Source organism: Panthera leo, chromosome B2, assembly GCF_018350215.1.
Source record: "Panthera leo isolate Ple1 chromosome B2, P.leo_Ple1_pat1.1, whole genome shotgun sequence".
Lineage (NCBI taxonomy): Eukaryota > Metazoa > Chordata > Mammalia > Carnivora > Felidae > Panthera > Panthera leo.
In genome coordinates, this window is record NC_056683.1 from 22584138 (window position 1) to 23498231 (window position 914094).

A 914094-nucleotide genomic window follows, 5' to 3' on the forward strand; every position below is an offset into this window, starting at 1 on the left:
CTTCTCTAGGCAATGGGCTTTAAGGCTGTCGTTCTCTTCTTCCCTGTAATTTGATGGCTCTGAGTTGCCCTTCTTGGGCTTTGGTGCAGCTGAACTCTTGCATCAGCCTGCATATACATGTGCACTTAGAGACATGAATGCTGTAATTTCCTTGTTCACGCACAGTCTATCCCAGGGCTTGGGGGTGAGACAGCAAGAGAAGGGGTCTTGAGGGTCAAGACCCTGTGGGAAGGCTGGGCCACTGAACCCAAGTGTGGCTCAAGTCAGCCAGCCCGGCTCCTGAAGCCACACACACATAGGAAGGTGTTATCCCATTTCAGGAGCTTCCCTGATGCCACAGGAGGCCACGCAGCTGTTGGAGGCTGCTCTGGTCTGTCTGGGGTCACTCTAGCCAAGGTCTGGTCTTTCCTTCAGAGCAGAAAATCAAAGCACATTGAAGAAAACCCTGAGAAGGCTATCGTTTTCCAACCTTGAGTGCCTGGGGTGGAATTCTGGTCCGATGTTTGGAGGACTGACTTTTGTGAAGTAATGTGTCTGGGATAAGTGATGGTTCCCTCTCTTCCTACTGTCTGGTCTGCTCCTGCCAGACTCACCAACAGAGTGGAGAGAAAGAGTGATTGAGTTCTGTGATCTAAGGGATCCCAGGTGCCCCAAGGCAGCCAGAGAGCCACACCATTTGGAGAGCCCAGTTTTATGCTTTCCACAGCCTCTTGCTGCTGGTGCTTGAGGAGGATGACAAAGCAGCAGCAGCTCAGCCAGTCCAGGCCCAGGAAGTGTGGGGCAAGGTTCTTGGTGTAGGAGTGCGATCATAGGCTTGGGCAACAGAGAGACCTGGTTCCATTGATATACTCCATGTAAACTTGGGCAAGTCTCAGCCTCTCCAAGCCTCAATTTCTTCACCCGTGCATTGGGGACAAGAGTGTCAATTCTGCAGGGCTAGTGTGAAAATTAAATGAGAATCTTAATAGAAGCCTAGAAATGTCAGCATCATAATGATGGTAGTTTATTACTGCCTACAACTCACATTTTCTCAGCACTGACTGCAGACCAAGCTCTGTGCTAAGCATTCATATTAACTGTCCCAAATACCAATCAAAACCATGATGAGATGCCACCTCTTGCCTATCAGAATGGCTAAAATTAACAACATAAGAAACAACAGGTGTTGACCAGATGCAGAGAAAGGGAAGCCCTTTTGCACTGTTGGTGGAAATGCACACTGGTAGAGCCACTCTGAACAGTGTGGGGGTTCTTCAGAAAGTTAAGAATAGAACTACCCTATGACCCAGCAATTGCACTACTAGATATTTACCCAAAGGATACAAAAATACAAAGGATACAAAAAGTGGCAGATGCACCCCAATGTTTATAGCAGCATTATCAACAATAACCAAACTATGGAGAGAACCCAAATGTCCATCAACTGATGAATGGATAAAGAAGATGTGGAATACATATACAATGGTATATTACTCAGCCATCAAAAAGAGTGTAAATTTTGTCATTTGCAATGATGTGGATGGAGCTAGAATGTATTATGCTAAATGAAATCAATCAATCAGAGAAAGACAAACACCATATGATTTCACTCATATGTGGAATTTAAGAAACAAAACAGATGAACATATGGGAAGAGGGACAAAAAGAGGAGAGAAGGAAACAAACCATAAAAGTCCTTTAATGATAGAGAACAAACTGAGGGTTGGTGGAGGGAGGTGGGTGGGGGATGGGCTAGTTGGGTGTTAAGTACGAAGGAAGTCACTTGTTACGCTGAGCACCGGGTGTATGTAAGTGGTGAATTACATACACTGAATTCCACTCCTGAAACCAATATTTCACTGTATGTTAACTAACTAGAATTTACATTAAAAAATTGAAAAAAAATATTAACTGTCCCACATAGTCATCCTAAAAATCAAATGAGGTATGTATTATTACTATCCCCATTTTGTAGATGGGAAGACTAAGACTCCAAAAGGCTAAGTGGGCTTTCCAGAATCACTGCACATGTGTATGCAGACAGTAAGTCATAAGAAGCCAAAGTCATTGGATATCTACCTTTCTCTTCCGCCATTATCACACAATCACTTAAGTGGTGGTTGTTCCTTTAACAACCTTTAACTGAATGAGCGCACCTGCTGTTTCCAAGTCTGTGGACCTTCCCGCATCCATACCACACAGAGTTCTTCAGTTATGCCATGAAATAGGACATGCATTGTTTTTTATTTTCAAAATGAAGAAAGCGAGGCATTGCAGAGTTAAGTCACACACAGCTAGCAAGTGGCAGACAGTGGAAGAAAACCAGCATTTATGAGCACTTACTCTATGCCAAGCGCTGTGATTATTTCAAGCTTCTGTTGTCGCTGATCTGCAGGGAAGCTTTGGGGGATGTTGGAATTTTCTTGACTTCTCATAACTACCCTGTGAAGAAAGTCTGATTGTTTATTTTCTTATGTTACAGACAAGGAAACTGAGGTCCAGAGCATTTAATTAGACTCCAAAGCTTGTTAACAAGGAAGGAGAGGGTTCCTTTCTGCTTTTTAGGGAATGTGTGGACAACCCCGATTCCCACCTGAGGACGAGATGGAGATGAGTTCTGTTCGTCCCACGTACTCCTGCCCACCCCCCAAATCCCACAGATCAGTTAGGGAAGGCTTTCGAGGCCCTGGCTTCTCAACAGAGTGAAGGCATGGGTCAGAAAGGGCTGCTGCTTTTGTGGGTCGCCAGGGGGACCAAAATGCTGTGCTCCCCACTCCTGGATGCTTCCCCATCTCCTCCTCCCTATGTCCCCAGTAAACCCTGAGAGGACTGGAATGCTAGCAGGTATGGGAAACAGCTGGAAGCCATACATCCAGCCTCTGGTGATGCAAGGGTATCCTGCACTCTGGTTGTGGTGGAAGTCATCTTTCCTAGACAGCCAGGCACAGCGCCACTGAAAAGATTGGTGTTGAGCAGTGTCTAGAAGGATCCTGAGGAACAGACATAACTGCAGGTGAAAGCTGAGGCCTATGGCAAGCCATCCTCTCTAGCCCCTGAGAGACCCGGGGGGGGGGGGGCCCTTGTCATTATCTCCAACATTAGACCCCATCTTTTTGTTCGCTTCCAATATTGGTAACATAATTTGGGGCATACATCCAATATGGGAATGTTTATTGATTTGCAAATTCTATTAATGTGCCACTGAGCTAGTGAAGGCATCCCAAAGCAGACACCAATATTGATATTACAAGGGGATAATACGAAACCCTAATTAGAATTTCTGATGCTTTCTCCCTGCACGTATGACAGGTCCCCCATGGTGTGGCCCCTCTGGCCTGGGAGCCACTGCTTTTAGACCTTGGTAGAGAGCCGGCTGGGGCCCTGGCAGGGCTTAGGCTTCAGGAGGCTGTTTAGTGAGGCCTTTGGAAGCACAGGCTTTGGAGGGAGTGGGTTTGGAGCCCACCTCTGCCTCTGAGGAGATATGTGGCCTAGGAATTGACCTTCCTCCTTGGAGTCTCTGTTTCCTCACTGCTAAAATGAGGCAGACAACCCTGTTGTGCAGAGTTGATAAGGTGACAACCATGGGGCCTAGCACTGGGGAGGTACTGAAGTGGCCTGGGTACCTAGATATCAGTCCCAAGGATGAGGTCTAAGTTAGGAGGGACTGATGGAACAGGAGAGAAGTCCAAGGACCAAGGACCCCCTCTGCTCTTGAGCTCATCCCCTCCCCTAAGCTGGGTGGGCCTCCACGGGGAAACCACACCAGTGTCACTCCAGGTAGAACTCCACCAACAGAAACGCACACATTCATAAGTTCGGTTTAATCCTTCTTCTGGCATCTTCCCAGTTTTGTTCGCAAAAGCTTGCACGTCCCTTTGGCAACTTAGAAAGCAGAGTAAAACCAGAAAAAGAATTCTGGAGAAGTAGAAATTTATTTTTGACCTGGAACAGCTTCGTGATATGAGACCGACACTCTCTCCGAGTCAAAGCAGAGACTTGACCCCCACCCACTCCGCTGCCCCAGGCCATTTATTTAGCAGGACCCACATCATTCTCAGGAGGCTCCTGAATGAGCTGGGGGCCCTATCATTAGCAGGATGTGTGAAGCCACTGACCATGCCCCGGGGTAGCTCCTGTGGCCTGGGACAGGGTGTTTCAGGGGATAGCAGTCCAGGGCCAGTCCATCCCAATATGTCTCCCCCTGAAAGAACCACTTTCACACTGCTGCCAAATTAAACTTGCATTTGGGCAGGGAAGGGAAGTGGTGGGTAAAGGTGGAACATGGGGAGAACTGGCCACAGGCAGAGGGGGCAGCTGCTCTGGCTTCCCTGGGAACCACAGCCCTGTCTCTCATACATCCTACCCCGGAGCACTCACATCCGAGCTTTATGAGCGGGTATTAGATTCCACTGCGGCTGCAGTGGGCATGTTGATGGAGAGTTCAGCTGGGCTGCAAGGACACATCCCTGGTGCAGTCCTGGATCACAAACACAGTGGCTGAGGGGGGGGGGGTGGTGGCGGGGAGGACAGGGTGACCTGGATACATCCTCCCTAATAACCCCACACTCTTTACTAGTTACCTTCAGTGCCTTTTGCCCTTCCATCCCCTTCAAAGTGAAGATACTCACAATACCTATCACCATCCTTAGAGCAAAGTTGCATAATCTTTCACTTTCCCTGCGCCCTGGCCTGCCAGTCTCTGCTGCAGCCACTGTGAGGACAGGACGAATTCATTTGCAAAGGACAAGCACAAGCCTCTGGTGGGAAACAAATGCAATGTACCACAGTAAATGGGAGCAGCTTAAAAAAAAAAAAAAGGACAAAATCCATTGGGGACCCTGTTGCCATAGGAACTGGTGTTACAGCTTGCTTCCGATAATTAATGGAGGGTTTTGCTATTACAGTATTCTTGAAACTTCGCTCTCCCCTGTGCTGCACTGCAGAATGCAGCATCGCCTCCCCATTCATAAATATTTCATTACCACCGGCTGCTGCGTTTCATCATGGAGGATAACACTTGGCCTAATCCACCCCTCGCCAAACTCCCGTTGTCCTGTCAGAGAAACAGAGCTTTTCTCCCTCTTCCTTCTGCAGCCTCCATTTACCTGGCATGAAGCTTTCTTCATTCCCCAACCTCAAAGGGCAGCTTCACTGGCTTTGCTTTCAGATCCTGACATCTATCCCCCGTGCCTCATCTTCCTTTCCTAGAGGTCGGGCTGGCCTCCGCCTGAGGCATCTGTCCAGCTCAGGGCCCTGCTGCCTCTCTGTATCCCCTTGGATGGTGGCCTGGGAGGACGCTGGGCTTTCCATCCTGGTTTTGCAAGGTGCTGGCTCAGCTTCAGGTCCCTCATGGTTCAGTGGAGACATGGCCCGACCCTCAGGGTCAGAGAGGGAGGAAGTGAGCCTGTGCTGCCCTGGGATGTGCTCACATGGTGGTTGCTGGTGCTGGTTTGTTCTCAGATTTCCTGTGTTTATCTAGATGAAATCATATCCACGTTATTTTATTTTATTTTATTTTATTTTATTTTATTTTATTTTATTTTTTTAAATGTTTTATTCACTTATTTTGAGAGAGAAAGAATGCAAGCAGGGGAGGGGCAGAGAGAGAGGGAGAGAGAGAAAGAACCCCAAGCAGGCTTTACGCTTGAACTCACAAACCATGAGATAAATGACCTGAGCAGAAACCAAGAGTCAGACGCTTAACCGACTGAGCCACCCAGGTGCCCCTTTTCTTTTATTTTAAAAGAAGGGCTTGTTCCTCCTGGCTGCCAGGGCTGCCTGGCTCCTGGCTGCCAGCTGCTTCTGGAAGCACGTGTGGACTCTGTGGCGAGGGCTGGCTCTGGCGAGGGCCCTTCACTGGAACTTGAGGGAAAGGACATTGAGCTATAAAAGGAGCTGTCTAAGGGCAAGAGGGAGGAGTCCTGAGCAAGGGGGAGCAGCAAGGTGGATTCATGTGCATGAAGTGTAGAAAACTAGTCTCAGGCTCACCTTTCCCCCAGGACTCAGCCAAACACAACTTCCCTCTTGTATTTCCTAAAAGCGTTTTAAGGCTCAATTAGTGAACGTTTATTCAGGGCTCTTTGAGTCTTGCTCTAGGAAGAGGCAGAGCAGTGGGGGTGGATGGGGTCTGCTGCTCCTCCAGGTGAGGCAGCAACACTGGGAGAGGGGACCTGGGGGCTCAGAAGCCCAGCTGCTAGCAGATACTGAGCACTGGCCTGGGGGGAGACTTGGGGAAATTCCCCCGGGCTCTGGGCTTGTTTCCCTTCTGCCTCCCATAAGAATATAAGCACCAGTGTCACTCTCTACCAGCCCCAACTGTACAGTCTCCCGAGTTTTGATAAAAGGGTGTATGCCCTCTGTGATGCCTCTGCACCCAGCCTACTATGGGTCACCGTGGCATCCCCTTTCCAAGCCATCCCCAGACTGCAGGGAAATGGGGGCAGATGCCTGGGAAGCCGCTCACTGCAGACAGGCCTGAATGCCTGGCTCCCCATGGTCCACTTTTCTCCACGCTCCTCTCTCAAGGCACAGGGCCTAGGCAGATGTGCACTCCCAGGGGCCAGAGCCAGGTGAAAGAGGCACCAAGGACAGGAAGAACCAGACAGGATCAAAACTGGGGAGATCAAATTGTGCCAGGGAGTCCCAGGAAAGAGTTCAGGGAAGACAGAAGACAAGGCCAAGAAGGTTAGAAATGGTGGGACTTCTGCAGGAACCAGGAACCAGAAGCAGAGAGCCAAGCAGGACTAAGCACAGACGCGTCCAGCCAATAGTCAGGAACACTTAGATGCTCCTTTGCAGTGGTCTCTACTGTGGGGCCCAAGGGAGTCAGGCCAGCTAAAAGCATGAATGTGGGATAATGTCAGCCTCTGTGATTGCATTGCTTTTACTGCTTTTAGCCCCTTCTCCAAACCCTGCCTACATCATAGATACTGGCTTGATGGGTGCTACTGAGTTCCAGAACCATGTCTCCCACAACCATCAGTCATGCCAGTGTAGACAGTGGGCCAGAGGCTACCCATAGAGACACTCTTCCCTGCCCCTGAATTCCCCAAGCTGCCTCCATGAGTTCAGGACTCTCTGACAGAACTTCCAGCCTTCTTTTCAGTCTGAGGAGGAAGCTGGCCCAAGACTCAGTGCTCATTCCAGAAGCCCCTGATGCCCTGGAACTATCTAATATTCCTATCTAAGTACTTTGACTTATAAGACCAGAGACCTGGGCTCAGTTGAGCATCTGACTTCGGCTCAGGTCGTGATCTCACAGCCCTTGTTGGGCTCTCTGCTGTCAGCACAGAGCCTGCTTTGGATCCTCTGTCCCCCTCTCTCTCTGCACCTCCCCCACCCACACTCTGTCTCAAAAATAAATAAACATTAAAAACAAGACCATGGACCTAGGGTGTACCCTCAACCTCCTGCCCCTGGGGACATTTTCTGGAATCCTGGCCTGCTCTGATTCTGCAGGGCCAACCTTCGAGGTGGGCTCATACCAGCCTCGAAGAGCCTGGACCTCTCCACACCTAGTCTCAGTGGGACAAGCCTCTGCAAGGCCAGCTCGTGGGAGTCCTCTTTTGCAAGTTCTCTTTCTAGCCTCATCTGTTCCAGTTTCTGGGACACAAATTTAATCCCCTGCCCACAGTGCTCACCACCTTCTCTGCCTATTTTTTTTCTTAACTGTGGTAAAATGCACACATAACATAAAAAGTACCATCTTAATCATTTTAAAGTGTATGGTCCTGTGATATTAAGTATATTCACAATGTCCTGCAACCATCGCCATCTCCAGAACTTTCTCATTTTGCAAACCTGAAATTCTGTCCCTTTAAATACTAACTCCCCCTTCCCTCCCTCTGCCCCTGGCACCCACCCTTCCACTGTGTGTCTCTAAGAAGTAGGCTGATCTAGGAACCTCACGTATGTGGAATCATATAGTATTTGTCCGTATTTGTCCTGTTGTGACTGGTTTGGCTGTTATTTCACTGGGCTTGATGTGTTCAAGCTTCCTCCATGTTGTAGCATGTGCCAGAATTTCCTTCCTTTCTAAAGCTGAATAATATTCCACTGTATGTATAGACGTTTTGTTTCATCCATTCACCCATCAACGGACGCGTACCTTGCTTATACCTTTTGGCTAATGTGTGGAATGCTGCTAGGAATGAGAGGATACTAATATCTGTTTGAGTCTCTGCTTTGACCTTGGCATACATACCCAGAAGTGGAATTGCTGGACTGCATGGTAATTCTATGCTTAGTTTTTTTTGAGAAATGGCCATACTGTTTTCCACAGTGGCTGCACCATTTTACATTCCCACCAGCAGTGCACAAAGTTCCAATTTTCCCACATTCTTAACAATACTTGTTATTTCCTGTTGTTTTTGTTTTTGTTTTTGTTTTACTACTCACCATCATAATGGGTGTGAAATGGTCTCACTGTGGTTTAATTCACATTACCCTAATGATTAGGGATGTCAAGCCTCATTTCATGTCCTTTTTGGACACTGGAGAAATGTCTCTTCAAGTTCTTTGCCCATTTTTCAGCAGGTGTCTCAATAAGTGTATGTATTTTTGTTGTTGAGTTACAGGAGTTCAGCTTGTTCTGGAGCTTTTGAGGCAGGCACCTTTGCTATGAATGAACCCGAGTGATATTCAGACACACACACCTTTAATTGTTCTTTGGAGTCTGGTCTCCCCAATCACATCTCCTTCATCAGGATCCACCTACCTGCCCTCTTGGGAGCCATCTCCAGTCTCTTTTTTTGCAGGCAGTAGTAAGAAGCACAGGAGCATTTTCAGGTTTGGGGACACCATGGCTCCCCTTAGGCAGAATGTGTGATGCATTGTTTTGTGACCTTCCCCTTCCTACTGGTGCCCGGGCCTTGCTGACCTTGGGTCCCAGGAGCACTCTCCACTGATGACTTCTGGGAAGTTTCCACAGAGCTCCTGTATCACATTTTCCCAGGTCAAAGCCAAACATTTCATTACAGCTTCAAAGATTCAGCACCACATGCACTTCAGGGAAGCTCAAGGGCAAGGAGAAAGGAAACGTGGACCAGAAGTATTCTTTCAGTCCATTATTGCTACTATGAGAAGTGTGTAAGCACTCACCTTCCAGATCCCATTGTGTTCTGTGCCAGCGCATTTGCTGGGCTTCTACTCTGAGCCACACACCAAGCTGGGTGCTGATCCCACAGCTTTCCCTGACAGCTTCACCTTATTCCCCACAGGTTTCTGCTTTCCAGCTCCAGGGAAGCCCCGGGGGAGTCAGTGCCACAGAAGGGAGAGAAGTCAGGGGAGAAAACAACAAAGATGGAAAAGGGTAGGAAGACTTTCCCTCTGTCCTCTGCTCCCATTCAGGGGAGGAGCCCCAACCTCACACTTGTTTGCTTAGGAGAAGTGGACCAGCTTCTCACTCAGGTCTGGATTTCATGGAGCCAAGCTGTACTAAGGCAGAGGGAAGCCTGGGTCAGGGTCTGACTTTCAAGGAAAAAGTTTTCTCCTAACATTGAGGAAATCTGACATATTTGTAGGTTAGCTCTGCCATCATAGGGGAAGACATCTGTCCTTCAGAACAAGCCCAGGGAGCCAGGTAGGGAGTGGGGGACAGGGTGACGGAAGCAGGAGGGAAAGGAGGGAAACACTGGAAAGAGGAACAATGGTAGGCAGAGGTGGGTGGGCTGTGGAGGAGGGGGAGAAAGTGTTCATGAATACAGAGTGTTATTTGAAGAGCAATTAGCACAGCACCCAGTGTCTGTGACATGCTTAAAGAATGCCCATCACATCACCAACTAAGGCTGGCCCCAACAATCTATGAAAGGGGGGTTTCTACAGCAGCAACACCCCCTCTCCTCTTGACTTGCCACCCACCCATCCCCACCCTCACTTTTCTGTGGAAAATAAGGACTCAGGGTGTGGCCTCTGGAACATTATAAATCTCTCCAGGTTGTGGAGGACGGGGCGCTTCATGGGTGGGTGGAATTTCCAGCCCACTATCCAAAGGAGGGTGCCTCAGCTTCTGTCTGTTCTATATGTATGTATTGGAAGGAAGTTCTCCTGCTTAAACATGATGGTGTAAATTACTGGCCTGGAGACCCTCTAACAACCCTTCCACCTGGGACATCTCATGGTCCCACACTGCCCCAGGCAGACAGTGATCGGTGCCCCCATCCCTGTTAGCCACAAGAAGCTGGCCAGGCATAAGGTGGCTGCAAAGAGGAGGCAGTTGGCCCACATCCCCTGCCCAACTGAGCAAGTGTGTTTGTCACACTAGGAATGGTTGTTCCCAGAAGTTGGAAATGGTTAGCAGAGTCCAACGTCCCCAGGAATGCTGGAATTTGATAAAGTGAGAATTTCTGGACCTGGTGTCAATCTAAGGAAGTGAAAGGGGGCAGCTTTTAACGTCACATGAGAGATTTTATAAAAAATGAAACTTATTTGGGGTCAAATGGAGACCCAAAGTAGAAATATTTCACAAAACATAACAAACAGTTGGTTTTTTAAAAACCATTTCCCTTGTGTGCTCAAAGCCCACATGTGCATAGGTGGAGAGGCTGACTGAAAATCACACAAACCCAGGAGTCTGGTGTCAGCATCTGAATTAGTGACTCTCAACCCCGGCTACATACTGTGATGACCTGATGGTTTTATTTAATTCTGTTGTTCAAGCCCCACGCTCACCAAGTCTGATTTAAATGGCCTGGGTGAGGGTGGGTGTAGGGATTTTATTACCTTATATCGGTCAGGATGGCTAATATCAAAAACAAAAGACAACAGTGTTGGTGAGGATGTGGAGAAAAGGGAACCCTCGTGCAATGCTGGTGGGAACGCAAAATGGTATAGCCACTGTGGGAAACAGTATAGGGGTTTCTCCAAACATTAAAAATAAAACTATTGGGGTACCTGGGTGGCTTAGTCATTTGAGCGTCCAACTCTTGATTTTAGCTCAGGTCATGAATGCAGGGTGGTGGGACCAAGCCCCACGTCAGGCTCTGTGCTGAGCATGGAACCTATTTGAGATTCTCTCTCTCTCCTTTTGCCCTTTTCCCCCACTTGTGCTCTCTCTCTCTCTCTCCCTAAAAAATATAAACTAACAAACAAACACATAAATATAAAGCTATCATATGATTTAGAAGTCTCATTTCTGGGTATTTTTCCAAAAGAATTCAAGATAAATCAGGATCTCAGCATTATTAGTACTCCTAAGTTCACAGCAGTATTATGCACAATAGCCTAGATGTGGAAACAACTTAAATGTTCATTGATAGGTGAATGGATAAAGAAAATGTGGTCTGTACTCACAATGGTCTACTATTCAGCCTTAAGAAAGAAGGAAATCCTATAATATGTTGCCCCTTGGTGAACCTTGAGAACATTATGCTCAGTGAATGGGCTGGTCACAGAAAGACAAAGACTGCATGATTCTACATACATGAGGTATCTGAAATAGTTAAGTTCACAGAAACAAAGAGTGGAAGGGTGGCTGCCAGGGGCTGGGGAGGGGGAAATGAGGAGTTATTAATCAACAGGCATAAAGTCTTCAGTTAAGCAAGATTAATAAGCTCTAGAGATTGTCTGTACATCTTATCTACAGTCAACAGTGCTGTACTATACACTTAGAGATTTGTTAATGGTAGGTCTCATGTTTAGTGTTCATACTACAATTTAGAAAATGTTTTTTAAATGCTAACCAGATAATCATGATGGGCAACCAAGGTTGAGGGCCATTTACCCAAAACAACAATAGCACAACTTCCACCAATCTCACACCTTGGTACTTACCCAAAGGAGTTGAAAGCTTATGTCTAAGCAAAAACCTGCATGTGGATATTTGCAACAACTTTATTCATAAGTGCCAAAATTTGGAAACAACCAAGATGACCCTCAGTACCTTCAGGAGGTGAATGCGTAAATAAGTCTGGTACGTCCAGACAATGGAATATTACCCAGCATTAAAAGGAAATAAGCTATCATGTCATGAAAAGACACAGAGGAATCTTAAATGCATATTTCTAAGTGAAAGAAGCGATCTTAACAGGCTACAGCTGTACGACTCCAACTCTCTGACACTCTAGAGAAAGCAAAACCACTGTCCATAATCTATGGAGACAATAAAAAAGAACAATGGTTATTAGGGCTTGGAGGACCGAGGACTGAAAAGGCAGAGCACAGAGGAGTTTTAGGGCAGTGAAACTACACTGTGTGATACCATAATGATGGAAACATGTCATACATTTGTCCAACCCCACAGAATGTACAACACCAGGAGTGAACCCTAGTGTAAACTATACACTTTGGGTGATTATGATGTGTCAGTGTGGGTTCATCCATTGTAACAAATGTCTCACTCTGGAGGAGATGTTGATGATGGGGGAGGCTATGCATGTGTGGACCAGGGGGTTTACAGGAAATCTCTGTACTCTTCATCACTCAACTTTGCTATACACCTAAAATGTCTCTTAAAAAATTAAATCTTTCTTAAAAATTGCCTAATTTAACATGGGCAAGTCTTCTCACACACATGATTCACCATATTGAAATTTTCATTAGTAAAACAGAAGAGTGATACATTTTTTTAAATTTTTTTATTTTTAGAGAGAGAATGAGGGGAGGGGCAGAGAAAGAGGGAGAGAGAGAGAAACTCAAGCAGGCTCTATGCTCAGTGCGGAGCTGGACACAGGGCTCGATCCCACGACCCTGGGATCAGGACCTGAGATGAAACCAAGAGTTAGGTGTTAAGCTGACTGAGCCACTCAGGTGTCCCAAGAGTGATAAAGTTTTAAAGATTTGAGTCAGGTATGTATTGACAGAAACGAAATGTCCATCCTTGGCTGACATGTCTTTTGAGGGAAGTGCTGAGGTATAATTTCCCCCAGCTAATCCTTAAGATCAGGCTCACGACCAGCCCTCAGCATAGACTTCTGAGAAGTTTCAAAGACATTGAGAATACCTCAGTTAAATTAGCCACCCCCACATCAGTATTATCTAGAATTCTGCACCCAGAAATTCACCCTCTCCTCCCAGGAGTTTCTGGGAATGTCTATGTACAAAATATGAATAGCTAGGCACCCATCACAGCTTTTTATACCTCTTCCTGGGAACAGGATTTGATAAGAGAGAGTAGGTAAAGGGAAGAGTGAGGAGCCCAGGGTTGAGCAGGGGGCCCTTCCCCTCCATCCCCTCCTCCATGACTGTTTCAGGGGGCAGCTCTGCAAAAGGGGCTTGAGGTAGGGATGGCCAGTGGTCTCCAGCTGACCCAGCTTCTGCCAGTGTGCAGGAGGCTTGGTAGGTCCTGCTTATTACGGCCAGACCGGCACCAGCGCCCACCTCTGGAAGAGAGGTTGGGCATGTGGGCACTGAGGCGCTGTGGCCACTCTCTTATCAGCCCAGTGGCTGTGTCCCAAGAGGGAGTGACCCACCTCACAGGCCCAGGATGATGTGCCTTGCGGGTATGAATTCTATACACAGCATGCTTCAGTCTAGGGCCCCTACATAGGGCACAGGGCAAAGAGTTCTGGGATGTTTCCCAGTCCAGCTGTCACCAATGTCCTTTGAGACGCCAGCAGGGCACTGGGATATAGGCCACAGCATGTGTGGAAGTGACATTCACTCTTGAAGGAAACCTGGGCTGTTTCCCACCGCGGGGATAACATTGGGATATAGTGGGAAAGAGCTTCAGGCCTGGAGTCAAGAGACCTTCCATTTACCACCCTGTGCTTTTATTTCCTTAGATTTTAATTTCTCCATCTCTAAGCCAGTGCAAATGTCTGTGGTGCCTACCATCCTGGAAGGTTGTAAGGATCAAGTGGGGTGAAAACCTTTGAAATCTTATTGCTCTTTATGAGTATAGGTGATGGTTATCTGCCTGATGGGCCACTGGCCCTTTGGGGGAAAATGGGGTTAGTGTTCAACAAAATGCAGCTTACAGAGAAGTCAAGACACAGAGCAATTGGTTATACAGGCCATTTGTGTCCATCACTCACGTCACAGATGCAATCATTCTTTTGGGTTGCATGATGCCTGTTTTAGTAGCTTCCAAAACAACTAATCCTTTGATGTTAAATTAAAGAAAATTAATTTCTCATTGGAGTTCCCTGAGAAAGGGAACTTTGTTTCTTTTTGCAAAGGAATATTAATAATAATTTTAAAACTATTATTCTGGAGTAGACCATTGTGGTAGAATCCCATGGTGTTGCAAGCCCTAAAGAATTGTCTGAGGCTGCCACCCTCAGAAGGGAGTTGTGCTGGCCTTGACTGTCCCTGGTCTGCCCAGGAGACTGAGTGCATGAGCAGGAGGAGAGAGTGACCCACAGGGGAGGGGCGCTCACAGTGCCAGAGGACCAGCCATCCCCACAGACAGCTCCCTTTGCCTCTGCTCTACAAACACCTCTTGGCTCCCCAGAAGGCACACAACACTAATGCCCTTATAAATAGGCTCCCCCGACTTGGGGAGTTAGCAGTTTCAAGAAATCCAATGGAAGAAACAGCCAGTGTTGCAATCCTGGCAAACGCTCTTGGGCTTTCTCTCTCTCTCTCCCTCTCTCTCTCTTTTTTTTTTTTCCTTTCCCCGTTTTAACTGTTAAAATTCATCTCCGACATCGCACACACGAATGAAATCAACAGTCTCTTATCAGATCCCAAATCTGTCAGCGATGTCTACCAGCCGCCTGGAGCCAAAAGACTCTTAGCACATGTGTGACTTGAGCTGAAAAGGGGCTGGGACAACAGTGCAGGCAGTTTTGTTCTGGCACCCTCGTTCCCAAACATTTGCTCATTTAGAGCACGGCAAGCAGCGATGCCTGCATTCTCATCTATCTCAGTTCCATGGGCTTCCAGACATGGTTCAAGCATCTCCCTGGCATGCATTAGGGTCTGCTTTCTGCAGGCACCAGTCACCAGCCCATGGCTGTTTGACCAGTGGCCAAACTCAGTGCTCTCTCCCAGCCCTAGGATGCTAGCCCAGGTCTCCCCAGGGTGGGAAGAGCTGGGGGTACTGCCTGGGAGGAACAGGTGTCTGAGTGGATTGGGCTGAACCCTGGGTCTGGGTTCACCCCCCACTCACCCTGGCCCAGTGCTTTCAGGACTTGGGTGCTTTGTATGGTAAGTTCACGGGCAGCTCCGGGAGTGCTGGACTCCAGGAAGATCCCATTACTCCTCTCTCTAAGGCCCACCTTTTCCCACGATTTCTGCTGGAGAGAGACATGAGACTTAACAGAACATAAGTTTCCTGAGAATAAAGTGTGGGGTTAATCCATCTACGTATTCCTGGGTCTGGCACCTAAACACCAATATTAATAACAACCATTCATGGGGCATCTACCAAGTGTCAGTTACTTTATATAGATCTTCTTACAGATATTAATATAGTTTTTAAGCAGATGAGTAGAATAAGCTAGAAAGTTAAGGAAATTTCCTGAGGTAGTGAAAGTGGCAAAGCCTCTATACATTTCCCCTTGACTTTTTATTATAATGATTGATGAATAAATACATCGAATGGATGTGTGGATGAATGAATGAATGACAGAGTGAGTGAATGAATAAATCTGTTATATTCAGTGAGTGAATGAATAAATCTGTTCTATTAAACAATCTATGTGTCTGTCTGCCTGTCTGAAGACAGGGAGAGAACATGACCTAAAAGATGAACTTGGGTCTGTGTAGCAAAGGTAGGGTACCCCACCAGCTCTGCCCCAGTGAAGACCCTGCCCCTAGGTTTCTAGGTGGGGAGGTGGGTGAGCTCAGACTCATGGGCAGTAGACTCACGCTCTGTGCTCAGCGTGGAGCCTGCTTAAGATTATCTCTCTGCCCCTCCCCTCATACACATGCAACTCTTTCCTCTGCGCCCCAGGCAGGGCCACATGGGAAGCACCAGCATTGGTCAGGAAGCAGAACAAATGGGAGAAAAGTATGGGCCAGAGTCTTTATTGTGGTTTCCTTGGGCTGGAACTGGCAAATCAAGGTGGGCAGGCTTCAGATTGGCTATTTTAAATAATTCAGCTCTGGGACATATGGGCTCTCCCTAGTAGTCTGGTACCTGGCTCTGGGGTGTTTAGGGCAGGTGGACAGTGGCCGGCAGTGAAAAAGTCCATGGAGGGTGTCGTTGGGGTGTTCCTGGATTGGTTTGTTTGTATTTGAAAGGTGAACCCTGAAGGGGGAGTGCTATCTCCAGGAGTTAACTAACCCTGGGAGGGGCAGTTCCTCCAGGGTCAGCACGTCCCGAAGATGTCAAAACGTCAGAATATAGAAAATGAAAGACAGTTGGGGTGCCTGGGTGGCTCCAACTCTTGATTTTGGCTCAGGTAATGATCTCATAGTGGTGAGATTGAGCCCTGCATTGGGCTCTGTGCTCAGCGTGGAGCCTGCTTAAGATTATCTCTCTGCCCCTCCCCTCTTACACATGCGCATGTGTGCTCTCTCTCTGTCTCAATCTGTCTCTCGCAAAAAAGAAAAGAAAATGAAAGAGAGTGAATGCACTGAAGCTCCTGAGGACCCATCAGGGCAGAGGTCTGCTTTGAATGCTGGATATCCAAAAAGATATAATAATGTTAACATGTTAAAAAATATAAACTATATCCAGGCTAACTCCCTTTCTAGATAGAAATCCAGAAAGATTATGCTTCTGTGGTCATCCATGGAGACATCCCATCATCACCTTCACCTTTTATCAATTCTGTTACCATTTAAGGGGGGACATTAAGTGCCAGTACTATGGCAGATACTGCATGGTTGGTCCCACCCCTACCACCTCCCCAGCCACACCTTGGCCATCTTCCTGGGCTCCAATTCTTCCAGCATACCAGGCTCCTCCTTGGCCTCTTGTCTTTTGCAAATGCCCATCCTTCTGCCTGAAGTGCCCTTTGGCCTGCCCACTACTCCACCTAGCCTATATATACATATATATAAAATATCTCTCTATTGTATCTCTCTCTCTCTCTGTGTGTGTGTGTGTGTGTGTGTGTGTGTGTGTGTGTGTGTATAGGGAGGGAGAGACAGAGAGGGATTATAATGAGTTGGCTTACACAATAATTGCCGTGGAGAAGTCCCAAGATCTGTAGCTGGCAGGGTGGAGACAGGAGAGAGCCAGTGGTAGGATTTTTGCTTGGAAGACAGGAGAAGACTGATGCTCCAGCTCAGTCAGTCAGGCAGGAGCTTGACCTCTTATTCAGCCTTTTTGCTCTATTCAGGTCTTCAGTGGATTGGATGAAGCCCACCCACGTTAAGAAGAGTAATCTAGGGGCGCCTGGGTGGCTCAGTCGGTTAAGCGTCTGACTTCAGCTCAGGTCACGATCTCACGGTCCGTGAGTTCGAGCCCCACGGGGCTCTGGGCTGATGGCCCAGAGCCTGGAGCCTGCTTCCGATTCTGTGTCTCCCACTCTCTCTGCTCCTCCCCCGTTCATGCTCTGTCTCTCTCTGTCTCAAAAATAAATAAACGTTTAAAAAAAATTAAAAAAAAAAAAGAAGAGTAATCTATTTACTCGGTCTACTATATCATTCATAGGTTAATTCTATCCAGAAACACCCTCAGACACACCCAGAATGATGTTAGACCCAAGATCTGGATATCCCATGGCCCAGTCAAGCAGACCCCCCCACACAAAATTAACTACACTCTGTTAATGTCCTACAGACCCATAGAGCTTAAAATGTCCAGAACTGACCTCGATACCGCCCCCCGACCCAGCACGCTGCCCAAACCAGCGCCTAAAATGTCCAGAACTGATCTCGATACCGCCCCCTGACCCCCACCCCGGCACGCTGCCCAAACCAGAGCCTAAAATGTCCAGAACTGACCTCAGTACCGCCCCCCGACCCCCACCCCGGCACGCTGCCCAAACCAGAGCCTAAAATGTCCAGAACTGACCTCGATACCGCCCCCCGACCCCCACCCCCACCCCGGCACGCTGCCCAAACCAGAGCCTAAAATGTCCAGAACTGACCTCAGTACCGCCCCCCGACCCCCACCCCGGCACGCTGCCCAAACCAGCGCCATGTCCCACCTGTCACTCTGACTCCACGTCGCTCAGCACCACGCCCCACAGCCCCGCCCCTAAAGCACCTCTCGAGTGCATCTCCACCTCTCATGTTCACGGTGCCAGCCTTCTTTGGCAAGCCATCACTTGCCTGAGTTTTGGCCACTGCCTGTGTGGCCTCAGGTCTTCAGTGTTTCCTCCAATCTTGTCCCCACACTGCCACCTTTGCTGTCTTTCTGAAGTGGTATGCATTTGGCTGAGATCTGTTTGTGGCGTCCTCTTGGGATGAAATTGCACTCCTGGGCCATGTACTCTGACGGCTTGGGAGGCCTTCTTCCACTGGATCTGACCTACAATGTGGCTTGCACTCCTTGGTGGAGAACACTTAATATAAGTCACAGCCTCCAGCTCCCCACACCCAGGCACCTCCACAGGGCTCAGAACACAAAGGAAGGCTGGTCTCAGTCCTGATCATGCGGTTCATCATGATGAACCTCAGGGAGCATGGGCAGCATTTTCCCCTGAAGAATTGTTTATTCATTCATTTATTCGTTCATTCATTTAACAAGTATTCTGAAACAGTATTTCATGACTAGTACTATTCTAGACACTGGGATATGAGGAGAAGTAACACCTGATCTGCAGTGAGGGAGTCAAGATGTGTTGTATGGAATCCAACTAACAATGCAAGGCAATGAGAGGAAAGCACAGAGGGGCACAGTCAGTCCCCATGGTTTTCCAGATCCAGGAAGCACTAATAAAAGGGGGGGAGGGGAGGAAGGAGGGAAAAGAGAGCACAGGAATCCTTAATATACCCAGGAGAGTGTAAAACTGATGTCCATACCAAAATCTGCACATAGATGTTTATAGCAGCTTTATTTGTAAGTGACAAAACTTGGAAGCAGTCAAGACGTCCTTCAGTAACTGAATGGATAAATGAATTCTGGTATATGCAGACAATGGGATATTATTCAGTGCTAAAAAGAAATGAGCTATCAAGCCACAAAAAGACACAAAGGAAACCAAATGCATATCACTAAGTGAAAGAAGCCAATCTGGAAAGACTACACACTGGATGATTCCAACTCTGTGAGATCCTGGAAGAGGCAAAACAATGGAGAGAGTAAAAAGGTGGGTGGTTGCCATGGGTTTCGAGGAGAGGAGGATGAACAGGTGGAACACAAGGGAGTTTTAGGGCAGTGGAAATACTCTGTAGGACACTGCAATGATGGCAATTTGTGGAAACCCACAGAAGGTACAATTCCAAGAATAAACCTTTATCTAAGGGAAACTATGGACTTCGGGTGGTTTTCACGTGTCAGTGTAGATTCATCGATTGTAACAAATGTCCCACTCTGGTGGGGGTGTTGATGGTGGGGAAGGCTGCATGTATGTGGGGGGAGGGGGTATACAGGAAATCTCTGTACTTTCCTTTCGACTTTGCTGTGAACCTAAAACTGTTCTTAAAAAATAAACCCTATTTTTAAAAAAGAAGAAGAAAAAGAAAAGGTGGGAGGGAGGATGGGTTCTGCAGGAAATTTCTCTAAGGTTCTGAAATCCTTTTCCCTCCCTTTTCTGAAATGCAATGACACTTACCAGCCAAGAGCTTGCCTGCCTCTTGGTCCCCAGTTATGGAGATGACAGTGGTCTGTGATATGTGCCTCTGACTCAGTCACCTGGCCTGATGTCTGAATCCCCTGAAAGCTGTTCCCTGGTCCTATATTCTCTCTGGCAGGCACCCAAAAGTCTCTGCTCCCTGTCGTACTAGAGTTTCTCCCCAGGCCCCACCAGAAGTAAGCGGACCCCTCAGCATCTCTAAGCAGGCATCTGGGGCTTCACTGTGTCTCTCTACTCTGCAGGGACTTCTGGGGCTCCAGCTTTTCCCAATTGTCAGCTTCCTCTGGGCTTCTTTCCCTATATCCCTATAGGTTCTGCTTTTTTTTTTTTTCAACCTCTTTTGACAATGACCCTGCCTCCATCTTCTGGAAAGAGCCTTGTAAAATCTGAGCTCAGCCCAGATCCCCTTAGGGTCAACAGGGATGTCTTCTGTGGCCTTGGGAGGGACTGTGTGTGGGCTGGCTGGATGGGTTTTACTCCCCTTGGATTTGACTATTCAGAGTTTAAATTTGATCTTCTCAATGTAATTCTTCATGTATTCCTTCTTTTTAACATATTTTTATATATCCTTATATATAATTCTTACATATTTTTATATGCTTTTCTTTCCCCCTGAAGTCTAATGTATATGTTCAGCCCTATGAATTCTCTGATGGCATTCTCCTTTCTACCAAGACTCCTACTGATTCTTCTAAGATCAAAAGTTAATTCAGATAGTAGCTCCCCTTAATGCTTCCTTTTTGCTTTTCATTGCATGGCTAATTCAAAATTTATGTGAAAATATTGTGAAAATTTTTAATGTTTATTTATTTATTTTGAGAGAGAGAGAGAGAGAAAGAAAGAACTCAAGCAGGGGAGGGGCAGAGAGAAAGGGAGAGAGTGAGAATCTCAAGCAGGCTCTGCACTGCCAACACAGAGCCCAGTGCAGAGCTCCATCCCATGAACCATGAGATCAAGCCCTCGGCCGAAATCTATTCAGCCACCGAGGCACTCTGAAAATATTGTGAAATATTTAACAGGAAAATACTACCATGAAGTCAGACCTTATAATCACCACACTTTCTTTTTTTTTTTTTTTTCATTTTTTTTAATCTTTATTTTTGAGAGAGAGAGACAGCATGTGAGCAGGGGAGGAGCAGAGAGAGAGGGAGACACAGAATCTGAAGCAGGTTCCAGGCTCCGAGCTGTCAGCACAGAGCCTGATGCAGGGCTTGAACTCACAAACCGTGAGATCATGACCTGAGCCGAAGTCAGACACTCAACCAACTGAGCCACCCAGACGCCCCATCACCACACTTTTCTTTACACTGTTACTACATATGCATGCATCTCTACATGCCACATGGTATTGTTTTTTTCATGTCATCTTTATTGTAAATGAATCTCCATACCTGTATTCTTATGCACTTGCTTTTCTGAACTCAACATTACATTTTTTTATATTCAGGCATGTTAATATATAGAACACCAGCTCATGCATTTTCACTAATGCCTAGTACTTCCTTATATAATTATATCACAACTGATATACCCATTGTTCTGCTGATGAGCATTGTAAATGACTCGTTTTGGGTTTTGTTTTGTTTTTTTTTTTTTTTTTTTTGGTTTGGTTTGGTTGTTTTGGAATTCAAAGAATGCTGCTATGAACATTCTAGAATAAACCTTCTCTTCTATTTCAGTGTGGTGCATTATCCAAGAAAATTTTTTAATGTGAAACCATCTTTGGATTCTTAGGTGAAACGCAACTTGGTTACAATGTATTTTTATTTTTATAGATCACTGGATTTGGTTTGAAACTTTAACACAGATGCCTGCGGTTGCAGGTGCCAGGTGGCCGTTCCCAGGGTCAGGATAATCCTCCAAGAGCCTTGTATAATTTGGGGAGGGGAGCACAGTATAACCAACTCCTTCGGGACTGTTCCAACCACACCTCCCACGGTGCACGCCTCCTCCTCAGAGACATGCTCCACTCTGCTCCAGGCCCCTGGCTGATGTTCATTCTCTAGTTTGGGAACAGAGTAAAATGACAGCTGCCACATCGAGGTCCCTCTCCTCCCAGCTGGGTCCATTGCCAGGGTACCTGCCTCTCCTCCTGTCCCTTCACTGAGTCTCTAGGCCATTTGCTGCAAAATCCCACCTGGTGTCTACTACGCTCACCTCGCCACCTCCAGGGCAGCTGGAGAAAGTGTCACCTACATGGCCAGGTGCTGCTTGGCAGGTAGAGGTTGTTAATGCTGGGGGACTCAACCTGTAAAAGAGACACATCCCATCTCACTGAGAGATGACAGAACACTTCAATAAGTACGTTTTCTTTCTGAGGACATAGGGACTTGCAAGGGAGCTAATGTAGTGGAGTCTATTTTGAGAAACTGGGGGAGGGGGAGGGGAGTGGGCTTCCAAGGTCTGCCTCTTTTACTCTCCCCTCTTTAAACAAATTGGCAACGATTGTGCTTCATGCTGTAGGGGGAGCGTGCAGTAGTGTCCACCACCAGAGGAACTCCCTTCTGATTTTTATTATTTTGTAGGAAACCCTAATTACTTGGGGAAAGGGAATTCAGAGCACCCTGAAGAAATGCCAAGGTAGAAAGAACCACGCAGGATTAAAAGAAATGCCCTTGGCACATCTGCTATTGACAAAGCCAGGCGTGCATCTCAGAGAGGAGAATAAACCCCAGAAAGGGAAGAGCCACAGTGGGTGTCCAGCCCGATAGGCCCATAGGGAGACGCACGGGGTTTCTTTGCCCCTGGCATGGCACAGGACCAGCAGCAGCCAGATGCTGTCCATGGTCCTGTCCACAGCAGCCTGGGCGTGCAGGCCCCCGGGTGCCAGACAGACACCCCTGGGCCAGTCAGCATTTTGCTCAACCCTGAAGCCGGGGAGGGGAGAGGCCCTGGGAACAAGCCCAGTTACACTTTTCAGCTGCCTGAGTGGAGATTCAGAATTAGGAATGCATCATAGAAAATGTGACGTGATATATATTTTTGCACACTCAGGCTGTGGGCCACGAGTCACACTTGCCACACCTTGTTAAGTGGTGAATCCTGTCATTCTGTGTGTCATTAGTCCAGAGCCATAACTAAGGCTGTGGCTGGTTTGTGGCTGCAAGATGCAGACAAGTCACCTGGGGGAAAGCAGCAGAGCCCCGAATTCCCATCCTGCAAACTCACACCCAAGGACCAGTAGTGACCCACCTAGAGATCCAGCTCTCAGGCTCTGCGAGGCTTTTCAGGCTGTGAAAAGCCAGTGGGGACGTGGAAAATCCAGTGAGGAGCAGGGTGGTAGAGGCTCTAGAGCTTTCCATGAACAGCCAGGAGCAACATATTCTCAGGCCCTGAGAATCCCCACAAGTAATGAGTCAGGCAGCAGTGGGGTCTTGCGGGGGATCGGGCATGTGTGTTTGAGACCCTTCAGTTTCTCCATGACCATGATAATCATACTATTATGCCTCCAGGGTGTTTCCTGTTGGGACTCCTGTGAGTTCGTGTGGCAGGGACATTTGAAACTCCACAGGCTGAATGTAATTAGATGCAATGGAACACGCTGGTGGTTCTATTTTATTAAAGAAAAATGGAAATAAATTCACCTCAGAGGAAAGATCAAACCATGAAGTCATACAGAAAAAGGAACGGACCAGAAGGTTCTCTGCGTTGTGCTTGGCGCTGGTTCTTCGGGTTAACAGACTGTCTTTTAAAGCCACTTTCTTTTTTCTCTCTTTTTTTGAACTAATTCTATCCAACCATCCAGCACAGATTCAGAACTGTTAACCTGGAAAAGAGGGGACATGTGGAGGTCGCCTTGGTAACTAGTGCCTGTGCAGTCTGTAGCTCCTGCCCCTGGCAGATCGGAACAGAGTCTGAATTGATCTTGCTGCTCAGCTCTTGCCCTCTTTGCCTGGAGGCATCAAGCAAGGTTTAGAAAGATGAGCACCAAACACCCCCATGTTCAGAGGACCATCTCTGCCTGGCGACACAGCCCCTGCTTCTCCCTCAGGATTTCAACTTCGCTCATTAGTGTCGGTGGCAAATCTGCCTTTTTTTCCCCTATGTTATTCTCAAGTCTCTGTTTAGATCATCAGAAATATTTTTTTGATGTAAAATAGTACCCTTTGACCCAGAATCTAGTGAAATGAACTAATCCACAAGATGGAAAAGGCTGTATGCCTGAAGATGTTCACTGCAGCATTTTTTATAAGAGTGACAGATAGCAACTTACATATACAGAATAGGAGGGGAATTATATACCTTGTAGTATATATATGAGAAATATGCAATTATGCAGTCAACAAATTATAACTATGTGGCAACAGGATAAAATACATCTCACAATCCTAAACTTGAAAAGACTACAACATTATACATTAGTTGGTTATATCTATAGATATAGATATAGATATAGATATAGATATAGATAGATATAGATATAGATATAGATATATGCACAGGACAAAGGACTAGAAAAGAATGCACAAGAGTATTTGTTGTTGTTTTAGATGGGTGACTTCAGGCATGATTTTCCCTCGCTTTCGTAATTAATAAAATGAATAGCATTCTTAACTTCTCCAAATATAAACCAGTATCATAGTTATTTTAAAAGGCCTCTCACCAGTTTTTTTTTTTTTAAACTAAACCTGTTAGGTATGGGGCCAAGTAAGTCAAGAAAGATTAAAAGCTGAACTTTTTCAAATTTGCAAGAAGATCTCTTTTCACCTGAGCAATAAATCTGTTATTCTCCTTATTCCTGTTTTGTTTCTGTTTTTTTTTTAGGCAAAATGCTTATTTTTCTTATCTATTCATTTTATTTAACACTGTCTCTCATGCTACCTTTGGACCTCTATTGTCACATCAGTGATGGCCCCTGTTTCCTCAACTGCAGGCTCCAAAAACCATTGCATGTTAAGACAGAAGGGATGTTAGAATTCATTTCCCTAGTGTTCCTCAAACTGGGGTCAATTGTGGGAGGAGAGAGAGAGGACCCTGTTTTCACTTCTTCAGTTTACTCTGCGTTGATCACTATATAATATGCTATAAGCATATTTATGCTATAAGCATAAAGCATTTCTATTTAGTTTTATGTTATACATATTTAAGTGTTATTACAATAGAAATATTTTCAGTCAACACTGGGGAGCATGAATGTTTTCTTTCTTTTTTTCTTTATGAGGGGCAAGTCCTCATTAAGCCTTCCCCTGTCTTCAAGTGATAAGGACCCTGAGTGCAAGGGAGGAGAATAACTGGGTCCTGTTCCCTCTGGAGTGGGGACACTAAGACCTGTTCAGTGCTTAACTATCCCATGCAGGGTTTAGAAGTGCCAGCTGGGATTGGCCTATCAGACTCTACATCACAGATCTGAGAGCTCAGTGAGGGTTGTGGCTTTATGGTGATGGAATTTCCATAACCAGCCTAGATCTCTGCTGTGACCTCTAGATTTACCTACTGGGCTACACACCTGACATCTCTTCTTGGACATCTTAAACTTGACACAGGTCAAACAGAACACTTAGTCCTTCCCACTGACAAGGATCCCCTCCTTTACCAAATTGTAGTTAGGCTTCTCTGAACTTTCTTCTCAACTTCCTTGGCCTTGGCTGGTTGCCCTTGGTTTGTGAGCCCAGAATAGCAAGAAGTTTTCCAACTCATTCAGCAAGAATCCTCCTACCCTTGACACCTAATCAAGTTCCTCTTAATAATTTTCTACAAACTGACCCCCTTGCCCTGCTTATCAGATGTAAATCACCAGTTACCCTATTGTATTGGAGTTGAATTTAACCCCTCTCCACCATTGCAATAGTCTTGAATAAAGTTCCCCTGCTTGTTTAAGTCTGTCCGGTACAGTTTCTCTTGGACACCTCCAATACTCCCCAAACATGTATACTTCCGGTTTTCTCTACCAGCCACCCAGCTGCTTGAGCCATGAAACCCAGGGGCCATCCCTGATGCCACCCCTCCCCCTGTTCTTTGCATCCAAGCAATCCATCTTGAATCCCTTCTCTCTCCCTCTCTCTCTCTCCCTCTCTCCCTACCCTAGTCCCAGGTACTATGATCTCCAGCCTATACACCTGAAACCTCTAGCTGGTCTCCCAATTCTAGTTTGGCTCCCTGAAATCCATTCTATACAAGGCAGCAAAAGCAAACTTCTTATAGGATAAATGAGATCATGGCTCTCTCCTGCTCAGACCTTCGAAGAGCTTTTCATTTCTGTGAGATTGTAAACCAGGCTCCTCACCTGACTGCAAAGCCTTATGAGATTAGCCCAAGCCCCCCTTCTTGGCCTCATCTGATTGTTATATATTTATGTGTCTGCCGATCTGTCTTTGTGTTTCCTTCCCACTAGAATGTAAGTGCCGTGAGGGTAGAGCCATGTCATTCTTGTTTGCTGTCATCTTTACATACCTATGACCATGCCTGGCTTGTGTTCACTCTCAACCACAATTTGTTAAATGACCTAATTTAACCTTGGGTTGAAATTGACTTTCAGAGAACCCCTTTAGTCACCTATTCCACATGACACTCATGTACAAACCAAGAGCCTAGTCTTCCTGATGGGTCCCAGGGTCTCGTCTGCTCCAAACAGCTCCTGTGTGTCCACCTTGCCACAGCCAAATGCAGGTTGGTTTGTAGCAGAGAAACACATATCTTTTATGTTAGCCTGAAAGTAGGACTGAATGTCCTTATATTCTGTGTCACAAAGTGGGAAGGGGGGGGGGTCACATGACATTGACATTGTGTGGGCTGTGGGCAGGTGACCTTGTTCCATAGTCCACTGTAAACCATGAGTTCTGAGAACTTGAAATGCATCCAAAGTGGAGCACCTGGATGGCTCAGTCAGTTGAGCATCTGACTCTTGGTTTCAGCTCAGATCAGGATCTCATAGTTAGTGAGTTCGAGGCCCACATCGGGCTCGGTGCTGACAGTGTGGATCCTGCTTAGGATTCTCTCCTCCCTCTCTCTCTGCCCCTACCCCTACTTCTCTCTCTTAAATAAATAAACTTAAAAAATGATTCTTAAAAAAAAGAAATGCATCCAAAGTGATATTTGAGGAATTTTATATATCTTCAGTCCAACTGCAAAGAATTTCTATATTTTATTTCCATTGAGAAAGGTCAGTAGGAATAAAATTAAGCATAAAAAATTCTTTTTTTTTCTCCAGCTTGTAACTAAAAGGCTTTGCAGGTAGGCAATAGATTTTGCTGAAAGTGGTTGTTTTATGGATGTCTGGTCTCTGGGTTCCCCTGCTCATCTCTGGGATTCCCTAGCATACCCCACCAGAAGTGGGGAGAGATATCCTCAAGAAATTCTCATGGCTTCAAAGCATGGCCTTGCTCTTTTCAGGTTAAACAGTTTCAAATGTGGTTACATCAGGCTTATTCAACAGATAACAGGACAGAGGGGACAAGGGCTGGGTGAGGTCTTTGAATAGGCAAAGTCCTTGGGTAGTCGTGTGCACAACTGGTCTACACAACTAACAGGGGTATGGGTGCTGACATGCATGGGGGGCAGACAAGGCACTGGGAGCTTGAAGATACTCTCTTCTTGTTGTTTCCACGTTCCAAGTTAATTGGGAATTGAGGTTAGGTCCCGAGTGCATGTAGGGGGAAGGGGGTGTTGGAGGCTTCAGGAGAGACAATGACTATGACTATGTGAAATGACTATGTAGGATAGGGAAGAATGCTGACTGACAATGTGTAGTAGAATCTGGCAGTGCTGAGGGGTGCATGAGGTCTATGGTCATGAATTTCGAGTGATGCTTGTCTGTACTGGTTGGCCTTTTCTTCCAGGAACAGAAAGTTGTTTGGGCGTGTGTACAGAATAGGTGGAGAGATGCCGACGAGCAGGCGAGGGGTTTTGCCAAGCAAGTGTGATGAAGACAGGGAGGGCAACCAAGTTATAAATATTTGTCAGTGAGTGATTAAAATAATGGAATATGGGGTGTTTCCACTGTAAGTTTTTTTTGTGCCATTCGATTAGTTACCGTGTCCATAATTGCTAATATTTTTTAATTAGAAAAGAAAAGAGTAAAGTAGATGTCAGTCAGATTAAGAACGAGTCAGTCCAGGGAGGTACGTACTGAGGCGATCTCCAGTCCAACCTCCACTTCTGTCAGGTGCTGGTCCCATCTCTCTCCTCCTTGGGGTACAAATATCACCGACACAAGGATTGAGGGGCCCACTCTAGGGTCTCCTCGGCCTCTGAATGGGTTTATTGCCAGAGTGTATCTGGCTCTCTAGGGCCTGGATCCCACTCTTCTTAAGATCAAGTCCACTCCTCACTCTTTCTGAAGTAAAATATGAGTCAATACACCAAAGGTAGGAGGCTCAGGAGACTTTCTATCTGTCAGGGACTGAATTGTATTCCCCCCCGCCCCAAATTAATATGAATCCTAACTTTTAGTACCTCAGCTGACCATATGTGGAGATAGGGTCTCTAAAGAGGTAATGAAGGTAAAATGAGGTCATTGGGATGGGCCCTAATCCAATCTGACTGGTGTCTTCATAAGAAGAGGGGATCAGAATGCTGACACATACCCACACTGAGGGAAGATTGTTTGAAGACACAGGGAGAAGACGACCATGTACAAGCCAGGGAGAGAGGCCTCAGAAGGAACCAACCAGCCTCCAGAACTCTTATTTTAGCCACCCAGTCTATGGTACTCTGTCCTAGCCACCTGTGAAAACTAATATACCATCCAAACTAGGTGGACTGTCTTCTAGAAGATTACCTGACTATGTCAAATATTTCAAAACTGTTTTTATGAAATACAAGCTGAAATGTTTCAGCAGTGTCTCCTCCTTTGCACACTTAGATGTAAGTGAATTACTGGCCCATGTCTTTGTAGGTTTAAGCATACGGCATCCAGTTTATTTCATATGTGTTTACTTTTGCCTCACTGAATTCTTTCGTTATTTACATTAAGTCCCAAAATGAGCTCTTCATCTAATGTTAAGGAAAGATTAAAATCATTTCATCAGGTAAGTAAATAAGTAAATCAGATGAAGCCCCACTGACATTGGAAGTCATCATGTTGGGGTCAAGTTTGTCCCATTCAGAGTGATAGTATACATATGGAATGGCATAAACGAGATGTATTACTAACAGTGCGTGCGTGTGTGTGTGTGTGTGTGTGTGTACTTATGTATAAACTCTGGAAAGATTTAAAAAAAAAACCCAACTATGTGAACATGCTGGAGAGTGGATAGAAACAGGCAGAAACTGGAAGGGCACTGCCTCTGGGTAGAATGGGCATTTGTCTGGCTCTCAGCAGGACACTCCCTGGTTGGCAGGAAGAATAGCTGGAGCCGAGGCAGAAAACCCAGTCTTATTGCCTACTCCCTCAGAGCAGGGAGAAGGGCTGCCTGAGCTGCTAGAAAACAAAGGGAGAAATGCCAGATATGAGGAAGCCAGTGAGGGGAACCCTGACATCTGCATATAAACTGCCCCCAGGTCCATGGCTGTCCTCTGAACTGAGCTTGCATGGAAAAGAATCCAGAGAACCTGGGAGGAGGAGGCGTGGAGTATAGGGTGGGGTGAGGAAGGGCGGGCATAAAGGAGAAGACAGGATGGTGCAGCCAATGTGGAAAACAGTATGGAGGTTCCTCAAAAAATTAAAAATAGAACTACCGTATCATCCGGTAATTCCACTACTGGGTACCTCCCCAAAGACTGTGAAAATACTAATCTGAAAAGTTATATGCACCCCCATGTTTATTGCAGCATTATTTTTACCACAGCCAAATTATGGAAACAGCCCAAGTGTCTATCAATAGATGAATGGATGAAGAAGTGTGGTATATGATACACACACACACACACACACACACACAGAAATATATACACAATGGAATATTAGCCATAAAAAGAATGAAATCTTGCCATTTGCAATGACATGGATAGAGGGTATAATGCTAAGTCAATTAGAGAAAGACAAATACTGTATGATTTCACATAAAGGTGGAATTTAAGAAATAAAACAAACTAACAAAGAAAAAAAGAGACAAACCAAAAAAATAGACTCTTAACTGTAGAAAACAAACTGGATGAAATAGGTTAAGGGGATTAAGAGTACATTTCCCAGGGTGGGGGAGAAGGAAAAAAAAAAAAAAGAATACATTTCCCATGATGAGCACTGAGTGATGTACAGAATTGTTGAATCAATATATTATACACCTAAACTCAGTATACATTGTATGTTAACTATACTGTAATTAAAGTTTTTAAAAAAGAAGACTTAGGAGATGTCAAAAGTTGAGCTCTTGGGGAGCATGTTCTTCCAACTACAGTGGAATTAATCTAGAAACCAACATTTTGAAAATCCCCAAATAGCTTCAATGGACCTTATTGGCACAATTGATGAATTTTGAATATGGACAGATTAGGCAATAATATTTATCCATGTGGAATTTCCAGATTTGTACAATTAGGCTGTGGTTATACAAAAGATGGTCCCTGTTCTTGAGAAATATCTGCTGGATATTTATAGCAAGACGGAACCGTATGGGGGAGAGAGGAGGATAAAGCCAATGGGATCCATGGGAACAAGTAGTAAATCTGAGGAAAGGTATACAGGAGTTCCTTGTACTATTTTTGCAACTTTTATGGAAGTTTAAAATTATATCAATAGAAAAACATTTAAAAACCTAATTCTGATCCTATCCATCTCTTTTGCTTCCATTTCCCTCTTGAAAAGTCTGTATTAGACATCTGAGGCAAGCCTTTCCATCACATGTGTTGTTTCTTCCCTACTTGAGCGGGGAATCGGCAAGGTTGGGACTGTGCCCAAACAGCAGGCAAGGGTTTTGTCTCCCAGCATCTGGTTGCCCTCAGCCGGCCCCACTTCCAGGCACCAGCTCACTGTTTGGCTTTTAAGTAGCCAGGCCCCTGTGTTCAACTGCAAAGCTAATCACAGAAAGCCAGCAGCAGGGATTAGTGTCCACTAGATAAATGACCAGCAGCTATTGTCATATTGTTCAAAGGGTAGAAACCTCTAGATAGGAAAGGTGAAGAACAATTGTGTCTGAATAATGAATTTGTGGGTGGTGGGGTGTGAGAGAGTATTCAGAGAAGGATGAAGAGGGAAGGGAAAGGTTGCTTTAGCCCGTATCTCACAGGAGGGAAGAAAGGAGGGCCAGCATTTCTGGCGCATTCCCCACACGCCAGGCTCTATAAGCTCTGTTGCCTCTGAAGTAGACAAGAGCTCTGTGCACTTGTCCTTCTGAACCACCTTTCACTGCTTTCCCATGTCTGGGAGAAGTTCCCCCTGTTGTGTCTATGTGGGCTGACTCGTCCCACAAGAGAATGTGAGGATGCCAGAACCTGTCTACCTCAGTCTTCCTTGCAGTGTCATGGGGACTGTGACCCAGTCCCCCAGTCAGATGCACCAGCCTGGAGTCTCAGGGACCCGAGGCCAGAGTGGCTGCAGGAGACAGAGACCCTGGGCAAAAGGGCAATGTCTGTGTGGTGGTGGCGTCCTCACAGTGAGGTTAGAGGTGTGGCTCCCACACTCTTTGCCTTTCACCCAGCACCTCCCCCCACCCCTGCCACACCTCTGTATGTACTCTTTTTTTATTGTGGTAAAATATACACAATACAAATTTTACTATCAAAACCATTTTTTTTTTTGAGAAAAAGAAAGAGAGTTCATAAGCAGAGTAAGAGCAGAGGGAGAGAGAATCTTAAGCAGACCCCATGCCCAGCGAGGATCTCACAAACGTGAGGTCATTACCTGAACCAAAATCAAGAGTCAGACGCTTAACCAGCTGAGCCACCCAATCACCCAAAACCATTTTCTTTTTTTTTTTTTTTTTTAGTTTTTTTTTTTTTTAACGTTTATTTATTTTTGGGACAGAGAGAGACAGAGCATGAACGGGGGAGGGGCAGAGAGAGAGGGAGACACAGAATCGGAAGCAGGCTCCAGGCTCTGAGCCATCAGCCCAGAGCCCGACGAGGGGCTCAAACTCACGAACCGTGAGATCGTGACCTGAACCGAAGTCGGACGCTCAACCGACTAAGCCACCCAGGCGCCCCAAAACCATTTTCAATTGTAGTGGCATCAAGCTCTTTCTCGGTGTTATACAACCATCACCACCATCTAGTTCTAGAATTTCTTTATCGCCTCTGATGGAAACCCTATACCCATTAAGCAATTTCTTTCCACTCCTCACCTGTCCACACCCCAGCCCCTGGCAACCGCTAATCTGAATTCTGTCCCTATGGATCTGCCCATTGGATACTTCACATGAATGGAATTGTTATGTGATCTTTCATGTCTGGCTTCTGTCAATAAACACAATGCTTTCAGGGTTCACCCATGTTGTAGCGTGTTATCAGAACTTCATTCCTTTTTATGGCTGAATAATATTCTGTTGTATGTTTGTTTATTCATTCATCCACGGATAGGCATTTAGATTGTTTCTAATTTTTGGCTGTTGTGAGTAGAGCTGTTGTGAATAGTCATGTAGAAGTGTTTGAACACCTGTGTTCAGTTCTTTGGAGTTTATACCTGGGAATGGAATTGCTGGGTCATATGGTTTTAACTTACAGGGGAGCAGTCCCACTTTTTCCCTCAGCATCTTTTTAATACCCTTTTTTTCCCCTCCTTGATATGAACATGGGTTTTTTTTCTGCTGCTTGTGACTAAGAACTCTGACTAATGCCTCATTCCCATCTCACTGATGGGAAAACTGAGGCTCAGGGAGATTGAGTCATCTGTCCAGGCTCCTGGCTGGTAGGTGCTTGATCCAGGCCACAAACCCTGTAACAGTGTAGTGGCAAGACTCTGGGACAATGAGATTCCCTTTGTGTCTTACTTCCTGCATGATATGGTGCAGTGGTTCCCACTAGGGGGGGGGTCCCTGGAGGTCAGGGTCTCCATGATTTAGTGGCAGGAGTCTAGGAGCTGTTCTGAATATTTCACAAAGCTTAATGGAAAACTCCACATTCCCACAATGAGGCTATTCAGGCTAAAATGTCAAGTTTCTTTGCTTTTGGAAGGAATTAAATCAACGTAGGGTGGTAATAAGGGTTATCTCCTGCTGATCAGCAGACTCTGGCTGGCAGTTATGCATATTTTTGATTACTTTAAAAATGGGAAAATGAATAAATTATTACTTGATAAATGCAGTTGTTTGGTAGATAAAAATTTCTTAAAACATGGGGTCCTGGGGGGAAAAAAGTCACAAATGAGTTTCTTGGTAGTAAAAACAAAAAAAATGGTGAAAGCATTGGCCTGGTAGGAAGACATCTGAGGCTAGGCCTGTAGCTCTGGATTTGGCCTCCGTTGTACCACCAATAGTCAGGCCTCATGGAAGTGACGGAATCTATGAAGACTTCAGTTTCCGACTCTCTACCGTAAGGAGAGGCTTGCTGTGCTACCGTGGTTCTGACCTTGACAAGGAATGAGGCAATGAAGAGTGAGAGAGTTCATTTCTTCTAGGTGCCACAGCATGGTCTGGCCTCCCAAAGAAGCCAGACATGGAGCTCAGCTTCCCCCAGGATCTCAGTGTGGTCATAGACAATAGATCCAGCAGAGAAAACCTGCAGGCAAAGGACACCACCGTCTCTCTCCAGACCCCTCTCCTGTAGTATCCTCCCCACTGTTCTCAGCCCAGGGACTTTATCTCTCTTTCCCATCTCCCTTCTATGTCAACCCTCTCCACCCCTCTGCTGTGTCCCACAGGAATCACTGCCTGGCTCCTTGTGGCCATGCCCCACCTGCTTCCCTGGTCATCTTCCCAGGTCATGGATGTGTTCTCTTGCTCTTAGCCTGCAGTCATGTCACCAGAGCTCTCCAGTGCATCTCTCACCATCCTTCTTAAAACCGCGGCCCTCCAAAGGCAAGGAAATTAAAACCAGAAATAAACTATTGGGACCTCATCAAGATAAAAAGCTTCTGCACTGCAAAGGAAACAATCAACAAAACTAAAAGGCAACCTATGGAATGGGAGAAGATATTTGCAAATGACATAACAAAGGGCTAGTACCCAAAAGCTATAAAAAACTCCTCAAACTCCACACCTGAAAAACAAATAATCCAGTGATGAAATGGGCAGAAAACATGAATAGACACTTCTCTAAAGAAGACATCCGGATGGTCAACAGACACATGAGAAGATGCTCAACATCACTCCTCATCAGGGAAATACAAATCAAAACCACACTCAGATACCACCTCATGCCAGTCAGAGTGGCTAAAATGAACAAATCAGGAGACTATAGATGCTGGCGAGGATGTGGAGAAACGGGAACCCTCTTGCACTGTTGGTGGGAATGCAAACTGGTGCAGCCACTCTGGAAAACAGTGTGGAGGTTCCTCAAAAAATTAAAAATATATCTACCCTATGACCCAGCAATCGCACTGCTAGGAATCTACCCAAGGGATACAGGAGTGCTGATGCATAGGGGCACATGTACCCCAATGTTTATAGCAGCACTTTCAATAATAGCCAAATTATGGAGAGAGCCTAAATGTCCATCAACAGATTAATGGATAAAGAAGATGTAGTTTATATATACAATGAAATACTACTTGGCAATGAGAAAGAATGAACTCTGGCCATTTGCAAGCAACGTGGATGGAACTGGAGGATATTATGCTAAGTGAAATAAGTCGGTCAGAGAAAGACAGATACCATATGTTTTCACTCATATGTGGATCTTGAGAAACTTAACAGAAGTCCATGGGGGCAGGGAAGGGGGAAAAAAGTTACAAACAGAGAGGGAGGGAGGCAAACCATAAGAGACTCTTAAAAACTGAGAACAAACTGAGGGTTGATTGGGGGTGGGGACGAGGGGAAAGTGGGTGATGGGCATTGAGGAGGGCACTTGTTGGGATGAGCATTGGGTGTTTATGGAAGCCAATTTGACAATAAAATATATTTAAAAAAAAAACCCGGGGCCCTGCCACCAAAAGCCACATGAAGCCCCCCACCTGGGCCCAGCTGCTTCCCACCTCCAAGCCTTTGGATCAACCACAATTGCAATCTGGACATTAAACCTCAGAAAGTGACCAAGGGTTTAGCATTTTGATTTCTGGTGATATGCAGTCCCTGACAACAAATACGGTAAGCCCCTGTGAATCAGAACACTGGTTTCTCTGTGGTTTTGAACAAGTTCTTCCACTTTGTCTCCATACTGAATGCTCTCATCACTGGAAAGAATATTTGCCATCTACCTCACCATGAGTTATGGACATAAATAAATGAACATTTGTAAAGAGCTTAAAAGCGCTAGAAGAAAAGGCATGGGCTGTGAGTAAACATACTTCATAAAGCGTCAGCTCTGGAGGGCCATCTTTCATGTCATGAATACTGACGTCCTTGACTGATTAATCCACAAAGGGATGTTGGCCACCCTCACTGACAAACACCCCGGCAGAGGGGCGCCTGGGTGGCTCAGTTGGTTAAGCGTCTGACTGCATCTCAGGTCGAAGTCTCGCGACCTGCGAGTTCGAGCCCCACGTCAGGCTCCGTGCCCATTGATCGGAGCCTGTTTCGGATTCCGTGCCTGCCGCTCTGTCTGACTCTCTCCCATCCGTTGTCTGTGCCAAGAAAGTAAATAAAGGTTAAAAAAAAATTAAAAAAAAAAAAAAAAAAACAAACACACCGGCAGAAAGGTCATGAGGGGTGAGCCCTGTGGGAAGTGGAGTTGTCGAGTGGCTTCAGTATCTAGCACACCCAGGCTGCTCTCCACAGCCTCATCCTGCCTGGACTAGCCTCTACACACTCTGTTCAGTTTGGACTCCCAAGTTTCAGCTTAACTAGTCCCTGTAGTTTCTGACTGCCAGGTAGCTGCATGACATTGGGCCAGTCTGTGAGACACTGTTGGCTTCCTATAAAATAACATTCCCCACTCCACTTATTTTTTCTGGCAGAGACTTTTTCCTACAACAGAGGCTGGAAATGCTAGATACTTCCTTTCCACTTGCCTTGAGATGCTGGAGTGTGGGCATGTGAACTAATCCTGGCTGATGAGGTTTGAAGGAAGGCTAAGAAATACTTTCTCTATGATAAAAATAAATTTGTGAAGAGAAACTAAGATGCTTTGCCATCTTCATTCTTGCTTTTGAAGGTTGTATGGAGACATGTTTGTTGATGCGCTTGCAGCCATATTGCAACCATGAGGGGAAGACATGGTCCACATGCTGCAGTTGGTAGAGCACAAAGATGAGAAGAGCTTGAGGTCTCAGTGACAGCATCAGAGCACTGAATCAGCTGTCTCCTGCAGGCTTCTCGTTCTCTGAGATAATTGTGTAAGCCAGTCTAGATTGGGTATTCTGATATCTGATAGTTGAAATCATCCATATAATACAGCAAGTCATTTTACTTCTCTGGGTCTCAGCAATTCATCTCTAAAATGGGGCTACTGGACAAATGATCACTAAGGGTTCTTTGGATCTAGATTTTCCTGGATACCTCCAAGTGCCATATTTTTTCCCCCAGAAACTTCCCAGACCTCACAATCCCTTCAGTTGGGATTGTGGTCCTCTCTGAAACTACACCCAGATTTCCTTTCTTTTTCCTTCTTTCTTTCTTTCTTCTTCTTTCTTTCTTTTTTCTTTCTTTTTCTCTTTCTTTCTTTCTTTTCTTCTTTTTCTTTCTGTGCCTGCTTACCAGCTCCAATGCTAGCTGCTTTTCCATGCAATGTGTCACTTAATCCTTATGACAATTTCACATCTCATCCTACAGCTGTGGGTCTGTGAGGCTAAGTAAGAGGCATTGTGCTCAAGGATCCCACATTTCAACTTGCATCTGCCTGATTCCAAAGCCCAAGCTCCTAACCACCTTGGTGAACTGTCTGTGTTATCTTCATTATCTTGAGAATGAGCTTTAAGTGACCCTATTAAACAGTATTTTTCAAGCCCTGAGGCCCCCACACAGCATTAAACTCCAGGAATTAGACTAGCCCGTCCCAAGTGGAGTCACTGGCAAACACCATTCAGAGCCTTCTGGGGGTGGGGGGGCTGGCCCAGCAAACACAGGTAACCTGGGGCCTGGGCCCTGACTGGAATAGCACAGCGTAACTGCATCTGAGCCAGCCAGCCCCGAGGCGTGATGCAGGGAGGCCAACACTGCTTAGCATCCCCTCCTCTGGGTTCTGGGGGGTGGCTCGTCCACACAGGGATGGAGAAGCTCAATGAGCTGTTTCTCCCCGTGCTATTAAGAGGCTCTGCTGCCTGTGCCCAGCCTGGACATGAGGTGATTAATGGGCAGTGACAGGAGAATTAGTGGCTGCCCTCACCAGGGAGTGGCAATTTGCCAGGTGCTGTTTCCCTCATCAAAGGGGGTGAGCAGGTGAGCAGGCCAGTGTCCTTCCATCTGGCCAGGGCTGCGGCTGCATTCCCATCATCTAGAGCTGAGTTAATCCAGGCCAGAGCTGCGTTCTCTAGGAGGGCTGAGCTGGGGGGGCGGGGAGGCAAGGGGATTGGGGAGGAAGGAAGAGGAGAGGAGGGAGGGAGGAGACAAAGAAAAAGAAGGAAGAGAAGCAGGGGTGGAGGAAAGTGGGGACGGAGTTCTGTCCAGCTGCCTGAAGGGAATGGTTTGCAGGGAGGAGCAAATAGAACTAGGATTAAAGATATTACTTGTGATGCCTTGAATGCCTCTGAAACAGAACACCCTGTGCCTAGGCAGACCTGGGGGAGTAAGTGGTCACTGGCACTGGCTGGGGCCACAGTGAAAGCGCCCTCCCAGAGCCACACCCAACTACCTGCCACCAGGGGCTGGAGCAGGAGGCAGATTCTCAGATTCTTGTCACTCCCTTCCCAGTGCAGGGCGGACTCCTGGAGGATCCAGAAGACTCACCTAGTGTGTGAAAAGCATTGGAGACTCGTTCTTCCTCTTGTCACAGGCAGTCCACGGCCCCTCTGTCTCTCACACCCTGACAGCCTCGGGCACCAAGGTCACTGCCTGGTAGCACCCGCGGCCTTGGCACTCTCTGTGTGAACAGGCCCTCCTTCTCTGGCTCATTTCAGGGCTATCTGGCTGGAGCACCCCCATGGGTTCTGGTCCCTGAGGCCCACCTACTGGCCCTCAAGTCAGCTATCCTCTCAGTGTTTCCCTGAAGGGGCCCATGAGATGCTCCTTCAAGGCCAGAGAAACCCAGTGTCTCTTGGGAAAGTGAGACTTGAAGGCCTCTCTCCACCTAAACACACCACAGCTCCAGCTTCCCAGCTCACTCCCAGGCAGATTCTGCGAGGAGGGGCAACTGTGAGGTGACCCTCTTTTCAGAGTCCTAATGAGAAGGAGGGCCGGTCCCTCTGGCTTGGGGCTTATATTAGTTTCTTAGGGTTGCCCTAAGTACGTGCCACTTAGGGGAGCTTAAACACCAGAAGTTCACTCTCTCACAGTTCCAGAGACCAGAAGTCCAAATTCAAGGTGTCGGCAGGACTCTGTTGCCTCTGGAATCCTCTCTTGCCTCTTCCTGGTGACTGGTGGTTTATTGGCGATCTTTGGTGATTCTTGGCTTGGAGCTACATAACTCCAATCTCTGCCTGTATCATCACATGTCACATGGCGTTCCCTCTGTGTGCATCTCTGTCCTCATGTGGCCGTCTTCCTTCAGGGACACTGGGCCTTCTGAACCAGGGCTCACTCCAGGATGATCTCATCTTAACGAATTACATTGTCAAAGACCCTGTCTCCAAATAAGATCACACTGCAGTAAGTGGGGGTTAGGACTTCCACAGCTCTTTTTTGGGTAGATGCAGTTCAGCTCCTAACAGGGGACAAGGATCTGAGGGGTGGAATTTTCTTCCTCATTCTCTCTGCAGCCCGGTTAAGCCTTAATGATGAGCAGTTCAATCCTCTATGCTCTGGAAGGTGCTCATTGCTCTAGCCCAAAGCTTCTTTAGATCTAGTGCACGCCAATCATCAGGGATCTTATTAAATGCAGATTCTGATTGCATTCTGGGGAGGGGCCTGGGACTCTGCATTCCTAATAAGCTCTTGGGTGACGCTCACACTTCAGGAACCCCATATCACACAGTAAGTAGCTGTCCCACTGAGCCATTCTGAGGTCAAGTGCCCTCCCCTCCAGCCCTGGGGAGGGGTAGAAGGCTGCCAGGTCCATGTGCTAGAAGGCAGAAAGTAGAACACTCCATTTTAATCACCAGAAAACAGCATCCCTGGTAAGTGTGTGGTCGAATATGCTCCAAGTCTTGTGTGGGAGCTGCTGGCTGAATCCTCGGTGCGGCCAGATCCCAGTGAAGGAGTGGAAGACAGACTTGGCTGCCAGTTTCAGAGAAGGCACATCACATCCACATCAGTCCTAATTCAGGAAGATCCTTTTTTAAAATCTCTCTTGGGAAATACTTTAGGAATGGAATTGCTGGGTCATATGGTAAATATATAACATTTTATTACTATTAAATGTCAATATTCTTAATGCTTTAAAAATAAGTTTTATTTATTATTATTATTTTTTTAATGCTTATTTATTTTTGAGGGGGGGGGAGCAGGTGAGGGTCAGAGAGAGAGGGAGACAGAGGATCCAAAGGGGGCTCTGAGCTGATAGCAGAGAACCTGATGTAGGGCTCGAACTCACAAACTGTGAGATCATGACCTGAGCTGAAATCAAGAGTGGGACGCTTAACTGACTGAGCCACCCAGGCACCCCCAAAATATCAGTTTTATTGGGATTATAATTCACATACCTTGAAATTCACTCTTTCAAATCATACAATTCCGTGGACTTTAATACATTCACATGGTTGAGCATCCATCCCCCACAACCAGTTCCCGAACATTTTCTCAGCATGGGCTTCAGAAAAATACTGCTACACTTGTAACAGCTCATTGTGCTAAAAGCTTCCCATGGTTTAGCTCACCTAACCTCCATCACAATGAGTATGATTAGTGTCCCCGTTTGTAAAATGGGGAAACTGAGTCAGGAGGCTCAGGAACTCCTCAAGTTCACCCAGCCAGTCAGTGGCAGGGCCCCCGCTCACATCTATCTAAAGCATGCATCTTGACCCCTTGGTCAAGCCTTCAGGTCCTCCCAGCTTCTGACCCAGGGAAGGAGTACCGCTGACTATAGTCAGGCCTGGTGGCTTGAGAGCAAGAGGGAGAATGTCACGGGAGTCTGATTTCTCAATCCGGCCACAGTATGAACCTCCCCTAGGTGGGAGGGAGCTGCTCTGTGGATCCCGGAAGCCACCAGCAGCTGCTGGGCTTCACTGTGATGCCTGGGTGCTTCCCACCGGGTGGAAGATGGACACAGGACGTGCTTTGTTGTAAGCTTGATGCCCCAGCTGGAGCAGGGGAGTATGGCTACTGTCACCGTGCTGCTCTAGCTCAGAAGGACTTTGGGGAGAAGCTATATGGCTAAACCAGAGGCTCTATCAGCAACCCTTGGGGCCCCTCCTTCTCTTCTCTGTGCCATTGAGTCAGCCAGCCAGTCGCCCAACGTACCCCAGCTCCAAGGACAGCATTGAGGGCTCCATCACTTCTCGCCTGTGTCCTGTGTGGGGTGGTCTTGCACCCTCACTCCTCCACCTTCACCCAGTTTCCCCAGCATGTGTTGCCCCTCTCCTGGAGATGGTTGCACCTCAAGGTGCACCCCCAGCATCCTTCTGGACACTTCTCTACCCATGTCTTCCAGAATCCTTGCTTCCACACAGCTGAGAAGCTTTCTCTGCTTTGGAGTTGTAGCATTCATTTGGCTGTGAGAGCAGCTTGGCAATTTTTCTGTTACTGTACATACATAATTTACATGCAGTGAAAGGCACAGATCTTCAAGTGTATGGTTTGATGAGTTTTGACAAATGCATTTGTCCACGTAACTGCCCTCCTCTCAAAATATGGAACGTTTCCATCACCTAAAAATGCCCCATGTGCCCCTTTCAGTCAATCACTTCCCAGGCCCAAGCAACCTCTGATCTATCTGCGTTTGCCACTGTAGATTAGTTCCATCTGCTCGATCACTTCATAAATGTGTTTCCTGATGGCTAATAGGGCTGAGCATCTTTTCATCTTATTGGCCATTTATAAATCTTTTTGTGAAGTGTTTGTTCAAATATTCACTCATTCTGTTCAAAGGGTGTTTTGTTTTGTTTTGTTTTGTTTTTAAATTACCATTGAATCGTAGGAACTGTTTGTGCATTCTGGATATAAATCCTTGTGAAATACAGGTTGCAAATATTTTCTCCCAATCTATGGTTTGCCTATTCATTTTCTTAATGATGTGTTTCAAAGAATAGAAGTTCTAAATCTTGAAAAAGTCCAATTTATCACTTTTTTCTTTACTAGTTTTTTTTGTGTCCTCGCTAAGAAATCTTTGTTTATTCAAGGTCACAAAGATAGTCCCTTATGTTTTTTTCCTGAAGCCTTACAAGTTATGGCTTTTGTATTTAGCTCTATGCTCCATCTCAAATTATTCTTTGTGTGAAGTGTGGAGTAGGGTCAAGATTCTTTTCTTTCTTTCTTTCTTACGCGGATAACCAGTAGTTATAGAACCGTTTGTTGAAAAGACTTTCTTTTTTCCATGGAGTTGCTTCAGCACCCTAGTTATTTCTTATTAATAATAAAGTATAGATGACTTCAAATAATTCATTCTTTTTTAAAGTTTATTTGTTTTGAGAGAGACAGAGAGAGCGAGGGAGAGAGGGGCAGAGAGAAAGGGACAGAGAGAATCCCAAGCAAGCTCTGCACGGTTAGCACAGAGCCCAATGTGGGGCTCAAACTCACAAACCCTGAGATCATGACCTGAGCCGAAACCAAGAGTTGGAAGATTGACTGAGCCACCCACCCAGACACCCCAAATAATTCACTCTTGATAGGTGAAAAGATGTTAAAAATAGACTTTAAAGTTTTCCCTGTAAAATGGCAAGTCCACACATTGTCTTCCAAAATCCTTTCTTGACTGGGAAAGACGAGGTGCTGCTGTCTGGCTGGCCAGCCATGACCTGTACACAGCCCCGGGTGCACCTTCACCCTGCCCAGGAATGGCCAGTAGCTGAGGGTGTGGCAGGGAACATGGGCTGGGAAGTGCTGCTTTAGGGTGTAGCACACTGATTCTCTTTCTGGATGGATCCTTATTGTGTAACCAGTCTCAAGTGGCCTCCTTGATTTCTGCTGTTAACTCAGTGTGGTCTGGCGTCCCCTCCATTGTTTGATTCTTGGTGAGAACACCAAGCCCTCTATGAGGCTTGTGTCCACATTAGGCGTGCACACACACACACACACACACACACACCCTAGCCTTCATTTTGAGAGAGAAGGCTACAGGGGGGAGTTCCTTGTTTTATTGCTGCGGCTGCAGAGGGCAATGTGCTGTGATGGTGTTTTCATCCCTCTTCCGTGCGTGGCAGACATGTGGCAGATGTGGCATGGTGGAAGGCCATAGGCTTTTTAGTCTTACGGACACATGGCCTTAAATTCTAGCTCTATTACCCACTGACTAGAGAAGCCTGGTCCTGGCCTTGGGCTTGATGTGTTCAACCCCTAAGCAGACATACTGTGATTACTTTCAGAGTTGTTGTGAGGTTAACATGAAATACTTGAGAGTTTTACGCACAGCTTTCTTAGTGCTTGCTGAGCCATTCATTTCGTACTCTGCAGTAAGAAGGGCAGGGATTACCACCTTTGTTTTAGTGTGGAGGAAATTAAGCCTTAGGGATGCTAGATGACCCACCTGGAGCAGAGCTGGGTTTAGACCTGGGTCTCAGCCTCAGGCTTGGCCCTGTGCCCAGTGGAACATCCCTGCACCGCTCCCCTCCTGAGAATGGCCACAGGGCTCAGGGATGGGAGGAAAAAAGTACCAGTAATTTGTTTTCTCTTGACTGCTTTCAAAGCAGTAAGGCATTTCTGGGTACAGAAGCCACCCAAAAATCTCAGAGTCAACACGACCTTGAGGTCAGGAATAACCACATTTCCTCCCTATCCCGGTGCTGGGACACTTTCCTGGGAGCACCGATTGCCCTTACAGGGTCCTAGATTGCTCAGTTTTGGTTCTCCCCTGTCACTCAGGAGCTGACCTTTTTGACTCTGAAAGTGACCTTGAATCTGACTTTCTGTCCAGAAGCAGCAATGGCTACATGTATAAATCTATTGAAGGTTTTGAGCATCAGAAGATAAAAAGCGGCTTCTAGTGGTTTTGACATAGAACCCAAAGCTGGCCCCCAGAGCCTACATCAGATGACCTAGCATCTCACTGAGAGGTCCTGTGGCTTGTCTGTAGCTTCTGTCACTATCCTGAAACTTGAAGCTCCTGCAGGTGAGGTCTCCACCACTATGTGGTCCATCACCTCTTCCGTGGTCCAGAATGAACTCCAGCCCTGACTACTGTTGTCTCAGTGCCTGGGCAGGTGCACAGGGAGGAGTGGGAGGCAATGTTAAGAGCACAGGCCTGGGGGTCAGAAGGACCTTCTCCAGTGCTGCTGGTTTTGTAACATTTCCCTGTGCACCTTAATCTTGCACCTGGAAATGGGAGATAATGGGACCAGCTCTAGGGGCTTGTGAGGTTTGAATAAGAGGAGGCATATAAACTCCATGAGGGCTGGACTTGGTCTTTCTATGACTCCATGGCTCCATCAGTTGTGTAGAACAGCGGTCCCCACTCTAAACAGCTGAATGAAGGTGGAGTACTGTGCCCAAAACACCACGATATCAGCCACATCAATGTCACTGTCATGTGACGCTTCCACTACCAGGCAAATACTTACGTGGCCTACAGATGGGTGGAGGCAGATGGCCCTGGCTCGTAGCCTGTAAGTGCTGAGTGACAGTAGTCACTGTGAAGACTGGAAGACTCCTAGCATGAGAATGGAGGACACAATGTGCCCACTGGGGTGTCTCAGTAAGTAGAGTCCACGTGTGGGCATTTGGAGGCTGCCGTAAATTCTTTGAGTTCACTCGTTTCCTCTGATGCATGAAAATGAATTTAAAAAATAAAAGAACATCCAGTGTCGAAGGGTTTCCTTTTTCTTTTCTTGACTACCGGGCCACCAGCCAATGGCTGGGAGCACTGGGCCAGTGTTGTGGTGACTGGCTGGTTCCAGGAATGATAAGTCACAGGGTACAGCACAGGGGAATCAGTTCAGCACGGTGTCACTCATCCGGAAGAGGGAAAAAGCAAGGAGGGGACAAAGGGGTAAATGGCTCCACCCTTGAGCTGCAGTTGGTCACAGAGTTTATCACCATGACCTTCAGAGTAGCCAGTGTCTGCTGACCTCTGGCTGCCTGGCGTCTTGAGAGGCCTGTTGACATGGATAAGTGATGCATGGGCCTGAAGCATACTTGGCCTTCAACTCCAGGACATGGCTGCAACCCTAGCCTGAGCCTTCCTGCCTCTCACGTAAAGTCATGCTCAGGATGCCTGACTCAGTGTGGTGTTGTGGAAAACGGCTCCAGAAAGCCCAGTTCTGGGCACAGCTCTACAGTAACTAGTTATGCCCTCAGGGAAGCCATCTTGCCCCTCCGGACTCCAGGGTCCTCATGTGTAGACACTCAGTTAGGGGCAGATGTGGCTGCTCCTAGGAGCTGTTCCAGTTGCAATATTCCACGGTTCTACTGTTTCCCACCTGAATCATGATCAGAGCAGGTATCATTTACTGCTGGCTTGTTAGGTTCCAGGTTCTATGCCAAGTATAGCACATGAGAGGTCTCATTGGGTCCTCACAATCAACCTCTGTAGTAGGTGTTATTATTACTCCCATTTTATGAAGGAGGGAACCGAGCATTCTGGAGGGTCACAGTGACGGTGCTGGTGTTAGTCACCATGCTCTACGTTATACAGAATTGTCTGTTTTTGAATTGCAAGGTGCTGTTCGTCTTATGGATTAAATTACCTTTCCCATTGTTTCCTTTCTCATTACTTATTTTCCTATGGGAACCATGAAAAAAGTCAAGAGCTGGATGGGGCGGGTCTGCTTTGGTGTGAGTGTCAGCCTACTAGATTAGAAAGAGGGGGTCAGCACAAGCTCATGCAACTGGAGTTCTTAGAACAGAACAGAGGCCCAAGGAGCAGGAGGGAGGCACAGACCCGACCACCAACCAATGTCTATGTAGGCAGAAGGTGCTAATTTGGAGGCGGCAGGCCTGAGTGTGAGGGTATTGTTCCTGGTCTAGTCCTGTGACATCTTTAGGCCTTAGTACCTCATTAGTAAAATGTTAGATAATGGATATACATTATAGAGTATTGAGAGGAAACATTCAGAAAACTCCTCTGTGAACCTTCCTGAATGTCACTCCTACCCCAGGCCCGAGTATAAGGTTTGGCACAAGCACAGTATTGGACAAATATTTGTGGGCCATGGGGTGGCACCATGATTTTCTGGGTGTTATCCACCTAACTTGGGTTGTTACAGAATATTAATAAATGCCTAACTGGTCTTGGGGAGAAGATGGCTCTCTGAAACACAGCCTAAGGCTAGTCGGAAACGGTCTGCTGGCAAACGCTCCTGAAGAAGATATTACTAATCATGGTGTGCATTCCACACAAGATCTATCCGCTTTAGTAACTGCATCGAGGGGGCCTCAGGACCCTGGACAGCAGTTTGATGCCATGCATGGGTGCAGGAGTTGGGGCACTGCTCCCTTAATTCCCTTGAAAATCCAAAGGAAAAGTACAAATGAATAACACTGTAAAATGACATTAAGGCCCCTTTGGAGAGCAGCTGCCCACCCCCCATGCTGCTAGCCGATAATGGCCACCCCTCATCAAATATTTATTCCAGCCCTTGTGGTCGTCCATCAGCCTCCAGCATCATGCCAGGGATGGAATCTGATTATTAAAAATGGTCAGGAGCGAGGCAGGCAGACTACAAAGTGCTTGGGATGGAAAGGGGGGAACATCAAAGCCCCATATTCTTCCTTAAAGGTCGTCTCCGGAAGCAGAGGCCTCCTGTTAGGCAATCAAACTCGCAGGGATTCAAGGACCTGGCCCCTGCGTGCTTCCCAGCCTCTTGCTCCTTTCTTTTCTCGCCAGTGGGCCAGAAGGGAGTGAAGCCAGAGCCTGACTCTGAGCCACGGGTTTATGAAAAGCAAGAAATACGCTGCCCCATGCAGACATGTGACTGCCTTCACTTTTGAGGGGGGTCCTGGCATTTCATTAGTGCCCTGTTTGAAGCCTGCCCTTTGCAAAGGAGAAAATGAAGAGAAGAAAGTAAGTACGGAGGCTGATTCAAACAATCTTCTGGTATCTTGAGTTTGTGATATCCCTTTGTGTGGCTTCACTTATTACATGGGTGGAAGAGCCTGTCAGGCAAGAAATCATGCCTGGTGTTTACACTTTAATGGAACCCAGGGACCAATTAACCACACTAAGTGCCAACGGGCAAAGCATTTCTTAAAGGAATAGGAGGGAACTCTTATATTATCGTTCCATTTCCCTCCTCTTTTCCCAAATAAAAGACAGATACTATGTCAACAGTCTCTCAAGAGTGATCTTTTATTTTCTGAAAGTCCTAAAACTGACCCATTTATCAAAACATGACTGATGCCTCAGCCTACAAACAATATCCTTTTCTCCCTCACAAATCCTGAAGTCCCGAGAGGCTGCAGCCTGGTCCAAGCAGTGCCATCAAAATCTGCCCTCCACACCCAGCAGCTGCACGGCAGCCTCCTGCACAGCCTGGTGGACACGCCTGACCTCTCTCTGGGACAAGGTCCTCTCCATGTGGCGGTAGGTGATTCGGTAGCAGTGGCTTGTCTTGTGTGTCCTGGAGAATGGAAGAGAAAGGCAGGTAAGTGAGGGACAGACGTGCCTGTCGCCTGTAGGAACAGTGTTGCCAGCTCTGACCAGATCAACCCCAGAGGAGAATAGGATGGGATCCGGGGCCTACTGGCATGGTATGACAGAGACATCACCATCACTAACAGCCTGCACCTCTTACAGGCTTCCTGAGAGGTGGTGGTTGGGAGACCACTGACTTGAATAATCAAGAATGCTGGTTCCCACTGAACTAGCTGCATTCAAGTTCCCTGGGCAGGACGTTTCTTACAAGTCTGCTTTCCTGGGCCAAGCCCTGGATAGGTGGGATGTGGGCTCTGGGTTTCTGGGCTTTTTATCGGTTCCTCAGGGGACTCTGCCAAGCAGAGATGGTCAGAAGCCAAGGCCAGCAAGCCTCCACCTTTCTCATGTCACAGAAAACATATTTGGAAGGCACACTGCAGTCACAAGGCCGGGATTGGCTCTGGGGGCTCTAGCCACCTAAAAGGCTGAGGGGTATCACTCTCTTTGCACCTCTAACAGGCCATGGAAAGCATAGAGACAATTGTGCCATACAGACATGCTTCCGAGTTCCAGGTAGTGGGGGGCCTTTTGCAGAACTTAGTCTTCACAGAGACACGTGAAGCCACAGCTCCTGGTGCGGCTGCTCTGTGAACGTGCTTCTCCACAGGTGTGCCTGTGTGTTTCAGGTATACTGGACAGGCCTTCCGTTGCTGCTGGAAAGGCAAGGCCTGCCCTGCTGGGGTCCTTAAGAAGCGTTCCACTGTGAAAGTACAGCCCAACTGTGCCCAGTGGCACTGGGCCTCTTGTGGCCACTGGAAAGACTCCACACTGCCTCCCCCAGGTGCAGAAGACAGGCCTTTTTTTCAATTTGACATCATCAAGGAAGGAGGCTGCAACATCCTGAGTTTCTGAGAGATGGAAGATTCTAGAGGAGGAAAAATTAGTTAAGGAGTGAGAAGGAGGGCATAGGAATCATAGATGCTTGAAGATGATGCCAACATTTACTAGAACAAGTGTGGTGATAGGATCTGGGGGCCCAGGTTGTCAGTGACCTGGTGATGGTGCAAGGGTGTGATGGTTTCCTGCAGGTGGGGGGCACAGCCATGTCAAGTTACGCCCACTGCAGGGGACACCTCCACTAGCCTCCTAATTCCCTGTGCCAGTGAGGGAGACAGAGGCCCCCTGCAAGTCAGTGGCAGCTGGGCCACGACACACCTTTCCTGGGTCTCAGTTTCTCCTCTGTTGAAAGAGATTAACAGCATAGCACTTACACCATCAACCTTTCCAATCTGTTGCAAAGACCTAGTCAGAAAGGGACAGGGCTCTGCAAATTATGAAGAACTATATGAGTGTGAGGCAAAAGTATCCTTGTGGCAACTGTTGGTATGTGCTTTCGTTGGTTCACTCAGGCATCTTTTACTTAGCTGAAGAGTTTGTAATATGGCCACTCTGCATGCTGGGATGCCCAACCAAAGATGAATGGGAAAAATTTATCAACTTGTCTCTATATGCTTCCCAGAAGGCCCCTAGAAGGATTCCCGGGATTCAAACAGCTTTTATAAAACATTTTGATGAGTGAGGTGTAAATGAATCATAAACATATGGATTAATTTTATAATTTGAGAGAAATAAAATTTGGCAGAATATTTGGTGATAATTCAGTAGCTTCAACTGAAAATCAACCAGCTTTGCCTTTTCCTAACATCACTGGGGAGAGAAAGAAGATTTAGTTTTGTTTTCTAGAAACTTCTTTTTGAAGATTTTAGTTGGTAGGACATACTCCTGTCCTCATTTGCTTGTTGGGAGGACTGAAAGCAGTGGAGCTGGCAATTGGTCATGAGTCTCCTCATCCTTGAGGAGTGGGTTGTCCCCGAGAACTACAGGGTCACAGACCTGAAGGGTCTCATGGCTCGTCACTGACCAGGTTAAGACAATGGATTTCTCAAGAGGAGGGGTGCCCTCAGTGCCCAACTCCAAGTATCTGAATTAGAGCTCTTTTGATTCTTTTATACCACCCAATGTGGCCTTTTTGTGGTCAAAAAGCTTCTCAACCTTTTATCTGCCATGACCCTCACTGTCACTCAATGAGAGCAGCGTTGATATAGTGCTTCTTATGTACCAGGAACCACCGTAAGCCCTTTGCAGGCATTAACTCATGTAAGCATCAAAACCCCACTGAATTCCTAGCACTCTTGTCCTGGTTATAAAAATAAGGAAACTGAGGCAGAGAGAGCAAAATAACTTGCCCAAGTTCACACAGCTACTAAGTGGCAGGGCTGGATTTGAAACCAGGCAATCTGGAGGGAATGCAATCGTGCAGCCACTGTGGAAAACAGCTTGGTGGGTCCTCAAAGAGTTAAACATGGAATTACCATATGAGCCAGCCATTCTACTCCTAGGTATATACACCCAAAAGAACTGAAAGCATGTATTCAAACAAAGACCTGTACGAAAATTTTCATAGCCAAACAGTGGATATGGCCGTCAATGGATTAATAGATAAACAAAATATGGTATAGCCATATGGTGGACCTGTACAACGGAATATTATTTCGTCATTGAAGGAATGAATTAATGATACATGCTGCAATGTGGATAACCCCCCAAAACATGCTAAGTGAAAGAAGCCAGACACAGCAGATCACATACTGCATGATTTCATTCACATGATATATCCAGAATAGGGAAATCCACATGATAGAAAGCAGACTGGCGGTTGCCAGAGGGTGGGGGAAGGAGGTACAGGTGGAAACCGCTTAATGGTGTGAAAATTAATAAAGGGGACTGGGATGCTAGAAGGGGAGCCTACAAGGGAGAGCCCTTCCACTCAATGTCAATTACAAGAAGAATTGTCAACTACAGACTCCAACGGAAGTGTCAGTTACAGACCTCAACAGAATAGTCTCAACAGGAAGCAATTGTCAATTACAGGTCCCAACAGGGAAGGATGTACACTGCATCTCCTACAGGAGATCAACCACTCCTGCAACACAGCCAGTGAGAAACCACCATCACCCTGAACTCCTGCTTCTCTCCAATGAACTTTTGTCCAAAACAACCCCTCTCAACTTCCTCCTTCTCTATAAAATAATATTCTTCACTTGTGTTTGTTGGATTTGCTTATGATTGTGCTGTAGCTGGCTTGTTCCATATTGTAATTCTTGTCATTTCCAAATAAGCGCATCTTTTGCTGGTAAGATAACTGGCAGTGTGAAGGTTAACATTAGGCACAAGGTTTTCTTTTGGGGTGAAGAAAATGCTTTGGAACTAGGTAGGTAGTGTGGCTGCCTAACATCGAGAATGTCCCAACTGCCAATGACCCGCCCACTTCAAAAATGGTTAATTTTCAATGTTTACTTATTTTTGAGAGACAGAGGCAGAGCATGAGTGGGGGAGGGGCAGAGAGAGAGGGAGACACAGAATCCGAAGCAGGCCCCAGGCTCTGAGCTGTCAGCACAGAGCCCGACATGGGGCTCGAACCCACGAACCATGAGATCATGACCTGAGCCGAAGTCGGACGCTTAACCAACTGAGCCACTCAGGCGCCCCAAAAATGGTTAATTTTCACCTCATTACAAATACACACAAGGAAACTAGGCAGTTTGGTTTCAGAGCCCAATATTAGCTACCATGCCTGAGCACTCCACCACACTCCTCCTTGTCTTCTTTTCCCTTCTCCAGCCTCTTCCTTCTACCCTAACTTTTCCTAAGAAGTGACAAGGCTTGCAAGCTACTGAGAAGGGAATTGCCTTTAATCCTTCTATTCAAGAGATGGAGTAAGCCCATGTTCCTTTCTAGCTCTGCTCTTTGACTAACAAGCCAGACATGAGGCATAACTGTGACATAGAGTGGGAATCCCTGGAACATGGATGCTTTTTAAGAGGTCTTTCCCATATATACAATGGAGTATTACTTGACAGTCAAAAAGACTGAAATCTTGTCATTTGCAACTCTGTGGATGGAACTAGAGGGTATTATGCTAAGCAAAATTAGAGAAAGACAAATATCATATGACTTCACTCATATGAGGACTTTAAGAGACAAAACAGATGAATGTAAGGGAAGGAAGGCAAAAATAATATAAAAACAGGAAGGGGAACAAAACATAAGAGACTTAAATATGGATAACAAACAGAGGGTTACTGGAGGGGTTGTGGGAGGGGGGCGTGGGCTAAATGGTTAAGGGGCATTAAGGAATCTACTCCTGAAATCATTGTTTCACTATATGCTAATTTGGATGTAAATTTTAAAAAATAAAAAATAAAATTAAAAACAATAAAAATAAAAAAAAATTAAAAAAAAGGTCTTTCCTGTTTATGGGGCCATTAAAAGGCGTGTTGCAAAGCCAAACAGCTGGTGGGAAATCAAGAGGGCTTGCAGGGAGAGCATAAAAGGGGGGTTGGGGAGGGGTGCAGTCGCAGCTCCTGTCCACCCACAGTTGGCTGGGCAGAGTGAAGCTGCCAAAGCCTTCCCCCCAGACTCACGTGGGCACAGCCTTCAGACAAGAAACCTTCCCGGAAAGAGAGAAGAGACTACATTGACAATTCTCTCTTCTGTACCTGACAGCTTCTAGTCATAGGCAGAAGAAATGAGAATCCCTTATGGAGTTTGTGAGGGCAAATTTCCTTACAGTAAGTCTGAAGAAGAGTCTAAACATTTCTTTTGGTGCTGGAATTTCACTGCATTAGGATATTGGCGGAAACGAGTTGGTCACTGGTTGGAGCTTGGATTTTTAACAGAGACTTTGGATTGAGAACCTGAGAATGTTTGAGCTTCAAGGGCTTATCACTTGTCTAACTCAAGGACTGATTCAGTTCTTGAACAGACAGTGCGTTCCAGGCACCGAGCTGGACAGAGGTAAGCGAGTGAGGGGAGTCCCGACCCAACAGGTTCACATCTGGGGACCAGAGGTCTGCAGAGGTCCTGCAGCAACCCGGGAGGAGCCCGAGTGGAGGACTGTTCCCCTTATCTCCGTGATGGGGCTGGTGCTGCATTGAAATCAGCCATGCGGCACTCCCACCTCACATCCTCCTTCAGCAAATGACTCTTTCCTCTGGTGCTTCCCCGTGAGCATCTATGTGGGACTACTCATGTAACACGAGGCTGGGCTCTCCAGGGCCTGTGAAAGGGATCCAGATCATCCTGCCTACTCAGGGGCTTACCTCTGGTGAGAAAAAGGACACAGGACGGCCCATGCTTGCCCGCGCACAGAGGAGCTGAACGATGCTGTGGTTCGCTGCTCTAACCAGCCTCCCACCTTTTGTGTTTTCCTACCTGGCCTCCCTTCAGTTCTCATTCTCAGAGATCCAACCTGGCTCATGAAGCTGGAAACATGGCTCAGAACTTTTTCTGAAACTTACTTCTCCTTGGGTCCTGTTCCCTGCTCCGGTGTGATTGCCAAGGTGCACCGAACTCTGCTGTCCTATGTGTCCGGCTGCCCGCCCCCCTCCCAGGAACTGAGGGGCAGCCCCCTGTGGGCAGGTGGCAGCGCTGGGCTGCATGGTGGGCGTACCTGTGGGCAGGGAGGCTGTATTTTCAGGCCTCCTTCTCCCGAAGCACTAACTAACCTTAAACCTATGGAAGGGGATGTTTGGGTGCTGCGCATGATCGAGTCTGGATTAGTAGAGGAGTGTTGAAATCAGACATGTTTAAGAGGAATCCTGCCTTAGCTCTTTCTTTTCTTCCTGACCAAATAAGTGATAAAATTAACAAGTATCAAAAGTACTGCTAGGTGACTGGCTGTGCTCCAGTTCCCAGGGTGCCAGCAATAGACTCTGAAAGAACGTGGGGCTAACCAAGCATCGCTGGAAAGAAGGGACAAGGGGTCTGAGTGCTAGCGAGGGTTGGATTACTTCTATTACACAACCACTTGGTTTACTCTGGCAACTAGACAGGTTCCAAATGTGAAATAAAACCCTTCCATGGGATGCAGCCAAAGCTCAGCTCCTGCAACACCCACAGTGGTTGGCTTTTCCATCTGTGACAAGAGCAGCTACTTCATGTTCTTGGCCACTGGACACATCCTGGAGTAGATCGTTTACCACCAGCAGTTACTGCAGATGCCACCTATGCGTGCTGGGACTACTCAACACAATAATGTCCATTTGGTCTGTCACACGGGTCAGCCTCACACTGGATCCTTTCATTCACTTCTGAGGATACACAACTACCTGATGTTTCCCTGTTTCCAGTATCATGGGTTATGTGCGATGTCACATGTATAATGCGTATCTCTCTTGTCCTATACACAGCACAGAGGATATGGGTGTAGGTTATGTATACTCTCTTCTACTCAGGTCACTGTCTTTTTCTAAATTCCTGCCCCAGGTGCTGCCATGGGGTGGGTTCCATTTTCTGAGTAAAGAAAACAGGGACTCCCCTGTTCACTTTTAACGTGTCTCCTGCATGTATCATGCAGAAGGTCAGTGGGAAGCCCCACAAGGCAATGTCCCGCGCACCATCAGGAGGGTGCAGAGTGCTTTCACGGGGTGGGGGTGGGGGTTGGCTCAGGCAAGGGAACAGGATGATGGGAAAAGGAGAATGGAAGGAAGTATCTGTTCAAGGCTGCTCCTGAAAATACAGAATGAAAAGGGGCCTGGTGGAATGCAGAGGAGCCCAGAATTTGCACCTAGAGACCTGAGTTGTAGTCCCTACTCTGCCCGTTGCTTTCTGTGTGACTTGGGGCAGTTTACTTAACCCCTTGTGAAGTGAGGGTCACCACCCTACTCCTGGGGTTGTGCCGGCTGAGTAGGGCATGTCTGGAGCCTGCTAGGATGGAGGCTGCTGCCCTGAGAGCTCAACCCCTAGTCTGTCCCATCTCCTTCTCCTATTCCCAGGATGCATCAGGAGAGTAACGGCACTACGGGGAGGACGACCTGTATTTCTTACATCCTTCTTTGAAATCTCCTTTTGTGGGCCTGGAATCTGACCTGTGGCCAAGGGTAGCATGAGCACATTGGTTAGCTGTGGCTGGGAAAGTTCGGTGAGGAGGACAGGTCAGGGAGAGTGATGAATTATCACTCAGAATCAGGCACCATTTAAATAAGTCATCTGGAAATTAAGTAAATTATTTTTTCTTCTTTACCTTTCATATATATATGTATATATGAAATATATATATGAAATATATTTCATATATACATATATACAATATTTCATATATACATACATATTTCATAAAAATATATAATATACTATATATAGTATATATGTAGTATATGTATATACACTAAAAAAGAGGAGAAAATAAAATCTGATTATAAGACAGCATACAGTGATTCTATATCACTTTCCTAATGAACTGCTCTGGGGTTTTCTCTGAAAGAGATATCACTGGTTTAATGTAAAGAAAGAATATAGGCGTGGGAGGCAGGAGACCCGGGTCCTAGTCCAAGCCCCAGCAACATCTGTGTGGCCTCCCCAGTGAGATGGCTGGACTGAATGGGCTCGAGGCCCCCTTCCAGCTCTAACAGTCCACCAGTTACTTCAGAGGACAGAAAAGTTTCTAAAGCAAATGCACATGCAGAGGAAAGGAGCCAGCCAGCCAGCAAGCAGCATTTGCAAGCTGCATGGAATGAAAGAGAAAGGGGCCCTGATCTGGCGGGCAATTTCTTGACAGGCTAATGCATGAACACAAGATGCATTAGTAATATTCATGATCAAAGCAAGAAGGAAGGGAATTGGCTTCATGAGGTTGGATTACGGCTTGGTAGAGCCCACTGAGAAAGTCTTCTTGTAGAAGGTGGACCTCGACTTATAACAGACACTCTGGACAACTTATAGCCCCTCTCCATCAACTACGCTTTTCTAGCCCTGCATCCCTTACCCCCACACTTTCCAGAACTAAGAGGTCTGCTTTTCTTATTCTCAGAATGGTAGGTTGTAGGCTCAACGCTCCCTGGTGGGCCGTTCTAAGTGAGGTACCTCCCCACCCCAGTTCCTAGCTAGCCAGCATCAGCAGTGCCTGTCACTGCCACTGCTGTGGTTACGATTTCTTCCCAGAGGGATTTCTGTTCCTGGGAGTCAGTCACAAGAAACCAAACCAGATGGTGCCTCTGACAGTTACTGCCTTGGGAAAGACAACTCCAATCCAGGCCTTGATGGAGGGAGAGTCAGAGCCAGGGAAAAAGGAACTTGCTGGGTGCAGCTTGAGTAGAGCTGCTTTCAAACCTGCCTCCCCCGCCCCCCTCCCCAGTTCCCAGTCATCTTGCGTGGTGGCAACTTAAGAGCTCCTCAGAGACGCACGTTTTGCAGGCAAGAAATGCTTTTTCACATCAAACACTTGTCAAGTCCTCAGGGAAGTTTCCAAACACCCCCAGGGTTTTATTTCCATCAATCCCTGTAACTTCTCCTGGTACTTCCCAATGAGTGTCTCATGCTAAGCTCCTCAGGAGGGACAGTGTTCATGCTCTCGCCTCCTGGGGAGCATGGCCCATGTTCCTGCCCCCCACATGCATGTATATACATATGAAAATTGTTTTGGGGAAATCATCTAATAGAATCTCTTATGGAGGGGCACAAGATCTAGACTAGCCAGTGCCACGAGGGCCTAGCTAGAGGACCTTAACCTTGGGCCAGTTCTTCATTTCTGATCTAGGTTCTCATTCTAAGACACAGATAATGAACTCATAGGGTTTTTTGAAGAAACTGCATGAAAATAATATATGTTAGGTGTTTAGCATAGTTCAGACTTATAGTTAACAATTAGTATTATTAATTATGTACCTAAGTATTAAATAGCCTCTACTTTGGGCCACACAGAAAGTGACCTTAGATGAATTATCAGAGTTTCTACTTCTCATTTGTAAAAACGGATCCCTAATATGATACATACTACAACACAGAAGAAACTTGGGGGCATTATATCAGGTGAAATAAGCCAGACACATAAGGTCAAACATGTAAGTCCACTTATACGAAGTTCCTAGAGTAGTGAAGTCAGAGGCAGAAAGTAGAAGGGTGGTTGCGAAGGGCTGGGGAAAGGGAGGAGGGGGAGTTAGTGTTTAATGGGGACAGAGTCTCGGTCTGGGAAGATGAAAAAGACCTGGCGGCAGATGGCGTGATGGCTGCAAAACAGTATGAAGGTACTTAATGCCACAGAACCATACATTTAAAAGTGGTGAACATGGTAAATTTTACGTTATGTATATTTTATTAAAATAAAAAAAAAATTGACGAGGAGAGTTGGCCCAGATAACCTAGTTGACTATAACTAGGAATGGAGGTTGGCAACTCACATTTATATTTAGAACAAACAAACAAAAGACAACAACGAAAACCCGACCAGATCACTGACACCCATGTGGCAGACTGTTGGAGGGTATGACGTGACTGCTTCCCGTCCTCCCCAGATGGCTCACTTTGACTTCATTAACCTGTCTCCTAAGCTGCCCTGCATTTCATACAAATGAATTTTTACGATGCCCTGCTCGTAATGCTATAACAGAGAATTTAACCATACTTGAACAATTCTTTTCCATGATTCCATGATCTTCCAAGCTATCCTCATACATTTCTAACAAACTTGGAGTAATGGTTCATTTTGCACAGATTTCCAAAGCTCTGTGCTTTTTGGTTGCATGGAAAATTTGGAAGAGGTTTTATTTTTCTCCCTGGCTTCGTCTGCCAAGCCAGAGTCAACAGAGCTAACTTTAACTCTTCTACTGTTACATGGCAGCTTCCCAAACGTGTTGACACTTTGGTGGATGACTCACGTTACAAAACAGAAGATTTGTGGTGGGTGAAGTGCTACATTTCCAACTCAATCAATTGATTAGCAATTATTTATCCTGTGATGAGGCAGACATTGTGGAAGATACAAGATACGAGTTGCTTGATCAACACACAAATATTCACAGAGTGGCTGTTCTGTGCACAGCTCAGTGGTGGTGTGAGGGGGAACAAGTATCCCAAAATAATATAAAGAAGGACTGGCTAGATAACCATCTACTTGGGGCTTAAGACATTTATATATGAAAGGATACCAACAGGACAAAGCAGTTCACACTAAATGTTAAATGAACGACATAGATTGTAAATAACTTAGTACTGAGAAACATTAGCAGGGGAGAAGAGATTAGATTTAGATCTTAAAGTATGATTAGGATTTTTGCAGGTGAAGGTCAAGGGGTGCATCTAGCTGGCAAAATGACACAAGGACTGGCTGAGGGGCATTCCTTATATCTTTTTGCCTCTTCCATTTCAACGCTGAGTTGGTGAGTGTATGTTACAGGTATAAATGGTCCAGTGAAGAGGTATCCAGAGGATGCACGATCTGCTTGCTGGGAGAGGGCTGTATACAACCACAGCAGGACGCCAGCTTTGGTCACAGCATGTACAGGAAATGATTGACCCTGTAAGAGGGAAGGGTCATTTCTGCAAAGGCACAGACAGAATCATGAACATGCATTGGACAGGTTGAGGAGACGTGAGTAGTTCAGAGTGGCTGGTCTGGGTGTAGACAGTACAGAACTGGTAGGGTAGGAGGCTGCAGGGTGGGTAGAGATTATAGAGGAGGGTCTTATGTTCCTAAGAAGCCTCAAACAAAAATCCATCATTAAGCAATCAACCAAACAACAGAGTCCAGGATCTTGTCTCTACAGTATCTCATAACTGCTCTGGACAGTTTTATTGCATCTAGAGTCTGGTCCTCAGTGAACTTCAGGTCTCACTCCCCACAAACAACAGAGGATTACTCAGATATTATGGTATATTATGTCACCAATCTGGTAAAAAAAATTTTTTTAAGGGAGAGATAGTGTGAGCAGGGGAGAGGGGTGGGGGGCAGGAGGGTGGGGAGCGGGAGAAAGAGAAAGAGAGTATCTTAAGTAGGCTCCATGCTCAGTACAGAGTCCAATGCAGGGCTCAATCCCATGACTCTGGGATCACAGCCTGAGCCGAAATCAAGAGTTGGACACACAACTGACTGAGTTACCCAGGTGCCCCCTGAGCTGATATTAATAACCACCCAACCAAGGAATATCCTATAGATCTATCCTCAATCCCATTATTATGAGTAGAATTACCCATAATTGTGTTATGTTGTATAACTTATATTTCTTTAGCAAGTAATGGATCAAATGTGCTGATTGCTTTAAGAAAGACTCAGTGTCTAGATAATTATGAAGGAAGTATTAGGAAAGAGAAATTTATATACATTTCAAATGACTTATGGTTATTTTGCAAATGTTTTTGAGGAGGGACTCTCTCAGTCTAATTAATAGCACCATCTCTTGACAAATAGTGAGTGGAAGATTGAGGGAGAGAATGACAAAATAGAGACTTGGTTGGCAGGATGAGCTCCCACTATTCATCGCATTCTAGGCTGGAATATAGCAGTGATATCTTGATTAAGGATTCATTGTACAAGCAACATATTTTATGGAATCATAGAATCCAAGACATATAGGCCTTAAAGATTTTCTGGCCCATGATTGAGCTCTTTCTATAAAGCCTTATGTTGGTGTACTTCTGGGGCAGACCATTCCAGGCTTCCCCAGCACAGGCTGAGAGCAAGATCCCCTTTACAATGAGCTGACAAGTGCTTCCTATGTTTGTCCTCATTGGTCCTCAGTTCTGCTCCATGACAGCCCTAGTGAGGGACTCCTAGGATCACTGATAGTCAGAGTTGGAGGCAGCACATGTAATGTTTAACATCACTGTCTCTAAGGTTAAATGTCTGTCTGTCTATGCATCTGCCTATCCATCCATCCATCCATCCATCCATCCATCCATCCATCCATCCATTTCATTTATCCATCCAACAGATGAAGGGAATATCCAATATATGTCATGTATTCTGCCAAGTATTGAGGACAAAATGATGGAACAAAAAACAAAACACAACAAACCTGACCTCATGAAGCTCACAGTCTAGCATAAGACACAGGCATTAATCAAAGAATTATGAAGAAATGTAAATTGCAACTACACTACTGGGTTTGAAGAAGAGGTATGTGAGGCTACAAAAAAGGGCAATTGACTCAGATGGGTGGGTCAGAGAAGGTTCCTTGTGCAAGTGTTAGTGAGCTGAGATCCTACGGAGGGTAGGAACTAACCAGGAGAATGAAGGTGAGGGGTGGTGATCGGAGGAGTTTCTGGTAGAGGGGCTGACAAGTATACAGGCCCTATGGTCTGAGTTCAGATCCTAACTGCTCCTCCTCTGAGCTATGTGATCTCGGTCAGATTTCTGACCTTCTCCAAGTCTCAGTTTTCATGATAACATGGAGAAAACAATCCTGCATGTCATGCAGATGAAGCCTTCATGGGCTCAGTCCAGGTTCATTACTATGAGCACCATCATCTGAGAGTCCCATAGTTCAGGCCTTTTTTCTTAAGCAACAGAACCCCAATCTCTCTCCCATGTGATGCCCTTCAATTTTGTTCCCTATAATTACATGGTATATAGAGTACAGCTTAAAGCAAAGCTACTTTAGTTAAAGTGGGCTTGAGGATCTCATGCACTCGGCCTCTGCTTCCTGCCCACAGCAGCCTCCTTCCTCAGAGGCTCATCAGAATCCCCAAAGCTCCAAGGAGGGCAATTTAAAAACCACCCCAGGGGCACATGAGTGGCTCAGTTGGTTAAGTGTCTGACTTCAGCTCAGGTCATAATCTCATGGGTTTTGAGTTTGAGCCCTGCATTGGGCTCTGCACTGATAGTTCAGAGCCTGCCTGGGATTCTCTCCCCCCATCTCTCTCTGCCCCTCCTCCACTCCCTCTCACTCAAAAATAAATAAATAAACTTAAAAAACAAAACATCCCAGATTCTACAATAAGAAGCAAAACTCAGAGAGGCAATGAATGGTTTGCCTGAACTCATCTCAAAATTTACAAATCACAGTGAAATTTGCTTACAATACAATTGAAGCTCATTTGGGGGAACATATTCTTCTATATAAAGAGAAATCTTTGCTTCCATTCAGTATAAATTCAGGAAGACACAGCAGAGAGCAGATAGGCTGCAGAAGTTAGAAACCTGGATTCTTATCTGAAAGCTTATCACTAAGACAAGTGACTTAACAGGTCCTTTAACAGCTCTGAGCCTCAGTTTCCCTATTTTATAGAAGGGATTACAGCTGTCTTACAGTGTTACAAATAGTAGGTTTTTAAAGTGCTTTGCAAACAAGTGACTATTTAAATATACCATAATAAAAGGGAAATTTCATCCCTGCAAATGGCCAAACAATAGTTAGTGCTAAACTTGGGGAGAAACGGTAATCTAATTGAATATTTCGTGTTAAAAGAAAGCACAGTGATATAGTAAACAAGATACATTTTCTGATATGGCCTATGGCTTGTCCTATAAAAATTCCTAAAAAAAAAAAAAAAAAAAAAAGAGTTCCAAACAACTTTGGAGAACAAAACAGCATCATATAGCCTTTAACACAGACCACTTGGCAGGTTAGTGTTACTTGAAGTCAAGCTGCTGGACTGGCTGGGTGTACTACGTTATAGTCATACCACAGTCATGGATGTTCCTAATGGATCTATTTTTACTATCTAGAGAAAGACACAACTATCCCAGACCATCTATTCCCCCGGAAAGCTAACATGAGGAAACCACACTGACAGAAACCTGTAACATCTATATGAAAACAGTACTTAAATTCCACATATTGATAAAATTAAAGAAAGCTCTGGGCTTTGCCATCACATAGTCTTTGTAAAATTGAAGATACTTTGTTACTAATCATAGTAGCAACAGTAAGAAAAGTTAATTATAAAGTGATGCAGCTTCCAAAGCCTTGGACCCACACAATCTTATTGGTTGAGATCTACGTGGCAATCCTGACAGGCAGACACTGTCACTTCCTTCTGCAGAGCCAGGAACGGGCTCAGGGAGATGAAGGGGCTTAGTGAGGGTCACAGCTAGAATATGTGGGGACTTGCTTTCTTCTTGAGCAGGTCTGCTCATCTTTTTGTCCTAGGCACACTGTTCAGCCTGTTAATGTCACCATTAGCGACTTTTAAACAGGGATATCACAGTAACCAATAAAATTACAGGATGCTTTCAGAAACAGGACTAGGACTTTGTCACAAAAGAGGAAAAAAGATATTCCTTAGTAAATATTACTTAGCAGAGAAAGTGGAGGAAGTATAAAGAACGGGTGAAACAAGAAAGAAAAAATATTTTAAAGGGAAGAATGATCTATTTATTATGTACTCAGTGCCACGCACCATAATGTTTCACTTTATTCTCATCATTAATAGAAAATGTGGAGGAAAAAAAATAAAACAACAACAAAAAAATAAAAACAAACATGCTAGAATAAGGGAGAGTATGAGACTGATGAAGACACAGTCAAACCTAGAGAACACAGAACCCAGATCTGCAGGTTGTGAGTTAAACTAGTGGAGACAGTACACTTGTTTTTAGAATGTGCAAACAAAATGAAAAGAAAGCCTTATCAATTCCATGGTTTGTACTGTCTGAGAGGAGAAAAGACCACACTTCTTTAAGGAAGCAAAATTTACCCCAACATAATACTCTAAAAGAAATTTCTCAGGTGGGGCTCCACACAGGGAACTTCAAATTAATAACGACTATGATTTATGGATCACTAAGTATGTCTACATGCATTACCTCATTTAATTCTTAGCCAGTCCTATCATAATGGGAATTATTTCTCCTATTTTGCAGACAAGAAAACTATAGCTCAGAGAGGTTAAAAGTGACTTGCCCAGGTTGCTCAAATAGTAGGTAACAGACGCAGGATTATAATTTGGGTGTCCAAAGGCCTCCAAAGCTATGTTTTTAATCCTGGGCTGGGAATATTGTCTGATATTAGTGGCCAATGTGTCAACCATATCACTATTTCAAGGCAGTAGCTGAGTTTCATCAGGCTATTTCCTTGATGAAACTTGAGGGAATAGTCCTAAAATGTACTTCCATGAAAAAACAATTTTGCTTCAGGCAAGGGAGGGGGGGGGTCAGTACAACACAGCTTTTTGGGGGGTCCAGATATCTTTCCTACTTGGATAAATCCATTGACCTCTCCAGGTCTCAATAAGACAGAAGCAATGCTATTTGCTCCTGACTAGTCCCTCAGTTAGGAAAAAACTGAAGTCATGTGAGTAAAGCATTGTCAGCAACTTGGAAAAAAGCTACTAATAAAATAAGAGTCAAAGTCAATAAGCCATTTCAAAACATTATTGAATTACAGTTGTTTGTTTTCAAATTCAGTGAAAATAAATATTTTCTTACTTCAAAATAATGTTATCAAGCTTATATTTCTGGTATACTGGAGAGAAACATAATCAGTCTTCCTAAGTTGAATTCTATCCATTATAAATAATTCGGCAAGATTTGATGAGTGCCCATGGGTTAATTTCAAGGGCAAAGTATCAAGACACCTCAATTGTGGGCTCATGGGGCAATGTGACACACTGTCATGCCTTGAAGAAACAACTAGTGTGGTCCAACATCTTTAGGTTCCCTTACTTCATGCTGATTTCTTTTTTTTTTCTGGGCAAAGGACTGAGTATGTAGAGTTGGGCAGTGTGTGCTTTGGACAGATTGCTGGGACAGGTGACCAAAGAGTATGTCTGTCTCTTCCATGCATGACAATTAGCTCAGAATAAGAAAGCAGTGAAGGAGGAAGGTTCCAGAATGATGACAGAATAAAATAAAAATCCTACTGCTATATACTCCCAGATGTGTTGAATAACATATAAGAACATTGGCTTTAAAAAAATAGCTAAATAGATAACATGAAAGCAAGGGAAAATCTCCCTAATGCTTCAGCTGTCTAGAGTAGAGAGAAATATCAGTTACTGTAACCTAGAGTTTATATTTTGATGTCCACCTGGGAATAGGGGTGAAGTCTTTGGTCCACATGAAGCAAGGAGTTGGAACTAGGTAAGCAGCTGGATTCCTGCACAAAGCTGGTACCCTAAAGGACTGCATCCTTAATAAAACAGTAGACTAAGAAAAAATATACGCTTGGCACAAAGAGGGGCAAAACAATTTTGTCTCTGCCTAGATTCTGAGAACAATGCAAAGGAGTCTACCCTGAGAATCAAAATCCCAGGCCTGTGTCACAAGAGGCTTTTGGATCCAAAATATACAGTGCCTTAGATCCTCAAGCTGAGAAGTCAACATAAAATTGGTCCTGAAATGGTGCTAACCCCAGGATGCCTGGCAGAAGAACATGAAGAGCAGCTCTGGAGAGAAGGTTAGCTACATGGGATCACTCCAGGAAAAGCTCCAAGGAACATAACCTCATAGTCAAAAATTACAGAACACATGAGGAAATAACCCATTATATGCCCGAGTCATTAGATAAAAAACGCAGAAGGATCAGTACCCCCAAGAATTTCAGATATAAGAACAACCTAAAAAGTGTTTAAAATGCTTAAAAATGGATTCAAACATTTAAAAATGCCCCAAATACTTAAAGACTTAAAATAACCATATGAAAGAACATTATGAAAAGAGAATAGCAGGTCTGAAATAGACCTACATAAAAATGTAGAGAAATAAAAACACAGTTATAATTTGAAAATGGGTGGAAAGGTTAAAACAACAGATTAGACACAGCTGAATGAAGAATTAGTAACCTGGAAGACAGGTCTGAGGAGCTGCTTAGAATGCAGTAGAGAGAAAGAAGTACAGAAATGGAAGACAGGAGAGAGGGTAAGAAACATAGGATAGAATACGAGTGCCAGAAGAATATAGAGAGAAGAAGGAGAGGCAATATCTGAAAAGATAACAGCAAGAGACTTCCAGAATTGATGAAATCCTCACACTCTGGAAGCACAGTAAATTCTGAATGGAATAAAAGGAAAGTCTACATCAGACACATTGTAATGAAACTGCAGAACACCTAAGACAATGAGATGACCTTGGAAACAACTAGAGAGGAAAAATACAGAATTTACAAAAGAACAGTGAAAGAAATAGGTGACTTCTCAATAGCTACGAAGGGGTCAGGAGGTAATGGAATAATACCAACAAAATGTCAACTCCTATTAATTGTACTCAGCTAAGCTATTATTCTAGAATAATGGCAAAATAAAAACACTCTCACACAAAGTGGAACATGATGAGAAAGTTTACCACTCAATACCTTCATGAAAGACCTACAGAAAGTATACTTTAGGAAGGAAACTGAATTCAAAAAGAAAGTGGATGTGAGAAGCCAGCAACAATAATATGATGGCTTAGATCACAACCAGGTGAAAGCTAGGTCTGCGATGTCCCAGTTTTCAGGGACAGTCCCCCTCTTAGATGGTATTCCCAGAATTGCTTCAAGTTGGAGTAAGCTCTCAGGAAAGCCAATCTCCTGCTCTGGGCATTACCCTCAGTCCTAGGCCTCCCACAGAAGCCAACTACTTGCAGAAATGCACTGTGAAGCCACACGGCAGAACTGAGGGCTCCCGCTCTGGTCACATACACCGGCTTTCAGCACATGCTAGGTGTGATTTCTTTCTGGAAAGTTGTTGAATCTCTGTAAAAGTGGGGCTAATAACATACTTTATAGATATGTGCATGGAGATCCGAACACAGTGCCTGGCACAAAATAAATAGTAAGAGATAGCAGTCAGTATATAATTAGTATTAGCATCATGACCATTGCTAATTAGTTTAATGAACAGTACATACATTTATTTAGGTTCACAAAAAAGTGATGTGTCCCCATATTTTTCAGAAAAAAGAAAAATGAACAAGAGTATTAATATCAACAGAAATTTATCAGGCACCAGGTGCTAAGTACTATACACTCTCCACCACACTACTTCTGGCCTTTGAGCACCTCTGACTGCATGACATCTAAGCAGGTCCTCTGATAGCATCACCCTGGTGCTGGCTGAATTAAAACTGTAGGGAAGCGGCTGGCAAGTCTTTCTCAGAAACACTGTGTTGTTGACTGTACTTGATTTGGAAGATACATCCTGGTTGGTTTTGTTTATAAAAAAAATTTCTTTTTAATGTTTATTTATTTTTGAGAGAAAGAGACAGAGCGTGAGAGGGGGAGGGGCAGAGAGAGAGGGAGACACAGAATCCAAAGCGGGCTCCAGGGTCTGAGCTGTCAGCACAGAGCCCGATGCAGGGCTCAACCTCACGAATGGTGAGATCATGAACTGAGCTGAAATCAGATGCTTAACTGACTAAGCTGCCCAGGTGCCCTGGTTTTGTTTTTTAAAACCACTTTCTGCAGTTACCTCTGGCCACAGGAAAAATCAAAATAGAGCAGAGAGAAAAGACAGATCTGCTGCTCTCTTTTCAACATACAGGACAAAGCCATGAAATCTGCATGCATGTTAACATGGGGGGTGTGGCAAAAGAAGGGCCTGGATTATTGACAGCTCTGTGCCACAGCCAATTATTTTTACAGTTCATTAAAAGACCTCATTCACCTTCGTCTCTATTCCAATAAGCAAAACAGCAACTCACAAAACAGACACGTGTCCAAGGAGAAGTGCTGCAGAGGGATCTAATGTCTTGTTGGTGGACCCTGAGTGGAAAGCTCTACAGCTGGAATAGAGCTACAGGGATAAATCCTGGGCCTTCAAGCAAACATGCCAGAGGGGGCACCCTTTCTCCTTGTTACTGACCAAATAAACTGATGTCCAAAGCAGAAACCCCTCTGGCCACCTGCTTGTTTCAGTGTTTGCAGAAGTGACTTTGATTCATAATGTTTCCATGCAACACATGTACTCTCTCTGCCCTTCTCTCTTTCCCTCCATCTCAGTGCCCCCAGATCAAGATCCAAGGGACTTCTGGGTGCTGAGTTGCTACTTTGTTTTGGGCACGTTAATTTAAAAAGTGCTAAGTACTTTTGTAATATACTATAATATACTTTTCTAATATACTATGAGTATACTATCTTGCATACTTCTCAAAACTCTCTTATATAGCATTACTCCCATGGGAACAATAAGGACACTGAGAGCCAGAGGGGTTGTGTGACTTGCCCACCTCACCTGCTCTGCTAGTTGGGGCAGAGTTTGCGGGGCCCTCTCCAGGACACCCTGCTACCCCTTTCCTAAGACACGGCTCTGGGTGAGAGAAGTGGGGGGCACTGGGAAACAGCAACATGTGGGGTGTGAGGAAGTTTGGGTTGCCATGCTGTTAGTCTTTCCTCTAACCACCCAGGTAATCCTGAGCAAGCAGCTAACATCTCTGGGTCTCACTTCCTTCATGTGGACTAGATGGTCACTGAGATCTCTGGCCTCTTCACTCGGGGTCTCTAAGTGCTTATGTATCCACAGCAGGTCAGGACGGACGAAAAACTGGGACCCAGGAGGAAGCATGTCTCTAAGTCACCTTGGCACCCAGCATCTGTCCTACTTCACCCTGGCCATGAAAACTGTTGCTTACAAACAAGCATTTGGCTGGGAGTTCCAGCGGCTGGCGGTGTATGAAGCTTTACTACGGTCCTTTTGAGTAAGTAGCTACAAAACTGCTAATTGGATTCGGCGAGTTGCTGAGTCACCATTGGGTAAGATCAAGTTGCTCTGCACATTTGATGAGGCCCATCCTGTCAGCAGCTGAGAACATTTTCTTTGTGATTAAAAAGAACAGGAGTGCGAGAAGACGTGCAGGGGATTGGCTTTCACAATTTACGACGAGTAATTAAAATCTAACAGGCCACAATTAGAAAGCCTCCACCACAACCTTATTTTGCCATTTGTCTTTTAATTAAATATGTCCCATGATTTAGCTCTAATTCAACACAGATTTCTGGTGCAGACAGGGGAGAGGAACACACAGAGGTCAGGGCCCTGATGGACTGGTGATGACATCTTCTTGGAGAAAGAGGGTAGTGAGAAGAAGCTCAAGTATTTCATATAAACCACTGATCTCTCCTTTCTGGGGAATCTTTGCACATCACAAAAAAGAGATGAAATGTGCCTGGCCCTTCACAAAACCACCACTGGGCAGAGCTGGTGGAAGGACTTTTTAATCTTCCAGAATTGATAGGGTGATAAGTGGGAGAAATTTACCATTATGCCATGGAAAATAAACATTTGTTAGGGCACTGTGGCACAACCCGGGGTGGGAGAAATCATTTTTAAATGGAAGAGATTCAGAGAGATTTCTCTTTTGTGCTACTAATGGCTTACTGCAAACAAGCAGTAACTTTGTGCACGGCGTGTTTAAGGTGCCTGAGTGGGGCCATCGAACAAGGGTGCGAGGAGTGGGGGGTCCTTGGATGTGACTGTCTTCCTGAGTGCAGCCCGGGGTGGGAGACACTGCATGCCATCACAGGCTTCCACCAGGCTCACCCCTCAAGCCAGAAACAGGCAAGGGAGAAGCATTTACACATCTGCTTTGTAATTTGGAGCTGGCATGAGAGAAGATGTTCCCCTTTAGAAGCTTCGGAAGGATCCATGATTGGAATTAGATTTACTGACTCCCTTTTAAAGGATTTCTCACTGGAATGAATGCTGGTGAAGACAGAACTGAAGGCAGTTCACATAATGGATCATTCTTTAGCTTGCTTTGCTCAAAAGGAAAAAGTTGTCAGTTGCATGCTGGGAACTGCTGCATTTTTATTATTCATCAACCATCAAGTGTCCAGGACAGCAGCACCTGATCCCTGGGCTGCAAGATGCCATTTGTCTGATAAACTAGAGGCTGAAAGTCTATTGGCCTAAGTCACTTCACTGGCTACTCCTGACTTTCTTCCCTCCACCGACACACCCAGGAGGCTCAACTTCTATAATTTCCCCCAAATAGTTAAAATCACTAAAGGGGGGTGGGTGGGATCTGTTATGGAGAGTTATGTTCCAAATACCATTTAGAAGACAGTGAGTTTGTACCCAGAATACATGTTCGACACCCAGAAGCAACACTGGAGAGGTATTAGGATTCCAGCCTAGCCTCTCAGAATCCACCTAACTTACTATGCTTATGAGCCTTCCTCAGCATGAAAAAGGAAGGAAACACTTTTAGGTTGAATTAATAGGGTGCCTAGCAAAGCAATATCCAACATGGTGAAGACTTTGAAATCCTATAAAAATGGGTTCATCAAGAGAGATGCTTAGGGATCGATCAGTTGGAAAGTTGAAAGAGCCCTTGAATAGTCATCTTTTATTTTTTTTAATTTAAAAATTTTTAAATGTTTATTTATTATTTTGAGAGAGGGAGGGAGAGAGAGAGATAGAGAGAGAGAGAAAGAGAGACAGAGAGAGAGAGAGAGAGGGTGGGGCAGAGAGGGAGATACAGAATCCGAATCTGAGCTTTCAGCCTGGAGCCTGACACGGGGCTCAAACTCATGGACCACGAGATCATGACCTGAGCCGAATTCAGACGCTTAACTGCCTGAGCCACCCAGGTGCCCTTGAATAGTGATCTTTTTTTAAATGATCGTGCCTTCTTTCCCAGGCAGAAATAAGAAGTCACAAGAAACCCCTTCAACTTTCGTCTACTGTCTTGCCTCCTCCCGAAGCCTGGACCCCAGCATGGTGATGTGCATTCTACAGTCTCCATAGAGGGGGCCTTGTCTACCAACGATACTTTCTCCCTCCGGTATCTGCAGCCCTCTTCTCTCTGGGCCTTCCCCTGCCCTCCCACCAGTATTTAGAGAAGCCTAAGTCCATCTTAGAGAAACTCTTTCCAAGATGTCTCCTCTGATTCTCTTTTATTTCTTGCCTCTCTGCCAGAGCCAAGCTTACTGCAAATGTCTATCTAAATGCCTCCACACAACACCCAGTGCTCTGGGTGTTGTATGGAAACCAATTTGACAATAAATTTCATATATTAAAAAAATAAATAAATAAAATAAATAAATAAATGCCTCCACATTCTCTTGCTACTCATTTCCCAGTGCACTATGGTCTTGTCTGATCAAGAGGGTTGAGGGGCTGAGGTCCAGCTTGTGTTGTGCTCACCACGTGCGGGGATGGGTCCGCAGGTGAAGTCACACAATCTTCTCACTGGTTCTTCTAGGAGTACCTCACGTGCAACCCCCTGGCCTGGGGCCCTTCCCTCAGGAGAGGGATTAGCCTGAAGGGGAGGAAAGGAAGAGAGCGGGGCCTGAAGGTCTCAGTCCATGCAGGGCTCCCCCTTTTGCACCAGCCCAACCTCCACATATCTGCCCATTCACGGAAGTAGGGAGTGGATTTCAGGGATGGTAATTTCGGGATCCCAACCATATACCAATATTAAAACTGTATTTTGATCTTCACTTGATTCCTGTATCTACTTCTTATTTATATCTCAATTCAATGAAGAAGAGGGATGTCATTTATTGGTCCTCCTCAAAATGTCAACAAACTCAATCTGTTACTGTTTCAGGCTAATAGCATGCAAGTCAAAAAGCAAAGTAGCAAGGATCCAGTGTTCACCTATAGGCAGCGCCGAATTTGTATTTGATGAATGGGTGAATGAAAAGTATTCAGTAATGGTGGGCAGTAGTTGAACCAACTTATTTTTCATTACTGTTCCAGACTTTGTCAATGACGAGTGGTGTGTCCTGTAACAAGTTGTTCAACCTCTCTGAGCCTCAGTCATATTATTAAGACAAAATGATATATTGTATGTAGTACACTTAGCTGGCATACATTAATAATGAAGGCTGGTTCTTTTTATTTTCAGTTTTACTCTTAACCCCTGATTCTTGCCTGCGGCTATGATGCCTGGTGCTGGCCTTCTCCTGCCCCTCACCATTCTTGGTAAGGAAAAGGGTCAAGTTCTTACAGCACATTAGCCACGAGGGCTGTGATTCCCGAAGCTCTCAAGATTATTTTCTCTTTGTTTCCTGCATTTATCTGGCAGTGCCCTTTGTACCAAACATACTGTTCTTTTCACTAGAAACGAGTCCCTGAGACATACTTATTTTTCCCTTTTGCTCAAAATGGGAGGTGTCATTTTCTCCCTTGGTCAGCTATGAGAAAAGAGGCTCCAGAATGTCAATGGGAAAGGTTTGAGGGGAGAAAGCAAAGTTCCGGGAGGCATTAATTCTGGCACCCATGCTGGGAAGACAGAGGCAGGGGTGGGTAGAAGGGAGGTGGGGTAAGGGAGAGAGGAGCTACATTGGGAGAGTTTTCTTGAGGTGGGAACGGAACTGGGTTGGGGGGCAGATTTTGAATGACAATGTTAAAGTCATTTCTCGGGGCGCCTGGGTGGCTCAGTCAGTTAAGCGGCCGACTTAGGCTCAGGTCACGATCTCGCAGTCCGTGAGTTCGAGCCCCGCGTCGGGCTCTGTGCTGACCGTTCAGAGCCTGGAGCCTGTTTCAGAGTCTGTGTCTCCCTCTCTCTCTGGCCCTCCCCCATTCATGCTCTGTCTCTCTCTGTCTCAAAAATAAATAAACGTTAAAAAAAAATTTAAAAAAAAAGTCATTTCAGATAAACTCTTGATCTTAAGAAACAGTCCAGGATAAAGCACAGAATAGTAAAGGGAATGAGCTTGGAACTGGAGAAAATGGAAGGTTTAGCTAAAGATTTTAAGAACAATCTCTAAATTCAATAATTGAAAAAGAGAGGCAAATGGGCTGGTAACTCAATATACTTCAGTGATAAGAAAAAGGTTGCTTAACAACAAGGTGAAGGCTGATAGATGACTGCCAGTCACTTCTGTCATCTGACTCTCAAGATCATGTGTGTGGTTTTGGCAAGTGACTTAACTCCTCTGAGCCTCATTGCAGCCGACACTAGCATCCACTCCCCTTCCCACATTGTGCTGTCTAGTCTGTGGTATCATAGTCTCCAATGATCCCTGCCACCTATATTCATGCTTCCACGTAATTCCCTCTCACGTCATACCATATTCCACACATACCTGTGTGACCAAGAGAATGTGGCAGACACTACAGTATGTTACTTTTATACCCCATAACAATCCATAAGCAAACCCTGCAGGCTGTGGCTTCAAAGCACACCAAGAACTGGGTGCTTCTCACCACCTTCCCAACTACCATCCAAATCAGCACCCTCTCTGTCTGAATTACTCTAATAGTCTAACTGGTCTCCCTGTCTCTCCCCTTGCCTCCTTAGAGCAGCCAAAATAATGCTGTTAAAACATTAAGTCACATCATGTCACCTCTGCTCAAAACCTTTTTTTTTTTCAAATTTCTTAAAATTCTTATCTTTTTGGTGGGGGGGTTAATGTTTATCTTTGGGGGGGAAGGGCAGAGAGAGAGGGAGACAGAGGATATGAAGCAGAGCCCAATGTGGGGCTCGAACTCACGAATTATAAAATCATGACCTGAGCCGAAGTCAGACGCTTAACTGACTGAGCCACCTAGGTGCCCCCAAAACCTTCTAGAACCTTCTCACTGCATTCAGAGTTAAAGCCCATGTCCTGTCAATGGCCTACAAGATCCCGTGTGACCAGACCCCCAGTGTTACTTCCAATTTTCTCCTACGACGCCCATCACGCTTGCTGTTCTATTCCTCAAACTTGAGGTTTGTACCTGCCTCAGAACCTATCTCACTTCCCTGCTTTTTATCCACAGCACTTGTCATAATCCATAAAACACTATGTATGTTACTCACTTATTTTATTATCTGTCCCCACAGAACATAAGCTGTGCGTGGACACTGCTTTCTCTTCAATTTTGTTCATTGCTGAAGTCTCTGAGCCTGGCAAACAGCAGGGGCTTAATACATATCAACTGATATTGACACTGGTTACTATCAGGAGATATGCATGGGCTCAGGCACTGAGGGGACAAGGATGAATAAGATCTGACCCTGTCCTAAGAAAGTATATCCCTTCTCCCTCCACACTCCAGCTTCCTCCTGACCAAGACCCCGTCTCACCAGCCAGATTTGGCTGCTGCCCAGAGGCTGGGCCACTAATCATGGAAGCCCCAGGCCTGAGTAGGTGCTGTTTGCAAAGAACTAGGGTCTGAAAGAACTAAGAGCCCTCTGCCATCTTACTTGGCTGGGGGGTTCTGAGTGGCAGAAGCTCACTGACAAGGGGCCCAGAATGCCACCATCTGGATTATGCTCAGAGTGCAAATAAATGAATATATGGCAAGCAGACAAGAATCTGCCACTGTCAACACAAAAACAGACTAATGGTATGGAAGACTAACTGTGTGTGAGTGTGTATGTGAGTGTGCATCCTCTTCCATGCACCATCTAAGGACCACTGTCTTTGTTCACTAGGGTAGGCTCTGACTTCTAGAAGAAAGCTTGCCCAGCTTTGAGCTCGTCTCCACGGTATAAAAAGATAATTATCTGCTGGCTGCCTGGGAATATATGGTATCAAATAGATTACTTTAGTAATTAAAATAATGAAAGGAGTTATCAGGGCTGGAAGATATTTTTTTTTTGTCTTTTTAATTGAAGACTCTAAATAAGGGTGAAAATATGAATGGGAGAGGAAGTCCTGATTAATCCATCTGATAATTACAGGGCATGTCAGTTGGGGGCTTGTCTCCACATCAGAGGCCTTTGGGGTTCATTTCACTGGTCAGCTTTTCTTGGTGCCCTCCTCTGACTCTGAACCATACAGGGTCACAGAGGGCTTACTTTGGGATAAAAAGTGGCTGTTGCAGCCCATTTATTTATTTATTCTTTCGTTTGCAGCCATGGACATTTTGTACTTTCCTCAAACAGACCTTTTTATTCTACTGTCTTTGAAAAGAGCTAATAAAGAATCAATTACAAGGGATACACACAAACAGAAATTGGTATTTATCTATGCGGGATATCTGCTGAGAAATAAAAGGATCATTAAACCACAGGCACACACGATGAAGTGTGTCTACTGAAGACTGTCCACCATGAAATGTGTGAGTGTGCCCCGCTCTCAAACGAGAGGCTCATTCCTCACCCATAGGACAAAAAGAGCCAAGGCTGAGGCCGTGGGGGGCAGTTGTCCCCTCTTCTCAAGAGCCCTGGGAACCACTCCATACTCCAGATTTCCAGGAAATCTCTTGAGAGGCCACTTTTCCCTGAGAATTTGGCGCTACAAAGAGCCAGAAAGTAGAACAGGGCTAATAATAACTTCATTGCTGCTCTCATCCGTATTCAGAAACTCACTTTCATTTTTTTTTAATGGCTCTTTTCTAGGAGCCATTAAACCATTTTGTGGGTATATTTGTAGATGTTAATTTTGGCATAAACGTTAGAGGCTATGGCATAAACACCATTTCTTTTCCTAAAGAGCATCAAATGCTACAGATAAAGTTAATGATGTGACTAGGTTGGGGAGAATGACTGAGATGATCATAACTATTTCCTTTGCCACCAAAACCTAATTGCCAAATCCAAACAGACCTTGACGGGGGTATTTTCTTTATGATTGTTCATTACATCGTATATTTACGTTTTAAACGCACTTTTCTGCTTATGTGTTGTATTTGGCAATAAAAAGGTAAAGCAGTTTAATGTGTTGCCTGCCAAGAGGAGGCTTATGGTATTTTCCGTGCTTAAAGTACGGGACTGCCTCTGAGCTCTGAGGTGCATTGCAGGGGTCACTAGGCATTTGCCCTGTGCTCTGGACTTCATTTATTCACTTGGGTTCTAAAGCTTCCTTCTGCCCAACCCCCCCCTTCCTTATGAAAAGCTGGTCAGGATACGGGAATGGGTGGAAACTGGTGGGCAGGTGAGCGCAGGCTGAGGAATCAGATGGAAGTAGGTTTGCACTGCAGTTCTGTTACTTACTAGCTGTGTGACCTGGGGAAGCTGCCCCCCACAGCCTCTGCTTCCTAATCCGTGAACAGAGACCATCATAGTATCTATCTCAGAGAATTGTTGTAATGGGTAATTTGTTAACATACCGTTTCAGTCAGGATGCTGATGGCTGGGGGTAACAGAGTTCCCAATTCAAACAGGTGCAAGGAATGCAGAAGTGTGTTGGACCGAATTTGTCTTGTTAAGAGTAGGGCAGGTGAGAGGGCTGTCCTATGGCAGTGGCTTTGGTTTGGCTTCTCTGCCATTTCCCCAACTAGCTCCATCCCCAGACTTTTGCTAAAAGGTCCAGGCTTGTTACCCACACAGGAAAACATCCTCCCTGAGGTTCTCTCTCAAGTGTGAGGCTCCTTGAAGCCCTTGGATGTCTCAGATCTTCCCCTCACAAATCAATGGTCCCCGTTGGGTTAGGGCCCATTCCTAGGCCAATCCTTGTCATGGAGGAAATACCATGTACTGATTGGCTTAGAACTGGGTGGAAGAAATGAAATGAGCACCATTACCAGAGATTAGTTAGGGGTCTGCCCTGGAGCTGGGGGCGGGCAGTGGTCAAGGGTAGAAATGTTGAGGAGAAATGCACATTGAGTGTTATACATACATAAGATGCTCCTAGCATGTAATTAGCCCTCAGTGAATGGAAACTATTATTGTGGTAGTTGTGTAGGTAGGACATTTATTAAATGCCTGTTGATATATAATACATTTGTTTTTTACTTTCTCAAAGGAGAGTGAAACAGCTAACTTTAAACTCAGCATTGCTTCTGGAGTGCCTGGGTCACTCAGTTGGTAGAGTGTTCGATGATTTCGGCTCAGATCATGATCCCAGGGTTGTGGGATCAAGCCCCATGTCAAGCTCTGCACTAAGCATGGAGCCTGCTTAGGATTCTCTCCGTCTCTCTGCCCCTTTCCCCACATCCCACAGTCTCTCTCTCTATGCCCCCACCCCCCCCCCCCAAATCTAAAGTCAGCATGCTTCTGTGAATATGCTTTCCTAGCCCTTATCTCCTCTCTTCCAACTCCTCTAGAGCATGGTATATACCCACAAAGATCTCCCTTACAAAGCCTCTCTCACATGAAAACAATTTCAGTGCATGTGAGAGCCTTCAACAACAGCATTAGAAACATGGTTTTGTTCTAAGCCAGGCTTGTTACTGATCAAATGCTTACCATGAAACTTTCATTAGGTTATTAGGGATCATGGCTTTCACCTTCTAATATTCAAGCTGTTTTGTACAGTTGCAAAGAGACTACAAAACTAGGAGCATTGATTAAGTGCTTCTGTAAATCAATACGAACACTGTAGCCTCTCAGACACTATAAGAAAGGTAATGTATGATCTTGGCCTCATCTGTTGCCCAGATGCTTGTGGTCAAAGTCCCCACAACAGGGACTGTTGCTGTGGATTTCAGTCTTGCCGGGTGGACAAAAGGAAGGCTTTGTGGTTTCCAATGTTACAGATCAGTTTGAAGGGTGAATGTTACCCCCATCAAGGGAATTTTAGAGATGGGAGAAGTGAAAGTTTCTAAAGGGGATGCAAGGTGCCACTTAGTAAGATATTGGAATCCTAAAGGACTTTTCTCAAAGTTCTCAAGAGGGCTGGGTTATAGCCAGGGGAATTCTTAAAACTCAAATAACTAGACAGAACTTACAAGGCAGGATACTGATAATGTTATTGACCTGCTGGATATATATCCTACTCCTGCTCCATCATCCTTACATATACCCTCAGTCCCATCCCCACACAAACACTTAAGCACCTGTGAGCAACTCACTGGCCATCAGGCAAAAGCATCATTTCTCTCAGCAGGGCTGTGCACTTCTGTTTTTGTCCATGTATATCTAATTCTTTCAAAGATTATGGATGACTTCTTTTGTTCTTCTTAAAGAAACCCTTATGGGATAAAAAGTTTACCTGTTGAGAATACTATTACCAGATTCCTCTGCCTTATTTTTAATACCCACGAATGTATCCTTTTCTTTGCAGACACTCAAGAAGCACAAGGCAAGTAAAGAAGGGGAGGTGGGGGCGAGGGTCATGTGAGGGTAAGAAAAATCAACCATCCAACCAAACAAGCCACAAAACAAAACAACAAAAGAAAAATAAAAGTAAGAGGAAATTTTGCACAGACCAAAAAATAAGAGGAAATTTTGCACAGACCAAAGGAAAAGTCTCCAACTCTTCTAAAGGCTTTCCACAGCAAAGTTCTCCTTGAAGTTAATACTTAGAAGATTATACAAATAACAGGAAAAAATAAAATATGCTTAATAAAAAAACAACCTGCTAGAATTGAGAATTATCACCCTTCTCGCCACCCTTATCCATCGGACTGACTGACTTGTTTCTTTTGAGGAAACTATGTTTGGAATCAAAGGGATAAGAAATCTGGGAAGAGCAGTGATGCAGAAAGAAGGGTCAAACTAAGAGATGGGATGACAATGACAGGAAATGTTGTGGGAGGGTGAAAAATTGTCCCCAAATTGGATCCGGGAAGAATGAGGCACCAGGAAATGCCCCATGTGCCCTCCTGCACTGTGAGCATCTTGCCAACAAATAACAAGTGAAGATTTGGGAGCAAGCAAACCTGGAATTGCGAGTCAACTCCAGAAACAAAGCTGGCTTCGAGATACTTGTTAATCTTAGAACTGAAGAGTCAAGCCTGTCTTTCCCCAGGCCAAACCCACACTGAAACTTTCCTCACAGGCAGAATAAAAACCTGGAGGCTGAGACTGAGTTCAGAACCAGATGCTTGGGAAATATCCCAGGAACCTGTGGAACATGGAGGCACCTGTCACTAAGGGGAAGTCACTCAGTGGGGCCAGGCCAGAAGCCGTTGGGTGGGGCTGGCTGGCTGGCTGGCAGCGTTCAGCTGGGGTGGTTGGAAACCGATGGTCAGGAGGTGAAGTGTAGCTGCCGGAGTGTGGGCACTGGTGACATCAGCTGGAGGGTGTCAACTAAGCCATGGTTCAGGAGTGCTGGCATGCCCCTGTAGCCCTGGAGAAATGTCCCACACCTGCTTGGCAAGCTAATGCTACGCACAGTTTTGGAAGAATCAACAGGAAACCGGGGAATAGCAGCAGACCTGTATCAGGGTGGGGAAACAGTGTCAGAGCCAAGGCTGCCATGCCACAAATCCGCTGCACTCCACGGTGTCCACACGTGCGGTCAGCTCATGGCACCTGCAGTGGGGGGCCTTGTGTACAGAGACAGCTGGGAAGGGGAAAGTTGAAAATGGGAATGTGGTCCTGTCAGGGTTTGGTGAAATTCTTCCTCCTCTAACCTCTAAAGCGAACTTGTGTCCTCCTTCGCCTCTAAGGTGAACTTGTGTCCTGAGAATGAGGAATGAACACGCGGATGCTCTTGGGAGACACTGAGAGGCCAGTGTCAGGGGAGGGCAGCCATTTCTTGAGTAGCCGGCAGGGTGCTGCTGTAGGACTGACCGATCAAAGGATGTGGTGGCCGGAAGCTAGTCTGTTTCTTTACTTAAAAAAATTTTTTTCATGTTTATTTACTTTTGAGAGAGACAGAGAGAGACAGAGCATGAGCGGGGGAGATGCAGAGAGAAGGACACACAGAATCCAAAGCAGGCTCTAGCCTCCGAGCTGTCAGCACAGAGCCTGACGCAGAGCTCGAACTCACAAACTGCGAGATCATGACCTGAGCCAAAGTCGGACGCCTAATGGACTAAGCCAGCCAAGCACCTCTAGTCAATTAGTTCAGCAGGTTGTTGTGCATATTCTGCCTCAGCAAGGCTCCTGAGGAGAACAGGGAAGGCAGAGACATTTATTTTCTCAGAGGTGCTGCCTACAAAAGATGGAACTGGTGAGTGACACACAACACACCTTAATGCAGGTCTTCTGGAGAGCTACTCCCCAAGGTCAGAGACCAGCGTGACATTCCCCTCTTTTCATTTCCCAGATGGAGGGTCTATTTGCTCAGTAGGGATAACAGGCAAGCCTCTGCCTAGGTGAGGCATGGTGATGTGCCCTTTCTTACAGCAGGTGGGCGCTGAGATATGGGGGAACAGCATCCAGAAGTGCGGGTCCTTTGAGGCTCTGTGGGGGTCTGTGAATATCCTTAATACGGGTGTTTAAACCAAGCCCAAGGATTTGGCTTTCTCAAAAAAGCAAGTGACAGAGAAAAAAGAAGAAACTGAGATTTAAAAAATTTTTTTTCTTAATGCTTTGCTTTGTACCAAAGTCACTGATTTCTAAAGGTACCAACAAACTCATCTGGTACTTACTTTTGATTAGAATGGTGCAGGCTTCTGCTTCTACAGACTTAAGAAATCTCTATCCCTGACTTAGTTCATTGGGACAAACTAAAATGGCCCCAAAGGTCCCTGGTGTTTGAAAATCCCCGAGGCTGCCACACCATAAGCCCCCCTTAGTTCTCAGTTTCTATTTAAAGAGCTATTTACACTTGCACGTGCGTATTTTGTCACACCTCAGATGGAGAGGGTTTGAAGGGCAGACATCAAGGCTTCTGGCGCCACGAGGTATATGGTCTCTCCCAGGACAAGGTGGAACATGCCAGTGTACACAGGCCCTTCGGCCTGCTTTCTGCTCTGGACTAAAACAACTTGGTGGTTAAAAGCAAGGAGTCTGGGGTCCTTTAAACCCTGGTCCCAGTCCCGCGTTTTGCTCTATGGTCTTGGGCGGAAGGGTGTTAAATTTCCTAAGCCTCAACTGCTTTACCTGTGAAATGGGGTCAGTAACAGTATCTATCCTGTAGAGCTGTTGAAAGGACTGACGAAACACTGCAAGTGGTGCTTCCAGTGGAGTGGCTAGGACTCGCTCTAGAGGCCCCAAGGACTGGGAGATCTGGATTGAGATCAAGCTCCCCTCCTTTCCTTTGCTCCAAAATGCCACGTATACATGTGGCAGCATGGGGAGCCCTCCTGGACAAGGATTACAGATGGAGGCCTAGAAGGGTAGTTGTTTTTCACTAATAGTCCAGAATTTTGCCATGAGAAGTGAAGTGGTCAATACTAGCCTGGGAAACACGTGTCCATGTTGTAGATGTTTCTCAGGGAGTCAGCCCACCTCCTCCGCACAGGCTCCCAGGGACCCTGAGGGCCTAAGGTCACAGTTCCTCCTCCTAAGCAATTTTTATTTTGCTCTAAGTGTAAAAAATAACCAACTGCTTTGGTTTGAATCACTCCTCTCAGGGAGTATGGGTCAAACAACAAGCCATGGTACCAACTTGGCCAAAGTTGGAAATGGCTGAGTTAGGAGTTAGTTAGGATTCTTGTTTTCTTGACACATGCAACAACTTGTATGGATCTCAAGGGCATTAGACTGAAAAAAAAAAATCTCAAAAAGTCACATACTCTATGATTCCATTTATATAATATTCTTTTTTTAATTTTATTTTTTTATATTTACATCTAAATTAGTTAGCATATAGTGCAACAATGATTTCAGAAGTAGATTCCTTAATGCCTCTTACCCATTTAGCCATCCCCCCTCCCACAATCCGTCCAGTAACCTTCTGTTTGTTCTCCATACTTAAGATTCTCATATGTTTTGTTCCCCTCCCTGTTTTTATATTATTTTTGTTTCCCTTCCCTTAGGTTCATCTGTTTTGTCTCTTAAAGGCCTCATATGAGTAAAGTCATATGATATTTGTCTTTCTCTGACTAATTTCGCTTAGCATAATATCCTCCAGTTCCATCCACGTAGTTGCAAATGGCAAGATTTCATTCTTTTTGATTGCCAAGTAATACTCCATTATATATATCTATATATAGATATAGATATAGAGATATAGATATAGATATATAGATATAGATATAGATATAGATATAGATATAGATATAGATATAGATATATAGATATAGATACAGATATAGATATAGATATAGATACACACACACACACACACACACACACACACCACATCTTCTTTATCCATTCATCCATTGATGGACATTGGGGCTCTTTCCATACTTTGGCTATTGTTGATAGTGCTGCTATAAACATTGGGGTGCATATGTCCCTTCAAAACAGCACACTTGTATCCCTTGGGTAAATACCTAGTAGTACAATTGCTGGGTTGTAGGATAGTTGTATTTTTAATTTTTTGAGGAATCTACATACTGTTTTCCAGAGTGCCTGCACCAGCTTGCATTCCCACCAACAGTGCAAAAAGAGATCCTCTTTCTCCGCATCCTCGCCAACATCTATTGTTGCCTGAGTTGCTAATGTTAGCCATTCTGACAGATGTCAGGTGGTATCTCATCGTGGTTTTGATTTGTATTTCCCTGATGATGAGTGATGTTGAGCATTTTTTCATGTGACTGTTGGCCATCTGGATGTCTTCTTTGGAGAAGTGTCTATTCATGTCTTTTGCCCATTTCTTCACTGGATTATTTGTTTTTTTGGATGTTGAGTTTGATAAGTTCTTTATAGATTTTGGATACTAGCCCTTTATCTGATATGTCATTTGCAAATACCTTCTCTCATTCCGTCTGTTGCCTTTTAGTTTTGCTTATCGTTTCCTTCACTGTGCAGAAGGTTTTTATGTTGATGAGGTCCCAGCAGTTCATTTTTGCTTTTGTTTCCCTTGCCTCTGGCAATGTGTTGAGTAAGAAGTTGCTGTGGCCAAGATCAGAGAGGTTTTTGCCTGATTTCTCCTCAAGGATTTTGATGGCTTCCTGTCTTACGTTTAGGTCTTTCATCCATTTTGAGTTTATTTTTGTCTATGGTGTAAGAAAGTGGTCCAGGTTCATTCTTCTGCATGTCACTGTCCAGTTTTCCCAGCACCACTTGCTGAGAGATTGTCTTTATTACATTGGATATTCTTTACTGCTTTGTCAAATATTACTTGGGTACACATTTGTGGGTCCATTTCTGGGTTCTCTATTCTGTTCCATTGATCTGAGTGTCTGTTCTTGTGCCAGTACCATACTGTCTTGATGATTACAGTTTTGTAGTATAGCTTAAAGTCCAGGATTGTGATGCCTCCTGCTTTCGTTTTCTTTTTCAAGATTGCTTTGGCTATTTGGGGTCTTTTCTGGTTCCATACAAATTTTAGGATTATTTGTTCTAGCTCTGTGAAGAATGCTGGTGTTACTTTGATAGGGATTGCGTTATGTAGATTGCTTTGGGTAGTATCGACATTTTAACAATATTTGTTCTTCCTATCCAGGAGCATGGAATCTTTTTCTAATTTTTTGTGTCTTCTTCAATTTCTTTCATAATCTTTCTATAGTTTCCAGTGTATAGATTTTTCACCTCTTTGGTTAGATCTATTCCTACGTATTTTATGGTTTTTTGTGCAATTGTAAATGGGATTGATTCCTTGATTTCTCTTTCTGTTGCTTCATTGTTGGTGAATAGGAATGCAACTGATTTCTGTTCATTGATTTTATATCCTGCAACTTTGCTGAATTCATGAATCAGTTTTAGCAGTTTTTTGGTGGAATCTTTTGGGTTTTCTATATAGAGTATCATGTCATCTGCGAAGAGTGAAAGTTTCACCTCCTCCTGGCCGATTTGGATGCCTTTTATTTCTTTGTGTTGTCTGATTGCAGAGGCTAAGACTTCCAATACTATGTTGAATAACAGTGGTGAGAGTGGACATCCCTGTCTTGTTCCTGACCTTAAAGGGAAAGCTCTCAGTTTTTCCCTGTTGAGGATATTAGCGGTAGGTCTTTCATATACGGCTTTTATGATCTCGAGGTATGATCCTTCTATCCCTACTTTCTTGAGGGTTTTTATCAAGAAAGGATGCTGTATTTTGTCAAATGCTTTCTCTGCATCTATTGAGAGGATCATATGTTTCTTGTCATTTCTTTTATTGATATGATGAATCACATTGTTTTGCAGATATTGAAGCAGCCCTGCATCCCCATTTATATAATATTCTTAAAATGACAAAATTATAAAGATGGAAAACAGAGTAGAGGCTAAGGGTTGGGGGGGAAGACACTCGAGGGGAGACACTCGAAGGAAGCATGAGGGAGATCTTTTTACAATAGGATCATTCTGTATCAGATGCCAGTGGCAGTCACGCAAATCCACACATACGGTATAACAAGACAGAGCTGTGCACCTGTGCGCATGCACATGTGAGCAACCCACTGCTTTGCTTTGCAGGAGTTATGACACAGTTAGCATTCAAGCAACAGGCCAGTGTCCTAACTTTTTCAAAGTTGGAAATTACTAAGTTAGAGGTCAGGATTCTTGTTTTGTCATTGTAATTTTTTTGGGGGGTGCGATGGGGGGACGCCATCTTTCACTGTATCTAAAATCGAGGCATCACGGTGTTTTAAAAACCAAACCAAACCAAACCACTGCAGAGAAGGAAACCACATGTTACAACTCACTGCCTGGTGTGTTAGCATTCTGCCAATTCAGTGGTGACTAGATGGTAAATGATCACCAAAGAGGATCTGTATGATGCAATATGTTTCAGTATCCCCCCCACCCTCTCTCTCTCTCACACACACACACACGCATGCACTCACACACGCACACACCTGATGTCCCCCGCCCTGAGGTTTCCCAAGGGCTGACACTCTGTGACTTTGAACCTCTCGCCATGGTGAATGTCTGTTCTGCCGATGCTCAGGCTATGTGCACTGGTGGTTAAATATTTTGAATGCAACTCATGACTCCTAGGTCTTGTATCCCACAGAATAAAAACAACAAGAACAACAACACAATGAAATAAATGCACAACCCTTCGATGAAAGTTTTATACTTTTAGGAGTCTTGCAACTTGCAATTTTTTTTTCTAAATGTAGGGTTTGTGATAAGTATTTCGAATTTAACTGCTGGAAAGAAATCTGTGACTAGCTTCGTGACTTGTAACTAACTCTTCTTGCTGTTACCATATGGTGTTTCCTTTAATAAAAACATTTTGCAGAAATAATGATAAAAAATTACTTTAAGCTTTTATAAAAGTTAGATGTTCCTGGCAATAAAAACACTCCTTATAATGAGGTAGATAACTTTGCATGTGGTAAACAGGAAAAACTCTGCTGACCTTGCCACTTTATCTCTAAGTGAAAATGATGCAATCCATTTGTGTCATTCATTCTTAGACATTTCCTGAATCTCTCATTCACTGACCTCTTATTAGACTGCAGGGACATACATTTAAGGCTCCTGTTCTATTCATGTATCCTCTAGGATCCTGTTTCCTTTGACTGTTTGCAACAGAACAACATATTCTCTATCTTCAGAGCTCTGAGCCATACTGTGTGTTGGTTCTGATGAGTTTAGCTGAATGGAGCCAAAAGAGCTGACCTGGCTTAAACACATTAAAAAACTTCTTGGAGGCGTGCAGACCAAAGCAGCTGTGAGTGATGGCAGGGGGAATCTGGCCTCTTTCTTCTTTCTGTCCCACCATCCTTAGCAAGCAGGCCGCTGTCTTTATGTGCATTCCCTAATGGCTACGAGATGGCTGCCCCTTCTCCAGGCCTCCCATCAGCTCTGCAGATAGACAGGAGAAGAGTTGCCTGGAAAAAGGCCAAAGGGATGTCCTAGGCAAAAAGCCTTTTAGGAAACCTCATCCAGAAACTTCTCCTTATTCTTTGGCCAGAGTTGGGTTGCACAGCCACCTCTAAGCCTGGGATAAGAGAGTCATGGATGAGGTTAGGTCAGCCAACCAATACCGTCTTCTGCTCACACTACTGCAGAGAGGAAGGAGGGATGAGCCTGTTTTCTTATAGGATCTTATTTCTGAAGGGCCTTCGCTTCCCCCACTGCCTTTTAAGATGCCTGTGAGTGGTTTTGAGTGTACATATGTGAGGTCTTGGTTGCTCAGCTTTACCTTTATAAGAACTAACTGCGCGATATTCCTTCTTGTGAGCCTGACTGTGTGGCTCATGTATAGAACCTATGAACTGTGATTTCATGCCCTTATGTTAGTTCACAGGGCAAAGTGAAAGTAGAGTAAGTTTAAATAAATGTCTTTACCCCCAAATCATCTGGCTTAGAGTGGAAGGAGGGAGGGTCCAGTCTCAGGCACGAATGGGTATTGTAGGGATAGAAAAGAGATGAGACAGAGGGTATGCAAATTATTCTACACTACAGATGTGGAAACAGTAAATTGGTTTCCTATGTATTTAACCACCACTCTTAGGTAACTCTCCCCTCTGGGCTGAAAAAGAAGTGTTCTAGCAATTATGATGGTTTCAAATTTATAAGAGTTGAATTCATGCCGGTCTGCATTGAAAAGTTCTGTCGCCACTTCTATAATAAATAGCCAGGGGTACATATAGTTTAAAAAGTCCCTTGGGGTTAAACTGAAAATACGTTTCTCGCTTTTGTTTCAAAACTATCATGATCACTGGGCTTTTCGCATTTTAATATAATCCACAAAATAATTAGCAGGCGTGTCCTGGAATAAATGTGGACTAAAAATTTCCTCTCACCCCATTGTGTTGGTCTTTCTAGATCTTAAGAGTTGTAAAGAGCGCGATTATGTCAGTTCTTCAGAGATGTGAATGTACTACCTGTGGTAGCCAGTCTCTGAGGGGCCCCCAGTGATCCCCACCTCCTGCCATTCACACTCTGTGTGGTCTCCCTGCCACCTGGACCAGGGGTGGTCTGTGTGGCACACACTACGACAGAAGTGATGATATGTTACGTCCAAGGGCAGGCTATGAAACACATCATGGCTCCTGTTCCCTCTAGTCACTCACTTATGGACGCCAGCTGCCATGCTGCCCTGTGGAGAAGGCCACATGCCAAGGAACATATGACTTCTGACCAACGGCTTGGGAGGAACCAAGGTCTCCTGGCACAGCCAAGAGAGTGAGCTTGGAAGGGGATCCTCTAGCCGCCGTCAAGCCTTTAGATGATACAGTACGAACCCCCACCCCCACCTCAACATCTTCACTACAATCTCATGACAGAACCGGAGCCAATATCACCCAGTCAAGACACTCACTCTCTAATTCCTGGCCATAGAAACTGTAAGAGAATAAAACATTTGTTGTGTTCAGCCACACTGTTTTGGGAGTAATTCATTATGCAGCAATAGATAACTGATCTACTAACCTTCTGAATGGTTCTGAATGGTTCAAACCAGCTTTGCAATCATCTTGAGAATAGCTTCCTAAAAGGGGGAACATCAATGGTCATTGTGACACCCAACCTTCCTCACTATTTTGGAAAGTTAACATGACACACTATAGAGCACGGTGTCACAGACAGGGCCAGACCTGCAGGGTGTGTTCAACAGGCAGGGGGTGAACACAACTTGCCAAAGAGTGAATCTAGAGGTTTAGGACATAGATAATATCCTATTTACTACAATCCTTAAAGTAACAATATTCAGAGGCTTACAATGGCCTTTTAGACTTTGCACGGCTCTACGAGTAGGCAAAGAATTCCTGAGAGAAAAGAGCCAAGGATATATGATGTCCTATCAATTATAACCACAATTATCACTTATGCACTGATACTTTACACCATTATTTCACCTAATCCTCCCAACAATCCAAGGAGAAATGGATGTCCAGTGAGGACAAGTAATTTGAGGGCACGAAGTGATGGAACCACAATTTGGGCCAGGAGCTTTCTTACTATGAAGCCCTATTCCTTTAATCACTAAACTCCCCACATTTTCCCTGGTTCAGCCCACCAATGTGATCTTGTGAGCCACCCACAGAAAGTACAGGGTAATGGAAGGAAGACATGGGAATGGCAGTAGACAGAATCAGAGAAGTAGGAAGATTACAGTTCTGCCACTTATTAGCTCAGTGACCTCGAGTAAGTCACTTAACCTTTCTGAGTCTTTCATGAAGAATGAACAATTCTATAATGAATAGCCAGGGGTACAGATAGTAAAACAAAAATAAAAACAAAACCCCTGAGGCTAAACTGAATATATATTTCTAGCTTTTGTTTCAAAACTAATAACTAATAATCCTTTTTGCATTTTAATATAACCTGCAAAATAGCCAGGAGATGTGTCTGGACTTAATCTTCTGAAAGGCTGCACACTTTATTGTGATGGTCATTTTAGAGGCCAACAGTCATGAAGTAGAGGAAGAGAGGAATTATCTATCTATAGAAAGACACAGTATCCTATCCATTCAACTGTCCATCTGTCTGTCCGTCCATCCATCCATCCATCCATCCATCCATCCATCCATCCATCCTTTTGTGGAGGAACTCTCTAGGCTCTAATTACTTATCCTCATTTTTTTGGTGAATCTCCCTATGTATAAGGTGAGTATAACACCAATATATATATCAAAGGATTATCATGAAGATTGAAATAATTTATATAAAGCATTTGAAGTATTGTCTGGCCATATTAAGTGCTGTGGAAATGCTCCCTATTGTCATAGTCATCATCAGCACCATCGTCTAAGGAGAGAGACTCCAATCTGATGGGTCAGATTACAGGACACAGCCTGAGTGACAAAACTGCAGAGTGAAAATGGCACCTCAGGGACATGGCTCTCCCTGATGCCCTCCTCGTGCTATCTCACAGTGCAAAGAAGATCAAAGGCCCAAGGCCTACTCCCTAATTCCATGTACTTAGAGTCCTAAAGAAGACCAACTCTTTTTTCCTGCTTGGGAGGAGAGCTGGCCACATCTTCTTTTCTCAGGAGAACATGCATTCAGGACCCCACTCTCTTGTCCTCCAGTAGTACAACAAATCTTAAATCTAGTTTGGGGGGGTGAAATAGGTCTCTTAGGCCTCTAGGATAGGCCTCCTGCTCCAGCCCAGCTTTCCAGAATTCCCAGAAAAATCTGTCAGACTACATTCTCCATTGCTCATCATGTTCAAATCTGCTGATGGAACTTGCAGCTACCGTCTACATTCAGTGTTGGTAATCCCAAACCCCTTAGCTATAACACCAATGTAGCACTTTTGAATCCCATGGTTATACAACAGCAACAATGATTATAATAGCTGGTATTTCTTGTGGATTTACTATGTGCTAGACATTCATATATCTATCAATTCATTTAATTCTTACAACTCTGATGAAGAGGCTACTACAATCCCTATTTCATACATGTAGGAAACAGAGCTCAAGAAGGTTACTGATTTCACAGGTTACATATCAAGTAACTAGGCTGGGAACAGAACCCGGGTCTCTCTGACTTCAGAACCAGTGGTCCCCACTGCTGTGGGGGTCTATAGCAGCTACAGGCTCTCAGGCTTGATTACACAACACTGAGAAAAAAATCACATCGAAAAGTAAAGTATAGACTCCAAGGTTTTGACAAAAGTTCTGCTTTGGGCTACTAATCTTTTCATTCATTCATTCATTCATTCATTCATTCATTCATTCATTCATTTATAGAGTAAGTGAGTGAGCTGGGGATGGGCAGAGAGAGAGGAGAGAGAATCCTAAACAGGTTCCTCACCACCAGTACAGAGCCCGTGGTGGGGCTGGAACTCACGAACCATGAGATCATGACCTGAGTCGAAACCAAGAGTTGGACTGCTTAACTGACTGAGCCACCCAGGATCCCCATCTGGGATACTATTCTTTTCTTTTTCTTTTTCTTTCTTTCTTTCTTTCTTTCTTTCTTTCTTTCTTTCTTTCTTTCTTTCTTCTTTTTGAGAGAGAGGGTACAAGTGACAGAGGGGCAGAGAAAGGGAGGGAGAGAGAGAGAGAAGCAGGGCTCAAACTCACTGGATGCAGGACTCCAGCTCACAAACCATGAGATCATGACTTGAGCCAAGGTCAGATGTTTAACTGAGCCACCCAGGCACTCTGGGTTACTATTCTTATATATTCTTGGGCAAAGGTGGTTAGATTAAAAAATGGGACAATCAGTGTGACTATGAAAATCAGGGTGTGGCAGTGGCAAGGAGGAGAAATAAAACAGATTATAAACCCAATTGGCTCTACGAAATGTTTTTGATATTTTAGAAAGAGAGTCAATGGTTAGGATGGAAAAAACAACAACAACCATCTTTTTAGAGTAAAAATCTCCTTTTTTTTTAGACTATGGTATTACAAAAGTTTAAAGAAAATGTGCCATGAGATTTCCTGCTCTAATTTGCAATGATTCAGGACACACTTCACTTAGATCGGGAAATGATAAGCATGTGACCCACATAGCTTCAATTTCCTCTGTTGAAAACCAAATCCCATTTTCACTTGTGGGCATTTCATTCATCTTTGCTTTTTTGGTTTTTTAATTACATAGCAGAAAGCGCTACTGTAATTTCCTCCCTGCGTAACGACAGCATTATTCATCAAGAAGCTTTTAATTCTATACAGCAATTGCTTCTCTTCAAAAATCTGCTTTCAATCTCCACAGAGGCAGGAGGGTGTGATTTTTTGACCCTAAGGTTAATTGTCTGCAAATAAGTTAAAATCACACAAAACCTCATCCTGGGAAAAGGGAATGCGAGCCTGACCCTTCACTTTACCTGCCTTATTGTTAGAGGTGGTATGGGATTGAGCTGGGGCAGGGTAGCCAGACCCTGTGGCATTCCTTGTCTGTCCCTCTGGACCTTGATCTGTGAGGGAGGGGCAGGACCATCTCTTCCACGGCTGTAATTTATTTTATTTCTCTAAATATAATTTATTGTCAAGTTAGCTAACATACAGTGTATACAGTGTGCTCTCAGTTTGATTCATCGCTTACATACGACACCCAGTGCTCACCCAACAAGTGGCCTTCTTGCTGCCCTATCACCCATTCCCCCCACCCCCATCAACCCTCAGGTTGTTCTCTGTATTTAAGAGTCTCTTATGGTTTGCCTTCCTCTCTGTTTGAGGGCTCACATGGTATCTGGCTCATGGGAAGAAGTCGATAAATGATTGCAAAAGTGATCTGAGTTGAAAGAAGAGTGAATGGAGGACTGAGCTCTGAAGCATTCCTGACTTTTGTTTTTAAAGTTCTGTGTATGAAAAGATCCTATTTCTGGAGGAAAAAAAGGAGAGAAGCAATGAGGAGATTCACTAGGGGCCCTCAGGGGACTAGTGACCAGGACTGAGGAGTGAGGCTGATCTGGGAGGAAAGTCTGATGTGCCCATGGGATCCGGTGTCTTCTTCCCAGACTCTTCCCTCCCAATTGCACCACCAATAACATCCATCTTCTCTCCAGTGATGGGCCCAACTCTCACTTCTTCATTTGTTTCATTGTAATTAAAAACCACTTCTGAGTACCCTATGTGTGGCCTGATATTGAACTTTGGCTGGAAGGGAATGGATAAGAATAATGGTTGCTAACATGTGTGGAGTACCCACTAGGCACCAGGGACACCTGCACGCGGTTTCAAGCATTAACCTCTCAGCCTCACGGCACCCCAGGGGGCTAAATGCCAGGTGATCCCTGCTCCCCAAGGGGGGCTTGCATGCTTCATCACTACAGCATCCCACATGCACCCCTCGTTATACTTGTGTCTGGTGTCACCAGAACCATTTGTTGACATGTCTGTCACTTCTAAAGACTGCTCATTCACTTTTGTGTCCCCAACACCTAGCACACTGGCTGGTACATGACAGGTGCTATATAATGTTTGCTGTGTTATTTAAGTGGCTTCTTAAATCCAACGGGGAAAGAAGCACATTAGGAAGCAATGCAAAATTGTACACACAGTTCCAGAGGGGCAGAGTGCAGGCAGGGGCCTGGGCCAGTGACACACACTTGGAACCTTGTGGGTTGAGGGGCAGCTCTGCAAGCCTGTCACAGCCATGGGGTCAGCAGGACCCCTGAAGAGGACAGCAGCAGAGGAGGCAGCGATTGTGGGAAGGCAGGTTCTCCTCATGTGGGTGACACGAGGCAGGGTCTCGGTGCGGTCCAGACGACACATGATGTGATAAATCACTGTGGGCCATCGAGCAGATAAAGGTTCCCAGCTGTGGCTAACAAATGTTGAGGACCTGAGAGGGACCAAGGGGCCCTATTTTTATGATCTTCAATTTTTAATGGGAAAGAATGTCTGAGAAGACGGAGATCAAACAGTGTGCCCCAACATGATGGCCGCATAGGCTTCTAATGGAATTTCGGTGCAGAGGGACTTTGAGCTCCAGTAGACAACACAGCCCAACTTCTGCCCCTTGGACAGGACACTACCCACAGAAGAATGTGCAGAACATCAAAGTGCAGGACTAAGTAAAACTTCTCACTAGAAACCACATCCCTGCCTGTGAAAAATGCTCCATCACATAGGATCTATGGCTCCTACTCCAGGGGGCAGGGGCTGATGGCCTGAGTGTGCTGGGGAGAGCACTGGGCAGGGTCTGGGGCATGGGGTATTGAGGATCTGGGGTCCTACTCCCAGCAGAGAAAGGGGAAAGTTTTGTGGGCTGTATGGAGAGAGGGAGGACCCACAAAGAAAAAGAGAAAGAAGGGAAAGGAGGAGGGCAGGAGAAGGAGGAAGGGAAAGTGGGAGGAGAGGTGTTTTCCTCTGAGTGGTGGTCCCTGGGGTCTGTCTCATTTCCCAGCTTCTTCATACCTTTTTAAAAACCCCTATGCCCCAATTCTTTTAAATGCCCAAAGTCTGTCACCTTCTCAGGTCAGCTGAATTTCCAAGGGTTATTGGTCTACCTGGGGCGGGGGGCGGGGGGGGGGTAGGGTAGTCACACTTGCGTCCAGGTCTCAGTGTTTTCCCCACACAATGAGCATGTAGCCTCAGAGTCCGTGCTTGCAGAGACTGCTTGGGTTGGTATACCAGCTCTACCTCTTAGTTGCTGTGAGACATGAAGCAAGTTACTTAACCTTGCTGTGCTTCAGTTTCCTCATCTTTAATGTACCTTCTAGGGCTGAGTGACTAATTGAGTTAACCCATGTGAAGCTCTTAGACTATAAGAAGCACATAATAAAGTTATTAATAGCAATGATTTGGGGAGGCAAATTTACTATTAACAGAAGAACCATTTAATAAGAGTGACTAAGTGAAGACTTAGCTCATGACCTCTGAAAGATCACCAGCTCATAGTATAATCCATCCTTTGTGAAGAACAGTTTTGTCAGTTGTACAGGAGTTCTTAGAAGGAGTCTTAATTTCTCTCTCCCGGCCTTGTGCTCGGACATACAAACCGATGATAATGAATTACTGCCCTATGACATATCTTGGGTAAATAAATCCAAGGAAAACAGTTCTAGTTGGACAAAGATCCCTTTGACCCTGTAAATCCTCATTCTTTATAGACTGATCTAGGCCTGGGGTTGGTTGAAATCATCTTCCTAAGGACTGACCCATATGTGTCTCTCTTTTCCAGTCTCCCTTCCCCCTGGTTCTCAAAAACAGAAGCATCTATATCCTCCTCCCAAGCATCTTCTCCCAAACATTTAGTGCCTTCGATCTCCTGCTGTTTCCTCATTAATCGTCTCATCTATCTTCAATCTCTCCTTCTCCCTGAAAAAGGCTCATATTTCTCTCAAAAAATTTTTTTTAAAGGAAACTCTTTTACAGTGCTTGTTTTCACTGAAAAAGTTATTGAAATGTAATATACTTCTTGCCTCTACCCTCAGTTCCTAAGTATGGGGACTCCATTAACACCATTCTCCTATAACTATGTATTTAAGTCTCTGGTGACCTTCAGTGTCCACCAGAGAGTCCTGTAACTCCATCTTCACTCATCTAGACCTTTTTGAGCATGTCAAAGTCAACCCTATCTTTCCCTCTGAAACTTCTCTCAGCCTCCCATGACCCTGTGTTCCTGGAAACCTTAGTAAGCTTCTGACTGTTCCTTCTTGGGCTCTGGATTTGCACTCTCTTACAACCTCCTCACCTGCTCCCATATATGGCCTGCCTTACCTTGATGCGGGTGCTCCCAAAGGACCTATCCTTGGCACTTTTCTCTTCTCTGCCCTTCACTTTGTCCAAGCACATGGTTCAAGTGACCACCTCTATGTAGAGAACCTGGGTGCTGACCTCTCATGCAAGCCCACATTCCCCAACACCTGCTCAGCACCTCCAGCTAACTGTATGTCTATGGGGCTCAGTCTCAAGCTAGTCCAAACTGAGTCACCCCCTCCTTCCATGCCTGTGCATCTCCCTGGGTGCCATCACTCTGGTCATGGCCCATCATTCTCCCAGGCACCCAGATACTCTCAAAGACTTGGGATCACCTTAGACTCTTCACTTTCTCTGGCCTCCACTTCTAAATCTTATCAATCCTGCAATCTCAGATGCACACCTCCTCTTCTCAGTGCTCATTAAACACATCCCAATTCAGTCTCTCCTCAACAGCTTTTGGCCTTTGCCTTCCACTCAGAATCTCCACCATCTGTTTTTCCCCAACTCCAAGCCATCATCATCTCCACAAAGCCCAGTCTAATCCAGGTCCTGCTCTGTGTCTCACGAGTTGGGCACTGCTTTCTCCTTTCCTACATACAGATGGAGAGAGTGAGGTTCACGGAAGTTCAGTCTAAGGTCAGTAAGTAGGAGAGCCAAAATTTAAATTCAAGAATGTCTAGCTCCAAAGGCACTATTGTTCCATGGATGGATTGTTGGCTGGTGAGCTGGATAGACAGATGGATGGGTCAATGGGTAAAGAGGTGAATAAATGAAGAAATAATAAGCAGAGTTTGGTAACTAAGAACAACCCATCCCACCAAGTGGACTGGCATATGTTTAAAATGGGAGGGCAGCCTTGGCATAATTCCTGTAGAGCAGTGGTTCTTAACAGGGTAAGTTTTGCTCCTCAGGGGACATTTGGCAAGATTTGGGGACATTTTCAGTTGTCACAACTGGCGTGTGTGGGGGGCATGTTGCTCACGGCATATGGTAGGTAGAGGCCAGGGAGGCCGTAAACATCCTGCAAAGCTCAGGACAGCGCCCACAGCAAAGACTTATCCGATCTGAAATGTCAACAGTGCCAAGCTTGACAAACCCTGCTTAAGAGTGATTCAGTGCCAAGTAGTATTCCATTTGTAGCAATGTGGATGGGATTGGCGGGTATTATGCTAAGTGAAATAAGTCAGTCAGAGAAAGACAGATACTATACGTTTTCACTCATATGTGGATCTTGAGAAACTTAACAGAAGACCATGGGGGAAAGGAAGGGGGAAAAAACAGCTATAGAGAGGGAGGGAGGCAAATCATAAGAGACTCAAATACTGAGAACAAACTAAGGGTTGATGGGGAGGTGGGGAGAGGGGAAAGTGGGTGATGGGCATTGAGGAGGGTACCTGTTGGGATGAGCACTGGGTGTTGTATGGAAACCAACTTGACAATAAATTATATCTAACTAAAAAAAAAAGTGATTTAGGTCAATCCCTTGGGAAATAGGCAAGTTTTCTGAGGGTAAGTGAAGGAATATGATGAGTAATTTTATACTTGGAAATCTGTGCTTCAAAAATAAGCAAACAGAAAACAAAACCAAAGCGTGGATGGCTTGTGCTAAAAAGAACAAGGGCCCACCCCTTGAGGGGAAAGAGAGAGAGGAGCCGAGGATGGAAACAGAACTCAGTACAGAGGAGTGCAGAGCATTGCCATATATCCTAAACGTTTCCAAGAGAAAAATAAAATGAGCACATACTCACCTTTCAAAAACACATGCAGGTGGATGCGTGTTGCCTTTTCTGAACAACCCTCTCTGTTCTAAGACTGTGTGCCTACCCCTGCTTTCTTGTCCCCATCTCTTTGATATTCCTGCCCCAGTTTCCCCAGTGTTGTGCTCCCTGTGCAGTCCATGTCAGGCCGAGGGGTAGGCTCTGAGAGTCCCGTGGCTGGGCTGGAGCTTTGGCTCAACCCAAAGCTGGTGTTGGCCAGCCGGGGTGCCTGGCCCTTGGCTCTACCTTTGGGACGGCCAAGGACACTCAACAGGCCCTCATGAGCCCTGCCAGGGGTTGATGGGACTCTGCGTCCACCTCACTCATTAGCACAAGCTACTCATTTTAGTTACCTTGAGAGGAAGTTGAGTCAACATACACTCAAAATCAACTCCATGTAGTGGCTGCATGGGCCTTGGCTCCTTCCTGCAGCAGCAAGATTGATTCTCCCTGGGACTGAATGCTTGCTTTGCTTAAGTGCCCCTTTCAGTTAAGTTGTGAGAAATGGAAATAATAGCCATCTGCAGGATGAGTGAGCACTGCAGTGCTGAGAGTCCTCAGAACCTACCATCCGCTTCCTGGGTACAGACTGCAGCCTGGGCCATGGTCAAAAGCATGCTGCCCAGTGCTGGAGACAAGGGGGACCTTCAAAAGTCCACGAGAGAAGGACTGGAGAGCTCAGGCAAGGTTTCAGGTGGCTTCAGGGCGGACAGCTTCAACACAGCAGGGTCCCTTGATGGAAGGCAGGGCAGCAGAGAGCAGAGAATTTTACCAAAAAATATAGTTCACACTGGGCAACTACCTGGTTGTTTCCTGGAAAAGCCCAAGTACAGGAGGCTCACAACTGGGCCTGATAGCTCTCGTATTCTAAAACAAGCCTCCATTTCCTTCCTCCAGCCAGGTTCTCCTGAAGTACAGTGAGCTGTGCAAACGGAGGCTTTCTTTATGATTTAGACCAATTCACTGCCAGTTATAGCTCTCCACAGCGCACGATGTGTTTTTCCTGTCACTTACTGCAGGGAGAGAATCATGTGAGTATGTTCTCAGTTTTGCCAACAGCAAAAATCATTTTGAAGAAGGCATTCTTTCTAGATGAATAGAATTATTATTCCCTATACTTCCTTGTCCCCTCCCCATCATGAATAAACAGTCATTTCAGCTTTAGGAAACCTCGCTTCAAAAATAGGCAAAGCACACACACACACACAAAAAAGAAAGAAAAAACACCTGATAAAGCTGTAATGCTCTAAAATCCATAATTTGCCTCCAAATGTCACAATGTGAAAGCACCCGAGTCCCTTCTAAGCACATTAGTAAGGGACAGTAGGCCATTGCCAGCTATTAGACTACTTTGAAATAAACCCAAATGATTGCAAGCCAGGCATAATTCCTCTATTTAAGTTTCTCATGGAACTGCAACCCTGTGATTGCAAACTCCGGCTACCATTCAAAATTAACAAAGGATGCAGACACTGTCGATGAAACATTAATGACCAATTTGCAAATGTTCTAAGACCACCTTCGTTCATCATGGGTTCATCAATGCAACACTCACCCATCTCTCTTTATTCTTTCAATTATTTAGCATCCATTAAGCGCCCACAGTAGGCCAAGCTCCCATGACCTTTCATCCACATTACCTCCCCACTAACAGCTTCATTCACCTGGTGGCCCTTCTAACTGCACAGCGAATCGACCTTTGCCTTAAGGCAGGAAGCTCATTTAGAAATCATTCTCTATGGGCACCCCTTGCATTACATCTCCAAGTGCTGAGGACACAGGGCAGTGTGCAGATATGACAGAAGCTCGAGGAACTTTTCCAGGCTGTCCCAGTGCACTGGAGGAAAACATACCTGAAAATGAGATCCTTGTGGTACCTCAATCTGTGAATCCTTCAGACCCACTTTGTCTGACTTGATTAATTAACTCAGACATCTTTAAATATTTACCACGTGCCTACAATAATGTTCCAAGAAGCACTGTCTCAGAGGGTGGAGGATACATAAGATGAGACAGGTAAAAGCAGCAATGTCACAGCTGCTGTGGAGGGCTGAGCAGTGTTGTGGGTTCACAGCCAAGTTCTGATCACCCAGATATGGGGTCACCTCCACGTAAGTGGAGTTGGGGACCATGAAGGATTGAGGGACATGGAAAGGTCCTCCCCATTTCAAATGACTCCCCTTCGCTGCGTGTCCTAGACTCAAGTGCATCCTGAATCACAAAGACGGACACCAGACGGTGCCCTGAATGCACTTGCTTCACAGTTACCTGAGGCCCACCAGGGTAGCATTTCTGATCTTAAACAGGAAGTCCCTGACCTGGCCTTTCCTCCATTCTGGCCACTCAGCACCATGCCGTGACCTCTGAAAAGTGATAATGAATACAAATGACACTGCTACCATAGAGAAAGTAGCAGATGCTATGAAACAGGTATAAACAGAATGTTCCAGGAGACCAGTAGAGAGACAGAAAGCTCTTGGCAGAGGAACAGGGTCTGACCTCATGAAGGCAGTGGCATTTGAGCTAGCCATTGAATGATGGTTCTCTCCAATCAACTAATAATGATTAATAACAACCCCAACCCCCCACCCCACAGAGCAGCCACTACTATTTACTGAGTAATTCTCTGGGTGTCAAGCACTGTATTCATGCTCTTCCTATTAGCAACAGCCCACGGGAAAACCCCATTTTACAGATGGTAAAAGCAAGGCTCAAAGAGGCTAAGGTCACACCATTTGCACACAATAATGATAAAGCTGGAATCTGAATCATGTTTGTTTAGCTGAGATCACCACTGTGATGGCCCGAGGATGTTACATGTTCATTCCATGTCACTCTGGAAGGGCCTTGGTTCCTGGGGAGTGATGTGGGTGCAGAACAGGGGCCCACTGCTGCTGAGAGCCAGTGCGGGAGCCACTGATTAGGAACTTCCAAAAGTAGAGAAGACGGGTGAATTCTGGGGCGAGAGCGGGGAGAGGGAGCCCCGGCTCTGGGTACTGTAGTCTCGTTAACTACTGATGCCCTCTACCCTTCCACAGCCTCCATGCTCTTCCAGAACAATGCCTGCTGGGCAGTGGGGGTCTCTTAGGCACCGGGGGGGCCTCATGCTCCCTCCTTTCTTTTTACTGCTTTTCGCATATTCTTAAAACAATCACAGAAACGCTAAAAGAAAAGCAATTAATGTGCTCATGTCCCTTCTCATCTTAACACAAATGTTGTCACATGTCTGCATTTCTTTACAGTCCTTGCCAATATGTATCCCTATTTTCACACAGTTACGGGATGCACACACAATTTTAGGTTTTGTTTTATGTAACATTATTGTCTAAATATTTTCCTATTTGCTACAGTCTTCATAATTATCATCTTGATGGTGGGTTCCAGACATCAAATTTGCATCCCCCGCACAGGGGCCTGCTGGCTCCAGAGTGAGGCACTTGAAATTCACTCCCCAAATCTACATGTGGGAAGTACATCCCTGAACGTGCACACGTGCATTAAACACTCTGGCGAAGGGGTTCCAGATTGACCCAAGTGAGGATGAAAAAAAAAAAAAAAAAAAGATTTGAAAGAGAAAAAAAGGGCAAGCTTTCTATTTGTGTTTCAGCCGCAGGGGTGGAAGAAGAGGAGAGAATCTGGAGCTGGTGCCTTGGTGGGGGTGGGGGGAAGGGTAGCACAGCCAGACTTTTAAAGTCAAGCCTCCCAAGGCTGGTGTGCTCCACTGTGCAGTCACTTAACCGCTCAGATTCACCCACCTTCCTTCCAATTAAAGTTCCTAAAATAGCAACAATGACAATGCTGATAAGCATAATACAAGATGACACTTTCACAGCACTTTGTCACATGCCACGTGCTGTTCCAAGAGCTTCACATGTATCAGCTCATTCAATCTTTATAAGTATCTACTATTTTTTCCTGTTTTACAGGTGTGGAAACTGAGGCACCAAGAGGAATAGGTAGGTCTTCCCACAGCTGGTGGCAAGGATTTGAACCCAGGCAGCCAGGCTGGAGAGTCCATGCTTGGAATCATTTCATAATAGCTGCCTCAAAACTCAGATTTCAATTCCTTCCCTGCTCAAAATTCTTTTCTCATCTCCCACTGATTATCAAATTCAGTTCCAACCCATTCGGCTGGCATTCAAGGCCCCACACAGCCTGCCTCCAAAGTCCCTTTCTAGCTTTCTTCCCATAATTCCCCTTCACACTTCTCCATTCCACACGTGAGGTACAAAGCATGAGCATGGGGTCCAAAGTATGACTGTTCTCAGCTAGTAATCCTTAGTCTCTCTTCCCTGTGTTGGCCTAGAATGTCCCCTGTTTCCACATATCCAAATCTTACCCATTTTTCTGCTCCAGGAGCTTTCTCTTCCCATACTGCTCAGCAATTCCTTGTCTGAGCTCTAGGAACCATGTACTGTGATACCTCCTTTCAACCTGGACACTGAACTCCATGCAGGGAAGGAGAAGAGGGCTTATGAGGCATAACAAACAGCTGTACATGATACTCTCTCTCCTCATTAGTCCCTGCATCCCACCCCACTGCCCCCACTTCACATTTTCCCTTCCCTTTGAGTTCAAGTCCATCCCATATTTCCGACTGACCTTCAAGGTCTGGAAGAAGTGGGTTTTGGAGGGCATTCTTCCTGCTGCTTCCTTCTAGGGTTTCTGAGTTTTTGAAGGAAGAAAAGTATGTTGACTGAGTACTTTTTCTCTTAGGTACAGTTCGTTAGAAATTGTCCTTCCAGCCAGAATCATAACACACAGGTGCATATTTCTACCTCCCTTAGGGCTGGTCAGGCCTTATTTATTATTAAACCTACCCCATCTGCTGGGCTAGCATGTAAGCTAACCTGTAACATTGGGAACAATCAGGGGCGATCTCTGCTCTAAGAAGGGAGCTGAGCACACCTCTGAGCAGGGATAGGAAAACTGCTGACTTCTCTCTCAACCCCACCAGGGCTCCACCCACTTAGAACCTGACCCCAAGGGAGTATGGCATGACCCACACTTCTTACCTAGTGTTATTCTTATTTGGGAAAATATCTTACATTGCCTACATGGACCTAAGCTTTTTAGAGGTAAGCTATTTTTATATCCCACATAGTACCTTGTAGAAAACCTGCCACTTGATATTCAACAAATGTTTGATGAATGAATGAATAGCTTTTTCCAAGAGGACCAATATGATAAACTCATGAAGAATTAGTAATAAACAATAATAAATTTATTAGAGATCCTAGTGAGTGAAATAAGGCAAGAAAACGAAATAAAAGGCATGGATTGAAAAGGAAGAGATAAAATTCTCTTACTTACAGATGTCATGATTTGGCTACAATGATAACCCAAAATAATCTATTAAAAAAACTACTAGAACTTAGTAAGGTCACAAAACACAAAATCAATCTTAAAAAAATCTATATTTCTATAAACTAGCAATCAACAACTGAAAACCAAAATAATAAAAATGATGCCATTTGCAGTAGCATGAAAACACATTGAAATACGTAAGCACAAATATGAGAAAATAAGTACTAGATATGTGTGATTAAAAATATAAACACTGGCAAAATAAATCAAAGATCTAAATAAATGATGAGGTACATATACCATGATCATGGATTGAAACACAAAATATTTTGATGTTAATTTTTCCCAGACTACTATATATATATTCAACACAATTCTAATCTGATTCTGAGCACAAGTGTTTGTAGAAATCAACAAGCTGATTTTAAATTTTATATGGAAAGCAAAGGAATACCCCAAACAGTTTTGTAAAAAAACAAAATTAGAGGACTGCACTACTTGATTTCAAGATGTCCTATAAAGCAATAGTAATCAAGCCAGGGTTGTATTAAATAAAGGACAAAGAAAAATAACCAGAATAGAAAACCCAAATAGACCTATATATGTGGTCAATTGATTTCTCAAAACAGGAGAAAAACAAGGAGAAAGGAGAGTGCTGAAACTATTGGATATCCATAAGCAAAAAAAAGTAAAAAAGGAACCTCAATTCACATCTTGCACATTCTGCAAAAATTAACTCAAATTAACTTAAGTGTAAATCTAAAACCACAAAGCATCTAGAAGATAATCTTTGTTGTTCTGGATTAGGTAAAGATTTCTTAGATACAATGCCAAACATATGATTCGTAAAAGAAAATATTGATAAACTGAATCTTAATAAGAAGAAAACAACTTAAGTAACAAAATGAACAAAAGATACGAAGAGACAATTCATCAAAGATATACAAATAGCAAATGAGCACATGACACTCAACGTCATTTGATATTAACAAAATGCAAATTAAAAACAATAATTTATCACTACATCTATTAGGTTAAAAAACAAACGATCTGACAATACCGAGTGCTGGTGAGGATTCTAAGGAACTAGAAGTGTCATACGTTGCTGGTGGGAATGAGAAATGGTACAGCCACTTTAGGAAACAGGGCAGTTTCTTACAAAGTTAGACATACATTTGCCATATGACACAGAAATCCCACCCACTCTTGGGTATTTACCAAAGTGAAATGATAACTTATGTTCACACAAACACCTGCATGTGAATATTTACAGCAGTTTTATTTACATTTGCCCCAAACTGGAAACAATCTAAATGTCTCTCACCTGGAAAATGAAGAAACAAACTGTGGTTCATTAATACAATGGAATACTACTCAGCAATAAAAAGGAAAAAAAAAACTACTCACATACAACAACATGGAAAGACCTCAAGGGCATTATGCTAAATGAAAGGAACCAGATTCAAGAAGTTACATACTGCATGATTCCATTGCTATGACATTCTGGCAAAGGCAAATGCGTAGGGTTAGAAAATAGATCAGTGGGTGCTACTGGCTGAGAGTGGGAGGTAGGGTCGGCTAAAGGGTCTCAGGTCTGGCAGATTCCAAAACGCTGTAAAACAGAACTTAAATCAGGCAGTTCAGGGAAAAGTGTGCTGAAATTTACAACACTTGCCTGGCTTGGGCTCCCGTGGAACCCAGGGGGAGCCCTTCCCTTCTGACCTAGCGCACTCTCTTCCTGCCGCAGGTGAGTAACCCAGTGGGCAGCCCAGTGAGGGCTCTGCTGGGGGTTTCCACTGTCCTGGGGGAGTGTGCCTGTCACCAGCAGGCCCCCTCACAACTGAGACCTCCTGCTGTGGCTGCTTCTAAAATTCACTCTGAGCCACATTTTGGCCTAAAGCCCTGAAGCCTCTTTTCAGGAAGAAAGCATTGAACCTTCCAGTTTCATTTTGTTTTTTACTGCTTGTTCAAAGAACAATCATATAAAATAAAAATATCATCCTCAGGCAAGAGAATTTAATTCAAACATTCTTAAGAGTAGATTCAACAACAAACAAACCTGCCTCATTCTTGGTTTCCCCGATTACAGAAAGAAAAAATGGAAAGAAGCAGAGAGTATTTATGGGAACAAGAATTTTCACCTGCCCCTCACACATGACCAAGAAACTTTGTAACAAGCACTTTATGGACATGATCCTAGTACATCTTCCCAACAACCCGAGGTCAGGGATTCTGCTATTACCCCACCTTACAGATGAAAACACCGAGGCTGGAAGGATCAGTACTGTGTCCAGGTTGCACAGTTCGTAGGGCATAAGGCAAAGATTTGAATCCAAGCACTTTTACCCCAAGGTCCGAGCTCTTAACCAGATGCTACAGTTGATATTTACACAGCTATGGTCAGAATGGGCTAGGAAGTTGCCTTTTGGTTTGTGAAGAAATGAAAAAGGTGTTAGATTTGTTTCTTCTCAACTCTTACTCTCTTTTTATATTAAACCCGTATGCGCACACTTGAGTTAGTCATTATCTGTGCCTCCTGATGGACTCTTATGACTGGCCCATTCGTGGCCTGCCTGCTTTCACTCACTCATCTGTTCTTAATAAGGTAAAATAATCAACACCCACAAAACCACCACTCAACATCAGAACTGGAACTTTGACAAGGAGCTATATCTCTCTGTGTGGTCTTCCCTGAACTGGTCCCCCTGACTCCCCTATCTGAGGTCATCGCAACTTTGAATTTCTGTTTACTGTCCTCTTGGTTTCCTTTTTATATAGCCTTATCACAACTATAATATTTTTAGAATTTATTTTTATTGTATAAAAAGTATCATGCTATATGTAATCGCTTGGATTTTTCCACTTACAGTCACAACTTTATTTTTTTAAGTTTATTTTGAGAGAGAGAGAGAGAGAGAGGGAGAGAGAGAACACATGCAAGTGGGGGCAGGGCTGAGCCTGAAGTGGGGCTTGATCTCACAAACTGTGAGATCACGACCTGAGCTGAAATCAAGGGTTGGTTGCTTAACCGACTGAGCCACCCAGGTGCCCCACATTCATACCTTTATAGCCAGCAGTTGGAATTTCAAGGCCAGCTATAGTCATCTGCAGAAGAAAGGAGGTATGAAGATGGGTGAAAACACACTTCCTGGGGGTAGTACGAGGTGGCTGTCACCTTTCACTCTGGCTCAATCCCCTCCAAGTCTTCATCAAACTTAGAATAAAAGCCAGCTCCTTACCTTGGTTTCTAAGGCCCAATCCAGTGTGGACCTGGACTTTCTCGCTGACCTTCCCTCACACTATGTCCTCCTCAGTCACTACGTTTAGTGACATGGTCCTCTTTCTGTTCTTCAGCCATTCTTGCTTCAGAGCCTGACTAGCTGTCCTGTTCTACCTGCTCTTAAGTTTCACCTGAAATGCTACCTTCTCTGAGGAGCCTTTCATGACCACCCAACCTAAAATAGCCCCTCTGATGCATAGCCCTGCTTTAGTTTGGTTATAGGATCCTATGCATTTTGAACAAAATTCTCTCTCTTGCCCCTCTATAAGAAGAAAGTCTTGTATAGGTCATCCTGAATATCTACTGTAGACCCTTTGCGGGCCCCCAAGACCCTTTTAGGGGTTTATAAGGTCAAAACAATTTCATAAGAATAAAGCCTTGTTTGCACTTTTCACCGTGTTGATATTTGTAATGTTGGTGAAAAAGCAAAGGTGGATAAAATCCATGAGCCCCTAATGCTGATCATGGTGGCAGTGGCACCGACATGTGACTAGTGGCCATTGAATGTTTTTACCATTTCATACTTACAGGGAAAAACAACAATCCATTTCACTTAAGAATGCCTTGAAAGAGCAGTAAAAATGATTGCCTTTGTTACATCTTGACCTTGGAGTACATATCTTTTTGATAATCTGTGTGACTAAATGGGATGCCTGTCTGTTCCATACTGTGGTATGGGGGTGAAAAGCACGTCTGTGATCATTTGAGTTGTGAGACGAACTAGCAACTTTCTTCATGGAACACCATCAACTACTGACAGATTATGGCAGAAATTTTCTCAAAAGTGAATGACGTGGCCTGATAGTAATTTTTGGCAAGGATAAAAATCAAGCTTTCAAGTGAAAATCTGCATTTTGGAAAACTTGTATCGGCCAATGCTTCCTGATATTTAAGGCGTTTCTGATAAGAATGGCGGTGATATTAATAAATGTGATTTTTTAACCTTAGATAATGAAATGTGTCAACATTTGAAAGAGCTGCATAACTCAGTCAACCAATATCTTCCAACCGACTAATGCGAAATGTCACAAAAACATGCCTTTGTAAAAAATCCATTCAAATTGTATGATAGACTAATAGATTTTAACTTAACTAACAACAAGTTCAAGTGCAGCTAACTTTTAAGAAACTACTACTTGCTGAGTTTTGGTGTAATACCAAAAAAGAATATCTACAATTTTCTCACAAGGCTATTAAGACACTCTCGCTTTTTCAGCAACATATGGCAAGGTCGGATTTTCTTCAGATACTTCAATTAAAACAACTTAGAATACCAAATTGAATGTAGAAGCAGATATAAGACACCAGCTGTTTTCTATTAAGCCAGACATTAATGAGATCTGAAAAATATAAATCACTGCCACTCTTTCATTACAATTTTGTTTTTTTATAAAAGTATATTTATGTTAACATGCAATAGCTTCCTTATTACCTTTATATGAGTTAATAAAATATTTTTAAATATCACATTTTAAAATTTCAATATGGTCAACATCAATAGATATATACCCCCCGCCCCCGCTTCAATATTTTTAAGAGTGTGAAGGGGATCTTCAGACTCAAAAGTTTGTGAATCTCCACTCTAGTGGCTAGAATATGCTGGGTACTTGATAAATGTTGTTAAATGAACATGCTAAAGACATATTCTCTTTACTTTGTATCTGTCCTCCCTGCTCTTTCAAAATGTTCCACAAAGCTTTCTCAGTGGCTCAAAGTATTAGAGTAAGGCCAGCGATATGAGGACCCAGTGACAGGAGCATATAAGTCCCTGCAGAACTCAGAAGTTTCCCTCAGAATCACCATATGTATCTCCAACCATTTTTTTATCCTTTCCCTTTTCTTAAGTGCTTACATCAGATACAAAATTTAAAACTGGTTCTAAGTATGTTTACTATGATTGCTTTAATTTTAACTACTGGTATTGCTGTAATATTGTTTTTTTTCTTTCTTTTTTTTGCTGTTGCACATTGAACATGCAGGTGATCTCACCACACTGCATGCTCAAGAGGAGCCTAACTGCCATTTAAAAATCACTTTTTTTTTTTAATTTTAGAGAGAAGGAGAGAGAGAGAGTGGGAGAGAGGGGCAGAAGGAGAGAGAGAGAGAGTGGGAGAGAGGGGCAGAAGGAGAGAGAGAGAGTGGGAGAGAGGGGCAGAAGGAGAGAGAGAGAGAGTGGGAGAGAGGGGCAGAAGGAGAGAGAGAGAGTGGGAGAGAGGGGCAGAAGGAGAGAGAGAGAGAGTGGGAGAGAGGGGCAGAAGGAGAGAGAGAGAGTGGGAGAGAGGGGCAGAAGGAGAGAGAGAGAGAGAGAGAGAGAGTGGGAGAGATGGGCAGAAGGAGAGAGAGAGAATCCCAAGCAGGCTCCATGCTCAGCACAGAGCCTGATGCGAGGCTCAATCCCACGGCCCTAGGATCATGACCAGAGCCAGAACCAAGAGTCAGATGCTCAACCAACTGGGGCCACCCAGGTGCCCCTAAACATCACTTTTTAATAGGAAAGCACATGAGTTATTTTGAAAGTGACTCTCAGTCTTCTGGGAGACAGATGACATTGTGGCTGTGGCAATTTCTGTGGCATGACAGAGAAAGTTCACAGATGGCTTGCATCACACTAAAAGAAGTCACATTTGGAAGCTGTCTCATGTAAAAGTAAATACACTGTGCTACAGCTTTATAGATAAGCCAAATGATGTTGCAGAACCTGCCCTTGGAATTTTATTATAAAGGTGTATGCTCTCTCCTCTTAGTGTCACATCAATGACAAACTAGTGACAGCCACAGCATTTGGCTGGCCACAAAAGAATCCACATAAAGTTCTTTGTGTTGAGGCCTAAGAGAATGTCCACACACAAGGGCACTGATTGTACCCTCACAACTGCCATGCCCAGATTTTCCAAATAATGGTCTTCTGCTTTCAAAATCTCATGTTAGCATCTAAGTGTTCTTCTTCAGACAAGTATAACTGAATCAGCAGGTAAAACGGGTGCAGGGAGGCAGGAGACAAATCTCAGATCCTGACTATGTTGTGTAAACAATGTGCTCTGCACAAGTTGCAAGTGGTAAGGTTCCAAGTGGGGTTGGAAACACTCCTGAAAGCTTCCATAGGAAGACCGGGGACATACACTGGTTTAGGAGAACCAAAGATTCAATATGAACAAGAAGATTCTAAATAAAATTTCCCAGGGCACCTGGATGGCTCAGTTGGTTAAACATCCAACTTTGGCTCAGGTCATGATCCCATGGTTCATGAGTTTGAGCCCCATCGGGCTCTGTGCTGACAGCTCAGAGCCTGGAGCCTGCTGTGGATTCTGTGTCTCCCTCTCTCTCTGCCCCTCCCCAGCTCGTGCTCTGTCTTTCTCTCAAAAATAAATAAACATTAAAAAATTTTAAATAAAATGTCCCTGTTTTTACAACACACCTAACAAAATTAATAAACCAGAATTTAATACAAACATTTTACTTTCCAATCCAAAAAGGAGCCACACTGCTTTGGGCTGACAGATTTCACAGGCTCAGGAGGAACAGGCTCAAGCTTTCATTAACTATTCAGTTATGAGACACCTGGGGCCACAAAATGAGGGTGGAAAAGACCACATATTTTTTGGTTCAGTTAAATAAAAGAGGTTTGGTTAAAAGAAAAAATTCAGCTTGAATTGTGAATGGTCATCCTTGAATTTGATATTCTAAATGTCCACCATTATACACTCAGAGTTACAGCCTGTTTCATCTGATTCACTGTTCAACAGTAGCATTATCTGAAAACCAGGAAGACACTAAACACATATCCGCAAAAATGTGACCAACCTTGGCCATCACAGGAAATCTTCTGAAGAGGGTACATAGCAAGGAGCACGGGATATTCACTCACTCACTCAACATCTACTTAGTAAGCTCTTACCATGCGCCTGGCTTAGGGGAGGTGGACATTAAGAACCCAGCACTAGCTCTTGCCCTCAGGAAGTCTAGCACAGAAGAGGTGAATAAATTTTTACACAGCTAATATTGAAAGTAAAATGCCATCTTAATTACTGATACCTCCCTGCCTTCAACACTTCTGCAATATAAGGAAAATAGGGTATAGTAGAAAGCGTACTGTTGCCTTCCTGGGAGGCGCTTGACATGTGTGATTAGGAACGTAAGCTCCCCTGATGAATAATGGATCTAAGCCATGCTCACCAATGGTTGCCAAAAACATTAGTTAAAAAAGCCAATGGGGGGACTTTATCATAGATATGCTAAGCTGACAGTGCTCAGTACAGTGAGCTCAGTACAGTCCAGTGCTCAGTACAAAGAGAGAGACATACAGAAGTACAGATCACCACCCGTGAAGTAGTCTTGCCTCCCCACAAAACAGTCAAATTTAAATCTGATGAAGTCTCTATATCCAACTACTACAGGAAATACAGAGGCTAGAAGAACCTGTTAAATGACACCACAGGGATGCAACTGGGAAAGTTTTAGAATGTAGGAAACTGTATAGGGCAAACCACCTAACTTCTTCAGCAACAAAAATTACCAAGAAAAGAGGAAGAAAGGAACCATAGACAAAAAGGGGCCTAAGAGATGTATCAACCAAATGCAAGCATGGGTCTCGTTTAGATATGAATTCAACAAACCACTGAAAGAAGAAAGTATGAAACAAACAGGGAAAATAGGAAAATTTGAACACTGACTATATATTTGATAATTAAATATTTTTTAAGGGAGTGATAAAAATACTGTGGTTACGGTTTTTGAAGAACGCTTTTTTGCTTTTTTGTTATAGGTACATACATGGGTGTTTATGGATGAAACGGGATTAGCTCCAAAAGAATAAGTGGAGAAATAAGTGTGTGAAAAGATGCTCCACATTTATTCGCCCTATTATTATCATCATTCAGCAATAAGAAGAAACAAAGTACTGACACATGCTACAACATGGATCAATCTTGAAAGCTTTATGCTAAGTGAAAGAAAACAGTCACTAGGGACCACACATTACATGATTCCATGTACATGAAATGCCCAGAATAGGGAAATCTACAGAAATAAGAAGCAGATCAGTGGTTGCTTAGGGCTGGGGTGGGGAGGGTTACAATACTGGGGGATGGGGGTTGATGGCTTTCTTTTTGGGGTTATAAAAATATTCTAAAATTGACAGATGCACAACTCTGTAGAATACACTAAAAGCCACGTAATTTTACACTTAAAAAAGAAAGAACTCATGTTGGGGAGGGAGTAGGTAAGGATACAGGTGATAACAGATCATGTGTTGTAAATTTTTTACATGTGTAGGCCTCCATCATAGATCCTTTGGGTCAAATCCTGGCTCTGTCAGTTACTGGCTGTGTAACCTTGGGCAAGGCATTTAATGTCTTCGAATCTCAGCTTCCTGGTGGAAAATGGGGACAATATAGGGGATAACAAAGACTCTACATGAACCTAGGTATATATGGGCTAAATGAGGTTGATACATTTGTTTTTATTTATTTTTTAAGTTTTTTTTAAAATATATTTTTGAGAGGGCAAGCAAGGGCGGGGTGGGGGCAGAGAGACTGGGAGGGAATCCCAAGCAGGTGCCATGCCATCAGCACAGAGCCGGACACGAGGCTCAATCCCAGGAACTGCGAGATAATGACCTGAGCCGAAATCCAGAGCCTGACCGCTTAACTGACTAGGCCACCCAGGCACCCTGAGGTTGATACATTTAAAGCATGTGGAATAGTGTTTGGCATGTATGAAATGCTCAGTAAACAGTTACGTATTATTATTCTCAACTGTTTTTGTTTTCTTATATCAGCTTCTTCAGGAGCATCCATTTCTTCAGTATCTCCCTCAGAAATCACAGTAATTATGAACAAGTAGTAGATGCTCAATAAAAGCTTCCTGACACTTCCTGACGTTTTGTTGGCTTTGTGTTTCTCAATTGTTAGGATTCTCCTTAATATGAGGTATTATCCTTCAAAGTTTCTGTATTCTGTGAGTGAGTGAGTGAGTGAGTGAGTTTTCTTTTTGGTTTCAGGCTACAGATGGGGATTTGGGAGGAGCAGTGAGATATAAGGAGACCAACTATAGCCGCAGTAATCAGCTTCATGCCAGAAGAACGTCTGGCTGAGCCCCCAAAGGCCACAAGTGCTGAGACAAAAAAGAATAAAGCCCACAGATGATCCTTCTAGACCCCTTTCCTTCGGTGATGCCTTTGAATAAGACTGGCTCAACCCAGAGATGGCCACATTTTGTTGCTAATGTTAATGGGACTGCCAGCTTTCCCTCTGGATTCAAACGCAGTCATCTGTGGTTCTCACTCTTATACCCCCACTTAGCATCTTAAATTAGCAAAGTGCTGTGGCTCCTTTTCAATAACAAAGGCTCTACATGAACCTAAATCAGTAAAACCATGATAAATATTTTATAAATGGCACTCCGAAAGCACAGCTTGAGTGTGTGTGCGTGCGTACACACACGCACACACACACGCACACACACACACACACACACACAATGGGATTTATATGCTCACACATGCTTTCCACACAGAACTCCGGCATTCTTTCTCATTCAAGTTTGCTCCAAAACAGATTTTTTATTTTTATTTTGTTGTACTGTACATATCAACTGCACAAGGCAATCAGCCAAGGAGAGATTTAAACATATGGACTGAATTTCATGGCTTTGAAAAACATGGTAGAGCAAGACCGTGTTATGTATGCCCTTCTGCTCTGCGCTATGGACTGCCATTTGGCTGGGCAGGTGCTCCATGCTCGTGCCAGATTCCCCCTGGGTCCAGGGGGTCAAAGTGCCCCTCCCACATCTGCAGTGGCCGGTCCAAACATGCAAAGGCTCCTGTGAAAGCTGACGTAGAGCTGTGATACTCAGCACTCTCGCCACTTGAAAACTGCTCGTCCCCCTGGGCCCACCAACGTGCAGCAAGACAATCAGAAATGTTGAATGGTACGGGCATTTGATATGCTATGGATGTGTAAGATCGTCACGTACTTTAGAAAATCAATGTGGTAATTCACTTTATCTTCCAAAGTGTTCATCTTTCCAGACCTCCATTCCATTTGTAAGGTGAGCAAGTATGTCCTACCAAAGAATGAACCTAAAATAAACTCGATGTTATTGTTATAATATCCAGAATTTACAAATTTTTAACGTTTGCTAAAATGAGTAGTGTTCTTCTAGTTTACTTGCATAACCTCTTTGGCTTCTTCTGGCTGGGTAACTGAAACAGAAATGTGTTGATGTGTTATGACCAAAACACTGCTACCTCTGGGAACACAGTGCATCCTCGCCTACAGGTACACAACTCGCCACCTTCTTGTCAATGTTGTCCATTCCCAGGCAAAGGTAAAGAGAATAAGTGGAAACAAACAAACAAATAAGTCCCAACCCAGCAGTGCCACCATAGTGTCACACTGCCATGACCCCAAAGGTCCTGTGGTCACGCACTGGAGGTCAGCCTAAGCTAGGAAGCAGGTCATACATTGTCCCTTGACTTTCTCTTCCTTTCAGAAAGCTTATTGGAATGGACACTTCATATTGGTGACAGTGACAGTTCTAGAGCTATACCTCCTGCATGCTCCATTTTAGGGAGAGGTATTGGAATGGTACAGGCATGTGTTGTCTGCAGCGTGAGCTTTGGGACCAAGCACGACTAGTCACAGCTTCCTTAGTGCACGCCGGACACGTGCGTGTGGAGCAGCCATTTGGCAGAAGGAGCAGCCATTTGGCAACATTGGTGAAGGAGCTCTCCCCAGCCTCGCCAACTGGCTCAGGAGTACAGAGCAGGGAGGGGACAGGTGGCAGGGGGCTGGAGGGAGAGGCAGGCACTGCAGTGGGAAGACTATGGCCTTCATAGGCAGGTATCCCTTAGTTTGAACCATGGCTCTGCTACTTTCTAGAGGTGTGACTGGAACAGTGAATTCCATGGCTTTTTTTGAGCACTTCCTTCTTTTTCTGGCACTACAGGATACTTCGGGCTCATCTTATGTATCTCCTGCTGCAGTCCTAGAATCTGTCATCTCTCCAAGGAGCCTGTAAGCTTGCTTTCAAGCTTTGTTGGTCAGGACCAGGGCAGCCTTTAGTCTAGGGATCCTTTTCCCCCAACACTGAGGGATTACCCTTCTGACTACCATCGCCATGGTTTTCCTACTCTGGCTGGTGGGAACACAAACCATTCCCTGCCCTGTAGGACCTCAGAGATTGTTCTGTCTGTTCTTTTCCTGTGGTTCTTTCCTCAGTTGCTGGTAGCTTCCTCACACCAAGTGCTGAGCAGTACCTGCTGAGGACCAAAGGGAAAGCCTCTGCAGACCCCCAAAGCTCACTCTCTGGGAAGCTCAGCTCCCTCTTGGACTCTACCTAGAGAATTCCAGCTGCCTTGGCCTCTGATTCCCTAACTCTGTCTCTTGAGAGTAGAGACTCCTGGGCTCTGTCTGGGTCCTCTTACCTGTGTTGTGGCCTCGGACCCCCCTCCAGCAGCAAGCTGGGAGGACTGTAGGGCCTACCCTGGTGTTTCTACTCAGGGACCCCGTACTACCTTGGGTCCAATGTCTGCAAACCACTGTTTTGTATATTATGTCTAGATTTTTAGTCTTCTGAGTTGGGAAGGTAAATTCACTCTCTGTTACCCTATCTTGGCCTGAGCCGAAGTTCTGAAGTTCATTATACATAAAGGGTCCCATTTAGAACCATTTGTGATTGACTTTCCTGGGATACTCAATAGTGTTATCACAGTGATGTGCAGTGAGTCACCTCCTTGACAAGTGAGGAACACAGCTTGGGCCACATGGCATCATATGAGCAGGGCGAACCTGTCTACATCACATATGAGGGTGCTGGAGGTGTCAAACCTAACTAGTATGAAGCTGGGAGGCTGAGAAAGCCAAAATGCCTTCCTGCACAGCTACAGGATGATCAGACAGCTGCTGGGGAGAGGGCTGCCTCACCAGGCACACCTCAGGAGCCAACGGCCTGTGTCAGCCAGCGATGACCAAGGATTTTAAATGAAAACAGCCCAACTGAGTGATGTGCACATGTCAAAGCAGCTTTAATAGCCCACAGGAGAACAGTTGATTTCATACGATTTTCCCTTCATCCTAGGCAAGCTGAGAAGTGCTGGTTAATATGAGCACTCACCAATAGCTGAGAAACTCACTCAGCTAACAAGGGAAGATGGTGGAAAATCATGGCTGAAAATGCCCCCCTGGGGCTCTACTCGGAGTCTTCCCTACATCTCAACTATATCAGAGGGAGTGACACATTGCACGTGTGTACACACACACACACACACACACACACACACACACACACACGCAGTATACATCCTTATGGAACATAAATAGGAAATCATCATTTTCTTCTGGGTCTCAATTCCATTGCCTTCAGGCCTTAGCAGCCTTATTCCCAAAACTGTGACACAGGTGTTAACAACTTGCAAACAAATTTTTAAAATTTAGGAGACTTCCACCAAAGGAAAGAATATGTTTCAGATGTAAGTGTGTCATTCACTGTCAATCAGAAATACTGCAAAGGGAATTTTCTTTTCATGGTGCACATCGGCCTCCCCCAAATGGTAGATCTACCTGTAACTTGCAACCCAGAACCACCGACTCCTCTCTACGCCAGTTAATGCGACCACATTTTCTGTCCTCCTTCAACCAGGGGCGGGGAAGTAGCACCTAGAGTAGAAAAGGTGCCAAGGAGCAGCACCCAGAGTTCACTTTTGGCAACTGTTTGTTGCAGAACTTTTGCATTCAGTGGGCACACCATGATCTCTGCTAAGTTACACTGAAGTACTTCAAATGGTGACCCCTTGTTTCACTCTATTCCCTTCAGGATAACTGCCTGGGGTCCTGCCTGTGAATTCCTGTGTCCTGGCAGACCAAGGGACAAGCTGAAGCTAACTGACTATGTAGGAATCTACTGAGAAATGACCGAGGCTGGCTAGCAGAGCTCCTCTGATCTCAAATACAGATAGAGTGAAATTAGGCCAAAAAAAAAAAAAAAAAGCCAAAGAAGGACAGAATCAATCTGAATATAGATATATAGATTTAGGCTTGAACCATAAGGAAATTCCATATTCCTGGGCCAATCTAAGGAATGGAAGTTTCTAACAAAAACACGGGTGGTATTTTCCACAATGACTGCTTGTTAGTTAGAAGACCATGTACAAAACCTTTCTGCCTGGGCATTTTGCCACCACACCAGACTGTTCATTGCTCTGCAAACACACCGTAAACTTCCAGGCTTGTGAGTTTTCATTCTACCCACAACATCATCCCCATGTGCTCCACGTGGTGAATTCTTGCACATTCTTTAAGGTTTAACTCAAATGTCACCTTCCTTGTTAGGCACATATCCTGACAATATCCTGACAATAAGGAATTAATAACCAATGCATTCCTTCTCTGTGCTGCACAGTGCTTAATGCATCCCTTAATTAGAGCAGGTATCCTCTGCACCGCGATTACCCAAAAAATGTTTGCCTTCTGCTTTGGAATGTGGGGCACTTGAGGGCAGGGACGGAGCCTTGTTCATCTCTGGGGCCCCCTGAGCCTAAAAAAGTGCCTGGGACATGGAGGGGCCTGTGTGAGATGTGCACTGGGAGGCTGGGTGCACGAAAGCAGGGAAATGAGCTCCTGTACAGGAAAAGTACAGTGCTTCAGGATCTTCATGGTGGATTTACACATGCGCTCTCATTTGCCCTTTTCTACCTCGGGAAGTGGGGGAGGTGCTCCTCACCATCTACTCCTAAGGAAGACATTTGAGTTTTGAAAGGTTTCATGAGCAGGAAATGCCTGGATTAGACCTAAAAAGACCGAGGTTCTAGTCTTGACTATCCTGCAGAATGTTCTGTGTGACTTTGAGCATGTCTGTGCGCCTGGGCTGGAGGAGATGATCTCAATGGTCTGTAATCTGACCATAAGCAGCTAAGCTTCCTGTAAGGTCATACATGTGGAGGAGGTGAAACCAGTACTGGCATCAAGGTTTTCTGATTCTTAATGTGTTGTCAGAGGTCCTGGCGCTGTTTTAGAGCGAACTTCTGACTTCGCTTCACTCTCAGATGCTGAATTTGTTTTTCAAATCCATGTACTATTGGAATAATGGCTGTTCCCCAACTGTTAATGAGAAGCTGCTTTTAGGAGTGAAACCCATGTTGCCAGCACTGCGTGGGGTCGGCCCACGCTGCTAGCCGCAGACGGGTCCACGGGAGACCACGCGGACACATTAGTTTCTTTCAGCAAATATGGCAACAGGGCGATGATATCAAGCACGTCCCTAATAAAAGAAAGTGGGAAAGGACACACAAAGGAATAAAAGTGAGTAAGAACAAGCACTTACAAGGTCCTGGGCTAATTGTGCCTTTGTTAAAGCAGAACATTTTGGTTCGTCAAGGCACTTTGGAGAAAGCAAGGCTGTATCTGCTGAGTCCTTATTACAGGCTTCCTGACTGCAGTGATGGAAACAATGGGAGCTTCATAAATGGATGGAAAGACTGCCTTTTCCCCCACTGCCTCAAAGTCTCACAAAAGCTCTAACTGCTTTTCCGATCATCTCGTCCAGCAACATCTGGCAAATCTCAAGGCTGAAGAAGTAGTAAGAGAATGAATAGTGGAAGAGTGATGGCGAGAGTATGCTGAATGCAGTTCTCAGTCGTAAACAATAAGGAACCACACAGGGAAGGTAAAAGGTGGCCAGTATTAGCAAATGGCTTCCTTACTACAAAAGCATAGTAGCCAAAGCTCTCATTCAAAGGCAAGTTAAATATGGTCTTCCTTGTTGGAAACCCAACAGTTGACAGAGCTCTGGGTTTAAAAGAGCTGCCTCACTGGCTACTCTCAGGGCTCATTCATGGCAGGTAAGCAGCACAGGCTGTCAGCCACGCCCAGTGACCTGCAAGACTCTTGGAAGTGAGCATCACTATGGTGGAATGGGGGGAGGGTATCTGAACTAATGGGGGCAGCACTGGCCACATTTAATTCAAGAGCTATTGCCCTTGAATTAAGGGATATGTAAGGGATGTGACAGTGACCCAGACACAGCCTCTGCCCTTGGAAAGCTTGCCATCTAATGGAGGGAGGAAGATAATCCTGTCACTGTTGCATAGGGAAGGCTAAGATAATGATCATCAACAAGGAATCAATTGCAAAGTGTGATTGAGGTTCAGAGGAGGGAGAGAGCACAAGAGACTGGGAAATAAGCATTCAAGACGGTTAGTGAAAGGCAAGAAAGAGCTCAACAGGCAGAGAGGGGTTGATGCAGAATGACAGTCATGAGCAACAGGTGAGGTGCTTGCCCGTGTTTAAGCAGGAACAATCCCAGGGATGGAGCAGAGGCTACATAAGTGGGAAAACAAAAGGAAATAACACTGAGAATATGACGGTGCTATGCTTTGAATGTCTGTATCATATGTTGTAATATCAACCCCAATGTGACGGTATCTGGAGATGGGGCCTTTGGGAGGTTAGATTAGGGTTACATGAGGTCATGAGGGTGGAGCTGCCATGATGAGATTAGTGCCCCTATAAGGAAATAAGGGGATGAGACTCTCTCTCTCTCTCTGCCATGTGAGGAAGCCAGGAACAGAGCCCTCACCAGAACACAACCATACTGGCATTCTGATTTGGACTTTGAGTTTCCAGAACCGTGAGAAATAAAAATCTGTTGTTTCAGCCTTGAGTCTATGGTATTCTTCTTATAGCAACACAAGCTGACTAAGCTAGGTGGGCTCGAAAGGGCCCTAGGCATTAGAATAAGCCACTTGGGTTTTGGTAGAGACACTGGAGAACCACCATGCATTTCTTAGCAGGGAGGTTTCCAGGTCTGTCTTCTAGGAAGATTAGTTGGACAGCGATGTTTAGGATGAATTAGGAAGGTCAGGATACAGGCAAAGGGAAGCAAGTTGGAGGCTGCCGAAGTAGTAGCTGTAACAGAAGGTAACAAGAACGTGAGTGCCCTGAGCTGACAATCCAGGTGGAAGGAGGAAAAGGCAGGGATGAAAGTGAGCAGAGAAAGGAAGGCAGATGGGAGGAGGCGGGGGCGGGGGGGGGGTAGGTGAGGATGAGGTCCCAGGCCCAGGTGACGCAGAGAAGGCTGAAGCCATTTAGAAGGGTAAGAGGTCAGAAGGCCAAAATGAGCCCCATTTATGTATGTTCAACCCACGGTGCAGACAGCTGGAGATGTGGGGCTGAGGCTCTGCAGACAAGCCTGCTGTGGAAGCAGAGTGAGGAGCTGTCGGAAGAGGGTCGCTACTGATGCTGGAGGAGTGGGTAAGCAGGAGGGAGAGAAGCCTCACATCAGGGGATGGCAGAAGAGGAATCAGAAACTGGAGAGCCAGCCAAAGCAGCAGGGGTGCTGTGTGAGTCTGGCCAGCACACCCAGAAGGCAGCAGAGGAACTTATGAAAGAGGGGTTCCCGGGGTGCCCGGGTGGCTCAGTTGGTTAAGCGTCTGACTCTTGGTTTAGGCTCAGGTCATGATCTTGCGGTTTCATGAGTTCAAGCCCTGTGTCGGGCTCTGTGCCAACAGTGCAGAACCTGCTTGGGATTCTCTCTCCCTGTCTCTCTGTCCTTCCCTCACTTGCGCAGTCTCTCTCAAAACAAACAAACAAACAAACAAAAAAGAGGGGTTCCCTAAACATACTTCCCTGTTCTTATCCCAAGTGATGCCTTTGGCCTAGATGGGGAGAGATTACATAAAAACCAAGGGAAGCCACAAGGAGAGTAGCAGAGGGAGGGAGATTCCCCAGTTTTTAAAGACTAAGACCCTTGGCACTTCCATTTTCACAGGACTGAAACAACTCCTGCTCTTCCTACCTGCCAGGCCCAGCTACATCAACCCTTAACTTCTCTGGTGGACCAAGGTTTCCTGGCATCCAAGGGCCACTTTAAGGGCATTTATCACATAGATGGGCAGGATTATTTGGTTATTTTTTTCAAAGGTTGAAGAAACGCTGGCTGACAAAACTGAAACTATTTTTAAAGTAAATATTATTTTTGGCTGCTGTCAGCACGAACCCTCTCAGCAAGGTACCTGCTTAGTGCAGGGATGGTGAGACCGTGCCACAGCCCCCTCTCTGGTGTCTGTGTTCACGAGTGGGAATTCACAGCCACAAACCCTGGGGTCCCTGCCACAGTGCATGCCATGGCTCTGCCATGCTGCTCACTAAGCCCCTCCGTTCCCTCGATGTATGCTGGGGACAGCAAGCTGACACATGGGGAGCATTATAGGAAGTGATGCTCTGAGAAATTATCTGCCACAGAGTCTCAGAAATGTTAACTATAACCATTACCCTGATTGTGTAATAGTACTCTTTATTTCTACCAGAATAAAAATCCTGGAGACCAATTACTGTGGCTTGGCCCAAGGGCAAGTGTTTGGAAGCTTTGTTAGCGGCAGGCATGGGGATCAATCCACAGGTCACTGTGAATTTCCTCATTGGAAACTATCTCTGGATCAGTCAGATCTTAAATCCATGAGCAGAAAACAGTCAGGAACTAGAAGGTTAAATGTGTCTGATTCAGGAGGAAGAAGACAGTGGGCCAATTCCTAATCTATCCTTTGATTGCCTTTCTTTCTACAAAGTACTTCCTATAGTAGCATTTGGATGTAGTTAGCAACTCTGGCCTTCAGTGCTTCCAGATTTCCTTTTCCCATGACTACAGAGAAGGAAACACAGGGAAAGATGTAAACTTTTAGATAAGAAGCCATTTGCACTGCAGTTCCTTTCTGATTTTGTTTTTGTTTTTAATGAATTCTATTATCCTACCTTCAGAGTTAAAAAGTGTAATATTTCAGTGACAGGTTCAGGCTATTCAAAATGCTGAATATGTCTCCATGATTTTGTTAAGTGTTTGAAATCACAGAAAGGCTTTCTGCCAGCATGCTCCCTGTCACCAGGAAATCCTTCTACCTGAACTCTTACTTCAAAACTCATGAAGCTAATGAATCAAATTCCATTTCTACGAAGTGCAAAAGCAGAAGAAACTCCCCTACAGTGACTGAAGTTAGAGTGGCTGTCTCGGAGGAGAGGGGTGAGTAGTGGGAAGGGACAGGAGGGAACTTTCTAGGGTGATGGAAATGTCCTATGTTTTATTTTCGATGGTGGATACATGGTATATACAACTGCCAAAACTCAAAGATGTGAACAATTAAGATTAGTTCATTTTGTAGGATATAAATTATATCTCAATAAAAATTTTGACATAAGTGAAAAATTCTTTGCAAGCACCCTTTTCTTTAAAAACTGGCCTCAGGATAGAGCAGGGAAGTACAGTACCCACGGTCTCTCTCCCACTGTCATACTTTCTTGGGGCGGGGGGGCTTGTGTGCACACAGGACACAAGAAGCATGTGGTCAATGCTCTGCCAGGGCTTGCCAGCGTGTCACCCCGGCATTTGGGTGCAGTTTCTTTCTTGGATAGAAGCCCCTTCCTTCTGGTCAGGTCGTGGTGGATCAGTAATGAAAGTAAGTACTCTTTCCAATCTATAGCATGCCTGGAATAATCATTAAATAATGGACATCACTTCATGGCTTGAGTTTGAGGGGACAGATACAAGAGAAAGCTACCCAGTATTTCATCCACCTGCCCCATCCCCACCATCCTCCTCCTCACCCTGGACCCCGCCCCTGTGTGGGGAGGAACATCAGTGGCCCCAGCAGGAAGCTGACACACTCATGGAGCAGAACTGCCCTTCACAGTATACACAACCAAGAGCGTGTGGTGCCTGCACTGTCACTCAGCAGAGGACTTTGTGTCAGCAGCTCACTCTGCTTTTCCTCTGAGCATGTTAAACTGAAATATATGGATCTTCAAATACTTAACGTTGCAGACTTAAAAAAAGTGATAATTTCACGTTTTGAAAATTTCAGAGTTTTGACACATTTGCTATGTTTACTATATGGTTTATTTGACCAGATTGTAACTTGCACAAACTTTTACAACTCTTGAGTGAAACTGCTACAATTCTGGTCACTTCTTCATCATTTAAAAAAAAAAATGTTTGAATGTTTATTTATTTTTGAGAGGGAAAGAGAGAGAGGGAGAGGGAGAGGGAGAGGGAGAGAGAGGGAGAGGGAGAGAGAGGGAGGGAGAGGGAGAGAGAGGGAGGGAGAGGGAGAGAGAGGGAGGGAGAGGGAGGGAGAGGGAGGGAGAGGGAGAGAGAGGGAGGGAGAGGGAGAGAGAGGGAGGGAGAGGGAGAGAGAGGGAGAGAGAGGGAGAGAGAGGGAGAGAGAGGGAGAGAGAGGGAGAGAGAGGGAGAGAGAGGGAGAGAGAGGGAGAGAGAAAGAGAGGGAGAGAGAGAGAGAGAGAGAGAGAGAATAAGCAGGGGAGGGGCAGAGAGAGAGGGAGACACAGAATCCAAAGCAGGCTCCAGGCTCTGAGCTGAGCTGTCAGCACAGAGCTCGACACGGGGCTTGAACTCAGACTGCGAGATCATGACCTCAGCTGAAGTCAGAGCTCAACTGACTGAGCCCCCTAGGCGCCCCCACGTCTTCATCTCTAATGACATTTACCACTTGTGTGCCAATAGCATCAATATTTTCATTTGTTCGGAAAAACGCAAGATGCTTATAGAGATCACTATGCCTGCCTCATGTTAATAACATTGATAAAAATCGCAATAACAATAACAGACAGCACATAAGTGTGTACATAAGCATTCCATATATATTAACTCGTTTATTCGTTACAACAACTCTGAGGTAAGTTCCATTATCATCTGCATTTACAGAGAAGGAAACTATTTACCAGGATTCCATGATAATTACCAAAGCTGGGGCTGAATGGCTCCCAGTGCAAATAAGTTCAAAATTTTAGATATTCATTATCATACTTCCTATTTGTATGTTTCTTTTTTTGGCAGCTTTTGGGAAATCATCCGACTTGCAGACTGACCATCCATGCTCACATTATAAACCTGTGGACTATTACCATTTGCATGTTGATTTGATTTCTAGGATTCATATTATCCTCCCCTCCCTTTTTTTGTACTTCAATGAGTCATTCTGAACCCAAGATCCAACCACTAAAGAAAAGGGCAAATTTAGTATATGTAAATATTAACTTGTAAATGAGACAAAAATACATTTGTAGATAGTTGAGAAGTAAATAAGACAGTCCTTGGAGTGTATGTTAAATATTTAATACCCTTTATCACCATGATGTATTAAAAAAAAAAATCTGACCAGTGTTAAAATTAAGAAAAACTAAACCCTCTAATCATCCCTATCAGTCATAGAAAGGAGAGCCCAGCACCATGTTTCTAACTGAAGGGAGGTGACACAGGATTTCCCAGGGAAGGCTGCGGGTGGAGGGGAGGGAGGCGGCTGGGTCTGAGGCAGAATAAGGGGCACAGACAATGAAAGTGCAGCAGGTTTGGAGGGTCCTGAGAGAAAGGGAAGCCAGTGGTCCATGTCAGGATAGCACCTCCCAGGGGGTGGCAGGACCCCTGGGAGAGCTCAGGGATGCAGTGTGGACGACTCAACAGCAAAAGCTGAAGTTTCTGGAGTCCTGGGAAAGATCCTCATGCCCAGCTCTGCACAGAAGCAGAGAAGGACCTGTCTGCCTTCAAGAGATCCAGGCTTGGACACAGAACACATCACAGCTATGACCCGTGTGCTGTGGCTGCAGAGTGCTCCTTCCCAAATTTGCAAGGCCTTCAGGTGATATGGTGTATGTGTGTGGAAGAGGCAGGCGTGGTGGTGGGGTGGGGTAGAGGTAGGAGTAGGAGACTGATAAAATCATATTTTGACAAATAAAGGAAGGTGTCATGTCTCATATCCAGAGCTGTGGGATAAAACATATACCTGCTATAGACCCATTAGTAAGAATACAATGGGAACCTGCAAAAATCTCAATTATCTTATATTTTACATTTCCTCTAAAATTGTCAACTGCCAACAGACCCACTAGTATGCCTGCCAGAGACCCCCAGGGATCCACGAAACTTATTTTACAAAGCAGTGTACTCGATCTTGAGCACCAGAGAGTGGGGACCTTTTAGCACCTAGCAGACAGGAAGCACACAACAAAAATGTGTTGAGCTGAACTGCTGTTGTTTGATTAGAGTTAAATCTATGCCTTTAGAATCATAACCCACGATGAAAACCTGCCACTGCAGGGGCCTACCGGAGGTTCACCATTCTTTGGAACCACGACATACAAGCCACAAGACCTGACAACTACGTTTGTTTTTAACCATTGTCTGAATCTTATTAAATGGGAATTTAAAGGAAAATAATATGTCCCTATGTAATTCCCTTCCCTTCTTCCCTTCCCTCCTTTAAATTTTGCCTGTGGAAGTTTTCAAGCCTGAGAAGACCTCATTTTGTTTTGAAGCAGAAGGATGTCAAAAATCTTGAAAAACCAATATCCGTTAAACCAGACCAACAGGTATGAAAGTTCTGCCAAAGTCCCGCTCTGTAAAATTCTCTGGTGTTCCCAAGAAGCAACTGTGGGGACAGTGACAGCCAGAGGGTACACAAGAAAGGAGCCCAACCGGGCCTTCCTGAACCACCAGTCCCTTGCAGGACTCACAATGGGAGCCATCCAGCTTAGGCCTCCTACCTCTCATTATCTCAGTCCCCAGTCTCTGGGGACATTGCAGTATACTGAAGGAAAGGGAAAACCAAAACATTTGTCATCAAAAGTCTTAATTAAGTAAAATCCAAGGAACCAGAATCCTCAGACAAGCTTTATTTTGCTGTCTTATTTCACTTTTAGAAGATGGTAGACTGAGCATTTGTTTTTAAACAAATAAAAAGTCCTTAAATATGGCTTAGGGACAGTCCAACCTTAGCCCCAAATTCCTAGCCTTCTAAAATTTTACAATAAAAGCTGGCTTAAATTAATTCATGAAATTAGTGAATTGCCTTTCCACAAGTTCTAGAAATATCTGTGATCGTAGCCCATCAGAAAAACATTTCAATTATCAAAGAAAGGTTAAAGCTAAATTTTATCTACTTACTAAGGCAGAAGGTACACACGTCACCATAGAAAGATAAATACAAAGAGAAACTAAAAGGGTTTTCTGTGTTAATTCTCATTACAAAAAATATTGAACTAATCAGAACATACACTTCATAGAACATTCCAATTAATTAAGGTTGATCAAAATAGATGTCATTATCTCTGCAGGTACTGTCTCCTCAAAAAGTTTGCCACTTTTTTCAATATTAAAGAAAATATTACTGGAAATCTGGTTGAGCATGTATTTTGCTAAAAGAACACTTTAAAATATTTCTGAGATCACAATTAAAAAGCTTTATGCTTTTTAAACATAATTTCCAACAGGGAGAAAAATGTTAAAAGTTTTTTGTTGTTGATTTGCTTACTCTTTTATATTATTTATTTATTTTTGAGAGACAGAGAGACACAGAGCACAAGCGGGGGAGGGGCAGAGAGAGAAGAGAAAGAGGGGAGACACAGAATCTGAAGCAGATCCAGGCTCTGAGCTGTCAGCACAGAGCCCGACGTAGGGCTTGAACTCACAAACCGTGAGATCATGACCTGAGCTGAAGTCGAACGCTTAACCGACAGAGCACTCCCAGGCACCACTGCTTACTCTTAATGAAACACTTACGAGGGATATGTACCATGAGCTTTCAAAAGTCCCAGATTTCGGGGTACATTTTATAAGTTAGCACAAAATTCTAATTTGGCAAGATGTCAAGAACAACAATATAATAAAACAGAAGTCAGAGAAAGGCTACACTAGGTTAAGAAGTAGCCAGTACGAATCTGGAAATGGGATAAGAGCACACATATTACGAACTGCTTTATTTTATATTTGACAAGTCACATCTATTTCTCACCTCATTATTGCTCCCAAGATCTGTTTTAATATTTACTGTGCGTTAATAAAAATGAGTAACGAAGAGCGCTGCACTCAACCACATGCCACGAGTAACCGCTAAAGCGCAAAATAACTTAATAAAAAAGTTCTTATTAGAATATACCAAGAATTTCAATTAGCCCTTTTGTTTACCGATGTTATCTTAAAGTTGACATAAAGTTAACGGCTCCCTGCTTTTAATTTACTCCATTTAATGACTAATTCTTCTCCATTTCTATTATTCTTTTAGGGATGAAGCCAGAGAAAAAAGCAAAGCAAAGGTACTGCCAGCGCTGTGACTGTCAGTTCCTGACATCGGCAATGTTGCTCTGGATTCTGAAGTTTCTGAAATGTTACTGGAGTCCTCTATTCTGCCCCTGTCCAGAGTTGTTGTGTGTGTCCCTCGTCTGGTAAAAGCCAATATGAAGGCCCAACTGCAGCCATTCGTATTCACCAATAACGTCAGTTTCACCTGCAGTCTTCTGTAACGGACAAGCGCCCGCCTCCAGGCTGTGCAGGGCCCCATGCTGAGGGCAATGTGCCCGGCAGCCAGAGGCAGACGCTGCTAATATCAGGATTCCCCATGTGTCACCAACGGCCTTTCCAGAGACAGGCACACGCGAGGCTCTAACTCTCCAAAGGCTGCCAGGAGCAGAGCCCAGGTAATCCCGATGAATTAGAGGATCCCGTCCCTCCCGACACCAGGGCCCACCGCGATTGCAAGCTTGTCACAGATGGGCAGTCCATTTGTCTGCCACGGCCCAGCAAATCCCATAGATCCTCTGAGCCTCTGAGGTAGGCTTTTCAAACCCTGAATCTTATTTAATGTTCACACGGAAAGGCAACTACTGCTTGCTGTGCCCGTAAAAGTCTTGGTGAAAATTAACACCTTGCTCATATAAAAGCAGAAAGAAAGGTATTTCTCTCTTTGGAGGCCATTCGGGAAGGAACACGATCTACCTATGAGCAGGGTTCTATGTCAGCACTGGGGTGACAGGAGTGTGTTCCCCACAAAAGTGGGGGCTCTGTTATGTGAACTGCGGGCCTGGCAGGAAAAAACCCCTTGTAGATGTCTGTATGTCTGACATCCTCAGTTCAATAGGAAAGGTAACAAAGAGGGTCTTTATTTGATTCTGTCCCCAAGCCAGGTGTCTCTCACACATGTGTCACCAATCACAAGTTCAGTAAGTTGAAGGAGTGAGAATAATTAAAAGCAGATTATCACAGCTATTGCTACATGTTTTGAAAAAAGATCCCTCTGTATATAACCCTCAAAGTTACTTAAAAGTAAACACATCCATCTCATTATCTACCATATTTTTGATGTTCAACAGAGAATAAAACCCGTTATGTTACATGGTAACATAATAAGATAACCTCTTGCTGTCATCAGGGGAAATTGAGTTTTAAATTCTATCCATCAGGAAAATACTTAAAATGGACAATTTAGTAAATTAACGTATTTGGATTTCCATGACTTGTAGTTATGGCATTTTAAATTTAGATGTGGTGGCCCTAAGCCCTCTGCAGTCATTAGGGAAGACACAGATAATGCCTGGTGAATTCTGATAACAGACCGGAATTGCACATTCTATAAAAGTGTAGAATGCATTGGAGGATCAGAGTCCAGTCCAAAATACAGTGAAATGGCACTGGGAAGGTTCTGTGGAACACACTAATGGTGGCTGTGAATGTCACTTGGGTCCCTGTATAGCAGTGGTTCTCAAATTCTGCTACATGATAGAATCACCTGGGAGCTTTTTAAAATCTTGGTGCAAGGCCTCACTCCAGACCTGCAAACTGGGTGTTAGCAATTTTTAAAAGCCTCCAAGTAGTTCGAATGTGCTAATGTCTGAGAACCAGTGTTATGGATAAGTGCTTTTTATTTTTTATTTATTGTTTAAAATGTTTATTCATTTACTTAGAGAGCATGCGCACGCACACACACACACGAGCGGGAGAGGGGCAGCAAGAAATGAAGAGAGAGAATCCCAAGCAGCGTCTGCACTGTCAGCATGGACCCCAATGCAGGGCTCAAACCCATGAATTGTGAGATGATAACCTGAGCTGAAATCAAGTGTCAGATGCTTAACTGACCCAGGTGCCCCAGATAAGTGCTTTTCAAAGTTGAATGTGCACATGAATCCCTGGATCTTGTTAAGACACGGATTCTGATTCAGTAGGTCTAGAGTGGGGCCTGAGACTCTGTGTTTTAACAAGACCCCAGGGAATGCCGCTGGCCCATGGACTAGTTTCAGTAGCAAAACCATAGACAATGGTAAACCACCAAATACCTCTGTGAGGGGGTGATATAATCAAAGCTGAGCTTTCTAAAGATGAATCAAGCATGCTTTAGTTCAGTAGATTTCAAGGCGAGGGAATGGGATAGGAGACCAGTGAGGAAGCTACTGACAGAGACCAAGAGAGGGGCACAGGGGAGTCTCAAGGAATCCTGGTAGCAGACTCACTTAGGGGAAGTAACCCTACCTTCTTCAATGCCACCCATTAATGCTGTTGCTAACGGGTGCACTTGTACAAGGCCCTAGAAGCATCTCAAAGACCGTATAAAACTGCAGTCTACTTTGGTACATGGTCCTTCTGGGCAGTTAGAGTAATTGAAAAGCACAACAGGGGTGTGAATGCCAGTGCCTTTGAATTCTCCTTGTGGAAAAGACTCCTTGTTCACCTATCAATCACTTCTCCTTTCTTTGGAGGCACATGGGGGACTTCCTCCTGTCTGCTCCTTGCAGTTGAGAGGGCCCTGGGGCGCCTGGGTGGCGCAGTCGGTTAAGCGTCCGACTTCAGCCAGGTCACGATCTCGCGGTCCGTGAGTTCGAGCCCCGCGTCAGGCTCTGGGCTGTTGGCTCGGAGCCTGGAGCCTGTTTCCGATTCTGTGTCTCCCTCTCTCTCTGCCCCTCCCCCGTTCATGCTCTGTCTCTCTCTGTCCCAAAAATAAAATAAAAAAAAAAAAAAAAAAAAAAAAAAAAAAAAAAAAAAAACGTTGAGAGGGCCCTGTAACAATCTGAGCAGGTGGGGTGAGCCAAGCTGGCAATCATGCCCACTCTTCCCTCCCTGGCTGTCCCAGTAGCGGCCCAGAGGGGAAATCCCAGCTCTCAGTGTAAGAAATATGCTTTTGTCGGGTTATGTGGCAGAGACCTTCAGGTTATTTGTTACCAAAACATTAGACTGGCCAATCTCTACTGATGGATACTCTGATCAAGTGGCTTCACTCTGTGTGGGTCAGCCCCAGCAACCAGGCAGGGGTGATCTGAGGCTCCTGGTGGCCTGGTGAGCCTGCTGATGAACTGTCCAAATTCTATTTAGAATGGGGGATATTCCTTTTGTTTGCTTGTTTGTTTAACAGTTTTTGATATTGAATTCTATAAAAGTTATTCAATCTATTACATCAAGTGCTGAAAAGAAAAAAAAATGTTGACAATATCCAAATGAATATCTAGCAGTTATTTAAAAGTTATTTTCTCATATCAAGCAAAAATTAAAAGTTGAGCTCACTAAAAATAATTTTTAAGCAATTTAATTTTTGAATTACAGCTAACTCTTGAACAACATAGGTTTGAACTACATGAGTCCATTTACATACAAATGTTTTAACAAGTACAATACAGTACTATAAATGTATTTTCTCTTCCTTATGAACTTTTTAAAATGATTTAAAGTAAATATGATTTTTATTCATTGTTTTTATTTTTTTCCCATTATTCATTTTGTTGGAAGAGGTTATAGATGTATATTTTTTTAATTTCTTTAAATTCAAGTTAGTTAACATATCATGTAGTATTGGTTCAGGAATAGAACTTGGTGATTCATCACTTACTTATAACACCCAGTGCTCATCCCAACAAATGCCCTCCTTAATGACCAAGGATGGGGGGGTGTTTCTGAAAGATCCTAGTACTAATGACTCATGTAACCCACAGGCCCAGTGGGGAAACTTCACAAGGCCTCATGTCAGAGGGGTTTCCTAAGCTCCTGAAGCTTTCCTTCTTGTAAGTAAGATAGTTCTAAAGTATTCTTGGCCACAGTGTTTATTTCTTTTTTCCCTTGTTCCTCCATATCATGGGTAGCAAGAACCAGGCATCATTATTTGGCTTTAACCTCTGGTCTCTACTTTAATTCAACTCTCTCAAAGCCAGCTTTCTACATCCAGAGTTTTAACTAAAGAGCATGACACAAACCTATTGTTAAGATTCAAATTATATTGGGTGATTTTTTTTTAATTAAAAATAAATAACTGCTGCTTTTAAGTTGAAGATGTAGCTTGATATTCGTTTCAGACTTCTCACTTTTCACACCAAACCAGAGAAGGTTCAGGGGGCTCTAATGTCACTCAGCTAAACCTCACCCTGAAATTAGATATTTGAAGTCTGCAAATGAATGTAAAACAGGTTGGGTGTGAGCACAGTATTAAAAGGATGACCTGAAACCACTTCGAAGGCGAGTCATCAACTTTAGTGGTATCTCATCATTTTGTCTTTGTTTATTCAAAGTCATACTTATTTCTCAAATGGATAATGAGCAGAGTCCTCAGAAAATATTCTTGCCTCACTTATCACGAAGTGGAAAGAGCACTGCATTGTGTACTTGATAAATATTTTTAAATTTACTGAATAAACTGGACCCAAATTTCTCATTTGTGCAACGGAGTTAGATGTCTTTTCATCTCTATAGTTTTCTGCCATGCTGGGTTAGGATTCCCTTCAGTGGCAGATGTGAACTTATCTTGGCTGGAAATCAAAGAAGGCTTTTAGTTCTCTGAGACTCTCAGACAGCCTCCTATTCTCTACCCCTCAGTCTTTCCTTTACCTCTCATACAATGCAGTTCAAAAGAAATTTCAAAACTCATTGTAATTGGTCATTTCACCCAAACATCTCTTTCTGCTTAGACATAATCACATAGTCATCTGTGTCTACCTTTACAGCCCATTAAAAATAAAGCCCTAGTGAGGTTTTAATTTGTTTTCTTTGAGTTTCTTGGTATTTTCCAAATTCTGACAATGAACGTGTTACTTTGGTAAACAGGAGAAAAGGCATTAAAATACATGAAATTGGATGACATCTCAGAAGCTGTGCTTTCCCCAAAATTATTTTTTCCTATTTCTGCTAAACTGAAAAAGCATCTAGCCGGAGAGACTTGTTCCCAAGAGAGTCTAGTTGGTTTTGCTGAAATTTTTATTACCTTTTGTTTATTAAATCATTGATATCTGTTCTCTATGGTTGGGTAAGTTTTATCTGTCAATCCAGGATGATCCACTTATATGGGCTGCATCTTGCAAATGGGGCCTAATAAATGAATGTCTTCCATACTGGATTTTTAAAAATTATTGTTTTATCATAAAAATAATATATGCTAATAGTAAAAATTCTGAATTATACAGAAGGTGGTATGAACTGAAGAGATAAAGATATCCCCAATTCTAGTCCCCTGCTGTGGAGGTAACGATTGTTAACAATCTCCTTTGTGTCTTTTTAGATATTATCTATGCACAAAAAACAGAAAATGAAATCTCCTATACAATGCTCTTTCAACATGTCTTATTCATCTTTTCTTATTGTTGGATATAATTGTTTATAATAACAACTAGTGTTCTGTAGTATGAACATTCTAAAATTTATTTACTCAGTCTTCAATTGAGGAACAGTTTTGGTCATTATATCAAGCAGTGCAATGAACATACTGGCCCACACATCTTTAAATACCACTATTAAGATATTTATGGGATGAGTAAATTCTGGGTTAAAGACTGAGTGTATTTTCAATACTGGTACTTATCATGAAAACTGCCTTCCAGAAGAATTATACGTATCTGTACTTCCACAAATAATGTAGATGGATAGAACCTGTTATTCAATACATTTGACAGCACTGAGTATTATCAACTTTTAGGATCTTTACCAATCTAACTACTGAAAAAGTGTTAGTCATAATTATTAATTTGTATATTTCTCCAACCATGAGTGAGGCTGAGCACACTTTCCTATGTTTACTAGCAGTCTGTATTTCTTACTCTCACTGACTGACAAGGGCTCTTTCTTACATTAAGAAAAGTGGTCTTTTATCACGGTGTGTCAATTCTCCCTCCCCACCCATCCTCTTGTTATATGTTCTTGATCCACTTGTTGAGAAGTTTTACATTTTTATGTGGATAAATTCATCGCTCTTTTCCTTTATGGCTTCTGAGTTTTCTAGTAGGTTTATTTTTCTAAGAAAGGAAGGAATGATTCTAATTTAACCTGTATAAACCACTGAAAGTAGCTGAAGAGGCTGGCTCTATTACTAACATACAGTGCAACCTTCTGCAAATTACTCATTCTCCAAGAATTTCAATTTCCTCATCGGTAAAATTAGAAAAGCCACTACCTTCATGGATGATTGTGAAGACCAAATAAAACAATGTAAGTTGTGACTCAGTGCACTGCACACAGGGAGTATAGTAGCCTTGCTTCCCCCAGATTTCAGACACTGCCATCACTTAGCTCCAGGGCGTGAGTGCTAGCTAGTTCAGTGGTGAATTCACATTTCCCTGGGAATCCCAGCACACCAACCAGGAGCTCAGCTCCTGGTTTGCTGTGGTAATGCACGATACATTCTTAGCACGGTTCTTAGAGCACCCTGGGATCTAAAAGCTTTTGATTATTTTTGGGATCTATGCTCACCAAAATGGCTCAGGGCACACAAATGCCAGTGACGACTGCGGGGGCACACAAACCCCAGTGATGACTACACAGTTACACAGCTTTTGAGTAAGAGTGACATCTTTACCTTACTTTTCATGAGAATGAAGGGAGGAAATTGCTCCAGAGCAAAGAACAGAATTGAAACAAGAAATTAAAAAGTATAAAAACTTACATGGCATTTCCCATTCTCTTCTTTCATTAAAGGAGAATTCATAAGCACCACACAGGTTGACAGTCCTCTTTACAATAGGAAGAGAGACACGTATGTACATCTAATTGACAGTCTATTCTGCACCTTCACACTCGGCCTCTTATCTGATTTTATTTATTATGGCTACATAGATCAAGAAGACCAAATATTTCTTCAGAGAACTCAATTATTTAATAAACTTCTCACTTAAATGAATATCAAATCCCAAGCAATTTTTATTAGAAGGAATTTATTTTTCCTACACACTCCAAGCACTGTAACATCAGGGTTATTCAAGCAAGAAGCGAACCTAGTTGTCATGACCTAATTGTTCAGAGTGGCAGTTGCTCTTTTGGCTCAATTTTAAGTTTTAAGTATCTAGAAAATACATGTGTTGGGTATCTATTGTTAACTGAGCACTCAGAGCTACTGTTCTAGAACCAGGCCCACCAACACTGATCTTAGCATCTGCAATAAGAACTCCAGGATTAGCCACATTCTATAAACACATTTTAGCCAGAGAACTCCATTATTCATTTTTTACAGAAATATGTGCACGGAATATAGCACCATCATTTTCTCAAAGGTGGCAGCAATGATATCGTCCATGCTACATGTGCTTCCTCCAATGTGACCTTGATAGTTCTTTCTTTGAGAGGTGCAAGCTGTGTTCTCTCCTCTTGGAAACAAATGGATTCTATGACCGTTTCCACTAACAGAGGCCAGCAGAAGTGAGCCTATGTGACTTCTGAGGCTAGGTCACAAAAACAGCTACCATATATAAGGAGTTTAAAGGTCCAGAGATGACAATGATGAGGAAGCTCAGGCCATGTGGAGAGGGCCAGGTGTTCTCCAGCCCAAATCCCATCAAGTCCTAGCCAAGGCCTGCTGCCAGTCTTGAGGATTCCACCCTGCCATCAAGCCACTCCTAGTCTTTGAACCTTCAAAGGATTGCAGCACAGAGACAAGGATTTGTGCACTTAATACAGTCAGTGCCACAAAGTTTTGGGGCAGTTTGTTACACAGCAATAAATAACTAGATCTTTATCCTAGGTTTACTTGAAAACAGGCTATCTTGCAACTGCTGAGGATAAATGATTCCCCAAAGCACTGCAAAACTTCTGCAGGAACAATGTGAACAGATTAGCCACCCTGCCCATTAATATCCTGCTAAACAGCCCTGTGTCGGGAAGCAGTCATTCATCTGTTACTCTCCACGTAAAAGCCAAACGATGGATTCCCCATAAGTCATCAGGCTGCTCTAAGATTAGTGGTGAAGGGGTAAATCTGGAGAGGGTCTTCCAAAATGAAAATAAAATATTTAGACCATCTTGCAAGTTGCTCTTCAGATGCTGCATTTTTCTCTTTCATCGGTTCCAGCTGACAACAGTTGACAGCTGCTTCTGTGGCTGTTTAAGCCGAAAACCATTTATCCTGAGAACATAAAGACGAATGCCAGACTGGATCTGATATATGTAAAAGTAAACTCATAGGATGGTATCGTGTCCAAAGAACACATTAATAACATTGTTATTATTAATATTTATTTTGCAAAGTAGATGAAATATGAATTCTCTGATCCAGGGTATAAAATAAACTCTGGATGGGAAACAGGAAATACAGTATTGATTAACCTGAATTTATAAGGATCCTCTGCAGGTGGCAAAAAATCGGGGAAGGTAGAATAAAGAGCTTCATCCCCGTGAAACCTGGCATGGTTGGTAGCAATTGGTAGACCTGGTGACAGTACCACTGACTTGGTGTTTATGACATGTTTAAACAACTGGACCATCATACAAGGCAAGAATGCAAAATAGCCACAGACACATCCCACCCCACATGTTCATATGGCATAAACTCAACATATTGGTATACATACATTTTCACATTAGCATCCATTACAGTAGATTTTGGGGATTACGTTATATATAATTTAGCATTCCCCTGCCTACTGATGGTTAGCAGTAAACAGATTAAACTTTCTAACCATTAAGCATTATATTTTTTTAAGCCTGCTAGCTTCTGCATATCTATTTTACTTCCATCTAAGGTTTAAAAAAATCTAATTATCAAGGTAGATTCTGAACAAGACTTCAGTGCCCAGCTCGGGGTGTGGTGAAGAGTGTTTAGCTAAGCTTTCAATGGAAAGAAGAAAAAAACTTGAGGCCAAAAGAGTTTACATGGCTTGCCAAAGGGCATACCAATGGCTGGTTATTATTTTAAAAGATGAAGCTGAGATCAATTTTCAACAGCATAAAAGGTTCATGGAAACAAAGCCTGTTATCATCAACAATATGAAACTTGCCTAATTTCTGTGGACATCTTTTGAGCATCCACGACAGCCCAGGAGCTATGCTCGGTGACATAAGACAAACAGAATAACCTCCCTGTTCCTCCCAGTCTTCCTTAGGCAGGCTTCCAGATGCTATAAATTCAGCTCAGGTGTCATTTTCACCATTTTCCAGGGGAGTCCTGAGCTCGTAGAAAGTGATCTTAATATGTACTGAGTGGTGCCATAGGAAGTGTATTCTAAAGTTCTTAAATCTAGTTAATAGCATTTAAAAATATAGTCTCTATGCTTCTCTATTCTTAAGAAAACTGAAGAAGGTTTTCACACCTGAAAATATGGGAAAATACTGTCAAGGCAATGAGACTTCTACAGGATATAAGAGACCCACGATAAGCCTCACCTGGGAAGCCTTTGAACATGACCTCATGGTGATCCCAAGCATGACCTAGAGAGGCCAGTCCGTGAGCTCCTCTCATCCTCATGTGTGCCATAACCGAAATCTCTGATGCTTTATTCACGACAGGCAGAATCTAAAATGCCCTTTCCAGTCCAGAGAGTCTCTCCAGCTTAAATCGCTCCCCCAAACTAAATTCTCCCTGCTTTCTGTACGGGAGAGTCAGGCTACTGGAAATGTCATTCTTTACGCAGTACTCACACATCAAGGTCAGCTACCTCCAGATTAAAGCTACCCCGTTACAATAGTGGCTTTCAGGATGTCTCAAACAGGCCTGCCTGTTTACCTCTAGTTTTACAATCTGGGCTGCTTGGAAAGGTTGGACAGAAAGTTCTGAAGCCAGCTGTTGGGTGTATAAATCCATATCAGTTCAATACTACGGTCTGGGGCACAGAACCGGAGAGGCTCACAGGAAACCGAGGGGGAACTCAGCTTCTGTACCTGGCTCACAAATAATGAATCTTTTATGCAAAAGCAATTACATATACGAGGAAAAAAAACTTTCCTTGAAATGGCAGAAGTGAAAAAAAAACTATTGATTGGTTTTGTCCCCAAACAATAGGATCATTTCCCCTTTGCTTTCAGCCCACATTCTGGATGGCTCTGCCTTTGTCCTCAGCTGGCTGTGAGGTGCCTCCTGAGCTAGCCAGCTCCTGACCTCCAAGGACTGTCCCCCATGCTTCTGTGCACACTTAATGTCATTTGAATTGAGCTCCTCACCGTCATCAGTCTCCGTGAACCCCACAGTGTTTCAGGTGAAGGATTCTGAGTTTCAACACTTCAAGAAGAGAAATTATAAAAGGAAATTGTTCTCTGGCTCTGCTTACTTTTTTTTTATTTGCTTAACATTTCCCCCCTAGCTGGTGAGCGTGCAATTCGAGTGACTTTAGAGCTAAGTTTAAACAGAATACTAGGAGTCAAAGAAACCTGTCTTTTTTGTTTTAAAGTTTTTATTTACTTGAGAGGGGAGGGGGAGGGGCAGAGAGAGAGAGATGGGAGAGAGAGACTCCCAAGCAGGCTCTGCACAGTGTGGAGCCCAGTGAAGGGCTCAATCCCATGAATGATGAGACCATGACCTGAACCAAAATCAAGAGTCAGACGCCTGACTGAGCCACCCAGGTGCCCCAAGAAACCTGTCTTATTATTAGAGCCTTTAACAGACGTAATAGAATCAGGCTCCTGTTAGCAAGAAAACACCTAATGGTTTAGATTAGCTCCCTCAATTGTCCTTTCAAATCCTATTCCACCTCTCCATCCACTATAGAAGATGCCATCTTGAAGTGACAGGTACTGGGACTTCTCAAGATGCTACTTAAGAGGGAGAAAGTAGTTTGCTGATTAGGACCATTAAGCAGTGCTTGGAGGGGAGAAGTCAGCTTCTTGTTGTGGCTTCTCATTTATATGGCTGGCTTAATCTAGGGTAAGGCTCCTGGAAATGGCCCTTGGGAACAAACACAGGTGGGTCGTGAGAATGAAAAGCAACCAACTACCTCAGTTAGCAAAAGTCCTCAGAGAACAGAATGCAAATTTAATTTTTTACTCAGGGATACATTAGAATATGCTTTTGTTTCACTCTTGAAGCGGATCTTGCTAAGTCATTTGTTTTGAGGACGAGTGCACAGTGTTTGCATGTGATGGGGGTGCAGCAGGTGCTGGGCGACAGGCCAGAGGTGAATCAGTGGGCTTTTTTAAAAGTCAGCAAATCAGGGGCAATCCTCTGTTGACCTGTGCTTTCATGCATGCTCTCGGTCATGATTCTAAACAGGAATGCTAATATATACAAGTGTGTAGGTAACAAGAATGACACCATTATGTATCTGTATCGGACTTTAGTTTACAAAACTCTGAAAGGCAGATATACAGAAAACTGTAATTCTGAGAAGTGAAATGATGTGTCCTAGATGAAACTTCTGTTTTATAGCAGAGGCAGACCAAACTCAGGTTTCTGGGCTCCTAAGCTGGAAGTCTCTCCATTGGCCCATGAAACCCTTTTCCTACCCTTGAAGATACAGCCATAGAACTCTGGGAATTAGCAGCATATTCCAGACTGACCTAGATCAGATCTGAGTAATCTTTTCACTAGGAAATAACAGAAATTGGGGTGCCTGGGTGGCTCAGTTGGTTAAGTGTCCGACTTCAGCTCAGGTCATGATCTCATGGTTTGTGGGTTCGAGCCCCACGTCAGGCTCTCTGCTGACAGCTCAGAGCCTGGAGACTGCTTTGGATTCTATGTCTTCCTCTCTCTCTGCCCCTCCCCTGCTTGTGCGCGCGCTCTCTCTCTCTCTCTCTCTGTCAAAAATATATAAACATAAAAAAAAAAAAATAACAGACCCTACTGTTCCTCCCTCCTAGCACATCATCACCATTCACCTGGTGACTCAATCCTAAACCTAGGAGACATCCTTGTGTCCTGACTCTTCCTCGTGTCCCATGTGCTCTGCCTTCATAACAGGCCTTCCCTCCATGCCTATGCCAGCCTCCCATGCCAAACTTCCTTCACCTTTCATCTGGACTGCTAACCCACCAGCAGCTCGTCCTCTGTTTCTCCTCCACCTGACAGTCCATTCTCTACCCAAGTAGAAACCATGCTAACACTCCTTAAAACTTGCCATCATACTTAGAAAAGTTTCCATGTTGTGGCTCACAGAGTTCCCAGGCTCACCAGCTTCTCTGACTCACTGCATCTCACAAACATACCAACCTAGTTCCTGTCTCAGGGCCTTTCCCTAACCTTTTCCCTCCACCTCCTCCAGACTTTGCCTGGCTGCTCTTTCACTTCCCTGTTTTCTCAGGGGGATCTTCCCTGACTCTCCTGAAAATAAGCTACTGCTTTCTGCTTCACTGTCTCTGTACTCTACTGTCATTCACTGTACATATCACTACTTGAAATCACACTGCCAATGAACTTATTTCCTGTCCTTCCCAATAGCCCAGAAGCCCCTTGAGGACAGAGCCCTGTTGTCTTGGTCCCTGTGTATTGCCCACACCTGAACAGAACCTGGCACCCATCCGCTGAGTGTGTGTGTGAAAGAATAACATGCAGCAGATGGGAGAAAGGCCATATCTGGCTCCCTGAGGACTCAACAGATATATTATAGTCCAGCAGCATAAGCTTTTCCTGGATCCAGTGTGGAAAAGAATAGTATATTAAGGGTACCCTTTATGCAATAATAGTGCCCACAGTAACATCTACAAAGATGAATTCCACCACACTACTTTACATTTCTTTAGAAACTGCATTACATTAATATATTATATTGTATTATATTATATTATATTATATTATATTATACCATATTATATTATTAAATATTATAGAACTAAATTTTAACAATAGACAGGACAGGACACCTGGGTGGCTCAGTCAGTTGAGTGTCTGACTCGTGATTTCAGTTCAGGTCAAGAACTCACGGTTCATGGGTTCGAACCTCGCATCGGGCTCTGCGCTGACAGTGCTTAGTCTGCTTGGGATTCTCTCTCTCTCTCTGCCCCTCCCCTGCTCTCTCTGTCTCAAAATATGTAAATATTAAAATAAAAATAGACATGGCTAGCACGGTGTCAGGCATATGGTGGGTGCCCAGTAAACACACATTGCTGAATTTTAAAAATTTCTATCATCTGCCATCAAATTAATTATTTTCATTTCCTCATGTTTCCTCTATCCCTTTCAAAATACAAGTATATACTTTTACATTGTCGTAACCACATATAGGTATTGATTTGTTTCCTATTTTACATTTTTTAACACTTTTTTGATGTTGCAACCCAGTCTTTGTAATTTTTAACAACTATGTAATATTCCATCAAGGTGCCGTGCTATATAACTCACCTCGCCTCTTTGGGGCATTTGGCCACTGAGTTCACTGAAAGTAAAAACACCACATAAATTGAGGTAGGATCAGAAGTTCAGCAGAACCAAACCCACATTCTGACCAGGGCAGAGAATCAACCCAACTGCATGATGTCTGTCACAGAGCAGCCCAAATTCTCTCTATTGCATCAGTTTATTGGAACAAACTGTAGATTGTCGTCAGAAAGCTCCAAATCACTGCACAAATTATTTATGAAAGAATGACTTCAACCATTGGCCAAGTGTAGCCAGACTCAGGAAAAGGCACCAGAGGAGGAAGAGGACGGAAGAGGCAGCAGCTGTAAGGGAGCTGGAAAGACTTTAATACAGGCGCCAGTCAGAGCCTATTTTATTCCTCTGCTCTCTTGAGAAAACAGTCAGCAGTTTGTTAGGGGATGAATCAGTCAGAGTCAGAGGGGGAAGAAAGGGCTTGTATATCTTGAGGATTATTGTTAAAATGCTCGGTAAGTGGCTGTAAAGTTATGCGGTTTTCTTCTTTTTCTTCTTTAAACATTTCCCCCTCTTGGTGTATAGGCGAAATAGTCATTGGCAAGAACTTGGGGAACATGGGAAAGTATGAAGAAGAAAGTAAAAATCCCCTGTAGTCCTGTGAGCTGGACTGGCCACTGTGACACGTGTGCTTGTCGTGCTCTCCCTTACGGATACATCAATCTACATAAAAGTAGAATTACAACACCTAGCCTACTCTTTACCTTTAAACCTACTATATTGTGAACCTTTTGTTCAATGTCTCTAACAATTATCTAAAGTAACACAGTGTTGAAATATGTGCAAAATAGTTCTTTGTGTTCAGATGAGGAAAGCAGAATTGATTTGTTTCTCCGTGGGTAACATACAGGTTGTTCCCAAATTTTCTTATAAATAATAATGCAGAACTCTTTGAATTCTTCTCAAATAAATTCCTTAGGGCAGTTTTTTTTTTTTTTTTATTTTGTTTGGTTTTGGTTCTTTTTAAACTGAAGTATAGTTAATACAATGTTACATTAGTTTCAGGTGGATCTATGAGTACCTGCTGAATTTTCTAGAAGAAGTATAATAAAAAGACAACAATCAATCATCTTCCACACCAGCTGTCTGTGGTGGTGATGGCAGAAAGACGGGACAGGGAAATGAACCAGAGAGTAGCTATGTGAGAAATACAGGAAGTACTGCTTTGGTTTTTAACTCTGGTTTACCATAATTCTCATTTACCACTTTCATTAGGTCTTACCTCTATTGTTGATAGAGATATCTACCCTAAATCCTTCTCTCTGTGACACTGTGGATAAACAATGGTGGGGGATAACTGGACCTGCTAGTGGTTTGGATGACTACATAACCCATGGCTACTTTTACCATTAGAATTACAGTCTTGTTTGCCTGGTTATGAGTCTTCCTGTTGGAAGGGCACCTTTTCTCAAGGTTGTGGACTGAAATACAACTTTGCCTACATTTACGCCATGTCCAAGAGCACGCAAGTGTGCTGACCATGCAGCTGTTTCTCATGACCTCATTCAGTCTCAGCATCTGAGCTACACTGTAATGGTAGCCACTGGACTTGGTTGAAATCAAAATTTCATTAAGTAGCAGAAAGATACAATTGCTGTTAACTTACACCCAGATGCAGCTATTTCCACATTGGGTTTAAAGATAAAATTCTGCTACAGAGGGAGAAGAAGCCTGTAGTTTGGGAAAACACTTTAATCAACTTATTATTATTCATATTATTATTATTATTATTATTATCATCATCATCAAGAACAGGGAAGATGAAACAGAGGAAGCTAAACCACTCTAGTAGTTAAGTAAAAGGATATCCACATAAGGGGTTGTAATGAAAGAAACCTATTTGTGGAAGCTTCCTTGGGTCAGGCCAAAGAGATGGGAATTTAGGAAAGAGCAGGCACTAGGGAGAAGCCAGGAAATAATAAATTTCCTCTAAAGAGACAGCTGCTTCCTGGTGTTACTCCAGAAACAAGACAAGAGATGGCCAGTAAGTGATTCACTGTGGTGACAAATCACTGATTGACTGTCACAACTGTGATGCAGAAATTCAGTTTTAGTTTCCTCTCCATTATTTCCAATCTCTTATAAGTCACTGCACCACTTAGGGTATCCTGAGGACTTAAAAGGAGGTGCAGTGATCAATGTCATGAAGCCAACAACCTGTGGAGTGTTGCCAAGACCGTAGGGGTGCTGGAGAAAAGAGCCAGAAACAAGAGCTAGAGGAGGGCATGATTATCCCCATGAGATCTGCAGAAACTCCACAGGGCATGATGGTTGCATACAGCTGAATATTTTTGTTTGGATTTTAAAGGAAAGGGTAAGAGAAGGCTTGCGACCTGAGGACATATTTGGTTATAACCAGAGGCTGGTGATCACTCATTTTGAGGACCTAGTTTTAATGTCTTGCAGATATGGTCTCTAAAGATATAGAGGGTATCAACCCTAAGAAAGTATAGCCTGAAGGAAATGTTAGAAAGTAAAAGGCTTGCTTTCTCCTCTTTGTTTTCTGGCTTTCAACAGAAGGTCAGGTGCAGCATATCATCCTTCACCAGCAAGAAAATCTGAGACAATTTCCTAAGGACAGGCCTCTGGCAGGATGTTCCTGGAGCTTAGTTTACTATTCCAACCACAGATCAATGTGTTTTAGACATTCCTTCTGATCCAAGGGGCACCACTTTTGGGTCAAGACAAGATTGCAGGCTAATTCATTAGGATATCAGAGAGACAATGGACAAAATTCAAGAAAACACACAGCAGATAACTTTGCATCCTGTCCTCTGCTAGAACTTTCAGGGGAGTCCTTGGGAAATTTAGAGGGCTCACTCTAAAACTTTGAGGAATGAGGGGCTGAAAACTGAAAATGAATTATTTAAAATATCCTCTTTGTAACTCACAGACTTTAATGTGCACATATCAGGATACATTCCTCCTAGCTTACATATCACCTAGCTAAGGTAGACCCTTCTTTGGCATTTCTAGAGGATGTAGGAATGAGACATGTTTGGGGCTCCAAAGGCTATCAGACAGCAGAAACAGTGCCCAAGAAGCCCTCGAGCTACTAAAGGATGGCTGGGTATGAAATGAGGTGAATCTCCTCCCTCGAACATTATTTATTTAGATATTAAGAGGCTATCTCCAGTGGTGGCTCAGGGCACACAATCTATAGCATAGATTGTAAGTATAAGTGTCTTCTCTGATGTGGATTTAGTACCTTTAAAGGACATAAGTCCTAGGTGGCTGACCCCTGCCAGCAGTTACCTTACTATAGGATGGGCTTCTATCGGGTTGTGAGAACCTTCTCAAGGCATCAGTCTCAGCTTTTCTAGATCCCTTACCTGCCCCCAAGTCTACAAAGGATGGTGACCTTCAAGAATTGATGGAAGTGTTCTTGGGGCACCTGGGTGGCTCAGTTGATTGTCTGACTTTGGCTCAGGTCATGATCTTGTGGTATGTGGGCTTGAGCCCTGCCTTGGGCTCTGTGCTGACAACTCAGAGCCTGGAGCCTACTTTGGATTCTGTGTCTCCCTCTCTCTTTCTGCACCTTCCCAGCTCATGCTCTGTATCTCTCTCTCTCAAAAATAAACATTAAAATTTTTTTTAAAGAATTGATGGAAGTATTCTTTAAACCATATACATCTACCATATCTACAAAATAGTTTCTTTCTGTTGGTAAGTAATCTATCTTAGATCTCCAAGAAATTGGGTTGGGTATGTAAGACAGGTGTCAGAGGCACACTTAGGGACTGTTTCTTTGAGGAAAAGATTTTTGATACCCAGTTTGTCAATTTTTATTCAACTTGTCTGAAAGGATATTGTCAACTTCCCTCATGAAATTTCTCTTGTAGAGTTCCCCATTTAACCCATTGCCACTCTTGTTCTCCCTTTTGTTCAGCCCAAGCCCTAGAGGCATCGACCACTTATTTTTCTTATTTCTACCTCTATGTATTTCACATCCATCCATTGTTTGCAATTTTCATTATTATCAGTTGAACCCATATTCTCATTGGTGTCCCTTGAATGAACTGTTTGCTTGACAGACTGATTCATTCACTCATTCATTCTACACCCATTTTCTAAGTGCCTCTTTTGTGTTGGGCACAAGATAGAATTCCTGCCTTCAGGAATTTCACCACCAAGTGGATGAAACAGACACGTAGACATTTCAAACAAGTGCAAAGCAAAACCAGAAGTGTTAGAAATGTATATACACACTCAGGGCACCTGATGGCTCAGTCGGTTAAGCGTCCAACTCTTGCTTTTGGCTCTGGTCATGATCTTGCAGTTTGTGAGTTCAAGCCCGACACTGGGCTCTGTGCTGACAGTGCAGAGCCTGCTTGGGATTCTCTGTCTCCTGCTCTCTGTCCCTCCCCAACTTGCTCTCTATCTCTCTCTCAAAACAAATAAATAAATAAACATTAAAAAAAAAGAATACACAATCATACACAAGCACACGGGAGAAGGAACAATGACCCTGGGCTTTGGCGACAGTCCCTTGCTTGTCCCTCTTCCAGGGGTGGGTGCCTACTCTTCTCTGTCCTACTCACTGAAGCCAGGTTAATTTCCCAAAGCAGTGTTGCCAGGCCAATATTCCTAACAGGGATTCATCTAGCACCTGCAGGACTTCCTCACACACACATGGACTGATTATCAAAGGCACCTGCCTGTGTCTTTTTGCTGTGGCTCTAATTGTTAGAAAGTCTTTGGAATATATCACCTAACTACTTTGTTGTTAGAGAAGTCTGGCTAATGGAATTTTATTATGTTGGCCCATTGCCAAGTTCTTAACAGATACTATGGTGTAAAGGGGCAAAGGTGGGAAGAAAGAACTTGTTGAAAGAGAGTTAGAAGAAGGAAATGTAAGAAAGCTGAACACAAATGTTAGCTACTTTACGACTGTCTTACGGACCAGTCCTTTTTAGTTATGGTGACTTTGATTATCAGCGTTTGCACCATGTTCATAAAAAAAAAAAAAAAAAGATACATGGTTTGATAAGAGTATCTTTTGATTCACAAATATAAATTATATGAAATTAATCATCTTCAGTTATGCATTTCAAATGTTTTTTTAACTAAAAGAATATCCGCTCATGAAACTAATGAGCAACAATCTCGACGTGTGGGCACTTTAAATATACATATGCCTCTGAATTTGAGATAGATTTTTAAAGATCTATTTTGGTCACTGTTAAAGTAAAGCAGGGCAAAGTAATTCTTTCCAACAGTAATAACCACCTCTTAGTTGTTCCAGGAATGACTATGCTCTGTGGATTTCTCAAATGGAATTTTCTTTGTACTAGGCAAATATTGAGACAACATTTAAGTTGGCTCGAGTCTGTCTATATTGACTTCAGGAAGCAGCAAATATCATGGGACAATACAAGGGTGAGAGAGGGAATCTTGCAGTCATTACCACCAAGGCAAGATGAAGCATACATTCACAGAAAGTTGACCATAAGGACTTTTTCTCACTAATATAGTATAAAAGCACAGACTAAGTCCTATTAAGTTTGGGAGAGTTTAATAGATATAAACAAAATGAGACTTTTGCATGCAGAAATATGGCTCCATCTACAATTTTCTAAACTGCTTTGATCTTTGTATAAAATCCTATTTGAATCATTTAATGTATTATCACAAGGCACATGGCATACATCCTACCTTAATGTGACACCATATATGTCCTTATGGCTAGCTGTGCTCCCTGAATCCTTTTATGAGGATGTTATTGAGAATTTAAGCAGATCCTAAACTAGGACACCAGATTCATGTGCAATAAAATATACTGTTAGTCTCATGATTTAAAAATGGAAGATTATATAAATGCGTATTTCTGGATATATAGCTGGCCTAATGTGTATGATATTACATTTGTATTTAACAAATACAAAGTCCAGTTGAATTAATGAGGGCCTAATGGGAGAATGAAGGAGAGAAAAAGCCGAATCAAATAAAGAACTCATCAATAATAGACGAGTATAGACACCCCTCATTCAACTAATGTTCCATTCAAGTGACTTTCCTTGATTAGTGAGGCTAGCATCTTTACGTATCATTTAGAAAATCTTCCTACATACTTAAATGGAGTGTGTTAATTAAACTTTTCTGTAGCAAACTTCAGTCAGGTTGTTTGGACTGCTTTTATTAGTTTTATATGAGCCTAACCAAATTGAATAGACTTTATTTTAATTTATACTTTAAATGCCTTCTTCATTCAATAAAAAAAGTGAAATTTCCCTTAGGTGGGAGAAAAAGGATGATTTTTGCCATAGTTTCAATGTAGCATATGCCACAATTATCATCAAGATGTTGTTCAATATGTGGAGAAGGTGATTAAGAAAACATGTTCTGTGACACAGAAAAGAAAATGAAATTTAACTTCCTGCCGGATATGTTAACCAATGGAAAACATGAGGAAAACAATGTTCTTCTGTAGGGTATTTATGTATTTGTCCTGGTTTGTGTTCTTTATCTGTAAACTTATAAGAACAGATACTACACTTGATCTTAGTCAAAAGGCCGAGAAGTGATTGTGTTCTTTATCTCTAAACTGTTCACTCTGTTTTGGTGAAGATTAGCTCTTCTTGTAATGTTTTCTAATTTTCTAAGTTACTCTTTCTAACGTTTCTAAGTTACTCTTGTAAAATAAACGAAACTTGGAAGCACAACTCCAAAATCAAGATATACTGTTTAATTACAGGGTGATGTTCTTACTACACTTCCCCTATGACTTACCCTAATTTAATAGGTCTCTTCAACATTATACGTGGTACAAGTGGAATGGCAGGTGACATATTTTGTGACTAAACAGTTACTGTAGACAATATTATACAGATAACAAGACACATGCACACAGGTTGCATATGGCTTTATGACTTCAGCAATTCTACTAGGTTTTCAATGAAAAGGAGTATATTTTCTCTGTTTCCTAGAATCTCATGTCATTCCTCTCCAGAACCTCTTCCTTTGAAGAGAGCCATGTAGACTGGGGACACATGGTGACTAAATCCTTGTGCTGAGAACACACGTGCCATTACCAGTTACTTATTACCCACTACATGTCATCTATTCATCCACCCATCTACCTACCTACCCACCTACCAATCTATGTGTTTGTGTCTGCAAACGTGCTATAGTTTTTACTGACTCAATAGGTGAATATATGCAAGCTTATCCATACCTTCTTCACCAAATATTTATTGACCATGTTGTGCCAGATACTGTGCTTTTTATTTCGTTTCTCCCTAAAAAAATGCAGATTAGAAAATATTTTAGTTACCCATAATAATTGGGAAATATTAGGTAAAAAGTACAGAATAGAAGTAGTAAAAAGAAAACTAAGCTCTGGCCTTAGCCCTGCCACTACCCACTTCTTGGGACTTTGGACATTTCCCTCTGACTGTGTTGGTCTTAACTTTTTCATTTGTATAATGAAGGAACAGGACCAGACAATCTTTAAAAAATCTCCCTGAGTACAAAATGTCAGAGTTCCAAATATGGAAGTATTTTATACTTTATAACGTTGAAAACGGGCTAAAATAGTGCTTCTCCCAGAAGAACAACGACATTGATCTTATTTAGGTTACAAGCATTCCAATGTGAGAAAAAGGCAAATATCGTGCTTCTAACCCCTGCTTAAGAATCTGAGCCCAGGCAAAAAGAAATTGGGCATTCACAGAACTGTTGAACAAAACAAGTATGAATGACTGTAAACATTTCATAAATTTCACGTGCCATAAAATATAACAGTCAAATCAGTACCCCTTGTCTATAGTTGCTCGATAAGTGGAGGATGAGGATAGAAACAAGATTTCCCAGCCTATTGCTTCAGGGTATTTGAACATCCTCCAGGGGCCAAGCATCAGTGTCCCCTGTAGTTGGGCCAATTGGAACTAACATCTGACCATCAGGGTCTTCTCTTAATCCAGATATCAAACACAAAAGGAAGTGGCCTTTAGGAGAATATTTACAAATGGAGAAAGTTTGGGCTGTTACCAGTTTGGGCCAGTAGATACAAAGAAAATAAGTGGTGTGAATCTGTCAACATGCAACATTTCTCTGATTTGTGACACCGGCTTTCCCATTTCTTTCTTTTATTATTTTTTTTGAAGAGTATGCACCAACTGAAAATAGTCATTTTTAAAATGACAAAAAAAAAAAAAAAAAAAAAGAGGACAAACAGTTTCTAAGTCAGTGCTGGAATATAATATATACATGAATCTTTGGCTGGGCCAAAAAACTTGGCAAGTCTTCAACATTTTGGTTAGCATTTGGTTGACTTAAAAAGTTATATGGTTAATTCATATAAATTATATAAAAATGAAGATAAATAAATATGTAAGCAAAATTAAAGGATACTATAATCCTACCATCCAGACATAAGCAGTTGACATCTTGTATAGTCTTCTAGTCTTCTGCAATGTATACACACATTATACACATTATGTCTGTATTTATATTCATCTATAAATCCATGCCATCCTGCAGGCATATCTAGGTGTCCAAAGAGCTCTGGAGATGACGATGTTGGCACACCTGTGTGTGTGTACATCTGTGTCCTAAGGCACCCCATTTCGGAAGCTTTGCTCTACACTCTCCATAAATTTGACATTGTCTGAAACCAGCATTGTCAGCACTGCAGCGAAGCAGTAGCTTGATTTCTTGGAAAGCACCCACGATTATTATATCTGCCCCTCACTTCAAAAGAGCTGGCACAAGTCCAGTTAGCATAAATTTGGCTAAATTCTACACCAGTGTTGGAGAGCACAGAATTCTTTACTGTCCAAGTCCCACTTTTAGAATAAAGCCATTGTTGAGGCACCTGGGTGGCTCAGTCAGTTAAGCGTCCGACTTCAGCTCAGGTCATGATCTCGCGCTCCGTGAGTTCGAGCCCCACGTTGGGTTCTGTGCTGACAGCTTGGAGCCTGGAGCCTGCTTCTAATTCTGTGTCTTCCTCTCTCTCTGCCCCTTCCCTGCTGATGCTCTGTCTCTCCCACTCTCAAAAAATGAATAAATGTTAAAAAAATTTTTTTTAAATAAAGCCATTGTGACTGTGTCCTTACTGACATGTCTCTCCTCTCCCTCCTCTGGACATTACACCAGGGTGGACGGGCCCAAATCTGTGTCCTGAGATGGGCATGGAGGAATGGTGTGCTGAGTCCTGAGCACAGAGGGAGGCAAGCAGGTACTATAGGTAGTACCCGTGCACTTCAGTTCCTGAAGCATGACTGACCTCATGCCAGGCACCATGCATGAGCACAAGATGAGGCTTTCGCCCTCAATGTACAAAGCTGGTTTGAAGCAGACACATATATTGTTAGAATCAACATGGGAAGTACAAGCTGCTGCTGTCACTGGTTTATGTTTCCTCAAGTTCCTTTAGGGTAGGGACACATCTATTCAGTCTATGTTGTCTCTTCTCAATGGGAAGCACAGTTTGGGGCACAAAGAAGGTGCTGGAACACTTGGCTGGTAGACTTAGTATTGAGCTGCAGTGGTAGATGTGATAAACTTCCTGCCCAGTTATAGTCTCCATAGGTCTTTAGTTATGCTAATTACCCATGTTTTGCCCTAACTGGCTAGGGATTCTGTATGTCACAGCGGGAGGGCACAGAGGGTGCATTCATGGCAGTGGCTTGTGTCATCCCATTACTATCACCATGCAAAGGTGTTTCTACTCCAAAGGCAAAACACGGTGTTGCCAAATTCCAAAAACAGAAAGGAACACATGTCGTCAGTGGCAACCAAACTTCGTTTCTGTCATGAATCACTGTGGCCTCATTCTGACAGGTCCAGTTGCAACCTAGCCCTGGATCACACCAAGTAGTGACTCAGCTACATTGAGACTTCAGATGCTATTTTTAAGGAGGGGGGGGTAGGGGAGGTACAGAGAAGCTATGTTATGTTTTCCTGAATTTTAATAGCCTAAACTAAATCTTCAGGAAAAGTTAACTGCCCCCCAAATTATGTAACTTACACAGTTTACTTTTTATATCATAGTTTGCCCATTGAAGTCACAAATCATTCTCATGACCAAAATTGATCTGATCAAAATGGAAGAGGGAAGTTTTCAGAAGAGTCTGGGTCCAAGGAAAGCAACTGTGGTGCACAGTGGAAAGAACGCCAGCCTGAGAATCAGAAAGCCTGGCCTTGGTACGCTTAATAGTGACATTTGGAGTGACCGGTTAGTGAGGCTGGGCCAGGTGTGCTGGGGGGAGTCTTGGGGACTGCGGGTGTGGGTGAGTGTGGTCTGCCCTGCTGGCTTTGTACTTTGGATCTGGTGAAGGAGACTGTCCTGACCCCAGTGAACCTGCCTGAGACTCCACATACTTCGATGCTGTCTTTGTGCTCTTATCTTCCCACTGAAGGGGCTCTGCTGTTTCCTAACTCTCACATAGCCACCTACTGACTCCTGTGTTCATCCACTCATCCTTCTCTGGAGTTTCTCCAAATGCCACCTTCTCTTGAGTGATCAGAACAGCACACATGTTTCCAAAGTAGATACATGATATTTTTGTTGAAAACTAGGACAGTGTTTTCCTCAAATCCTCATTCCTCACGATGATTGGAATTTTGTTTCCTCTCCTGGCACCGTCCCTATCTTCAGGGGAACAGCCCACCTACAGCGAGTCTTAACTTTAATTCTTGGACAAAAGTGGAAGGCTCATAGGTGTTCACCTCTCCACACTCGTGTGGTTTCTCCTGTGCATGTCCCCTCACCACCGTTGGTAGAGTAAGCCATCTAGCTTTGGAGATCTCTCGTGACACAAATTCTACTCTAAAAAGTGTTCCTTTGATGGAAACATTTTTAAAAGGTAAATGACCCTCTGTAGACATGTTTTTGGTTCTTTGAGGAAGTCCTTCTTTTCTATTTTTTTCCAGAGTAAACACTTTTTTAGGTTGGAAGGCCTAGGGAGAAATAATAACCAAACTGGCCCTATGACTCTGAGAGGAAGTGGTTAATGAAAGGAGGGGGCTAATAATCTACAGAGAAATCTGTTATCACAATGATGCTGGATATAAGGGTTCTTTCTGGAACTTCAGGAAGTTCTGAATAGAAACAGAGAACTGCACAGAACCCCAGTTTAATGCTGAGATTTCCTGTTGCCACACCACACAATTCAATGCCTGAACAGCTCATTAACCAACCACTTTGAGCAACAAAGCCGTCCAACTCTGGGGACAGGAAGAGCGGAGACAGAGTGGGAGTAGCTCCTACGTCATGTTCTGAAAGCTCAGTCGTGGAGCCTCATTTTTTCTTTCTGAGGAACTCATGGACGCTGAAACTTCCTCCTCCTCAGCTGTTGGCCAGCAGCAGGCCCTAAATTAGTTAAATTTAACTATAATAAACATGCTGCAAATGAATTATATTTAACTCTAACAGCCACCTCAGGGTTTGTCTCGAGATGGAATAATTTTAGCTTATGCCACCATACGTCCCCTAACTAAGGCAGAAAGTAATTACCTAAGCATTTACCATAACAAGTTCACTGACACTCACTATTTATTATAGTGTGTGAACATTCGAGTCTTTTGTATAGTCAGGCATAGACTGTAGGCTGCTGAATGTGTAGTCTCGGATGGACGCAATAGGGACACCAAAAATAAAAATGTTTCAGGCAAATATAAATCCGGTAGAACCACCTAACTTCATCTTCATTAACAATTAGTAATAATTTTGGAGAGTCCCAGTTGAAACTTTTATATTGTCAGTAGAACAGGGCCGGCTAAGAAATTGAACACTGTAGGTCAGATGATAAGCTTTTTGAGAGAAAAGATACATGGAAACACTTATAAAGTGTATTTATTTAAAAACAACAACAACAACATAAAATTGGGCTTCAGTGCTATGCATGCTAATGAGAAATCATGTTTATCTATCCATTAAAGCAGGATCTTACTCAGTAGCATTTGGTTAGGGGAACAGTCTGTGTTTCTCAAAGTACCTACAAGTAATAACAACTTAAACTGCCATTCCTCATAAAATATTCTGATATTCTATACTTCATTTGTTCTGAATAATCTCCCCATTTGAAAAATTCTCACTTATTCACTCAACCCTTGTGCATTTATTATGCATCAGTTGTGGGCTGAGTACTATAAATGTAAAGAACAATAAGACTTGGTCTCTGCTTTCTAGAAGCTAAGAGCTGAGTAGGAGACACAGCCCTGTAAACAGATGACTTCCTGCAGTGTGATATCTGCAATGATTAGTGAGGTATACTGCCTGTTCAATGAAAGTTAATTTGTTTGGTATTGATTTATGGGATTCAAGAAGGAGAACCTAACTATGACTTGACGAATAGCCAAACTGCCTCGGGCTGGCCCTGGCCACTGCATACCCTTTGTATACATGTGCCTTTAGGGCAGAATCACCCATATTTAAGTGCATATGTCATTAACATGCTACATTTAATTGGTATATGTGATCTGTGAAGCTTCATGTTTTCACTTCTTGCCTTAAAGAGGCTTACAAGAGAAAATATATGATAAAAAACGTTTAGATATGAATGAAAATGAAGAATAAATATGAGGGGTGGTATGTTACTGACGCCTTTTCTTTTCTTTTTTTTTTTTTAATATATGAAATTTATTGTCAAATTGGTTTCCATACAACACCCAGTGCTCATCCCAAAAGGTGCCCTCCTCAATACCCATCACCCACCCTCCCCTCCCTCCCACCCCCCATCAACCCTCAGTTTGTTCTCAGTTTTTAACAGTCTCTTATGCTTTGGCTCTCTCCCACTCTAACCTCTTTTTTTTTTTTTTTTCCTTCCCCTCCCCCATGGGTTTCTGTTAAGTTTCTCAGGATCCACATAAGAGTGAAACCATATGGTATCTGTCTTTCTCTGTATGGCTTATTTCACTTAGCATCACACTCTCCAGTTCCATCCACGTTGCTACAAAAGGCCATATTTCATTCTTTCTCATTGCCACGTAGTATTCCACTGACGCCTTTTCAAGCCAGACTCATTTCAGCCCACTCCCTCCCTGTTCCCCTCCAGAGGCCATGAGCCATATGAGCAAATACAAAGAGAGACCTGCAGGTGTGGGTTGAGAATGAGGTACAAGGGTGCTTTGGCCAACTCAGACCCTCTTGTCCTTCACCAGCTCTGGACTGGGGTGCTGGGTGTTGTTGAAGCTGACAAGGTGCTAGCCCAGCATCCCCTCTGTTAGGCTGCCTTCTCAGCTGATTCTCTCAAGAGCCCACAGGGGGCAGGAGAGGCTCATAGGGCAGGTTTCAGCAAGTCCAGACTTGTGGCTGAAATCCATCTAGTGGCACCTCTCTCCTGACAGAACAGTGTGGGGAGGGGAAATTTCAGGAAGAGTAGGCCTGCAGAGATCAGGAAAGAGGGCAATGCAAACAGCAAGCTCTGAAGGCTTCTGCGTGGAGCCGGATGACCTTCACCCCCAGCCCTGAGCCTCTTCCCCACCAGAGTGAAAGGGAAAGTGGTGAGTAACATAATTCTTAAGATTAAATTTACCTGCACCTTAAGGCAAGCCAGGTTTTTCTTGGCAGTTAACTCTTAAGACATTTCTCACAGAAGGTTTTATAGAGGGGGTGCTGAAGGATAATAATGGATAAGATCCTCAGCAATCTTCCTGTTGGACATTCGGTAACACATTGCATATGGCTGTTTCTTACAGGACCTGATGATGAACGCCGAGTACAAGCTGCTCAAGCTTCTCTCCGTGAAGGCCCGAATAACAATGTGGACATGGTGTTATAAAATGATTCCCACAGCAGGATGGGAATTAACATTTGTTTGTTTCAGGTATGCGCTAGGTACTCCAGATTTATTATTTAAACACAACTCTCTTGAAAACACTACCCAGTAAGTATTACTATCCTCATTTTTACAAGTGAGCATACGGAGACCCAAAGAAGTAACTTGATCAAGGCATACAGCAACCAAAAGGTAAAACCAGGATTCCAGCTTGGATATGTCTTCAAAGCCACACCTTTTTGCTTCAGCTGTTTCTAAATAATATTCTTTATTATAATATTCTTTATATTTATATAAATATATATATTTATAATATTCTTTTTGAAATATTTGCCTGAATCAAGCTGTAAAAACCACCTAAAAATCAATTCATTTAGTTAGGTTTTAGGGGTTCTTTTCCCACTGATTTCTCTGATGATCTGACCAAAATGATCAATTGGCTGGCTATTTCACTGTCATACAGACATTTGGGCAAGTCAGTCCCACACTTAAACTGGTGCAATATCATTTATATTTGCTGTCGCTGTCCAGCAGTACAAGAGCAAACATAAATATTTGCTAATGTGGCTGTGTATAAAAGACAAATAAAACTCACATTATATACAAGTCACCCCCATTTATAAGTAAAATTCAACATAACTGAAGCTACTGAACCCTAAATCATCCCTTGGGGGAAAAAGCCATATTTTAAAACCTCTCATCTGTTTTCAGACCAACTATTTATTGTCAGCGTACAGAGACTTCTGAAGGAGTCGAGCTGAGGAACAGCTGAGAGAAACTCTCTGATGACGGGCATGAAAGCAGTGTGTGCCAGGAAACAATAAAGCAGGGGGTTGGAGACAAAACTCAGCAGCTCAGGAAGCACACACACCACAGGCATAATTTCTCATCAATGTCAGAAAGTGCTTCTTTTGCTCTAAGAGGTGGTCACCAGCAGCCAACACAGTTTAAGAAGAGAGAGCATCTGTCTTCATCAACCCACTCAAGGTGTGTTTACCTACTGGAAACTCAGAGAAAAAGAAATGTAAACTAACTAAATGTGCTTGATGTTTTCACCTCTCTTTGCTCTGTCTCCATTTCTCCATTTGCAAACTAAGAGCTTTGAACAGAGCTAAGGGCTCATCTGGGTCTGACATTCTATAATTCTATGAATTCAGCCACTGGCTCTATGACTGGTATTGATTTTTTTTTTAAGGGGCTATCTTTAATATCAAATGATACTTCTTTTTTCTCCCCAGATTTTGGTTTTGTTGGTCATGATCTTAATCACATTTTGATCATTTTGTCTATTTTTGTATCTCTAGTGTCTAGCACTGCATATGCACGGTACATGGCAAATCTTCATCATGCACTAAATATTGATTAAATTTTTGTCTCTCCTTTCAACTGGCAAGCCTCTTGGAGCTCCCGGTACTGAACAGGAGAAGACTCAATACGGTTCTTGCACAATGAGGCTGGCTGCCCTCTTGTTATCAAGAGTCACTCATGGAGCATCTAGATTGGCACCTCTTCCAACTCAAAGCACATTCTGGGACCTGCAGTGGCTGTTAATCAGCAAGTGTTTACTGAGCTTGCTTTAATGTGCTTTGCTCCCTCTCTCTCTAAAAAAAAAAAAAAAAAAAAAAAAAAATGGTGCCCCTTACTTCTGTTTCTTTTAGGTAAGAAATAAATATTCTAAGTTAGTTGAGGGAGTTGGATTTTTCTTTGTATAGTTCACCACTCCTATTTCAGGGCATTACACATAGGAGGAACTCAATATTTTGGGGTTAACAGAGTTCAGTGATTTAATAAACACCATAGTCTTTTCAAGCACAGTACCCTAGATCTTCTATGGCTAGGAACCCTCCTTTCCTACTTCGGGATCCTACCGTGGGGCTAGATGCACCTCCCCTCTTTAGGTCTCTTCAATGTCAATGCCTCTACAATTATAGCCACCTCTTTTCCCTCATGATACTCTTGCCAGATCACCAACTCGTTCTATTCAGAAGAGTGCAACTGCCGTAGAGAGAAAGCAGGAGGCTCTCACCTTCTGCTGCGATGTCACCTTGTAGCTGGCTTGTGGCTAGCTTTTGGTTTACCCACTTGAATTCTGCCAGGGTCTGTTTTGTGAAAGAATTAAAAAGGCAATACTACGTAGTTAAACTTCAAAGGAAATAGTTAAAAGAAAGAAGCACAATTTCCATTATCTTTCCAAATGGCTAAATGCATTTCAGCCCCTTATGTTTCCAAAAACTGTTTATAATGTACTTTTCTCTATTCTAGGTCACTGAAATGCCTGCCCTGGGCTATGTGTTTCTGGCTCAGACATCCTCATATGAGGGGAAAATGAATACAATAGAAACATAAAGCATACAGTCTTATTATCAAGCAGATAGAAACCACCTCATATACACACACTCATGCCTCTGTGTCTCCTTGACATTCTCATCTCAAATCCCTCAGGAGTGTGTGAGTACTAAATCTCCAAGAAATTCTTTCTGTTTTGAAGACAAGCTGCATTATGGCCTGCATTATGCCTGTCTAGTCAGCATTCTCTGCGCATTCTCAAAGCTGTGCCCCATGGGCTCAAGAAACACAGTAGACCGCCAGCCCTAGCATTGTCCCTAGAGTGGGCCTAAGGAACATGGCCTCCTACCCACCTGCTGCATCTCCTCCATTGCCATCAGCCAGCTGAGGTTTCAGGCTTTAGGGATATTAGAGGGTCCCCAAAGAAAGCCACCAGTCAGCACCTTGGCCAGCTGAGCCTCAGTTTAGGCTCTGTCAGGACAATAGTCTTATGTGACCACCCAGATTCTGCTTAACAAATACTCCATTGTTAGAAAGCTCTTTGTATGAGCTGAGGTCAACCTCTTATAATTTTCTCCTACTGGTCTTAGTCCTGCGCCTGAAAGAGTATATTCCATTTTCATCATGAAATTGTCTCTTTAAAACAACATAAAGTAAACAAAAAGCCAGCATTATTGGGTATGGAGGAATAGAGAAAACTAGGTGAAGAGGACTGGATCAAACTGATAAAGAGAAGCTTCTGTGTGATGAAGAAGCAGTGAAAACAGGACCCTTCCAATCTCTTCTTTGTCCAACTGCCTTTGAACTATGAGGGGACAGACCCAGAGAAATCGCTGGAGAGCAATAGTTATAAAATTTGACAAGTACGTAATAAGTGCCTACTCTGAGGAAGGTCTCATGTGAGTGCTAGGTGAAGAGATGAGGTTCCTGTCCTCAATATCTCATGTTCTACCATGAGAAATAGACAAATCCAGATCTAAACACAATACAATGTCCATTATTCAAAACATTTACAGTCATGGAGTTATGGGTTACTTTGTGCTTTTGAGATGACACTTTATGAATTAATTATTCATCTAAAATAGAAGTCGAGGAAATCAAAGGAAGTCAATTTTGGGATATGGATATACCAGGGAAATCACTGATGCAAGACCAAGGAGAGATATGTAGACTCTCTTGGTCATGAATCCATGCCCAGGACTTGGGGGTTGATTTCCTGGGTGGGAGGTGATGCCCTTCCCTAACATGGCCCTAATGGCAATGCCAGCTGTCTTGAGGGCCAGGCCAGCTCAGAGGACATTTTCTAAGTGGGATTGAGTTGAAGGGGTCTACTTGGCTCTTAGCCACTCAGATATCTTTGATTTCTGGCCCTTTCTCTCCTCTTCTAGTGCAGGAGAGTTTCTATCTTCAGCATAAAATTAGCATAGAGATGAAGCCATTTCAGGGGATATATAGTGAATTGACACAGCAGACATTACGTTTTTCATTTCTAAAATGAAAAAGTTACCTTTTTTCTTTAAAATCCCAAGACTGCCACTTAATTTGTGTTAGCCTGCACTTCCACTGTTGCTCTGTCAACAGTGGAGCAGTGCTGAGGAAGGCTGAAGAAGGTGGAGGAAGATAGCAGCTGTGGGCTGTGAACAGAGTCATCTATCCATGGGGACACCTAAGCACCTGCAGGGCATGGCACTGGGCAGCTGTGGACAGTCCATCCTTGGAGCCTCTAGTAGACACACTGATAACGGCCCAGGAGCGAACAATAGTGCTGACCAAATCTTGTCTCAAGATATATAGGGCAGAACCTGGTCCAAATTCACTCCTGTCTGTCTCTGACTTCCCTCACATCATTTCAAAGGCTTCTTCACTCTCCTTCCTCTTCCTACTGGAAAAAAAGATTCTGAGTAGCTAGGCTGGGACAAATGACAAATTTGCCATGGAACTGGCCCCACCTCTTCTTCCTCACCAACTTTTGTCTTTTTTTAGGTTTTCTCACGACCCTCCTCTCCTCTCTTTTAAGCTCTTAAGTTCTTTCCACTTTTTCATTAGTGGATTGCTTCTGATCTCATCGGAAAACATTCTCTGAATCATTAACAATATAAGATGCTATGGAAAGCTGTCTGCTGGTGGCCCCAAAGGCAATCTCTCTTCAATGTCACTGTCAGAGCCTTTCAATTAAGGGAGCACAGAGTGGCTCTGAATAACACTGGATCTTTACAGCAAATGATTCCATCCAAACAGATTTAGGAAGACTGTTTTCTGGGAAGTTCAATCATCTGATTCCACGGCTAAATAGTCTAAAAGAGCTAAAAAATAATGTTATTTATGTGCACCAAGCTGGAGGAAGGTATTCTGTGTCTCTGAGAGTCATGCTGTTCCTCCTGGGTGGGTGGGGTGGGGGTAGTGTTTTTAATGCAAAGGGAATAAATACTGCTTATTGCATATATGGAAAATGATAAATCAACATTCATATAATATAAAATCTTATTACTATAGATCATATGAATTTAGACACTGTGAAAAACTGGACATACAATAACCTACTTTTAAAGTTGCATGTGATGAAGACGAGGTGTCTCCTAAATGAAACCTCCAACAAAAGGAGGCAGGAAGACAGACTTCTGAAGCCCATTCTAGTATCTAAAATAGCTAGACTCTGTTAAGTGCTTAGTATGTGCCAGCTATTGTTCTAAGAGTTTTATATTAACTCTTTTTTTCTTTTTTAAAAAAATGTTTATTTATTTTTGAGAAAGAGAGAGAGACAGAACATGAGTGGGGGAGGGGCAGAGAGAGAGGGAGACACAGAATCCGAAGCAGGCTCCAGGCTCTGAGCTGTCAGCACAGAGCCCGACACAGGCCTCAAACTCATGAACTGCGAGATCACAACCTGAGCCAAAGTCGGATGCTTAACTGACTGGGCCACCCAGGTGCCCTGTGAGTTAACTCTTTCAATGGTTAGAATAATCATATGAGATTAGGTAGTATTAGGTCTAGTTTATACAGAAGGAAAAAGGGGCACAAAGAAGTTCTAACCTGTCCAAGGTCACACATGGCCGGCAAATGGCAGGTCCGGCATTCAAACCCAGGCAGCCTTCCCCGAGCACCTTCCCTTTTGACCAGTGCTATTATACATTGCTAGCTTCTCATGAAAGAACCTGAAAAATAGCTAGTTAGCATCATTTTCTTAGATACTTATAATTTTGGTTAATTACTGATAGTATTATGCGGTCTTTACACACATTTCAACTAATCTAGGTAACACTTGTTCCTGAATTAGTTGAAATGGCAAATGCCAGAAATGGGAATGGCCTCAGTAGACAATACTTCTCTCTCTGACTACATCCTGAGAGGAATCCTGGGAGGCTCCTTCTGCACACAAGGGGTTACATGAAGCTTTGGAAGCTGGCAGTATGGGTAACGACTTCCACATTGCTGTTGGAGCAAGTGTAACATATAGCACAGAGGTGTTACGACAATGATTGTCATATTTCATAAATTACATTCTGCTATTCACAGGGAAGTCCCTGCAAAACTAAAGCAATAATATGCATACAGAACAGCAGTAATAATATTGTAAGCAATGCATTGTAAGGATGGGGACATATAACAAATGAAAAATACAGTCTGTAATAAAAGAGCTGAGAGAAGAAACGAATACTGTGAAAAAAACATGTTGTGAATTTAAAAACATGTTGAGACAGAATAACTCATGGTAAGAAGTTAATAAAAAATTACAGTGGCCTGGATCCATGTCAAAGATAAGCCCAAGTAGAAAATCTAAGCAAAACAATAAAAACATTTTTCCTTTTTTTTTTTTTTTTTCAATGTAAAATATCTTTTTGTCCAGTTGAACACAGTAACTTCTGGAGAGATTAGTTCAATAAAAGGTTTCCCAATGAAGGAAGGAGGCTGGTGTGCTTTGGCAGTATGAGACCCCCAGAAAGGATCTGTGCCTAAGTCGAACCACAGGGGGACAGCCTCATCCTCATTCACAGCACCCACCACACAAAGGCCTGGCTTCTCTGCTCAGCCTGCTTCCCCACTCCATCATACTATTTCAAATGTTCTCCATTATCCTCAAACCACCCTGACCTGACCTCTCCCTCATTCATCCTCAAGAAAGCCCTCCCATGTACTTCACAGAGCAGAGAGAAGCCACTCAGGTGGGGGCTCCATCAATTTCCAGTCGCTGAACTGAGAAACCTATAGTTATCTGTCTCTCCATTCTGAGGTCAATGCTATTCACCTCCTTCAGCTTTGGGTACCATGATGTCCCGTCTTCTTTCAAGAACAATGCACCACTGGGTATGCCCTCTCTCCCTCACTCATGTAGTCAATCTCTCCTTCTCTACTGGATCCTTTTATTGACTTTTTAATAGACTTTATTTCTTAGAGGAATTTTGGGTTCACAGCAAAAATGGGAAGTAGGCACAGACATTTCCCATATACCTCCCTCCTACACACATGCATAGCCTCCCTCATTATCAACATCTCCTGCCAAAGGGGATTTGTTACAACTTGGTGAACGTACACAGACACATAATCATCACCTACATCCATACTTTACATTGGGGTTCATCCTTGGTGTTTTTTGTTGACTTGGAAATACACAGAAGTCTACTACTTTTTTTATAAAACTTTCCTTGACTCGCACATCCCCTCCAACTACCACTTGGTCTCTCTCCTTCCCTTGAGTTGTCTCTCCTCACTGTCTCTATTTCCTCCCACTTTTTTCTCAATCCACTTTAAACCTCACCTCTGCCTCCCCAAAATGCTCATTTCTCAATAAGGTCGCCAATGACTCTTATGTAGCCTAAATAACAATGGCTCTTTGTTAGTCATTAACAAAGTCATTACTTTTGTGATGTGCTGTGTGATATGTTGGCTACACTTAGTGTCTTGAAGTATGCATATTCCTTGGATTCTATAACTCCCACACCCTGGCTCTCTCTCACTTATCCAGCTCTGCCTATTCCATGCTGGTTTATTATCCTTTCCCTGGTCACTAAATGCCTGAGTTCCTCAAGACTCACCCCAAATCCCTTGGTTCTCATTCCATTCTTCTAGTTGATCTTCTCCATACCCTCAGTTTCAAATATATCCTAAATGAAGATTACCCACAAATGTATATTCTAGTCCCCATATCTCCCGTAAGCCCCAGACTATTTTGAATTGCCTGTGCAACATGTTTACCTCAGCATCTCAGGTAAGCCTCAAGGTCAATGTGTTCAAACCTAAATCTCAACTACCTATGTCCTTTTTATCAATAAATGGCAACACCATCCATCCAGTTCCACAAGTCAGACACTTGGGGTCATCCATCATCACCTCATAGTCAAATAAGTAGCAAGTTCTGGAAATTTTAGTATTTATTAATGTTAGTATCTGTTCACTTCCCTCATCACCTTGGCCATAACCTCAGCCCTGGCTACCATTATCTCCAGTGTAGCTATTGCAATAGCCATCTCTTGGCCCTGTAGCCCCACTTTCCCCTTCCAATCTATTCTCCACAAAACAGCCAAAATACGTCTTTTTGGAAACCAAATCTAGTCATGCAACATGCTTTGCTTAAGCATTTTGGGGGCTTCCTATTGCTATTGATAAAATAAGATGTCCTTACCCAGCCTATAAGGCCCAGCATGGTCAGGCCTTGCCCACCTCTTCAGCCTGGTCGCCACATTCTCCCTTTTGTTCACCTACATTGGCCTTCTTACTGGGTCCACCATGCATCAAGTTTTTCCTGCCAGATCCTTGTTTGTGCTTCCTCAGCTTTGAATGTTCATCTCTCTCCCACCTTGCACTCAACCTTGATTCCAGTGTTCAGCTATTCTTAAAACACCACGTTAATAACTTAACCCAGTTGTCATTTCACATTTATATTGATTAAATTTAGTTTTTCCATCTAGTCTAGACTATAAGCTCTTTTCAAATAGAGCCGTGTCTGTCTTTGCTTTCCACTGTAACTACACACAGCGTAACTACACACAGCGGACATTCAGTTGAACAAACAAATGAATGAATGGACTAATGAATGAAGGTGGTAACCAGACTGTGATAGAGAGAGTGCAGGATTGGTAAATGGCTTCTCTTTGTAGAGTGGGGTAAAGGAAGGTGGCTGCTCCAGTCTGGAGCGAGAGTGAGGTCTACCAGCAAGGCCTCTTTCAGAAACAACACATTCTGGCCATGTTTACCATGCCTCCCTTAAGAGAAAGGAAAGGGAAAGAGGGAGAGGAGGGAAGATAGTAAAGCAAGATTTCCAACCTCCTTTAAAATGTAAATGCCCCTGAGAAGGTACATTTTAAAGTTCATTCCATTAACTAACACATGAAATATCTGTGAAAGCCTTAGGAGGATTTAGCAACACTGAAACCGTATTCAATGCACCTTGTCATTTATATTACAGTTCTTTTTAACACATCTTTGTACTATGTTCTCTATATGCCTATCTCCTTCAACTGGACTATAAATTACTTGAAGCCAAGGACTGTGATTTTCTTTCCCTGCTATGTAGCATTGAAGCGACACTGGTGTCTGGCATAGCTTGGGCACTCATGAGTGTTTTTTGGTGAAGGTCAGATAGAAAAACAAGGAATTGGATAAATGTAAAGGTAGGCATAAAAAACAAAGCTGCCTAGTTTACCATTGTGCAGATGGACTAAAACGGTATATACCAAATAATTATATCACCCTGATACAGGGCACTCTAGTGTAGGGGAATGAGCAACGGGCTGGAAATCAGAAGACAATTCTGTAATTATCTATTCACCTCATTGTCACCTCTTTAAACTGTGACTTCCTTAAGAGATGGCAGGCTTTTTTTTTTTTTTTTTTTTTTTTTGTCTTTGCGCGGGGTAAATGTGATTCTCTTCTCAATCCCTTTAATATAGTTACCAAATGAATCAAAATCTAGTTGTAGCTCTTGAACTGACTAGCAGGTTAGTGTTGTCTAGAAGTCTTGTTTCTCTGGGTAAGAATCCTGATGGTAAAGTGATACAGTAGGACAATATGCTCTCCAAGATCTTTCTCTCAGGTCTAACATTTGATGAATATATAATTAAACATCTGAACAAGGAGAGAAAAGCTGGGGACAGCCAAGGAGGAAGTAATTGTGTGAATTCCAATAAGTCAAATGGGACTTTAAGAAATCTTCCATAATGTTCATCCTAACAGGTATTGCTAACAAGGATCACGATAAAGGAGCAACTAGTATAATATTGGCAATTTGCATAAAAGTCTCTTAATATATTGCAAAACGCTATGGGGAACAATTATAAAACAGGGGTGAACGTCGGTGCCAGGGAACCTGGTAGTTCAGGAAGACAGTAATTCAAATAAAAAAATGACCCAGTCTGAAATATGATATGAGCTTATATAAACTATTTTTACCAGCAGCATCTATGGAAAGGATGATTAAGTAATTTGACATGAATTTGAAATTATCTAATAACTTGGTTTTACCTTGGAGGAGAAAATGCTTAGTTTCTCCTAAAATTCATCTCCCTGAAGATTTCTGACAAACATGCCAGTCATATATTTTGCTAACAATGTATCTACCTCCTTCTGGAAAAATCAGTTCATTAATGGAAAATTCTTGGCAACTTCCCTCCAGTTTATACAATGTAAATGCCACCATGGCTACGACAATAATGTGCTGTGCAACATGGATTTCTCAAGGAAGCAAGTGTACAAGTAGATAATTACTTATAGTTAAATGTGGTTAAACAACAGTCTCAGACCCCAGAAGGATACATCTGCATAGCTCAACATTCACTTCCTTGAAGCATCTATGTGTTTTTTCTTGGTCTCAGTAACGTGCTGTACAAAGTGTATTTCTTAAGGAAGCAAGTGTACAAGTAGATAATTACTTATAGTTAAATGTGGTTAAACAACAGCCTGAGACCCCAGAAGGATACATCTGCACAGCTCAACATTCACTTCCTTGAAGCATCTACAGTTTTTTCTTGGTCTTAACAATTGGGGATGAAAATCTTTCAAAAATGTGTTGTTTCCAAACTCTGCAGAGTAATAACCATAATAACTTAGTAGTAACCACCAATGTTTATTGAGTACTTACTTTGTGCCAGACAGTCCTCAGTGCCTTTATATGCTCATTTATATAATCCTCAAAGCAACTCTGAGGAAGGCACTATTTCTTATAATTCCCCATCTCACGGATGTGGACATTGAGGCACAGAGAAGTTAAATAACTTGCCTAAGGCAACATGGTAAGTAAGTGGTGAAGCCAGTATTTGAACCCAAGTAAGCAGCCTGCCTCAAAGCCCACACTCTTAACGACAATGTGATACCAGGCCTTTATAAACTACTGGCCATAATATAATGTAAACTTCTAGTGAAAACAGAGTTACAATTTTGAACATCAATTTTTGAAAATGACTCTGTGTTCCCTTTCCGTATTCTCTGCTTTTAAAAACCATTAATGCAATTCAGGCTTCATGCAGCTAAATGCATAGAAATCCCAGTGCAGCACTAATAACCAAAACCCCTTTGAAGCCAGAACCTCATGCACAAGGGCAAAGGACTCCAGAACCAGTTTTACTGTTGCCACCTTCCCGCATCTTAACGGTAAAAACCTGAGTGTCCCAAATTAAGCGGACTTCAGTGATCTGACAGGAGGGCACATATTTAAGTGATTTCCCACATCTGGTGTTCCATGTCATTTCCTCTGCTAAGCTTGATTGGACAATCTGATCAGTGCAGCAAAGTGGAAGAGACGCCTTCACTGCACCAAGTGATCCTGAATCTGAGCTTGGCCAGAAAGATTTAAGCTCTGAGGCCCCCATTTAGATAAGTCTTCTCCCTAAAAAGGTATAGGAGTCAGGCTTCTAAGCTGAGGCAGAGCTGGTAGCTGAACAATAATAAAGGGCACTTCCTCTTATGGGGGGAAATATACACCCATAAAAAGAGGGCTAGGGGATAAAAGCTGAAAGGAAATTTCAAGGCTTTTACGTATTATTATACATTTTTCTACATTATTATATACATAATAAATGTATACACACCTATACATATAATGCATGTAATATACATATACCCACAATGTATAATGTGCATGCATTATATGTTATACGTATTACATAGTAAGATGTGAAATGTGTAACATTTTGGTGCCTGTAGTGTATTGATAGAATATTACAGTATCTGTCAAAGCCAGTCAGGTGACACTTGCTGGTTGATCAAGATGCACAGAATATGGGTAACCATTCACAGGTTTTCCATTCTCACTAGGAAACACCACATGGATGCTTAAAACGGCTGTACCAGAGAACAAATTTAAGGACAAACATGCTATTGGCCTAGGCTTTGTTTCAAAGTGTCACTCACTTCTCTGGCAGGTGGGCAAGGATTAGAATGACAGAGGAGACTGCTCAAGCATCTCATTCACTCAGCTTATCTCCTCCTATTCAATGATGGGCAAAAGAATGGTCCCCCACAGATGTCTGCATCCTCATCCCTAGAACGTGGGAGAGGAGACTTTGCAATTGGGATTCAGTTAAGGATTGTGAGATGGGGGATGTCAATTATTTGGGTGGGCTCAAGGTGATCACAAGAATCCTAACGGAGGGAGGGAGGAGGGTCAGAGTGTGAGGAGATGAGATGCAAGAGGTAGAAGTCAGGGTTACGTGAGGAAGGGGCCACAGACCAAGGAAAGCAGGCTACCTTTAAAAGCCAGGAAAGGTAGGGGACTTTTCTATATTAGAGCCTCCAGCAGAAGGAAATAGCCCCTGGCAATGCCTTGACTTCAGCCCAGTTCTGATTTCAGACCTTGCTTGACCTGCATAGCTGTAAGGTAGTAATAAATCTGTATTGTCTTAAGCCACTGAGTTTGTGGTAATTGGTTAGTGCAGTAATAAGAAAGTAATACAGCTACTACAGAGTGAAAGGAGGGATTCCGGGCACAAAAATAAATGAGAAGAATCATTTGAAAGGAATATTACAGAAACGGTAAGGAAACAGGGCTTTCTCAGATCACACAGCAGAAACTCAAACTTTACTAGGCTTAAGGAAGAAAAATTTGGCTAGAAAGACATAGTGAGAGAAAAGCATGGAATTTGAAGGATAGGTGCCTGAGTAGACCCACTGCCTGGACTCAAGCACTGTGGAGAAGGAGGCTTCCAACATACTGAGTAGTGTAGGGAACATGTAAATCTGTTCTCCACAATCTTTCTAATGGCTGGGTTCCACCCTCAGGAGCTTCAGATATTTAGGTCTTAAAAGACTTCTGGTCTTATGATTTTCCTCACCAAACCTTCAGTTACTCCTAAGGGGAAAGGCACTATCCCAACCCCAGGGGCAACTAATGCAGTCCAAGCCATTATTCACAAAGATGTATCGGTCTGACAACATCTTTCTTTGAAGGATAAATATTTTAAATAGCAACTCCAGGAAAACATTTTAAAATTCTGATTTAATCTTCCTGAAATTATCAGCTAACACTGCAGAGAAGGATTGAGAAAGGGCTGGCTGACCTATGATCTACCAAGAGGAAACACTTGGACGTGGCAGAGGTTCAGGAAAGGTTGTGATGACCCATCAGAGATCCTTCCCCTCCCATGTCCCAGCTGGGCTGGGGCAGCTCTGCTTTTTCAGTGAGCCTGCTCCTGCCTCTCCCAGAAAGCCTGAGGACCCTAAGTGGACTCTGATTCCATGGCCAAAGGGCCATCGATGGGCATTGCTCATTCTGTTAGTGATGTCATCGATGCTACCCAAGAGCCTAGGGCACCATTGACACTGTACTTACATATGGCACCCAGGTCAGGCACACCTGAGACCACCAAGAACTGCCCAGCCCTGCTGAAGGCTAATGTCACATGTAACAGGAAACTTCTGAATGGTCACCGAACACAAGTTTGAGTCAGAGCAGAGGAGATGCAAGCTATCCTTTGCAAATTTTTGCCCAAGTAGCTGCTGTGATGGAAGGCGTTCCAGCTGGGCTATGTGCTCAATGAAGGGGGCTTTGTTTTGTTCACTGATACATCCTCAGTGCCCAGAGAGCCACCTGACACAGGGCAGGCACTCACCTTTGTGGAATGAGCAAATGAATGAATGAAAAGAGGCTGGGATGTGTTTTTTTAGAATTACAATATGACAAATCCTTCAGACTTAACTCACTGGAGCTCTTCCTGGTACCTGAAATGAGATCTGTGCCCCTTTGAGCCCCCACAAGAGGGCTCTCATACGTTCTTCTCCTCAGACTTGTGCTGTTGTCACTAAGTTCTTCCGAGTTTCCTCTCCAAAAGAAACTGAAAACGGCTAAGGGTTGAGCCTGCCTTATCCATCATTGTATCTGCTGCAGCCAGTCCAATGCCTTCCATGAAGTAGGTGCCCAGTAAATGCCAAGAGATGTGAATCAGTACAGCATCTTTTCTTCACTTTTCCTGGAGAGAGGGTCACTTGGATCACAGTAGATTGTAGTAAATCAATACACTCTTTTTTTTCCCAAGCTCATAATTACCATATAAAAGAAAGAACTAATGTAAAATAAGAAGGGATCCTCCAATAAGAAGATCCAGATTTATCAATATCTGAGGTTTTGCCAGAAGTGATAAGCATTTTTAAGTCAATTTCTCAATACAAAAACCTTGATATTAATATAGATATATATACATATACATAGGACTAGATTTACTAATAGGCTTTCCCTATCTTTGAAGTAAGAGGAGATAAAAATAAAATGCAGATTGCATTGAACAAATAGCATATGGCATGCTTTATAAATATATACGTTTTTGTCTCTGTCTCCCTCACACACACAAACCCCAAACTCTGTCTTTCAAGATACTGGCCCCTTGCCCTACTTTGAGGTACCTAAACAGAAAGATTTGGGATCTCTGATGCTATCATTTCCTTACAGGCCGTCTGGGGGGAGGCTTGTCTGTTACCACTGGTCAGGAAATGCACCGGATGCTTGTTCCTCAGAACACCGTGAGATACTTTTGAAGCTCCTTCCCATCAAAGCTGGAGGGTTCTCTAACCACATTAGCTACACCTTAGGTCTCACCATTTGCTGTGCCTGGAGCCAGGTACCCAACAGGGGCTGCAGATGCTAATAAGCGCTGATCAAAAGACTCTGTCAATAGAATTCCCTACTTTTCTCTTCTTCGGTGAACATTAGTGACTGAAAAATGAAAGGGCCGAAGGGTAGCTGTGCCATGGAAAGTGGTCAGGCAGCACAAACACATGCCAGTCTTTTGATTTCTACATGTGATGGGAAATTGGTGCTTTGAAAGAAAGAGGGAGGACAATTAATATTTATCGGCTTTGTAGGAAGATAAAGCAGATTTATTCTTGAACAGTCCTGCCAATTATTCCTCGATAAAAATGAAAACTAAATTTTAGAAAAGTTATATTTGCACATATTTGGAGAGCCGAATCATTCTAAGGGCTTATTCCCAAAGACTGCAGCCCCCAGCCCAATCCTGCCATAGTCAGCTTCCCAGTGGCAACCTGCGTTCACCTCTTCCAGGGGATGCGCTTGGTATTTCTCTCTGGATCTTTAAATAACAGACTGTTATTGCTATGTCTTGTTGGGAGTTTTGTTTGTTTTTCGTTTTCAGCATTATATATTAGCTCTGCATACCAGAAGAAAGGCACTGAGCTCCTCCACACCCCATTCCTCCCACACCACCATTCTGCACGTGCGTATGTCCCACTGTCATCCCAATAAAAGCACGTTGAGACTTTAGTTAGCTCACCATTCAGTGAATGCAGAGACTATGATTACTTTTCTTTTTTCTGTGCAACTTTTTGTTCTCCCTGGCTTTAATAACCATGTTGATTTTCATCTGTGTTGTTTCTACAAATGTGTGCATTTCCATGCTCTTCTCCTGTTGTGCAGGGGGTGGAAGACATGGTGCAGTGGTTATGAGTGTGCACTGCCTTGGGCTCAAATCTCACTTTGCCACTAACTAGCTGTGTAACTTTAGACTAATTATTAAGGCACTGAGTGCCTCATTTGTACAAGGAAGATAATAATGATCATCTAATAACTGCTACTCTTCAGATTCAACTAAATTGTATCCGATATACAGTGACTTTGCAGTAAGTATAAGTGATGATGGCTGCTGTTAAGTATTCAATCATTTTATCCTGCTAAAGCCTCCCCTGGAGCCTTGTGATCTGCTCCAATTGGATGGATCACCCTCTGGAAGACTGCACCATAGCTAGGGCTTTGGGATGGTCGTTCTCCAGCATCCTGGGGACGCCCTTTGCCTTTCTCTGATGTTGGGTCTTCTTCCTCATGAGTCTTGTCTTGGCTTCTCACTTTGGTGGAACGTCCTCTGGTAGTCTGAAAGTACCCTTCTACCTTGAGGTTTGATGGATGGTATGGCCAAGCATCAGATGCTGGGTTGAAAATTATTTTTGTTAAGCTTTTGAAGGCATTGTTCTTCTGGTTTCTAGAGCTACTGCCAAGACATATGATGTCATTCTAACTCCTGATTCATATTCTGTCTCTCTCTCAGGTTTGAGCATCTTCTCTTTTGTCTCCATCACTCTGTCAGGCCCTGAGAGTCTTGATGTGACTCCCATTTTGTTCATTGCCCCGGGTACTTAGTCTGTCCTTTCAATGTGGAAATGCACGTTTTCTTATGGATCCTTCAAGCTGCACTTGTTTTCATTTTTGCTTTGGTCCTACTTTGCAAATGCCTGGTACTTCTTGGATATGTGTTCATATTTCAGGGTGAGCTGCTGGGAGCCCTGTGTGTTTTTGCATGTGTCTCGTGCAAGACACATGTAAATCTGTGCTGTTAGTGTAATAGCATCTTGACAGGTAACTGAAGTTAATGCTTGTTTTAATCCGCCATCTTTAATCAGAAGCCTATTAACCATACTTCTTAGGTAAGGTAACTGAGGTATCAGGAGAGGGACTTCACTGAAGAATAATTCGTATGCTCTGTTTCTTGGAGAACCCCTGTCAGTATATTAAGCTCTTTTCTCACAGGCTGGTAAGATTCCCAGAATGGCTATTCCAATCCCCTAGTGGGGTAAGGGTGGGGATGGTAACACAAGTGGCTAAGACTCAGGGAGACGAGTGGGTGAAGAAGCTGGAGGTCTCAGTATCCAGCTAGTAAACTTTTACTTCATCCACCAAACCACAGATCCTCTGCTTCATCCTCTCCAGAGATAAATATTTAGCCTTCTATCAAGATAAAAGCTTGTCAGTTACTGGGTTGTAGCAGTACATATTACACAGAACTGGGGAGAAAATCTGGAGCTCTGCTTCCTGTTTTAGCCCTGTCTTTACCGCCCACCCCTGACCCCTCACTCCAGAGGGACCAGTACTACTAATGGATACTGGAGTTTAGGTTGGGTTGCTTCTTGGATTTCCCCACTGCTAACTTGGATTTCACCTTTCAGGGTCTCCTTAAATAGCTACCACTTCTCCAACTGCTTCTCAGCTTCCACAATTATGTAGCTGATGTCTCCTATTCACTTAATCTTTAATTAAGTTATGCCACAATAAATAAATAAGCAAAACTTTACTGTTACAGTAATGGTATCTTGAGAGGTAACTGAGGTTAATGCTTCTTTATTCAGAAGTCTGTTAACCACACTTCTTAGGTAAGGCAATTGGAGGTACCAGGAGAAGGTGTGTAATTTGTCGAAGCTCATAAAAATCAGTAAGAAATGAAATCAGAACCTGAACTCAGGTCTACCTGATCCTAAAACCTCACCCCTTCCACGAGAGCACACTCCTCTTCCAACAGGAGTCACCTACCAGAGTGTGTTCTACTTTAAAATCAGTACCAAGATAAATACCATTAGACCTTGAAGATTCAGGTGATGTCTCTCAGCCTAATGTCGCCAGAAGGCCCCACTCCACACCTTGTTGTAAATATTACACTTTTGCTCCATGAATTCTACCCAAAGCCCTGGCTTAGCCCTCTGACCTCAGTTTGAAAGGGTTTCTAGAAGGGAAGGGAATGCCTCCAACAGAAAGTTCCTTGCCCAGTATTGTGAATGCCAACTGTTACCTTTTTCAGTGATCAAAAGACTCCCAGGAAATTAAAAAACAAAACAAAACAAAGCCTTCTCAGAAAATGTCTGAGGTCTTTCTATCAAAAAGTCAAAGAGAGAGTTACTTCTAGGTCTCACTCATCAATGGTCATGGTTATCTCCTCATGATGAACCCTGGACTCCATATGAGAAACTTGTCCTGTGGGTCCCCATCAGCATTAGTCTTTTCTGCACAGCTAGAGTATCAGAGTACAGCTCTAGAATCACACAGGCTTGGGTTCGGATCCCAGCTTTGTCACGTACTACTCATGTGGACTATGAGAAAGCTACATAAGTTCTCTAAGCCTTGATCTTCTCTGCTATAAAATGACAAGGGTCATAGCAGTCACTTCATCGAGCTGCGATCAGTTTAAGTGAGATATTGTATATTAAGCATAATATCTAGTGGTCCATGGTAAATAAATTCTAAGTGATATTTTATTTTTCTTGTTATCACCACATTCAAGAAATGTTTATGCAGGGGCATGTGGGTGGCTCAGCTGGTTAAGCGTCCAACTCCTGGTTTTGGCTCAGGTCATGATCTCCCAGTTTGTGGGTTAAAGCCCCATGTCAGGCTCTGCACTGACAGTGTAGAGCCTGCTGAGTATTTCTCCCTCTCTCTCTCTGCCCCTCCCTAGCTTGCTCTCTGTCTCTCTCTCTCTCTCAAAATAAATAAATAAACAAATGTAAAAAAAGAAATGTTTATGTATATACACAAAAAAAAACTTTGTAACTGTATACTGACAAATGCTAGCTCGACTTAATTGTGGTGATAATTTCACAACATATACAAATGTCAAATCATTATGTTGTACACTTGAAACTGACATAATGTTACATGTCAGTTACATCTCAATTGAAAAGACAAAATGTTTATGTTACAAATTCACTGGAGACCAAAATATCTACTATGTTCAAAGAGTTGGATTATACTTTGTGGAGGATACAAAAATGAACAAAAATCAGCTCTACCTTTAAATGGCTTGTGGTCTGGTGCCAGGCAGGGCGAACACAGCAGGTGTCCCGCATGATGTTATTGGGAACGGATTACCCAGCAGCCAGTGCCCACAGTTCCTGGCCCTGCAATAAGCCTTGGGGGTCACTAGAAGCTGGCCCCAGTGTCTCCAGGGTTGCTCCCAGCCACTCAGATCTTCCAAACAATGTATTCTGGGGATAGAACTTCGGTTATGTAAAAGTTTAAAAAAGTGAAATGATGCAAGCTACGTGAAGGATACCGGAGATAAACGATCTATTTATATTTTTATGGTGAAGACATAAATAGAAAAAAACGCAGCATCAAAGAAATGTTCCTTAAAATATACATACAGCATGGATGAGAGATATATGCGCAGCACAAACACATGCTAACTATATACCTTTTCACATCACCCATAATTCTATAAGACTCATCAAGGAAGATTTACCGACCACTGTAATTATAGAAATTAACCCTCTGACAAACTGGGGCATGGTGTGCTTCAGTTATTTTTTAAGACATTTTGTAACAAGACTGTCAAAACAGTAATGAGGAGCTCCTAAGTCCAATCCTTGGCTATTAGCCCACAGACAATATACACATAGATGACCATGTTGTTTTATGTAACATTAATGTACTCAATAACTAACTGAGTACCTATTAAGTGCCAGGGATTGTCTGGAACCTGAGGATATAGCATAAGCAATACAGAAAAGGTTCTTGTCCCTACTGGGGGGGGGGGGTGTGTTTGTTGGCAGACATTAAACATATTAATAAATAATATTTTTACAGCATTAAAAAAAGCTATAAAGAAAATAAAGAAGGCTAGTGGACTCGAATGATATTCCTCAAATAAAGAGAGTTGGTTTAAAAAAAAAACAACAACTAGTTTTAGGATTTGAATTCTTTGAAGGGTAAAGGCAGACAAACAGTAAAAAAAAAAAAAAAAAAAAAAAAAAAAAGGAGAAGGTAAAGATGACAAAAGAAATCACAAAGGAAGCAAAGGAGTTCCAGAGCTCATTATATAGGATCCGAGGAAGGAAATTCACCAGAGATCGTGGTTCCAAAAAACCCTTGTTTCTTCCCTCCCTCCCCCCCTCCAACTTAGTGTGAGTGGGTCCCCAGGCACAGGGAGAGGGAGGCAAGCAATGGCTCCCACTGCAGGCACACAGAGCCCTGTCGTGTAGCACCCAGGCAGGGAGAGGGACAGGCCCAGGATAGCTGGATGGGACATTGGACTAGAAACTAAGGCTGGGGTACAGATAGCCCGGAGATTTGGGGATGTCTCGTATTCTTGCCAGCAAATGACAGCAGGGACTGGGGGCGCCACTCAGGAAGCCGGTCCCTTTTCTGAAGTCTGAATGAGGCACACACATTTAGTGAGTTGGCAAAAGAGGCTGGCTGGGTGCTAAGAAATGTCAGGTTTGGCATTTAATTTAATGAATCCACCCTGGTTCAGCATACATGAGATTTTCAATGAGAATTTCTCTGAAATTATCCCATGTCTCTCAGACTACTTATAAACCAAACAATGGTATACAGTAATTGTTTTCAGTGAGAAACAGTTGTCACTGAGACCAGGAGGCAGCGTGCCTGGCACTTTACATGTATTGATTCATTCATTTCTCACAACGCTCCGGATGTAGTTGGAATTATTATTACCCCCATTTTACAGATCAGGAAACTGAGGTAGAGAGATTAAAATAACAGCAAGTGAGTGCAGAGCTATCATTAGAACCCAGGCAGTCTGGTCCCAGATTTCCTGCTGTTAATCCTAAGGTTACAAGCTAATGGCAGGAGTTGCAAAATGGGGGAGAATCTAGAAACTGGAGGTGTGGTGGTATCACTCATTGATTATTCTGTGGATGTTAAAGCACATGTTGGTATTTTACCTTTTAATTCTAGTCATTTCACCATGTGACTCTTCTACAGTAGATGCCATGCTTTATTATTTTCTAATTTATTTATTTAAATTCAAGTTACTTAACATACAGTGTAGCAGTTTCAGGAGTAGAATTTACTGATTCATCACTTACATATAACACTCAGTGCTCATCCCAACAAGTGCCCTCCTTAATGCCCATCACCCATTTAGTGCCTCCCCCCAGAAACCCTTAGTTTGTTCCCTGTATTTAAGAGTATCTTATGGTTTGTCTCCCTCTCTGTTTTTATCTTATTTTTGGTTCCCTTCCCTTATGTGCATCTGTTTTATTTCTTAAATTCCACACGAAGCATGATACTCTATGTGGAAAACCCGAAAGACTACCAAAAAACCGCTAGAAACGATATGTGAATTTAGCAAAGTCGCAGGATATAAAATCAACGTACAGAAATTGGTTGCATTTCTATACACCAAAAATGAAGCAGCGGAAAGAGAGATCAAGGAATCAATCCCATTTACATTTGCACCAAAAGCTGTAAGATATCTTAGGAATAAGCCTAACCCAAGAGGTCATGCTTTATTTTGAACCTGGTTTTTGCTCTGTTGTTCTCAAGGTGTAAGGGATGAGCTTCTCTAACTTTCTGAATGAAGAAAGCAGTGATTGCAGAGTGTTTGATAGAGCAAGCTACAAATTTTCCAAGATGCTACAGAAATAAGAAGTGATCGATCCATCCCCAAACTTTTTTCGATAACTCTTGCCAACATTTATTCAAGTCCAGGCTGGCAAATGTGTGCATGCTCTGTCTTTCCTAGCTTATAATGTTAATTTCATTTTATTTTTAGGACATGGTTGATCACATTAATTTCCAGTGTTAATTCCAAGTATTCCTTCTCATATTCTTGGTCTACTTTTTGAACCAAGGCAGTTGACAAATACATTTGGATCATCTGTTATGTGCCAAATACTATGCTTAGGGTACAAAGATAAATAAGACATTGGTGCCTGCCAGGAAGGAAGGGAAAGAGGAGGCAGGAAAAGGGAGGCCAGCCCAAAGTCAAACTCCCTGCTCGGGATGGAATAAAGTGGTAAAAGAACAGTCATGCCCTTACTAACTGTGGGGGAGGAACACAGCAAACAAAACTAAACCAAAGACACATCTGGGCCACTGTTTTCATTCTCCTCCTAAATCTCAAACTCATCAGTGCTAATAACAAGTAAAGGAGTGATGGGTTTCATCTCCCCTCCCTAGGTATTCTCTGATAAAAATACTTACAAGGAGCTAGGAGAACCATAACAGTTTTAATAAATGCATTGCTCATCCAAACCCCATTAGGCAATTTTTCTTCTGCTTTGGAGAAGAGGAGCCACAGATGGGAATCCAAGGCCATGAGATGCAGACCACGGATGGGGAGCTCTGGAATAGACAGAGAAAATGGCATGACCCCAGCCCCTCCCTCATCTTACAGATGGGAAGTGGGTTCTCAGAGATAAGTCCAAGGTCAATAGCTGGTTAGTGGCAGAGCCCCTGCAGCCTAGATATATTCTTTCCTAATCTAATACTGTAGACTTTATTTGTTAAGCAGCATTGGACATACCCTGAAAACAGTGAGGACCCAAGGGAATAAGAAAGACATTGAAAAGTCATGATTAAGAGTGAAAAGTAATCCCCAAGAAGGCCTCTCCATTGTCCTCGGTGTTTCCCCCTACCGCTCCCTCTCTGTCCTCAGTCCAGCTTCCTACTCTACTCGAAGACTCACTGCCATCTCAATCTGCCAAAGCATGAAAGATTTGATTTAAAAACACCGCTTGCATCCTGAAAACAGGATGGCCTCCCTGGCATCATCCTATTCCCGTACCTCTGTTAAATCATGAGTAAAACGCATGTAAAAATGCCTCAGTCTTTGAATGAAGTGGGAGACAACCAATCGCCACATGGCACTGAAGACGGTAGAACGGAGGAAGCTCTCTGTTGAAACGCATAGTTAACTTACCCTACAGCCTAAGAAAATGTGAGTCCTGTGCAGTTAATTTTAATATTTCTCATGTGCCAATTTTTTTGTGGCACCAGGTCAATTTAATGCAGCCGACTGTGCCAGACAACACAAATGCCAAGACAAAGGCACAATTCAACAGGACCAAATGTCCCCTGTTCTCAGGATGGGCCTCCTTCCTCAACTTGAAAGCTTCCACACATGCCAGCTTTGATTTTGCTGTAGTTCACACACATACCCTCTGTCTCTCAGACACACACACACACACACACACACACACACACACACACACACACAGACACACACGGAGGAAATTTCTGACGACGATGAAGCAGAGAAAGGACTGTGAGGCACTGAACAAAAGGCACGTCTGCTCTCCTGCTTTGATTCTGGTCCTTTGTAAACAAATCTGTAAAAGGCGGCCCAAGTGTGGGGACAGAAGGAGGAGCCTGGCACTCTCCTTCCTAGTCCCTTAGGGTTTGTTAATCTCTTTATACTCTCTTCCAAGGTAATATTCAAATCAGCCACACAGCTCAATTTACTTTGCTTGGGACTCTAATTGAATAAATCTAAAATAACAACAGACGCAGTGGCCCTGCGCTTTGGTCAAGTTTTTCTTAGATACTTAAGGCACATTCTGGCTGTCTTAATTCTGACTGCATCAGGGAAAGGTGCTCTGTTCCGGTCCCTGATTTCACACCAGTGGCAGGCTGACTGTCATTCACTGTTTCAGAGGTTGATAATATTTACTGCTGGGTAAAAGGTTTCCAGAATAACATAGGAAGTGTTTAAGTATCCCTGAAGGTGTAAAGAATGTCTTACCCAAGTCAACTGGTACGTTTTTAAAGCAAAGAAATTCGGTAAGGTCCTATACTGTGCTAAATGTCACTTCTTCAGAATCACAAGACCTGGGTCAACTACGGGGTAGGAGTTTATTTGGTCCATTTTCTAAGTTACATTAAGGTGAGCCCTCGATGATCCTGCATTTGTAGCTATTCCCATTTGTAAACATATTCAGGGAATGACACTACAGTAAACCTGTCACTCATTCTAGCTTCTTTCCATCCTTTGGCAAAGGATAAGAATTTTAAAAACTATATTATCACCTACTGGGAGTAGGGATGCAGGTTGAAACCTTAGGAACATCATAAGATAAGTGAGCCACTGATAATGAGTTTAAAACTGGTAGATCAAACTTTGGACCTCCAAGCTTTTCTCTGGGAAGAGTATCACCTAGTAAGAATGCTTTTAAGGAAATCATACGCTAAACATGCTGAGAGGCTATTCAAGATCACGTGTGTAAAAATGCTGATATTCTTTCAGTTCTTTGGAGACAAGGGTTAAAAGGAATCAGTGCACACAACTGGCACCTCTCAAGGAAAGGAAGGAGCAGGTCTGTGCTGTGGCTGAATAGTGATCACGTTGTGGAGGGATCCTCTGTCTTACTGACAAATGAAAGTAACATTCTGTGCCTGAGCATTGCCCTACTGCAGGATGGTCATCAGAGTGAACACTTCTGCTTCTTGGTGTGCAGGTGTTTTCATTATATGTTCACCATATAGTCTTAGGAGTTCAGAAACTCTTCCTCAGGGAACCATCAAAATCCTCAAGAAAAAAACAGGCAACAACCTCTTTGACTTTGGCTACAGCAACTTCTTACTTGACATGTCTCTGGAGGCAAGGGAAACAAAAGCAAAAATAAACTATTGGAACCTCATCAGGATAAAAAGCTTCTGCACAGTGAAGGAAACAATCAGCAAAACTAAAAAGCAAACAGCATAATGGGAGGAGATATTTGCAAATGACATATCAGATACAGAGTCATCCAAAATCTATAAGGAACTTATCAAACTCAACACTCAAAAAAAAAAAAAAAATCCAGTGAAGAATGGGCAAAATACATGAATAGACACTTTTCCAAAGAAGACATCCAGATGGCTGGATTTCATCACTTCATCCATGAAAAGATGCTCAACACCACTAATCATCAGGGAAATATAAATCAAAACCACAATGAGATGCCTCACACCTGTCAAAATGCCCAAAATTAACAACTCAGGCAACAACAGATGTTGGCAAGGATACAGAGAAAGAAGAACCCTTTTGCATTGCTGGTGGGAATGCAAACTGGTGCAGCCACTCTGGACAATAATTAAAAAACAGAACTACCCTATGACTCAGCAATAGCACTACTAGGTATTTATCCAAAGGATACAGGAGTGCTGATTTGAAGGGGCACATGCACCCCAATGTGTATAGCAGCACTATCAACAATAGCCAAAGTATGGAAAGAGCCCAATGTCCATCAACTGACAAATGGATAAAGAAGATGTGGTATGTATACACACATACACACTGGAATATTACTCAGCCATCAAAAACAATGAAATCTTACCATTTGTAACAATGTGGATCGAACTAGAGTTCATTATGCTAAGCGAAATAAGTTAGAGAAAGACAAATATGAGTTCACTCTTATGTGGAATTTAAGAAACAAACCAGATGAACATATGGGAAGGGCAGCAAAATAATATAAAAAGAGAGAGGGAGACAAACCATAAGAGACTCCTTAATACAGAGAACAAACTGATGGTTGCTGGCAGGGTATTGGGGGAGGGAGGATGGGCTAAATAGGCAATGGGCATTAAGGAGGGCACTTGTTGGGACGAGCACTGGGTGTTAAATGTAAGTGATGAATCGCTAAATTCTACTCCTGAAATCATTATTACACTATATGGTAACTAACTTGGTTTTGAATAAAAGAAAAAAAAAAAGAAAAACACTAATTCAAAAAGAAAAAATAAAAAGAAAGTCTTTCTCATGGGTTCAGTAAATGCCCAGCAAACACTTTGGGCCAAAGACCTCCTCTCTCCTCAACAGACCAAGGGGTCTTCACCTTCTCAATAATCCCACCACACACTTGCCCTTAGCGTCTCAAGTTTTTCTTTCACTGGTAGAACTGTTCCAAGTGTATGAGTCCCTTTCCCAGGCCCCTGCCTCTCATCTTGGGCTCATAAGGCCCGGGTTCCACTACTGCTCAGGCTGGAGCATGAACCAAGCAGTCCATGCTGAAAACTGGCTCCTAACCACTGGGAAATGTGCAGGTGCAGGGTTAGGAGCCCAAATCCCTCTCTGCTACCTGAACACCTGTGAACTAATGCTCATACTTCAATGGGAGCCAGCTGCTTGCCCTGTCGTTGCATATAAGGGCAGAATGTGAGAAGTCACCTGAACACCCTGCTGCTATCGTCAGTGCAGCAGGGAAATGTTAACCAAGTAAATGAATGAATGTCGACATCACTACCTGGAACAAGCCTCCAACTTATTAAATATCCCACAGCCTGCGCATTTCAGCTCTTATCTGAGATTTTTTTCCTTCTTACATTCGTTTTATGCCCCTCTGATCTCACATCTTGTTTCTAATCACAGCTCAGAGTGAAACACATGTAAGGTAATTACTCCTTGGTGCTCTGTGGTAGCGCTCATTGATTAGAAGTCATTTTCAGAGGGAACACTATAACAAGGAGTTTTGATCAAAGCTGGATTATTATTTCAGTTCCTTGTTTCACCCACATACATTTGCTTCCTCCTCCAGGAAGAAAATTTGTGTGTGTGTGTGTGTAGATAGAGTTTTTCTTAGAGTGGAACTTTTTATTTCCTTAATCTAAAAAACCATTTCTTTAAAAAGCGGCTAATCAAGTTTCTTCCTGAGACTCATGTTTCAAGCTCTTAGTGTCACTCCTTCAGTCCCATCTCTCTGGGATGGGGCCATGTTTATGTCAAGATGGTGGGCACTGCAGGGTCAGGCCCAGCCAGGGCCAGAGGAAACATGCTCATGGAGGATGTGGCCCTGGAATGTCATGAGGACGCAGAGGGAGCTCTGAAGGCAAAGACTGGGCTGTGGAGGGTCTGATGCGCCTAGTGAGTTCACTTGGAGGCCCCATCCTTCTGTGCCTGCCCTACTGGCACATTGGATTCAAATCATGAACACAGTGCATTTCAAATTTGCCCTTCTTTTAAGTTGTTTACAGCTGTGCAAATGACTTTCTTATCTAATCCTAGAAAGCAGGCATCCGAGGTCTGCCACAGAAGCTAGAGTGAGATGCACAGGAGGAAGTTCTATTTTTATTTTTTGACATTTAAAAAAATCCTCTTCCATTCTTCTTCCTGAGGTGCTGGGTTAGATTCTACAAGCAGGGCAAAGACAGGATACACTAGAATGTCAACTCTCAATTACAGTTTTAAAAGGGGAAAGAAGAAGTTGAGATATTCCAAAAGGTTTTAAAATTAAGAGTTTATATTTTCAAAGTAACGGTTTTAGCTTGGAGTAAACCATCATTAGCCCTTAATCCAAATAATCAGAAAGCTTAAACAATGGTCAAGTGACTTAAAAGAAAAGAGACACATCTTGGATTCAGAATATTTAGAAGAGCACTATACATGGATTGTCCTGGATCAGCATAGCTCATGGTTAAGCCTTTAATGTTCTACATTTATAGTTCTCCATAGCAATGAACTTGTCCCCTGAAAATGAGAAGCTACCGGTATCTGAAATAGGTCTTATATAATATATATGTGTACACATATATATGTATAAGTGTGTTACAGTCCATATACATATACACATTACACATACACATATGTACATATGTGTATAGTATGAGCAGACTTCCCCCGCTTGTCTACAGCTTTCCTTTCCAGGGTTCCAGCTACCCATGGTCTACTGCAGTTGGAAGCAACCAGTCCTCCTTCTAACCTATTATCAGCAGGTCGGTAGTTAGCCTAATGTCTATATCACTCACCTCACTTCATCTCATCATGTATGCATTTTGTCATCTCACATCATAAGAAGGATGATATAGTACATCAAAACACAGTAAAGGTGTTTTGAGAGAGACAGAGAGAGAGAGAGAAAGAGAGAGAGAGAGAGAGAGAGAGAGAGAGAGAGACCACATTCACATAACTTTTATTACAGTACATTGTTATATAGTTCTATTATATTATTGTTATTAATCTCTTTCTGTACCTCATTTATAAATTAAGCTTTATCACAGGTGTGATATGTTATGTAGAGGAAAAACATAGCATACACAGGGTTTGGCACTCTGCAGTTTCAGGCATCCTCTGGGGGCCCTGGAACGTACCTCCTGTGGATAAGGGGGGACTGCTGTAAGTCTATGGCTAATAAGATTTTATTCATTTAGTAAATATTTACTAATTGCCCATCATTATGGCAAGCCCTGAGAAAAATAGATCAATAAGATAAAATTCCTACCCTTGAGTTCACAGTCTAGTGGGAGACATGAAAATGTGAAGTACAATGAAATGTTAGTGGCTTTCTGATGGATGTACATATGGGCATAGTGAAAACCAACATGAACAACTTTCCCTGGAGGACAGGGGTATCATGAGAGGTTTCCCAAGGAAAGGAGTCCTTGAGTTGTACTATTAAGGTTGCCCGGTGGCCTCAGTGTTTGAACTTTGATATCCAGTAACCCACACTTGGTATGTGCAGTAACTCACAGATAAGCATTCTGGATAAGCAAGCATCTTCTGTACAGTTTCCTGGGCTAAAATTAACCCTGAGTTTCATTACCTGCACTTGGCACCAAGGGAATGCAGTCTGGGAGCATGCTGTCCCTAGGACCATTGACACACAAAATATAATGGACAGTGTACGAGACACCCGTGGAACAGAATGGGCCGGGATGCCTCTCGGCTCTGCGATCCTGCAATGACACACCACTTTGAGTAGGAAAAGTCCAAGGGAAATGAATAGTGTTTTGAAAATAAGGACCATCTTCCAAAATAGCTGTCCACTGCCCTCATGGCACTGCCCCAACAGGAAGAGGGGTTGGCCTGTCTCCAGCCTGCACTGGGAACAGAGCAGTGGGGGCTCTGTCCTAAAGCCTGGTCTGCCAGAGACCTCTGCATGAAACTGCTTAAGTCAGGACTTGAGTCTGGGACACTGACCTGGAAAAGTAAAATCCTGGTGCTCCAGTAGGAGGAACGGCCAGCTCCCAGATTTAATTTGGTTGTTCTGCGTAAAAAGCAAAAAGTCAGAGCCACTGTGTCGCTTTTAAGACCTGCATGATTACTGAATAGCTGTGTAACATCAGAAGGGTGAATTAGACTTCTGAGCCTCAGTCTTCCCACTGTATCACTACATAATACAGTACCTTATACAGACCTGGTGCACAATAGCATACGCATACACACAGACACATACACCCTAAGAAAAGTACCCACATGGGATTCCAGGAAAAAGAGACCTCAAAGACACACCCTGACAAAAAAGTTAAATGTTCTTTAAGGACACAACCTTTAAAACCTCTGTCCAATAGTGAAGCATATTATTAGTAAAATGGAGTGTAATTAAAACAAGTTATTCAGAAACCCACCAGATGAGTAGAGAGTTGATTAAAGAGACAACTCACCATAGGGAAAGTATGTGACCCTCGGGCACTGAAGCCCTGAAGCAAGGAAAGTAGGTGACCCTTCCAAGAACTGCATGTTCTAGTCAGATGCCCAGGACCTACCCCCGTGATGGGTACTGGCCACATCTCTCTTGGTGAGTGACAGATTGGTTCTGCAGGGGACCTCACTTGCCACTGGAATACTACAAGGATGTCACGGATCCTTACAAGGCCCTACACCTCCAGAGCCATCACTGGCACCTGCTCTCATCTCACTGACCTGTTTGCAGAGCAAGAGCCAAACTCTGATTAAAGAAGAGAGGAAGATAGGTCTGATTCCCCAGTTCACAAAATGTGGCCCTTCCAAGACACCATGGCTCCCCATGGGCTATTTATGCAAACGGCCTGCTCAACTGTGAACCATACTTAAGCAAGAAGCAGCTACTTCTCATTTCTGAAAATTCCCCCAAATATTCCGAATATGTCCGACAAGATTCCCTGATGAACACAAGTCTTCAGAAGTTCTTTAAGTGCAGGGTACAAACATTAGAACATTTCACATGCAAATTTCACATAATCACTGAGACCAATATGGCTTCTGGTTAAAAAACTCCCCTGACAGGACATGAGATACAAAGGTTCAGTAACAGGCACTGGGAATACATCAGCAGTCAAACAGAAGGCTGAAGAAACACATGTTAAAATTAAAAATTCAATCACTTTGCTTTAAAACATTTGGATGTATTTTTAAGAACTTCATCTCATTTTAGACTTATAATACTGATTTTAAGGTAGGGTTATTATATCAGTTTTTTCAGAATGATGAACCAGTGGCTCAGAGAAGCTAAGTGACCTGTCCCAAAACAGGACAGAGGCTGGTAGAATGCAGAGCTCTTTCTCCTATATCAATCCATGCTCAGGTTACATGACCGCATCTGCAGGCCTCTGATGACTGGACTGGGGATGGGGGTTGGGCAGGCAGCGATGAGTGTCTTGAGCTCTATCCAGCAGAGGCCCCCCTCATGGCAGTGACTCTACGGACCAATCAGATCTTCCCTTGTGGGGAAGCTGGACGTGTCACTAGAGAAAAAGAGTCATTAGGAGCTGTGAAATGGGCACCATTGGGTGCCCAGGCACCACCATGGTCAAGCCCTGTTGTGGGAAGCACATAACAGGGGCATGAGACAAGCTTCCTGGGTGCTAGCTAGCAAGGCACCCAATCCTGAGAAAGGTCAGTTCTCAGGGAGGCCTGCTCTGAGACTGGGTGGATTTTGTGTCTTCCCTACCGGTTGCACATCCCCAGAGCAAGCTTCAGTGCCTAAAGTAGCTCATTTCATTGTGAAAAGCAATGATACAAAGCAAAAGCAAAAGCAAAGCATGTTATCTTTTTACAGTCCTGTGCTAGAATATGGGATCGGAGAGTGATCAGACAGTAGCATCTCCCTGTATATGGTACAGCAACCCCAGCAGGAGAGACTGCTCTAAAAGGGTGCTCCTTGTTTTCACTGCCCACCTTAGATATCAGACTGGGGACAGAAACCCAGAACTATCCATAAAATTCCTTTAGGAGCTGTTGTGGGCTGAATTTGTCCCCCCAAATTCATATGTTGAAGTCTTTACTCTCAGTACCTCAGAATATGACCTAACTTGGAGACAGGGTCTTTACGGAGGTAATTAACATAAAATGAGGTCATGTAGTGGGCCCCAATCCTACAGGAAGATATCAGAACACAGACATACACAGAAGAAAGACCATGTGAGGACGTGGGGAGAATGCGGCATCTGAGTCAAGGAGAGATGCCTCAGAAGGAGTCAATCCTGCTGACACCTTGATCTTGAACTTCTAGCCTCCAGGCCAGGGAGACAATAAAATTCCTTTGTTTCAGCAACCCAGTCTGTGGTGTTTATCATGGTGGCCCCAGCAAAGGAATGTAGAAGCCTTAATGTTGGGTCTCTAGCACAACACCAAAGGGGCCGGCGAGCAATTTCAAGCCACATGCTGGAAGCAGTAGAGTGATTTGGTAGGAACGTGTCCGGGGCTCACACCACTGGGGTTGAATCCTGGCTCCGCCACTAGAGGCCATGTCTCTTTGGGTGAGATGCTTCACCTAAGGTGCCTGGTATCTAAAAGGAAGCGCAAAACCCTGCATGTCTCAAGGGGGGTGGTAAAGGTGTAATGAGGTCCGGCGAATAAAGACTTAGTGCTGAGCCGCAGCCAGTGGACACAGTCCTCAACAAAGGTTTGCTTTTATTCTCACAGTTAATTCAGACACAGCTGATTGTATGGGATGTGTCGAGGATGCAGACTCTGAGGCCCTAGTCTTCACCAGGAACAGCTCAGTCTGACCTGGCAATCAGTTGTTCCTTGTTCTGCTCTGGATTATTCTCCTTCCTCTTGAGTTTGCCACACTCCTGGGAATGTCTTGTGGACCTCATGCCGGGATGGATGGCTGTGTGCATTTATTTGTCTCCCTGTACGCCTGCCTGAAGCTCCCTTCAACTGACAGTGTTTAGGGAAAGTATTAGCAAAGAGGCTTTACTTCTTATCAATATGTTCTATGAAATTCTCCTTGCCATCTGGTGCCTGGAGTGGCTTTTCTCGATTTGGGAGGCACTCTCTGCCCACTCCCTGACATGGGAGCTGCTGTGCCTATGCAGTGGGTCAGAAAGTGTAACTGACGGATTGAAGTAGACACTTAGGCAGCAAAGCTCCTAATTGCCAGCGAACGTACTTAGGCACTTAGGCTAACAAAGAGGCTCTCAGGGGACAGAAACAGGATACCACTGTACTTCCAGGGTACCTCAGCTGGATGCCTGGGGCAAGTTAAGGAAATCTACTTTTCGTCCTGCTGGCTCCACAAGAAAGGGGAATTTGTTTCAGGAGCCAAAGAGCCTGGGAGAGGAAGGCCTTCCAGCCCCAGGAAAGCATAGGAATAAGGGACCTGACTGCCCTGTGGATTTCATCTTGGCCTTCTGTCTCTACTTCTGTCTGTATATCTGCTTGGTTTTCTTCTCTGTAAACTGCCATTCTTTGCCTCTCTGCTCCTTAAGGCAAAAAGACAACATGGAAGGTACCTCTGTCGAAGAATGACTTAATCCCTGTCATCCCCAGCTGTAAATTCTCATGGGTCAAGCATCTGTCTGGGTCCAATCATCTGAGACTGGGACTAGGGGTAGGGTGGTGTAGAGAGGAAGCCTCACTGCACAACATGGCTGCCAGGGCCCGCTGCTCTGGAGAGGGAGAGAGGAGGTGTTCACAGAGGAGGGGAAATCACTAGTAGCTATGCAGATACCCCAAAAGGTAACCACTATGCTCTCAAGCCTTAGCTGCAAAAGCTCGGGGTTCTATAGTCAAGCTCAAACCCACATCCATATACAAGAACTACACTTCCTCATAGAGATTTATACTTCTAGTCTTCCACTTAAGTGTGGCCATTTTCTTAGGTACATCCAGTGTTATAAATGCATATATGATTTTGAAGTTTGGAATGCTCATTACACATCTTCAAACAGAAATGCTGATTAACACAAAACAGCCAAACAAACCTATCACATGTCTTTAAAACTCAAAAAGAAATGCAATTGCTTTTTGTAAGTCAATATAACTATGCTATTTAAAACTAGATGTCTAATAGTTGATGTGCTTTGAAAATTATTTTACCATGAAATAGACATAAAAATAACAATAGAGGGGTGCCTGGGAGGCCTAGTCGGTTAAGAGTCCAACTTTGGCTCAGGTCATGATCTCGTGGTTGGTGAGTTCAATCCCCATGTTGGGCTCTGTGCTGACAGAGGGCTGGAGCCCGCTTCGAGTTCTGTGTTCTCCTCTTTCTGCCCCTCCCCCACTCACTCTGTCTTTCCCTCTCAAAAATAAACATTAAAAAAAATACCACTAGATGATGGCAAAATAGTGATAGCTCCTAAAAATGATTGCTATCCCTTGTTTCATGAACACTGACAGTAACTAGTTGGTATTCACTTACATCACTGAATGAACCTCTTGCTGAATTCCAAATCAGAATACAAAGTGCTGTCTGCCTTGTGCAGGATCCCTCTGGTATTCAGACTCTGTGGTGTAGACATCAGGCCTGAATCAAAACCCTGAGATACAAAGACATAGGACCTGTCCAGAGTGGAAGTCTCATCAGATACCACCCTGTGAACAGATGTGCTGGCATCATTTCCTGGCATGGGGCGTCCTTCTCCTCTCCTTTGTCCCACTTTTCTACCAGCAGCATATACAGCACTTACCCCGCCCCCCCCCCAGTATAATTAATTATAATTAATGTTTTCTTAAGATGCTAAAAAAATCCCTTTCTCATATCTTAACCCTACCATACTTTTCTTCTCTTGTCATATACTCAACCTTCTTTTTCTGTCTTTTAATCCAATATAATTAAGACCTTGAGAAAGCAACTTTATTGCTTGCAACAAACAATCGTTGAGCAACTGGATGCTTAATTTGAGTATGAGCTTAACTATAGTAAATACAACATATAAAGCTTTCCAACGTAGATGCTTTGCTGTTCTTGGTGTGTGTTTAGTGCTTGCATTTAATTAAAGTTAGTTTCTCCCAGGAGAAATTCACCGCTAGGATATTAACATCACTATCAACAACAGTATTAACATTTATTGTATACTTATGTGCCAGGCACTGCAAAATAGCCTTATAAAGTAGGTCCTAATGTTAAGTCCATTTTAAAGATAAAGAAACTGAGGCTTAGAAAGATAAAGCCAGCTGCTTAAAGTCCCACAGGCCAACAAGTGACAAAGATAGGAGCTGAACTGAAGGCAACTCCAGAGCCCATGCTGCAGCCACTACCCCACAAAGGCTTCCCCGCTCTGGGCAATGACATGCTCTATTCCTTCCAGGACATAACATGAAATAAGACAGAATATGGCAACAACTACATTGTGTAGCTACTGAAGGTTAACTGAACCCCAGAAACCACAATCTAGCCCAATCTCAGGAACCTGATCAATCTGACACATAAGCATTTGCCTGGGACAAAGGACATGCAAAGGCTTTGCTTCCCAGTGTCCTCAGACGACAATGCAGCCTCCAGAAGAGAGACTTGGGGTGGCCACATGGCTATTCTGGTCTGACATGACAGTGTGGCTACTCATTTAGTGAGAATAGGAATACATGTAAACCAAGACATAGATGACCCAGTTCATATATATGCCAGTGTTTAAGTGTCCTTTAAAAAAAAAAAAAAATGAGTAAAGTAATTGGTTTCATGTCTTTGGTAACAGATTCTATTATTGCAAATTATTGATCTTGTATATGGTATCAGGAAAGACAGTTAGCTATTTAGGAAAATAAAAGTGTGACCCTCTCATCTCGCAATACCATCGTAAGTTCCAGATGGATCCAGAAATACAATTTAAATAAACAACTTAAGAGAAAATGTGAGTAGGGGTGCCCGGGTGGCTCAGTCAGTTGTGCATCCCACTTCAGCTCAGGTCATGATCTAAGGGTTCGTGAGTTCAAGCCCCAAATCAGGCTCGCTGTTGTCAGCACAGAGTCCACTTCAGATTCTCTGTCCCCCTCTCTGTCTGCCCCCCCCGCTTGTGCTCTCTCAAAAATAAAAAAAAAATAAAAGAAAAAGAGAAAATGTAAGCAAATATTTATATAATCCTTTACGTGTTAGATAAGGACTTTTTAAGACAATTGAAGGAATCAGTGAAAAAAACATTAGATATGACAATACGAAAGAAGATAAAATATTGCTATGTCCCAAACACCACACAGAATAAAAGGCAGATAGATAACAATCTGAAAAAAAATCATAACAACCATGAGAGAAAGTGGACTAGGATTCTGGGTATATAAATAGCTTATACAAGTTGATCTGACAGGTTTTATTGTTTATAAAACCCCAACTCTTATGAGAAGTATTCAAATGATTAACAAGCACACGGAAAGATTTTAGTCCATCAGTCACTGAAACAACGAAGTGCTCTGATAATTATATGTAAATAAGTGTAACTTTTCCACATCAAAAAAGCATTAAAAAATTTAAATAGTACACGATGAAAGCAGAATTTTCTGAATATATATGTATGCATGTTCATTCTATATATTAAAAAAAAAAGACTAGAAGAAGGACATAAAAATGAAAACAGTGCTCATCTGTGAGTGGTTGAATTATAGGGAATTTAAATTATCTTTCTTTTCTTAAAATAAAGATCCATTATATCTAATACCCAAATCTAATATTTTTAATATATAAGAAAGAAAAGAATGGATGGTGCTAGAATGTATCATGCTAAGTGAAATAAGTCAGTTGGAGAAAGACAAATACCATATGATTTCACTCAAATGTGTAATTTAAGAAATAAAACAGATGAACATATGGGAAGAGGGGGGAAGAGAAGAGAGGGAAACAAGAGACTCTTAACAATAGAAAACAAATGGTTGATGGAAGGAGGTGGGTAGGAGATGAGCTAGATGGGTAGTAAAGAGGGTACTTGTGATGAGCTGCATGTAAGTGATGAATCACTGAATTCTACTTCTGAAACCAATATTGCACTGTATGTTAACTAAAATTTAAATAATAACAAATGGTATAAAAAAAAGGAGGGAGAGAGGAAGAAAGGAAAGAAGGAAGGGGAAAGAAGGAAATAATTTGTAACTTTCAAAAGGTTAAGAGGCAATAAAAAGTTTGGTGTAATAAGTGCCCAGAACATATAAAGAACTCTTACAGCTCAACAAAGGACTTTATGAAAAGATCAGTTAGTTGCTAAGGAAATATAAATCGAAACCAAATGATGGATGGATGGATGGATGGATGGATGGATGGATGGATGGATGGAAGGGAGGGGGAGATGGAGGAAGGAACAAGTGTCAGAGAGTATGCAGAGAAACTGAAACCCATGTACATTGCTGGTGGGAATGTAAAATGATTTAGCTACCATAGAAAACAGTTCGACAGTTCCCCAAAAAGTTAAACAGAATTACCAAATGACTCAGCAACTCTATTCCTATGTATATCCCCAAAAGAATTGAGAATGGGAACTCAAATGCTTTTGCATACATGTTCATACCTGCATTATTTGCAGTTGCCAAAATGTGGAAACAACCTAAATATCCACCAGGAAAGGAATGGATAAATAAAATATATGTTTCTACATACAATGGAAAATTACTCAGCCATAAAAATGAATGAAGTATTGCTACACGGTATAAGGTAGATGGACTTCAAAAACATGCTAAGTGAAAGAAGCCAGACACAAAAGGTCACATACTATATAACTCCATTTTTTATTTTTTATTTTTTTTTCAGTATATGAAATTTATTGTAAAATTGGTTTCCATACAACACCCAGTGCTCATCCCAAAAGGTGCCCTCCTCAATACCCATCACCCACCCTCCCCTCCCTCCCACCCCCCCATCAACCCTCAGTTTGTTCTCAGTTTTTAACAGTCTCCTATGCTTTGGCTCTCTCCCACTCTAACCTCTTTTTTTTTTTTTTTTTTTTTTTCCTTCCCCTCCCCCATGGGTTTCTGTTAAGTTTCTCAGGATCCACATAAGAGTGAAACCATATGGTATCTGTCTTTCTCTGTATGGCTTATTTCACTTAGCATCACACTCTCCAGTTCCATCCACGTTGCTACAAAAGGCCATATTTCATTCTTTCTCATTGCCAAGTAGTATTCCATTGTGTATATAAACCACAATTTCTTTATCCATTCATCAGTTGATGGACATTTAGGCTCTTTCCATAATTTGGCTATTGTTGAGAGTGCTGCTATAAACATTGGGGTACAAGTGCCCCTATGCATCAGTACTCCTGTATCCCTTGGGTAAATTCCTAGCAGTGCTATTGCTGGGTCATAACTCCATTTTTTAAAATGTAATGTAATGTCAAGTTGGCTAACATACAGTGTATATGACATATTCAGAATAGGGAGACCCACCGAGACAGAATGCAGACTGGTGGCAGTTAGGAGCTGAGGGATGGAAGGAGTGGGGAAAGGGAAGCAGGGTGTGGGGTTTCTTTGGGGTGATGAAAACGTCTTGGATCTAGATAAGCAGAGAGATGTGGTGGTTACACAATACTGTGAATGTATTAAATGTCACTGAATTGCTCACTCATGTAAATTTCACCTCACTAAAAACGACAATAGAAAAATAAGTTGAGAGTAGCCTTTCCATGGGGACACCATCTACATGGCCACCAATTTAAAACAGATTTGTCAGACATCCATGAATCGGAGACTTAGATTCAGGGATAAAATGCAGTAGAGATCTCCTCCTCCTCACATCTGCTATGGATTGTTTGGATCTATTTTTCCACAGAATACATCCAGCAGATATTTTAACACATATGATTTCTTGATTTTTATTGGAGGCCTCAGGTGGGAAACTGTTTTTTTTTATTTTTTTAATGTTCATTTATTGTTGAGAGAGAGACAGAATATGAGCAGGAGAGGGGCAGAGAGAGAGGCAGATACAGAATCGGAAGCAGGCTCCAGTCTCTGAGCTGTCAGCACAGAGCCCAATGCGGGGCTTGAACCCACGAACTGTGAGATCATGACTTGAGCCAAAGTCGGACGCTTAACCCACTGAACCACCCAGGCACCCCAAGGAACTGGTTTTAAAAACATAATGCAAAGGCCCAATTGATAAACAAACATAAATTTTGAAATTACTGCTACTGTTTTATTCTAGCTTTATTTTTCATATTTACTGATGATAAGGACCTAAAACTACCACCTAACTAAAATTATTAGCCACTCAAGGCAGCATACCAAAAGATGATAATAGCTCTATTTCACAGTTGCTTGAAAGTATGTATGTCAGAATGACTGAATGTAATTTTAATTAAACAAATTTGTAATTAGGAATACAATAACTGTCGTGCCATTTTTATATTACGGCCTGAGCTAGAAGAATAAAAATCCTCCTTGTAGTACCATAAGTAGGAAACCTAAGTAAAAGCATTATTTAAAATAATTAAATGGTGTCATTACGATGTGTAAATCCAGTCATATGTTATGGGATCCAATTTCGATCTCCACCTGGTCCAGCCATTGGCCGAACAAAGCTGTCTAAGGGGCAGGGCAGGCACTACTGGAGACATCAGATGATTTAAAGGCAGGGAGGAAGGGCACCCCAGAAAAAGACATGAAAATGTGTTGCTCCCCACCCCGGCTAAAATCTCTAAAACACATGTTTTCTGAGACGCACTTGAAACCACTCTGCTCTGAAGGTTGGCAGGACCTTGAATTTTGGTTTTCTATTAACTATTAGGATTTTTCATCTTGAATACCTATACTGATCTCCTTTACTTTAACTATGCTAAGAATAGCTTCTATTCAGACTAGTCTTCTCAAGAATTTGATCTGTTTAATATTGCCAGGTATATTCCTGTATCAGACGTGATATAACATTATTTGGAATTCATATTGAAACAGATTTCCTGGCAGTAGGAATCCTGAAAAGAAGTTCAATGTGCAGGTATTCATTGATTCAATCCAGGTTAAAAAAAATATAACATTCTAAATATAATCAAAACCAGCTCTTCTTGGTTCTCCTTGCGATATGCTCCTCACACCTTCTTTTCCTAGCTTTCTTTCTCTCATTTTGGGGAGGCTGTTTTTGGCTCCAGAGGCGAGTGGAGGTCAAGTCTAATTTCAGGAGCTGTGTGTACTTTGTATTATACTGCACTTCTGTTCCCAAGGGGTGGCTTTATCTTCTGGAGGAGGCAGAGCTGCACAGCAGGTGCCTAGGTTCCCCTGTCAGAAGTAAAGGGAAGCATATGCAACCTTAAGGAGTTTTTTCTTCCCCATGTGCCATTTTAGGAAATGCTGATCAAAGTATTGTTCAAATTCCAAATTCCATTCATATTTTCAGGTCTTCATTTGCATCCCATATCCTTTCTTAAGTTAAATACAGTGGCTATATACAGGCCCAAGTGAATTTAATTAATTTATTTTATTTATTTATTTATTTTTTTTTTTTTTAAATTTTTTTTTCAACGTTTTTTATTTATTTTTGGGACAGAGAGAGACAGAGCATGAACGGGGGAGGGGCAGAGAGAGATGGAGACACAGAATCGGAAACAGGCTCCAGGCTCCGAGCCATCAGCCCAGAGCCTGACGCGGGGCTCGAACTCACGGGCCGCGAGATCGTGACCTGGCTGAAGTCGGACGCTTAACCGACTGCGCCACCCAGGCGCACCGAATTTAATTAATTTAATTGGTGCTGGGGAGTAATCTCTGTCACTCCAGTATAATCCCTGCTTCTCAGAAAGGGCTAATGGATATCCTTCATCTGCTCTATCTACCCCTTAAATGAGCTATGCAGGAAGGGAAAATAAAACAGCTAAGTGTCTGAAAAGTGAAACTTCCCTACAACATTATTGTAAATGAAAATTACCAAGCACATAACCCTGAAGAGGCAGGTTTAAGTGCTAGAGTAAGGACATTTTGTTTGCTCCGTAACACATCAACCCTCTGTATCTACCCATTAAATCAAGTATTCTCTAATTACTAGCATTTGTGGAATAAATATTCATGAAGGCACAACAGGGGGGAAATGAGAAGAAATATGATTAACCAAAGTATTTTCTATCATTGAATTTCCTACTGAAGGCCTCCTATTGGCCAAATCCATGTGGTCTTGGCAGATCTATCTGACGGCATTCTATAATCTCGCTCCTGCAAGACAGAACCTTCCATGGCTTCTGTCCCCCAGCCTCTGCTCCTCTACGTGGACCTCCTGGATTGCACTTCCTAATTCCTTCACTCAGTCTTTCTCTTTTCCGTCCCTTAAGACTTCCTTGGGGTTTGTTCTTTCCTTATCTTACCCTTTTCCTGTTCCAGACATGTCCTGGGCACCTCCTATCTAGAGCTGCCAACTGTATATCCTAATCTTGGCTTCTCGCTCATGTGCTCTTAGGTCAGCATTCCCACGTGGCCTACCTAAAACTGAAGAAGTGGGGCGCTTGGGTGGCTCAGTCGGTTAAGTGTCCTACTCTTGATTTCAGCTCAGGTCATGATCTCACAGTTCTTGAGTCTGAGCCCTGCATCGGGCTCCATGCTGACAGTGCAGAGCCTGTTTAGGATTCTCTCCCATCTCTTTTTGCCCCTCCCCACCTTGTGTGCATGCAATCTCTCTCTCTCTCTCTCTCAAATAGACTTGAAAAAAAAAAAAAAACAAAACAGAAGAAGACCAGAAGTAATTAAAATCACCTCCTCCAAACGACTGCTCCCTCTACTTAACCCCTGCCTCAAGGTCAGCCCCCATCCTCGTAGTCATAACACTCAGGACTGGGGAGTGGTATTTGGTCCCTTCATCTAGGTTGTCTCTCCCAAATGGGTCCACATTTCCTGTGGATTTTTACTGAATTTCCTTTCCATCAGTCAGGTTTTCCCACAAGGCTTCAGCCATGGTCTCAGCTCAGACAATTATCTCCTCTCATTCAGATGTGCTTCCATACCTTACCTACCTCCAACCTTACCCCATGGCCAGCACAGTCTCAAGACAGATAATCACTTACAAACTTGAAAACAGCTGAATTAGCTCAATGAGTACCCACATATTCTACCAAAGAGGACCATATGTTTATAAGGAAATACCAGGCCTTTAAGGTCTGGCCCCTCCCAAACTCTCCAGCTTTATTCCCTTCCCTTCCTCCCTGCCCTCCCAGCTCTGTCAAGCTTCCTGTATGCTAGGTACACTCAATTATGTTCATATCTCTGTGTTCCTGTCTCTGTGCCTGCTGTCTACTCTGCCTGGAATTTCTTGGCCCATTCCATACCTAATTCTTATTTGTCAGCTGAAACATAATCTGTAAACATTTCTTGGGCATTTAAGGCAAAGTGACATGATGCTCTTCCTTGAAGCCGTGGTGGCGCCGTCTCTCACCTGACACTTCTCATATTAAGTTGCAAATATCTATGTGCACTGACCTCCTATCAGATTGTGAGCTCCTTGAGGACAAGGACTCATTTAAAAAATCATTTAAAAATTTTTTTAAGTGTTTAGCTTTGAGAGAAACAGTGGGGGAGGGGCAGAGAGAGAGAGGGAGACACAGAATCGAAAGCAGGCTCCGGGTTCTGAGCTGTCAGCCCAGAGCCCAATGTAGGGCTTGAACCCACAAACCATGAGATCATCACCTGAGCTGAAGTCTGACACTTAACTGACTGAGCCACCCAGGTGCCCCTAAAAAGTCATTTGTATATCTCCTGACCATAAATATCATAGATATCACGGTGCCTCACCCATGGTAATGTTCAAATACATATTCACTAGAATGAATGAGTCACAACTTGAGACACATGAATTTTTAGCTATTCTAGCTAAGAGGAAAGGACCATTCAAAATTATACTGAATAGAAATATTTGGAGCTCAAGGGCCCTCTGCAGCCTCGTCTCTGCAGTTCTCCAGAGTTCTCCGGAAAGGAAGCTGATGACTTCTGCCTGTCACCCTCTTACTTCCTGCCCTCTTCCAGTGCCAAAAGTCTGCAATTATGAGTCTTAGAAATCACTTGATCTCAAATAATGAAAACTCAAATGAAACAACAAGGGAGTCACACTTGCTTAGGGAATCTGACCAAGGATTGGACAACCAAGCTGTGGAAAGGGCAGGGTGCGGCTGGGCCCCAGAATACAATGGAACCTGGGACTCAACCATACCAGCATCTTCTCTCCATCTTGCATCTCTGTTCTGCTGCTTCCTTCTCCCTCTCTGCTTACCATATTCTCCCCGCATGGGACACATGGCCAGAGATGGTTCCTAGGTATGTCACTCACAGCTTAAGCTCTCTTTGGTCTTCTATCCAAACATTATGGAGAATAGGCCTTACTGGCCCAGCTTTATCAGGTGCTCACCCCTGGATCAATCACTTAGTCCAAGGGGAAGAGTCCCACTGGACCAGTGTAGATGCTCTCCTATTAACCATGCATATTGGGGAAGAAGATGCTTCTAGAAAAGGATGTTGGCAGCCATGTCAGGGGTCCACTATTCCTATTATGCCAAATGGCATGCCTTAGGTACACAGGTGGCTTGGAAAGTCCACATTCAAGACAGCTAAGGTTTTTCTGCCTTCCCTGTACAGACAGCTTTTTTCTTCCTTTCATGTTATGTTCCTTCAAAAATTTCCCTTGTTCCTCATCTTGTGGCAAACAAACATACACACAAGCATGTCATGATTTGACTCTCTGAATTTCTATCCCACCTTGCAATTGCCCCTCTTCCAGTCAGAAAAGGGTTTCCTAGGTAATCATGAATAATTTGCATACTTCCAACACCCCACACTTTTCTGATCCTGGATGCTCAGAGCTTTAAAATATATTTTACAGAGGATACAACCAATCTTCTTAAAAGGCATTTTTTTTTTCCTTTTACTTTTTTTCCTTTTCTCTATTTGAACACTGGTCTCAAAAACATTATTTTTAACCCAGCAGTTTACTCAGAATCTAACTTGCTATGACCTAATTTCTGTTCCTAAGGAGCAATTCTCCTCTCCACTCTGTTTTTCCTCAGTAAGAAACCATCATAATGGATATGGGTTGTAAAGGCTTCTGGTCACCCAGGTGCAAAATGTTACCAAATGGGGTCTCCTCTACATAGAAAGGGATGCCAGTTTTATCTGCAGAAAACATGACAGAAGTATGTTGTTGCTGGCTTTTCTTCCTTTTTATCATTCATTCATAAAAAAAAATGTTTATTGAGTAGTTGCTATGTTTTATATCTCAAGTAGAGTAGAAAGTTACAGACCCAGTGTCTGGCAGTAACTGGCAGTGCAGTAGTGGGAACTATATAAATACAATGCAATGTGGCAACTGCCAAAAAGAATGTGTTAGAAATGCTTATTCCACCATCACTACAGAATTCCAAAAAGTGCACACCGTGTGTGTTGCTGGACAGACGATCATCTAGGAGAGATTACCATATTTAATAAATGCTGGGATAAGATAAGTGATTATTCCAGTAAAATTCTGTATAAATGTTGAGACCACAGCAGTCCTCTCTCGAACAAATACTTCACCTGCTTAATTTTCACTGCTGGTTTCCTCTCTTCTCATCTTACTATTGTACTTTCTTTCAGGAGAAGTTAGACAGATACGCCAAATAGAGAATCTAAAAACTTTCATGGGGTATTCTTTCTCCTCTAAGAAATATTAAATAAGACATCATACAAAAAAAATTATGTTGACAAAAGATGAGGTGACTGCCATTTTGTTGAATTTGTCCTCATTTCTGAGCTGTGCTTCCATGGAAAAGATTTTAGTCTAAGCTGAGATGGAGTCAGGTCTCCACTGGAATCCCCAAGCCTTCATTTGCATGGGTTTGGCGGGGGGGGGGGGGGGGGGGGGGGGGGGGGGGGGGGGGGGGGGGGGGGGGGGGGGGGGGGGGGGGAGAGCTCTGCAAGGTAGGAAAGAAGATGGGCTCAAAGCAGAGTTGCTGAAGTCGCAGGGGACAGGTGTGACACCAGAGGGGGAAAGCACAGGGACACCCAAACCTGAAATAGCACAAGACACCATAAAGACCCCAGAGTCCTACAGGTGTGCCAGCCAGCCAGGGGAAGCAGCAGCAGGGCCGGTGATATGCAGGAGGAAACCCGAGGGCCCCAGGAGAGTCACCAGCATGTTCACAGGAAGCTTGTAAGCAAATGGGGGACAACTTTTGGGATCTCCAGACATACTTGAGAGTAACTCTGCAGGAGGCTGAGGTCCCTGTGGGCACGTGGTGGTGACATGCTGGGGATATCTGAATATAAGGTCCTGAATTCATTTCTTAAGTGTCTGACTAGTGCTCTGACTGCCAAGTGGCTCTATGGAGACGGGACTCCCTAACTTACACCACATTGCCTTGAGGTGTCCTCTTCTTCATGTAAATCTCATGGAACATTCTATCTTACTCTGTCCTCACTAGACACATGATTAAATTCCCATCATAGTAATACTTTCTCTGGCTCCAAACTACACATGAATAAACAGACCCTCCTTTCCCCACCAGTGAAGGTATAGGTATTCAAAACAAAACAAACAACAAAAAACAAAACAAACAAAAAACCAAACCAAAACAACAACAAAAAAACCCAAAACTGAAGCTCCTGTTGGTCTCCTGGATTTTCTAACTTAACCACACACCCCCCCCCCCCCCACTCCCACATCTGGACTCCAAAGCCAATCCCAAGTCTAAGTAGGGGACAATCAGGAGCCTTGGGTCTTCAGCCAACCAGTGGAGTGTCCAGGCAGATGGCTGCCCCTAAGCCTGGCTGCCCTGTGACTGCTCGTCTGCTCTGTCACCTGCTTCCACTGTGCTTGCTGACTGCATGGCCCCCTACCAAAGGTCCCCAATAAGAAAGATGCCCTAGCTCATGGGTACCATTTGGACCATCTGTGGGCACTACAGGTCCCTTCCCCTGGAGCTGACCTCTCATCCCGAGAGGTACCTGCCTGCTGCCACCTTTTGTACATCAACTGCTTGCGTCTCGGTTATGACCAAGTTAAGGAAGATAACTAGCCCAAGAGACATTCAGGTGACCAAATGGCACCACCCCAGCTCACACACTGTGTGCCTTGTAGCCCCGGCCTGTGTGATGCTGGAGCCAGAGGGATTGACAAGTCTGCTAAGTCCATCTCTGCTATTGAGAAATACGAATTTTCTAGAATGATTCAAAGAGGTCTCAGAGACTTTCTTACAAATCATAGGCCCATCTTTCGAGCCTCAACTCTGAAATCTGTACTCAGGATAACTGTTTGGTTATCTTATATATGATTCTGAGGCTGTACGTGGATTCATAAATGTCTTGGTTACTAAGATATCATCGTTAACTGTGAGGGCTGTAGCACATTCAAGGTCAAGCCTCTGTGGGGTGTGAAGGACAAGGTAACTAACTGACACAGTGCAGACAGTGCCGTGGGGGAGGGGAGTGAGGGGGGGGGGCTGGGAGGGAGGGGCAGCCTCCCAGGGCTGGCTCTGGGTATCAATTTGGGTGGTAGCTTAGTTGAAGTGACCTTGTGACCTGGGATAACAGATTTAAAGATCCAAAATGATTTAGAGCATTGCTCATAATTGCCCCAAATGATGGGGTGGGGCTGCCCTTTCCTGTCACATTTCTGCCAGCAATTCTGTGACAGGTTGTCCTTGGTGTGCATTTTAACTTGCTTTAATCTGATCAATACTGTTGGGGGTGAGACAGGGAAACATCAAGTGATGTTACTTTTGAGCCTCACATCATGGAAAGAGAGCATTCAATCTCCACGCTACAAAAAGGTGCACAAGTTGCCAAGTGAGGATAACATCCAAAGAATTCCTTGAAAACTGCTAATTGAAAGTTAAAGAGGGAAGAGCGGCTCCATGGCTAATTCTCACAAAGGTGTGCTATAACACAGCACATCACTGAAGATACAGCTCATTAAGTGCCTGGCCTCTCTCCTTGCCTGGCTGTCATCAAGCAATCTCTCTGCTCCTTCTCTGCCCTGTGCGGAGATGCTGTTCCTGGGGCCCTGCCAGGTCAGTGCTGAAGGTAATCCCAAAGAATCCTTCAGCAAATGGTGAAGTGCTGGGGCACAAGGCAGAACAAGGTGTTCGGGGACTGAACTAATTGTGTTTTAATTTGTCTAGCACTGGTGGCAAACAGGGCTGCTGTGTGATGGTGAGGAAAGGCACCCCTCGTGGGCTGCTTTAAAAAGAAGCCTTTGGGAGAAGGAGGGAAAGGATGGGAGGCAGGGAAAAAAAACAAATATCCAAGCTAAAAATAGTATTCTTAGAATTGCTTTCTGGGCTGTCTGAACCACAACAATAAAAGTTCTTACACTCACGCCACCGGCATTGCAATAAAAGCGAAGAAAGGGAAAGAAGCCAGGAGGGTTCTAAAGCAGGCCTGGCCACCTCGAGCCACCTCCCTGGGACTGCATGCTGTCAGCTTCAAGGGGACACAACTTCTGACAAGCTCTCTCAAGATTAGCTGTAGCTGGCGTTTCATTGCTGGCCAAGCTTTAAGTCCAGATAACTGCACTTACTTGGCTCTGTCACAAGAAACCAGACCAGGGAGTGATTTGTAAACCAGGGATGTCATCCCACCGGTCACTGTCCATAGCCTTTTCTCAACACACAACCCAGAGAGCCGCCATATTAACTACACAGCTTGGCCGGTCAGCATCTTTGTGATTAAAAATTTGCTCCTTAAGTTGCAGGAAGAACATGTATCATTTCAGAATGATACTTTTATATGAAGTCTGTTCTGCTTCCCTTTAGTACCAGAACTTCCTATTCGTATGTATTTGGCTGCCAAGTCCAAGGCTCCTAGCTGTGCTGAGGTTATTCTTTATTTTAATAAACAAGATGCGTTGATTGTGAAAGTTACTAGTATTTACTGTAATAGCTAGCCATTAAAAAAAACCCAAACAAACCTCTGTGTCATTTTGAAAGAATTTTACATATACGGGCTCATCTAATTTTTGCAGTTATACCCATTAAAGATGATGTTAGCGCCCTTGGTTGGCAGATGAGGGAACTGGGCTCAGACAGTCCCAATTTCAGACATCTAGGACGTGCAGGGCCAAGACTCAGCTGATGGCTTCTGACTCTGGATTCTGAGCTCTTTCTTGCCTCTACTTTTTATGTCATAAAATACTTCCAGTCATTTAACAAAAGCTCCTCTAAGGAGTGAAGAAGGATCAATGAGCTATCCATCAAGTGTCACACAGTGAGGCAGCCTCCTTCCACTAATATAAACATTATGGGAAGATACAAGTGAGCAACTATGCCATCGTGCCTTACAGAGTTTCCATCAAGTGCAATAGCCTAGAAAAGTTTAAATGCAAATAAGGAACACAAGATAGGAATGAGCCAGTGATTAGGAGCGGTTACCTAGAGCCCTATATGTGGGGTAGACTAGTGGGTGACGGGGAAAAGAGGGCAGTATTCGGGTGCTTATTCTATTCTGAAAAAACATCCTGTGAACCTTTTGGTTGAAAATGTTCAGACAGTTGGCTCTTTGTTCTGGAAAGCAGGGCTGAGATGTCTTATTAGTGGTCCCTGGCCAGATCAGCAATAAGGTCTTGATCCAAGAGTGGTCCATCCACAGATTGCCTGGAACCTCAGAAGGCAGCTTGGTACAAAGAGCTCTCCCTAAAAGGGGTACTGGCAGTTTGACCAGTCAGTTGGATTAATTCCTTCCAGTTTGCACTTTGATAATGGAGTGGACTGGCCAGAAAAGACTTTGGCCAATGCAGAAACAGGTGGAGATGTCCGTGTTTGTGTAAGTAGCAGGGAGGGGGGCTGGGGGAAGACACAGACACTGGCTATGAGGAGTGAGCAGAGGGATAGAGCCAGAGGCACCAAGCTGAAGAAGGTCTCTGGCCTCTAGACCCATCTTGGTTCCAAACAGGTTTCCTGTTCTGAATCAGGTGTACCCTTAAATGCATCCCCTATGTCTTAAAGTGGCTACCATGAATGAATTTGTCCCAGCAACAAAATAACATAACAACCCAGAATTCTTTTTATAGGAACTGAAGGTTTCTACTGAAAAGCACTTACTGACAGTAATTAGAGTCAGAATTGTGTATATCTCATTCACAAGGTATCAGAAGGGAGACAGATGTGCAGAACTTGCTATCCTGTCTCCTGGGAAATCTTCCCATCCCAATGGCTTCTTTCCTTTGAATCCATAACCCTAGACATGTGCCCCTTGTTTTAAGTCCATGAAAGTTTACTGAGCATCAGTTACGTGCAAGTAACCGTGCATGCCATTTACTAGGCTTAACCCACCTTATATCTATCACCTTCTACTTTTTATTGCTGTTCACTTTTCCTGTGTTATTTGGCTCCATAAAAATTAGGATCTTGCCTTAATATCCTTGTGGTCCTAATGTCTCCTAGGACACAGGAACTCAAGAATCAATTAATTAATGTTTTTACAACATGCCTCTCTGCCTGAAGTTCAAGGAAGTCTGAAAATGGTAGCGCTGGAGTCAGAAGCTACTGAGTTCAGGTTAAAAAGAAAACAAAGAAAGATATGTATAAACAGTGAACCTACTAACTTGTAAAACAACGTCAGAGGCCATTTGACTCATGTGACTAATTAGAGCAAGGGGAGGCATGTGACTCAAGTGAAGCCTGTCCACCAGCTGCTCAGTGACCTCTGACTTGGCCAGAAAAGTTGAGTGGGGCCAGGGAGATTCCTTTGTCGAAAGTGTCAGAATTGGGCAAGGTGCTAGCAACTGGTGCTGACAGCTGACACCTGACAGTCATTTAGACTCAGGGGCTGGGCAGGGTATTCAGAACTCTGCAAGATACAGACAGAGCCTGAGCTACATGGCGGAAAGTAGAAGGGCAGGGGGTGGAGAGCCAGAGTGAGTGTGCGGAAATAAAATGCAGTAGAGAAGTAGAAACTGGTACACACACCCCAGAAAGAGCTCCTGCTCTTTCTGAAGCCTAGTTGGTGTGCCCAGCTTTTCCTATGTTCCACCAAGTATGTTTCTTGGAAACACAAGAAACCCCCCACCTGATACACCTCCCTCTTGTGAGGTCCTTCTCTTCCTTCTCCCTGCTGGCCAGAACATAAAACTAAAGCATGATTTTAAGAAATATTTTTCAGAAGACATAAGAAATTCTCTACTAAATGATATCCCAGTGGTTCTCAACTGGGGGTGATTTTGCCCAACAGGGGGCATTTGGCAATGTCTGGGGGCATTTTTTATTATAAATGGGGATGGTAGCGGAGGCCACAGGTATTGCTGACAAATTACAATGCACTGAATAGCCCCCAAAACAAAGAATTATTTGGCCCCAAATATCAGTAGTGCAGAGGCTGAAGAACCCCACTCTAGACCAAGGGGCTGATAATACAGAAATCATTCAAAGATCAAACATCACCTGATACACATGTATAGAGAAAGTCAAGACAGGGAAAATGTAACAATATTAAGAATTGGTGTTAGGGTGTTGAGATGGTGAGTGAATCTCTACCTTTTTATTTTTAAACTTTCATGTTTTTATTGGATACAGTTTGACAAAGCAAAAACAAACATACCAGGAAAAGAAAGAAGGGAGGGAAAGATTGGAGGAAGGAGAAGTCACTCCAACTGCCTCATCTTTAGGTGCTCCCACTGCCACATCATAGCCAGTTATGGGCAAGTGATGCCCATGACTCATACCCACTGAGAGGTGGGGCTAGCCACGTTGAGAAGGTGCCTCTCCTGGTGAATTACCTCTTGAGCATTCTGTTAAAAGTGCTGACAAATGCTCCAGTATCCCTACCTATGCCAAATTAGTTCAAACTACAAGTGGTCAGCCATAAAGGACAGAACCATTATTGTATCAAGTCGGGCTGAAGAGAGCTGGGACTCACCTTTGGTGCCCAAAGCTCAAGGTATGCTCCCTTTTAGCATCTCAGCCCCAACTAGACCCTGACTATGGGTTCATGGATTCAGGAAAGCATGACCATGACTGTGTGAGCAGGCTGTGCAGAGTAAGCAGCAGCCTCAGGAACAGGGTGGAAGTCTATGGGAGGCTCTGGTTTGGGGACATTGCTGGGCAGTGCCTGCTGCAGACACCTGGGCACTTTCCCCACCACGCCCCACTCCTTGCAGTAAAATCAAGTAACTCTTTTTAAATTCTCAAGTTCTAACTCCCAAAAACCTCTGCCTTGAGCTTAAGCCAAATCTGTCCTATTTGAGCCCACTTTACAGTCCATTTCTACAGTTCACAAATAATTGGTGGCATTCCCAAATGAGGTGTTAGTAGCTGAAGACACTGGATAAGTTTCCTTCTGCCTTTCTTTGCTCTCTCTCCTACCCTGGGCTAAGAAATATTTTAAGCAACTGTGTTACAGGAGAAAATAAACACTGTTCACCATAATTCCTTCAGTTGCATGGGCCATGACCAGTGTACTCAGAAATGTGTCGGGCAACAGATATCCAAGTTTGTATGTTGACGTACATATTTTCCTAAGTTTTCTCATTATTCAGTGCATGCATATAGCACAATATTGCAAAGGCATCAGAGTGCATGTGGTGACCGTAGTTCTCCTCTCCAAAGTAATCACTACTCTACTTTTTGTTACATGAAATTTGGAACTATAAGAACTCTACTGCATGTTAAGGGGCCTACAGATTAAGTGGCAAAGATGCTCTGGGAGAAGGTTCCGAATGGCAGACTAGAACAAAATGTCATCTTCTAATATGAACAGCTACGTCCTTCAGGGCGCAAACTGTTATTTGTAACCCAGAAAATATCTGCCCATTTGTCTAACATTATGAAATTAGGTTCATAGTCAGCAGTTTATGTCTCCCTGAAATATCTTAGGATCTGCTTTTGTTCACAAAATGAAACCTAATTTGTTGAAAAAATAACACATGATTTGTTCAACTACTTGTTTATTTCAAAGAGTCATTCACTCATTACTAGCATTTCTCAGTTTTTGATGTTAGGAGAAGAAAGGGTCACAGCTCTTTGGACTGTCTAGCAATATTTAATTTATGTGTTTAGAAAATAAAGTTAAGTCTTGAGTTCAAGATATGCATTGATGAGTGCAAGGTCAGGGGACCCTCCACATGCCACCACCCAAGTCGGGAACTCTTAATGGGAGGACAACGGGAGGGGTGTAGGGTGCCTCAGGTAAAAAGACCTATGAGAGGAGGATTTTAGAATATGTGAGTGGCTCCCTCCCCTATATCAGGTCAAATCTAGCCCACCACCTGTTTTTCTAGTTAAAGCTTTGTTGGAACACAGCCATGTCTGTTTGATTTCATTTTGTCTATAGCTGCTTTTGTAACAGCAGAGGTGAGCAGATGTCACCTCAAAAGTCAAAAATATTTACTATCTGGCCCTTAATGGAAAAAGGTTGCTACCCTCCTGCCTTAGATACTTGCTGAGAATTTACTCAGTGAGCTGCTATTACTAAATAACGTGTCCTTTTCTGTAAGTATGTCCTTTTACTCAGGGCTATAATAGCAAAGTTTACCTTTGGTGGCCAGTAACAAAGATCCAAAAACTAGTGGCTTCAACAAGATACTTGTCTCACATAAAAGTCCAGGGCTGAATGGACTCTAGCGTCGGAGACCCAGGCTGTATGCAACACAACTTCCATTGCAAAGGTCATAACATGGGCCATAATGGCTGCCAAAGTACCAGCCATCACATTCACATTGAAGTAGCAGGAAGAAAAAAGGACAGCCTCAACCCAACTTTTCAGGAAAACTTGTAGAAATACCATTAAACACTTCTACTTATAAATTATTGGCTAAACTCGGCCACATAGATACACTTAACTTATAGTGGAGGCTCAGACGTGTAGACTTTTAGTTGGCTGGCAAGCTGCTTAGATAAAAAATCAAGGTTACATTATTTTTTTATATATATATTTAAAGTTTATTCATTTATTATTTCTGAGAGAGGGAGAAGCACATGCACAAACAGGAGAGGGACAGAGAGAGAAAGGGAGACACAGAATCTGAAGCAGACTCCAGGCTCTGAGCTGTCAGTACAGAGCCCAACGTGGGGTTTGAACTCACAAAGGATCAGATCATCACCCAAGCCAAAGTCGGACGCTTAACGGACTGAGTCACCCAGGTGCCCAAGGTGACATTATTTTTTAAATGGGAGATTGGATATTGAGAGATAATTAGCAATCTCTGCCACACCAAGTCCCTTTTTAAGATCGGTGCACACTCTGGGCAGGCTAGTCATTTGGCAGAGCTCCGGAATAACAGGCCTTAAATATTTGTTTAACATTTATTTAAAAGATGGTAAGATCAATGCCAATAAGACATATTTTTGGGTTAGATGGTTTCTTCCAAATTTCCAGTCAAAAGTACTGTCTCCTTCAGAAGAAACTGGACAAATTCTTCTTCCAGGTAGTATGTGGTTGTGTGTATAGACTGGCATCAACAGAGTACTCCTAGACAGTCCAGTGATTTTTTAAAATTTAATTTTATTTATAAAAATGTTTTTTAACTTATTTTTGAGAGAGCACGACAATGTGAGTGGGGGAGGGACAGAGAGAGAGGGAGACACAGAATCTGAAACAGACTTCAGGCTCTGAGATATCAGCACAGAGCCCGATGTGGGGCTCGAACTCACAAACCATGAGATCATGACCTGAGCCGAAGTCAAACACTTAACCAACTGAGTCACCCAGGCACCCCAGTGATGTGTTTTTCTGTTGTTGTTGTTTTGTTTTGTTTTTAATGGAGTATCTGTCTGCCTGGTCTGTCTGTGGTCCACAGGACCCTGATGCTACCTCAATCTCACTGTAATGTCTCCAATTAACATGCCCATTCTACATTTACCCTAACTACTGCAAATCATCTACAAGTCAGGAAAACCCAATATTTGCTCCCTACCCCAAACCACACTTACTCCCACATCCAGACCATAACATTGCTTTATAACCTTTAAGATCTGATGATATTAACCACAAAGGGCAACTCATCTAACTTTGACACTGGTGATATGAGAGGCAGAGCTACAGAGCTAAGGCAATAGCAAGAAGCAAAAGCTTAAGAAGTAAAAATTTAAGAACAAATTCTGAATCCTTGATTCCAAAGGACTTCTACATATCAAACAACACTGGGGAAAAAATTAACAAGTCATGTGCTTCTGGCATATCAGGTATTACTTAGCAATCAGTCTTATTCCCGTACTTTTCCTCCTTCTCAAAAGTGAGTAATCAGAATTTCAGTATTAACACGTAAATTCCTGGAAATTTCTCTCTCACATAAAAGTCCCAGGCTGAATGCGTATTCCATTGTGTCAAAACCCCAGGCTGCTCCATACATTCTATTTTCTGTAAAGCTAAAGGGCAGATATCATCTACTAACTCCAAAGTAGATTTCAAGGCTGCCAAAAGCAGGTGAAATCAAGTAGAAGCCAATGAGAGGATGTGAAGAAAAGAAACACACACACAGTGGCATTTCTCAGAAAACACAAGCAAAGATACATTTCTCAGAGCTGAGGGCTACGACGTGAAGTTCAAAATTTATCACTGAGGTAAACAAAAGGTGAATCTTTTGTTTGTAATAAGAGAGGATTTGGGACGGGAGGCAGAACTACGTAAAGAATCAATGAGATGAATGAGCCATATTTAAAGAAAGAGTTGATTTCTTGGTACTGGAGAGGAAGAAAACTATGTGTTGTGAAAACAACTAGCCTGGATGATCACCCTAGCCCCTCTCTGCCAAGTCAGCCCCCAACCTCACACCTCAACTTTATGCAAATAGCTGGCTCAGAAAATCCAGTGCTGTTCAAATACAAGTAACAAAAAAGCAATCATGTGCACACCACAGATACATCAATTTAAAAATCGGGGAAAAAATAATGAAGATGGCAGAAAAACTCACTAACGAAGTCACAGAAAAAAAATGTTGCCACTGGATCATAAGAACTTACTGGCGAAATATCCTGCAATAAATTTTAAAAACCAAATGAAGCAATTTCTCTGTGAAGCAAAATTACAAAGCAGAAATAGAAAGTAGACGGCAAGAAAACAGAAGGAACAGAAATGTGAGCTCACAGAACTCAGAAAAGGTGGGGAAAACAAAGTAATCAAAGACGGAAATGGAATGTGAGCAGGGAAGAAGAGATTGCAGAAAACAGTAAGGGACAGAGAAGGTAGCAATGAGAAAAGCATTCAAAATGAAGTGGAAATAAAGAATTTTAAAACATTACACAGAAAGCTGACAAGTAGAGAAGTCAGACAAAGAAGAGCCTACTCATGTATAACTGGAATCCCTACAGAATGAAACAGAATAGAATGATGGATCCGAGCAAATCCTTAACGATATAACTCAAGAAAGCTTTTCTAAAGCCAAAGCAGAGTCAAATCTGATCAGCATAAGACTATCTCTCTCTCTCTCTCTCTCTCTCTCACACACACACACACACACACACACACACACACACACACACACCCCAGGGTGAACAGGCCTCAGACAGTTAGTAAACTTTATCCTAGGACCCAACACAGCTTTTGGCATGTGGCAAACACTTCATAAATATTCACTGAGAGACTAACCAAACAGCTTTTTTTCCCACAAATTCCTCTGTTCCTGGGATGTGATATGGTAAGAAATTATTTCTAAAAGCAATACGGAAAAACTCCAAGATCCTTAAAACATTGTTTCACATATTTTTCTTTACGAAGGCAGAAAAGATTAAATACACATTTTAGAAACATTTTCAGAAAGGACTGGTATAAAAGTCTTTTCTGATAAACGATACATTCACTATAAATTCTAGAGACGTTTTGTATCATATGCATTGAGTTCCAGCAAAATTTCATTATGTGTTTCCATAGCCATTTTTCACAGAGAAACAACAAAGGATAAAATCAGAAAGTTGGTTTTTTTGTTTTTTTTTTACTTACTTTGGATGTTCAAACTTGTCTATCAGTTCAACTTTTTCCACCAGGTCTCCTCCAATTGTTCGTACTAAGTCATAGAAATCGTTTTCTGTATAATTCTCAGAGGGTAACCAGAATGAGATGTCATTTATCACAGCAGGATATTTGCTAAGAGGCTAACAAAACAAGAGAAGAAAAGAGATTGATTTGTTAGTTGGATGAGAATGTTTAAATTTTTCATGGAAAGTTACACTTGGCTAATTAGAAAATGCTGGTAAAGCATTATTTCAGCACTTGGATTTTCAGGGACAGAGTGAAGAGAAAGATAAAGCCAATGTTCAAAATTAGCAAATTCCATTATGAATGTTATGGATTCTTATCACATTCATTTGTAACATTATCATATATTATATTTATATAACCATTAATGTTCAATTTAGTATAAAGCAATTTGAATATATCATATTTCAGGGCTTTTTTTTCCCATTTGAATACTAGAGTAGAAAAGTTCACATTTAATTAACAAGTGATTCATTAATTTCCTGTGATATTTCAGGAAATCATTTTAATAGAGAAATAAGTAAAGGCTTGTCAAAATTGATATTTCAATTAGTAATGTCATTATTTGTTAGTATTTCTAGTTATTAAAATAAAAGACTGGGATGATAAGTAGTCATTTGGGGAGTTATTTTTCAAATTATGATTCCAAGAATAAACACAAATGTAGTCATTTCCCCCATTTTATCCCATTTTTTTCCAGTTTATTTGAGCTCATTATTATACTGGACAGGTGTTTAAAATTAGATGCTTTTATGAGTCACTGCATTTGTTTATGTGGCATATATATATATATATATATATATACATATATATATATATATATATATATATAATTATATATATACATATGTATAATTATATGTATATAATCAGTGTGGGTCCCACATATATATGTGGGTCTATAAGTTACTGCCACGATAAAAAATGTTTTGTTATAAAACTATGAAGTCCTAAGGGAATATGTGCTAAAGTATAAATCTGTTAGAAGAGCAAGTTTATACACTGGTTTACAGCAAGCCTGATATCACTATAAACCCTTTAGTGAATCACTGATCAGGAAAAGTATAACTTTTTAAATGGCAAGACCTCTGAAGAATCAAATACTCAAACGAAAAATGATTATACAACTTGAAATATCAATAAAGTTGTCAGACAAATGCATCAGTTCAGAACACACACATTTCAAATGAACGTTATACAGCTACCATCAAGGTGCTTTTGACAAAATAGCAAGGCTCCTGAAAAACATCCTTGGTTTTCTCTCCTATAATAAAGTCAGGATCCTGTGATAAATCATCCCTGGGTTAATGTAACAACACAACAGGAGTTTGGTGGTTACACAAGTTGCTCTTCCTTTGGACAACATCCTCCTGCCACTTTAGGAACACGAAAGTTTAGGGAGATTAGATAAAAGGCTGGGATTGACAGGAATTAGCACAAAATGTCCTCTTCAGCTGATCTGAGCTGAGATACCATTGAGCCCTGATGACAGAAATGGGAGGTGTCCAACTGAGCATTAGTGTCAGCAACCCAGTGACAACAAGAAACATGATAGTAACATAATAATGCTGTCAGCCAGGATATAGGCCCCCAAAACATTAAAAAAATATATCTTACAGTAAATTACACTTTTAAAAATTAGGGAGAAAAGCCCAGACTGTTATACTGCAAACTAGTTTAAGCTAACAAATTATATATGACAAGTTTAAAGTAATGGTTTATCTAAAGGAAGCATTCACTATATTAATTGGTATATGTCAGATGTGGGATACCTACTAATGACTTATGCTTTTTTGAGGGGGAAAATAAAATTCTGTTTTGAAAATAAGATTATGGATCTATGGTCACTGGAATGTAGGCTTTCTGATCCTGAGTCAGAGGTGGTGTTAAAAACTAACCAGGGGCTTCCCACTGCTCTTAGGGTAAAGTCCCCAATTCTTGAAAAGTTCTAGTTCTTTCTGTTGTTCTCCAGGCTCTCACACCAGCCTGGTTATTCAGTTTCTTGAACACACTAAGTTACTTCCTCCATATACTGTTTCCTGCCCTCCCTACCCTATTTCTGATCCTGCATTACCACATTCAATTCTAACCCTCGCAGACTCCATTAGTCCTTTGTCATGGCAGCCTATATTACAATTTTTGAGGGTGGGGTGTGTATCTTTTTATACCTCCAAATCTCTATTACCTTGCATAGTCCCCATGACATTGTAGGTATTCATTAACAGCAGATTACAACACTACCTAGTGTGAGCAATGGCTACATTACAGTGAATCGATTAGATGTTCTTTCTTCTGTAGCCAGACCAGCTAATGGGTGCATAAGGTCAATAAAGCATAGAGACTTGCCTCTATCCCTGGCTATGCTGCCATGAAGAGATAGTGATCATGTGGGATGACACAGAAGAGGTGGACAGGCAAAGTGATTTGGTAAGGACTTGATAATCCACAATCACAGAACCAGATAATTTTAGAATTGGAAAAAACCTGTTAACCTAAATAAAGAGGTAGATTGAGGCAAGCTTGAATGACCAGAAACTGAGTTTATTCGGGAATAGCAGAGTAATTGCAATTCAGAAAATGCATGTTGCAGGTGAGTCCACTGAGAGCTTGGGGCAGGCTATATCAACAGGGAGGAGTATGCAGAGAAGGCAGTCCAGCCAGAGTCTAAGCAGTAAGTACCCTGGCAGGAGGATGACAAAAGATCTAAATATATATAAAGAACTCATATAACTCAATATTGCAAAACCAAATAATCCAATTAAAAAATGAGCAGAAGACGTGAACAGACATTTCTCCAAAGAAGACATACAAATTGCTAACAGACACGTGAAGATACTCAACATCACTCATCATCAGAGAAAATGAAAATCAAAACCACAATGAGATATCACCTCATACCTGTGAGAATGGCTAAAATAAAAAATACAAGAAACAAGTGGTGGCGAAGATGTGGAGAAAAAGGAACCCTCGTGCACTGTTGGTGGGAATGCAAACTGGTGAAGCCACTGTGGAAAAGAGTATGGAGGTTTCTCAAAAAATTAAAAATAGAATTACCATATGATCCAATAATTCCACTACCAGCTATTTACCCAAAGATTATGAAAACACTAATTCAAAAATATATGTGCACCCCTGTGTTTATTGCAGCATTATTCACAATAGCCAAAACAGGGTCCATCAATTGATGAATGGACAAAGATGATGCTGTATATATACACAATGGAGTATTATTCAGCCATGTAAAATGATGAGATCTTGCCATTTGTAAATGCATGAATGGATCTAGAGAATATAATGCTAAGTGAAATAAGTCAAAGAAAGGTAAATACCATATGATTTCACTCATATGTGTAATTTAAGAGACAATAAGAAAAAAACCAGACTATTAACTATGGAGAACAAACTCACGGTTACCAGAGGGGAGGTGGGTTGGAGGATGGATGAAAAAGGTGATGGGGATTAAGAGGACACCTTGATGGATTCAGATGGGGCACCTAGGTGGCTCAGTCCATTGAGCATCGGACTCTTGATTTTGGCTCAGGTCATGATCTCATGGTTCCTAAGATGGAGCCTGCTTGGGATTCTTTCTCTCCCTCTCTCTCTGCCCCTCCCCTGCTCACTCTCTCTCTAAAAATAAATAAACTAAAAAAAAAAAAAAAGAGGACACTTATGAGCACTGAGTAATGTATACAATTGTTGAATCCCTATGTTGTACATCTGAAACTAATGTAACATTAAAAAAAAATTAACGTTTATTTATTTTTGAGAGAGCGAGAGCAGGAACCAAAAAGGGGCAAAGAAAGGGGCAGAGAGAGAGGGAGACACAGAATCCCAAGCAGGCTCCAGGCTCTGAGCTGTCAGCACAGAGCCTGATGCGGGGCTCGAATCCATGAATGGTGAGATCATGACCTGAGCCAAAGTCGGATGCTTAACTGACTGAGCCACCCAGGCACCCCTAAAACTAATGTAACATTGTATTTAACTGTACCGGAATTAAAATAAAATTTTAAAAAAGAGGCCATGTCTCTGTCCTGCTCTGTCCCTAGGATCAAAGCTTCACTTAAGCCAGAGGTCATGGTGGCAGCAATTTGTAGCAGTAATTATTGCCTCCTTTCTAGAGTTTACAGAGCACAACCACCACCTGGCCCTATTTCTAAGAGTTTCGTGGTTCCTGTACTTGTACTTGAGTGAACACTTTGGCACAGTGCATGATTCAGAGCTCTTTTAGTTCCAACATTCTGCCAGAGCCAAACCTCTGGTTTCCCTTCCCTGCTTATGAACCCAGAATGCACAGTGTCTTCATTCCCGCTCTCAACTTCGTGTTGGTCTTGTCCACAGATATAGATCTTTTGTAGGGGGAAAAGCGAAGGCATGGTTCTGTCTTTTTCATGTTCTCTTTTTAGACTGTTATCTCTCACTGCTGTGTGTGTGAAGCAGGTAGAGAGAGGCCTACAGAGCAACATTGACTTGACTCTGTATCTCCTTACACAACGGTTCTTAACTTTGTCTGGGAGAGGACAGAGACCTCCCTGACAACATGAAGCTTCAAATCCTTGTTCTAGAACATATTTTCACAAACACAGATTTCTACATGGGACTTCTGGGTTCACAAACCCAGTAAAAGTCATTCAAAGGGTCAGATAAGGACCCGTACTCAAAACCGTGTCATGAGTTCAAATACAGACAACTGAAACTACTGTGTGAAGGGAATTAAAAAATACCAAAATTGTTCTTACTACCATATGATATATACACATAAGTATGCAGTTTGCATTCATATACATTTAAGGAATGTGTATTTTATGATAATAAAACCATACATGAAGTCATCATTGTCTTATGGTAGCTACTAGAAATGCAGTCACATTTATATAAATAAAAAAGTCTGCTTTTTATGGACTGGACTAAGAAGCTCCTTATTGCAACTCAGGACAGCTCTGAAGGGCCCCCCTCATTCCAGAGCTGCCTATGGGTAGGCAGAGGTCTTTGTGGCAAATGCATCATAGCCTACCTTCTCCCTCTGTCCAGTCCAGCTTCCGTCCCTTCCCGTCCACAGGGGTTGATCCTGACAGAACCTGATAATAAGCTTCCAGCTTGCTAACCTTCATCTTAGAGTCTGCTTTGTGGGGGAACCTGACCTGTGACTCTGAGACATCAGCAAAACCAGCTGACAAAAAATTTAGTGCATTTAGGGGGACGCTAAGCATCAAGGAACATACACTTAGAGTGAGGCACATCTGGATTGGAGTGTGGGCCCCACTGCCAGCTATATGCTAGAGGGAAATGGCTCCACTGTGGTGCCCTGGCAGACTGGCATATATTACACAGGCCCCACAGGGGAAGACCTGAACCACAGCCCCACCTGCATTTGGCAGGCTGCCTTGTGATCCTCATGGACAAGACCGCTAGGAGGCTATCTCCTGCTCACCCTGCTTTCCCCTACGAGGTTGTCATGAGGCAGCTTCTCATCACCTCCTGGGTTCTGAAGAGCTATGAGGCTTCCTACCTTGCTGTCCTCTCAAAAGAATCCCAGGATATAAAACCTCTTGGCTGCCATCTAGAACTGTGTACTTCACAGTCAGGGTATAACTTGTGTTATAATCATCCACTCTGTTAACAGACTGAATTATGTTTGAGTCCTAAAGTCCAATACGTCAGAATGTAACCTTCTTGGGAGAAAGAGCCTTTACAGAGATAATCAAGTTTAAAATGAGGTCATTAGGGTGGGTCCTAATCCAATAAGACTGGTGTCCTAATCTAAAGGGGAATTTTGGGCACAGAGACAGACGCAGGAAAGTCGCCATGTGAGGATGAATCCAGAGATAGGGAGGATGCTTCCACAAGATAAGGAATGCCAAGGACTGCCAGCAAACCACAGAAGCTAGGGGGAGGCTGGAACAGATTCTTCTTCACAGCCCTCAGGAGGAACCAACCCTGTGGGCACCTGAATCTCAGATGTCTAGGCTCTAGGATTGTGACGAAGGAGAAGCTGCCTGGTTTGCAGCACCCTGTTATGGCAGCACTGCGAAACCAATAGAGACCCTTATGTTTCAGTGTCACCCTTTTATGGTGTGTGGGAGGAGGACCACAGGGAGCTGGCAGTCTGCGGCAGAAACAAACTGTCCCAATCCCCAGGTGGCTCCCTGTAGCTTCACCAGCCAAATCAGCAGGCCTTGGCATTTCCTGGTGTGTTCACAGGCCTGAGAAAACTTACATCACAGTTTCTCTGCCTATAACATGGAGACAGCACCTATTTAGCCATCTGTAGTGAAGAGGACACGAAGGAATGTTCATAAAGCATATGCTTAGTCATTTTCAAGCCAAAACATTGACTTGGACAGTTCAACAAATACACAATTTTGACAGTTGCCCATGACACCCGGTTATAAGTTGCCAAAGTGACTGAGGTGTGAACAGTGGTCTGAACAGTGAGATCTGGGTTTACCAATACTAGTCTATCCTAACTGGCCCCTTGCTCCAGACTCACCTCCATATTTAAACTACAAATGTCCCCATGCACCTTCCCTCAAAGGCTCCCTTCTTATCACTCCATGATAAAATCAAAGCACTTTAGACCCTCTGTACCTGTTCATAAATATTCTCAAGGAAGATAATCTTAACCTCCAGTTGGTAACACAAACGAGTACTTTTATTCCAGTTCCCTGTGTTTTGACATCAAAATCTTCCTCTTAAATGTTCTCTTCTTGTGTAAGGATACTAAGGCAGGAGAACAGATCATCGTTCTCCACTATGCATATTTTCTGTACTCGTTGCTCAATTATTACCTCCACCTCTGTCTTCTTTCCTTTAGGCAAAGCTGTTATGTTTTTGTTTTTGTTTTCCTTTTCTGGTCTACTAATTATTTTGATAGTCCCTTTAACAGGGTACTTCTTTGACGAGTTCTCCACAGAGTTCTAAAACTGTCAAGGTGACTTTTAGTCAGCTTTTAACCAAGGCCAAGTTTTGGCAAAGGACTACTTTGCAGCTCTCTTAGGCACTGCTTCTCTTTCTAGTTCAAAACACATGGCCCTTGGTTTATTACTAAAATTATATTATTAATGATTACCATTCGTGGGATGCTGTGTGCCAAAGAATGTGCTCACACGTTCCTTTTTTTTTTTTTTTTAATGTGTATTTATTTATTTATTTATTTATTTTGAGAGAAAGAGACCACAAGTGGGGAGAGGCAGAGAGAGAAAAGGAGAAAGAGGATCTCAAGCAGGCTCAGCACTGTCAGCACAGGCCCGGTGCGGGGCTCAAACTAATGAACTCTGAGATCATGACCTAAGCTGAAATCAAGAGTCGACACTCAACCAACTGACCCACCCAGGTGCCCCTGTGCCAGCACTTTCTGTGCATCAGCTCATTACTGTGCAGCACAATCCCATGAGATGAACATGATTCCTCTTCCCACCGTGCCCATGAAGAAACTGTGGCTTGCAGACCTTAGCTCATTTGCCCAAGGTCAAACAGCCGGGAAGTGGCAGAGCCAAGATCAAATGCAGGGCCAGGTGGTGCTCTTAATACTCATGCTTTAAGGCCTCCCATTTGAAACCAAGGGCTCCCAGAAAATGGCTCAGTTTCTAGTACTGTTTCCAGAAGTAGTCTCTCCAGCCTAATTAATAATTATGTAAATAAGAACAAATCTAACATTTATCCCTATGGTGCCTTCCATGACATTTCCTTTTCGAATGATTCATTGAACTTTTAGATTAATTATCTTGATTTATAAGTATCTCTAGACTGTTTACAGTCTGTGTGATTGTGTTCTTATCTAAATTAACTTAAAAATCAGTCTTACCTATGAAAACAGTGTGCACTATCGATTACCTCGCTTTATATCCCAATGTTTCAGAGCTCCCTTACTTTTAATTCCATCTCTTCATTTTGTAATAAAAAAGCTGTTTATCAAATTGGGCTGGCAGGTTCGGTACTTCACAAATTCAGGTTGTTCTAACTCATGATTCCATGCTGCCTTGGTGTTTACAGATTTCTCACTTTGTTCCAATGTTCTGTTTTTATCCTTACTTAATTTCGCTCAGTGCTGGGAGCATGGCGTGTTGGTCAGAGGTAAGCACGGCTCCTGCTCAGGCAGCTTCTGTTCTGTTACTTCGCCCAGAAACCACAGGAGAACCAGCACATTTGAAGCATTCTTTCAAACTTCCAGTTTCTCATATTTGTGCTTAATTTTTTGACAGAATTCCAGTTCTGGTTGAAGATTCACAGGAAATCAAGAATTTCCATAACGAAATAGTGTGGGACAATCATTTTGGCAGCCTGCTTAATGAATGAACTTTCCAAGTTTCTATGGCATGGTCCCCCCTCAACTATTTACTGAACTCCTTAAGAGCAGAAACAAAATTTCAAATCTTTTTGAATCCTCTCAAATTTACTTCAAAGCTCTAGACCTCTTAGTTATTTAAAACAAATCATATGCATGTGAGAAACAAAGATGTGTTTGCTACTCCAGTTAATGAAGAGGGCGGAAGTGGAGAGTGGTGGCCCTACATTCTCTGTGGGACCCTAGGGATCCACAGCAGGGTGTCAGGGCCCTGCCTGCAATAGTTTCTAACTTAAGAAACAAAAGAAAAAAGTAATCCTCAGAAATCTCTGTTCAAATAAAGTATCATGTGTGCTTCTAGTTAAAGAAGGAATCGCAGAGAGAGTGGGGGCCTGCGGTCCAGACCACCCCTCAGAGCACTGGCAGAGTGCCACGCACAGAATACTAACGTGAAAAATACAAGAGTCTCTTTTGGAGGGTGATGAAAACGTTCTCAAATCGATTGTGCAGAGGGTCGCGCATCTCTGTGAATATACTAAAGACCACAGGATCACGCAATTTCAGTGGGTGAACTGTGCACTTATGTGGCTCAAATCTCAGTTTTAAAAGCAATACATGAATAAGCCTCTTGGTCAAAAAAATAAGGGTTCTGGAAATGGAGAGCTGCAATTTTGTATTTAGTCTCTTTACTTCATCTTCCGAACTTAGCAAAGACTTCATCTCTTATACTCATCGTTTCAGGTTAGATCATTAAACCTTTCTGAAGCCGGCATTACTTCTGCATTCTGTGTTTTCCTCTCCGAGGTAAAATATTTGTAAAAGTTTTGCCCAATTGTTTACATCTCCCATTAACTGTCTGGTCTGGATCTTTACAGCCTTGTACAATCACAATAGTTGAAGTGAGGTCACATTTGCCTTCATGATCATAATTTTTCCCAGTTAATCATGTTCACTGGGAGACAAGTATTTATTTCCCTTATGCCTCAAGGAAGTGAATGGAGGCCCCAATTCATCCCATCTCATTCTCTTGCCTCTCCTGAAAAAATACAAAATAGGAAACTAGGTTTCTTAATCTCCAATCCCAAATTTAACCTCAAAATGGTACATGCTAAGAGCAGGAACTCTGTGAGGGGATCACAGTTTCTTGTTCATTTTTTGCCTCAGTCTATGCAATGTTGCTCCCATTCTGTTAGGGACTACACATGCCAGGAGGTAAAACCCAGGGCCAGCTAGAAAACATAACTTGAACTTGCCTGAGTTTATACAGGGCTGGCCTTCTGACTATTCCAGGGTTCAGAGGAAAATAGGCAAAACAAAATTTAACCTCAAGAACTTAAGACATCGAATTTCAATGGCTTGTTCAAAACTGGAGTAAAGATCAAACTTCAGACTCTCACAGACAAAAAAGGTATTTTATAGAGCAGACTCTCTTGGATTTGACCTTCTGCCTTTGTTTCTCACTCCACATTCTTCCCCCCACACTACTGTCTGCTGGTCCTTTTAGGCCAGATCCTTTTAGGTGTCTTAGGCCATCAAGCTCCCTTGATACTACATATTTTAATACTTCTTCCTGACTCCCATAAAGCCAAAGAATTAACACCAGTAAGCAGATACTCATCCTGTGTCTAACATTCTGTTCTTCATCCCTTTCGGTAAAAGAAAAGTCTGGGGGAGGCGGGTTAGGCTAATTACTTCCAAGAAACAGTTACTGATTTGTTTTTCCTAGAATATAATCTAATACCAACTCTCAGCCATAGCATAGCAATGGATAGGGGAATAAAAAGTTGTGGCCATCTAAATTTTTAGAAGAAAACATCATAGCTGCTCCAGGCAAGGAGAGGGGACACAGGAGATGGAACGCGAGGAAAACATGAGGTACAAGGTACTGGTGATATTCACCACGGTGGGGTGGTGGCTTCACAGGTATCCACTGTATTAGTATACTTCACAACTTAAACATATCATTTTTCAAGTATCAAATATTAGATTAAAGAAATTAAAGGGCTAAAAGGGTATAAATGCTTAGTCATACCTGGAGAGATTGCATAATGGAGGGGAACACTGGCCACAGATTATGCATTCCCATGTTAAAAAGAAATCGTTTTTTCCCATATTTAAAAATAAAATTCCAGCTGTTACTATTGGATTCTATTTCAACAAAGAAAACAATGAGTTCGGCTTCTGCACATTAGGGACAGACGTGAAGCATTATTTTCTTCTGCACCAAATCCAAACCAGTCTAACAAAACCTACAACAAAAAGTTCACAGAGGGCAGATGTGACACCTTAGCTGAAAGTAAAGGGAATGTGAATGTGGGGTTCCAATCGAGAGACCTCCACTCAGGTGATAGCAGAAGAATTTACGCATCACTGGAGACAGAGAACGAGAGAAATTCACCAGGCACCTACTATGTGACTGCTCAGACACTGTCCCTGCCACCGAGGAGCTCACAGACTAGAGAAGAAAACCATAAGAAGCGGTGTGCACAAAATGTGGTTTGTGCACTGGAGCGGAGGGAAGACTCCCTTGTGGTGCAGAAGGAGACTCAGGCATCTTTGTAAATCCGGCTAAAAGCCTGAATGGGGACCCTTACATTACCTCCCCCACTCCTCAGAGAAAAATGCCTCTTCCATTCATTAAAGAAAAGTTAAGTTCATTAAAGTAACTAAACCATGGGGGCACCTGGGTGGCTCAGTCCTTTAAGCCTCTGACTTCAGCTCAGGTCACGATCTTACAGTTCATGAGTTTGAGCCCCACGTTGGGCTCTGTGCTGGCAGCTCAGAGCTTGGAGCCTGCTTCAAATTCTGTCTCTCTCTGTGTCCCTCCCTTCCTGGTACTCTGTTTCTCTCTGTCTCACAAATAAACATACATTGTAATTAAAAATAGAAAGTAAAAAATAAAAAAAGGGGTGCCTGGGTGGCTCAGTTGGTTGAGCGTGTGACTTTGGCTCAGGTCATGATCTCGCGGTCCATGAGCTCGAGCCCCACGTCAGGCTCTGTGCTGACAGCTCAGAGCCTGGAGCCTGCTTCAGAATCTGTGTCTCCCTCTCTCTGCCCTTCCCCCACTCACACTCTGCCCCCCCCTCTCTCTCTCTCAAAGACAAATAAACATTAAAAAAATTTTTTTAAATAAAATAAAATAAAATAAAATAAAATAAAATAAAATAAAATACTAAAACATGGAGTGTATATGAAGAAGTTTGGGGCCATTTGTCACATCAAAATCCAAACTTGACAGGGAGACAAAGGTGACAAATGACTACTTTCTGGAGCAGATGCAGCCATAATAGGACATCCTCTGCACAGAGGTGGTAGTTTCAGACTGTGCTCCTCTCTGACTGTGAATAAGCTGCCAAGCTCTCTGGGCCCAGATTTCCTCATCTGAAAAAGAAAGAACTTAGCACCTCATACACTGTTGTCTATTAAAACTGTCGCATGTGATGCCACAGGAGGCACCCTGAAGAACCTGGGCCATTGTCAAGTGCGTCCGAGAAATGCTGGGTTTCACCACGTTCTGCAGGGAAACCTGCCCTTCCTCCTCGTCAGAGGGCTAGATCTTCCTAAATTGTAAACTAAATGGACCAAGTGCAACCCAAATTTTTGATGCCACTGATCATGCGAGCCACACCCCTGGCCAGAAAAGTGGCAGCGGCATTTGCCAAAAACATCTGTGTCCTGACTTCTAGGATGGCTCTGTGTCATCTCCACTCGAATCACAACTCCTCGAAGTGACCCTGGGTTTCTTGCCACTTTAAACAAACTTTTAGAGCTGGAAAAATAAGCTTTTCAGACTTCTATCAAATAAACCTTATGCCATGTTGCTGAGGCTACAAGCAAGCAAAACTGTCACTGCTTTTTCTCCAAAAAAATCATATCTGCTGATTACCTGTATGGGACATGAGGTTTTTCATTCTCCTGTACCCACCCTCACAGCGGGTTAAGGCACAGAGTGCGGTCCGGGTTGTGCAGATGGGGAAATGGAAGAGCAGAGGCTGTAGCACTCAAGGGTGCACACGGGTAATGAGGGAGTGGAGACTGGGTCCTGAGGGAGTGGAGGGGGGGTCCTGAGGGAGTGGAGGGGGGGTCCTGAGGGAGTGGAGGGGGGAGTCCTGAGGTAGTGGAGGGGGGGGTCCTGAGGGAGTGGAGAGGGGGGGTCCTGAGGGAGTGGAGGGGGGGGTCCTGAGGGAGTGGAGACTGGGTCCTGAGGGAGTGGAGGGGGGGGTCCTGAGGGAGTGGAGAGGGGGGAGTCCTGAGGGAGTGGAGAGGGGGGGTCCTGAGGGAATGGAGGGGGGGGTCCTGAGGGAGTGGAGAGGGGGTCCTGAGGGAGTGGAGAGGGGGTCCTGAGGGAGTAGAGAGAGGGTCCTGAGGGAGTCGAGGGGGGATGTCTCAACATAGCTGCAGGTAGCTCCCAAGTCTCCTATTCATCCAGGAAATCACAGCACAGCCAGGGAAGGGCCCTCCTCCTGAAGGCCACCGGGCATATGGAGGACAAAGGTCATGCTGCCCCTTGCCTTCATCTCTTAGGACTCACCTTGTCCTTTTTGAGCTAGGGCACACCCCTCAGCCTCAGCAGACTCCTTGGTAAAATAGGAATGATATTCTTACCTTGCCGAATTATTATGAAGATTAAATGGGCTAATATATATTAAAAACCCTTATAAATAACAAAACACCATATAAGGTAAGGTATGATTAATTATCCCTTCCTTTGTGTTTTGTAAGCTTTTTTTAAAAAAAATCATCAGACTAATGACACAATAATGGCTGCCATTTAGTACATATACCAGGCACCGTTACCTCACTTCCCCTGCAAATTAAGTGTCTGTGGGACTTTATACCACTGCTGGTACAACCCAGCTACGCCACTTACTAGTTTTTGTAAGGCTGGGCAGTTCCTTTATCTCTCAATTCCCCATGTGCAAGACGAGGACCCGGCCAGGGGCCCCTCAGGGTGCTGTGAGGATTGAAGGCATCAGTATACGTAAAGCGCATAGTAACTACCTAAGTGTTTAGTGCCTCATCTCTCCTTCATTTGTACATGGCCCAACCAGGTTTCAGATCCTGCTGTTTCTACCTCTTTGTGCTGTGGCACTTACCAACGTCTGTAATCTGGGAAGAGTTGACATATCTCTATGGGTTATGTGATTAAAAGTGTCTCAAAGGGCAGGGACCATGTTTTCTCCCTCTTTATGTTAACGTGGTGCCTGGCACACAATGTTAATAACTAACGCATGTGGGATTGAATTAAAAAGCCACAAGGCTCGCTGCCATGATTACTGGTTTGCCAGCCTTGATCTGCCTGTGGTCCCAGGGTAGGTGGTTCCTGGGGTAGGGAAACAGGAAAAGGGGGAGAAGGGCGGTGCAAGAAACGCTGACAGAGGAAAAGGACAAATGCTCGGGAGGTGGAGCTGAGACATCATTTCCCCTCAGGGAAGTGCATCAAAGATCAAGGGACAGATCCCTTTTAGTGGAGGGAAGAGAGGGTTAATAGACTGAAAACAGAAACACGGAGGGCCTTTTCAGACTTTTGTTCTGGAGAGCTAAAGGGTCAAACGTGGAGTGGAGTGGAGAGGAGAAAAGAATGGGATGCTCAAGACTTTTGCATTTTATTAAGGCTTGGAGTGATGAGGGAGGAAGACCCTCTTAGGCTAACGGAGCAGCATACGTTCCTGGGTACCCAGCTCCTGCCTTCCAGCTCTGGACCCACCTCCCTGCTCTGCCCCAAGAGGATGGGCTGGGCTCTGCAAACCGCTTCTCTGGAGGGAGGCTGCAGGAGGGAGGAGGGAGGCAGGAGGAGGGCGTGGTTCCCCCTGCTGGCTTCGTGCTGTCAGCGCCCCAGCAGCACTGCTTGGGCACCACCGTGGCGCCACTTTGACCCTGGCAGCAGCCGCTTTTCTAATGCCTGCAGAGCCAGCTTCATGGGACCCTCCCCAGCTGTGGGTCCCAGTCCCTCCTCTGGACTCAGAGACAGTTGCTCTTCCTCCTCTTCGGAGGCCCGGGTCTCAGCTTTGAAGGATCAAGCTTGTACATCTTATTATTTCCAACTTCTTTTGTTCTCTCAGCCTTAGAGGGGGGAGCTGCTTCCTGCAATTGCTACATCTGTGAAACCTCAGTGTTGTCCGTCTGACTTTTTAGTTACCTCCCTCACAGGTCCATTTCTTTAGATTAAATTCTTTATAATAATAAAAAAAAGTAAATGAACTGGTGTGGTTTCTGTCAACTGCTTACACCCTGACTGATAATACCAAGGAAGAAAGGGAGAAAGAGATTTACCAAGAAACCTGTGGTCCCCAATATCACGTCAGATTCAAATAAACTTAGAAATAAGAGCCGGAATAACCAATTTGCAATGTAAGTCTAAACAAAGAAATGAAAACCAAAGAAGGTACTGAAAGTTGCTCACAGAACAACAAAGCTGCTTCCTCGAGCACCAATCCTCTGTTCATTTAGGGACACGTCAAAGGTACCAACCGTATCTCCTTCTTTTCTAAGAATCGACAAAGACACCCTCTCCAGGTACCACACCCCAGATTGAAGCACTCCATCCCTGCAAAGACAAAAGACACCAGACCTATGATCCTTCACGTTTCTTCTCCTTCCTTTGTCAAATACAACTCAGTGGTGTGAGAAGTGAACCTGGCAAGGTGGGGGTGGGGTGGGGGGCTGGGGAGAAGACATGGAACAAACACCCGGAGGGGTTTAATGACTCCGGGCAGATGGAACAAGGCTGGAGGGACATGCCACTGTGTGTCTGGCTTGTAGCAGTGACTCCTTTCCAGGGTCATCAGCCAGGAGTTTAGCCACAGCTTGTCCAGCCACCTAGTACCCTGAGGGGCCATCAGTAATGGTGTTTCATTCAAAGCCTTTACCGTGCTTTAGTGTTACCCTCACTTGACAATAGGTAATAGGGAGACCGTCTTTGTTCCTATGGAAAGTGTGAAGAACCTGAATTTGACACACCAGATAGGAGGTAATTTCCTCAAGGCAGAGTTTTTCAAGGTTCTGAATTTCTTTATCTGCTTATTTTTTTGAGAGAAAAGCTGAAAAAGGTGAGGGTAAGGGAAGAATACTGGCTCCTCATTTCAGTTGGAGGGTCGTGTTGCCCCTGAAAGATGGTGATAACTATGTAGCTGGGCACAAGGCCCTGTGTTTGGGAGGATGTTAGCAGAAGCCGGGGAGGGCAGGAGGCGTGTCTCCTGCCTAGAGGTGCTATAAGTGGTGAGCCTTCCAAGAGAAACGGCAGAAGAATGAGCTGTAAAACCTTGAACTTCCCTTGAGCTGATACACTTGTTACTTGCTCTCTGTCAGGGGGGATTCTGTCCATGCTGTCTGCCCCCTCCTTACTTGTTCTGTGTGCTGCTAATGAACCAGAACCCTGTCAGTGCTTGGGAAGGCTTTGATTGGCTCACCCTTTCTCTGATTGTGACAAGGAGATAAGGCAGAAAGCAGAGAAGGGAGGAGGGAAAAGGCTGGACAGAGGATCTGGGGGCTGAGGCAGAACAGGGAAGAGCCTGTGATCACTGAAGAGGCTGGGACATGAGCAGTGCTGTGAGCTGGGGCGCAGCACTGGGCCAGTGTCACACAGGGTCCCTCAAGCTGTCTGTCCAGAACCTGCCTTGTCTCCTTTCTGGGCTCCTCCCACTGCAAAGCAGGGAGTGCTGACTGGGAGTGGACAGAAGTGAGGCAAGACACAAAGCAGGATATGTCAACATCAGGGACATTCTTTTTGGCTATTGATTGTGGGTGGTTGAAATATGGGATCCCTTCAGGTGACTGACAAACGCCCTCTCGGTCCTAAAGCAGAGACACTAGATAAATCCAATAAAGAGAGTCTGTGTGGAGGCCGAGTCTATTTTAGGGCTGGCAGGTTGGTGAATTTTCCACTGCTAGATCTCACCACTGTTTTCAACCATTTTAAAAATATTATAAGTAAGAGTAGAGGTTGGATCTCTTAAAGATTTAAGACAATCAAAACAAAATGGCACATTTCAGAAAGGCTAGAAAAGGGACACAAGAACACAAATGTCTACAGAATACACTGTCTGCAAACACTTGGGCACTGATCAACCCACCTTTTGTCAGTCTTTCTTTTTTTTTCTTCATTCATTCATTCAACAAATATTTCATGAATATTATGTGTAAGAAACATGAAAGGCACACAACAGACATTAAGATGGGGAACATATTCTTTTTCCCAGGAAATTTGCAAGCTGATAGGCGTGGTCAGTATGGGTTACTATAAATATTTAACTTAAATCTCAGGGAAGTGAGTTTCAGGAATGAGGTACCAACACATAGGAATCCAATGAGCCATCACTGTCAGCTGGGATGTTCTTGAAGGGAGGGGCTATCTGAGCCTGAGGACTGGAAAGTGGTATGTGTGGGAGAGAGCAAGGGATCTTCAGGGTACAAGAAAAATGTCTTCAGCAAAGATATTTTACCAGCAACATCCAGGAGATAATATCTGAGGTTCTTTTGAGTTCCAAAGGCTGAAAAATAGATGAACTACATTTGGTACGTTGAACCTGAAACTCAATCAGGATAGCCATGTGGACAGGGCTAGTGGGCAAGTGGCCTGCCTGTCAAGAGGAAGAGTAGAAGCTTCACGAGAGCAGAAGGCAAGTCTCATGTTTTTGTGATCCTCCCCCCTAGTTTCTAACAGAGTAGTTGCTCAGAGAAGTTGATGTGACTTGTAGACATAACGTACGATTTCTTGTCATATTCAACCACTCTCTAATGCCAAGAAATTGACTGCTTAGTCTAGGGTCACTCAGTCCCTGGGCTTAACTCCTTCCTATTATGATAGGAAAAGACAGGATTCAGTAGGCAGAGAGGGAAAGATTAGGACCTGAGGTCCCTGGGTGGGGAAAAACACACATTTTGGAACAATGTTGACAGTGCCTGACCATAGCAAACCTCCTCTGGCCCAGGAATTTGACAAAAGACCTGACTAAATATAATTAGACCATAAAACCTATGACCCACAGGAACGGTATGGCCACAGACTACCCTTCATACAATGGAAACGAGCCAATCAGGAATGGACAACCCAGCACACAGAGCTATCAAGCCAATAAAGGTAGAACCTGAGAAGGAGCAAATGGGAAGGGGGGGGGGTGGACAACCAGAACCTTATAAAACAAGGGCCTTTGCCTATAGTCCTTGGGCATTCACTTTCAAATGTCCCCTCTCTGTAAAGACAGCTCTCCTATATTCTTACTTTCTGATCTTATATACTAATAAACTCTCCCTGCTGCTCATTTTGTGCCCACTTCTTCATTCTTTGAAGTGGTGAGACAACAAACCCTGAGTATTGAGGTAAAAAAAAAAAAGAAGTCCTGCAACACTATTGCTGTTTGACCTTAGGTCTCTCTGTGACTTTTAGATATCTAAATTTCATTTAAGTATGGTATTTCCCTGAAATCTCAGGAAATTAATGTACAGTTTGGTTTGAAAAGATAAGACAGTCAAGTTTTCTTTATCCAAGTTTCAATGGCATTAACACCAGTTATGCCTCATCCATTCCCAAAGTTTCCATAAGCAGAAGTCTGGCTTTACTGTGAAATTATAATGTTCTATTTGTACCTGTTCTCTTAGATCTCTTTATTTTTTTAACATGTGGCTGATTTGGATAATTTAATGAGCCCAGAATACATTTTCGAAGCTGATCTTGATGACTGGTTACTAATTTCTCATGGCTAATCCAATTCCCCAGGAATTTCATTCTATGCCTACAACATGCAAGGCAGTTGTTAAGAAATTTAAAATGAATAAGACATAGATACTCTTCAAAGGAGCTTAAAATTCAGTGCAAGAGAAAGCCCAGAAATGTTCAAAACAGACATTCTAGGCTATGTGAAAAAGTGAAGCAAAATCTACCCACCCCCACCTCAAAAAACGGAAGTGCTGACCAGGTTGGTACAATTTACAAAGCTATACTTCCACAGACTACTATAATCTGATGGAACAGATGCTACATATGTGGGGTTTAGCAGGAAAAGAGGAATGTGAGTGGTGTGTTAGTTCCCTCTCCAGCCTAAATTCCTACCAGCATATTATATGCTGGGAATATCATCTCAGAGGTGGGGATGGAGATGAATGAATACTGGTACTCCAGCCTGTTCCTTATCAACCAATGCACATCCCTGTGCCAGGTGACACCGAGGTACAATTCGTGGCAAGGAATGCCCGGGTGGACACTGGCCATGATCTCTTTACCCGTGGAGCACATGCTCTGGCCCATGTGCCTGAGCCTCTAACTAACAGAATCCACACTTCTGGGGGGCTGGCCTGGCATGGGTCTTTTCCAAGAGCTCCCCAGAGGGCTCCAATGCAGACAGAGTACTGGGAGCCACTGCCATAGTCTCGTTCACTGCTTCTCTCACTCTGCAAAAGGATACTGGTCATACATGAGCCACTCTTCACTATTCCATCTGCCCACACTGAGACCCAAATCAATAGCTCTGTCAACCGTAAACATATGTATTATCCAACATTTGCTGAGCACTTACTATGTGCCAGCACTTGCTAGGTACTGAGCTGAGGACCTTGCATACATTTTGATATTTAATCTTCAAAAACAACCTTGGGAGGTAAGCACTACTGGCTTCCCAGTTTACAGATGGAGAAACTGTAACTTAACAGAAGTTAAGTGACCTGCTCAAAGTCACATATAGCTATTCAGAGTGGAGTCAGACTTGAATCTTATCTGCTTGGCATCAAAGTGTGCGCTTCTAATCACTAAGATATACCCGCTCATTTATATGTATGAGACATTCAGTTTTTAAAATGTGTTCTGCATCTACATACAAAAGACTATTTGATACATATTTCTCCATAAAATAGAGAAAAATAAAATATCTACTTGGAAGTGATTTACTGAAAGGATATATATTCAGCATCTATTTTCATAGAACATTTTGCTGATGATGTGCATCTAACCTTGGTGTCTGGAATCTTAACAGGATACTACTCGTGTTCCCAGAGATGGCAAGTTCCAGTGTGCTTCATCTGACACCTCAGGAGTCACTGCAGTGCGCTGCTGCAGTCCAGCCCATCTGCAGAGGTGACTGAGCAGGCTTGGAAAAATGTTGACGCTGCTGAGCAAAGCTACAGGATTTTCACTGTTTTCAAAATAAAAGATGATCCTTACACTGTTCTAGAGAAGACTCCTGCTAAAGCCAAACTAGTCTTCTGAGTTCATTCCTCTGATCAGCACGTATCGCACTCCTGCCAGATGAACAGTAATCCCACTATTAATAAGAGTCAGTATTTATGGAGCTCTGTGTGCCAGATACTGCCCTAGTGCTTTCCATGAATCGTCACACCAACTCCTCATTATAGATGAGAGGACTGAGGCACAGAGAGGGTAAGAAGTCTGCCCAAGATTATATCTGCTTGGGCATAACTAGTATCTAACTCTGCTCTCTACAGAACTCTCGAACTATAGTTAGCGAGCAGAAGAGCTGGGAACCAGGCATGCTAGCTCCCATTCTTTGGTTCGTTACCACCCGCTTCCTATGTATCAGGCACCGTGACAGGCACAGAAGTTATGATACAGCACTTCTGCAGGTAGAGAAGCACACCAGTGGGAGATAGGATGGTGAGAGCCAGTTTCCCAGGTAAGTGTAAAGGAGTAGCACTTTGAAGACTAACCTCAAACTGTCAAGAGAAATTATCAAGTAAGTTTCAGTCTGATGAGAGTAAGAACTCCTAGAGAATGGTCAGGAGCTGATAAGCCATGCCAAAGGTGTGAATATGGAGGAAGGCAGAGAGTAAGAAGAGGGAATGACCTTAGGACATGGCTCTGACCTGAGGGCCTTTCCAAGCTGCTGAAGGGCTCACCGTGTAGGCAGCTGGGTCTCCCGAGCCTGGCATCCAGTGGGTAATCATGAATGAATGGTGATTACCGGGCAGGGAGAATTCAGAGGAAAGTAGGTCCTATGATGAGGAGAGAATCAGTAGGCAGAACCAAGGAGACCCATTAGTTTAACTGAAAAAAAAAAAAAAAAAAAAAAAAAAAAAAAAAAAGGGTTCTTTTTTCTTAGTAACGAGAAGGACAGATGTCAGGGCAAATCTTAAGGTGGGAAAGATGTCAGGGGAGAAAGAAGGCAGCACCAGCAAGTTTGCTTTTGATGCAGAGGTTGCAAAACTGGGAACTCAAGGACCAAATATATGCTGTTTGTATTTTTTTTTAACATCTATTTATTTTTGAGAGACGGGGTATGAGTGGGGGAAGGCAGAGAAAGAGGGAGACAGAATCCGAAGCAGGCTCCAGGCTCTGAGCTGTCAGCACAGAGCCTGACGTGGGGCTTGAACCCACAAACAGTGAGATCATGATCTGGGCCGAAGTTGGACGCTTAACTGACTGAGCCACCCAGGCACCTCTGTTTGTATTTTTAATCTGAATACTTTGTCTATTTTACAAAATCAGGAAATCCTACATCATCTGGATTTCTCACTTATCTCTTAAAAATGAGAAGATGTGGCAATGCCAGGCTTGAACCTCCCTCCATATGACCACAGCAGCGACCCCCTTTAGAAGAGGTTGTCATTGCCCTGTTGTCCGCAACCACTTCTTTACACGGGGTCCCCTACCTTGCCTATGTCCCCACCGAGCCCCTGTGCACATGTGACTTGCTGACCTGCAGTTTGGATATCAAGAACAGGAGGTGAGAAGACTGCTCTGGGAAGAATTCAGGGCCACACTTCACGGGAAGGGGAGACTTAATCATGCAGAGACCTGGCAGTTGTCTTAATGGGAGAATAAAAGAACAGAGAGGATGACAACTGGCCAGAAAGTCATTTCAGCCGGCACCCCACCACACCATCTCCAAAAGCAGAGTTTTACATGTCTATAGATGTGTTAGTTCATGATTCACATGCAATACCTCATTTAATAGTGTGTATTAAAAACATGTTCTCATTTAACAACCTATGAGATAAATAATATTGCTCCTTTTTAAAAAAATGAGAATATTGAGGCTTTGAGAGTTAAGTAATTAGCTCAAGGTCACATAACTGAGGTTTGAACATGGGCAGTCTGACTCCAAAGCTCAGGAATGTAAAGGAGTCTGGGCATTAGAAGAATGCTAATAGATGTGTTTCTTAAAACGGTTCCATGGTCAAATAAATTTGGGAAATGGTAGCTTCGGGTTTCTTCCTATAAGACTTCTCAGAACCTTTAAAACACTAACAGGCTTTGTGAACCTCCAAGTAAGGGAAGCCATGTCCCCAAGTGTACTTGTGAAACCTTCTTTTGTGAGAAACACAATACAGAGTATGCTGTCGTGGACAGGATATGTTCTGGAGTCACATGAATGAAACCTGATAAAACTGGGTTGAACAGTACAGATTTTCTGAACCAGTCAAATGTTTTGCACAGCTTATATTTTTGAAAACAATATTTCATTTATAGAAGTCTTTAGCTTATAAACTCACCTTTTCCTTGCTAACCTGAGATCTCCTCCACTGAAATATATCTTGTTGTTTTGGTTCTATTAATCTGCATGTCTATTAAAACCCATTCTAACACATCTGTAACAGGAAGGTAATAAAAAATAATCTTACACATACAGGATATTTTGACACTTCATTGCATTCCCATTTTAAAGATGAAGAAAATGAAGCCCAAAGAGGTTAAATGAATTGACAATAGTCAAAAAGCTATCAAGTAAGTGCTTGTTAACCTATTCTTCCACTTTGTGATGGACATCACAAAGTACTGCCCGATGTCAGTGTACTCAAACATTAATTAGGTTTTTATGCCAAATGTATTTTGTTTTCTTATTTAACATTTTGACATTACTCATCTAGTTAAGTCATACAGTTCCCAGTTAGCCACACATTTTGATTAACTCCATTCCTCAACCATGGTGGTTTACAGAGAATATATTATAATGAGGCTTCTAAATAATGCGGTTTAGTCATATTGTGACTACTAGGACTTTAATATACGAAGAAGTCAAAACTAAAGACCAATAGCCTGTAAGAAAGCAATGTGGACGGTTATTTTTATTTTACAAAAAAGTAAATATTTATTTTCCCCACAAATCTAAAGATCTCTAGCACCGATGTTTTGCCATGAGAAAGAATATGGGAAGAAGGGTATTACAATAATAAAAAAATAATGCATTTTTCTTCTCTCTGCTGCCTCTTGTCATTTAGTTTCCATGTAACCTAATTCTTATTCTGATCAGAGGAGAAGGAACTGGAAACCAGGATTTTATTAACACCATCGATATCTACCCACGCTCAGGCACATGCACAAACACACTCCTCTGGTTTCTAATTATGCATTTTACAGATGAGCTTCCCTGGCTGCTCTCCTTGCAGATGATGAATAAAGTAGCTTTTGTTTTTAGAGATTTATTTCAAAGACCTCCTCATTAAATGCTATTTGGGGGCAGATACATATCTATGGAAGGTTTGAAAAAAACATGCTGATAAAATAACCATCAAGGAAATGTTGCTGACAGAACCTAAGACAGTCTCTCTCCAAAGGACACACTTAAAATACTACACACACACACACACCCCAGGGAGGAAGAAGTTTACTATGAAAAGGCCTTTAAAGACTCTTTTAAAATATCCAAAATTCCTATGCAGAGAGTAATAAGCACTTAAAGATATGGCTGGAAAATGGGTGGCTGCTTGTTGGCTGGTGTGTTTGGCTAGTGGAAGAGAGGGGAGGAGACAATGGTGTTGCAAAAACTGCCCCATTTTCTTTGAGAGTCTGTTGAATTCTGCTATTTCTGTCCCACAGCTTGGATGAATGGGTTGAGGAAAGTGTGAGGAAGGGGGGAAGTAGAACTCTGATAAGGGGGTGGCATAAACAGTCAGAGAGGAGGTCCTGACTCCGCGCGTCTAACTTCCCACCTAGGCAGGCAGAATTTCAGGCGAGTCCCAGCACCCTCACCTGAGCACTCAAGCCAGGTGGGGGGAAGGGAGGCCATGAAGGAGGGGAGGTCTATACCTGACAGCTGTTCCAAAACACAAATGGAGATGTTTCCTGCAAAAATCCAACTTTTCTGCTTTTGAATTTCACCACAAATTGGAAGAAAAAAGCATTTAACCTTGAGGCAGCAGTAATTTCCTCAAAATGCCCCACATTTAGGGACATAATAGAGAATCCATTCAACACAGGCTTCCCTGGTGAAATGGCTACTTGCCTGTGCTAGATCAGACCGAACTGCAGGGTTATCACATGTACTCATTAAGTGCATGAACCAGACTGCCCGCATTCAAACCCGGCTCCGCTACTTACTGTCAGAGTATGTGGCTATTGCCCTATTTTATGACCTTTCGGGGTCTCAGTTTCCTCATCTGTAAAATGGGGATATTAACAGTATCTGTTTAAAATATGTAAACATGAGGGGCCTAGACTGGCACCTGGAAGTATGATATAAGGATCTGTTAAACAAATAACTAACTCTAATTGTAAATATAGGAGATAGTGAGCCAGCTGGTTTCTGTTACTGAACGATTTATTAACAATTTAAATGACATCCACATTTCACTGGAAGTGTTTAAGTTGTCATTCAAATGAAATCCTTGGAAGTAGAACTATCTTCATTCATTTTACAAGCGGGGAAACTGAGGCACCAAGGGGACATACTTAAACATATATGATTCTTCTGCATGTCCTGCCAAGTCCTTCTCGTGTGGCTATATCCATGGCAGGTGTTTAACACACACTGGTGGCCTGAACTGAATTTCCTGAGGTCTGAGACCTAACTGGAAATGTAACAGAGCTAGAAATATTCTTTAATTTCATGCCTTTTACAGATTTTAATTGTTGAGGAAGAACAGTGATAAATTTGGCATACTGAACCGTTTCATTTTTACAGTGACTTTTTTTTAAGCACGGGAAATTTTGTGCTGGGTATGAGGAACATTCATTCATTGGTAAGATGTTTGTGTAAAGAGTGTCACTGGGCTAATGATGAATGAGTGAGGGCTGTAAAACACCAGACACTGCAGCAATTTATTTCCTAAACCCCATCAGGCCTTGGCTAGGCTGTCTTTTAATCTGTATGTGAGCTTCACTGGATACTCTGCTTTGAAAAAATTCAAGCCACTCAAAAGAAACTGATATACTATATCACAGAATCTGCAAGTCTGAATGAACACTATTATGTCAGCAATGACATCATAAACTTCATTATTCTATAACTCACACTTTTCACACAAAGGACCATCCAACTTTGCTGAAAGACAATGCAAAAATGTTTTTTATTGTGACTTTGGTAAAGGTCATTTTTTCCCAAGTGACCGAAATCTGATTAAAAGTTAGCCCAGCTCTGGAGTTCTCCATCATTATACACACACATACTTAGAGCTACCTGGCAGCAGAGGCTCTGACACAAATGATCATACTGAGCCGTGTGAAATTGCTAATGATTGAGGGTCTTGACTCTTCTAAAAGCAATTTCATAGGGTTCAATCTGATAGTTGTGTTACTTAGGACAGATTTCAACATTCTGTAAATGTCAGTTTCCTCATCTATAAAGTGGGGATACTCTTAGTACTTTGAGGTGCTTTCATAAAGATTATATAAAATATACGAAAAGTACTTAGCATAGTCACGGTGGGCACATTAATGCTTACTAAAGGTTATTCATTATTCGTAGTAATAATATCAGCCTCTGGTTCTGGTTCTGATGTGGCCTTCCTGGGGTCAATCTGAACTGGAAGTACCTACTGGAATCATGTAAAGTGCCTCAGGAAGTAAGCACCCAGCAACTTCAGCAGAAACCACCCCATGCCCCCACGAGCACAAGCGGGACTTCTAACCACGTCCTTCTTTCTTCTCTGTCCCTATTACGCATTAACGGCAGCGGCAATTTTCACAAAGCAGCTGTCAGCTGCGGGAAGGTGCCAGAGCCTAGAGCAAATAAGCACGCCCAACCTCTCGCACACACCTGACTGGGCAACTGCCTGTGCGCCATGCTGAGAGATGGCGCCCTGTGGGACACTGTTCAGCAACAAAACGCTGCCGCTTCAACAGCAGCGCTAGCAGACCAGGCAGATGACTGACTTCTGTTTTTCTAATAAAAAGCAAAACAGAACCCATATAAAAGCTTTCTGAGATCCACTTTTCTGCTGACTACAGTCCACCCTCATTACTCCTTGTTTTTTGTTTGTTTTAACTTCCTTTTGCATTCTTAGTCACGAGAGCATTCGCATGTTCATGAAATTGCTTCCTGTGCATTGGTTTTCTCTCCCCAGCTACACTGGGTGCTTTCTAAGGCAGAAGCCATCTCCATTGCTGGGCATATACCAGCCTCTCAATAAATCCCTGGTGAATAATTGATGTTGCAAATCCAGTGTGAAAATGGATCCTCCCCTCTGTCATCCTTCACACTTTTAGGCTGCGAAGCTTCAATACAAAACCCGTGTTCGTTTGTGGCGTCCTATAAACTCTGTCATGCTGCTGTGATTCCAAAGACTTGACTTAATAATTTTATGCACAGTGAGAGAGAACTTTCCAGAACCAGTGAACAGACAACTTTCCCAATGGTTCTGTTTATCCTTTATACTAAACAAACGTGGTTTTTGGCAACCTGTGTCCTCCATTAAGTGCACATATTGGCAGATACTGAATATACCTATGAATCTTAACAGAGATAGAAACCAGTCCTCTTTCTGGAAGTGAAGAGGACTACCTAGAACCCTGAGGGTGAAGTCCTCTCCCGGAAAATAGTTTTCTCAATTTGCACATCATGCAAAATGGTCTACAGTCTACAGAAGCATACAGATAATTTACATCTTTATAGCACTATCCAATACCACTCCAGCACACAAAGGGATTTCGCATGCAAGGTCTCAACTACTCCTTTCATGTAAGGTGTGTGTGTGTGGCGGGGGGGGGGTGCTGATATCATGCCCATTTCACAGAAGCAACTGAGGTTTAGAAAGCTTATGTATGTGGTGCAGGGCTCCACTGTGGACAATGCTACCGGACATTTGGGTATCTAAGCTTTTGATAGGTGAAGCTACTAGGACAGGGCTACTTAGTTTCTGTGTGGTTGTCTTCCTGGACCACAACAGAATAGAAACACCTTGCAGCCTCAGTTTTGTCAGAAGAAAAATGGGGGTAACACAATCCAGAAAATGAAAGTGTCTTAAACTGAAATTCCACCCTTTCTTCCCAAGGGCCCTATGTTCTGGCAAAGAAAAAGAAGATGAAACCAAGGGCTCAAGGAAAAAAAAACAAAAAACAAAAACAAAAACCAAAGATATATAGAGGAAGGATGAGTACTTGATCTCAAATGGGGGAGCAATATTTTTAAAAACCGCTATTTTATTTCTAAGTAGATTTGCAGGTATATGTAAGTCTTACTTTCATCAGTGAGTGACAATGCTGTCATGGTGATTACTTATCTGTTTGCAGAAAAGAAATAACCACAGAGACGTCATCAGTGACTCAACAAGACACACGGTGCTGTTCTCAGCCTATCGGGTGCACACACCCCCTCCACACAGGATGTAAAGAATGTCCGAATGGGCAAAATAAAAGCAATGGCTTCGGGGGGAAAAACAACTTGGGCCTTCTGCTGAATCCAGAGAAAAGCCATTAAAATCTCATTATTTTTCCTTTTTTTTGGGTAAAGTAATTCTGGTAAAAAGTAAGAGCTCTCAAAAAAAAATGTTTTTTTCAGGGCACCTGGGTGGCTCAGTTGGTTAAGCATCTGACTTTGGCTCAGGTCATGATCTCACAGTTCGTGGGTTTGAGCCCCGGGTCAGGCTCTGTGCTGACAGCATGGAGCCTGAAAACTGCTTCAGATTCTGTGTCTCCCTCTCTCTCTGCCCCTCCCCTGCTTGCACTCTGTCTCTGTCTCTCTCTCAAAAATAAATAAACATTAAAAAAACTTTTATTTCCTCTTACCTTACATACCCTCATGAGTTCTGAGCCCTGCACTGGGCTTGCTGCTGCTAGCACAGAGCTCACTTCAGATCCTCTCTCTCTGCCCCTCCCCTGTTTCCTCTCTCTCTCTCTGTCTCAAAAATAAATAAACATTAAAAAAAATACATTATTTAATATGCTAACATGGACCTTTACAGTTCTAATAGTTAAGATTTACATAACACTACGTCAGGCATTGTGCTAAGGATTTTACATATATTTAAACTGATTGATCCTCAACAACAACATTACCCTATAGGTGGAAATTGATATTATTCCCATTTTATAGGTGAGAAACGAGCCCAGAACAATCTTTGTATGTACATCTTTGTGTATACATGTATCTATATATGTATGTATGTATACACACCTACTAGTATGTAGGAGAATTGGGACTTATCTGGGAGTCTGGCTCCAGAGGTCATGTCTTGCTACATTTTATCTTTGTATCTCACTTCCAAATACCTTTTTTACATTGAAAAGGTAACGAAGTCACTTCTCCCCACACTGTGCACGCAGGTTTCTTTACAGCCATGTGCACATGGAGTGAAAGGCAGGTTTTTGTTTGAGCGCAGTCTCCCCACCGTCCAGAGTAGCCTCCCCAGGGTGGTGGACACCCTGCCCAGTGAGAACCGGCCACTGCCCGGGGTGCTGTTGATACGCTGGAGAGGAGGCATACTGGGGTCCTGGCTGAATACTTGCTCTTGGACACCAGACCAAACGTGCTGAGGAAGAAGATGCCGGGCAGTCACCAGAGGAGTTAACACTATTGATGCCTACAAATGGAATGGATGTTATCAGATTTCAGGAAACAGCAACTAAGATTAATTGCTGCAAGAGGATTCCATGAAAGATACAGTGCACATTATCTTTTCCTGCAAAGCTACTGCAAGATATTAATTAGTGGATTCTGCTTTCTGGATTTACGCTTAACAAAGGCTCCATAGTTTTGCTTTCCTATAGACTGAGGAAGCAGTTTAATGGAAAAAGTGAATGTAATTCAGTCTTTCACAAATGACTGCGAAGAAAAAAATATATAATAAAAACTCATCAAGTTCAAAGACATATTCCAGGGTCATTTCATATTCTCCCTGCTCTGACCATGGATTCAGTTTTTTTCTACAAAGAACGCTGCTTCCTTTTAGGGTAGAATGGTATTTAGAAAGTAAAATCTGAGTACCAGGCCTGCTCACTGCTACTGCTATATCACTGCTTCTAGGCCCTCACAGTAGGCAGAGCTAGAGAAGGGAAATGTGTGCATGTACACACACACACACACACACATGCACACACGCACACACACACAACTTATGTTAACTAGCTAAAAAACCATGAGTTGATACCAATACCTCTAATTTGAATTTAGCAACCAGGGTTCACTGTTGTCTTTCCTTTCCTCATATCTATTCTTCCTTTCTTCAACAATGAGAAACCTGACTCTCATTATCCTGAGTATTATTGACCTCTTTGCTCAAGCTAGAAAAGAAGTGAGTTTCAGAATTACTCACCCATAGTGTTATAGATTAAAAAAAGACCCCACTGAGTAGAGTTGAATATTTTTTCAGCCTTTTTCTTTGGTAAAATATACATACAGTGAAATGTATAAGTTGTAAATGTACATCCTTAGAGCCAGCTATCAAGATATAGGACACTTCTAATCACTCCAGGTAATACAAAAGTTGTCTAAGAATCACAGGGACACACCAAAAGGACATAGAAAGCAGACTGAGGTGCCAAATCTGAGAAATGAGAGGTTCAAAAAAAATTAAGTAAAGGATTGCAACTCACTGGATAAAATAAACAAGTCCTTTTTATATGCATAACTGAAGGAAGGAAGGAAGGAGTGAAATTCTGATGAGACACAAGAGATTCAGAGTATCACCCCATAAATAACTTTCTTACTACTTACAAAGGGAAAAACAGTACCTTTCTGGTTAGAGAAACATGGCAGGTATTACCTTAACCTAGCAATCAGAGATCACCACTAATATGAGGTCAAATGGAGATCCTGCTTCTCCTGATACCACACACTGAGAAGGACCAAACATGTTGGTTGCGGTCTTCCTGTGAAAAACACACAACCTGAATCCAATCGTGAGGAAACTTTGGACAATTCAAACTGAAGCCTGTTCTACTACGCAACTTATTTTACTTTTCAAAGAATGTCAAGGTCAAGAAACATAAACAAAGGCTGAGAAATTATTCCTGATTTAAGGTGACCAAAGAGATTTGACAACTAAATGCAACTATTAATTGTATTGGATCCTGGACCAGGAAGAAAACAGCCATAAAAAACATTATTGGGAAGGCTGACAAAATCTGAATATGGGTTGTGGGTTACAGGTTGAATCAATGTAAAATTTCCTGACTTATATTAACTATACTGTGATCATGTATGAAAAAGTTCTTGTTCTTAGAAAATTCAGGTTAATACATTTAGGAGGAAAGGGCATGTGTGGGCTACTTGATCTCAAACCAGAGGGAGTAGATATGTGTGTGTACATATACACACTTGTATACACATAAACACTATCTATTCAATCCTCATTATGTATCTCATAAAAGATACATATATACATTTGCTCATTATTCAGGTTCTGCTTCTGCCAATGTGCTACTCTCTACCATGTATTTGCAATACCTGCAGCATTTTCATGGCCATTTGCAGATATGAGCAGAGTGGTGCCCATGCGCCCGTTCCCAGCTGAGGCTGAACAAAAACTACACTGCTGTCCTGGTCCAGCTCTCATAGTGTAAACAAGTGTCCCTTTGAAAGTTTATTTAGTGCCACATTTTTGCTATTTTTGTGTTTTTTGTGGGTGTTTTTGCTGTTTAAAATAGCCCCCAAGTGCAAGGCTAAAATGCACTAAGTACCTAAGTGCAAGAAGGCTGTGATGTGTCTTATGGTAAAAATACATGCGCTAGCTAAGCTTCGTTGAGGCATGAGGACAGCGCTCATGAGTGAGTTCAATGTTTATAAAACAGCTATATATTAAATAAGGTATCTAAAGCAGAAATGCAGATAAAGCAAGGTCACCCACTGATAAATTGATGACAGTGTTGTGACCAGAGGCTGGTAGGAATCTAATCCTCTATTCTCCCAAGAACTGCAGTTTGCTATTTGGTGTTCAAGGTGAGTTTACAGAACATGCCTACCACAAATAATGAGAATCAACTGTACATACACATACAGTTGGTCTCTGTACAGGGTCTTAGAGTGTTTTTTATACTATTCTTGTAACTCTTCTTTAAATTTGAATTCATATGAAAATTAAAAGTCACCAAAAAATCACATCAGGTATAAAACTGCCAAAAATGTAATACATGCACATAGCAAGTAAGTCAAATGTTATAAAAGGACATTTAATAAAAATGAAGTCTCCCTCCCAACCTAGACCTCGAGTCCCTTCCTCTCCCCAAATTCAATCACTCTTAGGAGTTTATGTATTCAGGCTGCCTGGGTGGCACAGTTGGTTTCAGCTCAGGTCAATTCTTGACTTCAGCTCATGATCCCACAGTCCTGGGATAGAGCCATTCTCTGCCCCTCTCCCACTCTTGTGCTCCCTCTCTAAAAAACAAAACAAAACAAAACAAAACAAAAATAGACAGGACAAAATGAACAAACAAACAAAAACTGAAAAAAAGTTTCTGTATTCCTCTAGGGCTTTTTTGGGAATATTCACATGGCATATATTTTTATTTTCAAAATCCACATGGGAACATGCTATAGCTACTGCTTTTCCTTTTTTTTAAAAAAAAATTGTTTATTAATTATTTTGAGAGAGAGAGAGAAAGAGAGAGACAGAGTGCGAATTGGGGAGGGGCAGAGAGAGAGGGAGACACAGAATCGGAAGCAGGCTCCAGGCTCTGAGCTGTCAGCACAGAGCCTGACGCAGGGCTTGAACTCATGGACTGTGATATCATGACCTGAGCTGAAGTCCGACCCTCAACCGACTGAGCCACCGAGGTGCCGGTGTTTCTCATTTTTATACAGAGCTACCCTATTCTTTTTCGTTGCAGCATAGTATTTCTTTCACAAACAGTCCATAAGTCATGTAACCAGTCTCTTCTAGATGGAGGTGTAGGTTGTCCTCAGCCTTCTATTACAAATATCATTGCTCCACACATTACACCTATTTTTTGGAAGATATTGTCCTTATGATTTTAATAAGGTAGCTGATAAGCACGTGCAATCAGTAGATGCACTACTGACATACAAATGCTGCCGTTGAGGCGCCGCAGGGAAAAGCTTGTCCACCTTTACTATGTAACATTTCTTCTACTGTCTATTATTTTAGCTGGCAGCTACTTTTAGTCACAGATTACAGAAAGCACACTTTAACTGGAAATGCTCCTCTTCCCTTGCATCACTCATGGAACATTACTGGATGCTGCTGTTGGCCTGCAAATTGTGCTAGTGTCCAAGAGAAAACCTGCACTGGGTACTGAAGATAAAAGGAGTATGACTTGACCCACTGCACTTAGGGGTCTTCTAAGCCCAGAGGCAAGGAGAAGGCAGGACAACTATTGCAAAAGTGGAAAATGCTATAATTAAGCCCAGTATGGGGAAGACACTCACATTTTGTTGAATGGTTACTGAATAAACAAAGTGCTTAGTGGAAAACTAAAATAAAGGAGAGGAGGGAAGGTGTAGGGAAGGGAGAACAGAGTGGGTGTAATGTCAATCACGGCCTAAAGGGGGAGCAGTAGAGCATAAAGGGAAAGTTCAAGCTCTAGAGTCAGAAGGCCAGGGTGCCAAATGTAGAGTCTAGTTTTATCAGCTCTAAGACTCTCTAAACTTCAAACACCTTCACTACAATATGGGGATATCAAGATAACAGCATCTATGCCAGATGGCTGGGATTTCATAAAATTACACAAACTGAAAGACAGCCCAAGGTCAGCACTCAATAAAAGCTACCTATTGTTTCCAGCAAGAGAAATGGGGGAGGGCAGGGGCCTTTCAAAGAGAAGCAGTAGAATAAAGTATGACTGTAATCTCAGTGAGGGCAGGGACTGTCTTGGTCATAAACCCAGTGGCTAAATGCAGAGTGTGGTCAAAACAGACTCAACAAGGAGTTGTGGAATCAATGAACTAAAGAATGACTGACTTCAGAAAACAGAAGTCCTATGTGACATCAGAAAGAGGGCAGGAGGGAGGCAGGGGCAGGAGACAGGATAGGAAGGGACAATTCATGAACAGATTGGACATCATGTAAAGAGTTCAGATCCAATCTCTAAGCAATGGGGAACCAGTGAAAGTGTTAAAACAAGACAGTAACATCACGATACATGGATGATGGTTGGGAAGGGGAAGAACCCAGAGCCATGGGAAACAACCCAGGAATGTTGGCTAGAGGTTCTCATAGGGTTAGGCACATGAGAATCACTGGGAGCATGTTAAAAAGCAGATTTCTAGATTCTGTTCTGAAAGATTCTGACTAGGTAGATCTAGGAGCGATAGAGGGCTATTAAAAAACAAAAACAAAAACAAAACAGAAATAGTGAAGAAGGAAGATGTGGGATTCCGTGTAAGATGGCCTTACTTTTTCCAGTGATAAAATAAGGTTATTTGTTAAAGGCAAGGGGTGAAAGAGGCTGTGACACAGATCCAGGACTCCCAGTAAAAGACTGGACTGGACATTTGCAGAGGGGTTAATCAGTTCTGCTCTGCTAATGTTTTGTAAGGCACATTCCACATGGGAACAATGTTCAAGCAGGAAACAGGTGAATCTGGGGCTTAACATAGAATAAGGGTCTGCCTATATGGGTTGGCAGAAATGAGGGGGTATCGGTGAGAGAACAGTGGAGGCAGCTGACTGACCTCAGGCTCCATCTGGGCATGGAGGGGCAAGAAGTGAGGCCTGGGGGATGCAGGCAGAATGGCAGACTGGGCAAGAGTTGCAGGGTAGAGAGAAGGCCAAAGAGGGGGGTTGCTGGTAGAAATTCAGGGGGCAGAAGGGCAGAAGGACAGAGGATCGAGGCAAGAGAGGAGGTGCACAGAAAAGCCCAGCAGCTGGATGACCCGGGTGTGGCTGTGAAGTAAATCTGAGGCGGAAGTGCTTTTTACGTGATTCATAGAAGGCCAAGTGACTGTGGCATGCAAGCATTGCTCCTATGATGACGGAGAGAAAAACTCGGGTGGGGGTTGGAACCACCAGTTGATTGGGAGGGCAGTCAGATGATGGCAAGGGGAGTGGGAAGGGTGTTATTACCCGAGGGCTCCAGATTCAGCCACCTCTGAAAGTGCTGAGCAGGGAATTCGAATCAGGGTCTCAAGGTGCCCTCTTGTTAACTTCTGAGGCTTTGAGAGCAGGATTCCCTACATGCTTTCCTATATGATTCAACAGTCTTTCCCATATATTACCTATTATTATTTAATAGTTATGTAAGCACCTAAACCATTTTGAAATAAAGGTATTGTACCCACATGTCACAAAGCAGGCATGAATTAAATCAGACCAAAATGAAATCGACATGTTTATATTAATGCAGGCCTACCACAGGTAGTTTTACGCACTCTTATAGGCTCCCCTCTGATTACAATAAAACTAATTAGTCAATAAATAATGTTGGAGGCTCTACCTCATTTGTTCAGTGTCCAAGTTCAATTTACATACTAATGGCTGCATACTTGCCTTTAATAGATACAGTATGTGAAAGTAAGTATAATAAATGAATAACTGTTTAAGTGTAAAGTTAGCACATCTTCATGAGAAATCTGAAAAATCAAACAGACAGTGAATCTATTTATTTCTTCTATATTATGAACTAAAGCTAATCACTGGATGAGATGATAAATGAGAATTATTTCAGAGTGGCATAGCAATGAAGGTGACTCTTCCATAAAGAAATGTGCAGAGGGGCGCCTGGGTGGCTTGGTCGGTTAAGCGTCCGACTTCGGCTCAGGTCATGATCTCACGGTCTGTGAGTTCGAGCCCCGTGTTGGGCTCTGTGCTGACTGCTCAGAGCCTGGAGCCTGTTTCAGATTCTGTGTCTCCCTCTCTCTCTACCCCTCCCCTGTTCATGCTCTGTCTCTGTCTCAAAAATAAATAAACGTTAAAAAAAAAAAAAAAAAGAAATGTGCAGAAACTGGTGCAAAGAACAGTTTATCTATGAGGCTTGATCTCTGTGGATTGGAATTGGAAAGGCCCAGCTGCCAGGGACGGTGCAAATGTGCTCCCCGATTCCAGGAGCCTGTCAACAGCCTTTCTTATCCTAGTTCTAGAATCTATTAAACAAGCAGGTTCTCCCCTTCAGCAACCACGTTGAGGCTCCATACCGAGACCACTTTCTCTGACGCCGAATTACCCAAAATTAACTAAGTGTATTCTCCATTCTATCTTTTCTCTTTTAAAAGGTTAAGTGGCACAGGACAATTTTCTGTGTGGCACGTGTGCAGCTAACAAGGTAATAATTGGGCAATTGGGTGAGAAGGACAAAAAAACCCTAACACTAGAAATCCTCAGTATCTGGGAAGAGGGCAACTGAATTACCTTTAAAAGATGCAAAAGTTATGGTAACACATTGCTAAAGAAGCAAACTAAAGTCCACAAAAGGAAAAAGGAGATGCTAGGGTTTTAATCATTCCACCGAAATTCAGAGGGTATACCATAATATTCCAGATTGCTGAAGCTTTAAACGAACAATGCAAGCCAACTTTAGATCTCCTCTCTTCTCATGTCCTCACATTTCCAACAAAATAAACACATTACAGAGATCTCCCAAGTAATTCAAATGTAGATGGAATTTATTAGAATATTTGATTCTAATTTCCTTTTCCTTTTCAATCTTTGGTCAAGAAAAAAATATTTTCTGCTTACCATAGAGAAATATTACAGAAGTCTCCAAAAGCTGAAAACCACCGTAATTTTTTTTCTTTGTGTGTATGTAATAATTTTATGCTGACCTTCCATGATATGAACATTTCTGTCACTGCCCTAAGCAAAGGTTCATGAGCCTGAAGCAGGAGAACTGTCCATATGCCCCAGCAGGCCCTCTTCTGTCCCTGTCCTGCCTCTGTTAATGTAGTCCTCTGGCCTGAAGGAAGAAGCTTCTTCACCTGTGGATTTGCTGGCCTTCGCATTCTGTCCTGAGCCAATTCCCCAGTGCCAACCCCGGTGCTTGCTTACCAAATTCATCTCACTTGGTAATGATGTGCACACCCATTGTGACCTGAGTATTATTAAAAATAGTTTTGTTTTTTTTTTTTTTTTTTTAAGTCAAGATAATAAGAAAATGTAGAGGCCACTTTTGGGAACCAACTTGAACAATGGAAACCTGAGTAAGGTAGAAAGGCCACAGTGACTGACTTCAGCCCCCTGGCTGAATATAAACAGTCCCATTAGGTGACCCACCTCAAAATATCCATAAGCCCTAGGTGACTAGTGGGTTACTTACACTGGCCACAGGTACCAAAAAAGGAAAATTCCATTTCCCACACCTGCTCACTTTCCCCCTTTAACTATAGCTCCCAGCCACTACCCAGTGGCAGACAGTCTCTTTTTGTCCTGCCCACCACTTCCTTGTGGTGTATTCAATAAACTTCCATCTGTTTTGTGGTGCTTAGGGTGAATTCTTTCACCAACCACACTGCTGGCTTCCGCTGGATCGGGGCACCCTACATTTGGTGGCCCCCATCCGATCAGGAGAGATCCCGCAGAAAATATTACAAAGGACTTTATGCCAATACATTTGAAGTTAGATGAAACAAATTTCTAGAAAAAAATACAATTTATCAAAACTGACACAAAATAAAACAAAATCTGAATAGCGTAAGAATTGTTAAGAAATTTAATCTGCGGTTAAAAACTTCCCACAAAGAAAACTCCAGGCCCGGATAACTTCACTGATAAACTGGATCAGACACGTAAGAAAGAAATAATGTCAATCTTCAAAATATTCTCTCAGAGAATAGAAAAAAAACAAACAAACAAACACAAAACAAAACACTTCCAAATTAGTTTCATGAGGATAGCATAATTTTAACACCAAAACCTGGTAAGAACGAAAACTGAAATCTATTTCATCCCTCAACACAAATTTAGAATCCTTAACAAATATTTGAAAATCAAATCCAGAAATCTATTAAAAAGACCACATATTCCAACCATATTCATTTCAGGACTAGAAGGCTTTAACATGGAAAAACACAATCACTATATGTCACTATATTAACAGAATAAAGCCAAAATATTATGAGATTGCTTTTCAATATATGGGTAAAATATAAATTTACATAATTCTAAACATTTGAAATATATATATATATATATATATATCCCATTTATTGATAAATTTGTAGTCATTTATGATAAAAGCTCTTAGCAAACTCGAAATGGGAGGAAACCTCTTTTATTTCATAAAAGGGTTTACAAAAAAACTAAGCAGACCACTTTAAATAAATATACATTTCAAAACTTTTGAGATCATACATTGGATTTGGTTTTAGTTTTACATTACCATAGTTCATTTAGCTCAATCTTCCCAGTTCAGTCTACTCCAGTAAGAAACAAAGAATCACTCCTGCTAAAATGACTGTTTCAAAGTCCGTCAGCTAGCAAACTGCTTTTTGCATTTAGATTTACAAATCCCCTGGAATTCACTTTTTGATAATTAGGAACCTGGGGTCAAGTTCCATTTTTTCCATATGGACACTCAATTTTCTCTGTTCCACTTTGCACAAAAGGCTTCTCTGGTCTGTCTTTCCCACAGGGCACGTGTGTTTCTGGGCTCATCACTGCATTCTGGGGGCCTCTGTGTCCACCCTGCCTGAGTGCTACCCTCTCAATTACTGCAGCTTTTAAAAGAACTTGACATCAATGTCCATCAACTGATGAATGGATAAAGAAATTGTGGTTTATATACACAATGGAATACTAAGTGGCAATGAGAAAGAATGAAATATGGCCTTCTGTAGCAACGTGGATGGAACTGGAGAGCGTTATGCTAAGTGAAATAAGTCATACAGAGAAAGACAGATACCATATGTTTTCACTTTTATGTGGATCCTGAGAAACTTAACAGAAGACCAAGGGGGAGGGGAAGGAAAAAACAAAAAAGGTTAGAGAGGAAGGGAGCCAAAACATAACAGACTGTTAGAAACTTACAACAAAGTGAGGGTTGATGGGGGTGGGAGGGAAGGGAGGGTGGGTGATGGGTACTGAGGAGGTCACCTGTTGGGATGAGCACTGGGTGTTGTATGGAAACCAATTTGACAATAAATTTCATATTAAAAAAAATAAAAATAAAAAAATAAAAGAACTTGACATCAGATTAAGCAAAGGCTTCCACTTTGGTTATCTGGCCATTCCTGGTCCTCTGTATTTCTATATACCTTTTAGAATCTACTCATCAAATTTCTCATAAAATCTCTCTGAATTTCTACTTTTTAACTATTTTGGTCACTTAGTATGCATTTTGAAACAACCCTACAAACTGTTTTTGAATATACACATGTAACGTGAGAATGGTAAATCTCAAACTGAAGTCAGGGGTCACCTCTGGGGAGGAGAGCAGGAAGGAGAATGTCATTGGGGAGGGCTAGGTGTTATCAACTGCATTTCTGATGCTTTCATTCTCTAAAAGAATCTGTGGTAAAACCTTAGCGTTTTTGAGGGAGGAAGGCTGCAGCTTAGCTGGGAAGAGGGTACACAGTCACGTTACTAGCAAATCAAATCAAGAAATAGATGTATGTTTAGAATATTTTGTCTTTTTAAAAATAAATAAAAATACACTTACTTGGTTCTCAAAAAGCAGTTAACCTGGAGTTCAAAATCTGCCAAATGGGCTCTACAGGGGTCATGTATTTATCATTCAGTATCTTTCATAGTGAATCACGGCCTATAATTGTAATTTATAACTCTCACAGGGAGGCCCTTTAGAAAATAAATTCTTCCCTCATACTGAAAGAAAACATTTGATTCATTCCTCATCCAAGTGAGAGAAAGAATAATTAAGCTATCTACTATATAAATTACTGCTTACTTTAACCATTCTTCATTTCCAAGATCACAAGATTACACATAACAAAATGCCAACATAAAGGCACAAAGTTTGAAAAGCTGTGCAGTAATGTGATCACAAAGTAATTCTCAATTCTCTATTTAAACACAGGCTGACTGTAAGTCCTAACATTTCAGATGAACCCAAATGTTCCTCTAACCCTTTGAGTAAAGGAGCAGAGCCCACCTCTAATTGCATCAGTGAAGTGACCTGTTTTTCCTATTGCGCAGGATGAAATAAATTAAAGACACAGAACAACCTCACTTACCTTCCTCGACTAAGAATTCGATAAGGTAAACTGCTTGGATTTAATTTGGTTCCCAGAACATTAATATATATCTTGGGTTTTCCATTTGAATTGGCTCTAATCAACACTTGTTATGTTTCTGATAACTCTCAGAATCTCATTCCTAGGTTGAGTGGCTTTGAGGTTAGTATTTCAGCCCTTTTCCCCTTAGGCCAAGATAGTTAACATAGTTGGATATGCCATGGTGACCCTGATTTTCTATGCTCAATCTGAAATACAGCCACACATGCCCATGAGCCCCATCCAGTTGTTCTATGAAAAGTAGGCACAGCACGTTCTAGGCAAAAGGAACATTTCACATTTGACTTGGGATCAAACTCTAAGGGATGATTTCAAGCATTAGCCAGCTTAAGGTAGGCTATAGGCTGGAATAGCTTTTCTAGCTGCCTTATCATCCCATTTTATAAGTGACTGTTTATTCATAGAAATGCCTGTGGTAATAAGAGACAGCATCGCCTACGGGGCCTAATTGTACACATCTGGTATCACAGTTAGTGAAGTAATGCAGAAAAATAAGCCTTATTGACATGAGCTCAGTATAAATATCAGAAAACAACAAGTTGCCATCACAGACCACTCCAACTGCCTTGAAAATGAGGTGACAAGACTCTGCTAAGGACTTCTGGAAGACTTTTCCTCACACTTAAAAGGAAACAAAAGTGTTCTGTTTTCTGCTTCTGGACCTTGTTGTATGAGGGGAGGCTCCATGCTCCTGCCACCATCCTTCAAGTCTAAGGGGGAAAAAGCATTCAAGGTTCTAGAGCCCTGGCATCACTGAGGGATGCCTGCTGTTGTTCTTATTTTAACTACCCTGAGTTGGGTTTTTCTTGGTTGAAGCCAGAAGCATCGCTAATTCAATCTTGTAACAATCACTCCCTATATTCAGACCTGAGACAAAAAACCCATTGACCGACTCATCCTTGTTTAATTGACATGTTCTTTCTTTCTATGACAATTCCTTCAAAACTGTATTTGTTTCTGGTCTCTATTCTGATGATTTCCTCTTAAAACTATACATTTTTCGCCCCAGCTTTATGAAGGTATAATTGACAAACCAAAATTATATATAATTAAGGTACACAATGTGATGGTTTGAAATATATATATGATTTATATATATATAATGAAATTTTTAATTTATATATTTATGTTTATATATATATAATGAAATATTTAGTAAAACTGTAACTTTTAACTTTATGATCCATCAACGATTAGTATTCAGTTTAGATGATTCTGTTTAGTACTAATGTACCCTTCAGTTTCCAGAGACAGAAATACCAAAACCTCCTCTAGTCAGTTAATTCCCAAAATATATTGCACATAATTTGTCAGATTTTATGGATGTTGGCAAGATTTAAAGTCTAATGTGCTGTCTATAAATAGGAAGTTCTTGTACATTTCCAAGGTTAATAGCCAAGAAAATGTAATATGGATATTGAATGTGTGTACATATAAAGGTCACATAACACACATCCTTCTAATCTACGCTATGAGAAAGCTGTGGAAGAAGACACTGATGGGCTCATTCTTTTTTTTTTTTAAGTGCCTCAAACAAACAAACAAACAAAAAAAACTGTGGTAGCAATTTTTGAAATATGTAAGTGCATCACAAGACCCCTGCCTTAACGATAGCAAAAAAACAGTCAAAAATCCATAGGCCTCTGATGATAGAGGCTCCAATACAAACATGGGGCCACAGTCCAGAGGATTCCATAGACTGCAGGTCAATGAAACATCCTCACATCCCACGAGTAGGGTTATCTAACACTAATGTTGCCAAAGCAAGCTAAAGATGGGAACTACGGGCAGGAAGGGTCAGGAATCACAAGGACTACAGCCGCTGCGCTGAGAATAGTGTTTCGTAGTAGTTACGGTAGTGGTGGTGATAATGTTGTTGGTGGTAAAAATATGAATAATAGTTAACCTGGATGAAACACTTACTATGTGATAGACTCTGATATAAATGCTTTACGTATAAGCACTATATTCCCAAAACAAACTTGTCCATTCTCTTGCTCACTGCATCTCTCCTCATTTTGCAGTCAATGATGATTACAGAGCACATATAAAAGGTTCTATAGATGGTCAGGTCCCCCACTTCTTCATCTACCTCTATTATAGGCATAGCTCCCAGATATTACAGGTTCAGTTCAGGGTGCCCATAATAAAGCAAGTATCACAATAAAGCAAGTCAAATGAACTTTTTGGTTTCCCAGTACCTACAAAAGTTATGTTTATGCTATACTGTAGCCTATTAAATGTGCAATAGCATTAGGTCTTAAAAAACAATGTATATGCCTAATTAAAAAATATTTTATTGCTAACCATCATCTGAGCTTTCCATGAATTGTAATCTTTTTGCTGGTGGAGGGTCTTGCCTTCATGTTGATGGCTGCTGATTGAACAGAATGGTGGTTGCTGAAGGTGGGTGGCTGTGGCAATTTCTTAAAATAAGACATCAGTGAAGTTGGCCACATTGATTGACTCTTCCTTTCACAAACAGTTTCTCTGTAGCTTGTGATGCTATATAATAGCATTTTACACACAGAACTTCTTTCTGTGGAGTCCATCTTATTAAACCCTGTTTTATCAACTGTTTTATCAACTAAGTTTATATAATATTCTGAATCCTTTGTTGTCATTTCAACAGTCCCCACAGCAGCTTGACCAGGAGTAGATGCCATCTCAAGAAACTATTTTCTTTGTTCATCCATAAGAAGGAACTCCTCACCTGTTCAAGTTTGAAAACAAGATTGCAACAATTCAGGCACATCTTCAGGCTCCCCTTCTAATTCCAGTTCTCTGGCTCTTTCCACCCCATCTACAGTTATGTCTTCCACTGAAGTACTAAACCCCTCCAAAGTTATCTATAGGGGTGGGAATCAGCTTCTCCCAATGTTTTGTTCATGTTGATGCTTTGATCTTTTCCCATGAATCATGCATGCTCTTAATGGCATCTGGGAAGGTGAATCCTTTCCAGAACACTTTTAATACAGTTTGCTCAGATCCATCAGAGGAATCACTGTTGCAGCTACAGCCTTACTAAATTGTATTTTTTTTTAATTTATTTTTGAGAGAGAGAGAGAGAGAGAGAGAGAGCAAGTTGGAAAGGAGCAGAGAGAGAGGGGGACAGAGGATCTGAAGCAGGTTCTGTGCTGACAGCCAAGAGCCTGATGGCAGGGCTTGAACTCACGAACTGTGAGATCATGACCTGAGCTGAAGTTGGACGCTTAACCAACTGAGGCACCCAAGTGCCCCACAAAATGTATTTCTTAAATAACAAGACTTGAAAGTCAAAATTAACCCTTGACCCATGAGTTGCAGAATGGATGCTGTGTTAGGAGGCATGAAGATAACATTAATCTCATCATATATCTCCATCACAGCTGTTGGGTGACCAGGTACATTGTCAATGAACAGGAATATTTTGAAAAAGATTTTTCTGAACAGTAGGTCTCAAGAGAGGTCTTAAAATATTCAGTAAACCATGTCGTAAACAGATGTGCTATCATCCAGGCTCTGGGTTTTTGGAACAGTAAATGAGCATCGGCTTCAACTTCAAGTCACCAGCTGAATTAGCCTGTAACAAGAAAGTCAGCTTGTATTTTGAAGCTTTGAAGGCAGGCACTGACTTCTCCTCTCTAGCTATTCAAGTCCTAGATGGCATCTTTCTCCAACAGAAGGCTGTTTGGTCTACACTGAAAATCTGTTGTGTAGTGCATCCACCTTCATTAATGATCTTAGCTAGATTCTCTGGATAGCTTGCTACAGCCTCTATGTTAGCACTTGCTGCTTTACAGTTTGCACTTTGATGTTATGGAGATGGTTTCTTTCCTTAAATCTCTGCTAGCTTCAAATCTTTCTTCTGCAGCTTCCTCACCTGGCTCAGCCTTCACAGAACTGAAGAGAGTCTGGATGCTCTGGATTCAGCTTTGGCTTCAGGGACTGTTGTGGCTGGTTACCTTTCATCTGGATTACTAAAACTTTCTTCATATCAGCAATCGGGTGGCTTTTGTTTCTTATTCATGTGTTCACTGGAGTAGCACTTTTAATTTCTTTCAAGAACTTTTCTTTGCACTCACAACTTGGCTAACTGTTTGGGGCTAGAGGGCTAGCATTTGGCCTGTCTCAGCATTCGACATGCCTTCCTCACTAAGCTTCATCATTTGTAGCTTGATTTAAAGTGAGAGACATGTAACTCTTCTTTTTACTTGAACACACAGAGACCACTATAGGGTGATTAATTGGTCTGATTTCAATATTGTTGTATCTCAGGAAATAAGGAGGCCCAAGGAAAGGGAGATGGGAACCAGCTGGTTGGTGGAGCAGTCAGAACACACACTTTTTTTTATTAAGTTCACTGTCTTATACGGGCGTGGTTGGTGGTGCCCCAAAACATTTACATCAGTAACATCAAAGATCATTGATCACAGATCACCTAAGGAATATAATGATAATGAAAAAGTTTGAAATACTGCAAGAATTACCCATATGTGACACAGAGACACAAAGTGAGCAAATGTTACTGGAAAAATGGAGTCAATAGACTTGTTTGACACAGGGTTGCCACAAAACTTTATTTTGTAAAATACTCCATACCTGTGATTTGCAATAAAATGCAGCACAAGAAGTGAGATATGCCTGCAGTTTCTTCTGGGATAAATATCCCTTTTTTAGAAAAAGAACAATAGTTATGTGTTTTCTGTATACATGTGAGATAGGAAAAAATGCACATGGAAATAGTGAAAAACTGTGAGATCCATTAATATCACCACAGCACAACAAAGCTGATGGGATTCTTACAGCTGGATTTATTTGGGGACAGAATGAAGAAAGTCTGCATCTTCCTGCATTAAGTCTCTATAGACAACATTTATGATAATGACAGCAGAACTAGATCTAGGAGCTAGTCCAAGCCATGGAGATTAGCATGTAATCACAGGCTCAAGTCCTAATACAATTCTGGAGAGACATGGAGGGATTTCAAGAATTAAACTAGGAAAAAAGGATTAAAAAAAAAAAAAAAAAGGAAGAAGAAAATTTTAGCCTCCACATGCATTGGTCAGTGTCAGCAAAATTCTACATGTTCCATTATAGTACTTCTATATTATTTTATTATTATCTTTGATAATTCTGTCTCTTCTTCCAGACTATAAACAACTTGATGTCAGAAACTGTCAATTTCATCTTACTGATTCCAGAATAGTGTTTTGGTCTAGGGACAACAGAGTTCACTAGTTCAGTATCAGGAGCTCGCTGGAGTCCACTGCAGACAAAATCCTAGCTCAGTCACTTACTACTAGAGTCCTTATGGTTGAGTTACTTGGTGGTTCCAAGCCTCAGTTTCATCACCTATAAAATCAGTTTATAGTACTCACCCCATTAGATTGTGTTAATGAAAGTTATAATATCAGCAAAATATTTAGTCCAGTGGCTTGTACACAGCACTCAACAAATGGCAAGTATTATAAGCTATTTAACGAATTAATGTACAACATGTGGGCCACTGAACTATGATTGCTGGAAGACATCAATAAGGGAAAATGGCCAACCCTAGCCTTTAGAAACTACCAGTCTTCATATAACCCAGCATCCCCTGCTGATGCTTGGCACTACAGGGAGAGCAAGGACAAACTGTGACACACTTTCCTTCAGGTGTCTATCCATGGTTGACCTCACAGATGACCTTCACAGTCAAGGTCCTGCTGATGCCTGCACCACATTTTGTGTACATCCAGCCTCATCCTTCACATCTTGGATTGTATGTTTTCTAATTTAAGTACTGACAGCTTCTCTTCATAAATTACTTAAAGTACACAAACACATCTCTGACTAGAGCATGGTTTAAATACACATTTAAACCATGTGAGATTATTTATACAGTCTCCTCTCATTGACAAATACAATGAATGAATGAATGAATGAATGAGAGGAGATAGAAAGGAAGAAAGGAGGGAGGAAAGACAGAAGGGAAGAGAAAAAAGAAAGGAAGGGAAGGGGAGGGAAGGGAAGGTAGGAAGGAAGGAAGAGAAGAAAAAAGAAGGCAAAGAAGAAGGCAGGAAGACCTCTGGCAGGTCATAAAAACAAAAGTGTTACAGTACTGCACCTGAAATTTATGGTAACAAAATCAAAGGCAAGAAGAAGAGTTTCAAGTTTTGTGCAAAGGAATCATAATTTGTTGTAATAGTTATACTAAACAGAAATTTAGAATGCATCAGAGGAGGAAGTGAGTTTAATCACCTGGTCAGACTATCTTACTTTATTATCTCATTTTACTGATGAGGCAGCTGAGGCTCTGACAAGTAAGATGACTTTGCCCATCATTACACAGCTGCAGAATGTGGTCCATGGATCAACAGCATCGGCATCGTCTGGTAATTTGCTAGAAATGCAGACTCTCAGGCTCCATGTTAGCCATACTAAATCAGAATCTGCGCTTTAATAAGTTCCTTGGGTGATTCATCTGAACATTGAAGTTTGAGAAGCATTAACACAAGCAGCTTGTGTTACTAGTAACTTACTAGTAAGTTAATAACCTGGATGATTTACTCAATGCTTTATTTTTCTATAAACTATACACCAATCTTTGGATCTGTTAGAAAAATTTAAATCTTTTAGCTGTGAAGAATCAACCTATGGATTTTACACTCAGGATAGAACTTTGGGAAATGGCTCTTCGAAGCCCTGAATAAACATGTGCTAACACATAACACACAGTGACCACTTGGCTACTGTTTCCTCATCTGTCAAGTGGAAAGAACAACAGTACCTAAACTCAGAAGGTTATTAAGAGGACTAAAGGAAGGCATGTTAAGTCTTTAGAATAACGGACACAGAGTAAGGCCTCAATGACTGTTAAGCATGGAGTGTGACTGTTGTTAGCTCTTACATAGGGTACATAGGGTGTAGTGCAGTAGGCTTGCACACCGCAGCCCATGATTCTCACCTGTTCCGGCTGCAATGACACGTGTATGAAGTACTATTCAGGATTACGAATAAGTATAGCCTGTGCCCACAAAAGAGAGCCAATAAAACTCCTTAGTGGGGTGAAAACATGACAACCAACATTGCTGAAACTTGGCTTGCTGACTTTTCCACTCAGTGCACTGAAGTGGCAAATTTCACCTAGAGGCATTGGCAGGTGTACACACAACCAGTGCCCAGATGCCAGAGTCAGCCCAGCAAGGGGAGCTGGAGTGTGGGACAGAGATCTCTTGTGCAGAATGAGACGACACTTGTATGATAAAACCACCAGCTTGTTCATCCACGTTATTTCAAGCACCGATCCAGGTTGGGGAAAGAGAGCCGCAACAGACAAAGCAGGTAACTCAAACCACGTAAAATGGAAACCAAAAATCAAAATCACATTATAACCCGCGTTTCTTACTTACTAGACACACACAATGGTGTGAAGGTATTCAGGAAAGAGTGGCATAGAGGGGGTCTTGGGGTGATACAAATCAGACCGTTGTTAGTCCCTAGAAGAGAGCCATCATGGTGAGATGGATAGATGGATTTATAAGACTATGCAGAGGAAGATGCCAGAGAAGCTGAGAGCCTAAAACATAATCTTGGATGGCTTCAAGGGAGATGAAAGAAAAGGAATTTCTGTCGCCTTCCAGCCCTCCACAATACAATTCCCAAATGGCTCCCAGGTTTCCCAGCCAGAGAAGCCACGTACTCAATAGCTGCCAGCAGACCTTCCCCCGCCACATTCCTCCCCTCCCCTCGGAGAAGAGTCTTGCACAGTATTATGATCATGTTAAATATTCTTCTGAAGACAGACCAAAAATATTAAGTGACAAAATGAGTCTCATTCCTTGCATATATATGAACATGACTGTTCCACACCAATAGGTAAAAACTGCTAACACTCAGGTACTGTCTGCATCACACTTATCTAAACACAAAATCTGCTCTATTATACCTTCCATGATGAAAATGGGATACATAAAGGTATACATGGTAAGTTGAATAATGGCTCCTCAAAGATGCCCACGTCCCAATCCCTGGAACCCGGGAACATGTTACCTTACATTCAAAAAGAACTTTACAGGGGCTCCTGGGTGGCTCAGTCAATTAAACATCTGACTCTCAAGCATAAGAGACTCTTAAAAACTGAGAACAAACTGAGGGTTGATGGGGGGTGGGAGGGAGGGGAGGGTGGGTGATGGGTATTGAGGAGGGTACCTTTTGGGATGAGCACTGGGTGTTGTATGGAAACCAATTTGACAATAAATTTTATATATTGGAAAAATAAATAAATAAATAAACATCTGACTCTTGATGTCGGTTCAGGTCATGATCTCACAGTTTGGGGGTTCGAGCCCCACATCGGGCTCTGCGCTGACAGGGCAGAACGTGTTTGGGATTCTCTTTCTCCCCCTGTCTGTCCTTCCCCTGTGCATGCTCTGTTTCTCTCTCTCTCAAAATAAATAAACAAACATGAAAAAAAAAAAAAAAAAGAACTTTACAGATGTGATTAAGAAAGGATCTTGGGGTGTGGAAATTATCTTAAATGATCTTGGTAGACTCCATGTAATCACAAGGGTCCTTTTCTTTTCTTGTAAGAGGAAGACAAAATTTCAGAGGTGATGTGACCAGAGAGGGAAGGAGAGGGGAAAAGGCAATGTGGGAGGAAACCATGATCCAAGAATAAGAACAGCCCTATAAACTTTCACAGGCAAGGAAACAGATTCCCTCCCACCTTGAGCCACCAGAAGGAACCAGCCCCACTGACACCTTTGTTTCAGCCCAATCTCAGACTGGTTCTGCATTTCTGACCTCTGGAACTAAGAAAGGACACTGTTTTAAGCTGCTAGATTTGTGGTAATTCATTGTGACAGCAATAGGGAGCTAACACAGAATATAATCAATAAATACTAATTATAAGTGAATAATTAGGAAACAGCTCTCTGTGATCTATAATTTACAAAGTATTTTATATTTTTCAGTGATCAAATCCTAGCTGCTCATCAGAAATTCTTAAGTTTATTACACAAAGACAGCCATTTAGGTTATATAATAGTGCAAGTATGCATACATTGATTTTAAAATCTGAAAGCAAAAGAAATTACAAAAAATGACATGTAATACAAGAAACCCATAGTCTATTCCTGGATATCTTGGTGTCTCCTAACAGATGACAGTTCAAGTGCACTTAAGATTGGACCTAAACCACTCACTTATGGTAGCATCTGTGTTAGTCACCTGTGTGCGTCACTCCAGTGTTGGGCACACTGCTCTGTACAGTGTTGGCTGGTGTTCCATCAATATTTGCCAATTAAATAAATGACTGAAAAAATGAAAATATGAATGAGAAAAACTTACACCCTTAGCCAGGTTTTACTTTTGATCATTCAGATGGAGCTTTATTCCAAATTAACCTAGAAGGACTTGGTGCTAGAATAAAAAATAAAAAAAACAAAAAACAAAAAACAAAAAAACAAAAAAACAGCTTCCTTAAAAAAAAAAATAGGATTTTTTTTAGGGGCGCCTGGGTGGCGCAGTCGGTTAAGCGTCCGACTTCAGCCAGGTCACGATCTCACGGTCCGTGAGTTCGAGCCCCGCGTCAGGCTCTGGGCTGATGGCTCAGAGCCTGGAGCCTGTTTCCGATTCTGTGTCTCCCTCTCTCTCTGTCCCTCCCCCGTTCATGCTCTGTCTCTCTCTGTCCCAAAAAATAAAATAAACGTTGAAAAAAAAAATTTTTAATTAAAAAAAAAAATAGGATTTTTTAAAAAAGCCATTAAAGATGGAGTCAAAATGTAAATAAATTATAGGAGATTTTCCAGTTCTGATTAGGAGGCAAAAGGTCACAGAAAACCATCGGCCCCACTATAGCGATGAGAAAACAATAACTTTAGAGATCTTATTTGTCATACAAGATATTGAGGAGATCTGGACACAAATCTAATCGAACAGACTGCCTTCTACTGTCCTACTGTCTGGGGGACAGACATTGATGGATACTTTCCCTACTGGTGCATGAGTGGGCAGAACTAGCCTGCTTTTGGTAAAAAAACCTTGCTGGAATAAGGAATAATGAGCCAAACTCCTCTCAGCCAAGCATTGGTGGGTGTGGCAGACTGGAAAGTGGGGGAATGGCTAGCTAGCTCTCACTGCCAGCCAATCCTCATTCATAATACTTTTGCTTGGCAGCTACTGGTGGGTAGAAGCTGGCAACTGGTGGAAAGTAGAGAGATCACATCTCATGTGCATAGATCCCAAAGTCTGCTGCAGGGCCAGATCTCACCACCAAGGGGATGGCAGATGTGAAATCCGGTTCAACTCCTGATTAGAACGAAGAGATCTGGCCTACACACCTTAGCTGCCTGACAGGGGAAAGGACAAGGCTTGCTGAGGACATATACTACCTATTTCGGTTTCTTTGTTCTTTTATATACAATATAAAAGTGAGACACATGAAAAAGCAGGAAAAATGTGACCCATAACTAAGAAGAAAAAAAAAAATAAAAGGAGAACAACAGGTAACAAAATGGTTGGAATTAAAAAGACAAAAATAACTACTACATGACGATGCTAAAGAATTTAAGGTAAAATGTACAAAATGGGTGAGAAGACGAAGAATCCTCCAGAGTAATAAAAACTCTAAAAAAGAAGCAAATAGAAATTGTAGAACTGGTAAGTACAATATGAATTCATTGGAGGGGCTTAATGGTTAAGTGGACAAGATAGAAAAGGCTGGTAAATCCAAAGATAAGGGAATAAAAACTATCCAAAATAAAGCACAGAGTGAAAAAAAACCAATAATAAAAAACACACCCTGAGAATCAAAGTACTAAGGCATAACTTCAAACGGTCTGACACACATGTAGTTGCAGCCTGAAAGGAAAAGAAAGAACAGAGTATAATTGTTGGAAAAGATATTAGATGAGGGTTTCAAAGATGGTTGAAAAGACATTAAATCCAACACAGTGAAACTCTAAGCTGTAAAACAGAAAATCATATACAGGGCAAACCACTGAAAACCAGAGTAAAAGGATAAGACAATGAAATGACCTGTTTCAAGAGCTGAAAGGAAAACACATGCAAACACCCACACGCGTGCGCATGCACGTGTGCATACAAACTGGCAACCTAGACACCTATAATCAAAGAAAATATTCCTAAAAAGTAAAAATGAAATAAAGGCATTTCCAAACAACCAAACTGAACACATTCATGCTGCATTACAGGAAAATATTTAAGGAAGTTCTCCAGGCCGAAGGGAAATGATCACAGAGAAAAACCAAGATCGGCAGAAAGGAATGATCAGTGGGGTAAGTATCAAGGGAGATATAAAACAATATCATTTTAAATCTCTTTAAAAAGACAACTGGCTATTTGAAGCAAATAGAGCAACTACTGTGGGATTATAATACATGGAGAAATAAAATAACAATAATAATATAAAAATCAGGGGAGTAAAAAAATGACACTGTTGAAGGATATTTAATGTCTCATGAAGTTGTGTAATAGCTACTGATGGTAAAGGGTGATGCATTAATTATGTATATCGTAATCTAGAACAGCCACTTAAAAATAATACAAAATGGTGAAACTAAATAGTAACAGGAGTAATAAAATGGAATGTAAAAACAAACAAACCAAAAAACACAAACTCTCAGTTTCCAAATAAAGAAATGAAGAAAAGAAGGGGGAAATGAGGGAAGAAATAAAAAATGACAGAATTAAGCCCAAGAATATCCCATGTAATTATAGTAAATGTAAGATGTATTCAACACTCCAATGAAATAAAAAGGCCCAGTTCTACACAACGTTCAAGAGACACTTTTAAGAACATAGAGTGAAAATACAAGGATGAAAAAGACACACATGACAAACACTAATCACAAGAAAGCCAGTGTGTCTATACTAGTATCAGAAAAACTAAACTTTAAGATGGCTATTTCATAATGATTAAAATGGTCATTAACAAAGCCCAAAGTTGGTTCTGTGCTCAGACTAAAAGCTTCGTAAATCTTTTTTTTCTTCCGTATACAGCTTCCGATGGTTTATGAATTCCTGTGTTTATGGACCTCTATTTAAAACTTCTTTTCAAATGCACATTATTTTTTTTTTATTTTTTTTAATGTTTATTCATTTTTGAGAGACAGAGAGAGACAGAGCATGAGCGGGGAAGGGGCAGAGAGAAGGAGACACAAAATCCGAAGCAGGCTCCAGGCTCTGAGCTGTCAGCACAGAGCCCGATGTGGGGCTTGAACTCACGAACTGTGAGATCATGACCTGAGCCAAAGTCGGACGCTCAACCGACTGGGCTACCCAGGCGCCCCACAAATTCACATTATTTTTAAATTCAACAAGTTTCTTTTCAAGTGCATGACCCCTTCAATTCTTGAAAATCATTATTATAATTAATAATTGATTCTTACAAGTCATGTTACCTGAAATTTCACCTTCTGGTTGATATCTGACACGCGGAACTGCTTCAGGAAACGCTCATCCTCACTCCAGAAGAGGCGGATATCAGGGATGTCATAGAGGATCATGGCCAGTCTTTCCAATCCCAGGCCAAAAGCCCAACCAATCTGATCTTGAGCACCAGCTACAATTAGGAAAGCAAAACACAACTGATTTAAAAAATATGAAGACTACAGGGTGCCTGGGTGGTTCAGTCGGTTGAGTGTCCAACTCTTGGTTTCAGCTCAGGTCACTGTCTTGTGGTTGTGGGGTCAAGTCCCGCATCAAGCTTCATGCTGAGCATGGAGCCTATGTAAGATCTCTCCCTCTGCCCCGTTCCCCTGCTCACGAACTATCTATCTCTAAAACAAACAAACAAACAAACAAAACATTTTTTTTAAATATATAAAGACTTCACAGGTGCATCCTACTTTCCTACTTGTGGGTAAATAACCAGTAACACTGGTTGTGAGCCTACTAGCAGGTAAGGCACTGGGGAGAGACATCCATAAGCCCATCCATAAGTTTTACATTTCTTGCGCTCCCCACATTCCTCACTTCCCTCCCTGAGGCACTCTGGAGTCACACTGCCTCTAATGTTGCCTTTCATTTTTTATTATATTCCAAGCACTTTAAGCCCGCCTTCCTGCCTCTGAAAAACAATTTTCCTGTAATCTTTATTTGCCCTGATTCAAATTTAGCCTACCATGTGTAGAGAGAGAGAAAAAAGATGGTCTCTGTCCCTATGTGGCTTACTAAATGGGTGGGTATGTTGGAAGTGTGCCATAACGGACTGTTAATATTCAGAAAAATCCCTCAATTTTGTTAAAACAACTTTTACCCTTAGTAAGAGCTACCTCAATAATGGATGGAGATCAAGCAAGCCAAGGTGGAACATTTATTTAGTACCACTCACTCCAAAGGTAAAGTGTATTGTTCACAGTACAGCAATGCTATGAACTCAAAGGGTTTATTTCACTTACCTGAAGCAGACTAAGACCAAAGACATAGACCTGCTGTGTGAAGAAGGCAAGAGAGCAAGTCATACTACTTGAAAAGCTTACAGAAAGGGCTCATGAAAGGAACATAATTTCAACTGGACACTAAGGGTGTCTGGATCCTGGGCAGGCTGCAATGGCCTCAAGATTTTACTCATACATGCCCTGTGTAAATCTCTCCCTTTGAGTGCGGTGGCCCTGGGAACAGAATGGGATTTCAGCCCTGTGATTAGTTACTTTATATTGAAGTTCATCTGAGCAAACCAGAGAGACTCTCCTGCTGGCCCAGGAAAAGTGAGCTGACACACAGCGAGAGGGCCACGTGGCTAGGACCTGAGGGAGGCCTCTAAAAGTTGGGGGAAGCCCTGGCTGTCAGCAATAAGTGGGGCCCTAATTCCCACAATCATAAGGAAATGAATTCTCCCAACAGGGTGAATGGGCTGAGAGGAGGACCAGAACTCCAGAAGAGCATATAGCCGTGCTGACCCCTTGATTTCTACCTGTGAAGACACTGAGCAGAGGCCCCAGCCAACCTGTGCCTGGACTTCTGATGCAAGGAAACTGACATAATAAATTTGTGTGGTTTTAATCTAATAAGTATGACATTAATTTGTTACCAGGCAAAAAATAAAAAAAACAAGCAAACAATAACAACAAAAAACCCCACAAAACTAATACACATCCAAAATGTGGAGAAAGGTAAAAGAAAATTCCAGACTGAAGGAACGTCTTCAAATAGCAGAGGGGTAGCAGTGTAGCACAGAAGCGTTAGGAGTTCATTATGGAAACACAGAAGGTTTGAGGCAGATAGGACATTGCAGAAAGGATCCATTTCTGGCTAGGTGCTCCCACCACCATCATTTATAAATAAAACAACAAGGATAAATGTGTAAAAGAAGCCAGGCAGAAGTATGAGCCTTTTCAAATGGTTTGTTTAAAAGCTGAATGAATTAAAATAATCAAAATGAGATCACAAAAGAAAAAGATACTAAGAGAGAAAATGGATCAGTAGCGAAAGGGAAGATGTATGAGAAAGAAAAGCCAGTGGTTCGCTGAGTACACCTGTTCCTGAACAAAAATGAACACTCAGGTGAGGTAGAGGGAAGTGGGGTATTCAATCTCACAGACAGTGGGATCATGAACATTATGCACAACCCCTGACCCAGTGGTCACATGCCTAAGAGAGCAATTGAAGAGTGAGGCAAAATAGTTTAGAATAATTCATACTGATTCATGAGACTTGAAAAATAGGTTGGTGACTAATTAAAGACATGAAATTTAATATAACCATGATAGACTTTTAAAATCTACTTAAAGAAGAATTTTTATTTCCTTAAGTTTTTATTTATTTATTTTGAGAGACAGAGAGAGAGAGAGAGCGAGCATGAGCAGAGGAAGGAGAGAGAGAGAGTCCCAAGGAGGCATCACACTGTCAGTGCAGAGTCTGATACAGGGCTTGAACTCATGAACTGTGAGATCATGACCTGAGCCTAAATCAGGAGTCAGATGTTCAATCAACCGAGCCACTCAGGCGCCCCAAGAATTTTTATTTTTTTAAAATGAAAGAAAAAATGGCAGTCCTGCTGATGTGGTTCCAGCACATTCTGCATCGTGTGGTTCCACTGTCCTCATTCACTGGGGGGTTACACTAGGTATTCTTACAATTTGGAAACAACATATACATGTAAAGATCCTTAAGAATGTTCATACTCGTTATTATTATGATTCTACTCAGGAATTGATCCTAAAGAAATAATTCAACAAAAGAAAAATATAAATGAAAGAAGATATTCAGCAGTATTACTTTATAAGAGCAAAAACATGGAAACAACCTAAGTGGCCCAAATTAGGGAATGGCTTACAAAATATACTGCATTTTAATGAAATCATTAAAAATTGTAATTATAAAATACAGATTTATTAAGTGACAGACTATAAGAAAGTATGAAAAATATTTATGATAACATGAATATGTACTGTGATACCACTATTTAATATAGGTCCAAGTGAGGGTTGTAATGTGAAAAAACAAAAAACAAAACATGATGTTCAAGAATTATAATGGGTAATAGTTTTAAAACTTCAAAACATTTTCCTATAATTGTTAGTTGTTTCAAGTAAAAAAAAATAATAAATATAGGTAGCAAAGTTAATGCTGCTTTGTGACTGAGGCTTTTTCTTTAATCTTTTCAATTTTATTATCATTCTTTTAGATATAACCAACCACCTAGAGCCTAATATCTGTAACTGAATAAGGAGTAACAGATATTTCTTACTATACAGTAACTACTGCTTATTTAGGGTATTTGACTTTATTTAATATCTAGTAATTTTTTTAGTGTGTTATGCTCCTTTCATCTGTTACTCTCAGTTCCCCATCCCCTGAAACTTTTTCTAAAGCAAAAACACGAATAGAGCCCCTAAAAGTAGGTAAGAAAATGAGCAACAATCTAATTTTTAAAGTTGAAAAAAATTAATTTATATTTGAGAGAGAGACAGAGTATGAGGAGGGGAAGGGCAGAGAGAGAGAAGGGAGACACAGAATCCAAAGCAGGCTCCAACCTGTCAGCACAGAGCCTGATGCAGGGCTTGAACTCATGAACCGCAAGATCATGACCTGAGCCAAAGTCAGATGTTCAAGTGACTGAGCCACCCAGGCGCCCCCTCTAATTTTTTAAATGGACCAAGAATATGAAGACATTCACAGAAAGGAAAGAAAAATTACCCTTAAGCAAATGAAAGCTTAAGAAAAATAAAAGATGAAAATGCACAAAGTTATCATATTTTATATACCAGATTGGCAAAAATAAATACATCTGATTCCATACTTGAGAGCAAAGCCAAGGGAAAACAAGCACTCTCTATATTGCTGGTAGGTTCACAATTGAGTCTTTAAGCTATTGACCTAAGGAGCATAGTATACCAGTAGCTATCAGAATTACAGATGCACGTACCACCTTGTTACTTTAACTACTAGAAAGTATCCTCCTTACAGGAAATTAGGACTGTATAAGACCACTTCCTGGAGTATTGTTTATAAAAGCAAAAGACTGTAAATAACCCAAATATTCATCACTAGAGAAATGATTAAATAAACTATGCTATGTCTGTACAATGAAATATTATTATAAAAAGGCTCCAACCAATTTCAAAAACTCAAAGCAGCAGCTGTTTTTATTTTTTTTATTATTTTATTATTATTATTATTTTTAATATTAAACTTATTGTCAAACTGTTTTCCAAACAACACCCAGTGCTCATCCCAACAGGTGCCCTCCTCAATGCCCATCACCCACCCTCCTCTCCCTCCCACCCCCCTCAACCCTCAGTTTATTCTCAGTTTTTAAGAGTCTCATATGGTTTGCCTCTCTCCCTCTCTAAATTTTTTTTCCTTCTCCTCCCCCATGGTCTTCTGTTAAGTTTCTCAGGATCCACGTAAGAGTAAAAACATATGGTATCTGTCTTTCTCTGTCTGACCTCAGCCGCAGCAATTTCTTACTTGACACATCTCCAAAGGCAAGGGAATTAAAAGCAAAAATGAACTATTGGGACCTCATCAAGATAAAAACCTTCTGCACTGCAAAGGAAACAATCAACAAAACTAAAAGGCAACCAACGGAATGGGAAAAGATATTTGCAAATGACATATCGGACAAAGGGCTAGTATCCAAAATCTATAAAGAACTCACCAAACTCCACACCCGAAAAACAAATAATCCAGTGAAGAAATGGGCAGAAAACATGAAGAGACACTCCTCTAAAGAAGACATCCAGATGGCCAACAGGCACACAAAAAGATGCTCAATGTCACTCCTCATCAGGGAAATACAAATCAAAACCACACTCAGATACCACCTCACGTCAGTCAGAGTGTCTAAAACGAACAAATCAGGAGACTATAGATGCTGGCGAGGATGTGGAGAAACGGGAACCCTCTTGCACTGTTGGTGGGAATCCAAACTGGTGCAGCCATTCTGGAAAACAGTGTGGAGGTTCCTCAAAAAATTAAAAATAGATCTACCCTATGACCCAGAAATACCACTGGTAGGAATTTACCTGAGGGATACAGGAGTGCTGTTGCATAGGGGCACTTGTACCCCAATGTTTATAGCAGCACTTTCAACATAGCCAAATTATGGAAAGAGCCTAAATGTCCATCAACTGATGAATGGATAAAGAAGTTGTGGTTTATATACACAATGGAATACTACTTGGCAATGAGAAAGAATGAAATCTGGCCATTTGTGGCAACGTGGATGGAACTGGAGAGTGTTATGCTAAGTGTTTTTATTTATTTATTTTTAATTCAGGGGTAGGTAGGAAAGAACTGTGCAAATGGAGGACAAAGGTAGGAAGTCTTTATAGTACATGCCTTTTTATATAAAGACTGATAGAGATTTTTGTTACTAGATAAAATATAGGAATTTGTTTTCTGTTTATTTTTAAGAGGTTATAAGAAGCACAAAGTATTCCTCTTTGGTTGCACTGGGACCAAACTTTCAGGAAAATCATGAGTAGTAAAAATGGATCTCTATGTCCTCTTTTTAGAGCCAGAATTGGTCTCTTTCATTCTGTAAGAGGCAATACATTTCCAAGGTTGGAAAATAAGTGTTATCATCTGTAGGGATTTCAAAAACAACCACAAATTTCTTCTACCCTTCCTCTTCAATCTCAGTGGGTTGTAATGGCTTCAATCAATTGAGTATGGGGGAAGTGATACTATGTGACTTCCAAGGTCACATCAAAATAGCCACACAACTAACACTTGGTTTTCTTGGAATGCTCACTCTCCACACACCCTCTCTCACAATTCTTTCTCTAGAACATTCTCTCTTGGAACCTAGCTGCCATGCTCTGAGAAGGAAGTAACACAGAAAGATCATGTGTAGGTGCTCTAGTGGACAGTCCCAGGTGAATCTAGCTTTCAAGCCATCCTGGTACTGACAGCAGGTATGTCAGTAAAGAAGACTCAAGAGGGTGCCAGCCCTAGCCCTCTAAATCACCTCAGCTGTTTAATCTTCCCAAGGCTCCAGCCATTGCGGATGAGAGACAAACTATCTCCACTGTGTGCTGTCCAAATTTGTGACCACAGAATAATAAAATGGCGGCTTTCTTAGGCTATTAAGTTTGGAGTGGTTTATTATTCAACAAGAGATAACCAGACATTGCCCTTGTTAAATCATCTGGGTTGTGCTTTCTATTGCAAACATTTCCCATATGGGTAATCTAAGGTTAACTGAACTGCTGATGTAAGTTCATTTGTCTGAGATATAAGAATGATGTGAATAGCAACTAGATAGGGTTTCACATAGATCAGGAATTAAGCTTAAAATAAGATGAATCCACTATACTATAGCACATCATATACACCAGAATATTAATTATGTCCTAATATCACATCTTATCCAAAGCCCATGCCACCCCACATCATTCATCACATTGCCCATCCAACATATAAACAAAACAGTCCTAAGCCAAAGCGATCCAATACCCTCTCCAAACCAACTACTGCTTTTCATCTTATTTTTCCACCTCATGATGAATGGGGTCATCATCCATCTAGTTACTCAAGGAAGAAACCTGGGAGTAAACTAACTTAAAACACTACCTCATTTCAGATATAGACCTTTAAATTATATCTCAAAATTTCTCTCAAAACCATCCCTTCATTCTAGTCCAATTGTAGCTATAGATTTGTCCCTTCAACAAACATCTCCCACCTGGACTATTCCAAGAAACTCCCAAGTAGTCACCGTCTGTCTCCCTATTTGGTCCATCTGTGATAGTGCTGCCAAGTCTCTTTCTAAAACATAAATCTGGACATTGTCACAGTAGATATGTGTAAGGATAGGACAATGAATGACTCATCTCCAAGACAGCCATATGTGTTCTTATTTTTATTTTTCAGTGTCTTTCTAAACCATAAAAAAAAACTCTTAAAATTGTTCCACAGATTCCCATTCACTCTAGCTGAACTTGAATATTCATGGAACTTCAAGATTAGATATGCAAGGTCCAGCTGGAAAAATGCTTCATAATAAGTTAAATACTAACATCTCTGTTTATCACTTGGTATCAAGGCAATCATAATGACAAATGGGAAAACAAATATTTAGCTATAAGATACATAGAGATTAAGAAGCACTGGTCTAGGGGTGCTGGGTGGCTCAGTCAGTTAAGCATCGGACTTCAGCTCAGGCTATGATCTCATGGTTCGTGAGGTTGAGCCCTGCTTTGGGTGAGCTCAAGCCCCACTTCTCTCTCTCTCCCTTTCTGCCCCTCCTGGGATTCTCTCCTCTTCCTCTCTCTCTGCCCCTTGATCACTTGCATCCCCTCTCTCTCAAAACAAACAAACAAACAAACAAAGCCCTGATCTTTAGTGAAGAACTTTCTAAAAAATTTCCAACATATCACAGGTTGTTAATTTTGTCAAATATAAAATTATGCACACCATACAACAGAATTCATATTCTTTTCAAGAAGATGGGTCATTCATCAACATAAATGATTTTCTGAGACACAAAACAAATTTCAAAATACTTAAAAGGAGTTAAATTTAAGGAATGTCCTATGTCCAAAGAGAAAATAAATCAGAAGTCAAGAGTATACAAATATCTAAAGACATTCCCAAATACTGGGAAATTATACAACATACTTTTAAATAACCCAAGTCAAAGAAAAAAAAAATCACAAGAAAAATTAGAAAATGCATTCAAATGAATACAAATTAAGATGCAACACAAAATAATGTATGGAATGAATCTAAAGCTGTAATTCAAAAGAAGCCTATAGCATTAAATGCTTATGTGAGAGGGGAAAGGTGTCAAATCAATGAACTACTACCTTACAAATGTAGAAAAATAAAATTAAGAACAAACTAAGCCAAACAAAGGAAAAACTAAATATAGGAGTGCAAGTGATAAAATAAAAAAAAAAAGGAAAGAAAAACAATAGAGAAAATTGATGAACACCAAAAACTGGTTTAAAATAAATTTTTTTAAATTGAAGGACAGTTGACACACAATGTTAGGTTAGTTTCAGATGTACAACATAGCGATTCGACAACTCCATACTTTGTGGTATGCTCACCACTCTGTATGTTGTGGTAGCTACCATATGTCACCATACAATGCTATTATAATACCATTGACTATATTCCCTATGCTGTACCTTTAACCCTGTGACTTATTCCAGAACTGGAAGGCTGTATCTCCCACTTCCTCTTGCCTGTTTTGCCCATCCTTCCACCACCCTCCTCTCTGGCAACTGTTGGCTTGTTCTCTGTATTTATGGGTATGTTTCAACCTTTTGTTTGTTTGTTTGATTTTTTAGTTTTCATATGTAAGTGAAATCATATGGTATTCTCTAGAATCAAAAAAGAAACAGTAAGTTTTGATGAGGATGTGAAAAAAAGGAAGCTTTGTGCACTGTTGGTGGGAATGTAAACTGGTGAAGCCACTGTGGGAAACAGTATAGTAAGGAGGGTCCTCAAAAAATTAAAGATATATAGCATCTGTATGTTTATTGCAGCATTATTTACAGTAGCCAAGATAAGGAAACAACCGAAGTATCCATCAATAGATGAATGGACAAAGAACAGGTGGTATACATACACAATGGAACATTACTCAGTCATTGTATAAAAGAAAAAGCTTTCTCTGTTTGACTGATTTCACTTAGCATAATACCTTCTGGGCCCATCCATGTTGTCACAAATGGCAAGGTCTTATTCTTTTTTATGACTGAATAATGTTCCTTTGTATATGTATGTGTACCAAAAGCTGAGCGGTTTTTTTTTTTTTTTTTGAAATATCAATAAAATGGATAAATTGCTAGCCAGACAAATTAGGAAAAAACATGAAAAAGAGAAAGTACAAATTACCAATGTCAGGAATTAAAGATAGGACCTCACTAAAGACAGATCCTAGTGGTAATAAAAGGATAATGAAAGAATATTATAAAATAACTTTATGCAGGTGAATTCAACAACTATTCAACAATCCATACAAAATGGACAAATTATTCCCCCCCCCCAAAAAAAACCCCAAACTACCAAAGCCCATTAAGAAGAACAAATAACCTATATCAATTAAAATACTGAATATATAATTGAGAACCTTCCCACGGGCACCTGGGTGGCTCAGTCGGTTAAGTGTCTGACTTTGGCTCAAGCCATGATCTTGCAGTTCGCGAGTTCAAGCCCCGCATCGGGCTTGCTGTTGTCAGTGCAGAGCCCAGTTTGGATCTGCTGTACCCCTCTCTCTGTGTCCCTCCTCAGCTCGTGCTCTCTCTCTCAAAAATAAATAAAACATTAAAAAAAGAAAAGAAAAGAAAAACCTTCTTGCAAAGAAAATTCTGGGGCCAGATGGCTTCACTAAGTGAATTCTATCACAATGTTAAGAAAGAAATAATACTAAATCTATAAAACACTACCAGGAAATAGAGAATAAGGAAATTTTATGAGACCAGGATTGCCCTTATACCAAACCAGACAAAGACATTACAAAAAAAAGACAACTTTAAACCAATATGCATCATGAGAAAACAAACAAACCACCTTTTACAAAATATTAACAAATTAAATCCAGCAATGCATACAAGGGACACTATGTCAGGACTGGATTTATCCCAGGAATGTAAGGTTAGCTCAACATATGAACATCAATCAATGTAATTCATCATATAAGCAGATTAAAAAATAAAACCCAACACACAATTAGAAAAAGCAATCGTAGATGCAAAAGTAGATGCAGAAAAAGCAGTTGAAAAAAATTCAACATCCATTCATTATAAAAATTCTCAGGAAATGAAGAACACAGGGCATTTCTTTAATCTGATGAATGACACAATACAAGAACCACAGCTAATATAACTCACAGTGATGAAAGACCAGTTGCTTTGCCCTCAGGGTCAGCTTGAAGATAGACAGGTATGTCCACTCTTTCTATTTGTTTCTACTAACCTGAGTTCTAAGCTAGTGGGGAAATGGTGGGGGGTGGGGGAAGGGTAGGGGGAGCAAAAACAGATGAACAGATTGTCTTTATTTGGAGATGGCATGACTGTCTACATAAAAACACCTAAGGAAAATATTTCAAAGGTTATTGCTGCGTGAATTCAGGAAGATGATGATATACAAAAATCTGCAGTGTGATGGTCTTAGGGGCATCTGTTCCACCTGGCTGTCAGTGGGGACAAGTGCAGAACCTCTCCTGAACACAGGAGACTGGCTCTACTGAGAAGACCCAATGCACAGGCCAGTGAGGAAGCCATGACATCAAGCACCCGCAATCCCAAGCACCTTGGTCGAGGGCTAGAGTGTCATTAGTAACAGGGAGCAGCTGGCCTCCAGCTTCCTTCTGCTGCACTTTGAGTCTCGTAATCATTCTTATCGAAAAGACTACTTGTGACCATCACTGTGGAGTGCTGCAAGAAAGGATGTGGCATCTCTTTGCAGAGCTGTACCAAATTGTACCTTTGAAACACTTAGTTTTCGTCCCACCTAGAACAGCTTCTTTTGAATTGTCCCCTGAATTGGGCTAGCTGGCAATGCCATTAGTAAGGCACCAGGCATACCTGTCCAGGATGCTGATCTCTGTACCACATAGTCTGCCCTAGGAGACATCATTAAATGAACTGACCTCAGATCTAAGAAGATGGAAATGGCAAACACTTCTTTCCCCTGAACAACTGGGTTGTTTTTCATTTTAAGGATACCATGAGTTACATAATTGACCATAATTCTCTCCTTACTTTGGCCCCACAGATGCTTAGAACCAACCTTGCAGGTCACCTCCACAACTGTACAAGTGTTCAGGGTACATTTCTCTGTGTGACTCTTGGCCCAGTTTTATCTCCTTAGTCTTATTTCCTCTTTGTCCTGATTATCTCAACTATTTATTTTCTCCTCTTGTACATACTTTTATATGGTACTTCAAATTCTTTATGGAAGGAAGTGAGCCATAAATAACTAGATACTTAAAGATACTGTCAGCCAAGGCAGGTCTAATTTTCAGGTCTTTGGCACTCCCCAGCTATAATTTGTTGCCAGGTGCTCAAGGGCTGACAGGGTTTTAAGACAGTATATTTTTTTCCCTATTCTAATACTAGAGAGTTCCAGTAAACTAGAGCCCCCAAAGCAGAAAGCTGACTGTAGGGAAACATCCTCACTTAAACAGAATATTCAGAATGGGAAGGAATTAGGTGTTCTGATTAACAGGACTTTGTGCTGAATGGAGCAACCCACACAGGAAAAGATTTTGTTTTTGTTGTCGGTGCTGAAAATCATTCTAAGAAGGTCAGCCTATATATAGAAGCAAAATAACATGAGACAGGAGCCCAAAGATGGGGAAGTTAAAAGGAGGGAAAGGAAAAGATGAGGAGGAGTAGAACGGCAACTGAGAAGAGGGCAGTAAGAAGTCATCAGTGTGAACATGGAGAAACCAAGTGGACCTTAGAACCTAAAAGCACCTAATCCCATACACTGTCCCTTCTACAGCAGATGGCCCTCCAGGCTCTGCCTCAACAGCCGCAGAAAGAGAAGCACTAGTAAGAGAGGAACCAGAGCAGTGCACAAGCCTCCACACACAGCCTCTGGTCTGGCCCCTCCAAAGCATAGCCCCTGTGAGCATGAAGCATGTCAGGGAAGACAGCGGCTACGCTAGCCATGCATCAGGATGGGAAACAAAGAGCACTGAGGGAAGATTAAAACTGGCTGCTATTGCTCAACACCATGCCTCTGAAGGCGTAGGACATCTGTGCTATCTGTGGAAGGCATTGGGGGTGGGGTGGGTGGAGATACCACTCAAACCTCCATCCCCAAAGTCCTTAGAAAAATCACTGTGCCACACAGAAAAGGTTGTATCACCAACCTGAGAAAAGGCTGAGAATGGGCAGTTGTTGACTGTGACACAGATCTGTACACACACAGTATTTAAGCTGCACTAAGACAAGTGAAGCCCATGTACCTTCATCGCTAGTATGGAGCCACATAAAGAAGGTTACATAATATAATTAGACTTTTGTCAGACAATGCCAGAAGATAAGGAATTTGGGAGAATTTGGTGGGGGGGGGGCAAGAAGTAGAACTTTTAGGGCAATGAAAATACTTTATATGACACTATAATGATGGATACACGTCATTATACATTTTTCCAAACCCACGAATGTACAACCCCAAGAGTGAACCCTAAAGTAAACAATGAATTTGGGGTGATAATAATGTGTAATTGTAGGTTCATCAGTTGTAAAAAATGTAGCACTCTGGTGGCACATGTTGATAATTGGGGAGGCTGTGCATGTGAGGGGGCAGAGGGTATATGGTAAATCTCTGTACCTTACTCTCAAGTTTGCTGTGAACCTAAAACATCTCAAAAAATTAATTTTTAAAAAAAATTAAAATTAAAAAGAGGGGAGAGTGGAAAGACAACTCACTGAATTAGAGAAAGGACTTGCAAATTATATATGTTAAGGGTCTATTATCCAGGATATCTAAGGAACTCCTACAACTCAACAACAGATACAAAACCCAGTTGAAAAATGTGTAAAAGAGGGGCACCTGGATGGCTCAGTCGGTTAAGTGTCTGACTCTTGATTTCAGCTCATTAAGTCCCACAGTTTGTGGGAAAGAATCCCACGTTGTGCTCTGAACTAACAGCACAGAGCCTACTTAGGACTCTCTCCCTCTCTTTCTGCCCCTCCCCTGCTTGTGCACTCTCTCTCTCAAAAATAAATAAACGTTAAAAAGAAAAAAAGAAAAAAATGGGCAAAAGATTTACAGAGATATTTCCCCAGAGAAGTTATACAAATAGCCCACAGGCACATGAAAATATGTTCCACATCATTAGTCATTCAGGAAATATAAACCAAAACCACAGTGAGATACCACTTCATATCTACTAGGCTGGCTATAATACAAACAAACAAAAAACTCATAAAACAAGCATCAACAGGGATGTAAATGAACTGGATCCCTTGTACATTGCTGCTGGAATGTACCATGACACAGCTGCTGTGGACAACAGTTTGGTCATTCTTCAAAATGTTGAACATAGAATTACTGTATGACCTAGCCATTCTTCTCTCTCTCTCTCTCTCTCCCTCCCTTTCTCTTTCAGTCTACCTGCCTACCTACCTACCTACCTACCTACCTATCGCTAGCTATATGCAGGTATGCATGCACATGCATACACACAATATAGTTATAGACATATATGGATATATAGATGAATATATGTATATCCGAAAATTGAAAAAAGGGACTCAAGATAACTGTACACTAATGTTCACACCAGCATTATTCACAAATGACAAAAGGAAAAAACAAAAAACAACAACAACAACAAAACTCAGTATCTGAGAATGAATAAACAAAATGCGGTACATATATAAAATGGGATATTATTCAGCCCTAAAAGGAAATGAAGTTCTTATACATGCTATAGGATAAGTGAACATTGAAAAGATACGCTAAGTGAAACAAGCCAGACAAAAGGACACATACTATCTGATTTCACCTATGCGAAATATCTAGAATAAGTAAATTCATGGAGACAGCAAGATTAGAGGTTACTAAGGGGCTAGAAAGAGGGGGGAATGGGGAGTTACTGTTTAATGAATACAAAGCTTCTGCTTGAGGTGATGAAAATGTTTTGGAAATCGATAGTGCTAATGGTTGAACAACACTGTGAATCTAATTAATGTCAGTGAATTGTATACCTAAAAATGGCTAAAAATAGTTAAAAAGGCAAATTTTATATTGTACATTTTACCAAATAAATGTAAGATTTCAAAGGGGCTAAACATTTACAAACTTTGAAAAAAATTTCTGTGTGTTCTTCACTTTCTTTTTTTTTTTCTCATTACCACATCCATCTCCAAAAACACTGAGATTTACCAACTGAGCCATTATGCGGCCAATTATTTCAGTAGATCTGGGCTGCTTCTCCCATAAAATGAAAGAACAGCAGTAATACAGCATCTCAAGTTCCTTTCAGCTCTTAAAAGTCTAGGATGCGGCTCAGTTTAGAGGTAGTTAACTAAGTTCTAAAGAAGCTTTCTTTTTGTTGTTGTTGTTCATTTATTTATTTTGAGGAGAGAGAAGGAGAGGGAGAGGAAGGGGCAGCAAGAGAGAGGGAGAGAGAGAGAGAGAGAGAGAGAGAGAGAGAGAGAGAGAGAATCCCAAGAGGACTCTGCACTCATAGCAACATGGGGCTCGATTTCACGAACCATGAGGTCATGACCTGAGCCTAAATCAAGAATCAGACGCTTAAGTGACTGAGACACCCAGGTGCCCCTAAAGAAGCTTTCATCAAAATAAATACAAAGTACTGCAAAAATAATTTGATTAATATTTAACAGCATAACAAAGGTAACTGCCAACTGCTCTCTCCTCTGGCCATCTGGTCACCTTCTACCCCTCAGACATGCAGGTACACTTGACTTTGCACCCTTTGCTTGGACAACTGTGTCCACTGGGAATGGTCTTTTCCTTCACCTGATCCAGGTCTCTGTTCAAATGTCACCTTCTCAAGGCGGCCTTCCTGACCATCCACTTTAAAACTATATACTTCTCCACCAATCCACACTTCCAAACCCCTTATTCTGCCCTGTTTTCATCAGAGAATATCATCTTCTAAGATACTACAACCTTTCCTATTTTTTCTATTTATTGTTTACTGTCAGACTGCTGCTAGCCTGTAATCTGCGAGGGCAGGATCTTTGCTGGCTTTCATCACTAATACATCTCAAGTGGCTAGAACAGTGTGGGGCATGTAGCAAGTGCTTGGGTATTTGCAATGTGAGTGAATGGCATGGAAGGAGAAGTGCTGAGAATTTTCTACTTTTTAAGTTACTTGTTTCATATAAATGGGTAGTATTATGAAGAATTTCAGACTTAAAATGAAGTCTTCAGTATGAGCAGTGACTTTCTCTAATGTGTCTGTGAGAGATTTTATCCATCATATTATGAGGTGATATTTTAACAGGGGTGATATCAGAAATGTCATTTCTGAAAAAGCTCAGAAAGCAGAGAGTTGGAACACAAAAACATAAGAGGAAAAAAATGAATATTCTAATCACTCATCCCACCCTTCATGGCCATTCACTGAGCTTACTCTATAGAAGGTAGCTGGCACTGGGCACTAGCTCCTTGAAGTCTGGGACTTCAGCACTGCTTCTGTGCCAGTATTTTGTCTATTTTATTTTGTTCCTCAGTGACTGAACTGCTAAAATGTAAAGAGCCCCTGTACCCTGAGGTTCCCTCTCAAAATGTTTTGTTGCAAAGCCAAGGATCAAATTAAAACTTTAAACTATTTTGCTGGAAAACATTTTTTAAATTATATTAAGTATATTTTTCCTTCCTTGTCAATAGGGGCTAATTTCTAGGCGTCCTTTGACTTAATGAATTGACGCTTTCCCACAATAATTGCCACAAGTAATACTGAAACAACCCAGCAATTAACATTCATATTTTATAGAAGTTAACCAATTACAAAACATTTCATCAATATTATCTTGATTTTGACTCTCACAATTATCCTAAGGGGAATGCCAGGACTGGTATTATCATCTATATTTAAAAAATAAACACCATTTAAGCAAAATCACAGACAATGGGACTCAAATATGTTTTTTCACTTCAAGTATGTATCCAACGAATGCTTCCCTAGATTCACTTTCAAACATTATTGTAAAGGAGCTATGTTCAAAGTATTTGAAGCCATCAAAAATTCCACTTCTACTGTATGCCTTCTACCTTCTAACTAACTGCCAGCTTCCTGATTGACTTCATCGTTACTCCATGAAAGCTAGTAAAATGATTTGTATAAGTAAGTGCTCAAATATATCAGATTTTTCTGAATAAGTAAAATGTGGGTTTTTTCCACCACACCAAATAATGCTTTTAATCCTGAATTTGACTAACATATACAGAAACCCTGAGTGAGATGACAGGGCTAGTATTTAGCAGTGGTATTGGACAAAAGCTTCCCCCTCCCTTGATCATTAGGTACCCTGGCAGTCACACAAGAATGAAAGCCCCGTATACTGCACACCCAAAAGCAGGTCTAGAAAAGCCAGTACGGGTACATAAATTCTGATTTCTTCTCTTTTCACCACTGAGTTAGTCCTTGATCCCCTGCTTTCTAGCTACAACTCTTGAATTCTTCAGAGACTTACTACTAGATGATTGACTTTTCAAGCTGTGCCCAAAGATCGATCTCCTGCCTGAAAAATTTCTCTAGTTGTATATATCCTTGGCCCCACACAATTCTGTCAATAAGTCCTTCACACAATCCAAAGGCAGACCTCTTTTAAAAGAACCTTTCGATGGTGTGGAGCAGACTGGGGATCAGATTCTATGAGCTGTAAAGACAGTGGTCCTTAATACAATCTGAGCTAGGCTGCATGTGAATAAACTTAAAACAACAAATCCTTCAACACCCATGGTGTTGAAGGATTGGACCATGGCCTTTCCTTCTTGTGTTCTAGATTTCAGTTTTCTGTAGTTTAATGAAGGAGAAAACAGTTTCTGGTTCAGGTACCAATCAATAGTACATGAAGCAATTCCCAATGGTCTTGTCCCCTGAGAATCTTCCTCACGGATGTTTCCAGCTTCCTTTGAGGGCTTGTGTCCCAGGAATCGGCATCCTTCTGCTCCTTGTGCCTTTAATCTGGGTGTGGTAGATTGTATTAGTTGCCCCCCCTCTCCCATCAGCGATCGTGTCTTCTTTGGAGTATGGGGGGCAATGTACCTACCCCCAGGGGAGAGAAGGATCCCTGTTTTCCAATGACTCATCTAGGGGAAGACATGGCTAATGAGATAGATCGGGAAATCTGCTAGGATGCTCAAGGGCAAGATAAAGGTCCTTCAAACTCTTCCCGTCTCCCTTCCTGCACTGAATACTGCCACATGAGAATATGATGCCTGAAGCTGCAGCAGCCAACATGTGACCAGAGGGCAACAAGCTGGCAGATGAAAGCCAGTGTGCTGAGGAGGGAAATGAGGGTGAGTGTAAAAAGCCTGTACCTTTCAAAACCAGCCCTGCAACCTATACATTAGGACTTATTAATCTTTGAAATGAATTATAAAAGTCTGTATTACTTAAACTACTGTTATCTATGGTTTCTGCTTCTTGCCGACAGATACTTAAAACCTGACATACCAAAGAACAGGGAGAGGACCATACAGAGCTATTTGTAAGACAGGTCCTGTTGGGAAGACAATGGTAATTTTAATGCATGAAATCTGGTCTTTTTGAAGCCTTGTCTCAGGACTCAAGACAAACAACAAATTTCAGTTTTTATCTGGGTCTCAGGTTGCCTTCTCTAAAGCCTAGCCATCATGCATTAGTGGGAGACATGCAGACCAGGGTACCAGTCACAATGGCATGAACATGGAAATTGGGATCTTAGTAAGGTTATGAACATACTAAATGACCACTGATGGTGGAACAAGAACCATATGAAAATTCAAGACAAATGAAACAAAAGGATGCCCTAAGAGATCCATCCCCCAAATACAGAAAGACTAAGATATATTGTCATACAACTACTGATAGAGAAGTAGGACTTCAACTTTTATCAAAGCAGGGAAAATGGCGCTGACAAGACAGCCAGATAACTCTCTTCAGCTATTTCTTCAATAGGTCCAACAGGTAGGAAGTGCAGTAGTCAAGCCTATATGCAATAACATACACATCTCTTTATGCAGAGTTAGTATTATACCTGAGTCACAAAGGATGTTAACACAGCAGTGCCTAGTAATAAACTTCTTATGGAAGGGAACTGACCAGTATGTCTCAGTCCAAGTGCTCCAGTGAGAGGGCACAAGAAACTAATGGTTTTGACAAGTAAGAGGTACAAACTGGTCACTGCAGATCTTCAGTCAAAAGTCAGAGTACAGGAACTCTGAACTCCCATTGGTAACTACGCTAAAGGAGAAAAGAGCACACACACCACCTTGATATCACCCCTTAGCGACCATGATTTCGGTTTGCTCTCACAAGCTGCATGGCGCTCACATGTTATACTCACTTGATCCGAGCATAGCAAAAGGTACAATCTATGGAAAAGTGAGCACACTCCCTAAAAACTTAAAGACACTTGCTAAAACTTTCCTCAGTCAAAAAAGTATGGCAGTAGCTATATAAGTTATTATTTTTATATTTATTTACATATTGATAATTATATAAACATATGTATTATATATAATTTATTTAGCAATTTGAGAGTAGGCTCCTTATATCGTGTTCCTTCATCCCTACTACTTCCATGCATATTTCCTAAGACCAAAGATATTATCTTATATATCCATAGCAGAGTTAACAAATTTAGGAAATTTCACATCAATGTAACACTCTTATCTAGTCTGTAGCTCATATTTAAATTTTGTCAGTTTCTCCAGGAATGTCCTTGTAGCCTTTTCTCCCTTAGTACAAGATCCAGTCTAGGATTACATAATGCATTAGGTACCATGTCTCTTTAGTCTCCTTTAATCTGGAGCAGCTACTTGAACTTCCTTGGTCCTGAAAGACACTGACATTGTAGAGAATCCTGACCAATTATTTTATAGAATGTCCCACAAGTTGATGTTTTGATGTTTCTTCATGATTAGATTAAGGCCCTGGAACCCAGATGGAGTACTACGACAGTGATATGGTGCCCTTCTCTCTTTTCCAAGGCATTCATCTTCGGACATATGGCATCCAGCTACCCCGTATCAGGGGTTCCTAAGACCATCCACATGTCACTTATTTTTTGCTACAAAAACTTAGTGGTTTAAGAAAACTATTCATTTAGCTTAATATCGGTTGGCACTTTGAGCTCAGGAAGAAACCTTTCTGTTTTCCAGGGTTTAGCACTCACATGTCTGGTGTTGGCTGCCTGTCAGCTAGGACTCCTTGGTTCTCTCTTACCATGCAACAAGCCAGCTCAGGCTCATGTACATGCTGGCTTGCAGGGACCTACTTGCAGTAGGAAGGCAAGTCTCAATGTGCAAACACTTAGCAACCTTCTGTTTGAATCATGTTTGCTACTATCACTATAGGCCAAAGCAAATCACATGGCCAAGTTACACAGGAGTAGAGAAAGAACTAATAGGAAGGTTAGAATTTGTGGCCATTTTTTACCCTATTGTAGTGAGAGATTGGTTGCGTTTTTCAGAACTATTTTCCAAAACCTTCCCTCTCCTACCTATACCCCAATTATTAGGTGAATTCCTTCTCCACTGTCTACTCAGCTATTAACAAGTCTGTGGGAAGCCACTATAGTAGCCTGTCTTGCAAAGTCTGCTCAGCTGCTTTAATAGTCATTTAATTCACTCATCAGATATTTATTGTGGCTTATATTTGTACAAAAACATGTTTTCTGATGAACAGTGTTGTATGAAGGAAGGAGCCAAAAGAAAATTATCTGCTTATCATGTTTCAGAAAACATTATCTCTTTTAATCCTCACATCAACTCTGTTATGTTGCTATTATTAGCTCTATTTTATAGATAAGAAAACCAAAGTGTAGAGAGTTAACTAATTTGTGCCAGATTACACAGCTATCCAGAAAAGCTTCTGGCTGCAAGTCACAGAATTATTTGGGCCATTTATTTTTAGTGACTTAAATAATTAAACTTTTCATTTCTCTAACTAGGATTCTCGAGGTAGGCATTTCTAGGTTCAGTACAGAGCTCAAGGATGTCCTGAAGGAGGCTTGCTCTGTCTTTTTGCTCCACCATCCTTGGTTTGGTTTTCATACTTATTATACTGCTGTCATGACTGCAAAATGGCTTGCCCATTTGTAGTCATCATATTTCATACAAGAAGAAAACAGGGGGCACATGGCTGGCTCCGTTGGTGGAGCATGCTACCCTTGACCTTGGGAGTTGTGAGTTTGAGCCCCACGTTGGGTGTAGAGATACTTAAAAATAAAATCTTAAAAAAAAAAAAAAAGAAGAAGAAGAAGAAGAAAAAGGCAGGGGCAGTTCTAATGGGCACTGCTCTCAGGTTTGCTGCTTTATGGGGAAGCAAAAGCTAACCCCAAAAGCCCTTAAACTTCTCCTTACATTGCATTGCCTACAACTGTGTCACTTAGCCACCACTACATGTAAGGGGTACAAGGAAAATGAGTGTTTGGTTTCTTAAACTCTAAACTGGGGTGTGTCCAAGGAAGCATGGGGCTGGGAATGGCATTGGGTCAGCCAACCAAGTAAGTGCTAGATCAAGAGTGTGAACACAGGCATGTATCATTCCACAGTTTATGCTCTCGAAGGATGAGTACTCTCAAATTAGAGACAGAAAAACCTATGAACACATATATGATAGGTCCAATGAGTAGGAGAAGCTAGGTTCTCCTCCTCTATAGAATCACAGAGGAAGGAGAGGGGGTCTACTTTAAGGTGAGCTGAACAAGAATGTTTTGGAAGGGTTAGATGAGTATGGTCTTAAATGACAAGTAGAGTTTAAGAAGATAAAGATCTTCCAATTAGGGGGAAAGCTAAAATCAAACATATGGAGGCAGAAACATGAAATGAAATTGAGTTGGCCAAATTGACAACACTACAGGGTAATTCAGAACCATCTGAAAATGTAAAGGGAATAGTCATGCCTTACTTAGCATTTATTAAGAGTTAAAAGTGAAATATATTGACTCAAATATAATGAACCAAGGATTCACATCCCACCTCTTATACCTCCCTTTGACTAGCTGCTAAAATACAGTATTCATACCTTTTACCCCTTTCCCTCCCGTTTCAATCTAAGATTCTAGAACTCAAGAGAATTAAGTACTGCTTGCTCCACAGTAAATCACAAACAAAAGTTTCATTCAGCAAACATTAGCCTTCCTAACAGTTTACTAGTCTTCAACATTTTCTATTTTTGATATAGAAGTTGCTTTTGTTCAATTTTTTTTTGTTGTGTTTTATTTATAATTGCTTAAGTTACATACAGAGCTGTAGGTAACAATGTATTCCCAAAATCAGCAGATGAGACTTTTTAAAAACAGAATCACATTTTAGGTGCATCAAGATGGTCATTAATTAAAAAATCACTTTCAACTAAATGTGGATTCATTATACATCAATTTTTATAAGGTTAGTCAGTCACGTCCATAATAGGTGTTTGAGGGAACACCATCGAACACTATACAGAGTTGTTAGGTGGGATATGCTGTTACTTACTTCAAATGTACCATTAAGTTTCCTTATTAACAAGAGTTATCAAAACTGGGCCACAAGTGAAAAAGCCAACTAGAATTGCGAAGTCTTCGAGGAAGAAAGGAGCAGAAATGGAAAGTGAGTCTGTAAATCCCCCACACTGTGGTCCTAGGGAACAGACCTTTGGATGGCAGGGTCAACAAAGTCCTTCCAACAGACACCACTGGCCCTTTCTCACTCTGATTCCAATTTCCATGAAACACAGACTTATAAGGGTCAGCTCCAACTTGAGAATAACTTGGCCCAGCTCCTTGATACCCAAAGGGAACACAGCTTAGCTACAATATTTACATAAGCACCAGAGAAGAATGCTTTCTTCTTAGTGTGGAGAACATGAAAACCTGCTGATGCACCTTTTAAGCATTTTAACCCATTGCTAAAATTCCTGAAGTCTTAAGTTACATGTGCTTACCTATTCTTTCTGTTATAGAACCAAGGAGTAATACTTGTCTGCCTTGTAGTCTGAAAAAGTGTGCTTTCATATCTATATTAGAAAAATTGCTTTCCAAAATAAAAGTTAGTAGTGCTCTATTTCTTGCCACACTGTTATAATTTTTTAACCATGAAAGGAATTTAATTTAGAGTAAGTAATGCCACTGTCACTTAAATATATGAATGATAAAAGAAATGTCAGCTGTTCTAATTCCGTAATTCCCAAGTAACGACGATTAATGAAACACTCTTTACTAGTGGGAGTTGTTTTAAGCAGTAGATAAAGGAGCCACTGAGCCTTTTAAGATTTACTCTCATAACCAAATTACATCTCTCTTCATCATTATCCAAAATATAATTAAAAGATGACATTTAAAACAAACAAAAAAATCAAACTACATCCCACCCCCAAAGGAAAGGCAACTGAGAAGCACCTCTTTACCTCCACTGAGAGTTGACATGTATTCCCAGAGAAACCCTTACTTCTAACTTCTACCTTTTGCACTGCATCTGTCAGCCTGGAGTGTCAATCTCCCATCAATACATGAAAAACAGGATGATTTTATCATTGACTGTTATTGGATAGATATTAATTGGGTTGTTTCACTGCTGTGGAAATATTCTTTGACCTTTCCAAAAAGAAAACAAATCGATATGAGTAATCTTATAAAGACTTCTGTTTTCTTTCTCAGTTTGCTCCAATAGTCTAAAATTTATTAAGTTACATTATCTGTGGTCTTTACGGTTTTAGACCATGTACTCTTCCAACTATCTACACTCACAGAAAAGACATCCTTTCACGTTAGCCCAAATACACAAGGTTATATATAACCTCTTGGCTGAAGCCAAGTTAATTATCATACACAAGAGCCTTTCTGAGCAAAAGTCAAACAGCTTGATTCAATCTCTCCCCAAATATCTTAAGGACAAATGAACAAAAACTTTCTTGGCAAGCTCTTTGAACCATTTTTTCCTTTGTATTTTTAAACCTTAATTCCCCATTTTCTGTTCCCCTCTTGCACCTCCCACAGTTTTCTTTATATGACGTAACTCTCCCAACTAACAGAGTATTTGCGACCAGAGGGTGGGCACACCCCTTCTGAAGCCAAAGTTATCAGGGATTGATTGGAGGCATGGAACTAATGTCCACACTGGAATTCTTTACGGCCTGACCCTCCCAGTTGTGTGAAACCAATTATTACAAACTCTGAAAAAACATAGATCAAGTCTTAATACAGTCCTAAAGAGGCACTGTTCATTCACACCATAAGGAAATGCATACACAGCTGATGGTGTTACTGGTTTGTCAGGGACAATGGTAATTCAACTGTCATAATAATAAGTCTGTAACAGTATGAAAAATACACTAGATGAATTTTTTTTTCACATTAATCCAGATGTATTCGGTCTGTGCATGGTAAGAAATATGAGATAAAGTAAAAACAACCACTGGAAGGCCAATCCATCAAGACCCAACAGGTCAAAAAGTGAGTATACCAGATGTCCTTCAGCAGGTGGATGGTTAAATGAATGGTGAGACATCCACATGCCATGTAATGCTAATTCATGTGATACAAAGGAATGGACTACTGATAGAGGCGACAATCTGGATGAATCTACAGGGAATTATACTCTGGGAGAGTCAATTCCAAAAGGTTATATGTTGTATGATTCCATTTCTACAGCATTTTAAATACACAATTTTAGAAATGGAGAACAGATTAGTGAACGCTAAGGACAGCAGATAGAGGTGGGGGTGGGTACGGTTGTAAAAGGACAACATGAAGGATCCCTGTGGTAATGGAACTACTTTGTACCTTCATTTTTGTGGTGAATACACAAATCTATACACGATAAAACTGTATGGAACTGAAAATGCATACAAACAAATAACTTAAGGGAAAACTGGAAAAATCTGTATAAGATCAATGGAGTGTCAGTATCAATAACCTGGTGTAATACTGTGCTATATTTTGGCAAAATGCTACCACTGATGGAAATGGGATAAAATGTTTTTACAACTGCATACGAATCTACAATTATTCCCCAAAAATCATTAAAAAGAAAGGCAAGTGCAGCTCTACACGTTTGTGAAAAGCCAAATCCTGACCTCCCCTTCCATGGTAGTCTTGTAAAAGCCTTCCAAACAAGGTCGTCTACAGTTCCTACAAGTCAACATGCTTGGGAAATCCTCCCCAGCACCCTGGAAACACACCCGGCAGAGGGATGTCAGAGCACCATTCTGCAACTTCTTTCTGCTCTCATTCTTTATCCTGTCTTCCCTTCTCCAATAACCTACTCAGTCACATGCAAATATTCCTTCAATACCAAGATGCATTATTAACAAACGACTACTTCTAAATGTGATAAATAGTATTGATTGGATCCCTGGATAAAGATATTTTCTATGCCCTTTTTATCAATGTAAATCTGAGTTCCCTTGGGGAATCTGCTCTTGCCCATCCCCTTTCTTTTTCTGGACATTTCTAGAACCTGAGAACTTGACAGAGAAGAAGGGACAGACATGAAACAGACCTATTTCCTGGGTCAGGGCAGCATCTGTGTACAAATAGGCAAGAGGTTGCCTTGTGGGGGGTTCTACTTGCGGGGAATTACATGGAAGCTGAGCAGAGATAAATCTCTCAGTAAGGAAGGCCGGGTATTCCTTTTCTACAAATTCCCAGTGAGAGTGTGTGCCCACAGGAAGGACTGCTGGCCCTTCGGTATGCCACAAAGGTTGATTGCCCATTCCCTGCTCAGAGGCTCTCCCCAACCCCCTCAGAAGCAGACCCCGCTCTTTGGTAGTGCATGGAGATGTCAGGCCAGGGGAAGAAAGTTGCTGCCAACTAACATGGGCTTGTTTTCTTCCTCAGAGGAAAACTGGGCCCTAAGTAAGTCGCAATCTTCTCCTTCAGTTAGCATAATCACATACTGCTATCCAAACAGATAGGCTAAGAGCACTGACTGTGGATCCAGACTAGTCCTGGCTGCATCATTTACTAGGCAGGCAGTAACCTCAGGCAGGCTCTTTAACCTCTCTCTGAGTCAACTTTCCCATCTGTAAAATGAAGACAATTAAGAGTATCTACACTATGGAGCCACTTTGAGGCTTAAACAGGTTATTGAGGTGAAGGGCTCAGATAAGCACCTGAACAAAGAAAGGGCTCTCTGAGAGTCTGTAATGATCATCACATAGTTCTGTGGAGACATCAACACAGAGGGGAGCATTGCACTTGTTCCACTTTGAACTTGTGACTTGCACCAACCCTGTGAACAAGCAGTTCATACCAGATAGTAATACATCCTCTCATGCGAACATGAGAATCACGGCTGTCTCACTAGATATGCATATGAAATAGAAGGTTAAATGGAATATTTCCTGTTGTCAGTGGGGGTTCCAAAGGCTAAGAAAGATAGATACTCCATATACTCTGAGACAGTGAGATAAGCTTGCTCATCATCCACCTCCGCGATACATTAGTAAAAGCTAAGAATTCACTGTGTTACTGGAGAAATGCCCTCTTTTGGAGAGTTACCATTGGATAGCTGCCTTTCTCTTCGTCAGGGAAGTCAGGGAGTGATTCCCCGTCAAGGAAGTAGGGGGATTTAATGAACCATGTAGAGAACCTGGCAAATATCTCCCTGGATTTGGGGGACCCAGAGACTGCCCCTCACCCACACTTGAAAAGCTCTGAAGGCAGAAGACTGAATGGAAAAGCTTGTAGTCATGGAGCAGAAAAACAAGTCTGTGCTAGACAACAGGGGGAGAACTCTGAGTTTTCTGTAGCCTGGAGAGGCACTCAAGCCGAAAGGAGCTGGCTATAAGCAAACTTGAAAAGCACCCCATCCACGGGTAGCCTACAGTGGATGAGTTGACCTCAGCAGAAGAAGTCTATAAGTACACAGAGACCCTGGGGTGGGATCCAGCCATCAGTCAGATATGACATGACCCATATGGGGTTCTTCAGTCAAAAGTCACTAGTGGGAATCGCTAAGGAATCCACAAATGCACCCCCATGAGAAGAAGTTATTAGCATCCCCATAGAGGTCACACCCAGAAGTCACTGATGCCAGATTCCAAATCTAACTGTAAAAAAAGCCTCACTTCTGTCTTCCCTGCCCCATCCTCTTCTCCCCTTGCTCCCTGCTCCTCCATTACCACTCTTCGTGCTTCTACACCTGTGCCCCTGTTCTGACCTGAGGGAGGAGAAAAATCTTTAAGTAGATGAAAGATGGAAACTTTGCTATTAGCCTGGACTGTACTTGAAAATGACAAAAAAAAAAAAAAAAAAAAGCTATGGGATCTATGGGATCTGCTTGAAATTTCACTCTGGATGAGGAAGAACGGTTAGAATTTGTTGAATGAAGGTCATGGTGTGAAACATAAAACTATTTTAGAAGTTTATCTGTAGTGAGTCCGGCTCACTGAATGCAATGTTATAAAAAGATTTTGCTTTAACGTTCCCTCTCCACTCCCCTCATCCTAAGTGCCTCAAAAAAATTCTCTCTTTTTTGTGCTTCTCACTGTCTCATACCTGCTCTTGCCTTCTTATGCCTCGAGGTTAACAAATACATAGTTGAAATATCTAAATATTTTACTCTTGACCCAAATTAGAATAGCATAAAATGTTAAACTGAGTAAAAATGATGAGGAATTGAAAAAGAAAATATAAGAACATGGATTAAATGTAACCAATTTTTTTTCATTCTTAGTCCTAAATCTTGCCGCCAAATCATCCACTTAGTCAAAATTGCTCACTCTTTCCAAGCAAGCCCAATGCATTTTTTAGCCATGACTATGGAATATAAGAGATAAAACAGATGGAGGGTAACTTAAAAGGACATGAGAACAGAGCTGGATAAAAATAAGATATTGGTTGGCAAAGCTAAAAACACAATTCCACGGGTCTAAGCGCATGAAATTTGTGTAACATGATGTGTTAATCAGACAGACCAAATTGGCAGAGTTTATCTTGGAACAATGGTACAGATTGTCCCTTTCATCAGCAAACTCTGTCAATTCACATCTAGGCCAGTAAGAATAATCTGTGTGGGAGAAAATGCTACGTGAAAACCAAAACCCTGCTTTATTCTCATCTTTCTGGAAATGAAGGCAAGTATGTGTCCCTATCCTCCTTGCTGACAAACAGAGGGTTATGCAGACTTGTGCTCTTCCTAACAGAATCTAGGCAGACAGGACATGAGCTTCTTCTCAGTCTGGCCCTGGGAGACCCTCCCAGGTCTCTCTTCCCCTGCTGCGGGGACCTTGGCAGTCACATGTTCCCATGCTGTCCCTGTGGATGGATGACTCCACGTTGGTCAATCTCAGATTCATTGTCAGTGGACTGTGGATTTTCAATGGATTAAGATACTGAGATTTCAGAGGATTTCTCTGTTAGTACAGCCTGACCTAGCCTATTCTGACTATAAATCAGCCCTAACATTCTCATATGTTGGAGGAATCTGGACTTACTGAAGAGTTGCATAACCTAATTGGTACCAATCCTAGAATCAACACCACTTTTCCTTGTCCTATAAAAATAATTTTGCTAACTCAGTATAAACATTTCATATAAGGAGATTTGGAGAGTTAACCATTTACATACTGTTATAAAGAAAATAATGTTCCTCTACCGTGCAAAGGTTCAGCAAGCAAGAATTTGGCTAAAATATAAGAAAAAGAGTTTTTGAATGTCTATACAACGAAGCACTAAAACAGGTTACCCAGAGTGGTTGTGCAATCATGAGTTCTGAAAGTCTTTATAATTAAGACTGACCATCGCCCAGTGGCCTGTGTCAGACTTTCATTCAGTTTCTTGCCTTGCTAGAGCCTCAGGTCTTGGTTAGAATATCCAGAAGGGCTTTTCTGGCTTTATAAATTTTGTTCAGGAGGGGGCTTTCTATTACAGAAAGAAAACAAAGCAAACTCTGGTGTGCATTCATCTAACAACTATTTAGTGAGTACTGCCTAGGTGCTTGCCCATGCCACACAGTACAAGGGATGGAATGGGGAGTGGAAGAGACCCTGCCTCTCCCTTCATAAGTTCGTAATCCAACAGCTTTATAAACTACCCCACACATTTTTGGTAGGAGAAGATCAACACCATATGTTGAACATTGCTTCTCAACTTCAGTGTCAAATGTTAACTGTTACTCTGAATACTGAATGTTACTAAATGTCAATGCACAAAAAATTTCCCACTGCCCATTATCACCCAAACCCAAACCTTAGATAAAAGCTGAAAAGAAATCATTAGGATCTTCTTCAAGCCTCCAGGATCTAGTCATTTTAGAAGTTTTTATGTTCAAAGTAAAAAAAGAGAGAGAAAGGAGAGAAAGGCAAACAAATATATGTTGACATATACATATCAACATATCTATGTTGATATATTTTTGTCGACATTTTCTCATTTTCAATTTTAATAAATTTATTAAATTTATAGAAACCCCAAGGATAATTTGAAAAATACGGCTTCGTCGTTTTTCACTCATCAAATTGGCAAACATTTCAGTCTGACAATGAATGGTGCTGGCAAAAGAGTACACAAACAGGACGGTCCTACATTGCTGCCAGAGGCAAGGCAGGATACAGGGGCTTCAGCTGTATCTATAATGTCTCATTTCATGAGCTGTTAATTTGAACAGAGTGTCTATTATATTATTCTCTGTACTTTGTGGAATGCTTGAATTTTCCCTTAGTAATAATTTTTAGAATGTGTCCTCCAAGGGCAGGGAAGAAGAGGTCACTTCTTTCACACACTGTCGAGAACAAAGAAATAACTATGCAAGTTTAGTCTAAGAAAGCAAGAGACACAAGTACTTTTCTAACTGGGCAGCTTGGAACTGGATGTGGCTACTCCCAGCAAGAGCCAGAACCCAGACAGGAAGTATGGACACCAGCTGCAATCACAACTTCTGCTTAAAGACCTGCATTCAGGCCTCACAAATCCAGGAATACAACCATTCTTTAAAACAATAACAACCAATCCAACATGATGCTTCATCTTTGAACAAAACGTGTGATCTTCAGTTTTCCTCAGCCTCAGGTACAACAGGATCCTCTGGCACGTTTCTATTTTTAGTCAAGAAGAAGTACCGCTGTCCACCTCCCCTGAAGTCTGCTAATAGCTTGGCATTGTGGGGAATTAATTGGTCAGGACTGTGTGGCAGGGAGAACCCAATCTTAGTCACTCTCTTTGGCAAGAAGCAAACTGAATTTTAAGGAAGTCACCTAACCTTATAGCTAAGCTTCTCTGCTTGAATTATCACTTCTAGTCTCATCTGCCTATTCAAAGCAACACAATACAACTATGAATAGATAAATCACCCCCTTTCTCAACACAGCTCAACAACATTAAGACCATATCTGTGAGTGTGAGGAAAAAACACTGTGATGGTATCGACAACCAGACAACTAAATTCAAAAAAAAAAATTTTTTTTTAATGTTTTTATTTATTTTTGAGACAGAGAGAGACAGAGCATGAGCAGGGAAGGGGCAGAGAGAGAGGGAGACACAGAATCCAAAGCAGGCCCCAGGCTCTCAGCTGTCAGCACCGAGCCCCACGCAGGGCTCAAACTCATGGACTGTGAGATCACGACCTGAGCTGAAGTCAGGAGCTTAACTGACTGAGCCACCCAGGCGCCCCACCAGACAACTAAGTTTGATAACACAATGGGGCCCTTATTTTATTCTTGCAAAAAAATTACATAGGGGACTGGGCTCACAGAGTCATATTGTTGTTAAGAGTATACTGGGGAAGAAATGGACACTCGGAATACAGTGGCTCTTCTATTAGATATATCTCCTTCCTTGGCCTTATGGAGGTGCAAGATTGATGGAGAAATTAACAGCATTGTTTTTGTTCTACACCCAAGCCTCACCCAGCAAATAGTGTTCAAAATCATGACCCCTTTCTCCAGCCAATCAACATGGTTAAAATTCTCCCATCAAAACCCTCCTTGACCTGCTTCTACCTTGTTTTACTTCTTCTTTTATTTGACTCCTTCCCTTCTGGACAAGCTTCTTGAAAGGATAGTCTACACCCACTGTTTCCACATCCTCAACTCCCACTTACTTTTTGGGGCAATCAAGATTAACTGAGTTCTGGTTTCTACTGCACCATTCCATTAAGATTACTTTCACAAACATTGACAAGATCCTCTATCTGCCAAATTCAAAGCCACTTCCTACAGCCAACTGCCTTAGTTCAGGCTTTTATAGCAAAACTACCATTCTCTACATGGTTCATAAACAACAAAAATTAATCTCTCACAGTTCTGGAAGCTGAGAAGTCCAAGATCAAGTATCGGCAAATTCAGTATCTCGTGAGGGCCTGCTTCCTGCTTCATGGACTATCTTTTCCTTCAATGCCCCTCGCATAGAAGGGGCAAAGGGAAGTACTCTGGGGTCTCTTTTTTTAGGGCCTAATGCCATTGATTAGGGTAAAGCCTAATCACTTCTCAAGGGCTACACCTCCTAATACCATCACATGGGGTATTAGGATTTCAGCATAAGAATTTTGGGAAATACAAACATTCAGTCCATAACACCAATCTCATAGCAAATCTGCCACATGACATCCTTCTTTTTGAAATGCTGCACATCCGCCCCTTGCAATGGATGCTTTCTGAGGTTCTGCACAGACAAGTCAGCTCATACACCCAACGTGAATGTGCCAGCCAACATCTTGCTTCTTCATGGCTATGGCCTGGTCACCACCTATTCGTAGCTTCTGGACAAATTTCCCCATGATGCTTTTCATCTGCTACAGAATTCTGTATGTTATGTGCTATGCCAAGTGTTATTATATCAACATTTTGTGGGCAAAATTTAACCTTAATCACTCTTATTTTGTGCAAAAAGGTTTCTAATATACTGCAAGCATTACATCAGTTCACATGAATCTGAACATCTTCTAACCATGCAGAAAAACTGCAAGTGCTCATACTGGAACCACTACAAAGCTCTTACTTGTTTCAGAATTCTTAGATTTTATTAAGAACTTGCTTTGTTACTAATATTAATAAAATTACAACTGATTTGATTAGGGGTTATTAGTTTTAGATATTAGATGACTGTAAAAATTATCAAATAGTCATCAAAATATATATTTCTTGCCTGATGCCAACCTTGATTCTACTATTAATAGAAATGCCACACTTTAACATTTATTATAATAAAAATTGGTGATCCTTTAAGAAATCAATTATGAGCATATATCTTCACGTATTATAGAATCAGTTAGAGTCTTCTCTGTTCCCATATTTTCCTCTGGCCCATGCTTACATGTCAGTGTTCCTCAGGCAAATATTTCTGCCTCCCGTACTTCTCAGTCTACATTTTCTCTAGGTAGTTATATAGAAAACCATTGTTTTATCCACCACCTGATCACTCTCAAATCTATTTCTCTAGCCCAGCCCTTCTTCCAGAGTTTAGATTCATCTATCCAAGCACCTTGTGAATGAGCCATAATCAAGTCACATCAACATTTTCAAAACTGAACTCACTGATGCATAGCCTACTTCTCCCAGATTCAAAATCTTAGTTTGTGACACAACTGCCCATCAGTCACCCACACCGGAATCCCAAGAGTCACCCTCAACTCCTTGTTCTGAAACTCCAATTCCCAATTTCTATAGTCATTGCTACTGCTCTTATGCAACCCTCATATTTGTCCCCCTGGATAGTGCAACAACCTTTTGGCCAGTATCCCAGTCTCCATTCTAGAGCCGGGCACACCATCATCAGTATTGCCCAGAGCTAACTAAAATGCAAACATGACGTTGTGACTCTACTATTTAAAAATTTCTAGTTTAAATAGTTAAAAACTAAGCTGCTTAGATAACAGCATCCAAGACTCTTCCCTCCCTGATTCCCGCCACCCTCTATATCACCAACTCCTGCCACATCTTCCTTTACAAGTTATGCCCAGAACAGCCCCACCAATAGAAATATAAAGCAAGCTACATATGCAGTATAAATTTTCCAGTAGCCACATGAAAAAAAAAGGAAAAAGAAACAGGTAAAATTAATTATATTAATATATTTTATTTAATCTAGTACATCTAAAGTGTTCATTTCACCATGTAATCATATTTTAAAAAGGAGTAATGACATAGTTTATATTCCTTTTATGAACTAAGTATTTGAAACCTGGTATATATTTTACTGTTAAAGCAAATCTGAATTTGAGCTAGCCACATCTTGCATGTGCAATAGCCACATGTGGTCAGTGGCTACCATATTGGACAGTACGGTTCTAGCACTGACAAGATGCGTGATTCATTTCCCTATTTACCATGATTTTTCATGCCTTTGTTGTTCTTTTTCCAAACTTTCTCATTTCATTTTTTGAGATTTAGCTCAGCCAGCCCTTCCTACCTCCCACACTGAACTAAGTACAGACTCATATTTCATGAGTTCTTGTGCACACCACCATCACAGCACTTCCAAAAGCACACTGAATTCATCTATCTACATGTGTGTCTCCAATGCTAGATTTTGTCTGGGAGACAAAATCCTACCAGATCTACTCATTTATATCCCAAGTACCTTACAAAATGATTGTACACAGTAGCAATTAAATTTTTCTTGAATTAAAAAGATTCAGAGTAGTGTGTATACCACTAAAATCAGAGTTATACGTTTACGTTCTGGTTCCTGAGTGAACATTTTACAGTTAATCTTTGAACAATGCAGAGGTTAGGGCCACGTGGACAACTTTGACTCTCCCAAAATTTAACTACTAATAGCCTACAGTTCACCAGCCTTATTTACACATATTTTGTACACTATGTGTATTGCATATTGTACTCTTACAGTAAAGTAAGCTAGAGAAAAGAAAATATTATTAACAAAACCATAAGGAAGAGAAACTACTGTTACAGTACTGTATTGTACTTATTGAAGAAAATCCTCATGGAAGTGTACCTGTGCCATACATATTCGTCTTGTCCAAGGGTCAACTACATATCCTTAATTAATAAAAAATTGTAAAGATATATTGCAAATACACACAATCCTTGTATAGGTTCTCTTCCCATGCAGAGCCTACTTATAAAAAATTGTAACTATGGTGTAACTTGGGTATAATACAGAAATTTAAAATATGAAGTTATAAAAGATCTTGGATATGATCCGGGTACTTCAGGAAGAAAGAGAAAATAGCTGCAAGAGTTTAAATGACAAATACAAACTACAAAAGTAGCTAATGTGGAACTAGTGCCATAACCATGTGCCCAGGTCCCTAGAATTTTCCATTACACCAAACTGCACATGAGGCTGTGTCAACGACGCACATTAAGCAAATACATGTTGCACTTAAAATCCACTTAAAATTGGAGAAAATTGTATAATTGAAAGTCTTCTGGTTATGACTGGTGTCGATTCTTTTCTAGACGGCATGGCAGATAATGCACTAATATTCCTTATGCTCCTCCTTCTGGTCCTTCTACAGTTCCTTGGGGCCACAGACACATTCTAGCCAACAAAACAACTGTAAGTGGCACATGTCACCTCTGCGATGAGGCATTGCAGAGCTGGTGTGTCTCCTCCACATTCCTCTTCCCTGTCCCTAGGTCCAGTGCTGCATTGGCACCTGCCGGCTCTAAGAGGCCTGCTGTGCCGAATTACCAAGTGCAGGGGTCAGTTCCCACAGGAGCAAGAAACAAACTTGAGTCATGCTAAGTTAGTGAGAGTTTGAGGTTATATTTTGGTGGCAGCAGCTCATGTTTAATTACCCTGAGTAATAACTGACAGAAAACTAAATTACATTTCTAAGGACGTGTATCTTGAAATTGAGTACTGTAGCAATGTAATTAATATTACACTAAATTACCCAGGGTGCCTGGGTGGCTCAGTCAGTTAACCGCCCGACTTTGGCTCAGGTCATGATCTCGTGGTTCACGAGTTCAAGCCCCGCATAGGGCTCTGTGCTGATAGCTCAGAGCCTGGAGCCTGCTTTGGATTCTGTGTCTCCCTCTCTGTCTCCCTCCCCTGCTCAAGGTCTGTCTCTCTTTCAAAAACAAATAAACATTAAAAAAAAAAAAAAAAACTACCCTAAATTACTAAATACAGATCCACTTTAAGATATTTTCTGCTACTTTTCCCATTTTAAAAATGGCATAATAAACTATACATTAAACTTCAGATGTATCAGGTGTAACATCTGGTTAAAGACTTATAAAATCATCAATATTGAAAACACACAGACAAAAATCAAATCCTGAACAAGATTTTAGCACTGGTAAGTTTTCCAAAACTGGCAGTATCCTCACAAAGTGGCTGTATCAGTGAAGGTCATTGTGAGTCTAGGACCTGTAGTTTTCTTTTCACGTAAGATATCATTCCGTGAGGAATTCCTACTGACAAAATTATCATGGAACTTCAAGTAGGCTCCATTCATCATCCTTGAGTAGCATTACTAACATCACCTTACTTCTGCAAGTACAAAAAAACACTTTTTATTATTATAGTCAGCTATACCTCTTTAAATTTTACTAGTTGCAATTACTTCCCTCCCTACACATATATTCAATTTATCTGTAATTAAAAGCCACAGATGCCATTTGAGGGAGGATTAATGATGTACAATATGCATCTCCTGACTGTACATATAGGGCTGTCACTATAAGATTGTATTGAAACATTTGGAAAGAGTTTGAGTTGGCGCTGGCATCAATTTTAGCGTAGATCCTCTTCGCCAGGCAGAGTGGCTCACAGCAATAGTTATTTTGCAAACTGAAAGCATGATTACCTTGTGTTTCAGCCAATTGTGGGGTGAATTCTCTGAATGTCTGAATTTTAAATTCATACTGAAAAACTTTTAGACATTTAGAACAGATTTCATAGATGCTTACACTTTTAAATGCTGCCAAGCCTTTCTAAATAATGAATTAAACTAGGTAATTCCCAATTACTATTATAGAATAACTATGCAAGGCGAGGCTACCCATATCTCTGAGATGATCGATATTTTTGTCTTTTTCCAAATAAATATCACTGAGACTGATGCCAAGGAGCTTACTGCCTATGTTTTCTTCTAGGAGTTTTATGGTTTCAGGTCTCATATTCAAAGTCTTTAATCCATTTTGAGTTAGTTTTTGTGAATGGTGGTCTAGTTTCACTCTTTTGCATGTGGCTGACCAGTTTTCCCTGCACCATTTATTGAAGAGACTATCCTTCCCCATTGTATGTGCTCTCCTCCGTTGTCAAATTAATAAATTAACAATTACTTAATTGATCTTTTTGTACACGTTTATTTCTGAGCTCTCTATTCTGTCCCATTGATCTATGTGGCTGTTTATGGGCCAATACCAACTGTTTGATTACTACAGCTTTGTGGGGTAGTATGAAATCAGGGAGCCTGACACCTCTGGCTTTGTTCTTTCTCAAGATTACTTAGACTATTCAGGGCTTTTTGTGGTTCCATACAAATAGGATTATTTGTCATAATGGCTATTATCAAAAAGATAAGATCTATCAAGTGTTGCTTGGAATGTGGAGAAAAGGGAACTCTAGGACACTGCTGGTGGGAATGCAAATTTGTGCAACCACCATGGAAAACAGTATGGAGCTTTCTCAAAAGAATTAAAACTAGAACTACTGCATGACCCAGCAATTCCACTTCTAGGTATCTACCCCAAGAAAATGAAAACACTAATTCAAAAAGATATACGTGGGGGTGCCTGGGTGGCTAGCTCATTCAGTTAAGCATCTGACTTCAGCTCAGGTCATGAACTTGTGTTCGTGAGTTTGAGTTCCACATTGCTCTCTCTGCTGTCAGTGCAGGATCCGCTTCAGATTCTGTGTCCCCCTCTCTCTCTGCCTCTCCCCTGCTCTCACATGCTCTCTATCTCTCAAAAATAAACATTTTTTAAAAATTAAAAATAAAATAAAAAACATATATGTGCTCCTATGGCCATTACAGCATTATTTACAACAGCCAAGATACAGAAACAACATAAGTGTCCATCAATGGATGAATGGATAAAGAAGATGTGGTGTGTGTGTATGTATGTGTGTAGATATAGATATAGATATAGATATAGATATAGATATAGATATAGACATAGATATATATCTACACATACATACAATGTAATACTATTCAGCCATAAATAAGAAATCCTTAAAAAAAAAAAAAAAAAAAAAAGAATGAAATCCTGCCATTGCCAATAATGAAGACAGACCTAGATGGTGATAATGTTAAGTGAAATAAGTCAGACAGTGAAACAATAGTGCATGATTTCACTTATAACAAATGTAAAAAACAAAACAAAACTAAACTAAAATGCTGAGATACAGAGAACAGAGTGGTGGTTGCTAGAGGTGGAAGAGGTTGGAGGATGGGGGTGGAAATGTATGAAGGGAATCAGAAGTACAAACTTCCAGTTATAAAAAAGTCATAGGGATGAAAAGTGCAGCATGGGGAATATAGTCCATAATACTGCATTAATTTTGTAGAGTGACAGACAGTGACCAGACTTACCATGGTGGTTAGTTTGCAATGTATACAAATGTCAAATTTCTGTATTGTACATGTAAAACTAATATAATATTGTATTTCAATTATACTTCAATAAAAAGTGCCACTATATACTTCAAAACAGTTAAAAAAAAGATTTTTGTCTTTTTAATGTTAGTCTGAAGTACATTTCCTTACATTAAAAATGTGTACTTGGTTGGAAAGGATTTCATTATAATTCACACAACTTGTTTTAACTAGATGGTTGGCAGATTACTTGTGCTTCATTTAAGAATTTGGCTGAATACTCGTGAATTTGCAATACACAGACTTTTCTTAAAATCAAAACACATCTGGGACATTCCTAGATTCACTTTTTCTTATATTTTTCCCTATTCCTCACTTTTATTTTTTCCTATTTGATAACTACATTGTGTGTTTTCCTGTAAGCATCCTCATACCTCTGTGTAACATGGAGGTACACAGATAACCAAATAAAGAGATAAAATATCCATCTGACCTATCAATGTATTTGTTTCAGAATATAAAAAGAGTTCTTGACTCTCGAATTTGTAATGGTTTATAAAGCCTTCCCCACCCTAGGCATCTGAAGGGACCCTGACCAGGGCCTAAGTGATAAGTTAGACAGTGATAAGCCCTAAACACTGTGTTCAGATTCTAGGCTGTTCTGGACTGGGACAACAAAACTGCTCCACAGTAGTTACTGTCACAATCATTACTATTCTTCTCACCCTGGCCAACCTCCCAGCAGCCTAGACAGACAGAAGAGGCTAACAGGTAAAGCCAGGAATGGAGAGGGGACTAAAGAAGCACCCAGAACAGAAAGACAGGTGAACCCCAGATGGAATTTCAGGGTCACGTACACCATGTATTATAAAGTTCTCCTCCCTCTTCCCTGGCTAACTGCCATCCATCCTTCAACCTTAGGCTAAATATCACTTTTTCCAGGGGGCCTTCTAAATGACCTTCTGGATTAGGACAAATTCCCGTTCCAATGCTTCCACAAAACTTTGTATTATACTTTTGTTATATTCAAGTATTCATTTAAGAAATATTTACTGAACCCTTACTTACTATGTTCCAGGCACTTGTTCCAGGTAATACGAACGCAACGTGAACAAAATTCTGCTCCTTTTCCCAGAGTTCCAATCTCCTAATGATCTCACCATTCACCCAGATGCCCAAAATCTGTATTGACCCTGTTCACTGCCTCCTCCTCACATTTAAATGAGTCACTAAGGCTTACTGGGTTTGACGTCTGGATTCTCTCTTGAATCTAGCTTATTCCTATCCCAACCACGACTACCAAGCACAACTATCTGTCCTCTCCCCTGGGATCTATTCCCACAGCCCCCAACCCCCATCCTCTCCAACCCAAGGTACACACATATAACTGGGGCTCCCACAACTCCAGCTCCTACAACTGGAGCAAACCTGTCTAGGGTTTCTCTAGAAACCAAGAGATTTGACACTGGTAATTTCCCTTGGTTCCCATATCTTCTCTCAGGTACCCTGTGCTGCTGCCATCTATTTGTACTTTCCCACCTATGTTCTACTATTTTGTGCCCACCAGTGACATCTAACATGGTTCCCTGACACCTACTACATGTTTAATACTTACATGTTGATTGAAAGAATCTGCATGAATTGTCCTTGGTCTCCAGTTGCCAATGCCTTCATCACATCTGCATCCCAAATGCCTAGCACAACACCTGTAACCTAGGAAATGCTAAATAATGCTTGCAGAATAAATGTAAGGACAAATGATTGCTGGACAAATGATCTACCTTCGCCTAGGACACAGAGTGTAATACAAGCAAGTAGAGAGCAATGATTTTCTCCTTCATAAAGAAGCCCAAGAGCCTTTGCTAGTGTCCTTCAGGAACATGAACTATGCAGGTCTTGAGAGGTAAAATCAGAATAACCTATTAGAGTGACTCCAGGGAGGACATATTCCCTTCTTGTTTCATTTTTCTTTTAATTCAGCTGATATTGATTGAGGTACTATGAAGGTAGCACCATGTAATGGAAACACAATTGCCCTGGGAGTCAGAGGACCTGAGGTAAATTCTAACACTGGCTCTACCTCTAATTAGCTGCGTGACCTGGATCCAGCTGTATCAGAAGCCAGCCCACCCTGTGGACCTCCTATTTATGTAAGCAACTGAAATCCCTTTTTCTGCTGTAGTTGGACTCCTGACTCTTAAAACTAACAGTGCTAATAGCCCATCCTCATTGTCTATTGTGGTTGCATCACTGTGTGGATAAGCCAAAAAATGCCACAGATGAGGCACGTTTGGATTATAGCAAAGCACTTGATTAAAGTCTCTTAAAATATCCTTGCGAAAGAGAAAAGAGGGCTCAACTGTATACTTAGATGATCTGAAACCTGTTGAACCAATATATGCAAAATGTTCTGATTAACCAACGTACATGGAGAGAGTCTGCTGGTATCATTTTACAGGCTCCCTGAACCCACCAGTATCCTACTTAGGGTGCTCAGCAGGCACCTGGAGGAATGAAAGACACGCTTATCAGACTTCTAGGTCTCTCGAGGCGGAGAGAAACAGTTAATACAGTAGATATATGAGTCAAGATTCAATAGCCTAAAGAGGCCCAAGAGAATGGGTTTAATAAGGAAAACAGAGAAAAGGCCCATGTAGGGCCATACGTCTCCAAAATAACCCTTATCTTCAGTTTTTCCCCAAATTCATTTGGAGAATTTACCTAGCCTAGGAAATGAGACTCTCTGCTTTTCTTTTTGGTTTTTATGGCTTGTAATTACGTTTCTTGTCTGTGCATTTTTATTCTCCTTTATAGATAGGGTATGATTTTTTTTTTTTCTTAATTGTAACTGTTCTTAGAGTTATTTGGGAAAGTTGCCCATTTATGATTAATTAGCTTTTTGATTATTTTGTATTTAAGAGCCTTGAGGCCTTCAGGCATATGCACCTGAAAATTAAAATGTATTAACGTTAACATAATGAAATCAAAATGATTTTATGTTACCTCGTGATTTATATTGATTTGAAAAGTTATTTAAGCATAATTTATAGGTTACTTCTCACCAGCACAATAGCTTTTAGCCCTCTCATTTTCATCTGCAAGAAAGTCTCAAGATTTCTTAAATCCCTTCTATAAAAACTATTCATTCCACCTTCCATTATTCTTTCTTGTTACAACTTCCATCCCTCTAGCTTTCCTCTTGTTTACTGGTTTTGGGGGGCTCCTGGGTGGCTCAGGTCACAATCTCACAGTTTGTAAGTTCCATCAGTACAGAGCCTGCTTGAGATTCTCTCTTCTTCTTCTTCACTCTGCCCCTCTCAAAGTAGATAAATAAACTTAAAAAAATTAAATACTAGTTTTGGCCATCAAATCCAGCTAGTTTGGGGTGGCCATGTAAAAAACACTTTCATCCCAGGTCTCGTGCTCATTGTGTCTTTAGAGTGAAGGGAACTTCTGTCCTCTCTGAGCTCAGGGGAGGGTGCAGGGAACTACACTGGACCTGATGAGGGGCGGGCATGGAACTCATTTCAGATTCTAACCACAAACATGAGTATTAAAAAAGCCCTCCACATATGCTGGGTGGGTTTGGGGGGTGCTTCCTGGAAATTTGCCTAGACATTAATAAACAGTAGCTCATTTTTCATCTGGACATTATTTTTGTGAGCTCAGCTCCTCTGGCGGTGAATCCCTAAGAGGACACGAGGATGGTGGCAGGACATGGGAACAAGGCTCAGAACCCGTTCTACTACCTATGTGGTCAAGCTCATAACTTTATTTCATCATCCATGTATTTATCTACTCATTCAGCAAACAGTGATTAATGCAGGAGGCTCCCTACTAAGCATAGGGATTGCAAAGGTTAGTAAGACACAGGTTCTGTGCTCCAACCCCTCCAGGTCCTCTCATTCTTGCAACAAATGCTGCATACCTACAAAGTGCAAGGCCCTGTACACATTGCTCTGGGGGCCTTGGGAAGCTTAAAGACTAGGAAGAAAGATAGACTCTGCTCAGGTCAAAGAAAGCTTTAGAGAAAGTGCTCTCTGAAGCCTGAACAAGGAGAAACTGCTTTAGCAGAGAGGGTTTACAGAGGGCTTAATGGAAGGAAGCAAGACGGGATGGTAACCCACAGGGACCAACTGGAATCTCCCTTAAGTGATCACGTGCACCTCTGCCATCCCTGAGAACAGAACAGTAATGTTTCACTTTTTAGATAATCAAAGACTTGCTGAATTGGAAGAAAAGCAAAAGAAAAAGAAAAAAGAAATGAGGCAAAATCTTTGCTAAAAAAAAGGGAGAAAAAAAACCCCAAACAACCTATCCTCTCCTCCCTAGCAAAACTTGTGGTTGCTGCTCTTCCCTGCCATCTATCTATAAAACAATCTCTGTAATCCCCAACCCCACACTGGCAGGCCTCACAAAATGTAAAGCTAAAATTATAGTTAACACCACCAAACAGAGCGCCGCATTAAATTAGAAAACAAAATTGGGAGACATAATGTATTTTGAGTAAAAAGAAAATAAAGTCGAAATGATGTGTATATATAAACACATAAAGGAGTATACATATGTTATGTGTTGGTATATATAGATGTTGTATTGTGGATAATGCTCTTCCCACTAACCTGTTTTTTAAAAAACAGTGCACTACAGCAGGTGTCCACATAAAGAAACCACCCACATTCCAAGAACAGTCCTAATGCTCTGCCCACCCACCTTCTGCCCCGCTGCATTCCAGCTCCAGATCAAGCTTGACTTATTACACTCTTGACATCTTTTTCTCACTCATCATCTACTGCCTGGAAAAGCCAGTCACTTAGACATTACAAGGACGCCTTGCCTTATCCTTAAGAACCCACCTTTCTGGGACCTGCGTCCTGAGAGACTGACCCTCATTCTCTGAGCTCAAGTGTAAAAACCTGGGCCAGTTCTATTCTACTACGATCAGCTCACTTAGGCAATATGCTCACTGGAATTCCTTTATGACATTTCATCCGCTACATAATGTATGCGAGGAACCATTTACCAGACAAAGTGTAGCTGAAGCAGTGGGTCATCTTGGAGTTCCAGGCTACGGAAGGCTGAAGTGCATAGATGTGGGTAATGTTGGATGTTTAGTATCTGGGAAGAAAGTGTTCATAACAGTTTTGGTTCAGAAAAACAAAATCTTGGTCACAAGATTACCAGTGTATATACCTAATGTTCATTTCTGTTTCCTAAGGCTATTTTTCCCCCATCCTTTATATGAAAGGGTTGGCAAACTATATGTGGCCCTTGGGCCAAATTCAGCCATGTCCATTCATGTCTGTATTTTCTGGAGACTGGCCCACACAGCTGAAAATATTTACTCTCTTGCCCTCTACAGAAAAAGTCTGCCACTTTAGATTTTTCACTATACATAATCACCTCCTAATATCACTGAATATCACTGACATTTCTTCCCTCCAAAAAGCTTCTCAATTTCATAATACCCCCATTTCCAATGACCACTATGGTTCATACTCTCACCACTTCAAGGTTTGAGGTATTTTCCCTCTCCTATACCCATCCTCAACATTGCTGCCAGGCTGATCTTCACTATGAATCCTCTTAGCCCACACTCAAAGACTTACATGCTCTTAACTGCCACCAAAGCCAATTTCCTAAGGGCCCCCAAATCTTACCTCTGCCCTGTTTGGCTGGTGCCCTCCCTGCTGCTTGCACACTGCAAGCCTTCCTCTCCTACTGTTGTACTCCTGTTTCCTCCCCTACTGTTCCTCCCCTACAAGCTTCTGTTGCTTCCTCTGCCCAGGCTCCCAGACCCAGCACTGCTCCTATTTCCTTCTGTGGGTCTCCTCCCGATGGTCCGCTGATGCCCTGCTGGCCACTCCACATTCTGCTCTTTTGTTTAACTCATGCTGCCAAGTATTCACTCACTCCCAGTTCACTTCCTGCTGAATTATCTGCTCACCTTGCAGATTCTGATGGTGAAAAAAAAAAACATTAATTTATCAAGACAAAGACTACAATAGAGATTCTGCTGAGAGGAATTCATCTGGTGGATGGTCCTCTCCTGTATGTGGTTTCCAAAACTGGACCAGATCTCAATGTGCAGACCACCTACTCTTTGACACATTACACTTATAGTTTATGTCACATACTTAACTCTTTTCAAGGTTATTTCACATTTTTGCCTTTTATCTCCTCTCAGAGTGCATAAATACCAGTTGAGATATGGGATATAGCTTGCAGGGCTTGGTAATAAGTAGAGGAACTTAAAAACTGTGAGACAGCACTATAGCTGGCTTTAAAACCTCAAGACTTGTTTGCTCTCCATACCTGCATATGAAAAGCCAGAACTCTTTATTACATGCTTACCAGATATCATGAATTTGGGAAGAAAAGGAAACCCCTCCAACAGGGCGTATGCTCTGGTCTCAGATACTCATTTGAATGGCTAGGTCTTTAACAGGCTGAATATTTCTAAATATACTGTTCTGGGAACTCTTGTACTTTCAACAAAATAATATAACCTTGCTATAAAATCCTTAAAAAAGAGAGACTGGAGTTTTCCTCCCTTGCTTCCTGCTTTTTCTTTGTTCCTCTGCTCTCTCTTTAGTCTTCTCTCCATTGCCCCATGAGGCTCCAGCATCACCCTCATTATCTGACCCACTAGCCCAGAGGTCACTGACTGTCAAACTGGGCCACTAGAAACTGATCTTAATGTACAACATAATCTCAAATGACAATTCCTGCCTCTCTTGAAAGCTATTTTCATTATTCTCTTAAAATTATTGCAGACCCCCAGTCTTCTACCCCAGCACACCAATCACTCACTGTTGCCTGGGAACTTGCACTTCTAACTGCTTTATCAAACAGCAATGAAAGTACTAAAAATTAACAGCTGAAAGAAGAGATGAAAAAGAATATGCTTCAAATTCACTTTTAGTCATTATAGGTCAAAAGGTGCTAAATGTCAGCCTTAAAAAAAAAAAAAGAGCTTCCTTTTTATGAATTGGTACAACAAATGTAGGAGATGATACCTCAAACCCCAAATGGGTTTTAAACACAAACATTTAAGTTGTGTGCCAGTTTCTAAGACAATGTTAGCCAGCGTGACCACACTAAACAATGGGAAAGCTGGTCAGGCAGGGCAGGGGTAAGTAACCACTATTGTCAACCACACCGCTAATTTGCTAGGTGCCATCAATTTTTGCTGCCAAATTCTGAAACCTTTCTCTTTGAAAGGCTGTGAGCCCTGTATTCACAGAGAAGGTAGGTGGTAGAAAGGGGATGGAGAGGTTAGGTGTCTGTGTGAATCAGTTTTTAGAAAGATCTGAAACCTGAAACAGCAGTGTGCATGCACTCGAATGTGCAAAACTGAAAGAAAGCAATCCTGGGTTGAAATATCAAAGCCATTTGCAGTAGACACACATCCAGGAAAGGGGGGGGCAGTCTTTAAATATATAGTTAGCCTTTTAGCCTCTCTCTGTGGAAAACTCTGGATTGCCAGAGAAACCGTCAGATTTCCCCTATCTTATTGTTCATGAACTTTCACAGTGATTTTACATCTAGCTGTTTTCACAAATGCCTAAATGATCAACCACTGCAGCAGATGGCTTTTCTCACCCATAGTCACATCTATTAGCTAAATCTGCTCTGTTCCCCCAAAGCAGATCCTTCCCCGGTCCAAAGCATCATCAGTCATATTATCAACAAGTATTAATGATTCTAGCCTGTCATTTGTAAATGCTGGTCTTCAGCAGACTGATACACATTGGGAATCTTCAGGCAATGGTGGGAGGTGCTAGAGACAAGCTAGAAAAGCTTATTCACTGATACCAACAGAAAACACAGGGAGGGTGCTCGCAGAGTAGTAAATAGAAAATAACAGGCTGTGAAGACAGCAGGCACACTAAGGGCTGGCTGGATAGTCTGGCCCCCAGCCATGCCCCAGGCCCACGCTCTCTAGCTGACCTCCTGAACACTGGTGTTCATTCATCTTGAGAGTTTAAATTCAGGTGTTAGTTCAGACTTGTGGTGGGTTGTCCTCCTTTCTGTCGGCCTTGAATTTCCATCTGTGGAGAAATTTCTAGTAGAGCAACTGTTCTGATCTCTCACTCTGTTACTGAGTCCCTGTTGAAGAAGTAAGTTCCCTGATTGATCCACCTTTCTGAATGGGGTGGAGTTGATCTATTAAAAGACCTCAAACAGTAGAAATTTGCTTTTTTCCTATGCTTCCACCCCAGCCAGGTGAGAGACTTGGTGCCAGTTAATGTCAGGTTCACCATCCTGTCAGGTGAGCTGGAGAGGAGGGGTGGGACTGGTGGGAAGGAAGTGGGCCCCTTGGAAAGCCATGGAAAGCCAGGTTATCCAATCAGCTTAGGAAAAATCGAGTTGACATTCTGTTTCCTCCATCTGCTTAGATGTCTTACTCTTAATTTGCTTTAAACTCAGGAGAGGAAGAAATGACTCTTATGGTTGCAATTGACAGCAATTAAACTTCAATTTACAATAGCAAAAAGTTAATTTATTATAAAAATGTTCAGGTGACTGGTGAAACCTAAGGGGGAATATCAGGAAAAACTCCACCTGGGAAATTAAATATCCTGCCTCTCATTCTACATCTCCTTTCTTCTTTTAATTTCTGCTGACTCTCAAGTCCAAAGTATGGGATATATGGCCGCCCAATGCTCCCCAGCTTCACATCTTATAACTTTAGGCACTTAAAAGAGACTGTATTACTTGTTGTCTTCAATCCACAGTTCCTGGGCCAAAATTGTGAATGTTCCAGCCTGGGCCAGGGGCCCACTCCCGCCAACCATCTAAATGGAGTGGAGCTAATCAATTAAGGAAGAGGGTGTGGTAAGGCAGAACAGCTAAAGTACAACTAGACTGTGTATACCAAACTGGATGGGTGAAGGAAACCCCAAGGGAATGAGTTTCTGGGATAGCAAACCTTTTACAACCTGGTCTGAATATTCTTAATTCTGCCATGTTTCAATCCTAAAGATTCACCAAGCCATTAGTGAATGAAAGACCCACATAATTTATTATAAGACGTTTTTGGGAGTAAAAATGGATGTAGCAAATAATTAAAATTATATTGTTTTTTGAAGGATTTAGTTACTGACAAACTAGTTTTCTTATATTAATGGATCTACAGAATCACTTTATTCAGAAACTATTTCCAAAAACAAATTTTTTCTAGAAAAAAATATGTTCATGAATATTAAAGCAAAATAAAAAACTTCTTTATATTAATTTTATGAATTTCTAAAAGCAGTATAAATGATAATTGGTCTTGGCATATATTCATAAACCTTGATCAGTTTCGCAACAATCACTTTTAAATTCTATCTCTGATATTCTTCTAAAAGCACATGTTTTCAACATGACCTTGGTATTTTAATTTTGTGTCATGAAATTGCCTGAAATCTTCTTTGAAGTTGCATCCTGTGCAAGTTGAGATTGTTGACACCTTCAATGGACTCTTCTGTGAGGACTACCCAAGTTTGATTTTTGAAAACATCCTGAGGGTGTGTGATATGCTCAGAGCAAGTCCTACCAAATGGAGAATATTTCTCGATTCTATTTTTTTATTGGAGTGCATAAATATTTCAGCCACAATACTTTCAAAGGAAATGCCTTTCTGCTTCTACATTAACAAGAGCAAGCTCTTCATATAAATCGTCTCTATTTATGATTCTGTTGAATGTTTTGCCAAATTTAAATGATACAATATTACGTCATCTCAATTTCATTCCGTTGTGCTACAGCATAAAAATTTATCCAATTAAATACAGAAGTTACATTTAAAAAATACTTTCCATAGTACAGTTATGCTAAATCAGAATTACTGAATTTCAAATTAGAGTTTATATACCACTGGGTCCTCATCATGTAATTTTTCAGTACCTGCTTTCCTTTTGTGAGGATATAGTCCAGTATCTTCTAGATTTCAGGCCTTGTTTTTAATAACTGCAATTCTCTAAAAGCTTCAAATGCTGATGTTTCTGGTGTTCCATTAACTGAATGCTTTAAGATTTCCAATGGATTTTGGGGAAAGAAATATAGCCAAAATGTAAAGGACTCATACATTCAATAACACTGTACAATAGTGAGGGGAGATACAAACTAGTTTTTCAAAGGCTGAGCCACTGCTAAAATTCAACTGACAACAGGTAGCAGAGACAGCAAGTAGGACGGTTCTTGGAAAACTGAGGTGTTTTTCATATTTAACTTCAACTTTGTTGAAAAAAAATTACAGTGATATATATCTCACAATCAATTCCAAGTATATTTTGGATCCACTTTTCTAAATTTAGAAAATTGTTTTTATTAAAACTCCATACTCTACAAAATTTTAATATGTTATAATTGCAAAACTAAATAATTTGTTCATAAATGTTGAACTTTTGGACTGGATTTGCAATCACAAGTACAATAATGTCAGATGTGTTTCTTTGAACAGTATGAACTACCAAAAACTTTCCTTTGATCTCATGAATTGGATTTAAAAAAATGGAAAATTTATTGGAATCAATTTAACTAATTTTCTACTTAAAGTATCTGATGAGATGATACTGATATAAAATTGGCACGATCAACATCACTAGTCATCAGGAAAATCCAAATCAAAACCACAATCAGATATCATCTCACACCTGGCAGAATGGTTGTTATCAAAAAGATAAGAAATAAGCATTGGCGAGCATGTGGAGTAAAATAACTCTCATGCACTGTTGGTAGGAATGTAAATTGGTGTAGCTGTTGTGGGAAACAGTATAAAAGTTCCTCAAAAAATTAAAAATAGAATTACCATGCAATCCAGTAGTTCTACTACTGAGTACTTATCCAAAGGAAATGAAAACACTAAGTTGAAAAGATATATGCACCTCTACCTTCACTGCGGCATCATTTACAACACCCAAATTATGGAAGCAACCTAAGCATCCGTTAATAGATTTATGGATAATGAAAATGTCACACATACACACACACAATGGAATGTTACTCTCAGTTATTAAAAAAAGAAAATGGATGAAATGTCACCATTTGCAACATGGATGCACCTAGAGGGTATTGTGCTAACTGAAATCTAAATAAGAAAACAAACGAAGAAAATCATAAATACAAGGAACAAACTGGTAGTTGCCAGAGGAGAGAGGGGTGGGGGGAAGGGCAAAATAGACGAAGTGAATTAAGAGGTATAAACTTCCAGCTACAAAATGAATAAGTCATGAGGATGAAAAGTACAGCATAGGGAATACAGTCAATAATATTGTAATAACGTTGTATGGTGACAGATGGTAACCACATCTACCGCGGTAAGCTATGCATAATGTACAGAATTGTTGAATCACTATGTGGTACACCTGAAACTAATATAACAAAAAAACTATGGCATGATCTCTTAATTGTTTACAAAGTTCTTTTGCTAGGGGAGCCAAGATATTAACAGCTACAACTATACTTTCTAAAAAATGTTTATTTTTTGAGAGTGCAAGCAGGGGAGGGGCAGAGAGAGGAGGACAGAGGATACAAAGTGGGCTCCTTGCTCACAGCAGCGAACCAGATGTGGGGCTTGAACACAGGAACTGTGAGATCATGACCTGAGCCGAAGTTGGATGCTCAACCAACTGAGCCAGCCAGGTGCCCCTACAACTATACTTGTAATGTGTGTACAAGGAAACTTGAACTCAAAAATGAGTGAAATTAACTTAGAGAAATGGTTATTTGATCTAAATGAAATAATAATGTAAAAGCGCTGCATCTGTTAAATTCTCACCTTTGGAATTTTTAGGTTAGTTGTTAATGCTTTTTCAACAGATTGATTTCCTTGTGTTTTCTTATGATCACTGATATTTTTATGGCCTTCATGTGAATGGTAAATATTAACAGGTTACATATTCAGTATCAACTTTCTTGAAAAATGGAAATCTGGCAATTCATTTTCCCTTTTAAAAGGGCACTTATTTGGTGTGTTGGCACTTATACAGGGGTGCTGTACTTTTTGTCCTCACGACTTATTCATTTTATAGCTGGAAGTTTATACCTCTTAATTCCCTTCATCTATTTTGCTCTTCCCCCCCACCCCTCTCTCTTCTGGCAACTACCAGTTTGTTCTTTGTATTTATGAGGAATAATTGCTACTAAAAGCGTTTACAGAAAGATAAAAAACATTACCAAAAAGTGAAACAAAGGAATAGTTGCGGATTTATACCCTACACAATGTGACAAACCCCTGCAGCAAGAGCATGCAGACTCTCCTTATCTCTAGGCTCTGCCGCCCAACTGCTCACAAGCCCTTCCCCCATATATTTCGACCTGTAATTTGTTACAATTCTCACCGAGAAAGCTCACCGACAAATTCTCACCAGGAGCACCAGTGGCTCGTGCCTCCTAGAAGCTGTGGAATGGACCCTGGTACACCTGGCTGATATACCACATGGCTGGCAGGGGTAGCAGTAAGTACCCAGCACTTCTCCCACCACCACGCTGGAGTAGGAGGCATTAACTGCCCCAACCCAGACCCTCATGTCTCAGTGCACTGTTTGCTTGAGAGCATAGTGCACAATATCCTTAAAGGGCGGTGTTGTTTAAGCTGCATCTGAAAGGCTTGGGAAAAGAGAGGTTATGGCTGGTCAGATTCAGATTTCACTGAGAACCCTGTTCACTGCACATGCTTCTCACATACTACTGAGGTACAGCAGAGCAGAGCTGGAAGTACAAAGCAAAGATTTATCAAGCCCATCCTGGTTTATTTTAATGCAACCAGTAATAATGACAGTTTATTTTATTTTTTAAATATTTATTTTTGAGGGGGGTGGGGCAGAGGATCTGAACCAGGCTCTGTGCCCACAGCCACAAGCCCAATGTGGGGCTCGAACTCAGGAACTGCGAGATCACAACCTGAGCCGAAGTCAGCCGCTCAACCGACTTAAAATAAAACTCACAGTGCCCCATGACAGTTTATTTTAAACATTAGAAATCTGAGACAATGCTAATTTGGGGGGTATGAAGGCACAAACTGGGCCTGCCCTGAGCAAACTGAGATGTGCTTGGATCACCCCATCAATTAACGACTCTGCAAAGAAAACACGATTAACATAGCTAAAACTAATTACCTACTACTTACTAACCACAAGGTATATGCTAAGTGCTTAATAGGTATTACCTTTTTTAATGTTCCAATAAGTATATCTATAAAGTAGGTATCATTTCTTCAGCATTACCCAAGTCTGAGATTTTACCCAAGATTCAGACAGTGAAACACTGAGCGGCAGGAGTCACTTACATCATACCCACGTGTTGGTTTAGTCTGCATAACAACCCTAGCTGCTTCTTTTGAAAAGGGTGGCCCAATCGTCTTTGGGTGAACCAACTTTGTTTATGTTAATCACTATGTCTCCCTAGCCACCCACCCACCCACCCTCCCAAAAAAGCAAGGCAGGACCAATCATCTGTCTCTGTCTCTTAAGGATCTGGTTCCTGAATGACAGAAAATGTTTTATTTCAAGTCATTCCACTGGCACTGCCTTGGAGAGGCTGTCCTAGATACTACAGCTACCTTGTTCCTCCCCTTTTTGAGGGTTCCCTGTGTGAGACCTCACCAGTTCTGTGAATGACTCCGTGGCCTTTCCCCTCCCTTTTAAATCAAAGTTAGCAAGAACTGGTTTCTATAGTTTATAACCAAAGCACGTCGACCCCTCAAAAATGAAATCCAGGTCTGTCTGACTCTGGAGTCCGTGCTGTGCTCTTCACCACAGTAGCCCGGGATCTTCCTTGGCCACCACCTCATGCCAGATGAACCCACACTCGGCTGTGCTACAGGGGGAACACACTGGAAGGAAACAGCACAGACCTCTCCTTGGAAAGCCTCTACCTGCAGCACCTGTGTCTGCTCTACTCCTGGCTGGAACTTCATTTCCCAGGGGTTGTCCGGGAAAGATACTTTTTAATGTGCTATCTTCCTCCTCAAATCTTATTTAGTCTGCATTCTGCTTCAACAAAATCACAGGCAGCTGTTAGCAGTCTTGTGAAAAACAGCGTTTCTATGAATACTTTCCAGCCTCCACATCAGCCTCTTTCGCAAGACACTGAAGAAAATGCAGTACCCGAGTGGCCAGAATTTCTCACTGTACCACACACATTTTTCCAAGCTGGAGGAGAGGAGGGAGGAAAAGGGCAGCAGAGTTGAATAACAGAGAACTGGATCAGATACTCAATAGGCTTTTCAACGACATTAAGTGGCAAAACGGCTGACACGAAGAATCGTGTGAAAGGTCTATCTTCATAAAACAACACATTTGCAAAGGACGCTGCCCCTAGAATTGCTGCCTCAGCTTGGACCAACTGGCATTTGCTTCTGCCCAAATCCCAGATGCCCCTTACAATCATTTCTGTGGAGGAAAGAGAGAAGACACTGAGAAGGAAGCAGAAAACCAACACGAAATGAACAGGAAATATAGGCCATTACTGCACCCAGTGTTTAAGTAGTTAGTGACTACTATTTGAGTCAGAATTGGTTTTTCAAAGTAAAAGAGCAACATATGATCTCATCAAAGATATTCTGGCGCACAGTACTGGATAAATGGCTTTGTACCAGTTTTCTATTTCTGCACACAATGACATCATCGAGCCAAAGGGAACCAAAGTGGGAGAAAGTGACCCCAAAGTTTAAGCTCCAGCAAATACTGAGCACACTGGAGGAGCTTCAGAGAACAGCATCATTAGCCATCAATGCATTTAATTGTGGATGAGCATGTTGAGGCCCAGAGACAGTAAATGACTTGGTCTAAGGTCACAGACCCAATTAGTAATAGATCTGAGATTAGAAATCAAGCCTTCTAAATCCATTCTTCACCAGTCATTCCTCTTCACCACATTGCTCCGGTTCACAAGAGTTAAGTCTGAAGGACTCCAGTGCAGTTTTCATCTCCTGAAGGGAAGACCCAGCCAGCGCTCCCTAAGAAAACCACCAGGGAACTTCCCCACACTGCCTGTTGCACCTCCACTTACTCCCAAAACACTTCACTCTGAAAAACCATATTTACTCCAACCTCTCAGATTCCTTGGCTTTCACTTGGGCCAGAACCAGGTTACAGAACTGCCAGTGCCAAGCGGGGTGCAGCCATGATCAACACATGCCTCACGCAAGCCTCCTCCAACAAGAGAAAGGCACCACTTGCCTCCGTGGAAATGCAACTGCTACTTGTGGGTTTCCAGCATCCTGGTTCTTCTGCGTTCCAGGTTCTCCCAGTGTAACTGAGATGTTCCTCTGCTTAACTCAACAATCTTTTTTTTTTTTTTTTTTTTTGAGAAAGCGAGCGAGAGCACTCAAGTGAGCAAGGGGCTGAGAGAGAGAGAATCCCATGAGGGAGAGAGAGAGACAGAGAGAGAGAGGATCCTACAAAGGGCAGAGAGAGAGAGAGAGAAGCAGGGCTTGTGTTCACCCAAAGCAGGGCTCATGTTGGCCTGAAGCAGCTTGAGTTCACCCAACGTTGGGGCCCAAATGGTGAGATCATGACCTGAGCTGAAGGCAGATGCTTAACCAACTAAGCCACCCAGGCACTCTTAACTCAGCAATCTCAACCTCATCTTCATGCTACTATCCCCAGGTGAACTTTAACTGACAGGGACTCACCCTGAAAAACGGCTGATGGGCTGGGGATAGCTACAGCAAGTGCTGCTTTGTGGAGGGCTAGACAACTTGTAGGCAAGACAAATCCAACTTTGTTCTTTGCAGGAAGTGAAAACAACAAAGAGTATGCAGATAGAACATCTAATTCAACAATCAACTCAGACAACATCTACTGAGTGCCTGGTGTGGGTATGTCACTCTGTTGTTAGAGACACAGGAAGAACAGGATCTTCCTTCAAGGAACACTAAATTCTAGAGAAGAAATGCACAAGTCCAAAGATCACAACACCTTTGGCTTTATGCGAAAACCAGACTTCTTGGTGTCAAATAGTTAAATTTGGCTGATCTGACTTCCATCCTGGCATTTCTTTTCTCCTGTTGGTGCTCTTGAGCACTGACTCTGAAAAATGAAATAGTCAAAAGCCTGGTGACAAGGACAAGAAGAAAATAGACCCTTCAATCTCTATGACTCCAGAAAACATATCTTCTAAACATATGACCTAGAACTGACTTATTATCAGAGGAAGTCAGATTTCCAATTTAGAACTATGAAGTATGGAAAAAATTTTTTTTTAATCATTTCTTAACCTTTCGGATTTGTCCTAGATCGTTCAGTGAAATGACCAGTAGCATCAAGATGCCTAAGCAACAAATAAATATTTGTGTCTTACACACTTCCAGGGCAGCTCCCTACCCCTAGAAGTCCCCAGTAGAGACGGCTAAAGCAGATGTGATTGGAAGAGGTTTTTATCCCTCTCAAAATTGGCCCCAGAGTTATAGAATTAGCTATCTGATCCTTAAATTATGGCAATTTGAGGGAAGAGGACTGAAAATTATTTGTTTATTCACAATGAACAATAATGTGAAACACTTCATTGGCTTCCAATGCCCCAGATCTTATTATGATGAGAGATTAAGGGAGATTAACCTCTGGGGGTAAAGGAGAATAAATTAAGGGATTACATTTTTAAAGCAGACAGTTTTTAAAATCCCACTTAAAATGAAGCTAAGAGTAATAAAATCAGCCACATCTATAGCTCTTGATCAGAACAACACTGAGGAAATATTTTTAAAAATATAGTTAGAAAACTGTAAGAAGTTTGAAGGACACTACTGGTATTCACTGTCAATGTTAATACCTTACTTACTACAGTAATAGTTAACACAGGCTTTTAACGGAAGGTGTGAATAACGTTTGGTGGAACATTTTGATTTCCATTATTAAGAAAGGAACACAATGTTCCTTTTTACTCATTTTTTTTCTGACATTTAATCCATGACAGTCAATCATTTCAGGTACTGTTTAGTTTGTCCTTCATCTGAAATTATGAATTTCATTCTCAAGAAGCCTGGCAAAGAGATCCACGCTATAACTGCTCAAAACTCAGCAGAGTGGCAATGATGCAGACTGACTGCTCCTATCCCCAAATTCGTATTTCCTCTTCTACTTGCACTAGTTTCTCTGGAACTCTGGGAGGTGTAACATCAATCCAAATTCTTTAATTTCTCACATGGATTCAAATAACGTTTCAAATAACAATCATTTTATATTATAATAATCACATTATATTTACTGTCATACATTATATACAATGATAATGACACTGCCACCCATACTAGTAAGGATTTGGAGTTTTCCAAATCTTTGTCACAAGATTTCATTTACTCTCAGTGTCATCCTGTAAGGGAGTTATCCTTAGTTTTGGATTTCCATTCATACCATTCAGACAAGGGATTAGAGCTTACCTACCGCTGCTTAGGGCCAAACTGTACAACCTCCCCATTCGTATGTGGAAGTCCTAACCCCTGATACCTCAGAATGTGAGTGTATTTGGAGAAAGGATCTTTAAAGAGATAATTAGGTAAAATGAGGTTATTGAGGTGAGCCCCAATCCAACAGGGCTGGTGTCCTTATAAGAAGATGTCAGGACACAGGTAGGCACAGACAGAAGGCCACAGGAAGATACAGAGAGAAGGGGGCATCTATAAGCCAACATAGAGGCTAATACACTAATTCACAAAACTCTTCCTCTGCTGACAAAACAGTCTGAATACCAAACATCTCATAAGGTTTTACTTTTAATAATCTTTGACTCCTATAATACCAACACCAAAGTCAACATCTAAAAACACCTAAGTGATGAATGACCCACTTGTCACTTGAACAACATACTCTGCTACAGAGCAGTCAGGAAATCATGCAACAGATTCAAAACCTGAATAGTAAATAGAGTGAAATGAAAAACTCCTGCTCCAAAAAGAAAAAAAAAAAGATAAGAAAGAAAAGAAATATATAGTTTTATGTGGTGTGGCCAGAGTAATTGGGAAGAAAGTCAGCAGAGGAATTAGTTGGTAGGGGAGGGGGGTCAGCATGGGGATGGTAATTTGGGAAGTGAGGGGTACTGCTGATTTTAAGAAATGAGTTTTCTCCCACGTGCAGACACGAATGAAAAGAACTGAAAATCAGGCCAAAAAAATGCCACCATTTCAAAACATCTTTGTTCTTAAAGCAAAGACGTGATTGAGAGAAACACAGAAGACTCCATGCTCTGTATCACTGTGCTAAGTGAAACAAACAAAGGACATGCTGTCAGTGAAAGAGCTAACTATTCTGGAAGCTTCTCAACATGTCCCAGAAAGTCCAGTGGACAAACTCCTTCTTTACATGTATTTTCACCTGATTCCAGTTGACATTTCACTAAACAAAAAGCATTCTTTTCTCCTTTGCTGTAATTTTGAGGCTATTTTGCTGTTCTATAGCATCCACTTAAAAGGAGGCAGGAGAAGGGCAACTGAGTGGCACAGTCAGTTAAGCCTCCGACTTCAGCTCCGGTCATGATCTCGCAGACTGTGGGTTCGAGCCCCACATCGGGCTCTGTGCTGACAGCTCAGAGCCTGGAGTCTGCTTCCAATTCTGTGTCTCCCTCTCTCTACCCCTTCCCTGCTCGTTCTTGTTCTCTCTCTCTCTCTCTCTCAAAATAAATAAATATGTTTTAAAAAAAGAGAGGAGGCAGGAGATGGGGCTCCTGGGTGGCTCAGTCAGTTAAGCATCCAACTCCTGATCTGGGCTCAGGTCATGATCTCAGGGTTCATAGGTTCCAACCCCACATCAGGCTCCATGCTGATAGTGCAGAGCCTGCTTGCATTCTTTCTCTCTCTCACTCTCTCTGCCTCTCCCATGCACTAACTCTCTTGAAATAAATAAGTATACTTTTAAAACAAAAAAGAGTAGGCAGGAGATGAACAAGGCAAAACTAGGGACACCTGGGTGGCTCAGTCAGTTGGGCATCCAACTCTTGGTTTCGGCTCAGGTCATGATCGCACAGTTCATGAGTTTGAGACCTGCATTAGGCTCTGAGTTGACAGCACAGGCAAAGCCTGCTTGGGATCCTCTCTCTGGCTCACTCTCTTTCTCTTCTCTCTCAAAATAAATAAAAACTTTAAAAATATTTAAAAAATAAAATAATTAAATTGAATTTTAAAAAGGTGAAATTATAGATAAATGTGAAATTTAGAAGAGACTTGAGAATTGTTTATCTAAAAAAATCTACTAACCGTTAATCTGATTTGAACAAAGCTACTGGAGAATGAGCATCAGGCTGATACTTACAGACCTATTTATGTCATCTCTTGGTGGTATCCCTGGCTCCTCCTCCTGTAGGCTAAGTGTCTCATGGTTTTAGTATTAAATCAATTTTATGTCCAGCCCATTTCCATATAGAGGCATGCCAAGTATCTAACTCTAGAACTTGCTGAATAAAGTCAAAAGAATAAAATTGGAATGTTTCACATGTTCTCATTTCATTCATTCATTCATCAAACACCTATTGAGTCTTTACAATGGGTCAGGCACAAATCTAAGTGATAAAGATGTAATGGTGAAAAGATAGTCCTGCCCCTTGGCCTTGCAGTGCTTAAAGTCTCCTTTGTGTGCAATGCAGTCGTGTCAGAGTTTAGGGAAAAGTGATATCAAAGTGAAGGGCTGGTGAGTTGCTCAGACAGGACCTAGCAATGCTGCAATCTTGCCATGGACTCTCCAGTCTAGTCCTCACAGCCCTCCTCAGGCCTGCACTCTGGGAAACCAGTCCATTAGGGCTGAGACAAGAAATAGGTTCTACTTACTATTCTTGCTTAGAGCATGAACATTTGAATACAAATCTTTCCTAGTTCCAAACAGCTCTCTGTAAGTTTCTGCTCTTGATGACTTCACCTGGGAAGGTAATTCGTGTGGATCAAGCCAATCCTGAGCAGCACAAACCACCACTTCACTATTACTGGTTTAATTTTGGATAAAACTTAACTGATGATCTTCTGACCCAAATAACAGAGCAAATTTAGAATAGATAACCCAAAAGCTTAAGGATTCATGTTCCATTAGGAACCCTTTAACCTGAATAGCATGCTTCCATTTTCTCTTTCTACCCCCAGATTCTTTTTTTTTTTTTTTTTTTTTTTTTTTGCACCTTCTTGTGTTTCTATTAGACTAGACCCCAGAAGCAATGGCAGAACAGAGGCAGTGTTCACATTTCCAATTCACTTTTAATTATAGAAAACAGTTGGCAAAATATCAAAACCCCATGTACAATTTCTTCTGGTTCCACAGGGAGCACCAAGGTTTACCAAGGGGAGAGAACAACTGAGAAAAATAACGAAGTTAGAGAATTATGACAATGCAGAAAAGAAAAGAGAAGATAAAACACAGGCAGAAAATGATGACAAATCTACATCTTCCAGCTGGCACACTACCTTGGATCAAAAGCTAAAAATGTACGTTCTAATTTAAGGTGGGTACAATTTTCACTGGGTTTAACCTGAGTCACATTTTTGACCTCTACAGTTTCTATAGTTGGAAAAAAAAGTTTTTATTATTTGAGAGGGTAGAACAAAGGCCATGGGAGGGAAAACTACAAAGTTCACTCCTGCCAACCTTTGTCACCCAGGAAGCATAACCTCACAGAGCCAGTCATTTTAGGAAGTGTGTTTCCAAGAGAAGAGCAATTACTTCTTAAATGGGCCAACATGTTCGTTTGTTTAAAAGGGTCAAAAAGAAGAAAAAGATTAATCTGAACTATAAGGAAGCATCTAATAGAGTTATTTTCCATTGCTCTTTCTTTGCCTGGTTTTCTTTTGACATTGTAGACAATTTGGATACCTTGAACTTGCCAGCTCTAGGGGAAAAGGAGGGAGGGGGAGAGAAAAAGGAAAAGAATATAACCTCTTTGTATACAGTATGTTTGAAATTTCAGTCATCAAACATGTGAAGTCAGGCAGGCAATATGGCAAAGGAGGCAACTTGAAAAGTAAAGAGATGTAAAATGCAAAAGATACAACAGAGGAAACACCCCAAATCAAAAGGACAGGTAGAGGGAAGAGAGAGAAGAGGAGTAGCAGGCATGAACCCACTCAATGGTGCGCCCATCTGCTAGAGGACCGCCTTCCCCAAACATATGAAGTAAATCTCTACAGTGCAAGCTATACTAGTTTGGTCACACTATTAATGGGAAGACACAAAGGGAATGAGAGCATGCCAAAGACATCGAAATAGAGCAGGGGTAGCAATGTGTGATGCTTGCTTAGAAGCAAAGAAGGTGAGTGTAGAGTGCCAGAAAACAGACAGGATTTCAGTCCTATAACTGTGCAAGCTCAGGCATGCTTCTAGAAATTTCTGAGCCTCATCTGTGGGATTCAGAATGGCTGAACTGTATGATCAGTAAGCTTTCTTCTTTTAAAAATGTTATAGTTCTAAAATCTAGAATTTTACTTTTTATTATCTTTTTAAAAAAAATTTTAATGTTTATTATTTTGAGAGAGAGGGAGACAAGAGTGTGAGTGAGCGTGGGGCAGAGAGAGAGGGAGACACAGAATCTGAAGCAGGCTCCAGGCTCCGAGCTGTCAGCACAGGGCCCGACGCGGGGCTCAAACTCATAGACTGAGAGATCATGACCTGAGCCCAAGTTGGACGCTTAACCGACTGACCCATCCAGGCGCCCTGAGAATTTTACTTTTTAAAACCAACTTTGACTCAAATACTAATCACTAACTACTGAGACCTTGAGTATATACCCCAAACTTTAAACTATCCCCACAAAGCTACTTATACCACAGAAAAAAGGGGATACAGGGGAGTGTGGGAGTGGGACTGAAAACAAGACCTATAGAAAACAAGCAATACAAGGGAGGACTGAGATGCTCCCAACCGTGGACCAAGATCAGCTTTTGACAGGAGTTCCAACAACTGCCCCCCATGCCTAAAGGCCTTCCAGACACTGTCCTGGTCACAGATGGCACTGCTCACTGTATCTTCAAATGGAAATAGTACTTCCATAATATAGAGGGTATGTCACTGATGCCACAGACAAAATGAAAGCAAGTAAAATACTGGCATAACTTTGTACCTTATAAAGTAATTTAATTACACAAGAGTTACATCTCTAGTGCTTTACAACAAAAATGTTGTAAATAATGTTCTAAGTGTTATGGGAGAGACACTCATGCCAATTTCTGTGCATTATTTCTTTTAATCCTCAGAACACCACTAGGAATAAGTAATACCCTTGTCTGCATTTAATGGCTGAGAAAGCTAAACTGAGAAATATGAGGGGACGTGTCCAATGCTGCAGAACCTGCCAGCAGTGCAGCCGGAAGTCAGACCCCCAAGTCCTGGCGTAGCAATCTGCTGGAGACACAACACGATCCCTGGAGAACATGATCTTGCCTACTCATCACCTCAAAGGTCAATGTAATTCAGTCATGATGGAGTCACATGACAAAAGACATTTATTCTATCACTATCTTGTCAGCCCCTTGTTTCATTTTAAAAAGTTCTTAGATGCTATTCTGTCCTAGGCACTATGCTAAAAGATACGATGATTCCCTCCTTTCAAGAATATGAAAATCTTACTAGAGAAATGAGAAACAAATGAAGCAAATGAGAATTAAAAGCAACCATCCAATAATTTAATAATCAGACAGCAAGATAGTGCAATATGTGGTTCTAAATGAGGAATATATAGAATACAAGTCCACAACAGAAAAAGGCCAAAAAAAAAAAAAAAAAAAAAAAAAAAAAAAGGAATTGGTAGGTAGCTTTGTAAACCATGGAAACCACACTGAGAGAGAAGAGAGGCAGACAGTAGACTTAGTCCACAAAGGCACACTTATAAAGCTGAAACACTTAAACTGGTGGGGACAGGACAGGAGTGTGGTTTGCTGAGTCTAGTGCAGTGCTTCCTGGTGACAGTCACTAAGCAAATTACATAAGCAAAAGGTTGCAAGGAGAAACAACAAATTGGCTTAGCATTACAGGATTTATCACGTTAGAAGAATCTTTTGAGGCGACGTTAATTTGGGCTCCAATTATACAATAAACACACTGAAATAATCAAATTACCTAGCCTCAAATGCATTTAATAATCACCAAAAAAGGAGAGGAAGATGCAAATGCACTAAAAAAGTTAATATAAATAACTTAGGTCAATGCTGAAATAAAGAAAAATGAGTCACAAAAATAAAATAAAATGATAGCAGATACAATCCTGTCCCTAAAACCTTGTCAGTTTTTGATGCAGACAGCACCCTGTCTTCCACAATAAGGACATAAGAACATACGGAAATGTTTTGTGATACTGTTCTCAAAGACACTTCTGTGTATTGTCTTATCCTGCATAGTCTAGAACAACCTTTCCTGACTCTTGCCATTTGGTGAACTCCTGCTGGCCTTCAAAATTAAGACCCAAGGTTACTCCTCAGGAAGCCTTTCTGGCAAACTCGGGCACAACTGACCTCGTTGACCTCGTACTCCTAGACAGCTGCCTCTGAGCTCTGTAAAGGCATTTCCTGCTGCATTCAACATTGCCTCATGGGGACTGCCAGCCTCCATGTCTGCTTATCTGAGGGCTCCTGGACTATAAGATTGTTGACTTATTCATTTTCATATGTCTACTACCTAGCACTGTTTTAACACTGTGCCCAGAACATGGGCTTAATAATTACTGGTTGAATAGCAAATAAATTAAAATTCATAGACAATATGCCAAGTGCTATTTGGCATTTACAGATGTAGTACAATGCTTAACACACTGCAGATATTTGAAAAATATTTGCTGGTATGATTCTATTGCTGGTAGAATTTAAAATCTCTGCTTGACACAAAGCTATGAGGAAATGTCCATTTAAACAAGGCCAGCAGTAAATAGTAGTAGTATATTAATGCTTACAGAATGCATTTTACGTTCTTGGGAGTCTATGCTTTAACTCATCTCTTAAGTTAGGAAAGTCAAGATATACACTATCTTATTATCTTTCCAGTAGCTTCATGGGGTAGATGTTAATAAAAAGCTGCTAATCTGACTGAAGACCATTCTGCTAGCATTCCCTGTTACTTGTACTTAATTTTAAGGTATCAGAAGAATAAGATTAGTCTCATGACATCTGAAAAGTACAAACAGCAGCAAGTGTTTCGGGGAGTAGTGAAAAAGGTGAGCTCATGGTGGAAATAAAAATTAGGGATGACTGTAACATGCGAATCAGGTGTGAAAATGATGAATGCTGCGCATATGTATGGAATGAAGCAGATGCTAGGAGAGAAAATTTTAAGGGCAGAGAAGGCATCAGGCAACCTGGGAAATGCTCCGTATTTATGCAACTCTCAATAATTGGCAAGAGACAAGAAGTGATCAAGGATATGGAAAAGCTTCTGAGTGGTAGCTAGAGAATTTGCTTCAATGGTGCATGATTATTAACCTGATGTGACTCCAGGAAAAGGCAAGGAGATTGAGAGCTTTAGGCTAAGTATGGTCAAAATGCTGCTGAGAAATGCTATTGCAAGGCCCACTTGATTCTGCTCAGCAACAATTCCAGAGGCCATGACTAGAAAGGATTCTTATCTCCCATGGAGATGGTACAACAGATTTTCAGTGTAGATTAAAAAAAAAAAAAAAAAAAAAAGGCAAGCCAATTTAAAAATGGGCAAGAATAAGAACAGACACTGCACAAAAGATATATGAATGGCAATTTAAAACATGAATAGATATTTAACATCACTAGTCACCAGAGAAATGCAAATTAAAAACACAATGATACCACTACAAATATACTAGAATCATTAATGTTAAAAAGACTGTCAATGTCAAAGGTTGTTGAGGAATTAGAGAAACTAGAATTCTCATTGTATTTGTTACCCATTGCTGTGTAACAAATTATTAAAAACTTATAAGTCTAAAACAACAAACAGTAGTTCTATCACAATTTCTGATGGTCAGGAATCCAAGAGCAGCTTAGCTGAGTGGTTCTGACTCTGAGTTTCCCATGAGGTTGGGATCATGATGTCCTCAAGGCTGAAGGCATCTAGAGATAGAACTGGCTGGAATATCTGCTTCCAAGCTCACTCATATAGCTAGCTATTAGTAGGAGGTATCAGTCTCTTTTCTTTTTAATGTTTTGAAAATGTTTACTTTGAGAGAGAGCATGTGTGAGCGGGGGAGGGGCAGAGAGAGAGGGAGAGAGAGGATCCCAAGCAGGCTCCATGGTGTTAGCACAGAGCCCAATGTGGGCCTTGATCTTACAAACAGAGAGATCATGGCCTGAGCCCAAAAATCAAGAGTTAGACGCTTAACTGACTGAGCCACCCAGGTGCCCCCAGGAGGTATCAGTTTCTAACAGGCTGTTGGCCTCGTCATGTGGGTCTCTGCATAGGGCTGCTTACAACATACCAACTGGCTTCTCACAAAGTGAGTGATTCAAAAGACAGCAAGCAATCAGTCAAGATGACAGTTGCAGTGCATTTTAGAACCTAAGCTCAGAAGTAATACACCATCATTTCTGCTATATTCTACTGATCACCCAAACTAATCCTGATACAGTGTGGGAGGACACACTGTACAGGTAGGAATCTCAGAAAGCAGGGATCACTGTGGATCATCTTACAAGGTGGCTACCACAGTTATACATTGTTGGTAGGAATACAAAATGGTAAATCACCTTGGAAAATAATATAACAGTATCTTACAAATAGTTACCAAATGACCCTTCTTTCATTTCCAATCTCATTCACTCAAGAGAAATGAACACATGTATCCACACAAAGATGTGTACTTGGGTGTTCACATAATATCATTACATATGATACTCCCAAACTGAAAGCAATTCCTATGTTCATCAGCTGATGAATGGATAAACAAATTGTGATATATCCACTTTATGAAATACTACTCAACAATTATAAAGAATAAAATATTAATATATTCAACATGGATGAATCTCAAACACTTTGTAAGTGACAAAAGCAAACACAAAAGTCTATGCACTTTGAATCATTTCCATATGAAATTCTAGACAAGGCAGACTATAATGACAGAAAACAATATATCAGTGATGGCTTACAGCTGGTGTGGGGGAGAGAGAACAACTGCAAAGGACCACAAGGAAGCCTTTTAAGGTGAGCCTTTTCTATATTTTGACTGAGGTGGCTACACAATTGTATATATTTACCAAAATTCATCAAACTGCAGCTTGAAATGGAGGTTTTATTTTACATAAATACCTTAATAAGAATATTATTATGTGCATGATATTACTGTATGCTTCTCACTCTGAAGATACGTTACTATACATAAAATGTAAAAACACTTAATATGCCAACACGGCTAATCAGAAAATCACACTTAAAGGAGACCAGTGACTGGTAGGCTTATCTGGAAAGTAATACAACTGTGCAAGAGAGGAAGGAAAAGCCCAGAACTAAAAGTAATGGTGTCATGAATAGAGGAAAGGAAAGAGATGGAAGCCACATTGCATAGGCTGAACTGACTGAATCTGTCAAGTGATTGGAGGTAAAGGAGAATCAAAGGAGACATTCAAATATTGGGCAACTGGGAGGATCATGATACCATTAAAATGTCAAATGCCACCTTCCCGGTGAGGCATCTGCTGATTGTCCTATTTTAAAATGAAATAACCTCACCCACCCCTCTAATCTGAACCTCCTATCCTCCTTCCCAGCTTCATTTTTCACTAACATCATTCATGATCTTATGACACTAAGATAATGTATTTCACTCACTCACCTTGTTGTTGATCTACTCCAACCAGACTCTACGCTTCAGAAAGATATAGTTTTGTCCTGTTCTATTCACCACCGTATACCCAATGCCTAGAAAGGTACTTGCTACATAAGAGCTCAAGAAATATTTACTGAATGAATTGAATGAAAAGATTAAAAGAGATTTTAAAAATCAGGAAAATTAATGGGTGTGCATGTATTGTGTTTGAGGAGATAAGGAAGAATTGATAGATTTGGATTCAGACATGCAGAATGTGAGGTATTTAACAGCTAAAGAAGGACCAGAGCTGCTGTGGGAGAAGTCACAGTTGGTGATTTTCCCAAAGATAATGACTGAAGCTCTGCAAAAATATGAGATCTCTAACAGTCACCTCAAATTCGAGTCCACAACTAAACTCTTATGCTCCACTAAACTTGCTATCTTTCAACAAAGGATTCTAAGGCACACAAACAAATATCTGAAATACTATCTTCTGCATTGTACTTCACTGTGCTGTAAAAGTGTTTGTCTAACTATGGACATAATGCACACTTTGTAATGGTGACTTTGTGTATCATCAGATATCATTAACAGAATAAACAATTCTGTCCACAGAACCAAACATAAGCTCATAAGGTCAGTAGAAATATTTAGGCAGTGCAACAGTAGACATCAACCATACTAACTCTTTAAGCCCTGAAAGACCAATAGAAGTCTGAGTACTTAATAACTCCAGAACCACTGAAAATGTTTTTCAGAAGAAACAGAATGACAGCCTGAGTAAAGTGAATATCATCACAAATGTATGGCTGCACTTTTGTTCTTGAAGCTTGAGTGATTCAACCACCATTGTTTTGGGCAAGGTTGAGTGAAGATGGAGACAGGATTCAGAGACAGTTAAAGAAATAGTCAGGGCCTAACACAAAAGCTAACAATTGACTCCAGGGATAGGAAAAAACATATTTGTCCCAGGACACAGCTGACTCTAACACCTAGTTCCTAATGCAGAAGAAAGTGCTGAAGAAATTATCCCCAGGCATGATGGATACTGCCTCAAGGAAAGCATATTCTACAGAATCTAGCACTGCCCCTGGTGGCCAGCTCCCATGTCCCCACCAACGTGGAATAATAAGAGTTTTTACAGAGCCTTACCATGTGCCAGACAGACAAGGCACGTAATGTCACGGAGCTCAACTCACGTAAATGAGTAAAGGAAAGGTGCTGAGGGAAGACTGGTCATTCCAAGACTTAAAACAATCACATGCCCCAGGAGCCTAATGGAGAAAACACTAGCCTCCTAAAATCACCCAGGACTGTCAATGCCCACAGGGACTTTAGAACAGTTTTGTCAAACCGCTCACGCTCCAGGGAAGGAAATGAGGCCCGGAGAGGTAGAGCCGCGTGCATGCACTGGCCTCCGTCAGTATAGGGCAGAGCAAGGAGACAGAGCACAGGATCTGCTGCAGGACTAGCCAGGGTTGAATGCTGCTCTCCACCGATTAACACGTGTGACTTTGGCCAAGTTACCTTCTGTAAATCACCACTTGGTCAGCAGTGAAAGGGAATGGCAACAACAGCGTCAAGCGTACAGCACTGTTGTGAATATTAAAGGAGATAACTGGGGCATGTTACTACCTGGGTACCTGGCGTCGAGCTGCTGAATGTCCAGTCTATGTTCGCAATTATGCTGGCTGGTATTGTCACTACTCTCACTACTCTGATTCTGTTTTATCCGCTGAGTATTTGAGATCGGTTGTCGAACTCTGTTCTGGGATTTAGACTCACTCAGTGACTGTGTTTAACTTGCTTCATGAGCTGTTGGTCTAGATAGCTTGTTTCCAAAATTTCAGCAGCCTACCTAAGTGCCAGTCCCTGACTTCTCAAGCGGCTTGCACCAGAGGCTCTCACCTGTCAACCATCAGCACCCCTCCACACTATGCTCACAAGGCAGGATGCAAAACCTGTCCCTTGAGGCGAGGATTGGCCCAAGGTGGGGACTGGGGCTCTCAGTCATGCCAGCAGCTTGCTCATGATGAAGAGGAATCCATCCAGGCAGCGGACCCAGAGGCCCAGGCACACAAATAGGACTGCACATCTCAGGGGGGAACCACAAATGCCTTGATGTGCAAATTGAAAAACAAATAACCAAAAATTCCTTCCCTGTATAAGCATGGCCATTTCAGCTGAGTATTATCTTTTTATATATATCTCACTTTGTAACTTCTTCGTAATAATCAGCAATACCCCTGAACATGAGCAACCAATATCCATTCACCTTCATTTCTGTCAGTGATGGGTCCCTCTGGGATTCTAATGGTATGAAGTATACAGAGCACGAAAACAAATGACTGAGTATATAAATCATATAATTCAATTGATCAAAGTTTCATTTCGAATTACTAATAATATTACCACTGTCAGCTGATAATATTAGCATGTAAAGATCACGATCTCTCTTCAGCAAGGATAGAGGTAGATCATTTTGCATGGAAAGGCAAACAGGTCAGCTCTTAGTGGCTTGTTCATACATTCACTTGATGTAAATATGGCTGACAGCTGCCCACGGGGGAATGAAAGAAAGCAATGCCAACTTTAAGAAGCACATGACCCCACAAGCTGCCCTCCTGACATCACATTTGGCTCATTACAACATATAAAAGAAGTCTTGTTGCTCAGCAACAAGTAATATGCTGGCATTGAGAAACGAATCAATACAGTGTTGGCTAGAACTCCTTCATAAGCAAAAGTAAAACAATAATTTACTCTGAAATTCTGATTGCAGAGCATTCTCCCCTGTGAGCTAACCTTTGTGTCTACCACACCACTAAGCTGAACAAATATTTATCATGGATTTTTTTCACGAAATTACTATAGGGTGAGTACTAACCTGAATCGAAGGTTAAATTGAAAACAAATCACAGAAATAACAGACAAGAAGACACCTGTTAGGAAATATGGTCAATAATACTGTAATACACTTACAACAGTGAGCGTTTCATATATAATTGTTAAATCATTATGTTGTACACTTGAAACTAACTTAATATTACATGTCAACTATACTTGAGTTAAAAAGAAATAAATAAAATAAAATAAAATAAAATAAAATAAAATAAAATAAAATAAAAAGACAAATAGGTAGATGGACAGCACGTGTCCTGTGTGGAAACGTGGTTCAAGACTTAGGTAAGCATTCTTTTGCACTGGGCAACTACTAAAACCAAAACCAAGGTAATCTTGTACTTTACAAATGTCCTATAAAAAAGGATGATAATTCCTTTTCCAAATATAACATTTTAAAAAGTTAAGCTTTATTAAAATTACCAGTTTAACAGAAACGCATCTGCTTCTATAATATTAATAGTTTACATTTACTGAGTGTGGCCAGGCCCCGTGCTAAGTACTTTATATTCATTAAATCTCTACCATATCCTTGAGAGAGGGAATGCTATAGTTTCCACTTTACAGTTGTGCAAACAGAATCTTAGAAAGAATAAATAACTAGTTTAAATACACGAGGCTAAAATTATGGAAAGAGCCTAAATGTCCATCAACTGATGAATGGATAAAGAAATTGTGGTTTATATACACAATGGAATACTACGTGGCAATGAGAAAAAATGAAATATGGCCTTTTGTAGCAACATGGATGGAACTGGAGAGTGTGATGCTAAGTGAAATAAGCCATACAGAGAAAGACAGATACCATATGGTTTCACTCTTATGTGGATCCTGAGAAACATAACAGAAACCCATGGGGGAGGGGAAGGAAAAAAAAAAAAAAAAAGAGGTTAGAGTGGGAGAGAGCCAAAGCATTAGAGACTGTTAAAAACTGAGAACAAACTGAGGGTTGATGGGGGGTGGGAGGGAGGGCAGGGTGGGTGATGGGTATTGAGGAGGGCACCTTTTGGGATGAGCACTGGGTGTTGTATGGAAACCAATTTGACAGTAAATTTCATATATTAAAAAATAAAAAAAATAAAAAAAGAAAAAGAAAAAAAATAAATAAATAAATACACGAGGCTAGTTAGTGGCAGAGTTAGGATTCTACCTAACTCTAGGGTAGGGCTGCCCAGTAGAACTATGTGTGAGACATGCTCTGGATGTATGCTGTCCAATTCAGAGCCACTGGCTACATGTGGCTCCTAGGCACTTGAAATATGGCTACTGTGACTAGGGAACAAGAGTGGCTAGTGGCTAAAACACTGGACTAGACAGAAAGGCTCTAGAGCTGTGATCATCAACCTGTAGGCTGTAGACCAAACCTGGCCAGCAGCCTGTTCAAGCATGACCATGAGCTAAGAATGTGTTTTATGTCTTTAAAAGGCATTACAGAAGCAGCAGCAGCAGCAGCAGTGGAGATAGCATATGGCCCACAAAGCCTAACATATTTACTATCTTGTATTTCATAGAAAAAAAGTCCATGGCCCCTTGCCCTACAGCTGTCCTCTTCACCACCAAAATCACTGCCCGTGGGAAAAGAGATTTCAAACCCAATCTCCCAGTTTAAATCTTAACAGTATGAGGATGATATTAAACATCTTGCCATGTGAGCGTTTTTGTGTTTTCCATTATAGTATTGAAGAGACTCAAGCCTGAGCAAAGGCCAAAAAAAAAAAAAAAAAAAAAAAAGGAAAAGAAATGCTGACTAAGATATGCCCTAATTAAGTTCTTCTGTACAGTCAGCCACTAAAATAACACTTCACATTTACAAACTGCTTTTGCATTCATTATCTCATGTTTTATTTAAAACAACCTCATGAGCGGGGATGTCCATTTCACAAAGGAGAAAACTGAGACACACTAGGGCTCAATGCTGCATGGAAGAAGTGGTCTCTCCAAGCCCACTGGCTTACCTATGAAATAAGATTTCTGTAGACACTGAAGAAAACAGTACAAGAACGAGCATCCCACATCTTCAACTGATTCAGAACAGCTAAGGCCACAGGTTTCCTCCCTCTGTGGGAGAAAGAGCCTCTGTTCTCCCACCAGGTAAGTGAATGCAGAGGGAGAGGTGGGGACAGGGCTCCTCCAGGGCTGTGTCTCATTCTTAGAACGGAAACAGTCTCTGACGGACAGAGTGGCTGTTTTGCAGGGAGCGGGGAGGCTAAAAATCAACAGGAGCACAACTCTTAAGAGTCAGGCCCTCTCAAAAGTCTGAGCAGCTTTGCCCTCTTCGACCTGGCTGTCAGGTGAGCACATGCATTAAGAAGGACACCACTCTTTTGGCAATAACTGAGACACTTTGGAAATTCACTGTACCCTTCTACAGAGCTGGCAGGTCTCTCTGACATCCCGCATGGCAGTCCTGTGATTTCTGGGACCTGAGGTACCTCTAGGATTTACAGCATGTGGCAAACTATGCTTTTTCTGTCCTGGGCCCACTGACAGTCTCCAGATTTTCCTGTAGGTACATATGAGCCTTTGGTTATTGTGATTCTTTTCTTAGACTTGACACAGCGCTGTCCAGTAAGAGCCAATAGCTCCATGGGGCTATTTTAACTTAAGTGAATTAAAACTAAACATTAAAAATCTAGTTCCTTGGTTGCATTTATGCACAACTCGAGCTCAACAGCTACGTGTGGTTAGAGGCTACCATATTAGAGATGATACAGAACATTTCCATCATCACAAAAAGCTATACTAGACTGTGCTGCAATCCAAACCCCAATATTCACACAAGTATCATTAGATGCACATACATGAGTGATTAACGTTTTTGTTCTAACTTCTGATTTGTAATACACCAATGCCACACAACCACTACCAAAATACTTCCAGTAATTACTAACAGAAGTCCTTCACAGCACCACAAATTCAAATCACTCACTATTTTTGAATGCTTCCCTCCACACACTCCCCTTTGCCCATGGGACAATTACATTATTTATTAATGTGTTTGCCTGAACGTTTTGCTTGGCAATTTAAACTTCCAAATCTCCTTTCTCATCTGGGGTATTTTAGCCTTGATGGGGCACGTGGAACTACTGACATTGTATATTACTGTGTAAATCAGTAAAGGCTTAGAAATGTGTGTGTGTACTTACCTCCCATCTGATTAGTTTTCTGTTACCTTTGTCTACTAGCCTTCCTTGACTCCTCAATGCAAGCTTTAAGTAATTACTATGGAAATAATTTCAGTGGGGAATCAATTTGGGTTGCTCCAAAAGCAGAGCCTGAGGCAAGGACTTCTTGCAGGTGGGTGTGGTGGCCGGGGGTTGATCCCGGGAGGCTGGAGTGAGGCTAGAGTGACTGATGAATGGAGAAAAGCTAAACACACGTGTGCTATGTAGGTGCTAGGGTACGCGTAGGATCTCAAAGCCACCATGTGGAAGACTTGTAGAAATCATCAGCATAGGGTAGTTACCTATCCACCAGCTCCCAAACCCTTAGCTGAGAACTGTACTTTGAGGAAGCTCTCAGGCAGGGGTCTAGTGAGTGCCTGCAGCACTGGATGCAGAAAGTAAAAAAAGAAGGTGGGCCCTGGAAGTATAGGTGGGTCCCAGCTTGCATGATTTTTTCCCCTGCAGTTGTGGCTGAACCCAGGGCTGGGCTGAGAGGTGGTGAGGCAGCCGCCCAGGGCAGGCTTCTCTGAAAATGAGAACAAGCATTATTTCCCTTACTGTAATATCAACCAGTAACTTCCCTTGCAAAACTCTTCTTCATCCTTTGGGACTCAGCCAGAGTAGTTTCCTCCTTGAAGCTCTTGCAGCTCTGCCAACCCCCAACTGAGCTGGATGCTTTTTCTCAGGGCTCCCCCAGCACCCTGCTGCACTCACCACCATCACTTGCAAAAGTGTGCACTCGCTCGCTCTCTCTCCACTAGACTCTTAACTCCCCCATGGCAAAAAACGGTCTGTCCATCACCTTTAGGAATGGCGCTCCTCGCATACTGCCAGGCACACCAGAACTCAGTACCTGTGTACTCAGTGAGTGGAAGGCAGGAAAGGAGGAAATGGGCACCCCCAGACATCAAATAGGAAGAGAGGATTCCAAATCTCTATCCATCTTCATGCTCACCGTCCATGATAAAGGGCCCGGGCCCAACAAAATCAAATAGGAATTTGTAGAACTTTGTACTTCATGTTACTTCGTTTACTCCAGCAACAGCCCTGGTCAGTTAAACTGTATTTCATCAGACCTGAGACATCACTGATTAGAAGATGCTGCATTATCTGATGTGCCATCAGGAAAGAGAAAATACTGCCAAATAAATGAAAGATGAACTGATTGGTAAGACAAGTACTGACTTCAGAAATACAAAAACATGGGAGAAAGAAGCTTTTTCTTCCTGGAATTTTTCAAATGTGATATTTATTTATTTCCCATCCAATTCCAAAAAAGGTCTAACTTGGCAAGCCTAAGAGACAGATATTATTATTTGCATTTTACCAATAAAAAATAAATATTGAAGATTCTAAGGAAGACCGCTGGCGTTTCCTTGGTTTTCGTCCTGGTCCATTTCATGATGCCCACCCCTCACTCTGCTCAAGACACCCTTAGATGAACTCATTCATGCTGACAAGGAACTTACAAGGACAGCCTTCCAGAGATAACTGTGTATACCTGGACTCCTTACACTTGAAACAGAGGAGCAAGAAACGGTAACTGAGGGCTACACCCCTACATGAAAACCTAAGCATCCCTGTCAGAATATGTATCAATGCAGAAGTTCCACATTCCCAGGGAAAAAAGATTACATATGCTGAAGTAAGTGAGGAATGTAAAAGGAAGTTCTTATGCATGGTTAAAGCAAGCAGCCAAGAATTTGATTTTTGACACCACTGATTTTGACAGACAGCGGAACTGGTGGTAGGAAACGACGTCACAGTTTTGTTTTCTTTTGAAGAGTCAAGTGAATGGGTACAGATACTGGGCTACTGATGCCAAATGGGTAGTCACCTTCCTCATTCCCCAAACTTAAGAATAATGAACGTGGGGGGACCTAAGAAGAGGAAGAAGGAAAAGAAGCTGTGGAAGTAATTACAGCTCGCACTCCATGTCCAACTGACAGCTTGCAATATGCCCCATGCCTTTTCTCCTCCCTTCCGAAGGGCCTGAACCAGCTAATGAACAGGTGACTGAGGCTCAATGCTTTGTGATGCACCAGCACTTCCCCTCCCCCATGCGGGCTCTCCCCCTCTCCCTAGCCTATTAGCAAGTAGGCCTGGCACAGTGTCCACGTTACCATGTGGTGCGCCTGGGCAGGAACACACGGAGGGCTCCCCTGGGCTCTGGAGGCAGGTGGTACCCGTTCTAAACAGAGATGACAAAAAGATGCTTGTGCCAGAATATTTCTCTTTCCAGGGTGAAGAGCCGTGAATTGAAAGGGAGGTGTAAGACATGTAGAAAGGACTGACTGCCTTTTCCTGCTGCCAGTAAACACTGTGCTGCAGGCTAACTGCAAAGGGGCATTTTTTAAAGGGTGTTTTCATTTTTAATTTTGCAAAATGGATTCAACCAACAGACTAGCATGTGCATGCACGCGATGTTGTTTTTCATTTTTCAAGTCCTCTATACAGCCTGCAGAAGCTGATTTTACAGAGAGAACCACTAAAACACTTCAAATCCACAATACAGTTAAACACGGGCAGGGTAGGGTTGGGGACATATACATTTCAGTGAATAAAGAAGATGCCTAGATGGTACCTCTGCTTTAAGTAACAGTGGTGGTGGACATTTTAATTTTATGGTGGGAGTGGGATGGCAGAGAGCCAGGAAGGAGATAGCAAAGGGCAGGGCCTTCTCTAGATTTTTAACATTTCCCAAGCTGGGTTTTGAAACATTCATTTGTCTGTTTCAAATAGTTTACCAAAAGTTATATATCTCACTTGGCAATTAAGTATTTTTGCTTAACATATGAAAATGGACATATCAGTTGGTAATATTTGAATCCTAGTGTATCTCAGGTAGGGGGGCATTATTCAGTACAATAACCAGATGTGGTCTGCTCAACGGTAATACTTCCCTTGGACTGCACTCTGCTTCTATAATATCATCTACGTTTTTCAGCTGCCTTAGCATACATAAACTCATATTAAATTTGTGACAAATTACCTCCTCCACTTCTCCCCACCCTGGAGTTGTGTAATTAATTTTTTAAACCTAATTTAAAGATTTTATATTTATCTTTACTATTTTTTTACCCTCTTATTTCTGGCTCATCATTTTAGATTATCAAGATTTGCTTGACTCAAGATTAAGTCACTAATCATATTAGCTGTCCCTCCCAGCCTTGTGTCAACTGCCAATTTGATAAACGTGTCTTCATCACCGTCATTGATAAAAATTATGAGCAAGACAAGTCAGAGGGCAGAGCTCTGCACGGCTCCACTATAAATATTCCTGCAGCTTAATATTAAACTGATAATCCACACTCTGGAAAGGTCTGTCTAAAGAAATACAAAGGCACTATTCTTCTGCCCAGCCCACATTTCTCCATGTTACTCACAGGGCCTCTGGGGATATTTTCTCAAATGCCTCATGAATATCCAGATCCACAATATACTATATGGTTTCTATCTGATCTCAATTAAATTTAGGTACTGAGCCTAGTGGAAAGGGAGACGGGAAAGGGAGTGGAAAGGGAGAGGGAGGGGACAGAGGAGTTTCAGACAAGTATTGTCGGCACTCTGTCAACCTAGTCACAACTGCCAAGGCACCTCCCCAGCCCCAAGGAGGTAGTTAATCAGCATAACTTTCTTTTTACTCAGAACTTCATCTTCCACATTAGGGAATGTTAATCTGATGGCTTACGTGTTCCATTTACCAGAGGTTTGCATACTGGTGGGTTAAAAACCTGAGATTTCATCATCATGACAAAGACAAATTAAAGGCAAAACCTGAAATTAACTAAAAAAAAAAAAACAAAAAAAAAACACCTCCCTCAAACAGTGAAAGCATCAAATAAATACAAGCCCCTAGCAATGTCTTTTTTCCCATGTGCCTGAGCTGCTATACTGGAAGGGGCACTGAACTGGGTCTCAGAAGACTTAGACCTAGAGCCGCCAGAAGACGCTCTGTCCCCTGGTTATATCATTTGTCCTCCAGTATTTCAATCACTTTATCTGTAAAGAGAAGGAGCTGTGCTAGAAGTCTCCCAGCTACCGGCCCTCTTCAACCCTGCACAAACCTTCACTTGCCCTTGTGCACCCTGGTCCCTTTTTCACTTTGGGGAACTGGGTCTAACCTGCCAGGGATAAGAAAAGGCAACATCGTATGTGTGTGTGCACGTGTGTGTGCACGTGTGTGTGTGTGTGTGTGTGTGTGTGTGTGTGGCATGTGTACATGGGATGTGTACAAGTGCACGCATGTGCATACGTACCTTGTGTGTCTGATGCTTACTACAGTGGGGAAGTATAGGAGCCACAGACACAGATTTGAGAGGACAGACTGCCAGTTCCCAGTTCTGCCAATCGTCCTTCCTTCCTCCTGTTCCTTGGGAATGGAAAGCTGCACTAGGACGTTGTGCATCAAGATGCCCAGCTGATGTCTGTCTGAGACTGGTAAACTCAGGTGCTCAGGTGTGGCTGTGTAGGTTTTGGCTTAACTGCTTTCAAGTTGCCAGTTAACCTTTGAAATTAATTGCTAGTTAACCTTTGAAATTAAGTTGTAAGGTGATCAATACTATTCAAATCAGAATGTGTTTTTAAAACTATTCTGGAATTTTATTATATATACAATACCACCTAAACTGGGTCATTGCACAGAGCTTTGGAAATTGTTTCATTATGCAGAGGTCTGAGCTGTAACAGCATTTGTTCCAAGATGCTATAACTTTTATAGATATATTATGCAAAAGTAGAGATTAGGAACCAGAAAATGAATAAAATTTAAAAGATAAACAACTGCATATTAGAAGTGGTTTTATGCTGCTAGGAGACAAATCTAGATGAATATGTGGAGACCTTCCCGTTCCTGAGTTTTTGAGAAAAGACTGCCCAGTGGCACCAGAGGAAAGAATAACTCAATCCCCGGTTCAGACTCCTAAAACATATTCCACATCATGTTGCCTCTCTGATGGTGGTACCTACTTGAACAGAAGATGATCTATTTCCAACAGAATGAATAGAATACAGGTATACCAACAAGAAAGAACAGACAAACCTAACACATTTTGTAGGCAACATGCTAACTACTGACCCCATGTTGGACTACAATAGGGACCTCTGAACAAAGGAATCACAAGTGAAAATATCTGCATACAGGAGCCAACATAAGCCCAGAGTTAACATGGGTAAGAGGCATCTCCAAGTGTGTCCAGGAAATGTAGGATCACAGGTTAAGCACACTGGAATTTTTAAAAGCCACCATTTCACTATATGACACATAATGTTAAGTGATTTTATATATTAAAATAAGAATATATGATGGTGCCAACAATCTGTATATTTTATTGTCAAGAAAAGATGGGAGGCTTTGAAAAATATTTATACTTGGAACAAGCATTGGGACTTTATCTTACCCAGCCATGGGACTGAGCACCCTCTCCTCCACTGAGAATGGGGACAATTCTGGGAAGAAATGCCACATGGCCACCAAGAGTAAATGGCCAAATTGCAATCAGCTGGCCATTCACAGTTGCTGAGAGCAGGTCATGAGACAGCCCAAAGCAGCACCAACTTTGGGGGAAGGTGGGAAAGCTACCCAAATGAACGAATATACCGGCCACCAAAAACCAACCATTTTTGTGGTGACGCGGTTGTTTTCCATCTGCAGGTGGGGGACTCTCAGTCAACTTGAGAGAAATATGGAGGCCTGAACACTTTTATCCAGCCTCAGCCTCTGTTTATTCTTTCTATTTGGCATTGGTAGCACAGACGGATTAACAGATGAGCAGCCCCAGCCAGGGGCTAGGAAACAGAAGGCTCAAGCTGTACTCATGCTTCGGCTACTCATTACTAGGACATTTAACCACACTATCCCTAGGTTTCTTCCCTCAGAAAATGGGAATGATATCCACCGCCTCTTCCCAATAAAGACTGAGATCAGAAAGTAAGAAAATAATCTGTAAACGCAGCATACAAGAGAAAGATGTTGTCATCAGCTAGAAAATTACTTCTATCTCTCACATTCTAGAATTTTAAATACAATAGGAAAAAGCTACCAATGGACAGACAGGTTAAATACTATCTGGTCACAGAATAGGATAATGAAATTATCTGAAGCCTCTGTTGCTACCACAATAATCTGTGTTCTTGCAATTAGATTTCCACACATTTTTTTCATGTTTTCTTTTTTATTTTTCTCTCCCATGTTTAATGTGGTAAAATTGACAAACAAAAATTATATATATTCAAGGTGTATAATAGGATTTTGATACATGCATACATTGTGAAATGATCACCACAATGCAGCTAATTAACATACCCATCATCTCACAGTTACCATTTGCGTGTGTGTGTGTGTGTGTGTGTGTGTGTGTGTGTGTGTGTAGTGAGAACACTTAATAAGATTTATTCTCCCAGAAAATTTCAAGTATACAATATGTACTGTTAACTATATTACCATGCTAAATATTAGATCCCCTGAAATTATTCATCTTGTATAATTAAAACTTTGTACTCCTTGACCAACATCTCCCCATTTTCCTCTCCCTTCATTCTCTGGCAACCATTGTTCTATTCTCTGCTTCTATGAATCTATTTTAAATTCTAAATATAAGTGAAAAGAGGCAGTATTTGTCTTTCTGTGTCTGGCTTATTGCACTTAGCATGTTGCCCCAAATGTCAGGATTTCTTTCTTTTTAAAGCCTGTATACTATTCCATTGTACTTACACATATCACATTTTACCAATTCATTGACCAATTCATGGACACCTAGGTTGTTTCCAAATTTTGGCTACTGAGAATAATGCTGCAATGAACATGGGAATACTGATTTAATTTCCTTCAGATATACACCCTGAATTGGAAAGGCTGGATCCCATGGTAGTTTGGTTTTTAATTTTTTTAGGGAACCTCTAGACTGTTTTCCATAGTGACTACACCAATTTACATTCCCACCAACAATGCACAAGGGTTCCCTTTTCTTACATTGTCACCAATACTTACCTTCTCTTTTTTTCTTTAATAATACCCATTCTAATAAGAATGAGGTGAGATCTCATTGTGGTTTTCATTTGTATTCCCCTGATGATTAGTAATGTTGAGTACCCTTCTGCACATTTGTTGACCATTGTGTCTTCTTTTGAGAAATGTCTGTTCAAGTCCTTTGGTCACTTTTTAATCCATTTTTTTTGTTTGTTTGTTTTTTCTTTTGTTTTGTCTTGTTTTGTTTTGTTGTTTGCTATTGTGTTGTATGTGTTCCTTACATACTTTGGATACTAATCCTTTATCAGAAATGTGGTTCGCAAGTATTTCCTCCCTTTCCATAGGTGGCCTTTTCATTCTTTCATTTCCTTTGCTGTACAGAAACTTTTTACTTTGATGTAGCTCCAATTGTCTATTTTTGCTTTCGTTGCATGTGCTTTTGTTTTCATATTCAAAAAAATCATTCCCCAGAACAATGTCAAAGAGCTTTTCCCCTATGTTTTCTTCTAATAGTTTTACAGTTTCAGGTCTTATGTTTAACTCTTTAATCCATTTTGGGTTGATTGGATATGGTGTGAGATAAAGGTCCAATTTCATTCTTCTGCATATAGATATCCACTTTTCCCAACACCATTTATTAAAGAGACTATCCCTTCCACACTGTGTGTCCTTGACACCCTTGATAAAGATTAGTCAACTGCAGATACATGGTGTTATCTGGACTCTCTATTCTGTTCCATTGGTCTTGCTTGTTTGTTTTTAGGCCAATACCATATTGTTTTAATTACTATAGCTTTGTTTGTTTTTATGCCAATATCATATTATTTTAATTATTGTAGCTTTATAATAAAGTTTGAAATCAGGAAGTGTAATGCCTCCAGCTTTTTTCTTCTCACTCAAAACTGCTGTAACCATTTAGGGTCTTTGTGGTTCATTTGAATTTCAGGACTTTTTTTTTCCTATTTCTGTAAAGAATGCCATTGGATTTTGACAGGGATTGCATTGAATCTGTGGTTCACTTTGGATAGTATGGGCATTTTAACAATATTAATTATTTCAATCCATAAACAACGGATGTATCTCCATTTACCTGTGTCTTCCTTACTTTTATTCATCTTTTTTTCTTCCTTATAACTTTCAGTATATAAGTCTTCCACATCTTTGGTTAAGATTATTCCTAAGTGCTATGTCAGTGTTAACCTGGCAGGTAAAGGCACCTTTTAGGATTTTCTAAATATATGATCACATCACCTGCAAAACATAGATAATTTTATATCTTCCCTTACAGATTGGATGCCTTTTATTTATTTTCCTTGTCGGACTGCTCTAACAATCAGTCCTAGGTTGAATAAAAGTGACAAGAGTGGGCATCCTTGCCTTATACTGTTATCTTAGAAGAAAAACTTTCAGTTTTCCCCATTGATTACGTTAGCTGTGGCCTCTAAGACAGCACATGAGTGCCTTCATGTGCCAGGCTAATACTCACATAGCACTTTATGTAGGCCAAGCACTGTCTAATCATATGAATTAAGTCATTTAAACCCCAAGGTATTAAATTTTGCATGTAGGTATAAATATATATGTAAATTGCATAAATATGTAAATTATATGTGTAATTTATACAAAATATATACAATATACATGGAATATATAATACACACACATAAATTAATCTATAGTATAGTTATTAAGGCTTAGAGAGGTTAACGAATTTGCCCACGGTCACCCAGCTAGTGAAGACAGGATTCAACCTCGAGCAATCTGAATCCAGAACCCATATTCCCAATAACTGTTGCTATATGTCCTGCAATGAGACTTGTTCTCCTGAGTCAAACAAACAAAAGGGTTTTCACGAAAGGGGGAGTATTAAGAAGAAAATAAGAGCAATGGGATAGACGGTATCTGAAGGAGGTCTGCTTATGGGCTGATACCCTGCTCAGAAAACAGTTCCTATACATCTCAGACCACCAAGCTAATCTTAAGACTAGTTCTGCTTGGCCCTCTTAGAACCAAGCACAATCAAGGCTTCCATTTGTTTTTATTTTTGTTTTTGTCTCAATTAAAGGATTATGTGCAGAGTATTGTGATAGGTACACACACAAAGGAGTTTGGACATATAAAGTTGAGTTGGATATGGACCCTGCTTTCCAGTCATACATTTCAACTAGGAAAGAGAATCAATTGCCAAACCTAATTATCTTTAGAAAGAAAGATGAGGATATTTTCTTCTGATTGTAAAAAAGTCTATCTCCATTCCTGATTTTGAACTACCAGCTAGAGAGAGCCTCATGCTGATGCCTAACTGGCACTAAGTATTCTATATTTCTAAATTTCACCTGTTCTCCTGCACTGCAACTGCTCTGTCTCCTACATCCCCTATTCTTCCCAATAACCCTGAGTATCAGTCTTGGGATAAAATCCCAGCCCTCAGTCAGTTGTCCAGTCCTCTTAGGTCTGTCATATCCTTCTGCTCTGGCCCGGCCTCCACTACACCACCACAATCAAGGGTAGGCTTTCATTGCCTTTTGTATAGAACTTCTCTACAAAAGCAACAGCGAAAGGTTTCCACCAGTCATGTATAACACTTCTCCATGATATTTTATACAAGGCCACATTAATTCATTCCCTCCCTCATTCCATTCATTCAGCCAATAAATATTTACTGATCACCCATCAACACACCTCACTCTGTTCTAGGAGTTATGGAGTCAATAGTCACAAGACAGATAAGTACATGCCCAAATGGAGTTTAAATTCTGGTAAAGACGACAGATAACAGGGGCGCTTGGGTGGCTCAGTCAGTTGAGCATCCAGCTTCGGCTCAGGTCATGATCTCAGGGTTTGTGAGTTCGAGCCCCACATCAGTCTCTGTGCTGACAGCTCAGAGCCTGGAGCCTGCTTCAGATTCTGTGTCTCCCTCTCTCTCTGCCCCATCCCCACTCACACTCTGTCTCTCTCTCCTTCAAAAATAAATAAACATTAAAAAAAAAAGAAGGCAGATAACAAACATGTAAATAAATAAAAATTCTGAGTGATAAATGCCATGAAGAAAATAAAGCTGGATGATATAAAAGAAAGCATATCAATTAGAATGTCTCTGACTCAGATAACAGAAAACCCAACTCAGAGGACCTTAAAAAAGGAATAACACCTCAGGAAACAAGGCTAGAGTGGAGAGGGTTCTGGGCATGTTCCATCAGGATTTTGGCTCTTTATAATTCTGGCACTGTCTTCCGCTGGCTATTGGTTTTATTCTGAGGCAGCAGACCTCTATATCACTATTGTTTATTCAACTTCAAGGGGATGAAGAGGAAACCATCTCTTCCTGTGAGCTTTCTTGGCAGAGAGAACAGTTTTCCCAGAAGCCCCCTGTAGCTCATTCATCCAGCCCTGAGTCATGTGCCCAAGACTAAACCAATCACTGATAAGAAGATTACAATGAAGAAGATTAGACCAGTCAGGATCTACCCTTGGAGAAGGGATAGGAGCACCTTCCCCCAAGGGTCAAAATGGCTATGTGAGCAAAATCAGAGGAGAAAATAAAAAGGAAGCAATTTTTCAGTGTCCACTGTGGCAAGCCATTTGGTGTTAGGCTGTACAGATGGGAACTGCAGGTTGGGAAATAGGCAAACAGTGAAAGAGGGACTCTCCAGGCTGCAACCTGAATGATGAGAAAGAAGTAGTGATAAAAAGCCCGCGGGAAAGAGCGTTTCTGATGACAATTCAGTAAGAGCAGAGACTCAGACAAAAGGAAGGTCAGCCTGTTCAGAAAACAGAAAACAGTGTGACCACAGTAGAGTATGGGAATGAGACAGTGGCTGGTGAAGCCAGAGTGATGGGCAGGGGCTAGACACGCAAGGTCTCAAGGCCTTAGATGGGAGGTGCCATTCTACCTGCAGGAAGCTTTTAGAAGGTAGTTGGGAGAATGATCTGATCTGAAACGCACATGCTTCCTGAAATGTCCTGTCACCCACCCTCTTTGACTATGACTCAATTCACAGACTAGAAAATATGAACCACAAACTCCTTGGCTGAGCATTTACAGTCCTCTATGATCTGGCTGCAACAGCTTCTACATCATACACTCAAAAATACTCTGTTCCCTTATTATATCCTAAGTAGTGCTACACACACATTCTTGCACATACCTAGATTATACTTCTCTTCAAGCCTACACATCCACCTCCACACTTTTAAGAAACTACCCCAAAAATCTAGTCTTTGACCACTGGCTATGAGTGCATTGGGAACCTCTTCAAAGACCAAGTCAAATGCTGCAAAACCTTCCAACACTCTAGGAAAAGTCATCTTTCCCATCTTAAAACAATCACGTCTCTTCCTCTAGCCTTCCTCTTGTGGGAGATTGCCAATTACCTTGCATGTGGTTCTTTCAGAATATATCTTATCTTTATAACACTATCAGCATAAATGTGTTTGTGAATGCCCCCCTCTTCTACCTTCATCTCCACTTCCAGTACTGGAATGCCTGGAGTTGACTGGAATGTCACTTGTTTGGTAAATAACGAATATACGAATTGCTAAATAAATAAACAAATGAACAAACAGTGCTGGCTGGTCCTGATCATTGAAGCTCCAGAGGAGATAAACACAGGTAGAAAGTGGCATGTGCCATTAGAGAATACAGAAATGAGCTGCTGGCTCAAGAAGTATGCAGTGACCTTAGTTTGGAAGGTATGAAGGCTATTTCATGAATGAAGTGTTTTCCTACCTTCATGTCAATTCCTGGCAGAACTCAAGGACCGGGTTCTGGGAGGCTGACCTACAGAGCACAAATCTGGCAACAGGGGGTGGCCTGAAATTCCCAAAATATCCACAATTGGACTGGATTTCCTGGTTGGTGCTCTAATAATGTGGTGGTATTAGTGATTAGGGATGTGAGTTTCTAGGGCTATCTAGCAGGGCAGGATCTGTACTGTGTCACCAATGCAGTAAGATGTTTGCTTTACTGCTTATCTGCTTTTACTACTATGTTGAAAGACACTGCTGCCCCATTAAAGATCTTCTATCTTTATATGCCTATGTAGATCAGGTGAAAATGCAGGTAACAAAGATAATTCACTTTAATGTACATATTTAAAAAACTGAGCCTTTTACCAAATTCACTTTAAACAAGAACAACAGAAACAAAGAATAAACAAGAACAATGGAATAAACCTAAGGAAAACTGAAAAAAGAAAAACCATGTATTTATATCTAACTCAGTGTTTTCTAAAGCTTTACACACCCTTTCATGAATTAGGAGTGGCATATTCTTAACTCACACATGCATAAAAGGTTCATGAGTTATAGAGTGTGAGGCTCTGCTAAAGCTGGTTTGTGTCACACCTCCTTGGCATTATTTAAATGCAAGGTTTGGTATAAAAATATGAATAACTTCAAAAATAACATGCAACATGTATTCAAAATAAGAATATTGTATTATTACTTTATTACATACTGGTTTAAAATAGCCTCACAGATGAATATATCCATGGACCACAAATACCCTTTTATGCTATGAATATATATTTGGAGACAATTCATCCAAATACTAACATTGTTTTTTCTTGCACACAAAATTTTATGTGACATATACTGCATTTGTGCTCCTCTTATTTAACAAAGTTGTGTGTGTGTGTGTGTGTATGTGTGTGCATCTTCTTATTTCTTCCACCCAAATAAACAAGCAGATTGACATCACAAGGCTTCTTTTTTGCTTAGGCAGAATATTGAGCAAACAAATATTTATTCTGGGTTACTCAGCTGTGATACATAAGGGGATTCATGACATGCTATGTCTGGTGCCTGCTTAGCTTTTACGAGATAATTGCACCTTGGATCACCTAGAACATTACATTAAATGGAGAGACCTGATTTTAAAATTTAAAAAACATGGAATGGTCAGAATTTAATCAGTCATGCCTCCATAAATTAAGGGAGATATAAATAAATGGGCAATAGAAAGGTGCAATAAAACCAGGATTAATCAAACTGTGATTAATTCAGGATCAGATTAAAACCAATAGTGCCAGCTGTATCAGATCCATTCTGCAGCGTTATTCTCTCCTGCTCCTTTTTGTTACCTCTTTTTTCCTCCTTCTCATTCCCCTTTGCTCTCACCCCTGGGGCACCCTCCTCGGTGGATAAACCTGCAGGAGAGTTAATTGTCACATACATGGATTTAATCACATTGTCCATCACATTTGGGGGCCCTGCCTTTAGCGATCCGTGACTAATTGTTGTGGTAATTTTTCAATCATTAACAGCAGCGCATATGCTGCAGACAAATCCCAAGGTGTCCACTAAACCCCAGTGACAAGCGGCACACAGGCTCCAGAAGGGCCGGCACACGCCTGGCCCCAGCCCCCATCCCCAATCCTATTAGTCATGCACCATCATTAATATACATCTTTTCCAAGGCTATGCCAGGCTGTGATGAGGTCAGAGGGGCCTGAGCATGCTTTATAACAGGGCCTTGCTTTCAATCTATTCTTTGAAAAAGGAAAAGGTAGAGGAGAGAAAAGGAAATTAAAACTCCATGTGGGACAAGTAGCTGAGGGCCTGTTCTAAATTCTGCTTGCTTCTCATTCATTTTCAGGCAGGCTCCTGAGCTGCGGCAAGTGCCCTTTCTTTGAGTTTCAGCAGTATTAGTGATCTCCATGGCAACCACTGGTGCTCATCTGCTGCACCACACTGCAGCTTCCCTGGGCTCAATTCTCAAGTCGCCCTGGTGTCAGACAGGGCACGCCATGCGCGCTGGTGGGACGAGACCTTGCCTTGGGGAATCCTCCAGCTGATTGAAGTCCTGCTCTAATCACCACACAATATGAGCGAACAAGATCACACGGAATATGATCTGCCTGCACAGATTCCAGGAATGCTATTTATTTTTCATTCTCCATTTTTTGAGGGTCTTTGTTGGGTAAAAGCAAAGAGCCACTAGAATAACTATCTTACAAAAAGGATTAATATTGAAATCCCTGGTGGTACAGTGTTGTGGGTAACTGATTTATTTAATGCATGTATCTCATATATCTTGCATTAAAGGAAATACTCAAGAGAAAATTCAAACTCCTGGATTTTCCCTTTGGCTCTTCCTAAATGAAGGAACATTTGGGATACTGTCACAGTAGGGAAAAGCAAGAGAAAGATTCCTGGATTATTACTGAAATTCTGACTCTTCCTACGGAATCTTAGGAAATTCCCTCTTATACCCAGTTTTCCCAAGATTAAAATAAGATCTACTTATTTTAGGCACTTAGCACTGGATCACTGAACAAGGTCTCGGCAAGACTTAATTAATATGTGCAATTCATTTTTAGTTCCTCAGATGAAAGATGTTTGGTGCAAGCTCCATTATTATGAAACGAGGGGCCTAGCGCCCTCTACTGCTGCTTCGAGGTCAATCTCTTAGCATCTGAAGTCCTGTCTTTGGGGTTCATTTATTGTTAACAAGTATTCTTACACTTTGACTTAGAAGGCATTTACTGATAAGAAAGAGCAGGAAGAAAAGTGCAAGGGAGGAAGAAGAGAAAACAGAGAAAACAATAGGCTGGCTGCTATAAATGGAACTGAGTTACACCAAGATGACTCAAAGGGATCTAAGCTTATTTACAGCAGAGTGACAAAGGTCTGGGAAAATTCACCATGCCCAACTTTGCTTCATTAGCAAACATTAAAAGGATAAACAAAGGAATACCTTATTTTCTGCTCACATTCTTCCAGGACAAGAAGGTGGGGGGTGGGGTGCGGAGAGCAGGCTATCAATAGGATCTTAATTAATTGTTCTGTTTTTAGATAAGTCATGTAAAAAAGAAAGCCTCATGTTTCTTGGAATTTTTAACATTCATGGCACTAGTTCCCAACTTCATTTCTGAGGTTAATTTGAACAAACTCAGACCCATACTCCATAACACTGCACAGAACAAGTCCATTCTTGAGCCTAGATTTACTTATTAGTTATCATAATAGCCTAAAATTTATACAGATGAGAAAGGAAAACAATTTTATCCTTTTCTCCATTATGTAAATAACCCTTAAACAACATTTAAACAACTACAAATATAAGTTCAGCTGACAGCTGAAATTGGACAACATTCGGAAGAAATTCTGCTTCTTTATTCAAAGTTAACTCCTTCTGGAAAGGTGTTGGTAATAAAAATTAATAATATGTTAAAGTCTAATATTCACCGAATTGTTTTTCTGCATCAGAAACAGTTCTAAGTGCTCTCCCTGCAACATTCTTTAATTTTTAGAACTTCTCAAAGTCAGCACCAATATTATTCCCATTTTTGAGTTGAGGAGAACGAGATACAGTGAATAAGTACCTTGTGTAAGGTCACACAAACAAGTCACAACACCAGAATTCAAATCCAAGCCATAGGAATGCTAACCACCCCCCAAATTAACCCTTAGGCCATAGTGAAGAACACTGGGTAGAATCAAATTCTGAGAAGACTGAACTCAAAAAAGCTGTTGATTATGGAATCTAGGTCCTTAAAGAAAAATTAAAATTATGAAAGCTCTTTTTATCTTAAATATTTCCACCTCCAAACCCAATCCTCATCTTTGTAGAAGCAAAGACCACATGTTTTTGTATCACCTTTAATTTTTTAATGGTACATCATCAGTTTACTCTGGAACTGAATCGGTGTCACTGACAGAAACCCAGCTCTGATAAGGCACATCAGGGCCAGTGTCCAGAACACGCTACATGCCCAAATTTCAGAGCCAGCAGATGGTCTGGGAGCTGCCACGGCGGCAATTAACAGTGAGTTGCTGAGCGAGGACAAGGGGTTTTCTCAGCCCTGAGCAGCTGTCTAGGGAGAAAGACAAAGTATCCAGTGGCAGGATTAGCTACTCATCACCCCCACCCGAGTCTCTTCAGCTGATGCCAGGAGGGACACGGAGCAGAGGAAGAGTCTGAAGTGTGCATGAGGCTCAGAGAGATAGGGAGGAGTGGTAGGGCGGGGAAGTCGGTACCAACAGAGTGGACTCTGACAGAGCACAGATCTGCACAGGAAGGAGCCTCAATGGGACAGTATGTGGTGATGACCCAGGTGGGAAAGCAAAACAGCTGCTGGGTGGGCAGCTGACCCCAGGGCCGCCACTGAGTGTCCCCCCCCCCCCCCCCCCCCCCGGGAATAGAGTGGAAGGAGCAAGAAAGAGCTAAAGACAGGGTTCTGTCAAGTCATTTGTGTAAGGGGCTCACACGGCTCTCTGGCTCTTTTCAAGGACATGAATCCCATCAGACTTGAAATGACCAGAGTCCAGCAAAGTGAGACTGTCAGGAAGACATAATTTCAAAATTTTCCTGTCCTACAGTAGCTGGAAGAGGGAAGAGGGATGCCAAGCCAAAGGCACATCTATATTTGTATCTACAGAGACAAATTCCAGATACAGAAATCCTGAACTTTCATCATTCTGAACCAGGGATGGACCCCGCAAGCTCCCACAGGGTACCCTAGAAAGACAAATATAGCGTTATCTTTTCTTTCTTATCTCACTATTACTTTCCAAGCCATTTGTGTAAGAACAGGAACAGCCTGCAGCGTCCCAGGCATACAGTGCTTCTCTGAAGTGCAAATAATTTGCTAATTGTTAGGAAGTGAAATGATTTACAGATTATGATCTATTCTGCAGACATGGGAAAAAGAGCAAAGATCATACTCTAGCCCTCAAAGTAACGTCATTCCACTTCATGAACGAAATGGTCCCCTTTGACACAAATTTAAAGCTTTCTGGTCAAACTAGATTTTAGAAAGTTAGTTTCTTTCTATAACATTATGTATTATCCTTAAATAGTTCTTTCTTTAAATACAAAATGCTTGATGGGGCGCCTGGGTGGTTCAGCCAGTTGGTTGAGCGTCCCGGTTTGGCTCAGGTCATGGTTTGTGAGTTTGAGCCCCACATCAGGCTCTCTGCTGTCAGCACTGAGCCTGCCTCAGGTCATCTGTCCCCTCCCCACTCTCTGCCTGCCCCCGCCCCCCCCCCCCCCCCCGCACATGTGCATGCTCGCTCTCTCTCTCTCTCTCTCTCTCTCAAAAATAACTAAAATTTAAAAATAACAAATAAATAAATAAGCAAGCTTGGTCAGAATACAAAAGGAAGTCACTTATTACAACAAGATATAAGATTCCTTCGGCATCACACAAATTCTTTCATTATATAGCTAAAAAATTCTTTTTTCTATTACCAGCCAGGGGGAGGGGGAGATATCTAATTGGCATGCTTTGAAATATTAACCTAACTTTGAAAACAGATGTACAATCTTTCAGTGCTTAAGAATACTATTATTCAATGCATTGCAAGATGAGAAATACCACTTAGGAAATCACTGGCTTTGATGTTACTGACACTAAGGGTTACAGCTCTTTTTTTTTTTTTTTTTTATGCCTATTATAGTGGATCTTTATTTTTTTTTCTTTAGTTTTTTTTCAATATATGAAGTTTATTGTCAAATTGGCTTCCATACAACACCCAGTGCTCATCCCAAAAGGTGCCCTCCTCAATACCCATCACCCACCCTCCCCTCCCTCCCACCCCATCAACCCTCAGTTTGTTCTCAGTTTTTAAGAGTCTCTTATGCTTTGGCTCTCTTCCACTCTAACCTCTTTTTTTTCTTCCCCTCCCCCATGGGTTTCTGTTAAGTTTCTCAGGATCCACATAAGAGTGAAACCATATGGTATCTGTCTTTCTCTGTATGGCTTATTACACTTAGCATAACACTCTCCAGTTCCATCCATGTTGCTACAAAGGGCCATATGTCATTCTTTCTCATTGCCACGTAGTACTCCATTGTGTATATAAACCACAATTTCTTTATCCATTCATCAGTTGATGGACATTTAGGCTCTTTCCATAATTTGGCTATTGTTGAGAGTGCTGCTATAAACATTGGGGTACAAGTGCCCCTATGCATCAGTACTTCTGAGGGTTACAGCTCTAAAAGACTTTAATTTGATGCATATAACACGTGACCAGAAATATTGAGATGAGGACATCACAGACTTCCTGCAGAGGATGGATGTGACGCTCTCTCAGGGCCCTTTCAGCCTTGATATTTGGTGATTGTAGGTTTTTACTACTGGCCTCATTCTCTCAATAAAGAAAATGGGCAAAAAACATTGTACCAGTATATATTCTATTTAATGGAAGCCTGAAGTAAATCATAATATTAAGAAAACAAATGTTTTGAAACATGGCTTATTATTCCCTTCTGATAACTTTCTTAAGGTAACGAACACTTACAACCATCAAAATGCAGATCTAAAATCACAGAACTATAAAAGATAAAGGCATAAGGAATCTTAGAAATAATCTTGTAGTGCAACCCCATTTATTTCACTGATCAGGAAACTGAGAAGTCTGGAGAAGTATACTAATAATAACAATACTACTACCACTACTATTATCATTTTCAAACTAACATGTACCAAAAGGGAATTATGTGCCCAAACTACTCTAAGTGTTTTCTACATATAATCTGCTTTTAATCTTGAATCCTAAAAGATTACATTAGTAATCTATTGGTAATACATGGTAATACATGGTAATACATTAGTATTACCATGCTGAGCTTTCCAAATACGGAAATTAGGGCACAAAGAGGCTATCTCAGGGGTCTAGGTTTATCCAGATGGCCAGGACAGAGCAAGAGGAGGACAGAGCAGTTTGCCTCTACAGCCTTACTCTTTACCCATGAAACCATGAAAAACCACAGCTTCTCAAATAAACTGTACCTACAAGTACATTCATAGTATTAACCAAGGTAAAACAAAGTGTATACTTCAGGATTACCATGCCCATATTTTTAGGACCTTCCCTGTGCTAGGTGCTAGAGGTACCTAGAGAATGAAGACATGGCCTTCTGAATGAGGAGCTGAGATGAAACCCACCCAAGGACGGGAGTCCGGAGAAAAATGCTACAAGTACAGATGCTAACTCTGCACTGAGAAGTAGACTCTAAAAACCAGACACAATCTTGAAAACAGAACTGCCCATGACCATTTGGGCCTCAAAAGCTACCGTGCTTATCAAACAATTCACTGATGGCAATCTGGTGGCATGCGCCTACTGGCAGGCAGGAAGGCAGAAAGATTAAACTAAACATTTACTTAATGATAGCTACTATCTTAGATACAATGAAGTTACTTTTTTCCTTCTGGTATTCTATCACATTGGAAGAGACCCGAACACCATGTGAAGATTCACAACCCGCAAACTAAAAGTAGATGGCAAACCTCACTCTCATCATCCTAAAAAAATGAGAAAACTTGGCCATGAGGTGGTTATGAGGTAGTTAAGTGATTTGCTAGGAATCTGCAGGGGGGAGAGGAGAAACTACCAGAAAAAAATTAGGTTGTTCAACTACAGCATGTAGCATGTGGGGCAAAAAAATAAGACTATCAATACTAGAAACTTATGTTTTGATGAACTGGTGAAGGAAGTGGATCTAGCAAAGAAGATTGAGAAAATAGATCACTGAGGAACATTTTATTACCATCTCATATCTACTGTATCTTCAGCATCTAAAAAGCCCTCATGGATAAATGTGATTAGCTCACAAGCAGGTAGGGGTGATTTCAAGGACTCTCAGGTATTATAATGAGAAACTTCTTCAGCAGTGATCACAAAGAACTTCTCAGAAATGGAATGGCCCCTAAATTAGGGCTTCTGAAGCTTCAAAAGTAATTCTTCAACAGCAATAAAATTTACGTAAATCTCAAAGTATCCATTTAAGGACCAGTTAATAATAGGTAACCACTTGGGAAAAGAATCATTATTAAATTTATACAGTCAAAAAACTTGAGCCACATACAGAAACATCCCATTTAATTTAAATAAACTAATTATTAGAAACATATGCCTTAACAACTAATGAATTAGGGAGTGACTAACATAAAAGAATTCAGTACTAGTATCCTGTTTTCCTTTTACAAAATGTTAATTTGTATTCAACTTTTCAGAGACATATCTTTTGCAGGAACTGAGAAACATGTGCCTCTGACCATTCCTACCAAGAAGGTTTCAGGCCACGTCCATGAGGAGAGAAGCCACTGCAGCACACGGCTGAAGTGTCATGTCCTCATGGGCAGCGGGGAATCCAGACAAGAGCTGGGAGGAGCCATTTCTGACCCCAGTGCTTCTCAGAAGGTGGCTAACAATTCCCAGCACCAGAATTACCACGGACAGTACTTCAGAATGCAACCCTGGACACCCTACACATGGCCTGCGTCAAAATCTCAGGGGACCTGCATCTGTATCCGACTCCCAGATTTGAGAAGTGTTGTACTAACAGCTGAGCTGTTTTGCCAGCAGCCTGGGAAAGAGCTCTCACTGGATGCGTACGGGCCATTATGAAGGCTAACATCGTCTGGGTTGATCTGAAACTTGATTATGTTTTCAGAGTTAAGTCTGCAGGCACAAAGTTGACTAATAAGACAGTTTTTGCCTTTAAGGAGCTCAAAATCTAGGGGGATACAGAAAGAAACTCAGAAAGCACGGAAGTATGGCGATGGCATTAGAGAGGTATATACAAGGCATTTGAGAAATACAAAGAAAGGCCCCATCTTGGCCAGGGTGGAGACAGAAATGGAAATGAAGGGACAGACACAGACTCTGTGAAGACTTTGCAAATGAGTTAAATGAGGGACTGATATTAGATCTTTAAAGATGAGCCAAAATTAAAGGGAGAAAGTGGGAAAGGGAAAGGGGACTAATGGCAGAAGGAATGGCATGTGTGAAGTTATAGAGGAAAACAGAGAAGAAGCATTTAGGGAGCAACATATTACCCATTATCTTTGAAAGGAATGAGCTACATAGGAGTTGAGCATAAGAAATGAGCCTTCTCTGGTGCACCTGGGTGGATCAGTAAGTTAAGCACCTGACTCTTGATTTTGGCTCAGGACATGATCTCAAAGTTCTGAGTTCAAGCCCCATGTCAGGTTCCATGCTGTCATAGAGCCTGCTTGGGATTCTCTCTCTCCCTCTCTCTCTGCCCCTCCCCTGCTTGCTCTCTCTTGTTCTCTCTCACAAATAAATAAATAACCTTTAAAAAATACTATTTTTTAAAAAAAGAATATGGCTGTGAAGTTATAACTGAAAAACTTTATTTAAGTTAAAACTGAAAAACTAAAAATATCAATGATGCTTACACTATAAAACTTCCAATATAAGAGGAAAAAAGGGGGGAATGTTTCCTAGGACTTGTCAAGTACTTTCCAACAAATATGAAAGATTGAAGGACTGGTTTTCTTAGGAGTACTTACACTGAAATGTCTACAAAAGGGACCAGCAGATTGAGAATCCGAGGTGTGTCCATCTGGGCAGAGTTAATGGGGATGAAATACATAAATGGAAAGACTTAGCAGGGGTCTTTAAAAAGTCACAAGTAAGAACAGAAAATCAATTGAGGATGTAGTCTGAAGCCAGTACAATAGCTCTGATACAGAGTCAAGGTGCTGAGCTGGTCTGGTTTGGGTTTGAAGTCAAGGAGCAAAACTGTAAAATAAACTATAGCCCACAGATAAGACTGGAAGGTTGCCCAAACTAAGTTAACTTTAAATGAATGACAGTTAACATAAAATGACAAAATAAACAAATCACACACACACACACACACACACACACACACACACACACCCCACATACCAACCACCTTTCTAATTCCATTCTCTCAGAAATGCTTCTCATTGTTTCTACTTTTTCAAAAGACAGAGGCCTGAGATAGTCACTGAAGATGTAGAACGTATGTTCAATTTCCATCCTAACACAACTACAAAAAAAAACTAAGCAGTTAAATCCTGATCCCCAACCCCCACCTCTTTTTGCTTTTACATAAATAGATTTGGGGTTAGAATTGTCTCTTCAGAGGATGTTATAAAAATCTATTCCTTTCAGGAGGGCTATATTTAAAATGTCCCTGGGAAGAGGAGATCTACTGAAGTTAAAAAGCTATATATCCCCCTAGTAACTGAGTTCAGTCTTTACTGAACTGAGTTCAATCTCCATGGGCTAGAGCTCTGCTTAGACAATAGTCTCCCCTTATTTGCAAGAGATACACTCCAAGACCCCCAGTGGATCACTGAAAATGTGGATAGCATCCTACCCTATATATACTACTTCTTTATATGTCCTATACATACAGGCCTATGACAAACTTTAATTTATAAATTTATAAATGAGGTATAGTAAGAGAGTGACAACAATAACTAATAATAAAATAGAATAGTTATAACAATTTCCTGTGATAAAAGTTATGTGAATTTATGGTCTCTCTCAAAATATCTTCTTATACTGTACTCACCCTTCTTTTTGTAATGATATGAGATGATAAAATGCTTACGTGTACAAGATGAAGTGAGGTGAGTGACACAGGCACAAGGATGTAGTGTTAGGCTACTAGTGACAATGTGTCAGAAGGAGGACCATCTGCCTCCAGACCCCGGGTGACCACAGGTAGCTGAAACCGCAGAAAGCAAAACTGTGATAAGGGGGACCTCTGTGTGTAACCTAAAGCCTTCACACTCAAGTCTGTGGGGATTCCACTAGCTGTACCTTCAAGGACTCTAGAAAAGATCTGTCACCTTCCTTAAAGAAAAATGGCCATTTTACTATTTTTAGTTTTTCAGGCTAAATTATGTAAACACATGATTAGGTCACTAATCTCTCTGAAACAAAGTTGTATTTTTTTGTTGTTGTTTGTTTCCTTTTTATTTGTTTTGAATCTACAGGAGAGGTACTTTTCTGTGGCTTCGGGTTGCTGTGCATTTTGAAAAATTTCAAGCATTGTGAAAAGCTAGGAGATGCCATTTCATAGTTACTTGAAAGTACCACATATGATCCCAGTATTACTAGAGCTTGCGAATCAAAGGAGAAAAACAGATACTTAATAGGTTGAGAAAAAGCTGAGCACTATGAAGGAATGTTCTCATCAATGACAATTAAATAAAGTAGAGCAGGGAGGTTTGAAATGGACAAGGGACAAAGTGACAAATCAAAACGGTTACGTTCAGCAATGCTGGACAAAGGAGGCTCTTTCCACCACAATATACCCCTAATGAGTGAGATTTAGGGATAAGCCGGAAGACAGTCCAGGATTCCCAATGACTCCACCCAGACTGCCCTGATGGACTTGAAGACCTCCGCCTGAGCCACGGTCAAGGTCATGACTACGCATCTGCAGAGTAAGGGGCTGGCACATATGGTGGAACCAGCTGCTGCTGACCCAGCCGCTCTGCTGAGTCACAGCCCATTTCTCAAGCCTGGTAGGGTGGCAGTGTAAGAAACTATTTCTACCTTGTCCCAAATGGAACCCTGACCTCGTGACACAGCTAGCTTTTCCTTGCATTAGGAAATAGCACGTAGCAGATGCTCAACAAGTGTTGCTAAATAAGTTAGTAAACTGGTTAATAAATTAATGAATGAACAAATGAACAATAGCTCACATCAGCCCCCAAGAGACACACACAGCTGCATTTACTATCACACTCTTTCACATTAGATGGGGGACAGCAACCAGATGCGTATACTTCAGGTCAGAGAAGTCATCTTCAGCCCCTCCACAGTGCCCAGCATGAATTCTCCACAGCAGAACACCTTATAAAACCTCCTTCTCCTTTACCTTAATATAGTAATGTGGCTGTGTGAATTTAAACCTTATTAAAGCCTTCTCTATCCCTTTCCTTCAAAAAGGCCTTTTCCAATTTGATATTATTACAGGGAGTAGAAGAAGGAAATTGGTAATGTAAACCAAAAGAAAAATGAAAGCAATCTAAGGTTGAGGCACGTTGTCAGGGGACTCTACCACACAGAATCCGGAAAGCAGTTTTCATGTACAGAAGCAACAGAAAAATGGCATGTGTGATATGCTTTAATCCAGATTTTTTTTTTTTTTTTAGAAAACAAATCTGCTCATAAATAGCACATACCTAAGCAACCATACTTTGCAAATGCTATTTGTGTATTTATGCCACAGGCACAAGAAATGAATCTACAGATAATCTGTATTATTGAAGTTTTATCACGTCTATTATTGTTGTAAATTTTCCTATGATATTTTCAGCAGAGACATAATAATGTAACTGTGTTTTTATTTTTCCTTAAAAAGACAAGAAACAAAATAAACACTCTAAACTCAAGCAAGGAATTCCTGTTACTTTTTTTTACAGATGACAGGAAAGGCAGTTCAACACAATGGCTAGAAGTGGACCCAGCCCAACATATATAATATGAAATTTCAGAACATGGGGACAAAAAGAGGTTCCTAAAAATCCCAGGAATCCACAAAACCTTTTAGAACAAATAAACAAGTTTAGCAACGTTAAAGAATACAAGATAAATATGCAAAAATCAATCATATTTCTATTTACCAGCAATAAATAATCTGAGAAAGAAATTAAGAAAGCAAGACCATTCATAATACCTTTAGGAAAAAATATTTAGAAATAAATTTCATAAAATAAGTATAAGATTATCCACTGAAAACTATAAAACACTGCTGAGAGAAATTGAACATGATCAAGTCATAGGTCCACAACCTATTGGGCACAGTCCAGTCTCCTGTTTTTGTAAATAAAGTGTTATTGGAACATAGCTACAGCTCACTGTCCATGCTAATTTCCCACATTATAATGGCAAAGTTGAGTAGATGTGACAGAGTCTGAATGGCCCACAGGAAGAATCTACTTCCTATCTGCTCCTTTAAGAAAAAGTTTGGCAATCTCTGACCTAAATAAATGGAGAGATATTCCATGCTAACACAATACTGTTAACATAGCAATTTTCTTCAAAATGATCTACAGATTCAGTGCAATTCCTATCAAAATCCCACCAGGCTTTTTTTGTGTACAATTGACAAGCTGATTCTAAAATTTAGGAGTTAGAATGGCAAAAATAATGTTAAAAAAAAAAAAGGAACGAAGTTTGAGAACTTATACTATCCAATTTCAAACATGCTATATAGCCACAATAGTCAAGACTGCACGTTTCTGTATACAGATTTTCAACACAATTATGAAGGCAATTCAGTAAAGCAGGAATAGTCTTCTCCACAAACAGTTCTGGAACAAATGGATAATCACAATCAAATAGATAATGGATTCAAAGAGATGAATTTAGAATCTTTCCTTACATCATATATAAACTTTATATGAAATTAGATCATACACCTAGATGAAAAAATAAACAATGAACTTCTAGAAGAAAATACAAGAGAAAATCTTCATAGTTGGAGTAGTCAAAGAACTTTTAGGTTACACAACAAAAGCACAATCCACAAGAGAAAACAAATGATAAACTGGATTTTACTAAAATTAAAAACTATCCTGCTTCAAAAGATACTAAGAAAATAAAAAAAGTCACAGACTAGGAAAAAATATACTAAATCATATATATGATAAAGATCCTTTTTTTAATGGGAGTTGTAATATTTTTTTAATTTTTTAATGTTTATTTATTTTTGAGATAGAGAGAGACAGAGCATGAGCACGGAAGGAGCAGAGAGAGAGGGAGACACAGAATCTGAAGCAGACTCCAGGCTCTGAGCTGTCAGCACAGAGCCCAATGCAGGGCTCGAACTCGTCAACTGCGAGATCATGACCCGAGCCGAAGTCAGACGCTCAACTGACTGAGCCACCCAGCGCCCCATGATAAAGATCTTATATCCAGACTATATAAAGAACTTTAACAACTAAATAATAAGGCAAACAACCCAATTAAAAATGGGCAAAATATTGCAATAAACATTTCACCACAGAAGATATATAAATGGCTCATACACACGGTTAAAGGATGCTAAATATCATTATTCATGAGAAAAATATAAATTAAAACTATAATGAGGTCCCTTTACATACTCATTGAAACAGCTATTATCAAGAAGACAGACAATACAAAATGTTGGTGAGGATGCAGGAAAACCACAATCTTCACACACTCCTGGTAAAGACATAAAATGGCACTGTCACTCTGGAAGCCAGTTCGGCAGTTTCTTCAAAAGTAAATTGTAAGCTCACATACAACCCAGCAATTCTACTCCAGAGTATCTACTGAAAAGAAATGAAGTAATATATCCCCATAAAGACTTGTACATGAAAGGTCACAGAAGCTTTATTCATAACAACCCCAAATCAAAAATAATCTAAATGTCCACCAACTGGTGAGCAGAGAAACCAAACGCACACAATACTAAGCAAAAACACTAAGGAACAAACCACTGAAACGCCCCAACAAGATGAACTGTAAAACATGCTGAGCGAAAGAAGCCACATGCAAAGGGCTACATGATTCCATTTATATGAGATGTCTAGAAAAAACAAATCTATAGAAACAGAAAGTAGAACAGTGGTTGCCTGGGGCTAGGGGGGTAGGAGGCGTGAGGAAACTTTTTGGGATGATGGAAATGTGCTAAAAGCAAATTGTAGTGAGGGATGCAAAACTCTATAAACTTACTAAACAAATCCTTGAATTGTATACTTGCAGTGGGAAATTTTACATCATGTAAATTATTCCTCAATAAAACTTAAAAAAAGGACACCTGGGTGGCTCAGTTAGTTAAGTGTCCGACTTCGGCTCAGGTCATAATCTCACGGTTTGTGAGTTCGAGCCCTGCGTTGGGCTCTGTGCTGACAACTCAGAGCCTGGAGCCAGGTTCGGATTCTGTATCCCCCTCTCTCCCTGTCCTTCCCCCGCTCGTGTTCTCTCTCAAAAATCAATGCTAAAATAAATAAACAAATAAATAAATAAAACTTAAAAAAAAAATTTAACTCCAGGGAGAAAAAAAATGGTCACAAATAAATGATCAGGAATTAAAATGTCTTCAGAATTGTAAACAGAACAAGGGAATCTGTAAGACATTCTTTATCATTCTAACAAAAATGTTATACCCTGACAAATGACTACAAATGAGCAAAAACAGAGTAAATGACTTTCAGACATGCAAGGACTCAGGGAAATTGCTTCCCATGTATCCTTTCTCAGAAAGGTACTGGAAGATAAGGTCCGTTAAAACAAGACAGCAAACATACACATGCGTGTGTGCACATATGTGTATACACACACACACACACACACACACACACACACACACGGCCCCGGTGTGGTGTTTAGTATAGAATGGCATTCAGCAGTCTATCTACTTCCATGTACTTTTTTTTGTATGGCAGAGGCTGAAAGCTAAACACTACACTTCTTGGCCTTCCTTGCTGTTGGGTTGAGTCATTAGGTTCCTCCAATTAAATGCGGTCAATTAGATGGGCTGTGGAAATGGAGGTGATCCTTCTGCAGCTTTGGCTCTTTGTACTGGCCAGCATGGCAGTGGGACTGGTGGATTTTTCCACAAGTGTTCCAATATGTAGCTATCTTCAGCTTCACAGATATCAAGAGACAGTAGCTGTGACAGGTTCTGATCTTTAGACTGCAGCTACAGCAGAAGATTCCTGAAGTGCACAGTCCCAGGGGTAGCCTCCTGACTCCCCCCTTCATCCTAAAATGGCAGAAGATGCAGTACCTTTGGCAGTGAGGGCACCTGTGTGGTTCTGGGGCATTCCTGGAAGCCCAGCCTGAAGCCCACTCCTCTAATACTTCCAATGATTTGGAAGGCATTTATTTCCTTTTTTTGTTTAATTAGCTAGTGTGGTTCTGTCTCCTCCAGCTGAACCCCTGAGTAATATAATACTCAGGTAGACACAGGAGGCAGTATATCCCATACAAAAGAGAGGTAAAGGGCATTTCCAAGAATATGGCAAAGAGAGACAGCAAGGTGACTGCAGAATACCAACGTTAGAAATCAACCCGTCCAGGGGCACCTGGGTGGCTAGTTGGTTAAGCAGCCGACTTCAGCTCAGGTCATGATCACACAGTTTGTGGGTTCCAGCCCCACATCGGGCTCTATGCTGACAGCTCAGAGCCTGCCTGGAGCCTGCTTTGGATTCTTTCCCTCTTTCTCTGCCCATCCCCTGCTTGCACTCTGTCTCTCCTCTCAAAAATAAATAAACATTAAAATAATTAAAAAAAAAAAAAGAAAAAGAAATCGACCTGTCCAGATATTGGAAACAACCTAAGTGCCCATCGATGGATAAGGAAATTATAGTATGTGTGTATACACACATATACACACACACACACAGGAATATTATTCATCTGTAAAAAAGAATGAAATCTTGTCATTTGTGACAAAATGAAGGGAACTTGAGGGCATTATGCTAAATGAATCAGACAGAGAAGGGCAAACACCATATAATCTCTTATTATATGTGAAATCAAAAACACAAAACCCCAAAAAATAAGCTCATAGATACAGAGAACAGAGGACAATTGGTAGTTGCCTGAGGCAAGGGACTGGGGTGAGGGGTGGGGGGAAGAAATGGGTGGCAAAGGTTTTTTTTTGTTTTTTTTTGTTTTTTTAAGATAATCACATTTCACTATTTCACCTGTGGACAGAATTTAGGTAATCAAAATAACCTAACACAGAGTACTGACCTATTCCAAATTATATTCTAACCACAGACGAGTTTAGGAGATGCAAAGAGCACCTATTTTAGTGTTAGGGTGGATAAGAAATGACTACATCCCCATATTTCATATTGAGTAGTTAAAAGAGAAGGTTTAAACTGAAAAGAATCAAGCAGCAGCAGTGTGAGCATGTTACGTACAGACAGAAACATCAATAAGAAGAGGCTCTGAGAGCTGAAACACTGCCTCTAGGGCAGAGGCAATTGGCATGCAGGGGTAGGTAGAGGAAATGCACGTGGGGGTGGGGGGCTGTGTACTAAAATGTGTACAACTATTATTTAAACATCTTTAAACTATGGGGTCAATACACTTTAAGGAAGTGTAAAAAGTAAAAAGTAAAGGAAGTGTCAAGGGCCCTACCCCCATCATCCCAAGGCCGAAGCCCTCTGGGGACAGATGGGATGTCCCTCCAGCTCTGGGCCCTGTGAGCAGTGGCTCTGAGCATGCCAGCATAGGTGGCACTCAACTTGTGTGCTTCCCACTCTCATCTGGAAAGGTGCTGGGTCATGGTGAGCCAAGAGCACAAAAGAGGAAAGAAGCTCAAGTGAAACTGTGGCTAAAGCGATAGAAGATCAGATGCAAAAGCAATGTCTCGGGATACTGGGGGATAAAATAAAAGATCATAGATTGCTTTTCAGAGATAAAGTCTCTGAAATGAGTTTGAGCCAACCACTAGCAACTGTCTCTATCTTAAAGAGTTATTGAAATACCAACATTTTGAGTTAAAGGTTAATTAGAGTGCCTAAATTCAAATTTTCTTCTCAAGTATCCAAGAGTCATGATTTCCAGGAATATATAAAACTAATTCATTTTTTTTTTTCTTGGAAGTAGTGTGGGTCTATGAAAACAGATCCACTGACTACTATTCTCAAAGGACTCCTGTTTCCTTCAGTGCTGTCCACCCGGACCAGGTTTCACCAGTTCTGCTAAACCGTATGGGTGGGTGGTGAGTCAATGCAAAAGTTTTACAAAACACATGCAGCTGAAAGACTGCATGTGGCCAAATTAATACATTTCATTCTTTAATTTTTAATCTAATGCGTCTGAGAGAACAAAAGCATAAAAACCACTACCACCATCTCTGTTAAAATTTATCTTCAGAGTAGAATTGTACCATTTATATAGGCATGGCCCTTCTCCCCACAACAGATAAATTTGCACTTGCCTAAGCGAAATTTCATTCTTCCTGCAATCAAATTGCTACCAGCATGCTTGTGAACACTATAAATCTGCCCATGTTGATTCTTGAAATGAAAAATATCAAGGGAAATAAATAATCCTTTACTCCCTGCCATTCTTAGGAATAAGAAACAACAGACATTTTGACTAGGTAGAAGAAACAATAAAAATGTCCTCACTTAGCAGGCTTCTGGTTTGAATTGCCAGCCTCAGCATTATCCATGAATACTGGGCAGGTTATGCAACTGTCCAGGGGTAATGGGTCTAATCTGTACATGGAAAGCAAGATCATGATTTTATGCTATTAATTCACTGTTATTAGCCATTATTTGCAGGTGGGGAGGGTAGGAGGATGAAGGGACACCCAGGTCACCTCCAGGCCTTTCCAATGGTAGATTCATGTGACATTTTAGACTACGGAGGGCCTTGGTCTGGCTGGCCAAAGAGCTAGAGGTACTCCTCTTTACAGAGAATAGTGCTTCATGGCTCTGGGCAAGAAGGCCAACTTTGCCAGTCCAGACTTCTTACATCCCTAGCCACAACAGGGCCTTGGGTACTTTAAATGCCATTCAGCTAGTTCCTGCTCAAACCCCTTTCTTGCCAAGCTAGTACTGCATTTCCAGCCATGGGCAGCTCTCACTCTAAATGACAGCAAGGGACTAAATGTAGACAGACCTAAGGAGCAGAAGGCAGAGTGGGGCCAGTCAGAGCCAAGGGGAAGGCAGCCAGGGGCATTGGCAGCAGGAGCAGACGCACAAGCTGCATCCTGGAGCTGATCACAACCCACACGGCAGAGTGATGGGCAGAGGACCCATGACAGTCACAAGGAAGTCATGCCAGAGGAATCCATGTCTCATCTCCACCTTCGATCAGGGACTTTGCTGATGCCAGAGCCAATCCACTTGGTATCTGGAGGCTTTTCCAGCAAACAAAGCATATTTTGTATAACACATCTGAGTGTGAAAAGTAGGAAACACTTCTAAAGAGAGAGATTTGGAAGCTTTTAAAATTATAATGCTCTTTTACTGCTTAATTTCTGATCTCTCAGCTATACCCTCCCAATTTTTAGCCTTGGCTGAGACATCAACTCATGAGTTATTTATTTTTCCTTGACTCAGTTTCCCCCCAGAGAAACAGGAAATAGAACCATATGCTTATTTCTACCTCTCAAATTCAACTATCTAAGATATTCATTTCTGTTTATTTCAGGCCATTAAATATTCAGTGAGTCCAGGAACCAGGTACTTCAGGGGATTAAAAATAAATAAATAAAAGAATCACATGCCCTGCAGTCAAGAAGCTCAGATCTACCAGGTTTAAAAAATCCTTAAATAACCATACCAAAAGGTAAACTATGGTAAATATCGTAGGAGAAGCTGCCAACAGATGGCTCAACAAACAACTTCTGTGGCTCTGGTATGTGCTGGCCTTGCATCAGGCACAGAAGGAAAGAAGATCAATACAAGTCAGCCGGCCCTTCCCTTCGGGGTGCAGCAGAGGGTCTGGGAGGGAGAAGTAGCCTCTGGTCCTAGTGATCCAGCATCCAGTGACAGGAGTCAAGCAAGCTCTGACAGTGCAGCTACCAATGGCACGCTTTCTGACAGCAGAGGTGACGCTGGCCAGCAGAGACAGAGAGATGGTGCTGTGAGCCCGAGAGAACGGCATGGCAGCCTCGAGACTGGAGGGCACCCACCTCTGTGCTGCCAAGAGCACGTGTAGGGGAAGGTGAGGAGGGTGGCTGGAAGCCTCCTTGGAAAAGCAGGTATTTATGGTTTGTCTTGCAGACAGTAGAGGATCACTGAGCTTTGGAGTGTCACAACTGGAATTTAAGTCAAAATAGCACGTAAGCCTCTGCCCAAGGCCAGTGGGCTACTGTCAGCCTCCCTTTCCTGGCTGTTGTGGAGTAGTACTCTTGCCAGGAAATGGGGATAAGCAGGGACAGGGACTAGGAACATTCTGTCCTTCCTGTTGTTGCTTCCATCAAGCACTCTGAGAAATGCCTGGGGAGCGGAGGGGTGGGTTTCCACCAGCCAAAGTAGGACGAAAAGGACCTTGCAAGTTCCGCCTTTGCCATCTCTTCCCTGACCAGATCCTCCAAACACACCTTCCGTCAGACAGAACCATAATAAACTGTTACTAGCTAAACACTGTTAAACCCTGCAAATGCTCCTAGAACACGAGCTCCAGCAGGGCAAGGTTTGTGCTCTGCTGTGTCTAAAGCATCTAGAAGAGTAGTGGGCAGTGTAGGCGTGCAATGAGTATTTGTTAAATGAACAAAGTTCAAGGCATGCAGGTAAGTATAAACAGAGACCATAAACAATCTTCAATGTCATCTTTAATCTTTTCTTTTTACAGATGAGGAAACAGAGGCTTGATGGTGTCAAAGGATCCCCTCCATTCACAGTCAGCCAGGGAGTTAATCATTTAGGTGCAAAACAACAACTATCATCCAGGTCTCCTGGTGCTGAGTCTAAGGCTCCTTCCAATGTCCCACATTACCCCCTGGTTTTTGCATTTTCAATGCCCTATAATTAAGAGTGATGAAATTAGAAAGCAGAAGTTTCTACATCTCCAAAGAGTTTTATTCTAAAACTGTTCAGAACCTCCATGACACAGAGTATTAAGGTAGTAAAAACCAATCGTGAGCAGGATGGGAGAAACATTCTGATTTCAGGTCAGTGAAATAAAAGCAACACTCTCTCCGTGCTTTTACAACTCTGCTGCTTAGCATTTCTGAGGTTACCTCCATTACTCTGCTTTGAAACTGCTTGGTAAACTACATCAGACATTACTCGACTAACACTCTCACAATCGGCCCTTCCCCGCTGGTTCCCCAGAGACCAACACATACCCAAGCTTCAAACATCATCCCCTGGCACTAAAAGTGTATCTATTTTGAAAGAAAACAAATAGCAGCTTGTGTCATCTTTGGAGTAGCTTTTTGGAACCTTCTGCAAAGATTTAAAATAAAAAAGCTGCTTGGTAACCAACCGCAGGGTCAGAAACAAATATAGGTGAGGGATAACCAAGCCAGTTTTGAATGAAGACCAGAGAAGGGAACCTCACAATGACATCATTGTTCAAAAATCAGGATTTGTGATCACTAGCTCTGCGCCGGGCACTGCAAGATGCTGGGAGTCAGCTGTGAACGTTCAACAGGGGTCCTTGTCCTCAAAGTGGGACAAGGTGGGAGTGGTGAGAAGAGGGTGGGGGGGGCGTTGGCAGCTAGAATCAGAGACATTTAACAAAGACACAATCACAAGCAGTTCATTGCAATGGCAATACTTACCATGAGGGGTGTGCAGGTGCTGGAGAGTGTCCCATGGGGTCCTCTGCCGGGCCAGGGCAGTCCCAGCATAAGGAAAGGCCTGTGCACAGCCTAAGCAGGAAGGAAGATCTGAAAAGGCCTGGGTGGCTGGAGTGCCTGGTGCCAGGTGGAGGGGACTTGGCGCGGCTAGAGAGGCAGTCAGGACCAGACCCACAGCAGGCACTGGGCCCAAGAGCACTGCAACTAAGGGTTTTGAACTTCACCCTTTGAGAATCCAAAGATTATATAAGGAGATTATAATGACAGAGACTTGATGGTTAAAAGATCATCCTTTGAAAAACAAGTGTTTATGTTTTCAGCACAGTACAAACCACGTTAACAAAATAATGTAAATTAGTACATAAGGACTGTGAGTTCCGCATTTAAGAGAGACAGCAGAAAAACATGTTCGTGGATCCACGAAATGCAGGGCATGGTTAGCAACCCCCAGTGGCACTGATAAAAAATAATAGGCACATTTCTGTGGAAAATAAAAAAGAAAACAAAAATTAGGGAACATGATGTTTCTAAAGACTGTACTAAAATTCAAAATTTGTTAAAAGAATAAACTAATGACTCCATTTTCAATTTAGTGTATAAACTAAATAATAAAAATACTGAGGCTTTCATTACAAAAGAAAAAAAAAGATCATTCCTCCTTCTCAAAGCTCCCTCGGCCCCTCCAGCCTACATCTACATTCACAGACATCATCTAACGTCTTAGCAAACAGATAGCAGTGGGTCAGGCACTGCTTTGCTGGCTGTCTTGGATGGTTACCTTACTAGCCAACTCTTACATTTAACACACTTTGCCTGTGTTGATGGCCAGAGTACCCATAGGGACTGTGAACTCCTTAAGAAATTCCCACACACTTTTGTACCAACCAGGACACCTGGCAACATGGCAGGCACATGGGAGCGGCAAGCACTGACTCATCAAGTGAGCAATTAGCAAAAGACAGAAAATGGGATTTGGAAATAATCTGCGGATTTGGGTTATAGAGATCTTCCACAATTAACTTCATTATACATTAAACAGAGCAAATCAAATCCTATCACACTAGTAAGAAAAGACTAAGGAACGTAAAAAAAAAAAAAAAGAACATTATAAAATTCAATTGTTTTAAAGACACAGTGCCTCCCAGATGAGGGGGGGTTTTCCTCTCAGCTCTCTGTGTCAAGAACATTGTGCTTTCCCTGCAAAAACGAGCATGTTTTTATCTTGTAGACACTGTGGATAATATTAATTATGCTTCCCTCTTTCCTTTTTACCATTTGGCAGCTACAGCCAAATCTACATCTCCTTATGGCAACCGATATAAATGTGCACTTTGCTGTTACCACCTTAAGTCAGCTTTGTATTTTCCTATGCTTATTTTACCTTTACCTTTTGCCCCTCAATTTTTGTCTTCTCCAGCTGTATCTGTTATCTATAGATGTCACTATCTCATAGCCTTTGTAGAAATGTGTTTTGAATAAATCTGAATAAATTACTAAGCAAAGGATGCGTTAGTGCTCCACGATTCACTCTATTGTGCATCCTTTAGGAAAATAATTTTTAAACAAGGCAATTAATCCTCTGTTAAGCTGATTTCCCAATCAGACCTACCCAGAATGACTCCCTTGTCCCCCAACAAAATATCCAGGGAGTGACATGATCAGGTGTATTATTTCAGGTGCCTAGCTTTACTTTTCTGTTCCCTGGCTCTTCACAGTTCCTATTGTCTCTGTTGATCACTGGGGCCTGTCAGGTCTACTTCCTCGGGTCTCCAGAATCTATTTCCTCGCTTGAATTTCTACTGCCACAGATATAATTCAAGCTCTCAACATTTCTTTCTCAGGCTGTATGATGCTCCAAGCCACTCTCACGGCCTCCCGTCTCTGCTCCATCCAATCTATCTTTCAGTCCAGAAGTGGAGGGTTTGTGCCAAAATCCATTCACCCATTCACGCATTTGATAAATATCTACTGAGTACCTACTAAAGGTTAGGCGTGTGTGAGGCATTGGTGGCAAAGAAATAAAGAAACCTGATCTCTCTTCAATAGCTCATGAAAAGAGCAGAGGCAGAGCCATAAACAAACGACACTACAGTATGATAAGTGTACAGCCTGCCTAGTGTCCTGTCGGGAAATAACCATGACGAGTACACACGGCACATCCAAGAGCTGTGCAGAGCATGGAGTATCTACAGGTGAAAGAGGAAGAGAAAGCTGCAGGGGCAGGCCAAGGCCAGGTCAAAAAGGACTGACTTGCTATGCTGATCTTAATACACAATTTCTATTTAGAAACTTCCAGTGGTCCCCCATTCCCAGCTCCAAGTAAGTCCCCAATCTCCCTTTGTGATCTATTCTCAACTCCTAGTCCTGTGCCACACCCAACTATACCTCACTTCTCCAAGACTCAGAGCAATGAGGCCCTTGGCCTGCTTCCAGTCGTTGTTCTGGGGCCACAGAATGTTCCAGCCCACCTCACCCATCTCTGCCTGCTGAGAACCTTATTTACCATCTCCTCAATATTTTATAATCTGGCAACCACTAACAAGTATGAATTAAGTATGATTCCTACCTTCAGGGAGGTTACAGTCTTGTGGAAGAAGATGGTAAACTGAGTAACTACCATAGAGATTACAAAGAGATTCTATCCAAAAGAGACTCCAAGATAAAATATTAGCCATGCACAGCATTATTGTTAGCTTTACTTCTCTTAATTCTAAGAAAAATCTAGCAGGAATAGTAGCTTATATTAGCCCCATACCACTGGGACAGATGCTGCCCATAGCCCCAGATATAGGGTCAGGGCTACAGGAATAAAGTCTCCACTAGCCATTTCCCCATGAATTATCAAAGTGAGCAGTGAGCACAAAATCCCAAATTCTTATGACAGTTCAAGAGCCAAAATACGGACTTACTTGAGAATTAAATACTAAGCAGAACATGTTTCCTGGAGACAGGAATAATTGGATTTTCATGAAACGTAATGCAATGTTTGTTCATTCTATGTAAACATATACAGATTGCAAGTAAGGCTAGATTAATTCCCTCAAAGCACACTAGATTTCCACCAACATAATGAAGCTGTCTGTAGTAATAAAGTCTTAGAAGTCAACATTTGAAGACTTTTTCATTTATTTCCCTATACCTGAAGTGGCAGGATAAAAATGAGATGAAAATATAGGACTTTAATATGTAAATTAATCCAAAAGTAACTTTTCCAGAAAATATGCAAAAAGCTCAGAATGAAAGTAAGCTCTATATGCATCTACAGGAATGAGCAGTGACCTAGAAAGCCCTGGGGTGTTTATAGCACTTCCAATCATACCTAAAATACTACATTATACAGTCAGTGGAGCAAAACCTTCCCCAAATTCTTCCTGAAGGGACATTCATGCAAACAAAGCAGACAATGAGGGGGAGGACCTTAATTACCTTCGTGGGAAATCACTGCAAGTTTTTCAGAAAAGCAGAGAAATTATGAAAGAGGTGTCTACGATATATCTAGCAATAGCACGTGGCGCAGATTAGAGGAAAAAGACCCAAGAGGCCAGCAGAAAAAAAGGCTGCTACAAAAGCCCTAGTGTTCATGCTTGCTTGCTTGCTTGCTTCCTTTCTAGGCTCCACACCCAACATGGGACTTGAACTCAGGACCCTGATATCAAGAGTTATTGGATGCTCTACCAACTGAGCCGGCCGGATGCCTGCCACCCCCCACCTTTTTTTTTTTTTTTTTTTTTAATAAAACCCAGTGTGCATTCTCTTGCCTCTCAACCTCTGGATATGCAGCTGCTCTAGCCTAGAACAGAAGTCAGCATACTACAACCTGCAGGCCAAAGCTGGGCCCCACTCCCTTTGTTTTTGTGTGGCCTGCAAGATAAGATTGACTTTTATGTTTTTAAATGGTTGAGAAGTATCAAAGGAAGAATTCTGTTTCATGACATATGGAAACTACATGAGATTTTCAGTGCCCATAAGTAAAATTCTACTGGAACACAGCCACACTTGTTTACCAATGTCTGTGGCTGTTCTCATGCTATAATGGCACAGTCGAATCACTGCAACAGAGATGGGACAGCCAGCCAAGCCTAAAATGTTTGGCATCTGGTGCATCACAAAACAAGTTTGCTGACTTCTGACCTCACATGCTTCCCCTTCTCTACCGCCTTTCACCCCTAACTCCCTGGTTCTTCACGGCCCACACTGGAAGGCCTTTTCGAAGCCGTCCCCTAAGTCACACTGGACGCTGCCTCCTTTTGTTCTCGTAGCACAATGCACAGGCATCATGCCCCACTGCAACTGTATGTTTACCTGTCCATGTCCCCCACCTGACTGCAAGTTCCATAAGAGCAAGGACCATCTCTAGCTGTATATCTATCCCTAGTTGATATGCAGTAAATATTGAATGAATGAATGAATGAATGCATGATGAACAAATTAATGGAGACCTGAACCAAATGAGAACTTGCTACTGAATTCAAAAGATAAAGAAACCCCAGATAATGTTTATTTTTTTGCAGTGTTATCACCCTTGGCTTTTTTCGCCTTTCTCTATGATAATTTTCTTACATTATCTTAATTTCATGACTTTTAACAACACTGATGACTCCAAAATCTCTTATGAAGCTCACTTACACTTTCATATCTTTTATGTCCAAGTATCTCTGAGATATTTCTACCTAGATGTCTTACAGGCACTTTAGACTTAGAAGGTCCAAAGCTTGGGTGCAATCTCCATATCCTTCTTTGTCTTCAGCTTGTGAAGTGGCATTATGAGTCACTAAGACTTAACTTGGCATCACCTTCAACATCTCCCTCTTGCTCACCCCCTTCCAATCCATATACCAGATATGGCTGCTTTACCCCAGAAATACCTTGAAATCCACCTTCTCTTCTTCTCTCAATTGTCACTGCTGAAATGCAGGCCATCATTTTCTCACATGGATTAACAGGTTCTATTTACTCTTCCTATCACCAATTTTCACTGTTCTGAAATTCTCCCACCAAAAAAAAAAAAAAAACAAAAACCAAAAAACCCCAACCTAAACCTGGTCACATTATTTCACCACTTAAAAAAATCTCTAATGGGAAAAAAAATGAGCAAGAGATTTAAGGGCTGTTCATAGAAAATAAAATAAAAATGTCTCTTTTTATATATGAAAAGATGCTTAGCCCTCACTGAAATACAAATTAAAATGACCTTGATCCACAGTTTTCATTTGTCAGATTAGCAAAATCCCAATGCTTGATCACACACATGTTGTTAGGGGTGTGAGGAAGTAAGAACTCTCACACAACACAGGTGGGAATAGAAACAGGCAGCTTGATGTGGTTATCTATCAAGTGTACTTGACAGGCATGAGGGCTATAAAAATTATAAATGCTGGGCGGGGGGAGAGGGACAGGTGGTAAAATAGGTGAAGGGGATTAAGAGTACACTTGTCACAATGAGCACCAACTGACATATGGAATTGTTGAAATCACTATATTGTACACCTGAAACTAACAGAACACTGTATGTTAATTATACTGGAATTAAAATTAAATATACATATATACACAAAATTATAAATTTTTTTATACTGAATATAATGTTTGACCTAGCAATTCCATTTCAGGGAACAAATCTCATAGAGATACTTGCTATGAAATGTGACATGTGTACAGAGTAATTCACTGAAAGACTGTTTTTAATAGAAAAAGATTGGAAACCATACAAAACGCCTACCAACTCAGCACTAGTTAAATACATTATGGCTCATACACGCAATGGAAAACCAGGCAGCTGTGAATATAAATGAGTATGCTTTCTAACATACAAAGATCTCTAAAGCACACTGTAAGTGAAAAAAGATGTAAAATAATACAGTACACTATTTGTTTTCAAGAAGGAAAAAAAAGAATACATATGTGAGTTGCATTTAAAAGCTACATGACTACAAAATGAAGAAAAATCAGAAGCAAAAGCAGTGGAAGGAAGAGTGTGTACACACACACACACACACACACACACACACACACACACCTCCCCCCCAACACACACACCACATAAACCCCAAATGAATATAGAAAATAAAACCTAGAAAATAAAACCTACATAGTAAATGGACAGGTCTTCTTCTACTCTGCTATCCCTTTCCCCTTCCTCCAAATAAATCCCTACTGGCTGTAATACTATAGTATTAAGCCCAAACTACGTAATTTTGCCAAAAAACCCATCACACTACAGGCCCCCTAGATCCATCTCCCAACACATACTGCTTCAATCATATACAAATTCTCTGCCCTCAAACATCCCAAATCTTTTAGTAGTCTGTATCTTTGAACATGCTGCCCCCTCTACCTAGAAGGCCCTACATTTTCTCTTGCTCTTGGGGCAAGGTCCTATCCATTCTTTAAGACCAAAGTGAAAGAACACCTCTTCAACAGTAACTCTTCTGGGACAACTTCCCTGAATCCTCTCTGAACCCACTTGCTACCTGGCATGACAACTTTGTTTCTGAGGCTCTGTGTGGGACTGTTTCCTTTATTAGACCATTAGCTCTTTGAGGTCAGGAACTCTGCCTTATTCATCTCTCACCAGGCATCTACCTTTCCGTCAAATGCTACCTGCCTTCCTTACCCTTTCCTCATCTGATGAATGTTTTGCCCTTCTGGGTAACAAACACCTTCAAGTAACAAATTGTACTTGTCTGAATAAGGTCCTTAAGGCAGAAAACATTATTAGTCACAAACTGTTCAGTGACCCTCAAATCATACCTGCATTTGATTCTCTACCATACCTAAAATCTTCTCATACCTAAATCTCATACCTAAATCTCATACCTAAAATCTTCCCATTAAACAATTCTAACTCCTCATATGTAAAAGAAGGGTAATCAGTGTTTCTTAACTCTTTAAAGCCACAGAACCCTTTGAGAATCTAATGAAAACTACAATTACTCTCCCCACCATACACCTTGCCCTAAAACATCCCTTCATAAACAGATGCAAAAGTTGGCCTGTACTTTCAGGGGATTCAGAGTTAATGAAAGCTGAAGGTTCCAACTTTTACTCCCCAAAGGATGGAAGGGTTAAAGTAAGAAGAGAAAGGATCTAACACTTTTTGATGCACCAAATACTCCACAAAGCACATTATATGCATTATTTCATTTATTTTTCAAGCCAAACCAAAAAAAAGTGCCTATTATCAGTCTCATTTTATAGATGAGGTACTTGAATTCAGGGATGTTAAGTAATAAATGTGTTTGTGAATGAAAGTATACCTTTCTGGCCTAAATCCCCCAATATTTTCTACAGACACAAGTATACCTATCCTATGATGGTTGAGGAAACCAGTCAGCAGTAACTAGTAAGTACTAGAATAAGCAAGTCCTATAAGATACTGTCCTTTCTTGTCCACATCTTCTCCCCATGTCTACTATTCCATGCACCACCAAGATACTGACAAAGAATGCCCCAACAGGCAGCCCCATAAATGGCTAACAGAGAAATAACCAGCCATGGACAAGGGAAAGAAAACTGATTTATTAATCAAGTCAATTTCAAAGTCCCATACCAAAGAAACGGAGCTATTCAAAGACTCTTTCAGGCCTCCTCAGGTAGAGACATATTCCCTGTACCAATCAACCAGTGTAGACTACTGGTTGATACAGTTACTCTCCAGGAAGCAAATACACTTGGACTTAGACTAGATACAGAGACAGCCTGTCAAGGAGAGTCATAATAATCTTCTAGATGAGATAATAAAAGCCAACTCACTACATGCATTTCATCCAGGAGTGAATCCACGTTTGGTAGGGCTCAAAGCCTATCCAATTCAGAAGAGCTCTCTATAACTTACTTCTTTCATTTCAGAGGAGATGTGGCCCTGATTGCCTCCTCTCTCTTAAAAACCGCCTCAGTGATAAGAAAGAAGTAATGCTAGTTACTTATGGCTCAGGAAACTGATAGTATACAGGGTAGAGGGTAGGGGCCATGGAATTCACTTATAATTCTCTGGAGGGCATATAGTGGCAAAGCATGCCCAACGTTCTGAGTATCACTTATGCCTAGAAGCGCTGCAACCAGGACTACCTGATCCCTTCAGCATGCCCAGAATGCGGCCCCCAGGCACAAAAAGCCTGGCAAAAACTCTTCAGATTCACTCCAGTCTGGTGTGCTTCTCTCTCTCCTGCCACCGCTTCAGCTAGTGCTCTCATCATTTAGAGTCTAGACTGTTCACCTGGTCTCCTTTCCTTTGGACCTGCATTTCTTCAACTCACTCTCCTCAGTAATGCCACTTTCTAAAACACAAACCTGATCAAATCTTTCTCCTACTTCAAAATCTCCCAATCTCTTGCTACTACCAGAAGGATGAGATGTAAGCTCTTTTATATCCCCTCTAAGCCCTTCCAAACTGACTACGACCAAGGAGGTCTTCTGCCTCCTCTACTTGATTCCTATGCCTTTGGTCTGACCAGTACCCCATACTAACCAGTCTTTCCAGAACACATGGTGCTGCCTCCTACCCTACACATCTCTGCAAAAGCTACTCTCTTTGCCTAGAAAGATCTCTTCATTCTACTACTATCATGCAACCTGGTCAATTTTATTGCTCACTTCAAGCAACACAACCTTGGTGAAGCCTTGCCTAGTCTCTTGAGGAAGGGTGTCTTCCTTCAACTATTACCACAGCATCATGGAAACGGTAGATGCCTCCGTCCCTACCACTGGATTTTAAGTCCCTCAAAGGCAGAAATGACATCTGTATGCAGCACCCATCATGGTGGCTGCCACACAGATACTTAATAAATGCTTGTTAAAGGAATGGACAGAGGGAAGGAAGGCTGATTCTAATAAATGGAAGCATGAAATAATGGATTTCAAGAGCTTTTCCTTCCTAATGCCTTCAAAGCCCCAAACCCCTCAATTTCCAGGGCTCCACAGAGAGTCTAAAATGCCAAATGAATGTTCGAAATCATGTATGTTAACATCAGCTGCTTTCCTTCATATTCAAGGCATTACTTAAGATAAAATTTTAAAAGACTATCTTACTATACTTTGTCATTACTTCCCTAAAACACGTTTTTACTAGTCTCCTAGTTCGCAGTCAAGCCCAGGCAAACAAGGGAAAAGCATTTTCCTATGTGTTCTTCCTGGAATAGGCTCCACAAAAGAGATCTTTTCTTATGTTTGAAAATACTGCCCTCTCGATCCCTTGCACAGTGATAGGTCTTCCTAACTCAGAGATGCTCTCTGCTAAAGAGAGTTTTAGGACTTTGTCAACTCATTAATTTCCACACTTAGTTGAATATCAAATCTTCTCTTGTGTGAAACATCCAATAGTACCCAGGTGCTCCAAGCCATACACTTTGAGAAATGTTATACTTGACCAAATCCTGAATTATGTCAACGAAAAAAAATTTTGAGAATCTGGTATAAATTTTACCTAGTGACATTACTTCATTTTATCTATGGACATAAGAGGACCATTTCATGAAGACACTGTTTCCAACCTAAAATACAGAAACAAACCTTAAAAAAAAAAAAAAGAAGATAAAAGAAAAATAACTTACCAGATTGTGTTTATCCCCACAGTACCATAAATAATTCCTAAACTTCTAAATTGCCTTTTTGCGAGGGAGAAAATAAAATTGAGCCATTGAGGAGCACATTGCTACCTGCCTGCAAAGCTGCAGTAATCCCATGAAGCAAGAGTTTCATAAATAGTTTAAATAAAATTCAATTATATGAGCACTCTTTTTTTTTTTTTTTTTTTTAATTCTGAGAGTTTCTTTAAGGAGGTGTGGGGAAGAAACCTGATTAACCAACCATATACACCAAAGTCCTGCTGTTATGCAATTTTCCATGTGGTGCTATAAAACAAAACACAATCCCCTGTGGGTTTTATTAATATTAAAAATCTCTAGCTTGTTTAAGAGGCCAAATCATAAGATCTGAGAGCTAAAAAGAAATCTGGAGTTTATATCATCTATGCCCTGTATTTTACAGATAAAGAAAATGAGACACTCATGACCTACCCAAAATGTCTGCAGCAAGGAGTGGCCAGGACTGACTATAGGCAGATCTTCCCTCTGAGGCCCTGCACTTCCCACCACATCTTTCTGTGTTAGCAGCTGAGAATAAATAGACCAGGGGTCAGGCTGGGAAACTAGGTGGTTTCCCTCCACACTTTATTGTTCCAATAAGCCTGGATGGAGAAAGAACAGTTAACATCAGGATGAGGAAGAAGGGGTCCACCCACTCAATACCCATTGTTAATGTTATAATATGTATACTGAATGCCTACTATGTGCAAGCCATTGCTCTAGGAACTGGGAATACAATGGTGGTCAAAACCAAAATATTCCCTACTATCACAAAGCTTACATTCTTTTTTTTTTTTTTAACTTGTATTAGCTTTATTAGCATTTCCCTTTTGCCCAAAAATGAAATTACAAATGAACTTCACTTCTTCCTGAGACTGACTGAAGTCAGAAACCTAGAACTAAAGCATTGAAAAGGTTATACTGAGGGGCACCTGGGTGGCTCAGTCGGTTAAATGTCTGACTCTTGATTTCAGCTCAGGTCATGATCTCATGATTCGTGAGATCGAGCCCCACGTTAGGGGATTCTCTCTCTGCCCCCCCCCAGCCCTCCCCCACCCATGCTCTCTCTCAAAAATAAATAAACATTAAAAAAGGTTATAATGAGAATGCGTACATGTACATGGGTGCACACACACACACACACACACACACACGATCCTCCATGTCAGTAGCATTTCATAAAACTCCCATGGGGAGAACTTTCCAGATAAATCCCACCCTGAATCACTGCCTGGTTTAGGGAACAACCACAACACACACTAAAATACTAGGAAGTGTATGGCTTCTCAGGGGCAGTGGGGTGGGTAGAAAAAGTCAAGCTTTTCAACCATCCTTCTTACTAAGATAGTAAGGGAAGTGATAAGGAAAACTTGAAAGAAGTAAGTCAATCTTATGAAATGATATTGGAAGAGAGAATCTTAAGTACCTATGAGCCCTGCATAAACTGAGAAAAAATACACAGGGCAAACTGAGAAAAAATACACAGGGCAACCAGCCGGTTTATAACCAGCTACTGCAGATGGACAAAGCAGTACATGATCTCAGTGGTGTAAAACCACAAGCACATGCCTATGGGGCTGGGGCTTGAATGGGGCTCAGGGAGTCCAGACTGGGCTGGGCTTCAGCTCCAGGTTGGTTTTGGATCCATTCCGCGTGCTTCCTACTGTTCTAGAACATGCAGGCTATACCTATCCATCTCATTAAAAGGAAGGAAGAAGCAAAAAAGGGCAAAACTAACTGTCAAGTACATTTCAAGCTTCTCCTCATATCACATCTGCTAATATCCTGTTAGCCAAAACAGTCACATGGCCAAGCCAAAAAATCAGCAGGGCAGAAAAATCCACTCCTCACACTGTGGCAAGTGCTTCAAGGTCATGGGACAAAGTGCATGGATACGGGGAGGGCATACAAACTGGGAACAACAGTGGGGTCTAATGAAAGAAACAGCATTTTGCAACAATCCAAACTTGCCAAATTTCATTTCTTTCTAATCCAAACCCCTTATCTGGAAACTCATAAGCTACTCCATCAACTTTAAAAGATAATGGTTGGATTGTGTTACTGAGGTTACTGTTTCAGGAATGGGGGAGACAACAGAAAAAAATACAAATAGTTGAAAAGGGAAAATTAAGTCCATATTGGTGGAAGAAGGACTGGGGAAATTAGATGACAATTGCTTTATATTTGCCAAATATAGAAGTCCTAACACACTGAAAATACAATACTGGGCAGATTCTCTGCTATCCAGAAGTTTCCTACATAGAGAAAGTATGCCACAGACAGTATGAAATACATACTACCACAGCTGCAAAAACATCAGAAAATAGGGCACTTGGGTGCCTCAGTTGGTTAAGTATCTGATTCTTGATCCTGGTTCAGGTCATGATGTCATGGTTTGTGAGATCAAGACCTGCTTCAGGTGCTGTGCTAACAATGCGGAACCTGCTTGGAATTCTCTTTCTCCCTCTCTCTCTACCCCTCCCCTACTTACTCTCTCCATCTCAAAGTGAATAAATAAACATTAAAAAAAAAAATCAGAAAGGTACTCATACCACAACTTGAAATCAACCTACGAAAATGTTATTTTCATTGGAATAATGGAAATATGAAGGAGTGACATGGAGCCTAAGTAGAGCTAGACAGAACTAAAAAATATACCAGGAAACAAATCAAATTCTGTACAAATACTGTAACTGGAATCCCCAAGCAAGCTCCAAGCTACATTTCCTAGTCAAACAAGTGCATCCTACAGCATACCTTCCCAGCTAGAGAAACTGTCATAGGGGGTGGGACCAAATCTGACAGAAGATTAGGAAAGAGAAGGTAGATGTTTGAAAATCATTAAATATTTAGAATCCCCATGCTGAAAATATGAATGATATGGCAATAACATCAGAGACTTAAACCACCAGAATCAAGCATGACAAGCAGAAGGGTTATCTTTATGGAACCTGTCAACTTACACCCACTCACATTCCCTGATAAAGTGACTTTTTTTGGAGAATGGCATTATATAAAGAAATCTAAAGTTACTCAAGTAAGAAATACATATATCCCATTTATGAAAAAGCAACTGGGGGAAAAAAGCCACCTAGACAATACTATTATAATACATAAAAATGACAAATGACTAGCATTCAAAATAAAGAATTCCTACCAATCACTAAAAACAAACAAACAAACAAACAAACAAAGACAGATAAATGAGCCCCATCTGGAAAGGAACAAAAGAAAAACTATAGATTTCAAATAAACATATAAAAAATGTGTTTGACCTTAATATAATCAGGTGAGTAGAAATGAAATGATAGTAAGATACTATTTTAAACCCACCAGATCAGCAAAATAATTTGAACAAGGTCAAGTGTAGAAGAGGATACAGAGCAACAAGAACTTTCATACAAATGCACAAGGCAGTGTAAATTGGACCAACCACTCTGGGAAACAAACTTGTGATGGCCAATAAAGCTAAAGAAGTCCACAAAAACTAACTTTGTGAAATCCACTGCTAAATAAAATATACCTTAGAGAAACGCTTACACCTATACACATAGGATGTACAAGAATGTTCAGCAATAGCATTTGTAATAGGAAAAGAGAAAAGAAAAAACTAGAAATAGTCAAATATCCAATAGATGAATAAACTATGGCATATTCTTCCAATAGAATTTAAGTAGTGAAAAATGACTGAACTAAAACTCTACATATGACAGCACAGATGAACTTCACAATGCTACATGGAAAAGTAAAGTCATAAAAGGATGGCATAATTCCATTTGCAAAAATATAAAAGCCCATGAATGTTAACTGTTTTATAATATACATAGTAACTCTACAATGAAAATCAAGATAACAACACAAAATTCAAAACAGTGATTCTCATAGGATGGAGGCAAAGTGGGAAGATACCAACAAAAAGGATATATACAGTGGGGGCAGGGAGGTTCGGCTGTATAATGTCCTTTGTCTCTTAAGCTAGGTGGTGGATAGTGGACTGATAGATAAAATAAAGCATTGGAATACAGAGAGATACAGACAGATGAGCAGACAAAGTATAAGAATAAAGTATCTCAAGGAAAACAATTTTAAGAAAAAATAACCCTTAAAAAGTTACAGAGACTTCAGTAGGTTTACAGTAAAACGTAAAGAATGAATGGAAGAATAACTAAATTGGAAGACTCACACTTACCAATTCTAAAACTTACTGCAAAGCTACACTACTCAAAACATGCGGTACTTGTGTGAGGACAGAAACATAGAACACTGGAATAGAACTAAGAGTTCAGAAATAAACCCATACATCTATGGTCAACTGATTTTTGACAGAGGTGCCAAGAGCTTTCAATGGGGAAGGAATAGTTTCTTCAACAAATGGTACTGGAACAACTGGATGCCTGCATGCAAAAGAATAAATTTGGACCTCTACCTCATATCATGTACAAAAATTAACACAAAATGGATCAATGACCTAAATAGAAGAGCCCAAACCACAAAACTCTTAGATAAAAACACAGGGGTAAATCTAGTTGACCTTAAGTTTGACCATAGATTCTTAGATATGACAGCAAAAGCAGGTGCAAGAGAAGAAGAAGAACAGACAAATTAGACTTCATTAAAATCTAAAAATTTTGTGCTTCAAAGGACATACATTATCAAGATATAAAAAGAAAACCTACAGATTTGGAGAAAATATTTACAAATCATACATCTGATAAAGGTCTAATATCCAGAATATATAAAGACCTCTTACAACTCAGCAACAAAAAGACAATCCAATTTTTAAAATGAGCAAAGGAACACGTGGGTGGCTCAGTCAGTTAAGCGTCCAACTTCAGCTCAGGTCATGATCTCACGGTTCTTGAGTTAGAGCTCCACATAGGGCTTCTGTGTTGACAGCTCAGAGCCTGGAGCCTGTTTGGGATTCTGTGTCTCCCTCTCTGTCTGCCCCTCCCCTGCTCGTTCTGTCTCTCCCTGTCTCTCAAAAATAAATAAGCATTAAAAAAAACTCTTTAAAATGAGCAAAGAAATTGAATAGACATGTTTTTAAAGAAGATATACAAACAGTATATGAAAATATGTTTAACATTATAAGCCATTAGAGAAATAAAAATCAAAACCACAGAGAGGGACTACTTCATACCTACTATGATGGCTGTAAAGCAAAACAAAACAATACCAGGCAAACAGAAAATAATAAGCAATGGCAAGGAAGTGGAGAAATAGAAGTCTCATATATTGCTGGTGGGAAGGTAAAATGGTTTAGCCATTGTGGGAGATAATTTGGTACTTCCTCAAAAGTAAACACAGAGTTATTATATGATGCAGCAATTCCACTCCTAAGTTATGCACCCAAATAAACTGAAAACAATGACTCAAATACATGTACATGCATGCTCACAGCAGCATTATACACAATAGCCAAAATATGGAAATAGCCCAAATGTCTGTATAAAGACTGTTTACTGTCAACAATACATAAATGGCCAAAAAGACTCCCCCACGATGTCTATACAACCATTAACAATGATGATGTAGGTAAATATTTGGTAACATGAAAAGACACTCATGTCAAATTTGTTGTGAAAAAGCATAATACAAAAAAATAATCAAAGGATGATTATATTTTTCTAAAGTATATACAAGTTTTTCATACGGATATGGCTAATTATATATATGCATGTTTTAAAAGTTTTACCTAGGTAACAACGGAATTGCTTTTATTTTCTTTTTTATACTTTATTTTTAAAATTTTTCCAATGATTACAGATTTTTTTATGTCAGAAAAAAAAATCTCACCATCTTACCCATTTTGAAAAGAGAAAAAGGACAAAGGCTAAGTAAATATTTGAAAAGACATCTCTACTCTGACAGCTTGAAAATGTGTCACTAGGAGGAACTACAAAGCCACACGTACACATGGGGCTGACACATATTTGTTTGCTTTTCTGAAAGGGCACTAACAGGGCCAAGACTGACTTAAGGGAAGGGAGGAAAGTTAGACGGCTAAAGGAAAGTAAGGAAGAAGAGAAAGATTGGGGAGTGACACGGGAAGGAAAGGAAGAAATCAGAGTATGCAGATCTTAGTCTCAACTCAGTGTTTTACCTAAAAATGCACTATATTTAATTTTAATTAATAAAGTCAATAGATTAGGGGTGTCTGGGTAGCTCAGTCAGTTGAGCGTCTGACTTCAGCTCAGATCATGATTTCATGGCTCGTGGGTTCGAGCCCCATATCGGGCTCTGTGCTGACAGCTCGAGCCTGGAACCTGCTTCGGATTTTGTGTCTCCCTCTCTCTCTGCCCCTCCCCTGTTCACTCTCTCTCTCTCTCAAAAATAAATAAACATTAAAAATTAAAAAAAAATAATGAAATCGATAGATTAAATACACAGGTAGACCCAGTATATCCACAGTTTTCTGGCACCACATAGATATGTCCATGCAATTATCCTTTTACCTGGGGTGTCCTCACAACCCAACCTAGAGTTTGGTCTCACTATGGGGGTATGAGCCCTCTATCACTCACTCTGATTGCAATTTAAATCCCTGGACAAGGATACATACACAAAATCACTAAAAGAGCACTATGAAAAGTAAATAGACAAATTTTGATTGAAAGTCAAAACCTGGAGAAACAACCTCCATAGGAGGAATTTCATGTTTGTTTGCTTCTACCATGTTTTTGCCCTGAAGGTGGGCCCCAGCTGCAGAGCTGCACAGCATCAATGGCAGCTAAGACTCCAAGAGAAATCTCTCCTTCTATATTCAGGGAAATGGCTCTGTGAGTTGGAGTGGAGAAGAGCCCAGAGGAGATGCCCTAATTCTACCTGCATAAGCATCAGCCTAACCCATGACTACACATGCACACCACAGACTCAAGCTAGCATAGCAAAAGCTGAGAAAACTGAACTGAGATGTGAACCATTCACACGAGTTTCTGACTAACCCCTCAAGTACATATGTGCGGGAAGGACAGAGATCAGTATCACTAAGACTTATACTGAGATCTGAATGACTGCCCATGGGAAACAAGTCAGAACCAAGGTCTAAACTTCACCAAGTGACCATCTACTAAAATATCAACAGTTAACACAAATTTAAAATAGGACAGCGTGCACACAACTTACCATTCACAACTTCCAACACACAAAGTCATTTGACAAAGAACCAAGAAAATATGATGAATTCTAAACAGAATTCATTCTTGATGCGACCCAGATGTTGGAACTATCAGACAGATATTTTAAAGCAATTACTGTAACTATGTTCCATGAGGTAAAGAAAAACACAATTGATAGGAATGAAAATATAGGAATTCTCAGAAGAGAAATAGGAACCAGTAAATAAATTCAAAAAACACATACAAAATTTAAAACTAAAAAAAAATCTGAAATAAAAAAATATATTTGATGATCAAGGCAGTTCTGTGAAGGTGATACAGGAACATGAACATGGAACAGAAATTAGTATGAAAAACAGCAAAAGATAGACAAAAGTGAGCAGAGTATTGGGATCTTCTGAGATAAAATCGAAAGATCTAACATGGGTACAATTTGAGCTCTAGAAGGGGAGGAGGAAGAGACTGAGATAGAAAAAATTATCTGAAGAAATAATGACCAGAAAATTCTCAAAATATGTGAAAAACATAAATTCATGGACTCAAGCTCAGTGAATCTCAAAACAGAGTCCAAGAAAACCACACCTCAATGCATCAAAATCACACTGATGAAAACCATAGGTAAAGAAAACAATCTTGAAAGTAGCTAAAGAAAGACAACATATTACTTTTGGGTGAATAATGACTGAAATGATTCTGTGGTTCTCTACAGAAACTATAGAGGCAGAAGACAATGGAACAACATCTTTAAATTGTTAAGAAAAAAGATGAATTCAGAATTCTATTCTCAGTAAAAATATTCTTCATGATAAGGGGTAAATAAAAACATTCTCAGATAAAGGAGTACTAAGAAATTCATCACCAACAGACATGGTAAGGGAAGTTTTCCATACCAAAGGGAAAAAATACCAGAGGGAAACAAGCATCTTCGGGAATAAAGGAAGAGCAAGAGAATTGTAAGAGCTAGGTAAATAGAAAACTATGGTCTCTTAAGTTTTTAAAATGCATATGACTTCTTAAAGCAAAAAAGTTTAACACTGAGTGGTGAGGTTTTCAATGTATGTAGACACAACACATGTAACTATAACAACATAAAACTAACTGAGAACAGGGGTAAGGCTAGAATGCTTATTTTAATATAAATAAAACAGACTTCAAGAAAAAGAGAAGTACCAGAGATAAAGATGATATTTCATAATGATAAAAGGGGCAACTCATGAAGAAGACATAAGAGTTATAAAAGCATATATATCTAATAATATAGCTTTAAAAAAACATGAAGAAAAATTAATAGGATAAAAGAGCAGATAGACAAGCCCATAATCATAGTAGAAAATTTTAATAATCTTTGCTGGGAAACTGATAGGATACTAAGACCAAAAAAAAAAAAAAAAATCAGTAAACATAAAAGAGCTGAACACTATTCAATTACATTGATCTATTTAACATTTATAGAACATTCCGCGCCTAGGTTTTTTCTCAAGGGAAATGGAAACATGCAGGCACACAAAGGATTTTATACAAATATCTACAGCAGCTTTATTTCTAATAGCCAAAACTGGGAACAAACTAAATGTCCATCAAAAAGTGCATGGATAATCTAATTGGGTATGTCTATACAATGAAACAATACTTAAAACAATAAGGAATGAATGACATATACAACACTGATCAATATACACAACACGGATTAATTTCAAAATCATTATGCTGAGGGAGAGAAGCAAAACATAAAGAATATACTGTATGATTCCACTTATATAAACCTCTAGAAAATCCAAACTCATCCATAATGACAGAGGTAGATCGGTGGTTGCCTAGTGACAGGGTGGCAGGAGGGATAGATTACCAAAAGGGCACAAGGCAACTTTGGCTGGTGATGAAAATGTTTATTATCTTGACAGTGGTGATAGTTTCATGGGTATACACATATGTCAAAAATAGATCAAACTATACAGTTTCAATATTCATAGTTCATCATCTTTCAATTATACACCAATAAAACTGGGGAAAATATTCAACCTAAAAGTAGGATTTTCAAAGCATGGTCTGAATGTGGGTCATTCATAAGAATTATCTACGCTATTTATTTAAAATGCACATCTCAGGGGTGACTGGGTGGCTCAGTCGGTTGAGAGTCCGACTTCAGCTCAGGTCATGATCTCACGGTTAATGAGTTTGAGCCCTGCGTCAGGCTCTGTGCTGATAGCTCAGAGCCTGGATCCTGCTTCAGATTCTGTGTCTCCTCTCTCCCTGCCCTCCCTTGCTTGTGTTGTCTCTCTCTCTCTCAAAAATAAACATTAAAAAAAATTTTTAAATGCACATCTCAGTCCTCATCCCAGACCTACATACCCTGATATGAACATTTTACATAGGCTCTCCAGGTGATTACCAGGCTCTCCAGGCAGTTACCAGGCACACACTTAACCACTGGTTAAACCCAGGACCAATTCAAATACCACCTCCTCTCTGATGCTTCCACAAATCTAACTGATGAACATAGTCCCCTCTTCACACCTCCCAAAGCTCCATGTCATGAGTGGCACTTATGTTACCATGCTCTAATTATATAATCTCATCTTCCCTACTACATGGTAAACTTTAGAGGGAGAGGTCACATCTTATGGTGTCTGTGTCCTCCTCTTTGGCTAGCACAGCCCCTTACACACAAAAGATGCTAAGTAGATTAATGGTAGGTCTGCCTGTATATAATACTACGCCCAGTACAGGCACATATCTTGGTTGTTGCCTCTAGAAGTTCCCCAGCTGAGATTAATAACACTGAATGTCACAAGTGTGTGTAGAGGCTGCAGAGACTGGCTACTAAAGACAGTAATAGACTGGAAATAGATATTTATTCACATAGGAAAAGAAGCACTGGGTATCCTACCTGGCCATCCAAGCAAAGTTCATAAAGTACACAACTCCTTGCAAACAGAAACCTGACTTATTCTGGGACATACATTTCAAATACCCATACTTCTAGCATTCTATCCTGAATGTAATCAGGACAAGGTCTTGGCACAATCTTCTTCAATCTCTTCTTTCTCCCCATTCTGCCCACAATACCTCTGTTACAAATACTTATCACATGGTATTGTAATCATTTGTATGTCTGTGTATGCTATGCTATTCCCAAAGGCAAGAACAATGCTTATTTCACTTTTCTACAGCCTTAAAAGGAATTCAAGAGAAATTTGACAAATGAACAAGAACAAAGAATGATTGTTAACAATGGAAACTGGGTGCCTGGGTGGCTCAGTTGGTTAAGCATCCAACTCTTGTTATCAGTTCAGATGATCTCACTGTTCATGAGTTCCAGCCCTACATTGGGCTCTGAGATGACAGTGCAGAGCCTGCTTGGGATTCTCTCTCTCCCTCTCTCTCACCCTCTCCTGTTCATGCGCACCCTCTCTCTCTCACTGTCAAAAATAAACTTAAAAAAAAAACCAAAAAACTGGAAACTGTTCATGTATATATTTACAAGGTTTTCCCAAAAGATCACACTTTTAAATTTTAACAAAGAGGTAAAGAAAGAGATTTCATCTTTTAAATGTTATATTCCACCATAGAGCTTTTTCCATTACAATCTTCTAAATTTCAAGGGGCTCAAATAAATGGTAAATTCCTTTCTGGTACAATCACAGCCTACAGTCACCCTGGTGATGATTTTAGATGTTTGTGCTCCATATATTACTTGAAAAGACATTAGCAACCTGAGTCAGCCCAATGGGAAGTGAGGGTGTGGTATTCGGGGACATGACTCAGTACTGTCCTCAAAACATCTCCTGAAGGAAAAACCAATAAAATCATCATAATAACTGTCATCACCCACATCATGATTAGTAAATCTAAGAAATCTGAAAGCAATGGCAAAAACATTATAAATTAAAGAAGAAATAAAGTAAAATTCTATAAGCTATGTGGAAGACCCTTATCTTACTCCAGGGGAAAAAAATCCACATATATGCCATAGTCAACTTAAATGTGTAATAGCGTTTTCACAGACTGTTCATATTAGCAATCTAATTCCCCGCTTTTAATTAAATGCACTCTATCATAGGAGACAACATACATGATGGCCTAGCCCTTCTTTAGGGGTAACAAATAACTACCAGCCAAAGAGAGCTCTGTTTGCTGTTGTTTGTTTCATTTGGTTTCTGTTTTTCATTCTAGGTGAGACAGAATAATTTATTTGCAATGGATTTCTAGCCACTTCATAATCATGCAATTTACTATCTGGATAGTGCAGCATGGTACCTTCCTCAGGCTCTGTCAATGGGGATCATATCAGCATCTACATGAGAGCCTTGTTATCAAGGCTAAATGAAAGAAAGGCTCAGAAGCATTGGTGAGATGAGGTGAGATCCTGGCCCACAGGAAGGGCTTAAGTGTGGCTGCTAATTTCACCATCTAGTTCCGGCTTCTTTGGTGTCCAGTTACTTTAGCACTTACCTGTGCCGCTATGAGACCCTTAAAGAAGAAGATCTACAGCCACATGTTAGTGTTTCTTGGAAGCTCTATTTAAAAGGCAGGGGAGTGGAAGGGAGGGAAGGAAATGTAGGAGAGAAGATGGAAGGAACGGCAAAATGGAACTAGAGGGCTGGAGCATGCACAGTCAGCCTTTCTCTAGACCACGGAGCTCAGCAGACAGAAAATTAGCTGTTCTTACAAATAAAGCCTGCGGTTGATGATTGCCAGGCACACAGTTTAAAGATTTTAACTACAGATGTCAAAACACATCCCAGTCTGAGAACACAGAGCAGAACTTTGTCACAATAACTTAAAGTTCAAATAGCACAGCCTACACAGAATTTCTTTTACAAAATCATCTCTTCTTTCTTTTCAGTAGTCTCCCTCGCAAGATATTTCATTTAAAATTTATCTGCACAATTTCCCACCAACTAAAACCACATCTTACCACAACTGTGAACCTCTCAAATATATTTGCATCTCATACGTTCTGTTTTGTTGTTTTTTTTTTTTTTCTTTTCTTTCACTTTGCCACTTCCCTCAAGAACACTTGACATGGCTGATCTAATTGTGGAACAGCAGTCCCATTAATGTGCAATAATGACTTGGAAACCTGTTTCAGATAACTGTATTTGGCCAATTACTGTGTGAATAAACCTCATAAAAACCCATCAAGGACACTGGAAAAGATACAAGGAAGCACTATTCCCAGCAACAACTGACATGTTAAGCTGACCATCCCCTGACCGGCTTTCTCAGTCCTGGCCCTTGATAACACATGTTTCTGGGATGAAGCCTGGGATTCCTTCAAATCTTCTAAGAAAAAAAATAAAAACATCCCAGAAGTATTTGAAGTTAGTTCCTACTCAAGAAGAGATTAAATCTTACATATTTGCTTCCAATTTTTTGTGTTTTCTACTAAGATGGATATATACGTATCAGGCTGATTTTCCGGTGTCTCTTACTATTGGTTAATTGTCTTTTTCCCTCTAAAATCCCTCAGACTAGAATCATGGATACTGAAGTGACTAAGATCAAAGAGGTAATCTAATTCCAATTAATGAGAAATCATTTCTGTGATGTACAGGACAGCCTCTGTTCAAATATTTCCTTTTTAAGGGGGCTCTGTTGATAAATGGCTCTAACCATTTGAAAAACAATTTAAAAACAAAATCAGCAATTAATTTTAGTCAGCGTGCCAGACCCAGTGCTAATAAGCACGTTACATACATCACCTTGATGAATGCTCATAATGAAACTTTGAGCAAGGTATCATTGTGCCCATTTTAATTATGAGAAAACTAAGACTCACAGGGGTTTAAGCAACTTGCCTGAAGACACACAGCTGTCAACTGACAGAAAACCTAAGACAGACAGACACCCAGGCCCAAGCCTCACAACTTTTATACACAGCCCTTAACATCCGACCTCTCTGTCCTTCTCTAGGTCAGCTCTTCAAATTATTGAAAACTATCCAAGAAGCATTTGGCAATGTTCTGGGCTTTCCCCCAAGCCTTCCTTGGCAGAAAGGAGAGGAATCTGTGAGCTGAGTCCAGGCCCCTGCAGACAAAGGTTACCTGGGAGTAAGAAGGGAAGGCTAGGCCTCCAGTCTCCCAAGCTGGATTACCACAAATCTTGCACTTGACTGCCACCTCATCTCTTCTGTCTCACACCATCCTTATTCTCTAACCCCATGACCTTACCTGTGGTCTCTCTACATTTCTTAGCCACCAAGAGGGCCTGCTCTTCTCCATTCTGCTGCCCGAGGCCCTGTGACCAAACCTGAACCAGAGCCACTGCCCTCCAAGGCCACAGAGTAAATGCCCTACTACGGGAAGGGGAGAGGGGCAGAATGCAATCTTCATCAGTTCCCCTCCACTTAACTGCTTACACAGAGTTCCTGCTCAAATGCCCAATCCCACCGACTTCTCATGGAGGATTTATACTCTGAAAAAATATTTTTTAATTACGTTCATATAGTGATTTAAAAAAAAAAAACAGCTCTGAAATTAAGTTTAAAAATAATCATTTTTATTAAGCAATGGTCCTGCAGAGAAGAGCTGTATCCACAGATATAACTTACTTATAAATGAAATAAGAACAAAAAAGTATTATATATTGGCCTTGTTCTTAAAGAGTTTGGAAGACAAACTGGACTCATGTGGTATGCATCAAATGCTTAGAGGCAACTGCAAAGCAACATATCAACAAATACGAAATTATGAAGTACAAATCCAATACTTAAGTGCTAACAAGGAAGATCTCCAGAAACAAAAAGTCTGTGCAAAATATGAGAAATGAAGTTCTTCCAGAGTTAAGTATGGAGAGTTAAGGGACAAGTACGTGGGCAACAGGAGGAGACAGAGATTGTGAGGCTACCCCTACAGGGGCATATAAATGCATATGAAAATAAGTATGCAAATGAAGTGAAAGGAGAGAGAGTCTTTTTCAAGAGAGCCTACAAATAAAATGTTGGATTCTTTTCTACCTGAATTTACTAGTTGCTGTTCCATCACCCCACAGCCAAGAACTTCTAGCCATTCTCCGTGGAAGTTGATCTCCATCTCGAAGGAAGGATGAGTAAAAGGGAAGTAGCAGTCTACCCACCTAATGTCCAGTCCTGCAAAGATGCCAAATAAAAACAGATAGTGTTAAAAGGCAGTCTATCCTTCCTTATGATCAAGACTGCCCTTCAGCTAATGACAACAATTACTACATTCTGAGTAAAATAAATAGGAAACAAACTCATTTGCAGCATGTTAGGGGGAGACAATAAATCTTAAAACTTGTGAAAAACTGGGCATGTCTTTTCCAATATTAAAAACACTTTGTGCAGTTCCAGGACCCTCTAAAACCAAATCAATCACTTGTCAAATCCCTGCAAACACCTGGCAGAGGGAAAAAAATTAGGTCAAGATCAGGGGAAAGCAGGTAATTCGTCTAGTTCTATAAGTGAAAATGATATCTTTTCAGAGGTAAAGAAAAAAAAAAACGTTTTACTATATATCCTGAAAACTTACTTATCAACAGTATGACCAATTTTGGATAAACTAATCAACTTTCACTTCCATAAGTATATATATTAATTTTTTAAATTAAGTTTATAAGAACTAATAAAAAGTTAAATAAGATCTCTCAGCTAAATTTAAGCAAAACATCTAGAAAGTCAAAACATTTATTTCTACAGAGGAGTACAAATATTCATACATCTAAACAAACAAGTACAGGCTAAATGCCAGAATAAATTTTTCAATAAGCAATCATGAACATGGCACTCATAAACAATGACATTATTAATTAACAAAAGAAAAGACTAATGAATTAAAAACAAACCCTGCAAAGAGCAGAAGCCACTACACCAGAAAAACCAGATGAGAAGGTCATCTGGTAGCTAAATGGCCGCCATGAGGAAAACAGAAAAGTGGGCATCAGGCAAATCATCTATGGTCTCCTGCCTAGGCTCCCTTCCCTTCGTGTAATGATCTTTCTCTTCTCTAAGCAACGTTTCTGATTCCATTTCTCCACAGTAACATGACCTCCTGTGAACTGAAAACACTGTCTTTTCTCACTCAAGACTATCTGTATTTTAAACCTTGTGGAAATCAGAATGTGAAATGAATAAAAGTAATAACAAAAACTGCTTCCATTTATTGAGGACTTACTATGCCTCTGTCATCCCACCTCACATGTAGAAAACATGTGAGGAAAACACATGTGAGGAAAACACATGTGAGGAAAACAAACTATCAGAAAGGTCAAGTGTCTGCCCAAAGGCACACAGCTAGCAGATGACTAGGCCAAATCTAGGCCTTCCCAACTCCAAAACTCCCGCTCTTGACAATTAAAATATAATTCCCTGCCCATCAATAAAAGATATTTCAAGAATCAAAAAGCAGATGGGAACAGAATTATGAAACATGGGGACCTTCCCTATACCCCAGACAACAAAGGGCAAAGTAGGCTTTTCTTTTATGTTTTGTTTTAGTTGCCTTTATTTTCCTATCTACCTGATGTCTACGGCAAGTGACAAATGATTTCTGTTACACCAGTAACACAATAATCCTCGCTCTTGCTATACACATAGTATAATAGATAAATGTTACACTGCCCATATATATAGTGCACAATTTGACATATGTTGACAATGTCTACATCTATGAAACTGTCACCACGATCAATATAATGAACATGTGCATCACCCCCAAAAGTTTCCTAGTGCCCTTTTGTAATCCTACCCCTCTGCCTGTTGCCCCTTACCTCTTGTCTTCACCCCACATGTCCCCAGGCAACTGAAGATCTCCTTTCTGTCCCTACAAAATAGTTTGCCTTTCCTAGAATTTTATAACAATGGAATCATATGTCGTGTACTTTTTTTTTTCATATGGCTTCTTGCACTCAGAAGAATGATTTTAAGATTCACCCATGTTGTACCTATCAACAGTTCCTTCCTTCTTATCACTGAGTAGATTTCACCAACAGTTTTTCTAACCAGGAAAAAAAGCTGGTCCTGTTGCAGGCCACTGGAGAAGTGTCCTCAGGTCCCCTGAGTAGTTCAGACTTCTCTGGATGGAAGCTCCTACATGCAGAGCAGGTGTTTATTCGCCACTATGTTCTCAGAAGAAGGTATCGGTATACCTGTGTGTTTGTCCAGCTTTGGGACCAACAATCCCCTACCACACTTTTACTGAAAAGCTGCAGACTCAGTCCCACTGGCAAACAGAGACGTGTGAAGCACTGGGATATATAACCGAGAGCAGACAGACGAGCAGAGAAACAATTTTTATCATTCTTTTTTTGTAACTCCTGACAGATAAGCACAAATCACCTAGTGAAAACAACTTAGAAAAACAAATTTTGTTTACATGGCTTGAATCAAATTTTACCAAAAGCAAGATGAGTACTCAGGGTTAACATGATTCTACCATTACACAGTTAAACATCACCTGGAGCAAAGTTAGGTGAGGTCTACACAAATTAATTTTTCTTGTGTGTCCTTACTTTATTCCTTTGGACAAGCTAAATGCATAGAATTTAGTTTATACATCTTTATAGCTCACACCTATAAAACCTTACATTCCCCACCCCCAGTCAGAGAGAAAGAATATATAAGACATTACTGAGCCCTGAAAACAATCACAAATGTTGATTCAAGTAATTCTACTATCAATTTTTACGAAGCCCAGACTAAATCCCTACTGCATAATGTCTATGGGAAGCTCAGCCTGCATAGACAGGACTCTACACACACCCTCTGAGCTGTTGGTATGAGTGGTGTCAACAGAGCACAAAGACTGAACTGAAAAGTGATGTAAGGATCTCACCCCTTGTCTAGGAACCTGCTGTTACTGAAGGGCTTTGGCCACTTCTAGAAGTAAAAAAAATTACAACTGTGGATTGAAATTTTTTTAGTGTTGAATAAATTCTTAAGATAAAATGTCCACATGTTGGTTGTATCAACCCTTGCTCTTTTTTTGTTGATGACTTCAGTCACCCTGGCTCTGGGTTTCTTCTTGCTCAGTCATCCTACAGGTGTCCGTCAGGAGCAACCACGGTAATCGCTCCACTCTGAAAACCACACTTGGCAAAGCAGAAAAGGCAGGGAAGCTGGCCAAAGTTCTTCAGAATACATGAAGATGATTAATATTAATAATTTGTGGAGCAGAATCCATTGATAACAGTATCACAGAAACTAAGAAAACATAGATTGGCAAAAGTTATGTCCAATGGACCTAGAGCATTTTTAATCCTTTTCAACTCCTCAGATCCTGTTAAAAGTTTCCTTTCTGAATCTATATGATCATGCAAAGAATGCCAAATCCATAAACCATTCACCCCCTTTGTTCCATTACTTTAAAGACTTCAGTTTAAATTCTACTTCTTTCACATCAACAGGCAAAAGCCAAAATCTATGAAACCCCAGTTTTGAGAAACCTGCATCTCTGCTTCAAACAAAAATGGTCCTTATTTGAAAGTAAATTCTATTATTTAATGTGTAATTTTTGCCAAAACACCATATTCTTTTATCTATATATATATATATCTATATCTATATCTATATATAGATATAGATATATATATACATATATTTTTTTTAAACGTTTATTTCTAAAGGGGGAGCAGAGAGAGAGGGAGACAGAAGATCCAAAGCAGGCTCTGCGCTGGCAGCACAAAGCCCAATGTGGGGCTCAAATTTCACAAACTGTGAGATCATAACCCGAGCCAAAGTCGGAAGCTTAACTGACTGAGTCACCCAGGCGCTCCCTTTTATATATTCTAACAATTTAAATCCCAATTATATTGACACATTAACAGTACTTTTTTGTTTTTCAACCACTCATAGTGGAATCATTTAAAAATACACCTTCTTCTGGTTTTCTCCCCATAACCTCAAAATTATAGCAAGGTTGGGGTGCCTACATGGCTCAGTCAAGCATCCAACTTGTAGTTTTGGTTCAGGTCATGATCTCGCAATTCATGAGTTTGAGCCCCACATCAGACTCTGCACTAGGGATTCTCTCCCTTTCCCTCTCTTTCTCTCTGCCTGTCCCACACACTATCCTTCTCAAAATAAATAAACATTTTAAAAAAAAGAAAAAATTATAGTCAGGATTATAATATCGGGTTGAAAAAGCATCTCGAAATACAGCTTATATTAAAAGATGTGGCAGTGAATAACAGGCTAAAAACTTACAGAGTATGGCTTATTTCACATGCCCAAGTATCAGGAGTCAGAAAAAAAATCCACGAAAACCTATATATTTTGTGTTACATATTAATGGAGAAAAACGTTTTGTAAACATGTCCAAATCATATGGATTAATTATGCATTAGACCAATCTCTTCTTGGGATGACAGAAGAAATTATGCACACATGTATTATATATCTAATGGAAAATAATTGCAAACATTTTTCTTACCTTTTTTTTTTTTTTTTTTTTTTTTGTTAGTTTGTTTTTTGTTTTGCTTAGTTGGTTGGTTGCTTGGTTTGGACCACAATTCACTAAACCATATTTAGAAATGAAGCTCAGAGCTTTTTAAAAATTGCCTTAGAACTCTGTGAGACTAGAGCAACTGTCAAAAATTACATACCATACTTTTGAGCTGAGAGTCAAATAAAAGAAAGAATACCTTAGAATAAACAAAATATGATTTGAGTCTCAGATTTCTACCTATTTCTGTGAAACAGTGGGCAGGTTAATTAATCTCTCTGAGCCCCAGATGCCTCTTCTCCCCACTGTGTGTAACGACATCTATTTCAAGAGTGGTCATGAGTAAAGAACTTATATGTAGGAGCCCAGGTTTTCTCAAAGACAGAGAGATCCCTTTTGGAGTTCTGGGCACTCACTCTGCCTTTTCTCCTAAATGAGGATGCCGGCTTTGTTCAAGAATGAAGACAGCCCAAAGTCTAAAAGCATCCCCTCAAATGGGACCGCAGAAATGATTAGTGAAAATTCCTTCGGCATAGTGACGTGAGCCCAAATGCATGTAGCTAGAAATCTAATTCTCCCAACTCTGGTGAGATATGACCTGCCCCTACCTGCCACGGGGAACCAGGGACATGGAAAGGCAGCACTGCATGTCATCTGCTCTGTGTACCAGCTTCACGACTGCTGGACCCTTGGAAAACCGATCGGGGATACAATGAAGGGGGCCAGTGTGAGGGTCTCCTCCCACCAAGCCCTGTCTCCTATGCAGTGTTGCAATGCCTAACCACGGTGACCTGTTGTAAATATTAAATAGGTGTCATTCCACCTCACCCCCCAACCCACCTTCACCACAGATCTCCTACAAAATGTTTAATTGCCCTGACTTATTGGCTCACTGAGGGATTCTTCCTCTGTTTCTCATCCATACCCTGTATATTTAAAGATGAGACTTTGCTATCAGAACCACCTCCCAGAGGTGTGAGAATCTAGATTTTAAAACGTTGATGGCCCAAACTAGAGCATGTACCAGTGATTTTATATATCCTACCATGGCTACCCTCCACTGAAGCAGATAATTGTTTAAATTGACTATACAAATATGCAATTAATAACTGCTACTGGGCATTAATTTTTCAACAGGTTTTCCCTCGGCTGGTAGCAGGGAAACAGAATGCAGTGCTCTGATACCAGGGTGGCTATTCACACTTTCTGCACAGCATATAGCAGGCATCAGGAAGGAAAGTGAGGTAGGCAGAAAAAGGGTGAAAGGCTAAAAATAAATTCTTAGAAAAACTATGATCATCTTAGATGATTACCATCTAACTAGGGAAATTATCTGGATGCCATGTCAAAGGTACCTGACAATTCCATCTTTTTCTGTTTCCATTTAATTGAATTAAAGACCCACAGCTCTTTAAACTGAATATACAGCAAGTGGCATACAGGCATTTTTCCAGGTTTCTCAATATTGCTCTACTCTAATAGCTTTCTTTAAAAAGTCATTTTAATAGGTAATATGTTCACAGGGTTCAAAATCAATATACTGTAAGAGGATATATTTTACTATGTAACAAAGCATCAGTGACATCACAAGGAACAAAAGTTTTGTAATTATCTGAGGTGACTGATGTTGGCTAATTTATTGTGGTAATCACTTCACAATATGTACACACATCAAGTCATTATGTTGTATACCTTATACTAATACAACACTGTATATCAATTATATGTCAATAAACCTGGGGAAAAATATGTCATCAGTTAAAGTCTCACTGCATCCTTGTCCCTGTCCTATCCCCTCCTCCTGAATCCTTATGGGTGAACTACTAGGGTTTCCTTTTCATCACCAGATGTAAGCAAATATGGACATGTACCTCTATTTTCCTTCCTTTTTTATATAAAAGACAGCATTCTTGCACATTATTCTACACCATGCTTTTATCACTTAATGATATGTTCTGGAGGCACCAACCTCCTCATTCCTTTCCCTGCTCCTTCACAGTGTTCCAGCAAGTAGCTACGCTACATTTATGTAAGAAGACCCCTATACTTGAACTATATCCATTATTCTGCTATGAACAATAGTGCTACACCAACCTACTCTGTTGGACAAAGAGTAAATGGTTTTATAGTTTTAATATTTCCCTCTACAAGAGTTGTAACAATTTTGCACTCCCATCAGCTCAATACTTTTCAAGGGCACCAAGGCCACACAACTAATTAGTACAAGAGTCAAACTGGAACTCCTATCCAGGCTGAACATTCAGGGTATCTGCTGGGTGTACTGAGACAAGACCACCCAGGTTGACCCCCCTGAGCACCTCTAATGTAGCCAGTGCAGAAGCTGGACACCATGGACAAGATTCCCAGGTTCCTACTGAGTTCCTTGCCCTTGTTGTCTATTTGCATATCCTGTCTCACCCTAGCAAAGGAAAAGAGTATGCTCTGGACCAAATAACCACATGGCTGGCAGTAATGAGGAAGAGGAAGCACAGGTAAGGCTTGAAGCATCCATGTGGGAATATGAAATTGATTCCATTTCCAAAACCCATCCCACAAGCAGAACAAAGTCATTCACAACTTACCATTAATTCCCCACCTAGGACCTTACAAACCTGGCAATGCCATCAATGTGACTCTTTAGCACGTCATATATATCCTATTATGTCCACACAGCCACATACTCTTGAATCCAGCACTGCAGACAGCTAAGAGGAATAAAATCATTCCAACTACAAAGTTAACATTAAAGACTACCTTTTCCCTCTTGGAGAGGGAAAGAGGATAATAAAATACTCTCGTGTGGAACCTCCATAGCACATAGCAGAAGCTATCAGCACTATTTCAGCCACAATGATGCCCTCTACTAAGACGTATACAAAGTAATAGGGGGAAAAGAAAAGGTTAGCATTTTCTACCACCAACGGTGATAGTGTAACTGATCACATATCTATTATCACAGTCTTCTGTTTATCACACAGTCTTCTACCTGGTGGAAAGACTGGGGTGGTAAGTGTTGTTTCAGGCTCTTGCCATAAACTGCTATACACAGGAATCCTTTGATTAGGGCTTGGATCTTAAAATGATACTATCATCTCTCTACCTCACAATGGGGTGAGAAATGGAGTACAGCACAAATTAATGGCACCTCATTCCAAACCTGGCCATGAGGTCAGAGTCACTAGGATAACTGACTGCTCTTGGGCTATGTAGGGAGCAAAGGAGACAGTGTAACAACAACCTCGCCTGGGGTGGGCCACAGCAACAGGCTGGTCCTCAATCTTCCTTGCCCACCATTCCCACAGGATGGCACACAAACCTTATAGACAGAAGCCTAACACTCCACCCCAACAAATCTGATCAAAGAAGACGTAGGTAGGCCAGTCATAATGTATGGAAAGAGCAATCATAGATCTAGGATCAAATCCCAGCTCCACCATTTAGCAAGTTCCTTACCCTCTCACTGCCTCAATTTTGTTTAAAATAAGAATACTTACCTCACAGAGTTGTGGTAACAATTCAGTAAGAAAAAGTATGTAAAGAACCTAAATACCAAATGAGTGATTTTTGAATTGAATGTCATTGAAATTCAGACCATAATATAAAATATCTTTCATCTTCTTATAAAAACATGAAAAAAAATTTTCCAAGTTGCATTCTTAAGGTAATCAACATTTGCTACTCATTTAATGTGGCACTGTGCTGAACACTTTGCATGCCCTCTTTAATCTTTGCACTGATATAAACACTGCTCAATGACTCCTACTGTCCACATCTTATAGATGAAGGAACTGTGGTTACGACAGCTTACATATCTTATCTCAGTTTACACAGTAAATGTCAAGATCAGAATTCAAAACCAGGTATCAGACAATAAAGCCCTATGCTGCCCTCCACTGGAACAGATCATGAAAAACTACACTAACTTGGCTTTCCACGCAAAGTGGCTTTATAAGACCAAGATGACATCAGACACATGTGACACATGTTTTTCTAACACATTATGACAGGTATGACAACAAAGAGAAAACCAAAACGGTATAGTCTACATTCAAAGATAAGAGAAATACCTCCACAGGCTAAAAACAGAACAGAAATGGAACACACTGAGAGAGGAGAAAGCACAGTGCTTCTGGGCTCAGGGTCCATACTCAGGAAGAGGTACTAAGAGCTTGCCGTCAGCAGGATGATGTACTACTGGTTCAGGATCTGAGGGAAGCTAAAAGCTTAAAGTCAGTTGCAAGAATGGAATACGCTCCAAGCTCATAAAAGAAGGGTGACAAAAACTCACCAAATCCAGCCTGGGGCAAGAGCTCTAAAGAGCTGTTGCCTGAGAGATCCTAGCCATAGGCCTTGGAGCTTCCATATCCCTTAAATCAGAGCTGGACAGTAAATCGAACAGATCCCTATGAGTCTGTTCTGGATTTCAAGCCTAGACAGCTAGGTGGAACCAACTGCAAAGACACATAGGGGAGAAACAAGCAAAGCAGGAAAGAACAGGAGGGAGGAAAAGAGAGAAAAGGAAAAAAATGAACACAAAAATGCTCCACTGAATATGAACATGTAAACCAAAATTCCAAAGTACATGAATAAATCTAATGCTAAGTAAGCCAGCTAACAAAACCAACCATCAAACAAGAATTCACTCCAGATGAAATTAATTTTCTAAAGCAACCTAAAATCTTATTTTTATTTTTATTTTATTTTTTAATTTTTAAAATTTACATCCAAATTAGTTAGCATATAGTGCAACAATGATTTCAGGAGTAGATTCCTTAGTGCCCCTTACCCATTAGCCCATCCCCCCTCCCACAACCCCTCCAGTAACCCTCAGTTTGTTCTCCATATTTATGAGTCTCTTCTGTTTTGTCCCCCTCCCTGTTTTTCTATTATTTTTGTTTCCCTTCCCTTATGTTCATCTGTTTTGTCTCTTAAAGGCCTCATAGGAGTGAAGTCATATGATTTTTGTCTTTCTCTGACTAATTTCACTTAGCATAATACCCTCCAGGTCTATCCACATAGTTGCAAATGGCAAGGTTTCATTCTTTGTGATTGCTGAGTAATACTCCATGGTATATATATACCACATTTTCTTTATCCATTCATCCATTGATGGACATTTGGGCTCTCTCCATACTTTGGCTATTGTTGATAGTGCTGCTATAAACATGGGGATGCATGTGTCCCTTCGAAACAGCACACCTGTATCCCGTGGATAAATGCCTAGTAGTGCAATTGCTGGGTCGTAGGGTAATTCTATTTTTAGTTCAATTCCTGTGTTGGCCTCTGTGCTGACAGCTCAGAACCTGGAGACTGCTTCGGGTTCTGTGTCTCCTTCTCTCTCTGCCCCTCTCCTGCTCAAGCTCTGTCTCTCTGTCTCTCTCTCAAAAATAAATAAACACTAAAAAAAATTAAAACAAGTGTGTTTCAGATATCCCAAGGAATACAATAAAGCACAATTTACAGATTTGTTCTAAAAAAAATCATAAGGCAATCTTTTTGTAAACCAGATCTAAACAATGCAACTGTAAGATTTTATCTATCTCCCTATCAAATTTTGCTTTGAGAAGCAAAACACCAGTCCTGATTTCAAAGAATTCCTGTCACAAACAGTAAGCAGCAACAGAAAAAAGCCTTAGAAAAACAGATTAAGTGATGAGTGAGGAATAAGAAAAATTTAAAAAAAGAAAGATGAAGACAGTGAGGTGTGAAGGAAAAAATGGAGAAGAAAGTACAGACAGTCCTTGACTAATGATTTTTTGACTTTACGACAGACTGAAAATGACATGCGTTCACTAGACACTGTACTTTGAATTTTGAAGTTCAATCTTTTCCCAGGCTCTGGTGCTACTGGGCAGTGGCAGCAACAAGCCGCAGCTCCCAGTCAGCCATGTGATCACAAGGGTAACAGCCCATACACTTCCAACCACTCTGTACATGTATACCGTTCAGTGTTTCGCCTTCAGTACAGTATTCAACAAATTACATGAGATACTCAAGACTTTTTTTAATCAGATAGGCTTTGTGCTAGCTGATTTTGCCCAACTGTAGGCTAATGTAAGTGTTCTGAACACATTTAAAGTAGGTGAGGCTACGCTATGATGTTTGGCAGGGTAGGTGAATTAAATGCATATTCTACTTAGGATATTTTCAACTAACAATGAGCTTATCAGGATGTAAACCCATCAGTCGTCAAAGAATATATATATCTAAAAGGAGAAGTCAAAGTGTCAAATGAAAAAGAATGATCTCCATGTCTGGACAAGGTGGAATAATGATAAATCAGTTTTACCTTTCCACATGAAAAACTAAAAACAAATAAAAAACAATGCCACATAAGACATTGGACATCAGGTAACCAAGGACACTGATCAGTGAGAGGGGAGCCCTAATACTGTCCTTGGAGAGAAGAACACAGAAAGAGCCCAGAAGACTTCCCAAGCTAAGGAGACAGAGTGGGAATCTGTACAAGTCAGGGTTAAGTAGAATTCATTGAACAGAGTGGACAGAAGAGGGCTGCATAGAGAACTCTAAAGATCTGAAAAAAACCCCACAATTTTAGTATTAAATTGAATACTATCAGTACTTAAATCTACACAAGGCCAGGGAACAAATAACACAAAAACATTAGAGGGAATAATGCTGGGAACTCACAAGTACCAAGAATATTGCCAATTCCCAACAGCCAAGTGGAAAACAATAATCAATGGGTTATCAGTTACAGTACTAAGAAGGGTCTTATGTTGGTTGTGGGAAAAAAACTAACCCAGACCCTGTGTAACAAGATTTAACAGGAAGAACAAAAAGGATTAAGGTATTTGTAAGTAATCTCAGAACAAACTTCAGGAATACTATGAGGAATACAAAAATACTGAAAGCATTACAAGGTAAAATTAACAATGCCTGGCATTTTCTAGAAAATTATTATGCAAAAAAGAAGAAAACAGGAGGAAAAAATAAATAGCAATTCATCAACAAATGACACAGACGATAGAAGTAGCAGAAAAAAAATACTAAAGTATGTATGATAGTATTCAATATATTCAATAAGTTCCAGGAAAGCCTGAAAATGTTAAGTAGAGACAAAGAAAATACAAAAGAAGGCACTCACTGAAACAAATGAATGGGGTGAATAAGAAAGGAACACTGGCTGGAATTCACAGCAGATTAGATATTGCAGAAAAAAATAATTGGTGAACTTGAAGATAAAGCAATGGAAAGTATCCAAAAGGAAACACAGAAGGAGAAAAAAAGGAACAAAATAGAAAGAAAAGTGAAAAGAACACCAATGAATTCTGAAAAAGTTTAAAGTGGCCAAATATAGATGTTATTGGAGTCCACAAAGGAAGAAAGTGATAGAGAAAATATGTGAAGAATAAAATTTACCAACATTTCTCAGAGTGGACGAAAAATATAAACCCATCAATCCCAGCTCAACCAACTCAGGCACAAAAAAATTTAAAGAAAACTACAGCTATGCAAATCATAACCACGTTGCTTAAATCTAATGACAAAGAAAAAATTTCAAAAACAAAGAGAAGACACATTATATATAGAAGAACAAAGGCAAAAGCAAAAATCACAGCAGATCTCTTACAAGAAACACACATGAGAAGAGAGAGAAACAATATTTTTAAAAAACCAAAACAACAAAACTGTCAATCTAGAATCCTTTACTCAATGACAATATCTCAAAAACAAAGACAAGGTAGACACTTTTCAGGCAGACAAAAGCTGAAGGAATTCACTGCTAGCAGATCCAGACTATGAAATATATTAATGACAGTCCTTCAAGCTGAAGGAAAATGATACCAGGTAGAAACTAGAGAAGGAGCAATGCACACTGTAAGTAGTTGGGTTAATATAAGACTTTTTTTTTCTTTTTTTCTTTAAATATCCTTAAAAGCTAATCAACTGTTTAAACAAAAATAACCACAATGTATTTAGCAGTTGATAACACAGATATAAGTAAAATACATTAACAACAATAGCACAAAGTCCAGAAAGGGAGAAATGAAAGTCTACTGTTGCAAGGGTTTTATACTATACATGAGTAGTATAATATCACTTGAAGATAGACTATGCAAACTTAAAGGTATATATTATCAACCATAAAGTAATTGCTAGAATAACACAAAAAGTTATAGCTACTAAGTCAAACAAAACAGATAAAATGAAATAGTAAAAACTCCACAATTAATCCAAAGAAAGCAAAGCTGAAAAAATAAAGAACCAAGAACAAATGTGACAAATAGAAAACAAATAGCAAAATGATCATTTAAACTCAACCACACAGATAATCACATTGATGCAAATAATCTCATTAAAACAACTTGGAGGGGTGCCTGAGTGATTCATTCAGTTAAGTGTCCAACTTCAGCTCAGGGCATGATCTTGCAGTTCATGAGTTCGAACCCCACAACAGGCTCTGTGCTGACAGGTCAAAGCCTGGGGACTGCTTCAGATTCTCCATCTCCCTCTCTCTCTGCCCCTCCTCTGTTTGCACTCTGTCTCTCAAAAATAAATAAATAACATTAAAAATTAAAGAAAAAACAACTTTGAACAAGAAGAACAAAGTTGGAAGGTTAAATTCAAGGCTTGTGATGTAGCTACTATAATGAAAAAAGTGTAACATTGAATCAAGATAGACAATAATAGATGAATGGAACAGAATATAGAATCCAGAAATAGATCCAAACATATACATTCAATTCATTTTAGACAAAGGTAGGAAGGCATGGTTACTTCAACAAATAGTGCTGGATATCCATATGCAAAAAATATATAATCCATAGATCATACCATATGTAAAATTTTTCAAAATAATGACAAGCCTAAAAATAAAACTAGAAAGTATAAAACTTCTAGAAGAAAACAGAGTAGAAAAATCTTTATGACCTTGGGTTAGTTAAGATTTCTCAGAAACTACATGAAAAACATATTCCATAAAAGAAAAAAAATAATTAAATTTCATCAAAATTAAGAACCTCTGCTCTTTGAGGGTCACTGTTAAAAGAATGAAAAGACAAGCACAGAATGGGAGGTGGGGGCGGGTATCTTCAAATCACATATCTGATAAAAGACTTGTCTGCAGAATACATAAAGAAGCTTTGAAAATCAATTTAAAAATTTTTATTGGGAAAAAGGTTTGGAAACTTCACCCAAGAATACATAAATGGATAGCAAATAAACACATGATGCTCAGCACCAGTAGTCATTAAGAAAATGCAAATTAAAATCCCAATCAGGTATGACTATATACCTATTAGAATGGCTAAAATTAAAATGACTGACCATACCTAGTATTGCCAAAGATGGGAAGCAACTTCTATCATATACTACTAACAGAAATAAAAAATGGTTCAACCACTTTGAAAAACAGTTTGGCAGTTTCTTCTAAACTTAAATGTATACCTCCTATTCATCCATTCCATTCCTACATATTTACACAGGAGAAATAAAAATATATGCCCATACAAAGACCTAAACCTGGGTGGCTCAGTCAGTTAAACAGCCAACTATTAATTTCAGTGTGGGTCATGATCTCACATCATGAGATCGAGCCCCGCACTGGGCTCTTTGCTAACAGCGAGGAGTCTGCTTGGGATTCTCTCTCTCCCTCTCTTTCTCTGCCCCTCTCCCACTCAAAATAAATAAACAAACATTTTAAAAAAGAAGAAGAACAAAGAGCTAAACACAAATATTTATAGCAGTTTTATTTGTAACAGTCAAAACCTAGAAACAACCCAAATGTCCATCCACCTAGATGGATAAACATATTGTGAGCTGTCTGTACAATATAACACAATTCAGCAGTAAAAAAGGATGAAGCATTAATACATGCTGCAACATGGAAGTATCTCAAAATAATTATGCTCAGTGAAAAAGGTCATGATCTCACAGCCTGTGATTTCGAGCAAATAGGGCTCTACCCTGAGCTAGCAATAAGAGCCAGCCCCACATTGGGCTCTGTGCTGACAGCTCAGAGCCTAGGGCCTGCTTTGGATTCTGTGTCTCCCTCTCTCTCTGCCCCTCCCCTACTCGTGCTCTGTCTCTGTCTCTGTCTCTCTCTCTCTCAAGAATAAACATTAATTTTTTTTTAATTTTTTAATTTGATTCAGTTTTAGGAACAAAGTAGAACTAACCACTATAAACCTAATTACTATTCTCAATCGCTTTCACTTCAGTTATATTAACAGAGATTCATGGATAGAGAAAAATGTGAAAAGATATGGAAGATATGGGATCCTCATTACCATTACAAGTGACTTCACTCTTGACTAAGTCAACATACACAATACAGAGCCCTAGGATGTTTTGGTTGGATGGGACAACATGTACGTTGGGTTGACAAGCAGGTTATTTTGGGGGTATCAATACCTATGGAAGAAGAAGGTGGCAACAGGTTGGAACAGAAGAAGTCAATGAGCTGCAGTCAGGCCCAACAAAGCCTTACATAGCTCTGGTGCTTAGCCCATCAAGACTGCCCTATAGTGGGATAGTGGGGTCGTGGGTCAAAATGCTGGGCCTTTTTATTTCTGCCACAACCAGTCTTTGGATGTGGGCAGCCCTGGGAAAGGCATCTCCTGGGGCAACGAGTCTGCCTATAAGCTGAGGCAGTCCCCAAAGGAGCTGACAGCTGGAGGCCATCTGCACTCTCATCAGGAGCATCCTTGGAGGGGATCCTAAGACACGTATCTCAATGACCATCACAGGTCTTTTTTATCTTAAACAAAAGATAAGAGAAATTACTTGCCCACGGCAACATATCTAGTCAACAGCAAAGGACACATCTGTTTCTTCTTCAGACTAGTTAATCTAACTTGTGCTACAGTCCAATGGTTTCTAAAGGGAAAATCCAATGTTTAGCAAGACTGTACCAAAGAAGGCCTGTAAATCCTATGAAACAGAGGGTGAAACCAAAACGTTAGTTATCCTAAACCCCCACCTCAGCTGCTCTGAAAGAAATGATTGGCCAAATAGGCTACAAAATATTGGAGAAACAATTTAGAAATGTTTAAAATGACAGCAAACGCCACAAGCATGAAAATAATCTAAAGGGTTATTTTATTCCTTTCTAATTCTAAACTGGAAACCTCTCTTAGCCTTAGGATGCTGGCACAATTGAAATGTTAACAGAAAATAATAAACTGCTCTGGAGAGGCGGGGGGAAAAAACCTGAACTAAAGCAGCTGTAATAACAACAAATTGCCACAAGGAAATAGTATGTTCTAATTTTTAATTTTGCTTTTCAAGAACAAAGGAATATGATATTAATAACAACATCAAAAAAGGGGGAACACAAGCTTAGACCATAAGCACAAACATAAAAAGTCACTAAATAATTCTGAGGGGCGCCAAGGTAGTAACTACTCATTAACTAATTAAAGAAAGATGGAATTTGAAGTTTTTAAATGATCTTTGGTGTCTATAATGGAACTGAGTCTGATGTGGCAAATAGGGCTCTACCCTGAGCTAGCAATAAGAGCCAGAGTAAGGCTCAGAAATATTCAGTCTCAGAAATATTATCTTTTCAAAAGAGCCTACCTCTAACATGGGCTTGGAAGTCAGGCTGATTAGGCTAAAACCCAGGCTCAAAACATTTCCAACTATGTGAACTTCATGGTAATGCATTTCTCTGTGTCTAGGTTCCCTTGTCTAAAAAGAACAGAGATTATAATCATAGATGTGGGTCAAAACAAAAAGATCCTTGTGCAGCATTTGACACTGTTAATTATTATCTCGATCACTGTCACTTATCATAATTAAAACTATTAGTAATCTAAATGACACCCAGGTTGTTTGTACCTGTATGGTTTACCAAGGTATTTTTCAGAAACTAGCAGACCTCCCCCCCAAAAATTAAATGACCCTCTGAAATGCCCAGTGTAATAACATGGCACTTCTGTTCAGAGTGCAGAAGAAACAGCCAAGAGTCTTGAGGGAGTAGTTAAGATTCAGTGTGAACACCAGGAGAGCACACAGCACCTGTTTTCTCTTATACATACCCCTCGCCCTTGTAGTTCATAAAATGGGTCTGGATTTGGCTCACCTTCCCACCCTGCTTAACATCTACCCTGAGAAGAATCTTAGCAGATGTTATAATCATACAAACACACCTGGGGACAAACTCACTCCCGGAGACGGCTCCCTTGGCAATACGCATGGCAAAGATACACCGGGGCTAGGTAAGATGCATCTTTAAGGATTTTCAGGGTATTTGGCTACTGGGTGAATGGGGTTAAAAATGATCTCATAGCTGGAAGGAAAGAAAAAATAAAAGGCTTTTATCAGATAGACTTTAGTGCACTGAACAACATATATTCTCCAAGCAGGTGGATTTTTTACTTCAATGCCATTCCACAATTCTGTCAACTCAGTCTTATAAACAAAAAGTAAATTTGAAGATTTATAAAACAGTACCTCTGATCTGTAATGAAATCTAAAACCTAAAAGTCAAGGCCAATAGGTTTTTAAAAATAAAGAAAATGTTTGCCTGAAATAGAGAAGTAACAACTTAACTGCTGTTTCAAAAGTTAATATTCTTATTCTAATATTCAGAAAAGTCATACACTTCAGAAGTGGTTTTTTATGAGGAAAATTGCTACCTGGAAACTTTTGCCTCAAAGCACAATTTTGAGTGGCATTCAAATACAAATATTAAAAATAAAAACATAAAGGAAATCCGGCACTGGATGCAAAGTTCCAAGGTCCCTGGGAAGGTTTTATAATCTACAGAGGGTCTAGAACATTTTTTTCTTTTTAAAATATTTGCTGGTGTTCAGAGAGGACATTAAGGCTTCCATCAACCCCAATACGACTGTTATGTCAGTCTGGTATAAAATCACATCTCATTTCATTAGACAAAATAAAGACAAATCAACCATAACTACTGTTCTTTGATTGTATAATATTTCCTCATAAAAATCCCTGTTTTTACTGCCTTGTTTTAATTTTTCTCCCTTTCCTTAGTCCTTCATTATTTTTCATATTTACACATTTATTTAACATTTTCTTCTTACAAGGCACCTTTCACATATGTTATTTTATTTTATTCTCATGGGAAACAAGTATTATTATGTTGGCTTTTAAGAATTAGAACACTGGGGCCTAAAGCACTAAATGACCTGTTTAAGATTTTAAAGTGGATGAAAGAGAACTTAAGTTTAATTTTTCTGCACACTACCATTTCTCAGTGGACATGAGATTTTTCGGTTAACCATTTTTCTTCCTTTCTTGTGCATTTTTCATGCCTTAGTGCCATAACCGCTATCTGCTTACTCTCAATGACTAGAGTCAGCCCTGATGTCCTCCAACCAGGAAGCTCTCCTGGAGCACATGCTCAATCTCAGGGGAGGTCTCTCTCCTATGTGCTCTCATGACACTTTGCATTTCCCTGTGAGAGGGGTCAAGATTCATGGCTCCATGAAAGCAGAGATTATATCTAACTCATTTAGAACTGTGATGCCTGAAATGTGCTGGAAATCCAAGAGTCCTCCCTGCTCAGAAAAATAAAAACCCAGCCCCAAAGAGAGTTTAGATGAACACACAGAAGAGCGTCTGCTTCGGGACTCAGCCTGTGCACCAGAAAGCTTCCTGATCGGAGGCCACATGAGTAAACACTAGAGGATAAATAAGAATTATCCAGTTGAAGGGTGAAGGGGCTGGGAGGCCTAAACAAGGTGAGGGGGGAAGACAAGAATAAAAAATAACAAAGTAGGAGAAACACAAATACTGGCATTTAAGAAAGGAGGCTACCTGCCTGTTTAGAACCACTCAGTTATCTAACCAGGAGGCAGTTTCTGAACCTCACCAACAGCAAATCCTTTGATGAGATAAATGTGTCACAAGGCACAAATAAAGAGGGTTCTAAAAATGATTCTTTCCATAGTTTGACAATGGGAAAAGTCAGATAACCATGAACCTTTCTGTAAAGCGACTAGAGAAGGATTATGATCTCCCTCAAATACTACAATCCCTTCTACCCTAACTTGCCTTGAAAATGGCCTAAACAACACAGCCCATCTCTCCTGCGTTCCAGTGTTAAATAGATAATATTACTGCTAAAAATGTCACAAGTCCTTTATTTTATCATGGAAGTAAAGAGAAGCTGGTTATAATAGGATTTTCCTATCAACAATCTCACTCTGAAACTTGTTTCACTACTACATTATTTCATTTAAATACAAAATATTGCATAGCAAGCAACAGAAATAGAAAATAGCAAATATCCATGTACCCACCATTCAGTTTTATGAAATCAAAACATTTTGTAATATTTAACTTCGTATCTTTTTAATTTTAATGAAACATTATGAACACACTTGGAAGCCTGGTTTGTACCTCCTCCCTATATGATTTTTCACCTCCTAGAAAAAGACATTAGCATGAAGTTGATGTTCTCTTTTTAAAAATACATATATATATGAAGAATATATAGGATTATTTAGTGGTTTCTTAAATATTACATGAACTATGCATCCAGCAATTGAGATATTCTAACAAACCTTGCTAAAATAGGGCAGCAGAGGCTTAATGAACTATAAGAAGAATCTCTATAAATATAATTTGAACTCGCACATAGGTAGGGAAATCTGGAGGTGCAAAAACATAGAGGTCAATTAAAAGTCGTAAGGGAGCAGTCAAGTTCCAGCTGGGGGAATGGTAACTAAGACTCCCACATAAGGCGTGCACTTTGTATTACAATCTGTTTTTCTATGTCATCGCAAACACTTAAAAATGTTAGACTTTTAGGTTTTACACATGAAAAATGACAATGAACAACTGGTGGCTTTCATTTGCTTTTCTTTGGTACTAATAAGGGTGAACGTCTTTTCATATGTTCATTTGTCATTCTAGCTACACCGTTTGTCACCTTCACGAAATGTTCACCCATTTCTCCCTTAGGTTGACTTTGGCTTATTTATTTGGAGGACCTCCTTATATATGCTGAATGCTTACTTGACATGCCACTGTACTCTTATTATAATGTCTAAAATAAAAATGATTGACCACATCAACTATCATTGAAGACACAGAGCAACTGGAAGTTTCATACACTATTGAAAGGAATATAAAATGGTACAACCACATCAGAGAATAGTTTAGTGGCTTCCTAGAAAGTTAGAAGACAACTACCACATGGTGTAGCCATTCCACTGCTTTTACCAAAGCAAAATAAAAGCATACATCCTTACAAAGACTTGTACATGAATATACAAAGCTTTTGCATAGAGCTTTACCTATAATAGCAAAACACTGGAAATGATCCAAATCTCAATCAACGGGTAGATGAATAAATAAACTATTGAATGGAATATTGCTACATAAAAAAAAATGAACTATTAATATACACTCCACCATGGATGCTCTTAAAATAATTATGGTAACTGAAACAAGCCAGGCCAAAAAGAGGGGAAAAAAAAAACAGGGTACACATCATAGCATTCCATTTATAAAAATCTAGAAGGTATAAATTAATCAATAGTGACAGAAAGTAGAAAAATGATTACCTAGGGTGAGGAAATGTGAGGAAGGGCAAGAAGGAGAGATTACCAAGGTACAGAAGGAAAATTTGGGAGTGATGAACATGTTCATTACCTCAACTGTGATGGTGGTTTCATGAGTATATACATACATCAAAATTGATGAGAGTGTGTAAATATGTTTACTTTACTGTATGTCAACTTAGCCTGTATACTTTAAACATGTATAGTTTATTTTATATCAATTATAACTCAATAAAGCTGTTCCTTAAAATTTTGTAGTAATAGTAGGAGAATAATGCTAATATCATCCTCAGTGGGAAAAAACTGAGCCCCCTAAGGTCAGGAACAAGACAGGGATGTCCACTCTCACCACTGTTATTCAACATAGTATTGGAAGTCTTAGCCTCTGGAATCAGACAACACAAAGAAATAAAAGGCATCCAAACTGGCCAGGAGGAGGTCAAACTTTCACTCTTCACAGATGACATGATACTCTATATGGAAAAACCAAAAGATTCCACCAAAAAATTCCTAGAACTGATTCATGAATTCAGCAAAGTTGCAGGATATAAAATCAATGCACAGAAATCCGTTGCATTCTTATTCACCAAGAATGAAGCAACAGAAAGAGAAATCAAGGAATCAATCCCATTTACAGTTGCACAAAAAACCATAAAACACCTAGGAATAAACCTAACCAAAGAGGTGAAAAATCTATACACTGAAAACTATAGAAAGCTTATGAAAGAAATTGAAGAAGACACAAAAAAATGGAAAAAGATTCCATGCTCCTGGATAGAAAGAACAAATATTGTTAAAATGTCAATAACTACCCAAAGCAATCTACATATTCAGTGCAATCCCTATCAAAGTAATACCAGCATTCTTCACAGAACTAGAACAAATAATCCTAAAATTTGTATGGAACCAGAAAAGACCCCAAATAGCCAAAGCAATCTTGAAAAAGAAAACGAAAGCAGGAGGCATCACAATCCCAGACTTCAAGCTATACTACAAAGCTATAATCATCAAGACAGTATGGAACTGGCACAAGAACAGACACTCAGATCAACGGAACAGAATAGAGAACCCAGAAATGGACCCACAAACATATGGCCAACTAATCTTTGACAAAGCAGGAAAGAATATCCAATGAAATAAAGACAGTCTCTTCAGCAAGTGGTGGTGGGAAAACTGGACAGCGACATGCAGAAGAATGAACCTGGACCACTTTCTTACACCATACACAAAAATAAACTCAAAATGGATGAAAGACCTCAATGTAAGACAGGAAGCCATCAAAATCCTCGAGGAGAAATCAGGCAAAAACCTCTTTGATCTTGCCCGCAGCAACTTCTTACTCAACACATCTCCGGAGGCAAGAGAAACAAAAGCAAAAATGAACTACTGGGACCTCATCAAAATAAAAAGCTTCCGCACAGCAAAGGAAACAATCAGCAAAACTAAAAGGCAACTGACAGAATGGGAGAAGATATTTGCAAATGACATATCAGATAAATGGTGAGTAGCCAAAATCTGTAAAGAACTTATCAAACTAAACACCCAAAAATCAAATAATCCAGTGAAGAAATGGGCAAAAGACATGAATAGACACTTCTCCAAGGAAGACATCCGGATAGCCAACCGACACATGAAAAAATACTCAACATCACTCATCATGAGGGAAATACAAATCAAAACCATAATGAGATACCACCTCACACCTGTCAGAATGGCTAACATTAACAACTCAGGCAACAATAGATGTTAGCAAGGATGTGGAGAAAGAGGATCACTTTTGCATTGTTGGTGGCAATACAAGCTGGTGCAGCCACTCTGGAAAAAAGTATGGAGGTTCCTCAAAAAACTAAAAATAGAACAACCCTACGACCCAGCAATTGCACTACTAGGCATTTATTCACAGGATACAGGTGTGCTGTTTCAAAGGGACACATGCACCCCCATGGTTATAGCAGCACTATCAACAATAGCCAAAGTATGGAAAGAGTCCAAATGTCCATCAATGGATGAATGGATGGATAAAGAAAATGTGGTATATATACAATGGAGTATTACTCGGCAATCAAAAAGAATGAAATCTTGCCATTTGCAACTACGTGGATAAACCTGGAGGGTATTATGCTAAGTGAAATTAGTCAGCCAGAGAAAGACAAAAATCATATGACTTCACCCCTATGAGGCCTTTAAGAGACAAAACAGATGAACATAAGGGAAGGGAAACAAAAATAATATAAAAACAGGGAGCGGGACAAAACAGAAGAGACTCAAATATGGAGAACAAACTGAGGGTTGCTGGAAGGGTTATGGGAGGGGGGATGGGCTAATGGGTAAGGGGCATTAAGGAATGTACTCCTGAAATCATTGTTTCAGTATATGCTAACTAATTTGGATGTAAATTTTAAAAAATAAAAAATAAAAATAAATTTAAAAAAAGAATAGTAGGAGAATAAAACAGAATCCTAACCATGCTAGGCTTCTGTCTTCTAAACATCTTTTCCAATACAGGTCAAAAATTTTTAAATTCCCCTAACCTTCTTTTTACATCTTTCTAAAAATAAGCAAAATAATATCTCAAGTAAATTAGAAATAGTGAGAGGGATTGGGGGCATCATAGACAAAAGGTTATCCTGGAGATATAATGGAGAGCAAGGACTGAAGTGAGAATCCAGGTCTTAAAAAGACTGTTCTTCCTCCAGGAAATCCAGGAAATTCACTGTTAACCTGTTTGCTATTGATAGTAGTAATCTGTATGTCAACATACAAAATTTTCCACTGGGCCCACTCACATGGTTGAGAATCTTGCCCCATCAATCCAAGTCTGACCTAATGATAGTATGGTAAAAGAATAACACTAATCAACCTATACACTTTCTCTGCACTGATCTTAATCCATTCTCATTCTTATCAAAGGTTGTAATCATTTTTCCTTCTCAAGCTAATTCCATTTTCATGTCCTCTGGCTCCACAAGTGAAATGAACCAGCAAATCTGTAAGTTCTACTTCACTGAGGAACAGAACCACTAAACCACAACTTAGACCAAAAAAATCTAAACACAACTAGCTTTTTTTTTTTTTAAAGTGGACTCCATGTCCAACGTGGGTCTTAAACTTATGACCCTGAAATTAAGACTCACATGCTCTACAGACGAAGCTGGCCAGGCACGCCAACACAACTAGCCTTAATGATTTCAGAAAGATGGTAACTGTTAAATATTTAAGCTCCCAGAAGACAAAGGCAGATGAGTACCTACCATCTCCAAAAAGATGTGTCACAAGCCTGGTAAGCGTTTGCTTAAGGTCAAATTCAACGAGCTTTGTGGCCTCCATGGTATGTGTCTCCTGTTTATAGGCAGAACGAGAACTCTGTTCAAAGAGCTGCAGGCCTTCTCCATCCTTTATGCCAGTAAATAACTGCAAATCAAGAGGAATAAGATAAATAAAGTAAAATAAATAAATAAATAAAAAACAGTATCCTGGTCAGTCTACATGAAAAAAACATAATATGAGAATAAAATCCATTAAGTCTTCTAGCCAGTCAACATACTGGAATTAACATTCATTTGGTACCAACTCTGAACAAAGCACTATGCCACATGTTATGGAGAGTCTTCAGGGAATTAAAAAACACTGTTATGATCTTTTCTCATCTCTTCATTTCAGTTTGGCTTAATTTATAGTCATTTCCTCAAAACAGACATTATCCTCAGTGCTAATACAAATACCACTGAATCAGGTTTTCAGACTCTAAAATTATATCCCTACATCCTACAGTGTCCTTACAGTGTGACCTGAGACTAGGTAAGAAAGTATAATCCAAAAATTAAATTCTGTAATGTTCATGAAGTCAGGAAGTATGCCGGGCTTTGCTTAACCTTGTTATCACCAAAACCCAGGACATAATTTTGCCATTTACTATCCAGGTAAACACAGGCAAGTGTTATGGTAAAGAAATCTTGGGTAATGATTTGTGAAGTAGAAATAATACTAAATTAAGATACTTTGTGATAATTAAAATCATACACGAAAAGCATAGAGTACCTGGCACATTGCAATGCCTAAAAAAAATGTGATTATCATCACAATCATCATTTTTTTATTATAATTTATTGACAAATTGGTTTGCATACAACACCCAGTGCTCATCCCAACAAAAGCCCTCCTCAATGCCCATCACCCACTTTCCCCTCTCCCCCACTCCCTATCAACCCTCAGTTTGTTCTCAGTACCCAAGGAAAAAAATAAAGTTACAGAGAAGAAGGGAGGCAAACCATACGAGACAATCATCATTATTAATCACAGCTATTATTAGTCATAAGCTGCTTTACCACAAAATAAAGTGTCCCCATCTTTAACAAAATAGATCTTCACCTGTTAGGAGAGGACTAAAGATGGAGAACTGAGCAAATGAATCTATTATTCTTTCCACCTAATGTCCCATGAAATAATTTTTTTTAATGTTTTAATTTAAAAAACTGAGTCAACTGCTGTTTCTAGTAACATTGGGGTGAATAATTAGAACCAAACCTCCTCATATTTCTACTAAAACATACAAAAATTCTTAAAAGTATAGAAGTAACACAATAGAGAGGAATTACTTAAAATTCTACAAGAAAGCACAAAACCAGAAAACAAAACCCAGCATAAGCCAGAGAGAAACACTGAGAATATCTGCATCTCCAAGTATCAACTGAAAAGGTGAACATTGGTCATGACAGCTTACCATGACAAGTAAGGTTAAAGTGAAAAGCCACAGTATCTGACCAAGTTGGGTTATCAAATAAACAGCCCTAAAGCACTTCCCTCATGATAAGGATGAATACAATAGTAAACCAGTTCTTGTCAAACTTATAGTCAAGGCTCACATTTACCTGGGCAAGACAGAGAACCTCAGGCTGTGAAAATGGACTAAGGCAATTACAGACTGGTAGCTCCTCTAAGTGCCAGCAAAATCAAATGAAAATCTCAGAAAAAGATTCTACTATCCTATAACTCAAATTAGTCCTATGAGAGCTGAAGACAGTGCAGCTGCCAAAGTCTGTCTTTCAACACTTACTTTAACAGTAACTTAGAACAACAAAAAGAACAAATAAAACTATTAAACACCATGCTTTCATCACAAAACAGACAATTCCCAACTTTCAAAATGATTGTAAGTTAAAAAGGTAAGGGGGAGAAAAATTGAGGGAAAGAGAGAACAGGGGAAGTAGTGAGGTACTAAGTTTGATCTAAAATAGCCACCAGAAAGAGGAAGTGACCTTAAGTGTGAAACTGCTATGACTATTCTAGGGGATGTGACTAGGGACCACAAGAAAAGGACTGAAAAGCAAGCCCAGGTCAAAGTGACACTCTTCCAAAGGCATGGTTACAATGGAAGAGAAAAAGGTGAAAACAATGAAAGACATCCTTTGACAACTGAGGGGGGAAGAGTAAAAGAGGCAAAAGAGAAAACTTAGGACTCTATAAAATAAAGCAAATCTAAAAACTTAAGAGGATTTATAAAACTATTCCCAACCCACTTTACCAAAAAACAAACAAAAAACCCAAAACAAAAAATTCCACTAAAGACTACACTTCGCCACACTAACAGAAGAGGGCACCAGACAACTATAAATTCTTCTAAACAACCCAAACCCACAAAAAGTAACAGAAGAAAATGAAATAAAGCTACAGAGAATTATTACTACCCCCTACCCCAGAAAATCAGAAAACCATTCAAAACAGATCAATAGATGAAAATCTAATCCTTTCCCCCCTCCCAAAAAAAAAGTCAAGAAGCAGAAGCAGAAGAAAAAGAAGAAGGTAACATACTACTTGAAAAGCAAATTTAATACACTAAACCAAGCATTTGGAGTACAAATAATTGCTTGAGTCAGAAACTCAAAAATTAAGAACAAAACTGTATGAAAAGCAGGAAGAAATGAAAAGAGAGTTGACTGAATTCAGGAAGGAAATAGAAGAAAACGATCTCAGAATGGAAGTCTAAATTGCAAAGTATGCAGGAGGTAACAGCCTCAATGAGGATTTAATAAGGGGCATTAAATAAAAGCAGGAAGACAACCAAGATAAGAACAATGAGGTGAAGAAAGAAAAGTCTGAGAGAAAGTGGTGGAAATAGAAGCCATGCAAAGAAGGAATAACATATATATAATTGGAAGTCCCTAAAAGAGGAGAAACAAAACACTGGAACAGGACTAATGGGCACCAGATAAAATAAGCATCTGAGAAAATGCACCTAGGAGGACAAAACACAAGACATATCATGGGAAAAACTCTACCAGACTTCAAAGATAAAGAGGAAAAATCTCTTAGGCCTCCAGGCAAAATGACCAAATAAGTTAGAAGGGCAAAGCAATTAGATTCAAATCAGACTCTTGAAAACAACATACAAAACAGGGCAACAATGCAACCACATTTTCAGACAACTCAATAATAAAAAAATTTTTTTTTAAGTATGGACCAAGAATTTTATATCCAGCAACACTGGCCTTTGAGCATCAGGTCTACATAAAAAGTTGTAAACATACAAGAACACAGGGGATTTCACATTAATGAGTATTTTGAAGAATTCAGCAAAGAATAAACTTTATTCAAGCACAGCATAATTGGGAAATATTCAACTAAAAAATAAAAACTACCACATTAATGATGAATAACACATTAATATATAAAATTGTAGATTTGACACTAAACAAAAGTAGAAATAACAGAACAAGAAATGGAAGGAGAGGGAGTAGAAGTGGCAAGTGGAACATATACACATTGGTTACTGTATACATGATAAGTAATGGTTAAAGAACGCTTTAAAACAAACTAGCAAGTTAAATAAGAAAACAGTGAAATAAGAACATTTAAAAAGATGTAAAAATAAAAGTTACTATTAAAACAAAAATATGAATCTTTCTAAAAGGCAAAAAATTAATTCAAAAGGAAAAACAATAAAACAAAATATATCTGGTGGACAAAGAAATAAGCTGAATATAAAATAACCATAACTACAAAATACAATTGTGGAGTTGAGACCAAACATATCAGGCATTATCAATACACGTGAATGGATTTGATTCACCTCTTAAAAGAAAAAAAGAACAAAAACATTAAATATGATCACAAAGTAGGACCCAACTAACTACGTGCTGTTTACAAGAAACACACCTTAAATAATGTTAAAAATAAAGGAACAAAGTAGAGTATAACAGGCAGAAACAAAAAATTAAGCACAGTAATTACGAAATTAGAAAAGGTAAAATTCAACCAAAAAAAAAAAAACCCACTAAACATGGAAAAGACATATTAATTATCAAGTTTGCAAGTCATTATGAATATCACAGTACTAACCAATGTTTACAAATCAAATAAGACAGAAATCACACTTATTCAGAAAAAATCCATAGAAGTCCATTTTCCAGTTCATGGCTACTGTGTTGGGAGTCCCTAGAATCTTTGGAATCTCCCCGGGCCTCCAGCAGCATGATCATCTTTGACATGGCTCTGGAAGCTATTATGAGCAAGCAGCCTAGTGGTCAGCCTGGCAAAGGCACACCAGACCCCGATCCTGAGTGGTCACCACCAGTCTTCAGGAGGTGCTAGGCTCATCAGAGTCCCACCATTACCCTCCCTGTAGACCAGGCAGGATGCAGCAAGCAGAAGCAATTGGGTTCTTTCATATCAAAACAGCAAAACATTTAAAAGGAAGTTGAGAGAACCCCACTCTTCGCTATCCAAGACACACACAAGCCTTCCTGACACACTATAATCATGTGCGCTGCACCACATGGAAAATAAACTCTAAATATCCGGCGGGGGCGGGGGGGGGGGGGGAAGGAGAGGAAGAAAGGGAAAAAAACTAAAATCCATAGGAGATGAAAAGGACACTTAGAAACACAAATAATATAAGAATTTAATATACCATTCTTACAATAAAATCAAGTAAACAAAATCAACTTAAGAAGATAGAAGAGCTAAACAACATAACTAATAAAGGAAAGTTGATAGCCATATACACATATCTCCCCTGACAATATAAAATACATTTTCTTCTTAAAAACTCGGCAAAACATAAGTACTCTCCATAAAGAAGAAATACGAAGTATGTCCCATTATAAGAAATAATAAGCTCCATTCTGACTACAATACTATAAGCTAAAAGTCATTACCAAAAAACGAAGAGAACACACAGGCCCTTCTACATGGAAACTGAAAGAAAAGAAAAGGAAAAAAAATCTTTCAGGCAACAATGGGACAAAGGGACAATATCCAAATACATAAGAAACTTTTTAGAAGTTGACAAAGGGGTAAAACATCACTAGAAAAATGGGAAAAAATACAGGAATATACAATTCACTAAAAAAAAAGAAAAGAAAAGAAAAGAAAAGAAAAGAAAAGAAAGAAATGAAAATGACCCTTAACATATGAAACCTATTCAAAAGAGAAATGCCAATTAAAACACTGACATATTATTTCTAATCTATGACACCGGTGGAAATGAAAAAGCAAAACATATTCTTTTCGTGAGGCTTGGGAAAACTTGTATTCACACAGACTGTTGATAGAAACAGAAACTGGAAGAACCCATTTGAAGGCAAATTTGGCAATGTCTAACAAAAATTACATTCGTGTTCACCTCCTGACCCAATCATTCTACTTCTATTTACCCTGAAGATAAACCTCCGGAACCAATACTTATGTTCATTGTTTTTGTTGTAACATTATTTGTAACTACAGAGCACTGGAAACAAAGAAATGTCCATACATAAGAAAAAAGTTAAATAAACTATGGTCTATCCATACAATGGAGTACTTTGCAGATACAACAAAGAATGAAAATCTCTGAACTAATACACAATGATTACCAAGATACACTGTTAAGTGAAAAAGCAAAGGACCAAAAAAGCATTTATCATATGCTACTTTAAAAAAAATCGATTTTGTGGCTTTTCATGTAAAAAAAAAAGGAAAATAATAAAAAATATACACAAATCTGTTCATTTGTATAAAATAAAACTGAGCAAACAGCATCAAAAGGATGAATTGAAAACTAAAGAGATGAATTTCATAAAGGAAAGGAGGTGGTAACACTGCAGACTGGGAAGAATCAGTGAATGGAAATGGAGTCAAGAGAAGGAGGTAGTAGGAGTCGGGGGATGAGACAGAAGTAAGACTTTCTTAAGTAAACTTTTTTGTATAGTTCTGACATTTAGAATCACGGTAATATTTTGTCTACTCAAAAAATTTAAAGTAATAATTAAAACCCACCAGATGTGGTGAGAACTCAAACTGAAATAATAACAGCACTAATTCTATTCTTACTAAATGACACTGCCACACTGAAGAGGGTAGAAAAGAACCAACCAAAGTAAATGTGAAAAATTAAATTTTAACTATTTTGTTAGACACAAAATTATTACAGCAAATATTGTATGTGCCAACGTTTCTGAAACTATCTGATGTTCATTCTAGAACTGATCAAGTAAGCAAATACATTGTGGGTAAGGAGAACCAGGCAATTAACTAACTATCAAAAAAAAAAAAAAATGAGCAGGAAGACTAGAAAGACTTATGTGATAATGACTGGAATTGGAGGTATCAATATGAATTCATATTTTTTACACATATACAGATAAAAAAAGAAAAATAAAAGTGCATGTAGGGGCAGCTGGGTGGCTCAGTTAAGTGTCCAACTCTTGATTTCAGTTCAGGTCATAATCCCATAGCCATGAGATCAAGCCCCGTGCCCCTCACCAAGCACCTCACTAGGCACGGAGCCTGCTGGGGATTCTCCCTCTCTCTCCCTTTCCCTCTACCCCTCCCCTGCTCAAGGTCTCTCTCAGGGAAAAAACAAAACAAAAAGTACATGTACATACACTTACATGTATGTATTGTCCATTGAGGGGACCTAGAAACAATGACCTTCCACTAGCAATAATGGCACTCAAGCCTGGGTTTCTAACACCATTTTTTAATGAAAAAGCAGGGCTCCTTAAAGAAATGAATGATTCCAGGGCTGAGGCAGAGAGAACACACCATGAACCTGAGATATAATGTGGAGCCAAGGAAGGATGAAAATGTGTCAAAAGAAATAGGAGACTGTTTGAAGGTGCTCCCAGTGGTCAAATTGGGGTCAACTGAAAAGCCAAATAAATCATTCTAGTAAGGAACTATAACCCACAAAATAAATAAATATCCACAAAATCATACTGATATAAATAGGTGAATAAATACATATAAAAGAAGGTAAAGGCTGGCCTTTCTAATAACAAAATTGTAAACAATAACTTTAGAAGAAATGATGGATTAAAAAAAAATGACCATTTGGCAAACACCAAAGTAGTAATCATTTCAGGCAATAATTCTCGATGAATTCTAAAGTTAGTGGGGATAAATATATTGAAAAAGAGGATATTTATATATAGCTTCAAAGTATTCTCCCACAAGAAACTTATTAATTGCAAAGGGAAGGATAATTACTTTATTGTGCAGAAATCTAACAGATGCCATATTTACCAAGTGATCAAAATTAAAAATTATACATAATGACACCATGTGCCTTTTAATTTAATACACAAATAAGAGCACAAATAACTTATAATATATATAATATTACATATATAGTATTATAAGAGCACAAATAACTTATAATATATATAATGCATATAATATTACATAATATGTATATAACAGTACATATATATAATATTATGTAAATACAGTTACTGTCCCCAAAATAATTACACAAAAAATCAGCAAGGAGTGTCAAGTATTCCTACGGATAAAAATAAAGCATTTTTCCCTAGGAATAAGAACTACTCCAAGGATACATTAATCAGAAAAAAGGAGGAGAGCTGAACTAGTAAGATGAAATGGAAGAAAATATTTCATTAGTAATGGTACAGAGAAAAAAAGAATGAGGTGCTCTTAGTCAAAATGCATATCCAGGTATAAGGTGTTATTACCCCCCCAAATGGGGTAAAAGCCCCAGGTTCCAAAAGATACCTTTTATAATCCATTAAAAGTAAAAATCCTATTACAGGATCTAGCTGGATAATTAAAAAGAAACATTTACTCATAATCATACATTAAAAAAATACACTGTGCTAACAATGCCAAGTTATTCAACTGGAGAAGGAAACTGGAGTTGGGTCTTGCAGAGTAACCCCGGCGTAACTAACAAAATACATGAAAAAAGGCCCACAGGGTGACAGCCCTGCTCTGTGTCCACTCCAAAAGATGAAGATTAGCCTTTTTATTTTTATTTACTTAATGAGATAAAAATGACACAGAACATTATATGATTTGTAGACAACATTATGACTTCAGGTATGTATACACTGTGAAATGATAACCAAAATAACTTTTAACACTTATCATCACACACAGTTACAAATTCTTGTTTTAATGATGAGAAATTTTAAGATCTACTCTCTTAGCAAGTTTCAAATATACAATACAGTATTGTAGTCTACTGCCACCAGGCTGTATATTACATCACCAGGACTTACTTATCTCATAACTGGAAGTTGTAACTTTTGACCACCTTCACCCATTTTGCCTACCTCCTAACCTGCTGCCTCTGGCAACCAAGAACTTTTTCTCTATGAGTTCAGGGGATTTTAGATTTCACATATAAGTGAGATCATACATATCTGCCTTCTTCTGACATTCCACTAAACATCGAAAACCCTCAAGGTCCATACATGTTGTAAGAAATAGCACAATTTCCTTCATTTTTGTGGCTGAAAAATATTTGTGTGTGTGTGTGTGTGTATGTGTGAGTACCACATTTTCTTTATGCATTCATCATCAATAGACACTTAGGTTGATTCCATATCTTGGCTATTATAAATAATGCTGCAATGAACATGGGGGTGCAGATATATTTCAAGATAGTGATTTCCTTTCCTTTGGTACAATACCCGGAAGTGGGATTGCTGGATCACGTGGAAGTTCTATTTCTAATTTTTTTGAGGAACCTCCATGCTGTTTTCCATACTGGCTGCACAAATTTGTATTCCCACCAAGAGTGCACAAGGAATCACTTTTTTCCACATCCTCACCAACACTTGTTACTTCTTGTCTTTTTGATAAAAACCATTCTAACAGGTATGAGGGGATATCTCATTGTGGCTTTGGTTTGTAATTCCCTGATGAGAAGTGATGTTGATTAACATATCATGATTAATCATGTTGATTAATGTGTCTGTTGGCCATTTGTATATCTTCTTTGGGAAATTTTCTATTCAGTTCCTCTTCCCATTTTTAATTGAAATTGTTTATTGACTCTTATTGGTTCTTCATATATTTTGGTTACAAAACCCAAATTAATATTTCTCTTTCTGATAGTGCGTTATTAGTGTTTAGAAACAAAACAGACTTTTGTATATTGATCTTTCAACTGGCAACTTCACTGAATTAGTTCTAGCAGTTTTTTGGTTGGTTCTTTATGGTTTACTACATATAATATTATGTCATCTGCAAATAAAGATAGTTTTACTGCTTGCTTTCCAATGTGGATTCTTTTTTTTGGGCCTTATTGCTTTGGATAGTACTTCCAGTACTATGTTGAATAAAAGTGACAAGAAGTGGCATACTTGTCTAGTTCCTGATCTTGGGGGAAAAAAAAACCTTTCAGTGTTTCTCACTGAGTATGATGTTAGGTGTGGGCTTGTCATATATGGCCTTTATTATGTTGAGGTGGATTCCCTCTGTACACATTTTGTTGAGTTTTTACCATAAATGGATACTGATCTCTGTCAAATGCTTTTTCTGCATCCATTGGGATATGATTTTTATCCTTCATTACAGTGATATGGTATCTCACATTGATTTGCAGACACTGAAGCATCCCTGAATTCCTGCAATAAATTTCACTTGGACATGGTATGAACTTTTGAATGTACTGTTGAATTCAGTTTGCTAATACCTGTGTTAATACTAGTTGGGAATTTTTGCGTCTATGATCATCGGGGTATTGGCCTCTACTATAGTCATACCTCATGTTATTGTGTTCACTTTCTTGCACATCACAGAAATTGCATTGTTTACAAATTAAGGATTCAAAACTTCATTGGAGGAAGTAACGTGTGGTGAAAATAGCAAGAGAACTAGAATTAGAATTGGTGGGGCACCTGGGTGGCTCAGTCAGTTGAACATCCAACTTGGCTCAGGTCATGATCTTCCAATTGTAGGTTCAAGCCCAACATCAGGCTCACTGCTGTCAGCACAGAGCCCACTTTGAATCCTCGGTCCCCCTCTCCTCTTTCTCTGCCCCTCCCCCACTTGCACGTGCATGCACGCACTCTCTCTCTCTCTCTCTCTCAAAAATAAACATTAATAAAAAAAGAAGTGGAGCCTGAGGATGTGACTGAACTGCTGCCATCTTATGATAAAACTTTAACAGATGTGGAGTTGCTTCTTATGGATGAGCAAAGAAAGCAGTTTCTGGAGATGGCATCTACTCTGGTGACCATTCTGTGATGACTACTGAAGTGATAACAGGATTTATATTACATAAATTTAGTTGGTAAAGCAAGCAGGTTTGAGAAGATGTACTCCAATTCTGAAAGTTGTTCTACTGTGGATAAAATGCTATCAAACAGCATAGCATGTCACAGAGAAATCAACTGTGAAAGGAAGAGTCAACTGATGCTGCAAACTTCATCGCTGTCTTAAGAAAATGCCACAGCCACTCCAACCTTCAGCAACCACCAGCCTGATCAATCAGCAGCCATCAACGTTAAGACAAGACCCTCCATCAGCAAAAAGATTACAACTCATTGAAAGCTCAGAAAATGGTTAGCATTTTTTAGCAATAAAGAATTTTTAATTAGGGTATGTACATTTTTTTTTAGACATAATGTTATTGCATACTTAATAGACTACAGTATAGTGTAAACATAAATTTTATATGCACTGGGAATCCAAAAAATTCATTAGATTCATTTTACCAAGATATTCACTTTATTGTGGTGGCCTGGAACTGAACTTGAAATATCTCCAAAGAATGCCTGTAATTTCCTTCATTATATTGTCTTTGTCTGCAAACAGGGCAACAGGGTAAAATAAGTTTAAAAGTGCTCCCTCCTCTTCTGTTTTTTGGAAAAGTTTGAGAAGGATTGGTATCAATTCTTCTTTAAACGTTTGGAGGAATTCAGTAGTGAAGCAATCTGTTCCTGTGCTTTTGTTTATAAGGAAGTTCTTGATTACTGTTTCTATCTCCTTATTCATTATTGGTCTGTTCAGATTTTCTATTTCTTCATAATTCAATGTTGGTAGATTATGTTTCCAGGAATTTATCCACTTCCAAGCTGTCCAATTCACATGCAATTGTTTATAGTAGTCTTATCATTTATATTGCTGTAGTATCAGTTGTAATGTCTCATCTTTTATTTCTGATTTTATTTATATTGAGGCTTCTTGCTTTTTTTTCTTGCTAACTCTAGCTAAGGTTTTATCTATTTTGTTAACCTTTCCAAAAATACAACTCTTAATTTCATTGTTTTTTTTTTTTCTATTTGTCTTTTCAGCCTCTATCTTGGTTATTTCCACTCTATCTTTGTTACTTCCTTTCTTCTACTAACTTTGGGCTTCATTTATTTTTCTTTTTCTGGTTCCTTGAGTTGTAAACTTAGGCTGTTAATAGGAAATATTTTTTCATCCTTAATTTTAGATGTTTATCACTATGAACTTCCCTGTTAGAACTGCTTTTGCTGCATCCCATAAGTTTTACTACATTGTATTTCCATTTTAATTTGTCTCGTGACATTTTTTTATTTCTCTTTTGATTTCTTCTTTGACTTACTGGCTGTTAAGTAGCATGTTGTTTAATCTCCAATATTTATGAATTTTCTAGCTTTCATCTTTTATTTATTTCTAGTTTTATACCATTGTGACCAGAAAAGATGTTTGATATTACTTTATTAAGATTTCTTCTGGGGCCTAACATAGACATGGCCTATCCTGGGGAAAGTTCATCAGTGTTCAAGAAGAATGGGTATTGTGCTTCTATTTGGATGGAATGTTCTATAAATGTCTGGTAAGTACATCTGGTCTAATATAGAGTTTTAAGTCCTATGTTTCCTTATTTTTTTTCTGTCTGCATGATCTATCTATTAATGAGAGTAGGATACTGAAGTCCCCTACTATTACTGTATAGTTGTCTATTTCTCCCTTTAGGTGGGTTAATCTTTGTCTGATATATTTAGGTGCTTTTATGTAGGGTGTATAAACATTTATGAATTTTAAATATCCTCTTGTTGGATCGACCCCCTTTACCATTACATAATGATCTTCTTTGTCTCTTATTAGTCTTTTCTTAAAGTCTATTTTGTCTTATATAAGTATGATATCCCAGCTTTTACTGGATTTCTATGTGCATGCAATATCTTTTTCCATTCCTTCACTTTTGGTCTATTTGTGTCCTTAACTCTGCAATGAGTTTATTTATGAGTCTCTTACAAGTAACATATAGTTGAGTGTTGTTTTTTAAATCCATTTAGCCACTTTATGTCTTTTGATTGGAAGACTTCCATTTACATTTAAAATAATTATTGATAGGTATGTACTAATTAACATTTTGTTAGCTGTTTTCTAGTGGTTTTGTAATTTCTTCATTCCTTTTTTGTCTTGCTCTCTTCCTTTGTGATTTGATGATTTTCTGAAGTGGTATACTTAGGTTCCTTTCTCTTTCTCTTTTGTGTATCTACTATAGGTTTTTGTTGTGTGGTTACCATGAGGTTTATATAAAATACAGTAAGGTTGTAACAATTTATTTTAAGTTGATAACATCTTAAGTTTGAACACACCCTAAAGTTCTACATTTTATACCCCCCATTTACATTTCTAATGTCACGATTTATATCTTTTTATCTCATGCATCCATTAACAAATTATTATAGTTATTTTCTAATACTTTTGTCTTTTAACCTGCATAATAGAGTTATAAGTGATTAACCCACCAGCACTAAAACATTAGGTTATTCTGATTTTAACTACATAACTAACTCTATCCTTGAGATTTATACTTTATGTTTTCCTGTTACTAATTAGCACCCTTTTATTTCGGCTTAAGGAAATCCCTTTAACAATTAAGACCACTCTAGATTAACTCCTTCAGATGTTTCTTGCCTGTTAAACTCTACCTTTTCTTAAATTCTGAAGGACAGCTTTGCTAAGTACAGTATTCTTGGTTGAGCAGCTTTTTCTTTTGGCACTATGGATATAGCATGCCACTCTTGCAAATTTTGCTAATAGTCTTAAGGGGTGGGAGGGTGTGTGGGAGTTCTCTTGCACATAACAAGGTTTTTTTTGTTGCTGTTGTTGCTTTTAAGATACACTCGTGTCTGGAACTTAAGAAACAAAACAGGGGTGGCTGGGTGGCTCAGTCGGTTAAGCGGCTGACTTCGGCTCAGGTCATGATCTCACGGTCCGTGAGTTCAAGCCCCACGTCGGCTCTGTGCTGACAGCTCAGAGCCTGGAGACTGTTTCAGATTCTGTGTCTCCCTCTCTCTGACCCTCCCCCGTTCATGCTCTGTCTCTCTCTGTCTCAAAAATAAATAAACATTAAAAAAAAAAAAAAAGAAACAAAACAAACAGGGGTGCCTCAGTGGCTCAGTCAGGTAAGTGTCAGACTTCAGCTTAAGTCATAACCTCACAGTTCATGAGTTTGAGCTCCATGTCGGTTTCTGTGCTGACAGCCAGAGCCTGGAGCCTGCTTCAGATCTGTCTCCCTCTCTCTCTCTGCCCCGCCCCCACTCACACTCTGTCTCTCTCTCCTTCAAAAATAAAAATAAACATTAAAAAAAAGAGAAACAAAACAAAGACAAACAAAAACATAGACTCCTAAATACAGAGAACAACTGATGGATGCCAGAAGGCAGGTGGGTAGGGGGGACAGGTGAAATAGGTGAATAGGAGTATACTTATCATTTATGAGCACTGAGTAATGTATAGAATTGTTAAAGCATTATATTGTATACTTAAAACTAATATAACACAATATAATTATACTTAAATTAAAATTTAAAAAAATTTTTTTACAAATGTGTAATAACTATGACCAGTGATGCTCCCAGTCAATTGTATAGCAAACAATTCCATTAAAGTTTGAAACCTGTCAGCTTAGTGATTCACAGTTATGGAATAGACCTGCTTTAGCAGGACAGCCGGCCTGGAGGTTGGAGGATAAGGGCTCTCCATGACCACTATATGATCTTTTGGAAGCCCCTTCCCCTCTGAGCCTGGTCTCTCAGTTAAAGACATTTCATTTTTAAACAGTCTTAGAACAGCATGTACACTAGATCCCCATTATTGGAAACAAACCCAATACTTAAATTACTCCTTGTAACAAACAGATCTATAATATGCATTCTGATAACTGAATATTAATATTAAAATAGAATACAGCAAATGGCAATAAGCAGGAACGTCAGCATTTTTGTTCATTCCTCTTCTACCTCTGGAAATTGAGTTATCTGAAAGATGGATTATTTGATAATGCCCACGTTTGCATACAGACTTTGATTTTTTTTCCTGTATTTGCTCTAGTGTGGTGGTCCTCAAACTGTAGTTTGTACAAGGTTTGCTATAGATTGTTAATGATTTAAAATAAACAGTTTCTACTTCCTGGGTGAAAAAAAAAATATTTTTATAAAGATTCTCTCCTTGGATGTGGAGAAACAGGAACCCTCTTGCACTGTTGGTGGGAATGCAAATTGGTGCAGCTGCTCTGGAAAACAGTGTGGAGGTTCCTCAAAAAATTATAAATAGACCTACCCTATGACCAGCAATAGCACTGCTAGGAATTTACCCAAGGGATACAGGAGTACTGATGCATAGGGGCACTAGTACCCCAATGTTTATAGCAGCACTCTCAACAATAGCCAAATTATGGAAAGAGCCTAAATGTCCATCAACTGATAAATGGATAAAGAAATTGTGGTTTATATACACAATGGAGTACTACATGGCAATGAGAAAGAATGAAATATGGCCCTTTGTAGCAACGTGGATGGAACTGGAGAGTGTGATGCTAAGTGAAATAAGCCATACAGAGAAAGACAGATACCATATGGTTTCACTCTTATGTGGATCCTGAGAAACTTAACAGAAACCCATGGGGGAGGGGAAGGAAAAAAAAAAAAAAAAAAAAGAGGTTAGAGTGGAAAAGAGCCAAAGCATAAGAGACTGTTAAAAACTGAGAACAAACTGAGGGTTGATGGGGGGGTGGGAGGGAGGGGAGGGTGGGTGATGGGTATTGAGGAGGGCACCTTTTGGGATGAGCACTGGGTGTTGTATGGAAACCAATTTGACAATAAACTTCATATATTGAAAAAATAAAAAAAATTTAAAAAATAAAGATTCTCTCCTTACTTTTAACTTTTGGCAATTTAATTATAAAGTGTCTTAGTATTCATCTTATTTTGAACTCCTTGCGCTTCTGAGATCTAGATGGCTATTTCTTTTCCCAGATTAGGGAAGTCTTCAGTCATTATTTCTTCAAATAAACCCTTTTCTCTCTGTCTTCTTCTGGGACCCCTATAATACAAATATTCGTCTTGATGGTGTCTCATAAGTATCTCAAGTTATCTTTACTCTCACTCTTTTTTCCTCTTTGCTCCTCCTACTGGATGAATTCCATTGCCCTGTGTTCATGTTCCCTAATCCTTTCTTCTGCTTCATCTAGTCTGCTGTTGAGCCCTTTACTGAACTTTTGTGTGCAGTTATATTCTTCAACTCTGGTATTTCTTTTTGGTACTTTCTTATATTTTCTACCTCTTTGTTAAAATTTTCACTTTATTTATGCATTGTTCTCCTAACTTTGTGAGCATCTTTATGGTCATTATTTTAAACTCTTTATCAAGTAAATCATTTATCTCTGTTTCATTAAGGTCTTTTTCTAAGGTTTCATCTTGTTTTTTCATTTAGAACATATTCCTCTGTTTTTTCATTTTCCTTAACTCTCCATGTTGGCTTCTGTGCATTTGATAAAATATGCCCCTTTCCCACTGCTCATGGAATAGCTTGTGAAGGAAGTGAATCTTACCATTCAACCCTGCCCCAGCTCTTGCTTGTTTCTAAAATCTCTGTGATTGTCCTTTGTTCTTAGTGACTCCCAGTAGTTGAGGGTGTTGCAAGACCTGTCACTGTCTCAAAGGAGAGGATCCCAGTCAGCACCTAGATATATGCTGATTAGAAGCCAGACTGTAAGGCAGCAGCTTTCAAAGTGTGCAAATATACTTTCAAGGGACAACTGGGAGACAGGAAGACAGCCAATTAAGAATTATTTCTTTCATGAACACAAGTCCTCCTGGCCACAAGAGCCAGGTACCAAATGATGTGTTCTCTGGATGGCAGCCATAAAAACCAGGGCACCAGATGAAGACGACCCTTTTCAGAAGATATAATCTTGTTCCTGTACCACTCCAAATGTCCAACTGAGTGTCATGTAAAAAGTTACTGAACACTAAAAGAAAGAATATGTTTATACTGCTGTTACTTAAGGACCCTGAGTGCATAATTTTTTTTTTAAACTGATTTTTGTATGATCAATATGGGTATTTCAAAGTAACACTTGGAGGTAAAAACAAATGGCCCTTGTTCCATATCACTTACAAAAGGTACAGAAAAACAGCATATTTCTCATCAAATGCCATCCAATTAGATATTTCCTAATTGGATACTAAGGTTCTAAAACCGTGTGTGAACAATAATATCCATATGATTTTGTTGTAACATTATGTAAATAGGTATACATGGATTAAATTGGCTTTATGTTCCACTCATTCTGGGGCTTAAATAGTCTTTTTGACACCAATGTCATTGTTACCAGGAAAAAAATGGAATCCTCTCTCAAATTTCCACTCAAACAAATGAGAGATACTTGAACATTTAGGAATTCAGAGCCTAAAATCAGACATTTAGTCCAATGTGGTGATTCTCCTGATTTTCATGGGTCAAAACTGAGAGAAATGAAAACTAAACAAATACCAGAGCACAAATGTTAAGGATATCTCATCAATCATGCTCCTTCCATAACCCACACTAAACACACAACAGGTGAAAGACAAGCACCATGATGGTTCTCTAGTCTTACACAAGATGATAGCCCTAGCATGTGTGCTCACAAAGGAAGAGAATGCCCTTCTCCAACTGTTATGTTCTTGCTGAAAATACTAATCATATCTCATATTTGTAAGGTGTATTATTATTTTTCAAAGAGTACTTTCTTGATACATTATTTCTTTCCGTCTGTCATAGAACCTCCCCACCATTACCCTCAAACCCTCCCACTCCTACTATGAGTACTTTACACAGGTGGAATATAAGTCTCTCAGAGTGTGTGTCTTGCCCAACCTTTCTCAGCATAACTCAGGGAGTCCATTTGTGCACTACATGCTTCAATTATTCATTGTGGCCAATCTAGTTTTAATAGATCAATCAGAAGCACTGCCAAGTCTGTGCAGATGCAGAAAACATAACAAAACTTCTGGAGGAGTATGATAGGGATGGATGATGTAATAAACCCAAAACCACCAATGTTTCCCCAAAAGCAGCACACATTCTATTAAGATTTAGGAAGGTACACAAGTAAATACATTATTTTAATAGTTATGTATTAATTTAATTGTATACTAAATAAATATGTCACACCCATATGAAACCCATAATTTCAGAGATTGTAGAGCTTAGGACAGAGGTAAGTAAGAGAATTCATTCAGTTTAAGACTATTTTTCAAAAATTATAAGCATCTAATAGTATATGCAATATAGAGGAATAACCAAAAATTACTTGTAATATACACTAAAGACTCAAGATTGAAAAACTCTCATAGGAAGAAAAGCAGTAATTTGTAAGGCCATGTGCACACTACAACACAAAGAATAAGACCATGTGAACAAATCAGCTATTATTCCAAGAGCAAATATAATACTGGAACTGGAAGGGACTTTACAGATCAACAATGTCAACTCCAAATAAGGAAATGAAATCCAGAGAGGGGAAGATCCACAAAGGCTAAGACTACTGAGCCAATTAGCCATCACACTGGGACTAAAATACTCAGCTCACTCCTGATTCCAGGGACCTTTAAAGTGGCTGCCTCTGAGCTTTATGTCTGAGAGACATCCACCATTGATGAAATTAAACTTGATTTCCATTAACTGCACACAATAGGCTATGCCATTTGTTTTTCTAACCAAGATTTCTTCTATTTCTCTGACATTTTCTTAAGTGTCCTTGCACAAACCCCAATGACCAATAACACAAATTCCACCCCTACTGAAATTGCTTACAAAAGCCAGGGCAAGTGGTTCACAAATGAGAAAAGAATGAATGTGAGAAATTAATTCTAATCGGGTGTAAAACTAAAAGTGGATTGCAAAAGCCAATTAAATTTAAAATTTAGAAAGTCAAAGGGATTTTTCAAAATGCCCCAGATTTTTAAACACACATTTAAAAAGCAAATAAAAAAGCAAATGATCAGAAGAATAATACATATCTATGCAAAATCATGAGTGGCCAAGTGTAAAAGTGGCTTAGATGATACCAGGACAGAGTTATTTAGGACTGGTCTGTGGTTGCTAAAACAGTTTTTCTCTTCAGCCATTTAAAGATGCCCATTGGTCACTGGTTTAATCTATACAGTTTGCCTTTAATAGTCATGCTAAAGACACACCATGCCTCTGGGTTCCTGTGAAAGACACATGACCCTGTAACAAATTTTGCCACTGCTGTTGCTTGCACTACCACTGGCTAACAGTTCTGGATCATTTACTGTATTTGCTCCTTATTGAGTGCTTATCTCACTTACTCTATGCCTCCACTTAATCCTCACAATCCTTAGTATTTTCCTATATCTCAGATAAGAAACCTGAGGCTTAGAAAAGTTAAACAACTTGCCACTTACACAGTAAGTGGTGGAGTCTGAATTCAAACCAAAATATGACTCACGGACTCATCCTCCAGTTTCCTATGGCCATTTTCACGACAACATGTATATTATCATCTCTTTGTCTTCAGTGTAGCAAGGATTTACAGAGCCGGATGGACAGGACTAGGAACTGAATACAAAACATGAACAGAGATGAGCTGCCACAATTTTTCACACAACGATACTGCTTTAGGCACCTTATATGAAATAGTGGCAGTTTACCTTAATTAAATCACTGTTATTGTACGAGGTCCACTAAATCTCTCAAAATATAATTAAGGTTTGGCTTTCAAATGTATTAATACTGTGTAAGTGCATCAATGTGGACAGTTATTGGAGGAAGACTGCTCTGAAATAAAATGGGAGCTGCATAATGTTCTGTCTCATCGACAGGAGGGCAGCATGTGGCAGAGGCCACGTGTACTTCAAGAGGCAATATTGAGCTCCCAGAGGCTGACATTCCTGTGGCACCTATTACGACACCAGTGCTTGATGCAGGTTACCTCAACTCTTTCCTTCTGCACTAAAGGAAGGAGCAGAACCAAAGGAAAAGAGCGGTAGAAATGTGGAACTGAAGTAAATAAATGATCCTCATGCAGAGTTGAGCAAATAAATAATCTTCATAAAGGTGAGAAAGCAGAAGAAATGTGCTCAAATCCAAAAGTGGTTCAGAAGAAACCCTCCAGAAAAGACACAGATTTATGATACTGCTGCTCAGTGTATAAATCCCTGGAGGTTGAAATAGCATAGGAAATAATCAAAATAAAACCTTAGTTCAAACAGACCCTGAGGTGATGGGGTCTCGCAAAGGCAAGGTCCCTCAGAGGCATCCAGCAAGGATACGTTATGCATGTGCGATGAACAGCACGTGTTCACTGTATTTTAACTTCATGTTAATGCTGCTAATTCCACCTTTCCTGCCTGAAGTATGAAGCCTAGCCTGATCTCATGGTGAAAGACAAAATTAGGCTTGCTTTCTGAAAAACCTAAACAAACTAAGGAAGTACTGGAACAAGAAACAGTATTAGCAGTGTCCAGATGGCATTTAGAAAAATACATTTGAAACAGATAGAATGTTTGCAAGTTGCAAAGCATGTCTGCATTATAAAATTAAAACAAGTATGGTAAGGTCACTTCAACAGCATATGAAATTTTAACCAGCTGGCACACCACTCAGGCCACGACTATGTCACCAACTCCGTTAAGTCTAGGTTCCTAAAGCCAATCGTGGTCTGAGGTAACAGAAGTCTAACGCCTTGTGGGACAGCATGCTTGCTCTGCACAATATCAAATGCAGGCACAAGAAACATGAGTGGTAAAGCTATAATCCGAGATCGTATTAATAGGAAAATATTGCCGAGTGATACAGCCAAATAAAATAGTTTAAGCAGAAATGTTGAGTACAAGAAAGAAATGAGGTGATAACTATGAATTCAGGTTAAGCAAACTAGCATTTTAATAAAGGAAAAGGGAGGAAGTGAAAGGAGAAGGCGAAAGAAAAAGAGGAGAAAGAGATGAAAGACAAGGAAGAGAAGAGGGGGAGGAGCTTTCAAATCTCAACAATAGTGTCCAAGTGACATTTTAGTCTACTGATGTGCTCTGTTTTAGAATGATGCTTTGCCTACAGTCAAAAAAGATTTCTGCAAGCTGACACTATTTTTTAATGTTTCATTTAGCTGTATAACTCTATTAGAAATGATGTGATTCAAAAGATTACCAGCTTTATTAGATGGGAAAAAAATTAAAAACAATAAGTCTTTGAGTAACAAGAGAATTCTTTGGCAGTTGGGAGCACTGGCGGGGGACGGGGGTAAGTTGTGGGGGACAATAAGAAAGGTGGGAAGTGAAAACTCAAAGGTGCTCACGGAATACAATATAGTTGTTACGTAGCTCTGCATGATCAAGAGGATTTCTTTTTGATACATTTTGAAATGTCCCAGAGCTGGGAAATGGGTGCCAGAGAACTAAGTTCTACAAAGAGGAACAATTCAGAACAACAACTCCCCACTGACAACAGAAAAAGGGACTTGGGGAGAAGAGTTAGGCTCATTCAGAAATTTTTCAGAATGACTGCACTGCAGATTACATGACACAAATTCTTTTTACTCACGAAATTATCGGCAAATCCCTCATCGCTCATAATGACTTTGTTATCACTGGCCTTTTATAGGAACTAAGAGAGGTTCCTAGTTCTGTGTTCTGCTGAGCAGGAGGTGAAAACAGAATGAACACAGACATAACATTAACCAGAGAGACTTTTTTATTTCAAATTGTATAGCTTAAAAACAAAGGCCAGTATAAAACCAGTGCCATCTAGAGGCAAAGAAGATATGGAACTGTTATCAATGGCGATAGTGCACAATCTCTTCAACAAAAAAACCCACTCTTTTCGTTATCCCCCATGAACCCATTTTTTAAAAGATTTTTGTCTAGCAAATTGCATTTACTAGATAATAATACTTTTTAAATTAGAGACACTTATGGGCACCTGGGTGGCTCAATTAGTTATGTGTCCAACTCTTGATGTCAGCTCAGGTCATGATCTCACAATTCGTGAGATCAAGCCCCACAATGGGCTCACACTGACAGTGCGGAGCCTGCGGGATTTTGTCTCCGCTCTCTCTCTGCCCCTCCCTCTGCTTGTGCTCATATTCATTCCCTCTCTCTCTCTCTCAAAATAAATAAACTTAAAAAATAAATAAGAGACACATAATTGACACCAGTTGCTATTTATTTTTCTTTCTAAACATTTTCCCCTCAATTGTATGACTTTTTAAAGAGATAAGAAGTAGGGTTTAAGATAAGGCAGTCCCAAAGACACAAAACTACTTATTCAACTCAAAGATTCTGAATTATCACTAGACAAGTATTCCTCCCACTGCCAAAGGTAATTAAAAAGGCCACAGCAAGAAGGTTTGGAAATAAATAAAAATAAATTTAGGTCATAATATATAAAAATTAGTTCAATTATGGTGACAAATACACCATACCAATATAAGATGTAAGAGGAAACTAGGTGTGGGGTACACAGAACTGTGTACTGCCTCTGCAATTTTTCTGTAAAATCTAGAACATTCTAAAATAAAGCTGACTACAAAATTGAATATAGGGACTACATGCTCCTCTGAGTGAGGTCAGCATGATAAAGAGAAACTAAAGCCCAAAGAGCAACATACCAAACTCTTAATGTGAGAGAAGACAGGCGACCACGATTTGTAACCAGCTGAGAAGCAACAGGAAAACCAACTGTGGTCCATGTGACAGACCTGGCCTCAAGGATGAATGAATGAATGAATGAATGAATGAAGGCACCATCACAATGCCTTGAACAGAATAGATGCTCATGCATGCCTTCTTAACTACCTGATTAATTTAGAATTGCCTCTATAAGGCATGTGCTGAGTCAACAACCAAATCTGGAGAAAGTATTAGCTGATCTCTCCAGTCAACTTCAGAGACTAATCAGGTATATTACTCCTTAAAGATGTCTGTCTCAGCTACACTATTTGCCAAGAAACTAAAAAATTGGCTTTTCCTTCATAGTGAAAAATAAAAGTCATCAGGAAACTCCCCAAATTCTAGCTTCCCGCTTCCACTTATCAATGTGTATGCCTTTGCAGTCATCCTTCAGTCCTTTGCGCCCACCTTTGTTTAAAAAAGGAAGGAAGAAAGGAAGGGAGGGAGGGAGGGAGACTCCCTCTGATGGGGCTCTAGACCCTACCAACACTTCTCCCAGTGACTTGAATATACTTTAAACCCACCACTTTCTGTCTCCCCAAAGTTCTGACTTAGAAATCATCCCATGTCTCCTCCTCCTTTATTCCCTTTTCTGGCTCTTTGTCCTCAGTAAAAATATTCAACTCTTCCCTTTAACCAATAGCCTACAAAAGACACAAAGCTCCCTCTCATTCATGCTACTACAACCCACTCTCCTCTTCCCAAGTAAGTTGGTCACTCTTTCTTGGTCTTCTTCAGTTGCCTTTTCCTTCATTCCTGACACTAAATATTTGTATTTAGCCCTCGTTTTCAGCTTTGTACACTCGTGACTCCACTTCTGCTCCCGTAGATGACTGCAGCTAAACTCCTAGCCGCAGCTGTGCTCAGAGATCATAAATATCCACCTCTGTCCTCGACAACTGTGCCAGGGCCCAGACACATACCTGCACCTGCATGAACATGAACACTGCCATCTGCAAATCCTCTACCCAGACACATCCCAAACTCAACTAGCTCCCCTGATCGCAACCCCAAAACCTACTTCTCCTCCTGTCATCTCCAACTCTGGGAATGGGACCAAGAAAGCTGACCAACAGTTATTTTCAAATACTTTCCCCTTTCCCTCACTCCCCCATGTATAGCCACCAGATCCAGTAAATTCTACCTCCTTAACATCTTTCAAGTCCATTCTTCCATATCTGTAATCCTTATTGTTTCTTTGGCTTGGCCTTAACTGGTTTTCAGATTATAAATAATCTTCTAACAGTCTCCTCATGTCCAACCTTGCCTACACTGCCCCATCCCATGGGCGACTCTTGCAGAATTCTTTTTCTAAAATGCCAATCTGATTGCCTCACTCTTCTACTTAAGAATTATTAAAGACTTCCATGGGGCGCCTGGGTGGCGCAGTCGGTTAAGCGTCCGACTTCAGCCAGGTCACGATCTCGCGGTCTGTGAGTTCGAGCCCCGCGTCAGGCTCTGGGCTGATGGCTCGGAGCCTGGAGCCTGTTTCCGATTCTGTGTCTCCCTCTCTCTCTGCCCCTCCCCCGTTCATGCTCTGTCTCTCTCTGTCCCAAAAATAAATAAAAAACATTGAAAAAAAAAAAAGAATTATTAAAGACTTCCTGATATTTTTTTTTATTAGTATTTTTAAAGGTCAAATTCCAAAAAGTTACATAGAAGGCCCTTCACAAAGCAGTTTATACCTCTCTCACTAACTTCGTCTCCTATGACTTCCCCATGCTCCAGCCACCCCACAATACATTTTCTAGGGATTCATCACTCTCTTGTTTTCTCTTGCCTTCAAATATACTATTACCACAACCTGAACAGAACACCCCTTCCCTGCCAGGATAACTTCAAATGTCTCTTTAAGATTCTCTACTAAGCCTTCTATTATTACCCCAGGTATAAACATTTCCTTCTTCTGTGCCTTCATCATGTCTCTTTCACTGAGCTAACTGTGTTGGGTTGAGCTTCCAGTTTATTTATCTATCTCCTTCCTTGGCTATAAACAAAAGGAAGTGCACTTAGTCAGGATCTTATTTTACAACAATCCTGTTTTGAGGTGGTTGCTAAGAACACACAGCATCCAAACACAAAGGCAATCTATATCTAACTCAGCTCAACCAATACCTGTCACCAGGCAGATCGCCTCTGATCCCCAGGGACAAGTCAGTCACCTAGAGACTGACAGATAAAGCCTATAATTCCGATGAATACAGCCTCATACATTTGGCAGGCCCACTGCTTATTAATTCTTGGTGCACAGACAGAGAAAGAAGTAAGAATCACTTCTAAAAAGAAGCACGTCCACATATCTTACCACAGGAACTCCCAAGCCTTCATTCCCCCAGAATGCAGCAAGCAAATTCAATTACGTTATTCAAATCCAACTAAAGCATTTCAGCAAATATTAAGTATTCAAATCACTTTGGAGGAAGGATTGGGATGTCTTAGTGAGATGAATAGACAGACGTATTAAAGGGATAGCAGACTCATCCAAGAGGATTTCAGCCGCTAATTTCCACAGTTTTTAATTTCTTTAAACAACTGGGCCCTAAGTGAGATCTTCTACTGCTCATCATTTGGGAAGACTTGTGGTTGAAAGGGCCCAGTTAAACACAACTCCGTCCTGGGGTCTCTGTGGGAAGTCCATTCCTGTTTTAGCTAATTGATATTGAATCAGTTTTGTCATTCCCTGGATTTTTTGTAACGCATCACATGCCAATTAATCAAGTTACAGAGATTAGCACAGGGGAGGGAATGCATTAAAGGTCTGCACTGCAAAAGCAGACTTTATTTTCTCTCCCTCCTGCTTGTCTCATTTCCTCTTCTTGCTATATAGAACTTTGTGCCAGTGGAGTAATGGGAAGATATTTGAAGCAGTCAGTGTTCGTGGCGAAAGATGCTACAAAAATCACTAGTAGTTGAAAAGAAACTTCTGCCAGGCAGCTGAACAAAATACTGGCTGTCAAGGGTGCTCTGTGAAACAAGAAGCTCCAGCTTTCAAATGGACAGGTTCCTGTGCTTTCTCAGGGACCCCCCCCCCCAACACTGGACCTTCATTTGCAAACTCTAATAGGCCCCCATTGGACAACACAATCTTTCCAAATCTCCACAAAGTGAAGCCTCCATGAGAGAAAACTCAAGTTAAGTGCATCATAGAGGCTATTCATTTCCTTGCTTAGTGACAAAATGCATCTTCTCAAGAAGCCAGGAACAGGGAATCCTCAAAAGAGCAAGTTGGCGCCCACATGATGCCACACAGTTGTTTTCCTGGCTTACACAGAGGCTGTGCTCTGCAGCAATGTCAGTGGGGCATCAACAGTGACTCCTGCCTCCTTCTTCTCCCTGGAGATATTGTCAAAGGCTTCTGGCTATTCTGGAAATCTGGTCAGTTTTTGTTTTGTTTTGTTTGCCTGCTTTTATTAACTCTAGCATATCATGACAAGTTTATTTCTTAGCACTTTTCCTCTCTCAGGGGTTCTCCTAAGGGTACCAAGGGGTAAAGGAAGTAGATTAATATTCTGCCAAGCTCTAGCCTACAGAATAAAAAAAAAAAAAAAAAAAAAAAAAAAAAAACAAAAAAAAACCCAACATCAGGAACTTCAATCCATCAAAGTAAGGAAGTTACGTGAATCTATACACAAACTACATGAGAGATTAAATATCTGGATATGTGGAGGGAAAAAGTAACGATGGCAATAATAATAAAAAAAAAAAACACCCCACCCTGGTGAGAACTGGTTCTCATGACAACCCCCATTTAAAGGAGAAGAAAACTTCATCCATTCTGCTGTCACCTTTAAAATGGTGATCTCTCATCACCCTATTCCTAGGTTATAATGACAGATAAAACAGAAAGAGATTCCATTTTCTTCTTCAGGTGGTTGACCAGCTCATTCACAATGTCAGTGGGTGAAATATAACAGGACCAAGGCCCCATCTAAATTCTATCACCTACTCTAAAGAAAAATGACAGGAGACATATTACTAATCAGTCAACAGAAAAGACAGCAGTGGCTTGGAAGGAAGGAAGGAAGGAAGGAAGGAAGGAAGGAACAAAGGAAGGAAGGAAGGAAGATAAAGAAGAAGATCAGATCTAAAAAGCAGAACACAAAAGGTATCCAATTCATGTGGATAATATACTGATAATACACAGCTGTATCTACACTTAACTAACACAAGAAGGGCAGACATCTATTTTTAAGATAATATAAGGGGATGGGGAGGGAGCAAACATTTGCTGGGCAGCTCCCACTTGTCAGGAATCATGCTAAATTCTTTAACCACAACTCAACAGTTGTACTTCTTTTAATTAAGGAACCTGAGGCTTGAAGTGGTTAAGTAATTTATCTAAGGTCACCAGAGAGTAAGATGCAGAGCCAGGATTTGACTCCCCTCACACCAGCTCAAAAGCAGGTGTTATTTGCAGAATAACAAGCACCGCTACCAGAAACATTTTCCATCTATGATGCCAAGACCCACAGATGGGCTCAAACAACCCAAAAGTTCCTTATTCAATCCTAAAGGGTGAAAAATACAAAATTTCATACTTTCACACTTTTATGCACAAATAAAAGCTACTTACTAGTAATTAACTACGTTGTTTACTAGGAGTTACTAAAATGTGCCATCCACAGAACAAAATTAAGGACTTACTACAATTGACCAGGGACTTTCGGCATTCCACTACAAACTCTGGCTGCTCAAGAAGAGTGTGATGGTTCATTTTATGTGTCCACTTGACTGGGTCACAGAATGGCCAGATATTTGGTTAAACATTATTTCTGGACATGTCTAGGAGAGTGTTTATAGATGAGTTTAATATCAGAATATGTAGGCTGAGTAAAGCAGATTATAGTCTCAGATGTGATTGGGCCTTATCTAATCTGTTGAAGGCCTGAATAAAATAAAAGGCTGAGTAACAATAAATATTTTCTCTGTGCCTGGCTGTCTTTGAGGTAGAATGTCAGTCTTCTCTTGCCATTGGACTTGTGGATTTGGACTGGAACTTATACCATTGGCTTTCCTGCTTCTCAAGCCTTTGGACTCAGACTGGAACTATACTACTGGCTATCCGTGGTCTGACTTCTCAGCCTCCATAATCATGTAAGCCACTTCCTTATAATAAATCGCTTTATATAAATCACACACACACACAACTAGTGTTCTGTTTCCAGAGAATTCTAACACAAAAAGACAACACCAAAAAACTTCTATAGCCCTGGACCACATTGGAAAAGTTGGAATCTCCACAATTCATTAGAAGGAGACTATCAGTTAATCTTCAATAGTATCCAAGGTTGGCTGCAGATGTAGATTTCGAATGCTGGAGGAGCTTTTTAACAATAAACCATGGTTAGTCCTACCACTATGGACATGTTTGTTGTGGGTTACTTGATAAATGGTATCATATATATCGATGCATGATGGAATCAACATCTAAAAAGATTTTCAAATTAAACTTGACAATTTCGTTCAAAGAAGAATCATTTACACCACGATTGCCAAAGTAGAAACATACATATTCTACATAGTCCCACCACCAAATTCCCCAAGAAATGACACATCATTGCTATCACAAGTTTCTGCACTGAAAAGGTGAAAGAGTTGGGACAAATGAACTGAGGGTCTTTAACCTTCTAAGAGTCCATCTCCTTAAAATATGGAGAAACATTACCTGGAATGATAAGGTGACCCAAAAATCCCTTAAAAACAGCCTTTCACTGATAATTCTGTACAGTAAGAAAGTTATTCTTTCCACTTATCTAATGTAAACCCTACTGCTTTGATTTGAGCCTAGGTCATAAACCTAAATGATACCTACAATGAATTATCTAAACCCCAATACATACCAGGCCTCCAAGAGTCACCTTTAGTGGATTTGTACTAAGATCTGCTCCCCACAAGACCCATGCCACCCAACTCTGTACCTGAGTCTGATCTCAAGGTAGCTCTCTACCTTACAAGCTTCTAAACCTAGAACAACTATTTCCATTTCTTGGATCTAGAATGGCCACGACATAAGAACTTAGGCAAAAATTGTCCCCTTGGCTTCCCCAAGAACATTTAAGTCACCCTCCTATTCTTAGCATTTGACTCTTAACTTGACTTCAGTCTTGATCCTCCAATCACCCCAACAGCTGACATCTGGTCATTCCCAAATTAGGCAGTGGTTCTATGTCTTCCTATAGCTAATTTAACCCTAACTTCTGCTGTTATTCATGTAATCCACCACCAAACATAGTCCCAGTTTGGATCTCAATGTGATCCAAGAGAGGTATTATAAAGAAACAGCAGAAGTGGGAAGAGAGAATTACTAAGGGAATAAAGAACAACAGCTTTTCCAATTTACTATAGACTTGGGCTGGGAATTACTGACCTGGAGACTGAACAATCTCCTCGACAGTGACTTCTAATTTCACAACCTAATCCAGGAACATATCATACTGCTTAAGCTATATACAAAATCCTGTGTGTGTGTGTGTGTGTGTGTATGTATGTTTAGTATCCAAATCTCTCAGCAGATTCCCAAATGGTAAAAGAAAAAGAGTAGAAATCATTACTATGATGAAATGCTATCAATCATATATATAACATTAAAGTCTCCATACTGGTGAAAAATAACACTGTCTTTAAATGATGCATCTGGTTTAAGAAAACTGTTTTAATCTTTCAAATTCATTCATATTAACCAGTTTACAATTTCAGAGACCTACGCCCAGATGAGTCTGGGGGATGACATTAGACAGAAGATTCAAGGACAAAGCTTCAGAAAGCAGACACAAGTCAAACAGCAGGAGCATCATCTTTTAAATCTAAGAGAAGACTCGGGTATCTGACCCAACAATTCAACAAGATATGTTTATCACAGGTTAGTTGCTGGATCTGAGACTGGCTGGTAAAGAAAACTCCCTCTCCTTACCTTTCCCACCTGTACCTACCAAGTCGAAATGTGAAATTACACCATCCCTTCCATACAAGTAGGTTTCCGTAATGTGCACCACACAAAGAAATGTGGTCTCCAGCAAGGTGTAAAGTCTACTGCAAAAGAGCATATATCACTGTGAAAATATTTTTGCTACTTTCACACATCACTTCAGCTAGTACAAAAAATACTCCTATTGTAAGTATGTGGATTAAGTAAAAACCTAATGAGGCCCTCTTGGCCTCCAATAACAAAGGCAGAATGTAAATGATAATGATTTTCCTGAGATCTTCAAGGGATGAGATGTAGAGGATATTCATCTGTTTTTCTCTGGAAGCTATCTTGGTTCAAGAGTACAAGTTTACCCTTCAGAACATCCTCTGTCCTTTATACATTCCATGTACTAAGAAGCAATAACTAGAGAGCTTGTCCACAACCTAAATTACATTCAGAAATTTTAAATTAGAATCACGGACAAATGTTTGTGCCTCCCTAAATATGACTTTCTCTAGCAACCCATTTACTGGGTGAATAACAGCCTATCTCCCTAAAGACTTCTAGATACTCAGGAAAATGAGCAAGCTGGCTGTGCCAGTTACCAATGTATTGCCTCTCACCCACAAATCAATCCTCCATTGACCGCTCTGTGAAAACTGAGTTGGGCCCTTCAAATGTTTTTCCTTTGCCAGCTGGCACAATGTTAAACTCTGTCAGTAGAGGTCTCTGAAAAGACATTCATTGCAAAGGGATTCCTGCTGGATCCCACGTGCCCTGCAGTGTAAACCCAGCACTCAGCTCACCACAGTGGTCAGCTGCTTCCTCCACTACCCTTTTTAGGCAATTTTATAGCAGAGTGCTTCCCACAAGACACCACCTCCAACATAGCTTTCCCTGGCACCTCAAAAAGCAGATTTTCAGCAAATTCCAGAATGTGGACATCCAGCAATTTCACCAGCATGAAACCACTACCACCTCTGTGCCATTAGTGAACCACAGCTGGGGGTATGGGGGAGGTTAAGAACTCAGTGTCAATCCTAGGGGTATCACCTGCTCATTTATCTGCTAGTTCTCTTTACAGCTTACTAGCCAGTCCCTCATTACCCCAGTTTTCTATGTTATAGTGAATAATTCTTTATATTAACCTTTCCTTGGCCCATTACTATGTGGTTTCTGTCCTGCAATCCAGGCCTGAGTGACAGACCTGCTCCTCTGGAAGGCTGGAGCATGAGAGTCAGCTCTGAGAATGCCTGGCCAGAAGGGTGGACTGGTGAGCTGCCATGCACTGAATTATATTAGTTGCCATCCTTTGCAGAGTAGAAGCTGGCAGACAAGAATAAGGGAGACATGCAAGTGCCACACTTACCAACTGCTACTCTGTGCAGGAGCCTGAGTTAGAGACACTGTTAAGGAAGTGACCAACCAGTTGGAGATACCAGACATACACAAACTAAAAGTTCAAGGCAGGAAGTACTGAAAGCTCAGTGAGGGTCATGGGCAATAACACTAAGGGTCAGTGACAGGTTCTCAGGAGGCTAAGACACTAGTAGTTTCTATTTTGTCATAGCAAGAACAAATTATCTGCAAAAGCCTGTGCCACAGAAAACAGAGACTGGTCTCTCTTTAAATGCTTCTCCAACCCCCACTTTGTCCTCCAATAATGGGTTATTACTCAAATCCAATATATTGTGGACTCCTGGCTGTGACCAGTTGTCTTTTGCTTCACTGTCAAGCGATATACCTAAGTAAACACTCGGCTCGAAAAACAGAATTTAAAATCAGAAAAGCCATTTCAATTTAACTGTGTCTTTGGCAGAGGGAGTCCTTCCTAAAAGATTTTAAAGAAGAGATTAGGGAAACATGGTGACTATAATCTATCAAAGCCAAACAAAAATGCCTTCAATAAAGCCCCTCCACATGAGGCTATTAAGGAAACCCAATAACCACATGGTAGAGAATAAAACCCTGTCATTCACTAAATGATAGAAAAGTGATTCAGGGTAGAAAGCAGGAATAAAGAGACTACCTTTGGCTCACCACAAGAGTAACAGTGGGGAAGCTCAGAAAAAGAAGCCCAAGAACAGGAGGGTTCTAATGAACCATCTGGAAGGTGGGAGAGATTATCAAAGGGAGCAAAAATGAAATTTGCTGATGATAAATGAGAGTGGTTTTCTAACATGGATGAGCCACAAAGGATGTCAAAAGGGTTGTTCTAAATGAAGGATATCCACTCCAGTAGGATTGAGTATTACAGGAAGGAGCACAAGCCATGGAAGAAACCCCTTAACCACACTCCGACAAGAAGAAATGGGGAATGACAGTGATTATTTTTAAAGAGTAAGCAGTTGAGATGGGATGGGATATGAACTTCGACCTCTTGATGAAGTAATGTGTTGTGGTCCAAATTAAGTCAAAATTTACTTCCCTACATACCTTTAGTACTCATCTCTTCTATAAAAACATTCCCCTTTGTTTCCATGTAGATATTCATAAATTAGATATTAATTATAAAATATTTACAACTTCTCCATAATATAACTATGTCTCCATTTATCACACCATACTTGTGTTTACTTAGAAATATAAGACTTTACTTTGTATTCTGTAGGCCGGTAAAAATTTCAAAAAATTCTAGGAACGAAGATAAGGTTGGCAATGCTTTATTTTGCCAAGTACAGGCATATTTTTAAAATTCTATCACCATCACTTCATAAAGGAATATTTGGATAGTTATGAAAGTAGCAAGGAAATAATCTCAGGACAAGGAAGAGTCCTTTAAAGTGAACAAATATATATTTATAAAACCTGCTACATTGCTCTTATATTTATAATTTTCCTGGAAGATCAACAAAAACTAGGTGAATGAATGAGGACTTGTTACTACACTCAAGTTTGAGAATTACTAGCCAAGAAGACAAAAACAAGATAGATACACACATTCTTAAAATTAAAAAGAAGCAGCATTTAGATTTTTTTTAATAATAACAAAGACAGAAATAGGAAGAAAGGAAGGCTCATCATGAACAATCTTAAAGTCAGACAGAAGTACAGCTTGCATAGGTGTGTATGTAAGAGAAAGACTCTGGATAAAACTGACCCAGAGGAAGTCATTTAAGGGGAATGAAGACAATGAAGACACTCTGAGGAAACAAAGACTCTGCAGTGAAGAATAAATTGCAGAGCATCCTACCTCCTCCACAGCCTCCTCGATGCGTTCCTGTACTGAGTGCATTCATAGGAATCGTACACAGGACACAGCTGGTGGAACAGGACAAGACATCTCCAGGGACAAAAGGAAAATATAGCTTCTTTGAACAGGTCCAGGTATGTACTTATTATTTTTTTTTTTATATCAGATTAAATAGATACAGGATTTGTATGGGCTCCCTCTGGTGGGTCTGTCAAACACATGAGATTTTCTACTCTTTGCAAAATAAATGCCTCACATGTTTAGTAAAAAATCAGTTTTGAAGGAATTGAACAGTGATGCTCAAACTTTTTAATCTCAAAAATCCTTCTATGCTCAAAAAAAAATCATAATTTGTGGCATTATTAGCAAAGAATAATGATGCTTGCCACCACTCACACTCCCTTCACCTGCCAGGTAATCAGTGTCTTGATTTTGATGTTTATCACTCCCATATATTTTTCTCACACCTACCTACGTATTTATCTAACCAAAAAAACACGGTATGCGTGATGGGGGGAGAGAGAAGGAAAGAGAGCTACAACAAGTGAAAACAAAGAAAGCATAAGCAAGTATACAATGAGAACACTTGTTATTGGGCATATTCTAAAATATCTATTAAAAAAGACATCGCAGTTTGGTATCACTCATAACTTATTTGTTTCTCTCAACCCTGTATTAAAACCTCATCCTTGTAGACATACTCTATTTATGTTAACTAAAATAAAGTATTCAGTGTACAAATAGCCAATACTTTCTTTATACTTAAAGAAAAAAATGCCACATTAGAGCATATAATTAAAAAAGAAAAAAAAAAAAACTAGCAAATAACTCTACAAAGTGGAGACAACTATATACACTCCCAAAAGAAAGGTCCAAGATTTGTGGTTCCTCTAGATTCTTGCTACTGGCCAGGGTTATTAATTTTTGCCAGTCTAATGGATTTGGAACAATATTTGGTTCTAGTACTTTGCATTTTGTTATTTGCGGATAAAACCAGTACTTGTTTACCAGCTGATAGACTATTAATGCTGATGAGATGAATAATTTTAAAAAATTTACACAATAAATCATTCATATAGTGTATAGTGTATCATGTTTAAAGAATAAAAGCACATACATGTGTGCTCGCCACCTATATCCATTTTCAGAAAACAATACCAAAAACTTTGCAGCCCCTTTCAAGCCCCTACCTGACCACAATCCCCTTGCCACTCCTAACAGAGGTAACAACTAAATTTTTTCATTATTCCCTTGCTTTCTTTAATTTTTCCACATATGCACGAACCCCTATGTAACATATTAATTTTTCCCATTTTTTAAACTCTACATAAATAACAATCATACAATGTAAGTTTCTGTAACTTTCTTTCCTTGCCTAATACTACTTTCTATATTCAGTTATATTGATGTATATCCTTGTGACTTACTCATTTTCACAGATATTTCACAGATTTCACTTATTTTCACTCACATACCACTGTATAAATATACCATAATTTACTTATCTGTTCTACTCTTGGTAGAAACATGGGTTGTTCCAAGTTTGGGTTAATACTAATAGCACTATGAACATTCTCATCTATCTGCTAATATAAGCACTCAATCTTAGAACATATCTAAGTATATACGTGGGCATGAAATTTCAGGTGTTCTGATTTCATACTCCCCCAGAGCATTGCCATGGCTCCACATATTGGCCAACACTTGGTATTGTCAGACCTTCCCTACTGGATTTTTTCAAACTAAGACCTTTTTATTTGATAACATTAATCTCTTAGCTATACACACAGCAAATACCTCCATCCTGCCTGTTACTTGTCTTTCAACTTCATTTATGAAGGCTTTTATTAGACAGAAATTTTACCTTAATGTAGTGACTCTTTAACAATGTTTTCTATTTAGGATTTTTCTTGTTTAGAGAGTCTCAGTTTACAATATTATAATCTACCTTCAAAGTGATAATAATAATAATCTCTCATATCATCTTAAGTTTTAAAGACCTCTTCACAAATGAATTGTCAATCCATCCAGAATTGCATTTTGAATTAGGTGTGAGATAAAGATCAATTCTTTTTCCCTACACAGATAATTGTCTTCGAGCAATTCATGTAGAATCCATCATCTCCCCACTTATTTAACATCATCTCCATTTTATAGTAAGATAATAAAATCACAAATATGAGTAGAGCTATTTCAAAATTCTCTATTTGACTAAACTTGTGCCAATAATAAACCATCTTAATAACTAGAGCATTAGAAGTCTTGACAGCTGGTAAGGCATGCACCTTATACCTGTGTTGTAAAAATTATTCTGGCTATTGATAAACTTGCTCTTCCTATGAATCTGAAGATCAGTCCTTCAACTTCTCTAAAATACCCAGTGGATATTTTGATTAGATTTGTGCCAAATTTATAGATTGATTTTGGAAGAACTGCTATTGTCATGATATTGTTTCCTAACTACGAATCTGGGATCATGACATATCTCCTTTTTCTCTTCTTCTTTTACATCTTTTAATAATATCTGATAATTTTATCCATAAATATCTTGACCATCTTCTGGAACAACTATAACTGGGCACTTCAAAGTGTTAGTTGATACGATGAATGAAATCTTTACTCCTTTATATTTTCTAATTGGCTATTACTTATGAATAAGAAATGTATTTTCTCTATATTATAGTCTTTATACCCATCAACTCTACTGAACTCTCTCATTAGTTCTAATAATTGACCTGAATATTCTATTCAATTTTTGAGGCAAACAATCATATCATTTACAAATGAAGCAGCTTTATCTCATGTCTTCCAATGCTTATTCCTTCCATTTCTCTTTCTGGCTTACTACATAAAGTAGAACTTCTACACAATGATGAATAGCACCAGTAATGGCAATAATCCCAAATTATTGCTAATTTTGATAGAAATGTTTATAATGAGTCACCACTAATTATGATGTTTGCTGTGACTGCTTGACAAATATGTCAGTTAAGAAAGTTCCCTTCTATTCCTAACTAAAAGTTTGTATAAGTCATTAATGTCATCCAATGCTTCTTTAATGTCATAAAACATTAAATGCCATCAAATTATTTTTCTACCTCTTTTGAGGCAATCACATGCTTTTTCTCCTTATAGAAGTTAATATAATGGAATAAATTTATAATAATAATGTGGTAGAACACAATACATCAGTGAATTAAATCTGCAAATATTTCACTTAAAAATTCTGTATCTATTCATTAAAATAGAGAATCATCTAGGGCACCCGGGTAGCTCAGTTGGTTGAGCGTCTGACTTCGGCTTAGGTCATGATCTCACGGTTCATGAGTTTGAGCCCCACGTCAGGCTCTGTGCTGCCGGCTCAGAGCCTGGAGCCTTCTTCGGATTCTGTGTCTCCCTCTCTCCGCCCCTCCCCCACTCATGCTCACTCGCTCTCTCTCCCTCTCAAAAAAATTAAAAATATTAAAAAAATTTTTTTAAATAGAGAATCGTCATTAGAGAGGGACGGAGCCAAAACATAAGAGACTCTTAAAAACTGAGAAGAAACTGAGGGTTGATGGGGGGTGGGTAATGGGTATTGAGGAGGGCACCTGTTGGGATGAGCACTGGGTGTTTGTATGGAAACCAATTTGACAATAAATTTGATATTTTAAATAAATAAATAAATAAAATTCAACATATAAAAAAATAAATAAAAATTAGAGAATCATCTATGTTCATAAAGATGAAAATTCTAAAATTTTCTTTTTCATCTAGTTTGTATATGAACACGTCTAACCACATGAAATGAGTTTGATAGGTCTCTCTTTCTATTCTCTGAAACAATGTACAAGCCTTTCAGACTTGGTAAAAACATGTACAGTCATCTCAGGATGATGGAAGAGAGGCTAATGATCCTAGATTTAATTGGCTTCAGTCTTCTATGGAAAGCAATGTATTCTCTTATAATAATATCTCCTGCTTCCTCTTTGTTTTTTAATCTTAATAAATGTCTCCCAGGGCACCTGGGTGGCTCAGTCAGTTAAGTGTTCAACTTTGGCTCAGGTCATGATCTCACTGTCACTCTGCTGTCAGCACTGAGCCTGCTTCAGATCCTATGTGTGTCTATCCGTCTGTCTGTCTCTCCTGCCCCCCATCCTCTCAAAAATAAACAAACATTAAAGAAATAATAATAATTGTTTCCCACATGAAATCACGGAGCATCTCATGATTGTCTGAAACCTTCTTAAAGATCTGGACCCCAGTTTGTGTTCACCAAATGTTTTTCTAATTAAATGACTCCAGTGTTTTTCCTTCAGTCTTTTTCTTTAAACTTTTATCAGAAAAATTTCAAATATGTGCAAAAGTAGAAAGGATAATGAATCCTCACATATCCAACATCCAGCTTAGATAATTAACAATTCATGACCAATCCTCTTCCATTCATCCCCAAATGCCTATCCCCATATTATTCTGAAGAAAACCACAGACATCTGATCATTTCACCCACAGTATTTCAATATGTATATCTAAAAGAAAATGACTTTATAAAAATATAATACAATGATCATACCTTTAAAAATAAAAATAAAAGAACTCATTAAATTTAAATATTCAGTTAGTACTCAAATTCCCAGTGGTCTCAAATGATTTCTTCCCTTAAAGATGTTTTCTCTTGATAGGATCTATCAAGAGATAGATTGTGATTACTTGATCTTTCTTCTCATCTTTAATGTTCTTGCCATTTATTTGACAAAACTGAATCATTTATCCTGTAGAGCAGGGCTTCTCAAACTATCTGTGTTGAAAGGATGGTTTTAGATTTCCAGTCGGTCTTATACTAAGACCCGGTCCCACTGTGCACAACTACTAAACACTCTGAGCACGTGCAACTCGCCAAGATCATCTAAGAACACCAGAAGCAATTTATTATATGCTATTCAACAAATTGAATATGATGGCTAAAACATTTCTAAACACTGCTCCTTAAACATTTCTAAGGTCTTCCTTTTGATTCTTCTATTTATTCATTATGCAGGTAACATCTTGAGTAGCATTGCTGTCACATTTCCCACAGGCTGGATTTTGCTTATTAATTCTCCATGGTGTTGTTTAACATGTTTCTCTGTACTCTGTACTTTCTATAAATTTGGAGCTGGATCTAGAGATTTGATCAGATTCAGGTCCAAATTTTTTGGCAAGACTTTAGAGTTGGCATTGTATTCTTCCATCAGGAGACCCAAAAGGCTGGCCCTGACCCTTCTTTTTGGGATGTTGGTGGTCATTGGTGAACAATGTTATTAACCAGTACTAAATGTCAAAGGCCTGCTAGTAAATTTGGTTCTCCAAAGTTTATTCTCTGAGAGACTCAGATCTCCTGAGCCACCACTGGTTCCCTCCATGGCCTCAGTTGCTGACACAATGCAGATCGTCCAGCTGTCAGTTGTGAGTTCCCAGCATTTGTGAAGATCTGAGGGAGAACTTGTCACCCAGCTGTGTTGGAGATGGGCTTTGCTATTCCAGTTGCTCTGTTTTGTAAGATTTGTGACTATTAAAAACTATTCAACCCGCCTATCTTCCATTTTTTAAAAACAATGCTGTTTGCTTTAGCATCTTAAACTGAACTTAGTTGATAGATATTTTTCAGGGTTTAAAATTTTTCCTGGGGCACCTGGGTGGCTCAGTCGGTTAAGCATCCAACTTCGGCTTGGGTCACGATCACACGGTTTATGAGTTCAACCCCGCATCGGGCTCTGTGCTGACAGCTCAGAGCCTGGAGCCTGCTTCAGATTCTGCCCCTCCCCTGCTCATGCTCTGTCTCTCTCTCCCTCAAGAATAAACATTAAAAAAATGTTTTTTATTTTTTTTTAATGTTTATTTATTTTTGAGACAGAGAAAGACAGAGCATGAGCAGGGGAGGCTCACAGAGAGGGAGACACAGAATCCGAAGCAGGCTCCAGGCTCCGAGCTGTCAGCACAGAGCCTGACGCAGGGCTCGAACTCACAGACTCAGATCATGACCCGAGCCAAAGGTGGACACCCAACCGCCTGAGCCACCCAGACACCCCACATTAAAAAACAATTTTTTTTCAAAGAAACTTAAAAAATAATTTTTTCCTAAATATATTTTAAATTAAATGTACTACAAGTACCTTTTTAGCTATATCCAACCCATTTTGTTTTATGTTTCTACAAAATAAAGTGACTATTTTCCCCCACATCTGAGCAGTCTAAAGAGTGTTTTCATTGCTGGTTAGTGGTAAGTGATTTGTAATTTACTGTAATATGTCTCTTTAACCCATGAATACTATAGCTGTGAATTTTTAAACGTCTGAGGATGTGAAAAGTTTTTATTTTCTTTTCTTCCTGCTTTCTACCTAAACTACATTGCAGTCAAGCATAGTTCTATGTTATTGATTCTTTGACAATTGTTTAGACTTCAGCTGTCCGCTAGTCTATGGACAAGTTATTGTAAGTAGCCCACACTGTATGCCTTTGACTCTGGGGACAGAATCGGTGTGTGTGTATAGTTACAGGATTTTAGTTTAGCTACAAAATTTTAAACATAAACATAAATCAAGCCTGTTAATCATGTTTTCAGGTTGTCTGCATATTTACTCATTTTGTCTTCTTAATCCATTGATTTTTGATTCAGGTCATTTAAATTCTACTATGGTTATAAATTTATCAAATTTAACTTTTATTTCTTCAGTTTTGGTTTATGTATTACGGCTATGATGTTGGACACATTAAAATTTCTGATTCATAAAGCATCATGGTTGATGTATTCTTTATTCATACTTATCATTGTTCCCATAAATTCTATTTTGTCTAATATTAATATTGCTGTACCAGCTTTCTTTTGGTAAGTATTTTTTGATATATCTTTTTCCTGCCCTTTATTTTCAGCCTCTAATATCGTTTTGTTTTGGACCTCTCTAATTGAAAAACATCCATTATGATAATGTATGTCTTTTTTTTCTGTTTATTTTTGAGAGAGAGAGACAGACAGACAGACAGAGAGCAAGTGGGGAAGGGGTAAAGAGAGAGAGAGACAGAGAATCCAAAGCAGGCTCCAAGGCTCCAAGCTGTAAGCAAAGAGCTCGGTGTGGGGCTCGAACTCCTGAACTGCAAGATCATGACCTGAGCCAAAGTCAGACACTTAACTAACTGAGCCACCCAGGCACCCCTGATAATATATGTCTTCAATTGGTAAATTTAACCCATTTAGATTTGTGAGTACTGATATGTTTAACTTTTTTCTAAATAAAAAGGTTTTCTTAACAATTGATAGTTAAAATATATATGTGTGTGTCACACATATATAGACAGAGAGAGAGAGAGAGAGAGAGAGAGTCATAATTCAGCCATTTCTAGGCTTATCATTATTTCTTTTACCCATACCTCTGTATTTACTTTTCTTCTTGTTGACATATACCTTATAGCGATTAAAACAATAATTACAAAGATTGTTAAAAACCAGACTTCTGTATTATTAAAAGATAATAATATAATTGTTAATTACATATTACATAAGTAACATGATTAAAGTTACTTAAAAGTCCTATTCCTAGGGGAATAAACTAAAAGAAGGAAAAAACTTTTTTTTGAGGGTTAAGATTAGGTCAGACTTAGTACCAACACTTTAGTTGAGGCCAAGAATTAAAAAACAAAAACAAAAACAAAAAAAAACCCTCTCTCACCCCAACACCATTCTTGAAACTAACATTTTACTTGGGTCATAAACAGGTTCCACTTACAAAGCAGCCCCCTGAAAAGCAACAGAATATAGAAGAATGGACAATGAACTACAAATACCTGAGTTCAAGTTTTAACCCTACCACCAACTGGATGGGTAACCTGGGGCAACGTTTGGGGACTTCAGATTCCTCATGGTTCAAATGTAAACAATCGATCTCATGAAGTTTTCAAGAGGAGTGAACGAAACAATAAACAGGAACTCTTATCAAACTATATCATTAGTTTTATATGTGTAGGTATTGTGTATAATTTTTTTAACTATACAGCAGAAAATACAGTAACATTATCAGTCCAGATTAGTCATGTTTGCTACCCACTAAATTGGACTGGACCCCAAATAAGAAAACAAGATGAAGATCAGTTTCCTACCCCTCTTCCTATTTTCCACCTTCCAAGGATTTTTCCTCCATTAAAATGCTAGCGTAAGTCTCGAAGCTTTCCCTGCCACTTTCAAGGCATTCAGGCTTACAAATTAGTGAGCGCTTTCCTTTCTCGGTGTTTTAATGAGGTAAGCTGGGCTGAGCACCTGCCCGCTGCTGTGACCTGGACATCATATTACTAGCATACGTCTCCTCCAGGACATTAACTGTAGGTGACATTCTACCACTTGGTCTTATTTCCTCGACTTTCACCTGTCTTTGTTCACTTCCTTTTCATTGCCCAATAAACCCATATCCTTATTAATAGTACTAAGTCTGACTTAGAAAATAGACAGCTATTCCAACCAGTAAGAGTGCTCATTTAAGCAGCTCTGCAATCAAGTTTGGGTGGCCTTTTTGTGTAAAGCTAACCTACTGCTGTATTATCACAGACTCACAGGAAAACAGCACATCCTGAGGCAAACAGTTGTCTTGTATGACACGACTCATTTAATACAAGAAAACAATGGTCACTTATTAGCCTAGGGATCATATACTATTCCTTTCCATGTCCAACAACCCATTTAGCTTATGTTCACAGGAGGGAGTTTTGTGATGATAATCATCCCTCCTATTTCAATGAACACATTTGGAAGAAGTGCTAAAGGAGTAAAAGTAAAATACTTGCTGTGCTTCATTTAAGTCCATTTGTTTCTTACATAAAAAACAGAGAGGGGCACCTGGGTGGCTCAACTGGTTAAGTGTCCGACTCTTGGTTTCAGATCAGGTCAGGATCTCCTGGCTCGTGAATTCAAGCCCTGCATTGGGCTCCGCACTGACAGCACAGAGCCTGCTTGGGATTCTCTCCCTGCCCCTCCCCTGCTCATACTCTCTCTCTCTCTCAAAATAAATAAACTTAAAAAAAATAGAGACTTAAAAATAAATGAATGAAAGACTAGTGCTAATGCAGGTTTTTAGGAAACCGACTCAAGCTTTTAGGGATTTTCATAATTTGCCAAAAAAAATTTAGGAAATCAATATATTATGATATCAACTAACAAATGCAAGGTGCTGGGTGCTTTTAAGAATAACTAGAATATCAGATTTCTCAATCAAAAAGCGCTAAGCATCCACACATACACTTGAGGAACAGCAACAACTAAGACACCTCACAAAGAAAAAAATGTAAAGCACCTACAAATGTAAAGCAGGGAAGGGTAAGGGAAGAGCTTGGGGTAATAACAGTTTCCAATCTCAGCCAATAAATTGCCAGTCCCCTATACTGTATAAGAAATTCATTAACCTCTAATAGCATGAACACATAATTAACTCTTACGAACCGAGAACTGGAATAATCTGACCACAGATTTCAGCACTGTATGTTCCTCATTTTGGATTGAGGACAGATCTGAACCACTGACTATTCATTCATACGAAGAAATTCTGAAAAAAGCAGGTCAATATTGAAAGAATAAGGTCAGACAGGCAAAAACAAAAGCCCACTAATTTCTGTAGGTACCAACACAACAAATCAATCAAAAATATTGAGGCTTGGCCTGTACAAAGGAAATCATCAAGGATGTATAATACACAAATGCAAAATGAGATCAAGGACAAGTGGTTTCATTGAGATAAACTTTAGGGACTTCAACAAGAACATCCAGGCCTTCTGTCAAGGATAAGAATTGTCTCAAGACTCACCTCATGCTTCGAGAAGAGTCGGACCCCCTCCAGCTGGTGGAACACTGGGTAGTGCTGGGAGTCGATCTGGTCGCGCCGGTAGACATCACCCACCACCAGGAAGGCATCCAGCCCAGCACGCAGCAGGTCCCACTGGTGTGCGGACGTGTGAGCTCGCAGCATGTGAGTCCCATTCACGTAATAGTTGTCTCCCTTCTTCCGGCTGGGGTGGTCGGCTGGGATGAGTAGGCTGTCAAAGTTCTGCCAGGTGGTGACCACTGGAGAAAGGTCGTCATAAACTGAGAACAGCGGAGTCCCAAAGCGGCCCACATACTGCTGGTAGAAGTGTTCCTTCACCCTCTCCTTGATCAGCCAAAGAGGGTGATGCTGCTGATTGTGCAGATTCCTACCAACCCTGGAGAGAACTTTCCGGGAGAGGTTGCTGTAGTTGTCCTGAGGGTAGGATTTGCCCAGCAGCTCCAGCACGTTGCCCGAAGCTCCTCGGGCAGCAAACTCTGAAGCAGCAGGTCTTGAGCCCACAGTTTGTTGATGATGGCCTTTGGAGACACCGCTGGCCTTCCTCACCAGGTAGATATGCACGTGGCCAACTCTCCTGAGTGTCGAACAAATCATTGTAGAAACTTATTTCACAGAGTCTGGAAAGAGCACACGTGCAAAGCACAGGTCAGGCTTCACACTGTAAAAAGTAAACATGTCCTTTGTGTCTCCTCCCAACCCCTCACTGTCCTGACATCTGTCTCCCCACAACCTCCTCCACACAGATCAAATTAAGGAAATCTGCTGCCAGAGGCTTAATAGTCACCGCTCTAAGTCAAAAGAACCTTGGACGTCACTTTTAGACACCTACTCTCAAGTTGTCCTTCCCTTGTCCTTGAGTTTGAAGAAATCTTCCTTTATCACATCATGTCATGTCCTGAATCCCTTATGTTGAATAAAACTTTAAATGTGACAATTTCCTTGTATTTGGACTATTCAAGAACCAAAAAGTTTAGAGGGATCATCTAAAAGACAGGGAGGGCTTGGCTTACCCTAGCAAAGTCTCATTAATTAAAGGAAACACATGATTACATACAGCAGAACAAACAGATGATATTTGAAACAGCCATCCTGCACATTTCTGTTGATCCTCCTAACTACAAAGTTCTGCTTACCTGTGACAGACATGACTTCTGGATTATCCCATATATTACAAAATGTTGTTACGTAATGTTACAAAATTGTTATCACATTAAAATTTTTTTGATGTTTCAAATAAAATACACCACTTCAGGTGGTGGTTATTTTAGTTTTCACTTTTATAAAAACAAAAACAAACAACTTCAGGAAATATTATACAAAGTGATAGACTATACCAATGGACAGCTGAAGTTATTTTTATAAATGCAAATCTTTTCTGTACTCACATTTGGTCGTGTCATTTAAATGTGTGTCATACCACTGCAGCATCCTACCATTGTATTTTTGTTTTGCGAAAGAGCAAGTTTCTACTATACACCCACAATAAACCAGGAGAAGGGCTACACTTACATGGCTAGGGATACAGAGCAGTCAGAAAACAAAGCACTGACTAAATCTTTAAAAAACAAAAAATGCCTAGAATTTAATCTAAGAAGAGACCAAATTAATTAATTTAAGACAAGCATCATCAAATTTCACAGTAGAAAGTCACTTCAGAAGTCACCTGGCACAGGCCATTCAATGTCAAAGATGAGGTGGCTAAGATGGCTAAGTGGCTGACTCTTGATGTCGGCTCAAGTCATGATCTCACAGTTCATGAGTTGTGCACTGAGAGCATGGAGCCTGAGATTCTCTCTCTCCCTGTCTCTCTCTGCCCCTCCCCCGCTTGCACACGTGCATGTGCACACGTGCTCTCTCTCTCTCAAAATAAACAAACAAACAAACAAACAAATAAACAAAAAGGTGACAAAGACCCAGGTATAGCTGACTGAACTTTAGGGCACTGAAGAGTTAAGACAACAGAGGAAGAGTCTGGGCCACTAATGTATGGTCATAGAAGCAAATTTTAAACTGACTCAGGCATCTCAGTAATAAAAATCCTTAGATGTCATTTCCCTATGTTCATAAAAAAATTTACTATGAATTAAATCACCGAAATCACCTTCAAACTTTTAGAATTGTTTTTATCTATTGAGCTACTTTAAAGCATACAACCAAGTGGTTATTTTACTTTAATGGCCCTATAATCATACTAAGAAAGTACATACCTTCGTCATAGTAAGCTGCATTAGAAGGGAATTCTATTGTTCCAAGTGACCATCAAAAGCATACTGAGCATGTACCCAGGAGCAGAGTGTAACTGGTTCAAAAGTGCAACTGAAAATATCTAGCTACAAGTTAAGTTATTGTGGGTGTGTGTGATTGCTTATTAGAAGCCTGTGCATTATACCTTTGCCAGAGACTACTGTCATGACACAAGATACCCGGGAACTCCCTGGATTTATTCGAATACGGCATTATTTTGTCAGTTGTTTCTAAAAGTGTTTTTGGGTGAGCTTCAGGGGGAATCTGTCTTCCTATGTACAGTATTCAGGGGCTTGTCAATGCAAGAGATAGGAATTTTAAATATGCATGTGCCACCTTATACATCTTGGCACAAACTCAGGCTGTTAGGTTATTAGCTACCTAGCTCAGCACCCTTGGCAAGACATGAGAAAGCATTTCTTCCCTCCAAAGGCATATGCTGTTACACAAAGTTCAGAATTCTTCTGGGGAAGGTGCTATTGGTGCAGTTAATCAAGGGTTGCTGACTGTCTTTTCCTTCTCAATTCCTAGCCCTTTACACATGCACTTCTAGGTTCTGTTCCCACATCTGTGCCCTATCCTCATGCCCCTTCTTTGTTCTCCTCACCCCACCTCTACCTTACTTAGGAAAGTTTAATTATCTTGTCTTCTTTTCCAGGCTTTTTATCTAACCTGCTCAGCCCTGGCATTATGTTCCCCACTGTGTATTCTCCCCACTTAAAACAATTACTTGGGTTTCTTTCTTCTATTATCATCTCTTACAGGGAGAGAATAATGATTATGATAACATTCCCAGTTCCATCCAGCAAGATTCCTTTCCTTTTGTCTCTGTCAAATTTCCTATAAGAGTTCAAGGGGCACCTGGTGACTCAGTTGGTTAAGCACTGGACTCCGGATTTTGCCTCAGGTCATGATCTCATGGTTCTTGAGACAGAGCCCAGCCTGGAGCTCTGTGCTAAGAACACGGAGCCTGCTTGGGATTCTCTCCCTTCCTCTCTCTCTATCCTCCCTCACTCGTGTGTGGCTGTGGCTGTGGGTGTGTATGTGTGTGTCAAAACAAATAAACATTAAAAAAAAAAAAGTTCATGTGGAAAACACAGGAGCCATGGGAAAATACCACCAATGGCAGTCAGACTTCTATTGATATGGCAGGTCTTTTTTTTTTTTTATTTTTTTTTTCAACGTTTTTTATTTATTTTTGGGACAGAGAGAGACAGAGCATGAATGGGGGAGGGGCAGAGAGAGAGGGAGACACAGAATCGGAAACAGGCTCCAGGCTCCGAGCCATCAGCCCAGAGCCTGACGCGGGGCTCGAACTCACGGACCGCGAGATCGTGACCTGGCTGAAGTCGGACGCTTAACCGACTGCGCCACCCAGGCGCCCCGGCAGGTCTTTTATCTCATGCTTTCAACAACACTGTGAGGTAAGTACTATTCCTACCACTTTACAAAGAAACTAAGGCTTAAGCAGATCATGCAACTTGCAGAAACTCTTACATCTTCCCAAGAACAAAGTTCAGAACTCTGAGCAACTCAAGTACTTCTCAATCAATAGAGCCAGACTGTTAAATTCAAATCATACATCTTTAATTACCTCTCTTAACTTCTTTCTTATGTGAACATGATTACACATAATTGCATTTTAAGTGCACAAATGAATACAGGAATGAATAAATTAATACATCAAATAAAACCCATTAGTTTAGATAGTGGAAGTGAAATACTATTTAACCTAGAACCATAGGACCAAACCTGCCCATGTTCTGTTTTTTGTAAATAGCTTTCTTGGACTGCAGCAATGCCCCTTCATTTATAGTTTGTCTGTGGTGGCTTCTCTACTCTTAAGGCAGAGCTGAATAGCTGCCAGAGACTAGGTCTTTAGCAGCAAAGACCTAAAATACTTACTATCTTGTTCTTTACAGAAAAGTCTGCTGAGCCCTGTTTTAGCTTAATTCACTGAAAAGTTCTTCCACACTATTAAGAATCTCTTCCTAGTCACAAATATATGCAGATTATAGAGCCACAAAAAGTAACAAAAGTACAAATGTGGATGTTAAATGTGCTAACATTGGTAGAGAAGAGACCGTGAGACCAACCGTGAGAAGAGTCAATACAATACAATGGGCAAAAGACCACACTTTGCAGACACCCACGTGGGTGTGACCCTAAGTTGGCCAGTCAGGCACTGCGTATTATCCTCAGACATACCACCGCCTGATCTTTCAGACTCTCAAGTTTCTCATGTATAAAAATTTAGAAAACAATACCAACCTCATAGTAAAAGAATTAAACTAGATCTTGTTCATAATATACTTAACCCAATGCCCAATATGTAAGAGATGAGTTGAATCAAGAGTTGGAAATGACCCAGAGACTTCTAGAGACCAGATAACAGAGAAAACAATAAAGTTATTCACTGAAGAAACACAGGATGAATTTTGTTTGTCTGTTCAAGTGATTTTCATATGTGTATTTGTGGTTGGAGAAGGAAATAGCTTTGGATAGGTTGAAGTTAAGAATGGGTTAAGACAGTCATGTTAGTAATTTCTAGGAATCAGTCTGTAGTATGGGTTTGAAAATGAAGTGAGAGATTAGTGCTAGAAATGTAGACCTTGAAAGTTATGTGTATAGAGGTAAGAGGTAACATCATAAGGGTATATGAGAATCCATGGGCAAGTGAGAACAAAAATAAAAATCGGCAAAAGACTGAACTCTTAGAAATTATCATATTTCCAAGGGAAGGGTATATAAAGAATAAGCCAGAAGAGAACCAAAGAGTACAGTATCACAGAAGCTAAGCACAATGAAGTTTTAGATGGAAACCAAGGTGTTTTCTGAACCTTAATGCTACTGAATGTGCAATCCTTAGCGTGCTATATTATTACTATTTGTCTTCTTGTTAGACTATGTGGTTCTTGAGAGTAGAACTAACTAACTCTCTCTCTCTCTCATGTAAATCTTTGTATACCCAGACTCTAGCACTACCCCTGATACTGGATAAAAGAGGAGGGAAGAAGTAAAAGAAGAAAAACCGAAAAGGATGGAAAGAAAATTGGTCAAAGGATAAAGCATAACAAAGAGGTTAGGCAAGGAGCAAAGTAAAGAATTATTTGACAAGATGATCATCAACAGGGCAATTTCAATATTTCAATGGCTGAGTGAGGACAGAAATCAGATTATAATGGGTGGGGGATAAACTTAAGAATCCCCCAGGCTTACACCAATGGGTTAGCAAGGCATAAAGAAATACAAAGCCATAGGATGCTCACACCCGCATTTGGGCAAACAAGACAAGGCAACCAAGAATAGGGAGGTGCAAAGGCATCCCAGAATAGAGAGGAGGTACAGAGTCCCCAGAATAGAAAGGGAGGGGCAAAGGCCCAGAAATGGGTACAAAGGTGCCCAATACATAGGTATATGAAATAAACAAGATTAGATATTCAGGGTGGAAGCACCCCCAATTTAGTACTATAGCAAAAAGCTGCTTTCACAGGAGGAAAGGACCAAGTTGGGTAAATAGGTAAATTGGGCTACAGACCACTGCACTGCAGGTGTAACAGCCCAGAGTGGAGATGATCAACAAAAAGAAAGGTGCTTTGTTAACTCTGAGATTATTTCCCCTGACTCATCCCCTAGGCTAGCTAAGATAAACAGAAGTGTTGCCTCATGTCTGCTGTAAACAACCTTCCGCCCAACTGCCTAGCATTAGGATTTTGCTTTGTATTAACCCAAACCCCTAACCCCAGATATCTTCAAGACCCCCTTTCCCTCACATCCACAAGGTAATATTCACAGATTCATTGTCTCTTTGTGCACATCCCTCTCCATGTTTGCAAGCCTTCTGATCCTAATAAAAACAGGGCGAGGACCCTTATTCAGGGCTCTTGTCTTTTCCCGGACATTAGCCATATCTCACTTTTCATCCTGCATCCCACTGTCTTGCTAGACAAGACAGAAATTTAGACCGAGAGTCACAATGTGACAATAATGGGTTAAGAAATGAACAGAAGATGTAAAAATGAAGGAGGATACCAATGAGAGAATAAATGAAAATATTTAAAACTTCTGAGACTCAAGGAAGGGAAGCTGAAGGAACTTTTAATAGATGGTCCTAATCTCTCAAGGAAAGCTGTAGATTTATAAATAAAAATACTGTGTATGATCTCAAATTCACCAAATAAATGTGATTTTTTTTTTCAAAGACAAATGCTGTAATTTAGAGTGAAAAGTTATAAATATTAGAAAACAGGGTCAGAGGAGGGCACTGTGCATGAAATTAAGGGGAATCCATTTAAGAGTTATTTGTAGAAAATAAAAATTAGGAGAAACATGAAAAATTTGAAAAAGTAAAAGGAAACTGATTTAGAGAAAGTATAAGCCCAGAATGTGTAGGAAAATACTAGAGAAACAAGGATGATTGATGTGGTTACTAGGAAGTCAGGAGTCAGCCAAAAAGAAGTACCTGTTAATTCGTGACCTGTCATCCAGGAACAACCTAACAGCAGAGAGCAATCACTAGAATATTTTTCTAGACAGACCCAAAGATTACTGATTTTTCATAAATAAATAAATATTTAATATACATTCTGTACAAATCCAAGAAAGTCACCAACCAAGGATTCTGGAGGCTGGTGGATATTGATCTGAATATTACTTAGTACCAGATAACCTGTCTTCCTGGCACAGCCTTAATTTTAACCCATTTCACTCCAATCTCTTGGGTCCCCAGAGCTTTCTTAACTGAATGTTAGGCCTACTTTTCGATCAACCAATCATTGTAAGTCAGAATATCCTACAGGAATATCCTATAGGAATACAGCACAGCTCCTTATCAAGAAGGCAGTATCGCTTTTGAAAAAATATGCATTAATAACAAGAATGTTTACATTTTATAAAATAGTTTCACATGCATTTTATTATTATTGATTCCAATAAGACCTCCTGCAGTACACATAATTATTCATCACAATTCACAGAAAAAGAAATACCAGTTCATAAGTGACATAACTCAATTCCCATGGATAAAAGTAGAAAATAGGGGCCTCGAATCCTTGTCTTCTAACTTTAAAATCCCATGACCTTTCCAATATACTCTAAGCCACTGAAGAAAAATAAGATGGAGACAAAAGAGGAACAAAAACAAAGGTATAAATAATAGTTTCTTTAGTCAGTGGTAAAAGTTTTAGTGCAATAAAATAAATATAAAAATGTCATACATTGACTACATAAGGAACTCTGTGTACTTCTCACTCTACCATGACTTGAAAAAAATATGCTATAGGTAGTCACTACTACTAAAAAATGCAATGACATTTTACTTACAAGGACATTTATTACTTTATTACTTACAAGGACATTTTGAGATGTCTGCAATGGGCCAAAACTCTTTTTAAAAGGCTATTCAGGTAAGTTCATACTGACTTTCTTTTGATACATTTTCCGATAAACATCAGAAGGCAAAATCACTCTGCTGGCTTTAGAGTGAGAGCCTCAGAGCCCTATAAAAAGTGCTCACTGGTGTTGTTTGTTGATGATGGGAACAATGAAGATAAGGGGTCATCTCTTCCAGTGTACAGGATGGGCTAATTCATTCCATCATATTTTCCTTCCTTCTTTGGTCATTCCAAGTTCTGCAAACATACAGTATTTTAAGCTACTTTGACTAATTACAGATCACAGGACATAAAAAAAAATATTATGGTACTCTAAATGACATTTACTTATAGCTACTACATAACTTTGTGTTTATAAGAAAAAAATAAATAATTACAAATAATAAATTCAAAACAGAAAATAAATGAAAAATCTGACTGGAACCTGCCTTTTCTTTATTCTTGGGTATTGATAGTTGTAGAAATTACCTAACACCACAAGAGTCCTTCTTCTCTTACTTTCTGGTCCTCTATTTACATAGTCCAAAACTGTGGATTATTAGAAAACAAACTTCTGACTTGATGTCATTACTACCATGAGTAACTGTGCTGCACTACCCAAATCCGCCCTCAAGAGAGAAGGACTCATCCACCCAGATGCCCCTCAGGTTTCAGCCTTTTTTAAAGATAGCCTCACCTCAAGAAAACTGCCTTGCCCAGGGTCATACAACCTTCCAGGAGCAGTCTGCATCCATTATGGTGGGTGGTTTGTTTCAGGAAAGGCTGGCTGACAGGCCCCCATGCAGGTGGCTGAGATTTTCGTTGGGACTGTGCGGAAGCTCAACTTCTCCCTCCGCCCAATCCAGCTTCTTCTCAGTCCCCCATAGGTGTTGCTGCCAAGAGCAATACCACATAATTAATAAGTGTCCTGCATGCTAAACTTCACCTCAGAGTTTGCTTCCTGGGAAACCCAGTCTGGGACACATTTAACAGAATTAAACCCTCTACTCTTCCTCCTAAAGCAGAAAGACAATATATTGAGCTTTATTTTGATGCTACCCTGACACTCATTTTCCTTGTAATCAGAGCAAATTGTTTTCTCTGCACTTAAAATACACATAAAATTTAAGTGTAGAGTTCCGTGGCATTTAGTACATTGACAATGTTGTGCAACATCACCACCATCTCTTCCTGGACTGTTTTTATCATCCCAAACTGAAACTCCGGTAAAAACAATTTTTTTAAATGTTTATTTATTTACTTTGAGAGAGAGAGAGAGAGAAGGGGAGGGGCAGAGAGAGGGGGAGACAGAGAATCCCAAGTAGGCTCTGTGCTATCAGTGCAGTGCAGGGCTGGAACTCACAAACTGTGAGATCATGACCCAAGCTGAAATCAAGACTCAGGTGCTCAACCAACTGAGCCACCCAGGTGCCCCCAAACAATTATTTTTAAAGAAAAATTATATAGTGACATTTAAGACTTTTAACACCGTAAAATCCTTAAGGGAAGTGAGGCTAAAGTTCATCTTCTGCAAGTATCAAAAGCAATGTAGTTAGTTCTATGTTCCAACTTGGACAGAAAATGCTTCTTAAAAAATTGACACTGGAACCAAATGAGAGAAAAAAAGAAGTCCTAGCATACCATAAGCAGTACACCTTAGACACTGGATCACTTTTTTCCAGCCCTTCTTGACAAATGGTGTTGTTATTTACAAGACAGAGCTTATTCTGACCAAAAACCAATGGTCCATGCCATCCAACAGAACTTTCTGCAATGACAGGACTGTCCTATATCCACACTGTCAAATATGGTAGACACCAGCCACATCTGGTTATTGAGTATTTGAGATGCGGCCAGTGCAACTGAGGGATTTCATTTTCAATTTTATTTTACTTAATTTTAATTGAAATTGGCCACATGTGACTAGTAGGTATATTAGGGCAGATCTAGACCCCCATATAAGAAAAATGAGGATTCTATAACCAAAACGATCAAAAATGATTCCCAAGATTGTGTTTTTAGTATATAAACTAGCTTCCAAAATAGTATATGGATTTCAGCTTATAAATAGGGAGAGCTATTCAATCTTCAGAAGAATTTAAAAAATTAGAAAACTAGAAAGGATCACAGAGATCATGAAGTCCAACAGTCATATTTTGTAGATACCAAGTCAAAGATTAGCTATATCCCCAAGGATGTGCAGCCAATGAGTCAGTCAGAGGTGAGAACATAGTGGCCTAATTCCCAGGTAAATGTTCCTTCTACTTCAACTTAAGTCTAGTTAAGATCTCACCTATAATGTAGAATCTAAAAAAGCAAGTACACAGAAGCATAAAGAGTAGAAAGGTAGGGGTGGAGTGGAGGGGGAAATGAAAAGATGTTGGTCAAAAGGTACAAAGATGCAGCATGACATCAACTATAGTTTATAATACTGTATTGAATACTGGAAATTCACAGAGAGCAGATTTAAGATACTCTCATTGAACATAGAAAAATGGTAACTATGTGAGGAAATGATTGTGAATTAGTTGGATTGTAGAAACCATTTCATATATGTGTATCAAAAAATTATATTATATACCTTAAATATACACAATTTTTATTTAAAAAAGTAAATTAAGTGAATTTAATAAATATATAAAAATAAAAAGGTATCTGAGGCATCTTGTTACATGGTCACAAATTATACTTGGATGCTTTTGGTTGTTCAATAGGCCACATGAGAACACTGTAAACTGTCTTTACCACTATATATCTAGCACAAGTGACTAGAACTAGCAAAACATCAAGCAAATGTTTGTTGTTAGAATGAATGAATTTTGTAACGATTTAAACAGTCGGTCCTTTCAATTTCTCTCTAAGTCTTGTATGTAAATGAAACCAGGCAGCGCATTAAGTCTGCCTGACTGGTAATTTCTTCAAAGCACAGTTAGCAAACATGACCCACATATGGTCATAACCATACCAAAAAAAAAGAAAAAAAAGAGATTAGGCACATTCCATTAACCTCCAGTTTCTACCAAGAAATATGAAGCGTGGCTCAGTCAACACAGTTTATACATTTTACCCCACTAAAATAATGGTGGGGAAATGCCCAACTTCCGTTAACTTTTACTCATAAAAGGGCAAAGCAAGAGTACGTTTATGCTCCTGCTGAGTAGTATGAATACCAAAAAAAAAAAAAAAAAAAGTCTCTAAAAAGGCAGCTATATTATTAGTGAGAGTGTTATTGGTGCAACCTTTCTAGAAGGGAATTCAGTAATACCAAGAGATTTAAAACTGTTCATACCCTTTGACAGGGTAATTACCTTTCTAGGAATTTATCACAAGGAAATAATGTAAATGAAGACAGAAGTTAAACACAAAGAAGTTTCATTATAGCATGATTTATAATACAAAAATATTAGAAACAACATAAACATCCCCCAACAAGGGAGTGATTAAGTAAATTATAGAACCATACAATAAAATATTATGCACTCATAAAGTATAATGGTTTCAAAGAGTTTTAATGATACAACCATATACTTATAAAGTGATAAATAGGATATAAAATTGTATGTATGATATGATCTTAACTATGTAAATATATATCTATACCTATAAATATACACATATTATATTTAGGAACTAAGCAAGATTTAATAGTTATAATCCCCAGTCCTTATTTTCTGTTTTGTACTTTTATATTTCTAAACTTTCTAAACAGATACTAAATTTTTAATTAAACTTTATTATGAAATATTGAATTATGATTATAAGAAGTTGTTTTAAAATATCTGTTGAGTTGAGCTCTAGCCATCTTAATTGCCTATACTAAACCCACTTATAACTACATCAAAAATAAATGCCACCAGTATAAATGTAACATGGCCATAGCAATGACCCGCTAAGCAATTATTTTTTTAGAACAATGCAGGTAGAATGCTTGGCATGTATAAACTTCTGTGCCTTTCCAATTTCCTCTCCCTAGCTATAAATCAACTGTCACAATCACCATGCCAATCACTCAATGTTATTTCCCTAAGATATTCAGATTTTCTAGGAAATTAATGCCAGATCCTATACCAAATAAATGATTCTCAATTATACCCATTAATGAAGTCTTTAATGCATGTTAAAGCTAAAGTGTTACATTGTATTTTGGTTAAACAAACATTTCTTTCTAAAGGAAAATTCTCACTAAAACTTAGTTCAAACTAAGCTACTACCTATGCTTTATATGCAACTCATTGTATGGGACTGCCAGAGGATCTCAGAAAAGTATGGCAGTATTACTACCATCATGGTAATCATTAGCCTCAATCTGGCCATCTAATGACGGGCCAGCCCTGATACATGGAAGTTAAGAAGGCTTGTTCCAGTCTATCTCTTTATCATGGGTTTCTGGCCTAGCAGGCTCTCCTCAATTCAGTTCCCCCTTGTTTACTGTTATTACTGCACACTCACTGTTCAAGGGCCAAGAATTAACTCATGACACATTTTTCACTACAGCAGTTATGGGGTTTTACATCTGCTGTGATGTGTGTTTTTCAACACCACCAAGCACGTCTCCAGTTCTCTGCAGATACCAGTTGGATGCCCTACAATTTACTGAATTCTGACATTATCTACCTGGAGATAGCATTAGATAGCGCAGGTTAAGAACTCAGTCCCACAAAACTGCCCCCTTGCCCCACTTTAGATGCCAATCACTAGTCTAGATGATGACCAGCTATAAGTCAGAGGTTCCCCCTCCTCAGGTTTTATCAATTTACTAGAGTGGAACTCAGGAGAATAGTTTACATACTATATTACTGGCTTATTATAAAAAGATATAACTCAGGAACATCCAGATAGAAGAGACACATAGGGCAAAGTTTGTGGGAAGGAGGATGGAGCTTCCATACTCTCTGGGCACACCACCATCCACATGACTAGCAACCCTGAAGCTCTCTCACCGCATCCTTCTGGGGTTTTATGGAGGATTCATTACATAGATCTGACTGATTAAATCAGTTGTCATGGTGTCTGGGCTCAATTTCCAGCCCCTCTGCCCCTCCTCAAAGGTCTTGTTGGTTCTCTTGGCAATCAGCCCCCATCCTCAGGTAACCTAGGGGCTTGCCAAAAGTCACTTCATTAATATAAACTCAGCTGTGCTAGGAAGGGTTTGTTATATGAGTAACAAAAGACACCCATTTTACCTTTATGTCCCTGGAGCTTTTTCTGGTAGTGGGGACAAAACTAAATATTATAACAAAAAATGCGACTATGCGTTACAATTACAATTAGAAATTACAAGGGCTGGGGCACCTGGGTAGGCTCAGTTGGTTGAGCTTCCGACTTCAGCTCAGGTCACAATCTTGTATTTTGTGGGTTCAAGCCCCACATCGGGCTCTCTGCTATCAGCACAGAGCCTGCTTCAGGCTTCAGGTCTTCTGTACCCCTTTCTCTCTGCCTCTCCCCAACTTGCGTGCACTTGCACACTCTCAAAAATAAAATTTTTTTTTAAAAAGAAAGAAATTACAAGGGTTTTAGGAGCTATATGCTAGGAACATAGACTAAACCAAGTATGTATTTCTTAATTTAAATCTCATTAGCACATCTGCATTCATAATGTCACCGTCATCAGCACTACTGTCCTCATGCTGGCCTGAATTCCAGCAATTTCCTCATCATTCAAGGAATGTACAAGAGGCACAACATTATCAAATTTAGCATCTATTCAATTTATTTAATAGTCTGGGTGATCAACTTCTGGCATAAGAAGAGAGTGTGACAAAATCTTTTCATTAGTGCCATGGTTTCCTTCAATGTCTCCTTTGCAGGTTCAACTTCAAACCTCATTGTAGTCCCAAGTCAGGACCAAGCATTTGTTGTGTTGATTGATCAACCTCATTTCAAGCACTAGCAACTGCATCAATAGCATTTTTAAGGTTGAGTTCTTGTACTGAAAGTTGTAAAACCCAAGGAATCTATTAACTACAGCAAGCATGCAGATTACCTTTATTTTTTTAACGTGTTTACTAACAGGAAACCTCACTTAAAACAAAATCAGGAAGTCTCAGGATGGGAAGCTCTATGCCCTTCCACTCTTTATCAATATCAATTGCAGACCCAACAAGAAAAGCCTGACTTGACCTTACTGGGACTTGACCTTACACATGGAAGGAAGCTGAAGGAAGAGATGCTTTCCTCATCCCCAGGTAACAGCTCAGCCAATGAGAAGCCACCATACTTGGAACTCTGAGTTTACTACAAGGAACTTTTAGTTCATAACTGCCTTCCCAACTTACTCATTTTCTCCTTGAAAAAGCTTGCCTCTCATTTGTTCCCCAGACTTGCCTGAGGTTTTGCCTCAGTTCAGTTGTCCTGGGATTGCAATTCTCTTTTATCCTCGAATAAATCCATCTTTTGCTGCTAAAATAACTGGCAGTTTTTACTTTTAGAGTTATCAGGGGCATAAAATTCTTTGGTCACCAGGCTCTATTAAATGTGTCCGTTAAAGATGTCACATTGTTGGGTTAGGTAGACGTCAAAAACATTACTTTTCACAATAAATTGAAAAGTAAGGCTGTGTAAACCAGTTATCTAGGAACAACAAAATTCCTTTTTTCTTCCAGTCCAGCTTATCATTAGTCAGTTTGTACTGCTGATTCAAAGGAGTAATAAACTGTTCAGAAAATACTTCTCTGGTTAGCTCTGCTGTCTTCTGTAAATAATAATTTCTAACTAAAATGCATGTATACTCATCCCCCCTTATTCATGGGGAATATGCTCCCAAGACCCCCCCCCCACAGTGGATGCCTAAAACTAAAGACAGTAATGAACCCTATAAATCCTTTTTTGCTATGCATACCTGTGATAAAATTTAACTTGTAAGTGAGACCCAGTAGAAGATTAATAACAATAAAATAGAACAATTATAATAGTATGCTCTAATAAACGTTATGTGAATGCCCCCCCCCTTCAAAATTGTTAGAGAAGCCAAGAACACACAGTTGAAACTTGGTCAAATAGGACAAAGGTCTTACAAATTAAACTACATACACCCAGGTCCTGGTCACCATAGCCAGAGTTTTTCCTCCTGAGACTGAGACTATCATGAAAAGGACCATATGCAAATGAAGTCAGTCATCAGAGACAAGACCACACATTATCTAGATAGCTGTAGCTTGGAGAATAAGTAGGAAAGTTATTCTGGGAGTGGTTCTGTTCAATACACAAAGAATAAAATCACCAAGAGTCCAGCTTGGCTGTGCAGAAGATCAGAAGATATGGTTTTGCAAATTCTGGAAATAACAGGGCACCACAAAAATTTATCTCCTGCTGGTTGAGTTGAAGTCAATATAAATAACCTGGATGTTTAAAATATAAATATTCACACTTTGAATGCCAAATGCATCTAGTAGTAACTATCTGTGGACATGTATATCTCTCCCACTAGAAAACAACCAATACAGGCTCAAACGGACACTGTGTTTTTGAAATCATTGATTTGCAATAACATGAAATGCCTAGGAGAAACCTTTTAACACACAGTTGTACCGAGAGCATCCCATATTCTTTCCTTGACTTTTGTCCATTTAGACACAATTATCCTTTTGCAGAGCATCGCTGTGCTTAATTCCTGGAAATTACTGTAGGCACCAATAGCAACAACCTGGCTTTTCTACCTGGGGCACTTTAACAGCACTGAAGAGAATAAAGTGAATAAACTCTTTTCTCTAAGGATTCACCGAGATATGTTTTTCTGATTGATTCTGGAGCATGTAAGTGACAAAAGGGAAGCCTGCAAGGCAGGAAGCTGTAGTGCCAGCACACAAGAGGGTCTACAGCTCGGAAACACCAGCAGTCCCTTCCCTTTCAAAAATGCTCTCTTCTTGCATGGATAAATGAAAGTACTTCTTACCTTAAGTGACTATTTATTTATTCATCATTGGTTTCAACAACATATTTAAGGCATGGCTTAAAGCCACCAGCAAGAAATTGGCACCAGACTTGACGCCTGGGGCACATGGCTTCCACAGATTGGCAAAGGTCCAGTTGCAATATTAACGAGTATACCATTTGTCAAGACAATTATGCAAGAAAACTTGGCAGCTGCTCACAGAGGGCAAGCCTGATGAGAAATGGTGCCAGAGCACACGGATCAGAGAGCCTGAGAAACCCCCTGGCAGTTCAGTCTTCTTTGGTAAGAGTTACCTTTTGTGTAGACAATGCCTTTTATTAAAATGAAGTCTTAAGGGGGAAGAAAGGAGCTGGAAAAGCAATTTTAAAATAGTCATTATCTGAATATACAATGCTCCCATTCAGAAGAAGTGTCTTTTCATCACTATAAATTCAGTTGAGAAATGACTACCAATATCATTCTTTGCTAATAAATGCCATATTTTCAAGAATGAAAGTTTTGAAAATGTTCTGTCACACGGGAAGTTTCTTAATTGTTCAAGAATAGAAGGGTACTCCAGAGAAAAGTTATCTAGTGGTGGACATAAAAACAAATGGAAAAATACTGCACTTGGTTCCAAGAGAAATCAGTTCTGTTGCCCTAAGTCAAAAGGTTAAAATCTGTAATTAAACAAATGCACAAGGGAATGACTGCAGACCAAAGACGCTGCAAAATGAATTTGAAGATTGGTTAATAAGTATCTTAAAGATATCGCCATATTTGGAACTGCAGAGAGATTCCCAATCACTCTTGCACTATTTTTCAGTTAAGAAAAGTATCATCAGTTAAAATTAAGATCATGTCACCAGTATCCATTAGTATGAATGAAATACCAAAACTGCTAGTTACTCTTAACGTGAATCAACTACTAGTTATCACTTATTTTGTTTCTAATGAAAGGCCTATACTGTGGTTCTCCATCCACATTTGCAGAATGACAGAATAATTATCCACTAAATTCCACATGTAAGATAAATGTATAATAATCTTACTAAAGTACATGTACATAACAGGCTTAAAATTTTAAAAAAGTACTCAGCTAATGAAAAAGAATAAAGTTTTCACCCAGAAATAATTTAGCAAGCAGAGTGGCTATGGCAAATAAAATTAAAACTTGTTTTAAATCAATTCAATAAACTGCCTATTAAAAACTATTTTAGGCAATTAGAAATATTACTGTTACATAGAAAAATAGCCTCCAGGTTAAAAATTATTTTCTCCTAAATATTCTAAATAAATTGATTTTAGCTAAGATTCTCCAAATAAAGTTGCTGCATATAAAATCCTGGAGTCTGGGCTATAGTGGTGGAAGGAATAAATCACAGCACACAAAGGCTTGGCCAGTCCTCAGTTCCACAATTATTAAGTAGATGCTATCAGCCTGAAATATGTGTCTACCAACAAATGGTAAAATAAAATCACCTCCTCTCAAAAGTGTTTCCTTTCTTCTTTATATTATTTTTTTCATTCAGTTCTCACAACAACACAACAAAAAACATAAACGGATTTGTCCAAAGTCAACTGAGAACTGAAAGCCCTGAATGGAGCATCAGGAATCAAGCCCAGGCCTTCTGACTCTTGCCAGATCCTGGTCTGTCCTGCCACTGCCATTATCAGCCCTCTCCTGATAAATACCTGCTGCCCTCACTTTTTCCAATGGACAGTCCTGATAAGCTCCTTGTCAGTTTTCTTTTCAAATGAAAACACACCTTCCCTTTGAAATGTTTTGTAATTGCAGAGGTGTTTTATCTCTGTTAAACTATGTCTTATCCTTCCTACTTTCCTCAAACACAGCTGTGCCCTCTCTTCTCTCTTCCCCACGTGCACATAAGACACTCACTGAGCTCACCCGGCAGCTGCAAATCCATCTGTTAGAGCTTAAGCTACTGGAGGACAGGGACAATGTTTTTGTCCGTAAAAGGAATGTTTTCCCAAGCCAAAAGGAGTGAACTCCACTAAGAATATCCATGTTATATCTTTCTGTATTACTGTTCTGCTGAGAAAAGACACTATTCATGAACTCACAGTGACATTTCCACGGGACCACCCTCTCCCCACAGCACATGTAATTATAAAGTGATGACAAGCAAAGTACAGCAGTGAAGGTCATTTAGAAAGCCATTTGAAAACGTGGAAATCAAACAACATTCTTTAATTCTTGCTTCAGAGAAGGTTGTTATGTGCACACTAAACCATATTCTGAATATAGTGACAGGAGGGCAGAACAGTGAAATTTAGGCCCACTTATGAAGGTTCCATCAGCCTCAATCAGTCCAGATCATATTATGCTCTCTGTTAAAATTCCCCTGTAAAGGGACACTGGGTGGCTCAGTCAGTTAAGCATCAGACTCTTATTTTGGTTCAGGTCATGATTTCACAGTTCAGGAGATCGAGCCTTGCCAGGCTTTCCACTGACAGCACAGAGCCTGCTTGGGATTCTCTCTCTCTCCCTCTCTCTCTGCCTCTCCCCTGCTTGTGCATGCACATGTGTGCACTCTCTCTCTCAAAATAAATAAAAACTAGCAGTGCCTAGGTGGCTCAGTCAGTTAAGCAGCCAACTTTGGCTCAGGTCATGATCTCAAGGTTCATGGGTTCGAGCCTCGGATTGGGCTCTGTGCTGACAGCTCAGAGCCTGAAATGTGCTTCAGATTCTGCCTGTCTCTCTGCCCCTCCCCCACTCGCATTCTGTCTCTCTCTCTCTCTCTCTCTCTCTCTCTCTCTCAAAAATAAATAAATAAATAAATAAAATCCCCTGTAAAAAAGTTCTGCATTTCTCTGTACACTATGTAACTTAAAGGATTAGCTAGTGCATGAAATCAGTTCATTGAAATTGCAAAGCATATATGAAACAAAAATGATGAAAATAATATACACACAGTCCATTCTCATTATTCACGGTAGTTATGATCTATAACATCTCTAAGAACACTAGATTAGTGAATACTGAACCACTGCTCCTAGGGGAAATACAGAGTTAGTTTCCTGTGAGCCTCTGTTCACATTTTTGTCAACTAATCAATACATAACCTTGTTTTATGTGTGTTTCTGTTAAAAGATACTCTACTTAATATATACTGTAGATTCACTAAAGTTGAATTCACAACCAACGGCGCTATAACTCAGGGCCTGAATGAAGCTATCTAACACAGGTATTTTCTCAATAAGGCATATCACAGCCTTCTTGAGCTTGGGAGCACAAGACAGCACTTGAGCACTACTCTTGGGGGCCATTATAAACAGCAAAATCATCAACAACACAAAAATGTGAAAAACATGGCACTAAATAGCTGGCAAAAAGTACACACATTTATAGAAAGAGCTGAAACAAGAAGGTAGAGCATTGTGTTATTGGACCTCAGGTGGAAACATGGGTGAATCAAAGTTTTGATGCTCTTTACGTATCCTCAAATGACCATGAAAACTCTACAAGTATTGATTTTGAGGTTACAAACAAATGTTAGCAACTAAGCAAATTCACAAATACAGAATCCATGAATAATCCAGGAATAATAAGGGCTGCGTGAATGTCAAGCTTTGACAATAACAGATGCCTCCACGGAAGTGAACCTAGCTGGCTGGGAGATGGGGGCAGGGAGGCTTACTTTTGTACCAAAGTGTTAGAACATCTTGCATTTTCTGTGTGTGTGTGTGTGTGTGTGTGTGTGTGTGTGTGTGTGTGCGCGCGTGTGTGTGTGAGAGACAGAGACAGAGACAGAGAGAGAGACAGAGAGAAACAGAGAAAGAGAATTTTATGACCTGTGCTCAGAGAAAATAGCATGAAACATACTAATGATATAAAAAATATAAAAGTAAGTTTGGGGTTCTAATAGTAAAAAGACAACCAAATAAAATTAGGAATAAGGAAGAATGAAAGTAGAAACAAATAAATTCAAAAACAGAAAATCACAAATATTTGGAGTTTCTCTGCTTGGAAATGACAACACACTCTCATTAAGAGAACAGCACAGAGGGAAGAAAAAAAAAAATCCCATGATTTTTTAAGCTCTCAATTCCCACACAAGGAGGGGGCTACAGGAGGTATGATACAAAATGAAGATATTTTAGAAATAATTATATAGTAAAGTATGAGCTTTACACATAATTTAATTTTTTCCAAGTATTATTATTTTAAACAATATTTAAAATGCTTTTGCATAAGACAGTGGTTCTCAAAGTATGGTCCCAGGAACAGCAACATCAACATCAAAAAAGAAACTGTGAGGGGCACCCAGGTGGCTCAGTGGGTTAAGCGGCCGACTTTGGCTCAGGTCATGATCTTGCAGTCCGTGAGCTCAAGCCCCACGTCAGGCTCTGTGCTGATAGCTCAGAGCCTGTACCCTGCTTCAGATTCTGTGTCTCCCTCTCTCTCTTCCCATCCCCCTCTCCCACACGCTCTCTCCCTCCCTCCCTCTCTCTCAAAAATAAACATTAAAAAAAGAAAAAGAAAAAAGAAAAAAGAAACTGTGAGTAATAGATTCTCAGGCCCTACCCCAGACCCAAGAAATAGAGACTCTGGAGCAGGGCCAGCAGTCTGTAACTTAACAAGGCTTCTGGATGATTCTATGTCAGCAAAACTTGGAGAACCACTGGTAGAGAAACATTTTGAAATGTTACTATACTATTTAACAAAGGCTATAAACAAAATTTAAACTTTTCTCAATGACAACAGTCACCCTTTAGGAAAAGCTATTGCTATTTCTGCAGTTTTTTTAGTGTTTAATTCTTTTTTGCCTCTTTCAATTTTAGTTGGCCAGCAGAACCTCTACCACAATTATAATAGTACTAATAGCTCTGCGATGCTCTCAGAGTTTGAGGCTTTCACTCTGTTGTAAACTATCAGGGAAGCAAAACAATTAAGCTAATTAGAATTAAATGCTATGTATCCATAAGACTGGGTGCAGTCCTAAAGCATAAAGTGCCTGGTGTTAGTGCAAGAAGATTGAAGTGGCAAGTTTTTTATTCCTATAAGGCTTTTAATTCCCAGATGTGGCCGTGCACCAAAAGAATGACATGGGTAGAATATTAATCTCTAGAGATGATGGAGATGTTACCATATTAAGATTTGGAAATATTTTTCACTTAGACTAAAATATATGTCTATGACTACTGTTATAAGAATTCACTTCAAAAAGTACACAGTTGCAAAGAGTTCTAGAAACCTGGTTTCCAGTTCTACCTTGGGCTTCATTCTTCCACAGCCTTTCCAACATTAGAAAAGATGGTTCTCTCATTTGGCTAGTTAAGCAACTATTTATATTGAAGAGAAACTTAAAATTTTAAAGTCAGGGGGAACTTAAAGATGAGATAGACCCAGTATGGCATTTAACAGATGTGAAAACTGAGGCCCAAAGACACCTTCCCTGCAGAGACCAGGCCTTCTATTCCCCTTTACTTGTCACCTAGTATTCTTTCCATCGTCCCACCAGTATTTTCATCCACACAAATAAAGCACAAGCACCCACAGAGTGGTAAGCAAACACTTGAGCAGCGTAGGCATTACATACTTAAATTATTTTAGATTTTAGAATAGCCAAAATAATCTTGAAGAAGAAAAACAGAGATGGAAGTATCACAATTCCAGATTTCAACTTATACTACAAAGCTGTAGTAATCAAAACAGTATGGCACTGGCACAAAAATATACACAAAAATCAATAGAACAGGATAGAAAACCCAGAAACAAATCCATGATTGTGTGGTCAATTCATTCAACAAAGCTGGCAAGAATATGCAATGAGAAAAAGACAGTCTCTTCAACAAATGGTGCTGGGAAAACTGGAGAGCTACGTGCAGAAGAATGAAAATGGACCACTTCCTTATATTAGACACAAAAATAATCTCAAAATGGATGAAAGACCTAAATGTGAGACCTGAAAATATAAAAAACCTAGAAGACAGCACACGCAGTAATTTCTCTGACAGGAGCCATAGCAATATCTTTCTAGATATCTCCTGAGGCAAGGAAAATAGAAGCAAAAATAAACTATTGGGACTACAGCAAAATAAAAAGCTTCTGCACAGTAAAGGAAACAATCAACAAAAGTAAAAGACAGCCTACTGAATGGGAGAAGATAATTGCAAATGAAAAATGATAAAGGGTTAGTACCCAAAATATACAAAGAACTGATACAACTCAACATCCAAAAAACAAACAATCCAATTCAAAAATGGGAAGACATGAACAGACATTTCTCCAAAAATGACATACAGATGGCCAACAGACACGTTAAAAGATGCTCAACATCACTCATCATCAGGGAAATGCAAATCAAAACTACAATGAGGCATCACCTTACACTTGTCGGAATGGCTAAAATCAAAAACACAAGAAACAAGTATTGCCAAGGATGTAGAGAAAAAAGAACCGTCATGCACTTTTGGTAGGAATGCAAAACACAGTGGTGTACCACTGTAGAAAACAGTATGGAAGTTTCTCAAAAAGTTAAAAATAAAAGTACCCTACAGTCTAGTAATTGCATTACAGGGTATTTACCCAAAGAATACAAGAACACTAATTCAAAAGGATACATGCACCCCTATGTTTATTGCAGCATTATTTATAATAGACAATCTGTGGAAGCAGCTCAAGTGTCCATCGATAGATGAATGGATAAAGAAGATGTGGAGTGTGTGTGTGTGTGTGTGTGTGTAATGGAATATTAGTCAGCCATAAAAAAAGAATGAAAACTTGCCATCTGCAAGAATATGGATGGAACTACAGTATAATGGTAAGTGAAATAAGTCAGTCAGAGAAAGACCATATGATTTCACTCACATGTGGAATTTAAGAAACAATACAAAGGAACAAAGGAAAAAGAGAGGAGAGAGACAGAGAGGCAAACTAAGAAACAGACTGTTAACTATACAGAACAAACTGATAGTTACCAGAAGGGAAGTGGGCAGGGGAGATGGGTGAAATAGGTCAAGGAGATTAAGAAGACACTTCTGAGCACTGAGTAATGTATACAATTGTTGAATCACTATATCGTACACTTAAAACTATTATAACAGTGTATGTTAACTATATTGGAATTAAAACTAAAAATTAAAGAAACATCAATGCTAATCTTCTTGAAAGAGGGGCATTTTTTTTTTAAGGCTTCCTCCCAGAAATCAAAGTTTCTGTCAAAAAAAATCATGCTAATAGAAGACCTACCTTATAAATGGGAAAAAACAAAAGTGGTTTTCAAATTTTTACTGCCAGAGATTTAGTCTGTTAGACAGTGTCCCTGTCTTTTTATGGTGATTGCAAAAGTGTACCGCCTCTAAGTGACTGAATAGGACAAAACCAGAAACTGAGTATTCACATTTGGAAAAAGCTTAAGTGTCCAACTCTAAGGGGCTGGTGAAATAAAGTACTGGCACTGTTAAACTAATTTTAAAAAGAGGTCATTAGACAGAGGTTGCTCTAAGGCTATGGCAGCCTACCTAAGCAATTCAAAATCTACACCCGCAAAAGTCTCAAGGTTACAAAATCAAAACTTAAGGACAACTGATCACAAACAGCCAACTAGACTTTAAGCTATTGCCAATCAATAATTTCCTTACTTCATTTCCACCTTTTCTCTATAAAAGCCTCTCCCCACACTCCTGTCCATGGAGTGCTCCTATCCATTTTTGGTTTGGCACTGCCCAATTCAAATCAATATTTGCTCAAACTCTTAAAATGTTTAATATGCATCAGATTATCTTTTAACAGTTCAAATGATGTGGGAGAAAACATTAATTGAAAATATTTTTTGACATTGGTCAAGGATCACAAAACAGATAAAGCAGCTAAAAAATTATACATATAACATGATAACGTATTTTTTACGTATGTGTGTAGGTCTTAACCTAGAAAAACTACCATATGAACATAGAAAGAAATTAACTGCCTCTGATTTCCCCCACCCTGCTTTTATGCACTGAGCTTTTGTAATGTAGTTTCTTGTGGAGGATCAGTTCATCTCTCAATATTCTGTCAAAGTACTCCTGAAAATCCTCCATGAGCTATTATGAGGAATATATCAGGAATGTGTTTTCTGGAGATATAGATTTTTATGGGTTTGCTAAACTTCAAGTCCACCAACCAGTTGTTCATCGTACTGTGAAAAGGTATGTTCCCACAATCTAAAAAAAATTAATTTCACATCTCCCTATCCAGTTCTTTTGTTTGGTCATAAAGCTTATTTCCTTTCCTTCATAAAAACTACAGCACTTGTAAGGAAAGGAAAAGTTTTCCTCAACCCTCTTAGAGTTTATGACAGAGTTGAAAATTAAACTGACAAAGACAGCTAATCCTATTAATCTAACAGGAGAAAAACACACGCAAATTTTATTAAATGTCTACATGTACGTGGGAGCCTTCACAAGAGAATGAGGGCCCAAAGACAGGAAGCGTTTATAGCTTACAGACAGAGAAACAATCAATTTGTGAAGGGTGAGGGCAGTAAATAATAAAGTAACTAGGAAAGTAGGGGTTAGTCTAACAAGGTTTGTTTGGACAGATTTCTTGGCCCCAAATTCCCATCTCTGGTGATAACAATGCATTCTTTCCTCCTTGTACAGAGAGGGTGCCTTTCATATGGGAGATTTATTTCCGTCTACAAAGAAGACAGTGGGGAGAAGCAGTGACCTTCTGTCATTTTTTTCAAATTCGTCAGTTTAAGATCTTCAATATGCCAAGGTGCCTTATTTTGGGGTGAGCATATCTTGAACCCCATTGCATTCATGTAGTCAAATAAAGCTTCCAGCATATTTGCATTAGTGTCTCAAATATCCCAGCTACAAAGGCAAGTACTTGGAATATAAAGATGAATAAATGATAGCCTTCTCCTCAACCTCACAGTCTGAAATCCAGTATAACAGAGTGAAATAAATATGGTCCTGATGCTCCCTGAAGCTACAATCCCCTCCCTGGATAGTATCCCCTCACTTAGATGCTTCTAGATTGCAAATATTTACAACCACACTTGTCTTCACTCTGTATTTTCAGAACCTAACCAGTGAATTGGCAAAAAGAAGGAACTTACCAAATGAATAAAGGACTGTCAAAGATACAAAAGGCTGGAAGACAACCCAGCCCTCCAAAGGAATTTATTTTTATGATGATTTTTTAAATTAAACTTTTAATCTTGAGATAATTCTTGATTTGCATACCTACAGTTAGAATAAATAACACAGAGAGAAACCAAGGTCCAGTTTCCCCCAGTGATAATATATGCAAAACTATGGTACCAAAATCAAACCCAGGATGCTGACACCGATAACATTCAACACAGAACATTTCCAACACCAAAAGGAGCCCCTGAGCTGCCCTTTCACAGCCAGGCTCACCTCTCTCCCCTACCATGTCCATCACCCACAGTAACCAGTAAGTCTGTGCTCCACTTCCATGCTTTTAGAATTTCAAGAATGTTATATAAATGGCACATATAATACAGGCCCACTTAGGGTTGCGTATTTTCATTTGGCTTAATTCCTTGGAGCCATCCAGGCTGTTGTATCAAGACTTTCTTCCATTTTATTGACTAGTACCCATGTGTGAGATCACAGAAAATATATAGAAATAAATATACTGGGTCTCTGTCCCTGCCTTCTGGCAAAGAGCTGATAAAGCTGTTACAAATTCCTAAGCAATAAGAACAGTAGGAGCATCTCTTGTTCTAGTATTTAGTCTTTGACTCCATCCCTGACACAAGGCTTTTCAAACCCTTGTAAATTCCTACACGGTAAGAGCACTGGAGGCAACTTTTGTTCTAATGAGGCAACTCTAGGTGGGCTCCTGGATGGAGGCTGGTCACCAGAAAGACCAAGCCCTGAGTAGAAGCTTGGAATATCCAGTCTTACCTCCCATCCCCCAAGGAGGGGAGAGGGGCTAGAAATGGAATTAATAATTAGTCATGCTTATATGAGGCAGCCTCCAAAAATCCTAATAGCACAAGGTTTGGAGAACTTCCAGGTTGAACACATCCACATTAGGAGGGGTGGTGCACTCCAACTCCACAGAGATGGAAGCTCTTGCACTCAGGAGCCCCCACCAGAGCTCACCCTATGTAATCTCCTATCTAGCTGTTCATCTGTACCCTTTACCATATCCTGTAAGAGACTGGTAAACATAAATTAAGTGTTTTCCTGAATTCTGTGAGCCACTCCAGCAAATTAATGGGGAAACTGAGGAGGGGGCTGAGTGAACCTCTAATTTCTGAGCAGTTGCTCGGAAGCTCGGGTGATACTCGCGATGGGCATCTGAGGTGTGTAGGTGTGTGTTTTGGGACTGAGCCCTTAAGCTATGGCACCTGACATTATCTCTGGGTAGACACTGTTAGAACTGAATTAAATAGTGGGACACCTAGCTTATGTCTGAGAACTGCTTACTGATGTGGGGAAAAATCTCTGAATGTTCAGTGACCAGAAGTGTCAGAAGAGAAGCATTCTCTGTAAAGGCAAACAAGACAGGCAAAGAGGATGAGGAAACATGAAGGAAAGAAAAAAAAAAAACAAAACCAGAGACTTTTTGCTTTACACCAGTTTGCTTTACTACAGTCTAATGAGTCACCCTTTGAAGGATATCTGGATTGTTTCTGTTTTGGCTATTACCCAAAAAAAAAAAAAAAAAAAAAGCTACTATGAACATGCATGTACAGATTTTGATATGAACATATGTTTTCATATCTCTGGGATAAATTCCCAAGAGTGCAACTGCTGGGTCACATGGGAGTTGTGTGTTCAGTTTTATAAGAAACTGCCAACCCGTTTTCCAGAGTTGCTATATCTTTTACTTCCTGCCCAACAATGTATGAGTGATACAGTTTCTTCACATCCTCGCCAACCATTTGGGGTGGTCACTACTTTTTATTTTAGCCATTCTGCTAGGTATGTAGTGATAGCTCATTGTGGTTTAAATTTATATTTCCCTAATGGGTAACGACGGTGAACATCTTTTTGTGTGCTTATTTGTCATCTGTAGATCTTCTTGGGTAAAATGTCAATTCATGGCTTTTGTCCATTTTCTAATTGCATATTTTGCTTCTTTTACTGTTAAATTTTAAAAGTTTTATATATGTTGTATGCTGGTCCTTTATCAAATATGTAGTTTCCAAATATTTTCTTCTAGTCTTGTAACTTATTTTTTCATCCTCTTAACAGGATCTTTACCAGAGTGAGAGCTCAATTTTGATGAGATCCAGTTCATCAATCTTTTTCTTATGAATCATGGTTTGGCTTGTCAAGTCTAGGGCTTTTAAGCCCTAGACCCCAAGATTCTCCTGATTTTTTTCTAAAATATTTATTTATTGTCTTGCATTTTAAATTAAATTCATGACCCATTCTGAGTTAATAAGGTGTGAGGGTTAAGCCATGGTGTATTGTTTTGCCAATAATTGTCCAATTGTTCCAGCACCATTTTTTTTTTTTTTTTTAACGTTATCCTTCTTCCATTAAATTGCTTTTTTCTAGATTTTCTATTCTGGGTCTATTCCTCTATCAACACCATAAGCTTTACTTTACCTTAGCTATATTATGTTTTAATAATAAGTAGTGTGATTCCACTGACTTCATTCTTTTTCAGGAAGATTTTTTAAGTATTATAGGACTTGTGCTTTTGCCCATAAATTTTAAAAGAAGCTAGTGTGTAAAAATCTTGCTGGTTCTGAAGAGTACAGTAGAGAGGGGATAAGTGTTTCACCTTACAGAGGAGAAGCCTGACAAACACCACCTCAGCCAGGTGATCAAGGTCAACGTTGACAGTGATGTTCTTTAACCTCCATGCTTTTGGAGGTTTTCCAGACTTTTTCCTGTGGTTGATTTCAAGCTTCATAGCATTGTGGTCTGAAAGTATGCATGGTATAATTTCAATTCTTGTAAACTTATGAAGGGCTGTTTTGTGACCCAGTATATGATCTATCTTGGAGAATGTTCCATGTGCACTCGAGAAGAAAGTATATTCTGTTGCTTTGGGATGCAGAGTTCTAAATATATCTGTCAAGTCCATCTGATCCAATGTATCATTCAGGGCCCTTGTTTCTTTATTGACTGTGTGTCTAGATGATCTATCCATTTCTGTAAGTGGGGTGTTAAAGTCCCCTGCAATGACCACATTCTTATCAATAAGGTTGCTTATGTTTATGAGTAATTGTTTTATATATCTGGGGGCTCGGGTATTTGGCGCATAGACATTTATAATAGTTAGCTCTTCCTGGTGGGTAGACCCTGTGATTATTATATAATGCCCTTCTTCATCTCTTGTTACAGCCTTTAATTTAAAGTCTAGTTTGTCTGATATAAGTATGGCTACTCCAGCTTTCTTTTGGCTTCCAGGAGCATGATAGATAGTTCTCCATCCCCTCACTCTCAATCTAAAGGTGTCCTCAGATCTAAAATGAGTCTCTTGTAGACAGCAAATAGATGGGTCTTGTTTTTTTATCCATTCTGATACCCTATGTCTTTTAGTTGGCGCATTTAATCCATTTACATTCAGTGTTATTATAGAAAGATACGGGTTTAGAGTCATTGTGATGTCTGTATGTTTTATGCTTGTAGTGATGTCTCTGGTACTTTGTCTCACAGGATCCCCCTTAGGATCTCTTGTAGGGCTGGTTTCGTGGTGACAAATTCCTTCAGTTTTTGTTTGTTTGGGAAGACCTTTATCTCTCCTTCTATTCTAAATGACAGACTTGCTGGATAAAGGATTCTCGGCTGCATATTTTTTCTGTTTAGCACACTGTAGATATCGTGCCAAGCCTTTCTGGCCTGCCAAGTTTCAAAGGAGAGATCAGTCACGAGTCTTATAGGTCTCCCTTTATATGTGAGGGCACGTTTATCCCTTGCTGCTTTCAGAATTTTCTCTTTATCCTTGTACTTTGCCAGTTTCACTATGATATGTCGTGCAGAAGATCGATTCAAGTTACGTCTGAAGGGAGTTCTCTGTGCCTCTTGGATTTCAATGCCTTTTTCCTTCCCCAGTTCAGGGAAGTTCTCAGCTATAATTTGTTCAAGTACCCCTTCAGCACCTTTCCCTCTCTCTTCCTCCTCTGGGATACCAATTATGCGTATATTATTTTTTTTTAGTGTATCACTTAGTTCTCTAATTTTCCCCTCATACTCCTGGATTTTTTTATCTCTCTTTCTTTCAGCTTCCTCTTTCTCCATAACTTTATCTTCTAGTTCACCTATTCTCTCCTCTGCCTCTTCAAGCCGAGCCATCGTGGATTCCATTTTGTTTTGCATTTCGTTTAAAGCGTTTTTCAACTCCTCGTGACTGTTCCTTAGTCCCTCGATCTTTGTGGCAAGAGATTCTCTGCTGTCCTGTATACTGTTTTCAAGCCCAGCAATTAATTTTATGACTATTATTCTAAATTCACTTTCTGTTATATTATTTAAATCCTTTTTGATCAGTTCATTAGCTGTTGTTATTTCCTGGAGATTCTTCTGAGGGGAATTCTTCCGTTTGGTCATTTTGGAGAGTCCCTGGCGTGGTGAGGACCTGCAGTGCACTTCCCCTGTGCTGTGGTGTATAACTGGAGTTAGTGGGCGGGGCCGCAGTCCGACCCGATGTCTGCCCCCAGCCCACTGCTGGGGCCACAGTCAGACTGGTGTGTGCCTTCTCTTCCCCTCTCCTAGGGGCGGGATTCACTGTGCGGTGGCGTGTCCCGTCTGGGCTACTTGCACACTGCCAGGCTTGTGTTGCTGGGGATCTGGCGTATTAGCTGGGGTGGGTAGGCAAGGTGCACGGGGGGTGGAGGGGCAGGCTTAGCTCGCTTCTCCTTAGGTGATCCACTTCAGGAGGAGCCCTGTGGCAGCGGGAGGGAGTCAGATCCGCTGCCGGAGGTTTGGCTCCGCAGAAGCACAGAGTTGGGTGTTTGCGCGGAGCGAGCAAGTTCCCTGGCAGGAACTGGTTCCCTTTGGGATTTTGGCTGGGGGATGGGCGGGGGAGATGGCGCTGGCGCCTTTGTTCCCCGCCAAGCTGAGCTCTGCCGTCGGGGGCTCAGCAGCTCTCCCTCCCTTTGTCCTCCAGCCTTCCCGCTTTCCGAGCAGAGCTGTTAACTTATGACCTCCCAGACGCTAAGTCGCGCTTGCTGTCGGAACACAGTCCGTCCGGCCCCTCCGCTTTTGCCAGCCAGACTCGGGGGCTCTGCTTGGCCGGCGAGCCGCCCCTCCGCCCCGGCTCCCTCCCGCCAGTCCGTGGAGCGCGCACCGCCTCGCCGCCCTTCCTACCCTCTTCCGTGGGCCTCTAGTCTGCGCTTGACTCCGGAGACTCCCTTCTGCTAATCCTCTGGCGGTTTTCTGGGTTCTTTAGGCAGGTGTAGGTGGAATCTAAGTGATCGGCAGGACGCGCTGTGAGCCCCGCGTCCTCCTACGCCGCCATCTTCCCTACAAACTCCCAACGTTGACAGTGATTAGTTACACTGATCATAGGAACCCATGATATGATGTGATGAAAATGGCCATTACCATTGTGGTTGTTTTCCCCCAAAACACATAACCCTAGTCTTATCATGAGAAAAACAGCACATAAATCCCAACTGAAAGACAATCTAAAAATATCCCACAGATACTCCTTGAAACTGTCAAGATCATCAAAATCAAGGAAAGTCTAACAAACTGTCCAGCTCAAGACAAAGATGACTACATATAATGTGGCAACCTGGATGAGATTCTGGAAAACAAATGGAACATTATGTAAAAAAAAAATAAGAAAGTCTGTATAAAGTACGGACTTTAGTTAATAATAATGCATCAATATTGGTTCATTAATTGGAACAAATGTAGCAGACCAATGCAAGATGTTAACAACTGGGGAAACTGGGTATTGGATACATGAAAACTTTTTGCTTTATCTTACCAATTTTTCTGTAAATCTAAAACTGTTCTAAAATAAAAACTTTTATATATGTTTCTAAAAAGACAAGTGTTCAAAGATTAAAATTTAGTATAATTAATAATAATTACCACTTCATCAAGGCCATCTTTAAGTGAAAACAAAACAACAACAACAAAAAAGCATTGTTGGGGTTTTCATAATAATTGCATTGAACAATTTAGGGAGAACTGACATCCTCACTAGGTTGAGTCTCCTGATCTGTGAACACAGTTATCTCTCTGCATTTATCTAGGTCTTTGACTTCTTTCATCAGTATTTTATAAACTTCAGCATATAGATCCAAGATGGAATTCATTAAATATATTCCTAAGTATTTCATTTTCTGAAGAGTGACTATAATTAATTATGTGTCTGTAATTTTGGTTCCTGAATGTTCATTGTATAGAATAAAATGGATTCTATTTGTTCATATTACATCCTGTGACCTTGCAAAATTCACTTATTAGTTTTAGTTAGGAGGGCATTCTGTTTCCTTTGGGTTGGGTTTGGTTTGGGTTGGTTTTGGTAGATTCTTTGGGATATTCTGTACAGATAATCAGATCATCTGTAAATAGGAATAGTTTTATTTCTTCTTTTCCAATCTGAATGCCTTTGACTTCTTGTTCTTACCTTACTGCAGTGGCTAACACTTCCAATACAATGTTGAATAGAGGTTAAGAGAAGACATCCTTGCTTTGTCCCCAAACTTAGAGAAAAAGCATTGAGTGAATTAGCATTAAATATGATATGAACTGGAGGATTTTTATAGATTTTTATCAAGTTGAGGAAGTTCCCCTCTATTCCTAGTCTGCTGAGAGTTTTTATCTTGAATGAGTATTGGGTTTTCTCAAATGTTTTTTCTATATCAACTGATACGATCACATGATTTTCTTTAGTCTGCTGATACGGTAGATTATAATGACTAGTTTTCAAATACTCGATTAAGATGAATTTTAAAGGATAAAGAAGACTTTACCAGACATAAATATAAATGCATTTGTGTTTATTTGCTTAATGTGTATTTATCATTACTAGACTACCAGCTCAACAGTGGATTATTTACGTTTTATTCAACAGTGCATACCCAATCCTAAACCTAGTACCTAGCATGCTATAAACACTCAATAAACACTTGTGGTAGAGAGAGAAGAAAGAATAGAATGCTCAAGTACACAGCCACGAGTGTATATACATTAGAAAAATGACCAGACAGAGTACAGAAGCCAGAGATTAGGTTGAGGAGTGGCTGAAAGGCAGAGCATATACATAAATTAACTCAAGATACATCAAAAACCTAAACATACAACATAATGACATAAATGTGAAGCTTTTAGAAGTCAATATATGAAAATATTTGCATAACCTGGAGTAGACAAAAGCTTCTTAGAAAGTAGAAAGCAATAATCATAAAAGAAAGTAAAAGTATTGATAGAATTGAAAATTAAAATTCTCTGTTCTTCAAATGACATCTTCAAGAAACTGAATAGGGAAGCCAAGGACTGGGAGAAAATATTTGCAAAGGATGAATATGGCAGCTATGATGTATAAAGAATCCCTATAATTCAATAGTAAAAAGACAAACAACCCAGTTAAAAACAAATGAACAAAATGTTTCAACACATTTCAAAAAGATATACAAAGGTCTGATAAGCACATATAAAAGTGTCTGACATCAATAGTCAGCAAGAAAATGCAAATAAAACCAGTGATATACTACTATTATTTATTGCCACTATTATCAATTATTGTTATAGCAGTAGAATAACTAAAATTATAAGACTGACGACTTACATCTAATCCTAGATATTTAACCAAGAGAAAATGTCTACAAAAAGACCTGCACAAGAACATTCATGGTAACTTTATTCATAACAGCCCCAAAACAGAAAGATCACAGATGTTCCTCAATAGAAGAAGGGATAAACAAATAACGGTATCATACAATGGAATGCCATTACATACATACACACAGATTACTAAAGGCACAATAACACAGATGAATCTCAAAAACATTATGATGAATAAAAAAGAAACCAGTCACAAAAGAGTACATACTATATGATTCCCTTTATGTTAGGTAATATAACAAATCAAACTAAATTATAGTGGAAAGAGAATTAAAACAATGCCTTCCTTTGGAGGGTGGGGGAGGAGATTAATGTTCAAAAGGGGCATGAGGAGACTTGTTGGGATATATAACTTAAGTAATGTTTTGTATCTTGATGGGGGTTTGAATTACACACTTATACATTTGTCAGAACTCAATCTGTGCATTTCACTATATGTAAATTTTGCCTTCAAAAACAAAATTATATTTTCATATGTATTTGGAGAAAGTCTTCAAATTACTTTGAAATTTATTTTAAAAAAAAAGATGGATTGTACTGGTGGATGGACAGAAGGATAGACAGATGGATGTGTGATAAAATGAGCATACTAATGTATGAACTAAAAGAATCCAGGGATGGCTTTACAGAGGTTCAGTGTAAAACTTCTTTGAAAATGTACTGTATGCTTGAAACTTTAATAATAAAACGAAAAAATGGGAAAAAGTAAATTCGGGATTAGATCAAGCACACAATGGTACACTCAAGAGTATGGATCTCCCCCTGTAATGTCTACTTTTCAAACCCTAGGGCTCTATGGAAATGGCTCAGGGGGTGAAAATTAGACAGGAAGGACTCTGGCCCTAATGACACTACAGCAGCTCTACTTGTATACACTTTATAAAGCAGCATTTCATGCAAATAGTTTGAAGGGTTCCAGTGATGCAAAGAAACACACACACACACACACACACACACACACACACACACACACACAGGAAATCACTGCTGAAGTTGATGACAACTTTCACCACACAAGTATCATGTGCCTCCATGAGTGACAAAACACCTGTCTTCTCCAGGAATGGCTGTGTAAAATATGCAAAGTGGTGCCTTATACATATCCTCATAGAAATGGAATACTTAAAAAACACTGAAGATCACTGGTTTACTATCTTGACTTTCCAGATGAGAAACCTGGGTCCGATAAGGAAAGAAACTTCCAGGTGACAGGTCACCTCATAGTATGGGGTGAACCAGGTCCAGGCTCATAAGGTGTCACCAGTCCCCTTCCTGCTCACTCTTCTGTAACACCACATCCTGCCATGATCCCCAGCACCCCTGAGGAGTCTTTAATGAGATTTTCTAGTTATTTTGGAGACAAGGTATTTGAAAAATAAGGTCTGTGCTTCATAAGACAAAATGCTTCAAAAGCAGAAAGTCCATTTTCTTCAGAACAGCCTGTGAAAGATTATAGGCTTATTTTCTGATTTTGACATTTATTTGAAATTCAGATTCTATTGTATAACCTAATATAAGCTATGGAGATAATTAATATAAATATGAATATCTCCAAGTGAAGTGGGAGAATGGAGGAAAAAGAACGTTCTTAAAGTTCAAGCCACTTTTCTGTGCCACTTTACAGCATTTAATTGTCTGCTATTCTCAAACACAAAATTCAAACATTAAGCTAAAATTACTCTCCTCTCTAAATCTCTATTACCTGTTCTGCACAAAGAGCGTGTGGACCTCTTTTATACATGCATCTGAGAAGCTTGTGGGTAAACTGCTATTTAACGGAGGCCTGGAGTTCACCTTTCAGTATAGTCAAGAGGCCCCTCAATTTAATTTAACTGAGGGTGAGCTGATAACACATGTCAAACATACCCTGGTAAGCTACCAATTTTATAATCCATGCAGCCCTGGGTCTTCCTGATATTTTTCAAACATCAAAATAACAGCTTGCCTTTAAGATTTTTCACCTTTGTAGCAGAATCAAAGAAGGCTATCTCTCAAAGCTACTTACCTTTTTACTAGCCCTCTTGTCAAAGTTCTGGTAGGAGAGCAGAAGGATAATAACAATGGCATTATGATTCTCTCTTGAGTCACTAACTGGGCACTTCACATGTATTATCTTACATAGTCACCGTCACAATCCAAGATTTATATTATTTTGTAGAAAAGGAAAATGAGGCTCCAGTTACACACACAAAAAGGGTACTGGGAAGAATCAGAAACCCAGGTATAACCGCAAAGCCCAGTTTTTCTATCAAGTTGGGTGATGGAAAAACTTTAGTTATCCTCATCAAGACCCCTCACTCCCATCACACTGCACCCAGGGCATTGAGCAGAATTTAGCATCTGGTGCAACACATCCTCTAACCCAGATAGGGGTTTCCAGAAGATGCACTGCCTCCGTGACCACTCGCTCCTCTAATGTGCTGCCTCCTCCCTAAACCACCAGCTCAACTGTCCATATGTGGCCTTTCGGTGGAGCAGAAGAGGGAGGCAGAGTATATCAGGAGGACACCACAGGTTGCACAAGACATAAAGAGAAGGGCCACGGCTGCCCTGCATGTAATAAGGAGATTTGCTATGTACCCCAGGGCCCCCCTTCAAGGTAGCTGGATCTGTTACAAATCTCTGGGAGTCTCCTGTGAGGCTTACTGCATCATCTCCACATCCCCTCTCCTGTGCAGGGATGGGACTGGAAGCAAATGCTCCCCACAGGGAACAAGGCCACAGCCACAGCCAGTCTCTCCAAAGGAAGCAGCCACAGTGGCCTTTCTGAATAATGATTCTGGACACAGATAAACTGGACCTGGAGGCCACCCACCTCCAAGTTCGCACATGAAAACAACAACGCAGTGGCTTTTGTGAAGTTTGATGAGCCGAAATCTAGGCTGAGATCCATTTTGGTGACCACGTACCCAGAAACAACCAGCAAGAGCTCTAAAAGGAGGCACGAAGGGCAGAGCTGGCCCTTGCTGGCAGCAAAGAAGGCTGAGGGGCTTCAGAACAGGGCAACGCTCGTTCTTAGCCATCATCATACACATGGACCACTGTGACATTTTAGTTTGAGAGCTAATAAACAATTTCTCTCCTTTAAAGGGACAGGAGAGGTCACTTTAAATTTGGAAACTCTGAAAGGGTAAAACTGATACCACAGTGTTAAGAGGACAGGAAGGAGAGTCTGTAGGTTGGATGACTGAAGAGACAAAGGTCCTTTCCCAGCCCTCAGATATCCCCCAGCAGGGTCGATAATACTGGGTAGCCCATTTCACCCCTTCCCTGTCAGGAGCCTGCCAACAGCCCTGTGCATCGCAGGTCCTAACACCCAGCTTCTCTGTGGTTCTTCTTTTCCACTTTTGTCTCCATTTCCTTACGTGGTCCTCTTTATTTTTATACCATATCGTAAGTTTATATCCTGCTTGTAAGCGGCCTTCAATTATTTAAGAGAAAGGTAAGAAATAAATCACAGTAATTCTTACTTTCTTCTCCATACAGGGCTGAAAAAAAGAAGATAAAGTTGTTCAAATTATATCTAAATAAGAATGCTCGGTTTCTGTGTAAGGATCTGAATTAGTTTAAGTAGAATCACATTAACCACATTGGAAACAATCTTAAAGATCATAAAGACTAACTTGGTCATCTTGCAGAAGAGAAAATGCCCCAGGAGACACTCAACTTAACGAAGGTTGCAATGTTATTTGTAGGCATGCCACAACTTTACAGCATGATGTGCATGCAACCGATGCTTTGAAATGTTGAAAGAGGACATATTCAAACCATGTCTCTCGAGCCATGTATTAGCTGACAGACACACACATGCCACTACAGCAGTTACACTTTGCCAAGCAACGTTTACTTGTGCAATTATTTAAAGATCGTGTAACATTTACTTATTTTCTGAAAATGAGTGGAAATGGAAAAATATAAGTGCTGATACTAACAATACAAGTGAAACAAAGATGGACATAATTAATGGTATGAAATTGACGGCTCGCCATCCACTGACCAGTTAAAGGACATAAGTTGTTCCACTCAGCATGCAAAGGTAACAGGGAGCAAAGTATAGACATCCCCAATACCAAGACCACAATGTCTAAATAGAGTCCTAGCGATGAGAGCAAGTGATAGAAAATTTTTAAAAGATGACAAAAATCTTAAATGAAAACTAGCATCAAAAGAACATTCCAGTAACTCAAATACAGAGCAGGGGAGTTCAAATGTCTGTTCACCAGGTATACACCTTACTACACAATCAGGGTATCCAGTTCCTTATTAAAAAGAAAAAAGGACACTGGGGTGCCTGGGTGGCTCAGTCAGTTCAGCGTCTGACTTCAGCTCAGATCATGATCTCACAGTTCATGAGTTCAAGGCCCACATCAGCCTCTGTGCTGACAGCTCAGAACTTGGAGCCTGTATCAGATTCTGTCTCCCTCTCTCCCTGCGCCTGCCCCACTCATGCTCTGTCTCTCTCTTTCTCTCTCAAAAACAGACATTAAAAAAAAAAAAATGAAGAGAAAGTTTATTAATAAGCCACAACAACTGTGTACCAGAAGTATTTAGGTATAATAATTTTGTCTCTTTCTAGGAGAAAGAAATAGTAATAAAAAATTGGCTTACAATATACCTCATTAGATTTAAAGAGAAGTCAATCCTGAGGCCAAACTATGTATAGGAACAGGTCTATAACTCTGGGATACATAAAAGAAAATTTTTGCATCTATTATATCTAAGTCAGTGATTCTTAACTGAGCGGCTGGCAGGGGGAGGATTTTGACCCACCTGTCCCTCAAATTTTTGGTTATCACAGCACAGGAGGAAGGGCTACTGGCATCTAGTGAGTAAGAGCAAAGGATGCCACTAAACATCCCACACAGCACAGGACAGCTTGCACAACAAAGAACTATCTGTTCCAAAATGTCATGCTGCAGAGGTTGGGAAATCCTGGTCTTTCTGTGTCTGTGTCTGTTCTGATTCCGAATCTCCCGTTCTCTCTGCCCCTCCCCCACGTGCACTGTCTCTCCCTCTCAAAAATAAACATTAAAAAAAAATTGTTTTTAAAAAGATAAAAGGACAAGATAGCATTAAAGTCAACATCACGGGTTTCTGTTCTACCCAGTGATATAGTCCTTACCTCTATTGGTAGTAACAGTGTATTTCACTGATATGGACAGTACTATTACTGACAGAAGCAAAATCTGACCTACAAAATTACAGTTTGTAAAACTGTCAATATTTCAGCTTACTATACGTTTAATGCTCTAGAAATACATGTACATTGTAATAAGAGTTGGCATAAAAACACACATTTATCTTTTACTTCTCTGAGAACATAAAACTACATGTACGACTTCTACACATGAAAGTTTTAAAAACTTTTTGAGGAGTACATTGTGAAGTAAAGTGGATGGCAGCCCGTAGTGGCAGAGAAAACACTAGAACCCAGTCTCTTGAAGAAGTATGTCTTTTACATTTCTTTTGCTAGGCTTCTCTCCCATGACTAGATTGCACTGGCTTTGTGACATCTTCTCTGGCTACGCACAAACTCTTGTTTATTGTTCATGGTTATTGGCAGAGAATTCCAAGATCTGCAGGATAGAGATAAATGAAGAACCTACCAAGTGGATGTTCTTCCACTCTATTCTTAACCCATGAAAAAATGTGGTCAAAGGCAATTCACATTTACTTTCAGTTCTTTTTTTAAATAAAGTACATCCAAGGAAATTAGTACAAGATCATAAGCAAAAATTCAGGGGTTAGAGAAGGAAATAAATAAAACCACAAAAACCACTCCAACTCTCTGCCTTGCATACAAGCTCCTAGCTGTGGGGCACCTTGGTGGCTCAGTTGGTTAAGTGTCTAACTTTGGCTCAGGTCATGATCTCATGGTTTGTGAGTTCGAGCCTCTCATTGGGCTCTCTGCACTGACAGCGTGGAGCCTGCCTGGGATGGATTCATTCATTCTCTCTCTCTCTCTGTCTCTCTCTCTGCCCCTCTCCCACTTGCACTCTCTCTCTGTCAAAATAAATAAACTTTAAAAAAAAAAAAGTAAATAAATAAATAAGCAAGCTCCTAGCTACAAGACAGAAGGCAAAGAAGTAGGAAGATGCAATTGTTCCTCCAGGAAAAGGCACTCAGGATTACCAGGATCACAAGATAGCCATAGAATGACTATCTAGATTTCCACTCATGTGTAATGATTTGGTTAAATAAATAAAATAAAAACAGTAATATCATAGAGAGTGATAACAAGGCTAACAGTAGAAAGTAAAAGTAAAAAGTTTCAGTGCCTAGAAGGTAGACTTTTCTACTATTTTCTTCTAATGAGCTATTTAGGCCTTTATTCACATAGTTCTTCAAATTTCTATATTTTCTATCATTTAAAAAGTCCCTCTCGGGGCACCTGGGGGGCTCAGTCAGTTGAATGTCTGACTCTGTTTCAGCTCAGGTCATGATCCCAGGGTCATGGGATCAAGTCCCCCATCAGGCTCCACACTCCACTGGGCTCCATGCTGAATGTGGAACCTGCTTAATTTTCTCTCTCTCCCTCTCTCTGTCCCTCTCCCACTCATGCACATGCACTCTGGCTCGCTCTCTGAAATTAAAAAAAAAAAAAAAAAAAAAAAAAAAAGAAGTCCCTCTCTTGACCCTATCTTCCTCTCCAGCTACTATCTCATTAACCTCCACTCTTTTACCACAAAACACCTCCAAAGTGTTATATACCAATGTCCTCTAATTCCTCTGCTCCATGCTCTAGACTCAGCCCAAGGAGGCAGTTATTCCACCACCATAATTGCTGCTGTCCAGGCCATCAGTGACCCCCGCATTAGTAACCCCAACAGCTGGTGCTTGATGTGCATCCTTCTTGAACAATCAGCAGCATTTGACAAACTTGCTCCCTTGTTTTTCTTAAAACATTCTCATCTTAGGGTTCAGCTCACCACCTGGCCTTCTCTTCTCTCACCAGCTCTTCCTTACTGGTCATGTGCTTATTCCTGCTCCTCACCCAGCTGGGAACACTGATGAGCCCCAAGGCTCAGTCCTCAAGTCACGCCTCTTGCACTACACTCACTTCCTAGGTGATGTGGTCCATCTCACAATTTTAAATGTCACCTGTAAACTGAAACTTCTCTAGCTAAATCCTCCTCCCCTAAACTCCAAACCTACTAACCTACTGCCTACTCAGCATCTCTACATGGATGTCCAATAGCCATTTCCAACCTATTACAACCAACGCTAAGCTTCTGATTTTGCACTCCCCCCTCTAATTTGCTCTTCTTCACATCATCCTCCCAGTGGATCAAGTCAGAAACTCTGGAGTCACCCGTGATTTCTGTTTGTCATGCTTCATATTGAATCCATAAACAAATTTTGTTAGCTCTACCTTTAAAACATATGTTGATTCCAACTTTCTTACTTATCTCCACTGTTACCACCCCAAATAAGCCACCAAGAGCTCTCACTTGAAATTTTACACTTGTTTCCTGTTTCCATCCTTACTCCTCTACAGCCTACTTTTCACACAGTTGAAAGAGTAATCCTTTAAAATTTTTCCGTATCCTCAGCTCCAAAATCTCTGCCCAACATAAGATGACCCGAATCACCCATATCCTTATATAATCCTCTCCCTTTGACTATGAGAAGAACTTGCATATATGAAGGCTATCAGTTCCATGACACTGTTGTGTTTACATGGCAAATGTGAAAGGGTTTTGCAGACACAGTTATGACTCCTAATGAGTTGACTTTGAGTTTATCACAGGGGTGACTATTCTAAGTGGGTCCAGCCCAATCAAGGGAGCCCTTTCCAAAAGGGCTTAGGTCTCACAGAGGCACAGAGACTGGAAGCATTAAAGATTTTCCTACTGGCCTTAAAAAATAAAGAGCTACAGGGGCGCCTGGGTGGCTCAATCAGTTAAGCGTCCAACTTAGGCTCAGGTCATGATCTCACAGTCCTTGAGTTCGAGCCCTGCATCAGGCTCTGTGCTGACAGCTCGGAGCCTGGAGCCTGCTTTGGATTCTGTGTCTCCCTCTCTCTCTGCCCCTCCCCTGCTCGTGCTCCGTCTCTGTCTCAAAAATAAATAAAAACATTAAAAAAAATTTTTTTAATAAAAAAATAAAAAAGAGCTATAATGTGAATTATCTATGGAGGGAGCTAGGTGGCAGGGTACTTACTGTGGGAGACCTCTAGAAGCTAAGGGTCACCATAATGTGAATTCTGCCAGAAACCATATCAGTGTGGATGAAGACCCCAAGTTCCAGATGAGAATGCAACTCAACTAACACATTGATTTCAGCCTGGAAAGACCATGAAGAAAAAACCCACCTGAGCTGTGGCTAGACTTTCTTACCTACAGAAACTGAGACAATAAATGGGTGCTGATTTAAGCCACTAAGTTTGTGTTAAATACTGTGTACCAAGAAGGTATATATTCAATAAATACTGTTGAACAAATCATTTCTCATTCATTTATATGCTTTGAATTAATAAAAGCCACACATATCAAGCTTCCTAATACAAGTGAAATTCCTAATAATCTGACTAAAGACTACTTTATCACCAATTCACAGGATTTGATATCCTAAAAAATAAGGCGGCAAAAAAGGGGCACAATCATTTCAATCAAATAGTATATGATGGTAAAAATCAAATTCCAAAAGAAAATTAAAAAAAGAATTAGGGCTCTTTCATTTTACTTTCCTATTGTATTCTTAGTGTTCTAAATAAACAACTGCTTCACAAATGCTATGAGAATTGATTAAAAAAAGAAAAAAGTATCAGCACAGATAATTTTGCCAGATGTGATGTGATGGCTAGATAACAGGGGAAAACTTCCCTAATGTATTTTTAGAATTTTCTAAATATTTAGTTTGCCTTTGTTCAAATAATTCTTTTACTTTGGGGTACCTAAAATACAATTCTGGACACAGGTCAAATGTTTGAAGACAGAAATAAAGTCCACCAAAAAATAAAAATGAATTTCTGGATGTCAGTATAGAAGACACTCAAGGCAGGAATCGGAAAATAAAAAGGGATACCATCGCAATCCCAGGGGTTGTTCCCATGGGAACACCACGCTGGAAGACAGCCAAACTCCACCCACCAGCTCCCTGGAAAATTCTCACAGCTTCCCTCAAAACTTCTCTCCCAGGACATACAATCACAGGACATGCAATCTGTATGTACAGCCAGATAGCAGGCAAACAAAATTGGAATGACATGGCCATAGGAAGTTCACTCCAAAAAAGCATTTCTGTCTCCATTTTGTCTCCTCTTTTTCTCCTCAGCCGCCATGCAGGTAATTCCTCCTCTGCCGACATACAATTAATCCACACCATTGACAGCCTCCAGACAGGAAAGACAGAAGATGGCACAGCCTTGACCTGAAATGACACGCAGCTTCCAGGGAAAGACCCCAATACCCCCGACAAGGGAAGTTTCACGTAGCCATTCCCAAGACCCACTATCATCTTTCTGTTAAGGATATGGTACTATTGCTTCCCTAGTAATTTCTAGTATTAGGAAATGTACGTGAAACATGATTTTGTGAAACACCAAATTCCTGACTTTGACTTTCAGGGAAAATAGCTTAAAATTAAATGGATTCGTTTATTAACATAAGAATCATGAGGATTAGGGGTGTCTGGTTGGCTCAGTCGGTGAAGCATGTGACTCTTGAATTGGGGATTGTAAATTCAAGCCCCATGTTGGGTATAGAGATTACTTAAAAATAAAATTATGGGGATCAGAGGAGAAAAGGGAGAATTCCTGTGAAGCATTCTGAAGACTTAGGAATAAAATAAAATAAAATAAAAAATAAAATAAAATAAAATAAAATAAAATAAAATAATAAAATAAAATAATAAAATAAATAAAAATAAAATAAAATAAAATAAAATAAAATAAAATAAAATAAATAAATAAAAATAAAATAAAATAAAATAAAAACACCCACATTGCTGGTAGGATTAACTTTTTACTCAAAGCAGACCTTAGTATTTGCTCTTTGATCTAATAAAATATAATCAATGAGTTTGGAATATTTCTAGGATATGCAGTCATTCTCCTGGGACATATGCCACTGTTCCACATCAAACAAAACCTTTTTCCTGGGCATCTGATAGAAGCGAGGTCATATGAAAAGACATCTCATAGGTGATTGACTAGTTTTACAAGGGCAAGGTAGTTTATCACAGAGTGAGGTCTCATCAATAAATAGCAAAACTGATTCAACATCGGCGTTTAGTTACTGTAATGATTAAATGTGGGGAAAAAAAAAAAAAGGTGCCTGGGTGGCTCAGTTGGTTGAGCATCTGACTCTTGATTTTGGGTCACAGTTCCTGAGTTTGAGCTCCACATCAGGCTCTTCACTGACATTGCGGGCCTGCTTGGGATTCTCTCCCCGCGCCCCCCCCCCCGCCCCGACTCTCCCCTGCTCATGCTCTCTCTCGCAAAATAAATAAACATAAAAAAAATCTTTAGTTTCCATTCATTTTTATAATAGCAACATATGAAGCCCAAGAAAGAATTTATGTATTATAACTTATATGCCATGAACATTGTTAAAATAGTATGTTTGAGAAAATATATATATTCAGGAAAGAACAGTAAACAAGCAGGTATCATGATCATTATTAATATAGTACTTTTGAGAAAAACAGAATATATAGAAAAGGCTAGCAAATCTGGGAAGTATGTAGGAAATTTACAAGAAGCATGTTCCAGAGCACTGAGCATGAAAATATGGACAGCTCCCACTCATTCTTCAACAAACAGGGGTAGTGCCAAGCACTGGGGATTTCTGGGAAATGTGACCTAGCCATGAAACACTGTGGCAAACTATAGACAAATGCACAGAAAGTGGGCTAGAGTGCTAAATACCATAAACATTACCATACAGTGCCCTGGGACTCCAGGAACTATTGGCAGAGATGATCAGAAAAAGCCCACTCAAAGATGTAAACTTCTGAGAATTCCTGCCATCTGGACAGGATTAGGACCTGTGTAATGGAATGCAGCATCTTGAACACTGGGAAAGGCAAGTCACTGCTGCAGAAACATCCAGGGAACAGCACCCACCAGTTCTGTGTGGATTCTATGCAGAACCTTGGGACAAGTGACAAGCTATGCAAAAGACAGCTGACGAGAAAAGAAAGACACATTTTAAAGGTACACCAGGTAGATTGTAAACACACCAAAGCAAATCTAGCAAGTAGCTTTAGCTTCCTGGGAATGGAGACAATTCATGAGACAGAAAACAGCACAACATGAAAATAAGTTAATTAGTAAAAAAGTTGTTTGCATACTAAAAAAAAAAAAAAAAAAAAAAAAAAAAAAAAAAAGGAAAGATAATTCTGCTGAGTCTCTAATGAAAACACTGAAACTTTTATTTTTTCTATACAATCAATATAGAAAGCAATTATCCATAAAAGTTATGAAAACAATTATCCATAAAAGTTGGATTTTCCTTTGGAACCAATGAGGTCACATTACTTTCAGACTCTGAATTTTTCCTTCCCAATATCATCAAGTTCCCACCTAGACACATAAAAAGTATAAAAATATACAATAATTTATTTAAATATCTGCTTTAAATAAATTTTCAAAGCAATTTTTAAATAAATTTTGTCTAAAATAATAATTATTGGAGTGCTTGGTTGGCCCAGTTGGTTATGCATCCGGCTCTTAGTTTCAGCTCAGGTCATGACCTCATGGTTTGTAAGTTCGAGCCCAGCATAGGGCTTCACACTGACAAGGCAGAGCATGCTTGGGATTCTCTCTCTCTTTCTGCCTCTCTCCACTCCTCCCCAGACCTCTCTCTTTCTCTCCCTCAAAATAAATAAATAAACTTTAAAAAAATAAAAATAAAAAAATAAAATAAAATTATAATTGTTCCTCTGAAAATATGAACAGATTTCATTGATTAATATCCAAGGAAGTGTGACAACTTCCCAAAAACCTTTCTTCTTGGTGGAAAGCAACGTACAGTCTCTAGGTAAGTTATAAAATCATTTATAACAGGGTAAATACTTTACAACCAATCATTTTTTTTTTTCATTTTAGGACTTTAGCCAATGTAAGAACATAAACCAGAAGGTAATGGAACATAACTTCCAGAAGGAAGAAACCAAAGTATTATTGGCCACACATAACTGTCTCTCTAGAAATCTCAAATGAATTGACAAACTATTAGAACAAATAACAGGATGCTCAAGGGAATAAATGTAAAATTCCTAAAAAGCAATAGTATTTTTCAATCCCAGCAATAACCAACAAGAAATAAAGTTATAATGAAAACAAAATCTTTTATAATAACTAAGTAGCCCCCCCTGCCCCCCCCCCCCGCCTTATAAACAGTTTCATTTTCCACGGTTCCGGTTACCCTCAGTCAACCATGGCCCAGGATATGATCCTCCTTCTGACATATTTTCAGAAGGTCAGTAGTAGCCTAACACAACATCACAAGCATACATCATTCACCTTGCTTCATCTCTTCACACAAGCATTTTATCACCTCACATCATCACAAGAAGAGTAACTACAGGACAGTAAGAAATTCCGAGAGAGACATACCACATTCACATAACTTTCATTACAGCATACTGTTATAATTGTTCTATTTTATTATCATTGTTAATCTCTCCCTGTGTCTAATTTATAAACTTTATCATAGGTATGTATATATAGGAAAAACATAGGATACATAGAGTTCAATACATTCTGTGGTTTCAGGTGCCTGCCAGGGGTCTTAGACCAAATTCCCCAGAACTAGGGGAGGAACTACTGCATATAAAAAGGCCTATATGAAGCAAATTACAAAAATTTACCAAAAGCCATGAAAGAAGATCAAATAAATAGAAAGAGATATATGTTGAATGGGAAGATTGAATAATATAAAAATGCCAGCTCTATCCAAATTATTTTGATGTAATTTCTAACAGCAATTTCTCCGGGGTGTGAGGGGAAAGTTAAGAGGACTTGAGGGGCACCTGGGTAGCTTAGTCGGTTGGGTGTCCGACTTTGGCTCAGGTCATGATCTCACACAGTTCGTGGGTTTGAGCCCCGCATCCGGCTCTGTGCTGACAGCTCAGAGCCTGAAGCCTGCTTCGGATTCTGTGTCTCCCTCTCTCTGCCCCTTCCCAGCTCATGCTCAGTCTCTCTCTGTCTCTCAAAAATGAATAAACGTTAAAAAAAAAAAATTTTAAAAGAGGTCTTGAAATACCACCTAAGTTCATTTGAAAAATTAAACAAGTGACAGAAGCTAGCAATTTTTTGAAAAATAAATAAGAAAAAAGGAACAATGAAAACTCGCAAGAGGGGCACCTGAGTGGCTCAGTTAGCTGAGCATCTGACTCTTGATTTCAGCTCAGGTCATGATCTTGTGGTTCATGGGATTGAGCCCCACACTGGGCTCTGTGCTGCCAGCACAGAGCCTGCTTGGGATTCTCTCTCTCTGCCCTCCCCTGCTCATGCTCTCTCTCAAAATAAATAAACATTTTTTTAAAAATGGCAAAAGACCTGACATAGCAAACAGATTCTGAGGAATTTTAAAATTTAATATACATCCTCACAAATCAATGTAGAAACAAATTCCATAAGACATAGTGTTAAGAAACTGACTATTTGGGAGAAAAATGAACTCATCTTCACATCATATGCCAAAACAGACTGTAGAGAGTTCTGTAGAGTTCTATGTTTAAAAACAAAAGAAAACAAACAAAAACAGAAGAAATATTAGTAATTTTTTAACTGATCTGGGGTTAAGAATGACTGTTATGAGAAGAAGTAAATGAAATAAATGAATGGAAGACACATAAGTTTGACCATATGAAAATTTAAGACTGCTGATGTTTGTAACCATCAGAAAATTTAAGTTTAAAAAAGAAAATGGGGAAAATCTCTGCAGTGAATGACACAGCCAGCCACTATTTACTAGGGCTCTGGGACAGAATGTAAGCTCTTTGAAATGCTGATGGTCTTTTCAACATTCTATGCCATATAAATAGTTGTTTACATCATTTTAAATTTAGATCTGGAAAACAAAAGCATACATTTTATTTCAAAAACAAATCTGGGCTTTTGAAAATAGTTTATTTGCCCATAGAGTTATGAGTTCCCACATATGTGAAGAAATATCTTTGATCCTAGGAAGAGCTTGAAAAGACTCAGCTTTCAGTTACACCGGTATGAAGTAAAGTCTCTGAGACTTAAAAAACCATCAGCCTTCCATGTCTTTGTTCTTCCAGAGAAAAAACTGTCTTATTTTAAAACTCTAGAGTGATATATTTAGAACTAAGATTTTTTTCCTCCACTCTGAGCTTTCTTACAAAAAGCAACCTTACCTTTTAGTCTGTTTTAATCCCAAAGGAGACAGTATGTGAAAAATAAAAATAAAACACAATCGGAAAAAACAGTTGAAAATTAATGGTTCAAATACATTTAAGCCTCTGTAATTTTTCATATTGTCATACCAGAGCTCTATGCAGAAGAAATAGGTGCAGTGTTTCTCCAAATTTGCACTAGTGGGGGTAGCACCTCTGAGGTACAGCACAGTGTGAACAATAAAATCTCGTCCCTCTTGTCTCTGTAAAACGTAAAATGCCTGCCCCAAGGCTATAAAAAGAATGGAGTTGAATGCACAAATATCCACTATCTACTAGGCTTGTTGTACACATAAGCACTAATGCTTACTATTTGACAGTACAACTAAATAAAAACAAGGTTATTGTTTGCATATCAAATGTTAATTTGTTTTACTTTCTACTTTGATAAATATTACGTTCTCTAATTACATACAATTTCTTCCAAACTTAACCTGTAGAAGTAATAGTGAAAAACTCATTCATGATATTTCTACACAATGAATCACTTGATGTAATTTTATTTCACCTAATAGCATTGCTAAAGTAATTTTTTTCTCCATTGCTAAAGTATTTTTAAAAAGGATTTACATTATAATCACTAATTGTTCATAACATGTTTAGTTTTACCTAAGAATATTTGCTCAGAAGAAACAGTTTGAAATCTTTTATCTGAATGATATCTGTTCATTTAATTAAATCAATTCTAAATTTCAATACTGGTCAAAAAAAAAAACATCAGTATGTAAGTCAAGACACAAAGGAAAAAAAAAACACATTTATAAATAGATAGAGTTTAGCAAATCAGAAAGCTTCAACACTCTTAAGAAGAAATGTCAACACAAAACACCTGCACATGATTATCCTGCTGGTTAACTAGGGGTCTTTCTCTGGCATCTGTTGATTTGTCATTCCTACTTGCCCTCTATACAGTTTCTAGGAGAGTACTTGTTTCCCTTTCTGGCCTAGGTTATAATAAAGGATAAGATGGGGGCAGAATTGAAATGGAAATGGAACTTATAAACGTATGAGTCACTTAAAACAGCAAAAACTCATGAAGTGAGGACACTGATTTGGAAGTAGCAATTTTGGACAAATACATCTTACTAGAGTACAGTCACATATGCCAGGGAACCACTGTTCTCACAGGTCAAATGGCAACAAATGGTCACATGACTTAGAAACCAAATTTAGGTCCACTGACTTCAGAGAAATCATTACATCATCATAAAAATCATAAAAGAGCAATATCAGACCCTAATCTTAATATAGAGATAGATGGCAAAGGACGAGGGTTCCACATTACCACAGGATAAGCATGGCTTAACAGAAGACCATGGAAGGGGGGAAAAGAAAAAAGTTACAGAGAAGAAAGGAGGCAAACCATAAGAGACTCTTAAATACAGAGAACAAACTGAGGGTTGATGGGGGTGGAGAAGGGAAAGTGGGTGATGAGCATTGAGGAGGGCACCTGTAGGGATGAGCACTGAGTGTTGTATGGAAACCAATTTGATAATAAATTATATAAAAAATAAATAAATATAAATAAATAATAAAATAAAAAATCACCATCCATGAAATCAAAGAGTTTAAAATATATGAAGCTGGAACATCACAGTATTCACAGTGAAACACAGAAATACGCTTATAAAAGAACACATGATTAACAGAAGAAGAGCCATCAGGTCCTGCAGATGTACATGAGGAGGAACAGCAAATGCAGACAATGCCTGGTAATGCATTCGTGGAAGAGGTGAGACTCCGACTGGTTATTCCATAATAAGTCAAGTTCAGACAGCCAAAAAAGTATAGAGAAAAGGCAGCAGATGGTATACATACAAGAAAAGTCAAATCAGAGTTCAAAGTTACAACAAATACTTAATGTTGTATGCTACTGGTCTAATATCTGGCTAGGGATTGCTCGAAATACCAACAGGCCAGTCAGACACAGGAAGCCAAACAAAAGCCAAACAGCAGTTTTACAAGTAACATTGGCCGAAAACAACTTCTAAAATTCAACAATAAATGGAGACCAGCAATTAAGAAAGGTTCCAGGTGATTATATCCTTTAAACAAGGTTCAAAACCTAGTGAGGCAGGACTTTCCTTACACATTTTACAGATTTCACTAAAGGACTCTCTTCAAAATATCTTAACATGATCATGTTGATCAAAATAAAAGTAAATCAAACCTGATGCTATAACTTCATCACTCTGTGTTTTATAATCTTGCTGATAATGGCAATTCAGTCATTTCAAATCAGCAGCAAACTCCAGCAAAAACAGGGGTTTTGAAAGTAAAAGTCCTGGGTTCAAATCTACACCCACCTTAACTAGCAAGTCATTTAATATCACAAAACCTCATCTGAAAAATGGTAATAAATGCTATGAAATGAGATCTATATATCTGTATGGGTATAGATGATATTTAAACATACACACACACAAACACACACACACAGAATCTACACATAGAATCTAGCTGGGTGTCTCACACACAATGAGTGAGCTTTACACCCATTTCTTTTTCTTATCTTCTTGCCTATTTCAAGTAAAACCAAAATGTATAGAACCACTTAAATACTGACTGCTCCTAAGCACATCTTTTAGTTTCCTCTAATTTCACTGACATAATTCCATGAAAGCAGTAAAAAAAAGTAATGGTGATAAAGAATATCCAGACAATTCAAAAAGAAGAATGGTACATTTTAGAAATTACCAATACAAAAAGAAAGCATTCTGAATAAATCCAAGGTCATATAAAAAAGTCAGTATTAGCAAAACATTCTTGATTTGATCTATAAACCTAAGAATTATTCATTTTGCTAAATAAAAGCAAATTCCTAGTATCTGTTCTTTTATAGTCCTTAATACTGAACCAATATGTTTTTAATGTAATTCATCCATTGTCTAAGTCTAATCATCTTCCCACATGAGCATTCACCCCACTTGCCCTTCCCATATTCTCATAACTGCACTGGCACAATATCATGGGTAATATACTGATGAACAGTGTTGAAACCATGTGATATTGACCTTGTTTTCTCCATTTCCTCTGATTCGAAAATAGCTTATACCCTACATAACACAGGTATATACCTCTGGGTGCATTAAAAGTAAGGATCTCCGAGAAAGCAGGGTTTTAAATAAAGCCACTTAAGTTAATCTGAGTAGCTCAGCTACTTTAGGGATATCATCAATCATCAAAACTAGCCAGAAACTGCTAGAATAGCATCTTCCAAACTTCACATAAATAAATCTGTGAGTTTCTTAACATTCCATGCTTTCAATTAGCCTTTCTATAGCTCTGCTCGTTTTTTTATAACCATATACTTCTTCCTATTGATTCTCAGCACTCATATATTGGCAGGAAACCATTGCCAAGCTAATAGAATGGCATGCATTTATTGCAGTGCTTTTAATTAAGTCATTTTGGAATCTCCTTAGCATTCTGATGTAGATGATATGTTGTCTTCCTTGAAGTGAGCACAGTTGAATTTATCTTTGTATTTCCAGTACCTGGCCCAGTGCCTGCTACATACTAGGTGATCAGTATCCATCACAAATCGCCAGAGTGACACAGTCCTGGGTTTCAATCCTGGCTCCAGGACTCTCCAAATCTAACCTGGAATGTGAGCAAATCATGTGACCTCCCAGGGTTCTAGTGTCTTTTATAAAAAATGGGAATGAAGAAATCCATTTCATAGAGTTTCTGTGAAAACTAAATGAAGTAATGTATTTAAAGTCATTTCGGAGTAGCTGGTACATAAGGGCTGGAAAAATTGTAGATTAGTTTCACTAAATCATAGATACTCCTCACACAAATCCTCTCTGAGGTCATAAATTACATAGGTAATGTCAGACTATGGATTCAGAGTAATACCTCCCTTAAGACCAATGATTATAGACAGATGGGTACTAGGCCCTAAGAAGCAGCATTCTCTGAAATTTGCCTTGATCATTTCAGAATATTTCCCACATCTGGTTTCATGGTCCAATTCTGTAAATTTTGATCTCACGGTTCCTTTAGACTCAACCCTACTATGACCCATTAACAACCATACTGTGCATCCTAGGCCAGCTAATCCCTAGTCCTCTTTATATCTATCTCCTTCCTTGTATCTAACCCTTAATATTCCATTACTGGTCCTAACATTCCAAAGAGAAATAGAGATGAATAAGCTTTGGGGTCAGATAAGAGGAAATCCCAGCCACCAGAACACTATTTTTTGAGCCCTTCCGTGTGGCCATAGAGTCCCAAGAGGTATAACAAGTATAACACAGCAGGCTGGACATGGGGGAAGCAGTGACATTTCAATGCTCCTAGAAGATGTGAAACAGGGATCTGGTGAATCTCTCATTATGAATATCTAAATACAAAGCATTTTAAAACTAAAATTCATTAGTCTATAAACATAAGTGAGAAAGACCATTTGAATTCAGCCAAGCAAAATAAGAGAGATAATGAAATCTTTTATCTGAAGACTAAGTATAAAGCCTAGAAACTTCAGAGTTCGTAAGATGGAAGTCTAAAAAATATTTGGGATAAGATTATAAATCAACAAATATTGACCAAACGTCTACTACAATAATGCAAACATTTGCAAGGTCTTCTAGAAGTTACAAGGTATGTTCAAATAAATACTTGCATAAATACTGGTAGCAAACAGCCAAATCTACCCAAGAGAATAGAAGGAATGACTATATCTCTAGGGGAGACTGGAGGCATAATCCAAAAGGGTCTGTTAATGAACATGAAATTTCTTTGATGCCACATTTCTGATTTTTTTCCTAATACATAATATCCCTATATTTGTTGTAATTATACTTACATAATAAAACACCCACTAAAAAAATCCCTCACTCTCAAAAATAAACAAACATTAAAATTAAAAAAGGGGTGCCTAGATGGCTCAACTGGTTAAGCTTCTGACTTCGGCTCAGGTCATGATTTCATGGATCATAGGTTCAAGCCCTGCATCAGGGTCTGTGCTGACAGCTCAGAGCCTGGAGCCTGCTTCAGATTCTGTGCCTCCCTGTCTCCCTGCCCTTCCCCCACTTGTGCTGTCTCTGTCTCTGTCTCTCTCTCTCTACACACACACACACACACACACACACACACACACATATATATATATGAAAAATAAACAAACATTAAAAAATATTTTTTAATCCCCAACAGTGGGGTTCAGAAAACATTCAAAGTTAGTGAATACACTTAGGTGTTAGAAGATGGCACGCTCTGAAATGTGCTGCCCAACACTCTACTGTCGCCATCCACTCTACTATGCTTCTCTTCCATTTAGCTGTTCCTCAGTTGTATCCTTTATAATAAGGCAGTAATAGTAAGTAAGGCGATTTCCTGGGTTCTGTGAGCCAATCTAGCAAATTATTGAATCTGAGGAGGAGGTTAATGGGAACCTAAGATTCAAGCTGGTTGGTGAGAAGCATGGGTAGCAACCTGGAAAGGTGACCAGCATCTACAGGGGTTGGGGGGAGGTGGGGGTCTGGTGGGATTGAGTCCTCTCCCTGTGGGGACTGAGCTAAATCTGGGTAGCTAGTACAGAACCAAATTTAATTGTAGGATACACAGTCAGTATCTGAAGAGCTGGAAAAGTGTTTAATATGGGGGGTGGTGGAGGAACAAGCAAAGGACACATTTGGTATCAAAATTTTATGAGTGAAGTCAGCTCACAGGCACATCAAACATGGAAGGACAAAAATTACAGTCAAGAAACAACGGTGAGTTCACTCTAGATTTCACTCACATTCTTTTTGCTTTTTGTTGTTGTTCACTCACATTCTTGATTTTGAACCATCATTCTAATGTGTGGAGAAACTGAATAACGTAATGCACATGAATGATTGTGGAAATCAATAGGCTATCAAATTTTAAAAATACTGCACCAGGTGGTTGACTTCAATTTACAAAAGAAATACATTCTATCAACTTCATTACAAGTTGGATGGCAGCCCCACATGTTTTAAAGCAACAAGGTTTACGAGAGTGGGTGAAAATCCATGAGGCTATGGTGTAGCTGAAACATGGCACTCTATCACCCCACAATCTTCGCACACATAAAGCAGGACCATTTTGCAAAGGTGTGCTCTGATCTTGCAGCCCTGAAGGAAGTAGCACCAGAGGTGTTCCCTCCCTCTAACTTCTCTGACAAGACACTCCCTCAGTTCAAGGCCAGGAATGGTGAATTTGACCATGGCTGCCCTCCACCACAAGAGGTAAGGTTTATAAAAGAAACAGTAGTGGGGAAAGAAGAGCTGTTTAAAACACAGAACTGGGCTCATCATTCTAGGCCTCGGAGCTGCAGTGTAAGGTGTTCACAACTGAAATGGCTCAGAAGCTGTTCTTACAACAACTAAGAACTTACTGAGTTGTTCTTATTACAAGATAATTCCTAACAAAATGCATGTCGTAACTTAAAAGCCAAAAGGAATAAAATAGAAGGCACCAAGACACCTAAAATATTCTACCATCATTTACACTTCAAAATGACAAAGTAAGAGTAATCAACACCTGTAGACAGAGATGTGACAGACCAGAGTGCCTGGCTTAGGAAATCGAGGCAGACATTCCCCCACAGTCCTATGGGAGTTCTTCAGAACACAGCTCAGTCAGAACCTGGGGCTCCTGAATCCTAAGATGTTAATGTTTCATAACATGATATTGCCAATGAAGAGGCTAACACGGGATCCTAATGATAAAGAGGGGGGCATCCTACCTTCACATCATTCATGCTCAAAACTAACAGAGCAAAAGGACCACTCTGCAAAACCACACTATTATTCTCTAGACCAATTTCTCAAATATCTAAGCTCACAGTGGACGGACGGTAAAGGATGTAAGTGAGAAAGACTAAGCAGCCTCCTGCTATAATTAAAGTAATTTCCTACATAATGATAGGTAGACTCTTCCCAATTTATTTTCTTATAACTTGAGGAGAAGGGGATATTTAATTCTGGCCTATCCTGAAATGTAGTAAAAATGGAAGTCTCATTTACCAGCAACAAAAATAAAAGTTACACGTTTAGTTATTTTAAGATCTAACAATACTAAGATCACTATTTTTAGGTGATTTGCAAAGACCAGCATGAATCTGAAAGACTCTTTTTACCATTTAAGAACAAATCCGTTCTATACCCTGCCTGATCTCTGAAGGGGATAAAATTTCCCAGTCTGCTACTAAAAATCAGATGTACAAACCAGGAGTCAGTATGTTTCAGTAAAGCCCAGAATAGTATCAACGCCCATAAAGTGAGAATCAACACAAGGCAAGGGGTGGTGCAGGTGTAGCTGTCCCCTGCCCGTCCTCCCAGTTTTCTATTCTCAAGTGAGGCAGACTGCAGGCTGACGCCAGAATGAAAAGTAAGAAAGGAGAAAAGGAGGAAAAGGTCAACTCAGAGCTAAACGACATGCAGGGACGCAGGCTGCACACTGCAAACCCTACGGGTGATCTTCACCGTCCACAACGTGATCTTTTCTGTGTTCTTCTCTTCACCAACCAGCTTCACAAACTATGGAGATTTCATATCAAATAATGCAAAAACTGTGAAATAATAACTGGCACCATTAGCACAGTGCTGATTAAAAGAAAGAAAGTAAAAAAAATTTTTTTTTCCTTCCTTGTTTTTCCAGGGTGGGGGTTAACTCAGCTGAACACTAGAAAGCCACAATCTCCCTTGACAGTGTTACAAATTTTTAAATGTTTATTATTTACTTTTGAGAGAGACAGAGTGAGAGCAGGGGAGGGGCAGAGAGAGACAGAGACCCAGAATCTGAAGTAGGCTCCAGGCTCTGAGCTGTCAGCACAGAGCCTGATGCGGGGCTCAAACTCAAGAACCGTGAGATCATGACCTGAGCCAAAGTCAGACACTTGACCAACTGAGCCGTCCAGGTGCCCCTCCCTCAGGAATGTTAAATGCACTATCACCCCAGCATAAGGAACCAGGCTAAGGAGCAGGTGCATCTGTGAGGGGCCTGGGCTGATTTACCATTTTCATGACTCTGTTTTCAGTCTTGTCAGTATTTCCTGTGTGTAATGCCCTTAATACCAGGTCTGGCTACCATAGTGGCCAGCTGCACTAACTAGTTAAATTCATAGAAGAGTATCTACAGATAGTTATGAGGCTGACATGTAAATTAACATAAAAGGTCTATCAATAAGTCGCTGATAACAAAATACTGCCTCTTGGGAAAGAACAGTCCACACCCCAACTGCATGCTCCCCAACTCTGAGCATCCGATGGCACTTGCAGGTGGAGACGCAGTGATGCTCAGAGCAAACACTGTGCCGTGTGGCTCACTTGGGGTCTCCCATGCGGCTATGTTCTGTACCCAAGTTTCTAGAGAGAGAAGAGTGACAAGGCCATTGACCCCAGAACACAAAGCCTTAACAAAGGTGGCAGAAAAGGAGTGAAAAGGGAGGAACCTGGCAATTTGCTCAGCAGCCCCAAGCCTGGCCAATCTCTAGTCCCTGTTGGTGCCAGTTAGGAGAGGGGGAAACCTGGCCTGTCCTTGATAAGGACCTCCAGGAGGACCTCAAAGCAGCCATTGGAGCCCTGGGGTCAGCAGTCATGCGGGCAAGGCTTCCTCTGAAGACTCACCAGGATGGTCCTGTGCCAAATGCTAACAATTGAGGGAAATGAAAAGTGTTCCTCCTGAGAACATGTCAGGGCCCTGCCCTAGAATCTGTGATCACTCTGTCTAGAATAAATTTCCCTACAGTGACTTGGGCTTGCCCTGAGGCTCAGCTTAAGTCCTGATTACAGGGAGTTACATGGCAGAGTAAACGCTCCACTGATGGTCACTTGAAATAATGCCAAACTAAAGGAGCCTGACCAACCACCTTTGGAGTTGCTCCAGTCATATAAGGGTAAGATAGGTAATTTTCAGAGTAAATAATGTGTATGCATATTCTACGTTGTAAAACCATATAGACACACAGCCTAATAAAAACACTGTACCTGTGAATGCACCTCAACACTTCCTCCCTAACATTAGGTATTAGGAATGTTATTTTCAAATTTCCCAATTAATGCTTCAAAATGTATCCTTTTACACTCATTTATTTTTAGTGGCGTTTAAAAGGTTCCCATATTCTTATTAAACTACTGTGTTTTTAAACTGACAATGCTTGCCATTTTTAATACTACAGTAATGATTCTTTTATAACTAATTTGTCCATCACATACATTGCATGCATTAGACATAGTCATTTACAAATCATTCTTTTTCATGGTGATTAAAAAAAACATTTGAAAAATTTGATCACTGAGTAAAAATCATACTGCCTTCCTAAACAAGTGGGAAATTTTTTCATGGCTAGACTGCAAGTACATGCAAACTATTTCTGATACTTGGTTTTAAGAACCTGTTGTTTGAGCTGGAAAATTATGCTACATCTGATAAACCACCAGAAATGCTTGTGGCTCCTATTCTTCAGCAACTTAGGGATCCCTTGCTCCTGAAGTTTGGAGGCTGGACACCGCTGAAACAGGTGCCCGCCCAGGGAGGCAGAAAGAAGCAGGTGCAATCATGCCAATCCCTGACCGCTGCTGAATGACAAAGAGGACCGCACTCGGCATACCCATTATGAGACTTAGCATCAGGGAAGAAAAATAAATAATGCACCAATCTGGAAATTTCTTTAGCTGCTATATTCAAGCTGGAAATAGATTTGCTTCAGCGCTCTGGCACGCAGTATGCCAGCAATTCCTCTCCCCTTTGTCAAAAGGAAAAAAAAAACCCTACAGACTTTAAAATACCCACCAGAGCTGCCAGCTTACAGGGGGATGAAATAGCCAGAGGAACTGATATGCCATATATCTAGAGAATAGAAAAGCAACAGAGAAACACTCTTTTCAATATAAAAAGACTAGACAAAATTAAAAGAAACATTTTAAAAGTAAAAGCCATTTTTGAACAATGCTCAGATTTCTCACAATCTGCACCTGCGGGATGCATGGGAGGTACAAGGAACCAGATGTTTGCAGGGGCTTCTAACAAAAATACCTTCCTGCAGCAGAATGGCATGTCTCTCCACATGACAGTCTGAGGAGGCAGGGAAGTGACACAGGAAATCTGTCTGTGGTCCATTCTCGGTGGAAAGTCAGTCTGACTCCCTGTCAACGGCACGTGGCAACCTTAGCACCCGTCCTCCCAGAAGCAGGACTGACTGCACCTCGGGGGCCACGAGCCAAGCCCAGAGAGACAGAGGAAAGGTAGATTCCATCATTCGTCACGCTGACTTGTTAGAGAAACAGCTAGGTTTCCTCTAGCACTGTTTGCACGCAGTGTATCATATACCTATGTTTGGGGTCCCTGAGCGTGCCCTCCTCATACGCTGGTCAATGGAAATTTGCTCCACCAAAATGGCTCAACTGCTCCTTCACCAGTATGTTCACAAAACGTGCGAGTAGCAGCCCGAGAACTAAGAACGGGAAGGGATGATGTCTGAGAGGTGAGAGGGCCCGCGTGTTCACACAACAGTGGAAAGGAGCTGTAACACACACCTTGGTAGAAAATCCTAGTTTCTTCCCTGTGGTTACCACTAAAAAGAGCAGTGATTGGCAGGTAAGGGAAGAGAAAGTAGAACAGATTATAAATTAATTGGCATAGAGAGCAAATCCCAGAAGGAAGTCGCCTATTAGTTTCAAGCAAGTAAAATGTATATGCATTATCCCTACTCTTTTCTGAATAATTTCACAGCCCGGTACAATAGGAGCTGCTGTCACTGCAGAACCAGAGTCAGCCGTGCGAAGTCCTCGGTGAGGAGCTTCTTGCCTGCTCCTCCCTAAGGCCCAGCAGTAACGCGACCTTCCCCAGCCTGGTCATTCCGCTCTGTCCTCCGGGTGACTGACAGGAAATCCCGGCAAGACTCTGGATGACCGCTGCTCTCCATCCCAGATGTTCATATTTCAACAGAGACTCATGATGAAAAGTCTGTAAGACTTAAAAGTATAACTTGCTACTTATGTAATTTTGCCTATAAGGAAAGCAGCAGGAGGTCTTTTGACCATCTCTTAAACCATTATAGAAAAAGAACTCTACCCTCATAAAGCCAAGCCTTGGTACCTCTATTGTGCAGAGCAGGGCAAATCCAAGATGGCACGGAAGGTTGCAGAAATGCTATTCTATCCATCAGAACTACATCACTTTAATGACTCAGGAGGTGTTTGAAATAAGTAATAGAACATAAAGAAAAAATTTCGTTACAAGGAAAACATTACAAATCAGAGGAAAACTTTCTAGAATTTTCACATCTTATGATAATTAAATTATATGCCATAATCTAATCCTGTGAGTATATCATCAGTACCTCTATCATACTTTTAATTTTCAACTAAAAAACACACAGATGCTTTAAAAAACAAAACAAAGCAAAACAAAAGACCCATTTAGAAACACAGAATTATTGTTGTCTTAAGCTAATAAAAGTAGTAACACCCCAACTTTCCAACAAAATAATAATTTCTGATAGGGATTAGAGAAGATGGAAGCTTTCGCATATAAAATAATGGAATTAACCCAAAACAACCCAAATACTGACTAATAACAAAGGAAATCAAACTCCCACCATCATCTCTGGAAGCATTTCTGGGACTTGCCCTCTGGATACAAATTTTTTTTATCTTCCAATAGAGACAAAACCCAAAGCAAAGCAAGACCCACAGCAGACCAAGGAAGGTGAGTCCTGCAGGGGTAGCACTGAGAGAGACTCCGTTCCTGGACCTCACATCTCCAGGGAAAGCACTAGAAGACAGTTTCCACCAAAACCCACTCAGCAGGAGTCCTCAGTGACATTTTAGCTTACTTCCCCCCTCACCGTCAAAACCAAACCAAAACAACCAAGAAAGAATACCAGTTAAAGCTTTAGTTCCTCATTTAAAGCATGCAAATCATCTAATTGTGAATTCAAACAATGGAAAAACCAATCTGCTCACTTTCTGGCAACAACAGTCCTTTTTAATGAGAACATGCTCTATGCTCCACAATGATATCACTAGGAATACCCACTGTTCAATGTGTTGTATAATCAGCTTTCCTATGCATAGGCAAACGTGTATTGTTTTTACAAAGTAGGGACTATACTGGGGCGACTGGGTGGCTCAGTCGGTGGAGCCTCTGACTTAGGCTCAGGTCATGATCTCACGGTCTGTGAGTTCGAGCCCTGCATCGGGCTCTGTGCTGACAGCTCAGAGCCTAGAGCCTGCTTCAGATTCTGTGTCTCCCTCTCTCTCTGCCCCTCCCCCGCTCATGCGCGCGCGCGCTCTCTCTCTCTCTCTCTCTCTCTCTCTGTCAAAAATAAACATTAAAAAAAAAGTAGAGACTATCTTATATCTCCCTTTTTAAATACCCAACGTAAGTTACTGCAATCATTTTACAAGTTGTTGAAACAATATCAATGGCTACATTATATTAAGTCAAAAAAACAAATTACAATTTATTTCATCATTTTCTCATGGGATATTTAGGTTGCTTCCCATGTAAATTTATGTTTATTTACATGATTATTTAATGAACATTTGTCTGACTCACCAGATTGCAAACACCTGTGTTTGTAATTTGTGACTGTTATATTCTCATTTCACAGCAACACTTGAAATATGCTAGGTAGACTATAGCATCAGGTGAATAAATGAACGACCCTATGCTTTAATTCTTGTCTCATATCAGCCTCATCCGGAAAACATTCCTGATACATCTCAGCTATACACAGTGCTCTAGCTCTCTTCTGAAATACCCTGGACTTCTTTTTTTTGTATCTACATTGCAGAGAAAAGAGAAAAACGTTATTTGGTGAATGCTGTTATGTGCCAGGCACCATGCCAGTCATATTCAAGAAGGTCCATGCCAAAAAAGATTGCACCTTAGGAAAAGGACACACCAAAAACCTACCACTAAATTTTCAATCCAGGGACTTTCCTTAATTCTTCAGTGGCCTCACTAAGCAGTCTGACCAGAAGCAGCTCAGGTCCCACCCTAAATGCCTGGGGATGGTTTGAGAGGACAGAAGCACACTGCAGCTCAGACGGTCTGCCACTGTGGCTGAACCCTGGGCATGGAGATGTGAGCTCACCTCTCTACCTCCTGTACTATTGGGGCACATGGTAGCTGCCCAATATATACATTTGTTTGACAAATATTATTGATAATATTATTATGGCTTCTAACATCCCCTCAGGAGTCAAAACATTAAGTACTTGCATACATTACTTAGTACATTAATAGAAAAGGATTGGGCTAGGGAGAGAGGCTCTTCCAACTCAACAAGTGAACTTAAAATATACAACAGATATTCAGCCTGAAGTCATCAGTCCACGTTTGCCCTCTAGCTCGTAAGGATTTAATGTGAGGCAGGAGAAGAGAAGAAGATCTGGATGAGGCCCCTCCAAAAGCTGTCACACCAAGGTGGCCAACTTCATGCCAAAGGGCCTACAAGACACCATTCCTCCTATAAATTGGGTTCTATACACCCCTTAGTGCTTCTAGCACTCTGGACAGTTTCATTTTTCTTTCACATTTTCAAGGAAGAATTTGTACTCAGGACCATGTCCTGCTTCAAGGACTGCAGACAAATTAATTCACAAGAAGCTCTGAAAAGTGCTACGCAAAATGGCTGGTTGTCTCATCCCTCATATGACTGAATTATTCATTTAAGAGATAAGTATAGCAAAACTCAAAAGGATGTCAAAACCTGGGAGTTTCCTGGCCCCACATCTGGCCCATGGGAGCCACAGAGCACCTAGTAGAGAACACTAGCTCAGGACATGATCTCTGCCCTCACCTGCTCCACGTTATCATCAAGCTGCTTACCCTCCCTCAGCATTCACTTGCCAATTAGCTAAATGGGGATCTGTAGCTAAAATGAATTAGAAAGGCAGAGAAAGTCTTTGAAAACAGTAAATGCTACTGTCACTTTAGTGTTAATACCATTATACAATCTGCTCAAGGCAGTGACAATGCTACACTAAGACAAACACACATGAGATCCGTTCAAATCAGTGACAATGCTACACTAAGACAAACACACACGAGATCCGTTCAAATCAGTAATCACCTCCCATAGTCCATCATCAAAAGCAAACCAAGAAGATATTAAATGCTTACCCGTTAATATTTAATAGTGTTTATTTTACAAAACCACCTCCCCTCCCCACAAACACAGAAGAATGGAGGGAGAGGAGAAGGAGAAAGGAGGAAGGTTCCAGGTACAGTCTAGTCTCTGAAGTTTCACCAGGTGTGAGTAGAGAGACTGGCCTCTTCACTCCACAGGGGGCCCCTGGAAATCCCATAAATTGCAGCATCACAGTTATTTTTGCCACAATGGTTTTGAATGCCTTAAAAATGCCAGATAGCTTGAACCCAACAGACAGACCCCACAGCACTTGGCACACTTCCATCCTCCACTGGACAAAGTCCCCTGAGGTGGCCAGGCCACATGCATACAGCTGGAGAAAGTTGGATCCACCTAGGGCTCCACCACCATTGCTGGCATTGTAGGGGGAATGAGAAGACGAGAGGGACAATGTGGGAGAGTTTTGTTCAAATGGTAGTCTTCATCTCCTGACCAGGTTGGGACTTACAGTCACCTTGGCTGTTCTGCTGGCCTTCCACACAGGCTCCTGGTCCTCATGCCACTGATTTTCTGTCTTAGAGAACAAAGTAAAGGTGGGAATGACAGCACTCTGCTGCTTAGGTTGACAGAGACACTTGTCTCCACCACACGGGATGGGAAAAGACAACACTGTTCTTGGGATCAGCCGTAGGCAGGGACTTCACAGTGACAGAGTGCCCTCCAGCTGGGGTGTCTTAGTAGTCCAAAGCCAGCAGATGGTCTTTAATTCTTCATGCCTCAAGCCCATCATTGAGTCGTGGATCTCTTCCCACTTGTAGCCCATGGACAGCATCGACTCAGGCTGCCAGGGATCCTTGTAGTCAGGGAGTGGCTCAATGGAAGACCTCAGTTCCTCTTCAGGGCCCATGTCTATCCATGAATCCCTCATAATTTCCTCTAAAATGTCTCTGTCACTGTGGTTGTAGATCAGGAATTTCTTAAGCAGGCTTTCACTCTCTATGGACATTTTAAAAAGTCATATATTCCATCCAATACCTAAGCCCACAGGTCTTTGAATTCCAATCCCTCAAAATGTAGGAAACTGGTGACCATAATAAAAAAAGGATGATTCCAATGCTCCAAATATCCACCTAGGGGGCATCATAATTATGACTCCAAAAAAATTCCAGAGAATAAGGAGGTCTGCCACAAGAGGTATTCAGCTTATACATTCACGATGGTGAACACATTACCAAAGCCAAAGTCCACAACCTCGACATTAAGGTCAACAACAAAAAGCAAGTTCTCTGGCTCTAAGTCCCTGTGGACAACACTCTTCTGGTGGTAGCACTGTACATGGACACTGTCTAGAAAATGTGCTACAAGCCTCTTTCTCATGTAGCCATGGTCCACCAAGTAATCAAATATCTCTCCTCCACTAGTAGACACCCTGACCAGGTAGAATGGTCCTGGATCAAGATCATGTCAAACAGTTTCACATTATTAGGATAATTCGAGACCTTCATGTTTCAGACTTCAAGGAATAGTCTCTGGAGGCTAGAAAATCTCTGCCGGAATCTATTAATGATATTCACAGCCACCTTTGTCCCATAATATGCTGAGTCAACATGACCTTGGTGAAGCTGCCTGGCCAATAGTCATAAGAAGCTGCTGTCAATACGAATGTCTTCATTAGTACAGATGGTCAATAAAAAAGAAAAACATAGAAAAACATAAAAAAGAAAAAAATAAGAGACTTGAAAAATAAAAGAAAAATAAAGAAAAAAGAATGAGGACAAATGAAAGTAAAATAATTTTTTTTTAAAAAAGGAAATAATTTTAAAGAAAAAAAATAAAAAGAACAAACAAAAAAAGACAAAAAGCCAAACAGGAAAAAAGCTAACTGTGGTCAACATCCCTTAGGTCACCAAAACTCAGCTTCCTGGGTAAAAGAACCAAAAACCTTAGGGCCAACCATGGACTCCTACAGGTGCATGAAGTTCCCTAACAATGGTTCCTTATGAGGTCATAGCAAGAAATGCACCATTCACTACCGGGAATAATCCACAGTGCTTTCTCACACTTGTCTCAAGACAAATTTTTTTTAAGAAAGAGAGGGGGATTACCCCAAGAGATTCTTTTTATGTGGTTGATAGCCATCAATAGTAACTTACGAAAATTTAAAACATATAAGATGCTTCAGTGGCCTTTTCATTTCTAGTTTGGAAAGCTACAATAACATTTGTCTTTTAAAGAGCTCGTATGTCTACACTTAGTATATTCAATTCCTTTTTCTTTAAGGTCTGAGAGATTCACCTCAAAATGATACCACTGGCAGAGTGATACTATATAACAAAAATTTCTGTTACATAAGAGACAATAAGGTGCATGGTTAACATACACAGAGCTGAAGGGAACAAGACTTTTGGTATTTATTTGTTTTGGTATTTATTTGGTATTTATTTGTTCTTTGCACTTTTGCCCAGAGTCTTTGGAGGTTCTACTCTTCCATGAGCCAGAGATCCTGCTATGTCCATTTCAGTAATTTTTAAGTGTAGAGACTGAAGCTGCAAGTTGAGAAATTCACCCTTTTTAAAACTAAAAAGTCATAAAATTCCATGTCTGTATTATTCAGCATGGGTGTGGGCATGGATACTGGGTGCCAGGCATGGCACCAGTGCCTCAGGAGAGGGAAGCAAGAAGCCCCTAGACTTATTCCTTCTCTGACACTCCTCCTTTCTTTATGTAGATCCAAGTTTCTGACCTGTATCATTTCCCTTCTCTCTGAAGAACTTTTTTTAACACTTCCTGCCAGACAGATTTACTAGTGAAAAGTTCCTTCAATTTTTGAGAAACTCTTTTTCTCCGTCACTTCTGCAGGATAATTTTACTAGATTATAGCATTATTTCAAAGATATTGTGAGTTCAGTTCCAGACCATCACAATGAAGTGAATATCATAATAAAATGAGTCAAATTAATTTTTCCTAGTGCATATAAAAGCTATATTTACTGGCGTCTATTAGGTATGCAATAGCATCATGCCTGAAAAACAATGTGCATAACTATTTAAAAAACACGTTATTACTAAAAAGCGTTGACCATCATCTGACCTTTCATCAAGTTGTATTCTCTTTACTGGTGGAGGATCTTTTCTCCATGTTGCTGGCTGCTGACTGATCAGGGTGGTGGTTGCTGAAGGATGGGGTGGCTACGACAATTCTTTTTTTTATTTTTAATTTTTATTTTTGAGAGAGAGGCAGAGACAGAGCGAGAGCGTGAGCGGGGGAGGGGCAGAGAGAGAGAGAGAAGGAGATACAGAATCTGAAGCAGGCTCCAGGCTCTGAACTGTCAGCACAATTCCCGACGTGGGGCTTGAACCCATGAACCACGAGATCATGACCTAGGACGAAGTCTGACACTCAACCTACTGAGCCACCGAAGCGCCCCTACGGCAATTTCTTAAATAATACAACAATGAAGTCAGCCACACCTACTGAGTCCTCCCCTCAGGAACAATTTCTCTGTGGCTTGTAACGCTGTTTGGTAGCATTTTACCCACAATAGAATTTCTTTCAAATTGGAGACCATCCTTTCAAACCCTGGCACTGCATTTATCAACTAAGTTATGTAATATTCTAAATCTTCTGTTTCATTCCAACAGCCTTCACGGCATCGTCACCGGGAGCCCACTTTCTTTGCTCGTCTGTAACAAGCAGCTCCTCATCCGTTCAACTTTGATCACAAGATGGCAGCAGTGCAGTCACATCCTCAGGCTCCACTTCTAATTCTAGTTCTCTGGCTGTTTCCACCCCAACTGTAGTCACTTGCCCCAATAAAGTCCTGAACCCCTCAAAGTCATCCACAAGGATGAGAATCAACTTCTTCCAAACTCCTATTCATGTTGGTATCTTGACCTCTTCCCATCAGTCACCAATTTTCTTAATGGCATGGAAAATGGTGAATCTGTTCCTGAAGGTTTTCAATTGACTCTGCTTAGAACTATCAGAGGAATCACTCTTTATGGCAGTTCTAGCCTTACAATATGTATTTGTTAAATAATAAAACTTGAAAGTTGAAGTTACTCCTTGATCCACGGGCTGGAGAATGGATGCTGTGTCAGCAGGCATGAAAACAACATCATGTTGTACGTCTCCAACTGATGTCTTGGCTGACCAGGTGCACTGTCAACAAGCAGGAATATTTTAAGGGGAATCTTTGTTTGTTTTTCTTTTTTCTGAGCAGTAGGTCTCAACAGTGTGCTTAAAATATTCAGTTAAATCATGTTGTAAACAGATGTGCTACCATCCAGGCTTTGTTGTTCCATTTACAGGACACAGCCAGAATAGTTAAATTCTTAAGGGCCCCAGGATTTTGGAATGGCGAATGAGCACTGACTTCAACTTGAAGTCACCAGCTGCTTTATACCCTGACAGGAGAGTCAGTCTGTCCTTTAAAGCTTTGAGGTCAGGCACTGACTTCTCCTCTCCTACTATGAAAGTCCTAGATGACATCTTCCAATAGAAGGCTGTTTGGTCTACGTTTAACACCTGCTGTTTAATGCAGCCACCTTCATAAATTATCTTAGCTAGCTATGTCTTCTAGATAACCAGCTACAGTTTCTACATTAGCCCTGCTGCTTTACCTTGTACTTTGACATTACAAATATGGATTCTTCCCTTATACTTCGTGAACCCCTTCTAGCTTCAAACTTTTCTTTAGCAGCTTCCACGTCTCTCTCCCCTTCACAGAATTGAAGAGAGTTAGGGAGTTGGTCTGGATTAGCATTTGGTCTAAGGGAATGTTTTAGCTGGTTTGATCTTCTATCCAAGCCGCTAAAACTTTCGACATATCAGTAAACAAGCTACTTTGCTTTCTCATCATTCATGTGATCCCTGGAGCAGCAGTTTTAATTTTCTTCAAGAACTTTTCCTTTGCATTCACAACTTGGCTAGCTTTTTGGTGCAAGTGGCCTACCTTCTGGCCTGTCTCGGCATTTGACATGCCTTCCTCACTAAGCTTCATCATTTCTAGCTTTCAATTTAAAGTGAGAGACGTACAACTCTTTCTTTCACTCGAACAGTTAGAAGCCATGATAGGGTAACTGGCTTAATTTCAATATTCCTATGTCTCAGGAAATAGGGAGGCCCAAGAAATGGGGGAACAGCTGGTCAGTGGAGCAGTCAGAATACAGACAATATTTATTAATTCAGTTCACCATCTTATCCTAGCACATTTGTGGCACCTCAAAACAATTACAAGAGGAACATTAAAGATCACTGGTCTGGGGCGCCTGGGTGGCGCAGTCGGTTAAGCGTCCGACTTCAGCCAGGTCACGATCTCGCGGTCCGTGAGTTCGAGCCCCGCGTCAGGCTCTGGGCTGATGGCTCGGAGCCTGGAGCCTGTTTCCGATTCTGTGTCTCCCTCTCTCTCTGCCCCTCCCCCGTTCATGCTCTGTCTCTCTCTGTCCCAAAAATAAATAAAAAAAAAAAAAACGTTGAAAAAAAAAAAAAAATTTAAAAAAAAAAAAAAAAAAAAAGATCACTGGTCACAGAGCACCATACCAAATATAATAATCATGGAAAAGTTTGAAATATTGTGAGGGTTATCAAAATATGACACAGAAACATGAAGTGAGAAATTGTTGTTGGAAAAATGGCACCAACATACTTGTTTGATGCAGGACTGCCACAAACCTTCAATTTGCAAAAAACACAGAATGTGCAAAATTCAGTAAAGCAAAGGACAGTAAAACAAGATACGCCTGTACAGACTTCAAGGTTAACTGTTTTTTCTGATTTGCTTATGTGGTTTCTGAATAGAAATCTAGTGTAATTCTTACCCTTGAGCCTTATACAGGTAAGCTATTTATCTCTTCTGGATTTACTCAAGATTTTCTCTTTTGTCTTTTTCTGCAGTTTTAATATGCTATGTCTAAGCACACATTTTTTGAAATTTGCCTGCATAGCGTTCTCTGTGCTTCCTAGATTTGTGGTTTGATGACTGTCATCAATTTGGGGAAATGTCTCAGCCATTATTACTTCAAATATTTCTTCTTTTCCTCTTTATTCTTTTGGTATTCCCAATATACATATTTTATAGTTTTTAATTGTCCTATAGTTCTTAAACATTCTGTTCTGGTAATTTTTTTTTTTCTTTTTTTCCCTTTGCTTTTCAGTTGGGCAAGTTTCTCTTGAAGAATCTGCAAACTCATTGACTGTTTCCTTGGCCCCAGTCTAGTCTACTGGGGACCCAAAAGGCATTCTTCATTTCTCTTACAGTGTTTCATTTCTAGCATTAATTCTGATTCTTTCCAGAGTTTCCACCTCTCTGCTTATATCTATCTGTTCTTGAATTTTGCCCACTTTTTCCATTAGAACCCTTAGCATATTAATTATACATATTTTAAATGCTCAGTCTGATCATTCAATAATCTCTTCTGTATCTGACTATGGTTCTTCTAATGCTTCATTTGGCTCTTCAAACTGTGTTTTGCCTTTTAGTGTGCTTTGTAATCTTTTGTTGAAAGCCAGATATGATGCATTGTGTAAAAGGAACTAAGGCCTTTAGTGTGAGGTTGTATGTGTATCTGGCTAGGAGGTAAGCTGCGTTTACTGTTGGTTTTAGGTGGCAAGAGGCTAAAAATTCCTCTAGTGTCGCTGTTTTTGTCTTTCCTGATGCCTTAGGCTTTCTCTTACAAGGGTTGGAGCCTTGCTGTTGATAATCCCATGTTATTATCCAGGACCATGACTGATATGGTAGTAAGGTACATAGTGCTATAATTAGGTCTCAGTCTTTTAGGGAGCCTGTGCCCCTGGACTGTGACTTTCACAAGTGTTACTCAGCTTTCTTCTTCCCCCTAAGGTGAAACCAAAAGTCTAGAATGGGCTGGAATTGGGTATTTCCCATTCCCCAAGTCAGTTAGGTTCTGTTAGGTAAAACCCAGGTCTGTTAGGCTTTAGTAAAATAGTATCTTTTATGGCAGGCTTTTGTTAAGGAGAACAGAATGCTCTGGATATATTTCAAAATGGTTTATCTTCCCCTCCTACTGCCAGAAACAGGAGAGGGCTTTTCTGAGACTCTGGTGGGGCTTCTGGAAGTAAAATTCATGAAAGCACAGAGTCCTTCTCCCCAATACAGGGCCCTGGTAGTTTTTAACTCTCACCCACAAGCCTCTAGAAATTCACCTGTTACAGTTTAACTGTTCCTAACAGTCCTGGTGGGGGAAGGGGGGGGGGGAGGGGAGCAAGGGCTGGGCATGGGAGGGCTCTACTCTTGGACTTCTATTTCTGGTAAACCGTGATTCGTGCTATGCACTCCTCTTTCCATTTCTTGGGCCAGCAATTTACTCTGTGACCTCGATTCTCTCATGGATCTGAGAAGAATTGTTGATTTTCAGTTTGTTGATCTTATTTTCTCACTATGAGGACAGGACAGTGGACTTGTAAGGTCTTCACATGTCCCATGAAACTGTTTGGTTTAGTAATGTGTCATTTTGGTGATATTATAGTCCTATTTACAATGCTCAAAACTACAAAGATCTGTTTATTTCAAGTATTTTGTTTATAACATGCTATATGGAAATACTACTTGCATACAGAAAAAACACTCAGCACATATGAGTGTTTAGAAAAGCAGCTAATCCTTCCTACAGTGCCACTCAACCTAGATGTATCTTGCACAGTACATCTGACATTTAAAAATCTCTCTGTTTGGATTACAACGATCTTTTCTTTATAAATAACTTCTAAAACCAGATGTTAGCCAACACAAATATGGCTCCATTAGTCAGTGAAGGCTGCCAGTTAAGCATCTGGATAGCCACCAGCATGCCTCTCCATAATGAAGCCCTTGCAGATGACAGAGTGAGCACCAGCAGTATATGCTGCTTTATTTCTAAGGCACAACTCATTTGTTGATGCCATGCAAGGCGGCAGGAGGCAAATGATTTCATTTCATATGAAGCAGGTTCCTATATGGTTGTTTATCATGGTCATTTACCTCTGAACATGCATGTATAACCAGCCCATCATAAGTGTGTTAGGTGTTTGGGTGCCCTCTATTCCCCCTTTCTCCAAAAATCATCTTACTCTTTAGAAACAAAACATTCTTTTCAAAATAATATGCTGCCAATGGTGTATCTTGATGCTTTGGGAAATACATGTTTTGTTGCTAGTATATCATTCTTTCTTTGGAAGATGGGGAGAGCTATTACTTCACCGCAAATACTTAAGAACTTACTATTTCTCAAACTGTGGAATGTTTTTTTTTCCAGATTATATTTTCATAACTTATCTTAGCTCCTTCGTCTTACCATTAAATGAATTTCCCTTCTAACTGTAATTTCTGGCTTCAAAACTTATTTACCTCATTAAATCTACAGTGAAATTCATTACATGTAATTTATGACTTTAGAATCACATTCACATCAACAGACCAAAATGTCACACAGTGTTTGATTTTACTACGGGGTTCTGCAGGTGTCGCAAACATGTAAAGAGATGAGACAACTATCCACGAAGCTATGATAATGGGGAAAGGTCAGATAACACATACATATAAAGGAATACTCACCTTGTCTGACATTGTCCATCATTACATGGAGGTCTTAACCCTTATTAACGTTTGTCCAAGATTCTCATAACAATATTAGTTGATTATCTAATATTCAGGCAGACTATTCCTTATCCCAAAAGATTATTCCTAAAATCCAAATAATTTAAATGAACGTAGAAACCTTATGTTATGAAAGATTCCTAAACCTCTTCAAAACCAAGAATCCATCAGCAAGATCATCAACCACCAATTATCTCCACCCACAATTTGCCAGCTTTATCATTTGAGATTTTTGTATATTAGATTTTCCTGAAATAGAGCACAACTGAACTTTTGTTACACAGATTGTATTTCTTTCTCAAAGAAATCCAGATTGCTATATAAAAGTTGCCTCAAAAATTCTCAAGAATCTTTTCAGATAAAAGTAACATAAATTCTCAATTCAATTATATGAAAGAGTAATGAAACTTATATTTCCCAAACTGAAATATAAGCTTTTTAGATGCCACTGACCCACAGGGCCAACAGGCCTTCCATGGATCACAAATATGGGGACAATCCCCTTACTCCATGGCTTAATGCATAGAAGATATTCAAGATCATTAATCATTAGAGAAAAAACATCCATTCAAACAGCAGACAAGATATAAGCTCTAACTGAGGAGAAATCAGACTAGAGGAAGTTCACCACATAAGGTCAGTGCTTAGTAGAAACCCAAGAGACTTCCTCAGCTATTCCTTGGAAGGAGAATCCAGCAGTGCTGGTGATCCCTGCCGAAACACAGAAACGACCTACCCCTTCCCCCACATCATCCCTGCTTTCCCTGCTCCCACTGGCCTCAATCAAGTGATAACTCTGCTCTGCCCCACACACCCCATCCCGCCCACCACAAGTTCTACTGAATCCATCTCTTCAATATCTCAGGGATCCATCTTCCTCTTTCCATCCCTACTGTCATTGCCTCCATCAGGCCACCTTTATCTAAGGGACCCTTGACTACATTCCCTTAGTCCAGTCTCAGCTTTCTCAATCTATTTTCCCCCAAACAACCAGCAATATCTTCCAAACTACAGGTCTGATCAAGTCACTCTACTGGTGATGCACCTGGATAGCTCAGTTGGTTAAGCGACCAACTTCAGCTCAGGTCATGATCTCATGGCTCATGAGTTCGAGCCCCACGTAGGGCTCTGTGCTGACAGCTCAGAGCCTGGAGCCTGCTTCAGATTCTGTGTCTCCCTCTCTCTCTGCTCCTCCCCCACTCACACTCTCTCTCTCAAAAATAAATAAACATTAAAAAAAAATTTTTTTAAGTCATTCTACTAGAAAAATCATTTAGTGGCTCTTCCATACCAAAAAATGTCTCTGTGGATAAAATCTTTATGCCTCAGCATAATTATACAGACCTCCATAAATTGGCTTGGATGTTCCCAAATTTTGCTACACATAGAAATCTGGGAAGCTTTGCAACTTCCAATGTCTTGGCATACCCCATCCCAACTAAGTCACAATGCCTGCAGGCAGGAGCCAAGTATCAGTATTTTTTCATTTCCAAGTGACTCCAAAGTCAACAAAGCTTTGGGAAACAATGCTTCCCTCTAGAGATTCACCTCCTACAACTCTCTGACTCCAAGCCACAAACTAGCCTACCTGACCCATTTTCTGTTTTTCAATAATCCAAGGCTTTGCTGAGGCTATTCCCTGTGAACACTCTTCCCTCAGTTAAGACTTGTACAAATCAATGTCCTAAAAGAGCTCCCAGTACATTTTAGCAGAGTCCTTAAAGAATTCTCTATCAGAAATTACTTTCTGGGGAAACAATCAACAAAACTAAAAGGCAACCTACTGAATAGGAGAAGATATTTGCAAATGACATATCCAATAAAGGGTCGGTATCGGAAAAATACAAAGAACTAATAAAACTCAATACCCAAAAATTAATCCAATTAAAAAAGGATAGAAAACACGAACAGACATTTCTCCAAAGACGACATACAGATGGCCAACAGACCCATGAAAAGACGCTCCATGTCACTCACCATCAGGAAAATGCAAGCAAAACTACCATGAGATATCACCTCACACCCATCAGAATGGCTAAAATAAATAAAAAACACAAGAAACAGCAAGTATTGGCAAGGATGTGGAGAAAAAGGAACCCTCATGCACTGTTGGTGAAAATGCAAACTGGTGCAGCCGTTGCGGTAAATAGTACGGAGGTTCCTCAAATAATTAAAAATAGAAATGCCATATGATCTGGGAATCGCACTACTGGATATTTACCCAAAACATACAAAAACACAATTCAAAGGGATACATGCACCCCTATGTTTACTACAGCATTATTTACAATAGCCAAATTATAGGTGCATCCCAAGTATCCATCAACAGATGAATGGATAAAGATGTGGTGTATGGTACACACACACATAGGAATATTATTCAGCCATAAAAAAGAATGAAATCTTACCATCTCCAACAACCACTGAATCCAATGGATGGAGCTAGAGTACACTGCCAAGTGAAATAAGTCAGTCAGAAAAAAACAAATACTATATGATTTCACTCATATGTAAAATAAAGAAACAAAATAAATGAACAAGGGAAAAAAGAAAACAACAAGAAACAGACTCTTACCTGCAGAGAACAAACTGATGGCTACCAGGTGTGGAGGTACAGGAGAGAGGGAATTGGTGAAGGGGATTAAGAGTACACTATCCTGATGAGCACTGAGTAATGTATAGAATTGTTGAATCACTATATACACCTAAAACTAATATAACATTTGGCATCTTAACTACACTGGAATTAAAATTTACAAAAGGAAAGAATGAATTACCTTCTGGAAATACCCAATCAAGTCACTGACAAGGAAAGCACATATTAAACAGCTATACATACAGATCTGTGCTGTGAGAGTTGTGATGTGTAAGTGGTAAATGCAGTTGGGAATCAGCTAAGACAATAAAGTATGGCCCTAAACCACTCGGCTTTTATCCAATAAATTTTTATATTTTGCTAAAAAAAAAAAAAAAAAAAAAAAAAAAAAAGGAAAGTATAAAACTAGCAGTAAAGTATAAGTGACTGCATAACCAGAACTAGCTGACAACAGTCTCTCTGGGTGTCTGGGTGTGCACAACCTGGGACCTAGGTAAGGATTTTGTGGCATGTTCTAGCCTGGGATTTGTCTGGCATATCCCTCACAGACAAGAATCCCCAAACGTGGGATTCAGATGATTCTCTAGTTAACCATTATCTGTTTAAATAACACTGAGATTTGTTTTTAGGGTATTGGTTGTTTGTATTTTGCTGGTAAGCTTGCTCTGCACTCCTACCACCTTCCAAATACACACACACACACACACACACACACACACACATGCAAAATCTCTCTCTGTGTCTCTGTCTCTCTCCCTCTCTTCTCAAATCTCAGTTAAAGGCCATGCCTATAGGTTCTCTGGCAACTTGTGCTTCCCCTATTATACCACTGAATACACAATGTTGGGTCTTCCTATTGATCAGACAGCAACCCCATTGAACACCCAAGTTCTCTGGAAGCCAGGGGCAAATCCTCCTTGGTGACCACACATCCCCAAAAGGAAGCATCAGATGGAAGCTCCTAAGGAAAGGGACTGCGCCCTCACCGTTGAACAGCTGTCTCCAGCACATCCAGCACTGGCACATACTAGGCACTCCATTGTTTATTCAAGTCCAGGTTGGATCCCTTAAAAATGATAAATCAATACTTGCCACTGGGGTCTTGAAATTTTGAGAGATGGCTCTTTAAGAAAGAACAGCCAGAATAGGAGGCAGGAATAAAGTGCCTCATAATTTCTAGCACATCCTGGAAATTATCCTACTTTTCAAAACCCTCTTCAATGAGGACATTCCCAGCAGCTACAGAAATGAACCAAATCTTTAAGTTTTGATATTCCCAGTTCTTTCTCCTGTCTTACTATAATATTCTGTACCATTGTTAACGTCTTTTCCAGGTTGGTGATATTGCCCTCCAATGTCAAACAATAAGTCCTCAAATAATAAAGACTATTCCCAGGGCTGTTAGGAAGAATAAGTGAGAATGTAAAAAAAAATAAAATAAAAAGTCTTCTGGAACACAAGAAAATACTATACAAATGTAAGTTATGAGACTTATAGATTAACAGCAAGCTAAACCCAAAAGAAATTCTTACTGAAATTTTTATACTTTAATTTCTGGGGATAAATGAATGCCATGAATGAAACTGATCACTTTTGAATTAAAGGCACATTCACAAGGATTGCAGCTTCATTCATAATCTGAATTGCTTCCAGAAGATGGTCCCAAATCATGTGCTTTTTTCTAAATTATCTACCAGTTTCAGACATTGCACACATCTAAAAAGCTCATTAGAAGTCAAAGAGCTTTATGTACCTAAATTTGGTTTGTGGATGAATATGTTTATTGCATAAAACCCATTAACATTCAGAAGATCCTATGATGCATGGAAAATTATTTAAACTAACTTTTACCCCCAAAGAAATCTACAGTGAGTAAATTCACACGGGGCCACAATGGAGATGTTATACCACTATGGATCAGAAATGCATTACAGTTATGCAAGAAGGCAGTCTGTGAGTGGCTTTTTGTCTCTCATTCTGACAGCGAGATCCAATCATGAGCCTCTAGTTCCATCACTTACAAACCTTCAGGTTCTCGGGGCACCTGGGTGGCTCAGTCAGTTAAGCATCCAACTTCGGCTCAGGTCATGATCTCACAGTTCGTGGTTCAAGCCCCACGTTGGGCTCTGTGCTGACAGCTCAGAGCCTGGAGCCTGCTTCAGATTCTGTGTCTCCCTCTCTCTCTGCCCCTCCCCTGCTCATGCTCTCTCTCTGTCTCAAAAATAAAACATCAAAAAAAAAATTTTTTTAATTAAAAAATAAAAACCTTCACGTTCTCACCAACCCCCCCCCCCCACCATGTTTAAGCTTAAAAAGAGGCTGATGGCCCTCTTCTTAGTTAGATAAACCACCAAGATCAAAAACTGAAAAGGTCTCAATCTTAACAGGGCTTCATATATCTAAAGAGGACAGGATGAACAAATTAAGTTGATCTGAGTCTCATACCACAATCTACAAGAAAGTTTTACAGAATTTTTTCTACGTAACATTTGTTAAGGAGTATAGATATAGAAGTGTTCTAATACAGAGAAAGAAAACTCTATAAACTCATACTCAGATAACCCCTGTTGAGTTAAAAATAATTGAACAGACTATAAGCACACACACACACACACACACACACACACACACACACACACACACAAAATTCCAACAGTACCCCCCCCTCAATCTCTACCTCAGTTACTTTGTCACCTTTCTTACAACAGTTAATGTTTCCTATTTTGGAAAGATTTATTTAATCTATTAAATTTAATAGATTTATTTAATCTATTTAAATAGATTTAAATCTATTTAATAGATTTATTTAATCTATCTATAAAACATTCTCTTCGAGTATTTCTATAAGCAGGGTCATAGGCCACATCTTGCTTTTCATTTAAGAAAAACATGCACTGGCATTTTTTCCTCTGTCAGCACATTATACATACTCCTCACTCTTTGGACAGCTACAGATCATACTACCATTTGGGGGTGCCAGGATTTATTTAACCAGTGCCACACTGAGATGCTCTGGTCTCCCAGGTTTTTGCTACAGCAAATGATGCTGGAATAAGCATCCTTGCCCACATAACTTAGCACATCACTGTGTAAGTACAGAAGGAAGGTGATTTTTTAAAGGTGGGATTCCTAGGGAAAAAAGCATATGCAATCTACTTTGATGCTGTCTGTAGATCTTATGTTTTTGTGGTGAGAGTTTCTGTTTGCCGAAATTCTCATGAGCGCTTAGAATTTTATTATTTTTTTTATTTTTTTTATTTTTTTTTGCCTAACTGGTCAAAAATAATACCTCATTGACATACCTGTATATTTTGTATATTGTATATTTTTTCTTAAACTACCAATTCTCTCTCTCTCTCTCTCTCACACACACACACACACTATTGGATTAATAGTTTTTCATTATTTCATTTTTCATTATGAATTCTTTTAAAATTAAGAATTGTTTTAAAATTAAGATAGTTATTGGCAACTCTTTCTTAGCCACATGTGTTACAAATATACGGCTTAGAGAAAGGTCTTCACCATTCCAAAATTATAAATAAGTCCATCCATGTTTTCTTACAGTTTTACTTCTTTGTATTTTCATGCTTTAATCTTTGATCTATATGGAATTCACCTCGGTGTAAAGAATGAAAGAGAAAAAAATGCATTTTGTTTAATCTTGTTTCCCCGAACATTTAAATTATTGGAAAATCTATTTTCTACAGTGGTTTGAAAACCATCATTATCATAATCCAATTTCAGGTCCATTTCAGGTTTACTTCTGGATACTATTTTGTTCTGTTGATCTGTCTGCCTATTTCTTCTTTTGTAGCAAGAAGTTGAAGTTACCCAGTTCCAGCGTTTAAGTAATGATAGCTTCATAATGTATTTTAACATACAGTAAGTCCAGGTGCTGCTCCTTCTTCATTTTCCAGAATTTCCCAGGTTTTTCTCCCATTTTTATTTTTGCAGATGAATTCTGTATCATTTGCCAACTCCCTCCATAAACAACAAAACTCTTTTGAATTGGGAAAGCACCAATTTTACAAATTTCTAGAGAACTGACCCCTTTCAATATTGAGCCTTCCTTTCTAAACTCTTCCTTTTTCCATTTCTTCAACCCTCCTATCATAGCCCTTTGATTTTAAAGTTTTCATCATATAACTCTTCCACATTTCTTATTCCAAGTTTATCCACAGCTGTTGTAAAAAACCTAGTTTTAAACATATTTTGTTGGATAGGTAATATACAGAAACACTACAAAATTAAAAAGATACAAAGGGATATAAATTAAAAGGTAAAGCTCCCTCCCACCCCTATCCCCCAGCCATCTAGATTTCTTCCCTGGAAATCATTTCAAATCTGCATCAGATGTAAATCATTTTGCTGTTAAGAAATTAGTATGTCCTCTCTTTAAACAGAAAAGCTCAAGGCTAAAATGAATCTCACGCACTCCAGGTCTTAAAGACAACCCTTGCTCCTGCCAGTCAGCCTGGATTCCTACTTCTCCTTAAATCTTCCATGTCTAATCCACCAGTAAGTCCTAATGCATCTACCCCAGGTTCATCTACTTCTTCCCTAATTCAGCTAGACTACAGAATCAGAAAAGGCAGAGACCCCGCTGACTTCATGTCTGTTTATCCTGTACACAGCACAGTGACAGGCACAGAATGTTAACAGTGCACCACTGCCCCATGCATACAAAGTGCCTGATGTAGTACTGCATGTTAGAACAGTAGTCACAATGGGGGCTACACAAAGGGGGGTCTGCAGGTGCCTAGTGCCAACCTATGGTAGGTAAGGACAAAACAGTAGGTACAAAAATCCTTTTGGAACAATTAGGCTGCCACATTCTTCCAATAATTCACGTTTCTCAAAATTTACAAAAATCAACAACAGAATAGAAATAAAAAATTATGATCTTTTGCCACAGATGGTTTAAGAAGCAGGGGCATGTAAGCCACCAGTATCTCATGCCTAGACTACACTGGTAGGCATCCAATGAGACTCACCGCTTCCTCTCTTGCCTACCTCCAATCCATTTCTACAGTGATCCTTCTAGAGAGTAACACAGAACCACAGCCGTGCAGCTCAAATCCTTCAGTGCTCACCCTCAGCATTCTCCAGGACCTACAAATCTCCACATCACTGGGCTCCTTCCCGCTTCTGTGACCTCACTCATTATCTGTTTTGTTACCATCTGGGTGCCGGGCTCTGTCTGCCTTCCCAGGATTTACCACTGTCTTTCTGCCTTGAGGCCATTATATGGCACGCTCCCTCAGCTAGGAATACCTGGCCCAGTAGATACTCAATAAACTGAGAAAAGAATTAATGGAAGAAGAATAATTTTATAGCAGGCTACATTTAAAAAGTAAAAAAATTCTCACATCCATGTCCCATTTTTTTGATAAAAATAAAAACTTCACACTCTCCCTTTTAGACTTTTTTTTTAAAGATTTATTTTTAAGTAATCTCTATACCCTGTGTGGGGCTTGAACCCAAAACCCTAAGACCAAGAGTCGCGCACTCTACTGAATGAGCCAGCCAGGCACCCCTTCCTTTACTTCAGTCTTAAAAGATTCTCATATCTTGAAGCAATGTGAGTAGGGTGTAGGTAAGGCAGAAGATAAAGCACAATGTGGGATCCTGTCCTCCCAAAACCAAGTGTGCAGGGCAGCTCTGTGTTCTAACCACCCGCCCTTTAAGATTCCCACAGGCACCACCCTTTCCTAACCACCACCCACAACTGTAAGCTGAACTGAGGTAATTCATAAAACAGGAAATCAAATAATTAACAAATATATGCCAGAATGTTCAAACTCACTGGCAACCAAGCAAAAAATTAAAAACTCAATGCTATTATTTTGCTTATCAAGTTAACAAAGCTTAAACAGCAATAATAACCAACATTAATGTGCAGTGTGTGGTTAGTTTCCAATGTTTGGCATTCGTAGTATCAACTTATGGAAAACAATATATACAATATTATACAACATAAAACCCTGTGTATATGTTTTGTGTGTGTGTGTGTCTGTAACATCAAAATGTTTTATCTTTTTTGACCAGCAATTCAACTCTGAGAAAACACCCTAAAGAACTAATCCTAAATACATACCAAGCTTCATGCATAAAAAGCTCACTAGAGGATAATTTGTAATTGGGAAAATACTGGAGCTGTGCCAATCAATTTCTCTCAGAAGAAAGAGGGAGCCCATCACTACTGACTGAACAGACATTGCACCCAGGTCTGTCTCCATGACTGAGGGGCAGTGCAAAACCCCACTGAGGAAAAAGGGCTGAGCCTGTGGTCCAGACACTGCCAGAATAAGCAAATATTTTAATAACTGCCTCCTGATGAAAAATTCAGGTATCTGTAAAGGAAATTATATAACAAGGAAAAACATGCATTAAGTAGAAAGAAAAAACACTTGCATAAATAGACTGATTACAAGCACATAAAAATTACATATAGGAAAGGAATGGCAGACAATTTTGAAACATTATAAGTGGCTTGCATTCAACTAGAAGGAACTTGGGTTAATTTTCTCTTTTCTTTCAGTTTTTCCTCATTTTCTAAATTTTTGAGAACAAGCTTATAGTTCCTATCACAAACAAACAAAAAAAAATTAGTCCCTTTGAGACCAAACAAAGTAAAAAAGTGCCTACCTCAGCAAGTTGTAACAAAATGTTTATCCACAGTGTTAAGAATCTTCTAGCTTCTTTTACTGTATAACCATATTACTGGTTATTGCACAGAAGGCAGTATGGAGCTAGAAACCATCCTGTCCACTAGTCGACAAATAGGATTAACAAGATTATCTTTGTGCTCTCCCAGGAAAAAAGTGGTTTACACTCTGAGACAGTTTTAAACAGTAGCACCATGCATAAAATAAGCTATTCAGTCATACCAAGGACAAACATTTCTACCCCAAAGTTATAAAAACACAGTAAAAGCCCTCTGAAATGTAAATACTCATAAATTTCAAACCCGATTACCCAGTAGCTATAACTACTGACAGCTTATGTGGTTAACATCAATTTCGAGAGGCCTCAAGCCATTGCAGACTGAGCAGGCTGTAGTCATCCACAAATCATTCAAATCCCAGGGCAGACATCACATGGCTGTTAGAAGGACCCGGAGACTGTTCATTCTCCCTCCTGCTTTGTCTCCTCAGTGGTGCCATTTGGCATTCACCACGGGCACTTCCCTCACTATTAAAGCCTTTAGCTTTAGAACTTCAACTGTGCAAACAAATGTGCTTGTCACATTCAGGATGAGAGGTTACAAACAGGAAGGAAGAAAAAACACCACACAGACGATGCAACACTGAGGTTTAGATTTCAGTCACACAAGAGAAATCAAGAAACTCAAAGTTAATGCTCCCTTGACAACCTTAAATCTCTACTCCGCACGTATGAATCATAATCAGAGTTTTATTAGGGTCACAATTGCAGCAAATACACACTCAAATCATGTACCACAACTAACACTGAGCATTCTTCCTCTGAAATAAAAAGTTTATATTCAAATCCAGAGATAACGCAAAGCTGTAATTTTGTATGAAACTGAATTTGGATCCCGCGCTATCCCTTGACCTCTATGGCTCTGGACCCTATCTGACTATTGCATCAAGGTCACAATCTCTTTAACACATCTGTGCAGCTACAAGAGAGGGGAAATGTGGGCATATGGCAAAGTAAACTCCAAACATAGATCTGGTGAGGGTATGGGGGGATAGGAGTAGCAAAACAAGTGCCCTAAGTTCTGTCAACACCATGTAGTGGAAGGGACACCAGAGCAGGAACCAAAGGACCAGGTCTGAGTTCCCAGTCGTCATCCACTATCTGTATGATCTTGAGGAAGACACTTGGCCTTACCAGGCTGGGTTTCTTCATCTGTTGAACAAGGAGATCCTGTGAGATGATGTGGGAAGTAAAACACACAAGTGAGAGGTCTTTTCCAGCATTACCTTTGTCAGGTAATTTCTCCACCAAAGCGTCCTCCTTCTTTACCCCTGGGAGATCTGCTGCAGGTTTTACATGAGAACCCAGGACCAGTGCAATCCTGTCAGGTCACTGCAAGGCTTTGGTAGAACTCCTGGGACCATGAGGATGCAGCCTTCATCTCCCCCATTCATTCATTCAGATGACACAAAGCCACCACTACATACATAACATACAAAATAATATGCTAGACAATCCAGGGGACAGGTATAAAAAGTAACGATTTTAAAAGGTACAGTCCCTCTTTAAGGCATTTAATGTTTACAGTCCAATGGGAAACAAAGAATTAGAGGAAACTGTAATGGCACAGATCTAGAACAAATTACTAATGAAGCAAAGTACCTTTCCAGCTGAGGCCTAGGTATGACCTCAAAATCCTCAACACAAGCATTCCATTAGCAACTGAAAGACTGTAGTTATCAGGTGAGGGAAGTTTTGCTGCCCAGGTAGGCCTGCTCCTGAGCATATGCCCAGATACCTCCCCTACCTGTCCTAGAACTCCTTCAAATTCCACCTTCACTTCCAAATCATTAGGTATTCTCAGAAAGGAGAGGGCCACTAAGAACCTCATCACAGTGGCTAAAGGTTGTTAACTAACCTTTGCCAATTTTTAAAAATTTTCAAAATTCCAGAGAAACAGGGAATACACATAAGTTGCTTTATTCCTTGTCTAACACACTGCAATACTAAACACTGAACTGGACAATTACTACACTGGCATTAGACACCTAATATATTCCTATTAACAAGAATAATGCATAATGTCATTGAGGCTTAAATCAACACACACAGGAATCCATGAGTTCTGCGTGCACACGCGCACACACACACACACACACACACACCCTTCTCTCCTACTCTGAGAGGCCACATCCCTAACCCTGGCTAGCCATCTGGGAAACAAATGACTTTGTGATGGCATTGTAAATTGGTTCCACTCCTCTGGAAAGCAATCTGGCAATATGTTTTAGAAGCCATAAAATTCTTCATACTCTTTGACCTAGTAATGCCACACCTGGGACTCTCTCATAAGAATCTAATTCAAAATATGGAAATACTTACACGCACAAAGATATACCTTATGGTGTTATTAATAATTGTGAAAAGGTAGGAGCAATGTACTTGTCAACAACAGAGCTAAATAATTAATGGTACAGTACCACAACAGAATATTATGCAACCATTAAAATGGTAATGATGTAGATTATGTAGCAATAAAGGGGGATGCAGACAGAAAACAACAGGCACAAATATGTAAAAATCATTGCAGAAAAGTTTAAAAACTGATAATCACTGTTTTAGGATGGTAAATGGAGGTGCTTTTTTCCCTTTTTATTTCTTATCTTTTTGTCATATAGTATTCTTTTAGGGGTGCTTGGGTGGCTCAGTCAGTTAAGCAACAGACTCTTTTTTTAATGTTATTTATGTTGAGAGATAGACAGGCAGGCAGAGGAGGGACAGAGAGGGAGAGAGAGATCATTTTGACCTGAGCCAAAATCAAGAGTCGGACACTTAACCAACTGAGTCACCCACGTGCCCCTCAGGTGCCCTTAAGTGACCGACTCGATTTCAGCTCAGTCATCATCTCATGATTCGTGAGATCGAGCCTCACATTGGGCTCTACACTGATAGCATGGAGTCTGCTTGGGATTTTCTCTATCCCTGTCATCTCTCAAAATAAACATTTACAAAAGAGAGAGAGAGAATCCTTTTGAAAAAAATGGAAGGCAGGCTTTTAATCTTAAGAATAAAGAGGAAAGGGGCCACATCAGAGAGTAAAGCCTGCTCTCTTACCCAGAGAGGAAGGGGACCAGAGGCATTTCACACTGCATGAGGGGCTGGAATTCATATGCACAGAGCAGCTTCATGGAGAACCTTCTGGAGGTGTCCCATATTATCAACAATTACCAAAAAAATGAGCAGTGCCCACCAGCTAACCCCATTCCACTCCCTCCATTATGAGCATCCTGAGGCAGAGAATTCCCCAAGCACACCACACATGCTGTCAGCTTAGTTCTCTGTTAAAGAGATTTATATGGGGTCATATGAGGCTGTACAATAATTCATTTAAAGGAAATAAGCTCGGATTTTCACATTTGGAGCAATGAGGAATGTCTGTGGCAAGAAATGTAATAATCAGAAAGATGGGGGGAAGAAAGCAGAAACATCTGTCACTTGTAGGGAAGCAGAGTGTGGCAGCAGAGGGTGTGTGTCCCAGGGACAGGAGTCAAAGTAAGAGCAGGACTGGCCTCTCCTGGGCTGACTCAGGGATGAAGGAAGCAGGAAGTCAGGAAGAGTATTTAATCCTAACCAGATGGAAATGGATTTAAACTTGGAGCCATCCAACCCTACATGCAGCTTCAGCCTTGTGTCCAGCCTGGGGACCAGCCCTACACTGGGAGATCTTGGGGGACTCCAGGCCAGTTTTAAAGGGCCAACACTGAGTGAGTCTTACAGATTCTCTGCTTTGCAGCTCTTGTGTTCTTGCACTTATCTGTTGGCCAAGCACCTCATTTACAATGCAGTGTCAACAACCAAGTTCTAACCTCCCCTCTATATTTTAATTTCTACTCTAAGGCCCTGCCCTGGAAGGCCACAGAGCAACTGACTTCAAATTTAAAATTATATTACCTTCCTCTCTGTAGACCTTGGGAAAATTACTTAATCTGTCCAAACCTCAGTTCCTTTATCTTTAAAATCTGTACCTGTACCATAAGATCATTATAAGTTTCAAAAGAAATAACAAATGTAAACCATAGTATCAGATGCATCGTAAGGCTAAAATAAAAGTTTGCTACACATGCCCTCTTGTTCCTCAACTACTAGCATCTGGCCTGTCTCCCTTCCTCCACTACTCCTGCCCATTAAACATGAATAGCATGGCCCACTCTCTATTGGTTATACCTTATATCAACCACACACCTGGAAACAGGTTGCCCTCTGGAACCCTACTATCCAAACCGAGACACTCATTTCTGAGCCATGATCTGACTCCACTTTCCCACAGATATAACACCTTAGACAAAGAGGAAGCACACAGCAATCCTTTCAAAGCTGGGATGGTGAGGTCATACTGCCTGCATTCAAAGCCCTGTTCCTTCACCTGTTAGTTAATGTGACTTTGGTCAAGCTACTTAATCCCTCTGCGCCTCAATTTTCCCATCTATAAAATAGATACAAAACTGTTGTATCAAGTATATTAATAAAATTCTGAGACCTCTATCTAGCACCTAGTAAACAGGTACACTTTTTAACTTTGACTCCCCATGAGAGTATTTAGGTAGAGGTATTTGGTTAGCTATGTATGCTATCCCATATTAGCAGACAAGTCAAACATCTTTGCTTCTCTCTGGCACTGGTGGAGATTAAGTAGGCTTTCTAGGGTAAAGGCTTGCTATCCCCAGTGTGGTGCACAGACAAGCATTGGCATCACGTGGGCATTCCTTAGAAACGCAGATTCTCAGGACCCATTTAGCCCAACTGAAGCAGAACCATTTTGTATGCCCAAGTCACCTTGGGTTCTTGTGATAACACAGATCTAGGTGGGGAGAGGTACCTGAAACCACTATGTTAGGACCACACATGGGAGTAGCAGGTGCCACAATGAAAAGAGCGCCCTGCATTCCAAAAAGAAAGGGCACCAAGATGTGACAAAACTGTCATCTTGGCATTTATAAGTGGACAAGGAGGGAGATGGGCATGATTGGTAACGATGGAAGAGTGTACAGCTAAGAAGATAAATGGCACAAGGAGCTTCTCACTAAGTTCTTAGAGGGGAGGGACCATGTCTTACTCATCTTGGTTTTTTAACAGAGACTGACTGACATAGAGGAAGTGATGGCTCACTGTAAGCATCCGACACTAGCTTTACTTTTGTTTAATAATCCCCATTTTCAATAAGATTGAAGATTGTTAGTTTTACAAAAAAACACCATGGTTTTACTGTTATATTTGTGGCCCCTCCCATCCTACCGTAATATAAAATCTGATTCTACACTTCCTATATGAAGATGCCACAAACTATCATTGAGGGAAGGGAACCATTTCTGAACTGTTCCCCTTAGAAATGGTCCTGGCTTTGAAAGCCCCTGAGGGGACACTGGGACTAGGAGAAGGGGGCAGAAGAACATCCTTCTCCACATGTTGTTAAAGAGAATTTGCTGCCTTTTCATTTCAAACATCTGGCATGTTAAAAACTAAGTTAAGGTGACAGAAAATTAAGTGCCCCATTGTTACAACCCTTGACCTTTTCTTAGTGACATGTGTAACTAATTAGCCCCTGGAGGTCAACAACCAGGGAATAATTAGAGGGAAGGTGATGGAGAATCAAATGAGAGTACAGAGCAGAAAAAAATCATTCCAACTGATCCAAGATCCCCTTCAGGTCCTTGCAGGGGAGCACAGCCTTCATTTTCTAAGACATCAGAAATGAACAGACGCCCTTGCCTTTGATCTGAGCAATGAGTCCCCCTCACCCATCAGGCCTTCACTCCACCCCTCCACACAAACCTGTCACCAAGGTAATGAACTTAAGAGGAGAAATCCACACAAATGGGAGAAGACAGCCACCTCCCCAGTCCAGCCCCCACAACCATTATGAAATTACCTAAATGTGAATGCTAGATCAAACCCAAATGTGCCTCTCTTTGAAAAAACCAAGGAGGATGAATGACAGATGTCCCTACGAGAATTTCCTGCATCACTCTGAATTAGCAGCTATGTATGAATACAAATAAACATAACATCGTGTATGCTTATACTACATATATTCCTAAGTGCATACACATATACATGTACAGATTTCTCTGCTCTGCCCGTATCTGCAAGGTTTCGGAGTGGGTCAGGAAGTCCTTGTCCTCCACTACTGGAGTAACACAAACATTTTCTACCCTTAAGTGAGGTCTCTGATACACAGCAGGAAAAGCACCACAGGTCATATATCCTTTCTGCTTCAACCGCTGACAGAGCTCTCATAAACACACAGAATACAAACAATGACGAAGTTAGAAAATTTTACATCTAAATACTCATTTTTAAAACAAAATCAAAGCAAGGAGAATACTTGTTTCCCCAAACCCCAAATCTCATCTCTGGACTTTGATGAAGTTTCAACCAAATAATCTTAAAGCCACAGTACAACACAGGGAGGAGGGTGCCAGATCCTTCACTGCCTTTTTAAATAAACTCAAAACAGCCCAGGAGAGGCTCAGACAAAGCATTCCTCTAAACCAGACGCCCTCAGACTGTGCAGTTTACTCAGATACAGCCAGATTTCCTAAAGTAATGATACGGCTGAGTGTCTAAATGCACAGGCCGACAGGCACTACAGGTACTAAGGGTCTAAATGAGAAGACTTCCAGAACTGCAGAAACGTCAGCTCCGATGTCACAACAGTCTTCAGTTTACAAAATGAAACTGCCATTAGAACTCAGTGACCTGGAACTTGCGTTGAAATCTTGGAAAACAAATTGTTGTCTTTCCTCTCTATTCCTAAACTCAAGCCTCTGCAGAATAAGATCTGTCCTCCACAGCGACCAGCACAACATTGTGTGAATATGAAAACATACATACTCCATAAGGATATGAAAATAAATTTCAACCACAGATAAACAAAACAGAAGAGAATCCCTTTGTCTATAAGAAATATATTCCAGCAAACCTTGCTAATAAGGACAACCAGAGAAAAGACCTTCTGTATCTTCTGTGGTGGTAGAAATCTTAATTAGAGCCCAAAGAAACAGGTACTCAAGAGAAATCAGAACAACAATCCTATACTTTAACCATACATTAGAATTATCCGTAAAGCGTTTTTACAAATCCCACTGGCCAGGGCACCCACCAGACGAGTTAGATCAGAATCTCTGAAGGTGGGCCTCAGGCCTCATTTTTTCTTCTTTTTTTTCCTTTTTTTTTTTTTTAAGGCATCATCATTTTTTCAAGCTCCCCAGGTGGAGTGCAGTGTACAACCAAGGTTAGGAACCACTGAATTAGTGACTATTCTAAAGATACCTTCCAGATCAGAATGTTCATCTTCGCCGATGGTGGACCCTTGATACAAGGGGACCAGGAGTCTCTATCTAAAGCCAACACCCGGTATAATGCTATACTATACAATCCATTACCCCCAAACCTGGGAGGGCACTTAAGGCCATACACACCCAGCCACCCAGTCTTAAAATGAAGCACAGAAGTCACCCACCCAGATGGCCTGCCTAGATGAACAGGGTCAAAGAGGCCCCTAGATCTGTTATTTTCACAGGAGGCCTCCCTGGCAGTGGCAGGAGAGGTTCTGGAGATCGGCCACCCTGAGCCAGCATTACCAAGGAAGGACACTATTTTCAGAATGCCACAACACCCCCTTAGATGACTACCCTCTGAGGGAGAATGCACACCTCTTAGCAAAACACACACAGGGATTAAAAAAATAAGTACACTTCCTAGCTCCTCTGGTGAGAAAGCTGGAAATTTCACTGTCATACCCTCGACGTTTCCCCCAATTTAAATCTGGCTTGAGATAATTTTGCTTGGTTTTATTTGAAGGCAAACTTTCTGGCAGGAGGAGGCAGAGTGAAGATGTATAAAAAATTCCACCAAAATCATTTCATATTTATTCAAAACATTTAAAGGCAAAGTATTGCCCAAGAAATCAATATAAAAAGAAAACAGAACATACCACATACATCTCTTAAGATGGTATTTTAAATAACAGTTTAAAGTATAAATTTAGAATGGCAGAAAAAAACTATTTAGAGATATTCAAAAATTAGTATCGTTCTACAAAATGTGGAATTTTTTTAAAGACCATTTTTAACAAAACAAGGAAAAAGAAAAGAAAAACCAACCACTAAATCTAAGAGTGCTTAACTGCCTGGGTCTGAATCCAGGCTTGGATACTCTATTAGGCATAGTGCCCTTAATCATGTCTCTGAGCCTCTCTGGGCCCCATCTTACCTGGATAACAAAGGTTCTGAGTTGGACTACAGGGTTCAATTCAGATCTGCACATGTTAGCTGTGTGAGCCCATTCAACCTTTGCACTTCTCTTCCTCCTCTGTAATACTAAAATAAGAATAATACCTACCTGCGATCTGGAGAAATAGGAAGCCTGGCACACCACTGACGGAAATGCAAACTGGTGAGGCCACTGTAGAAAGTAATATGGCGGTCCCTAAAAATATTAAACATAGAATTACCATATGAGCCAGCAATTCTACCTCTGGCTATATGCCCAAAAGAACTGAAAGCAAGATTTCAAACATACTTCTACACCCATGTTCATAGCAGCATATTCACATGGGCCAAAAGGTAGAAGCAACCCAAGAGGACATGGACATATAATTGCACAAAATGTGGCACATGCGTACAATGGAATACAGCTCAGCCTTAACAAAGAAGGAAACTGACACAGACTATAACATGGATGAACCCTGAGGATGTTATGCTGAAATATGCCAGTCACAAATTGACACATATTGTATGATTCCGCTTATGTGAGGTCCCTAGAATAGTCAAATTGATAGAGACAGAAAGTAGAATGGTGGTAGCCAGGGGCTTGGCAGAGGAGGGAAGGGGAGGCAGGGTGGGGAGGGTCCAGAGGTAGGAATTAGGAGTTAGTATTTAATGGGTACAGAGTTTCAGTCTGAGGAAGACAAAAAAGTTCTGAGAGGGATGGGGTGATGGTTTACACAACAATGTGAATGTACTTAATGCCACTTAGCTGTACACTTAAGAATAGTTAAGACAGTCATTTTTATGGCTTGTACATTTTGCCACAATAAAAAAATAAACGTAAATAAGAAAGAATAAATAGTCCCTACTTTCTAGAGACATTGTAAAGATTAAATATAAGTAAAGTGTATAGAGAGTGCCCAGCACAGAGTAAACCCTCCATAAATATTAGCTACTATCTTATTTTCCTGCTTTTGTTGCTCCTTCCAGTCCCCACTACTGTGTACTACAGAAATAGATGCTCACTGATTACATGCTGATCCCCTCCCCCCTTGGAGCTGTATACCTTCTGCAATGAGATAGTTCCAGTCCAGGCCTTCCTTGTAATAGAAATGCTGCTTCCCTGGGACAAAACTTTCACACAATCAGATAAAGATGAAGAAACCACCTAACTTCACAGTCTTCACACATAAAGCTGAGATGACCACATTTAAATAAAACAAAACAAACAAAAAAAACCCTGATTTTAGTGTCTTCATTTCCTAAATGGATTGTCAGTAATTCTGCCTCAAAAAATGGGTTCAAAGGCTAATGCTGTCACTTATGTCTGATAGAAAAAAGAAGGAAAGTCTCCCTGCTATTCATAAATGTTCTCCCACTTTCTGTCAAAACCAAGACTATTTTACTTCTTTGCTCGATCATTTAAAAAAACTATCAGTATGAAAACTTCCAAGTATACAAAAGTAGAGAGTTCAACTAGCCCTCATATAACCAGCTTAATAACCAACATTAACCTTTTTCACTCTGCCAAAGACTCTACATTCTCTCTCTAAAATATCAGAATAAAAGCACCACAATTGGCTACACTGAAGCAATATTCATCTGTAACAATCACTGTCATCATCATCATCATCATCATCATCATCATCATCACTACTTCTTGTTACTTTTAAAAGTTCTTTTCTGGCATCTTCTCACCTCCTTTTATTTTTTCCTTTGAAACTACAAATAATTTCAATATCTACCTTGCCAAGATAATTGTAAGAATGTAGCACATGTGAAAGTGCATAGCTTGGTGTCTAACACATATTGGATTCGTTCTCCAAAACCACCATCTCATCTTGCTCCATGATGAGAGACACCCCCACACATCCTTCTCCATGCTTTGTCCCTTCTTTGGGGAAGGAAGTGTTTCCTAACGCTAGTCCTTATTCCTTCTTGTACCCCTGCCTCCTTCTAAACCAGGAATCCCAAACACAAATGACTAATAACCACAAATCCAATCACTGAGAAGACCCCAAATATAAAGACAAAGAAGGTAAATAAATTGAACTGATAAATGCATTCAACATTTAGGGTACCAGTCCCTAAATTAAAAATAAAAAACATACCCAACTTGTGCCTATATATTATTTAACAGAAAAATCAGGCTAGACTTACTAATGCAAGTCATTCCCGTGTGTGTGTGTGTGTGTGTGTGTGTGTATCTATATTTTAAACGTTAAACTCTTTTTTGATGATCTAAGAAGTTTTAAATGCTGATGAGATTCATTTCCTTGCAGTACTTTTCGCCCATGGCAAACCTGCCACCTCTAATTTGTTTTAAAAGGAACTGTAATCACCCAATCAATCATACTCTTGACCTTCAGCCTTTAAAGTCACTTCACTGTGGTCAAAATTGGCTCTAAAAATTCATGTTGTAACAGTGCTATTGTCCTCAAGCTCCAAAATGCCAATGACAGGAATATAATTTGAGTAAACCCTCTGGTAGAAGAAAAAAATAGCACATGGAGTTTCCAGTTTGTCTTCTACCAGGATTCTTTAAATAAAAGTGAATGTCTATGATATTATTAAGTAATAACTTTTCCTCCACTGGGGTTTAAAGACTTATAAATCACCCAAGTTTCTATGCAGTGAAACTAGTTTCTTCATCATAAAAACCACATGGCTTTCCTTTGGTTTTAAATAACTTATCTTTCTTTATGGGGAGGTACAGAATGACCAAGTAATAATCTTTCCAGTTCTCACCTTCTCTTCTAGCACACACTCAATCTTCACCTCATTGGCATCCATCTTTCTTGCTTGTATCCTATTTCAATGGAAAAAGGATCTTTCTGCTTGCGTAGGCCAAAGCATTATGGCTTATTAATTTCAACATACAAAAATGCTCAAGTTTCTTCCATGACAACAACAAGCACCCACAAACCCATCCAGCTACAAGTCCCCTCTGGCATTGTCTATCTCCCTATTTCTTAAGAAGGCACTGAGCCTTAAACATTGAGTCCATACTATCTTCATTTCCTCAACCCAATGAACTACAGGTTCTATGTCCCACTGCAACAGAAATATTTTCAGTAGTGTCTCCAATGGCCTTCCAGTTATTCAATCCAGTTACTTTTCAGTGCTTATCTCACTTGAGGTCTCTGTAGCATTTGACATTACTGGTCACATCCTCTTCCAAAGCATGCCTTCCCTCAGTTTTTTTGGCCTTTCTCCTGACCTTCCTCCTACCTCTTTGAACACTCCTACTCAATCTCCTTCAAGGACTCATATCCTCCAATCATCCCTATTAGTCAGTGACCCCATCTTCAGCCCTGTTCTCTTCTATATCTACTACATACCATTCTTGGTCCCTTTTGAATACCACTGACTTCAGTTACCAATTATGTGTCAAGTTCTGTCAGATCTCTGTATTTCCATTTCTGGTCTCCCTCATGAGCTCCAGTTTACACATGCAGGACTTCTCCGCCTGGGTGTTGCCAAGGCACCTTAAACTCAACACATCCAAAATCTAATATAAGCTCATGCTCTTCCTACATGGGTGAATGCTACCAACCACCACCTGATTATTCAATCCAGAAAAATGGAAGGCATCCTTTAGTCCTTGTCCTTTATTCCTGATATGCAAGCAGTCACTGGGCTTCTAAACTCCAATCTCTAGGATTTGGGTCTCCCCTTCAATCTCTTCCACTACTGCTAGTCCAGGTCTTCCCATAATTTCTCACATAAATCATCTCTCATTACCAAAATACACAAGTGCAGTTCTCTGTCTCCAATCAACACATGTGGCTCTGACCAGCTCTCCAGGCTACTGTCAAAATGATCTAAAATACAAGTCTCATAAGGTCACTCTTCTAAAACTTTTCCAAACAATCTGACGTCTTTTATCTTCATAATTTATTTCCTGAATATATGACCTACCCCATGTGTTGCCATCAACTACCTCTCCCAGAGCATCAGCCAGACAGAAGTACGCATCCATGCAAACACAGCTCCCTCACCCAAGGGAAGCCCTTCCATTCTCTGCCTGATTAACTCTTGCACATTCTGAGAACTTCCTTGTGAAAAGATTCTCTGACTCGACTTTTCCAGGTTAAGTAACCCTCCATTCTGCAGCCACAGCACCATGTGCCTATAGATCACTGGTTTTTGTTGGAGATGTTGACTTTATCTCTCCCAATAAACTAAGCACTCTTTGAAAGAAGGAAATGCATCTTACTAAATTTGTATGTTCAGCTACTACATATTTGCAAAATTAATGAATGAATATTCATTCATAAGGCTTATTTTTCACCAAATAAATTTTTCAAAATTTGATTCTAACGATAAAAGGCAAATCGCACACTAAGAACAACAGAAGAAATGACATTTTTTATGAGAGACCTTGTACTTCATTTTCTTACAAACTATAAAAGTCCAAGGGTTTCTTCCCCCCAAATGGAATGGTTTGGGGAGCTGGAAGCACCACTAACCACTATCACTGACCTCCCGCCCAGCCCTGTGGCACACTGCCTTCAGAGAAGCACTTTATGCAGCACTGGCTTTTGAAACAAAGATTAGAAGATGGTCAATTTGTTCAAAAGCAACATGCTACTAAAATTCCAAAGATAAAAGAAAGAATCAAGGTTAAGCAGCAGTTTCTTATACTAGATAAAACTAAGTTCCTTATATCAGATCACATCAACAAGAACGAACTTATGAAAATAACTGGGCACCTGGCAGGGAAATACTTATCAAGCTCTTTTCCCAATGGTGAACACACACCACACCACGAAGATCTCTACACCTGTTTCTGGAATGTAAAAAAGCAAGAAAGATACAGATTCTTCCATATTGCATATGCTCTTGAGGAGCCATGTGGAAAGAAATGTTCCATGTAAGACTAGCACAGTGCTTCCATTCCAGAATTTCTTTAATCGACCCCCAGGGGATGAAAGGGGATATCACCAACTAAGTTGGATCTCATTAACCAATCACAGGTCACCAAAACATGTCAGCCTAAAGTTTTTGTCATCCAAGTAGAAAGGACTGAACTACATTCAACATGAGCAACATTCTGCTTGAAAAACTCCTATTTCAGAGCACCTAGGTGGCTCACTCAATTAAGTATCTGACTCTAGATTTCGGGTCAGATCATGAACTTCTGGTTTGTGACTTTGAGCTCCACATTGGACTCTGCACTAAGAGCATGGAGCCTGCTTGGGATTCTCTCTCTCCCTCTCCCTCTGCCCCTCCCCCACTTATGTCCTCTCTCTGTCTCCCTCAAAATAAAATAAACTTAAGGGAAAAGAAAAAAAAGAAAAACTGTTTTATTTCATCTAGGCTACCTTGATTTCAAACTTTAAATGTTTGCAAATAAATACACTGCATGTGCGTTTTCAGTTGTCAGTAAAAGACATCCAAATGACTTTGATGCTCTTTTCTCCAATGGAACTTGCAATCCCAGTGATAACTTAATAGCAATCAGTGACATACCACATCTTATGTCCACAGAACATGCCAACTTTGTATAGAAAGTCCACTTGACTACAGAAACCTATATACAAGAAAGCATAACTTATGGACTATTACTGCCCCTGTCTGTCCTGCACAAAGTCATTTGCCATAATTTGCTGAAAAGTAGATAAAACAGTGTTAAAAGATTTGAACAGTTCCAGATTTCTAAGTATGACATAGATATATCCAAATTCAATTTTCCTGTATCTTTAAGAAATGTAACATTTAGCAAGCTATTTCTAATTTTTTTTTCAAAAAGTATCATACATTATAAACACCATTATAGGGGAGGGTCCAACATGGTGGAGCAGCATGGTAGTTTTCTGCTTCTCTCCTACCTGAAATACAGCTAGATCAACAACAAACCAACTTGCACACCTAGAAAATCGATCTGAAGATTAACACAACACTCTGCATAACTTGAGCCACAGAACTCAGCAGGTACGTGGTGTGGAGAGGAGAAATGGGGAAGAGAGAAGCCATAGAGAGTAGGGAGCTGTTTTTTCTTCTGGAGAGAGGACGGAGACAGGACGAAGAGTACAGGAAAAACACTCCCCCCAAAAGCAGCTGGAGAGAAAGAGTGGAAACACCCATAAAGGACCAAAAAAGAAAAGGAGAAAGGAGAGGGTTTAAATACCATCAGGGCACTATAAACGGTGGGGGGGGGGGGGGGGGGGGGGGGGGGGGCACAGAGTCTGAAACTCCACAGCTCGATATCTGATGGATCTGCTGGAAAGGGTGAAACCCCAGGAGCAGAGAGCAAGGTCCAAGAGGTCCTTGGGCCCAGGGAAAGAGGCGATTCCCCTGCTGAGAGAACAATTGGTAGAAGCTGTGCGGCCTCCCCACAGGGAGAGGTCCCAGTGGACCCCAGAGAGCAGCCACGTTTGCTGTCGTTGTAACAAGGACAATGGGGGGGGGGGGGGGGGGGGCGCGGTGAAGCTGCGTGCCAGATATGTATTGTGATTTACCATAATCCCTGAAACGCTACTGCTACACCACAGCGCAAACTTTTTCTGGGGCGGGCAACTAGCCGCAGTCACTTGGCATCTGAAACACTGCAGTCATATGAATGTTCCTAGGGATGAGCCAGCACCCAACCACTGATCGGCAAGAGGGTCAAGTGGGTTTGCGTGGGTCAAAGCCACAGGGCCTTCAAAAGTGAGGGGTTTGGTGGGGCGCCTGGGTGGCTCAGTCAGTTGAGCGTCCGACTTCGGCTCTGGTCACGATCTCGCAGTATGTGGGTTCGAGCCCCGCATCGGGCTCTGTGCTGACTGCTCGGAGCCTGGAGCCTGTTTCGGATTCTGTGTCTCCCTCTCTCTCTGACCCTCCCCCATTCATGCTCTGTCTCTCTCTGTCTCAAAAATAAATAAACGTTAAAAGTGAGGGGTTTGGAAACACAGCCCCATCTGAGATAAAACTCAGGAGGGAGGTGCCACTTGGAAGGCTGACAACTTAGTTGCAGACAGTGCAGAAGCAGGGAGTGGACACAAGCCAGAGACAAAGAGTGATGCTTGATTGCCAATCGGGGAGAACATATAGTTCTGATGCTAGAGACTAGGTAGATGGGTGGCGCCATTTTCACCTCTCCCGCGCATGTGCGTACACCATAAAGAAACCACAACAATCCACACCAGTAAACTAAACAATGCCATCTAGGGGAGAAAGGTGCCATTACACCAAGCCACGTCCAAATGCACCATGATATAGAGAAACACCACAAGTCTCTAGGCCTGTTTAGTTTGCACACTATAAAGTGGTTCATAGTTTGACTTCTAGGGGAAACTGGATGTAATTTCAATCATATTTCATTCTGTTTACTGGTCCTTCTATTCAATTTTTTTCCTTTTTCTTCTCATTTCTTATTTTGAATACAGAAAGAGAAAAATCTATTTTTATTTTCCGTTTTATGAAAAATATTTTTCTTTAAATTTTTTTCTACTATATTTTTATTTTTGAATAATTTTTTCTTACTTTAATCATTTAAATTTTATTATATTTTATAGTATTCATTTTTGTAAATTTTCAAATGTTTTCCTACTTTTTTTACTTTTAAGTTTTCTTTCCCTTTTTCTCTCTTCTACGAACCTTCTTGCAACAACCAAACCAAAACACACCTAAGATATCACATCCTTTATTTTATTTTTTGTGTTGTTCTTAATTTTTAATTTTTTTTATTATTAATTCCTTTTCTTCCTTCAAAATGACAAAAGTGAAGGAATTCACACCCCAAAAGAAAGAACAGGAAGAAATGACAGCCAGGGACTTAATCAACACAGATACAAGCAAGATGTTTGAACCAGAATTTAGAATCACGATAATAAGAATACAAGCTATGAGGGGTTCCGGAAGATGGCGGCATAGGAGGACGCGGGGCTCACAGCGCGTCCTGCCGATCACTTAGATTCCACCTACACCTGCCTAAAGAACCCAGAAAACCGCCAGAGGATTAGCAGAAGGGAGTCTCAGGAGTCAAGCACAGACTAGAGGCCCACGGAAGAGGGTAGGAAGGGCGGCGAGGCGGTGCGTGCTCCACGGACTGGCGGGAGGGAGCCGGGGCGGAGGGGCGGCTCGCCGGCCAAGCAGAGCCCCCGAGTCTGGCTGGCAAAAGCGGAGGGGCCGGACAGACTGTGTTCCGACAGCAAGCGCGACTTAGCGTCTGGGAGGTCATAAGTTAACAGCTCTGCTCGGGAAGCAGGAAGGCTGGAGGACAAAGGGAGGGAGAGCTGCTGAGCCCCCGGACGGCAGAGCTCAGCTTGGCGGGGAACAAAGGCGCCAGCGCCATCTCCCCCGCCCATCCCCCAGCCAAAATCCCAAAGGGAACCAGTTCCTGCCAGGGAACTTGCTCGCTCCGCGCAAACACCCAACTCTGTGCTTCTGCGGAGCCAAACCTCCGGCAGCGGATCTGACTCCCTCCCGCTGCCACAGGGCTCCTCCTGAAGTGGATCACCTAAGGAGAAGCGAGCTAAGCCTGCCCCTCCACCCCCCGTGCACCTTGCCTACCCACCCCAGCTAATACGCCAGATCCCCAGCAACACAAGCCTGGCAGTGTGCAAGTAGCCCAGACGGAACACGCCACCCCACAGTGAATCCCGCCCCTAAGAGAGGGGAAGAGAAGGCACACACCAGTCTGACTGTGGCCCCAGCAGTGGGCTGGGGGCAGACATCGGGTCGGACTGCGGCCCCGCCCACTAACTCCAGTTATACACCACAGCACAGGGGAAGTGCACTGCAGGTCCTCACCACGCCAGGGACTCTCCAAAATGACCAAACGGAAGAATTCCCCTCAGAAGAATCTCCAGGAAATAACAACAGCTAATGAACTGATCAAAAAGGATTTAAATAATATAACAGAAAGTGAATTTAGAATAATAGTCATAAAATTAATCGCTGGGCTTGAAAACAGTATACAGGACAGCAGAGAATCTCTTGCCATAAAGATCGAGGGACTAAGGAACAGTCACGAGGAGTTGAAAAACGCTTTAAACGAAATGCAAAACAAAATGGAAACCACGATGGCTCGGCTTGAAGAGGCAGAGGAGAGAATAGGTGAACTAGAAGATAAAGTTATGGAAAAAGAGGAAGCTGAAAGAAAGAGAGATAAAAAAATCCAGGAGTATGAGGGGAAAATTAGAGAACTAAGTGATACACTAAAAAAAAATAATATACGCATAATTGGTATCCCAGAGGAGGAAGAGAGAGGGAAAGGTGCTGAAGGGGTACTTGAACAAATTATAGCTGAGAACTTCCCTGAACTGGGGAAGGAAAAAGGCATTGAAATCCAAGAGGCACAGAGAACTCCCTTCAGACGTAACTTGAATCGATCTTCTGCACGACATATCATAGTGAAACTGGCAAAATACAAGGATAAAGAGAAAATTCTGGAAGCAGCAAGGGATAAACGTGCCCTCACATATAAAGGGAGACCTATAAGACTCGTGACTGATCTCTCCTTTGAAACTTGGCAGGCCAGAAAGGCTTGGCACGATATCTACAGTGTGCTAAACAGAAAAAATATGCAGCCGAGAATCCTTTATCCAGCAAGTCTGTCATTTAGAATAGAAGGAGAGATAAAGGTCTTCCCAAACAAACAAAAACTGAAGGAATTTGTCACCACGAAACCAGCCCTACAAGAGATCCTAAGGGGGATCCTGTGAGACAAAGTACCAGAGACATCACTACAAGCATAAAACATACAGACATCACAATGACTCTAAACCCATATCTTTCTATAATAACACTGAATGTAAATGGATTAAATGCGCCAACTAAAAGACATAGGGTATCAGAATGGATAAAAAAACAAGACCCATCTATTTGCTGTCTACAAGAGACTCATTTTAGATCTGAGGACACCTTTAGATTGAGAGTGAGGGGATGGAGAACTATCTATCATGCTCCTGGAAGCCAAAAGAAAGCTGGAGTAGCCATACTTATATCAGACAAACTAGACTTTAAATTAAAGGCTGTAACAAGAGATGAAGAAGGGCATTATATAATAATCACAGGGTCTACCCACCAGGAAGAGCTAACTATTATAAATGTCTATGCGCCAAATACCCGAGCCCCCAGATATATAAAACAATTACTCATAAACATAAGCAACCTTATTGATAAGAATGTGGTCATTGCAGGGGACTTTAACACCCCACTTACAGAAATGGATAGATCATCTAGACACACAGTCAATAAAGAAACAAGGGCCCTGAATGATACATTGGATCAGATGGACTTGACAGATATATTTAGAACTCTGCATCCCAAAGCAACAGAATATACTTTCTTCTCGAGTGCACATGGAACATTCTCCAAGATAGATCATATACTGGGTCACAAAACAGCCCTTCATAAGTTTACAAGAATTGAAATTATACCATGCATACTTTCAGACCACAATGCTATGAAGCTTGAAATCAACCACAGGAAAAAGTCTGGAAAACCTCCAAAAGCATGGAGGTTAAAGAACACCCTACTAACGAATGAGTGGGTCAACCAGGCAATTAGAGAAGAAATTAAAACATATATGGAAACAAACAAAAATGAAAATACAACAATCCAAACGCTTTGGGATGCAGCGAAAGCAGTCCTGAGAGGAAAATACATTGCAATCCAGGCCTATCTCAAGAAACAAGAAAAATCCCAAATACAAAACCTAACAGCACACCTAAAGGAAATAGAAGCAGAACAGCAAAGGCAGCCTAAACCCAGCAGAAGAAGAGAAATAATAAAGATCAGAGCAGAAATAAACAATATAGAATCTAAAAAAACTGTAGAGCAGATCAACGAAACCAAGAGTTGGTTTTTTGAAAAAATAAACAAAATTGACAAACCTCTAGCCAGGCTTCTCAAAAAGAAAAGGGAGATGACCCAAATAGATAAAATCATGAATGAAAATGGAATGATTACAACCAATCCCTCAGAGATACAAACAATTATCAGGGAATACTATGAAAAATTATATGCCAGCAAATTGGACAACCTGGAAGAAATGGACAAATTTCTAAACACCCACACTCTTCCAAAACTCAATCAGGAGGAAATAGAAAGCTTGAACAGACCCATAACCAGCGAAGAAATTGAATCAGTTATCAAAAATCTCCCAACAAATAAGAGTCCAGGACCAGATGGCTTCCCAGGGGAGTTCTACCAGACATTTAAAGCAGAGATAATACCTATCCTTCTCAAGCTATTCCAAGAAATAGAAAGGGAAGGAAAACTTCCAGACTCATTCTATGAAGCCAGTATTACTTTGATTCCTAAACCAGACAGAGACCCAGTAAAAAAAGAGAACTACAGGCCAATATCCCTGATGAATATGGATGCAAAAATTCTTAATAAGATACTAGCAAATCGAATTCAACAGCATATAAAAAGAATTATTCACCATGATCAAGTGGGATTCATTCCTGGGATGCAGGGCTGGTTCAACATTCGCAAATCGATCAACGTGATACATCACATTAACAAAAAAAAAGAGAAGAACCATATGATCCTGTCAATCGATGCAGAAAAGGCCTTTGACAAAATCCAGCACCTTTTCTTAATAAAAACCCTTGAGAAAGTCGGGATAGAAGGAACATACTTAAAGATCATAAAGGCCATTTATGAAAAGCCCACAGCTAACATCATCCTCAATGGGGAAAAACTGAGAGCTTTTTCCCTGAGATCAGGAACACGACAGGGATGCCCACTCTCACCGCTGTTGTTTAACATAGTGCTGGAAGTTCTAGCATCAGCAATCAGACAACAAAAGGAAATCAAAGGCATCAAAATTGGCAAAGATGAAGTCAAGCTTTCGCTTTTTGCAGATGACATGATATTATACATGGAAAATCCGATAGACTCCACCAAAAGTCTGCTAGAACTGATACATGAATTCAGCAAAGTTGCAGGATACAAAATCAATGTGCAGAAATCAGTTGCATTCTTATACACTAACAATGAAGCAACAGAAAGACAAATGAAGAAACTGATCCCATTCACAATTGCACCAAGAAGCATAAAATACCTAGGAATAAATCTAACCAAAGATGTAAAAGATCTGTATGCTGAAAACTATAGAAAGCTTATGCAGGTAATTGAAGAAGATATAAAGAAATGGAAAGACATTCCCTGCTCATGGATTGGAAGCATAAATATTGTCAAAATGTCAATACTACCCAAAGCTATCTACACATTCAATGCAATCCCAATCAAAATTGCACCAGCATTCTTCTCGAAACTAGAACAAGCAATCCTAAAATTCATATGGAACCACAAAAGGCCCCGAATAGCCAAAGTAATTTTGAAGAAGAAGACCAAAGCAGGAGGCATCACAATCCCAGACTTTAGCCTCTACTACAAAGCTGTCATCATCAAGACAGCATGGGATTGGCATAAAAACAGACACATAGACCAATGGAATAGAATAGAAACCCCAGAACTAGACCCACAAACGTATGGCCAACTCATCTTTGACAAAGCAGGAAAGAACATCCAATGGAAAAAAGACAGTCTCTTTAACAAATGGTGCTGGGAGAACTGGACAGCAACATGCAGAAGGTTGAAACTAGACCACTTTCTCACACCATTCACAAAAATAAACTCAAAATGGATAAAGGACCTGAATGTGAGACAGGAAACCATCAAAACCTTAGAGGAGAAAGCAGGAAAAGACCTCTCTGACCTCAGCCGTAGCAATCTCTTACTCGGCACATCCCCAAAGGCAAGGGAATTAAAAGCAAAAGTGAATTACTGGGACCTTATGAAGATAAAAAGCTTCTGCACAGCAAAGGAAACAACCAACAAAACTAAAAGGCAACCATCGGAATGGGAAAAGATATTTGCAAATGACACATCGGACAAAGGGCTAGTATCCAAAATCTATAAAGAGCTCATCAAACTCCACACCCGAAAAACAAATAACCCAGTGAAGAAATGGGCAGAAAACATGAATAGACACTTCTCTAAAGAAGACATCCGGATGGCCAACAGGCACATGAAAAGATGTTCAACGTCGCTCCTTATCAGGGAAATACAAATCAAAACCACACTCAGATACCACCTCACGCCAGTCAGAGTGGCCAAAATGAAGAAATCAGGAGACTATAGATGCTGGAGAGGATGTGGAGAAACAGGAACCCTCTTGCACTGTTGGTGGGAATGCAAATTGGTGCAGCCGCTCTGGAAAGCAGTGTGGAGGTTCCTCAGAAAATTAAAAATAGACCTACCCTATGACCCAGCAATAGCACTGCTAGGAATTTATCCAAGGGATACAGGAGTACTGATGCATAGGGGCACCTGTACCCCAATGTTTATAGCGGCACTCTCAACAATAGCCAAATTATGGAAAGAGCCTAAATGTCCATCAACTGATGAATGGATAAAGAAATTGTGGTTTATATACACAATGGAATACTACGTGGCAATGAGAAAAAATGAAATATGGCCTTTTGTAGCAACATGGATGGAACTGGAGAGTGTGATGCTAAGTGAAATAAGCCATACAGAGAAAGACAGATACCATATGGTTTCACTCTTATGTGGATCCTGAGAAACATAACAGAAACCCATGGGGGAGGGGAAAGAAAAAAAAAAAAAAGAGGTTAGAGTGGGAGAGAGTCAAAGCATAAGAGACTGTTAAAAACTGAGAACAGGGGCGCCTGGGTGGCGCAGTCGGTTAAGCGTCCGACTTCAGCCAGGTCACGATCTCGCGGTCCGTGAGTTCGAGCCCCGCGTCAGGCTCTGGGCTAATGGCTCGGAGCCTGGAGCCTGTTTCCGATTCTGTGTCTCCCTCTCTCTCTGCCCCTCCCCCGTTCATGCTCTGTCTCTCTCTGTCCCAAAAATAAATAAAAAAAAAATGTTGAAAAAAAAAAAAAAATTAAAAAAAAAAAAAAAAAAACTGAGAACAAACTGAGGGTTGATGGGGGGTGGGAGGGAGGGCAGGGTGGGTGATGGGTATTGAGGAGGGCACCTTTTGGGATGAGCACTGGGTGTTGTATGGAAACCAATTTGACAGTAAATTTCATATATTAAAAAAAAAAAAAAAAAAAAAAAGAAAAAATACTAAAGCTAAAGCATGTTCCATGATTAATAAATGTTTTAGTCATTTATAAAAAAAAAAAAAAAAAAAAAAAAAAAGAATACAAGCTATGGTTGAAAAAAGCATAGAATCCCTATCTGCAGAGATAAACGAAGTAAAATCTAGTCAGGACAAAATTAATAATGCTATAACTGAGATGCAATCTCAATAGATGCCACAGTGGCAAGAATGGATGAAGCAGAGCAGCAAATCAGTGATATAGAGGACAAACTTACGGAGAATAATGAAGCAGAAAAAAAGAGGGAAACTAAGACAAAAGAGCACAATATAAGAATTAGAGAACTCAGTGACTCATTAAAAAGGAATAACATCCAAAATATAGGGGTCCCAGAAGATGGAGAGAGATAAAGGCATAGAAGGTTTATGTGAGCAAATCATAGTGGAAAACTTTCCTAACCTGAGGAGACACAGACATCAAAATCCAGGAAGCACAGAGAACTCCCATTAGATTCAACAAAAACCGACCATCAACAAGGCATATCATAGTCAAATTCACAAAATACACAGGCAAGAAAAGAATCATGAAAGCAGCAAGGGAAAAAAAGTCCCTAACCTACAAGGGAAGACAGATCAGGTTCACGGCAGACTTATCCATAGAAACTTGGCAAGCCAGAAAGGAGTGGCAGGATATATTCAATGTGCTGAATCAGTAAAATATGCAGCCAAGAATTCTTCATCCAGCAAGGCTGCCACTCATAATAGAAGGAGAGATAAAGAGTTTCCCAAACAAAAATTAAAGGAGTTTGTGACCACTAAACCAGCCCTGCAAGAAATTTTACAGGGGACTCTCTGAGGGGAGACAAAAAGAAAGAAAAGACCAAAGGCAACAAAGACTAGAAAGGACCAGAGAACACCACCAGAAACTCCAACTGTACAGGCAACACAATGACAATAAATTCATATCTTTCAGATCTCACTCTAAATGTCAACAGAATAAACACTGCAATCAAAAGACACGATAGAAGGGATTAAAAAACAAGATCCATCTATATGCTGTTTACAAGAGACCAAGTTTAGACCTAAAGACACCTTCAGATTGAAAGTAAGGAGATGGAGAAGCATCTATCGTGTTAACGGCCACAAAAAGCTGGGGTAGCCATACTTAAACAATCTAGATTTTAAAATAAAGACAGTAACAAGAGATAACGAAAGGCATTATATCATAATGAAGGGGACTATACACCAAGAAGATCTAGCAATTGTAAACATTTATTCCCCCAATGTGAGAGCACACACCTATATAAATCAATTAATCAAAAACACGAAGAAACTCATTGACAATAATACCATAATAGTAGGGGACCTCACACCCCACTTACAACAATGGACAGATCATCTAAGCAGAAGATCAACAAGGAAACAATGGCTTTGAATGACTCACTGGACCGGATGGACTTAACACATATATTCAGAACATTTCATCCTAAAGCAGCAGAATACACATTCTTCTTGAGCGCACATGGAACATTCTCCAGAAAAGATCATACACTGGGACACAAATAAGCCCTCAACAAGTACAAAAAGATCAAGATCATATCATGCATATTTTCAGACCTCAACACAATGTAACTCAAAATAAACCACAAGAAATAATTTGGAAAGACAACACATACTTGGAGACTAAAGAACATCCTACTAAAGAATGAATGGGTTAATTAAGAAGTTAAAGAAAAAATTTAAAAACACATGGAAACCAATGAAAATCATTAACACCACAACCCAAAACCTCTAGGACACAGCAAAAGCGGTCATAAGAGGGAAGTATATAGCAATCCACCTTTCCTAAGGAAGGAAGAAAGGTCTCAGATACAGAACCTAACCTTACACCTTAAAAGAGCTGTAAAAATAATAGCAAATAAAACCCCAAATAAGCAGAAGACAGGAAATAATAAAGATCAGAGCAGAAATCAAAGCTATCAAAACAAAAACAACAACAAACCATGAGTAGAACAGATCAATGAAACCAGGAGCTGCTTCTTTGAAAGAATTAACAAAACTGATAAACCCCTACCAGTTTGATAAAAATGAAAAACGAAAGGACCCAAATAAATAAAATCAAGAATGAAAGAGGAAAGCTCACAACTAACGCTGCAGAAATACAAACAATGATAAGAAAATATTATGAGCAATTATTTGCCAATAACTTGGGCAATCTGGAAAACATGGACAAATTCCTAGAAACATATACACTACCAAAACTGAAACAGGAAGAAATAGAAAATTTGAACAGACCCATAAACAGTAAAGAAATAAAATCAGTAATCAAAAATCTCCCAAAAAACAAGAGTCCAGGACCAGATGGTTTTCCAGAGAAATTCTACCAAACATATAAAGAATTAACACCTATTCTCTTGAAGCTGTTCCAAAAAACATAAATGGGAGGCAAACTTCTAAACTCATTCTATGAAGTCAGCATTACCTTGATTCCAAAACCAGACAAAGACCCCACTAAAAAGGAGAACTACAGACCAGTTTCCCTGATGAACATGGATGCAAAAATTCTTAAGATACTAGCCAATCAGATCCAACAAAACATTAAAAGAATTATTTACCACAACCAAGTGGGATCTATACCTGGTTCAATATCCACAAAATAATCAATGTGATACATCACATCAAGAAAAGAAAGGACAAGAACCACATGATCCTCTCAACAGGGGCACAGAAAGCATTTGACAAAATACAGCATCCTTTCTTGATTAAAACCCTCAAGAAAGTAAGAATAGAAGGATGATATCTTGAGATCATAAAAGCCATACATGAAAGACCCTCTGCTAATATCATCCTCAATGGGGAAAAACTGAAAGCTTTCCCCCTAAGATCAGTAACACAACAGGGATATCCACTCTCACCACTGTTATTCAGAATAGTCCTGGAAGTCCTAGCCTCAGCAATCAGACAACACAAAGATATAAAAGGCATCCAAATCGGCAAGGACAAAGTCAACTTTCACTCTTCGCAGATGACATGATACTCTATGGAAAACCCAAAAGATTCCACCAAAAACTGCTAGAACTGACCCATGAATTCAGCGAAGTAGCAGAATATAAAATCAATTCATTTCTATACACCAATAATGAAGCAACAGAAAGAGAAGTCAAGGAATTGATCCCATTTACAACTGCACCAAAACCCATAAAATATCTCTAGGAATAAACCTAACCAAACAGGCGAAAAATCTATACACTGAAAACTATAGAAAACTTATGAAAGAAATTGAAGAAGACACAAAATCATGGAAAAATATTCCATGCTCCTGGATTCAAAGAACAAATATTGTTAAAATGTCGATACTACCCAAGATCATCTACATATTCAACGCAATCCCTATTAAAATAACACCAGCATTCTTCACACAACTAGAACAATCCTAAAATTTGTAACCATACAAATTTGGAACCATACAAATTTCCATATATATTTGGAACCAGATAAGACCCTGAATACTCAAAGCAATCCTGGGGGGAAAAAAAAAAGCTGGAGGCATCACAATCCCAGACATCAAGCTGTATTACAAAGCTGTCATGATCAAGACAGTATGGTACTGGCACAAAACTAGATACTCAGATCAATGGAACAGAATAGAGAACCGAGAAATGGGCCCACAAATGTATGGCCAACTAATCTTTGACAAAGCAGACAAGAATATCCAATGGAAAAAGACAGTCTCTTCAGCAAACGGTGTTGGTCAAACTGGACAGTGATTTGCAGAAAAATGAACCTGGACCACTTTCTTACACCATACACAAAAATAAACTCAAAATGGATGAAAGACCTGAATATAAGAGAGGAAGCCATCAAAATCCTAGAGGAGGACCTCAAAACCTCTTTTGACCTCAGCCACAGCAACTTCTTACTCAACACGGCTCCAGAGACAAGGGAAACAAAAGCAAAAATGAATTAATGGGACCTCATCAAGATAAAAAGCTTCTGCACAGCAAAGCAAACAATGAGCAAAACAGAAAGGCAACCGACAGAATGGGAGAAGGTATCTGCAAACGACATATCACATAAAGGGTTAGTATCCAAAATCTATAAAGAAGTTATCAAACTCAACACCCAAAAAATAAATAATCCAGTGAAGAAATGGGCAAAAGACATGAATAGACACTTCTCCAAAGAACACATCCAGATGGCTAACAGACACATGAAAAAATGCTCAACGGAACTCATCATCAGGGAAATACAAATCAAAATCACAATGAGATACCACCTCACACCTGTCATAACAGCTAAAATTAACAACTCAGGCAACAGCAGATGAAGAGAAAGAGGATGGATCTCTTTTGCACTGCTGGTGTGAATGCAAACTGGTATAGCCACTCTGGAAAACAGTATGGATGTTCCTCAAAAAGTTAAAAATAGAACTACCCTACGACACAGCAATAGCACTATTAGGTATTTATCCAAGGATACAGGTGTGCTGTTTCAAAGGGGCATATGCACCCCAATGTTTATAGCAGCACTACTGACAGTAGCCAAAGTATGGAAAGAGCCCAAATGTCCATTGATGGATGAACGAATAAAGAAGATGTGGTATATATATACAAGGCAGTATTACTTGGCATTAAAAAAGAATGAAATCTTGCCATTTGCAACAACATGGAGGGAAATAGAGGGTATTATGCTAAGAGAAATTAGTCAGAGAAAGACAAATACCATATGACTTCACTCATATCTGGAATTTAAGATACAAAATAGATGAACATAGGGAAGAGAAACAAAAATAATATAAAAACAGAGAGGGGGACAAAACATAATATAGTGAACAAATATAGAGAATAAACTGAGGGTTGCTGGAGGGGTTGTGTGTGTGGGGATGGGCTGAATGGGCAATGGGCATTAAAGAAGACACCTGTTAGGATGAGCACTGGGTTTTATACATAGGGGATGAATCACTAGAATCTATTCCTGAAATCATTATTCCACTATATGCAAACTAACTTGGATGTAAATTTAAAAAAAAAAATGTTACCTATAAATAAATACATACATACGTAAGTACATTAATTAATTAAAAACACCATTAGTTAACCCCTTGAACAACACGAGATGTAGTGGCACCAACCAACCCCCCCACCTCCACAAAGTAGAAAATCCATGTAAGAGTTTTGATATCCCCAAAACTTTACTAATAGTCTGTCGTTGACCAGAAACCTTACCAATAACATAGTAGATTAACACATTTTGTGTGTTCTATGTTATCATATACTGTATTCTTACAATAAAGCAAGTTAGAGACACAAATGTTAAGACAATCGTAAGAAAGAGAAAATACATTACACTACTGTACGAAATCCATGAAGAAGTGGACTTGTAGAGTTCAAATCCATGTTATTCAAGGGTCAACTGTATTTAATAATGATCTTGAAAACTTTACACTTTCTCACTAGCTTCTAAAAAGGACCCAAGCACAAAAGAATAGCATTCTGGCTCCTCTGGATTTTCCCCAGTGTAAGAATTCAAACTAGTGCCTAATTTGGTAACTACACAAGCAGTCTATCATTCCCAGTCTGTACGGCAATGGTAAAAACTAGGGAATACTTAAACTTTTAAGGATTAAAATCAAACATAATCCCTTCTCCTTTGACTTAAATCTGGAATTTGGTTTGTGTAATATGTTAAATGTGTCATCAAAATATTTTATTCAAATTTTATTACATTTTTAATAACTCAGTTATTGCTGTTAAAATGAACCATCAATATTCTTCACATCTAAGCGCATGTCAATTGTGAAGGACACATCACAAATGGGGTAAATATACTCCACAATATCGAGAGTTAAACATCTTAGAACTTTCAACTTAGAATAAATGGCTTGGATGCTTTTGCTACCTCCATGGGACTTAAACATGATGATATTCCTGTGACTGTCAGTTATTTATTTTAGGCTATATATTACATACACTGTCAAAATCTCTCTTGTATATATAAATGTAAGTGCAATGCCTAGATCCATTAGTAAAAGTTATTTATTATAATGGAGAGGGAAACAAGAACTATTATTCCACATAGATGCCATATATAGAGAGAGATAAGTAAATTGTACAACTTTACTCAATAGTTTTATCTACTGTGGAATAGAATATACATATCATATGGAGGTTTATTTACAGCTACAATAACAGTAACCTTTAATTCATTTGAACGCTTTCTACAAGTAGCTCAAAGAATTGCTAAGTATATATTGGTCTCACAATTGCCTAAAATCAGAACCATTTTGATGAAAGAGTAAACAGACTCAATAACTGTGTTGCTTAAAATCAGTAGCACAGACTGACCAGTAGCTATTTTCTCTCATCTGTGTATTAAAATCCAACAGACTGCCATTTTTCTCTCTCTGTCTTTTAAGAGTATGTTCTAAAAACTTCATAGAGGAGAATGTAAGTTGTAGGAGAGCAGGGACTTTTGTCCACCCCACCCCCACACCCACATATGGCCAGCACCGTCAACAGTGCCCCCCAACAGCACAAATGGGAGAATCAGGCTGCTTATATTCAAAACCACAGATCATGGCTGTGTCTTAGGATGGCTGTCATCAAATTCTATAGTATCAGCAAATGTAATTGGTGAGAAGAGTTCAGAGCACAATAGACAAAGTCAGGCTGGCTCTCAATAGGCCAATAATAAGGCACCATAATAAGTTCCTCCAAACTGTTGACTAGAAACATCAAAAGAAGATAGCAAAAACTCAGGACAGATGGTTGGACAAGATATGACAATCACTGGCTCAGCACAGATGGAAAAGCAAAACTCAGAGGAGAAAATCTTTGTCACCCAGTCAAAACTATGACATTGCCAACAAGCAAGGAGAAAGAACATGTTGGATGTGGTGACACTCCCTGATAAATACAAGGAGAGCTCTGAGAATAAGGCTGTGCAGGAGGAAGAAAGAAAACAAGAAAAGAATAGAAAGAAAATATTATAGGAGAACCAAACAGATACCCACAATTGGGTCACATATTCCAATAAATGGAGGGCTCTGTGAACACATTGCTATTCATCCTGTCCCCTGCCCTCAGAAGAGTGAATACCTGCACAATTTCCAAAAGTGTGATTATAAAACACCTACCGAGAAAGGGGACTGGAACCACATGAGGCTGGGGTAAGCTCCTTGTCTTGAAGAATTAGCCATCTGTACTAACAGTGTTTCTTCTGGAAGAGGTTTCCAGCTGAAGGTTCATATAAACAGAGCTATTTCTGATAATAGAATTTGTGGCATACTATAAAGGTCCGCCAAAGAAGAAAACGGCATTGCCAGAATATAGGTCAACTCTAGAAAATTCTTTTGGAAGAAGTATATATAGGAGATGAAAATGCCCAGAGAAACAGAAAACTGAATGTCCCCATCCGTTAGCTTACACCAGGGCCAGGCCAGGCTAATTTCAGGGACGGAATTTGTTAGTTTCTTTACATAAAGACACCTCCTTGTCAGAGTTTACCAGGTGGACCCAGAGAGTCAGACTCAGACCCACAAGCACAGCTTTCCCTACTCAGGGCTCACAGGTGTAACAGTACCCAGAAGGGGTCTATTACTCTCTGGAAGATTCTCAAGCAGTACCAGAATTAAATTGGCAATTATTTAACATGTAGAAACTATTCCCTCTCTCGTGCACTCTCTCTCTCTCTCTCTCACACACGCACACACACACACACACAGAGCATATATGCTTTATACATAATTTCATAGTACTTGAAATGCTATCATGCAAGAGGAGGAATGGATGTGGTCTAAGCAGATGAATGAGAGCAGGAACAGAAAAGAGAGAAAAATGTAAGAACCATATTCCCCATATGTGAACTTTCTTAATCAGGGCAAACAACTGGAGGGAAAAGGGGCAGCACTCTGAGCCCATTAGGAATTCTGGGGGAGGACAGCCTCCATCAGGAGGCTGGGGGACTGCTCACGGGAGTGCATGGTGGCTTACTGCCCCCCACACACAGATACCATTGCTAAGAAAGATATTCAAACATGGCCTAAATGCTATGAGTGGCATTGGGAGAGACATTAATTCTTCCCTACCTGCCCCAGAGCTCCAGATAACCGAACTGCTAAAAGAACAAAAAAAGCAGGCTTCCCCGAACAACAACAAAAATGTACTTACAGATGGAGCCTTAAATTCAAGGAATAACTGTGAGCATCTACGACATGCTAAAATTAGCCCTGGATGGTCCTTCATGCCCTCTACAGACTTCAAGAGTCTATCAAAAGTAGCTGAAAGCAGGATTTTGCTAATACAGATAGACACACTAAGAAAAATTTTCAGAGAACTTAAAAATATTCTCTTCAAGAACAAAATGCCATCTTTTCCATTAACCCAGACCTCGTTTTTTTTTTTTTTTAATTTTTTTTTAACATTTATTTATTTTTGAGACAGAGACAGAGCATGAACGGGGGAGGGGCAGAGAGAGAGGGAGACACAGAATCGGAAGCAGGCTCCAGGCTCTGAGCCATCGGCCCAGAGCCCGACGTGGGGCTCGAACTCACAGACGGTGAGATCGTGACCTGAGCTGAAGTCGGACGCTTAACCGACTGAGCCACCCAGGCGCCCCAGACCTCATGTTCTTGTACCCAACGTATCTCTTCTCAGAGTCTCTATGGCTCTTCCTTTCCTTCTCTTCTCCTTCTGGCTACTGATTCCATCGGCTATCTCCCAAGCAATGCTCCCATTAACCTCTTTGATACTTGCATCTGATGCTTCCCACCTTGACTGCTTCCTCACTTCAAACAAACCAGGTTTCCCTCAACTTCTTTACCCCTTCACCTTTACAAACAATGTCTTTTTCTCAATTATATCAAGTTTCTAGAAAAAGAAATCTACATGAGAGCCTGCCCTCCCTGTTCCCACTTTCCCTGTCTCAGGGCCTGGCATACAGCAGTGCTCAATATATGCCAGAGCCAGGATCATTATGAAAATGTTAGTTGTGGGATGCCTGTGTGGCTCAGTCGTTTAAGTGTCCAACTCTTGGGTTCGGCTCAGGTCATGATCTTGTGGTTCATGAGTTTGAGCCCGTGTCAGGCCCCGTGCTGACAGTGCAGAGCCTGCCTGGGATTCTTCTCTCCCCTCCCTTTCTTTCTGCCCCTCCCCTGCTTGTGCGCTCGCTCTCTCTCTCTCTCTCTCTCTCAAAATAAATAAACTTTAAAAAATGAAAATGTTAGATGTTACAATAAACAGAAGAAAGTGTATCAAGTGGAGAAGCTGATTTGGGGTGAGGGTGAAGAATGAGTTTCTGTTAGACACACTGTGCGTGTAGTGATGGCAAAATGTGCAGATGGGCATGTTAAGTGATATATGAGAGGTCAGCCCACATTAGTGCTGATGTCACGCTTGAAAGAAAGTCAAAGAGGAAGGCTCTGGGCAGACAGATTCTCCTATGAGGAGAATTCATCAGGGAGTGGAGACCTTAGTTCCTACTATCACAGAAGCCAGGAAAGGAAAGCATTTTAAGAAGGTAAGGTGAAAACACTGGTAAGGGTATGAAATGCCACCACTAAAGTGAAGATGATTCAAGACTGTACATGAGGTGAGGGGTAACTTAACCACTAGGAGGTTATCAGTGATCTCAGCAAAGCTGTTTCTTGATGAATAAGATACGTACGGAATATATGCAAAAATCCCAAATGAAACATGAGCAAACAGAACCCAGAAACCACTAAAATACTGTTCCAAAAGGGGTGGTGGGTGCCTGTTATGCACAGGACTCAAGGATAAATCAAAATAGAAAATCTAGTCCTCTAATTTACCCTATGATCACAGGAGAAAAATCATATAATCAGCCCCACAGATACTCAAATGGCATGTGACAATCTTCATTAAAACAAACTCTTAAAAAAGGGGATAAATATTGCCTTAATATCATGCCAATAAATACACCAAAACTCCAGAATTATGATTTTTGAGAAACCATTATAAGCATTCCATGAAAGCCCAACTTCTGAATAGAGAAATGGGAATCAGGAAGTGACAGAAAGTTCCCCAAAAAGGAATTACAAATGCATCTGAAAGTTATGAAAAGATGCTCAATCTCACTTCAGAAAGAAATGTAAATTAAAATGACAATTAGATATTTTTTAATCTACAGATTGGGAAATTTTATATTGTTTGATAGCATACTATTATGAAGGTCTAAGAAACAAGCATGCTGATAAAAACTCTGTGGAAGACAATTGGCAATATAATCAACATTTAAGACACACATATCCTTTCATTCAGCAATCCCACTTGTGGTAATTTAAATCTACAGATATATTTGTTGGCATGTGTGCAAAATAATGCATGAAAAAGATATTCCCTAAACAATTTGTAAGAGCCAAAGACAGGAAATACATTCTATTAACTGGGGACAAAGTAAATTAGGAATAAGGCAGCTCTACCTGTATTGCCATAAGATATCTCTAAGATATGTTGTTGAATGACAAAAGCAAGACATTGATTACTGTGCAGGGTAGCTAACATTTTTAACAGGAATATAAACATAGCTTATGTAAATACACACATATATAAGAAAGTATATAGGAGTAAGAGCTTAGGGACAAACACAGGAGAGAGGCTTACTTTTCATAATATATGCATTTACACTTTTGAATTTTATATGAAATACATTACAATCCAGGGCCTCTATGATCACTCTCGACCTTCCTACTCAGCTTAATTCCCCACAGTCAGTCCATTGGTAAGGACTGTGAATTCTATCTTCACATTTCTGCCAGTTTGGCCCTCCTATCCACCGCCGCCAGAACTAACATAATTTAGAGACCCTTGTTATCTTCCTCCAAAATAATTAAACAGCCTTTAACCACCTCCCTCCTGAAATGATTACCTTCTCTGATATACTTTATGCACTGTGCCTGGACTTACCCTTCTAAAGCACAACTTTATTAAGCTTCAAAAGACCTGGATTCCATGCACATCTCTCCTCCTTACATGCGCAAGCTAAGATGGTTTGTGGCCTTCAGCACCCACTGCAAAGGCCACCAGTCTCAGGAAATGTTTCCTAAAGTACATTCAGGATGTGACAACAGAACTGTGTGTTTCTTTTAGGGTGGTCCTTTATGTCCATTCTGCTGATTTTTTCTAAGCACCTGTGCCAGTGGTAAACCTCTCCCTTGGAGCTGCATCTTCTGCTTTGTTCCTTAGTCTTCTGAATATGGTGATGTGCCCACAGCAATAAAGAGCAAGTCACTTGGTGAAGGCAACACTTCCCTTCAAATTCTCCAAACTCCTATTGCTCATTAAAAGACTAAAAAGCCATCTTGAATCCCTATGTTTGGATGTGCTTATTCTACACAGTTGCCCAGTGTTCGCAGTGGTATCATACTCAGTAGCTATTACAAACATTAAATAACTGTCCCCTGCTTCTTTTTGCTTTTCTCAAAGGAGACTGATAAAAAGTCTGGAGTACCAAGCACATGACAACACAAATGCAAAGAAGTTAATTTTACCGCTTGTCACTTAAAAGTAATTTTCTAGAGCTATTGTTTTTTAAATGAGAAAAAAATTATCTTTCCAGGACAAGCAAGTAAGGTTAGTGATGGCTAGGGGCAGTAGCTAAATCGGATGGATTCAGATCCTTAGCAAGAAGTGCCTACCACATCCCAATATATGGCAATTAATGAATTTAGTTAGGTCATGATGATTTTATTTTTTTAACTTTTTAATGTTTATTTTTGAGAGAGAGAGAGAGAGAGAGAATGTGGGTGGGGGAGAAGCAGAGAGAGAGGGGGACACAAATCTGAAGCAGGCTCCAGGCTCCGAGCTGTCAGCACAGAGCCTGATGCAGCACTCAAACCCACAAATCCGAGATCATGACCTGAGCTGAAGTTAGACACTTAACTGTCTATACCACCCAAGCACCCCGGTCAAGGTCATTTTAAAAGGGATGATCCCAGAGTACCTGGGCGGCTCAGTCTGTTAAGCATCTGACTCTTGGTTTCACCTCAGGTCATGATCTCACGGTTTGTGATTTTGAGCCCCACATCAGGCTCCATGCTGACAGTATAGAGCCTCCTTGGGATCCCCTCTCTCTCTTCTTCTCCTCCTGCGCTCTCTCTAAATAAATAAATACTTAAAAAAATAAAATAAAATGTGTCCCTATAGGCACATAGGTATCAGTATTATATATTGGTTTGGACAATGACTTTGAGCAAGAATTTAAAAATTCATCATCAAATTTATATAGACAGAAAGTAGAATAATAGTTACCAGAGGCTAGAGAGAGGGAGAATGGGGAGTTATTGTTAAATGGGGATAGTGTTTGGGAGATGAAAAAGTTCTAAAGAATGCACAGTCGTGATGGTTACACAACAATATAAATGTACTAATGCCCCTGAACTGTATACATAAAATCATTAAAATGATAAATTTTATTGTATGTATGTATATACATACACGTAACTACAATTTTTAGAAATCTTTCATGAAACATGACCTTTAAACATATGTCATGCTCATGAATTAGAAGAATTAATTTTGTTAAAATATCTATACTACCCAAAGCAATCTACAGATTCAATACAATCTCTATCAAAATACCAACAGCATCTTTCACAGAACTAGGACAAAGAATCCTAAAATTTCCATGAAACCACAAAAGACCGCCAAAACCAAAGCAATCCTGAGAAAGAGCAAAGCTAAAGGTTTCACACTCCTTGATTTTAAACTATACCACAAAACTCTAATAATCAAAACAGTATGGTATGGCACCAAAAAAGGAAATATAAGGACCAATAGAACAAAACAGAATCCAGAAATAAACCCATGCTTTTATGGTCTAATTAATCTATGACAAAGGAGGTGAAAACATACAATAGGGAAAAGAGGATCTCATCAATAAATAGTGATTGAAAAACAGGACAACTGCATGCAAAAAAAATGATATTGGACCACTTTCTTATACCATACTCAAAAATAAACTCAAAATTAGTTAAAGACATAAATGTAAGACCATAAACCATAAAATGCCTAGAAGAAAAGATAGGCAGTAAGCTCCTGAACTTACTGAACAAAAAATATTGTATGAGCAATATTTTTTAGATCTGACCCCTCAGTCAAGGGCAACACAAACAATAATTACTGAACTACATCACACTAAAAAGCTTCACATAGTGAAAGAAACTATCAACAAAATGAAAAAGCAACCTACTGAATAGAAGGTAACTACAAATGATATTCTGATGAGGGATTAATATCCAAAATGTTTAAACAACACACACAACACAGTAACAACAATAACAACAACAACAAATCCAATTAAAAAATGGACAGAGGGCCTGAACAGACATTTCTCCAAAGAAGACATACAAGATGGCCAACACACATAAAAAGATGTTCAATATCACTAATCATCAGGGAAATGCCATCAAAACTACAAGGAGATTATCACCTCATGCCTGTCAGAATGGCAATTATCAAAAAGATACGAAATACCAAGTGTTGATGAGGGTATAGAGAAAAATACCTCTCATGCACTGCTGGTAGGAAAGCAAAATGATACAGTCACTATGGAAAACAGTATGGAGTTTCTCCAAAAAAGTAAAAGTAGAACTACAATACAATCCAGGAATTCCATTTCTGGGTATTTACCAAAAAAAGAGAAAAGAAAAAGAAAAACAATACACTAATTCAAAAAGATATACGCACCCTATGTTCACTGCAGCACTATTTACAATAGCCAAGTTACAGAAACAAGGGTACATCAATAGATGAATGGATAAGGTCCATTGATAGATGAATGGATAAAGAAGATTTAGAATACATAGTGGAATATTAGCCATAAAAAAGAATGAAATCTTGCCATTTGCAACAACACTGATGAACCTAGAGGGTATTATGCTAAGTGAAATAAGTAGGACAAAGAAAGACAAATACCACACAATTCCACTTATACATGGAATCTAGAAAACAAAAGAACAAAACTAAACAGAAACAGACTCAGAAAAGAGAACAATGTGGTGGTTGCCACAGGGGAGGTGGATGGGGGAATGGGCAAAGTAAGGGAAGGGGATTAAAAGGTACAAACTTCTAGTTACGAAATAAATAAGGCACGAGGATATAATGTACAGCATGGGGAATATTGTTAATAATGGGTAAAAGCTTTGTATGGTGACAGACGGTAGATAGATTTGTTGTGGTGATCAATTCATAATGCACATACTGCTGAATCACTATGCTACACACCTGAAACTAATATAGTATTGTATGTCAATTGTACTTCAATAAAAAAGACAATATAAACAAAACATAAGCAGCTTACTGCTTAATCAGATTAAATTTGATGCTTCAAATATATTAATCATAAAGTTTATCCTGATAATTCTTTTTTAAATCCTACCTTCATTTGGAAAGTACTAATGTATTACTTAAGTTTACTCCGCTAATTCTTATTCGTCCTCTTTTTAATCCTACTCCTCACTTTAACCTCCAAGACAGACCCATGCTATGTAGTCATAAGACAACTGTTACATATAGCTGCTGACAGTGGACAGCCAGGCAAAGGAGCCTGCAGAAGGCTTGAATGCAAAGAAACCCAACCCTTATTCCTTGATGAGTCCTCTCCCAAACTAAAGCCCAGGAGGCTCCAGTCAATTGATACAGTGCAATTAAAATAATAAAAAATAAGAAATAAAGAACAGAAGAAAATGTAATATTAATACCAAATCACAGAATGTCACTGACGACATAAGATCTTCTACATCTCAAGTAAACCATAAAATACACTTACTAAATTTTGTAAAATGAACTGTGCACATGGTACTGCTTTTAGGAGGCCTTTTCAGCTTCAGCAATTACCTATGGTTACGGGGATAGTATTCAATATTAATATTTTTAAATGTAGGAGCACCTGGGTGCTCAGTCGGTTGAGCATGTGACTTCGGCTCAGGTCATGCTCTCATGGTTTGTGAGTTCAAGCCCTGCGTCAGGCTCTGTGCTGACAACTCAGAGCCTGGAGCCTAATTCAGATTCTGTGTCTCCCTCTCTCTCTGCCCCTCCCCTGCTCGTGCTTTGTCTCTCTCTCTCTCTCTCTCAAAAATAAATAAACATGAAAAAAAATTTTTTAATATATATATATTTTCTTAATGTCAAAGGCAGATAAAAGCACGTCTAGAACTGTGCTAATACACCCTCCAATAATCACATGTGGCTACCTAAATTTAAATTAAGTAAATAAAGTTAAAAATGTAGTTCTTCAAGGGGTGCCTGGTGGCTCAGTTGGTTAAGCATCTGACTCTGGATTTCGGCTCAGGTCATGATCTCAACATTCAGGAAATCAAGCTCCACGTCAGGCTCTGTGGTGACAGCGTGAAGCCTGCTTGGTGTTCTCTCTCTCCCCTTCTCTCTCTCTGACCCTCCCTCTCTCTCTCTCTCTCTCTATACATACATATATACATATAAAGTTAAATAAACTTTAAAAAAAATGTAGTTGCTTGGTTGCACTAGCCACATCTCAAGTGCTCAAGAGCCACATACAGGTGGTGACTGCCATACTCCACAGCACAGATGGAAAACACTTTCATCACCACAGAAAGTCTACTGAACAGATCTCCTCTGGATACTAAGTGCCTTTTTCTGAAGCAACCACAGCATTTTCTTTCATTCGTTCACTCAACATGTGTTTGCTGCTGAGCTCCTGCTACAGGACTGGCACTGTGCTGATTATCAGGCATGGCCATGAGTAAAACTAATAATTTAGGTAGGCCATACATAGAAACCTAAAAAATATGAGTAGAGACCATACGTTTAGACAAAGAGCAGTCAAGGAAGTTCTGCCTGAGGAAGTAATATTCAGGCCGAGATTAGAAAGATTAGCCATTCAAAAAGAAACAGTTTCCAGAGGGAACTGAAGAACCAAAGTGTTCAGGAAGGAAGGGCTTAGCATGCTCTAGAAACTGATTTCAGTGCATTTTGCAGCTGCCTCATTAAACTCAAACACCAAGCAAAGCATTTCACTGACACCAAATCTATTCCAGTGGGGAAGTTAGACAACAGTCCATACATTATCCGAGGCAGCTCTCCTTCTCCCTCTAAATCACCTGCTTTTTTGTCATTTCATTTCTTGAAGTACCAACTTCTGAGGGGGCAGGAACAGAAAGAGCAATTAATTTTGTTACTTCTTAGCAGAGGAAAAATGGGCTTAAGTGGGGTTTCTGAATTATGGTGAATTTTAACTAGCTGTGTTCTCCCAAGCCACTGCTTACGCGGTAAGCAAGACACTGCCATCACAAGTGCAGCAGCTTCCACTTGAGGGTAGCTGTCGTGATCTCTGCCAAGGGCAAACAACCCACACAGACCTGGAGCAGCAGCATCTGGCCGCTGGTCTGACAGCTAACTGGGGGCATGGTCCTCTTCCCGGGAGACGCAGTTGGCTGCCATGCAGTGAGCCCCACAGCACTGTCACTGTCCACTGACAGCTCCCATGTGGGGCAGCTTTCCAAAGCCAGGACTGAGGGGCACTCCAAACAGCAAACCCCCAGGGCCTCTGTAAGTGTGGGTGCTTGGAACACCTCTGCCTAGCAACTCATTCACCCATTTATACACACCTTCTCATCCTACTGTCTTTTCAAACTTTTTCATCACCTTTCCACCCCAAATGGCTCTTTACTACCAGGTCTTGGGCTGCGTTTGATAATGCCCAAGGTCCCCTTCAAGGAGCACAAAGCAGCTGTAGGGAGCACCCCCAAGACCTCTGAGCAGAATGGAGGCAGGAAGGTCGTGAACAAGCGCTGAAGCCACTGTCCTGTGTGTGTTGTCCACTGTGCACACAAGACCTCCTAAGGGTGGCTGAAAGACACCATCTATCTTCCTCTCTACTTAATGGGAGCCAAACCATCGAGGCAAATTTTTTTTCCTATCCCATTTCTTTCAGAGAGGGGAAAAATACAACCTATGTTGCTGGTAAGAACTGAAGTGCTTGGTATTGGGGGTGGGGGAAGAAGAAGCCTGCATTTTCATACCAAATTAATTAAGAGTCAAATATGGAAATTCTGCTTCTGACATCAGCTTTTGATTTCTTAGCCTTAATGAAGAAAAACCCAATGCTAACTAAACTGAAAAACCCAGGGAAATTGCATAATTCTAGAAGATCGGGCTACAGAACATCCTTTAAATCCACACGTTATAATATTCATTGCACAGCGACATTTCTGCCGAAACACATTTCAGTAAAGTTCTTTCAAAAAAAGTATGCCATTATCATTTTTAGTAAAAGACCTTGTAAAAACACTTCATTTTACTATATTTTGAAGACAGCATAAGCTTCAGATGTTACAATACCATGTGAGTATATCCAAAAAAAAAAGAACAAGAAAAAAAAAAACTAAAGCCTGTGCTACTGCCAGATCTAGTTCACTCATGGCAGTAAGACGAAGGCCCTCCCCCCACACCCTCTTTTTTTTTTTTACAGAAAACCAAAGCAGAATGTCTTAGTTTGAGCTGCTATAACAAAATACTACAGACCTGGTGGCTTACAAACAACAAATAGTTTTGGAGGCTAGGAAGTCCAAGGTCAAGGTGCTGGCAGGTTTGGTACCACATGAGAACCCACTTCCTGGTTCAAACAGCCACCTTTTCACTGTGTTGTCCACACATGATAGAAGGGCCAGAACTCTCTGGGAAACCTTTTATGAGACACTAATGCCAATCAAGAGGGCTCTACCCTCATGACCCAATCATCTCCCAAAGGCTCCACCTCACGTGATTTCAACACGTGAATTGGGGAGAGGGGGCGCAAACTTTCAGTTTATGGCACAGAGTAATGAGAATACGTTCTTAATCTTCACAATGCCCCTAGGGGTAGGGAGAGAACAGATTATTTCAGTTCCATTTTGGACTGAAGAGAGATAAACAGAAAAAGGTAACCTGAAGCCAGATCACACAAGCTGGGGCAAAGCGCGGCTGAACTCTGATCTGTCAGTGCTCTGTTCAGTACCTCATCCCCGTCACGATCAGACTGTAAGAGCTGAAAACTGTCAGCAATTGATGTCTGCTTTATTTTAAACTATAATTTAGATTAATTACAAATGAAGTGTAACTTTAAGAAGAAAATACTTTAAAAGATTAGGGTTCTAGTCCAAACAAGCAGGATACAGATACCAACGCACAAGAACCTACTCTCTTCAAAACTTCCCTCATTTATTATATGGACATAATCAAAATAGGGTGAACACAAGGATATTCCTTAAAACGAGGGTCTAGGGGTAAAAACTAAAATGTGAGGCTGGGATTTTATTGAAAGAAATACTGAAATAATGCTGAGCAAGGAAAAAACACCAGTGTTCTTCCATATTATGAATAAATTACGATACATAGATTCTATAAAAAAAGTCCATCCATATCTTTCATATTTTAAATACATTCTCTTCTAATCATGGCATTTCTGATAATATACTACCACCTAAAAACAAATTTTAGCTTCAATATAGGGCCAGCAACTTTTATACTCTATAGAGATTACTTGGGAAGTAATCTAACTTTAAGTACAAATGTATAGGACATTTGGAAATCAGTATTCCTTAACTTTAACAGTTAAAGTTATATCACATTTTCTTTACTTTCCAGTTTGCAGCTTTCTGGTAAATAAAGGAATTTTGTTATTAAAAAAAAAAGTACTTTAAAACATTGGATTGTGAGTAACTTGTTCTATGAGTGTTCCACAAGACAAGCAAACATTTCTAATAAATTTTAACTCGATAAATGAGCTCTTGTGATACGAGTAGTTCGTGACGCCAAATATCACATGATCACAACTGAGCCAGTGGCTCGCTCTCTCTCTCTCTCTCTCGTTGCGGTATTGTGGGTGATCATCTCCCGTGCTCAGATGCTCAGTCTCAGACCACGGTGTTTGGCAGAAATGAGTGATTTTTCAGAACATTGGAAGATGCCCACAACTGGCACTAATGTGTTAGTGAATTTTGTCACTTCAAAGCACCTATGGACAGACCTTTGCTTTTCCATACAAGTTTGTAGAAGCTTAGGAATGCTTTGCTTCATTCTAGGTCAGGCTGCCTGCAGATATAGACCCTTTGCTCTGCTGCATTATTGCTGGTTACACTAAATACAGTATATGACAAGAATGTATTAATACTGTACTATAGTCAACATCTGTGTGAGCATATACAATGGCCCCCACATAGAGATTCCATTGAGCTGATAGCAGTGATTCCGTTAGTGACAGTGAAAGTTGTCCTACACAAAAACCCTCCTCTCTCGTCTCCCTCACACCAGCCACGAAGGTTTTCAAAGGTAAGCGCAAGTTAATTTGTTTATTTCTTTATATTTTGTATTTTCTTTATTTTGTATTATATTACAGTATTGTAATCAGTTTTATATGAATATTTTTGAGTTGTGGAATAAATCATCTGAATTTCCATTATCTCTTATGGGGAAATTCACTTTGATAAATGAGTGTTTTGGATTACAGGCATGCTTCTGGAAAGAATTATGCTCACAAACCAAGATTTTACTATATCCATAACCACCCATTTGGAATGGGTATATATTTCCTTCTCCTCAAAAATGTAACTGATGAGCAACTGAGTAATGTATTGAATTGTTATATTATGTTGTATATCTGAAACTAGCATAACACTGCATGCCAATTATACTTCAAAAATAAATAAGTAAAAAAATTTTAAAACACCAGAAAGATGTACCTGAGGGGCACCTGGGTGGCTCTGCCTTCAGCTCAGGTCGTGATCTCATGGTTCATAGGATCGAGCGGCACATCAGGCTCTGCGTGATAGCATGGCGCCTGCTTGGGATTCTCTCTCTTCCCCTCCCCCACTTGTGCATGTTTTCTCTCTCTCTCGCAAAATAAATAAACATTAAAAAAAAGAAAGAAAGAAAAATGTACTTGGAAAGTACAGTCATTCTAAAACCTCATGGGTCAATTCCACTTGTTTTAAAAGCAAACCACTGTGCAATTCTAAGTGCAACTTTATTTAATGTTTTAAGTCTTTCAAAAAAAATCAAACACCTGCATGTGACAGATACCAATTAATCTAAAGAAAACACTGTGAACCAGCTCCTGTACACATGCAAAAAGCTCTGAGTAACATTAAACCAAATCCACCACCTGTGCATTTATCCTGCTTTGCAGCCACCATCTGATCAATGAATAACAAAAAGGGAAAGTTAATTACAGAGTAGCTTCCGTATGTATTAGGCTTACACATCACAAGAGGATAAATGATTTCTCATTCCTCCACAGTATTCTAAAGGTGACTCAGGAGTATACTGAGCCTGCATTTGAGAAGTACAGATTTTATCTGAAAATACTACTACAACAACATGTATTTGTTCCTGTGCTGCCTGTTACAGAGACAGGAATAGATAGATCCAAGAGATCCTTCAAGGTTCTTCCCAATGCCATGAAGAGTTTCTGGACAGATGGACACAGTCATCTCCTGATGAGGAAGGAATAATTCCTGTTCCACCAGCCAGTCAATCCCACTACATTAGGCCTTCATGACCTCCCTGCTTTAAATCTCCTAAAATCTCCTGGGGTTTTTTTTGGATTTTGTTGTTTCTGTGTGTGTGTGCATGGTTTTTTGTTGTTTTTTTTTTTTTTTTTTGGAGGGGGAGTGGGTGTCTTCATTTTTAATATTTGTGCATATAGGGCTGTGTTTCTCTAGAGGAAACAAAAATCAGTTTGACCTAGAGAATAGCTTGAAATATGGAACACTTTAAAAGAAATAAAACTAATTTGCAAATATTTACTGTGCCCTTGGAAGAAGAGCTAGGAAACAGAATAAGAAAGTGTCTACCCTCAAACATTTCAGAAGGCCAGTCTTGCAAAATTCCAAAATCATTGATGGGCAATGACTGTGCCTTCATCAGTCACACATATTAGTGGCAGCACTAGGGGCCAGTGGTTTTCAATCTTGACTGAACATTAGAATTACCTGGAAAGCTACTAAGAAAGATGTGTCAAGGCACCCTCATGAGATTTGTATTTGACTGCTATGGGAGAAGCCATGACATTAGTCGTTTCATAAGCTCCTGTGACTATAATGCACAGCCAGGACCAAGAGCCACTGCTCCAGATAGACGGTTCACAAACCCTACAGCTGCTAAATCCAACAGATATAAGACTGGTTCTCAAATTGTCAAGGGTTGTTTAACTCAGCCTGAGGTTTCACAAAATACCTAGCATTCTACCCATGGAGTTCCTTTTTTTGTTTTAGGTTATAAAAGATGATTTGTGTCATCTGAACTTCAACTTGCAAGTAGTCCTGAGAAGAGTATATGTGCCTTTAGATAACCATTTTAAAATTATCTTGATTTCCCCATGAAATCATTTTTGTTACAAATATTTCTTCACATAAAAATTTTTTTTTAATGTTTATTTATTTTGAGAGAGAGAGAATGTGTGCAAGCAGGGGAGGGGCAGAGAGAGAGGGAGAAAGAATCCCAAGTTGACAGTGTGGAGCCAGAGGTGGGGCTCGATCTCATGAACTGTTAAATCATGACCTGAACTGAAATCAAGAGTTGGAGGCTTAACTGACTAAGCCACCCAGGCACCCCTGAAAATTTCATTTTTAAGTAATTACTGAGAACAGTCAAAATGATATTTAATAAAAATGCTATTTTTCCAAAAAGTAAGAAGCAATGCTGGCCATTTTCAGAAGACTTCTGAAATTATCTTCACATCTTTCACATCTTCTACAGGAAGTTCTGTTAAGACCAGTTCAACGACAGACTGGTATGATATAACTTCAGGCCTTTGTATATGCAAAACTAGATTTTGCTTTATTGATTTGCTGTTAGGTTTTGAAAGAATGAGGCACATATGTCACAAGAAGACTGGTTAAATGGGGGTAGCAAGAAGTCTTGGTGTAATGTTAACTGTCACGTATTTCAAGATTATGGACAGGATCAATTCTAAAAACTGCTTAAGGGAGGAAAAATTCAAGCACAGAATTTATTTCCTCTTAAAACTAGGTTCTTCCTCTTGCAAAAGGGGCTTCCATAAGGAAACTTTGAATACACCTTTGAATACAGTCATGTGACCTGGTCCTGGAGCACGGGGATAGGAGGGTATATATGCATCATCCTACTAAACTCAGGGCTTCCCCACAGCAATGCCAGTAAGAAATGGCAATAGCACACCTGCGTGGATGCAATGAACATGGATGGGTACCATCTGCTCTTTCAGACAGCTGTCTGACTTGGGCCTGATGACCATGGTCCTCCACCCTGGTGGCACATTAGAAGCCCCTGACACTTTTTAAATACATTATTACTGGGCCCCATGCCCAGCATTTATAATTGACTTGATGTGAGTGGAACTAGAATACTGGTAGTTTTTAAAGGTTCTCAGATGTGAAACAGAAGGCCAGGGAACCAGTGGGTTAATGAAACCAAAAGGTTATCCATCTGTCAGCTAATGTGATCTGGAACAACTAAGGGGAACAAGTTCAGATAAAGACAGATCTGACCTCTGAGCTTGTTTAGACTACTCAATCCCGGCCTCTCTCCTAGACAGAAGGATGAGGGGGAGGTGGCTCGTGTGAGAGGAAAGAGCTTGAGCTTACAGATAGGCAGGCAAGGGCTCAAATTCCCATTCCACCATTCACTAGCTGTATAGCCCCTGTCCACTGAGAAGATTCTTTCAGCCTGTTTTCCCAGATGTAAACTGGCACCCATTGCATCTCATCAGGGTTCTACCTAGACTAACATGAATTTGATGTAAAATAAGTGGTACAGCAGGTATTCAAAAATGAGAGCTGTGTCAACCTCTGAGCAATCCAAATGAGCCTTTGGCAATAAAGAGAGGCATCCCGTAGCTCATCTCTTCACACATAAGACACATTCAATACCTCATTTCTCAAAGTTTCACAGCCATAGTACAATATTTTGTACTCCATATTTTCTTGAAGCCAGTAACAAAGATCTCTCATGGCGAACTTGTGGAGAAGATCATAGCTTACTTGTCAAACAAAACTGCCAGTGATGCTGAATCATAACATAGACATAACTGATGGATCTGAAACAGGAAAGAGCAGTTCAACTACCTCAGCATGGCTCCCAGGGAAGAACGGGATACTTAGCTGAGGGGCAAAGAAGGAACCCAAACCCTAGAACAAACATACCCCTATGGCTCCAGAGTCCTATGGCCTTGAGTTCAAATTTCAGCTTCAACATTGCAGTAAATCACACACTCTGTTAGCTTTAATTTATTCATCAATTAGATGGGAAGAGTGCCATCGGAGCCAGAATTCTCATAAAAACTAAAGTGCAAATGAGGTAAAGGGCAGAGCACAAAGTGGATGTTCAGTAAATCAGGTTTTATTTCCCTTGCCCTATCTATATTTTGATCTCTGGTCATGAAATTTCTGATAAATTATGCCTCTGAAATATTGCCTCCTCATGAATCAAACAACTCTCAAACCTAAAGTGCAAAAATTCACAAACCATTCAAAAATCACTAGAAAGGTATCTTTTGGACAGTGGGTTCCCTTTGGGGAATGGGGAAACTAGACAGAGACGAAGAGACACAGAATATTTCTGAATACTCACTTCATATCCTATGCAACATTCCCAATGTCTAAACCTCAAAACTAATGGAAATATATTGAGGAAAAAGAGTAACTAAGCATGATAACAGCATAGGCTTATTTCTTATTCTTTAAAATCTTGGGGTCATCATCATCTGACCAGGTCTCAAAGGGGACTCAATGATTGATTACTAAGCACAAACAAATTGTGTTAAATTAGAATATTAATACAGGAAATCTGTATCAAACATTTTACATCTAAATGATAGGAAAGCTGAGATGTATAATCAATTTACAAATAACTGTAACTGACTGACAGGAAAAAAAAAAAACTCAGCCAACTTTCCACTTGATTTATATACCTATTAAATCCAGGAACTTCTAGACAGTTTTGTATAATTACTATCATGACTAAAACAAGAAGTATGAGAAAAGGAAGTGTGTAAGAAAATAACATATAAACATCAATTTAGAGGGGCGCCTAGGTGACTCAGTTGGTTGAGCTTCCAGCTCTTCATTTCAGCTCAGGTCATGATCCCAGGGTCATGGGATCGAGCTCCACATCAGGCTCTGTGCTGAGCATGGAGCCTGATTAAGATTCTCTCTTTCTCTTCCTCTGCCCCTCTCCACCACTCTCGCTCTCACTCTTTACAATAACAAAAAACAAAAAAATGTTTTTAATAAATTTAAAGATAATTACAATTAACAGCAAAATAATCTCAGTTTTCCATTTGGTTTATATACATGTTAAATCTAGCAACTAATAGACCAATTTGTGCAATTATTATCATGTCCAAAATAAAAAGCATATGAAATAGAGGTATGTAAGAAAATGACATACAATCATCAATGACTTTTTTTCATTAGAGACAACAGATCTACAAAGATCCTTCTAAGGCTCCCATCTGAAACATAACAACCAAGATCACTGATACACTGATTTGACTACAAGTCTTGCTGTATATTTAGCATTATAACTAAGAAATTGGTCACACCCCTCAAGGAACTCACAGACTGCCAGAAAACCAGAGTGAGAGATATACAGGTTCCCAACTAAAATTCCAGACTATGTGCTTATGGAGGGCAATGGAAGAAGTGACTAACTCTACATGGAAGAAGAGCAGAAAAGATTTCACAAAGAGTTAATTTCCAGGGGTTGACGGCTAACACCATCAGAGACTGCACATCTCTTCTCAATTCTGCATTTGGCGGCTTTTTGACAATGGCCTGAAATTGGGTGTAAATACACTGACTACAGCCAAACACAATCAGGCACTGCTCCCATAAACATTTTGTTTTTAGTTTATTTATGTGTTTTGAGAGAGAGAGCATGTGTGTGCATGCATGAGCAGGGGAAGGGCAGAGAGAGAGGGAAAGAGAGAATCTCCAGCAGGCTCTGCACTGCCTATGCAGAGCCGACGCAGGGTTCATTCTCACAAACTATGAGATCGCGACCTGAGTCAAAATCAAGAGTCAGATACTTAACCAACTGAGTCACCCAGGCGCCTCCATAAATACTGTTTATTAAACATCGACCAGCACACCAGTGATCTTGATGGCAAATTTTATTTAATGTTTTTACTTATTTTCATACGTGGAATTTAAGAAACAAAAGAGATGAACATAGGGGAAGGGAAGGAAAAATAAGATAAAAACAGAGAGGGACACAAACCATAAAAGACTCTTAAATACAGAGAACAAATTGAGGGTTGCTTGAGGGGAAGTGAGGGAGGGGGTATAGGCTAAATGGGTGATGGGCATTAAGAAGGTGGCTTGTTGGGATGAGCACTGGGTGTTATATGTAAGTGATGAAGCATTGAGTTCTACCCCTGAAACAGTTATCACACTGTAGGTTAACTAACTTGAATTTAAATAAACTTTTAGAAAATAAAAATAAAAAGCCATATATACACAGCACCGTCTTTTCCCATCACAGTGTCCTTTGCAGAAGGAATGGATAAGGGAAGAAGTAAGTTTTCATCCAGAGGCAGGGGAAGATTAGCTCACTGAACACAATGTTAAAGAAGTATTAGTTGGAAAAAATGTGTTTGACTTACATCCCATAGGTCATGCTAGTACAAGATATTGTTACATATGAAGTATCCCTAAACCACAGGCAGTAAGTCAAATCCACTAACGAAAGCACATCAACAAAGCAGAGTAGGGAAATTCATACTAGTCTGAAGCAGACCAATTAGATGATATTAAAAAGCAGTCAACAAAAATCTAGACTAGGTAAGGAGAAAAGTAGGTATATGAGATAGATCTGGAACAGTAAAAAAGTGCAAAGCCCAGTAGATTCGAAGACCAATTAGGGAGAAAGAACTGTGCTTCCATGGTAGCAAAGGGCAGCTGAAAGGTGGGAACAGCAGAGTTAGAGAAATGCTTAAAATGGAGAATATGGAGGCAGTTCAGTCAATAAAATGTGTTTAACTACGAATCCCAGCTGGCCACTTACTATTTATGTTTCCTTGTTCTACGCGATTGTGATGAGTATTAGATAAGGTAACCCATAAAACAGCCAGCCCAACAATAAGCACTCAAAGAGTAATTAGTCCCTTCCGTCCCCATGGGAGCTGATGAGCTGTGAACCAGGAACCAGCAGTGTGAGGGTGGAAACTCGAGCTATCAGAATAGAGCCATCCACAGTTTAAAATTCATATTATTTAACTTCAAATACAAGAATCCTACAACAAGGAAAAAAAAAAAAAACTTTGAGGGGAAAGAAGAAAACCAAGGACATTAATTAGTACACCATGAAACTACAGCACTAGTAGAAAACTCCACTGAATTACTGACCTCAATTGGCAAATATTTATTGAATCCTAAGCGAAGTACAATCTAACTTAGAAGCCAATTAGAGGTAAAATAGGTAGAACTGAGTGATTGCTTGTATTTACAAAGAGGGGTGGAAGCCAAGGATGACCTGAGTTAGGACAGCGAATGTCCACTGAGCGATAAGAGGACATGTTTCTGTCACGTGCAGGGCTTCAGAATGTGCTCTGCAGCCATGGAAGAGATGGAAACATAATGGTTAGCACAGTAGAAACATCCTGGCATTATTACAGCCTAACCAGGGGCTCCCAACCTATTTCAGCCTTAAAATAAATTTTAACTTGGAAAAATCATCCATTCTCCACAAGATCAAACATATATATATGTATATATACATACATATATATACATATGTATATATACATACATATATATACATACATATATACACATACATAACATATATGTGTATATATGTTATGTATGTGTATATATATATATATGTTTCATCTCGTGGAGATTGGATGATTTTGTAAATATGATTTTATATATTGGCTTTATATATTGGATGATTTTATAAATATGATTTTATATATTGGCTGAAATATATATATATAAAGATTGATGTTTAATGAATGAATGGCTATCCAATGATAAAGGATGGTTATAGTTCCTAAGGAAAATCTATACTTCAGAGTACATAATCAAACCAGGCTCTCAACCCAAAAATCAGTAATAATAATAGCTAACCTTCCTACAGTACTTTCTACAAATCCAGCACTATTTTAAGTGCTTTGTATGTATTAATTTCTTTCATTATAACAACAGCCTGGGACAGAAGTACTTTTATTTTTTCATTGAGATATAAGTGACATATATCGTTATATTAATTTCAGGTATACAACATAATGATTCGATATTGCAAACCGATGACCACAGTAAGTATAGTTAGTTAAAATCCACCACCATAATCTCAAATTTTTTTTTCTTTTGATGAGAACTTTCAAGATCTACTCTCTTAGCAACATTTTAATGCCCATTGTATAATTCAAAATTATTTAAAACCATTGATAATCACAGTAGCTTTTTATCACTGCATATTTTTCCAGTCACTATACTATGTGCATATGTTTGAAAAATGAGTGGACAAGCATGTTAGAAATAAAGGGATTCATGGGGCACCTCTAGGTGACTCAGTCAGTTGAATGTCCAACTCTTAATTTCACCATCAAGGTGTAGCTTCAGGGAACAGACATGGGCCCAGACAGTGGAGGCGAACCGCCTACACCAAACCATGCCCTTCTGGCACCTGGTAACTGCGTATCTACTGGAGTGGAATTGACACTGAGAAACCAGACAGCCCTTCCTTCAGACCAGTACTGCCACCAGTTCAAAAGCACCCATAGTTTTGTATTTACAGACGTAATTCTGGGACAATTCTTATTACATGTTTTTTTTTTTCTTCCTTTTTTCCTTATTTCTTCCCTTCTCTAGTCTAGTTATTCTGGTTCTTGGTTTGTTTAAGCAGACATATTTAATCTATTCTCTTTATACCTGTTCTACATCTCCTTCTTTATTTTCCCCTCTCTCTCTATCTGGATTAAGCAGTATAGGTTCCCTGCCTGGTCAATTTTCTTTTCTTTTTCCCCGCCCCTGTCATTTCTCTGTATGGCATAAGGCCTCTTCCACCAACACCTCCCCGCCCCATTGGGTTTTGTTGTTGCTGTTTTTTGTTATTTGTTGTTTTGTGTGTGTGTGTGCGTGTGTGTGTGTGTGTTCTTTTGTTTTTTGTGTTCTTTGTTCGGGGGGGTTTTTGGGGGTACAGGGGTTGTTTTTTTTTTTTTAGGGCTACTTCAGTGAACAACTCAAAGCACACCTGGTGAAGGGTCCAAAACATCACTACAAGTAGGGAGATAAAGCAACCAAAGTCACAATAACAGAGAGCAAGTAACACTCCAAAAAACACCTCCTGAAAGGTCAGGCCCTGATCAGTGTATGACCCCTCTTTAATATAGTAGTGCTCGCAAGTGCAGGGCACATGACAAGCTTTTAAAACACATATGGGACAGAAAACTAGCCAAAATGAAGAAATTGAAGAATTCTTCTCAAAAGAAATTCTAGGAAGAAATGACAGCTAAAGAATTGATCAAAATAGATATAAACAATATAACTGAACAAGAATTTAGAATAATAGTCATAAGATTAATAGCTGGGTTTGAAAAAAAGCATACAAGACAGAAGAATCTATTGCTGAAAAGATCAAGAACCTAAAAAATAGTCCTGAAGAATTAAAAAATGTTGTAAATGAGGTGTACAATAAACTAGAGGCTGTGACAGAGAAGATTAAAGAGGCAGAGGGGAGAATAAGTGAAATAGAAGATAAAATTGTGGAAAAAGATAAAACTGAGAAAAAGAGAGATAAATTCTAGACCACGAGGAGAGAATCAGAGAACTAAGTGATTCAATGAAACATAATAATATCTGTATCATAGGAGTTCCAGAAGAAGAAAAGAGAGAGAAAGGGGCTGAAAGTGTACTTGAACAAATCATAGCTGAGAACTTCCCTAACGTGGGGAAGGAAGCAGACATTGAAATCCAGGAGGCACAGAGAACTCCCTTCAGACGTAACAGGAATCGAACTTCTGCACAACAAATCATACTGAAACTAGCAAAATACAAAGATAAAGAGAGAATTCGGAAAGCAGCTAGGGATAAACGGGCCTTAACCTACAAGGGTAGATACATAAGGGTAGTAAGAGACCTATTTACTGAAACTTGGCAGGCTAGAAATGAGTGGCAGGAAAATTTCGATGTGCTGAATAGGAAAAACATGCAGCCAAAAATTCTTTATCTAGCAAGCTTGTCATTCAGAATAGAAGGAAAGATAAAGGTTTTCCCAAACAAAAACTGAAGGAGTTCATCACCACTAAACCAGCCCTACAAGAAATCCTATCGGGGACTCTGCGAGTGGGATGTTGCAAAGACCACAAAGGACCAGAGACATCACTACAAGCATGAAAACTACAGATAACACAATGACACTAAATCCATATCTTTCAATAATAACACTGAATGTAAATGGACTAAATGATCCAGTCAAAAGACACAGGGTATCAGAATGGATGATCCATCTATTTGCTGTCTACAAGAGACCCATTTTAGACCAGAGGACACCTTCAGATTGAAAGTGAGGGGATGAAGAACCATCTATCATGCTACTGTAAGTCAAAAGAAAGCTGGAGTAGCCATACTTATATCAGACAAACTACATTTTAAACTAAAGCCTGTAACAAGAGAAGGGAATTATATCATAATTACAGCGTCTATCCATCAAGAAGAGCTAATAATTATAAATGTTTATGTGCCGAATATGGGAGCCCCAAGTACATAAAACAGTGAATCACAAACATAAGCAATCTTATTGATAAAAATATGCTAATTGCAGGAGACTTGATTATTCCACCTACAACAATGGACAGATCATCTAGGCAGAAAATCAATAAACAATGGCCCTGAATGATACACTGGACCAGATGGCCTTGACAGATAAATTCAGATCTTTCCATCCAAAAGTAGCAGAGTACACATTCTTCTCGAGTGCACATGGAACATTCTCCAAGATAGATCACACACTGGGTCACAAAACAGCCCTCAATAAATGTAAAAGAATTAAGATCATACCATGCACATTTTCAGATCACAACGCTATGAAACTTGAAATCAACCACAGGAAAAGTTTGGAAAAACCTCAAAATGCATGGAGTTAAAGAACATCCAACTAAATAATGAATGGGTAAACCAGGCAATTAAAGAAGAAATTAAAAAATATTTAAAGAAACAACAACAACAAAAAATGAAAACACGACAGTCCAAACAAACACTTTCGGATGCAGAAAGGGCAGTCCTAAGAAGAAATCCAGGCCTATCTCAAGAAACAAGAAAAATACAAAATACAAAACCTAACAGAACATCTAAAGGAACTAGAAGCAGAAGAGCAAAGAAACTTCAAGGCCAGCACAAGAAGAAAAATAATAAAGATTAGAGCAGAAACAAACATATAGAATCCAAAAAAAACCAGTAGAACAGATCAATGAAACTAAGAGTTGTTTTTTGAAAAAATAAACAAAACTGATAAATCCCTACCCAAGACTTCTCAAAAAGAAAAAAAGAGGACCCAAACAGATAAAATCATGAATTAAATTGGACTTATCACGACCAACCCCTCAGAAATAAATTATTGGAGAATACTATGAAAAATTATATTACAACAAACTGGACAACCTGGAAGAAACAAATTCCTAGACACCCACACACTACCAAAATGCAAAGAGAAAGAAATAGAAAATTTGAACAGACCCATAATTAGTGAAGAAACTGAATCAGTTATCAAAAATCTCTCAACAAATAAGAGTCCTGGGCCAGACTGATTCCCAGGGGAATTCTACCAAACATTTAGAGCAGAGTTAATACCTATCCTTCTCAAGCTGTTCCAAAATATAGAAATGGAAGGAAAGTTTCTGGACTCATTCTATGAAGCCAGCATAACCTTAATTCCCAAACCAGATAGAGACCCCACAGAAAAGAATTACAGGCCAATATCCCTGATGAACACGAATGCAAAAAATTCTCAACAAGATACTAGCAAATCAAATTCAACAGCATATAAAAAGAATTATTCACCAAGATCAAGTGGGATTCATTCCTGGGCTGCAGGGCTGGTTCGATACTCACAAATCAAGCAATGTGATACGCCACATTAATAAAAGAAAGGATAAGAACCATTTGATCCTGTCAATAAATGCAGAAAAAACATTTGACAAAATACAGAATCCTTTCTTAATAAAAACGCTCAAGAACATCGGGATAGAAGGAACATACCTAAACATCATAAAAGCCATATATGAAAAGCCCACAGCTATTATCATCCTCAATGGGGAAAAACTGAGAACTTTCCCCCTGAGACCAAGAATACAACAGGGATGTCCACTCTCACCACTGTTGCTCAACATAGTGTTGGAAGTCCTAGCATCAGCAATCAGACAACAAAATGAAATAAAAGGCATCAAAATTGTCAAAGAAGTCAAACTTACACTTTTCACAGACAATATGATACTCTACATAGAAAACCTGACAGACTCCACCAAAAGACTGCTAGAACTGATACAAGAATCTAGCAAAGTCACAGGATACATAATCAATGTACAGAAATCAGTTGCATTTCTATACACCAATAATGAAGCAACAGAAAGTGAAATCAAGAAATCTATCCCATTTACAACTGCACCAAGAACCATAAAATACCTAAGAATAAACCTAACCAAAGATGTAAAATGTCTGTATGCTGAAAACTATAGGAAACTTATGAAGGAAATTGAGGAAGACACAAAGAAATGGAAAAACATTCCATGCTTATGGATGTGAATAACAAATATTGTTAAAATGTTAATACTACCCAAAGCAATCTACACATTCAATGCAATCCCAATCAAAAGTGCACGGGCATTCTTCTCAAAGCTAAAACAAACAATCCTAAAATTTGTATGGAATCACAAAAGACCCTGAATAGCCAGTTATATTGAAAAAGAAAACCAAAGCAGGAGGCATCACAATCCCAGACTTTAGCCTCTACTACAAAGCTGTAATCATCAAGACAGTATAGTATTGGCACTAAAAAGACACACAGACCAATGGAATAGAAAACCCAGAATTGGACCCACAAATGTATAGGCAACTAATCTTTGACAAAGCAGGAAAGAATATCCATTGGAAAAAAGACAGTCTCTTTAGCAAATGGTGCTGGGAGAACTAGACAGCAACATGCAGAAGAATGAAACGAGACCACTTTCTTACACCATACACAAAAATAAACTCAAAATGGATAAAAGACCTAAATGTGAGACAGGAAACTATCAAAACCCTAGAGGAGAAAACAGGCAACAACCTCTTTGACCTCAGCCACAGCAATTTCTTGCTCAACACATCTCCAAAGGTAAGGGAAACAAAAGCAAAAACGAACTACTAGGACCTCATCAAGATAAATTCTGCACTGCAAAGGAAACAATCAACAAAACTAAAAGGCACCTGAAGGAATGAGAAAAGATATTTGCAAATGACATATCAGATAAAGGGTTAGTATCCAAAATCTACAAAGAACTTACCAAACCCAATACCCGAAAAACAAATAATCCAGTGAAGAAATGGGCAGAAGACATGAATACACACTTTTCCAAAGAAGTCATCCAGATGGCCAACAGACACATGAAAAGATGCTCAATGTCACTCATCATCAGGGAAATACAAATCAAAACCACACTGAGACACAATCTCACACCAGTCAGAGTGGCTAAAATGAACAACTCAGTAAACACCAATGTGGAGAAATAGGAACCCTCTTGCATTGTTGGTGGGAATGCAAACTGGTACAGCCACTCCGGGAAACAGTGTGGAGGTTCCTCAAAAAAATTAAAAATAGAACTACCCTACGACCCAGCAATAGCACTACTAGAAATTTATCCAAAGGATACAGGAGTTCTGATTCATAGAGGCACATATATCCCAATGTTTATAGCAGCACTTTCAACAATAGCCAAATTATGCAAAGAGCTAAATGTCCATCAAGCGATGAATGGATAAAGAAGATGTGGTTTATATATACAATGGAATACTACTTGGCAATGAGAAAGAATGAAATCATGCTATTTGCAGCAATGTGGATGGAACTGGAAGGTATTATGCTAAGTGAAATAAGTCAGTCAGAGATAGACAGATATCGTATGTTTTCACTCATCTGTGGATCTTGAGAAACTTAACAAAAGACCATGGGGGGAGGGAAGGGGAAAAAATAGTTACAAATAGAGAGGGAGGGAGGCAAACCGTAAGAGACTCTTAAATACAAGGGCGCCTGGGTGGCTCAGTCTGTTAGGCATCCGACTTCGGCTCAGGTCATGATCTCACAGTTTGTGGGTTCAAGCCCCGTGTTGGGCTCTCCAGCTGAGAGCCTGGAGCCTGCTTCAGATTCTGTGTCTCCCTCTCTCTCTGTTCCTCTCCCACTCATGCTGTCTCTGTCTCTCAAAAATAAAATAAAACATTAAAAAAAATTTTTTTAAAGAGACTCTTAAATACAGAGAACTGAGGGTTGATGGGAGGTGGGGGAGAGGGGAAAGTGGGTATGAGCACTGAGGAGGGTAACTGGGTGTTATATGTAAGCCATGAGTCACAGGAATCTATTCTCAAAACCAAGAACACACTATATACACTGTATGTTAGCCAATTTGACAATAAATTACATTAAAAAAAAAAAGATTGTGAAATAGAAAATCTGTATATTGGTCTCTGCCCCCAGTTCCTGGCTCCTAGAACCCTTATAATTTTCTAACCAATAAGAATCCTAGAAGCATCTCTTGTTCTAATATTTGGTCTTTGACCCCATCAACACAGGGATCACAAAACCCTTGAAAATTCCTAAGTGATAAGAGCACTAAGAGCATTGTTATTTCTAAAGAAGTGACCTTGGGTGGGCTCCTGTAAGGCTCCTGAAGGGACTGGTCACCAGAAAGACCAAGCCAGGATTAGATGCTCGGGATTATCAGCCCCATCCCCCCCATCCCACTTCTCTAGTGAACAGAGGGGTTGAAAATGCTAATTGATCATGGCTACATGAGGAAGCTTCCATAAAATCCCAATAGTATGGGGTTTGCAAAGATTCCAGGTGGGTGAACACATCCACACAGGCGGGGCAGTTCACCCCAACTCCACAGGGACAGAAGCTCCTGCACTCAGGGCCCTCCCAGACCTCACCCAATGTATCTCTTCATCTGGCTGTTCATCTGTGCTCTTCATCACAGCCTTTAATAAACTGGTGAGTGTAAATGTTTCCTTGAGGTTTGTGAGCCTCTCTAGTAAATTACTCAAACCTGAGCAGAGAGTCACAGGAACCTCCAATTTGCAGCCAAATCCGACAGATGGCATGGGCAACCTGGGGATCCACTACTTGCAATTGGCATCTGAAATAGGAGGGTAGGGAGGGCAGTCTTAGGGGAATGAGCTTTGCCCTGTGGAATCTGATGCTATCTTCAGGCAGTGTCAGGATTGAGTTGAACTGTCGGATACCCAGCTGGTGTCGCAGAGAACTGCTTTGGTGTCGGTAAAAAAAAATTCCCACACATCAGGTGACCAGAAATGAAGTGTTCTGTTTGAACAGCTAAGGAGACACACAGGAAAGAAACACACAGTAGGGAAGAACTGCAGGATTTTTCTTTACAAAGATATACCGTCCTTCCAAGATATCAGTAATATATCACAGAACTCCGTTTCTGTATGAGACATTGACCTAGTATTTCGTCAGTGACTAGCCAAACACAGGCTGCTGTGTGTTCTTTTTTCCTAAACAGAGTCAATCCTAAGTGCTGCAAATCCTAAGTGTTTTCTGTACACAACCACTGATCTGAACAAACAGATGGTGGTTACTACTCCCCACTCAAAAAAGTCAATCAGGGCTTCAAATCTGTCTTTATAAGAATTTTTTAAAAATTTTTTATGATTATTTTTGAGAGAGAGGAACAAAGCACAAGTCAGGGAGGGGCAGAGAGAGAGAGGACACAGAATCCAAAGTAGGTTCCAGGTTCCGAGCTGTCAGCACAGAGCCTGACACAGGGTTCAAACCCACAGACTGCAAGATCATGACCTAAACCAAAGTCAGACACTTAACTTGCTGGGCCACCCAGGTGCTCCTGTCTTTATAAGAATTACTGAAACGAGATGTTTGCAAACTGCCTGGCAAAGCTTTTGGAAAAGAATATAAACTTTAAATAAATAAGAGCTAGCATTATCATCACATAGAGCTAGTTGATGAACAATTCATTCTGAAATATACAAACAATAAGAAAATATAATTGCTCTAATTCACCCCTCATAACTAGTATGAAAAAGAATGCAGGTGATCTATAGCAGAGTATTACTATTAAAAAAAAAAAAAAAAAGGCAAGGGAGCCTGGGTAGCTCAGTCGATTCAACGTCCAAGTCTTGATTTCAGCTCAGGTCATAATCCCAGGTCATGGGATTGAGCTCCACTTTGGGCTTGGTGCTGAGCATGGACCCTGCTTGGGATTCTCTCTCTCTCTCTCTCTCTCTCTCCCTCTCTCTCCCTCTCCCTCTCCCTCTCCCTCTCCCTCCCTCCTCCACCTCTGTCCCTCTCCTCAACTCCATGTGCTCTCTCTCTTAAACAAACAAACATTACCATAAACCACATTGTAAAAGAATTCCCATGTTGGTAAGAGTTTGTAGTAGGAAAAGATGGTTTCTTTCCTTCAGAAGGCAAAGAATTTGTTTAAAAAAAAAATGCTCTGGAAGTAACATTTGATCTACTTTATACAAAATCAATTGTCAGTTTTATTGTTGTTGTCCAAAAGTAAGGGAACCTTTAGCCTCCAATCAATGAAGCTAGACTATCTAGCTGCTTTCTAACTTTCTTAGAGAACAGATTTTCTTAGGTAACACTCTCCAGAAAGGAGAGTCTCAGAAATCCCCCAAGAAGTAATGTCTGTTGCACACATGAACAGACAACCTAAAAAGGGCATTCGATTGAGGTCTTTTCTAAGACACATTAATAGGAAAAAAAATTTTTTTTCTCTTACAAGGTTAAATAAAAAGCTAGTATAAAAAAATCAATATTTGAGATTTTCTGAATATTTGTTAGGAGCTAACCAGTTAGCTTTATAAATAAGTGGAATCCAACTAAATTAAAGTTCAGATATGGTTGAAATTTACCCATGTTATCCAAGAAAAATTAATACACTTCAAACTCCTGAAGCTTCCACTGAAGACTGTGAAGCACTGTAGCATCATGGCTAGACAGATCAGGTCCTCGGCCTGTAAGGGTTAAATTGTAGTGTAGGGCTAATGCTTAGCTTGAAAAATAACAGCTTTGTGTTGACACTGAAGGTTAAGAGATAACAGCCTTGCTTTGCTCTGGTAAACTACGCCTCATACCCTTGTAAATTAGGCTTCACCAATTAAGGAAACAAAAGTTCAAAGAAAAGAGCATCAGAGGCAGGGTCAAGGAGATCCACTGGTTGCAACTTAGAGGCAGAAAGTCTAAAGTAAACACCTCATTAGGCAACTGTTAACTCATCTGGAACCTGTTTCTTTGTTCTGTTCCCAGGTGATGATAAAACGATGTGATCGGTTATAAAAACTCTGTCCCCCGGCTGTTCGGGCCGCACTCTTATCAAGAGTGTTGGTCCCGATCGGTCGGCCTTGCCTCTCATTGTAATAAACTTTGTTGTGACTGTCACTGGTGCCCGTAGCATTCTGTTTCAGGAGTCGTGTGGATGCAACAGGCCAATGCCTACCCTCACTGCTTCCTAGCTGTGGAACATTCCGACTCAATAACCCAACCTCTCAGCTTCCCTGTTCTTAAATGAAGTTAACAGCTTTCTTTCCCATCAGGTCTCCAATCAACTGAGATCATACAAGTACGGAGCAGGTGTCCACCATCCAGGAAAGCTGCTGTGCCAGGCTTCCCAGCTGCATCTCCTGCACTCCCCCTCAAGTACCCTCCAACTCCCCCGTCACAAGTCTGTAGGCCTTGATCATCTTTCCCCAGACGTCACTCACTCTCTCTCTTCTACCCTTTCCAAGAGTTAAGCTTTATCCTGCAGTAACCATCGCACCCACACACCAAACCCTGGGATTCCTTTCAAGACCCAGCTCAAACATAAATTCTCTCAAGCCCAACATGAACACTACCTCCTACAAAAGCCCCCTAATTCCCACAGATTAACGCTTCTCTACCAGGCTGCATCCAATCACCTGGGGAATAAAAAACAAAAAAAATTAAATTAAAAACAAAATCCTCCTGGAGCCTGGGCCATGCTGACTTTGTCAGTCTGAGGTGTGGCCCAGGCACTACCCATGGAAGTGACCTCTCATGCTGAGATTCCATGCTTCTCCTGAAGCACTTTATACTTTGTTTTAATTACATACAAATTGTACTTAAACTATAAACTCTTGGAAACCTAGATCACTATTTGATTGATAGCCCTCAAATATCCACAGGAACTGTGGCTTGAACTAACAGGCTGGTCAACTATATGTTAAACACAGAGGTAAACAGAATTTCAGTACTCCTAAAATATAGGATTCAAAAGTATGGTTTAAAACAAAAACCTAACAACACCTAAAAAACTAACCTATATTTCAACAGATGTTAAAGTCTACTTATGTGAACTAGCCAATGTATAAGAAATAACTTATCCCCAAAACAGAAGAAACATCATTAAAACAAAGCAGGCACAGGACTAATCACGTCTGGTTTCACAGATGGTCCTTCCCATCCATCTCCCAGAGTTCCCTGAATGGGTCATGCTCCCTCATGCTCCAATTCTTTGAATATGCACTACAACGTCTTACCACATTCTTCATCTGGGTTACTAATTGGGGAAACACCTTCTATGATGGAAAGCCTCCCCTTAGGTCAAAATCCTAGTTGAATGGCCCTCTTCTGTACTCTCCAGACACTTGGTAACATAGCACCTGACAAAACAAATTAATACTTTGCTTCTCTAGTTCCCTGTCCAGTTCTGGGAGGACAAAAAGGCTCTGTTCACGGTAACTCCATCATCTTAGATAATGTATGGCACTTAAGAAGCATTCAATCAATATTGAATAAATGAAATCAAAAAGGCCTTCAGTTTGTTCATCTGTAAAAAGGAGTTGATATCCAAGGTCTCTTCCAGCTTCACATTCTATTACAATGAAGGATCAATAAAAAAAAAAAGTGAAAATTACATATAATAAAGACTTAGATCCATGTTTGGAGTGGAATAATTTCTAAATCATAGTATCACAAGTCACTCATTTATATAAGATTTTCTTTGCACATCATTTTAAGCCTGGGGAACCTGGGTGGCTCAGTCTGTTAAGCACCTGCCTTCGGCTCAGGTCATGATCTCACAGTTTGTGAGTTCAAGCCCTGCATCGCGCTCTCTGTTGTCACTGCAGAGCCCACTTTAGATCCTTTGTCCCCCTCTCTCTCTCCCCCTCACCCCCTCATAAATAAATTAATAACTTAGTATTTAAGCTTAAGACAATAAATTGCTGTTACGTTACTATGTTTAGAGAAATTTCTCTTCAAAAAGGATTAAGCGTTCATTAGCAATCCAGCAATCCTAATTTTAATATGAAGTAATACATCCTTAAAACTTTTTTTTTCATGTTTATTTATTTTTGAGAGAGAAAGAGAGACATATCATAAGCAGGAGAGGGCAGAGAGAAACAGAATCCAAACTAGGCTCCAGGCTCAGAGCTGTCCACACAGAGTCCGAAGCAGGGCTCAAACTCACAAACCCTGAGACTGTGACCTGAGCTGAAGTCGGATGCTTAACAGATTGAGCCACCCAGATGTCCCATACATCATTTTACATCGGTAGTTAAAGAACTGTAAATTTTTACATTTTGAGGCTTAAGTGGTAGTAGATGGGTACCACTAGCTAATAGTCATTACCTAAGAGAATACTCAGCCCAGAATAGAATGCATATTAAAGAACATATGAGTAAGTAATCCTCACGTACTGGCCTAATTCCTTTCAACCTCAAACAGAACTACTATTCAAAATAGTCATTTCTGCAATAAAGATGTACAAAAATAGAGATTTAGCTTTGGAATGCAATTTTTTTTATTAGTTGTTCAAGACAACAATATCCAAGATGCTGGTAAATTATTTCAAATACAATAAAAATATTTTTGTGAGGACTTGGCTTGGAATCTACTGGGAAGCTATCACCGACCTAACCTCAACTATTCTTTGTACTAACAGATGACTAGCTACCCAAACTAAACTTTAAATATTTATTTGGAAAGCTTTCTTTGATTACGACAAAGTTAAAGTCCTTGACCTACATTAATTGTATAAATGATTAAATCATCTGATAATTAGACATAAACAACTGTATACAGTAATAATTATTCCAACCTTATTTTATAGATGGAAGCAAAATATAATGCAATCCCAACTATTTTTTAAAGTTCATTCATTTAAGTAATCTCTACACTTTACACTGGCCTTCCTCCAACTCACAACCCCGAGATCAAGAGCCACATGATCCACTGATTGAACCAGCCAGGCAACACTACAATTCCCAATATTTTTAAACAAGCCAAAATAACTTTTCTGGTTTTTTTTTTTTTCTTTTACCTTGATAGCTTTCTCTATTTTTAACTTGCAGGAACGTTGTAGTTTTCCCAGGTGCCCCATTTTATGTCATTAGCACTCATGTACCATATTATGAGAAAATGGCTCTAGATCTTACTCTGTAATAATCAATTACCTTGGTCTTGAATCCTTTCAGTAATGCCAAGGATAAACTCAAAATATTAAAATCCCTTTCAGTAATTCTGAGGCAAGACTTGCCCAATGACCTGATCAACCTGCAAGAGTGACAGAAGCTTGACTACTCTGTAAAAAACCTTATTTTGATAGTCACAGATGTGGGACACCTTTAAAAAAAAATCAAACAGGAAACTGAAAACGATTTTAATAGAAGTATGTTCTCTTCCATGCCTTTTTTTAAAATGCCATTGCATTATAACAAGTAATATTAACAAGAATATCTGGGTGCAAGGACACCAGGCTGCAAGTACACTAAAGTGCATCGAGATCAGAAAAGTGTTTCCATCTCTTACAGTTTCTGAAAATACGAGGTTTTGATATAAAGCAAGTGTCATTTTAAAACCAGATAAACTTAAAGAGATGAAATACAACCACAACTCAGTGGGTGAATTAAGATGGATGTTGAGGGAAACTTGTTTTTTACGTCTAAAGTTACTCCTACCCGTGATGTGAGCAAGAAAACTGTGACTCTTCTAACGTTGTCTATATAGACAGAAACACTCCCAAAATAAGACAGGTGCTTTACAAACACACCTAGTTTTAACTAGAACTAGCTCAGGCTTCTCTACGCCCGGTCCTACGTTCAAGAACCAGAACAACTAAATTTATCCACCAGGGTAACAAAGTGATTCTGAAGTGCTGATGTCTTCAGGGAAAGACCAAGAGAGAAAACTTAGCCATGAAGAACTTCGTGAGAAAACTTGCTCAGCTTCTAGTTTTGGGTCTGAAATTATCCCAAGAGAGTTCTTAAATCCTTTAAGTTTTCCCAATTAACCACTCACGCCACCCCATCTTTCGTACACATTAGATGACAAAAGTCCGCGGGACTCTTAAAAGCAAAACCTCGAAAGCTCAAAGAACACCCGGAAAGGGGGGGAAATTCCACGGCCAATAACTCTCCCCGCCACCACCGACCGCCCCTGTCGCACATCACGCTGCAGCGAGGCAAACACTCACCCACCGCTCGCCCAGGAGACACAAACCTGGGTGTTTCAAAATCTGAAGTGCTGTACGCTGCTTACTCTCCTGGGAGGTCTCTTACCCGCCGCACCCCCTCCCCACCTTAGAGACACCTCCCCAGCATGCTGGGCGCTGCCATTTTGACAAGAAAGGGGGCCTTGCTATCAAGGCCCTTAGCCGGTCGTCCTGAGCAGAGCCTAAGAACCAGGGAGTCCCTCACCTGTGGCCTCAGCGCCCCCCTACAACCCATCCCTATGCTCAGAAAGTTCCCTGTACAGGAGGTCCACAGACAGAGAGCCGTAAAGTAAAGGCAACCTGGAAAGCCCGCTCGGCCTCTCAGGCAGCGCGGAGGGCGGCCCCAGCGCAAGGGGCGGGTCATCTGCGGCCGAAGGCGGGGCGTCGACCCACCGCGCTCCTGGTAACCGTGGCAACGAGGCCTTGGGCCTTGCAGAGATAGCACTGGGAGCTGCAATATGAGACTAAATGTACCCGCCACGACCTAGGCAGTTCTCGAAGGCGCTCCTTGACGGGCAACGCGCACTCAATGCTAGAGCCTCCGCCCTGCGTCCCTCCCCAGGCTCAGACCTTCCCCTGTGGCCGTCCCCCTCCTTCCCCCTCAGCTGCTGCACGCCTCCTCCCAGGCGCGGGCAGAGAACGGCAACGCCTCCCTGTCGGCACCTCCCCCTTAAGCTGCCCGAAGCCCGCCTGCGCCCGCCTCCCCAGCGGCGCGCGACGCCCAGCGCCCCGAGGTGCGGGTCGGTGTTCTCCTAGGTTGAGGTGCGGCCCGCTAGCGAGACCGAGCCCCACTGCATTTTCTTTTATTTCATTTCACTCGAGGTTTTGCACAGACTGAAGTTTTGTGGGTTAGGTTAAACTCGGGACCTCCTCAAAAAGGACCCTTTTTTTTTTTTTTTTTTTTTCTTTCAAAATGGCAGCCTCCAGCCGCGCACAAGTGTTAGATCTGTACCGGGCGATGCTGAGAGAAAGCAAGCATTTCAGCGCCTACAATTACAGGTGACACAGTGGGCGGCGAGGGCCGGGAGGTCCGGGGTGCGGGGAGCTCCTGTCCCGCGCCGGAGGCTTTGGAATGGGGATGCAAAGGCTCCGCCGCCGAAAACCTTGCCCCTGTCGACCAGCGTAGCTCTCTGAAACCTTCAGGGAAGAGCAGGGGGCTTGCCCTTTATTGTATTAAAGAATAGGTTCAAATCTTGTGAAGTTTTCCCCCAAATCGAATACTGTGGTTCTCTGGGAGTGTGGTTACTAGTGTGTTTCTGTGGACGTGGAAACTGCAAGGGTTCAAGCTAGGACCCGTTTGTCGCATGTGTAGAGCTTCGGGATTGGAAGAGTTGATAGTGGAAGTAAGCAGTCAGTAGCACATGTCCGCAAGCTGAAGACTCGCTCTAGCCACTTCTTTAATAATAGCCTGCGTGTCTTAACTAGCTTTCTTGGTTGCAAGAATCAGAATCAAATCACTTCTACTTAGGGCACTGGCTTTGCGTAGGGGGTAGGGCGAGGGCAGGGTTTGTAAAGGAAATTCAAGTAGCGGTAAAGGAACGAAAGTCTCACAATCTTCCAGGAGCTGAAACGTTTCCCTTGGTCTCATAAGATGGGGATACAGCCTTAAAAATCTTAGTAGCAGAAGGATGAGAGTCTAAACTTACATCCCTCAGTGTGTTGCACGACTTTCTCCGTGCCTGCCCCTTCCTCATATATGCTCTTGAGTTCCTTATACTCTTCATATATTTTTTTGGTCTACCTCCCAGCCTCTGCTTCCTTTTTTGCTTCCTTATAACTTCTGACCCATCGGTACTGTTATGGATTCTGTCTCTGCGTCCTTTCAGATTTGGTGTTTCCTACCAACTACCTGATCCTGTCTGAGTATGAGCCATATTTAGGCGAGATCTGACTTTGGGTGATTGGCCAGGCCAAGTGTCCTAGGAGAGAGCCTACCCTTGGAAAGATCTGGTTAGATAGGCGCCACCCTCCCAGTGAGTATATGAGCTGTGAGGCCCTATAAGTAGACCCAGTACAATGTAGGTTATGGAACACTAAACCTCTCAAGCAGTGGCTAATTTTTAGATACCTGCATGGTAAAGGTATTCATCCTATAAATTTGAGAACATCTGGACCATATCAGTGAGACCAAATTTACCCAGTCAAATGGCTGAAAGAAACATTTCGTGAGAGACCGTGGTTTTACTTAATGACTTTGCCTTTGGAAGGTAAGGTTTATAAATATCAGGAATACTGGTAGAATTTTTAACAATTAACCTAGTACTTAGCACCAAGACTTCACCAAGTCTATTGAAGAAACCCACAAAATATGCAAGTGAATAAATGGTAACCAGTTATTTACATTACATTCTGGAAGAAGATATTTTGTCATTTAAGTTTACTGAGCATAAGCAAGAATTAGGAATAGGCACACAGGTCACACACTGAAGAGACAGCAGCAGGGATAGGGTAGATGAGAAAGCACATTGTGGAAAAGTCAAGTACGAGCCCTCAGAGAATATATAACCTTCAACAAGTCGCTCAACCTTAGTATTTCAATTTTCTTGTTTGTAAAATTAGCCTGTTGGACTAGGTAATCTCTAAGGACTCTTACATTTCTAAAAATCCATTCGGAAATGATTTATAAGCCAGGTGGTGAAATGTACACTTGAGGCAAAGTTTTATCCAGTGAATAAATGCCAAGTCAACAGGAGTAAACTGCAGGAAAATCATTCAAAGCTCATAGGCAGAAAATTGGAAATGAGTTTCTGTATGAGCCACTGTAAAGTAATAGACATTTAGAAAGTAGTTGCTCAAATTATACTTTGAGTAATGCTTTTGAACCAAATTTATTAAATACATGTAAATGTATTAACTGTAGGGATCTGGTAATCATTTTACACTTTCTTGAAATCATGGACCTAGAACCTGAGATTCCTACCAGTATGTCTAAGATAATAAATGTACTTTTTACAAAATAATGTTCTTCTTGTATATTAAGGCTATGTCTTGTGAATTTCAAAGACATCCCCTTCCCCCTTGTAAAGTTCTTTCTATTGTCTTTAAACATTCTTTAAACAGTCTTGTCTTGAGTTCATCCTCTTTTGAGATTCAGCTCAATCATGACCTTCTCAGGACAGAGGTTTTCCTAATTTCCCTCATCCACAACCCCACCTCCATCTAAACAGGTCCTTTTCCTAAGTGTCATTTTACTTCAGTGCTTCCAAAAACTTTGCCTCTGCCATACCAAAACCTAGATATAGAAAGATGAGAGCTTTGGGCTCAGCAAGGCCCATCAGTGGCTTTTTTAACAGACCTTTGTGGGACACAGTTATAGAAACCATTTTTGCAAACTGTGTTAAGTGCTGTGATGGGCATGCACAGGGGATAGAATCAAGAATATATTGGATCAAAGGCATAAAGCAGCATAGTATGTTCAGATAACAACAAACAGCAGAAGACTGTTTAATTTCTGAAGAGTTAAGTGTGATTCATGAGGTCACAGAGGATGAGACTAAGGGTAGAAAGGGCCACATACATATTGAAGGACCTAGGCACCATGCCTTGGACATGGACTTTATTCTTAGCTAACGGGCAACCAATAAAGCATTTTAAACCAGAGAGAGACATGGCCAGATTTACGTTTTAGGGAGATCACTGGCAGTTAGTGTAGAAGATAATTTTGAGAGCTAGATACAAGGACACCAAATGGAAGTTCATTACAGCAGTGCTGAGGAGAGATTAGGGTCTTAATGAAGGCAGGAATAGTGGATGATAGAGAAAAAAAAGGCATTTTAATATAGGATAAAATTGTTAAAACGCTATGAATGATTGGATTCAGGAAGAAGGAAGAGAATCCAAGCAGAGTCTAGAATCACAACCAGGCTACTAGTTAAAAGGAGGCACAGAAATATTAAGTGTAAAGTTCTGCCATTAACTGACTTACAGAAATAGCTGGTCTTATGACAAGAAGACTCCTAAATACATCTTAGGACATCTTGAGTAAATGTCATCTGATGTGCAGCAAAGGCAGTTATGCACAAGCATCTACAGCTCAGGGGAGCAAACAGGGCCAGAGTTACTATCATCACTTATTTGCTGTGTGACCCTGGGGAAGTCATTTCACGTCTCTGTTTTGCAGTTTCTTAATCTATAACACAGAGATAATGATTTATCTCTCATACAGTGATAGAGGTTTAAATGAGTTAATACATGTGAAGTGCTTACAATTATGCCTGGCACAGAGTAAGTACCCACTAAGTGGAATTATTATCTTAAGAGGAATTAAAATCTTGGTATTAGGTGAAATTTCCAGGAAGAGTATTTAGGGCAGTAGCTCTCAACCAGGGGCAATTTTATTTGACAATGTCTGGATATATTTTTGTTGTCACAGCTTGGGTGGGAGGATGCTGCTAGCATCTAATAGCTAGAGGCCAGGGATGCTGCTAAACACAAGAAAGCCCCCCATAATAAAGAATTACCTGGGGCCACCTGGGTGACTCAGTCAGTTGAGTGTCCAGTTGGTCTTAGCTAGGTCACGATCTCAGGGTTTGTGAGATCAAGCCCCACATCAGGCTCTGGGCTGATAGCATGGAGCCTGCTTGGGATTCTCTCTCTCTCAAAAATAAATAAATAAACTTTAAAAACAAATTATCTGTTCCAAAATGTCAAACATGCTAAGACTGAGAAATCTTGGTATATGGTGAGAAAATTAGTGGGCTAAGGATGCTGCTCTAGAGAACATCAAAATTTAAGGAATTAGACAATGAAGAGCCACTTAAGGACCAAGAAGAGCCACTTAAGGAGACCAAGAAGACATAGTCTAAGGATATGATCCTCAAATTTAATGGTCTCAGGATCCTTTTACATTCTTATGTATAACTGAGGACCCCAAGAGCTTTTTTGTGTGCAGCATAGTTATCAAAATCGTATTAAAAATTAAAACTAAAACATTTTAAAACACCTATCTTTAAATGAAATAATAAGCCCCTTACACACAAACATAAATAACATTTTTTTGAAAAATAACTTTTTCTTCGAAATTAAAAATTAATGGCAAGAGTGACATTATTCAACAGTTTTGCAAATCTCTTTAACGTTCGTCTTAATAAAAGAAGAGTACATTCTTCTATTTGTTTCTGCCTTCGGCCTCTTGCTCTATCTATCGCATGTCATTTAGCCTCTGGGAAATTTCACCATACACTCATAAGAGAGTGAGGAAGAAACAAGCAAATATCTCCTTGATATTGTGAAAATACTTTTCCTGATGAAGCTGCTGAAAGGTCTCAGAGACCCCCAGTGGCCCCTGAGCCACACTTGGATAAGTACTCTAATGTCTAAAAGGGAGAAGAGAACAAGCAGAGAGAGTAGTGTCACAGAAGTCAAGATAGTCCCATGTTTGGGGAAAGTGGTTGTGGTCAGGGTCACTTGCTTTAGCAAGGTCTAATAAATAAAGATGGAAATGTGGTCCCTGTTTTGGGCAGTATGGAGATCTCTAGGGACCTTTACCAGAGCAGTGCCAGTGGCTAAGGCAGAACCCAGATTATGGGGCTTGAGAAGTGAATAAGAAGGAAGTAAACAGCCACAGTGAGTGTAAACCAACCCGCCACCACAGGAAGTCTGGTTAACCTGATATGGGAGTTTGGCTAACTTCGAGAGCGGGGCCGCACAAAAGGTGAGAGGCAGAGTATCTGACAGCATGGTTGGTCCTGGGACTGGAGGGGGAACACTTTCTCATCAGTTAGGGTGACAGAAGTGACCATGTGGGAAGGTTGGGAAGTTCACATGATTCATGCCATGCCTGATTGCCAGTGTCTGGATAAACTGGAAAGTAAGTGGATGTTGAGGAAGCACTGTGTTGTCAGATTTATTGTGATACATATCAAATACTGTTGTAGTTGTAGGTGTACTTGTCTCAACCATTTGTTCTTTGAATGCCTGTATTCCGTTCCTATCTTATGTCTGTATTTCTAGTGCTTAACACAATAACTGCCTAGTATATACTTACGAATATTTGTTGAAAAGCAAGAGGAAATTGTATTCAGAGGTAATTTTTATCAGCCATTCTCCTATTACACATTAAAAATATTGTAAAATGTGGGGCACCTGGGTGGCTCAGTTGGTCACACGTCCGACCCTAGATTTCAGCTCAGGTCATGATCTCACAGTTTGTGAGTTCAAGCCCCACATCCGGGCTCTGTGCTCACAGAGTGGAGCCTGCTTTGGATCCTCTATCTCCCTCTCTTTGCCCCTCCCCCACTCACGCTTTTTTCTCTCTCTCTCTCTCTCTCTCTCAAAAATTTTTTAAATATTAAAAAAATATTTTAAAATGTGAGACAAAGCAAAAATAATGCCCATGTGCTTACCAAACTGAGTGTCAGAACTTCTTTTTTGGTAAATTTTTGAGTATTATATAGTTCCTGTAACACTAAGCACTGTGGTAGGAGCTGCAAATCAAAATTAGCCTCCCATTAATGGTACGAAAATGGTAAGTACTGTTGACCTTAAAAAACAAAAGAGCCCTTTATTTTACCAGCATAATGAGTTCCTTTGGGAATAGCGGAGGAATTGTGATTCAGGACTTGCAAGCTGTGGCAAACTATAGGCCAGCCAGTCTGGAGAACTCAGGAGAGGAACATTACAGAGAAAAAGGAAGAGGTTGGTAGGGGCTGCTTGGAACAAAAGACTGTTGGAGGGTGGCGATGGCTTCTTATTGGCTGAGTCGTGGCAGTTTCTCCTTGGCAGGGCTGTTGCTGGGCAAGGAGAAAACCTTCCTTCCTTCTGCTGGAGTAGCAAAGTGAACTAGACCAAAAGTTCTTGGGTGAGCAGTCCCCCTACGGGACTTCTCACCTGCATTTTAAATAAGATTTCCCTCCACTAATTTTCATAGTATCATCAGGAGTTTATCAGTAAAGTACAAAGGAGGAAAGCCTGACCTCATAAACACCACCTTAAAAATAGATATCATTAAGAATGCTATTGACTATAAGTAATAGAAAACCTTTACACAGTACTCAAGTAAAGGGTTTATTCTCACATAGAGAAGATCTGGAGGTATGTACCTCTTTGAACTGATTTAGCCGCTAGATGATAAGATGTCTAAGTGTTCATTTTCCTCTCATGCATATGCCTGATGGTTGTAAATGGCTGTCAAGGTTCCAAATATCATATCTTTATGCAAGGCAAGAAAAAGAAAGAAGGATATCCCAAACAGGAAAGAGTAAGTTTTCTTTTCACAAGGAAAGGGTAAACTTGCCTGCAACCTTTCTAGTGAACTTCTGGTTACAGCACTGACCAGGACTCTGTTACAGTTTTATCGCTTGCTGAGCATGAGGCTGGAAAATGGGGATGTAGCTATTTCAGGCTCTGCAGTGGAAGGCAGCAAGAGAAAAGAGTTGGGAATGACTGCTGGGCCAGCCAACACTTGGTGTCTTCCATAGCTGGGGGCATGTAGACATGGGTGGAGGAGCACACCAGGCACAGACGATGAGGTACTGGGGAAGTAAAACACAAGGGCACATCAGAACCAGAGGTAGGTAACTGGCTGAAGCATTGGACTGGAGTTCCATCATAGATGACTTTAAGTGCTCAGTAAAATAGCCAGCAAGTGATAAAATGGGTCTAAAAGAAAAGTAAAGACAGAAAGGATAAACGGCTTGACTAAGGTCTCACAGCTGGTAACTGACAGAATAGGAGCTAAAAAGCTTCCCAGCCCCCAGTGCACTGCTATTTCTATTGACTCCACGCTTTTCTGTGGAAAATTCCTACAACCCCATGCATCCTTGACTTGACCTTCAGAGGTTTTAGAAACATCAATCCAAAGGTATTTATTTTCATGGTTTCTTTTACAGCTGAAGTAGCTAAATAGACTCTTTAGTTTCGTGACTGATAAACTGCTAACTGTTGATAAATGTCAGGTCTCCAGTACTACCTGCTACACAATTGAAGGCAACATTATTGAAGTCCCTGATTGCAGTCTTAACAAATGGACTAAATAATGATTCCTATTTAGTAATCTGTTCTCTTTGAACTAGAAACTGAGGACATGGAACCTGGAGCTTCTGGACACAGCAGGAACCAAGTAGAGGGTTTACTTCACAGGTTTCTATACTCATTGTTGCAGATCTTTTCACATTAACAACCTTTTCTGCCCCATGTGCTACTGATTGATCAAGAATGTAAGGTGAATAATACTAACTGACGTGAATAGTGTTAACACTAAGCACCTTTCTAAAACACCTTTCTTTCTAACACACCTTTCTAAGATAGGACAGCTCTACTAAAGACCTTACTGCCAAATAGTCTTTGGACAAATCAGTTTGTTTCTAACAGTTCCTGGCCTTTCATAGTATATATGTTATTGCACTAGAGCCTCGGGCTAGATAGAATAGAAACACAGGGTGGCCCTGCAGTTATAAGATCATAGTATGGTTGGGCCTAAGAAATGTACACATAGGACAGCTCAAGAAACTCAACAGAAGAAACAAATGCAAATTGAAACAGTGACCAAACACAGGAGATTTGCTAAACGTAGTGGCTTTGAATGAGACACTTGTCACACAGATGGATGTTTTGCCAGACTCCTATATCATACAGATACTGTGAAAATAACGCTATAGTGATTGTGTCAGTTCTCTGGCCCTACCGTTGACTTCAGCTGTAGCTTCGTACATCTGTTCTCATGTAGAAACTTTAAATCCTTAAATATGTTTTTCATTTTTATAAAGATAATTTTAGCCTCCCCACTGAAACATTCTTTACTTTGCTCTCAAAGTAAAACCTGCCTTTAACCAGAAGTTTCTGATGTGTGGGAAATTACCCAGGAACTCTTGTTCTTTTGCACCTCTTCTTCCCTCACTCAGTTTAGAGCCATGCATTCATGCCACCTGGGACAGCCCTCAGGTTGGCGAGCATTAAGTGTTGCATTTTGCTTTTTGCTATTTTTAGCAAGATTGTTAGGATTCCCCCCATCCCTCCGTAAAAAGTTTTGCCTCTTGTGTCTTGAAATGCATGTATAACCACAGAATTCTGTAATAAACAGCCAGATGAGAGTTTTGCTCAGAAATGTTGAACAAATCATACCTCTCTGTGAATTATATTACAGGCTATGAAAGTTACAGAGGAGGAGAGCAATAAAAAAGAAAAAGACAACTATTAAATTTTCTAAGTTCTTCCCAAATTTAGTCTTAAATTTGAACTCCTAAGTCAGCTCATAGCACTTTATTAGAAGTGTTCTTACCTGATCCCTTCTCTCTCTATAAAGTTCCACAACAACTCAACAACTAGAGACAGTTCATTTGTGCTAAAGAATAACAGCTTCTTAGACTCTTCAAAGAAGGATTATTCATTATTGTTGAATACGCTTGAAATCCCCCACAAAAATTTTTTTTTCGGGGAGCGTGGGTGGCTCAGTCAGTTAAGCGTCCGACTTCAGCTCAGGTCATGATCTGAAGCCCCGCGTTGGGCTCTGTGCTGCCAGCTCAGAGCCTGGAACCTGCTTTGGATTCTGTGTTTCCCTCTCTCTTGTGTCTCCCCAAGTTCGAGCCCTGCGTTGGGCTCTGTGCTGCCAGCTCAGAGCCTGGAACCTGCTTTGGATTCTGTGCCTCCCTCTCTCTCTCTGCCCCTCCCCGATTCATGCTCTGTCTCTCTCTGTCTCAAAAGTAAATCAACGTTAAAAAACATTTTTTTTTAATTTTTTTTTTCTTTCATGGTTGCTAAGTTCTGCCATGTTGAGTCATCATGATTTTGAAAAATAAGTAAAAATTGTATAGATAACTCAGAGAAGAAAATATTTAAGATATTCACCTGCCTGAATGGGGGAGGGAGATAATGTATTATTGTTTACCCTTAACAGTAGAGAGAAGTGTTAAAAAATTATTAGATCTATGTGTCATTGTTGACTTACTGAGTGCAGTTTATAAGAATTTCCAAATTGCACTTATTCTATTTATACTTCCTCTTAGCCCCTAAAGCATTTTTAAAACTTGGAAGAATACATATAATAAAACACAATAAAATGAAATAATTGTTATAATTAAAAAATAATAAATGAGAAAAGCAGGGCAAAGAGAAAATAAAGGTAGAGAATATATAAGAAAGTAAAGTTAGAACACAAATACAATTATAAGTCAATAGGACTTCCATAAAGTATCTTTAAATTATTGTGTTGTACTAGGGTATACTTTTTTTTAATGCAAGTGTACTTAAAAACATTTTGTTTGAAAACTGCTGTAATGAGCACCATAGAAAATTGCCTGCCTCTTAATGACTTGCATCAGTAACCTTATGACTACTTTGCCTTGGGTGAAAGGTACTTCATCTCCTGTTTCTTGTCTTCTATGACCCCTTTGCTGACACTGAATCCCATTTCATCAGATCATAGATTTTTATATATGTCTTAGCATTTATGTTTTCAATTAACTGGGTCCTAGCCAATTTAGGAAAATCCTTCAGAAACCAAATTAAGTAATACAACTAGATCAGTTACATGGATCAAACTGAATTTCTGGATTTAGCAAGAATCAGCTAAAGTAAGATGGGTCCTCCTGGCTTTTGTTTATATTAGCAATAAGCATGCCTTCAGTAGGGTTCTGTCAGTTGATCTCTCCCCTCCAATTTTGAGAATCAGATTTAGAATTTCCAAAGTTACAATTAATGTATATCACTGTGAAATCTTGATTATCTATGTGGCTTCATCACCACTTATTATTGGAATTGTCTTTGAAAGTATAGTAGTTTTTTTTCACTCAGAATACTTTGAGATTTAAACAAAAAAAAAAATAGCTCATAGAAATGTCTTTCATGACAAAAGAGAAACAAAAGTTGCAGTGACTTGATGCTAGGTCTTCTCCTTTGTTTTCTTTTACCCCTTATTTCTTTCCCTAATGTTATCATTCCTGAGCTAATTTGCTTTAAATGTTGTTTTCACTATTATGAATGAGAATCATGAGCAAGGCAGTCTTGACTTAGAAAGATTCCTGGGCAGGGCGCCTGGGTAGCTCAATCGGTTAAGCGTCTGACTCTTGGCTGCAGCTCAAGTCATGATCTCAAAGTTTCATGAGTTCAAGCCCCATATTGGACTCTGCGCAGGCAGTGTAGAGCCTGCTTAGGATTCTCTCTCTCCCTCTCTTTCTGACCCTCCCCCACTCACTCTGTCTGCTGTCTCTATCTCTCTCAAAATAAAGAAATAAAACTTAAAAATATATATATATAAGAAAGAAAGATTCCTGGCCTTTGAATCAAGAAACTTATTTCAGGGATACCTCGGCTGGCTTAGTTGGTAGAGCATACCACACTTGCTCTTGGGGTCATGAATGAGTTTGAGCCCCATGTTGCATATGGAGATTACTTTAAAAAAAAAAAAAGAAGCAAACTTGTATTCACATTTGAAGTCAACTAGCTACTAGCTCTGTGATTGTTATTTACTCCCCAGTACAGTGTCTGTAAATTGAGAATGCTGACATTGCAAAACTTTCTAGCAGAATGTTTGGCATACAGCAGGTACTCCAAAAATCACTTCTGTGTTTCAGCAGATACAAGTTAATTAGCTACTACATAGTGATCTTTTATACCGACTATCCAACTGCCAAATCTTTGGGATTTGTAGTAGCCAACAGTCATGTAACCATTTCAGTTAAACTGTGGAGTCCCATTCGGTAATACATAGTTTTGGTATGATGGTTTGAGCCTTCATTCAGCTAACATTCTTTGGATACCTGCCATGTGCCAGACCTTTTGCCCCTGCTGGCGGTACAGAGATAAACAGAACATGATCTTTGCCTGAGAGGAGCTTCACGGTTCAGTGCATACAGTAATGCACTCACTGAGGATTTTACAACACTGTGGTGGCAGTGTGCTGATAGAGAACTGAGCAGCACATCGTGGGAGCAGACAGACGGTGCAACGAAGCCTGTCCAGAAAGGGGAGTGAGGTTTAGAAAGCAATGGTAGTTGGTCTGAGCTGTGAGGATTCAGTAGGGATTTGCTGGTGAAGGGGAAGCAGAAGCAGAGGGGACATGTGTGGGAAAGACAAAAAACAAAAAGAATGTAAATGGTGCCAGGTGTGAGAAACTGCCAGCAGTCTGGTGCCACTGATGACAGTAGGCGAGGGTAAGAATAGACAGATCATAGAGGTGGGACCACAGATGACAGAACCCTGCATGCCAGCCTGCTGGGGTATGTTACTAGACAGCAGAAAGCCCTTAGGTATTTCAACCAGACTCCAGGTACACCTTTAGCTGGATCACCCTAAACATAAAGGAGACAATACACAGATGCCAGTGAGGAGGTAATGGCATTAGTTTACTTTAGTCAGATGATGTTGAAGGCCAAACTGAGCAATGGTGCTTAATGGAAGGACTTAGACATCCCCCTTTCACCTAGTTTGAAGTGATTTATGTAATCAATTCATTACAATTATAAATATTCTATACCAAGGCTCCTGGGTGGCTCAGTCAGTTAAGCAACCAACTCTTGATTTTAGCTCAGGTCATGATCTCATGGTTTGTGAGTTCTAGCCCTGCATCAGGCTCTGCACTGATAGCTTAGAGCCTGCTTGGGATTCTCTCTCCCTCTCTCTGTTCCTCCTACATCTGTCTGTCTGTCTCTCTCTCTCTCTCTCTCTCTCTCTCAAAATAAATAAATAAATAAATCTTTAAAAATGTATATTGTTTTAAACCATAATTATTCATTTAATGCCCTCATGCCATTTCTTTTTGCATATCCACAGTTTGAGAATAAATACAAATTATCTTCCCTATATGATTATCGCTCCCCAGCATCTGATCCCTAACAGTGATGTTGTTTTAACCACAAATTGTTTCTGTAGGCAGAGGTATCTCTTATCTAGAATCACCATTGCCCTTTACTAAGCAAAATGCTAAATTAATTGAGAAAGTAGTTCCTTGTAGCCAGACTGGAGCCAGAACAAACCTTTGATCCTCTAACCTGATCCCATTGTCTCTTACTCATTTAACACGTGTATTGAGCACTCGCAATGTATTCAAGTTCAGTGCTCTGTTTCTTTCCTTCTCGAACCCAGGATGAACAGATTTTAGTTATGGTGGCCCTCTAAACTTGTGGAGACATGAAATAATAAGCACAGCGTTTAGTGGCAACTTAATGCTTTATCCCTGAATTTGAAACTCTAAAGGAAGGAAATCCCGGGGGATATCTAAATCCACCCAAAAATTACCCTAGAAACAAAAGAATATAGGGTAATAGATGCATTAATGACATCTAATGAGGCATCTATTAAAAAGAATAATTACTCTGAGAACAGATACAATGAACTAATGGAACATCGATGAACAATAACTGGCAAATTAAGTAAATTAATATATTAAAGACACATTAATCGGAGAAAGAAAAGTTAGCATGTAGGGCCAAAGAGGTGCTTTCAAAGCGTGCCTGAAATGTCCAGAAACTCTCCTGAAGCTATACCACTGCACACAAAGGCACCTATAGAAAATGTCCTTGTACCAAGGAGGCAGTGCCCCTGAAATGTGAGGCTTCATCTGGAATGGTCTTTCTCCTTACGATTACATTCTGCTAACTGAAACTCAAGTCATTCTCTCTAATCCAACATATTCAACCAACCACGAGGAACAGCTAATTCTATTTCTCAATACATCTCAAAACCAGTTTCTTCTTTCCATTAAGCACCATTGCTCAAGGACTGTGTGCATCTCACCACTATTACTGCAGCATCCAAGCCAGGCACCAGTGCATGGTGCATCAGTATGTGGCACCAGTGCATGGACCAGTGCATCAGTATGTGGCAAATGTTGGGTCATATTTATGATGGCTCCTCCCTTGTCTTCCAGACAGCTTGTGCAAAATCCTTCCATGTTAATTCCCTTATCACTCTTGTCCCTTTTTTTACTAAACTGTCATTCCAGGACATAGAGACTCTGAATCAACTTTGCTTCCTCAGTGGTAACATACTATAAAAGCAAGAGAAATGTGGGAGTGAGTGCTGTGTGTATGGGTAACTGCTTACTAACAAGTGTAAGTGAAAAGATTTTGATTAACTATCAGGGTGGCCATGTTTAGGGCCCAGACAGCCACATAATTTTCTTTTCCTTCCTAACTTCATGACATATCTAAATACAGAGAAATCTCAGAGAATTTTAAGAGAAGACTTGGTTTTCTCCAACCAGATTTATGTATATATCCTTTTTCTTTTCCCAGAGATTCACCTATTATATTTAAAAAGGTCTTCCTGCAAATGAAGGAAGCTTGATTTCTTTTTCTTTGGGATCACCGTAAGGTATGTGTAGGCAAGCCAGCTATTAATAAGTAATCACACAGTACTAGGACAGTTGTTTTCCAAGCCGCCTCACCAAGCCTGGGGAAGACCACCAGGCGGTGTGACAACTGCAGAGGACGGCCTTGTCAGCCTCCCCACCCCAGCCCGCTGGCAGCACAGCCTCGCTGTCTACGTTTGGGTTTTGAATGCTCGCGTGTGTGTGCTACCACTGCCGGCCTGCCTATCCACATCCACGTGGCCACCACTGCTGAGGCCTCTCAAAACCTCAAGCTGGGTGAACATACAGAGAGCAGGTCCCAACTTCTATCCCAAGCTAGGACAGAAGTGCTTCTCACCACAGGGTGAGGATCTTGGGTTTGGTACCATTTCTTTCTACCTTCTGCCTGAACTCATGAGCTGAGTCAGACAGGATTCTTTCTTCTCCTTTCCCGACCCTCCTGCTCTTGCATCTCTCCGTGCCCTGGGACCTTCAGACTTGGTCTGTCCCCTAAAGGACGAACAGAGAGGGGGGAAGGGGCTCTATTATAGTGATTTCATGTCAGTAGCAAAGTTAAGAAGTAGACTCAATTCAGGAAGCAAGATGTGTTGGACGTATATTTTCTTAAAAGCCACTTCCTTTTCTTTCTAAAAACATAAAAACACAAGGAAAAAGTATCCAAAATATTGAGACATCTCAGGTGATGAACAAAAATTGGTATGAGAGGAAGAAAAGACCATGTCAGAAATAATCTGTCACTGGTAGTGATTGTGGACGTGTTTTCTTAAGATGCCTTCATCTGTTTCCCTGGGAAGAATTTTTAAAGGTCAGAAGAGCCAGTATAAGATAATAAGAGAAAAATAAGCCTCTTTGTTTTAATTAATTAAAAATAACCAAAATGCAAAAAACTACTTCTAGTTTCATAACCTCTACTTCTAACCTAGATAGTCTTCTACTGGAGATAATATTATTTCCACCATAATTAATTTTAATCCACAGTCAGTTGGAAAACTTCATATATTTCAGGCATATAATTATTATCACAGAAGATTATTTCCCTGGCATCATTCTAACCCTAGGGAGTAAGAGGAAATCCAGTGTTTATTTTTAGTGTATCTTCCATTTTTTTCTTCTTTAAGGATGGAGCAAAAAGTTATTACCTTTCAACACAGCCTGTTTTCATTTTACAATTCCTTTATATTTGTTATTTGCCAACCTGAAAACAAATGTGTTCAGAATACTGGAACCTGAGAAAAGAGAATCTCGTTCATTTCTATTCTCTAAGTCTTTCACTGTGCAAGAGAATGGGAGCTAGGGACAGCAGGGTTAAACACCAGCATTCTGTGCACCCAGGGTCATAATATCTCTGGAGTCCTGAGTCTCTGACTCGTGATAGAGCAGTGTGAATAAAAGAAAGCTTGGGGTGGAGGCAGAAAACCTGATTCAAGTGTGGGTGGAGCAGACAGATGAAGTTAACAGAATTTGCCCTTGAAGGATTTGCTGGTTCCTACTATATTTTGAGTCCTTGAAGAATGGAAATCTTGCTATATTCATGTTTGTTTGTTTTTTAACCTCCCCTTCCACAGCTTTGCCTATAATGAAGATTCTTATAAAAAACACAAGCAGGCCAGCAAATTATTAAATGAGAATTTACATGTGGAGCCTTCTAATCTGTGAAACACTTTCAAATTAAGGTGGTGGTGGGGCGCCTGGGTGGCTCAGTCGATTAAGCATCCGACTTCGGCTCAGGTCATGATCTCACGGTCTGTGAGTTTGAGCCCCGCGTCGGGCTCTGTGCTGACAGCTCAGAGCCTGGAGCCCGCTTCAGATTCTGTGTCTCCCTCTCTCTCTGCCCCTCCCCGGTTCATGCTCTGTCTCTCTCTGTCTCAAAAATAAATAAACATTAAAAAAAAAAATTCAAATTAAGGTGGTGGTAATATGGTTAAGAGTGTTTGAGTTTGTCTTACTTACATTGAATAATCTTCTTTTATGACCTTGCTATGGATGAAGGGCTCTGTTAGGATGCTCAGTATTCCTGAGTCAGGCCAGTGCTATGTATCGTTATTTTAGAGTATGTCACGTGTCCACCACCAAGACCATAGCTGCCTCCAGGCCTCCCATGCCTCCTTGATCCTTGTGGACAGTAACTTTTTGGCAAAGACATTGGCATATGACATATCCTCATGAGCCATGTTCATTCAGTGAGCAAGTATTTATTGAATTTCCAGTATACACCAGCAGTTCTGCTGGGAGCCGGAGATACAGCAGAGAATAAAACTCAGAATCCTGCATTCACAGAGTTTTCATTCTGGTTAGATGGTATTGTAACAGAAGCCTTCCAGCCCTTTGATAACTACATCCAAGAGAGAGAATAGTCTCACACATGTCTGTTGTACCAAAGTCTGCACTCTGCTGAGGCTTAGTTGCATTCCAGGGGTCAGTAGCATTGGGAGAATTGATTTTATTCAAATTCTGATTAAAATACTATTAATAAAATCAGTCCTTGCCACTGAGGCTGTTTACTGCCTCAGGGATATCTGTTCCATATTCACACAGATCCCCCAGTGTTTAGGGGGAAAGAGAAAAAAAGGGGGGCTCCAAAGTGAATTAACATTGATTGATCACATGCCTGAGATTACATATTTTAATATGCATATTCTTGTTCAACATAGAATCACTGTGAAATAGGCATTGTTATTCTATTTTACAACTACAATCATAAAAATAGCTTTTTTTTACTTTAACATTTCTTGTGGGCCAGATGCATGTTAGTCTCTTCCTTGGATTATCTCATTTAACCATCATGGAAACTCCATGAAGCGGATTTTTAATTTCCCCCAGTTTGCAGGTGAGGAAGCTGCAGCTTAAAGCAGAAAGTAGTATACCTAAAATGATACAGCTGATAGGGAGTGACGGTAACACCTGAGTCCTTTAACACCAACACTTCCCCATGTTCCATGTGGACTCAGGTTAGGAAGCCTTCTCTACCTCCACCTGTCTCCACAGGAAGATGCAGACCTTTATCTTTGAGTGGGCTTCTTTTTTTTTTTTTAATGTTATATTTATTTTTGAATGAGAGAGAGAGACAAAGCGTGAACAAGGTAGGGTCAGAGAGAGAGGGAAACACAGAATCCAGAGCAGGATCTAGGCTCTGAGCTGTCAGCACAGAGCCCAACGTGGGGCTCAAACCCACTAGCCATGAGATCATGACCTGAGCCTAAGTCAGACACTTAACCAACTAAGCCAGCCAACAGTGGATTCTGGTGTCCTGCCAAATAGATGCATGTAAGGTGTTCATGAAAACCCCTCCTGGGGACCATTGCCAACATCACAGAAGATATCTTTCTGTAGTACTGCCCCTTGACTTCAAAGCACAGATCAGTAATTTTAATTCCCTATATAATTATTTTCATTTTCTTAGCAATCCTTTTTTTCTGTTGGCCTTGCTCACAAGCTAAAACCCACACTGAATACTGCTCCTGAGGGTTTCCAGTCCTGTCTGTGAGAATCCCCCAAGAATATCTTGACTTTGGAACTTCCCTCCAGCCCCAGGTTGGTGACCTTTGTGTGCTCCTTTTAAGACAGAAGATAAAACAGATGCTTAAAATTGTCATTTCACAGTTGACGTTTTAATAGATGTTGCTCCCCAACTGATATTTGTTTTAGGTTCTTAAGTAAATAATTTATAATGTGTGTGTATACCCTAAGGCAATATTACCACAAAAGGTACGGTGTTATAAACTGAAAATAAATTCACTTGGTTCCGTGCCATATTCTAAAAATATCAGTGGAGGGGCAGGAACAGTAGTAATGAGAAATAATATTTCTGCCAAGTAGTTGGGAGAGAAAAAAAAAAGAGAAGGAAGATAGGAGGCAAGATTTTATTGGAAAGAAACAATACTCAAGATGAGCAGAAAGAGTGGGCAAGGTCACTGTGCCCTAAGCAGTAGAATACAAGACAGGCTAGCTTTGGCAGAGCTGGATGTACTACCTAAAGGGATCTTTCCAAGAAAGATCTGTGGTGGGGCTGCCTGGGTGGCTCAGTCGGTTAAGCATCCAACTCTTGGTTTTGGCTCAGGTCATGATCTCACTGTTTGTGGTTTAAGCCCCATTCAGGCTCTGTGTTGGCAGTGCAGAGCCTACATAAGATTCTCTCTCTCTCTCTCTCTCTCTCTCTCTCTCTCTCTGCCCCTCCTCTGCTCTCTCTCTCAAAATAAATAAACTTTAAAAAAAAATTTTTTTTTTTTTAAAGAAAGAAAGATCTATGGTGCTGTAAGTCTCATTTGGCACAAGGCCACATGGCCCCACTTACCATAATGGAAGGAAACAGTTCTGGACCACAGGCCCTGCTTCCCTCCTGATTGGTGCAGAACTCAAGCTGTAGAGTGTGAGCATCCCCCTGCCATCATCGCCTTCCCTTCCATGTTTCTGCCTGCTCGTGCTCTTGTCTTATGCCGCGTCTGCATCCGTTGCTTTTTGGGGACAACCAAAATGGTGGCTGTGGGCCTATGTCAAAGGACCTTCTAGAACAGACAGGAAAACGTTATTACTTTAAAAGAACCAGAAGCCAACCCTGTAGAACAAACACCAGTGTGGTTTGTGCTGTTAGGGGTACAGATAATCCTCTGGTAGCCTGCTCATGGTAGAAATGGTCTACACATGCTTTCCACTGTTCCCTTCAACTTACTCCTCATTCCACTGCAGTCTGGCTTGGCAAATTCTTCCTGTTACTTTTTTGTCTTTGGCCCATTCACCATGATCATCGACTTTCCTCCCTCCCCAGCATGCAGGACACCATCACCACTGTCTCCTGATCTCCTCCCCAGTTATGACACTTGTCCTCCTCTACCTCTCTTCCTTCAGTATGAGAGGTCCCTTATATCACATCTTGACCTTCTCACACCCTCCCTAGATGTGCTCATCAGTTGTGGCTTCAATCCTGATGATTCACATTTGGTTTATCCTTTCCCCTAGCCTGCAAATCCTTTCCAAGGCCTTCCTTCAACTTCTGGGTATGATACCAAATTGAGTGTGTCTACACAAAATTCTGCATTCCCTTCCAGCAAACGTGTCCCTCCTGCATTCCCTCTCATTGTCTAGATGTTCAGCTTTCAAGCTAGAAGCCACTCACTTTTTCTCCTTATTTTACCCATAGTCAGTCTTCTTGCCAAGTGGATTGCACATTTCTCTTACTAGCAGAAATTTTGTGCCTCCACAGTGATTTCCTTTGTTAGTCCTCAACATTTTTTGTGTGAATTTTATGAAAGGCTTCTACTGATCTCTGCACCTCCAGGTCTTAGTGCTACCAGGCATCCTTCATATTGTCACCAGAATGTGTGTGTGTGTGTGTGTGTGTGTGTGTGTGTGTGTGTGTGTGCGTGGTTTTTTCTAATGTTTATTTATTTATTTTGAGAGAGAGAGAGAGACAGAGCATGAGCATAGGAGGGGCAGAGAGAGAGGGAGAAAGAGAATCCCAAGCTGTGATTCTGTGCTGTCATCACAGAACCCAACATGGGGCTCAATCCCACAAACCATGAGATCATGACTTGCCAAAATCAAAAGTCAGACACTCAACTGACTGAGCCACTGAGGTGCCCCTCACCAGAATAGTTTTATAAATCCAAATCTGATTGTGCCACTCTTTGAAGTCATGCATTTAAAAGTAGTACCGAGTTAGTAGAAGCAGAATTCTTCCCTTAGAAGCCAAGATTTGTCAAGAAAATTTGACTAGGTAGACTTCCAATGAATAAATTCTGAATGAGAGCCCAGTAAATATAAGCCATAGTCTAGGACTATGAATAACTATGTCCAAGACATTATTATGTTTATCTATATGAAATATGTCTAATTTGCTTGTAAAATTAAGGTATTCAAATAGATTCGTTTTCTGCTGCTGGAAAATTAAGAACTGACCCTCAGTCAAAATTTGCATTTGTGTCCTATCATGAAGAAGCTTTAGCAAAATAAATAGGATCATAAAATTAACATTTTATTGTTCTTCAAAGATCTGTATTCACTTTACTACTCTCACTGAATTAAATTACCTTTTGTTATTTGTTTATATAAGGAGAAAAGAACAAGTCAACCTGACTGAATAAAATATGGATTATTTATAAGCTCTTGGACTTTCTCTTATTTAAATGCTTATGAATTTCTTAGCTGACTTAACTTATGTACCTTGTGCCAATATGAGTTTGGTTAATCAATGAATGATGTGTCTTTACACTCAAATTTTCTAATAACAAAAATTTCTTTTTTCACATGGGTATATAGTTACCCTGCAGCACTCGTCTTAAATGACAGTAGCTTCTCTTGATACTACTACATATTGCTGTATTGTGATTAAATGAAATTTCCTTGGGCTGGCCCAGCAACTTTACCATCTTTTAGCATTGTTATTCCAAATTCTTGATAAATAAAAAATTTTGCAACCTCATCTTTTCTCAAATAAACTGAAAACAAGCTGCACTTAATTTTAGTCTTAATTCATTCCAGTATGTTTTTTTACCAGTGAATCAGGATTGTATGTGTGTCTTAAGTGAGAAAATTGGGGAAAATAACAGGAAAACCAAAATGAGACCTGCAATGAGGTTATTAACAAGCAAAATGCGTGCTGAGAAGACAGAACATTTGGCAGCCAGGAGCACAGCCTCAGGTCTGGCTCTGAGCTTCCCAGCAGCCTATGCAAAGAGAAGACCATGAATGGTTACTTGAATCAATCAGTGTTCTGAGATATATAAGCAGCCAGCTGCTTAGAAATACACTCTCCTGGGGCGCCTGGGTGGCGCAGTCGGTTAAGCGTCCGACTTCAGCCAGGTCACGATCTCGCGGTCCGTGAGTTCGAGCCCCGCGTCAGGCTCTGGGCTGATGGCTCGGAGCCTGGAGCCTGTTTCCGATTCTGTGTCTCCCTCTCTCTCTGCCCCTCCCCCGTTCATGCTCTGTCTCTCTCTGTCCCAAAAATAAATAAAAAACGTTGAAAAAAAAAATTTAAAAAAAAAAAAAAAAAAAAAAAAAAAAGAAATACACTCTCCTGACACGAAATCTCAAGAGATTGCTCTCTTGAAGGGCAACATCCTTAGCAGAAATACAACCAGTTTCAAAGGGCAGTCTCTTCTGGCATCTCATAATGTGGACTAACAGCACCAGACCAGCAGATCTGCAAGAGACCCAAGATTGCAGGTCCCTGGCACAACCCACAGATAGAACTGAGTATCCAGAGGAAGAGAGGGCTTGCCTTTTAGTCAATCCTACATAAATAGTACCTATTTCAGTCGGAGGCTTGATGTGTTTTGAACAGCAGTGAGTAAAATTATACTCCCACCCAAAATCTAAACTGAGTAGAAAGTGAAAGCTTTACCTTTATCTTGAGGGAATGGCCATGGACAAAACCAAAGACTTTTTCTAAGAACTTTGGATCCATTCCAGTTCTGTACCTTATGATGGACCATCTTTTTTAAACAAAATAACTTTCAGATGAGACATGCAAATAAATTCATGATACAGTGAACCCCTATATAACTAAATTGGTTTATTCTGTACGGTTATTTTGAGCTTTATAAGCCACTTAACATGTACCAAAAATTAAGACATTGTTTTCAGAAAATTTTATCTAAGTCTGTTTTTTTTAAATAATATTTGAGCTCAAAGCCGTTGTCTCTTAAGACCACTCTCCATGTGTGTTAAAACCTCTCTATCTAGGGGCACCTGGATGGTTCAGTCGGTTAAACGTTTTGACTCTTGATTTCCTCTCAGCTCAGGTCATGATTTCACAGTTGGTGGGATCGAGCCTCTCATCCAGCCCTGCACTGACAGCACAGAACCTGCTTGGGATTCTCTCTCTCCCCATCTCTCTCTGCTGCTTCCTCACTTGCTTGCTCTCTCTCTCCAAATAAATAAATGTAAAAAAAAAAAAAAAAAAAAAAAAAACCTCTCTATTTGCATTCAGGTATGACTTCATGCTCAGGGAGATATTTTAGTTCCCCCCTTATCTGTGGTGGGGCGACATATGTCAGTACCCCCCAGTGGATGCCTGAAGCCACAGACAGTGCAGAACCCTATAGTCAATATATATTAAGTTTTTTCCTATACATACATACCTTTGATAAAGCTTTACCTATACATTAGGCACAGCAAGAGATTAACAACAACAACTAATAATAAAATAGAACAATTATGACCATATGCCATAACAAAAGGTATGTGAATGTGGTTATCTCTCTCAAAATACTGTACTCCCCCTTTCTCTTGTGATGATGTGAGATGATAAACTGTTACATGAGGAGATAAAGTGAAGTGAATGGCGTAGGCTTATAAGGTAGTGTTAAGCTACTATTGACCTTCTGAAGATACATCAGGAGGATCACCTTCAGGACTGTGGTTGACCAAATGTGACTGAAAACGCAGAAAGCAAAACCACAGATAAGGGGCAGATAAAAGAACACCATACGTTATTTTCGAGTGATTGTGGTTTTGTTGACCTAGAGTTTCCCTCAGAAGAGCAGAGTTTAGCATTGACCATGGTGATAATATTTTTTTCTTACTGTAAGCCAAATATACTAATCTGCCTATTCTTAATCTCTAAACAAGTGAGAACATTTTAAATTTTCAAATTTTTTCAGTGGCAGTCAATCAGCAAACACATTTTTTTTTTCTGATGAAACTACTTGGTAACCAAGTAAAGCTTGGACACACAAATAAAAGAACAGGCCTTAAGCCATGCACTGAAGATTAACACAACCAGATTATTTCTCTGTCTAAAGTATTCTAAAGTAACTTAACTACACATATTTGATGTTGTTGCAGGAAGAGAATTGTGATGATGTGTTCAAATTACACTTTATTTAGGAAATGTTAAAAGTGTAGTGTGCAGTAATTGGAGATATATGCGAGTTATTTCCAGAACTCTCTAGCACTGATAATGTGCAATAATAATTATTAAATAATAGTGAGGAAAAGATATAAACATGTAGTTAATAGGTGAAATAAAAAATAATATCTAAAATTGTTTGTTAGGTTAAAAAAATATGGGGTGCCTGGGTGGCTTAGTTGGTTAAGCGTCTAACTTTGGCTTAGGTCATGATCTCACAGTTCGTGGGTTCAAGCCCCGCGTCAGGCTCTGTGCTGACACCTCAGAGCCTGGAGCCTGCTTCAGATTCTATGTCATGTCTCCCTCTCTGCTACTCCCCCACTTGCACTCTCTCTCTCAAAAGTAAATAAAATAATAATAATATTAGTTTAGTCTATTCTGTATATAATTATGGCTAAATACAATTGAATTTTTATTCCTATTGGTTTAGAAATCTTACATTTACCATTGGGTCACAGGTTTTTGGGCAAGTTTTTGTTTTTTGTTTTCTAATTAAATAAAAATGTCCAATTCAACAATAGTTCTAGAGCGGCTACCATAAGCAAAGCATAGTGTGGCCTGCGGGGAAGTAAAGATGAATAGGGTCAGGGCCCCTGTGTTGAAAAGATGAAGAACCTGGTGGGGTGGACATACTCTCCACAAACCTGAGGGAATAAGGCAGTGTAATGGGGGGACCCAGATGGACTAGAAACAAAGTGTTAGAGGCCGAGAGGGAAACTGGGAGTGGAACGGCCATGAAGCAGCCCCCATGAAGCAGCGGGGCACGGGGGTTGGATGTACTTACTAGTGGAAACTAAATTTCATTTGCGAGCTATGTAATAACTAAAACTACAACTTCACTGCTAAAGTACTTTCCTTCTCCCTTAATCTAGCAGCTAAATCTTACCAGAGAATTCCATCTCCTGTTCAGAGACTCGTGCTTTAAAAAAGTAGTCTTTTTCCCTCTCTTCTCCCTCCAAAACTTCTCTATTCCTTCTTCCATATTTTCCTCTTTCCTTTTCCATACTTTTTCCCAGTCATATAGAAGTACAGAATTTTGAATTCTAAATTTATCATTGCCCTCCCTTTGTGGCATGGCTGGTCCACTTTGGTGAAATTCTCTTCATCCTTCAGCCTCCTCAGACAGACTTCCCAAACCCCTAGACCAAGTTACTCCCTCCTTCCTCTCTCTTCTCAGAGCATACATATATTCTTATTATAGTAATTTGCAGTGTGTCCCTGATACCATGAGCCTTGTAAAGCCTTGGCCTATTTCCATTTGAACCTTTAGTACCTGACACTACCAGCTGCCTAAATGGATGAGTGTATGAGTGAACAAAACAAATTCCTTTTGACTAGTAAATACATCTTACAAGGTACTGTTCTCTATATCTCAGGGATATTGGTTACAAACAAAATAAATATTTTTAAATAATGGTGAAGATTCCCTAAAAACTGATACTTCATATATAAAGGCAGTGCTAAATTTAGTCATCTTAAATAACCATGAGAGCTTTTACTTTGTTCTTTTTTTTTTAACATCATGATAGAAAGATAATATAGTATAGGCAGTTTTAAGAAGTAAGGCTTGAAATTGGAGTCCCATTTTTTTTACCACCTCTTTTTTTTTAAGTTTTTATTTTTTTTATTTATTATTTTTTTTAAATATTAGATTTATTGTCAAATTGGTTTCCATACAACACCCAGTGCTCATTCCCACAGGTGCCCTCCTCAATACCCATCACCCACCCTCCCCTCCTTCTCACCCCCCATCAACCCTCAGTTCTCAGTTTTTAAGAGTCTCTTATGTTTTGGCTCCCTCCCTCTCTAACCTTTTTTTTTTTTCCTTCCCTTCCCCCATGGTCTTCTGTTAAGTTTCTCAGGATCCACATAAGAGTGAAAACATATGGTATCTGTCTTTCTCTGTATGACTTATTTCACTTAGCATAACACTCTCTAGTTCCATCCACGTTGCTACAAAAGGCCAGATTTCATTCTCATTGCCACATAGTATTCCATTGTGTATGTAAACCACAACTTCTTTATCCATTTGTCAGTTGATGGATATTTAGGCTTTTTCCATAATTTGGCTATTGTTGAAAGTGCTGCTATAAACATTGGGGTACAAGTGCCCCTATGCATCAGCACTCCTATATCCCTTGGGTAAATTCCTAGCAGTGCTATTGCTGGGTCATAGGGTAGATTTATTTTTAATTTTTTGAGGAACCTCCACACTGTTTTCCAGAGCGGCTGCACCAGTTTGCATTCCCACCAACAGTGCAAGAGGGTTCCTGTTTCTCCACATCCTCGCCAGCATCTATAGACTCCTGATTTGTTCATTTTAGCCACTCTGACTGGCGTGAGGTGGTATCTGAGTGTGGTTTTGATTTGTATTTCCCTGATGAGGAGCGACGTTGAGCATCTTTTCATGTGCCTGTTGGCCATCTGGATGTCTTCTTTAGAGAAGTGTCTCTTCATGTTTTCTGCCCATTTCTTCACTGGATTATTTTTGTTTTTCGGGTGTGGAGTTTGGTGAGCTTTTTATAGATTTTGGATACTAGCCCTTTGTCCAATATGTCATTTGCAAATATCTTTTCCCATTCTATTGGTTGCCTTTTAGTTTTGTTGATTGTTTCCTTGGCAGTGCAGAAGCTTTTTATCTTGATGAGGTCCCAATAGTTCATTTTTGCTTTTAATTCCCTTGCCTTTGGGGATGTGTCACATAAGTAATTGCTGTGGCTGAGGTCAGAGAGGTTTTTTCCTGCTTTCTCTGAGATTTTGATGGTTTCCTGTCTCACATTCAGGTCCTTTATCCATTTTGAGTTTATTTTTGTGAATGGTGTGAGAAAGTGGTCTAGTTTCATCCTTCTACATGTTGCTGTCCAGTTCTCCCAGCAGCATTTGTTAAAGAGACTGTCTTTTTTCCATTGGATGTTCTTTCCTGCTTTGTCAAAGATGAGTTGGCCATACGTTTGTGGGTCTAGTTCTGGGGTTTCTATTCTATTCCATTGGTCTATGTGTCTGTTTTTGTGCCAATACCATGCTGTCTTGATGATTACAACTTTGTAGTAGAGGCTAAAATCTGGGATTGTGATGCCTCCTGCTTTGGTCTTCTTTTTCAAAATTACTTTGGCTATTCGGGATATTTTGTGGTTCCATACAAATTTTAGGATTGCTTGTTCTAGCTTCGAGAAGAATGCTGGTGCAATTTTGATTGGGATTGCATTGAATGTGTAGATAGCTTTGGGTAGTATTGACATTTTGACAATATTTATTCTTCCAATCCATGAGCAGGGAATGTCTTTCCATTTCTTTAAATCTTCTTCAATTACCTTCATAAGCTTTCTATAGTTTTCAGCATACAGATCTTTTACATCTTTGGTTAGGTTTATTCCTAGGTATTTAATGCTTCTTGGTGCAATTGTGAATGGAATCAGTTTCTTTATTTGTCTTTCGCTTGCTTCATTATTAGTGTATAAGAATGCAACTGATTTCTGTATGTTGATTTTGTATCCTGCGACTTTGCTGAATTCATGTATCAGTTCTAGCAGACTTTTGGTGGAGTCTATCAGGTTTTCCATGTATAATATCATGTCACCTGCAAAAAGTGAAAGCTTGACATCATCATTGCCAATTTTGATGCCTTTGATTTCCTTTTGTTGTCTGATTGCTGATGCTAGCTAGCACTTCCAACACTATGTTAAACAACAGTGGTGAGAGTTTTTACCACCTCTTTTTAAGCAAAGCAGCGTTGTTAGTTATAGCAGAGAAGTAAAGGGACAAGCTGGGGAAAGAGCTGTAGAATCGCAACCTGATCAGAGATGCTCAGGCAAGACCAGGCTCCACATCCACAGATGAATCAGCATCATCTCCAGCCAGAACTGCTCACGGTGCTGAGCCATCCCCCAGACCGCTGTAGCAGAGGAAGAACACAAGTACTCTTACATCCAGTGCTTGGAACATGCAAGTTAAACTGTGAGAAGATTAACAGGAGGCAAAGCACACAAATTTTATTTCCAATTGATATTTTTATAGGGCATGTGGAGGGCTACATAGAAAAATGAAGCCCCCCCCAAAAAGCAATTAGACCTGGGGCTCCTCTGCCTTTTTTACAAAGGGTGATAAAACTGTGGAGAAGTGACCAGGCAAAGAAAAGGATTGGGGTTTTTTAAGGGTAGTATATTGGAGGAAAGTGACTAGGAAATACATGGGGGAAACTGATGGAATATAAAGGTGGTTTTAGTATGGTTTGTGCAGACTCATCGTGGTGTAGACTCTTGTCTCCAGTGTTAAGAATGTTCTTTTTCTCCTGGTACTGGGAGGACATCTTTCTCATGGGAAATGTATGCCCTGCTTTTTAGGCAGAAAGAAGGACAGAACCCTTCCTGCATCTGCTATTCTTTCTCAATTGCCTGCCACTCAAAATAACCAAATGCCAAAGTGGCATATTTGGGGGCAGAATGTTCTGACCCCTTTTATTACTGTGATCTAACTGTGGACTGGCATGAGGTGTGTGTGGCAGGGGACTTCTAGGGAGAAGGGGTTGGGGGTCTCTGTTGAAGATCCCTGCTGCGACTAATGGACTTGACATACCCAAAGTCAGCTGATGCCCTTCTTAGGCTGTGTGGCTAGGTGGTTAAAGGAGATACAAGTAACAGGGCTGTGCCTGGAGTGTAGTCAGTGTGCTGGCCCAGTTAGCTGTTGTGAGAGAAGGGTTTGAGGTTGGTCATGATGCTCTGTAAGTAGCCTTTAATGACTGAGCAGGACTTGCACAGAGTAACTGTTGTCACAGGGTCTGGGACCGGCCCATTCAGTCTCCAGCTCTTGAACCTTAAAGGAGCAGCCTCAGTAGAAGTTTTGTCCAGATCAGCATTTCCCAAAATGTCCTGGATATTATTGGGAGTGGGAAGAGGTACTGTGAATGAATCCAGGTGCCTAACTCTGTCTTCCTATGTTTCCAGGTTTCTGTACTGCTTTAATATGCAGATATTCATTGTAACTCTTTTCAAGGGGGTACTGGTATTTTTCACATAACACATGCTGGGAAATGCTGTCAGATCTGATTTTCACCTGCTGTAGGCTCTTGAAAGCACACCTAGGCAATTGGAAGGTCCTCCTCAAATCTGTCAGATCACCCATTTTCTGGGCCTGCTATGGTTGATCATGTACATGAGAGCTCCTTATTTCTAGGGAACATGTTTTGCAAAAAAAAAAAAAAAAAAAAAAAAAGTTGCAGTGAGGCAAGCTGGCTGACTGAACCTCAGTGTATTAAACAGAGGCTCAGAGGATGAGACCTCTCTTGTTCTATTCATCCACTGATGCTGGTTCTCTGTAAATATAGTTTATCACACTTGTGTGGCTTTTAATGCAAGGTGGACAGTTTAAAAATTTTAGTAGATAGTTAAAGAGCACGGAACTCATTTAAGTTTGTATGCCCTACATTAAAGTGATTGCTTGATACCCACTGTGAACGTGCCGTTTGTTGATTCTCAGCTAGGCTTATTAGATTGTGGAATTGCAAACAATACTGAGGCCAAATGCCTTCATGCTCTGAGCATTTATGTATATTGAAAAGTCGGCCTTCGATTTAGGCCAAGTAATAAAAGTTTCATGCAACTCAAAATCAAAGTGTGTTGCAGATTTCTGGTCCCTGAGTTCTCAGGGCTAAAATATATAAGTGGTGGGGAGAAAAGCCCTTCATATTTTACCAGTTAGGCCTGGTATCTACACAGTTGTGGTCATCCTTCGACAGCAGCAGTTGCTAGGACCTTGGACCTAAGCAGATAGAAGAAGATCAAATTTCAAAAGAAAATGCCCGGTGACATATAGTGAAGGGCTTTATTAGCAAGGTAGTACATTCCTCTCCTGCACTTCTTTATGCTTCTGTAAAGTGTCCTGGCTCCTGTCAATGTGTTGGCATTTAGTTGCCTGTCCTTAGAATATCATGCCTTCTTAACCACGTACTTAACCGTGGACTAACTGTCCAGAAAGTGTCACTACCTTTGCGAATCCTCTATATCCCAAGAGAATTGCCAAGACTTGACCTTGGACAGGAGCTATAGGTAGTGACCAAGACATGGAAGCTTCCGGGGACAGCCTGCGGCCAGGTTCCTTTAGCCACAGCACGCCCTGAAGGAAGAAATGAAGTCTGCCCACAACTAAAGATGCCTGTCGCCAGTCCTACGGCAGAATGAGGAGAATTAGGTTTATATAAATCATCAGAATTTATTCTGAGACTACATTTGTGGTTTGACCTACCATGTATTTTAGTTTTCATTGTTGTTTTGGCCGATAAATGCCGTGTCATTCTAATATTACTTAGTATTAATACGAACAAGTAGTATAATAAAAACAGCTACCAAATTTGGAAATGCAAATGTTTACTCGATTTTCTTCAGTCTTCAGGTTCTTTAAAATAAAATTAAATCCTAACACAAACACCTACTAGATGATTCACAGAGATGTTATGGAAATAAATTATGTAATGCATGGAGATATTTTGACCTACTTGGAAGAAAGCTACAATAACAAGTTATTTGTATTATAGATGGCCAAGCAAACAACTTTATTTCAAAGCGATACAGTACCTAGACCAAAATAGCCATCGCTTTATTACAGTGCTCGTATTCCATGCCTCCTGCTGCTTATGACATCCCAGGAGACATAGAGGTTAATTGCATTTTTAAATTCATAGAATTTTAGACTAGACAAGACTTTAGAGAAGCCTCTTCTCTATGAAAAGCAAAATTAAAGCTCTCCAAAGGGAGAAAGGGCTACTAGATTTTGTCAGTAATTCTAGGGCTATGATTAATGTTTTCATTTGCATAAATTTACATATAACATTCAGAGCTCTTTAACTCTAAGTAAGCAAAGTAAAGTTAAGCTAATGGGCTCCCTTGCCCTGGATTCAATCCAGTATTCAGGGATTGAGGGAACTGAGACCCAGCTTGTCCCTTCCTATCCTTTCCAAAGCCAAGATACTCAGGGGAAGCTCACGAGGATTTTGACTGTACTTTGCAGCCATGATTCCAGGCCCTGACACCTTTTTAGTTCATCTCCTGGTTTCTAGTTTTCTTGTGGATGGGTATGGGTACTATATACCTGATATATGTTTATGTCGATTTTTCTTCCGAATAACTCAGCAAATATTCTGCTATTTCCTACATTGTAGGAAGGGGGAGAGAGAATCATTCTGTTTTTTGCCTGTGAATTATCCTTAATAATACACTGAGCACAAGCTATGTGACTTATCTGTGTTCCCTCTTGTCTTTCCTTCTTTGCTCATTTATTGTTGCTGGTGACTGATGGCAGGAGGAAAGAATAAAACAGAAGCCATTTTATTTGGCGCTTTTTTTTTTAGCAGCACTGATAGGAAATTTTAATGAAGACATTTGAGTTTTATGACCAAGACTTGTCCATTTTTCCTGCTTACTCTCCTCCCCACCAAAAATGGAAAATTCAGAATTAATTAATTGAATATTCTATTGTGGATAATTATTCTCCATAAATTTTAAGTCATCTAAAGGTCATGTCCTTCTTAAAAACTGAGAACAAACTGAGGGTTGATGGGTATTGAAGAGGGCATCTTTTGGGATGAGTACTGGGTGTTGTATGGAAACCAATTTGACAATAAAGTTCATATATTAAAAAAAATAATAAAATAAAAAATAAAAAACATTCTCTGCCAAAAAAAAAAAGAAGTCATGTCTCACACTGGCTGGTTCACACTATAACTTAAAATAATTTTTTTAATTGTATTCTGAGCCTGACTTTTATTATCCCTTATTACATAAAGAAAACTTGAACTTGCTTTTTTGATATTAGGTCAAGCTCATTTCTGGTAGTTGCAGGGAGAAACAGAGCCAGAAAATCCTATCCCTGCACACGGAGCCTTTATGTCACAGTGATACTTTTAAAAGAAATATGGCCAGTTCCATAAGAAGAAGATTTGTAGATATGAGGACAATGAATACTTGAGTATTATCTTGTTTTTCTCCTAATAAGAGTAGTTGCAGGACCTGTTCATCTTTCAGTCCACGAGTATGTGAGGAATGGACCATGGATCTGAGCCTCAGCTGCCAGCTCTTGGATTTAGCTTGCAGGGGACTGCACTTTCTAAACAGCCATGTCTAAAATGAAATAAAAGAGAAGCCAGGACCTCCCCCTTACTTGATCTGCATGCCTTACTGCAGAAAGCTGGACCACAGTTGTATAGGTGGCCTTTATTTTGATAAATTGGTTTACGTTTTGAAAAATCTTGTTTGCAACAAAATGTCAGTGGCTGTGAGGAAGGATCCAAGTGATAATTACAAGTTCAATTTTGATGAATTATAGGTTAAAGATACTAAATGTTTTTAAGCACCAAAAAGGAAACCTAGACAGAACGATTCTAAAGTTTTTCTCTAGGGCCTGAGGAGAACATCTGCTACAGGATGGTGCTGCCTTTCTTTCCTTCTGTTATTTTATTAGGTGTTTTTTTTTAAAGAGACTATTTAAAAATTTCTCCATAGAGGCACCTGGCTAGCTCAGTCAGTAGAGCATGCGCTCGTGGGGCACCTGGGTGGCTCAGTGGGTTAAACATCAGACTTTTCGGCTCAGGTCATGATCTCATGGTTCATGAGTTCAAGCCCCACATGGGGCTCTCTGCTGTCAGCACAGAGCCAGCTGGATGCTCTGTCTCCCTCTCGCGCACTCTCTCTCAAAAATAAATAGACATTTAAAAAAACAAAGGAGCATGGGGCTCTTGATCTTGGGGTTGTGAGTGTAAGTCCCACGTGGGGAGTGGAGATTACATAAATAAGTAAAATTTCAAAAAAAAATTCTCTATGGAGAGTTACCTAAAATCTACAGTTAAGTGAATATGTTTTTAAGTGATTTTTTAAATATATTTTTACTCATTTGTACATAATTTTCATGTTTATTATTTTAATAGATATTGTCCATTAATTTACCATAATTTCTTGGTTTATTATTGGACATTTAGATTAGGATGAATCCCACAAAGGGGGCTGAGTGGGGTGATAGCCTAAGTTCTAAGAACTGGGGATTTTCAGAAGTTCATCCCATGGGGGAAGAAATTCCGGGCACCACCTCCTTTAATCTGTGGAAAGTTTTTCTCTTGTGTGCTCTCTGTCTCGCCCTTCTGTTAGTCTCATCTGTCAAACCTGCAAGTATGGATTTCCTCAAACGTCTGTCTTTTCCATAACTAGACCTGGACTAACTACACTAGAGAAGAATCACCATGTTTGGCAAATTGGTACCAGCATTCTTGATATTTCCAGCCTCAGCTGGCCCCTTCACATTGTTTGGCAACTTCTGGAGTCTGTGCATGCTCTCAGTTTCTGAAAGGATTCTTTTAAACCCCTCTCCTCAAACTTCCAATCCTCCTCACTCTTTTTTTTCTTGTAATTTTGTTTTCTGATGTATACCCCAGAAGCTATCACATAAAAGAATAAAATCAGTTGTCTTAACTAATCCCACTGATTTTTTTTTCATTTTTAATTTGTTTGACATGTTTTAAAAATACCTTGTTTCCTCCTCTATTTTCTCACGTGATACTGTTTTTCCTTTCTAAAATGTTAACAAACATTGTTAATTTATTAAACTCTGCTTTTATTTTATTGCTAATAGGGCTATGTAAGCCATTAATTTTCATCTAAGAATGGTTTTAACTACATTCCAAAAATTCTATGCATAATCTTTGTCATTATTTTTAAAATATTCTTTTTATATCATGAATTTTTTCTAGGCTCAATTATTATTTATGAGTGTGTTTCCAAGAATTTAGTGTTTTTTCCTCTATACATTTACTAATTTTTGTCCAGTAAGTATATGCTGATGTTGTTCTTGCTAAAGTTGCTAATAACATCCTAACTGCTAATTTCATTGGGGCTCTTTTCAGCCTTTGTCTTACCCTTTGTAGGACCTGTGACAGTCTTCTTTACTCTCCACTTGTTAAGTATGTCTTCTTGCTGTCTGTCTTTCCTGCCTCTACTCTGATACCCTGTGCCTGCCCTTAAATATTTACTGTGTCTCCAGGGCTCTATCCAGGGCCGGCCTCTCTTCCTATCCTACTGCTTTCCTCTCAGCAATCACATCTACCCCCAATGGTTGTGCCTCACTCTTCTTTATCAAGGATTTTCAAGTTCATTGCCAGCCTGGACCTTCTCACCAGAGATCCAAAACCCAATCTCTTCTCCCACAAATTGAGCCTTCTCTAATGCAGATTCTTCTTTATTACAGTGTATTACTGATTTTATGTTGTCACTAGGAACTTATGAGGAAATAATTCTGATTGTAATAATTTAGAAAGCATAAACTCCAATACCCAAAAGCAATTATTGTTAATATGCCATTATATTTTCTTCTAATTTTCTATGGCTACATATTCCAGAATTTAGGTCATTCTGAGTATACAGTTACATCCTTCTTTTAAAAAACGTACTCGGGGCACCTGAGTGGCTCCATCACTTAAGCATCTGACCCTCGGTTTTGGCTTAGGTCATGATCTCATGGTGTTATGGGTTTGAGCCCCTCATTGTGCTGTGTGCTGACAGTGCAGAGCCTGTTTGAGATTCTCTCTCTCTCTCTCTCTCTCTCTCTCCCTCTCCCTCTCTCCCTCTCTCCCTCTCTCCCTCTCTCCCTCTCTCCCTCTCTCCCTCTCTATGTGCTCCTCCCCTACTCATGCTGTCTCTATCTTTCGCAAGATAAATAAACTTATAAAAAAAATTTTAAAACGTACTCTTAGTGAATGGTGTAAAGTTAAGATTCGTATTCAACACCTTCCACCAAAATAAATTCCAGAAAGAGTGAAACAAAAAATTAATCCATAAAAGTTCTCAAGAATACATGGATCAGGGGCACCTGGGTGGCTCAGTCGGTTGAGCGTCCGACTTCATCTCAGGTCATGATCTCATAGTCTGTGGGTTCAAGCCCCATGTCGGGCTCTGTGCTGACACCTCAGAGCCTGGAGCCTGTTTCAGATTCTGTGTCTCCCTCTCTCTGTTCCTTCCCCGCTCATGCTTTCTCTCTCTCAAAAATGAGTAAACGTTAAAAAAAAAAAAAAATAGAAAAAAAAAGAATACATGGATCAGTGTTTTCTTGTGATTTTGCAATAGAGAAGGCTTTTTGAATATATGATAATTAACCCTGAAGCTATAACATAAAAATTGATACACTTGACTACATGAGAATTAAACATCTCTATGACAAAAACACACAAACATCTTAAAGCCAAATGACAAACCAAGAAGAACATTGCAACTCCTTACAATAGATGTCACCAATGAATCAAAAAGAAAAACCATTCAGTTAAGAAAAGGTAAAGGATATAAACAGAAATATAAATGCCTTAAACTTATGACAGTTTCATTCCTCAAAAATAGGTAGAGAATCTTAATAGACATTTTCCAAAGAAGACATATAGATGGCCAACAGACACATGAAAAGATGCTCAACATTACTAATTATCAGGGAAATGGCAAATCGAAACCACAATAAAGGACCTCCTCACACCTGTTAGAATGGCTAGTATCAAAAATAAAACAATAACAAGTGTTGGTGAGGATGTGGAGAAAGAGGGACCATCATGCACTGTTGGTGGAAATGTGAATTGGTGCAGCCACTGTGGAAAACAGTATGGAGGTCCCTCAAAAAATTAAAAATAAAACTGCTATATGATCCAGAGAATTTACTTCTGAGAATATATCTGAAAAAAATGAAGACGCTAATTCAAAAAGATATGTACCCACCTATGTTCACTGTAGAATTATAATGACCAGGGTATGGAAACAACCATCAGTGGATGAGTGGATAAAGAAGATGTACACACACACACACACACACACACACACACACACACACACAGGAATATTAGCTGTAAAAAAGAATAAAATCTTACCATTTGTGGGGCACCTGGGTGGCTCATTCGGCTGAGCATCTCACTTTGGCTCAGGTCATGATCTCACAGTTTGTGAGTTCGATCCCCACATCAGGCTCTGTGTTAACAGCTCAGAGCCTGGAGCCTGCTTCAGATTCTGTGTCTCCCTCACTCTCTGCCCCTCCCCTGCTCATGCTCTGTCTCTCTCAAAAATAAATAAACATTAAAAAAAATTTAATTTTAAAAAATCTTACCATTTGTGATAACATGGACAAATCTTGAGGAAATTATGCTAAAGGAAATATTATACAAATATCGTGTGATTTCACTTACATATGGAACCTAAAATGACATATGAACAAACAAAACCAAAATCATAGATACAGAGAACAGAATGGTGATTGCCAAATGGGAAGTAGGCAAAACGGATGAAGAGGGTGAAGAGACACAAACTTCCAGTCATAAAGAAGTCATGGGGATGTAATGTGTGCAGCATGCTGACTACAGTCCATAATATTCTAGACCACACTTGAAAGTTGCCAAGAGAGTAGGTCCTTAAGTTCACTTTGTATGGTGACAGATGTTCATTAGACTTACTGTGGTGATCGTTTCACTGTGTATACAGATAACAAATTATGTTTTTCACCTGAAACCAATACAATGTTATGTGTTAATTATATCTCAACAAAAAAATGTAATAAAATGAGATACTGTTTTCACCAGTTAGATTAGCAAAGATCAGAAACTTCAATGACACATTGTTTTGGCAAAGGTGTTGGGAAATAGTCATACTTCTACATTGCTGCTGGAACCTGTACGCAGAATTTGGACAATATTTTATCAAAGCTGTAAATCCACATGCTTCACCCTACAAATTCCATCTCTTGGAATTGATCCCACAGACACACACATACATGATGCTACTGTAAACAAGGATATTGATTAATTACAGCATTGTTTGTAATAGCAAAATTTCAAACAACCTGGCTAAGTGAATCCTAATTCATCCATACAGTGGAATAGGACACAACTGTTTATGACTTGAGTCAACTCCATTTATATTGATATGAAATGCTCCCTGATACATTTTAACTAAAGTTTTTAAGTTACACAGTATGTTGAGTACAGAGGTTTTAACGTGAATCTACTATCTCTCCAAGGCTAGTAAGAAACAGCTGTGAATTGCATCCAGAGAGAACCGGGAGGGAAACTGATCCTTTTTCTGACGTTTTTTAATACCTATGACTTTTGCACCTGTGACTTCAGGGTTGTTGTTTTTTTTTTTAATGTTTATTTTGAGAGAGATAGAGAGTGAGCAGGGGAGGGGCTGAGAGAGAGAGAGACAGAGACAGAGAATCCCAAGCAGGCTCCGCTACTGTCAGCGAGGAGCCCAACATGGGGTTTGAATACACGAACCATGAGTTGTGACCTGAGTTATGACCTGAGCTGTTTTATAAGCTGCATAATTTTGAGGTGTCTGGGTGGCCCAGTTGGTTGAGCATCCAGCTCTTGATTTCCACTCAGGTCATGATCCCAGGGTTGTGGGATCGAGTCCCATGTCAGGCTCTGTGCTGAGCATGGAACCTGCTTAAGATTCTTTCTCTCTCTCTCTCTCTCTCTCTCTCTCTCTCTCTCTCCTGCTCTCAAATAAAAATTTTTAAAAAGTTTTAAAAGCTGCATAATTTCATAGTGTATGTACCCCTTTCTCCATTATTGAATGTTTAGGGTTGTTTTTATTTTTAATGCTTATAAATAGTTCTATGATGAACATCGTTCAATATGCATCTTTGTGCATGTTTCAGGTTATTTCTGCAGAATTGCCAAAAGAATTCCTGGATAAACAATTATGAACATTCTTACACATTATTATGCTATTTTCCCCAGAGGAAGTGCAGTTCCTACACCTACCAGCAGGATGCAAAGGCCCTTTGTTTTTTATTTATAAAAAATAAAACTGCTGATGTGATAGAAAATCCCACCTTGTTTGAATTTGCATTTCTCTGATTATGACTGAGGTGGAACATTCATGTATCTCTGTCCATTTATCTCTCTAAATTTAGTCACTCTTTGTGCTCTCTTGTGAATTATTGTTTCTGGCCTCTTATATTTTTACTGTGGTCCTAATGTCTTTCCACTCGATTTATATGTGCTATTTATGTGCTAAGGATATTAATCTTTTGTCATATTTGTTTCTAACTGGGTTAGCTCTTTAAGGACGAGTAGGAGTTAGCCAAGAAATCAGGCTGGAGGAGGACACTCCTTGTATAGAGAAATGCCAGGCTAGGGTTGGTGGTCCATGCTGGAAATGGTACTCGATGGAATGTGAGAGATGAGCAGGGCTCTACTGTCCCTGCGTTTGACCCTTATCCTGAAGATTATGAAATGCCATTAGGGGATTTTTAACAGGGAAGTATATAGTAGGTTTTGTTTACAGCTGCCCCAAAGCTAAGAAGCTTTGGTCTCCAAAGTAGGTTTTCTAATAGTAACTTCACCTCCTCTCTCCATAACCCTTCTTATTGGTCACTGTCCTCCTTTTGAAAACAACTAATCTCAGTTATTTCACATATTCTTTCTGCTTGTATCAATAGCTCTTTTCCTCATAATGTTCTCAGCTCCTTGTCTTTTCATAAGACATGCTTGGCACTTGAACTATTTGTAGGACCACCTGAAGCAGCAGTGAGAGATCAGATGATCTTTTTAAGCTTTGTGATGCCAGAGACAATTTTTTTAATGCCTTTTCCAATGAATAACACCTTGGCTTATACCAAGTGCTTATCACAATTTGGGTGGACCTCTGGAGGAGGCATGGCCTGGAGTTGAAAATCACAGACTGTAGTCAGCTGGGTTCAGAACCCAAGTCTGCCACTTACTGGACATGTCATCGTGGCCTAAATGTTCTGAATCTCTCTAAGCCGTGCTTTGTAAAGATTACATGAGATCATGTATATCTAGTACTTAGCATAGTGCCCTGTGCATGGTACTTGGTGCCATTAATCACAGATAATAGTTTGTTCTCCCTTTGGGCCCTCAAAACAACAAATGACTGTGGAAACAGCCTTTTTGTTTGTGGTTTTGAAAACAGAAATCCGAGGATATACTTACCTATGTTCCATTCTCCTACTATAAAACTACTATAAAAACTATAAAGTTTTTTCTTTATCCTTCTTTTGTTTTTGAGAGAGAGGGACCATGTGCATGCACCAGCAAGCTAGCAGAGGGGCAGAGAGAGAGAGAGCAAGAGAGAGCCCAAGTAGGCTCCACACCCAGTGCAGACCCCAACACAGGGCTCAATCCCATGACCATGAGATCATGACCTGAGCTGAAATCAAGAGTCTGACATTCAACCAACTGAGCCCTGCCACACCCCTCTTTATCCTTTCTTAAACTATTTTTTCTCTGACCTTGGAGTTCACGGTTTTCTAAGTAAACATCTTAGCATTGTACTCTGGTTGTTAAATCTCAATGAGTCTCCTCAATTTTTCATAATCACTCCTTGCACATTTTCTTCCATTATAACTTTAATTATCTACCCAGTTCAGTTTGTTCACGCTTATTATTCATAGGTTAATACCTTTGCCCTGTTCCAAAGCTTAATTTTTTCATACGTATTTCTCATTTTTCATAATTTTTCTACTTTAGATTTGATTTTCCAGTTTGTCCTCCACCCTGGTTTCTATAATACAGCATTAATTTCTACTTCACCCATGTATATAATCATCTTCTAATATTGCAGTCTTTTGTTAGTGGTATCTTTTTGCTTTTGTTTCTCTTAAAATTGGGCACATGTGATATAACTCCTATACTATTTATCTTTTCAATTTTCTTTAAAGTCAACCTAGTGAGAAATAATTTACCTACAATAAAATGCATCTATTTTAAGTGTACAATTTCAATGTTTTGACAAATGGATGGTCTTATGAAAACAGCACCCCAATCAAGATAAGAACTATTCCATTGCCCCCCAAAACTCTCCTTAGCCCTCTGTGTTCACTTTCCAAGAATTCCAGTTTCTCTTTCATCTCATTCTAATAGATTTCCTATATAGTCTCTGACTCCAAAACCATGTTGATCTCCCCTGTAGCCCCAGCACCTCATAGAGCACTTACATAATAGGTGTTCAGTACATAATTTCTTCAGTGAACTCTCAGTGCAGATTTTGTAACCACTGCCTCTCATCTTTATGCTGCAAACCCTCTCATTCTGTTTCCTTTTCAGTTTCCTATTCTTTGTTATGTTTTCCTTATTGATTATTGGTCTTTTTCCCAAAGACCTTTAGAAGGGCAGAGAGAGAGAGAGAGAGAGAGAGAATCCCAAGCAGGCTATGCCCTGTCATCAAAGAACCTGAGATGAGGCTCGAACTCATGAACTGTGTGATCATGACCTGAGCCAAAATCAAAAGCCAGATGCATTACCAACTGAGCCACCTAGCACCCCATAAGATCTTTGTAATGTTGCCTATGATGTTTTGAGAAGTTTATTTATTCTCTAAATATTTATTGAGTACAATTTCTGAGCCAAGCACTTTAGATCCAGTGGTAAACAAAAAAAGACAAAACACCCTATTGTGCGGGGCTTATATTCTAGTAGGAACTTGGACTCCTAAGAAGGAAGCTTTTTGATCTGTCCCTCACCCTGTTATCCACCCTGAGTACTTATGACCTTCAAATGACCCTTGAGCTTTCTCTCTGTTGGTGGTAGTATCCATTTTATTGATCAACACATGTGCTATAATTATCCCAAGTCTACTGCATTAGTGTGAGAGATAAGAGCCTGAACTAAGATGAGGTCTGAGGGTTTGGAGAAGTGGAAGGTGATTCAGAAGAGATGTAAAAGGTGTGTTTGCTTGAATATAAGGAATTAAGGAAAAGGAGGGAATTTAGGATGAATCTCCAAATATCTGGCTGAGGTAGTTAGCTATATAAAGATGCACCTACCTACAAAGGAAATACTGGCCACTGGGGTCAGGAAAGAAAGAGGGAGGTGACTTCAGTATTGAAAGTGCTCAGTGGAAAAAGCTGTAGTGGGTATAGTGGGTATCTTTTGATGGCAAATCCAAAGGCAATTGGTTTATATGGATTTGGGACTCAGAAAGGAGGCATGGGTGAGCAAAAGACCTGGTAGCCAATGGTATGAATGTGATCATGAGACCTTAGGCAACACATTCAATTATTGGAGGAGATTTTATCATAATAAAAGAGGTCCAGGGCCACCTGTGTGGCTCATTTGATTAAGCATCTCTTGATTTTGGCTCAGGTCATGATCTCAGGGTCATGAGATTGAGACCCACATTGGGCTCCGCGCTGAGCATGGAGCCTGCTTGGGATTCTGTCTCTCTCCCTTTTCTCCCTCTTCTCCCTCTTCCCCTCTCCCCCCACCCTCACTGCCCCTCTGTCTCTCAAATAAACATTTAAAAATAAATAAATAGCATTTTAAAAAAGAAAAAGAAAAGAGGTCCAATACATGCCCTAGAGAATGTAACATAGAAGAGGCAGCCAAATAAGATGAGCTCACAAAGGAGCCTCAGAAGAAATAACTAGTAGATCTAGAGAGCAAGACAAGAAACCAGCCAGCTGTGGAACTTTCCATCAGTAAAGCAAATGTAGATAACTCAGTAAAAGATTGCAAACGCTGTCATCTATCTCATTATAAAAATCATCGACTTTAAACGATTTTATTTTTGTTAAAAATTATGATCATTTTGTAAGTCACCTAAAACTGGAGGCCTATGTGTACACTGAGTGCCATTTAGATATTAAGTCTTGATGAATCTTGAGACTTGATATCAAGAAGTCAGCAGATAACAGTGTCATGGAGGCATACAACATGCCTCTGTTAGGTAGCTTAACACCAGGTACCTTAACATAGGTACCTAATGTTAACATTAGGTAACTTGGCCTCAAAACTGTGTCGGGGTGAACCAATGACCCGTAAGCAGCAGTAGGATCCAAGAACACACTGGCACTTTCCTCTCAGTCCCATGGAATCTGGAGGCATGGCAAAATTTAAGCAGCTTTCTCCTAATGGCTGTAAAGGAAGATCTTCAGGGGCAAGGCACATTTGAGTTAAGGCCAGTTGATGGAGGACATGTCCCTCCAAGCAGTTGAAGGAGTTTGCCCCAGAGAGGCTACAAGAAGGGTCAGGTTGTTTTGTTACTGGGATACTTGACTTGGGGTTGGGGAAAGAAGGAAAAAGCAGCTGATGGTTTTACAGGATGGATAAGCAGAGAAACAAGCATGGGGGGCTTGGCGGGGGTGGGTTATGAAGGATGGTGCAAATGAGGGATATTCTATCAGCTTATTTCCCAATCACACATTTTGGATGCTACAACCAGTGTGAGCCTCCAGGTGCCATGATTATTATGGCCTGCATTTAGCTGACAGTGGTTCTGGAAGGGGAGAAAGTAAACCAAAACCTTGGGAACTACATACAGAACTTTCATTACTGCCGGCTGTTTATTTTGTGACTGGGAAATTACAATGCATGGAAGACCCTCACAAAGGAGTTTGATCCTTGCGATGGAGAGCTTGAAGGGCTGCTGGGAAACCAAAGAGCAAAGGCTGGGGTAGAAAAGGAAAGCCAAATGGAAATCTCCTTCACAAAGAAGCCCTAAGGAACTCTGCCAAGCTTCAGGAGGGTAGAGATAGAGTGGTGACTATATGAGCAGCAAAGCCTTACTGTTTCCGCGGATGTGGTCTGCCTTCTCGTGGTTGATAGCTCTTGCTGTTCTGTTGCCTTTTATGTGTTAATTTTTCATGCCTTATTTCAAACAGCATCTGACTCCCATTAGGATGATCCTAAGGCAAGGGATTGTGTAGCAGCTGGCTGCCATTTTCACAGCAGCGTCTGCACATCTTTCTTTGAAATGTTCTTGCTCAGTGATGTGATTGAGAGGCCAATAGCCAGAACGTGTTCAAGGATAAATGGTTTACCTTAATAGTGGTAGAAAAAAAATGCAAAGGATAAAAACCAGGCAGGGACAGAAATGAAATAATTGATGGTTGGTTAGCCCTCTCCTATGAAATTTGAAGATTCAGGCAGATTTGTGATCACCTTCAAAAAGTTGTGATCATTGGAAATAATTCATAAAACTGAAAAATTGCTCATGAAGTAATAGTCATGTTACTTGCATGGTTCCAAGCCTGTGCAATGTCTTCTGTTAGGGCAGAGGAAGACAGTGGAGGAAGAGGAAGAACAGGAAAGAAGAGGGAACCATGTATATGTTAAAGGTGCATTCAGATTTTGAACAACTTTTGATTGCTTTAGACACATTTAATTCAAACTCTAGAACTTTATTCCATTAAGTGTGGACTCTGGCGATTTGGGGAGACAACAAGAATGCACAGCAGAATATGTAGAAGACCAGATCATGAGCCCAATTGATACAATTGTAGAGTGCCATAAGTTATTTCCTGATTTCTTTAAACTTAAGAAGAACTTCAGACTTTCCATTCCAGGCCATACTCCTTTTTTGCTAGCTATTCTGGGCTAGTCACTAGCTTTTAGAAAAATGAATTTAGTAATGACTACTCTTGCCCATTACATTTTTTCCAAAAAGCCCATGAAGCATCCTGAGTGAAGAATTAAAACAATGGATGACTCCCTGGGGTAAATTCCTGTTCTAAAACCAGTTCTACATATAGAACAGAATATTAGAATTAAATTGTGGTGTCCACTCGGGTCCCATCACCACAACAAGGAAACTGTTTTGAAGAGTGTATGGGTGTGAGGATGATCAGTGATGTTGTGTTGTGTTAATAACCATCATGCTGTGCAAGACAGTGCGCGAGAAATTGCTTTTAGCTTACCTCCGTACTATCTAAAATTTTGTTAGATTAGCAGCTACACAGGAGGAGAATATCTAACATAGTCTATTAGTAAAAATCCTTTCCTGTGCCTTTGCAAGTGAAGGAGCCCTTCATTACGTAGTGTCTGCTAGTTCAGGGATTCCATTTCCATTGTTGCCCCATGATGGATCCTGAGCACCCAGGAGGGCCTCTGCAAATATTCCAGCTGGTCTGCAAAGGGCTCAGATGAAAGTCTCCCCAGTGGCTTACCTCCTAAAAATGTAAGTTCCTAAACTGTCTGCTTTTTGCCTTTATAATTCTTTTTTTTTTTTTTAAGTTTATTTATTTTGAGGGGAGGAAGGGCAGAGACAGAGGGAGAGAGAGAATACCTAGCATGCTCTGCACTGTCAGCTCAAAGCCCAACGCAGGGCTTGATCCTAGGATCATGACCTGAGCCAAAATCAAGAGTCAGATGCTCAATCAACTGAGCCATCCAGGTGCCCCTTGCCTTTACGATTCTTAACGTTACAAGATTTCATTTTACTTTTGTTTTTAAAACCCGATATTTGCATTCTTAATTTAAAATGTCTTTTTATTTTAGAAAAGTTGATCTAAAACCATATTAGTCTTCTCTAAAACAAGTTTTCCCAGTAAATTATATCCATCTCCCAAAGCACTAAGAAATATGTCCCTTCTCTCATTTCTTTGCCTCTATGTGCAGATGTTACTAATAGTTTCACATAGATTCTTCAGCTGGTGTTTAAAGTTAAAAGCAAAGCCATCTGATACCATTAAAAGGCTAGAGAAAATGGTATCTGATGTGCCTGACTTGGACTCTTTCTCCTTAGTCTCTTGTCTTCAGGCTGTTGTAGATGAGACAGACGTGGGTTAAGGCCGTTACTATCTGCATGTGGGGTACATCAGGTTAAGGACTCTTGATTATCCAGACCATTCTGCCTTTTGTACACACACCTTGGTATGACTCTGAGGATGCAGGATGAAAGTGAGCTTGTGACGTGAGGAGAGCAGAAGACTAATGCATTAAGGTATTAAGAAGAATTTTCAGGGTGCCTGGGTGGCTCAGTCAGTTAACCATCCAACTCTTCATTTCAGCTCAGGTCATGATCCCAAGGTCGTAGGATCGATCCCCCACACCAGTCTCCATCGTGACACTGGGGAGCCCACTTGGGATTTTCTCTCTCTCTCTCTCTCCCCCTCTCTCTCTGTCCCTCCCCCTGCGCTAAATAAATAAGTAAATAAATAAACTTTTAAAAAAAAGAAGAGCTTTCAGTTTTTGGGTCTTCCTATGTACCCATCTCTGTGCCAAATTCCAGACATAAATTATTTAAGCTGAATCCTCCCAGCAGCCCTGAGAAATAGGTGGTACTATGCCCATTTGACAGATGAGGAAACACAGGCTTACGTTAAGCTTGTGTGATTTGAATGCCGTGCTTTTGAACTGCCGTCCTGTGCTGCATGTAATTTATATTGAAGGGGAGAGGGTGTTTGTGTGTGCATGTATATGCATATCTATGCACTTTAAAGATGGAGGAAAGCATTTTGGTGTCCTCTCCACCCTCAACTGTGGTAGGGTCCCAATGTGGATCCTTATATGTTATGTTCCATGAAAGGAACAAACCGCTAAAACAGGGGGACAAGATTAGAAAGCTGACCCAACCAAGTTAAGCATAGGTCATAACTGTCTCGGTGCTTGAATGTGTAGTGCATCATTTCACCTCTTTTAATTCTTGCTTTGTCTCTGTGCATTAAAGTTTCAATTATCCACGTTAACGGAGAGAATGCAGACATGAATAACTAAAGACCTGGTAATCTAAGGAGCAGTTCCGTAGCAGTTTGCCATTTATATGTGATTTGTGTGCGCTAGATTTATTTCCCTAATCTGTTTGCTTAGTCATCCCAGAATAGTAATAGATGGGTCTGTCCCAAGAGCAAAGATCTAAGTGGATTATCCACAGGGGAATACAGACAGTTAATTCATCAGGAAGAGCTTTTGATTTCATTTGAAAGCATAGCTTCAGACCGCTGACACCTTTTCTTTTTTTTTCCCCCTGAATTCATTTAGAACTTATGCTGTCAGGAGGATAAGAGATGCCTTCAGAGAAAATAAGAATGTAAAGGATCCTGTAGAAATTCAAACCTTAGTGAATAAAGCCAAAAGAGACCTTGAGATAATTCGTCGACAGGTAAGATGGTTCAATGATGTCCTGTCTTTCATTAAGCGCTGTAAGCTTTGACATCTCCTTCCTAATTGGACATCACTGCTTTCGGTGTTTATGATTTATACCACAGGGCCATGAAACTCTGTTCTTTTTACTCATATAGACACAGAAAGATGACCTATCACATTACTGAACTCAAGAAGAACCTAAAGGAAAATATCAGCTTTCCAGAATTTCCAGGGGACGCATCCTTCTGGGAAGCTGCGTTCTCATAGTTCACTCAAGGTTGATCCTTTAAATATGGGAAACGTTTTAAAAATTTTGTCTCTTTGTAAGATATATTTACACACTTATGCGTTGACATATGTCAAAGAACATAAATATATTCTGCTTTTCCTTGTATTTTAAAATCGTAATTCAAGGTGATGTTGCCCTTTTCTTGAAGACACCATCCTGGTGAGTCGTTGCCACATGGAAGGTGTATCTGCAGGTGCAAATGGTGTAAAGCACAGCTGCTTAGCTAGTGAGCCCATAACAGACCCTGGAAGGTGTTTTTGTCTTCATCGTGTAGAGGTGCCAGGGATCACGCTGATTTGTGCTTGCTTTTCTCCTTCTCATGAGGTGGAGTGGGGCATCTGTAGCAGCATGGTCTCCTGGGTAGTGTCATTTGTCCCTCTTTCTGCAAAATTAATTAAAGAGCCAAAGGCCAAGCAGCCTGCTATCATTTGTTTTTCTCACTCTCTAAAAAAATCATCCTTTTCACTACTTTTCTTTGATTTAACAATAATCACACCATAAGCTCCATTTCTGCTTCTGTTCATCTGTCTTACTTGCAGTAAATTTGTTTATAAAGTATGGAAGGGAAACCCCTTATCATTTCCCTAGGTTCTGCCTAGTGTTATGGAAAGGGCTTGTTTTGTTTTATTTTGTTTTGTTTATTTAAATCCAAGTTAGTTAACATGTAGTGTAATAATGATTTCAGAAGTAGAATTCAGTGATCTATCACTAACATGTAACACCCAGTGCTCATCCCAACAAGTGCCCTCCTTCATGCCCATTGCCGATTTAGCCCATCCCCCACTCAGCACCCCACCAGCAACCCTCTGTTTTCTGTATTTAAGAGTCTCTGGTGGTTTGTCTCCCCCTCTCTTTTTATCTTACTTTTCCTTCCCCTCCCCCATGTTCATCTGTTTTGTTTCTTAAATTCCACATATGAGTGAAATGATATTTGTCTTTCTCTGACTAATTTTGCTTAGCATAATACCCTCCAGTTCCATCCACATTGTTGGAAATGGCAAGATTTCATTCTATTTCATTGCCGAGTAATAGTCCAGTGTGTGTGTGTGTGTGTGTGTGTGTGTGTGCCACATTTTCTTTATCCATTCATCAGTCGATGGAGATTTGGGCTCTTTCCATAATGGTAGCTGTTGTCAGTAGTGTTGCTATAAACACTGGGGTGCATGTGCCCCTTCAAATCAGTATTTTTGTATCCTTTGGATAAATACCTAGTAGTGCAATTGCTGGGTTATAGGATAGTCCTGTTTTTAATTTTTTGAGGAACCTCTATTCTGTTGGAAAGGACTTGTTTAGCATCATCAGGAAATACCAGCTTGGCTGACAGCATGTCATATCACAATATATGACATACATATACACATCCCTAACCCTTCTTCATGCTTGACTCTAAACAGAATTCAAAAAAGAAAAAAAAGAAGAAGCTATAGTATGCACTGTAGTTTTCTTTTTATGTCACATTTGAAAGTCTTGCAATCTGATGAAACAGTCCCTTCTAGAATAACCTTTCAGATTCTGATAACCCTTCATGAGTTCTACAGTTATCTAGCAACAGAATAACTTGGGCACATCTGGACAAGCCTAGGAAATGATCTTTAAGGAAGGGCATGAAAAGATAATAGGAGTCAGAAAAAGAAACTGATCTACACATTTGCATGCACTCTGATAGTGACAGGTAAAAGAGTTGTCATTTTGAAAACTCTAGGACAATGGCATTTCCTAGACATCAGTGGCTGAATTTTATGGGATCCTTTAGCACTGGAACTTGGAAAAGCAAGCAGCCTGAGTCCTTATTTCACATAAACTCAGAGAGATTCAATTCTTTGGCACTTTCTTATGTGGAAGTTGGCAAGCGTCTCCCAAACAGGCTGGCTTCATCTTTCTGTGTAAAGTTGCACAGAGTAGAAACTGCTTAGAAAAGGTGCCTGTAAGTACTCTGTGCCACTATTTCTTCTGTTATGTAATTGTCTGTGTCTTCTCCTGTTTTGAAATGCTAAAACCACCTTTCAAGAACAAAAAGACTAGACTAGCTCTTATCACACATCCCCAGTAAATCCATGCTCAAAACAGACTCCAACTCTGCAGTCATGGGACATGTGCTGGGGCCAGGGCGCCCTCCCTAGGACAGCCTGGCAAGTGCACCTTCCTTGACCTTGGAGGAGTTGTGCTGCCTAAAATTATGTTATCCCTGAAGACTCTGCTCATGCTCAGAATGGTTCTGACAAATGAAAGCATTCCTATTCCATTAGAGAACTCATTAGCCATTTATAAGTCAACAACGTTTCTGTTCACTTCCCTGTCTTGTCAAGAGTATTCCTGAATCCAGGAATTTACCATGGTTAGCTTATGAGATGTTAATGTTACTGACTCCTCTAGCTACCTTGCTGAAAGCTGATATGAGTTGACCTTGGCCTAAAGGCCCAAAATAAAGCAGTGTCTGTATTTTCTTCACACCAGCTGCTATAATAGCCGTCTAGCTTGCCTCCCTGATTTCCCTCGCCTGAATGATCTATTCTCCACACACTGCCAGAGTGATCTTTTTTTAAAAGGAAAATTAGAGCAGGTTGTACCCCTGCTCAAAACCCTCCAGAGGCTTCATAGCACCATGGCAATAAAATCTGAAGTGCTTAAGAAGTCCTCACAGCCCTCCATTGCCTACGTCTCCCTCACACTATTTCAGATTCCATCTTGATGTCCCCAAAACACCCCCGGCTTGTTCCCGTTGCAGAGGCTTTGTACCTTCTGCCTGGAATACTCTCTCCCCAGACCTTCCCACTGCTCGATTCCCCTTTTCACTCAGATTTTTACTCCAATTTCACCTTCTCACAGAAGCCTGTCCTGACCACACTGTCTAAAATAACCTTCCTTCTGTCATTCTGTCCCTTATCCTGCTTTCATTTTCCTTATGGCATCTATCAGTCCTGAAAATAACATTCCTTATTGCCTTGTCTGTTTCCTCCTCTTCTGTGAGGGTAGGGATCTCCCCTGTCATGGTCACCAATGCCTAATTGCAAGAACACAGGCTCTGGGTCCAGCCTGCCTGTGTTCAAGTCCTGACTCAGGCTACTAACTATGTGATCTTGAACCACATATTTAACCTCTTGGTGCCTAATGTAAAATTCAGATAAGAACAGGCTCAACTTCATGGGTATGGTGAGCATCAAATAATATATGTGAAGCCCTTGGGAACATACTGGCACATAGTATATACTTGATATTGTACTATTGTTATCGGGAGTATCTAGTAAAACTCTTAATAATCCTCTGTGGAGGGTGCCTGGGTGGCTCAGTCAGTTAAGCATCCAACTCTTGATTTCAACTCAGGTCATGGTTTCACGGTTCATGGGCTCGAGCCCGGCACTGTCAGTGCAGAGCCTGCTTGGGATCCTCTCTCTCTCTCTGTCTCTCTCTCTCTCTCTCTCTCTCTCTGTCTTTGTCTCTCTCTCTCTCTCTCTCTCTCTCTCTCTCTCTCTCCCCTTCCCCTGTTCGTATACTCTCTCAAAATAAATAAATAAACTTTAAAAAAATAAAATAAAAAAATAATCCTATGTGGACTAAAGGAATATGTGAAGAGTTTGGCCCCTGGGATCACACATCTCAGCCAAGGGGTCTATGCCACAAAAATCATGGTGTCTTGCTGGCTACCCAGAACCTTCCTTCAAAGAGAATGAACCATAAAGGGAAGGTGGAAACCTAATGAGGCCCTTAACCTCCAATCTAATGAGACATAACTGATACGAGCAGTAATATGCTTCTATCAGGTCCCTCTTCCATTTGCATCCTTGGACCCAAAGACCATCCACCAGGATGCATATCCATCTAAGCATCATTTTTCCATGGATAAGAAAGCCCCTGGCCACCTTCCCAGCTGCTACATACACACATCCTTAAAGGCAGTGCTCAAAGCGGAACCCTCCATCCAACTTCTCTCCTCTCTCAACACTGTTTACCTCTTCCTGCTTTCCAGTCAGTCTTTACAGTGGATCTTGCTTTCTGCCAATGCTTTTTCATTCCCTCCAGTCAGCTGTGATGCTAACAATACAGCTGTACTCATGATACGATTGTGAAGTTTTAAAGAAGTCTCTGAGCAAAGATTTTCTTCTGGCTTTTTTGGGTAGAGAACCAAGGTGCAGGCTGGATGCCTTAGAGCTTAGAGCAGACTCAGAAGTTGAAGGACATGAACTCCTAAGTCAGTAAAAACTGAAGGATAAAGATTAAGTCATTCCCCAGTTTTGTTCCCCAGATACTTAAGGACATCAACCCAGCTTAGCATCTCCTCAGAGGTCTTTCTTCTTTCGTATCCTTAACGCTCAGAGATCCCGTCTCATTGTGGCAACCCTGGAGGGTGCTAGTTGGCATCAGTATTTCTCATTAGTCCTGCACACCACTCCTGAGGATTACTCTCATTTCAAGAAGTGGCATGGCAGATTGTTTTTCCTCCATTATGACCAAGTCAGACTCCTTTTGCTCCCTCTCCATAATTATGGCCCCCTGAATAGAAACCTGACGTACACTTGTTCTTTCTTTGACATTCTTGGACCAACTGTCCCCTGAAAATTATAATCTAGTCTATCAGTCCCCAATCTCTTTCCAGAGACAAGCATCATCTCATACCCCATAACTAGTAGAGGCATCCTTTTACCTTTCTTAAATTCCCATTATTTCCATATAAAATGGTCCTATAAAGACAGATTGATCCTGGCAGCTTGTATGAGTATTTCCTCTCTGCTGAAAGCAGGTTCTGGACTAGCCCCCACTAACCCTAGCTTCCCTGTCTGCTTCCCAAACAGGATCAAAAAGTTGGAGAGGCCTTCTGTGTATGTGCCAGATGGTGCCAAAAAGGATGCCCAAAAGATGGACTATATATGTGTAGGGTTGGGTAAAAAGGTCTCACACAATCTGGACAGCAAAGAAGTACATAAGGACTTTCTACCTCAGAGGTTACAAAAGGCCCCTTAGATGTTGCATATCAGAAATAAGAACAAGAAGGTCATCTTGGTTCTTTTTTTCCATTTTGCTGTTCTGACGGTATTCCTTTTGATAAGGCACTGATTAGAATTAGCCCTCAGTTAATCATTCCCACTCATTATAGTTTGTCATGCCCCTTTGGATTTTGAACAACCAGAGCCTTATTTTGTATCACTGCTTCCATGCTCTACACCTTTGCTACTTGAGGTCACCCCTCTCCAGACCCGCAGCATTGCTACCACCAAGGGGCCCTCTTCCCCTGTGTAGTTCATAGAGATTTGTGGTCGTCATAGTGAAAGTATTTTCCAAACATTCTGAAATAGAGTTATCGCCTTTGTTATATACCCAGCTAAATAGCCACATGTCTGTGAGAGGAGACATGGAAGAAACAGCCGAGGGTGGGAAACTATAACTACAGCAAGGAGGCCAGACCAATCTTTGTATATGTTGACAAAATTTCCTTGGATATGCAAATTAAGGTTGTGACTTTAGGAATTCTTAGCTACAGCCTAAATGTGTAGCAACTTTTTCTTGAAACCTGGTGAAGTGCAGAGTTTGGGTTTGTTTCCAGCTACGCGACATTCTCACTGTTCATCAGAGTGCATCCCATGATGCATACCATGAAGACCAGGCTCTATGTTCTTGGGTAGCAACACACCTACATAACAGAAAGGGTGTGTGTGTGTGTGTGTGTGTTTGTGTGCATGCGTTTGTGATTGACTCTTTTCTTACACAGTTAACCAAGTAAAACCACAATCTCTAGGAAAGGAACAACTATTCCCTGTTGAGAGGTTCCCAACCACCACCTTAACTAGGCTAGCAGATTTAGCACTAAATTTACATCCAAATATTTGCTTCCCCTACCAGGGATGGTTGTACATGCGCTGATAAGGAATGCATCCCAGAAAAGGAGGTTCGAGTGTAACTTCAGCATTTCAATGAAGTATTTGTTGCTGTGGTAGGTAATTTTACGTGCTGGGTGACAACAAGGTTCTGGAGTCATACCAGCCTTGCCAGCAGCTTTTCAGTGACAACAATTTTTTTTTCTAATACTTTCCTGAAGGAAGGATTTTTTTTTTTTTTTTTTTTTTCATTTTAGAGAGAGCTTAAGCAGGAGAGAGGGGTGGAGGGAGAGAAAGAGAGAGATAGAAAGAATCCATGCTGAGTGTGGAGCTCTCCCTCTCCCGGTGCAGGGCTCAATCCCATGACCCCAAGATCATGACCTGAGCTAAAATCGAGTTCTATGTTCATCCAACTGAGCCACCCAAACGCCCCAGTGATAACAATTTTATACCACATTAGTCATTCTTAAGCCAGTGACGGCTTTGCAGGAGGGGCTTGGTTTGCTTTGGTTTGGTTTTTGACAAACAACTTTTTTACATATATTTTTCCTTCACATCCAGTTAAACAGAGTTGCTTTCAGTTTAGAAACATTGATTATGTCTTTTTTTCTTTAGAAAAAAGTCTTTACCTGAATATTTATATAACTTCATTGCTGTTTTTACAACAAAAAAGTTTTAAACTGATTCATAGAATCCATCCAGTAACTTATGAAATTGAAATCCATTTCTCAAGAAGATGCAGTTATGGCTGAATGTATTTGATGCTTAGAGTACAGCATGAATAAGAAAAAATCCTTCATTCATCTGTGTTCATCTCTCCAAAAGCAAAAGAATCCATTTGACGTTTTCAGTAAATATCGAAGTTAATTGTTTAAAAAAAAAAAAAAAAAGCTTCCCACATTCCCACAGAACCTTCCACCCAAGAAAGAGCAGTTTCAATGAATGGCTCCTGGAATCAGCTGAGTCTTCCTTTAGTCCAGTGAGGAGATGGTATCAGGAATATTCCTTCCACTGCTGGTGATGACCCCTGTGTCAGTCAGCTGCTGGTTGAACTAACATGAATATTGCTTTCATGGGGGCTGGTGGTGGTGACAGATGTGCTCTTGCTGTTAAAGGTGAGGTGAGACTCTCCAAAAAGATAAGAGGACAATACTAGGGATCAAGTGGAATAAGAGGAGAAAAATCCAGACCTGGCAGATCTGACGAGATGCTTTATATTGGCACATGGTGGAATAGCACTGAGCAGTCTGTTAGTGAAGGCGAAATAACAGCAGCGTCAACCATTGTCACACTAGGCACCCGTACAAAAGATGGCTGGGACATGAGAACCCCTTTGCTGGGGCTGCTTTGTGCTTCTGACATCAGGATGCCTTTTGTGTTGGCAAGAGGGGCTTCCTCTTCCTGGGGAAAGCTTTCTAGTGTTAGGTCAGTAACATCCCCCTTCTTCCTGCTTACCTCACTGACTACAGTCACTGAACAAGGCTTATGAAGACACTTGGAATTTTTATTTTTATACATGCTTGCTGGATACTTTCATCACTTCTTTTCTTCTGTCTCATTGGACACCAAGAACCATCTTCTTGGAATCCGATCTCATCCACATCAGAACAGTCATTGAGAATTCCCATAAAAAGCCCATCTAAAATTAGACTTTCATGGGCAGCTTTTTTGTCACACACAGGACAAATCCAAGCGGGCTTCTCATTCATTTGCAGATAAAGGGCACCATCAAAACACTATAGATGTGTACCAGTCACTGCGTGGCATGGGATTGTCGGCCTCATTTTCCTTAAAGGGCACCTCAAGGATACCTGAAGGAATTTCACTATCAGGAGCTGCAGTTAAGTTTTTCTTTAATTAGTTTTCTGAAATGATCAGCGTTTCTAGTATCTTTCATCTTTAGTCTCTAAAATGACATGGTCGATGTGAGCTGTAATACAAGATATACAGACATGGAGTAGTTCTTTCCAATATCTTTTTTTTTTTAATATTTATTTATCTTTAGGGAGGGTCAGAGAGAGAGGGAGACACAGAATCCAAAGCAGGTTCCAGGCCCCAAGCTGTCAGCACAGAGCCTGACGTGGAGCTCAGAACTCACAAACCGTGAGATCATGACCTGAGCTGAAGTCAGACACTTGCTTAACTGAGCCAACCAGGTGCCCCAATTCTTTCCAATTTCTGATGCCCAAGAATGGAAATCTGATTTGGCACAGCTGAAGACAACCCAACTAAAGATGTATTTGTGTTCAATCCTATTTTTAGGTGGTCATGCATAGCCAGGCAAAGGAAATGGCTTCCCATTCACTTTTATACATAGACCATTGAGGTGATTTTGTTCTTGAAAGCAACTTCTCTCTACCAGGCAGACAGCTGTAGGCAGTACAGCTAAACTTGTATTTTGTAATCTCTCCTATTATCTGGCAAAAAAAAAAAAAAAAATCCCTGAATATGCATTTCTCTCTAACTTGTGTCAGAACAAAAATAAAAACTTGTCTTGAAATCATTGAACACTGCTTTGAGCTAAACTCATGGGCTTGATGAGAACATCAGGAACATCATAAAAGGGCAGTTTTTTTTTAAATGCACATCAGGATGGACAGGAGGAATTGGGGGAGATGGCTGCATCTCAAACATGAGCTTAGTATTTTGAAGCAGCACGGAACCAACAGGAGAGGTATCGTGGGTGTGGTATCATAGAGGTGGAAGGCAACCAGTGGATTCCAGCTATGGCCAAGTCAGGTTCTACATACAGGATGAGCTGTCATCCATATTGAAACCAATGGCTTGATTATAGATAAACCAGAAAGTGCTTCAAGAGACAGTGGGTATCCACATCTCTATAATTTTTGGATTTTAGTCTGAGCCACAAGACTACAGCCACTCTTCTGTAAATGAAACAAGTATCAAGAGACCATGCTTGTGTCCATTTTATGTTGTCCAGGAAAGCCTTATAACAAGTGTAGTTCAGATCCCCTAAAACTAGAACCGTATTCAGATTGGCTAAAATGAAAAACAGTGAGAACACCAGAGGCAGGTGAGGATGCAGAGAAACTAGATCACTGCATACGTTGCTGGTAGGAAAGTGAAATGGTACACCTCTCCTGAACTCGAAATCTGCCAACTGTGGGTGCTACCGCCAGAGCACCCCTCCCACCAGCACCCACGATACCTCCAGCACCGTCCTAAGCTGGACCCTGCTGGCAACAGGGATGCAGCTGACCAGCAGGGGAGCAACACCCCACCAAACTAGGCCTTTTTATAATAAAATGGTTCAAGTAATGAATATATGAAACTGCAGTTATAGGGGCGCCTGGGTGGCTTAGTTGGTTGAGCATCCAACTCTTGATTTCAGATCAGGTCATGATCCCAGAATGGGGCTCTGCACCGGGCATAGAGCCTGCTTAGGATTTTCCCTCTCTCTGTCCCTCTCCCTCTGCCCCTTCCTCCCGCTCACATGCCCCCCTCCTCAAAACATGAAGAATAAATCTCAGTGGTAAGCAGTTAAGAACAGACTCCATACAGCCATTAGAAATAGTAGGAAAGAGGTTGATCTTACTGGTAGCCAGCATTTCTATGTGAGAGGAAGCATTTTCACCGTTTCTTAGCTTGCACCTAATTACTTTGTCAGTCACTAAAAGCAATTTGCCCAGTTTATTGGCATTTGGGTGGTGATAGATGAGAGTCTCTGCAACCAAATTTTTTTTTACTTTTGTTTACTCTTTTATGGTTTAGTCTTTACATGACCGTTCTAGAGAAATGTCCACCAATAACATTTTTAGCGTGCATGTCATGAAATGAGAAGTTCATGAACGATGTCTGTCTTCTTTCACCACCAGTCACTGCAACATCCGTTTTAGTGCCCCATGTAGTAGTTAAAACTTAACTTAGAAGTGATATCTCGGGGCATCTGAGTGGCTCAGTCTATTGAGCGTCTAACTCTTGATCTCAGCTCAGGTCTTGATCTCAGGGTCATGAGCTCAAGCCCTGCATTGGGCTCTGTGCTAGACATGAAGCCTACTAAATAAATAAGTAAATAAATAAAGTTCAGGATTGTTAATTTTATGGTGCTTTTTTTTACCATAAACAATAAAAAATATCTCCCCACCCCCCGGCCCCCAACAAAAGAATTATAGCTAGTCATCCATTTTTTTTCTTAACTGGGAAAAATAAAATTAAATGCTTCAGACATTAGTATTTAAGCATAGGAGGCTTAAGTCGTCTGAAGCTTGAACAAGTGGATTTATATCTGTGAGCCTTCAGTTTCTTATCTGTAAAATCAGAAGATTATAGTCCGATTTCTAAGGCTACTTCCAGTTCTAAAATTCCATGGTCTAACATTTCACATAAATATCTGTCCCCTTCTTTATTTGCAGAAACTTACTGATATATTTTTTTTAGTAAACTACTCTATGCTTTGCATTCCTTGACCAATCTTTGCTAAGATCTTAACTCACTAGAGTTTAAGCTATAGATAAGCAAAGTTGTAAGCCAGCTATGTATTTATACCATCATAAATTTCAAAAACTTCTCTTGGTCTAACCTCTCTGCCACAAGGAAAGTCAGAAAATTGAATTATTTTATTAATGTCGCTAGCACCTCTGCTCTTAGCCTTCCTTTCTGATAGAATATACATCACCAGTACTAGAGCATATCTCTGAACAAAACATTTTCTTTCAAAGAAAATTAAGTAGCAATTCAAGAGCAATAATATGATAACTTGATAGGCAAGAAAAGGATTAAAATCCTTTCCTCAAGCCCCACCTTAATGTTGATACTAGTTTCTTCTTGATTGGATTTTTCCCTGCTCTCTGGGTGGCTTCTCAGCTGCATGAAACGCAATCTGTGAGATAAATCAAATGACACTGTATATTTTATAATTCTGTGCCCACAGTTTCTTTCCCTAGATATTTATCAAGCACCCACTCTATGCCATGTAATTATGAATTGACTTTATGAGCTTTTTGGAGGCAGAGTTGGGAATGGAATTTTGAAGTCCATCAGAACCTTGTAGAAGTTCTTTCTCAGTTTGATTCTTGGGAGACAAACCTTTTCTGTTCAATCCAGATCATACCTATTTGTTCATTTAATAGAACAGAAACATATGGACTCTGATAGGGTACCCCAGCAATACTTTCCCCTGTGTCTATATAGATCAACTAAGATTAGATCAAAAGATCTATCTACATATTTAAAAACTAATAAACAGTCAGAAGGAAAGGAGATTTAAGTACTCTATCTTGGACTTCAATAAAAATCCTCAGGAAATCAACAAGAATTTATATACAATGAGTCAATTGCCCCCTGAGTGAACCCTGTATCTTTTGGATATCTGAATTCTTTCAATGTGAATGAAAGATTCCCCAACCCCCTGTCAGATGAGAAGGGATGATTACTTTTATAGCTTGGCCTACATGTGACATTTTTCTTCAGCCTGTTCAATATATAGTTCCTCTACAGCTATAAAAAAAAGACTTCTTCATACAAGGATTGAAACCAATTTCTCTGCATTTTCTGAAAATTCCAGTACATCCTTGAGTCTGGGACGATAGTATTCCCACAGTTAGCATTCCTATGGAAGAAATGCCTCTCTGTTGGAGATTGCCCAGCAAATTTGCTTGAGTCTTCCAAGGCTGACATGCATAAAACAAGATTCCATGTTCTTTCTAGAAGAAGCCTATCCCACCTCTGCATTTTTTCATATACAGCAATTGTTCTTTTTCATATTTGCGTGTGCAGAAGAGCTCCTGAAGAAGGCAGCAGTAGCACTATTTATAGAAAGCTTTGCACGGGTTTCATTTGAGAACCTTTATTATCCTTCTCCCGTTGAGCCTACAAGAGCTGTTCACTCTTGAATTCCCTAAAGAACTATTTTTGTTGCTAAAGTGTCTAAAGTGGAAGTAGATACCATCAACTCTGAAGCAGAAAGTACATTGATGTTCTAGGCAAGAAGTGGAAGTTGTCAATCTAAGCTCTGAGAGGAGCTTACTATGGGACCTTGGGGTAGCTGTTTATGGGCCTAATTTACCATATGTGTAAAAAGATGATTTTATTTATGAATATTGATGAAGGTGGTGGTGGTGGTGGTGGTGATGAGGTGTGCTTGTTGTCAGTGTGGTTCATTGTGTCCTCTTTAGGCACTGATACTACGTACTAAGCCCTTAGAACATGTTGTTTCAGTTTCTCACAGCGGCCTTGTGAGAAAGATACTGTTTTCCTCATGTGTTAGAGGAGGAAATTCAGACTGAGTGTGTTTGAATAACTCCCCGAGAACACACAATTAGGAGAGTGGTGGGCCCACATGTCTTCTCACTTTTTTGGCCAGTTCTTAGAAGAGAGATCAAACTGTGGGTGGTCTGATCTTTACAGAAGCAAATAAGACATGGGAGATGGGAAAACAAGGCGAGATGTAGGTTTCCTTTTCTAATTGCTCATTTAGAATTTGTATTAGAAGGTAACAGTCTCTCTTCTGTAGACTCATGAATAGTTTATCCCTCTGAGCTGATCTCCTTTATCATTTCTCAAAAAACTCTCTCTCTCTCTCTCTCTCTCTCTCTCTCTGCCTTCAAAAGAAAAAAAAAAAAATACAGAAACCACAGTCTGAAAATGTTAAAGTTCAGCCACCTTATTTAAGAAGTGTTTGCTCAGAATTTCCCCGTAGATCTGAAGGTTGCAGCTCCAAATGTGCTTTTCCTGACAAGCAGTAACACTCGAGTGCCCTTCACTGGAAACCTTTTGATGCCTCGCTGCTGGGGTTGTCCTTTCAAGTAATCAGTTAATTTCAGCCATGCTTATGCAGAAGATCTTGTCCCAAGATGACTAAGGAACAGTTTCACACCTTCTAGGAAGGGGGGGTCCAAGGGATTTACCCCATTTATGTTTGTGTTTCTATACCACATCCTCTCTGGTGGCGGGAAGCCAGTGTGCTCCCACGCCCAACGTATGGATAAGAAAATGCACTCCTTTCTGAGCACTTGATATCTGCAGTTGGATTTTTATAAATTTGATGTGTTTCACTGGTATATATACATGAAGGCTAGATTCATTGGTGCTGTTGGAAAGATACCTCCTCATTATACATCTCTCAGTGTTAAAAACTATTGTTGTTTTATGCAGAGATGTAATAGGAATGGTAGCCAAGAGAAGAGGTTTTGAGTAACATACACCTAAACTGAAATCCTAACACTTACTCACTAGCCCTCTGGCCTTGGTCATGTTATTTAATTTCTCTTAAAATATTACCATCATTCAATTTTTCTACTAAAGGCAAAGGAATACCATTCTGAAGTTAATGTTAGTTTTGTACTTGCTTTGCTTTTAAAATACCAAAGCCGGGGCGCCTGGGTGGCTCAGTCGGTTAAGCGTCCGACTTCGGCTCAGGTCACGATCTCACGGTCCATGAGTTCGAGCCCCGCGTCGGGCTCTGTGCTGACAGCTCAGAGCCTGGAGGCGGCTTCAGATTCTGTGTCTCCCTCTCTCTCTGCCCCTCCCCTGCTCATGCTCTGTCTCTCTCTGTCTCAAAAATAAATAAACGTTAAAAAAAAAATTTTTTTTTTTAAATAATAAAATACCAAAGCCAAACACGTCAGAAATTTTCTCTCTTCCCCAGTCTGGTAATTAAGGCTGTCATATCATGAATTGGTCTGTAGTAAATAATCAAAAGACTCTATTCTCTAAGATGTGGCACTGTAATAATCTTAGTTTTATTCAGTAATGATAGTGCACAATTAAATCAGTATTTTAAATCTTTTTCTTTTCCTCGAACATTTCCCCTTCATACAGCCTAAGAAATACTTCTCCCCACCCATCTCGACTTCTTAATGCAGTGAAAATAGCACCAACCAGAGGCCACAAAGATTCTCCTCAGTCTCAGAAATTAGCAGTAACATCACCAGGAAGTCCATGACCCTTTAGGCCTCATCTGTAAAAAAGTAAGGAATTGGGTACATTGGTTTCCAAGATCTCTAGCAGCATAAGAATTTGTCTATGAATCCTAAGTTTAACTGCCTTGTCGAGATTGGACTTGGGGTTTCTTTCAGCAGATTATTGCATCTCACTAATAAGTGAGTACATTCCAGAATTGCCTACACAGAGCAATTGGACATGCCTCTGGAGCTCAGTGAAAACTCAGTCACTGAATGCTGGGTGGCCCAGGAGCCAGCAGACCTGGGGTCTGCTCCCACCCACCGTCAGTGGGCAGGCAGCTCCCCCTGTGAGTGAGGAGGGAGGTGCTCCATGACCATCTGAGGCCTCTCTCACACCGGACATTCTCTGATCCTGAAACTAATTGCTAATGATTGGTAGGTCCCAGAAACATCCCTGGGAATGTTGGATTTTGACCAAAGGTGAGTTATGTCACTGACCTCCTCTGTTTACTGAATTGACTTTAAAAAGAAACCCGAACTGCCCTGAGCTCACAGACAGCATGTTTTGTTGAGTGTGGGGGCGTAGCTAGGTTACGTAATGCTGGGTTATGTAATGTTCATGCTTCGTTGTCAGCCTCAGCAGTGGAGCCGATTCGAGAAAACCCTTTGGCTGTACTTTGTGAAAGCTTTTAATACCCAGTGATGGCAGGAACGTTACCTGGGTCATGGTGACGTCAGGAGGCCTGTGAACTGTGCACAGAGCCCGCTGTTCTGTACATTCACAGACTGTACGTACCTCACTTACTAATGAGGTTTTCTTCACTGGGACCCAACGGTCCTCCAAGCCAGAGTGGGATGGGAAAGGGGACACCCAGAGAAAAGGCAAAAGGGAATGTTCCCCTTGCTTTGAACTAGGTTCTGAGCATTGCCAAGCTCAGTGTTTTGCTTTGCTTTTCCGCTCTCAGCTGCTGTTTAAGGTGTGCAGTTGTCTGCATAGCTATCCATGTTTTTTATAACACTGAAGTATTCTTCTTACTGGAAATGTGTTTTAAAACTGAGTCCATGTTTCCCTACAAGACACTGACCACTCTCCTCTATTCTGGGCAGTTTCTGGATCTGTTAGGAAAACTGCTTGCTCCTGCCTGTTTCTGTGCCTCCAGAGCCTGTCCCATGGACAGTCCTACTTTATATCCTGCCTATGCAGCTCAGTCTCTCTGAAGCCAAATTGCAGGATCCTTGAGGGGGTGGGGTGCTGTTGGACCAGCACTGCACAGGCACACAGCACATACCCAGTGAACACCTTTCTGCGTTCACCAGCTCCCCACGGGAAGGCCTTGAATACCCTTCCTCCTTCTTTCTTGCCTGCCCAAATCTTGTCCTCTGAGCCACCAGAGCACTGAAGTGTGACTCCACAGCATTGGCATGGCATTGCAATGGCATGTTAGTGAGTCTTGTCTGCCCTTAGCCTCTGACCTTCCAGGGAGACGGGGTTGTTTTCTTTTTTTATTTTTTTTTTTTATGTTTATTCATTTTTGAAAGACAGAGACAGAGCACAAGTAGGGGTGGGTGGAGAGAGAGGGGGACACAGAATCCGAAGCACACTCCAGGCTCCGAGCTATCAGCACAGGGCCTGACACGGGGCTTGAACTCATGAACCGACAGATCATTACCTGAGCCGAAGTTGGTCGCTCAACCGACTGAGCCACCTAGGCGCCCCAAGAGACGAGGTTGTTTTCTTGTTCACTGTGATACTCCCAGGGCCTTATAGATACAGTAAGCACTCCATTAATGCTTCATAGTGTCAAGATAGCTTGATAGGAAGACACAGAGGATGATTTTAGCCTGAAACTCAGGAGGACCGGTGCTAGCCCAGGCTGTGCCTCTTACTCCTGGCCCAAGCAGCCTTGGCCCCTCTGACTGGAAGTCTTCTGATAATTGTTAGCACGTTTCTGAATACAAAGGGAGATGACACGTGCCAACACCCTCTGAAAATCAGCAAGGCCGCTCGAGTTCCCATTCAGTAACCAGCACTCGGGCCCTCAAAGATCCTGCTCTGGCTGAGGACATGGCCACCTCCTTTACCAGAAAGGAAGCCAGGAACTCCTTCTGGAAATTAGCGCATTTATTAGCTCTGCAAGACTAAGCTGAAAACAAAAGCTGGTCCGATAAGGTGAATTCCAACTGTACGAAACAAGGCTGTTAAACTGTGTGTTCACATTTCCTTACTCCACAAAGAGACATGAGGGCACGGGACCAGGGAGTCAGGAGTGGTTTCAGATCCTGGTTGTCGCTCCCTAGCTTTATGAACTTAGGGAAATGACTTCCTGTGGCACTCATTTCTCTGGTTACCTCCTTGTTGGGATGCGAGAAGACAAAGAAATGTGTGTGTGAAGCATGCAGCATGGTGCCCGGCCCATGGTCAATGTTCAATGAATGTAGCTGTATCCACGCTCCGGCTTGTTTTTTTTTTTTCCCATACATCTTTTAAAATCTCAAGTGCTGAAATGATGGAGATGTGGTACAGTTTGGTTTCAGATCTCTACATGTGCAGCGAGGGAGCAGCCACTGGCCCCTCTTCCAGGCAGTTCTGTTCTCTGGTCTCCTCCATGCTGACTCCTGAGGCTTTGCTAATCTGCAGGCTCTTGGCATATGGTACTTGTTGTAATGTAGGTCTGATTTTCCCAAATGCTTTTCAGTGGTTTCAGTGAAACTGCGAAGATTAAATTCCAAGTGACAGTTTCTATATGAAATATTTATCACATGCTGATAAAAGCATATCCACCAAATGGAACTGGGAGGGCAAAAGGGAAATTCAGTCCACATAATCTTACTTTCTTATTTTAAATGTTTCCATCACATTGCAGACTGCTGGGCAATGAAATGAAAGAAAGGCTATAGGAAAATAAAAATGGTAGGGAAGGGCCAGTTGGTTTTTGGAAGTGAAAAATGGGGGTGCCTTCATTTGAATAAATAAAGGTATCCTCAAATTCAGAATACGGGAAGACAGAACCAGGAGCCCTTAATGGGCCTGGCAAGCAGAGCAGACAATACAGATAGAAAGATTTGGCTTCACAATGGTCTTCTCATCCACGCTCATACACATAAAACAGTGCCTGATCAACAAGGTATGTCTTAACAGGTGGGTGAAGTTTTCCTTACGTTGCTGCAATATTCATCTCAGACCATCTGTATTTATCCATAAGCAGTATTAAGTGTCTGCTGGAATGAGTTACCAAAGTAGGGGCAGAGATCAGTATTTGAGGAACTTGTCTTCTGATGACAGTTGATTGACAGACTTCATGCGTACATGTTCGAACACATGCCTTCGTAGAGGTAGACAAGTCATGAGAGTCTTATTGGTTTAATAGGGGTTTTTATCCTTGTCTCCTTAAGAGCAGAGACTATCTATCCCCACACTCGACCACAGTGCCTTACACACTGATAGTGCTTAGAAAATATCGCTGAATGAGTTATATGCTTTAATTCTAAAGGACTGAATTATATATGCTTGAATATCTTAGTAGTGGCTCAGTGTCATTCACTCTATTTATGGAATAACCTTTATCAGCAAAGCAAAAAGGCTTACCTGAGCTAACAAAATTTTAATCCATAACAAGGAGCAGTAATTAGAACCATTACCGATTATAATAGCGCTCTCTTTGAGGCAGATAGTGGTCCTGACATACATACAGCCTTATGACAGTCTATTCATATTTTCTTGGGAGAATTGGGGAGAAATAAAGAGAGTGGGGGTGGGAACCAAAGCTTCTTTGGAGAGGCCTTTCAGAGCAATTCATTCTTGTCCAAACATCTGAGTGAAAAAGACTGTGCTGAGTTGGTCTGCACACTCCTACATCTTCCTTTGGTAGCCTCTTGGGCTGACATAAGGTTCATAATCCCTTCTGTTTTATATGTGAGGAAATCAGCCTGTCTGTGCTAGGTGGGGAATCAAATATAAGAACCAAGTACTACAACGTGAGCTGGGCTCCCCTTGCCTCTCTGGTCAGTTCTCCAGAGCTTTCTGGAACACAGATATTATAGACAAATATATTATGACTTATGCACCTTTAGCCTTTGGGGGAACTCTTTTTATATGAATTCAGACATGCCCAAAAATGTAGGAAGGTCAAAAGCAGTCATGTTCTTGCCAGGATTCTTTGTTTAGACAAATCCATTATAAAAATTCAGAGTACCAAGAAAGTGTAATTAGAGGTTGATGGAACACTTATAAAAACTAATTCTGGTTATAGTTACTCGCTGACTGTGGAGACTACAGGGGTTAACATTTCATTATCTCCTACTGCATGCTACATGCTACAGGCACGGATCATTTCGTTAACAACTACTCTGCAGCCTGTCCTTATTTTACAGGTGAGGAAACCAAGGCACAGGGAGAGGGGTTACGGAGAGGGAGATTCATTAGCCGGTAGTGGTTGAAGGCAGGGTTTGAGCTGAGGTCTTTTATCACCATCCCATGTGCCTGACAGTAGGATCTTTCATTGTATTTTAATAAATGAATTCTATAAAAATTTGATTTAGATATACTCTGTAGCCTTGGAAACCCCTTTCAACTAAAAGCCAGTGGGTGCTCAACATCAGGGAGTGGGTCTCCAGGAAAGGTGCCCACAGGACTGTGACTCCTGAATCCCTTGTCCTCAGGTCCTGATTCTCGAGAGGGAATAAGGTGCAGCGATCCCAAGCCCTCAGAGCTCTTCAAGATTTACTGATGGCGGGATCTGAAAGACAGATTGTTCCCTCCGGAGGTAGCAAACATGATGTCAGGGGTAAGCCAGAGGCCTGACCCAGAGCTGAGCGGAAGGCTGAAAAGGGAATTAAGTCTGGCCAGTGAAATGACTTACTCAAAGAAAAGGGATAGTTTGTGGCATGAGCAAATCAAACTTCCTGCTCCACAACCCCGGCCTCTGGTTGATGGCCATTTGAGGCTTTGGTATCAAGGCCAAGGATCAAACTTTTTGGCCAGTCAAGGAGGGGAGGAGGGTATGTGCCTGTGCATGCACTTGTGCACATAGGAGGAACCTTTTAGGCTTACAGTACCAAGGTTTGCTGGCAGTAAAAGGAAAGTAAATGAAGACTAGCACATTCTATATCAAATATACATGTTACTCGCACACCTCAAATACTTTAAACCATACACAAGTGAAGCTTTTTACTATCTAAGCACTTTTTAATGTTTGGAGAGAAAAACTATAACCTCAAAACAACCGTGATACGTTTCTCCAAGAAAAAGAAAAGTTTTAATCTTAATTTTAACACGTTTTGTGCTTATATGTTGTAGTATACATGGAATTTAGTTCAACTCTGCTTTATATTTTAAACTGTATTACTAGGGGAACCAAAGCCTGCCTGGCCTCTAGTAGGATCTTCAAAGGCAGGACTTTGCACCTTCTGCTAATGGGGCAGCCTTGATTGTACTGGGGAACCACCTGAGTGCCTTTACAAATCTCTGTGACCAGGCCCCTCCAAGCCAGCGGAATTAGAGACTCTGGGGGTGGGACTCAGGCATCAGCAGTGTTAAAACTCCCCAGGTGATTTCAGTATGCAACAAAGGTTGAGAACCAGTTTATATAACCCTGAACGGCTACCTCCAACCTGTCACCCTGCACAGAGTGCATGTTCTCCAGAAGGCAGAGTCTTTGATAATTTGTATTACTGATCTCTGGATATCTCTAAATTAACCTTTGGCCCAGGGATAATTTTTATTCTCTTGTATTTTCATGGAGATTCAGACTTCAAGCTCTCTTATATATTAAACAATGAAACTCTCTCTTATTACAACTGAAAATCTCATGTGTTCCCATTAAGAAAGAGTGCATATCCTGATGAAGCTCTTTGGGCTGCTATTGCCAGACAATTTTCTTTTTTTTTTTTTTTTCTTTTAATGCTTATTTTTGAGAGAGAAAGAGAAAAAGTGGAGGGGCAGAGAGAGAGTAGTGGGGAGACAGAGGATCTGAAGTGGGCTCCATGCTGAAAGCAGACAGTCCAATGCAGGGCTCAGATTCACAAACTGAGATCGTGAGCTAAGCCGAAGTCTGACACTTAACCGACTGAGCCACCAGGCACCACACAAGACAATATTCTTAACAACCAAGTAGAATACCAAGGCTTGATGTCAAAAGAATGGCAGAGACATCTTCTCAGGAACACAGCCCTCATCTCAGGGAGAAGTTATTTATTGTTCTTTGGGGGGGTATTTTTTAGTGCAACGGAGGGTTTACTACTCTTGTAAATTGCAGCTCATCCATCCTGCATTTCTGCTTGTCCCATAAACCTTTGTAATAAGAATATCTGCAGAGTCTTGGACCTTCACAGCAGGTACATTCCCAAGTCAGGTTCCAAGTGCAGGTGAAATTATTCAGGAAACCATGCATCTTCTCTCCTTTCAAGGAGGAATATATGGGAAAAAAAGAAGATTAATAGAGCTATGTGCCAAGAAAGATACTTGTAAAATTTGTTCAGCCTTTCAAGATCATTGATAGGAGTGTGCTTCCTGCTTTGGTCTATTTTGAAGCTGTCTGCAAGCCCTCAGCTGTGCTACTTGTCCTCAGCATCTACTCTCAGATAGATCACCATGGGGACAGCAAGGAGACCAGTGGAAGCATAACAGGGCAGTAGCTTTTGGGAACCAGCCCGGTGACAATGCTAATGCACTGGGCCAAATGTTCTAGCACTCAAAGGAACTGGATATCAGGGCTTAAATTGGGGTGGGTTGGCCCTCCAGTGCACTGAATTTTTCTTAGGAAGTTGTCTGGAAATTTCCTGTCCTGATTTTTCTCAACTCCAGAACCAATCAAGATTCAGCCCATTGATGGAATTCTCTGATGAAATCTGGCAGTTCAATCTGTCCTTCTCTACTGAAGCCCAGTACTATGTTGATTTCACTAGATCGCATGTTCCTTAGCTCGCTAGAATATTCAGCTATGCCTTTATTGAGACATAATTCACATACCATAAAACTCAACCATTTAAACTATATGATCCAGTGGTTTTTGGTATATTGAGTTGTGTGACAATCACCACAATCATGTTCAGAACGTTATCATTACCCCTTAAAGAAATGCCATACACATCATCAGTGACCCCATTTCTCCCCAACCCACTCTCCCTCAGCACTTGGAAACCACTAATCTGCTTTATATCTCTATGGATTTACCTATTCTAGACATTTACATAAATGGAATTTGTTTTTGTGACTGGCTTCTTTCATTTAGCATCATGTTTTCACATTTCATTCATTCATAGTATATATTGATTCTTTTTAATAGCATTGTATGATTGTACCACATTTTATCTATCCATTCATCAATTGATGAACATTTGGGCCATTTCCACTTTTTTGCTATTATCAGTGATGCTGTATGAGCACTTGTGTGCAAAGTTTGGTGCAGACATACATTTTCATTTCTCTTGGGTATATACCTAGAAGTGGAATTGCTGGGTCATGTGGTAACTCTGTGTTTAATTTTCTGAGGAATTCCAGCCTGTTTTCCAAAGTAAGTGCTCCATTGCACATTACCATCAGCAGTGTATAAGGGTTAATTTTGCCACATTCTTGCAAACACTTGTGATTATCTGTCCTTTGCTTATAGCCATCCCAGTGGGTAAGAAGTGTATACCTTTTGTACATAAAACACTCAGATTGAGGTTGAAAAACTAATATTAACACAGTTGCTCTTGGAACATTCAAGGGAAGGTTAAGATTGTGTTTAATTTTTATATATTTATTTTGTCCACACGAACCTTGGGCCAGTCTTTCTGTATATCTAAACCCTGCTTCTCTGTGAGAACCAGTTTAAGCCCCCATTGGTTTTACAGTTTGTATAAGAGTTGGGTATGGGTTGGCAGTGTGCATTGGGTAGCCAGGGGTTGATTCAGATGATCTAAAGCTCTGGATGAGAATCCTGTCTTTCACCATCCCATGTGGCCCTCCCTGAGTTTGGTTTGAAGAGAATGAACTTCCCAGATGGACCAGGGTAATGTGCTTTGTCTTTCATAGTCCCTCAGAGTTCTTCCACACAGTAGGTGTTGGTTGGTGTTTTTTTAACTCTACCGTCTTCCTCACAGAAATTCAGTTGCTGTCTCAAAAGCATAGACCTCCGTATTGCTAAGTCAGTCAATCTTTTTTATATCCTTATTCTTTATGTATCTAATAGTTTATTCCTTGAAACTTCTCTTTCATGCAAATTGGTGGCTTCGGTATAGTAGATATTTGCACTTGAGTGTTTTATCGGGACTTGAAACTGTCATGACCAAAACTTAATGACTTATCTTACCTTCCCCTTAAACTAATTTTCCTTTGCAAATTCCCAGTACTTCCATTGTCTTGGTAACCCAGGCTCAAATCCTTCCTCTTCTCTATACACAGAGAATGGAGCCCATAAGTGCTCATGTCATTCATTTAAAATAAATCTGAGACTCTCTTCAGGTCCTCTAAAATAGGGTACCTGGAATATTAGAGTATGTTCTGAGATACTACCAACCCTAAAAGCTACCTTTTTCTTTAGCTTCTGGCTTGGTGTATGCTAACCATTTATATAATCTGGTCTAACCAACTCAGGCACTTGGCCCACCCTTTAGTTAAATCAACGTGTCACATTCTTTGAATACTTTCCTTACCTACCTTATCATGAATCACAAATAAACATTGTGGTTTTTTCTGTAGGACTTTACTTGAGGTTCTATTAGGTATTCCTGTTGACTAGATGCTCATCTGTTTGAAAAATCCCACCTTTAATGTGAAAGCACCCCTTGTTTCCTTGCAGCCTAATTTCCCTTGGCATTTATAGTGGTTGGATATGTATTGATGGGCATTACTCTCTAACTGCTGTGTCAAAGCACTTTGGGAAGCTCATCAATCTTGTGCTTTTTTTAATTGGCATCAATAATGTGTTTGCATTTATCAATATTTCCTAATTGCCAAGTTATAACAGTAGAACTTCTACAATAAATCATGCCCACAGATATCTTCAGACATTAAGATTTAAAGTTTCTGTCAATATTTTGATGTATTATAAATTGTTTTTATGAGGATTTTTTTCCTATGAGAAAGGAAGAACTGTGTAGCAGGAAACAGAATTGAGTCAGTGTCACCATGTAAAATTAAGTTAAAGGGCCAAATCATTCCAGTGAAAAGAGAAGAAAGCTGTTTCCCAAGCCAGTACAATACATTCCCATAAAGTTCAGCATTATTGTCCAAATGAATGTTAATGCGTCTCCCCTGCAAGTGATGTGCTGTGCCAACCCTCTTCCTGGGAGAGGAATTTGAACATAAGGACAGTTAGCACTCATGCAAAGAAAAAACTCTTTATCAACTCATTTTTCAGTAGCAGAAACTGAGGCTTCGTGAGCTAAGGTTATTTGCTGAGAGTCAAATAGTGACTTTGCAAGGCCAGGACTCAAACCCAGGGCTCTCAGGGTCCACAGGTGGACTTTTTACCTTTCAGGGACAAACTTGACCAAACCCAAAGGAGAGGGAGACCCACAGGTTGTCAAAGAACTGAATCCACATCATCTCTTAGGCAATTGAAGACACTAGAATGTTTGGCTCAGAAAAAAATGAGTGAAAAGCTCAGGTGCTCTGTCCTGCTGTGCCTGAAGATCCTTCCCAAGGAGATGAGACACTGTCTTCCGTGCACGCAGACAGCAGAAGTGAGGCCAGCCCTCTGACCTGGTGAGAGGCGATGTTGTGGGGCAGTTACAGATGTGGACCCAGGAGTCACATGGGCCCCAGCAAATCCCAGCTCAGCCACTCACCCAGCCCCTGTCCTTGGACAAGTCAGTTGACCACTTTGTGTCCCACTTTCCTCAGCTAAGATAGGACTTTTGACAGTACTTACTTTTTAAGGTTGTCATGAGGACTCAGTAAGTTAATATGTGGAAAGTGCTTTTGATGGTGCTTGGCTCATAGTAAGTGTGGTATGTGCCACTGTTAGTGTTTTTACATTATAAAGCCAGAACTAGATGGGAGGAAGAGTTCTCTAAAAAACCCCTCACCATTTATACATTAATTCTGCAAATCTTTATGTACTAGACACTGTTCTAGACACTGGGACACAGCAATAGATAAGACAGATTTAGTCCCTGCCCCTGTCCTCCTACTGCTTACAGTCTGTATTAGGGATAAAGGGAATTACTATGTGAATCAATAAAGCAGCCATTCAGCACTGGAATGAACCATTTCTTGCATTGTGACACCAGCCCTTTCACTGTTATCCCTAAAGATATCCAGGCATAGGCTGCCTGAGGTCATTTTGAGAGGCGCTTGCCACTGTTGGATTTTATTAACATCTCTCTGCAAAGTAAGGTTAATTTAATGCAACCAGTGATTTAAACATCAATTCAGACATTGCTTTACTTTAAAACTGTCATCCTCTGGATCGTCAAGGTGAGGTGGGGGGATTATGCAGGACAATCCTGTGAGGTACAAGAAGAAAATATAGGACTTCTCATAATTTTTATCATTTTTTAAATGTATATTCTTGTATATATTTTATAATGTGCATAATTTCATAGCACAGGAGCACATGTAGATAACTTCCAAGTAAATATAAATACAATGTAAACACACATTAAAGTTGCATGGGTAAACATATATTTTCCTTATTTCTGATGTGGTCATTTATGGATAATTTTCAACTATAAAGATAGTAGCTTTCTACATGAATGGAAAATTAAGACATACTTTCACCTCTACTGAAGAGTTTAAAAAAAAACAATCATAATAATACTTGATGCTTTTATAGAAGTTAATGGTTTCATTGCTTTTAATCCTCCTTTGAGGATTAGGATAGGACCTATCCATGAGATAGGTCTTACACTCACTTTGCAGATGAGGGAACAGAGCATTTTAGAGGTTATACCCAGAACTCTTGGCACCTCATCATTTTGCCAGGGAAGAGAAATTTTAAAATTAAGGACTATAAAGCTGATGCTCATTATTAGCAGTATACCAGGGGAGTATCTGTTAGCATGGGTCAAGATGAATACTGTCCAGTCTCCCGTGTTGCTAGAAGAAGGACTGTGGCTATTTTTTACTGCTGCCATCTTCTGCTCTTACCCAAAAGGCAAAACCCTATCAAATATGTATCCTTCCACAAGATTTATTAGGAATGTGCAATGAAAAGGTCTTAAAGGAGCTTTCAGTGTACAAGAGGAGGTAACATTTATTTCCTAATCCCCAAATTGGTAGCTTGAAGTTGACTGTTATTTAAAGGCAAATGTCAGTTTGGGAGATAGTCTCTGTGTTTTCTCCTTCCTCATCCCCGTGTATCAGCAATCAGGATCCGTAGTTGTAGTCAACAGAAAACAACTCTGGCTAATTTCAGCACAAAGTAGATAGTTAAATATGTGTTGAATTAATGAATAGTGAATTTCTGTCTGTGTTCCTTCCATTCATGGATAAGGTTCTTAGGGGAAAGGGAACAGAGAGAGTTTAGAAGCTTGAAAAGGAAAGTTGGGAAGTATGTTCTAAATACGTAGAAACTAGTTTTCTGCCAACTATGGGTTGATAAAGATTTATGTAGATCTGTTGACTTTCATCTAGTAAAATTATTGTATAGCATGAAAAACAGTGAATTGGAGTTCAGAGACCTATATTTTCCACTACTGAGCTGTGTGATCTTGAATAGGTTATATAACTTCTAGATCTTGGTACTTTCTACTCTGAAATGGATGACTGAATGATTTAGCCTGAGTCTTCTTGTGAACTTTCTCTGCTGATAAAAATGTTGTATGTCTGTTCTGCCTAACACAGTAGCCACTACCCACACGTGGCTATTGATTCAGCACTTGAAATGTGGCTATTGTGACTAAGTAACTGAAGTTTCACTTTTAATTCATTTAAATTTAAATTTAAATTTAAATTTAAATTTAAATTGCTGCTTGTAGTAAGTGGCTACCATATTGGGTAGCACAGTTCTAGAGCATTCTATGATTTTCTGGATTCTGTAGGTTTACTTATGAGGTATAGGCTCGGAAGGTAGAAAAGATAAAAGTCAGAACTTCACATTAGTAAAGAATTGCACTCATATTTTTTTTAACTTTTTTTTTTACTTATTTTGAGAGAAAACACGTGCACACAGGGGAGGGGCAGAGAGAGAGAGAGAGAGAGAGAGAGAATCCCAAACAGACTTCCTGTTGTCAGCACAGAGCCCTATGCAGGGCTCAATCCCACGAACCATGAAATCATGACCTGAGCCGAGATTAGGAGTCTGACACTTAACCAACTAAACCACCTAGGTGCCCCATGTTCGTATTTTAATACCTAATTATTTGTTGGGAGAAAAGAACATACTCTAGAAATTCACATAGAATAGTGTAAAAAGCACAAGATTTGGAGTTAAGGGATTTGAATTTGAACTCTGGCACCACTAATCATGAACTTACCAGCCCTATCTACCATACAAAGTTTATCATCAAATGAGATGATAAATGTGAAAACACTTTGTGAATATAAGATTACTTTATGAATGTTAGTTATTCCATTATTACATAGAATCAGTGATCCTACTAAATTACAGATATCTCATATCTTAGGTTTTTTTTGTGTTCATTGGTTTTTGGTAAAGATCAAGGGTATGAGTGAAAACCACATCTAGTGCTTCACAACTTCTTCTTGATCTGTTTATATTTTATTTCTTTTTCTTGTCTTATACCATTAACTATGACTTCCAGTATGATGGTGAAAAGAGTGGTGAGGGGGGCATCCTTGCCTTGTTCCTGATCTCACTGGGAAAGCTTCTAGTTTTTCACTGTTAAGTATGATGTTAGCGCTGGATTTCTTGTAGATATTCTTTATCAAGTTGAGGAAGTTCCCCTCTATTCCTACTTTACTGACAGTTTTTATCTTATTTCATAACTTTAGATTTATTATCTTAGCCCTTGTAACTAGTTTGTTTGTTTGTTGTTTCCTTCCTTAGAAGCATTCCTTTGGATCTGATTTATTACCCCTAAGTGACAGAACTACTACTTTTCAGGCCCTGAAGATAGGGTTTTGTGATGGTTAATTTGGCTGGGCCAAGGTGCCCAGATATTTGGTCAAACATTATTCCAGGCATTTCTGTAAAGATATTTTTTGGATAAGATTAACATTTAAGTGGGTGGACTTTGAGTAAAGCAGATTACTGTCTATGATATGAGTGGCCCTCATCCAGTCACTCGAAGGTCTGAGTAGAACAAAAAGCTGATACCTCCCCACACCGTACCCTAACTGAGCAAGAAGGAGTTCTGCTAGCAGATGGCCTTTGGACTCCAATTGCAACTCTTCTCTGTGAGTCTCCAGTCTGGTGGACTGCCCCCTACTTGCTAAGCCTCCACAATCAGGTGAGCCAGTTCCTTAAAATAAATCCATCTATCTCTCTCTGTCTCTGTCTCTGTCTCTCTCTTTTTCTCTCTCCCTCCTCCCCCACCTCCCTCCCTCCCCCCTATGGATATACATGTACTATATACACATAGACATAGACATAGACACATTCTGTTGGTTTTCATGCCCTGCCTAACATACTTTTAAACTATTAGATCATATTTCTGTTAAAGCCCCTGAAATCAAACCTAAGCCATTAATTTCAATTATTGTTTTTGTTTAGATATAATTTGCAGGTACCTCAATTCTGTGTGTCCATTTTCCTAGTTTCCTTACTTTTGTCAACCAAACCATATATGCAGACTTTGATTAGTAGGCTCCTTTTAAGGGACCCATAATCCTATTATCTGACTTTCTAAGGGCCTTTACCAATTGACTCCCAGTTTCAGCCTAGGGAGGTTGTCAGGTCTCTGGTCTTCTTTCCTTGTCTGCTTCTGTCTGTGTCAGCCATACACAGAGGTCTCTTGTTAGTTAGATTGTTAGATAATTAGAGAACAACTTCAATTTGCCATTTTTAGCACATCTGACTAGCTGGGAAACTCTATTTTCCCCTCCACAGTTTCTCTTCTCTAAGATTCCCTGCTGCCTCTTTTTCAAAGACCAAAATGGGAAGAACGGAGGTGCTACATACAGAATCTGTCCACTAACATTATCTTATCTCTTTCTGGCCATTTTTCTCTACTCTCTCTGTAAAAATTACCTGCTTTAGAAAGAGTCCATGAGCCCTGCCTTTCCATCACATGTTTCTTCAGTTGGAGCAGCTAATGACCTACAACTTCATAGTCTTCACAAATACTGCTTTTAATAAAGCTATCAAGACATTCTTTAAATGTATTTTTATGGGGAAATAATCACACGTAGTATATGGAGATGCTGAAATAGAGCTTATTGCTCAACAGGAGAAGGCGTACTGTCACTCCAGGTTCTTCTATAATATCAGCCCTTTCATTTCCTTGATCAAGGATCTTGCATGTTAGATTTTTGCCTATAGGACTCTATGCTTTTTATTATTGTATCTACCAAACTACAAATAGGGATTAAGCTTTTATGCCCAAACACACTTTGGATACATTATGAATGTAGCTTATTGTAAGTATAGCTTGTTGTGGGTTTGATGTCTTTTAACTCCACACCAATTGAGAAGAGTTGATGTGATCACAGAACAGAGGAGCAGTGCCCTTTCCACAGAAGCACATTCCCACTCAAGCCAGGACAAGCCCCTCACGAGCAGTGTGCTTTTCTCTAACAAGAGGAAACTGTTAAGCGCAGAGGTCTAATCGTCCCAACAGTATAATAATTATTAGGACCTCAGAACTTTTTTTTTAACGTTTGCCTTAACTTTTTTTCTAATAGATCCTCCCTACATGTCATATTTGGGAGAGTGTGAGGAGGAGTATTTTTTCAGAACATCTAGGATACATTCAGGGAGGTGAGGACAAAGTGTGCTTAGTCTGTTCTTTTCTAATCCTGCTCACCTGGTGGGGATGTCATTGTATGACAGGGCCAGACACTGCTCTTGGATCCCTCCTTCCTTGGTCACAGCAGTTCTCTCCACCCAACCCCCACCACCACACCCCCCACCCCTCATCATCTTCATTCAGAAGTGACACACACTAAAAGTCATTCACAAGGTCCTATGGGGAGTATACTACTCAGCAAGGAAATGGACTGTGTCTCTGAAGAAGTGGGTTATAGACTCATTCATTGCCTTTTATAAATCTCAGGCTTTCATTAGCTCTGCATTTTGACTGGAAGTTATTTCTTAGCTTATTAATGGGGGGTGAGCATCAATATTTTGTTGTAAGTTAAAATTCTCATCTTCATTTTATTTTTTTTTTAATGTTCATTTATTTTTGAAGGAGAGAGAGACCAAGTGCAAGCTGGGGAGGGGCAGAGAGAGAGGGAGACACAGAATCTTCATGAAGCAGGGTCCAGGCTCTGAGCTGTCAGCACAGAGCCTGACATGGGGCTCATACTCACGAACCATGAGATCATGACCTGAGTTGAAGTCTGATGCTTAACCAACTGAGCCACCCAGGTGTCCCTCATCTTCATTTTATAATGCCTGTGATATTTACTGATAACATGTATATAGGTTTGCAGATTTAACTTGGGAGAGGCTTATGATTGACCCTTCCCAATGTGTGCTCTACTCCATACGCATTGCCCCAGTGCCTATGGTAGGAACCCAGGATAGTTATGGGCTGACTACTAAAACTAGCATCTCAGGCATGTTTCTTTGGAATGAAAAGTAGCATATTGTTCTCTATATTAGTTTTCTTCTTTAAAAAAAAAATTACTATTTTACTTGGACTTAAACAGTTTATGTAAAAGAATGAATATTTTCCCCTTTACTGAATTCCACCAATGTTGGCAATTTTTTTTGCCACATTTGCTTTATCTCCTATTTGCCTTTCTTTTTTTCTTTCTTCATTGAACTGTTTGAAAATAGGTTGCAGGCATAATACTACCTCTATATACGTCAATATATATCTTCTTAGAACAAGGGCATTCTTCTGCATTATCACAGTACTGTTTTCACACCTCAAGATTGAGCATCAATCCATACTTCAAATATATAGCCCATTTTCAAATTTTTCCAAATGTTCTATAATACCTTTTTTTTAACTTTTTTGTCCTAATCTGGAATCCATTTGAGGATCAAGCATTGCATTTTGTATTCATGTTTCTTAAAGCTCCTTTAACAGAGAAGAGTTCCTCTTTCTTTTTTTTGGCAAATTTCATGATATTGACATAGTCTAGAATGTTCCCTAATATGAATGTGTGAGATTCTTTCTCCATTATTACTCTCAGAATAATCACTTTGGCAGGAACACTCCTTTAGTACCATGATATTCTCCCTTTGCATCATGTCAGGAGGCCCCTAATGCTGGTTGTACCATTCAGTATTCAGTGCTCATCGTGAAAAGTGTGCTCTTAATCCCATTACCTATTTCACCCTCCCCCCACCCACATCCCCTCTGGTAACTTTCAGTTTGTTCTCTATAGTTAGGAGTTTGTGGGGTTTTTTGTCTTCTTTTTTTTTTCCTTTGTTTGTTTTGTTCCTTAAATTCCACATGAGTGAAATCATATGGTACTTGTCTTTTTCTGACTAATTTATTTCACTTGGCATTATACTCTAGATCCATCCATGTTGTTGGAAATGGCAAGATTTCATTCTTTTATGGCTGAATAAAATTCCATTGCATAAATATGCCACATCTTCTTTATCCATTCATCTATCGATGGACACTTGGGCTGCTTGCATAATTTGACTATTGTAAATAATGCTGCATATATCCTTTCAAAGTAGTGTTTTCGTATTCTTTGGGTAAATACCCACTAGCCCACTAGTGCACTCACTAGATCATAGGGTAGTTCTATTTTTAATTTTTTGAAGAACCCCCCATACTGTTTTCTACAGGGGCTGCACCAGTTTATATTCCTAACAGCAGTGCATGAGGGTTCCTTTTCTCAACATCCTCACCATTCATTTGTTGTTTTTTGCATTGTTGATTTTAGCCATTCTGACAGGTGTGAGGTGAATACCTCATTGTAGTTTTGATTTGCATTGCCCTAATGAGTGATGTTGAGCATCTTTTCATGTATCTGTTGGCCACCTGTATGTCTTCTTTGGAGAAATGTCTGTTCATGTCTTCTGCCCATTCTTAATTGGATTATTTGTTACTTGGTTGCTGAGTCATATAAAGAATTTATATATTTTGGATACTAAACCTTTACCAGATAGGCCATTTGCAAATGTCTTCTCCCATTCAGTAAGTTGTCTTCTGGTTTCATTGATTGTTTCCTCTGCTGTGCAGAAGCTTTTTGTTTTGAAATAGCTCCAATAATTTATTTTTGTTTTTGTTTCCCTTCGCTCAGGAGACATATCTAGAAAGATGTTGCTATGGCCAATGTCAGAGAAATTGCTGCCTGTGTTCTTTTCTAGGATTTTTATGGTTTCAGGTCTCACATTTAGATCCTTAATCCATTTTCAGTTTATTTTTGTGTGTGGATAAGAAAGTGGTCCAGTTTCATACTTTTCTTGTAGTTGGCCAGTTTTCCCAGCACCTTTTTTTGAAGAGACTCTCTTTTTCCCATTACATATTCCTGCAAGATTAATTGATCATATAATCATGGGTTTATTTCTGGGCTTTCTGTTCCATTTCATTGATCTGTATGTCTCTTTTTGTGCCAGTACAATACCGTTTTGATTACAACAGCTTTGTAATATAATTTGAAATCTGGAATTGTGATACTTCCAGCTTTGCCTTTCTTTTTCCAGATTACTTTGGCTATTCGGGGACTTTTGTGGTTCATTACAAATTTTAGAACTGTTCTAGTTCTGTGAAAAATGCTGTTACTATTTTGATAGGGATTGTATTAAATCTATAGATTGCTTTGGGTAGTATGAACATTTTAACAATATTGTTCTTCCAGTCCTTGAGCATGGAATATCTTCCCATTTGTTTCATCTTTAATTTCTTTCATCTGTGGTTTATAGTTTTCAGAGTATAGGTCTTTCACCTCCTTGGTGAAGTTTATTCCTATGTATTTTATTTTCTTTGGTGTGATTATAAATGGGATTAATTTATCTTTCTGCTGCTTCATTATTAGTGTACATAAATGCAATGGATTTCTGTATATTCATTTTGTGTCCTGTAACGTTTATCAGTTCTAGTAGTTTTTTGTTGGAGTCATTGGGGGTTTCCTATATATAGTATCATGTCATCGGCAAATAGTGAAAGTTTTACTTCTTACTTACCAGTTTGGATGCCTTTTATTCCTTTTCTTGTCTGATTGCTGTGGCTAGGACTTCCAGTACTATATTGAATAAAATTGATAAGAGTTGACATTCTTGTCTTGCTCTTAACCCTAGGGAAAAGCTGTCAGTTTTCAACATTGAATATGATATTAGCTATGAGTTTTTCATATATGGCCTTTAATATGTTGAAGTATATTCCCTCTAAAACCTACTTTGTTGAACATTTTTATCAAGAACGAATGTTGTACTTTGTCAAATGCTTTTTCTGCATCTCTTGAAATGATCATACAGTTTTTATTCCTTGTTGATGGGACATACCACATTGATTGATTTGCAAATACTGAGCCATCCTTGCATCCCAGGAGTAAGCCCCAGTTGATTGTGGTAAATGTTTTTTTTAATGTATTGTTGATTCCGTTTGCTAATATTTTGTTGAGAATATTTATATCTATGTTTATCAGAGATATTAGCCTGTAGTTCTCTTTTTTTTGTAGTGTCTTTATCTGGCTTTGGTATGGGGGTAATATTGGCCTCAGAATAAATTTGGAAGTTTTCCTTCCTCTTCTGTTTCTTGAAATAATTTGAGAAGAATAAGTATGGACTATTCTTTAAATGTTTGGTAGCATTCAGGGTACCTGGATGTCTCAGTCGGTTAAGCGTCCGACTTCAGCTCAGATCATGATCTCACAGTCCGTGAGTTTGAGCCCTGCATCAGGCTCTGTGCTGACAGCTCAGAGCCTGGAGCCTGCTTCGGATTCTGTGTCTCCCTCTCTCTCTGCCCCTCCCCTGTTCATGCTCTGTCTCTCTCTATCTTAAAAATAAATGAAAACATTAAAAATTTTTTTAATAAAAAAAGTAAAAAATAAAAATGTTTGGTAGAATTCACCTGTGAAGTCATCTGGTCCTGGGCTTTTGTTTGTTGGGAGTTTTTTTTATTACTGATTCAATTTTCCTGCTGATAATCAGTCTGTTCAAATTTTCTATTTCTTCCTGCTTCAGTTTTGGTAGGTAATATACTTCTGGGAAATTATCCATTTCTTCTAGGTTGTCTAAATTATTGGCATATAATTTTTCATAATATTCTTACAATCCTTTGTATTTCTGTGATGCCAGTTGTTATTTCTACTCTTTCATTTCTGATTTTGAGTCCCTCTCTTTTTTGTGTGTTTTCTTTTTATTTTTGTTTTTTGGTGAGTCTGGCTAAACATTTATCAATTTTGTTGATCTTTTCAAAGCCAGCTCCTGGTTTTATTGATCTGTTCCATTGTTTTTTCAGTTTTCTATTTCATTTATCTCTAATCTTTATTATTTCCTTCGTTCTACTGGTTTGGGGTTTTGTTTATTCTTTTTCTAGCTCATGTAGGTGTAAGGTTAGGTTGGTTATTTGAGATTTTTCTTGCTTCTTGAGGTAGAACTGTATTGCTATAAACTTCCCTCTTAGAACATTTTTTGCTTCATCCCAAAGATTTTGGACCATTGTGTTTTCATTGATATTTGTCTCCATGTTCTGTTTTGTTTTTCTAAGTACACTTCGTGCCCAGCATGGAGTCCAGCACCAGGCTTGAACTCATGACCCTGAGATCAAGACTTGAGCTAAGATCAAGAGTCAGACACCTAACTAATTGAGCCACCCAGGCACCCGTGTCTCCATGTATTTTCTGATTTCCTCTTTGATTTCTTTTTTGGCCCATTCATTTTTTAGTAACGTGTCATTAATCTCCATTTATGTGCGGTCTTTGCAGGTTTTTTCTTGTGATTGATTTCTAGTTTTTATAGCATTGTGGTCAGAAGGGATACCTAGTGTGACTTCAGTCTTTTTGAATTTGTTGAGACTAGTTTTGTGGCCTAATATGTGATCTATTCTAGAGAATGTTCCAAATGCACTTGAAAAGAATGTGTATTCTGTTGTTTTAGGATGGAATGTTCTGAATATATCTGTTAAATTCATCTGGTCCAGTGTGTCATTCAAAGCCACTATTTTTTTGATTTTCTGTTTAGATAATGTGTCCCTTTTGATGTAAGTGTGTGTTAAGTACCCTACTATTCTTGCATTACTATTGATTGCTTCCTTTATGGTTGTTATTAACTGCTTTATACATTTGGGTATTCCCATGTTGCTGCATAAATATTTGCAATTGTTATATTTTCTTATTGTATTGTCCCCATTATTATCATATAGTGTTCTTCTTTGTCTCTTGTTACAGTCTTTGTTTCAAAGTCCATTTGTCTGATATAAGTATTGCTACCTCGACTTTCTTTCATATCCATTTGCATGATAGATGTTTCTCCATTCCGTTTTTAGTCTGCATATGTCTTTAGGTGTGAAATGAGTCTCTTGTGGGCAGCATACAGATGGGTCTTGTTTTCTTGGGATTTTTTTAATTGGTTTGTGTTTGTTTTTGTGGATCTTCTCTGTTCCTTTCTTCCCTTGCTCTCCCCATAAGTTTGCTTTTTTTAAGTGACCTACCTGGATTCCTTTCTCTTTATATTTTGCATATCTATGACCATTTGTGGTTACCATTAGGTTTGCATATAACATCTTCCGCATATAGCTAGCACTCCTGTTTAGTTGTTGGTCACTTAAGTTTGAACTCATTCTTTACTCCTCTCCCCTCCACATTTTAGGTTTATAGTGTCATACTCTACATCCTTTTATTTTGTGAGTCCATTGACCGATTTTTATAGCTATATTTATTTTCACTGCTTTTGTGATTCCTACTTTCTTACTCTTACTTAACGATCTTTTCTTTCCACTCAAAGAATCTCCTTTAACATTTCTTGTAGGGCTGACTTAGTGGTCATGAATTCCTTTAACTTTTGTTTGTCCAGGAAACTCTTTTACTTTTCTTCTATTCTGAATGATAGACTTGCAGGATAGAGTTTTCTTGGCTGCAGAAGTTTTCCTTTCAGCACTTTAAATATATCATGCCGCTACCTTCTGGCCTGCAAAGTTTCTGCTGAAAAATCAGCTGATAGCATTATGGAGTTTTCCTTATATATAACTATTATATTTTCTCTTGCTACTTTTAAATTTTTCTATTACTACTTTTTGCCATTTTAATTACTATGTGTCTTGGTGTGAATCTGCTTGGCTTGATTTTCTTGGGAGATACCTGTGCCTCTTGGATATGGATTTCTATTCCTTCTCCAGATTCAAAAAGTTTTCAGCTATTATTTATTCAAATAAATTTTCTGCCCCCTTGTCTCTCTCTTCTCCTTCTGGGATCCCTGTAATGTGTATATTGTTATACTTGATGATGTCGCTGTGTTCCCTAAATCTATTCTCATTTTTTACAATTTTTTTCTCTCACCTGCTTATCTTGATTATTTTTCATTACTTTGTCCTCCGGGTCACTGAGTCGTTCTCCTTCCTCTAGTCTACTATTTATTCCATCTAGTATATTTTTAATTTCACTTATTGCGTTCATCTCTGATTGGTTCTTTTTTATCTCTTTGTTAAGGGTCTCACTAATGTTCTCCACTCTTTTCTCAAGTCCAGTGAGTCTTTATGATCGTTTTAAATTCCCTATCAGGCATAAGACTTATCTCTGTTTTGATTAGGTCTCTCACCATGATTCTGTTCTGTTCTTTCATTTGGCACATATTCTTCTGTCCCCTTATTTTGTCTGTCTCTGTTTCTGTGTTAGGAAATTCAGCTACATCTCTTGCTCTTGATAGTAGTGACCTGATGGAGAAGAGATCCTGTGGTGCCCTGCACTGAAGTGTCCCCTCTTCACTGGAACTTGGCATTTTATGGGTGCCTCATGTGTGTGTTTTGTGCACCCTGCTGTTTTGGCTGTGCATTTTCCTTCAGTCCAGTCATCTTCAGTGGTTATCTTTACCTGTCGTGGGCATGTTTGGTTCCATTGGTATTAGTGGGCCAGTCTGGGGCTGTCTTGGGCTTGAGTTGAGTCAGACCAGGCATGTGCAAAATGTTGTAGCACCGAACTGCAGGGGGCTTTCCCTGTGTTGTCCCCTGAGAAACTTTCATTCATGGGTGGGCCTGCAGTCAGAATACTGTCTGCCCCCACCCCACCCCTGGGGCCACAGTCTGACAGGTGTGTGTAGTTCTCTTTCCCTCTCTCAGGGGCCGGAGTGTCTTTGGACTGGTGCTGACCCCTGTTGGGGCTGCATGCATACTGCCAGGTATGTGGCATCACATTGGGTGGGCTCTGGCCAAGAGCTGTTGGAGGGAGTGGACCTGCAACATGCGGAGGCTGGGTGAGCAGTGTGTGCAAGGTTTGCGCACAGGTCCACTGGAGGAGCAGACCTGCAGCGCAGGGACTAAGACAAGCCTGGCTGGAGGGAGTAGATCCACTAAAGTACAGTGGTGGGGGGAGAAGCAGTGTTAGCAGGTTAGGTACCTGGTTCCTGCAGGTGCCTGTGTTTTTTTGCTGTGGAGAAGGGGAGGGAAATGACACCTGCTGGTTCCTTTGTTTCCGGAGGAGTCCCCCAAGGATCTCTTTCCCTCCAGGACAGCTCTCCCTTCTATAAGCCTCAGGCAGTTTTCAAACTGCTGCTTCTATACAGTATCTCTGTGGGCTTTTTGTTGTGCTGTCTCTTTAAGGGCAGGGATTCATTTCCCTTCCCAGCTGTCCCAGAGCTGAGCCAGCTGATTTTTAAAATTGAATGTTTTTAAGTTTCCACTGGTTGTAAGAACTTGTGATATTCAGCGCCTCTGGTTTTCAAAGCCAAATGTTATAGGGATTCACCTTCCCAGTGTGGGGGTCTGTTTCTCTCCCCTCTTTGCACCCTGGAGTCCCTTTCTCCCACAGAGAGCCCAACAGGTGCATTTAGCTCCCCACCGCATCTCTGCTCTACCTACCCTCTTCAACCTCTTCTCTACATTTAGTTGTGGAGTTTTCTCTGCCAGTCTTCAGGTCATCTTCTGGGTTATTTACGCTGAATGTGTTATCTAGTTGTATCCCTGGGAGGAGGTGAGCTTAGGGCCCTCCTACTCCACCATCTTCCCAACGGTCTGGTATCGAGGCTGGTTTTAAACACAATGCCTTATATATGATAAAAGCTCTTTACCCTTTCCCCAGAAATATGTACACATATACATACACAGACAAAGTATTGCATAAGCTATCTGGTTTTCTTGAAGCTATGGGCTCAGGTTCAGAAACCAGTTTGCAAAATTAAGGTATGAAATTATCCAAGACCACATTCTCCAAGAAGCTCTCTCAGGCCTATTCTGATTACACCATTTCATGATTCTAGACACTGGCTTTAATTCTGATAAGTAGTTGTGAGACTGTTAGGAGCTTTTCCATTATTTGCTGATAAAAAATATGTATGATCACATCTCAGATTCTCACCTCTCAAGAGTAAAGTTGGGGTATTTTATATTCATAATTAGTTCCTGCAGCTTCTCTTGTAATCCCCCTTACACGGTGAACACTTAACCTCTCATAATCAATAACTCACATTTGTTCTCCATAGCTAAAACACTAGTAACTCTAGTTATGCCATTTCGGGGAATGGCACTTGGGTTTGAATTTCCCTGATCAGTTACATCAATTCAGTTGTTGTAACTTAATGTATTAACACTATGGAAGACTAATTCGAGAACATAGACTGACCAGTCCACAGCTCTGATATATCTTTTCCACTTAAAATCTTAGAATATACCATGATAAAAGACCCTCGATTTTGACCTTTGGGACTCTAAACCAGGAACAGCCCACAGTGGGAATTGCAGTCTGGGTATGTTTTCATCTTTCTTTCAGTTAGGATGGGACATGCCAGTGAATTCTCAGCAGCCTTTACTGGGGAAAAGATTGGGATTTTGAGGTCACTTACATCAATAGCTGTCCTTCCACATCACCATTAAAAACACAGGAATTTTAACTTACACTGTCTGCTTCTTTCCCTCTAAGTACTCATTTTTGGGCAGCTGAGATATAGCACAGAGATTTCTAATTGCATTATGTTCCCAGAAAGAGTCTGACCCAAAATGTTTCCAAAGATGTCAGAGGAAGATGACTGATTTAAATGATGTTTTCTGGATTTGAGTTTTCAGTCACATCAGAAGTGGTCAATTATATACCGTGCATACGTGTGTGTGTGTTTGGGGGGTGGTGATTTCAAATAAATAAATAACATTAAATTAATTTTCAATGTACAGCTTATTAGAGCCATCATATTTAATTGATTCCTTATTAGTATAGTTCAGAATAGAGATGGTGCTACTATAGAATACCAAATGAACTTTCTTCTAAGTGGATTTTTCCTAAGCATTGTCCTTAAACATTGTGCTAAAATACATTTATACATAAGGAGAGCACTTAGAAGTCACAGCTACTTAAAAAATGTACATCCTCAGTTTGAGCCAAACTGTTTAAAAAAAAAAAAACCTCAAGGAAATCAATTATTTTGAGTCTATTAAAGAATTTACTGAGACTCAAGTACTGTCTACTTCGTGTGCTCAGTGTAATACTTTATTCTTCTAAAATAAATTCAGAACTGATTCTGGGAAAGTCCTATGAAAAAAATTAAAGCAAGGAAGAGTGTGATCTTGGTGTGTGGTATTTGAGGCAAATTTGAAAGCAAGCAGCTGAACTCAAATGTTTCTGCCCTTAACTCACTGAAGGACCTTGAGAAAATTGCATAAATTCTCTTTGTCTTGTCTACTAAATGAAGATGCCAATATCAGCCTACTTTTCTAGTTCAGGAAAAAAATTCTTTGGGTCAGATCAACTTCTGTTATATAAAGAATTATTGAACACAGTAGTACTCAAACGAAAATGCCTAGATTTCAGACAACAGAGATCCGATTCATAGAACAAATGAAGCATGTATTGATTTTTTTGGACAGGTGATTTAGCCATCTTTGTTTTGTTTTTTTTTTTCTTTTCTGTGCTTTTTTAACTTCTTGTGCTATCACCACTAACCATGTAGAGATGTACTTAAATCTTGTTAAGGAAAGTTATAAGCATCAACAGAATGGCATTCTAAACAGCACTTTGGTTTCCTCTGTCCAAAGTATCATATGAAGTAATGTAGAGCTCCATGGTTACTAATGCCTAGGATTTCACAATCAACATTAATGCATGTCAAAATATAGGGTCTTGTGGGCTTTTTGGTCTTCAGACAGCTAAGATCAGGCGAGAAAAAAACCCTTGAAGTCAAAAGAGATGCTTTTAAATCCTAGATTGTGATCTTAGGCTAACTACTTAATTTCTCTGAAACTCAGTAAAACTTTGGCTGCTGTGAAAACTAAGATAGGATAATAATGTTTTAGAATCTGCAAAGCACAAGTCAAGTAAGAATTCTATGTAATAAGGTAATAGCAAACTGTAAGATGAAGGAGCTTTATTAATAATGATACTAGATCACATTTATTGGACACTTCGTATGCTAAATGATTTACCTGTACTGTCTTCATTTAGTCCTTCAACCAGTACTATGAGATGAGGAAACTGAAGTTTAAAGCAGTTATTTAGGTACCCACTGTTGCTCACTAATAAGTAAGGGACCCAGGATTCACACTTAGACTGTGAGCCCTAGCTCCTAAGGATGTGGATCAAGTGGATCAAGCTCCACTTAATGTGGTGATCACTACCAAATATCAGAATGAATGGGAACAGAACACAACCAATAATGCCCTGTGACTTGCAAGTTGGGCAACTTGATCTTTCAGACATTTACATCTCTTTACTTATCATTTTTTAGTCAAAGTATTATATTTTCAATATAAAAAACCTTAAAAGAAGAAATTTGCTCTCAATCTTTCTCCTAAATGTAAATCTCACTTTCCCATAGTAAGGGGTGTTATGTAGCCTTCCAGAAATTTCCTGTGCATTTAAAGATAGTGTGTGTGTGCATATGTGTGCACTCTTTTCTGTTTAAACCAGAGGACAGTACACTAAAAATACTCTTTCACGGCCTCTTTTTCCCCCCACTAAATATAATATATTCTCCCATATCAGAACATACAACCTTTTTAGTGGCTGAATAGTATTCCTCAGTATGATCTGTTGTAATTTAACTAACTGGCCCGTTACTGATGGACATTGCAACGATCTCAGCTCTGTGCCATCATGAGCAGTACAGCAGTGGACATTCTGGTACCTGTCTTCATGTTGAATAAAGGCCTACAGGAGGAAGAGCTAAGTCAAGGATGTGGGCATTGAAAACAGAGACCAGCATTCTCACATTGCCCAGCTTGCTACCATCCAGCAAAACCCTGTCTTCACACTGCAGAATATCAAACATCTTCGTCTATACCAATCCAATTTCTAAAAGGTGGTATCTCTTTAGTTACGGGTCAAGTTAAGGATAGTTTATGTATACTACTATCTCTGTCTCTTTCCTGTGTTAATTTATTCACTGTTTTATTTCATGTCATACATATCACAAATATATTTTCCCCATTTGTCATTTATTGTTTGGCCTTGCTTACTACATGTTTGTATACAGGAGATTTTAATTTTTATGCAGTTAACTTTTTACTTTATTGCCTTTAAATGTAGCATCACGCCAAATTCCCATTCCAAGTTTCCAGAATTCTCTTGCGTTTCCTTCTGGTGCTTTTAGGGGTACTTTTTTATGTCCAATTTTTGATGAGTATAGAATTTATTTTAGTATAAGAACGGAGGTAGGGGTACAGTTAACTTCATCCAAAATCATATCCCCTTGTCCTAGTTACCATTTATCAACTAAGTAGACATTTTTGTTCTAATCAAACTTACCAGGCCACAAAATCCTCTGTTCCCTCCAGTTTACCTCACGAAGAATACCCTAATTTTACCCACCTCAGCGGTCCTACTTCCCTCTCAGTTCCCACCACCTCCACCTCTGAAAGCCTACTCATCCTCTTCAGCTGCCCACTCTCCTAAAACCTTTCCTCTCTCCCTACTGGCTCCACGGCTCCCTCCCTAAAGCACATCTCCGTTTCCCAGGTGCACAGATACACTTTGGCTTCTTTGCTCCCATTTCAAGTGACCCTGCCCAGCTTGTTTCCTTTTGCTTCTAAAGGGCCACTTGGGCTCAGCAAGTACCGCTTCCTGGCCTTGCTTTCACACCTCAACCCCTGCCATCCCAACCATATGCCAGCTCCTGTACATGTAACCCGGTTCCTAATGACCACAAGCAGTGCATATACCCTCGTCCAAGTAGACATCCTATTTGTGCCTGACCGTTCTGACCCCTTTGAATGGCTGGTGTCCTCACTCCCGCCTCCCACACCACCAAGCCTGTCCCAGTCTCCTTTGCTGGCCCTCCCTTTCCCTGTGATCACGCCCACCACTATGACACATCTGTCCCCCTTGAGGACAACTCTCAAGTCCCTCTCCAGTCATCCCCTCTCCCCCAAGCACAGACATTGCAACCAGACAAGCCTTCTGGAGGTCTCTGCCCTGCCACTTACCAGCCATGTGATGTTCGGGAGCCACTTTCTGTCTCTCAGCCTCCAAGTGGGTCTGTCTCTCCTACTGGACGCTAGGTTTCATATGGACAGAGACTCGATGGTATCGTTTTGTATTGTATCTTATACAAGATTTGATTTTGCTGTACTAAGGGCCTGCTCTGTGTCAGATACTGAACTGGGGGCTTTATACAACTCATCTTTGACAAAGTAGGTGTGTGTTTGTATTCACTTCAAATATTGTATTTCAATATTGTGTCTCAACCAAAACCCATCTCTTCCCATTAGCTATCCCATTATCATTAGTCTTTCTCCAGAAGCTTAGACTCTTTCAGAAAGAGAAGCTATGTTCTCGTACGAAAGTCCCTGTTACAGCCATTTCCAGTGTCTGTGCTCTTTCCCTCCACCATGCTATCCCCCTGACTCAGCCAGCCGTCTGTCCCCATGGCCCCGAGCATGGAACCGGCATTCAGTCACCCTGTAGTCACCAACAGACACAACTTGTCTCATTGATTTGTTCACCCACTCATTGATTGAACAAATATCAGTCCTTCATGCCAAGACTCACCTGGGCTTTATGAGTTCAGTGGTGATGACACAGACTCAGCCCTGGAGGCACTAGAGTAGGATACTGTTGTAATGAGGCCACAAAACACACAGGGTGAGAGGTGGGGAGCAAGGGGACAGTTTGAGGTGAGGCTTCCGAGCAGCAAGTAGGAGTAAGCCAGGGGAAGGCAAGGGTTATGAAAGCTGCAGAGATAAACAAGAGCTGGAGACCCGTCAGACCTTGCCCCCCATACCTGGACTTTATCTGGAAGGAGGGCCCTGCAAGTTTTACTTGGAGGTGCAGCACGATCACATTGCTCTTTCGTGCTTCCACACGGCTCCCTGTTGTTCTGCTGGTATCTGCACGGATCATCTGTTTATGGATTGCCCTTTGGAAGTGCCTTAAAAGCAGACTGTTTCTTTAACATGACAGCCTAGAATAGTGCCTGAACCACAGTAGGTGCTCCGCAGGGTTGGTGGGGGAATAAGGGAATGTTGGCAGGGTAGATGATCAAGAGTCTCCTTTTCCTTTTTTTTTTTTTTTTTTTTTTAAAAAAAAGCATGAACTCAGGAGTTATTTATATCTTGTTTATTTTCTTTGGAGAACCAGACCTATTTTCTAAACACCAGATGGCTTAAATTAGTTTATTAAAATGTTAATATGGCTGATCTTTATAAAATATAAGCAAGTCCTTTTTGTTTTTGTAGGGTTTTAACATCTCCTCAGAGTAAAATCAAGCCTTAATAGAAGTGTGAACACTAGGTTGTTTAATATCTATTGCCTTCTAAAGGGGGGGAAAAAGTACAGCTTTTTCTTTTCTTTTTTTTTTTTTTTTCATTTAAAGAGACAGCTCTTTTGAGGAAGGAAGGGAGACTCCCAGTTATAATTTTGAACCCCTTTATTGTGAAATTACACACCAGTTGCCATTTGTATCTTGCTTTAGAGTTTTGGAATTTGTTTATTCTAATAGACAGACCCTATAATGTGTGTATGAAAAATCATTTGTCGTCAGTGAAGATGAGTCTGAAGAAAATGGACTAGATTTCCTCCTTAGTCCCTTCCATAAAAGGTTTTGATACACGAGGAGAGAATATAAGGCTTGATTTTTATTATTCTTAGCAATTCAAGCAGAGCTTTAAATAAGATCCAGGCATTCATATTTCATTGTTAAATTCTTTTTCCTGCATATTTTGTTTATTTCTAGTCATGTAGTCAAATGATGAGAAATGACCCCTTTTGTACCATACACTTGATTTAGTGGATCTGAAGAGGGGAAAGTAGGGTGTGGGATAAAGAGAAATGAGGTCCGATGTGAAACCTACGTAGGAGATTGTATACGCTTAGCAGAGTTTGACACCGTGGTAGGCTCGTTCTCCAGACATTTTCTAACAACCAGGATCTCACAGAACTACTGTACTGGTGAGTGTTCATCCCTTTTGGATGGAAAACCTTTACTTCACTAAATAATAGTTCCAAATATAATAATGATTATAATAATCATCGTAATAATACAATAGTGGCCACTATTCATTTTGTTTCTTATATGCCAGACACTAACATATTTTCACTGAAGCTAAAAAGGAACAATGCATGCCACTCAAAGCTGCAAAATCCCACCTTTCAGTATTTAAAACTACTGCCCCAAAGCAGATGGTGAATGTTGTGCAGGGATAGAAAGCATAAGGGGCCTTTCAATTATACATCACAAGAAAGGGCAGAAATGACAAAGCAGCATATTTTATATTCTCTCTTTCCTGTAGCCATTGGCCCATAAGCTGCGGATTAGCCAGCGAGCAACCCCGTTCCCAAATGCCTTTCTAAATAAATGCACATTGGCTGTGGGGTAAGGTTTCTCCACATGGAAACTATATAAGAGGAGGGAAGGCAGAGAGGAAGAACAGCCTTTAGTAACGAAATAGTATGTGTGTGCCAGAAATCAAAGATTTATGCTTTTATTGTAATTTCTACAACTTTATGTGGCAAACACTAGATTATAAAAATAAAATACACAGGCAAACTAAATCTTTCTGTAATAAAAAAAAAAGTCTCTATAACATATGTTCCCCACTCTTAGGCTGTGGCCTCTTTGAAAGTTAATGCATCTCAGCTAAAGAGTATAGGAGGTCCATCTATGTCAAATAAAATGTGATTTGACTCGTAATTTAAGTGACTAGTAATTTAACTGGTGACTGTACTCTATCTACTATGCTAAGTAAAGGAAGAACTAAATAGTGATTGCATCTCAGAACCACCTCTTTAAAATAGACATTCCTGGTGTGCCTGGGTGGCTCAGTTGGTTAAGTGCCCAACTCTTGATTTAAGCTCCAGTCATGATCTCACAGTTGTGAGATCAAGCCCCATATCAGCCTCCATACTAGGCATGGAGCTTGCTTGGGATTCTCTCTCTCCCTCTCCCTCTGCCACTCCCCTGCTTGTGCTTTTTCTCTCAGAAAGGAAGGAAGGAAGGAAGGAAGGAAGGAAGGAAGAAAGAAAGAAAGAAAGAAAGAAAGAAAGAAAGAAAGAAAGAAAGAAAGAGGGAGGGAGAAAGGAGAGAAAACAAAAGAAAAGAAAAAGAATTTTTTTAAATACACATGCCCAAGCTTGCAGTTCTGAGCACCTCGACTGTCCTAGATAAAGCCATGGCTCTAAATCATTTTTTTAAAGTTTTTATGTATTTATTTTGAGAAAGAGACAGCATGAGCAGGGGAGGGGCAGAGAGAGAGGCAGGGAGAGAGAAAATCCCAAGCAGACTCTGCGCTGACAGCACAGAGCCTGACTTGGGGCTCAAACTCACAAAACCGTGAGATCATGACCTGAGCCCAAACCAAGTCGGACACTTAACTGACTGAGCAACCCAGGCACCCTGGCTCTAAAACATTTTAAGACAAAAAGAGACGCATATGATATACCTCTAAAGTATCGATTACCATTTAATATCCAGGGAGCTTATGGCCATGGATACGTTTATTCTCGATGATCAATTTATTAATGTTATATATCCAATAATTGAAACATTAAAGTGGATCTTTGCTAAACATTTATCCATTGATTAAAAGCTAAATTTTATTTTCTTAACCAATTTAAAAAGCAGTTACTAATCTAATCTAGCTGCTGCTTTCAAACTCTCCAAATATCTTAAAGATGAGCTATAACAACACAAAAGTAGTCATTACAAAACCAGTTACTATACTTACTCCTAAACCTATTCCAGAATATTAACACTACTGGTTTAATTCAAGTTTTTGTTATTTCTACACAACATCCTAGGGTTTCAGAAATGTCACATTAATTAATACCTGTCTCCATGTTAATAACAAAAGGAAAAGAATACGTGAGGTTTCAGTACCTGAAGTAGATACCACCTGATTCCTGTCAGGGCACTGATCACCAATCCGAGCTACCTTTTTATTGCTAAAGTCCATTTGTTAAATCAGTGCAACTGTGTGTGTCTGTACGTGCTTTGTTTCTTTGTTCAATGGGACTACTATTAGCAGTCAAGAACAGTGGACCCATGGGAAGGAAGGAAATGTTCTCCTTAAGTCATACTGAGTCAAAGATGCCGGCATTATAACTTCTAGGTATGTCCAGCAAACCGCAAAAATGCAGACCTAGCACTCGGAAGCCACTTAAAGCAAGAGACCTAAGTTTGGAAGTCATCTGATAGGATGCGAACCGCTGAGACTGAGCTGTGTTGCCTAGAGGGAGCACAGAGAAAGAACAGGCCGAGAAGAGCTTTCAGAACAGAGTTCCCAAGCATAATATTTGCCTGTGTCCATTACTTATAGAGAGCTCATCAGGAGGCTGTCTGGAAGAGGCAGTTCAAAAGCCATTTGTATTTCTGAGAGCAGCTTAATGGAAGAGAACAGAATCAGCAGGGCAAAGCTGGTGGCCCAGAAGCAGAGGCACCAGCTTTGGAAGAGCAGCTTGGTAGAGAAGAGCAGGAGAGAACAGAGAACTGTTTGAGAATTAGGGGAATAGGTAGATGGGTCCATCTGGGATTTGTGTGGGGGGGAGGTGATTTTTTTTTTTTTAAGGGTGCAAAGATTTTATTGTTTGACTAAGAGAAAGGAGCTAATGCAAAAGAAATCATTGAAGGCACAATAAAGAGTAGGAAAAAATTAATGGAGAAAGGTCCCAGAGCAACTAGGGGAAAGTGGTTTTCCTAAAGAAGTCACAAATACCATTAGACAAGAGAAGGAGAATAGAATTGATAAAAAGACATGTAAGACAATTCTGAGTCAAATGAAGAAGCTTACATTTTCTTTTTCCTACTTTGTCATTCATCTTTCAAGCTGGTTTGTGTTTGGGACTATTAAAAAGACTTCAAATACGTAATTAAATATATCAACAGTTTCAGGGCACCTGTCTGGCTCAGTCAGTTAAGCGTCTAACTTTGGGTTAGGTCATGATCTCACATTTCGTGAGTTCCAGCCCCGTATTGGTCTCTGCACTCTCAATGCAGAGCCTGCTTCAGATCTTCTGTCTCCCTCTTTCTCTACCCCTCCCTTGCATGCTCGCTCTCGCGCGCTCTCTCTCTCTCTCTCTCTCTCTCTCTCTCTCAAAAATATTACATATACACATACATGATATATATACATATATATACATATATATCATGTATGTGTGTGATATATGCATATACATATATATATATATATATATATGTATATGCATCAACAGTTTCTTTTATAGCTTTGTTTCTCTTGGCACTAAAATTCACTCATCTTACATGGCCTCAATTCTTTGAAAAAATTTAGAAAACAAAACTGCATAAAATTTAGGTTGTGGGGTTGAGATGCATTGCTTGCAAAGAAATGTGAAAAGGGTTGTTAGAATAGATGTAAAGAAAGCTGGGGGGGGGGGGCATTAACAATGCTTACAAGGATAATTGTGCAACGAGATGACAGAGATAAAGTCAAACGCGCACTTTAGCAGCAAGATCAATCAGCCCTGTTTGCAACATTTGGGAGCAGATAGGGAGAGAGGTTAGTGCCATCTGCCAGGCTGAGATTGGCAAGGAGAATGCAGCAGTAGAAGTCAGACAAAGCAAGGGCACCCACGCTAGCGTCACTGCAGTGACCAGTCACCATGCCCAAGAGCACAGCTGTGGGGCTGGAAGGGGCAGGTGAGCTATGAGAATGGGAGAGACCAATCAACTAGAGGCCATACTGAGGAAGAGCAAGCTCAGGGTGACCACTTGAGAAGAGCAGAAGGAGAAGGATGGGAGATTGAATCAAGGTCTGGGGCTTGGCTTATGTCAGTGAGGTCCATACCTAAGGGTAGGTGACATTAGGAAGGCACTGAACATCATTGGACTTGAGGATTGTAGGTATAAGGCAGGGTGTTTGGAAGGTCATTAGCGTAGATGCTGAGAGACCTAAAAATGCTGGCAGAGGACTGAGTGGATAGGAAAACTGAGCTATGTACTGAAGTTATCAGAGAAAGGACATGAGCAGATAATAGCTACAAGTTTGGGAAGAGGGTCAGGACGGCAACAAGTGCAGGTACACCCACACCACCTTACACGGTAGCCTCAGAGAAAGTGGAGTAAGCAGGTGATATAAACTTCAGAATAATCCAGAGGCTCTACAGGGGCCTCTAGGATTATAGGCTCTTCGGATTTCATCAGTAACCATCTCCTGCAAGATGCTTTCATTCTCAGGTTAGCCCAGTAAACAAATCTACTTACATAGTGGAATCACCATTTGTGGTTTTGTAATGAGACTTAGCTTGTTGGTTTCTAAGAAACTGTAATGTGTGGCTAGAAGTGAAGGAAATTGTGTGGCTGGCATAATAAGATTCTATCTGACATAGTCACATCTCCTGTGATTAAGCACAGTAAGGAATTAATGGTAAGCAGAGTCACAGCCAAAAGTGTATTATAAGCATGATGGGGCAAGATATTACAAAACTCTGTTTTGTATGAAACATACAAAACATATAGTTACAAAACTCTATGTCTGTTTCTCAAAAAAAAAAAATCATAGAGTTGCCATATGATCTAGCAATTCCACTTCTGGGTATATCCCCAAAAAAATTGAAAGCAGAGTCTCAAAGAGATATTTGCACACCCATGTTCATGGCAGCATGATTTGCAATAGCCACAAGGTAGAAACAACCCAAATGTCCATTGATGGATAAATGGATAAACAAAATGTGGTTTACATGTATGATGGAATATTATTCAGCCTGAAAAAGGAATGAAGCACAGGCACATGGCCACAACGTGGATGAACCTTGAAAATGTTATGCGAAGTGAAATGAGGCAGTCACGAAAGGACACATTTCATATGATTCCACTTATATGAGGTATTTAGTATATCCAAATTCATAGACACGAAAAAGGAGAATGATGGTTGCCAGGAGAATGGAGAGTTACTGTCTATTGGGTTCAGAGTTTCAGTCTGGGAAGTCGAAAACATTCTAGAGACAGATGGTGGTAATGGTGCATGACAGTGTGAATGTGTTTCATGCCATAGAACTGTATACTTAAAAATGGTTTAAATGATAAGTTTTATGTATAATTAACCACAATTTTATAAAAATATATGAATACATTTTTATAAATAAATGGTTTAAATGATAAATCTTAATGTTTTATGTGTTGTACCACAACTAAAAAAAAAATACCAATTCCAGATTTGGAATTATTGAGGGGTGCTTACTCCCCCTTTTTTTCCAATTGTGCATTTACTTCTCAGTGAGAAGAAATCAGTAAGAGCATGCTCTCAATGATGAAAATAAATCATTTTCTAATCTTACAAGTGTAGGTGCCCATGTACACACAAGTGTGTGTGTGCACCTGCAAATCCATGCTATACTCAGCTTAGAAACAGCAAATTTGAACTGCCAGGAAACCCTCTTCCTTAAAAAGAACTTGCTTTATTTTAATCTTCTGTAGCAGGGAAGTATAACCAGAGAAAACTCTTACAATCCACCCATTTTATTCATTTCTGCTCCTATTTCTCTCTGGGTCAGAAAAGGTAATACAGGTATAAGAAAGTCGTCTTTCAAAACCATGACATTCTGTAAATGTAAGACATGAAAACGATGGTAGCACACCTTCCAGCCTGCCCACTGGGATCAAGGTATGACGCCCCTCCAGACAGGCAAAGCAGGATTGGGGGGGAGGCAGCTGCCTCACTCTGTCTATTTGGAGGAAACCTTTGAAAAGGAAGTCTTCACTGGAAATTGCACCTCTTAATCACTCTGACAATCTTGTCTCTTTTTCCAGTTTCATGTATTTTTTAAAAAAATATTTTCTTAATGTTTACTTATTTTTGAGAGAGACAGCACGTGACCACAGGAGGGACAGAGAGATGGGGAGAGAGGATCTGAAGTGGGCTCTGTGGAGCAGACAGCCTGATGGGGGGCTTGAACTCACAAACCGTGAAATCACTACCTGAGCCAAAGTCAGACACTTAACCAACTGAGCCACCCAGGCGCCCTGATGTCATAAATTCTTAATTGAGCTCTTGTTGGGGGAATGTTTGGAGGAAGTGTTGGGAAGTGCGTGTGTGTTATAAGGAAGGGAAGAATGACCTGCCAGTTCTGCTTTCAGGAGCACAGAGCCAGTGTAGACAAAAGGACAAAGCTTCATGTGTATATACACATGTCCCATCTGAGGCTGTTCTGGTGGCTCTGTGTTTTGGGGGTGTTTACGTAAGCATCAGCAGCAGGAGCCTGTGAAGCAGGACAGAGAAATACAAGTGTTCAGGAAGCATTAGACTGGCAGAGCCCTTAAAGGTAAAATGGTGAAAAGGTGGCTCCAGCAGACAGTTTAAGTAGAATTAGCTGAGCATGCATACAAAGATCTGTAGCCACTTTGGTGCTGTGAGACACGGGCCTGGATCACTGACCGTCTTCATGATAGTTGCAAAATGGTTCTCTATTTCTGTCAGGGACTAAATGATTGTGACCCCCCAAAATCATATGTAGAAGCCCTATACCCCCAATGTGATGACATTAGAAGCTAGGGTCTTTGGGAGTTTCTTAGGATTTGATGACGTCTTAAGGAGGGAGCCCTTGTGGATGGGATTAGTGCCCTGATAAGAGTCCTGATGGACTTTGCTTCCTCTCTCTGCTCTGCAGTATGAGACACAAGGAGAAATCAGCAGCCTGCAACCCAGTAAAGGGCCCTCACTAGAACCCGACCATGCTCACACCTGATCTCAGACTCCCAGCCTCCAGAACCATGAGAAGTACATGCCTGTTGTTTCCAAAGCCACCCAGTGGATGGTGTTGTGTTAAAGCAGCCCGAGTGGACCAAAACAGTAACCATGACAGTTAAGAGGCAGAGGCAGACTAGGTGACCAAGCGGGCTGTGAAGCACACTTTCAGGACCATGTTTGCTAAACATAGAATGCAGCCAGCTTTGCAGGGCTCAGTGTTGATTCCTCTGGCCTGTCATTTCACAGGAAATACATAAAATCTCTTTTCTACATAATCCTTTGTTTAAAAAAAACACAATTTTTTTTTTTTTTCTGATTCTCACCTTCTTTGGACAGTCTTTAAAATGATGTTGGGGTTTAAATTTGTTTAGTTTTTTTTTTCTCATTCTTGAAGTGATTAATATTAATGCTAAAAGTGAATACATTCACTTTTCCCTTTTAGAAGTTGCCAGGAAAAGGAATTACTTGCACTCATAACAAAGACAGTTTGATTCAATAATGATGTAACTGCTTTACTATATAGAAGTTTATATGTCGGATTGTTGTTTTTTGTTTTTGTTTTTGTTTTAAGAAGAAATTCTAGGTAGATCAGCTTTGCAATACATCCATTTGGATTAAAAGTTGGCATTTGTAATAGGGGCACTTGTACCCCAATGTTTATAGCAGCACTCTCAACAATAGCCAAATTATGGAAAGAGCCTAAATGTCCATCAACTGATGAATGGATAAAGAAATTGTGGTTTATATGCACAATGGAGTACTACGTGGCAATGAGAAAGAATGAAATATGGCCCTTTGTAGCAACGTGGATGGAACTGGAGAGTGTGATGTTAAGTGAAATAAGCCATACAGAGAAAGACAGATACCATATGTTTTCACTCTTATGTGGATCCTGAGAAACTTAACAGAAACCCATGGGGGAGGGGAAGGAAAAAAAAAAAAAAAAGGAGGTTAGAGTGGGAGAGAGCCAAAGCATAGGAGACTGTTAAAAACTGAGAACAAACTGAGGGTTGATGGGGGGTGGGAGGGAGGGGAGGGTGGGTGATGGGTATTGAGGAGGGCGCCTTTTGGGATGAGCACTGGGCGTTGTATGGAAACCAATCTGACAATAAATTTCATATATTGAAAAAAAAAGTTGGCATTTGTAGCAATTGAATAAAGAACTATGGTTGTAGAAGGAGGCTAAGCCTCAGCCCTGAATCAAAGTTAACGGTATGTTACCAGGCCAAGGCTGCCTATTTCTGGCCAACTCACAGCGATGCTCCCACCCTCAACATAGCTCACTCCCAACCTTATGTTGACATTGCTTATTTCTGAGTTGAACTGGGTTGTCTCTTAACTCCGTCCCCATTGTTGCATCTCTCCAAAGTTCTGCCCACCCAAGGCATTAGGGGAAAGATCATTTACACCAGTACACAATCACTGCCAAGAAAGATGGGAGCCAGAGACAGCGCAAGGTTATCTCTTTCCAGCTCTGCCTATACCAGGGCCTTGTTTCAGGCTGAGATGTAGAGAAATGGGAAGGAAATGGGAACAGGAAGCCAAGATGGAAAGGCTAAATGTATTTTGGGCCCCTTTTACACCCTCACAGATTGCTAGAATATGAGGTCTATCCATGCTTACATGTCCATTTAAGAAAGGCAGACACAGATGATTTTGTATGTTTCATTTACACATACACACGTCTACAGAAAATAAGCAGTCCCCTTTCGGAAGCTTTGGGGTTTTTTTCTTTGTTTGTTTTGTTTTTTAATACTTAAGAATCCTGAACAATGATTCTGGGGCACCTGGGTATCTCAGTCGGTTAAGTGTCCAGCTCTTGATTTCGGCTCAAGTCATGATCTCACAGTTCTTGAGTTTGAGCTCCGCATTGGGCTCTGTGCTGACATCGCAGAGCCTGCTTGAGAGTCTCAGATTGTCTCTCTCCCTCTGTCTCTCTGTCCCTCCCCCTCACACACCCTATCTCAAAATAAATAGACTTAAAAAAAAAAAAAAAAACCTGAACAAAGATTTTTTAAGAATCACATGGGAATTTCTCCATCCAAGTGTTACTCTTTAAATTATTTGCCTTGAGGGCCTGCCTGTTTACTTCAATAAACTTCCTTTTCAAAATTGCCATCCGTTTTAGTTTCCAGTGCACATAAGAAAATTGAGTTGTAGCATGGCCTCTTTCTTCATACTTGACTCTGAATCACTTTTGACTCTTTCAGAAAAGTAAATCTACCCTCACAGGATGAAACTTTGACAACACAGACAATATGCAAAAGAATGTCTGAGTTATTCATTCAATAAATATTGAATACCTACTATGTTGCCAAGTGTTCTGTGGGAGGACAGGCATGTAAGATGAATAGACAATTTCAGTCCTTACTCCTCAGCTGCTGACAGTCTTAGGGGAAGACAGACATTCTCAAACAATTAAATCCATAGTGAAAACTGGTGGCATATGGGGGTATAGCAGGAGCCCAAGGCGAGGAGTGGCTTTCAGAAATGTTTTGAATAAAGACACCATCCTTGGAATACATTATCATCTCTCAAAATGACAGTCTCAAGGAAGGTGCAGGATCTAGTATGTTTCTTGAAGACTATCTTCATTTTCTAATAATTGTAGTAAATAATAATAAATAATCAATGCATTTGACCTGATTTGTTAGAATAATAGAAAGCAGAACACTATAGTGTTGCCCTTTAGCCCCTAAAACTATTCAAAGAAGATAAGTTGGAGCATCTTATGACTCTCGTTGGATGTTATATTTTTGTAAGTCATTGAAAGAACCTAGCACTTTAAGGATATATTTGATAAGGATAGCTAAAATGATTGAAGAAAATGCTTCAGTAAAATATCCCTCAAGCCAGAGCAGGAGGACAGAAGCAGCATGTCAAAACAAGACAACATGGGAGTCTGGCTCTAGAGATAAATTAAACAAGGATCCTTCACTTGGATGATAATTGTGTTGGCACCAGAGAGCTTGTGTATCACTGAATTGTGCTCTTAAAGAGGCAGTCAGTGCTTCAAAAGCAGTCATCCTGGTGAACAGGGATAGGGTTTTCTGGTCAGGAGATTTCATTTCAAGCAAGGATGTGATTATTCCTGACTGTCATTGCATTACCAGGAAAACTTGTTTCTGAGATCCTGAAGAATACATCAGCTATGACATTTAAGGAAGGCCTTCAGAAGCTGTACTAACTAGCAATAAAATACAAGGTTGAGAAATTTCTAAAATCCTCTGTAAGTTTTTGTGCCAAAACTCACATTTCAGCAATGGTCACAGCTGTCAAGAGCACAGCTCCCCTAAATACAGAGAAGTGGGAGACTTCAGTAGCCCTCCCTCAGTTATTGGTGATGTCCCTGCATTCACACACTTCCATATTTTTCCTTCATACTGCCATTCTCAAGTTTTACACACATTTATGACATTGAAACAGGATTTTGGAGGTATTACAAAGAACCAACAACCCTAAACAAAATGAAATATGTCATTTAGAGCATAAAACAAGCATATTCCTAAGCACAACAATGTTTATATGTAATTGTGTGATGAGAAACTTGGGAAAACATACAAGAAGTTTTGGAAGTAATATCTCTGTCTCCATGCCAATGGAGATAAAATGATATTCTCTCACTTTTAGAAATCTGAGGTTCATATTCACTAAAACTTGAAAGACTGTGAAATAGGTAATCAGTCAGCTGACATTATCCTTGATTTCAAAGATGAAAGCTTCATTTTCAGAGACGAATCTAGATCCAGTACTTCCACTGCTGGCTATTTACCCAAAGGGAAAATAAAACACTAATTTGGAAAGATATATGCACCCCTATGTTTATTGCAGCATTATTTACAATAGCCATGATATGGAAGCAACATAAAGTTTTGTCTAGTTTCTATGCACAGGTTCTGAACCCCTCTTAGAAAGGTCCAAAACTCTTAATACAAAGCAATACTAAAGATTGCACATTTACATCTATTCACAAAAATCTATGCACTGGGGTCTAGAATGCCCCTCATTTCAATACTGCTTACTTAAAACTTTTTTTTTTAATGTTTATTTATTCTTGAGAGAGAGAGACAGAGACAGAGTGTGAGTGGGGGAAGGTCAGAGAGAGAGGGAGACACAGAATCTGAAGCAGGCTCCAGGCTCTGAGCTGTCCGCACAGAGCCTGACGCAGGGCTCGAACTCACAGACTGTGAGATCATGACCTGATCTGAAGTCGGACACTTAACCAACTGAGCCACCCAGGTGCCCCTCAATACTGCTCACTTTAAATACTATTTGTAGAGCCTCTGTTCAAGAATCTAGGGTCTCCGGCGCCTGGGTGGCTCAGTCAGTTAAGCGTCCACCTTCAGCTCAGGCAATGATCTTGCAGTTCATGAGTTCTAGCCCCACATCGGGCTCTGTGCTGACAGCTCACCCCTGGAGCCTGATTCAGATTCTGTGTCTCCTTCTCTCTCTGCCTCTCTCTCTCTGTCTCTCTCTCTTTCAAAAATGAATAAAAATTAAAAAAAAAAAAAAAGAATCTAGGGTCTCACTAAATGGAAGGCATTCTTCCCCATCTGTAATTAGTATAGGAATGGCAACATTTTAGTGCATTAATTTTATGTGTGATGTCTTTAAGCCCAATTAGCTAAGGAACAGACCTTTAATGACTAGCTGTATAAAATCAAAGAAGGACTGGCTTATATTTTATATCCTCAACTTGTCTCAATATTTGTTAGAATTTAAACTTTCCAAGGTTGATAACCTGTTTAAAATAAAAGGGAAAATATATATTTATACATGTACCTCAGTTTAATATTCTGGACTTAACAATTACCAATTATAAATGTAAAGACAAAAAGAAGTATAGTAAAATAGGCCAAGAAGAGATTTAAGAAATCTAAAGCTAAAGCTTTATTTTTCTTCCTGCCCTCCTTGTGCTAATCATTAACTGAGTTTACAAATAACCCCCTCCTCTGAGAAGAAATATAGCAACACCAAACAGGACAAGCACACCAAATGATCTGTATTTTCCTTTTTATAACTGAGTCTTTGTGAAAATGTCCCTGTGCAATATACATGCCTCAGGTTCTATTCATTATCACCTCTAGATGAAGCCACGAGTTGGGAAAGATGGATAAATTCCTCGTTTTAACTATAATAATTGATTTGAGAAGTGATGCTATCCTTAGGAACATGGCTGATGCCCTGAAAGGGTGAAATTAGTTGTTGTTTTCTTGGTGAAGATGAAATTTTAATGTTTATTTATTTTTGAGAGAGAGTGAGACACACAGAGCGTAAGTGGGGGAGAGGCAGAGAGAGGAGACACAGAATCTAAAGCAGATTCCAGACTCTGAGCTGTCAGCACAGAGCCCGACACGGGGCTCGAACTCCTGAGCCCCGATCATGACCTGAGCTGAAGTCTGATACTTAACCGAATGAACCACCCAGGTGCCACGTTATGAAGGTGAAAATTTTAATGATTTTTCCATATTCTCTAGAACATTCACTGCTCTTTGTAAAATGCATTGTTAGATCTAAACACAGGCAGCTGCTTGTAGGAACCTCTTTATTCCTCCTTTACCCTAACATGAAGGACAAAAAAAAAAAAAAAAAAGCAGCAGCAGCTGAGAATATTTCCAGAGCGTGGACTACAGGAAGCATCAGGTCTGACTATACAGAAGGTGGTTTTCTCCAGTCTGCATACTGGGCCACAGTTCTCTTCTCGCAGAACTCTGGAGCTCAGGACCAGAAGTGACAGTAATGGTCCCCAGGACCTTTACCCCAAGGCCTTGGGGTAGGCTCTTCAGTCTGTACCTTCCAGAATCAATGCACAGACTCCTGGGTCCCCAACACCAGGTACTGCAGGAATCGGACCTTATCTCTAGGACAACTTGCTAGTGAACACAACTCTCCCAACAGGATACTGTAATTTGTAAACCAGTTCATTTCCCTAAGACCTTACTTCTTTGTAAAATGAACTTCTCTTTTGCATACGTGAGCCCTACCTATGCTCAGAAGAATGGACCACCACCAGAGGTGTCTAGCCCAAAATAAGCACTCAGTAAATAGTAGGTCTGGAAACAAAAAAAAACCTTAAAATATGACATGATGAGTTACTAATCACTCATACTCATTAAGTGCTCTCTTCAATATTATAATTTAGTGGAATTTCAAATATGTTAATATAGGTTATCATTCATTAATGAGAAAAGGATTGCAATTTTAACTCTCATATTTAACTCTTTAAAGTGTGGCATCGTTAATGCAGCTGGATGTTCTTATTCTATGACAGATTAGCTCATGATTCATTAGCTGTACACATCTTGGGTCCATATGTGCTGCTACACAGTAGGTTAGACCCCCACCTGGCTCAAGGAGTAGCCTAAAGGAATCTTGCAAACAGAAGATTCCAGTCCCTAGAGCAGTGCCAGGGCATAGCTTACATACAGCATGTGGCAGGGTTATTATGTCTAATTGGTACGTTGGTATTAACAAATGTGTAATGACACAAAGCACAGGAAATTTCACTACATCTCTGGCAAATTCATAGTGAGAAAGAAGGACAGATGGTTGAAAACGGCCATAAAATGTTCTATTCCATGTCTGCAAAAATCATTAGTAGTTAAAGAGATGTTATTAATGGATCAGATTCACTTAGGGAGTCGTGTTTCTGTAATGCACACTAAAGCAATGATACTTCTGGTATTTTTAATGTAATCAGGGTCAAAGACAAACATGTCTTTGTATGTAATTAGAGAATAGATTTATCGACAGTAAAGAAGCTGTTCCACATCACTTAGGAAGTTGTTCTTATCTTCTTACATTGAGGAGTAAAATGCCAACCACATGCTAGCCTCGTAGGTCCCTGAAATAATACCATATTGTTTCATTGGTATAATCTCGGGAGATGGGGAAGGGGTAAAGTTATTATTTCTGAAAATCACCAAAAGCCCATTTTTAAAAAGCCACAAATAACCAGTTTGTAAATTATGAATGAGTGATTTTAATCCACCAGGTTCTTTAACATATTCTTTTAGAATTAATACGAAAATCAGTGTTTGGACTTTGTGAGCATGAGAATGATTTCCGTGGATGTTTTTAAATTTATTTCTTTATTTTTTTAATTATTATTATTTTTCTTTTTTTTAACTCATCTCTGTACCTGGTGTGGGGCTCGAACTCACAACCCTGAGATCAAGAGTTACATGCTCTTGGGAACCTGGATGGCTCAGTAGATTAGGCATACAACTTTGGCTCAGGTCATGATCTCATGGTTCGTGAGTTCAAGCCCTGAATCAGCCTCTGTGCTGACGGCTCAGAGCCTGGAGCCTGCTTCAGATTCTGTGTCTCCCTCTCTCTCTGCCCCTCCCCCACTTGCACTCTGTCTCTCTCTCTCTCTTTCAAAAATAAATAAACATTTTAAAAAATTGTTTTTAAAGAGTTACATGCTCTTCTGACTGAGCCTACCATGCGCCCTAATTTCAGTGGACGTTTTATGTCTGTGTGACAGCATAATATCTGTGAACTGATGGAGGTGCTTTAGGCCAGGTGCAGTGGCTTGTCATGGTCCCCTCCATGTGGAGTGGAACTTTCCGCCCTGCAGGTCCAGAATGCCAGAATCAGGAGGTTGTCAGTACTTAGGGACAGCGGCTTTCCTTAGGACATCTCAAGGTGCAAAACAGGATTAAGGCAATTGTGTGAATCTAGCCGGGAAGCCAGAGGGATGGAGGTGTTCGGGAACCTGTGGTCATTGTTCTTGGGCTTTCTCTCACTCAGATTGTTCAGAAATACTCTTTCCCCAGTTCTTTCTCTTTCTGGGCTTTCTGAAACTGCTGCTCCTGAGAGCAACTCTTGCACGCAGAGGCAGCTCGTGTTTCTGCATGCTTTCCCAGCGTGGTAGAATGCATGGGCTTGTAGCACGTTTTCACTTGTTACCTTTTAGATCAGCTGCCAACCGTTGGCTTCCAGGCAGGCCTGTAATTACATAGTTTGTGTGTCTCCAGAGCCCCTTTTGGACATGGGCTAGAGTTCTTAAGGCAGCTGGCTACGCTCATGATGCTTTTCCTGAAGCACACGACCTGGAGCTACAAACAGAGATAGCGGTTCTGTTGCTGTCCCCACACGACTGTGTGGGCGTCACATCGTGTGGGCATCACAGTTAGGTTTGTGGATGTTATCCCAATGGAGCACTGATTTACAGTGTTCTCTTCTACAAACCGATTGCCTCGGAGTAGGTTTCCCCCAGTTCATAGCCATTTCCTTATCCTGTCAACCTAAAAATAATAACAATAAACCATTTAAACATCCTATATAAATCTGCCAGGTTTGATAAAAAGCGAGGGGGAGAAATCTCATCACCTCCAGTGACAGTGGTGTAAAATCCCTGCATTTGGCTCTGGCAGAGTTTCCACCACAGAAAGAGGTGCTTTGTCATCACTTTGGGCTCTTAAAATGTTGGGTGTTTTTTTGGGGGGGGGGTTTCCCTCTCCCGCCCCTCTCCCTGCCCTCCTTCCTGAACAGTTAAAATGTTTATACGGTTGGTTAACAAACATCAGCAAAATGATAACAATCGCTATTGATCCCTGTATTATGACTGTGGAAAGTCTAAACTTGCAGATTTATTCCTGATTATAAAATAAGTCTTGGCTCTCTTTGTGCATTCGTTGGCCCCCGCCACCCCACACATTGTTCATTTCTGTGTGACACTGGTGTATCTTCCTCAGGTGAGAGGTGTCAGCCGTGAACTGGAGTAAGCCCTCCAGGTGCTAGATGCAGCTGTGCACCAGTGATTTATTCTTGTAAATGTAGGACTTGAAGGGGTAGAGGGCTCTCAAAAGCAGTGTTCTCCTGTTTTCCCCAACAAGGAGAGAGGGGAGGAGCTGGAGACAGATAGGACGTTGATGAATGATCAGTGGTTTTGTTGCCACTGGGAAGGTTGGTTCAAGGGAAGTATTGCATTTTTTATTACATGAATAATCTATAGTTACTGTAATAATATTTGAGGGGAGAAAAATTATTCATAGTTCTACTCATGAAACACTATTATTTTCGTGTATATCCTTCCAGAATGTTACTTCTGCAGATACATAAGAATGTGTATTTTTCAATAAATGGAATTCTAATCCTTCATAACTTTGTGACTTCCTAATTATAATTAACAGCTTTCAAGTCAGTAAAAGTACGCAAGCATCATCATTTTTAAATGGACACATAGGGCACCACTGAATGCACTGCTTCATTTGTTTTGCTAATCCTTTATTGTTAGAGCTGAAGGTGTGTGCGACTTTAAACAATGCCATGATGAACATCCTTGTGAGTAAGATATCTTTGTTCACTTATCTAGCTCTTCATTTCGGGTAGATTACTGGAAATAGACTTGGCTCAGGTCATAATCTCGCAGTTTCTGGGGTCGAGCCCTGCATTGGGCTCTGTGCTGACAGCTCAGCCTGGAGTCTGCTTCAGGTTCTGTGTCTCCCTCTTTCTGCATCTCCCCCACTCACTCCCACTCCCTCCCTCTCTCTCTCACTCTCTCTCTCTCTCTCTCTCTCTCTCAAAGATAAATAAACATTAAAAAAAAAAAAAAGTACACCCAGTTTAAGGAGATTTTCTACATGCCCGATTTGGGAGAGAGGGTGTGTGTTTGTTTTTACTATTCTACTGTGCTCTTCCTATGCTGTGAGATTAGATAAAATCTTGTCATTTGTATAGCCATATTTAAAGGAATAAAGTAAGAAAAGCTGTTTCACATCTAATTGCTTCTTGGGTCACAGAACCGTTGTGAATCTGACTAGAAACCGTTGTGAATGCTCCCCTAGAAAAATGGATGTATGTATATATACAATGCCAAGGGTTCATCTGCTCCTGAACCTAATCCATGGACTCCAGTTCAGTCTTTGACTTCTAGGTTATTCTTAGTTTTTTTATTTGTAATTATTGTCACTTTCACACCAGTTAAGAATGAAGTTAATTTGTTGTTTCTGCTCTAGTCTAATAAATATTTTATGCTCTTCCATGTATAGTCTGTTTTACAGTGGACTGTTATAAAATAGTATTGAAACCAAGAATGAAATCATTTCTGCTGAAAGACAGACTGCCCCTACTACTCTAGACTTACATATTGCAAAGGGTTACCAAAGATGTGTTTGAGCCATTTGGGTGAGACCATTCTAAACATACAGAATGTGATGTTCACATGCGTCACTTTACCCCATCTGTTCATGCATTTTTCCTGCTTGTAGGATTTACCCAGTTGATTGTCTCACGGTCCCATTTGGCATGACCAAAGCCAGACTCATCATTTCTTTCCCAACATGTCTGCCTTATTGTATCCAAATGTCTGTTAATCACACTGCTCTTCTTCCAGTTACTCATGGGTGGAATTTTAGACTCAACTTGAGCTTTCCTTGCCCAATGTATTAATCAGGGATCCCCACAGAAACAGAACCAAGAGGATAGATATGTGTATAGAGAGGGAGAGGGAGAAAGGGAGAGAGATTTGTTATGAGGAATTGGCTCACAATTATGGAGGCTGGCATGTCTCAAGATCTCCAGGGTGAGTCTGCTGGAGACCCAGAAGAGCTGACCGTTTAGTTCTGGTCCAAAGATCAGTAGGCTTAAGACATAGGAAGATCCTTTATGTCAGTTTGAGTCCAAAGGCAGGATAAAAGCTGATACTCCTTTTAAGACCATCAGGCAGAAAGAATTCTTTTTCTTAGGAGAGGGTCAGCTTTTTTATTCTTCTCAGTCCTTCAACTGATTGGGTAAGGCCCACCCACATTATGGAAGGCGGTCTACTTTACTCAGTGTTGGAAGTAAACTGGCCACCATAACATGGAGGGCAGGGAGAGACCAAAAAAAGAGGCAGATCAACCCAGATTGGTAGTTGGCAGGTTTAACAAGCAAGGGAACTTCCTTACAAGGCTTATCTGGAGTGGCCACAAGAGAAGTAGATCTTTGCACCTGCCCACCAAAATCTTAAGTCTGTATAGAGACCTGAACTGGGTTCAGTCACATACCATCTAGATGGTCTTAACAACACTTTGTTCTTTCAAGGTTATGTCCTTGAAATCAATGCCTGCTGTGGGAATAGTGGGCATAACACACATTCCAAGGACAGGGGCAGCATTGAGGAACCTCTACTTGCCACGGTCCAGCTCACAGGTAAACTGGCAGTCACGTCCTCTTGATTACCTCCTCCAGCACTCAGTCTACCTATTTAAATGATAATACCATCCAGAAGCATCACACAGGTCATCTCTTCTTCCTGCAAACCTAGTAGAAGACACCTAACAAATGAAGAGTGCAAGGTGACAGGATAAAGTAGAACTGGGTTTTTTCCTATGGGGCTTACAGAATACTGAGAGAAACAGTTGGGAAAAGGCAAGATAAATCAACATCACAACCCTAAACAGGAAACACTTCCAAGGTTGAAAAAAGGTTTTAACTTACAGGAAGAATATGTGTGGTATACAGGAATGAAAATAGGAATATGTTTCATATACAGTGGATTCTCATTATTTGCAGAGTCCATATTTGTGCATTCACACACTTGATACCCATGGTACCTTCACCAGTGGTTATCTTACTGTTGGCCACGCCATTAACAGTGCCACTGTAATTCTCTGTTTTTTTTTTTAAGTTTGTTTATTTTTGAGAGAGTGAGAAAAAGTGTGAATGGGAAAGGGGCAGACAGAGGGAGACAGAATCCCAAGCAGGCTCCTCACTGTCAACGAGCCTGATGCAAGGCTCGATCGCATAAGCTAGACACTTAACTGACTGAGCCACCCAGATGCCTGCTTAAAGATGCTCTCGTGTGCCCTGACAAGTTTTGCTCATGCCTTTTGTGGTGTCATTTGACTCCTTGTGTTCTCATTGAAAACTGTCCTGTTTAGGGGCACCTGGGTGGCTCAGTCAATGAAGCATCCAACTCTTGATTTCAGCTCAGGTCATGATCTCACCATTCGTGAGATCAAGCCCCATATCAGGCTCATTACTAACAGTGCAGAGCCTGGTTGGTATTCTCTCTCTCTCTCCCTCTCACTTCCCTCCCCTGCTTGCGTGTTCTCTCTCTCTCTCTCAAAATAAATAAATATTTTTTAAAAATAAAATAAAAACTGACCAGTTTTATTTCTGTTTTGATTCCCTAATTGGTCAGATCTAACTGCTGCCATCTAAGTGATGAGATTTGTTGTTTAAGCAAGAAAGAGCCAAAAATATATCAGTCTGGGTTTTTTTCCTAGCAATTTATTTTGAAATTTTTCAAAAATACAAGAAAAAAATTTTTTTCAATAATACAGTAATAACCCATATACCCTTTGCCCTTATTGAACGGTTGTTAGCCTTTGCCACATTTGCTTGCTCTTACTTATTTGCCCATCTTCTTGCTCTCTTCCCTCTTTCTCTGTCACCATCATGGTCATCCTCTGTATGTTTTCCGGAACCATTTGACAGTAAGTTGCACACATGACACTTTACTCCTAAGTGTTTCAGCAGGTATCTCCTCTAAGAACAAGCACATTCTCCTACATGGCCACGATACCAACATCACATCCAGGACAGTTGTCAATGATGCAATAGTATTATCCGTTAGCATAAAATACAATCCAACACACATTTCTCCACACTCCCCCATCATACTCCTCCCTCTCCCGCCTCCCACCAGGATCCAATAAAGGGTCCACTCACTGGCTGCCATGTTTCTTCTGTCTCCTTAAATCTGGACCACCCCTCTCCTCGCCCTTTTTTGTGTCTTTCGTGAGATTTCAGTTTTGAAGAGTCCAGGGCTTGTCATGGATAATGTCCTGCCATTTGGACTTAGCCCATTACCCTTAGATTCAGGTAAAACATTTCTGGCAAGAATACTACATGAGTAATGTACCTTCTCATCTTGTCACATCAGGAGGCACCCCAGTATTGGGGATACTCAGTTTGATCATTTGCTCGCTACCTCCTTTTCTCCCTATAATTAGTAAGTGATATTTGAGGCCTAGTGAAAATCCTGTTCTTCAGCAACTTTTCATCCATGTTTTAGCATTCATTGGCAGTGACCCTTGCCCGAATTAATTATTACATGAGTGGTTGCAAAAGGTGATTTTCCAAATAGCTGACATTCTATCCAAAAGAGCTCTTTTCCTCTCTTAGCCTTCTCACCCAATTTTTTTTATCACTAGAGATTTATTGTTGGTTCAGAGTGTAATCCATTACCATCATTGTTTCTTTGATGCTTGCATTGTCCCACATTTGCCAGTGGGAGCTTTTTCTAACCAGTTCCTATGCCCCTTTAATATGGCCCAGTTAGTCTTTGAGCACCTCCTTGTTTTCTGACACAAAGTGGGTTTTTTTCTTTGTTTCTTCTCAATAATATGTTAAAAGAAACAATTGTATATTGTTTTCTACCCATAACTATATTTTATCAGTGCAGCCTACTATTTTAAAGAAGCAAACAAAATGTATACCCCATTCATAGCTAAAAATAAAATACACTGTATTTCTCCAGAAACAGATTTCTGGATCAGAGCCCAGCTACTAATAACACACATAAACAGTCGCTTCCTCTCAGCAAAGAGTAGTAGGCCATTAAGAAATATCTGACTCGGCATTGTTTGTGTGTGAAAAGCCTCTTCCATGACAGCAGAAAAAGGAAAGTGAGTTGTACTGACAATTCAGAATGTTTAAATCATTCATCGGACAGGTGTTTTTATAATTTACATTGTGTGCCCAGCACCATGCTAAAGGCCATTATAGATCTATAAGGATATATTGTTAAAAAGGCAAAAGGAGATAAAGCTAGTTGAAAAATAGAAACGGATCAATACGTGACAGCGTACTTATTAATGTTATAGGAATTAATAGGGGAAGAGATAGCATGGAGCAGAATGTAGGAGAACTTGTGAAGGAGCTCAGAGCAAAAGTGAAGTTTGAGTCAATGGTTGTGTTTCTGGTTTGTGTAGGCATGAAACGAGACTTTTTCTGACATATGAAGCTGTTAGCAGTGATTGTCTTTGGGGAGGGGGACCAGAGCAACAAGACATAAGGCAGCAGCCTTTTTGTTATATGTCCTTGTGTGCATATATTACTCTTACAGTAACAGAGACAGATTTAAGATCTTGCTTATTAAAGATGAATGACCTAATAGGACGAGGAGTCTATACCAACTGAATAAAAAACTTGAAGTCCAGCCATGGGTTGGGCTGGGTAGTGGGAGCAAAGTTATAATTGGTCTTTCAGACAATGGGGGACTACTGAAAGGTTGTGACAAAAGTAGGCATGCCTTGGGGGAACTAATGTAGCAAAAAAGTAATTTGCACATACACCGAAGGCTTATTTGCCTTTATTCAGAAGAGAGTCACTATGTGGTAGTTAAAATCAAGTTTAATTGCATCTAGTTTATTTAAAACACACTTTGATTTATATTTTTGAAAGTGGAGTCATTGGGATATGTCTTTTGAATAAATCAAGGCATACGTGGATGTATTTATGGATTCTTTGGACAATTTGTTTTGATCTACGACTTCTGAAATTGCACTCCTCAAAAACTGGCTTCTGTGGCTTTGGCACAACCTTTTTTTTGTTTTTGTTTTTGTTTTTGTTTTTAATTACCACAAAGGTTTAAGTGCCAGTGATCACGTATCTAGTCAAATTCTAATGATACAGCTTTTGGAGACAGGATGCCACAGTAAAATGATTTTTGTGGTTTAATCAGTTTTGTACTGACATACTGGGCTGCTTTCAACTGTGGATTCCACTTATACCTCATACTTCACTGTGATGAGTCATGCGCAGGGAAGAATGGAGAGGAACCTGCATGTATGACACACTCTGTAAATGGATGACCCTTCCCTTTCTCCCTGTAAAGCCAACTGTTGACAACTATAGGCTTTTTGTGCTCGGTTTGCTTTGGTTTGGATGTTTGGGCGGGGGGAGGGTGGTGGTTAGAGGTGGTGTTTTTGTTGTTGTTGTTTTTGTTTGTTTGTTTGTTTGTTTTTTGCCTCCATTGAATATAACAAATTAAATCCAAGGAAAATTCTCAAACTGTCAAAATAAATTCAATTTGTATTTACTCAAGTACAGATGGTCCCAGTTTTCAATAATTCATTCAGCCAAGGAGGCTTTTAAAAACTAGTATTTTATTCCTCTTCATTCTAAGCCACTTATTTCTTTTCTCCTAAGTCCAAAAGCATATGAAGCTCAGATCAGTGTTTTGTTTCACCTGTGCTGGAGTCTCATCCAGTGGTGGTGATGGGTTGTTCATCCCGATGTGGATTACTTATGAGGTCAAAGGACTTGTTTTACTCCCCTCTACTGTCTGACAGGCTGAAACTAACAGGGACAAGTGGGAAGTGGCTTAGGTAAAACATCACTCTCTACTCCACTTCTTATCTCACCCCCCAAAATCAACGAAGGCAGCAAGAACACCTTGAAAAAAAAAAAAATGAAGCACCTCTACACAGTATATTCAGCATAAAAACTGGGCCAGAAGATCACATGGTGTGGCTTTTTAAAACAATTCTCACTTCCTCAGGTCACCACTGTTTACATGATGATGTCGGGTAGCTTCTGAGCTTTTTAAGCGAAACCTTTTAATATTTAATGTGGTTAAAAAAGGTTTTCCACAGGCAGCTTTCAACACTACCACAAATCTCTGTCTGTACGGTGGTGGTTATTGTAGTGTATCCCTTAAAAATTCTTTTTTTTTTTTTTTTTTTTTTTTTTGTACGTACTACCAACTCTGGAGTAAATACCAACACAGAACAAAATATTCTCAAATGGCTCTTTCATAGCACTTGCTATTCTAGTGAATGAGATGTTTTTCCCCACTATATGCATTTTTGTTGCTTTTAGTAAAACTTGAATTATACTTATAATGTTTTTAAAAAACTAAGATTGCCCTCCTAGCCTTTCACTTTACTGATTTTGTAAGTCTCAGCTTTGTCCATGATTCTCAGTTTCATTCGACACTTCCTTTTAGCAGATTATGGACATGTAAGTCTCAATCTCTGTAACCTGTTTTCTAGAAATAGACTAAAAGGAAATAAGCTAGCATTTGTTGCAAATTTTGGGAAAATTGTGTTGTGTCATATCTAAAAATGAATTTCCTAGGATTCTGTAATTATAGTCACTGATTCGTGTAGTATCAACACAAAACTGGAGAAAAACAAATCAGGACAACTGGATGTTAGCATAGCAGAGCTACAAAAAGATGGCTAAAGGGATCATTAAAGAGTCTGCTCACTGAAAAATAAACACAGACATACACTTGTGTCCACACTAAAACTACTACTAAATCACTCACGGGCAGGAATAATAAGTGATGATTTGAATGAGGAAGTAAGACAAATTCACTGAAACTAGCAGTGTCGTCTATCCTTTTATTTCTCCATTTTCTCATCTAAAAGAAAGTAAAGAAAATACTTCTAATTAGATGCTTACAACGAGTTCAGCATGCTTGGCTGGATGATAGGATACCCAAAAGCACTGCATTCAAACTCTTAAACTAAGTTCCAGCTGGGGAAGCTTCTGCAGAGCATAGTTTCCCCTTTTTTGTTCTAGTTTCTTGTTTGTTTTTAAGAATTACCCACACACACACCAAAAAAAGCGGGGGGGGGGGGACCAAAAAAAGCGGGGGGGGGTGGGGGGAGAATTCCCTTTAGGTTACTAGTCATATAAAAATGCCCTGGGAAGGGGGTGGAACAAATGGGGAGAGAAAATTGTTTAAAAGTGAATTGGGTTTGGCGGGGGGCACCTAGGTGGCTCAGTCTGACTTGATTTTGGCACAGGTCGTGATCCCAGGATCATGGAACCCCACGTCAGGCTTTGCACTCAGCATGGAGCCTCCTTGAGATTCTCTCTCTCTCTCCCTCCCCCCATCTCCCCCACTCACAATCTCTCTCTGGAAAATAAAAATAGAAAGTGAATTGGCTTTTAAATAAAAAACTCAAAAATGAATTTCTTTAAAAACACATTTTGTTAAAATATGTAAACAGTGCAATATTGTAACAGCACAGCTCAACGTATTTTTGTAAAATGAAGACATCATGTACTCAGGACCCAAATCAATCAAGTGAACATTATCAGCACTCCACAAGCCCCTTGTAGTTCCTTGTCCCAGGACCCCACCAAGGATAACCACTGTCCTGATTTATCACATAGATTGGTTTTCCTGTTTTTATACTTTCCACAAATGGAATCTGGCTACTCTTGCTCAATATTATTTGAGATTCGTCCATATTATTCTGTGCTGGTGTGGATGGTTTGTCCTCAGGGCTGTATATTTTTTCATTGTGTTAATACACCACAAAACTTATCTATCCTTTTTTACCACTGATGGGTATTTGGGTAGTTTCGAGTTTAGGGCTGAATAGTGCCAATATATATATATTTTGGTACTTATCTTTTAGTGGATGGTCATTCTAGGACTGGAACTGCCTGGTCATAGACTTTGCATGTATTCAGCTCTAGAAGATTCAGCCAAGCGGTTTTCCAAAATAGATGCACCAAATTGCATCCCCATGGATGCATGCAATTTATATTCTAGTTGTTCCACATCCTTTCTAATACTTGGTATTTTCTGTCCTTTTTCATTTTAACCACTCCAGGGGATATGGTGGTTTTAATTTTAATTTTTCTAATAACTCACAAAGATGAGCCCCTTTTCATGTATTTGTACATGGAGGGATATTTCATGTTTAGAGATTGGAATACCCATTAGAAAGTTGTCAGTGTTGTTCAAGTTGATGTATAGACATAATACAATCCCAGTCAAATTACTAGCAATTTTATTTTTGCAGAAACTGAGAAGCTCATTTAAAAATTCACATGGGTATTCAAAGGACCAAGGATAGCCAAAGAATTCTTACAGAAAATGGAGAAAGCAAGAATACTTGTACTATTGCATAGAAAGGTTTCTAAAGCTTTGGTAACTAAGACAGTGTTACTGGTGCAGGGCAAGGCTAACAGATCAATGGAACAGACTAGAGTCCAGAAACGGGCCCACTTCTATACTGTCATCTGATCTATGGCAGAGATGACACTGCATTGCAGTGGGAAAAGGATAGCCTTTTCAATAAATGGTGTTCAGCTATTTGGGTAACTATTTGGAGATAAAAGAATCTTGACCTCTTCCTCATTTCATGCAAAAAGTGGATTGTAGATTTAAATGGGAAAAATAAATAAATATATATGTGTACTTTTAGAGGAAGACCAAAGAAAACAACCTTACTACCTGGGAGTAGACAAAGATTTCTTAAATAGGACACAAAAAGTATGAACCATAAAAAATTAATATATTGGGCCATGTTAAAATTGTGATGTCAAGGGACCCCTGGTCAGTTCAGTGGTTAGAGCATGTGATTCTTGACCTCAGGGTCCTGGGTTCAAGCCCCATATTGGGCATGGAGCCAACTTAAAAAAATTAATTTAGGGGCGCCTTGGTGGCTCAGTTGGTTAAGCAGCCAGCTGCGGCTCAGGTCATGATCTCACAGTTTGTGAGTTCAAGCCCCACGTTAGGCTCTGTGCTGACAGCTCAGAGCCTGGAACCTGCTTCAGATTCTGTGTCTCCCCCGCTCTCTCTGCCCCTCCCCCACTCACACTTTGTCTCTCTCTCTCTCTCTCTCTCTCTCAAAAATAAACATTAAAAAAATTTTTTAAATAAAAATGGGTGAAAATTTTGAACATTCACAAAAGGTGATATCCAGATGGCCATGTTTTTTCATTTTCTCCTTACTTTTAATAAGAGAATATGTATGTCGTGTACATATTCAGCTACTCTTTACTACTGCCATTCTAAAAGAGTATGCCTAGAAAACATCAATAATATGTATAATTACATGAAAACATGATGTCCTTTCAATATTACTGTTTTAGGTTCATGTTGTTTTGATGCCATGGACATATAAACATGCAGAATCTAAAGCATGCAACAGCAGGAAACACCAGATGGTTTCGCACATACTTATAACCCTAAAAAAAATTAGCTTTTCCATTACCGTGAAATGTGAGCAAACAGATCTCCTCTGCCTCCTGCTTCTCTCCTTTTCCCTCTCCCCCTCCCTTCTCTCTCTCCTCCCCTCCACCCCTTTCTCTCTCTCTCTCTCTGTCTCTCTCTCTCACACACACACACACACACACAGTTCAGTCTTTCAGCTATGGACATCTCATCCCTGACCCAGAGCCACATCGGGCTCACTATTGCTGGTCACTAATGTCATCTTTATGGAAATAACGAAAGGACACATAAGTGGCAGGAATAGATGAAGTGCAGAAGCCTGTGGTGTTCTCTGCTTGGAAATTTTTCAAAGCTGAAGATTTAATGTTTTTTTAGGGAAATGAAATAGGTGTAAACTTGACCAAGTTAAAACATTCTGCTCTAATACATACTTATTAATTAGAATCATCTGGAGGGTTCTGAAAACATGCTGATACCTGGGATCCTGGGTGCAATCTGGAGGATTTGTTTGATCCTGGGAGGTTTTGTTTTGTTTTGTTTTTTAACTTTTTAAGTTTATTTATTTTGAGAGAGTGAGAGCACGTGCAGGGGAGAGGTAAATAGGGAAAGAAAGAGAATCCCAAGTAGGCTCCACACACACATCAGTGCAGAGCTCGATGGAAGGCTTGAACTCATGAACCTCAAAACCATGACCTGAGCTAAAACCAAGAATCAGATGCTTAACCAACTGAGCCACCATGCGCCCCTGGACCCTGGGAGTTTTAAAAGCTCTGTGGGTGATTCTGATGTGCTGGTAAGGTTGTGACCCCTGCGGGTGCTTAAGTCAGGGTGCAGTTAAAACTGAAATCCTACGTTGATTGCTCCAAAGAGCCACCCTGTTAGACTACCTCATTTGTGTTTTGGTTTGACTGGGGAGGAGGGATATTTGTTTCTTTTAGAGTACTTCTCCAGGGACCTGAGTCCTGGGAATGACTAACAGAAAGTGGTAAAACTGTCTTTTCAGGAATATGCTCAGATGTTCTACACAGGGTCCCCTACCTTCCTAGTTACCCCAGGAGCACCTCACTGCAGATAGTGTGCACACAGTGCTAGTTCAGCAGAGAAGGCTACTGCAAACAAGAAGGATCTAGATTTCTAGTACATCCGGCCATCCTCCCTCCTTCCTTCTCAGCCCCACCACACTGATTAAGAATTCATGATTGTAACTCAAGTATTTCAATACCGTGAAAGCACAGAGCCCTGGCAGTTCCTTCCAAAGAGAAACATGGTGGTAGTGGCTGTTAAAATTTTTATTTTTTAAATGCCATTGTGAATATAGATATACTGTAATGAAAATAAATCACTAAAATTTTTACATAATTCATACAGCCTTTTGTAACTGGTTTCTTCCATGATTAATATCTTATTTACTTTCCCCTTCAGTAACCAAAAATAATTGATGTACTACATTTTAATATTTTGTATTTGTACTGCTTTAATTGATTTCATAAGTTATTCCAAATGCTGACCGCAAAGGTTATTTTATACTCATCTAATAATCGATTTAAGGTTGTATTATGTTGGGGGAACATAGATTATATACAACAGTTTGAAGACCATGCAATAGAAAAGTCTAAAAAATAAGGTAAATAAAGGAAAACTTTTAAAGATAAAACCTACTAGTCTACTATGTAGCTAATAGATTTTTTCATATCTTAAGTTTTTTCCATTCTTTACCCATGTCCTCTGCCAACCAAAGAGCAAACAGGAGATAAATTTTAATCTCCAACCCTTAATCTGATTCTTATTCTTAACACGTTTTTCATTCACTAGATCAGAATATTGTTATTTAATAAAGGACCTAAATTTGTACACCATTAACCTTAATTTGGAACATTTTGGTTACTCAGTAATTTAACAATTTCTTCTAGTTTTGCATACATCATATATATTACCCCATGCAGAGGCTCAACTTTTTCAGTAGGTTGGACAGGACCAGTAGGTAGTATTATATTCTTCATTTGTCTAATGAAGTCCAGAGAAGTTAGACTGTGACTTTCTCTATTATAAATACAGGATGCAACTATTACTAGAATTCCATTTTTCTGATCTAAATCCTTTGCTCCGTTTGTTTGGGGAGCATTTTCATCTCTGTTAATTTAGGGCCCAGTCAGTTCGGAGGCAGAGGAAGGGAAGGAATATATCTACTAGTCAGTGATAGCCACTGAATTCAAACACTGAGCAGGATGCCACTCAGACCTCGACTTGGTTGAGAATCACACCCCTGAGAAGCCAGCACTTTGGCCTCCAATTTTCAGTTGAGGAAATGGAGACTCAGGGAGTCTACTAACCAGTCCCAAAAGAGTGAGACCCAGGTCTGTCAGGTGCTGAAATTCCTTATTTGCTACTTCTCCAGGAATTCAGCATCCAGTTAGGAGGGAGGGGAAATTACACACACACATGGACACACCTGAAATTAAAGTACCATTTACTGTTCTGGAAGTTGCAGAAAGAGTAGTCACCAAGTTAAAGGGTTCCAGAGAAACAAAAGATCACTTCTGAATGGCTGGTCAGCAGAACTCCTTTTTCACTGAGAAGATTTGCCATGGCTAAAGTCTAAGAAAGGAGATTTGGGCAGGCCAAGATTAGATAGATAGATAGATAGATAGATAGATAGATAGATAGATAGATAGATAGATTTCAGTAGGCAAAATAAACAAGATGGATGGATGGATGGATGGATGGATGGATGGATGGATGGATGGACGGACGGGAGGAAGGAAGGAAGGAAAACATTCCAGGGAAAGATGATAGCTTAGAAGGAGAAAGCCAAAGAGATGGGGGAAATGAGGATGTAGGGAATAGATGAGCAACAGGAAAAGCAGATTTGAAGACCTTGCATATATGCTGAATGAGCATGGCTAGTTTAATATATGCCCAATTCCAAATGCTAAGATAAGTGCTGCTAGGTTAAAGGAAGCATCAAGAATTTTTGAACTGAGCTGATCCCATAAAGCTTCACAGCAGAGCGTGATTTGAGGTGGATATAAAGATAGGTATGAATTTTAAGGAAAATTCTTGAACAAAATGTCAAGATGGGAACACTAAGACCTAAGGTATGATTGCCAGGTAGAGATGAGAGAACAGCTTTGCTTTAAGAGAGACTTTGCAGTGGGTTAGGAGGCAGTGCAGAACCATTGAAAGTGTTTTAGTTCAAATGCTGCCCTCACCAACCTCTTTATTGTAAATACAATGGATAAAATATAATAAAAACAAAAAATAATTTTCATCCTTTTATCTTACATAATCTCTTAACTTTTAACCATGTGTTGACCTATTTCTCTCCTGGTTTTTGAAATACCCCCACTGTCCTGGCTTCTCTTTTACCATTATTTAGTCCCCTTTGTGGGCTCCTTTGTTCACCCATCTCCTTGTCTCCCCGCATTACCAGAGTCTGCCCTACTCATCTTCATCCTCTTCAGAAATGACCTGAGTGGCAGTGACACCTAAATATATGTTTCCGGCCCACACTTCTCTCCAGACTACACCCTGATCTGCCTTCCTCCTTGACGTTTCACCCGGGGTGAGTACGGCACCTGCTGTCAACCTTGCCCTGTCCAACCCAGCTCTTGCCCAGACATAGATCTGGTCCTGACCCTCCCTGTTGAAAACTCTCCTGTGACTCTCCATGAGGTGGCATTTGCCCACTTCCCAGTGTGGCCCAGCTGAGTGTCAACATTCTGAACCCACCTACACAATGAGTGTACCAAGGCCTTCTCCCCACCCACATTCCCCTATAATTATGGACCTTTAAAAAATTCCCACTCAAACAGATGGGCATGATGCCTCTAGAAATCTTTGTTTCTTCCAGAGTTGACCCTCTTCCAACCCAGCAAAGGCAATGGCAGTGATTATTTAGATTTCTGCTCCACAGGCATAACCTCAAGAGCTGTAGACCAGAGGAAAGAACCCTCCATAGCACAAATTTATCTCTCTCTGAGGCAGGTGCTTTGGAAAAGAATATTATTAAAGCTGGCTTGTGACGTTATGTTCAGGGTCAGTCTTCATTGCCAAGAGTACCTGCCAAAGGTTTATCTGCCCGTATTTGCTTATGCTAGAAATACTGATAAATTACTCCTATTCTATATAAATGCGAATGTATATGTATTCTATATAAATACATCTGTGCATGCACGCACATATATACATACAAAACATGCATGTGTGCATACATATATATATACATGGGCACATTCACATTCACACACGTGCCCCAATACACATATGTATATAAAACTGTTGGGGAATGGGGACCATTTTTCTTTTTTCTTTTTTCCCCTTCTCTCTGAGTCTGTCCCAAAGTCAACAGAGTGGGGTATACTTTGTGATGGTGTTGCCTTGGAGTTTAGTGCTGACACTCTTTTTCAAAGTCCTGTATTCTCTTTTCCTCAGCCACCCTGGCTGGCAGTAGGGGCTGTGGACTGCACGGAAGTCCCGGGTGCTCTCACCACAGTCTCTGCCCACGGTCTTGATTGAAATCCAGCTCACGTTATAGCGCTCAGGCTCAGGCATTGTTAGAACTGAGAGATATATTCAATTTTAAGCAAGAACAAACTAAATCTGCCTTCTAAGGAAAAGTAGGCCCAGCCTCCTGTGGCATTTCTTTAAATGGATTAATATGTTGATCTGGGAGAAATCGGGAGCCATCCTTCATGTTTTCATTATGAAGCCAGGTGAAATGAAAACCAAATCTTACTGCTAAATGCCACCCCTGGGAATTCTGCAGTGTTGTTTCTATTTTAAACCAAACTGCAGGATCTTTTCTTTAGTTAAAGCATAATGTTGTAAATATAAAATTTCAGTATTCCTTTCTTTTTTTAACTTTAGACACCATTTAGTTGCTTCCTGTTTGCAGAGCTCATACCAGGAACATTTTATAATATTAAGCGGCTGTGAATATCTAATCACATGAGAAACAGTTGCTGTGTATCTACCTTCACGTGTTGGAGAAATTGCAGCCTGAGCCTGGTAATAAGGTACTAATTATCAGAGTACTGCATCATAGTCCTTAGCAGACACCTAAGCCTTTATTCACTTAAATGTTTGTTTTTAAGTGAAATTATCAGTCATAAAATAAATCATAGGCATGAAATGGTGACTTTTGTCATGCTAAATTATTCTTGGTGATTTAGGGTAAAACACTTTTCCATGTCGTGTGCTTTCACTCAGTATCTGTTTATAAATGAGCAAACATGGGGGGGGCGCCTAGGTGGCTCAGTTGGTTAAGCGTCCAACTTCAGCTCCAGTCACAGTCTCACGGTTCGTGAGTTCGAACCCCACATCAGGCACTATGCTGACAGCTCAGAGCATGGAGCCTGCTTCAGATTCTGTGTTTGCCTCTCTCTGCCCCTCCTGCTCGTGCTCTCTTTCTCTCTCAAAATAAATAAACATTAAAAAAATAAATGAGCAAATATGATTTTAAGAGAATGGAAGAATACTTTTCTCTGTTTTCTTAGTTACACACTCTGAACTTGTCATCCTGTACTGTTTATCTGAGTTTAAGGGGAAATTTCTGGAAGAAAGACTGACTGAGCATTGCTTTTTTATTATTATTATTTAAATTCAAGTTAGTTAACATATGGTGTAATAATGGTTTCAGGAGTAGAACCCAGTGATTCATCATGTCCGTATAACACCCAGTGCTCATCCCAGCAAATGCCCCCTTTAATGCCCATCACACATTTGGCCCATCCCCCCACCCACCTCCCCGCCAACAACCCTCAGTTTGTTCTCTGTATTTAAGACTCTCTTATGGTTGCCTCTCTGTCTGTTTGAAACTATTTTTCCCCCTTCCTTTCCCCCATGGTTTTCTGTTAAATTTCTCAAATTCCATGAGTGAAAACGTAGCAGTCTTTCTCTGGCTGACTAATTTTGCTTAGCACTCTAGTTCCATCCACATTGTTGCAAATGGCAAGACTTCATTATTTTGATCACCAAGTAATATTGCCTTGTGTATATATCTTTGTTATCCATTCATCAGTTGATGGACGTTTGGGCTCTACTTCACACCTGTCAGAATGGCTAAAATTAACAACTCAGGAAACAATGGATGTTGGTGAGGGTGTGGAGAAAGGGGAACCCTTTTGTACTGCTGGCCACACTGGAAAAAGTATGAAGAGTCCTCAGGAAACTAAAAGTAGAACTACCCTACAACCCAGCAGTGGCGCTCTGTTTATCCAAAGGACACAAAAATGCTGATTCAAAGGGGCACGTGCACCCCAGTGTTTATAGCAGCGCTATCAACAATAGCCAGATTAGGGACATTGCTTCACAAGGCAAAGTTCAAAATGCTGAGAAGGTGTTTCATCTTCGGAACTCAGCTGGAGTGGAAGGTCAGGGTCTTGTGACCTCACCATGATGTTTATTGTAATTTGAAACCCTTGAAGATTTGCAGGCAGCTACCAGGCTGCTTCTGGGGAGCCTTACAGCAGTCAAGATTCCTCTCCCTGAGGGGACCCAGAATATCCCCTTGCGTTAGGCTATTTCTGTTTGCACAAAAACAGATAATAGGTTCAGAAGTGTGGGTTGGCTTGGAACAGATCTGAGATGGGGCTTTATTCTAATGACACCTGGAGAAATGGGCAGCTCAGCAAAGATTGCCAGCCATTTACCTGTCTTACCTCACCATAGACAGGTCCTTCACGATGGAACGGCAGCTCCCAAAGTTCACCTTTTCCTTTCCTGTTGCTTTGCTGCTGCATCTTTGCTTCCCCACCCCCACCCCTGCTGCTTATTCTTTCTGCTACTGGTGGGCTGGCTGACTCTGTTTCAAACAATTGCTTCAATTCCCTCCGTTTGGAGCACACCCACCCTCCATGGGCAGAGTTCCTGTGGTCTGGCCAGGTACCTGTGGTCCGTGCACCTCTGCCACTCGACAGAGAAGGCGCCATGAGCCTCAGCTTGGTTCATCTTGCATTTAGGCTGCGTCTCTGGGACACGGTCTTCCTCTTCAGAGCTAGCAATGTGGCCTCATTGTCTTGGATTCGATACAGGAGTATTCATTTCATACCTTTGCCTCCTGTTTTGGCAAACACTCTAGAAGACAGATGATAGAGTCCTATTGAAGAATTCACTGTTGGATGACCAAGATTATAAATCTGTGTGGTTACCTCTGGAGAACTCTAGGTGAAATGAGAATGTCTGGTTTGTCCCACCTGCCTCCACAGGTATCTCAAGACTTTTCTCTCTGCTCTTTTTTTCTTAGCCATATACATCAACTGTTACTTATTTTGCAGGGAACATGTATGATACTTTGGAACACACACAAAGTGTAACATACAAGAGTGTATATATAGTGTGAATACAGGCTGTACCCCACCAGAGATCTTTGCTTTGCTTTGTTTAATGCTTTAAACTTTCCTAAATGCTCTCCCATCCTTTATCACTTTAATCTTTCAAGTAACTAGGAGAGGCTAATCTCCACCTTTTGCTGCTGAGAAAACAGACCTAACACTACAGACAGAACCATTATTACAATCCCAGTTTTCTGATACATTCCACAACGTCTTGACACAAAAGTGTACGATCACTGAATGATGTGTGCATGCATGGCTCCCCCCCACCCTGCCAAGCACACACACACACACACCTGTTGCGACTCATTTATTGAAAACTGATAGAATTTACCAGCATCGATAATTTTTCCATTCTGTATATGGTATTGGCGGCTGAGAAATTAATGATTAGCCTAGTAAAGATGGAGTCTGAAAACCTGTCCTATGTCTTCAGTATTGTTAGCAGTCAGTCTAACGGTAGGCAGTGTGGGAAAGTCAGTGATTCTGTACAGAAAAGAATCAGTGTTTCCAAATCACTCGTCTTCCTAACATCCATCCATTCAACCAGCCATCCTGTTAGAGTGACATCGTTTGGAAAAAGTCCCAGACCTGGGATAAAGGGACCTGAATTCTGATACATGCTTAGTATGTAATTTGGGTTAAGTCACTGTACATTTGTGAATCTGATTTTTTTAAGTTTATTTATTTATTTTGAGAGAAAGAGAGCGAAAGAGTGCAAGCTCGGGGCGGGCGGGGGGCAAGGGGGAGAGACAGAGAGAGAGAGAGAGAGAGAGAGAGAGAGAAATCCCAAGCAGACTCCACGTTCAGCACAGAGCCTCAACGCAGGGCTTGAACTCAGGAACCATAAGATCGTGACCTGAGCTGAAATCAAGAGTGGGATGCTTAACTGACTGAGCTACCCAGGCGCCCTATAAATCTGATTTTTGTTTTTAATCTGTAAAATGAGGTGTTGGGATTTTGTTTTCTGATGTTTTCATCCATGTGCAGCATGGTCTTAGGTCCGACACACCATTGTCTACTATAGTATCCCCTTTGTAACCTCCTTACCCACCCACTCCAGAGCCTGGAGACTGGGAAGGGTAGTGTCACTGATGTATTAAAAATCTTCCTTAGGCCCAATTTCCAGGTATTATATGAAATTCCCTCTGCTGCTTAATTCCACTGAATTACATTTTTCATGTTAATAGGCTAATATTTTTTGAACTTGTAAGATGGAATGTATGGAATGAAATCAATATCTCTGATAATTACTTGACGGGGGTGGGAAGGTTGAGTAGAAAGTCATTTAAAACTCGCAGACTAATATTGATTAAAATTATTGGCTTGAAGATTTAGAATATCTAAAATGTAGCCCCGGCATTTACGATGACATGTAGCAGGTCATTTTCTTTACTGGATTTAGGGAAGAACCAGTAATTTAGAATCAGAGCATTCTGTGCATCCCTATATAGGGTGTTCTCAGGCTTTATTCCTGCAATTTCGCATTTTTATGTGGGATGTTCTAAGGGACAAGCAGTTCTCTTTTTCAGAATTATTGGAATCTTTCTTTTGTTATCTTTCAGTATTCACAGAATATGTGGTCATTTCATTCAAGTGTCCATGAATGATTCTAGACAGATCCATAGTTCTTTACGTTTGTTGAATGCCGTATAACAGTGGTTCCCAATTCTGGCTAACCATTCAACATATTTTTTTTTAAGATCACACAGATGATTTTGGTGAGCATCCCTATTGAAAACCACAGGTTTACCAAAAGTGCCAGATTATAATTCACATGGTTTTCTGTCACTTTCACTCATCATGAGAAAGATACAAGAAGCCTTAGTGATGATCCCCCACCCCTTTCACAGAGAAGGCAATTGAGGCTCGGGTTAAGTGAGCTGCCGAAAGTAACACTTCATCTGCTTTTTTTCCCCAATGTCCAACTTCTGCACCGACCCACTGTGTTATAACCTGAAGTCTTAGCCATGTTTCAGATTATCAAAGCTTCAGCAGAAACAAACCTGAAAAACACAGTATATTGTGACAATCATGGAACCACAGAGAAGCAGAGTTAGGTGAATACTCTTCTCGTTTAAGGACCTGAAAGCCCAGCGGCCTTAAGTATCGTGTCAAGGATGTACCACTGGCTGTTACATATATGATCTGTAGGTAAATAAAATAGTAAGTACTCTTACTGTATAGTCAGCCCTTTATAGCATTCTCCACCCACCAGCAGGTTCACCATTAGAGGGCAAGGGGGTAAAACGTCAGCCCAGCTGCACAATTACATTAGCCTTCTGGCCCAGCCTGAAAACCCTACCCAGTCGTTAACAGAGCAGACCCAAAGAGGAGGGCTTTCTTCAGAAGGACACGGTTAATATCTCATTATCTGAGAACAGTTCCCATTAGCATGTTCATTTTAGCTGGGTGTTGAGATTAGCTAGTAGTCAACTCAGGCAGTGAGGAAATGGCCTTTTGATGGGTGGGACTGTAGGAGGAAGGATGCCTGCAAGAGGTAGACAGCCAGAAGGACAGGCAGAATCACGGTATAAGCCAGAGGGAGGTAGCTGGACTTGCCTCCACCTGCCCATTTACCTCCACCATCCATGCCTTCTGATTGCACGTTTTTACCAAAAAAGATACAGTGAAGTAGACTTTTTTTTTAGATCAGAAGGATGAAAGGTTACTAACAGCCAGCTCTGCTTCCTTGTCTAATCTACTATGTCATGCCAGGCACTGAACTACTTACTACAGATGTGTTGTCAGATTACAAGTTGTTTATCTCCGATGGATGTTTCCCCAAGCGGCATAAGTTATATGGGTGCTAACATTTTCCTAAGAAATGCTCTTGGCATCACATACCTGCCAACAACATCTCACTGATCAGGGAAGCGGCATGGTGGAGCAGAAGCACAGAGCTGAGAGGCAGCCAGTGTTTGCATGCTGCTACCCGGAGGCAATAAAATGAAATTGAGTTAGTGATTTATTTCCAATTCCCATACTCCATGATTCCAGTGACTCATGTTGGCAAGAATATTATAATCATACTGTAATTCATTCATTACATATGTGTGTATCAGGGCGCCTGGGTGGCTCAGTTGGTTAAGCGGCTGACTCTTGATCTCGGCTCAGGCCATGATCTCGCAGTTTGTGGGATCAATCCCCACATCAGGCTCTGTGTTGACAGTGCGGAACGTGCTTGGGATTCTGTGTCTCCCTCTCTCTCTCCTTTTGCGTCTCTCTCTCTCTTTCTCCCTCCCTCTCTCTCTCTTCCAAAATAAATGTTTAAAATTAATGTTTAGTTTTTTTACTAAATTTTTAATTTTTAATAAATAAATATGTGTGTGTCACCTTCTCTGTCTAGGGGGTTATGCTAGATGCTGTGGGGAATGCAGCAATGAGTCCCACAAAGACCTGCCCTTCTGGAGCCTCCCATCCAGCCTGGGAGATCAAAGTATGTCCAGAAAGTTCTCCCAGAAAGTGAAATGAAAAATAATCAGTTGAGAAAGATGTGGAAAAATAAACATAGTTTTTGAGCCTCTCTGTGTGCCCTAGGGACTCTACTGGATATTTTATATACATTTAATGTAATTATCATGATAATTCTGTGGGGTAGGTATTATTATCCCATGTTATAGATGAGGGAGCAAACATTCAGAGAATAAGTAATCTGCCCCTAGTTGTACAGCTAGTATATTGAGCCACGACTCAGAAACAAGCCTTTCTGATTCCAAACTCAGACTTTTTCTATTAGATCATGTCACCTCCGGTTAAAATTCTAGGAGAATTGATACTCAGATAGTTTTGGCGGGGCATGATAAGCGCTTTCTGGTAGAGGAGCCATTCGCTCAAGGGCTTAAATATGGTAGAAGTGGCATATATTAGCTGGAGAGTATATATATTTCCAGCAAGGACACTGGAGGGAAAAAGCAGTGGGCTGGTAGGAACCCCTGCCTGCATGTACTCTCTGCCACGTGAGCAACACTTGTGAAAGCGTGGCCACGGAGCAGGGAAGGGCTGAGGCAGGTTGCAGGGGCAGATCCGACAGTTACTGCAAAGGCATCTCAGTGCTACTCCAGATTTGGGTGAGAGGTCATATCTGGCTGTGTCTTATGAGTACTTGTGTGTGGAGAGATGAGATCTGAGTCCACTGGACTGGCTGGGGTGCAAAGATGCAGGACTGAGCTGCCGGACCGAGATCAAAGGTCAGACATGGGGAATGGAGACAGCGGAGCATTCTGTGGCCTTCTCATGAAGGTGCTGTCATCAGGGAACCACACCCAAGAGCAGGGGCAGACTGGAGATGCACACGATTTCTTCAGCAGCAGTTCTAGGACTCCAGAGAGTGGTCAGAGCCAGAGTACGTGGGCGTCACGCTTTTGTAGGGGGAAGAGAGTCAAGGTGAAGTAGTAAGCTGGCACTCTACTGTTGACTAAGCACAGTTGGTACATCCTGTGCTATTTGCAGTGGCTGAAGAGAGACCACAGGGAAAGAATAGCGGTGCTAATGGCTAACAATTATTAACTGCCTGCTTGTACCAGGCACTGTGCTCAGCGTTGTGCATACCTCAGTCCCTGTGCATGTCCCTGTGAGGCGGGGGTCATTTTTCATAGCAAGGAGCTAAGACAAGGGGAAGTAAATAAACCAACTAGTAAATGACAAAGCCGGGGTTAGGGCACAGGTCTGATGGCCATTAAGTCCACCGACTTGGTTAAACAGAGAGAAGGAAAAGAGATGCTGTGATGGGGGAAAGTCAGACTCCAAAAAAAGAAAACCGGAGACAGCTGATTCCTGTTTATCAGTTGGCCACTAGATCCTTGGAAAGTAAAAGTCGGGGCTGGAGTGACTTTGCATGACAGGTGCTGGCTCACCACCATTAACATTCACCTGCCTCCCACAAAGCTTGCATATTGAGCTCTTAACTGATGTACTAGAATTTTCCCTACTCGCAATAGAACAGATGGACTGTGGCACGTTATGTGCCTCTCACTGCCCCATATTACTGTAGCCTGAAAGAAGGGTGAATGTCTGAAAGTCAGCAAGGATGCAGGGAGGCCAGAGACACACTGCTGTGCTCATCTGCTTCTGTGCATGAAGGTCTGACATGTAACCTTTGCCCTTCTTTACATTCACCCTACAGTATTTTTAAGCGATGAATGTTTTACTTGCAATGGTAACTATCTTAATACTGTGATGAGCCAGTAAGATGGCTTATCCTCGAATGGCTTCTACACCATGTGTGTGTGTGCGTGTGTATGCATGTGCATGCATGCACGCACACATATGATTGTAAATGGAATTGTAGATCTGATGGTTACATTTGCAAATATATTTAATTTTAGGGGGACACTGGCTCAAAATTTTCCATTTTTCTCATAGTATTACTATTTCAATCATGGCTCAGCAGGGAAGGGTTATTTGAAGCTCTGACCACTCAACCTAAATTCAAGATATAACAAACCCTCTGATGTTCTGATCTCCACAGCAATGAAAGATTTCAGGGATACATTTTTTTTCTTCCATAAGACATACCAAGATTTTTAGTCTGCTTTTCCCACCAACCTTAGGATATATCGTGTTATCCTGAGATATTTAATAGCCAGATGGATTAGGTAAATCTGACTGCTGAGGGTTACTTTGCAGTTTCTGGCTCTTTCCACCCTGTCCATCCACAAAGAACACTTGGAGACTGTCCAGAGAAGCAGTAAGGACAAACCAGCGGTTTGAGCTGTGACTTTCTAGGAAGGCTTGGATCCCGGCTCTGTGACATACTATATAATCTTGATTAAACCATCCACTGCCATCCCAGCCCCCACTCTAGAGTCTGAGATAATGAGCCAGACACCATCCTTGATGCCTGTGTCCTCGAGATGTGGGGGAATTAATGAGCTAATGCCAAAAAAAACCTAAAAGAGACTTGGATTGAAGGACCTCTCAGAGGAACAGCCTCCTGTTGCACTGCGTCTCCACCGGCAGGCTTTTCCCACATAGCATGCTTCCTTCAGGCCCTCATCCTCTCATTATCCTCATTTATCCATACCTGTGAGAGTATTCGATATCACTGCAGTAGAACCTGTTCCACTTACAGTTTTGAAAAACCTGAAAATATCACACACCGTAATGAAGTTTCAGTGAATTACTAATGATCACTCAGGACTATATGTCCAATGCTAAATTGGCTAAATTTTATTTTCCCAATCATTTATCTGAAACATAAGTATCATCCTACAATCCTAAAAAATAGTAATAGTAAGTAATACGAAATTTTAAGCTTAAAGTACAGTTTTGTAATATCAAACAAGTAGCACGTCTGATAAATGAAATTTTGTTAAAGGAGCTGCTGTAGATAAGAAATGAAACTAGAGTTCTGAAAGAAATCCAAAACTTCTATTGAATTTTACATTTAGAAGTGCATCAGAAATGACAAAGTAATCTTCCTATGTATATTTATAGGTTTCATGAGCACTTATTTCATTTATATATCTTTCATATAAATGGAAAATGATTCCAGAGCAGAGACTGTCATTTTCAGTAATTGTTTCTGGCATGGTTTTAGAAGAGTTTACTTCTAAGGTCTGAGATCATGACCGACCTAGCTTGGTCGGTTAACCGTCCAACTCTCGATTTCAGCTCAGGTCGTGACCTCACAGCTTGGGATTCAGTTTGGGATTCTCTCTTTCTCCCTTTCTCTGCCCTTCCCCTGTCACTCACACACTCTCTCTCTCACTCTGTCTCTCTCTCTCTCTCTCTCTCAAAAATAAATTAAAAAAAAACTTTTAGAAGAGTTGACGTCTTGATTGCTGTAAAGTGTGTGTGTGTGTGTGTGTGTGTGTGTGTGTGTGTGTGTGTGTTCATCTCTTCACCAAGTAAATGTTATTACCCACTAACTAACCTGAAAATTTTTCTTTCACTGAAAAAACATTTTCCAAGACTAATCGGTTTTCACACTTTTTCATCTGTGTTTTGCACTTGAGAACATTTAGAAGGCACAGTTCAAATGGACACACTGATCAAGACTCAGATTCAGAGCCTGACTGTCCCAGCCCACATTGTGCAGTCCTCCCCTGCTTATACTGCAAGTATCCAAGAGCCTCGGGCTTGTCAAGGCCTTCACTTCTCCTGTTTTCAATAAACACCTCCTCAGTGCAGTGCAAGGCATGGAGGAGCAGACACGGCCCCTGCTCTCAGGAGCTGGCAGTCTGGGAGAACAGACATTAAACAGACAAGCGCACGGGTGACTCTATCACAAGCCAAACTAAGTGCTGACAAGGAGGGCACATGACAGGATGACCAGGGACACCAATCAAGGATGTCTTGAGACCGAGTGACACTTGGTCTGGGCCCTGGCGATAAGCAGAGGTGCGTGAAGGGAGGGTGGAGAAGGGCAGGTGTCCTGCAGGTGGGGACAGACCATGCAGAGACCCTCAGTGCTGCAGAGCACGGCATATTCCAGGAAGTGGAGGAAGAGCCCCTTGCCCTGGCTTCCCCACTCCAAGCCGCTCTGTCCACAAGAGAGAGTGTCTCCACCACCTCAGCCGCCATCTCCTATCAGCGCCACTCATTTATGAGACCTGGAGCTTCAGAGCTTACAGGAGAACTCACGTCAGCAGCACCCAAAGAGAAGCAAGAGGCAAAACAGGACATAATTTGTCCCCCGGTTCACTCGTGCCTAACTTGGCTTGCTAACACAAGCAATCCAAGCAGTGGGGATGGAAGGTCAATAATCCATATTTCTCTGCATAGAATTTTTTTTAGGATTGTGAAATTTTGTATCTGTGTTTACTGTCTTCCTTTGAACAAAGATTAACCTTTTTTAATTTTTTCTAATGTTTATTTTTGAGAAAGAGAGAGAGCATGAGCAGGGGAGAGGCAGAGAGAGAGGGAGACACAGAATCCAAAGCAGGCTCCAGGCTCTAAGCTATCAGCAGCAAATCTGATGAGGGGCCCAAACTCACAAACATTGAGATCATGACCTGAGCTGAGGTCGGACACTTAACCAACTGAGCCACCCAGGCACCCCTTTTTAAAATTTTTTTTTCAAACAAAGATTAAAAGGGACCCATTTATAAAACACATAGCCAAATATATTTATTTACCGTTATGCATATTAATATAACAAATATATTTGGTCATATGAGCGTATATAAAATTTGGTTAAGCAAATCCAAGGACTTTTTTTTTTAATGTTTTTATTTATTCTTAGAGAGAGAGAGAGAGAACACAAGAGGGGGAGAGGCATAGAGAGAGACGGACAGAGAATCCAAAGCAGGCTCCAGGCTCTGAGCTGTCAGCACAGAGCCCGACGCGGGGCTTGAACCCACAAGCCATGAGGTCATGACCTGAGCCAAAGTCAAACACCCAACCACTTGAGCCACCCAGGTGCCCCCAAGGGCTCTTTTTACTTAATCGGGGACAGTATATTTTCTGGACACTGATAACCCACAATTTAAATTATAATCTCATCGTGAACCTTAATTCTCAGGGAAAGGGACACTTACCTACTTCTGGTCACTCATTTTTTTTTTTTAATGTTTATTTATTTATTTTGAGAGAGAGCTCTTGTGTGAATGGGGGAGGGGCAGAGAGAGAATTCCATGCAGGCTCCGTGCTGTCAGCATGGAGCCTGACACTGGGCTAAAACCCACTAAGGACGAGATCGTGACCTGAGCCAAAATCAAGGACTCCCAATCAACCAAGCCACCCAGGCGCCCCATGGTCACTGACATTTTTGGTGAATCCTGAAGCAATTGTTCATTGGTAGCCTAACCAGGCACTTTAACTACCCATCCCCAGATCCAGCTTAAAATGTGAGGACATCAGGTAGATTATGACTACAAATGTTTGCTTCCTGGTTAAAGAAAAGAAAATCCCACATATCCTTGTTCTATTAAGGTAATAAAAGGAATTCACATAGAACATAAACATAAATTGCTAAAACAAAAAATGTTTGGCTCAAACACAAGCATCACAGCAAAGCTTACCTGTCACCCAACTAGGAACATCATTAAAAGTAGAAATCTCCAGCCTACACAGTAGTACCTGGTCATGGCTTCTTATAGGCTATAAGGGTTCGTCTCCTGCTCTGCAAGGAGAAATGTTGGCAAGATTATTGCACCGTCTCTGTGCAGTCTTCTCACACGCTGTTCCATTTTCCAGTGAAAGTCCAAAATGACCCTCTAGTAGTGTCTCTCTCTCTCTCTCTCTCTCTCTCTCTCTCTCTCTCTCTCCAAATCTCTGACCCGAGAATACGATAGGACTGTTTTGTATTATAACAACAAGTCCTGGATCGGTTAATTCAATGGCCCATAGACCTGGCTCCAGCTTGACAATGTCCAACAGTAAAAAATAGAAAGTCCCTGTCTCCTTGTCTTAAGAGCAGGGACACCTTTCCCACAAGGCCTCAACCATCCTCCCTTCTAGTCACATTGACCAGAAGTGTGTTATATGGTTGTGCTCCAACCATTCACTGGTCAGACAGATTGAGACCACAGTGACTGCCTTAGATCAGTCAAGGTGGACACCATGGGGCTAGAGAGAGACCAGCCTTCTCTAAGGCTCACAGGGGGCTAGACAGTTTGGGGCCTTGTTGGGAAGGAAGGAGGCAAAGAAGGGGCAGCTGTGGATGGGTAGCCAATGGTCTCAGCCACAGTAGGTTTAACACATGGGGCCCAGGAACCTGCATTTAACAAGTACTCCAGGTATTGCCCAGTAGTAGCAACTGGACAAGCACTTCAGTTTGACCCCTGCTCTCCCTTTACCAGCTCCACTACCTTAGATAAATCACCATGTCTCATGTCTGCATCACAGTTTTCCCACTAATAACAATGATGTCTCCTTCAGAAGATGACAGGAAAAAAAAAAAAGAAGATGACAGGAAAAGTAAAGTGAATGCACAGTCCCGCCCTTCATTCCCAATTGATTAGGTCTAAGCTCTTTAAGGACAAGGTGTTAATAAGGGGCCCATTGGTGCCTTGCACATTTCATTTACCTCACAGACATTGGTTCATTCGGGCTGACGGGAACAGCACATGAGTGAATGAGTGTTCCAGCACCTCCCAGTGTAAGGAGGCAGGCAGGGGTGAGTACAGCGTAATGAGAGCAGGAGGGGTGAGTACAGCGCGTGAGCACCATATACAGTGAGAGCGTATTAGAGTGCTTTAAGCGGTGAAGTGATAGTATCAAATTAATGTGCTGGAGACATTGCAGTAATGAAGAAAATTAATTGTAGAGTGTGGATAATGGAGGCAGAGTGTCCAGGTAGAACTAATCTCTAAGCAAGAGATCATTTAGAGCTGAGGGAAGGGAGTGGCAGGTGGGAATGGAAAAGGATAGATGAACTCGAGAGGTAATTTCAAGATTGAATATACTGGGTTGGGGGCTCAGGAGATAGTCTGGTCTAGCAATATAGATTTAACAGTCAGCACTCTCAGAACATTGATAATGGAGCCATGGGTATAAATGAGGGCACCGTCGTATTTATTAAAGACATATTGGTGGCCTTGCTGATGTTTTATACCGTTTCCTATCAATATGCATGAGCAATGAAGAAATGAAATGTTCTTTTCTCCTGCTTGGCAACATCTCTCCTGTGATATTTTTTTCCCTCCTGATGAGAATCATATTGCTTTCCCTTTAGATGGATTTTTTTTTTTTTTTTAACTCGGTGGGCAGGAGGGCCTTAGCTCTGGCAAAGAAACGTCGCACCCACAGCCCTCACCATCACAGCAATGAGGTGCGTTGACTTTATTGTCAGACGATCTCTGGGTTTCAGTTCTGGCTTCGTTTCAGTCCTGGCTGCCCACCACATTAGTTGTGTGAAATGGAGCACATTTTCTTAATCTTTATAAACCTCATTTTCCTCTCCTGCAAAACGAGAATAATATTATCTCCACTTATCATAACCGCATTTCCTTTCCTTTGTTCAAATACAGAGACAAAAGAGGAGGCAAATATGAGAAGGAGCAGAAAGAGCTTGCCTCAGACTTTAATATGATGTATTAGTGACTGAAAGCCAGAATGCCCACGTGTTGGTGTGTACTTGGGGCGGGGGAGGGGGGCGCGGCGCCTGGGTGGCTCAGTCGGTTAAGCGTCCAACTTCCGCTCAGGTCATGATTGCACAGTTCATGAGTTCGAGCCCTGCATCAGGATCTCTGCTGTCGGCACAGAGCCTGCTTTGGATTTTCTATTCCCCGCTCCTCTGCCCCTCCCCTGCTCATTCTGTCTCTCGCTCTCAAAATAAACTTTAAGGGGGGAAAAAAAATTAAGAAATGGTAGGTTGGCATGTACCACAGGGACTGGCCTATCGCACTGTGCTTTCTGTGGAACCGTGTCCCAGCTCTAGGTGCAGTGATAGAGGCTGCCTTTCTGCCTCTCAGGCACATTCCCTGTGAGAAGTACTTCCTTCCCAGGGGCCTGTGCCATCAAGGCAAATGACACGTTGGCTTTATGCTGGCAGTTCCGTGGTTCATTCCCACTTATGATGGTGCATCAAAACGTCACAGCACATCAGACCTCAAAGGCATTAGAAGTCCTGCGGCACAGCCCTGGCCAGAAAACCACGTGGGAAGGGATTGCAGAGGTTTGGCCAGGAATGGCCCAGCAGCCTTCGGAACAAGCTCCCCACACCTGAGGATGTTCCGTTTCCAGATGGTTCTAGCTCAGTGTTGTTTGGGATACTGAAGACATTTCCCAACTCCCATAGCTGTGGGTAGCTGGGGCTCTCTGGAAAAGACAGGAAGAAAAACCCCATGACTTAATAACCCTCTATGAGAATTTCACTTTTTTATATATATTTGACATATTTCTGACAAATAGGCCATTCCTTTACTCCCCTTCTACCCTGTCGGCTCAGTGGTGCTGAGCAAGGCAGAGCAAGGTGGAGGGAATCCAGGGAACAGCAGTGGGAGTGCGGGGAAGCCCTGGACAGCTTTGCCTTGAGGAAACCATCTGACAGACATTTGCTTTTCCTAACACCTGCTTGGTAAGCCATTCTAATGATGTGGTCACATCAGATCTCTCTCTCTCTCGGCTCTCCCTAAGCATTTCTTTTTCTGGGTTATGGAGCAGCTATTCTGGAAGGAAAGCAATTTGATGTCAGGGGCTCCTTTGAGCCTTGGGAATTAGGACTCAGAAGCTTGGACCTGGAGCTCAGCTGCTTTATGGAAATACACTGTGAATGTTTTATTCAGTAATGCATATATAACATTGAGCAGAATCCAAATACATAAATCACTTGTACAATAGCTGTTAAAAGCTACCTTCCAGCTCGTCCGAACTCAGCTGCCAGAATCGCTTACAAAGTCCTCTATTGCCACCTGCTGGCTGAATGTTTTATTACACTGTTAAATCTTCCTCTGGGTATTTTCAGTTCCCTTCAGCCTCTTTATAATAGTCTTGGCACTCAGGTTTTTCCAGGGTAAAATTTTCCCCCACCAAAACTGAAATGCCTTATGCTTTTGAGGATTGCAAAGGAGAACCATAGTATTCTTTCAAACTCTGGCAGCAGAGAGAATAGGATGGACAGAAACCTTAGCATCTGTGGGAAGGCCCCCTGAATTCAGGCCCCCTTCCAGCCTACATCTCAAGGGCAAGAACTCAGTACTCAATTTATCTTTAGATCGGGCCCTATTATCATAGCTGTCTACCTCTCAGTGTCTTTCTATCACAGTCACCAGTATATTACACCAAAGGAATAGGAATTATTAATGTTAGCAATGTAACATGCCCACAAATCAGCATGAGTTCACAAGATTCCCAGTACAGAAACCTTAACACCCCCCCCCCAAAAAAAAAGAAACCTTACCCCAGAAGTTGCCATGAGACACCAGAGCCAGAAGGTAAATTTGGTCACCTGTGCAAGACATAGTTGAATAATGATTGTGTGACTTTTGGCATCAGTTCAAAATGGCCATCGTATCCTAAATGACAGTGGTGCGTCAACGTAGCATCGACTCTAATCCAAACAAGATCTCCAATGTAGCCGTGGGTCCTGGAGCACTCACAGATGTCGCCTGAGCATTCGCAAAGTGAGTTATCAGCATTATATGGCTGAGTTGCAGCCACGAGCCCTTCTGAACTAGAAATGGCATCGCTGAGGTCTTACCAGCTCAGAAACAGTACACTGGCATCTCAGCTCTGGAAGCATCATGAAAGGCTGGAGGGAGAATATCCCAAGTGCAGCCACATGGTGATTCAGGGAAGGGCAAGAGTACAAGAGTGCTGACTGAACCATGGGATGCCATGCCTGCGATGCATCTGTGATGCAGACGTTCTGTGAGACATCTGTGGCAGACAGGCAGGCTGAGGGGCCATGCCTGGAAATGACAGTGCTCTTTTTAGGCAAAGGTGTTCTAGAAACTGCGCTTAAGAGGCAGAGTTGCTAAAGGATACTGAGCTCTTCAAATCTGGGCACAGGTATAGCCCAAAAAAGATGTTGTCAGGTAACATTATCTCCTAACACAAAGGCTAAGTTAACGGGTGGAAAATCATGTTTCAAGTTTAGGGGGAGAATTCAAAAGCAGATGGCTTTTCACTTTCGCTATAAACTATGGAAGGGAATGTGGGATGGAAGAGTAGTAGAAATCTAACAAAGGCAATAAACTCAAGAACTTGACATATTGCTTATCTGTTTCTGCATAATAAACCACCTCCAAAATTGAGTGCCTTAGGACAACAGTCTTCATTTATTATCACTCCCAGCTTAGGTGCATCAGGGATTCAGACTGAGCCTGTCTTCATGAGAATGTTCCACGGTGACCAGGCCTCAGCCAGAAGACTCGGAAGGAGGGGCCTGGAATCATCTTACTCACTTACGTGTCTGGTGGTTGACACTGCCTGCCAGCCGGGGCCCTGGCAAGAGTTGTCACCAGAATGTGCTCACATGGCCTCACCATGTAGACTGGGCTTCTTCACAACATGGTGGCTGGGTTCCAAGGCAAGAGTCCCAAAAGAGAGAGCCAGGCAGGGGATATGGTGCCTTTATGACCTAGCCTCAGAAGCCATGCCCTGTGACTTTCACTGTCAAAGGTATATTGGTCAAGATAGTCAGACAACCTGCCCAGATCAGAGGGGAGAGAACTTGAACTCCTCTCAGTGAGTGTCAGATCATGTATTTGGGAAATACCTCAGCCACATCTGTCTCATTCCTTGTAACTCCATTCTTTACATGGGCACAGCAACAGAGTGTGGCATGTTGTGGGCCCTCAGGTAACATGGGACATACCTATGCAGTGGATAAATGGGTGGGTCATTGGTTGGCTTTAGTTCTGGTTCTTTCTCCGACTTGCAGTTTGACCTGGTCTTAGTGTCTCTGCATCTCAGTATCCTCTTCTAGAGAACAAAAACACTGACCTCTGAATCAGTAATTATTTCCCTTTTTTAGCAGGCTGATAGACATGCTTCAATGGTAGTGAGGTTTGCTACAAAAGTAATTTGGAGTGAAAGGGTGATGATAAAAGTTTGGAAAAGCCCCCTCCCCTCCCTTAAAAGCCCTAATTTCCCTCCCCACCTTGAGAATCCTGAGTTAAATGATCTCTAAAATTTTTCCCATCTCTGATCATGAGCATTGAAGCCTTGGACCCATTGCCTGGCTTCTTTGGGTCTTAGTTTCCTGCTCTGTAAAACAAATGGATGGTTAAATTATCTTTCAGACTTTGTCAGCTTTCAGGTGCGTGATTTTAGTGTTTATTTTGAACTAAGATTCCTTTATCCACACTAATTCTGCTTTGCTATATGGACACTTGAGTCTGTAAGAGTCCAGTGTTTGTAAGTTCCTACCTAAGCCATTTGCAATGTTTTCCTTTGTGTGGAATAATAGAATCACAGACTGGCTTTGTGATTTGGATTTGGAAATTGTCAAACTCTCCATTTTACAATGGAGAAAACTGAGGCACACAGAGGCCAAGTGATGTGCCCAAGGTCAGAGGGTATATGAGGGCTCTACAGAGGAGCAAACCAACTGGATATAAAAGGAGATTTATGAAGAGGAAGCTAAGTCCAAGCAAGAGACCCTGAAAGCTGGCGGTGTGATTCAGTCTTGAGTCTGAAGGCCTAAAAACAGCAGAAGCCAAAATAAGATCCCATCCCCAGCTCAATCGGGGAAAAGGTGTGAATTCTTCCTTGGGAGGACAAACCTGATTACTGGGAGGGCGATCTAATTGCTGAGTCCACCAACTCAAGGGTTAATCTCATCACACACACCCAGAAATAGTGTTTAATCTGGACATCCCTTGGCCCATTTAAATTAACACTAAAATTAACCATCACAAAGGGCAGGGTTAGAGACAATTCCAAGAGGTAGTAGGGTAACATCCTACTACCCCAGGCAGTATACTGTACCTTTCTATTTGTGTGACATCATCCTGTTAATCGAAAATATGTAAGTGTTGTGTGGACCCTGGGTGACAGTGCCATCTTTTTTTTTAGTTCCCCAAATGTGACAAATGTCCAATTACTTTTTATAAAGGTACAGATTTTTTAGACATGAAAACTCCACATCAAAAAACTGAAAAATCCAAAATCATTTTAACCAGAGGCAGTCATGAGCACGCATGGAGGTTCTTGGTATGATGTCTGTGGGGACCAACAGTGTTTGGATACATGTAGAACTAGGTATTTTAAATACAAGCTGACAGGCTTTTTAATCTACTAAATTAATTATTTAGGAGGTGGTAGGTGGCATAAGGAAAACCATACTGGTACCTCACAGTGTAGGAAAAAGGAAGGGGGCCACATTCTGGTTTAAATTTAGGTTTTTGTTTTTGTTTTTGTTTTTTTATGATTTATTTATTTTTGAGAGAGAGAGAGCGCAAGTGGGGAAGGGGCAGAGAGAGGGGGAGACAGAAGATCCAAAGTGGGCTCTGTGCTGACAGCAGAGAGCCCGATGTGGGGCTCAAACTCACGAATCGTGGGGGTCATGACCTGAGCAAAAGTTGGACCATCAACTGACTGAGTCACCCAGGTTTGACTGAGCCAAACCCAGGTGTTTGGGTTTTTTTTAATTGTAGTATCTTACTGCACATAATAAAGTTTATCACCTTAACCATTTTTAAATACAAGTGTTACATTTTTAACAGGCTCTCACTGAGTGATAAAGAACCCAAGAAATGATAAGCAAGGAATTGTTAGGCCTTACCTGTTCACAAGTACAAATCAAGTTGAAGCCCAAAGTAACTTTTCCAGACCCAGCTCCACGCTTCATAGAGAAGGTCCCCAGCCACAAATTGCAAATACCTGTAAAATCTTACAGGAGAACTTTTGCATTGTAAAATGCTTACAGCCCATGATAGTTGTCTAAACCTACCTGTTGAGCTTTTTGAATGCAAAAGCCCTATGTCGTTTGGGTGTTCTCATCATATCCTTAATAAATCCTCCTTCCTCCAAACATTTTTACAATTTTGGCAAGTTTTAGTTACATTTTATGTTTTAAAAATATCTTACATAATATCAAACACAGTTATATCAAGTGTCAAAAACCAGCAAACCACTCCTGTTTTAAAACCAAACATTTACTTTTACGTAACACTCTTGAATCTCCTACTCCTGTTTATATTTTTTGTAAACAGAGTGGGACCTATGTCATGAATTGAACTTGATAATCTGTTGCCTAACTTCGGAGTATATTGTGGATCAAAGTTCTCATTATAATGGCTTTGCCATGTTTATAGAGCCACGGGGATGCGATGGTTTGAAATTTGACCCTGTTTCTCCATGGTCATCAGGTAGCCACCTGGCTTACTCTCGCTCTTTAGTTCCCAACTCTTGTCTCATAGAACAGGCTACTCACCCTTTCCAGGCCTCTGTCTTCTGTCCCTACAACAAAGATGTTAATGCCTGTTTCCTAGGAATTTAATAACAAGGATGACATTCAGTTCCATAAAACACCCTGCGTAAGTGCCTGGAACTTAGTAGGTACTCAAAGAACATTAATATTCTTCTTTTGGGATTAAACTCTCTCAGGCTTTATCCATAGCAACCACTTTGGAGTCCTTCTTTGACTGCCAAAAGACTTTCTTTCAGACTTTATTTAGATTATTAGCATGATTATGGAGAGCAACATTTCCGTGTCTGAAGGATTAATCTCCTTTTTAGCACTCAACTTTTCTTAAATACCTCTAACACTTGCTTCTATTTAAAATCCCAAAAAACTGTTCCTTTCTCTTAACTCTAGTTCTTACCTTTCTCTTACTTCCTTTTATTTTACCCCAGTCCAAAGTCACATCTGTCACCAGGTTTGTTTTCTGTTGCATCTTGCTTGTTTTCCTGGGTTTTGAGTTTAGGATGTGTGTAATATACAAACGTCTAAATATATAAGCTTTTTTGTGACATAGTCTGGAAAACACTCATAAGAACACTTATTCTTGGGGCACTTGGGTGGCTCAGTCGGTTAAGTACCCAACTTCATCTCAGGTTATGAGCTCATGGTTCATGAGCTCGAGCCCCACATCAGGGTCTCTGCCGTCAGCACAGAGTATGCTTGGGATCCTCTGTCCCCGTCTCTCTGCCCCTCCCCCACTTGTGTGTGCACGGACACAAAAAATTAAACATTTAAAAATAAATAAACATCAAAAATAAATAAACTTTTTTTAAAAAGAACATTCATTCTTACTGGCTACTGATTCAAAATTCTCTAACTGAGGGAAAGTATTTAACATCGTTTTTTCTATAAATAAAATTTCAGCAGACATTTTTCTTTTGTCTTCATGAAATGTACTCTTGTGATACCTTCTCAGAGCCCCTTATCTACTATTAATCTTTTTTAGAATCCTTTTTCAACTCCTGGAAGACAGCAAACTTGTTTTTCCTCTTTGTAACCTGTGGAGCCACTACCGTACCCAGTAGATTTTGACCATAGGCAACACCACCTCAAATGTGTGAGTAACACGGTTGAGAGAGGGCAGATATTGGACAGAAGACATGACTAATATCCAACTAATATGAATTAGAACCTCTCATATAAGATGATGCAGAATAGAAGTTAGAATTTGCAAAACTGCAGGAGGAATGTTCTGTATCTTCCTTCAAAATTATGTTTTGAGGGAATGGCTAGTATCAAAGAGACGAGAAATATCAGGTATTGGGAAGGATGTGGAGAAAAAAAACCCTTGTGCAGTGTTGGTGGGAATGCAAATTAGTACAGCCACTACAGAAAACAATAGACAGGTTCCTCAAAAGAATTAAAAATAGAACTACCATGTGATCAGGTAATTGCACTACTGGGTATTTACCCAAAGGGGGGAAAAAACACTAATTAGAAAAAATATATGCACCCTTATATTTATTGCAGCATTATCTAAAATAGCCAAGATACAGAAGCAATCTAACTATTCATCGATAGAGAAGATGTGGTGTATCTATACAATGGAATATTACGCAAAGAAAATATATCAGCACATCAAGATTACAAAGTACAAACTTGAACAGCTTTTCAAAGCTGTCACTGAGTGGAGCCATCCCCAGAGTTTGGTTTCTGCTGGTCTGGTGCCCTCCTGACAGATCCGGGAAGCAACAGTTCTACATTGTATGTATAAAGAAACACTATGATCCAGCAATCCGCCCGCAGGCAGGTACCCCAGAGAAATGAGAACATATGTCCACTCAAAAAGGTTATACCCAGAATGTTCACAGCAGCACTCTTCACAATAGCCAAAAAATGGAAACAGCCCAGTGCTCGTCAGCTGATGAATGGATAAACAAAACATGGTATATCCATACAATGGAATATATTCAGTCATAAAAAGTAATGAAGTACTGATATACACCAATATATGAAAGGGCATATATTACATGATTTCATTTTTATGAAATAGCCAGAACAGGCAAATCGATAGAGACAGGAGATAAGCAGTTGCCAGAAGCTGGGGAAGATGGGAGGTTTGAGGAGTAACAACTCAGGTATAGTTTCTTCTGTGGGTAATGAAAATTGATCGTGCTGATAGGTGTACAACTGTCAATATACTAAAAACCACTGAATGGTACACTTTGAAATCTTCTACAGTATGTGAATTATGTCTCCATAAAACTGTTAAGAAGAAAAGGTTCCAGGAAGAGACCAGTTCTTTCTATACATAGACCTATACAACAAGAAGGAAAAAAAAGTGGGACCAGTCTTCTTACAGGTGTCATTACATCAGAACACTTTAGCAAGCCATCAGAAGGGGCTGTGACTAGAGCCTGTGGGACTCACCTTGTTGTAAGTGCCATTTGCATAGCCAACACCTGGGATCATTGAATGCTATGTGCCGAGCATTGTGCTAAAACAGTATAACTACTAATGATGTAAGGTTGGTATTATTCTGTAGGTGAGGAAACTGAGGCTCCAAGATTAAGTAATATAACCAAGGTTTCAGAGCCAGTGATTGGCAGAGCAAAGATGGAAACTTAAGTTTGTTTTAGGACAAAGTCCAGGATCTTCAACAGTGATTATCTGTCCTACCTTCCCACCTCTCCAGCCCCATCCCAATTCATTCTAATAGACAGCAGGAAATTGTGGACAAGTTATTATTTAGAAGAACAATGACTTGGTTTTAAAAGTATTGAATAGAATTACCACATGATCTTGCAACTCCGCTTCTGGGTATATGCCCAAAAAATTGAGAGCATGGATTCAAACAGATTATTTGTCCAGCAGTGTTCACAGCATTATTCATAATCACCAAAAAGTGGACTCACCCAAATGTCCATCAACAAATGAGTGGATACGAAGGCCAATAGACACGTGAAAAAATGCTCAACATCACTCATCATCAGGGAAATACAAATCAAAACCCCACATTGAGATACCACCTCATACCGGTCAGAGTGGTTAAAATTAACAACTCAGGAGACAACAGATGTTTTCAAGGATGTGGAGAAATGGGAACCCTCTTAACCCTGTTGATGGGAATGCAAACTGGTGCAGCCACTCTGGAAAACATTGTGGAGGTTCCTCTAAAAATTAAAAATAGAATTACCCTACAACCCAGCAATAGCACTACTAGGAATTTATCTGAAGGATACAGGAGTGCTGATTCATAGGGGCACATGCACCCTGAGGTTTATAGCAGCACTGTTAACAATAACCAAATTATGGAAAGAGCTCAAATGTCCATCAAGTGATGAATGGATAAAGAAGATCTGGTTTCTGTATACAGGGGAATACTACTTGGCAATGAGAAAGAATGAAATCTTGCCATTTACAACAACGTGAATGGAACTGGCGGGTATTATGCTAAGTGAAATAAGTCAGAGAAAGACAGATATACGTTTTCACTCATATGTGGAATTTGAGAAACTTAACACAAGGCTGTGGGGGAAGGGATAGGACCGATATCCCTATAGGGATAGGGGGAAGGGATAGGGACAGAGAAGGAGGGAGGCAAGCCATAAGAGACTCTTAAATACAGAGAACAAACTAAAAGTTGATGGGGTTGAGCATTGAGGGGATGAGCACTGGGTGTTATATGTAAGTCATAAATCACGGGAATCTACTCCCAAAGCCAAGAGTACATTTTATACACTGTATATGTTAGCTAACTTGACAATAAATTATATATTTTTAAAAAATGAACGGATAAACGAAATGGTCTTTGCATAGAGTGGAATGTTTTTCCACCTTAGGAAGGAAGAAAATTCCAGAGAGGGAGGCAAACCATATGAGAGTCTTAAATACAGAGAACAAACTGAGAGTTGTTGGCGGGGAGGTGAGTGGGGGGATGGGCCAAATGTGTGATGGGCATTAAAGAGGGCATTTGTTGGGATGAGCACTGGGTGTTATATGGACGTGATGAATCACTGGGCTCTGCTGAAACCATTATTACACCATATGTTAACTAACTTGAATTTAAATAAAAATTAAATTAAGGAAAGAAATTCTGACGGAGGCTACAACATGGATGAACCTTGAACATTATGCTCCGTGAAGTAACCCAGGCAAAAAAGGACAAATATCGTATGATTCCATTTATGCGAAACCCTTACAGAAAGTAGAACGGTGGTTGCCAGGGTAAGGGGGAATGGAGAGTTCGTGTTTAATGGGTACAGAATTTCAGTTTGGGGAGATGAAAAAGTTAAGATAGATGATGGCCGTGTTCGTACAACATTGTGAATGTACTTAATGCCACTAACGTGTACAGTGGTCAAAACGGCAAATTTTATGTTGTGTATATTTTGCCACAATTGAAAAACGGTACAGTATCAGGTTTGTTTCAAATTCTAGAACAGGAGAGCTTTTTTGAGTAGATTCAACTGGAAATTTTAATGGTATTTTTGTTTTTGTTTTTGAGGGAGGGAAGGAGAGAGAATGAGAGAGAATCCCAAGCACACTCCATGCTGTCAGCACAGAGATCATGACCTGAGCTGAAGTCAGATGCTTAACAGACTAGGCCACCTCAACTGGAAAATTTAAAAGACAATCCTTGTCTTATAAGGAGACCAGGTCTAAGGCATCCAGAGTAAACCCCACCTAGGGAGCTAATCCCATTACCCTAAAAGCCATACCTGTGGTGACTAAGCAGTCCATTCACAGTCCCAAGTATTGTAGTTACCTAGAGAGGAGAATAAGTAAAGATGAGGTTTTTTTAAACAAATAGACATTTGGTTACTTTCTTTCCTGTATATTAGTTTGCAATGGTTGGGACTTTCTGTTTGTTTCTTAACTAGCCCCTCTCCCCCAGCTTTATTATGCTTTTATGGACAAATTAAAATTGCATGCAATTAAGTGTATACCATGATTTTTTGATATACATATAAATTGGGACATGATTACCACAGTCAAACGAATTAAAATATCCATCATCGTACATAGTTACCCTTGTGTGTGTGTGTGTGTGTGTGTGTGTGTGTGTGTGTGTGTGTGTCGTGAGAATGCTTGAGATCACTCTCTTCAGAACATTTTATTAACTATTTGTCACCACACTGTACATTAGGTGTCCAGAATGTGTACATCTTATAACTCAAATTTTGTACCCTTTGAGCAATATCTTCCCCCCCCCAACCCCTCATTTTCTCCACCCCTGCAGCCTTTGGTTACTACCATTCTCTCTGTTACTGTGAATTTGACTTCTTTTAGTGGGATCATGCAGTATTTGTCTTCCTTTGTCTGGTTTGTTTCACTTAGCATAAAGTCATCCAGATTCATCCATGTTTTTGCAAATGCAAATGGCAGAATTTTCTTCTTTTAATGGCTGAATTATACTCCATTGTGTGTGTGTGTGTGTGTCTGTGTGTGTGTGTGTGTGTGTGTCTGTGTGTGTGCGCTTTATCCCTTTACCTGTTCATGGACACTTGGGTTGTTTCCATGTCTTGCCTAGTCAAATAATGCTGCATTGAACATAGGCATACAGATCTCTCTTTGGGATAATGATTTTATTTCCTTTGGATATAGACCCAGTTGGGACTGCTGGATGATCTGGTACTTCTATTTTTAATATTTTGGTTATAATGGTTATACAAATTTGTTTTCAAATTTTTATTATGGAAAAATACAAACATATAAAAAAATATACAACATAGTGTAATGAGCTCCATGTACTGTTCACCCACCTTTAATAATCTTATACTCATGGCCAATGGTATTTTATCTGTATGCCCACCCAGGCCCTCCCATATTATTTTGAGAAAATTTATATTTCATATGAAACTATTTTAGTAAAAATCCAAAAAAGGTTTTTTAACATAATCATAATACTATTATCATACCTAACAAACTAACAATTCCTAAATATCATCAAATATACAGTATCTAAATGGTGAACAGTCTCATATATATAATCTTTTAACCCTTGTGTGTTTGAATTAGGATCCATATCCACCTCTGAATGATATATCTTTTTTTTTTAAGTTTATTTATTTTTGAGAAACAGAGAGAGAGCACAAGAGGGGCAGAGAGAGAGGGGACAGAGGATCTGAAGCAGGCTTTAGGTTGTTGGCAAAGAGCCCCATCCGGGTCTCAAACCCACGAACTGCAAGAACACGACCCAAGCTGAAGGCAGACGCTTAACCAACTGAGCCACCCAGGCACCCCCGGATGATATATCTCTTAAATTTCCTTTAATGTATAGGTTCTGTCCATATCCTTGTTTTCCTCACCTTTGTTTTCCTTGTAATTCATTTGCTAAAGAAGCAGGTTCTTAAGTCTAGATTTGTCACTTATCTCATATAAAAATTGGTAGTTGGATCTTAACCAACTAGGTTCTTAACCTTGACTAGATATTAGACTCACCTGGGGAGCTTTTAAAAATCCTAACATGTGTGGAAATAGTTTGGCAGTTCCTAAATAAGTTAAACATAAAATTCCCATATGATCCAGCAAAATTATTGAAACAGGTGTTCAAACAAAAACTGTTACACAAATGTTCAAAGCACCATTATTCACAACAGCCAAAAGGTGGAAACAGCCCAGCTGTCTTCAACTGAAGAATGGATAGACAAAATATGGTATATCCATACAGTGGAATCCATTCCATTAATGGAAAATTAATGAAATACTGATACATGCTTCAACCTGGATAAGTGTTGAAAACATGTTAAATGAAAGAAGTCTGACACAAGGGCCATATATCTTATGGTTCCATGTATATGAAATATCCAGAATAGGGAAATCCATAGAGACATCAAATAGGTTAGCGGTTGCCAGGGACTGAAGGGAGGGGAAATGGTGAGTGGCTATTTAATGGGTATGGGGCAATGAAAAAGTTCTGGGGCAGGATAGTGGTCATCGTTGTACAACACTGTATATGTCATTAATGTATACTTCAGAGTGGCTTAAATTGTGAGTTTTATGTTATGTATTTGACCACAATTTTTTTATATTCTGATATGTAAGCCACACCCCAGGCCGAGTAAATTATAATCACTTTAAGTGTGACCCAAACATCAGAACATTCTAATGCTTGGGGTGCCTGGATGGCTCAGTCAGTTAAGCATCAGACTCTTTTTTTTTTTTTTTTAATTTTTTAAAATTTACATCCAAATTAGCATATAGTGCAACAATGATTTCAGGAGTAGATTCCTTAGTGCCCCTTACCCATTTAGCCCATCCCCCCTCCCACAACCCCTCCAGTAACCCTCAGTTTGTTCTCCATATTTATGAGTCTCTTCTGTTTTGTCCCCCTCCCTGTTTTTCTATTATTTTTGTTTCCCTTCCCTTATGTTCATCTGTTTTGTCTCTTAAAGGCCTCATAGGAGTGAAGTCATATGATTTTTGTCTTTCTCTGACTAATTCCGCTTAGCATAATACCCTCCAGTTCCATCCACATGGTTGCAAATGGCAAGATTTCATTCTTTTTGATTGCCGGGTAATACTCCATTGTGTATATATACCACGTCTTCTTTATCCATTCATCCATCGATGGAAATTTGGGCTCTTGCCATACTTTGGCTGTTGTTGATAGTGCTGCTATAAACATGGGGGTGCATGTGTCCCTTTGAAAGAGCACGCTTATATCCCGTGAATAAATGCCTAGTAGTGCAATTGCTGGGTCGTAGGGTAATTCTATTTTTAATTTTTTGAGGAACCTCCATACTGTTTTCCAGAGTGGCTGCACCAGCTTGCATTCCCACCAACAAAAGCATCTGACTCTTGATCTCAGCTCAGGTCTTCATCTCAGGGTCGTGAGTTCAGGCTTTGCACTGGGCTGCACACTGGACAGGAAACCGACTTAAAAAAAAAAAAAAAGAATATTCTGATGCTCTCCAAGGGATTCCAGTGCACAGCCAAGGTTTGGAATCATTGATAGGAGCTGGATTTCAAGCTTTCTTCGTAGGTGGTAGTGGAGGTGTGATATATTTAAGTTTGTGCCAGTCTGCTCACTTGTTCTTGGGAATAGCTATGTCTTTTCGGCTCCTATAGTCAGCAGATGCTGTCAGAAATTGCTGCCTAGAGTCACGCAAAATGTTGTCTCTTTTTTTAGAAAATAAATTTTGGAAAACCAGAGAAGAAAAAGATCATCTTGCATTGACCTGGTTGGGTTTTGGTTTTCATTTTAACTTTTACTATTGAAGCATAGTTGACATACAATGTTATATTAGTTTCAGGTATACAAAAGAGTAATTCAATCTTGTTTTTGTTTTTTAATGTTTATTTATTTATTTTGAGAGAAAGCGTGAGCAGGGGAGGGGCAGATTGGAGGAGGGGGTGAGCAGAGAGAGAATCCCAAGCAGACTCCACACTGTCAGCGCAGAGTCCAACACAGGGCTCGAACTCACAAACCATGAGATGATGACCTGAGCTGAAATCAAGAGTCAGATGCTTAACTGAGTGAGCCACCCAGGCACCCTGCGACCTTGTTTTTTTAATAAGAGGGAAAAAGGCCCTGCATTTGTAACTGCCGTGAAACCTCAGCATGGCCCATAAGGTGGCCCTTCGGTCTCCCAGCACACACCCTGCCAAAACGGGTGCTGTCCTGGCCACTTCTTGAGAAAACCGAGGGGCAAGAGGCCAAATAACCCCCGCTGATGCCTCAGGAAGGGAAGTGAACTTTCTCTTGTCACCCTTCTAATCCAGGGATGGCTCGTGCTGCCCTCAGTCCTATCGAATCTCAGCAGTGCCTGCTTCCCTACCTCGGAAAGGAAAATGCCATTTCCTCAGCTTCCCGTGAGCTCTATCAGGCCACAGCTGCTGCCTGTTCTGCGGCTTTGGCAGAGTTGCAAATAGGCTAAATGTAGACCGGGAGTTCTAGTTGTCCTCTGCTTCAGCCAGCTTCCTTTTCTGGCAAAATCTGAATAAACTCAACAACCCTAGGCAAATGGCTTGTTGCTCCCCATGGAGCTTCACAAAGCTAAGTTCTTTAAGAGATCCAAGAGATGGATGGCTTGTGATTTCCTTTGCTCGGCGTTACTCTGTTAACATCCTAAACTCTCATTTCTGAAAACGATGTGGCTGAGATGTGCCCCTGAAGGAAAACTACAAATTAAACTGGGAAATGAAATCTCCATCTTTCTCAACCTTTTGTAGCCCGGCCTCAGTGACCAAAGGACTCTTCTGTTTGAACAACATGGGGTTTCCATTTAAGATGTTAATTGGAAAGAATAGAAGACACTCATTCCGAGGACATGTATTGTAAAAGGTCATAGATTTGGCTTGGGACCAAATTCCCCTCACCAGCAACCTTTCTAGGTTTGTCAGCCCAGAAGCCAACCCTACTTCTTCCCTTCCATGCCTTGACCTTTCATTTGCTCGTTCAGCTCTAATAAAGTAATAAAGCTTAGTTGTGAATATTTCAAAAAAAAAAAGAAAAGAAGGTCATAGATTTTGAGTTAGAAGACCTGGAATGGAATATGGCAGCTCTCTAGAATTCATTTACCAGTTGTGAAAATGTAGACTTGTTAGTGAATTTCTCTGATTCTGTGTACTCATCTATAAGATTTATGTGGGCATTATGTATCGTATAGGGTATTTGTAAAAATTAAGTGAGAAACTAAGTAAAGCGTGTAAGCCTGGCATCTGCCCAGTAAATGTTACTTTCCTAAATATGTATTTCTAAGTAGGTAAAGCAAGTGATGGTCAAACTTTAATCCCTGAGAGGCAGGAAGGTTAGGGGACAAGATGCAGAAATGCCTTCTGTTTTTACTGTGGGAGTGTCCCGAAAGTCACAAGAGTTGGATACAATCGTGGAAGCTTGCTTAGGGTTAAACCAGGTTACAATTTAGGTAAATCCTGATCTATCAGTTGGGGATCCATAATTACTTGAAATAAAGGTGTAAGTTAGGGATAAAGTTATGAGGCCAAGACATACAATTATTGCCTTTCAATTATGATTTATATCTTTTTTTTTTCCCTTTCACATGTATTTTTCAGGTCTTGTATATTCTTGGATATTGTCACTTCTAATGATTACATATTAAGGATATGCCATAAGAGAAAGCTGTGACCAACTCTATGGCAGCTAATTTGAAAATCTAATGAAAAGTAATTTCACCTGAGAAATGGAAAGCTTTTTTAAAGATTTTTTTCTTTGGCCAAGTCCTTGATAAATGTTTATAAAACAGTAATATTTGTAAATATTTTGTGGTTAAGTTTTGTTAAAATATATTCTTTGAGGGGCACCTGGGTGGCTCAGTGGGTTAAGTGTCCAACCCTTGATTTCAGTTCAGGTCATGATCTCAGGGTCTGTGGGTTCGAGCCCCACATCAGGCTCTGTGCTGACAGCTCAGAGCCTGAAGCCTGCTTCAGATTCTGTGTCTCCTTCTCTCTCTGCCCCTCCCCCACTCACACTCTGTGTCTCTCTCCCTCTCTCTCTCTCTGTCTCCCCCCAAACTAAATAAACGTTAAAAAAATTAAAATCAAACGTTAAAAAGAAATTAAGAATTTTTAAATCTTTAAAAAAATTAAAAAATAAAATAAACCTTGTCACACAGGAGAGATGAGGCCTCCCTCAGACGTGTAAGTAAAAAAAAAACCAAGATGGATGAACTTGGTCATCCCCCCACATAGTATTTTACATCCAAAGCTATGTAAGAACATCAAGTGTGGCTAGAGAGAGGAAAACAAAAAAACAGAGGGCCCATAAGACAAAGTCACAGAACAATTGGGAGAAATTGGAGGGGGCATAATCTCCAAATATATTTATTGTGACCGTCAGTTTGTGAAAAGCGGCCTCTGAAATCTTCAGGTATGATTTTTTTTCCTGAAAAGGGAAAAAGGTAAGGGTGACTCCTTTTTATCTGCTGTCAGTCAGCCAGGCAGCTTGGTAACTTTGACTTTCCCCAAGGAACTGTGCTCAGCCACAATCAAGCCCAACAGCTTAATTTAGCCCCTTGTGATTGGTGAAGTTGAGAAGCAACTTGTACCGACAAGGCCACAAGGTGCCCTTATTTTGCAACAAGTTCAGTGACTGTGCAGTTGGCCACCCCCACTGTCAACCAGGACCAGGGGAAGCATGGCAATCGGCACCCCGTTCCCAGAATATGAATGTAATCACTGTGGCTCTCTTCACACCGACAGGTTCTATAAAATATTTCTGTGCAGACAGCAAGAAACCTAAATTTAAATTTCCACTTTTTTTTTTTTATTCCAATAGGAGTAATGCGTATTTTATGGATGCTCAGCAACTTTAAGATACCATTTCCTGTTGCATGTGTACCTCACCAAGGGTTATTTAGTCTTACACCAAAAAAATTTAAATGGAAGGTGTCACGGTCAGTTTCCTGGTTTTAGTTTTACGCTGAAGTTCAGCAAAATGCTACCTTTGGGAAAAATAGAATGAAGAGTACACAGCACCTCTCTGTACTACTTTTGCTTTTTAATGTTTACGTATTTATCTTGGGGAGGGGGGCGGAGAGAGACAATCCCAGACAGGCTCTGCACTGTCAGACGTGGGGCTCCACGTGGGGCTCCATCTCACAAACTGTGAAATCATGACCTGAGCTGATATTAAGAGTCTGACATTTAACCAGCTGAGTCACCCAGGCACCCCTCTTTTTGCAACTTCCTGTGAATATATATTTATTTCAAAATGAAAAGGGTTTGGGGCACCTGGGTGGCTTAGTCAGTTAAGTGTCTGACTTTGGTCCAGGTCATGATCTCACAGTCTGTGGGTTTGAGCCCCATGTCGGGCTCTGTGCTGACAGCTCAGAGCCTGGAGCCTGCTTTGGATTCTGTGTCTCCCTCTCTCTCTCTCTCTACCTCTCCCCAGCTTGTGTTCTCTGTCTCTCAATAATAAATAAATAAGCATAAAAAAAATCATTTTAAAAAATTCAAAATAAAAAAGGTTAAAGTGATACATTTTAACACAGCATAATATATATTTTACCATGATTTTTAAGCCCACTAAAAACAAATAAATAGAACTTTTTTTAAAGGATGATATAGACCACCACTATTCTATAGAAATGTAATACAAGCTATAAATTCAAGCCACATGTATAATTTTAAATTTTCTAGTAGCCACATTAACAAAACTAAAAATAACCTGGCAAAATTAATTCTAATAATATATTTTTCTCTAACTTGGTGTGTCTAGAATATCGTCCTTTCACCATGTAATAAAAAAATATTAATAAGATATTTTGTGTTCTTTTTTCCTTATTAAGTCTTTGAAACACAGTGTGTGTTTCATACTTACAGAACATCTCAGTTTGGAGTAGCCATAGTTCAAGTGCTAAATAGCCACACGGCCAACTATAGACAGTATTGAGGTTATAAACACAAAATCTTTAATGTCTTTTTCAACATCTCTTAACATATTTATTGAGATTCATATACCACGTGATTCACCTATTTGAATTCATCTATACAATTCAGTGGTTTTTGTATATTAAGAGTTACATAAACATCCATCACCATGATCCCATTTAGAACATTTCAGCACCCCAAAAAGAAACCCCATACCCACAGGGAGTCACTCTACATTCTCTCCTGTTCACCCACTCTCCCCCAGCCCTTGACAACCACTAATCTACTTTCTGTCTCTATGGAGTTCCCTCTTCTGGACGTTTCATATATATGGAATCATAGAATATGTGGCTTTATGTATCTGACTACTTTCGTTTAGTGTCATCTTTTCACGAGTCCTCCATGTTGCAGCTTGTATCAATGCTTTAGTCCTTTTTATGGGCAGATAATATCCCATTACACACGTCCATTGTTTGGATACACGACATTTTGTTTATCTGTTCATCGGTTGATAGGTTGTCTCCATCTTTTTGCAATTGTGAATACTGCTGCTATACACATTCTTGTACACCTTTTCATGTAGACATACGTTCTCATTTTTCTTACACATATGCCCAGGAGTGGAATTGCTGCACAAAATCATTCTGCACTGTGCTTTAATTTTTTATACATTTCCCTTGGCCATATCTGCCTGTTTACATTCTTCAAATAGCTGAGCGTTTATAGAAGCTACACTGCTAATCTCCCCGTGGTCTCAGAGGATTTGTCTCCATTTACCCTGAACATTATAATGAGTTAGTGCTAGTGGCCCAGCTATGTCGAGTTCACTACCAAATGGCTAAGGACATAGTCAGCTTTTATCACTTTCTTCCTTGTGTTCTCACAGCCCTCAGTTTTCTTTCATTGTTCGTTACAGGAGTGTGGGGTATTTCTATCAAAAAATAAAGGAAATCTGAAAAGGTCAAATTTGTGACAAAGTCTCCAGTTTTCTATAATAGATTGCCTAAGCTAAATGACAGGGACACATCACTCTAAGACACTGGGTGGAAAGGAAAGAAGAAAGGTGAGGTCTTCATGCAAACTACTCAAAAAGAGAGGCTTGTCCCACTGGCTGGGCCATGTCATCAGGGTTGAATCCAGTGTCAGGGTCCCTCCATCTCTTTTTTCTTAATGTTAGCTCTTTTATTTTATTTCATGTTTATTTATTTTGAAAGAACAAGCATGCAAGCAGGGGAGGGGCAGATAGGGAGAGAGAATCCCAAGCAGGCTCTGCTCTGTCAGCTCAGAGACTGATGTGGGGCTCGATCTCATGAACCTTGAGACCATGACCTGAGCTGGAATCGGGAGTCGGACACTTAACTGACTGAGCCACCCAGGCGCCCCAGGATCCCTTTTATCTTGATGACAGAAATGCATCATCCACTGTACTTGAACCAAAACGCAAATCAGAAGTCAATCCGAAGGAAAAGATACTTCTAGCAGGTCACGTTTGGGACTCAAGGCTAAAATGAAAATCCGGAGCACAGCTTTTATCACTGGACCGTCACCAAAGCCTTCAAGTTATACTCTTTCTAAAATAACAACTGACTACCTCAGATGGTGAAGTTTCTCTAGTCGAGATGAATACAACTAAAACATCTTATTCATAAACCACATGCTCCCAAGAGGGGCTGCCTAAGGAAGAAGGCTTCCTCTGCCAGACTTGCTTTTGCTGGTGACCACACTTAGTACCAGTTTCTTCTCTTCTGCAGGGCTTGCCTGAGACCTTGGACAGGCGCCTCCTTCTGGGATTCATTCATTCAATAGAGATTGCTACGCACTGGGTATGGCTAATGAGGACGCCGACACCCAGACTGGTTCGTGGGCTCAGACCCCACCTGCAGAGACCCAAGGTTCCATGTTCAGGCAACAAAAGCAACTGATTGGGTACTCTCAGTTGCTCTGAAGGGAGAGGAGTTGGTAGAGGTCCTAGAGCTGAGCCAGGGGGTGAGGATTCAACAGGAGTGAGTAAAGAAACCACAGAGGTTTGCATACCAAGCCTTCATATCAGAGAGAGATGATTTTAGCAGCTGTATGGGGTGGACTGAAGTGGGACAAGGGTCCCAGCCTTACTTCTTCCGTGTCTCTGCCAACCATATCAGCAGGGACACGGAAGGTATCCCACAGGCCTCATGTGATCAGGTCTAGCTTCCAGGCTCTTATGAGAATATAGCTCCCTTGGGGGGGTGGGAAGGAAGGTAACACAGCAGTGCCGGGTGCAGGGGACATGAAACAGACACAGCCCTGCATCAGAGACAAACAACACATAAACTATACAAAATACAAAGGCAGTGCAGCGTAACTGGTGCTGCGACAGAACAGAAGGCCCTGAGTCCACAGAACACTTTTCCAAACATGGTCCGAGCCTCATCCCAGATCTGCTCACTCATAATCTCGGGGGCCTGGCAAAGAGCCCTCTGGTAAACTCACACACACTCAAGTTTGAGAAGCATTGCCAGCACAGGAGGCCGTGTCCTTCTGTTGGGGGGAGCTGGGCTAGGACAGGGACGGGGGGAGGGGGCAGACAGGGAGGAGCACTGAGGCACAGGGATCCCAACCTCCAGGGAAAGTGTATTCTTCACTAAATAACTGTCTTCAGGCAGTCATGGTAGTGATTTAAAGTGCATCCCCATTTCCCTGAACTGAGAGAATTCTCTCAGGGATCCCATCCATGAGGGACACATGTTTCTGAACGTTTCTAAAGTCTTATTTTTAGCCCAATCAGATGCAGGTCGGGGGAGGAAAGAGTAGGAACAAAAAAGAGGCAAAAGACCCAAGACTCATAAAAGCAATAATATATTTTCTAGGAAAAAAGTCGTTTCTCCAAAAATTTTAAAAAGGAGGTAGGGGGAAGTTAAAGACCTTTATCCTAGAATCGATCATGTTTTCAGCTGAGCTACTGGAAGTGAGGCCGACACAAGATGTGCTGAAATGCACTGTTCACAAAGCACAGTTGTGAAGACAATGTAGAAACACAGGGGCAAGTGTCTGCTGTCCAGATTCTGGAGTAGTAACTCCAAAGAGTATACTCCTGTAACAGTGTGGAAACAGTGACTTTTAGTTTTTCACATATAAACATGACAAAAGGGGTATGCAGAAATAAAAATAAAGGTGATTTTGGGGTGGTGGGATTATGGTTGATTTTTTTTTTTTTAATTTAATACTGTTAAAAAAAAACACTGTACTCACGGAATACACTGAGATTTAAAGGATTAGAATGTAGAGCTTTGGTAAAACTCAGAGTAATAAGAATTAACCCTGTGATGTTGAGTAGATTAGGTTTACCCTTTCAACCCTGGATCTCTTTAAAACAGAGACAATGACATCTGCTCTATATATGAGGATCAGACGAGCCAATGAAGTGTACAGATACCTTGCAAACTGTAAAGTACTAGACAGATATTAGCTGTCACCATAATTATTACATGCAGCATCTGAGGCTGTCTCATTTTTTTTTCAATATTTTTTTTTTTAGTTTATTTTGAGAGAGAGCAAGTTGGGGAGGGACAGAGAGTGATTGAGAATCCCAAGCAGGCTCCACACCATCAGGACGGAGTCCAATGAGGGGCTCGAGCTCATGAAACCATGAGATCATGACCTGAGTCAGCTCAACTGGCCTGAGCCACCCAGGCGCCTCTGAAGCTGTCCCAGTCTTCACGAAACGGCGTAGTACGATTTCATTGAAGCAAAGTGAAAATGAAGAAAAGACTGGGTCACAGTTGCCCTCACAAAAGAAAATGGTCACGGGCCCTTTTTCAAATTAGCTGTGGCAGAAAGTTGGGGCAGGAAGATCAATTTCCCTGCACTTTCCCCCTAGCAGTTGACAATGAGCACATTTTTTAAAAGTTTTTATTTAATTTATTTTTTTTTAATTTACATCTAAGTTAGCATATAATGCAATAGTGATTTCAGGAGTAGATTCCTTAATGCCTCTTACCCATTTAGCCCATCCTCCTCCCACAACCCCTCCAGTAACCCTCTGTTTGTTCTCCATATTTGAGTCTCTTATGTTTTTGTCCCCCTCCCTGTTTTTATATTATTTTTGTTTCCCTTCCCTTATGTTCATCTGTTTTGTCTCTTAAAGGCCTCATATGAGTGAAGTCATATGATATTTGTCTTTCTCTAATTTCACTAAGCATAATACCCCCCTCTAGTTCCATCCATGTAGTTGTGAATGGAAAGATTTTGTTATTTGACTGCCAAGTAATACTCCATTGTATATATATACCACATCTTCTTTATCCATTCATCCATTGATGAACATTTGGGCTCTTGCCATACTTTGGCTGTTGTTGATAGTGCTGCTATAAACATGGGGGTGCATATGCCCCTTCGAAGCAGTACACCTGTAACCCTTGGATAAATACCTAGTAGTGCAATTGCTGGATCGTAGGGTAGTTCTATTTTTAATTTTTTGAGGAACCTCCATACTGTTTTCCAGAGTGGCTGCACCAGTTTGCATTCCCACCAGCAGTGCAAAAGTGATCCTCTTTCTCCACGTCCTCACCAACATCTGTTGTTGCCTGAGTTGTTAATGTTAGCCATTCTGACAGGTGTGAGGTGGTATCTCATTGTGGTTTTGATTTGTATTTCCCTCATGATGAGTGATGTTGAGCATTTTTTCATGTGTTGGTTGGCCATCCAGATGTCTTCTTTGGAGAAGTGTCTATTCATGTCTTTTGCCCATTTCTTCACTGGATTATTTGTTTTTTGGGTGTTGAGTTTGATAAGTTCTCTATACACTATACTCACTGTTTATCTGATATGTCATTTGCAAATATCTTCTCCCATTCTGTCAGTTGCCTTTTAGTTTTGCTGATTGTTTCCTTCACTGTGCAGAAGCTTTTTATTTTGATGAGGTCCCAGTAGTTCATTTTTGCTTTTGTTTCCCTTTCCTCCAGAGGCATGTTGAGTAAGAAGTTGCTGCGGGCAAGATCAAAGAGATTTTTGCCTGCTTTCTCCTCGAGGATTTTGATGGCTTCCTGTCTTACCTTTAGGTCTTTCATCCATTTTGAGTTTATTTTTGTGTATGGTATAAGAAAGTGGTCCAGGTTCATTTTTCCACATGTCGCTGTCCAGTTTTCCTGGCACCACTTGCTGAAGAGACTGTCTTTATTCCTTCAGATATTCTTTCCTGCTTTGTCAAAGATTAGTTGGCCATATGTTTATGGGTTCATTTCTGGGTTCTCTATTCTGTTCCATTGATCTGAGTGTCTGTTCTTGTGCCAGTACCATACTGTCTTGATGATTACAGGTTTGTAATACAGCTTGAAGTCCGGACAATGAGCACATTTAAAGGAAGTCCATATCGTGAAAGGGAAAAAAACCACTATTTGCATGCAGAACCTCCCACTGCAGCCATTTGCTCTGGGTAGGCAGAAGGAGGCTACAGGGAGCTCCTCTGGGTTGTCTCTTTCTCAGGGAAGCCAGGAGGGCACAGAGATGGGGCAGGCAGAGGGTGGTCTTGCTGTGACTCCCCGAAACCCAGGAAATCTGGCCACTGCAGCCTGCCCTGCTCTGGAGCAGGACAGCCACGTGTCCTGGCCACCACTGAATGCTGGCAGGGTGTCTGCAGCTTGTGATTCAGAGGCCTGATTCTTTCCCCCTGTCGGGGAGACAAACTGCAGTGGATTTCTTGATGCTGATTCCCTCAACAGGTTATCTAGGGACTGGTTGTTTCCTCCACCAGGGCACATCCATCTGTGGCAAGCCTCAGAAATCTAGACTGTCAGCCACATGGTAGAGAGCAGTAGTGGGCACAGCCACAGGATCAAAGAAAAGATGTGCTCATGTTGGCATTGGTGCTTCTGTTTGAGGCTCGGTAGAGCCCTTCTGGTGTCAATTCTTGGCTTCCTGGGTTTTTCATTGGAAGGTACAGTCAGTAACTGGGCTTCAGGAACAGCACAGAGGCTGTGTAAGCAGAGGACAAATCCCCTGTGTCCTTCTAGAGCCCCAAAGATCGGGGAGGTGGGCTTGGTAAGACACACAGCCCTCCTGTCCTCTCCTTGACCCTGTGAGTGCTGAGGAATACCAAGGAGCCACCACACTGGCCTGACACCAAAAGAGAAGCTCCAGCCTCCTGTCTCATGATGTCATTTCAGGCTCTAGCTTCTGGCCTTCCCTTTCTCCCTCACCCAGAATAACTTCCTGGAGGAAGATACACTCCTCCCTTGCAGAATGCTAAGAAGAAACAAGAAAATGTGATTCTTATGATCAGAAGTGGCCTGTGCTTACTATGCATACCTTTTCAGTAATGGTCCAAATTACTCTCCAAAGTCCCTACCCTATAGGTGATATTCAGTGTTTAACCGCCAGTATGGCATAGGCCTTGACCTGTCATAATGAAAGCTGGCCCAAGCCAGAGCAGGGCAGCAATGCACCGAGCCAGACAAGGACCCTGAGTGTGAGGTCCAAGCATTCCATCCTGGAGGTAGGAGGAGGGAGGGAAGGAGGACTCTAAGTGTGAGGTCCAGACATCATGGAGGAGGGAGAGTCCCTGAGCAGCAGTCATTTACCAACAGTGCAGAAGTCATTCAACATTTTAACCAGTCTGGTATATACTGGCTGACTATCAGCTTTGCCCTGTCCCCTGGCCAACAGAGACTCTGTGTTTCCTAGCAGTCCCCCTCCCCCAGACACTATTGAGAATGCCCAAGAGTCCTGACGTATACGTGTCTCCTGAACCCTACCAATTTGGGGGTCCTGTGGAAGCTGGTAACTGGGTTCAGGATTAGGATCTGTAGACGTGAGCCATATTAAGCAGAGAGGTGCCATCCACTGACTGCCCATCCCTTACTACCCATCACTGCTGATGTCCTTTGTCCCAGTTCCTCCCACCCCCAGCTTTCCTCAACCAGCTTTCAGGGGCCTTCCAGGAGCACAGCTATTGGGCTTCAGGAGAAGCTGGGGTGGATGGGGAAGCGAGTGAATGCTGGGTTAGAGGCCAGGCAAGCACAGCTTCTTAGAGCATCTGGACCCAACACTGCCTCTGAGGTGTTTAGTTCACGCTGGTGTTTTTCTCTCATGTCCGTTATGGTGCACTTTTCAACCTGACTTCTGGATGGGGAAAAGACAGAAGAGAGCCAGCTAAGCAAATGTATCAATATATGTCTGACCCCAGTGTTGCTTAAGGTTTAATATCATTCCCATAAGGTCCCTAAGCCCTGGGAAAGTAAGATGCTATTGACCATGTGTTCTAATGTCCCTGGATCTGATGTGGCACGTCCCCACAGGGATGGGCGCAAAGGAATGCAAAGCAGCTGTTTGAAAGAAAGAAGTAGATCTGTGTCCTGACATGGAATGATGCCAAGCTTGAAAAAAGGCAAGTTGTAGAAAAAAGTGTGGACTTTGACTTCATGTTTGTATCTATTGTCTCCCACCATTTCTTGTGTGAGCCGGGCTTCAGTTGATGAGGTGGAGGTAAGGCAACTGCCATGGCATTCCATCAGAAGCTGCTGGTGGCATTGTTGCAGAGAAACTGTTCTGGCAAACCTGGGTCCGTGAGAGGTATGAGCACAGCAGGGGAGGGAATGCACATTGTCTCAGTGGGGACACTTGATCATTCCTGACTTCTTAACACCAAAAGGCATCAAACTTATCCTGGTTTTTTTTTGTGTTTTGTTTTTAAGTTTTATTTATTTTTGAGAGAGAGAGAGCACACATACGCACAAGTCGGGGAGGGGCAGAGAGAGAGGGCAGAAGATCTGAAGCCAGCTCTGCATTGACAGCAGCAAGTCCTACGTGGGCACTAGAACTTACCAACCGTGATATCACGACCTGAGCTGAAGTTGGACACTCAACCAGCTGAGCCACCCAGGTGCCCCAGACTTACCCTGTGTTTACAAGAAGCTGGTAAATCAACACATTTCACAAGCCTGAATTTTAAAAAAAGAACAAGTGCACCTTCTGGCTCATACTCTGGAAACTTCAGCATTGAGTGCCTTTTCTTTATGACCTCGACTTTGGATCTGCTGTGTTCATTGCCCTGGAAATTGTGAATCTGTTTACAGTGACAGGTGCCTCAAATAATGCTGTCCCCCAAACCTGGAAGCTCACAAAGAGAAGAACCTGTAAAATCAAACCAAGTTGTGTGAGTGACCCTGCTCTGTACCGCTGACCAAGTATGATGCCGTCAGCCATCCGATGAGCGAGACAGAGCCAAACCAAGTGAAATACAGTCAATCCACAAGTCTCTAGAAATAATTGTCCGAAGTGGTGGGTAATCATCTAACTCTGTATTTGTCTTTTTCTCTTTTTTTTTGTTTTTTGTTTTTTTGGCCACCCTTCACTTTTCAGTTATATTTGCTTAAAGAAAATGTAAAATCAGAATTGAATCAAGCTGCCCCTGACAAAGGGTGTCCCCAAAGGGATAAAATAGCACCTGATCACCCCCACAAAGCATCAAGGATAGTCCTCAAACAAGTGATAAGCACACCGTCAAGAACTTGCTGGTCCCAGCACCGTCCCAGGAATTGTGAGCCTAGTCACTTGCATCACCTTGTCACTAATTAAAGTGGTGCCGGGATACTGGCCTTGCTGCTATGGTTTTGGTGACCTGAAGCACTGAGTTCAGGGGGCTGAGGTGCAGCTGAGCTCAACGCAGGAAGACCAGCACCTCTGGCAGTTTGCCTGGGCTCTGTCACCATCCCAGGGAAGTGCCAGGTTTCACTCTGACGTGATGTTTGGGTCCTGAGTTCTGCCCAGTTCCAAGAAGGGCTTGGTGACTGGCTGCCAGGGTGCTGACGTGCAACATGGTGTGCTTGCCATGTGGGTGCTTTCATCTCACAGATGTGCAATGCTTCACCGCCGCCTCTGGAACACTCCTCAGCGGCTAGCAGAGCGTTTGTATCCAGTGTCCCCACATGGTCAGCTCTGCTGCAGGGGCAGGTGTGGGCGAATATCTGGATATGATAGACCTGTCTCCTGTTTGTAACCATCTGCTCACCCCATGCAATGGTTCAGACTAGCAGGTAGGAATCATCCTCAAACACCCAGTACCTCTAAAGAACAGATGTAGAAGGATTCGCTGGCCTTCATTAACAGTGTGGTATCCTAGGGGTGCCTGGGTGGCTCAGTCGGTTAAGTGTTCAACTTCAGCTCGGGTCATGATCTCACTGTTCATGAGTTCGGTCCCTGCATCAGATTTGCTGCTGACAGCCCAGAGCCTAGAGCCTGCTTCAGATTCTGTGTCTCCCTCTCTCTGCCCCTTACCCGCTCGCATGCACTTTTTCTCTCTCTCTCTGTCAAAAATAAATAAACATTTTTTAAAAAATTTAAAAAAAAAAAAAAACAGGGGCACCTGGATGGCTCAGTAGGTTAAGCATCCCACTTCAGCTCAGGTCACAATCTTGCGGTTGGTGGGTTCGAGCCCCACATTGGGCTCTGTGCTGACAGCTCAGAGCCTAGAGCCTGCTTCTGATTCTGTGTCTCCCTATCTCTCTGCCCCTCCCCCACTTGCGCTCTGTCTCTCTCTCTCTGAAAAATAAACATTAAAAGATTATTTTTTAAAAAAAAGTGTGGCATTCTAGAATGATACTGAAGTACAAAGACCCCTCCCTGCCCCAACCTGGTCTTGTAGTCCATGGCTGTACCTTCTAGAAAGACTATGCCCAAAGAGCACCTGGTGGGTAAATATCAACCGGGGTTTTTGGGTTTTTTTTGGAAAAGTATTCACCCACTAGGGGGAAAAAAACTGATAATTTAAAAATATTAATAATAAATCCTCTTATATGTGTGCTTCTTCTTCACTCAGGGGTGCCAATCAGAAGCAAGAGAACAGTGCCATACACAAACCCTCCCCCACCTCCCTAATGAGAACCTCCTTGAGTGGGACCCAGCCCTGTATATCCTTGAAAGCTAACCCTGTAGATCTGAGGCCCAGTCTTGTTAGCAACCACTGCCTTACATGTATATTTGTTCAAAAAAAGGACTCACTCCTGCAGAGGGGACAGCATGCTTGTCGAGTTGGGAACCCCTGCTGGCTGCCCATGACTTCAGGCTCTTTGAGACCAGAGTTTTCTGAGCCCCATTACAATAGTTTGATTTCTTTTATTCTGATGGCCTGGGATACAAAAGAAAGAGGCTGTCCCTTGGTGGGCTTTTTAAAAAATTTTTAACTGAACATCAGACATGCAGAAAAACAATGGGATGGCCTAGAATTCTGACAATAGATAAGACATAGGACGACCATATAATTCATCATCACAAATGGAGACCCTTGAGAGTGAAAGAAGGCTCTATTAATAATCACGCTGGGAAAATCGCATAAGCCGGGCATCTGGTCATGCTAATGAGCAGACACACTCCTGCATCTGGGGTGTCTCTTGTCCCCAGAAGCGAGGATGAAACGCATTAACTGTGACATGGAATTTAGAGAAGAGATATGACTTTGTTCACCACTCTGCTGGGAATATTAGAGAAGATAAAAGGTCAGTTCCTCACCACCACCCTCCACATTAGGAATAACCAGTATCTAAAATTCAAGGCTCACAGAGTTGAATGGAGATGGAGCATGGGTGGAGAGAGAGGGAACACAAGAAGATCCATCTGTGGATTTTTTGGACTAATCTTCTTTCTCTGTTGTACATTCAGTTGTGGACTGAATTTACAGAGATCTAGTTTGAATTCTTCAGGCATTCTTCCATTTCATAAAAATGATAGCAAATTCAAAAGCAATAATATCAGGATACTACACGTAACCAGTTTGAAAAACATCTTAGGCTGCTGAATTCTAGAAAGAAAAAGCATATGCATAAAGAGCTGTTTTTAGAGGAAGACCATGTGACCTATATTCGTAAGTTTGGATTTCATAATGCCTCTTACTGCTAAACAGAAAAAACTGAAAAAATTATAATTTCATGTATCCCTATTTCACTTTGCTTCATTAAGAAGTTATTAGGAAACTAGTATGATAAAAATGGTATATTTGAAAAATGGTTGTTATCACAGTTGCCTTGACTGTGGCAAAGCTGTGGCAGCTACTCTCCATGCTCACTAGAGAGATTTGCTGAACAAGTTTCAGGCAGCATGGAAAGCTGTCTGACATCATCAAAGGTCAGAGGAGGGGTGCAAATGTCCTATCCGCCTTCCACAGGGCAAGCAGGCAACAGTCAGCAGAACGTATGGTCTGACAGGAGACCAGAAGCTGAAATTCTCCTACCAAAGATTCATTTATATTGGTGGCTCAGAGGTTTGGGGGGACCTTCCAACTATCTTAGGAAATTTCAGTACCTTAAAAATATGCCTCTCGACTGGGTGTGTCAGGAGGCACTCAAAGGCACAAGGTTAGTTAAGTGCATTTTCTCAAAGGGCCAGCATTATTTGACAACTTGGGAAAACATTTTTATAAAATGAGCATAAATACATTATGGAGGAGAACACACCATTTACATGAAGATCAATAAGGGACTTAAAAGAAATATTTAGTTACCACATCCTCTTCAAGCTAAGCCCCAAAACCCCATGAGTATGATTTTATTTAGTAACTACTTCCATTTGATAGGACCTGCTTCTAACTCTTACTCTGTTCATTTCTCTCTCCTTGGGCTAGTACCAACAGTTTCAGTTGTTTCTCAGAAATGCTTTAATATCTTCCTCATGTTCTTTCTTATTCTTGACATGTATTCATTCAAGTAAACACTAAAGTCATTTCCTCTTGTATCTCAAAAAACCCCATTGAGATTTTCATTATCATGTTACACATTAATTAATTTGGCAAAAGATTATATGATTCAGTCTTTCCATGAACATGGTATATCTTATTTTATTCAAACTCATTTTCTATTTTTTAAGTTTTATAGTTTTCTTTCTTAAAGCCTTACACATTTATTTTTAAGGTTATGTCTAGATGTGTTATTTTTGTTGTTGTAACTGTTGTTACTGTCTTTTCTCATCATATTCTGGCTTTTTATATGTGAAATGGAAGGACGTGCCCATCTAAGCAATTATACTCCTTCCAAATGTGGAAATTAAATACCAAAGATGGCGTTTGCCTATAAAAAGCCTGTAAATTGATGATAATAATGGCATCTTCCTCATAAAGTTGTTGTGAAATAGGAAGAATTCCTAATTGATTTAATTAATTGAATGCTTAGAACAGTGCATGGCACACAGTAAATGCTCATTAAATTGTGACTGTTACATCTCATCATCATTATCATTTTTATTTTTTAGTAGTAATAGCATTATCATCATTAATACTAATAGTGTAGTAGGGGCGCCTGGGTGGCTCAGTCGGTTGGGCATCCAACTTCAGCTCAGGTCATGATCTCATGGTTCGTGAGTTCAAGCCCCGTGTCGGGCTCTGTGCTGACAGCTTGCAGCCTAGAGCCTGTTTCGGATTCTGTGTCTCCCTCTCTCTCTGACCCCTCCCCACTCAACACTCAGTAGAACTCTCTCTGTCTCAAAAATAAATAAACATTTAAAAAACTAATAATTTTAAAAATGATGATAATAATAGTAGTAATAGTATAGTCACTACAATGCCAGAGGTAAGATTTGTCCCTGTTCCCGACCCCCTGTTGTACAGGGAACCATCCCTGCCTGGGTGGTTTGACCATCCTCAGAAAGGGAAGAGAGCAGGGACAGCCCATCCCTTGGCTTCTCCAGCAGAGCCAGGTGTCACCATCTCTCCCAAAACTTTTCAGTGCCCAGGGCACCTCCTTCTCACACCAGACTGCCCTGACCAGCTGGAAGCATCATGGTCCTACTGGTCAGGAAGCTGTGCCCCAGAGCAGAGATGAGGAAAACCAATGAGTCCTCAAGTCCAGCCCAAGAAGCTCAAGTTCAAAAGCAGGAGGTGGTGTCAGACATCACTGACACCCTCTCCACAGTGTGGGTGGGTTTAACAACTACAGAGTCATAGACTTTTACACCCAGAGGGTGAGGAGGCTCTGAGAAAACATCTTTGAGGTCAGGATCTGACACCCTGTGGTATTCCTCTCGACAGCAGACAGGCCATGCACGTAAGTGACATTTACAAGCCCTTACTACATGCCTGGTACTGTTCTTATTTAATCCTCTCAACAACATGAAGACAGTTAATATAATTGAGGCCCTAGGAAGTATCTGGGACAACTGGTACATTTCCTTCAAGTCTTGTATCCCATTTGATTCTCATAACAACTGTGTGAAACAGGCAGGAAGTAGCAGAGGTCCCACTTCAGCCTCCCCACGGCCCCCACCCCTGGCGATTGAGCCCAGCTCCTCTGAGTCTAAATCAGATTGAGATGTGTTGCACGGGAGACAGTGCATTGCTTCAGATGAGTAAGCAATGAAGACCTGAAACGCTGTACTCAATTTTCTTTTCTTGGATCCTCCTTCTTCCTCCCCAGCAGGTTATTTGCCTAATGAGTCTCAGAGCTCATAAGTGTTTCTAGGCCATCCAGCCATCCCATCTACTTGCAGCTGAGTAATCTGTGTATTTTTCTAATGGACTCTAATGCCAACTCCTGAAGTTTATAGAATAGAAGTGTGATCAGCTTTAATGACCAATTTATGCATGGTAATAGTCATATGTGGCTGGCTGAGCCCATCGGGGCTTCTGGAAGGGCTGTAAATTGAAGCTGGTAACTGCACTTCCTCACTTCATTGACCGGTTCCTCTCACCTGCAGCTCAGAAACGACATGCTCTGTCATTAGCACCACAGCATCCATCCCATGGGGGGCTGGCCCCACATGTGTGCTAACACATTTTGTAGCCCAAATAAATACAACAGAACTGTTACACAAACATTTATTGCCTCCCCTCTATAGCTCTCATTGAGATAACTTTTTAATATTTCCTCCCTGTGTGAACTGAATATTTCTCTTACATCTTCTGTAATTGCTCTGGGTTAATCCCTTATAGCCCTGGATTATAGCTTTAAAGTTTCTACTGGGCCAAATTTAAATCATTTGATTTTGCTTAACAGTGAGTAGAGCATTCTTGTTACAATAAAATGATCCTATTGCGATTTTTATTGACTTGCCTTTATCAGTTCCATAATTCCATGGGTAGCTCGCCACCAAAGCACTGCAATAATTACTTACAGATCTGGGTTTCAGAACTGGTGGATGCAGAGCTTTGGTTATAACCAGGGATACTAGACATTGGTATTTTTAGTTGCTGAGTACTTACCGAGCACTTCTACGTGCTTCGCACTGTCCTAAACCATGCTGTGAAGGCAGCTAAGTCAGAGCAAGTAGAACGTCAGACCCTCCTTTCTCCCCATTAGTCATTGATATTCATGCAGAGGAACTGATACAGGTATACAGATACATGTAGTGAATGTTCCCAGGAGAGAGAGTGAGCCCCTTCTGCAGAGGGGACCCAGGAAAGCTTCAACCATTTGCACAAAGTGTGTGTGTGTGTGGCAGGGGCGGGGGGGTGGGGGGTAGGCTTTTGTATGGTGGACATGGAACAAACCTTTGTTGGTGGAAGAGTCTGAGCAAAGACCCAAAGTGATTTGGAAAACCCAAAGTGTCATGGCAGTCCATGAGAGGCTCAGTGGTACGTAGGAAGGTGGGCAGATACCAGACAACTGTGACTCTCAGACCAAGGGAGCCTGGACAGATGAAAAGATACTAATTGTTATGGTTTCTTAACGTCATTGATTATAAGATCTGATTTCTTTCTTCCACCCCCGCAAAAGCCATGAAAGTGTTGTATCTGGATGGAGTTTTTTTTTTTTAATTTTTTTTATGTTTTTTAATTTACTTCCAAATTAGTTAGCATATAGTGCAACAGTGATTTCAGGAGTAGATTCCTTAGTGCCCCTTACCCATTAGCCCATTCCCCCTCCCACAACCCCTCCAGTAACCCTCAGTTTGTTCTCCATATTTATGAGTCTCTTCTGTTTTGTCCCCCTCCCTGTTTTTCTATTATTTTTGTTTCCCTTCCCTTATGTTCATCTGTTTTGTCTCTTAAAGGCCTCATAGGAGTGAAGTCATATGATTTTTGTCTTTCTCTGACTAATTCCGCTTAGCATAATACCCTCCAGTTCCATCCACGTAGTTGCAAATGGCAAGATTTCATTCTTTGTGATTGCTGAGTAATACTCCATTGTATATATATACCACATCTTCTTTATCCATTCATCCATCAATGGACATTTGGGCTCTTTCCATACTTTGGCTATCGTTGATAGTGCTGCTGTAAACATGGAGGTGCATGTGCCCCTTCGAAACAGCACACCTGTATCCTGTGGATAAATGCCTGGTAGTGCAATTGCTGGGTCGTAGGGTAGTTCTATTTTTAGTTTTTTGAGGAATCTCCATACTGCTTTCCAGAGTGGCTGCACCAGCTTGCATTCCCATGGATGGAGTTTTTAAAATCTAATTCATACTTCTTTCAAAATGGGACATATTTGAAGGTTTGCTTTGATTCAAGTTCCCTAAAACCTGAGCTCTTTGGATCGCCCGTCACTCTTCATTCTGCAGTTTTCTTTGGAGCCTTTTATGCAAAGTTGATTACAACTAGGCCACCCCATACCACAGCTGCATTTCTTTCAAGAGAACACCTGTCCCCCAAAGGTGCCATCCTTTAGATTGGGGGGCGAGGAGAACCAATACTATGTTAACTGTGTCCCTGGAGGCTTAGTTAGGAACACAGGAGAAAGGCCACACAACAGGTGTTATAGCCTATCCATCAAGAAGGTGGCTGTTAGCACAGTGTCCACAAAGTGAGTTGTGTGGGAGAAGACGTGTTTATTCTGTGGCATGATAAGTGTCCTCCTGGATCTTCAGTCTCCACCAAGAAGACCACCTTTTCTTCCAGGTTACCAGAACACATGGCTGAACACTGGGCCCCTCAGGAGCTCTGAGATGGGTCCTGGAGACCCAGACAAGCATGGCAGTCACAGAGGCTGAGAGGTGGAAGAAACCCATCTGGTTCCACCTCTGTCCAGCATATAAATCCTTCTCCATCCTCACCTCCTCCTTCTTGTACAGAATTGACCACTTCCCAAGGCAGCCAATTCCATTTTCTGACAGCTCTGTGAAAGAGTTCTTCCTTATGCCATATCATAACTTCTGCCTGCCACTAGAGCCCTGAAAAAAACACTGATAAACTCAGCCAAGCATTCGTGAAACATGGTATTGTAGACACTTCTCTAAGAGGGGTTCCTGGTAAACCCTCCCAAGATCAATTAAATATAAAACAAGTTCCGAGGTAACTGAATCATTTGAGCAGTTATATAAAATTATTTTTATTAGACATTCCCCAAAAACGTTTTGTTTTGTTTTGTTTTGTTTTTCCTTTTTGAGTAATTGGTATTTTAGCCTTTCTTCTGAAAAGCATTGAGGGGCACCTGGCTGGCTCATTTGGTTAACCATCTAAATCTTGACTTCGGTCAAGGTCCTTGCTTGCTCAGGTCATGATCTCATGGTTTTTGAGTTCAGGCCCTCCATCAGGCTCTGTGCTGAGAGCAAGGAGCCTGCTTAGGATTCTATCTCCCTCTCTCTCTCAGCCCCTTCCCTGCTTGTTCTCTCTCTCTCAAAATAAATAAAAATAAACTTTAAAAATAAAAATAAAAAGCATTGATAGTGGCCCATTTGTCTGTTGAGGTTAGCAAATGAAAATAAAACCATATAGCAGCCAGAGTGGAGAATGCCTCTCTACCTCCCATCTGGAGTAGGGTAAATATGGCTTCCACTCACCCCACAGCTATCTCAGGTCATCAAGAAGAGAGGCCAGACCAGCCTCTGTGCCCCATTCGTCATGAAATCCCATCCAGCTAATCTCGCCCCTCAAGATGGTTTATTGACTGCGTCATTCAGAGTGTGGTCCACAGAATCCCAGGCCCACCCTTTCCTCTTGCATCAGAAGCTATATGTGTTCTTTATATGGACAAGAGGAAGGGAGACTGAAGACACAGGAGCAAAGCTCATCACTGACTTTTGTTAGGAACTATGCAGAGCACTCATTCCCCACCACCACCACCCCCTCTTTCCCTTTTTTCAGTTGAAGGAATTCATTTGCAGTTAAAATATCTACACAATCATCCTCATCCCCCGAAATCTCCACTCTTATATTTTGGCTTTCTCTTTAAATAATTTGGCTGCTCTGACATCTTCCTTCACTTCCCTCTGGCACCACAATGCTTGTGAGCTACTGGTGCTCCCAAGGCCATCAGGATATCTCTCCACAAGACATAACCAATGGCATGTGAAAATTCAGATGGTCTGTTGGGATTTCATTGATGAGAAACCACCACTGTACCTTAGTAATGACAATAGAGTATTTAACCATAAATAAGGAGGACATCTTGCCATTCGCAACAATATGGGTGGACCTAGAAGGTATAATGCTGAGTTGGATAAGTCAGACTGAGGAGGACAAATACCAACTGATGTCACTTCTATGTGGAGCCTCAACAACAAAACAAATGAATAAACCAACAAAAAGCATAATCAGACCTATAAATACAGAGAACAAACAGATGGTTGCTGGTTGGGGAGGGGATGGGAAGAATGTGTGAAGGACAGTGTGAGATACGGGCTTCCCATTACAGAGTGAATAAGTCATGGGCATAAGAGGCACAGCGTAGGAAATATAATTAGTGTTGCATGGTAACAGATGGGAGCTACACTTGTGGTGGGCACAGCATAAGATATAGAGAAGTTGAATCACTATGTTGCACACTTGAAACTGCAAGATTGTGTGTCAACTGTACTCAAAAAAATAAAATAAAATAGAATATTAAAGCAAGATGAAAAAAACCACATGAGGGTCTAGCTTCTGACCCCTGACTGCTGTAGGTGTCTGCTATAGCCATTGAGAGTTTCCCTCATTTTCTCAGAGAGCAAAGACCCCAAATTACCCATAGATAGTGGCCAATCACTCTAAAATCCCTTCTGCACCAATTCTCCGTTTTCTAAGAAAGTATCACTTAGGAAATGCTTTTGGAGAAAACTCGTGAAAACCCTTTGTTCCAGAGGAAGGACTAGTTATCTGCTGTGGCCCCCAGTTACGGCTGCAGCATCTACCTGGGACAGTGGGAACACCTGGGCATTAACAGAAACACTCACTTTAAGAGGACACTTAGAAAGGGCAGGAAAGACAAGAGACAAGAGGTGAAAGAACACAGACCATGGTCCTCAGCCCCGTCTGGGACAGGCGGTCATATTGCTGGCAGTGCTCTTAACGCAACGCCTATTCTAGCCCAACAAAGACAAGACACATTTCTGTGTTATGCTGAAAGCCTTTCCTTATGGAAGAACCGGTTCTAAAGGAAGGGGGTCCTGTTCAGTGAGGAGCTGCTGTGCACACATCTGGGTGGCTCTCCCTCTGGCCACCAGCCAGGGAACCTGGTGGATGGTCTCAGCCAGCTCAGGACAGCCTGAAAAAACAGACCACGGCTGCTGGTGCCATTTCTAAAGTGAGAACGAATGACTGGATCTCCGACTTGTTCTCACAGTGAGGGACGTGGGAATCAAAGGACGCAGGGAATTAGTGAAGGCCAACCTAGTGACTACAGTTTGCCCCGCGATGCAGTTTCCCACAAGCAACAGCCCTTTGGTGGCAGACGTTGGCATTTAAAAGGTTAGAAATGCTCTTTCTGACTTTTCACAACTAACGGAGTCTTTTTGCTTTCAGGTCCACATTGGCCAACTGTATTCGACCGACAAGCTTATTATTGAAAATCAAGAGAAACCCAGGACCTAGGGAGCCAGGACCAGCCACCACTGGCAGCTGTGGACCCCACCTTCAGCATCCATTTTGTGCTTGGGATGCGGGCTCCCAACAGACCACAAGTGGCCTCTTTCTTACATCAGCTTAAAATAGCCTCTTGCTCTGCCCGCCCTGTAAGGAGCTGATAAACTGAGTCTGGTTTCCATTCTTCTTTAGTCTTTAGTGAAAAAGGATGGCTGTCTCCTTGGTTCAAGTGTTCAAATGAAGAGCTGGAGTTCGCTCCCAATACTGCTGTGTATTATTGTGTCTCCTCTGCCCACCCCTTTTTGTATCTCATCCCTGCTTGTATAGAGCACCTCCACACTATGTTTCTTGGTTGACAATAAACAGAATTGTCTGCCTAAGTCACCTGACACCAGATACACTCCTCTCGATGAATGCATTTTTTCCTGCCAAGGCAGGTCCTGCAGAGGGCAGTGGGGACCCAGAGGGAGGGTCCCAACCTGAGCTGAGCCCTCCCTTAGTGAAGGTCGAAGTCTCAGCACCCAAGATTTGGGGGGGCAGCAGAGAGTAGGACAGGGTCAAAGGGGTGGAGGGTGCATCCTGCGGTTTTTACTTGGGCCTGATGCAACAGCAAAGGTGGCCCACAGGTGGCCCCACACGTGCAAACAAGACACCATCAGCCCCACCTGCGAACTTGTTTCAAATGCAGAATCTCCAGCCCCATCCCAAATCTTCCGAATCAGAATCTTCAATCTAGCACATCTGGATTCCTCCAGCGCACAGGGAGGCTGAGGAAGGGCCACTCGCAGCACCGCTCCTGAAAGCTGGCTTCCAGAAGCATCCAGAAAATTTCTCGGCATCTCCCTCCCCCTCGGATTCTTAGTGAGAGGTGAGGCACGATCATTTATATCTGCATTTTTAAAGATCCCCTAGTGTTTTTAACATTTCTTAGCCAGTTTGGGGAAACTCTGCCTTTTGAGTATGTTGCAGGTAATGGAGATATTTGTGTGCATTTATCCCTGGAAACACATCAGTTCAAAACATAAAAGGAAGGTATTAAGTAACTTTCTTGATTTCCGGGGATTTTATGGGGGACCCAGATACTATCCAAATGATTTTTCACCTTTGTAAACAACACGAAGTGAATTCATTACTTAGGTGTTTCGGTTTGGAACAGACTCATATAAATATTTACGGATCACAGAATCGCTGTGACGGTGTCACTGACCCTTCCACTGACCCACTGCCCCGTCACTTTAATTCTTACAGTCATGTGAGTCAAACAGGAACAGTCTAGATCCACATCCTCTTGCATGGGAAAAGATCATGTCTGCCCTTCTCACCCACAAATTGCAGATTTTGTGGTAACGGTGGATTCAAAATAGATTAACAGTGTGCTCGTTCTGATGGGCAGTACATCTTGTGACTTCAGAAAGCTTTTGCCCATGGATAGTCTTGTACACCTGCACCTTGGTGGGTCTGGGATCTGTCACCGGCCCAGCAGTGTTAGGGCTGCAGCATGGAGCAGAGGGTGAATGTAGGTGATGTGGGTAATGTCCTTTCCCCCTTCAGCTGACTGTCCTCGAGCAGAGTCCCCCAGCCCTGGGATGTGCAGCTCTGGATCAGTTTTTCCACTCTGCATCAGTAGAAAATATAGTCATTCAGCAACAATTGCACCCAACAATGGGGGTAGCTAATGGATGTCACCTCTGATTTATACTTAATTAATTAAAGCAGCTGCTACTTGGAATCCTAAGTCTAGAGTTGAACCTCTCCTCTAGAAGTGTCAAGTTACCAGTAGGGTATCAGCTCCATAGGAGACTTCCCCCCAGATTTTAGTCACAGACACAGTGGACCAAGCAAACTTAACTTTGTTCTACAGGCCTTAACAGCAGGTCCCTTTTGTGTTAATTAAAGCTCATGAATGCCTTCGAACATGCCAAGCCTTAAAAATAGGGCTAATTTTTGTAACTCAGATAATACTAACTATGCATTAGGAATATATGGAAACACTTGAAAGAATTGTGTCACACACAATCCACAGACGGGTCTTGAACCTGTACTTCAGGCAGAGCCTTATACTAGTCAGTCCCCAAATCAGAGGACCCAGGGTTGACTCTAGAGCTTTGACTAAAGGGACATGACCATGGTTGTGATCTCTGAAAGAGTTCAGCGTTCCACGTGCTTGACTGGGTCCCACATCACACTCAGCCTCACGGACATCTAGTGTGCTCACCTGTTCTGAAGGAGGAATTCAGGCTGGGGTCTGGAGATCACTTTCCAGTGTCTGCATTTAGCAAATGGGAAATGCCACTATGAGTTAACTTCTCCTGAGGTGAAACCATTGGCCAAACACGGCTATTTTCTAGACCTTCAGAGAGAACACTTGGCTGGTCTGGCTATCATGTTTTAATATCCAGGAAACCTCGTATGACCTAGTGCATGGCTATGTTGTTCTGATGGCTGTTATTCTCTGGACTGTGAAACTAAAAGGAGATCATGGATTTGACGTAGCTGACTTCACCTTCTACTCTGCCCTGCCACCAACAGCAGTTACCTTTTTAACTCCCTTCATTCATAGCCTCACCCACCATGTCCAGCCCCAAATACAACCAGTAGTGCAATCCGGCATTCAGGAGCAAAGGGAACAGGCTGGGGTGAGTCTACAGAGAAGATAAAGTGTCACAGTTGGCTGGCGGTAGAGCCTACCTGGTCCGACCCTCAAATCTGCAGGTGTGAAAAACAAGATCTCGATCATCCCGGCTCATTGGCAGACCTTTTCCACCCACTCCTTTTGCTGATCTTTTCGTTCATTCAGCACTGCCTGCGAGCCAGCGGTGCAGGTGCCAGGGGGAGACCAGTGAACTAGACACGGCCCCTGACCTCACAGAGCTTGCAGTCCAGGGAGCAAATTGAATGAGAAAGGACCAGTCTGAGGAATGTTACAAAGGGTGACATAGAGGTACTCTAGGAGCTGATGGGGTGTATCTGGAAAGCCCTCCCTGAGGTCAGGGGGATTTAAATTTAAGATTAAATGAGGAGTTGGCTGGACAAAGGATGTGGAGAGGAGCTCTCTAGGCGGGAGGAACAGCATATGCAAAGCCCTGAATCAAGGCAGGAAAGTGCTATGCAAGGAACCAAAGGAAGCCCAGGATGGCTGACAGGCAAAGATGAGTCAAAAGGCAGGAACCGCTCTGCTGAAGGCCGTGGGAGCCTTGGCCTGAGGCTCTAAGAAGCTACTGAAGTTTTTCAGCAGGATGATATTTGTATTTGTGTTTTTGGACAGGAAGTAGGATTTATTGGTGGGCATGGAAAGGGATGGGCGGTGCCAAGGTTCTCTTGAGTGCAGAGCCCACCATTTGTCCAAGGGGCCATAATTAGGGATGTGTTTGATGATCCCTGTCTGGGATGAGCCACTTTTCAGCCACCATTTCTTCAAATTCATCCACATTAAACTTAGTAAAGCCCCACTTCTTGGAAATGTGGATTTTCTGGCAGCCAGGGAACTTGAACCTGGCCTTACATAGGGCCTCAATCATGTGCTTCTTGTTCTGCAACCTGCTATGCATGGACATGATGACTCGGCCAACGATGGCCCTGGCCTTTGTGCCCTGGGCCTTTCCAAAGGTACCCTGCATACCTGTCTGGAGCCTGGATTGGAGATAGCATGAGGTCATACATCAATGTCCACTGGAAAGGGCTGTCCCCAAGGCCCCTTAGGGCAACCCATACAATCAACAGGCTTCATACACTACCAAGGAGGCTACTGCGTGTGGCCATTGCATACTGGGCCCCTGTGGGGAAAGAGCACAGTCGGCTTAATTGGCTGCAGATGATGTTTGTATTTCTAAAAGGTAACATTGTTATAAGGGGACTAGACTGGGAGAGATGTAATGAGACCAACTTTTTTGGGGGGTGGGGGAAGGGTTAGATTGAACACTAATCCAGGAAAGAGATACGGTGACAGTTGCAAAGTAGAGTCAACATCACTCTAAGAAGAACTTGCTTCTGCTCAGCTGCTCTCCCAAGGAGGTGGGAGACACGTGGAGCAGAGACGCCCAGCTGAGCCTCCCAGCCAGGTCTCGCTTAGATCAGTCAGCTGCAGCCAACCCTCAGGTATGTGATACATAAATTATTGTTTAAGGCACTGCATCTTGGGTAGTTATGGAGCAATGACAAACTACTACAGAGAGCTAGCTAGTATAATAGTTTATCACTTTAACAGGGCCACATAGCAAATCAGAAGGTAGGTAGACAAACTTGGTAAAAACTGTGCATCTCCCATGTAGAGTCATTTCCACAAGTACCTACAGAGTATAGGTGTCATGTCTCCCAACTACTGGACCCCATCAGTGTGTACATTAAGAACAGAACAAGACCAAAAAAAGAAAATAGAGTCAACAGGACTTGGTAATTGAATGTGAAGTGGAGACAGGGTGTCAGGGGAGTCCAGGAGGGCTCCCAGGTTTGGGGCCTGAGTGACTGAACAGATGTTGGACACCTGCTAAGACAAGACAGGAGTGGGCACTATCTAAAGCTTTCTCCTCCTGCCAGCTTCAAACAACTTCAAGTTCAAACAAAAAGCTAGCAACTACAAATGTATCTTTTACTTCCAAAGGTTGAAAATATTATTTCGGGGTTTTTTTTTCAAACAAAACAAAATCCACTGGAAGAAAACAATTTAAAAGACCCTAATGAAGAGATTTTATCCATAGCTCTCTGTAGAATAAATATACTCCTTCCACAAGGAAAGCCTATAGATAAATATTATCACTGGGGACAGGAGGAGTAGGGAGAAATGTTTCTATATTTTGCAAAAGGTGATATAAGATCAAAAGAAAAAAAGGCTCAGGAAAGTTGGTCTACGTATTCTAAGAATATGGTACTTAAAAAGGCAATTAGGGGCAACTGGGTGGCTCAGTTGGTTGAGCGTCTGACTTCGGCTCAGGGCATGATCTCACAGTCTGTGAGTTTGAGCCCTGCATCAGGCTCTGTGCTGACAGCTCAGAGCCTGGAGCCTGCTTTGGATTCTCTGTCTCCTTCTCTCTCTGCCCCTCCCCCACTTGTGCTCTGTCTCTCTCTATCAAAAATAAATAAATGTAAAAAAAAAAACTTTTTAAATAAATAAAAAGTATGCAACTAAAGTGCACAGCAAAATATCAGCAAGTATACAGAAAGAACACAAATACATTTCATAACAGAATAAGGTGCTTTTGTTTGTTAAGTACTTCATACAAACTGTTAGTAGCTTTCTAGATTAAAGGATATCACAGTTACTGAGGCCAGGCTATAAATATAGCAGCAGCTGAAGAAATGATAAGCACTCAAAACACAGGAGAAAGCATTTCCTACACCAAGAATGATGTTCTCTGAGTTGGCCACCCTTCTTCCAGACCTACCCACAGTCACAAACAAGAAGTTCTTTGGTAAACATACAGAACCCAGATGACCAATTCTCGACTGAAGACAACCATATGGACTGAAGAACATTTTCACAATTCAACCCGTTAAACTGTGCCGTTGGCTTCAGTGGTCAAGTGTGTGATTCATATGCCACGAGAGGCGGCCACAGTTTCTAGATCGTTGGAACAGACACGTCTGGGGAGGTCATGCAGGTGAGGGTGGGGAAGCCCATGCAGATGTTTGTTATGAACCAAAGAAACAGCCCACAGGAGCATGTGCTCTGCACATCCAGGTCAGCAGATGCCTCAACAATAATCTAGTATTTGCTAATTGTCACAAAAGGATCTAGAAAAAAGCTGGAACTTGGTAGAGAAAGCAATGATTTGTGTATGCTGCAGCAGGTTTTTCCTGTGACAGTTTGCCCATTGCCTGGATGGACAGTGGCTCACCTCGCCTCTGAGAACAAATAAAATTGTTGCTTTTCAATCTTTCTGCAGCCCTTCTTTGTACTTCAGAGAACCATTCATGAAAATTGCTTCTCATGTTGAGATCCCATTTGAGTAGTGAGATAGATACTCTGGCTCTTGCTCAAGGGCAAAGTTTTAAGTCCAAAGACCCAGAAGGAGAACTTGCAGAAATGAATCTGACTGTGCTCTTTACCTCGGGGGACCACAGACACCACAATGGTGACAGCAATCTTGCCGTCTTGAAATTTGACCACACAATCGTTGACACCAATAAAGCTGGAAATTGCACTTGTTGGTGTCTTTCTGAACCGATTGGTCTCAGACTCAACACACCTGTGCTGACCATTGTGGCCATGTCGATCATTAAACATTCTGGCTGCTTCTCCCAGAGAAGTTGAGTTTCTTTTTTTTTTTTTTTTTTTTTTTTTTTTTTATTTTTTTTTTTTTATTTTTTAATATATGAAATTTACTGTCAAATTGGTTTCCATACAACACCCAGTGCTCATCCCAAAAGGTGCCCTCCTCAATACCCATCACCCACCCTGACCTCCCTCCCACCCCCCATCAACCCTCAGTTTATTCTCAGTTTTTAACAGTCTCTTATGCTTTGGCTCTCTCCCACTCTAACCTCTTTTTTTTTTTTTTTTCCTTCCCCTCCCCCATGGGTTTCTGTTATGTTTCTCAGGATCCACATAAGAGTGAAACCATATGGTATCTGTCTTTCTCTGTATGGCTTATTTCACTTAGCATCACACTCTCCAGTTCCATCCATGTTGCTACAAAAGGCCATATTTCATTTTTTCTCATTGCCACGTAGTATTCCATTGTGTATATAAACCACAATTTCTTTATCCATTCATCAGTTGATGGACATTTAGGCTCTTTCCATAATTTGGCTATTGTTGAGAGTGCCGCTATAAACATTGGGGTACAGGTGCCCCTATGCATCAGTACTCCTGTATCCCTTGGATAAATTCCTAGCAGTGCTATTGCTGGGTCATAGGGTAGGTCTATTTTTAATTTTCTGAGGAACCTCCACACTGCTTTCCAGAGCGGCTGCACCAATTTGCATTCCCACCAACAGTGCAAGAGGGTTCCTGTTTCTCCACATCCTCTCCAGCATCTATAGTCTCCTGATTTCTTCATTTTGGCCACTCTTACTGGCGTGAGGTGGTATCTGAGTGTGGTTTTGATTTGTATTTCCCTGATAAGGAGCGACGTTGAACATCTTTTCATGTGCCTGTTGGCCATCCGGATGTCTTCTTTAGAGAAGTGTCTATTCATGTTTTCTGCCCATTTCTTCACTGGGTTATTTGTTTTTCGGGTGTGGAGTTTGATGAGCTCTTTATAGATTTTGGATACTAGCCCTTTGTCCGATGTGTCATTTGCAAATATCTTTTCCCATTCCGTTGGTTGCCTTTTAGTTTTGTTGGTTGTTTCCTTTGCTGTGCAGAAGCTTTTTATCTTCATAAGGTCCCAGTAATTCACTTTTGCTTTTAATTCCCTTGCCTTTGGGGATGTGCCGAGTAAGAGATTGCTACGGCTGAGGTCAGAGAGGTCTTTTCCTGCTTTCTCCTCTAAGGTTTTGATGGTTTCCTGTCTCACATTCAGGTCCTTTATCCATTTTGAGTTTATTTTTGTGAATGGTGTGAGAAAGTGGTCTAGTTTCAACCTTCTGCATGTTGCTGTCCAGTTCTCCCAGCACCATTTGTTAAAGAGACTGTCTTTTTTCCATTGGATGTTCTTTCCTGCTTTGTCAAAGATGAGTTGGCCATACGTTTGTGGGTCTAGTTCTGGGGTTTCTATTCTATTCCATTGGTCTATGTGTCTGTTTTTATGCCAATACCATGCTGTCTTGATGATGACAGCTTTGTAGTAGAAGCTAAAGTCTGGGATTGTGATGCCTCCTGCTTTGGTCTTCTTCTTCAAAATTACTTTGGCTATTCGGGGCCTTTTGTGGTTCCATATGAATTTTAGGATTGCTTGTTCTAGTTTCGAGAAGAATGCTGGTGCAATTTTGATTGGGATTGCATTGAATGTGTAGATAGCTTTGGGTAGTATTGACATTTTGACAATATTTATTCTTCCAATCCATGAGCAGGGAATGTCTTTCCATTTCTTTATATCTTCTTCAACTACCTGCATAAGCTTTCTATAGTTTTCAGCATACAGATCTTTTACATCTTTGGTTAGATTTATTCCTAGGTATTTTATGCTTCTTGGTGCAATTGTGAATGGGATCAGTTTCTTCATTTGTCTTTCTGTTGCTTCATTGTTAGTGTATAAGAATGCAACTGATTTCTGCACATTGATTTTGTATCCTGCAACTTTGCTGAATTCATGTATCAGTTCTAGCAGACTTTTGGTGGAGTCTATCGGATTTTCCATGTATAATATCATGTCATCTGCAAAAAGCGAAAGCTTGACTTCATCTTTGCCAATTTTGATGCCTTTGATTTCCTTTTGTTGTCTGATTGCTGATGCTAGAACTTCCAGCACTATATTAAACAGGAGCGGTGACAGTGGGCATCCCTGTCGTGTTCCTGATCTCAGGGAAAAAGCTCTCAGTTTTTCCCCGTTGAGGATGATGTTAGCTGTGGGCTTTTCATAAATGGCCTTTATGATCTTTAAGTATGTTCCTTCTATCCCGACTTTCTCAAGGGTTTTTATTAAGAAAGGGTGCTGGATTTTGTCAAAGGCCTTTTCTGCATCGATTGACAGGATCATATGGTTCTTCTCTTTTTTTTTGTTAATGTGATGTATCACGTTGATCGATTTGCGAATGTTGAACCAGCCCTGCATCCCAGGAATGAATCCCACTTGATCATGGTGAATAATTCTTTTTATATGCTGTTGAATTCGATTTGCTAGTATCTTATTAAGAATTTTTGCATCCATATTCATCAGGGATATTGGCCTGTAGTTCTCTTTTTTTACTGGGTCTCTGTCTGGTTTAGGAATCAAAGTAATACTGGCTTCATAGAATGAGTCTGGAAGTTTTCCTTCCCTTTCTATTTCTTGGAATAGCTTGAGAAGGATAGGTATTATCTCTGCTTTAAATGTCTGGTAGAACTCCCCTGGGAAGCCATCTGGTCCTGGACTCTTATTTGTTGGGAGATTTTTGATAACCGATTCAATTTCTTCGCTGGTTATGGGTCTGTTCAAGCTTTCTATTTCCTCCTGATTGAGTTTTGGAAGAGTGTGGGTGTTTAGAAATTTGTCCATTTCTTCCAGGTTGTCCAATTTGCTGGCATATAATTTTTCATAGTATTCCCTGATAATTGTTTGTATCTCTGAGGGATTGGTTGTAATCATTCCATTTTCATTCATGATTTTATCTATTTGGGTCATCTCCCTTTTCTTTTTGAGAAGCCTGGCTAGAGGTTTGTCAATTTTGTTTATTTTTTCAAAAAACCAACTCTTGGTTTCGTTGATCTGCTCTACAGTTTTTTTAGATTCTATATTGTTTATTTCTGCTCTGATCTTTATGATTTCTCTTCTTCTGCTGGGTTTAGGCTGCCTTTGCTGTTCTGCTTCTATTTCCTTTAGGTGTGCTGTTAGATTTTGTATTTGGGATTTTTCTTGTTTCTTGAGATAGGCCTGGATTGCAATGTATTTTCCTCTCAGGACTGCCTTCGCTGCATCCCAAAGCGTTTGGATTGTTGTATTTTCATTTTCGTTTGTTTCCATATATGTTTTAATTTCTTCTCTAATTGCCTGGTTGACCCACTCATTCGTTAGTAGGGTGTTCTTTAACCTCCATGCTTTTGGAGGTTTTCCAGACTTTTTCCTGTGGTTGATTTCAAGCTTCATAGCATTGTGGTCTGAAAGTATGCATGGTATAATTTCAATTCTTGTAAACTTATGAAGGGCTGTTTTGTGACCCAGTATATGATCTATCTTGGAGAATGTTCCATGTGCACTCGAGAAGAAAGTATATTCTGTTGCTTTGGGATGCAGAGTTCTAAATATATCTGTCAAGTCCATCTGATCCAATGTATCATTCAGGGCCCTTGTTTCTTTATTGACTGTGTGTCTAGATGATCTATCCATTCCTGTAAGTGGGGTGTTAAAGTCCCCTGCAATGACCACATTCTTATCAATAAGGTTGCTTATGTTTATGAGTAATTGTTTTATATATCTGGGGGCTCGGGTATTTGGCGCATAGACATTTATAATAGTTAGCTCTTCCTGGTGGATAGACCCTGTGATTATTATATAATGCCCTTCTTCATCTCTTGTTACAGCCTTTAATTTAAAGTCTAGTTTGTCTGATATAAGTATGGCTACTCCAGCTTTCTTTTGGCTTCCAGGAGCATGATAGATAGTTCTCCATCCCCTCACTCTCAATCTAAAGGTGTCCTCAGATCTAAAATGAGTCTCTTGTAGACAGCGAATAGATGGGTCTTGTTTTTTTATCCATTCTGATACCCTATGTCTTTTAGTTGGCGCATTTAATCCATTTACATTCAGTGTTATTATAGAAAGATACGGGTTTAGAGTCATTGTGATGTCTGTATGTTTTATGCTTGTAGTGATGTCTCTGGTACTTTGTCTCACAGGATCCCCCTTAGGATCTCTTGTAGGGCTGGTTTCGTGGTGACAAATTCCTTCAGTTTTTGTTTGTTTGGGAAGACCTTTATCTCTCCTTCTATTCTAAATGACAGACTTGCTGGATAAAGGATTCTCGGCTGCATATTTTTTCTGTTTAGCACACTGTAGATATCGTGCCAAGCCTTTCTGGCCTGCCAAGTTTCAAAGGAGAGATCAGTCACGAGTCTTATAGGTCTCCCTTTATATGTGAGGGCACGTTTATCCCTTGCTGCTTTCAGAATTTTCTCTTTATCCTTGTATTTTGCCAGTTTCACTATGATATGTCGTGCAGAAGATCGATTCAAGTTACGTCTGAAGGGAGTTCTCTGTGCCTCTTGGATTTCAATGCCTTTTTCCTTCCCCAGTTCAGGGAAGTTCTCAGCTATAATTTGTTCAAGTACCCCTTCAGCACCCTTCCCTCTCTCTTCCTCCTCTGGGATACCAATTATGCGTATATTATTTTTTTTTAGTGTATCACTTAGTTCTCTAATTTTCCCCTCATACTCCTGGATTTTTTTATCTCTCTTTCTTTCAGCTTCCTCTTTCTCCATAACTTTATCTTCTAGTTCACCTATTCTCTCCTCTGCCTCTTCAAGCCGAGCCATCGTGGATTCCATTTTGTTTTGCAATTCGTTTAAAGCGTTTTTCAACTCCTCGTGACTGTTCCTTAGTCCCTCGATCTTTGTGGCAAGAGATTCTCTGCTGTCCTGTATACTGTTTTCAAGCCCAGCGATTAATTTTATGACTATTATTCTAAATTCACTTTCTGTTATATTATTTAAATCCTTTTTGATCAGTTCATTAGCTGTTGTTATTTCCTGGAGATTCTTCTGAGGGGAATTCTTCCGTTTGGTCATTTTGGAGAGTCCCTGGCGTGGTGAGGACCTGCAGTGCACTTCCCCTGTGCTGTGGTGTATAACTGGAGTTAGTGGGCGGGGCCGCAGTCCGACCCGATGTCTGCCCCCAGCCCACTGCTGGGGCCACAGTCAGACTGGTGTGTGCCTTCTCTTCCCCTCTCCTAGGGGCGGGATTCACTGTGGGGTGGCGTGTCCCGTCTGGGCTACTTGCACACTGCCAGGCTTGTGTTGCTGGGGATCTGGCGTATTAGCTGGGGTGGGTAGGCAAGGTGCACGGGGGCTGGAGGGGCAGGCTTAGCTTGCTTCTCCTTAGGTGATCCACTTCAGGGGGAGCCCTGTGGCAGCGGGAGGGAGTCAGATCCGCTGCCGGAGGTTTGGCTCCGCAGAAGCAGAGTTGGGTGTTTGCGCGGAGCGAGCAAGTTCCCTGGCAGGAACTGGTTCCCTTTGGGATTTTGGCTGGGGGATGGGCGGGGGAGATGGCGCTGGTGAGCGCCTTTGTTCCCCGCCAAGCTGAGCTCTGCCGTCCGGGGGCTCAGCAGCTCTCCCTCCCTTTGTCCTCCAGCCTTCCCGCTTTCCGAGCAGAGCTGTTAACTTATGACCTCCCAGACGCTAAGTCGCGCTTGCTGTCGGAACACAGTCCGTCCGGCCCCTCCGCTTTTGCCAGCCAGACTCGGGGGCTCTGCTTGGCCGGCGAGCCGCCCCTCCGCCCCGGCTCCCTCCCGCCAGTCCGTGGAGCGCGCACCGCCTCGCCGCCCTTCCTACCCTCTTCCGTGGGCCTCTGGTCTGCGCTTGACTCCGGAGACTCCCTTCTGCTAATCCTCTGGCGGTTTTCTGGGTTCTTTAGGCAGGTGTAGGTGGAATCTAAGTGATCGGCAGGACTCGCTGTGAGCCCCGCGTCCTCCTACGCCGCCATCTTCCCGAAGTCCGAGAAGTTGAGTTTCTGGGGATCAGGAGGCCCAGCAGGAAGACAGCTTCCTACTCCAGTGATAACTGTTCTTAGAATGTTCAATGGTACTAAACCCTTTTTTTTCACCATCCCCAAAGTTACTTTATTTACTTTGTCTGAGACTATCACTTAAATGGCTGTCAATTAAATATCGCTAAAACATTCTGATAGAACTTCCCATCAGTTACCAAGTGACTTCATGTGACTTCATCTGTCTTGAACACAGAGACAGTTTAATAACAATATAATTGGTTTGGTTTTTAAATTTTTTTTTAACGTTTTTATTTATTTTTGAGACAGAGAGAGACAGAGCATGAACGGGGGAGGGTCAGAGAGAGGGAGACACAGAATCTGAAACAGGCTCCAGGCTCCGAGCTGTCAGCACAGAGCCCGACTCGGGGCTCGAACTCACTGACCGCGAGATCATGACCTGAGCTGAAGTCGGCCGCTCAACCGACTGAGACACCCAGGCGCCCCTAATTGGTTTGGTTTTTAAAGGAATATTTAACTTAGGTACATCTATGTGAAATACACAGCACACATAGGATATAGGATCAAGGAATACAATGTTAATGCCACGTGTCTTGTCAAGATTTGCCATGTTTACTCTCCCACTCATGCTTCAAACATGTAACATATTTAGGACTAATTTGCCAAATTTTAGCATGTATTTTAACTTTAAAAGCACATCTTGGGGCGCCTGGGTGGTTCGATGGGTTGAGCATCCAACTCTTGATTTCAGCTCAGGTCATAATCCCAGAATCATGGTATTGAGTCCTGCATTGGGTTCTGCACTGAGCATGGAACCTGCTTAAGATTCTCTCTCTCTCACTGCTCCTCTCCTTAGCTTGCATTCTGTCTCTCTAATCTAAAAATACTTTAAAATTTGAAAAAAAAGTTGTTAATGTTTATTTATTTTTGAGAGAGAGAGAGAGACAGAGCATGAGCAGGAGAGGGGCAGACACACACACACACACACACACACACACACACACACACAATCCAAAGTAGGGTCCAGGCTCTGAGGTGTCAACACAGAGCCTGACTCGGGGCTTGAAGTCACCAACTGCAAGATCATTACCTGAACTGAAGTTGGATGCTGAACCAACTGAGCCACCCAGATGACCCTTTTAAAAATGTTTTTCAATTAAAAAAAATTTTTTTTAATAAAAGCACATCTTTGTGGGACTCTGTAAATAGAAGCTTGTTCAAAGGGGGGAAATGATATATCAGTAACTCAGATTGTAAAAAAATAAAACAATTCTTTAAAAAAAAAATTGGAAGACAGGGGCACCTGGATGGCTCAGTCAGTTAAGCATCTGACTTCAGCTCAGGTCATGATCTCATGGTTCGTGAGTTCGAGCCCCTCATCAAGCTCTCTATGGTCAGCACAGAGCCTGCTTCAGATTCTCTGTCCCCCCCCCCCCTCTACCTCTCCCCAGTATGCACTTTCTCTCTTTCACAAAAATAAACAAACAAACAAAAAAGCATTGGAAGACAGGAATACTGAGCAATAGGAGGAATGAGGATGGTGGAAACAAACCAGCCACGGGGGCCAGACAGTCTGAGCGCCAAGGATGCCACCTGTACAAAGGGCTGTGCCTCCAACTGGGCCGCTGACTTTGCAATGTTGCCTAAGTCCCCTCAACTTGGGCCTTGGCTCCTTCTGGGCAATGTGGGATAGTCAGATCCCAGGACCCCTAACAACATTTTTAGCTGTAAAAGCTTGCAATTCCAGTTAAATTTAAAGGAAGGAAATAAACCATCCTAGAGACCCTCTGAATGTTCACTTTTGAAATAATTAGCAGGATATCTTCAGGACTAGTCCTCCAAGGTGGATGGAGGTTTGGTGCTATTTGGTGGGCCATAGTTTTTAGCCCAGCCTGTGGGCCATGAGAATGTGAATTTGGGGTTAAACTGGGCAGTGAAGCCAGTTGGGCTCTCTGCAAAGGCACGGAGAAGTCCTGGAGGCAGTCCTGGCCCCTCAGAATCCAACCCGGCCTCCAGTCCAGTGTCTGACCAAACAAGTGGGTTTCCAGTTTTTTTCTGAAATGAAAACTTTCTTGAGGATGCCCAGCTGGCTCAGAGCCTACTTTAATACATACATACATACATACATACATACATACATACATACATACCTTTTCTCCCTGGCTTCTGGCTTTTGAGATTGCTAAAGGAAAATTGGACACAGCTGAAAAAGAAAGAGGCCATCCTTCTCTTGCTTACCCAGCAATAACTTTTGCTTTGCATGTTTTCCCAACAGGCATGTGGTTAAAAACCAAAACTCTGAATATACTCAAGCAAGAATGAGCGCTTTGGGGTAGAGGCAGGTTGTGGGCCAACATGAGCCAGGGGTTCCTGCCCCTGAGAATTGTTTGAGGACCCCCGCTAAACACATGTAGAACAACTAGAAAATGACGGAATGCTGAGACTGGCTATGAGAGCAAGAGAACAGTATGGACCAGAGGGAACTCCAGGGTCCCAGGGCTTGAATAAGCCTCAGAGTGGGAGTGCAGTGTCAGGACAGGGAAGAGGTGGGGCATTCTCACAGGAGCACTGCACGAGGCAGGCACACTGAGTCCACACTGGATAAGGGAGCAAATCTTGGTTCCTTACGGGCTTAGGAATGAGAAAGGCAGGCCCACAAGGTTGCCCCAACCTGTAGACCAACCAGAAAGCTCCTCATTCTTCCCTCTTCCAGCTCTGCCTCTTCCTGGCAGTGAGATCCCAGGTAAGTAGCTTCTCTAAACTTGATTCCCTGTCTATGAAATGGGTCTAACTGCCTACCTACCTTACAGGGTAGGGTTACTGTAAGGACTGTAAATGCATCCTGCACATAAAATTCTTCTACCGTATTTGATCTAGAATAAGCAAGCAATAACTGTAAGGTGCTTTATCATTCATTTAGAAACTATATCAGACACATTAGGAGATGCAGAAATGAACCAGATGTGGATTCTTCCCTTTACTATCCTTAACGACAGCAAATTTAGCACTGTACTCAAGACAGGTAAATAGCTTTACAAAGTCTAAGATGATAAGTTACCTGAGAGGGTCCAGGTAAAGTAGGGCTACAAGCGAGGAGGGAGGTAAGATACAAAAAGAGGGAGAGATTATTTCTACCTGAACTGTAAATTCTAGGCTAAGGAGTCTGAGTTTTATTTGTTGGGAAAGGAGGCCCTTAAGCAGGAGAATGGTGGAAAACAGCAGATTAACTTCATAGTGACAGTGACACAGAGGATGCCCCTGAGGGGAGACAGCCAGGAAATTGTTGCAGTAACTTAGATGCAAGCATTTCTAAAGCCGGGCTGGGGTTGGCAGTGGTGTGGATTGGATGTAGAGGCAAGAACGAATCCAGAAGGTATTTGCAAATGACAGATTTGGTGAGAGACTGGATATGTAAAATAAAGTGATGCAGAGATAACTTGAATGCTTGCTCCTAAAAAACTGGTAAGGCAGGGTTGCCTCTCACTGAAATAAAATACAGGGCAACGATACATCTCCCTGAAGGCAAACACACATCCATATACATATACCTCACTGCGCTGCTGTATGTCCACAGTTCACATTGCTGGGTGTTTTATTCGCAGTAGAGACACTTCAGGCTATCTTCCCGTCTCCTGAGACCCCAACAGGAGTCAGGAGCTCTTGACAACCATTTTGCATCATAATCTTACCCCACCAGGAGTGAGAGTTCTATTTCTTTCTGGGCTATTTGCTGGAGCTCACGAGGAACAGGCTTGGGAGGCACACCTTCCATCTGTCATGCAGACAGAAGATGGGTTATCTAGTCTGCAGGAAAGACGAATGGAACAGGAAGGAGCAGAGCTGAAGCAGAGAGAGTCCCTCCTGAGTCTGGTAGCTCCAGACCCCGCAGAGGCCTGGCTGACTTTGGATTCCACATGGTAGCCCCGTATCCACCAAACCAACTCCCCTGTTCGCTCAAGCTGGCTTGAGTTAGTTTCTGTAACCTGCAGTTTGGAACCTTGACTAACACTGTGTTCTACTGACATATGGGGCCATGTTGAGGACTACACGAAGTTTACATTTTTCAACAGATAACGTCCCCAATGAAAAGGAGACCTAGTCCCCATTACAGTCCCCCAGAAGAAGTAGGAAGAAGAGGGATGTTGACCTCTTGTCCCAATATTAAGAGGTCTAAATGTCTTACACTGCAACCATAGTAAGGAAGGAACCCAAGAAAAAACTCCTTTCTTTCCTATGGATGAACTCCAGACATGTTTTCTTCTCTGTATTAATTGAAACCATATATGGGTAAGAGCAACGGATCTCGGCCACACTGTCCTGGATTCAAATCCAAGCTCAGGCTCTTACTCACTGGCACATTGCTCAACCTCTCTGAGACTCAGTTTCTTTAGCTATAAAATGGGAGCAATATGTCTCTCACAGAGTCATGTTGGAGTCACTAAGGGGGCCTGGTGGGCACCTGTCTTCCCAGCCCAAGTTTTGTACACTTACGAAATATGAAAAATGAAGGTTGGTGGAAACAGAATGACTTTATCATTGGTGCAGGCTACAGTGAACAACACCGCTAAGTGTGTGAGTCAAAATCAGTCCATACTCCCAAGGAGACCCTTCACGCCAGGGAAGTGTGAGTCTACTGAGTTGTGGCACCACCCAGGTTGTGGCCTCCCCTGGTGTGAGAGGAGACTCACCCTCAGAAGCTGGGACAGGAGCTCAAAATGTGAATCAATGGCTGCAGCCTACCCAGCAAGTCCCTGTGGGCAGCAGGGAAGAGCAGGGCAAGAGCCCACCGGTGAGGGAGAAAACCCTCTCAGTGGCCAGGAGTGGAGAAATGGTGTTTCCCCACCTCAGCCCCCCACTGATAGTTGTCAGGATTGAGTGAAATAATCCTGGCAAGTGGCATCCCATCCCATGGGTATCTAACCCAATCAAAATCAGCTGTTATCTTCAGCAAGAAGAGACATAACTGACAAGTTAGGACACCACTGACAACTTCTGCCCACAGCTGCTTTCGATGGATGCATGTGTCGGGGAGATGTGGGATGGGTTGTGTACATCTGTGACTCTCTCATGTGTTCTGCTCACCCTGCTTCAGACAGGACGTGAAGATCTCTGTGTGCCGGCCAGGACTTCAATATGTATAGTTTCTAGGTGTTACTGCTACAAGCAATGCGGCTATAAACTCTTGTACATGCTCTTGGTGCCCATGTGTATACACTTTAGTACCTCTGTGGAATTTCTAGCCGGGGAGGTATGTATGTGTTCAGCTCTAGCAGATGCTGCCAAACAGGTTTACAATGTGACACTCCCATTTCTGGGATGTCTAGACATATATGAGTGTGAGAACAGGGGGAATGAAAAGGGGCTGAGAAGCAGCTCTCTGCTGTGGGAGGCAACAGCCTTTGTCCAAAGCCCCCCACGCTCTGCCATGAGGAAGGCTGGCCTAAGGGGAACAGAGGCAGAGACACAAGGTCTACCAGCCACCCCACTACCAGAGATTCTCACACTACCAACACTGGGGATTCTGAGGGCCAGATTTTTTGAGAAAAACATTTTCTCATGTGTGTGGAGCTGGCTGGGGTTTGTAAAAGAAAGGTCGATGGGAGTGTGAGTGCACAGATGTGCCAGTCCACATAATGGCCCAAGTGTCCCGAATCCAAGCTCCCTGAAAGTCGCGTCCCCTGTATGTCTTCATCCCCACGTATCCCAATGCCATGACTGTGCCCCCACCTGGGAAGAGCTCCATTGACCTGTGCTGAAAGAATGAATAGATTTCTGATGAGCTGACTGAGGGAAGGGTCCACCACAGAGGGTATAAAAAGAATTAGACATGGGGCACCTGGCTGGCTCAGTGGGCAGAGCATGTGACTCTTTTTTATAGATTTTTTTAAAGTTATTTATTTATTTATTTATTTATTTATTTGTTTGTTTATTTATTTATTTATTTTGAGAGAGAGAACAGGGGAGACAGCGAGAATCCCAAGCAGGCTCCAAACTGTCAGCACAGAGCCTGATGAGGGGCTTAAATTCACAAACCATGAGATCGTGACCTGAGCTTAAGTCAGAAGCTTAACCAACTAAGCCACCCAGGCGCCCTACAGCATGCAATCTCAGGGTTGTGAGTTTCAGCCCCACATTGGGCGTGGAATCCACTTTAAAAAAGAAAAAGAGAATTAGACAGAGTCTTCCACTTGTGGAATCTGCAACACCTTTAAAAGAGAACAAAGAGTTAAAAGTGGATACCTGGAGGACTGTGTGGCAGACAAGGAGAATCCCTCCCAGTAGGAACTGACAAGGTGCAGCCGGGAGGGAAAGGGGATGAATCAGAAGAGGGCAGTCACAAAATCAAAACATGTCCCAAAGAATGGGTTTTCAACAATATCACACAGTAGTCAGCAAACAGGAAGCCCCTCAAAAGTAGCTTCTTAAGATAGGGCGGACAATCTTTGAAGAAGCTATTGCAAGGAATTCAGAAGATAGAAGTCAGATGAATGTGTGTACATGTATATATTATGTTATAACAACATGTATACACAATATACCACCCATTATGTGAACAAGAGGAAACAAATGGCATGTTTTCTGCCCACGTAACAAGAACAGTTTGGTTAGCACATTGGCGGCCACCATAATTTGTCCCCCAAGTTGGAAGTTTCATTTATTCTTCCTACACTCAGAGGAAGATAGACAACATTTATTCTCAGAACGAAATCAGTAGAAACCACCTTGCAGAGACCAGAAGGAAAACAGAAAGATATTTAGAACCAACTGTCTGCTTGGTACTTTATAAGTAATTTCCCTTTGTGCTCATAACAATCTAATTAGGCGGGAATGACTGCCCCCATTGTGCAAGTGTGAAAACTCACACTCAGGTTAAGGGTCCTGTTTGAAAGCACACAGATAGCCAGGGCTGAGCTGGGGTCAACAGCAGGCCTGGCTCACCTGGAGCCCAAGTGTCTTCCCCACGTCACGCCTCTAATCCTGGCAGCTAAGTGTATTTCACCAGCACAGCACCAGACAACGCTTTATACATTTCTCAATGGAAGGTATTTTTTCTTAATTTAATTTTATTATTATTATTATTATGAATTTTTATTTGGAAATGGTTTAAAACTCGCAAGAAATTGCAGGAATAGCAGAGAGAATTCTTGTGTGTCTTTCACACACCTTCCCCTGACGATAATATCATCCATAACTATAGTACCTGGTCAAAACCAGGAAGTCGATGTTGGTACAAGACTATTTATTATCAGGGTTTTTCAATGAATCCTCACTGAGGACTTAGGCCAGACAATTACTTGTGGCCGAACGCTGTCCTGTGCTTTGTAGGATGTTTGCAGCACCCCTGGCCATTTGCACCTCCCTCCCCAGTTGTGACCACCAAAAATATTTCCGGATGCAGAAATAGCCTTTAAAGTACCAAATTGCTGGGATGCCTGGGTGGTTCAGCCGGTTTAGTGTCAGGCTCTTGATTTTGGCTCAGGTAATGAGATTGAGCCCCACGTTGGGCCTGACACTGAGCATAGTGCCTGCTTGAGAGTCTCTCTCTTTCTCTAAAAAATAAAAAGATAAAGTTCCAAATTGCTTTATATTCTTTATTCAAAATACAACTTCGGGTTCAGCATCTCTCAGACATAACACATGTAGAAAAACAACCACAACAAAGTTTTTGTTTTTGTTTTTAATCCTCGGGATTTAAAAGACATTTTCAAACCACAAAAATATAATTATCCTTTAAAAAATCAAGGAGAAATAGGAAGGCTGCATTTTGATTACAGTAGTTCTCTGTTTAAATAAACACCAACAAAAATCACATTCACAGAAATCTGTTACTCATCCCAAACATTCCTGGGCACATTTCTCAAGCAAATCTTAAAACACAGATTGATAAGGTTATTTTCTCTCACATTATTAGAGAGAACTGTTAAAACATTCTAATGTGATCACATAAAAATCTACTGTCTGAAATAGTGACCCATTCTTGCTGCTGCTGGCTGGCTGATAAAGGAGCATTTGGCCCCATCTTGTTTCAGCTGAGGAGGGCAGACACTGTGCCGATGAAAGTTGATGGTCATTTCTGCTCCAGCTCTGAGAACCACCCTCTACTTCCTTGGGCAAGTCAGAGCCCTCCACAGGTAGTATCCCTAGAAAGCTCAGGGATTCCAGACACACACCTAGTGAAGCTATGTTGCATTTTAGACTCTGGAAAAATGACTTGGGTGTCAGAACCTGCCATTGCTTCTTATGCTTATGCCTACAGAGAGTGTTGCTGAATCATTCTGGAAACCCTTGGCTATATAACATGTTTATCTGGATAGTGAACCAACTGGATGTAGCAGGTAGCAGAATCAACAGCAAAGGCTCAAAAAGCTACGCCTTCCACCTCCCAGCAGCCATCAGCACACTTCTGCTCAGGCTAGAGCCTGTGGGGGATGGGACCAGACAAGCCTCGGCCCAGGCCTGAGGCCCAAAACAGGAGTTTCATCCCCCTTCCACCTTCTCACGGCTTTACTCAGTGATAGGTAGCACAGGGGCAGCCCTTACCCCTTAGCCTCAGAACTCAATGCCTTTACAACCCATTTTTTTAATTTTTATTTATTTTCGAGATACCATGCGCTTGCAAGTGGAGGGGCAGTGAGAGGGGGACAGAAGACTCCATGCTGACAGCTGCGAGCCTGATGCAGGGCTTGAACTCACTAACCTCCAGATCGTGACCTGAGCTGAAGCTGGACGCTCAACCCGATGAGCCACCCGGCGCTCCCTTTACAACCCATTTTGAAGGTGTTGTTTCCTCCGCCGGAACAACTAACCTTTCAGAGCATTCATTTTCAATGACTTTATGGTGAATAGCAAAGTCCAAAATAATGCAGGATCTAAAGACAGAAGTGACCTCTAGTTCAGATTTGGGGAAATGGGGAATGAAGGGTTTACTAAGTTACTTTCTGTTATTTGCAAAAGAACATGTTATGTATTTCATTGTTAAACACTTGTTTGCCATTTATTTCCACAATTATCCATTTTATAGATATCGCAGGGACCTTCAAAACTCAATTCAATGTATAGATTTATGATCCTAAAACAATAGACCTCACTAATCTTGGTGTCTGCACTTATTTGTGAAATGGGTTACACAATGGCTTTGGGGTTTTCTGACTGCAAAATGTAACATCACAAGCAACATGCCTGAAATCTGGACATAAAAACACAATTGCTCCTTAACCAGAGGCCCCTTAACCAGACAGGAGTATGCAAATGGACTATTTAAAGGAGTTCTGAACACAAACTCACCTTTCTTTTTAAATAATGTAAAATTAGGAAAAAAAAAAAAAAACCTTATCCTCTCCAAGAAATTGTAACCTCTTTCACTACCCCAGAACAGCCTCCTAAAAGCAAGGGTGTTTTACCCAAAGACTTCGAGGGAGGAGATGTAGCAATACATCCTCTAGAGAGCACTGCGAGGTGTCCCCACTAAAGGCTATTCGTTTCCCGTGACCATCAATTTCTCATCTGCTGGAGTGGATGCTTCCTCAACATAACACGTGCATAGCTATTTGCAGAAAAGCCATCTGCGCGATGTGCTCATGAATTTTTCAACTTGGAGATTAAATATTTCAGGCTTAGTTCACAAAAATCTACCTGTTTTCCATCTTCATTCAATTCAGATTTTCAGACAGAATTTCCCATTTCAGGATGCATTAGGATGCTGTTGACTCTCCTTGGGAAATGACCTCAGGTAACAAGTTTCAAAGGACCTGAACGCTGCCAACTATAAGAACAGGATGATGAGTAAATACAATCATGGAGAAATTAGACTGGTCTAAATGTAAGTTAGTCTAAAATATCTTTGCTTTGCCAGAGATGTTTGTAGATACGTACATTTCCCGGTTGAACTGGCTCTGAACTCATGACTTAAATAGACTTTTTACTCTTCTATTAGACTCACTGGCAAATCTCACCAGCGCATCTTAAACGTAAACCCTTGATCTTCGCCAACTCAACAATCGATATTCAGCTGAAATGTGACTCTGTTCTCTCCTTGCCAATATTTGTCCCCTCAGAGGCGGCCAAGGTCAAAGAACTAGACTCCACAAAACGCAAATACAAAGCCTACCCAAAAGATTCAAAAAAGTTTAAATCCTAATGAGTCTAAAGTTAAAATATTTAACACTCCAACAACCAGCCCTTGGAGGATTAAAGGACCATTTAGGGCTGCTTTCCGGTAGTCTCCCCAATCCTCTACAGGGAGTCCAGAGAGGAACATGAAAACACAGCAGGTCACCTAGTGAAATGTGTCTATTACGGAGTCGGAGTCGGGAAGAGAGAGCTGGGTCAGCCCCTCCCAGCGGGCCTCGGGCACTCACCTGCTGATCTGCAGGATGGGCCAGGACTGCTCTGGAGAAGGAAAGCAGGGGTCACCAGGCTGAGCCCAGGCTGTCAGGATCCACCCTAGTCCAAGCCCTTTGCCCTTGTGTGGCTACCACGAGCACATTCCCGATATCTGGAAGACTATCCTTGCCCCGGCATTGTGGGAATTGGCTGCACAAAGGCTGTACTGCAAACAGCTCCCTGTTTGTCAGGATTTGCTTATTAAGTTGCCACACGTCACAGTGCTGTCTTTAACCCACAAACCTGTGCTCCACTGCCTAAATCAAAAATACACATTTGATTCAGTTCCATGATGCCACAAAAAAGGAAAGCATCCCATTTCCTCTCGAAGGCTGTTCTTTGCAGTCCTGACAAAGCACATGAGACACAAATCACAATACTCCAAGTGGCTCCAAGCCACACGCTCTTAAGAAACACGACTGAGTCAGGAAATGAAAAAACTTGGCATACTCAAATATGCGCACCTGCTGTGCTAGATAGCAGCAAGATGGGGAACTCGCGAAACAATGTATAGTCCAACACTACAACTCCAAAAATGAAATGAGCAGAAGGCTCAGCTTTGCTGCGAGTGAGCAGACTCACGAACCACAGCATCACCAGGGAAGCCCTCAGCCCGGGTCAGGGAGGAAAGGCACAGCAGGTGAGGGCATGGTCAGGTGGAAAGCCCACTGAGCACCCAACCGGACAAAGTTCCCCTGGCCCTGCAGCTAAGGTTGGTGGATGACAACTGCTCCACCCCCACGTGCTATAGGAAGGCTGCTGGAGCTGTGGCCCTGCTGCCTATGAAGAGAGGCATGTCAGCATCCCCCAGAGCTTGCTGGGTTTCCAGGATCCTAATCCAGTACTTCACTGAAGCAGGATCCTTGTCTCCCTGAGGGAAGTCTTGGAACGTCCTGATCACCCTGCTTCATAAACCTGGGGATTGTAAGGGGAAACTCTGTTCCATACAGACTGCTACATTTTCCAGCCACTGCTTCTGAGACCTCAGATAAGGACACACACTTCATTCAACATTTCCTGACCCAGTGATCCATGGACCCACTTGCCCATAAAGAAGATGCTGGAATCTCTCTGGTAAAATTCAGCATCATTAAGTGAGCTGAGCAGAACTGAGTTTTGATCATTAGAGCTAATAGATACTTCAGCTATTACATTTCAGCATTTCAACTAGAATGACAGCCTCCCCCCTCACTCCCTTACTCAAGGTAAATATTCCTGAAAAAAAACCCCACAAGTGAATTGTTGGAATTTTGCTTTGGGGGATGAGCATGTGAATTTTCATTCCACTCTGGAAATATACTCTCAAACACTTCCTTGGTCTGGCCAGTATCGCCCCTTCTTTTGAAACTACCTCTTCAAAAACAAAACCTATTTAACTTCCTTATGTTTCTTTACAAAATGTTTGTTATCAGTCTATAATGAAAAGTTGGCACTTTATAAAATTGACATTTAGAAGATTGCTTAATACTTAATGTATGAAGGGCCATAACCATGTACAGAAAGACTGGGCTGTTCCAAATCTTTTACAAAATTCTGAACCTTAGAAAAACTATTCTCCAGGATTTGTGAGACAGCAAAGCTAGATTTCCTCACCTGAAAGCCAGGTTTGACTTTCATTATATTATGAAATAAGTACTTTTAAGATTCATTGCTTGAATTCCAAAATATACTTTTGAAAGTCAATAATTTTTTTAAATAAAAAATTTGCTCTTCATACCTCTTTAAAATCCATTTCTTACTTTATTCCATATTTGAAGGGTTACCCTTTTGAAGAATACCAGACAAGGGGATCTCTATTTTGATCATGTTATTGGGCTCCTAATTTCATCCTTGTTTAATTTTAAATAATCCCAAGCAACCCAAAAATAATGCATAATTATCATATGAATTGGCATTTCAAACTGTGCTATAGGCCATATACACTAGCAATATGTTTCAACTAAAATGTATTCATAAACACATAAGAAAAATACAAAATATATTTATCTAAGTGTTCTTATGCAATAATGTATTTTTTAAAAAGAAGTGGCATACAGAACTCAGTATGGGGCGTTGCATGAAAAAGCTTGATAATTTTTGTATTTAGTAACAGAAAAATGATGCAATTGTTAAAATTGTAAAAAATTGTAAAAATGCAATTGTTAAAATTGCTTATTTCTATGGTTATAAAACTTTTTATAAGTGTATGTGAATTAAGTATTCATTGTTTCATAGACATGACTATTTTTTAGTCTGCTTTACTCCAAGCATAAATTATAATGAACTTCGGATGGCTTTCCGCTAATAATTATTTGAAACTTTTCCCCATGATCAATTACCTTTGGCAACCACTGCTATAGTCAAAAGGAATGTCTCCAAAGCAGAGGTTAAATTAAATATTTCCATGGCTTAAGACATCTCATTTTGAGGCATGGAAGTATCTGGCAGTTTCTGTAACTTGATGTCAGTTCAGATAGATGCTATATTTCAGTCGTACTGATTTATTATTATTTCTTATATGAAAGAGGACAAGTAGATTCTCCCCCTTGCACAGTAATAATGGTACATTTGGTGTCTTAGTGTTTATTGTAACCAAGATTACTGAAAATAATGTGAACAGTTTTACCTCTACCCACAAGAGGTTCATTTCAAGTGGCAAGCCTTACTGAAAGTTTAGCTACTTTATTAAGTGTAACTCTCAGCATCTACTGTTAAAAAATACTACTTTTCTAGACCCAGATAAAAGACCACTTAGTAAATATTTTATCTTTTGCCATATAGCCTTTGTTGTATCTACTCAACTTTACTTAGCAGGAAAGCAGTCACAGATTATATGTAAATGAATGTGCATGGCTGTGTTCCAGTAAAACCTCATTTATGGAAACTGAATGTAAATTTCATATAATGCTCATGTGTCACAAAACAGTATTCTTCTTTTGAGTTTTTCCAATTGTTTACAAATGTAAAAGCATTCTCAGCTCTCAGGCCCTACGAGAACAGGCTTCAGGCTGAATTAGGCCCATGGGCTGTGGTATGCCTACCCTGGTTCCTATACAGCAATGGTAGAAACCATCCTTCTTAAAGATTACCATTACAAAATGAACTGACTGTACTCATCATGTGCTGGAAAATAATGAAAACGAAAGAAAGACAAATTCCCAAGGGGTAACCAAGGTGTGGTTAAAAATCAGGTCCTCAGCCAGGATACTTACCTGCCCTGCTCATACATAGCCACTTTATCTTGGCATCCACAGCATCAGCAGCTGAGTGACGAAGGCCAGTGTGCACAGCACCCATCTGGTTCTGACAACATGTACCTGCTGGGCATGCTTCATCTCCTATCAGGTCATCACTACCCATTGTGGCTCTGACTAAAGACAGAAAGACACCTGTCCATTCCACACACACACACACACACACACACACACACACACACACACCCTCCAATCACCCAACCACTGGAAAGTCCAGCTTCTCTGGCTGCTAAAGGCCCAGAGAAGTCTAGCAGCTATTATGTGCTCCGCCTATACAAGGGGGTTGAGGGCTGGTGACTGCAGCTTACACAGGTCGACGGGATTACTCTAATGTATCAATTGACCAACCACCTCATTTTGGCAGGGGACAGAACCCTCCTACAAAACATTTCAAAGAACATTTTTGCCCAGAATAGGAAATCTGGGCCTTTCCACATCAGAGAGCAAGGATTGGAGGAAAGAAACTTGAAAATACTGTTAACTATTTGAGGAAGATCACCTGTCAAGACCTCCCAAACTCCCCAGGAGCTGAAATATAAAGTACAGCGTAAAAGAGTGTGCAAGTTGCCTTTACTTTTTTAAAGAACATGCGTACACATAGGCCCAAGTAAGTAATGTCCAGTCTGTGCAAACATCTCCCAGATCCCAGTTAAGAGAAAAGGACGGCCCAGCCCAGGCCCCACCCGGTTTTCTCAGAGAAACAGGCCCCTGTGCGAAGGCTCCCCTTCACGCCCAGGGTCCAGTGCATTCTCCTGGCATGATGTGGCAGGATGCCTGTCCTTTCCCTGAGACTCAGGCATCTCCAACAAGCAGCAACGGCGAAAACACTTTTGTCTATAGTTTTAAACAAATCCCAAGGTCTTACAATTAGGCACAAGGGTCAGGAGACTTTTTCTTGGAGGAAACTATGGCTCAGAGTCTTGAGAATTTCTTCCCATTCTGACGCAGAGCGAGAATCCCAGAAGCAGCGGAGGAAGGCCTAAGCGAGGAGACAACGGGCGAGGAGTTACGGTGCTCACAAGGCTCACTCGCCGGATCCGTCCTGGTGAAAAGTTTGCCGTGAACGGCTCCCTCCTTTCCTTCCCCGAGGTACGGGGCTCAGCAAATCGCCCCCGCAGGTCACCCGGGTGCTCTGGGGAGGCGCGCGGCCTGGAGCCCGGCCTTGGGCTCAGAGCGCGTCGGAAGGGCGCACATAGCGCAGCGTGTAGTTGGCCCCCGAGTTATTGTCCCAGTACTCGCCCTGGGCACAGCGGTAGCACACAGCGAAGTGGACCGCGGCGCCCGGTTCGTCCGCGTCTTCCCCCTCCTGGGGCTGCAGGCCGGGGGGCAGGCACAGCGAGAAGTGGAAACGCTCGGCGCCTGGCTCCTCCTCGGCGTCCCCGGGCCCCCCCGACGGCGCCTCAGGTGGCTGTGGCTCCGCCGGCGGCTCGGGCTGCAGCTCGGCCGGCACGTCTAGGAAGGAGCGCCACTCGGTGAAGGTGTAGCGCACCGCCACGGTTCTCGGCCCGGGGCAGCCCAGCACCCGGCCGGAGCCCGTCACCTCCGCTCCCGAGGGCGCCGAGCACTGCACGCGCTCCAAGCACACGCGCTGCCGCCGCAGTCTCTCGGCGGCGGCGCTGGGCCCGGGAAGCTCGAAAAGAGGCCGAAGCCGGGGAGGCGGCGCAGAGAGGGCCGCGGTCGCGGCCGCCGCGGCCAGCAGGCCGGGGAGCTGCTCCAGGTCTTGGGCGCGCATGGGGAAGCTGCGCAGGCGGGAGAGCACGGCGGGCGGCACCTGTGGCTCCTCCGCCTCGCTGAAGTGCTTCACGCTGGCCAGGCTTAGCCCCAGCGCGTCCGCGAACTGCACTCGCTTCTTGCACTTGGCGCAGCAGCTGCCGGGACCGTGCGGCAAGCCCTCGGCCCCCTCGCCGCCCTCCGGGCCGAGCCCCAGGCCAAGCTGCTGGCGCTGGCGCAGCAGCTTGGCCGCCTGCAAGATCGGGTCCGCGGGCAGGGAAAAGGAACGCGGGAGGCGGCGGCGGCATTCCAGCAGCTCCTCCGGCTCCTGGGAGGCGGCCTCTTCCTCCGCGGACAAGGGGTCAGCGTCGGGGCTCGGGGCTTCCGACGCGCCGCCGCCGTCGCCCCCCGGAGTGGGCAGCCCCTCGGCTGGCGGGGGCTCTCCAAAGAGCGCAGGTCCCTGTTTCTCCAAACTTAGCGCCCCCTGGGGCTCCATGACGCTGTCTGGCCCCGGGACTGTCCGTATCGCTTCTCCCTGGAGACTTAACACCTTGGGTCGTTGCAAGGGCGCGCAGAGCCCGCCCCTGGCTGGAGCTGAGAAGACAGTCCCACTGCGTAGCCCCGGGTTTTAGTGGCGGAGACCCGGCGCGAAGTGGGAGGAGGATGCCGGCGTGGGGCCGGCTCTGGGGATTGAACCTGCCAGCGGCGGGGGAGGGCCCGGGGCGGGGAGGCGCAGGCCGTGGGAACACCGGGAAGCTGGGCGGCGCGGGCCGGAGCGAGCGGGCGAGCTTCCCGAAGGCTGAGGTAGAAGGTGGAGACGGCTCTCTGGAAGTTGGGGGCTCCCTTTTCCCTCCCGCCCACCCCGGCGGGGCCCGCGTCGGTCCTGCCTCCGGAGCTCCTCGGGTGAACTGGCGCTCAGCTTTCGTGGACTCGGGCGCGAACTGCCTTCCTCCGGCGCGTCAAGTTGCCCCAGGTCTGGACGGGTCCGCCCTCTGGAGGGTCGCAAAGCCGTCTCCTCCCGGGTGTCTCGGAGGCCGGGGAAGTCCCCGGGGGCAGGCGCGCAATTAGGGAAGCTCGCCTGCGGGCAAGCGGACCGAGAGCGCCGAGCGCCTCCCTCGCTTTCTTTTCCTTCCTTCCCAAACTTCGGGGCTCCCGGGCTTCAGTCCCGCTCTCCCGCCGGCGCGCTGGCCTCGGCGCTCCCGCAGTGGCGGCGCCCGGGGGCTGGGGCCGAGTCCGGGGCGGGGACGCGGCTCTGCGCCGAGAGCTGCCGGAGGCCATTAGCTCGGGGCCCGGGAGCACGTCCCCGCTCCTCCCCCTGTCCCGCCCGCCGCGCTCCGGGGCCCTGAGGACCGGGGCCCCGCGGGACCGTCGCCGCGCGCACTGCCTCTCCCCGAGGCCCCGAGGGGCCTCGGCGTGCGCTAGGGCTGCGAAGCGGCCGACCTGCGGCTCTACCGGTGGAACGTGGAACCTGGGCACTGGGGAGACCTTCGGTAGTGAGTTTTTGTTGTTGGTTTTGTCTGTTTTTAAGGCTAACTTTACCTTGATCAAAGTCAGTGTCTCGCAAACATCAGCGCGCGTCGGCGTCACCTGGAGGGGTTGTGAAAACATTCCTGCGCCACCCTGGAGTTTCTGATTGAGTGTTGCTGAAAGTATTTCCAACAAGGTCATGCCGATGCTGGGCTCCAGGGACCGCATTTTGGGGACCTGCGTATAAACCTGTGTGGACGTGTGGAGTTACTTGTGTAAAAAGCTAGGGATTCTAGAAACATAGATACAGTATTTCAGGGAAAAAAAAGAAAAGAAAAGAAAAAAAAAAGAAAAGCCAACCTACCCGGGTCATTTAACTGAGGCATGGTAACTAAAATACCTTATGGTCTGGCAGAATTTAAAGGGGCCAGCACCTTAGGCATTTTGGTGAGGAGGCAGGCATAAGATGGAGAGTAGGGAGTAAGGGTCATATTAATCACTAATATTGACTGAGCACCCAGCCATCAGCAAATGTTGGTTTGAACTGATCCTCCTTGCCTGATCTTATTCTCAGAGCATCATCCCTACTCTACAAGTGGGACATAGAAGTGTGAAGGATTTTTCATTGCCCAGGCCTCACAGCTAGGTGTGGTGGGATTTGAACCCTGGGCAATTAAGAGGGAAGAGTTCTCCCATCACTAGGAAGCCAGGGCTGGGGGTGTGATGCTCCTGAGGAAGGGGCTCTGCCATCTTCCTGTTAGGGTGGTAGGTCCTTGGGTGCCCAATATAGAATTCCATGATTGCATGTCAACTTGGAAGCTTACAAGAGGCACGTGATACTCTGTGTGTCTCCCTGAACAACTCCAAGATTTGGGGAAGAAGACATTATTTTTACATTTAGGTAAATATTTACATATTATGGAGTTAAACACAAAATTTGAAAATTATTTGGAAGATTAAAATAGGATTTCAAAGAGATTTTGAGGTTGTGGTGACCCTTTGGGCTACTGCCCTCATCAGGGCCATGTGCCCACTGCAGGACAAGGGACTTCAGGAGGTGAGGTGCCTAAGGAGTAGGACTCAAGGAGGTGTCAGACTCAGGGTTATGCAGGGCCCTAGGCCCAGCAACTCTCTTTTCTTTTTAGTGAAAGTGTTAGAACACCTCACCCTCAGGGAGCTCTCAGTATATTGGAGGAGACCAACATTAACCAAAAAGCAAATACAGGCTTGGCCACACTAGCAGATGCTAAGAAGGATGCAACCTAGCCAGGGAGGCCTCCAGGAGGAAGGTGAGTGGGAGTGAACAGATAGGCCTGCAGGTAACATTTCAGCCCATAGTTGTATGGGCCCCGTGTGGGTGGGAGTGTGGGGAATGTGGGTGGAAGGGGTTCACATGGCGGAGGAAACAAGGGGTCTTTCTTGAGTCTCTTTCATAAGAGCACTAATCCCATCCATGAGGGCCCCACCCTCATGACCCAATTACCCTCCAAAGCCCAGTCTCCTAAAACCTTCACATTGGGGGTTAGATTTCAACATAGGAACTTTGAAGGGACACAAACATGTACACTACAGCAGACACATTGATTGTTTTGAGGTGAAGACAATTGAGAAACAGCAGATACAGGAAGGGCTCTCCTTTCTACCCAAAATCATGGCATAGATTTCTTGTACCAGGAAAAGGAGAACATTCTTATCATCAAGACAGAGTTGACACCAATTTGAATCTGGACAAACAAACCTACTAAAATAGACCTTAGCTTCCACTAGTTTCCCCATGTACTTCTGGGTCCCTTTCCCACATTTTACCCTTTTAGCCCAGACCCTTTTTTCCTTCGTCTTGCCACGTCCCCTGACTTATCCATCATTGTTAAAATGGTACATAAGCTCTCAGGCCTATCCGTTTCTTTGGGTCTTCGTTTCTTACACTGAATATGAAAGCCTCCATGTACACATAAAACTACCAACAAGAAATAAACTTTTTATGTTTTTCTCTTGTAAATCTGTCTTTTGTCAGTTTAATTCTTAGGCCCAAACACAGAATTTAAGAGGATAGAGACACCATATATGTTAAAGTGTTACAAAAATACTTAATTTTTAAAGTATTTTAAAAGAGCAGAAACATTTTAGAAACGTGTCCCCTAACTCTTCTTCAGCTTTTTGAAGGGGATTGAGTTGATTAAGATAAAGTCACAGTGAGTTTTCAGGGGCTTAAATGCAGCCATGGAAACTTCCTAGAAAAATGCCTTCTAATCTAAAAGGATCAAATTCTGTAGTGCCTTAGCCTGCATTTTTCAGCACAACTGAAATATGGCAATGGGATGAACTTGCAGTAAACTTGAAAAAAGCATTACCCTGCTTGCCTGGTTCATTTTTCTTTCTTATGTGTACCTTCTAGCAGAATCTAAGAGGTCTGAGTACAACTGATTTGCTTCAAAAGTGGAAAAAATAAAGCCAAGTGAGATTCAAATGATCTGCTTAACCAAAGGCACTCAGCCACCCAGAGAAGGGAGCGCCAGATTGATATCTAGTATAGCCAGGGCTTTCGAATCATCGTGTGCTAAAACACTGCTCACAGCATCGTACAACCTCACACAGCCTGATGGGATGGTTATGTTACTACAAGTATGGCAACGTGGAGGCCTACAACAATTCACTGAATTGCTCTGGTTATCCAGGATAGAATCTGCTGGGCCAAGATTTGGACTCACACAGCCTACTGTCTGAACCCCGCTGCAGCCCTCTCTGGGAGCCTGCTGGAGGTAAGTCATGTTGCTTTTGGCTTAAAAAAAAAAAAAAAAAAGTCACCAAGTCAGAAGGGGCCTTGCTTCCCACAACAGAGGGATGAGGAGTTAATAAGAAAGCCTTAAGGATGGGGTTCTCTATTTTTATTCTAAATTTCTTTGGCTTCTCTATTTCAATGAGTTTTACTCATGTTTCTGATCATCCAGGTTTTAACATGATTTGCATAATATATTCTAAGTGTAATTTGTAAGTTTCCCAGAGCTTGATTGGCCTAACACCCAACCAATTTTTTTTTCTGAAATTAACAGAGTCATTTAAACATTACAGGTTAAAGAGCCCACTAGTATCAAGTTAACCTCCTATCAACACTTCAAGTTTTAGTATGTTAACTTTTTATCCTCATATCAATTTTCTGCAATGTGTAAGTCATTTCACTTACATTTAGTGACTTTTCTCATTTGACTTTGGATGACTGTAAATACCAATCATGATAAGAAGCATAAACAAATGTGTGAACACTTCAGTTCTTGGTATATGTGACACAATTCTAATGAGCATGCGAAACTCTGGGAGTGCAGGACTAATATCAATCTATTACTTCTGCCTGGCTCCCCAGAGTCTCTGTCAGCTTCTGGGAGGAGGCCCTTCATAAGTCCTCTCAACCTTCTTGTCCAGAGCCTCCCTGCTTCTTTTCCTCTGTGTGAGACAGAACTGAAAGGTTAGGGAAACTACTGGATTTGACATCTTTCTTTGAAGGGAGCAGGGAAGGACCCCTGTGTCTTGCTGTCTCATAAAATGACAGAGACTTGGTCTCCTAATAGGGTCTGTGACAGCCTATGAGCGAGTGTAGTGGGCATGTGGCTGGCCAGCCCCACACACACCCCTCTGCCTCTGTTCTAGCAGGTATCCTACACACACTTCTCTCATACTCCCCTCCAGAATAGCATCTGTCTGATCTCGGAGGAACGCCCATCCTGCCCATGACTGGTTCACGAATGAGCAAGTGACCCAGCCAGTAAGATATGAGGGGGAAGTCTGAGAGGAAGCATCTGAGGGGCATTTCCTTTTTCCCAAGAGAGAGCCAGAGTTGATGCATTCTCGTTTAATCCCCTGGACTCACAGCAGTTGCAACTACCTTGAGGTGAGGTGCTTACTGAGCACGGGAAATGGAACAGCCATTTTGTGATTTTGTGACTGAGCTGCTAAGTTGATGTTTCTCAATGGGAAGTCTCTTTCGCTTTTTGAACTGGCAAGTCTTTGCTGTGACCATTTATAGCAAACAGTTTAAGATCTTTAACATCCATGAGCCCTGCCCTCAAAATGCCTCTAGCAGCCCCAGGAATGAGACAACCAAAAAAATCCATCCTTTTGTTTCCAAATGAGAACCATGACACTCTGTCTTTGGACCTCTTACCATGTGAAAAAAAAAAAAAAAAAAATACAACCTTTTGGGGCACCTGGGTGGCTCAGTTGGTTGGGTGCCCAATTCTTGGTTTCGGCTCAGATCATGATCTCACAGTTCATGAGTTCGAGCCCTATGTGGGGCTCTGCACTAACAGCAAGGAGCCTGCTTAGGATTCTCTCTCCTCCTCCTCCCCCTGCTCCTCCCCCTGCTCCTCCCCTGCTCGCACGCACACTCTCTCTCTCTCTCAAAATAAATAAATAAACTTTTTTTTTTTTTTAAGACAGCCTTTTGAATTAGGGCAGTTTAATTAAGCTTTCTCCTGGTTGCAGCCCAGGGTCTCCTAACAGGAAGGCATTTAAAAAATTTTTTTATTTATTTAAGTAATCTCCACATTCATCGTGGGGCTTGAACTCATGACCCCAAGATCAAGAGTCAGACAGGCACCCCAGGAAGGCATTATTATAATAATTTTGGAAGAATGAATAAATTGAGCCTCAAAGAGGTCAAGGAATGTGCCCAAGGATATCCACCAGCTGTGGCAGAACCAGCACGTGGCTCCAGATCTGACTTCAAAGCTTAGCTACTTCCTCCCTATCTGCTTCCTCTCCAGTCACATAGAAGTTACTCTGAACTTCACTATTCTGAATTTTCTCCTTCCCGTCAATTTCCTCCAAAGGAACAAACCTGGTTAGTTTGTTCAGTGGAAAAATTCACACAACAAAGAAACAAAGGACAGAAATTTTATGTGGAAAAAAATCAATAAATACAAAACATATATCTGTTTATTTATGTGTGGCATATTTCTGGGAAGACCCTGTCACAGGGTTTGCCTCTGGGGACTGGCGCTCAAGGACTGGGGCTATGAGGTGCGAGGAAAACTTACTCTCATTGTAGATCCTTTTGGACTGTTTGAATTCTTTGTCTTTTGAAAGTATCTTTTCATTGTATTAAACATTAAAAACTTTAAAGCACTTGTCAATAAATTTTGTGTTAACGTATGTTTGCCATAATCTTAAAAATATTTTAAAGAAGCATTCATAGCATTCAGCATTTAAGAATTGGATTCACCTGACTCTTCCCTCTCACTGGCTACATTTGGCTGCTTGGTCTTACTCCTCTGCCCATTCTTCCTTTTGTTTTGTGGAGCCATCCTTTCTTTTTCCGTATCACTATTGTTACTCACCTAGCATGACCTCCTCCAGTCCTTTGGTGCAGCCCTGGTGAAGGAATCTTACCTGACCCCTGCTTTGACACCATCTATATACATCTCCCAACTATGGTCCAAACTCCTTACCCAGAAATAATCTGACTCCAACCACTTTTTTTTTTTTTAAATGTTTATTATTTTTGAGAGAGAGAGACAGAGTACAAGTGGGGAAGGGGCAGAGAGACAGGGAAACACAGAATCTGAAGCAGGCTCCAGGCTCTGAGCTGTCAGCCCAGAGTCCAATGCAGGGCTAGAACTCATGAACCAGGAGATGATGACCTGAGGCAAAGTTGGACACTTAAGTGACTAAGCCACCCAGATGCCCCTCCAACCACTTTTCCATCCTCTCCTCTCTATTCATCTTAAGAAGTCGTTTTCTGCAAAAATCTTCTAGGAGCCCCCTGGGCTGATATAAGACGAGGCAGCAGAGCCCTAGGCCCTTCGCTCCACATCTAGCTAAGAAACTGTTCTTTTACCTATTTTACGTATTGGGATTCCCCAACATGATGTTTCAGCAAAGAACTCCACAGCAAAACAATATCACCATCACCACCATCATCACCATCATCATCATCATTATCACCATCATTACCATTACCATCTTCACCATCATCACTATCATCATCACCGTCATCATCATTATCACCATCATTATTACTATCACTAGCTTCACCATCATTACCATCATCATCACTGTCATCACCATCACCATGACCATCACCACCACCCTTATCATCATTATCATCATCATCATCATTATCACCATCATTATTACCATTACCGTCTTCACCATCATCACTATCATCGTCACTGTCATCACCATCATCACCATCATCATCACTGTCATCACCATCACCATGACCATCCCACCACCCTTATCATCATCATCATCATCATTATCACCATCATTACCATTACCATCTTCACCATCATCACTATCATCGTCACAGTCATCACCATCATCATCACTGTCATCACCTTCACCATGACCATCACCACCACCCCTATCATCATTATCATCATCTCATTATTACCATCACCATCTTCAACATCATTATCATCACCATCACCATGACCATCATCATTACCATCACCAGCATCATCATCATCACTGTCATTCCCATCATATTTTAAAACCATAATTTGCTCTAGAGAAATTTGCTCTAGAGAAAATTCTTCCAAAATTTCTTCCCTTAAAAGTGCTTGTGCTCTTCTCATTGCCTGGAACATCCTACCCCTATCTCCACTTTTTGAAATGACTTGGTCTTTAAGGCAATTTCCAAATTTTACTTCCTTTATGACCTTGTTTTGGATCAACCCAGTCAATAATGGTGACTTTTGCCCCAAGGCAGGTTTGCAGAGAAACTACTGAAGCTTAAGTGTCATTTGATCCCTCTGATGTATTCACAGTCATGCTTTCGTATAATTTCAGGAGTAATGCATTTTAACCACAATTAGTTAAGACCACTTGTGTGAGGTGGTGTTGGAGCATCCAGTAGCATTTTGGGATCCAGATGAGGGGCATATGAGTTGGGGACACATCTTTCAGTTTAATGGAGTATGTTTAGACGGTTCACAATGTCTCTTTAAGGTACTATTAGATGTCTGGTGTCAGAATGGCTTCCAGGATGTTACTGTGGCCCACTCTGTCCACTCAGCCAGTGGTGTGATGGGAAGGTACAGGGCCAGCATCCACAGCACCACCTTCAGGTGCTGTGGCAAGCAGCACCCACACGGCTCCTGCCGGAGCACCACACGGATCCCACAGGGATCCTGCCTCCTGATGTTCAGGCTATAGGGAGAAGAAAACTTTTCTTCTAAACTACTAGGTTCACCCCTGAGTTCCTGGAAATTAAGCTGACAAAAGATAGATTAACAGGACAAAAGAAAACAGTTTACTTACATGTGCAGCACGCATTCACAAGGGTGCGTGTGATGAGGAACTCAGGGTGAGGGGTAGTGGTTTGAATTTGGGCTTAAACATCATCGTAACAAAGAACAATAAACTTGTAGAGAAGCGACAAGACAAGGGAAAAGGGATAAATCCTTTTAGAAGTGGCAAACCTGGAAAGGCAAATATATAGGGAAAACATAGCAGATAAGTGCTGTTTTAATAAGGTTTATTATATAGATTCTTCCAGTGCTGTCTGAGCGGTTAAGAATCTAGAGTCATCTCCTGGTAAGAAGAGGGAAACACCTTTACAAATGGAAATTTATGTTGTGCTTCTGGCCAGATAGGGGGAGGGCAGAGAGCTTTTTTTCTCTGTCTGCTGTTTCTTAATTTTTTTCAGTTCAAAATAATCCTCATGCCAAAGTGGCATATTTGGGGTGTCATATTCTGATGCTCTCCAGTGTCTGGTGTAATCTCCTTTCCTTGAGTGTGGGTAGAGCCTAGGGCCTTCTTCCTCCTGAATATGTCACTTTCATGTTAGGTCTTCTGCTGACACTCTCTGGCTCTCTCTCTTACTGATGTTCTGAAAAAGCCAGATGCCACATTGAGAGATGTCCTGAAGGAAGAAGCTCATGTGGAAAGGAGGGTTTTTCTTTTATAGCAATTACGTGGAATAGAATTTATTAGCTTCCTGCATTGGTAGCCACAAACCTATAACACATTTTTTACAGCTGCTGTGTCAAAGACACTTGATGGGGGGTTTCCAAAGTTTTCCCTCTCCACCACCCTGAAATTATGTAACTTGCAGCCCCATATCACTGGGATCTGTCCTCCAACCTTTTTTTTTACTGTTTTTTTCTTTAATTTAAAATGTTGATGTTTTGTTTTTCAGGAATTTCTTGCATAATTTTGATTCTTAAAATATTGAATTAAAATATTATTTATCTTGATTGCTGAGGGGTTTTTTTGGTCTCCCCTTAAATTTTGTGCCCCAAACCAGTGCCTGTCTTACTTCACCAGGGTCCTGACTCTGCTTATTGGAGGTGGTTGAAAAGTAACCCAAGACACATTTCCTTCCTAAGTGGTACTTCCTGACTCCTTGGGTTAAGGTTTAATTTAATATGGTTTTGAAAAAAAATGTTTAATATATATTCTTACATAGTATGTTTTTATATTTGTGTATAATGTATAAATACATGTATGTTAAAATTTTCTTCAAAACCATATTAAATTAAACCTTAACCATATATATATTGTCACATATCTGCATACACAGAGTATCATTGAGAAGTTATCCCAAAAACCATTAATAGAGCATGCTACAGGAGAAGGCAAGTGACAGGGGGAAACTTGCCTTGCCTTAGAAAATGTGTTTTTTAATTTTTAAAGGAACATTTCCTAAGATAAATGTATTTTTTCCCTTAATGCAAAAGCAATACTTACTCACTAGGGAAAACTTAGAAAGTATAGGTAAAGTAGGAAACAGAAAGTATAAATATTCATAATGTCATCCAGCAATAACCTTGTTAGTATCTTAGTGTTTATCTTTTTCAATCTGACCCTTTCCCCTCCCTCAGACCCAGAGTTTATTGCCTGCTTCTCTGGCGTGCTTCTTAACATTTACATCCCAGTTGGGTCTGACTTGTTTCCGAATCTTTTCTTCAATGAGTGCATCTCTGCTTGGAGAACAGGGATTGTGTCTCATTGGTCTTTGTGATTTTCCTGGAGTGTGGAATAGGAGGTTTGGTCTGAATAAGGACCTGGGAGACCATGTCAGCAAAATATGTAATCTCCATGAGCTGTTTCCTCAGCTGTAAAATGGAATAATGTTAGTGCCTAACTTAAGAGAATCCAAGGGCGCCTGGGTGGCTCAGTCAGTTAAGCATCCGACTCTTGATCTCAGCTCAGGTCTTGATCTCAAGGGTGTTGAGTTCAAGCCCAGTGTTGGGCTCCACACTGGGCATGAAGCCTACTTAAAAAGAAAGAAGAAGTCCAGGGAACCTGGGTGGCTTGGACAGTTAATCTTCTGACTTCGACTTAGGTCATGATCCCGTGGTTCCGGAGTTTAAGCCCCCCATTGGGTGGTGTGGCTCTGTGCTGACAGCTCAGAGCCTGGACCCTCCTTCAGATTCTGTGTCTCCCTCTCTTTCTGCCCCTCCCCTGCTCATGTTCTGTCTGTCTCTCTCTCAAAAATAAACAAGTATCTAAAAAAAAAAGAAGGAAAGAAAAAGAAAATCCATATGAATTGCTTTCAGCAATTATTTTCTAACATGACCTATCATTAGCACAGTGCATTCATTAATTCAGCACACATTTATTGCATGTGATTATGTGCCAGACAGTCTTCTAGGTGCTGGGGACAAAACAGTCAACAAAACAGTCACAAATTCTACCATCTGGCTGGGAGTGGAGACAATACACAAAATTTACAGTGTATCTAATCATGATAGGTGCTTTGGAAAATATAAAGCTTTACACATAGGTACTCATATTATGTATTTATTGAGTCACTTACTATTCCCTAGCCTATTCTCCCTCACTTTCTGTCCCAAGTTCTGCTTTCCCATGGGATTAAATAACGCACATGGGGTTTAAACTCTCCAGACCTGCAGTGTAGACCGGCAATGGATCCCAGGTAGATGACTGGTCAGGGCTGCAGCATGGAAAAACCAAGCCAGAGGTCATACAACATTTGTACCTCTGCCATCGGGAGACACCAATAGGTGTTTTGACGTGGGTTTTCTTCCAGATGAGCACACTGTTGTACTACTCTTGATTTGCACTCGGTTGTGATCGATAGTTACTGCTCTGTGAAAGTCAGGACAGTAAACAGCAGCTCTGGCCCCCGTGTGGGGTGAGGGTGTGGGAGGTGCTGGCTGGGGGCTGTTTGACCCTTGTGTCACCAAGTTGTGGCTCCTGTCCTGGAAATTGCTCGCCCTGCCTGCTGCTACAGGAACCTTTCAGGGTGTTAGCCTTTTCTCCGCTCCTTCCCCAAGCCATTTGCTGTTACCATTCAAGACTAGAGCCTCAACTGGGACCTCACAAAATGAGTGGGCAAATAGGCAACACCATTGGGAGACAAACATCTTTGTAAATAAGCAAAGATTAAATGTATGAGCCCAAGCCTACAATAAATCAGAGTGGGAGGAACAGATTTTTTTTTTAAGGGAAAAAATTAAACTTAGAGCATATCCAACACTGAGATCAATGTAGGGTGTTCTTGTAAGAGGATTTTAAATATATGGAAGTCAATTTATTACTACCATATTCCCATAGCCAAGCATTAACTAATGTGCACACAAATTTTAAATCTTCATACTAGGCATTCATACTTTTATTATTCCATTATTATGATGGTTAAAATTCCTCAACACAAATTGCCCCAAACTGGCATTGGATTTGTTCTAATACTGCTTACTTTATATGGGTAAAGCCTAAATTGATTACAATTTGTAATTTTTCCTTTTGCCAAATATAAAGTTTTCCACATGAGTTACAAAACAAATCCATGAATTGCACGATATGATCATCAGCCTCCAAAATAGTCCTGAGTGATTCTTGCCTCCTGGTATTTAATCCCACCCCACCTCCCCATCCTGAACTGTGGTACCCAGCAGATTGTGGAAGTGACTATGCATGACTTCCCTGCTGGGTTATAAAACACACTGAGGATTCCCCTTGCTCTCCTGAATCACTTGCTTTAGGGAAGCCAGCCACCAAGTGGTGAGAACATTCAGACAGCCCCGTGGAACCATCAACATCAATTTGCTGGTCTTCTGGGCAAGCCTCCTTGGAAGTGGATCTAAGCCTTCAGATGACTGTAGCCTTGGCTCATACCTTCAGTGCAGCCTCATGAGAAACTGAGTCAGAACAACCCAACTAAACCATTCCCAAGCTGCTAGCATGAAATCTGTAAAACAATAAATGTTTATTGTTGTTTTATGATACTAAATTGGAAGTAATTTTGTTACACAGCATAGATAATGTAGTCTATGTGCATAAGTGTCTATAAATGCAGAAGAAACATCTAGAAAGATGCACATGGCAACATGTTAAACTTGGAGGAGGTGGAGTGGAACAAGGAAATTAATGTTTATCTGCGTTGCTTTAATTTTTTCTTCAGATGAATATATGTATGTTTCAGTTATATAAGTAGAAAAATAAATTTAAAGCCAAAACTTTAAAGCAATCAAGATGCCCTTCAGTAGCTGAATGTAAAACTGTGGTGTATCTGTACAATGCAATATTATCCAGTAATTTGAAAGCCACAAAAGGGCATGAAGGAAACTTAAATGCTGAGTGAAATAAGTCAATCTGAAAAGGCTACATACTGTATGATTCCAACTATATGACATTATGGAAGTGGCAAAACTACAGAGACAGTAAGATCAGTGGTTTTGAGGGTTTGGGGGAGGGATGAATAAGGCAGTGGTTTGGTTTTTTTGGTTTTGGGGTTTTTTTGGTTTTTCGGTTTTATCAATGGTTTGGTTTTTTTGTTTTTGTTTGTTTGTTTTGTTTTTTCCAGCCAGCAGATAAAAGTTCAAAAACTTTATGGAGAATAGTCCAGATTTTTAGGGCAGTGAAACTATTCTGTATGATACTATACCAGCAGCTACAGGTCATTATGCATTTGTCCAACCCATACAATGTCAACACCAAGAGTGAACCTTAATGTCAACTATGGCCCTTAGTTAATAATAATGTATTAATGTTGGCTTGTCAATTGTAACAAACGTGCTACATTAGTGCCAGATGGTAATAATATGGGAAACAGTGGGGTGAGGGGCTGCAGATATATGGGAACTAATTCCACTTTCCACTCAATGTTTCCATAAACCTACAACTGCTCTAAAATATAAAGTCTATTAATTATTTAAAAAACACTATAAATTTTAAAAGATGAATAAAACAAGTATACCAACACAGATCTCACATCCAGTTTGCCAGACACCAATCAGGGCCAGCTGGAATAGCAACTTCCGTGAGCAAGGTGGGAAGATTGATTCACCTGTCACTCTTGTTTCTATCAATGGTTTGGTTTTTTTGTTTTTGTTTGTTTGTTTTGTTTTTTCCAGCCAGCAGATAAAAGTTCAAAAACTTTATGGAGAATAGTCCAAAACCTAGATCCCTTATAGGCATGTATTGTTAAAACTTGCCCCCCAAAGCTAAAAAGTAGATTGAGAATGGACTCCTGTAATGTTCCAGGAGATTCTGGGCCAGGGAGAGTCCACCAGATCTGAAGGAATGTGGCTTATAGGTCTCTCTGCAGAGGTTCAAGCTACTAGACAGCTCCCATTGGACCACTGCTCCATCTAGGCAGGTCACAGTCCTTTTCTTGGAGGCAATGTGTGGCCAGCCAATTCCTGGGAAGCAGATGACAGTACCTGGGCCAGGTCACTAACGTGCTGGTGTGAACAGAGATGAAGAGAATTGCTCAGGGTCTGGGGAAAATGGGGCAGCTGGGGGGCACAGCTTTCCTATTGTTGGAAGTATACCAGGGAATGTGTTGCCAAGAGAGGCTGGGCAATCATTAAAAGGATTGATCTAGTCTCTGGAGATGGCTCCCCCATCACGGTCCACAGTGGTTCCTGACATGAGATCTGGTGGGAGGTAATGGCACACTTTCAGGAGTATTCTTGCTCATTTACTGCACAAATAGCACGGCGCTGGTGCTGGGATACAGAGGTGAGCAAGCCCAAATTCCCGGGGCTGTTGGAGAATTTATTCTAGGGGGGCTCAGATCATGTTTACATGGTGAATGATGATACTCACTATGAGGAAAACAAAGTAAGGGGGAGGGGGAGGGAGGATAGAATGAGTGGAAGGTGCCATGATGGATACAAGGGGAGCAGGGAAGACATGGGACCTGGAAATGGAAAGTTGGTTAATGTGGTTGCAGAGAAGGGACTCCAATCTCCCCAGAATAACACCTGGCTCTCCCTGGGAGTACAGCAGACCAGCAAAGCCCAGCCTTGGCCATCTCCCCCTGCACTGTTGCATCACGGGACCAAGGCTTTGATAGATGAAATGGACCTCCCTGTCTCTGTAGATTGTGCCATCCTAAAAAAAAGTCTAAGCGTGCTGCCCACCTTACACCATTTCAAGAATGCTACTCAGGACAGCTTCGTATAGAAGAGGAAATGCCCACAGAGATTCTTCCTGTGCCTCTCGAGAAGGGGTGCAGAGAGATGGAAATGCGTTTGTTGGAGGGCTGGTTTGTAAGCAAACAGTTTCAGAGGCCTGGTGGTGGGCTGGCCACACCACCCTCCTCCATGGTGCCCTTGACCACAGGGACATCGGTGCCACATGGGTCCTACCAGGTCCCTTCCCATGTGGCTTCCACTTTCCCTTCCCCTCCTGGCTGTGGAGGGCTTTGGTGTGCCCCCAATCCAGCAGTCACACACTCATGAGGAACCACAGATTCTAAACTGTGCAATGTCTCCATAAGGACACAACATCAGAAATCCACTGATAGAGCTGGGAACTCATGTTCATTTGCACAGAGATGTAAATTTTGTCCTGAGAGTCACCCGGGACTAAGGAGGTGGTGAGTGAAGGTTTTATTTGTTTGTTTTGTTTTGCTTTGTTTAAAAATTTTTTTTAACATTTGTTTATTTTTTTAATGTTTTTATTTATTTTTGAGACAGAGAGAGACAGAGCATGAGCAGGGAAGGGGCAGAAAAAGAGGGAGACACAGAATCTGAAGCAGACTCCAGGCTCTGAGATGGCAGTACAGAGCCTGATGCGGGGCTTGAACCCAGAGACCATGATATCATGACCTGAGCCAAAGTCGGATGCTTATCGAACTGAGCCACCCAAAACAGCACCCCTGTTTTGCTTTGTTTTTAAAGAATCATCCTTAAAGTGGATGAACTTTCAATGGAAGAGAATAAGCTACAGGCAGCTCAGGGGCAGCTCAGAATAAACAAAATAACTTCTTTTTGTGTTAGCTCCATACCTCTGGCCCTACTTACCTCAGGCCTTTCTAAAAAAGAGATCATAAATTAAATAAAATTGTGAAGGGAGAAGAAAAACAGGTCATGAGATTGAGAAAAACCCAGTATTATCAAGAAATTAGAATAATTGTATTTTAATCCAGGTGAAGGGAGACAAAATTTGTGCTCAAAATATCAGTACTAAAATCTTACTTTTATATGAAAGTGCTAGAGTTAGTTATACAAAAGTTGAGCCATACGCACGTATAAAAGGCCTTCATTTCCAGAGAATTACCCGTATTCCAACGTCCTCAGTTATGGAGGTTCTGGGTGCCGCAGCTCTGCTTCACACTCAAGTCTCCCAAAGGTTTGCGGTACTTTGTGTGCGAACTCATTTTCTTGGGTTTCTGGGGGAGTTCTGTGAGCCCTCGGTGGTAATACAGAAGAGTATGAGGTTTCCTTCCGCCAGCACCTCTGGGCTTTCACTGGTCACGGGCCTGATTTTGTATTAATTTCTCAGGATTCAATTCTTGTGCCATGCAGGTATTGGGTGCAGACCCTGTCCACCTCACCCCCACACATGGCCCAGACCTGTCGTTCTTCTTTCCCTGCCAGTAAAGCTTAGGAGAGAGGACACTTTCTCAGCACTTCTGGCTGAGGCTCCGAGCACCACATCTCAGAGATCGTGGGTGTTAGCTGTAGCCCTCAGTGCCTCATGCTGGGATCCAGCCCAAACTCTTGTATCAACTACTTCTTACCGCTTGAGTTCTTTTCTCTCTATACTTTTTAAAAATTTTTTTTAAATGTTTATTTATTTTGAGAGAGAGGGAGAGAGTGAACAGGGAAGGGGCAGAGAGCGAGGGAGACAAAATCCCAAACCGGTTGCACACGGCGGGCACAGAGCCCAATATAGGGCTCAAACCCACAAACGATGAGATCATGACCTGAGCCAAAATCAAGAGTCGGGTACTTAACGGACTGAGCCACCCAGATGCCCCATCTCTGTTTTTCTGATACCAAGAGTTTACATTCCATTCACTCAAACTTGGTTATGTAATAAAAAGAAAGAATTATTTTTTTTTTCCTCCAACTTAAATCAATCAACTTAATGAGTATGAAGAATAATTTGACAGGGAAATGAGTGTATTTTATCCAGGATTAACCCAGGGATTTGTAGCAGGAGAGGAACCCTAGGCCTCATTCTCATCTGCCACGTTGGTGAAACCCAAGTGTCCATGAACAGGTTAATAAAGTGAATAAGTGATAATACAGTAATAAATAAATGGATCAATAAAGTGTGGTATATATGCACAGCAGAATATTATTAAGCCATAGAAAGTTCTGACACATGCTACAACTCGGATGAACCTTGAAAATAAGCTAAACAAAAGAAGTCAAACACAGAGGACCACAAATTGTAAGATTCCATATATGTGAAATATCCAAAGTAGGGAAATCTATAGCGACAGAAAGATTTGTGGTTGCTTAGGATTGGGGGATTGGAGAGGCAGGGAATGAGAGCTGAAGGGCATAAGGTTTCTTTTTGAGATGATGGAACATTCTAACACTGACTGTAGTGATGGCTGCATATATCTGTGAATGTTCTAAAAACCTCTGAGTCATATACTAGAAATGGGTGAGTTGCATGGCATGTAAATTATATGTAAATGAAAGGTGTTTGTTTTTTTTTTTTTTAAGTGATTCTTACCTTAAATCTGGTGTCACACGGGCAAAGAGAAGAGGTAGATTTGGTTTGGGTAAGTCTGCATAGACCTAGTGGGGGATTCTGATGGTATCCTATTAATTTCCTTGAAAACAATATCTTCTCTTTAAAACTTATTTGTATCCCTATCAGTAGCTTTTGGAGCCTATTAAACTCTCTTAAAAACTCTCTTTGCATTTGGATCAAAAAAATTTTTTATGACAGTTGTCATCCCAAAATGTTCACGTTCTCTCCATTTCTTATTTTCCTACACCAGGTTTATGGATAAAATCTTTGATGTTCTTTCCCCCCCCACATTTTTAACAGTTTCTTTCATTTGCTTTTACTATTTTGAAAATATCTCTATTGAATTATACTTCATATACCATACAATTCACCTATTTAAAGTGTAAAACTCAGTGTGTTTTTTTAGTATATTCACAGATACATGCAACCATAACCACAGCCAGTTTTAGAATATTCTCATCACCTCTCCCTCTCTCTCTCTCTCTCACACACACACACACACCTTACCCTTTAGCTATTGCTGATGAACACACATTAAATCTATGTAAGCCTAGGGTGCCTGGGTGGCTCAGTTAATTAAGCATCTGATTTCAGCCCAGGTCATGATCTCACGGTTCATGGGTTTGAGCACTTCGTCCAGCTCTGTGCTGACAGCTCAGAGCCTGGAGCCCACTTCAGATTCCGTGTCTCCTCTCTCTCTGCCCCTCCCCCATTTATGCGCTCTCTCTCTTCTCTCTCTCTCTCTCTCTCTCAAAGTAAATAAACATTAACAAAAAAATTTAAAAAGAAACCTACATAAGCCTAGTAAGCTAAAAGTTCGAGGCACAAGTAATACTTCTCTTTGTCTCATTGATGTTATAATAAAATCAACTTTCTTTATTTTAGAGTTGTTCATTCTTTTATATGAAAAAGGGCAAAAATGAAATAAAATATTCACATAGTTGAGAAATCACTGCTCTACAGGCAGAAGTGGAAGTTCAGCCAGAATTGAATTGTTGACAGAAAGTCAGGCCCACGTGGAAGACAGAGATGCTAGCTTGTTGCCATGCATGAAAGGTGGTCTGTGGATGGTGGTGGACAATATAGAAAGTACACATTGGGTAATAGTTGGTACATGAAACAGAAAACTGCTTATAGATCATGTTTGAGATAAAGGAGACAAAAAGCTAAAGCCCAAGGAATAAGTTTAAGTCATGAAAATAGAAGGATTGAAGGGTTAAGAGTGAATCAAATATTAGAGTTAAAAAGTAAAATAATACCAACAAAATAAAGACACTTAATTTTGTTTTAAATAATGAAACTAAAAATTTAGGGCAAGAAGATGGAATATTTAGTGGAAGAAATACTCCATTTAAAAAAGCTACAAAAAGTCTAAAATACCTACAGATAAACTTAAGAAATATATAGACTCAAATCTGTACAGTGAAGGAAAGTGTATTTCTACTGAGAGACACAAAAGAATACATCCATAAGTGAAAAGAGCCCTATCCTTGAATAGGAAGAAACAATAGAAGACAGGTGTTCATTCTTCCAAAGAGAATCCACAGATCTACTGTGACCCTGATAGAATAAAAATATTTTGGAGAACTATATGCTAAAATTATATGAAAATAGCCAGGAAAATTCCAAGAAGAAAAAAAAGAATGAGTAGGGGTTGGTCCTAACACATATTACAGCATATTTTAAAGCTATTTACTTAACAGGTTGATCCTCCCATGTGAATAAGAAGACAGATCACTAAAATAGATTAGGGAACCTAGAAACAAATGCAAATAGCTATAGGAACTGTGCAGTGTAGGTGATATTTACCATCAGTGGAGAAAAGATGAATTATTAACTACTACTGGGGGTGCCTGGGTGGCTTAGTCGGGTAGACGTCCAACTTGGGCTCAGGTCGCGATCTCACAATTTGTGAGTTTGAGCCCTGTGTCGGGCTGTGTGCTGCTGGCTCAGAGCCTAGGGCCTGCTTCGGATTCTGTGTCTCCTTCTCTCTCTGCCCCTCTTCTCTCTCTCTCTCTCTCTCAAAAATAAATAAACATTAAAAAAATTTTAAAAACTACTACTGGTAAAAACCAGTTGGCTATTTGGGAAGAAATAAAGCTCTTCCCTGATTCTAATTCTCAAATTAAGTTCCAGAGAAATTTAAAATTTTAATATCAAAATTGAAAGCAAAAGAGACTAGAAAAAAGCACAGTATGGGGGGGAAAATCAGACAGGGAAACACCTGGATTAAGGAAGAAACAGATCAAAAACCATGCATGAGTTTACCTGTAAAGCATAAAGAAAAAATTTACTTGCAAAAAATCTACCAGTTTTTTCAAAGCAAAAAAAAAAAAAAAAAAAAAAAAATATATATATATATATATATGTGTGTGTGTGTGTATATATATATATATATATATGTATATATATATTAAACAAAATCAAAAGAAAACATACAGGGAACAATACTTCCAACACGTATGACACCTCTGACCTTTGCCTTGGAGGGCAATGTGACAGTATCTATCAACATTTTCTTTTTTCTTTTTTTTTGGCTTTTAGGATGTCACTTCATTTTTTTTAATATTAGACATAATTTATTGTCAAATTGGTTTCCATACAACACCCAGGGCTCATCCCAACAGGTGCCCTCTTGAATGCCCATCACCCACTTTCCCCTCCCCCCACCCCCATCAACTCTCATTTTGTTCTTAGTATTTTTTTTAATTTTTTTAAACGTTTATTTATTATTGAGAGACACAGAGAGACAGAGCATGAGCAGGGGAGGGGCAGAGAGAGGAGGAGACACAGAATCCGACACAGGCTCCAGGCTCTGAGCTGTTAGCGCAGAGCCCAATGCGGGCTCGAACCCGCAAACCGCGATATCATGACCTGAGCCGAAGTCGGATGCTTAACCGACTGGGCCACCCAGGCGCCCCTGTTCTCAGCATTTAAGAGTCTCTAAATGTCCATCAACTGACAAATGGATAAAGAAGATGTGGTTCATATATACAATGGAATACTACTTGGCAATGAGAAAGAATGAAATCTGGCCATTTGTAGCAGCATGGATGGGACTGGAGAGTATCATGCTAAGTGAAATAAGTCAGGCAGAGAAAGACAGACACCATATGTTTTCACTCATATGTGGATCCTGAGAAACTTAGCAGAAGACCAAGGGGGAGGGGATGGGGTAAAAAAAAATTTACAGAGAGGGAAGGAGGCAAACCATAAGAGACTCTTAAATTCTATCAACATTTTCAAAGCAAATAGTTTTGGCCTAAGAACTGTACTTTTAGAACTTTTCCTATACTCTCATGTGTATGTACATATTTTACCAAAGAGCTATTTGCAACAAGAAGAAATCAGAAACAGCCCACGTGTTCTATAAAAAGGGGACAGATTCAAACATATTAGTATATTTTTATATTACTAATATATTATGTACATCTATAATCTGTGTTATTGGTGCAGCCCTTACAAATATCGGGGTAATTCTTTGCATGCTGATATAAAACAATCTCCAAGATACGAGGTTAAAAAGAAAACAAAAGGTTCAGAGCTGTGTGAAAAGTAAGCTTCTATTGGGTCAATAGAGGGGGAGAGTATGTTTATTATATGCATAGACCATTTCTGGAAGGAAACATGAGATGCTGGTAACACTGCTTTCTCTGGAGACAGGGATTAGCAGACCAGAAGTCTTGCTTGATTTTCATTATATACTCTTTTATCCATTTTCATCATGTGCTTTTATTACTTTTCCAATTAAAGACAGTTAATAAAAAATCAAGGAAAACAAGTTGGAAGCGGGAAATTTTTACCTTAAAAATAAAGGAAATTAAAGTAGAAAGATAAAAATGGAAAGCAAACAACAGACATTGAAGCAACTTGATATACTCAAAGAGTGTGGTGATACAGAGCTGTAAGACCAAATATGACATTGATAAAACAGGAAAAATAACAGGGAACTAAGAAAGGAAGGGAAAAGATAACTGCTGGAGGCAAAGCTGAGTCCTCTGTGCTGTCTATAGGCTGGAAACAGGTCCCCTCCAAGGATACCTGAAGCTGAGCCAACTGCACAGCATCCAGGCAAAGTCCAGAAGCAGAAAAAGGCATTAAGGACAGAGGGAGTCCAGGCTTGAGGGTAGGACCAGTGTGTGACAGGGAAGCTCCTCCAGGTCCACTCTCTCTAGCACTGGTGCTGGGGTTTGGAGAACGATGGTTGAGTATAGGGAGTAAATTAAAAACCGTGCCCTTAGAGCATCCTGTTCCCATGGAGACAATGGGCTTGGACAGGTTGTTGGGGAAGTGGTTTGGGCAGACAACCAAAATTTGGTTCTTTTTAATGTTTCTTTGTTGAACTTCTTATTTTGTTCTTGTTTTGTTTTCCTGATATTGTTAAATCATTTTTCTGCTTTCTTGTAGTTGTCTGAACCTCTGTAGAACAATTATTTCGAATTTTTTGTTCAGCAATTCCTACATCTCTGCTTCTTTGGTGACAGTTACTGCAAGTTTACTATATTCCTTTGGTGGAGACATGTTCCTTGATTTTTCATGATCCCTGTAGCTTTGTGTAGGTGTCTGAAGCAGTCATTTCTTCTAGACTTTATAGACTGATTGCAGTAAGGGAAGCTTTCACCTGTGGATGGGGGCATGCTGGATTGTGCTATGACCCTGAGTCTAATGGTGTATGGTGCCAAGTTTGGGGGAGATGGCAGCACTGGGTCTGAGGGGGCACGATGTCTCTTTGGTTCAGGCCACTGGGATTCCCAACATTAACAACTCTATGGTCTTGGGTGAGAACTTCAGGGAGTCTACAGTGGCTGCAAGAGCTGTTCGTGTCTTCAGCAGCACTTCTAGCTACCAGGGACCTCAGCGGGCAGTGGTGGTGGCCAGAACCATAAGTGTGCACACACTCAGCGGTGGGGGTCAGCTGCAGGTGCCTATGTAGTGGTAGGGGCATCACAGATCACACACGTAATGATGGGGGCCAAAGCAGATACTAAGGGCTGGGGCCAGCTATGAGCCCACTAGAAACTATGGGGACCCTGATTATCAGCATGCTGTCCTTCAACTGCATATGCCCCCCCCCAAGCAGGCACACTGCAATGGAGGCCAGTGGCAGGAATCAAGCAGGGGACATCCAGGTACACAGCTGAAGAGCAGGCACAGTGTTGTTGGCCAGTGATGGAAGGCCTGCAAGCAACTGGGCAGTCTCTATTTATATGCTCACCTGTGGCTTCACATTCTTCCCCCATCTCCATCCCCATCCCCAGGGCATGCACACTGTCATAAGGGAAGGTGATAGGCATCAGCCTGGTATCATATAGATGCATATCTGGCAGGGCTAGCCCTCAGCATGGGCACAGTTAGCGGAGGAAATTGTCAGCAGAGGATTCTAGGCTAGTGTCTTGTACTCATGCAGAGGCCCAAGCTGGTTGCAGGCATGGCCCCAGGGCTCTGGCAGAGATGAGGAGGGATTCGGGTGACTGGGTATCTTACACTTGCACAGCTGTAGCCATGGAGACCTCAGATGGCTGTCATTGTGGTTCCTGTCTCTGGCAGGGGCAGAGTGGGGAGGGAATGAGGAGGGAATTAAGCAGCTAGTGTCAGGGAACAAATGTGATTACTTGTGGGGTAAAAGCTAGCAAAATCTACAGGGGGTCTGAGGCAGCTATGCTGACCATTGGCTTTGCAATGGCAAAGTTTGCGGAATTTGTCTGCAGATTGGGTCTCTAAACTGCATTTGATCTCACTGTGTGTCTGCTAATCGAGCCATTGCTCTTCCTCCTTGTTCCTAGCCAGCTCTATAGTTTTGGGTTTGCCGGTCTGGTTGGGGTGGCACTGAAGCAAGTCACTTACACAACGCCCCAAGAGGCTGGAAAAATTTGCCACTCACCCTGCTCTCTTCCCCGGTGAGAGGAAGTCCTTCTAGCTGGCAAGTTCCTTCTTGATGCACAGTGCCAGCTTGGGGAATGGGATGATACAAGCAAATAAAATTCCCGATTATTCTCAGTTATTTTTGTTACACTGTGTCGCTGAACTTCCTAAATGGACCTTAGAGGTCTCCCAGAACTGTTTTGGTTTGTGCATAGCTGTCCAATCACCGATCTCGTGGGATGATGGGGAAACTGGGTTCTCCATCACCATTTTTTTCTGCAACTATTGATTCCTTGTAGGTGGTGATTCCTTTCTCCCTGCTGCTTTCAAGATTCTCTCATCCTTACACAGGGGCCACGGTAATACCGTCCACATTGTTCCTGTTTCAGTATATGTGCTGCTGAAGCAAGCTCTCAGGATTCTCTCTTTGTCTTTTGATAGTTTGATTATAACATCTCTTGGTGTGGGTCTTTTTGAGTTTATCCTACTTGGGTTTCATTGAGTTTCTTGGATGTTTATTTTCATGTCTTTAATCAAATCAAGGACGTTTTCAACCATTATTTCTTCAAATAATCACTTTGCCCTTGTCTCTCTCTCCTCCTTCTGGGACTCCCACAACATGAATGATGGTCCATTTGACTGCATCCCACATGTCCTGTAGTCTCAGTTCATTTTTCTTTAGTCTTTTTCTTTTTATTCCTCAGGCTTGAGAATGTCAATGATCCTGTCTTCAAGTTCATTGCTTCTTCCACCTGCTCAAAGCTGTTCTGATTCTCTTTCACACATTTTTCATTTCAGTTATTGTAGTTTTCAGCTTGTGGATTGATTTTTATATTTTCTATCTCTTTGTTGATATTTATACCTTGTTCATACATCATTTTTCCTGACTGTGCCTAAATCTTCTTTTAGCTCTTTGACCAGCTTCAAGACAATTGTTTTAAGGTCTTTGTCTAGTAAACTTGCCATCTGGTCTTTCCCAGGGATGGTGTCTGTTCATTTTTTTTTCCTTTGAATGTGTCATACTTTCCTGTTTATATATATATATATATATATATATATATATATATATATATGCCTTGTGATTCTTTTTGTTGAAAGCTGAACATTTGAATCTTATTATGTGTTAACTGTGGAGTTAAGATTCTCCCCTTGCTGGTTTTTGGGTTTGTTTTTATAGAGATCAGCCTGAGATGTAAACCTAAGGTCTTCTCAGGCCTTTTCTGAGCCTGCGTCTTTCCCTGGGTATGTGCTGTAACTTTCTTTTTATTGTTTTTAAATGTTTATTTATTTTTGAGAGAGAGAGAGAGAAAGAGACAGAGTACAAGTGGGAAAAGGGGTAGAGAGAGAGGGAGACACACAGAATCTGAAGCAGGCTCCAGACTCTGAGCTATCAGCACAGAGCCTGACACAGGACTCGAACCCACGAACCACAAGATCGTGACCTGAGCCAAAGTCGGGCGCTTAACTGATTGAGCCACCCAGGCGCCCCTGTGCTGTAACTTTTAAATTCATATGTGTAAGTATATATGTATTCATATTTTTAAATGTGTATGTGGTTGGGGCACCTGGATGGCTTAGTTGGTTAAGTGGTTGAGCACCGAACTTTGACTCAAGTCATGATCTCATGGTTTGTGAGTTCAAGCCCTGAGTCAGGCTCTGTGCAGATGGCTCAGAGCCTGGAGCCAACTTGGGATTCTGTATCTCCTTCTGTCTCTGCCCCTCCTCTGCTCGCATTCTCTCTCTCTCTCTCTTAAGAATAAATAAACATCAAAAAAAAAATGTTAAATGTGTATATGGTTGCTTTTGAATGTCCTAGTCCTTAAATGTCTAGCTCCCAAAATGAAAAAAAAAAAAAAAAAAAAAGGAAAACATGAAGGGAAAAAGTCTCCCTAAACAGGTGCCAGCTGTTTAAATCCCCCTGAAACTGCTTTGGCTGGAGGAGGTGAGGTTTGTAAAAATTGCAGTGAAGACTATAACAATGTCACCATCTCTGTGTCTGCACATCTGCAATCACAAGCATCAATCAGTGATCAGAGACAGATCCCTGTTATTCAGAGGGCAGGGTCCTTATCAGCCACTGTAGCTCTTGCAAGTGCTGTGCAAGCTGTTTCAGGTTGCCTGACAGGGGCCTGGTGGGTGGGGGATGCTACTGTGCTAGGAGTTGAAGTTGACCAAAATTAACTACAACCTACATTTAAGCCTTCCTCTAGATGTTGCAAGCCTTCAGTAGACTATCTGGTTCTAAAATAGCTCTGCCACTGCAATTGTTCTGTACATGGGAGGGGGTCTCAGGATGCTTCCTACTTCACCATCTTCCTGACATCCAATTTTTTTTTAAAGAGATTCCAAACTTTTCTATCAAAACTTTTCTTTTGAAAAAGAGATCAAAATTAGGCTCTCAATCCAAGAGGTCATGTATTATTATAATGAGCCATTATTCCCATGTTACAGATGAGGAAACTGAGAATTAGAATGGCCAATACCTTTCCCGTTGAAGGTTCTACAGCTGTTCGGTGGTAGGCACCACACAGTCTAAAACTGATGATCTCAGCTGCTGTGTTCTTTGGACAGGGGATAGTTCTGTGGGTGTAGCAGGATACAAGGCAATCTCAGTCACAGCAAATAGTGTACATTATTAGCTAACTTAGGTGGGAAGCTTGGGCCCCTATGGATTGCACTTTCTGAGGTCAGTCTCCCTACTTGCCAATGCCTTTGGACCTGAAAGAAGAGCCTATCCTCAGATGCTCAGCAGGGGCTCCTTGTTGTCTGTGGAGAGGAGAATGCAGCCTCCTCCTTCAGGAACACAAGAGTCCTCTGGGGCCAGAGATGGCGGTGAAAGTCTGGTTATCCTGACAAACATCAGGCCTGTCTCACAGTGGTGATGCCCATGAGATCTTCATTGCCTCACTGCTCTTCCTTTCAATGCTGGCTCTTCTTTCAACGTTCCTTTTCAGTGAGCCCTCTCACATTTCCCTCACTCTGCAATTGAAACTCCCACTGTCCTCAGCTCTCTGCACAACTGCCTCCCCAAAGAGAGCACTATCTCCTTGCTCTCCCTGAGGGAACTTCTTCCCCTGCGGCCCTCTGGAGCAAGTTCTGCTAATTCTTCCATACTTGTTCCCCAATTTCATGAGCTCAGAGGGACTATCAGCTTTCTGTCTCTTCTTATTATCCCTTTCAGGCCATTACTTACCTTCTTTTAACTACTGCTCTCATCCCTTGAGGCACACACTACTCAGCTACACCAACCCAACCTCCGCCTTAGGCTGCTTTCCTCCTCGAATCACTGTCCATGTGGGGCTCTGCAGTAAAAAAATCACAAGATGAAGTAGGGGTCCATGATGGAAAGCCCAGAATGCCCTCATGGACACACATTGTCAAAATAGAGCCTGTCTTTAAATGTAATGTTGCCATTCTGCTGAGCCTAGATTGTCATGAAAAAGAGAGCCATCATAGGCAAAAGTTCCTACAGAATCATCAAGATTTGTCACTAAAATTTCAGTCTATCATCAATATTCTATACAAATCCTAGGACACAGATGCTCATAACTCTAATGGGAAATGAAACGTGTTAGTTGACGTTGAAACTAAGTGAGATTGAGTTTAACAAGGGCATTCATTAATCAGAATTTATTAAGCATATACATTGTAGAAAAGTATTGAAGGAGAGCAGGGCTGACTGATTTTTAAGGAATCTTCAGACTCTAACAGAGACCTCAGGTTGGAGAGAACTTCACTACCCTCACCAGGGCACAGAAACACTCAGCAGGACTCCAGGCTATCCATAACTCTTTCCTTTGTGATGCTTGATGCTATTATAACAAGGAAAAAACGAACAATATGTTAGTGTTCAGAACACACGTAAAACTTGAATTGCCTTTTGAATTTGACACCTTTACCAAGAATGGGTCATGTGAACTTTTAGGTTTATATGGGTTACATTTTTTAATGCTTACCAGATGAGATTTTGGATCTAAGATACAGTGCTCAGCTATATCTTGGATTAAAATAATCACTGCAAGTCCAATCCAAGAATGCATCTTCACTGCCATATTATTGGATTTGTAGTGCTCCAGACACAAGTGGATCAGATACAAACCATTACGGGTTGGAACAACCACCAGAAAAACATAGGGAATATGCGGAGACTTCACCAGAATGGGAATCAAAATTTTAAGGCAAACCCAAGCTTTGGGTTTGGGAAAGTCAGCTCTTAGCATTATATAAGTTCATGAAACTGAGGATGTGTAAGGACTTTTCAGTGCTAAAACCAGAAGAGATCCAGGAAAATGCACTGATGATAGAAATACAGAGCATACAAAAAAATAATAATAATAAATACAGAGCATACTCACAAATATGAGTTGGCCACCAATCTAAAAGATGCCTTTATGATATTAGCAGCTAATAGTTGACTTTTAATATAATCTCACAGGACGTATAATTTTTCAAGAAATAAAGAAAATGTTCTAGAATGGCAAAGGAAGTTGGATAAAATAAACAGGAAAGACTGCTTCATGTTTGTATTCAGATTGGACAGATGCTAAATCAGGCTCCACCAGACGATACGAGAGCTGGGCTTAGAAAATCAGAAGTGACTGGGTCAGGTCAGTCCAGGAGAATTGAGAACTGAGAATTGTGAATCAGTCCTGGATTTCATCACAAACCAAATGGGCTAAGTTCCCACGTTTGTCAAAGTTAATCAGGGCTGAGGAAGATAAGGAAAGGAAAGGAAAGGAAAGGAAAGGAAAGGAAAGGAAAGGAAAGGAAAGAGGAAAGCAAAGGAAAGGAGCCATGACCATCGTCCTGGAACAAGTCCAACATACAGAGGTCAGACCCAGGCACCAGGGTACATGTGGAAATCCTGAAATGAAGCAGGTAAGCCTCACCCTCTTGAAGTTGGACCCCTGACATGGTAGTGGGGATAAGAAGTTTCCTAGGTGTTTAAAACAATAATGTATTAATAGAAAATTTGAGGTATATTAAAGCCACCAGATTAGAAGACAATGGCCTTTGAAAAGATGGTTTACTACTCACACTTCCGAGGAGGAGGGGGCATGACACACCATGAAGGGAAGCACCAGTGTTGATCTGGAGGCAGATGGAGAGCGGGAGCTGTGGGTAAGAGTCTTTGTTGTGGTTTCCATGGGAAGGAATGTATGAGCCAGGCCCCAGGATGGTGGTACCAATCCAGGGACACCTCCAGACTTCTCAGACTTTCAGGGGTTGGAACTGTCCCCCTGTGTGCTCTAGGTGTGGCAGCATGGGTCATTTAGTGGCCAAAGGCCACTGGAAATGAGCACAACTTTCCTTAATCTTGCTAGACACAGGGATCCTGGAGGTGGGAGGGATTAAGCCCTTAAACCAGTATCTTTGCTCCCTGGTCTGCAAAGAGAAATGTTGGAAATGCCCAGAAAGTGTCTTCAGAAGTCCTGGGCACTGGGTGCCTGGGTGGCTCAGTTGGTTATGCATCCGACTTTGGCCCAGGTCATGATCTCACGGTTCGTGGGTTCTAGCCCCATATTGGGTTCTGCACTGACAGCTCTGAGCCTGGAGCCTGCTTTGGATTCTGTGTCTCCCTCTCACTCTGACCCTCTTCTGCTCATGTTCTGTCTCTTTCTCTCAAAAATAATAAACTTTAGAAGTTCTGGGCAGGAATCCTGATCAACTGGAAGGAGAAAAGACAGCAATGGGATTAGCGCTGAGGCAAAGCCCTTCTGGGAGATACACTGTCTTCCTGCCAGAGACTCACAAAGACCCAACAAAGGAAGAGCACAAGATTGCATATATACAACCTTCCCTCCTTCTCTCCTCCTGCCACCTCCCACACTCTTATTAGATCAGTTCCTGGTTCTTCGGGTCTATTTTGTACAGAATCCAGGTGCTAAGAAAATAAGAAAATGATAGAACACAGAAAAGCTCAGTGGATGGTTACAATGAAGAGATGGGCAGAGAGGGAGGATAAGGGGAGGAGGAGGGGCCAGGTGGGCTAGGCGTCAGAGGCGGGGTCCATGGGAAGCTCTGACAGAAGGTGTGGGCACGAGGGGATAGAAAGATGAAGAAATAGAACCTTTTGTAGATGTTGTGCTGTGTCTAAAAATTGTTTCCTCTTTCAAGTTCCCTCTAGAGACGAAATACAGATTTGGACTCCTCTCAACCCTACTTTTATGTCAGGCTGTTATTTCTTGGAAGGGAACACTGTGCCAGGACTGGGCCATATTGGGATCCCATGTTTATATGGATTATATTGTACTGAGCTGTGTTTTCATAAACTGTAGTCGGAGATGATTTTGCTGCTGTCAAATTTTATAGAAAAGCAGAAAAAGCATTTTTGGCTTTTGTGTTTTGGGAAAAAGAGAAGTCTGGGTATCACCCTAAGGATGGCGAGTGCTCTGATTTCATTTCCCCTCCCAACTATGCAAGCCTAGACCTTTCTATTCTGATCTCAAGCTTGGAGGTGAACAGGACCTTTTTTTCTGAGGAAACATCTAGACAATGCCAGACAAATTGAAGGAAAAGTAAAACCTTGACAGCCCGTTTGGTCCACGGATTGTAAAATGACCAAGAAGGATGGTTTGGCCCACTGTCTCTGTTATATTCCACTGCTCTCTTTTCACTCAGTTGTCTTAAGAGTGACTGTTTCAGGTTTAAGATGGAGCACAAAGTCTTCGTGACTTTTCTCAGCTGAGAGAGTCGTGCTTGTTTTGAATGGCAATATTGTTATGCCAAATGGAACTTACTTCTGGCAAATGGGATGGCTAATTGATAAATTCAGGACAGCAGGCCTCCTGAAGGAGACAGTGCAAATGAAAAAGAAAATGCGCGGAGCCTATATACCAATAGTTAAGCCAGTGGGGAAGCCACTCTCTGGCATCTCTGATGGAAAACCTCTGTTGAAAAAGAGACCCCACCCCCACCCCACAGCAGTTTAAAGTCAAAAGACTAGCTGCTTGCTACTTTTTATTTTTAACTCTGAGAGGATCAATTAGAGCCTTCAGATGTCATCCCCTAAGGTCCTGGTTTGAGCCTGCTGACTCAGGAGAGGCAGACAGCAGGCCCTCCTGGGGCCTCAGTGCTTGTCCTTAATTGGTTTGAAAAATTGCAGCTGGATCTCGACAGCCACTGCTCTCAGGCTGGGTCAGGAGCCCAGAGGGACAGACGGAGGATGACAGCATGGCCTCCCGCCTTGCAAAGCCCCTCCACTTACTTTCCTGCCGTCAGCCTTCTCTTCCTTCCCTGAAGTGTGTTTTTGGGACCTCTCCCCCAAACTGTCTTATGAAAAGACCTCTTCTCATCTGTGATGACACTTCTGGAGGCACTTCCTGTCTGTGCTTGCTGGCTGGTAAGTCATTAATGAGAGGATTCCTCTTCCTGTACCTCTGCCTCAGGCCCCAACCGGCAGACTGCTTCTGTTATTACCTTTGAGTTAAAGCCCATCTCTGGTTTTTCCTCCAGCATTTATTCTTTTGGGTTTTTTTTAAGTTTATTTTTATTTATTGAGAGACAGAGAGAGCAAGTAGGGGAGGGGGAGAGAGAAGGAGACAGAATCCCAAGCAGGCTCCACACTGTCAGTGCAGAGCCTGATGTGGGGCTCAAACTCATGAACAGTGAGATCATGACCTGAGCTGAAGTCAGGAATCAGACACTTAACAGAATGAGCCAGCCAGGCGCCTCTTATCCTTCTGTTCTTTAACTGAACCCTTTCCTGCTTCAGTGTGCCACAAGTACTCTGACCACCCTCCTGCCTCTCCAGGCATCTTGGGGAAGCAGGACACTCACAAGGGTAGGAGAAACTCTGGCTTGCAGAAATAAGAGCTGTGCTTGCTATAGCCTCGGTTTCCTTGCCTGTAAATGAAGAGGGTTACAGAAGTATTTCAGCTAATACATGGAAAAGGAGTAATAGACCTAGAACATCCTCAATTTGCAAATCCTAATGTGTCACAGAGGTAGCAGTGAACATTAATGGCTGCTAATATCACAAGACCAGCAGACTTCAGATCTTCCTGGTAGAAGGAAACACCACCATCTGTGAAGTTGCTCTGTCCCTCCCCCAGCCCCACCACAAAAACAAAACCAAACCTGAATCTTGTCAAACCTCTAGATCTAATGAAGGATTTACAGGAATCAAGCAGGAAGGAGAAACATGTTAAAATAAACAAACAACTGGGGCACCTGGGTGGCTAAGTCAGTTAAGCGTCAGACTCTTGATTTTGGCTCGGGTCATGATCTCACATTCATGAGTTTGAGCCCCACATCAGGCTCCATGCTGACAGGTTGAGATTCTCTCTCTCCCTCTGTCTGCCCCTTCCCTGCTCATGGTCTCTCTCTCCCTCTCTCTCTCAAAATAAATAAATAAAACTTAAAAAAATTAAAATAAGGTAAGATACAAAATTGAGGCTAAGGGAATCTCCACAAGGCAAATGACCCAAGTATCAACAAAATATACATGGGGGAAAAAAAGAGATGAAGGGTTAACCTATAAGTGAGATATAAGAGATATATCAACCAATCACAATGGATTAAAAAAATAAATTTGTTCTCAAATCTCCTTTTACTTTCAGCTGATTGAAATTTTATTCAAACAAAACCACATCCTATGGAGGCCTGCCCACTTGGTCTCATGCCTTCCATTCCCCCCGCTCTCACACCTGTCCCTGCAGCCCCTGGGACTCCCAGAGCACAGTCCACAAATCACCAGACTGGAAGCTTAAGCGCTAGCAGTCTGGGATTCTGAGACTGAGATTTTCAGGAATGGCCTGAGGGGAGGAAAGGGACTCTGCAGTGTGACAGCCTTTTCCCCCCATGGGGCAGAGGACTAAAGGACAAGAAAGAAGCAAACAGTACTACCACCAATGACAATAGCTTATGCTGTGGTGTCCCTTCCTGTAGCTCCAATTGACCTACAAGTGAGTTGGGGGGAAACAGAGGGGCCAACTGCCCTGGCCCATCATCGCCCTGGAGACGAGGTTGAAGAGGTAGGCCACATTGGGGTTTTTGCTTTTTTTTTCCTTTAGTACAATGAAAAGTTATTGAAAAATTTTAAATACAGGCTCAGCATGATCTAATTTTACACACTTAGAAGATCTATGTTTGAAAGAGTCTAATGTTGGTTTGGAGAGGGGGGTGAGAAGATAAGCCTGGAGGCAGGGAAAACCACAGGTTTTTTCACTAGTGTTATTGACAAATGATGGGATTACCTAAGAGGATTGAAACCTTGTGTCCACACAGAAACATGTATGGCAACGGTCACTGCAGTACTATTCATAATCGTCTTAAAATGCAAACAACCCTGAAGTCCACCAACCAATGAACGGGAAAACAAAACATGAGATATCTATACAGTGGGATATTATTTGGCCACAAAAAGAAATAAGGTACTGATGCTGACAGGTGCTACAGGAAGGATGGAACTTGAAAACATTATGTTGAGTTAAAGAAGCCAGTCATACAAGAACACGTGATGTGTGATTCCATTTATATGAAGTGTCTGCTACAGGCAAATCTATAGACAGGAAGTAGAGTCGCGGGTGTCCAGAGAGGCCAGCAGGGGGATGCGGAGTCACTGCTGAGGGTGCAGGACTTCTTTCTGGGGAGGTGACATGTTCCAGAATTAGACAATGGTGATGGTTGCACAACTTTGTGAATAAACTAAAAACTAGTGAATTGTACACTTAAAAATAATTAAATTTAAATTTAAATTACATTAAGTTAAAATAAATTTTTAAAAAGAGATGGTGGGAACTGGAACAAAAGTGGTAATGGGGACGGAGTAGGTTCTAGAATTTTATTGTGTTTTATTTTATTTTGTTGTATTGTATTGTATTGTATTGTATTGTATTGTATTGTATATAGAGAGAAAGCACAAGCAGGGGAGAGAAGCAGAGGGAGAGAGAGAGATTCTTAAGCAGGATCCATGCTCAGTGCAGACACCGACACAGGGCTACACCCATGACCCTGGGATCCTGACCTGAGCAGAAATCAAGAGTCAGACGCTCAACCGACTGAGCCACCTAGGTGACCCAGGTTCTAGAACTTTTCAAGAAAAGGAATAGAATTTGGTGAGAGGTTGAGCATGGGGTATGAGAGAGAAAGAGAAAGAGGGAGGGAGAGAGAAAGAGAAAGGGCAAGGGAAAGAGAAAGGAAAAGGGAGAGAGAAAGGAAAGGGAGAGAGAGAAAGAGAAAGAGAGAAAGGGAAAGAAAGGGAAAGGGAAAGTGAGAGAGAGAAAGAGAAAGAAAGAGATTGAAAGGGAATGAGAAAGAGAAAGGAAGAGAGAAAGAAAGGAAGAGGAAGGGAGAGAGAAAGAGAAAGAGAGAAAGTGAAAGGGAGAGAGAGGGTGTGAAAAAGAGAAAGAGAAAGAGGAGGCTGGCTCTCAGGCACCCAGAAGCGTTCTGCCTGCAGACAGGCCTGCCACAGAGTAGGGCAGGTACAGAGGATGGGCAGTGATAGAGTGGGAGCCGTCACCTGGAAGAGATGTGTGAGCTGGAAAAGCCCGGATGTGCTGCCTTGAGGCTGGACTTCCTTGCGGGGGTGGAGAGAATGGAGGCCACACACAGTTGGCTCTGAGATGGGGATTTCCCTGCTGCTAACAGGTGAGCAGAACTGAGCCCAGATTGTCCCAGGCCCCCATCCTGTTTCCTCCTGTGTGTTTTAGGCATGCTGAGCACTGTTCCCACCTTCTTTACTCTGGACTCCCCTTTATCTTTGCTCTGACTACATGGTATTGAAGGTTTTCAGTCTGTATCCAGACGAGGACAGGACTTCTGTGTGAAGACAAGTTCCTGGCAGTGGCAGGCATACAACGCATGGTTATTGGACTGGATTAAAATTTTATATAGAGTTGGTCCATCATCTTAATTATTTGGAGTTTGTTTTTCCACCTCTGACACTGGTTTTAAAGCTACAATGGCCAGAACTCCCTGTGGCATTCCAAGCTTGGACCTACCAGGAGGTGGTGTGTGGGAGAAAGCACAGGTGTGGAATTACTGGTCGGGTTCTCAGTTTTGGTTTTGCTGCAAGCTCTTATTTCTCTTAGCTGGATTATTCTTTATTCTTTATTTGATTTGATTTGATTTTTTATTTTTGGTAATCTACACCCAACCTGGAGCTCTAACTCATTACCTGGAGATTAAGGTTGCAAGCACTTCTGACTGAGCCAGCCAGGCACCCTTCTTAGCTGGATTATTTTATACAACTTTTAGGACTTACTCATCTATAAAATAAGGCCTAGGTATTATCTGAGAGAGTGCTGTCAGATAGAACTTGGGTGGTGACAGAAATGTGCTGTGGCTGTGCCGTCCAATATGGCAGCCATTAGCCACCTGGCAGCTGAGACCTTGAAATGTGGTCAGTTTGACTGTTGGGAGCTCAGCTCTAAGACTCCTCACAGCTTTAAGATATGACTTTCTTTTTTTTTACAAATCTTTTTTAAAAAAAATTTATTTTAGAGAGAGAGTGTGTACAAGTGGGAGAAAGGGAGAGAGAAAAAATCTTAAGCAGACTATGTGTTCAGCGCAGAGCCTGACACAGGGCTTAAACCCATGACCCTGGGATCATGACCTGAGCCAAAATCAACAGTTGGTTGCCCAACTGACTGAGCCACCCAGGCGCCCCTAATATAACACTTCTTTTATGTGTTTCTACACATTCTTTCCTCTAGCCTTGTTTTCAAGTTCTAATATATGACAATAGAAAACTCAAAGATATTTTTGTTTGAACAAAATGTCAACATGTTTGTGATATAATTAGTGATAAAGGAAACTTTTTAGGTAAGTATTTTGGAGAACTGAGAAAAAAAGACAAAAGGATACCCTAACTGCAGTGTAAGGATGAGTCATGAGTCCTGGGAGGACTTGGGCAGTGCCATGAGCAGACAAGACTTGCCCGTAACCCCAAGTCCTCCAATGTGCTATACAGACAGCCCCTACTATGCCTCTCCTGCCTGGGGGTGGGAACTGGGGTGTCAAAGCATCTGGAGGCTGCCATATCTGCCCAACTAGAGGGAAATGCCAGTTTAGAACACACAACAGACCTACTGCCACCTGTGGACCTGTGTCCTCAGTGTGTAAAAGGGGGCCCACTTGTGTACAGAAAGACTATGGTAGGAGTGGTTTGTGGTGGGGACAGTTTTGCCCCCCACGGACATTTGGCAATGTCTAGAGACAGTTTTGGTTGGGACACACTTGGGTGGGAATGCTATTGGCATCTAGTGGGTAGAGGCCAGGGATACTACTAAACATCCTATAATACACAGAAGAGCCCTCCCACACACACTTACACACAATGAAGGATTATCCAGCTGCCCCAAATCTCAATAGTGCTAATATTGAGAAACTCTGATTTGTAGCAACATTCCATCTAGAAATGCAAAGCTTTATTATTGTCTAGTCCTGGATTCCTAAAGCAGAGGCAAATGTTGAATAAATAAAATGGCTTATCTTCAGGGTAATGTCATCATTTGGCTTCTCGCAATTAACTAGGAAAAAAGACCAGAAATTGTTATAGTTTCTAGCTGTATTCAGTTTCATATGAGTTAGGCAGAGCCCAAATGACATTAAACAATTAAGTGAAAAAAGATCAGTCACAAGATATTTTTATTATATTGATCAAAATAATCTTACATGAGAGATATTTTCTCTCTTTGTTCATGAATAATTGTACCTTTCTCTTCCTACTGGTATATATATGCATATATTTGTATATATTTTCAAATGGGCTATAACTTATAATTCTAACTTGGCTGTAAATGCTATGATTTATATATGTAGTTAGATAATATTTACCAGGCAATATCTATCAAGTATTTAATATTTTTTCAAAAATTTCACATGTATTAATAAACTATGAGCCATCTTGCAAGATGATATCATACCTATTTTACAATGAGGGAAACAAAGAATAAGGAACAGGTTGTTTCCTCAAAGCCATAAAAAGGATCATGTATTTGATCCAAATATCCAAATATTTAAATACTTTTATCCCATAGGTCCTTGTATACAAAATAACTTAGAAAATAATTACTTTTTACTTTAAACTTCTTTTTTATTTTCTCTGTTTTCAAACCAAATTTTATTTAGGTATAATTTATATATATTAAAACTAAAATGTACTGTTTGAAGAGTGTTTAAAAACTTATTTAGGGGTGCCTAGGTGGCTCAGTCGGTTAAGCATCTGACTTTGGCTCAGGTCATGATTTCACAGTTCATGAGTTTGAGTCCTGTTTCGGGCTCTGTGCTGACAGTGCTGACAGTGAGGATTTCTTTAGGATTTGTTTTTTTTTTCATGTCTAATTGCATATATGTACATATATCATAGCCATTGCTTTATCCATTCATCCATCAGTGGACACTTAGATTATTTCCATGTCTAAGCTATTGTAATTAATGCTGCTGTGAAAATGGGGATGCAAGTATCTTTTCAAGTTAGTGTTTTCACTACTTTTGGACAAAGTCCCAGAAATAGAATTGCTGGATCATATGGTAGTTCTATTTTTAATTTGTGGAGGAACACCCAGATTTTCCATAGTGGTTGTACCAATTTACGCTCTCACCAATAGTGCATAGGGTTCCCTTTTATCCACATCCTCACTGGCATTTGTTATCTCTTATCTTTTGATGATGGCCATTTTAACAGGCATGAAGTGATATCTCATTGTGGGTGTCTTTTTTAAGATTTTATTTTTAAGTAATCTCTACACTCAACATGGGGCTCGAACTCACAACCCTGAGATCAACAGTCTCATGTGCCACTGACTGAGCCAGCCAAGCTCCCCTCATTGTGGTTTTAATTTGCATTTCTCTAATGATTCGTGATGTTGAGCATCTTTTCAAGGGCCTATTGGCCTTTTGTATATCTTTGGAGAAATATCTATTCAGGTCCTTTACTATTTATTTGTTTGTTTAATTTTTTGCTGTTGAATTGTATGAGTTGTTTATGTTTTGGGTATTAACCCCTTATCAGATATATGGTTTGCAAATATTTTTTCCCGTTCTGTAGGTTGTCTTTTCACTTTGTTGAATTCTTTTGCTGTGCAGAAGCCTTTCTGTTTAATGTATCTCACTTCTTTATTTTTTATTTTGTTGCTTATGCTTTAAGTGCCACATCCAAAAAATTATTACCAAGACCCATGTTAAGGAGTTTGGTCCTATATTTTCTTCTAGGAGCTTCATGGTTTCAGGTCTTACATTTAAGTCTTTAACCCATTTCCAGTTAATTTTTGTCAGTGGTTTAAGATATTGGTCCAGTTTTATTCTCTTACAATTGAACATCCAATTATCTTAACATCATTTATTTATTTATTTATTATTTTATTTTTTTAATATGAAATTTATTGTCAAATTGGTCTCCATACAACACCCAATGCTCATCGCAACAGCTTAGCACCATTTATTAAAGAGATTGTCTTTTCTCCATTGAGCATTCCTGACTGCCTTGTTGAATATTAGTTGACTGTATATTCTTTTTTTTTTTAAGTTTTTATTTAAATTGCGGCTAGTTAACGCACAGTTTAATGTTAGTTTCAAGTGTGCAATATAGTGATTCAGTACTTTGGTACATCACCCGGTGCTCATCATGACAAGTGCCCTCCTTAATCCCCATCACCTATTTCACCCATCCCCCTCCCTCCCTCTGGTAACCATTAATTTGTTCTCTATAATTAAGAGTCTGTTTCTTGGTTTTCCTGTCTCTCTTTTTCCCCTTTGCTCATTTGTTTTGTTACTTAAATTCCATATATGAGTGAAAATCATCTGATTGACGTATTTCACTTAGCATAATACTCTCTAGCTCCATCCATGTCATTGCAAATGGCAAGATTTCATTCTTTTTTATAACTGAGTAATATCCCATTGTATATATATACACATATATACAATAATATATAGATACCATATCTTCTTTATCCATTCATCAATCTATAGACACTTGGGTTGTTTCCATAATTTGGCTTTTGTAAATAATGCTGCTATAAACATTGGGTACATTTATCCCTTTGAAGTAGTGTTTTTGTATTCTTTGGGTAAATACTTAGTAGCACAATTACTGGATTGTAGCATAGTCCTATTTTTAATTTTTTGAGGAACTTCCATACTGTTTTCCACAGTGGCTGCACCAGTTTGCTTTCCCTCCAGTAGTGCAAGGGGGTTCTCCTTTCTCCATATCCTCACCAACAACATCCTCACCAACACCTGTTGTTTCTTGTGTTATTGATTTTAGCCATTCTGACAGGTATGAGGTGATATCTCATTGTAGTTTGGATTTGTATTTCCCTGACAAGTGACATTGAGCATTGTTTCATGTGTCTGATAGCCATCTGTATGTCATCTTTGGAAAAATGTCTATGTATGTCTTCTGCCCACTTTTTAATTGGATTATTCTTTTTTGGGTTGTTGACTTATATCAGTTCTTTATATATTTTGGATACTAACCCTTTATCAGATATGTCATTCGCAATCATCGTCTCTCATGAAGTAGGTTGCCTTTTAGTTTTGTTGATTGTTTCCTTTGCTGTGCAGAAGCTTTTTATTTTGATGTGGTGCCAAAGTTTATTTTTGCTTTTGTTTCCCTTGTCTCAGGAGACATATCTGAAAAGAAGTTACTATGGCTGATGTCAAAGAAGTTATTTTCTTCTGTGTTCTCTTCCTGTGTTCTCTTCTAGTATTTTTATGATTTCAGGTCTCAAATTTAGGTCTGTATGCATTTTGAGTTTATTTTGGGGTATAGTGTAAGAAAGTGGTCCAGTTTCATTCTTTTGCGTATTGCTGAATTGACTGTATATTCTTAAGTTTTTTAAATTCATTAGAGTGTCATTTATTCAATGAACACTATAAGCAGCACAGTTTGGTTGACTATACAGCATCCTGGTACATGGGAAAGTTAACAGTTGTTCTGATACATCAACAAAATGTCACTAATTTATCACATTGGAAAAAAGGCCAGTGTGACTGAATAGAAACAGTTTCGAATTTTAGAATATTTGTAGAAAAAGTGTATTATTACTCCTTAGGCATCCGGGATCCTGCTATGAAATCATAGTGTGACCTCAAGCAACTCACTTCACATCTTTGAATCTCAATTTCATTATCAGAAGAGATAACAGGATTATATTAAAAGATCTCTTGGGTCCTTCTGGGCCAAAAGTTCTATGAGTTTCAGTTTGTGCTTTCAGAACAGTAACTGCGCTCACTTCCTGCTGGGAATTCTCCTTCCCTGCCCTCCATCATCCCACACTCCCCTGGGATGAGAGAGCTCTCCAAGCACTCATCCCATTTCCTCCTCCTCCTTCTGCTCTTTCTTGATCTCCTTTCCAGCCTCTTCTTCTGTTATGGAATTCCTCAGGTTTCGTTTTTGGGGAACTCACTTTTTGTGGCTGTTGCCACCACCTGCCTGCTCATAACTTCCAAGTTGTTATGTCTCTCCCCCAGCTCCCCTGCTCTGGCTTCCTGAGAACAAATTAGTCAGCCACTAGGTCCTGAACATAGATGTTCACAGGCATGTCCAACTTACGTGTCCAACGGACTCCTCTCCTGCCCTAGCCCCACAAGCTGCTGCTTTCCCTATTTTCTTTATTTAGGTAAAAGCACCGGCACTTATTTAAATCTCAAAATCACTCTGAGGTGTTATTTTCCCATTATATAGACTCTGTACACTGGAGAAGAAAACACTGAAGCCTGGAGAGGTGAAGATGGCTACACAGCTAGTGAGTTGGTGGAAACTCAAGCATCTCTGAGTCGGAGACTGGAGCTCTCACCCATGGCCCTACACCGTTCATGAGCCCAAGCCAGGAGCCTGGGGGTTGTCCCCAGTTCCTCCTTTACCACTCATGCCCAGCCCAGTGCTGGCACCTGGACTCAGATGGCTCTCAGATCAGCTCCTCAAACCTCTACCATGGCTGAGTTCATTCACCCTCTCCCTCACCTGGATATGGCCATCCCCCACTGTCTCCAGTCTAACCCTCAAACCACATATTACACTTAGAAAAAGTGGTTTTTTTTTTTCACAGCAGATATCTTGTCACTCTCTTGCTTGAAACACACAGCACTTGCACAAGAACAAGCTTTTTCGCTTACAGCAGGCCTCTCTGCTCGCATTGCGGTCCATCTGCATTATTTACAGATTCCATATTTGCCAGTTTGCTTGCTCTCTATGATGTATCTGTAATTCCAAAGTCGATATTCCTGGCACGTTGGCAGTTATTTGCAGATGTGCAGGGAGGGGGAAAATTCAACTCATTCAGGGTGCACATTCCTAGCTGAGGTTGACCTGACACTCTCTACTTTTCATTTCAGCTCAGACTGTAAACATGTGTCCTTTCCATGGCCTGTCTAGCGCCACATTTTTCATACTTTTGTGCCTTTTGTTAGTGATTTCTCTTTAAAATGGCCCCCAAGCATAGGCTGAAGTGATGTCAGCGGTTCCGAAGTGCAAGAAGGCTGTGACATGCCTTCAAGGGAAAGTGTTAGATGAGCCCCATTCAGCATGAGCTACAGGGCCATCAGCCATGAGTTCATTGTTACTGAATCAATGGTACGGCACCTCCATAAAAAGAAAAAGGAAATCACCAGTGTGTACATGAGGCCATTCCAGAAAGTGCTAAGGAACATTGATAGTGGGTGATGAAGTTATGAAAAAGATGGAAAAGTAGTGAAACTTGTGGATTCATGAGGTGGTTAAAAAAAAAAAAAAAAAGCATAATGAGCAGTGTTATGAGGAAAGCCAAAGAAATTTATGGTCAGGGAAAGGTTAAACTTTTCTCAGAAAGGGCTGGTTCTAGGTTCTTGCATTTTTTTTTTTTAATGTTTATTCATTTTTGAGAGACAGATACAGAGTGCAAGCAGGGGAGGGACAGAGAGAGAGGGAGACACAGAATCCGAAGCAGGCTCCAGGCTCTGAGCTGTCAGCACAGAGCCCAATGCAGGACTTGAACTCATGAACTGTGAGACATGACCTGAGCTGAAGTTGGACGTTTAAGCAACTGAGCCACCCAGGCGCCCCTAATCTAGGCACTTGCATGTTTCAAAGGTGACACGGTGTGAAAAGTGTTAAACTTGCGGGTGAGGCAGATCAGGAGGCTCTGGAAGAATTTCAAAAGCACATGCAAGCATTATACAGGAGAGGTGTTATGTGGAAGGGCAGGTTTTCAGTGCTGATGAAGCAGGCTTCTTTTGCAGGGATGTTGGCAAATGAACCTGTATAAGACAAATGGGGTTTTGATTGACAGAACTGTGACCGAGGCTCCCAGGAACCTAACCCTGTATTTCCCTAGGAGCAGTGTTCTGTATTCCCTAGTTTGGTATCTGCACTAAGTTCACAGAATCTGATTACCGTGAGTAATGAGAACTGACCACTTCCCACTATTCCTGCCGTGTGGGCTCCACTATTTGTAGTTGTCTGGATGCCCTCTTTTTTCTCTCCAGCTGGTCATTGAGATTCATCCTTAAACCTCTTTCCAGTTTCCCCAGGAAGTGTTTCTGGACCCCAGCCCAGGGTGACTGAGATACTCCTCTTCTAAGCTTGTTAACATACTGTGCATATACTTCTATCTCAGCAATGCAGTCTTTCGTACATGTATCTCCCCAACAGTCTCTAAGCTGCTTGAGGGCAAGGTTCTCCCTCCCTTCCTCCCTCCCTTCCTTCCTTCCTTCCTTCCTTCCTTCTTTCCTTCCTCCATCTATACACACACAACATGTGTGTGTGTGTGTATGTTATTGATATGTGTATACATATAGATACATATTTTGTGGGTAGCAAAAACCAACACTCTGATATATTTCTTACATTGCACTTTTATTTTATTTTGCAATGGTTTTGTTGTTGTTGTTGTTTAGAGGGAGAGAGCATGCCCCCATGCCACTCAACAGGGGAAGGACAGACGCAGAGAGAGAATCTTAAACAGGCTCCACACCCAGTGTGAGCCACCCAGGCACCCCTTATTTTATTTTAAAAGTTAACATACAGCACTATACCATATTTGATTCTATGTTTCTGTGTTCTGATGCTTAGCACAGAGCCTGGCCCAAAGAGAGGATCAGTAAATAGTTGCTGAAAAAAAAAAAGCATAAAGTTTAACAATATTTATTCATTTTACCTAATTGAAGTTCCTTGGGCCATATAGTTGAAATAAATAAAATAGTTTTAAATTAACTTATTAAACTAATAGCCTGTTCTTTGAAATATTTTAAATAATTCCTCCACCCTCTATTTAACTTGAGCTATATATAAGAAAATTTTGCTGACCAGGGGGCCTGGGTGGCTCAGTTGGTTAAGTGTTTGGACTCTGGATTTCAGCTCGGGTCACGATCTCACAGTTTGTGAGTTCAAGCCCCACATTGGGCTCCATGCTGATAGTTCAGAGCCTGTTGGGATTCTTTCTCTCCCTCTCTCTCTCTGCCCCTCCCCTGCTCATGCTCATGCTCTCTCTCTTTCTCTCAAAAATAAATAAACTTAAAAAAAAATTAAAAAATTTTGCTGAACAAATAAGATTAGTCCAAGTGGAGTAATTAGAAACTTGGAAAAAGTGGTCTGCATTAATGAGTTTTTACTGTGCTCAGTAGAATTCTAGAATTTTAGAGCCAGAGAGATCTTATTTATACATGGGTTAATTAGGCTCCTGCAGTGCTCCTGGGTGGCTCAGTCATTAAGCATCTGATATCGGCTCAGGTCACGATCTCACAGTTGGTGAGCTCATGCTCTGCTTTGGGTAAAACACGAGCCCTGGGTGAGCCCCACTTCTCTCTCTCTCTCTCTCTCTCTCTCTCTCTCTCTCGTTCTGACCCTCACTTACTTGCACCCTCTCTCTGTCTCTCTCTCAAAAAAAAAAGGCTCTTCCAGGTTAACTAAGGAGACAGGAGGGGAAAGACCATAGACAGCCCTTCATATGGGGCTGTGGGGCTTGGAAGGAAGGTCATTTGTGGGCAGCTCTGCTCCAGCCATCTGACAGCAGCTGTGTGAGTCCACAGCAGCTGTCTTTTGGAGATTGGACATTTGCTCCTTCTGGAGCAGGGGCTGCTGTTCTGAAGCCTGGGCTACTCCAGACAATGCTTGGTCATGGCTTGTCCTGACTCGTTACTTCTGCTGCTATTCTCCTTGCTTGTCTTATGCTTCTACCCTGACTAGAAAGTGCTGCCAGTTTCTAAAGAGTCTTAATTCAAATCCTCACCTAAAAAGGATCTGAATGCTTAAGATAGTTATTCTCCTTCCTGCTGGGCAGAGATCTCATTGCAGTCTACCTCCTAAGATGGAGGCTGATGAGGTTTTGGGGTGATGGTGGGGTTCGGAGCTGACAGCCAAGAAAGAGTTCTTGAGGACGTCTTTGGTGCAAAAAGGTGATTTTCTTAAAGCATTGGGACAGGACCCATGGGCGGAAAGAGCTGCACTGGGGTCATGAATAAAGACTGGTTATATACCATGGACTTGGGGGAGGTAAAGTCAAAAGGGAAGTTTCCAAAGAGACTTTCATATGCTAAAGACTCACAGGATACTGGAGGCCTAGCAATTGTCAAGCTAAGGTTGTTTTTCCCTCTAGCAAAACATTAACCTTAAGACAGTAGGGAATTCTGGACTTTAGGCTATTGATAAGATTGCCCTGTTTTTGTAATTGTACTAAGATATTTGTAAACTGATGGAGACTCTTAACAGTTTAACCATCTGTTTTCTGTCCTTTCCTTTGTTCTTGGGCAGCCAGGAGTGCCTGAGGAATATTACACATATCCCACCTTGTGTGTAGGATGGTGCTAGCTTGTACTTTGCCCTCAGCTTGCCTTATACTCCCTCAACAGAGGCCACCCATAAATTATTTGCCCTTGGGGCCAGCACTTCCTCCTTGAACCAGGATGGTGAGAAGCAGAAGCACAGCTTTCTCAGAAGGCCTGTGGGTATGGACTGCACTCCACTTACACAACCAGGACTACTCCTGGCTCTGGGGGGGTCCCAAACAGACCAGGTTTGGCCACTCACTGCTGACAAAATCCACAGGCAGAGAGACGAGGGGTCGCAAAACAAGAAAGGATTTTGTTTTCATGAGGCCAACACCAGGAGGACGTGGACTAGCGTCTCAAAGACTGTCTCCAAAGTGCTGACTACCCTTCCAGGTTTAAGTCAGGAGGATGTGGGACAGAGGTGGGTGGGTATGTGTAGGTGGGCCGTGAAGGTCAAGTCATTGTGGCCATGGGGTTAGTCACAGGGATCTTGCTGGCTCCGGCAGCCCTTGATGCTTGAGGGGGTAGTTTTGGCTTCCACAGGGGACTCAGGGTCTCCCATCTGAGTTCGGAAAGAAGCTGGAAAGAACTTAATTAGAAAGTGATGAGGTTTTGGGGTGATGGTGGGGTTCAGAGCTGATGGCCAAGAAAGACTTCTTAAGACATTTTTGGTGCAAAAAAGTGATTTTATTAAAGCATGGGGACAGGACCTGTGGGCAGAAAGAGCTGCACTATAAGTGTGGGGGGGTGACCATTTTATGGAGATGGCAGAGATAAAGTCAAGAGAGAGTTCCTAAAGGGATTTTCATATGCTCACAGACTACTGGAGGCCTAGCTGTGGTCGAGCTAATGTTGTTTTTCCTTCTAACAAAGCATTAACATTAAGACAGTAGCGAGTTCCTGGACCTTAGACTATTGATGGGGTTGCCTTTTTCTTGTAAACTGGTGGAGACTCTTACCTGTTTAACCATTTGTTTGTACTTTCTTGCTCTTGGGTCACTGGGAGTATCCAAGGAATATTGTACGTGTCCCACGGCGGGGTGGTGGGTGGGGAGGCGGGGGCAGTGTGTTAGCTTGTGTTTTGCCTACAACCTGCCTTATGCTCCCTCATCAGAAAGTACAGACTGATGTCAGAATGCAGGTGGCTGAAGTTCTCTTTCAGGAACTCCTCTCTGAATCAACAGAGGCAGACACTGAAGCCTGGAAGTTAGGTGGGTCATTCTAAAGAAGGGCCTTTCAAAGTCCACTGTGGTGGTCTCTGAAGGATGTCATCCCCCAGATTTTGAGAAGACTTGCCTGTATGGCTCATTTCTTTTGAATTACTCTAAATGTTTGGGTTAAGCCTGCAAGGCTGGTTAACATGCATCTCATTTATGGATGGACTAAACATACTGCCAGTGGATCTTTTATCAGAATTACTTCTGGCTGAAAATGAGGGATGTCTGATATGACTGAACGTGAGTAAGTGGGCCTACAGCATATTGATTCTTTTCATTTGTTTCCTTAGTCTAAATAAAGGAGTTATTGCCTTAAAAATAAATGTAGGGATGCCCAGGTGGCTCAGTCAGTTAAGCATCTGACTCTTGATTTGGGCTCAGATCGAGCTCCCCATTGAGCTGTGCGCTGACTGCGTGGAGTCTGCTTGGGATTTTCTCTCTCTCCCTCTCTCTCTCTCTCTGCCTCTTCCCTGTTCATGCTCTCTCTCTCTCTCTCTCTCTCCCTCTCTCTCTCTCTGAAAAATAAATAAACATTAAAAGAAAATAAATTAATAACACTGCAAGGGAAACTGGTATGAAACTTACTGATGTGAAATGTTGGGGTCTGGGTGTGAACAGTTAATAAAGAATTCTTGAGATGTCTTCTGTGCAAAAAAGATGGGTTTTATCAAAGCACAGGGACAGGACCAGTGGGCAGAAAGAGCTGCACTGGGGTTGTGAGGAGTGGCCAATTATATACTTTCATGTTGGGAGCAGATTAGGGAATAGCGGGATTAGGGATAGTGTAAATTCGTAAAGAACTTTGGAAACAAGGTTTCCAGGACCTTGAGGGGCTAGCTGTCGTTAGGATAAGTCCATTTACTACTGTCTAGTAAACCCTCAGTCATGAGACTCTTGGGATTCATAGCAGTGGGCTATATGCTTACATACATCCTGGGGGGTAGAGACAAAGGAAGTTTCCAAAGGGATTTTCATATGTTAAGGAAGACTTACAGGATCCTGGAGGTCAGGCTAATGTCAAGCTTAGGTTGTCTTTTGCCCTTAGCAAAGTATTAACCTTGAGGTAGTTGAATTCCTGGAGGAAGGTCACTCTGCCCATTTCAAGTACTTATCAATGAACTGTAAGTTGTAAGGAAGTTTAATTTTTTTCTACATTTCTTTTGCCTTTGTTCTCCACAGAAGTTGCTGTTACTTGGAAGCTATTAGTATTGTTTTATTTTATTTTTAAAATTTTTTAATGTTTATTTTTGAGAGAGAGATAAACAGAATGTGAGCGGGGGAGGGGCAGAGGGAGACACAGAATCTGAAGCAGGCTCCAGGCTCTGAGTTGTCAGTGCAGAGCCCAACAAGGGGCTCTAACTCATGAACTGTGAGATCACGACCTGAGTTGAAGGGGGACGCTCAACTGAGCCACTCAGCCGCCCCTATTAGTATTGTTATAGAAGTATGAAGCCAGGCAGTATGGAAACTAGTATTTAGTTAATTGGTATTTATTGAGAACCAACTGTGGGCCAGACATCATACTAAGCCCTGGGAATACAGCATTGAACACAACAGACGTATTCCCTGCTCTCATGGATCTTAAATAGTATATATTCAACCAAACTGGTTTTCCATTTTTTTAGAACAATGAAGAGTAGGGCAAAGGGTGGAGGGAAGGTCAAAAGTAAGTCCCGAAGTCCTGCACCACAATTGTCTAATTAAAGCATTTATGAAAGAACTTAAGCAACCAAATTAGCAATTTTAACTTTGAAAACGGCAATTAAACTCCAACCTGAAGCAAGCTGTGAGTCAGAATAATGCCACAATGATATTGTTAATCATCAGAGGGCTTGTTGCCCACTGGGCTTTCTTCCTTTTCCTCCTTCCCCCTCTCATTTCCTCTTAATAAAAACAACCCTTAATAAATAATTAACAGTAGACATGTTAATTATTGGATTGGTTATAAACTTCCATAAACCCAGTGATGTATGATGAGACTCAGGTCCTAAGGCCCTGAGCAGTCACCAGTTTCCGTCACAAAAGACTCATTACTGGCTCCTCTGGTGTCCATCTGAGTTAATCAGCCCCAGGCCAGTGTGGAAGACCCTGTCCTACTTCCAGTGCTGTTTTACTTTTTTTTGAAGCAGATTCATCATTGCTCACAAAGCAGTTCCCTTAAAACAGTTCCATTAGAACCCCCAAAGCTCAGGCTTGTGAATGGGGCACTTCCCCGTTGTTTTTCTCCGCACCAAGGAGGGCACACTACTGGCTGTGGAGGCTCGGCAGCAGACTTCCCGGAAGCATGTCAAATATCACTTGACATCTACTGCTCACCCTTAGAACTGATAAAGCCCTACTACATTCCTGCAGGGGCACCCTGTTACCCAGAGCATTGAGCCCCGGGTCAGGGCCAACAGATGATGGCCTCATCATTCCCCAAGACAAAGGATACTGAGCCCAAAAGTAAAACCTTGGTGTGTGCCTGAACATTTTCCACATGCTTTTCATATCACTTTATTTCTAATGGGACATGGAGGGGTGCCTGTGTGGCTTAGTAGGTTAAGCATCCGACTTTGGCTCAGGTCATGATCTCACAGTTCGTGAGTTCCAGCCCCGCATCGGGCTCTGTACTGACCACTCAGAGCCTGGAGCCTGCTTCAGATTCTGTGTCTCCCTCTCTCTCTGCCCCTCCCCCGCTCATGCTCTGTCTGTCTCTCTCTCTCAAAAATCAACACTAAAAAAGTTTAAAAAATAAAATAAAATGAGACACAGATTTACACGTTTGAGCTAAAGAAGCACCCAACTGTGCTTCTGTATTTGACAGTTTGTATACTCTGCTTCTTCAACCACAGGCTCTCCCTGCCCTTGACCCCTGGACCATTTCTGTAGTACATAAACAGCAAAGTAGGCACCCCAGGATATTGAACCACAGGGCAGTTTCACTGGGAGAAAGATGTGTCTGACCCCTTGCCTCTGGAAATGAACCAGCAGTCAGATTCACCCGGAATCCACTCTTACATCCAGTTGTCTGCTGGAGAGTTCAACCTTGGACACACTGACTGACTCATAAGCACATTGAAGTGTCTGGGCAGCTTCATGCCTGCTTGGGTAGGCGGGTTGTTAGAGTCAGTCTCAGGACAGCACATTTGTCATGAAAGAGATGAAAATATTTATCACACTAGTAAATTTGTAATACTGGAATAGATTCCCCTGAAGGCATGTTCACTATTATTGTTGTAATCTATCCTCATATTAAAAAAAAAAAAAACTAATAGTATCAATTATTATTAAAGTCTGCTGAGTTACTCTACACCAGACTGATGTATAAAACACTGGGCAACTTAAAGCCCTCCCTCATCCAGTAGTTATTTCATGTTAACCACGTGAAGTGAGGCTTATAGGTTTTGGTGAATCTGTGACACTTGATAGGGAAACAAAGAAATTTACATATCACTCTCTGGCTTTCTTTATTATCGTTTTGGCCATAGAAATTACACAACCTGATTATAAAAATAAAGGTCATCTAGAATATCCAGAATATTCTTATGTCAACTTCCTAAGATTACCATCTAAAATAAGACATTTAAAAATATTTTTGAGAAATCTTAGCTCATGAATAATATGTCCATAGACCCATGGGAGTTTGAGAACCCTATTTCTATAGAAACAATCAAGAGCTCCATTTGTCTCTCCTAGGATTTTGAGATTCTGATGAAATACCACATCGACCCACTAATCTAGATCAAATGACCAGAATTTCTGTTTATTATTCGAATAATTCAAATTCAGAATTTCTATTTATTAAAAGATATCATTAAGATAATGAAGGAGTGAGTCACAGTGTGGGAGTAGATATGTGTAACTAACAATGGGCTCATGTGCACATAGAAAATGAACTCTTATAAATCAATCAGTAAAAGACAAAGTTTAATATAAAACTGGGTTGAAGACCTAAATACATAACTTACAAAAGAAGATATCCAAATGGTCTTCAACTTCCTTAATAATTATATAAATTCAAGTAAAATCACAATGATATTTAACACACATCCTCCAGAATAGCTAAAATTAGAAAGACTAACAAACCAAGTGTTGGTAAGGATATGGACCAGTAAGTCTTATTTGTAGCCAGAGGGAGTACATTGTATAATAGACCTAAAAATTAGCACATCTTGAGTCCCAGGTATTTCACTCCTGGGGTAACAGAAATGCACGCACATGTGCATCAAATAACACATATAAGAATGTGTATAGCATCATTCTTTGCAATAGGAAAAACAAACAAAAAAGAAACTAAAAGAGACTTCTGGTTTGCAGCTAGAATTGTCACTCTGGTCCTTACAACAGGATAAAAACTGAACAAATTGAAAAATCAGCAATTTTTCTTAGATTCATCAGAGAAGTGAAGTCCAGGGCAAACTGCTATCTCCAAATTGGAGAGACAGGTAACGAAACTCTTTGCTTAGTAGGAAAAAAACCTACCAGTGGAGCCAGTACTGGGAGAGAAAAACTTAAAACTTTAATTGAAAAATTGCTGGAGGTCCACCAAGAGGTGGACCAACTTGGGAATTAGAAATTAAGAGGAGTCCTGTCTTTTGTGAACCTACATCAAGGAGGTGGGAACACTACCAGGTTTTAAGAGTGAAAATCAGAGGAAAAACTCCCTTCTGTCTTCCACAGGGGAGGAGTGAAGTAGCCATTTTAAAATATGCCCAGAGCATTCTGTTCTTAACAAAAGCCTGCCCTCAAGGGACACGATTTTGCTAGAGCCTAACCATCTTGGGACTTACCAGAATCTAACAGACCTGAGGCATGGCAAATACCCAACTCCAGCCCCCCAAAGCTCTCCTGTCTTAACTTAGGGCAGGGGAGTGTGGTGGTTGCCTGAGAAACTCTTTGTGAAGGTCATAGCCTAGGGCACAGGCTCATTAAGAACAGAGGTCTAATAGACTAGGTCTAAGAACATTCCCCCTCCCTCCACACCTCCTCACCATTCCCCCTCCCTCCACACCTCCTCACCATAGCGGCAAGGTTCCTGTACAAGGTTCCTGTAACAGATTACATTGAAAGAACTACAAGCCTCAGATCGTATTGAACAAGTCCTTAGGAAAACCCAGAGACAACAGAGGAGAAAGACCAGGTACACAGGGAAATTTTAGCCTCTAACACACCTACAGCTACAGCAAAGAGTAAACACAGCTTAACCCCTGGCCAGATAAACATAAAACCTCACACAAAAGGCATATTTACCTCAGATCTTCTTATCAAGTACATCGTGTCTAGCTTTCAAGTAAATTACAAAGCATGCTAAAAGGAAAAAACACAGCTTGAAGAGCAAGCATCAGAACCAGACTCAGATATGGCAGAATTTTTGGAATTATCAGACGAAGAATTTAAAATAACTATGGTTCATATGCTAAGGGCTGTAGTAGAAAAAGTGGACAACATGCAAGAACAGATGGGTAATGTAAGCAGAGAGACAGAAACTAAGAAAGAATCAAAAGGAAATGCTGGAATCAAAAACACTGTACTGGAAATGAAGAATGCCTTTGATGGGCTCATCAGTGGCCTGGACATGCCAAGAAAAAAGCCAATGAACTTGAGGATATACATCAATAGAAACTTCCCAGACTAGAAAGCAAAGACAACCAAGAATTCAAAAAAAAAAAAAAAAAAAAGAAAGAAAGAAAGAAAGAAAAAGAAAAAAGAACAGAATAGAACATCCAACACAATTGTAGGACAATTTAAAAAGGCGTAATGCACCTTTCTCAAAAAAGAGAAGAAAGAGACAGAGAAAGGCATAGAAACAATATTTGAAGTAAGAAGAGCTGTGAATTTTTCAAAATTTATGATAAACACCAAACCACAGATCCAGGAAGCTCAGAGAACACCATGTGGGAAGATACCAAAAAACTACACTGAAATGTATCATATTCAAAGTGCAGAAAAATCAAGGCATCTGGGTGGCTGAGTTGTTCAGCATCTGACTTTGGCTCAGGTCATGATCTCACGGCTAGTGAGTTCAAGTCCCACATAGGGTGAATTCGTGCTCTGCTTTGGGTGAGCCCCACTTCTCTCTCTCTTTCTCTCCCTCTGCCCCTCCTGGGATTCTCTCTCTCTCTCTGCCCCTTGCTCATTTGCACCCTCTCTCTCTCTCTCTCTAAACAAAACAAAACAAAAATAAAAATTAAAAAAACAACAAAAGTGCAGAAAAATCAAAGACAAAGAGAAAATCTTGAAAAGAACCAGAGGAAATAGATGCCTTACCTATAGAGGGACAAGGATCCATCAAACTTCTTGCAAATCATGCTAGCAAGAAAACCCCACCAACCTAGAATTCTGAATCCAGGAAAATTATCCTTCAAAAGTAAAGGAGAAACAGACTTTCTCAGACAAACAAAAATTGAGGGAATTTGTTGCCAGTAGATCTGCCTGGTACAAAAATGTAAAAGGAAGCTCTTTAGAGAAAAGGGAAATGATACAGGTCAGAAACTTGGATCTACATAAAGAAAGGAATGCTAGAGAAGGAATAAGTCAAGGATTTCTCGCTTCCCTCCCCTGAGGCATCAGTGCCATACCTGGGCACCCAGCACCCATGCCCACACCTGTGCTAAATAATATGGACATGGAGTTTTGTGACTTTTTGGCTTAAAGAAAGAGAGTAACTTTCTCAACCCATTGCTACAGCCTCTACACTTACAGGTTACTAAAATGCACATAGCGAGGTCTCTAGCTCATGGAAGAGAGGAGTCTCCTCCAAAGACTCTGGGAAAAACAAAATAAGAACTGAAAATATGATGAAAACCATCTTCTCCTCTGCTTTATAGATGTTGATAATGCATCTTATTGTGTCTTTTGCAACAGAACATATTGTTCTAATATCACCCTGCCAGTTAAGTGTCATGGCATCATTTTGAGACAATCACTCAGAACCTAAAGAAAAAAGAATTGAATATACTAAATGTAAACATGAGCTTTTTTAAAAGCCAAAGATTATTACAGCTTTTCCAAGTAGAAACGAAAAAGCCACTAAAGCATCCTATAGGTTTTGATTTTTAATAAGGTAAATATTGATTGCTATCCGCCACATAAACAAGAAGCCCTTTGGCGTGCCCCCCCACCTTTGTCCTTTAAGAGTAAAGTATTCTTGAGGCCAGCAAGTGAGAAAAGCACTAGGAATTATCCCTGGTTGTGAATGGTACATTTCTTGCTATGACCTCATAGGGAACCATTGTTAGGCAACTGCACATGCCTGCACAAGTCCATGGTTGAGCCTAGGGGTCTTGGTCCTTTTATCCAGAAAGCTGATTTTTAGTGACTTGAAGGATGTTGACCACAGCTTTTTTCCTCTTTGTTTTTATTTTTTCCTGCTCTCTTTTTCTCTCTTTTTTCTTACTTTTTTTTAAGTTTTTGGTTTTTTCTTTCTTTTTAATTCCCTCACTTTTCTTTGTTCTAGTCTTAGTTTCTTTATTCTTTCATTTTTACTACCTCCTTTTCTTAGTTTGCATTTTTATTCTTTGATTCCTTAATTTTCCAACCTTTTTATTATTCTTTGTCTCATTTAAAAATTTTTCCTTTTGGGGCGCCTGGGTGGCTCAGTAGGTTAAGCATCTGACTTCAGCTGAGGTCATGATCTTTTGGTCAGTGAGTTCGAGTCCCGAATCGAGCTCTGTGCTGACAGCTCAGAGCCTGGAGCCTGCTTCAGATTCTGTGTCTCCCTTTCTCTCTCTGCTCCTTCCCCTGCTCGTGCTCTGTCTCTTAAAAATGAATAAACATTAAAACAAAATTTTTAAAATTTTTTTTCCTTTTTCTCATTTTTAACATTTTTCCCATTTTTTTTTTTTTAATTTAGTTTGTTAGCATTGTTAGTATTGTTTCTTACTATTGTTAGTGTTGTCAGTTAAGGTTGTTGGTATCCTTCATACAGCTAGCAGGTCACCATGCTGCAGGGCTGTTTTCTGCTGACAAGGAAACCCATATTGACAATTACCAGCTCCCTTAGACCATCAGGCAGATCAGCTTTGCTGAGGAGATGTTGGTCTGGCACATCCTGGCTGGGACAGGTAGTCATGAAGGTCATTTAACAAGATCAGCTCCTCCAGCCTCCAGAGACTATTCCTCAAAGGTCAAAGCACGAAGGCCTGGAGCCATCCAATATCCTGAAGGTACTTGATGTTATTGAGACCCAGGAAACAGTACCTGGCCATGGAATATGCTAGTGAAGGAGAGATGGTTGCCCACTGCTTCAGAGCCTCATGAAAGAGAAAGCAGCTTGTAGCCAAGTCCACCAGATGGTGTCTGCTGTGCAGTGCTGCCACCAGGAGGCCAGTCAGGGAAAGACATATAGCATCACACTCTAGATCCATCCATGTCATTGCAAATGGCAAGATTTCATTCTTTGTTATGGCTGAAAAATACTCCATTGTGTATATATTCCACATCTTCTCTATCCATTCACCACTGATGGACACACAGCACAGTGAACAGAGGTTATCCCTGCTGGTGAGTTTGTGAAGCGTTGGAACATGTTCTCATTAACGAGTACCATTTTTTGTTGTTGCCAGGAAGCGAGTAGATTTGTTTTTCCATTGTTTGAATTTACAATTAGATGCTTTACATGCTTTAAGTGAGAAACTAAAGCCTTAACTGATATTCTTTCTAGGTTGCCTTGGTTTGGTTTTGATGGTGAGGGGGGAAGTTAGCTAAATGTCACTGAAGACTCCTGCTGAGTGGGGCAAGAATGGTTCTTGTGGAAGCTGTCATCCAGTGTGGCCCCTGGAGGTGTGAGGTCCGGGCGCCTAGTCCTTCTCAGTGCTGCCCCTGCAGGGCTCACCTTCCACAGTCTGCTGTGGGTCTTGCTTTGCTTTGGGTTTTGCAAGATAAAAACTTGAGTCCAGAGGGAAAGCTCCAGAAATGCTTCCAGGGATGATGGTGGGAGTTTGATTTCCAAGTAAGTATTCCTGGGCATTTGATTAAATTGCTTTGTTATTAATCAGTATTTGAGTTGTCCTGGATTAGTTCCATCATTCGCAGGGATAGCTCCCATCTTCTACCAGCCCCACCAAACACGATTGTTTTGTTTGAGAACTTTCCCCTTGGAAGTCAACGGTGTGTTATTACTTTTACCAGCTTAAAAAACCCAATAGTTCTGTGTTTCTGAAGTCTTGGTTTTTGGTTTTTAAAAACATCTGTGTGTTTTTGAGCTGAAAATGAAAAGTATTATGAAAGTACTGGTGGTATACCTATAAGGATAGAATAGGGCATTTAATTTATTATGTGGTGTGAAAATTCTAGAATTTTTCCTCTGATTTGTAGCATTTTCCCTTTAAGGAAAGTTTTTTTTTCTTTATGTTCTATTATTTATTTTAAACACCCACTGTGTCATTTAAAGTGCCATAGATCTTTTTTTTTTTTTTTTTAATTAAGTAATCTCTATGCCCAACATGGGGCTTGAACTCACAACCCGGGGATCAAGAGTCATACACTCTGCTGACTGAGCCAGCCAGACGCCCTTAAAGTGGTGTAGTTCTGATGGACAGGATAATGTTTCTACAACCTTCCATGCCATCTTGGACTTACACTGTTTTGTACAATAGAGGTGCCAAGGTTTGGCCTCATAAGGATGGGACTATTTTTCTGTTACAATTTAAGAGATGCTCAAAAGACCTCCCTCCTACTGCTTTCTTTTATACCCCAAGTTACACAAGAATTGAGTTTGGCTCTTAAGTCTTACAGACTTTTCATCATGAGTCTCTATTGAAATATAAACATCTAGGATGGAGAGCAGCAGTCATCCACAGTCTTGCTGGGATTTCCTGCCAGTCATCCAGAGGACAGAGCAGAATGACCAGGCTGGGGAAGGTCTCGTTACTGCTGGGCCTTAGGAGCAGGCAAGAAGCTCCTCACCGAGGACTTCGCACGGCTGACTCTGGTTCTGCAGTGACAGCAGCTCCTATTGTACCGGGCTGTGAAATTATTCAGAAAAGAGTGGGGATGATGCATATACATTTTACCTGCTTGAAACTAATAGGCAACTTCCTTCTGGGATTTGCTATGCCAATAATTTATAATCTGTTCTACTTTCTCTTCCCTTACCTGCCAATCACTGCTCTTTTTAGTGGTAACCACAGGGAAGAGACTAGGATTTTCTACCAAGGTGTGTGTTACAGCTCCCTCCACTGTTGTATGAACACGCGGGCCCTCTCACCTCTGAGACAGACATCATCCCTTCCCGTTCTTAGTTCTTGGGCTGCTACTCGCACGTTTTGTGAACATACAAACGTGGTGAAGGAGCAGTTGAGCCATTTTGGTGGAGCGAATTTCCATTGACCAGCGTATGAGGAGGGCACGCTCAGGGACCCCAAACATAGGTATATGATACACTGCGTGCAAACAGTGCTAGAGGAAACCTAGCTGTTTCTCTAACAAGTCAGCGTGACGAATGATGGAATCTACCTTTCCTCTGTCTCTCTGGGCTTGGCTCGTGGCCCCCGAGGTGCAGTCAGTCCTGCTTCTGGGAGGACGGGCGCTAAGGTTGCCACGTGCCGTTGACAGGGAGTCAGACTGACTTTCCACTGAGAATGGACCACAGACAGATTTCCTGTGTCACTTTCCTGCCTCCTCAGACTGTCATGTGGAGAGACATGCCATTCTGCTGCAGGAAGGTATTTGTTAGCAAGCCCCTGGTTCCTTATACCTCCCATGCACTTCACAGGTGCAGATCTCGAGAAATCTGAGCATTGTTTACATATGGCTTTCACCTTCCACAATATTCCATTTCAGTTTGGTTAGTCATTTTAGGTTAAAAAAGGAATGTTTCTATGTTGCTTGTCTGTTCCCTAGATACATAGCATATCAGTTCCTTTGCATATCTCTTCCCCTTATAAACTGGCAGCTCTAATAGATATTTTATTTTTTTTATTTTTTTGAAAAAATTCTTTTTTTAATGTTTATTTATTTTTGAGACAGAGCATGAATGGGGGAGGATCAGAGAGAAGGAGACACAGAATTGAAAACAGGCTCCAGGCTCCGAGCTGTCAGCACAGAACCCGACGCGGGGCTCGAACTCACAGACTGCGAGATCATGACCTGAGCCGAAGTTGGCCGCTTAACCGACTGAACTACCCAGGTGCCCCACCTAATAGATGTTTTAAAATATGGTTTATTTCTCTCAATAAAAAGGGGGAGGAATTGCTGGCATACTGTGTGCCAGGGCACTTGAAGCAAACCTATTTCATTTTTAAGTGTATTGATTTATTTTGAGAGAGAGAACCAGGAGGGGAGGGGCAGAGAGAAAGGAGGACAGAGGATCTGAAGCAGGTTCTGTACTGACAGCAGAGAGCCCAATGCAGGGCTCAAACTCACAAACCATGAGATCATGACCTGAGCTGAAGTCAGAGGCTCAACCGACTCAGCCACCCAGCAGCTCCATAACCCAATCTATTTCTAACTTGAATATCGCAGCTAAGGAACTTGCCAGAGTGGTGCATTATTTGTGCCTCCTTGATGCTAGGTGCACTCAATGGGTAGCTAAGTGCTGCCACCTGTGCCATCCAGCAGTGTCAGGGACTGGCATGATCCCACCTGCTTTGCCTGCCTCCCTGTGCGGGGGCCGATTTCATCTGTGTCCAGCCTCCTCCAAACATCAAGTACAAAGGATCACTCTCTGAAAAGCAGGGGCCACAAGCATTTCTGGTGGTTTATTGTAGGGTGTATCTTTCTACAGTTTAAGCAACAGTTTCCTAAAAACAAGTGTCAGAAATGTTTTGTGTGTATTTTCAGTCTAGCCATAAAAAAATTATTCGTTTAGAAAGATGCCGTGATTTATGCTTAGGGATAAAATTTTGTAAATGATTACTTAATTTTAAACAAAAATGAAAGCAAATGACCAGATACTTCCAACGTGTGCAGTATATGTGACCGACAAAGTAGTAAAAAAACAATCCATGCCCTAGTAGTAAAGTGTTGAGAATAGGCAGTTTTTAAAAAGGAAAAAAAAAAATCTAATAAAAATATGAAAATATTTTCTTTATTTACTTATTTTTGAGAGAGAGAGAGAGAGAGCAAGTGGGGGAGCACATGCAGTATGTCAGGCCCACACTCAGCGTGGGGCCCGACCTGGGACTTGATTTCATAACCACGATATCCTGACCATGAGATGATGACCAGAGCCAAAATCAAGAATCATTCACTCAACTGACTGAGCCACCCAGGCGCCCCAGAAATATGAAAAGATTTTAAACATCACTAATAAGAAATGAATATAAAAGCATACATTTTGGGGGCACCTGGGTGGCTCAGTTGGTTGAGCGGCCGACTCTTCATTTTAGCTCAGGTCATATGGGGCTCCGTGCTGACAGCATGGAACCTGCTTGGGATTTTCTCTTTCTCCCTCTCTCTCTGCCTCTCCCTCACTCTCTCTTTCTCATAATAAATAATTTTTTTAAAAAAGCATAAGTTTTTAAGCATCAGAATGGTAGAGATGAAAAAAAAAAAAACCAAAATACTCATTGACAGAGAGTAGAAGAGCAGGAAATGTGCCTTCTCACCTGCTATCAGTGGGCATGTTCACAGGTACTATGTTTTTATAAGGGTGTCTGCCAATACATTATGCAATTTAGAAGATGCACACACGGGTTTTGACATGGAGGCTACCTTCATCCAGGATTGTTCAGCACAGCAATTTTTATTTCATGTGACCATCAGTGGAGAGCTTACTCTGCCCCCCTGTTCTGCCTGATGTATAAGTCACTGGACTCAGGACTCATGCTTGGTCCCAGTGGAAGCCCACGTTGCTGTGCTGGTCACTGAAAGGGCATCTCTTTTGCTCTGGGAAGAATGATCACAGATTCTAGAGCAGGGGCCCTGATGTTGTCAGGAGGAACACTTTTCATTTCCCTCAATTGTTAGCATTTGGCACAGGACCATCCTGGTGAGTCTTCAGAGGAAGCCTTGCCCGCATGGCTGCTGACCCCAGGGCTCCAATGGCTGCTTTGAGATCCTCCTGGAGGTCCTTATCAAGGACAGGTCAGGTTTCTCCCCACTCCTAACTGGCACCAACAGGGACTAGAGATTGGCCAGGCCTGGGGCTGCTGAGCAAATTGCCAGGTTCCTCCCTTTTTTCACTCCTTTTCTGCCACCTTTGTTAAGGCTTTGTGTTCTGGAGTCAATGGCCTTGTTACTCTTTTCTCTCTACAAAGTTGGGCCCAGAGCATATCAGCCACATGGGAGACCCCAAGTGAGCCACACGGCACAGTTTTTGCTCTGAGCATCACTGCGTCTCCACCTGCAAGTGCCATCGGATGCTCAGAATTGGGGAGCATGCAGTTGGGGTGTGGACTGTTCTTTCCCAAGAGGCAGCATTTTGGTTTCAGTGACCTATTGATAGACCTTTTGTGTTAATTTACATGTCATCAACCCTATCCATCTTTTATGGATTCAACTAGTTAGTGCAGCTGACCACTGCTTTTAAATACAAGATTGTGAAAACAGAATCGTGAGAATGGTAAATCAGCCCAGGGCCCTCACAGATGCACCTGCTCCTTGGCCTGGTTCCTTATGTTGGGGTGATAGCACATTTAACACTCCTGAGGGAGGGGCACCTGGATGGCTCAGTTGGTCAAGTGTCTGACTTTGGCTCAGGTCATGATCTCACGGTTCTTGAGTTCGAGCCCCGCATCAGGTTCTGTGCTGACAGCTCAGAGCCTGGAGCCTGCTTCAGATTCTGGGTCTCTGTCTCTCTCTGCCCCTCCCCCGCTCTCACTCTGTCTCTCTCAAAAGTAAATAATAAACATTTAAAAATTTGTAACACTCTCAAGGGAGATCATGGCTTTCTAGAGCTCAGCTGAGTTAACCCCCACCCTGGAAAAACAAGGAAGGAAAAAAACTTAACAGTTTTTTACTATCTTTGTTTAATCAGCACTGTGCTGATGGTGCCAGTTATTATTTCACAGTTTTTCCATTATTTGTTATGAAATCTCCATAGTTTGTGAAGCTGGTTGGTGAAGAGAAGAACACAGAAAAGGTCACGTTGTGGATGGTGAAGATTGCCCGTCGGGTTTGCAGTGTGCAGCCTGCATCCCTGCATGCCATTCAGCTCTGAGTTGACCTTTTCCTCCTTTTCTCCTTTCTTACTTTTCATTCTGGCGTCAGCCTGCAGTCTGCTCACTTGAGAATAGAAAATTGGGGGGATGGGCAGGGGACAGCTGCACCGCCCCTTGCCTGTGTTGATTCCCACTTTGTAGGTTCCAATGGGCTTTGACATTATTCTGGGCTTTACTGAAATAACATACTGGCTCCTGGTTTGTATAGACGATTTTTAATAGCATTTAGGGAAATTTTACACACCCAGTTTTACGCCATTTTGGGAAATAAGGCAGGAAAGAAGATGAAAGATCCTTGAAATTCATGCTACTCTTTGCAGGTCCTCTTAAAATCCTGATTTCTTTTAGGGTTCCCAGAGCCAATTCCAATATGTGGGTGCGTCCCCCATGCATACAACCAAACAATTCTCCAGCAATTCGTTGAGAATTCAATGCAATTCTGACACTATCTACCGGAAGATAGCATCAGATTCCATAGGTTAAGGGTTCATTCAGTTGTACAAGACTGCCTCCCACCCCTAACTTCAAATGCCAGTCGTGAGCTGCAGACTGTTCCCAGTGCTTCTCACCAACCACTACAGATTGGAGGGTCCTGTGACCCCTCCTCTGGTTCGATTAATTTGCTAGAGCGGCTCACAAAACTCAGGGAAACACTGACATTTATCATTTTATTAAGGGATATGATAAAGGATATAAACCAACAGCCAGATGCAGAGACCCATAGGGCAAGGTCCTGAACAAAGAAGCTTCTGTCCTCTTGGAGTTTGGGGCCCAGAATGGTGACATATGGAAGCATTCTGGTTTCCCAAGTGGGGAAATTCTTTAAAAGAAAAAAAGGCCCCAAAAGCTGTTCTCTTGGGTTTTTATGGAGGTGTCGTTGCATAGACATGATTAAGTCATTAGGCATTGGCTGATTCAATCTGTAGCTCTTCTCTCCTCCCCAGAGGTGGGACTAAAAATTCCAACCCTTTAATCACAAGGTTGGTCCTCCTGGCAGCCAGGCCCCTGCCTTTGGGTGGGGTTAAAAAGTCACCTTCTTTAATAAAAAGACACACATTTGTGGCTCTGAAACATTTTCAGGAACTGTGGAAAAAACCAAATATATCTGAAAAATATGACCAAACATATGTGTTTCATAAATTATATCGCATGATCTTAACAGATCCTTAAATAACTAAATTTATACCTTTTATATTTATTTTTATTAAGTCAGACATCCATTTACACTAGAGTTCAGGATAGGCCAGCATTAATAAGTACCCTTCTCCCCCCAAATAATAGGAGAATAAATTGGGAAGAGTTTACATTTTAGCTTTATTTTCTTTCTTTCTTTTTGTTGAAGGATATAGGAAAATATTTTAATTTTAGCAGAAGATTGCTCATTCTCTCTCCCTCTCAACCCTTCTCCCCAATCCATTGTGAGCATAGTTATTTGAGAACATGGTTAGAGAAGAAGGGTGTGATTTTGCAGAGCGGTCCTATTGCTGTTTTGAACATCAGTAATATGAAGGAAGGAGGCCCCCATTTTTCTTTCTTCTCTAACATGAAGGGCCTTGACTCAGGCTCTTTGGCAATGTTATGTCAGGAAAGATTAACAACTTGAGACTCAGGAGATCCAGGTCTGGCTGTGCTCTGTCCTAAGAGCTCCCATGTGACAATGGGCAACCATTGCCTCAATTTCCTAAGCTGATCCTTCTGGTCCTTCATACCTCTGTTCAGATTTATAGTTTTGAAGTATAACTGATGCCAGCATATTTATGGTGTCCTGGTGCTACCCACCCCCCCCCCCACCCGCCGCACATTGCCTTTTAAGATATGGTATATATTGAATTAGGAATCCTTTTATAGTAAGAATGACTTCTAAACTATTCTCCTGGTGAACATCTTTTCCACTGCAGCTTTGAGGCCTAGAATATTGCTCTGTGGATCTAACAACAAGGGGGAAGTTTACTTACTGCAGATGGCCTGTTTTATGCTTAAAGAGCTCTTCTTTCCCTACAGATATTACCTTATAAACCTTTAGCAGCCAATTTTTGCTGGGGAAGGCAGCCATGGTGAAATCCACTACCATTGGCTTTGAACAGAGGAAGTGCCCTGGCTGAGAAGTTAGCAAGAGGGAAAGTCTCTAGTGCTGCCATCAGGGCTGTGATGTCAGAACATACATTTCTGAATGGTCCTCTTCTATGTGGTGCATAAAGTCAGGGATATTAGAGTGCTGTATTTTAGTTACTGTGGCCTTATCTGCTTATGTGGCCTGACTGATTTCTAAGCACTCTGCTGTACATTGTTTCTATTAAAAAAAAGTATGGCTAACCAACTCAAACAAGTTGATAGAAGGTAATTCTATTGTAATATGGGTGGAAAGCCTTGTGAAATATTTTTAAGTTGCCGTAGCATACCAGTTTTTAAAATAAATCATATGACTTACCTGAGTTCAATTTCTCCTAACATCAGAGTTGTGGTACAAAATTATGAATTTGTAAAGTAAAACTGAATGAATTCACCAATATCTCTGAATTGACTATGTTCATTGCCCTGCCTTGGTTAAGGTGCCATTATTTTCTCTACTAAATCTTATCCATCCATTAAGATCTCAGTTTCCTCCTTCTGTGTTTTTCCCTTCTTTGAACATCTCTAGGACCTACTTGATTAGGCACCACCTTGCCCTATAGATTTTTTCCAGTTTCATATCCCAGAATATTCAGGGAGAATAAGGGAGATAAGGTCAGGAGATGTTATGCTGCTTATACACTGGCAGCACCATTTAGCTCAGTGTTTTGTGTCCAAGTAAGAGGCCATGTTTCTCAAGCCGGGTCATAGGTGATAGCACAGTGATGAGTTCTGCAAGAAGACATAACAATCCTTAATCCTAATAATAAAGCATAAAAATATGCAAGGTAGGAACTGATAGAACTGCAAGGAAAAATAGATGAATTCACGATTGTAGTTAGAGACGTCAACAACAATCAGTAATTGACAAATCAGTAAGGACTTATGGAACAGCATAATCAATCAACTAGCTCTAATTGACTACTTAAGGTAAAGCAGATCTTATACTATACATCCTTCTCGAGCTCACGTAAAATATTCAACAACATATGCCACATTCTGTGCCATTAAACACACCTTAACAAATTTTAAAGAATAGAAATCACACAAAGTATGCTCTCAGGCCACAGTGGAATTAAAGTGGAAATAAACAACAGAAAGATAGCTGGAAAAATCCCGAAATACTTGGAGATTAAATAGCATGTTTCTAAATAACACATGGGTCAAAGAAGCATCAAGGGAAATTTAAAAATAATTGAACTAAATGAAAATGAAAATACAACTTATCAAAAGTGTAAGTATTAAGGGAAATTCATATCATTGAATGTGTAAATATTAGAAAAGAAGATCTAAAATCAATAATGTAAACTTCCATTTTAGGAAACTAGAAAAAGAAGAGCAAGCTAAATCCAAAGTAAACGGGAAAAAAGAAATAATAAAATTAGAGAAGAAATCAATGCAATTGAAATAGAGTATCAGTAGGGAAAATACTAATAAAAGATTCAATACAGCAAGACAGCATAACAATTACAAACATTTATGTACATAACAACAAACCAATGAAATATTTGAAGCAAAAATTGATAGAATTGAAAGGAGAAATAGAGAGTTCTACAATGATAATTGAAGACTTTAATACCTCACTCTCAATAATGGATAGAATAACCAGACAGAAGATAAGTAAGAAAATACGGGATCTGAACAAGTGATAAGCCAACTAGGTGTAACAGACATATATGGAACATTCTACCCAACAATAACAGAATATACATTCTTCTTAAGTACATGTGAGACATTCTCCAGGATGAGCCACAAATGTTAAGCCACTGATAAATCTCAATATATTTTAAAAGATAACTGTCATATATAGTATCTTCTCTGACCACAATAAAATAAAGTTAGAAATTAATACAGAAGAAAAACTAGAAAATTCACAAATTTGTGGAAATTAAACAACACACTCTTAATCAATGGGTCAAAGAAGAAATCATAAGGGAAATTAGAAAATACTTAGAGATGCATGAAAACAAAAAACACCATATACCAAAATTATGGGCCCAGCAAAACCAGTGCTATGGGAGAAATTAATATTTATAAATTTTTATATTACAAAGGGAGATCTCAAATCAATACCCTAACATTACAATTTAAAAGATTAGAAAAAGAAGAACATGTTAAATCTAGTAGAGGGAAGGAAATAAAGACTGGAGTAGAGATAAATAAAATAGAGAATAGAAAATCAGTGAAACCAAAACCTGGCTATAGATAGAAAATGTACGGTGATTCCTCAAAATATTAAAAATAGGATTGTCATATGATCCAATAATTCCACTTCTGGGTATTAACCCAATAGAACTGAAATCAGGGACACTGATATATATGTACACATATGGTTATAGCAGCATTATTGCCAATATCCAAAAGGTGGAATAAACCCAAGTGTCCATCAATGGATGAATTGATAAAATGTGGTAATACATACAATGGAATATTATTCAGCCTTAAAAAGAGAGGAAATTTGGACACATGCTACAATAAATAGAAAAAAACCAAATACTGTATGATTCTACTCATATGAGGTTCCTAGAGTAGTCAAGTTCACAGAGACAGAAAGTAGAATTGTGGTTGCCAGGGCTGAAGGGAGGTGGGAATGGGAAGTGATTGTTCAATGGGTACGAGTTTTAGCTTTATAAGATAAAAAAAAATCTGTGCATGGATGGAGGTGATGGTTGCATAAAAACGTGAATGTAGGTAATGCTACTGAACTGTACACTTAAATGCTTAAAGTGGTAAATTTTATGTTGTGTATATTTCACCACAATATTTAAAAATAAATGATGTATTTAAAAATGGCTGCATACAATGCATGGATAAATATCACCATCATAATGTTGCAGCAAAGAAACCAGATACAAAAATATATAAACTGTATAATTCAATTTATATATATTAAAAAAAAAAAAACACGGGCACCTGGGTGGCTCAGTTGGTTAAGCATCTAACTTCTGCTCAGGCCATGATCTCACAGTTTGTGGGTTCAAGCCCTGCATTGGGCTCTGTGCGGACAGCTCAGATCCTGGAGCCTGCTTTGGATTCTGTGTCTCCCTCTCTCTCTGCTCATCCTCTGCTCATACTCTGTCTCTCTGTCTCTCAAAAATAAATAAATATTAAAAAAAAAAACAATTGGAAAACTGAGGTTCTGGCTTCCAGTAATGGTTATGTAGCCTGTGAACTAATACTCTCACAGATAACAGTAATAAAATCTGGATAAAATATCACATATTGTTAAAGAGAAGTATGTACCTATATATAATACACATAAGCTATATGTGTGTATATATTTCCAGAAAGTAAGCAGAAGAGAAAGGGAATCTACCCTTGAATGATGGGAATTGTGACAGGAGATATTTGCAAGCTTGAGTCTTTTTGCCTCAATGTACTTCACAATCTGTGCATGACCCATGTAGGCAGAAAACCACAGTCTTACTTGTGGTGTCAGAAAGGACATTTTTAGGGCTAGCAGAGTTTCTGAAAAGTTAGGGGAGAAATTCTGGAAGGGAGGGAGCCACAAAGGGGTAAATTCCAAAATATATATGTAGGTTTCCCCTAAATAAGGGATAGATCTTTAAACTACATATGTGCAGAACATCTTTTAAGGGGCCCAGCCTGAAAGAGGATTTCAGCTGTGCCTACTGTAGTGAGTTTTGAGCCTAGCCAAGTTAACTCTGTACTAGGAAATTAACACTCTTCAAAGGAATAAAACAGAATCCAGAGTCTTCTATAACTATCACTGATAATGTCTAGTATGCAATTTTTAAAAATCATGAGATGTGTGAAGAAACAGGAAAATGTATTCTATATACAAAACAAAAAGCAGGCAGTGGAAACTATCCCTCAGATATCCAAAATGTTGCAGTTAGCAGACAAGGATTTAAAATCAGTACTACGGGGCTCAGTCAGTTAAGCATCTGACTTTGGCTCAGGTCATGATCTTGCGGTTTTATAAGTTTGAACCCTGTGTTGGGTTCTGTGCTGACAGCCTGGGCCCTGCTTTGGATTCTGTGTCTCCCTCTCTCTCTGCCTCTCCCCTGCTCACTCTGTCTCTCAAAAAAAAAAATTTTTTTTTAAATTAAAAAAATTAAAATCAGCTACTATAAATATGTTCCTGGGGGTAAAGAAAAATGTTCTCATAATTAATGAAATGATGTGGAAACTCAGCAGAAAAATGGAAATTATAAAAAGTTAGAAAGATGATAAAAGGAAAAGGAATTTACTTTTGAGCTTGTCAAAAATTAAAAGCCTAAAATTTGGTAGAAAACCTAAATTTTTAGATCCAAGAAGGTTAAAAAAAAAAATACAAATCAAACTAAACCTAACACATCATAGTCAAACTGCAAAAATCCAAAGATGATAAGAAAATCTTGAAAGTAGGCAGGGAAGGACACCACATTACATACAAGGGATAATAATATGAATGACAAATGATACATCATCAAGAATAAGAGACAAATCGACAATGAAATGATATCTTTTTTTCAACGTTTTTTTTTTTTTGTTTTTTTTTGTTTTTTTTTTTTTTATTTTTGGGACAGAGAGAGACAGAGCATGAACGGGGGAGGGGCAGAGAGAGAGGGAGACACAGAATCGGAAACAGGCTCCAGGCTCCGAGCCATCAGCCCAGAGCCTGACGCGGGGCTCGAACTCACGGACCGCGAGATCGTGACCTGGCTGAAGTCGGACGCTTAACCGACTGCGCCACCCAGGCGCCCCTGAAATGATATCTTTAAAGTGCAGGGGGAAAAGTCAATGTCAACAAAGGATTCCACATTCACTCAGCAAAACTCTCCTTCAAAATGAAGCAGAAGCCACAATGAGATGCAACATACCTATTAGAATGTTTAGGGGTGCCTGGGTGGCTCCATCGGTTAAGGGTCCAACTTCAGCTCAGGTCATGATCTCACAGTTAGTGGGTTCAAGCCCCATGTCAGGCTCTGGAGCCTGTTTCGGATTCTGTGTGTGTCTCTCTCTCTGCTCCTCCCCCATTCTCTCTCTCTCTCTCTCTCTCTCTCTCTCTCTCTCTCAAAAATAAACATTAAGAAAAAAATTTTAAATGTCTAAAAAAAAATTGCAAATAGCAAGTGCTTTTGAGCATCTGGAATGACTAGAACTGGAAATGCAAAATGGTGGTGACTTTGGAAAATAATTTAACAGTTTTTTGTAAAGTTAAACATTAGATGATCCAGATATTCCACTCCTAGGTATTTAGTGAAGTGAATTGAAAACTAATGTTAAAAACTTGTGCGTGATTATGTATAGCCACTTCAGCCATAATTTCCAGAACCTGGAAATAAACCAGGTGTCCTTCACCAGGTGAGTGAATGAATAACCCAGATACATCCATACAATAGGATACTGCAACAAAAGGAACAGACAGCTGATTCACACAAGGACAAGGATGTATCTTAAGTGTTTTTCTCTAAGTGAGGGAAGTCAGACTCAAAAAGCTATATATTACATGATTCCTCTTAAATGACATTCTAGAAAAGAAAAAATTATAGGGATGAAAAATGATCAGTGGTTGCCAAGGGATAAGGGAGGGGAGGAGCTGACTGCCACAGGGCAGCATGAGAGACTTTTTGGAGTGATCTACAGTGTTAGCCATTTAAGACATCAGTTACCTTTGTGAAGGAGGGAGGAAGAGAAAGATTGTCAGGGGGCCTGAGAGAAGCTGGTTCTAGCGCTTAGTTACACAAGTGTATTCAACCTGTAATAATTCACTGAGCTTTACGTGAATGGTTTCTGCATATATTCCTGTATGCATGTTTATGTCAATTAAAATTTAAATACATATTTTCATAAAAATCCTCAATATCTCAGAATAAACAGCAGCATTTGGTTGGGTTTTGTTTTAAAGTAAACATGTTTGCACGTGGCATATCAGATGGATTTTAATATTACAAAGTATGAATGTCCTAAACCTTGGGTGACTGCCTAGGGTCTATTTTTTTTTTTTTTTTTTTTTTTTTAGAGAGAAGGAGATAGAGCGTGAGCAGAGGAGGAGCAGAGAGAGAGGGAGACACAGAATCTGAAGCAGGCTCCAGGCTCTGAGCTGTCAGCACAGAGCCTGATGCAGGGCTGGAACTCACGAGCTGTGAGATCATGACCTGAGCCGAAGTCGGATGTTCAACCGACTGAGCCACCCAGGTGCACCGGGTCTTTCTATTTTTGCTTCAGTTTGGTAGGTCATATGGCTTTGATTTTTTGTGATGCAATTTTTTTCCAGGAAAGTCCTCCCTTCCAAAGATGTGTACTGACACCAGGACACCTAGCACAGCACCTTGCATTTTGTATACACATACTCGTGGAACTGTGTTGACAGGAACAAAGCTAGTAGCAGAGGTCTGTTCATGCACAGGATAGTGATCAGGTGATGGCAGGTAAGACTGAAAGGCTACACTTGGCAGTGAATGTTTTTACACTTTACTTGGTAAACTATTTGCAGCTAGTTCACCCAACAATGTTGGTTTCAGCCTTGCCACCCACTATGATCACCTGGAAAGCTATTAAAAAAAACGCTGATGCCCTGGCCCCACTCCAGGGATTCAGATTTAACTGATCTGTTGTGATTTGGGTTCTGTGAATTTCGAAAGCCCCCAGCTGATTTAATGTGCAGCCGGGGTGAGGGCCACAGATTCAGGGCCAGGGATGCATATGCTGTAAGTGATTTCCATGTGTGCTCTGGGGTCTTAGAAAACAGCTCTGCCCTGTTAAAATCAAAGGACTACTTCAGATTACTCAGCTCTTTGTCTAAACTGTAACAGGAGGAAATGTCTTCTTAGCAGATCTATCTTTATGTCACTTGCTTTCAGAATAAGAGGTTGCTTCGGGCACAGCAGTTTGATTTAGTCTGTGTTGAAAATCATTAATAGCCTACAGATACCAAAAAGGGATGAAAAGAATTTGCAAACACGTGGAGTGCATTATACATGTTTTCAAATTTCTCCTATGATTAGAAAGTAAAACTCTACTGCTGAAGACTTGATTTCCTAAACTCAGCCCTCAGCCATTTCCCTAAATTATTCCAAATCTTTCCAATTCACTCAGTATTCTCTGGACTATTCCCAACATGAAGAGTACAAGATGGATGCAGATCTCAAAGGAATTCTGTTTCTATTGCAGAAGCCTCACTTTCCAGAACCTCGGGTGATAGGGAAGCTGCATGCAGTGTGATCTAGTAGAGGCAGGAGGGCTCTGCAGTCAGGAGAGGATATGGGGTCCCAGCCCAGCCACTTAGTAGCTGTGGGGCTTTGGACAAATTTCTTGACTTGGAACAGTTACATAAACCTCATTTGCAAGAAAAAGCATAAGGATACTGATTGTAAAAACAGCAGTGACTTTTCATTCCTCCTTGTGGTCCACAACCTTTGCAACGTGATTTTATAGCTGCCCCTACTGACAGGCAGACTCTTCCTCCAAACCTTGCATCAGACATGGTCTTACTTGCTCTGGTCAATAGAAAGCAGTGGGTATGACAGCAGTGTGCCAGTTTGGGGCATGGGCTCAAAAGGTCTTAGATGTTTCTGCTTTTTCTTTCAGAATACAGCTGTCTCCAAGCCCATGTTAGCTGGCTGGAGGATGAGGTACCATGAGGAAGAGAACCAAGGTGCCCAGTTGACAGCCAGCTCATCCTCAGAAGTAGAGTCCCCTGGTCAACCAGCTGCTGACCACCAGTGCATGAAGGAGCCCAGCAGAGACCAGACTGGTCCTGATGAGCCCAGGCTAAACTGCTGACCAACTCAATCATGAGCTAAAGTATTGGGATGGTTTCTTATACAATGGCTAATAATACACCAATTGCAGACAGGATGTCAAGATTCAATGATATATTAATTATGTTTCTTAGCAAATAGTAGGCATACTATAGATGCTGATTTCCTTCTTCCCTCATTTAAAAAATTTTTTTAGTTTTATTTATTTTTGAGAGAGAGCGAGACAGCATGTGTGGGGGAGGGGCAGAGAGAAAGGGAGACCTAGAATCCGAAGCAGACTCCAGGCTCTGAGCTGTCGGCACAGAGGCACAGAGCCTGATGGGGCCTCGAACCCACGAGCCGTGAGATCATGACCTGAGCCAAAGTCGATTGCTTAGCCGACTGAGCCACCCAGGTGTCCCAACTTCTTCCCTTATTTAATGCTGGATCTCCTGGGTGAAACAGAAATACATGTGGACATGTATGTATGTGATTGGTGCTTAAGCTCACATAGTGCCCCACACTGCAAGAGGAAATAGGCGACCAGAGTCTGACCGTAGGACTCAAGCCCAAATTGCAAAATAACAAATTTGCCTTTAATCTAGTCCCTCCAAATCTAAACTCTGGACGTCAAGGCTGTGGACAGGTCTGAAGACATGGAGTTCCCTCCTCCTGGGGCCCCATCTTCCTTTCATTGCTGTCTGATATCTGAGAAGGAGGGATGGGCCCCCGCCGAGAAGCAGCTGGGAAGCAGTGCTCCATTTGGGGAAACTTCCTGCTTGCGCCCCTCTGCTTCCTCTCAGGGTGCTTTTCTCCCCTTTGGTGGTGGAGGAGAGGGAGGGGTGTGGCACTTCACTTCCTGGAGGTCAAGGGGAGTCAGAGCCCTCACTGTTGCACTCAGTGTGCCTGCCTCTCAACACATGTGAGTACTCAGCACCTGGAATGTGGCCAGTTTATGATGTACTGAAAGTGTAAAATAGGGTGAACTTCAAAGATTTAGTACCAAAAAAGGTAAAAATTTCATTAATAATTTTATATTGATTACACATTAAAATACTATTTGAGATGTATTTAGGTTAAATAAATTAATAGTATTACCATCAATTTCACCCTTTTTTTTTTTTTTTTCTAATTTTCTCTGTGATTAGAAAACTTAAAACTGTAGACATGGCTCACGTCCTACTTCTACTAGACATTGCTGCCTTAGAGGACTGCCTCCTTTTCAAAGCCCAGGCTGCCTCCTCAAAGGACCAGAGGCCAGGAAGGTTAGGAAATCTAAAATTTTAAAAGAATTTGGCATTTTACTATTTCCATTTGTGAATGAAGGATTTAATAAGGCTTTAAATTTAAGATTTAATATTCAAAATAAAATGCATTCATTTCAACATTGTGCTTGGGGTTGTTTTGCATGGGGGTTGCAGAAGCACTGTGAAGAGGCTGTCCTTGGCTCCAGACCTTTACTACTTAGATAGCTTTTCACAGATTGGCTTAGGGCCTGATATTTCCATTTTTCATAGATATTCTTCCTCTAGGGTGATTAAGGAATGAGACTGAAATGAAATTTGAAGCTCTCACAAACCAAAGGATTTTTCTTTCTGTGGCTTACCAGCATTTTTAGTTTCTACTATCAGAAATACTAATTGTGAGGTGCCTGGATGGCTCAGTTAGTTAAGCGTCTGACCTCGGCTCAGGTCATGATCTTGCTGTTCATGAGTCGGGCTCTGTGCTGACAGCTCAGAGCCTGGACCCTGCTTTAGATTCTGTGTGTGTGTGTGTGTGTGTGTGTGTGTGTGTGTGTGTGTGTGTGTGTGTCTCTGTCCCTCCCCGCTGGCACTCTCTCTCTCAAAAATAAATAAACGTTACAAAAACGGAGTCAGAGTCTTTATTTTAAAAAAAGGAAGAAAGAAATACTAATTGCAGGCCACAGCTGGGGAAAAGAACATAATGAATGGAGCTGCATCTAAGTTTCACAGACATGTGAAAAAGAGACCTAACTTTCAACAATTCTAGTAAGTTCCCAGGACTCAGTCCACACGGAGCATTCGACTGCGACAGTTCCCACTGCCATTGCTGGTATTGAAATGGGATTGTGCACTGAATCCAGACAGGGCTGGGATGCTTGAAGAGAGCAAATCTTCACAAAAACACTAAATAATAACACTCTTTAGTGAAAGCAAGCATAATGGCCAACGTTAGCTGATGCAAGGCAACTTTTTTTCTTTTACTTTTCCAATAAACAGTATCTTCAAGGAGAGAAGCCTAGTTTCCACACAGCAGTGCATTGATGGGTGCTTGGGGATATGACTGAATTAAAGAGGGATAAAGGAGATGAAAGCCACATTTTAATTGTAAACAGATGAGTCATTGAAAAACTTTCAGATCCATAAATCCATGTATATGTTAATCATCACAGCAATGTGAAATGCAGGAAAATGATAAAAGCATGTGTCACTTATTATGTGTTTTTTCCTGCTCCTCCTTTTGTAAACTTTTCAAGTTCCTAAGTATACTCTTTATGAGAAGAAAAATTCCCACTGAAATCAATGTGAACCTTTAATACTATACAATTAGTTTTTCACTTTTTAATTTTGTTTGTATGCTTCAAAGCCAAAGATATATAGTTGAACATCTTACATATTGCATTTTTGTAAAAACTCTGAATGTAAAAAGCTTCCTTTCCTCAATTACTAATAATAGTTGCAATTTGCCCATTCTATGAAGATACACTTCTAGGAACTGTGCGAAGGTGGAAAAGAAATAGCAAATATTGTTTCCGTGAGATGGCAAGTCCCCCACAGGCTGGGGCAGACAGATAGTCTCTCTGGGGCTTAGCACGGTGTTTGGCACCTGGCAGGAGCTTAATTAAGAGCTTGTTGATTGAATAAGTGAATACTTCCAATGCACATAGAGGCCAAATACAGATACGTTCCACATGTGGTGTTTTGGAAGTCCAGAAGCACACTGATGCTACCTGTATACCCACCCCTTTGTAAGACTCAGCCATGCCCTACTCCCCAGCCCCAGGGTGATGCCACCAGCTATGGGAGAATTCAGGGATTTCTCTTATCCAATGTCCTCACCTCATCACCATCTCCCTTCCCTTTAGTCTGTCCAAGCTGTCCTTCCACCTCTTATTCTTGTAGCTCTGTTCCTTCTACTGCAGATAGCTCTCCGCCTCCCTTCTCACCCCTCCCGTTTCTTCCATCAGATCTTGTCTGCTTTTCCTCATGAAATAACTCTTCTGCACTCTCCCCATTCACATTTGCTTGGGAATCAAACATTTGCCCCACAGCTTTGTATTCCACAAATTTGGAAAAAGGAAGTCATGTTCTGGAATGAGAACCAGTGCCATCCACCTCTAGAGATCCTGGAAGTAGTTTAAGATCCTTTAGAATCTGCAGAGAAATCTTCATCTTTCTCATTTCCCTCTAATTAAGCTATTTTACTCCAAGCACCAGCATTAAAGACAAGCCAATTTTTAAAAACAAATTTTTTAATGCTTATTTATTCTTGAGAGAGAGAGAGAGAGAGAGAGAAAGTGTGAGTGAGGGAAGGGCAGAGGGAGAGACAGAATCCGAAGCAGGCTCCAGTCTCCGAGCTGTCAGCAGAGCCCGACGTGGGGCTCGAACTCACAAACTGTGAGATCACGACCTGAGCCGAAGTTGGATGCTTAACCAACTGAGCCACTCAGGTGGCCCTTAGACAAACCAATTTTTACCTACTGTGCCAGCCATAAAAAGGGATGAGGTACTGACCCATGCTACAACTTGGACGAACCTTGAGAACATTATGCTGAGTGAAAGAAGCCAGTCACAGTCTAAATATTACATGATTCCATTTATATGAACTGTCCAGAAAAGACAAATATATGGGATAGAAAGTAGATTAATGGATGCATAGGGTCAGGGAAGGTGGGTGGGAATGTAGGAGGCTGACAACTAAAGGGAGTTTCCTTTTGAGGTGATGAGAATGATCTAAAATTGACTCATGCTAGTTGTATCTATCTCTGTATGGACTAAAAACCATTAAATTATACACTTAGCTTTAAAAAAATTTTTTTTTAATGTTTATTTTTGAGAGAGAGACAGAGTGTGAAGCATGGAGGGCAGAGAGAGACACAGGGCAGGGAGACACAGAATCTGAAGCAGGCTCCAGGCTCTGAGCTGTCCGCATGGAGCCCAATGTGGGGCTTGAACTCATGAACCGTGAGATCATGCCCTGAGCTGAAGTTGACACTTAACCGACTGAGTCACCCAGGAGCCCCTAAATTATACACTTTAAATGAGTGAATTGTACATGAACTGCATCTCAATGATTTAAAATTTTTATAAATTATCAACCATTTTACATGTACAAAAAATATATAGCATAAAGACAAATAAACATTCTGTACGTGTCACCTGCTTAATAAAATTTTACCACCACCTTTGAAGCCATCTGCATGGTTCTTCCCAAATACAATGCTTTGCCTCCCCTCCTAGAGAATCATTCATCTGAAGTTTAAAAAAATTATTATTCCTTTGACTTTCATTATAGCTTTGCCACATCTGTATCTCTAAATAGTATATTGTTGGGGAGGAGTTAGGATGGTGGAGAAATAGGGCTTTCCTTGTCCCTCAAACACATGTGTATTGAGGCCAGGTCACTTGGAACACCCAGAAAATCAATCTGCAGAGTGGCAGAAGGATCTCCAAGGTTGAAGAGAGAGAGTGTAGCAGGTATGAGGCTTTTTTTTTTTTTAAGTTTATTTGAGAGGGAGAGAGAGAGAGAGAGAGAGCGAGCGAGCAGGGGAGGACAGAGAGAAAGGGAGAGAGAGAATCCCAAGCAGTTTCTGTGCACCGTCAGCACAAAGCCTGATGTGGAGCTCTAACTCAGGAAACCATGAGATCATGACCTGAGCTAAGATCAACAGTCAATTAACTGAGCTACCCAGGTGCCCCTGGCTTATTCTAACAAACAAATCAAAGCACACTTAGTGAAAGGTCCAAACACTCCCCACTGCAAGCAGGAGGAGTTCTGCAGAGGACTGACCTGGGGGAAAGAGCAGCCAAAACACAACAGCAGAGTACACACAACATACACCAGAAATACTTCCTGGAGTGCCAGGCCCTCAACAGTGTATGACCCCTTTTTAATATAGCATTACTCTCAGGTGCAGGAAACATTAACAGGTTTCCAGAACACACACAAGACAGAAACTTTAGCCAAAATGACAGAATGGAGGAATTCTCCCCAAAAGAAAGGTTAAGAAGAAATCACAGCCAGGGACTTGCTCAAAACAGATCTAAGCAATATATTTGAACAAGAACTTAGAACAGTCATAAAACTACTAGCTAGGCTCGAAAAAAAGCATAGAAGACACCACAGAAACCCTTGCTGCAGATCAAAGACCTAAAAACTAGTCAGACTGAAATAAAAAATGCTATAACTGAGGTGTAAAGCTGACTGGATACAGTCACAATGAGGATTGAAGAAGCAGAAGGGAGAATAGGTGAGAAAGAAGATAAAATTATAGAAAATAATGAAGCTGAAAAGAAGAGGGAAAGGGAACTATTAGAGCACAAAGGGAGACTTAGGCTACTTAGTGATTCCATAAAATGAAACAATATCTGTTTCATTGGTGTCCCAGAAGAAGAGCAGGAAAAGGATTATTTGAACAAATTATAGCTGAGAGCTTTCCCATCTGGGGAAGGAAACAGACATTCAAGTCCAAGAGGCACAGAGAAGTCCCCTCAAAATCAAGAAAAACAGGCCAACACCACAACATATCATAGTGAAACTTGCAAAATACAAAGATAAAGAGAGAATTCTGAAAGCAGTGAGGGACAAAAGGCTCTTAACCTACAAGGGTAGACACATTAGGTTAGCAGCAGACCTGTCCACTGAAACTTGGCACGCCAGAAGGGAGTGGCAGGAAATATTCAACGTGCTAAGTGGGAAAAATATGCAGCCAAGAATACTTTATCCAGTAAGGTTATCATTCAGAATAGGAGAGATAAAGAGTTTCCCAGACAAAAACTAAAAGAGTTAGTAACCACTAAAGTCCTGAAAGAAATTTTAAGGGGGACTCTGGGTGGAGAGGAGGAGGATGAGGAGAAAGAGAAGAAGGAGGAGAAGAAGGAGGAGAAGAAGGAGAAGAAGAAGGAGGAGAGGAGACCAAAACAACAAAAACTACAAAGGACCAAAGAACATCACCAGAAACACCAACTCTACAGGTAACACAATGGCACTAAATTCCTATCTTTCAAGAATCACTCTGAATGTAAATGGACTAAATGCACCAATCAAAAGACACAGGGTATCAGAATGGATAAAAAAAGATCCATCTATATACTGCCTACATGAGATTCATTAGACCTAAAGACACTTGCAGATTGAAAGTGAGGGGATGGAGAACCATCTATCATGCTAATGGATGTCAAAAGAAAGACAGGATAGCCATGCTATCAGACAAACTAGAATTTATTTAAAAAAAATTTTTTTTAATGTTTATTTATTTTTGAGAGAGGGAGAGACAGAGTGCAAGCTGGGGAGGGGCAGAGAGAGAGAGGGAGACACAGAATCCAAAGCAGGCTCCAGGCTCCAAGCTGTCCACACAGAGCCTGGCACGGTGCTTGAACTCATGAACTGTGAGATCATGACCTGAGCTGAAGTTGAACGCTCAACTGACTGAGCCACCCAGGCACCCTCAAACTGGAATTTATTTTTTTAAAAATATATTTATTTTTGAGCGGAAAAGAGAGAGTGTGTTAGTGGGGGAGGGGCAAAGAGAGGAGACAGAGGATCTGAAGCAGGCTCTGTGCAGAGAGCCTGATGCTGGGCACAAACTCACAAACTGTGAGATCATGACCTGAGCTGAAGTCAGGTGCTTAACCAAGTGAATCACCCAGGCATCCCAGACAAACTAGATTCTAAAATAAAGACTGTAACAAGAGATGAAGAAGGGCATTATATCATAATTAAGGGGTCTATCTGTCAAGAAAATCTAACAATTGTAAATATTTATGCCACCAACCTGAGAGCACCCAAAGACATAAATCAATTAATTACAAACATGAAGAAACCCATTGATAATAATAATAGTAGGGGACTTTAATACTCCACTTACAACAATGGACAAATCATCTAAGCAGAAAATCAACAGGAACCAATGGCTTTGAATGAGACACTGGGCCAGATGGACTTAACAGATACATTCAGAACATTTCACCCTAAAACAGCAGGATACACATCTTCTTGAATGCACGTGGAACATTCCCCAGAATAGATCACACAGTTGGCCACAAATCAGCCCTCAACAGGTACAAAAAGATTATACCATGCATATTTTCAGATCACAATGCTATGAAACTTGAAGTCAACCACAAGAAAGCATTTGGAAAGCCCTCAAATACATGGAGATTACAGAACATCCTACTAAAGAATGAATGAGTTAACCAGGAAATTAAAGAAGAAATAAAAAAATACATGGAAGTCAATGAAAATGAAAACATGCCAGTCCAAACCCCTTCTGATGCAGCAAAGTCAGTCCTAAGAGTGAAGCATATTGTAATACAGGCCTATCTCAAGAAGCAAGAAAGATCCCCAATACACCATCTAACCTTACACCTAAAGGAGCTAGGAAAGGAACAGCAAATATGGCGTAAAGCCAGCAATAGAAGGGAAATAATAAAAACTAGAGCAGAAATAAATGATATAGAAACAAACAAACAAAAAAAAAACCCCAGATCAATGAGAAAGCCAGCTCTTTGAAAGAATTAACAAAATTGATAAAAAGCCAGATTTATCAAAAAGAAAAGAGAAAGGACCCAAATAGATAAAACACAAACGAAAGGGAAAAGATCACAACCAACACCACAGAAATACGAACAATTGTAAGAAAGTACCATGAAAAATTATATGCCAACAAACAGGGCAATCTGGAAGAAACAAATTCCTAGAAACATACAAACTACCAAAACTGAAACTCAAAGAAATAGAAAATTTGAATAGACCCGTAACCAGCAAAGAAATTGAGTCAGTAATCAAAAATCTCCCAAAAAATAAGAGTACTGGGTCAGATGGCTTTCCAGGGGAATTCTACCAGACATTTAAAGAAGAGTTAATACCTATTCTTCTCAAACTGTTCCCAAAAAATATAACTGGAAGGAAAGCTTCCAAACTCATTTTATGAAGCCAGCATTACCTTGATTCCAAAGTCAAAGTACCCCACTAAAAAGGAGAACTACAAACCACTATCCCTGATGAACCTGGATGCAAAAATTCTCAACAAGGTCCTAGCAAATTAAATCCAACAGTGTATTAAAAGAATTATTCACCATGAATTTATTCCTGGGCATCAGGATGGGTTCAATATTTGTAAGTCAATCAACATGATACACTACATTAATAAAAGAAAGGATAAGAACCATATGATCCTCCCAATAGGTGCAGAAAAAAGCATTTGACCAAATATAGCAAACTTTCTTGATAAAAACCCTCAAAAAAATAGGAGTAGAAGGAACGTACCTCAACATCGTAAAGGCCACATACAAAAACTGCACAGCTAATATCATCCTCAGTGGAGAAAAGCTGAGAGCCTCCCCCTAAGGTCAGGAACGTGACAGGGTAATCCACTCTCACCACTGTTGTTCAGCATAGGACTGGAAGTCCTAGCCTCAGCAATCAGACAACAAAAAGAAATAAAAGTTATACAAATTGGCAAGAAAAGGGGTGCCTGGGTGGCTCAGTCAGTTAAGTGTCTGACTTCGGCTCAGGTCATGATCTCACAGCTCGTGAGTTCGAGCCCCGTGTTGGGCTCTGTGCAGACAGCTCAGAGCCTGGAGCCTGCTTCAGATTCTGTGTCTCCCTCTCTCTCTGCCCCTCCCTCACTCATGATCTCTCTCTCTCTCTCTCTCTCTCTCAAAAATAAAAACATTTAAAAAAAAACAAAAAAACAAATTGGCAAAAAAGAAGTCAAACTTTCACTCTTCGCAGATGACATGATATTCTACGTGGAAAACCTGATTCACCAAAATTTGCTAGAACTGATACATGAATTCAGCAAAGTCACAGGATATAAAATCAATGTACAGAAATCTGTTGCATTTCTATATACTAATAATGAAGCAGGAGAAAGAGAATTGATCCTGTTTACAATTGCACCGAAAACCATAAGATACCTAGAAATAAACTTAACTGAAGAGATAAAAGATCTGTTTGCTGAAAACTATAGAACACTTATGAAAGAAATTGAAGAAGACAATTTCTTACTCATGGATTGGAAGAAAAAATATTGTTAAAATGTCAATACAACCAAAGCAATCTACACATTCAATGCAATCCCTCTCAAAATAACAGCAGCATTATTCACAGAGCTAGAACAAAGAATTCCATAATTTGTATGGAACCAGGAAAGACCCTCAGTAACCTAAATAATGTTGAAAAAGAAAACCAAACCTTGAGGCATCACAATTCCAGACTTCAAGCTGTATTACAAAGCTGTAATCATCGATACAGTATGGTACCAACACAAAAACAAACACATAGATCAATCAAATACAGAACCCAGAAATGGACCTACATATGTATGGCCAACTAATCTTTGACAAAGCAGGAAAGCATATCCAATGGAAAAAAGTCTCTTCAGCAAATGGTGTTGGAAAACTGAACAGCAACAAGCAGAGGAATGAACCTGGACCACTTTCTTACACCATACACAAAAATAAATTTAAAATGATGAAAGATCTAAATGTAAGACAGGAAACCATAAAAATCCTACAAAACAGGTAGCAACCTCTGTGACCTCAGCCACAGTAACTTATTAGACATGTCTCCAGAGGCAAGGGAAACAAAAGCAAAAATGAACTACTGGGACCTCAAGATAAAAAGCTTCTGCACAGCGAAGGAAACAATCAACAAAACTAAAAGGCAACCAACAGAATGGGAGAAGATATTTGCAAATGATACTGGATGAAGGGTTAGGATCCAAAATCTATAAAGAACTTACCAAACTCAACACCCACAGAACAATCCAGTGAAGAAATGGGGCAGAGGACATGAATAGACAGTTTTCCAAAGAAGACATCCAGATGACAAACAGACACATGAAAAGATGCTCAACATCACTCATCATCAGGGAAATATAAATCAAAACCACAATGAGTTACTACCTCACACCTGTCAGAATGGCTAAAATTTATAGCTCAAGAAACAACAGATGTTGGTGAGGATATGGAGAAAGAGAAAGCCTTTTGCATTGTTGGTGGGAAAGCAAACTGGTGGAGCCCCTCTGGACAACAGTCTGGAGGTTCCTCAAAAATTAAAAATAGAACTACCCTATGACCCAGCAATTGCACTACTAGATATTTATCCAAAGTACACAAAAATGCTGATTTGAAGGAGCACATGCACCCCAATGTTTATAGCAACACTATCAACAATAGCCACATTATGGAAAGAGCCCAAATGTCCATCAGCTGATGAATGCATTAAGATGTGGTATAGGGGTGCCTGGTGGCTCAGTTGATTAAGTGGCTGACTTCGGCTGCGGTCATGATCTCACAGTCTGTGGGTTCGAGCCCCACATCAGGCTCTGTGCTGACAGTTCAGAGCCTGGAGCCTGTGCCCGATTCTGTGTCATCCTCTCTCTCTGCCCCTCCTCTGCTCCTCTCAAAAATAAACATTAAAAAAAAAAAAAAGATATGATTATTACTGAATATTACTCCCAGTGCAGGACTCAAACTCACAAGCTGCAAGACCATGACCTGAGCCAAAGTCAGCCACTTAAACTGATTGAGCCACCCAGGCACCCTGAGATCCTTTCACATTTTAAAGTTTCTTATTCTATTCTATGCGTTATTAATTAGCCTCTAAGTTGAAGGTACTAAAACCTACTAAAACCTACCTCAGAAAGGATTCTTATGAGATAATTAATATAAAGTGCTTGCAGTAGTTAGTTCCTGATTCATTATAAGTGTTCAATACTGAATATGTAATATTATATATTATTATACAGTTATTGATAATTATATATAAAATTATGGTGATTGCCCCTTTCTCTGTTAATGTATACTATTTCATTAACTGCATTGTGGATTAATAGTTTTCACATTATAGTAAAATCCAAGATAAACAGAAATGCCTCATCCTAGATATCTGAAGTCCCTGGATAGCTAAGATTTAAATTTTTTATGTACCAATTTACTTCTAAACATATGTTTTTCACTTTAAACAAAAGAATGAGCTTTATAAAAAATGTCAACCATTTCAAAATCCTCTTCCAAAATTGTAATGAACATATGTGACAGAGTTTTAGTCAGACGGTGTGACTGTTTTGGGTTCTGCTTTTCTCCCCCAGATTTATTGAGATACAATTGACATATAACATTGTGTTCTGTTTTAAAATACTCCATTTGTGCACTTCCATGTGTTGACACAGTCCACACAGCTGCCAGTGTTAATATGTTTGCATGTTCCATCGATTCCCAACCAGTCAGAGGGAGAGGACATGAAGCAGTCTGCCTCTGAGCCTTCCCAAAACTCCAGGGATTCAAGTCCTCACTTGGAGTGCATCATATATTCTTGGGGGCCGCTGATTTTTTTCCACTGTACCTGCTGGATCCAGTTCCCAGGCTGCCTGCCATCATAGGGTAGTTTTGATCTTGTACCCCAACACCCGTCCATTCGTGGCAGCTGCCTGGAGCCCTGTGCTGATAAAGACTGTGAGGTCAAGTTTAGGCTTGGCAGGATGGAGTCCTCTGATTTATTACTGGTGTCTTCAATAGTTACAGTTCCCAGCACCACCTTCCCTGCTGCTCCCACCTGTAATGGGATGATGTTAACAGATTTTAGGTTGGCTGCCTACTGATGAACATACCCAGGAGCTTCAGAGATGGAAAGCTCTCTCCTTTCACCAGTATAAATACAATACACTTGCATGTACAATTGAATAACACAGGTTTGAAGTTTGCAGGTCTACTTATATGTGGATTTTTTACACTACAGTACTATAAATGTATTTTCCTTCATTTTAACAATTTTTCTCATTTCCTTTAAGAATATAGTATATAATACATATATAAAATAGGTGGTAATTTATTAACAGTAAGGCTTCCAGTCAACAGTAATTAAGTTTGGGGGGAGTCAAAAGCTATATGCTGATTTTTGACTGCAGGGGATAAAGGAGTGTGTGCATCCTAACTTCAGTGTTGTTCAAGGGTCAGCTGTATATTTATAGGCAATGTATTTGTGCCTTGAATTTGCACACTGATGCAGGCATTAATTTATGTAGAATAATATTTTAATGTTTTCACGGAGTTGAGCATATTTATCTATTTTTAAATGTTTATTCATTTTGAGAGAAAGAGAGAGAGAACGTGCGCATTTGCGTGCATGGGCGAGATGCAGAGAAACAGAGAAAGAGAATCCCAAGCAGGCTCTGTGCTGTCAGCGCAGAGCCCGAGCTCAGTCTCATGAACTGAGAGATCATGATCTGAGCTGAAATCAAATTGGACACTTAACTGACGGAGGCACCCCAGCGCCCTGAGTTGAGGATATTTAAATTATTTTTGTACTTCTAATTTTATTGTATCATAGTCCCAAAATGTGATGTGTAAAACTGTTATCCTTTTATATTTACTAAGTATATTTTTGTGTTTTTAGAATACAAAGGTAATTTTTTTTTGCAAGTCTGTTGGTGTGGTCATTTAAAAATTCATATTTGCTACTATATTCTTTTGGATATATACATACAAATCAGTTATGTTTTGCTTCTTATTTCTTTCTTCTTCTTCTTTTTTTTTTTTTTAAGCCATTCCTGGCCCTTTATCCTCAGACTTTTGCTATGCTCCCGAATCTGTGATCTAATATCCATTTGTCAATTAAGATTGTTTTCAGTTCAGGGCACCTGGCTGGCTCAGTCAGTTAAGTGTCTGACTTTGTCTCAGGTCATGATCTCACGGTCCATGGGTTTGAGCTCCGCATTGGGCACTGTGCTGACAGCTCAGAGCCTAGAGCCTGCTTCAGATTCTGTCTCCCTCTCTGCCCCTCCTCGGCTCATGCTCACTTGCTCTCTCTCAAAAATGAATAAACATTAAAAAATAAAATAAAAAGGTTGCTTTCAGCTCTAGATACCAGAAATTCAGACAAATAATAGTATGAACCAGCAAGGGTAGCAGATGAGGCTGCAGAGGTAGGCAGGGGCCAGGTTATCTAAGCTTTTATACTACTGCAATGAAAAGCCAGGTTAAAGCCAGGCAGGGTTTAAGTGGGGGGGTGGGTAGCATATACAGGCCTGCCTCAGATATACTGCAGTTTGGTTCCAGCCAACCACAATAAAGTGAATATGCAGTGAAGTGAGTCAAATAAATTTCCTGGTTCCCCAGTGCATATAAAAGTTATGCTTACACTATACTGTAATCTATTAAGTGTGCAATGGCGTTTTGTCTTAAAAAAATGTATATAAGCATCCAACTTCAGCTTATGTCATGATCTCACAGCTTGTGAGTTCGAGCCCTGAGTCAGGCTCTGTGCTGACAGCTTAGAGCCTGGAGCCTGCTTCTGATTCTGTATCTCCTTCTCTCTCTGCCCCTCCCCTGCTTGTGTGCTCTCTCTCAAAAATAAATAAACATTTTAAAAAATATACATACCTTGATTAAAAAATTGTTTATTGCCAAAAAAATGCTAACCATCACCTGAGTTTTCAGAGTTGTAATTACTGATCACAGATCACAGTAACAAATAATAATGAAACAGTTCGTAGTGTAAGAATTACCAAAATATGACAGTTACACAAAGCAAGCAGATGCCTTTGTAAAAATGGCACCAATAGACTTGCTCAACACAGGGTTGCTACAAACCTTCAGTTTGTTAAAAACACAGTATATGCAAAGCCCCTGGGTGGCTCAGTTGGTTAAGCGTCCACCTTTGGCTCAGGTCATGATCTCACGGTTTGTGGGTTCAATCCCCACATCAGGCTCTGTGCTGACAGGTCGGAGCCTGGAGCCTGCTTCAGATTCTGTGTCTTCCTCTCTCTCTGCCCCTCTCCCACTCATGCTGTCTCTCTCTCTCAAAAAATGAATAGACATTAAAATTTTTTTTAAAAAAACAGTATCTGCAGAGCATAGTAAAGTAAAATGCAATAAAATGAGGTATGTCTGTATGACATTTTTCACATTTTTGAGATCGGTTTGGATACTGAGGGGAGAAGAGACCGCAGAAGACAGGAACCAGGGAGGTGGTTAGAAGCCTGTGTCTAGCAGTCAACTGAGAGAGGGGAAGGTGGCTGAAACTGGTTGTAGAAACAGAGGCAGTGAGTGAGAAGAGGCCGCCACCAGGATGCATGCTGCAGGCAGAGCCAACAAGCCACAGATATGGGGTGAGAAGTGTAGAAGAGTCAAGAATGATGCCTGGGTGTCCCTCACCCCCACCCCAGGGATGAGGACCCAGGCCTGGTGGTACAGATAGATGGTTCTGAAAGCTGAGATCACGAGGGATCACTCTGAGAAGAGAGGGCAGGAAAGAGAAGCGGGGAAGGTATGGATCACTAGAGATCTAGTGGAGGAAGGGCAGGAGGAAATAGAGTAAGGTAAGCGGGGGTCCAGAAGAAAGGTTCTCAAAAATCCACAGGGGAGTGTACCAAGAAGGAGGGTTTTCAAATGTACCCAGAGATTTATTCTGACAGGGATGGCAAGCATGCACAGAAATGACTGTCATAAAGGAAGTTTTTACTCACAGCTCCCTAGAATCCGGAGCCACAACAGGAAGCTTCTAGGTTGGTCAGGAGGCAGGGGAAGTGAGGGCAGAGCATCAGTCAGAGCTTTTATTATGGGAAGGAATGACTGAGGCAGGGTAGACAGACTATGTAGGCTTAGGAGTGGCTAGTCTGAACAGTTTCAGTGGGCTCTGGAGTATCAGGACTGTCCCCAGTTATCTAGGACCTGGCCCTGGGGTTATTAGGGCAGGGGAACATTAGCCTGGAGTGAGCCTAACAGTTTCCAGAAGAGGTGACAGGGTGTAAGCTCTGGATTAGTTGGTTTGCAAATGAAAGACATGCTCCCTGCACAAATTATTTGCTATCTTTAGGAGTTATCTAAACCTGAAAGGGGCAGTCCCACCCTAGTCAGTGAGGCCCCAGATCCAGAGCATCAGAGAAATTTTTAAAAAGAAGATAAGAAAATATAGTTAATACAAGGAAGAAGTGTTCAATTGTATCATCTGTGTTGAGTGCAGCTAAAAGACTGAGATAAGAACAGAAACTTGGCTTTGAATTTGGCAAATGGAAAGACCTTGATGAAAGCCAGGTCAGTGAAGTAGTATGGAGGAAAGCTAAAATATATTGGGTTCAGGAGAGAATGTGCAGAGAAGTGGCTTTTACGGAGCAGAGAAACAGAATGGTGAGAATGCAGAGGAATTCAGGGTCAAAGGAAGTGCCTTCACTTAATGCACAACATTAAGCACATTTGTATACTGACAGAAATGACCCAGCAGGCAGGGAGAAATGAGTCATTACAGACAGAACTCCAGAACACTGTGGAGGGAGGATGAAAGGATTCTGCAGTCCCAAACTTACTTGAAGTTATAGCTTTAGTCTTTTTTATTTTTTTTAGTGTTTATTTATTTTTGACAGAGAGACAGACAGTGCATGAGTGGGGGAGGGGCAGAGAGAGAGGGAGACACAGAATCTGAAGCAGGCTCCAGGCTCCAAGCTGTCAGCACAGAGCCAGACGCAGGGCTCGAACTCACAGGCTGCGAGATCATGACCCGAGCTGAAGTTGGACACTTAACCGACTAAGGCACCCAGGCGCACCCTCAGCTTTAGCCTTTAAAATAAATGAGAGTTTTAGAAGCACCTGGATGACTCAGTCGTCTGAGCATTTGACTTTGGCTCAGATCATGACCTCACGGTTTGCAGGTTCGAGCCCCGCGTCCGGCTCTGTGCTGACAGCTCAAAGCCTGGGGCCTGCTTCAGATTCTGTGTCTCCGTCTCTCTGCCCCTCTCCTGCTTGAGCTCTCTCTCTCTCAAAAATAAATAAACATTTAAAATAAATGAGATTTTTGCCTTCTATTTCATAATACAGGCACACCCCCATAAAACATATCTGCAAGTACGATTTCCCTAGAAGAACACTGAGTTATGAATACCAGAGTGGCATAGTGGCTGTTTATCAATCTTCAGCTGATATAATTTATATTGAATTTTCAAAACTTAATAACATATTTTAAACTAAATGGCTTGCAAGAAAACCTTCACATTGGCTCCAAATACAACTGGTAGACCATAAAATTACAGCACTTTGCAAATTTTGTATTATCAGCAAAGGTGTGTGTACACGTCTGATGGTGGTCTAAGAGAGGCCACTGCTACTTGTGACGTGACTAAGAGGTAATGTTTTAAGCATTTTATATCCTAATATGACATTTGTAACACCGCTAGGTGCCATATTGTGATTCAGGAAAATGGAAGAATTTTTCAATTAACCTGCTATTCCTTATAATTTTTCCTGTTTAAAATAATGGTTAATATGTTTTTCTTAGTTTTCTCAGAGATAGTCTGACATTTTGGGCACACGTTACTGGCCCGGTCTGTTTAAAATTTTTAAATACTTACCTTGTAAATTATGTAACTTCGGTTGTTCCAAATCTCACAGTAAAATTGATGCTCCAGACAGTTGTACCAGATAGTCTGCTGTTTTGCATCCTCTCAGCACAGAATTGGGGCTGTGCATACTCCAGCTTGAGAAACGTATAGTACTTGATCAGAAAAATTATGGAAAAACGAATTCTTACATTGTAACAATAGTAACAAAATTTTTAAAGCCGTTCAGGTGGGATTTTTAAAAAGGGATCTTAAAGTGGTTCCGACGGAGTCGTATTGTAGGGCCGAAAACAGAAATTGTGTATTATCTTCCTGCACAAAACTCCTAAACCATTTGTGAAGGAACAGAGGGAGGATATACGGCAAGACAGCACCAGGGAGGGACGGAGGTCTTGGCGAGAAAGGTGGGTTTGAAAAAGCAAGTTCCAGGTTTCCAGGTACCAGGTATTTCCCCTTTAGGCGATGAATTTGCGGTTTCAGGTACCCAAGGTTCAGGAACCTAAGGTTCCGAAGAAACCCAGGCCCGCCCTCACCCCTAACCGGTCACCAAGCCCGAGCAGCCTCAACCGGCACTGCGCAGCTGCAATGCGCATGCCCGCGGGGCCAGGCGGAGGGGCGGAGCGAAGCGGAGGGACTGGGCTCCCGGAGCTCGCTCAGGGCTTGCGCCGGAGAGAGCATGGCCACACTGCGCAGGCTGCGAGAGGTTCCCCGACACTTGCTGGTCTGCGAGAAATCCAACTTCGGCCATGACAAGTCGCGCCACCGGCATCTTGTGGAGACGCACTACCATAATTACAGGGTGAGTCTGGCCGTCGTGGGCCACTCAGGAAGTACCCCGTCTCCGGGAGCTGGAGAGATGTGAGGAAAGTCGCGTTCAGTGAGGAGCCCGCCCTCAGCGCGAAGAGGGGCGGGGCCCCGCGCTAGGCACTTTGGGAGCTGTAGTCTCTAAACTACTCCGAGCTGGTAGTTTGCAGAGCTGCAGGACTACAACTCCCAGGATGGGCCGGGAGTAGGGGCAGTGTCCTGTCCTCGCAAGGAGGGGCTGGGCGATTTGCTCTGGGCCGATTCCAAAGCGTCGCTGGCTACTTTGGCCCCGCCCCCGGTGGAACACTTTCTTCGGAGGGAAAAGTCAGGCACGGGCCTCTGGAGTTGAAAGGCTGTGACGTATGCCACGTGGAGCCGCGGACTGGCTCCAAATTGGGGCCTCGCGCCCCTCCCCACCTCTTGATTCCTTCTCCCACCTCATGGGAGCATCTTGCCGAGTCCAGACCCAGGAAGCACATGCTTTTCTAAACTGTTTAGAGGAACTAATTTTATCTCTGAGAAAAGTTTCCACTTTGCCTGTTACCTTCTGTGGTCTCCAGCTGGAGCGCGCTAGGTTGTCAGGTTTAGAGTGAAATGAGTCGTGGTGTCCCTGTTTGCAAGCATAATTTAAGAGCTTTACAGGGGGGGGGTAACTTTGGCTTTTGCTTTGTAAAAATGTCAGCCGCATGGGGCGCCTTTCTGCAGATGTGGAAATTGAGGCATCAGTGAGGTTAATTATTGGTTCATCCAGCATCTGGCAAGAGAAGAGGAGAATAATCCAAATGTTAGTCAAGGGTCTAATGGTCCGTTCTCACCAACCCATTTAAGTGGTGAGGCCTCCAAAAACTCGACTTAAACTGGTTTAAGCCTTTTACTTTTACTTGAAATTGATCAGGCTAATCTCCACCCAGGTCTGACTGGCAGTTTCTCAGAGACACAAATGGTGACCTTGGTCCCTCAGGAATAGACTGGTGTTTGAGCTTTGGGAGAGCACTTTTCAAGGTGTGGAGCATTTTGGCCACATTTGAAACTGGTTAGGCTTAACATCTCTGCCTTAGATGGAAAGCTCCTCACCAGCAGCAGTCAGGGTGTGTGCCTTCTCCCGCCTGGGCTGATCTGTAGAATTCTTCTGTCTAGAAAATGGAAATAACCAGGAGCACTTATGCTTTCGTGGAGCCTGTTAATGATTGATGTCCCTAATTTCTGTAAGCCCTAAAGGACAGTCCCTTTGATTCCAGCTGGTACCAGGATAAACAAATCTAGGGATATTCCATTGTACTAGATTGCCCTAAAAATTAGAGTAGTGGACAGGATATAAAAGATATTGCTTATTTGCAAAAGATGAAATGCAAGCAAGAGCTTTCTATTAATTTTTTTTTTCTCATTCAGCTTTCCTATAATGTTTGAATACACAAATAACATGAATTGTCAAATTTCTTTTTTCCTGAGACTGGTAAATTAATTTAAGAGTTTTATAGAAACCTGTGGGGGAATAGTTAGCAGCCTTCATATGTTATAGCATCCCTAAAAAGCTGGGGGTTAATCTACATGAAAATAAGGCTTATTTATATTACACATTCCAATAGGTTTCATTTCTGATTCCTGAATGTGGGATACTATCAAAAGAACTGAAAAACCTGGTCATGGAAACCGGACCCTATTACTTTGTGAAGAACTTACCTCTTCATGAGTTAATTACACATGAATTCATCAACACCTTTGTGAAGAAAGGTGAGGAAAACCTGATCATATCTATGAACGTGGCAAGCTGAGGAAGGATAGTTAGATCACATCACAATACTAGGGGTCTTCCCTTGTCTTCAACAGGGCCTCTGGAGATGGTCTGTGTGGTCAAGTGCGTGCATCGCCCCCCTGCCCTCAGTGTTCTCACCCTACACTTTCTGGCGCTCTCTTTAGGTGGTGGTTTCTGATTACACTTGTTCACAAGTGTGGCATGGGGATGTTGTAAGATGAAGGTATCTCTCATCTTAAAACAAGGATTCAGGGAGAGGAAGGTCTTGGGATCTGTGTGTTCAGATACACTGCTTTTGGGTGTGTGGCTGCAGAGACCACTATGTTCCCACTCAGTCCCCACTCAGCAGTCTCAAAGGGTTCATCTCCTGATGCAGCCACAGCGGCTGTTCACCAGGCGGTGTGCCCGTTTATGGCTCAGTGCCTTCTGCTTAGATTTGTGGCTCTGACCCTCTTCTGCTCACCCCATTTCCATTCGTGTCTGCTGGGTTGATTTCTCTGTTGTAGTTGTTTTGTAGGGGCCACTTGTTTGAAACTGTATGTCAGTGTCTTTAGGGAATGCACCCTCACTACATGAATCACTGTGAGTAAGCCCCTTATCTTGTTGCCGGCCCTGTGTCTGTCCTCTGCATGGAGCTATGAAGAATCCAGTTCCTTGCAGTTCCTCTCCTTCAGGTGCTGCTGGCACTGCTCGAGAAACTGACATGTTGTCCCTGGCCCCATCAACTTTATTCCTTTCATCTGCTCTGAAATTCGGTACTAATTTGTTAATAATGTGGACACTGGCTGCAACAGGCACTTTTAACTATCTGAACTCTTGCAACAGCTCTCCAAATTAGGGCTATGATCCCCATTTTACAGGTGAGGAAACTGAGGTTCAGAGAGGCTGCGTGGCTTTCCTAACCTCACACAAGTTCCTGGCGCATTTTGAAACTTTACCTGGAACCCTTCCTCTCAAGTGTATACATTTCCCTAGTGTTCTACTTTGTGCCTCTGCCAGCATCCCCGGGGGTACGCACTCCACCCTGAGTCCATTTTCTGCTTGATGGCAGTCACCTGGCACAAATAGGCCCTGGGGGGAGGGGGGGGCATGAACTAGCTAGAGTGTGGCCTCTGTGTCCTCCAGCTCAGCCTTGGCAGGTTTGAGGTTGATTGAGTGAGCTGGAGCCGTGGTGGATACTGACCTTTAATCACTTGGAAGATTTGTTACAGTGTAAAGATAATCTGCTAAATTTTTGTAGGTGTGATTTTTTTTTTTTTTCCTTAATTTCTGGTCTGGGCTCTTTCTCTTATAGGTTCGTGCTATGCACTAACATACCATACAAATATTGATGAAGATAATACAGTTGCCCTGCTGCCAAATGGTAACAACACTCAGTCTTTTCTTTGATTTTAGAAGAAATACTGTAAAAAAAAAAAAAAAAAAAAAAAGTCAAAACTCCAGATTCATTCCCCTTCTTAGAAGGAATTATTGTTAACAATTAGGAATTATTGGTGTTTATTCTTCCTGACATTTTCTTTATTTTTTTTAATGTTTTATTTTTGAGAGACAGAGAGAGAGCGAACAGTGGAGGGGCAAAGAGAGAGGATCTGAAGCGGGCTCTGTACTGACAGCAGAGAGCCTGATATGGGGCTTAAGCTCATGAACCATGAAATCATGACCTGAGCTGAAGTTGGACTCCCAACTGACTGAGCCACCCAGGCTCCCTTCTCTTGACATTTCCTATAAATTTATAAACAGACATAAAGCTTGTTCTTTTTTTTTTTTTTTTAACATAAATTTCATTGTATTACATTGTTTCTCAGTTTGCTTTTTTCCCCAATATGTCATAGACATCTTTCCATATCAGGGCATATAGTTCTGACTTACTATTTTTAATATTTTGAAGGTATTCCAGTGAATAGATATACCATGATTTAACTATTATTTCTTTAATAAAAATGTACATATTTCTGTTTTCACTATCATAAGTAATATCCGTGTATGTATAATACATTAAAATATCCTTCTACATAAGTAAGATGTATGTATAAATAATATCTTTGTATCACAAGGAAGATCCTTGTATGTAGTTTATTACCCTCATATCTAACTGTTGAATTTGCTGTGTTCTCTGTTCAGTCAGAGAACATGTCATATTTTAGCATCTTTTTTGGGGGAATTATTTGATTTTTAGGGAAATTAATTTTATCACTGGATAAAGATACTTATGAAGAAACTGGACTTCAAGGTCGTCCATCTCAGTATTCTGGCAGAAAAATCATGAAATTTAGTAAGTATTATGCTCCATCAGTTTCCAACAAGTCAGTAATCGTCCTGTAGCTATTGAAGTTGAAATGTTTGAATTGCTGCTGTTCTTTTTGTTCAGAAGAACTATGGCTTTTTCTTGTCTTTAAAACTTCTGACTCAAGGGGCTCTAGGTTGAGCTTTGGAGAGAATAAGATTGCTGTTGTATCTATTTCTCTGCAGCTGTAGGCTGAATCTTACACAGATCACAGAGTTGGAATGGTCCATTAAATATATGTTTTGGGCCAAAAATTCAAAGTAATGAACCCAACAATAAGAGTCTACAACTTGTTCTTAATAAAGAATTTCCTTTACTTTCACCTAATTTTTATGATTACTGGTAGAGATTCACCTGTGAGTGAAAAGAGATGGTTCTACTGATAGTGTCCGGCTTGAACGTGAATAAGTGAGGCTGCCACATCCATTGGTAGATTTAGGATTGACTTCCCAAGGACCTCTGCTCTTGGTCTTTGACCTAGGAAAAAGTATGAATTTAAAACAAGGCAGAGTTTTGATTTGGTAAACCAAAGGAGTGCAAGAAGAACAAAATAATTTTTACTATTCACAAAATTCCAAAAATTCTGATGCTTTTTAATACAACACTTTTGCCAGTGTAGGCTGTAGTATATGTGAATGAACGATGTATTCCTCTTTCCATTTTTTAAGTTGTTTCCATTGATTTGATGGATTTATCCCTTAACCTGGATTCTAAGAAGTATGAAAGAGTTTCTTGGTCCTTCAAAGAAAAGAAGCCCTTGAAATTTGATTTTCTCTTGGCTTGGCATCACACAGGTATGAAAAATATGTAACAATACAATGACTTGGAAATCCAATTATTGATTAAAGGGGGGTAATAGAGAATTCAAACAGGTGATTCATCCTTATGGTCTAGGATATTGTATACATATATGCATAAACATTATTCAGGAAGCTGCTTGCAGCCCTCTGCCCTCTCCAAAAGCTATACATCAAGATGATCTAGGCCCACAGGCATCTGCCTCCATCACCGTGGGGTATGTTTGGATCCAGAGATGATGGCTTCAGAGCAGCTAACTCTTTTTTTTTTTTTTTTTTTTCAACGTGTTTTATTTATTTTTGGGACAGAGAGAGACAGAGCATGAACGGGGGAGGGGCAGAGAGAGAGGGAGACACAGAATCGGAAACAGGCTCCAGGCTCCGAGCCATCAGCCCAGAACCTGACGCGGGGCTCGAACTCACGGACCGCGAGATCGTGACCTGGCTGAAGTCGGATGCTTAACCGACTGTGCCACCCAGGCGCCCCAAGAGCAGCTAACTCTTATCTGTTTCTCCTCTTCCTTCCTGCAGCTTACCTCAGATAGCCTTGGCTGCACATTTTTAAATAACACACATTCTAAATACAAACTGTTGATTATGGCAAGATAATAATCAGGCAGACCATTCATTGTCAGGTTAAATTTGTCATAACTTGAAATTGATTGAACGTTAAATTTAGTTCAGGGGTCCCCAGACAATGTTGATTTGCTTACAACTGCCATGTGCCTTGGTCCTTTTAGAGTGTATCTTTGGTCCATCACAAGATTGTCATGGGTCAGATCATTAGTTATGATGGTGTGATACTCTGTTTTGGAGAATAGGGAGACACATAGGTCCATTTTGGAGATCACTCCTATCCATCTGCTCTTCCTTGGAAGTTTCTGGTCACTGGGTGCTGTAGGTTGCTTGCATGGGTCTGGAATGCTTCACTGCTTCTCCTACTTATGGTAGAGATACAAGAGGGCAGAGACACTGACTGACATTTCAGTTGCTCGAAGTGTTCATTGAGTACCTTCTGTATATTGGGTTCTGGAGAGTTCTGTGTTCCTAAGACTGCATATTATTCTAAGGGCTTATCAGGAACTGGGGAAGGTCTGAGATTTTCCCCACTTGTAAGCTAAGAAGTTAGCCTGCACAGTCTCATGGATGCTGGCAGAAGGTACGAGACTCAGGTCAGAGGCAAAGGATTTAATTATTCATAGTGTCAGTGGCTGGACTATGAGCATAGACAGTAGTGCACCAAGTCCCAGTACCTACAGGGTGATACACAGTGGGCCAGGTGACACCCGCGCATGGAGTGGGCTGCATTACAGAAGAGGAATCCGGAACTCCAGTCTTATACTGGCCAGTAAGCCTGCTGACCTTTGCTCCTGGAGGTGGGGGATGGGGGTAGGTGGAGTTGAGATGGAGAGCAGATTATTTCTATTGCCCTGGACAGTAAGAAAGCCTGCCTGTTGCTCCCCCCACTAAGGGGGCCACTACTGCTGTCTCCCAAGGCTGTTGGAAAATCCGTGAAGATACATTGATTTTACTGGGTTTTTAAAGACAAGCTCAGATGAGATGCCGCCATCGTTCAGTTCGTCTTGTGCTTCCTTTAGAGAGATTATGCAAATAAGCTCCTCTCTGTAGAGTTCACTAATTTTATTTATACACAAGTGGTGCTTTTTTATTTAGTCAATCAAAATTTTCAGATTAGGGCACCTATGATACTACTATGGGTTGGACGTGAAAGGGTTACGCGTTTCCAGGAAAAGTGAAAGAAAGCGAATGTTTACAGAACTTTGGCACCAAGGAGCCCAAAGCAACTTAAATGATTTTAATTTGAATACAGCTTTGCACACCCTCCTTCTGCTTTACTTCATCCCGCCTGCTCCCCGGAACTGTCGGGAGGGAATGGGGTGGTTCCAGGGATTCGCCGAGCTTGTTTCCAGTACTCACATGGCCTTTTATGGTGTGTTCTAAGGTGCAGAAGAATCAAGGATGATGTCGTACTTTTCCAGTTACGGAATTCAGGAGCGGCAGCCGCGAGTAGCCCTGAGCACGGCGAGCGAGCTGCAGTGCCCGGTGCTGCGGAGCGGCGAGCTCGGGGGAGCCCCGGGGGCGGCTTGCAGCGCCCCTGAGCTCCTGGACTGGCTGGGCGCCGTCTTCAGTAACGCCCAACTGTGCGTCTGGGGGGCCCGGGCTGGGGCGTGGCCAGCTCTGCGTTCTTTATGGGGGTTTATACTTTGAAAATGATCAGGTGGGAGATAACAGGTATTTTCTTTCTTTCTCTTTTGTGTGTGTGTGTGCTACAGAAATAATGAGCCGAATAATTTCGTATCAACCTATTGTTGTCCTCAGCCGAGCACGGTGGTGGCAAAAGCTTACTTGTGTACAATCACTGGGTTCATAGTTCCAGAGAAGATACGTCTCCTGTTGGAACAGCTGTGGTGAGAACTTTTTTTTGCCTTTTAGGTCTTGCTTGTTCATGCCAGCGTGACATGTCCGGGGCAGGGCTACTGTTCCAGATCGCAGGGCTCTCTTGCACACGTCTTCTCTTTTTTCCTCACTTGGGTGCACAGTGTGGTAACATTATCATCTTAAATGATGTGACTGTCCTTGGTGAGAGGAAAATTCTGTTTATACTTAACAAAAAGACAAAGAGCAGAGTTTAATTAGGCTTCTTGAAAACAAGCTGTTCATTTTTCACGTCATGCCCCAAAAGTTATAATACCACTTAGGAAAATGGTGATACTCTATGGAACACGTTATGGTCTGTTTTAAATGTTAGAGTTCTGCGAAGGTTTTTTTTTGAAATGGGGTGAGAAAGCAAGTTGACCATCTTTGAAACCAAATCATGTCTAACATCTGTTCCCGCTCTTAACATCTGCCCAGGGCAGGGTTCACATGCCAGGGACTGGACACGCAGGATGGGGTGTGTGGTTGGGGTCCGGAAAGGTACTCTCTAGAAAAAACGCCACATTGTATCTAATGTCAGGAAACTCCATTCCCGTATTAAAAAGACTATGAAGTAAACATAACGCCTTCGCAGTCTTCACTTTTCAAATGTCTAAGATTTAAGTCTTGAGGGTTTTCTAAGTCTAATACCCCTTTTCACTTACTAGTTTAGTAGTTTGATTTTCCTCAATAAGAAGGTTGGATTTTAGGGGCACCTGGGTGGCTCAGTCGGTTGAGTGGCTGACTTCAGCTCAAGTCATGGTCTCGGGGTTCATGAGTTTGGGCAGGGGTCGGGCTCTGTGCTGACAGCTCAGAGCCTGGAGCCTGCTTTGGATTGTGTGTCTCCCTCTCTCTCCCCCTCCCTTGCTCATGCTCTCTCTCTCTCTCTCTCTCATTCTCAAAAATGAATAAACATTAAAAATAATAATAATAATAAAAAGAAGCTTGGATTTTATTTAAATGCAGTAAATTATTCTGCAGTGTTGCCGTGAACACAGACTGTTGAGCGAACAACACTGTTAAATGGAGGGAAACTATTTTTATACACTTCTGTGGTTTTTTTTTTCTTTGCATCTTACATGTTGTTCCATAGTAAGCGTAGGAACTGCTGAAGTTGGTTTTGTGCATTCTGTATTGGTTAACGTTTATTGAGTTCACCACATAGTAATTTGAATGTAATTTGTATCTCTTAATTTTTTATCAATAGAAGCTAAGGTCTGAGCTTCATTGGAACATCAGAAATACCACTCATTCTGAATAAGTGAAAATATAAATGTGAACGTTCCTAGCCCTCCCGTTTGTTAAGATTTCTCTTTCTTTTTCAGTCGCTACTTTGATGAACCAAAGTTAGCTCCTTGGGTTACATTGTCAGTTCAAGGCTTTGCAGACAGCCCTGTTTCGTGGAGAGAAAATGAACATGGTTTTCGAAAAGGAGGAGAACATTTATACAACTTCGTGATTTTTAATAATCAAGACTATTGGCTTCAGATGGCTGTTGGGGCGAACGATGACTGTCCACCATAAAAACTACAAAACCTTAAATCACGTTTGTGTATGTTTCTGTTTGGTTTCAGATTTCTTAATGGTAAAGGGCTGTGTGTTCACCCAGGCTTGTATGATGATGGCATTTCTACTCTTGACTTAGGGCCCATCCTGTGAGTGCAGCTGGGCCTGACATCCAGTACAGATCTCATAGTTGACTACCCCTGGTCAGCATCAGTATAAGTACAGAGGTGTGGGTCACTACATGGTAGAGCAGAGCAGGATGGCCAGGGAACAGGCGCTGTTGGACCATTGGGTAAGATGTGTGCCATTACTCAGGCGTATGATTACAGGTTTTTCACATAATAATTAGATTATACTTCTCAGGGCCAGTCCCTGTTGTTAAGTGCTGATTGTGTATCACCTCATTTATTTCTCACATGAACCCCAGGAGGAAATAGTGGCACAGAGTATAAACAAGTGAGCAAGATCACGCTGGCTGTGGATCTGAGACTTGACCTCAGGTTAGCTGGTTCCTAAGTGTGTGTTCCACTCTTGCCTCTGGATCAAGGAGGGGTGCTTCGATACTGTATATTGTAAAGCACAAGTCAAAAGAATTTTTTTTTCCAGCTGTGGCTGATAAGGACCAGCTGAAAACAACTAAAACTTCTGGAATACATATCAAGAACGATTTTTAAAAATGGATTGATGAGCTGCAAAAGAATTTAAGAATTCTCAAAAAAATTTAAATATTCTTTTTTTTTAATGTTTATTTTTGAGAGAGAGAGACAGAGTGTGAGTGGGGGAGGGGCAGAGAGACAGAGGGAAACACAGAATCCAAAGCAGGCTCCAGGCTCTGAGCTGGAGGGCTCAATGTAGGGCTTGAACTCATAAACCGTGAGATCATGACCTGAGCCAAGGTCAGACACTCAACCGACAGCCACCCAGGCGCCCCAAGAATTCTCAAAAAATTTTAAATGGAGGTAGAAACACAAAGAGGTAATTAGGATACTGGTGCCACTTTTCACCCTTATGACATTTGCCAAATATCAAATTGAACTTTGTTTTTCAGCACCTGGGGTGGGGAAGGGCCAGTAGCACAGCTGACAAAACTTAGGTCCTGCCCATGGTAGGGGGACTGATAGGAGACCTCACAAGGCTGAGACCCCAAAAAAGACAGTGTAAGGGTGAACAAATCTGTCTGTTTCCTCCCTCTCCAATCTCCCCTTGTCCTCCTTCACTCCCCCCACCCCCCCGCCCTACAGATAGCGAGGAAGATTGCTTATCCTGAAAACCCATCTCCCCTGAGGATATGTATATATATGTGTGTGTGTGTATATATATGTATACATATATGTGTATATGTATATGTAAATATATAGCCACATTCAGCCCCCAAACTGATTTGTTTGCACAGCCTGGGTAGTCTAAAAAAGTGTCATGCTGGAAATTTAAAGTGATACCAGGTTTTTAGTGCCTTCCAGGTGACAGAAGCAAACCATTGTCTTTGGAGGAACTCAGAAATAGTTTCAAGGAATGCAATTTCACAACCAAAAATCACAAACATGTAAGAGAGACAAGAGCCAGCAGAAACAATGGACAAAAGAAGCAGGCCTACAGACTTAAGCTATTAAGACTTACCAGACATGGGGTGCCTGGGTGACTCAGTCGGTTAAGCATCCAAATCTTGATTTCAGCTCGGGTCATGATCTCTAGATTGTGAGATCAAGCCCTGCATTGGGCTCTGTGCTGAGCATGGAGCCTACTTGAGATTCTCTCCCTCTCCCTCTGCCTGTCCCCCACTTGTGCATGCGCACGCACTTTGTCTTACAAAAGAAAAGACTTAACCAGACATAAGAGTATGTTTTATATTTAAAGAAATAAGAGAGATTAAAGAGCATGAGAGCAGATGGGAAAAGGACCAAATGGAAATCTAGGAATGAGGAACACCATAATTAAAAGTTAAGTGGATTGACTAACATGACAACAAACTAGGTACCACTGAGAAAATAATAGGAAGAAATAAGGATGTTTTGGACTTGCAAAAGACTGTATCACCAGCAGATACTCACTACAAGAAAGATGAAAGGGTGTTCTTCAGACGGAAGGAAAATAATCCCGGATGGAAATATAGATCGTCACAAAGGGATGAAGAGCAGAGGAAATAGTATGAGTAAATGTATGATTTATTATTTTTAAAGCTTCTTTAAGAGGTAATTATAAACAATTATAGAAAAGTAGCATGGACTTTATAATATATGTAAAAGCAAAATGATGACAAGAAAGGCTAAACAAGGGGGGGGAAGTATACTATAAGCATACTTATAAGGGTCTTATATTAGATGTAAAATGAGAGAACTATAATTCGAATGTAGGCTGTGATAAGTTAAAGATGTATACTATAAACCCTAAAGCTACCACCAAAATAGCCAAAAGATTATAGCTGTGAAACTAACAACAGATGAAATGCAATAAAAAAATAATAGATTAATCCAAAAAAAAAAAAAATGATAAGAGGTAAAAGAGTAGAGAACAAATGGAATAAATAGAAAATAAATAGCAAGGGGGGCACCCAGGTGGTTTAGTTGGTTAAATGCCTGACTTGATTTTGGCTCAGGTCATGCTTTCATGGTTTGTGGATTTGTGCCCCATGTTGGGGTCCCATGCTCATTGTGGAACCTACTTGGGATTCTTTCTCTCCTGTCTTCCCCTCCCATGCTTGTGCTCTCTGTCTCAAAAAAAAAAAAAAAAAAAAAAAAAAAAAAAAAAAAAAAAAAAAAAATGTGTATATATAAATAGCAAGGTGATAGACTCCAACCTAACCATACCAATATTCACATTAAATGTAAAGTCTAAATTCCCCAATTAAAAGGCAGAGATTGTCAGATTGAATTTTTAAAAACTACATTAGGGGCATCTGGGTGGCTCAGTTGGTTAAGCGTCTGACTCTTGGTTTCGGCTCAGGTCATGATGTCACAGTTTCATGAGTTCACATTAGACTCTGCGTTGGTAGTGTGATGCCTGCTTAGGATTTTCTCTCTCTCCCTCTTTCTCTGCCCTTCCCCCACTCGTACTGCCTCTGTCTCTCTCAAAAACAAAAATAAAACCTATATTATGTCTTCAAGAAATGTACTTTAAATATAAAAAATAGGTTAAAAATAAAAGGATAGAAAAAGATACACCATGCTAACACTAGTCAAAAGAAAGCTAGAATGGGTATATTAATAACAAAATGGACTGTAGAACAAAGAATTTTAACAGGGATTAAGGATTATTTCATTATGATAATGGAGTCAGTTAATGAATGTAACTGACAGCAATCCTAAATGTTTTTGCACCTAGTAACAAAGCTTCAAGACATGAAACAAAAGCTAACCAGACTAAGGAAAAATGGATAATTACACAATTATCAAAGATTTTATTACTCCTTTCTAAAACTGATAGAACAAGTTGGCAGAATAAAAATATAGCAGACTTGGATGACAATATCAGCCTATTAGACCTAGTTGATATTTGTAGAACATTCCACACTAACACTGCAGAATACAAAAGTGCACATAGAATATTTATGAAGATAGACCACATTGTAGCCCATTAAAAAATCATAAATTTGAAAGTATTCATCATAACAAATTATGTTATTTGGTCATAGAGGAGTTATGTTAGAAACCAATAAAAGGAAAAAAATCAAAAAGAGAGCCTTGAAAATCCTCAAATATTTGGAAATTAACTCACAAGTCAAAGAAATCTAAAGGGGAATTAGTAACTTGAAGTGAATGAAAAAAATTGTAGGTTGCCACTAAAGCAGTACTTACTAGGGAAACTTGTAGTAGTATATACCTGTATTAGAGAGGTCTCAAATCAGTGACCTGAATTTCCACTTTAAGAAACTAGAAAAATAAGAGCAAATTCAATACAAAGTAAGCAGAAGAGGAATAATAAAGATCAAAGTGGAAATCAATGAAATAAAAGACAAAAACAATAGAACAATCATGGGGTACCTGGGTGGCTCAATCGGTTGGGCATCCAGCAACCTTGGCTCAGGTCATGATCTCGTGGTTTGTGAGTTTAGGCCCCCCAGTCAGGGTCTGTGCTGACAGCCCAGAGCCTGGAGCCTGCTTCAGATTCTGTGTCTCCCCCTCTCTCTGCCCCTTCCCTGCTTACACTCTGCCTCTCTCAAAAATAAGTAAACATTAAAAAACAAAAAGAACAATAGAGAACAATCAGTGAATCTAAAAGCTTCTTCTTTGGGAAAAAAAGACCAATAAAAAATCCAGCCAGATTGGTGAGGGGAAAAAGAAAGAAGAGAAATTACCAATATAAGGAAAGAGAGAAGTAACATCCCTACAGATTCTACAGATATTAAAAGGAATATTAGGAGCACCTTTATGCCAATAAATTCAAAATCCTAGATGAAACCAACAAATCCCTTGAAAGACACAAATTCACAGACCTCACCAAAAAAGGAGCAGATAACCTGAACAGCCCTACAGAAGAAATTAAAATTACAGTTTTAAGACCTTCCTGTAACAAAAATCCAGGTCCAGGTGGCTTTAGTGATGGGTTTTACCAAACACTTAGGGAAGAAATAATACTAAATCTGCACAAACTTCCAAAAAATGAAGGACAGAATGCTTCCCAACTCATTCTATGAGATGAACATAACTCTAGTACCAAAATTATCCTGATACCCTAGCCAGACAAAGCTACAAGAAATACTACAAGAAAAGCTACAAAGCGATATTCCACATAAGCATAAATTCAAAAGTTCTAAGGAAAAGTTTAGTAAATTGAATCTTCTGTAATAAAAAGATAATATATCACATTCATAGGATTTATCCTAAGAATGCAGGGCTGATACAGCGTTCACACAATCCTCTCAATCAGTACAGAAAAAGCACCTGACAAAATACCATCATCTATTTCTGAGAAAAACTCGGGCAAACTAGGAATAAAGGGCACTTACCCCATTTGATAAAGGGCATCTACAGAAACCATAGAGCTAACATGTTTAATTGTGAAAGACTGAATACTTTCCCCCTAACATCAGGAACAAATTTGGGATGTCTCTATCCAACATTATACAGGAGATTCTAGACTGTACAACTGGGCAAGAAACAGGGCATCCAGATTGGAAAACATAAAAGAGGACATGATTTTCAGTCATGTAGAGAATGCACAATGGAGTCCACAAACTATGCATTAGAACCAATAAGTGACTTCATCAAGGTTGTAAGATACAAAGCAATGTACAAAAATCATGTTTGGGGTGCCTGGGTGGCTCAGTCGGTTGAGCATCTGACTTCAGCTCAGGTCGTGATCTCACAGTTGGTGAGTTTGAGCCCCGCATTGGGCTCTGTGCTGACAGCTCAGAGCCTGGAGCCTGCTTCCAATTCTGTGTCTCCCTCTCTCTCTGCCCCTCTCCCCCTCGTGCTCTCTTTCTCTCAAAAATAAGTGTTAAAAAATTTTTTTTTAAATCATGTTTGTGTATGTAGCAACAAACAATTAGAAATTGAAATTAAAGATCCACATTTACAACAGCTTAAAAATGTATTTAGGGATAAATGTGACAAAATATGTGATAGACCTGTATATTGAAAACTACAAAATATTGCTATAATAAGACGTAAATAAATAATAATATATACCTTGTCTGTAGATTAGGAGATTCTGTATTGTTAAAATATATTTCCAAAATACAGATTCAGTATAACTCAGTATAATCCCAATCCCAATCCAAATCCCAGCAGACTATTTTGGGTGTGTATATATATAAATTGACTAGCAGATTCTAAAATCTCTGTACTGCAGTGGACTTAGAATAGCCTCCAGGGCTGCTTTAGAACTTGACAATATTATCACCAAAAGTTTCCAGCTGCTCCATTCCCTGCCCCCACATGATGTAAAACCTCAGCCCAAGCAGGAAGTCAGAAGGTGTTTTTGTTTCAGTATGTCCCTCTTATTATCTGTAAGAGTGCATGCCAACTGAGAGGAAGTGTTGTAATAAGGAAGTTAATTTAGGAAGTGTCAATTGAAGTTGGAAATAAGATTTATTGCTGTTAATTCTTTGGAATAATCTGGGGTTGGTTAGTGTTTTCAAACTGTACCTGCCAGTTGATACCATTATCATCTACTTTCCATATAAGATTAAAATGAATCTGATATAAAAGGATTTTCTAAAGACTGAGTTGATGAATTTATATGCATAGGAAAATAGACTTGTAGATCTCCAAGGAACAAGTGTCAAGAGGTTTCTATAAGAAAGGAAGAGAGAAAGAGAGGAGGAAAGAAAGACCTACAGATTACCAAGGCAGTTTTCTTAAATTTAGAGCAGGGACATGGTAACACAGCAACCGACCAAAAAACCTATGCCAGAAGCATCCCTTTTAAGGAGCTAAGATCATGTTCAAATTCTTTTAGTGTCATTTGCTGGGACTTGGGGACCAGAGGGACTATTGCAAGCATATTCCTAGGAATCCAGATCAGGGGAAAAGGTTACCCTTTGGATGCAAAGTTACTGCTGTATTCATCTTAATAAATAAAATTAAATTATTTGGCAGAAAGCCAAGTGTGCCCCACCCATTTCTGGGGAAATGACCAGAGGTTGAAGATGATTATTTTCATCTCTTGTAATTGAAGAAATATTTGCCTTGTTTTCCTACTGCCCAAAGTTGGGATTTTCCTCCTTCTTCTGGCATGTTGCCTCTAAACTCATGTGCCATTTTGACCACAAAGCTCCCTGGCTTCTTTGAAGACATGAAACCAATGGGATATATATATTTATATTTATAAAATAAATATATTGTTATATATTACAAATATTTATTATGATGAATTTACTTACAATTATGGAGGCTGAGTGGTCCCACCATATCTGCTATCTGCAAGCTGGAAACCTAGGCGAGCTGAAGGCATGGTTCACTCCAGCTCAAATGCCTGAGGACTAGGAGAGACAATGGTGTAAGTCCCAGACCAGGGGAAAAAGACAGGTGTCCTTGCCCAGCAGTCAGGCAGAGAGAGTGCAAATTCTCCCTTTCTCAGCCTTGTTGTTCAATTCAGGCTCTCAAGGGATTGGATGAGGACCACCCACATTGAGAAGGGCAATCTGCTTTACAGAGTCCACTGATTCAAATGCTACTCTCATTTAGACATCTTCCTCCCAGACACACCCAGAAAAAATGTTTAGCCAAATATCTAGATACTGCAATGGTCTAGTCAAGTTGACACAAAATTAACCATCACACTCCTTCATGAATTACTTTAGTCTGTTGTAGTGTTAGTCAAATTGTTGGTGTGCCTTCCTTCTCCTTTTGAAGAAAAGCTATTCAGGAGGAGTGTTGTCTCTACCTTGACCTCATTAGCTCTTGACTCAAGCTAACATGGTGGACTATTACCGCTGAAGGAGCTGAATCAACATTCTGGAAGGGATGAAGTTTCAGGTCAGCTAGGACTCTTCCCCTGGGGAGGAAATCCACTTGGGAACTCCCTGGTCTTGGAGCTACTCTCTTTTAGCCCCACCCCTTCACCCCCTGGGCCCCAACTTGCCAGTTTGGGAAGATATCGCTCAAAAGGACACCAGCTTTCTTTGGCTAGAGGTTGGTAGGAGCCACATCAGGAGAATGCATTACTTTATAGAAAAAACCATTTTCTTAAATACAGCCTGGTGCCCCTTTCATGGGATAGCTGTTCATGCATTGCTTCTACAGAGTGACTACCCTTGTTTTAGGACAGGAAAAACTCCTGGAAAAGACAATTGGGCTTGGGGTAGGATTGATTTTTTTACTTTCTCTTTTAACATCCGTATTAGGGGTGTCAGTGTAGGAAGTTGCTGCCGCAATCCATCACAATCACTTGAGCACCATTAGCAGGGAAATCCTCAGTGAGAAAGGTGGAAATGTAAAGAAATTCAGGGACTGGAAATCGGGGTTATCATTCTATTAGCATCTGTGGGCCCTTTCTGAGGGAAAAACAGGCACACACAAAAAAGTATATTCCTGCAGACTTCTGTTGTTTCCCTCAACTAATGAGGTAAGTTGGAGCCCTTTCATTTATGAAGAACTCACATCTGGTTCTTATTTCAGATAACAATTGGCAGCTTCAAGGCAGTGCATTCTGTAAATCTTAGTAAGTCTCTTGGCTTTTAGGCCAGGCTGCCTGATACTCTTCTGGGTGAGAGACCCAGATAAGATTTGGAGGGCTTGAGAATGTAGGGCAGTCTCTTGGGTCTATAAGCAGACAGAATTTATGATGTTTCTCATAGGCCTCTAACATGTCTCAATATCTTTGTTCCTGAGGGAAAGTTGTGGGCAGATAATGCCTTCTGAACTTCCAATGCTTGTCTGTTTCTCAACTGGTAAACTTTGCCCCTGTTTCATTTTGGATTCATTCTAAAGTTTTCATAATAAAAGTACAAGCCAGTGTATTTGATTTCATGATAATAGCTGACATTTACTGACCACTTACTGTGTGTTCAGGCAAGCTAAGCATTTTATATACATTCCTTCGGTGAATGCCCACTAAGGACACTTGAAGCAGGTGTTACTCACATTTTGCAGATAAGGTTAGAGAAATTAAGTAATCTTCCCAAGGCGACATGGCTAAGTAAGCAGCGAAACCAAGAGTACAAATTAAGCTTGATTGCATAGCTGTAAGTTTCAAACATTAAGACATGCTACTTCTCACAAATTTCCTTATTTGTGATTACAAAAATGAGATTGGGAAGATGAAAAGGAACTGTGTCAGCTATCCATTGCTAGGTAACAAATCAGCCTTACAATTGAATGGCTTAAAATAACAACAATCTATTATTTCTCATGACACTGCCAGTTGACTAGAAGGTCTTCCGTTTTACCTGATGGTGGGTTGGCTGGACAGTCCAAAATGGCCTTACTCCCATGGCTGGCAGTTATGTGGTTACTGACTTAGATATCAACTGGGGCTGTTGGCCAGAGGCCTCAGTTGTCTCCTACAAGGGCCCTTCTGTGTGGCTGCTTGGGTTTCCTCACAGCATGGTGACTGTGCTCTAAGAAGGAACATTCTAAGAAGACAAACCCCTGTGAAAGTGCTTATCAAGGTTCCACTTTTAGTATCCTTGCCAATGGCCCATTGGCCAAAGTTAGGCTCATGGCCAAACCCTGAGTCAATGTGGGAGACTATACAAGATCATGAATTTAAGAAGGTGTGGTTCACTGAGGGCCACCAAAATAATGGTAACAGACATTAGGTGATAATATTTTATTTACTTGAGAAGCATTATTCTCTTCCTCTCAGGCTAATAATACCAAAGTTCACCCATTAGGGTTTCAAATTACATATATATCCATTTACATATAAATTTTGAAATTTTGAATGGTGGTAATGGTGGTATTCAGGCTGTTAAATGAATCAATAATTGCAAGTTCATTTACTAGTTTAATATTCTCTTTTTTAAAAAAAATCTTTTTTAATGTTTTATTTTTGAGAGAGAGAGAGATGGAGTGCAAACAGGGGAGGGGAAGAGAGAGAGAGAGAGAGAGAGAGAGAGAGAGAGAATCTGAAGCAGGCTCCAGGCTCACAGAGCCTGATGCGGGACTTGAACCCACAAGCCGTGAGATTGTGACCTGAGCTAAAGCTGGATGCTTAACTGACTGAGCCACCCAGGTGCCCCAATATTGTCTGCTTTCAAGGAGAGTTAGCTGGTTAACACAGTCATTACCTTGTTTGATATTCACAAAACCCCAATTATTTTATGATCTCTACTTTACAGATGAGAAGTGGAAGTAACTTGGCCTGGGTCACATGCCTGATTCTCAGCAGATCTAGTTTTGAGGCACTGCTGGACTCCAAAGCCATGCTCCTTCCTCTTCTCCAATCCACCTCTGGTGCTGAATGCAAATCTGGAGAGCTGAGGAGTAAGCAACACAGGACACTTAAACGTTTGTAAGGAAGGGTGCTGTTTCTTTTTCTTTCTTTCTTTTTTTTAAAAGTAAGCTCCATGTCCAACGCAGGGCTTGAACTCATGATCCTGAGATTGAGTTACATGCTCTACCTACTGAGCCAGCCAGGTGCCCTGGGTGAAGATTTTTTTAAAGCAATTGCAATCAAGTAGAAGAGGAAGCTCACAGGAGGAAAAGTCTGGAGGCTTTGTTTCATATTGTGCTGATGTGTTAAACTAGTGGGCCTGGTCTTAACCTTTCTTCATCTATAGCACACACACACACACACACACTCACACACTCACACACACACACACACATATATACATATAAGTTTATTTTTGAGAGAATGTGCACGCGCATGAGGTCAGGGGAGGGGCAGAGTCTGAGACAGAGAATCCCAAGTAGGCTCCATGCTGTCAGTGTCCGTACTGATCAGGAACCGTGAGATCATGACCTAAGCTGAAATCGAGTCAGAGGCTCGGGGCGCCTGGGTGGCTCAGTCCGTTAAGTGTCTGACTTTGGCTCAGGTCATGATCTCAGTTCCTGAGTTCCAGCGCTGCATCGGGCTCTGTGCTGACAGCTTGGAGCCTGGAACCTGCTTCGGATTCTGTGTCTCCCTCCTTCTCTGCCCCTCCCTTGCTCTCTGGCTCTCTCTCTCTCTCTCTCAAAAATAAATAAACATTAAAAAAAAAAAAAGAGTCAGAGGCTCAACTGCTTGAGCCACCCAAGCACCCCAATCTTTTGATTTAAAGTGAGAGACGTGTGACTCTTCCTTTCACTTGAAAATGTAGGGGCTGTTGTAGGGTGATTAATTGGCCTGATTTCAATACTGCTGTGTCACAGAGAATAGGGAAGCCCAAGAAGAGGGAGACAGACTAGAACACCTGGTTGGCAGAACAGAACACACCCAACGTTTATTAAGTTTGCTTGTTATGTGGACTCAATTCGTGGTGACCCCAAATAATCACAGTAGTAATATCAAAGATCACAGGTCACAGAGTACCATAAAAAATATAGTAATCACGGATAAGTTTGAATTATTGTGAGAATTACCAAAATGTGACCCAGAGACAAGAAGTGAGCAAATGCTGTTGAGAAAAAATGTTGCCAGTAGACTTGCTTGACAAACCTTTAATTAAAAAAAAACAAACAAACAATATCTGCAAAGCATAATCCCATGAAGTGCAATAAAACGAGGTCTGCCTGTAACATAAAATATACCACCTTAACCACTTTTAGGTGAACCATGCAGTTAACTACGTTCCCATTGTTGTGCAATGGATCTCCAGAACTTTTTCTTCTTGTAAAACTGAAACCCTAGACCCATTGAACGGTTTTCAGTTTCCCCTCCTTCTCAGATTTCAAAGGGAGAAACTGGTGACCTGAGAATTCACCCAGGTGACACATCTTCTTGGAGTTTTTCATCAGTACCTTGTGCAGATCCATGTGTGATGCCTAAGGACTGAATTCTGACCAGTGCCTAAAGGACAAAGAGATTAAAATAACAATACACCTTGTGACAGGCGGTGCTGAGCACCTGTGGGCATTGTACCCCCTTGATTCTCCCAGTGGCTCTATATCCCTTATCAGCAAGTCTGTGCATTGAGCTTCCTTAACTTTTATTCTCATGGCCATAGGTTTCCATCATTTTTCTTTCCTGGGATGGTGGGTGCACTTTGTGCACTGTGCTCCAAGGAGCCTGACTCAGTGTGTGAAATGTGGATGGGCTGTGCTGAGACAGAGCCTTCACTCTGGACATAAGCAGGGCTTGGTCTTTAGCTGATAGTAAGCATGCACACTTAGCAACTGATATTCCAATGGCAGAGTGTGCATCAAGAGGACCCCGGGCTTTTGTATTCTTCTACATTGGATGAATGAAGCAAAGAAAAACAAAGCAGGCAGTAGGAAATTTCAACTCTTCCAGACTGCAAAATGGGTGGGAAGATGGAAGGATTAAGGAAGGTGTTGGGGGTCAGAGCCCTTGGATTAGGGTCCCTCGAGGGGCTGGCAGGCTGGGTCCTACTTGGGAAAGGCTCCAGCCCTCCAGCAGGGCAATAGAGGAGCATCCTGGGTGGTGGTGGTGGGGCACTCGCCCCCTTCTGGATCCCACCGCTGAAGGAAAATACCCACCCACTCTTTCCAAGAGCTGCCACAGGTTCTGGCCCTGGGGTTCCTTGGATTCCTTGGGAGCGAGGTTACCCGCGCCTCTCTTCCATCAGCCACTGTGCCCTCGTTGTCCACTTTAAATTTTTTTTTTAAGTTTTTATTTATTTTTGAGACAGAGAGAGACAGAGCATGAACGGGGGAGGGGCAGAGAGAGAGGGAGACACAGAATCGGAAGCAGGCTCCAGGCTCTGAGCCGGCAGCCCAGAGCCCAACGCGGGGCTCGAACTCACGGACCATGAGATCGTGACCTGAGTCGAAGTTGTATGCTTAACCAACTGAGCCACCCAGGCGCCCCTCGTTGTCCACTTTAACTGGCCAATGTGGAGACTCAGGGTCCAGACCCAGATCCTAGCTCCCAGAGTAAGTTTTGGAGAAAGCACCTTCACATTTCTTGAGTCTCTCTCTCTCTCTATATGTAGTGGAGGCAGGAAGGGGAGCCACTTGAAATATCTAGAATTATCTGAGGTAGATTTATAGGTAAAGATTCCTTTCACAAAATGCTGTTTTTCATTTTTTCTTTCTTCAGAAAGATGTTTTTCAAAAGGAAGCATGATATTTTCACCAAGATGGATATTTTACATCACTTTGGGATGTTCATAAACACCGTTTGCTTTTGTGCAGCCCAGGAAACTGAAAAAGAGACAGCAGTGAATGAATTTGTCTTCCTTCTTCTTTCCTGAAAGATAGACAGCAAGTGGCTGCTTGATAAACCCAAGACCTCTGTGATTAAACAATATATAACCACGTGGAACCAACAGGCGAAAGAATCGGTTTTCTGACAAGAACATTTTCAGCCAAGCAGGGGGATTAGCTGAGGGGACCTGCTCCCCTTCTCTAGGGAGACCAGTAGCCTCTGGGCTTTCAAATGCAGCCACTGTCCTGCCTCAGGCATCTTCCAGAAGAAAAATGCATATTTATGAAGCCTGAATTTTATGTAAAAACAAGACGAAGGGACCAGTTGGAATGGTCCTGCCAGAGAGGGAAAACATCAATTTAAATATTTGATTTGCATCCAAAATTCATTCCATCAAAGATCTGGCACCCGCAGCCGTCTGCTGACCTGTTTGAGAAATAACGCAGACGTTTCTGGTGTGCCTGTAAAACAGCCTGAGCTCCCCAGGACCTCCGGCTCAGAGTATGGGACAGCTTACCCGAGTCCCAGGATAACGTGGATTCAAAACCAGCAGACACCGGGCTGCCCTCAGCCGCTGCTTCATGCTGTGCCTTCGGGGCCTGACTGTCCTCAGTCTCAGCCAAAATGGGGCCCGAGGTTGTGTGGGGGATGGGCTGGGAGCCAGCCGCCCACCCCGGCGCCTCCCCACTGCTCCTCTGCTGCCTTCGGGTCCTTGAGCAGCAGATTTTCCCGTGCTCCTGCCAAAACCCAAGACAGCCAGTGAATAATCAGCTGCAATTTGTAAACCCATTCCATTTTGCAACTGCTGTTTTCATTCAGAATTTTCTGGAATTCCAGTGGCCAGCCACAGCAGGTTTTTTGTTTTTTGGGTTTTTTTTTTTGTCTTCAGACTTGCAAGGCACTTGGCCCTCTGCAGTAGGGACATGGGAGGAACTCGGATCTGCTTCCCAGACTGGAAAGAGACCCCAGACACAGTGAGCCACAGGGAGAGCCTTTCCAGCTTCTTCAGGGGAAGGGGCCTGTGCCTCAGAGGGCAGGGTGGCACCCAAGTTGTGTCACTCCCTGACACCCAGCTGTCTGTTCTACACACAAGATGCCATTCATGGAAAAGCAAAGCACAAAAAGATGCAAATCATACAAACACATAATTGGTGCCCAATGAGTGGTGGTTGCCTTGAACTGCTTGGCGAAAAGGAGGGTTTGCTGATGTACAAACTCCTTAACTCTCCTTTCATGTATTGGAAAGGCTGGTACTTGTTCCTGGTAGACTCAGTGCCCAGCAAGTCTCCTGCCTGATGCTATAGAAAAAACAACCTTTTGCTAGTCAAGAGTATTAGAGACATTTTGCCTCCAATATTTAAATATCCACATCAAGGAGGAAAAAAACTGTATAGAAAATGTTTTAAAAATCCTATTTATTTAAATTGTGGTAAAATACACATGCCATCTGTAAAAACAGGGAGGGAGGCAAACCATAAGACTTAAATGCAGAGAACACACTGAGGGTTGATGGGGGTGGATGGGGCAGGGGTTTGGAAAATGGTTGATGGGCATTAAGGAGGGCAGTTGTTGGGATAAGCGTTGGGTGTTACATGTAAGTGATGAACCACTAAATTCTATTCCTGAAATCATTATTACACTATATGTTAACAACTTGGACTTAAAATAAAAAAACTTACCATCTTAGCCATTTTTGAGTGTACAGTTGAGTAGGATTAAGGGCATTCACACTGCTGTGCCAACACCACCACCATCCATTTCTAGAACTTTGCCATCTTCCTGAGCTGAAACTCCTGTACCCATTGAACACTGACTCCTCATTCTCCCCTCCCCCAGTGCCTGGCAGCCCCCATTCTACTTTCTGTCTCTGTGATTCTGATGACTCCAGAAATCTCATGTAAGTGGAAAGGAAATTTTTTAAATCTTTTTTTAAGTTATTATTATTATTTTGAGAGAGAGAGAGAGAGAGTGAGCATGAGTGCAACCGGGGGAGGGGCAGAGAGAAAAGGAGTGAGAGAACCCCAGGTAAGCTCCTCGCTGTTGGCGTAGAACCCAGCTTTGGGCTTGAACTCACAAACAGCAAGATCATGACCTGAGCCAAAACCAAGAGTCTGATGCTTAACTGACTCAGACACCCAGGTGCCCCCAAGAAGAAAATTAAAAAATTTTTTTTTGAAAAAGAGGTTAGAGTGGGAGAGAGCCAAAGCATAAGAGACTCTTAAAAACTGAGAACAAACTGAGGGTTGATGGGGTTGGGAGGGAGGGAAGGGTGGGTGATGGGTATTGAAGAGGGCATCTTTTGGGATGAGCACTGGGTGTTGTATGGAAACCAATTTGACAATAAATTTCATATGTTAAAAATTTTTTTTTTGTTTCTAATTTTAATTCCATCATAGTTAACATACAGTGTTATATTGGTGTCAGGTGTACAATCTAGTGATTCAACAATTCTATACATTACTCAGTGCTCATCAGGATAAGTGCACAAGAAAATTTTTTTAACTTAGAAAATATCTTGAGTCTAAGGAGAAAATAATCTTCTCATTCACAAAATCAAAACATTTCTGTCCTGTTAAATCACTGGACAGACTCCTGGGGCTCTCCCCAGGTGACCAGCTTTTCTTTTGGTCATCTGGGGCAGGTCACCATTCCTGAGGGGGCCAGAGTCAGGACGAATCAGGGTTTGAAGGTCTGAGTGGGCCCCATGCCCTCCTCTCAGGGGGCTGTGACTCAGGGTGCTCACTGTGGGCCAGCCCTGCTTGAGGTGTTCCACAGCTGGAGTGCCCCCACCGCTCCACACCCACTGAGGGACGCTGTGATCCTGACCTTTCAGTGCCTCCCACCCACTGTGGATGCTTCTATTTAGCCTTTGTCATGCTCAGGTATCTCCTGAGTCTCCACCCTGGTGACCCCTCCCGCTCCTGCCCCTCCAGCCCCAGGCTGCCCCATCCCCTGCCTCTCACTTCACTGCATCCAGTCTCTGCAGCCTGACTTCCCCTGCCTTCCAGGGCTCTTGTGAGTTCATCTACCATGTCCCTCTCGCCAACACAATAAGTCTGCTATGGGCTGAGCTGTGTCCCTCAAAGTTCATCTGCTGGAGTCCTAACCCTGAGTCCCTCAGATCAGCACTGTTCAGAGACACAGAGGTGAAGAGGTTGTCAAGATAAAATGGAGTGGTAGGGGTGGGCCCTGGTCCAGGGTGCTGGTGTCCTTATAAGAAGAGGAGATCAGGGGCGCCTGGTGACTTTTTCACTCTCTTACTGATGAAAAACTTTTTAAAGTTTTTTAAAATTTATTTTGGGAGAGAGAGAGAACACACACATGCACATGTGAGGGCAGGGTGGAGAGAAGGAGAGACAGAATCCCAAGCAGGCTCCGCGCTGGAATGTCAGCACAGAGTCCAAGGTGGGGCTCAAACTCACAAAGAGTTATCATGACCTGAGCCGGGATCAAGAGTTGGACACTACTGGGACGCCTGGGTGGCGCAGTCGGTTAAGCGTCTGACTTCAGCCAGGTCACGATCTCGCGGTCCGTGAGTTCGAGCCCTGTGTCGGGCTCTGGGCTGATGGCTCGGAGCCTGGAGCCTGTTTCCGATTCTGTGTCTCCCTCTCTCTCTGCCCCTCCCCCGTTCATGCTCTGTCTCTCTCTCTGTCCCAAAAATAAATAAAAAACGTTGAAAACAAAAATTTTAAAAAAATTAAAAAAAAAAAGAGTTGGACACTACTAAATCGACTGAGCCACCCAGGTGTGCTGATGAAAAAGTTTTTTTTTAATTTTACAACTAAAAAGCTTCTACACAGAAAAACAACAACAAAAGGGGTGCCTGGGCAGCTCAGTCAGTTAAGCATCCAACTTTGGCTCAGGTCATGAGGTCACAGTTTGTGAGTTTGAGCCCTGTGTCTGGCTCTGTGCTGACAGTTCAGAGCCTGGAGCCTGCTTCGGATTCTGTGTCTCCCTCTCTCTCTCTGCCCTTCCCCTGCTTGCGTTCTGTCTCTCTCTCTCGAAAATAAATAAATGTTAAAAAAATTAAAAAAGAAGGGGCACCTGGGTGGCTCAGTCGGTTAAGCGGCCGGCTTCGGCTCAGGTCATGATTTCACGGTCCGTGAGTTCGAGCCCCTAGTCGGGCTCTGTGCTGATGGCTCAGAGCCTGGAGCCTGTTTCAGATTCTGTGTCTCCCTCTCTCTGACCCTCCCCCGTTCATGCTCTGTCTCTCTCTGTCTCAAAAATAAATAAACGTTAAAAAAAATTTTTTTTAAATTAAAAAAAGAAGAGGAGATCAGGATACAGACACACACAGAGGGAAGATCGCGTGAAGACACAGAGAGAGGCGGCATCTGCAAACCAAGGAGAGAGGCCGCAGGAGACGCCAATGCTGCTATCACCTTGATCTCAGACTTCCAGCCTCCAAAACTGTGAGAAGTCAATGCCTGTTATTTAAGTATCAAGGCTGTGGTACTTGTTATGGCCACTGGAGCTGACGGATGCCAGGCTCTCTATGGTCCTAACCTTGTCTGCCCTCCCCTGGACTCCACCTGCTGTGGGTCCCCAGTGTCCACGTGTCCTCCCAAAGCCCCCAGGTGGTTCCTCTTCCTCTGCTCACCCTGAGGTGCTGCTGCTCTGAGCGACCGTCCCCCATCATATTCCTGGGACCTCTCTGGGATGTCCTGCTGTCCTGGCACTGGCCGCACGCACTCACACCTGTCCAGTGTCCCTGAGCCCCAGATGGGCGCTCCGGCACCTGCTACAGATGCTCCGTGGGCACCTCAAACTCCACCTGTTAGAAACAGAATGCACGTTCCCCCCACCCCTTACTGGTTTCCCCCTGAAGTTCTCCATTCCTGGGGGCATCCATTCCCCTTTTGCAAACCAGAAACTCCTCTTTCCCTCAAACCTAACCAATCACACACCAAGTCCTGCTATTTTATTTGGAAGGTATTTTTCAAATCCCTTCCTGTGGTTTCCTGTCACAGGATGAAATGCTATCTCACTAGTTTGGGCCCTCCCAGACCCCATTCCAGACCCTTCTCTTCCACTGCGTGTGCCTCACTCCAGCCCCTCCTCAACACCACAGGCTGCCGCAATCACCACGCCGTCTCATGGCTCTGAGACTTTCTAGGCCATCCCATTCATCTGCAATTCTCCCTTCCCCACCATACCCTCTCAAACTCTTCGTGCTTTAGGAAGGCATCCCTGAATTTCTAGTCTGGGTCTTGATGCTTCGATCACATCCTGGGTTCCCTCATCATCAATATAACCACGGCCTAGTCGTCATCATCACAGTCATGGAGCAAAGTCAAATTACTGTGTGTTGGGCACCTGGCTAACTGCTCTACCTGCATGATCTCACTTCATCCTTACAACAACCCTGTGAGGTGGGTACTATCTTTATCCCCCAGTTCACAGATGAGGAAACTGAGGAACAGAGAGGTTAAGCAACTTGTTCGGGGTCATAATCTATGGATGGCATCATTCATAACATTCATATCATCACCTTGAATTGCAATCTGCTTATATAGCTTCTTGCTCTTGAGAATAAGAGCCATATCTAATTTATTTTTGAATCTCTAAGGCTTAGCATAACTTCTGATAAGGAGTAGTTGCTATATGGAACTGAGGAAAAAAGAACAGAACATCTTACTAGGTCATCTGGCCCAGCAAAGGCAAGATACCTCGAGGTGCCTGGCTTGAATTCAGCCCCTGCCCTACCCGAGGCTGGCTTTAGGGTGTGCTCAGTATGTGGGTCCGTAGGGATCAGTTCTGGCTCTAAGAAAGAAACCCTCCCACCCTAAAAAGTATCTTTCCTATCTTCTCTACCAAGCGTCTAATCTCTTTAACTGAATGAAGACCTTCATTCCATAAGTATAAGTAAAGATTCCAAAGAAAATACAGCCAGTCCACTTTTCTGTTTGGCATTTCCCAATTTTACCCATTGTTCAGTTTGTTAATTTAGAGATTAACCCTTCCCCTTTATCCATTAATTCCAGAATCCATAGTGCTCTTTTTTTTTATTGTCACAAAGAATTTATGCATAAATATAGTTATTACATGGCAACCGGTCTAATAAAAGCTTTCCAGCTTTTTATTATTTTATATGGGGCATGAAGACCAAGTGCAAATGATAATTAGAAGAATTTGTTTAAAGAAAATATAATGCTTCTTTATCAGTAGGAGCTTTTTAAAATAAACTTAAAAAAATGGAAGTATAGTGGCGCCTGGGTGGCTCAGTCAGTTAAGCGTCACACTTCATCTTAGATCATGATCTCGCAGTTCATGAATTCAAACCCCACGTTGGGCTCTGTGCTGACAGCTCAGAGCCTGGAGCCTCCTTTGGATTCTGTGTCTTCTCCTCTCTCTGCCCCTCCCCTGCTTGTTCTCTCTGTCTCTCTGTCTCTCAAAAAAAAAAAAAAAAAAAAAAAAAAAAAGAATAAACATTAAAACAAATTTTTTAAATAAAATTAAAAAATGGAAGTACAATATACATATTATATATGTATGTATACATGTATGATATACATATAATATACATAAAAAGCCACCAATCCTAAGAATATAGCCTGGTGAGTTATTACAAAATGAACATAACTGTATCACTAGCCCCTAGATCAAGAGACAGAATATTACCTGGGGCACCTGGGTGGCTTAGTTGGTTGAGCATCCAACTCTTGATTTTTGGCTCAGGTCATGATCCCAGGGTCATGGGATCAAGCCCCCATGATGGGCTGTGTGCTGAGCATGGAGCCTGCTTAGGATTCTCTCTCACCCCCCTCTGCCCTGCTCATGTGCTCGCTCTCTCTCTCTCTCTCAAATAAAATTTTAAAAAGATTTTTAAAAACCATTAAAAAAAGAGAGAGAGAGAGAGAGAGAGAGAGACAGATTATTACCAGAATCACCTTCCCTGCCAAAGAACCTTCTCCAAGCACTAAGGTAATTGCTATACTGACTTCTAATGCCATGGGTTAGTTTTACCTGCTTTTGAACTTCCGATGAATGGAATCACGTAGTATACATTATTTTGCATATAGCTTCTTTTGCTCAACATTATGTTGGTGGGGTTTATCAACTATGAATAGCAATCCACCTGTTAATCCATTTTCACTTCTATAAGAATTCCTTTTGTAGATATATTAAGGTGTGTTTATCCATTCTCCTGTTGATGCACATTTGGTGCTATTATGAATATTGCTGCTATGAACATTCTAGCACACATCACTGGCAACAATATATACACATTTCTTTGGAGTCTATGCCTGGGAGTGGAATTTCTGGATAATGGGTATACTCAGCATTAGTGGATACTCCCAGAGTTTCCCAAGGTGGTTGTGCTATTTTATATTCTCACTGTGGAATGAGTGGGGATGAGTAGATGTTTCAGTTACTTCATATTCTACCCAACACTTGGTATTAACAGTCTTTTCCATGTTAGCCACTCTGGTAGGTGTATACTGGTTTCTTAACCAGTGGGTTGTTGGTCAGAGAGCTCATGAGGTTATTTTTTATACGCTTTTTGTTTTTATTGTTTTTATTTTTTATTTTTATTATATATAGAGAGAGAGGGAATGTGCACACATGAGTTGGGAAGGGGCAGAGGGAGAGAGAGAATCTCAAGCAGGCTCCATGCTGAGCACAGAGTACTATGTGGGGCTAGATCCCATGACCTGAACCAAAATCAAGAGCTGGAGGCTCACTTGATTGAGCCACCCAGGTTCCCATATGCTTTTTGGACATTTGGATGTCCTTCTTCCTTCCTTCTTTTGGTGAAGCATCTGTTCATTTCTTTAATCAATCAACCAATTATACTGCCTTTTATTTATGGTGATGTATACATAACATGAAATTTACCATTAAAAAATTTTTTTAATGTTTTTATTTATTTTTGAGACAGAGAGAGACAGAGCATGAGCAGGGGAGGGGCAGAGAGAGAGGGAGACACAGAATCTGAAGCAGGCTCCAGGCTCTGAGCTGTCAGCACAGAGGCTGACGCGAGGCTTGAACTCATGGACTGTGAGATCATGACCTGAGCTGAAGTCGGACGCCCAACCAACTGAGCCACCCAGGCGCCCCAAAATTTACCATTTTAAAGCATACAATCCCATGGTATCAGTATATTGACAGTGTTGTACAGCCATGACCACCATCCATTTCTTTTCTTTTCTTTTCTTTTTTTTTTTTTTTGCTTTCTGAAAAATTTTTTTATTATTTATTTTTGAATTTAAATCCAAGTTAGTTAACATATAGTGTAATAATAATTTCAGGACTAGAAGTTAGTGATTCATCATTTACATATAACACCCAGTGCTCATCCCAACAAGTGTCCTTCTTAATGCCCCCACCCCTTTAGCCCTTACCCCCACCCAACACCTGCCAACAACCCTCAGTTTGTTATCTGTATTTAAGAGTGTTTTATGGAGTATTTAAGAGTCTTTTATATTATTTTTGCTTCCTTCCCTTATGTTCGTCTGTTTTGTATCTCAAATTCCACATATGAGTGAAATCATATGATGTTTGTCTTTGTCTAATTTCACTTAGAATAATACACTCCATCCACATTGTTGCAAATGGCAAGATTTCATTCTTTTTGATTGCCGAGTAATACTCCACTGTATATATACACCACAACTTCTTTATCCATTCATCAGTCAATGGACGTACAGGCTCTTTCCATACTTTGGCTATTATTGTTGATAGCGCTGCTATAAACATTGGGATGCATGGGCCCTTTGAATCAGCATTTTTGTATCCTTTGGATAAATACCTAGTAGTGCAATTGCTGGGTAGGGTAGTTCTATTTTTAACTTTTTAAGGAACCTCCATACTGTTTTCCAGAGTGGCTGCACCAGTTTACATTCCCACCAGCAGTGCAAAAGGGTTCCTCTTTCTCCCCATCCTTGCCAACATTGGTTGTTGCCTGAGTTGTTAATATTAGCCATTTTGACAGGTGTGAAGTTGTATCTCATTGTGGTTTTAATTTGTATTTTCCTGATGATGAGTGATGTTGAGCATTTTTCATGTATCTGTTAGCCATCTGGATGTCTTCTTTGGAAAAGTGTCGATTTATGGCCTCTTCCCATTTCTTCACTGGATTATTTGGTTTTTGGGTGTTGAGTTTGGTAGGTTCTTTATACATTTTGGATACTAATTTATCAGCTTTATAATTTGCAAATATCTTCTCCCATTCTGTCAGTTGCCTTTTGGTTTTTCTGATTGTTTCCTTTGCTGTGCAGAAGGCTTTATCTCAGTGAGGTTCCAATAGTTCATTTTGGCTTTTGTGTCCTTTGCCTCCAGAGACATGTTGAGTAAGAAGTTGCTGGGAGGTCAAAGAGGTTTTTGCCTGCTTTCTCCTCTAGCATTTTGATGGCTTCCTGTCTTATGGTTAGGTCTTTCATCCATGAGTTTATTTTTGTGTATGGTGTAAGAAAGTGGTATAAGAAGGTTTATTCTTCTGCATGTCGCTGTCCAGTTTTCCCAACATTTGCTGAAGAGACTGTTTTTATTCCGTTGGATATTCTCTTCTGCTTTGTCAAAGAGTAGTTGGCCATATGTTTGTGGGCCCATTTCTGGGTTCTCTATTCTATTCCATTGATCTGAGTGTCTGTTTTTGTGCCAGTACCATACTGTCTTGATGATTACAGCTTTGTAATACAGCTTGAAGTCCGGGATTGTGATGCTTCCAGCTTTGGTTTTCTTTTTCAAGACTGTTTTGGCTATTCAGGGTCTTTTCTGGTTCCATAAAAATTTTAGGATTATTTGTTCTAGCTCTGTGAAGAATGCTGGTGTTACTTTGATAGGGATTGCATTGAATATGTAGATTGCTTTGGGTAGTATCGACATTTTAACAATATTTGTTCTTCCTATTCAGGAGCATGGAATATTTTTCCATTTTTCTATGTCATCTTCCATTTCATTCATAAGCTTTCTATAGTTTTCAGTGTATAGATTTTTCACCTCTTTGGTTAGATTTATCCCTGGGTATTTTATGGTTTTTGGTGCAATTGTAAATGGGATCGATTCCTTGATTTCTCTTTCTGTTGCTTCATTTTTGGTGTATAGGAATGAAACTGATATCTGTGGCATTGATTTTATATCCTGCGACTTAGCTGAATTCATGAAACAGTTCTAGCAGCCTTTTGGTGGAATCTTTTGGGTTTTCCATATAGAGTATCATGTCATCTATGAAGAGTGAAAATTTGACCTCCTCCTGGCCAATTTGGATGCCTTTTATTTCTTTGTGTTGTCTGATTGCTGAGGCTAAGACTTCCAATACTATTCTGAATAACAGTGGTGAGAGTGGACATCCCTGTCTTGTTCCTGACCTTAGGGGGGAAGCTCTCAGTTTTTCCCCATTGAGGATATTAGCATTTGGTCTTTCATATATGGCTTTTATGATCTTGAGGTATAATCCTTCTAATCTCTACTTTCTTGATGGTTTTTATCAAGAAAGGATGCTATATTTCATCAAATGATTTCTCTGCATCTATTGAGAGGATCATGTGGTTCTTGTCCTTTCTTTTATTGATGTGATGAATCACAGTGATTGTTTTGTGGATATTGAACCAGCCCTGCATCCCAGGTATAAATCCCACTTGGTCGTGGTTGGATCCAGTTGACTAATATCTTGTTGAGGATTTTTGCATTCATATTCATCAGGGAAATTGGTCTATAGTTCTCCTTTTTAGTGGGGTCTTTGGTTTTGGAATCAAGGTAATGCTGGTTTCATAGGAAGAGTTTGGAAGTTTTCCTTCCATTTCTATTTTTTGGAACAGCTTCGAAAGATTAGGTGTTAACTCTTCTTTAAATGATTGGTAGAATTCCCCTGGAAAGTTATCTGGCCCTGGACTCTTGTTTTTTGGGAGGGTTTTGATTATTAATTCAATTTCTTTACTGGTTATGGGTCTGTTCAAATTTTCTATTTCTTCCTGTTTCAGTTTTGGTAGTTTATATGTTTCGAGGAATTTGTCCATTTCTTCCAGATTGCCCATGTTATTGGCATATAATTGCTTGTAATATTCTCTTGTTATTGTTTGCATTTCTGCTGTGTTCGTTGTGATCTCTCCTCTTTCATTCTTGATTTTATTTATTTGGGTCCTTTCCTTTTTCTTTTTGATCAAACTGGCTAAGGATTTATCAATTTCGTTAATTCTTTCAAAGAACCAGCTTCTGGTTTCATTGATCTGTTCTAATGTTTTTTTGTTTTGTTTTGTTTTGTTTTTTTGTTTTTGATAGCATTGATTTCTGCTCTAATCTTTATTATTTCCCATATTCTGCTGTTTTTGGGTTTTATTTGCTGTTCTTTTCCCAGATCTTTAGGGTATAAGGTTAGGTTGTGTATCTGAGACATTTCTTCCTTCTTTAGTAAGGCCTGGATTGCTATATACTTCCCTCTTATGACCGCTTTTGCTATGTCCCAGAGGTTTGAGGTTATGGTGTTATCATTTTTATTGGCTTCCATGCACTTTTTAATTTCCTCTTTAATTTTTTGGTTAGCCCATTCATTCTTTAGTAGGATGGACTTTAGTCTCCAAGTATTTTTTTATCTTTCCACATTTTTTCTTGTGGTTGATTTCAAGTTTCATAGTGTTGTGATCTGAAAATATGCACGGTATGATCCTGATCTTTTTGTACTTGTTGAGGGCTGATTTGTGTCCCTGTATGTGATGTATTCTGGAGAACATTCCATGTGCACTGGAGAAGAATGTGTATTCCACTGCTTTAGGATGAAATGTTCTGAATATATCTGTTAAGTCCATCTGGTCAGTGTGTAATTAGAAGCCATTGTTTCCTTGTTGATTTTCTGTTTAGATGATCTGTCCATTGTTGTAAGTGGGGTGTTGAAGTACCCTATGATTATGGTATTATTATCAATGAGTTTCTTTATGCTTATGATTAATTCATTTATATTTTTTGGTGTTCCACCTTTGGAGCATAAATGTTTACAATTGTTAGGTCTTCTTGGTGTATAGGCCCTTTAATTATGATATAATGCCCTTCTTCATCTCTTGTTACAGTCTTTATTTTCAAGTCTAGATTATCTAAGGACGGCTACTCTGGCTTTCTTTTGTCAACCATTAGCATGATAGATGGTTCTCCATCCCCTTACTTTCAATCTGAAGGTGTCTTTAGGTCTAAAGTGGGTCTCTTGTAAACAGCATATAGATGGATCTTGTTTTCTTATCTATTCTGTTACCCTATGTCTTTTGATTGGAGCATTTAGTCCATTGATGTTTAGAGTGAGTACTGAAAGATATGAATTTATTTCCATTATGTTGCCTGTAGAGTTGGAGTTTCTGGTGGTGTTCTCCAGTCCTTTCTAGTCTTTGCTGCTTTTGGTCTTCTTTGTTGTTGTTTGTTTGTTTTGTCTTTTCTCCCCTCAGAGATTCCCTCTTAAAATTTCTTGCAGAGATGGTTTAATGGTCATGAACTCCTTTAATTTCTGTTTGTCTGGGAAATTTTTAATCTCCCCTTCTATTTTGAATGACAGCCTTGCTGGATAAAAAAATCTTGGCTGCATATTTTTCCAATTCAGCACATTGAATATATCCTGCCACTCCTTTCTGGCCTGCCAAGTTTCTGTGGATAGATTTGTGGCAAACCTGATCTGTCTTCCCTTGTAGGTTAAGGACTTTCCCCCCACCCCCTTGCTGCTTTCACGATTCTCTCCTTGCCTGAGCATTTTGTAAATTTGACTATGATATGCCTTGTTGATGGCCGGTTTTTGTTGAATCTGTTGGGAGTCTTCTGTGCTTCCTGGATTTTGATGTCTGTGTCTTTCCCCAAGTTAGGAAAGTTTTCTGCTATGATTTCCTCACATAAGCCTTCTACCCCTTTTTCTCTCTCTTCATCTTATGGGACCCCTATGATTCTGATGTTGTTCCTTTTTAATGAGTCAGTGATTTCTCTAATTCTTAAATCATGCTCTTTTGCCTTAGTCTCCCTCTTTTTTTCTGCTTTATTATCCTCCAGAATACAAATGAATACAATGACATAGAATAAAATGAAATGATGAAAGTAAAGATAGAATTTGAAAAATTCACAAAAAAGTAAAAAATATAGTAGAAAAAATTTTAAAAATTATTTTTAATAAAAATTGAAAATAAAAATACATTTTTTTCTCTTTCTGTATTTGAGAATAAGAAAAGAAAAAAAATTGAATAGATGGACAGCAAACAGACTGAAATGCATTTGAAATTACATCAGTTTCCCCTAGAAGTCAAACTATGAAGGACTTTATAATCCATAAACTAAGCAGGTGGAAAGACTTGTGGTGCTCCTGAAGAACGAGGTTGGCCCAGTTGGGCGGGGCTTAGTGTAAAGGCTCCATTCTCCACTAGATGGCACTGCTTAGCTTCCTGGGGTGGATTGTTGTGGCGCTTGTAGGCGTGTATGCGCATGAACAGGAGGGGTGAAAATGGCATCACCCAGCTACCCAGTCTCTACTATCAGAACTCTGTTCTCCCCAGCCAGCATTCGTGCACCCTGCCCTTTGTCTCTGGCTTCTGTCGACTCCCCACTTCTACAGTCCGTGACCAAGCAGTCAGGTTGCCAAGTGGCACCTCCCTCCTGAGTTTTATTTCAGATGTGGCCATGTTTCCCAACCCCTCACTTCTGAGGGACTGTAGTTTTGACCTGTTCTGACCCTCTGAGTGAGAGTTTCACCAAAGGATGGCCAGGTGCCCACTGGCCCCCAGGAACATTCACGAGACCATGGTGCTGCTGATGCCCAGAGACTGCAGCTGGGTGCAAGCCCGCCCCCAAAAAGTTCACGTGATCATGTAGCAGCATTTCAGGAATTATGGAGAATCACAACACTCATCTGGCACGAGGCTTCACACTTAACGACCTTGTTCCAGCACCAGTGAATGTGGTTGTTCTCCAGGGTCTGCTGGGACCTTTGACTGTGGAGTGGCCGCACAGCCTCTACCAAATGTCCTGCCAGCAGGGGAACTGCATCTCCCCATATGGCCCTTGGACCCCTCGGACCTCACTCTCTGCTCCTAGTGATTCACCCTTCCCACCAGAGCACCACCAGTTATCAAGCTGTGGAGGTATCTGCACAGTTATCTGCAGGTATCCCCCTGTTTATAGAGTATTAATGAAATTTAAACCCTCTCTTTTCTCCCTTCTCCCTTCTTCCTTTTTTGTTCAGTCCCTGTGGCTGTTTCCACTTTTCCACTTTCTCTTCAGCTGCTTTTGGGGGGAGGATGCTTTTCCCATACTCTCCCCCCATCTCCTTCCTCTCTCCACAAGTAAAAACAGCTCCCTGCCCTCCGTGGCTTCTCTTTCCCCCAGTTCACTTCTGTGCCACATACCTGCTCAGTTCTGTGGTTCAGGTTGTGCAGATTGTTGTGTTAATCCTCAAATCAGTTTTCTAGGTGTGCAGGATGGTTTAGTATTGATATATGGCTGTATATCGTGGATGAGAGATGCAAAAAAACTTGCATGCTGTTCTGCCATCTTGGCCCCTCCCTCAAGTTGGGCACTTTTAATATGTAAACTTTATTGTATTTCAATTATCCCTCAATGAAGCTGTTAGAAAAACATCCTCCCAACACAAACACATACATTTGCATACATGCAACACACGTGGTTTGCAATGAAGTATTTCAAGTTATACTTTAAAGTTTATTTATTTATTTATTTACTTTTGAGAGAGAGAGAGGCAGAGAGTGAAGGAGTGACAGAATCCCAAGCAGGCTCCACACTGTCAGTGCAGAGCCCGATGCAGGGTTTGATCTCTCAAAATATCATTAGTTGATGACCTGAGCCAAAATCAGGAGTCGGATGCTTAACTGACTGAGCCACCTATGTGCACCTCAAGTTACACTTTAATCACTCAACTATGAGCATTTCTGTCTCCAAACTTGCCTGCTTGGCAGGAACTATGATTCTTCTAAGTGTCCTGGCCACCCCTTTGAACATTCCAGGATTCCGTGAAGGTCCAAGTTGACAAGAGAACTTGCCAGCAGTACAGAATGGGAAAAGCTCTTAATCCCATGTCTACTTTGTCCCCACAACTATCCCACAACACACAGTTACTGGAGCTGGTGACTTGAACTTCAGAATCTGCAGGCCTACAACGGGAGTCCCCCTTCTCCTCATAGCTGATGGGATATTCTTCTCTCCTTCCTGGGAAAACTGGAAATTGAGAATTGGGGCAAGGGTGGGGGGTGGTATTAGAACAGCCAGGGAATGAGGCCAAGCTGAGTCCCCATGCCTGAGGGCTGGTGCTGTGGTGATGATCGCCCATCTTTAGAGAACAAGAATTATAGGTCATTCTCTTCTCTCCAAACTGTGTGTTGATGCAATAGTTTTTCACTGCATGAGGCTTTAAAGCTCCAGATAATAAAGCTTTCTAGTAATAGAGGGGAGAAAAATCCCAGTGGTAACTGTCACAACAAACAGATTGCTACGAGCAAAAATTTACAGCAAAGTGTAAAAACCAACAGATTGTTTTTCCTTTTATTAAAATGGTGTCTCTGGCCTTGGAAGAGGTGCTTTGGAGGGTTATGGACATGTTGGCCTGCTACCTGCAGGGGTGTACAGCCTTCTCCAAGAGCCCTGAAGTGGCCCCGGTCCATTCCAGCTGCTCTCTTGGTCTCTCTGGTGATCAACAGTTGCTGCCAGGCAGCCAGCCAAGGTCTTTGGCAAGGGATCAGAGGCTGGCAAACGAGTCCCCACGGCAGGACCAGTGCCTCATTAGCACAGTGTTCTAACCATCTGAGCACTAGCTCCAGAGTTAAAGGAAAAAGAACCAGTAACGCTGAGCCCCAAAGCAATATGTTGGAGAGGCCCTCCACACCACCCCCCAAAACACCCAGCAATGGACCCTGGGTCACCAAGGGCCTGAGGAGTGAATTGTTGGCTTCAGAGTAAAATCTAAAAAGTTCAAAGTGTATGTGAGTGGTTGCCTCTTCAACTCAGAGGCATCTAGCCCAGCTAACTAGAGGTGACGCTAAGGAAAGACCTACTGGAGCCTAGATCTGTAAGTGGAAACAGGAGGACAGGTCTATTGCTCCTCTCTCTGAGGGCATCAGTTTCCAAATATTTGGGGAAGGCTGCCTTGGGGAATCTGGGTTATTGTTCCCGTGATAGAGACAAAGACTTTTCACCAACTGGTGTATTTTATAAAAATGAGTTATGTAAACACGCTCGTAAAAATAAAAACATTACACCAATTGATTTGAAAAGTAAATTAGCAATAGAGATAACCAGTGAGAGCCAAACCAAAATTTGGTGTATTTTCTGTGCATGTGAAACTGTCTCTCACCATCCAAATCTACTTGCTTCCTGATTTGGATAATGAAAGTCAAATACGAAGCTTGAGTCAGGAGAGATAGCACATATTCCAAATGAATTTGGTTCTTGAGTTGAAGACAGTCAATAGCAAGAGTTTATATAACAAAGGGTTTATCTAACTTTTTAGAGTTATCTGACTTTATTTGGGGAGCCCGGGTGGCTCAGTCAGTAGAGTATGCAACTCTTGATCTCAGGGTCATGAGTTCGAGCCCCATGTTGGGTGTAGATATTACTTTAAAAAACTGAACCATAAAATTCAGATGTAAAAAAAAAAAAATCATACCACTTTGACTCTTAAGCTTGATACCAAAAGTTTGGATAACGAAGATATCTATAATGGTATACATGTAACAAGTATACAGATTGCTTCTAAAATTCAAGAGGCCATAAATGTCACATTTACTTCTATTTCTAGATAAAATCAAGTTCTGGTTCTTAGTTGCTCATGAGAAATGAGAGAATGAGCAAGTCCAAGTGCTCATGGCTCCCTTCCCCTTTCTTGAGTTATGTATACCAGGACCCAAGGGTCTACAGAGCTCAGGGGGACAACGAGGGAGGTAAAGCTGTTCTTTTTTATTTTTTTTTTTAAGATTTGTTTAAAAAATTTTTTTTAATATTTATTTATTTTTGAGACAGAGAAAGAGCATGAACAGGGGAGGATCAGAGAGAGGGAGACACAGAATCTGAAACAGGCTCCAGGCTCTGAGCTATCAGCACAGAGCCGACGCAAGGCTTGAACTCACGGACTGTGAGATCATGACCTGAGCCAAAGTTAGATGCTTAACTGACTGAGCCACCCAGGTGTCCCAAGATTTTATGTTTTTTTTTTTCTTTTTAGGTTTTAAATAAATATTTGCTTAATAAATGAACTAGTAGTTTCCTTGCTTCCGATCTTTTATCCTTGTCCCAGAAGTGTCCTGTTTTTTTTTTTAAATATGAAATTTATTGGGGCGCCTGGGTGGCGCAGTCGGTTAAGCGTCTGACTTCAGCCAGGTCACGATCTCGTGGTCCGTGAGTTCGAGCCCCGCGTCGGGCTCTGGGCTGATGGCTCGGAGCCTGGAGCCTGTTTCCGATTCTGTGTCTCCCTCTCTCTCTGCCCCTCCCCCGTTCATGCTCTGTCTCTCTCTGTCCCAAAAATAAATAAAAAACGTTGAAAAAAAAATTAATAAATATGAAATTTATTGTCAAATTGGTTTCCATACAACACCCAGTGCTCATCCCAACAGGTGCCCTCCTCAATACCCATCACCCATCCTCCCCTCCCTCCCAAGGATTTTATGTTTTTAAGTAAACTCTACACCCAATGTGGGGCTTGAACCCATAGCCCTGAGATCAAGAGTAGCATGTTTCACCAACTAAGCCAGTCAGGCACCCTGAGAAAGCTGTTCTTGGGTGAAGTTTGGTTGTCAAACACCTGACCAACATTTACTATGGGATGACCTTAGGGAAATTATATAACGTTTCTAAAACTCAGTATTCTCGTCTGAAAAATGTAATAGGTTATAATTCTAATATAATTAGAGATTAATATAATTAATAATTACTACCCTAAGAGATTAGTGAATATTTATCATCATATAAATATTGACTACTACAACTACTACTACATCATCATCAGCAGCAATATATTCATTTAGAGTTGCAGAGAATTCCATTGGATGAGCATAAAGACATGTACGCACCCAATCCCTCATAAAGGGATATTTAAATGCAGAGAATAAACAAGATGTTAAAATGAAAATTTTTTCTAACACTCTATCCTATCTATCTCTATATTTAAATGTAGATATATATTTGTTACCTATATATTTATCAAATACTAAAGTAAGCTGTGAGACTGATCATCTTGAGTATACTAATTATCTTCTGTTGCATAATAAATTACTCCAAAACCTAGTGGCTTAAAATACCAAAATTTATCATCTTGTAGTTTCTGGAACATAAATCCAGGTATGGCTTAGCTTAGGCCTCTGACTAGGGGTCTCTGGCTACAGTTAACGTGTTGGCCAGGTGTAGTCTTTTCATGGCTGGACTGAGGCAGGATTTCTTCCAAGCTCAGTCATGTGAGCACTGGAAGGATTTGCTCCTCTTGGGTTTTTAGCCCAAGCACCTCAGATCCTCACTGGCTGGTGGGAATCCCCCTCAGTTTCTTGGCTCATGGGCCTCACAGCACCTCACAACATGGCAGTTGGCTTCCCCAGAATGAACAAGATGAGGCAGAAAGAGAACAAGTGTGTGCAAGATGGAAGTCACAATCCTTCATAGCCATATTTCAGAAGTGACACCCCCATCACATTTGCCATACTCTGTTAAAAACAAGGCACTTTGTCCATCCCACACAGAAGAGGAGGGGATTACACAAGAGTGTGCATACTGGGAACTGGGGATCATTGGGAGCCAATTTAGAAGCCACCTACCACATTCACACTCAGGAACTTGTCAAAATAGAATCAGTCAAAATCAGGTACATGATTATTAAATCCCACATCTCCATTGAAGGTGTAAGAGGGTCAGATTCTATCAGTTACTGGGGAGTGCCAAAATCTCCCATAATGGTTTTGTGCTTGTCTATTTTTTTTGTAGTAGAGCTGTCAATTTTTGCTTTATATATTTTGAGGATAAGTTAAGTAGGGCACACAAATTTGGAATTGTTTTATCTTTCAGTAGAACTCAGTCTGCTGTCATTATGAATACTTTTTCTGACATGCTTTTTGCTTTAATAGTATTTTGATAATATTGTTATGGCAGGGTTTTGTTTGGTATTTGCACAGTATATATTTTCTATATCTTTAGTTTGAGCTTTGCAGTTTTAGATGTGTTGGTTTTTTTTTTGTGTGTGACCAGCATATGTGTGTATATAGATCTTTTCACACATTTAGTCCATTTTCATTTAATCTTTTTATTAATATTTTGAGCAAAATCCATCATGTCAACTCTGTTTATTATTCATCCTTTTTCATTCCTCTCTTGCTTATTTTGGATCAATTAAGTATTTTTCCATTTTCTCCGTGTGTTAATTTAGAGGATACACACTCTTAAAAAAATTGAGATATAATTCAAATATCTTAAAATTAACCACTTTAAAGTATGCTAATCAATGGTTTTTAGTAGATTCCTGAAGTTGTGCAAACATCACCACTAATTCCAGAACAATTTCATCAACCCCAAAGAAAACCCTGTACTTGTTAGCAGTCACTTCCCATTCTGTCTCTCCGCCCCCCTTCCATTCCCTGGCAACCACTAATCTACTTTCTGTTTCTGTGGATTTTTCTATTCTGGACATTCCATATAAATGGAATCATACAATATGTAGCCTTTTGTTTCTGGATTTTTTATTCCACTTAGCATAATGTTTTCAAGGTTCAATTACATTGTAGCATGTACCTATACTTCATTCCTTTTTATTGCCAAATAACAATTCATTATTTGGATATACCATATTTTGTTTATTCTTTCATCAGTTGATGAACATTTGGGTTGTTTCCACTGATTGACTATTATGAATGATGCTATGAACATTTGTGTACACTATTTAGTTGAGAACTTGTTTTCGGTTCTTTTGGGTATATAACTAGGAGTAGATTTAATTGCAAAGCTACATAGTAACTCTAAGTTTAACTTTTTTCGAGACAGCCAACCTGTTCTGCATTGTGGCTGTACCAATTTACATTCCAACTAGCAGTGTAGGAGGATTCTAATTTTTCCATATTTTCACCAATATTTGTCATTTTCCTTTAGAGCTATCCTAGTGTTGTAAAGTTGTATTTCATTGTAGTTTTGATTTTTATTTCAATAACGATTAATGATATTGCACATCTTTTCATGTGCTTATTGGCCATTTAACATACGGATTCCAGTCCATGAATATCTTGCTATTTATTCAGGTCTTCTTTAATTTCTTTCAGCAGTATTTTGTAGTTTCCAGTGCACAAGTCTTGCACTTCTTTGGTTAATTTATTTCTAAGTATTTTATTGTTTTTTATTCTATTGTAAATAAAATTCTTTTGTTTTCTTTCTCTCTCTCTCTCTCTCTTTCTTTCCTTCCTTCCTTCTTTCTTTCAAGAGAATCTCAATTAGGGTGTGGAGCCTGACACCAGGCTTGATCTCACAACTGTGAGATCATGAGTTGAGCCGAAATCAAGAGTCACTTAACCAACTGAGCCACCCAGGTGCCCCTGAAATTATTTTCTTAATTTTATTTTCAGATTTATTGCTGGTGTATAGAAATACAACTGATTTTTGTATATTTATCTCATATCCTGCAACATTACTGAGTGTATGTTCTAATAGGTTTTTTTGTGTGTTTGGATTCCTTAGTATTTTCTACATATGAGATCATATTATTTGCAAATAGATGGTTTTACTTATTCCTCTACCATCTGGATGTCTTTTATTTCTTTTTTCTTATCTAATTGCTCTGGCTAGAACTTTCAGTACAATGTTGAATATAAGTGGCAAAGGCAAACATCTTTGTCTTGTTCCTGATTTTAGGGTAAAAGCTTTCAACTGCATCATTAAATATGATGCTAACTGTGGGTTTTTTATAGATGCCCTTTATCAAGTAGAGGAAATTCCATTCTGTCTAGCTTGTTTTTATTGTAATGGTTGTTGGATTTTTCAAATGCTTTCCTGCATTTACTTAGATGATTATGTAATTTTATCCTTTATTTTATCAATATATTACTTTGATTGATTTTTACATGTCAAACCAACCTTGCATTCCTGGGATAAATCCCACTTGGTCATGGCATATAATTTTTATATTGTGCCAGATTATTTGCTGAGAATTTTTGCATCTATATTATTAAGGGATATTGATCTATAGTTATCTTGTCATGTCTTTGTGTGATTTTGGTATTAAGACTGACCTCATAGAATAAGTTAGAAAGTATTCCTTCCTGTTCTATTTTTTGCAAACATTTGTGAAAGATTGGTAATGATTACTTTTTAAACACTTGATACAATTAATGAATGAAGCCATCTGTTTCTGTGCTTTTCTTGGTGGGAAGCTTTTTGATTACTAAATCAATCTCTTTATTTGTTATAGGTGTGTATTCAGATTTTCTGTATCTTCTGAAGTCAGTTTCAGTAGTTTTCATCTTTCTAGGAATTAGTTGATCTCATGTAGCTTACCTAATTTGTGGGCATACAATTGTTTGTAACATTCCCTTATAATTCTTTTTATTTCTGTAGGGTTGGTAGTACTGTCCCCTCTTCACTCCCGGTTTTAGTAATTTAAGTATTCTTTTTTTCTTGGTCAGTCTCATTAAGCTCTTCAAAGACCTTTCCTTGATTTTTTTCCTATTGCTTTTATATTTTCCATTTTATTTATATCTGCCCTAATAATTTTTATTTCCTTCATTCTGTTTGCTGTGTGTTTAGTTTGCTCTTCTTTTTCCAGTTTCTTAAGGTAGAAGTTTAGGTTATTGACTTGGCATCTATTTACTTTTCTATTTTTTAAATATAGGTATTTTGTTATGAATAATTTATTTTTTAATTTTCTTAATATTTATTTTTGAGAAAGACAGAGAGAGAGAGAGAGAGGCGGTGTGAGTGGGGAAGGGGCAGAAAGAGAGGGAAACACAGAATCCAAAGCAGGTTCCAGGCTCTGAGCTGTCAGCACAGAGCCTGACACGGGGCTTGAACTCATGAACCGCAAGAACATGACCTGAGCCGAAGTCGGCCGCTTAACTGACTGAGCCACCCAGGTGCCCTTGTTATGAATAATTTATTATGTTTTGTTACATTGTGTTTTCAGTTTCATCCATCTCCAGATCTTTTTTAATTTCTCTTGTAAAGGTTATAAGAGGTTTAATTTCCACATATTTTTCAATTTCCTAAATTTCTTTGTTACTGATATCTAACTCCTTTCTGTTAAGGACACACTTTGCATGATTTGAATCCTTTTAAATTCATTGAGACTTGTTTTATTGCCTAACTTATGGTCTATTCCGGAAAATGTTCCATGTGCCCTTGTAGAAGAATATGTATTCTGCTCGGGTGGAGGTTTCTACAGATGTGTGTGTATTAGGTCTACATTTTTAAATTGAAATACAATTTACCTGCAATATCCTATTATTTTCAGGTGTACATCATAGTGGTTCAATATTTTTATACACTATGAAATGATCCCCATAATGAGTCTAATTACCTCTATGGTTTATAATGTTCAAGTGTTCTATTTCCTTGTAATATTATGTCTTGCTGTTTTATCCAGGGTGTTTCACGTGGGTGATTACATATATAGTCTGTATGGATGTTAATAAAAATTTATATCCTCCCATTTTAGAATACAATCTAAAATTATGAAAATAGGAATTAATGTTAAAACTCATTAGACCTTAGCTTTTATTTTTAAAAATGCTTGCTTTAAACAACTTATTAGTCATCGGAGGGCATAATATGGTTCTAAGATCATAAAGTTGGCTTTTAACTGAAGTTTTCTACCTCACCAAAAAAGTAACTTTCAAAGCAATGTTCTAACATCCAATGCCATTTTCAGAGTGTCTTCAGAGACACTGTCAGGAATGTCCTCTAGAGAACAGGGAGGAGTTTCCTGGGATATAGTCAGTCTTTCCTCTGTTGCTAAGCAGTGAGATATTTATTTCTAGATGCTAGTATTGAGGGTTTTGTGGAGTGGTCCAGCTCCTTCAGATGTAGAAATAGTTTGTAGACCATCAAAACTCTGTAGGTAAGGCCAGCCTCCACTTGAAAAAGCCCTAAATCCCAAGCTGCCAAGCTGCTCAAACCACCCACTCTGCCCCACTGCCCCACTTCCACCCACAGAGCTCTAGGCCCATGAGATGTCAGGATGTATTGAATTCTCCAGGCCACTACTCATTGCATCCCCCAGGCACAGACAAGTCAAGCTACCTGGGTCAAATACTCCAGATGCATGGATCCCAGCTCAGAGATTGTGATTTATTTTCATGTATGGCCAAAGCATTAAGAATTTTTAATGCTTTCTAGATCATTCTAATGTGCAATGAAGTTTGATAACCACCACTCTACACTCCCTGTGGCCAGTGTTCACCTCAATCTGATCTTGGCAAGTTAAGGTGCTGGGAAGGCAGGCACAGATGGCAGTGGGGTTTTGTGAAGAGCACTAGCTACTCCTGGATGCCAGGCCTCTTACAGGCAGTATGATGATGGGAAGGTCCCTTGACTTCTCTAGTTCTGTTTCCTCATGTAGAAACAGTTGCATGCAACATCACAGATCCTCTCCCACTCTCCAGTTCTGGGCTTTACTCCAGAGCTAAGGTTCCTTGGACTTTCACCTGCCCTGAGTCTCTTCCTGTGAAGGCCAGGACTCCCCCTGGCATGTTCTGCAGGTCACTAGAGTGCACTCTAGGGCAGGAAAGGCATGGACTGGGGAAAGCTGGTTATGGAAGGATAGAAAGGTCAGTAACAGAAAGGCCACCAGATGGGCTCGTTGGATTTGGGGAAAGCAGACTGAACTTTGAGCAGGGACAGACTCAGTTGACAGAGCCCCACATCCCTGGGCTATCCCTAAGATATGTGTTTTTATTTGGGAAGTGCCAATTCTCCTGCAACATACACATTTTCCTCCCTTTGGAGAATAACATTTGTTCATATCAGTGTAAGTGACTAAGTAATGTAGGAGTGGGTTAGAGCTTCTCTGCTGTGGCTGAAGGAGACAGTTGGTCATGGAGGCTGGTCTCTGGCTCACTGGGCTCCTGCTTTGCCCAGATACTTGGGTTACCCCTCATTTACTTCCTGACCAAGCAATGAGGCCAAAGGAGCAGCCTAGCTCCTGCCTTTGGCTGCTGGCAGGAGCAGCCTAGCCAGCAGCTCTCTGGGCTCCTCTCTTCTTACATCATGGGCATGATTTCCTTCAAAGATCCTCAAAGTTCGGGCCTCTTTTGATTTCTTTGGTCTTCTTGCCAGAGTGGCCAGAAACGAAGTCAGCCAACCACAAGATTTTTTTGAGAGCTCTCATTTTATAGTGATTATATATTAATATATACTATGTTAATAAATATTCTCTGGAAATTGGGAGTTCCCTCAAAAAGCCCATGACCTAATACACAGAAGTGTTTGCAACAGTGCCTGGTGCATACTGCAGGCTATGTGCTGTTTCACCATTACTACAGCTGAGGAAAACAAGCCCAAGAAGGGGATGGCCCTGGTCAGGGGCCTAGATGCATGGGAATGCCTGTCTCTGTCCAGCTCTCCACCTTCACTTGCCAGAGTGGGGAAGCACTAGAGGAGAGGATATGATAAAAAGAAGACAGTCTAGTTCTTGGGCATATCCTTTTAATCTCTTAGAAGCATATAGTGAATGTTTTGACATAAGTTATTCTGTAATATGCTTTTTTCACCTAAGGTTTAGAAGTATTTTATTCTTTTAATGGTTGTGTATTCCATTGTGCAGTGTGGCATAATTATTTAACCCATCATTTCCAGCTTTTCACGGAGACGAATTTAGTCACCTGTGGTATCTTTATCTTGTGCAAGAATTCATTCCTTATGATGAGTCCTTATAAACGGAATTGCTATATCCTGTCAAATTCTCCTCTGAAG

The 914094-nt window shown here is 41.0% G+C and overlaps 4 protein-coding genes, 1 long non-coding RNA gene, 2 other non-coding genes and 1 pseudogene across 46 annotated transcripts; 2 read left to right on the plus strand and 6 right to left on the minus strand.

Annotated features, from left to right (window-relative positions):
• Positions 1 to 45903: 45903 nt before the first annotated feature.
• On the minus strand, positions 45904 to 584874 carry FARS2 (phenylalanyl-tRNA synthetase 2, mitochondrial). Of its 30 annotated transcripts, XM_042938010.1 has the most exons (13): positions 584723 to 584867; positions 530142 to 530228; positions 451520 to 451715; positions 450800 to 451080; positions 443189 to 443823; positions 401380 to 401539; positions 378182 to 378313; positions 364538 to 364633; positions 252691 to 252851; positions 201749 to 201900; positions 175970 to 176036; positions 149875 to 149947; positions 148473 to 148848 (listed from the first exon to the last, which is right to left on the minus strand). In XM_042938010.1, the coding sequence occupies exons 5-13, from the start codon at positions 443798 to 443800 to the stop codon at positions 148796 to 148798; spliced, it is 1506 nt and encodes a 501-aa protein (XP_042793944.1). In that variant the 5' UTR covers positions 443801 to 443823; positions 450800 to 451080; positions 451520 to 451715; positions 530142 to 530228; positions 584723 to 584867; the 3' UTR covers positions 148473 to 148795. The 30 variants fall into 30 exon arrangements, 24 of the variants coding, with proteins under 24 accessions (XP_042793940.1, XP_042793946.1, XP_042793949.1 ...); XM_042938006.1 differs by lacking the exons at positions 148473 to 148848; positions 149875 to 149947 and adding an exon at positions 45904 to 46197 and having other exon boundaries at positions 584723 to 584863; XM_042937991.1 differs by lacking the exons at positions 148473 to 148848; positions 149875 to 149947; positions 175970 to 176036 and adding exons at positions 46111 to 46197; positions 46764 to 47136 and having other exon boundaries at positions 584723 to 584869.
• On the minus strand, positions 140462 to 140652 carry LOC122220887. The gene has a single exon (XR_006203046.1). It is a non-coding gene; the product is annotated as a U2 spliceosomal RNA (small nuclear RNA).
• A 271-nt stretch (positions 584875 to 585145) lies between the features above and the next one.
• LYRM4 (LYR motif containing 4) lies at positions 585146 to 754211 on the plus strand. Of its 11 annotated transcripts, none has more exons than XR_006202474.1 (6): positions 585147 to 585448; positions 585635 to 585713; positions 629529 to 629649; positions 702175 to 702306; positions 723820 to 723930; positions 753763 to 753846. XR_006202474.1 is itself a non-coding variant. In XM_042938018.1 (5 exons), exons 1-4 carry the CDS (start codon positions 585244 to 585246, stop codon positions 742466 to 742468), a joined length of 453 nt encoding a protein of 150 aa, XP_042793952.1. In that variant the 5' UTR covers positions 585146 to 585243; the 3' UTR covers positions 742469 to 742509; positions 753763 to 754211. The 11 variants fall into 11 exon arrangements, 3 of the variants coding, with proteins under 3 accessions (XP_042793952.1, XP_042793954.1, XP_042793953.1); XR_006202470.1 differs by lacking the exon at positions 723820 to 723930 and adding an exon at positions 703611 to 703759 and having other exon boundaries at positions 585148 to 585448; positions 753763 to 753845; XR_006202471.1 differs by lacking the exons at positions 723820 to 723930; positions 753763 to 753846 and adding exons at positions 703611 to 703759; positions 708158 to 708268 and having other exon boundaries at positions 585148 to 585448.
• Positions 637834 to 638620, minus strand: LOC122219244 (annotated as a pseudogene).
• Positions 754212 to 757499: 3288 nt separating the features above from the next.
• Positions 757500 to 757633, minus strand: LOC122220856. Its single transcript, XR_006203023.1, has one exon. It is a non-coding gene; the product is annotated as a small nucleolar RNA SNORA70 (small nucleolar RNA).
• Positions 757634 to 780231: 22598 nt separating this feature from the next.
• PPP1R3G (protein phosphatase 1 regulatory subunit 3G) lies at positions 780232 to 782129 on the minus strand. The gene has a single exon (XM_042937243.1). It carries the CDS (start codon positions 781878 to 781880, stop codon positions 780843 to 780845), a length of 1038 nt encoding a protein of 345 aa, XP_042793177.1. The 5' UTR covers positions 781881 to 782129; the 3' UTR covers positions 780232 to 780842.
• A 79588-nt stretch (positions 782130 to 861717) lies between these two features.
• On the minus strand, positions 861718 to 867700 carry LOC122219603. The gene is made up of 2 exons (XR_006202478.1): positions 867000 to 867700; positions 861718 to 862213 (listed from the first exon to the last, which is right to left on the minus strand). It is a non-coding gene; the product is annotated as an uncharacterized LOC122219603 (long non-coding RNA).
• Positions 867601 to 876606, plus strand: RPP40 (ribonuclease P/MRP subunit p40). The gene is made up of 8 exons (XM_042938022.1): positions 867601 to 867786; positions 869378 to 869522; positions 870839 to 870907; positions 871721 to 871816; positions 872497 to 872622; positions 874589 to 874787; positions 874920 to 875054; positions 876387 to 876606. Exons 1-8 carry the CDS (start codon positions 867664 to 867666, stop codon positions 876583 to 876585), a joined length of 1092 nt encoding a protein of 363 aa, XP_042793956.1. The 5' UTR covers positions 867601 to 867663; the 3' UTR covers positions 876586 to 876606.
• The last annotated feature ends 37488 nt before the right edge of the window (positions 876607 to 914094 follow it).

Excerpts from the sequence above, each read along its gene's own strand:
- FARS2 (XM_042937991.1), bottom strand. The coding sequence starts at position 443,800 with ATGATTTGTTCGACACTCAGGAGAGTTGGCCACGTGCATATCTACCTG. Across the intron at positions 364,634-378,181 it reads ACAGCAACTAGTAAATTCAG|CTGCTAACACAGAAAGATGT; the intron begins GTAGAAAAGAAT and ends ATTTATTCTCAG. Across the intron at positions 252,852-364,537 it reads CCTTGCTGCAGACATTTTGG|CTGGTGCTCAAGATCAGATT; the intron begins GTAGGTCATGAG and ends TCCTAATTGTAG.
- LYRM4 (XM_042938018.1), top strand. The coding sequence starts at position 585,244 with ATGCTAGAGCCTCCGCCCTGCGTCCCTCCCCAGGCTCAGACCTTCCCC. Across the intron at positions 585,449-585,634 it reads GCGACGCCCAGCGCCCCGAG|CCTCCAGCCGCGCACAAGTG; the intron begins GTGCGGGTCGGT and ends TCAAAATGGCAG. Across the intron at positions 585,714-629,528 it reads TTCAGCGCCTACAATTACAG|AACTTATGCTGTCAGGAGGA; the intron begins GTGACACAGTGG and ends GAATTCATTTAG.
- PPP1R3G (XM_042937243.1), bottom strand. The coding sequence starts at position 781,880 with ATGGAGCCCCAGGGGGCGCTAAGTTTGGAGAAACAGGGACCTGCGCTC.
- RPP40 (XM_042938022.1), top strand. The coding sequence starts at position 867,664 with ATGGCCACACTGCGCAGGCTGCGAGAGGTTCCCCGACACTTGCTGGTC. Across the intron at positions 869,523-870,838 it reads CAACACCTTTGTGAAGAAAG|GTTCGTGCTATGCACTAACA; the intron begins GTGAGGAAAACC and ends TTTCTCTTATAG. Across the intron at positions 874,788-874,919 it reads GTCTTCAGTAACGCCCAACT|AAATAATGAGCCGAATAATT; the intron begins GTGCGTCTGGGG and ends TGTGTGCTACAG.